Source organism: Pantherophis guttatus, chromosome 1 (assembly GCF_059756535.1).
Source record: "Pantherophis guttatus breed Tessera chromosome 1, ASM5975653v1, whole genome shotgun sequence".
NCBI lineage: Eukaryota > Metazoa > Chordata > Lepidosauria > Squamata > Colubridae > Pantherophis > Pantherophis guttatus.
This window is the reverse complement of record NC_142063.1, coordinates 176,556,862-177,654,648: the sequence shown is the minus strand read 5'-3', so window position 1 is coordinate 177,654,648 and position 1,097,787 is coordinate 176,556,862. Positions and strand designations below refer to the sequence as shown.

At 40.1% G+C, this 1,097,787-nt stretch overlaps 3 protein-coding genes, 3 long non-coding RNA genes and 1 pseudogene across 20 annotated transcripts; 3 read left to right on the top strand and 4 right to left on the bottom strand.

Moving 5' to 3' along the window:
• Positions 1-30,245: 30,245 nt before the first annotated feature.
• Positions 30,246-31,624, bottom strand: LOC148116640 (uncharacterized; annotated as a pseudogene). The gene has a single exon (XR_015734168.1). The product of XR_015734168.1 is annotated as an uncharacterized LOC148116640 (transcript).
• A 34,806-nt stretch (positions 31,625-66,430) lies between these two features.
• On the top strand, positions 66,431-211,998 carry BARD1 (BRCA1 associated RING domain 1). 5 transcript variants are annotated; one of them, XM_034433513.3, is made up of 11 exons: positions 66,431-66,982; positions 69,691-69,747; positions 72,876-73,021; positions 84,353-85,302; positions 127,833-127,913; positions 128,483-128,655; positions 169,146-169,254; positions 184,184-184,319; positions 185,035-185,127; positions 207,687-207,784; positions 211,575-211,998. In XM_034433513.3, the coding sequence occupies exons 1-11, from the start codon at positions 66,837-66,839 to the stop codon at positions 211,914-211,916; spliced, it is 2,331 nt and encodes a 776-aa protein (XP_034289404.2). In that variant the 5' UTR covers positions 66,431-66,836; the 3' UTR covers positions 211,917-211,998. The 5 variants fall into 5 exon arrangements, with proteins under 5 accessions (XP_034289404.2, XP_034289421.2, XP_087738309.1 ...); XM_034433530.3 differs by lacking the exon at positions 207,687-207,784; XM_087882183.1 differs by lacking the exons at positions 207,687-207,784; positions 211,575-211,998 and adding an exon at positions 185,839-185,926.
• Positions 211,999-229,435: 17,437 nt separating this feature from the next.
• On the bottom strand, positions 229,436-471,147 carry VWC2L (von Willebrand factor C domain containing 2 like). Of its 2 annotated transcripts, XM_034433630.3 has the most exons (4): positions 470,066-471,147; positions 467,309-467,779; positions 382,808-382,937; positions 229,965-230,216 (listed from the first exon to the last, which is right to left on the bottom strand). In XM_034433630.3, the coding sequence occupies exons 2-4, from the start codon at positions 467,699-467,701 to the stop codon at positions 230,068-230,070; spliced, it is 672 nt and encodes a 223-aa protein (XP_034289521.1). In that variant the 5' UTR covers positions 467,702-467,779; positions 470,066-471,147; the 3' UTR covers positions 229,965-230,067. The 2 variants fall into 2 exon arrangements, with proteins under 2 accessions (XP_034289530.2, XP_034289521.1); XM_034433639.2 differs by lacking the exon at positions 382,808-382,937 and having other exon boundaries at positions 229,436-230,216.
• Positions 359,999-360,556, bottom strand: LOC117675209 (uncharacterized). Its single transcript, XR_004594157.3, has 2 exons — positions 360,490-360,556; positions 359,999-360,382 (listed from the first exon to the last, which is right to left on the bottom strand). It is a non-coding gene; the product is annotated as an uncharacterized LOC117675209 (long non-coding RNA).
• Positions 467,001-472,511, top strand: LOC117675220 (uncharacterized). The gene is made up of 3 exons (XR_004594159.2): positions 467,001-467,099; positions 468,796-468,866; positions 472,244-472,511. It is a non-coding gene; the product is annotated as an uncharacterized LOC117675220 (long non-coding RNA).
• On the bottom strand, positions 471,223-1,010,623 carry SPAG16 (sperm associated antigen 16). Of its 7 annotated transcripts, none has more exons than XM_034433548.2 (16): positions 1,010,490-1,010,623; positions 998,526-998,572; positions 996,065-996,163; positions 995,127-995,254; positions 979,119-979,256; positions 976,472-976,579; positions 957,002-957,119; positions 954,879-954,948; positions 935,467-935,615; positions 933,855-933,985; positions 807,624-807,767; positions 771,145-771,330; positions 713,916-714,042; positions 660,043-660,108; positions 547,774-547,900; positions 471,223-471,742 (listed from the first exon to the last, which is right to left on the bottom strand). In XM_034433548.2, exons 1-16 carry the CDS (start codon positions 1,010,530-1,010,532, stop codon positions 471,567-471,569), a joined length of 1,857 nt encoding a protein of 618 aa, XP_034289439.2. In that variant the 5' UTR covers positions 1,010,533-1,010,623; the 3' UTR covers positions 471,223-471,566. The 7 variants fall into 7 exon arrangements, with proteins under 7 accessions (XP_034289439.2, XP_034289446.2, XP_034289455.2 ...); XM_034433555.2 differs by lacking the exon at positions 1,010,490-1,010,623 and adding an exon at positions 1,010,431-1,010,461 and having other exon boundaries at positions 998,526-998,590; XM_034433564.2 differs by lacking the exon at positions 660,043-660,108.
• Positions 1,010,624-1,010,626: 3 nt separating this feature from the next.
• On the top strand, positions 1,010,627-1,014,624 carry LOC117675215 (uncharacterized). 3 transcript variants are annotated; one of them, XR_009621549.2, is made up of 3 exons: positions 1,010,627-1,010,761; positions 1,011,720-1,011,855; positions 1,013,396-1,014,624. It is a non-coding gene; the product is annotated as an uncharacterized LOC117675215 (long non-coding RNA). The 3 variants fall into 3 exon arrangements; XR_004594158.2 differs by having other exon boundaries at positions 1,011,720-1,011,976; XR_009621548.2 differs by having other exon boundaries at positions 1,011,720-1,014,624.
• Positions 1,014,625-1,097,787: the final 83,163 nt, after the last annotated feature.

The following is a 1,097,787-nucleotide window of genomic DNA, read 5'->3' as shown; positions in this document are numbered from 1 at the left end:
GGCTTCTACCTGATTTTGCCTAGGTTTATGCCTCTTCCATGTTTTGACTTAGTTATAGTATGATACTGTCTTGGTAGCCCATTTCTACCTGCCTTTTGTAGCTTGGAAGACCTCTTTCTACTCCCTCCCTGCATAGCTTCGGGAGACAGAAGAAATAATGCCATGGTTTTTGGAACATGTAAAAAACTGAAGAAACTCTCTGCATGTTCTGACCTAAGCTTCCTGAGACAGTAAAAAGCACACAATTAGTCCCCAAAACCCTCTTTTTATTTCAACGGCTGTGAATTCTGTTCATTCACAGCTCGTAATGAGTCACAAATAGTTGGTAAAGAGTCTGACAGAAGTCTGCCACAGTCCTTCGGGATAAGGCTGATAAGCACCCACCTTTATCTCCCTTGACACGCTGCCAAAGACCTAATTGGCAATTAGCTTTGCAAGGCCACATGGAGCACAGAGTCAAAATGGAGCTTCAGAATTTAAATCGACCAGCATGAACAAAGTTGCTTCCTGCAAAGGCTCACGTGCTTTTGCTCCTCCTTTATGTCTTATGGGAGGGGCCAATCATCTCCAAGCCTTACTCCCGAGTTGCCCCTTTTGTCTTAACTGTTCTTGCCTTCTGGCGACTCTGTGCATGTGCGCACTGGGAACAGGCTCCCCCTGTTCCTCTGCCTTGCTGACATCAGACTCTGGAGGCTCTGGAGTCAGCACATAACTCCCAGATGGCCCTGGCCCCATCTCTGCCTCCGACGCAGAGCCCTCATCCGAGCCTTCCCCAGACTCCAGGACTGGGCCATGTTCTTTCCCAGCCTCCTCACTGTCGGACTCTCCTGCCAGCTCCGCAGGCTGCCGGCGGACCACAACACTGCAGACAGTCACCAGGAGTCAACAAACTCTAAGCACAATAAAAGTGTTATTACTTTTTGATGTTTTGAAACTCAGAAAAATATCTTTTAAAAATTAGAAATCTTTTAGAGAGTTATCTTTAGAAATTCTAAAAAGTTTTACAAATGTTTTACAATCATAGAACTACCCGCCTTTGCTCTTCCTTTTTCCTTTCAATGCAAGTTTTCCTCCCGTCTCTTTTAGAAGGGGCTACATCATGAGAAAGCACAATACTCTTGAGATTTTAGCTGCTGCTGGAGAATCATCAACCTAACAACCAATGAAATATTTTATTTTCATTCATTTAGATTCCAAAACTGCTTACTTGTTGCCCTCAAGTTCTTTCTTATAAAGAACTGTATTTTCTAAATTATTTTGGTGCTTCAATTTTTTTATCCAAAATATTTTCTTTTTAAAAATTGCTTATGCTCATGTTGTTTCTCCCAAATGCTATTTTATTCTTAAATCTTATTATTTTGTTATGCTGAAACCAAACGCCAAACAAAAACATTATGAAGCTATATTCAGTTCCTCAAATTCTGCAGAGGACTGAATTATTATAGCCCTAAGACTATAAATAATGTGACCAGAATTACAACAAGCTACTTACGGAAAAGAACATAATGCATTTCTGAGTGCTTCCTAGCTCTTTTTCTGCTTTTCAATATTATTGCTGTTCCCATCTTGCATTTGACTGCATGACACACAGCATCAAATTACCCATTTCTTTAATGATAGAATTGCTGTAGCTACAAAGAATTTAGGGATTGAATGCTAATGCTTTAAAACAACTATCTAATTCTAGGCTGCACTTCTCTTTATGATGCCAGTGGCGTAATGCTGAGTAGAAGAGGACTCTTCTTCATTCTGATTTATCCTGTGCTATTTTATGTTTGATTGAGAGAGGTGAAATGAGAAAGCCATCCTTTGACAAAATAATCTATTGATACAGTTTAACAAACTTTAGCATTACGTTATCACTTACATGAAATCAAGTCCATTTATAGTATAAGGTCTCCTGGCTTGGCAGGGGGTTGGATTAGAAGACCTCCAAGGTCCCTTCCAGCCCTATGATTCCATCTTTCTATCCCAGGATACTGTAAATTTCATTACATTAAGACTCTGGAATATGGGGTGGCATTATTACATTTGTTACCATTTCTAACTTTAGTAACTGTTTTTAAAATTTACATATGCATTGGGTGGCAGCCTGGAAATAAGCAGAAGGTACCATATAAGAGCTGCAGTGGCACAGTGGTTAGAGTGCAGTACTGCAGGCTACTTTTGCTGATCACTGGCTGCCAGCAGTTTGGCAGTTCGAATCTCACCAGGCTCAAGGTTAACTCAGCCTTCCATTCTTCCGAGGTGGGTAAAATGAGGACCCAGATTGTTGGGGGCAATATGCTGACTCTGTAAACTGCTTAGAGAGGGCTGTAAAGCACTGTGAAGCGGTATATAAGTCTAAGTGCCATTGCTATATAAGATTTCTGGATCTGTCAAGATCACCCCTTGAGAATAAGATTTTTTGATTCAGTTCCAGATCTTATATCCTGAATGGAGAATAAAACTAAAATTAGTGCTCCCTCAATTTCATGTTGTTTAAATTAATCTAAACCAGGGATGGAATAGTTCGGTACTTAACACCGAATATGCCTAATTTTGTATTTACAGTAGTCGTGTTTATGTAGTATATATTGGAGGTGGAGGCCCTTTGAGAGCTGTATGCAAAGAAATTTCATTTTAATGTATGCTGATTAGTGTACATTCAAAGTGTCAATAAAATAGACTTTTTTAAATTGGCCAAGTGTGATTGGACTCACAAGGAATTTGTCTTGATGCATATGCTCTCAGTGGACATAAAAGAAAAGATACGTTCATCAATTATTCTAAGTCTAAGTCTTTCCCTTACTCTATATTTGTCAGAACCCAACTCAAGTGCTAAGTCTAATTCTAGGCTCAGCACTTCAAGAAGTATTTAGAGAAATTGGAACTAGTTCAGTGAAGGTTACAAGGATGATCTAAGGATTAGAAAGAAAATCCTATACAAAGAGACCGAAGGAGTTTGACCATGTTCATCTTTTAGAAGAGAAGACTTTGGCACTACTGCACTCTTGAAATACTTGAATGGCTGTCACAAGAAGAATATCACAACCCTTTTTCTATTGTTCTACAATGGAGGTGTCAAATTAGTGTTTTTATACAAAAACTTATTCTATCTTACTTTTTTTTGTTATATGTTTTTTATTTTTTTATATGTACATCAACATCAATACATGAACAGTGCGGCATCTGGGTATCATTCATTTTGATACAAATAACAATACTAATATCTATAATATTTGTTACATTAATTAAGCTTATATATTAGTATTAATACGCCTATTTGTATTAAGCTATAAGCCTTCATTATTTAATTATTCAATATTTCAATGTATCATTCTAATGCCAATTACAGCATTGTTTAAGCATGCATAATAATGCTATCTTTCAACCTCTAATCTTTCCATTTAATTCTTTAATTTATTCTATTTAATCAGGCCATCCTTACTAATCCTAGTATAGTACACATATTGTATTAAAATCTAATCCCCTTACTCCATCCTGACAACAATCATCATATTATTTAAACATACATATTAAATCCATCTTTCCCCCTCTAATCTTCCATCTGTTTATTACTTTTATAATATGTGTATCTTTATTTCTAATTCTATTCTAACTTTTAATCAGGCACCCATTATATTAAAGAAAGAAGGAAAAAACATAAGAAATAACATTTCCTTTCTATCCATCATCTCTTGTCCGTTTTAATATTTCAATTCCTATTTGTTTTTTGGCATACCTCCCATACTCCTCTCTTGGATCTTTGTCTCTATCTAACCCAGCATTTTTACTGTTTAGTATAAGTATTCTTCCCATCTCTATCCTCTTATACTACCAAGCCTTAGGGTATCTGCCCAAACCCATATCTCTTTTTCAATGGTATCTTCCCATTCCATTTTTAAATCTCTTTAAGATACTTTTTTCCTGATTTGTTTCATTAATCATTACAGTCTTTATTATCTTATCTTCTTGTTTTGCTTGTTGATTTATCTGTCTTTTCCTCCATTCTTTCCATTGTCTCCTCCCTCTCCTGAGCATTTTGGTCTTTATTCATTGTCCCTTGTAGAATATTTTCTATTTTCCCATCTATGCTTTGTGTTAGGAAATTGTTATTACTCAACTGGTTGGTCAGGAAATATATAAACCAACATTGTGTGTTTGTAGCTAAAAGTATTATGTAGCTTTAAAAACTGTGTTTCATCATCATACATCGTGATTGGCTAAGCTCTGTAGCCAATGTATTTAAGGAAAGCTGAATTATGGTTTGTGTGGACACTACACCTGCTGATATGCTGTAACTCTATATTTGATCTCTCTGCATAATCAAGCAATGATCATTGTATGATGTCAGGATGTATAATCAGGATGTATGATGATGCAACACAGTTTTTAAAGCTACATAATACTTTTAGCTACAAACACACAATGTTGGTTTATATATTTCCTGACCCACCAGTTGGGTAATAACAATTTCCTAACATACTCCCCTTTGGACAGGACAATATACTGTATAATGGCTTACAATCTTAGCCCATAACTTTCACAACATGTTCTATGTTTAATAGCACCCTGAGATTTAGTAAAATTATCAGCAATATTATTCTCCAACATACAATATTCCAATTGTATTATCTTACTCTGTATACTTTGCCTTACATTTAAGTACCTAATATCAGTATGTTTAGATCTTGTTTTCACAGCCAAATTCGTTGCCATTTTAATAGCAGCTTGGTTATCCTCAAATACTACAATTGGATCATTTACAGTTAAACCAATATCTATCATCAGCTGTTTATAATATATTAGTTCTGTACACATTAAAGACAGACAGGAAAATTCAGCCTCCATCGTTGATAAACTTATGTGTTTTTGCCTGATTGATTTCCATCCAATTAATGAATTCCCTAACATTATTGCAATACCTGATGTCGATTTTCTTGTAGATAAATCAGTAGCAAAGCTAGCATCAGCATATGCAGTTAGTACAAGATAATAGTTAGGTTCTAAATATAATGCATAATGCATTGTTTGTTTTAAATATCTTAATATTCACTTTGCAGCTTGCCAATGCATCTCAGTTGGTTCTGCATTATACCTAGCTAGTTGATTAACACAATAGGAAATATATGGCCTAGTCCAATTACTAATATAAGATAGACTACCAATCAAGGACTGATAAATCTCCTTGCTGAATACAGGACTTTGTTTATCTCCATGTTTGAAATCCTGACTCATAGGAGTTTTCACTGGCTTACATAGTTCCATATTATAGCGTTTTAACAATTATTAAATTATGGGTTTTTGAGCAGAGTACCCTTTGAGTTTACGCATGAAAGTGACTGAGAATGATTGTGGATAATAACAGTTAACACTTTGCATTAAATTTTTTATCTCCCTAACGTTCTTTGTCATAGAGTCCTTAATGCTTTTGAACATCAACAACATTTCCTTTCAACTTCATTTCCCCAATATGGAGCATCTTGTCTTATTTTAATAAGGTCCACTTTTACTCAGTAGTTCAACAACCTAATTAGTTCAGGCCTAATGTAGCTCCTCAAAGAATACTATAGTCACAGTTCTTTCAGGGTTATTCAATCAGACATTCAAGTAGTCCAGGAAACTCTCCAAATATCTCCTTATGTCCCCTCTATAAGTTTAATAGCATTCAAAAATTGCTTTACTTAGGTATTTTCCTTGTTCTTACCGTTGAACCTCCCATAGTCATAAGGTAGATAAGTATAGAACAGTAAATATCACCACAGTTCTCCAAATAAATGTTGTTTATTTTTCTAATCAAAAATGTTCCCAGGGTTGTAAAGTATGGTATATTTTCCTTCATCAGTAAAGGGTGCTCTCAGCTTAGGTTCATTGTTTCAGTTCTAACAACTATTAAATCCAATTTAAATTTGATTTATAAGAGCAAAGTCAATTATTAAAGTAGATAAATCCAACATTATGAAATGCCTTTTCAAAATAATGCCTGCCCAATTTAGCCATCCAATTTTCTGTGCTTTGAAGTTTTAAACTTTCCTCTCTTAGTTCTTTTCTTTCAGGTCTGTGGTTTTCTCTATGTTTTTATTCGCCACTTTAATAAATAGTTAAGAGTCTCTTTCAGATTTTTCCCCTCTTTTCTTTTTAAGGTTAGGTTTTGAGTAAAAAGAAATTATCTCACCCAGTTCCAGTCACTGTTCCTTTATACTGCTCCTATGCTTTCTTTGTTGCCTCGGCTTTCCCAGCTTCACGGCAGCCATCTCCTCATCATGACAGAGAGGGAAAAGAACCCTGGGTCAAGCAGGAGAGATTGCGGCTCTCCGTGACCTGCAAGGCATCCTTCTTTTCTTCACCATTCCTCCAGGGTGGCTTTAGCTTCTTTCGGAGCCATCTAACATGGAGAACTCTGCGTGGGAGCATGGAGACTTGCTCCTCACATCCAATATTGCCACAACATCAGCTGGAATGTTAAAAATGTTAGAATGTTAGAAAAATTTCTTACCACCGAGAGAAATTCTTGACTGAATCAATTATTTGGCTCCTCTCCACAATTTGTCATGGATGCTTTATTTTACATTGAGCAAAGGATAGCACTTAGTGACTTAAATGGCTTAAATTTTATTTATTTCTTTAACCTTAATATTCTTTCTCCTGCATTTTTTGGGTTCTTTTCATTCTTTCCTCTTTAAAATGTAAAATAAATAAAATCAATGTAATATGGCTCCCTTAAAGATAACATGTAAAAATCTATTTATAATTGCTGCTTATCAAAGTTATTTAAGAAATATCTAAAATTTGCATTCAAACTTAGCATTCACAGAAGGAGAATTCATCCTAGATAACACCAATCAAAACAATTGTAATTAGATGTCCTTTTTTTCCTCCAGCAATTTGCTTTTCCCCTCTGCTTTTCATCTGTATTAAATTTCAGGACTTCAAAGCATAAATGCATTTTTAAAAACCTTTTTGAATAAAATACCTAATGGATTAATAATGTTTCAAAATGTTCTTGAAATGTGATATCCAGAATCCTAGAGTCTCCAGGTATGATCCCGCCAATGTAAAACAGAGGAAAATTACAGATTATACACTTTTTCTAATGCAGCTCAGAGGTCTGTTAGGTATTCTAGCAATTGTAACACACTTATATGTCATATTATGCTTGTTCATTAATGACTCCACTCAAGCCCTACTCCAGTATAGTGCCTCCAAGCCAGTGGTGGGATTCAAATTTTTTTACTACCGGTTCTGTGGGCATGGCTTGGTGGGCATGGGTGGGTGTGGCCAACTTGATGTCACTCATGTTGAGGAGCCCTTCACCTCGCCTGGCCTCTCATGTCCATGGAGATGCTGCAATGGTTGTAAGTGTGAAAAACTTAAGTCACTTTTTTCAGTGCCATTGTAACTTTGAATGGTCACTAAATGAACTGTTGTAAATCAAAGATTACCTGTACAAAAATACAAAAAGCTTCTTTGCTTGCAAAAAGATGCCCTAAATACCAATCATTAGATTAGAAATACCTGGAGTTACAAATCAGGTAGGGTGCCAGAGCACCTTGAGGAATTAAAATAGTTAAAATGCAATGATAACTATCAACAGCCAACTCTTACTCATAAAGTGAAACCGTTTAGCAGAGAGGTCATTTTAGCTCTCCAGAAAGAGCACACCCAGGAGAAGCAATCCTTAGATCCATTTGCACCACTTAAAAATACCAGCTGGTCTCACTCACCTCATAAAATATCCTAAGAAAATCATTCAGATTTAAGGAAAAATCACATGCCCCCCAGAAAGGCAGTAAAAAAATCAGTGCCAAGCTTGCATCCTGCCTCTTGGAAGTATACCCCAAAAGGACAGTGCCAAGAACCACTAAAGCAGTGAAGGAAGAACTCCTCCCCAGATAGAAAAAGCACTTGAGATAAGCCTAACTATAAAGAAAGCAATTAACACTAGAATGAAGGAACAAAGGAGCAAACACAATAGCTGTTGCTTGTTAAACCAATTACCAGAACAAATAGACACAGGAACTAGCCAGATTTCTGAAGCTGTTTCTTTTCAGGAACAGAGATTAACATTTTCCCTTCCAAACAAAGCTGAATAGGGAAAATTATCCCATCAATAAACACAGGATTAAACATCACCAAGCACAGAATTAAACTTCACCAAAAACCAGTTTTAGACCAAAAGTCAGGGTATGTAAACTCATGTTTGAATGTCAATCTTTCTAGCTAGCCAAGAAGCCTTGTGAATGTCACTCATCTTGGTTCCTTGTCATTAAAAGCTTCTGCTTCATTATTCAATTATTTCTTCAAAGTGCTGATTGTTGCATCCCAGCTGGAAGAACTCCAACAGGGGAGTATTTCCTCCCAACAGCAGTGTACAAAGCTTAAAACAACCCTTCCACTTTAAGAAAGTCAAGCAAAGTACCAGCAAAGAAAAAAAAAAGTACCAGCAAAGAAAAGAAAAAAACTCTGGAGAAGCTCAGGCAACAGTAAATCTAGGTGTACTGCCAAGAATGTAATAAGGGTTAATGAAGAGGCAGGGCAATAGTTTAGTTTAGTTTAGTTTAGTTTAGTTTATTTGATTGATATACTGCCCTACTCCCGAAGGACTCAGGGCGGTGAACAGCCACAAGACAAAAACACATAAATACAAAATTTAAAAACAGAATAAAACCAAATTAAACAATTTGGCCAAAGACAGATTTAAAACACCCCAATAAATTAAAAACGAATTAAAATTTGCATTTTAAAAAGGGGGAAAAGGAAAAATTAGGCCAGGCCAGCCTGATGGAATAAAAAGGTCTTGAGAGCGTGGCGGAAGGTGCGTAGATCCGGGATCCTCTGTATCTCCGGGGGGAGCTCGTTCCAGACAGTAGGTGCCCCCACAGAGAAGGCTCTCCCCCTGGGGGCTGCCAGTCGACATTGTTTGGCCGACGGCACCCGGAGGAGTCGCTCTCTATGAGAGCGTACCAGCCGGTGGGAGGCTACTGGTGGCAGCAGGCGGTCCCGTAGATAACCAGGTCCTAAGCCATGGAGCGCTCTAAATGTGGTAACCAGGACCTTGAAGTGCACATGGAAGACCACCGGGAGCCAGTGCAGCTCGCGCAGGAGAGGTGTTACATGGGAACGCCATGTCGCTCCCATGACCACCCGCGCGGCCGCACTCTGCGCCAGTTGGAGCCTCCGGGTGCTCCTCAAGGGGAGCCCCATGTAGAGAGTGTTGCAGTAGTCCAGGCGGGAAGTGACGAGGGCATGAGTGACCGTGCGTAAAGATTAGGCTAGAAACAATACCAGAATGTTGTAATTCCTTACAGATTAACCGTGTAAAGTGGAAAAAAACAAAAGGAGATTTCTTCTTAACAACCGGTTCTCCAAACTGCTTAGAAAATCAACTACCGGTTCTAGCGAATAGGTGCAAACTGGTAGAATCCCACCTCTGCTCCAAGCTATGAATACCCCATCTTGAATGTGTTCTATTTTCCTGCCAAAATGGGATTTTTCATTTTTAACATCATCTTGCTCTTAGTCCAGCCTTCCACACTATCTGAATTAAATTGCAGTTTCATTTTATTCTCCTGGGTATTGAATTATCCATATATTTGTTCAACAATCAATCTACCCTGTTACCTAGATCATTAATAAAATATTGAATAATACTGGCTCCAAGACAGATCCCTGAAGGACCTTACTGATTACTGCTGTTCAGTTCAATATAGAACCATTAATTGCTGATTAATTGCTCTGAGAGTGGTTAGCTAGCCAGTCGTAAAACCGTTTCATAGCAGCAGCACAATCCAACAACACCACAGCCTACTTTATTATCTGTTTAACATGGTTTCAGGAACAGATGTTATTACTGGTTGATACTTACTGGGATCCTTTTTTCTCCCTCCCGTTCTCCAGTTCTCTGGGACTCCCCAAGTTTGCAGGATTCCTCAAAGGTAGTTGACAAAAATCCTGACTGCTTTCAGAATACCTTCAGTATTCTAAGGTGAATTTCATCAAGGCCTATGGACTTAAAGGCATTCAAAAGAGGATTTTTTGCTACATCTATTCTGACCTGTAAGCTCTTCCATTCCATGTCACTTAAATCATCATTTCCTTTTGAAGTAAAGACAGAAGCAAAATAACAATTGGATTCCTATGTTTCCTCTTAATCATCTGTTCAGATTTCTCCATTTGAAGTGAGCAATTAACCCACCTTGTCCTACTCTGATTCTTGATATACAGTATTTAAAGAAATCCTTAGAAAGTCAAAGAACAAAGGGCTAGAAGAGACCTTTGAAATCTTCTAGTCCAACCCCCTGCCCAAGGGGGTTAGACTATATTATATTATCCCAAACAAATAGTTGTCCAATCTTTTTTTGAAAATTTCCAGCAATACTGTACCCACAACTCCAGGAGGCAAGGTGTTCCATTGGTTAATTATTCTCACTGTCAGGAAATTTCTTCTTAGTTCAATGTTGAATCTCTCTTTATAAGAGATTCTTGTCCTATCCTCAGGAGTTTTGGAGAATAAGTTGACCTTCATCTCTCTTTGACAGCTCCCATGTACCAGAAGATAGCAATCATGTTTTTTTCTTTGTTAGGCTGGACAATTACATATCTAGTTCCCTTAACTGTTCAGAATAACAGAATAACAGAATTGGAAGGGAGCTTGAAGTCTTCTAGTCCAATTCCCTGTTCAAGCAGGGGAACTTGAACGATGTCAGGCAAATGGCTGTCCAGTCTCTTTTTAAAAGCCTCCAGTAATGGAGCATCCATAACCCCTGAAGGCAAGCCGTTCCACTGTTTGATTGTTTTCACTGTCAGGAAATTTGTCCGTAGTTTTAGGATGTTTCTCTCCTTGGTTATTTTCTATCCATTGCTTCTTCTTCTTCTTTTATTTTTTTTGAAAATTTTTATTTTTATTTTTAAACAAACATACATAAAAACATAAAAACATCTTCAATTACACACAGTGTGTTGGTTGGTTACAAGTCTTTTGTGCGTCTTCACCATATTCATAGCTTACAATTTACCTAAATTCTTATATTATCGATCTAATATATCTCTATGTAATCATTAATCATTTATTTGACTATATGTCAGGTATGCTTCCTTCAAAGTCCAAGAAAGAATGACCCAAACTCCATTGTTTATAGAAGCAGGTACTTTTACTGGAAAATGAAGTGATCGCAACCAAAGACAAGCAGAATCTGAGGCAAGAGCGTGAAAATTACAGATAGAAAGCATCCCCTCCCACTGTCCAACGTAAATCATCCAATCCAAAAGTCTCCCAGGGGTCAGGTGGAAGCACACGTCTGGCGGTGTCATCAATCAGGAATGCCGTGGCCATTGATCCGATAGCAGCTTCAAAGATGCAACACTATATCCTAGGATTCACTTTTGTTTCTCTGTCCAGCATGCTTATAACTCATTGCCAGCTCCCCCCTCCCCCATTACAATGGCAGCCAAAGCAGGAAAAAGTGGAGGCTGACATTCACCCCCCCCCCCTTCAGAAGAAAGGAAACCCTCATGCCTGAAAGAGAGGGGAAAGGAGGTAACAACACAATACAATATACATATATAGAAATCAGGGTTTATCAGGATATTTGGTGTGAAACAACTGTACTTTCTTCGGTGCCCCGACATCACGTTTGTTCACCCATTCAGCTTTAGACAATGGGAAATATTTCCAGGCCACCAGATGTTGCACTTTACCGTGATGCTTCCTGGAATCCAAGATCCAAATGTTGTTCCCCTTCAATCAGTATGGGGACAGGAGGAGGCTGTTGGTCCGGACGTAAAGGGGACGAATGTTCCGGTTTCAGCAAGCTAACATGAAACATGGGGTGAATTCATTGCAATTTTTTTGGCAATTCCAATTCAACCGTGACTGGATTAATGACTCGAGTAATTGGAAAAGGGCCCACATACTTGGTCCAAGCTTCTTAGACTTGGTAGAGATACTTGGTAGAGAGGTAAACCATGTCCCCCACTTTATAAGCATGTGCCGGGCACCTCTTTTTATCGGCTTGGGCTTTATGTGCTCAATGCGCTTCATCTAGAGCTTTTCGAGTTACTGCCCAAGTCCCTCATAACTGGTCGATCCAATCAATCAAAGAGAGGTTCTGTGGGTCATTTTGAGGTAGCTCTGGGATTGGTACAAACTCTTGGCCAGAAGCCACCTTGAACGGAGTGAACCCTGTGCTGCTATGTATGGAGTTATTATACGCCACCTCCGCAAATGGCAATAAGTCCACCCAGTTATCTTGCTGATAATTTATGTAACATCTCAGATACTGTTCTAACACAGAATTGGTTCTCTCACAAGCCCCATTTGTCTGGGGGTGGGTGGGCGGAGCTTAACCCCTGGGCGGAGCCTATCACTTTTGGAAATTCCTTCTAAAAGTTGGATGTAAATTGCACACCCCTGTCAGAGATTACACATTTCAGAGCACCATGTAACCTATAAACATGTTGAATAAACATTTTGGCAAGGGTTTTAGCTGAAGGGATCTTAGGACATGGGATGAAATGCACTTGTTTGGAAAACAAATCAGTTACTGCCCATATGACTGTGCACCCCCCACTATCCAGCAGGTGTACAATAAAATCCATTGATATCTCTTTCCAAGGGGCATTTGGCCTTGCCACACTCTGAAGTAGACCAGGTGGCTTCCCCGGAGGTCTCTTAGATGAGGCACACACTGGGCAGCTAGCTACATATGCCTCTATGTCCTTTTTGAGTGCGGGCCACCAGAATTGTCTTTTAATGAAATGGAGAGTTTTAACAAACCCAAAGTGTCCCACCACCTTGGTGTCATGAGCATGCTGCAATACTGTTACTCTCAAACTGGCAGGAACACACACTTTGGCTCCAACCCAAGCTACTCCATCACGAAGTGTACATTCATTCGAGTGGGTTTGAAACCACTCGTCAGTTTTCAGAGCTTCTTGTAGTTTCTGACACAAATTGCCCGAGAGAGCTGGATCGCCCCTCGCTTGCGCTCTGGTAGTCACTGGTGCCACCAGTTAGGTCGAAGGGATGATCAGGCGAACCACTTCCTCCTTGGTACTGTTGTATTGAGGCAATCTGGAAAGTGCATCAGCCATGAAGTTCTTTCCACCAGGAAGGTAGCGTAGAGTGAAATTAAAATGGTTGAAGTGCTGAGCCCAGCAAACTTGCTTTGGTGACAGCTTAAGCAGTGTTTTCAACGCCTCCAGGTTTTTATGGTCAGTCCAAACTTCAAAAAGACGTTTAGCTCCTTCAAGAAATTGTCTCCACGTTAACAATGCCCAGCGTACTGCAAAAGCTTCCTTCTCCCATATGGCCCATCTCCTTTCAGTCTCCGACAATTTACAGGATGTATAGGCACAGGGTTGTAATTTCCCTTCTGCATTCTTTTGCAGAAGTACTGCTTCTACTGCCATGTCGCTCGCATCAGCCTGTACTACAAAAAGCTCTTCCATGTCTTGATGTTTGAGGACTGGTTCAGCAGCAAACAAACGTTTTAGCTTTTCGAATGCCGCCAAACAGTCCATAGTCTACTCAAGGGCCCGGGAGGGCTTTGGTTTTACTTCACCTTTTGTTTTCAGGAGATTTGTTATTGGTAGCACGATTTTGCGAACGAGGGGATGAACTGTCTATAGAAGTTAGCAAATCCCAAGAAACTCTATATTTGTTTGCGGGTGCGTGGCGCGGCCCATTCAAATACAGCCCGGACTTTTCCAGGATCCATCTCTATTCCTTCATGCGATATGCGATATCCAAGATAGTCAATTTTGCTTTGGTGGAATTCGCACTTGGAGAGCTTGGCATACAGTTCAGCAGCCCTGAGTTTTTTCAGGACAGTCCACACCAATTTCACATGGTCGTCCATGTTCTCAGAGTAGATAAGGATGTCATCCAAATAGACCAGCACCCCCTTATACAGGTGCTCGTGCATTGCATGAACACAGCAGGGGCTCCTTCTAGTCCAAAAGGGAGCACTCGAAACTGGAAACATCCCAGTGGGCAGTTAAATGCTGTTTTCCATTCATCCCCTTCCTTAATTCGCACTCTGTAGTATGCCTCTCGTAAGTCGAGTTTGGTGAAAATCTTCCCCTTTCCTAGGTGAGCTGGCATGTCCTTCATGAGCGGCAGGGGGTAGACATTTTCCATGCAAATGGTGTTCAGGTTCCTATAATCAACTACCAGACGAAAAGAGCCATCTTTCTTTTCCTGGAACAGTACCAGCGCCGCCACCCTTGGTCTGGCTGGTTGGATAAAACCCCGTTCTAGGTTTTTGTCAATGAACTTTCATAACTCCCCCAGTTCTCGAGGGGTCATAGGGTCTTTGGCTTAGGGAGCTTTACCCCAGGGAGTATTTCAATGGTACAGTCCGTAGCTCTGTGGGGGGGCAGCACATCCAAGGCCCTTTCACTAAAAACTTCTCAGAGATCCCAATACTCCTTTGGAATCTTCTCCTCCCCTTCAATATGACCTATTGCCACCTCCGCCCCTTCGTGTTCTACTCTGTCCTCAAGGGGGGGTTCTTCCCTTTCTAGTCTCGGGTTTCTGGTGCAGATGCACAAAACTCCCATCTTCCAGTTAACACGCGGGTTCCATCTACGGAGCCAGGGCAGTCCAAGTATGAGGGGTCGTTCCATGCCAGGGGCCACAATAAAACTGAGAGTCTCTATGTGATCCCCCAATTGCATTTCAATGGGTTCAGTCACAAAACTGGCTGGGCCCCCTCCTGCTATCAATCTGTCCAGCTGATAGAATGCAATGTGCCTTCTTAACGTTTTTAGCCTCAAGGCCCATTTTCTCCACCACTTTCGGGCTGATTATGCACCTGGTGCACCCAGAGTCTAATAGGGCTAGCATCTGTGCATGTGCCCCTGTGGATGGCATCCTTATTTCTACGGGAATGAGCATGGGGCCCTCAGTGTGACTCACCAGATCATCGGAGTTGGAGTTGGAGTCCGTCTCACGGTGGTCGGAGTTCCCAACTCACCCTGGTTTCGGGGAGCAAACACAACAACTTCCCCTTTCAGGGCAATTTCGCGGGCTTTTGTGGGTGCTTTGTCAGCCTTCTTTGGCCCCGAGCCGGTAGATTTTGGCACTGGCTTGGAGAAACACTCAGCGGCCCGGTGACCTTCCTTGCCACACTTGAAGCACGTGAAGGGCTTCAACTTGGGTTTGAACTCCGCTCTCCCCCAGGCCGTCTTTGGTGCTCCTTTGCGGTAGTAGGAGGATGACAGGTTCCCTGTACAGCCCCCTTGGAGGTAAGCTTCGGGCCGGATCGATCTCCATGTCCTCAGCTACTATGTACCAACTCTGCAAATCTTCAGGAAACACCCCCCCGTGCTCTACAATCTTTGAAGACGTCTTCATTCAACCCATCCTTAAAGCTCTCCAGTAGGGGCGCTTCTGACCACCCTGTCATAAAAGGTGCCAGCTCGCGAAACTCTTGGGTGTATTCTGCCACCAAACTCCGGCCCTGCTGGATTCCCTTCATTCAGAGTCTCGCCTTCCACTTAGCTAAGTGGTCTTCAAACTGTCTCCTAAGAGCCCCCATGAACAGGTTGTAGTTTCTCAGCAAGGGGGAGTTGTTATTGTGGAGGACCACCATCCATTCAGCTGCCACTCCTTCTAGAGCATTCGTGACGCATCCCACTTGTGCCGCATCTGATAAGTAGTCCTCCCCCCAGTCCTGCATGTGGTTCCACACTTGGGTCAAGAAAAGCCCCAAGGTCTTCGGATTCCCTCCATACTTTTCGGTTAGGGGGGGAATTTTTGGTTTTTTGCATCTGCGGGGTGGGGCCTGCAAGGCTGGGGGTCCCTGGGCTGCTGCATCCCTCGCTTGGGCACCAGAAGCCTGAGATGTTTCTTCCCTAGCTTCCTCTTCCTCTCCCCCACAAGCAGTCTCCTCTGGATCCACTCTGGGGTAGTCTTCTCCCTTCCCCACAGGGAATACATAAGACTCATGGTTTTTCCGGCTTTCTTTGGCATCGCGGAGGAGTTGCATACCCTGAGCAATCATAAGGCTCTCCTTTTGCTCTTGCAACCACACTGCCTCTCCCTTACGGGGTCTGGAGCTGGTTACTCCTTGGGGGGTCCTCGCCAGGTCCGGCAGTCTCCCTACTCCCCACGACCATCTGGCTTCCTCTGGCTCCTCTCTCAGCCTAATTTTTTCCATCCACTCTGCGGCTTCTTTTTCTGCTTGAAGTGAAGTCATCATAGAGCCAGAACACCCATCTGATCTAAATTACTTTCTTGATCAGACATCCTGTGGGCTTCAGCCCCCTCGGTAGTTATCCGGGATGGCTGAGAAAGAGATTCTGCTTAATGTCAGGTATGCTTCCTTCAAAGTCCAAGAAAGAATAACCCAAACTCCATTGTTTATAGAAGCAGATACTTTTACTGGAAAATGAAGTGATCGCAACCAAAGAAAAGCAGAATCTGAGGCAAGAGTGCGAAAATTACAAATAGAAAGCATCCCCTCCCACTGTCCAACGTAAATCATCCAACCCAAAGGTCTCCCAGGGATTAGGTGGAAGCACACGTCTGGCAGGGTCATCAATCAGGAATGCTGTGGCCGTTGACCTGATAGCAGCTTCAAAGATGCAACACTATATCTTAGGATTCACTTTCGTTTCTCTGTCCAGCATGCTTATAACTCATTGCCAGCTCCCCCCTCCCCCATTACCATGGCAGCCAAAGCAGGAAAAAGCAGAGGCTGACACTATAGCTATTCTTCCCTCATTTTGTACAAAGTATTCTAGGATTTAAGTTAATTTATATTATAACATTTATTTCATCATCCTAAATCGATCCGATAATAATAATACACCTTTATGTTATATTTTATATAGTTCTACGATTCTTGTATTATAAAAATCTCTATCATATTTCATTTCCATATTTTTTTATCTAACCATTGATAATATAAATCCCATATCTTATAATATTGTTTATCTTCTTGTTCTCTAATTTCAAATGTCAATTTACTCATTTCAGCACATTCCATTATTTTCTTAATAACTTCATTTTGCGTTGGTATTTTCTCATTTTTCCAATTTTTAGCAAACACAATTCTAGCCACTGTTAATACATTCACAATCAGATATCTCAATTCTCTATTATATATTTCAAGTACAATCCCCAATAAAAAGATCTCTGGTTTAAAATCTATGTGTTTTTTAAATCATTTTTCCAACCATGTGTGGATTTTAGTTCAGTATCTTTTGGCTTCTGCACACGTCCACCACATATGGTAATATGAACCCGATATCTGATGACATTTCCAACATTTTTCAGATTTATTCTTGAACATTCTGGCTATTCTCGTCAGGGGTAAATGCCACCTATAAAACATCTTATACAAATTTTCTTTATATGCAGTGGACATTGTCATTTTATAATTTTGCAACCACAATTTTTGCCATTTCTCTAAATCAATCCCGTGTCCAAAATTTTCCCCCCAAGCAATCATTGTTTCTTTAACTTGTTCTTCTTCCAATTTAACCTCCAATAAATATCCATATAGTTTTTTAATTACATTTTCATCAGTACCTGTTAAAATTTTATCTAAATTAGTCAAATTATCATAAAAAACTTCTGTCTTAAAATCTTTATCGTATCTAGAATGTATTTGCAGATAGGAAAACCAATATTCATGATAATCCAGTGGTGAAATCTAAAATTTGTTACTACTGGTTCTGTGGGCATGACTTGGTGGTGGTGGTAATGTGACTGGGTGGGTGTGGCCATTTTTTTTTTTTACTTTTAAAACCATTTTTTCCACAACCTCTTCGGTGAAGAGGTTGTAAAAAATGCTTTCAAAAGGCTCTGACGATCCCAGCTTGGATCGTCAGAGGCATTTAAAAGAAAAAAAGCCTCTGCTGATCAGGGAACTCAGCTTGGATCGTCAGAGGCATTTAAAAGAAAAAAGGATTTTTTTTTTCTTTTAAAAAGCCTTTCTTTTTTTTTAAAAAAAAGCCTCTGACAATCAGGCAACTCAGCTTGGATCATCAGAGGCATTTAAAAGAAAAAAAGCCTCGGATGATCGCGTGGCTCAGCTGGGCATGGGGGGCGGGGGCAGGGATCTCCGAACCACCCGCTTCCATCGCTACCGGATCAGGCAATCTGGTGCGAACCGGAAGCATTTCACCCCTGTGATAATCCTTAATTATTGTTCTTAATTTGTTGTTTAGGTAAAAATCCGTTTTGGTCCGAATGAATTATTTTATTTAATATCTTTTTTAGTCTTTCTGCTATTATTGTTGCCAGGATTTTATAGTCGGCATTTTACAGCGAGATTGGCCTATAGTTTGGAATGAATTGATTGTCTGTACTTTCCTTTGGAATTAATGCTATATATGCCTCCATCCATGAATTTGGCATTTTGGCTTTCTCTAATACCTCGTTATATATATCCAACATAATTTCTTCCAAAACTTCCTGAAATTTTTTATATACTTCCACTGGAATTCCATCTGTCCCTGAGAGATGGGAGAGAGGGAGCGAGAGAGAAAGAGATGGGAGGGAGGGAGAGGGAGATAGAGAAAGAGAGAGAAAGAGGGAGGGAGAAAGAGAGATGGGAGAGGGAGAGATAGGAGTGGGGAGAGAGATATACCTGTTTCCCATAGAAAAGAACACCCCTGGAGCCACAAAACCTGGGTAGGCATGGCTGGGGGTGTGTCATGTGACTGGGTAGGAGTGAGTGATGTCGAGTTGGCCTTGCCCACCCAGATTTTGTGGCTCCCGGTGTTTTGTTTTCTGTGGGAAATGGGTCCAAATGGCTCTTTGTTTAAGGTTGCAGACTCCTGATCTATGGAGTCAAGGGTCGTTCTTTCGTAGGAGTAAAGCTGGGGACAGTGTGACAGATGTGCTGGCATACTAATCTATCTGCTGTAGATTATCTATCTGAGAAAAATATCCATAAAGATAGAGCTCTAAATTCATATTGTACAGATAAAAAATTTGAAGAACTGGGACACAAGAGGATGTCCAGAAGCTAACTAGCCAACGAAAGCAGTGAAAGGATGCCAGAAGCAACTCCTGGGGCAGCTGTAGCCTCCATCATTCCCTTGGGCTACCTTGGTATTGTGAGAGCCTGTAAAGATCTGCTCCTCAGGAGAAAAACCCAGTCTCCATTTCATCTCAGAACCCAAATCATTCATCTCAGAACCCATATCATTCCCAAATATTTTACATTCTGTCATTGAGACCTGTCCCCCTCTTTGAAACTGATTCATCTAAACCAGTAAGAATTTATCAATACATTGTGCCAGTAGTGAAATAAGCCACTTTGCATTTGAAGTGCAAGGTCAAAGATGGAAGAAACTCATTGTATCTGCATCATGACAGCTGTAGCAGAACAAGAATAGGGTACCCGGTTTAGTTCAGAATGAAAATTGCATGTTAATAGCTATTCTGTGCGGCTGAAACAGATTTTGAATCTGTTTCCATTTCTGATAAAAGAGTCATTGAGGACATAATTGCATATGTCTGAAAATGCAAATCAATCTTAGAATCAGTAGAAATGTATTTTTCTTTGTTTTGTGTGGGCACTTTTATGCTTGCATAAATATTTATAACTGAACAGGGTGCTTTTTCCCTTGATTAAATCACATATCTCATAGAAAAATTCTTGCAAATCCTCCATGGCATTGTACGGGCAAGTTGCTGACACACTGCTTTAGTTTTTTTTTTTTTTTTTTATTGAAAAAGTTTTTCAAATACAAATTTTTCCCCCTTTCCCCCCCCCTCCTCCCTAACCCCCCCTCCCCCCTCCCCTCCCCCTGTGGCTTCTCCAAAATAAAACCCAAGTTAATAACAGATTATATAATACTTTACCATCCTTTTATTCCATCCCCCATATACTGACCCTTTCTTTCTAACAATATTATTATATCCCCCTTATACTATACATTTCAAAGCAACATTCAACTGTAAAATTATATAATAAATTCTAATTTAGCAATTTCATCTATTCAACTCATAATCTGTCCATTACCACCTCCCCCATGCATATGTCTCTTAAGCTAACCTATCTCCACCCTTCTAACAATATCATTATGTCCCCCTTATACTATACATTTCAAAGCAACATTCAAAGCAACATTCAGCTGTAAGACTATATAATAAATCCTAATTTAGCAATTTCAGCTCATAATCTATCCATTTCCTCCTCCCCCATACATATATTTCTTAATTCAAATCTTTTACGTATATTGATATAACATAACATCCCTTTTCCTAAGCTAAACAATCAGTAAGCTAACCTATCTCGACCCACTTTCCTACAGGTCTACATACATAATATTTTCAATATCTTTATTCTTCTGCCCATTCCATTAAAAAAATTATTTACATATATATATAAAATCCTCAATTGGCTTTAAATTTGTAATCCATATGATATCTTCTGTAATGTCTCTCAACTGGATTGTGAATTCCATTACCCATGTTAGGGTAACATCACATCCTAATTCCAACAGTATATTCGGTATCTTCAATTACCATCTGCCCCCATCAATAATAAATGTTTTCATATATAAAACACACTGCTTTAGTTGAACACATTACCACAACTGCTGGCCTGGTCCCTAGATATGAGTTCTTAGTTTGATTCTTAAATCAGGGGTCCTGAGGGGCACATGATATGGAATTTGTAATTTGTCAACTGACACAGTTACTTTGTATTTTAATTTGACTTATTTTCTCTCTTTTAAAATAATATTCAGGCTCATTACAGACTGGAATGTCTTTTAACATTCCTAAACTGAAAAGATAAACTGGCTGGAGACTAGCTCCAGATAAGAAAAAGTTTGTTAGTACAAATTGGGGTCTGGTTTATCTCTTTCATGAACTCTAAACAATCTTTTGACTTATAATTTACATGCCTTCTGATGTCAGATCTCATTATAACGAACATGTGTGATTTTATGGGATGTAAATATGTAACACATTTGACTACATGTAACTGAGTTCCTATGCAAAGGGGAGGTTATTTTTATCCTGTCCAATCAACTTTCCACTTGCATTTTCTTTGTTGTGTTAGGTATAAAAGGAATGTAAGATGGGTCTCGAGGTTCTCCCTTTTCATAGGGAGATCCCACTTTATTAGGGTACCTCAATAAACTGCTTTTAAATTATTTTCTGACCCAGTTGCTTATTGGGAAGATAAACAGATGCAGAATTTAGGGACAGATTTGGCTATCAAATGGCGAGCAACCAGGTCTCTATCTCAGCCAGTTCTTTCTCGGGCTACATAAGTGTGCTTCAAAAGAATTTCTTTTGACATTGATTTTTATCTGAAGTTCAGGAGACTGCTGTGGGAGATGCAAAAGACCTTTTTAAGGAAGATCATTATAAAGGGGCGCTAAAAGAAAGATCATCTAGATGAAGGTGTTCATCCAGATGAAGTTTATTCAAAAGAAATTTGGTGAGTGTTGATTTATTTACTTTTCTTTCAGTTTCTAGTGAGCAAGAGAAAGAAAATTCATTAGTTGACTTGAAGAGAGATAAATCTTCTAAGTCATAAAACTAATTGATATTCTAATGAGCGGAGTAAATGAGCTGGAGAGATGAGTTAGAGAGATGGAAATCTGGATCATAAAACAATTTGGGCCCACTTGGCATGGAAAGCCATGAAGAAAGAAGTCTTGTTCTTCCCACCCAGGATTTAGCAGGTTGGTTTAGCCCAGGTGTCAGCAACCTGTGGCTCCGGAGCCACATGCGACTCTTTCACCCCTCTGCTGCAGCTCCCTGTCACGGAAGAGGGATGAAAGAGCTGTCGGGATGAAAGGGTGGAGCTTTAGTGTGGGAGCGAAGCATCCCTGTACTTGCCTTTGCGTGGCAACAGGATTCCGCCTTCGTTGTGGTACATTTGCTGTTGCTGCCAGCAAAGAGGGCTGGGAGAGAACAGCGGGGGCGGATCTTGTGGGTTGGGGGCCATCTCCCAAGCCTGGCCTTCCTCCTCCCTCATCGGTGAGGCCAAGAGAAAGAAGGGGGCGGCATGGGGAAGCGCTCCCTTCTCCTGGCTGAGCACTGAGCACCAAAACCCAGCCGGGGGGAGGCTTGCCTGACAGAAGTGCCTGCATTGGCAAGTCAGACAGTGGAGAGCCCTGGCCCAGCTCTCAAAGTGAGACAATGTTCGCCACCTCCAGACCGGAGCTGCTGCCTTTGAAATGCTGTGCATCTTTGAGGAAGCCAGGCAGCAATGGCTGGGCGATGGGTGGGGACAGCAGAGGCATCAGGGCTGCTCCACACCCTCCTCAGCAAGCCGGGCTTGGAGGAGGATGGAGAGTTGTGAAGCCAAGTGCCAGAGGGTCAGGAGGCACACTCTCACATCCTCCCAACACGCATTTCCAGCCCGTGCTACTCTGTCCTGAAGTGGGATTAAGTAGGGGGAAGGGAGCAGAGAGCAGGGGGAAGGTAGGGGGGCTTCCTATGCCCAGGCATGACACCAAAGGAGAAGCAGTGGCTGAACACGTGTGTTGGGGAAGTTCCATGGTCACAGCTTTTCCTCTTCCATCCACCACCCCTGCCTCCCATCCTTGCTGTGTTTTTTCTTCCATCCGTGGCATGTGCATGAATGGTTGCCAGGATTCCCGGAGGTAGATCGCAACCCCTGACAGCTGGACTTTTTGCATGCATGGAAGGCCCTCAAAAGCAAGGATGCCCAAGCCAGCTTTGCCTACTTTTTTGCTAACGTCTCTGGAACTGATTCTAGAAGAGAAGCCGGCTGGCTTTCCTTTTGGTATGGGGCGGGGGGGAAGACCAGTGGTGGGTTGCTCCCGGTTCGCACCGGTTCCCGTGAGCCGGTAGCAGTGACGATATGACATCACCGAACCGGTTCTTCCCCCCCGCCCCTCCACACACACACCCCATGTTATTCTTACCTTTTATTTGGCCCCACTCCCAATCTATTGCTGCCTCCTGAGTCCCAGCTGATGGCTAGAGGGAAAAAAACTGTTTAAACTCTTGCCGCGGGGCTTCAAAGGGCCACCCTACAGCTGATGAGTGTTAAAAGAAAACAAATGAGTAGCTATGCTAGGGAAAAAACGAAACTGACAGTAAAGCAGGCTCTGCTGCAATGTGACAAAATGAGGCAGGGAGAGATTTCTTTTTCTTTTTGCTCACCAAAAAAGGTAGGTGCAAACAATGGGAAATTTAGGGCAAAAGAGGAGAGTTCAAGATTTTAAAATACAAAAGAAAAAAAGCTCTATTTAACTAGGGAACTGTAATAATTGAGATACTATTAATTGTATATTGTGTTGAAAGCAGAAATGGTTAAGTTGTGGTTTGGAGGAATATATGGGGGTATTTATTTGGTTTATTATGTTGCATAATTTTAAGGATCTGACTCAATAAATGATTCAAGAATGAAGTATTCAAACATAACACTGTTTATTTACAGTAGGCATTCTATATTCTCTGAATGATTGTAGATAGAAGCAAAGAGGAGGTGCATACAGCCCCTTTTATATTAACAAGGCGGAGTAAAGGAAGGGAGTGGTTACATATGAATATATTAAGGGAGGAAGAATAAATTAACCCCTGATACCCCGTGTATATACAATTCACCTATAAGAGAATAAGGCATTTACTTGTGACAAATCCCCCTCTAAATGCCGATTCGATATATAACAATAATTACATTCAGATTCAGAACAATACAGAACTTGCAATTTAGAAGTTAAATATTTGTGTTGTTTAGATGGCAAAGGCTTAGTCAATATGTCAGCTATTTGTTCTGATGTTTCGCAGTGAACTGCTTTAATAAATCCATCCTGAGATAATTGTCTCACGTGCTTGAATTTTATATCTATATGTCTGGATCTTTGACCGATAGCATCAGATCTAGATATTTCAATAGTAGCTTTATTATCTTCATGTATGATAAATGGTAATGAAGGATTTTTCCAAATATTAGATAATAAATCATTAAACCATACAAGATTATTGGAGGCTTTAGACAAACAAACATATTCAGCTTCGGTTGTTGATGTAGCTACTAAATCCTGTTTTCCAGTATACCAGTAAACTGGACAATCGTTAAGGAAAAATATATAACCTGATGTGCTTTTTCTACATATGGTATCACCTGCCCAATCAGCATCAGCGTAACAAGTGAGGACGGGCTCTTTTACATTGTTAGGTTCCAGTAGTAAACAGAAGTCTAAGCTATGCTTTAAGTACCTTAATATTCTTTTGACAGCTTCCCAATGGTACATTAAAAGTTTGCTAACGTACCTGGATAACAGATTGAGGGGCAAAGCAATATCAGGTCTAGTCCAATTAGAGATATACAAAAGGGTATTATCTTTAAATTCAGGGGATGACTCATCTATATTTCTTAAGAAATCTGTTTGCATAGGAGTGTCACAAGTCTTAGCATCATTCAAATTACACTTGTTTAGGAGTTCTATAATTTTATCCTTTTGAGAAAGTTTAAATCCTTTTTTGGTTTTACTAATTTGAACTCCAAGATATTTATTTACCTTTCCCAATGATTTTAAAGAAAAATGTTCATTTAGTTTTGTTACAAATGTATCTCTTTTTTCTTTATGTTTACCTATGTACAAAATATCATCCACATAAATTAATACAAATTCTAAGGAATCATTCTCCTTCTTGACAAAAAAACAGTTGTCTGCAGTGGTGGCATTGAAATTCATAGTTTTGAGTACTTTGATTAAACATTCATACCATCGTTTGCCAAATTGTTTTAATCCGTACAAACTTTTATTCAATAACCAAGTTTCATTTTTGTTTGTGTATTGACTATGAGGTGCTCTTACATATATCTCTTTATCAAGTTTTGCGTGTAGATACGCAGTTTGTATGTCATATTGAAATACATCAAGGTTAAGTGCAGATGCTATAACTAAAGCTGTCTTGACACTCTCAGTTCTTACTGTGGGAGAGTAAGTGTCTGTGTAATCCTCAGGATATTTTTGAGCATAACCTTGTGCAACTAATCTAGCTTTATATAATGTGTTACCTTCTTCCAGATTTTTAATTTTATATATCCACCTGGTACCTATAATAGTTTTATCCTTAGGTGCAGGGGTAGGTGTAAATACATCTAATTCTCGTAAACTGTCCATCTCCTTAGTCATGGCTAGTTCCCTTTTTTTTCTTTCCTCAATGGGGAGCTTTAATACTTCCTCGTATGTGTTTGGCGTTGATGCTTCACTATCCAAGTACATTACGTAATCCTTGTATTTGTTTGGTACTTGATTTCTGTTACATCTGATTGCTTTTTCTGGTTTGCTATCATTATCGTGTAGGTATCTTGCCTCTTTTTTCGTTAATGAATCTGTCTTTATTCTGTGTTGACTATTTGTCCATGTTTTATTTTTCTTTCTATGTGTGTTGTGACTGTGTTCTTCTCTATCCATTTTGTCTTGATGTTTAGTGTCTAAATTTGTAGTTGGGAATATTTCATTAAGATGTATTCTAGACCAATTGGCCTGTTCATGAAATACAGCTGTTCTAGAAATTATAAACTTGTTATTATTATCAATAAATCTATACCCTTTTGTGCCTGTTTCGTATCCCATGAACCTAAGTCTTCTGGATACGTTCTCTCCTTTACGCCTCAATTGTTTTGGTATGTGTACATCCGCTGTGACTCCAAATATGTGCATGTGTGTTATCTTGGGTTTTCTATTGTACATTAATTTGTATGGTGTCTTGTTTATAATGCTGGACCAAGTTCTATTTTGTGTATAATTGGAATATTGTAATGCTTCTGACCAGAATTGTTTTCCTAAGCCAGCATCTTCTAATGTGCATCTAATCATGGTTTGTAGTGTCGAGTTCTTTCTCTCTGCTACTCCATTTTGAAATGCTGAGAAAGGGCTAGACGTGAAATGTAGCATCCCTTTATCTTTTAGCCATTGGGAGAATTCCTTTGACATGAATTCAGATCCCCTATCTGTCATGATTTGCTTTATTTTAATATTATGTTGTGTTTCTACACGTTTGTAAAACTCTTTAAATTTTTGAAATGTTTCATCTTTGTGTTTCAAAGTGTAGACAAATCCGTAACGACTATAGTCATTTACAATAGTCAGGAAGTATCGTTTTCTGTATGTGATTGATGGTGTTAATGGACCAACCAGATCCATATGTACCAAATCAAAAATTTGATTAGTTGACCTTGTTGCCTTTTTTGGTCTAGGACTAGTTCTGAGTTTTGTGGACTTACATACTGAGCATTCCAAATAGTTTTTACAATTTTTTATTTTAACACCTTCAGCATGTTCAATCATTTTTTGTACTACAGGAAAACTAGCATGTCCCAATTTCCTATGTAAAATATACGCACATTCATCGTGAATTGGCTTTCCAATTGTAGGTTTTTTGTCATTGGATGTGTCATTAATAGATGTGTCTTTGTGGCTATGTATTGTTTCATGTTCCTCATTATCACTGTTGCTATTGTCATCATTTTCTTTTCTTTTCTTTTTTTTATTATTTTTAACATTTTATATTTTAAATTACTAACATTACAAACAACATATACAATATTTCACCCTGTGCTATACATAAGAAAGGAAGATTTGGTTCTTCGGATATATCCTCATGATCGCCAAAATCCACGTTCTCGGGGTACAGGTACCGAAGCATCCAATTTTCCCAGCGCATAGTCCACAAATGGTTTCCAAATTTTCCAGAAAATGTCTTCTTTATAGTCACCATTTCTAATTTTAATATCACATGTCATTTTATCATTTAAAGCTAATTTCCACATTTCACAATACCATTCTTCTATTCTAAAATTCATCTAATTTCCAATATCTGGCTATTATAATTCTACCCATTATAATCATAATTCTAATCAATTCTTTCTCATATTTTGTTGGTTCTATTTCCTTAATTATCAACAGTAATATAGTTTCTGGTCTCAATATTATTGCTTTCCCCATCATTTCAAATATCATTTCCTCCAATTGTTGCCAAAACTTTTTAACTTTATCACATTTGTACCACATATGTTCATAAGTCCCTAATTCCATATCACATCTCCAACATTGTTTACTAATTTTTTTATCCATCAATGACAATCTTAATGGAGTCAAATACCATTTCCAAACAACCTTATAATTATGCTCTTTAATCCTTACAGATAAAGTCTTCATAATTCTACTCTTCCAATTCACGTTCCAATCTAAATCTGATATTTTAATATTAAGTTCTTTTTCCCAATTCATCTTCATCACCCTTTGTGGTTTTCCATCAAAATTTATAATCTTATATATCTTACTAACGAGTCCCTTTAGCCCAATTTCATCTTTCATAATTTGGAATACTAAATATTCAAATTCAGTTTTACTTCTACTTATCGAACAATTGTCCCTTACCTTCTTAGTCCATTTTTCTATCTGTATTTTTTCAAACCAGCCTAAACCCAATTTTTCAATGATTTCTTTTTTCCTCCTTTCATTTTCTGAAGTTTTTAACCAATCTATTATAGTTTGTATATTTTCATCTTCCATTACCCTATCACGACTTATATTAGTTTTAATCGGCCAATTTTCAATTGTCTTCCCTAAGAAAATTATATCTGGAATTAAAATTTTAACAAATTTGTTCCAAATTTTACTCAGTCCCTTTAACCAATAGCTATTAATTACACATTTTGATTTTGCTTTATCTAAAAACCATGTTGAGCCAAATCTCTTGATGTCCTTTAATTCTAAATCTCTCCAATGACTATCTTCACCTTTAAATATTTTTACCACAGTCCGAATAGCATAAGCCCAATAATAATTGAGTAATTTGGGGATTCCTAATCCACCTTCCTTTTGATTTTGATACCACGTTTTCTTCACTAATCTAGGTCTTTTCCCACCATTACAAAATTTATCCAATTTCTTCTGATATCCTTCAATATCTTTCTCTGTGAAGTTTAACGGTAACATCTCAAATAAAAAATTAAACTTTGGCAACAACATCATCTTACACATTGCAATTCTACCAAACCAAGACAACTTTATCATTTTATATTTATCTATCTTTTTCTCAATTTCATTCATCACCACATCATAATTTAATTTTTTCATTTCTTTAACTTTGAGTGAAAGTGTTATGCCCAAATATTTCAATGTTTTTTTAATCCTTATCCCAAGTTGTTCTTGCATATTCTCCCACTCCTTACCATTATTATTCATTAATAATTCCGATTTTGACCAATTTATTTTCAAACCTGTCATTTCCTCAAATTCTTCCAAATGCTTATGTATCCTTTTCAAATCTTTCTCTATATCTTTCAAAATAATCAAAGTATCATCCGCATACAGATTTATCTTATATCCCTTATACCCTTCCAATTCTTCATCTTTTTCTATCATTTTAGTCAAAATTTCCATAACTAATAAAAATAATGTTGGAGACAGGGGACATCCTTGTCTTGTACCCGCTTCCAATCTTATCTCTTCTGTCAGCCTTCCATTCACCTTCACTCTTGCACTACTTTTTTGATACAGTTTTGAAATAACATGTATAAACTTATTACCAAAACCTAGTACCTCAACAATTGTTTTAATAGTTTCCCATTGTACAGAGTCAAAAGCTTTGAAAATATCTAATGATATTATACCTATTTTATCAGCATTATATTCAGCAACATCTATAATATTTAATACTCTTCTGACAATATCACTCATGTATCTACCCTTCACAAAACCTACTTGGTTATAACTTATATATCTATCTATAAATCTACTTAATCTATTATTTATAATGGCAGTAAATATCTTTGCATCTTGATTAATTAAAGAGATGGGCCAATAGGACTCAATCCTTTCTAAGTCTTTATCTGGTTTAGGGATTATAGATATCACCGTTCTGTTCCATGACAATGGAACTTCTCCACCATGTAAAATTCCGTTAAATAGTTTTTGCAATTTTGGTATTATTATTTCCTTAAATTCTTTATAAAACTCAGCAGGTAATCCATCTTCACCTGGAGCTTTCCCTAATTTTATTTTTTGTATTACTCCATTAATCTCGTCTTGTGTTATATCTTCTTCCATTAAATCTTTATATGTTTGGTCAATTTTCACAACATGTTTTTCTAAATAGCTTCTCAGTTTTCCCCGATCAATTAATTTTTTCGAATATAAATTTTGAAAAAAGTTCCTGACCACTTCACATTTTTCTAATTTTTTATAGCGTCTTATACCCTTATTATCTATCAAGGCTCCAATTTCTCTCTTCTCTCTTTTATTTTTCGCCATCCTTGCCAATAATTTAGAGTTTTTATTGCTAAATTCAAAAAAATTCCTATTTAAATATCTCATATTCTTTTTTACCAATTCTATATCTTCTTCTATCAATTTATTTTTTAGCAAATTTAATTCCTCCCAAAAAAATTTTTCTTTAGTAAGCAAAAATTGATTTTCCAATTCTTTAATCTGGCTTTTATCTTTTTCAATTTTATTTTTATATTTTCTGCTTGATAACTTGATACTTTCCCCTCTAAACACTGCTTTCATCGCATCCCAAACAATTTCAAATTTAACCTCTCCATTATCATTCAATCTCCAACATTCTTCCCATTTTTTAAATATCCATTTTTTATCCTCCTCATTTTTATACAGTTTTTCATCATATCTCCAACAACTTCCTTTTTTCTCAAAATTAAAATCTATTTCCATCGTAACTTCTGCATGATCAGAATCCTTAAAAATTCCCACATCTATCTTATCCACATTATTCAACAAATCTTTAGAAACTAAGATATAGTCAATTCTTGAATATGTATTATGTATCTTAGAGTAAAAAGTGTACACTCTTTCAGTTCCTTTCACTTCTCTCCAGACATCCACCACGCCGTTTTGAAACATCCATTTATTTAAGGTCCCCATTTTATTTGCTCCTCCACAACGAGTGGGGTTAGTACTATCTATTTTATCTCTAATTAAATTAAAATCCCCAGCCACAATTACTTTCCCTACACTTTCGATTTCCAAAATTTTAGTTATTTTTTCAAGAAATTCTTTTTGCTTCTCATTTGGTAAATATAAATTAACCAGTGTCACTTTTTCCTCGTTAATATTTCCCACAATTATTACATATCTTCCTTCTTCATCCACAATTACTTGTTCTTTTTCAAAATATACCCTATCTGATATCAATATAGCAACTCCTCTAGCTTTTGAAGTTCCAAAAGATTTTTCATAAATTTGCATACCCTTTATATACATTTTATTTGAGTCTTCAGATTTCTGATGGGTTTCTTGCAAAAATAATATATCTGGTAAATCTCTTTTAATTTTAAGTTCCAATCGTCTTCTCTTGATCTGATTCCCTGTACCCTTCACATTCCATGTCATTATTTTTATTAAACCCATTTAAACTGTAACTTTTTTAATCCTTTCCCCTCCTCTTCCTTTCTGTGCCCAGATCCCAGCACCAATCTCCCACATTCCAAACAACATTCAACATAGAAGAAAAAAAAGAATAAAAAAAAACAAAAAAGGACAAAAAAAACATCAAACATTGAATAACAAACAATATTCGTCCCCCACATCCTCAATTGGTTTCCGCCTCTATAAAGAGAGTGGGGGAGAGGGGACGTGCCAATGGTCGGGTCACTTCTTTCGGGTAGTCTACTTAAATTCATCTCTCAGAGAAAAGGGTGGTAATTTCTCCCCGCACTCAGCTTCCTGCAATTCTTTTTCAAGATCCTTGAATTTCTTATCTGCTCCATCTCCCATTATATCATCATGACTTTTCTTTTGTTCAACCATCGCAGGTGAGATTTCCTTCCGCTTTAGTCCTTTAGGATCTTGTCCTCCAGCAGCCCCTTTTTCTTCTGGTGTTGATGTTTTTGCATATGTTCCACCCATCTTGAGCATTTGATCTTTTATCTCTGTTACGTCCTCATACTTTACAATCAAGCCAAGTTCGTGTAAGTATAACACTGCATCTGTTTCCAAAGTAATTATTTGCATTCTCCCTTTATAAAAAATTTTTAGTTGCTGTGGCGGTCTCCAGTTATATTTAATTCCATTGTCTCTCAGAACCTTTGTGATTGGTTTCAAAAAAAAATCTCCACGCCCTTTCTTCTCTTGATATATCCGGAAAGACTTGAATAATTTTCTCCTCAAATTTCAAAGCTTCACCCATCTCTCTCACTTTCACCATCACTTCCAATTTGTCACTAAGATTTGCAAATCTGACAAGTACATTTCTATTTAAGCCGTTTTGTCTTTTAAACCCAATTCTAAAAACACTTGCCAGATTTGTTGCTGTAAATGTGATTTGTGTATCCAAGTCATTGAGCCATTTTAAAACTCGTTGTTTCAAATTGTCCACTTTTTCTTCTTGAATTCCACGAATAACCAGATTATATTTCCTCGCTTCTTCTTCCAAAAGACAAATTTTTTTATCTTGTTGTTCATTTTTAAAAAAGATTTCTCCAATTTGCCGATCTATCTTTGCATCATGTGTATGAATCTGCTCAATTTCATCTTTAATTATTGTCATTTCTGCTGTTTGCTTTGCAAAATTTTCATTCATTTCTTGCTTCATTCTTTTAATTTCCAATGTCATATTATCCATACTATCTGACAGCCCTGATATCTTTTCACTAATTTTGGTTAAGGCCACAGCAACTTGTTGCATTTCCAAAGATTGTTGGGTCGCCATTTTTTAATAAGTTTTAATTATCCACTTTTGCTAAGAGGGTCTGTAATGAAGATTAAGGGACAGCAATCCAATATTGAAGCTGAGACAGCTTATTATTGCACTCAAAAGGGCCAGCAATAAAAGTTTATAGTTCTCAATTCAGCTTACGTAATTCCCCTAAAAAAAAAAAGCTAACATCCGTTGGAAGGCACTGCCCAGAAATGCGTTTTGCCGCTTCAACTCAGGAACTTTCACAAACAAAAGATCAACTTAAAGTTCACATATTCTTCCAAGAGAGAGAAAAAAACCCCCCCTTCCACCAGTCTTTGATGTTCCGTGCCTTTATCTCACAGCAAAAACAAACACAGATCTCAGTAATAATGAGAACAAAGACAGCTATTTACTCCAAATATGCAATCGCGACTGCCTATCTGGTCACCCCTCGCTCCTTCCACTTTCCCACGCTATGAAAAGCTTCAAAATTTGAGTCGTTCAGGGTGACCTACCGATTCCAAAGTCCAGTCTGCTTGGACAGTAGCTCTTCCGATACAATTTATAAAATTTTGGTCCTTATCAGTGCATTTCAAACACTTTAATCCACATTTATCTTCCGTAAAATGCCCTGCGAAGTGGAGAAAACGTCCTCACACCACCACGGCCATAACCACGCCCCCATTGTCATCATTTTCTATGTTAGAATCAATATTGTGTAACCATTTTTCTTTTATAACCAAATATGGTAAACCTCCTTTGGTAATCACATTACCCAAGCTAGTTTTATTTTTCTCTAGTGTTGCTTTTCCTTTTGAGAATACTATATTTATGTCAGAATCTCTACTTAGTTTTATTGCACTAAGTATGTTATGAGGTATTTCTTCTATTAATAATACCCCCTCTATTTTTCCTAGACCGGGTAAGTTTACATTTCCTCTACCAACAACTTGTACTTTTTCTTGATTGGCTACCTTAATTACAAAATTATCTTCTACAAATCAAGATAGTATATTTTTGTTATTTGTTGTATGATTAGTTGCCCCAGAATCAATGAGCCAATCATTGTCTCCTGAATGTTGTATGTTAGTTGTATTGTGTTTATTTAGTCCATTTAGTGATTCAGACTTTCTATCTCTTGAATTATCTCTGCCCCCTCTATGTTCTCTATATTTAGGTGGGCTTCTATACCTATGTCTATCAATGGATGATTGTCTGTTATGGTATCTACTTCTATAGTCATGTTTTTGCCTTTCTGTAAAGAATTTAGGACAATCTCTTCTGCAATGTTCCTTGGATCCACAATTGCGACATTCTATTGATTCTCGATATTTTTCTTGAAATACTACTCTCTTACTCTGTCTGTGTTCTGTGTAATTATTACAACGAGTTCTTCTTGAATTATCTTCATCTATTAGCTTATTTGATAAGTTCTCTATGGATAAGTATCCTAAATTAATTGTGTCTAAATGTGATATATAGTTATCCCATGATGGGTCTAATGAGTTAATGATAACACTTTTCATTGTTTGATCTGAAATTATCTCTCCCCTTAAATGCAGCTCTGCTCTGATTTTGTTTAGAGATATCAAATGTTCACTTATAGTAACCCCTGGTTTTATCCTAGCTGAGAAGAAATCTTTAGACATTCTTGTGGTAGTTGCTACACTTTCACTATGAAACAATTTAAACATGCATTGAATAATTTCTGAGACAGTCAAATTATGCTTAATACTATGGTACATGGCAGGAGATATACTAGATATTAATAGGTAGAATGCTCTGTGGTGCAGGCAGTCCAATTTTAGAGTCCAAGGTCTTTTGGGGGGGTTAGTTATAAAGAATAATAAGTTCTCTTTTAGAAAAACAACCTGAAGTTGTTGACACCATTCCTGCAAATTAATACCATCTATTCTCAGTTTTGGGAAATCATTGGGCAAGTTCCCAATATTATTTGTTCCATTACTTACAACTGGAGGTAGTCCGTGATCTTGTAAGTGTTGATAGTTGCAGAATGGTGTGGGTATGCTTGCAATGAGTCTGAATGGCTCTCTCTGCCCTTCATGTCTTCCGTAGTTGTCTGCGTGTGTTCGCGCATGCGCGTTGCTCATTTCGCTTCTGAAGCTGTCGGGAGAGGTTCTCGCTGCCGCAGCTCCCTCGTAGTGTTCTTCTTCCGATGATTCGGTCTCCGGTTCGATCTTGGGTGTCCAGGTGATGGCAGACGCTTGTTTCTTTTCGCTGAAATAGTTCTTGTTGAGGCCTCTGGTTCCTGGAATCATCTGTGGCATGGGGGAGTATTTGCAGGGTTCTCTGGGTTCAGGCGTCGGTGCTCTGGTCGTTTGGATAGAAGCGGGTAGATTCTGGGATGTTTGCTTGCTTGTTTGTCTTTTCTTTATTTCTCGATTGCTAGCTTTTGTTGATTCTTTTGTAATTCTTAATTTTGGACCGAATGTTGCAAAAAGAGTTTTCATTGCTGATTCTATTTGCATTTCGATTGAAGTCTCTTCGATGTCTGTGTCAGATTCTTCTGAAGAGTAGATTTTTTCTTTTTTGCCTTTTGCATTATGTAGGGCTTTTCGCGCCAGACATTTTGAATTCTGTTTTCTGATTGGCTCTGCTTCGCTCATCTTAGTGGTCTGTTGAAACCAAGATGGCTGCCATTCAAAATTTTGTGTGGGACCGTTAGTCTTCTTTTTGGTTATATTCTTATCTACAGGCAATTCGCTCACCATTTTTGATTCTTTAGGATCATCTGTTACGATGTGTTTTTCTCTCACTGCTCCGTTGTTTTTTATGATGTCTTGGAGGTTCGCGATGAGATTTTCGTCATCCTTTTTACTTTTCAAAAGTCTCAGTATCTCTGACCTGAGTTCGTTGTTTTCTATCTCGTTCTCTTCTTGGTCATCAGTTTCATCAATTATCTCCTCGTTGTCTGTAGTGCAGTCTTCAGATTCTTTTGGTATTATAGTTGTGGATTCATCGATCATTTCTTGATCCGTTTCCATCTCTTTACTGTATGCCCTGGTGTTGGGTCTTTCTTTTTTGTTTCTGAAGTTTTCTCTTTTAGGCATATCTGATTTTTATTGAGTCAATTCAACCATCCTCTGCTACCAGATTGTTGCGTAATTTTAAGGATCTGACTCAATAAATGATTCAAGAATGAAGTATTCAAACATAACACTGTTTATTTACAATAGGCATTCTATATTCTCTGAATGATTGTAGATAGAAGCAAAGAGGAGGTGCATACAGCCCCTTTTATATTAACAAGGCGGAGTAAAGGAAGGGAGTGGTTACATATGAATATATTAAGGGAGGAAGAATAAATTAACCCCTGATACCCCGTGTATATACAATTCACCTATAAGAGAATAAGGCATTTACTTGTGACATATTATTATTGGCAAATATAATTAATTGATTTGTAAGAAATTGGATTGCATGGAAATAATTGGAATATTCATGTTCATATTGATTAATATACAAAACAGATAGTTATATAACTAATTGATTTATATTAAAATGTTGAATTTGTATTAAACAACTGTAATATTACATAATTAACCAATGTGAGGATGGATATAAAAATAGATGACAATGGGAAGGGGTATAATATAGAATAGAAGGGAAAAATTGAATTTGATTAAGATTAGAGATGAGGATGAAGGGTAATATTGGTTTTTTTAAAAAAATAGATGAGGAATAAATATGGCAAAAAGGAAATATAGAAATTGTAAATTTAATTGAAATGGCTAAACACTGTTTAAATTTGTGAACCAGCCAAATACTCTGTTCAAAGAAAATGCATTGTATGTTTGTATGTGTGTTTCTAATTATTGCTATTTATTCATATTTGTTCTCTTTTATTCTTTAAAGTTTAACAATTCATTCTTTATCTTTATATTTGTTTGGGGTTGGCTTTCTTCCCTTTCATCTTTTTTATTGTACAGCAATCTTTCTCCTCAAACCTACCATCTCTTTTCTTTCCTTCTTACTTTCTCTTCCCCCTCCTCTTCTTCTCCTCCCTACTTCCTCTTCCTTTCTCCTTCTCCTCCTCTCTTCTTCCCTCTCTTACCCTCACTCCTACTCTAAGTTCCCTTCCCTTCCTTCCTCCCTTCTCTTCCTTCCCTCTCTTCTCCTTCCTTCATCCCTCTTTATTGCTGTCTCCTTTTGTGCATATGGATTACTCAGAGGGCTGAAAAAGTTATTTTTGACTGGTCCTTGCACTTTTGACCAGTCCTCGAACTTACAACTGTCCTCACATTTTACGTTTTTCACCCTATCTTGTCACCATGGTGAAGAGAAGCAGTTGTGAAATGAGTGACACGGTTGTTAAGAATGCTACAATGGGCATATATGATGACCAGTCATAAGTGCGAGGACCGGTCAAAAGTGCGAAGACCTGTCAGAAATCACTTTTTTCAGCCCTCTGGGTAGTCCTTTTGTGCATATGGACTACTCAGAGGGCTGAAAAAATTATTTTTGACTGGTCCTCCCAGTTTTGACTAGTCCTCAAACTTATGACTGTCCTCACATTTTATGTTTTTTGCCCTATCTTGACACCATAGTGAAGAGAAGCAGTTGTGAAATGAGTGACATGGTTGTTAAGAATGCTGCACGGGCATAAATGTGAGGATGGTCATAAGTGTGAGGACTAGTCAAAAGTGCAAGGACCCAGTCACATGACCTCCAAGCCACACCCACAAAATAAGCCACACCCACAGAACCAGTAGTAAAAAAATTTAGAACCCACCCCTGGGGAAGACCCAATATCCCCTCTATGGCCTGCCCACTGGTCTCACAGCACCTTGCGCAGCACAGTGAAAGCTAGCGCGCTTCACAATGGGGGAGACTTGAGCCCATTCCCTGCCCCACTTACCCCTGGCAACTCTCTCTCTTGGGGCAGAGGGCAGGTCGCACATCCAGCACCAACAAAGCCAGAAGTGGCCAGCCACCAATTCCTGCTGTAGTCAGGCAGATAGAGAGAGAGAGATGAGAGGGAGGGAAAGAGAGAAAGAGAGAGAGAGAGAGAGAGAAAGAGAAAGAAAGAAGAAAGAAAGAAAGAAAAAGAAAGAGGGAGGGAGGGAGGGAAAGTGAATGAAAATACCCAACAAAAACAGCTCTAGTTTTAAATGAATATGTTGTTGCATCATCTTCTCTAACCATAATCAAATTTTTGCCCAATAGTTTCTCGCTTCTGCACATGTCCACCACATATGATAATACGATTCCGGTGTCTGATGGCATTTCCAACATTTAGTTGATTTATCTTTAAACATTTTTTGCCAATCTTTCCAGTGACATATGCCATCTATAAAACATTTTATACAAATTCTCTTTATATGCTGTTGCCATTGTTAACTTATAGTTTCTTTCCCATAGTTGCTGCCATTTATCTAACTATTGCGTATTCAAACTTTTTTGCCCATGCTATCATTGTTTCTTTTACTTGTTCTTCTTCTAATTTAAAGAAAGCAAGTAACTATACAATTTTTTTTTTCAAAATTTTATTGAATTTATAAACATATAGATTAACATTTCCATTAATATCGGATGTGCAGTGTTTATACATATGTACAAAATATATACCTGGTGTCATTTAGGCTACTTTTTGCTTTTATTTAACACACCTTTTTCTCTTCCTTTCATTTTATCATTCATCCATTCATACCACCTTCCCCACATGGTATAGTATTCTGAATTCTCATCATCGTTTATTTCATGGGTTAGTTTGGTCATCTCTGCGCACTCCAGTATTTTCCTAATTATAAGCTCTTCCGGTGGCTGGGTTTTCTCTTTCCAATATTGTGCGTAGGCCAATCTAGCAGCTGTAATTATATGCATTGTTAAATGATTCTTTTCCTTTCCATATGGCTTCTTTACTATTCCCAGGAGAAATATTTCCGGTGTCAATTCAATGTCTTCCCCAATTATTTCTTGTAGCCATCCCCTAATCTTACTCCAATATCCTTTCACTTCAGGGCATGTCCACCACGTGTGAAAGAAGGTGCCTTGACCATAGCCACATTTCCAGCAGTTTGGGTGTATGTTAGGATACATCTTTGCTAGCCTAGCCGGGGCTAAATACCACCTGTGGAGCATTTTATAATGGTTTTCCTTATATGTCACGGCTCTGGTCAATTTAAAGTTCTTATTCCATGCGTCTTCCCATTCATTAAAATTTATGTCATGTCCAATATTTTTCTCCCATGCACTCATTTGGTTCTTTGTTATATCCTCAGCTCTATCTTCTTCTAATAAATAATTGTATAATTTAGCCAGAATCTTTTTACCTGTTCCCATCAGGACTTTATCCAGCCCATTATATCCTTGTTCTTTGTCTTTCTGATACCTGGATTTTATTTGTAGATAGGTCCACCAATCTAAATTTATTCCTTGCTCTCTCAAGGCATCGTTAGATTTAAGATTTCCTCCTTCATCTAAAATGTCTTTTTACCTACACATTTTCTCCATTCCCCATCTATTGGGATAGATCAGGGCCTCCATCGTGGAGAGCCATCTTGGGACTTTTTTATAATATCTCTGCCTAATTCCAGTCCATGTTTGTATCAATGAATCTCTAATTTTATGTCTATGGAAATATGTTTTCTTATTCTTCTCTGTGTCCCATAGATATGCGTGCCACCCTCTTTGCAGATCGTGGCCTTCTAGGATTAAAATCCTCTTATTTTCCAGGGTGGCCCAGTCTCTTATCCAAACTAGTTTAGCTGCCCTATAATATGTTTCTCAAACGGGAAGTCCAAATCCTCCTATAACTCTTTTACCCTTTAAAATTTTAAGAGAGAACCTCGGCTTTTTCCCCTCCCATACAAATTCCCTAATAATTTTGTTTAGTTCTAAAAAAAAATTTTTATCTAGGTTCACCGGTATATTTTGATATAGAAATAGTACTTTGGGGAGGATGTTCATCTTAATCGCAGCTATTTTACCCAAAAGTGACAATTTCATTTTCTTCCATCTATCCAGGTCTTGTTTCATTTTCCTAATTAAAGGGGTATAATTATCATCTTTTAAGGACGAACACCTTGTGGTTATCCAAATTCCTAGATATTTTATTTTTTTAACAACCTGTAATCCCAACAATTCTTCTATCTCTTTCTTCCGTACCTCGGTTACATTCTTGGTCAATATTTTGGTTTTAGTTTTGTTCAATTTAAAGCCTGCCACCTCTCCATATTTGCCCAATTCCTCTAGCACTTTTTGTCCCGATTCTATAGGGTCTTCTAGGATTAAGGCTACATCGTCCACAAATGCTTGCGTTTTGTAAACCTCTTTCCTAATCTTTAAAGCTTTTATTTCTTTGTTATTTCTGATTTTCCGTAGCAAGACTTCTAGGGCCAAAATAAACAATAATGGTGACAGGGGGCATCCTTGCCTTACCCCCTTTCTAATCTGGAATGTTTTTGTCCTGTCTCCGTTTACTAAAATACTTGCCTTTTGATTATCATAGATAGTTTTTATCATCTTTTCAAAATTTGTTCTGAATTCCATTACCTCAATTTGTTTAATCATAAATTTCTAATTTAAATTATCGAATGCCTTTTGGGCATCTACAAAAACTAAGGCCATCTGTTTTTCGGGGTGTTCTTCATAATATTCTAGGATATCCAACACAGTTCTCAAATTGTCTCTAATTTGCCTCCCCAGGAGGAATCCATTTTGATCTTTGTGTATCCAAGTGTTTAGTATTTTTTTGGTTCTTTCCGCCATTATGCTCATAAATAGCTTATAATCAGTGTTTAGAAGGGAAATTAGTCTATAATTCTGAATTTGTTTTAGGTCGGCACCTTCTTTCGGCACTAGTGTGACATGCGCTTCCTTCCACGATTCTGGGATTTTAGAACCCGTCAATGCATTGTTGAAAATTTCCACTAATATTTCTTCTAATTTTTTATATATTTCCCCTGGGAATCCGTCCGGGCCTGGCAATTTGTTGTTTTTAAGTTTAGAGAGAGCTGTTTTTAGTTCTTCAGCTGTTATCTTTCCATTAAGCATTTCTCTCTCTTCCTCTGTTATTCGCGGAAGCTCTGCGTTTGCCAAATATTGCTCTATTTTTCCTTCTGGGACCTCCTCTTCTTTATATAGAGTCTCATAAAACTCCCTAGCTCTTTCTAGTTTGTCCTCTTCTTTGTTCAACAACTTGCCCTTGGAGTCTTCTAATATATGAATTGTTCCTTTTTCATTTTCCTTTTTTAATTTATAGGCTAGTCACCTGCCCGACTTGTTGGCATTCTCAAAATAATATTGTTTCATTCTTTTTATTTTTTGTGCTAAATCCTCTTGATCCATGATGTTCAGTTTGTGTCTCCACATCAGCCAACTTTCTTTTGCTGTTTCATCTCCCAGGTTTTCTTGGTGTTTTCTTTCCGCTTTTCCTAAGTGGTTTAAATAATCTTCCAGGGACTTTCTTTTTTCTTTACTTTTATATGCGCTGTATGATATCACAACCCCTCTTAAGTAGGCCTTCATTGCATCCCATACTATTGCATGAGGTGTTCCTTGATTTTCATTTTCCTTGAAAAAGGACTTTACTTCTTCTTTAAGTTTTTTTACACATTCTTTATCACTCAATAATTTGGCATTAAACCTCCATCTCTGTTGTTTCTTTCTCTTTAGACTCTTCCACCTTATTTCTAACGGGTTATGATCTGCCCAGGTGTTCGGGTTGATTTCTGCCATTCCTATTTCTAATCCAAGCTTCCTGCTGACCCATGCCATATCTATTCTAGACCACAACTTTTGTGGGTTTGAATAAAACGTATATTGTCTGTCATTTGGGTGTAGAGTTCGCCATATATCCATTAAATTCAGTTCGTCCGCTAAATCAAAGAAAGCTCTCGGTAGATTTGCCCTTTTATTTTTCTTAGTTTTATTGCTTTTATAATCTTTATCTAAATCTACAACACCATTAAAATCACATATTATGCAAATTTCATTGTATTCCATTTTTCCTAATTGCTCGTGAAGTTTCTTGAAATATTCTCCCTGCTTTTTATTTGGTACATATATACCCACTAACAATATTTTGGAGTTCCCTCTCCTAATCTCAATCATAAGAGTTTGTATCATTAAACTTTAGCTCTGCTTCAATTCCTTTCTTAATGTAGATTACCACCCCCTCTTCTTTTTTTCTGCTAGTGAAATGAATGTTTTGCCATATTTTTTGTATTCTAAACATTTACCCTCATCCTTTTTTATGTGCACCTCCTGTAGACAGATTATATCTACATTTTGTCTAGCTAATTTTGTAAGTGTTAGTTTCCTCTTTTTATAATCGTTTAGTCCATTGACATTTACTGATATTAATTTCAGATCGTTCATTCCTGTTGGCGAGGACTTCCGGTTGGCGATCTGTGGCGACATGGCGTTGAGTGAGTGACTGCTGCTCCTCAACACCGCTAGTCACCGTGTTTTGGGGAACCTTTTGGGGGTGTGGAGCCTGGAGAGCCTCGCAGACAAGAGAGTGAGCCAGGTGAGCGTGAAAGCGGAGCGCAAACGCTGATCGCAAGACCGGGCGGCTCTGTCAAACCAACACGTGTGAGTCAGCCAATTAATGGTGGACCTGAAGCTGCGGTAACCAGCAACCAGATAGGAAGCAAGGAAGATCGGAGGCTGCAGTGTTGAAATCGGACTAACACACCTTCCCTGCCTATGTAAAATTTTACATCAGAAGGAGGGGTCGGTGGAGTCGGGAGTGAAAGGCTCGGAGAGGAAAAGAGCGGCGACTGTAAGCAGAGAGCAGATTGGAAAGATATAGAGCCCGACAAGCCAGTGAGGAAAATAAAAGAGCTGATGTGTCAAAATTACCTGTGCAAAGAGAAGATCGGCGAGAAGAAATAAGAACTCAGAAAAATTTTCTTTTCCTTTTGTTGACTATAGCAGTAGAACTATTGGAGGATGAAGCTAGATGGATCTTGATTGTTCCAGGAAGCAGGAAGTGCAGCCATTATAGAGACTTGATCGAGGAACAATTGAAATGGCTGACTCACGGACAGTCTAGCAGCGAGAAATACTATAGAGTGCTGACTTTGATTAAATGAACTTGGTGAAAAAAGAAGCTTGGAGAAGATCAGAGGCTGAGTAATAAAGAATAACTTACAATTTTGATACTCTTTGATAACCTTTGCTTTGTATTGCTTATTACATCCTGTAATGTTTTATATAGCCCTGCAGGCAATCCATCTGGGCCCGACGTTTTACCATTCTTTTGTTTTTTGATCCCCTCTGTTAGTTCCATCATCGTTATCCTTTCCTCTAATGCCTTTTTGTATTTTTCTGGTATTTTGGTAATTCAGATTTTTCGAGGTATTGCTTTATCTTTTCTCCTGATATTGTCTCTTGTTTATAGAGTTTCTCATAATAGTTCTGTACTATTTTTTCTTTTCCGCATTTCGATAACATACAGTTCTTTCCTCATCCATTAGCTGATTAATTAACTTTTTTCTCTCTCTCCTTTTTCATTTTATATGCCAACCATCTTCTTGGCTTGTTTGCATTTTCAAAGAAATTTTGTTTAGAAGCCTTTATTTTAAGTGCCAGGTCCTCTTTTTCAATGAAATCCAATTCATGTCTTTTCAAGTCCATTTGATTTGTAATCCTCCTATTTTGTGTATCTTTCTACAGTTCCATCTCTAATTTCTTATACTCCTCTTCCAACTTTTTTTGAGTTTGTCTTTTCTTTTTGTTCCTTTTTCCCAAATAAGTGATTGCCAATCCTCGAATGCATGCTTTCGCTGTATCCCACACACTTTGTAATGACGTATCTTCCTTTTCATTTTCTCTGAAAAAGAAAACCAGTTCTTTCTCCATAAATTGTCAAAACTCTTTTTCATTTAATATTGTTTGATTTAATGTCCATCTTGATCTCTTCCATATAATTTATCCCTTCCATATAATTGTAATTGGGTTATGATTTGCCCATGTGCTTGCTTCAATATTTATATCTTGTACATTAGGTAAAAAATCGATTGACATTCACATCATATCTATTCTAGACCATGACATGTGCCTGTTTGAGTAAAAAGTATATTGTTTTCCCTTCGGATATCTTCCTCTCCAAGCATCTTGAATACTTAATTCCTCCACCATTGTAAAGGAGGTTTTTGGAAGAGTTTTCTTGGGCTTCTTATTTATCTTTCTAGTTTTGTAATCCAAATCAACATCTACTATTGCATTAAAATCACCCATCATGCAGATATTTTCATACTCAAATTCTATTATTTTCCTGTGTAATTTTCCATAAAAGTCTTCTTGATTATCATTTGGGGCGTATATTGCCACTAAAAGTATTTGTTTATTGTTACTTCCACCATAAGAATCCTCCTTTCTTCGTCAGCAAATATTTGTTTAGGTTCTAATGTCTTTTTAATATATAATACTACACCTCTTTTACTTTGATGCATCAGTGCAGTAAATAATTCTCCCAATTTTGGGTATTCCAAAAGATTTTTATGTTGTTTTCCAAATGCACTTCTTGTAAACATATTATATCCATTTTTAATTTGTCCAATTTATTAAGAGTTATTTTCCTTTTTATTGCCGAATTTAGTCCATTTATATTTATCAATATTGCTTTTATTTTTTCTTTACTTTTACTTTTTAATTTTTAAGTTTACTTGTTAATAGCTTTTGCTGATCTTGTCATTCTTGTCTCTCTTTGATCTTTAACCTTACCCTTTCTCTTATTGCTCTTTCTTCTCGTTCCTTTGCCATCTCTCTTGTTTGTTCTTCTTTTTCTTTCACAGTTTCTTCCTGATATCTAATCTTTCTTTCCTCTCTCAGTTTTTCCTCCTCTTGTAACCCCAAGTATTGATCATAAAATAATTCCGCTTTCTCTAACAAATCTAATCTGTGTCTTTGTTCCTGCCAATTCACCAATATTCCTTCTGGTATTAACCACCTAAAGCTCAGTCTGTTTTTAATTAAGCATTTTGTCAGAAATTGATACTCTTTTCTCAAATCTCTGACTCTTCTAGGTATTTGTTTCAACACCACTATCTCTCTACTTTATATTTTATTGGGTTATTCCTTGCTGTCTGTAATATCTCTGTTTTTATTGCTTTTTTGGTGAATCTTACATGCACCTTTCTAGGTAATTTGTTTCTCAATGTATATCCGGTGTGTACTCTAAATAGCTCATCAATCTCATTTAATATATTTTCTTTAGTATCTTCCATTGCTTCCACCAACAACTCTGCCATTATTTCAGCTAGGTTTTCCCCCTTCTCTTCTTCTGTTTTGGAATCTTAGATAAAAATCGGCACGATCCATTTCTAAAGAAATAATTGTTTTTTCCTGGTTTTTATCGGTTGTTGTAAGTCTGTCACCCAGTTTTCCCACTCTTTTTTCTGTCAATTCTGCTTTTTCTTCTACCTTTTGTATTCGTTGTTCATTTTTTTCAATCATCCCCTTAACATCTTTTAACTCCCCTTCTACTTTTTCCATTCTCTCATTTCATTTGCCTATTCTTTCTTTGAAGTCTTCATGAAATGCCTGTATCATATTTTTTAATTCCAGTTGCATGGCCATAGTGTCCAATGTTCTCTGAGCTGCAGGACTAGAAGTTGTAGAGGAAGCTGTTGTAGGCAGATGTGTTGTTGTTTTCTTCATCTTGTGATGTCTTGATATTGTAATCCACCAGGTTTATAATCCAAATACTATTTGTAATCCAAATATTTAATCCACCCCATTGGGGTGATCAGAAATGAGAAAAGGTGTCTATATATGGGGGGGGGGGGAGAGAACACAAAGAAAAAGATGATATACAAAAAAAGTGAAGAAAAAAGACAAATAACTAAAATTTAACAAGTAAAATCTAAACTCTGTTATCCAAAAGAAGCAAAAAAGAGAAATATCCCAAAAGAAAAAACTAGATGGAAGATGTCAATAATCTTTCCTATTTTTTTTTACCAACTTCAAAAAGTACACTGTTCTAGCTTGTATTAAAAACAATGCTCTCAGTGTACCACACTCTATTAGACAAAACAATTTCTTATCAGCCCAGCAAACATTATCAAGGTCATTCTTGCTCTTGTTCATTTAATATATTCAGTTCATTGTCGTTTCACTAGTGCCTCTAGATGGCACTGCAGTTTATTTTCACATGGGAAAGGTAGAAAAAGTTTTTTTTAAAAAAATAGTTCATTCAATCAGTTAATTGCCTTGATAGTACAGTGATCTAAGCACCCTGTTATTAACACAGCTGCCTGCAATTTACTGCTGGTTCGAATCTCTCCAAGGCTCAAGGTTGACTCAGCCTTCCATCCTTTCTAAGGTAGGTGAAATGAGGACCCAGTTTGTGGAGGCAATAAGCTGACTTTGTATAAATATACAAAAGTATGAAGGCTATTGCTTAATGCATTATAAGCCGCCCTGAGTCTCCGGAGAAGGGCGGCATATAAATAAATTTTAAAAAAGAGATTGAACTTTTCAGAATTGTCCACCAGTAGGATAGGCATTAAGATCATCAAGCCATTAATTAGATCCCAACAACTGCTGAAATAACAGCTTTTTTGAAATTTATAGCAATAGCAATAGCACTTAGACTTATATACCTCTTCACAGTGCTTTACAGCCCTCTCTAAGTCAGCATATTGGCCCCAACTATCTGAGTCCTTATTTTATCGACCTCAGAAGGATGGAAGGTTGAATCAATCTCGAGCTGGTGAGAATCGAAGTGCGGAACTTCTGGCAGTTGGCAGTCTGCAGAAGCAGCCTGCAGTACTGCATTCTAACCACTGTGCCACCACGGCAGTTGTAATACAGCTCTATGTCACTCTACATCAGCGGTTCTCAACCTGGGGGTCGCGACCCCTTTGGGGGTTGAACGGCCATTTCACAGGGGTCGCCAAAGCCCTCTCTCGCCCCCCCCACGCCTTCACTCACCCTCACCCTCTGCCTCTGTTGGATTGCCGTTCGCTTACCCCGCCCACTCCCAATCTGTTTCTCATTGCATATCTTGTATAGACTCGAAATATCTCATCTATACCATCCATCATCTTTTCTTTAGTAATTTCTAATGCTTCTGCTAGAATTTCTATCATTATTTCTGCCAAATTTTCACCCTTTTCTTCTTCTATATTTTGAAATCTGAGATAAAATTCTGCTCTATATATCTCCCATCCCAATATTTCACTTTTATCTCATTCGACCTTGTTCAATCTACGATCAATGTCATTAATTTTTTTATCTCTTTGTTCTTCTTTTTCCTCAATTTTTTGGAGTCTATCCTCATATTTCTTCATCATTTGCTGTATGTTCTCCACCTTTTCATCTGTTTTTTCTGTTCTCTGTTCAATATTCTCTACTCTTGTATGTATTTTTTGAATTCCTTGCCAAATCATCTGCAGTGTCACTTCCTTTTCCTTCTCTCGTTCTTTCTCCTTCTCCTGTTGTAACATCATCTGTATTGATCATTGTCCTCCAGACGGTGAAGAGGAAGGAGTCGATGTAGATGAACCAATAGCTGTTGCCTTTCTACTCATTTCTGTAAGATGCTTGTGAAGAGTTCAAACAAATAGAAAATCTTCAGGTTCTTCTATACCTTAATCCACTTATATATAGGACAAATACTATCCCAGGTACCAGTAAGCAAAAGGAAAACAAAACAAAACCAACCCCCCCCCACAAAAAAACATTAAAAAGGGGGGGAGGAAGTAAAAGAAGTCTTCAAGCTCTTGTATGCCTTAATCCAATTAAACAAGAACACAAAAACGCCAAAAAAGAAAAGATCAAAAACATTAGGAAAAAATCTATGTGTGTGTGAAAAATTAGAAGTCCTTCAAAAATAATCACAGTCCAGTTAAAAGTAATTTAATAAAGGGAGAGTGGAGAAGTAGCACCAGAAAAAGAAAAAAATGAGAAAAGAAAAGGAAAAAAAACATAGTATTTCTGTCTGAAGGGAAAATCCACCACTGTATAATAACCACAAATTCTTTTGTTAAATCTCAAATATATATTTACAACTCTCTTTCCAGAGTCACTGTAATCTTCTTCTTTTCAATCTCAGACTCCTGCCACTGACAGTTTCCCAGAAGAGCACCTGAGTAAACAATCCTGCAGACAGTCTTTGATGCTCTTCCCACTATCTTATCTATGACTAGGCTCAGAGACCTTGAAAAATAACACAGTTGTTACTTTCTTAAGCCAAAAAAAAAGCAATGTTTCCAATCCACTAGATGGCAGTGCTACTTATTTTCTCCACCTTCCCTGCCTTCTTGTTATTTAATACACCATAAAATAAAAATGGAGAGAAAGAAAAAATAGATAAAAAGAAAACAAATAAAAGATTTATACTAAAAAGGCACTAAAAAATTAGTACTTAAATAGATAGAGCAGAAATCTCCAATCCAATCCAGTCCGAGTTACAAAGTAAAATTGTCCTTAAGCATCCACAAGTAGAAATAAATCGAAAAATAAGAAAAACTACCTTTGACTCAAGCTTAATTCCGCCGCTTCCTCTTCTTCTGTCTTCAATTTTAACTTCCTTAAAACCTCAGGGTGTTCTCTCAAATAATCTATTTAAAAGTTCTCTCACCAAGCCGACACACTTTCACTCGATCTCTTCCATTCCGGAGCTGTCCCAACTTCAGCAGCATCTATGGCTGCCTCTTCGTCGCCGGAAAAAGGGGCTTCTCCTTTCAACCAGGGACTTTGCATTGTCCCTGGGATTAACAGAATGTGCCCTCCACTATCACCGTCTGTACGGGATGGTGAGGTCCGAAAATGGACCGTCCAGTGACGAAGATATCGATGGCGATCTTGGAGCTTCAAGATCACCCATCATACCATCGCGATGCCAGCTCCGCCCTCGGGAAAAAAAGAAAAAAACTTTAAAGGTGTCCCAGAGCAGAAATGAGTAGCTAATTGGCACTTCGGAATTTTAATGGAGGGAGAAGAACAAAGAGGAGGTTAAAGTACTAAAGCCCAAGAAAGAAAACTTTAGAACTGGATTTAAAATTGGATTTGGAGAAATTAAAATTAACACAAGAAAAAGAAACCCAAGGGAAAGTATTTTTTATGTGGATTTGAAATATTTTTGACAGTTTTGACACTTGAAGGAAGAATAAAGAGGAAGTTAAAATATTAAAGCCCAAGAAAGGAAATTTTATAACTGGACTTAAAACTGATTTTGGAGAAACTAAAAATAAATAAATAAATAAATAAATAAATAAGAGACAAAGAAAGAAAAAGAAAGAAAAGAAAAGAAAAGAAAGAAAGAAAGAAAGAAAGAAAGAAAGAAAGAAAGAAAAGAAAAGAAAGAAAGAAAGAGAAAGAGGGAGGGAGGGAGGGAGGGAGGGAAAGCAGGACATCCTTACAGAATCACAGAATAGTAGAATTAGAAGGGACCTTGGAGACCATCTAGTCCAACTCCCTGCTCCAGCAGGAAACCTTATATCATCTGGATTATTTTGGTGCCTCTAACAGAGAGGAAAATTGCCAGAAAGGAGTAGTTTATTAGGACAAGGCTGCCATGCAGAGGAAGATGGAGATAGTCCTTGACTTATGACCACAATTGAACCCAAAATTTTGGTTGCTAAGCAAGAGCATTGTTAAATGAGTTTTACCACATTTTACCCAATCCATGACATCTCCTGGCTCTAACAGTTCTGTACAGGCTAGGGAAGAACATCTGAAGGCATGTGTAATGTTCTAATGTACAGAAGTTATAGTTAAATGTGTGCAGAAAGTGGATTCTGGGTGTATTTTTCCAAATTCAGTAAGTGAGGTTGAATGTGTATAGTTTTAGAAGAGCTCTGTGTGTGTGTGTGCACGTGTGCATGTGTACATACATCTACAGTATATATAGTATATATAGTAGATAATGTATCTTTTTGTGTGCCTATATGTTGTGGCTCCGATCACCGAGCCTGTGTTATCAGCAGGAGAGGACTCCGAGAGTGAAGGAGAGGAGTTGGCAAGGCCTCCCTCTCCAGGACCCTCCTCTCTGGCAATGCCTCCGGTGTCCTCCGAAGGCCAAGAGATAGGCCCGGGGCCAAGCACTTCCACGCAGCTGCAGGTGGACAGTAATGATGATGATGATGAGTCTTGGCTGGATCCTCAACAGTGTCGCAGAGATAAGCGCGTGCAGCAGAGGAAGAGGCATGCCAGGGATTAGGCTGAGTCACTGGACCACACCCCACAGGGTATAAAAGGGGGTGTGGTAGCCGTTCAAGCTCTGTGACGAGCAAAAACTGATATTGAACAAACCTCTTTGCATTGCTGGACTTTTTGAATATTCTCTTATCTGTTGTGTGTTGGCTTTGAAAAACACTCCCTTCATAAGTAAAAGACTCTTGGCAGCCAGCCACTGGGTTGCTGCCAATTCTGCTCTTAGAGAAACCTTTGTCGGCTGGTTTATTTCACTATTGACTGTCTGTGGGGGTGCGTGTGTGAGACGGGGACAGAACACTATACACACTCTATACCCGTGGTGATGAACCTATGGCACGCATGCCGCCATAGTCATGTCGCCATGAGTCATGTCACCTGGCATGTGCAGTGGTGCCCATTTCTCTTCTGGGTTCCTGGCACACGCATGTACACCGGCCAGCTAGTCTGGTTACTGGCGCGCATGCGCACACGACAATCAGCAGGCCTTCATGCATGCGGCTATGCCAGAAACTGGAAGTTTATTTCCCGGAGCATACATACCCATTGGGCAGCTCCTCTTGCACGCGTGCACACCAACCATACCATTGACGCCCACTGCCTGGGATCCACATTGGAGGCCATTTGCACCAGCAAAGCAGCACTGTCTCTTTGCCTGCACTGCTACCTCTTTGAGGCAGCAGCGGCTCCTCCTCCTCCTGCCAGTCTCGTTGTAAACCTCGAAGTTTGCCTTAAGGGGGGGGGAGGAAGGTCCTGGTGGGGAGGGAACCCTCTTTGCAGAAGCAGCAGCAATTTCCGGCTTGCCGGCGGGGTGCAGGGTTTGCCTACATAACTGTGCTGGCATCGCTGCCTCTTTGCTGGCGCGAACAGCCTGCCCCCACTGCCTCTTTGCAGAGGCAGTGGTGCCAGCAAAGTTATGTAGGCAAGCTCCGTGCCCCGCCGGCGCAGGCCATGCTGGAAATCGCCTGACCAGCTGCACGGGACTGCAGAGCTGAGCGTCTGGCATCCTGCTTCTCATGCACTGGCTGCCACCATGCACACAGCTGATCGGCACTCCAACAGGGCTTCTCCAGAACGTGGCTGCAGTTGATGGCACCATGGATGTTCCCCCCCCCCAAGACCTTTCTCCCCCCCTCCCCCGTAAAGCAAACCCCAAGGTTTACAGCAAGGCAAGGTGGCAGTGGCAAGGACAAGTGGGACTGGGCTTCCCTGTCTCCCTGCTTGAGTGGGCTTCTTGCACAGCCCCAGGCCTCCGGTGGGGAGGAAGCTTCTTCTTTAAAAGAGGAGGGGGCAGGTTCTCCTCCAAGCAGCCTGGCCTCCCCCTTGTCCCCCTCCTCTTTTAAAGGATTGTGCACCACCAAAAGCAACTTTCCAAGCTGGGGGAGAAGCTTTTTCAAGCCAGGGGAGACAGCCCTACCTGGGGGGAGGGTGATGTGGGGAGGTGTTGCCCCCTCCCAGGCTGGTGGGGATCTGCCTTGGCCACTGGCACTTTGGCTTCACTGGGTTCCCCTGGAGAGCTGGTGAGCAGAGGAGCATGTGCGGCTCTGGCCCCATCGCCCCAGCCAGGAACTTTTCTGGACTTCAGGTGTGCTGGGGGGCGGAGGAAGGGGGGGTCTGTCACTGGGGAGCTTTGGGGATGAGAGGGGCAAGGTCCTCCTTTCCCCTTGCCCTCCCAGAAAGCCATCCTGCCAGGTGCAACATCCTGCCCCGTTGCCAAGGGGGGTAGCGCTGGCATTGGGATGTTCCAGTCCAAAAGGGCCAGGGGAGAGGAGACGAGCTCCAGGCCCTCACTTTGACCAGGGAGGGGGTGGTGTTTGAAGGGGCATCAGGCAGAACTTGATCCCAAAGGTAAGCGACAGACTAGAAATAAAAATTAAAATAAGCAAAAAATAGTAAGAGAACACCTGTCTGATCTTGATGAATACAAATCACTGGGACCTGATGGATTACATCCCCGAGTTCTAAAGGAGCTGGCAGATGTCATTTCAGAACCACTGTACCACATCTTTCAAAAATCCTGGAGCACCAGGGAACTACCAGAGGACTGGAAAAGAGCTGATGTGGTTCCCATCTTCAAAAAAGGGAAAAAACCCAGAAACTTCCAGTTGCAACCCTGGCGAGAACAGCTGGAAAATAGCGGGCTCTGCTGAGTCCTGTGAAAATCCAGCTGGTAACCGCTGGGATGGTGAAGGAAGGAGAGGCGCTTCGCTAATCACGAGGAATTTGCAAATTCCTCGTTAGGTCCAAAGCAAGCTCTCCCCGAATGGCAGCAGGCACAGCCGCTATTGCTGGCAGCCATGAAGCCGTGACAATCAGGAACCAAGATTGTGGAGGAGTGGTGTATGGACAGAACACTGAAATTGGGTGAGATATTTACCAATTTTTACTTTAATGACTTGCAATAACAAAAAGATTATGAAAAGAAAACTCCTAAGATTAAAATAGTGGTGAATTGACACATGGAGAAAAAAAAAACAACAACCGGAAATGAAAAGGCGAAAAAAAGCCGAAGAGAAGCTATAAAATTAGAGCTATAGCCCAAAAAAAGCTATAAAACACAGATAGCATGGAAAAAAGTCCAAATAATCTGAAAGTGACCTTAGGAAGAAATTATTTGTTTATTTGAATTTCTAAACCTCTTGGATTTATCCGACAATCAACTGTTTTTGACAGATTGCTTATTTTGGATCAGGGCATAAGAGAGCCATCTATTGGAGAAAGACAAGTACTACAACACTATAGTTGCAGTATATTTAATGAAAGCTAATCTAATACACACAAAGTCTAATACACAACATCTGGTGAATGGCCTGACCTTGACTCTGTTGTTAGAAGACAATTGTGAAAATTCAAGAACATTCAACAGTGGGGTTTTTTTCTTTCCAAAAGGAACTAAAAGGAACTAATTTGCAAATAACTAAATCTTACTAAAATTGACTATTGGATTATGGATTGAAAAGACTGGAAGAATTTAGTGGACTAACCTGGACAAATTTGGACTTGGACTATTAATGTTAGAATATTCTAAGAGGCAAAAGAAGAAAAGGTCAGAAGAAAAGAGAGAAGAAGAAAATAAAAATTTGGACAATTGGGGAACTATAAGGCTGTAAACTATTATGAAATAAAATGTGGGGTTTTGGAGGTATAACTATGGGACTGATGTAACTTGATTAAATAGAAGTTTCTTAAATATTGAAATATTGGAATAATAGAAATATACTTTTTATAAGCTGTATTAAATCACTATAAAATGGATCTAGAGATGTATGAAGAAATATTGTGCATGTTGAAAAGTGTGTGAATTCTTAAGAAATGACAAAGAGACAAAGGAATTGTTTAAAGATACAGAAATGAATGTAGAAGCTACTCAACAATTGGGGGGAAAAGGGGAATACGATATTCAAGAAGTAGATGAAAAACTAGAAAAAGCAGGGGAAGGGGAGAATAAAAATGAGAAGCAAGAAGTTAGGAACAAAGAGGAGAAGAGACTAATAAGTGGAAGACAAATATATAACGTCATAATTTATAAGGGTACAGAGAGAAGAGAGAAAAACCCCTTTAAAAAAAACAAAAGAAAGTTTTGTGGATGGGTGTTCAAAAAACGCAGCAAAAAGAAGCAAAAGGCACTCAGAAGAGAAAGTTTAGTAGATACAAAAGAATTAAAGACAGATACAAGATTCCAAGAGATAGAGATGAAAGACTGACCAAAAAAATCAATAAACGATGGAATTTTAGAACGACTAAGGGATGATGGATAATGAGAAAATATATTAATAAAATGGGAAAACCCCAAAACCCCAATATGTTTTAGGTTAGTAGATGGTAATTTAAGACTAGACAATTTAAGAGAAGTACTAATATTAACAGTGTGTTAAAAGATATTGTGATTTTAAAATATGAAGGATTAGAAATGGTGGGGACTTTGAGATATACTCCCGTGATGGATTTAATATTGTTAATAATTGGTGTTATTTGTAATCCTATACATTTGGAATATTGATGTTATGGTAGAATAATGAGTGATTTTTAAAAATATTGAATGACAACATTTACTAAGGGATAATAAACACAGGGCGTGAAGAAATGTTATTTATGCTTAAATGAATTAAAGGGAAAATGTAAAATGAATATGAAATGAGACTAGTATTGTTTGAAGTTGGAAGATTAGAATTCTACATACTATTTGTATTATTATTGTTAATGTTGTATAAAAAAGACCTGACCCAATCAATGTACAATCCACAAAACATGTATGTTTATATTGGAAAAAATAAAAAACTTAATATACAAAAAAAAATTCATTCTTCAACATAGTAACTAACTTAGTAGACCAGCGAAATACTGGGGACATAATATACTTAGACTTCAGCAAGGCATACAACAAAGTAGACCAAAACCTACATCTTGGTAAGCTAGAACAGGGGTCTACAACCTTAAACACTCAAAGAGCCATTTGGACCCGTTTCCCACGGGAAAAAAACACTGGGAGCCACAAAACCTCCACAAGACAGTGAAGAACGGAGGCACAGGCTGGTATGAACAGGGAAGTTGCAAGTTCCCTGAAGTGCCGGCATTAGCCTCTGACTCAGCCAAGGGAAGACAGTCATTAGGAGCTGTCAAAAGCCAGGGCGGCCACACGCAAGAAGAGAAAGAAAAAAGAGTGAGGTGATCATCTGGGTGAGAAACTGTGGTCTTGGAAACAAGATTCCTTTATATATTTAACTCCTGAACTTTTAAAACCATTTTACTTGAGAGAATTGGCAAAGAGGAGAGGGGAGGGAGCGGAATAAGGCTACCTTCCCACTTCTGGAATAGCGGCGAAGGAGCGGAAGCCATTAATAAAGACTGATAAATGAAAGCTGAAAAACTAAATTAAATGAATTGAAAGCGAATTGGACAAAGAGGTGAATGAACTGTACTTTGAAAATTTGAGTTTTGTGACTGGGAGTCCAAAACAGAAAGAAGGAAAGTAAATTGATATTTTTAAGATTTTAAAGACTATTTTAAGTGGATTGCAGTGCCATCTAGTGGTGACAGAGAAAACTAAATAGATGTATTGAAAAAGGAGAAGATGAGAGTGGAATGACCTTGGAAAATGTTTTGGAAATTGGCAAGAAGTTTTTGATAAGAAGTGGTCTTGTGATTTTGTAACAGAAGAAGGAAAAGCTGGGCTGTCTGTTCTTTCCCCCCTCCCCCTCTTGCCTGCTGGATTTATAAATTTTGGAAGACTTTGCAATAGTGTTATTTGGAATATTTGGAATATTATTTTTCCTTCTCCGATTTGCCCTTTTTTTCCTATTCTTTTGCTGTTTACCTTTTTTTTTTGGGTAGAAGTCTTTGCTTCCTGGATTTAAATTCTTTTTGCGAGATTATATTTTATACTTTTTCTATTTTTTTATTGTTTGGTTGGACATTTTGAGTGAATATCTTGGTTTTGGAATTTTTTATTGGTAGATTTTTTTATTTTTGGTTCTGACTTGGCTTCTCCTCCCCCCCCTCTTCGTTTTTGGCTTTTTGGATGGTTTTTCATAGCCTTTCTACCTTTACTTTTTATATGGATAAAACTTATGTGGATTAGGGTATCAAGAACCTGAAGAAGCTGATTAATTTGGGAGCAGATCTGGAATTTGAATTTGGAATTTAAATAAAGGAACAGCTGGAACCTAAGAATTGGATTATCTGGATTATAAATTGGGTGGTATGATTTGAAGAGACAAGACGAAGAAAACAACACAACATTTGTCATCGCCATCAATATCAACAGTGTCAGGCGCCACAGGGCAAAAGACAACAGAAACTGCATCATAGCAAGAGAAAATCAACACGGAATTAAAAAATATGCTACAGACTATATATGAAGATCTTAAAACAAGATTAGACAAGGTAGATGGGAGAATAGAAAAAATGGAAGGAAACATGGAAAAAATAGAAGGAGAATTGAAAGAAGTCAAAGAGATGATAGGGAAAAATGAACGACGATTACAGCAAATGGAAGAAATTGCAGAAGCAACGGAGAAAAATGTTGAAGAAATGGACTATAGATTTACAATTACTGATAAAAATCAGGAAAAAACAATTATAACCCTGGAAATAGATAAAACTGATTATTATTTAAGATTCCAAAATATCGAAGAAAAGGGAGAAAATCTAGCAGAGAAAATTGCAGAGATATTAGCAGAAACAATGGAAGAAAGTAAGGAAAAGGTATTAAATGGGATCGACGAGATATATAGAGTGCACACAAGATATGGGATGAGAAATAATTTGCCTAGAGAAATTCACGTCAGATTTACCAAGAAAACATTGAGAACAGAGATATTGCAAATGATGAGAAACGCGACGATAAAGCACAAAGGGAGAGAAGTAGTGGCACTGAAACAAATTCCAAGAAGAGTGAGAGACCTGAGAAAAGAATATCAATTTCTCACGAAATGTTTATTAAAAAAGAGGAATAAATTTTAGATGGTTGATTCCAGAAGAAATATTGGTGAATTGGCAAGAGCAAAGATATAATTAGATTCAATAGAAAAAGCAGAACTATTTTATGAACAACACATAGGTTTTCAAGAGGAAGAAAGACTGAAAGATTAAAAAGGAGATGGACAACAGGAGAAGAAAGAGCAACCAAGGGAGATGACTAAAGAACAAGAAGAAAGAGTGATAAGAGAAAGAGCAAGAGCGAAAGAAGTTAAAGAACAAAGGGAGATAAGAACGACTAGATCGTCAAAACAAGTAAATAAATAACAAATGGAAGAAGAAATTAAAATAATATATTTGAATATAAATGGACTAAATCCGGCAATAAAAAGAAGAAAAATATTCAATAAACTAAATTATATGCTTACAAGAAGTACAACGAGGGGGTTCCCCTCGTTGAAATGTGCCCACCAGGTTTCCATGCATTTCATCAGCCAAGGGCCCAGGGGAGGGGTGGTGGAGTGGTGGTGATTATTAGGGAGAGTCTTTGTCCGAGGGAGACCACTGTTCCTCAGATAGCCGGATGTGAGTCCCTCTTTGTGAAGTGGGGCCGTGGGGTGCAGATGGGTTTGCTGACTACATACCTGGCTCCCTGCCACGTGGCAGCGACCCTGCCCGAGCTACTCGACATCATTGCCGGGGTGGTGGTTGACACCCCCAGACTTATTGTCATGGGGGATTTCAACTTTCCATCTGCGGGTGAGGCATCAGAGGTGGCTCGGGAGTTCATGGCTTCCATGACGGCCATGGACCTGACCCAGTTAGTTCAAGGCCCAACTCACATAGGGGACACACTCTGGACCTGATTTTTGTCTCTGGTCAGTGGTTGAATGATCTTGGTAGAGGGGACCTAGACATCAAACCTTTGTCATGGACAGATCATTCGCTCCTTCACTTAGACTTTCCTACCACTTTCCCCCGCCGCAGGGAGACGGAACCGATCAAATGGTTCTGTCCCAGGCGCCTGATGGACCCCGAAAGGTTCCTGACGGAGTTTGGGCTGTTTCCTGAGACCCTGGCACACGACTCGACTGAAGAGCTGGTGGCCGCCTGGGAGAGTGCGGCCGCCGGAGCTTTGGACCGCGTCGTGCCTTTGCGGTCTCTGACCCGATGCCGATCTCAATTGGCTCCTTGGTTCTCTGAGGAGCTGAGAGAGATGAAGCGTCGGAAAAGACGCCTAGAGAACATTTGGAGGACTAGTCAATCCGATTCCGACCGGACACAGGTGAGGTCTTATATCAAGACCTACCTAGTGGCAATAAAAGCGGCGAAATCTAACCATTTTTCCGCTCTTATCGCATCTGCAGAGAACCGCCCAGCCGCCCTTTTTAGGGTGACCCACACCCTTCTTCGGGGGGGAGTGTGGGAAGTTCCCTTGCAGGGCCGTGCTGAGGATTTTGTGCAATTCCTGCATGATAAAGTCGCTCGGATTTGGGATGGCTTGGACTCCGATTGGATGAGTCCAGGGGAGGAGACAAGGGCAGGTCTTGAGAATATTATCTGGGAGGAGTTTGATCCTGTGGCTCCCGAGGATGTGGACAGGGTTCTGGGTAGGATTAGTGCTGCCACATGTTTATTGGACCCTTGTCCCTCCTGGTTGGTACTGGCCTCCCGGGAGGTTACACGAGGCTGGCTCCAGGGGATTATAACTGCTTCTCTGAGTGAGGGTGCCTTTCCCGCCGCCTTGAAAGAGGCGGTGGTGAGGCCCCTCCTCAAGAAGCCTTCCCTGGACCCGGCTGAATTAGCTAACTACCGTCCAGTCTCCAACCTTCGTTTTGTGGCGAAGGTTGTTGAGAGTGTGGTGGCACGACAACTGCCCAGGCACCTGGATGAAGCTATCTATCTAGACCCATTCCAGTCAGGCTTCAGGCAGGGGCACAGCACAGAAACGGCATTGGTCTCTGGAGGGCTCGGGACAGAGGTTGCTCCTCTGTCCTAGTCCTATTAGATCTCTCAGCGGCTTTTGATACCATCGACCATGGTATCATGCTGCAGCGGTTGAGAGGGTTAGGAATAGGGGGCACCGTTCTGCGGTGGTTCTCCTCCTTCCTCTCCAACCGCTCACAGTTTGTGTTGGCAGGGGGGCAGAGGTCGACCTCAAGGCATCTCGCATGGGGAGTGCCACAAGGGTCGGTCCTCTTGCCCCTTCTGTTCAACATTTATGTGAAGCCGCTGGGTGAGATCATCCGTGGTTTTGGGGTGAAGTGTCATCTGTACATCTCCACCCCAGACCACCCTAACGATGCCCTTGATGTGATGTCTCGCTGCCTGGAGGCCGTGCGGGTCTGGATGGGGAGGAACAGGCTCAGACTCAACCCGTCCAAGACCGAGTGGCTGTGGCTGCCGGCATCCTGATATAGTCAGCAGGTGCCATCGCTGACTATTGGGGGTGAATCTTTGCCCCCCACAGAGAGGGCTCGCAATCCGGGAGTCCTCCTGGATGCACGGCTGTCTTTAGAAGAGCATAGGACGGCCGTGGCCAGGGGGGCCTTTTATCAGGTTCACCTGATCCGCCAGTTGCAGCCCTTTCTGGACTGGGATGCCTTGCGCACGGTCACTCATGCCCTTGTCACCTCCCGGCTGGACTATTGTAATGCTCTCTACATGGGGCTCCCCTTGAAGAGCACTCGGAGGCTCCAACTGGTCCAGAATGCGGCCACGCGGGTGGTTATGGGCACAACTCATTGTGCCTGCGTGACACCCCTCCTGCGCAAGCTGCACTGGCTCCCAGTGGTCTTCCGGGTGGCTCCATGGCATAGGACCTGGGTACCTTCGAGACCGACTTCTGCCACCAGTAGCCTCCCACCGGCCAGTCCGCTCCCACAGAGAGGGTCTCCTCAGGGTGCCATCGGCCAAGTTATGTCGGCTGGCGACACCCAGGGGGAGGGCCTTCTCTGTGGGAGCCCCAGCCCTGTGGAATGAACTGCCCCCGGAAATACATAAGATCTCCGACCTCCGGGTGTTTCGCTGCGCTTTGAAGACCCTGTTGTTCCGCCAGGCCGGGCTATCAACATAATAATTTTAAATTGGGGTATTTTAAATTTTTGGGGTTTTAAACCGGCCAAATCTATTTAGTTATTTTAATTTTTAATCATTGTTGTGTCTTGTGTTTTTAAATTGGCTGTACACCGCCCTGAGTCCTTCGGGAGAAGGGCGGTATAGAAATAAAATTATTATTATTATTATTATTATTATTATTATTATTATTATTATTATTATTATTATTATTATGCAACATAAAAAGCTTTTGGAGAGAATAAAATTGGGGACATTGTACACAACATTTGCGTCTCAAAGCAAAAGAGGAGTAGTATTTTACATCAAACAGACAATCCAATCCAAACAAATATTTGAGGGTGAGGAAGGAAGAGTATTAATGGTAGAAATTGTAATGAACTACAAAAAAATATTACTTGTGTGTATATACACTCTGAATGAAAATCAAGAAGAATTTTATGTGAAACTACACAGGAAAATACTAGAATATGAATATGAGGATATCTGCATAATAGGAGACTTTAATGCTATTGTTGATAATGAGTTAGACTATAACTCTACAAAAATGAATAAAAAACCAAGGAAGACACTTCCGAAAGCATTTTATACAATGGTAGATGAACTAAGTCTACAAGATGCTTGGAGAAAAAGAAACCTAAAGGAAAAGCAATACACATTTTATTCAAATAGACATATGTCATGGTCAAGAATAGATATGATGTGGATGTCCACATATTTAATATCCAAGATAGACAAGATTGATATAGAAGCAAATATATGGGCAGGTCACAATCCAATAATGATGATATGGAAAGGACAAAGAAAAATAATGAGATGGACATTAAATCAAAGCTTATTAAATGAGAAAGACTTTATACAATATATGGAAAAAGAATTGACTTTTTTCTTTAAAGAAAACAGAAAAGAAGATACATCATTACAAAATGTATGGGATACTAGCAAAGCATATATAAGGGGCTTAGTAATGACTTATACAGGGGAAAGAAAATAAACAGAATAGACAAACTCAAAAGAAATTGGAAGATGAGTGTAAGAAACTAGAGAAAGAATTGCAAAAAACCCCACGAGACAAAAAAATTAAAAATCTAATGGACTTAAACTAAATCTAAAATCTAAAAACATAAACTGAACTTAATTGAGAATGAAGACTTGGCAAGGAAAATAAAATCAACAAAACAATTTATTTTTGAAAATGCAAATAAACCAGGAAGTTGGCTGGCATATAAAAGGAAAAAGGAAAAAGAAAGGAAACTGATAACTCAATTACTAGATCAAGATGGGAAGGTATGTTATCGAAATGAGGAAAAGAAAAATAATAATTGAGGAATATTATAAGAAATTCATTGCATCATTGGCATCCTTCAGTCTCAAAAAACTATGGTATCGTGCTCTGGAAAGAGGTCCTAAAACAGCATCTAGTGTGACTAAAAAGGCCAATTTGAGAGTGGCAATCCCTTCCACATTGAGGGCAGATACATTCTGTCCCATGCCCAGCCCCCAGATTTCGCTGGTTCCGGGACTGCCTCTTTGCCTCAGCCTGTTGAACAAGTGTCTCTTTGAATTGGAGAATGCCATGCTGCATCTTTAGCCTCCAAGCTGAACGATCGGAGGTCAAGGTTTCCCAGTTGTTAATGTCCATTCCCAGGGCCTTTAGGTCCCTCTTGCAGATATCCTTATATCGCAAGCTGTGGTCTCCCTCTGAGGCGCTTTCCCTGCACTAATTCTCCATACAGGAGATCTTTCGGAATCCGACCATCAGCCATTCTCATGACATGCCCAAGCCAGTGTAGACGTCACTGTTTCAATAGTGTATGCATACTAGAAATTCCAGCACGTTCCAAGACTGCGCTATTTGGAACTTTGTCCTGCCAGGTGATGCCAAGAATATGTCGGAGACAGCACATATAAAAGGTATTCAACTTTCTCTCCTGCCATGCATAAAGGATCCAAGACTCACTGCAGTACAAGAGTGTGTTCAGGACGCAGGCTCTATAGACCTGGATCTTTGTATGTTCTGTCAGCTTCTTATTAAGCCATACTCTCTTTGTAAGTCTGGAAAATGTGGTGGCTGCTTTACCAATACGTTTATTCAGCTCAGTATCTAAAGAGAGAGTGTCAGAGATTGTTGAGCCGAGGTACACAAAGTCATGGACGACCTCCAGTTCTTGTGCAGAGATTGTAATACAGGGAGGTGAATCCACGTCCTGACCCATGACTTGTGTTTTTTTCAGGTTGATTGTTAGTGCAAAGTCTTGGCAGGCCTTTCTAAAACTGTCCATAAGTTGTTGAAGGTCTTCAGCAGAGTGAGCAGTGATGGCAGCATCATCAGCGAACAGGAAATCCTGTAAGCATTTCAGCTGGATTCTAGATTGCTCTAGATTGCTCTCAATCTAGAGAGATTAAAGAGTTTTCCGTCTGATCTGCTCTGGAGGTAAATACCATCTGTTGCAGTTCCAAAAGCATGTTTCAGCATGACAGCAAAAAAGATCCCAAATAAAGTTGGCACGAGGTCACAACCCTGCTTCACTCCACTTCGAATATCAAAGGAATCTGATGTTAAGCCATCAAAAACTACAGTGCCCTTCATTTCCTCATGAAAGGACCTGATGATGTTGAGGAGCTGAGGTGGACATCCAATCTTGGGGAGAATTTTATAAAGACCATCCCTGCTAACCAAGTCAAAAGCCTTCGTAAGATCTATGAAGGCTACGAAAAGTGGCTGTCTTTGTTCCCTTCATTTCTCCTGCAACTGTCTAAGGGAAAATACCATGTCAGTAGTGGATCTGTTGGCTCGAAATCCACACTGTGATTCTGGATAGACTCTCTCTGCAAGCACTTGGAGCCTCTTCAGTACGACACGGGCAAGCAGATTCCCTACAACACTAAGAAGAGAGATGCCGCAGTAGTTGTTACAGTCACCCCTGTCACCTTTGTTCTTGTATAGTGTGATGATATTTGCATCCTTCATGTCCTGTGGTACTCCACCTTCCCTCCAACAAAGACAGAAGATTTCATGCAGTTCAGTGGGGATGTTCTCTTTGCAGCACTTCAGAACTTTGGCAGGGTGTTCTGCCAGAGGCAAGGGAATCTTTCCAGGGTGCCTTGCCAGAGGCAAGGGAATCCAGGGTCGCATTTAGTTCTTCTAAAGTTGGTTCACTGTCAAGCTCCTCCAAGATAGGCAGGCACTCAATGTTATTTAATGCTTCTTCAGTTACCACATTTTCTCTGGAATATAACTCAGAGTAGTGCTGCACCCAGCGTGCCATCTGCTGTGCTCAGTCCTGGATAACCTCACCTGTAGCAGATTTCAGAGGGGCAGATTTCTTCTGTGTTGGACCTAAGGCCTGCTTTTTTTTTTTTTGAAAAAAAGTTTTATTTTAGATTAAAATATAAAAACAACACAAATAAAACAACAACAACATAAAAATATCATCCTTACAAACAATTATAGACAGCATTTCAATCGGTTAAAATCATTTCGTGCTTACAATTTCCCAGATCTCATCATATAACAATTATTCTTTACTTAAACTGAAGATAAATATTTAAACATTTCATATATGCTATCTCATCTCCATACTTTTTTGTCAAACCATTGATAAAATATCTCCCATATCAAATAATATTGTTTATCTTCCTGTTCTCTTATTTCAAATGTCAATCTACTCATTTCAGCACAGTCCAACATTTTCATAATAATTTCTTCATCAGTAATTATCTTCTCTCCTTTCCAGTTTTTGGCAAATACAATTCTGGCCGCTGTTAAAATGTTCACAATGAAGTATTGTAATTCTTTATTAAATGTCTCTAGTAAAATTCCTAATAAAAATATTTCTGGTTTAAAGTCAATATGTCTCTTTGTCATTTTTTCTAACCACGTATGTATTTTAGTCCAAAATCTCCTTGCTTCCACGCATGTCCACCACATATGGTAGTACGATCCTGGAGTTTGATGACACTTCCAACATTTCTCCGATTTATTCTTAAACATTCTGGCTATCCTCATCGGGGGTAAATGCCACCTGTAAAACATCTTATACAAATTCTCTTTATATGCTATCGACATTGTCATTTTATAATTATGTGACCACAATTTTTGCCATTTCTCTAAATCAATACTATAACCAAAATTTTTCCCCATGCTATCATTGATTCTTTGACTTGTTCTTCTTCCAATTTTACTTCAAGTAAATATCCATATAACTTTATAATTACATGGTCATCCGAACCCATTAATATCTTGTCTAAACCAGTCGAAACACTATAAATACCTTCTTGTTTAAAGTCTTCTCGATATCTGGAAAGTATTTGCATGTATGAAAACCAATCTATCTTAATTCCCTGATCGTCTAAGTTTTGTTTCAATTTAAGTTCACCCTTTTCATCCAATAATTCATTATATCTAGCAATTTGCTCCCCTCTAAATACCACTGGATAAGAAAAAGCTTCAATTGTAGATACCCAGACTGGAATCTTCAAATAATGGTATTTTTTGATCTTCTCCCGTGTCAAAACCAAAGCTTCACGTATCTGATGTCTTCTAAAATACCCCTGAATTTTAGTTCCTTTATACCATAAGAAAGCATGCCATCCCATCAGCAAATCATGTCCCTCCAAATTTAATAATCTAGTGTTTTTCAATGTTACCCATTCTTTAATCCACATTAAACAAACTGCTTGATAGTATAATTCAAAATTCGGTAATCCAAAACCACCCCTCATGTTAGCATCTTGTAACAGTTTGAGTTTTATCCTTGCCTTCTTTCCCTGCCAAACATATTTCAAAACCATTTTATTTAAGTCTGCAAAAAATTCCTTACCCAGCTTTACAGGAATTGTCTGAAAAAGATACAAGATTCTAGGTAAAATATTCATCTTAATAGTTGCAATTCTACCAATCAAAGATAGCTGCAAGTTTCCCCATTTCACCAAATCCTGTCCTATCTGTTGCTTGAGTTTATTATAATTATTTTCTTTAAGAGAACTACATCTTGCTGTTAATTGAATCCCCAAGTATTTTACCTTATTTGTGACCTGCATCTTAGAGATCTCCCTCAGTTCTTTTTTTTTTTTTAACATATTTTTGGTCATTATCTTCGTCTTCTCTTAGTTCTTCTAAAGTTGGTTCACTGTCAAGCTCCTCCAAGACAGGCAGGCACTCAATGTTATGTAATGCTTCTTCAGTTACCACATTTTCTCTGGAATATAACTCAGAGTAGTGCTGCACCCAGCGTGCCATCTGCTGTGCTCAGTCCTGGATAACCTCACCTGTAGCAGATTTCAGAGGGGCAGATTTCTTCTGTGTTGGACCTAAGGCCTGCTTGATGCCATCATACATCCCCTTGCTGTTGCCTGTGTCAGCTGCTATCTGGATCAGATATAAGAAATTATATCAACAAGAACAGATATCAGAAGAGAAAATAGAACAATATTTGGAAAAACCAATGACTCCTAAAATACCAGAAAACTTTTAAAAAGCACTAGAATGATGGAATTGGAAGAGGGAATTAAAAGAGCCTTGGTGGTACAGTGGTTTAAGGCACCCTGTTATTAAGCTGGTTATTAAGACCAGCTGCCTGCAATTACTGCAGGTTCGAATCTCGCCAAGGCTCAAGGTTGACTCAGCCTTCCATCCTTTCTAAGGTAGGTAAATTGAGGACCCAGTTGTGGGGGCAATAAGCTGACTTTGTATAAATATACAAAAGAATGAAGGCTATTGCTTAGCGCATTGTAAGCCGCCCTGAGTCTCCGGAGAAGGGCGGCATATAAATCAAATTAAAAAAAAAAAAAAGGCAGAAGAATGGAAAACCCCCAGGACCATATGGACTACCAGCAGAGCTATATAAAAAATTGCAAGATGTACTAAGTGATACAATGTTACAAGTATTTAATGATTTATTAATAGAAGCCAAGGCACCGAACTCATGGATGGAGGTATATATAACTCTTATACCAAAAGAAGGAGCAGATTTACAACAAATAAAGAATTATAGACTAATTTCACTATTAAATGCAGATTACAAAATTTTTGCATCAACTATGGCAGAAAGATTGAAAAGATTACTAAATGAACTCATACATTCAGACCAAAATGGTTTTTTGCCTAAAAGACAAATTAGAGACAATATACAAATTATATTGGATACATTGGAATATTATGAGGTACATTCAGAGAAACAAATGGCATTGTTATTTTTAGATGCGCAGAAAGCATTTGATAATGTGAATTGGCAATTCATGACTATACAATTACAAAAGATGGACTTTGGTGATAGATTCATTAATATGGTTAAGACTATATATAAAGACCAATTGGCAAAGGTAATAATAAATGATGAAATGAAAGAAAAAGTAGATATCAGAAAAGGAACTAGACAAGGATGTCTGTTATCTCCCTTGTTATTTATCTTGATGCTAGAAATTTTAAACAGAACAATCAGGCAAGATAAAGAAATAAAAGGAATGAAAATTAAAAGAGGAAAATACAAGCTACAAGCATTTGCAGATGACTTAGTATTTATTATGGAGGAACCAATAGAAACGGGTCCAAAGCTAATGAAGCAAATAGAGGAGTATGGAGAAGTAGATGGATTGAAAATAAATAAAGATAAAACAAAAATTATAGTTAAAAATATGAGAGAAAAACAAAAAAAGCAATTAACAGAGAAGTTAGATATTCAAATAGTGAAGAAAGTGAAATGCTTGGGCATCCAATTAACCTCAAGATGTATCACAGTGAAGGAAGAGAACTACTATAAACTGAGAAATCAAATTGAAATAGACTTGGAAAAATGGAAAAATCTACAACTATCATTAATGGGAAGAATAGCACTAATCAAAATTAATGTACTATCAAGAATTTTGTTCTTTTTTCAAACAATTCTGATAAAGTTTGAATAAAATGATGTGGAAATATATATGGCAAGGAAAGAAAGCAAGAATTAATATTAAACTGCTTCAAGATGCTAGGACTAGAGGAGGTTTTGGTCTACCAAATTGGGAACTTTATCACCAAGTGGCGATGTTAACTTGGGTTAAAGAATGGATTCTACTGAGAAATACAAGATGATTTTTCTATTGTTTGAAGAGCTAAACTCTTCTTGGCTAACAGCCATCTCTGTAGTCTAATGTCCCGTACCCCACAGATGAGCTGCTCCACCAGGGCATCCTCTAGGTCCCTGAACTCGCAGTCGAGGGCAGCAGTCCTGAGGCAAGCCATGTGCCAGTTAATTGGTTCTCCCTCCTCTTGCAATATTTGCCTCAAGTTGAAACGGCGGGCTATACGGGACGGGACTGGTGAATAGTGGCTCTTCAATTTTTCCCTCAGAACTTCCCAGGCAACTGTATGGACTGGCTGAGGGGCAACTAAAGCTCTAGCTGTCGCGAAAACTTCTGGCCCACATGAATTCAGAAAATGTGCCCTTTTACATCCACTGGACAAGTCAGTATCCTGGAGTTCATAGATGGCGACGCCTCATCCAACACTCTCTGTGTAGCCCTTCTGCTCCGGACTACACTGACCATGCGCCCCAGTATCCCACCTTCGTCGCCAGTATTATATTGCGAGCGGAGGCAATGACTGAGGTGACACGGACTGCAAGGCAACTCTTTATTAACTAACAAGAACTCACTCTCAGTGCCAGAACCGCGTGGTTGTCAGACGCCTCTAACCAACCAGGAGGTGCGGAGACTCCCGCGTAAACAATAGTATTGGCCAATCAGGAAGCGGTGTCTCTGTTGTCAGGACAGGGTGCAGACGCTACAAAAAGGTCTTATTTTTATGCTTTCGTTAGAAAAAATATGTATATATATGATTAATTATGGATAAGAGAATGTACATTTACAATATGTGTATAAGAAATAAAAATAAAAAACTTTTTTCAAAAAAAGAAGAGATTGGACTGCCATTTGTCAAAAATGGTTTAAGGTCTCCTGCTTGGGTGGGGGGTGTGGGGGGGGTTGGACTAGATGACCTACAAGGTCCCTTCCAACTCTGTTAATTTGTTACTACTGCGATATTCAGTTTCACAACAATAAACGAAATTATACTGGAAAAACAGTCACATGGGTATGCATACGTGCACACTTCATTTAGCAAACCTTCTTCCCTATAAATCCCTATATGAACAAGGGGAAAAAGATCGCAGAGCTCGTATCAAACAGAGACGTTAGCGTCATAACATACGCATGCGCACAAACGCAAAATTTTCCCTAGATCCGGGAACTTTCTCTTCGTAGGGCTTTTTGGTGCCGAAGGACGGATGAAAGGCTTGTTGCAAATGCTTCACGCCTAATGCGCCATAGAGCTACTTAATGCGACTTCTTGACTCTTTCTTCCGTTAACTAAACTGGGATTAGAATTGCCATAAGGATGAAATCACCGGGGTTTTTTTCCCCTATCATTTGCAGGGGCCAATTAAAAAAAGAGGTTCAAGCAGGGCTATTAAACCGAGCAATCCCTGAGAGTATCAATCTTTACACTCTACAATCTCAGGCATGCGCCCTCGGTAACTGACATGCGCGTGTTGCGTAAATCGCAAAGCGCACAATTTGAACCGATTCTTTGGGGCTGGGTGTGTTTGTCTTCTGGCCTGTATTTAGCGGGAAGGGAAGAATTATGCGACCCAGTGTACTCTGGAGCCATTCCGGTAATAAACCCGCCGGCCACATGGCGCAGGAGCAACACCCGCAGTCCGGAACCCCTTGGAAAGAAACGCGTCTGGCTTTGAGACGATTGGCCGAGTGCTTCAAGTGCTCCCTTTGGTAAATGATTATGCCTGAGCAAAACGAGGGCGGAAGGGATGGCGGAGAGGTTTTGGATGGGGAAAAGGGATTTGGAAATTAAGTCATCTTTGCTGTTGTCAGTGGTCCTGCGGATGTTTCCAGCCCAGAACTGATCCCCCTAACTAACCTGTGTCAACAGACCATATTGTTTAGCGGATGTGTTTCCAACCTTGGCGACTTTAAGACTTGTGAACCAACTCCCATGGTTGGAGACCCCCGATTTAATGAGTTGTGTAAAACTTGTAAAACTCATTAACAAAAAGCTAGGGAAATTAATGATTTGAGGCAGCATTGTATGTATTGATCTACTCCAGCCTTTTTTGGCTCCATATAAAATGTTTGGCAAGTGGCATTTTTAACAAAATCAAGTGGCAAAGAATGTATCTGACCATTAATGAGGGATGTTTTTGTTTGTTTGATTTTGTTTGTTTTTCAAGTCAATGTTGACTCCTGGACAAGTCCTTGAAGTTTTCATGGCAAGGTTTTTTGGAAGTGGTTTGCCTTTGTCTCCTCCCTTGAGCCCTAGCATAAAATGAACTAGAAGTCATGCTCTCCCTGTTTCTAGCCCAGTGTCTCAACCACCACACCAGATTAGCTCTCAATTTTGCAAACAAAATTCTTTTAATTTTTCCTTTTAGATGTGGTTCTCCTTGAAACAGGAGTTTGCAATTGTAGATGGGATTACTATTATTGAATGCTATTCCATAAATTAGGGAATTCCTTAAATATCAACATTTTCACTTATATTCAGAGGGTGATTTTCTTTGGAAGAATGTTCAGTGTTGTGACTCCCTATCTTATAGATTTCCCAGATAACACTTACTTTGTTGGCACTGGTCATACTTCCTCAATATAGAGTACATCAAATGAATTAGGAATTGCAGTCTCAACAACTAGACTGCTAGGTTATAAAGGCTGACCTGGGCGTTACTCTAGAGCAGGGGTCCTCAAACTTTTTAAATGGGGCCAATTCATGGTCCATCAAACTGTTGGGGGGGCGGACCAGCTGGGTGGGCATGGATATGTGGTCATGTGACTGAGTGGGCGTGACCAATTTAGCAGTCCAAACAATACACACAAATTAAACTTCAATTTGTTATGCTCCTGGGGGTAGAAAGCAGGTTACTGAAGGGATGTGGCTGCCTTGGGGTGTGTATGAAAGACCTCTGTTTCTCTCTCTCTCTCTCCCTCCCTCCCCCTTCCCCCTCCCTCTCTTTTTTTCTCTCTCTCTCTGGAGGCCAGGGAGGCAAAAAAGGGGCCCATTTTTGCCCTCCCGGGGGCTCCGCACGTCCCGTTTTTGGCCTCCCCAGCCTCCAGAAGGTGGGGGCTGGCGGGTAGGTGGGGCACTGTGGGCAGGACAACCGTGTCCTGCACTGGCCAGATTAATGGCTTCGGTGGGGACCCCTCTAGAGTATACTCTATGCCATTTGTGTTTGGGTTCTGATATTTCAGTGGCAAAATTACAGTAATGCTGCAGAATGAATAAAGGGTTTCAACACTGGTTTGCACAGTTGAAGGTAGCATGCCATTAAAACCTTGTTATCGAAGTTGCCCTGAATATCTATGGATCTTGATATTTTGGTTGCAACCCATCCCTTCCAGAACCAGACAAGAACCTGTAGCTTCTTATCAGCACATTTAAAGACAGCTTCATTTCGGTTTTCCCTCATGCTATAAGACACTGGAATTAGTAGCAGCTAGGTAACCATCCTGTTAATGTCTGCTTCCCTCTGTGCAGAAGCCCCTTTGATATTTGTATAACACTGTTGAAATTTACCAAAAAAATAACTTGAACAATGTTGTAATTAATTATTGATTGTTAGAGAGCAGATAGAAGATGCTTTACTTTCTGGGTCTTTAATGTGAATTTTATGGACCCTTCTGTTCCTACTTGTCTCTGTGCCTCACGAGATTTTATTTATCAAATTCTTTTCATTAATAATTAGGAAGACAATATGCTGCAGTGTACCAATCTGAAACATAATTTTTATTTGCATCAGTGTTTCTAAATTCTATATATTCCCTTGAAGGATTTTGAAAAAGTAAAAATAATAAGGTAGTGTTATTTTAAAAAAAGGGCTGGTGGCAGTGTGCCCATCTGCTCAATACGGTGGGAGGTTAGAAGGAGGAGTAGCAAATAATTTAGTTGCTTTGCCACTACCAAATGGGTGTTTTGTATAGCAATCAAATGAGTGAGCCCATAACATGATTTCAAAATTTCAGATGTGCTCCCAACCTAAAGAAGATTAGGATCCCTGATCTATTTCAAACAGTTAAGAAATCTAATGAATTTGATGTGCCTTGATGCAAGCAAACAAAGCTTTAATTATTGTAAACTGACTTGTAAAGTAGAAGCTTTACAGGGAAGCTTAAACTGTCCTCCAGATTCTAAAAAGACACCCATGGGATTTGCAGCTCATCCTTGACACCGCACTGCTAGCTATGTTTTTCTGTATTGGAGGTGGAATTCTTAACATGTCCCAGGAGGCAGCTTCCTAGAGTGATGTTATTTGAGTAGGAAAGACAAACACATTTTTTCTTAGTATACTTTTTTATGTTTATGTAGAAGAAACAGTGTTTACATAGATTGTTTATCTTGATATTATTTATCTTGGAGATGCAATGAAAATGTATCCATTCTAATATTTAGGACAGAAATAACTCAATTCCATTTATTCTCTTGACAGTACTAACATTCTGAAGAAACCTGTGAACCTAGGGAGTTGTGAACATATCTTCTGTCTGTGAGTCATGACATAATTCTAAGGGAGATTAATGGTTCAAAAATGTGAAAAATAAATAATAAACTGTTATAAAGCTTTTCCCAAATTTGCTTATTTTGATCATATTTTAGTCTGAAGTAAATATAATACGTTGCTTTTTATATGTGGCTGCTAGTATGATTATATCTTCTTATGTAACTATACTTGTCTGTCTCAGCAAAGCACTTATTTGCTTTAGTGCTTTTCTTCTTTTTATCATTGTAGATGAAATAAAAATTAAATTATTTAAGCCTCTGTTAGGTTTGACATATTTATTATGCATTTACGGTAAATACCTTCCATTCCACACATACACACACATCATTCTATCAGTATAATATGCTAGAAACTCAGAGCCTATATGTACAAACTACAAGTAGTCCTTGCTTACCTTCTCCTCATTCAGTGAACCTTCAAAGTTTATGACAGTGTTGAAAAAATAACTTTATAACTAATGCTGCATTTACAACATACCTCAGTCGTGTGATTGTCATTACAGTCAGTACATGTTATCCTGTGCCTGACCTGTTGTTTCCCTTGCAAACCAGAGGATTGGAGAGAAAGGAATTATAAGAGAATAAGTAGACACACAATGGGGAATACACATCAAAAGGATGTGCTGGCAGTCCATTCTGGACTGGAAGCTGGAAGTACATTATGCAAACAGTCAAATATATTACTCATTGTGTCCCTGTTTACTGTCTTGTCATATCTTCCTCTCCAGTCTCTGCTCTGTGAAAGTGGGGGCAGGCGTGGGGGAAGGAAAAAAAAAACCCAAGCAATTTCTGTAGGCAATCTCTTATGCCTGACCCGTTTTTTGCCACATTGCTTTCAATGTATATTCTCTATTGTGCCTGCTTACTTTCTTGTAATCCCTTCCTATCCAATGAGTAAATACAAACATTAATTCCCTTCTTGCTAATTATCTCAAAATGGTTAGGAGGCAAACAAAAGCTGAAGGAATGAAACTGATTAGTTTTTGTCAGTTTCAAGCTGAAAAGCACAGTCCCTGTTACTTGATTTCCCACTTAACAATCACTTTGTTTCGCAACAGAGTTGCCAGTCTCAATAGTGGTCTCTAAAGGAGGACTTGGATTATTTTTTGCATGTCTTTAGAAATAGTAGTTCATATAGCATATGATGCTGGTTCTACTACATGTAAAAGTTTCATTTGGATTGGATTTCCCAGATTAAAGTAGACTGATATAGTTGAAATAGTTGTACTTTATTTTAGTTTTATCTTTCATTATTTTGTAAACCTTTTCATGTAATATTTTTTCCTCTCTTCCTTTTAAAATAATTTTTTTAAAAAAATATATGATATAAATATTAGGAGCAATTAAAAATATACTGTAAAGAGATCGTTCCCTAAGCATCTCGAAAACTGTGCAGCAAGTCATGTTTGCCAGCAGTTAGCATGTTTAATTTCTTCAATTGGTAAACTTTATTAATAGATGATAGGAATTTTGTAGGTATAATAATAATTTGATTTCAGTAAAACTTGACAAAGATATGATGTGCTGATTAGCAAACCAGTTAAGTAAATAAATTGGTTTGCAAATAATGCAAAGAGTGCTCATAAATAGTTCCTCATCAGATTATAGATAAATAGAATTTCAATTCTGGGTGATCTACTTGCAAGGCTGCAACTCTTCAATAGCTTTTTTAAAAAAGTTTTTTTAGATTTTTATTTTTAAATATACATCAATATCAATACATGAACAGTGTGGCTTCTGGGTATAATTCATTTTGATAAATTGATTAATCCAATTTTAGTTCAATTTATGGAAACAAAGTCAGCTATTCAAGTAAATAGTTCCAGCATTTCATAATGCCTTTCCAAAACAACGCCTACCCAGTTTAAAAATCCAATTTTCTGTGTTTTAAAAGGTCTTTAGCTTTTCTCCCCTTAGTTCCTTTCTTTCGGGTCTAGGATTTTTCTCTCTATGGTTGTTCGCCATTTTAAGAAATAGTTCTCAGAGTCTCTTTTCCTGGATTTTCCTCTCTTTTTTTTTTTTCTGTTAAGGTTAGGGTCTAAATAAAAAAGGAATCTTCTCACCCAGCTCCAGTCACTGTTCATCTACACCACTCCTGCACATTTCTTTGTTGCCTCGGCAGTCCCAGCTTCGTGGCAGCCCTGATGGCTGCCTCTTCTCCTCGTCGAGAGTGAGAGGGAAGAAGCCCTGGGTCAAGCGGGAGAGTTGCGACTCTCTGCGACCTGCAGGGTGCCCCTCTTTTCTTCACCACCCCATTTTATGGCTTTTCTTGCCACTATTGTTAAGTGAATCATTTCATTTATTAAATTAGTAACATGGTTATTAAGTGAATCTGGATTCCTCATTGACTTTGCTTGTAAAGTCACAAAAGAAGACCACATGAGCCTGGGATACTGCAATCATCATAAATATGAACAACTCACAAACCATCTGACTTTGATCATGTGACCAAGAGGATGTTGCAATTGTCATAAGTGTGAAAAACGGTCATAACTCACTTTTTTCAGTGTCATTGTAACATTGAATGGTAACTAAATGAACTGTTGTAAGCTGAGGACTATTTGTACTTTAAAAGCTAAATAAAATTCAAAATAATGTTTTGAATAGGATAAAAAATGGGATTAAAGAAAAAAAAATTTAAAAGATAAATGGAAATATATTCACTTAAGAAGCAAACATTAAAGGTATAGCATGGGGATACTTGGTTTAGTAATGATAGTACTTGATTTATTATTAAGCAAGTATGAAGTTAGCTTTTTTGAAATTTTTTGTTATGGATAGCCTCAGTTAATCCTGGTAACACCAGAAAGGTAAAATTTATAGTCCAGAAAGAGGGAGCATGCAAAAGTTAATGCCACTGTCTTCTCTGTAATTTTTCTTACTTGTGCATTTTGTTCTAAATTACACTTTAGTATGATGTATGAGCATAGACTGGGTATTAAACTATCAACCTATACAAGCTATCAGTGAAGACTTCAATATTTTAAGTGTACTATAAACAATTGTCTTGTTCTTATGTATTTCTAAGATAAAGATCTCTTTAACCATGTGTTAGAAATTGTTTGTTATCCAGATGTAGTTTTTCCCACATGAAATCATGTTTATATTTTTCAGAACTTGTGTAGGCAACTGTATTGGCACAGCTTGCCCAATATGTCAGGTACCAATCATGAAACAGGATGTGAAAATAAACAGGAAACTGGACAACATCATCAAACTCTATAGCAAATTGCAAACTCTGCAGGACAAGGATTTCTCAGGTAAATGAAATACTACTTTTTGAAACGTCGAATTATGTTGTTAAAGGAACAAAAACGCTTTTCCGCTATATATTTAAAATGGACTATAATTAATATACATTTTGGTGTCATTTTTTTATAACTTGACATTTTTGGTGCTGCTGCTGTTATATTATTATTGTTATCCTTGGGATGGTGACATTGTTTGGTGGTTGGTGTTGCTTCTTTTGAGAGTGAGGCATCAGAATTTCATTTTAATATGTGTCGTTGTGCATACAGGTAAATAATAATAAACCTTAACTTTTCATCTCATTTTATCTAACTAGAATCTTATTGGTCTGATGTTTGCTAACATTTTCCCTTCTGAAATGTGTAGGCAACTGTATTGGCACAGCTTGCCCAATATGTGGCAAGAATGAAGTGGCAGAAACACTGGCATTCAGTAGGAGTTTGACAGAGGGGACAAACAATAAACACCAGCATTCTGAGCCTTTCAGAATGCTGGTGTTCACTGGCATTTTTGCCAGATTTGAGGTTGTTCCTCCAGTGTGTGGAAGATTTCCCTTCCCTACACAGAGGTGAGGGAAAATCCCTTGGTGCACTGGGGAAACAGACCTCAAATCCAACATCCCTCACTTGCAACCTTCCCTATTGGCTTCCACATTGACTTTTGGAGTAAACTATCAGAAGATTGCAAATGGCCAATCATGTAATTGCAGGGCACTTGGTAGCTAGTCAGATTGAACAGATTGCCAAGTACCCAAAATGTGACTAGGGGAGTCCCCATCATGATGTTTTACAAGGGCCAGAATTAAAGCACCTATTCCAAGATCATCTTGATTGTGGTCATTAAATGACCAGTTGTAAGTCCAGGACTATCTGTAAATCCTGTGCTAATGTTATGATTATTGATCATGATTATTAACAATTGTTCAAAATATTAGTAAACCTTATTTTTCAAGAGTTATCTTTCATATAATAAACATGCTTCTTAGGTAAAGCTGAGAATAAACATGGAAATAGGTATGTGTTCAAATATATTGTCTATCATTTGTATCTAGAATAAAATGGTGAATGCAGTGTTTTGAGCCCAAAGTGCATTTTGGAATATAGGTAGTTCTTGATTTATGATAGGTTGCTTAGCGATGATTAGGACAGGCCACCTCATTGTGGGGACTTGTGGCAGAATTCCACAAGTGGCCGTTCCACAAGAGGCATTGGCAAAGCTCTTGGTTTTTCTTTCCTCGATAGTTGCTAGCCTTCCCTCTCCTAGCATTAGCAGCCGTAATATGCTAATGTTGGGGTAGAGAAGGCTAGCAACTAGCAAGGAGAAACCCTCTTGGCTTTCCTTTCTCTGCTAGCCCTAGTCTTCCCTTTCCTAGCATTAGCATATTAGCATTCAATTGCTAATGCTGGGAGAGGGAAGGCTAGTGACTAGGCAGGGAAGAAAAGCCACCAGGATTTCTTCTTGCTAGTGGTAGCCTTCACTCCCCCAGTGATGGCTGCAATGCACTTGTGGTATTCTGCCACGTGGCCCAGCAATGGAATGGCCTGTAGCTCCTTCTGTACCCCAACTTGAGTTCTGGAGAACTTCCAAAAGATAAATTAACAATCAATAGCAGGGGTGGAGACAAGGCCCAAGTGACAGGATCTGAAAGGGTGGGAAACAGAGCATGGGGTTCGTTTCTCAGGGGGTGAGGGGAGGCATTGGAAGACTAGAGAGAGTGGGCTTGTGTCTGCATTAGGGTCTCCCCCACCCCTGAGGCACCCCATATTCAATTTAACATTCATTTAACGAATACATAGGAGAGAGCAATGATGGGAAGACTCCATTATGATTCCCTGTATTGTTTTCTCATCATCCAGATCATGCCAGTTAGTGCAATAAGAGCTACAAGGTGAAGAATAGATCTGGAGAGGACAGACAACACAGTGTTGCATGATAAGATGCTAAGAAGAACAGAATGTGAGGCAGTAGCAAAAACTTGATGAAAATCATGTTTAAAAAAAAGTAAAGCCATTCATTTTCTATTAATTAGCCTTAATTATCATCCTGGACCTTGAACTTTGGTTTTAAGCACGTATTCCAAAAAGGCTTAATCCAAAGATATCAAGAAATAAATATTTCATATTCTTGGCTGCCTCTGAACAGCTAACTCCAAAAGATTACTCTGAGACAGATCAAACCATACTTTCTGGATATAGTACTTTATGGAATGAAATGTGTATCATTAATAGACAGATACAAAATTTTTGACCTCGGTCTTGAAAGCTTCTTTCCATTCCCATTGTGCAGCAGTTTAATAACTAAATATACTGTAATTTTTCACTTCAGGCAATAAATTTAAATCCATTAGCACAAAGTTTGTCCTTTAAAAAAAACACCAATCTTTTCCCCTTGACAAGGGGAAAAAATTGCGGCCTAGTTTCTTTAGTCAAAGATTAATATGGTGCTTGAATAACACTGTGCAGTGTTATTAATATATTTAATATACAGGTTCACTGTAAGGGAGTCTAAAATTACAATCATAAATCATTGTTAAGGGGATCATTACACAACAATGGTCACCTTTTATACCTTTTTTACAGGAGTTGTTAAGCAAACCCATTTTAGCCAATAGGCGTTTTTTGCCAGAAACTGGAAGTAAATGCTAGTTTCAGGCAAAAAAAGAGGTAATAAATCATGACCATAGAATGGTATAAGTGGCAGTAAATGTGGGCTGGTTGCCAAGCGCCCAAATTGCAATCATGACTGAGGGGGTGGCCATCAGAATTTCAAAAATGGGTCATAAGTAGCTTGGAAAGGTCCTTTGTAACTTTGTATGGTGGCTAAGTGGCCATTCATAAATTGAGGACTATTTGTAAACATAATTCACTAATGGCTAAAATATTATTGTATAGGCTCTCTGCATTTGGTTCATTTTGATGAAGAATGGCAATATTTGCCTGTACAAATACAAGCAGTTAAAAATAAAGTTGACAGCTACCCCCTTCCTATTTTCTGGATATGAATATTTATATCCAGATAAATATTTTGCAATTACAGTAATTTTGATGAGGGTAAATAAATAATATGAGGAGTAAATGTCACCTGTAGAATGTTTGTTTCTAAGCTTGTTGGCAATCTGGCTTCACAGATTGTGTTGCTACAATGGAAGATTACTTAAACTTTCTCTAGTGATGTTTTGTTTCTGTTTTGTTCTGCCCATAGCTTCCAGCCAGTTCTTTAATAGGCCTAACTAAAGGTGCCAATGAAATATTTCAACATTAATTACTCATCATTGCCTTAGGCTACATTAATAACTTATCCTTGCAACTTGCTTTATCAACAAATATGACATTTGCATATTTTATGTAGGATATTATGAAATTTACAACTTGATGCCCTATGTTCTATTAATTTACTCTGCAATTTAGCTTGCACATGCTGCCCTTGAGACACATATCACAGAGATTTTCACCCATTAAAATAAAATACCTACAATAGAAAATAAGAAAATAAGATTTTAATAAGTGTTGAGTACAATTCATTAAGAGAAGCCAAGGGCCATTTGATTATAGTGATTCTGATCTTTCTTTTAAATTGAATGAATTTATTCCTCTGGTTACATTAACTTGTTAATAAAATATCCTAAAAATATATAACTGGGATTTTAATGCAGAGTGGTGTAAGTAATGTTAAATTCTCCTAGTCGGAAGGAAACGGCAGTCAGACATGGGAAGCAGGCATGTCCATCTGTGTAGCATAGGACCGAGTCTGCAAAATTTGAATAACTCCGCCCTCTGCCTGTATCTCTCAGTGTTTCGACTCAGTCTTGGCTGACAGTCGTGTCTTCCTTGTTTTACCACTTTCCTTCCTGCTTACTACATTTCTAATTAGATTTCTCTCGGATATTTGAACTTTAAATTTTTTCGTGACTGTTTGGACTGATTTCCAGTGTGAAGGGTGCTTACCTGATACCGCTGAAGGCCGCGCAGTGGTGTGGGACTGCCGGCTGGCAGATCCTTGAATGGGGTAGCTGGAATTATCCTGTAGCCCCCAGCTTTTCCCCTCAGCGAGAGCGAGAGTGATTGCTGCATTTTAAAGGCTATTGCCCAGCAGCCTCTTCAGCGCACAGACTTTGATCCTAATCGGCAGCACTATTTTTGACCACGTTTGATTGCTGGAGGGCTAGCGGTCCGCCATGGCAACTCAGTAAGGGGATTTCTCCTACTTGCTGCCTGCATTCACACCGGACAGTTCTGCTACCTCCCGGACAGAGGACCGCCATTTTCACAAGCTAAGTGTTGGCGGGGGGAGTTGACTACTGTTAATTTTACTTTTGGCATCTCCGGCGGCCATTCCAAGATGGCGGACGCCACGAGGCAAGCCCGCCCGGCAAAGGGATCTACTGGAGGGCGGCGCAGGCATTCCAGCGACCCGGGAGAGGGTCCTTCGGGTCCCCCCTCCCACTACGAGACCCCATGCCAAGCCTTCAGCCGGGGGCGCCTCCAAAGCCGCTAAAGCCGCTAAAACTGCAAAGCCTTCTAAGGAGATGAGGCGGCATAGGGCTCTAGAGAAGGCTGTCCTCAAGGCCCAGCTCCAACAGCTGGCAGCCATTTTGTGTCCTCCTCCACCACATTCCCCTCAGGACTCCACTTCGTCTCCGCTGCTCAGGAGGGAATTGTCCCCTGATCACCCTGCTCTATGCGATCCCCTTCTTCCCCCTGGGAGTGAACCATATTTTTGGACTCTGCCCGAATCTGGACTGGCAGAACCTCCAGTCCTGGAGGTCCAGGGTCCTGTGCCATCACCTGCCTTTCGCCCTGAGCTTCGCTCTATGGCTGACACACAAGGGTAGGCTTTCCAGGCTTCCTTAGAGGCAATTATTGCAAGGGCCATTTAGCAGGGGCTAACCCAGGGATTACAGCAGGATTTCTTACCACCTGCCCCACAGTATGCTCCCCCCCAACAAAACTCTTCTCAACCTGTGCTCCAGGAGGACTTCTCTGAGGAACAGGGTTATTCCCCTGAGCATTCGGAACGTGGTTCCATTTCCGAGGAGGAAGAGTCCAGGGATCTGGCTCTTTCTGATGATGAGGGTCTGGCTGTTGACCAACTCGCTTTTATTGGCCTATTTAAGCCTTAGCTTTTTCGTTCCTTGCTGTTCAAGGCACTCGCTGTCACCCGCCTGGGCGGGTCGTCACCATCTGAGGCGGTTCCTTCAGCGGTCAGTGACCCTGTTTCTTCCCTGTTTGTAGAGCCGGCGGTCGAACAGGAGACAGTGCCTGCCCCAAAACTTTTCACAGATGTCATTCAACGGCAGTGGTCCCTTCCAGGCTCCGGTCTGGCACTGAATGGTCTGGACAAGAGCCTCTATCAATCGGCTCCAGCTTTGTCTACCATTTTGCAGGTACCTCCCGTGGATGCCCCCATTGCTGCCCTTACATCTGCTACCCGGATCACGGGTTCCCCAGAGGAGTATCTTCGTCCCGGAGATAAGTGGGCCGAGAAGACCATGATTAAGGCACACCAATCGTCGGCCTGGGCCATTCGGACGGCCACATCAGCATCGTTCTTCAATCGCGCATCTCTCCTTTGGCTCAGGACCAGCTTCCGCCTTCGGACACAAGGACTCATCAGGATCTAAACAAAATCATGGCCGCCTTGGAGTACTCGGCAGATGTCACCTTGAATTCCGCTCACTTCGCGGCCAAAACCATCGGATCGACCATCACCTCCCGCCGTCTTCTATGGCTCCGTCATTGGCAAGCGGATGTCAGGAGCAAATGGCAGCTTGCTTCATCCCCCTATTCGGCTGACTCCTTATTTGGGCCACCCTTGGAACCTCTGCTCATCAAAACCAGAGATTGGTGCAAGATCTTACCTTCCGTCTCTCGACGTAGCGATTCTCGATACTCTCCTTACGTGCAGCCCCAGCCCTTTCAGGCTTCTGACACCGGCCTCTATCAGTCTCACTACCAACGGTCCTTTCAGTCCAGACCTCAGCCGCAAGACTCTCAGGTCAGACAGGGCAACAGGTCCTCTTCCAAACGTCCCCTTCGGGGTGGCAAGGGCAGGCCTTTTCTTAGAACCAGATAATTCTGCATCCGGTGCCCCCATAGGGGGTCGTCTGGCGCTTTTCGCCGGCCACTGGGACCTTTCCATGTCAGATGCATGTGTTAGGGACACTATCCTTTCTGGTCTATCTATCGAGTTCCATTCCCCCCCTCCGAATGTCTTCCTCACTTGTCCTGTTTCCCGGGACACCGCCAAACGAGCCTTGGTGTCCTTGGCCATCCAACACCTCATCGCCATTAAGGCTGTTCAGAGGGTCCCCTCCGACCAGTGTGGGAAGGTGTTCTGTTCCTGTTTGTTTCTAGTGAGGAAACCCTTGGGGGGTGGGTGGAGGTCCATTTTAGATCTCAAGATTCTGAACCGGTACGTCATATACCGCCGGTTCAAGATGCACACCCTTCACACCATCCTCAATACCATTAGGCCGGGGGATTTTCTTTCTTCCATTGATCTGGCGGAGGTTTATCTCCATGTACCTATTCACCCCTCTTGCCATCAATACCTTCGTTTCCACTACCGTGGGGGGCATTATCAATTCTCAGCCTTGCCTTTTGGCCTTTCCTCTGCCCCCCGGGTTTTTACCAAAATTATGGTGCCCTTGTCACCCACCTCCGTTCCCTCCCCATTAGAATTCAATTTAATTTAGATGATATCCTTATCCAATCCTCTTCCATCCATGCCGCTCACCGTACAACCATCCACATGCTTCAGAGCCATGGATTTTCCATAAATTGGGCCAAGAGCCATCTGAACCCCTCTACTAGTCTCCAACACTTGGGGGCAGTCATTGATACAGTGGCATCCACAGTCTCCCTTTCTCTGGACCGCCAATCCAGTCTGCGCTCCCTCGCTCAACGATGCGTCACGGATCGTTCTTCCTCGGTTCTGGGACTGTCCTGCCTTCTAGGCAAGATGGTCTCAACCTTCGGTGTTGTTCCTCGGTCTTGCCTCCACAGAAGGGAATTGCAATGGTTCCTTCTGCCCCATCAGAAGGTCCACTCCAACACGGAACGGACCACGGTGGCCCTGCCTCCCGAGTTAGTCGACTATCTCCGGTGATGGACCTCCTCAGTGATATCAAGGGCCTGCCCTTTCTGGGAACCGGTGCGGATACTCCTCACTACGGACGCCAGCCTCTCGGGCTGGGGCGCTCACTTGGATCATTGTCTAGTGCAAGGTCAGTGGTCATCCGCGGAACAGCATCTCAATATCAACCTCTTAGAGTTACGGGTCATCCGTCTGGCCCTCCTCCACTTCCAGGACGCGGTGGAGGCTCGCGACATTCTTGTCCTCATAGACAACGTGACGGCAAAGGCCCACATCAACAAGATGAGGAGCACTCACTCAAACACCCTGATGAGGGGAGCCCTGTTGCTGGGTCTTTGGGCCGAAGCTCACCTCAGTTCTATTCATGCAGACCACATGCCCTCAGTCGCCATCAGCTGGACCACACAGAGTGGAGTCTAACTGCTCCTATCTTCCAGGAGATCGCATCCCGCTTCGGCCTTCCCTTGATGGACCTATTTGCATCGGCCGCCAACCATCAGGTTCCGAGGTATTATTCCAGATACTTGGACCCTAGGGCGGAGGCCACGGACACTCTCCGCAGCCCTTGGCCTTCGGGGATACTGTACGCTTTTCCTCCCTTCCCTTTGATTCCCAGAGTTATCCGGAAGCTACTGGAGGAATGGGCAGAGCTCATTCTCGTAGCCCCCCGCTGGCCCCGGAGGCATTGGTACGCGGACTTGGTATCCTTATCTGTGGTAACACCCTGGAGCATTCTTGACGATCGGATCAGCCTCACACAGGGGTCCCTGCGACACCCGGATCCCACCTGGTACCACTTGACTGCTTGGAGATTGAGCGGTGTCTGCTGAGGGGACCTCAGGTATCCGACCATGTGATTTCCACCATCCAAGCCTCTCACCGTTCTTCCACTAATCATATCTATGATGCTACTTGGGCTTCTTTCATGTCCTGGTGCCACCGGTCGTTGGTTCTGCCTCTTTCGGCGTAGATCGTCCACGTTTTGCGATTTCTTCAAGAGGGGTTCGACTCGGATTTGGCATCCAATACTCTCCGATGTCAAATTGCCGCCATTTCCTCGGTCTTGACATGCGGCTCTCCCACAACAGTGTCCAGGCATCCGGTCATCCGTCACTTTCTGCGTGGTGCCTCTAACCTGCGGCCTCTGACTGTCCATTGTTTTCCCACATGGGACCTTAACAGTGAGCCTTGGTAGTACAGTGGTTTAATGCACCCTGTAATTAACACAGCTGCCTGCAATTTCTGCAGGTTCGAATCTTACCAGGCTCAAGGTTGACTCAGCCTTCCATCCTTTCTAAGGTAGGTTAAATGAGGACCCAGTTTGTGGGGGCAATAAGCTGACTTTGTATAAATATATAAAAGTATGAAGGCTATTGCTTAGCACATTGTAAGCCGCCCTGAGTCTCCGGAGAAGGGCGGCATATAAATCAAATTAAAAAAAAAAACAAAAAAACAAAAAAACAAGATTCTCACAGCCCTGACAACCTCTCCCTTCGAGCTTCTCCGCCTTGTTTCTCTTCGTTTTCTTTCTTTCAAAGTTGCCTTTTTGGTTGCTATCACATCGGCTCCGCGCATCTCAGAGCTTGCTGCCCTATCGACGTGCCGGGATCTCTGCATCTTCCACCCGGATAGGGTGGTTCTCCACCTCGACCCTGCCTTCATCCCGAAGGTTAATTCCCTGGGCTCAGGAGTTGGTCCTACCCAATTTCTCCCCTCTCCCAACTCACCGTTTGGAACGCTCCTGGCACATCCCGGACGTCCGACGGGCGCTCAAGATCTACATCGCCCATCTGACCTCCGAAAGACTGAATCCTTATTTATTTCTTACCAACCAGCATCTATAGGCGCCAAGGCCACTGGACCTATGCTGGGTCGGTGGATCAGGGCTACTATCTCCACCGCTTACCAACAGCAATCCTTGCCTATCTCTCGCGGCATTACGGCTCAGTCGACCAGGAGCGCTGCTACTTCTGCTGCCTGGGCTACTCAGGCTTCATTGGAGGAGATCTGCAAGGCTGCCACCTGGACAAGTCTTATGCCGTTCATCTGGCATTACAGAGTGGACTCGTTCTTCTCAGCGGATGCGTCCTTTGGATGTCACGTCCTTCAGCCCGTCCATGTCGATGGGAGATGACGGGCCTCTTTTCATCCCTCCCAGGGGACAAGCAGCTGTGGTATGTCCCATGTCTGACTGCCGTTTCCTTTCGACTAGGAGAATGGATGTTGGTCTTATCTGATACGTCCTTTCTCTGGGAGGAGGAAACGGCAGTGAGCCCACCCTGGTTATTGGAGGGGTGGGTGGATTTTTAACTCTCTCTTGTTTCAGGAAGACACATCAGTCTGCATCAGCGTCCTCGCTGAAACATTGGGAGATACAGGCAGAGGGCGGAGTTATTCAAATTTTGCAGACTCGGTCCTATGCTACGCAGACGGAGTGCTTCCCATGTCTGACTGCCGTTTCCTCCTCCCAGAGAAAGGACGTATCAGGTAAGACCAACATCCATTCAGTTAGTCTCAATGGATTCAAATTTTTAAAATAATTTCATATTTCAATATCAAAACTCATTTTCTGTAGGTAAAGAATGTTTCTACCACTGAATTCTATGCTGCTTTGATCTTTGTTTTGAGGCAAATCTTAGTTTAACATAATGGCAACATGTTTTCTGCAAATCTGAAAGTTATCTCAGTAAGAAGAGGAAGAACAGGATGTACTGTACTATGAGTAACCATAATACTCCTCTCTATAGTGCTGAATTGTGATATAACTGCTTGGAAACTAGCGCTCTATGTGGAACTCTTCTGATTTTTGCAGAATTTTTGGTCAGATATTATACCCAAACATGATAAGAAACTGTGGAGAAATTAGAAGGAAATGTTTGTATACAAAAAGCATGACAGATTTTTGGAATGGAAAAAGCATTTCATCATAACTGCAGCCTTAAATGAAACAATGCAGATACAAATAATCCCACCAATAAGAGCTAATATTGTTATAGTGTATATACCGTATTTTCCGGCGTATAAGACGACTTTTTAACACATGAAAATCTTCTCAAAAGTCGGGGGTCGTCTTATACGCCGGGTGTCGTTCTCCTGTAACCAGGCAGACCAGCCCGAAAGGCTCTGACGAGCCTTAAATGGCTCTGGCGATCCAAGCTCTGACGGTCCCAGCTTTGCCTGCTAATCAGGCAACTCAGCTGGGATCACCAGAGCCATGTAAAAGGAAAAAACTTTTCTTTTACATGGCTCTGGCGATCCAAGCTCTGACGATCCCAGCTGCGTTGCCTGCTAATCAGGCAACGCAGCTGGGATCGCCAGAGCCATGTAAAAGGAAAAAAGTTTTCCTCCTCCAGCTTGCTTACCTTAGCTGCTAGTTGCAACGCTTGCCTTGCTTCGCTTGCCTGAATCCATTCCATCAGCAAGCCACTCCCTGCCTGCAAACAAGCAGGCAGGGAGTTGTGGACTTCAACTCCCAGAATTCCTCAGCCAGCAAAATAAAGTTGGCTGAGGAATTCTGGGAGTTGAAGTCTACAAGTGTTAAAGTTGCCAAGGTTGGAGACCCCTGTTCTATTGGGTAAGTTTTTTTCCCCTTTGGGAGCTTTAAAAAAATAGTTATTTGGGGTTTTTTTTTAGTTCTTTTTTAGACCTAGCCATTTAAAGTTTAGGAAGTTTTAAATTTAGTTTTCGTATAAAAATTAAAATAAAATAAAATAAAATAATATTTGTGCAGCTTTCTGAGATTTAGTGTGTTTCTGTAGTGTTTCACTCTAACTACACAAACACACAAAATCTCACAAAGCTGTATGTGGAATTTTGTGTGTGTAAAGTGTGAAAGTTGTTTTTTTGGGCTTTTTGTGGCTGTGTGAGGTTCCTGCTTGTTGCAGGGGCCATTTTGGATCTAGCACAGCTGCTTTTACATTGTGGGTGAGCCAGTTGTGTTGTGTTGTGTGTGTGTAAAGTGTGAAAGTTGTTTTTTTGGGCTTTTTGTGGCTGTGTGAGGTTCCTGCTTGTTGCAGGGGCCATCTTGGGTCTAGCACATCTGCTTTTACATTGTGGGTGAGCCAGTTGATGTTTTTTAATTTTTATTTGGTGTGCGTTGGAAGAGGGGTAGTCTTATACGGCGAGTATAGCCCAAACCCTATATTTTAACAGGAAAAGTCGGGGGTCGTCTTATATGCCCAGTCATCTTATACATCGGAAAATACGGTAAAACTAAATGTTTTTTCTTCCTTCTGTTTCCTTGTCAGATCGTAAAGATAACTTGTCTGCTTTGGGAAAGAAAGTTGGAGAGGCAGAAGCTAAAAGGAAACAAATCAAAATGAGTTTCAGTCCTCATAGTAGGAGGATGAAATTCACCCTGAAGACAAGCCCAAAGAAATTAGAGCAGCTGAAGCAATCAGTCAAGGACAGCGGGTCTTGTAACTTAACCTCCATCTATGACTTTGTTTCTTCACCTCCTCATGAGAAGCCTTTCAGAGAGGAACAGACACCTCATCAGGAATATAAGAAGGAGCTAAGAAAAAAGACTTTAAAAGACTTCAGCAAACAGGGGAACACCTTCAGGAACCAGCAGGAAAACTCCAGTGAAAGGTATAATGTAGCAAAGCAAAGCAAAAACCCAATCCCCAGTTCTGGCTCAAAAAATACCTCAGGGTTGAGGCTGATAACCGGGACAGAGCTTGCAGAGAATGCAGGTGAACTCTCACCCAGGAATGGTAGACCTGTGAAACCTAAAGAGAAGTGTAGCAATTGCAACTTTTCTCTTATGCCTAACGTTTTTGGGGGAGATCTGACTTCTGAAGAGTGGTTTTCCTTGGCAAAGGAAACAACTCAGTTAAAGTGTGACAGGCAGTTTGCTGGCTCTCCCATTTCTTTGCCTAAGTGTCACAAAACAAAAGAGGGGACTACCCACCAGAAGTCACGATTGCTCAAAAAGGCCTCAGAGCAGTTGCCTGGGAATTCTGTGGCAGCCTTTCCCCTTAGGGACTGTGCAGTTTCTTCCCCATCTCTGACATTGCCTGGAATCACATCACCCCTAAGGAACTTGGAAGACTTTGCATATGCCAGTGATCCAGAACTTCCAAAAGGGTCCAGAAATTGTGCTAAAAAGGAGGCATTCCTCAAGAAATTTTCCAAAAACTTATCAGCCAAGAGAAACCATAAAGGGGAGTCTTTACTTCATACTACTTCTATTGAGGTAAACTAATCTCTTCTCTGGAATATTTTTTCTCAGTAAAATAACAACTTTTCTATTTCTCTATTACAGAAGAGTAAGAGATATTTCTAAATCATTAAGTTCATATAACAGTCCACATCCTTTATTTTCCAGAGATACTGGATTATAGTATATGCACAGTATGTGCTTTCTTTTGGTGTTCTGTGGATATTGTAGTCATGAAAAGAAATGCTCTTCAATATTAGGAATGCGTGTAAGGATGTTTCAGTCATTAGAAGAGAGATAGCAATAGCACTTAGACTTATATACCACTTCACAGTGCTTTACAGCCCTCTCTAAGCAGTTTACAGAGTCAGCATATTGCCCCCAACAATCTGGGTCCTCATTTTACCGACTTCGGAAGGATGGAAGGCTGAGTCAACCTTGATCCTGGTGAGATTTGAATTGCCAAATTGCAGTCAGCAGTAGCCTGTAGTACTGCATTCTAACCACTGTGCCACCTCAGCTCTTCAGATGCTTATTACTTGTTCTTGTGCGTTGTAAAAATTTGCATAATCTTGGTGTCAGAAGCAACCCTAATTAAATGTTCAATTGTCATTCCCTACAGAAAAGAATTTTTTTTACCAATTCCTGAAGGCAAAAGATTGGGCACTAATCTGTCCTCAGAGAGTACATGATACGAAAATATTGCCAATGAGAAGGATGCTCTCCCTTGGTTCTATCTGCTGTTCCAATAAGCATTACAAGTCCAAGAGAACAAATATTTTTCTTTTAATTGGAAATAGAATCTATGTGTTGTTGCATATAAATTCCCTAGCTAAATAATAGATTTTTAATTATTCATTATTCAAAATTGTATGATGAAGTTGCATCTACTTAGATGGAATTATTGTTTTGGTTAATTGAAACAGCATTCTAAAATAATTAAAATGCCACAAGAAAATAACACCTGGACTTTTTTTCACAGAGTTATTTATAAAGAAAGAGGCTAAAGTACTATAGATATTCTAGAAAACCATTTGGTATAGCCGCTTTCTTTTAATGAAAATCTGTTTCCTTCAGATTTGCAATATAACTGTATTTTGAAGAAAAATGTACAGGTAGTCCTCGACTTATCACAATTGAACCCAAAATTTATGCTGCTAAATGAAACATTTGTTAAGTGAATTTTGCTTCATTTTACGACCTTTCAAGTCACAGTTGCCAAGTGAATTACTACAGTTGTTAAATTAGTATCCCGGTTGTTAAGTGAATCTGGCTTCTCCATTGACTTTGCTTGTCAGAGGATTGCCAAAGGTGATCATATGATCCTGGGACACAGCAAAGATCATAAATATGAACCAGTTGCCAAACATTTGAATTTTTGTCACATGACCATGGGGATGCTGCAAAGGTTGTAACTGAAAATTGGTCATAAGTCACTTTTTCCACTGCCGTTATAACTGAACAGTCACTAAATGAACTGTTGTAAGTCGAGGACTACCTGTAATGGTGGAAGTGAGAAATGTGAGCAGTCATTATTTTTTTAATACTTTATTTTTTGGAAGAAAATTCACATAAAGCTATGTAATGTATTTGTTTTGCAACTGTACTAGATAAGAAAAATGAAGTAGAAGTTCTAAGTAGTGTATTTTTCTTGGTTCTTCCTGTATGATCCTAGACAAATATTCACGTTTTCTAATCTATGAAAAAGGGTAGAAACTGTGTACACTCGCTTGATTAAGAGGAAAGAGACATGCATGTTTTTCTCCTTTAAATACAGGTTGAGAGTCATAGCTGAGCAATTCACTGTACTTCTTTGTTCACTGTCACTGGTTAAATATCAATGTTCCTTCTACAATATCAAAGGAACCAAAATAGTTTCATATCTTGCATAAGAGGAAAATGTTAACAGGCTTCCTTGGGACATACCTGTCTGAAAAGTATTTGGAGAGATTTCCCTATTCTGGAAGTATGCTCTCAGCAACAGCAACGGATGAGATTCAAGGTGCTGGTTATTACGTATAAAGCCCTACATGGCCTAGGCCCGGGGTACCTGATGGACCATCTGCGGCCAGTGACAGCTTCCCATCGCCCGGTGTGTTCCCACAGGGAGGGCCTCCTGGGAGTGCCGTCGGCCAGGCAGTGTCGTCTGGCAACTCCTAGGGAACGGGCTTTCACCTACCTTATGGAATCAACTCCCCCTGGAGCTCCGGGTGGCCCCTGACTTGCATTCTTTCCGTGCTGTGACCTTAAGACATGGTTATTTCACCAGGCCGGATTGGACTGAAGGGGTTTTAAGGGGAGTTTTAATGGTTTTTAACACTTAATATTGATTTTATCTGTTTTTATTGCTGTGAGCCGCCCTGAGTCCTTTCCGGAGAGAGGGCGGCATATAAGCTTAATTAATAAAATAAATAAATAATAAATAAATAAACAGCTGCCTATTGCTTACCTGTTTGTTCCTGCTTCTGCTGTTTCCTGTATCAGATGGACAAGGACAAGCTCCATATACATTTTATTATACCCTTAATATATTGTGGTGCATAGTGGTTAGAATGCAGTATTGTAGGCTGTTCACTCTCAGGAGATCGATTCTGAACGGATCAAGGTTGACTCAGCCTTCCATCCTTCTTCTTTTTAAAGTTTTTTATTAATAGTACAATTAAAATCATTGGACATGGTGTGACTTTTCCAGTATAAACATTTCCGTCAAGTTTTACCTTGCAACAAATACAGTTCCTTTTCGCTATACAAGTATATATCATCTATCACAATTCAAACACATAGATTCTTTCATCTGTGAAGGTTACATCAATCCCAATTCCATTCCTCTGTCACAGAATATTAACGTAAAGATTTCTAAACTTTCAATTTATCAATAATTCTTTATCCCAGCATTCCTCCTCCTCTCCAACCAATAATACATTTTATTCCAGATTTCATAATATTCCATTTTGCTCTTATCTTTGAGTTCTAGAGTCAACCTGTCCATTTCAGCACAAGTCAATATCTTAGCTAATACTACTACTTCTGAGGGGGTCTCTTTATTTTTCCAATTTTGCGCGAAGGCCAATCTTTCTGCTGTTAGAATATGTAACATTAGGTATATTGTTCCCTTGTTATATTTATCCTTTGTAATACCCAGTAAAAAAAGTTCTGGCTTTAACTCAATATTTTGCATTAACATCTCTTTCAGCCATTCTTTTATCTGGTGCCAAAAGTCTCTGGCTTTCTGGCATTCCCACCACATATGATAAAAAGTCCCTGGCATAGCCTCACATTTCCAACACATCGGTGAAAGGTTTTTGCTCATTTTGGCTGTATAGATTTTCTTCTTCTTTTTTTTTAATTAAAGAGTTTTACAAAAAAGGGAAAAAATTTTTTTTTACAAGTATTTCCCCACCCCCCCTTCCTTACCCCCCCAACTTCCCAGAACAAAATAAAGGGTATAACAATTAACAATCATATGCTAAACTAAGCTAATTAACTAAGGATTCCTATCCCCCCCTTCACACTTTAACTCCCCTTTTACTTAACTAAATTACTCTTAATTTTTCTATTCATTCATAAGCTATTTGATACTTTTTAGTCCGATATTTGTTTTGAATATAATCAATCCATTTTCTCCATTCCGATATATATCTTTCTTGTGAGTGATCTTTTAAATATGCTGAAATCTTCGCCATTTCTGCCAGATTCGCTACTTTTAATGTCCATTCTTTTTTTTTATTGAAAAGTTTTACAAAAGGTTTACATAATTCCCCCCCTTCCCTGCCACCCCCCCTCCCCTTCCCAGCCACCCACCTCCCCCCCCTTCCCAGAACAAATTACAGGGTATAACCTTCAACAATCATAATCCATCCTAATCTAGATAATTATAACATTCAACATCTCTTGTTCCTTCAATTCCCTAATTACCCTACTAACTTAATTACTTAAAAACACACCAAATATCTATATACTCATTCATAACCTATCTGCAACTTCTTATTCCGGTATTTATTTTGGATGTAATCTATCCATCTTCTCCAGTCCCTTAGATACCTTTCGTTTGAATGTTCCTTCAAGTACGCCGAGATTTTTGCCATTTCCGCTAGGTTTATAACTTTCATTGTCCATTCTTGGATTGTAGGTAAGTCTTGCTTCTTCCAATATTGTGCCACCAACAGTCTTGCTGCTGTTATTAAATTCAAAATCAATTTAGTCTCTATAACCGTACAATCCGTAACTATACCCAGCAGAAACAGCTGTGGTGTAAATTTTAACCTCTTTTTAAGAATGTTTTGTAAGATCCACCAAATTTTTATCCAAAACGCTTTAACCTTTTTACATGTCCACCAAATATGAAAATATGTGGCATCCTCACAATCACATCTCCAACATTTTGGTTGCACATTTGGATACATACGAGATAGCTTTTTTGGATCTAGATGCCATCTGTAAAACATTTTATAAAAGTTCTCCCTTAAATTTTGCGCTTGTGTAAATTTCACGTTTGTTACCCATATTTTTTCCCAGGTTTCCATCATTATTGGTTGTTCAAAATTCTGCGCTCATTTTATCATACAATCCTTAACTAGCTCTGTTTCCGAGTCTATCTCTATCAATGTATTATACAATCTTTTTATATGCCTTAAACGTTGGTCTCTAGTTTGTTTTATTAAATTTTCATCGCTTTGTGTAATACCAATTTTCTGGTCTTTTCTCCATCTGGCTTGTAATTGTACATACTGAAACCAAGTTTGAATTATTTTCTCCTCTTTCAACACATTCACAGGTTTTAGTTTTAGTATACCTCCCTCCATATTAAGAATATCTAGATATGTAATTACGTCCTGTTTACTTTCTATACTCGTATTCTCTATTGCGTGCCTGGGAGCTGTCCACACAGGTATCTTTTCATTTAACTTATATTGATATTTCTTCCAGACACGCAATAAAGCATTCCTCAATATATGACTCTTAAATGCTCTATCCACCTTTTTATCATACACTAAATAAGCATGCCAACCATAAACCAAATCATGCCCTTCAATATTCAATATCCTTCCATTTGTTAAATTAATCCAATCACTAATGACTGATAAAACAGCTGCTTCATAATATAATTTTAAATTTGGCATTTTCAACCCCCCTCTTTCTCGTGTATCCTGCATTATTTTCAATTTTATCCTTGGTTTCTTACCTTGCCATACAAACTTATTAATACCTTTCTGCCATTCTTCCAGGTTGGCATCCTTTTTTAGTATTGGTATCATTTGAAAGAGGAATAAGAACCTAGGTAAAACATTAATTTTTATAACTGCTATTCTACCTAACAAGGACAATTGTCCATTCTTCAATAGTAGGCAAATCTTCCTCCTTCCAATATTGCACCACCAAAAGTCTAGCTGCAGTTATTAAATTTAAAATCAATTTAGTCTCTATAACTGTACAATCTGTAATTATACCCAACAAAAACAATTGTGGAGTAAACTTTATCTTCTTTTTAAGAATATTTTGGATAATCCACCATATTTTAATCCAAAATGCTTTAACTCTGATCTAAATGCCATCTATAAAACATTTTATAAAAATTTTCTCTTAAATTTTGGGCTTGCGTAAATTTTACATTTCTAACCCATATTTTTTCCCAAGTTTCCATCATTATTGGTTCCTGAATGCTTTGTGCCCATTTTATCATACAATCCTTAACTAATTCCGTTTCTGAATCTATTTCTATCAATACATTATATTATTATTGTTATTGTTATTGTTATTATTATATTTATTTATTTATTTGATTTATATACTGCCCTACTCCCGAAGGACTCAGGGCGGTGAACAGCCAAACAGGTGGAATAAAAAAGTCTTAAGAGCGCGGCGGAAGGTGTGCAGATCCGGGATCCTCCGTATCTCCGGTGGGAGCTTGTTCCAGATAGTAGGTGCCCCCACAGAGAAGGCTCTCCCCCTGGGGGCCACCAGTCGACATTGTTTCGCTGATGGCACCCGGAGGAGCCCCTCTCTATGAGAGCGTACCGGCCGGTGGGAGGCTATTGGTGGTAGTAGGCGGTCCCGTAAATAACCAGGTCCTAAGCCATGGAGCGCTCTAAAGGTGGTAACCAAAACCTTGAAGCGCACCCGGAAGACCACCAGGAGCCAGTGCAGCTTGCGCAGGAGAGGTGTTACATGGGAACGCCATGTCGCTCCCATTACCACCCGCGCAGCCGCACTCTGCGCCAGTTGGAGCCTCCGGGTGCTCCTCAAGGGGAGCCCCATGTAGAGAGCGTTACAATAGTCCAGGTGGGAGGTGACGAGGGCATGAGTGACTGCGTAGGGAGTCCCGATCCAGAAAGGGACGCAACTGGCGAATCAGACGGACCTGATGAAAAATCCTCCCAGTCACGGCCGTCAAATGCTCTTCTAAAGACAGCCGTGAATCCAGGAGGACGCCCAAGTTGCGAACCCTCTCCATGGGGGCCAATGATTCGCCCCCAATAGTCAGTGATGGCGCCAACTGACTATATCGGGACGTCGGAAACCACAACCACTCGGTCTTGGATGGGTTGAGCCTGAGCCTATTTCTCCCCATCCAGATCCGCACGGCCTCCAGACACCGGGACATCACTTCAAGGGCATCGTTGGGGTGGTCCGGGGTGAAGATGTATAATCTTTTTATATGCATTTGACCTTGGTCTCTAATTTGTTTTACCAAATTTTCCTCGTTCTGCATGATACCAATTCTCTGATCTCCTTTCCATGTAGCTTGCAACTGACCATACTGAAACCAAGTTTGAATTATTCTTTCTTCTTTTAATGCATTTAAAGATTTTAACTGCAATACACCCCTTTCCATTTTAAGAAGCTCTTTATAAATAATCACCTTTTGTTCTACACTTATATTCTCTATCGCATGTCTGGGTATTGCCCATATAGGTATCTTATAATTTAACTTATATTAAATAACATTAAATATCATAATAAGTAAGCATGCCAGCCATATAACAAATCATATCCTTCAATGTTCAATATTCTTTCTTCTGTTGAGTTAATCCAATCACTAATTATTGTTAGGACAGCTGCTTCATAGTATAATCTTAAATTTGGCATTTTAAGACCTCCTCTTTCACGTATATCTCGCATTATTTTTAACTTTATTCTCGGTCTTTTCCCTGCCCAAACAAAATTATTAATACCCTTCTGCCATTCCGTCAGATTTTCATCTTTCTTGAGTATTGGTATCATTTGGAACAAAAATAGAAACCTAGGTAGAACATTCATTTTTATTGCTGCTATTCTTCCCAACAGAGATAATTGTAGTTTTCCCCAATTCTCCATCTCTTTCTGTAGTTTTTGCCATAACATTTCATAATTATTTTTATATAATTTTACATTTGAGGTTGTGATATATACCCCTAGATATTTAACCTTTTTTACTATTTCAAATCCTGTTAGTCTTTCTAGTTTTTCTTTTTGCTTTACCATCATGTTTTTAGTTATTATCTTTGTTTTTTGTTTATTTATTTTAAATCCAGACATTTGTCCATATTGGCTAATTATATCCATTAAACCTGTAGCTGATTGTACTGGTTGAGTTAAAGTAACAACCAAGTCATCTGCAAATGCTCTTAATCTATAATCATGATGTCTAATTTTAATTCCCTTTATTTTATTTGACCCTCGTATTTTATTCAATAAAGGTTCCAAAGTTAAAATAAGCAATAATGGTGATAAAGGGCATCCCTGTCTTATTCCTTTTTCAATTTTTCAATTTTCTGTTAAACCACCATTAATTATTATTTGTGCTGTTTGTCTCTGATATATTGCTCTAATAGATTGTGTAAAGTATTCTCCAAACTGCATCTTTTCTATTATTTTCAATAAAAATTGCCAATTCAATCGATCAAATGCCTTCTCCGCATCCAAAAAGATAAGCACTGCAGGACTTGGTTGTTCCTTTCCAAGTATTCCAATAAGTTTACAATTTGTCTTACATTACCTTTCATTTGTCTCCCACTTATAAATCCAGATTGGTCATTATGAATCATTTGTTGCATGATTACCATTAACCTATTTGCTAATATTTTAGCAAAAATCTTATAATCAGTATTTAAAAGCGATATTGGCCTATAATTCTTGGGTTGACTACGGTCTTGATCCTCCTTTGGAATCAATGAAATAAAAGCTGTTCTCCAGGAAGGGGGTACATCTCCTCTGGCTTGAATCTTGCAAAATAGTTCCTTAAGTGGTTCTACCATTTCTAACTGCAAATTTTTATAATAAACAGCTGTCAGTCCATCTGTGCCTGGAGCTTTACCCGCCTTTAACTGTTTAATTGCTAAAATAATTTCTGCCGAAGTTATTGGTTGGTTCAGTCCTTCCCTTTGCTCTGGTGTAATTACAGGGATATTCTCCTCCTGTAAATATCTGTCTATATCTTTGCCTTGAATTGTATCACTAGCATATAACTTTGTATAGAATTCTAAAAAGGCTTTTTTAATCATATTTTGTTGATATACCTCTTTACCTTTGTATTTATTTTTTCTATAGTACGTAGCTTTTGTTTTTTCCTTAACAAGTAGGCTAACCATCTACCTGGTTTATTTGCATTACAAAAAGTGTTATGTTTAGCATATTGTAAGTTAGTTGCCACTTGGTCTGCCATCAATATATTAAACTGCCCTCACAACAAATTTATTGTTTCCTTTATTTTCTTATCTGATGGATTTAATATAAGTGCCTGCTCTTTCTTTTTTATTTCCTCTTCTAAGTCCCTCTGTTTCCTTTCTTGTCTACGTCTATATTTATTATTCAAATATATTAAGGTTCCTCTCATATATGCTTTACTTGCATCCCAAACCATTTCCATAGGTGTACCCTTGTGCATATTCATAACAAAAAATTCTTTCATTTGTTTTTTACATTCTTTCACATTTTCCTCATATCTAAACAAATTTTCATTTAGCCTCCAAGACCTTCTAGCTCCCTTTTCCTGCTCTAATTCCATCCACACCGGACTATGATCAGATAAAATTCTTTTTTTTTTTTTTTATTGAAAAGTTTTACAAAAAGTTTACATATTTCCCCCCCCCTCCCTACCTCAACCTCCCCCCTCCCCCCCTCCCCTTCCCAGAACAAATTACAGGATATAAACTTCAACAATCATAATCAATCCTAATCTAAACAATTATGACATTTCACATCTCTTGTTTCTTCAATTCCCTAATTACCCGCCTAGCTTTATTACTTAAGGACACACTAAATATCTATATAATCATTCATAACCTATCTGCAATTTCTTATTCCGATATTTATTTTGAATATAATCTATCCACCTTCTCCAATCTCTTAAATATCTTTCATTTGAATGATCCTTCAGGTACGCCGAGATTTTTGCCATTTCCGCTAGATTTATAACTTTCATTGTCCACTCTTGGATTGTAGGTAAATCTTGCTTCTTCCAATATTGTGCCACCAACAGTCTTGCTGCAGTTATTAAATTCAAAATCAATTTAGTCTCTATAACTGTACAATCCATAACTATACCCAGAAGAAACAGCTGTGGTGTAAATTTCAACCTCTTTTTAAGAATATTTTGTAAAATCCACCAGATTTTAATCCAAAACGCTTTAACCTTTTTACATGTCCACCAAATGTGAAAATAAGTAGCATCCTCACAATTACATCTCCAACATTTTGGTTGTACATTCGGATACATACGAGATAACTTTTTTGGATCTAGATGCCATCTATAAAACATTTTATAAAAGTTCTCCCTTAAATTTTGCGCTTTGGTAAATTTCACATTTGTTACCCATATTTTCTCCCACGTTTCCATCATTATTGGCTGTTCAAAATTCTGCGCCCATTTTATCATACAGTCCTTAACTAGCTCTGTTTCCGAGTCCATCTCTATCAGTATATTATACAATCTTTTTATATGCATTGGGCTTTGATCTCTAATTTGTTTAATTAAATTTTCATCACTTTGTATAACACCAGTTTTCTGGTCTTTTCTCCATCTGGCTTGTAATTGTACATATTGAAACCATGTTTGAATTATTTTCTCCTCTTTCAACACATTCACAGATTTTAATTTTAATATACCTCCCTCCATAATGAGAATATCTTTATACGTAATTACATCCTGTCTACATTCTATACTCGTATTCTCTATTGCGTGCCTGGGTGCTGTCCATATAGGTATTTTTTCATTTAACTTATATTGATATTTCTTCCAGACACGCAATAAAGCATTTCTCAGTATATGACTCTTAAATGCTCTGTCCACCCTTTTTTCATACACTAAATAAGCATGCCAACCATAGACCAGATCATACCCTTCAATATTCAATATCCTTCCATTTGTTAAATTAATCCAATCACTAATTGCTGATAAAACAGCTGCTTCATAGTACAATTTTAAATTTGGCATTTTCAGTCCTCCTCTTTCTCGTATGTCCTGCATTATTTTCAATTTTATCCTTGGTTTCTTACCTTGCCATACGAACTTATTAATACCTTTCTGCCACTCTTCCAGGTTGGCATCCTTTTTTAGTATTGGTATCATTTGAAAGAGGAACAAAAACCTAGGCAACACATTCATTTTTATAACTGCTATTCTACCCAACAAGGACAATTGTAGTTTTTTCCAATTATCCATTTCAACTTGTATTTTATGCCATATCAATTCATAATTATACTTATACAATTTACCATTAGAAGATGCAATATAAACTCCTAAATACTTGACTTTTTTAACTATTTCACATCCCGTTACCCTTTGTAACTCCTCTTTTTGATTAGCTGTCATATTTTTAACTATCATCTTTGTTTTTCCAATGTTTATCTTAAACCCAGATACTTGACCATACTGTTTTATTATATCAATCAAAACCTTTGCTGATTCCACTGGATGAGTTAAGGTCATAACCAAATCATCTGCAAATGCCCGTATCTTATATTCATAATCTCTAACTTTGATTCCCTTTATCCCATCTGCATTACGTATTTTATTTAACAGCAACTCCAAAGTTAATATAAATAATAATGGCGATAAGGGACATCCCTGCCTCGTGCCTTTTTCAATTTTAAAAGTTTCTGTCAAACTGCCATTAATAATTATCTGAGCTGTCTGTTCCTGATATATTGCTTTTATAGACTGCATAAAGCAATTCCCTAATTGCATCCTATTGACCACTCTCAATAAAAATTGCCAATCTAATCGATCAAAAGCTTTTTCCGCATCCAGAAATATAAGCACCGCAGGGATTTGGTTATTCTTTTCCAAATGTTCCAATATGTCAACAATTTGTCTTACATTATTTTTCATTTGTCTACCTTGTATAAAACCAGTTTGGTCAGCATGAATCATCTTCTGCATTACTAGCATTAACCTATTTGCCAATATCTTAGCAAATATTTTATAATCTGTATTCAGTAAGGATATAGGTCTATAATTTTTGGGTTGTGTCAAATCTTGATCTTCTTTTGGAATTAACGAAATAAAAGCTGTTTTCCATGAAGGTGGTACCCCTTCACCCAGCTGAATTCTATTGAATAATTCTTTAAGAGGTAAAACCATCTCCAATTGTAAATATTTATAGTACACAGCTGTTAATCCATCCGTACCAGGAGCCTTACCAGTTTTTAACTGTTTAATTGTTGAGAGGATCTCCTCCTCTGTTATTAATTGGTTTAACCGTTCTCTTTGTTCCTCTGTAACTATTGGAATATTCTGTCTATCCAAATATGTCTCTACCTCTACACCTTGTATTTTGTCTGCAGTATACAATCTTGCATAAAATTCTAAAAATGCCTTTTTAATCATATTTTGGTGATACAGCTCTCTACCTTTATACTCTATTTTCTCTATGGTACGAGATTTTTGTTTTTTCCTCAGCATGTATGCCAACCATCTACCTGGTTTATTTGCATTACAAAAAGTATTATGTTTAGCATATTGTAGATTGGTTGCCACTTGGTCTGAAAGCATCATATTAAATTGCCCACGTAATAAACTGATCTCTTCTTTAATTTTCTTATCCCCTGGGTTATCAATTAACACCCTTTCTTTTTTCTTAATCTCTTCTTCTAATTCCCTCTTTTTCTCCACTTGTTTACGCCTATAAGCATTATTCATATTTATCAGAACTCCTCTCATGTATGCTTTACTAGCATCCCATACCATATCCATAGATGTTCCCTTGTTCATATTAAAAACAAAAAATTCCTTCATTAGTTTTTTACATTCTATTACATTTTTCTCATATCTGAAAAGGTTTTCATTTAACCGCCAAGATCTCCTAACTCTTTCCCCACACTCCAGTTCCATCCAAACTGGGCTGTGATCAGTTAAAATTCTGGGACAAATCTTTATCTTCTTTACCCTGGAAAAAAATCATTTGTAATTAATATAAAATCAATTCTTGAAAAGGATTGATGTCTATCTGAAAAAAATGTAAAATCTTGTTCTCTATAATTCCTTTCACGCCAGATGTCTCTTAATTCCATATCCTCCATCATATCAAAAAAAGTCTTAGGCAGTCTAGATCGCAATTTTGTAGATTGTACTATTCTTTTCTTATCAATACTAGGGTCTAACACTCCGTTCCAATCTCCCATCAGTATACATGAATTATAATCCCAATGTAATAATTTTGTATGTATCAACTTATAAAATTTCTCTTGCTGTTGATTGGGAGCATATATCCCCAATAAGAGTGTTTTCTTTCCTTCTATCATTATCTCAATTGCCAGAAATCTTCCTTGTTGATCTGCCTCAACTAATTTAGCCGTCAAATCTCTTTTCAAGTAAATCACTATTCCATTCTTTTTTTCCGGGGCTGATGCAGCAAAATGTGTTCCCAATTTTGTATTTATTAAATATTTTTGGTCAGTTGTCCTTATATGTATTTCCTGCAGGCATATTATTTCATTTTTAAATTGTCTCAAATGGTGAAATATTTTCTTCCTTTTTTGTGGTGAGTTTAAACCGTTAACATTCCAGGTTAAGAACCTAGAAGCCATCCTCAGAATCTCGAAGCTTGGCGAGAACCGCTTGATAATCCTCTTGGAATTTTCTTTTAGGTCTCGCCCCTCCCACAGCTTCTACACCAGCATTCACTTCTTGTGATAAAGCCTGCTCTTGTAACTTTTTTAACTCTTCAACTTTACGTTTAGTAGCTGCTCTGGTTTGTCTTTGATCTTTGCCTTCTTCTTGTTTTTCAACTATATCCCATGCTTGGACAGCACTTGAAAGTTGCAGTACTTCCTCCTGCATACTCATAGCTCCACCTTCCAATTGCTTCTGCAGATCCTCTTTTCTTCCCTCTGTCGCCTCTCTTGCTTTTTTGCCTCCTGGCACTGGTGGTTGTCCAGCCTTTAATATATTACTATAAAAATCTCTTGCTTTGTAAATTGTATTAAGGCGATATCGCTCTCCTGCATAATCCACTGATAATCCGACTGGGACTTCCCATCTATATTGTACCTGTCGGTTCCTCAGCTCATCTGCCAGAAAAGCATACTCTTTCTTGGATTTCAGCATTTTGGGTGGTATTTCTTTAAATACTGCAACTTCTTGTCCTGCCACTTGCAACTTATTTTTGTAGGCAGCTTGTAAAATCTCATTTCTAATCCTTCTAGTAACAAAATAAATCACAAGATCTCTTGGTAATTTCCTTTGTCTAGCTACCCATGAATTAACACGATAGATCCGATCCATTTGCCATTCGAGTTCACCTCTGGACACTCCTATAAATTGTGCCAGAGCAGCTTCAAAGATCTCTTTCAGATTTTCCTTCGGGTTTTCTTTCAAGCCTCTTATTCTCACGGCAAATTCCATCATCTTATATTGTGTCAACAACATTTCAGCTTCTGTTTTGTCAATCTTAATTTGTGATTCCTCCACTTTACCATCTAAAATCTCATTAGCTTGAGCAACCTCATCAATTCTATCTTCTACATAACTAACATGTTTTGCCAGTCCCTGGAGTGCAAAGACTATATCTTCCCTTATATGTTGATTTCTTGTCTTAATTATGTCCTTCATTTCTTCCATTTGATCTGAGACTCCTTTAAATGCAAATGCAATGTCCTCTTTAAAACCTTCTTTGATTTCTTTCATGGCTGCCTGAAACATCTCAAGTGTTAACATTTGTGCTTGTGGTTGTAACTGTGGTTGTAATTGAGCTTGTGTATCTGCCGGAGGCAAGAAAGTTTGCAACCTACTAGTTTGAGCTGGGGAACTTCCCGCACTCGCTGCTTTAGGCAGCACCAATTTTGTCTGCTTTGAAGCCATTTTAAAATTACACAGTCTCAGGAACAGTTCTTATAGCCAGCGAGAAAAAATCAGAAAATCTTTAAGATCTTTAAATTTTAATTCCCAAAGTCCAGGATATAGGATTAAATCCAAAAATTTTTTAAGCGGAGTTGTTAACTGGTAGTCATTAATGAGTTAACAAGCCTGTAACAACTTTCTTCTTAAGTTTCACTTTCGTCTCTTTGTCTTAACGAGCCAGCGCCATCTTCCCCTCCCTTTCCACTCCAGCTCCGCTCATATAGGCTCGAAAAGAAACGATGTTCAAAGGAATTAAAGTGTAAGTACTTGCAATTATGTAGTCTCCTGTTTTTGTTCTGCCTGCTTCAATTTTCTCTTTGTATCAATTAAAAGCAGGAGCGGACGTGGCGTTTTGCTCTGCCTTCTGGCAGAGGCGTCCCGGCTTTGGAGCTTTTCCCAGGTTCTTGGGGAGCTCGCACTTTTCGAGCCCCAGAATTAATTCTAGGGCTCTTATGGAGCTCTACCCTGCACCTGGCTGCTCACTTCCCCCTCTTCTCCCGGGGGGGAAGTTTCTTCGCCGCTAGACAGCTGATTTTTTGCTGTTCTAGCGGCTAACAAAGTCACGGGGCTAGCGCTCACCCAGGGAGCGTCCTCAACGTCCTACGGAGCCGCTGGAATCCGATCAGATAAAATTCTTGAACATATCTTTGTCGTCTTTACCCTAGAAAAGAAATCATTAGTAATTAATATAAAATCAATCCTAGAAAAGGATTGATGTCTATCAGAAAAAAAAGTAAAATCCTTTTCTTCAACATTTCGTTCCCGCCAGATATCTCTCAACTCCATATCATCCATTATATCAAAAAAAGATTTAGGCAATCTTGCACGATTTTGGGTATTTTGAAGTAATCCTTTTTGTCCTTTTGGGTATCCAATACTCCATTCCAATCACTCATTAATATACACGATTTATAATCCCTCGTCGGGCCCTAAAAACTCATCTCTTTCAGTTAGCTGGTCTCTCTTGATTTTATGATTTTATGGTTGGTTTTAAATTTTGATATGGATTTTAAATTGATAAATTTTAAACTATGGGCCAAATTTAATTATTTTAAATCTATTTTTAATCGTACTTTATGTATAAATGTTTTATTTTGGCTGTTCACCGCCCTGAGTCCGAAAGGAGAAGGGCGGTATAGAAATTCGAATAATAATGATAATAAATAATAATCCCATTGTATTATTTTGGTGTGCAAAAGCTTGTAAAATTTTTCTTGCTGTTGGTTAGGAGCATATACTCCAATTAAAAGTGTTTTCTTCCCTTCTATTGGGAATTCAATTGCAATATATCTTCCTTGAGCATCTGGATTAATTAATTATTAATTAATTTGGCTGTTAAATCTGTCCTTAGGTATATAACTATACCATTTTTCTTCTCTGGAGCAGATACAACAAAATGTGTCCCCAATCTTGAATTTATCAAGTATTTTTGATCTGTCACTCTAATATGTGTTTCTTGTAGGCAAATTACATCATTTTTAAACTGTTTCAAATAATGAAATATTTTCTTTCTCTTTTGTGGTGAATTCAAACCATTGACATTCCAGGTCAAAAATTTAGTTACCATTCTTAGCACCTTATTTATTTATTTATTTATTAGATTTTTATACCGCCCCCTCTCCCGAAGGACTCGGGGCGGTGCACAGCCAAAGTTAAAAACATACAATATAAACAATTAAAATACGTTTAAAACAGAATTAAATCTAAGCTTGAAGCTTTAAGAGCGCCAGCTGAAGATCCTCCTTCACCTTTCTCTTTGGCCTTGCTCCTCCCACTGCTTCTGTTTTTGTAGCTTCTTGAGCTTTCATTTGGGATTGCTGTAACTTTAAATCTTGTTCTTTTCGCTTTGCTGCAGCGCGAGTCTGCCTTTGATCTTTTGGTTCTTCTCTTTTTTCTGCTACTTCCGAAGGTTGATCAGTACCAAAAAATTGCAATAAATCTTCTTCAATAAGCGAGGTCTCTCCTGCAGCTTGTGGCTGTTTACTTTCCTTCTGTCCCTGTATCACCATCTCTTCTTTTCTTCTCCTCATTTCCTGAGATGGTGGGCATCCAGCCTTTAATACGTTAGCATAAAAATCTCTTGCCTTCCAAATTGTGTTAAGACGATACCTTTCTCCCATATAGTTCACCACCAGTCCAGCTGGAACATCCCATCTAAACTGAATCTGTCGATTTCTAAGTTCATCCACCAAGAAAGCAAACTCCTTTCTGCTTCTCAACATTTTTGGGGGAATTTCTTTCAACACTAAGACCTCTTGTCCTGCAATTTGAAGTTTATTTTTATAGAAAGCTTGTAAAATTACATTTCGGGTCCTCCTCGTTGTAAAATAAATCACAATGTCTCTTGGCAATTGATTCTGTCTAGCAAACCAGGAATTAACACGATATATTTTGTCAATTTGCAATGAGAGATCTGCTTGTTGCTCCCCAGTTATCTTTGCAAAAGCCTCTGCAAAGATCTCTCTCAAATTCTCTCGATTGTGTTCTCTCAGACCTCTTACTCTCAGGACAAATTCCATCGCTCTATACTGTAACATCACCACTTCATCATCTGTCCTATCCACCTTGGTCTGAACTTCATCCATTTTATTTTCCAAATTCAGATTGGTTAATTTATTCTACTCTTTCATCCAACAATTCAATGTGTTTTGCCAGACCCTGAAATGCCATTACTACATCTTCCCTTATTTCCTTATTCCGAATTTGTATGACTTCTTTAATTTCAGCCATCTCTTCAGACACTCCCTTAATTTTCCCCTCTAAAAAAGAAGTTTGTTGCTTCAAAACCTCCTGGAGAGATTCCTGTAAAACTTCCAAAGTCAATATTTGTGGGTTTGAAGTAGACAAAGATTGTAGTTTTGATGGTTGTGCTGGCGATCCTCCAGCACTTTTAAAGCCAGATTTTATTTGCTTAGAAGCCATTTTTAGCTTTCAATTTATACTTCCTACAGCAGCCAAATCAATAAATCCAAATGTTTTAAAATCTTTTTTAAGTATTATAGTTTATTTAAAGTCCAAACTGTAGTCTTTCCACTTTAAATCTTTCTTTCTTTGTTGTAGAACCCAGTAATCTTAAACAGCCTTAGAAGCGCTAACGATGTTAACTATCACTTTCACTATCACTTTCACTTTCACGCCCTGTTACAGTTCAGGCGCCATTTTTGCTTTCGTTTTAAAAGTCTTAGAAGGAAGAAGTATAGACACAGAGTTAAAGTTCAGTACTTGCAGTTGCTAGGACTCCTGTTTTTGTTCTGCCTGCTTTAAGCTTATTTTGAATCTGAATGTTGATTGCAGGGGTGGTCATGGCGTCTTGTTCTGCTTGAAGCAGAAGAGCCTCGGATTCGGAGCTCAGTTGAACTGCCAGGGAGCTCTCACCCTCCAAGCCCCAGAATTACTCCTAGGGCTTTTGGGGAGCTCTACCTTTGTTCGGCTGCTCACCTTCCTCTGTTCTCCCGAGGGGAAGGTTTCCAAGCCGCCAGACAGCTGATTTGCGCTGTCTTGGCAGTTTTAACGAAATCACGGGGCTGACGGTCCGAAAGGAGCGTCTGTCAGCGCCTGCGGTGCCACTGGAAGTCTATAGATTTTCTTTATACGTGGTAGCTAAAGTAAGTTTTCTATTTCTCTTCCATAGTTCCTGCCAATTGTCTAGATTTATGCTATAACCAAAGTTTTTACTCCAATTTAACATGGTTTCTTTCACTTGTTCTTCAAACACAGCCTGTTCCAGTAAATATTGGTATAGTCTCCTTAACCCCTCTCTGTTCCTAATAAAATTTTATCTAATTCCTTAGACTCTGTTTTTATATCCCATTCTTCTTTATCTTTCATGTATCAAGATTGGACTTGGAGATATGCCCACCATTCAAGTTCTATTCCTTCCTCGTACAAGTTTTTCCTAGATTTTAATTCTCCTCTTTCATTTAATATATCTTTGTATGTAATTACTAATTAATTAATTTAATAAAATTTGGGTATGTGAACATTTCCAATGTCGATAGCCAATTCGGAATTTCCATATAATTATGTTGCTTAGTTTTAACCCAAACATCTAATAGCTCTTCTGATAAAATGCTTCTGGAAATACAGGTGAGCCTTATGTTTCTCTTCCCAGAGGATAGCATGCCACCCTATCTGTATGTCGTGGCCTTCTAGCGTTAATAGCCTCCTATCTTTTAGATGTATCCAATCTCTCACCCATGCATGTGTTGCTGCTTGGTAGTATTTTTCACAGTCGGGAAGGCCAAATTCCCCTCTTTTCTTAGGGTTCTGTAGTAGTTTTAGTTTAATTCTTGGTTTTTTACCTTGCCAGATAAATTTAGATATAATTTTATTTAAATTTCCAAAAAAATCCTTTTCTAAGCTGATCAGTATACATTGAAATAAAAAGAGTATTTTGGGTAGTACATTCATTTTTTTTTTTGTTGCAATCCTTCCCATAAAGGAGAGTTGCAGATTTTTCCACCTATCTAGGTCCACTTGGATTTGATAAATTAATTTATCGTAGTTGTCCCCTTTGAGTGTGACACATCTTGCTGTTATTTGGATTCCCAGATATCTCACTTTCTTTGTTGACTGAATGTTTATCTTCCCAGCCAATTCATTTTCTTGCAATTTAGTCATATTTTTAACTAACATTTTAGTTTTCTCCTTATTTATCCTCAGGCCTGCTACTTCACCATATTCTCCCAGTACTACCATTAGCCTTACACCAGACTGTAGGGGCTCTTCTATAATAAAAACCAGGTCATCTGCAAAAGCCTATACTTTAAAGATTTCTTGATTTCTAAACCTTTAATTTGTTCATCTTTCTGAATCAGGGTGGATTTGATTTAAATCGAGTCGATTTAAATCATGATTTAAATCATGATTTAAATCACTAGTAAAAAGACTTGATTTAAATCAACTCGATTTAAATCATAATTTTTAAAGAGCAACTGTCATCTCTGCTACTCCTTTAACCCGCTGTTGACTCACCGATAGTCCCAGTGTTGCAGAATATACAGCCTTGTGCTACATAACTAAGCTCCATTTCATGCTGAATAAAGTAAATTATTTATGTATCTTAAATAGAAAACTATCTTACGATAGATTTTTACCCCAAAAGTTTTTTATTAAAATAAATTCAATAAAAATAAAAAAAAATCTGATTTAAATAAAAAAATCCGATTTAAATCAAAAAAATTCGATTTAAATTAAAAAAATCTGATTTTTTTGATTTTTTTTTAAAAAAATCATTGATTTTTATCCACCCTGTTATGACTTATTCTAGTCAAAACTTCTAAGGATAATACAAACAGTAGCGACGATAGTGGGCACCCTTGTCTTGTACCTTTTTGAATTTGGAAGCTTTTAGTTGTTTCTCCATTAATTACTACTTTGGCTTCTTGTTTAGAATAAATTGCTTTGAACATATTTATAAAGTTCTCGCCAAATTCCATGTGACTTAGCTGGTTCAACATAAAGTCCCATTTAACATTGTCAAACGCTTTTTGCACATCAACAAATATTAAGACCATTTGCTTTTCTTTTTTTTCCAAATCATTTTTTTATTTTAAAACAAAAAAGAAAAATAACATACAAACATCATTCATTCAATCGAGTACAGACAGTACATCAGTCGGTTTGCATCCTTAGTGCCCTCTCCTCTCTTCACAATATCACTACGTATCCACAACTTATTTTTATATAAAATATATCGGTTGTATCATCATTTAAAATATTTCAGTATTTACTTAATATATCACCATTTTTTATTATCTAGCCAATGATAAATAAATAAATTTATTTATATTTTAAATAAATAAAATATAAATTTAAAATAAATCCCATATCAAATAATATTGTTTTTCCTCCTGCTCTCTTATTTCCAATGTCAGTTTATTCATCTCGGCACAGTCCAACATCTTCCTAATAATTTCTTCATCTGTAGGTACCATCTCTGCTTTCCAATACAATTCTAGCAGCTGTTAGAAGATTCACAATTAAATACTGTAGTTCTTTGTTATATATTTCTGGTAAAATCCCTACTAAAAATATCTCTGGTTTAAAGTCTATATGTCTTTTGGTCATTTTTTCCAGCCACATGTGTATTTTAGTCCAATATCTCCTTGCTTCTTTGGTTCTTTGGTTTTCATTTGGAGCATAAATTGCTATTAAAAGAATTTTTCTGTTATTATCGAGTATTTCCACCATCAAAATTCTTCCGTCCAAATCTGAGTACTTATATTCCGCCAAAATTGTTTTTTTTAATATATATTACAACTCCTCTTTTTTTGCTTTGGGCTAGTGATGAAAAGGTTTTCCCCAATTTTGGTTGTGTCAATAGGTATTCGTGTTGTTTTTTAATATGTACTTCTTGCAGACATATTATATCTGCTTTTAATTTCTCTAATTTATGAAATACTGTCCTTTTGGTGGCTGAATTAAGTCCATTTATATTTATTGAGATTAATTTCCTCTCTTCCATCTTCATATTTTATAATTAGGTTTTATTGCTCTAGTCAATCGTATCTCACGTTGTTCTCTTGATTCAGTGTTTCCGCCAACTGCTCCTTCAGTCGATTCAAGACATATCAATTCTTCCTCAGTAAGTTTTAGTGGGACGGCCGATTGGGATTCTACTTGGATTTCCATATCTTTTCCTTGAAAAAATTGATCATAAAAAGCTCTTGCTTTATCAATTGTATTTAATCTATATCTTTGAAATTGCCATGTAACAACCAGTTCTTCTGGGGTCAACCACCTAAAGTTAATTTCTTTTTGAATCAAGATTTTGGTTAAAAATTGATGTTCTCTTCTCAACTCTCTGATTTTCCTTGGTATCTGTCTCAAAACCACAACTTCTTTTTCTTTATATTTCAAGGTTTTATCCCTTGCTGCTTGTAAGATTTGCGTTTATCCCTTGCTGCTTGTAAGATTTGCGTTCTGATCGATTTTTTAGTAAATCTTATACACATAAGATGTATGTGTATAAGATTGCTCTCTTGGCAGTTTGTTGCGTATAGAAATTCTCTTTGGGAATTTCTAGAGCTTCAGCCAGCAATCCAATTGTCAGATCCCTAAAAGTGATACTGCCATTCAAGTGAAGGAAGGGGGGACTTGGATTCGATTTACTAGCATGGCCTGTGTCATCAGATATTTTACAACCTATATCCTGGCGCCAAGGAAGCCTGAGATTCCCTTTACCTGCAGGAATTTATATGATAGCCATGTGGGTTGTCTCACTTTAAAGGGAAGTGGTGGGAATGCATGTTTGTTCGGGTTCTCAAAGGAAATAGTAAAGAAAACATCTTCACACTTGTGTATTGGCTGAAATCTGCATTCTGACCTAAAGGGAGGGGTCTCTACCACTTTAATCCTACTGGTTTGCCTAAGGGCATTCAGATTGTGCTTTAGCTGGATGGTTTTCACTTCTGCTTAATAAAAGAATCCTTTTGAACAACTACGTTTCAAGAGTTCATACTTTCTTAAGTTGGAAGGAGAGGCGATCCTTACAGAAAGCACAATCTGCAAAACGGTCAACCCAGAGAAGCAATCTTCGCTCTACTGAGGGGACCTTGCAAACCATGTCTGAACAAAGCAGAGAGCTGGGAGAAACCGATTGCTGGGGAGAGACAGCAACCACCACCCAGTCGGATGCCTGTCTCGTGCAACCCATCGGAGAGGATGAGGTAACCCTGGAGAATCCTGAAAAGCCCCGCTGGTCAATTGGCATTGGGAAGAAAGATGGCTGGGATGAGAGAACCAGAGGAGTCACCCTCAAGCGTGGCAACCGAAAACCGGGGTGGAAACTGGAACTAGAAGCCCTTACTGACCGGGGGGGGGGGGGCTGACCGAAGCACGCCTGAGGGAGGACTATCTGAAGAGGCATATAACCCAATTGGTGATGGAGACTTTGGAAAATCTTAACATCCGAAGGGAGCCAGGACAACAACCAAAGAGCACTGAAAGGGCAGCAGTCATGGATGATGCCAGGGGAGGCACCCCCCTCCTGGAGGCCGCCTATCGAGCAGATGGTGCAGCAGCTGCGGGAGAAGACCCAGCAAACCCTCCCCCCCAGGCAGCACGCACACCGGCACCCATTCCCAACCAACCCCGGGCTCCTCAGCTGGAAAGAGAAACTCCCCCTCTTGGGGTGAAGTTTGATGGGAATCCGCAACAATTAGGATTCTTTATGGCACATGTGCTAACCTACATGCAAGAGTATGGGCGTGATTTCCAAACCCAAGGCTCCCGAGTGCGAGTTGTGACCTTAGCCCTAGAGGGTGCCGCAGCCAGATGGATGGTGACCCTACATAATGCCAACGCACCAGAACTGCGGAATTTCGACCATTTCATGATGGCCCTGCGACGTCGGTTCGAGGACCCACTGGCAGATCGCAAAGCACGTGACCGCATTAAGGTGGTGAGGCAGGGGCGACGGCCAGTAGCAGAGTATACTGAAGAATTCCGGGACCTCGCGTGTCGTGTGCACTGGCCGGAAGATATTTTGGTGAGCTGTTTCAAGGACGGACTGAGTGATGATCTATACAATGCCTGCGTGGCCCGAGGGGCACTGAATGACCTACATGAATGGTATGTCACCGCCAAAGATGCTGACATCGATATGGCCAGAAACCAGTATCGAGTGGGGCGAGCATGGAAGAAATCCTCACCCCAATGGAAGCAAGAGCCCCACAAACCACAAACCGCATTCTCCCCGAGATCTTCAGCCTGTTTCAAGTGTGGAAAAGAAGGGCACCGAGCTGCAGAGTGTCGTTCGCAAACACCCGCCCAGAACCACCCACCGGGGGAGGGTCCTGGAAAACCGGGTCGGCGTGGGAAGGAGACTGCCCTGAGGAGCAGGGAGACCGTAGAAGTCCCATCCCCTCCCCTCTTTGGGGAAGAAACCCTGGCATCTGAACAGGAGGAATCACACTCGTTCGGAAGCGATCCAGATGATGAGCCACTGGTAAGCAAACCAATTAAACCGCTTACCCTCCCCTTAAGACTATTTAATAAAACAGTACATAGGGAAATCAGGAATGCCAAAAATCACAGAAGAACAAAGAATCACTCTCAATAGGCCAATAACCAAACTAGAACTAGATGAAGTACTGAAAAAGCAAAAAAACAATAAAACACCGGGTCCTGACGGGCTACCGGTAGAAATATATAAAACAATGCAAGAAGTATTGGGAGAGAATATGTTGCGATTATATAATGAAGCTATGGAGAAAGCCAAGATACCAAATTCATGGACAGAAGCCATAATAACAATCATTCCAAAAGAAGACACATATCTCCAGTTAATACAAAACTATAGACCTATTTCATTATTGAATGCCGATTACAAAATATTTGCAGCAATCTTGGCAGAAAGAATTAAATTAGTATTAAATACATATATACACCCAGACCAAAATGGATTTCTGCCGGGACGCCAAATAAAGAACAACATGAGAATAATACTTAATGCTTTAGAATACTATGAATCACACCCGGAGAAGCAGGCAGTGTTGGTTTTTCTTGACGCCCAAAAGGCCTTCGATAACCAAAATTGGAAATTTATGATTGAACAACTACAAAATATGCAAATTGGGGAAAAATTTGGGAAAATTATAGCAGAAATCTATACCAAGCAATCAGCAAGGATAATTATGAATGATGATATAACAGACAAATTTAATATAACAAAAGGAGTTAGACAAGGCTGTCCACTTTCCCCCTTACTATATATTCTATCATTGGAAACCCTGTTGAAAAAAATTAGAGAAGATCAAGGAATTGAAGGTTTAAGGATTAATAGAGAAGAATACAAAGTTCAAGCCTTTGCTGATGACTTAGTGTTTTTGACAGAAAATCCTATGGAATCTATACCTAATTTGTTTCAAAAAATAGAAGAATTTGGAGAAGTGGCTGGACTAAAAATTAATAAAAATAAATCGAAGCTAATTGTTAAAAACCTTACGGAAATCCAAACAAAAGATTTGATAGATAATATACAAATTCAAACAACAAAAAAAATAAAATATCTAGGAATCTGCTTATCCACAAGAACATCAGCAATTAAAGAAAATAATTATGATAAATTACTAGAACAAACAAAGAAAGATTTAGAAAAATGGGAAAATTTACACATTTCATTCCTAGGAAGAATTTCGGCTATCAAAATGATTATATTACCTAAATTTCTATATTTGTTTCAGGTTACCCCAATTAAAATAGATAAACCGTTTTTTGAAAAGCTGAATAAAATAACATCTAAATTTACTTGGCAAGGGAAAAGGCCACGAATAAAATTTAAACTGCTTCAGGATACAAAAGATAGAGGAGGAGCTGCACTCCCTGACTGGGAGATATACTACCAAGCAGCAGTACTATCGTGGGTCAAAGATTGGATAGAATTAAAGGACTCTAGAACTTTAACAATTGAGGGACACGAACTTCAAACTGGCTGGCACTCCTTTATGTGGGATGAGAAATACAAAACACATTCATATTTTAAAACACATACAATAAGGAACTCACTATTACAAATTTGGCTTAAAATTAAAAAACAACATTATATGAAGATACCAAATTGGCTAGCACCGGCGGAATCAATTAGACACCCAAATTTAACAGATAAGACAAAAATAATTAGATATAAAGATATAATTGACTATCAAGGCAAACTAAAGACAAAACAACAATTGGAGACAGATTTACACAGAGGAATAGACTGGTGGACTTACACTCAAATACAATCTAAATATAGAGAGCATATAAAAACATATGAAATTTACAATCAAAAACAAGAAATAGATAAAATTATATTAGATTCAGAAAATAAATTAATTAGTAGAATTTATAAATTTCTCCTACGATATAAATTGGAAGAAGAGACAGTCAAAGAAACGATGATTAAGTGGGCTCAAAATATCAAACACACAATACCTTTGGAAAAATGGGAAAAGTTCTGGCAGGAAAACCTAAAGTTAACGAAAGCAACGGCGTACAAGGAAAACCAACTGAAAATGTTTTATCGGTGGCATATGTCTCCAACCAGATTGGCAAAAATACAACCTAAAAATAGCCCAATTTGTTGGAAGTGCAAAAAGGCACAAGGGACTTTCTATCATTTATGGTGGATATGCCCGGCAGCAAAGAAATTTTGGTCTAACATCAAAAAATGGTTGGAACAAATAACAAAAACACAGATTGAAAAAGAACCAGAAACATTTTTATTAGGAATATTTAACAAATCATACCCTAAGGATATTAAATATCTTACAATTCACATATTAACTGCTGCAAGAATAATCTACGCAAGAAATTGGAAACAAGAAAAAATACCAAGTGAAACAGAAGTAATAGGGAAAATTTTAGAATGTGCTGAAATGGATAGGTTAACCAAAGAATTACAAGAAAAAGAAGAATCAGACTATTATAAAATATGGAATAGTTGGTATAATTGGTTAAAAATTAGAAATACACAAAAAATATAGGGGATATATTATCGATTGATACATATATATGTAATAAAAATATTATTAGATTACAGAAAGGTGAAGGAATATATTATAAGTAGAATTGTAGAACGTCACTCTGAAAAAATGCTTAAGAAGAAATTATATTCTTTTTGTGTATATGTTGTATAAATGTTCGTTGTGTATATGTTACGTATGTCTTTTTTAATATTTATATTCAATAAAAATTATTAAAAAAAAAAAAAGACTATTTATCCCAAACCAGGACAGGGAGATAAGTATCCCCACCCTAGTGGATTCGGGGTGCACCCGTTGTTTGATCAGCCCAACCTTAGTAGGGAAGTTAGGGATTAACGTAAGAAAGCTGAAAACCCCCATTGCTTTCTGCCAACTAGATGGGTCAATAGCAGGAGGGGAGCCAGCTTCTCTGGCCACCGTGCCTCTACATATAGGCATTGGAAGCCACGAGGAAAGGCTTACCTTTATAGTGGCACCTGGCATGGAATGGCCGTTGGTTCTGGGCCTTGCGTGGCTAAAAAGATGGAACCCAAAAATCAATTGGAAACAAGGCATCATAAAATTTCAGAGGAAAGTGACTTTTGCTGAGTATCCACATAAAGGACTTGAGGGGGCAGAGAATCGAGAAACAGCCATGCCTGGTCATGCCACACCAACTGAGGGCATACCCATAGAATACAAGGATTTAGCTGAGGTTTTTAGCGAAAAAGCCTCAGATGAGCTCCCCCCCCACCATGCCACTGACTGTGCAATAGAAATCTTACCCGGCGTGAAACTCCCTAAACCCAAGATGTACAGCATGTCACCGAGGGAGTTGGAAGAGCTGAGAACATTCATTGAGAAAAATCTAGCAAGGGGTTTCATCGAGCCAGCCCGACCAAAAATTGCAGCCCCAGTGTTGTTTAGAGAGAAAAAAGATGGTTCAAAACGCTTATGTGTTGACTATCGAAACCTTAATACTATCAGTGTGCAGAACGTGTATCCTCTCCCCCTTATGAAAGATATGTTAGCACACCTCGCTAAAGGGAAAATTTTTTCAAAGCTGGACTTAAGGGAGGCTTACTACCGTGTCAGAATTAAGGAAGGGGATGAGTGGAAAACGGCATTTAACACCCCCCTCGGCTGCTACCAATTCAAGGTGCTCCCCTTTGGGTTACAAGGAGCCCCTGCAGTGTTTATGCAGTTAATAAATGAAGTGCTGCATCAGCATTTATATAAGGGGGTTCTGGTCTATTTGGATGACATTTTAATCCATACCGAGACCAAAGCAGAACATGTAAAACTAGTCAGGGCAGTTTTAAACAAACTCCGCGCTGCCAAACTTTATGCTAAACTTTCCAAATGTGAATTCCATCAAGAGAAGATTGACTATTTGGGATACCGCATTTCACACCAGGGGGTTGAGATGGATCCTCTAAAAGTGCAGGCTGTACTTGATTGGGACCCTCCACGCACACGTAAACAGTTACAGAGCTTCCTGGGGTTTGCCAACTTTTACTGCCAGTTTATCCCTGCGTTCACTCAGATTGCCTTCCCCATCACCAAGCTCTTAAAAACAAAGGGGGAGGACAACCCTAAACCAAAGCAACCATTGAACTGGACTATGGAATGCCAGGCAGCATTTGAAAAACTTAAACGGCTGTTCTCAGCAGAACCAATTCTACAACACCCGGACACGGAGAAACCATTTGTCATACAAGCAGATGCCAGCGATGTGGCAATAGGAGCGGTCCTGCTTCAGAAGAATGAGCAAGACCAACTACAACCCTGCGCTTACACATCCAGAAAGTTGAATGAGACTGAGCAAAGGTGGGCTATTTGGGAGAAAGAGGCGTATGCAGTTCGTTGGGCATTGTTAACCTGGCGGCATTTCCTAGAAGGTAGTAAGACCCCTTTTGAAGTCTGGACTGATCATAAAAATCTAGAAGCCCTAAAGACTCCAAGGAAACTCTCCCCAAAACAAGTACGATGGGCTCAGTACTTTAAACGGTTTGATTTTACTCTAAAATACCTCCCGGGGGGGAAAAACTTTCTGGCGGATGCGCTATCCAGAAAACCGCAATACATTCGTGCAAGGTCAGACGTAATCAAACCTATAGTACAAAACAGTCAACTAGCTGCTAAAGTAGTCACCAGATCCCAGGAAAAACAAGAAACAGTGACAGACAATGACATCACCCAAAATTTTAAACAAGCATTGGCCACTGATGAATGGTTTTTGAACAACAAATCCAGCTGTCTGATGAAAGAAGACTTGGCTTGGGTGGGGGGGAAGTTGTATGTCCCTGCAAGCCAAAGACTATGCTTAATGGTACGGTGCCATGACTCCAAATTAGCTGGACATTTTGGGTTTGTGAAAACTTTACACCTGATTAAAAGACAATTTTGGTGGCCATCACTAAAAAAGGACATAGAAAGCTATGTAGCTAGCTGCCCCATTTGTGCAGCAGCAAAAAGACGCCAGGGGAAATCCCCAGGTCTATTGCAGAAGATAGCTGAACCTGCAGCGCCTTGGAGAGAGATCGCTATGGATTTCATCATGGAATTGCCAAACAGTGAGGGAAATACTGTTATTTGGATTGTGACAGACCTATTTTCAAAACAGGCACATTTTATACCCTGCCAAAAGATCCCAACTGCTAAAAGTTTAGCCAAACTATTCCTAATACACATTTATCGACTTCATGGTGCTCCAGAAAGGATCATCTCGGACAGAGGGGCTCAATTCACTCCAATTTTTGGAGGGCGTTTTTGGGCTTACTTGGTACTGGCCAGGGGTTGAGCACATCTTTTCATCCGTGTACTAATGGTAATTCTGAAATTTTGAACTCGGTACTAGAACAATATTTAAGATGTTTCATTAATTTTCAACAGGATAACTGGACCGAACTTTTGCCTTTTGCTGAAGTTGCGTTTAATAATGCTGTACATTCAAGCACTGGTTTTACCCCTTTTAGAGTAGCAACAGGCCAGGATTTCAGCCCCATGCCTGAACTACCCACAGAAGAACCCACCATCCCCTCACTTAAGGAGTGGATGGATAATTTGCAAAACACGTGGCCAGTGGTTAGATTAGCCTTACAGGAAGCTAGAGAAGCTTTTAAGATTCAAGCTGACAAGAAAAGGATGGAACCCAAACCTTTTCATATTGGAGACAGAGTATACTTATCTACAAAATTCTTGAAATCATTACAACCATCAAAGAAACTAGGGCCAAAGTTCATTGGACCTTTCCCCATCACTAGAATCATCAATCCAGTAGCAGTTGAACTACTCCTTCCAAAGACACTCAGGCAGATCCACCCAGTATTCCATATCAGTTTACTCAAACGAGAAGTAATCTCATCCCTCAGACCATCTGCATCTACACCACCTGTTCCCATCATGATTGAAGGTGAACAACACTTTGAAATCAAGGAAATCCTTGATTCTAGGATCCACAGAGGGAAAGTCCAATACTTAGTTGCTTGGAAACATTTACCATCAGCACACAATGAATGGGTCGCTAAACACCACGTTAGGGCTCCAATCTTACTGAGAAAATTTCGCTCCCAATACCCTAACAAACCTTGTTGATCTACTATCATGAAATCTTGAAATCTTGTGTATATTTTTTTTTGTTTTTTTTTACAGGTGGACCTTTTGTTTTCTAAGGAGGGTAGCATGTCAGATCCCTAAAAGTGATACTGCCATTCAAGTGAAGGAAGGGGGGACTTGGATTCGATTTACTAGCATGGCCTGTGTCATCAGATATTTTACAACCTATATCCTGGCACCAAGGAAGCCTGAGATTCCCTTTACCTGCAGGAATTTATATGATAGCCATGTGGGTTGTCTCACTTTAAAGGGAAGTGGTGGGAATGCATGTTTGTTCGGGTTCTCAAAGGAAATAGTAAAGAAAACATCTTCACACTTGTGTATTGGCTGAAATCTGCATTCTGACCTAAAGGGAGGGGTCTCTACCACTTTAATCCTACTGGTTTGCCTAAGGGCATTCAGATTGTGCTTTAGCTGGATGGTTTTCACTTCTGCTTAATAAAAGAATCCTTTTGAACAACTACATTTCAAGAGTTCGTACTTTCTTAAGTTGGAAGGAGAGGCGATCCTTACACCAATCATCACATCTGCCAGGTCTTCTCCTTTCTCTTCTTGCACATTTTGAAATCTTAGGTAAAATTCAGTTTTATCCATTTCCCAGCTGACTATCCCGCTGACCTCAAGTGCAACCTCCTCCAGTCTATACTCAATTTTTTCCATTTTCTTTTCCTTTTGATTTCTTTCTTCTCTAATTTGGAAAGTCTCTCATCATATTTCGCCATTGTTTGTTGGATGTTATCCACTTTTTCATCTCTTTTGAGTAACTGCTGCTCCATCCTTTGCACTTTTTCATCTGTCTTAGATAGTTGATTCTCCATCTTAGATAATTGTTGTTCCATTCTTTGTACTATGCTAGTTGTCATTTGCACACTTTGTAAGATTGCTTGTAGAGACGCTTCTTTATCTTTGTCTTTCTCTTTCTCTTTCTCTTTCTCTTGTTGTAACATGGTCTGAATAAATCTTTGGCCACCAGAAGGTGATGGTACAGGCGTAGTTGTAGCTGATCCCACTGTCACAGCTTTTTTACCCATTTTATAATCCAATCAAAGGGAAAAATCCAAGAGAAAAAATCCAAAAAGAGAAAAAGAAGGGGAGGGAAAAAAGAAGAGAAAGAAAAAAGAAGAAAGAAGGATAAGGTAAAAATTATAAAAACTAGAGAGGAAAAAACAAAAAACAAAAAAATGAAAAAATATATAATCCAATCTAGTTCTTCAGGTTCTTCCACACCTTAATCCTTTGGGTTAAAAAATAGGGAGAAAGAGAAAAAATAAAAAATAGTAAAAAACAAAAATTTTAAAAAGTAGGAAAAAAGAAAATTTTCAAACACTTAAAACAGAAGAAAAAAAAGATATTCAATCTCTTGAGTTCCTTAATCCAATACTTAGTCCAATACTACTTATGTCTAATTTTTCTCAACAAGAACAAAAAGTAAAAAGAGAGATTATTGGCTTTTTTTTTAAGTCCAAGAAGTATACAGAGAGTGACAATGTAATATGTCCACAATATTAAACGGAAAGTTTAAGTAATAACAAGTACAGCTTCAAAGGAACAAAATTCTTTGTTATTTCAAGGTTTTTAGTTCAAAAATCCAGCTGAAACACCTGTTTAAACAATACAGATATGCCACTTCTTCAACTCTTCCCAGGTCTTATCAGCTTAGCTGGAAGCCTCTTGTTTTTGTTACAATGTCTCTCTAAACTGTTATCTTAAGTCCCCCTCTCCAAAAAAATAAAAAATAAAACTTTTCCCAATAGGTGGCACTGTACACTCTCCTTTCTTCCCAGTCAGCCTTACAATTCTCTCATTATAAATCCAAATAAAGAAAAAAGTAAAAGGAGAAGTTTAAAAAAAGCAAACCAAGATTCCCTTCAATCAATCCAAAAAATTCTAGTCCATATCAGCCAGTTCAGAAAAAAAAAGAGAAAAATACAAGTTATCCAGTCTTTAACAAGTTTCTCCTTTAAGTCAAGTCAGTCACAATCAATAGTGAAAGTGAAGCAATTAAGCCTCATTACAAAGTTGCCAAGTAAGGTAGCAGGAAAAAAAAATTCTTCTTAAAGTTCGCCGCTTGTTTCTTTTTACAAACACTCTTCAAAACTATTTGCCTCAGGGTGTCCTCAGTATAAAAATAAAAAGAGAAAGTTCACTGATCGGATGTACTGTCCTTTCACTTTCAAGGTGTTGCAGCCTTGGCAGCCATTAAGGGCTGAAGCTCCGGAGCCGGAAAAAGAGCTTTCCCAGAATCAATTGGGGGGGTTTGCAATACCCCTGAGATCACCGAGATGCGCTCTTCACTACCACAACCAAAACTAGGCTGTGAGGTCCATAAAGAACCGTCCGGGACCGGAGATATCGGCAGGAGTCTCTGGAGCGCAGAAACTTCCTGTCCGTCTCGCCGCGATGTCAGCTGACCCCCCCCACACCATTTGCTTTTCGTTGTGCACCTTATAATATTCCAAGATGTCTAGTATAGTCCTAACGTTATTTCTTATTTGCCTTTTGGGCAAAAAGCCACTTTGGTCGGTGTGGATTAATTCGTCCAAGAACTTTTTTAGCCTTTCGGCCATTATTGCCATGAAAATATTATAGTCCGAATTTAGTAGTGATATGGGCCTATAATTTTTAATAAGTGTCAGATCAGAGTTTTCCTTCAGGATCAGTGTAATAATCGCTTCTTCCCATGAAGCCGGTGTCTTTGCAACTTTATTTTTTGAAATAATTTTTATTACAACTTTTCTTTACACAACTCTAGTACATAATCAACAGACTGTGTCATTTTTGTATGCTTCGGATCAACATTCCATACAATATATACATTATATACATTCAATATCTAATCCTCAATAGCCTTATGTATATTTCCAATTTTTATTTCTATTATCTATCCAAGTGTACCATTTTTCCCAAACCGCATAAAATTCCGAATCGTATTTTTCTTTTTGTTCTAGGGTAAGTTTATCCATTTCAGCACATTTATATATCTTCTGAATGATCAATCCCTCTGCTGGTGTATTGCGTTCCTTCCAGTATTGCACGAACACAATTCTTGCCGCTGTTAATATGTGTAGAATCAAATATCTTATCTTTCTATCAAATTTTGTTTTAAGTATTCCCAGGAGAAATGTTTCCGGGTTTAGTTCTATTTGACATTTTATTATCTCTTGTAGCCATCCTTGTATCTTTGTCCAGTCATTTTTTACTTCAGGACATAGCCACCGAGCATGAAAGAAGGTACCTTGACGTTGGTTACATTTCCAACATTTAGGGTTTAAATTCGAGTACATTTTAGCCAGCCTTGCTAGAGCTAGGTGCCAACGGTAAAGCATTTTATATTGATTTTCCTTATAAGCAGTGGATTTTGTTATAGTGTAATTTTTGTTCCAAATTCTTTCCCAATCCTCTAAATCTATATTATGCCCTATGTTTTTGCCCATGCAATCATCGGTTCTTTCACCACTTCCTCTACTCTATCAAATTCTAATAGATAATTGTATATTTTGGATATTAATTTTCCTTCGGGGCCTATCAATAATTTGTCTAGTTGTTTTGGTTCCGTGTCAATTCCGTATTCTTCTACGTCTTTCTTGTACCTAGATTGCAGTTGTAAATATGGCCACCAATCGATAGAAATTCCCTGTTCCTTTAGTATCTGATTGTTTTTAAGCTTCCCCTGTTTATCTAAAATTTCTGAATATCTGGGCATTTTGCTTATATCTAATGTGTTGGGGTGGATCATTGCTTCCATGGTGGGTAACCAACCAGGGATTTTCATGTAATGTTTTTTCTTTATATCTTCCCAAATTCATAACAATGCATCTCTTATTTTGTGTCTATAGAAATATGAGTGTGTCCTATTCCCTTTATCCTACATAAAGGCATGCCACCCCTTTTGCAGATCGTGTCCTTCCAGTATTAAGATTCTTCTGTTGTTTAAGTTCACCCAATCCCTTATCTCAACCAGAGTTGCTGCCTTGTGGTAAAATTCCCATGCCGGGAGTCCAAAGCCCCCCCTACTTCTGCTATCTTGGAGAGAGAATGGTTTTATCCTTGCCTTCTTTCCTGACCAAACAAATTTTGTAGTAATTTTGTTAAGTTCTCCAAAAAACTTCTTATCTAATAATATGGGAATTGTCTGAAATAAGTATAATAATTTGGGTAGGATATTCATCTTGATGGTCGCTATCCTACCTAAAAGCGATAGTTGTATCGCTATACCCCATTTTTCCAAATCCTTCTTTATTTGTTGGACTAATACCATGTAATTATCCTCCTTTAGGGACACACATCTCGCCATTAACCATATCCCTAAGTATTTAATTTTTTTTACAATTTGTAAATCCATTTCTGCAACTTTGAAATGCAACTTTCAAGACTTCACTGAATACCTCTAGTACTGTGGGGCCTAAAGACTCTTGAAAGTTTTTATATATTTCTGATGGAAGTCCATCAGGGCCTGGTATTTTATTATTTTTTTGTTTTTTGATTGCCTCTGTTAGTTCTAAAAGTGTTATTTCCTTGTTCAGCATATCTTTAATATCTTCTGGAACTTTAGGTAGTCCGGCTTTCTGAAGATATTGTAATGTTTTTTCTTCACCAATACAGTCCTCTTTTTTGTATAATTTCTTGTAAAACTCATATGTCACGTTTCTTTTCCCTTCGTTCTGGTATGTTATCTTTCCCTTTTCATTGCATAATTTACTAATCCATCTTCTGTCTCTCTGTTTTTTTCAATCTATAGGCCAGCCAACGCCCCGGTTTGTTCGCATTTTCAAAGAAATTTGTTTGGTACATTTTATTTGCTGTGCCAAACCTTCCTTCTCAATAATATTCAGTTTGTGTTTAATTAAGTCTATTTGTTGTTTCAATTCTCATTTTTGTGGTTCCTTTTGTAATTCTGTCTCAAGTCTAATAAGTTTTAGTAATAATTCTACAATTTGTTCTATTGGTCTCTAGCTGTCCCTATTCCTAAGCCTTGGCTAATGAATGCCCCAGGAGTTATCTAATATACATTTTATTGGCTGCAGGCCATCTGTATTCCTAATTGTTAGCAGAGATCTGCAAGTTGTTTAACTCTTGTTACTTTTACAAGATTTACACATTCATATTTCCTGTAGATAAGCATTCTTTGTTCTTGCCAGACACACTCCCCAATTATAGGCTTCCTGATTTACTTTCAAATGTGTGTTATGACCTGGCTTTATTTTAGCATACAGCCCATCAGCTTTTTCCCTAAGTTACTCTCTCTCCAGCTATCATTAATGTTCAGTTCCTCCGTCATTTTAAAAAAGATGCTGGGTAGTATTTTTCTAATTCTTTTCCTTATTTTATCACTTCTGTGGTCTAAATCTCTATCCACTATTGCGTTGAAGTCAACCAATATACAAATATTATCATTTTCTATCTCTCCAATAACATTATGTAACTTCTTGTAAAATTGTTTTTGCCCCTCGTTCGGAGCATAAATTCCCACAAGGACCACTTTTTTAAAATTCAAAGTTACCTCTATTATTAATAGCCTACCATCCTCATCCTTATAAATTTGTTTTGCTGAAATTTCCTCCTTAATATATACCACAATTCCTCCTCTCTTCTGTTGAGATAATGATACAAACATATTCCCCAATGTGGGATAATTTAATAAATGTTTATGCTGCCTCTTTATATGTGTTTCTTGTAATATTATGCCCAAATTCATCTTGCTAAGTTTATTAAGGAATTTTTTTTCTCTTTGATGGGGTATTTAGACCGTTAATGTTCAAAGATAGAATCACTACTTCTTCCTGCAAGTCTCTATGTATATCTATATCTTGTCGCCCTTGTTGGTCTAGCCTATGATGAAGTCTATCTTCATCATATTTTCCATTATCCACTTTTTCTCCTCTCCCACTTTCCTTTTTTCTAGTTTGGGGCTCCTTTGCTTTTGTGGTCTGTGCTCTTTCATCTCTCTTTCATCTGACTCTTCATCACTACCAAAGTTCTGCCTATAAAACTCTTCTAATTTGTCTATCGTGTCTAATCTGATTTTTTTTTCTTGCCATGACAACATAATTCCTTCCGGCGTCAACCATCTAAAATTGATATTTTGTCTTGTCAGTTTGGAAGTTAAGTATTGATAAGGCCTTCTTAAGTCTCTCACCCTTCTAGGCACTTGTTTGAGTACTACTTATTGTCTGCGTCTATATTCTAATGGGTTGTCTCTGGTTCTGTGCAATATCTCATCCTGAATTGATTTCTTAACAAATCTAATGTGGACTTCTTTAGGTAAGTTATGCCTTCTTGCATAATTGGTGTGAATCCTATAAATCTCGTCCATCTTGTTAGCCATCTCTTCTTTTCCAATTCCTAAGGCTCTCACTAGTAAGTCAGCCATCATCTCCGGCAGATTTTCGCCTTTATCTTCTCTCACGTTTTGAAAGCGTAGATAGTGGGCTGCCTTTTCTGTTTCTAAGAAGATAACCGTCGTTTCTAATTCTTTGTTTGCTTGTATTAGTCTTTCATTCATTTCATCTACTCATTTTTCCTCCTTTCCTATTCTCTCCTTCATCTCCTGTAGTTTTTGTTCACTCTTCATAATTTGTTGTTGAAAGCATTTGAATTTCCCATCCATCGACTTCATCTTTTCTTTGAGTTCTCCAGTATCACTCCTCACTTCCCCTATCTCTTTTTTCAAGTCTTCATGGTTTTTCAACATTACGTCCTGCATTAATTGTAGCATTAATTGCAAATCTTTGAATGAATTAGTTCTTTCTCATTGCATCATCTCTTCTATGGACCTTTGTCCCGCTGGACTCAGTTCAACTGCTGTGGTTTGGGCTGCCTGCCTCCTTCCTGTACCAATTCTAGTTAGATTAGGAATACTTGTAATCTTTAACACCGTTTTAAACCAACCCTCTCACTTGTTTGCAATCCTCGTATTTCCCTCCAGTACACCAGAACTATCAATTGATCTATTCCAGGGGTCAGCAACCTGCGGCTCATGTGGCTCTTTCACCCCTCTGCTGCGGCTCCCTGTCACTCAAAATATGTGTCACAACCGCCAACGTGTGACACCCACCGGCACGCGATTTATTGAGCTTTTCAACACCCGGTAGGCCAACCATGGATAAATCCAAGAAAAGAAAAAGTTTCCGAAGAAAACAGAACATTTAATTCAACTACATAAGCTAGTTTTGTGGCTGAAGAAATAGTCAGCCACGGGAAAGGTTTTGTGCCTCTCAGTGTTTTCTTTTCTGTGGGAAATAGGTCCAAATGGCTCTTTGAGTGTTTAAGGTTGCAGACCCCTGATCTATTCCGTGCCTACTTGCATCAAAGTTTGCGTTTTATATATATATTAAAATTTTTTGTATTGAATATATTAAATTTTATGATACTAAACCATGTAATATATACTACAATATTTATTGCTAAATATAAAACACTATTAACAAAGATAATTAAATGGCTTATAACTTTTAAATACTTATATCAAACTGTAATCCTAAATCACCTATCTGTTACAATAATCAATGGCAGAGATAATTTGATAAAGATGTATATTATAGAATCACTTATATTAATAATTTCTTCTTGCCATAACGACCACTGTCTGATTTGCAGTTACTCTCCTTATTAATATATATGTAAATATATAAATATAATCAACAAAGTAAACAGATATAGAAAGTCTTTCATCCTCGCAGTACAATCAGTTTCTTATTTTTATGTAGCTTCTTTTAGTCCTTTAAGTCAACAAGTTCTTGTTTAGCTGCTGTATTTATTTTTGTGGACAAGTAAGTTTTAACCCACAGTCTTTCCTTCTTTCTAGAGCAGAGTTCTCTTTATCTCTTCTATTCTGTTTTATTTATTTTTATTGTCTTTTTTCCTTTCTTTTAAACTGTTGCTTGTGTCTATTTTCTTCTTAGCCAGCAGGTGTCTCCCTTGCCTCCCTCTATTTAACTCAGCATTCAATCCTTTTTACTTTCCAACTTTAAGTTGTTTTAGTATCTTATTATAAGTTCTTTGTAGACAAAAGAAACCATCCTTGCTCTTTTTTGTTTCTCAGCCAGTAAGGCCTATCACATTGCAGTAAGCCTTTCTATGCCCAAACTTGCCTTTCGCCGCTGTTTCATGGGGGAAGAGCTTTCTTCCCTCCTTCTTCCTGGGGCCCCTTTTCTCCTCTTCCCTTATCGGAAATCCTCCGGGAAGTTCTCCTGCCCCGGATCACTCACGTGGAGTTGCCAGGATCAAATTCCACCAGATCCGTCACACCATTGTCCCGCTGACTCACCGCTATTCTTCGTCCATCTGTCAGTTGTCATTTCTTCACGGCCACCATTGTGGGACGTCTCCTTCCCCCATCTGGCTTCTCCAAGGCTTTCCTGCTTCTCCCGATTCTGACTGCCGTCAAGGACTGCTCCTCAGGTCACCTCTTTCTTCCAGTCCCCCTCTGAGGGACCTGGGACTCAAAAAGTCCGCCGAGCGATTGGAAGCAGCTGCAAGAGCGACACTGATCCAGAGAGCCGTCTCACATAGCTGTCTCTTTGACAGCTGCCCCCCCCCCCCTTGAAGACCTGCAGCGATGAAGGATCCACAACTCTGAGATGTCCCAAAGGTGCTTTTCCAAAAGGCAACTGGATTTTCTTGGTTTTTCCCTGAAAATATTTCACTTCTCATCCAAGAAGCTTCTTCAGTCCATTTGCCTTTTGGAAAAGCACTTTTGGGCAACCATGACCTGGAAGACTGAGAATCTCCATAGATAATCACCAATCACCACCATACGACTTTGTTTCTTCAGGGTACCTTGTGGACTCCTCTGTCTGTGGTACTTTTCTTCCTGTCACTGGAACACTTGATGAAGACCTTGCTCCAGATTCCTATGTGTTTTCTTCCAGGGGAAGGATATGAAATCAATTGTTCAACTCCAGTAGCAGGGACAATTACCTTGGTTTTTTTATCCTCTGAATGACATGTTGCCATCAGTCTTCCCATAGGGCTTCATTTTTCTTTGTAGTTATTTTTTCTTTGCTGCATTTAGTTTGAAAACATATATCTGCCTTTCCAAGGTATTCCTGACTTGCATAGATGAGACTCAGAGTGGTAGACCTTTCTCCTCCAGGAATCTGACCAGTTTACACTATGTGCAGGTGTAATTTGAGTTCCTCTCAGGTAGGAATACAAACATAGCACACACCTTCAGTTTTGTTTTGAACAAGCAACTTGATTCTTTGGAATTTTAAAGCCCTTTCTCATGGGATTTTTAGAAGTGAAATTCAAGGAACCAATTCCCTCAAATTGCAAGGTGTTTTCTGGGGATCAGTTGCATAATGAGATGAAATTCCTTTCTCCTAGTTCTTTCCAAACGGGGATTGGAGTGACGCCAAATAAAGCTGTGGTTGCACCTCCTTTTCTCAAACATGCAGGTATTGCTAAAGCCAAACCAAGTCAAAAATTCCAAAACTGTTATACTAGCCTAAATAAGTGAATTAAAAGGATTGTGTCTGCAATATGTATAGACCAGATAGGAGCAGCATCTGGAAATGGACATGGTTACTTTAGCAATTTTGAAGATTTGCATAGCCCTAATCTTAATCAGCCAAACTGAGGCCAGCTAAATTGATAGGCTGCTGAACCCTGTCTTCAGATGGGTAGTACTTTAAGAAGGAAATTAGGATTTTTGTTTGCTTTAGTTCCCACTGGATATTTGTTGGAAATTAATTACAGCTGCCCTTAGTCTAAAGGGAGTTTAAATGTGATAGGAATTCATTCTTCCCTCTTTAGTCTTCTGGATTCCCTTGTCTTTGCTGGTAGACTAATCAAAAATTTCTGCTAGCATATCACTGGTGAAATCGGCATGTAGTTTTCTTTTGGTATAGTTGATTTTATTTACTGTCAGATTTTACCATGTGTGACACACCACAATAATATCAATTAACAATTGTTGTGGCCGCCAACAAGAGCAAGAACCAGAACTTTGTATCTCCCTTGACACCTGAAGCAGAAAAAAGGAAGTAGAGAAGAAGACCCCCTTGTTAATTCCTTAATTTTTAAAATAACATTTTCCTTGTGAAAATGGAAAAGAAAATGGGTATAAGTATACAGTATATATTTGTATTTTATTTATTAAATTTATATGCCATCCATCTCATTTTTGTAGCAATTCTGGGCTACTTTAAAATGGTAAAAAGATATATATAAAAGTTAAAATTAGTAAGGATTAAATAGAGGCTAAAAGCTAAGGAGACAGACAATAATGGGAATGGAATTTTCTTTCTTATCCTGTCAAACACCTCTAGCACAGAGCATCCCCATCAGAGCCTCAAGCCAGCTGGCAGAGCCAGATTTGAAGACCCTTCCAGAAGTCCATTTTATACAGCTATTCCAACTTTATATTATCCAGATTGCTAATTTTAATTTGTTTTTGTTGTATATGTCTTTGTAAACCTTTTAGCCTATTTTGATTTTAAGATTGTCTTTTAGCCAACATTTTTGTCTTCACGAATTGATATTGTCAATTTAGTTTTGAATATATGAATACCAATTCTCTTGTGCTGGTTAATGACCGCAATTAAGTTAAGATTTTATTTATGGTCAGCTTTTACTATATGTGACTCCTGGTTAATTTCTTAATTTTTAAAAATAATCTTTTACGTGTGAAAATGGAAAAGAAAAAAAATGCCAAAGACTAATTTTAAAGCACAATAAACTCTTTTATGAGGGATGATGATGGTGATCATTACTATCAACCTATATATCCCACACTAGGAATTGTAGGCAGTGTACAAACTAAAATATAAAAAAGCAAGTACACACAGACAAAAAGGGGAAAAAACTTTTAGGGAAAGAAACTGTCTTGAAAAAGGGCTAGAATTAGCTAAAAGGAAAAGTTTCCTGTTTCATCCTATTCCCCACCCAGCCGTGGATTGTTCCATTTGGATTGCACTATTAAGTAGCTGCAACTATTTTCTGAATTTCTTATCTAATTAAACTTGTCAGTGTAATAGAAACAGTCTCATGGTAGTGTAAATGGAAAATACATTTAATTCTTCTGGGACTTCATTAATTATCGGATAAATCTATACTGTTTTCATTATTATGTAGGGCTTAATACACCAAACTTAATGAAAATTAAACGAGTTCAGCTTTTGGGTTGTTTAAGAGACTCTGTTAAAAGCATATAAAATTAAATATGTTGGTGTATTTCAGATCAATCTAAACTGAAATTTCAGGGTAGTCTTTCCTATTTTACACTCATAGTAAATATCCTAAAAGCACATTGGTCTTGAAAAAGGATTTCAAAGTTTGATGAGTTTACAGTTAATTGAAACAAATGTAGTCATCTGTGTGGTAAACTGGAATCAATGTTTTTATTACTCATTAAAAGTAAAAAGAAAGGCAAAATCTGTTCTTGAAAACATATCATATACTCCTGATTTTTTGCAAAAATTCCTCTACTTTATAAAAGTGTACATAAATGCATACAAAGCTTATTTTTCATATTGAACACTGAATGGGATCATGGGGCAACCATACCAAAAGTTAGCTCTAAAATATTCTAAAACTAGGTAAAGCAAGAGATCTATGGATAAAGTTACTGCTAACATGTTTAACTAGTCTTGTTGATTTACTAATTTAAAAAAGCAGTAAGCAGCTTTTTGATTGATCATTTTGCTTTTCAGTTTCATGATTCTTGATAATGATACACAAAGGCTGGGTATCTTATAACAATTCTTTTATTGACTATTCAAAGTTACAACAGCACTAAAAAAAGTGACTTATGACCGTTTTTCATATTTACAACTGTTGCAGCATCCCCATGGTCCACATGATCAAAATTCAGGCACTTGATAACTAACGCATATTTATGACAGCTGCAGTGTCCCGAGGTCATGTGATCACCTTTTGTGACCTTGTGACAAGCAAAGTCAAGGGGAAAGTCAGATTCACTTAAAATGTGTACTGCAGTGATTCACTTATTTGTGGCGAGAGATGTTGTAAAATTGAGCAAAATTCATTTAACAAATGTCTCACTTAGCAGACATTTAAGTAGTACGTTAATTTTTACCATAGAAATTCCCCCCCAACAATGATAAAACATAGCTTTCCCTTCTTAACCTGCACTTCATTTCATTCCATACCTTCACATAGCTATTTTGAAATAACATAGAATCATCATCATCATTCATATTAATCTTGATAATACCCAGATATTTTACTTTGTGAAGTGCATATCAATTTCACCCATTTAATAAATGTTTCTCAGCTTAATGAGGGGTCAGGATAGAAATAAGCATAATAAATAAAGGATAATTTAGCAAGAGTGTAATGCATATGTCTGCATTAATGATTGCTAGTCTTGTTTTGGGAGATGACAAGTAACTGTTACAAGGTAGACTGAACTCCAAGTGGAGGCAGACCTGTGGTTAAAAATCAACACCAGTTTATTTGTTTGTTTGTTTGTTTGTTTGTTTATTTATTTATTTATTTATTTATTTATTTATTTATTTATTTATTGGTTCGATTTATATGCCGCCCTTATCCGGAGACTCAGGGCGGCTTACAATGCATTAAGCAATAGCCTTCATACTTTTGTATATACCTGTTTAGTAGGGCTTTTTGGCCCACCCTAAGCGGTGTTCTATTTTATACAAAGTCATCTTATTGCCCCCACAAACCGGGTCCTCATTTTACCTACCTTGAAAGGATGGAAGGCTGAGTCAGGCTGAGTTGTATGTGTTAGTGTTGCCACAGGTCTGTTAGCATGATTACAGTTAATCTGGGTAATCAAATTTTTATCATGTTTGTGGTACGCAATTTTTATCCTAGATTTTCATTCTTTTACCATCATTTTTTTAATTCATAGAATATTTCAGGCATTTTTTATAATGGAGAGGAAATCTAATTTTAAAAGAGGAATAAGAAGGGGTTGTAACAATTGTATAGTTCTCTAGATGAGGGAAATAAGTCAAAGAATTCAGAAATCAGAATATCAATTAACTATAATATATTTATTTAATATAAAGAGTGATTTTTAAACATTTGTATTTCTAAAAAACTTACATGTTTTACTTTATTCTGTTGGATATTTGATTCTCTCTTACCTTACTGATCTTCCTATTTTTTATTTTGGGTTTATAGATCCTCAATCAATTTAAATTGTTAACATTTAATAAATTTTAATGCTTTATGTTTTCATTTCCTTTTTCTAGGGTAATCTTTCTGCTGTTGAATGCTTGTTGAAAAAAGGAGCTGATCCCAACATTAAAGACTATGCTGGTTGGACACCACTGGTAATTTAAATGGTTCATTCCTTCCATTCTTCCCTTGTTCTTTATCTCACTCTTGTTGAGACTATGTGATACAGGGGATGATTTAGATGAATTCTTTCTCAGCTTGTCCTGAAAAAGGAAAAACTTCATTTGTTTAATAAAGTCAAATAGTTTTGAGATCCTCTTTCCTCTTGCTTTTCCTGTTATTTGTTCCTACATTGTTCTTTCTGAATTAAGCCAGTTTCTTTCTTCAGGTGATTTTCTATTGCATTTTCAGACGCAAGAGAAATGGATTTTAAAAGTCTAAGCAGAATCTGGAAAGTGGTAAAATACATTATGGATAGTTATTTTGTGTTCATTTTTTTCTGCCAGATGAAGTTCAAACATAAGTATTTTTCTTTTACATACAGCAAAGATTCCAAGAATGATTAATTATACCTGCAAGCTATCTGGGAGTCAGTCTTGGTTGCAAAAATAAAAATCTGTAATTTAGGGGCATCATTTTCCTGTTTTATCGAGCTTTAATTTTTAGTTGAGCCAGTTCTTATTCTGTAACTTCTATATTGTTTTTTTTCCCATCCAACATTTAGCATGAAGCCTGTAATCATGGACATAAGCAGATAGTTGAATTACTGATTAGACATGGGGCACTGCTGAATGTGACTGGGTATCAGAATGATATGCCACTTCACGATGCTGCCAAGAATGGACATATAGAAATTGTGGAACTGCTACTTTTGCATGGAGCTTCTCGAGATGTGGTGTGAGTAATTTTTATCTGTTTTTGAACAAATGAATAGAGTTTTTTTGCAAGCCCATATTCTTCCCCCCCTTCCCCCAAAAATATCCTCTGGCATCTAATTTTTTTTGTTGACGGAGCTTTGTTCATTTGTATGGGGGAACACATGATGCAAATCCTTAGCCACCATCTGAATGGGCAATCAAAAGCTTATCACTGCAGACAAGCCTCTTTAAGTTTCCCCCAATATTTTAATTAGAATTTGAATCCATATCTCTCTCATCCAAGGCAAAATGCCTGCTTTCTGTAATGTGCTTGTCCCCACTGTAATTTCAAAGTAAAGATGTGTTTATCCAACACTGCCAATCTATAATGCATGGGGCCACCCTGACACCATATAGTGTCCCACAGCATGTGTGGAGGCTTAGGACATTTTTGGCATACCCTAAAAGTCTGGCTCCCTTCCTCTTCCCCCAGTCAGGCTAATTTTGTGAAGGGACAAAATTGGGGTTGAGAGCTTGCACCTCTGAATGAGAATATAATTGTCTTTGTGATTAGAGAACCTATTTAATCTGAAAACCAGAATATGTATGAGATACATTCTGTATACTGAAGTTGATGTATATTTGTCAAGTATCTCCTTTGAAAGTCTGGCCTGCCAGCACTTAATCCAATATGTTTTATGTTTGAAATAGAGATTGTGAAGAGATTTTCTTCTTTGGCTGCTTCTTAATGACCAATCAGTAACAGTTGAACATCTTCTTTTAAGCAGTACTGAAGAAATACCTGTTTGATGTACCATTCACAGAAGATGAATTGTAGCATATATCTATTCTTTGGTTTTATACCACTTTCTCTTGCAGCTTGGAAAACTAAACTGAAGAAATTGAATTTAGTATGCTGTGGGTGTATGAGTGAATGTGAGAGAGACAGAGATTGGGGGTGGAATGGGGGAAGAAGCTCCATGCATCCACGATTGTTTCTAGCTTGCAGTCTTTACAGCAACTAGGAGAGCTGGAAACTGAGATAGGCAATTTGTGATATAGAACTGGTGATTGTACCTATTTACAAAATTATATAATATGACTTTGGTACTGCCTAGAGATTCTGGAATGAGGCAGTTTATAAATTTTATAAACAAACAAATAAATTAGCGATTAGTATGGTGCTCATACCCTCTTTGATACTCACAATACTACATCCTTTCATAGGGAGAATATATGACTGAATATCATTCAGTTAATATGATATTAACTGAAATTTAACAAGATCAAGTCATTTAAAAATGACTGAAAGCTTGCAAATTTTCATGTGAAAACATTCACATTAAAATGTGCAAGATTTTCATTTAAAAAAAAAGTTGTTTAAGAAATGAGCACTCACGGCACTGTGTTAAATTTCACAATAGTGTTTACTGCCTGAAAAGTTGCAGACTAATCCTATAAGCTTTAAATAGGCTTGCCTTAATTGAATCTATTCTTTCAGTCAAAATATATTTTATGGGAAAAGTGAGTTTCAACAATTAATTAAATGAGAGAATGTAAAGTCTCTGACTCAAGAAGTCCAGTTTGAAGATAATAAAAATGTGTCTCCCTTGGAATCTGCAAGGTCCTATTTTTAAAAACTTTTCTTCATCTAGCAAAACATATGAAACTATAAGGAGAAACTATTACATGAATCAGTGGACCTAGCCTTTACAGTTAATCTGCATAAACTAATTTATATTTTATAGCTTTTTTGTGTGTTTGCTCCCTTCAAGTTTCTGCCTGTCTTGCTTCACAGCTGGCCAAATGACATGAAAAATTAGCTCTTGGCATTTGCAATTTCACTTGTTCGTAACATATTTCATTCAAATTGGCTCTTTTTCCATATTTTCCTGCATGCACAATGTTATTAACTTGCTTCTTTATTTTTTAACTAAGAATGAATTTGGCTTCGAAAAGTTTGAATCCCGCTATTCGAAAGCTATTGAAAACATTTCTAAAGATGAGATAATGCTGCTTTCCTTTTCTTTGCTCAGATACCTTCTATCTGTAAGTTTTTGGAGAATCATAGCTCATACATCCACACAGACAATGGCATCACTTCTATCCCCTCAGAACATGCAATCAGATGACAAGAATGAAATCTTTGAGGTTACCTGAGAATGTGTTTGTGGATCTGGAGAAAGTAGAAATGTCTTTTGCAGTAAGAGTTGGCCCCTTTTGAGCTGAATTCCTGTCCTGCCCAATTTATTCAAGCTTGGGATATATTTATATCTTTTGTTTTATAACACTAAACAAAATCTCCATAAATCTTTTTGTCCATGTAAAAATGTGGATGATTCACAAATCATACAAATCATGTGATTGTTCAAATTTTTTCTATCACCAGCAAAGATGACAACAAAACAAATGTGATTTTCCTAAATGTCATATACTGTAAATAAATAAACAAATCAAAGAATCCACTGTCAGTCCTCTTAAACAGATTCTTTGCGGTCTCCAGTAAATTCAAACTAAGATATTTTGATGACTTAGTAGTTGATGAAGTAGTAGTTAATATATAAAGATATATTCAAGATTCCACTAGCAGAACATTTTGTCTTCTATTTTTAGGATACAGTTTTTCCATAAAATTAAATATTCATGAGCCTCAAATCAAAACCCAACAAGACCGAAACATGCCTGGGAACAAAATTAAGTATCTGTCTGATATATATTGACCGTACCAATTGTCAGGATTTTAATATATATATAAAGACACTCCACAGAGCAAGGATGATGTTCTAACGAATTCACTTCACATACAAAGAGGGGAGTTGGCTCAGTGGTTTAATAATGCTGGAGATAGTCTCTGCTCCAGCAGTTTGAATTGTATAAATGTGTGGCAGGGTGAGCTCCCATCACTTGCCTCAGCTTCTGTCCACCTAGCAGTTTGAAAGCATGTTCTATGCAAGTAGATAAATAGGTATCACTTGGGTGGGGGGGGTGAATTGGTGCTCTGTGCAGGCAGATTCCTGCCAGCTCTGAATCTTCCTGATTTTGATGCCCACTTGCGAGGCCACTCTAGTAAAGGGAGAGGGGCTTGGATGGTGCTGCAAGAAGAGCCACTCCTCATTCTTTTTTCTGCGAAGCCAGTTTGCCCTCCAATGGCACACCCTGGGAACCGTGTGGGCATGTCTCACAAGAGAGCTGGTAAATTGGCAGCCAACTACTACTGTTTCTCCTGGCTAATATAAGAACATCATACACTAATTTTTTTTTTTTTTTTGCTTTAATTTATATGCCGCCCTTCTCTGGAGACTCAGGGCAGCTTACAATGCGTTAAGCAATAGCCTTCATACTTTTTGTTTATTGAATATACTTTTGTATATTTATACAAAGTCAGCTTATTGCCCCCACAATCTGGGTCCTCATTTCACCTACCTTTGAAAGGATGGAAGGCTGAGTCAACCTTGAGCCTGGTGAGATAATAATAATGATAACAGGTTTCAAAGAATTCAAAGAAAAGATGAAAAAATTGTTTATGGCCTGAATTGATTATAAGAAAGCATTTGATTCTGTTCCACATAGCTGAATTGAGAAATGCTTAGAAATTTTTGGAATAAGCAGCAACATTCAGAAATTCCTAAAGACTTCCATGAAGCTATGGAAAACTAAGCTGATGGCCTATGGAGAAGAACTTGGTGAAGTTGAAATCAAACAAGGAATTTTCCAAGGTGACTCATTGTCACCTCTGTTATTTCTACTATCAATGGTGCAACTAACAAGTAATTTGAACAAGACAAACTGGCTATGAATTGACTAAAAAAGGCTTGAAAGTTTCACATTTGCTCTATGGATGATTTAAAATTGGAAAACCAAGCTAAATTGAGCTTACTACTGAAAAGTACTGAGTTTAGCAGAGACATTGGAATGCTGTTTGGCATTGGAATGCTGTTTGGCAAATGTGCAACAATTGCTGTTAAGGCAGGAAAAATTATAGGAGATGACAGATTTGAACTTGATAATAAAGAGCTTTAAACACAGTAACACCAGAAGAAGGGTACAAGTATGTATGAGTTTTGGAAGCTTTTGACCTGTTGCACAACCAAGTCAAGGAAGCTACTTGTCAGCTTTGGAAGCCATATTAGCTTCCATGCTGCCACCTTCTCATATGTGGGAAAGTAGGAGGGAAGATTTAGTAAAGGGGTTGTTTGTAGACATAATAGCATTCTTCCTGTCAGTCAAGGTCAGGGCGATCCAGCATCCGGAGAAGGAATGGTCGGAGTGCTGAGTTGAGGTGGGACAGACGTTGATTGGAGCATGTGATCGAATGAGGAGTAAGGGAATGGTTTTGGGGGTTTTGATTTACTGAGGGAAAACCCAGATCTTTCAGATTCTGATTTTCCCAGATGTGCCAGTTTACCTAGTCTAGTAAAGAGAACTTTGGAAAATCCTTGCTTCCGCATCCTTACTCGGAGTTGGGGTTTTCTGGAACGCTGACATTAACCCGAATCCCTCTTAAAACCTAACGGCACCCCGAAAGGGGCTGTCGGGTTTGTTGAGCCCCAGCATCTACCTAAACCTCGGGTGGTGCGAAGACTCAGTGAAGATGGAGGAGAAAGGAGAAATCATAGAGGGGGCTGTGGGGACGGATGATCAAGGATTTACCAACACCTTGCTTTCTCTTTCTGAAGAAATGGTGCGAGCCATGGAGGCTGCAGAGGAAGCCCGAAGGCTGGGGGCTTGACCCAAGGCGTCAGATTCCTGGAAGAGTTGCCAGTCTGACCCAGCTCCAGGAGGAGGACCAGAGGGTAGACCGCCTGGATATAAAGCTGCTCCCAGCCCGTGAGCCAGAGTGGAGGATGGGGACAGCTATGGGATCCGGAGACTCCTGTGACTGGGACCTGTTGCACCCAATGCAAAGCCAATCCTTAACTGGGCTCGCCATCACCTTCCATGATCCGGGACCTGGAGGGGGGAATTAGTGGGGCGTAGACACCGCTCTACCTGGCCAGGGGCGAAACAAGCGGATCAGCTCAGTATGGCCATCCTGCAGCTGGGAGACATCAAACGCAGCCAGCATATGGAATGCAAAACCCCCCTTTTGGGGCCCCTTGCCAGCCTGCTTTTGTGCTACCTCCTGCTGAGAGTATACCATCAGGCTGAGGATTTTATCCTGGCCAGGGATGGGTCCAGTGCCAGTGGTATCCAGCGCTGTCTGTTCCAAGTTTCCAGGGATCCCCATGGCCCCAATATGGCCCAACGATCCTGGCACCACAGGGGGGACTAATTCAGCAGCCGGCTGGAGTACCCCCCTCTCTCCAGCCCAGCAAGCAGCTCAGCAGCCATCTGCAGTCCAGCAACCAAGAGCAGCTCCGCCAGAGGTTCCAGCTCAGCCACCTGTTGCCGGGGCCCATCCACCCGAGAAGCCAATGCCACCCCGCTTCAGAGCAACCTTTGATGGTACGCCTGCCAAACTGGCTTACTTCCTCAGCAGGGTCTGGGCTCATGTGGATCAGTACAGAGACCAATACGACTCAGACCGGGAGTTGGTGTCGGTGATTTCCGATGGGATGAATGAGGGGCAGGCTTCTGAATGGATAGCCCAGCTACACAATGAGGGTGCTGCGGAACTAAATGATGCCAATGGGTTTATTGCGCTGCTCCGGGTCAGATTTGAAGACCCAGACCGAATAAATGAAAATGAAGCCACACTAAAGGCGATGAAGCAAGGTAATCGACCTATAAAATACTTTATATGGGACTTTAGACGAGTCGCAGGGAACCTGGGGCATTGGCCAGACTGCATACTCCTACACTATTTTAAAGAGGCTATTGACCGAGAAGTCAGAAGAGCCTATGGGATCCCGGGGGGGGGGGTGTGTGTGCCTGAACAGCTGCACGACTGGTATACTATGTCCATAGCTCTAGACAGAGAAATCCACCCCCACCGCAAAACCCCAGCAGAGAAGCTGCCTTGGAGAGCGTTAGCTAGACGCCCCTTTCAAAGCCTACTGAAATCAACCCCAATTAAATTAAATGCTATCGGTATGGACAACCGGGACATCGAGCTTCTGAGTGCCTGGCCCCTGCCCCAGTTTCACAGCAACGTCCTGCCACAGCTGCACGAGGCAAGAGGGCTCCAAGGAAGGCCCCAGACACCAGCCAATTCACCAGACAAGCTGTAGATGTTCCCCTCCCCACTGAAGAGAGCGAGGAACTTCCCGCTAAAGAAGCCCCTCCTGACGAGGCTAGCGAAGATGAAGACCCAATGGTGATTGCACCCATCCCCCCTTTTTCAGTTATAGTGAAACTGGTGGTGCCAGAGACAGGGAAGCAAGCAGAACTGCCAGCAATTATAGAAACCAGCTGCACCAGATGTCTAATTGGACTGCCTCTTGTTGAACAATTGTGGTTAGAACAGCAGCCTTAAAGCACCCAATTAAATTTCACCACGTGGATGGAACGTTAATGGGGGGGGGGGGGTTCTCCGCCACCCATATTACAGAACTGGTTAGATTAGAAATCGGGAGACATCATGAATTTATATGATTTATAGTAACCCCAAAAATGTTGGAATCTGTCATACTGGGCCTGGCTTGGCTAGACAAATGGACCCCCACCATAAAATGGGAAGATGGATACCGAAAAATCAGAATAGGGGTTGGCCCATTACCCCCTGCCCCTCCTCCTAAAGTGCAGCCTACCCATAAAGGCCAGCTGCCAGAACCAGCAGCGGCTTGTTCAGACAGGACTCCAGGCGAACCCCAGATTCCTAACGTATATACCGAAGCGTTCAGTGAGGAGAAATGTAACCTCCTTCCCCCTCATTGGCCCATGGATTGCGCCATCGAATTAGAACCGGGAGCCAAATTGTCAAAACCCAGGATGTACTCTATGATACCTGCTGAAATGACCGAGTTGAGGAAGTACATTGACACCAACCTAGCCAGTGGATTCATCGAGCCTGTGAAATCCAGGGTGGCCACCCCTGTATTGTTTAAAGAAAAGAAAGATGGTGGGGTGAGATAGTTTGTGGACTTTTGGGGGTCAATGCCATTTGCATATAAAATACCTACCCCCTACCACTAATGAAAGACTTGCTGAATCACTTGTCAAAAAGCAAGATTTTCACCAAGCTAGATCTAAAGGAAGCCTACTACTGGGTTCGCATAAAGGAGGGAGACGAATGAAAGACTGCTTTTAACTGCCTCCCGGGCAGCTTCCAATTCCGGGTCATGCCTTTTGGACTCCAAGGCACCCCAGCAGTCTTCATGAAACTGATCAACGAAGTTTTGCATGAGCACCTGTATAAGGGGGTCCTTGTTTACCTTGATGACATTCTTATATTCAGCGAAAATATGGAAGAACATGTCAAATTAGTCAGACAAGTGCTCAAAAAGCTCCTAGCGGCCAAACTGTATGCAAAGCTGTCAAAATGTCGCTGTGAGAGGACAACCCTTTGAGACCTCTACCCCCACCTCCTTTGGATGGACTTACTACAACCACAAGACTTCCCATCGTCGTGAGAGGGCGATGATGTTCCGATGTATTGACATTTGTAACATACTGGTCTTCCTTTAACATCTATTTCCTCCCTTATTTTAAATTACTTATCTTAACCATCTCTAACACTCTTATAAGAAAATGATCCTTCATCTCCTTCAACTTGCTCCTATCTTTGATGTATTCAACTGCGGAGCTCCTTGCATTGCGAGATTCCCCCCTCTCGCATGTCTGGCCCTCTCAGTTATCAAGGGCCGCCCTTGAGGACGGGTTTTGGAACCCCGAGAGGTGGTTTGCAAAAAACTGACGGCTTTGGGGTTCTTTAGATAAATCTTTAAGTTCTATTTTAAGGGGTTCTGGGAGGGATTGTGGGAATGGATCTGGGGGGATCCATAAATCCACTGAAAGGGGTAATGGGTCTGATGATCATGGTGGGGAGGATGGGGACAGAAATCTGACAAGGATGCAGAGGGATGAAGCGATGGGCATTAGTATAGTAAGTGGGAGGGGCAGATAAGACGGCTGCAGGGGGCCATATTATGTTTTGGGAGTGCGCACTCGATGTTTACGAGCGATTGCCCACTCCGACCCCCAAAGCACTGCTCGTTTCCTGGGTTGTTCAGAGTCTCAGACCCTGGGTCTACAGCTGATGTTATGTAATGCCAGGTCAGTGGTAAATAAAGCCCCCCTCATTCACGATCTTATTTCAGAGGGGGGTGCTGACCTGGCAGGGATTACGGAGACCTGGTTAGGCCAGGAGGGAGGAGTTTCCCTGTGGAAATGTGCCCGCCAGGTTTCCGTGCATTCCATCAGCCAAGGACTCAGAAGGAGTGGGGGAGTGGCAGCAATCATTAGAGAAAGTCTTTGCCCGAGGGAGGCCACTGTTCCTCAGATAGCCGGATGTGAGTCCCTCCTTGTGAAGTGGGGGTCGGGGAATTCAGATGGGCCTACTGATTGCGTACCTGGCTCCCTGCCACGTAACAGCGGTCCTGCCTGAGCTGCTCGACATTATAGCCGGGGTGGCGGTGGAAACCCCCAGACTTATTGTTATGGGGGATTTTAACCTGCCATCCGCTGGTGAGATGTCGGAGACGGCTCGGGAGTTCATGGCTTCCATGACGGCCATGGACCTGACCCAGGTAGTTCAAGGCCCCACCCACTTGGGGAATCACACTCTGGACTTGATTTTTGTCTCTGATCAGTGGCTGAATGATCTAATAGGGGATATAGACATCAAGCCCTTGTCATGGTCTGATCATTCTCTCCTTCACATGGACTTTCAAGTCACTTCCACCCACCGCAGGGAGACGGAACCAACCAAATGGTTCCGTCCCAGGCGCCTGATGGACCCCGAAAGGTTCCTGATGGAGCTTGGGCCATTTCCTGAGACTCTGGCTCACGACTCGACTGAGGACCTGGTGGTCGCCTGGGACAGGGCGGCTACTGGGGCCTTGGACCGCGTCGTGCCTTTGCGGCCTCTGACCCGATACTGATCTCGTCTAGCTCCTTGGTTTTCCGAGGAGCTGAGAGAGATGAAGCATCGGAAAAGATGCCTGGAGAGTGATTGGAGGACAAGCCGATCTGAATCTGACTGAACACAGGTGAGATCTTATATTAAGACCTACCTAGTGGCGATAAGAGTGGTGAAGTCTAGCTACTTCTCCGCTCTTATTGCATCTGCAGAGAACCGCCCAGCCGCGCTGTTTAGGGTGACCCGCTCCCTACTTCAGGTGGGGGTACGGGAAGATCCCTTAAAGGGTCGAGCTGAGGATTTTGTACAATTCCTGCATGATAAAGTCGCTCAGATTCGGGAAGGCCTGGACTCCAATTGGGTAGATCCAGGGGAGGAGACGGGGGCAGGTCTTGAGAGCGTTATCTGGGAAGAGTTTCACTCTGTGACTCCTGAGGACGTGGACAGGATTCTGGGCAAGCTTAACGCTGCCACATGTTTATTGGACCCGTGTCCCTCCTGGTTGGTACTGGCCTCCCGGGAGGTTACACGAGGCTGGCTCCAGGGGATTATAAATGCTTCTCTGAGTGAGGGTGTCTTTCCCGCCGCCTTGAAAGAGGCGTTTGTGAAGCCCCTCCTCAAGAAGCCTTCCCTGGACCTGGCTATATTATCAAATTATCGTCCAGTCTCCAATCTTCGCTTTGTTGCGAAGGTTGTTGAGAGTGTGGTGGCGCGACAACTACCCCGATACCTGGATGAAGTTGTCTATCTGGATCCGTTCCAGTCGGTCTTCAGGTCACGATACAGCACGGAAACGGCATTGGTCGCGTTGGTGGATGATCTCTGGAGGGCTTGGGACAGGGGTTGCTCCTCTATCCTGGTCCTATTAGATCTCTCAGCGGCTTTTGATACCATCAACCATGGTATCTTACTGCACCGGCTGGAGGGGTTAGGAATAGGGGGCACCGTGCTTCGGTGGTTCTCCTCCTTCCTCTCTGACCGTTCACAGTTTGTGTTGGCAGGGGGGCAGAGGTCGACTTCGAGGCACCTTATTTGTGGGGTGCCGCAAGGGTCAGTCCTCTCACCCCTTCTGTTCAACATTTATGTAAAACCGCTAGGCAAGATCATCCGTGGCTTCGGGGTGAATGTTCAGTATGCTGATGACACACAGCTATACATCTCCACCCCAGACCACCCCAATGATGCCCTTGCTGTGATGTCCCGTTGCCTGGAGGCCGTGCGGATCTGGATGGGGAGAAACAAGCTCAGACTCAACCCCTCCAAGACCGAGTGGCTGTGGCTTCTGGTGTCCCGGTATAGTCAGCTGGTACCATCACTGACAATAGGAGATGAGATCTTGCTCCCCACAGAGAGGGCCTGCAACTTGGGTGTCCTCCTGGATTCACGGCTATCTTTAGAAGATCATTTGACGGCCGTGGCCAGGGGTGCCTTTTATCAGGTTCGCCTGATCCGCCAGTTGCGTCCCTTTCTGGATCGGGACGCCTTGCGCACGGTCACTCATGCCCTAGTTACCTCCCGTATGGACTACTGTAATGCTCTCTACATGGGGCTCCCCTTGAAAAGCACCTGGAGGCTCCAACTGGTCCAGAATGTAGCCGCGCGGGTGATTATGGGCGCAGCTCATTACGCCCATGTAACACCTCTCCTACGCGAGCTGCACTGGCTCCCGGTGGTCTTCTGGGTGCGATTCAAGGTGTTAGTTATCACCTTTAAAGTGCTCCATGGCTTAGGACCTGGGTACCTACGAGACCGTCTTTTGCCACCAATAGCCTCCCACCGACCAGTTCGTTCTCACAGGGAGGGACTACTCAGGGTACCGTCAGTCAAATTATGCCGACTGGCGACTCCCAGGGGAGGGCCTTCTCTGTGAGGGCTCCAACCCTTTGGAATGAACTGCCCCCTGAGATACGAAATATCCCTGATCTCCGTGCTTTCCGCCGTGCCCTCAAAACCCTGATGTTCCAACAGGCGGGGCTAAACATATGAACATGTGAATGAATTTTTTAAATGTTATCTAATTCTGGGTTTTATTTAATTGACCAAACTAATAATTTTAATTAGCAATTTTATGATGTTTGTGTGTCTATATTTTTCTTGACTGTACACTGCCTTGAGTCCTACGGGAGAAAGGCGGTATAGAAATATATATATATAAAATAAAATGTGAGTTCCATAAGGAGTCCTTGGACTACCTGGGATACAGGATGTCGAATCAAGGAATCGAAATGGACCCAGGGAAGGTGAAGGCAGTGCTGGACTGGCAACCCCCACAAACCTGTAAGCAACTTCAAAGTTTCCTGGGGTTTGCAAACTTTTACAGACAATTCATCCCCTCCTTTGCTGAAGTTGCTCTCCCCTTGACAGAATTGCTAAAAACCGGCTCGTCTCCCACCAAACCAAAACCCAGCCAACCCCTAGCTTGGACAATGAACTGTCAAAAATCCTTTGAACAATTAAACTGCCTATTTGCAGTCGAGCTGATCCTACAGTATCCTGACCCAAATAAGCCATTTGTGGTTCAGGCAGACATGAGTGATGTGGCGGTGGCTGCTGTTCTACTGCAAAAGAACACCCAAAACAAATTAATGCCGTGTGCTTACGTATCAAGAAAGTTAACAGACACTGAGCGCAGATGGGCGGTATGGGAGAAAGAGGCTTTTGCAGTGCGATGAGCTCTCCTATCCTGGAGACACTTCCTAGAGGGAGTTGAGCCTTTTGAAGTGTGGACTGACCACAAAAACCTTGAGGTGCTTAAGACCCCACGGAAGCTTTCCCCCAAGGAGGATTGCTGGGCTCAGTATTTCAAACGCTTTAACTTTAACCTGAAATACCTTCCGGGGGAAAAAACCTGTTAGCTGATGCTCTCTCCCACAAGCCCCAGTTTGACAGCCAACAGGAAGAGATAGTTCATGCCATAATCTCAGTAACTCAGCCAGCTGCCCAAACCCGGACCAGAGCACAAATGCACCATAGTTCAAACCTGTCCGAAGACAAGTTGGCAGCAGAGCTTAAAATGGTGCTCTCAACTGATTGCTGGTTCAAGGAAAACCAGATGGACCTAACCCTAGGAGAGGGGTTGGCGTGGAAGGGGAGTAAGATTTATGTGCCCCACAGCATATGGCTCCTGGTGCTAAAGAGGAGTCACGATTCTCAACTAGGGGGCCACTTTGGATTTTAAAAAACCCTCCATTTGACTAGGAAACAATTCTGGTGGCCAAAGATGAAAGCTGATGTGGAAGACTATGTGAAAAGCTGCGCCACCATGAAGTCCAGGCCAGGGAAGCCACTTGGGCTTCTCCAGACTGTGACCGAACCCACTGAGCCCTGGGAGGAGATTGCAATGGACTTCATAATTGAGCTCCCTGACAGTGGAGGGAACAAGGTGATTTGGACTGTCATTGATTTATTCTCCAAGCAAGCACACTTCACTGCCTGCAACAAGAAACTGGCAAAGCTTTTTGTGAAACATATCTACAGACTACATGGGGTTCCAAGGAGAATGATCTCAGATCGCAGGGTCCAGTTTACCGCTAAGTTCTGGAAAGAGTTCCTACAGTCCATTGGGTCATCCCAGGGGCTTAGCTCAGCTTTCCACCCATCGACTAATGGATCGGCTGAAAAATTGAACTCAATGGTGGAACAATACATTAGATGTTATGTAAATTATCAACAAGAAGACTGGGAGGACTTACTACCAATTGCAGAAGTGGCTTATAATAATGCAGTACACAGCAGTACTGGGTTGACTCCTTTTCAGATAACTACGGGCATGGATTTTGTGCCGATGCCTGAGTTGCCTAGAGAACTGCCCACTTCCATGTCCCTAACAGAATGGATGACCTTATTGAAAAGGGGTTGGGAGAATACTAAGAAAGCTTTAGCCGAATCAGTGGAAAAGTATAAGGCCCAGGACGACAAACGCCGATCTCTCCAACCACCTTTCCGAATAGGAGATAAGGTGTATTTGTCAACCAAGTACCTAAGATTGAGGTTACCTAGCAAGAAGTTTGGACCCAAATTCATAGGTCCCTTCCCTATAGTGAAAGTGATTAACCCAGTGACTTTCCAACTTAGCTTCCCTCGTCTATTAGGGAAAGTACACCCAGTTTTCCACAGTAGCTTATTGAAACCAGCAAGAAATCTAACTTAAGGCCCTTGCCAGCTGCTCTCTCCCATCCTTTGGTAGTGCAAGGCGAGACTCATTATGAAGTAAAGAAGATCCTAGACCCTACAGGGGTTGCTTACAATATTTGATACACTGGAAAGGGTACCCATTATCTGAAGCTACTTGGGTGAAAAGTTGGGATGTGAATGCTGATACTCTAGTGAAGCAATTTCATGATAAATTTCCTGAGAAACCAAAAGGTCCACCTGGGGGGTGGGGGAGAGGGGGTTAAGGGGTCCTGTACAAGGTGTTAACCCCTTCTTTTGTATTTGTTTTATTTTCAGAATGTGTTTTTTTCTGCAGGGGGGGATGCCTGTCAGCTTTGGAAGCCATATTAAGCCGGAAGCTTCCATGCTGACACCTTCTCATGTGTGGGGAAGTAGGAGGGGGGGATTTAGTAGACATAATAGCATTCTTCCTGTCGGTCAAGGTCAGGGCGATCCGGCATCTGGAGAAGGAGTGGTTGGAGTGCTGAGTCGAGATGGGATGGATGTTGATTGGAGCATGTGATCAACTGAGGAGTGAGGGGATGGTTTTGGAGGTTTTGATTTACTGAGGGAAAACCCGGACCTTTCAGATTCAGGTTTTCCCAGATGTGTCAGTTTACCTAGTCTAGTAAAGAGAACTTTGGAAAATGCTTGCTTCCACATCTTCGGAGTTGGGGTTTTCTGGAACGCTAACACTACTTCAACAAAATAAATAAAGTGAGTCTGGATAATCTTGAGATCAAAGCTGAGTGGAGGAAATATCATAAAGGCAATTAACACCTGGGCAGTTCCTGTACTATGATACTCAGTTGGAATAATTGATTGGACTCAGCTAGAACTTGATAACTTGGATCAAAAGACAAGAAGACTAATGCCAATGCACCATGATCTGCACACAAAAAATCATATTAATTTCATAGTGCATTGTATTTGCCTATATCTCAGGATGCCATCGTGCATTGTACTTGCATGGTGCAAATCATGATGCATTGTACTTGCCTATATCTCAGGATGGCAGAGGACTCTTACAGGTGAAACAAACTGTGGAAGAGGAAAAACATGGCTTAAATGATTACATAAAACAACAGAGCTTTTGCTGAAGGAGATAAATAAGGGAAACCTCTTGAAAATAACAAGATTGAGAGCAGAATATTGAAAGGAAACAATTGAGCATTGAGTTTCTACCTGGGAAAAGAAGCCTATGCACAATCAATATCTGAAGGACATTGAAGGAAAGGCAAATATGAAACTAACATGGAACTGGTTGAGATAAGGGGTGCTGAAGAAAGAAACTGAAGGCTTCATCTTGGCTGCTTAAGAACAAGCCTTGCAGAATAATTCCATGAAAACAAAAATTCAGCACGTCAGTAACAAACAGCAAATGTCCCTTATGCAATGAGAAAAATGAAACAATGGATCATCTTATCCATGGTTGCAGCAAAATTTCACAAGTGTCAAACTCGCAGCGTCGTGTTGCTATCACATTTTTTCCCTTCATGGAGCTGGGGTGGGGGTGGCCTGCATGTGATGCATCTGGCCAGTGTGACACCCCTGATCTACAACATCATTAACGAGTTACCAAAATTATACATTGGAAGCTTTCCCAGAAGTTTGAGTTTGAGTGCAGCAAAAATTACTGGGAACACCAAATTGACAAAGTTTTTGAAAATGAACATGTCAAGATGTGTGCAACTTTCAAATCCAAACAGACATGTGGCCCAGAACATGCATGATATCACTGTTGTAGAAAAGAAAAAAGTCTGGTTCATTGATATTGCAATACCAATAGTAATAGGAGTCCTTGGAACAATATCCAAAGAGTTCCTAGAAACATGGAAATTTTGAACTTAGTAGACCTAAATATTCTGATTTAGCAAAAAAACATTCTATATACTCAAAGGCTACCTTAACAGCTCTTAGGTCTTTTGTTAGGACTTGAACTGTTAAGTTTTTACCAATCCCAGACTGTGAATCAAATTGAAGATTGACTAATAATAATAATAACAATAAGAATTAGAATTCAAACAGACAGGCATCTGCCACATAACATCCCAGACTTAACAGTTGTCAATAAGAAAGAAAAAAATAGTCTGGATAGTGGATGTGGCAGTGGCTGAAGACAACAGAATAGAAGAGAAAGAACTTGGAAACATAACAGAAAGTCATAGAAATGGAAATAGAATGACTCTGGCAAAGGCAAGCAAGGGTAGTATCAATAGTAATAGGCACCTTGGGTGCAATCCCAAAACACTTGGAGCACCACTTGAACACCATAGGCATTGACAAATTCACCATCTATCAATTGCAGAAGGTGGCTTTACTTGGAACCACTTCCATTCTACGATGATACCTAACACCTAAATCTGCCTATCCCAGGTCCTTGGTAAGGACTTGATAGGTAGACAAAATTGCCAAACCCAATCTGAACATCTGGCTGACTGTGCGATGATCAATAATACTGTAATAATTCACATACCTTAGATTTAATTGACAAAATATAAGCCCAATTATATTTTTGAAAATCTTGGTCTTGTACAGCCAGAATTAGTCTCTTGGTCTCTTTCTTCAACTTCCCTACTCTTAGCCATTGCCATAGTTTTTCCTGCTATGTTTTTGGCCATGTAGTGATCTGTCTTCCCATGCCTCCATTCTGTTTTTCATTTGGTCTTTCTTGTAGGCCAGTTTGGTCTCTCCAGTAGTCAGTAAGCCTTCCTGGTATACTAACTTCAATGCATTTTCTTCATTGTCCTTTAGATATTCTTCCAATGCCCTTTTTTCTTCTTCAGCCATTTGATCTACTTGCAATATTTCAGGCCTGGTCCGCCCACCCATTTTCCTTAGAAGGTAGAATCTGTCAATGTCACTTTGAGGATGAAGGGAATGATTCATTGTCATTATTTTCTGATCTTTCTATCCATTGCTTTTAGTTCTGCTTGAGTCCTGTCCACTATTCCAGCTGTGTATCTAATGACTGGAATTGCCCTGGTCTTGATTGCCTTGATGGTATTTCCTCCATTTTCATTTTTTTTTTCATTTTATTAAATTTGTATACCGCCCTACTCCCGAAGAACTCAGGGCGGTGAACAGGCACGAAATAAAACACATAAATACAAAAGTTAAAACATGATTAAAACCCAATTAAATAATTTTTGCCCGAGACAATTTAAAACTCCCAATAATTTAAAACGAATTAAAATTTGAGTTTAAAAATTTAAAAGAAGGGGAAAAATTAGGCCAGGCCAGCCTGCTGGAATAGGAGTGTCTTCAAAGCACGGCGGAAAGTGCGCAGATCCGGGATCCTCCGTATCTCCGGGGGGAGCTCGTTCCAGATAGTAGGTGCCCCCACAGAGAAGGCCCTCCCCCTAGGGGCCGCCAGTCGACATTATTTGGCTGACGGCACCTGGAGGAGCCCCTCTCTATGAGAGCGTACCGGCCGGTGGGAGGCTGTTTGTGGTAGTAGGCGGTCCTGTAAGTAGCCAGGTCCTAAGCCATGGAGCGCTCTAAAGGTGGTAACCAAAACTTTGAAGCGCACCCGGAAGACCACCGGGAGCCAGTGCAGCTCGCGCAGGAGAGGTGTCACACGGGAGCGCCATGTTGCTCCCATAACCACCCGCGCGGCTGCACTCTGTGCCAGTTGGAGCCTCCAGGTGCTCCTCAAGGGAATCCCCATGTAGAGAGCGTTACAATAGTCCAGGCGGGAGGTAACGAGGGCATGAGTGACTGTGTGTAGGGAGTCCCGATCCAGAAAGGGACGCAACTGGCGAATCAGGCAGACCTGATGAAAGATCCTCCCGGTCATGGCCGTCAAGTGCTCTTCGTAAGACAGCCGTGAGTCCAGGAGGACGCCCAAGTTGCGAGCCCTCTCCGTGGGGGCCAGCAATTCGCCCCCAATAGTCAGCGATGGTGTCAACTGACTATATCGGGATGTCGGAAACCACAGCCACTCGGTCTTGGATGGGTTGAGCCTGAGCCTGTTCCTCCCCATCCAGATCCGCACGGCCTCCAGACACCGAGACATCACTTCAAGGGCATCATTGGGGTGGTCTGGGGTGGAGATGTACAGCTGGGTGTCATCAGTGTACTGGTGGTACTTCACCCCGAAACCACGGATGATCTCACCCAGTGGCTTTACATAAATGTTGAACAAAAGGGGCGAGAGGACCGACCCTTGTGGCACCCCACATATGAGGGGCCTCGGGGTCGAGCTCTGCCCCCCTGCCAACACAGACTGCAACCGGCCAGAGAGGAAGGAGGAGAACCACCGTAGGACAGTGCCTCCCACCCCTAACTCTTCCAACTGGTGCAGCATGATACCATGGTCGATGGTATCAAAAGCCGCTGAGAGGTCTAACAGGACCAGGACAGAGGAGCACCCCCTGTCCTGAGCCCTCCGGAGATCATCAACCAACGCGACCAATGCCGTTTCCGTACTGTACCCGGGTCTGAAACCAGACTGGAACGGATCCAGATACGTCGTCTCATCCAGTTGTTGGGGAAGCTGTTGCGCAACCACACTCTCAACAACCTTCGCCACAAAACGAAGGTTGGAGACCGGACCATAATTTACCAACATTGCCGGGTCCAGGGAAGGCTTCTTGAGGAGAGACCTCACCACCGCCTCTTTCAAGGCGGCGGGGAAGTCACCCTCACCCAATGAAGCATTTATAATCCCCTGGAGCCAGCCTCGCGTCACCTCCCGGGAAGCCAGCACTAACCAGGAAGGACACGGGTCCAATAAACAAGTGGTCGCGTTCAGTCTGCCCAGAATCCTGTCCACGTCCTCAGGGGTCACAGGATCAAACTCATCCCAGATAACATTCTCAAGACCTGCCCCAGTCCCTCCCCCTGAGACTACCCAGTCGGAGTCCAAATCTTCCCGAATCTGAGTGATTTTGTCATACAGATACTGAACAAAATCCTCGGCTCTACCCTTCAAGGGGTCCTCCCGTGCTTCCTGGTGGAGCAGGGAGCGGGTCACCCTAAAGAGGGCGGCTGGGCGATTATCTGATGACGCAATAAGAGCAGCAAAATAACTACATTTCGCTGCTTTTATCGCCACTAGGTAATTCCTAATATAGGATCTTACCAGTGTCTGGTCCGATTCAGAAAGACTGGCCCTCCAACTACTCTCTAGGCATCTTTTCCGGCGCTTCAACTCCCTCAGCTCCTCAGTGAACCAAGGAGCCAAATGAGATCGGCGCTGGGTCAGAGGCTGCAAAGGCACGACCCGATCCAGAGCTCCAGCGGCTGCCCTATCCCAGGCGGCCACTAGGTCTCCAGTCGAGGCGTGTGCCAGAGCCTCGGGAAATGGCCCAAGCTCCATCTGGAACCTATCAGGTTCCATCAGGCGCCTGGGGCGGAACCATTTTACCGGCTCCGCCTCCCTGCGGCGGGGTGCAGCGGTTCGAAGGTCGAGACGGAGAGAGTGATCTGACCATGACAAGGGCTCGGTAACTATATCCCCTATCTCAAGATCACTCAGCCACTGTCCAGAGACAAAAACCAGATCCAGCGTGTTTCCCCCCGTGTGGGTAGGGCCATGAATTAACTGGGTCAGGTCCATGGCTGTCATGGAAGCCATGAACTCCCGAGCCACCTCAGATGCCTCACCCACGGACGGCAGGTTGAAATCCCCCATGACCATAAGCCTGGCGGTATCAACCGCCACCGTGGCGATGACGTTGAGTAGCTCGGGCAGGGCTGTTGCCACGTGGCAGGGAGCCAGGTACGTGATCAGCAAACAAATCTGAACCCCATGACCCCACTTCACGAGGAGGGACTCACAGCCGGCCGTCTGAGGAATAGTGGCCTCCCTCGGTCTCAGACCTTCTTTAATAATAACCGCTACTCCCCCGCCCCTGCCCTGTAACCTCAGCCGATGGAATGCGAGGAAACCTGGTTGGCACATCTTGACGAGGGGGACCCCCCCCTCCTGGCCCAACCAGGTCTCCATAATACCCGCCAGGTCTGCTCCCCCCTCACAAATAAGATCACAAATGAGGGGGGGTTTATTTACTACGGACCTGGCATTGCACAGCATCAGCCGAAGGGTCGGGTCCTGAGGGTCTGTGCAACCTGGGGAACGGGTGGAGCCTTGGGGGCCAGAGCATGTCACCGCTCCATTGAGTTTGAACTTTAAAATCTTCACTCTCTTTATGTATTCACCCCTAATCTTTTTCTTGACTTCAGTGTGCTTGATGTTGTCACCTTGAAGGATACCCAGATATTTGTACTGTAGTAATAATCTTTATCCAGACTTTTAACGTTATTTTTGTGGGGCATCTTGATTCCTTCAGTTTTCACTATTTGTCCCTGTTTGAAGATGACGCATTTGTCCAGTGAAGTCGAATGATTTAAAATTCTGTGCCCACCAAACTTATCTGGGAGAGATAAGGGATCCTCCAGACTTTTGTGATAAGTCCAGACTTCAAACAGCACTTGGCTCCCTTCTAGGAAGTGCCGCCAGGTTAATAGTGCCCAATGAACTGTGAAAGCCTCTTTCTTCCACACCGCCCACCTTCATTCAGTGTCGCGCTTTCTGGAGGTGTAGGTGCATGGTTGGAAGTGCCCCTCTTTGTTCTTCTGGAGGAGGACTGCCCCTATGGCTACATCGCTGGCGTCTGCCTGAATGACAAATGGTTCCTCAAGGTTCGGGTGCTTTAGAACTGGTTCCTCTGCGAATAACCGTTTGAGTTTCTCAAATGCTCCTTGGCACTCCACGGTCCACTCTAGTGGCTGACTGGGTCGTAGTTTGCCCCCCCTTTCCCCCCCCTGTTTTTAGCAGTTCAGTGAGGGGCAGGGGTGTTTTGGCAAAAGAAGGGATGAGCTGCTGGTAGAAATTTGCAAACCCCCAAAAGCTGTGCAGTTGCTTGTGGGTTCCAGGAGGTCATTACTCCAGGATTGCTTTGACTTTTTCTGGGTCCATTTTTACCCTCTCGCTCAACACTCGATAGCCTACACACACACACCATTTATCTTTAAAGTCCCTGCACAGTCTCATCGTCCCATGTTTTTTCTCTTTGAACAGTATGGGATTTTGCTGGCTGGATGAAGCCTCTTAGCTAGGTTTTTATCGAAGGCAGTCCCTTAGTGCCTTCATTTCCTTTCGGATCATGGAGTACATTTTGTGTTTTGTGTTTTGAGAGCTTCGCACCTGGTAGAATTTCAATGGCACAGTCAGTGGGGTGATTGGGGGTGGTGGTGGTAGCACATCACATTCTTTCTTGCTGAACACCCCCACTAGGTCTCGGTATTCTTTGGGGGAATAGCTAGGTCCCTGGTGGTTGCTCTGTTAAAGAGCTCGTTTCCTTCAGTTTCCGCCTGGTGCTATACAGCTTCTCCCTTCTGGCTGCCTTTGGGAGGGAGAGGGCCTATTCCTAGCCTCATTTTTCTCCCTCCCCCTTCCCACCAGATCGTCGGGCTCCACTTGTCTAGCCAGGATAGTCCCAGAATCACTGCCTATGTCATCTTTGGGACTATTACAAATCAGATGATCTCCCAATGTCGGCCCATTTCTAGCCACACCTGCTTAGTGAGGTGTGTTGCAGGAGTGCCTCCTATCAGTGATCTATCAACTTGCTTGAACCTCATGGCTTGGAGCAGTCTTCTCGCTCTGATCCCTAGCTTCAGCACTGTTGATAGGCTAATTAGGCACCTGGTGCAGCCTGAATCTATTAGGGCATCTACCTTTCCCTTGATTCCTGACTTTGGCACCATGATTCTTGTGGGGATGACCAAGGATGGATGGCTTCACTCGCCATCGGGTTGTTTTCACTCTCATCATTGCTGTTATAGGGGGCAAGCTTCTGGTCCCTCTGGGCCAGAGTTCCTTTTCCCTCACTTGAAGGGAGTGGGGAGACTTCAATGGCCTGGCACGCCAAGTTTGATTTCTCCATCTCCAGTCTTCTCTGAGTCTTTTCCACCCCTCTGGTATTGTTGGAAAGGGAGCCGGCGCTCAGGATCCTAGGGTAGGTTTATGAGATTTGGCTTAATGTTAAGGCTCCGACTAATGAACTCCAACAAATCAGAACCCTGAGACTTGACTCCTTCTCAAAGGTCTTTTTTAATGAGTACATCATATCAGCACAGCTTCAGTGGAAAGTCAAATCTAAATTTTTCCTGTGGTTTCAGTACAATTAAACTAGGAAATAACCCCCATCCCCAAGTGTCATAGGTCATGTTGGCTAATTAAGCTAATTGGTGGGCTCTTCAGGCACTCCTTTCCCAACCTTATCTGTTGCCAGTGAAGATGACCTCGGTTCTCATGAGAAAGCTCTATTGTGTCTAATAATGCATTCCAACCTCGTTCTCCCCTGTGTGGCAATTGAGGAACAGATGTCTATGGCCAGGTTCAGTTCAAAGCTGACAGTCTGAGTATATAGGCAGTTCCAAATAAGATGGTTTTATGCGAAGTCAGAATATTCAGGTCTGATAAATTCAAAATTTCCATGTATCAGGACAGCTTTTTGGTTATTGCTCTAAGGGCTCCTATTACTATACCAATAGTAATATAACATGGAGTTAGTCTGCAAGGCTTGTTCTTGAGCAGCCAAATTGAAGCCTTCAGTTTCATTCTTCAGCATCCCGATTTCAACTAGCTCCATGTTAGCTTTGTGTCTGCATTTCTTTCAATGTCTTTTAGGTGTTGACTATGCATAGGCTTCTTTTTCCAGTTAGAAACTCAATGCTCAATTGTTTCCTTTCAATATTCAACTGTCAGTCTCGTTGTTTCCAAGAGGTTTCCCTTTTTCACTTTCTTCAGCAGGACTCTTTTGCTTCCTTTTTGTAGACATTTAACTTGTGTTTCTTTCATCTATAAGAGTCCTCTGACACCCTGAGATCTTGGTAAGTACAATTGATCAATATCACATTTTGGGTGCAGAGCATGGTACATTGTCATTACTTTTCTTGTCTTTCAATCCAAGTTATGAAGTTCTAGCTGATTATTGTAAAATCCCATTTTCTTTATAAATCAGTATATTAAAAATATATGTTTATATAATTTATAGCATGCTTAAATTTTTTGCCTCAGGTTTTTCTGATGAAATGGATATAGTGTAACATGAGAAGAATTAATAGGATATACGTAACATTAGATGAAAGTAAAATGAACATACTCAATTAAATAATTTTCTAGGACAAGAGAAAATGTAGCAGAAATTATTCTGTGAAAATTAGCCAAATATATGTTGAAAATTGCAGTTCATGCTTTTCTGGAAAACTCACAAGAAAAGCTAGGATTAATTGTTATTTATTCTATCCATTATGTTTTTCACTCTTTAATCTTTATTTTTTTCAAATAAAGAAGGCAAAACTTTCTTTCCACAAGCAGCAAAAATTGGCTTTCTCATAGGTGACAGAATAGCCTTCATTTCTTAAACGTTGATCACTACCTTCCCTACCAAAATGTGTTTCCTTTATTGAATAAAATGAGTTTTGTTTTTAGAATCAGCACAAATTTCATAAAAAGGTAGATAATGGGAAAGATTTTTCAATTGTTCCATTTCCACAAAATCATTAATGACATTCAAGTAGTTTCAGCATGCCTCCCATCAACCATTGCGTAGGGAATTATTTGAAACCTTAATTCATAAATGTCCCTTCAATGTGGAACAGTTAGATTGTGGATGTTATGTTGTTTATTATGATTTTTAAGGGACACATACAATAGAAAAGTCTGTAAATATTTTACAGTACTTTTGTTAACTGCTAAAACATAATTCTACATATAATATAGCCAATGTGATGTATTGATGAAGGTGTTGGCCCAGGAGTTTGGAGACCAAGCTTCTGCTTCACGTTGAGACATAGAATCTCATCGGGTGACTGGCCAGTCACTCTTCTCAAAGGAAAGAGGAATGCTGTTTGAGAGAAAAGAGCAAGCGTATGCTGAATATGCCACCCTAAGCTCATAAATGAAAAGGCAGAATGACAAAGAAAAAATACTATTGGCTCCAGATACGGAACTTCAGTCATTCAATCTAAACTCGGGAGAATGGACAGAGACTGTGAAGGGAGAGAGAAGAAATATTTTGCCAAACTGGTGCCCAACCTCTCAATTGTTTCTAAATATCATAAGGCAGAGCAAAGCAATGGTATTCTGCCATCTGAATCAGCCTACCTTATTAATGCAAAGTTCGCTTATTGTTTCTTATCTTAAGAGATAATAGACCTTTGTCTTTGACTGATATTATTACTGAGAATTTGTTCAAGTATCAGGATCTGTGATTTCCTTGTTCCTGATATCTGTGTACCATATAAATTTGAATGATTGTGTTGTGTTATTATAAGTGTTGGAACAAGGTTGTATTCTCAAATAGATTTTCCAAACCTGGACACCCTCCAGGTACATGGGCCAATTCCAAATTCTTAGTAATCTACATGCTGGCTGGGGAATTCTGGGAAATGAAGGCCATACGTCCATTATGTCTATATGTCCCGGGTGAATGGGATAATCTGACCCCATTGGTGAAGCAGTGTTGTCAGAAGTGTGCCTTCTTCATTTTGATGCCTGATTTGTGGAACAGTTGACTTTGCCCTGTTGATTCTTCTCCAAGGCCAGTATTTTAAAAGAGCTCTAATGTCAATGCAGAGGTATCTGTTTTGGTAAAATGTTTGTAGGCATTTTATTCCATTATAAATTACAATTTGATACTATTTTTATCCATCCTGAGTATCAGTGCTAGTTGAACAGCCAAATAAATAAGCAAATTGCATGAGAGCTGATGCATTCTCATATTCTTTTGCTGATGAACAAAAAATTGTTCTGACAATATCGTTTGCTTTTTTGATACTGTCAGGAATTGCATACCTCTTCAAATCTTTTGAGACATTCTCCACAAAATCTCTATAATCGTTGACGTCAATGTTGTAGTTGAAAATGCCACTAAATATGCGCAGTTGTTCTTCAGCTGCTGGTCATGGAACGACTATTTCCTCAAAATCCCAGTATTCTGGCACCAAAAACTGTAGAAACTGTAGTTTATTTGTGGTGTCTTGCAGTTGGTTCCCAGTTTTTAAATGCTTACAGTCCATCAGTCATTTCTGCAAATTTTTGATGATACTTTGTAAAACTCTTTCTTGATGAAGATGAACAAATGGATGCCTTTCTGTGTATTTTATATTCCTGAAGGTTTCTGAGGTAATTAGTCCTTCAACTTTTCTTTCGTATGGGCCCTTTACATTTGTTAGCAGTTCAAATGTCTTTATTGATCTTCTCACCAGTTTTTCAGCTTTTATTATGTCCATATTGTGTGCTTGCAGTGCAGTTGAAAGAAGTGAAATTTCCTCCAAAATGTCTATCATCAACGCCAAATTGTTTAAGAAATGTTTATTTTCCAGACAGATAGCCATACCTGAGTATTTTGCATTCATATGAAAATATTGATGTAGCACAGGATAAGCATGCCACATAGCTATGGTTGCCCGTAAACTACAGGCAGCCCATCTTGGCCCAAAAACTCGACCAATCCTTATGATGTTAATTTCAAATTCTTCAGGTATTTCGTCAAGTTCAATTTGGTTTTTATTGGATTGCTGGAAAATGGAGCATATGTTATCAATACAAATTTTAAAATGATTTACTTGATTTATTTCCTTTATGGCGTCATCTAAAACAAGTTGAAGGCGATGGTTCAAGCAGTGTCATATGATGATGTTTGGAAACTCTTTTGCTATTCTGGGCAGATTTTCTCCCAAGCATAACGCTGGCACCATCAGAGCAGAATGCTATTAAATTTTTTTGCAGGTAGTCCCTACAACCTTATGTAAACTTTCAAAAACTGCAGAACATATTGTCTTTGCATCTTGCTTCTTCAATTCAACAAGCTCGACAAAAATTGTTGGTGGGTCCTCTGAGTCCTCAACTTTTAAGAAAACTATCAGAACTGGTTTGCAGGATACTGTTGAGGCTTCATCAATGATCAGGCATATTTTCAGATTCTGTGCAATGATGCTGGAAAACATTTGGATTTTAATTTCGTTTGCAATGCTCTCAACTATTTTCAAAACTGTTGGCCTTGAATGCAATCCTACTCCCAGATCTACTCCATTTTCAGTTTGTAATTCTATCAATTCCTCTATGCTTAAAATTGGTCTGCATGCTTTTGCCAGGCTGTAAACAGTTTTGAACATTTTAGAAGTGGTGCCAAATTGCCTTTCAGAAATCTTTTTTTTTATTATTATTATTTTTATTATTAAAATATAAAGACAATACAATACAATACAATACAATATAGAGCCTTGGTAGTACAGTGGTTTAAGGCACCCTGTTATTAAGCTGGTTATTAAGACCAGCTGCCTGCAATTACTGCAGGGTTCGAATCTCGCCAAGGCTCAAGGTTGACTCAGCCTTCCATCCTTTCTAAGGTAGGTAAATTGAGGACCCATTTGTGGGGGCAATAAGCTGACTTTGTATAAATATACAAAAGGATGAAGGCTATTGCTGAGCACATTGTAAGCCGCCCTGAGTCTCCGGAGAAGGGCGGCATATAAATCAAATTAAAAAATAAAATAAAATACAAAAACAAACAAAAAATCCACCACCTACAAACCCACCTAACATTTTACATATACGTTTTTGTCATCAACAGAATATATGTCATTGAGCTTATATAGTTTAATAAACTAAATAAATGTCTAATTCCAATGCTATAACTTTACACTACAAATTTACATTTCTTATGAGTTCATCTCCTTATGCAAGTCTTTACCCTAATTTCTGTCCTCTACATTTTTGCTGATTTTCCTTTCCAGCCATTGTTACCATTGGTGCCATACAAGATAGTATTCGCTTTCTTCCTTTTCCTGGAGTTCCAGCGTCAATCTGTCCATTTCAGCACACTCTGTTATCTTTGCAACGATTTTGTCTTTGGATGGGAGTTGGTCTAATTTCCAGTTTTGAGCGAACAGTAGTCTTGCTGCTGTCAAGATATGTATGATAAGATATTTCGTTTCCTTAAGATGTTGTGCCGTTATCATGCCAAATAAAAAGAATTCTGGACTATTTTCTATTTGAATGTTCGTTATTTCTTCAATAATATTTTTTATATCTTGCCAGTAGTGTTGGGCTTTCCTACATTTCCACCAAGTGTGGTAATATGTCCCCTTTTTTGATTTACATTTCCAACACAATGCCGAAGTGTTTGGGTGTATTTTGGCAAGTCGGGCTGGTGGTAGGTGCCATCTATAAAACATTTTAATAAGGTTCTCCTTGTAAGATGTGGCTCTTGTCATTTTAATGTTCTGCTTCCATAATTTCTCCCAATCTGCCAATTGAATATTATGTCCTATGTCCCTGGCCCACATTGTCATGTTATGTTTAACTGTTTCTTCTATTAATTTGTCTCTCAAAAGGTAGTTATATGTTTTAGTAATCATTTTCTGGTCTGCTCCTAATAAAATTCTGTCCAGTTCGTTGAGATCTTTTGCAATTCCATATTTGATTTTATCCGCATTGTATCTTGAGTATATTTGAGTGTAGTGCCACCAATCAATATTTATATCGCCATTTTGGAGTTGATGTCTTGGAGTAAGTTCTCCTTCATGATTCAGTAAATCTTGGTATCTCATCATCTTTCCGATTTCAAGAGTATTTGGAAATATCAATGCCTCCATCGGGGACCACCATTTTGGTATTTTAGTATAATAAGTTTTCTTAATTCCTTGCCAAATCTTGAAGAGTGAGGCCCGAATTATGTGTCTTTGGAAGTACATGTGTTGTTTGTCTGGTCCATCCCATAGGAACGCATGCCATCCTCGTGTGAGATCAAAGCCTTCTAGATATAAAGTTCTTTTGTCATCTAATCTCATCCATTCTTTGATCCAGGTCAATCCGGCTGCTTTATAATATAGCTCCCAGTCTGGTACTGCAAGGCCTCCTCTGTCTCGTGTGTCTTGTAGCGCTTTAATCTTAATTCTAGCCTTCTTTCCCTGCCATATGTAGGTCATTGTAATTTTGTTGAGATTTTTGAAGAAGTCCCTTCCTGGATGTAATGGTATTACCTGGTATAGATATAGTACTTTCGGTAATATATTCATTTTAATTGAACTGATTCTGCCCATCAATGACAATTGTAGCCTGTTCCAGATTTCCAGGTCTTTTTTAATTTCTTTTAGTAATTTCATGTAATTGTCTTCTTTGATCGTGGTTGCTTTTGCTGTCAGCCAAATACCTAAATATTTTATCTTCTTTACTAATTGGATTCCTAATTCTTCTTCTAATTCCGATCTCTGAGTCTGGGTCATATTTTTCGTCATTATTTTTGTTTTTTGTTTGTTTATTTTGAGGCCCGCGACTTCCCTGTATTGTTCTATCATCGACATCAGTCTGGGTCCAGATCGTCTTGGGTTTTCCAAGTTGAAAATTACGTTGTCTGCAAAGGCGAGCAATTTGTACTCCTCTCCCCGGATCTTGAGTCCTTTGATTTCTTCCTCATTCCTTATTTCGTTTAATAATACCTCCAATGCTATTATAAATATTAGCGGTGACATGGGACATCCTTGTCGTACTCCTTTCTGAATATCAAAAATTTGTGTCATGTCACCGTTTATTGAGATTTTTGCTGTTTGTTGGGAATAAATTTTTTTAATCAGGTTATGAAATTTCTCTGCACAGTTCATTAGTTCAAGTTGTTTTATGAAAAAAGACCAATTTAAATTGTCGAAGGCCTTCTGGGCATCAAGGGAGATTATGGCCATTTCTCTGTCTATCTTTTGATCATAGTATTCCAGAATATTTATAATCATTCTCAAATTATTCTTGATTTGTCTTTTAGGTATGAAACCGTTTTGGTCTGGGTGTATATAGTTATGTATTATTGCTTTGAGTCTCTGAGCTAGTATTGACATGAATAGCTTATAGTCCATGTTGAGTAATGAAATTGGTCTGTAATTTTTAATTTGCGTGGGATCTGAGTCTTCTTTATGTATTAATGTAATAATAGTTTCTGTCCAAGATTTTGGGATTTCTGCTATCAATAGTGCTTCGTTAAAAACTTGTAACAGTATTTGGTCTATCGATTGTTGACAAAGTTTATAGAATTCAGTAGGAATTCCATCCAGTCCTGGAGTCTTATTGTTCTTTTGTTTTTTGCAGGCTTCCATTAGTTCCAGCATTGTTATGGGCCGGTTTAACATCTCTCTGTGATCTTCTGTGAAGTGCGTGAGATTGATTTTTTGGAGGTATTTTTTGATTTGGTCTTCCGGGGCCTCTTCCTGGCAATAAAGTTTTTGAAAAAAATTTTTAGCTATGTTTTTCTTCTCCAGATGTGTGTGGTAAAGAGTTCCTGATTCGTCTTGGAGTTGGTGTATAATTCTTTTTTCTGTTTGCTTTTTTAGTTTATATGCTAACCAGCGTCCAGTTTTGTTAGCATGTTCAAAATTATTTTGTTTTACCATTCTTATTTTCTGTGCCAATTCGGTTTTTGTGGTTAGATTCAGTTTGTGTTTGGCCAAATTTAGCTTTTGTAGCACAATCGTGTTGTTGGGCTGTTGTAATTTAATTTCCTCTGTCTTAATTTCTTCCAATAATTCATTTCTAATTCTTTGTTTCTTCTTTTTCTTTCTTGCCACATATGCAATAGTTAGGCCTCTAATATAGGCTTTCGTGGTATCCCATAGGTTTTGTAACGATGTTGTATCTTTTGTATTTATTTGTAGAAATATCTTGATTTCCTTTTCTATCATTCGCTGATATTCTTTTTCCTTTATTATACTTGTGTCCATTTTCCATCTCTTCTGTTTTCGGAAACCTTTCCAGACTATTTTGATAGGATTGTGATCGGCCCATATACTAGACATAATTTCTACTTCGTGTGTTTCTTTACTAAGTTGCGGTGTCATCCAAGCCATATCCAGCCTGGACCACGATTGATGTGGGCCCGAGAAATATGTATATTGTTTTGTTTTGGTATTTAGTTCTCGCCAGGTGTCATGTAGGCTCATTTCTTGTACTAAATCTTTGAATGTTTGTGGCAATGTCTTCCTTTTAATTTTATTCTTCCTAATGCTGTGGTAATCTTCTCGTAAGTTTACTATCGCGTTAAAGTCACCAACAATGCATACATTTTCGTAGTCCAACTCCTTTAGTTTGTCATGTAATTTTTTGTAAAAATCTAATTGGTTTCCATTTGGAGCGTAAATAGCTACTAACAATATTGTTTTTATTTCTAATTTTAGTTCTACCATTAAGACTCGGCCTTCTTTATCAGTGTAAATCAGTTTAGATCTTATGTGATCTCTAATATATGTTACCACTCCCCTTTTTTTACAATCTCCTAAAGATGTGTATATTACTCCTAATTTTTTGTTTTCAAGTAGTTTTTTCTGTTGTTTTCTTATGTGTACTTCTTGTAATGTGATTATGTCTGCCTCTAATTTTTGCAACCTTGTAAATATCTGATGTTTTTTGCTTGGTGAGTTTAAACCATTTATATTTATAGAAATGAGCTTTATTTCTTCTTCCATTTCCGCTAGTGTTTATTTGTCTGTTATTTTGAGTTTTGTTGTGTTTCTTGTAACTCTTTGTGAGATCCCCGCTGTTTCCTCTCTCTCCAACCTTCCCTTCTTTTGTTCTTTGTCTTCCTTGTTTGTCATTTGTATCTCTTGGTCACTTGGGTTATGTTCTTCTCTACTATCTCTGCTTTCCTGTTCTCCTTCATTTCCTACATATTGGTCCATAAAGTCTTGAGCTTTTTCTATTGTATCTATTCTGATTTTCCTTCCTTCCCATGAAATAAGTAGGCCTTCCGGTATGAGCCATCTAAATTTTATCTTGAGTTTATTCAGTTGTCTACTTAAGAAATTGTAGTCTCTTCTCCTGTCTCTGGCTCTTCTCGGTACTTGTTTCAATGTTAGAACTTCCCTCCCTTTGTACATGACTGTCTCCTCTCTCATTCTTCTATATATTTCTTCTCTCATTGTTTTTTTTGTAAACCTAATATGGACTTCTTTGGGGAGTTTGTTTCTCCTTGCATAATTTGTAAAGGCTCTGTAAATTTCATCAATTCCATTTCTAATTTCGTCCTTATCTTTGTGTGTTGCCTTTGCCAGTATTTCGATCATAATCTCGCCCAGGTCTTCATCTCTCTGTTCTTCTATATTTTGGAATCTAAGGAAGAAGGATGCCTTCTCCATTTCAAGAAATGTGAGTGCATCTTCGGTGTCTCAGCTCCTCATCGTTTGTTGGTTCTCCATCCTCTCCAGCCTCGAGGCTGTAGCTTCCGTTTTTTCCTCCACTTTATGTATTCTCTGTTCATTTTCTGGATTTTCACTATCTTCTCATCTATGTTTCTAATGTCATCTTTAATTTCCCCTACATCCAGTCGCAATTGTTCATGGTTTTTTCTAGTTTCATCGTGGTTTAGCGTCATCTTATCTTCCATCCTTTTCATTCCCTCTTGTATCATTGCGAGGGCAGCCTGTATATTCTGCATGCCTATGATAGTATTGGTCTTTTCTTCTCCCGTCTTTTGCTGTACTGGGGAGGCCAGTAGTAGTGTTTGGGTTTGGGTACCTTTTTGGTTGTTTTAATGGTAGTTGATATACTTGAAGTAGCCATGTCTATTGTACGTGTTAGTCTTGTCCACAGTTTCATATAATTATGTATTGCCTATTTTATGTTAATGGCTTAAATGAAACGTTATTGTTGGAATTAATATTAGTGGAAATACTTCTAATCAGCAGTCAGCAATATAATAATAATATATATAGAAAGAAGAGAAAAGCAGGGGGAGGGAAGGTAGAAATGGGGGAAACAGCGGGGAAAGGGCACGTTTCTAGCAATTCATAAATTACCTTATTCTTAAATTAATTGCAAATTAAGAGATCTATTTCACTAGCAGTATTTATAGTAATTCTAAAATCAATTCTATGTCAATTTATATTTCTAATTATCTTAATTGTTATAACTGTATTAAATTGTTTAAATTAATTAGCTTTCAATCAATATTTATCACACATATAGTACTCTATAGTTGTTTGAATGATCAACTTGTTATTGTTATAATCAACTTATTCTTATATAGTCACAAACAGAAAAAAGAAGAAAGAAAAAATACTAAATTATTAAATATTCTTTTCAATTCTATTGCGTTCTAGTATGTTATAATAAGATTAAGCCATACCATTAATAGCTATATCGTCCGTTTGTTCACCAGTTGTTTCAGTGGTTCAATAGTTAAATAGTTCAATATTTAACGATTAGATCGTTATATATCCCAGTTTTTTGGAAGAGTGCCAGTAGAAATGGTGGAAATATTGGTAGCTTCTAGAAGTCCACTCAAAATATGTTATATCGAAGTTTGTTTCGTCTCTGTCAATGCAATGTCCACACTCTCCTTCAGTCTATTTCACACTTGGTTTTCCAATTTAGTCCAATCTGCCCGGCCGAAGCCAATAGAGTCCAATGCAATCAGTTTATAGAAATCTGTCCAGAATCCTCCTTCCGATCTCCGGCACACCGCTCTCCTCACTCTCTCTTTCTTTCCTTCAATCCTCCTTCCGATCTCCGGCACACAGAAATCTTGTCCATTGCTTTTGTTATGGCTTCCTGCACAGCTTGTTTTACGTTGTCTCTACAAATGGTGTGCAATTTCGATACAAAATGTTCTCTCATTTTGTTCCGGAGAGACGCGTGGTGCACTTCCTTGTTTTTCCCAGCTGGCTCAATCTTGAAAAGCTTCCACTCTTTGGACACATGAATACGCTCTCCATTGTGAAGCCAGGTTTTGCACAGTATGTACAACCCAGTTTCTTGTTTGAAACTTCCAACCTGTCATACTTCTCTTGGAAGTTGAGCCAGGCTAAGATCGATATTGGGATAAAACTCAAATATTAGAAATCCAAATCTTTGGTCAAGGCAGAAGTGCCTCTTCCATGCCAAGGTGCTGAATTAACAAACGGTATTTGACGTAGGTACAGCATTGTAAAAGGGCAAACTGACCCTAAACAGATATATCCTGTTGTTTAATGTTTATTACACCCCAAATGTCATGTAGATTCTAGAGAAGAAGTACTGCTTCCCTTACTGTCCTCTTTACTGCTCTTGAGGCGCCTTTGAGCCCCTTATCTCCTCTTTTATTATGTCTTGAGCTCCGGAGCTGAGAACCTGAGCCTGTGGGAACCAAGCTGTTATGTCTTTCCTAGAGATAGATTAAAGGGTAACTTCTACGTGTGAAATGTTGCACTCTTCGTAATAACTTTGTCTTTATACTGTATAAATATCTGGTTGAAATCAGCCATCACTGTTCAGACTTTTCGCTGTCTTTGGACTGTTTGAACCTTGCGCAAATAAACTCTTTCCTGCACTGAAGAGCTTGTTCTAGTCCGTCATTTTTCCTGTAACAGCTGGCGACCGCGGCAGGACTAGGTGCAAGGCGATATTTCGCTGAGGGCCGTTTCGACCCCTCGGGACCATCGGGAGGTCGCTCCTGAACATTCTCCAGGCGCCACGGAGATACATCTCCGGGAGACAGCCGCGATAACCCGGTGGGCCCGACGGTGCTCTGATCGAGTCCAAGAACCCTGCAGTGCAGGAAAGGTGGTCTGAACAAATTCCTGGCCAGGAATCTACGGAGTGGGAGTGTTTTTAAGTGAGTATATTGTAAAGGAGTATTGTACCTGCCTCCTTTGAAGGCAGAAGAAGGGATTTGATCACTCCCTTGGACTCGGGGTAGGCTACCCTAACGAAGTCCGTGTCAGGTTGTGTGGGTGGTTAAGTCGTCGCATTTCTCGTTAGTGGCCGTGAGTTTCCGGGGCTACGAGTCAACGGCAGTGCGATAAGATGGGAGGGGCTCAGAGCGTGCCAAATACTCCTTTGGCATGCATGTTAAAAGGTTTTGACAAGTATTTCAGCAACCCTTCCTATCCGAAAGGATCAAAGGAGCGATTAAAATTCTTATGTAAGCATGTGTGGCCATTATTGGGGACAGGGTGGCCCCCGCAGGGATCATTAAGGGAGGAAACGGTGGATAAGTTGTGGGGGGTGATTGTAGTAAATCAGGATAAATATCTTGATCAATTTCAATACATTGATCAATGGGCGAGAGCCCTAACAGAAAAAGCTGAGGATTTGCTGCAGTGTCAGGCTGAAATGGTCAGGCTGTGTGTATCCAGATCTGGCGGAAAGATTAAAGGTTACCCCCACCGTTGAGAGAGCATTGAGGGATCAGAACAAAAAGGACCGGGAGGATGCAGAATATGGCGATCATTGGACTGGGATTATGGATGAGCGGATGGGTAATGAGACTACGAAGTGAGCTAGACATTCCCATAACAGAAGCGGTGAGTGAGGAGAACTGTGACCCATGCATACGCACAACATTGCAGGGAACACGGGTTTCTAAAACTTTGATCTATCACACTCAGAAGCCTGACGGGTGTGGGGAGTATAAACCCCAAACCTGTCAGGTAAATAATACCATATATCACATGTGTGTGTTGAAGGATAAGGTACAATGTTACAACCCGGCAGAAGCTAAGCAAATCACTACTTATGAGATGTCAATATACACAACAGAATGTGGGAGAGAAGAACTTTTAAATAAGACAGAGTTTAGACAATTAGGAAAGTCAGTAGAGATAACATTTGATGCCTGTTTAGCTATCAATCGTAACTGTGATGTGTGGAAGTCAACATGTGGGACATTGGAATGGGAAAGAAGTTATATGTTGGACAAAAAATATATGTGCCGAAAGCAGGGAGAATGTAGTGATCGGGACACATATAGTTATTGTCCATACTGGGCTTGTGCAGTTATGTGGACGGGAGATCAGCCAGGGGGCTCTCAAAGATGTAAGCTGGAAAACGGGGTAGCTAGTAGTAACTGTCAACGAAACCAATGTAACCCTATAAAGATTACATGTACCCCGACAAAATTATGGAAGGAGGACTATGGATTAGGAATCTATGCGAAGGGAAAAGACCCTCTTGTAACCCTTCGATGGTATGTCACTAAAGTTACCAGAGCGACACAGGATACGAAAGGATTGTTCTGGTCATATTATTTGGAAATGGAGAAGTTGAATGTACCTGAAATTCCTAGTCATGTAACAAATACCTTTGTCAAATTAGCCGAAGATATAGCCCATACCCTGAATGTATCAAATTGTTTTGTTTGTGGGGGAACTAACATGGGAGAAAAATGGCCATGGGAAGCCCAGGAATTAAATTATTCCAAAGTCTTAGAAATGGATTATAAGGGTAATCTGTCATATAATAAGGGTAAGGATGGAGACTGGACCTTGACTACTAGTTTGGTAGGAAATGTTTGTTTTCAGAGAAAAATTGTGCCAGGCTGTTATCAGGTGGGAAACCTCATATGTACAGGAAAATGGGAAAGTAAGGTATGGTGGTCAGGAGCAAATGCCACAGAGGGACCTGATGAAATGGCCTTGTTTAAAGTAAACGGGTTATCCTTTTTAAAGGATCCAGATAATCAGACACTTGAATGGCTGGCTCCTGATGGGCTATACTGGATATGTGGTAAGATGGCATATGGGGTCCTACCTAAATCCTGGTGTGGAGCCTGTGTCTTGGGATTAATTAGGCCCGGATTCTTTTTGCTTCCCCTTAAAACCCGACAGGTGTTAGGTGTCCCGGTATATGATGAGGTGGGAAACTTAAGACAAAGAAGGCATGTAGATACATCAGCAATAGGAAAAGTTAGGGTTGGAGGTAACCAGCGTAGTTGGGGGAGTGAAGGCTGGCCTGCAGAGCGAATTATTGAGGTTTATGGACCGGCTACATGGGCGGAAGATGGCATGTATGGCTATCGGACCCCTATATACATTCTGAACCGTTTAATTCGTCTGCAAGCGGTGGTTGAAATCATTACCAACGAAACTGTAAAAGGTCTTACTCAATTAGCTAGGGAAAGTGTCAAATCAAGGACATATATTATGCAGAATAGATTAGCTTTAGATTATTTGTTAGCTAAGGAAGGAGGGGTATGTGGAAAGTTTAATTTGACTAACTGCTGTATAGAAGTTGATGAAAGCGGAAAAGTTATTAAGGAAATAACAGACAAAATGGTTAAAATAGCTCATGTGCCAGTCCAGACGTGGAAAGGCCTTAATTTACAGGATATGTTTTCAGGATGGTAGCCAAAGTTACCTGGCCTGCAGGCCATTTTTGGCCTGGTAGGATTAATAGCTGCAGGGTGTATTTTTCTCCCATGTATTTTACCTCTGTTTGTTAAAACTATCTCTAAAAGTCTATCCTTGCTGGTGGAACGTAAGACTACTGCTCAGGTGATGGCTATGTGGGATTATAAAAGGCTCCAGCAGGAAGAGGATTTAGAGGTGTGATTCGTCTGGTTATCTCAGATGAGTCACAAAGGGGGGGGTATGAGCCAGGCTAAGATCGATATTGGGATAAAACTCAAATATTAGAAATCCAAATCTTTGGTCAAGGCAGAAGTGCCTCTTCCATGCCAAGGTGCTGAATTAACAAACGGTATTTGACGTAGGTACAGCATTGTAAAAGGGCAAACTGACCCTAAACAGATATATCCTGTTGTTTAATGTTTATTACACCCCAAATGTCATGTAGATTCTAGAGAAGAAATACTGCTTCCCTTACTGTCCTCTTTACTGCTCTTGAGGCGCCTTTGAGCCCCTTATCTCCTCTTTTATTATGTCTTGAGCTCCGGAGCTGAGAACCTGAGCCTGTGGGAACCAAGCTGTTATGTCTTTCCTAGAGATAGATTAAAGGGTAACTTCTACGTGTGAAATGTTGCACTCTTCGTAATAACTTTGTCTTTATACTGTATAAATATCTGGTTGAAATCAGCCATCACTGTTCAGACTTTTCGCTGTCTTTGGACTGTTTGAACCTTGCACAAATAAACTCTTTCCTGCACTGAAGAGCTTGTTCTAGTCCGTCATTTTTCCTGTAACAAAGTAGCTGTACTGTTGCATGGTCCAGCAGTCTGGAAGAATGCTTCTGATTTCAGGTGCGGCGGGTGACTCTATACTTGATTTGCTGCTTTCTCCAGTTTCAAGTGGTGGTGCTTGTGGCCCTGGGGATGGTTTTTGTTCCACTTCTGCTGGTGGTTGTTTGAGTTTTGGTTTCTTGGCCAAGAAACCCATCAAAGTCTATTGCCTTTTCATCCTTCCTGTTAAAGGCGGCAGCTACTGCAAAAAGAAAAAACAGAAGCTTTGTTAGCTGATGACACACAATGTAAAAGCACACAAAAAGCCCAAATGTCAGTCTTCGATGCTATCTCAAAATAAATGAACTTCCAAACTGCCCATCTTTAAGGAAATTTTCTCTTTATTCAAGTACAGCAACCGGATCCTGGCTCTTTCGTGGTCAGTACTGACCTTTGCCCCCCAATCCCTCCCTTTCCGATCCCCAATTCTCTGCTTCTCATTGGCTATCTTCCAAGTCACTCTCCTGATTCCTTTTCCCGTCAATTGACAGGAATGTTTCCCCCCTCCTCATCTCCAAGGAGACCGAAACTTCAAAGGGATTTAGCAGGCAAAAGTTCAGGCTTCATCCTCCCTTTTCTATGTCAGCGCTGAGACACTGGCATCAAAAACCTACTTTCACACTTTACACACACACAATACAACAGACTCACCCACAATGTAAAAGCTGCTGCGCTTGACCCAAAATGGCCCCTGCAACAAGCAGCAACCTCACACAGCCACAAAAAGCCCAAAAACCAACTTTCACACTTTTTCCACACAAAATGCCACATACAGCTTTGTGAGATTGTGTGTGTTTGTGTAGTTAGAGTGAAACACTACAGAAACACAACAAATCTCAGAAAGCTGCACAAATATTTTATCATTTTATTTTATTTTTATTTTTAGATAAAAGCAGCTAAATTTAAAACTTCCTAAACTTTAAATGGCTATGTCTAAAAAAAAACTCCTAAAAAAAACCCCAATTAACTATTTTTTAAAGCTCCCAAAGGGGAAAAAAAACCCAGTTACTTACCCAATTGAAGGGACAAGGCAGGCAGATTGAGTTGCTCACCGTTGATTGCAGGCAGGCAGATTCAGTTGTTTGCTGATGCAATCAATTGCAGCAAGCGAAGCAAGGCAGGCATTGTGACCAGTGGCTCTGGATTTGGTCCGAAGTGTGAAGGTAAGCAAGCTGGAGGCTGTGGGGGAAGGTGGGTGGTTAGTTAGGCGGCTTAGCCAAGCCAGTCAGGCAAGCACGGGGACCCGGGGACCAGGGGGGGTAGCACGAGGCCTGCAAATGATCCCCGGTGGCTGCGCAAACTACACGAGTCCGGGGATTGGGGGAGCGGCACACTAGGCCACAACCGGCAATGCTTACCTTTTTGAGTGAGCAGCAGTTGGCGAGGCGTCCGAGTGAGGCAAGGTGAGGTCCAAGCAGCCAGGCGAACTTCTGGGCGAAGTAGCTGGGCCGCATAGAAAGGAGAATTTATATAGGCCGGGGATGGGGTGGGTGGGCCGGAAGCGCCAGGAGTGTCGGGAAAAGTGATTGGCAGAAGTGGAAGCGCTGAATGGCGGGAAAAGCAAGCAAGGCGGAAAGAAGCGACAAACGGGCAAGCAGGCGACTGGGCGATTGGGTGGGCATGAGCCCAGGGATTTTTGCTACCGATTCTCCGAACTACCCGCCCCCATCGCTACCAGATCGCCCGATCCGGTCCGAACTGGGAGCTTTTCACCCCTGCTATAACAGTCATTTTAACCATATTAGTTATATATATTTACATTAAACTTACATAATTTTTAATTTGACTTTAACAGTAATTGATAACTTTAATTATTATCTAGTCAATATTTAATTCAAACTCCTATTTCTTATTTAGGTTTCTGTTTTCTAGCCACTTATACACTCTATTCCATACTTTGTAATAGTCTAAATCTTCTCTTTCCTTTATTTCCATAGTCATTTTATAGTCATAGTCATTAATACACCATCAGAGGAAATAGTGATCCAAAAGATACTTGAATGCGCAGAAATGAACTTGGATGCAATGTAATGTAACCTGACAGGCCTGAAACTTTTAGAATGTTTCCTTTTATGTTTATAAATAGAAATAGTTACACTTGAAGTATCAGCCTCATTTGACAGAAAAGCTATTCACAATATAACTGATTCAGTTAATGAACACCAATTGTTAATGCTGTCTCTATTCCTCCCCCCCACCTCCCCCATGCCTTTTTATAGAGACCTCTTCAAAACTCCTTTTAACAAATTGCGTTACAATCATACAGTTGGAAGGGCCATTGAATTCAATGCTTGCTCTGTGCAGGAATTAAAGCATTCTCAAGAAATAGCTGTTCAGCCCCTGCTAGAAACATTTGAAAGAGGAGAGTTGCCATTGTCCTTTGTAATGGGTTTTATTGGCTGGCTACTCTCCTTTTCACATGTATGACTACCAAGCTAGATTTCCTCCATCTTATATCTATATTAAAAATATTTAATTTTTTTCTATTATTTTCAATCTATAGAGCAAATTTGAGTAACAAAATGAAGGGACAATACTGAGTTTGGTAGAAACATAAGTAAATAATCCATTTACTTTAAATTAATTTAAACTTTGGGGGACATGGCAATTGTTTATTAGAATACTGAAGACCTTGCCAATGATATGGCTAAGTGGAGAGAATAGTCATTCAAGTTATTTTTTATTACTTGGTACCATTCAAGTACCTTTGCAAATATTCCCTATAGCCCTATCAAATTTTAGAATCATTTGATTTGGAAGACTGAAACTCTTCAAGAAAGTTTCTTTACAATGATCATTGGAGGAAGCAAACCAGTTAAATGAAATGCCAGTCAAAGCTGAGGGAATGTGGTAAAGCCACCAATTTCACAGAAAACTATTTATACCTGGGAATACACAATAACAGATGGATAAGAGTATACCACAATGTATGTGGTAGTTTCTTTGGAGTTGTATATTTTCCTGCAAATAAGCTGCAAAAATATGTTCGAAAAAAAGCAGGCATGGCCATGATAAGAGGAAAGAAAGAGGAAAGAAAATTCATGGTAACATACTTAACTAATCAGCTCCACTGATTTGGGCATTACTGGTAGTCCTTGACTTACAACCACAATTGAGCTCCAAATCTCTTTTAAGCAAGACAGTTAAGTGAATTTTGTCCCAGTTTATGAATTTTCTTGCCTCAGTTGCTTAAGTGAATCTCTGCAGTTGTCAAGTTAGTAACACCATTGTTAAATGACTCTGGATTTCCCATTGCTTCTCAGAACGTCACAAGAAGTGACCCTGGGACACATGCCAGTTGCCAAGCATCTGAATTTTAATCATGTGACCTTGGGGATACTTCAATGATTGTTGGTATGAAAAATGGTCATAAGTCACTTCTTTATTGCCGTTGTAATTTTGAACGGTCGCTAAACAAATGGTTGTAAGTCGAAATCTATCTGTACAGCATGTTGAAAATTCTGGTCAGTGCGGCTAGAATTGTGTTTGTTAAAAACTGGAAAAACAAGAAAATGCCAATGCAAGATGAAGTTATTAAGAAAATCATGGAATGTGCTGAACTGAGTAAATTGACATTTGAAATTAGAGAACAAGAAGATAAACAATATTATAAGATATGGGATTTATTTTACCAATGGCTAGATAATAAAACATGGAAATGAAATATGAAATGTAAAATGAATGTTAGAATATAATACGTGAAAATAATTTTTTTTTTTGGAAGGATAATGCCATTGTTAAATGAATGACAAATGAGAATAATGATATAAAGATACAGTATATATCAGGTTGATAATATGAGAAATTAGATAATTAGTAAAATATGATTATGGGGAAGAAGCACAAGGGATTTGTAACCGATTGACACACTGCTTGAAATTGTAATGGAGGAAGGATGTTTTTTTTTTTTTTTTTTTTTAATTTGATTTATATGCCGCCCTTCTCCGAAGACTCAGGGCGGCTTACAGTGCGTTAAGCAATAGCCTTCATACTTTTGTATATTTATACAAAGTCAGCTTATTGCCCCCACAATCTGGGTCCTCATTTAACCTACCTTAGAAAGGATGGAAGGCTGAGTCAACCTTGAGCCTTGGAGAGATTCGAACCAGCAGTAAATTGCAGGCAGCTGTGTTAATAACAGGGTGCTTTAAACCACTGTAGTACCAAGGCTCTTTTATGTTTTGTTTGTTTAAAAATAAAAAAAAAATTGCAAAAAAAAAAAATTCTGGTCAGTGCATAATATGAGATCACTAAACGGACCTGCTAGTTAAAAGTGAGCAGTTTCAATGTGTTGCATCCTTTTTATATTTCTTTGCTGTTCTTTATCTATCTATCATAAATGTTAGTGATTTAATTGGTTTTTTAATACAATTTTTCTTGTAAATATTTGAAGAATATAAAAATTCTACAGTGCAGTTATAATCAGATGATTAATAATCTAGTCTCATCCCTTGTTTACTTAAAATTTACCTTTCCTTCTTTTACTAGTAATATATTTGGTCACAAACCTGTGGATTATGCTGAAACAGAAGAGATGAAATCGCTTCTAATGCAACCAGGAAAGAATGATTCTTCTTCAATTATTCAGTATGCAGAAGTACGTATTATTTTCTTTGTTTAACTATAGTTTGGAATGATATAAAGCTAGCCTTGTTAAATGAGGGCAACATATAATTCTCAACAATATTATTTGTAATACTTCTCACTATTTTATCAAAGTACCTAAGTAATAAGAAATAAATTATAATTTAAGAAAAAGATATAAAACAGGTTCTCAACTTTTCTTTTATGTGATCATATGTAATCATTAAATCATAGAAAACCACTCCCTGATCAAAAAAACTAATTAATTTTGAGTCTCCCATTCAAGTAAATAAGTAGAGGATAACAAAATAATGTAGCAAAAATACAATAATCATAAGATTATAAAATGAAGTAATAGAGTGTTAGGCATAAGAAAGATAAAGTGAGTTGTAACTAAGAACTTAAGTATTTTTCTAAGTTTACATTACAACAGAGCAAAAGTAGCAATCTGACTAACAGTTGGAAACACAACTTTGTTCAAGTTCAAGACATGAGGCCTTGAGTTTACCTACCATCAATAATTTGGCCTGGATCTGTAAATGGGGTAGTGGAAATAATAATAAATAACATCTGACGCTTGATGAACCCCACAAGGAGAGAGATATGGTATAACAGAGTATTTTTAAAAAATCTTCCTTTGAGATAGTCTGAGGTCATGGTTTGTGGGTGAAGGGATGTAAAAGACTTTCTCAGTAAGGAACTGAAAATATTAATCAGGTACTATGAGAGGTTTCTATGTCTTTTATGGTGATGTTACCAAGATTAAAATTTGGATGACTACTGTAGTGGCATCTTTATTGGCATCTCTTTTGTAAAGCCTCGCTCTAATATTTTCTCAGTTCCAAGAGATGAGTTATTCAAAGGTGGTAGGGAATACATTTGTGTGGTGGATGACAAAAGTTTGTTCCATTGATTCCCAACTATGCAATGAAGAAAACAGAGTTTGGCAAAGTGGGATTCTGGAAAGTTTCTAATTTCTTATAATTCCCTAACCATACAAGATCTACCAATGATAGAAGGTAGTGTTTTCTCCAGCCTTAGATAAGCAGTGGGGAGAAGGCCTAAAGTAAACAGCCTTATGTGACTCCTTTCTCCAAATAAATAGGGTCTTACAAGGTCCCTTGTGGGACCATTATTACTCTAGCTGAAATGTCAGTATTTAATTCAATTATTAATTTGAGAAGTCACCTATTGATGTTTGTCCTTGCTAGGTCTTTATTTAGTTAACTTACATTTAATGTTAAATGTTAAATCAAAGTCACATATAAGATTAATAAACGTAACATAAAGTTGTTTTCTATGTCCTTTGGTATATTTCTGAATAACAGTCTTCAGTGTGATGCCATGACCTACTGTGTGGTGTCCTTTTCAAAATCCCATCTGTTTTGGACAGAAGAATTTTGTTTCTTCCTCCCAATCTTCTAATTTATTCAGAAGATATCTGGCATAAAGCTTAAAAGAGATATCTAGCAAACTAATTGGACAATAATTGACCTATTGACCTATTAAAGATGTGGTTTCCAGTGGACAGGTACAAACATGATTTTAACCATCAAGTTTGCAATGAGTGTCGGATGCAAAAATGTCACTGTGTACATCCAGATAAAATATTTACACAATAGTGTGAAACATTTTGCCTAAAATTGGAAAAATGAGAAAATGCCAACGCAAGACGAAGTTATTAAGAAAATAATGGGGGACTTCCGGTTTGCTTCCTGTCACTGAAAGACGGTCCTGTTTTTGGACCGCCAGCCCCGCTGCCTATTAGAGCCGCTTCGATCCAGAGAAGCGGCTCGGAAGTTCCCCAATCCAAAGGATTTGTGGAAGAGAGTGGGCGAGAAGCAGGTTGAGCCCCTGTGAGCCCCCAGACAGCTGTGCCTGGGGAGGAAACAGGCGCGGCTCCCTTCCAGCTCGCCGAGACTCCGGACAGTGTGGGACGAGTCTGCCCAGCGCAGAGCAAGGCGGCAGGAGCAACCTTTTTACTCAAAACAAAGTAAACTTAAACAACCAGGGTGGAATAACAACTTGAAACTGCAAGTATTACTAGCCCTGTGATTAAGTTTAAAGCAGGAGAGTGGATGTGTGAAAGTTGCTTGAAAATGGCGCCCGGCTTCAGCATTACGAGCTGAAAGCAAGAGTGGATTAGCAAGTTATTTCAACTAGCTACAAAGTTGCGCTGTCTGTAACAAGTGGAGGAAAAGAAAGGAAAAATCTTTCTTTTTAAAACAAGCCTGATCTTGCTTCAATTTTAATTTCACCCCTAATCTGACTAAACCTGGGGGAATTTTTTAGAGGACTTTGTGGTGGAGGAAAGGGAAAAAGGATCTCCTTTTTTGGAAAAGCTAGCCTACGTGGCAGGATGGCTTCTAAGCAGACCAAACAGGAAGGGAAGGCGGCGGGGGGGGGGATCCCCCACACGTAAACCTGAACAGCAGCCTCCCAGCCAGCAGAGCCAGAAAAAAGAGATTGATCTTGAAAGCTTAAAGGATTTTATTACTCAGGCTTTGGATGAGAAATTTGAAAAGTCACAACAGGAAATTAAGCAGGAGATTAAAGAAATTAAAGAGGTGGTGCAAGAAAAGTATGATAAGGTGACTAAAAAATTAATGACAGTGGTGTCTGGATTGTCAGAAGCAATTATTAAAACGGATGCTAAGGTGGAAGAATTTAAATCAGAAATGGATGTTAAAATGAAGGAAACTGACTATAAAATTTTTGATGCTGATAATAAAATGCAGAGATTTGAAAATGAAATTACAATGATGCAGTTCAGGTCTATGGAATTTGCTATAAGGCTGAGAGGCATAAAAGAGAACGATAGACAAGATCTGAGACAGATTTGTGCTGAAGCCCTAGCTGTGCTGTTAAAGATTAGTCCTGAAGAGATTTTTTGCAAAATGGATAAAATTTACAGAGTGAATTCGTGGGTGGCCAGACAAAGACAGTTGCCTAGAGATGTGGTGATATATTTCACAGATAGAAGAATGAGAAATGATATTCTGCAAAAGTCTTTTCTCTCTGCTGTGCAAGTGGAGGGGAAAGAGGTTGGAGTTTATAAAGAGCTACCACCTAAGATGTTAAAAGATAGAAAAGATTTTGGATTTCTAGTGAATGAATTAAAAAAACAACAAATTCCATTTCGGTGGGATGCTCCAACTGGCATAATCTTGAGGTATAATGGAGAAAGATACCGATTAAACACTGTTGAGAAGGCGGAACAATTTTACTCTAATGTTTTTAAAGAGAGTTCACCATCCCCACGTACATCTACTGTGTTGGAGATAAAGGAGAGTGATAAGGAGAAGCAACTCCAGCAAGAGATGGAAGAGCAGTTTAAGCAGGTGGAATCAGAGGCAATCGAAATGCAGGGAGCTACAGGAGGTTTTCTGGAGGAGCCCCTGCTAGACCTTCCTTCGAAAATTGTGATTGAACCACCTAAGACTACAAGAGAAGTGGCTTTGGACCTAGCCCGGATGTGTGAAGCTAAAGATCAGCGTATAACTCGAGCAATTTCTAAGCAACTTAAAGAAAAACAACAACAGGAAAGGCCCAAGCCACAACAATATAAGAAAAGAGTCAAGATCAATATACAAGAATGTGAAGCCATGGGGGGAGCAAAGCCGAAGACTACCGATTCGGAAGATATTTGGCAATTCTGCTCGTCGCTTCAAAAAAATCTACATGACGATTAAGTTTTTATCTTGGAATGTGAACGGATTAAATTCACCACAGAAAAGGAAGAAATTATTTACATACCTGAGACAATTTAATAATGATATAATTTGTTTACAAGAAACTCATGTTGGAACACAAGATCAAAAATATCTGATAAATTCAAGATTAGGAACACATTTTATAGCATCAAATTTGGAAAAAAAGAATGGTGTGGTTATTTATATAAATAAAAGACTGTCAGCTAAAATTATAGAAGCAGATGAAGGTGGTAGGTTTATAGCAATTGAATTGCACACAGCAAGTGGTCTAATTCTAGTGATTGGAATTTATGCTCCTAATCAACAACAGGATAATTTTTACAAAACTTTACATTCTAAAATATTGCAATGGGACTATAGATCTATTTTAATCATGGGAGATTGGAATGGAGTAATTGACTCTAAAATAGACAAAAAGAATTCGGCGAAGTCAAGGATTAGACTACCACAGACTTTTTTTTGACATGAAAGAAGATTTGGAATTAAAAGATATCTGGAGAATACATAACCCAAAAGAATTGGACTTTACTTTTTTTTCAGATAGACACAGATCCTTTTCTAGGATTGATTTTATTTTACTATCAGCTGATTTACTTGTAAAAACAAAAAGAACAAAGATTTTTCCAAGGACTTTAACTGACCACAGCCCAGTATGGATAGAAATTGAGATGGGAAAGACTGAGAGAAGATTATGGAGATTAAATGAAAATTTGTTTAGATATGAAAAAAATATAATAGAACTTAAAAAGCAGATGAAAGAATTTTTTGAAATGAATTTGAATAAGGGTACCCCTATTGAAATCGTGTGGGATGCGAGTAAAGCGTATATGAGAGGGGTACTCATTCATATGAACTTTAAACACAAATTGAACCGACAAAAGAAAAGATCTGAAATGGAAGCAGAAATAAAGAATAAAGAACAATTACTTATAAAAAACCCAACAGATGAAAGAATATGAGGAGCTATAAAACTTTTGAAAGATCAATTTCAAATGCTTATGGCGGAACAAACAGCAACAAATTTACAATTTGCGAAACACAACACATTTTGCAACGCTAATAAACCGGGCAGATGGTTGGCTTACACACTAAGGAAGAAGCAGAGTACACGGATTATTGATAGTATTGATACTGGAGGGAAGGAAATTTCCCAACAAAAATTAATTAAAGAAGTTTTTGTAGATTATTATACCAAACTATATGCCAAAGATGATACACAGAATGGACTTATAGAGAAATATCTAGAGAATAAAAGAGTTACAAAAATTATCAGTCAACAAAAGGAGAGAATGAATTATCCTATAACAGTTGAGGAGATTATTGCCGCAATTAAACAATTGAAAACAGCTAAAGCTCCTGGGACGGATGGTTTAACCGTGGTGTACTATAAAACCTTACAAGCAGAAATGATTGAACATCTTAAAGACTTATTTTGTAACATACAACAAGGGGGTAAAATACCCCCATCATGGAAAACAGCTTATATTTCATTGATACCGAAAGAGCAAATAGGTCCTAAAAAACCTGAGAATTTTAGACCAATATCTCTTCTGAATAATGATTATAAAATATTTGCAAAAGTATTAGCCAACAGGTTGATGCCAGTTATTCAAGAGGTGATTCATTGTGACCAAGCGGGATTTATAGAAGGCAGATACATGAAGGACAATGTAAGGCAAGTTATAGATTTACTGGAATATCTTGACAAGAATAAACAGATCCCTGCAGTGCTGGTCTTTTTGGATGCAGAGAAGGCCTTTGATAGAGTGGACTGGAATTTTCTATTAAAGACTTTAAAAAAGATGGACTTTGGGGACCAATTTTTGCCTAAAATTGGAAAAACGAGAAAATGCCAACGCAAGATGAAGTTATTAAGAAAATAATGGAATGTGCAGAAATGAATAAATTGACATTTGAAATTAAGAACAAGAAGACAAATAATATTATAAGATACGGATTTATTTTACAAATGGTTAGATAAAAAGACATGGAAATGAAATATGGTAGAAATTTTTCCAATGTAAGAAATGTAGAATTATACAAAATACAATATAAAGAGGTACTGTTATTGGAATGATTTAGGAGAATGAAGGGCATAATACAAACTAATTTAAATCTTAGATTATTTTGTATGAAATGAGGGAAGAAACAGCCATAGTTAAACATATGATTAATGAGAATAACAATACAGAGATATATATGAATAGAGTGAAGATGCACAAAAAACTTGTAACCAACCGACACACTGTTTGTATTTGCATTGAAGATGGTTTTTTTATTTGTTTTTTGAATTTGTTTAAAAAATAAAATTTTTGTCAAAAAAAATTGTGAAACAAATTATGTACATTGTGAATAACATAATTCTTAATATTATACATAATAGCACTCAGGGTTGTTAAATTTATTATTTTCTTCTCAAACTACCTGCAAAACCCTCACAGGCCATTTGTCAGGGTTCCAAGTAACAACCCCAAAGAAAGAAGACTCCGAGGCTTCAGTTTCCTCAAAGTTCCTTTTTATTGAAGATGTCATATTGGCACATCTGGGAAAGCCCAAATCTGAAAGTTTTCAGGTTTTCCCCACCCAAGTGAAAGTTCAAGTTCCTGCCCAGCACCCTCATGTCCAATCATCCACCATCCAAACTGGAGACACCTCCCAGTCATCTGACTCCAGGTGCCAGGGCAATGCGTCCTTGACTCTCTGAGGAAGAAATGTTATTTTGACTACATATCACCATACTCTATGCAATCCCCCCTCCCATTTTCCTACAGAAGAATATGTGGCAGGCCTGAAGGCCCAAATGTAAAAGATTGCTTCATGGACCATCAGTTAGAAAGTGCTGTAATAGACTTTCCCTTGACGTTGTGGCTAGATCAGACATGAGGAGTGGGTCTCCACACTCCTATGCTGAATCCTCCCTGTTGGTGGGCTCTGAGAGGAGCCAAAGCCTCCCTATTGGGGAGGCAAAGCAAAGAGGGTGCCCTGCATGGTTGCGGAGAGTCGCAACTCTCCTGCCTGACCTGGGGTTCTTCTTTGCCACGACAAGGAGAAGAGGCAGCCCAAACATGGCTGCCACGAAGCTGGGACAGCCGAAGAACACCTAAGACTGGCGCTGGAAGGGAGTTAGTGAACAGTGATTGGAGCTGGGTGAGAAGATAACTTTTTTTTTTTTTGCATTTAGTCCCTAAACTTAAAGGAAAAAAGATGAAAATCCAGAAAAGAAAAGAGACTCTTAGAATTACCTTTTTTAAAGCAGTGAATAACCATAGAGAGAAAAATCCTAGACCTGAATGAAAGGAACTGAGGGGAGAAAAGCTAAAGATCTTTTAATCAAAGAAAATTGGATTCTGAACTGGGTAGGCGTTGTTATGGAAAGGCATTAAAATATACTAGAACTATGTACCTGAATTGATTCAAGTATTTAATTTTGTCTCTATAAACTGAATTAATTTTGGATTTTTTTTTTTTAATTTGATTTATATGCCGCCCTTCTCCGGAGATTCAGGGCGGCTTACAATGCGTTAAGCAATAGCCTTCATACTTTTGTATATTTTATACAAAGTCAGCTTATTGCCCCCACAAACTGGGTCCTCATTTCACCTACCTTAGAAAGGATGGAAGGCTGAGTCAACCTTGAGCCTTGGAGAGATTCGAACCAGCAGAAATTGCAGGCAGCTGTGTTAATAACAGGGTGCGTAGTCCACTGTACTATCAAGGCTCTTTTTAATTTTAATTTATCACGTTTGAAACAATACTGAAATCTCTGTTGATACTGCCATCTACTGGTGAATGGAATATACTACACCCCTAAAAATCTAGGAAAATTTTGACAGAAGAAATAAGAAACATATTTTTGAAGGATTGTGGTGATACTAAATGTTCTATATTAATTACTTTACTATTGTGATAAGGAAGACTTTTAAGTAAAGTAAAGTGACTTTTGTTGTGTGGAAACTGTCTGGACTATTTAAATGGAATTGATTAATAACCCTGAGATGTAAAGAGCTATGATTATTGAACTCTTTGATGAGCAAAACTGGAACTGAACATATTGTTTGTGGCCCTGATTAAAAGTGGACTTATTAAACTAAAACAAGATGCTTTTTCAGGGGAAAATGAGTGAGATTTCAAGAGAAATGGTGTGGATGTTTCAAAACATCAGAGATACCATGACAAAGAACCAAAGAGAGATAAAAGACTTACTATATTTTTTGGAGTATAAGATGCACCGGAGTATAAGACACACCTTAGTTTTTGAGGAGGAAAATAGGAAAAAAAAATTCTGCCTACCAGGTATTCATCTGGTTAGCGTCCTTAGCCTGGTCAGCTTCAGCACATCAGTTTGCTCTCTGATTTTGAGGTTGGGGCTGGTTGGAGCTAAAAAACAGCTTCTAAAGCACAGCTGATCGTCAGAGGGAGCAGCAATTAGAAAAGCAGGCAAAGCACAGAAGATCTCTTCGCTCACGTTGGGGCTAAAAAACAGCTTTAAAAGCACAGCTGATTGTCGGAGGGAGCTCCAGTGACTAAAGCAGGTGAAGCGCGGAAGGGGTAAGAGAAGGCAGCAACTGTTCCGGGTAGCCATTTTGGGCACCGCACATTACATTTTCAGCCTACAAACGCATCACATTTTTGGCAAAGCAGTGATGTGCTTTGGCGATCCCCACAGCCTTGAATGGCTCTCAAATGGAGCGGTTGGAGGCTGAAAATGCAATGTGTGGAGCCCCAAAACACAAGCACGGTGGCAATCTCTGCAGCCAGGAAGAGGATGTGCAAAAGAGTGGGGGCCAGCAGGTGGGTGGGGTTACATTCGGAATATAAGACGCACCCAAATTTTCAGCCTCTTTTAGAAGGGAAAAAAGTGGGTTTTATACTCCAAAAAATATGGTAATCCAAGGCATAAGTGACAAAGTACAAAATATGATACAATTGGCAATGAATGAAGATCAAAGAGTCCAGGAAAGAGAGAAGGCAGCGGAAATAATGGAGGAAAAGATAGAACAGACAAATCGCCAAATAAAACAAGAGGATGAGAAAAACTTTTTGAGAGATATAAAAATGGAATTGGAATTGGATAATCTGGAAAGTGGATAATGGATAGAATAGAGCTTTTTTCTTTCTTCCTTCTTTTTTCTAATATAATGATGACCTGATTAAAAACTAGAAATAGAGGTAGAAATAAGAATATATACCTTTATGTGAAGGACTATGTATTAACATCAAAAACGTCATCAAAAAAGCACAACAAAGAATGTTCTTTCTGCGCCAACTCAGAAAGCTCAAACTGCCCAAGGAGCTTCTGATACAGTTCTACAGAGGAATTATTGAGTCTGTCATCTGCACCTCTATAACTGTCTGGTTTGGTTCTGCAACCCAACAAGACAAACACAGACTTCAGAGGATAATTAGAACTGCAGAAAAAACAATTGCTACCAACCTGCTTTCCGCTGAGGACCTGTATACTGCACGAGTCAAAAAGAGGGCTGTGAAAATATTTACAGACTCCTCAAATCCTGGACATAAATTGTTTCAACTCCTACCCTCAAAATGATGCTATAGAGCACTGCACACCAGAACAACTAGACACAAGAACAGTTTTTTCCTGAATGCTATCACTCTGCTAAACAAATAATTCCCTCAACACTGTCAAACTATTTACTAAGTCTGCACTACTATTAATCTTCTCATTGTTCCCATCACCCATCTCCTTCCACTTATAGACTGTATCACTGTAACTTTGTTGCTTGTATCCTTACGATTTATATTGATATTGTTTCCTGATTGCTTATTTGTACCCTATGACTATCATTAAGTGTTGTACCTTATGATTCTTGATGAACGTATCTTTTCTTTTATGTACACTGAGAGCATATGCACCAAGACAAATTCCTTGTGTATCCAATCACACTTGGTCAATAAAAAATTCTATTCTATTCTATAACATAAATATGTGTTTTAGCATTAGGATTAGTAAGAGTGACCTAACTAGAAGCCAGAATTGAGGTAGAAATAAGAATTAGGGGGAATATTAGTAGTCATAATTTCTATATAAATTGAAAATAAATAATAATTAGATGGAAAGTTGAGCGGTTGAAAGATGATATTACTATGTATGTTCAAGATCATTGACATTAGAATGGAACACTGAAATATTGAATAACTACTTTAAAATAATCAAGTACATTATTAGGATTATATAAGTTTGATTAATGTAATAATTGACTGTTGTTATTTGTATTAATATGAACCATACCCAGAGGCCACACTGTTCATGTATTGATGTTGATATATGTTTAAAAATAAAAACCCAATAAACTTGAAAAAAAATGCTGTAATAATATAATGTAATTCATGCAGCAACAATATTCAACTTCATATCAAATAATTGCCAGCCAATTGTACAATTTAAAAACAATAATGCAAGGATATTTAAATTGTTCCAAGATTTAGTATCAAGATTTTCATATTCTAAATCTGATGTGTGTCTTTGCCAAAGAAGTTCCCAGTGTCAAGCATTTACCCTCTACAAATACAGATTGGAGTTGATTGTAAAAAATGGCAGTTGGTTATGTACAGAATCTAGTTCTTACAAGGGAAAATATTTAGGATTCCCAGTATTCAGGATTTCCAACATTCTTGACCTGTTCCATCTTGACTCTTTGAATTTCATATTAAAATTTGAGCTGATTTACCACAGACTTCACAATTAGACTACATAAGATTATGTAGATTACATAAGATTACAAAAATTACATTTACCTATAGAGCTAAAACTAAAATGCATCATTTCAACTGTTTGAAGATGTTTTGTTTTTTCTGAAGATATAAGAAAGCTGTATCCTAATTGGCTATATCCGTGTTGGCGAACCTATGGCACGCGTGCCGGAAGTGGCACGCAGAGCCATTTCTCCGGGCACGCGAAGCCATTGCCCGTTGTTTTACCGGGTTCCGGTACGCCAGTCATCTGCTTTTCATGTGCACAGGCGTGCCGGAAATTGGAAGAGCAGCCGCCCATTGCACATGCGCACTCCAGGAAAATGATCTTCCGGTTTCCAGAGTGCGCATGCGCACTGGCCAGCTGGTCTGGTTTCTGGAGCGCATGCGCACACAAAGACCTGCAATTGGCGCACGTGCCAAAAGACGCAAAGAGGGAATCCCTGTGGTCACTTCCTAAGGGAGCAGAGCGAGCTGTGCGAGCTACTTGCGCGGTCCCAGGTGGTCCAGACCACCGGTGGACCAGCAGCCTTTTGCCCATGCTGCTCCCCCAGTCAGAAGGGGGTGCGGGGAAACACATGAGGTGGCCGCGGTTGCTGCCAGCCAGGCCTGCCCGCCTTCTCCGGTTGGCGGGCGGCTGAGGCTTGCAATGAATGGTGCAAGCAGGATTGTAGCTCCGCCCCCGGGCTGTAAATGTGCCTTGCGGGAGCGGAGGCTCGGGAGAGTCGAACCCTCCTGCCTGCCTTACGACGGGCCTTTCCAAGGCAGGGCTGGGCTCTCCAACCTTGGCAACTTTGAGAACTCTGGGAGTTCTCAAAGTCCACAAATCTTAAGGTTGCCAAGGTTGGAGAACCCTGTTCCAAAGGGCGCCTGCAACCTGCCACTGAAGGAGCTGGAGTTGTGGCTGTGCCGGCTGGCCCATCCCACCACACCCCATTCGGCTCCCTTCCCCCCAGCCGCCCCCTCCCGCCATCGGGCTCGGAGCCTGCAATCGCACCAGTTGGGAATCATCCGCGCTGCCGGCGGATCCCGGGTTTCCTCCTCGCTGCGCTCCGAGGGACCCAGCAAGGGAGCGCCAGGACCCCTGCCGCGCTGCACTCTCCCCCGAGGCGGCCCCGCCTGGACCGCTACCCGGCCCGGCGAGCAGAGAGCGAAGGGGCAGCGTCTCTGGCCCGGCACCTGCTCTCTGCTTGGAGGACCCGCTGGGGCAGCTCGGCTCAGCACCATTCCTAAAGACAGCAGTGGGTCCTCCAAGCAGAGAGCAGGTGCTGGGCCAGAGACGCCGCCCCTTCGCTCTCTGCTCACCGGGCTGGGTAGCGGTCCAGGCGGGGCCGCCTCGGGGGAGAATGCAGCACGGCAGGGGTCCTGGCGCTCCCTTGCTGGGTCCCTCGGAGCGCAGCGAGGAGGAAACCCGGGATCCGCCGGCAGCGCAGATGATTCCCAACTGGTGCGATTGCAGGCTCCGAGCCCGATGGCGGGAGGAGGCGGCTGGGGGGAAGGGAGCCGAATGGGGTGTGGTGGGACGGGCCAGCCGGCACAGCCACAACTCCAGCTCCTTCAGTCGCGGGTTGCAGGCGCCCTTTGGAACAGGGCTCTCCAACCTTGGCAACCTTAAGATTTGTGGACTTTGAGAACTCCCAGAGTTCTCAAAGTTGCCAAGGTTGGAGAGCCCAGCCCTGCCTTGGAAAGGCCCGTCGTAAGGCAGGCAGGACGGTTCGACTCTCCTGAGCCTCCGCTCCCGCAAGGCACATTTACAGGCCCGGGGGCGGAGCTGCAGTCCTGCTTGCGCCATTCATTGCAAGCCTCAGCCACCCGCCAACCGGAGAAGGCGGGCGGGCCCGGCTAGCAGCAACCGCGGCCTCCTCGCGTGTTTCCCCGCACCCCCTTCTGACTGGGGGAGCAGCATGGGCAAAAGGCCTCTGCTGGGATGGGTGAATGGGGTGCTGGCGAGTTGTCAGGCAGGGCCGAGAGCACTGCCGCCGGCTTGGGAACAGCTGTCTCGCTAGGGTAACTAGTTGTCCTCCAGTAAGAGGCGCGCCGGCCCTCTTGGAAAAAGTGGGGGCGCATGCGTGGCAGGCGCACACATGCACAGTGAGGGTTGCATGTGCGCATGTGCAGTGTGAGGCGCATGTGCATTAGGAGCATTGGGCGGGTCATGTGCACATGCGCAAATGGGGCGCCCATTGCATTATGGGTGCTGGCACGCGAGAGCGCGTGAGGGTTTGCGCGCTCGGACTTTTGGCATGCAACGCCAAAAAGGTTCACCATCACTGGGCTATATTATCTACCAATTGAATAATTGGTTTTTCAGAGTGCTATGAAAAATTTACTCTGTAACGCTATGGAAGATGTCTTAAGCAACAAGAAATGGCTTTGGTCATGAGAGTTAAGAGTGCAAGTTTCTGAGTAAGGAAATGGTGAACTAGATGTCTCCAAAGAAGTACAGTAGAAGAGACTCTGTGACTAGGATTGACAGACCAGCAATGAGCCCAGTCTAAAGGAACCTCTCCAGTTAAAGAAGCAGATGAGTGATCGCTTACTTGTGCTCTAGGCAGCAGCTCCTCATGAGGAGACTGTAGAATAGCAATTTCCCATGGGATTAGTGCCAAGAGATAAAGAAAGCTATCAAGTTTTCAACTGTGGCATGCCTTTATGGGCAGTAGGTTTGTTGAACCTCACATTGTAAACACCTTTGAAATGTAAAGTTGAAAGAGATTTTCAAATAATGAGTTTGAAAAAACTACCTTGTGAATTAACCTTTCTTCCAGTACAAAATAAAAATGAACCAACAGCTTGAATAATTTTTAAAAATTGAAATAAATAGCGAAAAAGCTTAATAATAATTCAATCTAAAAAAATTACAGATGAATTAACCAAACAACTTTGGAATATTAGGACTTTTGCTAACAGTTTTGGGAAATAATTAAACCAAACAGTACCCTTATGGGAACGTAAATTGTAATGTATTAAAAAGTAAGCAAGCAATAGAAATTTGAGATTTTCCAATTTTAGAAATAAAACATTAAACAGTAGACAGAAGAAAGGAGAGGGGAGAAAAAAACCTATCTTTTGTGGAACCTACAAAATGACAAACAATGCTAAAATATTTTGAGACATTTTGGGAGATTTTAAAGGAAACTACAATGTGAGCAACAATGCTTGCTTTTATGGATGTATTGTTTGCAAAAGATTTTAAAGAAGAAATAGAAGACCTGAAAGAGAATATTTTGTAAGACTGACAGGATAAAAGAGATAAACAAATATTACGTGATGCAGATACACTGAAAAATAAATTCTGAATTATAAGACAGAGATGACAGACATAATGGAAATATAAATGTTGAGACAAGAGAATGACCTGGATGACTTTATTACTGGATTTACAAATGAGAGTTGATAAAAACTTGAAAAAAAACTTTGAAATGAAAGAAAGAAAAATTGAAGAGAGATGAAGTCATACAACAGCTTCTGAATGAATTAAGGACTAAGATACAGAATCTTAAGGAATCAATAAAATCAATTTTTTTTTTTAATTTGATTTATATGCCGCCCTTCTCCGGAGACTCAGGGCGGCTTACAATGTGCTAAGCAATAGCTTTCATCCTTTTGTATATTTATACAAAGTCAGCTTATTGCCCCCACAAACTGGGTCCTCAATTTGTTTGATTGGAGTAAAATAATACATATTTTTATAAAATCCCGAGATTTTATCTTTTTTTATCTTTTACAAACTTCTTGCAGACATCTGAACTGAAATATTAACTGTTCATGAATTTATGAATGGGCAAGGGATGGTTATGGGAAGAAGTGATCCATGTATGTAACTTTTGTGGAAGATGGAGAAATGCTACATTTGTTAAACACGCGATGAAGATTGGAATTCATTTCTTTAAATAATGCTTTTTTAAAACTCTCTTTTCCTTTTTTTCTTTGCACATTTTTTCTTTTTTCAATTTTCTCTCTCTGATCTCGATTTGTATTTTGTTAAAATCCTTAATAAAAAATTATATATTTATATAATTATATAAACATAAATGGCTTTGATAATCACAAAGTGCTTCTGGCCCTATTAAAAGGTAAAGGGAAACCTTTCGAACTGCTAGGTGGGCAGGAACTGGGGCACGTTCCTGCTCACCTAGCACTGATGATGTTACCTAGTTTGGGTAATGAAACATCTGTAAGAAAACAAGCAAGCTCAGAGAGCACCAAGGACCCCTCATGCCAACCCTGAGGTACAAATATTCTCCTTTATTAGTACTGGGGCAGGTAATGGGAGTTCACCCTGTTATATGGAGGGTGAGTCTCTAACCCAGGATGTCAGCTCTCCAACTCACAAGCTCAGATACATTTCATCTATTTTCATCTATGTCCAGAAATTATATCAAAAATTATGCTTGTTTAGAAATAGTTCTTTATTATGTAATAGAAATGTTGAGTAAATTTGGGTTTGTTATTTTAAAAAAGGAAGAAAGAAATATAGGCTGTTGGGAATGTAACAGTTCTCTCTTTTGTCTTCAGTGCATAAATCTAGATTACTGTAAAAAGGGGCCTGTTGTTCTCCTCGGAAATGGTCTTGACCCAGATCAACAGCTGCTGTTAAGCAAATTGGCCACAATTTTGAAGGTTAGAGTATGTACAGAGTTTAACAGTTCTGGTAAGTTGTCAGCTTTATTTAATAAAATAATACTTTATTTTTTATCCATAAGTCTATACAAGATACAGAATTATATAATAAGACAAGGATAATAAGGTACAGTAAAAGGCAAAACTAAGAGGAAATATAAATTTTATTTCTGTGTCACCTCCCATAGTTTGGGGAATGTAGTACTGTACTGTTTTGTTCACATAAAGGGCCAAAATATGCATAACATTTGGGTTCTGGATGTACATGAAATATATTGTGTTAACGTTTGGATCTCAATAGGCCATTTGTTTAAAATATTATCTAAGATAATGATCTCTATCTTTTTTACACAATTGGCTTCAAATAATGTATGAGCTATGTCCTCTGCAACTGGAATTCCACCAATACACGTACATTTATCATAAGGAACTTGGTTAAACCTTCCATATTTAAGAATTGTGTTCAGTTGCTCAAATCTTGCTTGAGTAAATATGTCCCCTCCCAAGATGCTCAACCATTTCAGTATTTAACCATTTTACAAATTATATTTATATTTAAAGTGCATTTATAGCAGCTCACTCATTTTAATGTGCCAGCCTTACTGAGGGAAGCTATATTTGTCTTAGCTTCTATATGCAAATTTTTTTTGTGTAGCAATTCTGACTTGTTTTGCTGAGTAGCCCAAGAAATAAACTGTATAAACCTCATCCTGCAGTTTATACATTTTAACAAATTCTCATTTTAGTGACGCATGTTATTATTCCTGCATATCCTGTGCGAACTACTATGAAGTGCTTGCTGGCACTTTTATCTGGATGTTGGATCTTGACATTTATGTGTAAGTAATTTAATTTGGGGGTTATTTAAGAGAAACATATATTTGAGGTGATGGCACAAAGATAACAGGAATGTATTATTGATGCTATTTTTCAACATACTTCAACACTTCTCAGAAGCAATAATCGTAAAATTGTGCAAAATATTTTGAACATTTCCAAGCTTACAACAGTTATTCCAAGCTCATGGCAGGATATAATGTGTATTCAACAGTTTTGTTTTGAGAGCAGTATAAAACATTTTTATATTTATTGTAATTGATTATCAAAAATGCTTACAAGATAGCAATAAACAAGATTCATAATATGCTGATTTTCCCATGATAGATTAACAGTATTATGAAAATTAAATGGGTGTGCAATTTAAAAAAGTAAATACCTATTCACAATTGGCTAATACAAAATTATGTTAGAGAATTCTTATGAACCCACTCTGCTGTTGATTTGTTAAGTCCTGACTCTTCACCCAGGAGAGGTAAAGCCTACTTGCAAAAACAAATTACAGGAATACACATCAAGAGTAGAAAATTGGCTCATGTTGTTTGGTATTTTTGCCATATATATCACATGTAGCATTCCTTTCATTATAGCATCTTCTGCCAACTGCATTCTGTACTTCTTTGTACAGTAATATGTTCTTTTTAGATTTATGAAAAATATCCCCAATGACTGAAAGGCAAATTAATATTTGTATTTAAATTTGTATTTAACAGAAAGTACAAAAAATGGAAAGAGGGACACTTAACTAAGTCGGAATATCAGCAGATAGGCCAAATCTGCCCAAGATGAAGTCAGGAAAGCAAAAGCTCAGAATGAATAAAGATTTGCAAGAAAAATTAAAGATAATTTTAAAAAGTTTCTTTCAACAGATAAATAACAATTTAAAAAAGTCAAGGAAACAGTTGGTCCACTAAAGAGAGAAGATGGCAAGGAAGTAACAGGCAGTAGAAAGAAAGCAGAGCTGCTTACCGTATTTTTCGGAGTATAAGACACACCTTTTTACCCTCCAAAAGGGGTGAAAATTTAGGTGCGTCTTATACACCGAATGTAGCCCTGCCCACCCACTGGCCCCCACCCTTTGGCCTGTGCCTCGCAGCAGTTACCTTCTTGCAAGCAAACAGCAAGAAAAAACAGCCCCTTTCAGCTTCAGCATAGGTTAATTAGCACAAGTTGATTAGTTCGGCCTCCCGACCCTCAGCTGATTTGCTCTCAGCTGTTTTGGGGAGGGCTCTCCTGCTTGCTGCAAAAAGTGCTGGAGCAGATTTTTTTCCCCTAGCTATGCTGGAAAAAAAAAACTGAAAGTAAAGCAGGTTCTTTGCTGCAACGTGACAAAATGAGGCAGAGAGAGATTTCTTTTTCTTTTTTCTCACCAAAAAACATAGGTGCAAACAATGGGAAATTTAGAGCAAAAGAGGAGAGTTCAAGATTTTAAAACAAAAGAAAAACTCTATTTAACTAGGGAATTGTAATAATTGAGATACTATTAATTGTATATTGTGTTGAAAGCAGAAATGGTTAAGTTGTGGTTTGGAGGAATATATGGGGGAAATTATTTGGTTTATTATTATTGGTAAATATAATTAATTGATTTGTAAGAAATTGGATTGCATGTAAATAATTGGAATATTCATGTTCATATTGATTAATATACAAAAAACAGTTATAACTAATTGATTTATATTAAAATGTTGAATTTGTATTAAACAATTGTAATATTAAATAATTAATCAATGTGAGGATGGATATAAAAATAGATGACAATGGGAAGGGGTATAATATAGAATAGAAGGGAAAAATTGAATTTGATTAAGATTAGAGATGAGGATGAAGGGTAATATTGGTTTTTTTTAAAAAAATAGATGAGGAATAAATATGGCAAAAAGGAAATATAGAAATTGTAAATTTAATTGAAATGACTAAACATTGTTTAAATTTGTGAACCAGCCAAACACTCTGTTCAAAGAAAATATATTGTATGTTTGTATGTGTGTTGTCTAAAAAATAAAAAAACCCTTTTTTAAAAAAAAAAACCCAAAAAAGATAGGTGCATCTTATACTCCGGTGCGTCTTATACTCCGAAAAATACGGTAACTCATTCTTTGCATCAGTCTTCACACAAAAGAAAGTATAAGAAAGTTAAGTATATATCACTTAACATTAATGGATTAAACTTTCCCATGAAAAGGAGAAGACTCTTTACAAAACTGCAAAAAAATGGACTTAGACATAATTTGCCTACTAGAAGTTCATATCAAAAGACAATACAATAATTTCTTAGAGTACCCCAAAATTGGGAAATTATATTCCTCGTTGGCACAACAAAAGAAAAGGGGGGTGGTCTTATACATCAAAGAATCAATAAGAGCCAAATTTATATATGCAGATGAAGAAGGGAGAATATTAATGGTGGAAGTAGCAATAAACCACAAACAGGTACTCTTGACAGTAATATATGCACCAAACAACAAGCAAGAAGACTTATGGGAAGCTTCAGGAGAAAATTGCAGAATTGGACTATGAAAATATTTGTCTAATAGGAGATTTTAATGCAATCACAGATGTAAAGCTAGATTACAGAAGTAGTAAAATAAATAAAAAGGCAAGGAAAATCTTACCAAAGTCTTTCTTTAAACTGGTGGAGGAAATGAACCTTCAAGATATTTGGAGAGAAAGAAATCCGGAGAGAAACCAATACACATATTACTCAAATAGGCATCAATCCTGGTCAAGGATAGACATGGCATGGATGACACCAGAACTAAGTACTAATATACAGGAAATAGAAATAGAACCAAACATATGGGCAGACCCCTATTTAGTCAGGATCAAATGGAAAGGATATAAGAAAAAGGTGAGATGGATGTTGAATCAATACATATTAAAAGACAAATTGATATAAACAATAGAAAAAGAAATGACATTTTTCTTCAAAGAAAATAGAAAGGAAGAGACAGATACAAAGTTTGACAGACGAGAAAGATACATTATAACACCAAAATGACAGCAAAAAAATAATTCAGAACTACTATGAAAATCTGTACAACCAAGAGGAATTATCGGAGGATAAAATAAATCAATATCTAGAAGAGGCTGGGTTGCCCAAAGTCCTGGAAGAAATAAGATCTACATTAAATGGAAGGATAACAATGCTTGAATTAATAGAGGCAATTAAGAGACAGAAAAATAATAAAACTCCAGGAGCAGATGGCCTACTGGTAGAATTCTATAAACAATTACAAGACTCCTTGGGACTAGTACTTCTGGAAGTTTACAATGAAGTCTTGCTAAAAGCTAAAATACCAAAATCCTGGATGGAAGCAAATATCACCCTCATACCAAAAGAAGACATAAATATATCCCAGATCAAAAACTATAAACCCATCTCACTCTTAAATATGGACTATAATATTTGTACATCAATAATAGTTGAAAGATTGAAGAGATTCCTGAATGAATTTATACATTCAGATCAGAATGGTTTCCTGCCAAATAGACAAATTAAAAACATGAGAATAATTTTTAACACATTAGAATACTATGAAACACATCCAGAAAAATAAATGGCACTGATGTTTTTAGATGCACAGAAAGCATTTGACAATGTAAACTGGCGATTCAAGATACTGCAGTTAAAATATATGGAATTTGGGGAAGATTTTATCAATATGATCAAGGCAATATACACCAAACAAACCGCAAAAGTGGATGATAGACTTACAATTGCTGATAAAAATCGGGGGGGGGGATTGTGTCTCTCGAAATGGACAGGGCAGAGCATTACTTAAGATTCTAAAATATAGAAGAAGAGAAAGGAGAAAACCTGGTGGAAGTGGTGACAGAGATACTGGTGGAAGTGATGGAGGAGACCAAGGAAAAGATACTAAATGGGATCGACAAGATATATAGAGTTCATACTTGATATGCAATGAGAAATAAATTGCCAAGAGAAGTGCATGTCAGATTCACCAGGAAAGCAATAAAATCAGAAATATTACAGGTAGCAAGAAACACACCAATAAAATATAAAGATAAAGAGATTGTGGTGTTGAAACAGATACCTAGAAGAGTAAGAGACCTGAGAAGACAATACCAGTTTTTGACTGTCAGGGTGGCAATTAATCCCGTTCCCCTTTGGGGTAATTGTACTTAATTAGAGATGGACCGTGGCTTTTCCTTGAAGTATACTTTAAGAAAATAAACCCGAGATACATTCTAATAAAACACATTTTATTATAAAGAAGTAAAAAGCAATCTTACTAGCTATTAATTACATCTTGGCAAACTTCCCTGCCTTACCTCTTGGCAGGCGAACAAAGAAAGTTAGAAGAGAAAGAAAAGAATGTGGACATGCACAGTAGTTTAGAGATAAGGTGCTCAGCATCTACCGTAAGTCTCAGAATGGGAGCCCAGCTGACAAATACAAGAACGCAGTGACAACCCCTTCTTTGTCAGTTGAGCGGACATCAGGTACTGCCATCAAATAAGGCACATCTTCTTACGCAGATACTCGTGTTGAGCTGCTGGAAGTGGTTTGTTGAGCATATCAGCAATTTGATCATGTGTAAACACATATGCAATTTAACAAAACCTTTTTTTACTGACTGTTTTATGTTTTGATAACGGATGTCAATGTGTCTGGACCTAGAACCTATGAAATCTGATTCAGAAATATAAACCACCGATTCATTGTCTTCCATCACGGTGATTGGTCAGATCGGACGTGTCCAGATATCTGTGACCAAAGCATCAAACCATGTTAGAGAATTACATGCATCTGAAACACAAACATATTCAGCTTCAGTAGATGAACAAGAAACAAAATTCTGTTTACGCACTTGCCAGTAAACAGGACATCCATTTAAGAACATCATATAACCTGAAGTACTTTTACGTGATTTCTTATCACTCGCCCAATCAGAATCTGCATAACAACATAATTCTGCATAATCAGTATGTGTTGGTTCTAACAATAACTTCATATGTTTAATGTGTTTTAGGTATTTCAATAATTTCTTAACGCATGTCCAATGAAACTGTTTTGCCTTACCTATGTGTCGAGATAAGAGATTAACACTAAGTGCAATGTCGGGTCTGGTCCAACTACTAATGTACAACAGTGACCTAATAACTGAACGATAAAGTGTTTGATCCTCGAACTCAGGATTTGGTTCATGTGTCAAGTTATGAAAATCTGTTTGCATGGATGTCTTTGTTGTGTTAGCATCTTTCATGTTGCAATGATGCAATATTTGTTCAATTTTATCTTCTTGTGAAAGACTAAACCCCTTCTGTGTTTTGTCAATCTGAACATCTAAATAAGTGCTAACATAACCTAAAGATTTCAATGTGAAATATCTCTGCAAGGCTTTAGCAAAATTCTCACTCATCTGCTTATTTGGACCAATGTAAACAATATCATCAACATAAACAAGAACTATCTCATATGTATTGTTAGATCTTTTTGTGAACACGCACTCATCAGTTTCGGATTTAATAAAGCCCATTGAATTTAGTTTGTCAGTAAGACATAAGTACCACATTAAACCAGACTGTTTCAGACCATTAAGACTTTTGTTTAGAAACCAGGTATCCTCTTCTTGCTGTCGGAACCCTGGAGGACCTCTCACGTAGATCTCCTCATCCAGGTCAGCATGTAGACAAACTGTGTCTACATCGAACTGGAAAACTTCTAAACCAAGGATAGTTGCAGTTACTAAAGCAATTTTTACACTCTCAGTCCGGACTGTCGGTGAGTAGGTATTTGTGTAGTCCTCAGGATAACGTTGAGCGAAACCCTGAGCTACAAGTCTGGCCTTGTACAGTGACTCACCATTGGGCTTCTTTTTGATTCTGTAGACCCATCGAGTCCCAATGACCCTTTTGTTTGCTGGAGGTTTTGCAGGTGTAAATATCTTAAGTTTCTTTAGACTGTCCATTTCAGCCTGCATTGCCTCATACCACTTCTCTTGCTCTGAATCAGGAAGATGTTTGATTTGTGTGAACGTATCAGGTGGAAGTGTAACATTGCAAATCAAAGGCAAGGGTGTTTTTGTCAGTTGCCACGAATATCGCTGTGGAGGGATCCCCTTTGTGGCCCTCTTGGAACGTCTCAGAACAACAGTCCATTCTTCTTCTGTTTCGTCCTCATCCTCACATTTGGCGCTAGCGTCAGCATCAGCGGCTTGCGAAGACGGAACATCAGGTTGAGAAGAACCAGTGGATGGAACATCTGCCCGTGAATCTTGATCATCAGACTGCGTGGCATTAGTAGTATTGTCTCTAGGAAAATAAACTCCAGGATCATTGGAATGAATCCTGGACCAGTCAACATCTTCCTCAAAATTAGCAGATTGGGAAATCACAATTACATGTCTGGAGTCAATAAATTTGCTCCACTTTGAATTATCATCAATGCCCATAAATCTCAGTCTCTTTGCTGCTGGACCTCCTTTTCTTCTTTGAGCTAAGGGAATCTTCACCATAGCGTATGAACCAAAAATATGGAGCTTTTTGAGATCGGGCTTGTACCCATAAAACATGAAGAAAGGAGTCTGATTTATTACACTGCTCCAAGTACGGTTTACAATGTAATTTGCATATTTGATAGCTTCACCCCAGTATGGCATACTAAGGTTGGCGTCTTCTAGGAGACAACGCATCATGGTTTGCAGTACTCCTTGCTGTCTTTCTGCGACTCCATTTTGAGCCGGCGTGAAAGGGGCCGAGGTCTGATGAAGAATTCCATTCTTACGCATCCAGTCCTGGAAACGCTGAGACATGAATTCAGCACCACGATCACTCTGGATTCTGCGATGCGAACTTGGTGTTGGGTAGAAACAAGAGCAGCAAAGTCTTTAAAGATCTGAAAAGTCTCAGATTTTTCTTTCATAGGATATACATATCCATATCTGGAGTAATTATCAACAATTGTTAGAAAATATTTTTTACCACCAAGTGTTGGCTTAAAAGGACCAACTATGTCAGTGTGAACCAAATCAAAAATGCGTGTTGACAGGCGTGTAGCGCGTTTTGGAATGGCTGCTGCTTTGGATTTGGCCTTTTTGCATACAGCACAATCCAAAAACACCTTACACCCATTTAGATCCAAATCTTTTGCAAACTCCAGCATCTTCCTAAGAACACGGAAACTGGCATGCCCCAATCTTCTATGCCACTGATGGATACACCTGGAATGCAAAGTTTTACCAGTTAGTGAATTCTCAACATTAACGGTTTTATTAGGAACTCCAGGCTTGCTCTGAGCAACCTGTTTTATTTTCTTTTTGTTGGCTTTAGGAGCCTTTGGAGTAGCAACAGGATCTCTCTCTGGAATATCTCTCTCTGGGCCTGTGCTCTCCTCTTTTGGTATACTTGCCTGTGTTTGCAGTTTAGACTTTGGCTTTAAGTAATAAACACCACCAATTAACATGGTTTCAGCAACAATATCTCCATTTTTGACTATGTAACTTGCTTTTTCAAGGTGGTGAACCTGGAACTTTAACACTCTAGACAAGTGACTCTGACTAAGCAAATTACTATTTGCTGTTGGTATATAATAAACATCAGGAATGAATGCATCGAGCTCTTCAACAAAACAGTTCCTTTTCCTTTGACCTGACAAGGATGATTGGAAAAAGAATAAAGTTTACGTAGTTCAGGTTCAGGCTTGTGCATCTTTGTGAAAAGTTCCTTTTTGGAGGTAACATGCAACACTGCAACACTGTCCAAAGTCCACAGGAGTCGTCTGTCGTACTCTGGATGAGGTTGTGGATCGTTGGTTAACGCCAATGTGGCGAGTGGAGCTTGTGGATCACGCCTGGAATCATGACAACCTTGTCTTCCGCCTCTGCCTCCTCTGGAATCTGTTTCTCGGGGCTGGTACGAGACTGGAGCTGGAACTCGTTGGGGACAATCCCGGGTGGCATGTCCCACACGATTACAGATGTAGCATCTTGGCCTCCTTGGAACATAGGCTCTTCCTCAGAAGGGACGTCTCGCTGGAGCTCTTGATGCGAATGGTCCTCGCAAATGTGGCGTGGCTAACATGAGTGCTTCTTCTTCAGTTAAAAGTCTGTATATATGATCCACTGTGCGTTGAGCAATAGGCACTTGATTAACCTTTGTAATGGCATCTTTCCATTCATAATTCAATGAGTTAATAATAATGCTGATCATTTGAATATCATCAGTAAAATAGCCTCTTTCACCCAATTCTCTTCTCATTCCTTTCAGTTTGGTTAAATGTCCTCCAATTTGTTCACCAGGTTTCAATCTCGAACCATGGAACTCAGACATGAGCAAACATGAAGATTCAATTGAAACAGGCCTGTAGCAATTTTACAATTGGCCCCAAATTTGTTGGGCTGTTGCATCAGGCGGAAAAGTAACCTGCAGTTCAGTATCCATGGACATCAATAATGTCGTGCAAACTTTAGTCTCTAAGTCTCTTATTGCAGGAGTCCATTGGGCAGGAGGATTAAAGACCATACAGTGGGTACCTTCTCTACGAAGTAACAATCCAATCTCAACGACCCAGGTCTTATAATTTTGTCCTGATCGCTTTAATTTCGACTCACCAGCTAGTGGAACAACAGAAGAGGCCTGGTATGCTGGCTATGCCGGTAAAAATACTTGTTGTGCTTGTTGTGGACCAAAAAATGGCCCTGGTTGTGCGGCTGGAGGTCGCCTGTGGTGGTTGTGCTCCAGCTGCCAGTTGTGCTTGAGTTGCAATATTAATGTGACCTGCTGCAGATGCAGTCATTTGTCTTTGCTGCATTAAGTATTGTTGTGCTCCATCTAAAAGGACACCAGCACCACCAGGGGGTGCTGAATATTGGGCCTGTGGAGACACTTGTTGCACTGCCGCCTGAATATCTGAGTGTGTTAGGGACATGTTTGATAAAGTCTTATGCAATACTTGTAATTGTTCTTGCAAACTACAATGCATTTCAGCTTCATCTTGTAAATTACTTTTGCCAGCAGATGGTGCTGCAACTTTAGTTTTAGGCTGCTCAGTTAACTTTTCTGCCTTCGTGGCATGATGTGTAATTTGAGAAGAGAGTACGTCATGTGACAATTGTGACGTGTATACAGCTCTCTGTTCTGATTTGCCTGACGCAATACCTTCTAGGGGGTGTGTCATAGGCTTCGGAGAAGAAGGCAAGATGGAGGTTTTAGTGGTTTGAAAAACACGAGACTCTCTCTTATCTGGCTCGAGCATAGATAAAACCATTTTTGCCTGGTATAGCTCACGTTCAAAAAATTCTATTTGATCATGATAGCTTTTTGTAGCTTGCTGATGCTGGGTGAGCTTAGAGCTTCGAGGAGTATAATAAATTACTTCTCTCTGTGTGTGGGAGGAAAAATGCTCAGCCGTTTGTGAAAACTTTGGCCTTGCATCAAGCGTTTCAAAATCCTGGGCTTCGATAGGAACTTCTTTAATAATTAACTGGGGGCTTGAAGAAACATAAGTGGGCGTCACTGACCTCAGCACGTCTTCTTCAAGAGCAGCTTCCCCAACATCACCTCCAACAGCACCTTCCTCCAGTCTTGTTGCTGAAGCAAGCGGTGTTTGAAAAGTTGAAAGCCTGTGTAAAATTCTTTTTGCTTCTTCATCAGAGATAACTATGTCTTTAGCAGACTGTGTTCTGTATTTTGTTTTGATCTTTTTCTTTCTCGGCATATTTGTAAAAAATAATCAGGGTTCCTCAGTTGCCGAAAACTAATTGCCTAAATAGCCTATTCGCTTATCAGTTAAAGTAACTAGCAAAGGAAAAAGCCATAAATCAATCCAAGCCATTCTTCTGCTACCACGTGTCAGGGTGGCAATTAATCCCGTTCCCCTTTGGGGTAATTGCACTTAATTAGAGATGGACCGTGGCTTTTCCTTGAAGTATACTTTAAGAAAATAAACCCGAGATACATTCTAATAAAACACATTTTATTATAAAGAAGTAAAAAGCAATCTTACTAGCTATTAATTACATCTTGGCAAACTTCCCTGCCTTACCTCTTGGCAGGCGAACAAAGAAAGTTAGAAGAGAAAGAAAAGAATGTGGACATGCACAGTAGTTTAGAGATAAGGTGCTCAGAATCTACCGTAAGTCTCAGAATGGGAGCCCAGCCGACAAATACAAGAACGCAGTGACATTGTCAAAACTCTTAATACAGAAAGGAGTAAATTTTAGACGGTTAATACCAGAAGAAATAATGGTTTACTGGCAAGCACATAGATTAGATACAATAGAAAAAGTGGAATTATTTTACAATGAACACCTGGGAACCCAAGAAGAGCAAAGATTGAGAGAAGAAAAAGATACGAAAGCCCAAGATGAAGCAGTGAAAGAAAAAGAAGAAGAAAAAAAAGAAAAAAAAGAAATGACAAAAGAGCAAGAAGCAAAGGCAATGAGAGAAGGGGCAAGGGCAAAAGAGCCTAAGGATCAAAGAGAGATAAGAACGACAAGATCAACAAAAACTAGTAACAAGTAAAAAAATGGAAGAAGAAATAAAAGCAATATCAATAAACATCAATGCTTAAATTCGGTGATAAAAAGGAAAAGAACTCTTAATAAACTGGAAAAATTAAAAATGGACATAGTTTGCCTACAAGAAGTTCATGTTAGAAAACATCATAGAAAATTATTGGAGTATCCAAAACTGGGTGATTTGTTTACTGCATTGACATATCAAAGCAAAAGAGGCGTAGTACTATACATTAAAAAAAAATTAGACTCTAAACAAATATACGTGGATGAAGAAAGGAGGATTTTAATGGTGGAAATAACAATGAATAATAAATATTGTTGGTGGTGATATATGCACCAAATGATAAACAAGAAGAATTTTATGGAAAATTGCACAGGAAAATAATAGAATATGATAACATTTGTATAATAGGAGATTACAACGTGATAAGAGAAGTAGATTGGGACTGTAAGACAACAAATATCAATAAGAAACCCAGAAAAACGCTCCCAAAGGCCTTTTTCACAATGGCAGAGGAAATAGGTATTAAAGATGTTTGGAGAGAAAGACATTTGAAAGAAAAACAATATACTTTCTACTCAAATAGACATATGTCATGGTCCAGAATAGACATGATGTGGATGACAAATGATTTATTAGTTAATGTACAAGACATAAATATTGAAACAAGTATATAGGCGGATCATAACCCGATTATAACTATATGGAAGGGACAAAGAAAGACATTAAGATGGACATTGAATCAGACAATTTTAAATGAAAAAGAGTTTAAACAATCTGTAGAGAAAGAACTGGGTTTCTTTTTTAAGGAAAATAGAAAGGAAGATACTTCACTACAAAATGTATGGGACACAGCAAAAGCATACATCCAAGGATTGGCAATGACTTATGTGAGAAAAAGAAACAAAAAGAAAAGATATACACAGAAAAATTTGGAAGAAGAATATAAGAAATTGGAGATGGAACTACAAAAAAATATGCAAAATAAGAGGATCAAAAACCAAATGGATTTGAAGAAACATGAAATGAATTTAATTGAAAAAGAAGATTTGGCTTATAAAATAAAGATGTCTAAACAAAACTTTTTTTGAAAATGCTAATAAGCCAGGTAGATGGTTGGCATATAAAATGAAAAAGGAGAAGGAGAAGAAATTGATCAATCAACTAATAGATGAAGAAGGACAGCTATGTTATCGAAATGAGGAAAAGAAAAAAGTGGTACAGAAATACTACAAGAAACTTTATGAACAAGAGATAACATCAGAAGAGAAGATTAAGCAATATTTAGAAAAGTCTGACCTATCAAAAATACCAGAAGAGTATAAGGAAGCTTTAGAGGGAAGGATAATGATGATAGAGGTGATAGAAGGAATCAAAAAACAAAAAAATGGTAAAACACCAGGTCCAGATGGATTAACAGCAGAACTGTACATTTCAAGATGTACTCAGTAATATATTGCTGGAAGTATTTAATGACCTAGTGAATGCAAAAATACCTGACTCATGGAGGGAGGGGTATATTACGCTTATACCGAAGGATGATACAGACTTACAACAAATTAAAAACTATAGACCGATATCTTTGTTAAACGTGGATTACAAAATATTTGCGACAATAATGGCGAATAGATTGAAGAGGTTGTTAAATGAATTTGTACATGCAGACCAAAATGTTTTTTTAACAAAAAGGCAAATTAGAGATAATATGAGAATGATCTTGAATGTTTTAGAATATTATGAGGCACATCCAGAAAAACAAATGGCATTGATTTTTTTAGATGCGCAAAAAGCTTTTGATAATGTGAATTGGAAATTTATGATGAAACAACTACAGATTACGGAGTTTGGGGGAAGATTCGTAAAGATGATTGAGACAATTTATAGTAAACAATTTGCAAAGGTAATAATAAATGGAGATATGACAGGGAAAGTTAATATTATGAAAGGAACAAGACAAGGATGTCCTCTATCCCCATTGTTATTTGTGTTGACACTAGAGGTGTTAACTAGAAATATAAGACAAAATAGAGAGATAAGGGAGACACAAATTAAAAAAGAAGAGTATAAATTACAAGCATTTGCGGACGATTAAGTGTTTATATTAGAGGAACCATTAGAAGTAGGTCCTAAATTAATAGAACAAATAGAGAGATATGGAGAAGTGGCAGGATTGAAAATTAATAAAGATAAAACAAAGATATTGGTGAAAAATATTACAGAGAAACAGAAAAGAGAATTAATGGAGAAACTAGATATCCAGATTACTAAATAAGTAAGGTATTTGGGAATACAATTAACAGCAAAGTGTACAATGATTAAAGAAGATAATTATTATAAGCTGAAAAATCAGATAGAAACAGACTTGGGAAAATGGGGAAAACTGCAATTATCACTAATGGGAAGAATAGCAGTAATTAAGATGAATATATTACCTAGGCTGCTGTTCTTATTTTAGACAATACCAATGAAAGTGGAAAAGAAATATTTTGAAAATTTGAATAAAATGATATTGAAATTTATATGGCAGGGGAAAAAAGTGAGGATTAGTATGAAAATGTTACAGGATGCAAGATTAAGAGGGGGTTTTGGATTACCAAATTGGGAATTATATTATCAAGCAGCAGCATTAACTTGGATAAAGGAATGGATTGTGTTGAGAAATATAAGATTATTAACTTTAGAGGGACATGATTTACAACTCGGTTGGCACGCTTTTTTATGGTATGGGAAGAACAAAATGCATAGTTATTTCAAAAGACATTATATGAAGAATGCATTATTAGTGTGGGAAAGAATTAGAGAGAAACATTATTTGAAAATACCAATATGGCTTTCAACAATGGAAGCATTTGTATATGCAAACCTTATGAATATGAGAAATATTATAAGATATAAAGATATCTTATCAGCAACAGAGAAACTGAAAACAAGACAAGAATTAGAGGAACTAGGGATTGAAATGGAGTGGTATATTCAGTTGCAAATACAAGCGAGATATGGGAAAGATGCAAAATTATATGGTTTTTATTTGGAAATGACAACATTGGATGAGATACTCAGGAACTGAGGAAAAAATGATCAGAAGACCGTATAGTTACTTATTGCAAGTGAAGTTGGAAGAAGAACAAGTGAAAGGAACAATGATAGCATGGGCAAAAAATTTTGGCTATACGATTGAGCTAGATAAATGGCAACAACTATGGGAAAGAAATTATAAATTAACAATGGCCACAGCATACAAAGAGAATCTGTATAAAATGTTTTATAGACGGCACATATCACCAGAGAGATTGGCAAAAATGTTCAAAGATAAATCAGCTAAATGTTGGAAATGTCATCAGATACCGGGATCATATTATTATATGTGGTGGACATGTCCAGAAGCGAGAAAATATTGGGCAAGACTTAGAATATGGCTAGAAAAGATGACACAGCAACATATTGATTTAAAACCAGAATTGTTTCTTTTGGGTATTTTTTTCAGAAAAGTATAGTAAAGAACATATATATTTAATAATACATATCATAACGGCGGCAAGAATGATATTTGCACAAAAGTGGGAAATAGAAAAAAATCCCTACAAAAGGAGAGGTAATTAAGAAAATATTGGAATGTGCAGAAATGAATAGGTTGATATTGGCAATTAAAGGGAAAACAGAATCGGAGTATTACAACATTTGGGGGAAAATTTATCAATGGATAGAAAGTGAAAATAGATAATAAACAGGATAAAGACAAGAACTTTGAGATGAATATGTTGTAGTATATTAAAATTAAATGAAAGAAGGAAAGATAAATATATATTTTAAGAAATAATGGTAAACTTTGAAGATGATAACACAAATGTTATACCCAGATGATACATGGATTGATTAAAAAATGTACAGGAATACTAGAGGAATAATAGTAAAGTAAAAAATGAAATTGGAAATGAAGATACATGTAAATGGAAATCAGGTCTGCTCGAATACCATCTCAGATTGAATTAAAAAAGGAAACAACAAAGGAATGGAAAAGAGGGGAGGAGTAGAGAGGGGAAAGTTGGGAGGTGAGAAGAAGAGAAAAGAAGAATGGGAAAAGAAGAGGAAGAAGGAAGGGGAAAGAAGAGCAGGAGAGGGTAAGAAGGGGAGGAAGAAGAGAGGAGAGGGGAAAGAGGAAAGGAAGTAGGAAAGGAGAGGAGGAATGAGGAAAGAAGAAAGACAGGAGAAAAGGGAAGGGAAAAAGGAAAGGTTGTAAAACAAAAGAAGGAAATGGTAAAAGAGCAGACCCGAACAATTAATTAATTAATTACCTAATGGAAGTTAAAAAAGAAGATGAACGAACAATGTATAAGGATGGATAAAAGACTGTACATTTAAACATGTTGATGAAAAATAAAAATAAAAAACTTTTTTCAAAAAAAAAAAGCTTATAGAAAATGTTTTATAGATGGCACCTCCCTCCAGCAAGATTAGCTAGAATGTTTAAGAATATGTCTGCTAAGTGTTGGAAGTGCAAGCTTACAAGGATTGTTTACCGTAACTTATTAACTTGGATTAATTTTGATTAGTATTAACAATTAATATGTATTGATGTTATGAGGGAAAAGCACTCTTATTATGAGATTACTATTAGAGAATACTATTATCATTACTGTGATGCTTATTACTCAAAAGAATTGTAATCAGACAACACAGTGCCTATATGGATTTTGAATATGTTGCTCTTTTTTATTTATATTCATAAAAATATTTTTTTAAAAAAACTCATTCTTTGCATCATTTTCACACAAAAGAAAATATAACCCAACCTGCCAAAAACATAACTGTAAAAGACAAGCTATAAATAAAAATTAAAATAAGTAAGAATATGGTAAGAGAATACCTGTCTGACATTGATGAATATAAATCACCGGGACCTGATGGATTATATCCCAGAGTTCTTAAGGAGCTGACAGATGTTATCCCAGAACCATATCTTTCAAAAATCTTAGAGCACTGGGGAACTACCAGATAATTGGAAAAGAGTTGATGCGATTCCCATCTTCAAAAAAAAAAAAAAAAAAAAAGTGGGGGGGAAACAGACCCAGGAAACTATAGACCAATCAGCCTAACATCAATACCTGGGAAGATTCTGAAAAAAATAATGAAAAAACAGATTTGTGAACATCCAGAAACAAATAAAGTTATAACTAGTAGCCAGCACAGGTTTCTTAAAAGCGGATCATGCCAAACCAGTCTTATTTCATTTTTTGACAAAGTGACTAAATTAGTAGACCAGCAAAATGCTGTGGACATAATCTATTTAGATTTCAGCAAGGCAATCAACAAAGTAGACCACAACCTACATCTTAGTAAACTAGAAAAATATGGGATATGTCACCACCAGATGGATTTGTAACTGGCTGACAAACCGTATTCAACAAGTAGTCCTTAATGGTACTACTTTTACTTTACTTTACTTTTATTTGATTTATATACTGCCCTACTCCCGAAGGACTCAGGGCGGTGAACAGCCAACAATAAAATACATACATACAAAATTTAAAAAGCAGAAATAAAATCGAATTAAATAGATTAAAAAACAGATTAAAAAACCCCAATCAATTTAAAACAAATTAAACTTTGAATATTAAAAATATTAAAAAATATTAAAAAATTATTTAAAAAGAGGGAGAAAGTTAGGCCAGGCCCGCCTGGTGGAATAAAAAAGTCTTAAGAGCGCGGCGGAAGGTGCGCAGATCCGGGATCCTCCGTATCTCCGGGGGGAGCTTGTTCCAGATAGTAGGTGCCCCCACAGAGAAGCCTCTCCCCCTGGGGGCCGCCAGTCGACATTGTTTGGCCAACGGCACCCGGAGAAGTCCCTCTATGAGAGCGTACCGGCCGGTGGGAGGCTATTGGTAGTAGGCAGTCCCTCAAGTACCCAGGTCCTAAGCCATGGAGCGCTTTAAAGGTGGTGACCAAAACCTTGAAGCGCACCTGGAAGACCAACGGGAGCCAGTGCAGCTTGCACAGGAGGGATGTCACATGGGAACGCCATGTCGCTCCCATTATCACCCGCGCGGCCACACTCTGCACCAGTTGAAGCCTCCGGGTGCTCCTCAAGGGGAGCCCCATGTAGAGAGCATTACAATAGTCCAGGCGGGAGGTGACGAGGGCATGAGTGACCGTGCATAAGGAGTCCCGATCCAGAAAGGGACGCAACTGGCGGATCAGGCGAACCTGATGAAAAATCCTCCCGGTCACAGCCGTCAAGTGCTCTTCTAAAAACAGCCGTGAATCCAGGAGGACGCCCAAGTTGCGTGCCGTCTCTGTGGGAGCCAGTGATTCGCCCCCAATAGTCAGTGATGGCACCAACTGACTATATCGGGACGTCGGAAACCACAGCCACTCGGTCTTGGATGGGTTGAGCCTGAGCCTATTCCTCCCCATCCAGATCCGCACGGCCTCCAGGCACTGGGACATCACTTCAAGGGCATCATTGGGGTGGTCTGGGGTGGAGATGTACAGCTGGGTGTCATCAGCGTACTGGTGGTACTTCACCCCGAAACCACGGATGATCTCGCCCAGTGGCTTCACATAAATGTTGAACAGGAGGGGCGAGAGGACCGACCCTTGAGGCACCCCACATATGAGGGGCCTTGGGGTCGACCTCTGCCCCCCTGTCAACACAGACTGCGACCGGTCAGAGAGAAAGGAGGAGAACCACTGCAACACAGTGCCTCCCACCCCTAACTCTTCCAACCGGTGCAGCATGATACCATGGTCGATGGTATCAAAAGCCGCTGAGAGATCTAATAAGACCAGGACAGAGGAGCACCCCCTGTTGTGAGCCCTCCAGACATCATCTACCAACGCGACCAATGCCATTTCTGTGCTGTACCCGGACCTGAAGCCCGACTGGAACGGATCCAGATACGTCATTTCATCCAGGTGCTGGGGGAACTGTTGCGCAACCACGCTCTCAACAACCTTCGCCACAAAGCGAAGGTTGGAGACCGGACGATAGTTTACCAACATTGCCAGGTCCAGGGAAGGCTTCTTGAGGAGAGGCCTCACCGCCGCCTCTTTCAAGGCGGCGGGAAAGTCACCCTCACCCAACAAAGCATTTATAATCCCCTGGAGCCAGCCTCGTGTCACTTCCCGGGAAGCCAGCACTAACCAGGAAGGACACGGGTCCAATAAACAAGTGGTCGTGTTCAGTCTGCCCAGAATCCTGTCCACGTCCTCAGGGGTCACAGGATCAAACTCATCCCATATAACATTCTCAAGACCTGCCCCAGTCCTTCCCCCTGAGACTACCCAGTTGGAGTCCAGATCTTCCCGAATCTGAATGATTTTGTCATACAGATACTGAGCAAAATCCTTGGCTCTACCCTCCTCCTGCGCTATCTGGTGGAGCAGGGAGCGGGTCATCCTAAAGAGGGCGGCCGGGCGGTTATCTGATGACGCAATAAGAGCAGCAAAATAACTACATTTCACTGCTTTTATCGCCACTAGGTAATTCCTAATATGGGATCTTACTAGTGTCCAGTCGGATTCAGAAAGACTGGCCCTCCAACTAATCTCTAGGCATCTTTTCCGGCGCTTCAACTCCCTCAGCTCCTCGGTGAACCAAGGAGCTCCTCGGTGAACCAAGGAGCCAATTGAGATCGGCGCCGGGTCAGAGGCCGCAAAGGCACGAACCGATCCAGAGCTCCAACGGCCGCCCTATCCCAGGCGGCAACTAGGTATCCAGTGGAGGCGTGTGCCAGAGCCTCAGGAAATGGCTCAAGCTCCATCTGTCAGGTTCCATCAGGCGCCTGGGTCGAACCATCTTACTGACTCCGCCTCCCTGCGGCGGGGTGCAGATCCAGCGTGTTTCCCCCCGTGTGGGTAGGGCCATGAATTAACTGGGTCAGGTCCATAGCTGTCATGGAAGCCATGAACTCCCGAGCCATCTCAGACGTCTCACCCACGGACAGCAGGTTGAAATCCCCCATGACCATAAGCCTGGGGGTGTCAACAGCCACCGCGGGGATGACGTTGAGTAGCTCAGGCAGGGCTGTTGCCACGTGGCAGGGAGCCAGGTACGTGATCAGCAAGCCCATCTGAACCCCATGACCCCATTTCACAAGGAGGGATTCACAGCCGGCCGTCTGAGGAACAGTGGCCTCCCTTGGTCTCAGACCTTCTTTAATGATAACCGCTACCCCCTCCCCTCCCCTGTGACCTCGGCTGATGGAATGCTTGGAAACCTGTCGGGCACATTTCAATGAGGGGAACCCCCCCTCCTGGCCCAACCAGGTCTCCGTAATATCTGCCAGGTCCGCACCCCTCTCCTGAACAAGATCACAAATGAGGGGGGCTTTATTTACTACGGACCTGGCATTGCACAGCATCAGCCGAAGGCCCGGGTCCTGAGGGTCTATGCAACCTGGGGGGCGAGTGGAGCCTTGGGGGCCGGAGCATGCCACCGCTCGTAGACAGTGAGTGCGCACTCCCCTAACACGATATGGCCCCCTGCTCCCGCCATATCTACCCCTCCCACCTACAGTATTGGTGTTCAGAACACTATCCGGATGAGCTCTAACCCCACCTCGACCCCGGGTCCCCCACCCCCCACGCCACGCTTCATGGCCAGACTGACCCTCCCCATTGTGGGTTATCCCCCATACCCACAGCCCAAATTCCAATCTGACCCTCCCTGGGACCCCTTAAAATTTTGACTAAAAATTTCAATAGAAAACCCCTCAATCCCCTAGTTTTCACATGCCACCTCTCTGGGTTCCAAACCCATCCTTGAGGTGGGCCCTTGATAGTGAGGAGAGCCACATCTGCGAGAGGGGGGAATCTCGCAGCGCAAGAAGATCTGCTGTCATGTACATCTCCGAATGCAGCGATGGAGGCACGGAGCTCAAACAGGGGACTTTACAAAAGATGTAACACAACCATTGTTCATTGATGTACTATTGGTATCTCTACTGTCCTCCCACGACAGTAGGAGGGTCCTGATTATCTCATCCAATGGGGACAACCTCCGGCCCGCCCTCTCACGGCGGGACCCCCAAGGGGCCATAGATCGAAAAGAACTTCTCCCAAGACAGAAATCATGATGTAATAGAGGACCCCTCAACAGTTGCATCAGTTGGCTGACCCATGGTCGGAGGAAAAGTATATCAGTCTATCAGTCAGACAGTGAGTCACGCCAGAGGTAAAGATGGAAAATCCTTAGCATAGTCTTGTACTCAAAATCGCATCCGAGTAAGTCCCGATGAAAAAGGGAAAAGAAGGGAAGGGGAAAAGGGGAAGAAAGGGGGGGGGAAGAGAGAGAACTCACTCAGTCAGGGCAAATAATGAGCCCATTTAGGCGGACACAGTACCTGGGAGGGGGAGGAGAAAAAGGGCTGGTATCCATGCGACGGGAAAACCCCTCCGTCGCCCACCAACCCTATTTTCCTCAGTTCTTCTGGGATAACGACTAGCTTCCAGACCCCAGCCTCCATTGAATGTCACAGGGGGCCTCCAGGTCCTCTGCAACCACCAAGATATTCCGGGAGGGAGTCTCTCTTCTCCAGTCCCAAAACCCGTTTGTGCTCCTCTCAGTTCTCACCCCCCAGCAAGCCCCTTTTTCCGGTAATAGGGCCTGAGAACAGCTCCAGTACTTCAATGGGTTGTGCCGTGGCCCAGTTTAGTATCAGGGCAGGCCTCGCCACCCCCGCTGATACCCACGCCGCCATTCCCGGATTCCAAGGGGCCACTGAGGAAGTTTCCGAGTGGGGTAGGTGGAATTCCAACGGGCTGCCACCACTTGCTACCCCACAACCGTACTTCCTACTTCACCTTCATCTTCGCCACTGCCGCTACCGCTACCAACAGCCGCTGCCAAACAAACCACCATAACACCACTCTCGGCAGCGTCAGAACGTCGGAGTGGCGCGGCCACATTCTCTGCCATCGCCAACGTCTCTAGGCACGTCCAGGGGCGAGGGAGATCTCAAAAAAACCCTCGCCCTGAGCTCCACTGACCAAACCCGCCGCCACCAATAAGCCACCATATCTCCGCTCTCGCTCTGCTCTCCCTTCTCAGCTCCATCAGCGCCTCCACTCTCCGCTCTCGGCTCTCGCCCAATAAGCCACCATGCCTCAGCTTTCGGCTCCGCTCTCCACTCCCCTCCAGCAGCACCTCCGCTCTTGGCTCTCGGCCCTCGGCAGCTCTCAGCAGCGTTGGCAGCGTCAGAGCGGCCCGGCTACAACTCTCCCTTGCCATTTCTGACTCCGGGAACGTCCAGGGGCGAGGAAGGTCTCAAAACCCTCGCCCTGAGCCCATCCGACTAAACCAGGGATCGCTGATGGTCGAGCTCCCCTGTAGTACCCCCTAGGGCCCCGAAAAGTCCTCCATCTAACCGCAGCGCCTCACCACGCGACCGCCATCTTGCGCATGCTCAAGTCTTCCCTACTACATCTACATGGAGGGAAGTAAGCAGTGGAATACCACAAAGTTCCCAATACTCTTCAATATCTTCATAAATGACTTAGATGAGGAAATAGAAGGAGAACTCATCAAATTTGCAGATGACACTAAACTGACAGGAATAGCGAACACCCCGGAAGACAAGCTCAGGATCTAAAAAGATCTTGACAGACTTTAACAATGAGCCCTATCCAACAACATGAAATTTAATATGGAGAAAAGCAGGGTTTTAAACATTGGCAGGGGAAACCAAGGTACAAGTACAGATTAGGCAAAACCTGGCTCAAAAATAGTAATTGAGAGTCCTAGTGGACGATCACTTAAACATGAGCCAGGATTATGTGCGGCAGCACCCAAAAAAGCTAATACAGTCTGGTTGTATAAACAGAGGCATAGAATCAAAATCACGTGAAGTAAAAAGTACTGCTTTATAAAGCCTTTGTTGTGACCCTGGCCCTGGGGGCTGATTTATCTTCGCATGCTGATTCGGAGGATAATATGGAGGAGGAGGAAGCTGTCACGAGCTATGTGCCGGAGGGGCCGTCTTCACTGGTGAGTCAGCAAGAACTGACAGTTGCTGACGTGCCTATGGACCCCAGCCAAATTGAGGAGGAAACAGAGGCCGGTAACGACGAGGGGGAGCCCCTATTGGATGCAAGAGAGAGACGTAGGAGACTTTGTAGAGAACAGCTATTGCCATGTCCCAAGAGGTGTGGTCAGGAGACGTAGGGCCACACCCTACAAAGTATAAAAGGGGTGTGACTGGGCTGGAAAGGCGTGGTGAACAATTTGTTGGCGTTTTGGATGCAGTGGAGTTACAACTGTTAGTTTGGAGTTTTTGACAAGAGTCTGCATTCCTGCATTAGCCTGCTGGCCGTCTGCCAAGACCTTTGGAAGAGAACTATTTATTAAAGGGCCAGCTTCAGTCTCTCTAGCCTGCGTTTGTTACTGCCGGGCTATTTGAGCCTCTGCAAGGCCACTCGTGGGAGGGGACAGAACAGCGTTAGTAAGACTACACCTGGAATACTGCATCCAGTTTTGGTCACTACATTATAAAAAAGATGTTGAGACTGTGGAAAAAGTGCAAAGAGCAACTAAGATAATTGGGCCTGGAGACAAAAACATGAAAAACTTGCAGGAACTGGGTATTGTCAGTCTAGAGAAAAGGACTAGGGTGTGACATGATAGCAGTATTCCAGTGTTTGAGGGGCTGCCACAAAAAAGAGAGGGTCAAATTATTTTCCAAACACCAGAAGGCAAGACAAGAAACAATGGGTAATCAAGGAGGGAAGCAACCTGGAATTAAGGAGAAACTTCTTAACAGTGAGGACAATTGACTAGTGGAATAACTTGCCTTCAGAACCTTCATCACTGGAGGTTTTTAAGAAAAGGCTGGACTAGAAGACCTCCAAGGTCCCTTCCAGCTCTATTCTAATTGATTGATTGACTAATTTGATTACTTATTTATCATCTGGTATTGAGTCTTTCTCTTAGTTTGGCACATGTTCCAGCCAATCATCTGTCCATCTGTTATCTTCGTGATTTTCCCCCCTAATCCTTCAATTCCCCCTCCCCAAACCCACTTCTGGATTTGCAGAAAATAACCATGTTTTCTTTTTTTAAACATTCTTTTCCAACTTATAGGGGTAGAAGCCAGCTTTGGGAGTGGCACTTTTGAACAAGAAGAGAAATATGAAGTAGACGGTGGTCCTCGACAAAGCCGCCTGAACACAGATCAGCTTGTGAGGACATTTTTTTCAGTGTTTCAGTCTTTTTTTTTTTTCAGACAAGGGAATACTTTGCTTCAGGATTTGGTTTTGAGAAATGATAGCTAAATTAAATTAGAAATGTAATTTTTAACTATAAGTGGATTTTTATTGTCAATAAATGTTTCTAAATATTGGTTTTTTAGTAAGTTTTGGAAAAATCTTTACAACTATTACCTGAAGTAGAATGGATTCAACTTTGATAAATTTTAGTACATCAGTCATTTTGGCTAGCAAAACTCTTTGGTAGCCTTGTCCTTCCCCTGTGTATATTGTTATGCAAATATGAAAATTATACTTAATATATCCTATTAAATCTATTAAATCGGGGGAGTGGCGGTTCTTGTAAAGGAAGGACTTGTTCCAAGGGAGGCCACTGTACCTCAGATAGCCGGATGTGAGTCCCTTCTTGTGAAGTGGGGACATGGGAGGCAGATGGGCTTGCTGATCACGTACCTGGCTCCCTGCCACGTGTCGGCGGCCCTGCCCGAGCTGCTCAACGTGATTGCCGAAGTGGCGGTGGAGACCCCCAGGCTTATGGTCATGGGGGACTTCAACTTGCCATCTGTCGGCGAAGCGTCTGAGGCGGCCCGGGAGTTCATGGCTTCCATTACGGCCATGGACCTGACCCAATTAATTCATGGACCCACTCACATGGGAGGACACACTCTGGACTTGATTTTTGTCTCTGGTCAGTGGATGAATGATCTTGAGATAGGGGAGATAGTGACCGAGCCCTTGTCATGGTCAGATCATTCCCTTCTTAGGCTTGACTTTCTAACCGCCACACCCCGCCGCAGGGAGGCGGAACAGACTAGGTGGTTCCGCCCCAGGCACCTGATGGATCCTGATAGGTTCCAGATGGAGCTTGGGCCATTTCCTGAGGCTCTGACTCATGGCTCGGCTGAAGAGCTGGTGGCCGCCTGGGACAGGGCGGCCGCTGGCGCTTTGGACCGAGTCGTGCCTTTGCGGCCTCTGACCCGTCGCCGAGTTTACCTGGCTCCTTGGTTCTCCGAGGAGCTGAGGGAGATGAAGTGCCGGAAAAGACACCTGGAGAGTGGTTGGAGGACCAGCCATTCCGAATCTGACCGAACATTGGTGAGGTCTCATATTAAGACCTACCTAGTGGCGATAAAAGCGGCAAAATCTAACTATTTTTCCACTCTTATCGCATCTGCAGATAACCACCCAGCCACCCTGTTTAGAGTGATCCACTCCCTTCTCCATCCGAGAGCGCGGGAGGATCCCTTGCAGGATTGGGCTGAGGATTTTGTGCAGTATCTGCATGATAAAATCACTCAGATTCGGGAAGGCTTGGTCTCTGGCTGGGTAGGTACAGGTGGGATGATGGAGGCAGGTCTTGAGAATGTCATTTGGGAGGAGTTCGACCCTGTGGCTCCCGAGGACGTGGACAGGATTCTGGGATGGCTGAACGCAACCACATGCTTATTGGACCCATGTCCCTCCTGGTTAGTGCTGGCCTCCCGGGAGGTTACGCGAGGCTGGCTCCAGGGGATTATTAACGCTTCTCTGAGTGAGGGTGTCTTGCCTTCCGCCTTAAAAGAGGCGGTGGTGAGGCCCCTCCTCAAGAAGCCCTCCCTGGATCCGGCTGTTTTGGCTAACTACCATCCAGTCTCCAACCTTCGCTTTGTGGCGAAGGTTGTTGAGAGTGTGGTGGCGCAACAGCTTCCGCGGTACCTGGATGAAGCTGTCTATCTAGATCCGCTCCAGTCCGGCTTCAGGCCTGGGCACAGCACGGAAATGGCATTGGTCGCATTGGTGGATGATCTCTGGAGGGCTCGGGATAGGGATTGTTCCTCTATCCTAGTCCTGTTAGATCTCTGAGCGGCTTTTGATACCATCGACCATGATACCATGCTGCACCGGTTGGAGGGGTTGGGGGTGGGGGGCACCGTTTTACGGTGGTTCTCCTCCTATCTCTCTGCCCGGTTGCAGTTGGTGTTGGCAGGAGGGCAGAGGTCGATCCCGAGGCGCCTTGTTTGTGGGGTGCCACGGGTCAGTCCTCTCACCCCTCCTGTTCAACATTTATGTGAAGCCGCTGGGTGAGATCATCCGTGGTTTTGGGGTGGAGTTCCATCAGTACGCTGATGATACTCAGCTGTACATTTCCACCCCAGGCCATCCCAATGATGCCCTTGAAGTGATGCCCCGGTGACTGGAGGCCGTGCAGGTCTGGATGGGGAGAAATAGGCTCCGACTCAACCCTTCCAAGACCGAGTGGCTGTGGCTTCCGGCGTCCCGATATAGCCATTGCTGGCTATTGGGGGCGAGTTACTGGCCCCCATGGAGACGGCCCGCAACTTGGGCATCCTCCTGGACGCACGGCTGTCTTTAGAAGAGCATATGACAGCCGTGGCCAGGGGGGCTTTTTATCAGGTTCGCCTGATTCACCAGTTGCGTCCCTTTCTGGATTGGTACTCCTTACACACGGTCACTCAGGCACTCGTCCCTTCTCGCCTGGACTACTGTAATGCTCTCTACATGGGGCTCCCCTTGAGGAGCACCCGGAGGCTCCAACTGGTGCAGAATGCGGCCGCGCGGGGCATTATGGGAGCAATGGGGTGCTCCCATGTGACACCTCTCCTGCGCAAGCTGCATTGGCTCCCGGTGGTCTTCCAGATGCACTTCAAGGTGTTGGTTACCACCTTTAAAGTGCTCCATGGCTTAGGGCCTGGGTACTTACGGGACCGCCTTCTGCCACCGATAGCCTCCCACCGGCCAGTACGCTCCCACAGAGAGGGACTCCTCAGGGTGCCATCGGCCAGGCAATGTCGGCGGGCGACCCCCAGGGGGAGGGACTTCTCTGTGGCAGCACCTGTCCTTTGGAACAACCTGCCCCCAGAGATACATAGGATCCCAGATCTCCATTCTTTTCGCCGTGCCCTTAAAACTTTTTTATTTCATCAAGTTGGGCTGGCTTGACTCCCCCTTAGATATTTTTAATTATTAATTTATTTTAGTTGGGGTGTTTTAAATTTTATATTGGGCCAAAACTTGTTTAATTCTTTTAAAATTAATCTTAAATTTTTTATGTGATGTTTTTATTCTTGGCTGTTCACCGCCCTGAGTCCAGTAGGAGAAGGGCGGTATAAAAATCTAATAAAATAAATAAATAAAATAAATAAATAAATTTGTTTCTCCTCCCAGATCTAGAAATATTTTGTAATCATTTGTTAATTAAGTAAACCCATGCACACCAAGTTCAGATTATTTTTAATCCATATATGAAGTTTAATCTCTTTTATCTCTTTACCTGTTCCTACCAGCTTCTTCTGTTGCAAAGCTCCACATAATTTCTTTTTTTATTTGATCTATTTGCTATCCTTCATTTCTACAACATAACTGATATGAATTTTTTTTCACAAAACCTTTTTGTTTCCCTTTTCCTCTCATTCCATTTCTTCCATCCACAGGACTGTTCATTCCTTTTTTATCCCTGAGAATAGGCTATATGTCTGTTTTCCTTCTTTGGAACCATTCCTCTTGTTTGTTCTGTTCTGTCCATTTTGGGTCCTGTTTCTATCTTCACCCATTTTTTTCAGCAGTTTATAGTCCTTAATTTATTGCTGGTTGATTTGATATTTTACATGCCATACAAAAATTGTATTATTAGTTGCAATGTAGCTCACAGATAAATAGAAGCTAGCTAAACTAGTTGATTGTAGAGGTTTATTAAATAAGAAATAGTGGCTTTATCTTAGAATTGTGAGCTGCATGGATGAGAACAACCTATTCTTTATTTCAGTTGCCAAAACTTTTTGATGGCTGCTACTTCTATTTCCTGGGAATATTTAAAGAGCACAAGAAAGATGACCTCAAAGAACTGGTGAAAGCTGGAGGAGGACAAATTCTCCTAAGGAAGCCTAAATCAGATAATGATGTCACTCAGACAATCAATACAGTAGCTTATCATGCTGAGATTACATCTGACCAGAGTTTCTGTACACAATATATAATCTATGATGCCTCTTCTAACTACAAACCAAAAAAAGTTCGTCAAGGAAAGGTTTGGGAAGTGCCCTCCATGTGGCTTATTGACTGTGTGATGTCATTTCAACTATTGCCTGTTAAGAAATTATTTTCCTAGCATTGTGATAACATAAATGTTGAGATTTAAATTTTACTGAAATTTTATTAAAAGATACTGAAATTATGTACTGAAACAAAAATAGATACACTTACTTCTGGAAAGGAAGGTTGCATAAAATTGAATTATTCCTCAAATCTTTATATATATGTGTGGGTGGGTGTATATATATGGGTGGGTGGGTGGGTGTGCATATATGTGTGTGTGTATGTGTATACCCTGTTTTCCCCAAAATAAGACATCCCCTGATAATAAGCCCAATAATAAACCTAATAAACTTTTTATGATGTGGCGGTGGTGGCTGTTCTACTACAAAAAGACCCCCAGAAAAATCTAATGCCGTGTGCTTACGTATCCAGGAAGTTAATGGACACTGAGCACAGATGGGCGGCATGGGAAAAAGAGGCGTTTGCGGTGCGATGGGCTCTCCTGTCCTGGAAACATTTCCTGGAGGGGGTGGAGGAGCCTTTTGAGGTTTGGACTGACCACATGAATCTCGAGGCACTGAAGACCCCGAGGAAGCTTTCTCCAAAGCAGGTTCGTTTGGCTCAATATTTCAAACATTTTAACTTTAACCTGAAATATATCCCGGGGGATAAGAACCTTCTGGCTGACGCTCTCTCCCACAAACCCCAATTTGACAGCCAACGGGAAGAGATAGTTCACGCCATGATTTCAGAATCTCAGCCAGCTGCCCAAGCCCGCACCAGAGCGCAAACGCGCCAGGGTTCCAAACTCCCCGAAGACAAATTGACAGCGGAGCTAAAAGCGGTGCTTTCGAATGATTCCTGGTTCAAAGAGCACCAGGCCGACCTCACCCTACGGGATGGGTTGGCTTGGAAAGGGAATAAACTTTAAGTGCCCCGCAGCCTATGGCTCCTGGTACTGAAGAGAAGTAATGATTCTCGCCTAGGAGGGCACTTTGGGTTTTTAAAAACCCTCCATTTGACTAGGAGGCAATTCTGGTGGCCAAAAATGAAAACCGATGTGGAAGACTATGTCAGGAGCTGTGCCACCTGCGCCACCATGAAATACCGACCGGGGAAGTCCCCTGGCCTTCTCCAGACTCTGGCCTAACCCACCAAGCCCTAGGAGGAGATTGTGATGGACTTCATAGTTGAGCTCCCTGACAGTGGGGGCAACCGAGTCATTTGGACTGTCAGTGATTTATTCTCCAAGCAAGCCCACTTCATTGCCTGCAGTGGACTACCCTCAGCTAAAAAACTGGCAAAACTGTTTGTGAAACACATCTACAGGCTACATGGAGTCCCAAGAAGAAGAATATTGGACCGCGGGGTCCAATTTACCTCTAACTTTTAGAGGGAGTTTCTACGATCCATTGGGTCATCTCAGGGACTTAGTTCGGCTTTTCACCCATCAACTAACGGATCGGCTGAAAAATTGAACTCAATGGTGGGGCAGTACATTAGGTGTTATGTGAATTATTAACAAGAGAACTGGGCAGACTTGCTACCATTCGCAGAAGTTGCTTATAATAATGCAGTACACATCAGTACTGGCTTGACTCCTTTTCAAATATCTACAGGCATGGATTTTGTGCCGATGCCTGAATTGCCTAGAGAGCCGTCTACTTCCATGTCCTTAACGGACTGGATGACCTCATTGAAGAAGGGTTGAGAGAATACAAAAAAAGCTTTAGCGGAGTCAGCGGAAAAATATAAGGCTCAAGCCGACAAACATCGGGGTCTCCAACCACCTTTCCGAATAGGTGATAAGGTGTATTTGTCAACCAAATACTTAAGATTGAGAGTGCCCAGCAAGACGTTTGGACCCAAATTTGTAGGTCTCTTTCCTATAGTGAAAGTGATTAACCCGGTGACTGTCCAACTTAGACTCCCTCGCATATTAGGGAAAATACACCCTTATTTCCATAGCAGTTTATTGAAACCGGTCAGAGAATCTACCCTCAGACCTTTGCCAGCTGCTCCGCCCCCTCCTTTAGTAATACAAGGGGAGACTCATTATGAGGTGAAGAAAATCCTGTACTCTAGACTCTACAGGGTTCGATTACAATATTTGGTGCACTGGAAAGGTTACCCTTTGACTGAAGCTACTTGGGTTAAGAGTTGGGATGTGAAGGCTGATGCGCTTGTGAAACAGTTTCACGACAAATTTCCTGACAAATCAAAAGGACCTCCTGGGGGGGGAGGGGGGGTTAAAGGGATTGGTGCTAAGCGGTAACCCTTTCCTTTTGTGTTTTGTCTGTTTTATTTTTCTTCCTGCAGGGGGAGACACCTGTCAGCCTTGGAAGCCATATTAGGCCGGAAGCTTCAATGCTGCCACCTCCTCATGTATGTGAAAGTAGGAGGGGGGATTTAGGAGAAGGGAATTAGTAGACATAATAGCATTCTTCCTATCGGTCATGGTCAGGGTGATTCAGCATCTGGAGGAGGAGGGTCAGGTGCTGGGTCGAGGTGGAACGCACATTGATTGGAGCATGTGATCAATTGAGGAGAAAGGGGGTGATTTTGGGAACTTTGTATTACTGAAGGAAAGCCCGGGCTTTTCAGATTCGGGATTTCCCAGATGTGCCAGTTTACCTATTTCTAGTAAAGAGAATTTTGGAAAATGCCTGCTTCCGCGTCTTTACTGGGAGTCAGGGGTTTTCTGGAACGCTGACACGTGACTGAGTACACCCAGGAGTTCAGCGACCTTGCCTGCCAGCTAGCAGTTGGCCACAAGACATCCTAATCAGCTGTTTTAAAGACAGGATAACTGATGAGGTCTACAACATCTGCATCTCCAGGGGTGCCCCCCCCCTCCATGGCTGGTATGTCCTGGCTGAGGAAGCAGAAATCAACCTCGCCCAAAACAAGCATTGCCCAAGGAGAGGGTGGCAAAAATCCTTCTCGGAGAAGAGGGAAATTCCAAAAGCACAGACAGGTGCCCAGAACCCTCAGTGATGATGCACAGCTTGCTTCAAGTGCAGAAAGGAGGAGCACAAAGGTGCTGAGTGCAGGTCCAACCAACTGGCCCAGAAAACAATCCTGGGGTCCACCAAAAAGACTGCCAAGCCAACACCATGAGCCTGTGAGACAGCCCTGGAAGGTGTGGAGTCATAGAGTTCACCCCATTCCCCAGACATCGTGAGAGAACTCTGACTAGCCCAGCGGAGGCCCAGGAGAGAGCAATACTGACTCCAACTATGACCCCCTGGTACCCCGATGACAGTCCTCATTGAACTGATAGTCCAATCCACAGGACGTAAAGCCAGCTTAGTGGCCCTTCTGGACTCAGGATGTACCAGATGTTTGGTCAACCCTGTGCTATTGGAGAAACTTAGGCTGCTCAAAGTTCCAGTGGCATTCTGCCAATTAGATGACTCCATAGTGGGAGGGATCCCAGCGACATTCATCACTGAGTCGATAGAAATGTGGATGAGGACACACATAGAGACTCTAAATTTTATTGTGGATCCAGGCATGGGGAGACATTTGGTGCTGGGACTAGTGTGGCTACATCAATGGAACCCCTCTGTGAAATGGAGGAGGGGGCTGCTAAAACTCCAGTGGGCTGAGGCTAAAATGAAACTGGGAAAGATCTTAGAGATCCTGAAGCTGAGACAGGAGGTGAGGGGTACAATGCAATGCAAGAGTGAAAGAAGACTGATCCCCAAATTTTTCCAGAGTACCGGGACTTGCGGGATATGTTTGCAAGGAGAGTTCAGATGAATTCCCACCCCACTGGCCAACAGACTGCTCCATAGAGATGTTTTTGGGGGCTAAACTACCCAAACCCAAATTGTACTTTATGACCTCTAGGGAATTGAAGGAACTATATCTTTTTTTATAGACAAAAACCTAAAGCAGAGATTTATCCAGCTGGCTTGACCCAGAGTGGCCACCCTGGTGCTATTCTGGAAAAAAAGGATGGGTCCTGAATCTATGCATAGACACTTAGCGCACTTCACAATGGGGGAGATGGTGTCCCCTCCTCCTGGAGTCCATTATGATGCAGAGCATCAGCCGCAGCTGGGCCGGGCCAGTATCTCGGGGCAGAGAGCTTCTCAGGCCAGGCAAGGAATGACTGGGAGCGGAGGGCGAGGGGTGGGGCCAGCCAGTGGTGGATTCAGCCGGCAGGGAGCTACAGTACAGGGACGAAAGAGCTTCGTTTATCTGGGAACCTGAAATGCTCTTGATTTAAACCATATGGGAGGGAGAAAGAGAAAGAGACGGAGAGAGGGAGGGGGGGGGCGAGAGAAAGACACAGAGAGGGAGAGTGTGTATGAGAGACAGAAAGAGACAGAAGGAGAGAGAGATGAGATAGAGACAGATGGAAAGAGATTAAGAGAGGTGTGAGAGAGAGGTGAAAAGAGATGAGAAAGATGAGACAGAAAGACAGGGAGGGAGGGGGAGAGATGAGGGAAAGGGAGAAAGAGACATGAGAGACAGAAGGAGAAAGATGAGGGAGGGAGAAATAGCTTGAAAGAGGGAGAGAGATGAGAGACGGAGAAAGAGGTGAGAGAGACGGAGAAAGGGAGAGGGAGATGAAAGAAAGGGAGGGACAAAGAGAGGGGGAGATGAGAGACCGGGAGGGAGAGAGAGACAGAGAGAATGAGAGAGAGACACACAGAGAGATATCTGTTTTCCCACAGAAAAGAAAACACCTGGAGCCACAAAACTTGGGTGGGCGTTGCTGAGGGTGACTGTAAGAGTGAGTGACATTGAGTCGACCACGCCCACCCAGGTTTTGTGGCTCCCAGTGTTTTGTTTTCTGTGGGAAATGGGTCCAAATGGCTCTTCAAGTGTTTAAGTTTGCAGACCCCTGGCATAAGACTATAGAGAGCCAAAACACTGTGTATGTGGAAAACGTCTACCCACTGCCACTAATGAAAGATACATTAACCCATTTGGCCAAGGGGAAGATTTTTACTAAACTGGACTTGCAAGAAGCCTATTACCAAATTCTGATCAAGGAGGGGGACAAATGGAAAACAGCTTTTAACTGCCACTTAAGAGTGTTTTCAGTTCATGGTCTTCCCCTTTGGATTACAAACCTTCCCCCCCCCCCCTCTTCATGCAGCTAATAAATGATGCTGCATGAGCACCTGTACAAAGGCATTTTGGTCTACCTGGATGACATGCTGATTTATACTGAGACTATGAAGGAGCATGTGAAACTGGTTAGAGCAGTGCTTTAAAAAACTTAGGGCTGTTCAACTATACCTAAACTTTCAAAATGTGAGTTCCACCAGAGTAAAATTGACTACTTGGGCTACTGCATTTCCTATGAGGGGATAGAGATTGACCCATTCCTATTCCTACACCATTCAAAGGGTGTTCATCCCAAATTGTATAGCTAAAAGTCTGTAGAAATTCTCAGTCTCTACAGCCTGGGAGTAAGAATAGATTTCCAGAGACAAAAACTGCAGACTACAGGACCAGGAGCACTACTCAGGTGACCCTGAGGACACAGATAAACTTCAAAGTGCTTCAATGACCCTCTAAAAGGATGCAAATGACCAGCTTTCTGCAAGTAATATAAATCCTTCAATTCCCCTCTATTCTGCCAGAGCTGAAGAAGCTTCTTGGAAGCATTCATTTTAAGACAATGCAAAAGAATGCAAATTAAATTTATAAATTTTAAAGTTGTGAAGAGGGAAAAAAATAAATACATATGTTGATTGTACTGAAAAAACGTCCTACATATAAATATGAATCTAAAACCTATGGCTATCTTGTTCCTTGGGAAAAGTCATTTCTAGAAGGTATGGTTTTCATTAATGTTGTTTTTCTTTCCCTGAGCTTCCTATTTTTCCTGGCCTTTCTTAAAATAAGGCAAAACAAAAGTGCATCTTCATTATTTTCCCAGGCACGTAAAAAGGCTTTTATTCCAACATCCCAAACATATATATATATAATATGGTATATTAAAAGCAAAAAAACAAAATGTACAAGTAGTCCACACTTAATGCCTGTTCTACTTAGGGACTGTTTGAAATTATGATGATGCTGAAAAGGTAACTTTAGGTCCTTGCATTTGCAACTATCATGGTTACCCCACTATTACATGATTGCCATTTGCACAATTCACAGTTGGCTACTGATAGGCAGAGTCAGTGGAGAATCCAGCAATAAAATTTCAAGTTGTGGTCAGATGTTTTGCTTAACAACATTGGGTGTTTCACTTAATGATTATGCAGAAGTGAAATTGTAAGTCAGTCATGGTCATGTGATGTCTTACTTAATGACCATTTTTAGTGATGGAGTTTCCAGTTCTAATTGTAGTTATTAAGCAAAGACTACCTATACAAGGCAAAGTAGGAAACATCTGGGGGGAAAGTAGTAATTCAAAATTTGCTACATTTCAAACCAGAAACCTTCCATTTAAAAGGCAAGGAAGTCACACAAAGAAGGCCAAGTCCAGTTTTCTCTCCTCCCAGAGTGTGGGATACAAAATAATGGATTTCAGTTACAGAAAGACAAATTCCAACTAAATGCTTATTAAATAATTGGAGTCATTCAGCAATAGAACCATTTACTGACAAAGATGGTGGGCTTCCCATCACTAAAAGTTGAAATAGTAAAGAAACATGTCAGGTTACTGTAATTTGAATTCCTGCCCTGAGCAGGGAATTCGGGTTAAGAAGTCTCCACACATAACAAGCATTATGAATCTAATATCATTCAGCTAACAAAAACAGAAGTGGGTAGAGAACAATAAAGGGAGGGTAAATAGTAATAAAAATGCAGCTTCTTGTATAGAAAATATAAAAACAAATAAGTAAAGGCTGAATAAGTTTGACTCTTAATACAAAATGGAAGTGTCCATGCACTTTTCTTCACATGATATGAAAGTACTTTGCTGCTGACCTCTTCCTGGAAATACATCTGTGAGTTTACTAACAGTTTGAATAATAGGTCCCATAAAGGAATAAGTCTCAGTTAAACATATGAATATCTTCATAAGAAAATAAGGAATGAATATATGTGCATGTGTAAAAGTTCTTAGGAAAGCCAACCAATTTTCATAGCTTTATTTAGCTTTAGTTGAATAGCACAGCTGTATACTGTTGACCCCACACCACATACTATTAGAGCAGCCAAGTGTCAAGGCAGAAGGCTGGTGTCTTCGGCTTCGTGCCTGTGCAAGCAAAGCATGATCGGAGCTGCCGTCTCTCTATAAATACTGGTGGGGAGGTGTGGGGTGCTGGCTTTGTTGCTGTGAGCAGGTTGATTGCCTGTGTTGTTACATCTTGATTGGTTGATGGAGTTGATGTTTGCAGATTAGTCGGCTGTTTCGTAACATCCTGTGTGGGTGAGGTCCTTGATGCGTGCCCATTAGTCTTTTGTGTTGTAATGACCTGAGTAATGGGCTGTGTGTTAACATCCTAAGTTCTAGTGTTGTGATATCCTGAGTTTTTTGATGTAATGTCCTGAGCAGATGGCTGTGATGCCACATCCCGGGCTTTGGCTCTGAGTTTGAGGTCTTGCCATGTGTTCATGGCGTGTGTCAGTTTGCTTTGTGTGGGGATCGGAGGGGGGTGCAGCAGCTGGTGGTGCCGCTGTGGTCTGGCTTCTGGATGGTGGTTGTCTATGGGATGGGTTTGGGTTTGAATCTGGTGAGGATGATTGGTGATGGTGTCATGGGTTATCTTGGGTCCGGTGTTAATCTTTGTGGCTGGGACTCTTCTGTTGACTAGGGCTAGTTTCCAGATGTCCGGTAGGCGGGAGATATTGTGGCGTTTATTCATGTTATGGGGGTGTTTCTCTATTTCGATGGCTTCCATGATTATTCTCTTGTTGAAGTGTTCAATTTTGGAGATTAATTTGGTTCCTTCAAAGTCAATTTCGTGTCCTGTTGTTTTACAAAAACATACATACATACATATATATGTATGTATGTATGTATGTATGTATGTATGTATGTATGTCTGTCTTTGGTTATTCGGGTTTTCTCCTGCGTAAAATTGGAAGTGTCTTGGCAACGTTTCGACGAAGTCTCATTCGTCATCTTCAGGCTGGTGTTTTCGGCTTTGTGCTTCTAGAGCAATGTGTGATCGCAGCTGTTTCTTCCTTTTAACTGCTAGTGGGTGTGTGAACTGATTGGGTGGGAGCTTGGCTGTGTTCTGATTGGTTGGGGGCTTGGCTGTGCTCTGATTGGATGGGGGGTTGGCTGTGCTCTGATTGGATTGGGGTGTGTTCTGTTTGGGTGGGGGCTTGGTTGTGCTCAGGTTCGTCTGAGTTGCCCCCACCCAAACAGAATACATCCCCATCCAATCAGAGCACAGCCAAGCCCCCAACCAATCAGAACACATCTCCACCCAATCAGAACACAGCCAAGCTCCCACCCAATCAGTTCACACCCCCACTAGCAGTTAAAAGGAAAAAACAGCTGCGATCACACATTGCTCCTAGAAGCACAGAGCCGAAAACACCATCCTGAAGATGACGAATGAGACTTCGTCGAAACGTTGCCAAGACACTTCCAATTTTACGCAGGAGAAAACCCGAATAACCAAAGACCTACATACACGAAAACCTCAGAAAACACACACACACACACACACACACACACACACACACACATATTAGCAATAGCACTTAGATTTATATACCGCTTCACAGTGCTTTACAACCCTCTCTAAGCGGTTTACAGAGTCAGCATATTGCCTCCAACAATCTGGGTCCTCATTTTACCCACCTTGGAAGGATGGAAGACTGAGTCAACCTTGAGCCAAACTGCTGGCAGCTGGCGATCAGCAGAAGTAGCCTGCAGTTACTGCACTCTAACCACTGCACCACCGTGGCTCATGCAATTGTTTTGGCCAGAGAAAAGAATAGGTTCACAATACCTTATAACTGGGATAAAAAGATACTGCTTATTCTGCTCTCTGTTGAAGATATACAAAGCCAATGATTTGATGTTATTAAATCTTGCATTCCTTTGCATATTTTCATTTACAGGGATCTGTAATTGTTCTGTGGAAAGAAGAAAATATACTTAGGTTCCTAGGCCTCAAGTTGTTAGGGCATTCCAGGTAAGAATCAACACTTTGCATAATTTTTGGGAAGGAAGCTCCAGCTAAATCAGACAAAAATTCATTGGAGTAATGTATTTCAGACTTGGGGCAAAGCATATGAGTTAAGAAAGCTGAAAGGCTTTTTAAAGACTTTTTAAAGAACTTTTGTTTTGAGCTAAGTTATTTATTAGAATACTCTTTTTTCCTTAATCTCCTTGGAAGAACATTTTAAAAAATCAGAGGTTATTTCTTTTTCTCTATTTCTCTTCTTCCCACTCTATAGAGAAAAATGCTCATAATCTCAGTTGCAGCACTAGTTTATTTTAATTAGAAAGTAATATGTTTCCCGATGAATAATATTTATGATGTAAAACATTATTCATCAGTCACTATAATAAGAAACTACAGGACCCCAAAAGGGATACCAGTTCTATTGAGTGTCCTTGAGAGGGGTTGTTCATAACAGTGAGGACAATTGACCAGTGGAATAACTTGCCTTTAGAACCTTTCATCACTTGAGGTTTTTAAGTAAAGGCTGGACTAGAAGACCTCCAAGATCCCTTCCAGCTCTATTCTGATTGATTGATTGATTGATTGATTGATTGATTGATGGTATTGTTCCCCTGTAGCTCAACTGAATATAAGCAAATACAAAAATTTGGATCAACTTGATAGTAATTGACTCCTTAAAGGAGGGATTTAATAGTGTCTATTAGAGTCTATTAGAATCACAGTCTTGCACCTTGCCAAGCAGCTACAATTAGTTTTGCTCTGCTAAAGCACTACACTCACATAGAAGTGGTTCCCATTTTCAAATAGCTTTGGAACCAAGTTTATGAGATTTTGAAACACTGTCTTTCTAGAAATTTAGCTGAATGGAAAACTGATTTAAAAGTCTCATTTCAACCAGGCCAAACTAGATAGAAGTGATGACTATTTATTTTATTTATTTATTTTATTAAATTTCTATATCGCCCTTCTCCCAAAGGACTCAGGGCGGTGAACAGCCACAAGATAAAACACATAAATACAAAAATTTAAAATAAATTAAAACGAATTAAATAATTTGGCTGAACAAATTTAAAATACCCCATAATTTAAAAACAAATTAAAATTTACATTTAAAAAGGGGAGAAGATTTAGGCCAGGCCAGCTTGATGAAATAAAAAAGTCTTAAGCGCGCGACGGAAGGTGCGTAGATCCAGGATCCTCCGTATCTCCAGGGGGAGCTCGTTCCAGATCATAGGTGCCCCCACAGAGAAGGCTCTCCCCCTAGGAGCCGCCAGTCGACATTGTTTGGCCGACGGCACCCGGAGGAGCCCCTTTCTATGGGAGCATACTGGCCGATGGGAGGCTATTGGTGGTAGTAGGCAGTCCCGTAGATAACCAGGTCCTAAGCCATGGAGCGCTTTAAAGGTGATAACCAGAACCTTGAAGCGCACTCGGAAGACCACCGGGAGCCAGTGCAGCTCGCGCAGGAGAGGTGTTACATGGGATCTCCACATCGCTCCCATAACCACCCGCGCAGCCGCACTCTGCGCCAGTTGGAGCCTCCGAGTGCACCTCAAGGGGAGCCCCATGTAGAGAGCGTTATAATAGTCCAGACAAGAGGTGACGAGGGCATGAGTGACTGTGTGTAGAGAGTCCCGATCTAGAAAGGGACGCAACTGGCGGATCAGGCGAACCTGATGAAAAATCCTCCCGGTCACGGCTGTCAAGTGCTCTTCTAAAGACAGCCGTGAATCCAGGAGGACGCCCAAGTTGCGAGCCCTTTCCGTGGGGGCCAATGATTCGCCCCCAATAGTCAGCGATGGCACCAGCTGACTATATCAGGATGTCGGAAACCACAGCCACTCAGTCTTGGATGGGTTGAGCCTGAGCCTGTTTCTCCCCATCCAGATCCGTACGGCCTCCAGGCACCGGGACATCACTTCAAGGGCATCATTGGGGTGGTCCGGGGTGGAGATGTACAGCTGGGTGTCCTCAATTCTGCAAAAGCAATGTATGGAGGAACCCAAAATCATTCATTCTAGCTTAAATAAAAAGGACCAACTGGAATATATATTCAAATAATAAAATATTTTGGATAGAGCCCTTCACAGACCTGAATGATGAATGATGGTATAGTTAGAATTTTGTGAGGATATCACAGCTACTTTCACACAATAGCCATCAAGGAGTCAGAGGTCTACAGCCAATTTCAGAAACTTGCCTTCTGCCCCTTACTGGACCTGCCACTCCAGCTCACTATCATGTTTGTTTTTCAAATGATGAACAGATGAACAGGTCACATTTGCCAGGAAAGTACTTAGCTGCAACCACCCGCCATTTTTATTTTCAAAAATCCAATTATGTGTTTGTGTCTGTGGGGGAGAATAGAGGCATGTTTTGTGAATAAATACTATTCTAAAAATGTCTTGCAACATTTTAGCTTACCATTTTCTAATTAAAATGAAAACCTAATAGGCATAAAATCTTTGCAGAAATCAGGCATTTATATACTCCTGTTTCAGAGTCCCACCTGCAGCAGGTTTTATACTCATAAACAGCCTGACATAAAGCATATTGTATGATTACACTAATAAAGTCTGGGAATAAATATTTGGCCATCACTGTCCAAACAAAGAATACTTCCAGTATAATACACTGGGGCAATGATGCCTAACCTTTTCTGGACCAAGTGCCCAAAGCGCGCCCGAACCCCCAAAATGCAATGTGCACATGCCCCCCGCATGCAGAGACCCGAAGACCAGTTGACTGGTGAGAGGCGTGTGCGCATGTGCAGCTGAGCTGAACTGGGACGACGGCTCGTGTGCCCACAGAGAGGGAGCTGCGTGCCACCTCTGGCACATGTGCCATAGGTTCGCCATCACGGCACTGGGGAGTGAAGAAGATAAACAGTGATGGATCACCTACAGCAGTGGTCCCCAACCCCCGGTCCGCGGACCGGTGCCGGGCCGTGGAGTACCTGGCACCGGGCCGCGCAGCGGCCGGGGGACATGAACGCTGCAGCGCAAAAGCTCCTGGGCCGTGCGCAATGGGCCGTGCGCAAAAGCTTCTGGGCCGTGCCCCCACCCCTGCGCGCGCTCAGCGGGCCGCGGCGATAAAAAGGTTGGGGACCACTGACCTACAGTATTTCCCCTAGAGTCCCCCACCATCCAATCAAATTATTTCTGACACTTCCAGAAAGCATACTGTGAATGCTACTAAACATAGCAAAACTATGGCAGATAAATTTTCTGTTTGGCCAAAGAAATGTTCTCTCCATTGTGGACAGTTTGTCATTTAATTCTGCTTTCCAAGGTCATCCCATGTTGTTCATCAGATCCTACTTTCCTACAATAACAACTTATGTTGATCTTGTAAACCCCATGTAACTTTTTTGAGGGGGTATAATCTGTAACCTTGGGAGGGTCTTGCGGCTCTTCACATTCTTTTGATGAAGGTCGAGGGATCACTGTAATTGTGCATACTAATATAATGCATTGGTTGCCACTATATCCAAATGTTTTGGTTCTTTACTTAAGTGAGGGTTTTCCCCACAGATGTGAAATTGAAAAGAGAACCCTACAGGTGTAGTGCAAAGAAGAACACAGGAGACATTTGCTGGATAATATTTTATATTTAACAAAATATTTTTAATAATATATTTTTCAAATATTGTTTTCTAGAGTCTTTTTACAGTAGCGTGTTTTGTTTTCACTAGTTTTCAGGCACACTATTGTTTAGAAGTGTAAAAAGTCTGACAGGTATTCTCTTTATGAAGAACACAGTTCCCCCTGTTTCATTAGCAGTTGAAGTACTGCTAATTAAACTGATCTCCAAGTAAGTAGGGTGCAGCACAGCTTTATTTAAAACAGGTAGATCAAATTATATCAACATAATGATCTGGCCCTATGCTATGTCATGTATATGTATGTACAATTTTCTGGAGCCTCATTCTGCACAGGATTGACCTCTATGTAATGGTAGGTACAATTTTCAGATGCACATGCTTGGGGAACTTTTTGAGCTCCAGAACTTGTGGTAAGCAATGTTTATTCAGTCCTTCTGGTATTCTAGCAAGCTCCAATCAGTGACCAATGGTTTAGGAGGATAGGAATTTGTAGTCCAGAATACTGAAAGGACTGTACCTAGAAGAAGCAGTGCAAAATGTCAATCAGCTTCTCCATCTATTCTAACAGGATAATTGTTGAATTTTCCTTGTGCCTGTCCATCTAGAGTATGATCTGAAGGCTCATGCTAGAGTGTCTGTAGTGGAACTAAGCAGATAGTGTCTGTCAGTAACTGAATGGGAGAACACTTGAGGCCACCTTCATTTCCATGCCAGGGAAGCATAATGTGAAAGAAAAATATAAATTATGTCAGAATGATCAGTATACTTGACCAACATTTGTAAATTGCAACATACCTTTTTGATTAGTTGAAACTACGCTCTCTATGCTTGAGAGTCAGTCATGAGTCAATTTTTCTATCAAGCAAGACATTTATGTACAGACATATGACATAGCTATTATTCATAGCAGTTTGAACAACAGTCTAGCCGTTACTTGTAGTGTAAAAGAACTGGAAATGAGGAATAATACAGAGCTTTCTTACTAGCTCATTACACCTACCAAACTGATCCAGGGAACATGGAAAAAAGAGAATAACCTTTCATTAATTAATGAACTCTAAATGTAGGGAAAATATTAGCATTTTTGGCTTTCATGTGCCACAGAAATGATATAAGACATAAAAGCAAGTGAGATTATCCATGTTTTCCAAATGCAATGAATGATCCCCTTAAAATTCAATACATACAAAATAAACAAACAAGTAAGTAAATAAATAATGCAGCACAACTTCTTTAGACAAATCCGTTCAGGTGGGATTAGAATGGTAAAAAGCTTTCCCATATTAAGCAAAATTTGCAATATATAAGATATGATAAAAAGGATAGAAGTCAATCTGATTGACATGCTATTGACATGGGATTTTTTGTTTACTTCATAAAGCATTTAATCAGTGTTGTTTATACTAGCATTCAGACCTGGTGCACTTACCACAGGACTTTTTTAAAAAATAAGACTGATAGTTTTTTAAATTGTTCAGACTGGTTTGTGGAGTAACGGGAAAAAAAACCCAGGGTTGTGCAGGGCTTCAGATTTGAAGTGGAAAAAGTGCTTTGGTGCACACAGAGACGGTCTTGTAAAACCTGTTGACATCTCTTTCAAGCAGCTGCATCATTTCACAGGATCACTTTACTGTGAAAAAGATAAGTAGATCCCAGAAGTTGATAGAAAGGTCTAGATCAGGGGTGTCAAACTCGCATCGTCATGTCATCACATGATGTATCACAACCCCCCCTTTTCTAAAATGGGGGTGGGCATCGCCAGTGCATGACACATCCGGCTTGCGGGCCATGAATTTGACACCCCTGGTCTGGAGAAGAATTTGGAAAAAGGTGCAGCTGATGGGCCATCCAAAACCAAAAGCTGCCTTTTCCTCTAATAGGAGAAATGTCAAAACTGTATGAGTTCCATTCCTCTGAGAGCGGGAGCTTGAGGGCAAAATCAGAGCTGATTTATCAATATTAGGAGGGCCAAGGAAGGCCAAGGAAGTAAGAAAAGAATGGAATGATGAGAAAGGCCAAAGATAGTGCTCATTATTAAGTTCCTTAATAATTTCTGACTAATACAAATAGATAGATCCCAAATCTTGTGAAGCAAGAATACCATTCAAGGATCAGTTCTGTTCAGTGGTGTCGAATTCTCAAAGACTGGACAAGATTTTTCAAAAGTGTTTTGCCATTGCCTCTTAGGGCTGAAAGAAAGGGACTGTACCAAATCACCCAGTGCCTATGGTGGGACTAGAATGTATGGTCTCCTGCTTTCTAGCCTGATGCCTTAATCACTACATTTACATTTATGGTATTGTAAAAAAGAGCCTCCTGCATAAGTGAGAACACTCCTTTCCAAAGAGTGTTATATCTCTCAAACTGGGGTTCTAGCAAAGCTCCAAAGTAGATACTCTAACTCTGGCTGAAGCCTTCATGAAGCTCTACAAATGAGCTTTTGACATGCAGAAAGATGAATAAATAAAAAACAAATGCTCCTTTCCAAATTATAAGGTTGCAACCTTGAATAACTTTGTAAAAAAAAATGATGGTATTATAAAGTGCCCTTTAAAGCAGCTTATCTTAAAGCAGCTTACATCCAAGACAAAGACTTTTTGTTAATAAAGAACTTATCTGCTGGTGATAGCTTCCAACATGTTCTTCTGTACAAAGTTTATTTTGCGTGAATTCAGACTTCTCGACCCCAATAAATTCTCTCTACTTCTAGTATGCTTGTCTTTTGATGGATCTTAGCCAATTATTTTTTCTCTTTTCTCCCAAAGATTCTGGAATTTGTCAATAAAACATAGGCTGCAATACTTTTTAGCTCTACTTAGCATTGTCATGGTTTTCAAAAGCCCAGGTATGTCATTTATTTCTTATTCAAAGATCTGCTTTACCTTATTTGTATTTAGGAGGAAGCAAAAACAGAAAACGAATCTGTCATGCAATGGGAAAGAGGATATGTCTGAAAAATTATATCTGAATAATTTATTTATTTATTTATTCGAATTTCTATACCGCCCTTCTCCTTTCGGACACAGGGCGGTGAACAGCCAGATAAAAAACATCTATACAAACATCACGGTTAAAAAATAAAGTTAAAATAATTTATAAATTTGGCCCATAATTTAAAACTTGTCAATTTAAAATAAATATTAAAATTTTAAAACTAACCCTAAAATCAGGACAGACCGGCTAACTGAAAAAAATAAGTTTTTAGGGCCCGACGAAAAATCCGGAGGTCGGAGATCACTCGTATCTCTGGGGGTAGATTGTTCCATAGGGTAGGTGCCACCACAGAGAAGGCTCTCCTCCTGGGGGTCGTCAGCCGGCATTGTCTGGCCGACGGCACCCTGAGGAGGCCCTCTCTGTGGGAGTGAACCGGCCGGTGGGAGGCTATTGGTGGCAGAAGGCGGTCCCGTAAGTACCCTGGCCCTAAGCCATGGAGCGCTTTAAAGGTGATCACCAATTTACTAATCTGCATTCATGAATTCTTGAACACAGCTGCCAACCATTGTTCAAATTTATTTATTAAAGAATAGTTGTCTGATATGATGTTAGATGAACAGAGCAAGTGCAGATCCCTCTTGTGTCAGAGTATTGTTGCTTTGGGGCTTTCTATTAGTTTGAGAAGAAGCCAAATCAGCTTGTTCATATCATAGGGCAACACTCTATCTCAGTGCTTCTACGTATATCAAGGGCATTAAAACATAGAAAAAAGCTTATGGATGAGAATCCACAATGCTTGAGGTAACATGCTACTCAAAACTTACATGGCATTTGGTGTTTACTTTTATTTCATACAGCCTTATGGTCAAATTATGTAAAAAAATGAGGGAGCCACAACTGGACTTTCCACATTATTAAAAACAAATGGCAACTATGGGGATGAGAATAAATCAAAACCAAAGGAGATGATCACAATTCAAATTCGCCATTGCCACAATTTATTTTAATGGCTAAAATGTGGAAGTTCAAGCTTAATTTTCACCCATTACTGCTTTCATAATTAAGTAGCTATTAATTTCACCTTTTATACTTTTGTTCATAGGGTATATTGTCTTGCTTTATTGTCCAATTCTACTCATATGCTTATCTGCATTTTATGGGTGCAGCATAACCTTTTAACACAAAAGTAATTTTAAGTCATATAGATGGAGCGTGGATTTAAAAAAAAGGGGGCAGGGACATTGGGGGTATTATGTTGTGTTTGGTATGTTAGTCTGCATTTCTGGTGAAACAATATGCAAAAACATTTCTGTTCCATAGTTAACATCCTTGCTTACATCTTTTCTAGGGACTTTGCAGGTTGCACAAACAGGATGTGTGACTTATTTTGCCTACCCATAAAATGGTTGATGATAGGTGCAAATTTTCATTACATAATACATATTTCTGGGACTTTGGTGTTTCAGTTGTTTTCCAGTTAACACAATTTTCTCTCCATGGAACATATTTATACTAATGTCTAAAAGGATTGTATAGGAAATGATCTCAATCTCTTCCAATAAATTGCAAAATTTAAAACAGATTTCGAACATATTTCTTTCATGAGATATTTTACCTAAGAAGAAATGGAACAATGGACAAAAAGTTGTCCCTATTAATTTAGCCCCAAATATATGCACTTGTAAACTCAAGCAAGAAGGATTTCTTCATTGGAGTTAGAAATGAACACTGAAAAGAAAAATGAAGAACACAAATTTAATTCAGGAAACTTGCAAAGTTAATTTTCTTTGGGCTCTTGAGCCCAAAAAATGGGATTACATTGTATCTTGATTTCCAGACATCCTGGTCAAATAAATATTTTGTGTGATTCCCCCACCCCATCCAATTTATAGGAATGTTATTCAACATTAAATGTTTTAAAATATATTTGTGCTGATAATTAACACTTGGATAGTCATGAATTGCAACTTTATGTCAGATGATATATATATTATCTCTTAAGAACCAGTTGATTTCTACATTCATGCTGAGATTATTCAAAGATGGAGAGAGAGCAAAGAGGGCAGTACTTGTCACTGAAATTAACCTGAATAGGCATATTTAGTCTGATAGGTTAGGGAAAGGTCGAGGAAGCTGCAGTTTCTTTCCTCCTTGCCTAGAACCAAAGAGGTGGGGAAAATAATAATGCAACAGACTGACACTGGTATATGTTGTTGAGTGATGATCTTAAGAGTTTGATTTTCTTAGGTTGTATAATCTCTTTCATGAATATTGACTGCTTACACTGGTTGGCTTTAGCTTGTTTTCTATCGAAATTAGAACATACATTTTTCTTTTCAATTATCCCCATATGGTGGAGAAAACATAAACCATCACCAGAAGAAGTTCTGTAGAACATTCCATTCCTAAACTAATTTACCAACCTGTGTTGCTTGCTATAATGTCAAGCTACATAGATTTTTTTTCAGAGAGGAAAAGAGAGGAAGAGAACAAGCTCACAGGTAAAATTGTCTTATTTAACCCTAAAATATTTTGCTGGTGACCCAACTGCAGCTGTCAGATCCAGCTTGAGAAGCTGACACAATGGGTGTGCAAACATCATTGCTGGGAGCTTTGCCCTATGCAGTCGGCTTGCCTTGGCATTCACGTTTGGAGCACTGGGCAGGTTTCCACCAGTCCCCATGATGGCAGTGACAGATGTTACACTCATCCACTTTGACTTCGATGCCAGCCGGAATGATGGTGGTTCCTGCAAAGCAGTTTGGACCTGCAAATGTATATACATAAGTAGATTAAACGGTTAACCAGATTGGAGAACATGGGCTTGATTACATTGGGCATAGTTGATCCAAAATTAACATTTTTAATTCCATTACAGCCATCAGAAAGACTGAAACCCAGATTTAAAACTGCTTTACTTATAATGTTATTGTCCATGAACTTTGTGCTCTTTTACTGAAAATAGAAATACTCTCAGTTAAATACTGTATTCTTGATGCAACATACAGAGAAAAATAATAATTTTATTCCATGTACAAAGACTAATATCTTAATAAAAATGGGAAAAACAGAAAAATCAACATATGACATTTTGAAATATTTTCAAAGCTGTTTCAGACCTATAGATGATTCAAACAGCAATCCTTTTTCATCCTCCGTTTTGGTATTCTCAGTACCTAGCAGACACTGACCTAAGTACCTTAATACCCAGAGTATTGATGGGCTTTGGTGAGCTTTTAGTTATTTGAATATCTTTTTTCCCCTGTCTATTTTTATGTTTGCAGTGGAAAACACAAATATATTTATTGCATATAGGGAGAAGGAAAGATGGCATAAGAGGTAGGATCTGTTGTAAGGAGCTCCCTCTGAAGCCTTTCTTATTTCAATTTTTTAACAAGCTCTTTTATTTTATCCCATTTTACTCTATACTTTTAATGTGGGAAAGTAACAAATAAAGTGGTAAATAAAGTAATAAATAAAGTAAAAGTGGGTCCAACTAGATGATCACTGAAGGGCCCTCTTTGTTCTTAATATAGTAAAAGAGAAAATGCTTGCAATTGTATCCAACACGTAGGCAAACACATTCCTTTCAAGTAGGATTTCTACATCAAGGCCCCTCAGTTGTCACAGATAAAAACAGTCTGGTGATTTACATTTTTAAGGTCGGAGAGAGAAGATGACCATATTATTGTTTCAACAAGAGATAATTTGAATCTATGCTTCAGTAACTTCTTTTTTTTTTTATTGAAAAAGTTTTTCAAATACAATTTTCCCCCTTTTTCCCCCCTCCCCCCTAACCCCCCTCCCCCTCCCCTCCCCCTGTGGCTTCTCCAAAATAAAATCCAAATTCATAACAGATTATATAATACTTTACCATCCCTTTGCTCCACCCCCCATACGCTGACCCTTTCTTTCTAATAATATTATTATATCCCCCTTATACTATACATTTCAAAATAACATTCAACTGTAACATTATATAATAACTCCTAATTTAGCATAATAATATTATTATATCCCCCAGTTTAGCAATTTCTACTCATAATCTACCCTTTTCCTCCTCCCCCATACATATATCTCTTAACTCAAATCTTTTACATGTATTCATATCTAAACATAATATCCCTTTTCTTAAACTAAACAATCAATAAGCTAACCTGTCTCCACCCACTTTCCTACAGGACTACCATACATAATAATTTTTAATATCTTTATTCTTCTGCCCACACCACTAAGAAGTATTCCCTTATATAAATAGTATACTCAAATGACTTTAAGCTTGTAATCCATATGATATCTTCTGTAATGTCTTTCAGCTGGATTGTTAACTCCATCACCCATGTTAGGGTAACATCACATCCTAATTCCAACAGTATGTTCGGTATCTTCAATTACCATCTGCCCCCATCAATAGTAGATGTCTTCATATATAAAAAACCACCCGAGTGACTTTATATTTGTATTCCATATGGTGTCTATAGTAATGTCTTTCATCTAAATTATTAATTCCAACCATCGTAATAGGGTAACAACCAGATCTTCTGCGTGCCCCAATCCCATAACTCTCTTGCCTTGTAGTTCAGCATAAACGTAATACATTTATCAAAGAATCCAAAATAGATAGTTCCAATCCATTCAGTTTAAGGCCATTTTCACATCCCAAAAGTACAGCACTGCAGAGGTCTGTCACTCTCCTCAAGATAATATAAACCAGTACTTTGCCTCAGCTATATTTTCATGTATTCAATCATCTCTTAGATAACTGGCATTACACTGTTGTTTAGTCTAAAAGTTTTTATTTTTGTAACACCTGCTTCTTCTTTTCTTAACTTTTTGTGGGTTAGATCTCCATCCTGGTTTCCTTTCTGTAAGTTGTATATCAACTGTTTGGTTTCCATGCTGATCTATAACTTGATCTTGTTGGTTTTGCTTTTGTGGCGTAGATCTCCATTCTGGTTTCTTTTCTATGAGTTGTATATCAACTGATTGATTTCCATACTGGTCTGCTACTTGATAAGTCATCACATTAGAATCCAAAGCCGCCTCTCTTGTATTTATAAATAATCCAGCTGAGACCTCTGAAGGAGAATCCAGAAGCGGCTCATCTACAAAGACCTCTGTAACTTGTTGTTTTTCCATTACTTCCACCTCCATCTGCTTATCCTGAATTTCTATCTCTTGTTGATTTTGCTTTTCTTTATTCCACTCATATATTATACATGGAGATGTTGAACCCATTTTGAGAATCTTATAGTAAAATTCTTCCGCTTTTTCAACAGTATTTAGTTGATATCTTTCTCTTTGATATCTCAATATTAAACCAACTGGAGCATCCCACCTGAATGAGATGTTTTGTTTCTTTAGCTCAGTCACCAAAAATCCAAATTTCTTTCTGTCTTTTAACATCTTGGGCGGCAACTCTTTATATATCCAGATCTTTCTTCCATTCAGTTGTAGAGTAGAATTAAAGGATTTTTGCACAATATCATTTCTTATTCCTTTATCTGTAAAGTAAATCACCACATCTCTAGGCAATTGCCTTTGCTTTGCAATCCAAGAATTTATTCTATAGGCCTTGTCAATCTTACAAGATACCTCCTCAGGATGAACCTTTAAAATCCCAGCCAGAACTTCAGCAGATATTTTTCTTAAATCATCTCTATTATTTTCCTGTAAGCCTCTCATTCTAACCACAAATTCTGTGAGCCTGTATTGCATCATTGTAACTTCTTTTTCAATCCCTTGTTTTATGTTTTTTGCATTGTAAGTCTCGTGATCAGCTTCCTTTTTAGACTTTACTTCTGAGCTATTATGTTGAATATTTATCAAATCATTTTCAATTCTTTGTATTTTATTATCCAAATTATAAATCTTATCATCAACTTCCTCCATTTTAGACTCTAATAACTTGATATTTTTATCCATCTTTATGACTATTTCTGAAAAAGCATTAGTCACTGTTACAATCTTTCGTTGCAAATTATCATACTTTAGTTGTATCAATTCTTTAATTTCCTGCTTAAATTTTTCAAGATTCTGGTTCACAATCTCGTCATGTCTTGCCATTTCCTCCAAAACAAATTCTTTTAGGTTAAAACCATTCTTCTGAGTCTGCAAGTTCGAAACTTGTTCACATAGTTTGTAAATGGGGGAACCCCCCCCCCCGCTGCTTGTTTGTCTGGCTTTGTTAGTTTAGACGCCATCCTGCCACATAGACAAACTCTTTTTAAAGAAAAGGACTTCTCTCCAGACAATATCAATATCAAATCTCCAAGAAGAAAGAAACATAAAGTAGAAATTTTTCTTTTCAATTCTAGCCAGCACTATTATTTCTGCTACTTTGTAGCTTGTTAAACTATTCAGGCGGAAGGACTTTCACTTTCAGCTTTCTTCTTCTCAAGCCTCAGCTAGTCGCCATTTTAAACTTTTTTTCCTTCGCTTTTAAAATCGCTTATAAAATTGTTAGAAATACTTGCGATTTAGGGTCCAGAGTCCAGATCTCATCCTCTTTGTTTAAACAATCTGTTAGTTCTCAGTAAATGGCTTGGTCCTGTCGCCTAGCTCTGCAAAAAGCAGAGTTCTCCCGAAGCCCGGAGCAGCGGCGAGGAAAAGAGGGAGCCTCATCCTGCTTTGTCCCCAAGAGTAAAACAAAAATTCTGGGGACTTCACAGAGGGCTCTACCTGCCCTCGCCTGCTCTGTCTCACATTTCCTTAAGGAAATGGAGTTTTTCGAGCCGCCTTTCAGATGTAAAGGCGGCTCTTTACGAGCGACGGGGCTGGCGGTCTCAAAGGACCGTCTGACGGCGATGGAAGCCAAACCCAGAAGCCCTATGCTTCAGTAACTTCTAAGAAGAATTATAACTGTTTGGCAAAGATAGTAATTAAGATATGTCATTTTGTGTAACAAATGTCTTGTGATAATAAGAAAATGCTGACTTCACAGAATCCTTTGTTTGAAACTGTATAAAGACTTTGAGATGAAAATCATATTTTGTTCAGACTTCTTTGGTAGCGATACCAGGTTTGATCCTTTATTGCAATAAATAAATAAACTGATTCTGTCTGCCCTGAAGGGATGGTTCTGAATCCTTTCTTCCACAACAATTTCATCTCCTTTAGATGAAGGAGTAGTTTTTGGAGTAGTTTTCACTACAGGAAGCATATGCATTAATTCCCTGGAAACCAGAGACAAAGTATTGAAACAATATGTGTATAACCTGTCCAGATATTTTGAAGTTTTTAGGAAACAAGGACTATTAGCCCAAACACCACCTTTGAAGTTTCCTGTCCACAAATTCCACCACGATGATTGGATGTTGATCCAAGCTGGATGGAAGTTAGACCCCAAGTGAACAGGCCCGTGCCACCCCTAAAGGAGTGAAAGGTGGAATCTCATCAAGAAGGTCCATTGAAGTTGATGATCCGAAGGATCCAAGGGACTGGTAGGCAGCCACCAGTGGGAATAGCGTTCTTCATCATCTGGACTATTTTTGTATTTTTTCTTTCTTAGGATTCAGTGGTTGCCTATGCTGTTTCCCAACTGAAAAGGACTACAACTGCTCAGATTCCTTTACGCACTCTCCCAGATGTATTAGTTTTGTAATTGTGCTTTTAAGATCTTAAGAGGACGATCCTGGATCCACTGGATGAGACTGATACCAGGTAACAAAAAAATGACAGGCCATTGGCGCGGAAGTTTAAGAAGAATACACCCTGCTGAGTTCTACCGGGAACAAACTCTCTACGCATGGTGGTGATCATCAGCTTTGCTGGACCACACCGGAAGCTGGTCCCCTGCGCATAGCGGAAGATTCATCAGGAGGAAACTATCTTCACATTGCACATATACATTTTATTAGCTTTACTATAACACTTTCTTATAACATACTAATGTTAGTAGAAGTTTGGGAGTGGGTTTTGTTTTTCTAATCTTGCTAGTAGTTTTGTTTCACACATATAAGGAGCGTTTTTGTGGTAGACCTAGGATTTTTCTTGCTACTGCTATATCCCAACCCACACGCACCACTAACCCTCTACCTGACGTTGTGAGCTTCACACCACAGTGATTATGTTTTGCTTATGGCTTTGGACATTATTAGCTCTTGCATTCTCAAGTGACCATATAAGGAACATTGCTTCCCTAGATGGCCACACTTTGGGTCAAGTTCGCTCCCGCCATGGACGCGTTGTCTATGCACGGGGTCGTTACTTTAGACCTAAGTCAACTCCACCACCTAAGGTTCCCATCTTGACATTCCCAGCTGAGGGGGGAGTAGATAAGGAAAATGGGCCTCTGCAACAATTGCATAGAGGAGACTATATATCACGGATTCTGGAATTAAGTCAAGATCTTGTTAATCAGTATAACCCCACCCTAGGTCAAAAATGCTGGTTATGTCTATCTGCGGGCCCTGCATCGTATCATGCTGTTCCTGTCAAACCACAACTCTGGGTTAAAACAAAGGCCACCAGAAATGAACTTTAAGAAGGGAAAGTGGGGTGGATGGAATCTGTCCAAGACCATTTCAACCTCCAGGATTTCCGCTCTGGTTCAATTTAAAGTCCAAATCAGGTTTGTGTATCCTTTTTCCACCTGGAAATACTACCTCTCGATATGTTTTTGAAGGACCAATTCTCAGAGATAAACAGAAGGACCCCTCACTGGAAGTCCCATTGCAACCACTGGCAGGAATGTTTGTGGCAGGGATTTAGGGGTCTGGATTAATGCAAGGAACTACTGAGTGCATGCCTTTTCCATAAATCTTCTTATGTGGAAAGGATGCATATTTGTGTTTACCAACAAACTGGACAGGAACATGTAACAAATCAGGTGTGGTTAGGAATTGCAGGATAGGGCTTCCAAGATAAGTCAGAGGTTATAAACAACTGACATGTGGTTTTCTTGGGTGCCTGGATCCGGATGGATTAAACAAATGATATTTTTGTTCATATGTGCCATCGCTGGCTTAGCATTCATCCCATGTGTAATACCACTCCTCAGACAATTATCCATAAGCAGTACAGGAAATTCAAGTTGAGAGGGAACTAGCTCTGACAGAGCATTTTCTTAATCAACTTGGTCCCTACCCTGTGGAAGTACCTACAGATTCTGAGGCAGATCCATATGTGGAAATGGAACCGGTGGAAAAATGAAAAGAATCTTCCTTAGACCTAGGAGAGTGGAAACAATCATATATAATCTTTTATATGCCTTTATTTCTTATATTTTGTTAGGATTTTTATATTATAGAGTTGTTTATTGGAACTTTTTATACTCAGTAGTTACACTTATAAGTAGGTTGTGGAAGTTTATGCATAGACAAACTTCCAGAGGGGGGAGTAATATGGGAAAGTAACAAATAAAGTGGTAAATAAAGTAATAAATAAAGTAAAAGCGGGTCCAACTAGATGATCACTGAAGGGCCCTCTTTGTTCTTAATATAGTAAAAGAGAAAATGCTTGCAATTGTATCCAACACGTAGGCAAACACATTCCTTTCAAGTAGGATTTCTACATCAAGGCCCCTCAGTTGTCACAGATAAAGACAGTCTGGTGATTTACATTTTTAAGGTCGGAGAGAGGAGATGACCATATTATTGTTTCAACAAGAGATAATTTGAATCTATGCTTCAGTAACTTCTAAGAAGAATTATAACTGTTTGGCAAAGATAGTAATTAAGATATGTCATTTTGTGTAACAAATGTCTTGTGATAATAAGAAAATGCTGACTTCACAGAATCCTTTGTTTGAAACTGTATAAAGACTTTGAGATGAAAATCATATTTTGTTCAGACCTCTTTGGTAGCGATACCAGGTTTGATCCTTTATTGCAATAAATAAATAAACTGATTCTGTCTGCCCTGAAGGGATGGTTCTGAATCCTTTCTTCCACAACAATTTCATCTCCTTTACTCTCCTGCTGGAGACTGGCAATTTTATTATTTTTACTAGAGACTGTATTTTTATCATTTCTGCCATGAGGAAAAGGAAGAACAGGCAGCTGGATTAGTCTCCACTTTACCCCTTCATTGCTTGATAAAACATCACTCCACATAGAAAATGCAAGTAATAGAAATAAAAGTGGTTTTATTGTTCCTCTTCCAGACATGAGGAAGCAAGTTGTAGCCAAAATCCTGTTGAATTACAAACTGAGGACAATCTTGGAGCTGAACTGAGTTATAAGAAGTGGCCACCAGCTCAATACTTTTAACCAGAGATAAGCTCCCCCTCTGAGCATTGATAATATTCTAAATTGCCAACCAGCAAAATCACCCCATCCAAATTGTCACCACCTCCCACAAAATTCTCTGGAGCTCATGCAACAGCAAGGCTGTGGCGAAGGTGGACAAGTGTCAAACCAACGTGTCTTTTTTTTGACCCTGAAAGAATTTTGGAGAATATCACTTTAGTGGAATGACTGAAAACTCCTGGGCTTCAACACAAAATTCTAATCCCTTTGAACCATTCCCACTAATTTTAAGTGCAAAGGTTCCAACCAGCTACTGACTTGGAACATGGTTGGCTGGTAGAATAGAGCAACAGATGGGGACCTGATGGAGATTCTCTCCAATTTTGACTTTATAGCACTCCAAGAGTCATGAATGAATGAATGAATGAATGAATGAATGAATGAATGAATGAATGAGCTGGAAGGGGCCTTGGAGGTCTTTTAGTCCAGCCCCCTGTTCTAGCAGACAAACACTATTTCAGATAAGTGACTGTCTAGACTCTTCTTAAAAACATCCAGTGATGAAGCATCCACAATTTCTGGAGCAAGTTGTTCCACCTGTTAATTGTCCTCACTGTTAGGAAGTTTATCCTTAATTCCAGATTGTTTCTCTCTTTGATTAGTTTCCAACCGTTATTTCTTGTCCTGTCCTCTGGTGGTTTGAAGAATAATTTGACTCCCTCATCTTTGTGGCAGACCCTCAAGTACTGGAATACTACTTTCATGTCACCCCTAATTCTTCTTTTCTTTAGATTAGTCAAAGCCAAATCTTGCAGACATTCTTCATGTTTTAGTCTCCAAGCCTTTAGTCATCTCAGTTGCTCTTCTCTGAACTTTTTCCAAAAGATGTAACTTTTTACATCTTTTTTGTAGTATGGTAACCAAAATTGGTTGCAGTATTCCAGGTGTGGTCTTACTAGGGTTTTGTGAATAATACTTCATGTGATCTTGATTCTAAGCCTCTGTTTATACAACCCAGGATTGTATTAGCTTTTTTGGCTGCTGCTGCATACTGCTGGCTCATATTCAAGTGATCATCCACTAAGACTCCAAGATCCCTCTCACAGTTACTGTTGACTTGGTTGATTATAAATGAACAGAAGATTCAATTAGCAGGCTTCAGTTCCTGAACTATCCCTGCAAAAAAATGAAGACTAAATGGAGGCATCAAGAGGACTACTACCCTTGCCAAGGGCTGGCAAGAACAGGAACTCGAATTCTCCCATTTAGCTGTCAAATATTCTTATAAATTCTCTGTAATAGTTCTATTGAACATTTATCTTCCACTACACACATCTCACTTTTCTTCTAATATTTTGGCAAATCTAGAAAAGACAGTGATAAACTCAAATCACTCTAAAACCACTGTAATTCTAGCAGGAGACTTAAATGTCAGGGTGGGGGCTTCCTTCCAAGATTTTATTCAGTTGGGTGTTATTATTGAGGATTATCTAAGAAATGATCCCTCCTGGCTTGCTAGAGGCACCAAAAAAAACACCACAGATTCATAACTGGTCTCCTTGATTTGTAAATATAGCCTCCATATTTTAGGTGGTAAAGACCAGGTTTTATATATTATTTTACATACCATTCAGGAAACTCCACCAGTGCTTTAGATTGCATGTGTTACACAAACAAGACTGAGTGGTTTTCAGACATCCAAGCCCATGTGAGGGAGGATAATGACCATCAACACAGTCCATTTTTAAGACAGATCTGATACTAGGTTATACATAGCCCATGATAAGAGGATATTAGTTAACCGAGAAGTGAGATACAATAGAAAGCTTAATTCAGTCAAGATTGGCATAAAGGCATTGCAGGTAGTAACATCTCCAATGTCTCGCTCCGGCATAATAAAGTGAAAGCGAGGAAGAACTTGAAATAGCACGGTAAAAGAAACCCTGCAAACTCTCCAGGGGGCTCAACTGCCTGGAGGGGAGTGGGGGAAGGGGATTGAGATAAATGCTTAACCGGCAGTCTGAAGACATTAAAGAGGTGATAACGATAGTTTTAAGCCAAGGGGATCAGTCCTGCGGAGTTGCGGAGTTTGTAACACTCGAGGAGTAAGTAAAGTTTGGAATTACATCAAGCACTCCAATTGTGGTTGTTAAAATGCTCAGGAAAAAAAAAAAGGACGAAGACTTAAATGAAGAACTTTTGAAACTTTGCTCAGTAAATAAAATTCCTCTGACTGGAAAAAAGTAGAAATGAAAGATTAGGTGGAAGAAGGGAAGATAAATTGTTGAAATTTATTATTTATACAATGACTTGCAAGCAAAAATGGTGATAAAGTTAAAAGTGAAGGCGGATGATAGCATGTTGTAATAAGCTGATTGTGATTGGATACAGAAGGAAGTCATAGGAGAGAGTGGATTCTGTTTTTTAGTGGATGCTGCCATCGGATGGTTGAATAGAAGTATTACATGACTGGGGAATTAAAAATAAGATAAAAATTTCTTTTTTTGTAAAGATTGTGGTAAAAGTGGAAGTGATTTGGAATCTCAGATTATCTTTTTCCAATATTTTAAGCCATCTCAGACTTTTTATACAAAATTGGAAAGCAGCACATGGTCCCTTGTTAGACCCTCTAAGCAAATAAAATTTGATTATTGACTATTGATTATTGATTATATGAGTATAAAATCTTCAGCCCAGATGGCAACTGATATGGCACAAATAGTATTGGCTCTCAATAAAATTACTGAAAGATTAAATACAATGGATGAAGGATTAAATAAAAGAATGGAGGAGGAAAAGAAAGAAAGAGTTGAACAATTGGAACAGATTAAAGCTCAAAATGTAGAAACATATAAAAAATTTATGGGTGAAATTAATGATAACTTTGCAAAATATGCAGCAGAGACAGCTATGATAAAAGATGACATTGATCAATTGCAAATGCATACTAAAAAAATGGATGGAAAAATTGGGGATCTCGTTTATAAATATTGTCAACAAGATAAGAGATTATGCCTATTGGAGGAAGGAGTAAGGAAAGCCAATCTGGTCATACGAGGAATTTCTAAACAAACTGTGGATAATATACGAAAGAGAGTACTGGACTGGCTAAACTCAATTGGAATGGACAAAATGATGATGGTGGAGGATTTAATAAGTGTCTTCAGAATTGGAATGAGACGTAATAAAGGAAAGAAGAGAAACGTTCTGGTTAAGTTTGCAAGTATAAACGATAAATTGAAAGTGATGTCAAAAATTAGAGAGGATGGAGATAAGATTCTTCAAATAGAAGGGGACAAGATAGAGGTTTACCAGGATATTTCTCGGGAGGAACGTATATGGAGGCACACTTTAAAGCCAATTACAAAATTATTGAGAAATAAAGGCATTAAATATAATTGGAGATTCCCACAACAATTAAATTTTTTTTATAATAGAAGAATGCATACAATTGATACTAAAATTGATCCTGTTGATTATTTGCATAAACTTGGGCTGATTGAGAAAGAAGATGATGTTATTAGTATGAAAGCTGAATTGCTTCAGATGGGTGGATATGGAGTGAGGAAGGAATTAAATTTGGATAAGGAACAAGGAGCTGCAGCTGGAGAGGGCCCAGAATTTAAAGCTAAACTACAACGTAAAAGAAAACCAACAAAAGAGCAGTTGGATTTTCAAAAAAAAAGTAGAGAAAATGGAGGAGAAAATGTTGGTGAAGAAAGTGAGATGGAAGATCAACTTGGTTCTGGGCCCGACTCAAGTGATGGATCTGAATGTGGAAAAGAAGTAACAGAGTAATATTAATAGAGTAATAGAAAGAAAAGAAGCATAAGAACAATGCCTGGAGCTAGAGATGGCTGGATTGACAGACACATTCCCTCTCCCCCATTCTTGGAAGACAAGGCGGCTGGAATTGAATGAAGGCGATGGGGGAAGAAGAAAAATTGTTTTTTTGTTTTTTGTTTTTGTTATTGGTGGTGGGTTGGGGAAAGATTCACAGTAGGGAGGAGGAGGAAGAAATGGAAAATATTGAATATAATGATGGGTGTGATTAAAATTATGTCATGGAATGTTAAAGGCACTGGGAATCAAATTAAAAGAAAACGTTTAGAATTAAAAATGGGAAGGGAGTCACCTGATATAATCTTTTTGCAAGAGACTCATCAAAAGTCCAAGGATTCAAATAAGTTGTATATAAAAGGAATACAGTTCTGTGAGAAAGCATTTGGAACCTCAAAATCGAGAGGGGTCACAACTTTAATTTCAAGTAGGCTTCAATTTGAAAAATTAAAAAGTGTAGTGGACTCTGAAGGTAGATATTTGATAATTGTTGGTAATATTAACGAAGAAACTGTAGCATTGGTTAATATTTACGCACCTAATGAAAAACAAAATGAATTCCTGATGAGAATATCAAAAATATTGCGGAAAGAAAGTAAGGGCAGATTGATTGTGGCGGGTGACTTCAATCTTATTAGAAGTAAATATGATACTACTAATGTAACCCGGTATGGTGATAATGTTCAAATGAGTATATTAGATAATTGGATGATAGAAAATGGAATATTTGATACATGGTGAGAAATTAAAGGTCAAGAAAGGATTTATACTTTCCATTCTAAGGTATATAATACATATTCAAGGATTGATTATATTATGGTGTCCAGAGATTTACTTAATAGAGTTGGAAAAGTTGATGTAGGGATATTTAAAGAATCAGATCATGCAAATGTAATTATGAAGTTGAATGTATATACTGAGAAAAAAGAAAATAATTGGAGGTATGATGCTAAATTGTATAAAAATGAAGAAGACAAAAAAAGAATGATTGAAATTTGGGAGGAAAATTGGAAATGGAATGATAATGATGAAGTGAATTATAATGTGGTATGGGATACAATGAAGGCGATTTTTCGGGGTGAAAGTATAAAATTGTCATGTAAAAAATATAAAGATTATAAAAAAAATGGAAATGGAAGGGAAAAGAATACAAGAATTAGAAAACGAATTTTCAAGAACTAAAAATAAAAAAATTGGGGAAGAATTGAGACAATTAAAAGATAAGCAGGTAATTGAAGATATTGAAGTTGTTAAAAAGAATTTAATGTATTTGAAAAAAGAATTTTTTGAATTTGGTAATAAGAACTCTAAATTATTGGCAAGGATGGCTAAAGATAAGAAATGTAGAAGAGAAATTGGAATATTAATAGATGAAAAAGGTAAAAGATGTAATAAGAAAAAAGATAAATGTGAGATTGTTAGAAATTTTTTTCAAAAACTTTACTCTAAAAAGGAAATAGATAGTAAGAAATTGAAGGACTTTTTGAAAAAAATATGAACATAGAAAAATAGAAATGGAATATAAGGAAAAAATGGAGGGAAGTATAACCCAGCAAGAAATTATAGAAACGATCGAAAAATTAAAATTGGGGAAGGCACCAGGTGAGGATGGGTTGCCGGCAGAATTTTATAAGGAATTTAAAGACATAATAGTGCCAAAATTAGAAAAATTGTATAACAAAATTTTGCATGGTGTGGATATCCCAGCGTCTTGGAATAGATCACTGATTTCTTTGATTCCCAAACCAGGAAAAGATTTAAAATTGGTAGAATCATATAGACCTATTTCCCTAATAAATCAGGATGCAAGTAGCATGTGAAATCCCTAAAAGTGATACAGCCATTCAATTGGGAGAAGGGGGAGACTTGGATTCGATTTACTAGCATTGCCTGTGTCAAAGGATATTTTACAACCTATATCCTGGTGCCAAAGCGCCCTAAGATCTCCTTAACATTGAGGAATGTTTATGACAGCCATGTGGGCTGTTTCACTTTAAAGAATAACGAGGATAACGATGTGAATACACGTTTATCCGGTTCTCAGGGCAGCTGGTAAAGAAAACATCTTCACACTTGTGTATTGGCTAAAATCTGCATTCTGGATTAAGGAAGGGGTCTCTACTGCTTTAATCCTACTTGTCTTGCCTAAGGGTATTCAGACATTGCTTTGAACTCATTGCTGTCACTTCTGCTTAATAAAAGGTTCCTTTTGAAATACTACGTTTCAAGAGTTTTTACTTTCTTAAATTGGAAGGAGAGGCAGTCCTTACATGCCTCCAGTATCAGAAATCAGGGCTGTTCACCCATATAAATAACACAGGCTGTATTATAATTGAATGGGAAGTTACCATGATAGAGATATATAAAAAGAGTGATAAAGGTGACCCCAAAGCTATAGACCAATAAAACCTTATTAAAATTGTAACTAAAATGAATGCAAAACATCTGAGCAAGATGGAAGACTGGATAATGGAAAGAAATCTCTTAGTGAACAAGCTGTACTCAGATCAGAGTACTCCACAATAGATACCAGTAATAGTTTTACTTTATAACATCTCATAATAAAGCAATTAATAACGGCAAGAAACTACTGCATTTATAGATCCTAGTGAGGCTTTTGATTCTATAAATAGAAATATTCTGTGGATGAAATTGGCCATCTTAAATATGAAACCTAGAGACTTATTCTTACGGTCTTCCACTCAAATACCCATTTGAAAGTCCATATGGGTATAAATGGTTGTGTACCCACCCATAACATGGTGTCAGATAGGGTTGTATCCTTGCCCCAATGCTTGTTAATTTCTGTGCCAATGATTTACCAGGATTCCTATATGCTACAGACATTCATATGCCAAAGATCCAGAATAAATTTATTAATATCCTTTAATATGCTGATGACATGATAGCAATAGCAATAACAGTTAGACTTACATACCACTTTGTAGTGCTTTACAGCCCTCTCTAAGCAGTTTACAGAGTCAGCATATTGCCCCGAAAAATCTGGGTCCTCATTTTACCCACCTCGGAAGGGAACTGCAGCTAGCAGTCAGCTGAAGTAGCCTGGAATACTGCACCCTAACCACTGTGCCACCTCGGCTCTATAGTAATAAAATAAAGGTAAAGGTTCCCCTCGCACATATGTGCTAGTCGTTCCCGACTCTAGGGGGCAGTGCTCATCTCCATTTCAAAGCCAAAGAGCCAGCGCTGTCCAGAGATGTCTCTGTGGTCATGTGACCGGCATGACTAAATGCCAAAGGCGCACAGAATGCTGTTACCTTATTTATTTATTATTTATTTATTATTTGGATTTATATGCCGCCCTATCTCCAAAAGGACTCAGGGCGGCTCACAACAATAAAACACACAAAGTCCAATCCTTCCTTTAAAAATACCCAATAAAACTATAAAAACCATTAAAATCCCCTCTAAAACCCCTTCAGTCCAAACCGGCCGGGCGAAATAGCCATGTTTTAAGACCACGGCGGAAAGAGCAAAGGTCAGGGGCCACCTGGAGCCCCAGGAGGAGCTAATTCCACAGGATAGGTGCGTCCAGAGAAGGCCTGCTCCCTAGGGGTCACCAGCCAACATTGTCTGGCCGACGGCACCCCAAGGAGGCCCTCCCTGTGGGAACGCACCAGGCGATCGGGAGCTGTCGCTGGCCGCAGATGGTCCCACCAAAGGTGGTGCCTATTTTTCTATTTGCATTTTTTTATGTGCTTTTGAACTGCTGGTTGGCAGAAACTGGGACAAGTAACAGGAGCTCACCCTGTTACGCGGCACTAGGGATTCGAACTGCTGAACTGCCGAACTTTTGATTAACAAGCTCAGCATCTTAGCCACTGAGCCACTGCGTCCCTTAGTAATAAAATAAATGTAAGTAAATCTGGCTCTTTAGAGTCAGACAGATGGAAACATATCACTTACAGAGGAAAACAACAACCAAGAGCAATGTCCCTGCTGACTAGTTCAGCTGCAACAACCTTGAGCCAACCTTGAGCCGGTAAGAATTGAACTGCTGAACTGCAACCAGCAGTCAGCAGAAACAGCTTACAGTACTGTGCCACCATGGCTCATGATACTAATGGTGCTCTCCTAAATAGGCCTGAGAAGACTGCTGCAAAGGTTAAACTTCTACTGTACTCTTAATTTTTTAAGCTTCAATAAAACCAAATTTAATGATGGTTTTTAGTGAAAATATAATTGGCAGATTAGAACACAGAATATAGAATAACCAGGTTGGAAGGGCCCCTATACTACTTGGGTCAAATGGCTGTCCAATCTTTTCTTGAAAACCTCCAGTGATGGAGCACCCACAACCTCTGGAGGTAAGTCATTTCAGTGATTAATTGTTCTCACTGTTAGAAAATTTCTCCTTGGTTCTATGTCAAATCTCTCTTTAGTGGTCTTCCACCAGGGGTGAAATGCTCCCGATTCGGACCAGATCGCCTGATCTGGTAGCAATGGAGGTGGGTGGTTCGGAGAACCGGTAGCAAAAATCTCTGCCCCCCCCTCACATGCCCAGCTGAGCTGCACAATCATCAGAGGCTTTTTAAAAAAAAAATTTAAAAGCATTTTTTCTATAACCTCTTCAGCCGAAAAAATGCTTTTAAAAGTAAAAAAAAAAAAGCCTTTGATGATCACACCGCTCAGCTGGGATCGTCAAAGGGATCGTCAGCTGATGATCCCAGCTGAGTTGCCTGATCATCAGAGGCTTTTTTTCTTTTAAATGCCTCTGACAATCCAAGCTGAGTTGCCTAATCAGCAGAGGCTTTTTTTTGTTTTAAATGCCTCTGACGATCCAAGCTGAGTTGCCTAATCAGCAGAGGCTTTTTTTCTTTTAAATGCCTCTGACTATCAGGCAACTCAGCTGGGATCATCAGAGCCTTTTGAAAGCATTTTTTTACAACCTCTTCACCGAAAAAAAAAGAAAAAAAATTGGCCACGCCCACCCAGTCACATTATCCCCACCACCAAGCCACGCCCACAGAGCCAGTAGTAACAAATTTTAGATTTCACCACTGTCTTCCACCCATTACTTGTCCTACCTTCAGGTGCTTTGGAAAATATCCCCATGTTCAGACCTATTTTTAAGCTGCATACTAGGAAATGATGGTCAGAGCAGATATAGATATCCATTCCTTTCATAATCATTTAATAATTAAAATTTTCACATACTGGCAGAGAATCCATTCAACGGACCCTGACACCCAAAATATGCTTAACAGAATAGATAAGCATGGCCCAGCTCAACTCCTGGACCAGACAACTTTCCAAAATTATTTCATAACATGGGTTTTCTATCTAGCATCTACTGTCAATTGCTCTCATGCAAGGGAAATTTTTAAACAAAGAATTTTAGTTATTAGTGCTATAACTGATATGGGATCAACTTTCATGTCTAAGTGGGGATTAGAACCAGGGGTGAAATCCAGCAGGTTCTGACAGGTTCTGGAGAACCGGTAGCGGAAATTTTGAGCAGTTTGGAGAACCGGTAGCGGAAATTTTGAGTAGTTCGGAGAACCGGCAAATACTACCTCTGGTTGGCCCCAGAGTGGGGTGGGAATGGGGATTTTGCAGTATCCTTCCCCTGCCATTCCCACCAACCCACGCCCACCATGCCACACCACGCCCACCACACCACGCCCACAGAACCGGTAGTAAAAAAATTTGGATTTCACCACTGACTAGAACTTACTCTTTCCTAGTTTATAGGCTAACATCTGAGCCACTAAATTTATTTGGCTCTCAATATATATGTCATATACTGGCAAATAACTATCATTACAATCTTAGGCAGGTGTTTAATTATTTCTGTTCAAGACACAATATCTCTGGATGGCTTACAATTAGAAAAAAAAACAATATATATAAAAGAGAAAGAATACAGGTAGTCAACTCAACCTCAACTATTCATTTAGTGACCTTCAAAGATACAACTGCACCAGAAATACAACATATTCGCACACTTAAAACCATTGCAGCATGGTCATATGATCAAAATTTGGGCATTTGGTAATTGACATATATTTATGAGGGTTGCAGTGTCCTGGAATTATGTGATCATCATTTGCAATCTTCCCAGCCAGTTTCTGACAAACAAAGTCAATGGGGGAAACCGAATACCCTTCACAGCAGTGATTCACTTAACAACCGTGGCAAAAAAGATTGTAAACTTACTTAACCACGAGAGAGAGAGAGAGAGAGAGAGAGAGAGAGAGAGAGAGAGAGAGAGAGAGAGAGAGAGAGAGAGAGAGAGAGAGAGAGAGAGAGAATAACAGAATTAACAGACATGGAAGAGATCTTGGAGGTCTTCTAGTCAACCACCCCCCACCCCCGCTCAAGCAAGAGAACCCATACCACTTCAGTCAAATGACTACCCAATCTCTTCTTAAAAACCTTCAGTGATGGAGCACTGACAACTTCTGAAGGAAAGCCATTCCACTGGTTAATTATTCTCACAGTCAGGAAATTTCTCCTTAGTTCTAGATTTATTCATTCCTTGATTAGTTTATATCCATTGCTTCTAGTCCTCCCCTCTGGTGCTCTGGAGAATAAGTTGACCCCTCTTCTTAGACAACTATTTAAATACTAGCCAGCAGTGTGCAGCAGCTGCCAAAAAAGCCAACACAGTTCTAGGCTGCATAAACAGAGGGATAGAATTAAGATCACGTGAAGTGTTAATACCACTTTTTTACCACTTGGTAAGGCCACACTTGGAATACTGCATTCAGTTTTGGTCGCCACGATGTAAAAAAGATGTTGAGACTATAGAAAGAGTGCAGAGAAGAGCAACAAAGATGATTAGGGGACTGGAAGCTAAAACATATCAAGAACAGTTGCAGGAACTGGATATGTCTAGTTTAATGAAAAGAAGGACTAGGGGAGACATGATAGCAGTGTTCCAATATCTCAGGGGTTGCCACAACGAACTGGGAGTTGACCTATTCTCCAAAGCACCTGAGGGTAGGACAAGAAGCAATGGGTGGAAACTAATCAAGGAGAGAAGCAACTTAGAACTAAGGAGAATGTTGCAATGTTTTCAGGATCAGACTCAATAAAATCTAGTAAGAGTTAAAGGTTTGAATATTTCTCCTTTATTTACATTAGGCATTCTATATTCACTGAATATTCACAGATAGAAGCAAGGAAAAGGGTACGTGCAGCTCCTTATATATACAATGGGTGGAGCTAGGTGTGGGAGTGGTGAATTATGAATACATTAAGAAGTGAAGAATAAATTAACCCCTGATACCCCGTTCATATGCTATTTACACATTAGAGAATAAGGCATTTACATGTGACAAATCCCCCTCTAAATGCCGGTTCGTAATGCTACACCAATTACATTCAGATTCAGGACAATACAAAACATATAACTTGGAAGTTAAGTATTTATGCTGCTTAGAAGGTAAAGGCTTTGTCAGTATGTCAGCCAATTGTTCTGATGTTTCACAATGTACTGCTTTAATAAATCCATCCTGAGATAATTGTCTCACATGTTTAAATTTTATATCTATATGTCTGGACCTTTGTCCAATGGCGTCAGATCTAGATATTTCAATAGCTGCTTTATTGTCTTCATGCATAACAAAAGGTAAGGTAGGTTTTTTCCAAACATCTGAAATTAAGTCATTAAACCATACAAGGTTATTTGCAGCTTTAGATAAACAAACATATTCCGCTTCTGTCGTTGAAGTGGCCACTAATTCTTGTTTGCCAGTGTACCAGTAAACTGGACAGTCATTTAAGAGGAATATATAACCGGATGTACTTTTTCTACATGAGGTGTCTCCAGCCCAATCCGCATCCGCGTAACATGTGAGGTTTGGTTCTTTATTGTTATTAGGTTCTAACACCAGACAAAAGTCTAATGTATTTTTCAAATATCTCAGTATCCTTTTAACAGCTTCCCAATGGTACATTGTTGGTTTGCTGACATGTCTGGATAATAAATTGAGGGGTAAAGCGATATCAGGTCTTGTCCAATTAGAGATATAAAGGAGTGAGCCTATGACTGATCTATAAAACGTGTTATCTTTGAATTCAGGGGATGATTCATCATTATTTCTTAAGAAGTCAGTTTGCATAGGAGTATCACAAGGTTTGGCATCACTTAGATTGCATTTGTTTAAGAGCTCTATGATCTTATCTCTCTGAGTAAGTTTGAATCCTCTTTTAGTCTTATTAATTTGGACACCAAGATACTTATTTACTTTGCCTAAAGATTTCAATGAGAAATGTTCATTTAGCTTAGTTACAAAAGTTTCTCTCCTCTCTTTATGTTTACCTATGTATAAAATGTCATCCACATAGATCAATACAAATTCCATATAATCATCACCTTTTTTAACAAAGAAACAGTTATCAGCAGTAGTAGCATTGAAATCCATAGTTTTAAGTACTTTTACTAAACAATCATACCATCGTTTACCAGATTGTTTTAACCCGTATAAACTCTTGTTTAACAACCAAGTCTCATTTTTATTTGTGTATTGACTGTGAGGTGCTCTTACATATATTTCCTTGTCTAGTTTTGCGTGCAGATACGCAGTCTGTATGTCATATTGGAATACATCGAGATTGAGTGCTGAAGCTACTACTAGAGCTGTTTTGACACTCTCAGTTCTTACTGTGGGGGAATATGTATCAGTATAGTCCTCCGGATATTTCTGTGCATAACCTTGTGCAACTAGTCTAGCTTTATATAAAGTGTTGCCTCCTTCTAAGTTTTTAATTTTATATATCCACCTAGTACCAATAATTGTTTTGTCTTTTGGTGCAATTGCAGGTGTAAATACGTTTAATCCTTGTAAACTTTCCATCTCTTTCTTCATTGCTAATTCCCATTTTTCTTTTTCTTTGTGAGGAAGTTTTAACACTTCTTCATAAGTATTAGGTGTCGTTGATTCACCTCCCATATGCATTATGTAATCCTTGTATTTATTTGGCATTTGATTTCTGGTGTTTCTAATTGTTTTTACAGGTTTACTATTATTATCATGCAAATATCTTGCTTCCTTTTTTGTTAGTGTGTCTGTCTTTATTTTGTGTTGGCTATTTGTCCATGTTTTGGTTTTGTTTCTATGTTTGTTGTCATTTTGCTTTTCTATAGTTCCTTTCCCTTGAGATTCTGTACCTTTGTTGTTACTTGGAAATATTTCATTAAGATGTATTTTAGACCAGTTGGCCTGCTCATGGAACACAGCTGTTCTGGAAACTATAAATTTGTTATTATTATCAATGAATCTGTATCCTTTAGTGCCTGTCTCATACCCCATAAATCTGAGCCTTCTGGACACATTTTCTCCCTTTCTTCTTAATTGCTTAGGTATGTGTACGTCTGCAGTGACTCCAAATATGTGCATGTGTGCCAATTTTGGTTTCCTATTATACATCACTTCGTATGGTGTCTTATTTACAATGCTGGACCAGGTTCTATTCTGTGTGTAATTGGAATAATGTAGGGCTTCTGACCAGAATTGTTTGCTTAAGCCAGCATCTTCCAATGTGCATCTAATCATGGTTTGTAATGTTGAGTTTTTTCTCTCTGCAATTCTGTTCTGAAACGCAGAAAAAGGGCTAGTTGTGTAATGTAACATTCCTCTGTCCTTCAGCCATTGGGAGAATTCTTTAGACATGAATTCACATCCCCTATCTGTCATGATTTGTTTTATTTTGATATTATGCTGTGTTTCTATGCGTTTGTAAAATTCTTTAAATTTCTGGAAAGTTTCATCTTTGTGTTTTAATGTATAAACAAATCCATAGCGACTATAATCGTCCACTATGGTTAGGAAGTAACGTTTTCTGTAAGTGATTGATGGAGTTAGTGGACCAACTAAGTCCATGTGTACTAAATCAAAAATTTTGTTGGTTGACCTAGTTGATTTCCTTGGTCTGGGGCTTGTTTTTAGTTTTGTAGATTTACATACTGAGCATTCCAAATAGTTTTCACAATTTTTTATTTTAACACCTTCTGCGTGTTCAGTCATTTTTTGTACTACAGGAAAGCTGGCATGTCCTAACTTCCTATGTAAAATATGAGCACACTCATCATGAATTGGCTTACCTATTTTTGGTTTTTTTTCATTATTTGCATCTTTGTGATCATGAGATATTTTACATTCATCATTGTCACTGTTGCTAATGTTTTCATCATCTACTTCAATACAATCTTCCATATTTGAATCAATGTTGTGCAACCATTTTTCTTTTGTTATTAAATAAGGTAGGCCCCCTTTTACCATCACAGTGCCTATGTCTATTTTATTTTTCTCCAATGTCGCTTTTCCTTTAGAAAAAACAATGTTAATATCAGAATCCCTGCTTAGTTTTATGGCGCTTAGTATGTTATGAGGTATTTCGGGTATTAGTAATACCCCCTCTATTTTTCCTAGGCCAGGTAAGGTTACATTCCCTCTACCTAATACTTGAACCTTTTCTTGGTTAGCTACCTTTATTACAAATTTATCTTCTACAAATGAAGATAATATATTTTTGTTATTGGTGGTGTGATTAGTTGCTCCAGAATCAATAAGCCAATTATTGTTCTCAGTCTGTTGTATGTTAATGTTGTCTTGTTTATTTAATCCATTCAGTGAACCAGATTTTCTATCCTTTGAATTATCTCTGCCCCCTCTATTCTTTTTGTAATTTGGTGGGCTTCTATATCTATGTCTATCAATGGAAGACTGTCTATAATTGTATTTGTTTCTGTATTCTGACCTATGTCTTTCTTTTGAAGTTTTGGGACAATCTCTTCTATTGTGTTCCCTGGATCCACATTTGTGGCACCTAAATGTTTCATTATATTTTTCTTGAAAAGCTACTCTCCTATATGATTTGTGTTCTATGTGATTGTTAGAGCGATTCCTCCTCGAGTTGTCTTCTGCTATTAACTTATTGGATAGACTTTCTATGGATAAGTATCCTAGATTGATTGTGTCTAAATGTGACATATAATTATCCCATGATGGGTCAAGTGAATTGATGATAACACTTTTCATTGTTTGGTCTGAAATCACCTCCCCCCTTAAATGCAGTTCAGCTCTTATTTTGTTCAAAGATATTAAGTGTTCACTTATGGAAACTCCTGGTTTTATCCTAGATGAAAAGAATTCTTTAGACATCCTTGTGGTAGTAGCTACACTGTCACTGTGAAATAAATTGAACATGCATTGAATAATTTCTGAAACGGTCAGATTTTGCTTAATGCTGTGATACATAGCAGGAGATACGCTATAAATTAATAAGAAAAATGCTCTATGGTGTAAACAGTCTAATTTTAGAGTCCAAGGTCTTTTAGGGGGACTAGTGATAAAAAACAGTAAGTTTTCTTTCATAAAGACAACCTGGAGTTGCTGATACCATTCTTGTAAATTAATGCCATCTATCCTCAGCTTTGGGAAGTCATTGGGCAAATTTCCGACATTATTAGGTCCATTACTTACAACCTGAGGTAGTCCGTGGTCTCGCAAATGCTGAAAGTTACAAAACGGCGTGGGGATGCTCGCGACGAGCCTGCATGGTCTTCTCAGCGAGTCATGTCTTCCTGGACCGTCTGCATAGTCTTGCGCATGCGCGTTGTCCATTTCGTTCCTGGAGTCGTCGTGAGAGGTTCTCGTCGTTGCGGCTCGCTCGCTCTGTTCCTCCTCAGACGAATCGGTCACTGGCTCGATCTTGGGAGTTCTGACGATGGCAGCTGCTCTTCCTCTCCTTTTGAGAGCGTTGGTGCTTGCTTCGGTCTGTGGCGTGGGACGGTATCGGCAGGGCTCTCTGGGTTCGGGCGTCGGCGTTCTCGTAGTCAGGATGGGAGCGTGTAGGTTTTGAGGCATTGGCTTGCTCGCTTGCTTCTTAGTTAGCTTTTTGGTAATTTTTAATTTTGGCCCAAATGCAGCAAAAAGCGTTTTCATCGCTGATTTTATCTGATGGTCTGTTGAATCACCTTCACTTTCCGATTCTGATTCTTCTGAGGTGTTTGAATTTTCTTTTTCGTTTTCGTTGTCTGGTAATGTTTTTCGCGCCAGAAATTTTGAATCGAGTTTTCTGATTGGCTCTGCTTCGCTCACCCTGGAGGTCTGTTGAAACCAAGATGGCTGCCATTCAAAATTTTGCGTGGGATCACCGTTTTTCTTCTTCATAGTAATTTTTTCTGTAGTCATATCACTCACTATTTTTGAGTCTTTTGGTTTTTCGGTAGTGATGTGCTTCTCTCTCGCTGCTCCGCTGTTCTTCAGCATATCTTGGAGTTTCGCGATGAGGCTTTCATCATTCTTCTGGCTCTTTAATATTTTTAATATCTCTGACCTGAGTTCGTTGTTTTCTATTTTGATTTCCTCCCGATCATTATTTTCATTTATTGTTTCTTCGTCTTCAGTGGTGTATTCTTCGGATTCTCTCGAAATTGCGTTTGTGGATTCGTCGATTATTTCTTGGTCCGTTTCCATTTCTTTGCTGTATGCCCTGGTGTTGGGCCTATCTCTTTTAGACATTCTTTTTTAAATTTTTCTATTGAGTCAATTAACCATCCTCTGCTACCAGCTTGTTGCAATGTTTTCAGGATCAGACTCAATAAAATCTAGTAAGAGTTAAAGGTTTGAATATTTCTCCTTTATTTACATTAGGCATTCTATATTCACTGAATATTCACAGATAGAAGCAAGGAAAAGGGTACGTGCAGCTCCTTATATATACAATGGGTGGAGCTAGGTGTGGGAGTGGTGAATTATGAATACATTAAGAAGTGAAGAATAAATTAACCCCTGATACCCCGTTCATATGCTATTTACACATTAGAGAATAAGGCATTTACATGTGACAGAGAAATTTCCTGACAGTTAGAACAATTAATCAGTGGAACAACTTGCCTCCAGAAGTTGTGAATGCTCCAACACTGGAAGTTTTTAAGAAGATGTTGGATAACCATTTGTCTGAAGTGGTGTAGGGTTTCCTGCCTAAGCAGGGGATTGGACTAGAAGACCTCCAAGGTCCCTTCCAACTCTGGTATTCTTTTCTATTTATTTCTATTCTTTGTGGCAGCCCCACAAATATTAGAACACTGCCATAAGTTTTAATACCATAAAGTGGTACCTTTCTGTGTTCTGGAGAATGATTTCTCACATCATCTATGATGGCCATTCAAGACTACTATCATGTCTCCCTTTAGGCTCCTCTTCTTTAGGCGAGATGTTCCTTTAACGGTTCTTTGCAGGATTTAGCCTCTAAGTCTCTTTCCATCCATATCACTCTTCTCGGACATCCTTCCAGTTCCTAAGTATCCTTTTTGAAGCAATAGTGTCATTTCCATGATCTTGACAAGATACCTCTGTTGATGTAGCCCCAAACTGAATTGGCTCTTTTGGCAGCTGCTGTTTGATGATTTCTCTGGGCTTCTCAGAGAGTTCAGCATCCTAGATTACAGAAAACTCTGAGTTTTACTTCCTGGGAGGTAGACTAAGAGATCGCTCCTAATGTCATTCCCATGAAGGAGATTGTTTCTGATTTATTTAACCACTGCAATTTTAAACCCTAAATAATCCCTAACCCTTTACATCATTTTACTGATTCATGTGCATCTTTTGATCCATCCAATAGGCTTTTGTCCCTTCTAGATTAATTATTAAGTAAAGGTTAAGGTAAGGCTGAGCAGACAGTGACTACTGAATTCTCAATGGCTCTTACTGAGTTTTTGTGAGATAAAATAAATGGTACAATGCAGGGACATCTTTGCTCAAATACTACAATCTGCTAGAATAAAATGCATGTTGGGCTCACTTCTGAATGAAACTCCTTTTATACTGTATATGAATTCTATTCATTTATAGGTAGAAAAATGCCTAAACTCTGCCTATAACCCCTCTCATACTTGATGGTGACTGTGGGGTACTCCCTCAATATCAGCAACACCTCTAAATTTAATAGAGTTGACATTCAACAACCTTTGAATGGCTGCACATATTTTTGTCCTGCAAAATGAATGCAATGTGAGGGGGCTTCCACATTTGGACTTTAAGATCATTTTAAAAATTATCAAGTGATTAATTTTGCATGCAAGACATTTTTGTATCTATGTAAGTAGACTCTTTGTCACAAACTATTTTCTGTGTTCTGCTTGATTTTGCAGCCAAGATGATGAAATTCAGTTTAGGCTTTGTATCCTAGCTAATAATCATTTCTGTAAAAAGCAAGCAGCAGCAGCCAGAATCAACAGTCCAAAATCATGATGTGCCACTGCCTAAATTTCACTTCTCACTGACAGGATCTAACAACAAATATTATTAATGGTCCAAGATCGTGGTTATTTCTCAGTAAGTTTCTGTAATTTTTTTCTGGCCTGAATCACAATATATTCCAAACTAGAATGCTAAGGACAGACCTTTCACTATGATACACAGGTTCTGTATATGCAACTTCTGTCCAAAATGGAGCAACTTTATTCATTTTATTTTATTCAATTTAATAAATTCAATTCAAATTTATTCAATTTATATGGCTCTCTCCAGTCACCAAGGGGCTCTGTGTAGCTAATAACACAGGCCTTGGCCGTATTTTTCTGATGCTGTTCCAATTAATACCATACAGTTGGAGAAGTGTATTTCCATGTGATATTTGAGAAAGTAGCCATTGTCTAATTACTGGTTTGAGGTAAGATCCCATTTTATCCCTGTGACCCTGATCAGTCAACTCAGAACAACTCCAGAGGGATTCTGTGTAGGCAGCCAAAGAATCCAACCTGCCCCCACAACATTCAGGGTACTAGTTCCAAGTCTCCACAGCATGGGAAGACTTGTGGTTTCTGTAAAGGAAAGCAAGAAATATTCTCTATTAAGACTCATCCTGATATCTTTCTGGTCACTTCTTCAGACAAGAGTAATTCCAGTGTCCTTGAGATGGAATTATAACCCATTAACTCAAGAAAGTTATCTTGGTCATGCTTTGCTTCTATTGTGAAAGTTTCTGTTAGCACTTGATGAGAGCACTGCTTCCCTGCCTTTTCTTCATCTCTCTTCTCCTGCCATATGATTTTACCATTTGTGCAAACCCTGTGATGGAAGGGACTAGTTTTCTCTTTTGCACTGCTCCACTTCCCATCTACCTACCATGCAATTGTAGTGGCACCTCTTGAATTGATAAATTGTAGTTAGTGCTTCATGGAGATATCATCATTAGAACCACCCATTCTATGAATAAAATCTGTCTCAACCAGACCCAAGCTTGGGCTTTGTCCTAATATCCTGAAAAATGGATGGGGGAAGCCTCCTAGATTCCATATACACCTTCCTAAACCATCCAGAAGTAAGATCACCTGCAACAGCAGGAGCAACAACTTAATTCTTGCTGCTCATTGCAATTACAGAGACATTAAACTGTCTGGACTATCATAACAGAACTATAAAAATCTAAACAACCATTAGTTTTAATCAGTGGTGAAATTTAAAATTTTTTACTACCAGTTCTGTGGGCATGGCTTGGTGGGCGTTGCAGTGGAAGGATACTGCAAAATCTCCATTCCCACCCCACTCCAGGGGAAGGATACTGCAAAATCCCCATTCCCTCCCCACTCCAGGAGAAGGATACTGCAAAATCCCCATTCCCTCCCCCCTCCTAGGAGAAGGATATTGCAAAATCTCCATTCCCACCCCACTCTGGGACCAGCCAGGGGTGGTACTTGCCGGTTCTCTGAACTACTCAAAATTTCTGCTACCTGTTCTCCAGAACCTGTCAGAACCTGTTGGATTTCACCCCTGGTTTTAATGTAGAAAATATGAGCTGCTGCAGCAAAGCACCAGGGAAGCAGAAGAAGGAAATTTTGTTAATAAAAAGATGTAGATGTTACCTACATAATACTGTATACTTGATTTTACTGCTCAGCCTGCTAAGCCTAAAATGTTTACAACCCCTTTACAGAAAAAAATTTCTGACCCTGTTCTAAGGTTTCTGCTTTATCAGAGACAGAAGGGCATTTCTATGTGAAAGGGACATCTGAATATATCTTTGGTTGATAGAAGATCCCTGGGTGACTTTTGGGCCAATCGTTTTCTCAGGAGAAAATGCTATGAATGCTGCTTTGAGCTTCTGAAAAAAAGAATCATTCTGCTCACAACACTATGAGCAGTAGGGAAGAGGAAGTATTTGACATTACTCAAAGCATCTCCATTTCAGAGAAGACTTTCCAAGCATTGCATTCCAGAGTTTTGTTTTGTTTCTGCAATGTTCAATTGGGACTCTTGGAAATACTGACTGACAATAAATATACAAATGAATGAAAATTCACAAGTTTTACTTGATGTTTATTCATACTTTGCATTCACCATTGTTTTATTAAAAGAATATACTGCAGAAATGTAAATCTGAGAATAAGATCTAAAGCAGCAGAAGAATAGGTAAAGTATCACCAGATAATACAGAGATTAAAACAGTACTAAAATATTTAATGCCTGGAGAAATGAGAGTTTATAAATTGGATGTTTAATAGCAGCATGTTTATTTATTCCTATAGTATTTTGATTTATACACTAAACTGAATTGTCTAGTTATCTCAGTATATGAAGAAATATTATTACATCTCTGGGTAATACATTTAAAATGCATCTTTTTTTTCTCTCCAGTGTTTACCTGCATTGGTGTTCAAACTTTCAGATGACTTAAACCTTCTAAAAACAACTAAGGAAAGGGAAGGATCTGTCCTGGGGTCCTGGGCCCACTTTGCTTCAACAAAACTGGCTTCACACGCAGGGCCTCAAGAGACCTGTAGCTAAGAAGCAGTTGTGGGGGGGAGAAGGAGAAGGAGGGCCAGTGTTCTACTTAGGCCCACTACACAGGATTGCCATAGAAGGGAATAATATGGCTTAGGCCCGGGGTACTTGCAGGACCATCTTCTGCCATCCTCCCATCGTCCTGTGCGCTCTCACAGAGAGGGCTCCTCAGGCTGCCGTCAGTCAGACAATGTCGGCTGGCGGCCCCCAGGGGGAGAGCGTTCTCTGTGGGAACGCCGACCCTCTAGAATGGTTTGCCCACCGAGCTTAGGACAGCCCCCGACCTCCTCTCCTTTCGCCGTGAACTGAAGACGTGGCTTTTTCATCAAATGGACTGACCCATTGAGGGGGTTTTACATTGTAATAATTTTAATTAATTTTAATTGGATTTTAACTTATATTTAATTCATATTGTTGAATTTTTTTATCTTGTAAGCTGCCCTGAGTCCTTCGGGAGAAGGGCGGCATATAAATTTAAATAAAATAAATAAATAAATAAATAAATAAATAAATAAATAAATAAATAAATAAATCTTGGCATTTTAGCTATTATTTAGTGTTTTAAATAAACACTAAATAATATCGGCATTGACATTACATCTGGAAAGAATATGAAGTGACTGAAGTATCATGCATTAATCTGTTAAATTATTTATTTTGTTTATTAAATGTTTACGCCTCCCATCTCCCTATAAGGTGATTGTTATAATTTATGCTTTCAGACCCAATCTTTTCTAAGCTATGGACTGGAAAATCAAACAACATCCATCAAATAACCCACACTGGATCTGGGTGGTAGATTGTGATCCATAACCTTTAAATGAGAAGATTCCTTCTTTAATGGAATTTGTACACACACACACCACACACACACACACATTACTGCTGTGTAAATTTCTACTCACTTTTGTCCAACCCTTCCCCAAGTATGAAATGGAATGTACTAGAGTAAGCAAAAATGCTCCTGCAGTTAACATATTTAATTCTGTGCTGCAGTAACATCTAACCTGCAGCAAATTTGCAGCAAATCACTAACTATATGAAATTAGAATTGCTGTGCTGCCACAGCTTTTCATCCCAAGTAATTTACAACATCATTGGAATGATTTGGCAGCTGTAATTTTACCCCCTGCTTGCTTGCCACTAAGCATATCTCACCTCAACTGTAATTTATCTTTGCTTAGCCTACTCTTTTTTGAACAGTCAAATTCCAACCAGTATAAAAATGCAAAGGAATAAAGCAAGTGAAGACAATGATTCCTGGTGCTGGCACCTCTTTTGGTTACCACAGCAAGAAACCAGTTCCACCAAAAATTGCTGGTGGTAAAGGCTCTGCAGTTGCTAAAATAACATTGGGATAAGTTCCACAGCTGAGAACAATTATGATAAACAGCCATTCTTTTTCAAAGTAAAACACCAGATTGCTGTGGCATCTTTGAAAAATATGTGTGAAAGCAAATTGGAAGCAAAAAGCATGTGGCTTAATTGTTTTAAAGCATATGGCAGATTGCTAGTATTATGCACATTTAAAGAGTTGCACATCAGATGCCATAGCAGTTCCAAAACTCAGCAGAGATTAAACATGATTTTGTTATCTTGGGAATCACTCTGCTAGCCAGAGACCTCTATCAAGAATTCAGTACATAAAGCAAATCCCAGAGTAACCACCAAGGGAAAGCAGGAAGATTACCCTTAGTACTGAGTATAGTAATAGATTAAAGGCTATGAATGGAACTCTGTGAATTTCTTCGGAGTATTAATGTATAGTATTATGATCTAACCCTTATGCAGTTTTTGATGTGGTTACTGGAAGAAAAGGAACTTCTGCAACGCTGTTATGTGATACCATTATTTGTATGATAGCTAATGTCAGAACAATATGATTCTGAAAAAATATAAAAAATGTAGGCAATGCATAGTATTTTAAGAAAATAATAGCAGAATACTTTAATATTATTATCTAACAACACTCATTTTAAATATGTTGCTTACTGAGGTCCTTCCAACAGCTTACCATGACCCACTTGTGACTTGTGATGGGAAGAATATATAATTCAAAAAGTTGTATTCCATCAACTTTTGCTATTGAAATATTGCAAAAATGTATACATATAATCTTTTCAAGAGTGGAAAAGTAACCATGACCAATTCTATCATTATTGTTTAAGTCACTGTTTGAAATGTGCATCTCCTATGCTAAACAAAACCAAGATATTACACATATATCATTCTAAAAATGGAAATTCTTTGACATTTAGCATAATATTGCAAAGCAGATTTCCAGACCAAGCATAGGAACACAAAAACCGCTTAGCTAAATCAGCCCAAAGGCATATTTCAGAATGATTATCTTGCATAAAAAGCACTGATATGATACCTCTGGAAACTCAGAAGCAGGTATGAAGGTGACCCTATTACATATAGCTTTAGAGATAAGTCATATGGTATTCTTTATGGCAGAATGGCTGCACCTGAAAGGAGAAAGGCTGGATATAACAAATTTCTCCATACTTTGACCCAGCCCCTCCATTGGGGCTGCACCTGTTTAACTTCTAGCCTCAGCTGTTTTCACCTGGCATTTTCCCTCTCATCTTAGTATGTAAGTGACAGAGGTCCCACAACCCATGCTATCTTTCTAGCAACTAAAATGTGCAAAATACAACATGAAATAACTTCAACAGTGCTCCATAACTGTCTTAATGGTATTCTAGGAAGAATGTTTAAATACAACCTTTTAAAAACTTTAAATACCTGTATTATAATATCTCTATTATGGAGAAGGGAAGGAGGGAGGGACTGACTCCAGCATATAGAGACACATAGAGTCTATGGAGATTCTCAGTCATCCAGGTCATGGTTGTGCTAAAAGTGCTTTTTCAAGAGGCAATTGAACTTTCTTGTTTTCTTTGTTTCTGTGTCCTCTGGGTCACCTGAGTAGTGCAAATGGGTGTAGAGCTTTCTTGGAACTGCTGAAAGAACTCTGTTGTAGACTGGAGATAGATGATGTCATATCCCTCCTCCGCTGCTGAGAGAGGACTGTTCAATTTTGACATAGATGGCCTCTGAAAAAGCTCAGGAGGATCTTCAGCCAACACAACATACACGCACACTTTAAATCCAAAAATACAAGGCAGATGCTTTTCCACTCCAAGGATAAAACACCCAAACACAAACTGGGCAACGTCATATATGCAGTACAATGCAGTGAGCCATGTGCAGATCTTTACATTAGGGAACCAAACCAACCACTTCATAAATGCATGGCACAACATAGGAGAACAAATCTATCAGGACAAGATTCAGCAGTCTATCTGCATTTAAAAGACAAAAGCCACTCTTTTGAAGACAGCAAAGTCCACATTTTGGACAGAGAGGACTGCTGGTTTGAAAGAGGGGTCAAAGAGGCCATCTATGTCAAATTTCTCAACAGAGGGAGTGGGATATGAAATCTGTGAATTGTTTTCCAAGGACCTTGCCCAATAACCACAAATACAATTTGTCTTTAATTCAAAAGCATTTATTTAAACCATGTCTTCTCCTTTCAGGTGCATATCTGGAACAGCCTTGGTCAGTCCCTGGGCACGGACTTGTGTACCACGAAGGCGGAGTCAAGGTAAGGAGGGGTCAAGGGAAGGGCTAGGTGAGGAAGGTGGGGTTAACCCATGCACTGCCATATACAAAGTTAGACATTTATTCATAACAAATCCCCTTCTAAATGTCTAACGTTTGGAGTTGGCTCCGTACAATGCATAGCCACTCCTAACTTTGATGTCAGATACGCGTGTTGTTTGTTTGGTAACGGTTTTGTCAGGATGTCTGCGATTTGTTCAGAAGTCTCACAATGTACAGCTCTGATGAAACCTACATTCGATAACTGTCTGACGTGTTTGTGCTTGATGTCGATGTGTCTGGATCTTTGGCCTACTGTGTCCGCGTTGGAAATGTCTATGGCCGCTTTATTGTCTTCGTGAATTGTTATTGGGTAAGCTGGTTCGGTCCATATGTTGGAAAGTAGATCATCGAACCATACTAAATTGTTAGCTGCTTTTGACAGACAGATGTACTCTGCTTCCGCTGTGGACGTGGCAACCAAGTTCTGTTTTCCAGTGTACCAGTGTACTGGGCAGTTATTGATGAGAAATATATAACCAGAGGTGCTTTTTCTACTCTTTGTGTCACCTGCCCAGTCAGCGTCCACATAGCAGGTCAATACGGGTTCTTTGGAGCTTGTTGGTTCTAGGCATAGGTATGTGTCTATGCTATATTTCAGATACCTGATTATCCGTTTTGCACCTTCCCAGTGGTATATTTTTGGATCACTGACATACTTAGATAACAGGTTTACTGCTAAGCTGATATCTGGCCTCGTCCAATTGGCTATGTACAGAAGGGACCCAATGATGGATCTGTACAGAGTGTTGTCCTTGAATGACTCCCCTTCTTCGTGCATATGTTTCAGGAAGTCTGTTTGCATGGGTGTCTCACATGGTTTGGCGTCCTTCATGTTACACCTGTGTATAAGTTCTAATATTTTTTCCTTTTGTGATACGCTGAACCCATTGTCTGTTTTTTCGATTTGTACCCCTAGATATTTGTTGACTCTCCCTAGAGTCTGGAGTGTGAAATGTTCCCCCAGTTTCTTGGCAAATTCATCACATTTCCGTTTGTGTTGTCCTAAGTATAGAATGTTGTCTACGTAAATGAGTGCGTACTCGACTGACATGCCCTCCCTCTTGACGAAGAGGCAGAGGTCCGCTGAGGTGGCGGTGAAACCCATGTCCCTGAGCATTTTGGCTAGACACTCATAACATCTTTTTCCTGACTGCTTTAATCCATACAGGCTTTTGTTCAGTAACCAAGTGTCTCCCTTTTTCATGTCCTTCCCTGGGGGTGCCCTGACATAGATTTCTTTGTCTAGCTTTGCATGGAGGTAGGCAGTCTGAATGTCAAATTGATAGACTTCTAGGCCTAAGATGGATGCTATTACTAGGGTGCTTTTGACACTTTCTGCCCTAACTGTTGGTGAATAGGTATCTGTGTAGTTGTCTGGATACCTCTGTGCGAATCCCTGGGCCACGAGCCTAGCCTTATAGAGAGTCTTGTTGTCTTTGAGTTCTTTAATTTTGAAAACCCATTTTGTACCTATGAGTGTTTTGTCAGCTGGGACCTTAGAGGGGGTGTACACATTTAGTTCCCTTAGGCTAGCCATCTCCTTCTCCATAGCCTGTTCCCACCTACTTCTCTCTTCCTGTGGCAGGTTGATTACTTCCTCGTATGAGTTGGAGGCCGTTTTATTTGGGTGTATGGACATAACATAATCCTCAAATCTCTTTGGCATTCTATTTCTGTTGTGTCTTATGGGCCTGTTTGGTCGTGCGTCTGTGTCGTGCATGTATTTGGCTTCTTTCTCTGTGACTGCATCTACCTTAATGATGGGGTGATCTTCCTTCCACCCTTTGGTGACTATCTCTTGGTGTCTAGGTTTGTGCCTTTCTTGTGTTTTCGTTTCTATTGTGGTATGTTTGTCCTTATCCCTTATGTTGTCTGTGTCTTCCTGTCTGGTGAGTATCTCATTGAGATGTATCTTTGACCAGTTGGTGTTCTCATGGAACACCGCGGTCCTGGATATGATGAACCTATTGTCCCTGTCGATGAATCTGTACCCTTTTGTGCCAGGTTCATACCCCATGAACCTTAATCTCTTTGAGACCTTGTCTCCCTTTCACCTCAGCTGTCTTGGGATATGTACATCCGCTGTGACCCCAAATATGTACAAGTGTGCAATTTTGGCTTTCTGTTATACATCACTTAGTAAGGTGTTTTCTCTACTACGCTAGACCAGAGCCTGTTCAGTGTGTAATTTGAATAGGTGAGTGCTTCTGCCCAGAATGATTGTCCCAACGCTGCGTCCTCTAGAGTGCATCTCACCATTGTTTGTAGGACTCCATTCCTTTTTTCTACGACTCCGTTCTGGAACGCGGAAAAAGGGGAAGTCGTGTAATGTATTATCCCGTGCATCTTTAAACAGTTCGAGAAGTCCCTTGACAGGAACTCAGACCCCCTATCCGTCATTATCTGTCTTATTTTTGTATTGTGTTGTGTCTCCACCCTCTTGTAAAATTCCTTAAATTTTTGAAATACCTCGCTCTTATGGTTGATGGTATACACAAAGCCATAGCGGCTGAAGTCATCTACTTTTGTCAGGAAGAACCTCTTTTTGTATTTTATAGAGGGCTTCATGGGACCTACAATGTCCATGTGTACCAGATGGAAGATGGAGTTGGTGGTGCAGGTGGCCTTCCTAGGTCTGGGCTTGGTCTTTAGTTTAGAGGATTTACATACGGAGCACTCTAAGTAGTTTTTACAGCCTTTTATTTTCAAACCATTGGTACATTCTGTCATTTTTTGGATGACTTGGAAGCTGGCATGACCCAACTTTCTATGTAGTAAGTGGGCACAGTCATTGTGAATGGGCTTGCCAATTAGCAACGTCCCTTTGAGTCTTGTGTCGCAATTGTGTCTATCTTCAGTGGTGTCATCGTCCTTGCCCCTCTCTGTCTCGACTTGGGCATCGGCTTTGTTCTCTGTGCTTTCTAATTGAGCATTTATACTGGTCTGACTATTCCCTTTAGGTTGGAGGTATGTTAGTCCTCCATCAATGACTATGTTGCCGATGCTTTTCTTGCCCTTGGTCATGTAGGCCTTTCCTCCCTTGAAGGTGGTCTCTATACCCATGTCCTTGCTGAGTTTAAGTGTTGCTAAAATATTGTGGGATATTTCGGGTATGAGCAATACCCACTCTATCTTGCCTATCCCGTTTATGAATGTAACTCCTTTCCCTGTCACCAGAACTTTGTTCTGATTGGCTACCTTAATATGGTAGTTCTCCTCTGTAAATGAGGTGAGGATCTTTCTGTCATGAGTTGTGTGGTTGGTGGCTCCCGAATCAATGAGCCACGCTTCTCCCTCTCTCGTTTGTGTGTGTGTGTGTGTTTTCCCCGATCCCATACATGGATCCTGATCGGCTCTCCCTGGAGCTGTCTCTATTTCCCCTTCTGTCCCTTGGGTTGGGGGAGTCTCTGCGTCTATATCTGTCCTCAGGTGGGGACCTATCGGGGAACCCTGACCTCCGGCCTTGCCTTTCCTTGCGGTGGGTGTAATCCCTTTCCCTTGAAGTTTTGGGGCAATCCCTCTTATAGTGGTTCTTGGAACCACAGGTGAAACATTCTGGGTAGTCTTGGTTCCTGGTTTGGAACTCAACCCTTTTTGTTGGTTTGCTGTCCCTGCGGCTGATGGAGCGGTCCCTCCTTAAACTGTCTTCTGCAATTATTCTGTTTGTCAGTGACTCAAGTGTGAGGTGGCCTAGGCTTAGGCTATCTAGCTGCATTATGAAGTTATCCCAGCTAGAGTCCAGGGAGTTAATGACAATGCTTTTCATACTTTCCTCTGAGATATCCTCCCCACTTTGTATCAGCTCAGCCCTTGCAGCATTCAGGTTTAATATGTGTTCACCCATGGGAGTTCCAGCCTTGTGTCTAGCTGAGGGGAACTCCCTAGATATCTTGGCTGTGGTGGCAGCGCTTTTACTGTAGAATAAGTTAAATATTTTCTGCAGTATTTCAGATACAGTTAGGTAATGGCTAAGACTGGGATATATGCTTGGCGAAATGCTTGCTATGACTATATAATAAGCCCTGTGGTGCAAGCAGTCTATTTCTAGAGTCCAAGGTTTCGTGGGAGGGTCATCAATTAAAAATAACATGTTCTCCCTTAAAAATAAAATCTGGAGTTGATGATTCCACTGCATAAGGTTTGATCCATCTAATTTAAGAGTGTGGAAGTCAGTTGGTAAATTTACTGAGCTGTGTGACAAATTACTCACAGTCTGTTGCTGTCCATGGTATCTCAGGTGAGGGAACTCACAATATGGCTTGGGGATGCTGTTTGCGACTCTGTATGGACTTGTATTTATGTTCTCCTCTTCTCTTCTTACAGGAGCTGATTGAGCATGCGCGAGGCCTATTTCGCATCTGTAGTCGATGGGTAAGTAGCTTGCTGTCATTGCTCTTAGGCCTCGGCCTAGACCTACGGTTGGGGGTTCGGACTCACCCCTGGGGTATCCGGCTTCGTCTCTGGAGGCAGGCATCCATTAATGGGCGGCTGGATCCCTGCTGGAGGCTGGAGAGAGGCGAGGAGGCAAGGTGGTTGTAAGTCGAGGACTTCTGGGATTCGGCGGCACGGCGGTGGCGAGTGGTCCCGATCCCTGGTCGCTGGTCCCTGGACGTGCGAGGAAGCCTGGCGGAGGTCGCATGGAGGGTGAGTAACCGGCGTGCTCTCCTTCCCTCGGGTCTCGTGTTGCTGGTGCGGTGGGTGGTGAGTTCGAGTCCTGCCATCGGCATGTCTCGTGTGCGATCGGTGCTTGGCGATCGCCCTCGCGGTGTGTGTTCCTCGGGTGAGGGAGCTGGGGCAAAGCATCGCCATCTATGGCCCTCCCGTAGTCCCCTCGGCTTGCGGTTGTCTCCCTGCGGTTTGTGGCTGGCGCGAGGGGGTCGCATGCGGAGCCGGTTGCCACTGCTGGAGTCCCATGCGTTTTTTCAGCTTCGCGCTCGGCAGGCGGGCTCCTGATGTTTTGGTGTCTTCTTTCTGGGTTATCTTTGCTTGGTCCCCTATTTGTTTTGGGGTTTCTTTCATTTCGCGCCATTAAATTTGAATCTCTGCTCCCTATTGGTCTATGGCCATCCCAAGATGGCCGCCGGGAGCATGGCGCGAAACTGGATCTGTTCAAGTCCAGGGTTTCTGCCAGGGGGTATCTTCCTCTTACCAGGCTGGCAGTCTCGTGGTCTCGTTCTTGGGAGCTCATCGCTGCCCTGTGGTCATCTAGTAGGTCCCGGAGTTTCGTGATGAGTTCCCTTTTGCTGATGGAGGCCTCCATCATTCTTTGTATGGTCTCTCTTAGCTCGTCCCTCTCGGGCGATTCATCCCTTTCGTACCTGGCTGCATTTTTTCGTGGCCTCACGCTCCTGTCTGTCTGGTCTAGGTCTCTCACTTCCATGGCAGTTGGAATTCTTGCTGTGGCGCCTTCGGATTCCTGCAGCTCTGCCATTAGTCTGGTGATGGACCTCGTGTTCATTCTTTCTTCCATTTCAGGATAAGCTGTATTTCAGTTATTATTCTTGGGTTATTGGGCACAACCATCCTCTGCTACCATCTTGTGAATTGTTTTCCAAGGACCTTGCCCAATAACCACAAATACAATTTGTCTTTAATTCAAAAGCATTTATTTAAACCATGTCTTCTCCTTTCAGGTGCATATCTGGAACAGCCTTGGTCAGTCCCTGGGCACGGACTTATGTACCACGAAGGTGGAGTCAAGGTAAGGAGGGGTCAAGGGAAGGGCTAGGTGAGGAAGGTGGGGTTAACCCATGCACTGCCATATACAAAGTTAGACATTTATTCATAACAAAATCATCTATCTCCAGTCTACAACACAGTTCTTTCAGCAGTTCCAAGAAAGCTCAGCACACATTTGCACTACTCAGGTGACCCTGAGGACACAGATAAACCTCCAAGTGGCCTCAATGATTTTCTAAAAGCATGCAAATGACCAGCTGTCTGCAATGAATATAAATTTTTCCATTCCCTATCATCCAGTCAGAGCTGAAGAAGCTTCTTCGATGAGAAGCAAAATGTTTTCAAAGAAAAACAAGGAAGTCCAGTTGTTTCTTGAAAAAGCAACTTTGGGGTCACAAATAAAGGAACTTTTTTTAAAGTCTCCATCAAAAAGGAAGAAAATGGTATATGGTCTCCTGTTTGAGCAAGGAGTTGGATTAGAAGATGTCCAAGATCCCTTCCAAGTCTGTTAATCTGTATGAGTTCCTAATTAGCATTATAAATCAATAGAGGATTTCTACAGAGAAAAAAAAATCTGGAACACTACCTGAAGTAGGAATCTAAGTTGAAACTAAATATCCATTTATATAATTCATACAGGAAAATAAATATAATGATACTGAACAGCACAGAGGAAACAGAACCAAAATTCTGTTTTGAATTCTGTTTTTTCAAAATTTGAAATTCCTTATTTCCTCAATTTCTGTTTCTTTGCTTTACTTTTGCTCAAGTACTCAATTTCTTGGAAATTCCAAACCTCTAGCAGAGACTGAAGGGGATCTGGCAATTCCCTGCCTGAAGGTGCAGGTTTTCTACAAATCCTGCCTGAAGTTGTAAAATGCCCCACTTTTTCTCTATTTCTAACAGAGGGACTGGGATTATCTTTACATGACAGGGAGCATCTGTCACCCGAGGGAATATGGAATGGAAAGCTCTGTGGTCTGCACAAGGCAATGTCCATGGGGCATGCCAAAGTTCTGTGGGCCAGCAAGGGAACTTTAACAGATTAACAGAGTTGGAAGGAACTGTTGTGACCCAGGCCCAAGTAGTTAGTATTAAATACAAACAGTTCGAAAACAAACAGACTTTATTAGAACTGCTGAGAATTAACTCATTCTCAGCATAGTCCAAACTAAATTAAAGCAAATTCTTCAAAACACCATTCCACAGTTTATCACCTGACCTTGGGATAATTAGGCAAACTGCCAAAGGCTTTTCGTGGCAAAAGTTCAGAAGCAGAAGACGCCGAGAAGAAATGAATACAGTGAAACAAGAAACAATTCTCTCAACGTTGTTTTCTGGCAAAGAGGCCAAGAGCCGTTGCTGGTCTTTTAAGCCTTATGGGAGGGGCCAATCATCTCTTGGTCCTACTCCCAAGTCGTCCTCTCTGCTTTATTTGCTCCTGCCTTCTGGCAGCTCTTCTGATATGTGCACTAGGAACAGGCTCCTCCTGTTCCTCTGCCTCTCTACTGTCAGCCTCTGGAGGCTCCAAAGTCCGCACATCACTCCCCGATGGCCCTGGCCCCATCTCTGCCTCTGACGCAGAGCCCTCATCCGGGCCTTTATTTCTAGGTTGAATCTCTCTTTGATCAGTTTCCATCCATTATTCCTTGTCTGACCTTTAGGTGCTTTGGAAAAATAGCTTGACCCCCTTCTCTCTGTGGCAACCCCTCAAATATTGGAACGCTGCTATCATGTCTCCCCTGGTCCTTCTTGTCACTAGACTAGCCATGCCCAGTTCATGTAACCATTCCTCATATGTTTTAGTCTCCAGTCCCCTAATCATCCAGGTTGGTCTCCTCTGCACTTTTTCTATAGTCTCAACATCTTTTTTATAGTGCAGTGACCAAAACTGGATGCAGTACTCTAGGTATGGTCTTGCTAGGGTTTTATAGAGTACCTCACTTGATCTTGATTGTATCCCTGTTAATGCAATTTAAGATTGCACTGGCTTTTTTGGCTGCCGCTGCACACTGCTGGCTCATATTTAACTGGTTGTCCATTAAGACTCCAAGATCCCTCTTACAGTCTCTGCTATTAAGGAACTTCATTCCCCATAGCCTTGTTCAGTCTTTTTTTGATACTATAATAGGCTGATAATTTATTGTGCATAATGTCATGGACACTTTAGGAATAATAAGATATTTTAGGAATAACACTGACTTCTGTGTGCACAGTATGAATGGCGGCTGAATTTTTTCCTTTCTTTTTGCTCCTGCTCTGTCCTTTCTATTTCATCTCAATGTTGGCCTTCATGCTGAAGGAGCGCAACATGCACCTGCTCAGAAAAAAATTGCACTCTTATATATTATAACAGCAAAACCAGCCACTTTTTCCTTGTTTTTGTTTTAATTTTTGTTAGCTGCCTTCAGAACATGACAGACAGGGTTTATTTATTTATTTATTCCATTTTTATCCCACCTTTATTATTTTTGTATAAATAACTCAAGGTTATTTATACTACTTCCTCCTCCTCTTTTCCCCATAGGAGGTGGGTTGGGCTGAGAAAGAGTGACTGGCCTAAGGTCTCCCAGCTGGCTTTCACAGGCAAGGTAGGACTTGAATTCACCATCTCCCGTTTTCTACCCTGGTGCCTTAACCACTAGACACCAATGTTTCACTTCAAATATCAAATACCTCATTTTTAAAAATGGGTATTGTATTTTTTCTGCTATATAACCATCTGCAGATTAATATTTTTAGCAGTTTCCTGATATGCTTATTTATTTTTTCACCTAAATGGGTGTATGTATTTGGTTCATTAGTAGTAAAATTTCAAGTCTGGAGGGAATACAGGCTACCCCAAGAAGGGTAATGTACAATATATCTCAAGGTTAGGCCTACCTCTCTTTGATAAATCTGATATCTAGATTCATCTGTCAGCAGATGTTGTAGGCATTGGAAAGCAGGGAAAATATCTGACTTGTATCCTATCATTTCTTCCAGAATAAAAGTAAGTGGAGATTGCAGTTTCTTGACTTGATTTTGACTAAATGCATCTGTGTCATTTAGATCAAGTTTATTTCCCTTCAATAACAATGACTGTCTTAGCACTTGTCCCTGAGAATTGTATTTATAGGTGGATCCCATGTCAATAACTGGAAACTCAAGAGGTATACTCAGTACACCAATGTCTTTCTGTCTTAGAATGCTTACAATTAAGCTTTCTAAAACTAAATGTTCAGTCATACACTAATATTACAGGTATGCAACAGAACATTTAATACAAATGTATTATGTTACCTAATGGAAAAAGTGGCTGGCTAGCAATATCAAAAGTAAAAGGAGCTCCAAAATGTGGTCAAACATTTCGTTCACCTTCATTGAAAAAGACACTCACAGGGCATCTCACTACTGTTTTCTAGCGAATACTCTTTAATGTTTCAAGAGGAAGAGGGAAGCTGTGATTGGACTAATGTTCAAAGGTCTTTTCTGAGTATGCCCCTGTAAAATTCAAACTGCAAACCTGCTGCATTACGCTGCACTTTATAGCTCTTTGATGGGAATCGTCATTTTTACAGTCGGACCCAAAATAGTGCGGTAGTTCTGCCTATGTTATACAATATATTGTTATTCCCCTTCCTTTTATTTTAAAGATATCTAAGAACAATATTGTGGCTCTTTTCCTTCTCCTTCTCCTTCTCCACCATCACCTCTAATTTTAATTTAATTTCAGTTTCTTTGGGAAATAAAATACCATGGAGATACTCTTCTTTGGTGACTTGTCCCTTTCCCCCTTTTATGTTATCTTTTCCTTTGAACAATTATCTGCATTATTAATGTCCCCATCACTATTTCATTCACAAAATCTCCTTATTTGAATAGACTCTGCCAAGAGTATTGTGTGTAGTATTTCTTCTGCTTATTTTTACCCAGCAATAACCAAAATAAATAAATAAATCATTTCCTTGGATTTCTTTGTAGAAGAGAAGTGCAATCCCCTTATATTTCTTTTTTTTAAATGATCTTTATTGAATTACATTACAGTACATTGCAAGTAAAATCAGTTAGACAGTGATATTTTCTATACAGATTAAGTTCATTCTTTTGCTATAGTGCATCCTAATTTACCTATTCATCCTAATATTTACACTATATCTTATCCCTTCTTTATTCAATTATCCATCCATTTATACCAAAGTTCCCACACCGTATAGTATTCCGACTCCTCTTTCTCATTTAACTCAAACGTCAGTTTGCTCATCTCGGCACACTCTAAAATTTTCTGAATTGTATGTTCTTCCAGTAGCGTTCCCTTTCCTTTCCAATGTTGTGCGTATGTTATTCTTGCTGCTGTAGTAATATGTACAATTAGATATCTCTTCCTTTTCTCATACTTCTTCTTTAGTACTCCCAGGAGAAATGTTTTGGGTGCCAATTCAATTTCTTCTTCAGTTACTTCCTGCATCCAATTTTGGATTATTTTCCAATACTTCATCGCTTCGGGGCATGACCACCACATATGAAAGAAGGTACCCTGGTGGTGATCACATTTCCAACATTTGGGACTTATGTTTGGGTATATTTTAGCTAGTCTTGCGGGAACTAAATGCCATCTATATAACATTTTGTATTGATTTTCCTTGAATGAAGCTGCTTTTGTCAGTTTATAATTTTTGTTCCAGATTGTCTCCCACTCGTCCAAATTTATATTGTGTCCGATGTTTTTTGCCCACGCAATCATCAGTTCTTTTACCACCTCTTCTACCCTATCATGTTCTAATAAATAATTATATAATCTAGCTAGTATTCTTTTTTCTGGGCCTATCAATAACTTATCGAATCTATTTGTTTCCACCTCTATTCCAGATTCCTCCTTATCTTTTTGGTGCCTGGATTTGATCTGCAAATAAGGCCACCAGTCAATATGGATGCCCTGTTTTCCCAATTCCTGATTGGTCTTGAGGTTTCCTCGGTTATCTAAGAGCTCTTTATATCTAAACATTTTATCTATTTCTAGTGTGTTAGGGTATATCGTAGCTTCCATTGTTGAAAGCCAGTTCGGAACCTCCATATATTGTTTGTATCTTATTTCTTCCCAGGTTTGTATTATCTTATCTTATCTTATAAGAGGATCTTATCTACATCCTCTTATCTTATGTCTGTGAAAGTATTTTTTTTTCCTTTTCTTGTCCCATAAGTAGGCATGCCATCCTCTTTGTAGGTCATGTCCTTCCAGAATTAAAATTCTTTTATTTGTTAAAGTGATCCATTCCCTTATCCAGACTAAATTTGCCGCTTTATAATATATCTCCCATGATGGGAGTCCAAAGCCTCCCCTACCTCTATTATCCTGTAGTGAGCGAAGTGAGATTCTTGGTTTTTTGCCACCCCAGATGAATTTCCTGGTAGTTTTATTAAGCTCTACCAAGAATCTTTTATCTAAAGTGACTGGAATGTTTTGAAATAAGAATTATAATTTGGATTTTAAATCCAAAAATCTTGGATTTCTTATACAATGAAATATATATATAAATATGTGAAAAATAAATTAATCAATTGTTAAATCTAAATTTCAATTACTATTCAATTATTCATCTATTAAAATATATAATCGTTATCTACTTATTGCTAGTTAAATAATCATTAATTATTAACTTATGTCACAAATACGTCCAACTTACTTAATTACTTACTCATTCAACAAGTAAAAAAAAAGAAAAAGAAAAAAGAAAAAAAGGGGGGAGGGGGATCACAATATGGTAGTAAGATAGGAGAAGAATACTTTATCTTAATAGTTATGTTCCAGGGATCAGATCCAGAGCTCTTTCACTTTATTGAGTTAAAGTTTGTTGTTGTTATTTTATTTTCTGATGTTCTTTAGTGACTTTTTAACACAATTTCCGTTTATTGATCCAAATTTAGTTCCAATCCTTTTAAGTTCGGATACTCTCAAAGGTCCTTCTTACCTCGCTCTGTTTCTCCGCCCCGATTCAACAATTGCTCCAATTGGTCCCGTTTGTTCGAATATACGCTTGGTGCACCTTTCTCTGATCAGTTAGTCGCTCCTCTTCCTCTGAATTACTCTTTGTAATGGCCGTGTTTCCTGCTTCCTTCCTTTTCCGTCCTGACCTGGGTCTCCGTCAGTCTCTCCAACACGGCCATGCTTCTTCCACTTTATCTTTGCTCACAGCACACCACGGGTTTTTCTTCTCGTGCTTCCACTGTAGCAAAGCAATCTTATTATTCTCCCATGCCGACCTGTCAGTTCAGCTTGTCAGATCATTCTCCTTCCGTCCAGTTGCTGCTCAATTTCGGGAGTTCTCTCTCCCGACAGGACCGATCTCACTACTCACTACTATGGTATTCTATATTTCTATGGTGATCAGGGAAAAAATCTCCACTCTTGGCACTGCCTCCACCGATCTTCTTCGCTCCCCGGCTCTTTGTCAGCTTATCGCGGCCTCGGGTCCGCCATTAAGATGACAGACACAATCGTGCTGGGATCAACAGAGGCGTCTGGTTGAGTGGGGAGCGCTCCTCCCCTCGCTTTTCCGCTTGCCTGACTCCCTCTCTTGCACGCAACGCTCTTCAAGCTTTTGCGCCCCTTAGGGTCCCCCAAAACACAAAGAAATACGGGGTTGGAAAGCAGAGATCACCCTCCTCCCACCGTATCGCCACGAATCACCAACCGGAAGACCGCAATCCCCTTATATTTCTAACCTTTTGAATAAATTGTATGCTTGCCTTGTAATATGCCAATCACGGAACAGCCTGCTAGATCACTATTAAATTTTTGTTTCCATTCTGGTTTGATCTAATTTATGTTTATTTTTTATACTCAATAGTGTATAAATAATGAAGCTCATAAATTTTATAATTCAAATTGCATGGTTTACGAGGCTTTAATATATGTCATTGTGGTATGGTAGTTCAGATGTTGGATTAGGCCCAGCGGACCCCAGATTCAAGTCCACCCTTGGCCACAGAAGCTGACAGTCACTTTTTCTCAGCCCATCCCACCTTTTAAGATTGTTGTGAGTAAAATGGAAGAATGAATTTCTCTATATATGCTGCCTTGGGCTCCTGAAGAAAAGGTGGGATATAAATCCAAGAAATAGATATATCTTTTCATTTCTCCAACAATACACAAACCTTTTTGTGATGTTTAATTTCAAGATTCAGTTTAATGCCCTTCTGTTAAAGCTTGCTGTAGTTCAGCCAAACATATTTTTCGTAGTGCTTGTGAAACTCAAACTCATGCCAGGAGTCAATTCAAAAAATGCATCTCTTATTCTCAGGAACCAAGTATTACAGCAATATCTCCTCTGTAGCCTGTAGAATTTTTCTCTGCAATATTTTTTGCCACCATCCTGATCCTTTGTCATGGAATAGATGAAAAATGAAAACATCATTTGACACTTCCTGTTCAGGTTCTCGAACTTCCTTTTTAGTCTTTCTCTGTCCAAATTGGCAAAATCATTAGTCTCCACAGGAATGAACAGGAATGAACAATTGTCTGCGTTGCTATTCTGTCACATTCCTATTCTGAAGGGTAGCATATTTCAAAAGTCATTGGTTCTGGCCAGCACACTGTTCCTAATTATAGGGTGAATCTATTTACTACAACTTTTCCTTTTGTCCTGTTCCAGAAAACAGTTATATCCACTATGATCATTAAGTATCTCGTCTCTTGCTCAGCATGGTTCTCTTGCTCCTCATCAGTAAACTTCTTTCTGCATTATTACCTTTCTCTGGTCCAAGAATAGCCAATAGCTGGTTCTGTTACTCTTCAGTTACCATTATAAGTTTGCAATTGTAAATAAATGCCAGATTTTCATCAACAGGAAAGCAAACTTGTCATAAGTCTTGTGTTGTTAGAACTGCAGATATATGTCTTCCCGTGTAATACACACATGCATGTATGTATAAATTCTCCAGTAAAAAGAAAATTTATTAGGAACTTTTCTCTTGATCTTTGCAAAACTTGCTGCAAAACTCCTGTTAACAGCCCAGATAACTTACTGTGTGACTCTGTGGCCTGTCTTATATGACTTATACTTAAGTATCAGCTGCTTGCTTTTCAGGAAGAAATAATTCAGTTCCCCACAATGGACAATCAAGAAGTTCTCAGAACATAGTTTTCCAATTAGCAGCTAATCAAGATAGAACCTTTTCATTGCATAGATTGAAAGCATAGGTAGAGTACATAACTCATATGGTTATCCTCCACTCTTCCTTATCTACATCCTATATATCTGTTAGATCGTGGGAGGCAATGAAGAGGCAGGAGGACAGACAGTAACCTCAGCTCTTTATTTAAGTGAGTGACTTCTGCAAAGGCTTAGCCGGCAGCACTCCCTTTTAAAGGGAGCAGTCCCACCGATTCAGCCACTGACAACGCTTTACATTTCCCTCTGTTTGAATACACCAATCAGTGGCGGCCCCCGTTTGAATCCACTAATCAGTTGTGGGCATGCAAATGTCCAGCTAAACCCGGACCTGAGTGAAGCCTACATCCCTGGCTTCACTTGCTATTTACATATGTAACACCCCTCCCCTCTGGAATAGTCTTACACCATCATCGGGGTCTACAACACATAGTCATGTAAGTAGGCGGGGCGTTGATGGTTCCTACCTGACCTGCGCAGTTCATTCGAGTTAGCGGCAGCAGGCTGGGTAGTCAGGCCTGCTGCCGCTCCCACTCCCTGGTATGGAACTTCCTGGAAACTTTCTGTGGGTGTGGCGGATCCAGCTGGCTTACTTCCCCAGAGTCTCATCGCTGGCCGCTTGGCCCTACAGGTAGGTGTGCGGTTTCCCTTGGGCTTGAGAGTAGGTCCCCTGTGTCTGGGTAAAGTAGGCTGCAATCTATATTTGTTTTGTATCCTGCTTGGGGTAGGGCACTGTCTATTCCTATGGTCTTTTCAAGGTCGTTTTGGTGCTGATTATTTTCGAACTGTCTTAGGCTCGAGTTCCCTATTCGTCCCCGGAGTTGGTCTATCTACCTTCTCCAAACTTTTCCATCCTATAGTTCTACCTGGTATGACTTGGGACCTGTAATGTTAATTATTCCAAGAGCCTTGGTTGTACAGTGGTTTAAAGCACCCTGTTATTAACACAGCTGCCTGCAATTACTGCAGGTTGGGATCTTACCAGGCTCAAGGTTGACTCAGCCTTCCATCCTTTCTAAGGTAGATTAAATGAGGACCCAGTTTGTGGGGGCAATAAGCTGACTTTGTATAAAATATACAAAAGTATGAAGGCTATTGCTTAATGCATTGTAAGCCGCCCTGAGTCTCCGGAGAAGGGCGGCATATAAATCAAATTTTTTAAAAAAATTATTTTTGCCTTCAACCAGGCAGGGGTCCATGCATAATTATGAGCATATACTTCCCTACCTGGAAGCTCCTGACCTTATTGGTAGAATCGATGGGGGTGTCTGTGCTATAATTGGGGTGCAGTCTGTCTAACGGGGATCTTAGACAGACTGCACCCCATGAGTAGCTCTCATGAGTAGGTCAGTTGGACTCCTATTCGTGGTCGCGCTAGGGGTTATATGTTGCATTAATAGGAATTTGTCTATTTTGGTTTGCCAATCCCCAGGGCCCATTCTTGCTAGTGTTTCTTTGGTCACTCTAACCATTCATTCGGCCTGCCCATTACTGGCCGGCGAATATGGTACGACCAATGCGTGCCATATGCCCTGTTCAGCTAAAAACACCTTGAATTGTCTGGCAGTGAATTATGTCCTATTATCTGATACCAAGACATCGGGTAACACGTGAGTGGAAAATACCTTCCTTAACACCCTAATTACTGCCTCGGCCGTTATGCTGGGCATCAAATTGACTTCTAACCATTTCGAGTATGCATCTACAATGATCAAGAATGTTTGGCCTTGGACTGGTCCTGCTAGATCTATGTGCAATCTCGACCATGGGCCCCTTGGTTTGTCCCACTCTCTTACGGGTACCCGGGGTGGTGCTGGTCTAGATTCCTGACGGGGTGTACACTGCCACCCACTCTGTAACATCCCCATCCATGTTGGGCCACCACATGTAACGCCTAGCTAGAGCCTTCATGTGTACTATCCCGGGGTGACCCACCTGTTCCCTTAGCTTTTGTGGAATTACCACCCTGTCTCCCCACAATAGGCACCCCTTCTGTACTGACAATTCCCATTTCTTATTTACAAATGGTTTATATTCCTCCCCCCATGGTTTCTCTGGTCAACCTCTCAACACCCAGTTCAAAACCCTTCACAGGATTCTGTCTTTAGTCAACTGACCCGCTATGTCCGTTGCTGTCAGTGGGATGTCTGTGGAGTCCTCGATGAGTAGAACGGGTGCTACTGGTGCTGGATCTTCGACGAGGTCTGGAAGGGGGCACCGGCTGAGGGCATCTGCATGTCCGATGTCCTTGCCCGGTCGATATATTAACTGGTAATTGTAAGCCGCTAAGAAAATTGGCCACCTTGTCATCCTTGGTGATAATGTGTTTGGTGTTGGCCAGTCTCCTGCAATAAGTCCCAGTAGCAGTTTATGATCGGTGACCACAACAAAGTCCCTTCCATACAAATATTCATGGAAATGCTTAACCCCTGCTACCATGGCCAGTGCTTCCTTATCTAATTGACCATAGTTCCTTTCGACTGATGACAGTGTCTTTGAGTAGAACGCAATAGGTGCTTCTGTTCCATTTGGCATCTTATGGCTGAGCACTGCCCCTACTCCAAATGGTGATGCATCACATGTTAGTATTAGGGGCAGTGTTTCATTATATTGAATGAGAAAACTCTGTGCTGATAATAAGTTATTTACTGCTGTGAAAGCGGCGGCTTCCTTCCATCCCCACTTCCAACTGGCTTTCTTATCTAACAGTCTATGCAATGGTTTGGCTATCGTCGCGTTCTGTGGCAAGAAAATACTGTAAAAATTTAAAAGTCCAAGAAACGCTTGCAACTCCATCTGATTTTGTGGTGTGGGAGCTTCCTTAATAGCTTTTATCTTACTTTGAGTGGGGTGTTATCCCTGACCCATCAATGAGATATCCTAAGAATTCAACCTTAGGCATGGCTATTTTACATTTTTCCTTATTTACCTTCAACCCAGTTTCTTTAAACCACCTTAAGGTTTCCCTTACCCTCTGTAATAATTCTTCTTTGCTGTCCCTGGATATGAGGACATCATCGAAGTATGGAACTACTCTGGGAATGCCTTGTAACAAGCATTCCATTATAGTTTGGAATAGCCCGGGGCCCACGCTTACCCCAAATTGTAATCTGTGACATTTGAATGCCCCACGGTGAGTTACAATTGTTTGCGTTTCTGCTGTAGCATCATCTACCGGCAGCTGCTGATATGCTTGTGCCAAATCAAGCTTTGCAAAAATTTTCCTTGATCCCAGCGAGTGTAACAGATGTTGAACCACTGGGACTGGGTATGTGTGTTGTTGTAGGGCTTTATTAAGGGTACATTTATAGTCAGCGCAGACGCAGACAGACCCATCTGGTTTCATGGGGGTGACTATTGGGGTCTCCCATTTAGCGTGGTCTACGGGTTCTAAGATCTTTTGCGCAATTAGCTTGTCTAATTGGGCATTTATCTTGGGCCGGAGAGCAAGGGGAACCCTCCTAGGCTTCATTCTAATAGGGGTCAAGGTTAAAAGATATGGGTTTCCCCATGTACTTGCCCAAAGTCTCATCGAACACCTCTGCGAACTCCTTCATTAAGTCCTTGATGTCATCATCGTGGATGGCATGGATGCCCGTCACGCCTAGGCCCAGGGCCTCGAACCATTCCAACCCCAGCAGGCTCAGTAGGTCATTGTCCACGATGGTCATCTGCAACTGGCCAGAGAATTCTTTGAAGCTGATTTGGAAAGAGCTGCTTCCCAGCACAGGAATCCGGTTTGCTTGGTCGTCTTTTAAGATCATCCTTTGGGGTTTTAGCTGTGTCTTTCTCACCCCGGGGACTGCTTCCTTGATTGTTTGCCAGGATACGATGGTCAGACCCTGTGTCCACTTCCATCTTGCATGGGTGTCCTTCGATGCATACCTCGATGTGGATTTTTTTTCTTTTGTTGCTGCTGGAATGGCTGATAGTTGTCTGATGGGCTTCCTTGATGTCTCCAGTTCTCTCTTTTCAGCGGCTGCTCGTTTGGAACTGTGCTCTCCTGGGTCTATCTGAGTTCTCAGTCTGCCACGTGGTCTGTCGAGGCAGACTGTACATGGCTGGCTGGCTGGCTCGACATGCTCTGGCGATGTGCCCTTTCCTTTCGCATCTCTGGAAAATGGCATCCCGGAACCTGCAAGTAGATCTGAGATGATTCTCTCCACAGCCTGTGCACATCTGCAGTCTCTCCCTCGTCTCAGTCCTTGCGGGTCTCTTCTCAAACTGCATCCGATGTATGTCCTCATCATCATCGGTAGAGTCATCAGTTTCCCAGTGCTCCTGGTTCACACTGGTGGTTTTAGGCTGCCCATTGGTGCTTCCCATCTTTGGATTGCTGCTGCTGTTCGATCTGTGGCTTCAGCTGCCCACACTTCTTCTAAAGAGAGGTTCAGCCTGGATAGTAATCGCCTTTGCAATTGCAGGTCTCTGAGTCCGAAAACCAATCTATCCATCATGGCCTCTTCTATGTTGCTGAATTCACAGTGCGCCACAATCTTCCTTAGGGCTGTAACATATTGATTGATGGTCTCACCTTCCTCTTGGTTCTGATGGTAAAACTCGTGCTTGTAAACCATCGGAGAGGGTATGGGAGCGTAGTGAGCCTGGAGTGCTTCTTGCAATGTCGGCCATGGCACAGTCTGCAGGTCAACGGGTTCCGAAACAGCTTCGGCCATGTTGAGGACTTTGGGTCCACAGTAGCTCAGAAAAAGTGTCCTTTTTCGGTTATCTGAGAGTCCTAGCAGGTCGTTGGCTTTCAGGAAACAATAGAATCGAAGCATGTATTTCTTCCATGTTTCCTTAGCCGGATTGAATGGAGCTAGTGGAGTATAAGACGTCATCCTGGAATCAATGCAGAGGTTCAGCTGCTGGATAATGGTGGATGCCACGTATTGCTCCTTCTGTTCAGCCTGAGTCCTTCGTCCTCTTCGATCCCACCTTCATCGCCAGTGTTAGATTGTGGGGGGCAATGAAGAGGCAGGAGGACAGACAGTAACTTCAGCTCTTTATTTAAGTGAGTGACTTCTGCAAAGGCTTAGCCGGCAGCATTCCCTTTTAAAGGGAGCAGTCCCACCAATTCAGCCACTGACAACGCTTTACATTTCCCTCTCTTTGAATCCACCAATCAATGGTGGGCATGCAAATTTCCAGCTAAACCTGGACCTGAGTGAAGCCTACATCCCTGGCTTCACTTGCTATTTACATATGTAACAGCTCCTTTCCTGTTGGTGGGGAGTGAGCAGCAGCTTTGAGTTTGCTCTCCTTTTTACTCTCTATTTTTATCCTTTTAAAAAAATACTCTTTCTACCTTTTTTTTTTTTTAATTTGATTTATATGCCGCCCTTCTCTGGAGACTCAGGGCGGCTTACAATGTGCTCAGCAATAGCCTTCATCCTTTTGTATATTTATACAAAATTAAATTTTGTATTAAATTTTGTATATTATTTTAAATCAATTTAACTTTTAACTCTGTTCTCCTTTTTACTTTTCACTCTCTATTTTTATTTTTTATTATTTTTTTAAAAAAACACTACTTTAAAATCAATTTTTAACTTTTAACTTTTAAATTTAAAAAGTTTCAATTTTACTACTTGAGAAGTTAATCTTTTACTCCAGCTTTTACTCCAGTTTTTTACTCCAGCTAGTAAAGCATTTAGTGAATGAGAGGAAAGTCTTCCCTACTAAGCAAACCAGCTACCCATGGCTGTGACAACACAAGACAACCTAAGATCCTGATTGTGGCTTCTTCATCCAGCAACTAAATTGCCCCAGGGAAGAACCTTTGCAGCTGTGTATAACTGGAATTCAGATGGCCTCTTCCAAGGGGAAGAAAAGAAAGACGGCACAGTGCTCACCAAATAGTAAGGAAGGTGGAACCAATCCACAAAAACAACAGAAAATTGATGGATTTGGCAGCCTATACAATCAACAGTGGATCGTGCATCCTCCCCCCTTTCCCTGCCAGATAGCTGTGAAGCTTTGGCATTGTTTGAGGATTCTCCCCTGGAATGGGAACTGCAAGCCAAGGAGAGCCAGTCAAGAAACCAGTTAAGAGGCTTGCAAACCCCTCCGCGTAATCGGATGACAAATGACTCAGCAACTTTAAGTGAATCAGCTCCATGCCGGGATAAGGGCCTAGAGTCGAAGTTTTACAACCACAGCGAATTAGCTTTAGGGCTCGAAATCCAGCTAAGTGATAGTATAAAGGATTTTATCAGCTGGCACAGTATGCTAACTTCTCAGACAGTCTGGGCCATTTTTGACCAGTTTGCAGAGGTGTGTTTAAAGTTGGACTCTGTGATCAATTTTATTGCTGCGGCACAGACGAAAAAGCCGCAGGTATGTTCAATTGGCTGCCAGACAGAACGACCCCTCAATGGTGCAACTGAGGGAAGGAGTAAGCGGACAGCATATTGACTGTAATTGTGGGGGGAAAAAAAGAGATGGTGAAGTGGTTGGGCCTGAAATTCCATGGTACAGGAATGTGTGTGTGTGTGGGGGGGGGAAACAGGCGATTGTTGAAGGAGCAGATTGTATTGAACATATATAATTCTGAGATAAATGCGGGTAGATGGACTTCAAAAAGACGGATAGTGACCTCTTTGTCACAGCTTACTCGGCGTGACAAGGGGGCAATAGATTTGGCAGCATATGAATATCTTCCACAACGTGATGATTATTTCAGAATTCGTTTTAAGTTCAAACAACAGCTCTTTCCAAGCCTGCTTATGCAAATGAGGGGATTCTTGGCTTTTTATCAAATTTTACCTACCTGAGTTTTTTCTAGTGGTGAGGTCAGCCCGCTGATCCAGAGAGCCCCTAGGGAGAGCGTGGCAGTGCATGGGACAGCTGATTGGGAAAGTGGACTGAATAGGGAAAGCAGGTTGGCTGAGGCAGGGAGGAGATTTAGTGTTACAGAGGAAATGTTGGTTGGGTTTTGGATCCAGCTGATGTGAAACTTCCTTCAATTGGCTTGGTGCAAGATGAGACATTCGATTCTGCCTGTTTGGAAACGTTTTCCTCACTTTCACTAATGGAGCAGCAAGAAGTACTTAAAAAACTTAAAGAGACGAGGAAGCTGCTGAAGCAGACCATTTCCTCTGCTGCTCCTTTGGCATCAATTGTTCTGCCCCCATCAAGGCATGACACAGTTCCAGAGAGTCAGCAGCCTATAAGCCCAGGAAGCCTGATGCCCACATATATACAGCACAAAGTGCCAGAGACAGCAGATCTGATAGTGCAAAGTGCTGTGGGACAAACATCGGAGATGGAAGGCACCCAGGAAGGAATCCCCCAGTCCCCCTTAGTGGCAAAGATACCAAGAAACGACGTAAACGCGGTGCCTCATGTAAAATCATTTATCGTGGAGGCAGAGATTAATAGATCCCATGGACCTGCAAGCCCGAAAGTAACAGGCAGAGCAATGACACCCAGACTTCTATGGAGCTCAGGCGATTAAATGGGTGTGTGAGCGTAAATGAGGGAGGACGGGTGGGAGAGATTATTCAAGAAGCCTGACTAGGAAATAGCGAGCAATCACTTTCTTCAAGAGTACACTTCCTCTCTTGGAATGTGGCAGGATGGAGAGGAAGTTGGTGCATAGACGACTGTATTAAATTTTTAAACAGGTGCCAGATTATCTCAAGTAATAAAAATAACTGGTTATCAAGAGTTCTGAAGCAGGTATCTAGCTCTGGTATTCCTTTAAATTGGCAGCAGTACGATCATAGGCAAATCCGAAATTGGATTGCACAGAAATTTAAGGACATAAGGGCCCAATCGGATATTGCACAGGTGACAGCAGTAAAAGTTTGCCCCTGGTTATCAGCCAATAAACAAATTTTTAAAATAGAAAAATATTTAACTGTGCCTTTATTTCCCGTCATAAGGAGATTTTTTACCAAATTGAGATTAGACCAACTTCAAACAAACATGCTTTGGGGGAGGTATAAGGGTATCCCTGTAAGTGAAAGAGTCTGTTTATGTGGAATGGGAGAAGTTGAAACAATGTCCCATGTAATTTTTGATTGCCCCATATACTCAGATTTGAGGGAACATCAGCTGGGCAGGATCTTTTATACCAGGACCCCTAAATCTAAAGAGCACTTCTTGCAACATTGTCTGTTAGGTTCTAACTTGCAGCTGATGAAATGGATTGCCAAATTTGCGGTAAACTTGATGGAAAAAAGGACAAAGTTGGTGCAGCAGAATGTGGTAGATTGTAGGAAAGATCATTTGATTTAATAATGTAATTTTAATAGTAGTTTTAAGACTGATTGGGTAGATGGGTAGACTGATTGGATAGATTAAGACTGATTGGATAGATGCAATTGGGTTGATACATTATAATATAATTTTAATCATATTTAAATTGTATTGCAAATGATTGTATTTTATTCCGATTTCATTTTAGATCATATTTTATTCCAATTTCATTTAAAAATTTTTACCAAACTTTTGTAATGATTTGTTTCTGGAACTCTGCACTTTGATATGGCCGAAGGGCTAATCAATCAATAAGTTCATTCATTACATATGTAACAATATCAGCCTGTATACAGTTCATAAACTGAGACTTCCAGAGACTGCTGGAGAGAGCAGACATGCAGAAGTGGGGCTCTCCTGAATAATCTAATTAAAATAAAAAAAAAAAAAAAAGCCCAAGCATGCACAGAATTGCAACCACAGGAAAAAAAACTGAATGGAGGAAAAGTTTGGACTTGGAGAGAAGATAAATCTTTAGGGTTGCCAGGTCTGCTTCCAAAAAATAGCGGAGAAGCGCAGGGGTGTGTGTGTTAAGTAGTTAAAAAAAATTTACAATTAAATTATCTATTTTCTTACAAACATTTTAACACGTATTAAAATAATCACTTCAAAACTTTACTTAAAATTCAAAACATCAAATATATTATAATAATATGTAAAATATTAAATTTCATTTTACTTTGCTGTCGTGTGTATTTTTTATCTGACTGCGCAGCTTTGATCAATTCTTTGTGTTTAAGGAATAATTCTTTAATTTCAGTACAACGTTGAGAAATATTAAAAAATATACAAAGTTCACTTCGAACGGATGGTACAAGGAGTCAGTTACATTCGTCAGTCCACAAATTTCCCATGACGCTGAAAATTCATTCAACGTTTGCATTTGATACCGGAATTGATGCACAATACTGGAACAGTTTCAGTAAACTCGGAGCTGGCTCTTTCTTGAAAAAGTATGTCCACTTATCAAGGGATGAATCGCCCTGCAGATGAACATAAACTTCTTCTAAGGCAGAAATTTCATCGAAGAGAGTGTTGGGTGGAAGTTCTTCTCGCCACGGTGATAATAACCAGATGTTCGTCATTTCTTCTAAAGTTGGAGGATTATTGCGATCAATTAGATTGAAACAACTTAGCGTCTCATATACTGAATCGGTGAAATTATACCACTTTTCTAGGTACGCAATGGCTCTTTGATACATGTTGATGGCTTCTTTCTTGAACTTTTGCACGGCATTCTCAGGCAAATGTTTTTTACGTAAGGCAAATAAAACTTTCATTCCAAAAAACTGCTCATCGTATTTTTTTTGCAAAGAATCATGCAGCTTACTCATGATAATGTGAAGATCACATGCAAGAATTTTCTTGCTTTCATCAGATCCAAGAGAAATAAAATACGATTTTAGAGGTATCCAGTTTAAAAGAAGTCTTTCGACCGCTTTAAACAAACTTAACCAACGTGTTGGAACATGGCGTAAAACTTCATGGAATTCTGACTTGCAAAACTCAAAAAATGATTTCAACTCTTCTCGTTTCTTCGCAGAATTCGAAAATTCGGCAAAAACCTTCAGCACTACATTTTCGATATCAAAAGATAACTGCTTTAATGCATTTTTTTGCGCTGCTGTGTAAAATGTGATTATTGCAATGAGCAGCTACAATATTGTCATTTTCCAGCAATAATTTTTGGTAAACAGATTTGTTCACTCTATAATTGACCGATGCATTATCTGCTGAGTAAGCTGAAACATTATTTATTTCCAATTCGTTATCACTAAGAACTCGACACAGCTGATTTTTTATTGATGTAGAATCTTCGAAAGAATCCTCATAAAAGTCTAAAATTTTCACACACAGTCCTTCTTCACAAGTAAAATATTGTGCAACAACGGGATACATTTTGCGATTTCCCTTGTTTGATGTGTCAGTGGAGAGAGAAAATGGAATTCCAGTTTTAAGATCATTGAGAACCAACTCAATAGAAAAAGGATACAAAACCTCATTGACAATAGCTGATGATTTGGTTCTTCCACAAGACATCTTTTTCCAATTTCTGAATCATCAAAAATTTGCTTCATTAACTTAATACCGCAATCTTGAGCCAGGAAAGAAATATGGTGTTTGATCCCATGGTAACTTTCAGCCATTTGAGCTACAGTCACTTTCTCACTGAAAGAGGAGTCTTTAACAATGAAAAACGAATTGATTTGCTTGTTGCTGAAAGCTATTTTCTCCTTATCTAAATGATTTTTTGTGCTTGCATGCTGCGTGACAGCTTTTATACCATTATATTCAATTGTGAACGATTTCTGACACAATTTACAGTAGGCCATTGTATTTGTTCTGTTGGTTTCGTTGTTGGTAATCCATGCAAAAGTAGCTTCCCAGTCTTTGCTGTATTTGCACACTCCTCTCTTTTGTTTTAAAGAATTCAAAATCTCGCCACTGTCACTCTCATCACTCGACGCCATTTTAGGTCAGTTGACACAAGCTACAATACATTTTAAAAATGTGAACCGTACATAATTTTATAATATATTTTTATTTTAATCTCATCATTAATTTTTTCGGAGAATCGAGTTCAATGGATATTCGATCTTTGTCTCATTCTAACTTATGAAAAAAAAGACAAAACGTGATTCTCCTATCCTTATTCTCTTAGACTGGACAGCTTTAGATTACGTACCATTTCATCATAAAGCTTTTGAATAAAAAAAATGTCCACTATTTTGTGAAAAAAAATAGTGAACATAATGTGAAAAAAGCGGACTGTCCGCTCAAATAGTGGACACCTGGCAAGGGTAGAAATCTTGGCACTCAAACATTTATTTGGATGCAAATAAATTGATTCTGGTGAGTTCTGCTTATAGCGTAATCAGACTGCAGATCCTTTATTCCTTTGTTTGCCTAATGAGAAAATATCAGCACTGATAAAGTTTTTCAGCAGTAAGAAAATTTTCATTATATAGACTGAACTTTTTTTTCAATACTGACTGCATAGTTCCTTTTACCATTAACAGAGCATACTTACACAGACATAATTACAAAATGAATTACATACAGATCTAATTGCATGATTTTCCCTCTCTCTTTCTCCAATGAATGAAGTGCAATTCTCTTTGCAAGGGTATTCTTTTTTCCTTTGTTTTTTCTCTCTGCATATTTATAAGGATTTATAAGGATTCCAGTCTTTACCAATGAAATAACAATGAACAATAAGATTTTTAAAAAATATATTGAATGATCAATATATTTGATCATTCAATATATCGTTCATTCAACTGAGTGAACATTTTAAAAAGTTGTTTACAACTATTGTAAAATTTTAAAGCAGGATGGAAAAATCTTATCTAGATTGTAAATTGCCTGAACTGCTTTTATTACCCTGAACTGCAATTATGAAAGACTAGAGGAAATTAATCAAACCAACGTGAATTTGGATAATAAAATGGGGGAGGTTCAGACACAGATGGAGAGGGCAGATTTAGACGTGATGATGATACAATACAGGTCGATGGAATTTGCTATAAGAGTAAGAGGTTTGAAAGAAAATAACCAAGAGAATCTGAGAGAGATTTTTGCAGAAGCCTTTGTACAGATAACTGGAGAAAGGAAGGAAGATTTGAAATGGCAAATTGATAAAATTTATTGTGTAAATTCATGGGTGGCCAGACAGAGAAATTTACCAAGAGATATTGTAATCTACTTCACAACAAGGAGGATAAGAAATGAAATTTTACAGGCCTCTTACAAAAACAAACTCCAAGTGGCAGGGCAGGAGGTTTTAACATTGAAAGAAATCCCCCCCAAAATGTTGAGAACAAGGAAGGATTATGCCTTTTTGGTGGAAGAACTCAGAAAGCACCAGATACAGTATAGATGAGAGGTTCCAACCGGATTGGTGGTGAACTACTCAGGACAGAGTTATCGTCTTAATACTGTATGGAAGGCGAGAGATTTTTACTCCAATGTATTAAAGGCTGGAGGTTCATTCTCCCCAGAAACCAGAAGAAGAAAGGAAGCAGAAGGAGCAAGAAAGGGAGAGAAAGAAGCTATGCAGGCCCAGGTACAGGCTCAAGGAGGAGCCTTGATTGCTGAAGAAGATTTAATACAACTCACAAGCTCTGCCCAAGATTTGGAGCTATTTGACAAAGCAGAGGAACCAAAGGACCAAAGACAGACTCGAGCAGCAACTAAAGGCAAAGAGGAATTAAAGGTGTAGCAAGTCCAGATAAAAACACAAGAAACTACCAAAACAGAAGCAGTGGGGAGGGGGGGGAAGGCCGAAGATCAAAGTGAAAGATGGACTTGTCGAGGACTTCCGGTTGGTGAATCCCAGCGAAATGGCGCTGTGACAGCGATCGCTGCTTGCAGTGCCACTTTTTTGTTGCGTTTTGGGGTCCCTTCGAGGCGTGGGAGCTTGGAGAGCTCCGCGGACGATAGCGGGGTGTCAGCAGGCAGAGCGGTGAGGAGCAAGCACTCTCTGCTGGACTGACTACCGCTGTCAAACTAACGCGGCGCGTCTGCTTTAAATGGCAGACTTGAAGCTGTGATAGCCAACAAAAGACAGGAAGCAAGAAGATTTCGGTGAAGTTGGTGCCTATTATCATTCGTATTACTCTCCCTTAAACACGCTCGGAGTGAGTTCAATTGGATTGTGCTGGCTGCGTCTGATAAGAAGGATCCTGGAAGGAATTGGCGGCGATTGTGAGGTTGGAGGAGATTGGTGGGAGATGAAATCGCAGACGTGCTGGTGAGACAGGACATTTTTAGAAAGGGAGACGGAGCCTTCAGTGGATTGGATTGATACTTTGTTTCGAGCAAACAAACTTTGGAAAGTTAAGAGTGTGGAATAGACTAATTGAATAAAGGAACTGGATTTTGGAAGTGCGGTAGCTGTCAGGACTAACAATAAGATTGTCTCGAGCTGAGAGACTGAGGAGCACTTGGGGAAGATAACGTGGCTGATGAAATCTGAATGACAATGCAAATGGAGAGTGATTGAACTTAAGAGCAACGCGAAGCAGATCACACAGCAAAGCGTGCCTGCTGCATCATTGTAAAAGAATTTTTTTTTATATTTTTTGGTTGCTTTTCCCTTCTGCTCTTTTATGACTGAGAGAAGTTATTGAGCAATTAATCAACTAATCAATTAATTAATCAACGAGTTGGGCAAATAACAACAACAAGGAAAAAAAACATTAGAAAATTTATATATCTATAAGTATATATCTATATTAATATTATATATATTACATATTCCATTTTAGATAATCTAAATTAATTGTGAACCTATTTAAAATTTATTAAGTACTTTTTAGATTTTTTATTAAGGAATTTATATACGCTATAATCTTTTATATTCTATAATTGGATTTTTCCCTTTCTTCTTCTCCTTTCTTCTTTCAATTATTGATTCTTAATTTTGATTAGCTCTTTATAACTTAAAATATTGAATATTGAATATTGAGATTGCATAATTAATTATTTATATGTGTACTTAGATTGCTCAAGAGATATTAGAAAGTCACCAGTGCTTAAGTGTTAAATAAGAGTAGGTAAAGATAATTTGCTTAAGTAGTGGTAGCAGGTGAGAGGGTTATCTTAGTTCAAATTAGTTTAACTATTAATTGATCAATAAGTGACTTATTACAAGATAGGTTTGTGCAATAGATAAAAATTTGAATTATTGATTTATTGTATTACTAAACAATATTGAATAGTGGAACGGAAGGGAACGATTTAATATAAATTCATTTGATAGAGGCAGTTAAATATTGGTGGATGACAATTTGGAAAAACATTGAAAATATAATAAGAAAACAGAAAAAGATATTAAAAGAGATGAGCTTCTCATCCACGGTGACAAAAACAGGAAAGAAAACATCCTCAAATCCCACGATCACAATGACATCACCTGCTACACAGAAATTGACTGAAGGTTTCTCTAAAATGGAGAAATCAGGAATGCTACCCACAATGCAAGCAATGCAATCAACATTGACAGCAATACAGGACACGATGATTATGTTACAAGAAAAAATGTCTAGTAATCATACTGAATTGAAGACAGATATTAGGGCATTAGATCAAAAAATGATTGGTATACAGGAATCGATACAAACTAATACACAGAAGATTAAAAAGATGGAAGTTAAAATGGAACAACAGGAAAAAAATTTAGATACGGTTGACCAAAAACTGATGGAACAGAACAGGGAATTGGCAGACTCAATTACCCAATTGGAAATGGATCGAGCCTCCTTCTATCTCCGTTTCCAAAACATTGCGGAAGATAAGGAAGAAGATCTGTGCCAGGTGATGGCAGAATTAATTGCTGGGGTGTTGCAACAAGATAAATTGGATATTATAAAGGAAATTGACGAGGCGTACAGGGTCCAGACAAATTATGCACGAAGAAACAAATTGCCAAGGGAGGTGCATATAAGATTCGCAAGGAAGAAGGTAAAGGATAGCCTCTATAGTGTGGCAAGAGATGAGCCAATCATGTATAAGGGAAAGGAGGTGATCATACTTAAACAAATCCCAAGGAGGGTAAGGGAGATAAGGAGAGATTATAGGTTTTTGGCTACTCAATTAAACAAAAGGAATATTCTCTTCAGGTGGATTTTACCAGAAGGCATGTGGATCACATGGCAAGGGAATAAAGTTAAGATAGATAGCTTAGTAGCAGCTCAAGAGTTCCTGGATCAATTACGAGCGTCTGAAGAGGATCAAAGTAGTAAAGAGGAGTTAGAGGCGGAAACATCGAAAGAAGAAGTAACCCAGCAGATAAGAGAGAAAGAAGGGATATCGAAGGAAAAGGAGGAGGAAGATAAGGATAGTAAGGAGACAAAGAAAGACCAAAGTCCACAAAGAGTCACACGTGCCAAGAAGTATTAGGATAGTATACAAAAATTAAGAGATGGATGATTGGAAATTGATATCGGTTAACGTAAATGGCCTAAACGATAACAAAAAGAGGAAAAAATTTTTTACAAAATTAGCTAAACAAAATATGGATATAGTGTGTCTTCAAGAGGTCCATATTAAAAAGGAAAATCAAAAATATTTGGAATATAAGAAATTGGGGAATCTTTATGCATCCCTAGCTGATAAAAAGAAAAGGGGAGTAGCATTGTACATCAAGAAGGAAATAAAAGCCGAACTAAAATATGCAGACCCGAAGGGAAGGGTATTAATGGTGGAAGTTAAAAGAGGCAACTGTCCAATCTTATTAACAGCAATTTATGCCCCGAATGAAAACCTAGGAGACTTTTATAAAAAATTAGGAGAGAGATTAAGCATGATGGATAAGAGCAAGATTTGCATAATTGGCGATTTTAATGGGGTAACAGATTCAAATAGAGATTATAAGGGGACCAAAGGTAAAAAGAAAAAGAGGAAAAATTTACCAAAACCATTCTTTGATATGGTAGAAGAATTCAATCTAGTGGATATTTGGCGGGTTCTGCACCCATATCAGAGGCAGTATACATATTATTCTAATCCTAAGAAATCTTGGTCTAGGATTGATATGATGTGGATAAGCAGAGATATAGGGTTAGATATTAAGTCAACAGAAATCATGCCCAACATTTGGGCAGACCATAATCCATTAGAGGTTAAATGGGAATGTACGCACAAGAGAAGAAATACAAGATGGAGATTAAATAATCAATTTCTAAAGGACAAGCAAAATGTTGAGAAAGTAAAAAAAGAATTAAATTTATTTTTTGAAGTAAATGAAAAGGAGGCAACATCTCAAAGTATCATATGGGATACAATGAAAGCGTACGTAAGAGGACTAGCAATATCGTATAGTGCACACAGGAATAAGGAAAGAAGAGAGAGGCAGAAGGCACTGATAGAAGAATTAGGGAAAGCCGAGAGGGAACTACAACATAAACCAGATAATAAGGATGTTAAAGAAAATTGGATGGTTATACGGCACAAATTAAACGTAATAGACCAAGAGGAATTGGCGTACAAAATGAAACGAACCAAACAATATTATTTTGAAAATGCAAACAAACCGGGCAGGTGGCTGTCCTATAGGTTAAAAAAAGAAAAAGAGAAAGGCATAATTCATCAATTGGAAGACCCGGAAGGCCACCTCAACAATAAACAGGAAGATAAATTGGAGATTGCCCGAGAGTATTATGCGGCTCTGTATGCGGAAGAACAAATTCCTAATGAAAAGGTGGTCCAATACTTGTCAAAAGAAAGTCTTCCAAAAATCGGGGAAGAGGATAAAGAAATACTTAATAAAGAAATAACGATGACAGAATTAAGAATGGTAATATCAAAACTTAAAAAGAATAAATCCCCAGGCCCAGATGGACTTCCAGGGGAATTTTATAAAAATTCGGATTTGGGAGAAATTTTGTTACCAAAGTTGTTAGAAATTTATAATGAGGCCCTAACAGAATCCAAAATTCCAGAATCATGGAGAGAGGCGTATATTACTCTCCTCCAAAAAGAAGGAGAAGACCCAAAATTAATTAAAAATTACAGACCGATATCCCTCCTGAATACGGACTACAAAATCTATATGGGTATTTTAGCAGGAAGGCTAAAAATAATTTTGAATAAATTAATACACAGTGACCAAAATGGATTCCTCCCTGGGAGGCAAATCAGGAATAATACAAGGATGATAATAGACATATTGGAATACTATGAGGAACACCCGAACAAAGAAATGGCATTGGTCTTTGTCGACGCCCAAAAGGCATTTGACAATCTTAATTGGCAATTTATGAAACAACAAATTATCCAAATGGAATTCGGATCAAATTTTGTCAATACGATATCCACAATCTATCAAAAACAAAAGGCTAATATATTACTGAATGGAGAACTAACTAAGGCTTTTCAAATTAGAAAAGGGGTCCGACAAGGGTGCCCTCTATCCCCACTTCTATTTATCTTAGCACTAGAAGTATTCTTGAGAAAGATTAGGAACAATAATGAAATAAAGGGTCTGACAATCAGAAAAGAGATATATAAGACACAGGCATTTGCAGATGATGTGGTATTAATCATGGAAGAACCATTAGAATCAGGCACTAAAATTCTGGAAGAATTGGGCAATTACGGGGAGGTAGCAGGCCTTAAATTAAATAAATCCAAAACTAAATTATTAACAAAAAATATGACGGAGGCAAGGAAAAAAGTACTGGAAGAAACAATGGAGATCCAAATCGCCAAGAAGGTAAAATACCTGGGGGTCTGGATTTCATCAAGGTGCTCGGCCCTCAGAGAGGATAATTATTTACCATTGATTAGAAATATTAAACAGGATTTGGAAAAGTGGGGAAGACTACAGATATCATTATTAGGCAGAATCGCGGCAATAAAAATGAGCATATTACCCAAGTTATTGTATCTATTCCGAACGGTCCCTGTTAAATTAGATAAAAAATTCTTTCTGGAGCTCAATAGCATCATCAGGAAATTTATTTGGGAGGGAAAGAAACCAAGGATAGCGATTAGGAATTTACAGGACAAGAAGGAAAGAGGGGGTTTCGGATTACCTAAATGGGAGTTATATCAAAAAGCTGCAAACCTAGTATGGCTGAAAGAATGGGCAACCCTAAGAAATAAAAGACTGTTAACTCTAGAAGGGTATGATCTCCAGAAGGGGTGGCATGCATATCTCTGGGATACTGGGAAGAAGATAAAAACTTACTTCCATAGACATAAAATAAGGGAGATCTTGATACAAATATGGGGAGAGATGAGACAGAAGCATTATAGGAAAATTCCGAGATGGCTTTCCACCATGGAGGCTATAATATATCCAAATGTATTAGAAATGGGTAAAACGTTTAGATACAATGAATTATTAGATGGGGGAGGGAACCTTAAAACAAGGGAAGAATTGATGGAACAAGGTATTTCTATAGACTGGTGGCCATATAACCAAATTAAATCCAGATATAAAAAAGATAAGGAGGAATTCGGCATTGAAATGAGCATAAATGGATTTGATAAGATATGGATGGGTACGGACGACAAAATTTTAGCTAAATTATATAATTATTTATTGGAGTATGATATGGCAGAGGAAGTAGTTAAAGAACCGATGTTAGCATGGGCCAAAAATATAGGACAGAATATAAATTTGAACGAATGGGATTCAATATGGAATAACAACCTTAAAATGACAAAGGCGACGGCTTATAAGGAAAACCAATACAAGCTGTTTTATAGATGGCATATGGCCCCAGCCAGGATAGCGAAGATCTACCCCAATTCGAGCCCTAAATGTTGGAAATGTGACCATCAGCAGGGTACTTTTTATCATTGCTGGTGGACATGTAATCAGGCACAAAAATTCTGGAGGATGATATGGGTGTGGATTAGAGAAATAATAAAAGAAAATTTTGATTTTGACCCAAAAGTTTTTCTCCTGGGAATTTTGAAAACTGAATATGCAAAAAAGAAAAAGTATTTAATTATACATATTTTGACAGCCGCTAGAATTTCCTTTGCCCAGTATTGGAAAGAAAAACAAATACCACCTCAAGAACATGTTATTGGAAAAATATTGGAGTGCGCCGAAATGAACAAATTGACTTCAGAAATTAATGACAGAGAAGATTCAGAATTTTATAGCGTGTGGGACATGTGGTACGAATGGATGGGGGAAAGAAATAAAGAAGGTAATAGAGATTAAATTTTAACTAATTAACAAAATCTATATGAATAGTATTAGATTTAGTCTTAGGGAGTTGAGCACTATTATTTTTAAATGTTTGAAATTAAATCTAGCTCCAAGAAACAATATCAACAAAAGACAAGCAATAATGTATGCAGATGTATATATGTATATAACTGCACCAATGAACCGAAAATGTACCGATTGTATTACTATATGTTATAATAAAATCAAATTCAAAAAAAAAAAAAAAGTGAAAGATGATCTCTAGCTAATGTTTCAAAAGCTTCAAATTGCCAAAGATGGCAAATAAATTTCTAACCTGGAATGTCAATGGTTTAAATTCACCGCAAAAGAGGAGGAAAATATTTCATTACCTGAAACAGTATAAAAATGACATTATTTGCTTACAAGAGACACATATTAGAACGAAAGATCAAAAATATTTAATAAATGAAAGGTTGGGGACACATTTTGTAGCATCTGCACCAGAAAAGAAAAATGGTACAGTTATATACCTAAAAAAGGCTTAATAGCTAAATTAATTGAAGCAGATGTGCAAGGAAGATACATTGCAATTGAAATTTTAATAGAAGGGAAAAAAATACTTTTGATTGGACTATATGCACCAAACCAACAACAAGAAAAATTCTACAAGATTTTACATGCTAAATTAACACAATGGAATTACAAATCATGTATATTGATGGGAGACTGGAATGGAGTTCTGGATCTTAAAAAGGATAAAAAAGGATCTTTGCAAAATATTCAAACGCGTGCCAGACTGCCTAAATCCTTTTTTGATATGATGGAGGACATGGAGTTGAGAGATATTTGGCGAGAGCAGAACGTAGAAGAAAAAGATTTTACTTTTTTTTCCGATAGACACCAGTCATTTTCCAGGATTAATTTTACATTAATTACTAATGATTTCCTTTCCAGGGTGAAGAAAACGAAGATATGTCCAAGAACATTATCAGATCACAGCCCGGTTTGGATGGAATTAGAGCATGAAAAGGGACCCTGGAGGTTGAATGAAAATTTGTTTAGATATGAGGAAAATGTGAAAGAATGTAAAAAATTTATGAAAGAATTTTTCGTTATGAATATGCATAAAGGTATATCTATGGAAATGGTTTGGGATGCAAGTAAAGCATATATGAGAGGTATTTTAATATATTTGAATAATAAACATAGACGTAGACAGGAAAGAAAACGGAAAGAACTAGAAGAAGAAATAAAAAATAAAGAGCAAGTATTAATATTAAATCCAACAGATAAGAGAATAAAAGAAGCAATTAATTTATTGCGAGGGCAATTTAATATGTTGATGGCAAACTAGGTGGCAACTAATTTGCAATATGCCAAACATAATACTTTTTGTAATGCTAATAAACCAGGTAGATGGTTGGCATATCTGCTCAGAAAAAAGCAAAAGTCACGCACCATAGAGAAAATAGAATATAAGGGTAAAGAGGTGTATCAGCAAAATATGATTAAAAAAGCATTTTTAGAATTTTATACAAAGTTATATACTAGTGACAAAATCCAAGGTATAGATATAGACAAATATTTACAGAAGGAGAATATTTCTATAGTTTCAGAAGAGCACAGGGAAGGTTTGAATCAATTGATAACTTCTGAGGAAATTGTTTTAGCAATAAAACAATTGAAAATGGGAAAAGCCCCTGGGACAGATGGATTGACAGCTGTTTACTATAAAAATCTGCAGATAGAAATGGTGGAACCACTTAAAGAACTATTTAACAAAATACAAACTGGAGGAGAAGTACCTCCTTCCTGGAGAACAGCATTCATTTCTTTGATCCCAAAGGAGGATCAAGATCGTACTCAGCCAAAAAACTATAGACCTATATCACTTCTAAATACAGATTATAAGATTTTTACTAAAATATTAGCAAATAGGCTAATGCCAGTTATGCAACAAATGATTCATAATGATCAAACTGGTTTTATTAATAGGCGATATATGAAAAGTAATGTAAGTTAATAATAGTTAATATATTGGAGTATTTGGGAAAGAACAACCAGGTCCCTGCGGTGCTTATATTCTTAGATGCGGAGAAGGCGTTTGATCGATTGAATTGGAATTTTTTATTGAAAATAATTGAAAAGATGCAGTTTGGAGAGTATTTTACACAATCTATTAAGGCAATATATCAACAACAAACAGCACAAGTAATAATCAATGGTAGTTTAACGGAAACTTTCAACATAGAAAAAGGAACAAGACAAGGATGTCCCTTATCTCCATTACTGTTTATTTTGACTTTGGAACTTTTCTTGAACAAAATACATGGTTCAGATAAAATAAGGGAAATTAAAATTAGGCATGATGATTACAGATTACGAGCATTTGCAGATGACTTGGTTGTGACTTTGACCCAACCAGTAAAATCAGTTATAGGTTTAATGGATATAATTAATCAATATGGACAAGTATCTGGATTTAAAATAAATGCAGGGAAAACAAAGATAATAACTAAAAATATGGTTACAAGTCAAAAAGAAGAAATAGAAAGAATAACAGGATTCGAAACAGTAAAGAAGGTTAAATATTTAGGGGTTTATATTATGACATCAAATGCGAAATTATATAAGTATAATTATGAATTGTTGTGGCAAAAAATACAGAAAGAGATGGAAAACTGGAAAAAAATTGCAACTATCGTTGTTGGGAAGGATAGCTGCAGTAAAAATGAATATTTTGCCAAAGTTTTTATTCCTTTTCCAAATGATACCAATATTGAAAAAAGATGGAAATTTGAATGAATGGCAGAAGGGCATTAGTAATTTTGTGTGGGCAGGAAAGAGACTGAGAATAAAACAAAAAATAAAGCAAGATATACGTGAAAGAGGAGGTCTCAAAATGCCTAATTTAAGATTGTATTATGAGGCAGCTGCTCTCTCAGTAATTAGCGATTGGATTAACTCAACAGAAGAGAATATTGAATATTGAGGGATATGATTTGCTATATGGGTGGCATGCATATTTATTATATAATAAAAAGGTGGACAAGAATTTTAAAAGTCATATATTGAGGAATGCATTACTACGTGTATGGAAAAAGTATCAATATAAATTAAATAATAAATTACCTATATGGGCAATACCTAGACATACGATAGAGAATATAAGTATAGAACAGAAACAAGATGTGATTACTTATAAAGAGCTTCTTATTATGGAAAGAGATACATTGCAGTTAAAGTCTTTAGGGGTATTAAAGGAAGAAAGGATAATTCAAACTTGGTTTCAGTATGGACAGTTGTATACTAGATGGAAAGAGGATCAGAAAATTGGTATCTTGCAAAATGAGGAAAACCTGATAAAACAAATTAGGGATCAAAGCCCAATGCATATTAAAAGGTTGTATAATGCATTGATAGAAATAGATTCAGAAACTGAGCTAGTGAAGGACTGTATGATAAAATGAGCACAAAACATCGAGGAACCAATAATGATGGAAACATGGGGAAAAATATGGGTCAGAAATGTAAAATTTACCCAAGCCCAAAACTTGAGAGAAAATTTTATAAAATGTTTTATAGATGGCATTTAGATCCCAAAAAGTTAGCTTGTATGTATCCGACCCTACAATCTACGTGCTGGAGATGTAAATGTGATGATGCAACGTATTATCATATATGGTGGACATGAAAAAAAATTAAGGCATTTTGGATTAAGATATAGTGGATTATACAAAATATTCTTAAAAAGAAGATAAAATTTACTCCACAGTTGTTTTTATTGGGTATAATTACAGACTGTACGGTTATAGAGACTAATTTGATTTTGAACTTAATAACTGCAGCCAGACTTTTGGTGGCGCAGTATTGGAAGAAGGAAGACATACCTACCATTGAAGAATGGACATTAAAAGTAGCTAATTTGGCGGAGATGGCTAAAATCTCTGCATATTTGAAGGATCGTTCGAATGAAAGATACATATTGGAATGGAGAAGATGGATTGATTATATTCAAAACAAATATGGGACTAAAAAGTTTCAAATAGCTTATGAATGAATTTAGGTGAATTTTTATATTCCTATATTTTGGTATATATGGGGGAGTTAAAATGTGAGGGGGAGTTAAGAGCTTATAGTTAGTTTGTCTATGTTTGATTATGTTTGCTGAATGCTATACCCTGTATTTTGCTCTGGAAAGTCGGGGGGGGGAGGGAGAAGGGAATGGGTGGGGGGAGGAGGGGGGGAAATTTGTTTGTAAAAATATTTTAAAACTTTTCAATAAAAAAATATATTTTGTGGATTTTTGTGGGCAAAGAGCTGATGTGGTCCCCATCTTCAAAAAACGAGAAAAAAACAGACCCAGGAAACTGCAGACCAATTAGCCTAACATCAATAACTGGGAAGATACTGGAAAAAATAATTTAAAAACAGCTCTGTGATCATCTAGGAACAAATAAAGTAATAATTAGTAGCCAGCACATATTTGTTAAAAGCAGATCATGCCAAACCAATCTTATTTCATTATTTGACAAAGTAACTAAATTAGTAGACCAGCGAAATGCTGTAGACATAATATATTTAGATTTCAGCAAGGCATTTGAGAAAGTAGACTACAACCTACTTCTTGGCAAGCTAGAAAAATGTGAGATAGACAGCATCACCCCCAAATGGATTTATAACTGGCTAACAAACCATACTCAGTAAGTAGACCTTAATAGCACTACATCTACATGGAGAGAAGTAAGCAGGGGGTACCACAAGGTTCTCTTTTAGGCCCAGTACTTTTCAATATATTCATAAATGACTTAGATGAGGGAATAGAAGGGGAAGTCATCAAATTTGCAGATGACACTAAGCTGGCAGGAATAGCCAACACCCCAGAAGACAAGCTCATGATCCAAAAAATCTTGACAGACTTAAACAATGGGCCCTATTCAACAAAATGAAATTTAATGTGGAGAAAAGCAAGGTTTTACACCTTAGGCAGGAAAATCAGAAGTACAAGTACAGATTAGGTGAAACCTGGCTGAAAAACAGTAACTGTGAGAGGATTTGGCTAGTCTAGAGAAAAGAAGGATTGGGGGGGACTTCCGGCGGCGATCTCAGCGCGTTAGGGATGAAAGGGGCGAAGCTCCGCTCCTGAGTCCCTAACAATCCCGCATCTGGAGCTGAAACAGGCGCTATTGATCTCGTAGTGATCAATAGTTTAAAGGGGAACATCTTAGGACCTCGGAGGAGATCTCAACTTCTCCGAAGGTACAAGATAAAGCCCTTAATCCAGAGTGAGGAAAAACCAGCCTTACGGGGCTGGCCGGAGGCGCTGATAACTGTATAAGAGGGAAGCGAAGATTGAAAGCTATAAGAGGTCATCAACAGAAGACCCTTGGCTAGAAAAACCCAAAAGACTACCTGATAGTAAGAAGCAGCGCTGGTGGAAGAGAAACCTGAAAAAAGAAAGAGGATAAGCGGCGACGAAAGATAGATCGGAACGGAGCCATTTTGAAAGCAAAGTGACAGCGCAAAAATCCGAACAGCTGAGTGTACAGTGAGAGCGGAAGAGCGGAAGGAGGTAATTCCTATGAATACTGCGACGAGAATAGAGAATAATTTAAAAAGACTTGGATATTAGTATTGGATCTTATAAATGTGGACTGGATTGAGTGGAGAGAATTGGATAAAAAACAAAACAAGAATGGACCGTGCAGCATCGGAGTGAGCAGAGAGAGCGTGTGCAGCGTGGAGTGCTGGAGATCGGAGGAGAGGAGAGGAACTTGGACGGACCTTTACAAACTGATCGTATTGGACTTTACTGATGTGGAGTTGCCAGAGTGGATTGAACTAGATAATTCGAGAGAGGAAAAGCTTGTGGGAGAGTGCGGAGAGTTGGGACAAACTCCAGTAAATTTGATTGGAGTGGATTCATACAAACTATCTTTTAGTGATACTTCTTGCGAAGAATAGGATACAAAACTGATACAAAGTGTGAGGGACTTTGACTATCTGACTACCAGAGACTGAACTGTTTGGATTGAACAATTTAATTATTGACTAATAGCTGATGAACCAGACGATAAGGACTTAAATAGAGGATATAACATTACACCTTTGGGACCGGACGTGGATTCGAATAATAGGAACACAGAGGACTATAGATTAAATTGGATGGTGGAATAATCAAGTGAACAGGGTGATCCAGACCTTTGGAACCGTATTTGGTTGGAAGAAAGAAAAGTTTACATAACACCAAGAAAGATAAAAACTATAGTTAATGGACAATATATATACGCTTGGTTCGATTTAAGTTTACTCTACTATATATCAAAGGATACTAGATCCAGAAAATAACCTTTAATAACTTATCAGTTTTTCTCTTAAGTAGTTTGTCTAATTTGTCTATTCGAAGTTAATTAAACAATTATAACATATTATCTTTAATTATATTTAATCAATTTATTCATATACAGTAAATTAATTTAAATAATTAGATAGAACTATAGTAATTAAACTGATATTGATTCTATTTTAGAACTATTATAATAAAATACATCTTATTCTGTAAGTAATTGAAGAATAAGGTAATTAATGAACTGTTAGAAGCCTACATTTTCCCCGTTGTTTCCCCCTTCTCTTGCTTCCCCCCCCCCGCTTTCCTTTTTGCTGTTTTCCCAATATCGTATTATTAATCAGAAATATTCTGAAAAAACCTTGTAAAAATAATCCTGCATCCAGGTTATAAACATTATATGTGAGAATTTTATGAAATTGTGGGCAAAAATAATAAGCATAATAGATATGGCAACCTCAAACATACCAACTACTATTAAATCAACCAAGAAAATACCCCCAACCCAAACACTATTGGTGGCTTCCCCGGTCCAGCAGAAGACAGGGGAAACAACAGATAAAGAAAAGACCAACATAGGTATTCAAAACATCCAAGCTGCCCTTGCAATGATCCAGGAGGGAATGAAAAGGATGGAAGATAAGATGACCCTCAATCATGATGAAACCAAAAGGAACCATGAACAAATGCGATTGGATGTAGGGGAAATTAAAGATGAGATTAGAAATATAGATGAGAAAATAGAGAAAATTCAACAAAATATAACCGAAAACGAACAGAGAATCCATAAAGTTGAGGAAAAGGCGGAAGCCACAGCTACCAGGTTGGAACAGATGGAGAATCAACAAGTGATAAGGAGTCGAGATACAGAAGATGCATTGACATTTCTTGAAATGGAAAAGGCATCTTTCTACTTAAGATTCCAAAATATAGATGAACAAAGAGATGAAGACTTGGGTGAAATCATGGTTGGAATCTTGGCAGAGGCAACACATAAAGATAAAGATGAAATAAGAGGTGGTATCGATGAAATTTACAGGGTCTTCACCAACTATGCAAGAAGAAACAAACTCCCTAAAGAAGTACACATCAGATTTACGAAAAAAACAATGAAAGAAGAAATATACTGAAAGATGAGAGAGGAGACAGTTATGTACAAAGGGAGGGAAGTTCTAACGCTAAAACAAGTACCGAGAAGGGCCAGGGATAGGAGAAGAGAGTATAACTTCTTAACCCGACAGTTAAATAAACTCAAGATAAAATTTAGATGGCTTATACCAGAAGGAGTACTGATTTCTTGGGAAGGAAGAAAATTTCGAATTGACACCATAGAAAAAGCCCAGGACTTCGCAGATCAACACTTAGGATATGAAGGAGAACAGGAGAGCAGAGGAGGCAGAGAAGATTCAAACCCCAGTGACCAAGAAGAGCAACCAATAAACAAGGAGAACAAGGAACGGAAGAAGGGAAAGTTGGGGAAGGAGGAAACGACGGGGATTACACAAAGAGTCACAAGAAACACAACAAAACTTAAAATAACAGACAAATAAACAACAGTAGGAATGGAAGAAGAACTAAAACTCATTTCTATAAATATAAATGGTCTAAACTCACCAAGCAAAAGACATCAGACATTCACTAAACTGCAAAAATTAGGAGCAGATATAATCACATTACAAGAGGTACACATAAAAAAACAACAGAAAAAATTACTTGAAAATAAAAAATTAGGAGTAATGTACACATCCTTAGGCAACTGTAAAAAAAGGGGAGTGGTAATATATGTTAGAGACCATATAAGAACAAAACCAATATATGTGGACAAAGAGGGTCGAGTTTTAATAATAGAAGTAAAACTGGAAACAAAAATAATACTGTTAGTAGCCATTTACGCTCCAAATGGAAACCAAATAGATTTCTATAGAAAACTACACGATAAATTAAAAGAGCTGGATTATGAAAATATCTGCATCGTTGGAGATTTTAATGCAATTGTTAACACACGAGAAGACTACTATAGTAACAGGAAGAATAAAATCAAAAGGAAGACACTGCCACAAACATTCAAGGATTTGGTACAAGAAATGAGTCTACATGACACTTGGCGAGAATTAAATACTAAAACCAAACAGTACACATACTTTTCAGGCCCACATCAATCGTGGTCAAGACTGGATATGGCTTGGATGACACCCCAACTAAGTAAAGAAACACACGATGTAGAAATTATGCCTAACATATGGGCCGACCACAACCCTATTAAAATAATTTGGAAAGGCTCCCGGAAACAAAAAAGATGGAAAATGGACACAAATATTATAAAGGAAAAAGAGTATCTACAAATGATAGAAAAGGAGATCAAGATATTTTTCCAAATTAACACAAAGGACCAAACGTCGTTACAAAATTTATGGGACACGACGAAAGCATATATTAGGGGCTTAACCATTGCATACGTGGCAAAAAGGAAAAAAGAGAAACAAAAAATCAGGAATGACTTATTGGAAGAAATTAAGATAGAGGAAACTAAATTACAACAGAACCCTAATAACAAGATAGCACAGCAAAAACTTAATTTGGCTAAACACAAATTGAATTTGACTACAAAAGTTGATTTGGCACAAAAAATAAAAATGGCAAAACAGACCAACTTTGAACATGCAAACAAAACTGGACGCTGGTTAGCTCATAAATTAAAAAAACAAACAGACAAAAGAATTATACACCAACTCCAGGACGAATCAGGAACTTTACTCCACACACACCTAGATAAGAAAAACATAGTCAAAACATTCTTTCAAAATCTCTATCGACAGAAGATGTCCCAGAAGACCAAATTCGAAAATACCTTAGTAAAGTAAATATTACACAATTCGAAGAAGAACATAGAGAGATCCTGAACTGCCCCATAACAATGATCGAACTGACCGAAGCTCGCAAAAAACAAAAGAACAATAAAACCCCAGGACCAGATGGAATTCCTACTGAATTTTATAAACACTCCCAACAAGAAATAGATGAAATATTGCTACAAGTCTTCAACGCAGCATTATTGACAGCTGAAATTCCAAAATCATGGACAGAAACCATTATTATGTTAATACACAAAGAAGACTTAGATCCGACCCAAATTAGAAATTACAGACCCATTTCATTACTTAATGTGGACTACAAACTATTTATGTCAATATTAGCGCAGAGACTTAAAACAATAATCCATAAATACATACACACAGACCAAAACGGCTTTATACCCAGGAGGCAGATCAAAAATAATTTGAGAACGATTATAGATATCCTGGAATATTACGATAAGAAGATAGACAAGGAAATAGCTTTAATATCTCTCGACGCCCAGAAGGCCTTTGACAACCTAAATTGGTCCTTTCTTACAATACAACTGGAATCGATGAATTGCGGAGAGAAATTCCTTAAATTGATAAGAAAAATCTACTCCTGTCAAACAGCCAAAATTGCAATAAATGGTGACATGACACAAACTTTTGACATTCAGAAAGGAGTACGACAAGGTTGCCCCATGTCACCTCTATTATTTATAATCGCACTGGAAGTTTTATTAACGGAAATCAGGAAGGAGGAAGACATAGAAGGCCTTAAGATCCGGGGAGAGGAGTATAAACTACTTGCCTTTGCAGACGATGTGATTTTCATATTGGAAAACCCAATACGATCTGGAACCAGGTTGATGACAATAATAGAGGAATACGGGGAAGTTGCGGGCCTCAAAATAAATAAGCAGAAGACGAAAGTATTGAAGAAAAATATGACCCAAACACAGAAGTTGAAATTAGAAGAAGAATTAGGACTTCAAATAGTAAAGAAAATAAAATACCTAGGTATTTGGTTGACAGCAAAAGCAACTACAATTAAAGAAGATAATTATACCAAATTGTTAAAACAAATTAAAAAAGACTTGGAAATTTGGAGTAGATTACAACTCTCATTGATGGGCAGAATTGCCTCAATAAAAATGAACATATTACCCAGAGTATTATATTTATATCAAGTGATACCGATACACCCCGGAAGAGATTTCTTTAAGAATCTCAACAAAACAACAATGAATTACATATGGCAGGGAAAGAAGGCCAGAATTAAAATCAAAGCTCTACAGGACAAAGGAGGCCTAGCAATACCGGATTGGGAACTCTACTACAAGGCATCAGGACTGACCTGGATTAAAGAATGGATGAAACTGGACAACAAAAGAACCCTATATTTAGAAGGCTTTGACTTAATAAGAGGATGGCACGCTTTCCTATGGGACGGATCGGACAAACGACACACGTACTTCCAACATCATACAATTCGAGCTTCACTATTCAAGATCTGGCAGGATATTAAGAGAACTCACTATACTAGAATACCAAAATGGTGGTCCCCGATGGAAGCATTGATATACCCGAATACTCTCGAAATAGGAAATAGGAAATAGGTATCAAGACTTATTGAATCACGAAGGCGAACTCATCTCAAGACAGCAACTTCTAAATTCTGGCATAAACATCGATTGGTGGCCCTATACTCAAATACACTCAAGACACATAGCAGACAAAAAGCAATATGGAATTTCGAAAAATTTGAACGAATTGGACAAGATTTTACAAGGCCCAGAACAAAAGATGATAACCAAAATATATAACTATCTTCTTAGATATAAATTATTGGAAGAAACAGTAAAAGAAAATATGATAAGGTGGGCCAGAGATATAGGGCACAACATTCAACTGGCAAACTGGGAGAAATTGTGGAAACAGAACATCAAAATGACAAGAGCCATACCCTATAAAGAAAACCTCATAAAAATGTTTTACAGATGGCACTTAACACCAGCCAGATTAGCCAAAATATACCTGAACGCCTCCCCACACTGTTGGAAGTGTAAAACAAAAAAGGGGACATACTACCATGCCTGGTGGAAATGTATAAAGGCCCAACAATATTGGAAGGACATAAAGGAAACTATTGAAGAAATAATAAATCAACAAGTAGAAAACACTCCAGAATTCTTTTTATTTGGAATGATAACAACACAACATAACAAAGAGACAAAATACTTCATCATACACATTCTGACAACAGCACGGCTACTGTTCGCGCAAAATTGGAAATCAGACCAACTCCCAACTAAAGATAAATTAATCTCAAAGATAACAGAGTGTGCCGAAATGGATAGATTGACACTGGAACTCCAGGATAAGGAAGAAAGTAAATTCTATCTTGTATGGCACCAGTGGTATCAATGGCTGGAAAAGAAAATCAGTACAAATATAGATGAAAGAAAATAGGGTAGAAAATCTAAAATTGGAAATGAACAAAGAGGAGATGCAAGATTATTTCTAATTTAAAACACCTAAATTGACAATGTATCATTTATATATCAACATATAAAGCAACATATATTCTGATGATGACCAAAACATATATGTAAAATATGGTGTGGGTAGGTTGGTGGTGGGAATCTGTTTGTCTTTGTAATGTCTTTGTTTTTTTTTTTGTATTGTCTTTATCTCTTTGTTTAAACTCCAATAAAAAAAATAAAAAAAAAATAAAGAAAAGAAGGATTGGGGGGACATGATAGCAGTATTCCAGTAGTTGAGAGGCTGCTACAAAGAGCAGGGTTTCAATTGATTTTCCAAAGCACCAAAGGTCAGGATAAGAAACACTGGATAAAAACTAATCAAGGAGAGGAGCAACCTGGAATTAAGGATAACCTTTCTAACAGTGAGGACAATTAATGAGTGGAACAGCTTGCTTTCAGAAGTTATGGGTGCTTCATCACTGGACGTTTTTAAGAAGAGACTGGGCAGTCATTTGTCTGAAATGGCATAGGATCTTCTGTTTGAGCAGGGGGCTGGACTAGAAGACCTCCAAGGTCCCTTCCAGCTCTATTTTGATTCTGATTCTGTTGCACATTATTAAAGAGAGGTAGAACTGGAAAAAAAAAGCTGAAAATTCAAAATCGTTGAGTAAACACAGCAGTATAAAAGAAACTGGACAGTCAGAAAACAAAAATAGGCATTTTAACTGAGAAAGTACAAATTACAATTCAAAATTACCAATCCAAAAATGAATTTGGTTTATCTTAGCATTTAGTATTAACATCACTATTAATTTTCAGATTTGGTATTAACATCACCACTATTTGGAATTAACATCACTATTAAATTTGTATTCAGAAGTTCTAACACCAATACATATAGCAATAGCACTTAGACTTATATACCATTTCACAGTGCTTTACAGCCCACTCTAAGCTGGAAGGCTGAGTCAACCTTGAGTCGCTCAGAATCGAACTCCTGGAGTGAACAGTGAGTTAGCCTGCAGTATTACATTCTAACTACTGTGCCACCATGGCTATACTGTATATAGCAGTGGTTCTCAACCTGTGGGTCGCGACCACTTTGGGGGGGGGGTCGAATGACCCTTTCCCAGGGGTTGCCTAAGACCATCGGAAAACCAGTTCTGCCCCCCCCCCGCATTATTCTTACCTTTTATTTGGCCCCACCCCCAATCTATTGCTGCCTCCTGAGTCCCAGCTTGTCTCTCCTTCCAACTTAAGAAAGTACGAACTCTTGAAACGTAGTTGTTCAAAAGGATTCTTTTATTAAGCAGAAGTGAAAGCCATGCAGCTAAAGCACAATCTGAATGCCCTTAGGCAAAGCAGTAGGATTAAAGTGATAGAGACCCCTCCCTTTAAGTCAGAATGCAGATTTTAGCCAATACACAATGTGAAGCTGTTTTCTTTACTATTTCCTTTGAGAACCCAAACAAACATGCATTCCCACCACTACCTTTTAAAGTGAGACAACCCACATGGCTATCATAAAAATTCCTGCAGGTAAAGGGAATCTCAGGCTTCCTTGGCGCCAGGATATAGGTTGTAAAATATTTGATGACACAGGCCATGCTAGTAAATCGAATCCAAGTCCCCCCTTCCTCCACTTGAATGGCAGTATCACTTTTAGGGATCTGACACAGCTGATGGCTAGAGGGAAAAAAACCTGTTTAAACTCTTGCGGTGGGGCTTCAAAGGGCCGCTCTACAGCTGATCAGTGTTAAAAGAAAACAAATGAGTAGACCTTGCTAAGTGGCAAGGAGGGTGGCCCCCACCCTTTGGCCTGTGCCTTGCAGCAGTTACCTCCTTGCAAGCAAACAGCAAGAAAAAACAACTCCTTTCAGCTTCAGCATAGGCTAATTAGCTGGTTGATTAGATCTGCCTCCTGACTCTCAGCTGATTTTCTCTCAGCTGTTTTGGGGAGGGCTCTGCAGCTTGCTGCAAAGAGCTAAATTGCTGGAGCAGATTTTTTTTCCTCCTTATGCAAATCAAGCTGAAAACGAAACTGGAAGTAAAGCAGGCTTTGGCTGTTACCTTGGAAAATTAGGCAGAGGCAGATTTATTTTCTTTTTCCTCACCAAAAAAGGTAGGTGCAAACAATGGGAAATTTAGGGCAAAAGAGGAGAGTTCAAGATTTTAAAACACAAAAGAAAAAAAGTTCTATTTAACTAGGGAATTGTAATAATTGAGATACTATTAATTGTATATTGTGTTGAAAGCAGAAATGGTTAAGTTGCGGTATGGAGGAATATATGGGGGAAATTATTTGGTTTATTATTATTGGTAAATATAATTAATTGATTTGTAAGAAATTGGATGGCATGGAAATTATTGGAATATTCATGTTCATATTGATTAATATACAAAAAAGATAGTTATATAACTAATTGATTTATATTAAAATGTTGAATTTGTATTAAACAACTGTAATATTACATAATTAACCAATGTCAGGATGGATTTAAAAATAGATGACAATGGGAAGGGGTATAATATAGCATAGAAGGGAAAAATTGAATTTGATTAAGATTAGAGATGAGGATGAAGGGTAATATTGGTTTTTTAAAAAAATAGATGAGGAATAAATATGGCAAAAAGGAAATATAGAAATTGTAAATTTAATTGAAATGACTAAACACTGTTTAAATTTGTGAACCAGCCAAATACTCTGTTCAAAGAAAATACATTGTATGTTTGTACATGTGTTTCTAATTATTGCTATTTATTCATATTTGTTCTCTTTTATTCTTTAAAGTTTAACAATTCTCTTGCGTAATTTTAAGGATCTGACTCAATAAATGATTCAAGAATGAAGTATTCAAACATAACACTGTTTATTTACAATAGGCATTCTATATTCTCTGAATGATTGTAGATAGAAGCAAAGAGGAGGTGCATACAGCCCCTTTTATATTAACAAGGCGGAGTAAAGGAAGGGAGTGGTTACATATGAATATATTAAGGGAGGAAGAATAAATTAACCCCTGATACCCCGTGTATATACAATTCACCTATAAGAGAATAAGGCATTTACTTGTGACAAATCCCCCTCTAAATGCCGATTCGATATATAACAATAATTACATTCAGATTCAGAACAATACAGAACTTGCAATTTAGAAGTTAAATATTTGTGTTGTTTAGATGGCAAAGGCTTAGTCAATATGTCAGCTATTTGTTCTGATGTTTCGCAGTGAACTGCTTTAATAAATCCATCCTGAGATAATTGTCTCACGTGCTTGAATTTTATATCTATATGTCTGGATCTTTGACCGATAGCATCAGATCTAGATATTTCAATAGCAGCTTTATTATCTTCATGTATGATAAATGGTAATGAAGGATTTTTCCAAATATTTGATAATAAATCATTAAACCATACAAGATTATTGGAGGCTTTAGACAAACAAACATATTCAGCTTCAGTTGTTGATGTAGCTACTAAATCCTGTTTTCCAGTATACCAGTAAACTGGACAATCGTTAAGGAAAAATATATAACCTGATGTGCTTTTTCTACATATGGTATCACCTGCCCAATCAGCATCAGCGTAACAAGTGAGGACGGGCTCTTTTACATTGTTAGGTTCCAGTAGTAAACAGAAGTCTAAGCTATGCTTTAAGTACCTTAATATTCTTTTGACAGCTTCCCAATGGTACATTAAAGGTTTGCTAACGTACCTGGATAACAGATTGAGGGGCAAAGCAATATCAGGTCTAGTCCAATTAGAGATATACAAAAGGGAACCAATAACTGATCTATAAAGTGTATTATCTTTAAATTCAGGGGATGACTCATCTATATTTCTTAAGAAATCTGTTTGCATAGAAGTGTCACAAGTCTTAGCATCATTCAAATTACACTTGTTTAGGAGTTCTATAATTTTATCCTTTTGAGAAAGTTTAAATCCTTTTTTGGTTTTACTAATTTGAACTCCAAGATATTTATTTACCTTTCCCAATGATTTTAAAGAAAAATGTTCATTTAGTTTTGTTACAAATGTATCTCTTTTTTCTTTATGTTTACCTATGTACAAAATATCATCCACATAAATTAATACAAATTCTAAGGAATCATTCTCCTTCTTGACAAAAAAACAGTTGTCTGCAGTGGTGGCATTGAAATTCATAGTTTTGAGTACTTTGACTAAACATTCATACCATCGTTTGCCAGATTGTTTTAATCCGTACAAACTTTTATTCAATAACCAAGTTTCATTTTTGTTTGTGTATTGACTATGAGGTGCTCTTACATATATCTCTTTATCAAGTTTTGCGTGTAGATACGCAGTCTGTATGTCATATTGAAATACATCAAGGTTAAGTGCAGATGCTATAACTAAAGCTGTCTTGACACTCTCAGTTCTTACTGTGGGAGAGTAAGTGTCTGTGTAATCCTCAGGATATTTTTGAGCATAACCTTGTGCAACTAATCTAGCTTTATATAATGTGTTACCTTCTTCCAGATTTTTAATTTTATATATCCACCTGGTACCTATAATAGTTTTATCCTTAGGTGCAGGGGTAGGTGTAAATACATCTAATTCTCGTAAACTGTCCATCTCCTTAGTCATGGCTAGTTCCCATTTTTTTCTTTCCTCAATGGGGAGCTTTAATACTTCCTCGTATGTGTTTGGCGTTGATGCTTCACTATCCAAGTACATTACGTAATCCTTGTATTTGTTTGGTACTTGATTTCTGTTACATCTGATTGCTTTTTCTGGTTTGCTATCGTTATCGTGTAGGTATCTTGCCTCTTTTTTCGTTAATAAATCTGTCTTTATTCTGTGTTGACTATTTGTCCATGTTTTATTTTTGTTTCTATGTGTGTTGTGACTGTGTTCTTCTCTATCCATTTTGTCTTGATGTTTAGTGTCTAAATTCGTAGTTGGGAATATTTCATTAAGATGTATTCTAGACCAATTGGCCTGTTCATGAAATACAGCTGTTCTAGAAATTATAAACTTGTTATTATTATCAATAAATCTATACCCTTTTGTGCCTGTTTCGTATCCCATGAACCTAAGTCTTCTGGATACGTTCTCTCCTTTACGCCTCAATTGTTTTGGTATGTGTACATCCGCTGTGACTCCAAATATGTGCATGTGTGTTATCTTGGGTTTTCTATTGTACATTAATTCGTATGGTGTCTTGTTTATAATGCTGAACCAAGTTCTATTTTGTGTATAATTGGAATATTGTAATGCTTCTGACCAGAATTGTTTTCCTAAGCCAGCATCTTCTAATGTGCATCTAATCATGGTTTGTAGTGTCGAGTTCTTTCTCTCTACTACTCCATTTTGAAATGCTGAGAAAGGGCTAGACGTGAAATGTAGCATCCCTTTATCTTTTAGCCATTGGGAGAATTCCTTTGATATGAATTCAGATCCCCTATCTGTCATGATTTGCTTTATTTTAATATTATGTTGTGTTTCTACACGTTTGTAAAACTCTTTAAATTTTTGAAATGTTTCATCTTTGTGTTTTAAAGTGTAGACAAATCCGTAACGACTATAGTCATCTACAATAGTCAGGAAGTATCGTTTTCTATATGTGATTGATGGTGTTAATGGACCAACCAGATCCATATGTACCAAATCAAAAATTTGATTAGTTGACCTTGTTGCCTTTTTTGGTCTAGGACTAGTTCTGAGTTTTGTGGACTTACATACTGAGCATTCCAAATAGTTTTTACAATTTTTTATTTTAACACCTTCAGCATGTTCAATCATTTTTTGTACTACAGGAAATCTAGCATGTCCCAATTTCCTATGTAAAATATGCGCACATTCATCGTGAATTGGCTTTCCAATTGTAGGTTTTTTGTCATTGGATGTGTCATTAATAGATGTGTCTTTGTGATTATGTATTGTTTCATGTTCCTCATTATCACTGTTGCTATTGTCATCATTTTCTATGTTAGAATCAATATTGTGTAACCATTTTTCTTTTATAACCAAATATGGTAAACCTCCTTTGGTAATCACATTACCCAAGCTAGTTTTATTTTTCTCTAGTGTTGCTTTTCCTTTTGAGAATACTATATTTATGTCAGAATCTCTACTTAGTTTTATTGCACTAAGTATGTTATGAGGTATTTCTTGTATTAATAATACCCCCTCTATTTTTCCTAGACCGGGTAAGTTTACATTTCCTCTACCAACAACTTGTACTTTTTCTTGATTGGCTACCTTAATTACAAAATTATCTTCTACAAATGAAAATAGTATATTTTTGTTATTTGTTGTATGATTAGTTGCCCCAGAATCAATGAGCCAATCATTGTCTCCTGAATGTTGTATGTTAGTTGTATTGTGTTTATTTAGTCCATTTAGTGATCCAGACTTTCTATCTCTTGAATTATCTCTGCCCCCTCTATGTTCTCTATATTTAACTGGGCTTCTATACCTATGTCTATCAATGGATGATTGTCTGTTATGGTATCTACTTCTATAGTCATGTTTTTGCCTTTCTCTAAAGAATTTAGGACAATCTCTTCTGCAATGTTCCTTGGATCCACAATTGTGACATTCTATTGATTCTCGATATTTTTCTTGAAATACTACTCTCTTACTCTGTCTGTGTTCTGTGTAATTATTACAACGAGTTCTTCTTGAATTATCTTCATCTATTAGCTTATTTGATAAGTTCTCTATGGATAAGTATCCTAAATTAATTGTGTCTAAATGTGATATATAGTTATCCCATGATGGGTCTAATGAGTTAATGATAACACTTTTCATTGTTTGATCTGAAATTATCTCTCCCCTTAAATGCAGCTCTGCTCTGATTTTGTTTAGAGATATCAAATGTTCACTTATAGTAACCCCTGGTTTTATCCTAGCTGAGAAGAAATCTTTAGACATTCTTGTGGTAGTTGCTACACTTTCACTATGAAACAATTTAAACATGCATTGAATAATTTCTGAGACAGTCAAATTATGCTTAATACTATGGTACATGGCAGGAGATATACTAGATATTAATAGGTAGAATGCTCTGTGGTGCAGGCAGTCCAATTTTAGAGTCCAAGGTCTTTTGGGGGGATTAGTTATAAAGAATAATAAGTTCTCTTTTAGAAAAACAACCTGAAGTTGTTGACACCATTCCTGCAAATTAATACCATCTATTCTCAGTTTTGGGAAATCATTGGGCAAGTTCCCAATATTATTTGTTCCATTACTTACAACTGGAGGTAGTCCGTGATCTTGTAAGTGTTGATAGTTGCAGAATGGTGTGGGTATGCTTGCAATGAGTCTGAATGGCTCTCTCTGCTCTTCATGTCTTCCGTAGTTGTCTGCGTGTGTTCGCGCATGCGCGTTGCTCATTTCGCTTCTGAAGCTGTCGGGAGAGGTTCTCGCTGCCGCAGCTCCCTCGTAGTGTTCTTCTTCCGATGATTCGGTCTCCGGTTCGATCTTGGGTGTCCAGGTGATAGCAGGCGCTTGTTTCTTTTCGCTGAAATAGTTCTTGTTGAGGCCTCTGGTTCCTGGAATCATCTGTGGCGTGGGGGAGTATTTGCAGGGTTCTCTGGGTTCAGGCGTCGGTGCTCTGGTCGTTTGGATAGAAGCGGGTAGATTCTGGGATGTTTGCTTGCTTGTTTGTCTTTTCTTTATTTCTCGATTGCTAGCTTTTGTTGATTCTTTTGTAATTCTTAATTTTGGACCGAATGTTGCAAAAAGAGTTTTCATTGCTGATTCTATTTGCATTTCGATTGAAGTCTCTTCGATGTCTGTGTCAGATTCTTCTGAAGAGTAGATTTTTTCTTTTTTGCCTTTTGCATTATGTAGGGCTTTTCGCGCCAGACATTTTGAATTCTGTTTTCTGATTGGCTCTGCTTCGCTCATCTTAGTGGTCTGTTGAAACCAAGATGGCTGCCATTCAAAATTTTGTGTGGGACCGTTAGTCTTCTTTTTGGTTATATTCTTATCTACAGGCAATTCGCTCACCATTTTTGATTCTTTAGGATCATCTGTTACGATGCGTTTTTCTCTCGCTGCGCCGTTGTTTTTTATGATGTCTTGGAGGTTCGCGATGAGATTTTCATCATCCTTTTTACTTTTCAAAAGTCTCAGTATCTCTGACCTGAGTTCGTTGTTTTCTATCTCGTTCTCTTCTTGGTCATCAGTTTCATCAATTATCTCCTCATTGTCTGTAGTGCAGTCTTCAGATTCTTTTGGTATTATAGTTGTGGATTCATCGATCATTTCTTGATCCGTTTCCATCTCTTTACTGTATGCCCTGGTGTTGGGTCTTTCTTTTTTGTTTCTGAAGTTTTCTCTTTTAGGCATATCTGATTTTTATTGAGTCAATTCAACCATCCTCTGCTACCAGATTGTTGCGTAATTTTAAGGATCTGACTCAATAAATGATTCAAGAATGAAGTATTCAAACATAACACTGTTTATTTACAATAGGCATTCTATATTCTCTGAATGATTGTAGATAGAAGCAAAGAGGAGGTGCATACAGCCCCTTTTATATTAACAAGGCGGAGTAAAGGAAGGGAGTGGTTACATATGAATATATTAAGGGAGGAAGAATAAATTAACCCCTGATACCCCGTGTATATACAATTCACCTATAAGAGAATAAGGCATTTACTTGTGACAAATTCATTCTTTATCTTAATATCTTTATATTTGTTTGGGGTTGCCTTTCTTCCCTTTCATCTTTTTTATTGTACAGCAATCTTTCTTCTCAAACCTACCATTTCTCTCTTTTCTTTCCTTCTTACTTTCTCTTCCCCCCCTCTTCTTCTCCTCCCTACTTCCTCTTCCTTTCTCCTTCTCCTCCTCTCTTCCTCCTTCTCTTACCCTCACTCTTACTCTAATTTCCCTTCCCTTCCTTCCTCCCTTCTCTTCCTTCCCTCTTCCATCTCTCTTCTCCTTCCTTCATCCCTCTCTATTGCTGTATTCATTTTCAATTTTATATTTTCCACTATGGAGTCCAGGCAACCCCGGTCTTCCTTTCATTTATCAAGTATATTTCTCAAAATTTCCCCTCATCTTTTTAATTATTAGCAGTATATTTCATCTTATTCCATTTTTTCTATTGAACCCAGTGTAATCATCTTTATATTTTTTTTCAATTTTTTCCTTTTCAATATTATCTCCTTGTTTCTCTTGCTTCTCATTCATCGTTTCTCTTTCTTTTTTTGCAACCTAACCAATTCTCTGCTTCTTTATTTCCCTTAAATGCCTCCCTTACTTTTTGAAACATCTCCCTTAGAGTCTCAAATTCATCCTCCCAATTCTCCATATTTTCAATTTTAAAAGGCTAGGATTTTTAAGCTTATTCTTTTCATTTACATATGTGGGGGGGATGCTTTTCAAGGAGCCACAAGGGGGGCTGAGAGCAGAGTCATTCTGACAGTGTCTTTTAAAATTGCTCGGAAGACCCATTTTTCCCTAACAGTAATGGTTTGTATACTTTGGAATAAAACATACCTGGAAAAAGTACTTGCAAAACTTGGACAGAAGGAAAAGAAAGGCAGGACTGGACTCATTATCAGTAGCTAGTTAGTTCATTGTTATCAGTGACTCCCACTGATTCTAAACTCATTTTAAGATTGGGATTGGTGACTACTGAAATTTGAGTATTCACCATTGGTCTCAGAAATCTTTGATTTGCGAGGACCTGTCAGAAATCACTTTTTTCAGCCCTCTGGGTAGTCCTTTTGTGCATATGGACTACTCAGAGGGCTGAAAAAATTATTTTTGACTGGTCCTCGCACTTTTGACCAGTCCTCGAACTTACGACTGTCCTCACATTTTATGTTTTTCTCCCTATCTTATCACCATGGTGAAGAGAAGCAATTGTGAAATGAGTGACATGATTGTTAAGAATGCTGCACGGGCATAAATGTGAGGATGGTCATAAGTGTGAGGACCAGGCAAAAGTGCAAGGACCTATCAGAAATGACTTTTTTCAGCTCTCTGAGTAGTCCCTATACACATAATCATGGCCACCCGGTCACATGACCAGCTAGCCACACCTACCCAGTCACATGACATCCAAGCCATGCCCACAGAACCGGTAGTAAAAAATTTTAGAACCCACCCCTGGTTGGGGGTCACCACAACATGAGGAACTGTATTAAAGGGTCGCGGCATTAGGAAGGTTGAGAACCACTGGTATATAGTAACATATTCTGCATCATTTTAAAGTTTTTAGTTAAAAAAAACCCTTGTCAGCGTTCCAAATTAGGCTTTCTTCCAGCGCTGACATAACAAGATGAACTTTTACCTAGTTTTGTATGTTACAGATAGTGTTTCCTGGGAGACGAGGATGGGGGCTATATTCCTGTGAAAAGAACGTGCCGGGATGTAGAGATGGATCTGTATGATGGCCAATGGGACATTGGGGTTGGAGAGCGGAAGAGGAGGGGGTTGGAAGGAGGGGCCAGTTTGGCTGCAATTTGAATCAGAAATGTCGGATATTGCTATTCTTAAAATAAAAATGATTCATTAGACAGTTTGCACTTGAGAATGAAGTTTATTCAAGATAGCACCGAAACCTGACAGACAGCCAAACTCTCCTCCAAATCCAGGCTGGCTGAGTTTAAATCATCCCGTTCCCTCCCAGACATCTGGTCGGACGGACTATGGCTGAAGCCAAGCTCTCGGAGGAAAGCCTGCTTCAAGAAACGGGAGGAGCAGAAGCAGTTGTGATTCCAGCCAACTTGGAAAATACAAAGGTTCAACATTCTCCGCCTCCCCTCCCCGCAGAACTTCAAGCAAAGAAACGTGAGGCAGATAAGTACCCGGGGACTGTGCCAAAAGCCTTAGAGGCGGAATTTTCTTTTGCAAATTTAAAAGATAAAGAAAAACCCCTAAGTGGATTGGGAAGGGCGAGCTGGGGATGGGAATGGCAGTGAAGCCCAGACAAGGCAGCACCTCCCCACCCCAGGATGAGAGACGAGGCAGAGGACTATCAACACCAAGGCCGGCCCTCCAGAGCTCAGCACAGAGAGGAGAAGGCAGAGAGGGAGGAGCCACCCCAGTTCAGAGGGAAGTTCGATGGTGACCCAGACAACCTCGCCCAATTCCTCGATTCAGCTGAGATATACATAGAGCGGTTCGGACACCTCTACTCTTTCCCCAGAGCCCTAGTGAATGCTATCTCGGAAGGGCTGGAGGGAGAAGCAAAGAGGTGGTCAGCATCACTCTACAAATACAGGGCCCCCCAGCTACAAGATGCGGATGGGTTCTTGCAACTATTGAGAGCCCGTTATGAGGAGGAGGAGGAGGACCCCTATGTGGAAGACGAGCTCAGAAACCTAATGCAGAGGGGGAAGCCTATCAGAGAGCATATCCATGAATTCAGGAGAGTCATTGGGACACTGCCTCCCCTACCAGAGCGATTGCTGGTGTATTTTTTTAGAACAAGCCTAGATAAAAGAATTTCCCAAGTGACTGCCTATCGTGACATCCCAAACCGACTCGCTGAATGGTTCCGGGTAGCAATAAAAGTCGACAGAGGGCTGCGGGCGAGTGACACGTCAAAACCACCAGAGGAAAAGGAGAGAGGCCGACCAGACCAGGGGCCACTCAACAGATGAGAAACCCCAACATCACAGCCCTCCTACAGACCAACTGCCCCACGGAGCCCACTGAAATGCTACAGATGTGGAGGAAGCGGCCACATAGCAGTAAGATGTGGAACGCCTAGACCGGGACCAGCTCCACCGCCCAAAGCACGACCGGAACGAGGGCCCAAGCGCGTCACCCACGTACCACGGGAAGCTCCCCAAATCCCTGAGTTTTTCGCTCATCTGACTGAAACCAGAGGAATCCCAGAGGAGGGAGATCAGTCCCCCGAACCCTATGACACGGAAGACGAAGGCGAGGATGACCCGATGGTGAGTGGACCCGTCCATCCTTTTCTTTTCCCCATACGTCTAACAGCCCCCAAAACAGGGGCCCAAGAGACTTTCCAAGCCCTAATAGACTCGGGTAGCACACGGTGCCTAATCAACCTACCCACAGTTCTAAAATTGGGAATCCGAGCTAAACAGCTCAAACAACCAATTCGCTTCGAGCAAGTTGATGGGTCCCTAGTGGGAGGAACGTACGCCACACACTTGACTGAACCCGTGAGACTAGAACTCGCAGATCACTGGGAGACGATCCGCTTCATAATAGCCCCCAAGATGACAGAACCAGTCATATTGGGACTCTCATGGCTCGACAAATGGGGCCCAATCATTTGGTGGCAAGAGGGAACCCGCAGGCTGAGAATAGCAAAGGGGCCCCAACCCCTGCCGCCCCGACCAGAAGAATTCCCTCCCACGCTGAAACCCCAAAGCAGCCCTTCACTACAGAAGAAAACACCACCAACACAAGGGTCCCTCCCAGAAGGTGCAGCAAAGCAATTGGCAGCCGCACCCACCACCACTTGTAACGCAAACCAGATCCCAAGGGAGTACCAAGACCTTGCGGGGGTATTCAGCGAGGCCGAGTGTGACATTCTGCCCCCCCACCGCGAGACCGATTGTGCCATCGAGATTATCCCAGGAGCGAAACTACCCAAACCTAAAATGTATGCCATGACGCCCCGAGAAATGCAGGAAATGCGGGACTACATAGACAAAAACTTACAAAGGGGATTTATTGAGCCAGTGAAACCAAGGGTAGCGGCGCCGGTCATATTTAAAGAGAAAAAGGACGGCTCCATGAGACTGGTGGTCGACTTTCGAAGTATCAACGCTGTTTGCGTACACAACTTGTACCCCCTCCCCCTCATGAAAGACATGTTAGCCCACCTAGCTAAAGGGAAGGTTTTCACCAAACTAGACCTTCGAGAAGCTTATTACCGAGTACGCATAAAGGCAGGAGATGAATGGAAAACAGCATTCAACTGCCCCCTGGGTAGTTTCCAGTTTAAAGTAATGCCTTTTGGATTGCAAGGAGCCCCGGCAGTATTCATGCAGTTAATAAACGAAGTCTTACATGAACACCTTTACAAAGGGGTCCTCGTCTACCTGGATGATATTCTTATCTACACGGAGACCATAGACGAACACATACCCCTCGTCCGCCAAGTACTGAAAAAACTGCTACGGGCAAACCTATATGTCAAACTGCCAAAATGCGATTTCCACCAATCACGGCTGGACTACCTGGGCTACCGAGTATCAAATGAGGGGATAGAGATGGACCCAGCCAAGGTCCAATCAGTTCTACAATGGCAGCCCTCTCGCACCCGCAGACAACTGCAAAGTTTTCTAGGCTTTGCGAATTTCTACAGACAATTCATCCCCTCGTTCGCGAAGATTGCCAAACCTTTGACTGACCTCCTAAAGACAGGAAGCCCAGCGATGAAACCTCGCCCGGGACAACCCCTACAGTGGGACCTGAGCTGCCAACAGGCATTTGAGATGCTAAAAGGACTGTTCGCGAAAGAACCTGTCTTAAAACACCCGGATCCGGAACAGCCTTTTGTCATCCAAGCAGACGCAAGTGATGTGGCAGTAGGAGCCATGTTACTCCAAAAGAACAACCAAGGTGATCTACAATCCTGCGCCTACACCTCCCGCAAACTCACCGATACGGAGAGGCGATGGGCGGCGTGGGAGAAGGAAGCGTTTGCAGTAAGGTGGGCCTTGTTGACCTGGCGGCACCTTCTAGAGGGAGGCCAGAAACCATTTGAAGTCTGGACTGATCATAAAAACCTAGAGGCTCTAAAAACCCCACGAAAACTGTCGCCCAGGCAAGTGCGGTGGGCACAATACTTCAATCGTTTCAATTTCGAGCTTAAGCACATCCCAGGAGGGAGAAATTTCCTGGCTGATGCCCTCTCCCGGATGCCCCAATACAACAGTGAGCGGGAGCAGGTAGTGAATGCCATCATCCTCTCCACCCAAGCTGCGGCCCAAGTGATCACCAGACGGCAACGACGTGACCAGCAAGGCCAACTTGCAAGTGACTTAACTGCAAAATTAAAAAATGAAACGCTGACCGACCCCTGGTATCGGGACAATCAACATCTCTTGACAAAAAGAGATGAACCAGCATGGAGGGGGACAAAGCTCTATGTCCCACAGAGTTTACGCATCCTGATTCTCAAGAGGAGCCACGACGTTAAACCAGCAGGACACTTCGGGTTCCTAAAGACTCTGCACCTAGTACGAAGGCAGTTCTGGTGGCCACACATGAGAAAGGACGTAGACAGTTATGTAAAAGGCTGCACCATTTGTGCCACGATGAAGACAAGGCCAGGGTGCCCGCCTGGATTGTTGCAACCAGTAGCTGAGCCAACAAGACCATGGGAGGAGACTGCAATGGACTTTATAGTAGACCTACCGAGGAGCAGTGGAAATACAGTGATCTGGACTGTAATAGACTTATTCTCCAAACAGGCACACTTCATTCCTTGTAGTGGACTGCCTTCAGCCCGTCAGTTATCCAAACTGTTCCTGAAACACATTTACCGCCTACATGGAGTCCCCAGGAGAATCATTTCCGACAGAGGGGTCCAGTTCACAGCAAAGTTCTGGAGGGAGTTCCTACGATCCATAGGTTCATCCCAAGGGCTCAGCTCAGCATTTCACCCGAGCACCAATGGGGGGGCAGAAAGACTGAACGCTATGATAGAACAGTATTTAAGATGCTACGTCGACTACCAGCAGTCCAATTGGGCAGACCTCCTATCTTTTGCGGAGGTTGCATATAATAATGCTGTCCACAGCAGCACGGGGCTAACCCCGTTCAAAATAGTGAGTGGCATGGATTTTGTTCCCATGCCAGAATACCCGAGGGAGCCCCCTTCCTCAGTCAGTTTGACCGACTGGATGGCAATGTTGAGACAAACTTGGGAAAATGTTAAGAGGGCGCTGGCAAAGGCGGCTCAATCTTATAAGGAACAAGCAGACAAGCACCGAACTCCCCAAAGACCTTTTCAGCTGGGAGAGAAAGTTTACCTCTCCACCAAGTACTTGAGACTTAGACTCCCGAGCAGGAAATTGGGCCCAAAATTTATAGGACCATTTCCTATAATAAAAATAATCAACCCCGTTACAGTGCAATTGCAGTTGCCACGGCTTTTGGGGAAAATTCACCCCGTTTTTCACAGTAGCCTTCTAAAACCTGTAGTAGGGTCTACTTTAAGGCCAACGCCACGTGAACCCCCTGGGCCCCTGGTTGTTGGGGGCCAAACGCACTACGAAGTGCAGCGGATTCTTGATTCAAGATGGCACAGGGGGCGCCTTCAGTACTTAATTAAATGGAAGGGTTACCCATTGTGAAGAGCGCAAACATTCAAGCTGATCGCCTTATAGCAAAATTCCATGCAGACCACCCGGGAAAGCCGGGAGGGGGGGTGCACAGCCAGGCAGGGGCTGATGAGACTAATCTTGTTGTGTTTTCCCTATGGGATAGGTGATGTCGCAGAAGTGAAGGGAGAGGGGCCGGATGTCAGCGTTCCAAATTAGGCTTTCTTCCAGCGCTGACATAACAAGATGAACTTTTACCTAGTTTTGTATGTTACAGATAGTGTTTCCTGGGAGACGAGGATGGGGGCTACATTCCTGTGAAAAGAACATGCTGGGATGTAGAGATGGATCTGTATGATGGCCAATGGGACATTGGGGTTGGAGAGCGGAAGAGGAGGGGGTTGGAAGGAGGGGCCAGTTTGACTGCAATTTGAATCAGAAATGTCGGATATTGCTATTCTTAAAATAAAAATGATTCATTAGACAGTTTGCACTTGAGAATGAAGTTTATTCAAGATAGCACCGAAACCTGACACCCCTACAATTTGAATAAAGAAAATATTGTGCATGTAAATTTCCATGGCCTTAGGCAGGTTTTTATGCTGTTCCAGCTGCCATCCAGAATGTTAATCACTTTTATTGTTATGTTGATTTTTCCAAGGATTCATGGCCATAGAGCCTATGGGAAATGTCTTAATTTAGACAATCCACATAGTTTACTTTTCAAAACCCTATTTGCATTGTTTTAAATACTTTCTATTGTGGGAAATAACCTTGTTAGTTAATTTGTTAGAGGCAGAGAGGGGGAGTGAGAAATGTAATTTCTTTCTCCAGGATAATTTAATTTTTCTTTACTTACAAAAACAAATTATTTTATTTTTTGTTTGATAATACAGATAGTCGTTGTTTAGCAACCACACTTGGGGCTGGCAACTTGTCACCAAGCAAAGTGATTGCTAGGGGAGAAACAGCCATAATTATATTTTTCTTTTCTCCACTCCATCACCCTTTGAAATGTTCATGGCAGGACTGGAATAGCCACATTGAAACTGATACGTCTAATCAGTTTCAGATCTCCTGCTTTTGTTTGCTTCCTAACCATTCTCCCAAATGGTCATCCCAATGCTGGGATAATTAGCAAGAACTGGTGTCTATATTTGCATTCATTGAAGAGGAAGGGATTATAAGAGAGTAAGCAAGCACCACACTGAAAAATGCATAAAAAGCAATGCCCTATCACTGCAGTAGTGAATGCATTGCACAAACAGTCCAGTGTTTTCCTCATCGTATGCCTGCTTACCTCTTATAATTCCTTCCTCTCCAAACTCTTTGCTCTGCAAGCAGGGGAGGGGGGAACAAAAAGTCAAGCACAGGATGTGTACTGACTGTAATGGCGATCACATGTCTGAGGGCTGCTTCAAAGGTTGCAAATCTGGATATTGGTCATAAATGTTTTTTTCAGAACTTTTGTAACTTTGAATAATCACTGAAGAAGGACTATCTGCATACAGATTTCAGAAAATAAATACATGAAAGAAGCAGTACTACTAGCTTCCTGCTTCAGTACTAACTATAATAGGAGCTGGTTACAAGTTGCACTTATTTAAACTCCTTATTTAAGATCTTATTTAAACTTTTAAAAAAGCGCTTCCACAATTCTGCATATGCTTTGTTAAGGGAAACACCACCAAGAGTTTCAAATCTGCCATCACACTGCTTCAGCTCTGCTTTGCTTTGATGGCAGCCTGCCATAAAGCATGGGGGTGGGTATGGGAGGATATAGGGAGGGGGGATGACAGGAACCAGAAGTGCCAACCCGAGACAATGGACACAGGCCTGGAAACAGAATGAGAATGCCCACCAAAGATGTGCCAAATTTCATAACTGTTACTAAAACACCTAATTTGAACCTCATTGGACACTACCAAGATGACCCGGGGGGGGGTGGTTCTGGGAGAAGGGAAAATTACCGGGTTTACATGGGAATCCTCAGATCTAGCTTTACTTACACTAACCACTTGGTTTTAGTAAAAGTATACCTTTCACTACAAATGGAGTCGAGTGTGTTTTTTTCCTAAATGCCCAAGCTGGGGTAGGCCTGACAAAGGGTCTGTATTAGTGTGCACTATATTTTTAGACTGACATACATATAATTTTGTTGAGTGCCCATAAGTCTAGACCCATGATGGCGAACCTATGGCACGCGTGCCAGATGTGGCATGCAGAACCCTCTCTGTGGGCATGTGCGCAGTCGCCACAACCCAGCTCCAATTGCGTTTCTCCATTGTGTTTCTCCATCGCGTTTCACTCAATTCCAACTTCTCATGAAAGAAAAAGATCTTGGAACTTGGAATTGATTGAGTGAATTTTTTCACTCGTGCACTTCACAATGAGGGAGATGGGGTCCCATCCTCCTCCTGAAGCCCATTACGACACAGAGTCACAATGTGACTCTTTCACCCCTTTGCTGTGGCTCTCTGTGGCCCTATCATGGCACAGTGATGAAAGAGCCTTTGCCCTGTCGCAGTGGTGGTGATGGGCGGGGCCTTAGTGTGGGAGCAAAGAGACCCTGTACTTTCCTTTGCACGGCAACAGGATTCTACCTTCATCATGGAATTTGCTGTTGCCACCAGCAAAGAGGGCTGGGAGAGAATGGTGGGGGTGGATCTTGCGGGGTGGGGGCCATCCCCCAAGCCTGGCCTTCCTCCTCCCTCAGCAGGCCAAGAGAAAGAAGGGGGCAGCATGGGGAAGTTCTCCCCTCCCCTGACCAAGCGCTGAGCACAAAATCCAATGGGAGGGGGGGTAGCTGGCCTGGCAGAAGCACCTCCATTGGCAAGTCGGATGGTGGAGAGGCCTGGCCCGGCTCTAGCAGCGGGACACTCTTTGGCACCTCCAGATGTGAGCTGACGCCTTTGAAATGCACCACACCTTTGAGGAAGCCAGGCAGCAATGGCTGGGCCCATGGGAGGGGGCAGCGGAAGCATCAGGGCTGCTCCCCCTCCTCAGCGTGCACTCCTCTGTGCTGCATTTTAATTATTTTTTTATTTTAAAAATGGGGGGTGGGGGATCATGCTTGTAAAGAGTAAGGAAAATGACCTTGATGAATATATGGAAGATAACCAAGGCAAAAGTGACTTGCAAGATTTTGTCATAATAGCCATTCTCAATAAAAGTAGTTTTAGCCTTCCTGTTGATTTCCTAGTCTGGTTTATCTGGCAGGGTTGATAGTGTCCTTGCTGTTAAAAAGTATATTGCCACAGCAAATGATACTTATTGTCATTATTAGAAAATGTCTGAAGATGAAATAAGAACCAGATCTCCTCACATCTAACCCAACATCTTAAGTTGTGCAGTGTCAAAAATCAAATAATTTTAAAAGGTACATTTGGCTTCCTTTGGGAAAAAACGTAGGATTTTTTTGGGGTACAAACAAAAAGTAAACTATCTACTTTCATAAGCTTAATTATAATCAGTGGCCAATTTGGCATGCATATCACGCTATCAATTTGATCACATAATGATTTGAGTCAGTCATTACCTATTATCCTCAGCTTTCTAAGAAAGTTAGCACCCATCCATCTCCTAGAAGAATGAAATATTTTAGGAAATACTAAAAAGGCAGACTATTATATTACCCTGGATGAGGAAAGGAGAAACATGTTTTTAAAGACAAAGCAGCTCCCTGCCCCCCACTTCAGCTCCAGGGTGATGGGATTAAGATCTTCACCCTCAGGACATGGTAGGATTAGCTTCATTACCTCATCACCCAGCAAGATTCAACCAAGCCTGGGACTCAAGACAACCTACAAAGTTACCCCTGCATTGCCCCATGGGAGTCTGACAACCAATCAGGATACCTGCCCTTACACAGGAACAAGAAGTTCCAAGACGGGGCCCAAGAGATGGTCTCCCTCCCTCCCTCCCTTCCTCCCCCATGTGCTCAACTGCCCTGGCCCGCAAACCATGTGGTCCTGTTCATCATTAAAACCTTCCTTCTAAGCAGTCTCCATGTTTCCAGTGTCTTTCTCCCCACTTGGAACTGAACCAGATGGACATTTCTTCCAACAGCTGCCTCACAAGGCTGTGCTATAGGGGAAGACAAGAGGAGGGTGTACTATATATGCTACCAAGGAAATGCCAAATAAAAAGCTAATAAATAAATATATCTAGCAAATAAAGTGAATTGGCTAGAGATACTGAAGAATCTTTCAGTACAATTGGCTAGATTAGGCTGAATAGATTGGTTTATTTTTATATAAACTAAAGTTTATTTCTGTATATAAAAATGCAAACCTGTATTTCAGTCAGAGACCGTTTCCAGAGAATTAACCTTACAATACAACCTTACAATTGTGTCTTTGGATGACACAATTAAAATGCAATAAGGATTGGCAGATTAGATATATTTATAAGTCTAAGCCTATAACTGTTGGTTCCACGGCTAAAAATCAATTGATCTTTATCTACCAACAATTATAGGCAAAGAACTGTGAACCAATTAGAGCTTGTTTTGCATCAAAATCCCTTTTGTCTAGTAAAACAAAAGTGAATGATATTTTTGATCAGTTTGTGTTTCCGATAACACTGTCTTTTCTCTTTAATGTTCTCATAACTGTTGGTTTATGTTTTTGTAGGACAAATGTTGGTATCCTGCAATGTGTTGGATAAAACATTCCATAGTGCAAACTCTTATGAAATTATTTTACAAAACCAAGTTTTTAATCTTCACTTTAACAGATTGATGTTATTTTGTGCCAATTAATTACTAATTAGCATCTTAACAGAAGAATAGGCTGTGAGAATCCTGTTTTTTGTGCAGAAACCTTTTATAATGGCTAATTAAACACTATAGAAAGACCTGATTATACTGCTAAATACTTCCTAATCTTAGGGAAAGATACACTTTCTACCATCTATGCAATAGAAACAGAAATTGACAGGGGTTTGGCTATTTATCGAAGAAAACCACTGGCAGGAACAATTGATAAACATGGTTGACATAATCTATACTTTTATACCCTCCTATATTTAGTATCCAAAGACAATTAAATAGAGGATATTAAATTTGGGATAATAAAAGATTGTACATTGAAAACATCCTGCACCAAAACTAGACAAATTAATGCATTAATTATAAAATTTCCAAACATATTTCCAAATGGCTATTTGACTGCAACCATCATCAAAGCTACAAGATCCAAACCATTTCCAAATAAATCCTTCCTGATTTTGGAAAGAAGGTTTTTTTCCCCTGTTTTCCAATTTGTTTTTTACTTCTGTCTTTAATGCTCAAAACCAAACAGCTTACAGCATGAAGTTTGCAGCACATAGTTAATTTTGGTTGAATTTGAAAACTAATCATCCCATACATGGTTGGGAAGACAACTTTAGCATAACCCTTGCATCCTGTTCCCAAATTGTTGGGTTCAAAATATATTTTGCATTAAGCGTTTTCCAAAGGTTATTTAAAAAGTCCACAATGTTTGCTGCAATAAGAAATATGGAGTTCTGCTATCCCTAGGTAGCAGGAGCAGTGATCTCTACAGAAAGACTTGTGGGAATGTATGTAACTTTTAATTCTAAACATGTGCAATGCTTTTGATTTATAGGTTTTCTGTTTTTCCTTAGAAATTGGTTTAATGGAAGTGTGGTCCTACAACAGACTTGCAGAACAAATCCACAGTTGCTTTCAGGATTTTTATATCAGGTAAAGGATTCATTTAGATAGAACAAGTTAGTGGCTGAGGTGTTGTCATAGGCATGGATGGACTGAGTTCTAGCCTGATTTAGGTCTAAAACTCAGCTGGATGCCCTTGGGCCACTCATTCCCTCTCAGCTCTATGGAGCAAGCAATGGCAAAATACTTCTGAAAAACCTTGTCAAGGAAATAGTATAGACTTGTTAAGACTGACTTGAGGAGGGGTGGTGGGGAATAAAACATATAATATTTGAGGAGAGGATCTGGGCCAAATCTTATACACATGAATTATACATAACATAATTTGCAAATCCACAGTATCCTAGCCAATTCTGGATAGTTCTTGGCAAAGCAACTTAATCAAAATAGTGAGATTTTACATAGTGGAATAATCTGCAGTTAACACAGAATATATAAAGCACATATAATTCAAATGTTAAAGCAATTTCTTTGGGGAATAGCAAATATTGAATTTTCTAAGGTGGGGAAAATTAGTATTTAACATTGCTTGTAGCTTGGGTCAGGAGCATCTAGAATACTAAGCATTTTTTTTTATTGAAAAGTTTTTTAAAAAGTTTACACATATTTTTCCCCCTCTCCTCCCCCCCCGCCTCAACCCTCCCACCCCCCCTTGACTTCCCAGAGCAAATACAGGGTATAGCATTTAACAAACATAAAAAAAAACCATAAGCTAACTATCTATAGATTTATCTCCCTCTTGCACTTTAACTTCCCTTGTTCATATCTAAATATAACTATTTAAGCCAATTATTGCTTGAAAGTAATCAATCCAACCTTGTTCTTGTCCATTCTTCAATAATAAGCAAGTCTTCTTTCTTCTACAGTTAAACATCAGATCTCCAACCCTTACATACATTAATACCTTAACAAAATATTTTAACCAATCTCAAATAAAATATATTGTAAAAACCTTATTTTTACTTTTTTCAGTTACAGTTAAACATCAGATCTCCAACCCTTACATATATTAACACTTTAACAAAATATTTTAACCAATCTCAAATAAAATATATTGTAGAAACTTTATTTTTACTTTTTACCCCATAAACTTATATTAATTCTTCTTGAAAACATTCCTTGCTTAGTAGCTTTACATAAACTTATTCATCTTATTCTCTACAAATCCTCTACGTATAATCAAATAACATCTTCACTGTATAATATCCATATAAAATATTGTCAAAAACCTTCCCTCAACCCTTGCACCATTTATATTTTCCTTATACCCCACAAATTTATATTTATTCTTCAACAAAGCATTCTTGAATATGGTATTAATGTAATTTAAAACAACATATAAAAGTTTAAGTAATATCCTTCTTCTAACCCATAAACTTATATTGAATGATCTACACTGTCCGTAATTTTTACATCCACAATATTTTTCTTTTAACCTATAAACTTATATAAATTCTTCACCAGTTCATAACAATTCAACCCTAACATTATTTAATGTAACTTTTCAAAACAAATCATGTCTCTAAATATAGGTAAATCATTCATTTTCCCTATAATATAACTTATACAGATATAATCATTCTTTTTCACTATTACTATCCTCCCCAAAAAAGAGGATTGTAATTTTTCTTTCTCCATTTTTTCCTGACTTTTTTGCGAACCTTTTGCTTCAGTCTTTTTCCTCCGCCTTCTTTTATTTTTATAAATTCTTGGATTTTTAACTGAAGTTGCTGAACCTTACAATCCTGTTCTCTTTGCAAAGTAATTCCTTTCAGTAAAAACACCTCTTTAACTGCGAATCCATTTTTGTAAAAAAGTTGTAAAGTTCCACTTCAAATCTTCCTTCTTATATAAGAAATCCCAACGCCTCCTGACAATTTTCCAGTTGTCTGTGTCAAAGCCTCTGAAGAAATGTCTCTCATTGTTTCCTGGTTGCGCTCCTTCAAGCCTCTCTGCCTTTCCTTCTTAATTTGAAAAACCTCCATTTCATTTTCCAAAGGCACATTAAACTGAGTTATTTCATCCGCCTCCTCCTTCAGCAACTCCTTCTTGTTTGGCAACTGGAACAATACAATATCTTCACTTGTATCTTTGTTTCGAATTTGTGTAAAGTCCTTCTTGAAAAGCCCTTCCATTCTTTCCACAAACGCAGAGGTAAATGATTCTAAAATTTCTTCAAAGAGATCCACAGTCAGTATTTGTGTATTTACTGATGTATGTAATGGTGAGCCTTCATCACTTTCAAAAAAGCCAGCCATTTTTTTTCCCTAATAAGACTTTCACTTTATACTTTTCCAACAACTAAATCAATTATTCCAGTCCTTAAATGGTACCAGTCTTTTTAAATAAAAATCCCTTTAAAATAAAATCCTCTTCTTTTAAACAGGGGCTTTCAGCATCACATGATACTTTGTAACTAACTTTCACTTCTCCACGCCCTCGTTAGAATCAAACGCCATCTTACTTTCCCTTTCTCTCATAGAAAATCAGAGGGAAGTGATAGACTCTTCGGAGTTAAAGTTCAGTACTTGCCATTTTAGTTTCTCCTGTATTTGCTCTGCCAGCTTTCAAGTCCAAAATTTTTTTCTTTAAAGTTGAGTTGCTGGGGTGGTCGCGACGCCTAGTTCTGCTTGAAGCAGAAACATCCCAGGTCCGGAGCAATGACGGGCTTCCCAGGGAGCTCTCACCCTTTAAGCCCCAGATTTAAAAAGAAACCTGGGGCTTTTGGGGAGCTCTACCCACCCCGTCAGCTCTCTTTCCCCCCTTCTCCCAGGGGGAAAGTTTTCAAGCCGCTGAAGAGCTGATTTTCGCTGTTCTAGCAGCTCTAACGGAGTCCTGGGGCTGGCGCTCACAAGGGAGCATCTTTCGGCATCAGCGGAGCCACCGGAAAACAGAATACTAAGCATTTTGATAATTAGTTCAATCTTGGCACCTAACAAGGATAAGATAAGGTGCCCTGGAATCATGTTGATAAGGACAGTGTTTACTACTGTGCAAGTGGTGCATATCTGACAGAGTGCCCTGGACGCATTTATGTATATAATGTGTGTGTCAGAGATTTTTGAGCAAGAAATTACAAAAGATTCAGAGTCTGGTTGCTAGTACTGCAATTTGAAATGCTTCATTTTGCTGAGAAATAATTGCAATGGTATCCTGTTACTGGTGTCAATCATATTGGAAAAGGAGAACAATGTGCAATATAAATTGAAAATGTTATTGCGAAGAAAAAATTAATGTCTGGAGGAGCTCAGTGTTTGAAAATCCAGTGACCACAATGAATTGGCTAAAGAGATGACAGCATGAAATGGGAGTTGACTTCTCAGGGTTTCATATAAACTGCTTTGTTGAAAAATTGTTGATATAGATAGATATAAAGTTGTGTCAGAACAGATGGAGCGGGATCCCGAGATTGCAAAATCTGAGTGGCAAAAATGCAAATGGAAAGTTGTGAGAGACATGAAGCTTAATAGAGCAGGGAGTCATGCATTAAGGAGGAATTGCTACTCTGGACAGGGGAAACATTGATGATTTTTAGTTAAATTTTTCTTCAGAGGAAGAATGATGTTTGCATAAACCAGATTGGCAAAGTAAATACTTCCAGTTTTGGACAACACATTAGTTTAGTTTAGTTTAGTTGATTTGTATACCGCCCTACTCCCGAAGGACTCAGGGCGGTGAACAGCCAACAATAAAATACATACATACAAAATTTTTTAAAACCAGATAAAATCAAATTAAATCATTTTGGCCCAGACAGATTAAAACACCCCAATAATTTAAAAACAGATTAAAATTTAGATATTTAAAAAAGGGAAGAGATTAGGCCAAGCCCGCCTGATGGAATAAAAAGGTCTTCACAGCACGGCGGAAGGTGCGCAGATCCGGGATCCTCCGTATCTCCGGGGGGAGCTCATTCCAGATAGTAGGTGCCCCCACAGAGAAGGCTCTCCCCCTAGGGGCCGCCAGTCGACACTCTTTGGCTGACGGCACCCGGAGGAGTCCCTCTCGATGAGAGCGTACTGGCCGGTGGGAGGCTATTGGTGGTAGTAGGCGGTCCCGTAGATAACCAGGTCCTAAGCCATGGAGCACTTTAAAGGTGGTAACCAAAACCTTGAAGCGCACCCGGAAGACCACCGGGAGCCAGTGCAGCTCGCGCAGGAGAGGTGTTACATGGGAGCGCCATGTCGCTCCCATTACCACCCGCGCGGCCGCACTCTGCACCAGTTGGAGCCTCCGGGTGCTCCTCAAGGGGAGCCCCATGTAGAGAGCATTGCAATAGTCCAGGCGGGAGGTGAAGAGGGCATGAGTGACCGTGCGTAATGAGTCCCGATCCAGAAAGGGACGCAACTGGCGAATCAGGCGAACCTGATGAAAAATCCTCCTGATCACGGCCGTCAAGTGCTCTTCTAAAGACAGCTGTGAATCCAGGAGAACGCCCAAGTTGCGAGCCCTCTCCGTGGGGGCCAATGATTCGCCCCCAATAGTCAGTGATGGCGTCAACTGACTATATCAGGACGTCGGAAACCACAGCCACTCGGTCTTGGATGGGTTGAGCCTGAGCCTGTTCCTCCCCATCCAGATCTGTACGGCCTCCAGGCACCGGGACATCACTTCAAGGGCATCGTTGGGGTGATCCGGGGTGGAGATGTACAGCTGGGTGTCGTCAGCGTACTGATGGTACTCCACCCTGAAACCACGGATGATCTCGCCCAGCGGCTTCACATAAATGTTGAACAGGAGAGGCGAGAGGACCGACCCTTGTGGCACCCCACATATGAGGGGCCTCGGGGTCGACCTCTGTCCCCCTGTCAACACAGACTGCGACCGGTCAGAGAGAAAGGAGGAGAACCACCGCAACACAGTGCCTCCCACCCCTAACTCTTCCAACCGGTGCAGCATGATACCATGGTCGATGGTATCAAAAGCCGCTGAGAGATCTAACAGGACCAGGACAGAGGAGCACCCCCTGTCCCGAGCCCTCCAGAGATCATCTACCAACGCGACCAATGCCGTTTCCGTGCTGTAGCCGGGCCTGAAGCCCGACTGGAACGGATCCAGATACGTCGTTTCATCCAGGTGCTGGGGGAGCTGTTGCGCAACCACACTCTCAACAACCTTTGCCACAAAACGAAGGTTGGAGACCGGACGATAATTTACCAACATTGCCGGGTCCAGGGAAGGCTTCCTGAGGAGAGGCCTCACCCCGCCTCTTTCAAGGTGGCAGGAAAGACACCCTCACCCAACGAAGCATTTATAATCCCCTGGAACCAGCCTCGTGTCACCTCCCGAGAAGCCAGCACTAACCAGGAGGGACACGGGTCCAATAAACAAGTGGTCGCGTTCAGTCTACCCAGAATCCTGTCCACGTCCTCAGGGGTCACAGGATCAAACTCATCCCAGATAACATTCTCAAGACCTGCCCCAGTCCCTCCCCCTGAGACTACCCAGTCGGAGTCCAGATCTTCCTGAATCTGAGTGATTTTGACATACAGATATTGAACAAAATCCTCGGCTCTACCCTCCAAGGGGTCCTCCCGTGCTTCCTGGTGGAGCAGGGAGCGGGTCACCCTAAACAGGGCGGCTGGGCGATTATCTGATGACGCAATAAGAGCAGCAAAATAACTACATTTCACTGCTTTTATCGCCACTAGGTAATTCCTAATATGAGATCTTACCAGTGTCCGGTCAGATTCAGAAAGCCTGGCCCTCCAACTACTCTCTAGGCGTCTTTTCCGGCGCTTCAACTCCCTCAGCTCCTCAGTGAACCAAGGAGCTAAATGAGATTGGCGCCGGGTCAGAGGCCGCAAAGGCACGACCCGATCCAGAGCTCCAGCAGCCACCCTATTCCAGGCGGCCACTAGGTCTCCAGTTGAGGCGTGTGCCAGAGCCTCAGGGAATGGCCCAAGCTCCATCTGGAACCTGTCAGGTTCCATCAGGCGCCTGGGGCGGAACCATTTTACCAGCTCCGCCTCCCTGCGGCGGGGTGTAGCGGTTCGAAAGTCGAGACGAAGGAGAGAGTGATCAGACCATGACAAGGGCTCGGTGACTATATCCCCTATCTCGAGATCACTCAACCACTGTCCAGAGACAAAAACCAAATCCAGCGTGTTTCCCCCCGTGTGGGTAGGGCCATGAATTAACTGGGTCAGGTCCATGGCTGTTTTTACTGCTAATGGTTACAGATATAAGGGGGAAATTGCAGAACTTTTTGGGTGGATAACCAAGGCTTTTATAGAATGATTGGAGCCTCTATATTTCAAGATGACTATTACTTTGCTCTCAGAGGTGTGACAAAGACATCCAAACACTGACAGCATTTACTTTTTTCAGATTGCAATGGCCAGCATGACTTCATGTGATGGTCATTCTGGAGTGTCATTCTGGGGGAATGTCTAAATTTTTGGAAGTTTAGTGAGAATTAACTAGGTGGTTCTCAGGTCTAAGCAGAGCTTCCAAAGAACTTTATTAGAAAGTAAAATTTGGTAGCAGTTTTTGTCTAAGAGAGTGTCACCAAATCATGGTTTTACAATAAGGAATAATACATGATCATTTTTTGTTGAATGCTGAGTGCCAGTGCCTTTTCTCCTAAAAAACCTGGGCTTTGATTGCAAAAAGTCAAGATATTACCTTACAGCAGTTCTGAAGCCAGAAATTCAAGTTAGTTGCCCCAACTCAGAGAATTTAGTGCCTACTTAATATAGGAAAATTACTATCTATAACTGAGCCTCCAGATAGAAATCTGATATTAATGGCTCAGGAACCTTTTCCATGCTTTGTGTGTTCTTTTCCTGCAGTATCTCAGTTCTTCTTTGTTCTTTTTAAAAAAGTTTTGAATGATGATATGTTCTTCACTGTAGAGAAATATTTTCTGGATAACTACTGTCAAGTCTGTCATCTTCTGCTTGGCACCTCACTGCATCCTCCCATCAAAGGCCAGGAGGGAGGGGACAGGGAGGGGGGAGAACAAATGGACAATAAACATGTATGGGAATGTGATAGGGAGGTGGGGTGATAGTTTGACAAAGATTAGGGAAGCATGGAACCAGTTTGTGCCAGTGTTCAAGGCCACACACCCTGAAATTGGAATGTGGACTACCCCAAACATCTCAGCATTCTCAAAATACCTATGTGGCTCTTCATTGGCTGAAGACAAATTGGTCATAGGGGAAGGGCTGGGATGAGGAAAAAAATTTGTAACTTTTCACATGGAAAATTTAGTTCTAGTCTGACTTTACTGCAACCAGCAGCCTTTAGTAAAAGAACTTATCACTTCACCCAAATGGAGACAAAGGTCTTTCTTTTCTAAGGGACCTGACTGAGGCAGGTCTGACATTAGGCTAGAACTGCAATAATAGCTCACCCAGAGAGATACCTGTACTGTAGGGGCTGTGCAAAGTATGTCAGCTCACGAGAGTGAACAGGAGGAGGTTGAAGCCTGGGTGGAAGCAGCGTCCTCAAGACCCCAAGGTGGTGTAGACCTCCAAGGATGGCTGGGCAAGGTGGAAGCTTGTGGTGACCAGCCAAGACCCGGATGGTTGCTGGGGGTCGGAAAGAAAGAAGACTGGGAAGAAAAGCCATCTGGGGTGACATTCACCCTTGGGAGCAAAGGGAGTCACTAGAGAAAGCCGCACATGGAAATTGAGGAAGAGACAATCCAGGGCAAGGCAGATTGGGATGACAAGATGCTAGAGTGTGCAACTGAATATCCGAGGGGGGCCTTTGGCATCTCAAGGCACATGAAGCCCTGGCTTAGATGGCACAGCTGGCCACCTAACCAGTGCAAGCCAGCAGCACCAGCTTGGGCTGCACCACCAAGAAAGAAAGGCTGCTGACCAGACCACCAGCCCTCAGGGTGAAGAACAGGAGAGACACTAGGTGATCTGTCCCCGTCCCCACACACACACAACACAGCCAGCCGAGGGTTAAGGAAACATTTTGGAACGCACCCAGTTCTTATCTCCCTCTTGGCAGCGATAGACACACCGTCTGCCAAGGGACTTTATTTTCACAAACAGACAGATAAGATACGAACGTTCAAGAAAGTCCAAACAGAAATAATATTCCTCCCAGCAGTTCCGGACGAGGCTTTAGTGACTGTCCAAGGTTTACTTTGTTCGTCACAAAAGATCCTTGACCACTACCCTCTATTATATAGTCTCTGGGGTGTGGTCCAGTGACTCAGTTCTAATCCCTAGCACGCCTTCCAAGCTGCTGCAAATGTTTATCACGCCTTCGGAGGCGTGCGTCCAGGAATGATGTTTCATTATCACTTTGATTCGAATCAGCTGTCTCCTCTCCCTCGACCGGCACTTGAGACAATGCCAGAGGGGAGGGGCCTGGAGAGGGAGGCCTGGCTGACTCCTCTTCCTCATGCTCGGAGCTTTCTTCCTCCGATGGGACAGGCTCAGAGGGCGGGGCCACAACACTAGGGTTTTTTTGGACCTACATGCAGGAGTATCGTCCAGAAATAGCCACCAAATAGGCGAAGGAGCGGTGTGTAGCCATGGCACTGGAGGTATTCACAGCTGAGTGAATGGTCACCTTCCACAATGATGATGTCCCAGAGCTGTGCAACTTTGACTGTTTCATGGAGGCACTCTGAAAGCATTTTGAAGATCCCTTGGCCGACCATAAAGTTAGAACCAGGATCAAGACCATAAGCCAGGCCGCTGACCCATGGCCCGTTACAACCAAGAATCCCCCAATCTGGCTGGCTGACTGACCGTTCTGCCCACAAGATATGCTGATCGAGTGTTTCCAGGATGGGCTGAATGATGATGTCTATAACACTTGCATCTCCAGCCCCCCCCCAACTCCATGGCTGGTATATTTTAGCCAAAGAGGTTGAGATTGACTTGGTTTGTTGATGGGGCCATCCCAGGCAAGGGTGGCAGAGATCACTCCTGGAAAAGAAAGAAGCCCTAAAGCCACAGGCCCATGAGTAGAGCTGGTGCTGATGCTCCACTGGCTATTTCAACTGTGGGAAGGAGAGATACTGAGGTGCTGAATGCCAAGCTACACACCCAGCCCAGGAGATGCCCTCGAGACGCACCAAGAAGCTAGTGAAGCTGGCTCAAGAGATGGCCCTGGAGGGCATGGAAGTTGTTGGGTTCACCCAGGGGTGAAATCCAGCAGGTTCTGACAGGTTCTGGAGAACCGGTAGCAGACATTTTGAATAGTTTGGAGAACTGGTAGCGGAAATTTTGAGTAGTTCGGAGAACTGGCAAATGCCACTTCTGGCTGGCCCCAGAGTGGGGTGGGAATGGAGATTTTGCAATATCCTTCCCCCAGGAGTGGGGAGGGAATGTGGATTTTGCAGTATCCTTCCACTGCCACGCCCACCAAGCCACGCCCACCAAGCACACCAGTCCCACAAAGCCACGTCCATGAAGCCACGCCCACAGAACCAGTAGTAAAAAAAAATTGGATTTCACCACTGGGTTCACCCCATCCCCCAAGGGTGGCGAGAGAACTCCAATCATTTCAGCCGAAGGTCTGATGGAAAGCGATACTGACTCTGGTGACAACCCCTTGGTAAGTCACCCAGTGATCCCAGTAACTATCCTCATAGAACTGGTGGTTCCATCCCTGGGGTACAAGGGGAACCTGGTAGCCCGCCTAAACTCAGGTTGCACCAGGTGCCTGATCAACCCTGCCCTAGTTGAGAAATTAGGTCTAAGACTCAATCAGCTTAAAGTTCCCATGTTTTTTGTGGGTTTTTTTGCCAGCTGGATGGCTCAGTAGTGGGGGGGGAACAACATTCGTCATGAGCCAATAGAGATGAGAATGGGGCACATACAGAAACCTTGAGCTTTAGAGGAACCTGGCATGGGGAGACCCTTCATACTAGGCTTGACATAGTTACTGAAGTGGAATCCCTAAGTAACTGGCGGAGGAGGATGTTAAAGATTTGGTGGGCTAGCCCAAAAGATGAGCTGAAAAGGAAACTTGAACTCCATGCCCCTAAATTGCTATGGGCAAAGTCAAGAAGGGAAGTGGGGGCTGCAATGAAGAAATACCCCAAAGGCAACCCCCGGATCCCTAAAGAATATTGGGACCTACAAGATGTTTTTAGTGAAAGGGGCTCAGACATGCTTACACCCCACCGGCCAACTGACTGATCATACTGGGGGCTAAGTTGCCCAAACTCAAATTGTACTCAATGACCCCCTAGAGAATTAGAGGAACTGCAAGGGTTCATAGACAAAAAAACAAGTGTGGTTTCATACAACCCTCCAGACTGAGAGAGTGGCTGCTCCGGTGCTCTTTAGGGAAAAGAAAGATGGTCTTTTCATCTATGCATTGACTATCACGGGCTAAATGCTGTTTGCATTGAAAACATCTACCCACTGCCCCTGATGAAGGGCATGCTAACCCATTTGGCCAAGGGGAGGATTTTTATCAAGATGGATTTGAGGGAGGCATATTACAGGTTAGTATGAAGGCTATTGCTTAACGCATTATAAGCCTCCCTGAGCCTCCAGGGAAGGGCGGCATATAAATCAAATTAATAATAAAATAATAATAATAGAATTAAGGAAGGCGATGAGTGCAAAATGGCTTTTAATTGCCTCTTGGAGTGTTTCCAATTCCGACTGCATGGTGCCCCTGCTGTAATTGTGCAACTGATAAACAAAGTGTTATATGAACCTGTACAAAGGGGTTTTGGTCTAACTGAATGACAATTTTATTTTTTTTAATTTTGATTTATATGCCGCCCTTCTCCGGAGACTCAGGGCGGCTTACAATGCGTTAAGCAATATTTATAATGAAACCATGGCAGAGAATGTAAATTTAGTCAGAGTTGTGCTCAAAAAGATCCAAGCAGCCCAATTGATAAAGTTGATAAAAAGTTGATAAATTAGAGCCAGCAATTCTATTATTTATAAATCTCATTTCCCAAAGTAGATTGCCTCTTTTTTCTTTTCTTTTTCTTGCAGCATCTGCAAGATGCTGTAGAAACATCTACTGTTTCACCAGCTATTTTTTACTGTCAGACAAAAAGTAGTTCTCAGTAGTTCTATAGCTGAATATAAATATATAAAATCTGATGTTGCATGTATAAAACAGATTTTATATATGCTAGGGAAAGTTGCACTGAGATTCCATCTCCAGATGTCTTTGGCAGCATAGAACATTTAATTCTTAATGTAAATGAAAGTCTAATAGGCACCAAGTCCTAATCTGATATAGTCAATCTTTATTCACATGGTTTGATCAATCATAATTTCCATTATTTATATTGAGATGTTTAGGAAACAGTTTAGCCAAAAATTTTACTTCCAGTGATTTAGATGAATAATATTTAAGTAAGATTAAATTATCCTAGTTAAAGCATTTTACTGGGACTTAATATAGTGTTTAATCTAAGATGAATTATGCTTTTAACTTTTACTTTTGTGTAATAGTACTTTTGGTACTTGAATCAATATTATGAAGGAAAATTAGATCAAAACAAGTTTTTTTTCTCTGCAATTCAATGCTTTTGTTAATTTCCCAGTTACTCACTGCATTTATTTATTTAATTACTGTCAATTACCAAACATTATATTTTAAACATAGCAGCAAATTCTTAGAGCATCTTTTACAGACTGGAGAAATTATGCTACACTTCCTGCAGCCAATGTGGTTAATGCAATTCAATGCATCTAGAGGTCTCAGGCTAGGAAGGCCAAAGCCAACAATTGTGGCTAGTATGCATTGCATCCACAATCCATAGTATTATAATTTTAAAATAGTTTTCACAACACTTTGTGAGGGTACTGTGCAAGAGGCAAGCTGCCTTTGGAGTATGTGATGCTGTTTCCCTCAGTTCTTCACCCCATATCTGGTGGTTGCGTGAGGAGATGGACAAAACATTTGGAGCACCTCTGAAGGGAAGATCAGGAGCTGCAGGACGTTACTCCAACCCAGTTGAGGACACTTGAAAGTTGCTCTTGAGTTTCACACTCCTCTGTTCCAGTTTAGAGAGTGGATCGAAAATGAAAAACAAATCACTCTTGGTGAGTCAGTCAAGGGGAAAAAACACTGCTTACTATTCTAATACAAAAACAATTCAGAAAAAAGGCAACTCTGGTTTGAAGGTAAGTTAAAACAGTAGCCTCCCAATAACAAATCTTTGTTTTTAATCATACCTTCCTTAGGTTTTTAAAATAATTTATATTCTACATTTCCTGTAACACATTTCTTTTATACACAGAGATCACTTGAATGGTAATCAAACATTATGTCCCCAGCCAATTTCCTTTGCCTGCAACTTTTATCACAACACAGGAGATATGCAAATTAAATGCAGAGACTTAAATAAAGAGAAAAAAATTCTTTCATTATTATGTGACATTGGTTGTCCTGGTTTTATTTGCAAAGGAAAGACATCTGCAATTACCAATAGTCTTGAGCTATTCTGGGATTTAGCTGCATTACTCAACTAGATAATCTACATTTGTATGAATTGTGTAATACTCTAGAGGAGCTTTTTGTGTATGCAAGAATATTCCTGCAGCTACACTGCCTAAAAAAACATAGGCAGAAAGAACACTTAGGTTAGCATCTGATGATTATTTTGGAATATGATTAAAGATTGTTTTTAAAGAAATAACACTTTAGTTAGATCATATTTGAAGAGGCTCTGCCTACCACCTAATTTACACCTAAAAGTTGCTAGAAGTTTTCCCCAAACTAGTCACATATTACCAATATGACAAAAAATAACATGAAAAACTATACCTCAGGAAAATAGGTTTAAAAAAAGATGTAAATTGGAAGATAAATATTTAGGATAGTGTAAAAACAGGTGTCTTGGAACATAATTTAACCTGTAGAAACTGCTGAATTTGAATGTTGTGAACATTAATTCCTGTAACAGAGTAATCAAAAGTTCAAAAATAGTATAAAAAGGAACAACTGGAAGCAAAACTAATTGATTCTGGACAAAACTAGCAAAGCCACTCCATTTAGCTTTGTAAGAATTTCAAGATCATCATTTCCATATTGCTTGCAGAAATATCTACTGTTACTCCAATTCTTCAACAGGTCTGGATCACAAAGATTTGGAAAGGGCCATTAAAGACACTGAGTCCAACTTCCTGTCTGAGTTCCTGTAACACATCATTATCCCCTTCTCCTCTTTCATGTGGGGGATGAATGACACAACAAAGAACCTGAAAACAATATCAGGAAACTATGAGCAACTAAAAACGAAAGCCAAAGAAATGGGAGCACAAGTGGTGTTTTAATCTGTATTTCCAATGGAAGTAAACATCTTGTGAGGGAATGGAGAATTTTTGAAGTAAAACCACTTTCTTAAAAGATGGTGCAGTCAAGAGAACTTTGAATTCCTATACCATGGTTTACAATATTACATGAAGGGCTTCTAGCAGGGAATGGGCTACACTTCACAAGAATTGCGAAGAATTTTTTGGGAACTGGATCAGCTCATCTGAAGGACTTTAAACTAAAACTGGAGAGGGAGGGAGACCAATTTTTAGGACCTAATCTCAAACATAAACTTCAAGGAAATCAACCAAATGGTGAGAAAGAAGGGAAACTCAGATACAAAACAGGAGACAGAGGAAGCAAACATAAGGTCAGTCAAAAAGGACTCAGATAGCTATACACTGATGGTCAAAATATGAGGAACAAGCATGGCAAGCTTGAAATCCTAGTACAGGGCATATACGACATTGCTGCATTTACCGAAACTAGGTGGGATGAAACCCATGACTGGAATGTATTGCTAGAAAGATTTAAATTGTTCAAAAGAAACGAACTTAACAAGAGAAGAGGTGGAATTGCATTATATGAAAGAAATAACTGCTTTTCTACAGAAATGCAAAAAACCAAGTATGAAAATCTAGAATGCATTTAATATCAAAGGAAAAAGGAATGACAATGCCATGAGTGCATACTACAGACCATCCAAACAAACAAACAAACAAACAAACAAACAAACAAATAGAGGAAATAGATGGAATTTCTGCTAATCGGTTAACTAAGGTGTGGAGTAAGTACACTACAATAGTGAGTGGGTTTTTAACTACCTGACATCAACTGGGAGACAAACTCTCCATCAAGTGGGAGGTGAAACAGGTTCCTGACAAACATAGCAGACAGTTTTTTCATCCAAAAGATAGAGGAGGGAAGCAGAGGGATTGGATTGAATTCTTTCTAACAGTGATGAAATGATAGAGGGGTTTGAAGTTGCAGGAACTTTGGGGGAGAGTGACCATATCATATTGGAATTCAACATTAATGCAGGCACCAGTAAAAGTTATTACTAGAAGCTAACAGAGGGTTTCAAAAATGGATGATGTCAGACAAATATTACCTCATTCTTTGACAAAGAAATAAAATTAATGGATCAGGGAAATACTGTGGACAATAAGGCATTTGACAAAGTAGACCACGGCCTACCTTTTGGTAAGATAGAAATAAGTGGGATAGACAGCATCACCACCAGATGGATTCACAACCAGCTGACCAACCACACAATGTATAGCCCTCAATGGAATTACATCTACATGGAAGGAAGCATGCAGTAGGGTACTTCAAGGTTTGGTCTTAGGCCCAATACTTTTCAACATCTTCATAAATTATTTAAAAGAGGAGATAGAGCCCTGGTGGCACAGCAGACTAAAGTGCTGTTAAGTAGCACCAGCTGCCTGCAATTACTGCAAGTTCAAATCTCACCAGGCTCAAGGTTGACTCAGCCTTCCATCCTTTCGAGGTAGGTAAAATGAGGACCTGGATTGTGGGGGCAATAACCTGACTTTGTATAAAAAAGAACACCGCTTGGGGGGGGCCCGAAAGCCCTATTAAGCAGGTATATACAAAAGTATGAATGCTATTGGTTAACGCATTGTAAGCCGCCCTGAGTCTCCGGAGAAGGGCGGTGAAATGTATTGGCTGGATCAAGGACGATGGACAATGCGAAGATCATGTAAGCAGTTTCAGTTATAGCTGTGGCAGTTAGCCCAGCTGTTGTTAATAAATGGTTAATTACATGATCTTCGCATTGTCCATCGTCCTTGATCCAGCCAATACATCTCAACTGGCGACGAGGATCAACTGGTCGATCTACCGGTCATAGTAATAAGGAAACAAGAGAGACTTAAACTGAAGAAGCAAAACATGAGTCAGTTAGGAAAAAAAAGAAGAAGAAGAGGAAATGGCGTCCGCACAGACCTTTCCTCCTTTCAATCCCAGTGCAGAGACATGGGAGGCTTATTTGGCATGTTTTGAATGTTTCTTAATTGCAAATGATTATACAAAGCTGACGCCTGAGCGCAAACGCGCTAATTTCCTAAGATTCTGCGGTACTGAAATGTTTGATACTGCAATGACATTAATGGCCCCGCAATCTGTACATTCGGGAACATGGGAAGACTTTATAAAAAAATTTAAAAAACATTACGCACCAGCCCCCTCAAGAATAGCTCACCGCCAACACTTTTACCATTGTGATCAGGCCCCTGGAGAGACTATTAATCAATATGTTGCAGCTCTGAGGAGGGCGGCCAGGCATTGTGAATTCTTTGATTTAGAAGATTATCTCCTAGATAAACTTGTCAGTGGGGTCAGGGACCAAAGTCTTAAAAGGCGTCTGATTGAGAATCACGACCTCATATTTCAAATGGCATTGGATGAGGCGTGTGCTGCAGAACTGGCAGCATTGTCACTAGCCGAGTTGCCCCGTGGATATACTACACCTAAGACAGAAAAAGACTCATCGTCTGTAAATGAGACAAATGAGAATCTGTCAGATTCTGATGGTGACTTTGAAGTGTGTCGTCTTCAAGAGTCTAGAAAACAAAACTCTGGCCCAACTAGCATGTCAAGGGGGCCGAATGCATGTTTCAGCTGCTGAGGAAATCACCTGCGCGCTAATTGCCGTTTTAAAAAGGCAGAGTGCCACCGCTGCGGCCGCAAAGGTCATCTCGCCAGAGTATGCAGAGCCCCTCAGCCACAGTTCAAATCATGTGTGCTGCAGGATGGGGGCCGACAATATCATCCTAATCCGTCTAAAGTTCGTAATACTAACCAACGATCTTCTTCTGATGTGAATTTAGTAACGCCACCAAATATGTTGAGCCAGCAGAAGATTCGTTTTACAGTATTCATCGAACGGAAACCGTGCACCATGGAAGTTGATTCCGGCTCCGCTACATCCTTGGTGTCATGGAGTACAATTAAAAGACTAGTTCCGAAACTGGCTAAATGACAACTAGACCCCTGCCATCTCCTGCTAAAAGATTGCCAAGGAGCCAACATTCCAATTGTCGGAAGTGGCACATTCCGAGTACAATTTAAGAAGTTTAGTGGATTATTATCACTAGTCATTGTGAAAGGAAAATTCTCCAGCCTGTTGGGCCTTAATTGGTTCGATGCATTAGGTCTAACTATACAAGGGGTTAATGCCATCTCATCATCTGAACTGGACATGTTATGTAATGAATTCCCCTCAGTTTTCTCTGAGGAATTAGGAAAATACACCGGACAACCGGTTTCGTTCAGTCTCGACCCTCAAATGCAGCCTCGCCGCCTTAAGCCGCGAAGAGTACCATTTGCATTGTGACCAAAGGTGGATGCTGAACTTGACAAATTAATAGCACAACATATCCTGGAGCCTGTTGAGTACGCACCCTGGGAGACCCCCATTGTTATTGCCATGAAGGCGGATGGTTCAGTGTGCATCTGCGCAGATTACTGAGCAACAAGTAATCCTGCATTACAGGCGCATGCATACCCTGTTCCTATTGTGTAACATTTGTTGCACTCCTTGGGTAGTGGCTCCGTATTTGCTAAATTAGATTTAGCACAGGCATATCAACAACTGTCTGTGGATGACCAAACAGCGGACGCACAAACTATAGTGACACACCAGGGTGCTTTCCGTTGCCGCCGCCTCCAATTTGGGGTTTCAGTCGCCCCAGGAATCTTCCAGAGCATGATGGAGCGTTTACTTAATGGAATTCCCGGGGTTGTACCGTACTTTGACGACGTATTAGTATCGGCCACCAGCACCACCGAACTCCTTAAAAGACTCAGATCGGTTCTAACCGAATTCCAGAGAGTGGGGCTCAAAGTTAAGCGAAGCAAATGTATTGTAGCTGCTTCCAAAATCGAGTTCTTGGGTTTCCTAATTGATGGTAAGGGTATACACCCTACAGAGTCTAAGACAAACGCTATTTTACATGCCCCTGCTCCCACCAACAAGGCCGAACTTCAAGCCTTCTTAGGCCTTTTAAACTTTTATGCAATTTTCATACCACACAAGGCATCTATTGCGGAACCTTTGCATCGTTTGCTGAACCGGGGGACACGTTGGAACTGGGATTCAACTGCAGCCGCTGCATTTACTAATGTCAAACGTATACTCATTTCAAACTCTGTCCTTGCTCACTACTGCGAGTCCCTACCCCACGTGCTAGCGTGTGATGCTTCTCCTTATGGCGTGGAAGCAGTCTTAAACCACCGTTTCCCTGATGGCCGTGAAGCCCCCGTTGCATTTTTCTCCCAGACTTTGGCTTCAGCGAAGCGAAATTATTCACACCTAGACAAGGAGGCTCTAGCATTGGTAGCTGGAGTCAAACGGTTTCATCATTACTTATATGGTCGACCTTTTACACTAGTGACAGATCATAAGCCTCTGCTTGGTCTACTAGCAGCTGACCGTCAAACTCCGCAATTCCTATCCCCGAGATTCACCAGATGGTCTGTGTTTTTATCCGCCTATGACTACACGCTCCTGTATGTGCCAGGCAAGAATCTGGCCCATGCTGACACCCTCAGCCAGTGCCCCGTGCCAATGTTGGTCTCTGACCCAGCTCCCACCTCGTCCGTCCTGATGATTGAAGACTCACCTTTCATTTTGATGGCGGCTGACATCGCTCAAGTTTCATCCCGCGATCCAGAGATCTCTACAGTCATGGACTGGGTGCTAAGGGGGTGGCCGCAAGGGCCCGTGGAAATGAAGTGGAAACCGTACACTATCCATAAAACGGAATTATCTACCATGGGGGGTTGTTTACTGTGGGGACACAGAGTAGTTATTCCAAAATCTTTATGGGATTCTGTGTTAAAATCATTGCATTCCGGACATCCAGGAATAGTCCGAATGAAGGCTCTAGCTAGAGCCTATCTCTGGTGGCCTACTCTTGATCAATGTATCACCGACTGGGTGGACACTTGCTGCCCTTGTCAAGATTCTCGGCCAATACCCCCTAAGGGTAAGCCCAGGGAATGGGAAGACCCCGCTGGCCCGTGGTCCCGCCTTCATATAGACTTTGCGGGGCCATTTCATAGTCAAATTTTTTTAGTGGTGGTTGACGCATACTCTAAATGAATTGAACTGATACTTATGCACTCAACATCCTCAGAGGCCATCATAAAGGCCCTTCGTACACTATTCTCAACCCACGGGTTGCCCGACCTATTGGTGTCAGATAATGGGCCCCAATTAACTTCTACCACATTTGAGTTGTTCCTTGCCCAATTAGGTATCAGGCATGCCTTATCTCTCCTTACCACCCGGCCAGTAATGGCCTTGCAGAAAGGGCTGTAATTAACCGTTTATTAACAACAGCTGGGCTAACTGCCACAGCTATAACTGAAACTGCTTGGAACTCTGCCTGACAGCTCTTATATTGCCAGCTGTCAGGCGGCTTAACCAATCAACGAACAGAATGTTACTTAAACCAATCAACGAACAGAATGTTATTTGCTACTTCAGTAGAGTTAATACATTGCAGGCGGCATATAAATCGAACCAATAATAAATAATAATAATAAATAAATAAATAAATAAATAAATAAATAAATAAATAAATAAGTGGAACTCAACAATTTTGCAGACAACACCAAGCTGGGGGGGTAACTCAAGATAGTCTCAAGATACAGAAGGATCTTCACAGAGCTGAACATTGTACCCTATTCAACAAAATACAATTCAGGGTGAAAAAAGTAAGGTTTTACATTCAGGCAAGAAAAAACAAATCTACAGGTACAGAATAGGTGGTACCTGCTCAACAGCAGTAATTGGGAGAGGGCTCTAGGATAGACTTGCCTCCAGAAGTTGTGGGTTGCCATTATTGGAGGTTTTCAAAAAGAAAATGGACATTCACTTGTCTGGAATAGTACAGGGTTTTCTGCTTGAGCAGGGGGTTGGACTAAAAGACCTCCAAGGTCCCTTCCAAATTTCTAATTCTGTTATTTTGTTATATGACAAATCTTAAGACATGAGATAAAAAATAGTTACCTTTTTTCACTAAAAAAAATCCAGAAAGGATACTTTTAAGTAAATTTGAAATGAAAACTGTATAAGAACTATAAGCAATACATTTCTGGGGGGGAAATGAAAATCCTAAGATATGATTTCTTAATAATTCATCCATAAAATATTTTCACTTTTTCTCCTTAAAAAGTAGGTGTTGATGTTGTTTGTTTCTATGGGGATTTTCTTGGAGATCCGGGTTATTCTTCAGACAAATGAATTTGAAGTGTTCGGTCATCTCTTCTACTCTCAAATTTTCTGTGTCTTCTTTATCCTGCAACAGTTGTATACAATCAAAAGGAAGATAAAACATTTTTTCATTCTTCAATGATTTAAAGATTTTGTTGACGTAATGCCCTTGTGAACCATTACTTAAATAATTATGGAATGGAAATGAAAAAGCAGTGAAGAACTAAGAAAGAGCAAGTTGGATTGGATTTGAACATTTGCAGCACAATGCTATACTAGCAATCTCAAAAATGCCACAATTTATTTATTATGTGCTCTTGACTAAGACTGTTCACTATCTCCACAGAGGCTGAGATGCCACACAGGCAGCAGCCTGTGATTAGGTGGAGATGGTGGAGATACAGAAATGCAACCCCAGCCATGAGAGCAAGCACATAGCCATTTAACTCAATGAAACATGAATGAGCATCCTCTACTATTTCAGTGGATTCCCTATTCTCTCTCTCTCTATCAATTTTCTAGTAGGAATAATTCAAGCTGACATCATAAAATGGTTTTAATGGCAAACACAAGAGCCAGTTTGATGCAGTGATAATGGTGCTAGTCTAAGAAGTTGGTGAGTTTTAGGCCTATTTTAGGCAGGAAAACTAACTGGGTGACCTGGGGACAGTTTCATTTTCTCAGCCCAACCCACTTCACGGTTATTGTTATTGTGAGAAAAATATAAGGCAGGAGAATTAAGTATGTTCACTGCCTTGAGTTATAAATGTGTATAAAAGGGAAAATAATAATAATAGCAACAACAACAAGAACAATAAATCACAACAATAATAATATTGTTGGTGCTTGGGAAGGACTCAATAGAGGGATAGAAATGCCAAACCCAGCCTAAACATCTGGCTGGCTGTGTGATCAACCATAATATACTGATATGCGCATTGGAATAGAAATTGTTACAACAGTTTTTATGGCTTACCCACACCTGAATATCTGAGGGCCCAGAGATCAGTGATGTCTCTTTCCAGATATGTTCAGTAACATATGACAGCTGTTAACTTGAAATAGGAAAGCGGTTATATACTTTTTCAAACCTAGCCTTTATAGTATCTTTTAAAAAATATTGATAGAAAGTAATATATAAATAGCTATTTGACCAACTGCTTTGATACTATATTAGAAGATATTTCAATAGAAGTATAAATATGTGCATATGTTTCTTCCCTATTGTATCAGTTTGAGGAGAGAATCAAAATTGGCAGGAGTCCTGTGATGGAAGCTCCAGCCTTTTTCCTGTATGTAGTTGCACTCATGTTTAATGGGGGTGGAGCTTGCATTGCTACACTCCATTTGTCATCCTTCCAATTATGATATCCCCTGCTGTGAAGGCTGCTGACACTTTGAAAACAGCCCTGCTTGGCCTAGAAATCACCCATTCCAATCCAGAGACTAGTATTTGTGTATAGATCTGATCTAGACACTTCGGAATAATCTTGCTGATTCTAGATGGCAACATCTATGAAACAACCAATTTCTTGGGAAATAAATTGCCCAATCCAAGGGGATACATGTACTATAGTTAATAATTTAAGCCTTGAATTTCCAACTCCAGTCCCATCACATTCAGGAAAGCAGTCAAGGCTCATTTTCTCATCAGTAGGGGACACTAGGTGGAAGGGGAAAAGATGACAGAGATTCCACCAACTAAATCACCCATTTACTTATTAATCCATTAATTATTGTAAAGGTAGTAACACACCCAAACTCTTTGCTGAAGTATAGTAGTAGCAGTAGCATGTGGGGGAGGGGGGCAGTCTATGACAGTTCAAGAATGGCAATAAAGAACATACAGAATACAGAATAACAGAGTTGGAAGGGACCTTGGAAGTCTTCTCATCCTTCTAGTGACTGCCAGAAAGAGTTCTAGGTCATGCCCAAAGGTGAGTGTAAATAAAGATTATCCTTCATATGTATCTGAAGTTGTTGACTAAACTTGGGAGTTGAAACAGCCATTATATTGTTGTTGTTGTTGTTGTTTACTTTATTTACTTCATTCATTAAACATGAAAGTCAGTCAACTGAACATTCAAAAATGCATCACAAATACCATTGACTGGTGCTAACGGTTGATACGAGTTGCTGCCAGCGTCCTAGGTATCAACCAAGTACCTTCTTAAGATGTACGATGTTCCACGTAGAGCAGCTTTTTGCAGTTCCGCTGGTGTTACTGCAGGAAGCTGCAATTTGTTGATGTATCTTATAAAATTCTTGGATATGGTACCAAGTGCCCCAATGACAATGGGTATCACTTACATTTTTGCTATTGTTATTATTATTGTTGTTTTTATTGTTTTATTGTTTTTTACTTATTTAATTTTATTTAACAATGTATTTATATTATTTATTTTATTTTATTTTATTTTATTTTACTTTAGTTTATTATTTTATTTTATTTTATTATCTTATAAAATTCTTGGACATGGTGCCAAGTGCCCCGACAATGGGTATCACTATCTTTCATCCATAATCGCGTGGTTTCGATGGCCAGGTTGCAATATTTTGTGATTTTTATCCAGTTCTTTTTCTTCGACTCTGGCGTCTCCTGGTACAGCAATATCAATACATTGTATGCGTCCGTTTTCAACAACTGTGATATCTGGTGTGTTGTGTTCCAAATGACAATCCATCTGTATTCAAAAGTCCCACCAGATCTTCATCTTCTTATTTTGAATAACTTTTTCCACTTTATGTTCCCATGACTTTTCGGATACAGGTAAGTCATATTTTTTACATAATGACCAGTGGATTAATTTAGCAACTCGGTCATGTCTAGCTTTGTAATCAGTTTGTGCGATTTTGCTGTACCCACATATTAAATGTGAAACAATTTCAACTTTATCGTTGCAAAGTCGGCAGTTTGGATTGTTAGTGGATTTTTGTATCTTCGCTTTCATGGCATTAGTTTGTAGTGCATGTTCTTAAGCAGGAAGTATTAAACCTTCCATTTCTTTCTTGATGGTTCCCATCTTAAGCCATGCCCATGTCAAGTTGTTATCACATTTTTCTTTAATGTTTTTCAAGTGTTATCCATGCAAAGCTTTGGTTTTCCATCCATTTAATCTGTCATCCAGCTGTTTTTCCTTATATTCTGTCTTTGTTTCTGTTGTTTTTATAATGTTAATGGCTTTAATTATGTTTTTATAATGTTAATGGCTTTAATTATGTTTCCAACATTCAGTTTTGGTTTTAATATCTTGTGGACCCTCCTGATGTATTCCTTTTGCGTTGACTTTTTGACTTTTCCATTCAAGATATTATCTAGGCATTCAAGATATAATATCTTCAATGCCTCGGTATTTGTAACCATCATCCTTTGCTAATGTTTTCATGATGCTTCCATTTCCCAGTTCTATTCCTTCTATTTTTTCCATTTTTCCTCGCTGCATGGATAATATAGTACATTTTTCAAGTCCAAAGTTCATTTTGATGTCGCTGTTGAACAATTGAACTGTGTTGAGCATTGATTTAAGTTCAGTGGGGCTTTTTGCATACAGTTTTAAGTCATCCATGTACAGTAGATGGTTTATCTTGTCCTGCTGGCTTGAGATTTGGTATCCTAGATTTGTGTTTCGCAGGATCATTGTCAGTGGAATTAATGTGATGTTGAACAGTGGCGAAAGTGAGTCCCCTTGGAAGATTCCTCGTCTGATGTTGACTTCACCAATGTTCTCCCCATTTGCTGTTAGAACTGTTTTCCATTTTTGCATGTTTGCTTTCAAAAATGTACAAATATTTTTGCTGATTCCAAAGTTTTCCAGACAGGTATTAATCCAGCTGTGGGGTAGTGAGTCATATGTCTTCTTGTAATCAATCCACACCATATTCAAATTCGTTTTTCTTGCATTTTTAGTACCATTTTGTCAATGAGCAGCGGATCTTTTGTTCCTCTTGATTTTTTATAATTTCCTTTTTTCTTCTTCCTGATACAAGCTGTTTTCCATCAGATGATTTAATACTGAATTTGCCAGTATTCTTGTAAAAAATTTGAATGTTGTTGGCAAACAAGTAATGGGGCGATAGTTACTTGGTTCTGTGCCCTTTTCTGGATCTTTCATTATCAATTATTATTATCTCTTTTATTCATTAAACATAAAACTCAGTCAACTGAAAAAATGTGTCACAAATACCACTGAGTGGTGCTAATGGTTGATACATGTTGCTGCCAAGGTATCAACCAAGTATCGTCTTAAAATATATGATGTTCCGAGTAGCACAGTTTTTTGCAGTTCCACTGGTGTTATTGCAGGAAGCTGCAATTTCTTGATGTGTTTTGTAAAATTCTTGGACATGGTTCCCCAATGACAATGGGTATCCATTACATGTTTCATGTAATGAAGCCGTGTAGTTTTGATGACCAGGTCACAATATTTTGTAATTTTTTTCCAGTTCTTTTTCTTCAACTCTGGCATCTCCTGGAACAGTGATATCAATAAATTGTATTCTTCGGTTTTTGACAACTGTGATATCTGGCGTGTTGTGTTCCAAATGATGATCCGTCTGTATTCAAAAGTCCCATAAGATCTTCACCTTGTCATTTTCAACAACTTTTTCCACTTTATGTTCCCATGACTTTTCGGATACAGGTAAGTCATATTTTTTACATAATGACCAGTGGATTAATTTAGCAATTCAGTCAAGTCTAGCTTTGTAATCAATTTGTGCAATTTTGCTGCACTCACATATTAAATGTGAAACAGTTTCAACTTTGTCATTGGAAAATCAGCCGTTTGGATGATGATGATGATGATGATTAACTTTTATTCATTAAACATGAAACTCAGTCAACTGAACATTTAAAAATGTATCACACATATCATTGACTGGCTCTATTGGTTGATATGGGTTGCTACCAGAATCCTAGATATTGACCAAGTATCTTCTTAAATTATGACAGTATACACAGCAGATGAGATGACCATGCTGGATTTCGTATCCCAAATCACTAGTCGAACACTTCCCAAGCATTTAGGACTGTGTGATGTATCGGTGGATTATGCGAGCAGATTCCAGTAAGGTGGCCTTCTGCAGCTGACCAATGGTGATCTTGTCAGCGCCAATTGTTTTTAAATGCTTGCCTAGGTCTTTAAGCACAGCACCCAGTGTGCCAAGTACCACTGGAACCACCTGCACTGATTTATGCCAGAGTCTCTGCAGTTCGATTCTCAAGTCCTGATATCTGGTGACTTTTTCAAGTTGTTTCTCGTCGATTCTGCTGTCACCAGGTATGGCAATGTCGACGATCCACACTTTTTTCTTCTCCACAATCGTGATATCTGGGGTATTATGTTCCAAAACTTTGTCAATCTGTATTCGGAAGTCCTACAGTAGTTTTGCATGCTCATTTTCGACCACTTTTTCGGGCTTATGATCCCACCAGTTCTTTGCTACAGACAGATGGTAGTTGTGACACAAGTTCCAGTGGACCATCTAAGCGACTGTGTTATGATGTTGTTTGTAGTCAGTCTGAGCTATTATCTTGCAACCACTCAGTATATGATCAATGGTTTCATCCGCTTCTTTGCAGAGTCTGCATTTGGGGTCATCAGCAGATTTTTCTATTTTGGCTTTGATTACATTCGTTCTGATGGCTTTTTCTTGGGCTGCAAGAATCAAGCCTTCTGTCTCTTTCTTCAGTGTTCCGTTGGTCAGCCATAACCAGGTCTTTTCCTTATCTACTTTTCCCTGGATCTTCTCAAGGAACTGTCCATGCAGTGCTTTGTTACACCAGCTGTCAGCTCGAGTTTGCATCACTGTTTTCCTATATTGAGTCTTGGTTTACTGCACTTTGAGCAGCTTCCTCTTGTTGACCTCCAGCAGAGCTGGTTCAACACTGCCTTTCACATAATCTGCCAGAGCATGCTTCTCTTCTTCGACTGTCTGCTTCACTTGCAAAAGTCCTCTGCCGCCTGCTTTTCTGGGCAAATATAGCCTATCGACGTCACTATGCAGGTGCAGCACATAGTGTATGGTCATCAGTTTTCTTGTTTTCCTATCCAGGCTGTCCAGCTCTGCCTGTGTCCAGTTTACGATCCCAGCAGTATATCTGATAACGGGTATGGCCCAGGTATTTATAGCCTTGATAGTGTTACTGCCATTCAGTTTGCTTTTTAGAAGTTTCCTGATCCTTTGTGTGTATTCTTTGCTGAGCACATTTTTCACTTGCCCGTGCTTGATATTGTCCAGCTGCAGTATGCCCAGGTATTTGTAGGCTTCGGGTTGGTGGCACTTGATGGTTTGTCCATTGGGCATTTCAATTCCATCACTTTCTACAATCTTCCCTTTCTTCAGTGCCACTGTGGTGCATTTGTCCAGGCCGAACTCCATGCTGATGTCAGTGCTGAAAATTCGAACTGTATTGGTCAGTAACTGGATTTCAATTTCTGATTTTCCGTATAACTTCAGGTCATCTATGTACAGCAGGTGAGAGATTTTCTGTGAATTTTTAGCAGTTTGATAACCCAGGTTAGTTTTCTGTAAAATTGTTGACAGAGGGGTCATGGCGATGATGAACAGCAGAAATGAGAAAGAATCACCCTGGAAAATCCCTCTTTTGATGTTGACCAGTTGGTAGTTTTCACTTCCAATAAACAGTTCCATTTTCCAGTGCTTCATCGCATTTGCAATGAAAGTACCAGTGCACTTGCATATTGCAATAACATCCAGGCACTTGATGATCCAGCTGTGCGGTAGTGAGGCGAATGCTTTCTTGTAGTCAATCCAAGTTGTATGCAGATTTGTTTTTTGGCTTTTGCAGTTCTCTAGAATCATTTTGTTGATCAGGAGCTGATCTTTCGTGCCTCTGCTCCCTTGCTTGTTTCCTTTCTGCTCTACTAGCAAGATGTTATTTGCTTCTAGGTAGTCCTGGATCCTGTCAGCTATGATGCCAGTCATCAGCTTGAACATGGTTGGCAGACACGTTATTGGCCTGTAATTTGCAGGTGTTGCCCCTTTTGCTGGATCCTTCTGTATCAAGTAGGTTTTCCCAGCTGTTAACCATTCACTGATGTTTCCTGTTTGCAGCATCTCATTTAATTGTTTGGCCATTTTTCCATGCAGGCTGGTCAGATATTTGAGCCAAAAGCCATGCAGTTGATCATTGCCCGGCGATATCCAGTTCTTGACTTTTTTCACTCTGTTGCTAGATATCGACCAAGTATCTTCTATTATTATTATTATTATTATTATTATTATTATTATTATTATTATTATTATTATTATTATTATTATTATTGATTTAAACTTCAATTCAATTCACAGTCTGGGACCGGTAAAAACTTAACAGTTCAAGTCCTAACCAAGGACCTAAGAGCTGTCAAGGTAACGTCTATATAAGCAGTTCCGAGTATGGTGGGTTTTTTTGCAAAGTTAGAATATTCAGGCCTGATAAATTCAAAATTTCCATCTATCTAGGAAACCCTTTGGGTATTGTTCCAAGGGCTCCTATTACAATTGGTACAACCATTGTTTTCTTCCCCCATAGTTGCTCAACTTCAATTTGCAAATCATATTTTGGGGTTTTTTTTAGCTGTTTCTGTTCAATTCATGCATCACCTTGTATTGCAATATCATCATCATCATCGTTGTTGCTGTTGTTGTTATTGTTACTGTCACTTAGGGTATGGCTTTGTTATATTAGCCAGGAGACCACAATGCTATCTCAGAATAGTAGTTTGGCCGCCAATTTACAGCTCTTTTGTAGGACATACTCATGCACTTCCCAAGATACTAGGAGGGCGAGCTGGCTTTGCTCTAAAAGAAAGATAAACAGCTCTTCCTGCAGCCTCATCCTAGGCCCCCTCCCTTCCTGAGCCATCTCATAAACGGATTCCACAACTGGGAAGATTCAGAGTTGGTAGTAATCTGACTGCCTGCAAAGAGCACCAACTAGCCTCCCCACCCAAGTTGTACCTATGTATCTATTTATGTAGAACATGCTTTTGAACTGTTGGGTGGACAGAAGGTGAGGCGAGTGACAGGAGATGACCCTAACAAGCAATGCTAGCACTCAAACCATTGGAGCAGAGACCATCTCCAGCATCATTAAGCCATTGAGCCACCATCCTCTCTACTCTGGGATAAATTTATATTAGAAAGTAAGCAAGAAAGTCAGAGTAAAAATTAAAAAGGCAAGTGATTCAGTGACGAGTGCTGAAAAAACAGCTCATCCGTTTGAAATAAGAGGCTAAATGGAACTTGAACATTATCTGAAATCTTTTTAAAAAATTATTATTTTAATAGTTAAAATCATATCATTATACTGATGCTGCAGTTAGTCTTCAAAATTGAAGTCACTGCCACACCCCAGAGGAACCGGAATGAGATGTTTGGGCACAGACTCTTGGCCATGCCTCCTTCGCCCCCAGCCACCCGCCTTAGCCCATTTACAGCCAGCTTTTCTCCTCCAATGGCCCTCCTCTGGTCATTCTCCATGGCCAATGGGCCCCTGGCCCTCCGCCCCTTGACCTTCATTCCTGCCCATTTGCCCAGACACTGTTTGACCCAGGCCTTTGACTGCATGGGACAAATAGTCCCCAGCCAATTGGGTAGCAGGCAGAAGCAATGATGCTGCGGGGCAGCGTGAGATTGATGATGGACAATCAGAGGGGTTGTGGGGGGAGGGTAGTATGTGGTGCAAGTTGTTTTTAAAAAGTGCAAAAGCATCCCACTGCTTGGGGTCTTGCAGATCTGTCACCAGGACTGGAGGGGAGGGGCAGTGGTAGCATGGCAGGCTAACGAAGGTGGTGTGCACCTTCTGGCATTGTGTGGGGATGTGGGGGGCACAGCAGGCGAACAGCAGTGGCATGTGGCTTCTGACGTGGGGAGGCGTGGGGGGCCACTGCAGACGAAGGGTGATTTGCTCTCTGCTTTTTATCATCTGCCAGGCTAACGATTAACAAGGAACATTTTGCAAAAAGGTGATTTATGGTAGTCATTTGGAATACTTGTTGGTACCTAAATGCTTTTGTAAAACGGGAGGAATCTTTCTTTCACTCATTGTACCTGAAATTACAACTAAAGTAATGAATTGGGAGGAGCCCACCATTGCCACTCTGGCATGATGCCTAACAGACAGTTCGGCTGCCCCCCATTGTATGCCATCTCCATTTGCCTGCTGTGCCCATGCCCCCCACAATGCCAGAAGCCACGTGCTACCTCCATTCACCTGTCATGCCTCCCACGCCCCTCTGCAATGCCAAAAGCCATGCACCACCTTCGTTCGCCTGCCGCACCCTCCCACACCACCGCTGCAATGCCAGAAGCCATGCTGCCTTTGCTCCTCTTGCTCCCTTTTGTTGGAGCTGACTGAGTTGCAAGCCAAGCCGTCTTTGCGAATCCTCCTAGAGGTACTCCACCCCCCCCACACTCTTCCCTGTAATTACAATCACAATAAAAATTGTACTTATACAATTAAAAATCCTAAATCTACTGACCACTTAACTTTACAGCAAAATAACTATCACCATTTTCAGCATATGCTTACCACTATATCCAGCTATGAGTCTGGTTTAAATATGTTTTCAAATCTTATTTGATGTTCCAATATTTGAGGGGCTGCCACAGAGAGGAGGGGGTCAGGCTATTTTCCAAGGCACCTGAAGGCCAGACAAGGAATAATGGATGGAAACTGATCAAGGAGAGATTCAACCTAGAAATAAGGAGAAATTTTCTGACAGTGAGAACAACCAACCAATGGAACAGCTTGCCTTCAGAAGTTGTGGGAGCTTCATCATTGGAGGATTTCAAGAAGAGACTGGACTGCCATTTGTCAGAAATGGTGTTGGGTCTGCTGCTTGGGCGGGGTGGGTGGATGGGTTGGACTAGATGACCTACAAGGTCACTTCCAACTCTGTTAATCTGATGTGAAAAACATTTGAAATACATCTGAAATCCAGTGACTTGTCTGATGACATAATATTCAGATCCTTAGATAATTGATTGTTCTTATAGATGACCTATAGCAGAAGATAATGAAAATTGGGTTTTTGCCTTGGTTCTCTTAGATTACTTACTTAGTGATATCATAGCTGAACTATTTTGGGGACACTATTTTGCAGTGGTTCTATTCCTTTCTGAGCAGGATTTCAATGAGTGATGGTAGAGAAAAAGTCTTTTAATCCTTAGTTCAGTCTTTAGGCACTCCATGTGGGGGCCCTAGAATTTAGCCCTCTGTTTTTTAACATCTACAGGAAGCTGATAGGAGAGCTCATAAATCACCTTGGAGTGAGAGATCATCAATATGCTGTTCATAGCAGTTATACATGTCCATCTTGGGTCAAGCAGGAGATGTGGTGGAAATCCTGACCTTCCGCTTGAAGTCTCTGAGAAATTTCCTTTTTCCATCTATTTTGTAATTAATCTATTACTTAAGTATTTGAGTGCCAGGGTGCATTATCCTATCAATGTGAACATCCCTATTTAAAACTATTTCATCTTTTTTTTTTCAGTGAAGAAAGTTTTAAAACTGGAGCAATTAAAATCCTTTATGTCATTATGTAGTGACAATACAGGCAACATATTCTGGACAATAGATACAATAAATTGAAATCAATAGATTATTTAAATAACTTTTAGGAACGGTGCCATAAAACTGAATATTTATGCAGTATATCAATTGATACATTTGGAGGTTGCAGCCCCAATACAACATGCCAGATTGGTAAAAAATAAACCAGAATTCTAGCAACCAAATATTGTACTAACTAAAGTATCCAAACGATTTTCAAAAACAGCTTTATTCACAGAATAAATTCACAGAAATTAAATTCACAGAAATTACATTGCATTACAGAAGTCCTGAGGTTTGCCAGAGTATGAAACCCTGTGGCCAGTCTATGATTATACAGGAAAGGAGGAGGGTAAGGAACCAATCAAAATTGGAGAAGGTGCTTCAAATGAGGCACGAGGGCCTTTAGTGGCAATATACCAAGTGGCATCACAGGTTGGATACTCCTTCACAGGTTGGATACTTTGCTTTCAGGACAAGCAGATTCTCATTTCAAACAGGCAATACATTGGTTTCCTATAGGCAGAAACCAAGCACCCATAGAACTAACCTGCATGTCTGCTTCTGGCCATCTTTCACTTCACTCCAAGTCTACTTCCTTCAACACTACTTGTTTTTTGCCCAGAATCCCAATGCTTAATGGGACAGTATCTACCACTTTCACAGTGCAACTTTCATCTGATTAAGTAGCAAAGAGCAGCAACTTATGCGCTTCTCTTTCAATTCCATAATAATTACCTCATCATTATCATCATCTTTTTGCACAATAATCCTTCAATTTCTCTTCTGAAAATTAACAATGATAGCTTAAAATTCCATGTACTATATTCTAGCCAATTTGTGGCTTACCTGAAGATTTTATCCCATTCTGCTGAAAATCAAATCAAATCAAAACAAAAACAGCTGTATTTTTTTTTTTTTGCTTTGTTGTGGCTTCCTTTGCTAGACAATGGGGTGAATTGTTTTTGTTCAACTCTCCTGTAGAGTTATTTATGTATTTATCAAACTTGTATGCCACCCATCTCACCAAAAACCTTAAATTATCAATAACCTATGTCTAGTTTGCCATTTTAATAGTAATTTTATTTAAAAAACTAATACAAATTTTTAAAAAACAATAAAAAGAAAACACAGGTTTAAAAAAGAAACAGAAAACAGAAAAAATTAAAAAGAAAAAATCAGACTAAAGAAAAAAAAAACAAATGACTTTCCTCTGTATCACAACAAATACAGATAGTCCTGACTTACAACAGTTCATTCATCTAGTTTGAAGTTACAACGGGACTGAAAAGAATAACCTATGGCCATTTTTCACATTTATGACCACTGCAACATCCCATGGTCAAGTGATCAAAATTCAGACAATTGGCAACTGACTTATATCTATGACAGTTGCAGTACCCCAGGGTCATGTGATCACCTTTTGTGACCTTCTGACAAGCAAAGTCAATGGGGAAGCCAGATTCACTTAACAACTGAGTGACCAACTTAACATTTACATTGATTCACTCAACAACTCTGGCAAGAAAGGTTGTAAATGGGCAAAACTCATTTAAGAAATATCTCACTTAGCAACAAAAATTTTAGGCTCAATTTTGATCGTAAGTCAAGGACTGCCTGTATAAATAATTTTATAACTTATCACCTCTTAAAATACAAGAAATGATTTCTTCTTCTCCTATCTCATCTCTTAGCTATAAATAAATCCTTAAAACCTTGTCATTGCCACCCTGATCAGCAAAAGTCCAAAAATAACACATCTTTTTAATCTTACCAAATACCACCAATTTTATGTTCCTTCCTTTTATTTTTAATAATCCTGATCTTAAGTCCTAAAACATTTTTTCTTTTCATGTTTTCTTTGTTCCTTCTCACAAAATTCTTCAAGGCCTAATTTGTAAATTCAGTATAAGAAAATTATTCAGATCACTCTCTTGGTTTGTGTTTGTATACTCCATTTAATGATTAAGACATCAGCCAGTTTCTTTTCTATGTCCAGTGTAGCATGTTTTTCCATATCACTTTTAAATGATATGGAAAAACTTTCATTTTTAAATCCACTTTCAGATCAGTCTCAGTCTTGTTTGATAACTTGTTTCTCTTTCATAACATCTTTAAACAGGCAGACTCTTGAAATTAATTTCTGGCTCCATTATTCAAAAATATTCTTCAACATGTCCAATGCTAAAATATTTTGCTCCCTTATGTATACTGTAAGTCAAATTTAAATGTTCTATTTTAATTGTAATATTTAGTTCCTTCTAGTTCCCTCTAATGTCAAACTTTCAAAGTCCCATCCTATCATATTTTCTCTAAAAGAGGCAAAAGCACACCCACCTCAATGTTTTAAAATCCTTAAACTTGTATTTAAACTTGTTTCTTTTAAGGACTGAAGGAAACTCATCCAGTGTTTTCAGACTTGTCAATCCAAAGTCTCTTAATAGCTGAAAAGCAGTTAACAAGCAATTTCCAAAAGAGATTAGAAAAAGTATAAAATCCATGTTCCTTTGAAAGTGCTGAATATGGTTGAGCAAGATGACTATTCTCTTATCTCCCAGAGTTCTAAAATCACCCAAGACCACTGTTTTACAGTCTCCTTTCAAAGGAGAACTGTAAAACTGTCTGGGGCACTTATGGGTGATCTCAAGTCCTCTCCTTATATGAAGGGAAATTACAAAGTGCCTGTCAACTGTCCAATTGGCAAATCCAGAAAAAGAAACTCCTGGGACATTATTTTACCAAGAGTACAAACTTTACTGAATAAATTCACATTGGCACAGAAGAAACAAAACCAGCTTTGGGCTTCCCATGCAAAAGCATGCATAGTTCATTCCCCCTTTTCCCCACGGGCCACCCACAGTCTATTATGTCTACCAATCACTTCTTTTATTTTATTATTGGAACTGGCCAGCCCCGCTGGGACATCTGCTCAGGGTGTCCTTGAGGGGACAGCAATGTCTCACAGGAACCAACAATGCTTGGATGCTATTCTCCCCCACCCTTGCATTCCAATCCACAACCATCCTATTCTTTGTCAAGCTGCATGCGAAGCGGAATATAGGTGAAAGTTCTAATCAGTCTTGACATGCTGACCCCCCTGGAAGAAGGGTAGACCTGAAACAACAATAAACATACATACACATTATTATTTACAACCCCACTACTGCTGCATTTCTTATTGGGGCCATTGAGGGTATCTAGTGTGAAACCTCTTAACTAACCTCACTGCCCTAACATCTGGAGCAGCTGCCCACTCAGCTTCTGCTAATGGGTACCCTTTCCACAGTACTAGGTACTGTAATTTTCCCTTGTGATATCTGGAATCTAGAATCCTTTTGATGTCATAGTGCTCCTCTCCCTTAACTAGGATGGGAGCAGGAGATGGTTCTTTGACTGGCCTCAAACCAGATCCCAGGTTTGAATGGTTAAAATACTGAGCCCATACTTAGGGGATAGCTTCCTTGGTGCCTTTAATGCCTCCAGGTTCTTGTGGTCCGCCCAACTTCGAATGGAATCTTACTGCCCACTAAGAACTGCCTCCAGGTGAGAAGAGCCCACGTAAGCCTCCTTCTCCCAGATGGCCCACCTCCTCTCAGTATCAGACTTGCAAGATATGTAGGAACATGATTGCAACTTTCCCTTTTAGTTCCTCTGAAGTAAAACCACCCCTATTGCCACATCGCTGACATCTGCTTGGATCAGAAAGACTCATCTGCGTTTGGGTGCTTCAAGACTGAATCAGCAGCAAAGAGCTGCTTCAGCTTTTTGAAGGCCATTTGACTTTCAAGGGACCAATTTAGTGGCTGACTCAGTTTGGGCTTCACTCTCCCTCCCATCTTGAGCAAGTTGGTGATGGGCAGGGTTATCTGGGCAAACGTGGGGATGAACTGCCAGTAAAAGTTTGCAAATCCCAGGAAGATCTGTAACTGCCTCCTGTTCAAGGGGCCTCCCATTCCAGGATTGCTCTCAACTTGCCTGGGTCCATCTTCACCCTATCTTTGGAGATGCGGTACCTCAGGTAGTCTAGGCTGGTCTTTTGGAACTCACATTTGGATAGCTTCGTGTATAGCTGGGCTTTGCACAACTTCTCAAGTACTGTTCTCACTAGCCTTATGTGGTCTTCCATGGTCTTGGTATAAATTAAGATGTCATGTAGCACCAGCACTCCTTTGAACAGCTGTTCATGCAGGACCTCATCTATTAATTTAATGAACACTGTGGTGCCCCTTGCAGGCCAAATGGCATCACTGAAAATTGGTACCAAACCAGAGGGCAGTTGAATGCAGTTTTCCACTCATTCTCCTCTTTCATCCTCACTCAGTCCAGCTTAGTAAAGATCTTCCCCTTGGCTACATAGCCCAGCAAGTCCCTCATGAGGGGGCGGAGATACATATTCTCCATGCAGATGCAATTCAATCCTCAGTAATCTACGCATAATCTCAGAGACCCATCTTCTCTTTAAAAAGTAGCGGGGCAGCCATCCTTGACTTCACTGGCTGGATAAATCTCCTAAGTTCTTGTCTATGTGCCTCCGAAATTCCTCCATCTCCCTCAGCGTCATGGAATACATCTTCGGCTTGGGTAATTTAGCCCCTGGCAAGATTTCAATAGCACAGTCTATTGGGGCGATGGGGGCGATGGGGCAGGACCATGTCCGATTCCCATTTGCTGAACACCTCTGCTAGGTCGCAGTATTCAAAGGAAATGAGCAGCTTTAACTCCTCACTTCCTTTCAGTGTATTCGCTGACTCCACTTTCACTTTCCTAACTGCCGGCTCGTGCCTGGCATTCGGCATTTTCGCTGGCTCCTGCTGCTTAGCCACTTTTTTCCTCATTCACCACTTGTTGCTCTCCCAATTTACTGATGGGTTCCATTTTTTCAACCAGGCTAGTCCTAGGACCATGGTCTCAATTATTCCAGGAGCCACAATAAAGCGAATAGTCTCTACATGGGTCCCAACCCTGAGGCTCACTGGCTTCATTAGGTAAATTCCTGGTGCCCCTCCCATAAGTGAGCCATCTAACTGGGAGAACCCCATGGGCTGCCTTAATTTCCTCAGCCTCAATCCTAGTTTCTCCACTGTCAGAAGGTTAATTAGGTACTGAGTACCCAGTTCAATAAGGCCAGGAGGGCCCCCATTACTCATGAGGAGGGCACCCTCCTTGGGTCATCATGGTGTCACTTATAATCGGCTCGTCTTCCCCTTCGCTGTCGTTTTTTCAAAAAAGTTTATTTCTATATTTTCACATTACATGCATAAGTACTTAGTGAACAGCATATTGTCTGGATCAATTTATTTATATACAATAATACTTTTACCACTCCTGATTTCTACCTCTACTGTCCAACCATTTATAAAACAAGTCCCATGTTTGAAAATATTCTGCATCTTTTGTTTTTAATGTCAATCTGTCAATTTCTATGCAATCTAAATTTTTTTTAGTTACATCAACCTCTGTAGGGGTTTCCTCATTTTTCCAGTACTGTGCAAATACAATTCTTGCTATTGTCAGGACATGTAATATTAAATATAAGTTCCCTTTTTTATACTTTTCAGGTATAATGCCTAGCAAAAATATTTCTGTCTTATAATCTATGTGTTGTTTTAACATGAATTTTTATCCAATATTTCTTTGCTTTTACACATGTCCACCACATATGATAACACGTCCCTGGTGTCTGGTTACATTTCCAACATTTGGTGGGCATGCTTTTAAACATCTTTGCTAATCTTGCTGGTGGTAAATGCCATCTATAAAACATTTTATATAATTTTTCCTTATATATAGTTGCCATTGTCAACTTACAATTTCTTTCTCAAAGCTTTTGCCATTTATCTAAATCTAGATAATAATCTAGATAATCTTCCCTTGGTTTCTGCCCCCTTTCCATTCATTTGTGGGTTGCCGACATCTCGAAACTGCCAACCTTCTGGTGGAGTCCAGGTAGGTTTCTACTTGCAGAACTGCTTTAATGTCAACTGTCCAATTGGCGAATCCAGAAAAAGAAACTCCTGGGACATTATTTTACCAAGAAAACAAACTTTTCTGAATAAATCCACACTGACACAGAAGAAGCAAAACCAACTCTGGACTTCCCGTGCAAAAGCACACATAATTCACTCCCCCTTTTCCCCACAGACCACCCACAGTCTATTACATTCACCAATCACTTCTGTTCATTTGTTATGGGAACTGGCTGGCCCTGCTGGGACATCTGTGAACGGAGATATACTAAAAACAACTATGAAGGTTCATTGCACTATACTGCAATTTGAAGGGCCCCATTTTACAGCCCATCTCCAGATCAACATGGATTAAACTAGGGGTGGGTACTAAAATGTTTTACTACCGGTTCTGTGGGCATGGCTTATTTTGTGGGTATGGCTTGATAGTCATGTGACAATTATTTAGGATTTAGCAGAGGTACGGGTCTACCAGTCTTTTAACTGCTTGCAGAGCTGTACCGATCTACCCATTTATTTTTGCAGGCACTGGTCTACCCATTTATTTTTGCATGCACCGGTCTACTCATTTGTTTTCTTTTAACACTGATCAGCTGTAGGGCGGCCCTTTGAAGCCCCGCGGCAAGAGTTTAAACAGTTTTTTTCCCTCTAGCCATCAGTTGGGACTCAGGAGGCAGCAATAGATTGGGGGTGGGGCCAAATAAAAGGTAAGAATAACGTGGGGGTGGGGGGCAGGGGGGCAGAACTCATTTGGTGACATCATGTCGTCACCGCTACTGGCTCGGCGGAACCGGGCGGAACCGGGCGGAACCGGGAGAAACCCACCACTGGATTAAACATACTGTACTTCTTGTTAGGAACCATCCTCACAATGAAATGCTAGTTGAACAATAGTCTTTCCAATAGATACCATTAAATACAATGAAAATTACAAAAAAAAAAAAGAAATATTGGTCTGTCAGGTTTCTTCCCAAATAATACTGTACCACTAACATATTGGCAGCTGGTATTAGTTACTGGAGGCAGGTATATATGTGTGTGTGTGAATATTAACCACAGATTTGTATAGAAAAATCTTATACCGAAAACCACCAAAGATTAATCAGGAAGTTAAAATGCTTTGTTTCCCCCAGAAGGACTGACTGTTCCTTCACATGTCCATCTAAAACTATCTAAAACACCTAAAATATAATGTCCTTTTCTTTGTTTTAGAAAACCCAGAATGTAAAAGTACCTACCTGCAAATGCCCTGCAGCCATTTCTAAAAGAAAGCTGGAGAGGAGAGGAGAGAGAAATGGCTTTTTTACTAGAACTGTGCAAAGCTTCCACAAAGCTTCCAACAAAGCTGCCTTTTAAAGGTGCTTTGCAGAGCAGTGTTGCCCAGCCTCCTTCTTCTAAAGAGGAAAGTGAGAATCTCATATTGCTTCACTTCCTGTTACACTAAACCTGAGCATACACCTCCTGTGGTTTTTCCAGTGACTACAGGAAGTAGCTTCCATGACTGTACAATGCCCAGAAGGAAGGCTCTTCCAGAGTTCCTGGACATTCCACATGAAGAAATCAAACAGAACATGAACACAAAAATAGTAATTCAGTATTGTACATTGTGGGTTGTGTGTCCTTCCAATGTGAAAGGTTTTGCCATCCCCACACACTCAAATCCATTATTCTTCATAGTCACACATTTCAATTTATTGGAATGCAAATCAAAAGTCCATTCACATTTTTACACTACAATGATTACTGTCATATAATGTTAATATATTCATGGATATTCAACCTACATTACACAATAGAGGGAAAAGCCCATATTACATATTTTATTTATCTATTTTATTAATAACATTTATCTGGCCACCCATCTCATGGAAAATGATACTGGGCAGCATATAACAATCCAATAAAATAGTAGATTCAGCTTTCTCTTTGCCTATTTATACCCCCAACACAATGAAGTTAACCGGCTCCTTTAAAACATTGTCTGTGTAGTTTGGTAAATATTAAGAAAAATATTTCATTAAATAAGACTCAACGTTTTATGTCAGAGTTGTTACAAGTAACTAATATCCATTTTAGCACTTTTTAAATTGTCAATAATAAAGAATACCATATATTTAGATTCCATTCAACTTTTAATTCAAATTGTAAACAAAAGTGGAGAAGAGCTCAGGATCTAACTCTGTGGCCCTCACCTTGATACCTCACTCAACTTTAATATGTAATCATTAATAAACATGCTATTTGTAATGATTTATTATATTTGTATTCTGTCTATATTGTGAATGACCCAGATTTGCTCTGGAGTTGTGTGGGGCCAAAATCAAATACATCAATAAATGAATTTTATGAACCAGCTGTGAATTCACTTTATTATTATGCCAAATACTTCACATCAAAATTTCTAATTTTGTTCCATGTAACAGATGCTTTGCTGAAATAAAAAGGTCTAATTGATTAAAGCTTTAGGTTAGATTGAGATTAGTTCGAGCAAATCATTTTTAAAAATCCAAGCCAACTTCTGCATTGTTCTCTAAGTGCTTATTGCTCAATCTGTTTATAATTGGTTCTAAAATCTTCCAAGATATAGATGACAAAAAAATTGTCTACAGTTAGCCAAGTTTTCCTTTTCTCCCACGATTTATCTATTTCTCCTCCAGTCATTTATCATTTCTTAAAGAAATGGAAGTTTCAGTTATACCAACAGTTATTTTCTACAGAATCCAAAATGCTTTCATTTCAGCTTTACACTCAGGATGACCTAGAGATGTTTCCTGAATATGCTTCCATCACAGGCTTCAACTCTTATTACTTCATTTTGCTCTTCAAAGTGTCTTGGTGGAGCAGGTAGCCTTGAACAGCTAAATTCTGACTCTGTCTAGTCCTTTATTTTACCATATAGAAATAAGTTGGTTTTCTTGTTCTTAGCAACTTTCTTTCCCTATCCTGTTCTGAGCCTTAGCTTTCTTGCCCTTGTCTGTATAGTTGTAGGCTACTATATGTCCTCTTCCTTGAGACTACGTTGAGGATTTGGGTTACCGAACTGGGAATTGTATTACCAGGCAGCAGCATTGACTTGGATGAAAGAATGGGTTGAATTAAGAAATACAAGATTATTAACACTGGAAGGTCATGATCTACAATTGGGATGGCATGCATTTTTTTAAAGTTTATTTATTATAACATAGTAAGACAATACAAGACATACAACACTTATATACAAAACTCTTTTTACAGCTCTTTCATAGTGATCCTTCCTTATTATTTACTATTTCCACGAATTTTACTTTATCTTATTCCAAATTACTATCTGTCCCCATCATTTCATTTACAATATAATTCTCTTTTCATTTCAATCACTAAATTGTATTTTAACAATTTTTCCCATTATTTTTGATATTTCTTTCTCTCCCCCTTATTTTTCTTTTTCATTTTTCCTTTCCTCCAACCACTCATACAATCTATACCAAATTTTATAGTATTTTGTATCCTCTTTTTCTTTGAGTTCTTTTGTCAGTTTATCCATCTCTGCGCATTCCAAGATTTTTTTTATCAACTCCTCCTCTGTTGATATATTTTCTTTTTTCCAATTTTGAGCATAAGCTATGCGGGCAGCTGTTAAGATATGTAGTATTAAATATTTTATTTCCTTTGTATAATTTTCTGTGAAGATCCCTAGTAAAAATGTCTCTGGTTCTCCCTTTATTGATTGTTGCATTATTTTCTCTAGCCACTTTTTGACTTTGGCCAAAATTTCTTTGCCACTGGACAAGTCCACCAGAGATAATATGTTCCATAATTGTTTTTACATTTCCAGCATACTGGGGATTTGCTCGGAAACATCTTGGCTATTCTGGCCAGTGGTAAATGCCATCTATGGAACATCTTCAACTGTTTTTCCTTGTATGCCATAGGCAGTGTTAGTTTCATATTTGTTTGCCACATCTTTCCCCACTTATTCTACTGTATGATTAAAGTTCCTTGCCCACTTGATCATGGTATCTTTACTATTTCCTCTTCCATTTTATACCATAATAAGAATTTATATATTTTACTAATTAATTTCTGTTCTGTCCCATGTATAATTTTATCCAATTCATTTTGCTCCAATTGTACTTCATTCGTCTTTGTATCTTCTTTATATTTTGACCACATTTGTGAATATGTCCACCATTCAATTTCCCTATTCAAATCCTGTTCCAATTCTCGCTTTGCTTTTAATTTTCCCAAATCATTTAGAATATCGCTATATCTGATTATCTTGGTCCATTCTATTAAATTTGGATGTCTTAGTGTTTCAGTAGGAGAGATCCAAATCGGTATCTTCGTATAATGTTGTTTTTTGATTTTAATCCAAATTGATAGCAGTGCATTCCTAAGTATGTGCCTTCTGAAGTATCCATCTGTTTTATATTTCTCATCCCACAGGAATGCATGCCATCCTACCTGCAGATCATGCCCTTCGATTATTAATATTCTTTTACTTCTCAGCTCCATCCATTCTTTCAACCATATTAGGCATGCTGCTTGATAGTATATCTCCCATTCCGGGAGTGCTACTCATCCTCTCTCTCTGGTATCTTGCAGAATTTTTAATCTAATTCTGAGTTTTTTCCCTTGCCATAGAAATTTTGAGATCAATTTATTTAATGAATCAGGAAAAAAAATGTCTAATTTTATGGTATAACCTGGAAGAGGAATAAAATGAAATAAAATATTCATTTTAATTGCAGCGACTCTTCCCATAAATGAATTTTGTAAGTTCTTCCAATTGTCCAAATCTTTTTTAATTTGCTGTATTAATTTGTCGTAATTATCTTGTTTAATTGAGGAACTTCTTGCAGTGAGCCAAATCCCTAGATATTTTATTCTTTTAGTTGTTTGGATCTTTATACTACCTTCTAATTCTTCCTCTTGTTTTTTTGTGAAATTTTTAGTTAATAATTTGGATTTACTTTTATTAATTTTTAGTCCAGCCACTGCGCCAAATTCTTCTATTTTTTTAATCAATTTTGGGCCTGATTTTAACGGTTCCTCCACAATGAAGACCAAGTCATCAGGAAAGGCTTGCAATTTATACTCTTCATTTTTTATCTTCAATCCTTTTATCTCTCAGTCCTCTCTAATTTTCTTTAAAAGCTGTTCTAATGACAGTATAAAGAGAAGTGGGGAAAGTGGGCATCCTTGTCTCATACCTTTTGTTTTCTCAAATTTATCGGTCATATTCTGGTTCATAATTACTCTTGCAGTTTGTTTTGTATATATTTTCTCAATCATTTTTTCAAATTTAGTCCCGAATTCCATACTTTTCAATTGTTGTACCATAAATTTCCAATTCAAATTATCAAAGGCTTTTTGGGCATCAAGGAAAACCAGTGAAACTTGTTTTTTTGGGTGTGCTTCGTAAAACTCTAATATATTTATTATCGTCCGTGTATTATTTTTAATTTGTCGGCCTGGTAGGAAACCATTTTGGTCTGAATGTATATGTTTTCTTTAAGATTGTTTTTGTCCTCTCAGCTATGATTGACATAAATATTTTGTAATCAGTGTTTAACAGAGAAATTGGCCTGTAGTTCTGTATTAATTACTGGTCTGAATCTTCCTTATGTATGAGCGTAATTAGTGCTTCTGTCCAGGTTTTTGGTATATTTGTGTCTCTTAACTTTAATTCTGTTATCATATTGAAGAATTCCTTAGGTAATATTTCCTTCTTTTTTATTTTTCTTGTTACTAATGTAATCTTTTTTACTATGTACTATGGCATTATAGTCACCTACTATGTATATATTGTCATGGCGTTGTTCTATTATTTTGTTGTGTAGTTTCTTAAAATATTCCTGTTGGTTTTGATTCGATGAGAACGAAGACAGCAGAAATAACAAAAAGAAGAACGATTGGAGACAACACCAAGATGTCACACGGAAGGAATGATTGATGTATTAAATGTTTGTTTGTTTTAAAAAATAAAAAACTTTTTTTAAAAAAAGAATATGTAGAATAGCTTTCTACCTTGAAGGAAGGAGTAGCATGCCTCCTCCTGAAAAAGCTATGTCTTATTTGGCTATGCTTGATTTCTTCTAGCAGATATCCAACTCTCCTTTTGTGAAAGACATGAGAAGTAGTTCTCACATGGTCCAAAGAAACAACGTAATAACACATGATGTCTTTACTGCCTACTCCAAATATTATGTCTTTGCCTTTTACCTACAGTAGATTGGGTGCAGAAAGGACATTGCCATAGAAATTTGAACATTGATCAATAGAGTTTGCATTTACTATCCATAAGTTGCTGGGATTGTTTTGTGATGCCTTCTTAGTTTTTCAATAGCAAATTGCTTATCCACAGGCTTCTGGATGTGTGCTTCTATAATCATCTCAAATCCAGCCTGCAGGAAGAAACTGATGGATGGTTTTGGAGAAGGTGGTGGGACTGCAGCTGCAATAAATCTTGGAGGAGTGGCTTATCTAGTTTCCAGGAAAAGGGCTGAAACCAGTGGTGAAATCCAAATATTTTAACTACCGGTTCTGTGGGCATGGCTTGGCGGGCGTGGTGTGGCTTGGTAGGTGTGGCTTGATGGGCATGGCAGGGGAAGGATACTGCAAAATCTCCTTTCCCACCCCACTCCAGGGGAACAATACTGCAAAATCTCCATTCCCATCCCACTCTGGGGCCAGCCAGAAGTGGTATTTGCCGGTTCTCTAAACTACTCAAAATTTCTGCTACTGGTTCTCCAGAACCTGTCAGAGCCTGCTGGATTTCATCTATGACTGAAACTGTAGCAGTCACTCACTGAGAAGATCAATGAGAGGGGATCTTGATGCTGGGAATGCAATTATTTTGGTCCTATTCAATCTCTCATTAGCATTTTTTATTATCAACCAAGGTATTCTGTGAGAGTTGTGAGGGTGGGGACACTATTTTGCAGTAGTTCCATTCCTCCCTGAATAGATAATTCCTGTCAATGCCACTGGCAGATAGCTTTTCCTGTATAAAGTATGATAGGGCTCTGACCTATTAATATGCTAATGATACATAATTATACATTTTAATTTTGGACCAGATAGGAGATCAGGTAAATATCTGGAGGCAGAAATAGACTATATGGGGCAAAACAATTGAATTCCAGCATAATGGAGCTGTTTCTCCTAAAGCTGTCAGGATTATTCACAACCCCTTGTGACATTGTAGCATGTTTTGAAATGGGAGGCACTTCAGCAATGACCTTCATGATTCAAAAGTAGATTATTATTTGGGACTGTCTTTGAAGAAAATCCAAAAACTGCAACTGGTCCAGCTGGCAAAGTGGCAGGTGAGAGCTGTTTCATCAAAGATGCATCTATGTTATTCATGCTGCATTTGTTGTCACTATGCTTCTGAATACAATTCAAAGAGCTGCTTCTGACTTATTGAGTTTTAGTTTTAGTTTTGAGTTTTATTAAATTTGTATATCGCCCTACTCCCGAAAGACTCAGGGCGGTGAACAGGCACAAGATAAAATACAGAAATACAAAAGTTAAAAACAATTTAAAACCAAATTAAATAATATTGGCCCACGACAATTAAAATCCCAATAAATTTAAAACAAATTAAAATTTCAATTTAAAATTTAAAAGAAAGGGGAGAAAAATTAGGCCAGGCCGGCTTGCTGGAATGAGAGGGTCTTAAGAGCACGGCGGAAGGTGTGCAGATCCGGGATCCTCCGTATCTCCGGGGGGAGCTCATTCCAGATAGTGGGTGCCCCCACAGAGAAGGCCCTCCCCATGGGGGCCGCCAGTCGACACTGCTTGGCTGACGGCACCCGGAGGAGACCCTCTCTATGAGAGTGTACCGGCCAGTGGGAGGCTATTTGTGGTAGTAGGCAGTCCGGTAAATAACCAGGTCCTAAGCCATGGAGCGCTTTAAAGGTGGTAACCAAAACCTTGAAGCGCACGCGGAAGACCACCGGGAGCCAGTGCAGCTCGCGCAGGAGAGGTGTTACATGGGAGCGCCATGTTGCTCCCATAACCACCCGCGCGGCCGCACTCTGCGCTAGTTGGAGCCTCCGCGTGCTCCTCAAGGGGAGCCCCATGTAGAGAGCATTACAATAGTCCAGGCGGGAGGTGACGAGGGCATGAGTGACTGTGTGTAGGGAGTCCCGATCCAGAAAGGGACGCAACTGGCGGATCAGGCGAACCTGATGAAAAATCCTCCCGGTCACGGCCGTCAAGTGCTCTTCTAAAGTCAGCCATGAATCCAGGAGGACACCCAAGTTGCGAGCCCTCTCCGTGGGGGCCAGCGATTCACCCCCAATAGTCAGCGATGGTGTCAATTGACTATATCGGGACGTCGGAAACCACAGCCACTCGGTCTTGGATGGGTTGAGCCTGAGCCTGTTCCTCCCCATCCAGATCCGCACGGCCTCCAGACACCGGGACATCACTTCAAGGGCATCGTTGGGGTGGTCTGGGGTGGAGATGTACAGCTGGGTGTCATCAGCGTACTGATGGAACTTCACCCCGAAACCACGGATGATCTCGCCCAGCGGCTTTACATAAATGTTGAACAGAAGGGGCGAGAGGACCGACCCTTGTGGCACCCCACATACGAGGGGCCTCGGGGATGACCTCTGCCCCCCTGCCAACACAGACTGCAGCCGGTCAGAGAGAAAGGAGGAGAACCACCATAGAACAGTGCCCCCCACCCCTAACTCTTCCAGCCAGTGCAGCATGATACCATGGTCGATGGTATCAAAAGCCGCTGAGAGATCTAATAGGACCAGGACAGAGGAGCAGCCCCTGTCCCGAGCCCTCCAGAGATCATCAACCAACGCGACCAATGCCGTTTCCGTGCTGTACTCGGGCCTGAAGCCCGACTGGAACGGATCCAGATACGTTGTTTCATCCAGGTACTGGGGGAGCTGTCGCGCAACCACACTCTCAACAACCTTCACCACAAAACGAAGGTTGGAGACCGGACGATAATTAGCCAACACTGCTGGGTCCAGGGAAGGCTTCTTGAGGAGAGGCCTCACCACCGCCTCTTTCAAGGCAGTGGGGAAGTCACCCTCACCCAATGAAGCATTTATAATCCCCTGGAGCCAGCCTCGCGTCACCTCCCGGGAAGCCAGCACTAACCAGGAGGGGCACGGGTCCAATAAACAAGTGGTCACGTTCAGTCTACCCAGAATCCTGTCCACATCCTCAGGGGTCACAGGATCAAACTCATCCCATATAACATTCTCAAGACCTGCCCCAGTCCCTCCCCCTGAGACTACCCAGTCGGAGTCCAAATCTTCCCGGATCTGAGTGATTTTGTCATGCAGATACTGAACAAAATCCTCGGCTCTACCCTCCAAGGGGTCCTCCTGCGCTTCCTCATGGAGCAGGGAGCGGGTCACCCTAAACAGGGTGGCCGGGCAGTTATCTGATGACGCAATAAGAGCAGCAAAATAGCTACATTTCGCTGCTTTTATCACCACTAGGTAATTCCTAATATGAGATCTTACCAGTGTCCGGTCCGATTCTGAAAGACTGGCCCTCCAACTACTCTCTAGGCATCTTTTCCGGCGTTTCAACTCCCTTAGCTCCTCAGTAAACCAAGGAGCCAAATGAGATCGGCGCCGGGTCAGAGGCTGCAAAGGCACGAAATTGAGAGTCCAAGATTCCCATGAGACCAAACAGTTTGTTCATCCTGTATCATCAGCTACCAAGGTGTCTTCTCTCAGGATGGGGGCTAAGGATAGGCTTTGGCAGAGGTAACATGGCCACTTTGCCTTGAGGTCCATATACTTTTAAGAGGCAGAGAAGGAATAGTTGCTTCATGGATTTGGGGGGACTTGAACAGACTATTTTTGTTTTGGTGGCTTTCTTCTAGGATGTCTTAACTGATTGTAATTATTTTACAAGGGCTTTTGGCTGGAGCCTGTATAATTGGATGCACTTAATTCACAAATTATATATGAAAATAAAAAAAATAAAGCAGTTACCGTATGCATTTTACTTCCCAGCTCCTTCTCCCTCTAAGCAACTTGTTTGACAAAAAAAAAAATACTGGTATTCAGGAGCTTGCAGTGAATTTTGTAAAATTTTGGTTGATCTAATGAATTTGAATTTTATATTTTTTTCGCTCATGATTAATGATTTTATTATTGTTTCTTTAAAGTTGTCTATCAACTGTTCTTTAGAAATCTAATATTCTGCATCCTAGGATTATCCACCAGAAGACAAAGCTTGTATCTAAAAATTTTACACGGAACCAACTAGGGTCCCAGAGCCTTTATAACAAGTAAAATATAAAATTCAGGAAGGTTCCTTATCCAAGTGAGCAGATAAATCTTAAACAGCATTTTAGCTCATGTGGGACAGATCTTCAAGGATGTTTATATCCGATCAGTATGATGCCTGCATTACTCATGAATCATGCAACACATGCTCCAGTCCATTTACCTCACTATTATCTCCTAAAAAGTCAGATTTGTTTCCTGATAGTTTTTGTAATGAATCTTTTGGGAAATTATACCATCTGTGTGCTGCTGAATATGTTGTCTTCCAATATTGTTGTAAATGTTTGTTAGTTTACTCAGGGATGCTGCTCAAAAAAATCCCAGACTCCTTTTATAAATTTAAATCAGATAGGAAAGTGAGATTTCTTTTCCTTTTCCTGCACCACCAAGAGCCTTGGTGGTGCAGCAGACTAAGTGCTGTTATGTAGCACTTAGCTGCCAGCTGCCTGCAATTAGTTCAAATCTCACCAGGCTCAAGGTTGACTCAGCCTTCCATCCTTCCAAGGTAGGTAAATTGATTGTAGGGGCAATAAACTGGCTTTGTAGAAACACCGCTTATGGGGGACCAAAAGCCCTAATAAGCAGGTATATAGAAAAGAATGAAGGCTATTGCAATAAGTGCATTGTAAGCTGCCCTGAGTCTTCGGAGGAGGGCGGCATATAAATTGAACTAATAAATAAATAATAAATACATTTTTTGAATTAGGAGAATTTGACTAGACTAAACCATATTCTTCAACTGGAAAATTCACTAAAGAATTGGCAAAATACTTAGAACATAATGGAAAAACATAAGCATCCTGATCTCTATAGACCAGAAGCTGGTGAGGAATCTGTGAGATGCACCTCCTTTGGGCAGGTGCAGGCAGAACCCAGGGGAGGTATGAACACTTTTTAGTTAAATTTTTACAATACATGCATTTTTTCCCAAAAGTTTCATTGTATTGCTTCCATTGTTCATTTGTATATAGTTTGATGTTGGATTTTTAAGGAAGGTTTTAGTACATTAATATTATATTAAAAGGAGTTGTGATGGCAAAATATTTAGGAATTCCTGTTATAAACCTTGGAGAATAGAAAAGAATTGTTTCTTTTCATTTAAAAAAAAAAGATTACATTAAATATTCTGGAATAAGGAGCAGCTGTTCAAACTCAGGCACTTTAGCAAACAGAACAGTGAATTAAATGCGAATACAACCACAATTCTAACTTGCAGTTTGAACTTTACTGGCCAATAAAGGACACAAGAGCTGTCTAGAAATGCTGACTTTAGAATACAGAATAACACAGTTGGAGAATCTTCTAGTCCAGAGATCCCTAACCCTCAGGTGGTGGCCCACTCCCAGGTCTTGAGCCGTTCAAACTGGGCTGTGGGAGTGTACATGCATCCTCATTTGCATGAACACCAGTCTGCATGCTCCATTTGCGCATGTGGCAGGCTGGCATGACTGTCACTTGCATACATGCACACTTGCCTACTACTCATGCAGAACCATCCCCTCTCACCCCCTCTGCTGGTCTACAAAGCCAGAAAGGTTGGTGACCCCTGTTCTAGTCCAATCCCCTGCTCAAGCAAGAAACCTTATTCCATTTCAGACAGATGGCTGTCCAGTTCTTTTTTTAAAAGCCTCCAGTGATGGACCATCCACAACGTCTGAAGGCAAGCCATTCCCCTGGTTTATTGTTCTCACCATCAGGAAATTTCTCCTTAGTGCAATAGTTTCAGGCTGTATTTATTATGGTCATGTTCTAAACACAGTGGATTTTGTACTAGCCTTTGGTATAATGCTGAACCGTATGAAAGAGGATCCATGGTAGATCCTGCCCTCTGTTCTTAAGATAGTTTTAGTGATTAGAAAATTTAGTTTAGAGCTTTGAAGACCTTCTTGTTTGCTTCCTTGTACATATACTATGACATAATGTTTTAAACTCTAGATTAAGACATAGCAAGCCCTATTTTAATACTGGAAAGGACCAGAAGCATTGCAAGCTGTTGAGTAATGATTAAGTCCTAAGAACTATGGTGCTTTTTAATATATTGCTTTAAAGGTTTCTTTAATCAGATTGCAATTAAAATGATAAATTCTCTCTGAATCAATCATCATCATGTATTAATTTGGATTGCTGATTACTAATGCAAATTGTACCCCAAGGGTAAGGACCTATTGAAAATGAACTTTCCTAAACTTGTAAACCCATCAGAGAAAGCTAGCCACAGTCTCGTGCATTTGCTGGATACTGTTTTGTTTTCTTCTGCTACATTAATCCACAATAGAGCAACATGGGATGTTGGCATTTGTATTCTTTTAAGGATTTTTTTTTTTGCTAGAATGCTTTTCAATTCTCATGCTGCCAGCCAAGTCTAAGAAAAGCTCACTCAAGAGGAAAATGGTTTTTTCCCCTTGAGTCAGTAAACTTTCTCATGGAGACAAAGTCAAAATAGCATCATGAAAACTTTTTATTTCAACCTTTTATCCAACATGGAAAATTTTTATTTCAACTTTTAGTTGAAAGGACCCTTTGCACAGAGCATTGGTTTCTGTGAAACAAACCTACTGTCAGCCTCCGACTGCCATAAGAAATGGGTGGGAGAGAATTAGAGACCGTGGGGGCGGGGGAGTGTGCTGGAGGATTTTGAAGAAACGAAACCTAATCTCCGAAGTGGCTATCGGGTCAACCGTCATCGCGTTCCTGATTGATGACGATGCCAGACGTGCTTCCACCTGACCTCTGGGAGACCTTTGGATTGGGTGATTGATGATGGACAGTGGGAAGGGATGCTTTCTATATGCAACTTTCGAGCCTATTGCTTTAGTTTCAGCTTTTCCTTGGTAGCGTTCATTTCATTTTCCAGTAAAAGTACATTACTCTATAATAATGGAGTTTGGCTCATTCTTTCCTGGACTTTGAAGGAAGCACACCTGACATTAAGCTGATCCCCTGCTCTAAAATCCCTTCAGCTAAAACTCTTGCAAAACTGTTTATTCATCATATTTACAGATTACATGGAGCTCCAAAACATAAAATTTCGGACCGGGGTGTACAATTTACTTCCAACTTTTGGAAGGAGTTTTTAAGGTTAATAAGCTCCGCCCAAGGGCTAAGCTCCGCCCACCCCCCCCAGACTAATGGGGCTTGTGAGAGAACCAATGCTGTGTTAGAACAGTACCTGAGATGTTATGTAAATTACCAGCAAGACAACTGGGTGGACCTATTGCCATTTGCGGAGGTGGCATACAACAACTCTATCCATAGCAGCACCGGGTTCACTCCGTTTAAGGTAGCATCTGGTGACTTCCGGGTTGGCTCCGCAGCGCCATTGACGGTCTTTTTAGACCGCCGCCCCCGCGATCCCGTTGAGCCGTTCTGACAGTGCTAATCAGCTGTCAAACAGCTTGAAAATCTCCCCTTCGGGAAAAGAAGGGGAGGAGAGCAGGTGGGTGAGGGTAGAGCTCCCCGAAAACCCCTGGATTAATTCCAGGGGTTAGGAGGGCGAGAGCTCCCCGTTCAGCCCACTGAAGCTCCGGATCCGGGGGGACTCTGTTTTTTTTACAGAGCTAGGCGTTGCGTCCAATTTCTGCTGTCAAACAGAAGATTAAATGATTTCAAAAAAGCAGGCGGAACAGAAGCAGGAGGACAAGCTTTTTGCAAGTATAATACTTAACTCCGGGGATACAATGTTTCTAATTGGATTTTCTGAGCTGGAAGTAAAAATGGCGTTTCTTTGTTGCGATTTTAAAAGTGAAAGTTAGAAAGGAAAGTCTTCGCTAATAGACTCGAGCTCAGAGACTGGCTTTAACTTGCTGGAATAGATTTTGAAGAGCTGTTTGGGAAAAGATTATTTCGTTTGGTGATTTATAAAGAAATTGCTGAAAGCTGCTCAAAAGGATGGCTCTGACTTTATGATTTTATGGTTGTGGGAAGAAAGAAAATCTTTTTAAAATAAAATGGCTTCTAAGAAAGAAGATCCTGAAAGTGCTGGAAGCTATTTGGAGGTGTCAGAAATGGCTGATTTACAGAGTTATAAGGATTTTGATGCAGAATTTACAGAATTTATAAAAGAAGCCATGAATAATCATACTGCAGCTATAAGTAATCAAATAGCAATTCTTAAAGGGATAACAACAGAAATGACTGAGGAGACAAAAACAAATACGGAGCATGATGACAATTCAGGAGATATTCTGATTGTAGCAGAGAAGGTGGAAGAATTTTCTCAAGAATTTTTGAGCTTATTCTCTGCTCTTTTTGAAAAAATTGATAGAATCTTTCAAAATTATGACTTGGTTTGGAAAAAAGTAGTAAATGACCAGACTTTCGAAGTTTCAGAAGATGAAGGAGATTTGCCAGTGGCATTTATACATTTAATAGAAAAGAAACAACTGAACTTTTTTTCACAAACTCTTGACAAACTTTGGTCCTACAGACGAAGGAATGAACTGATTTATATAAGCAAGAAGAGGCGATTTGGGGGCTCTAAATCAGATGAAGTTTTCTTAAAAAGGGGACAATCTTTGCAGTTACATCAACCTCAAATTAAAATGAAAAACCTCCTCAAAATAGAAGTAGGAGGGATGCAGAAAGACTGGAAAAAATATAAAAAGAAAGCAAGAATGGAAGATTAACTTTTTCTTTTGGCTTTGCAGTTGTTCTACTCATGGTTAAAAATGATTATGTTTTTAGGTGTTATAACTACTGAGGGGGAAAAAGTATAAAGTTAAATATTGATTTTTAAATATGATGCATTAATGGTTGAATGTAAGATTAATCCTTTTTGGTTTTCTAGTTTATGTATTAATGGTTAATTATGTTGATGATTATCTTTTAAAGCTCTAAAAGTTGGAGGGAGGAATAATGAAGGGGGAAAATTTAGGAACTTAAAAAATGTAGAAATTTAACTACTGAATATCTAAGGTTTATTTTTTGTTATGAGATTTTAAAATATCTGAACTTTGAGAAAAGTAGGAGGGGGAAATGTTTTTGCAAATGAATTGAATACTTTACTGATATATTAAGAGAATTTTTAAGGTTTGAATGTTTAATATTTCCTTTTCTTTTGGTTTTGCAGTTGTTCTACTCATGGTTAAAAATGATTATGTTTTAGGTGTTATAACTAATGAGGGGGAAAAAGCATAAAGTTAAATATTGATTTTTTAAATATGATGCATTAATGGTTGAATGTAAGATTAATCCTTTTTGGTTTTCTAGTTTATGTATTAATGGTTAATTATGTTGATGATTATCTTTTAAAATTCTAAAAGTTGGAGGGAGGAATAATGAAGGGGGGAAATTTAGGAATTTAAAAAATGTAGAAATTTAACTACTGAATATCTAAGGTTTATTTTTTGTTATGAGATTTTAAAATATTTGAACTTTGAGAAAAGTAGGAGGGGGAAAAATGTTTTTGCAAATGAATTGAATACTTTACTGATATATTAAGAGAATTTTTAAGGTTTGAATGTTTAATATTTGTTAATGGCTTTAAAACTCTTAGAGTTATTGGATTATACACTACTTTGGTCTATAAAAAGGGAGGTTGATGAAATTGTAAAAGGGGAGTTAAGGGGTCTTGGGAGTTATTAAATCTTGCAGTTAGCTAGTTTATTTTAGCGAATGTTTGGTGAAACCTATGCCCTGTTTTCTGTTCTGGGAAGTCGGGGGTGGGGGGTGGTGAGGAGGGGTTGAAGATTGAGTTTATCAAGGATTGATTTTTTTTCTTTTTCTTGATGATAGTTTGAATGATTGTTTATATTGTATACTTGTTTGATCAGAAAATAAAAACCTTTTTTATTAAAAAAAAACAAAAACGTAGCATCTGGTCAGGAATTTGTGCCAATCCCCGAGCTACCACAAGACACCCACAAAACCCATCTTTGATTGAGTGGATCGAACAGTTACGGAGCACTTGGGCTGTAACTCGAAAAGCCCTAGGTGATGCACACCAAGCGCATAAAACCCAAGCAGATAAAAAACGGTCCCCGGCACATATGTATAAAGTGGGTGACAGGGTTTATCTTTCCACCAAATACTTGCAGACTTCACAGAAATCAAAAAAGCTTGGACCCAAGTATGTGGGTCCTTTCCTGGTCATTAGACTTATTAATCCAGTAACAGTTGAATTGGAGTTGCCAAAAACTTTGAGACGAATCCACCCTGTATTTCATGTTAGCTTGTTGAAACCAGAACACTCGTCCCCTTTACAACCGGACCAAGATTCCCCTCCGGTTCCCATACTGATAGAAGGGGAACAACATTTCGAAGTCAAAGAAATTTTAGACTCTAGGAAGCACCACGGTAAGGTGCAATATCTGGTGGCCTGAAAACATTTTCCTCTGTCTCAAGCTGAGTGGGTGAACAAACGTGATGTCCGGGCACCAAAGAAAGTACAGTTGTTTCATACCAAATATCCTGATAAACCTTAATGCCTGTATTGCAATTTTTCTTTTCTTCCTTTTGTTTTCCCTGTTTAGGACTAACGTCTTTTCTCTGGAGGGGCCGAATGTCAGACTTTACTGCTTTGGCTGCCATAAGAAACGGGTGGGAGAGAATTAGAGACCGTGGGTGGGGGGAAGTGTGCTGGAGGATTTTGAAGAAATGAAACCTAATCTCCGAAGTGGCTATCGGGTCAACCGTCATCGTGTTCCTGATTGATGATGATACCAGACGTGCTTCCACCTGACCTCTGGGAGACCTTTGGATTGGGTGATTGATGATGGACAGTGGGAGGGGATGCTTTCTATATGCAACTTTTGCGCCTATTGCTTTAGTTTCAGCTTTTCCTTGGTAGCATTCATTTCATTTTCCAGTAAAAGTACATTACTCTATAATAATGGAGTTTGGCTCATTCTTTCCTGGACTTTGAAGGAAGCACACCTGACACCTACTACACAATTCACTAGACTTGCAATGTTTCCTATCACTGGGAATTCCAGTTGCAGTTTCCCAGGTTTGTAAGCTTGAAATCCCAGAATTCCACTGCCAATATGGTCATTGATGAGAACTGTGAGAGTTGAAGCCCACAAACCTGGGAAGTTACTAAGGCTGGGAAATACGGCACTAGAAAAAGTGAGATCCCTAGAAAATATGATGTTTTAGAACAGACTGTGATATAATTTGCAGCAAAGGCAGCCCCCGAGATAAAATTATTTTATGGCCAAAAGAGAGGAAGTCAGGAAAAGAAATGATGAATGTTTCTTTGTAAATGTTATAAAGTTGATTTTGGGGTACTGAACCAGAAATTTAATCAATCAATTAACAGCATTTGGCACACACTATTGCATTGCTGTGACTATTATCTTGATTGTTTTTAACCACACATTGCAGACACCCCTGTGTTTCTCTCTCCCTGTCTCACTGTGGTATTTTAGATCAACAATTGAACAATCTTGCTCAACACTGTCATTTTGGCAAACTAGAGCTTCAGAGAAACAAATCACAACTAAAATTTCATGGAAGGTTAGGGATCAGAATAACATGGATGATACTATCTATTCCACTTGGGATTAGAGAAAATATACTACAAATAATCCAGTTGTTTCCCAGATTTGTCCATATCCTACAGTATCTTAGAAAGAAACAATGGACAAACAGTATTATATCTTTGGCATTTGTGACATTAACTTTTTCTTTAATCACAGTAGCTATCCTGTTAGTTTGAACCTAAGTTTTGGAGAACAATATAGAAATGGATGGCAGGATTATTTAGACTGAGGGAAGTGGAAGGTAAGAACTATCTAATTTTTTCTTTGGGTTCTGGTAGAATTAAGGGTTAGACGGTCTTTGTCCAGATTGTTTATGCATTTCATTCTATGGGAGCTATTTTCTGTGTAATTGTGGTTCCAACTGAAAATGTTTTATTCGTGTAACATCCATTATAAATATTGCTTCATATAATAATGGATTTGCACAGGCAGCGAATATAACATCATAATATAAACACATTAGAGGAAAAATAAGGGGAAGTTTTCCTATGGAGACCTCCAAGTACTTTACATTTTAATATGTATTAATGTAAGCAAGTTATTTCCCTCTTAGAAGTCACACTTGTGTGATTTCATTTATATAACCCATCTGTGAGGGAGATGAGTGATTTCAAAATTTTGATAATAAAATAAAATAAAATAATGTTTCTGACATATACAGTCTACAATTTTAGGAGAAATACTTAAGATAAAGTACTTATGGAAATGTAATATTATCTTTGGCTGATTCTATTTTTTTGCAAAGTCTGTGGGTCATGGAGATTATTTGGAATTGAAAAAATATTGATGAAGTAGAGATGCATTCAAACATCAGTTCCAATTAAAAAATCTTTAATACATCATTACCATCATTTAAATTACTGTAATTGAAGAGCACGTAAGTTTATGTTTTAAATATTTTTAGGAACAGGATTTTTACTAACCAGATTACTTAGCACAGATGCAACTGGATTTTGTAACAGCTAGGAAAGCCCCAAATCCCTGAAGTTCTGTAGGCTGCTTGCTGTGTAAGGGCAGCTTTGCTCTAAGCTTATGTGACATGACATTTAACAAAGCCAAAATGTGATATAATTTTTATAATGAAGCCCCATTTAGGGTATAGCTTCAAGCTGCAATAGTGATTGCATCACTGAATTTTCATAAGTAGCCCTGTAGAATATGGTTCAGCTTTGTTTCCCCATTCCGCTAATATACAGACTTTTATTTTGCTGTGATGGTAAGATAATTAAAGGATTCAGAACACTTGAAAACACAATTTTCCTAAATATGTTTGATAGATGTCAGGGAGCAGTAATGGGGAGGAGTTGCGCTCCTTCAGGTTTCTGGGAATATCATTGGATATAGCCGAGGTCAACTGGAGTCACTGCAACATTTGGAATATATATCATTGGAATGACATATGAAATATTAATTTTTGATTAATCCAGTTGTGATATAAACCTGTGAGTGTTTATCACCCTTTTATTCTTTTCAGATTATAATTCCACTAACTGAAAATAGTTTTTTAGCTATGGAAAATAATAATTTAAAAATCCTATTTTCATAGTCTTTAAGCTGTCTCAGCTAAATTTCAAGGGATTCCTCGCCTGTGTCATGAATTGTGACCTGTCTCTATTACAGTTACCAATCCAGTTTTCTAATCCCCAAATTCATAAACCTTATATGTACCAGACATCTTGGTGCATATTCCAATGAAGAAGGTTGCCCATCATTCACATACTGTTTGTGCGTCTACAAATAATAGCCTTTCCTAATGAAGCTAAGTTTCTAAGTGTTGTCAAAACCTTTAAAATTGGATGGCATATTTCTTTTTATGTATTGAAAGCTTACCATTTTTGCAGACTGGACAACACTGTTCTGGCTCATAGACTGGGTTGACACATTCAGGGACGGCGCAATCTGCTACAACACAGTGAACTTCATTGCTGGGCTCACAACGGCACCATTCACATGGCGAGGGCTGGGAACAAAGCTCAAATTAGCCCATTTTAACCCTTCTGGTAGTTCAGTAAACAAAGATACTCTAATCTTGAGTTATACATTTCACTTAACTTATTCATTGCACATATTTGGATAATACGGTGTATGTATACTGTATAATGTTATAAAATGGCCTTCATTTTATAGATAACTGTTGGAGTTTCAAAATTAATACTCCCATATCTATGAATTTATCAAATCCCTCTCTGTTTGTGGCTGTCAGCACATCTTTCAGGAATTAATTTCACTGACTAATTGTGTACTGTATGAAGAAACACTTTGGTCTGTTCGAAATCTTTGAAGGAACAGTTTTGGACCTAGCATTCTGAGAGAGGAAACAAAACTTTCATTTCCATCCACTTTCTTCATACCATGTGTCATTATATACACTTTGATCATGCCCCACAGTTAGTCTAAGATGATATAGAGAGTCCACAGAATCTACTTCAAGGAGCTCTGTAATTCTGTAAATAACTCCCCAACACTGATCACTCCAAGGTCACAAGGAACCACAGAGTCAAAGCTCTTTTTCATTGGAACTATGGTTTTATAAGTGCAGAGAGAATGCTGCTTTCACCAAAATCAGTGCAAAAGCTTTCAAAGAACAGCTTTAAAAATGGCAGTTGCGAACTTTTCAGTAAAAAAAGGATGGAGGTTTAAGCTGTATATTGTTTATTATTAATTAATTAATTTTTTAAAGGAAGTAGCATAAAAGAGTTCTTAGAAACTTGTGCTGCAGTTGTCCAAATATATTTCTTTAAAAACTTGGTTTCTAAAGTCTCCATAATTTTGCTGACTTCCAGAACATAGTTCTAATTAATTTCTTTCTTTTAAAAAGTGGATTTAATTTATCAGTTTCATGAATCTGAATGCTGTAAAGGGGGTATTCTTTAGAGATCTCCAATGCCTTTGCTTTCCTTTGTTATAAATGTGAAATCAATCAGTTTAAGCTTGCAGGAATACAAGATCATAAAGGGATAAATTCTTTATAATTTCATTGCTCTAATATATTGGGGGGGAGGGAAAAAATTGAACTATAATGGAAAGAAGTATAAAAAAGTGAAAGCAAAAAGCATAACATTATATACATATGTAAAATAATAAACCTCAAGATTAAACCATGGTCTGATGGAAAATATTAATTTTTTCTCCATCTGGGTGTGATACAAGCTACAATAGGTAGAGGAAACATATTTCATTACTCCAAGTTTTAAAATTGGGTGGCATTAAAAAAAGCTATACTCCATGAAGTGTAAATCTATATTTCTTCATATGTTGTTAAGCCTAAATTTTGAAGGGATAATGATATTTCTGCTCATGAATATTAACAAAGGAGAGGAGAAATAAAGACAATGGGTAGACAGCAAAGTAATTCAAATTCTGTTCTTTCCTTTTTTGGGAAATGACAGCTTACACTGTATCTTTTGTTTGTACGTTTGGAATGGATTTGGAATCACTTTGCAGTATATGTTTGTCCATACAGGTTTTAGAGGCAACCACAAGACAGTTATTATTACCTGAACATTGCAATGGGTTGTTATAGCTATTGGAAGAAAACACCATTACACACACAATCCTTTTGGCGGGAAATGATGATTCTACTACATCCAAAGCTCAGGGATATGAATCCCCCTGTCCTTAAAATGTTTTTCTTTTCCATAACAAGTAAATCCCACTTTGTTTTATGGAAATCTGTCTTCAAGATATACCAAAGGCATGGTATGTCACATCACGTCACATCATGTCATGTCTCCCGTAAAAAAAATAGAGGAAATTATGTATGGCATGATTGCCCCAGGAACATTAAGGATTTTTCTAAAAGAATGTTTTGAAATATTTTAACTGGGTAGCCATCTTTGTATTTCATAGTATAGCTGCCACATAATTGCTTTGCTTTACTTTGAATTAAAAAGCAGGGATTACTATCTGAATTCCTTTGAATAAAAACATTCAAGCAAGTCTCCAAATTGCACTATGTAATTCATACAACTAGTTTAAAGGAATGCTTTCCAAAATAACGAACCCTGGAACTAAATATCTCAATTTTTGAAAGAGTGGCTTTGTTCTGTTTGCTGATTGCTAATTGTGCAAGTAGAGTATTTCTAAAGACCAAGTCTCAACTTTTCCTTTTGACAGTGCTTGGCTAAACATTATTCTTCTATGTCAGCACTCAGGAGAAGGCCTCTATTTTTCATTAGAAATTCTGAATGGTTTTGCAAACTAATCCTGAATTCATGCAAGCAAAAAGACTTGCAATTCATTTCAGAAATGCTCTCAGTTTCTTATGAACTAGTTCCCTAAAACCTCATGTCAATGCTAAAATTAGCTGCAGTATTTAAAGCTTCTCCAACTTTTTCTCACTGTTAGCAGTTTGCAATCCTTATTTTCACTTAGTTTCCATATAACTTTTGCTGTTCAGATAAATATTGGTTTTCCTTATATTAAAAGTAAATTCTATGCGTTTACCTTACCCAGTTGTCATTCTATCTTCATGGAGCTTCTGCTTTTTAATTCATTTATTTGTTTTTGCTTTTGAGCAATGATAAGGAAGCTGTCAGATGTAAATGCCTTATTCTCTAATGTGTAAATAGTATATGAATGGGATATCAGGGGTTAACTTATTCTTCAATCCTTAATGTATTCATGACTCACCACTCCCACATATAGCTCCACCCATTGTATATATAAGGAGCCATCTTCACCCTTTTCCTAGCTTCTATCTGTGAATATTCAGTGAATATAGAATGCCTATTGTAAATAAAAGAAAATATATTTAAACCTTTACTTCTTAACATCTTTATTGAGTCTGATCCAGAAAATATTGCAACAAGCTGGTAGCAGAGGATGGTTAATTGACTCAATAAAAACTTAAAAATGTCTAAGAAGGATAGACCCAACACCAGGGCCTACAGCAAAGAAATGGAAACAGAACAAGAAATAATCAACGAATCCACAAACGCAATTTCAAGAGAATCCGAAGAATACACCACTGAAGATGAAGAAATAATAGATGAAAACGATGACCAGGAGGAAATCGAAATAAAGAATAACGAACTCAGGTCAGAGATATTAAAACTATTAAAAAGCCAGAAAAATGATGAAAGCCTCATCGCGAACCTCCAAGAAATGCTGAAGAACAGCGGAGCAGCGAGAGAGAAAAACATCACTAATGAAAAGCCTAAAGAACCAAAAATTGTGAGTGATATGACTACAGAGAAAGTCATTACGAAGAAGAAGAAATGTGATCCCGCGCGAAATTTTGAATGGCAGCCATCTTGGTTTCAACAGACCTCCAAGGTGAGCGAAGCAGAGCCAATCAAAATGCTCAGTTCAAAATTTCTGGCGCGAAAAACGTTATCGGACAACGAAGATGAAAAAGAGGATTCAAACTCCTCGGAAGAGTCAGAATCAGAAAGTGAAGATGACTCAACAAAATCCCAAGTAAAGTCAGCGATGAAAACGCTTTTTGCTGCTTTTGGGCCAAAACTAAAAATTACCAAAAAGACACCGAAGAAGAGAGCGAACAAGCCGATACCTCGAGACCTGCCCGCTCCCATCCTGACTTCGAGAGCGACGACGCCCGAACCTAGAGAGCCTTGTCGATTCCGCCCTACACCAAAGACCGAAGCAAGTGACTACACTTCCAAAAAGAAAAGAAGAGCAGCCGCCGTCGTCAGAGCTCCCAAGGCCGAAACAGAGACCGACTCGTCTGAAGAAGAGCAGCGCGAGCGAGCCGCGGTGGAGAGAACCTTCCATAACGAAGTCAAAGAAGAAATGGACAACGCGCATGCGCAAAACTACGCAGACGACCCGGGAAGACATGAACTGGTGAAAGAGCCACGCAGACTCGTTGCGAGCATCCCCATGCCGTTTTGCGATTTTCTACACTTGCGAGACCACGGACTACCTCAGGTGGTAAGTAATGGACAAAATAATGTGGGAAACTTACCCAGTGACTTCCCAAAACTAAGGGTTGATGGCATTAATTTGCAAGAATGGTATCAACAGCTCCAGGTGGTCTTTATGAAGGAAAACTTACTATTCTTTATCACTAGTCCCCCAAAAAGACCTTGGACTTTAAAAATAGATTGTTTACACCATAGAGCTTTTTACTTAATAATATCTAGTGTGTCTCCTGCAATGTATCATAGCATCAAACCAAATCAGACTGTTTCTGAAATTATCCAATGCATGTTTAATTTGTTTCACAGCGACAGTGTAGCTACCACCACAAGAATGTCTAAGGATTTCTTTTCATCTAGAGTAAAACCAGGGGTTTCCATAAGTGAGCATTTAATATCTTTAAACAAAATAAGAGCTGAACTGCACTTGAGGGGGGAGGTGATTTCAGATCAAACAATGAAAAGTGTTATTATCAACTCACTTGATTCATCATGGGATAGCTTTATGTCACATTTAGACACTATCAATCTAGGATATTTATCCATAGAAAGTCTATCTAACAAACTGATAGCAGAAGACAATTCAAGAAAAAATCGTTCTAGCAATCACACAGAACACAAACCTTTTAGGAAAGTAGTTTTCCAAGAAAAATATAATGAAACATACAAATGTCACAATTGTGGATCCAGGGAACACAATAGAAGAGATTGCCCCAAAATTTCAAAGGAAAGACACAGGTCAGAATATAGGAACAAATACAATTATAGACAGTCATCCATAGATAGACATAGATATAGAAGCCCACCAAATTACAGAGAAAATAGAGGGGGCAGAGAAAATTCAAAAGATAGAAAATCTGGTTCACTGAATGGACTAAATAAACAAGACAGCACAAAATTACAGCAAAATGAGAACAATAATTGGCTTATTGATTCGGGAGCAACTAATCATACCACTAATAACAAAAATATATTGTCTTCATTTACAGAAGATAAATTTGTAATAAAGGTAGCTAACCAAGAAAAGGTTCAAGTATTAGGCAGAGGGAATGTAACTTTGCCTGGTCTAGGAAAAATAGAGGGGGTATTGTTAATACCTGAAATACCTCATAACATACTAAGTGCCATAAAACTAAGTAGAGATTCTGACATTAATATAGTTTTCTCAAAGGGAAAAGCGACTTTAGAGAAGGATAAAACGAGTATAGGCACTGTAACGATTAAAGGAGGCCTACCTTATTTGATAACAAAGGAAGAATGGTTGCATAACATTGATTCAAATATAGAAGATTGTATTGAAGCAGATGATGAAAATATTAGCAACAGTGACAATGATGAATGTAAAATATCTCATAATCATACAGATACACACGATAAAAAAAAACCAAAAATAGGTAAGCCAATTCATGATGAATGTGCTCACATCTTGCATAGGAAGTTAGGACATGCCAGTTTTCCTGTAGTACAAAAAATGACTGAACACGCAGAAGGTGTCAAAATAAAAAATTGTGAAAACTATTTGGAATGCTCAGTATGTAAATCTACAAAACTAAAAACTAGTCCCAGGCCAAGAAACTCTACTAGATCAACTAACAAAATTTTTGACTTAGTACACATGGACCTAGTAGGCCCATTAACTCCATCAATCACTTATAGAAAACGTTACTTCCTGACAATAGTAGACGATTATAGCCGTTATGGGTTTGTTTACACACTAAAACATAAGGATGAAACATTTCAAAAATTTAAGGAATTTTACAAACGCATAGAAACACAACACAATATCAGAATAAAACAAATTATGACAGATAGGGGATGTGAATTCATGTCTAAAGAATTCTCCCAATGGTTAAAGGACAGAGGAATGCTACATTACACGTCTAGTCCATTTTCTGCGTTCCAGAACGGAATTGTAGAGAGGAAAAATTCCACATTACAAACCATGATTAGGTGCACATTGGAGGATGCTGGCTTAAGCAAACAATTTTGGTCAGAAGCCCTACATTATTCAAATTACACACAAAATAGAACTTGGTCCAGTATTGTAAACAAAACCCCATACGAAGTAATGTATAATAGGAAGCCAAAATTAGCACACATGCACATATTTGGAGTCACTGCAGACGTACACATACCCAAACAGTTGAGAAGAAAGGGAGAAAATGTATCCAGAAGACTCAAATTCATGGGATATGAAACTGGCACCAAAGGATACAGATTCATTGATAATAATAACAAATTTATAGTTTCCAGAACAGCTGTGTTCCATGAACAAGCCAACTGGTCTAAATTACATCTTAATGAAATATTTCCAAATAAATGTAAAGAAACAAAACCTCATGAGGAAGGGACCATAGAAAAACAAAATATCAACAAACACAAAAGCAAAACTAAAACTTGGACAAATAGCCAACACAAAATAAGGACAGACACACTGACAAAAAAGGAAGCAAGATATTTACACGATAACAATAGCAAACCTGAAAGAGTCATTAGGAATAACAGGAATCAAATGCCAAACAAATACAGGGATTACATAATGCATATGGATGGTGAATCAGTAACACCTAACTCATATGAAGAAGTGTTAAAACTTCCTTGTGAAGAAAAAGAAAAATGGGAACTAGCTATGAAGAAAGAGATGGAAAGTTTACAAGGATTAAATGTATTTACACCTGCAATTGCACCTAAAGATAAAACAATTATTGGTACCAGGTGGATATATAAAATTAAGAATTTAGAAGGAGGCAATACTCTATACAAAGCTAGATTAGTTGCACAAGGTTATGCACAGAAATATCCGGAGGACTATACTGATACGTATTCCCCCACAGTAAGAACAGAGAGTGTCAAAACAGCTCTAGTGGTAGCATCAGCACTCAACCTTGATGTATTTCAATATGACATACAGACTGCTTATCTACACGCGAAACTAGATAAGGAAATATATGTAAGAGCACCTCACAGTCAATACACCAACAAAAATGAAATTTGGTTGTTGAATAAGAGTTTGTACGGATTAAAACAATCTGGTAAAAGATGGTATGATTGTTTGGTAAAAGTACTTAAGACTATGGATTTCAATGCTACCACTGCTGATAACTGTTTTTTTGTCAAAAAGGGTGACAACTACGTTGAGTTTGTGTTGATTTACGTAGATGACATTTTGTATATAGGAAAACACAAAGAGAGAAGAGAAACTTTTGTAAATAAGTTAAATGAACATTTCTCGTTGAAATCCCTAGGTAAAGTGAACAAATATCTTGGTGTCCAAATTAATAAGACTAGAAGGGGATTCAAACTTACTCAAAGAGATAAAATTATAGAACTTTTGAATAAATGTAATCTTATCAATGCCAAACCCTGTGATACTCCTATGCAAACTGATTTTCTTAGAAATACTGATGAATCTTCCCCTGAATTCAAGGATAACACATTTTATAGATCAATCATAGGTTCACTTCTCTATATATCTAATTGGACTAGGCCAGATATCGCCTTACCACTCAACTTATTATCCAGACACGTCAGCAAACCGACAATGTATCACTGGGAAGCTGTTAAAAGAATTTTAAGATATCTGAAAAGTACTCTAGATTTCTGCTTAGTATTAGAACCTAGTGATAATAAAGAACCAAAGCTTGTATGTTACGCAGATGCAGATTGGGCTGGAGACACGTCATGCAGAAAAAGTACATCTGGATATATTTTTCTCTTAAATGACTGTCCAGTTTACTGGTACACTGGTAAACAAGAACTAGTAGCCACTTCAACGACAGAAGCAGAATATGTTTGTTTATCCAAAGCTGCAAATAACCTTGTATGGTTTAACGATTTAATTTCAGATGTGTGGAAAAAACCTGCTTTGCCTTTTGTCATGCATGAAGACAATAAAGCAGCTATTGAAATATCTAGATCTGATGCCATTGGACAAAGGTCCAGACATATAGATATAAAATTTAAACATGTGAGACAGTTGTCTCAGGATGGATTTATTAAAGCAATACACTGTGATACTTCAGAACAATTAGCTGACATATTAACAAAGCCCTTACCTTCTAAACAGCACAAATATCTGACTTCTAAACTGCATATTTTATATTGTCCTGAATCTGAATGTAATTGGTGTTGTATAACGAATCGGCATTTAGAGGGGGATTTGTCAGATGTAAATGCCTTATTCTCTAATGTGTAAATAGTATATGAATGGGATATCAGGGGTTAACTTATTCTTCAATCCTTAATGTATTCATGACTCACCACTCCCACATATAGCTCCACCCATTGTATATATAAGGAGCCATCTTCACCCTTTTCCTAGCTTCTATCTGTGAATATTCAGTGAATATAGAATGCCTATTGTAAATAAAAGAAAATATATTTAAACCTTTACTTCTTAACATCTTTATTGAGTCTGATCCAGAAAATATTGCAACAGAAGCAATATGCTGGTCTATGACTATAATAACAATTGATTTTTTTGGAAGCAAAATTAATATTTTGTTAAAGAATTGACAAAGGAATTATTTTTATTACACAGTTTGATGACTATGTCCCTCAAATATTTTAAGCTAGTTATTGTGCAAGAGATTTTGTTAATTTGCCTGTCCCATAGGATCTGCTTTTTACCCATATAACACCTAATTTTTGAAAATATCAGGAGATGTACCAGTCCTTTACAGTAAGGCTCTGGCCTAGTTGTTATATATTGCAGGTAGAAAAGCATCAAGACAATGACAAAAACAATAACACCAAATGACTTTGCTCTGAGTAAATGAGACATGACAGATATGGGTTTTTTGGTTCTGCACTATAATATCTGAAAATAACCCAAAGAGAAAAATGATATTCTATGATATTGAAAGCAATTGTCAAGATGAGAAGTTTTAAGGAACTTTTTAAATCTCAAAGATCAGCTTTGAGCTCTTTTGAAAACACATTATGTTTATCCCATTATATTCAGGGGTGGGACCCTGTGGGCTATAAATCAGAAGTCTTCCTCTTCCCACATACTAATTTTTCTTTATTATAAGATAATTTCCTATCAATCGTTGCCAACATATTCATGCCTTTTGTGAAAAAATAGTGCAAATCCTTCCAGAACCATGAAGGCAGGAGAATGTTTCTCTCAAAAGCTTTCATATGCCATATACATAAACAAGAACCATTACGACTGAACACATAACCTTCTTAGAAATATATGTTCTATTGATTGAATCTTTGAAAATATCTCTATTGAATGTGTGTCCTGAATCAGGCAAAGAGGCTGGCAAAGAACAGAAAGAACTTTTAGGTAAACGGAGTGTAAGTACCCTTGTCTTCCATATCCCTTGTCAGATCCCTAAAAGTGATACTGCCATTCAATTGGGAGAAGGGGGAGACTTGGATTCGATTTACTAGCATTGCTTGTGTCAACAGATACTTTACAACCTGGCGCCAAAGAGCCCTGAGATCTCCTTTACCTGCAGGAATTTTTATGAGAGCCATGTGGGTCTCACTTTAAAGTAAATGGTGGGAATGCATGTTTGTTCGGGTTCTCAGAGGAAATAGTAAAGAAAACATCTTCACACTTGTGTATTGGCTAAAATCTGCATTCTGACTTAAAGGAGGGGGGTCTCTACCACTTTAATCCTACTGCTTTGCCTAAGGGTATACAGATCTTGCTTTAGTTGGATGGCTGTCACTTCTGCTTAATAAAAGAATCCTTTTGAACAACCACATTTCAAGAGTTCGTACTTTCTTAAGTTGGAATGAGAGGCGATCCTTACAGAAAGCAAGATCTGCAAAATGGTCAACCTAGAGAAGTAATCTTCGCTCTACTGAGGGGACCTTGCAAATCATGTCTGAACGAAGCAGAGAGCTGGGAGAAACTGATTGCTGGGGAGAGACAGCAACCGCCACTCAGTCGGATGCCTGTTTCATGCACCCCATCGGAGAGGATGAGGTAACCCTGGAGAATCCTGAAAAGCCCCGCTGGTCAATTGGCATCGGGAAGAAAGATGGCTGGGATGAGAACACCAGAGGAGTCACCCTCAACCATGGCAACCGAAAACCGGGGTGGAAACTGGAACTAGAAGCCCTTACTGACCAGGGGGGACTGACTGAAGCACCCTTGAGGGAGGACTATCTGAAGAGGCATATAACCCAATTGGTGATGGAAACTTTGGAAAATCTCAACATCCAAAGGGAGGACAACAACCAAAGGGTGCGGAAAGGGCAGCTGTCGTGGATGAGGCCATGTGAGGCACCCCCCTTCTGGAGCCTGCCTATCGAGCAGGGGGCGCAGCAACAGTGGGAGAAGACCCAGCAAACCCTCCCCCCCAGGCAGCACGCACACCGGCGCCCATTCCCAATCAGCCCCGGGTCCCACAACTGGAAAGGGAAACTCCCTCCCTTGGGGTGAAGTTTGATGGGAATCCGCAACAATTAGGATTCTTTGTGGCACATGTGCTAACCTACATGCAAGAGTATGGGCGGGATTTCCAAACCCAAGGATCCTGAGTGCGAGTTGTGACCCTAGCCCTAGAGGGTGCCGCAACCAGATGGATGGTGACCCTACATAACGCCAATGCACCAGAACTGTGGGATTTCGACCGCTTCATGATGGCCCTGCAACATCAGTTCGAAGACCCACTGGCAGGTCGCAAAGCACGCGACCACATTAAGGTGGTGAAGCAGGGGCGATGGCCAGTAGCAGAGTATACTGAAGAATTCCGGGACCTCACGTGTCGTGTGCACTGGCCGGAAGATATTTTGGTGAGCTGTTTCAAGGATGGGCTGAGTGATGATCTATACAATGCCTGCATGGCCCAAGGCACACCGAATCACCTACATGAATGGTATGTCACCGCCAAAGAAGCTGAGATCGATATGGCCAGAAACCAGTATCAAGCAGGGCAAGCATGGAAGAAATCCTCACCCCAATGGAAGCAAGAGCCCCCCAAACCACATACTGCATTCTCTCCGAGATCTTCAGCCTGTTTCAAATGTGGAAAAGAGGGGCACCAAGCTGCAGAGTGTCGTTCGCAAACACCCGACTGGAACCACCCACCGGGGGAGGGCTCTGCAAAACCAGGTCGGCGTGGGAAGGAGACTGAGGAGCAGGGAGACCGTAGAAGTCCCATCCCTTCCCCTCTTTGGGGAGGAAACCCTGGCATCTGAACAGGAGGAATCACACTCATTCGGAAGTGATCCAGATGATGAACCACTGGTAAGCAAACCAATTAAACCGCTTACCCTCCCCTTAAGACTATTTATCCCAAACCAGGACAGGGAGATAAGTATCCCCACCCTAGTGGATTCAGTGTGCACCCATTGTTTGATCAGCCCAACCTTAGTAGGGAAGTTAGGGATTAACGTAAGAAAGCTGAAAACCCCCATTGCTTTCTGCCAACTAGATGGGTCAATAGCAGGAGGGGAGCCAGCTTCTCTGGCCACCGATCCTCTACATATAGGCATTGGAAGCCACGAGGAAAGGCTTACATTTATCGTGGCACCTGCCATGGAATGGCCGTTAGTTCTGGCCTTGCATGGCTGAAAAAATGGAACCCAAAAATCAATTGGAAACAAGGCATCATAAATTTCCAGAGGAATGTGACTTTTGCTGAGAATCCACATGAAGGAACTGAGGGGGCAGAGAATCGAGAAACAGCCATGCCTGGTCACGCCATAGCAACTGAAGGCATACCCATAGAATACAAGGATTTAGCTGAGGTTTTTAGCGAAAAAGCTTCAGATGAGCTCCCCTGCCCCACTGCGCCACTGACTGTGCAATAGAAATCTTACCCGGCGCGAAACTCCCTAAACCCAAGATTTACAGCATGTCACCGAGGGAGTTGGAAGATCTGAGAACATTTATTGAGAAAAACCTAGCAAGGGGTTTCATCCAGCCAGCCCGACCAAAAATCGCAGCTCCATTGCTATTTAGAGAGAAAAAAAGATGGCTCAAAATGCCTATGTGTTGATTTTAGAAATCTGAATACTATCAGTGTGGAGAACATGTATCCCCTCCCCCTTATGAAAGATATGCTTACACACCTCGTTAAAGGGAAAAAAATTTCAAAGCTGGACTTAAGGGAGGCTTACTATCATGTCAGAATTAAGGAGGGGGATGAGTGGAAAATGGCATTTAACACCCCCCTTGGCTGCTACCAATTCAAGGTGCTCCCCTTTGGGTTGCAAGGAGCTCCTGCAGTGTTTATGCAGTTAATAAATGAAGTGCTGCATCAGCATTTATATAAGGGGGTCCTGGTCTACTTGAACAACATTTTAATCTATACCGAGACCAAAGTAGAACATGTAAAATTAGTCAGGGCAGTTTTAAACAAACTCCGCTCTGCCAAACTTTATGCTAAACTTTCCAAATGTGAATTCCACCAAGAGAAGATTGACTATTTGGGATACCGCATTTCACACCAGGGGGTTGAGATGGATCCTCTAAAAGTGCAGGCTGTACTTGATTGGAACCCTCCACGTACGCGTAAACAGTTACAGAGCTTCCTGGGTTTTGCCAATTTTTATCACCAGTTTATCCCTGCTTTCGCTCAGATTGCCCTCCCCATCACCAAGCTCTTAAAAACAAAGGGGGAGGACAACCCTAAACCGAAGCAGCCATTGAACTGGACAATGGAATGCCAGGTGGCATTTGAAAAACTTAAATGGCTGTTCTCGGCTGAACCAATTCTAAAACACCGAGACACGGAGAAACCATTTGTCATACAAGTAGATGCCAGCGATGTGGCAATAGGAGCGGTCCTACTTCAGAGGAATGAGCAAGACCAACTACAACCCTGTGCTTACACATCCAAAAAGTTGAATGAGACTGAGCAAAGGTGGGCCATTTGGGAGAAAGAGGCTTATGCAGTTCGTTGGGCGTTGTTAACCTGGAGGCACTTCCTAGAAGGTAGTAAGACTCCTTTTGAAGTCTGGACTGATCATAAAAATCTAGAAGCCCTAAAGACCCCAAGGAAACTCTCCCCAAAACAAGTACAATGGGCTCAGTACTTTAAACGGTTTGATTTTACTCTAAAATATCTCCCGGGGGGAAAAAACTTTCTGGCGGATGTGCTATCCAGAAAACCGCAATACAATAGTGCAAAGCCAGACGTAATCAAACCCATAGTACAAAACAATCAACTAGCTGCCAAAATAGTCACCAGATCCCAGGGAAAACAAGAGACATTGACGGGCAATGACACCACCCAAAATTTTAATCAAGCATTAGCCACCGATGAATGGTTTTTGAACCACAAATCCAGCTGTCTGATGAAAGAAGACTTGGCTTGGGGGGGGGGAAGTTGTATGTTCCTGCCAGCCAAAGACTATGCTTAATGGTAAGGTGCCACGACTCCAAATTAGCTGGACATTTTGGGTTTGTGAAAACTTTACACCTGATTAAAAGACAATTTTGGTGGCCATCGCTTAAAAAGGACATAGAAAACTATGTAGCTAGCTGCCCCATTTGTGCAGCAGCAAAAAGACGTCAGGGGAAATCCTCAGGTCTATTGCAGAAGATAGATGAACCTTCAGAGCCTTGGAGAGAGATTGCTATGGATTTCATTGTAGAATTGCCAAACAGTGAGGGAAATACTGTTATTTGGGTCGTGACAGACCTATTTTCAAAACAGGCACATTTTATACCCTGCCAAAAGATCCCATCTGCTAAAAGTTTAGCCAAATTATTCCTAATACACATTTATCAACTTCATGGTGCTCCACAAAGGATCATCTCCGACAGAGGGGCTCAATTCACCTCCAACTTTTGGAGGGCATTTTGGGGCTTACTTGGTACTGGCCAGGGGTTGAGCACATCTTTTCATCCTTGTACTAATGGTAATTCTGAAATTTTGAACTCGGTACTAGAACAATATTTAAGATGTTTCATTAATTTTCAACAGGATAACTGGACCGAACTTTTGCCTTTTGCTGAAGTTGCATTTAATAATGCTGTACATTCAAGCACTGGTTTTACCCCTTTTAGAGTAGCAACAGGCCAGGATTTCAGCCCCATGCCTGAACTACCCACAGAAGAACCCACCATCCCCTCACTTAAGGAATCGATGGATAATTTGCAAAACACATGGCCAGTGGTTAGACTAGCTTTAAAGGAAGCTAGAGAAGCTTTTAAAATTCAAGCTGATAAGAAAAGGATGGAACCCAAACCTTTTCATATTGGAGACAGAATATACTTATCTACAAAATTCCTGAAATCATTACAACCATCGAAAAAACTAGGGCCAAAGTTCATTGGACCTTTCCCCATCACTAGAATCATCAATCCAGTAGCAGTTGAACTACTCCTTCCAAAGACGCTCAGGCAAGTCCACCCAGTATTCCATATCTGTTTACTCAAGTGAGAAGTAATCTCATCCCTCAGACCACCTGCATCTATACCACCTGTTCCCATCATGATTGAAGGTGAACAACACTTTGAAATCAAGGAAATCCTTGACTCTAGGATCCACAGAGGGAAAATCCAATACTTAGTCGCTTGGAAACATTTACCATCAGCACACAATGAATGGGTCACTAAACACCACGTTAGGGCTCCAATCTTACTGAGAAAATTTCACTCCCGATATCCTAACAAACCCTGTTAATATACTATCATGAAATCTTGTGTATATTTTGTTTTTTTTCAGGTGGACCCTTTCGCTTTCTAAGGAGGGTAGCATGTCAGATCCCTAAAAGTGATACTGCCATTCAATTGGGAGAAGGGGGAGACTTAGATTCGATTTACTAGCATTGCCTGTGTCAACAGATACTTTTACAACCTATATCCTGGCGCCAAAGAGCCCTTTACCTGCAGGAATTTTTATGAGAGCCATGTGGGTCTCACTTTAAAGTAAATGGTGGGAATGCATGTTTGTTCGGGTTCTCAGAGGAAATAGTAAAGAAAATATCTTCACACTTGTGTATTGGCTAAAATCTGCATTCTGACTTAAAGGGAGGGGTCTCTACCACTTTAATCCGACTGCTTTGCCTAAGGGTATTCAGATCTTGCTTTAGTTGGATGGCTGTCACTTCTGCTTAATAAAAGAATCCTTTTGAACAACCACATTTCAAGAGTTCGTACTTTCTTAAGTTGGAAGGAGAGGCGATCCTTACATCCCTGTCTAAACAAAGAGCACAAAAGGTCTGTTATCAGGAAAAGAATGGTAAGATTTAAACTGAAGGATTACATACACAATATACCCCCTTACTCATACCAAGCTGGATTTTCAGATTCTGTAGTAGTTGTGTAGATATATCTACACTGGTTTTATCTAACTGCTGAGTCCTTGAAGATTCTGCTATTAGCTAGTAACTTAGGAGATCATGAAGCAGGCTACTAATGGTTTTCAAGATTTGCTACCACTGACTTGGTTCCCATTACACAACTTTCAATGTTAAGATGCTGCCAGTTGATTGAGAGGGCCATCAAAATTCATTTCTCATTGAGCACTGAATAATGCATAACCCAATAGTAATTAATTATGGAGTTTAAGCACACAGTATTTTTATCTGTATCGCAAGAGCTGATGGAATTTCATATTAACCCTCTGACAAATGAATCCTCCTTTTACAAACAGGAATATTAGTCTGAACTTGGGCAAGTCACCCAGAGATAAGCCTTGAATTGAAAGAGGTTCCCAGGAATTGCTTATATATACAGTATGCATATCAGCATAATTGAAAATGCACAAATTATATGCCATTTATATCAACTCTGAAATAAAATTAAAAAATAAAATAAAATAATAAAGCAAAATGGTTTTAAAGTAGATCGCTTGTCCAGTTCTCACAGACAAAATAATCTTTGGAATGCTCCTCTGAGATTGGGTTGTTTGTTTTATCATTGTGGCCTTTTTAAAGATTTCATTTTTCAATGTACCTTCAAATTGATGGATTACATTTCATTCCTTGGTGAAAGAATTATGGATGAATATGAACATAGTGTATAAAAAGTGGTGAATAAATAGCTTAAGCAAATAAATCAACAAACCAAATACTGGAATTTCTTTGAACTAAAGCAATGGGTGGTATTTAAAACTGCTATGATGCTTATATCTTTCTGTACTCTGCACCGAACGGAGCGCAAAGTGATTACTTCAAAAGGATCCACAATAGAATCAAAGAACTGGACTACTCAAACATATGTCTCATTGGAGACTACAATGCAATTGTAAATACAGAGAAAGACTATCGGACCAGCAAACGAAATAAATCTAGGAAGAAAGTACTCCCGGAAACATTCTATGATATGGCACAAGAGTTTCAATTAAAGGACGCCTGGAGGGAAATTAACTACGATAAACTACAATTTACATTCTACTCAAACCCGCACCAATCGTGGTCCAGAATTGACATGGCCTGGATGACAGCAGAACTTAGAGCAGACATCAAAAAAATAGAAATAGCAACTAATACATGGGCAGACCACAGCCCGATTGAAATAATATGGAAGGGCCACCAACCGAGGAGAAGATGGGTGATGGATAGAGACCTTATGAATGATAAGCAATATGTGGAAATGATCCAAAAGGAACTGAAATTATTTTTCCAAATAAACGTTAAAGAACACACCAGTCTGCAAAACTTATGGGATGCAACTAAGGCATACATCAGAGGCCTAACAATTGCCTATACCGCACAAAAGAACAAAGATAAACAACAAATAAAACAAAGCTTATTGACAACATTACAACAATATGAATTAGATCTACAGGAACACCCGCATAATCAAGAAACCAAAGAGAAAATAAACCTTATAAGACACCAATTGAATTTGAGCACAACAGCAGAGATAGCAAGGAAAATAAAAATGACCAAACAAAATCAATTTGAGCATGCAAATAAAACTGGACAGTGGTTAGCTTACAAATTGAAGACAGAAAAAGAAAAGAAGATAATAATGCAATTAAAAGACAAGGACGGATGTTTATACCAGAATAATGAAGATAAAAAACGAATTGCAAAGGAATTCTTCCAAAACTTATACACAGAAGAAGAAATTCGAGAGAAGGATACGAGAGAATACCTAAATAAACGAAAAATACAGGAATTAAAACAAGATCACATCGAATTACTGAACAGACCGATTTCTATGTTAGAATTAATAGAAACAAGGAAGAAACAAAAAAAACAATAAGACACCGGGAACAGACAGCATACCAGCGGAGTTCTACAAGACTTTCCAACAATCGCTAGATGGTATCCTACTACAAGTATTCAATGACGCACTTTTGGAAGCTGAAACCCCACATTCATGGAACGAGACAATAATTACATTAATCCCAAAACAAGATTCGGACCCCACTGAAATCAAAAATTACAGACCAATCGCCCTCCTCAACGTAGATTACAAACTATATACAGCAATGGGTGGTATTTTAAACTGCTATGATGCTTATATCTTTCTGTACTAGGAAGTACAGGTAGTGTATTGACATGTGCATTGTGACTGTACACATTATTATATACCCTACTTGATGGCATATGGAGAAAAGTATGTTGGCTGGCTGTAAGAAGCCTTGGTGGTGCAGCGGACTAAGTGCTGTTAAGTAGCACTTAGCTGCCAGCTGCCTGCAATTACTGCAAGTTCAAATCTCACCAGGCTCAAGGTTGACTCAGCCTTCCATCCTTCCGAGGTAGGTAAAATGAGGATTGTGGGAGCAATAATCTGACTTTGTATAAAAAAGAACACCGCTTTGGGGGGGGGAGCAAAAGCCCTACTAAGCAGATATATACAAAAGTATGAAGGCTATTGCTTAACACATTGTAAGCCGCCCTGAATCTCCGGAGAAGGGCGGCATATAAATTGAACCAATAAATAAATAAATAAATAAAAATAATAAATAAATAAATAAAGTATTATCTTGCAAGTCTCTAGTTTTACAGACTAGTATGAGAATGCTTAAGGGTAAAACAGGGCTTTAGTAGATCTTAAGGTATATTGGAATTTGTGGTCCAAAAGGTGTCAAAACTGACTACTCATATTCTTACCATGCACAGGGGATGCCTTGTGTATAAGTAAGATTGATGATATAGTTTACATATTCTCTCAATTACAAAAATTAACACAAGAAATAAAAAGTAAGAATAGATAGACAGACATAGATACATATAGATTATAGATGATGATGATAGATAGATAGATAGATAGATAGATAGATAGATAGATAGATAGATAGATAGATACAGTGGTGGGTTCTAACCAGTTTTACCACTGGTTTGCATCTTGCACTGCTTTGCGCGCGATCGCAGATGTGCACATAGTGCACATGCTCACTATGTTCACATGTGCGCCAAACTTGCGTTTCGCGCAAGCACATTGAGTAAAAAACCAGCTGAGGTCTGCCGCGCCTTACCACTGAGCTAAAAACAAAAGAAATAAAGGTAGGTGTAGTGCGGGGGTGGGGGGGAGGGCCCAACTGACATTCAAAGCAAACAGGTTTGCTCTCCTATCAAGATTTCCACTACCAGCTCTCCCAAACCGGGGAGAACCGGTAGCAACCCACCACTGGATAGATAGATAGATTTAGATAGATAAACAAATGAGAGAGAGAAAGAGAAAGAAAGAGATGTAGTGGATCCATAGATCTAAAAAAAAGGGATGAGTGTAATAATTTAGAACAAAGATGGTGGGACCTTGTGGAATAGAGTTGATAAATATATGCAAGGAAGTTTTAATTATGAATGAAAATATAAGTCAGAAAGTATGAGCTGATATGATCTAGGTCTGTGATGGTGAACCTATGGCACGCGTGCTGTCACTCCAGTTCAGCTCTTCTGTGCATGCGTGTGCGCCTCCCGGCGGCAAGCCGGTCTTCGGGTCTCTGCCATGCATGCAGAGGAACATGTGGGGGGGCACACACGCATTGCATTTTGTGGTTCAGGCGCGCTTTGGGCGCGCTTTGGGCACTCAGTCCGGAAAAGGTTAGCCATCACTAGATCAGTGATGAGATGAAATGAGGTCTTTATAGGGTGATGATTCTTGGATACTATGCTGTATTGAATGGCAATAATAGAAGAAACAGTAACAGGCCGGTCGTAGAGGGAAACAGATGAGTGTGCCTTGCCTCTCCATGGCTCTAATTCTTTAAAATTTTGGGGAGTTAGGGAAAAGGGAAAAGCCTGCCCTCACAATAGCATGCCTGCAGCCAGAGCCAGGCTTAAAGCAGCACCAACTGTTTGGAGCTTGTTTTTTTTTTTTTTTTTAAATAGTCTTTATTCAACCTTTTTTAGTTTTAAAAACACATTTCCATTTTTACAGCTTTCAATTATTGGTATCAATTCAAATTTCATAATTCCAATTTATGACCTATTATTCTATACATTATATACACATTCAAATACACAATATTTTTTACTATATTCTACATTTGTTCTTCTTTAACATCAATTTAGTTATATATATGTATGTATGTATGTATGTATGTATGTACGTACGTACGTACGTACGTATGTATGTTTTCTGAGGTTTTCGCGGGTGTTTCTATGTAGGTCTTTGGTTATTCGGGTTTTCTCCAACGTAAAATTGGAAGTGTCTTGGCAACGTTTTGACAAAGTCCCATTCGTCATCTTTAGGCTGGTGTCTTCGGCTTCGTGCTTCTAGGAGCAATGTGTGATCACAGCTGTTTCTTCCTTTTAACTGCCAGTGGGGGTGTGAACTGATTGGGTGGGAGCTTGGCTGTGTTTTGATTGGGTGGAGGTGTGTTCTGATTGGTTGGGGGGTTGGCTGTGCTCTGATTGGATGGGGGGTTGGCTGTGCTCTGATTGGATGGGGGTGTGTTCTGTTTGGGTGGGGGCTTGGTTGTGCTCAGGTTAGTCTGAGTTGCAGGGGGATTTGAGCTGGTGAGCTGCGTTGCTGTTGTGTGGCTTCACGTTCATGGTCGTGCACATCTTCATGGCGGGTGTCAGTTTGCTTCATGTATGGATTGGAGGGGTTTAAAGTGGCTAATGATGCAGCTGTGGTCTGGCTTCTGGTTTGTGGTCGTGCCTCATCAGTGTGGGTTTGGGTTTGCTTTTTGCGTGGATGTGTGGTGGTGACATCCTGTGTGGTTTTCGTGAGTGTGGATCTGGTGTCATTCTTTGTGTTAGGGACTCATTTGTCAATAAGGGCAGGTTTCCAAATGGCTGGTATGTGGGAGGTATCATCTTGTTTATTCATGCTGTGTGGGCGTTTTTCTATCTCGATGGCTTCTCTGATTATTCTGTTGTTAAAGTGTTCAGTTTTGGCGATAGTTAAAAAGATAGATAAAAAGACCAGAACTATCGCCAGTGGGGGTGTGAACAATCAGTTCACACCCCCACTGGCAGTTAAAAGGAAGAAACAGCTGCGATCACACATTCCTCCGAGAAGCACGAAGCCGAAGACACCAGCCTGAAGATGACGAATGGGACTTCGTCGAAACGTCGCCAAGACACTTCCAATTTTACACGGGAGAAAACCCAAATAACCAAAGACCTACGTATGTATGTATGTATGTATGTATGTATGTATGTATGTATATGTACTTACATATTCTTTTTACCCTTTAACATGTTTTATCATATTCATAAATATATACAGTTTTCAATTTAACATACTTTCTATATAGTCTTTATGCATTAATTTTACATCTAATTTCTAGCCAGTGATACCACATATTCCAACTTCCGTAATATTCTGTTTCCTCTCTATCTTTTAACTCCATAGTTAATTTATCCATTTCTGCACAATCAAGCACCTTTTTTTATTATCATTGCGTTTGATGGCATGTTTTCCTGTTTCCAATTCTGGGCAAATGTAATTCTTGCTGCTGTTGTAATATGAAGTATAATATGTTGAATCTTTTTACTTATATTTCCTTTTAAAATACCCAATAAAAACAACTCTGGCTTCATCTCAATTTTTTGTTCTGTAATTTCTTCTAACCATTTTTTGATTTTCATCCAATAGTTCTGGGCTTTCGGGCAAGTCCACCACATGTGATAGAATATCCCTTGCTCGTGGTTGCATCTCCAACAATCTGGCGATCTATTGGGGGTACATTTTGGTCAGCCTTGCCGGTGGTAAATGCCAACGATAAAACATTTTATAGATGTTTTCCTTATATGATCCCGACATCGTTAATTTATAGTTTTTCTACCATATTTTTTCCCAATGTTCCAAATCAATATTATATCCAAAATTTCTGGCCCAGGTTATCATTGTCTCTTTTACTGTTTCCTCCTCCATTTTAAATTTTAAAAGACAGTTGTAAGTTTTAGTTATCATTTTTTCCTCTGTCCCTAGTAATATTTCGTCCAGTTCTTGTTCTTTTTGGATGCCATAATTTTGTAAATCTTTTTAATAACTTGTTTGAATTTGTAAATATGGCCACCAATCTATTTCTAGTCCTTGAGATTTTAAGTCTTGATTAGATTTTAATATTCCTTGTCCATCCAATAGCTCATTATATGTTACCATCTTATTCTAGTCTAAGACGTTGGGGTATATCATGGCTTCCAAGGTTGATAACCACCTCAGGATTTTTATATAATGATTTCTCTTTATTTCCCCCCCAGACGTCTAGCAATGCGTCTCTTACCTGATGTCTCTGAAAATACGTACGAGATTAATTTTTCCCCTCCCAGATGAATGCATGCCAGCCAAGCTGTAGATCATGGCCTTCTATTGTTAGTATCCTCTTATTTTTAAGAGTTATCCACTCCTTAAGCCATGTTACAACTGCTGCTTCATGGTAAAGTTCCCAATCCGGAAGTCCAAAACCTCCCTTACTTCTACTATCTCGTAAGAGTTTAAGTTTTATTTGAGCTTTCTTCCCTAACCAAATAAATTTTACGATTGTTTTATTTAATTCTACAAAAAAAAAATCCCAGGTTTTATTGGTACTGTTTGAAATAAAAATAAGATTTTAGGTAAAATATTCATCTTTATTGTCACAATTCTTCCAATTAATGATAACTGTAGTTTCGCCCAATTTTCCAAATCTTTTGTATTTGTTGTAACAATTTTGTGTAATTGTCCTTTTTTATCAAAGAGCATTTCACTGTCAACCAAATTCCGAGATATTTTACTTTCTTTACTATTTGAATTCCCAATTTCCCTTCCAATTTCTTGTTTTGATTATGTGTAAGAACTGCTCCACCCCAGTGAGATGAGGAGTGACGGGGAGGGGAGGGGAGGGGCCAGCCAGAATTTTTACCACTGGTTCACCTGAACCGGCTAGGATGGCTGAATCCCACCACTGACTATCACCCAAAATGCAATATGAACAACATCTTATCTTCTATGCCACAGGAGTTAAGAATAGGTTTGAACCACTGAATTTAGAAAAGAACGATCCAAATGAACAGTGATGAGAGATCCAAGGTAGCAATTATGGAAATTGCTGGGAAATATGTGTCAAGCCAAAAACCAAGATGAACAAACAAGTGGCTATCTGATGACATGATCAAAATATCTGATCAGTGAGGGACAATCAAAGCAAAAGGTAATAAGGATGAAGTTAAAAAGCTGAATGCAATTTTCCAACATGGAGCCAGGAAAGACAAAAACAGGCAATGGAAGGCGCAGTGTCAACATCTGGAAGAAGCTAATAGGAAGAGACATATTAAGGTCATGTTTTCCATAATAAATGATGTGATCCATTTTTTCAGCAAGGAACTGTTAAAAGACCACAGCAGTGATAACTGGAAAGACCAAGGTATTGTTGGGATATCTGCGGAATTACTAAGACCAGTGCCAGTTAACATCATCACTGCCCTGTGTCAAGAAATATGGTCTACATCAGTGGTGGGATTCAACCGGTGCAACAACCGGTTCGCTGAGTGCATGTGTGCCACAGGCGTGCTCCGTGTGCATGCGGTGCATTTGAAAACTTACCTTCTACTGCAGCCCCAGTGAGTAAAATAGCTGAGGTGCTGCAATCCGCTCTGCCGCGCTGATCTGCTGGGCTTCAAACAAAGGAAATAAAGGTCAGTATAGAGCAGGGGCGGGCAGGCGGGCCCATCAAATTGTTGGAGCGAACTGGTTCGCTCTCAGCTGATTGCCAGAGCTACCAGTTCTCCCGAACTGGTCCGAATAGGCTGAATCCCACCCCTGGTCAATGGCCTCAGTACTGGAAACGATCTATTTTTATCCCATTAGTAAAGAAAGGCAATGTCAGAGATTGCTCCAACTTTTGCACAACTGCAATGATTTCTCATAAATTCAAGATTATGTTAAAGATCATTCAACAGAGGCTACAGAATGTCACCAATCAAGAGTTACCTGGTGTACAAGTTGGCTTTAGAAAGGGATGCGGCACTCAAGATCACATTGCCTATATTAGATGGATTATGGAAAAGGCTCATGAATATCAAAAGGATCTATATATGTGTTTTATTGATTACAGAAAAGTTTTTGACACAATAAGCAATGGGCGGCTTTGCATGATCTTAGTGTCACCTCAGAGTTATCAGTTCACTGTACACTGATCAGGAGGCAATATTGAGAACACTTTATGGCAACATAGATTGGTTCAGGATCAGTAAGGGAGTTAGATAGGGATAAAAATATACCATGTTTTTTGTTTAATCTGTATGCTGAAGTGATCATGTAGAAATTAGATCTGGAACTGACTGATGTTGGAGTAAAGATTGGGGGAAGAACCATAATTAATTTCAGGTATGCAGATAGTACAAACACTACTGCCTGAAAATAAGAAAGACCAGGGAAAAAATGAACTGGAAAATCAAGGTTGAAAGTGAAAAATTAGGATTGACTCTTAACATCAGGAAAATAAAGATAATGACAACAACTGTAGATGGACATGAGATGTTTAAAATCAATAAGGAGGAAACTGAATTAGTTTGAGAATTTATCCTCCTTGGATAAAATATTGTTCACAATGGCAGATTTACTCCTGAAATCAAATGCAGGGTAGTATTAGGCCGCACTGAAATGGTTTATATGAATAAGATCTGGAAAATCAGAGATATTGATATAAATACAAAAAGGATGATAATTAGAGCAACAGTCTTTCCTATAATGATGTATGGGTGTGAGAGTTAGACACTAAGAATGGCTGATCGAAGAAGAATTGAGCCTTTGAACTGTGGTTCTGGTGTAAATTATTGTGTATATTATGGACAACCACAGCAACAAACAGATAGGTGCTAAATCATATAAAATCAGACACATCACTAGAAGCTAAAATATGTCTGATTTACTTTGGCCACATCATGCATGCAAATTCATTGGAGAAGTCAATGATGCTAGGAATGGTTGATGGAACAAAAAGTAGGGACAAGCAAAGAATATTCTGGCCCCAGTATGTGTGTTGGGACTAATATTTCTAATATCATTTTCTTGACCACAGAATCTCCTCAGGACTGTGTTCTAAGTCCACTTTTGTTCACCCTGTTGACCCATGACTATTGTGCAAGGTTTGCTACCAACTATATTGTGAAGTATCTGGATGATACAACAGTAATTGTCATATTCAGGATGATAATGAGAATGCTTACTGGGAGGAGGTAGAGGATTTGGCGGACTGAGGTAATTCAATTCAATAAGAGCCATGGTGGCGCAGTGGTTAGAGTCAGTGGTGAAATTCAAATTTTTTTACTACCGGTTCTGTGGGCGTGGCTTGGTGGGCATGGTGTGGCTTGGTGGGCATGGCAGGGGAAGGATACTGCAAAATCCTCATTCCCTCCCCACTTCTGGGGGAAGGAAATTGCAAAATCTCCATTCCCACCCCACTCTGGGGCCAGCCAGAGATGGTATTTGCCGGAACTACTCAAAATTTCCATTATCGGTTCTCCGAACTGCTCAAAATTTCCGCTACTGGTTCTACAGAACCTGTCAGAACCTGCTGGATTTCACCCCTGGTTAGATTGCAGTACTGCAGGCTACTTCTGCTGATCACCGGCTGCCAGCAGTTTGGCAGATCAAATTTCACCAGGCTCAAGATTGACTCAGTCTTCCATCCTTCTGAGGTCAGTAAAATGAGGGCCCAGATTGTTGGGGGCAATATGATGACTCTGTTAACCACTTAGAAAGGGCTGTAAAGCACTATGAAGTGGTATATAAGTCTAAGTGATATTGCTATTGCTAATTCAATTCAATCCAAACCTTTATTGTCAGAATACAACATGTGTACAATGAGATTGGCTGAGCCTCCCTTCGTGCAGCCCCCCCCAACACAATACAACTCACGGTGAAATACAAAAAAAAATCCCTAGCCCAGTGCATCCTACTAACAAACACTCAGTCCTATTGCACCATGTTTACTTATTGCATGTCGTGCCAGCCCCACAAGTCAATCATACTATAAATAAATAAAATAAATAATTTTATTTCTATACCGCCCTTCTCCCGAAGGACTCAGGGTGGTGTACAGCCTATTAAAAACACAAAGACAGACATCAGTTAAAATTAATTAAAATTATTACATAATTTCGGCTCAGATTTAAAACCCCAAAAATTTAAAACCCAATTTAAAAATCATTACATTGATAGCCCGGCTTGGCGGAACAGCAGGGTCTTGAGGGCACAGCGAAATACACGGAGGTCGGAGATCTTACGCATTTCCGGGGGCAGTTCATTCCACAGTGCAGGGCTCCCACAGAGAAGGCCCTCCCCCTGGGTGTCGCCAGCCGACATAACTTGGCTGATGGCACCTTGAGGAGACCCTCTCTGTGGGAGCGAACTGGCTGATGGGAGGCTGTTGGTGGCAGAAGTCGGTCTCGAAGATACCCGGGTCCTATGCCATGGAGCACTTTAAAGGTGGTGACCAACACCTTGAATCACACCCGGAAGACCACTGGGAGCCAGTGCAGCTCGTGCAGGAGGGTGTCACGTGGGCACAATGGGTTGCACCCATAACCACCTCCGCGGCCGCATTCTGGACCAGCTGGAGCCTACGAGTGCTCTTCAAGGGGAGCCCCATGTAGAGAGCATTACAATAGTCCAGCCGGGAGGTGACGAGGGCGTGAGTGACCGTGCGCGAGGCGTCCCGGTCCAGAAAGGGCTGCAACTAGCGAATCAGGCGAACCTGATAAAAAAAACCCCTGGCCATCATATGCTCTTCTAAAGACAGCTGTGTGTCCAGGAGGATGCCCAGATTGCGAGCCCTCTCTGTGGTGGGCAGAGATTCACCCCCAATAGTCAGCGATGGCACCAGCTGACTATATCGGGACGCCGGAAGCCACAGCCACTTGGTCTTGGAAGGGTTGAGTCTGAGCCTATTTCTCCCCATCCAGACCTGCATGGCCTCCAGGCATTGAGACATCACATCAAGGGCATCGTTGGGGTGGTCTGGGGTGGAGATGTACAGCTGAGTGTCATCAGCATACTGATGGACTCTCACCCCAAAACCATGGATAATCTCATCCAGCGGCTTCACATAAATGTTGAACAGAAGGGGCGAGAGGACCGACCCTTGCAGCACTCCCCAAGCGAGGCGCCTCGAGGTCAACCTCTGCCCCCCTGCCAACACAAATTGAGAATGGTCAGAGAGGAAGGAGGAGAACCACTGCAGAACAGTGCCCCCTATTCCTAACCCCCTTATGCCCCGCTGCAGCATGATACCATGGTCGATGGTATCAAAAGTCGTTGAGAGATCTAATAGGACCAGAACAGAGGAGCAACCCCTGTCCCGAGCCCTCCAGAGATCATCCACCAACGCGACCAATGCCGTTTCTGTGCTGAACCCCTGCCTGAAGCCTGACTGGTACGGGTCCAGATAGATAGCTTCATCCAGGTGCCGGGGAAGCTGTCGTGCCACCATACTCTCAACAACCTTCACCACAAAACGAAGGTTGGAGATCGGACGGTAGTTAGCCAATTCAGCCGGGTCCAGGGAAGGCTTTTTGAGGAGGGGCCTCACCACCGCCTCTTTCAAGGCAGCGGGAAAGGCACCCGCATTCAAAGAAGCACTTATAATCCCCTGGAGCCAGCCTCATGTAACCTCCTGGGAGGCCAGTACCAACCAGGAGGGACACGGGCCCAATAAATACGTGGCAGCACTAATCTTACCCAGAACCCTGTCCACATCCTCGGGAGCCACAGGATCAAATTCCTCCCAGATAATATTCTCAAAACCTGCCCTTGTCTCCTCCCCTGGACTCATCCAGTCGGAGTCCAAGCCTTCCCGAATCCGAGCGACTTTATCATGCAGGAATTGCACAAAATCCTCAGCTCGACCCTGCAAGGGATCTTCCCGCACTCCCTCCCCCCAAAGAAGGGAGTGGGTCACCCTAAACAGAGCAGCTGGGCGGTTCTCTGCAGATGCGATAAGAGTGGAAAAATGGTTAGATTTCGCCGCTTTTATCGCCACTAGGTAGGTCTTGATATAAGACCTCACCAGTATCCGATCAGAATCGGATTGACTAGTCCTCCAGATGCTCTCTAGGTGTCTTTTCCGACGCTTCATCTCTCTCAGCTCCTCGGAGAACCAAGGAGCCAATTGAGATCGGCATCGGGTCAGAGGCCGCAAAGGCACGACACGGTCCAAGGCTCCGGTGGCCGCACTCTCCCAGGCGGCCACCAGGTCTTCAGTCGGGTCGTGTGCCAGGGTCTCAGGAAACGGCCCAAGCTCCATCAGGAACCTTTCAGGATCCATCAGGTGCCTGGGACGGAACTATCTGGTCGGTTCCGTCTCCCTGCGTCGGGGGGAAGCGGCTGGAAAGTCCAAATGAAGGAGCAAATGATCTGTCCATGACAAGGGTTTAATGTCTAAATCCCCTCTACCAAGATCATTCAACCACTGACCAGAGACGAAAATCAAGTCCAGAGTGTGTCCCCCTATGTGAGTGGGGCCTTGGACTAACTGGCTCAGGTCCATGGCCGCCATGAAAGCCATGAACTTCCGAACCACCTCTGATGCCTCACCTGCAGATGGCAGGTTGAAATCCCCCATGACAATAAGTCTGGGGGTATCAACCGCCACCCCGGCAATAACGTCGAGCAGCTTGGGCAGGGTCGCCGCCATGTGGCAGGGAGCCAGGTACATAGTCAGCAGACCCATCTGCACCCCACGGCCCCACTTCACAAAAAGGGACTCACATCTGGCTACCTAAGGAACAGTGGTCTCCCTCGGACAAAGACTTTCCCTAATAATCACCGCCACTCCCCCACCCGTCCCCTGAGCCCTTGGCTGATGAAATGCATGGAAACCTGGTGGGCACATTTCAACGAGGGGGACCCCCCCTCCTGGCCCAACCAGGTCTCCGTAATACCTGCCAGGTCCGCACCCCCCTCCAAAATAAGATCACAAATGAGGGGGGCTTTGTTAACAACTGAGCTGGCATTACATAACATCAGCCGTGGATCCAGGGCCTGAGGCTCTGTGCAACCCCGGACACGAGTCCCGCATTGGGGGCCGGAGTGCGCAATCGCTCGTAAACAGCGTATGCGCACCCCCGGAACATGATATGGCCTCCTGCGCCCGTCATATCTGCACCTCCCACTCATTATTTCAATTGCTATGTTGTTGTAGAGTTAGTTTTCATTCAGGCATCTGACAGCTCATGGATAAAAACTGTTCTTCAACCTGTTTGTGCTGCTGCCTATGCTTCTATATTTCTTTCCAGATGGTAGGAGCATCCTCATCCTTGAGGATTTTCCTCACTCTTCTAAGGCAGTGAGCCCTAGCGATGTCATCTAGTGCTATCAGAGGACAGCCCACAATGTTTTGTGCTGTGCTCCCCACCCTCTGAAATGTCTTTCTATCCACAGCTGTCAAGCCAGCATACTACACCGTAATGCAATGAGTGTGGACACGTTCTATTGTGGACCGGTAAAAGGAGGTCATCAGTTGTTGTTCTACTTTATTTTTTTTCAAGACCCTAAGGAAGTGGAGTCTCTGTTGGGTCTTTCTGGCCATCTGGGTCATGTTGATTTTCCAGGTGAGATCTTCGCTGAGATAGACTCCCAGGAATTTAAAGGAAGAAACTCTCTCCACACATCCCCCCTTGATGTAAAGTTCCTCTCTCTTCTTATGGAAGTCTAACACCATCTCCTTTGTCTTGCTGATGTTCAGGTGCAGGTTGTTTTGTAAGCACCATGGGGATAGTTTTTGAACCTCCCCCCAGTACGCTGTTTCGTTTCCACCTGTAATAAGACCCAATACAGTGGTATCATCTGCTAACTTAATGGTCCATTAAGATGATACACAATCATATGTGTACAGTGAAAATAGGAAGGGACTGAGCACCCAGCTCTGTGGGGAGCCAGTGCTAAGCTTCAGGGAGGTGGCTATGACAGACCCAACCCTTACTGTTTGTGGCCGGTCCCTCAGAAAGTCTTTGATCCAGTTGCAGACGGAAAATCCAAGTCAGTCAGCTTTTCGATAAGGATGCTCAGCAGAATGGTATTGAAGGCCAAGCTATAATCTATGAAAGAATCCTGATATAGTTTCAAGGTTTCTCAAGATGGCTCGCTCCAGAATGTAAAGCAGTAACTATGGCGTCATCTATCAACCTATTCTCCCTGTAGGAAAACTGATGTTTATCAAAGTCCAGTGGAAGCCATGTCCTAAGGTATTGGAGAACCAATCTCTCAAAGCATTTCATCACTACAGACGTTAGTGCAATAGGTCTGTAGTCATTTAGGCAGTTAATTGTTGTTTCCTTCAGGTCTGTGACAATAGTACCTGCTTTCAAGCATGATGGAAAATTGGCCATTTGCAGGGAGATGTTAAAGATCCTTGTCAGGACCCCTGCTAATTGGTCGGCACAGGTCTTTACCACTATCCCCAGCACTCCATCTGGACCTGCAGCTTTGCTGGGATTCACGGCCTTCAATACAGCTCTCACTTGGTGTTCGTATAGGGTGAGTGGCTGGGAATCAGAAAGCCATCGGGCAGAGACCACAGGGTCTGGTTTTTTCACCTTGTAGCAGGCAAAGAAGGTGTTCAACTCCTCTACCAATGAGGCATCAGCATCTAACAAAGCATCTAACCAAGCTAATAATAATAGCTTGGTTCTAAATGTATGAGAAAAAAGAGATCATTGTCAATTTCAGAAAAGGAAGGCACAGTGATACACCTGTGTATTAATGATTCAACTGTGGAGGTGGTTAGTAGTATTAAGTTTCTGGGTGTGCAGCTCATGAGTAGGTTAGCTTGGTCATTCAAAAATGAGACACTGGTGAAGCGGGCACAGCAGTGCCTGCATTTTCTGCATCGTATGAGAAAAGCACACCTTCCTTCCCCTATCCTTCTCACTTTCTATAGAGGGATGATTGAAAGCATCCTGTTGTATCACTGTTTGGTTTGGAAGTATTACTGTTTTGGACAGAAAGCTGCACAGAAAGTGGTAAGGATGGTGGAAAAGATTATTGGAAGTTCACTTCCTTCTTTCCAGGATATAACAGGTAAGTGATGCTTGACCAGGGTCCGCAGTATTGTTAGGAATACTACACATTCTCTCAATGACTGATTTTCTTTGTTACCTTTTGGGAGGAGGCTTTGTGGTATCCAAAGCAAAACAACTAGATTCTGTAATAGCTTTGTACCATATAGTATCAACCTTGTTAACTCTCAAGAGTTTTTTTCTGCTATGTATTCAAAATGGACTGTAACAGTAACAGAGTTGGAAGGGACCTTGGAGGTCATCTAATCCAACCCCGTGTGTGTGTGTGTGTGTGTGTGTGTGTGTGTGTGTGTGTGTGTGTTCTTCTTTTGAGAGCAGACATTGGAATTTCATCTTAGTGTGTGCCACCCAGTTTTAGTCTTTCAAGTACAAATCTCAGGATTTCAAAATTCATTCATATATTAAACTTGGCAAAAAAGCCACTCTGCCCAATCTGCTTTCTATTTATTAAAATCAATTTTCAAGCTTTGTCAATATTGTCTTATTAATGGCTTCTGCTTTTTTGCCGCTATTACTGGAAGTGGGGAGGTAGCCTTGTATCTGCTCCCTCCCCTCTCCTCTTTTGCCGTTCTTCTTCAAATAATTTTTTTTAAAGTCAGGGAGTAAAGTAAAAAAAAGGAATCTTGTTTCCAGGACCATTCAATCTGACCCAGATGTTTCAACTGGCTTTCTTCTTCCCTCTTTCCGTGTGACCACCCCAGCTTGTGACAGCTCTCAATGGCTGTCTTCCCAGCTGCTGGGTTGAAGGCTATTTGCCGGCACTTCAGGGAAGTTGCAATTTCCCTGTTCACACCAGCCTGTGCCCCTATTCTTCACCGTCCCTACAAGATAGCTATGATCCTTTTGGACCTCCAAAAAAGGCTAAGATATCGGCGCTTCTTTGGAGCCCCGAAGTTTCAGGCTGTGCCACTGCGATGCTGGCCATGCCCTCCCCCTGGATTGACTATAATTTAAGATTACTGGGAGTAAATTGCAGTCCCATCTAGTGGTACTAGAGTAATCTAACAAATAAATTGAACAAAGAAGAAGACAAGAATGGAATGATCTTGAATAATGTTTTGAAATCTGACAATAAAACTCTGATAAGAAATGGTCTTGTGCTTTTGTAGCAGAAAAAATAAAGTAGAATAAGTTCTTGTAAACTACTAAAAACTGAACTGCCTGCCCTTTCCTTTATGGATTTATAATTTTGGAATTGAGGATTTTTGTACCTTGCCTTTTTCTTTTTATTCAGATTTTTTTTTCTTTTTGGAATGAAGTTTTTGGAGATTTGATATTTCTCTCTTCTTAAAAATTTTTTTACTTCTCTTTTTTCTCCTTTTTTCACTCTTTTTTGGTGACTGCTACCTAACTTTTTATATCCCTTTTTTTTGCTCTCTTTGACTTATAAATTTTTATTGTTGATCTTTTTTTTGTTTTTTCTCATTCTTTCTTTCTTTCTTTTTTTTTTTTGAGATTCTCTTCTGAATCTCTTTTTATATTGTTCAAACTTATGTGGATTAGGGTAACAAGAACCTGAAGATTTTGATTTTGGATTGGATTTTGAATTTGAATTTGGAATCAAATTAGGAGGCAAACTTGAACCTTAAAGTTGGATTATTTGGATTACAAATTGGGTGGTTTGAACAAGATGAAAAAAATAACACAACATTTATCATGACCATCAATATCAACAGCATCCCGCTCCACGGGACAAAAGACAGTAGATACTATAACACAGCAAGAGAAAGCCAATATGGAACTAAAAAACATGCTACAGGCCATACATGAAGATCTTAAAGAATGAATAAACAAAGTAGATGAGAAAATAGAAAAAATGGATGGAGAATTAAAGGAGGTCAAAGAGATGATGGGGAAAAATGAACAATGATTGAAGCTAGTGGAAGAAAAAGCAGAAGCAACAGAGAAAAAAGTGAAAGAGATGGACTATAGATTTACAACCACTGATAAAAATCAGGAAAGAACAATTATATAATTGGAAATGGATAAAGCTGATTATTATTTAAGATTTCAAAATATTGAAGAAGAAAAAGGAGAGAACTTAGCAGAAAAAATTGCAGGGATATTAGCGGAAGCAATGAAAGAGAGCAAAGAAAAGGTATTAAGTGGGATTGACGAGATATTCAGAGTGCATACAGAGTGTATGGGAGAAAGTGAAAGAAAAACATTAGATGAGAATACCAATGTGGCTTTCAACAATAGAAGCTTTGACACATCCAAATATCATCAACCTGAAAAACATTGTGAGATATAAGGATATCTTAACAGAGAAGGGAGAACTAAAGCAGAAACAAGAGCTAGAAAAACAAGGGATTGAGACAGATTGGTATACAATATTGCAAATACAGTCAAGATATGAAAAAGATTTGAGACAATATGGCTTTGATTTGGGAAAATCAGAATTGGATGAGATATTGACAGGGACAGATGAAAAAATGATTAAGAAATTGTATAATTACTTATTGCAAATTAGGTTAGAAGATGAAGAAATAAAAGAGACAATGATAGCTTGGGCAAAAAACTTTGATTATACCATAGAATTAGAGAAATGGCAACAACTAAGGGAAAGAAATTACAAATTAACAATGGCAACTGCATATAAAGAAAACTTATATAAAATGTTTTATAGATGGCATATGTCACCAGAAAGAAAATGTTTAAGGATAAATCAATCAAATGTTTGAAATGTTTTCAATTGCTGGGATCATATTATCATATGTGGTGGTCATATATGAAAGCAAAAAATTATTGGGTTAGAATACAGACATAGTTAGAAGAAATGTTACATCAACGTATAGAATTAAAACTAGAGACATTACTATTGCGTATTTTACTGGAGAAATATAGTAAAGAAGATAGCTATTTGATTATTCATATAATAACAGCGGCAAGAATTGTATTTGCGCAAAATTGGAAAGCAGAAAAAATCCCATCAGAAGGAGAGATAATAAAGAAGATTTTAGAGTGTGAAAAACTGAACAGATTAACATTAAGAATAAAGGATAAAGAGGAGTCGGTGTATTTCAAGACATGGGGATGATTTTATGTTTGGTTAGAAAAAAATATGAATGAATGAAAGAGTGGAGATTAATAAATCAGAAAAGAAAAAAGAAAATGAGAGAAAAGACAAGTAGGAATAGAAATCCAGACGACATCTAAGTAAATGAAAAAGGGGAAGGAGGGGGAAAGGGGGGGAGTGTTATTATATAAATGTATAGTAATGTTGATAGTTGTGTAAGCAGCAAAATGGAAAAGAAACTGAAAGGGGAGTACAAGTAAATAGACAACTGGCACTGCTTGAACACCACATTGAAAATATACTGAATGGAAAATAAACAGAAGGGATGGGAGAGGGGATGAAGAGAGGAGTAGAGGGGTAGAGGAGAAAGAGGGAGAAGAGAGGGAAGGAGAGAGAAGGATAGAGGAAAGGGAAGAGGAGAGGAGAGGAAGGAAAAGAGGGGGAAGGAGAGTAGGAGAGAAGATTAGGAAGGGAGGAAGAAGAGAGGAGTGGGGGAAGGAAAGGGGAAGTAGGGAAGGAGAAGGAGAGGAGGAAGAGGAAATTTGAAAAAGATAGAAGTAGAACTATCTGGACTATTGGAAAAGGAAAAAGAAAAGAAAGAGAAGGGTTGTTGTGGTTTGTAGAAGAGATGGAAGGGTAGAAGAACAGTCTGGAGAATATCATATTCCAATTATTTAAGACAGAAAAATGAATTAATATGGAATTCAAAGATAATATGTACGATTGATACTGGTTAAGAGTATATATATGTAAAAAGTTAAAATCTCGGGTGTTTTCCTGCGTCATTATAAGTTTGTTAGTTAAAATGTTTAAAATCCTGGCTAAGATCCCAGCTCAGAATCCTCTAAATTCCCAAACAAAAACCTTTTTAAGGTCTTTCAAAAACTCTGGCTGAAATCCTAACCAACACTTTAAGGTTAGGCAACATTTCGACAAGCTCTCTACCTTGTCATCTTTGGGCCTTTATTATCAGTTTAGAAGCTGTGGGTTATGCTTCATTATACTAGCTGCAGTCGAATTATACTTTTAATTTTATTTTCGTGGAACCCATTTGCTATTAATACCTCTGTGAGAGTCTGAAGCTCTGTTTGTACATGTGCCTCATCTGCTAGACGTTTAGTTCTAGTGATTAAAGTTTTTGCTACTGAATTTATTTGTGAGGGATGATGGTGTGAGTGTGCGTTTAGGTATCTATTTGTGTGTGTCTTATTTTGGTAGACTGGTTGCCCGTTGGGATCTCTGCCTATCCTCTGATGTTAAATTTCGAGTTTCCCTCAGTGCCGGTTTCCAAATACTTGATAACTCTCTGCTACAAAACTTGGCTAAGTATTTAGCCAAACAACTACAACCGTTTGCGGAATCGATTACTTCTTATGTGCAGAACTCATATCATCTCATAGAAATTCTGAGAAACCAACTCATAGAACAGGGTGACCTACTTGTAACCTTTGATGTGGTCTCATTATTCACCCAAGTACCGGTTATAGAAGCTCTAGCAACAATCAAAAATAAATACCACCCACCAAACCACATCATAAAATTGGCAGAGCATTGCCTATCTAACACCTATTTCATGTACAAAGGACAAAGATATAAACAAATGCAAGGGGCACCAATGGGATCACTGCTCTCCCCAATTATTGCCAATCTGTTCATGGAAGGATTAGAAATTAAGGCATTGGAACAAACTACTTATAAACCAAAATTATGGCTCAGATATGTAGATGATACGTTTGTGATCTGGCCCCATGGAAAAGACAAGCTAGACAATTTTCTAGCACATTTGAATAACATGCATCCAAAGATACAGTTCACTATGGAAATGGAGATTGAAAATCAACTCCCATTCTTAGATGTATTAATATATAAGAGAACTGATGGCACCCTAGGACATAGTGTCTACCAAAAGAAGACACACACAAATAGATACCTAAACGCACACTCACACCATCATCCCTCACAAATAAATTCAGTAGCAAAAACTTTAATCACTAGAACTAAACGTCTAGCAGATGAGGCATATGTACAAACAGAGCTTCAGACACTCACAGAGGTATTAATAGCAAATGGGTTCCATGAAAATAAAATTAAAAGTATAATTCGACTGTAGCTAGTATAATGAAGCATAACCCACAGCTTCTAAACTGATAATAAAGGCCCGAAGATGACAAGGTAGAGAGCTTGTCGAAACGTTGCCTAACCTTAAAGTGTTGGTTAGGATTTCAGCCAGAGTTTTTGAAAGACCTTAAAAAGGTTTTTGTTTGGGAATTTAGAGGATTCTGAGCTGGGATCTTAGCCAGGATTTTAAACATTTTAACTAACAAACTTATAATGATGCGGGAAAACACCTGAGATTTTAACTTTTTACATACACACACCCGCGAAAACTTAAGAAGACACACACACACACACACACATGTTTATGAGAAATAAAAATAAAACTTTTTTAAAAAAATAATGTATACCACCATATACACAGAAAAGTGACATATAAAGGTTATCTATATATCCAAGAAAAAAAAAATCCAAGAAAATATCCAAGAAAATCCATATATCTATATATCCAAGAAAATCCAAGATGACAACAACAGAGGAAGCATAGTCACATCATGAGCAGAAAAGTTGCTACTAAAATAAAATAAAATGGTAGGAGGAGAGGTGGAGAGGGAAAGATAAGTCATAGAAAAAGAAAAGAGACCGGAGAAAGGAAAAGGAGAGGAAGATTGGAAAAATTAAAAGAGAGAGAAGCCCAGCTGCACCCGAGAGGCCTGAGAGAAGCCCAGCTGCACCCGAGGCCTACCCAAGAGACCGGAGGCACATCAAAGTGAGGCGAGCAGAGAGGCAAACCAACTACAGGCAGTGAAGCCAACTGCTGGAGAATAGTGAGGTGAGCCAGTGAGCAAGTGGAGCCAGCTGAGAAGCAGGGAGGAAAAACAGCTGTGGGGTGGAGAGGCCAGCCGACTGAGGGCAGTACAATGACCGACAGAGAACAAAGAGGTAAGCCGGTGAGTGAGCAGAGCAGGGAGGAAGGGAAGAGAAGAGAGACGAGCTTGCTGGGGACCATCCAAGCAGTCCCATTTGCTGGTGGAAACAGTATCCCCAGCGTGATGGACAGCAAACGGGAGCCACATGGCTCCAGAGCAAAAAGCAACAGCAGAGCACCAGGGAGGAGAGAGAGCCAGCAGCAGCATGGGGCAGGGTGAGCAGAGCCTGAGAGCACTGCAGAGAGCAACAGGGAAAGTAATGGTGGAGCTGAGTGGAAGGCTGAGTGGAGCAGACCGAACAGCAAAACTGAGCTGACTGAAAAACTACATGGCAGGCCGAGACAGCTGACTAGAGCAGTGACGAGGCTGAAAAGACCGGAGCACCAAAGGAGGGATAGAAAGGATATAGAGGATATAGAAAGCTATACCCAAATTGAACCAAATAATGAACAAATAACTCCCAGAGGATTTGACCCTGCTGATAAACCCTTGGAGGAAGACAAATGAAGGTATGTCACACATAGAAGGAAACACAATAATCAAAGAAAGAAGCAGCATACATCTAACAAACCCCTGCTGCCCAATCTAACCCAATCAGAAGCAGCTCCATTAAAACTGAGCAACCGATTTCTCCCTTTAGTTGAAAATACTCAGACCCACAACCTCCCCCTCAAAGAAAACATGCAAACACTTAGAAAAGAGACACCATCCAATATCCCCCCAAAAAGTTACATCAACAAACTCACCTGGGATAAACAGAAAAACACCCCTAAAAAAGGAAGGCAAGTGTTGGTGATAGGAGAGTCTATTCTCAAAGGAACAGAACCAGCCATCTGCAGAAGGGTCATACAATCTAGAGAGGTATGTTGTCTCCCTGTAGCAAAAATCAAGGATGTGGCTGAGAACCTAACCAAAATAATAAACCCCCACAGATTACTACCGTTTTTCATGTATGAATGACACAAAAAAGGACTTGAAAACAACATTGAGTGATTATGAGCAGCTAGGCAAGAAAGTCAAGGACTTAGGTGCACAAGTAGTTTTTTCATCTGTTCTGCCAACGAAAGGACAACATCCAGTAAGAGAACAAAGAATTCTAGAAGTGAATACTGGCTAAAGGGTTGGTATCGCCAAAAAAACTTTGGATTCCTGGACCTTGGTCTGTACTATCTCCATGATGGGCTTCTGGCAAGGGATGGGCTGCACCTCACAAAGACTGGGAAGAATATTTTCAGAAAACGACTGGCTTAATTTATCAGGAGGGCTTTAAACTAAACTTAAGGGGGGAGGGTGATCAATCTTCAGGATCTCCAGGACCTAATTCCAAGCAAAATTCCCTAGAAAACAAGTCAAACAATAAGGTAAGGAAGGAAGGAAGACAAACTCAAACACCAAATAGGAGACATAAGAAGCATATCCAGAGTCAGACATATAGATCTCAAATGCCTATATATAAATGCACAAAGTCTGGGGAACAAACAGGGTGAACTTGAACTATTAATACATGAAGGTAGATATGATATAGCTGGAATAACAGAAACCTGGTGGGATGTAACCCATAACTAGAACATACTGATAGAAGGATACAAACTGTTAAAAAAAACCCGTAGACCCTATAAAAGAGGAGGTGGAGTTGCACTGTGTATAAAGGACCACTATATTGCTACAGAAATGCATGAAACCAAAGACAAAAACCTCCTAGAATGCACATGGGTCAATATAAAAGAAAAAAAAAATAGAATGACATGGTCATAGGTGTATACTATAGGCCACCCAATCAAGCAGAAAAAATAGATGTCCTTTTTGCTTGCTAACTAACAAATATATGTAGAAAACACACTATAATAGTAATGGGGGACTTCAATTACCCTTATATCAATTGGAAGACTAATTCCACACCAAGTGAGAAATCGAATAGGTTCCTAATAGGGTTAGGGTTGCTACAGGTTCGCCCTTGATAGGGCAAACCGGTATCGGCGGCGGTGGGAGACTCCATCCACCCACCTGGATGCTTCTGCACATGCGCAGAAGCATTCCACATGCACCCATGAGCAAACCAGTAGCAACGGGTTTTGAAACCCGCCCCTGGTTCCTAACCAACCTAGCTGACAATTTTGTTGTCCAAAAGGTAGAGTTGCTTAACTCGTTCTTTGCATCTGTCTTCCCGCAAAAAGAAACTATAGCCCAACCTACCAAAAACATAACTGTAAAAGACAGACTAGAAATAAAAGTTAAAGCAAAAAAATAGTAAGAGAACACCTGTCTAATCTTGATGAATACAAATCACCAGGACCTGACAGATTACATCCCAGAGTTCTAAAGGACCTGGCAGATGCCATCTCAGAACCACTGTACCACATATTTCAAAAATCCTGGAGCACCAGGGAACTACCAGAGGACTGGAAAAGAGCTGATGTGGTTCCCACCTTCAAAAAGGAAAAAAAACCCAGACCAATCAGCCTAACATCAATACCCGGGAAGATACTGGAAAAGATAATAAAGAAACAGAACTGCCAACATCTAGAAATGAGTAAAGTAATAACTAGCAGTCAGCATGGGTTTGTTAAAAACAGATCATGCCAAACCAATCTTATTTCATTCTTCAACACAGTGACTAAATTAGTAGACCAGCGAAATACTGTGGACATAATATACTTAGACTTCAGCAAGGCATTCGACAAAGTAGACCACAACCTACTTGTGTCAGGTTTCGATGCTATCTCAAAATAAATGAATTTCCAAACTGCCGATCTTTGAGGAAATTTTCTCTTTATTGAGCACAGCGATCTGATCCTGGCTCTTTTCGCGGTCAGTACTGACCTTTACCCCTCAATCCCTCCCTTTCCGATCCCCAATTCTCTGCTTCTCATTGGCTATCTTCCAAGCCACTTTCCTCATCTCTTCTTCGTCAGATCACAGGAATGTCTCTCCCCCCTCCCATCTCCAAGGAGACAGAATCTTCAAAAGGATTTAGTAGGCAAAAGTTCAAGCTTCTCCTCTCTTTATATATGTCAGTGCTGGGACGCTGACATCCGGCCCCTCTCCCTTCACTCTCCCAGTGAGGCCTGCATGAGACAAACAACAAGTTTAGTACCATTACCCCCTCTGAGGGTGTGTCCCACCCCCTCCCGCCTTGTTCGGGTGATCTGCATGCTATAAGGCGGTCAGCTTGAATGTTCGTGCTCTTCACCCAGGAAGCTTCTGACAAGGGGTAACCCTTCCACTTAATTAAGTGTTGGAGGTGCCCTCTGTGCCACCTCGAATCAAGAATTCGCTGTACTTCATAGTGAGTGTGGCCTCCAATAATCTAGGGTCCTGGGGGATCACGTGGCACTGGCCCTAAAGTTGACCCTACCACAGGCTTCAGGAGGCTACTGTGAAAAACGGGGTGTATCCTCCCTAGTAACCGGGGTAACTGCAATTGTACTGTAACCGGGTTGATTATTTTTACTATCGGAAATGGTCCTATAAATTTCAGGCCCAGTTTCCTGGTTGGGAGTCTGAGTCTTAAATACTTGGTGGAGAGGTAGACCTTCTCCCCTACTTGGAACGGCCTTTGAGGGGCTCGGTGCTTATCTGCTTGTTTCTTATAAGACCGTGCCGCCTTGTCTAATGCCTTCTTGACATTCTCCCAGGTTTCTCTCAGCATTGCCATCCAGTCGGTCAAGCTAACTGAGGAAGGAGGTTCCCTTGGGTACTCTGGCATGGGGATGAAATCCATGCCGCTCACTATCTTAAATGGGGTTAGTCCTGTACTACTGTGGACAGCATTGTTATATGTGACCTCCGCAAACGATAAGAGGTCCGCCCAGTTCGATTGTTGGTAGTCAATGTAGCACCTCAGGTACTGCTCTATCATGGCATTCAATCTCTCCGCCTCCCCCATTGGTGCTCGGGTGAAACGCTGAGCTGAGGCCTTGGGATGATGCTATGAATCGAAGGAATTCCCTCCAGAATTTCGCTGTAAACTGGACACCTCGATCGGAGATGATTCTTCTGGGTACTCCGTGCAAGCGGTAGATGTGTTTCACGAACAGTTTAGCCAATTGGCGGGCTGAGGGTAGTCCGCTGCAGGTTATGAAATGTGCCTGTTTGGAGAATAAGTCTATTACAGTCCAGATCACTGTGTTTCCGCAGCTCCTCGGCAGTTCGACTATGAAGTCCATAGCAATCTCCTCCCATGACCTTGATGGTTCAGCTACTGGCTGCAGCAGCCCGGGAGGTCTTCCTGGTCGGGTTTTCATCGTGGCACAGATGGTACAACTTTTTACATAGCTGTCTACATCTTTTCTCATGTGGGGCCACCAAAACTGTCTCCGTGCTAAATGCAGAGTCTTTAGGAAACCGAAATGCCCCGCTGGTTTAACGTCGTAACTTCTCTTGAGGACCAGGGTGCGTAGAGTCTCTGGGACATAAAGTTTCATCCCTCTCCATGCTAGGCCATCCCTCTTTGTCAAGAGATGTTGATTGTCTGGGAACCAGGGGTCCGCCAACGTTTCTGCCTTGAGCCTTGTCGTCAGGTCACTTGCTGGTTGCCCCTGCTGGTAGTGATGCTGCCGTCTGGTGGTTACCTGACCCACTCCTTGGGCAGAGGGGATGATGGCATTCACCACCTGCTCCCGTTCACTGTTGTATTGGAGCATTCGGGAGAGGGCATTGGCCAGAAAGTTCTTCCCCCCCGGGATGTGCTTCAGCTCGAAGTTGAAACGATTGAAGTATTGGGCCCACCGGACTTGCCTGGGCAATAACTTCCGTGGGGTCTTGAGGGCCTCCAGGTTTTTATGGTCAGTCCAAACCTCGAACGGTGTTTGGCCTCCTAGCAGATGTCGCCAGGTAAACAGCGCCCACCTCACTGCGAACGTTTCTTTTTCCCACGCTGCCCATCATCTCTCTGTGTTGGTGAGTTTGCGGGATGTGTAGGCACAAGGTTTTAGGTCCCCCTGGCTGTTCTTTTGGAGTAGGACTGCCCCCACTGCCAAATCGCTTGCATCTGCTTGGATGATGAAGGGTTGTTCGGGGTCAGAATGCTTCAAGACGGTTCTTTTGCAAACATTTGTTTTAGTGTTTTGAATGCCTGTTGGCAGGCCGGGTCCCACTGTAGAGGTTGTCCTGGGCAGGGTTTTGTTGTCGGACTCCCTGTCTTTAGGAGGTCCATCAGAGGTTTGGCAATTCTTGCAAAGGAGGGGATGAATTGCCTGTAGAAATTTGCGAACCCCAGGAAGCTTTGCAGTTGTCTGCGGGTGCGAGGGGGTCGCCAGTCTAGGACTGATTGTACTTTAGCCGGGTCCATCTCTATCCTCTCGTTTGACACTCGGTAACCTAGCCACGATTGGTGAAACTCGCTTTTTTTTTTTTAATTTGATTTATATGCCGCCCTTCTCCGGAGACTCAGGGCGGCTTACAATGCGTTAAGCAATAGCCTTCATTCTTTTGTATATTTTATACAAAGTCAGCTTATTGCCCCCACAAACTGGGTCCTCATTTCACCTACCTTAGAAAGGATGGAAGGCTGAGTCAACCTTGAGCCTTGGAGAGATTCGAACCAGCAGAAATTGCAGGCAGCTGTGTTAATAACAAGGTGCACTAAACCACTGTACTATCAAGGCTCTTGTATTTTGACAGTTTGACATAGAGGTTCGCTTTCAGCAGTTTTTCCAGCACTTTGCGTACGAGGGGTATGTGTTCGTCTATGGTCTCTGTGTAAATGAGAATGTCATCTAGGTAGACGAGGACCCCCTTATAGAGGTGGTCATGTAGAACTTCATTTATCAATTGCATGAACACCACTGGGGCTCCCTGTAGCCCAAATGGCATCACCTTGAATTGGAAATTCCACAGGGGGCAGTTGAATGCTGTCTTCCACTCGTCTCCTTCCCTGATGCGTATTCGGTAGAAGGCTTCACGGAGGTCTAGTTTGGTGAAAACTTTCCCTTTGGTCAGGTGGGCTAGCATGTCTTTCATGAGGGGGAGAGGATATAAGTTGTGTATGCAGACAGCGTTGATCCTCGAAAGTCAACTACCAGATGCATAGAGCCGTCTTTCTTCTTTTTGAAAAGGACCGGTTGTCGAGTCCTACCGGAGCTCGCCATCGATGGGGGGTGTGGGAGACGAAGGAGTGGAGATAAGCAGCCGCAGCGAACACACAAACAGTTCCTGGATAGCAGCATTCAGGGTGATGATTGATGACGTTGCCGGGCCTCTCCGATTCTGCTGTCCTCGCTGCTCTGGTGCTCGCAGCTGTTACTGTTAAGGGAGTGGGGGGTGCTTGATTGATAATCACCGGATGTATGTTTAAGGGGCTGAGTTTTTGTTAAATAGCGCTGTGGTGTGATTACACCCAGCGCTGACTTTGAACCAAAACACCGACTTGTACTTTACTTTTGACTGCAAGCTTATCATTGCCAAAGTAAACCCTGATTCTCTGTGCGTTACTGGTGATTATTTCCTATCGCAGTTCTGAACGAACGACAAGCCGAGAGAAAGTCAGCGCTTGGTTCCTTTTCGCAAGAGGTGAGGAGTCCCTGTGGCTTTGCAGCAAAGGGGGATATGGCAGAAGGGACGGCCTTGGAAGAGCAGGAGTGTGGTGGAGATGTGGAGGGGGAGGAACCACTGATAGAGGAGGTGAAGGAGAGTGTGGAACAGTTGGCAGTGAAACCAAAAGTCAAGCAAACCAAGAGCGCCCCACCCCGACCGGAGGAGGAGAGTTTTCCAGGACAACGGGCTCGGACGGGGGATTGGTGGCACAGCTCTGTTCTCCTCGGGCCGCGGATGCCAACGCCCCCTCGCTTGGGAGCGTCTTTCCAGGGCTGGAGGGAAAGACGATGGACTGAGGAGGATGAAGGGGATTGGGGGTATCCTGCCTCATCCGGTCCGCTACGTGAGCGTTTTGGGGAATCTGGATTTCGTGATGCCCCATCCTGGCAGCCCTGGGTTGCAGGGCTGGAGCCTCCAGGTTCTTCTTGGCAGGATACAGGGGTGACCACTTCGGAGACCCAATTCCGGCTCACAAGCCCTAAATTGAGGATGGAGCGGACCTCTAGACGATCCATGGACCAACCCCCTCCAGAACAAGACCAAGGTGCCTCGTCGGGAGACCTTGGAGCCGGTCCTGAGCCCCAACCAACGCAATTGGCAGGGGGCTTACCTATTGGGGGTCGCGGGGCGACGAGGGACCGACCTAGGCAGGACAGGAGAGCGACTGGAGCAGCGAGGACCCCAGGCCCCATGCCTTGGCCTCCGGGGGCCCCGCCAGGGCTGTGGGTCCCGCAGGCCGTTTGGGGACTGCCTGCCCTGCAGACTTCCTTTGACGGAAGCCCTGAACGAGTGGCTCTTTTCTTAAGCCAGGTGATAAGCCATATGGACCAATATGGACAGTGGTATCCCTCCCAGTGGGCTATGGTGGTTGCTGTTACGGGGGTCCTGACGGGAGAAGCGGCTGAGTGGGTGGCAGGCCTCCATGCTAAACATGCAAGGGAACTCGTGGACATGGGACGATTTCTGGAGGCTCTTCGTGCCAGATTTGAAGAAGCCTTACAAACGCCCAGGCGACTATCTCCCAAACAGATAAGGTGGACACAATATTTTCAGCGTTTCTCTTTCCGGTTGCGGTATGTTCCTGCTGGGAAAAACTTCCTGGCTGATGCGCTGTCTCGGATGCCACAGTATAATAGCAAGCGAGAGGAAGTGATAGAACCTCTAATTGCACCTTCCCAAACCCTATTAAGACTTACAGAAGTAGATGGTCACTTACGTACCGAGTTTAAAACAGCTTTACAACAGGATCAATGGGTAATCCAAAACCCCTCTATGGTTAGCTATAATGATGGAATAGCGTGGAGGGAGAATAGAATATATGTTCCAGAACGTTTACAGAACGTAGTGTTATGCAGGTGCCATGATGCCAAATCAGCAGGCCATTTTGGGTATTTAAAAACTCTACACCTTGTGAGGAGGCAATTCTGGTGGCCACGAATGCGTAAGGACATAGAAACATACGTAAAAGGTTGCACAACCTGTGCAACCGCCAAACCCTGGTCTGGACGACCGTTAGGACTATTACAGACAGTCGCGAATCCTAGCAGGCCTTGGGAAGAGATCGCTATGGACTTCATAGTCGATCTCCCCCCTAGCCATGGCCACACTGTAATTTGGACGGTGGTAGATCTGTTTTCGAAACAGGCCCACTTTGTGCCATGTAAAAGCATACCATCCGCGCGACAATTAACCGAACTCTTTTTGCAACATATCTATCGTCTCCATGGAGCACCTAAGAGGATTATATCCGACCGCGGTGTTCAATTCACCTCTAAGTTTTGGAGACGATTTGTCCGTTTAATTGGGTCCTCTCAAGGGTTAAGTTCAGCATTCCACCCGAGCACTAACGGGGCGGCTGAACGGGCCAATGCCATGGTTGAAAGATATATCAGATGCTACGTTTCGTACCAGCAGACGAATTGGTCAGGACTCCTGCCTTTCGCCGAAGTGGCATATAACAACATACCCCACCACAGTACTGGGTTCTCCCCTTTCCAAGTAATATATGGCCGAGAGTTTTCAGCCATTCCAGAGTTAGATCCCCCTATGACAGACGGTGACACGCCACGCGGTTGGGCCGATAAAATTAGTCATGTATGGCCAAGTGTAAAAACAGCATTACAAAAGGCAGCAGACGAGTACAAAAAATATGCAGACAAGAAAAGAGCTGATCCAAAACCATTCCGGATAGGAGACAAAGTATACTTATCTACGAAATACCTTAAACTCCGACTGCCCAGTAAAAAATTAGGACCTAAATATATAGGACCATTTCCCATAACACAAGTCATCAATCCCGTAACCGTAGCTCTTAAACTTCCCCCTCTGTTCAGTAGGATACATCCCGTATTCCATAGCAGTTTGGTGAAACCGGTGACGATAGAAAGGCCAGGTACCTCGACTACTCCACCGGGTCCCATGCACACCAACCAATATGAGATAGACCGAATATTGGATTCCAGGGTTCGTAGGGGGATGTTACAATATCTTGTGCGGTGGAAAGGATACCCTGTAACACAGGCCTCGTGGGTGGCAGCACCCGATGTTCACGCTGCCCGATTGATACAACGGTTCCATCGGAAATACCCAGACAAACCTAATGCAGGATCGTAACAGTGACTAACATTTGTATGCTTTCTATTTATAGGTGAGCTCCTGGTAGGGGGGGCCGCCTGTCGAGTCCTACCGGAGCTCGCCATCGATGGGGGGTGTGGGAGACGAAGGAGTGGAGATAAGCAGCCGCAGCGAACACACAAACAGTTCCTGGATAGCAGCATTCAGGGTGATGATTGATGACGTTGCCGGGCCTCTCCGATTCTGCTGTCCTCGCTGCTCTGGTGCTCGCAGCTGTTACTGTTAAGGGAGTGGGGGGTGCTTGATTGATAATCACCGGATGTATGTTTAAGGGGCTGAGTTTTTGTTAAATAGCGCTGTGGTGTGATTACACCCAGCGCTGACTTTGAACCAAAACACCGACTTGTACTTTACTTTTGACTGCAAGCTTATCATTGCCAAAGTAAACCCTGATTCTCTGTGCGTTACTGGTGATTATTTCCTATCGCAGTTCTGAACGAACGACAAGCCGAGACCGGTGCTGCGACTCACGGTTTGGCTGGCTCAATGAAACCCCTTTGTAGGTTCTTGTCTATGTAGTTTCGCATTTCTTGCATTTCACGGGGCGTCATGGCATACAATTTAGGTTTAGGTAGTTTCGCCCCAGGGATGATTTTGATGGCTCAGTCGGCAACGCAGTGGGGGGGGTAGGACGTCACACTCGGCCTCGCTAAATACCTCTGCAAGGTCTTGGTACTCTTTTGGGATATGTTCTGCTTCATGGGAGCTGTTGGATGTGGCCCCCAGCTGCTTCACAGTGCCCTTCGGGAGGGGCCCTTGTGTCGGCATCATCTTCTTTTGTTCAGACAGGAGAAGTTGGGGCTCGTGTGTGTGGGGGGCGTCTGTTCTGGTTGGAGCAGCAGAGGTTGGGGCCCCTTTGCTATCCTCAATCTGCGGGTCCCCTCTTGCCACCAGATGATTAGGCCCCACTTGTCTAGCCAGGAAAGTCCCAGTATGACTGGATCGGTCATCTTGGGGGCTATTATGAACCGAATCGTCTCCCAGTGATCCCCTAGTTCCAGCTTCACTGGCTCGGTCAGGTGTGTGGCGTAAGCTCCGCCTACTAGGGTCCCATCAACTTGCTCAAATCGAATTGGGTGGTTAAGCTTCTTAGCTCGGATCCCCAATTTTAGGACTGTGGGTAATCAGGCACCTAGTGCAGCCCGAATCTATCAGGGCTTGGAAAGTCCCTTGGGTCCCTGTTTTTGGGGCTGTTAGGCGTATGGGGAAAAGGAAAGGGTGGATGGGTCCACTCACCATTGGGTCGTCTTCACCATCGTCCTCGCTGTCATACGAGTCGGGGGATTGATCTCCATCATCTGGGACTCTCCTTGCTTCGGTCAGGTGGGCGAAGACCTCTGTGCCTGGGGGGAGATTTCGTGGCGCATCGGTGGTGCGCTTGTGGCCCTGTTCCTGTCATGCCTTTGGCGGTGGGTTTGGCCTTGGGCCTGGGGTTCTGCACGCTGCTGCCAGATGGCCCATTACCCCACATCTGTAGCACCTCATTGGGCTCCGCGGAATGAAGGGCCTTTGGGTAGGCCGTAGTGCCGTGGTTCCTCGTCTGGTATGTGGTCTCGGGTCTGATTGGTATCTCTCCTTGACCTCTGGTTGCTTTAGCATGTCGTTGGCACGCAGCCCCCTCTCAACTTGCATCGCCACCTGGAACCATTCAGAGAGTCGGTTTGGGATGTCCCGATAAGCTGTCACTTGGGCGATCCGCTTATCTAGACTTGTTCTGAAGAAATACACCAATAGTCGCTCTGGTAGGGGAGGTAAGGTGCCAACGACTCTTCTGAATTCACGAATGTGCTCCTTGATGGGCTTCCCTTTCTGCATTAGGTTTCTGAGTTCGTCTTCCACATAGGGGTCCTCCCCTGCCTCCTCGAACCTAGCCCATAGTAGTTGCAAGAAGCCATCTGCGTCTTGCAGTTGGGGGGCCCTATTCTTGTAGAGGGCTGCTGACCAACTCCTTGCTTCTCCCTCCAGCCCTTCTGAAATGGCACTGACTAGGGCTCTGGGGAATGGATAGAGGTGTCCATAGCACTCGATATAGATCTCAGCTGCATCGAGGAACTGCGCTACCTGGTCTGGATCCCCATCGAACTTCCCTCTGAACCGGGGTGGTTCCACCCTCGGTGGTCCCTCCTCCCATTGCGGGCCCTGTGAGCCTGTCTAGGATGCCATTGGACTTCTTCATCATCTCTCATTCGGGGGCGGGGGGGGGCAATGTCCTGCTTAGGCTGGTATGCTTGCTGGGCAGAGGAGGAACCCATGGATGTACACTGGGATTATCTTTCCTTCTGGTGTGGGAGGGGGGAGGGCTGTGCTCCCATCTATGGTGACTTAGTTCAACAGGCTCAGCTGGCCTTCCCCTTTCCTTGGGCCTGCAGGATGGTCCCTCCTCCAGTCTGACGGCACACTCAAAATCTTGCTTCAATTTCTCCATGGGGCTCTCGAGTGGCAGCTTTGAAGCTTTCTGCTGTCTGGCTTGTTGCCAGTCCCATAACCAGTCCGCCCTTCCCAATTCACTCAGAGGCTTCCCCTTATCTTTAGTGTCCGGAAAGGGGAACTCAGCTTCTGCAGATTTTGGCAAAGTCCACCAAGATTCATCATTTTTTCTTCTCTTGGGTTGGAGCACGATGGTCTGACCTTGGTAATTCTGCGGCAGTGATGGAGGAAGGGGGGGTTTGCAGTTTTGCTGGGGGAGGCGGGGCCGTTACATCCAAGCTGGCTGGAGTAGGGGGCTGGTTCGCAGCCACTTGAAGTAAGCTTTCAGTAGAGAGTTGGCTTTCTGCCATGGCTTCGGAACCTTGGCACCACTCCGTCCAAACATCTGGCAGGGAGCTGGAGGGTTGGAGGTTTGCCAGTTTGGCTTGGAAAGTTGTGAGTACTGACCGTCTGTTAGGTTTCGATGCTATCTCAAAATAAATGAATTTCCAAACTGCCGATCTTTGAGGAAATTTTCTCTTTATTGAGCACAGCGATCTGATCCTGGCTCTTTTCGCGGTCAGTACTGACCTTTACCCCTCAATCCCTCCCTTTCTGATCCCCAATTCTCTGCTTCTCATTGGTTATCTTCCAAGCCACTTTCCTCATCTCTTCTTTGTCAGATCACAGGAATGTCTCCCCCCCTCCCATCTCCAAGGAGACAGAATCTTCAAAGGGATTTAGTAGGCAAAAGTTCAAGCTTCTCCTCTCTTTATATATGTCAGTGCTGGGATGCTGACAACTTGGTAAACTTGAAAAAAGTAGGATAGATAGCATCGCCACCATATGAATTCATAACTGGTGACAAACCATACTCAACAAGTTTTCCTTAATGGATCTACGTCTACGTCTACCAAATTTGCAGATGATACTAAGCTGGCAGAAATAGCTAACACCCTAGAAGATAGGCTCAAGATCCAGATGTAACTTGACAGACTTGAACACTGGGGCCTATCTAACAAAATGAAATTCAATGTAGAGAAAAGTAAAGTCTTGCACTTAGGCAAGAAAAACCAAAAATACACATATAGATTGGGTTAAACCAGGCTTAATAGCAGTAACTGTGAGAGGGATTTTGGAGTCTTAGTGGACAACCAATTAAATATGAGCCAACAGTGTGTGGCGGCAGCCAAAAAAGCCCATTCAATCCTAAAATGCATTAACAGAGGGATACAATCAAGATCAAGTGAGGTACTAATACCCTCTATAAAGACTTAGTAAGACCATACCTAGAATACTGCATCCAGTTTTGGTCACCACACTATAAAAAAGAGCCTTGGTAGTACAGGGGTTTAAGGCACCCTGTTATTAAGCTTATTAAGACCAGCTGCCTGCAATTACTGCAGGGTTCGAATCTCGCCAAGGCTCAAGGTTGACTCAGCCTTCCATCCTTTCTAAGGTAGGTGAAATGAGGACCCAGTTTGTGGGGGCAATAAGCTGACTTTGTATAAATATACAAAAGGATGAAGGCTATTGCTATTGCTGAGCACATTGTAAGCCGCCCTGAGTCTTCGGAGAAGGGCGGCATATAAATCAAATTTTTTTAAAAAAAAGATGTTGAGACTCTAGAAAAAGTGCAGAGAAGAGCAACCAGGATGATTAGAGGACTGGAGACTAAAAACATATGAAGAACGGTTACAGGAACTGGGCATGGCTAATCTAGTGAAGAGAAGGACCAGGGGAGACTTGATTGCACTATTCCAATATTTGAGGGGCTGCCACAGAGAGGAAGGTGTCAAGCTATTTTCCAAGGCACCTGAAGGCCAGACAAGGAATAATGGATGGAAAGTGGTCAAAGAGAGGTTCAACGTAAAAATGAGGAGGAATTTTCTGACAGTGAGAACAGTCAACTAATGGAACAGCTTGCCTTCGGAAGTTGTGGGAGCTTCATCACTGGAGGCTTTCAAGAAGAGATTGGACTTCCATTTGCCAGAAATGGTGTAGGATCTCATGCTTTGGTGGTGGTTGGACTAGTTGACCTACAAGGCCCTTCCAACTGTGTTAATCTGTAAGTGTCATCTCTCTGTCTCTCTCTCCCTTCTCTCTCCCCCTCCCTCTCTCCCTCTCTCCCTCCCTCTCTCTCTGTATCATTATCTATCATCTATCTATCTATCTATCTATCTGTCTATCTATCTATCTATCTATCTTATACCATCAAATCTGATGCAAAGATGAACATCCAACAACTGAAAGAAGCTGTGCTTAACAGGATAGCATGGAGTTCACTTGCCTATAAAATCACCAAGAGCCAGAAACAACTGATTGGTCAAAACAGCTGTTCTCAACCTGGGGGTCGCGACCCCTTTGGGGGTCGAACGGCCATTTCACAGGGGTCGCCAAAGCCCTCTCTCGCCCCCCCCACTCCTTCACTCACCCTCACCCTCTGCCTCTGTTGGATCGCTGTTCGCCGTTCGCTTACCCCGCCCACTCCCAATCTATTGCTGAGTCCCAGCTGATGGCTAGAGGGAAACAAACCATTTAAATTCTTGCCACCGGGCTTCAAAGGGCCGCCCTACAGCTGATCAGTGTTAAAAGAAAACAAATGAGAAGACCGGTGCCTGCAAAAATAGAAAAAACCAGCCCCTTTCAGCTTCAGCATAGGTTAATTACTATAAATTGATTTGATCAGCCTCCGGACTCTCAGCTGATTTACTCTCAGCTGTTTTGCGGAGGGGTCTGTTGCTAGCTGCAAAGAGAGGACCAGATTTCCCCCTCCCCCACAGCTATGCTGAAAAAGCGAAACTGAAAGTAAAGCAGGGTCTTTGCTGCAACGTGACAAAATGAGGCAGAGAGAGATTTTTTTTTCTTTTTCTTTTTCCTCACCAAAAAAGGTAAATGCAAAACTGCAAACAATGGGAAATTTAGGGCAAAAGAGGAGGTTCAAGATTTTAAAACACAAAAGAAAAAAAGCTCTATTTAACTAGGGAATTGTAATAATTGAGATACTATTAATTGTATATTGTGTTGAAAGCAGAAATGGTTAAGTTGTGGTTTGGAGGAATATATGGGGGAAATTATTTGGTTTATTATTATTGGTAAATATAATTAATTGATTTGTAAGAAATTGGATTGCATGGAAATAATTGGAATATTCATGTTCATATTGATTAATATACAAAAAAGGTAGTTATATAACTAATTGATTTATATTAAAATGTTGAATTTATATTAAACAACTAATATTACATAATTAACCAATGTGAGGATGGATATAAAAATAGATGACAATGGGAAGGGGTATAATATAGAATAGAAGGGAAAAATTGAATTTGATTAAGATTAGAGATGAGGATGAAGGGTAATATTGGTTTTTTAAAAAAATAGATGAGGAATAAATATGGCAAAAAGAAAATATAGAAATTGTAAATTTAATTGAAATGACTAAACACTGTTTAAATTTGTGAACCGGCCAAATACTCTGTTCAAAGAAAATACACTGTATGTTTGTATGTGTGTTTCTAATTATTGTTATTTATTCATATTTGTTCTCTTTTATTCTTTAAAGTTTAACAATTCATTCTTTATCTTAATATCTTTATATTTGTTTGGGGTTGGTTTTCTTCCCTTTCATCTTTTTTATTGTACAGCAATCTTTCTCCTCAAACCTACCACCTCTCTCTTTTCTTTCCTTCTTACTTTTTCTTTCCCCCCTCTTCTTCTCCTTCCTACTTCCTCTTCCTTTCTCCTTCTCCTCCTCTTTTCCTCCCTCTCTTACTCTCACTCCTACTCTAATTTCCCTTCCCTTCCTTCATCCCTCTCTATTGCTGTATCCTTTTATGCATATGGAATACTCAGAGGGCTGAAAAAGTTATTTTTGACTGGTCCTCGCACTTTTGACCAGTCCTTGAACTTACGACTGTCCTCACATTTTACGTTTTTGCCCTATCTTGTCACCATGGTGAAGAGAAGCAGCTGTGAAATGAGTGACACGGCTGTTAAGAATGCTACAATGGGCATGATGACCAGTCATAAGTGCGAAGACCGGTCAAAAGTGTGAGGACCTGTCAGAAATCACTTTTTTCAGCCCTCTGGGTAGTCCTTTTGTGCACATGGACTACTCAGAGGACTGAAAAAGTTATTTTTTACTGATCCTCACACTTTTGACCAGTCCTCAAATTTACGACTGTCCTCACATTTTACGTTTTTTGCCCTATCTTATCACCATGGTGAAGAGAAGCAGTTGTGAAATGAGTGACATGGTTGTTAAGAATGCTGCACGGGCATAAATGTGAGGATGGTCATAAGTGTGAGAACCAGTCAAAAGTGCAAGTATCTGTCAGAAATGACTTTTTTCAGCCCTCTGAGTAGTCCCTATACACATAGCCATGGCCACCTGGTCACATGACCTCCAAGCCACACCCACAAAATAAGCCATGCCCACAGAACCGATAGTAAAAAAATTTAGAACACACCCCTGGTTGGGGGTCACCACAACATGAGGAACTGTATTAATGGGTCACAGCATTAGGAAGGTTGAGAACCACTGCCCTATATACATAGCCATGGCCACCCGGTTACATGACCAGCTAGCCATGCCCACCCAGTCACATGACCTCTAAGCCACACCCACAAAATAAGCCATGCCCACAGAACCGATAGTAAAAAAATTTAGAACCCACCCCTGCTTGGGGGTCACCACAACATGAGGAACTGTATTAATGGGTCGCAGCATTAGGAAGGTTGAGAACCACTGTCCTAGACCCTTCTGGGTAAGATAGAATAATGTGAGACAGCATAACCACCAGATAGATTCACAACTGGCTGACCAACTGTACTTAACATGTAGTCTTCGAGACTTCCGGTTGCACTGCAGGAATCGGCAGCAGTTCCCGTTGGAGTGCTAACCCCCGCAATTTCGTAAAGCCGCTAGAGCAGCGAAAATCAGCTGTTCTAGCGGCTTGGAACTTTCCGCTCAGGAGAAGAGGGGAAAGCGAGCAGGCAGGTGTGGGTAGAGCTCCCCAAGACCCCCAGGATCAATCCTGGGGCGCAGAGGGTGAAAGCTCCCCAAGCACCTGAAGAAGCTCCGGATCCGGGACGTGTCTGGATCAAGGCAGAACAAGGCACCGCAACCACCCCTGCGAACTAAATGAATTTACATCGATTGGCTTGAAAGCGGGCAGAGAAATCACAACTGCAAATACTAAACTTTAACTCTAATAAATTACCACTTCCTTCAGAGCTTGAGATGGGAGAAAGTTTTAAAAAGATGGCGCTGAGTTGCTTAAGGGCGTGAAATCGAAAGTTAAAAGAGAAAGTGCCTGTTAACACTCATTAATGCTCGTTAACGCTGTCAGTACCTCTTAAAAGACTTTTTTGGGGATTTTTGAGGATTGGAAATTAAAGAATACAATATTGACTTAACAATAAGCCATAATAATTATTAAGGACTGAGATTAAGAAGATCTGTTGGTTCTGCTGAGTGGCTGGTGGGAAAGTGCAGTTTGGAGATGGCTGCGAAGCAAATAAAAACTGTTGTGACTAAAAGTGCGGGGACTTCTCCAGCTCAAACATCAAAAATGCAATCTTTGTTAGCCCCACCAGACACACAAACACTGACACTAGAAGTTCTTCAGGGAGCTTTAAAGATTTACTACTTTTTTACTACTGATTTACTACTGATTTGTCTATTGACTTGGAAGAAAAAATCACACTCTGTTTTGAGGAAAAAATTAAAGGAGTGTCTGAGGAATTACTTGAAATTAAAGAAACAATTCAAATCCAAAATGATGCAATAAGAGAAGATATTGTGGAAGCATTTAAGGGACTGGTGGGTCATGTTACATCATTGGAAGAAAGGGTGGATGAAATTGATCAGTTTAATTTGAATGTGGAAGCTAAACTGGGAGAGGCTCAAAACAAGATGGAAAAGGCGGAAGCAGAACTCATAATGACACAATACAGAGCGATGGAATGTGCAGTGAGGGTTAGAGGCTTGAAAGAAAATAACTAGGAAAATCTCAGAGAGATTTTTGCAGAAGCCCTTGCTCAGTTTACTGGAGAGTCTAAAGCAGAGTGTGATTGGCAAATAGACAAAATTTATCATGTTAATTCATGGATTGCCAGATAGAGAAACTACCAAGAGATATTGTGATTTACTTTGTTACAAGGAGAACAAGAAATGGAGTTTTACAAGTCTCTTATAAGAAGAAACTTCAAGTGGCAGGACAGGAGGTTTCAGTAATGAAGGAAATTCCCTCAAAAATGTTGAGATCTCGAAAGGACCATGCATTTCTAATTGATGAACTTAGAAGGCGTCAGTTGCAGTACAGATGGGAAGCTCCAGCCAGATTAGTGGTGAATTATTTGGGTGAGAGACATCGTCTCACTTCAGTTTGGAAGGCAAGAGATTTTTACACTACCATACTAAAGGCTGGAAACCCACCATCTCCAGATGTCAAAAGAAGGAAAGAAACAGGAGAGGTCAGAAAGGGGGAAAAGGAAATAATGCAGGCACAAACTCAAGGAGGTGTTTTGACTATTCAACAAGAATCATTGCAACTTTCAGAGGATGTTCAACTTCTGGATCTATTTGAAAAAATGGAAGACCCTAAGGCAAACAAGAGCAGCAACTAAACGTAAAGAACAAGAATTAAAGAAGCAACAAAGTCAGATAATAACCCAAAGAATTGCAACTACAAATATGGAAGCTGTGGGAGGAGCTAGACCAAAGAGGAAATTCCAGGAGGACTTCCAGTCGGTGCTCCATAAGCTTTCAGGGGCCAAGGATGGCAAATAAATTTTTGACCTGGAATGTTAATGGCCTAAACTCACCACAAAAGAGAAAGAAAATATTTCATTATTTGAAACAGTTTAAAAATGATGTAATCTGTTTGCAAGAAACATATATTAGAACAAGTGATCAGAAATACCTAATAAATGCTAGATTGGGCAAACACTTTGTTGCATCAGCTCCTGAGAAGAAAAATGGTATAATTATATACCTAAGAACAGATTTAATGGCTAAATTAATTGAAGCAGATCCACAAGGAAGATATATAATGATTGAACTATTAATAGAAGGGAAAAAATACTTTTAGGGGAGTATATGCACCTAACCAACAACAAGAGAAATTTTATAAACTTTTGCACAAAAAATTAATACAAATGGATTACAAATCATGCATAATGATGGGTGATTGGAATGGTGTATTGGATACCAAAAAAGACAAAAAGACTCTTTTGCCAAATGTTCAAACATGGGCTAAATTGCCTAAATCCTTTTTTGACATGATGGATGATATGGAGTTGAGAAATATATGGCGTGAACGAAATTTTAAAGAACAGGATTTTACTTTTTTTTCTGATAGGCACCAATCTTTTTCTAGAATTGATTTTATACTAATTACAAATGATTTTCTTTCCAGGGTAAAGAAGACCAGGATATGTCCAAGAACTTTAACAGACCATAATCCGGTGTGGATGGAACTAGAGTTTGGGGAGGGGTCTAGGAGATCCTGGAGACTGAATGAAAACTTGTTTCGATATGAGGCAAATGTGATAGAATATAAAAAGTTAATGAAAGATTTTTTTGTTTTAAATATGCATAAGGGTACACCTGTGGAAATGGTATGGGATGCAAGTAAAGCATATATGAGAGGAGTTTTAATAAATTTGAACAATTCTTACAGATGTAGACAGGGGAAAAAACGGAGGGAATTAGAAGAGGAAATAAAAAAGAAGGAACAGGCGTTAGTGGATAAACCAGATGACAAGAATATAAAAGAAGCCATCACAATATTGCGAGGACAGTTTAATATGTTGATGTCAGATCAAGTTGCAACGAACTTGCAATATGCTAAACATAATACTTTTTGTAGCGCAAATAAACCAGGCAGGTGGTTAGCATATATGTTAAGGAAAAAACAAAAATCTCGTACAATAGAAAAAATAGAGTATCTTTATACTCTATTTTTTCTATTGTACGAGATTTTTGTTTTTTCCTTAACATATATGCTAACCACCTGCCTGGTTTATCAACAGAATATGATTAAGAAGCATTTTTAGATTTTTATACGAGGTTATATGCTGGTGATAATATACAAGATAATGATATAGAGAGATATTTGCAGAAGGAAAATATCCTTGCAATTACTGATGAACAAAGGGAAAGACTGAATGTATTAATAACCACTGAGGAAATTCTTTTGGCAATTAAACAATTAAAAAGTGGAAAGGCTCCTGGTACAGATGGTTTGACAGCAGTGTGTTATAAAAAATTTCAATTAGAAATGGTAGAACCTCTTAAGGAGTTATTTGTTAAAATACAATGGGGAGGAGAAGTGCCACCATCCTGGAGAACAGCTTTTATTTCCCTGATCCCGAAAGAAGATCAAGATCATAGTCAACCCAAAAATTACAGACCCATATCATTGCTTAATACAGATTATAAGATCTTTGCAAAAATTTTGGCAAATAGATTAATGTCAGTTATGCAACAAATGATTCATAAAGATCAAACTGGATTTATACAAGAGAGACAAATGAAAAGCAATGTAAGACAAATTGTTAATATTCTGGAGTATTTGGGGAAGAACAACCAAGTCCCTGCAGTGCTTATGTTTTTGGATGCAGAGAAAGCGTTAGATCGATTGAACTGGCAGTTTTTAGTGAAAGTAGCATAAAAGATGCAGTTGGGAGAGCATTTTATACAATCTATTAAGGCAATATACCAGAAACAAACAGCACAAATAATAGTTAATGGTAGTCTCACAGAAATCTTTAAAATTGAGAAAGGAACAAGACCGGGATGTCCCTTGTCTCCACTACTGTTTATTTTAACTTTGGAAATATTGCTGAATAAAATACGGGATGCGGATAACATACTCGGTATTAAGATCAGGCAACATGATTATAGACTATGAGCATTTGCAGATGATTTGGTTGTAACTTTAACCCAACCAGTAAATTCAGTTACAGGTTTGATGGAGATAATTAGGCAATATGGTCAAGTGTCAGGGTTTAAAATAAATATAGGGAAAACAAAATGATAGCTAAGAATATGAATACAAATCAAAAAGAAGAAATGGAAAGAGTAACAGGATGCGAGATAGTGAAAAGGTTAAGTACTTAGGAATTTTTATTACAACGTCAAATGGGAAATTATACAAGTATAATTATGAATTGTTATGGCATAAAATACAGATAGAGATGGATAAATGAAAAAAATTACAACTGTCTTTGCTAGGAAGAATAGCAGTAGTTAAAATGAATGTTCTGCCCAAGGTTCTATTTCTTTTTCAAATGATACCAATACTTAAAAAGGATGCAAATTTGGAGGAATGGCAGAGAGGCATTAACAATTTTGTTTGGGTAGGGAAGAGACTGAGAGTTAAATTAAAAATAATGCAGGATACACGTGAAAGAGGAGGTTTGAAATTGCCCAATCTAAAATTGTACTATGAAGCAGCTGTTTTGTCAGCAATTAGTGATTGGATTAATTTAACAGATGAAAGAATATTGAATATTGAAGGGTATGATTTGCTATATGGTTGGCATGCCTACTTAGTCTATGAGAAGAAGGTGGATAGGACTTTTAAAAGTCATATATTAAGGAATGCCCTCCTGTGTGTTTGGAAAAAATACCAATATAAATTGAATGGTAGTACCCAGACATGCAATAGAAAATATAAGCATAGAACAAATACAGGATGTAACTACTTATAAAGAACTTCTGTTCACAGAAAGAAACGTACTACAGTTAAAGCCTCTGAATGTACCAAGAGAGGAAAGGGCAATTCAAACATACTGGTTTCAGTATGTACAGCTGCAGAATAGATGGAAAAAAGATCAGAAAATTGGTATTATACAAAGTGAAGAAAATTTGATAAAACAAATTAGGGACCAGAGTAGAATGCATATAAAAAGGTTGTATAATATTTTGATAGAAATAGACTCGGAGACAGAGTTAGTTAAAGATTGTATGATAAAATGGGCACAAAATTTTGAGGAACTAATAATGATGGAAACATGGGAAAGGATCTGGGTAAGAAATGTAAAATTTACACAAGCTCAAAATCTGAGAGAAAATTTTTATAAAATGTTTTATAGATGGCATTTGGATCCTAAAAAGTTAGCTTGTATGTACCCAAACTTACAAGCCAAATGTTGGAGATGTGATTGTGTTGATGCTACCTATTTTCATGTTTGGTGGACTTGTAAAAAAGTTAAAGCATTTTGGATAAAAATATGGTGGATTATTCAAAATATTTTTTAAAAAAGGATAAAGTTTACTCCACAGTTGTTTTTGTTAGATTGTACGGCTATAGAGACTAATTAGATTCTGAACTTAATAACTGCAGCAAGACTTTTGGTGGCGCAGTACTGGAAGAAGGAAGATTTACCTACTATTCAAGAATGGACATTAAAAGTAGTAAATTTAGCAGAAATGGCGAAAATTTCAGCATATCTGAAGGACCAATCAAATGAGAAATATATGTTAGAATGGAAAAGATGGATTGATTATATTCAAGGCAAATATCGGACTAAAAAATTTCAAATAGCTTATGAATGATCAAAGACATTTTATAAAGTACTTAAATTTAGTTTAGTAAAAGGGGAGTTAAAAGTTCAAGAGGGGGATAGGAGACTATAGATAATTAGCTTATGTTAGCTTATGATTGTCAAATGTTATACCCTGTATTTTGCTCTGGGAAGTTGGGGGGGGGAGGGAGGGGAAGGGCAGGGTTGGAAGGGGAGGAGGGAGGGGGAATGGGAAATGTTTGTAAAATTTTTTAAAACTTTTCAATAAAAAAAAACATGTAGTCTTCAATGGTACTACATGCATTGCGTGGGGTACCACAAGATTCTTTCTTAGGCCCAGTACTATTCAACATCTTCATAAATGGTTTAGGTGAGGGGATAGAAGGGGAACTCATCGAATTTGCAGATGACAGTAAGCTGGGGGAATATATAACACTTCAGAAGATAGATTCAAGATACAGAAGAGTCTTGACAGACTTAAACACTGAGTCCTATCCAACAAAATGCAATTTAATGGTGAGAAAAGTGTAAGATCTTACACTTAAGCAAGAAAAATCAAATGCATAGGAATAGCATTTGGCGGTACCGGGCTCAAAATCAATAACTATGAGAGACATCTAGGACTCCTAGTGGACATAAGTTTCAGGAGCAGTGTGCAGCACTGCCAAAAAAGCCAATGCTGTCCTAGGTTGCATTAACAGAGGGATAGTATCAAGATCATATAAGGTGTTAGTATCACTTTAGTACTGCACTAGTAAGACCACACCCGGAATGGAATGCTCCATGCAGTTCTGGTTGCAACAATACAAAAAAAGATGTTGAGACTTCTAGAAAGAGTGCAGAGAAGAGCAACAAAGATGATTGGGGACTGGAGGCTAAATTGTAAGATGAACTAGGTATATGTAGTCCAGTGGTGGGTTCCTCCCAGTTCCGCCCGGTTCCGCCAAGCCGGTAGCGGTGATGATATGACGTCACCGAACCGGTTCTGCCCCCCTCGCCCCTGCCCCTCCGCATTATTCTTATCTTTCATTTGGCCCCACCCCCAATCTATTGCTGCCTCCTGAGTCCCAGCTGATCGACTAGAGGGGAAAAAACTGTTTAAACTCTTGCAGCGGGGCTTCAAAGGGCCACCCTACAGCTGATCAGTGTTAAAAGAAAACAAATGAGTAAACCAGTGGTTCCCAAAGTGGGCAGTGGGATGCCTTAGGGGGGCATACGAGGCAAGGGGGGCGGCAGGGGGGCGCTAAGTGGCAAGGAGGGCGGCCTCCACCGTTTGGCCTGTGCCTCGCAGCAGTTACCTCCTTGCAAGCAAACAGCAAGAAGTTTCAGTTTCAGCATAGGCTAATTAGCCTGTTGATTAGATTGGCCTCCCAACTCTCAGCTGATTTGCTCTCAGCTGTTTTGCGCAGGGCTCTGCTGCTTGCTGCAAAGAGCTCAATTGCTGGAGCATATTTTTTTTTCTCCTTGTGCAAATCAAGCTGAAAACGAAACTGAAAGTAAAGGAGCCTGTTGGCTGTTTGTTGCAACGTTAGAAAATTAGGCAGAACTTCCGGGTTGGCTCCACTGCGCCATGGACGGTCTTTTTAGACCGCCGCCCCCGCAATCCCGTTGAGCCGTTCTGACAGCGTTAATCAGCTGTCAAACGGCTTGAAAATCTCCCCTCCGGGAAAAGAAGGGGAGGAGAGCAGGTGGGTGAGGGTAGAGCTCCCCAAAAACCCCTGGATTAATTCCAGGGGTTAGGAGGGCGAGAGCTCCCCGTTCAACCCACTGAAGCTCCAGATCCGGGGGGACTCTGTTTTTTTTACAGAGCTAGGCGTCGCGTCCAATTTCTGCTGTCAAACAGGAGATTAAATGATTTCAAAAAAGCAGGCGGAACAGAAGCAGGAGGACAAGCTTTTTGCAAGTATAATACTTAACTCCGGGGATACAATGTTTCTAATTGGATTTTCTGAGCTGGAAGTAAAGATGGCGTTTTTTTGTTGCGATTTTAAAAGTGAAAGCTAGAAAGGAAAGTGTCTGCTAATAGACTCGTGCTCAGAGACTGGCTTTAAGTTGCTGGAATAGATTTTAAAGAGCTGTTTGGGAAAAGATTATCTTGTTTGGTGATTTATAAAGAAATTGCTGAAAGTTGCTCAAGAGGATGGCTGTGACTTTATGACTTTATGGTTGTGGGAAGAAAGAAAATCTTTTTAAAATAAAATGGCTTCCAAGAAAGGAGATTTTGAAAGTGCTGGAAGCTATTTGGAGGTGTCAGAAATGAAACAGTTGTCTGATTTACAGAACTATAAGGATTTTGATGCAGAATTTACAGAATTTATAAAAGAAGCCATGAATAATCATACTGCAGCTATAAGTAATCAAATAGCAATTCTTAAAGGGATAACGACAGAAATGACTGAGGAGACAAAAGCAAGTACGGAGCATGATGACAATTCAGGAGACATTTTGATTGAAGCAGAGAAGGTGGAAGAATCTTCTCAAGAATTTTTGTGCTTATTCTCTGCTCTTTTTGAAAAAATTGATAGAATCTTTCAAAATTACGACTTGGTTTGGAAGAAAGTAGTAAATGACCAAACTTCCGAAGTTTCAGAAGATGAAGGAGATTTGCCAGTGGTATTTATACATTTAATAGAAAAGAAACAACTGAACTTTTTTTCACAAACTCTTGACAATCTTTGGTCTTACAGACGAAGGAATGAACTGATTTATATAAGTAAGAAGAGGCGATATGGGGGCTCTAAATCAGAGGAAATTTTCTCAAAAAGGGGAGAATCTTTGCAGTTACATCAACCTCAAATTAAAATGAAAAACCTCCTCAAAATAGAAGTAGGAGGGATGCAGAAAGACTGGAAAAAATATAAAAAGAAAGCAAGAATGGAAGATTAACCTTTCTTTTTGGTTTTGCAGTTGTTCTATTCATGGTTAAAAATGATTATGTTTTAGGTGTTATAACTACTGAGGGGGAAAAAGTATAAATTTAAATATTGATTTTTAAATACGATGCATTAATGGCTAATTAAAATGATTATGTTTTTTTTTAAAAAAATGTAGAAACTTAAATAATGATAATGGCTAAAAATGATTATGTTTTAGGAGTTAAAAGTTGGAAGGAGGAAAAAAGACTGAGGGGGTAAATGTACAGATTATGATTAATTAAGGTTTATTTTTTGTTTTAAGATTTTTTAAGAGTAAGAATGTAAGATTAATCTTTTTTGGTTTTCTAATTTATGTATTAATGGTTAATTAAAATGTTGATGATTATGTTTTAAAATTTTAAAAGTTGGAGGGAGGAATAATGAAGGGGGAAAATGTAAAAATTTAGAAAATGTAGAAATTTAACTATTGAATATCCAAGGTTTATTTTTTGTCATAAGATTTTAAAATATCTGAATTTTGAGAAAAGTAGGAGGGGGAAAAATGTTTTTGCAAATGAATTGAATACTTTATTGATATATTAAGAGATTTTTTAAGGTTTGAATGCTTAATATTTGTTAATGGTTTTAAAACTCTTAGAGTTATTGGATTATACGCTACTTTGAGTCTATAAAAAGGCAGGTTGATGAAATTGTAAAAGGGGAGTTAAGGGGTCTTGGGAGCTATTAAATCTTGCAGTTAGTTAGTTTATTTTAGCGAATGTTTGGTGAAACCTATGCCCTGTTTTTGTTCTGGGAAGTCGGGGGTGGGGGTGGTGAGGAGGGGTTGAAGATTGAGTTTAGTGATGGATTATGGATTGATTTTTTTCTTCTTCTTGATGATAGTTTGAATGATTGTTTATATTGTATACTTGTTTGATCAGAAAATAAAAACTTTTTTTAATATATATATTAAAAAAAAGAAAATTAGGCAGAGGCAGATTTCTTTTCTTTTTTCTCACCAAAAAAGGTAGGTGCAAACAATGGGAAATTTAGGGCAAAAGAGGAGAGTTCAAGATTTTAAAACACAAAAGAAAAAAAGCTCTATTTAACTAGGGAATTGTAATAATTGAGATACTATTAATTGTATATTGTGTTGAAAACAGAAATGGTTAAGTTGTGGTTTGGAGGAATATATGGGGGAAATTATTTGGTTTATTATTATTGGTAAATATAATTAATTGATTTGTAAGAAATTGGATTGCATGGAAATAATTGGAATATTCATGTTCATATTGATTAATATACAAAAAAGTTATATAACTAATTGATTTATATTAAAATGTTGAATTTGTATTAAACAATTGTAATATTACATAATTAACCAATGTGAGGATGGATATAAAAATAGATGACAATGGGAAGGGGTATAATATAGAATAGAAGGGAAAAATTGAATTTGATTAAGATTAGAGATGAGGATGAAGGGTAATATTGATTTTTTTAAAAAATAGATGAGGAATAAATAAATATTTATTTATGTATTTATTTATTTATTATATTTCTATACCACCTTTCTCCCGTAGGACTCAAGGCGGTGTACAGTCAAGAAAAATATAGATACACAAACATCATAAAATTGCTAATTAAAATTATTATTATAACATAGTTTGGCCCAATTAAATAGAACCTAAAATTAGATAACATTTTAAAAACATTCACATGTTCATATGTTTAGCCCCGCCTGTTGGAACATCAGGGTTTTGAGGGCACGGCGGAAAGCACGGAGATCAAGCATATTTCGTATCTCATGGGGCAGTTCATTCCAAAGGGTTGGAGCCCTCACAGAGAAGGCCCTCCCCCTGGGAGTCGCCAGTCGGCATAATTTGACTGACGGTACCCTGAGTAGTCCCTCCCTGTGAGAACGAACTGGTTGGTGGGAGGCTATTGGTGGCAAAAGACGGTCTCATAGGTAAATATGGCAAAAAGGAAATATAGAAATTGTAAATTTAATTGAAATGACTAAACACTATTTAAATTTGTGAACCGGCCAAATACTCTGTTCAAAGAAATTACATTGTATGTTTGTATGTGTGTTTCTAATTATTGCTATTTATTCATATTTGTTCTCTTTTATTCTTTAAAATTTAACAATTCATTCTTTATCTTAATATCTTTATATTTGTTTGAGGTTGCCTTTCTTCCATTTCATCTTTTTTATTGTACAGCAATCTTTCTCCTCAAACCTACCACCTCTCTCTTTTCTTTCCTTCTTACTTTCTCTTCCTTCCCCTCTTCTTCTCCTCCCTACTTCCTCTTCCTTTCTCCTTCTCCTCCTCTTTTCCTCACTCTCTTATCCTCACTCCTACTCTTTTTCCAATTATTTCCTTCTCAATATTATCTCCTTGTTTCTCTTGCTTCTCATTCATCTTTTCTCTTTCTTTTTTTTTGCAAGCTAACCAATTCTCTGCTTTTTTTATTTCCCTTAAATGCCTCCCTTACTTTTTTTTTTTTGCAGTAAGTTTTTTTATTTTATTCACTGTTAAAATATAAACTCAAAGAAAAAAAACAAGAACAAAGCAAAACTAAATAAGACATTAAAAAAAGAATGTAGGAAAAAGTAGCAGGGGTTAGTGGAATACATAGATTGTCCCTCCTAGTTGAATATTGATAAATATATTTCACATATAATAGTTTCCTCCCTTGCGACCCAAGCAATTTGACATGATATCTGTTTAATATATATAAACTTCAGAGCCCTCTGTTAACAATATATATTGTATGTCAGTCACAGAAAGTCAACAATGGCTTCTAATCTACCAATCTACCATAAACCACCACAATTGTTATCTCGGTCCATGTAGGATCAAACATTATTTGATTCTTAAGAATAAAGCTTTTCCTTAAATTTTTAGTTTTAACAGATCTTTCCAAACAATTGGATCTCATTCATCAAAATCATAAGTTTCTGTTGTAGATATCTCCACAGCATTTGTTGTTCAAAAAAACCTTTTTCAGTTGGATATAAGTCCATTCCATTCCCAAATCTCTGTCTTCTTTTTTTTTTTATTGCAAAAGTTTTACAATTACATTTTCACCCCTTTTCCCCCCCCAACACCCACCCCAAACTTCCCAACCTCCCTAACCCTCCCTAACCCTCCCCTCCCCCCCGGACTTCCACACAATATAGTCATATCAAATAAAGAAACCCCCCTTAATATAAAACTTGTATAAAACTTGAGCCCCTCCCTCCCCCTTATAATTTTTTTCCCCCTTTCATTACACTAAAATATTTCTAATACATTATTTTCAAATGAAAGCTATTTGGTACTTCCTAGTTTGATATTTGTTCTGGATATATTCTATCCACTTTTTCCATTCCCATTCATAAGTCTCTTGTGAACAGTCTTTTAAGTATGCTGAAATCTTCGCCATCTCTGCAAAACTGGCCATCTTCAAAGTCCATTCCTCAATAGTGGGCAAAGCTTCATTTTTCCAGTATTTACCTATCAACAATCTTGCTGCTGTTATCATATACAATATCAGTTTTGTTTCACCCAATGTAAAACCCTTAACTATACCCAATAAAAACAGTTGTGGAGAAAATTGAATTTTTTTCTTCAAAACATTCTGCATGACCCACCAAATTTTTATCCAAAAAGCCTTAACTTTCCTACAGGTCCACCAAACATGATAATATGTGGCATCTAAACAATCACATCTCCAACATTTTGGTTGAACATTAGGGTACATACACGACAACTTTTTGGGATCTAAATGCCATCTATAAAACATTTTATAGAAATTTTCCCTCAAATTCTGAGACTGAATTTAACATTCTGAACCCAAATTTTTTCCCATGTTTCCAACATCACTGGTTCTTCAAAATTTTGTGCCCACTTAATCATACAGTCTTTAACTAATTCAGTTTCTGAATCCCTTTCTAGCAAAACATTATAAAGCCTTTTGATATGCATTGGACCTTTCTCTTTTATATGTCTAACCAATTCTTCCTCATGCAACATAATACCAGTTTTTTGGTCCTCTTTCCATCTCGATTGTAATTGATTATATTGTAACCAAGTTAAATTAATCCCTTCAGCCAACAATGTCTGTAGTGTCTTCAGCTGCCATCTGCCCGCATCTGTAAAAAGAACCTCTTTGTATAAAAACCCCCCGAGTGACATTATATTTGTATTCCACAAAATATGACCAAGATCCAGCCATAGCGGTATTTTATAATCCCATTTGGATCGGTGCTTCTTCCAAACTCTCATCAAAGAATCTCTAAGTATATGGCTTTTAAATACTTTATCAACTTTGTCATCATAAAATAAGTAGGCATGCCATCCAAATTCAAGATCAAAACTTTCTATATTCAATATTCCAGCCTTTTTACTTCCAAACCAATCACTTGTTAAAGTCAAAGCTGCTGCATCATAATATAGCTGTAGGTTTGGAAGTTTAAGGCCTCCCCTTTCTGGAACATCTTGCATAATTTTCAATTTCACTCTCGGCTTTTTCTCGTTCCAGACAAACTTATTCACTCCAGTTTGCCACACTTTCAATTGTTTATCACTTTTAAGCACCGGAATCATTTGGAACAAAAAAAGAAATCTTGGCAAAATGTTCATCTTAACTGCTGCTATTCTTCCAAGTAGAGACAGCTGCAGTTTTTTCCAAGTCTCCATGTCTTTCTGCACCTCTCGCCACAACACTTCATAATTATTTTGAAACAATTTCATGTTTGATTCTGCAACCTGAACTCCTAGATATTTTACCTTAGGTACAATCTCAAAACCTGCCCTCCTTTCAAGCTCGTGTTTATGATCTTGTGTCATGTTTTTAACTATCATTTTCGTCTTTTTTGGATTCAGTCTAAAACCTGAAACTTTACCATAGTCTTGTATAATGTCCTTCATCAGGATGATTGATTCCATTGGTTGTGCTAGGGTAACAACCAGATCGTCTGCAAATGCCTTTATTCTGTAATCCTCTTGCCTTATCATTATACCTTTCAAGATATTAGAGTCCCGTATTGTGTTTAGCAAGACTTCTAGTGTTAAAATAAATAAAAGTGGGGACAACGGACATCCTTGTCTTGTTCCTTTTTCAATTTTAAACTCTGTTGTCAAACTTCCATTAATGATAATCTGTGCCTTTTGCTCTTGATAAATTGCTGAGATCGTCTGTATAAATTGATCCCCAAAGTCCATCTTTTTTAAAGTCTTTAGTAGAAAATTCCAATCCACTCTATCAAAGGCCTTCTCTGCATCCAAAAAACCCAGCACTGCAGGGATCTGTTTATTCTTCTCAAGATATTCCAATAAATCTATTACTTGCCTTACATTATCCTTCATGTATCTGTCCTCAATAAATCCCGCTTGATCATCATGAATCACCTTTTGAATTACTGGCATCAACCTGTTGGCTAATACCTTCGCATAAATTTTATAGTCTGTATTCAGAAGAGAAATTGGTCTATAATTCTCTGGTTTTTTAGGACCGGCTTGCTCTTTTGGTATCAGAGATATAAAGGCTGTTGTCCATGATGGGGGTATTTTGCCCCCTTGTTGAATATTACAAAATAAATCTCTGAGTTGTTCCACCATTTCAGCTTGCAAAGTTTTATAATACACTGCTGTCAAACCATATTTTTCTATAAGTCCATTCTGCACCTCCTCTTTAGCGTATAGTTTAGAATAATAGTCCACAAAAGCTTCTTTAATTAATTTTTGTTGAAAAATTTCTTTCCCTCCAATATCAATACTATCAATAGTCCGTATACTCTGTTTTTTCCTCAGTGTGTAGGCCAACCATCTGCCCGGTTTGTTAGCATTGCAAAATGTATTATGCTTCGCATATTGTAAGTTTGTTGCAACTTGTTCCGCCATAAGCATTTGAAATTGGTCTTTCAAGAGTTTTATAGCACCACGTGTTCTTTCATCTGTTGGATTTTTAATAAGTAGCTGTTCTTTATTCTTTATTTCTACTTCCAGTTCAGATCTTTTCTTTTGTCGAATCAGTCTATGTTTAGAGTTCATGTGAATAAGCACCCCTCTCATATATGCTTTGCTTGCATCCCACACAATTTCTATTGGGGTACCTTTATTCAAATTTATTTCAAAAAATTCTTTCAGGTGTTTCTTAAGTTCTATTGTATTTTTTTCATACCTGAACAAGTTCTCATTTAGTCTCCAAGAGCATCTCTCAGTCTTATCTATCTCAATTTCTATCCATACTGGGCTATGGTCAGTCAAAGTTCTTGGAAAAATCTTTGTTCTTTTTGTCTTAACAAGTAGATCATCTGACAACAAAATGAAATCAATCCTAGAGAAGGATCTATGTCTATCTGAGAAGAAAGTATAATCCAGTTCTTTTGGGTTGTGTATTCTCCAAATATCTTTTAATTCCAAATCTTCTTTCATATTGAAAAAAGTCTGAGGTAACCTAATCCTGGACTTCGCCAAGCTCCTTTTATCTAATTTAGAGTCAATTACTCCATTCCAATCTCCCATGATTAAAATAGATCTATAGTCCCATTGCAGTATTTTGGTATGTAACATTTTATAAAAGTGATCCTGTTGTTGATTGGGAGCATAAATTCCGATCAAAAGAATTTGGCTATTTGTTGTACGTAATTCAATTGCTACAAACCTACCATCTTCATCTGCTTCTATAATTTTAGCCATAAATTTTTTATTTACATAAATAACCACCCCATTCTTTTTTTGTAACGTTGAAGATATAAAATGTGTTCCTAATTTGGAGTTTATCAAATATTTTTGATCTTGAACTGTAATATGCGTTTCTTGTAAACAAATTATATCATTATTAAATTGTTTCAAATATGCAAATAGTTTCTTCCTTTTCTGTGCTGAATTAAGCCCATTCACATTCCAAGATAAACACTTAAGCGTCATCTTTATCTTTCTGGAGCAAAGAGCAGAATAACCGAATATCTTCCGAAATCTTCGGTCTCGTTCCTCCCATGGCTCCAGTCTCTTGAGTAATAGTCTTAGCTCCCTTCTTATCTTGTCTTTCCTGTTTTTGCTTTTCTTTAAGTTGCTTAGATTTAGCTCGAGTTATACATTGATCCTTAACTTCAATCATCCGAACCGGGTCCAAGATTGGAGAAGATTCCAGCAAAGGCTCATCCAGAAAACCTCCTTCAGCGCCTTGCGTTTCTGGTTCCTGCTTAGACTGTTCTTGCAGTTCTTGTTGAGGTTGCTTCTCATCACTCCCCTTGATCTCCAACACTGTGGACGTACGTGGAGATGGTGTTCTTTCTTTAAGAATAGTAGTGTAAAAATGCTCCGCCTTCTCCACAGTATTCAATCGATATCTTTCTCCCTTGTATCTCAGAATTATGCCAGTTGGGGCGTCCCACCGAAATGGTATCTGTTGATTTTGTAATTCTTTAACCAGAAAGCCAAAGTCTTTTCTAGTTTTCAACATCTTAGGTGGTAATTCTTTGTACACTCCAATTTGTGAGACCCCCACTTGCACAGAGGTGTAAAAGGATTTTTGCAGGATGTCATTTCTTATTGCTCTATCTGTAAAATATATGACCACATCTCTAGGCAATTGTCTTTGTCTGGCCACCCAAGAATTCACTCTGTAAATTTTATCAATTTTGTGAAAAACCAGATCAGGATTAATTTTTAAAATTTCAGCCAAAGCCTCAGAGCAGATCTGTCTCAAATCCTGTCTATCATCTTCTCGAATTCCTCGAGCCGTATAGCGAATTCCATTGCCCTGAATTGTAACATAACAATTTCGTTTTCAACTCTCTGCACTTTATCATCTACATCAGAAATTTTATAATCATTATCTTTCATCTTAACATTGACTTCTGATTTAAATTCTTCAACTTTGGAGTCAACTTTGATAATAAATTCTGCCAGGCCAGACGCCACTTCTGATATTTTTTTGGTCACCTTATTTTGATTCTGTTCCACCATATCTTTAATTTCATTAATTTCCTGCGTAATTTCCTGTTGAAACTTTTGAAGTTTGTCATCTATTTCCTGTTGGGATTTTTGAAATTTATCATCCAAAATTTTTGAAATAAATTCTTTTAAATCTCCCACATCAAAATCTTTTTTCTGAGTCTGTATCTGTTGTGCAGTGGGAAGCTGCGTTTCATGCTTATGTGTGGGGGATCCCCCCCCTGTTGCCTTCACTTCCTGCTTCTTTGAGGCCATCCTGCCACGTAAGCTAGTTTTTCTAAAAAAGGAAGTTCTTCTTCCTTTCCCACCTCCACAAAGATTTCTGAAAAAGTCCCCCAGATTTAGTCAGATGAGGAGAAATAGAACAAAATCAGGGGAGGAATTTTTCTCTTATTTCTCTTATTACGAATGAAGCAACTTTGTAGCAACTTTAAAAACTTTGTAACAAGGCAAGATAGGTTTGCTAATCCACACTCACAGGCTTGTTAACTCTAAAACTGAGCGCCATATTTTTTCAGTTCACTTTCACTCATCCACATTTTGTCTCAGATTAAAAAACCAACAAAACTCTAATACTTGCGATTCCGAGTTTCTGGGTTCAAGTAATTTTCACTGATTATTGAGGCTGGTTCCTTGCGCTTTGAAGTTTCCTGCAGCCGGCTTGTTCTGCGAAAGCAGACTTGTCCCACGCCGCCCGGAGGTTCAGCAGGTTGAACGGGAGCCGCTCCTGTTCTCTCCCCAGAAACACTTCCCTGGGGGGTTACAGGGGCTCGACCTGTGCCCTGCGATCTCTTCTTCAAAAATCCTAAGGAATTTGAAGTTTTCAAGCCGCTTCTCAGTCGCGAAGCGGCTCTACAGGCGGCGGGGCTGGCGGCGCTTCAAAAGGCACCGCCGTCGCCGAAGACAAGGAAACCGGAAGTCCGCCTCCCTTACTTTTTGAAATATCTCCCTTAGTGTCTCAAATTCATCCTCCCAATTCTCCATATTTTCAATTTTAAAAGGCTAGGATTTTTAAGCTTATTCTTTTCATTTACATATGTGAGGGGGGGATGCTTTTCAAGGAGCCACAAGGGGGGCTGAGAGCAGAGTCATTCTGACAGTCTTTTAAAATTGCTTGGAAGACCCATTTTTTCCCTAACAATAATGGTTTGTATACTTTGGAATAAAACATATACCTGGAAAAAGTACTTGCAAAACTTGGACAGAAGGAAAAGAAAAGCAGGACTGGACTCATTATCAGTAGCTAGTTAGTTCATTGTTATCAGTGACTCCCAATGATTCTAAACTCATTTTAAGACTGGGGTTGGTGACTACTGAAATTTAAGTATTCAACATTGGTCTCAGAAATCTTTGATTTGAACTATCAAATCTTTGATTTGAACTTTGATTTGAACCATGGCAAGAAAAATTGTAAAATGGGGCAAAACTCACTTAACCATAATAATTTCTACATATTTTAAGTGTAGAGAATTCAAGTGTTGAGAATTTCTTTTTGATTTCTTTTGCTATACTTTTATTCCTTTTTTCTTCTCCCTTTCTCTTTCCTTTTTTGACTTTTCATTATTATTATTGAGAGAAGTGATTTTTAAGGTGGGGAATATGTGATAATAGAAAAACTATAAGAAATATGAAGATTATGAATGAATTTTTGATTACTAATAAAAATTGCTGATGGATTTAACAAATACAGAAAATTGTTTCTTTAAACTGGTTTAAAATATTGTCCTTTATAGAAAATAAGAAAACGTGAATGAAGCTTTGAATATTAACAGGAATTGTTTATAGATTTTATGATTATTTTTAAAGCAGGAAATGTCATTATAGAAAAACTATAAAAATGTGAAGACCTTGAAAGAATTTTTTTAAATATTAATAAGAGTTCTAATGGTTACAGAAAATTGATTTGAATGTGGTTTAAAATGTCATTTTTTCATAGTAAATACGAGAATGGAAATGAATTTTTGAATATTAATAAGACTTGTTTTTAGATTTTATAATTATGGTAAATTGGTGTTTCAAAATGGTTTAAAATGTTGCTTTACATAGAAAAACAAGAAACAAATAGGAAATGGGAGAAATTTAAATAAAATTAATAGTTTAGGAGAGAGTAGGAGAGAAGTTATATATTAAAATGCATTATTATTTTAAATTGGTAAGGAAGTATGACTTTGGTGATCAGATGATTAAAGCTAAATTGTGAATTAGTTAAATATAAAGTTAGGAGTGGAGGAAAGCATCCCTGGAGAACAGCTGATTAGGCTGTGAACCAGACAAAAATAAACTTAGGAGGAGTAGAGGAGATAATGCTGGAGAGCAGTTAGAGCTAAACTGTGAACCAGTTAAATATAAGGTAAGGAGTGGAGGAAAGCATTACTGGAAAACAGCTAACTAAGCTGTGAACCAGCCAAAAATAAATCTAGGAGGAGTGGAGGAGACAATGTTGGGGACCAGTTAAAGCCAAACTGTGAACCAGTTAAATATAAGGTAAGGAGCGGAGGAAAGCATCCCTGGAAAACAGCTAACTATGCTGTGAACCAGCCAAAAATAAACTTAGGAGGAGAGGAGAGGCAACGCTGGGGAGCAGTTAAAGCCAAACTGTGAACCAGCTAAATGTAGGTTAGGAGTGGAAGGAAGCATCCCTGGAAAATAGCTGATTAAGCCGTTATCCAGCTAAAAATAAAACTAGGAGGAGTGGAGGACAAAATGTTGGAGAGCAGTTAAAACCAAACTGTGACCCAGCTAACAAATAAGGCTAGGAGTGGAGGAAAGCATCCCTGGAAACCAGCTAACCAAGTTGCAATCCAGCCAAAAATAAACCTAGGAGGAGTGAAGGAGATATTTCTGAAAATAGTTACAGCCAAATTGATAGAAGTGGAGGAAAATATTGTTGGGGAATAGCTATATAAGTTATGAACCATTTAAACATCAGAATTAGCTGTAATGGAGAAGAAGCTTGTAATTAGCAAAAACAAAATATTTTGGATATAATAAATTATAGGTGGAAATGTGGAATAAATTTTAAAGTGAATTGTTTTTGAAATGTTTTTAAGAGAGGAGTAAAATATTCTATGTTGGTTATTAGATGTGATTTAAAAGAAACATTGATTTGATTTGGGTCTTTGAAGTAAAGAAAATATATGAAATACTGTTAAAATGATAATGAATATTATAAAGAGCTGTATAGATTTGGAGTTTAAGATTTGGGGTGATTACATAGTAGAATGTTAAATGCTAGAATAAGATGTCAGATGGAATGATAAAAATTGGGTTTAGATTTTTTCTTTTTTTTCTTTAAGATGTTAATGGATGAAATTTGGAACTTATACTTATTTTATACCGGATCAACCCTTGCTCTAAAAAGATGTGTTTTATGTTTAAAAATAAATTTCAAAAATTTCAAAAAAAAAAGTTGACTCAGCCTTCCATTCTTCGGAGGTCAGTCAAATGAGGACCCAGGTTGTTGGGGCAATATGCTGACTCTGTAAACCACTTAGAGTGGGCTGTAAAGCACTGTGAAGTGGTATATAAGTCTAAGTGCTAAGTGCTATTGCTAAGGAAAATGTTGCTGACATGGGGAACAACTAATCAATGGAATGGCTTGCCTCCAGAAGTTGTGGGTTCTCCACAATTGGAGATTTTCAAGAAGAAGTGGGCCAGTCATATATTCAGAATTGTATAGGGCAGTGATGGGTAACCTTTTTGCCATTGCGTGCCAAAAGCAGGAGGAGTGCGGGGGGTCACACACACCAGGGGTGGGTTCTAAATTTTTTTACTACCAGTTCTGTGGGTGTGGCTTGGTGGGCGGGTAATGTGACTGGGTGGGCATGGCCAACTTTTTTTTTTTTACTTTTCAAAGCATTTTTTCTACAACCTTAAGAGGTTGCAGAAAAAAATGCTTTTAGAAGTTTCTGACGATCAGGCAACTCAGCTGGGATCACCAGAGGCTTTTAAAGGCATTTTTTTTCTTACAACCTCTTCGGCCGAAGAGGTTGCAGAAAAAAATGCTTTCAAGAACCTCTGACGATCCCAGCTGAGTCGCACAATCATCAGAGGCTTTTATTTTTTACTTTTAAAAGCATTTTTTCAGCCGAAGAGGTTGTAGAAAAAAATGCTTTTAAAAGTAAAAAAAAAAAGCCTTTGATGAGGTGGGAGGGGGGTAAGCGAGTGGCGACCGGGCTGGGGACTGGTTCAGGGGCATGGCCAGCCAATGTTATTACTGGTTCTCTGAACTACTACAAATTTTTACCACTGGTTCTTGTGAACCGGTGCGAACCAGGAGCAACCCACCACTGGCGCACACGTCAATGCACCCCACTTCCCCCATGCATGCACGCATGATTCCCCCACTCTCCCTGCTTTTGGCATGTGATGGCATGGTGAGCCCAGTAGGCTCCAGAGCCTTTCTAGGAGCCTGGGGAGGGCAACAACAGCCTTCCCCATCCCCCTGGAAGCCATAAACGGCCCATTTGCCAACTTCCAATGGGACCGGAAGGCCCATTTTTCGCTCTCCCCAGGCTCCAGAGCCTTTCTAGGAGCCTGGGGAGGATGAAAATGGCCTTTCCCACCCCCCCCCGAGGCCCTTTGGAAGCCTGAAACAGCCTGTTTCCTGACTTCTGGTGGGCCCGGAAGACCTGAAAATCAGCTGGCTGGCGTGCACATGCGCACTGGAACTGAGCTAGGGCAACGCTCGCGTGCCCACTGATATGGCTCCGTGTTCCACCTGTGGCAAGCGTGCCATAGGTTCGCCATCACGGGTATAGGGCCTCCTGGTCAAACAGAGGGTTGGACTAAAAGACCTCCAACAGCCCTTCCGATTCTGTTATTCTGATATATCTAGAAACCACATGATTTGCATGAGAAAGCATAAACATAGGCTCAAAGTGTTGAGATTTATTGAGTGTATTTTCCCTTTGTCTTACAATTTCTTTTTCAGTATATAATTCAATAGATTTCAAAATTATATAATTTATATTTAGATTTCAGATGAACTACAGATATTATGGGTGACAACTTTTTAAGGTTTGGTGTAGTATTGCAAACATGCATGAAATCAGTAGTTTCTTTATACAGTATATAAGGTGGAGGCAATACGTACTGAATACAAATCTGTAGGCATGTATCTGTGTTGAAAAATATCTTGGTATGTAAGTATTGCTGTGATGCAAGTTACTCAGATAAAACACACTTGAAATTCTGCAGAAAGCAGTGATTGTGTTTATTGTATTTAATTCTTGTCTCTTTGTTAAACATATTGCTGAAATTTCTGGTTTTGGAAGATTTGTTTCAAATGAGGTGCTGACAGAGTTTGATCAGGCCCATAGATTAAAAAATGGGAATCCTCCAGTTTCACCTTACTAAACGTTTTACCTATGGGTGGACTTATTTAGTTACCATAAATTACATCAAGATTTGCAGTAACAATTTATCCTTTTCTAAGCAGCTATTACAGGGAGGGCAGAGAATATGCTTGGAGCAGTGGTGAAATCTAAAAATTTTTGCTACCAGTTCTGTGGGCATGGCTTGGTGGGCGTGGCTTGGTGGTCATTTGACCAGGTGGGCATGGCCAACTTGACATCACTCACTGTTAGAGCCAGGAGCTGCACGTTCTGAAGCACATTCTGCCCTTCTGAAGCCCCCAATGCTTTGAGTTTCCCTCCACCCTCTGGCTTGACTGCACAAGTGAACCTTGGAGCCTACTCTTGCCCTGCTCTCCATCCTGGAGGGCCGCGCATCATCCCAGCCAATCCTCCGTACAAACCATCCGCCCCATTTCCGCAAAGGCAGAGCCCCCTCCCCACAGGGTGATCCAAAGAGGGGAGGAAGATGCTGCAGAAAAGGCCGCCTTCCCCCCTGCCTCCCATGCCAGCACAACGGGGCTTGGGGCTCCGAAGCAGCCCACTGGATTCCCACCTGGCCACCATCTCAGTTTCACAGATACAGGAGTATATATGCATTTCCTTGGCCTGTAGGCAAGGGTGGTGGTGGTTTTCTCTCCCTCTCTGCCTACTTCCCTCTCTCCTGACATTCTGATCGATTGGGCAGCAAGACACCTCAACTGTTACACATTGTTGCTCTGTCTGGTGGGCTGTGAATCAGCCAGTGATCCTCTACAGCATTCCAGGATCCTGGCTAGAGAAACCTGGCTTGTTAGATATGGCCTTCAGACTTGATTTTTTTTTGTTTTGCTTGTTAACCAACTGCAACCTTTCCTCTGAATGCCTGATAGTAGTGCTTCTTTTCAGATGAGTACATAGACAGGCAGTTGACTATGATAATGACAGCTACTAAATAAATAATTTACTTTTAATATAGGTATTATTGCAGTTCATTGGCTGACATGCCTTTCTTCTTGAATATGCATTGTTTTTACAAGCCATGACAGAAATACAGCAAGTGAGATACTCTTGCATGGGCACTATGTCACCATAGTTTGTCAAGAGGGAGTTAATAAATCACGTGCTTCCATTCAACATGTTTAGGTTCTCTTGTCTGGCTTCAGAAGCTGGGTGCTGTACTGAGCTAGCAGGTCTGCAGAGAAGAAGGCACATTACTAAAAATACTTTCATCTGCCCATATATTCAAGCTATGTACAGAATGTTAGAAATTACAGAACTCTTTTTCTTAAAGAAAACTCCCACTAGTCCTGTTGCTACATGGGATGCTACTACTCACTACTTTTAGGAGGATGATAAGGTTCTTTTGAAAACTGACCCTTGGGATATGTGTGTGTGTGTGTGTGCATGTGCGCATTAATTAAAAACCTTTTTTTGTAAAATTTGAGCAGCTCACTATGATGAGGTAGCCTCAATGCCAAGCAGTTTTAGGATGTTTAGGATCTTTCAGCAGAACACTTTCTAAGGGGAAAGCAAATTGGAGAACACTGTGTATGCCTTCCTATTTGTGGAGAGAGATAAAATTTTATCATTCCTTTCATTTTTTTTCTCATGCCAAGACATATTAAATAGGTTTAGGTTCGGATTGTCATAGGTTTGGGAACAAAGAAGTCTGTTTTCTGCTATTGGACTCCAATATTTTAGCAGCTTGCCCTGTTTATTATACTTGCAAACAAAATGAGTACAAATGAATCTATGAAATTGATCACCTATATCATCAAGACTGCAACAATTCCCAGTTATCTCAACCAGCAAGATGGTGAGAGGGGTTATAAACTGTTTTCAGCCTACTTTTCTTACCTAGCAAGATGATTTAAATTTTCTTTCCATCTTTGAAAATATTACTTACAATTTGTCATTTAATAAATATTATCTTTATTCCATACATACCATTCCTAAAAATGTTGGGGGGAAATCATATGTTCTCTCAATATATTCCCAAAAGAGAAGATAATTCTTTTAATTGTGATTTTTGAGACAGTTGTTTATCACTTAATCACTGGCTCATACTTGATAATCCAAATATTATAGAAAATTTTGTCATTTGATTTGCTGAAATAAATATAATATATTATATAATATAATATATTATATTATATAATAGTATATATTATGTCTATAGCATTCCACCAATCTACATCAGGTTCTCCTTGATTCATAAAGAAGATACAATTAGCCTGGCAAGATTTGTTTGTGACAATTCTATACTAGCTTCTCCTAATAGGTTTACATGATGTTTACATGTTGTTGACTTTCACATTCGCTTTAGACCAGTGATGGTTAACCTTTTTGATGCCAAGTGCCCAAAGTAAGTGTGTGAATGCACATATGCCTGCCCCAATTCCCAAAATGCAATGCAAGCGCCCCCCGCGCATGCGTCCTGGCCCCATGCATGTGCATGCGTTCCCTGCACATTCACCCCCTGGCACATGTGCCCTGCCCCTTGGCCCCTGTTTTGGCTTCCAGGTTGGTTCTCCTGAATTTCTGCTGCCTGTGCCTTCCCCGATATCCTCAGTTTCTCCCCCCAGCACGCCCTAGCTTTTCTGCCACGGAGAGGCACCAGTGGAGGGTGGAACCTGCAGAGATCGGAGAAGGCACGGGTGGCAAAAATTCAGGAGAAAGCTAGTGCGCTCTGGGAGGAGATACTGTGGAGATCGGGGAAGGCCCCGCGCATCTGTGGCAGAGACCTAAAGACCAGCTGGTCAGCGGGAGGCTTGCATGCATGCGTGGTGGAGATGGGCTGGGTGATGGCTGGCATGCCCAGAGAGAGGGCTCTCCGTGCCACCTGTGGCACATGTGCCATAGGTTCGCCATCATGGCTTTAGACTCTTCCAAAACATCAGTGCAAACCAGTCAATCCCCTTTCTCCCCTGTTAGGGACAAGATTATCCTTCAACTCAGTGCTGAAATCCTCCACGGGTTTCCAGAGGTTCGCTGCCCATGCATGTGCAGTGTGTGCCAAATGCACGCTGCATGTGCACATGCGCAATGTGCACCAAATGCACACTGCATGTGCACGCATGCACAGTGCACACCAAACACACACAGGCAGAAAAAGGAGCCTTTTGAAGGTAAGTAGAACAGCGAGGGGGGAACAGCTGTGCCGCGCAATTTAGATTAAGTAGGATTTCCTGCTTTCTAGCGAATATAAATCATGGGGCACAGCTGATCATCGGAAATACCAATTTGGACAAATCAATAGCTTTTTTTTTACTACCGGTTCATCTGAACTGGTAGCTTTTATTACCACTGGTTTGCCCGAACCAGTGCGAACCGGTAGCATTTCACCCCTGCTTCAACTACTTTATCTGTTCTCCAGGATTTATCAAAAGAGAATGGAGAGAGGTCAGTCAGGCTATCAAGTGCAATACATTAGAATTCTGAACTTAAAATATGCTGCAGATTTTAAAAAGATCAATTACTAATGATACATTTTAGCCTTGGAAACAGAATTGATTATAATGTTTGCCAAAGTTTTGCTATATGTTACTGGCTGCTTACAGTTTGAAATTGCCTGGGAAAATACACATACATGAAAAGATAAGTATAAATTATACTTATAGCACAAACATTTGTTAATATAATTGATTGAAACCTTTTAATGGAGACTTAGTGAGGGAGCAGATGTTTGATATTTCTAAAACAAATGTTCTCATAATTAACTGGTCATTAGTGTTTGATAAAGTTATTAAGATAGCTATTAGTTAGAAGATGGGAGAGTTTATTGCAACAATCAAAACTAGATTTTATTATACTCATCTGAAAATAACAACTCTTCATACTAAACACAATAAAGCACACAGATGTTTCATTTGTCACATTACAGCTAGGATAGTCATTTTTCGTACTGAAATCTAATCTGTATTTTTTCCATGCTATATCAAAACGTATAAAACATATTTTGTAAATGTATTTTTGATTTTGACTCAAACTACTTAGTTATGTAGTTCACACTGGCTATTTTTCTATTTCATTTAAGAATAATAAATATGACTTGTTTATGTACTATCTGTAGTACATAAACTGCTGCTGCTGATAGCTGCTGATTCAGTTCTACAGAGGAATTATTGAGTCTGTCATCTGCACCTCTATCACTGTCTGGTTTGGCTCTGTAACCAAACAAGACAGACTCAGACTTCAATGGATAATTAGAACTGCAGAAAAAAACAATTGCTACCAACCTGCCTTTCATTGAGGATCTGTATACTGCATGAGTCAAAAAGAGGGCTGAGAAAATATCTATAGACCCCTCACATCCCAGACATAAATTGTTTCAACTTCTATCTTCAAAACGACACTATAGGGCACTGTACACCAGAACAACTAGACACAAGGACAGTTTTTTCCCAAATGCCATCACTCTGCTAAACAGCTAATTCCCACAGCACTGTCAAACTATTTACTAAGACTGTATTACTATTATTCTTCTCATCCTTCCTATTACCTATCTCCTCTCATCTATAACCATGTTGCTTGTATTTTTACAATTTATGTTGTTCTATTTGTTTCCTAGTATGATTTGATTGCTTATTCGTAACCTATGACTATCACTAAGTGTTGTATCTTATGATTCTTGATAAATGTATTTTTTTCTTTTTTTCCTTTTATGTACACTGAGAGCATATGCACCAAAAACAAATTCCTTGTGTGTCCAATCACACTTGGCCAATAAAGAATTGTATTCTATTCTTTAAAAAAATGTTAAAGTAAATGATGTTTGAGCAGGTAGATAGTAGGGATAAAAATTATATGAATGATACTAAACCACACAAAATGGGAATGTGTTGACCAGTACCACGAGATGTGTCTGATTACTACATGCAAATAGGTAGCAACAAAAGATATATGTAGCTTACAACTGCATTTGGAAAAAAAAATCTGGAACTTGTTATTTTTCTTTCTGCTTTTAAAGTTAAGATGAAAAAGCAGGGATGTGTATGTAAACATAGAAATCAAATCATTCTTAGCTGCTCTTGAATATAAACTGCATCCTTTGAGAAATTCTCTCTCAGGTAAGCTGCCATGCATCAAGTCTTGTTTAATATTGCACATTCATATTTGGGTAACTTTATGGCAGAACATTCAGTTTTCTCCACCTGAGCACTGAAATGCTTGTCTTATGCCAGTTGTCTGTATATGATGATAGGAGCTATTTTTCTGATAAGCCTCACCACCACAATTCTGGTTAAAATATAAACCTAGAGTTTACATTTTTTTACTTGATCAGCAAGTGGGTATAAATACGAAAGAATGCTAACAAGCCATTTGAATACAATTTCCACCATTATTATTACCAATGGAATCATGTTGTGGCTATTTCCACAAAATTACAAACTCATTCTAATTAGTTTAACTTTAATCTCATTATTGACAACCTAAACTTTGGACTGGGGGAAAACATGCTGTTAAAAGAGTCCTGTTTTAAAACAAAAGCTGAGATCAAACAACCCTATTCATCCTGCTGACTAATTTTGAAAAAGTGCTTAATCTTGCTGGGAAAAGCAGTGCCAGTTCCCCACTTATGGGAGGTGTGGTGAGTACTGACTCTGGTAGGTGCTGCTTTTCTGTGGCAAGTCCTGGTCCTCTGGAATAGCTTCCCACTGAAAGTTATATTGATTCAACTTTAGCCATCTTCCAAAAGCAATTGACACTATACCTGAGGGACTTGGCACTCCTTCTGTTTCATTCCCCCCTCTATTGTTGCAGAAATGAAGCCGAATGGGGGATATTACCGTATATTAATAAAACAGCTCACTGAGTAAGAGAAGAAAGTCAAAATAGGGTTGGAAGGGACCTTGTAGTTCTTCTAGTCCAACCCCCTGCTCAAGCAGGAGACTCTAGACCCTATATCATTTCAGACAAGTGGTTGTCCAATCTTTTCTTTAAAATTTCCAGTGATGAAGCACCCACAACATTCTGATGGCACATCTGAAGTATATATGCCTATGACTATTAGTGCTCTATTTCCAGGGGGTTTATTGGGTTCTCCAACCTACCAAACTTTTTTTTCTTCAAGAACCAATCTGTGGTATCAACTTCATTTGAGATTGGATACTAAAGAGTATGATCTGTGTGAGTTTATATTGAGACTCCACCTCTCCATGCCACTACTGTTCTGACTGTTTCAAACACATCCATGATGGAGGCTCTTTTGTGAGGACACCCTAACAAGCTGTCCAAATTCCAAATGTGCCAATTGTCTATGTTCTAGCTAAAGGAATTCCAGTACAGTGATACCTTGATACTCAACTATTTTGAAACTCATTGAATTTGAGACTCAATGCATTTTGTAAACATTTTGTCCCAGTTCTCATCCCAGTTTGCTACTCAATGCACAAGCTAGAACTTGTGCAATGTTGACTGCCTTTGACCCACTACATTATTCCTTATGGGAGAAATTTGTTTGGTGCTCATTGTTTTTGGTACTTCTCGCACTTCCTGGAACTAATTAATGATGAGTACTGAGGTACCACTGTAGTTCTCAAAATCATTTTTTGCCTGTTGAACACAGTTGTTCGATTCCTCTCAATCTCTGTTCAGCTAAATTACTATTTAATTCTCCTTAGGTAAATAATTGTGCATATACTGACCATGGACTGAACTAATTTTTTTAGTTTGTTCTTCATATTTGTAGAAAATTATTAGTTTGTTTCGTAGATTGGGCAATCCTATTATAGTATTCTTAATTTATATTGCAGAATCTTGCTCTGAGTTATAAAATGAAAGGAGGAATTGTAAATTCACAGTTGCCACTTCAGTGTGATTTGAAATTAATCATGTCATGCTAAAAACAGATCTTTGAAATATGAAATTTTCCCCTTTTTTCTAATTTTATTATTGCCTAGAAATACCTGAGATTCAATTATTGCTTTATGAGTGGGCTTCTTGAAGCCAACCCATCATGCAATGTCACTCTTGCCTGACATATACTTTCCCCTTCCCGATTCTCCAACTAAAATGGCCAGAGGGTGCAGAGGGTGCAGAGGTTGACCTATCTGTGAAAATCCTGGAGGATAGTTAACACAAACTTGTCCCAATGGAAGTAATAAACTCATGTAAGTCTATAAATTAATTTTGTTTGGATTATTTTATTTTGTAATTTATTTATAAGAAGATTCTTGTCCATAATTGGAATATTTTTACTGACATATTCTTAATAAGCATGCAAAGTCAGAGGCTGTCATATGTGGAAAGATTTATTTTGAAATGTTATTTTACTGGATAAATAATTTCACTAATCAACAAACCAGTACATTTCTCCCAGATGTAGAATGTCAATTTCCAGGCAATGATCCTGAAGCAAACAAAAGCTTAGCTGAAACTTTAAAAAATTGCTGTATGTCTCTAACTCAGCAGCTGATTACTTAGCCTGATGAGTTTTTGTCCATAGACATTTCAACTTAATTCTTATACATGTTTCTTTGTGAGGAAATGTCAGCTTTACAAGATAGACTAAACAGAAAACATGACCAGAGAGCTAATTGTACTTTATTACAAGGTTGCCTTAATCGAATCTTGCAGATCTGAGGGTACCTGCATCTTCCAAACCCCTTTACAGCCACAAACCTAAGGAAGGTCTCTTCTGAGTCTCTTGCACTGCAAGAATTTCTCAGTTGCTCCTTTAGTTGTGTCTCTTTTGCACTGTCTCTCAAGACCATTCCCACATATCATTACTGGAAGGGTCCTTTATATAGCTCTGGCAAGCTCTGGCAAGCTGAAATGGATTTATTATTTTAAAAAGTGATTACCGGTACTTATCCTCTATGGAGAACCATTTCATCTGAACAAATTGCCACATCAAAATAACAGCATTCAGCCATGCTTTTATGGAGCTACTGTTATGCAAACATGAATTCACACATTCAAACTTTCATGACAACTTTCATAGCAATGTTCACAACAATTCAGCCAATAGTGTTTAAAAATTCTCTAATAATAATGGGAAGAGGTGAACAATTTCCACTAGAACAGACCATCAGAGCTGACTGGAAATTTGAAAAAGATATTTGAAATATCCTAAAGCAGATAATTTTTTCATACACTTAAGAATTCCTGATTATTCCATATTATGACTTGTGTGGAGAAAGAGAAAATATGGTTCTTTCCAATTTTCATTTATTTTAATAAAATATGCTTAGCTGTCTTACTGAAATTTTATTTTATCAAAATATCTTTTTATTTATTAAATTATTTTCATCTCCCTGAAGTGTTTTTTGGATTTCATATGGGAGTAGTACATGGTTTGCAACGCACTGTGCTTTGGAAGTACTTTTCACATTTCTCAATGACAGAACCATGTTAGTAAGAGCTGAAGCAACTTGGAGTAAGCTTGCTTAAGAAATAGAGAAGACAAAATCACCCCTCTCCAATGATTCTACTGACAAGGAACAGCAGGGGAACAAAGCAATCTGGAATAAGATAGGGCATGGAATTATAAGTCTCTTACAATCTTTCTATCCTCTTAACTAAACTTGCCTAGATTGTGCCCACAATGTGCAAATTTACTGATCACGAATATTTTTCCGCAATGACTCTTATAACTAAAATAGCAGTTTTCTGCTTATTATCCTGATTAAAGGAGCAAGGAGCTGCCATAACAAATGATCTTTAAAATCATATGTAACTGATAGTAAATACCAGGTGTCATTAAATCTAAAATATGTCTTTAGATAAAGAACAAGGTGAGGAATGTAAGGGCCATATTGGCAGCATCACTAAAAAAAAATCATTCAAGCTTTGGAAAGGAAGTCTTGGAGAACTATGCTTAAAGAATCCTTGAACGAGAATCGTTTTGGGCAGGAATCCATATGAAAGCATGCTTGTCCATTTTGTTTGAATACTTCAGAGAAAGAAAATTTGTTTTTCTATAAATTAATCCCTTATTGCTACTCTGACATAACAGAGAATCGTTTCACTTTCCTCATGTGACATCCATTCAGATAGTTGAAGAATACTGTCACAGTGTCACATCCTCCCTGAATCTTCTCAAGACTAGACATTCTAATTCCTTCAATCTCTTCTCATGGGACTTGATACCTAGTCCTCTGATCATAGTCCTTGGCCATTTCTAAGCATGTTCCATGCTGCCTGAATTCTTCCAAAAGCCTATGTCTAGAACTTAACATAGTATTTGGGATCTGGTCAATGAAAATAAAATGGAGCAACTTTCTTTCATAATTTTAAAATTATACTTTTGTTACAATATGTAGTCTAACATTACATTTGCCTTTTTTGAAGCAATGTCACATTGCAGACACTTAGCTTGTTATTAATCAAATATTTTCAGAAGTATTATTACTAGGCCAGACATCCCTTGTTGCACATTATACATTTTGTTTGCTTCAGTGAACAACTTTGTATTTCTCTTGTTAAGTTTCAGTCAGCCAAACAGCTAAATTGGTGTCTATATTATATTCCTGTGATGCACGAAGCAAGAAATCTAACATATTTTATTAGAAGAAATATTTGGACTGACATACTTCTTTGATTTAATTCATAGCTCTGGGCTTTATTTCATCCAAGGATTTTGAACAGAAAAGTATACAATTAAAACATTGGCTTAAATGGAAACCCTACAACTGGATACCTATGAAGTAAAATTGGTAATTATGTTTCCTTTTCATATCCTATTTTTCCCTGACCTGTATGATATCCATTAACTAGTATGGCAGATCACCAACTACTTACAGAAATTACAATTAATGTTATGAGTTTGGAAAAAATCTATATAAAACCTGATTAACATAGCATTTGACACTGTCTGTACATAATCAACCAAGTGATTACATCAATAAGCATTGTTTGGTCTTACCTTAAACTCCTCTAGGATTTTGTAACTTTTCCCATGGTATTCACAAAAGTTCTTCACTTCTTTGCATTCTGGACAACATCCATTGTGTTCTACTTTAGTACACTTTGGGTGGATTTTGGGGCATTCTGGTTGATCACAAATAGGCCCATCCTCGGTACAAACACATGGACAGTTGGAGTGCCCAGGGAAAAAACGCTCCCCAAGTTTGTATACAAAACCACTGTCATCTACACATCCTTTCCCCCGATAGTCATCAAAAATCAGATTGTTATCATTATTTGAAACCTGATCACCTTCATCAGCAGGGTAGTCTTCATGATTGAAAGCAGCTGAGGTGACCAAAGAAGGAATTAGCAACAGAAATATGTAGGCTTCATGAATATGAAGAGCCATTCCCTCTCCTGAGCTTCTGAGTATGGCGCTTATATCAGATATGTATGGATGCTTCCATGGAGAGGCCAATGTGATGCACTGAAAACATATATATAAAAAAGAAATTGAATTTTTTTTTTCAAAAAATGCATTTTCCCCTACTCCTTTGTGACCCTTCCATCTGCCAGGCTTTAGGTCATTAGAAATCCTATCTTCTATCAACTTTTAAGAAAGCAAAGTAAACCAATCTATATTTCCATTCTGTCTGCAGTAATAACCAACAGGAAAACATGCATATAACCTGAATAGTCTTCAAGTTGCACAGGCTCTTTTCTGTTGCAAGGAACTGTTGATTCATCTTCATTTCAATGGCATGTGCCCCTGTGCATTTCAATATTTTAGTTTGAAAGTAAAATAGAACAATATTCTCATCAAATTAAAGCAATAATGCAAAAAAATTCCTTGCCATATTTTTGATTCAAGCTTTTCTTCATATGACTCATTGTTGTAAATAGAAAAGTATGAGAAAATGTTTTTTTTTTGGTCATTTTGCCTGCTTGTTAAGTAAGATGAAAATAAGATGCTGCATCTTTATATTAGCCAGGTTCTTATCTAATTACCATGTTGAATATTTATATTGTAAACAATTGCAAATCAAACTTATTTTATTGGATGGCTTGCACATTTATTACTTACAGATATAATACTTTTTGTTTTTGCTAAATTGTTGTAAATGATTCTTTCAAGGATGGGACTAAGAGCAAAGATATTGCTTCCAACCCAGGTCAAGTGTCCAACACCATTCAAAATATGTGTTTTCATGAAAAATAAAATTAAAAGAGCCTTTGCATTTTAAAGAGCCTTTATAATCAAATTATATTTAAGATACTAGGAGGTTTAATCATTTAAGATTGCAGAATTTTTACACTGTATACTGTAATCTGTCCTTAAAACTGGTTCATGCTGGCTTTTTCTTAGCAAGACCTCCATTGTGCTCTCCAGGAGATTGACGTCACATCAAGATCCAGTAGTAGTTGCCAATATATATCTGTGCTTATACTTGTATCTACCAGTTTATTTTTCTCCTGCTTTTACATTTTCTGTCTCTTTTTTAGGTTTCTGAAATGGCATTTCAGCAAATTGTTACAAATGTGATACCTTACTCACCATATGCAGTTCAAAGCCAGTAGGGGTACAGAATTTCTCTGTAGGCCATGCCACTTCATTTTCTTATACATCTATATGTGCATGGAGAACCCATAATTCACACCACATATTTAATTTGAAATTGCAAAAAGCCTTGCTGCTTTGTTAGACATTACTTCTATTTTCCTGTTTTCCTATTGATTATAGTCAATAATGCACCCCTCACATTGGCACATTGCTCTTACGCTGGTATAGTTCTTCTAACCAAAGATTTGAAGACTGATTTCCTCTTTTTTATGAATTTGGACAGTAAAATATCTTATAATGAAATAATTTATAATGAAATTTATAATAAAATGTTCTAGTGTCAAGTGACATTTTAATTAATTGAATATGAAACATGCAACTAAACAAAAGCCTTGTCTATTCTGCTTGTCTGATACTATGGGATCAAATGGGTTAGTAATTAATATTATACCTGTGCAGATTCCAATAGCAATAGAATTATGGTTCTCATAGTCAAACAAATGCAAAATGTATATACATTATTTATATATTTATATTGATTTATATATTATTTCAGTGCCCAACAGAAATGACTCAGAGAATAGGCAATCTTTGTATCTTACAGAAGTAGTAAAATAATTTGGTTGACAAAGTAGTCTCTTAAAATGCTTCTATAAAGAAAGACTGTGCATTTCAAAAGCTTGCTGTCTCATTGCTTATGCTCTAGGATATGATTTTACTACAATGGTAAATTTTACTGCAATTATGGAAGCCTTTCTTACAATCACAGTATTTTATTTCTGGATAATATAAAACTGTTTAGCTTCCCTTTCAGATCTGAATAGACAGTCACTTGCATTCTACAGGTAGGCTTCAGTCTGCCGTACTTAAAGCTGAGGAAACTTATTTTTTTAGCAAATTCAAAAGAAGCAATTAATTTTAGGGACAGCAGGATTCACTCAATTTTGTCAGGCATTTGGCCAAAAGCAAAATCCATTTCAGAAATGGTACAAGATTTCACTGCAGTAGTTGATCATCCTAAATATTTTGCTTACAATTTATAAATCTTTATTTTGATAAAAAGAAAAAATGGAATGATAATGAGGTCCCTTGATTAAGAATCAAACCAAAAACTTATATTATTTACATTTATTTTGTTTCTGATATGTGATATTAAGGTACAATTAAATATTTGGGAAATCAATATCCTTTTCTTTTAAAATGGGCACTTACCTAGAGTGAATGGTAGGAAGAGTCACAAACCACAATGGATTTGTACTTCAGCAATATAGTAGAAAAAAAACTCTTCTTAATTATATTGGTAAGGGAGGATTATGAAAAAAAAATTGTTCTAAAGCCTCCCATGTCACAGAGGAACATCAGCAGATACCCAAGAGATGTAAGCTTTAACCAACTGTTCAAAATTCAAAGCAATCAATCATAAAAGGGTCCAAAGATGAGACTGCTTTATACAAAATAAGAGTCCAAAACAATAAAAACAAAAAATAAAAGAATCATCCTTCTAGGATTTTTAAAAATCTATTTCCTTGGTTGCAGTCTTCAGGTCCATAAAAAATAAAATAAAAAAAAATCCCACTAAATCACTATTTTCTGTATATCAGCAAAAAGGCACAGAAGGGTGGAGAATATGCTATGCTTCCAATTCCAGAAACAGCACCAGCATGCTCAGAGCCAATCCAGACTGAAATGCAGTCAGCAGCACCATCATGCTATGCTGCTTTCTAGAGGCTCTTCCCCAAACAAGCAGTGGGGTTCTTGTGGCTCTTATTCACAATAACAACTTTCAGCAAGATTCAGTATCCTGGATAGCAGCAGCCCAACAGCTATTCCTCCGGAGGGCATTCCATCAAGCAGTTGGAAATCTTCAGCACCACGGACAGCAGCCTGTGACTCTCATTTTGCATCATGCAGGCAGAACGTGCCGCTCCTCTGAGCAGCACCTCCCCCCCCATCTCCCCCCCCCCCAGTCCGATGCATTTGCTCACTGGCGTTAGATTTATCCTTAGGCACTTTTCTTAAGGAAAAGGTATTTTATAAAATGCCTCCTAAATGTTATCTACATCTGATGATCACCTTCATTAAAAAAAATCTGCTTATTTTCAAGGCACTAGGATCATACTGCAGGACTACGTTACAGGAAGTGGAAATAGGTAGATTGAAGGTTTCTGCATTTACTGAATGATTTGGCAAGGTAACAACCAAGGCATCGGTCTGATTATTGCCTTGTTAATGCAGAACTCCTCCCCCCTGAAAATTACCACATTTGCTACATGCAAGTCTCAGTGTGTTTGTATATGCATGCACATTTTTTAAAGTTATATGGAGAAATATTAAGCTCCCCCCACCAAAACAAATTTCTTTGCAGAAACTGTAGTAAACTAAATATTTTATTATTTTCACAAAATGAGACAGTCAGTTGTAGCTTTTACTATAATAACTTGAGAAAAGGGGTGTAGTAGGGGTTCTCTGCAATTCATGTTTTCTGTCATTAGATGTCAATATAAAGCTATTTCTCCAGGAAAATGGCAAATTGTATATATTTTAATACATATTTAAAGCCATGACGAAAGATACAAGAAAAATAAAGTTTGGAATATTGTTTCCATTTAAGTAAAATATAGAGATTTTACTTAATGTAAAATGTAATTGTTCATTTCAGATTAGGGCATTATAAGCCACCTTCAGTGCTATGAGATTTCTCTGAATAGTAGTCTCAATTCCAAATACGAATAGTGCCATCAGAACCACCTGAAATTAGATGTTCTGCCATATGATCAAATATTACACTCTGAACTTTATCTTCATGGCCCAATAAGCTGGAAAGATGTCCCGATTTGAGTTCCAAAGTCTTAACGGTTCCATCATTGCTTGCAGCAGCTACAATATGACCTGTGATATAAAGTAAAAAGGTTTAGAAAATGGAAAAGCAATTCTATCAGTGAAGTGCTTGAGATTAAAAAAAAATCTTAATTTGCAACTTTCTGTGTATAATGGTGAACTCAGGTAATTCTGTTCTTTATCTTAAAAAAGGCAAGTCAAACTAGTATTAGGGGAGACTGGGGAAGGAACTTACCAGGAAAGTACTTTGCAGACGTTTTGAGTGATGTTGTTAACATCTGCCTTGGTATTTTATTTGATGATCTCTGTGAGTGAGTACTAATGATGTAATGATTCTCCATTTCTCTTAAAAGTTAATTTCAGACAATAATAATGAAGATTTTCTGCTTTATTGCATATATTTTGAACTGTGAGTTAGTTCAAAAAAGTTCTATCTGAATCCCCATGTCCCCCTACCAGTTAAACAAAAGCAGTAAATATTCATCCTTGTATTTGAAATACATATCATTTGTATGCTGATTATGTTTATCTCTATTTCTTGGAATCATCCAGAATGTGTTGAAATACTGTTTTAAAAAATGATGAACAACTGTCTGGAGTTGTAACAGGATGGACGAAGGCCAGCAAAATGAAGATAAACTTGGACAAGATGAAGGCACTCTGAATAAATAGTTCTACTTCAAGATATCTAGAGGAATCCATCACCAACACAATCGATTTGCTCTTCCTCTTAGGAAATTCCTTCTAATAATCAATCAGAATCTGCTGTTCTGTAACCTGTCCTGCACTTGGAAATAATAAAGAATAGGATTTGGCGATCTTCTGTGCATCATTTTTGAGATACTCGAAGAATACTATCATATTACTCTCAGTTTTGTCTTTTACTGTTATATACTCCTAATTCTTTTTGTAATAATGATTTTATTAACTTTTAAAAATACAAAGCTAAAAAAAACTAAGAAAAACTAAAAAAAAGAGAAAAGAGAAAAAGTGCAGGGAAAAAGAAAAAATATAAAGAAAAAAAAATATAAAGAAAGCACTTCCCCTTCATTAAGAAAGTAAAACAATTTCAGCAACTACATATATTCCCCAACTTATGCTCCCAACGGAGCCCAAAATTTGTTGTTAAGTGAAACATTTGTTAAGTGAGTTTTGCTCCATTTTATGACCATCCTTGCCATAGTAGTTAAGTGAATAACTGTTGTTAAATTAGTAACTTAGTTCTGTAACTAAGATGTACAGATGTAACTAAGTACATCTGGCTTCTCCATTGACTTTGCTTGTCAGAAGATTGCAAAAGATGATCACATGATCCCAGGACATTGCAACCATCATAAATATGAATCGGTTACCAAGCATCTGAATTGTGGTCATGTGACCACAGGGATGCTGCAATGGTTGTAAGTGTGAAAAACAGTCATGAGACACTTTTTTCAGTGCCATTATAACTTCAAACAGTCACTAAAGAACTGCTGTAAACCGAGGACTACCTGTATTACCTGCTCTAACATTTCAACAAAATATCTCTTCTTCCCGTATTCCATTTCTTATATATAAACAAATTATAAAGCCTAAGAGTAACTAGAAATATCAACATATGTTTTAACCTTAATCAAACAAATCAGTTTCATATTCCTTTCCTTTTAACGCAGTAACTTAGAATTTTCTTTAATACAATAAAATTCTCTTCCCATATCTTATCTCTTATCTATAAACAAATCTTTAAAGCCTTGTCATTTAGACCTAATCAAGGGATTAATCTTTAATTCCTTCAAATAGTGTCTCACAAGTTAATTTCTTATCATTTTCTCTTTGTCTCCCCTCAGAAATTTCTTTACAAATTTAAAGATACCAAAAAACCACATATTTTAACCTTAATCAAATAAGCTAATTTTGTAATCTTTTCTTTTACTTCTAACAACATAGCTTACCACTTTCTTTCAAAATACAACAAAACAGTCATCTCATATCTATAAATAAATCTTTAAAGTCTAGTCCTGGTTGTTCTTAGAAACCCATTAAAGACAACTAGAAAAAACATCATATATATTTTAACTTTGATCAAATAAGCCAGCTTTATATTCCTTCCTTTTGTTTTTAAAAATCCATTCCCCTTATTTATAAATTGTGCACCCATTTTAGTTATTAAGACAATTAGGGCATGTCATTTAATGGGGTGAAAATTAATTTTTGAATTTTTTTCAGTAAGGGGTTTTAAAATATGTTTTTACACCAAGAATGCAAACCTGTAGTAAAGGTAAGTAGAACCCACCCCTGTGCTAGGCTATATGTTTAGTGAGTTTACAACTAATGGCAAATAAAAAGCTAATAAAGATAGGCAATGTACATGAGAAATAAAAGGGAGAGTAATTCTCTAGTGTGGAAGGGAATGAAAAACTTAGGCAACACTATATGAATAAGGCTTTTTCAATGGCAATAAATATCAGAATAGTTTAAGTGACGGTATTTCATATGGCTATGAAAGCAGGATTCTGAGAAAGAACAAAAAAGTCAATGCCTTTGAATTATAAATTTGAAGGCAAATAATAAGAATAGCAAGAAAAATCAATCCATCAGTCCTGTCTGCTCCCTTGGAGCACTGATCAGCAAACATAAATTCACATGCTTAGGCCTAAAATGTGAGTGAATATTGGACTAGCAAAGTAATTATTAAGCTTGAAGGAAGTAAAAGGGGAACATATCAGAGAGAGCAGAAGGATCAAAATAATGAAAGAGATTACAAGATTATCCTTGGAAGAGCTATTAGGATTATTGCTGGAGAATCTGTCTATCACCTGATTAAACCTATTAAACAGATTGTGGGTTGCAGTTAACTTCAGTGTAATGCTATGTTTTGTTCCAAGTGAAATCAATGAACTTTTATTATATTTAATAAATGTATATTTGTATATTGACTTCAATAATGACACTGTATCCTGTTTAGGATCTTCTCTATTTTAACACTTTTACCCTTAGGATTTATTCTATTTTCTCCCGATTAGTATTATAAAAACTGAAAAAGAAGGTACAATCATTATATTCTTAAATAATACAATGCTAAAATTCAATTACATATTTTTGCAATTGGAAAAATAATCAAGTAAACTGAATAATGATGTCAACAGAGAATGCCTACAGAATAAGAAAGAGGCAAGAACATTTAATTTAAAATTTAATTTTGCAGGAGCTTAAATACTTTCAGAAGTAGTTACAAATTACAAAATCTGCAAATCTTAGGTGAAGAATATGGATATTTGTAACAGTTAGAGAAACCTGATAAATATTGCTTCGTTGAAACTTTTTTATAGCACTTAGATCACTTCTCCTAGAATGTCTGACTTGGGGAAAACCTCTGTGATGATCAAGATGTCCAATTAGCAACTGTGAATATTAGCTTCTCTTTGTTGACAGAAAATTTATATGTTAGGGCTGGATGGTGCTTTGTATTCAAAGGTCTACATAGACCAAAGGGTGCTTTGGTCTATGTAGAGTATGAAGATTTCCTCCCAGGATTCTGCAGCAACCCTGTGATCCCAGGAAAAGACACAGCTGTTTTACAGAACTGCAGGCAGATGTTGCTGTATGTGCGCCATAGCATATTTCAGCCTTTGAATACATAGACCTACATAGTAAAACAACTAAAATTTCACTTCCATCTACCTTCTAAGCAATTGAAGAGATCACAAGAAATATCCGTTAATTGTATAATATTTCATAGATTTTTGGACAAATGCATTTAACTGGATGAAAATGATAGAAATTCTGTCATTAAATGTGCAATTACCATTAAATCCATTCATTTATCTGAATACATCTGAACATGCTGTACTCAGACAATTTAAAATTAAAGCAATTTGTTTCTGCAAAGATATCTCTGCCTGAAAGCCTAAATGAACACTCTCAGTTCAATCCACCTCACAGGATTATTGTTGTGGGGAAAATAGGAGGAGGAAGGAGTATTAGGTATGGGATTCATCACCTTGAGATACTTACAAAGTAATAAAAGGCAAGATAAAAATTAAATAAATAAATAAAATAAAAAGTATAGAAAAAAGCTTCTTGTAAAAATAGCTCCCAAAAGTTTAATATCTGAAGTTAATCTTAGTCATTAAGAGAACCTTGAGATCCAATAAACTATAAGTCTTTTTCTACAGGATATAATATTTGTAAGTTAAATCAAAATATAGTAGCTATGTATAAAGATATGATTAAATTAGAATTTAAATTAGAATTTAGAAGTTTGGAATGGGCCAAGAGTTTGCTGCCTCTTTTAGTAGAGAATCATAAGGTGGGAAGGGATCTTGGAGGTTTTGTAGTCCAAACCCTTGCACAAGGCAGGGGGTTGTATGTCCACCCATATAGGGAACCATCATTCTTACTATATATGAATTTATTTGCTAAGCTACAATGTTTTACATCCATGAATTGAATAACAGAAATAGTTCTTTGTATAGTAACAGAAATGTCAATAGGGGAGGAAGAACAGGAAAATGGAAAGCTTCAGAATGGGAATTTCTCTTTCCCATTACCTTTATGTCAACAGTGGTCTACTGCTCTTTGTAATTTGTTTTTTATAATGTAAATTCCATCTGTTCTTTCCTCTTGAAGATTTTTGTGTTGAAGGGAGGGGGAACAAAATGGGACAGTACGTTGTCTTAAAATCTTTTTAAAACTATCACTCCTCCCCCAACTTTCAAAATAATAATGTAAAGTATATTTACTGAAAGTCAATTTCCATGTTTCTAAAAATAATACCTTTATGAAATGTGTTACCTGAATAAGTGTTCACTTTGGGCCTACCTTGTCTTGTAAGGAATACATTTCAACTCTTTTATAGTCTACATGCACAGGGCAACCCACAAGCAACCTCCAGCAAGGATGGGACAAACACAGTGGTGGGATTCAGCCTGTTTGCACCAGTTTGCCCAAACTGTTAGCTTGTGCAGTTCGGAGAAGCAGCTGAAAATAAAGTGCAAGAGAGGTTTTTTTTCCCTCTCTCTCCCTTCAGTTAATAGCTCTGGGCAGACAGCCAAGAACCACTTAACAGTCTACTTAGTTTTTTCTACAACCTCTTTGCCGAAAAAATGCTTTTAAAAGTAAAAAAAAAAGCCTCTGATGATCGCGCTGCTCAGCTGTGATCGTCAGAGGCTTTTAAGGTTGTAGAAAAAATGCTTTTAAAAGCCTCTGACAATCCCAGCTGAGTTGCCTGACCGGCAGAGGCTTTTTTTCTTTTAAAAGCCTCTGACGATCCAAGCTGAGTTGCCTGATCCGCAGAGGCTTTTTTTCTTTTAAAAGCCTCTGACGATCCAAGCTGAGTTGCCTGATCCGCAGAGGCTTTTTTTCTTTTAAAACCATTTTTTCTACAACCTCTTTGGCCGAAGAGGTTGTTAAAAAAATGCTTTTAAAAGGCTCTGACGATCCCAACTGAGTTGCCTGATTGGCAGAGGCTTTTTTTCTTTTAAAAGCCTCTGACGATCAGGTAACTCAGCTGGGATCGTCAGAGCCTTTTAAAAGCATTTTTTAACAACCTCTTCAGCCAAGGAGGTTGTAGAAAAAATGGTTTTAAAAGTTAAAAAAAAAAATTGGCCACGCCCACCCAGTCACATTACCCCCCCACCAAGCCACGCCCACAGAACTGGTAGTAACAAATTTTAGATTTCACCACTGCTGTGAATGTAATGCATGTGTGGTCCAGCCAGCTGTATTGCTTATGCTGTGAAGAACCCAATTTAGAACATAGGGAACATAGAATAATAGAGTTGAAGGGTTAATGGCTTTTGGCAGCATGCCCAGGCTTTCAATTAGCCTGAGCGTCCGCTCTTAGTTTCCCTCTCAGATGGTGTTTTTGTTTTGGGATTTTGACTTTTTTTTAAAAAAAGGGGGAATGGCTGCTTTAAGTTTTCTGCATTTTTTTATAAAAGTTTTTTATTTTATAGACAAACAAACATACAATACATAATCAATCATTCAGTGTATCATCTGAGTACATCTTTTCTGTCTTCTTCCTACTCCTCCATTATTTATCATATCTTCATTTATTATAACATTTCTTCCACATTTCTTATTTTTCTATTAGTACATTTATCTATCTTCTTTCTCTTCTTTCTTCTTCACTCATTTCATTACAACATTACCCTATATATATATTTCTTCTCTACCAATGATAAAATTGTCCCCATACCTTAAAATATTCCGATTCGTCTCTTTCTTTAATTATCAAAGTCAACCTATTCATTTCTGCACAATCCAATATTTTCTTAATTACTTCTCCCTCTATAGGGATTTTCTCTGCTTTCCATCTTTGCGCAAATACTATCCTCACTGCAGTTATAACATGTATAATCAAATATGTATTTTCTTTACTAAATTTCTCTGGTAAGATACCCAATAGGAACAATTCAGGTTTTAAACCAATATGTTGTTGTATCATTTATTCTAACCATATTTTAATTTTAATCCAATAATTTCTTGCTTCTGGACACGTACACCACATATGACAATACGATCCTGTTGTCTGATGGCATTTCCAACATTTAGCTGATTTATCTTTAAACATTTTTGCCAATTTTCCAGGTGGCATGTGCCATCTACAAAACATTTTGTATTGATTCTCCTTATATGCTGTGGACATTGTTAATTTATAATTCCTTTCCCATACCTGCTGCCATTTATCTAACTCAATTGAATATCCAATTTTTTTTGCCCAGGTTATCATTGTTTCTTTTACCTGTTCTTCTTCTAATTTAATAATAAGTAGATGATTATATATTTTTAAAATTATTTATTCATTAAATATTTTTATAATTATTTAATTATTTAATAATTATTAAATTATTTTTTCATCTGTTCCTGTGAGTTCTGTCATTTCTAAATAAAAATCATATAGTTTAGCATCTTTTTCATATCTTGTTTGCATTTGTATATGAGTATACCAGTCCATCTCAATCCCTTGTTCTTCTATTTCTTGTTTCCCTTTCAATTCCCCCTTCTCTGTTAATATATCCTTGTATCTAAGAATATTTTTCATATTAATAATATTTGGGTGTGTTAATGCTTCTATTTTTGATAACCATGTTGGTATTTTCAAGTAATATTTATCTCCCACATTAACAATAATGCATTTCTTACATAGTGTCTTTAAAAATAAGTATGCATCTTGCTTCTGTCATACCATAAAAAGGTGTGCCAACCCAATTGTAAATCATGTCCTTCCAAAGTTAATAGTCTTATATTTCTTGGTCCAATCCATTCTTTCATTCCAGTCAACACTGCTGCCTGGTAATATAGTTCCCAGTTCAGCAGTCCAAATCCTCCATGTAATCTCGCATCTTGTAACATTTTTATGTTGATTCTCGCTTTCTTCCCTTGCCATATAAATTTCCTTACTATTTTTTTTTTATTGAAAAAGTTTTCAAAGACAAATTTTCCCCCCATTTTTCTCCCCTCCTCCTCCCTAACCCCCCCTCACCACCCATCCCCCCTGTGACTTCTTCTTCACAACAAAAACCTAATTCATAACAGATTATATAATATTTTACCATCCCCTTACTCCCTCCTCTAAATACTGACCCTTACTTGCTAATAATATTATTAATATTATTATTTCCCCCTTTTACCATACATTTCAAAATAACATTCTACTATAACATTGTATAATAACTTCTAATTTAGCATAATAATATTATTATAACTCCCAATTTAGCAATAATCTGCCCTTTTTCTCCTCCCCCATACTTATATCTGTATATTAATACATTTCAAAACAACCTTCCACTTTAAAACTATATAATAAATCCTACTTTAACATTTGATCTTTTGTGTATATTAATATAACATTTCAAAGCAGCCTTCCCCATAAATCCTAATTTAACATTTATTCAACTCTATCCATTTCCTCCACTCCCCTAAATATATCACTTAAACATCCCTTTTCTTAAACTAAACGATCAGTAAACTAACCTATCTCCACCCATTTTCCTACAAAATTACCATACACAACAATTCTTAATATCTTTAATCTACTGCCTGCCCTACTAAAAAAAAAAATTCCGTTATATAGAAAAAATCAATAACTTTAAATTTATAATCTATATAATGTCTTCTTTAATGTCTTTCCACTGGATTGTTGAGTCCATCATCCATATTCGGGTAACATAGCATCCTGGTTGCAACAGATTGTTCAAAATCCTCAGTTATCATCTGCTCCCATCAGTAATGAATATCCTCATATATATATAAAAAAGGAAAACAACCACCCGAGTGACATTATAATTATATTCCATATAATATCTGTAATTGTGGCTTTCTTCAGGATTATTAATTCCCGTCATCATAATGGGTGACAACCAGATCTTCTGCATGCCCCAGCGTAGCTCTCTTGCCTTATAGCTCAACATAAATATAATACATTTATCAATAAAAAAAGAAATCCAAAATAGATAATTCCAATCCAACAATTTAAGGCTCTTTTCATATCCCAAAATTACGGCATTGCAGAGGTCTGTCACTCTCCTCAGGATAATGTTAACCAATACTTCGCCTCAACTATCTTTTCATATATTCATTCATTTTTTTAAAATAACTGGCTTCACTGTTGCTTAATTTAGAAATTTTTATTTTTGTGAGACCTATTTCTTTTTTTCTTTTCTTTTTGTGGGTTTGATCTCCATCCTAATTTCCTTTCTACAAGTTGTATATCAACTGATCGGTTTTCATTCTGCTTTATGACTTGATCTTGTTGGTTTTGCTTTTGTGACTCATATTTCTTTTCTATCAATGGTGTATCAGCTAATTGATTTCCATGCTTGTCTGTGACTTGATGAATCATCACGTTAGAATCTGATGCCACTTCTCTCTTATTTGTAGATAATCCAGCTGAGGTGTCTAAAAAATCCAAAGGCAATTTGTCTACGGAGGCCTCTATAATTCGATGTTTTCCCTTTATTTCCAACTCCTTCTGCTTATCCTGTGTTGTGCATAAAGATGTTGAGTTCATTTTCAAAAATTTTTGATAAAATTCTTCCGCTTTTTCAACAGTATTTAATTGGTATCTTTCTCCTTGATATCTCAATATTATACCAACTGGAGCATCCCACCTGAATAGAATATTTCTTTTTTTAAGCTCAGTCACCAGAAAACCAAATTTCTTTCTTTCCAATAACATCTTGGGCGGGAGCTCTTTATATATCCAAATCTTTCTTCCAAACAATTGCAAAGTAGAATTAAAAGAATTTTGCACAATATTATTTCTTATTTCTTTATCTGTAAAATAAATCACCACATCTCTAGGCAATTGCCTTTGCTTTGCAGTCCAGGAATTTATTCTATAAACTCTATCGATCCTACAAAATACTTCCTCAGGTTGAACCTTTAAGATCCCAGCCAGAATTTCAGAAGATATTTTCCTTAAATCATCTATGTTATTTTCCTGCAATCCTCTCAGTCTAATCGCATATTCAGTAAAATTATATTGCATCATTAAAACTTCTCTTTCAATCCGTTGTTGTATGTTTTCTGCATTACAAGTCTTTTGATCAGCCTCCATTTTAGGTTTTTCTTGTGAGCTATTGTCTTGAGTGTTTGTCAAATCATTTTCAATTTTTTGTATTCTATTGTCCAAATTGTCCTCAATTTCTTCCATTTTAGACTCTAATAAATTAGTATTTGCATCCAACTTGATCATAAATTCTGTAAAACCATTAGCCATTTTTGTAATCTTTCGTTGCAAAGTATCAAACTTTAATTGCACCAATTCTTTAATTTCCTGCTTAAATTTTTCAAAGTTCTGATTCACAATCTCATCCTTTCTTACAATCTCCTCCAAGAGAAATTCAATTATGTTAAAATCAGTTTTCTGAGACTGGAGATTTAGAACTTGTTCATGTAATTTATTAATGGGGGAATCCCCCCCCACTGCTTGTTTGTCCGGCTTTGTAAGTTTCAATGCCATGTTTCCACACAGACAAACTTTTTTAGAAAAGAAAAGAAAAGCAAAGAAAAAAAAAGCTTCTTTCCAACCAAGATCAATATCAAATCTCCAGGAAAAAGAGAACACAAAAGTGGAGCTTTATCTTCAATTATAACCAGAAGTATTTATTCCGCTACTTTGTAGCTTAATAGAAAATGGAAGGACTTTCCCTTTCAGCCCCTTCTCAAGCCTCGGCGGTCGCCATTTTTAAAAATTCTTTTTTTTCCCCCTTTCTTCAATAACTTTTATAAAATAAATGAAATACTTGCGATTCAGGGTCACAGGTCCAGCTCACATCCTCTTTAATTAATCTGTTAATTTTGTAGGCTTGTTCTTGTCGCCTAGCTCTGCATAAGCAGAGGTCTCCCAAAGCCCGGAGCAGCGGCAGGGGAAATAGGGAGCCTCATCTGCTTTGTCCCCAAAAGTAAAAAAAAAACTTTTGGGGCTACACAGAGAGCTCTACCTGCCCTCGCCGGCTCTATCTCCATTTCCTCATGGAAATGGAGTTTTTTCGAGCCGCCTTTCCGTTGTAAAGGCGGCTCTTTACAGGCAATGGGGCTGGCAGTCCCGAGGGATCGTCTGGCGGCGACGAGAAGCCCTTACTATTTTGTTAAGGTGTTCAAAATATGTCTTTTCCACTTTTATTGGTATTGTCTGAAATAAAAATAATAGTCTCGGTAATATATTCATCTTAATTATCACAATCTTTCCCATTAATGATAACTGTAAGTTTTTCCATTTCTCCAAATCTTTGTCAATTTGTCTTTTTAATTTATAATAATTATTTTCTTTTATCATTACAAATCTTGAAGTTAAATGTATTCCTAAGTATTTTACTTTCTTCACAATTTTAATATCTAGCTTCTCTGTTAGTTCTCTTTTCTGTTTTTCTGTAATATTTTTCACCAATATTTTTCTTTTTTCTTTATTTATTTTTAGTCCTCTCCATACTCTTCTATTTGTTCTAATAGTTTAGGGCCCGTTAAATAAAAACTAAATCATCTGCAAAGGCTTGTTAGTTATATTTTTCTTTTTTAATTTTCATTCTTTTTATTTCTTCATTTCATCTTATATTTCTATTTAATACTTCTAGTGTTAACACAAATAACAATGGAGATAACAGATATCCTTGCCTTGTTCCTTTCATTATGTTAACTTTTTCTGCATCTCTCGATTCATCATTATCTTTGCTGATTATTTATTATAAATTGTTTTTATCATATTTATAAATTTCTCCCCAAAGTCCATCATCTGTAATTGCTTTATCATGAATTGCCAATTCACATTACCAAACGCTTTCTGTGCATCTAGAAATATCATCGTCATTTGTTTTTCTGAATGTGCTTCATAGTATTGCAAGGTATTTAAAATTGTCTTTATATTATCTCTAATTTGTCTTTTGGGTAAGAAACCATTTTGGTCCATATGAATAAATTCATTTAACAACCTTTTTAATCTGTTCGCCATTATTGAGAGCCTTGGTAGTACTAGGGTTTAAGGCACCCTGTTATTAAGCTGCTTAAGACCAGCTGCCTGCAATTACTGCAGGGTTCGAATCTCGCCAAGGCTCAAGGTTGACTCAGCCTTCCATCCTTTCTAAGGTAGGTGAAATGAGGACCCAGTTTGTGGGGGCAATAAACTGACTTTGTATAAATATACAAAAGGATGAAGGCTATTGCTGAGCACATTGTAAGCCGCCCTGAGTCTTCGGAGAAGGGCGGCATATAAATCAAAATTAAAAAAAAAAAATTGAAGCAAAGATCTTATAGTCTACATTCAACAATGAAATGGCTCAATAGTTTTTAACTTGTTGCAAGTCTGTATCTTCTTTAGGTATAAGTGTAACATATGCCTCCATCCAAGAGTTTGGAATCTTTGCTTTCACTAAAAGCTTATTAAATAATTCCAGCATTACATTGCTTAACACATCTTGTAGTGATTTATATAGTTCTGCTGGTAATCCATCCGGGCCCGGTGTTTTCCCATTTTTTTGTTTTTTTATTACTTCTGTTACTTCCATCATAGTTATTCTTTCTTCCAGTGCTTCCTTATATTGTTCTGGTATTTTAGGCAGGTCAGATTTTTCTAAAAATTGTTTTATTTTTCCATCAGGTATTATCTCTTGATTATATAGTCTCTCATAATAATTTTGAATTATTTTTTCTTTTCTTCATTTGTATAACATATTTCATCTTGTAGCTTGATTAATTTTCTCTCTTTTTCTTTTTTCATTTTATATGCCAACCATCTACCTGGCTTATTTGCATTTTCAAAAATGTTTTGTTTAGCTGATCTTAGTTTGCATGCCAAAAATTCTTGTTCCATTAAATTTATTTCATGTTTTTTCAGTTCCATTTGTTTTTAACTTCCAATTTCTTCTGTGTTTGTCTTTTCTTTTTATTCTTTTCCCCCAAATATGTTATTGCCAGTCCTCTAATATATGCTTTCATTGTATCCCATACATTCTGAAGTGATGTATCCTCTTTTTTAAATTTATTTTAAAGAAAAACTCCAGCTCTTTTTCCAAAAATTGTTGAAATTCTTTTTCATTTAAAATTGTTTCGTTCAAAGTCCATCTAGACTTTTTCTTTTGTCCTTTCCATGTTATTATAATTGGATTATGGTCTGCCCAAATATTTGTTTCAATGTTTACTTCTTTTTTTTTTATTGCAAAAGTTTTACAATTACATTTTCACCCCTTCCCCCCCCCACCACCACCACCCAAACTTCCCAACCTCCCTAACCCTCCCTAACCCTCCCCTCCCCCCAGACTTCCCTATAATATACTCATAACTGGTAAAAAAAAACACACAAAAAAAACCCTTAGTATGACACTTATGTGTAAACTTGAACCCCTCCCTCCCCTGTATAATTTTTCTTTTTACCTCATTTCATTAAAATATTTCTAATACATTATTTTCAAATAAAAGCTATTTGATACTTTCTAGTTTGATATTTGTTCTGAACATATTCGATCCACCTTTTCCATTCCCATTCATAAGTCTCTTGTGAACAATCTTTTAAGTATGCTGAAATCTTCGCCATCTCTGCAAAACTGGCCATCTTCAAAGTCCATTCTTCAATAGTGGGCAAAGCTTCATTTTTCCAATATTTACCTATCAACAATCTTGCTGCTGTTATCATATACAATATCAATTTTGTTTCACCCGATGTAAAACCCTTAACTATACCCAATAAAAACAATTGTGGAGAGAATTGAATTTTTTTCTTCAAAACATTCTGCATGACCCACCAAATTTTTATCCAAAAAGCCTTAACTTTCCTACAGGTCCACCAAACATGATAATACGTAGCATCCAAACATTCGCATCTCCAACATTTTGGCTGAACATTAGGGTACATACAACTTTTTGGGATCTAAATGCCATCTATAAAACATTTTATAGAAATTTTCCCTCAGATTCTGCGACTGTGTAAATTTAACATTCTGAACCCAAATTTTTTCCCATGTTTCCAACATCACTGGTTCTTCAAAATTTTGTGCCCACTTAATCATACAATCTTTAACTAATTCAGTTTCTGAGTCCCTTTCTAGCAAAACATTATAAAGCCTTTTGAGATGCATTGGACCTTTCTCTTTTATATGTCTAACCAATTCTTCCTCGTGCAACATAATACCAGTTTTTTGGTCCTCTTTCCATCTCAATTGTAATTGATTATATTGTAACCAAGTTAGATTAATCCCTTCGTCCAACAGTGTCTGCAATGTCTTCAACTGCCATCTGCCCGCATCTGTAAAAAGAACCTCTTTGTATAAAAACCCCCCGAGTGACATTATATTTGTATTCCACAAAGTATGACCAAGATCCAGCCATAGCGGTATTTTATAATCCCATTTGAGTCGGTGCTTCTTCCAAACTCTCATCAACGAGTCTCTAAGTATATGACTTTTAAATACTTTATCAACTTTGTCATCATAAAATAAGTAAGCATGCCATCCAAATTCAAGATCAAAACTTTCTACATTCAATATTCCAGCCTTTTTACTTCCAAACCAATCACTTGTTAAAGTTAAAGCTGCTGCATCATAATATAACTGTAGGTTTGGAAGTTTAAGACCTCCTCTTTCTGGAACATCTTGCATAATTTTCAATTTCACTCTCGGCTTTTTCTCGTTCCAGACAAACTTATTGAGTCCAGTTTGCCAGACTTTCAATTGTTTATCACTTTTAAGCACCGGAATCATTTGAAACAAAAAAAGAAATCTTGGCAAAATGTTCATCTTAACTGCTGCTATTCTTCCAAGTAGAGACAGCTGCAGTTTTTTCCAAGTCTCCATGTCTTTCTGCACCTCTCGCCACAACACCTCATAGTTATTTTGAAACAATTTCATGTTTGATTCTGCAACCTGAACTCCTAGATATTTTACCTTAGGTACAGTCTCAAAACCTGCCCTCCTTTCAAGCTCATGTTTACGATCTTGTGTCATGTTTTTAGCTATCATTTTAGTCTTTTTTGGATTCAGTCTAAAGCCTGAAACTTTACCATAGTCTTGTATAATGTCCTTCATCAAGATTATTGATTCCATTGGTTGTGATAGGGTAACAACCAGATCATCTGCAAATGCCTTTATTCTGTAATCCTCTTGCCTAATCATTATACCTTTCAAGATATTAGAGTCCCGTATTGTATTTAGCAAGATTTCTAGTGTTAGAATAAATAAAAGTGGGGACAACGGACATCCCTGTCTTGTTCCTTTTTCAATTTTAAACTCTGTTGTCAAACTTCCATTAATAATGATCTGTGCCTTTTGTTCTTGATAAATTGCTGAAATCACCTGTATAAATTGATCCCCAAAATCCATCTTTTTTAAAGTCTTTAGTAGAAAATTCCAATCCACTCTATCAAAGGCCTTCTCTGCATCCAAAAAGACCAGCACTGCAGGAATCTGTTTATTCTTCTCAAGATATTCCAATAAATCTATTACTTGCCTTACATTATCCTTCATGTGTCTGCCCTCGATAAATCCCGCTTGATCATCATGAATCACCTTTTGGATTACTGGCATCAACCTGTTGGCTAATACTTTCGCATAGATTTTATAGTCTGTATTCAAAAGAGATATTGTTCTATAGTTCTCTGGTTTTTTAGGACCGACTTGTTCTTTTGGTATCAAAGATATATAAGCAGTTGTCCATGATGGGGGTATTTTACCCCCTTGTTGAATATTGCAAAATAAATCTCTAAGTTGTCCCACCATTTCAGCTTGCAAAGTTTTATAATACACTGCGGTCAAACCATCCGTGCCAGGAGCTTTGGCTGTTTTTAACTGTTTAATTGCTACTATTATCTCCTCCTCTGTTATAGGATAATTCATTCTTTCCTTTTGTTGATCAGTAATTTTTGTAACTCTTTTATCGTTTAAATATTTTTCTATAAGTCCATTCTGCACCTCCTCTTTGGCATATAGTTTGGTATAATAGTTCACAAAAGCTTCTTTAATTAATTTTTGTTGAAAGATTTCTTTCCCTCCAATATCAATACTATCAATAGTCCGTATACTTTGTTTTTTCCTCAATGTGTACGCCAACCATCTGCCCGGTTTATTAGCGTTACAAAATGTATTATGCTTCGCATATTGTAAGTTTGTTGCAACTTGTTCCGCCATAAGCATTTGAAATTGGTCTTTCAAAAGTTTTATAGCACTGCATATTCTTTCATCTGTTGGATTTTTTATAAGTAACTGTTCTTTATTCTTTATTTCTATTTCCAATTCAGATCTTTTCTTTTGTCGAAACAGTCTATGTTTAGAGTTCATGTAGATAAGTACCCCTCTCATATAAGCTTTACTTGCGTCCCACACAATTTCAATTGGGGTACCTTTATTCAAATTTATTTCAAAAAATTCTTTCAAATGCTTTTTAAGTTCTGTTGTATTTTTTTCGTATCTAAACAAGTTCTCATTTAATCTCCAAGAACGTCTCTCAACCTTATCCATCTCAATTTCTATCCATACTGGGCTATGGTCAGTCAAAGTTCTTGGAAAAATCTTTGTTCTTTTTGTCTTGACAAGTAAGTCATCTGACAACAAAATGAAGTCAATCCTAGAGAAGGATCTATGTCTGTCAGAAAAGAAAGTGTAGTCCAATTCTTTTGGATTATGTATTCTCCAAACATCTTTTAGTTCCATATCTTCTTTCATGTCAAAAAAGGTCTGTGGTAATCTGATCCTAGACTTTGCCAAACTCTTTTTATCTAATTTAGAATCAATTACTCCATTCCAGTCTCCCATAATTAAAATAGATCTGTAGTCCCATTGCAGTATTTTAGTATGTAACATCTTATAGAAATGGTCCTGTTGTTGATTGGGAGCATAAATTCCAATCAGAAGAATTTGGCCATTTGCTGTAAGCAATTCAATTGCTACAAACCTACCATCTTCATCTGCTTCTATAACTTTAGCTGTTAACTTTTTATTTACATAAATAACCACACCATTCTTTTTTTGCGAAGTTGAAGATATAAAATGTGTTCCTAGTTTGGAGTTTGTCAAATATTTTTGATCTTGAGTTGTGATATACGTTTCTTGTAAACAAATTATATCGTTATTAAATTGTTTCAAATATGTAAATAATTTCTTCCTTTTCTGTGCTGAATTCAACCCATTAACATTCCAAGATAAACACTTAAACGTCATCTTCATCTTTCTGGAGCAAAGAGCAGAATAATCGAAGGTCATCCGAAAGCTTCGATCTCGCTCCCCCCATGGCTCCAGTCTCTTGTGCAGTACTCTTAACTGCCTTCTTGTCTTGTCTTTCCTGTTGTTGTTGTTGCTTTTGTTTAAGTAACTTAGATTGAGCTCGAGTTATACGTTGATCCTTAACTTCAATCATCCGAACCGGGTCCAAGATTGGAGAAGATTCCAGCAAAGGCTCATCCAGAAAACCTCCTTCTGCGCCTTGCATTTCCTCTAATTCCTGCTTAGACTGTTCTTGCAGTTCTCGTTGAGGTTGCTTCTCTTCACTCTCCTTAATCTCCAAAACTGTAGATGTACGTGGAGATGGTGTTCTTTCCTTAAGAATAGTAGTGTAAAAGTGCTCTGCCTTCTCCACGGTATTCAAACGATATCTTTCTCCCTTGTATCTGAAAATTATACCAAGTGGGGCGTCCCACCGAAATGGTATCTGTAAATTTTGCAATTCCTTAACAAGAAAGCCAAATTCTTTTCTAGTTTTCAGCATTTTAGGAGGTAATTCTTTATAAATTCCAATTCGTGAGCCCCCCACTTGCACAGAAGTGTAAAAGGATTTTTGCAGGATGTCATTTCTTATTTCTCTATCTGTAAAATATATGACCACATCTCTGGGCAATTGTCTTTGTCTGGCCACCCAAGAATTCACTCTGTAAATTTTATCTATTTTGTGGAAAACCACATCAGGATTAACTTGTAGAATCTTGGCCAGGGCCTCAGAACAAACTTGCCTCAAATCCTGTCTTTCCTCTTCTCGAATTCCTCAAAGCCGTATGGCAAACTCCATTGCCCTGAATTGTACCATCACAATCTCATTTTCAACTCTTTGCATTTTATTGTCAACATCAGCAATTTTATAATCATTGTCTTTCATCTTAACATTAACTTCTGATTTAAGTTCTTCAACTTTAGAATCAACTTTCGCAATAAATTCTGCCAGGCCAGACGCCACTTCTGATATTTTTTTGGTCACCTTGTTTTGATTCTGTTTCACCATATCTTTAACTTCATTAATTTCCTGCATAAATTCCTGATGTGATTTTTGAAGTTTATCATTATCTCCTGTTGAGATTTTTGAAATTTATCATCCAAAGTTTTAGAAATAAATTCTTTTAAATCTCCCACATCAAAATCTTTTTTCTGAGTCTGTATCTGTTGTACTGGGGGAGGCTGTGCTTTATGTGTGGGAGATCCACCTCCTGTTGCCTTCACTTCCTGCTTCTTTGAGGCCATCCTGCCACGTAGGCTGGTTTTACTAAAAAAGGAAGTTCTTCTTCCTCTCCCACCTCCACAAAGACTTCTGAAAAAGTCCCCCAGATTTAATCAAATAAGAACCAAAGTAAAGCAAAGTCCAGTATTGAAAAAGGAGAAATTTCTCTGTTATTCTCTTGTTACAAGCGAAGCAACTTTGTAGCAACTTGGTAACTTTGTAACAAAGCAAGATAACTTCACCAATCCACACTTGCTGGCTCGTTAACTCTAATACTGAGCGCCATATTTTTTCAAGTCACTTTCACTCATTCGCATTTTTTCTTAAATTGAAAAGTCAACAAAGCGCTAATACTTGCGATTCCAAGTTTCAGGGTTCAAGTGTATATCCGCTGCTTGTTAAAGTTGGTTCCTTTCGCTTTAAATGTTTACTGCAGCCGGCTTGTTCTGCAGAAGCAGAATCGTCCCACGCCGCCCGGAGTCTCAGCAGGTTGGGAGGGAGCCGCGCCTGTTTCCTCCCCAGAAACAATTCCCTGGGGGGTTACAGGGGCTCGACCTGTGCCCTGCTATCTCTCCTCCAACAATCCTCAGGATTTTGAAGTTTTCGAGCCGCTTCTCGATCGCGAAGCGGCTCTACAGGCGGCGGGGCTGGCGGAGCTTCAAAAGGCACCGCCGCCGCCGAAGGCTAGCAAACCGGAAGTGCCCAATGTTTACTTCTTGTATATTGTCTATTAAGTCTGTTGACATCCATATCATATCTATCCTAGACCATGACATGTGCCTATTTGAATAAAAAGTGTATTGTTTTTCCTTCAAGTGTCTATTTCTCCATACATCTGGTCTATCATTGTAAAGAAAGTTTTCAGAAGTGTTTTTCTGGGTTTCTTATTTACTTTTGTCATTTTATAATCCAAATCAGCATCTATTACAGCATTGAAGTCAACCATTATACATATATTTTCATATTCCAATTCTAATATTTTTCTGTGTAACTTCCCATAGAATTCTTCTTGTTTATCATTTGGTGCATATAACACTACTAGAAGTATTTGTTTAAAGTTCATCCTTACTTCCACCATCAGAATCCTCCCTTCTTCATCCATAAATATTGGCTTAGGTTCTAATTTTTCTTTAATGTATAATACTACTCTTTTGCTTTGTTGTATCAATGAAGTAAATAAAACTCCTAATTTTGAATGTTCTAATAATTTTATTAGAACATTGTTTTCTAATATGAACTTCTTGTAAACATATAATGTCCATCTTTAATCTGTTTAGTTTATGTAAAATTCTGTTCCTTTTTTTCGGAAATTCTGTTTTCCTTTTTTTCAATCCATTTACATTTATTGATATTGCTTTTATTTCTTCTTCCATATTTTACTTATTACTAATTTTTGATCTTGTCGCTCTTGTCTCTCTTTGTTCTTTTGCATCTTTTGATCGTGCTCCTTCTCTTATTGCTCCTTCTTCCTGTTCTTTTATCCTTTCTTCTTTCTCTCAAAATTTCCAATGGAAAGAGCACATAAAAGAGGCATGGATGACTTTCCTACCAGAAAGGTAGGAAAGTCATCCATGGTTGTGCCATGGTTGATGAAAGGTTTGCCAGTTTGATGAAAGGTGGATGTCTCAGCTCTCTTCTCCCTCAGCTCTCTTCTCCCTGAGATCCTCTGCTTTTTGCACTCTGGTGCCTCCACCTTCCTGTCTTAATGTAGCTGCTTAGTGATTTCTGCTGCCATTGCCTATCAGTCACATGGATGTGTTTACCTGATGTTTTCCCACATAACCCTGGCATGTGAGACAGGTAAGAATTTCACAGATGACTATGCCATCATTGGCATAGTTAGGTCCCATGTTAGGACCTATTTAGTGGCGATAAAAGTGGCAAAGTGTAATTACTTTTCTGCTCTTATTGCATCGGCAGATAACCGCCCAACCACCTTGTTTAGAGTGACCCGCTTCCTCCTACATCAGGGAGCGTGGGAGGAACCCTTGCAAGGGCAGGCTGAGGATTTTGCACAGTATCTGCATGATAAAATCGCTTAGATTCGGGAAGGCTTGGACTCTGACTGGGTAGATTCTGGCGAGGTGACTGAGGCCGGCCTTGAGAATGTTATCTGGGAGGAGTTCGATCCTGTGACTTCTGAGGACATGGACAGGATTCTGGGGAGGTTAAATGCAACCACATGTTTATTGGACCCGTGTCCTTCCTGACTGGTACTGGCCACCCAGGAAGTTACACGAGGCTGGCTCCAGAGGATTATAAATGCTTCTCTGAGTGAGGGTTTCTTGCCTGCCGCCTTGAAAGAGGCGGTGGTGAGGCCCCTCCTCAAGAAGCCTTCTCTGGACCCGGCTGTTCTGGCAAATTACTGTCCTGTCTCCAACCTTCACTTTATTGCGAAGGTTGTTGAGAGTGTGGTTGTGCGACAGCTCCTGCAGTACCTGGATGAAACTGTCTATCTAGATCCGTGCCAGTCCGGCTTCAGACCTGGGTACAGCACGGAGACGGCATTGGTCGCATTGGTGGATGATCTCTGGAGGGCTCGGGACAGGGGTTGCTCCTCTGTCCTGGTCCTGTTAGATCTCTCAGTGGCTTTTGATACCATCGACCATGGTATCATGCTGCGTCGGCTGGAGGGCTTGGGGGTGGGAGGCACTGTGCTGTGGTGGTTCTCCTCCTATCTCTCCGACTGGTCGCAGTCTGTGTTGGCAGGGGGGCAGAGGTCGACCTCAAGGCACCTCGTTTGCGGGGTGCCGCAAGGGTCGGTCCTCTCGCCGCTCCTGTTCAACATTTATGTGAAGCCGCTGGGTGAGATCATCCATGATTTTGGGGTGCGTTGCCAACTGTACGCTGATGATACTCAGCTGTACATCTCCACCCCTGACCACCCCAATGATGCCCTCAAAGTAATGTCCCAGTGCCTTGAAGCCGTGCGGGTCTGGATGGGGAGGAACAGGCTTCGACTCAACCCTTCCAAGACCGAGTGGCTGTGGATGCCGGTGTCCCGGTATAGCCATCTGGTGCCATCGCTGGCTATTGGGGGTGAGTTACTGGCCCCCTCCAGGGTGTCCTCCTGGATTCACGGCTGTCTTTAGAAGGGCATATGACGGCCGTGGCCAGGGGGGCCTTCTATCAGGTCCACCTGATGCGCCAGTTGTGCCCCTTTCTGGATCGGGACTCCTTATGCACAGTCACCCATGCCCTCGTCACGTCTCGCCTGGACTACTGTAACGCTCTCTACATGGGGCTCCCCTTGAGGTGCACCCGGAGGCTCCAACTGGTCCAGAATGCAGCCATGCGGGGGGATTATGGAAGCCAACAGGGCGCTCCCACGTAACACCTCTCCTGCACTGGCTCCCAGTGGTCTTCTGGGTGCGCTTCAAGGTGTTGGTTCTCACCTTTAAAGCGCTCCATGGCATAGGGCCAGGATACCTGCGAGACCACCTGCTGCTACATTTTAGTTTTTACCTTTTCTCTAAATCTATGTCACAGTTGGCTGGATCATACAATTTATTAAGTGAAAACTAAACAAACCACATGTCAGGTTTCGAGGTCGTCTCAAATAAATTGCATTTCAAACAAAGTCTTTGATGAAAAACTCCCATTTATTAAGCACGACATTCTAACTCTGACTCCATCGTAGCCAACACTGACTTCCTGACCCAAAACCCTCCCTTTCCTTTCCCCACTCCTCTGCACTCATTGGCCATCTTCCAAGTCACTCTACCCCTAATCTACTGCTCCAGCTCAAAGGAATTTCCCCCCTCCCATCCCATCTCCTAGGGGATATTTTCTCCAGGCAAAATAAGTAGGTGAAAAGTCAAACGTCCCTTTCCAGACGCCTCCGCTTCTTCTTCTTATGTCAGCACTAGAGTAAATGCAGCTTGAAGTGCTGACATCACAATAATTTGCTGCTATTGCTAGGCTGTAAAATGCAATAAAAATAAAAATCCTTCAAACATTAGGAAACAGATTAATCTAATGTTTAGTAAAAAAAAAAGTGTCTACAATATGAATAGTTTCTGAAAAATGAGGACACATGCATTACAGTTTTCACTTACAATCTGAGGTGGACTACTCAAGGCAATTTTCCCATCTTGAAACAACATAATTAAAAACTTCTATATGAATGATTCCTTAAAAAGACCCACCTAGTCTAATGTGTGGCATTTGTGAATCCAAATTGCATATAGTAGAAGGAATACATCTTGAAACAAATTAACATTTTTTCCAGTGTTACTTTTAAATACCCATTTAAAAGTCTCTCTAATTGACACTTCTTGGCTGAATGTTTCTTGGAGGATTTTCAACTGAAATAACCTATTGGTTTGCCTATGGCACTGTTATGTGATATGTTGTTGTTCAGTCGCTAAGTTGTGTCCAACTCTTCGTGACCCCATGAACTATAGCATGCCAGGCCTCCCCTGTCCTCCATTGTCTCCCTGAGTCTGCACAAACTCATGCTCAATATAGTCACTGTACTCCCCTGCAAAGCCAGAACACAGCTAATGTTTCAAGTGAAAGTATTAGCTCCAATAGCTGAATCTTTGATTTTAAAAGGTTTCTGGGGAAAATTCTAGTAATTATCTCAAGTGGCTGGGATGGGATTTAGTTTTGTACTTTTTTCATTCTCTTTGTCTAAATTTATTATTCTCTTAGTTCCAAACATATCAATCAGAAATTTATTTTTACAGGAATAACATATACAGGTACTGTATACTTAAACTTATTGCCTATACAAGATAGTTAATGACTATAAAAGATAACACATTAGGCGACTTGGTTCACACTTGGTTCAATAGTAATAACTGTGTGAGAGATCTTGGAGTCCTAATGGATAAACCAGTGGTGGGATTCTACCAGCTTGGACTGGTTTGGGCAAACTGTTAGCTCCGACTTTGAGTCGTGAGTGAACTGGTTCTCTCTTTCTTTGAAGTGGGCCTGCCTGTCTGCCCCTGCATTATAATCACCTATATTTCTGCTTCCAAAGCCCAGCTGATCGGGGCGGCAGAGTGGATTGCCACTCCTCAACTGTTTTCCTTGCTCTCAGCAATGCGGAAGTTCAATTTTCTGCAAACTGTGCAAGCGCGCTCAGCAAACCGGTTGTTAAACTGATAGGATCCCACCAGTGGGATAAACATTTAAATATGAACCAGCAGTGTGCTGCAGCCACCAAAGAAGCCAATGCAATCCTAGGCTGCATTAACAGAGGGATAGAATCAAGATCATGTGATGTGTTAGTACTGCTTTATAATGTCTTTCGGTGTGGAGTATTGCATCCAGTATTCATTCCCACAATATAAAAAAAGATGTTGAGACTCTGGAAAGAGAGCAGAGAAGAGCAACAAAGATGATTATGGAGATAGGGGCTAAAACATATGAAGAATGGTTTCTGCAATTGGGTATGCCTAGTCTAGTGAAAAGGACAAGGGGTGATACGGTAGCAGTGTTCCAATATTTGAAGGGTGCCACAAAGAAGAGGGAGTCAACCTATTTTCCAAAGCACCAGAAGGCAAGAAAAAACCGATGGAAACTAATCAAGAAGAGATTCAACCTAGAGCTAAGAAGAAATTTCCTGACAGTGAGAATGGCTTGCCTTCAGAAGTTGTGGGTGCTTCATCACTGGAGGCTTTTAAAAGGAGACTGGACAGCCATTTCTCTGAAGTGATATAGGGGCTCCTGCTTGGGCAGGTGGTTTGACTAGAAGATCACTATGATCCAGTGATGGGTTGCCCCCGGTTTGCACCGGTTCTATAGAACCGGTAGTAAAACCGGCAGGTGGCTCTGCCCACTGACCCTGACATCATGAAAATGCTTCTGTGCATGTGCAGAAGAGCATGCACGAGCGAAGCGAGTGCGCATGTGTGGCCCTGTTGCAAACCGGTAGTAAAGGTAAGTAGAACCCACCCCTGCTATGGTCCTTCCAACTCTGTTATTCTGTTATGTTTCATTTTAAGGAATTACGGTTCAATGTATATCATATGTTTGCAGTCAAGGTAAGAGATACCCCAGACATCCATAATATAACATTTGATTGAGATAAAAGGTAAAGGTAAAGATGCCCTTGAATTAAACCTCAGATCATGATGACTTCACCCATGGCAGCATTAGACAAATGGTTTGTTAGTGGCTTTTTCAGGAATTATATTTTTTTAACTTCTCAGCCTACCCAACAACCCTGGTAAGACCTCATTCAAGCAGTAACCAAGGCAGATTCTGTTTAGTTTCCAAAATCAGTCAACTTTGGCTAGAAGCTGTCACCTGTTGAAATGATTGAGATATTAGTGCAAATAATAAATGTATAATTAGTCTCATTTTCTGTATTTAATTACATTAGTGCACACTGTCAATGATGGAAGTGTAGCATTTTTAACTTCAATACCAAACATAACACTGTAGATTTCTGGACTGCTCTGTTTGAAGTTTGTACTCTAGGGTTGCAAAAGATATCATTCTGAATGTTAGATGTCAGAGTGGGAGCTTTTTTCCAGCAACATCAAATAACTACTAAAGAAACCATTACAGTCTCACATGAAAATAAATCAAAAATATTTTTTTTCAGATTTTTTAAAAAATGTGAAAGTAAAACATTCTAGAGCTGGAGGAACTATAAGTCATTTTTACAAATTCCTACTATTTTTTGTTACCAAGTTTAACAAAGCTATTTTTGGTTATGAGTCAGAAGATATGTAACAGCATACTGTATTTTGGGGAAGATGAAACATTTTTTATCAGAAAGTCATTTTTATGCACATCAGAACTAATTTAAAAGTGATTCTGCAGGATCAATATAAACAGAAATGTTGCTTGGCATTTTTATTAACTGTGGATGGAGATATTGAACACCTCAATTGATTTCTGAAACACATGTACAAAGATTTCTGTTGTTTGTCCAGAAAAGTGCAAAACTGAAGTTTTAACAAATGCTTGCACTTAAGGAATCAAAATATATTATTTGTTAAAAAATGACTCAGCTGAAGGAAAAATAACAGGAATGATGTATGATAAAATGTTATCCACAAAAGATTATGAGAAAATGTTTTCCATAAGCCTATAGATTGTCTATTAAAGTTTTTCAGCTGCTAAACTTTCATATTTATGAGATTAATATTCTTGGTTTCACTAGAGCTGATGAAAGACTGCAAGGAAGTTTCTCCTTAGTTCCAAGTTGGATTTCTTCTTAATGAGCTTCTACTCTTTGTTTTTTGTCTTGCCCTCAGGTACTTTGGAAAATAAGTTGATCCCCTTTTCTTTATGATTGGTCCTCAAATACTGGAAGACAGCTATCATGTCATCCCTAAACCTTCTCTTCATTAGGTTAGGCATAGCTAGTGCTCTTAACCATTCATTATACCGCTTGTCTTCTTTGTTGCTTTTCTCTGCACTCTTTCTAGGGTCTCAGCATCTTTTTTGTATTGTGGTGGCCAGAACTGGGTGCAGTATTCCAAGTGTGGCCTTGCTAGTGTAGCGTACTATAGATCTGTACTATCACTTCTCACTATCTTGAATGTGAAATTATCCCTCTGTTGATGTAGCTGCATTGGCTTTTTGACTTTAATAACTATAAATACTTTCTAATTTATCAATTTAGAAATTGAAGAATTAGTTAGCACAAGGATAATTTCTGAGTGGGAGGCTAAGAACAATTCTTATTTCTTTCTTTAGCTTTTAAAGAAAGTAGTAGAAATGATGTGTTGTGCTACTTAACATATATTAAGTTTTGTAACCATAATAAAGGAAAGGATTTTTGTGTGTGTAGAATCAGTTCTTTGGGCAATTCAGGCTACAAAAGCCTATTGCTCTGATGAAGTGATCATTTCCTTGACAAGGTACAGGCCAGTTTTGCGTCTTGTATTTCTTTAAGCCTGTGTTTGAATTTTGAATTTTGAGGCTACAAGTAAACCTAGTATAGCAACTGCTCTGTGACTATTTGCAGCTAAATCGGTATGAAAAGTAACTTTGTGACTAATTCTCACATATACCACTTTCACGGATGTGTAAAGCAAAGGAAAACTAAAGCACGATTGTAAGTGCAGTTGCGGTTTTACTTAGGGACTGCTTTATTTAACAACTAAGTTGCCACTCTCAATTGTGATTGCTAAATAAGGACTATATTTCTTTCTATATGCATTTCATAACAAAGGCCTAACTCAACATAATCTTAAAATGGGTAAATTTCAAAGGCCAAATTCAAAGTGCTTGTTCTAGGCTGTAAGCATTGCATTAATTGGAACTACAGAACAAAAAGGAATGCTTCTGCTTTACAATCCCACCTGAGCACTTTAGAAGCTCCGCTCCAAGTAATTTCACATTCCCAACTGACTTCCATAGAGGCCCATCAATTTCCTACATACGGTCTACTGTCTTTTCAACACCAGGCTGAAAAGCCTGTTTATTTGCCAAAGGCTTTTTACTTTTTAATTTCATGCATGTTCATTGCAATGTAATGTTTTAACTCATTTTATTATTTTAAATGGGGAAGCTGTTTATACAGTGGACAGATTTGAATAACCTGATTCTTTTACATGCAACAAAATACCAGTTTCATTTAACAATGGAAGGTGGCTCAGGGGATATAAACTAGACTTGATACTTATGAGTGACCATATGGTCCAGCAATGTATCAAAGTAATCTGCGCACCTATGCCAAAATCCCAGCCCAGCCAATTATGTGTCAGGTTATCCTGATAGCTTACCTCACAATATGGGGGGAAGAGCCCCATAGGAAGAGCCTGTAGTACAGTGGACTAAAGCACTGTTATTAACATCTGCTGCTTGCAATTACTGCAAGTTCAAATCTCACCAGGCTCAAGGTTGACTCAGCCTTCCATCCTTTCAAAGGTAGGTGAAATGAGGACCCAGATTGTGGGGGCAATAAGGTGACTTTGTATAAATATACAAAAGTATGAAGGTTATTGCTTAACGCATTGTAAGCCGCCCTGAGTCTCCGGAGAAGGGCAGCATATAAATTAAAGCAAAAAAATAAATAAATCTTCTTTTGGAATGGGACAATTTGCACCTGCCACGTTTTCATGCCTACTTCTCCACAAGCCACAGTCAACCCACAGTGGAGGGCTTGGCGGGCCCTCTACCAGTACTCCTTCCTCAACAATGGTTTGCCCATGGCCCTGTCCCGCCCCCTTCTCCTGGCCAATTCACAAGTCTCTGGGTGTTTTGCTGCATGGGAGACTTAAAATGCACCTCCTGGTGACTGGATGAGATGGCCTCCTGGCACAAACCCCATCCAGCAGCAGTGGTGACAGCAGCAGCTGCCTGCCAATGGTTGCTCCTGACACAGCCAGGCTGCATTTGTAGCTGTGTCCCAGCTGAAGGGGGTATCCAGCCTCACCAGCATCTACAGGCCCACTCAGCAGGGGCCGAAAGGGAGTGTGAATCCCAGCCATGATCAGAGCCTCAGCAGCCTCGCAGGGAGAATGCATGCAGACAGCCCCTCCCCTGCCAGGAGACCCTGTACATGCCTCATTATTCCCTGGAGAGGAAGGACTTGCTAAAAAAGTAAAAACAGACTATATGATGTGAGAAGCTAAAATGGCTCAGTATTGGAAAAAATAAAAATAAAATAAAAATAAAAAAATAAAAATGTTAAATGCCATTTATGGTTAAATGTGCAAGCAAAACTTTGCACATTTAAGCATGCAGTAAAACACCCAGCGACAAGCATCTCTTGGTGAATCAGCCGAGAGAAGGGAATGAGACAAGAGCACTGGTAGACCATTGCTGGGGAAGGAGTGCTGGTGGGAGGTCTGCCAAGCATAAATGCCAGTGGTGGGTCAGCTGGGTGGGGGCCAGCAGAGGAGTGGGTACAAAAATGTAGCCAGTGCAAATTGTCCTAGACCAGGGGTGTCAAACTCGATTTCATTGAGGGCCACATCAGGATTGTGTTTGACTTTGGGGGATCAGAGTGGGTGTGGCAAGGGTGGGCATGGCCAGCTTGATGTCACTCATATTGGGGGTGCCTATGGTGGGCTGAGCACTCTGCCAGAGAGAATGGGCTCCCAAGCTCCATTTTCAGCTGTGACAGCCTCCTGCAACCCTCTGCCAGTGAAAACGAAGGTTGGGAGGGCTTCGTACGCAAGACGCACTGCAGGCCAGTCCTTTGCTGTTTCCAGGGTGGCCCTGCAGGCCAGAACTAACTATCCTGTGGGCCCGATCCAGCCCCTGGGCCTTGAGTTTGACATCCCTATCCTAGATCCTCCCCTTTAGACGTAGATATAACTTTTAAAAAGGTGATTGTCCTATATTTCAGAGACTATTAGACAGTGCTATTACTCAATTAATACCTAAACCGAATTATTACAACAAATTTGTGGAAGCTATTAAAAATGTTTTGGATTGTCAATCCCATGGGGTTGCAAAACTATATCCAAGGCCTTACAGGAGAAACAAAGGACAAATTGCTGAAGTATTTCACTCTTTTGGAGGGTGATCCTATGACAGAAGACACTGTGAATGCAGGACAACAGTTAATTACTTCTAAGGCTGAAGCTAAGAGAGAGATGGATTAAAACAATAGAGGAACTGGACATGAGCACAAGTAGCCACAAAGTGTGGAGATTGTTGAGGCACCTGAATAATGATCCAACTCATCCTAGAAATCATGCCAGCATGACTGCAGACCAAATGGCCAGTCAGCTTCTTAAAAATGGCAACCCAGATCAAAGTCCAACACAAGATTAAGATCAATAGAAATAAGGAGGATGAAACAACTAATTTATTGTCCCCCTTTATTATGGAGGTGGTTTGCAAAAAACCGACGGCTTTGGGGTTTTTTAGATAAATCTTTAAGTTCTATTTTAAGGGGTTCTGGGAGGGATTGTGGGAATGGATCTGGGGGGATCCATAAATCCACTGAAAGGGGTAATGGGTCTGATAATCATGGTGGGGAGGATGGGGACAGAAATCTGACAAGGATGCAGGGAGATGAAGCGATGGGCATTAGTATAGTAAGTGGGAGGGGCAGATATGACGGCTGCAGGGGGCCATATTATGTTTCGGGAGTGCGCACTCGTAGTTTACGAGCGATTGCCCACTCCGACCCCCAAAGCACTGCTCGTTTCCCGGGTTGTTCAGAGTCTCAGACCCTGGGTCTACGGCTGATGTTATGTAATGCCAGGTCAGTGGTAAATAAAGCCCCCCTCATTCATGATCTTATTTCAGAGGGGGGTGCTGACCTGGCAGGGATTACGGAGACCTGGTTAGGCCAGGAGGGAGGAGTTCCCCTTGTGGAAATGTGCCCACCAGGTTTCCGTGCATTCCATCAGCCAAGGACTCAGGGAAGGGGTGGGGGAGTGGCAGCAATCATTAGAGAAAGTTTTTGCCCGAGGGAGGCCACTGTTCCTCAGATAGCCGGATGTGAGTCCCTCCTTGTGAAGTGGGGTCAGGGGATTCAGATGGGCCTACTGATTGCGTACCTGGCTCCCTGCCACGTAACAGCGGTCCTGCCTGAGCTGCTCAACATTATAGCCGGGGTGGCGGTGGAAACCCCCAGACTTATTGTTATGGGGGATTTTAACCTGCCATCTGCTGGTGAGATGTTGGAGACGGCTCGGGAGTTCATGGCTTCCATGATGGCCATGGACCTGACCCAGGTAGTTCAAGGCCCCACCCACTTGGGGAATCACACTCTGGACTTGATTTTTGTCTCTGATCAGTGGCTGAATGATCTAAGAATAGGGGATATAGACATCAAGCCCTTGTCATGGTCTGATCATTCTCTCCTTCACATGGACTTTCAAGTCACTTCCACCCACCGCAGGGAGACGGAACCAACCAAATGGTTCCGTCCCAGGCGCCTGATGGACCCTGAAAGGTTCCTGATGGAGCTTGGGCCATTTCCTGAGACTCTGGCTCACAACTCGACTGAGGACCTGGTGGTCGCCTGGGACAGGGCGGCTACTGGGGCCTTGGACCGTGTTGTGCCTTTGCGGTCTCTGACCCGATGCCGATCTCGTCTAGCTCCTTGGTTTTCCGAGGAGCTGAGAGAGATGAAGCGTCGGAAAAGACGCCTGGAGAGCGATTGGAGGACAAGCCGATCTGAATCTGACCGAACACAGGTGAGATCTTATATTAAGACCTACCTAGTGGCGATAAGAGCGGCGAAGTCTAGCTACTTCTCCGCTCTTATTGCATCTGCAGAGAACTGCCCAGCTGCGCTGTTTAGGGTGACCCGCTCCCTACTTCAGGTGGGGGTACGGGAAGATCCCTTAAGGGGTCGAGCTGAGGATTTTGTACAATTCCTGCATGATAAAGTCGCTCAGATTCGGGAAGGCCTGGACTCCGATTGGCTAGATCCAGGGGAGGAGACGGGGGCAGGTCTTGAGAGCGTTATCTGGGAAGAGTTTGACTCTGTGGCTCCTGAGGACGTGGACAGGATTCTGGGCAAGCTTAACACTGCCACATGTTTATTGGACCCGTGTCCCTCCTGGTTGGTATTGGCCTCCCGGGAGGTTACACAAGGCTGGCTCCAGGGGATTATAAATGCTTCTCTGAGTGAGGGTGTCTTTCCCGCCGCCTTGAAAGAGGCGGTTGTGAAGCCCCTCCTCAAGAAGCCTTCCCTGGACCCGGCTGAATTAGCTAACTATCGTCCAGTCTCCAACCTTCGTTTTGTGGCGAAGGTTGTTGAGAGCGTGGTGGCACGACAACTTTCCCGACACCTGGATGAAGCTATCTATCTAGACCCGTACCAGTCGGGCTTCAGGCGGGGGTACAGCACAGAAACGGCATTGGTCGCGTTGGTGGATGATCTCTGGAGGGCTCGGGACAGAGGTTGCTCCTCTATCCTGGTCCTATTAGATCTCTCAGCGGCTTTTGATACCATCGACCATGGTATTTTACTGCACCGGCTGGAGGGGTTAGGAATAGGGGGCACCGTGCTTCGGTGGTTCTCCTCTTTCCTCTCTGAACGTTCGCAGTTTGTGTTGGCAGGGGGGCAGAGGTCGACCTCGAGGCACCTTATTTGTGGGGTGCCGCAAGGGTCAGTCCTCTCACCCCTTCTGTTCAACATTTATGTAAAACCGCTAGGCGAGATCATCCGTGGTTTTGGGGTGAGTGTTCATCAGTATGCTGATGACACACAGCTATACATCTCCACCCCAGACCACCCCAATGATGCCCTTGCTGTGATGTCCCGTTGCCTGGAGGCCGTGCGGATCTGGATGGGGAGAAACAAGCTCAGACTCAACCCCTCCAAGACCGAGTGGCTGTGGCTTCCGGCGTCCCGGTATAGTCAGCTGACAATAGGGGATGAGATCTTGCTCCCCACAGAGAGGGCCCGCAACTTGGGTGTCCTCCTGGATTCACGGTTATCTTTGGAAGATCATTTGACGGCCGTGGCCAGGGGTGCCTTTTATCAGGTTCGCCTGATCCGCCAGTTGCATCCCTTTCTGGATTGGGACGCCTTGCGCACGGTCACTCATGCCCTAGTTACCTCCCGTATGGACTACTGTAATGCTCTCTACATGGGGCTCCCCTTGAAAAGCACCCGGAGGCTCCAACTGGTCCAGAACGTAGCCGCGTGGGTGATTATGGGCACAGCTCGTAAGAAAGGCAACCTCAAACAAATATAAAGATATTAAGATAAAGAATGAATTGTTAAATTTTAAAGAATAAAAGAGAACAAATATGAATAAATAGCAATAATTAGAAACACACATACAAACATACAATGTAATTTCTTTGAACAGAGTATTTGGCCGGTTCACAAATTTAAATAGTGTTTAGTCATTTCAATTAAATTTACAATTTCTATATTTCCTTTTTGCCATATTTACCTATGAGACCGTCTTTTGCCACCAATAGCCTCCCACCAACCAGTTCGTTCTCACAGGGAGGGACTACTCAGGGTACCGTCAGTCAAATTATGTCGACTGGCGACTCCCAGGGGGAGGGCCTTCTCTGTGGGGGCTCCAACCCTTTGGAATGAACTGCCCCCGGAGATACGGAATATCCCTGATCTCCATGCTTTCCGCCGTGCCCTCAAGACCCTGATGTTCCAACAGGCGGGGCTAAACATACGAACATGTGAATGATTTTTTAAATGTTATCTAATTCTGGGTTTTATTTAATTGACCAAACTAAGTAATAATTTTAATTAGCAATTTTATGATGTTTGTGTGTCTATATTTTTCTTGACTGTACACCGCCTTGAGTCCTACGGGAGAAAGGCGGTATAGAAATATAATAAATAAATAAATAAATAAATGGAAGAACTGAGAGAAGAGTAGAAGAGTAGACCATGCAAAGCTGCCGGTTTACATGACATCCTTATTAGATAAATAAAGCAATTGGGACCAAAAGCAAGACAGTAGCTACTGTCCATTTTCTCTCTTGTGCAATACCTACAAAATCGTTGAAAGAATGATATAAAATTGCCTCATTGTAGCTGTAGAACCTCTTTTCAATACAACAGCAGGCTGGATTTCACTCTGAAAAAAGTTGCACCGCACAGATCCTGAATTTAACCCAGTACATCGAAGATGGATTCCAAAAGGGCAATGTAACAGGAACTGTATTCATAGATTTCAGGGCTGCATATGATATCATCAATCTTGAACAACTGAAGCAGAAAGTTTGTGATATGACTAAAGGTTTTAAACTACCAAATATCATTAAGAATCTGCTTCAGAACCGTATGTTTTTTGTCGAATTCCATGGAAGGTGAAGTAAATGGAGGAACCAAAGGAACAGCTTACCAGAAGGTACTCTATTGGCTCCAACTCTTTAAAATATTTACACCATTTATCAGCCGCTTCCTGTACTAACAGCTATGTCCTAAAAGTGCTTTTTTTCAAGAGGCAACTGGACTTTTTTGTTTTGAGCAAAACGTCCTCAAAGAAAAACAAGACAGATCAGTTGCCTCTTGAAAAAAAGCACTTTCGGGACAATTATGACCTGGATGACTGAGAATCTCCATAGATACTAACAACTATATGTATTTGATGGTTGAGCAATGGCTGTACAGGGAAAAACATTTGAGGAGGTTGAACAATGTTTAACTAAAGCCCTGGTAGAGCTGGATTAATACAATTGTGATAATCGGTTAAGACAAAATCCAGCAAAAACTCAGATATGTGCCTTCCATCTTCGCAATAAGCAGAGTACTAGGAAGCTGCATATTATATAGAACTGGTCATTTTTGGAGCATTGCCACAGCCCTAAACATTTAGGGGTTACTCTAGATAGGGCCCTAACATATAAGCAGCACTGTACCAACACTAAACTGAAGGTCAGTGGGCGAAATATCATCCTCAGGAAATTACTGAGCTCTACCTGGGGTGACAAACCAGGTGGCCTTAAGACAACAGCTCTAACTCTTTGCTACTTGGCGGGTGAATATGCCTGCCCTGTCTAGTATAGATTGGCACATGCTTGAAAAGTAGATATTGTTCTGAAGGAAAGTAGCAGAATTATTACTGGATGCCTTAAACCCACCCCTCTAGATATAATTTATCATTTACCTGGCATAGCCCTCCCTACTGTTTGCTGAGAAGCAGCAGTATACAGAGAGTGACTCAAATGATCAATAACTTGACAACACCCTCTCTATAGCCTACAACTACCTCAGCAGAGACTGAAATCCAAAAAAGCTTGCTTAGGTCAATGAAAGACTTTGAAGACTTTGAAAGCAGAGTGGATCTATGGAAAGCTACAAAAAAACAACCCTGGATAGAACCAGTGGAGAAGCTGGCACCTGGGCCTGACAAAAGCTGGGAAGTATGAAAATCATTGAATAGACTGCACATGGATTCAACAAGATCCAGAGACACACTGAACAAATGGAACTATCCGGTCGCTTCTGTTTTTTGCAATTATGGTGACATGCAGTCAACAATACATATGTATATCTGCCCTTTGTATCCCAATCAGTGTACACTTGAGGACCTCATGGCAGTGCAACAGAACACAATTAAAGTTGCTAGTTTCTGGGCAAGATCTGTTTAATTTGTACATATTTTAATCTTGTATTTTATATTTTAAATTTTATGTCATATAGTATATCTTATTTTAATAGTGATGATCTGACACTATTAATAAACAAACAAAACAAACTCATTTTATTTACTTATGCTGCTTACTGTATATTGTTATATAGTAGTAAGGATTTTTATAGGTCACTCTGAGTGCTGTTGCTATAGGAAAATTAAGAAATACAAAAAATAAATATTAAGCATATCAAAAATCCTATCAACCAGGGAGCTGCTGATTTAAATGAAAATTGGGTACAATGTAACATTTGTATAGATGTGAAAAAAATGGTAAAAAGAACATAGAACAACAGAGTTGGAAGGGACCTTGGAAGTCTCCTAGTCCAACCCCCTGCAAAACCAGGAAACCTTATACAGGTAGTCCTCAACTTACAACAGTTTATTTAGTGACTGTTCAAAGTTACAATGGCTCTGGAAAAATGGCTTATGACAATTTTTTCACAATTATGACTTTTGCAGCATCCCTGTCAGGTCCCATATATTTCTATTGGAGGGGGAAGGGTTGGAGAGATCTTTATATGAAGTTTCTGTTTCTGTTTCTTGCATTGCTGTGGGAGGGGTTTTGTTTGCACTGCTTTAAATTGCTGTTTTTAAGTGGGAAGATTTAGTTCCTGCCTATACCTCTTGCTATCAATAAAACCTCCTTTTGAAACAACTACTTTCTTGTGAAGATTTGGCGATTACATTAGGCAGGAACTGCAAACTGGTCGACCTGGAGAGGTAACAGCCCTACCATGGGGACTGTGCACACCATGTCTGCCCAGGGCAGCAACCACGAAGAAACTGAATACTGGGGGAGAACCCCCCCCTCAAGACCCAAGCAGAGGAGGCCTTCAATCGAGGAGAACATTGCCTCAAGCACCACTGCCAAACCGAGGTGGTCCATCGGTGTTGGGAAGAAGGAAGGCTGGGGTGGCAGGACCTTACAATTCCCATGGTCATGTGATCAAAATTTGGATGCTTGGCAACAGGTTCATATTTATGACGGTTGTCTGTCCCAAGGACATATGATCACCTTTTATCATCTTCTGACAAGCAAAATCAATGGGGAAACCAGATTCACGTAACAACCAGGTTACTAATTAACTGCAGTGATTCACTTAACAACTGTGGCAAGAAATGTCATAAAGTGAGGCAAAAGTCACTTAACAAATGTCTCACTTAACAGAAATGTTGGGTTCCATTTTGTTCTCAAGGACAATCTGTACCATTTCAGACAAATGGCTGTCCAGTCTTTCCTTGAAAGTCTCTCCAGTGATGGAGCTACCACAACTTCTGAAGGCAAGCCATACCTAAAAGTGATTATGTGAAGATTTTGTAAGAATACCTACCTCTTTTGGCATGCCTTTCTGTGGGAAGGCACAGACAAGAAACACGGGTATTTCCAGAGGCACTTAATCAGAGGTTCACTATACAAAACATGGAAAGACATCAGAAAGCAACATTACAGTAAAATTCCAAGATGGCTGTCCCCTATGGAAGCATTAAAATACCCAAATACGATAGAAATAGGAAAGATGAGGAAATATCAAGAATTGTTGAGCAGGGAAGGGAACTTATACACAAGACAAGAACTGGAAACGCGAGATATAGTTATTGATTGGTGGCCATACCTTCAAATAGAGTCAAGATTTACAGCAGACCGGATACAATATGGATTCCAAACCGATCTGAATGAATTAGATAAAATACTAAAAGGCACGGATGAAAAAATGATATCTAAAATTTACAGTACCTATTGAGGTATAAATTAGAGAAGGAAACGGTGAAAGAAAATATGATAAGCTGGGCAAGAAATATAGGTCACAACATAGAACTGGACAAATGGGATAAGCTATGGACAGAAAATCATAAGATGACAATGTTGATCCCATACAAAGAAAACCTATATAAGATATTCTACAGATGGCACATCCCACCGGCACGTTTGGCTAAAATGTGTCCAAATACATCGCCAATGTGCTGGAAATGCAAGTCGCAAAAGGGGTCATATCACCATCTCTAGTGGTCTTGTAGAAAGGCACAACACTACTGGCAAGAAATTAAGAGAATGATTGAAGAAATAATCACACAAAAAGTTGAAATGAAACTGGAATTTTTTCTATTTGGAATGACTACACCACAATATACTAAGGAGATAAAATATCCTATCATCCACATTTTAACAGCAGCACGCATACTGTACGCCCAAAATTGGAAATCCGAACTACTACCAACAGAAGCAAAAATAATCACAAAGATAACCAAATGTGCAGAAATGGATAGACTCACTAAAGAGTTTTAAGAAAAGGAAGATACCGATTATTATATAGTATGGCAAAGATGGTATTCATGGTTGGAGGAAAAGATAGGGCCAGTAAAATAAAATGTTAGGAAAAATTAAATGGGAGTATAGAAAGTGGCACATGAGGGAAATAGTAGGATGGTAGTTGTGAATAGTTGGTACAACTTGCAGAAAAACTACGCTTAGAAAAGCACAACTATGCTAAGACACAAATAAGCAGAAATGCAAACTTTTAAATAAAGAAACAACAGGTAAATGAGTAAACAACCACCGATAGGATAGCTTCTTAGGATAGTTTCTTCTTGTCTCTTCGTGTGTGTATTATGTACGTGTTTTTATATGTATTTACGTTGTATGTTTGTTTGTGTTTAAATTTTTTTTTTTTTTTTTAAAAAGAATACCTACCTCTTTGGCAATCTTGTAAATTGTAGCCAGACTAGCTACTTCCTATTTCAGTTCAATAATTTGTTATAAACACTACTGCATGGGTAACCTCTTTATATCCTACCTGTGACCCAAGACAACTTTCTCGCTTACAATGCGTTAAGCAATAGCCTTCATACTTTTGTATATTTATACAAAGTCAGCTTATTGCCCCCACAATCTGGGTCCTCATTTCACCTACCTTTGAAAGGATGGAAGGCTGAGTCAACCTTGAGCCTGGTGAGATTTGAACTTGCAGTAATTTGAGATTTGAACTTGCAGTAATTGCAAGCAGCAGATGTTAATAACAGTGCTTTAGTCCACTGTACTACAGGCTCCTTAACCAATTGTCTTTAAATTGTCAATGCTGTACTCATAAAATACGGTGTACAACTGAGCCCTGATTTCAGATAGGGTCATCCAGTGCAACAGTGCTGTAGATTGCAATAATAAATAATACTAGACTTCAGAGGCTAGGAGAAACAGACTGCTAAACTGAATCTTCTGCTCTGAAAAAAATCCCTGAAAAGGTGCTTGGTACAGCAGTGGAAATTATAGATTTACTAATCTTTTAATTCTTGACCAGAAGAGGGTGACTTTAACATGTGCCTGGAGTTGTTAGCAATGGTCTCTCTATTAGGTATGTTCTTGGGGAAAACATGCTTATTATTGTCACTACTCAGAGAAGTGTAATATTCACTGCTTTGACAGCTCCAATACTATTCTTTCAATGTTTTAGCAGGGAAATTACTTTCCACATATCATAATCACAAAATAAATAATTGTTTTAAAAGATGGTGTGTTGTTTCAGGCAATACCTATTTTATTGATTTTATTTTATTTTAAAAATTTATATTGCTGCCTACTTTGAGTCATGGCAACTCAAAGTGTCTTACAAAGACATAAAAACATAGTATAAAAGAAATAAAAATAATAAAAAAGAAAAATAATAAAATAATACACACACATACACACACCATCCCCGAGACAACACACATTCATACTAGCCATTTAATGGGCTCTAGGTTCCCCAGGCCCACTTTTGACAATGGATGTATCATTTAAACAATGTTTAAAATATATATAAGAAATTAAACAGCAAAAGAAAAAAATAAGTTAAATATAAAAGTTACAAGATTCAGAGGAAAGAGAAGGATTAGGTTTACCAGATTTAAAATTTGTATTTTGCTGCTTATTGTTTGATCTGGATGAAAGAAAGGATGTTGCTGAAAAATAAGAAACTATTGCAGTTAGATGATCATGACCTGAGATTTCGATGGCATAGGTATGTATGATATGAAAAAATTAATATCCAATAACTGGGATTGCCCAGATATTAATTGCCTTGATGGTACTTCCTCCACTCTGAATGGACATTAAGGTTTTCTTCATTCTTATTATGTATTCTAACCTTCTTTTTGATTTTGGTGTGCTTGATGCTTAAAGGACTTCCAGTTATTTGTAGTGATCATCTTTATCTAGACTCTTAATGATATTTCCATAAGACATCTTGATTCCTTCAGTTTTCCCTATATTTCCCCTGTTGATGGTGGGTGTGGCACATTTGTCCCGGCCAAACTTCATGGCAATATATACAGACAATGTTGAGAGCAATTCTATTTCCATACAGCTTCAGATCGTGGATGTAAAGGAGGTGGGATAGCCTGACAGATATTTTGATGTTTGATAGCCAGAACCTAACTTATTCAGTATTACCACCATTGATCTGTTGCTTTGGTTGCACAAAGCTTCTGATGTTTCTACTGACTCCTGTTGGTACTAGGCACTTGATTATAGAATCATGTGGCAAGGAGTCAAACTCCTCATAATCAACCCAAGTTACATTCAAGTTGGTCTTCTATCTCTTTGCAGTTTGCCCAAATTGTCTCGTCAATTGATCTTTTGTTTCTCTGCTTTTGGATGGTTTCCTTTCTGATCAGGTGGAAAAAGCTAGTTTTCAACTAGATGCTGTTGGACAGCTACTATAGCAGTTAGCAATTTGAAAGTTGTTGGTAAGGAGGTATTGGTCTGTATTCAACTGGTACTGCCATTTTTGTTGGATCTTTCATTATCAAATGTTAGCCGCTCCTCAATTTCACTTTCTTGCAATATGTTGTTAAACCTCTTAACAATGAATAGGTATACACCAGTCAGATGTTTCAACCACAAATCATGCATTTCATCTTCCCCTGGTACTGACCAGTTTTTAATCTTCTTTGTCTTTTTCTCCACCATTCCTGTTGTTATTACAATTCTTTCATTTCAATTACTTTTTTATTTTTATCTATCTCCTTTAGCCAAACTGCATTCTTGCTGTATTTCTTTAGGTTGTCCCATAGTTGTGCCCAGAACTGCACTATTTCTGGTATGAATGAAATTAATCATTATAGTATGCAATTTGATATTAATATCTAGTGACCTTCTTAGCTAAGCTGTTATCTGCTGCTTTATTATTTTTCAATGCTTTCCTTAATTTTCCTTATTTCTGAATGATATTTCTTGATCAAATATTCTTTGGTCTTTTCTTTCATCTATTATAGCTTGTTTGAACCTGATATTAGCTTGCTGATCTTATTTTCCAGCCTGATCTTCCATTTTGGTGGTGTGCTGTTTGGGTTTTTCTTCTTCTTCATTATAACGTATTCAGTTATAATTGCAGATGTGCTGTATATTAATTGGTTTGTTTACTGCAGTGAGCTGGTGCTTATATTTACAATATTGGCATCTTTTAATACTTCTGCTAGCTGCTTCTTTGGAACAAGCTTCAATGCAGGCAACCTTATTCTGTTGTTCTTGTGCTGTTCTAGGCACTCAGCTATTCTTTGTTTCAATTCTTCTTCTTTGGTTAGAAGGCTTTGTTCTTTCTTAGGAGAAGGCACAGCAGAGGGTGCCTAGTTTGGGAATGAAAACAATTCACTATCTGTGCTGACTTCCTCTGTTGCTGCTTCTCCCTGGTTTGTTTCTACAATCTGAACTACTTCTAGCGAGACTTCGATTTCTTTGCGTTATTCTTCCAATTCTACTTCTGTGAATACTTTATTTTGTATTATAAATTGACATTAATCTACTAGTCTCTGTTCTGTTATTTCTAATTTTGGATATTATTCTTTCCAGAACTGGTGTGGTATGATGGCTCAGTGGTAAAAACCCTGGCTTGTCAGTTGCCAACAAACCAGGGTCGAGACCTGAGCATCACCCAACGGGATGAGCTTTCATCCTAGCTTTAGCTCCTGCCAACCTAACAGTTTGAAATCATGCAAATGCAAACAGATAAATAGGTACCACTTTGATGGGAAGGTAAGAGCACTCTGTAATGTCATGCTGGCCACATGACTATGGAAATGTCTTCGGACAGCACTGGCTCAATGGTCCTTGAAATGGAAATGAGCACTGCCCTCTATAACCAGTAACAACTAGCAGAGTAAAATCCATGGGGACTCCCCATTTGTGCCTTTAGAGAGAACTCTGGATTGATTTGTTCAATGATCCATTGCTTTGTTTTCTTCACTGTCCTTCAAATTCTCAGGAGTTTTCTCCAACATTGAAGTTGGAGTATGAAGGAATATGAAGCCTTACCCCAGTGGGAAGAAGTGTCAATCACGGAGGTGAGGAGTTTAATCTCCTCCCTGAAGACAAACAAAGCTCCAGGACAGGATGCGCTCCCGGCATTGTTATTTAAAGATAACATAGCCTGGTGGGCGCCTGTCCTGGCGGGTCTCTTTACTTTTATTAATAGAACAAGGCAAATTCCTGCCAGTTAGCATTCATCAATAATTATTCCCTTACATAAGAAAGGCTCTAGAGATAACCCAGATAATTTCCATTTAATTAGTCTAATCGATATTTCAGCAAAAATTTATGCTAAGCATTTGCTTCATAAATTAGAGGACTGGATAATGAGAAATAACATTCCAGCTGAAGAACAGTCAGGTTTCAGGAGCGGAAGATCTACTATGGATAATTGTTTTGTGTTGGACCATCTAATAACAAAGTTTAAGTTTTGGAAAAAGCCATTGTACGTAGCATTCATAGACTTGAAGGCAGCCTTTGACACAATTGATAGACAAATCTTATAGGATAAATTAGAGGCCATGGAAATTGAAAAGAAATTGTTATATCTAATTAGATTGTTATACACGGAAACCCAGGTAAGAGTTCGAGTGAACAGGATAGGATCGGTAACAAATGCAATCCCAATAAAGAACGGCCTCAGACAAGGTTGCATCTTAGCCCCAACACTTTTCAACTTATATTTAAATGACCTTCCAAAATGTTTGGAAGATATATCACTCCATGGGCCTAGTATAGGAACAAGACAGGTAAATTGCTTGTTATATGCCGATGATATAATTTTGCTGTCGGCCTCACAGGTGGGGCTATGAAGGTCACTCAGGAGGTTGGCAGCATATTGTATAAAAATCGCTTGACAATTAACGTAGAGAAATCAAAGGTAATGATATTTAGCAGGCAACAAAATATGAGGAAATGGGTTTTAAATGACAGAAGAATCTATTCTTCTGTCATTTACCTATTTAGGGCTAGTATTTCAGACAAATGGCAAATGGAATAAGCAGGTAAAAGCCAGAGCTCGGAAGGCCATGGCTCGGATAGCTCAATTAAACAAATTAGAGAAAACTCCATCTTCATTAATCCCAGTGCTAAAGGTCTTCCAGGCGAAAATTGAACCAGTATTTACCTATGGGGCAGAAATATGGGGGTCGGTTAAGTTGCCTGGGCTGGAAACTCCTCAAAATAAGTTCCTGAGGAGAATTTTGGCAGTGTTCCCTGGAACCCCAGCATGTGTAGTAAGGGCAGAAATGGGAGTCCATGCAATTGGCACTAGGGCCTTGTTGAAGACCGTTTATTATTGGTTAAGAATAATTGAGATGGAGGAAGGGAGGTTACCAAAATTAGCGCTAATGGAGCAAATTATCTCAAGTAATAAAAATAACTGGTTATCAAGAGTTCTGAAGCAGGTATCTAGCTCTGGTATTCCTTTAAATTGGCAGCAGTACGATCATAGGCAGATCCGAAATTGGATTGCACAGAGATTTAAGGACATAAGTGCCCAACTGGATATTGCACAGGTGACAGCAGTAAAAGTTTGCCCCTGGTTATCAGCCAATAAACAAATTTTTAAAATAGAAAAATATTTAACTGTGCCTTTATTTCCCGTCATAAGGAGATTTTTTACCAAATTGAGATTAGACCAACTTCAAACAAACATGCTTTGGGGTAGGTATAAGGGTATCCCTGTAAGTGAAAGAGTCTGTTTATGTGGGACGGGGGAAGTTGAAACAATGTCCCATGTAATTTTTGATTGCCCCCTGTATTCAGATTTGAGGGAACATCAGCTGGGCAGGATCTTTTATACCAGCACCCCTAAGTCTAAAGAGCGCTTCTTGCAACATTGTCTGTTAGGTTCTAACTTGCAGCTGGTGAAATGGATTGCCAAATTTGCGGTAAAGTTGATGGAAAAAAGGACAAAGTTGGTGCAGCAGAATTTGGTAGATTGTAGGAAAGATCATTTGATTTAATAATGTAATTTTAATAGTAGTTTTAAGATTGGGTAGATGCAGGGGTGACATTATAATATAATTTTAATCATATTTAATTTGTATCTCAAATGATTGTATTTTATTCCAAATTCATTTTAGATCATATTTTATTCTAATTTCATTTTAAATTGTGCGTTATTCCAATTTCATTTAAATTTTTTTACCAAACTTTTGTAATGATTTGTTTCTGGAACTCTGCATTTTGATATGGCCCAAGGGCTAATCAATAAATAAATTCATTACTGAATATTTTCTTTTCTTATCTGATATAGTTGCCATTACAGAATCTTAGGGTGAAACCCATGACTTGAATGTACTGATAGAAGGATATAAACTATTCAAAAGAAACAGACTTAACAAAAGAGGAGATGGAATTGCATTATATGTTAGAGATCACTTTCTCTCTACAGAAATGCACACTACAAAGGATGAAAACCTTCTAGAATGCATATGGGTCAACATAAAAGGGGAAAAATGACATTACCATAAGTAATACAGGCCACCAAACCAAGCAGAAGAAATAGATGAGCTTTTTACTAATCAACTAACCAATGTATGTAGGAAACACACCACAGTAATAATGGGGGACTTTAACTACCCTGATATCAACTGGGAGATAAACTCTGCAACAAGTGTGAGATCAAACAGATTCTGGACCAACCTAGCTGACAACTTCATCACCCAAAAAGTAGAAGTGGCAACTAGAGGGACAACTGTACTGGACCTTATTCTTACCAATACAGAAGAAAGGTAGAGAGGATTGAAGATGCAGGAACCTTAGGAGAAAGTGACCACGTCATATTAGAATTTAATATAAAACAGACACAAGCACAGAACATAATCAAACCAGTGTTTTAGACTTTAAAATAGCTTATTTTAACAAACTCAGAGAGAGCTTGGGAAGGATCCCATGAATGAAAATCTTAAAGGGTAAACTCTGAAAAAAATGATTATAAATGACCAGTTCAATTCAACACCACTAAAAAAGAAAAACAAGGAAACCAAGGAAAAAACAGCATGGTTGCACAAAGAACTCTCAGACCAACTGAGAAAAAAAGGACAAGTACAAAAAATGGAAAGAGGGACACATAACTAATGTAGAATAGCAACAAATAGTTCGAACCTGCAAAGATGAAGTTAGCTAAGCCTTTGAACAAATTAAGACTTGAAACAAATGTCAAAAACAATTTAAAAAGTTTTCTTTCAATACATAAAAAACAAGAAAAAAGTCAAAGAAACAATCGGTCCACTGTTCTGGTCTCTGGTCTATGACTGTAGTAAATTGAATTGAATTGAATTGAACCACAAATGACAGGTTAGGAATGCAAATTAAAAATATGCAAAAATAAGGTAAGGGAACAGCTGTCAGTTCTAAACGGATTCAAATCACCCGATCCTGATGGACTACATCAGGCACAACATAGGTTGCATAGAAAGTAAACACAGGGTCAGTCAAAAAGGACTCAAATGTCTATACACCAATACACAGAGTATGAGGAATAAACAGGGTGATTTAGAAATTCAAGTAAATGAGGGCAGATATGATATTGTTGCCATTACGGAAACCCACAAATGGAACATACAGCTAGAGGTATTTATATTATTTAAAAGAAACAGAATAAGTAAAAGAGGAGGTGGAGTTGCACTACATATAAGAAATAACTACATATGTACAGAAATAGAGCACAACAATGATGAAAACTGTCTTGGATGCATTTGGGTCAATATAAAGGGGTGGGGGGAATGACATTGCCATAGGTGTATGGCACCTATGCTATAGGCCACCCAACCAAACAGAGGAAATAGATGAACTTTTTGCTAGTCAGTTAACTAAGGTATGTAGGAAGCACATCACTATAGTAATGGAGGACTTTAACTACCCTGACTGGGAGACAAACTATGCACCAAGTGGAAGATCGAACAAGTTCCTGACAAACCTAGCAGACAACTTTGTCGCCCAAAAAGTAAAGAAGGGAACTAGGGGATCAGCCATATTGGACTTAATTCTCACTAATAGAGATGAAATGATAGAAGGTGTTGAAGCTACAGGAACCTTGTGGGGGGGAGGATGATCATGCAATATTGAAATTCAACATTATGCAAGCACAAGCAATAGAACAAAGTCAAACTAGAGTCTTGGACTTTAAGAGAGCTAATTTCACTAAACTTAAAGAGAGCTTGGGAAGGATTCCATGGATGAGAATCCTCAAAGGGAAAACAACCCAAGAAGCTTGGGAAGTTTTGAAAAGTGAAATTATAAAAGTTCAGTCTATATGGTCTCCTGCTCGAGCAGGGAGTTGGACTAGAAGAACTCCAAGGTCCCTTCCAACTCTATTATTCTATGATCTGAAGAAGTACATTTTATATCATATTCTTCAGCTCATTTCAAGGTTTTATTTTTGTGACAACAGCATTACAATTATTAAAAAACCCTATCTGTACTCTTCTGTTGTAACCTGGTACTCTTTCTCTTTCTTGCATGTATCTTTTTTGTTTTCAAGTAATGGAAAGGGTAGAGAAATAGGTTGAAATTAGCAGAATTAAATTTAACAAATACATTTCTTATCTTGGGGGAAAATATCCAGATATTAAATTGGTGATGGAATTTGTCTTGGTAACAGCTGACATAAATTCACCTGTACCCAGTGGTGTGCTAGAACTGGCTTGCATTGACTTATGAGAGCCAGCAGTATTTTCTTAGGTTACTGACTCATGTTGCAGAATTTCTGTTTCTTTTTCACTTGGAGATTACAGATGAGTGGGTAATTTGACTAAACTTATCTTTTTATCTCACAGTGTAGAATGTTTCTTCTTTGCTTACAAGTACCTCTCAGATGACTCTGCTTTTTCTGTTGATCCCATGTCATCCTCTTCTTTGGCGTCTTTGGACATTGATAAACTCTAGGCTCAAATACTCAAGATGATCTCAACAAACTTAGAGAAAGCTTAAGAAGGATTTCATGGATGGAAATCTTCAAGGAAAAAACAACTCAGGAAACTTGGCAAACTCTGAAAAATAAGATTATAAAGTCCCAGTCTAGACAAATGCCATCCAGGAAAATAAGAGATCCCAGACAAAATCAGCATGGTTGATTGTCTCTGATAAAAGGATAGACAAAAATGGAAAAAGTGACACATAACTAAAATAGAATACTTGCAAATAGCCCAAATCTTTAAGGATGAAGTCATTCAGAACAGAACAGAATAACAGAGTTGGAAGGGACCTTGTAGGTCACCTAGTCCAACACCTGCCCAAGCGGGAGAACCTACAACATTTCTGACTGATCACAGTCCAATCTCTTCTTGAAAGCTTCCAGTGATGAAGCTCCCACAACTTCTGAAGGCAAGCTGTTCCATTGATTGATTGTTCTCACTGTCAGAAGCTTTCTAGGTTGAATTTCTCCTTGATCAGTTTCCATCCATTATTCCTTGTCTGGCCTTCAGATGCTTTGGAAAATAGCTTGATCCCCTCCTCTCTGTGACATCCTCTCAAATATTGGAACACTGCTATCATGTCTCCCCTGGTCCTTCTCTTTACTAGACTAGCCATGTCCAGTTTCTGTAACTGTTCTTCATATGTTTTAGCCTCTAGTCCCCTAATCATGTTTGTTGCTCTTCTCTGTGCTCTTTCTAGACATCTCAACATCTTTTTTATAGTGTGGTGACCAAAACTGGATGTAGTATTCTAGGTGGGTATTCAAGGGCTGGATCAGCATTGTAGTTCTCCTCTGCTGGCCGATGGGGGAGGGGGAGGGGAGATGGATGCCTCCTGCAGCACTTTGCCAGCCAAAATGGGGCACGGGGGGCTTCCCCGGCTTCCAACAACACTCTGCCGGCAGAGTGCTGCAGGAGACCGTGGAGGCTGAAAAGCCCCCCAGTTTTGGCCAGCAGAGGCACCGCGGACTGGTCCTTTGATATTTCCAGGCCAACCCTGTGGGCCAGATTTAAGCACCCTGTGGGCTGGATCTGGCCTGCAAGCCTTGAGTTTGATATCCCTGATCTAGGGTGTTGGCTATTCCTGTCAGCTTAGTATCATATGAAGATTTGGTAAGTCCCCCTTCTCTTCCTTCATCTAAATCATTTATGAAGATATTGAAGAGTACTGGACCTAAGACAGAACCTTGTGGTGATCCACTGCTTACTTCCCTTCATGTAGACATAGTACCATTAAGGATTACTCATTGAGTACAGTTTGTCAACCAGTTACAAATCCATCTGATAGTGATGCTACCTATCTCACTTTTTTCTAGCTTACCAAGAAGTAGATTGTGGTCTACCTTGTCAAATGCCTTGGTGAAATCTAAGTATTCTTGACGTTCTCAGATCTGTTTTTTTATTATCTTTTCTAGTATCTTCCCTGGTTTTAAGTTTAGGCTGATTGGTCTGTAATTTCCTGGATCTGTTTCCCCCTCCCTTTTTTTTGAAGATGGGAACCACATCAGCTCTTTTCCAGTCCTATAGTAGTTCCCCGATGCTCCAGGATTTTTGAAAGATATGGTACAGTGTTCTGAGATGACATCTGCCAACTCCTTTAGAACTCTGCGATGTAATCTATCAGGTCCCAGTGATTTACATTCATCAAGATCAGACAGGTGTTCTCTTACCATTTTTTTGCCTATTTTAATTTTTATTTCTAGTCTGTCTTTTACAGTTGTGTTTTTGGTAGGTTGGGTTATAGTTTCTTTTTGTGTGAAGACCAATGCAAAGAATGAGTTAAGCAGCTCTGCTTTCTCTCTGCTGCCTGTTATTTCCTTGCTGTCTTCCCTCTTTAGTGAACTGACTATTTCCTTGATTATTTTCTTGTTATATGTTGGAAGAAACTTTTTTTTTATCTTTGACTTTTGTTGCAAGTCTTTGTTCATTTTGAGCCTTTGCTTTCCTGACTTCATCTTTGCAGGTTTGAACTATTTGTTGCTATTCTGTCTTAGTTATGTGTCCCTCTTCCCATTTTTTGTACTTGTCCTTTTTGTCCTTTAGTTTATCAGAGAGATCTTTGTGCAGCCATGCTGGCTTCTTAGATTCCTTGTTTTTCTTTTTCAGTGGTATTGTGCTGGACTGGGCTTTTATGATCATATTTTCCAAGTTTCCCAAGCTTCTTGAGTTGTTTTCCTCTTTAAGATTTTCATCTAAGGAATCTTTCCCAAGTTTTCTCGGAGTTTGTTAAAATCAGCTCTTTTAAAATATAAGACTCTGATATCATTGTGTTCTATTGCTTGTTTTTGCATTATGTTGAATTCCAGTATGATATGGTCACTCTCACCCAAGGTTCCTGCAGTTTCAACTCTCTCTATCACTTCTTCTCTGTTCGTGAGAATTAAGTCCAGTATGGCTGTCCCTCTAGTTCTCTCCTCTATCTTTTGGACAATGAAGTTGTCAGCTAGATTGGTCAGGAACCAGGAGAAAAATTCAGCCAGTTCTATCTGGCTCAGGTGAACCTGTAGCAGCGGCTGTGGGCGGCTCCACCCACCCACACGGATGTCATGATGTCGCTTTTTGTGACATTTTAAACTTCTGTGCATGCGCAGAAGGCTTTGTGCATGCACAGACGACAGCGCACGTACATTTGTGAACTGGTAGGAAAGGTAAGTGGATTTCACCCCTGTCAGGAATCTATCTGATTTCTCACTTAGTGCAGAATTAGTCTTCCAGTTGATGTCAGGGTCAACTGTCAACTGCTCCAGTTCTATTGTAGTATGTTTCCTACACATATTCGTTAATTGGTTAGCAAAAAGTACATCTATTTATTCTGCTTGTTTGGGTGCTTATAGTATACCTATGGCAATGTCATTCTTTTTTTCTATATTGACCCATATGCATTCTAGGAGGTTTTCGTCTTTGGTTTCATGCATTTCTATAGCAATATAGTGGTGGTCTTTTACACATAGTGCAACCCCACCTCCTCTTTTATGGAGTCTAATTTTTTTGAACAGTTTGTATCCTTCTATCAGTATGTTCCAGTCATGGGTTTCCTCCCACCATTTCAGTGATTCCAACTATATCATATCTTCTTTTATGTATTAATAATTCAAGTTTACCCTGTTTGTTCCCCAAACTTTGTGCATTTGTATATAAGCTCTTGAGATCTTTATGTCTGACTCTGGGTATGCTTCTAATTTCTCCTATTTGATGTTTGAGTTTATCTTCCTTCCCATCCCTCTTTACCTCATTATTTGATTTGTTTTCTAGAGTTTTTTATTTATTATTATTTATTATTATTTCAATTTGTATACCGCCCTACTCCCGAAGGACTCAGGGCGGTGAACAGCCATAGAATAAAACATATGAATACAAAATTTAAAATAAAGTAAAACGAATAAAATAATTTGGCTGAAAATTTAAAACCCCAATAATTTAAAACCAAATTTAAAATTTCCATTTAAAAAGGGGAAAAACTTAGGTCAGGCCAGCTTGATGAAATAAGAACGGAAGGTACGCAGATCCGGGATCCTCCGTATCTCCGGGGGGAACTCGTTCCAGACAGTAGGTGCCCCCACAGAGAAGGCTCTCCCCCTGGGGGCCGCCAGTCGACATTGTTTGGCCGACGGCACCCGGAGGAGCCCCTCTCTATGGGAGCGTACTGGTCGGTGGGAGGCTATTGGTGGTAGCAGGCGGTCCCGCAAATAACCAGGTCCTAAGCCATGGAGTGCTCTAAAGGTGATAACCAAGACCTTGAAGTGCACTCAGAAGACCACCGGAAGCCAGTGCAGCTCGCGCAGGAGAGGTGTTACATGGGAGCACCACGTTGCTCCCATTACCACCCGCGTGGCCGCATTCTGCGCCAGTTGGAGCCTCCGAGTGCTCCTCAAGGGGAGCCCCATGTAGAGAGCGTTACAATAGTCCAGACGGGAGGTGATGAGGGCATGAGTGACCGTGCGTAGGGAGTCCCGATCTAGAAAGGGACACAACTGGCAGATCAGGCGAACCTGATGAAAAATCCTCTCGGTCACGGCCATCAAGTGCTCTTCTAAAGACAGCCGTGAAACCAGGAGGACACCCAAGTTGCGAGCCCTTTCCGTGGGAGCCAATGATTCGCCCCAATAGTCAGCGATGGCACCAGCTGACTATATCGGGACGTCAGAAACCACAGCCACTTGGTCTTGGATGGGTTGAGTCTGGTTGAATTACCCCAGAGCCCCATGGTGGCCCGAAGTTGCCAAGATTTAAAAAATTCAGCGATGGAGGCTCCCCCCTCATGTTCTTCCTCGGCTACACGACTCCAGCCATCCCAACAGCTGCTGCAACTGCATCGACGGAGGCGCTGGCATCATCGCGGGCACCACCAATAGCCACGTCTTCCATTCGCCCTCGCCTCCTTTGATGTCCACTTCCTTCCCCCCGACATCTACTTCCGCTGCTCCGATGAAGGGGGGGTGGTGCAGTCCGCGACGACGCCAGCGTCCCCACCGCAGCCGCCGCACCAACCATCCTGACATAGCCGAAAGCCGGCCCATTCGATTGCCTCCGCCGCCGCCCATAGACCACGAACGCCGCCCTTCTCGCGGTGGCCGCGGAACAGCTGTTCTTCGGAGCGTCAGTGCCACGCTGTTATCAGCACCTTAGAGAGCACAAAAAGCTCTCAGTCAACTGGCCACAAGCAACGCTTGCTGGGCAGGGGGTCCTAGATGGTCAAAACGACCCCCGGAGACCCTCACTAGTCAAAACACCCCATCTCTATCGCAGCGAGCCTAGAGCTGGGTCGCCATCTTGGAGCATGTGCAGGAGTATTTTGCTTGGAATTAGGTCCACCCTAATTGAACCACCCAGTGGTTCAATTCTAGAATCCTTTGTTCTCTTACTGGAAAATCAAGAAAACTAAGGCACAGAATGAACTATGACTTGCAACACATCCCAAAAGTAATTTTAAAAGTTTCTTTCAACACATAAAAAACAAGAGAAAGTCAAGGAATTGATTGAACCACTAATGGGAGATTATGACAAGGAGGTGACGGATAGCAGGAAGAAAGTAGAACTACTTAATTCATTTTTTTTTATTGAAAAAGTTTTCAAATACAAGTTTTTTCCCCCTTTTTCCCCCCCTCTTCCCTAACCCCCCCTCACCACCCATCCCCCCCCTGTGACTTCTTCACAACATTAAGCTAATTCATAACTAATTACATAATATTTTACCATTCCCTTACTCCCTCCTCAAAATACTGACCCTTAGCATAATATTCTTATAACCCCCATTTTCGCAATAATCTGCCCTTTTTCTCCTCCCCCAAACTTATAGTATATTATTATAACAACATAACATTTAATCTTTTATATATACTAATATAACATTTCAAAGCAGCCTTCTCCCCACATCCAAATTTAACATTTATTCAATTCTATCCAATTCCTCCACTCCCCTAAATATATGACTTAAAAATCCTTTTTCTTAAACTAATCAATTAGTAAACTAACCTATTTCAACCCAGTTTCCCGCAAAATTACCATGCACTATAATTCTAAGTATGAACCACTGCCCACTCTGCTAAAATATACATATATCTATGTATACATTCCATTTTATAAAAAGAAAAAAAAAGACAATAACTTTAAATTTATAATCCATATAATATCTTCTTTGACGTCTTTCCACTGGATTGTTGAGTCCATCATCCATAATTGGGTAACATAGCATCCTGGTGCAACAGTTTGTTCAAAATCTTCAGTCTTCATCTGCCCCCATCAGTAATGAATATCCTCATATATATATAAAAGTAAAAACAACCACCCGAGTGACATTATAATTATATTCCATATAGTTGTAATTGTGGTTTTCATCAGGATTATTAATTCCCATCATCCTAGTGGGTAACAGCCAGATCTTCTGCATGCCCCAGCATGACTCTCTTGCCTTGTAACTCGAAATAGTTATAATATATTTATCGGTAAAAGAAATCCAAAATAGATAATTCAAATCCAACAATGTAAGGCTCTTTTCACATCCCAAAATCACGGAATTGCAGAGGTCTGCCACTATCCTCAAGATAGTATTAAACAATACTTCGCTGTTGCTAAGTTTAGAAACTACTATTTCTATGAGATCTGTTTCTTTTCTTTTTCTTTTGCGGGTTGAATTTCCATCCTGGTTTCCTTCCTACAAATTGTGTATCAGCTAGTTGATCTTGTTGGTTTTGTTTTATTATCTCGTATTTCTTTTCCATCACTTGTATATCAACTGGTTGATTTACGCACTTGTCTGTAGCTTGATAATTCGTCACATTGGAATCAGATGACACTGCTCTCATATTTATAGACAGTCCAGCTGGGGTATCCAGGGAGTCCGAAGACAATTTATCTACCACAGCCTCTATAATTTGATATTTTCCCTTTGTTTCCAACTCCTTTTGTTTGTCCTGTATTATGCCTAAAGATGTTAAATTCTTTTTTAAGATTTTTTGATAAAATTCTTCCGCTTTTTCAACAGTGTTCAGTTGGTATCTTACTCCTTGGTGTCTGAATATTAAACCAGCTGGAACATCCCACCTAAATAGGATATTTCTTTTTTTTAACTCAGACACTAGAAAACCAAATTTCTTCCTCTCCATTAACATCTTGGGCGGGAGCTCCTTAAAAATCCAAATCTTTCTTCCACGAAATTGCAAAGTAGAACTAAAAGAATTCTGCACAATATCATTTCTTATTCCTTTATCAGTAAAATAAATCACCACATCTCTAGGCAATTGCTTTTGTTTTGCCAACCAGGAGTTTATTCTATAAATTCTGTCAATCCTGCAAAACACTTCATCAGGTTGAACCTTTAAAATCCCAGCCGGAATTTCAGAAGATATCTTCCTTAAATCATCTCTGTCATTTTCCTGCAGACCTCTCAGTCTAATTGCATATTCTGTAAAATTATATTGAATCATTAAAACTTCTCTTTCAATCCTCTGTTGTACATTTTCTTCATTACCAATCTTTTGGTCAACCTCCATTTTAGGTTTGTCTTCTGAACTATTATCCTGAATGTTTGCCAAATCCTTTTTAATTTTTTGGATCTTGTCGTCCAAATTCTCCCCAGTTTCTTTCATTTTAGACTCTAATAATTTGGTATTTGCATCCAACTGAATCACAAAGTCTGCTAAACCATTAGCTGTTTTTAAAATCTTTCGATCCAAAAAGTCAAACTTAGATTTCACCAATTCACCAATTTCTTTAATTTCCAGCTTAAATTTTTCAAGTTGCTGATTCACAATCTCATCCCTTCTTACAATCTCCTCAAGAAGAAATTCTATTATATTAAAATCAGATTTCTGAGACTGGAGAGTTAGAACTTGTTGATGTAATTTGTTAATGGGGGAATCCCCCCCCCACTGCCTGTTTGTCTAACTTTATAAGTCTCAACGCCATTTTTCCACACAGACAAGATTTACTGGAAGAGAGAGAGAAAAAAAAAGCTTTTTTCCAACCAAGATCAATATCAGATCCCCAGGAAAAGAAAAGAAAAAAAAAACAAGAGTGAGAGTGAGGTTTTGCCTTCAATTACAGCCAGAAGTATTCGCTCCGCTACTTTGTAATAGAAAACGGAAGGACTTTCCCCTTCAGCCTCTCTTCAAGCCGCAGCAGTCACAGCAGCAATCGCCATTTTAAAAATCTTTTTTCCTTTCACTTCTTAAACAACTTCAATAACTTTTCTAAAATAAGAAGAATACTTGCGCTTCAGGATCAGAGGTCCAGCTCACATCTTCTTTGATTAATTTAACAGATTTGCAGGCTTGCTTTTGCCCCCTAGCTCTGCGTGTAGCAGAGATCTCCCAGAGCCCGGAGCATCGGCTGGGGATACGGGGAGTCTCTTCCGCTCCCTCCCAAAAGTAAATAAAAAACTTTTGGGATTAGGCAGAGGACTCTAACCACCCCAGCCGGCTCTATCTCCGTTTCCTAATGGAAACGGAGTTTTTTCGAGCCGCCATTCCGCTGAAAAAGGCGGCTCTTACAGGCAGTGGGTTCGACGATGCCGAGGGAGCATCCGGCGGGGACAAACAGCAAACCGGAGGCGCTGGCATCATCGCGGGCACCACCAACAGCCACGTCTTCCATTCGCCCTCGCCTCCTTTGATGTCCACTTCCTTCCCCCCGACATCTACCTCCGCTGCTCCGACGCAGGGGGGGTGGTGCAGTCCGCGACGACGCCAGCATCCCCACCGCAGCCGCCGCACCAACCATCCTGACATAGCCGAAAGCCGGCCCATTCGATTGCCTCCGCCACCGCCCATAGACCACGAATGCCGCCCTTCACGCGGCGGCCGTGGAACAGCTGTTCTTCGGAGCGTCGGTGCCACGCTGTTATCAGCACCTTAGAGAGCACGAAAAGCTCTCAGTCAACTGGCCACAAGCAACGCTTGCTGGGCAGGGGGTCCTAGATGGTCAAAACGACCCCCGGAGACCCTCACTAGTCAAAACACCCCATCTCTATCGCAGCGAGCCTAGAGCTGGGTCGCCATCTTGGAGCATGCGCAGGAGTATTTTGCTTGGAATTAGGTTCACCCTAATTGAACCACCCAGTGGTTCAATTCTAGAATCCTTTGTTCTCTTACTGGAAAATCAAGAAAACTAAGGCACAGAATGAACTATGACTTGCAACACATCCCAAAAGTAATTTTAAAAGTTTCTTTCAACACATAAAAAACAAGAGAAAGTCAAGGAATTGATTGAACCACTAATGGGAGATTATGACAAGGAGGTGACGGATAGCAGGAAGAAAGTAGAACTACTTAATTCATTTTTTTATCTGTCTTTACATAAAAGGAAAAAACAACAACAGTCCAACCTATAAAAAGCAGTACAGTAAAAGACAGAATAGAAAATAGAATACAGGTAATCCTTGAATTACGACAGTTCACTTATAGCGACTATTCAGAGTTATGACATAATTCCCCCCCCCCAAGTACTTAGGACACAATCCTGAAGTTACAAATGTTGCAACACCACAGTAGTCATTCACCCTTACAATCAACCACAAAGGCTCTGCAACATTCTCTCTGCGTATTTCCCACCCCCCAGGCGAGGTCTCCACAGGCACTAGGCCTGTGGATACTCACCATGCAAAGACCTAGTGAGTCTTCAGTTTCTTGGCATGTTTCGGTGCTTCAGGCCTTCAATGTGTTTGCAGAGAAGGGAGGCCCAATGTACTACAAGATCACATAAGATCAGTAGCGTGAGATCTCACGCTACTGATCTTGTGTGATCTCACGGTACTTTAGGCCTCTGTTCTCTGCAAATGGAGGTCTGGACAAGACCTGCGGCAAAAGGCTTTGCAAATGGAGGGAAGACCTGAAGCACCGAAGCCTTCCCTCCATTTGCAAAGCCTTTTGCCGTGTTTGCAAAAAGCCTTTGCCACTGAGACATGCAACATTCATTGTGGATTGGGTCATTTTAAGACATATTCTGCAGGAAATCTACCTCTACTTGTGAACTTTGCATATGACAAATCTATCAAATATGTGCAATATAGATCATACTAATTGTGATTCTATGTAAACCCCATTGTTATTGTACTAACCTTCCTTTTATATCAGCTATTAACAGAGGAACTGTAATAGCTTTGAACTAAAGAATGATACAGAATTCTAACAACCTATTTTAATCTGAAACTCAACATTCATTACGGAAAAGTTCTTATGAAATTGCAAGACATTCATTGATTTAATGGTTCAAGAGAGGTGAAGCTTATAGATTTAGAGTCAGATTTTTTAATAATCTAATTATTTCTGTTAATATGTGCACATTACGCAGTCATATATCAACCCTCTCCAATGGTTTACTTATTTTTCTGCCTTTTATCAAACCTCAAGCTTTTATATTCTTCTGTTTGCATTTTAATTGGCAATTAGCAGCAAAAGAATGTAGAATAGTAGTGGCAACATTAAGGCAAAGTATTGAAATTGCAGGGTAAAATACAGGAATACAAGTATCAGGACAGGCAGTTTTTCAGATGGATTTAATACTTTATCATATGAATAGCCTTTCCAAATCTGAATGTATTGTATGCGCAAGAAGGTGTTGCATCGTTTGTACTAGTCTATGTTCCAGATGTCATTGCAATAGATAAATCCAGTCCTCTAAACAGCAACATACTGAAGTTCATACATTTGTTTGCTTTATTCTATTCTAGATAGGATTTTTATAGTAGCCTTTCCAACCTGGAGGCTTCTACTGCCTGTATAACTACAGTGCCCATCATCTGTCATTGTCATGCTGATAATTGCAACTCAAAGCATCTCATGCTACAAGAATAGGAAAAGATATTTGCAGATATCTAGCTGTAAAGGAATTAGCAGAGCAACCCTTGAGTAGCAAGGGTGTGCACATGAAAAGCGATTGAGAGTAGTTAGGAAATAACACAACCAATACACAAATACACTGAGTTGTGTTTACTTTCAGGAAATAGTAATAAGGCACAGTCCAATAAACAGTCCAGGTCATACACAGATAAAGCAGTAGATAGTCAAACAATAGTCCAGGGATAATCCAATAACAAAGTCTTCTTACCAGTCGTTGTAGTCATACACAATAACAGTTGCAAACAGTAGCAAACACAGCAAAACAGCAAAGATATCAGCAAAAAGAAGCAAAGAGATCAGCAATGAGAAACAAACCAGGTTTCTAGCTCCCTCTTAAGGACATTGGCTACAGAGCTAACCAATCAGGACATAGTATGATGCAATACAGCAATACAGCAGTCTTAAAGCTATAATGATGGTTTATATATTGCCAACCCAACAATTTAGGTAAAATCATTTAACACTAGCTTTAATCTGGCTAGCAATATCTAGCTTTTAGAAGAAAGGCAGTAGTAATAAGCAATAATAACAGTATCTCTCCAAAAGTATCTCCATTTCTCTGTTTGAATGGAACATTTTATAATTCCTATTGATAAATTGATAAAATCAGATAAACTGAGAATGCATATATAAGAAATATTAGGTAAACAATTAGCAAAAATAAATATAATCTATATTATCTGAAGAACAGTTATATTTAAAAGGAATTTGATATTTAGAAGTAAGGATTTAAATTAATTATCAAGTATATGTTCACAGGTGTATATAAGCTCTAAAAGTAAAAATATAGATGGCAAATGCTTTTTCCATAGAAATGAACACTAGTTACAAATAATATTGAAATATTTTTTTTAAAATGTGCCTTCAAATCAGCATTGACTCCTGGAGAATGTCTGGACAAGTTTCTGGAGCTTTCTTGGAAAGGTTTTTGAAAGTGGTTTGCTATTGCTATATTCTTAGGGCTGGAGAAAGTGACTGGCCTAGGATCATCCACCTGGCTTCATGCCTAGGTTAGGACTAGAATTAATCAGTCTCCCGATTTCTAGCCTGGTGCCTTAAACACTAAACCCGACTGGCTCATCAAAATTTGTATGTAGGGAAAGGATGACTTTGCCTACTTGTTGGATTTTTTCTGCAAATGCAGTACTAAGAAAATCTTACTTACTTTGAGAATATACAGTTTTGCTCTTAATCATAAAAGCAAAATTTTTTTACTTTTATTGTATAAACAGAAAACTTTTATTAAAATACAGGACTTACAGCAGTTCATTTAGTGACCGTTCAAAGTTACAATGGCAAAAAGAGACTTATGACCATTTTTCACATTTATGACCATTGCAGCATCTCCATGATCACATTATCAAAATTCAGATGCTTGGCAATTGACTCATATTTATAGCAGTTGCAGGGTTCTGGGGTGATGTGATCACTTTTGTGAATTTCTGACAATGGGGAAGCCAGATTCAATTAACAACGATCTTACTAACAACTGCAGTGATTCACTTAACAAGAAAGGTCGTAAAATGGGGCAAAACTCACTTAACAAATGTTTCACTTAGCAACAGAAATTCTGGACTCAGTTGTGGTTGTAAATTAAGGATTACCTGTACTAAATATCTTTTGCGGAGGACTTGAATACCAATATTATTTAGGCTACAATTCAATTACCTGCTTTCTTGAGGAAAAAAACCAACATGAATTTAAAAAAAACCTTATATTTGAAAAACACATACATGAGATTGCACCATTAGAAGTGATAATAAAAATATGTATGTTTTTTTAAAAGCCAGATATAGTTTCATAAAATCATAGAATGATATGGCTAGAAGGAACTTTGAAGATCTTCTAGTCCAATCCCTGCCCAAGGCATTCTGAATAGTTTTGTCCAACTTTAATTTCTCTTTTTTTGACATTTTTTAAAAATATCATAAAACATGTTTATACTGGAAATCTTATCCTTATGTACCCATACCCATACCCTCAGTCTAGTAGTTGAAATATATACATTTAGAATAGAATGAATAGAGCTGGAAGGAACCTTGGAAGTCTTCTAGTCCAGGCAGGAGAACCTATAATATTTCAGATAAGTGACTGTCTAGAGTCTAGTCTCTTCTTGAAAACATCCAGTGATGGAGCGTCCATGATTTCTGGAAGCAAGTTGTTCCATTGGTTAATTGTCCTCACTGTTAGGAAGTTTCTGCTTAATTCCAGGTTGCTTCTCTCTTTGATTAGTTAACCATTATTTCTTGTCCTGCCCACTGGTGCTTTGGAGAATAATTTGACCTCCTCTTCTTTGTGGCAGCCCCTCAAGTACTGGAATACTGCTATTGTTATGTACCATATAAGGAGTGAGCTATAGGCTTCACTCAGGTCCTCCAAAACAGCGGGAAAATACTTGAAGCTCATTGGTTAAGCTGTCTGGCAGCCCTCTATAAAAGGGGATGCTGCCAGACAAGCAGTTTGTTGGGTTGTAGTGGTCTACTAATAAAGAGCTGTTGTCACTGAAAGAGCTGTATCCATCTCTTCCATCATCGAAACTAACACTGGCGACGAAGGTGGGATCGAGAGAATAAGGACTAGTAGACCAGAGTCCCAGCGGAGTAGGAAGCAACCGACATCACTCGCTGTTCTGCAGAATCACCTTTTGCCAGCATGATGACCGCATATGCCCCACCGGCTCCATTCAACCCAGCTGCTGACAATTTGGACTCCTACATGAATGGTTTTGAATGCTTCATGGAGGCGAACAACCTCCTGGGACTGTCCAATAACCGCAAGTGAGCACTGTTCCTCAGTTATTGCAATATGGACGTGTTTGACAAAGCCAAGGCACTTGTTGAACCAGTCACGGTTCAAGTGGTACCATGGGCCACACTACAAAACACATTACGGGCACATTATGTCCCAGTACAGTTGAAGTTTGTATGGCAGCACAAGTTCCACCGCAGAGTGCAGGAAGAAGGCGAATCCGTGAACCACTATGTAGCAGTACTTAGAAAAGCTGCCGCATATTGTGAGTTTCGAGAGTTGGAGGACGTGCTGTTGGAACAGCTCATAAGCGAAGTGATGGATGTTAGCCTACAATGGCAGTTGTTAGCCAAGCTGGCCCTCACTCTACAAACAGCCTTAGATGAGGCCAGAGCAGCAGAGAACTCGCAGAAATCAGCTGCTGCCCTGCAAAGAGTGGGAAACGTGCTGATTTCGCGCCAAACTGCCGCAGTGCATCAAGAGAGCACCGAGTTGATCGAGTCGTCGGAAGACGAAAATTATATCTACCGGCTACAAGATGACAAGAATAGAGCCTACCCTGACGCAGAGTGGAGACAACCCCTGTGTGCAGGTTGCGGAGGGCCACATTCTAGAGCAACATGCAGATACAAGGACACTGTGTGCCAGAGGTGAGACCGTAAGGGGCATCTGGCTCAAGTCTGCCATGCTAGCATGCTGTCTGCGTTCAGAGCTAAACAGCAACCTATTGCCACTGTAACGCCAGAGAAGAGGAAACCCAGGCTGTGGAAACTCAAGCGCAGGGAGAAATCTCCAGCTGCTGACAGAGAGGCATACCAGACAAATATACGACAGACCATACAGGTAATATTTATCAATTTATTTATATTAATCCCATATACTAAGTCTTGAATATAGATACATAAGAATCATTCGTAGCATTTATTAACTTATTTATATTAACTGTTATATTAAGATCTGAATTTAGCTATACTATAATTACAATATTTATTGGGAATTCTTAGACTCTAATTTATTAAGGAATTTTGAGAATTGTGGAGCAATATAAAGATTTGACTTAAGGAAGATATTTTGATGAATTGTGGAATTGACCCTATTTAATTAAGATAGTAAATCTCTTAATACACTTAAGAAGAGGAATTGATAGAGGAAATAGGGGCAAAATTATTGAATGGTCATTTGGAAAAATATTGAGAAAATCATAAGAGAACAAAAGCTAACTTTGAAAGAAATGGCAACAATGACATCGACAATTCTGAAATCTGGCAAAAAAGCTCCATCTAATCCTACCCTAACAACACTGTCCCTGGTAATCCAGAAACCTTTAAAAGGCATGCAAAAGTCAGACAAGCCACCACCAACTCCAACTCTCCAAACAGTACAATCTTCTCTATCCCTGATTCAAGAGACCATGTTAGCAATGCAGGAGAAATTGCTAAATAGTCATTCCGAATTAAAAACGGACATTCATGTTTTAGATTCAAAAATGACCGAGATCCAAGTTTCTATTGCAAACAACGAGAGAAGAATCAAAAATGTAGAACAAAGGATGGAACAAAGCGAGAAAAAATTAGATATGGTGGACCAGACATTCGCGACACAGAATAAAGGAATCGAAGAGTCCCTGATACAATTGGAAATGGACAAGGCCTCATATTACCTTCGCTTCCAAAATATTTGTGTAGAAAAGGAAGAGGACTTAGGCGATAAAATAGCTGAGCTGATAGCTGATGCCCTCCAACAAGATAAACATGACATCATTAAAGAACTTGATGAGGTTTACAGGGTTCAGACGAATTATGTGAGAAGAAATAGGCTCCCCAGGGAGGTCCATGTGAGGTTCGCCAGGAAGAAAGTGAGGGATATTTTATTTAACATAGCAAGAGAAGAACAGATTGTATTTAAAGGAAAGGAGGTGAATATTCTGAAACAAATTCCGAGAAGAGTGAGGGAAGTGAGGAAAAATTACAGGTTCCTGGCGAGCCAGCTGAATAGAAGGAATATCATATTTAGATGGATTCTACCTGAGGGGATGTTAGTATCATGGCAAGGAAGGAAAATCAAAATTGATAGTTTAGCTGTAGCACAAGACTTTTTAGACCAATTAAGAGGAGGAGAAGAAGAACAAATTAGCAAAGAAGAGATCGATACGGCAAATACGGAAGAAGAAACCTCACAAGAGCAAAGCACAAAGTAAGAAATAGAGGAGGAGAGGAAAAAAGAAGAAGCAGAAGAACAAGGAAGAAAGATCAGACCAGTAAGAGCAGTAACGTTAAAGACAAACAAGAATTAGGAATTGGACATGGATGGATTAAAAATTCTATCCTTAAACGTTAATGGTTTAAATGATTATAAAAAAAGAAGGATAATTCTATCAAAACTGGTTAAACAGAACCCAGACATAATTTGTATACAGGAGGTTCATATAAAAAAAGATGAGGCAAACTGTCTAGAATTTACTAAATTTGGTAAATTATTTGTGTCATTAGCAGAGGAAAAGAAAAGGGGGGTGGTTATGTATGTGAAAAAAGGAATTGTGGCAGAATTAAAGTATAAAGATACCAAAGGAAGAATTCTAATGGTAGAAATCAAGAGAGGTAATTCAAAAATGATGTTGGTGGGGGTATATGCCCCGAATAAGAAACAGGGACGCTTTTACAAAAAATTACATGAACAATTAGGAAACTGGGTCCATGTTGAAATATGTATGCTAGGTGATTTTAATGGTATTGTCAACCCTGAGAGAGATTATAAAAGTGGGGAAAGGAAAAGAAATAAAAGATTACCTCTACCCAAAAGTTTCTTTGATCTAGTGGATGAAATTAACTTAATTGATATGTGGCGTACACTACACCCGCACGATTCCCAATATACTTTTTATTCAACCTCACAGAATTCTTGGTCCAGAATTGACATGGCATGGACTACTAGAAAATTAGGTCTAGAAATTAAGAATGTGGATATAAGTACAAATACTTGGGCAGATCATAAACTTCTTGAAATGAATTGGCATCACATTAAAAAGAGGAAGCAACAGAGATGGAGATTAAGGACTAACCTACTGAATGAAAAAGAATTTATAATAAAAATCAGCGAAGAAATTAAGCGCTTCTTTATCGAGAATGGCAAGCAAGGCACGGCGAAGGAAATTGTATGGGATACCATGAAAATGTACTTGAGAGGAGTAGCAATATCATATATGGCGTTTAAAAATAAGGAAGAAAGGAAAGTTAGAGAGGCTCATAATAGGAAATTAGAAGAAGCGGACAGCAATTTACGACAAAACCCGGGAGACGAGGTGGCCAAACAAAAATGGATGATGGCAAGGCATAACCTGAATATTCTAGATCAGGAGGAGTTGGCGCAAAAAATCAAGAGGGTAAAACACTATCACTTTGAGAACGCCAACAAGTCTGGAAGGTGGCTGGCGTACAGATTAAAAAAAGAACAGGAAAAAAATCACATCCTCACATTAGAAGATTCTAATGGCGATATTTTGATAAAAGAAGAGGACAAGCTAGAAAGAGCGAGAGAATTTTATGAAGCCTTATATAAAGAGGAAGTGATTGATTTAGACAAAACTGAACAATATCTGATGGAAACCAACTTGCCACAAATAACGGAAGAAGAGAAAGAAATGTTAAATAATAAAATTACAATAGAAGAACTTAAATTGGCTCTTACCAAAATTAAGAAAAATAAAACACCAGGCCCAGATGGTCTCCCGGGGGAAATTTATGCAAAATTTGAGGAAGAACTACAATTAGAATTGTTAGAAATATTTAACGAGGTATTAGTTGGTACAAGAATTCCAGACTCGTGGAAAGAAACTTATATTACACTTATATTGAAAGAAGGTGCTGACCCAAAACATATAGCAAATTATAGGCCCATTTCTCTGCTAAACTCAGATTACAAATTATTTACAAGTATAATTGCGGAAAGATTAAAAAAAAATTTAAATCGCTGGATTCAAACAATCAGAAGGGTTTCCTCCCAGGGAGACAAATGAGAGATAATTTGAGGACTGTGATAAACGTCATAGAATATTATGAGCAGCACCCGGAAAAACAGCTGGTGTTAGCGTTTTTGGACGCCCAAAAGGCATTCGATAATTTGAACTGGAAATTCATGGTCAACCAAATTGACTTAATGGGATTTGGAACAAATTTTAGAAAGATGATCGAAAACATTTACCATGAACAAAGGGCAAGTATTTTAATAAATGGGGACAAGACGAGGATATTTAGGATACAAAAGGGAGTTAGACAGGGATGCCCCCTGTCCCCTTTACTGTTTATAATGGCGTTGGAAATTTTACTTAGAAAGATTAGAGACAACCAAGAAATTAGAGGATTGCAAATTAAGAAAGAAATATTTAAAACACAAGCCTTTGCAGACGATGTCGCTTTAATAATAGAGGATCCCTTGAAATCTGGCCCCAAATTACTCCAGGAAGTACAACAGTACGGAGAAGTCGCCGGCTTTAAACTCAATAAAGCCAAAACTAAAATTTTAGTAAGAAATATGACAGAGGCAAATAAGAAAGAGCTAGAAAAGTCTTTAGATCTTCAGATAGTGAAGAAAATAAAGTACTTGGGAATATGGATCACCTCAAGATACTCCTCTTTGAAGGAAGATAACTAGATTCCATTATTACAAAAGATTAAGCAGGATGGAAAAAGTTAAAATTATCTTTCACAGGCAAGATTTCGGCAATTAAGATGAACATTCTCCCCAAAATTATATTTCTATTTCAAACTATACCAGTGAATCTTGATAAAAAATATTTCCTGGATTTGGACAAGAAAATGTGAGAATTTTTGTGGGATGGGAAGAAGGCAAGGATTGCTTACAAGACACTGCAAGGGAAAAAAAACATGGGTGGCTTTGGAGTTCCGGATTGGAAAGTATACCAGAAGGCGGCTAAATTAGTATGGATCAAAGAATGAGTTACATTACAAAACAAGAGAATTTTGACGCTAGAAGGCCACGATCTACAGGCGGGCTGGCATGCCTATTTATGGGGTTTACAGAACAAAAACAAATCATACTTCCATAAACACAAGTTAAGGGAGACCCTTATTCAAACATGGGAAGAAATTAGGCAAAGATATTATGTGAAAGTACCGAATTGGCTTTCAATTATGGAGGCCCTGACTGCCTCAAACAAAAGAGATATCTCGAAATTCGGCACATATAGAGAAATATTAGATGATAATGGAACCCTCAAATCACGGGAAATATTAATAAATCAAGGTTTCAATTTAGACTGGTGGAGCTATTTACAGATAAGCTCAAGATATCAAAAAGATAGGGATCAATTTGGTATAGAGGCGAAGCACAACAATCTGGACAAAATTATGTTGGGGACGGAAAAGAAAATGCTATCGAAATTTTATAACCTTTTATTAGGCAAGGACAGAGCAGAAGGAATACCGAGAGATCAATTAAATATTTGGGAGAAAAACATTGGCTATAGGTTAAATTTCAATGACTGGGAGGAGGCCTGGAATAGGAACTACAATCTGACTAAATCAGCATCGTATAGGGAGAACCATTACAAAATTTTCCATAGATGGTATCTAGCGCCAGCTAGGTTAGCAAAAATATTTCCCAATGCTTCAACAATATGCTGGAAATGTGGAAAGGAGGTTGGCACCTTCTTTCATATGTGGTGGTCCTGCCCTGAGACAAAAAAGTTCTGGATAAAAATACAAAATTGGTTGTGAGAAATAGTGGAAGAAGATATAAAACTTTCCCCTGAAATTTTTCTGCTAGGAATGATTGGAGATGGACTCCACAAAGATAAGATACATCTTACAATACATGTCATTACAGCAGCCAGGTTAATCTTTGCAAAATACTGGAAAGACAAACAAACCCCTCCAGAGGTGGCAATAATAAACAAAATTCTAGAATGTGCAGAAATGGTAAAATTAACAAGTGTTCTTAACGATGATACGAATTCAAAATTCAAGGCAGTATGGGAAAGTTGGTATAAATGGTGGAATACTAGAATGAGATTGTAAGAATATGTATATGTTCAATAATCGCAGATTCGAATGTAATAGATATATATATAATGTATATAACATAAATATGTAACTATACGACACCTCAGATGTTAACAGTGATTGGACATTTTCTTTTAAAAAAATTTTTTTTTCTTCAAAAAAAGTCAATAAAGTATATTTAAATATATATATATATATATATATATATATATATATATATACGACAGACCAGCTCATCGGCCAAAAAGATTCATGTGATAGTACTGATCGAAGGGACAAAGTGCGAGATGGAAATTGACACGGGATCGTCCCTAACTATTGTTGCGTGGAACTCCATGAAGAACACTGTTCCGGGCATAAGAAAGAAAGACTTGAGGCCTCAGCGGTTACAACTCAAAGAGTACCAAGGAAACCGTATCCCCATTGTGGGCAGCTGATCTGTCCCCGTCCACACACACACACAAACACAGCCAGCCGAGGGTTAAGGAAGCACTTGGCACACACCCAGGTCTTTATCTCCAACTTGGCAGCGATATACACACCGTCTGCCAAGTGCTTTTATTTCCACAGAAACAGAAAGATAATATACTCAGCGTACAAGAGTCCAACAGAAATAATATTCCTCTCAGCAGTTTCGGACGATGCTTTAGTGACTATCCAAGGTTTATTTTTGTTCGTCACAGGGATCACTGGCCACCACCCTCTATTATATAGTCTCTGGGGTGTGGTCCAGTGACTCAGTTCTAATCCCTAGCACGCCTCCTGAGCTGCTGCAATCGTTTATCACGCCTTCGGAGGCGTGCGTCCAGGAATGATGTCTCTCCTTCACTCTCATCCGAGACACCTGTCTCCCGGCTAATCTCCTCTCCCTTGGCCGGCACCTGAGACAGTGCCAGAGGGGAGGGGCCTGGAGAGGGAGGCCTGGCTGACTCCTCTTCCTCATGCTCGGAGCTTTCTTCCTCCGATAGGATAGGCTCAGAGGGCGGGGCCACAACACTATCCCCCACCGCAGGGCCCTTCCCCCGGGTCTGACGGTCAGGATGGGGTCAGGACGGGAACTGTTCGTGGAAAGCTCGCACCAGGTCAGGGGCCTGAACGGCAGACGCGTCCACCCAGGTGAAATCCTCGGGCCCGTACCCCTTCCAGGCGATGAGGTATTGGAAGCGCCCCTTCAGCCAACGGGAGTCCCGGATACTGTCCACCTCGTACGTCGAGGCGTCGTCCTCGTTGGCTGCGGCTGGGGGGGCAGGCATCGGCGGGCAGCGGAGATGGCTCGCGGGGGCCTCAGGGACCAGGAGGGACCGATGAAAAACGGGGTGGAGCCGCATGGAGCGGGGTAGAGTCAATCGGTAGGCCACCGGGTTGATGACCGCCTCAATAGGGAAGGGACCGATAAAGCGGTGGGCCAGTTTCCTCACCAGCCGGTCCGTGGAGAGGTGTTTTGTGGACAGCCACACCCGATCTCCTACTTCCAGCGGTGGCGTCGCCCGGTGGGCGCAATCGGCGAACCGTTTATAATCCTCTTTCGCCCGGATCAGCTGCCGCCGCACCAGTTGCTGCACTGCCTGCAGCTCCGAGAGAAAGTCCCGGGTCTCGGGAACAGGGGAGTCCATGATGGTCAACGGGAAAAGCCGTGGATGGTATCCGACGTTGGCATGGAACGGGGTCATCTGGGTGGAGGTGTGTTGGGAGTTGTTAAAGGCGAACTCCGCCAGGGGAAGGTACTTGGCCCAGTTGTCCTGCTGCTGGTTGACAAAACAGCGGAGGTACTGCTCCAGTATGCCGATGACCTTCTCCGTGCCCCGGTCAGTCTCCGGATGGTGCGACAACGACAGGCACACCTGCACCTCCAGCGCGGCCATCAGGCTTTTCCAGAAGCGGGCCATGAACTGGGCCCTGCGGTCCGAAACCACCCAGTCCGGCAGGCCGTGGAGGCGGAAGATGTGTTGCAGGAGCAGGCGAGCCGTGGTGCGGGCCGAGGGCAGGCTGCGGCACGGGATGAAATGTGCCATCTTCGTGAGCGCATCCACCACCACGAGGACGGTCGTGAACGTAGCGGACAGGGGCAGGTCTGTCAGGAAGTCCATGGAGATGGCTCCCCACGGTCTCTCCGGTGTCGGCAGCGGCTGCAGGAGTCCAGGAGGGGGGCCGGATGCGGCTTTGGCCTGTCGGCACGTCACACAGGATGTCACGTAGGCGTGCACGTCGTGCCGTACCCGAGGCCACCAAAAAGTCCGCGTCACTAAGTTCAAAGTCTTAAAGAAGCCGAAGTGCCCCGCCGTGGGGTTGTCATGGCACTGGTTCATGATGAGGGCTCGGAGTGGACTCGTGGGCACGTACAGCCGACCCCGGTGCCTGAGCAAGCCCTCCTCCACGGTCCATGGGGACGCGGGGCCGACGTCCGCTCTCCGCTGCTGCGACCAGTCGTCCCGTCGCTGCGCTTCCAGCACCTGAGCCCGCAGGTCCACCGGTTCCTGGACCGTGGCCAAGGAGTCCACTGGCAGCACCATCCGGGGGAAAAGGGAGTCCTTGGGGCAAAAGTATTCCGGCTTACGGGATAGCGCGTCCGCCCTCTGGTTGAGGTTGCTTGGAATGTATGTGACGTGGAAGTTGAACCGGGCGAAAAACAACGACCACCGGATCTGCTGCTGGTTCAACTTCCTGGCCGTGGTGAGGTGCTCCAGGTTCCGATGGTCCGTCCGCACCTCCACCTGGTGTCAGTCTCCCTCGAGGTGATGTCGCCAAGCCTCGAACGTGGCCTTGATAGCCAGCAACTCCTTTTCCCAGATGGTGTAGTTGCACTTGGAAGGATTGAGTTTCCGGGAGTAGTAAGCGCAGGGAAAAAGAGTGCTGCCATCCACCGGAGCCTGTAGCAGCACCGCCCCAATCGCCACGTTGGACGTGTCCGTCTCAACCACGAATGGACGGTGTGGATTGGGGTGCCTCAGGACTGGCTCCATGACGAAGGCCTGCTTGAGGACCTCGAAGGCCTGCTGCTGCGGAGGCCCCCACTGGAACGGGACCTTCTAGCGAAGGAGCTGGGTCAATGGCAAGGTCAGGGTGGAAAACCCGGGATGAAGGTCCGATAGTAGTTGGCGAATCCCAACAGACGCTGGACGTCCTTCACCCGACGCGGGGGTTCCCAACTGCGCAAGGCCTCCACCTTGCACGGGTCCATCGCGATGCCCTCGGGGGTGATGATGTGCCCGAGGAACTCTATGGAAGTCTGGAAGAAGTAGCATTTCTCCAACTTCGCATAGAGCTGGTGCTCCCGCAGGCGCTGCAGGACCTGGCAGACATGCTGGAGGTGACTTTCCGGGGTCCGGGAATAGATCAAAATGTCATCCAAGTAGATCACCACGAACCGATCCAGCATGTCCTGGAACACGTCGTTCATCAAGTGCTGGAAGACCGCGGGGGCGTTGGTCAACCCGAACGGCATGACGGTATACTCGAAGTGTCTGTACCGAGTGCCGAACGCCGTCTTCCACTCGTCCCCCTCTCGCACGCGCACCAGGTTGTAGGCCCCTCGGAGATCGAGCTTAGTGAAGATCGAGGCCTCCCACAACCTCTCCATCAGCTCCGGGATCAGCGGCAGGGGGTAGCGATTTCGCACTGTGATGGCATTCAAGCGCCGGTAGTCGCAACACAGGCGTAAGTCCCCCGTCTTCTTTTTAATGAAGAGGACCGGGGCCGAGAGCGGGGAGGTCGAAGGCCGGATGAACCCACGGGCCAGGTTCTTTTCCAGAAAGTCCCGTAAGGCAGCCAGCTCGGGCTCCGACATGGAGTACAGGCGTCCCAAGGGCAGGGGCGCGTTGGGCATCAAGTCCACCGCACAGTCGTAGGGTCGGTGCGGGGGCAAGCAGTCCGCCTCCTTCTCGCTGAACACGTCGGCAAAGGGCATCAGCTCCGGAGGCAAGGAGACGTTCGGGGCAGAGACGTCCTGGCCGGCACAGGTGTGGCGAAGGTGGTCGACACACTGCAGGCTCGGGAACGAGATGGCGTTTCTCGACCATGCCACCTGAGGGTCGTGCGCCCGAAGCCAGGCCATCCCCAGGACCAAGGGAAAGTGCAGATCCGCCGTTACGTAAAACTGGATCGCCTCCTCGTGGTTCCCAATGGCGAGGCACAAGGGCTGGGTAGCGAATTTGATGGGCCCCGCCACGAGTTCCCGCCCATCGATAGTCTCGACCCTCAACGGAGGGTCCACTGGAACCAAGGGGACTTTGTAATGGGCCACAAAGGCCTGGTCCATAAAGTTCGTGGTGGCCCCCGAGTCCACCAGCGCATGCGCCTGGAGCCCCTCCGACCGGTTAGCCAACAATACCCGGGTGTTTAAAATCAGGTGCCGAGGGGGCTCACAGTCCACAGCCGCCGACTCCGGTGGGGCATGGTCACGTGCCTGACCCAGAGGTTCCCCTAGGCCAGGCCTGACCCGTTTCCCGGCTGGTCACGCCGAGACTCCGGAACAGGCTTGAGCGGTCCACTCCGCTTCTGGGGACATGAGGCGGCAAAATGTCCAGCCTCACCGCAATAGAGGCACAACCTCTCTTGGCGTCTCCGCATCCGCTCCTGGGCCGTCAGTTGAGGTCTGGCTGCTCCAAGCTCCATGGGCTCCTCAGCCGTCGCCACAAAACGCGGTGCGGTCCGGAGCGCTGTTGGTGCGAAACGCGGGGGTGCCGACGCTGTCGGTGGTTCCGGAAGAGCCCGACGGGGCCATCGCCATTGCAGGCGGGCGTCGATGTGCAGGCATTGGGTCACCAGCGCGTCGAGGGTCTGTGGTGCCTCCACACAAACCAGCTCATCATGCATCTCGTCGGAGAGGCCGTCCTGGAAGGCATCCATCAGCGCCACCTCATTCCAAGCCGAATCCTGGCCTAGCAGTCGGAACTCCGCAATATCGTCCTGCAGGGGGCGCTTGCCTTGGCGGAGGTCCTTGATGCGCCTCGCTGCCATCTGCACCTGGAGGGGGTCCTCAAACATGGTGCGCAGGTGTTGCAAAAAGCCCTGATAGTCCAGGAGCAAGGGGCTATCTTGCAGCAACAGGGGCGTGGCCCATCGGGCGGCAGTGCCAGAGAGGGAGCTGATAACAAATGCCACCAGGCAGGTGGCCAGGTCATCCGGAAAATCCTCCGGCCTCATCGCCATGAACAGTTGGCATTGCCCCAAGAAGGCCGGGAACATCTCCTGCTGCCCAGAAAACCTATCTGGCACGTTCACTGGGCATCTCGGACAGGGAGGGGGAGGAGGTGGAGCTGCAGGAGCATTTCCCAAAGCAAGTTGGGCAGTCAGCTGTGCTACTTGCTGTTGCAGAAGCTGATTGACCTCCAGCATCTGCTGTAACTGCTGCTGCAGCTGTTGGTCCATCGTGGGTTAACAATGGAGTATGTGGTGACGAACAAGATGATCTGTCCCCGTCCACACACACACACAAACACAGCCAGCCGAGGGTTAAGGAAGCACTTGGCACACACCCAGGTCTTTATCTCCAACTTGGCAGCGATATACACACCGTCTGCCAAGTGCTTTTATTTCCACAGAAACAGAAAGATAATATACTCAGTGTACAAGAGTCCAACAGACAGAATATTCCTCTCAGCAGTTTCGGACGATGCTTTAGTGACTATCCAAGGTTTATTTTTGTTCGTCACAGGGATCACTGGCCACCACCCTCTATTATATAGTCTCTGGGGTGTGGTCCAGTGACTCAGTTCTAATCCCTAGCACGCCTCCTGAGCTGCTGCAATCGCTTATCACGCCTTCGGAGGCGTGCGTCCAGGAATGATGTCTCTCCTTCACTCTCATCCGAGACACCTGTCTCCCGGCTAATCTCCTCTCCCTTGGCCGGCACCTGAGACAGTGCCAGAGGGGAGGGGACTGGAGAGGGAGGCCTGGCTGACTCCTCTTCCTCATGCTCGGAGCTTTCTTCCTCTGATGGGATAGGCTCAGAGGGCGGGGCCACAACAGCAGTGGAACTTTCCAAGTGCAATTTTGGGGGTTTTCCAGCCCCTTAAAAATAACCATGGTTGAAGGGGCATTGCTAAACCTGCTTGGCTTGGACTGGTTCGAGGCCCTGGTCATGGGAGTGACTGGCATCAACACCATCACAGACGACGGCACTGAGGACCTCGTGAAGGAGTTTGAGGACATATTCAGCAGCAGCCTAGACAAGTACAAAGGAACACCTATTTCCTTCAGCCTAGATCCCAAGGTGGCACCAATTCGAATTAAGTCCCGTAGGGTTCCCCTTGCAATTAGACCTAAGATTGATAAGGAATTGGATAAATTGATTGGCCAGGGAATCCTTGAGCCGGTGGACCATGCCCGTTGGGAGACCCCTATAGTCACGCTAGTCAAAGCTGACAGCTCGGTCTGCATCTGCGTGGATTATAAGTGCACAATCAACAAGGCCTTGCAGAAGAACATCTATCCTGTTCCCATCATTCAGCACCTAGTGCATTCATTGGGAACAGGAACAACATTTGCCAAACTCGATCTCGTACACGTACCAACAACTACCAGTCGATGACAGCACAGCAGAGGCACAAACAATTGTCACCCACAGGGGTGCGTTTAAATGCCACCGCTTGCAATTTAGTGTCAGGGTGGCACCAGGACTGTTCCAAAGCTTAAGGGAATGGCTTTTACAAGGCATCCCTGGGGTAGTGCCTTACTTTGATGATGTTCTGGTGTCCACTACTGATAAACCTGCCCTATTTGCCCGTTTCAGGGCTGTCCTGAGCAGATTCAGAGAGGCAGGCCTTAAAGTTAAGCGGGAAAAATGCCACATCACGGTGCCCCAGGTGGAATTACTGGGATACATGATTGACAGCTAAAGGATTCACCCCACCAAGTCCAAAATTGCCACCATTCAAAACGCCCCTACCCCACAAAATAAGAGGGAGCTGCAAGCCTTTCTAGGGTTGCTCAATTTCTACAGCAAATTTTTAGCACAGAAGGCCACCGTGGCCGAACCCTTGCATAGGCTGCTGGGAAAAAAGGCTTCCTGCTTCTGAGGCCTGGCTGAGGCAGCTGCCTTCGCCACAGTAAAGAACCTGCTGACATCTGACAGCATGTTGGTCCATTACAGTGACTCCCTATTCCTGATTCTGACTTGTGATGCCTCGTCTTTTGGGGTGGGGGCTGTCCTCAGCCATCAGCTTCCTAATGGCTGGGAGGCTCCTCTCGCCTTCTATTCCCGCACCTTGTCCGCCACCAAGCAAAACTACAGCCAGCTGGACAGAGAAGCTGGTTACTGGGGTCCGGCGGTTCCATGACTATTTGTATGGCAGACACTTTACCCTAGTGACTGACCACAAGCCCCTGTTGGGTTTGTTGGTGAGTGACCGCCTGACTCCCACCGTCATGCCACCTCGAATGGTGTGATGGTTGCTATTCTTGACATCCTACAGCTACCAGCTAATTCACCAGCCCAGAAAGTCCCTGAGCCATGCCAACACGCTGAGCCACTGCCCCCTGCCTACCCTGGTGGAAGACACTGCGCCAGTCTGCCAAGTCCTCCTGCTAGAGGACATCGCTTCGGGGCCCATCACTGCGGCTGAGATTGCTAAGCATACTGCTAAGGACACTGAACTAATGCAAAATTTAAACTATGTGTGGTGAGGTTGGCCCAGAAACCCGGTGTTGAAATTGGCTCAGCCTTATTTCTCATGCCGGAATGAACTGTCTGTATTAAAAGGTTGTTTATTTTGGGAGGAAAGGGTGGTCGTACCCTCCAAATTATGGAGGGAAGTGCTGAAAGTTTTGGATGCTGGGCATCCTGGTATAGTCAGGATGAAGGGCCTGGCCAGGAGCTATGTCTGGTGGCCAAAAATGGACCATGACATTGCAGAATGGGTTGCCACCTGCTCCCTGTGCCAAGAATACCGACCGGCTCCCCTCGCATGGCTAAAGCATGGGAAGCACCCCAGGTGCCATGGGCCAGGGTGCACATTGACTTTGCAGGGCCAGTAAAGGGGCAAACATTTCTTATCGTTGTTAACGCTTACTCTAAGTGGTTAGAGATAGTCCTAATGACTTCTACCACTGCCGAAGCTGTCATTAAGGCGCTTAGAAAACTGTTCGCTACGCACAGCCTCTCCGACGTGCTAGTCTCAGACAATGGCCCACAATTGACGGCCGTCCCATTCGAGGCCTTTTTTGGCTGACTTGGGCATCAGACATGCTCTGGTGGCTCCATTTCATCCGGCCAGTAATGGGCAGACCGAACGATTAGTGAGATTTACAAAGGAGGCATTGGCCAGAATGGGTCTGGGAGATTGGCAGGCCTGAATAGATAAGTTTTTACTGATTCAACACATTACCCTTGTGCTGCCACCAATAGAAGCCGCTCGGAGCTCCTCATGGGATGGAGAATCTGATCACAATTGGACCGATTGCATCCAAATTATATTGCTGACACTCTCCCCGATTCCACTGAGAAAATTCGGAAATTTGAGATTGGGGAAAAGTTCTATGCCCACAATTATGCTGGGGGCACTCTCTGGATTCCTGGTACAGTCATGGAACTATCTGTTCCTCGCTCCTACAAGGTTGAGTTAGAGGACGGAAGATTGTGGCGTCGGCATTTGGACCAACTCCGAGGCCGGATTTCAAACTCTCCACTTCGCACACCAGACCAAACTCAATCTGACAAGCGGCCAGACCCTGACTGTTCTAAACTGTTAAATCCAATGTCTAACACTAACTCAAACCCGATTGTGCAGCTTGATTGCCCACCTGTGGAACGAAGACTCCAGCAGAGACTTCCCAAGGGGTTGGGCCTTCCAGCTACTTCCACACCCAGCGACATGTTCCAGGAGGTTTCATTGGCGGGTCCAGGGACTGCAACTAATCCACCCATTCAAGTCGATGCCCAGGAGCAAACTGAACTGCGCAGGTCAACCACCAGCCCCGCCTACCTGTGTGATTACATCTGTAAATATGTACACATATTGACTTAAGTAAATGTATTCTAGGAGGGGAGGGGTGTTATGACCATATAAGGAGTGAACTATAGGCTTCACTCAGGTCCTCCAAAATGGTGGGAAAATACTTGAAGCTCATTGATTAAGCTGTCTGGCAGCCCTCTATAAAAGGGGATGCTGCCAGACAAGCAATTTGTTGGGTTCTACTGGTCTACTAATAAAGAGCTATTGTCACTGAAAGAGCTGTGTCCGTCTCTTCCATCATCGAATCTTACAGCTATCATGTCACCCTTAATTCTTCTTTTCTTTAGACTAGCCAAACCCAAATCCTGCAGCCGTTCTTCATATGTTATAGTTTCCAGGCCTTTGATAATCTCAAACATCTCAACATCTCAATATCTTTTTATAGTATGGTGACCAAAATTGGTTGCAGTATTCCAGGTGTGGTCTTACTAGGGTTTTATAAAGTGATACTAATACTTCACGTGATCTTGATTCTATGCAGTGGTGGGTTCCTCCCAGTTCCTCCTGGTTCCGCCGAGCCAGTAGCAGTGACGATATGATGTCACTGAACCGGTTCTGCCCCCCACCCCCCCCACATTATTATTACCTTTTATTTGGCCCCACCCCCAATCTATTGCTGCCTCCTGAGTCCCAGCTGATCGGCTAGAAGGAAAAAAACTGTTTAAATGCTTGCTGCAGGGCTTCAAAGGGCCACCCTACAGCTGATCAGTGTTAAAAGGCAGTGTGGTGGTAGACCGGTGTCTCCAAAAACAAATGAGTAGACTGGTGCCTCCAAAAACAAATGGGTAGACTGGTGCCTCCAAAAACAAATGAGTAGACTGGTACAGCTCTGCAAGTAGTTAAAAGCCTGGTAGATCAGTACCTCTGCTAAATCCTAAAGAATTGTCACATGACCATCAAGCCCGCCCACAAAATAAGCCATGCCCACAGAACTGGTAGTAAAAATTTTTAGAACCCATTCTATGCCTCTGTTTATACAACCCAGGTCTCACGTGACATCACAGCTATGCCCCTGTGCGCCGTTTTGGAATTGCCACCAGGATTGTATTAGTTTTTTTGGTGGCAGCTGCACACTGCTGGCTCAAAGCAAGGCTAGTAAAATGTTGTTTAGTAGGCAAATGTAACTCCTGCAAACCTTAGGACTTTGGAAAACAGAATGATAACCCCCACTGACAAAATGAAGAAGATGCATTCAATTTTTAATGGCTTTTGTGATTTTGTTTCTCTGAGCTGCATGAAATAGTGTGTGTTTTGGAGTAGTAAAACCAAGCATTGCATTATTATTCAACATTAGCTCCAGCTGCTGATTCGATGACTGAAGGCCAATTGGTGAAATGCAAATTCCACTTTCTAGCCTTATTCTAATAAGCAGAAAAGCCAAGGGCCTGTATAGATCAGGACAATCATTTTATGAAACTAAGCTGAATGCAATTATTATAAGAAGGAAGTACAGTACTTAGTTTGTAAAGGGAACATTTGCTTGAAGAAAGAAAGGAAGGATAGAAGAAAATAATCTTATTTTTAAGGATAAGATTCATTCAATTTAAAAAAAGGGGAAATAAAACAACTCTTTAGGAAGAAGACCAGAGATTTTTGCTTGCTTCAAAGAGAGGCTGCATGGGATGAATAACATCATTCTCCCATTCTCTAAAAGCATTAAAATGTTTTTTGCTTAAAATGCTCACCCACAAATAATAAAGAAATAACTTCTTACCTATCTGTGGATATTATTATATGTCATGGATGTTTTATTTTTTTATATTATTGTTTCGATTGTTTTAGTCTACTACAGTTCTGCAATTAGTTATACATTCAAAATAAACAGAGCAATTACTATCATTTCTCAGAAAGTTAGAATCATTCATTCAAATTAAATGAGGAGATTCAATAAAAGAAAGCCTTTTTTCATAAGGCACAATTAAGCCACAGAATTTGCAGCTATCAAATGTGATAATGCATACACAGTATTTATGGTTTTAAAATGGACTGACTAAATTCATGGAACATTAGGTTATCAGTTCTAATGGCTGTTTGATACTTCAGGAATAGTCTATGTGTAATTTTTAGTAAGGATGGCTTAGAATTTCACTATGAATGAGTCAATACCTGGAACAATAAGATATCTAAATTGTGGAATTCTTTACATTCTCTGAAATGTTTTATTATCTAACCAGGTGCTGTCTACTTGAACCTAATTCAGAGAGCACCAATAACTCCACAGTTCAATCCTGAGCAATATATATACTCTTTTATTTACATCTAGATTAATTGATTTGAGTATTTTGGCAGCTAGAAGACAACTGTCTGAGTCTTCTGAATTAGGCTTATGTGTGTAAGTGAGTCTATGCAAGTTTGTAACAAAGTTTCTTTTGAGATAGTTTTGGATACTTGTGAAAGGAATCTAACTGTGACAGTACAAAAATGCAATTATTCCAGCTAGGAAATTTTAAACATCATAAAAAAAAACCCTGGATGTTTTTAGAGAGTGCTTATTTCAATATTAAGGGACAAAAAGCACAACTTGACAACTGGTGCAATTTCTGCTCTTGGAAGCATTATAAAACTAACCCATTTACATGGGTTCATATATATTTAATTTCCTTGTAAATCTAAGACCATTTGTTATGGCATGAATAAAGTCTACTGTAATAATATTTATTAGAAATACTTATATAAGTTTTGGAATCACAGAAAAATGGAATATTATGCAGCCTTCATATTTCTTCTATGGGTTTGTTTCTGTTAATTTCATTAATTTCAATGAGAGCAACATTTTATGTTTGTTTCTTTTTCACCTCTCAAGCCTGTTCTACATATGTACAAGAAAATGGTAGAAGTACATATAATTAGGTTTCTAAAACTCTTAATAAATCCAGCACTGCAGACAAATGGCCTTGCTAAAACCTTTGTCCCTGATATCTCCTGTGTCAAGAAAGATCTTACCGGAAGGATCAAAAGCCACCTGGTTGCCAGGGTGTGGACCAGCATCAATGGAGACCATTGGGTCTCCCCTCCGAACATCCCACAGTTTCAATACACCATAAGAATCACAGGAAACAATTGTATCACCCTGTAAAGCACAGGGAGGGGAGGGGAGAAGAGGGAAAAAAACATGATTATAATATAAATATAAAGGAGGACATGTTAAATCTTCAAATGTCTCTAAGAGAAAATATAGAAATCATTTCCCTAAACATTTCATTCTGAATGTCACTGTATGGCTGTGTAAATCGTTTGAAAGAAGTACTTGCAACACACAAGAAAATGTTCAAAGTACCTGTCTATCAAACAGTAAATTTTCCTTTTCTGGTAGGCTTACATGGTTGCTTCATAAACTGCTTCTGACTGTCTCTGCATATAGGTCCATACGCAACCACTTTATTCTGCTTCTCATCTAAAAGGAGATAGCACTGACATCCTGCTTCCTCCATCTCCTGGTTATGTTGACCATTGATTGTTGTGGTCTGCTGCATGGGTCTCATCTTTTTATACATATTTATCATTTTAATGTTGTATTAAAATATTAATATTGTAATATTGGTCAGAGTTATATAATTGAAATGGGGAGCATTTGTTTATATGTTCAATAAACAAATAGATTGGTAGAAGAATATAGTACAAGCAAGACAATAATTAGAAATCTCATAAAAATTGTCTTTCTGTCTTTGCTTTACAACTCACTTGTAGCTTATTAAAAATTTGGAAGAGGAGTTTTTTTGCCCCAATTTTTCATTCTCCTCTATATGAGCAGTGATGGCATAGTGGTTAGAGTGCAGTACTGCAGGCTACTTCAGCTGCCTGCCAGCTGCCGGCAATTTGGCAGTTTGAATCTCACCAGGCTCAAGGTTGACTCAAACTTCCATCCTTCCAAGGTGGGTAAACCATTTAGAGAGGGCTGTAAAGCACTGTGAAGCAGTATGTATGTCTAAGTGCTATTGCTATTTTCAATAATTTTAACAGTTTGTGACTTAATCCCTTCAGTCAAAAATAAAATCTCTTTTGAGACAAACTTCTGGTGATTTCATGGACATACACCAAAAAGTAGATTAACTTTATTTCTTCCTCTGTTTTCTTGAACTCCTAGGATTGGATATCTGTTGGATACTGTTCTAGAATTTCCTGATAGTCTTCCATCCAAGTATTAAACATGCACAAACCAACTTTGAATTTTGAAATGAAACCAACGTTAACCATGGAGAGTTCTTAGACCTATGATGGTGAACCTATGGCACGCGTGCCAGAAGTGGCACACAGAGCCATCTCTCAGGGCGCGCCAACCATTGCCTGTTGCTCTTCTGGGTTCTGGCATGCACATGCATGCTGGCCAGCTGGTCTTCGCGCACGGGAGCACCAGAAACTGGAAGAACAGCTCCCTGGCACGTATGCGAATGCCTGGAAGCTGAGCTTCTGGTTTCCAGCGTGCCAACTGGCCTTTGCGCATGCATGTGCACCAAAATAAAAGACCAGGTGACCAGTGAGCATGCGCATGCCGGAAATCAGAAGGTCAGCTTCCCAGCGTGTGCATGCATGCCTGGGAGCTGCTCTTCTGGTTTCTGGTGCTCCCCCCCAAGCGTGCGCTCCAGATACAGCACTCGGTGCCAAAAAGGTTTGCCAACATTGACCTAGACTCAAAGGAGCTGAGTTTACATGTGGTATATGTCAATACCAAAGAACATTCTTTAGCACTTTCTCTTTTTAATGTAATTATAAACCTTACTCTTGCTATTAGAAATTCTGAAAATGTCTTTTCTCTTATAGTAGCTGACATATTGTTACATGTGCATATTTTGTAGTTATGCCAGAAACATTTTCCATTATAACATTTCTTTAATAGAAGATTTTGGTATTATATTTGATCTCTCCATAAATTGGAATAAATACAATCTAATGTAGATCTCATTTAGAAATAAACCTACTCTGCTTATAATTTGGAGCTTTAGACTGTACCTAGATATTTTAATTTATCTTGTAAACTTATCTTCTATTTTGGCACCCACCCCACCAATAAGTTCTAGTATTTTGACAAATATGCTGAATTGAATCAAACTCAGAAATTGGTTTACATAATTTAAGAGACATTTCTACTTGCATTGTTTCATATTATTTCAAATTAATAGCTTTATGAATTCAGTAGTAAATCATCTTATACATCTATAGGTGCATATAAATAAATACAAATAAACTATTGGGCAATCTTCTTCAACGATTTTATTGAAACAATTTTCCACATTTTCAACCCTATAGTAACACATTCATGCTAATTTGTACTATGGATTGGAATAACAAAACTCAGAAAATGCAGAAGTGAACTGTCTCTGGATTCAATTTAAGAGTTATTTCGATTTTTACCATTTCTATCTCTTCATACATCTTTTAGATTTACTTTTACTTTTACTTTTATTTAATTTGTATACCGCCCTTCTCCCGAAGGACTCAGGGCGGTGGACAGCCAACAATAAAATACATACATACAAAATTTAAAAAACAGAACTAAAATCGAATTAAATAATTTGGCCCAGACAGATTAAAACCCAAATCAATTTAAAACAGATTTAAACTTTGAAAATTAAAAGATATTAAAAATATTAAAATATTAAAATTGTTTAAAAATTGTTTAAAAAGAGGGAGAAAGTTAGGCCAGGCCCGCCTGGTGAAATAAAAAGGTCTTTAGAGCACGGCAGAAGGTGCACAGATCCGGGATCCTCCGTATCTCCGGGGGGAGCTTGTTCCAGATAGTAGGTGCCCCCACAGAGAAGGCTCTCCCCCTGGGGACCGCCAGTCGACATTGTTTGGCCGACGGCACCCGGAGGAGCCCTTCTCTATGAGAGCGCACCGGCCGGTGGGAGGCTATTGGTGGTAGTAGGCAGTCCCGCAACTACCCAGGTCCTGAGCCATGGAGCGCTTTAAAGGTGGTAACCAAAACCTTGAAGCACACCCGGAAGACCACCGGGAGCCAGTGCAGCTCGCGCAGGAGGGGTGTTACATGGGAGCGCCATGTCGCTCCCATTACCACCCGCGCGGCCGCACTCTGCGCCAGTTGGAGCCTCCGGATGCTCCTCAAGGGGAGCCCCATGTAGAGAGCGTTACAATAGTCCAGGCGGGAGGTGACGAGGGCATGAGTGACCGTGCGTAAGGAGTCCTGATCCAGAAAGGGACGCAACTGGCGAATCAGGCGAACCTGATGAAAAATCCTCAATCATCTTGAAGAAAGATTTCGGTAATATCTTTCTGCTATGTCTTTGTCAGATCCCTAAAAGTGATACTGCCATTCAAGTGGAGGAAGGGAGGACTTGGATTCAATTTACTAGCATGGCCTGTGTCATCAGATATTTTACAACCTATATCCTGGCGCCAAGGAAGCCTGGGATTCCCTTTACCTGCAGGAATTTTTATGATAGCCATGTCATATATGATAGTCATGTCATTATGATAGTCATGTCACTTTAAAGGGTAGTGGTGGGAATGCATGTTTGTTCGGGTTCTCAAAGGAAATAGTAAAGAAAACATCTTCACACTTGTGTATTGGCTGAAATCTGCATTCTGACTTAAAGGAAGGGGTCTCTACCACTTTAATCCTACTGCTTTGCCTAAGGGCATTCAGATTGTGCTTTAGCTGGATGGTTTTCACTTCTGCTTAATAAAAGAATCCTTTTGAACAACTACGTTTCAAGAGTTTGTACTTTCTTAAGTTGGAAGGAGAGGCGATCCTTACAGTCTTGTTGTTTTGTGCGTCTTGTAGTCCAAGTCACCGTCTACTATACTATTAAAATCTCCCATCATGCAAATGTTATCATACTCCATTTCTATTATTTTCATATGCAATTATCTGTAAAAGTCACTTTGATTATTATTTGGGGCATATATTGCTACTAAGAGGATTTTCATATTATTGTCCATAATCTCCACCATCAAAATTCTTCCTTTATCATCCACATATACTTGCTCAGCTGATTTTGTATTTTTAATGTATAAAACCAGTCCTCTTTTTGTACATTGTGGCAATGATGTAAAGATTTTCCCTAATTTAGAACGTACAAGTATCTTTTCATGTTGTTTTTTAATATGTACTTCTTGCAGGCAAACTATGTCACATTTTAATTTCTCTAATTTGTGGAATATCTTTCTTCTTTTTACTGCCGAATTAAGTCCATTTATATTTATTGAAATTAATTTTCTTTCTTCCATATTCATATTTTATATGTAGGCTTTGTTGCTCTAGTTGATCTTAATTCCCTCTGCCCCTTCTACTTTTTCCATCATTGCCAATTCTTCTTCTTGAAATTGTATTGGATTGAAATTGAAATTCTTGAAACTGTTGATTGAAATTCCATTTTTGTTTCTTTCTCTTTAAGAAAATCAGTATAAAATGCTCTTGCCTTGTCTATTGTATCAATTCTATATCTTTGAAATTGCCATGTTAATATAAGACCTCTGGTACCAGCCATCTGTAGCTCACGCCTTTTTGGAGTAATACTTTGGTCAAAAATTGATATTCTCTCCGCATCTCTCTCACTCTTCTGGGTATTTGTTTCAAAACCGCAATTTCTTTCTCCTTATACTTCAACGTTTTTTCTCTGGCAATTTGCAGTATTTGTGTTTTAATTGATTTCTTAGTAAATCTTATATGAACTTCTCATGGTAACTTATTCCGCATTGCGTACTTCGTGTAGACTCAACATATCTCATTGACCCCGTCCATCATCTTCTCTTTGGTAGTTTCTATTGCCTCGGCCAAAATTCCAATCATTATTTCTGCCAAATTCTCTCCTTTTTACTCGGATAGACATACATCTTGGTCGAGGTTAGATATGATATGGGCAACATTGGAACTGACTTTGAATATAGATCAAATTGAGATAGAAACAAGTACATGGGCAGATCATAATCCAGTGACAGTGAAATGGAAAGGACAAAAAAGGAAATTTAGATGGACTTTAAATAATACTATACTAAAAGAAAAAGATTTTGTACAAAAAATGGAGAGAGAACTGGCATTCTTCTGATGGACTTTAAATAATACTATACTAAAAGAAAAAGATTTTGTACAAAAAATGGAGAGAGAACTGGCATTCTTCTTTAAGAAGAATCAGAAAGAAGACACCTCGACACAAAATCTTTGGGATACAATGAAGGCCTATGCCAGAGGAGTGATAATAGACTATACAAGGAAGAGAAATGTGAAGAAAAGGCAAACACAGAAAACTTTACAAGAGGATTATAAGAGATTTGAAAAAGAGCTTCAGAAATGTCCTTATAAAAAAGATCTTAAAGTGAAACTGGACATGATAAAACATAAAATGGATCTACTGGAAAAAGAAGAATTAGCTCAAAAAATTAGAAGTTCTAAACAGAATTATTTTGAGAATGCGAATAAACCAGGAAGATGGTTAGCATATAAATTGAAAAAAGAGAGAGAAAAGAAAATAACACAATTAATTGATGACCAGGGTCAAAGTAAATTTGGAAATATAGAAAAGAAAAAAATTATACAGGATTTTTATAGACAATTGTACAAGAAAGAAAAGATAGAGGAGGAAGAAGTGATACGATATCTTCAAAATGCAAACTTACTCAGGATCCCCAAAGAAGTTGAGGAGATGTTAGAGGGAAATATAACAATGATGGAATTAAATGAAGCAATTAAGAAACAAAGAAATGGAAAAGCACCAGGGCCAGATGGTTTACCAGTGGAATTTTTTAAGACATTGCAGGAATCACTAAGTCTCCCATTACTAGAAGTTATGAATGAAGTTATGATAAAGAAGAAAATACACTAATCATGGTCTGAGGCTTACATCACATTGATACCGAAGGAGGATACAGACCCACAACAAATCAAAAATTATAGACCAATTTCCCTGCTAAATTCTGATTATAAAATCTTCACTTCAATACTGGCCGAAAGACTTAAAAGATATTTAAATAACTTTATACACTCAGATCAAAATGGATTTCTGCCTAAAAGACAAATTAGAGACAATATGAGAATAATTCTGGACACTTTGGAATATTATGAAGCACATCCGGAAAAGCAAATGGCTTTGATATTTTTAGATGCACAGAAAGCTTTTGACAAGCTGCAGGAGAGACCTCGCTTATTGAAGAAGATTTATTGCAATTTTTTGGTACTGATCAACCTTTGGAAGTAGCAGAAAAAAGAGAAGAACCAAAAGATCAAAGGCAGACTTGCGCTGCAGCAAAGCGAAAAGAACAAGATTTAAAGTTACAGCAATCCCAAATGAAAGCTCAAGAAGCTACAAAAACAGAAGCAGTGGGAGGAGCAAGGCCGAAGAGAAAGGTGAAGGAGAATGGTAACTAAATTTTTGACCTGGAATGTCAATGGTTTGAATTCACCACAAAAGAGAAAGAAAATATTTCATTATTTGAAACAGTTTAAAAATGATGTAATTTGCCTACAAGAAACACATATTAGAGTGACAGATCAAAAATACTTGATAAATTCAAGATTGGGGACACATTTTGCATCTGCTCCAGAGAAGAAAAATGGTATAGTTATATACCTAAGGACAGATTTAACAGCCAAATTAATTGAGGCTCAAGGAAGATATATTGCAATTGAATTCCTAATAGAAGGGAAGAAAACACTTTTAATTGGAGTATATGCTCCTAACCAACAGCTTTTGCATACCAAAACAATACAATGGGATTATAAATCGTGTATATTAATGGGTGACTGGAATGAAGTATTGGATACCCAAAAGAACAAAAAAGGATTACTTCAAAATACCCAAAATCGTGCAAGATTGCTTAAATCTTTTTTTGATATAATGGATGATATGGAGTTGAGAGATATCTGGCGGGAACGAAATGTTGAAGAAAAGGATTTTACTTTTTTTTCTGATAGACATCAATCCTTTTCTAGGATTGATTTTATATTAATTACTAATGATTTCTTTTCTAGGGTAAAGAAGACGAAGATATGTTCAAGAATTTTATCTGATCATAGTCCAGTGTGGATGGAATTAGAGCAGGAAAAGGGAGCTAGAAGGTCTTGGAGGCTAAATGAAAATTTGTTCAGATATGAGGAAAATGTGAAAGAATGTAAACAAATGAAAGAATTTTTTGCTATGAATATGCACAAGGGTACGCCTATGGAAATGGTTTGGGATGCATATGAGAGGAACCTTAATATATTTGAATAATAAATATAGACGTAGACAAGAAAAGAAACGGAGGGACTTAGAAGAGGAAATAAAAAAGAAAGAGCAGGCACTTATATTAAATCCATCAGATAAGAAAATAAAGGAAACAATAAATTTGTTGCAAGGGCAGTTTAATATGTTGATGGCAGACCAAGTGGCAACTAACTTACAATATGCTAAACATAACACTTTTTGTAATGCAAATAAACCAGGTAGATGGTTAGCCTACTTGTTAAGGAAAAAACAAAAGCTACGTACTATAGAAAAAATAGAATACAAAGGTAAAGAGGTATATCAACAAAATATGATTAAAAAAGCCTTTTTAGAATTCTATACAAAGTTATATGCTAGTGATACAATTCAAGGCAAAGACATAGACAGATATTTACAGGAGAAGAATATCCCTGTAATTACACCAGAGCAAAGGGAAGGACTGAACCAACCAATAATTTCGGAAGAAATTATTTTAGCAATTAAACAGTTAAAGGGGGGTAAAGCTCCAGGCACAGATGGACTGACAGCTGTTTATTATAAAAATTTGCAGTTAGAAATGGTAGAACCACTTAAGGAACTATTTTGCAAGATTCAAGCCGGAGGAGATGTACCCCCTTCCTGGAGAACAGCTTTTATTTCATTGATTCCAAAGGAGGATCAAGACCGTAGTCAACCCAAGAATTATAGGCCAATATCGCTTTTAAATACTGATTATAAGATTTTTGCTAAAATATTAGCAAATAGGTTAATGGTAATCATGCAACAAATGATTCATAATGACCAATCTGGATTTATAAGTGGGAGACAAATGAAAGGTAATGTAAGACAAATTGTAAACTTATTGGAATACTTGGAAAGGAACAACCAAGTCCCTGCAGCGCTTATCTTTTGGATGCGGAGAAGGCATTTGATCGATTGAATTGGCAATTTTTATTGAAAATAATAGAAAAGATGCAGTTTAGAGAATACTTTACACAATCTATTAGAGACAAACAGCACAAATAATAATTAATGGTGGTTTAACAGAAACTTTTAAAATTGAAAAAGGAACAAGACAGGGATGCCCTTTATCACCATTATTGTTTATTTTAACTTTGGAACCTTTATTGAATAAAATACGAGGGTCAAATAAAATAAAGGGAATTAAAATTAGACATCATGATTATAGATTAAGAGCATTTGCAGATGACTTGGTTGTTACTTTAACTCAACCAGTACAATCAGCTACAGGTTTAATGGATATAATTAGCCAATATGGACAAATGTCTGGATTTAAAATAAATAAACAAAAAACAAAGATAATAACCAAAAACATGATGGTAAAGCAAAAAGAAGAACTAGAAAGACTAACAGGATTTGAAATAGTAAAAAAGGTTAAATATCTAGGGGTATATATCACAGCCTCAAATGTAAAATTATATAAAAATAATTATGAAATGTTATGGCAAAAAATACAGAAAGAGATGGAGAATTGGAGAAAACTACAATTATCTCTGTTGGGAAGAATAGCAGCAATAAAAATGAATGTTCTACCTAGGTTTCTATTTTTGTTCCAAATGATACCAATACTCAAGAAAGATGAAAATCTGAGGGAATGGCAGAAGGGTATTAATAATTTTGTTTGGGCAGGGAAAAGACCGAGAATAAAGTTAAAAATAATGCGAGATATACATGAAAGAGGAGGTCTTAAAATGCCTAATTTAAGATTATACTATGAAGCAGCTGTCCTAACAATAATTAGTGATTGGATTACTCAACAGAAGAAAGAATATTGAACATTGAAGGATATGATTTGTTATATGGCTGGCATGCTTACTTATTATATGATAAAAAGGTGGATAAGACCTTTAAAAGCCATATATTAAGGAATGCCTTGTTACGAGTTTGGAAAAAGTATCAATATAAGTTAAATTATAAGATACCTATATGGGCAATACCCAGACATGCGATAGAGAATATAAGTGTAGAACAAAAGCAAGAGGTGATTACTTATAAAGAGCTTCTTAAAATGGAAGGGGGTGTATTGCAGTTAAAATCTTTAAATGCATTAAAAGAAGAAAGAATATTTCAAACTTGGTTTCAGTATGGTCAGTTGCAAGCTAGATGGAAAGAAGATCAGAGAATTGGTATCATGCAGAATGAGGAAAATTTGGTAAAACAAATTAGAGACCAAGGTCAAATGCATATAAAAAGATTATATAATGTATTGCTAGAAATAGATTCAGAAATGGAATTAGTTAAGGATTGTATGATAAAATGGGCACAAAACATTCAGGAACCAATAATGATGGAAACTTGGGAAAAATATGGGTTAGAAATGTAAAATTTATGCAAGCACAAAATTTAAGAGAAAATTTTTATAAAATGTTCTATAGATGGCATTTAGATCCTAAAAAGTTGGCTTGTATGTATCCGAATTTACAATCTAAGTGTTGGAGATGTGATTGTGTTGATGCTACCTATTTTCATGTTTGGTGGACTTGTAAAAAAGTTAAAGCATTTTAATAATAATAATAATAATAATAATAATAATTTTATTTCTATACCGCCCTTCTCCCGAAGGACTCATATGGTGGATTATCCAAAATATTCTTAAAAAGAAGATAAAGTTTACTCCATAATTGTTTTTGTTGGGTATAATTACAGATTGTACGGTTATAGAGACTAAATTGATTTTAAATTTAATAACTGCAGCTAGACTTTTGGTGGCGCAATATTGGAAGAAGGAAGATTTGCCTATTATTGAAGAATGGACATTAAAAGTAGCAAATCTGGCAGAAATGGCGAAGATTTCAGCATATTTGAAAGATCACTCACAAGAAAGATATATATCGGAATGGAGAAGATGGATTGATTATATTCAAAACAAATATCAGACTAAAAAGTATCAAATAGCTTATGAATGAATAGAAAAATTAAGAGTATTTATATTTAGTTAAGTAAAAGGGGAGTTAAAGTGTGAAGGGGGGATAGGAATCCTTAGTTAATTAGCTTAGTTTAGCATATGATTGTTAATTGTTATACCCTGTATTTTGTTCTGGGAAGTTGGGGGGGGGGTAAGGAAGGGAGGGGGGATGGGAAAATACTTGTAAATTTTTTTTTCTTTTTGTAAAACTCTTTAATAAAAAAAAATAGTGAACAACAGAAGATACAGAATTATTGGCCAGTCTCGTTGCTAAATGCTGACTATAAAATATTTATGGCCCTAATAGCGGATAGAATTAAAAATATACTGAACGAAATTACACATTCGGACCAAAATGGATTCCTACCCGATAGATATATAAAAAACAATATAAGAATTATCATCAATGCATTAGAATATTACGAAGCTCACCCTGAAAAACAGGTAGCTGTGGTTTTCTTGGATGCACAAAAAGCTTTTGACAACTTAAACTGGGACTTTATGATAAACCAATTAATAAGAATGAATTTTGGAGAAAAATTTATAGACACGATTAGAGCCATATACACTATACAGAGTGCAAAGATAATAATCAATGGGGAACAAACAGAAAGTTTTGAAATAACTAAAGGAGTAAGACAGGGCTGCCCGCTGTCTCCTCTGTTGTTCATTCTGCCTGTGGAGACATTAATGTCCCAAATTAGAGATAATTCGGAAATAAAGGCATTAAAAATTAAGTCACAAGAATATAAGGTCCAAGCATTCGCAGATGATCTGGCATTTATTATTGAGGAACCTTTAGAATCTGGACCTATTTTACTACAAGACATAAACCAATTTGGCGCAGTAGCAGGATTTAAAATGAATAAAGACAAAACTAAAATATTGACTAAGAATTTAAACAACTGACAGAGTGAACAACTAGAGGAGGAACTGGGAATCTCGAGAACAAAGAAAACTAAATATTTAAGAATTTGGCTATCAGAAAAGTGTACTATCATAAAGAGGAACAATTATGATACATTCCTATTACAAATACAAAAAGATTTGGATAACTGGACTAAATTACCAATATCATTAATTGGCAAAATTTCAACAATAAAAATGAACATATTGCCCAAGTTACTATATTTATTTCAAACAGTACCAATAACATTAGGGAATTTTTTTTTTTGAACAACTGAACAAATTGACATTGAAATTCATACAGTCAGAGAAAAAAACGTGCATTAAATTCAAATTATTGCAAGACAGTAGGGAAAAAGGAGGTTTCAGTTTACCAGAATGGGAACTTTACTATCAAGCGGCATCCCTAACATGGGTCAAAGATTGGATACAACTTAAAAATAAGCAGATATTAACAATAGAAGGCCATGACCTTCAACTCGGTTGGCATGGCTTTTTATGGGATGGGAAAAATAAATCACACACTTATTTTCAGCGTCATAAGGTAAGGGATGCACTACTGAAAGTATGGGAAAAGATTAAAAAGAATCATTATATGAAAGTCCCAGTTTGGTTGTCTACAATGGAAGCAATGATACATCCAAATACCACAGACCTAGATAAAATGGTGAGATACGCAGATTTATTAGACACAAAAGGAGAATTAAAATCAATGCAAGATTTGAAAAAACAAGGAATAAATTTGGAATGGTGGCCATATTTACAAATCAAAATTAGATTTTAAAAAGATAAGGAACAATTTGGCATAAACAGGAAACAATTGGAATTAGATAAATTAATATTAGGATCGGGAAGAAAAATGATTACAAATATCTATAATTACCTATTAGGATACAAATTGGAGGAAGAAACAGTAAAGGAAATGATGATAAGTTGGGCTAGGAATTTTGGACATACCATAGAATTGGATAAATGGGAAAAATTGTGGGAGAAAAATTATAAATTGACCATATCATACAAAGAAAACAGCTATAAAATGTTTTATAGGTGGCATTTAGCACCAGAGAGACTGGCAAAAATGTACTCCAATTTATCACCCCAATGTTGGAGATGCGGTCACAAACTAGGGACATACTACCACATGTGGTGGATGTGCCCTAAGGTGAGGAAATTTTGGTATAAAATTAAAGGGTGGTTGGAAGAGATTACACTTCAAAAGTTAGATTTTAAACCAGAGATGTTCCTCCTAGGAATGATTAATAGAAAAATGGAAAAAAGTCTCTATTGTATTATATTGCATATTCTAATGGCGGCCAGAATTACTCTAGCACAAATGTGGAAGTCGGCCAATACACCATCGGAAGAAACAATAATAAAGAAAATCCTTGAATGCACCGAAATGGATAAATTAACGATGGAGATCAAAGAAAGAGAAGACTTGGATTATTATAAAGTGTGGAATACGTTTTATACATGGTGGAAAACAGAAATCAAATTAAGAAATAAAAATATAAAGTGAAATTTGATATTAACATACTGGATATAAATGTAAATAATGATCCTTGTTTGTTGTTTGTTTGTTGTTTATTTGATTTGTATACCGCCCTACTCCCGAAGGATTCAGGGCGGTGAACAGCCAACAATAAAATACATAAATACACAAAATTTAAAAACCCGATAAAATCAAATTAAATTATTTGGCCCAGACAAATTAAAATACCCCAATAATTTAAAAACAGATTAAAATTTACGTATTTAAAAAGGGAAGAGATCAGGCCAAGCCCGCTTGATGGAATAAAAAGGTCACAGCACGGCGGAAGGAGCGCAGATCCAGGATCCTCCGTATCTCCGGGGGGAGCTCATTCCAGATGGTAGGTGCCCCCATAGAGAAGGCTCTCCCCCTAGGGGCCGCCAGTCGACACTGTTGGGCTGACGGCACCCGGAGGAGTCCCTCTCTATGAGAGCGTACTGGCCGGTGGGAGGCTATTGGTGGTAGTAGGCGGTCCCGTAAATAACCAGGCCCTAAGCCATGGAGCGCTTTAAAGGTGGTAACCAAAACCTTGAAGCGCACCCGGAAGACCACCGGGAGCCAGTGCAGCTCGCGCAGGAGAGGTGTTACATGGGAGCGCCATGTCGCTCCCATTACCACCCGTGCGGCCGCACTCTGCGCCAGTTGGAGCCTCCGGGTGCTCCTCAAGGGGAGCCCCATGTAGAGAGCATTACAATAGTCCAGGCAGGAGGTGACGAGGGCATGAGTGACCGTGCGTAACGAGTCCCGATCCAGAAAGGGACGCAACTGGCGAATCAGGCGGACCTGATAAAAAATCCTCCCGGTCACGGCCGTCAAGTGCTCTTCTAAAGACAGCCGTGAATCCAGGAGGATGCCCAAGTTGCGAGCCCTCTCCGTGGGGGCCAATGATTCGCCCCCAATAGTCAGTGATGGCGTCAACTGGTTATATCGGGACGTCGGAAACCACAGCCACTCAGTCTTGGATGGGTTGAGCCTGAGCCTGTTCCTCCCCATCCAGATCCGTACGGCTTCCAGGCACTGGGACATCACTTCAAGGGCATCGTTGGGGTGATCCGGGGTGGAGATGTACAGCTGGGTGTCATCAGCGTACTGATGGTACTCCACCCCGAAACCACGGATGATCTCGCCCAGCGGCTTCACATAAATGTTGAACAGGAGAGGTGAGAGGACCGATCCTTGCGGCACCCCACATATGAGGGGCCTTGGGGTCGACCTCTGTCCCCCTGTCAACACAGACTGCAACCGGTCAGAGAGAAAGGAGGAGAACCACCGCAACACAGTGCCTCCCACCCCTAACTCTTCCAACCGGTGCAGCATGATACCATGGTCGATGGTATCAAAAGCCGCTGAGAGATCTAACAGGACCAGGACAGAGGAGCACCCCCTGTCCCGAGCCCTCCAGAGATCATCAACCAACGCGACCAATGCCGTTTCCGTGCTGTACCCGGGCCTGAAGCCCGACTGGAACGGATCCAGATACGTCGTTTCATCCAGGTGCTGGGGGAGCTGTTGCGCAACCACACTCTCAACAACCTTCGCCACAAAACGAAGGTTGGAGACCGGACGATAATTTACCAACATTGCCGGGTCCAGGGAAGGCTTCTTGAGGAGAGGCCTCACCACCGCCTCTTTCAAGGCGGCAGGAAAGACACCCTCACCCAGCGATTATAATCCCCTGGAACCAGCCTCGTGTCACCTCCCGAGAAGCCAGCACTAACCAGGAGGGACACGGGTCCAATAAACAAGTGGTCGCGTTCAGTCTATCCAGAATCCTGTCCACGTCCTCAGGGGTCACAGGATCAAACTCATCCCAGATAACATTCTCAAGACCTGCCCCAGTCCCTCCCCCTGAGACTATCCAGTCGGAGTCCAGATCTTCCCGAATCTGAGCGATTTTGTCATACAGATATTGAACAAAATCCTCGGCTCTACCCTCCAAGGGGTCCTCCCGCGCTTCCTGGTGGAGCAGGGAGCGGGTCACCCTAAACAGGGCGGCCGGGCGATTATCTGATGACGCAATAAGAGCAGCAAAATAGCTACATTTCGCTGCTTTTATCGCCACTAGGTAATTCCTAATATGAGCTCTTACCAGTGTCCGGTCAGATTCAGAAAGACTGGCCCTCCAACTACTCTCTAGGCGTCTTTTCCGGCGCTTCAACTCCCTCATCTCCTCAGTGAACCAAGGAGCTAAATGAGATCGGCGCCGGGTCAGAGGCCGCAAAGGCACGACCCGATCCAGAGCTCCAGCGGCCGCCCTATCCCAGGCGGCCACTAGGTCTCCAGTCGAGGCGTGTGCCAGATCCTCAGGGAATGGCCCAAGCTCCATCTGGAACCTATCCGGTTCCATCAGGCACCTGGGGCGGAACCATCTTACCGGCTCCGCCTCCCTGCGGTGGGGTGTAGCGGTTCGAAGGTCGAGACGAAGGAGAGAGTGATCAGACCATGACAAGGGCTCGGTGACTATATCCCCTATCTCGAGATCACTCAACCACTGTCCAGAGACAAAAACCAGATCCAGCGTGTTTCCCCCCGTGTGGGTAGGGCCATGAATTAACTGGGTCAGGTCCATGGCTGTCATGGAAGCCATGAACTCCCGAGCCACCTCAGATGCCTCACCAACGGACGGCAAGTTGAAATCCCCCATGACCATAAGCCTAGGGGTCTCAACCGCCACCGTGGCGATGACACTGAGTAGCTCGGGCAGGGCTGCTGCCACATGGCAGGGAGCCAGGTATGTGATCAGCAAACCCATCTGAACCCCGTGGCCCCATTTCACAAGGAGGGATTCACAGCCGACCATCTGAGGAACAGTGGCCTCCCTCGGTCTCAGACCTTCGTTAATAATAACCGCTACCCCCCCGCCCCTACCCTGCAACCTCGGCTGATGGAATGCGTGGAAACCTGGTGGGCACATTTCAACAAGAGGGACCCCCCCTCTTGGCCCAACCAGGTTTCCGTAATACCTGCCAGGTCCGCTCCCCCCTCCTGAACAAGATCACAAATGAGGGGGGCTTTATTTACTACAGACCTGGCATTGCATAACATCAGACGGAGGTCAGGGCCCTGAGGATCTGCGCCACCTGGAAAACGAGTGGAGCTTTGGGGGCCGGAGCGCGCCACCGCTCGAAGACAGCGGGCGCGCGCTCCCCTAACACGATATGGCCTCCTGCTCCCGCCATATCTACCCCTCCCACCCACAGTACTGATGGTAAAAACCTTATCTGGATGAACTTTATCCCCCCTCTTGACCCCGGGCCTCCCACCCCCCATGCCGTGCTCCACAGCCTTACCTGGCCCTCCCCTTAGTGGGTTATCCCCCATACCCACGGCCTTACTTCTGATCCAACCCTCCCCCCCCGGAACCCCTTAAGACATTTGCTAAAACTTTATATAAAAAACCCCTCAACCCCCTCTTCGCGACATGCCACCTCTCTGGGTTCCAAAGCTCTTCATCGAGGTAGGCGTTCGATAACATGGAAGGCCAGGCTTGCGAGAGGGGGGAGTCTCGCAAGGCAAAGAACTGCTAACAAAACAGTTAATTATGAATATTTAAAAATAAAGAGAAGGAGCAGGAGGATAAAAGCTAAGAGTAAAGACAAAAGTCAATGCAGAAAGTTGTAAAATTATATATATCTGTTGTTAGTATTGTATTTTAATGTCTGATGTGCGTGTGTTTTTGTTTTTTGTTTTTGTCTCTTGACTTCTTTTGCTATTGTGTGTTTGGTTTTAAAATGTAAAATACTCAATAAAAATTATTTTTTTAAAAAAAAAAATCCTTCCAGCTGTAGAGCACAATTAATTTATTTGGTATTGGTATGCAGGCAATAAGTGACTGGCTGCTATACGGACAAATTGCAAATGCATTGGAATTCTCTAAAAAGTTTGAGCTTGGATGTGTAGATACATTTTGATTTAGACTGACAATGCATATTGCTAAGTTTAACCAATATTGGAATTCAGTGAATTTCTTCATCATTATTTGTACATACAGGCATAAAATATATCAACTTCTTTAATCACTGCTGGAATTCACTACTGTATCCCCCCAAACACAGCTATACAGTTAATGAGCTCCAGCCAAAGAGAACCCAGTATCTCTAAAGCCAGAGAAAGATTTTTACTTTTATACAGCTTTTCCTGATGTGCATCTGAAATCTATCTTCTCAAGTTGACTTAACATTCAAATGCAATCTGAACAATGCAGAATAGAAATGCAGAATTTGCTTCCCCCCCTGCTACATCACACTATTCATCTAGTTCTTTTTTGCCTGTGCAATGTTGCCCCATCTGATTCTCATACAAATTCCTTATACAAATGAAGTGACCCAGTTTGGTGTGGTGATTAAGGTATCAGGCTGGAGAGTGTGAATTCTAGGCCCGCCTTGAGCACAAAGCCAGATGGTGATCTTCGGCCAGTTATTCTCTCTCAGCCCTAGTAAGCAGGCAATAGCAAGATACTTCTGAAGAATCTTGCCAAGAAAACAGATTAACAACCCCCCGCTGAATAATAATAACTTTATTGTCATTTTACATGTATACACAGTATACCCATACAACAAAATTCACTTAACACCCAAAGACCAGGTCCAACACACGTAACAATCCCCAAACACACTCCCACCCACCACAATTCTCCACCCCTAAACCACCCAAACATCCACACAACAGACCAAGTAATACTGTCCAACAGCTCACTGATGGTGGCCCTTTAGTTCATTGTTGAGTGCAATTATAGCTCTGGGATAAAGGGATCCCAGAGCTAAAGGGAAAAAAATCCTCACAAGTCTGCACTGCCAAGTCTTTTTGTTTCAAATGTTAGATCTCTCCCTAATAAGATTGAGGAGCTGGAACTTATTATCTCTCTGCAGAAAAACATTTGGGACTGCTGTGTTATGGTCTTTACAGAGACGTGGCTTGACCCTACCATTCCAGGAGAGGCTATTGAATTACAAGGATGCTCAGTTTATCGAGCGGATAGAACCATGGTCTCTGGGAAGAGCAGAGGAGGGGGACTTTGTGTTTACATAGATAACAACTGGAGCACAAATGTTAAAATAATGGACACTCACTGTTCTCCTGATTTGGAATACTTGGCAGTGAAATGCCACCCCTTTTATCTGCCTCGTGAGTTTAACATTGTAATAACAACTGCAGTATATATACTGTGAGAAATAAAGAAATTAGGGTTATTCCTGTAAAACAATATAGCCTAAGTTACTCCATTTTAAAATCATGTTAAGGCGTTATTTTACTCTGTATAACCTGAGTATATAATTTAGCTGACAGTTTAAGGAGTGTGAGAACAGGATGTGTGGTTCCTGTGTTTTTAGAGGAAGTTGTGTTCTTGAGATGTCCAGGTCGGCTTGACCTCGTTAAGAAAGGGAAGTGCGTATATGCTGATATTACTTGTTATGCTGATATACACGTGTAAGCAATATTTTTAAGTAGGGTATTTTTATGTACTGGAATTATGGGGACTTTCCATAATGGGAATATCATGTGTTCATGTATTATATAAAGTCTGAAATTGTACTCAAGGGACATGCTTGTATCCTGTAAGATGTAACCTGAAAATTGTATAAAAGACGGCGAGAAAGGATGGTAATTGCTCCCTCACTTTGGGGGGGACCTTTGCAAAGAAATAATTAAATAAACTATATTCTTGTCTTGTCTCACAACTCTCTGTCACTTATTTTCTGGGTACAGGCATTTCCTGTGTATCACAATTGGCGCGGAACAGGGACTTGAGGACCTTTCGTCTGGTAAGCAAATAAATCTAAAAAAGCGCGCTAAACACTGTTTTGGTGTTAAGGTTTGTTTTCTTGCCGGACGGGAGTAGCTTCTCTAATCAACCCTGGGACGGAGACTTGGAGATCAGGACAGGAGACAGGAGGAACGTTCCGGGGGACTGCACTGGGAGTGAGTATACTTTTTCTCTCTGGGGTTTTATTAGGTGTGCTTAGTGTGTGTATGAGTGTGACAGTATGGGGCTTTCTTGGAGTAAACGTAGTGAAAATACTAACAATGAAATACCCTCTATTCCTCCAATATCACCTTTAGGGGAGTTGTTAACTCAGTGGACAGAGGATTGGTTGAAGGTTTATACTAAACAGTTGGATAAGGTGGCTATGATTAATTACTGTACAAGAGTGTGGCCGAAGTTTATCTTGATAAAGCCTAATTACAGGTGGAGTAAGTTTGGGGAGTCTGACCCGTATTGGATCAATGCCTTGAAGAAGGTATTGGAAGGCAAGAAACTAATTTCTCAGTTGCCATATGTTGAACCGTGGTTTCATGTTCAGTGGTTTGATCCCTTTCCACCCAGGGATTCTAGAGTGTTGTATGGGGAAGAGGAGGAAGAGACAAGGTGGGATCCTTTGGCTTATGCTACATGCCCACCTTTACCTCCTCCATATAACCCGAATGCTGCTGGGGCAGTAGTTGGCTTAGCTGGGGCAGCTGCTGCTAGGAGCAGTGGGGGAGTACCTTCAACAGCTCGGCAATACCAACAGATAAAGAGGGAGTCGGAAGAAGTGCCAACACCGGTAAGACCTCCTTCCCCTCGTAAGACACGTCTACAAACTAAGAAAATGTTGCCTTTGAGGGAGATGCCAAATGGTTTAACTGGTGCAGGCCTCCCAGTGACAACGTTTGTAAATGTGCCTTTAACGTCTTCAGATTTGAGAAATTACAAGAGTAATATGCCGTCTCTACAAGCGGATCCAATTAAGTTGTCAGAATCATTGGATCTGTTCTTGGGGCCCAATTTGTATACGTATGCTGAGTTACAGCATATATTGGGTTACCTGTTCTCCCCTGAGGAGAGGTCACAAATACGGAAGGCGGCTATGGCCTATTGGGATAAGACCCAGGTCGGGGCCGCTCAACCCGTGGCTGCAGAGACAAAGTTTCCATTAGCAGACCCTGGTTGGAATAATAACAATGCAGCTGACCGGGGGCAAATGGAGGACCTGAAGAGGATTATACTTCAGGGAGTTAAGACAGCTGTACCTCAAGGAAAGAATTTGACTAAAGCTTTTGAGGTGGAACAGCTGCGAGATGAAACACCCTCAGTGTTTCTAGAACGTATTAAAGACAATTTAAATAAGTATTCTGGTCTTTCTCCTGAAACGCCAGCTTATGAGTCCTTAATGAAAATGCAGTTTGTGACAAAGGCATGGCCAGACATCAAGAAGAAAATACAGAAAATTGATGACTGGGCTGGGTCTGATATTACCGCCCTGTTGAAGGAGGCTCAAAAAGTGTATGTGAATAGAGATGAAACAAAGACTAGGCAAAAGAGTCAGATGATGGTGTCAGTAATGAAGGCTGCAAATAAGCCAGCAGATAGAAAGGAAGTGGTGGGGAGAGGAAGAAATTTTGGAAAGAATCCGTCCACTGTATTGAAACAGCGTCCAGGAATAGGAAGAGGATTTCCACAGTTGAGGAGGCCTGGAATTAGTGGCCAGGAAAGTAGGAAATGTTTTGCGTGTGGCAAGGAGGGGCATTTTGCTAGAAATTGTCCAGAGAAGAGGAGGTCCCAGAGGATGGAACCGCGCCTCTATACCCTTATGGGAGAAGAGGATGATTAGTGGGGTCAGGGGCTTTTGATAGAGGGATCCCACCAAGAGCCCTTGATAAAATTGTTAGTGGGACCAGAAGAAGAGGAATATGTGTTTTTGATAGACACGGGAGCAACTAGAACTTCTATTTGTAAAATACCTAATGGAGTGCATCAAACAGGTGCAACCATTAAAATAAGGGGTGTTCAAGGAATACCTTTTGAAGTGCCATTGTTGAATAATATGACTTTGGGTTGTGGAAAGCAAAAGATCTATTTAGATGTTATATTTGTACCAGAAGCTGGCATTAATCTGCTTGGGAGAGATGCATTATCGCTTCTTGGTTGTGAGTTAAAATTCTCTTGTAATGAGTCTATAGTTAATGTGTTGACGGAAGAACAGGAGAGGAATATTGACCCTATTGTGTGGGAACAGGAAGGTAATAGGGGAGTTTTAGATATTCCCCCATTGAAAGTGACTTTGAAGGAAGGGACAGTTCCTGTGAAGGTGAAGCAGTATAATATTCCTATAGATTTGAGGAGAGAGTTAAAGCCAGTGATTGAGAAGTTGTTAGCAGATGGATTGATTGAACCTACTATGTCCCAGTATAATTCACCTATATTACCTGTTAGGAAGCCTGATGGATCTATTAGAATAGTTTTGGATTTGCGCCAAATAAATTTATTGGTTGCCAATAGACATTCGATTGTAGGAAATCCCTATACGTTGTTGGGGAGGATACCACATAGCCATAAATATTTTAGTGTGATAGATTTGAAGGATGCGTTTTGGACATGTCCTTTGGATGAGGAATCAAGAGATATTTTTGCTTTTGAATGGGCGGATCCAGATACTCATAGGAACCAGCAATATAGATGGTGTGTTTTGCCACAGGGATTTTCTGAAAGTCCGAATTTGTTTGGACAGATGTTGGAACAAGTGTTGGAAGGATTTTGTATTCCTTCTGGATTACAGGTGTTACAATATGTAGATGATTTGTTGTTATCTGGAGAGAAAAAGGTTGAGGTAGAGAAGGGAACAAATGCATTATTGAATTTTTTAGGGAGAAGTGGCTTGCGGGTGTCAAAAAGGAAACTTCAGTATGTGGAGTTAGAAGTTAAATACTTAGGTCACTTGATAAGTCAGGGAAGTAAACGGATAAATCCTGAGAGAGTAGAAGGAATAATAACTCAGCCTTTGCCGAAAACTAAGAAGGAAGTTAGGAAATTGCTTGGTTTAGTGGGCTATTGTAGATTGTGGATAGATGATTATACGGATAAGGTGCGGTTTTTGTATGATAAGTTAATGGAGGAGGAACCTTGGACAGTTATATGGAAAGATGATGATGAGTCTAAATTGAAGGAATTGAAAAGATCCTTAATGCAGGCTCCGGTTTTGAGTTTACCAGATTTGAAGAAACCGTTTCATCTGTTTGTGGCAGTAGAAGATGGAATTGCAAAAGGGGTGCTTGCTCAAACCTGGGCGGGAAAGAAGAAACCTATAGCTTTTTTGTCAAAGTTGATGGATCCTGTAGTACGAGGATGGCCGTTGTGTGTGCAGGCGGTGGCAGCAACTGCCTTATTGGTAGAGGAGAGTAGAAAATTGACATTTGGGGGTGCATTAGTTGTGAGTAGTCCACATCAGGTTAGAACTATCTTGATGCAGAAGGCGCATAGGTGGTTAACAAATGCAAGACTTTTGAAGTATGAAGTTATTTTATTGTCTCAAGAGAATTTAGTTCTTTCTACGGATAGAAATTTGAATCCGGCAGAATTCTTGTCAGGAGAGAGACAGGAGTGGGATTCTATAGAGCATAATTGTGTGGAAGTAATTGATTTGCAGACCAAGGTTAGGGAAGATTTAGAGGATAGTCCATTAGAGGGCGGTATTAACTTATTTATTGATGGTTCTTCTCGAGTTAAGGGCGGAAGGAGAATAAATGGATATGCTGTTGTAAATGGGGACACTTCAGAGATTCTAGAAGCGGGGAAGTTACCGTCTGAATGGTCGGCCCAAACGTGTGAGGTTTTTGCTTTATTGCAAGCTCTGCATTTGTTGGCTAATGAAGTGGGAAATATATATACAGATTCAAAATACGCTTATGGTATTTTGAATACTTTTGGAAAAATCTGGATGGAGAGGGGATTGATTTCCACTAAGGGAAAGGAGCTTAAACAAGTTGATCTTATAACTGCTGTTTTAAAGGCAGCTGAAGGTCCTACTAAGCTTGCTGTTATACATGTTGAAGCTCATAAGAAAGGAACTTCAAAATTGATAGTGGGAAATAGGATGGCAGATGAAGCAGCTAAGGAAGCAGCTTTAGGGGAGGAAGTTATGATTTTAATTCCAGCTTTGACTGATGATGTGACTCCTGTATTTACTAATGAAGAAGAACAACAGATGATAAATGAGGGTGTGCGTCAGGTGAATGGAAAATGGATAACTAAGGATGGGGTGCAAGTTTTGAATAAAGCAATGATGAGGAATGTGCTTGAACGTGTGCATGAGGGAACTCATTGGGGAACACAAGCTCTTATAGATTTTGTTAAACGTACATATGTGTGTAGGGGGATGTATACTATAGCTATGCAAATATTACGAAAGTGTATACATTGTGTAAGAGTAAATAAAAAGATTATGAGGAAACAACTTATGGGAGGTAGAGAGTTGGCTGTCTGGCCTTTTCAAAGAATCCAAGTGGATTATACTGAAATGCCAGCGGTTGGAACTCTTAAATACTTGTTGGTTATAGTGGATCATTTGACAGGATGGGTTGAAGCTTTTCCTTGTGCTAGGGCAAATGCTCAGATGACTGTTAAAATTATATTGGAACAATTGATACCACGTTATGGGTTAATTGAATCAATAGATAGTGATAGAGGTACACATTTTACGGCCCAGGTGGTAAAGCAAGTAATGAATCAATTGGGAATTGATTGGCAGCTTCATTTGAGTCATTTAGCTAGTTCCTCTGGAAGAGTGGAGAGAGCTAATCAGACTATAAAATCTGCATTAAAAAAATTAATGTTAGAATTGAAACTACCTTGGACGAAATGTTTGCCTTTAGCTCTATTGAGAATAAGAACAAGTCCGAGAAAGGATATAGGAATATCTCCATATGAGATGATGTTTGGATTGCCGTATACAGGAAAAGTTGGAATGCCCAGAATAGAATTGAAGGATGTTTTTCTAAGAAAATATATACAAGGACTGTCCCAGTGTTTTTCTTTTTTAAGGTCTAAAGGATTATTGGCGCAAACTCCACCGCTTGATTTTCAAATCCATGAATATAAGAGTGGAGACTGGGTCCTGATTAAAGCACTTAAGGAGAAAAAGTTGCAATCGGTGTGGGAAGGACCGTTCCAAGTTTTGCTGACTACTGAATCGGCTGTGAGGACAAAGGAACGAGGTTGGGTGCATTATTCAAGAGTGAAAGGACCGGTGTCTTCGCCATATGGATGGACGGTGGATGCAAAATCTACGGATCCGTTGAAACTGACCTTTCGTAGACAACCCTTAGATGATTGAGGACCAACGGATGGAAGAAAAGTTTTATGAAGAATTTTGTATTTGGTTAGGAGTGATATTGATTTTTGTTATATTTTTGATTGTATTAAGAAAAGATATAATTGATTGGTGTAAATCTATGCTTTGGTATCCAGTGGATGAAAGTTCACCTCGACAGTTTGATACCTTGGTGGTAAGATAATAATATTTTATCTTTTTGAAAGCTATATTGGAGAGGGGAATTAGTCCACTAGGAAGATGGGGTATATGGTGTTTCTGTTTATTTTATTGAAGGTGCAGATAGGGATGGAAAAAGAGATGTTGGCTGTGTTACAAGATTATCCAATAACATGGCAGCAGTTATGTTTCCATACTGAACTTGAGCACCGATATTCTTTAATAGAGACACTGACCTTGATAGAGGGTGCTGAAGAAGCTGATATATGTATAAGATCATCTTTTGTTGATGGGATACCCTTGGGCAGATATGCTAATTGTAATAATACATATGACATTACCACTAAATACACTGACTTGTCAGAAAGAATGGAGTTTTTATATAATCAATGTACTGATCTTTATGGTAATCATACTCCTTCATATAAGAAGTTCCGTATTTTGGAGGAGGGATTACATTTTCCATATTTTGAAATAAAGGCCCCTTCGAAGTTAATGTTTTTATGTGGAAATTTGGCTTTGCCTAAATTGCCTTATTTTTGGAAGGGAAGATGTGCTGTTGGTTATCTTAAAGCACCTTTACGACATGCCAGAAGTATTGCTGAACGGAGGACGAGAGAAGGCAATATATTTCTGGATTTAATGAAGGTAGCTTTGAACAGTTCTTCCTTTTGTGTCAGAGGTGAGACAACCGTCTCTGATATAATGGCTACATGCTTTGTGGGGGTACCAGTACCGGGAAAGTTTTTGTTTGAGGAAGCAAATATTGTAATAGAGCCAAATAATCTTAATTTGTCACATATTATAACATTATTTGGGAGTCCACAAAAGCCAACTAAGTGGACAAATCAGAAGAAACTGGTGATTGAAGTTAAGACAATATTGCCAGCATATGATTGTGTAATATAGAAACATCCTGAGAAGCGACCGGAGAAGGTAATATATGTTCCTGTGCCTAATAAAAAGGTTTTTCACTGCTCAGAAACGGAGGAAGTGGAAGCTATAAATCAGGTTCTATATTTGCCTAAAGGTTGGTTTCTCTTTTGTGGGTTATATGCTTATGCATATATTCCAGCACATGCAGTAGGTGGTCCTTGTACTATTGGCCGTTTAACTACTGTTATGGCTGTTGCACATTTTAAAGATATAAATTATAAAACAGAGTTTTATTATGAGATGATGAATGCAAGTCTGTATCATACTGACCGTGTTCAGAAAAAAATAATGACTAAAGTAACTACGCATGGAGGTGTTGAAAGTGTAGAGGGACATGGAAATGGAGAAATTCCTAGGCCTGAAGGGGAACCTCATTTGATTATATATGCTCCTAAGGATCCTACAAAATGGCATATTACTCCGATAGAAACATATGACCATGTTGGAGAAGGAACATATAAGGGGATTTATAGAGGTAAGAAGAGAGGTTTCTATAATGTTGCAAGATATACATAGTTTCCAGGAATAAAACTGATAAAGAGAAGAAGGAGGGATTGTGAGAAATAAAGAAATTAGGGTTATTCCTGTAAAACAATATAGCCTAAGTTACTCCATTTTAAAATCATGTTAAGGCCTTATTTTACTCTGTATAACCTGAGTATATAATTTAGCTGACAGTTTAAGGAGTGTGAGAACAGGATGTGTGGTTCCTGTGTTTTTAGAGGAAGTTGTGTTCTTGAGATGTCCAGGTCGGCTTGACCTCGTTAAGAAAGGGAAGTGCGTATATGCTGATATTACTTGTTATGCTGATATACACGTGTAAGCAATATTTTTAAGTAGGGTATTTTTATGTACTGGAATTATGGGGACTTTCCATAATGGGAATATCATGTGTTCATGTATTATATAAAGTCTGAAATTGTACTCAAGGGACATGCTTGTATCCTGTAAGATGTAACCTGAAAATTGTATAAAAGACGGCGAGAAAGGATGGTAATTGCTCCCTCACTTTGGGGGGGACCTTTGCAAAGAAATAATTAAATAAACTATATTCTTGTCTTGTCTCACAACTCTCTGTCACTTATTTTCTGGGTACAGGCATTTCCTGTGTATCACATATACACCCCCTGATGCTAACACGACCACAGCCATGAGTCATTTGTTAACTGCTATTACCAAACAGCAACAGGCCTATCCGGATGGAGTGCTGGTGGTTGCAGGTGATTTCAATCAAGCTAACTTAAAGACTGTCCTCCCTAAGTTCTATCAGTACGTAGACTGTCCCAGTAGAGGGGGAAATACCTTGGATCAGGTATATAGTAACATCATGCACGGATACAGGACTATGCCTTTACCTGTTGCCGTAATTCGAGGATCAGACTCAATAATGAAATCAGACTTCTTGAATTCAAACAGTAGATAGTTTATTTACATAAGGCATTCTTCATTCACAGAGTGATTGCAGAAAGAAGCAAGGAGAATGAGTGTGCATCATCTTTTATACCAGGGAGGCGGGATTAGAAGCGGAGAGTGGTTAGTGAGGAATACATTAGAAAGGAGAGAATGAGTTAACTCTTGACACTCTATGGATATGTGTTTCTTTCATTTAAGAATGAGGCATTTATATATGACAAATCCCCCTCTAAATGCCGATTCGACATACAACAATAATTACATTCAGAATTAGGATAATATTGAACATACAATTTTGAAGTTAAATATTTATGTTGTTTGGATTGTAAAGGTTTAGTCAATATATCAGCTATTTGCTCTTTAGTGTCACAATGAATAGCTTTGATGAACCCATTTACAGATAATTGTCTTACATGTTTGTATTTGATATCTATATGTCTAGACCTTTAGCCAATAGCATCTGCTCTCGATATTTCTATTGCTGCTTTATTATCTTCATATATAGTGAAGGGTTGTGATGGACTTTTCCAAACATTAGCCAATAAATCATTGAACCAGATGAGGTTATTAGATGCTTTTGACAGACAAATATACTCTGCTTCAGTGGTTGAAGTAGCTACCAAATTCTGTTTCCCAGTATACCAGTAGACTGGGCAGTTGTTAAGGAAGAATACATAACCGGAAGTGCTCTTCCTACTCTTAGTGTCACCTGCCCAGTCAGCGTCAGCATAACAAGTGAGGATGGGCTCTTTAACATTGTTTGGTTCTAATAATAGACAGAAATCTAAACTGTGTTTCAAATATCTCAATACTCTCTTAACTGCTTCCCAATGGTAAATTAGAGGTTTACTGACATATCTAGACAATAAATTAAGGGGTAGAGCAATATCAGGTCTGGTCCAATTAGCAATATACAAAAGAGAACCAATAACTGATCTATAAAGCATATTGTCATTAAATTCAGGAGATGATTCATTCATATTTTTTATGAAATCAGTCTGCATTGGAGTGTCACAAGGTTTTGCATTATTCATATTAGCTCAATTATTTTATCTTTTTGCGATAAGCTAAATCCTTTCTCGGTCTTACTGATGTGTACTCCAAGATATTTGTTTACTTTCCCCAATGACTTTAATGAGAAATGTTCTCCTAGTTTTGTTACAAAAATATCTCTCTTGTCTTTATATTTGCCAATATACAAAATGTCATCCACATAAATTAATACAAATTCTAATGATTCACCTTCTCTTCTGACAAAAAAACAATTATCTGCCGTTGTGGCATTGAAGTTCATGGTCTTGAGCACGTTGACCAAGCATTCATACCAACGTTTGCCGGATTGCTTTAATCCATACAAACTTTTGTTCAGTAACCATGTGTCATTTCTATTTGTGTTTTTGCTGTGTGGAGCTCTTACATAAATTTCTTTATCAAGTTTGGCATGTAGATATGCAGTCTGTATATCATATTGAAAAACTTCAAGATTAAGAGCTGAGGCTATCACTAAGGCTGTCTTAACACTTTCAGTTCTCACTGTGGGAGAATATGTGTCGGTATAATCCTCAGGGTATCTTTGAGCAAAACCCTGTGCTACTAGTCTTGCTTTATATAGTGTGTTACCCTCTTCTAAGTTTTTAATCTTAAATATCCATCTAGTGCCTATAACTGTCTTATCCTTTGGGACTGGTGCTGGAGTGAATACATTGAGTTCTCGTAAGCTGTCCATTTCTTTGGCCATAGCTAGTTCCCATTTGTTTCTTTCTTCTAAAGGGAGTTTTAATACATCTTCATAAGTGTTTGGTGTTGTTGTTTCATTATGTATGTGCATTATGTAATCTTTGAATCATTCAGGTACTTGGTTTCTGTTACGCCTAATTGTTCTTTCTGGTCTATCATTATTATCATGTAAATATCTTGCCTCCTTTTGTGTTAATGAATCTATTTTGATTTTGGGACAATTTCCTATCCATGTTTTGGTATTGTCCTTTTGTGTGTCACAATTTTGTTCTTCTTGTTTTGTTTTACCTTGTGTTTTGATATTGGGCCTTGTTATTGGGAGTATTTCATTTAGATGTATTTTAGACCAATTGGTTTGTTCATGAAATACAGCGGTCCTAGAGATTATGAATTTGTTGTTACTGTCAATAAATCTATATCCTTTTGTACCTGTTTCATAACCCATAAATCTAAGCCTTCTGGACACATTATCCCCCTTACGTCTTAATTGTTTCGGTATATGTATATCTGCTGTGACTCCAAACACATGCATGTGGGCTATCTTAGGTTTTTTACTATACATTAATTCATATGGTGTTTTGTTTATGACGCTAGACCAAAGTCGGTTGAGTGTATAATTGGAATATAACAGGGCTTCTGATCAGAAATGCTTACCTAAACCTGCATCTTCTAATGCACACCTAATCATGGTCTGTAGTGTCGAGTTTCGTCGTTCTACTACTCCATTTTGAAAAGCAGAGAAAGGACTAGAGGTGAAATGTAACATTCCCTTTGATTTTAACCACTGAGAGAATTCTCTTGACATGAATTCAGACCCTCTGTCTGTCATGATTTGTTTGATTTGTATGTGATGTTGTGTTTCTACACGTTTATAAAATTCTTTAAATTTTTGAAATGTTTCATCTTTATGCCTTAAGGTGTAGACAAAACCATAACGACTGAAGTCGTCTACAATAGTGAGAAAATATCATTTTTTGTATGTAATTGATGGAGTTAATGGACCAACTAGATCCATATGCACTAGATTAAAAATATGATTTGATGTCCTTGTTGCCTTTTTGGGTCTGGGCTTAGTTTTCAGTTTTGAAGATTTATACACTGAACATTCCAGGTAATTATTACAGTCTTTTATTTTAACACCTTCAGCATGTTCACTCATTTTTTGTATTACAGGAAAACTGGCGTGTCCTAATTTTCTATGTAATATGTGTGCACATTCATCATGAATTGGTTTTCCAATCATGGGTTTTCTGTTTATGTGTGTATTGTTGTTAGATGTAGTTTCATCATCATGTTCTGGTTCATGTCCTTCATTGTCACTATCTATATCATTTTCAGTTTCTGTGTTAGTGTTAGTTTCTATGCTTGAATTAATGTTGTGTAACCATTTTTCTTCTGTAATTAAGTATGGTAGGTCTCCTTTGGTAATTATATTACCTATGTTCATTTTGTTTTTCTCTAGAGTTACTTTTCCCTTTGAGAATATTATATTTATGTTTGAGTCCCTGCTTAGCTTTACTGCACTGAGAATGTTGTGAGGTATTTTGGATATTAATAGTACCCCCTCTATTTTCCCTAGACCGGGTAATTCTACATTTCCTCTTCCAACAACTTGGACTTCCTCTTGGTTAGCTACCTTAATTAAAAATTTATCTTCGATGAAGGAAGATAATATTTTCTTATCATGTGTTGTGTGATTTGTTGCTCCGGAATCAATGAGCCAAGCATTGTCTTTTGAGTCCTGATTTTTGATTATTGTGTGTTTATCTATTCCGTACAATGATCCAGACTTCCTGTCCCTTGAGTTGTCTCTGCCCCCTCTATGTTCTCTAAAGTTTGGTGAATTTCTGTGTCTATATCTGTCAATGGATGATTGTCTATCATGATATCTGTTTCTTGTGTCATGTCTTTGTCTCTCTCTAGGAGGTTTTGGACAGTCTCTCCTATAGTGTTCTTTAGACCCACAGTTATAACACTCTATTGTGTCCTGATGCCTGTCTTGGAATACTACCCTTTTGATCTGTCTATGCTCTTTATGTACACTGTAGTGACTTCTTCTCAAATTATCTTCAGCAATTAATCTGTTTGACAAACTCTCTATAGATAGATAGCCTAAGTTAATTGTGTCTAGATGTGATATGAAGTTATCCCATGATGAGTCTAATGAATTAATAATAACGCTTTTCATTGTTTGGTCAGATATTATTTCTCCCCTTAAATGAAGTTCTGCTCTAGTTGTGTTTAGTAATAGTAAATGTTCACTTATAGTAGTCCCAGGTTTTATCCTGGCTGAGAAAAAGTTTTTAGACATTCTAGTTGTGGTTGCCACACTTTCACTATGAAACAGTTTAAACATACAATGAATTATTTCTGAGACAGTTAAGTTATGCTTAATACTATGATAAATAGCAGGTGAGATACTAGAGATTAGTAAATAAAATGCTCTGTGATGTAGGCAGTCCAATTTCAGTGTCCATGGTTTTTTAGGAGGGTTAGTTATGAAAAACAATAAATTTTCTTTTAAAAAAACAACCTGGAGTTGCTGACTCCATTCCTGTAAATTAACACCGTCTATTCTCAATTTTGGAAAATCATTAGGCAAATTTCCAATGTTATTTGTTGCATTACTTACAGCTGGTGGCTGTCCATGGTCCTGTATATGCTGATAATTGCAGAATGGTGTAGGGATACTCGCGATTAGTCTGAATGGTTCCCTCTGTCTTTTATTATCTCTAAGTTCGTCTGAGCGTATTTGCGCATGAGTGTGGATCATTTCGTTCCTGAAGCTGTTGGGGAAGGGTCTCGCCGCTGCAGCTCCCCCGTAGTGTTCTTCCTCTGAAGATTCGCTTTCTGGCTCGACTTTAGGTGTCCAGGTGTGGATCGGGGTCTGTTTCTTTTCATTGTAGTCGTCTCGGCTGAGGTTCCTGGCTCCCGGAAGCGTCTGCGGTGTGGGCGAGTACTTGCAGGGTTCTCTGGGTTCAGGCGTCAGTGCTCTCGTCGGTCGGATCGGAGTAGACTTTAATTGATGCTGGGACGCTTGTGTGTTCGTTTCTGTGTCTTCGTCATTGGATCGTGTAGTTTGTCTTTTCTTCATTATTTGATTGACTGTCTTTGGTACTTTCGTTGATTCTTTTGTGATTTTTAAATTCGGGCCGAAGGCTGCAAAGAGTGTTTTCATAGCTGCTTCGATTTGTAGTTTGGTTGATGTTTCTTCGGTGTCTGTATCGGATTCTCCTGATGAGTAGAATTTTTCTTTTTTCTTTTTTATGTTGTGTAGAGCTTTTCGCGCCAGCCATTTTGAACTCTGCTTTCTGATTGGTTCTGGGTCAGTCTTTTTGGCGGGCTGACAAATCCAAGATGGCTGCCATTCAAAATTTTGCGCGGGATCACTAGTCTTTTCTTTAGTTATATTTTCATCTATGGGTAATTTGCTCACCGTTTTGTGGTCTTTTGGTTCTGATGTGTTGATGTAGTTTTCTCTCGCTGCTCCGCTATCTTTTACGATGTCTTGGAGGTTTGCGATGAGATTTTTGTCGTCTTTTTGGCTTTTCAGTAGTCTTAGTATTTCTAATCTGAGTGTGTTGTTTTCTGTCTCGCTCGCTTCTCGGTCGCTGGATTCATCGATTACCTCTTCGTCATCTGTAGTGAGGTTTTCAGATTCTTCTGTTATTTTTATTGTAGTTTTGTTGGTTATTTCTTGATCTGTTTCCATTTCTTTGGTGTGTGCCCTGGTGTTGGGTCTTTTTCTTTTGTTTCTGGAGTTTTCTCTCTTTGGCATTTTTTTTTTATTGCAAAAGTTTTACAATTACATTTTCACCCCTTTCCCCCCCCACCCCCCCAAACTTCCCAACCTCCCTAACCCTACCCTCCCCCCAGACTTCCCTATAATATACTCATAACTGGTAAAAAGAAAACACACACAAAAAAAACCCTTAATATGACACTTATATGTAAACTTGAACCCCTCCCTCCCCTGTATAATTTTTCTCTTTACCTCATTACATTAAAATATTTCTAATACATTATTTTCAAATAAAAGCTATTTGATACTTTCTAGTTTGATATTTGTTCTGAACATATTCTATCCACCTTTTCCATTCCCATTCATAAGTCTCTTGTGAACAATCTTTTAAGTATGCTGAAATCTTCGCCATCTCTGCAAAACTGGCCATCTTCAAAGTCCATTCCTCGATAGTGGGCAAAGCTTCATTCTTCCAGTATTTACCTATCAACAATCTTGCTGCTGTTATCATATACAATATCAATTTTGTTTCACCCAATGTAAAACCCTTAACTATACCCAATAAAAACAGTTGTGGAGAAAATTGAATTTTTTTCTTCAAAACATTCTGCATGACCCACCAAATTTTTATCCAAAAAGCCTTAACTTTCCTACAGGTCCACCAAACATGATAATACGTAGCATCCAAACATTCACATCTCCAACATTTTGGCTGAACATTAGGGTACATACATGACAACTTTTTGGGATCTAAATGCCATCTATAAAACATTTTATAGAAATTTTCCCTCAGGTTCTGCGACTGTGTAAATTTAACATTCTGAACCCAAATTTTTTCCCATGTTTCCAACATCACTGGTTCTTCAAAATTTTGTGCCCACTTAATCATACAGTCTTTAACTAATTCAGTTTCTGAGTCCCTTTCTAGCAAAACATTATAAAGCCTTTTGATATGCATTGGACCTTTCTCTCTTATATGTCTAACCAATTCTTCCTCGTGCAACATAATACCAGTTTTTTGGTCCTCTTTCCATCTCAATTGTAATTGATTATATTGTAACCAAGTTAAATTAATCCCTTCATCCAACAGTGTCTGCAATGTCTTCAGCTGCCATCTGCCCGCATCTGTAAAAAGAACCTCTTTGTATAAAAACCCCCCGAGTGACATTATATTTGTATTCCACAAAGTATGACCAAGATCCAGCCATAGCGGTATTTTATAATCCCATTTGAGTCGATGCTTCTTCCAAACTCTCATCAAAGAGTCTCTAAGTATATGACTTTTAAATACTTTATCAACTTTGTCATCATAAAATAAGTAAGCATGCCATCCAAATTCAAGATCAAAACTTTCTACATTCAATATTCCAGCCTTTTTACTTCCAAACCAATCACTTGTTAAAGTTAAAGCTGCTGCATCATAATATAACTGTAGGTTTGGAAGTTTAAGACCTCCTCTTTCTGGAACATCTTGCATAATTTTCAATTTCACTCTCGGTTTTTTCTCATTCCAGACAAACTTATTGAGTCCAGTTTGCCAGACTTTCAATTGTTTATCACTTTTAAGCACCGGAATCATTTGAAACAAAAAAAGAAATCTTGGCAAAATGTTCATCTTAACTGCCGCTATTCTTCCAAGTAGAGACAGCTGCAGTTTTTTCCAAGTCTCCATGTCTTTCTGCACCTCTCGCCACAACACCTCATAGTTATTTTGAAACAATTTCATGTTTGATTCTGCAACCTTCCTAGATATTTTACCTTAGGTACAGTCTCAAAACCTGCCCTCCTTTCAAGCTCATGTTTACGATCTTGTGTCATGTTTTTAGCTATCATTTTAGTCTTTTTTGGATTCAGTCTAAAACCTGAAACTTTACCATAGTCTTGTATAATGTCCTTCATCAGGATTATTGATTCCATTGGTTGTGATAGGGTAACAACCAGATCATCTGCAAATGCCTTTATTCTGTAATCCTCTTGATATTAGAGTCCCGTATTGTATTTAGCAAGACTTCTAGTGTTAGAATAAATAAAAGTGGGGACAACGGACATCCCTGTCTTGTTCCTTTTTCAATTTTAAACTCTGTTGTCAAACTTCCATTAATAATGATCTGTGCCTTTTGCTCTTGGTAAATTGCTGAAATCGCCTGTATAAATTGATCCCCAAAATCCATCTTTTTAAAAGTCTTTAGTAGAAAATTCCAATCCACTCTATCAAAGGCCTTCTCTGCATCCAAAAAGACCAGCACTGCAGGAATCTGTTTATTCTTCTCAAGATATTCCAATAAATCTATTACTTGCCTTACATTATCCTTCATGTGTCTGCCCTCGATAAATCCCGCTTGATCATCATGAATCACCTTTTGGATTACTGGCATCAACCTGTTGGCTAATACTTTCGCATAGATTTTATAATCTGTATTCAAAAGAGATATTGGTCTATAGTTCTCTGGTTTTTTAGGACCGACTTGTTCTTTTGGTATCAAAGATATGTAAGCTGTTGTCCATGATGGGGGGTATTTTACCCCCTTGTTGAATATTGCAAAATAAATCTCTGAGTTGTTCCACCATTTCAGCTTGCAAAGTTTTGTAATACACTGCGGTCAAACCATCCGTGCCAGGAGCTTTGGCTGTTTTTAACTGTTTAATTGCTACTATTATCTCCTCCTCTGTTATAGGATAATTCATTCTTTCCTTTTGTTGATCAGTAATTTTTGTAACTCTTTTATCATTTAAATATTTTTCTATAAGTCCATTCTGCACCTCCTCTTTGGCATATAGTTTGGTATAATAGTCCACAAAAGCTTCTTTAATTAATTTTTGTTGAAAAATTTCTTTCCCTCCAATATCAATATTATCAATAGTCCGTATACTTTGTTTTTTCCTCAATGTGTAAGCCAACCATCTGCCCGGTTTATTAGCGTTACAAAATGTATTATGCTTTGCATATTGTAAGTTTGTTGCAACTTGTTCCGCCATAAGCATTTGAAATTGGTCTTTCAAAAGTTTTATAGCACTGCATATTCTTTCATCTGTTGGATTTTTTATAAGTAACTGTTCTTTATTCTTTATTTCTATTTCCAATTCAGATCTTTTCTTTTGTCGAAACAGTCTATGTTTAGAGTTCATGTAGATAAGTACCCCTCTCATATAAGCTTTACTTGCGTCCCACACAATTTCAATTGGGGTACCTTTATTCAAATTTATTTCAAAAAATTCTTTCAAATGCTTTTTAAGTTCTGTTGTGTTTTTTTCATATCTAAACAAGTTCTCATTTAATCTCCAAGAACGTCTCTCAACCTTATCCATCTCAATTTCTATCCATACTGGGCTATGGTCAGTCAAAGTTCTTGGAAAATTTTTTGTTCTTTTTGTCTTGACAAGTAAATCATCTGACAACAAAATGAAGTCAATCCTAGAAAAGGATCTGTGTCTGTCAGAAAAAAAAGTATAGTCCAATTCTTTTGGATTATGTATTCTCCAAACATCTTTTAGTTCCATATCTTCTTTCATGTCAAAAAAGGTCTGTGGTAATCTGATCCTAGACTTTGCCAAACTCTTTTTATCTAATTTAGAATCAATTACTCCATTCCAGTCTCCCATAATTAAAATAGATCTGTAGTCCCATTGCAGTATTTTAGTATGTAACATCTTATAGAAATGGTCCTGTTGTTGATTGGGAGCATAAATTCCAATCAAAAGAATTTGGCCATTTGCTGTAAGCAATTCAATTGCTACAAACCTACCATCTTCATCTGCTTCTATAACTTTAGCTGTTAACTTTTTATTTACATAAATAACCACACCATTCTTTTTTTGCGAAGTTGAAGATATAAAATGTATTCCTAGTTTGGAGTTTATCAAATATTTTTGATCTTGAGTTGTAATATGCGTTTCTTGTAAACAAATTATATCGTTATTAAATTGTTTCAAATATGTAAATAATTTCTTCCTTTTCTGTGCTGAATTCAACCCATTAACATTCCAAGATAAACACTTAAACGTCATCTTCATCTTTCTGGAGCAAAGAGCAGAATAATCGAATGTCATCCGAAAGCTTCGATCTTGCTCCCCCCATGGCTCCAGTCTCTTGTGCAGTACTCTTAACTGCCTTCTTGTCTTGTCTTTCCTGTTGTTGTTGTTGCTTTTGTTTAAGTAACTTAGATTGAGCTCGAGTTATACGTTGATCCTTAACTTCGATCATCCGAACCGGGTCCAAGATTGGAGAAGATTCCAGCAAAGGCTCATCCAGAAAACCTCCTTCTGCGCCTTGCATTTCCTCTAATTCCTGCTTAGACTGTTCTTGCAGTTCTCGTTGAGGTTGCTTCTCATCACTCTCCTTAATCTCCAAAACTGTAGATGTACGTGGGGACGGTGTTCTTTCCTTAAGAATAGTAGTGTAAAAGTGCTCTGCCTTCTCCACGGTATTCAAACGATATCTTTCTCCCTTGTATCTGAAAATTATACCAACTGGGGCGTCCCACCGAAATGGTATCTGTAGATTTTGCAATTCCTTAACAAGAAAGCCAAATTCTTTTCTGGTTTTCAGCATTTTAGGAGGTAATTCTTTATAAATTCCAATTCGTGAGCCCCCCACTTGCACAGAAGTGTAAAAGGATTTTTGCAGGATGTCATTTCTTATTTCTCTATCTGTAAAATATATGACCACATCTCTGGGCAATTGTCTTTGTCTGGCCACCCAAGAATTCACTCTGTAAATTTTATCTATTTTGTGAAAAACCACATCAGGATTAACTTGTAGAATCTTGGCCAGGGCCTCAGAACAAACCTGTCTCAAATCCTGTCTTTCCTCTTCTCGAATTCCTCGAAGCCGTATAGCAAACTCCATTGCCCTGAATTGTACCATTACAATCTCGTTTTCAACTCTTTGCATTTTATTGTCAACATCAGCAATTTTATAATCATTGTCTTTCATCTTAACATTAACTTCTGATTTAAGTTCTTCAACTTTAGAATCAACTTTCACAATAAATTCTGCCAGGCCAGACGCCACTTCTGATATTTTTTTGGTCACCTTGTTTTGATTCTGTTTCACCATATCTTTAACTTCATTAATTTCCTGCATAAATTCCTGATGTGATTTTTGAAGTTTATCATCTATCTCCTGTTGAGATTTTTGAAATTTATCATCCAAAGTTTTAGAAATAAATTCTTTTAAATCTCCCACATCTAAATCTTTTTTCTGAGTCTGTATCTGTTGTACTGGGGGAGGCTGTGCTTTATGTGTGGGAGATCCACCTCCTGTTGCCTTCGTTTCCTGCTTCTTTGAGGCCATCCTGCCACGTAGGCTAGTTTTACTAAAAAGGGAAGTTCTTCTTCCTCTCCCACCTCCACAAAGACTTCTAAAAAAGTCCCCCAGATTTAATCAAATAAGAACCAAAGTAAAGCAAAGTCCAGTATTGAAAAAGGAGAAATTTCTCTCTTATTTCTCTTGTTGCAAGCGAAGCAACTTCGTAGCAGTTTAGAAACTTTGTAACAAAGCAAGATGAGTTCAGCAATCCACACTCGCCAGCTCGTTAACTCTAAGGCTAAGCGCCATGTTTTTACAGTTCACTTTCACTCATCCGCATTTTTTCATTCAGATTAAAAAGCCAAGAAAACTCTAATACTTGCAATTCCGAGTTTCAGGGTTCAAGTAACAGTATGCTGCTTATTAAGGCTGGTTCCTTTTCTTTCAGTTTACAGTTTCCTGTAGCCGGCTTGTTCTGCAGAAGCAGACTTGTCCCACGCCGCCCGGAGTTCCAGCAGGTTGAATGGGAGCCGCTCCTGTTCCCTCCCCAGAAACTATTCCCTGGGGGGGTTGCAGGGGCTCAACCTGTGCCCTGCGATCTCTCTTCAAAAATCCTAGAGATTTTTGAAGTTTTCGAGCCGCTTCTTAGTCGCGAAGCGGCTCTACAAGCGGCGGGGCTGGCGGAGCTTCAAAAGGCACCGCCGCCGCCGAAGACAAGGAAACCGGAAGTCCTCTCTCTTTGGCATTTTTGTTTCTTATTGAGTCAGTCCAACCATCCTCTGCTACCAGATTGTTGCCGTAATTCGAGGATCAGACTCAATAATGAAATCAGACTTCTTGAATTCAAACAGTAGATAGTTTATTTACATAAGGCATTCTTTATTCACAGAGTGATTGCAGAAAGAAGCAAGGAGAATGAGTGTGCATCATCTTTTATACCAGGGAGGCAGGATTAGAAGCGGGGAGTGGTTAGTGAGGAATACATTAGAAAGGAGAGAATGAGTTAACTCTTGACACTCTATGGATATGTGTTTCTTTCATTTAAGAATGAGGCATTTATATATGACATTACCCCACCTGGGACAGTCAGATCATATATCTGTGTTCTTGATCCCATCATATAGACCTCTTGTCAACAGAATTAGACCATCGATTAGAGAAATACAAGTGTGGCCAGCGGGTGCATCGGAGCAACTTCAAGATTGCTTTGGGAGCACTGAATGGGCACTGTTTGAGGAGGACAATATTGACAATTACACTTCAACAGTACTGTTTTATATTAAAAGCTGCATTGATGTTGTCACTACCACCAGACAAGTACGGGTGTTCTCTAACAACAAGCCCTGGATAAATAGAGAAGTGTGTCTTTTATTAAGAGCAAGAAATGCTGCTTTCCATTCTGGTGATGCGCTACAGTATAGCGAGGCAAGAGCTAAATTGAAAAAGGTATCAAGGACGCTAAAGCTACATATAGACAGAGGATTGAACATCTCTTTGAGAACTCAGACTCTGGTCGGGTATGGCAAGGTCTACAACAAATCACAAGACAAGGCAATAAAAATAGTTTGTCTAGCAGTAGTGAGTCTTTGGCTGAGCAGCTAAATCAATTCTTCAGCCGTTTTGAGGTGGACATAGGAACAACCATCATTCCAGCATTTACCACTGATAGTGCACCATTAACATCTACCATCGATAGACAACCACTTCTACTGCAGATCTATGATGTGAGACGCACTTTCCAGAATGTTAATATCCGGAAGGCAGCTGGGCCTGATGGAATTCTGGGATGAGTTGTCAGGGACTGCACTGCAGAGCTAGCTGGAGTGTTCACGGATATTTTCAATCTATCCCTGTCGCAGTGCTCTATCCCTACCTGCCTGAAGACATCTATTATAGTGCCAGTCCCTAAGTAGACAGTAGCGGTATCCCTTAATGATTATAGACCAGTAGCTTTAACATCTGTTGTCATGAAATGTTTTGAGAGGCTGGTGTTGAACTATATTAAGGCTAGTCTTCCATCTACTTTGGAACCATACCAATTTGCATATAGGGGTAATAGATCAGAGATCCCATAGCTTCCGAAGGCAAGATGTTCCATTGGTTAATTGTTCTCACTGTCAGAAAGTTCCTCCTCATTTCTAGGTTGAATCTCTCGTTCGTCAGTTTCCATCCATTATTCCTTGTGTGGCCTTCAGGTGCTTTGACCCCCTCCTCTCTGTGGCAGCCCCTCAAATATTGGAACACTGCTATCATGTCTCCCCTGGTCCTTCTCTTCACTAGACTAGCCATGCCCAGTTCATGTAACTGTTCTTAATATGTTTTAGTCTCCAGTCCCCTGGTTGCTCTCCTCTGCACTTTTTCTAGGGTCTCAACATCTTTTTTTTTTTATTGAAAAGTTTTACAGAAAAAAAAAAGAATTTTCTTCCCCCCCCCATATTCCCCCCACCCTTTCCCTCCCCTCATCCCACCCTCCCCCGCAGACTTCCCAGAGCAAAATATAAGGTATTTCATTTAACAATCATAAGCTAGATTAACCTACTTATCCTCAGACTACTAACTCCCCCCCTGAAACCTTAACTCCACTATAGATAACATAATACTTCTAATACTTAACGTTCATTCATAAGCTATTTGATATTTTCTTGTCTGATACTTATTTTGAATATAATCAATCCATCTTCTCCATTCTGATACGTATCTTTCTTGTGTATAGTCCTTCAGGTATGGTGAGATTTTCACCATTTCTGCTAAGTTCGTTACTTTCAGTATCCACTCTTCAATAGTAGGCAAAGAGTCCTTCTTCCAATATTGTGCTACCAACAGCCTAGCTGCTGATATTAAGTTCAAAATCAATTTAGTCTCTGATACTGTACAATCCGTCGTTATACCCAATAGGAACAATTGAGGAGTAAATTTCAACCTTCTTTTCAGAATATTCTGCATCACCCACCAAATTTTTATCCAAAATGCCTTGATTTTCTTACAGGTCCACCATATATGATAATAGCTTGCATCATTACATTCACATCTCCAACATTTAGCTTGCAAATTAGAGTACATACATGATAATTTTTTAGGATCTAAGTGCCATCTACAGTATAAAACATTTTATAAAAATTCTCTCTCAAATTTTGTGCTTCCGTAAATTTAACATTTCTGACCCAAATCTTTTCCCACGTTTCCATCATCACTGGTTCCTGAAAGTTTTGTGCCCATTTTATCATACAATCCTTAACCAATTCTGTTTCTGAATCTATTTCCACTAATGCGTTATACAACCTTTTAATATGCATCTGACTTTGATCTCTAATCTGTTTCACCAGATTTTCCTCATTTTGCATAACACCAATTTTTTGATCTTCCCTCCATCTAGCTTGAAGCTGACCATACTGAAACCAAGTATAAATTATCCCTTCTTCTTTTAATACATCTAAAGATTTCAGTTGCAACTTACCCCTTTCCAAAAGAAGAAGCTCTTTATAAGTAATTACCTCTGTTTTTTGCTCTATACTTATATTTTCTATTGCATGTCTGGGATTTGCCCATATGGGTATCTTATAATTTAGCTTATATTGGTACTTTTTCCAAACCCTCAACAACGCATTTCTAAGTAAATGATCCTTAAACACTTTATCCACTTTTTTTTCTTATAACAGATAAGCATGCCATCCATATAACAAATCATAACCTTCTATGTTTAACATTCTTTCTTCAGTTAAGTTAAACCAATCGCTAATTTGTGATAAAACAGCTGCTTCATCATACAATCTTAAGTTAGGCATTTTAAGACCTCCTCTCTCACGTATATCCTGTATAATTTTCAGTTTCACTCTTGGTTTCTTCCCACCCCAGATGAAAGTATTAACCCCTTTCTGCCATTCCATCAGATTTCCATCTTTCTTAAGCACTGGTATCATTTGAAACAAAAATAAAAACCTAGGTAGTACATTCATTTTTATTGCTGCTATCCTTCCCAGTAATGATAGTTGTAGCTTTTTCCAATTTTCCATTTCTTTCTGTACTTTTTGCCAAAGAGCTTCATAATTATTTTTAAATAGTTTCGTGTTTGAGGCTGCAATATATACTCCTAGATACTTGACCTTTTTAACTATTTCAAACCGTGTTATTCTCCCTAAGTCTTCTCTTTGAGTTATGGACATATTTTTAGTTATCATCTTTGTCTTATGTAGATTTACTTTAAATCCAGATACTTTACCATACTGAACTATTATGTCCAACATATAGGGAGCCACTTCTATAGGTTGAGATAAAGTAACAACCAGGTCATCTGCAAACGCTCTTAATCTATAATCCTGCTGTCTAATTACAATTCCTTTTATTTTATCAGAGTCACGTAACTTATTCAACAAAACTTCTAAAGTTAAAATAAACAACAATGGTGACAAAGGACAACCCTGCCTAGTACCTTTCTCAATTTTAAACACATCTGTTAAACCTCCATTAACTATTATTTGTGCTGTTTGTTCCTGATATATTGCTCTAATTGAGTGTATAAAATACTCCCCAAAATGCATTTTTTCTATTATCTTAAACAGAAATTGCCAGTTCAATCGATCAAATGCTTTCTCTGCATCCAAAAATATGAACGCTGAAGGGACCTGGTTGTTTTTTTCCAAATATTCCAATAAATTTATAATTTGTCTAACATTATATTTCATTTGCCTCCCTTTTATAAAACCTGATTGATCATTATGAATTGTTTGTTGCATAACTGGCATTAGTCTATTCGCTAATATCTTATCAAAAATTTTATAATCCGTGTTCAAAAGTGAAATTGGCCTAAAATTTTCAGGTTTAGTACAATTTTGATCTTCCTTCGGGATCAGTGAAATAAAAGCTGTTCTCCAAGAGGATGGAACTCCTCCCCCTAATTGAATTTTACAAAATAGAACTCTAAGCGGTTCTACCATTTCAAGCTGTAAATTCTTATAATAAACAGCTGTTAATCCATCTGTTCCCAGAGCTTTCCCTATTTTTAATTGCTTAATTGCATCAATAATCTCCTCAGAAGTTATTGGTTGATTCAATCCTTCCCTCTGTTCCAACGTTAATTCAGGAATATTCCCTTCCTTTAAGTATCTATCTATATCTATACCTTGTATTGAGTCACTAGCATATAACTTTGTATAAAATTCTAAAAAAGCCTTTTTGATCATATTCTGTTGGTAAACTTCCTTACCTTTAAATTCTATCTTACCAATGTCTCATGATTTCTGTTTTTTCCTCAACATGTAGGCCAACCACCTACCTGGTTTATTGGCATTACAAAATGTATTATGTTTAGCATATTGTAAGCTAGTTGCCACCTGATCAGCCATTAACATATTAAATTGCCCTTGTAGTATATTTATTGTTTCTTTTACTTTCTTATCTCCTGGATTAAATATAAGTAATTGTTCTTTCTTTTTTATTTCTTCCTCTATCTCTTTCCACTTCTTTTGTTGTTTTAGTCTATATTTATTATTCATATGTATTAACATACCCCTCATATAAGCCTTACTAGCATCCCAGACCGTTTCCATAGAAGTACCCTTATTCATATTAATAACAAAAAATTCATTTGTTTTTTAAGCTCTTTCACATTTTCTTCATATCTAAATAAAATTTCATTTAACCTCCAAGACCTCCTTTCTCCCCTCTCCTGTTCAAATTCCACCCAAACTGGACTGTGATCAGTTAAAGTTCTTGGACATATCTTCGTCTTCTTCACCCTGGAAATAAAATCATTTGTGGTTAGTATAAAATCAATCCTGGAGAAGGATTGATGTCTATCAGAAAAAAAAGTAAAGTCTCTTTTCTCCACGTTACGTTCTCTCCAAATATCTCTCAGTTCTATATCTTCCATCATATCAAAAAAAGGTTTAGGTAATTTTGCATGTGTTGAGATCTTTGATAAACATTTTTTATCTTTCTGTGTGTCTATTATTCCATTCCAGTCACCCATTAATATAAATGATTTATAATCCCATTGTATTAGTCTCAACATCTTTTTTATAGTGTGGTGACCAAAACTGGATGCAGTATTCTAGGTATGGTCTTACTAGGGCTTTATAGACTGGTATTGTTCTGCCCCAGCTCTGGATTCCCAAGGATTGTGACACACACCAACGGTCCTTATCAAAGTTATAACATACCAAGAATAAACAAAGTCTGGCAAAGGTTGGCAACCAGCCCAGAAAACAAGATACAATAAGACATTCACTCTCCAAAATGCTCTGTAATAATTACATGTTTCCAGCAAGAAATTACTAACTGCGTGCGACTTAAATAGGCTAAGGGAGTGGCCAATTATCCTCAAACCTTACTCTCGAGGAGACCTCCTCCTCCTGAGAAGCTACTCCTGCCTTTTGGCAACCCTGCGTGCTCGAGCATTGAGGAGAGGCTCCTCCACTTTGTTCTCTCCACTTGAAGGAGCCTCTGGAGGTTCTGAAGGCCCTGGCTGAGTCTCTGCCTCTGGCACCACATCCTCTTCAGCCTCCTCGCTGTCTGACGCAAGCGCCGGCTGCACAGGCTGCTGGCGCGACCCCACACCAGCCTCCTCGTCGTTGGGATCAGCCACGATCTGCGCAGGCCGCTGGCAGGCCACAACAGGTATTAGTACCTCACTTGATCTTGATTGTATCCCTCTGTTAATGCAATCTAGGATTGCATTGGCTTTTTAAGCTGCCGCTGCACACTGCTGGCTCATATTTAGCTGGTTGTCCACTAAGACTCCAAGATCCCTCTCACAGTCATTGCTATAAACTGGATACATAAGCCTGGTTTCCTCCAGTTTATATGTGTGCTTCTGGTTTTTCTTACCTAAGTGTAAGACTTTACTTTTCTCTACATTGAATTTCATTTTGTTCGATAGGGCCCAGTGTTCAAGTCTGTCAAGATCTTTTTGGATCATGAGACTATCTTCTACAGTGTTAGCTATTCCTGCCAGTTTAGTATTATCTGCAAATTTGGTGAGTTCCCCTTCTATTCCCTCATCTAAGTCATTTATGAAGATATTGAACAGTACTGGGCCTAAGATGGAACCTTGTGGCACCCCACTGCTTACTTCTCTCCATGTAGACTTAGACCCATTAAGGACTACTCGTTGAGTACGGCTTGTCAGCCAGTTGCGAATCCATCTGGTGGTGAAGCTATCTATCCCACTTTTTTCTAGTTTACCAAGAAGTAGGTTGTGGTCTACTTTGTCGAATGCCTTGCTGAAGTCTAAGTATATGATCTGTCCCCATCCACACACACACACAAACACAGCCAGCCGAGGGTTAAGGAAGCGCTTGGCACACACCCAGGTCTTTATCTCCAACTTGGCAGCGATATACACACCGTCTGCCAAGTGCATTTATTTCCACAGAAACAGAAAGATAATATACTCAGCGTACAAGAGTCCAACAGAATTAATATTCCTCTCAGCAGTTTCAGACAATGCTTTAGTGACTATCCAAGGTTTATTTTTGTTCGTCACAGGGATCACTGGCCACCACCCTCTATTATATAGTCTCTGGGGTGTGGTCCAGTGACTCAGTTCTAATCCCTAGCATGCCTCCTGAGCTGCTGCAATCGTTTATCACGCCTTCGGAGGCGTGCGTCCAGGAATGATGTCTCTCCTTCACTCTCATCCGAGACACCTGTCTCCCGGCTAATCTCCTCTCCCTCAGCCGGCACCTGAGACAGTGCCAGAGGGGAGGGGCCTGGAGAGGGAGGCCTGGCTGAATCCTCTTCCTCATGCTCGGAGCTTTCTTCCTCCGATGGGATAGGCTCAGAGGGCGGGGCCACAACAGTATATTATGTCGACATTATTTCGCTGGTCTACTAATTTAGTCTCCATGTTGAAGAATGAAATAAGATTGGTTTGGCATGATCTGTTTTTAACAAACCTGTGCTGACTGCTGGTTGTTACTTTACTCATTTCTAGGTGTTGGCAGATCTGTTTTTTTTTTTATTATCTTTTCCAGTATCTTCCCAGGTATTGATGTTAGGCTGATTGGTCTGTAGTTTCCTGGGCCTGTTTTTTTTTCCTTTTTTGAAGATGGGAACCACATCAGCTCTTTTCCAGTCCTCTGATAGTTCCCCGGTGTTCCAGGATTTTTGAAAGATGTGGTGCAATGGTTCTGAGATGACATCTGCCAGATCCTTTAGAACTCTGGGATGTGATCCATCAGGTCCTGGTGATTTGTATTTATCAAGATCAGAAAGGTGTTCTCTTACTATTTTTTTTGCTTATTTTAACTTTTATTTCCAGTCTGTTTTTTACAGTTATGTTTCTGGTAGGTTGGGCTATAGTTTCTTTTTGTGTGATGACCGATGCAAAGAATGAGTTAAGCAGCTCTGCTTTCTCTCTATTGCCTGTTACTTCCTTGCCGTCTTCTCTCTTTAGTGGACTGACTGTTTCCGTGACTTTTTTCTTGTTATTTATGTGTTGGAAGACACTTTTTTCATTATCTTTGACTTTTGTTGCAAGTCTTTGTTCATTCTGAGCCTTCGCTTTCCTGAAAACTGCAAGAAGTAGTCCAGGCAGTTTTTTTTTTAATTTGATTTATATGCCGCCCTTCTCCGGAGACTCAGGGCGGCTTACAATGCGTTAAGCAATAGCCTTCATACTTTTGTATATTTATACAAAGTCAGCTTATTGCCCCCACAAACTGGGTCCTCAATTTACCTACCTTAGAAAGGATGGAAGGCTGAGTCAACCTTGAGCCTGGTGAGATTTGAACTTACAGTAATTGCAGACAGCTGGTGTTAATCACAATGCTATCAGTCTGCTGAGCCACCAGTTGTTACACATGTGCTCCCAGGTTCAATTTATGGTCACTCACTCACACATTTACAGGCCTGGAAAATACCACACTCAAATCACTTTCAACCAAACATTGAGACACAAACAGTTTTTTAGAATATACATATTTAAAGTAATGGCAAACTTTACTAGTTACAATGTATATTTATTTGTTCTTTCTCTCTCACACACACACATGCACACTTATCCAGACTTACCCACATACTCAACTAGGTTGGCAGGCACTGGCCAGAGGGATGGAAGCCAAAGTATGGCTCCAAAGACAACTCAAAGAGTGGATGGGCTTCAGGACCTCTTTTATCCCCCAAAGTCCTTGCTTTGTTCTGGTGAGACTTGGGGAAGGGCTTCCCATGAGTTCAGACCCAACTTCTTTTGCCTGATTCAGGTGACATTTTTTCCTTTGTTTCCTTAACAACCCGATTCCTTCTTAACTACTTTCCCTGAGGGAGCTTTTCCTGGCCTTTGTTTCCACTGCTTATGTGCTTGCTTCATCTTTAGGTATGGCATTTTAGGCCTAGTCTCATGCAGTCACCAGGAATCAATGCTGATTTGAAGGCATCAAAAAACTTAAAATGAAAAGTTTTAACTAAGTTTCTGTTGAAATCGATCTAGGTTTTGTGCATAAAGAGTCTTATGCACAAGACTCTTCTATATTCTAATTCTGTTCTACAGGGTATTTGCTGTCTTGGTCAAATCAAATCAGTTTATTACAGACATAAATCCAGATACAGTATACTATTTAATAGAACTGTTACATACATGCATATATAATCAGAAAAACAATGAATAAAATGGGATCTAAAAATAAATAAGAATATACAGTAAAACCTCTGAAAGTTGATCACCCAAGGGACTGAACAAAAGTGGTCAACATACAGAGGTGGTCAACATACGGAAGAACTGTACTGACATCAACACATGCCTCATTTTACTGTACAGATTTTATTAGAGAATGTCATACAGAAACACACATAGTGAAAGCACAGGAAAATCATTCATACAATATTGTATCATACAAAATCAATACATTTACTTATGTATTGTTTTCTCATGGATTGATAATTCTTTCTGGAAAAAAGAGTCAATTTTAGTCTGTTTCTTGTTTTTTCTTATGAAGGTAAGTGGAGAAAGTACTCTCAACACTGGCCATACCACTCAGCATACCTGGGCATTTTTCCACAGCAAATGACTTTAACTGCATTATTAAATGACTGACATTTCTTCATTCAGAATATCTGCAATTTCTGTGTTCTTTTGTGGTAATCAACCTAAGAATCAATATCAGAATAGAGCTGGAAAGGACCTTGGGAATCTTCTAGTCCAGTTCCCTGCTCAAGCAGGAAATCCTATACCATTTCAGACTAGTCTCTTTTTAAAACCCTCCAGTGATGAAGCACCTACAATGTCTGAAGACAAGCTATTCCATTGGTTAATTGTCCTCACTGTTAAGAAGTTTCTCCTCAATTTCAGGTTGCTTCTCTCCTTGATTAGTTTCCATCCATTGTTTATTGTCCTGGTCTCTGGTGCTTTGGAAAATAAATTGACCACCTCCTCTTTGTGGCAGCGTCTCAAATACTGGAATACTACTATGTCCCCCCAGTCATTCTTTTCTCTATACTAGCCAAACCCAAATACTGCAACCGTTCTTCATATGTTTTAGTCTCCAAGCCTTTAATCATCTTTGTTGCTCTTCTTTGCACTTTTTCCAAAGTCTCAACATCTTTTTTGTAATGTGGTGGCCAAAACTGGATGCAGTATTCCAGGTGTGGTCTTACCAAGTGGTACCAATGCTTCACAAGATTTTGATTCTATGCCTCTGTTTATACAACCAAGGATTGTGTTAGGTTTTTTTGACTGCTGCTGCACACTGCTGACTCATGTTTAAATGATTGTCCACCAAGACTCCAAGATTGCTCTCACAGGTTTCGCCTAATCTGTATTTGTACCTTTGGTCTTTTCTGCCCAGCTGTAGAACTTTGTTTTTCTCTACATGAAATTTCATTTTGTTGGATAGGGCCCATTGTTCAAGTCTATCAAGATCTTTTTGGATCATGAGCTTGTCTTCTGGGCTGTTCCTGCCAGTTTAGTGTCATCTGCAAATTTGATGAGTTCCCCTTCTATTCCTTCATCTAAGTCATTTATGAAGATATTGAACAGTACTGGGCCTAAGACAGACCCTTGTGGTACCTCACTGCTTCCCTCCATGTGGGTGTAGTACCATTAAGGACTACTTGTTGAGTATGCCTTGTCAGCCAGTTACAAATCCATCTGGTGGTGATGCTATCTATCCCACTTTTTTCTAGCTTACCAAGAAGTAAATTGTGGTCTACTTTGTCGAATGCCTTGCTGAAGTCTAAATATATTATGTTCACACCATTTTGCTGGTCTACTGATTTAGTCACTTTGTCAAAGAATGAAATAAGATTGGTTTGGCATGATCTGTTTTTAACAAACCCGTGTGGGCTACTAGTTATAACTTTGTTTCCAGATATTCACAGGTCTGTTTTTTAATTATTTTTTCCAGTATCTTCTCAGGTATTGATCTTAGGCTGATTTGTTTGTAGTTTCCTGGGTTTGTTTCCCCCCCCCTTTTTTTAAAGATGGGAACCACATCAACTCTTTTGCAATCCTCTGGTAGTTTCTTAGTGCTCCAAGATTTTTTAAAGATATGATATAATGGTTCTGAGATAACATCTGTCAGCTCTTTCAGAACTCTGGAATGTAATCTATCAGGTCCCTGTGATTTATATTCATCAAGGTCAGACAGGTTTTGTCTTACCATTTTCTTGACTATTTTAATTTTTATTTCTAGTCTGTCTTTTACAGTTATGTTTTTGGTAAGTTGGGCAATAGTTTCCTTTTGTGTGAAGACTAATGCAAAGAATGAGTTAAGCAGCTCTGCTGCCTGTTATTTCCTTGCTATCATCTCTCTTTAGTGGACCAACTGTTTCCTTTACTTTTTTCTTGTTATTTATATGTTGAAAGAAGTTTTTAAAATTATCTTTGACTTTTGTTGCAAGTCTTTGTTCATTCTGAGCCTTTGCTTTCCTGACTTCGTATTTGCAAATTCGGGCTACCTGCTGATATTCTGCCTTAGTTATGTGTCCCTGTTTCCACTTTTTCCATTTTTTGTCTTTCAATTTATCAGAGATATATTTATGGAACTATACTGGTTTCTTCTTGGATTTCTTGTTTTTCCTTTTTAGTGGTATTGTGTTGGATTGGGCTTTTATGATAATATTTTTCAGTGTTTCCCATGTTTCTTGGGTTGTTTTCCCCTTTAGGATTTTTACCCATGAAATTTTGCTTAGGCTCTCCCTGAGTTTGTTAAAATTAGCTCTTCTAAAGTGTAAGACACTGGTTGAATTATATTCTATTGCTTATGTTTGCATTATGTTGAATTCCAGTATGACATAGTCACTCTCGCCCAAGGTTCCAGCAACTTCAACTCCTTCTATAACTTCTTCTCTATGAGTAAGAATTGGGTCCAGTATAGTTTTTCTTCTAGTTCCCTCCTCTACCTTTTGGATGACAAAGTTGTCAGCTAAGTTGGTTAGGAATCTGTTCGAAAGTGTCATCCACTTGCTGCAGAATTTTCTCCCACTTGATATCAGACTAGTTAAAGTCTCCCATTACTATTGTGGTATGTTTTCTACATACATTTGTTAATTGATTAGCAAAGAGTTTATCTATTTCTTCTGTTTGGTTGGGTGGCCTGTAATATAAGCCTATAGCAATTTTCCTTTTCCTTTTATATTGACTCATATGGATTCTAGGATATCAGGCATCTCCCTTCTTGATCACATCACAAATGACATCATTTGAGAACATTTTGGTGTGGCACCAATTATAGAGAAGATGAGCGAAGGTGGCTCTGCTGGTGTGGACATGTCCGGAGATCAGCACCTTCCACCGTTGACAAGACTGCCTTACAACTAGAAGTCAATGGCCGGTGACCTTGCGGGTGCCCAAAACAGAGATGGCAAGACACCATCAGCAAAGATATGCAAACTGCGGGCCTGCGCCCTGGAGACGCAGCTGACCATGCAAAGTGGCGTTCAATTGTAGTTTATGTTTTTACTTGGCTGTTCACCGCCCTGAGTCCTCAGGGAGAAGGGCGGTATATAAATTTAATAATAATAATAATAATAATAATAATAATAATAATAATAATAATAATAATAATAACAACCTGAAAAGTGGACCCTGCACTTGTGGGAATATGCTAGGAAGAAGAAGAAGAAGATACTGTATGGATTCTAGAAGGTTTTCATCCTTGGTTTTCTGTATTTCTGTAGAGCTGTATATATCTTTTATATATAATGCAACTCCACCTCCTCTTTTGTTAGGTGTGTTTCTTTTGAATAGTTTGAATCCTTCCATCAGTACATTCCAATCATGAGTTTCATTCCACCAAGTTTCAGTAATGGCAACTATATCATATCTGCTTTCATGTACTAATACTTCAAGTTCACCCTGTTTGTTTCCTAAACTTTGAGTGTTAGTGTCCTTTATTGGTCTTGGTTATGTTTGTTGTATCTCCTACTTTGTAACTGGGATTTCCATCCTTTCCATCATTCTCTATTTCATTATGTTTTTCTTTTTTTTAGTTCTTTTTTTCTCTTTACTCCCTTCCTCCTTGAGTGGTTATCTAGTGGTTTTTGCTTGGAATTAGGTTCTATAGGTATAAAGATTGGGCCCCCTCCCCCCCTCAATTTTGGTTTAAAGCCCTTTGGATTAGATGAGCCAGTCATTTTCTGAATATATTGTCTCCAGTTCTTGTGAGGTGGAGTCCATCCTTTGTCAGTAGCCCTTCATCTAAGTAATGTAGACCATGGTCTAGGAAGCCAAAGTTCTGTTGACACCAGTTTTTTAAAATGAGTGGTTTGTTTTGAAAATCCATTGCTCCCTCATTGGATATTGGCCTTTTGTTGGAATCGATGAAAACCCACTTGTGCTCCTAATTCTAACTTTCTTCCATAGCTGTTCACAATCTTGAGTTATTGTTTTCAGATTCATTGTTGTATAATTGGTCCCCTCATGTAGGAGAAGAAAGAGGTGGTAATCTGTGAGGTTGATTATTTTAGTAAGGAACTCAGTTACACCTTTGATTTTTGCTCCAGGGAGACTATATAATTCCCTGGATTGACTGCCTGGTCTGCAGAGACCTGCTTCCTTATATGGAAGCAGCCTAGTAGTATATGGTTTAGAGTTTCTAGAGCCATCACCAAATTAACATAATTAGAGAGATATGTGAGTACCTTTAAAATCTTCAAACACTATTTCATTTACCTGGAAATTACAGTCTTATCTGGAAATTATGGATTCTAAAATTGTATTTTCTAACCCCTCATCCAGATAATTTTAAAATATAGTGAACAGTAGGGGTCCTAAAATCAGAGCCCTGCAATTAGCTACTGAATGCTTCCTTCCAGTTTGACCCAGAGATACTGATGCACTCATTGGATAGAATTCGGATTCTACCAGTAGATGGATATAGAGCTAACTAATCCTAACCCTAGTCTAATCTTAATCCTAAACCTGGTAGCATTGTCTAGTGCTTATTCTGCTCTCTATTAGGCTCTCATGAGAGTCTTTATAAAATGCTTTGTTGAAGTTAAGATGCATTGTGTCCACCACTTTCCCATGATCAGTTAACATGATTATGTACCGTAAAAGAAGGTTAATATCATATGAAATATTTTTGATAATCCCATCCTGGCTTCTTCAAAGAAAAGCTTTCTTTCCTAAGCTATTGTTTAGCATAAATAATGTATAACTTAAGCATAATTAATATCAGTATAGTTTTGTAATGATTTCAACATAGCATGTCCTGCCACAAATGGGTATTGTTTAAAATAAAAATAAAAATGGCTGGAAACTTTGCTGAAGTGTTTACAGAAATTTGGTAAACTGATAATGTGGCAATAAAAGAGGAACTCATCAGATTTGCAGATGACACCAAGCTGGGAGGAATTGCTAGACTCAAGATTTTGACAGACTTAAGCATTGGGCCCCTAGCCACAAAACTGTAATTTAGTGGTGAGAAAAGTAAGGTGCTGCACTTAGGCAGGAAAAACTGAACACAGAAGTATAGAATAGGTGGTACCTGGTTCAACAGTAGTAACTGAAAGGGGGTTTATATGTTCTAGTGGACCACCATTTAAGTATGAACCAGTAGTGTGCTGCAGCTGCCAAAAAAGCCAATGCTATTGTAGTTCCATCAATGAAGGGATAGCATTAAGATGATGAGAAGTGATTCCAACTCCTCCTTAGTTTTGAGGATAGGGTCACCATAAGTGATGTATCTCCTCACAGAGTTCCTTTGAAAGTGCATCAATTATTAAGTGTAATAATTTTAATTTAATTTGCTCCCATTGCTCGGATTGTTTCATGTGTTTTAGTTGTACATTGTTCCAAAATAGCTCTTGGAGTTCAAGCTTCCTTGATGTTCTTTTCTCCATCCTTTTCTGTATAACCATTATCCCGATATAATTAAGATTTAAAGATTAATAACATTAACTCTGTTTAATTTAGTGAGTGGTGTTAGTGATACTATGATCTTTGGCTCCCTCATGTAGTCATATAGCATCACTACAATATAGGCTGAAAATAAAGGTCTGGTTCTGTGCCACTTCATCAAGAGTCTCATTACAGTCAAACAGCTTTGCCAATCAGATGCAAGTAAAATTGGAACTTCTCCCCTGCTCACAACAGACTCAAAGCATCATTTAAATAGTTTTTGATCTAAAATCAAAAAAGTTCAGCTTAGTCAGTATAGAAGCAATAAAAACTTCTAGAACAGGGGTCCCCAAACCCCAGGGCCTTGGCCCATTTGAATCCGGGCTGCGCAAGCAGCAGGTGAGCATGCTCACATGTGCAGCTCTACTTATGCAAGTGGCAGATGCTCACACTCATACACAAAGCTCTATTTGCGTGAGCGTGCCTACCACTTATGTGGCTTAGAACAGGGGTGAAATGCTCCCGGTTTGGGAGCAGGTAGCGATGGCGGCGGGCAGTTTGGAGAACCGGTAGCAAAAATCCCTGCCTCCGCCCCCCATGCCCAGCTGAGCCCCGCGATCATCAGAGCCTTTTTTTTTCTTTTAAATGGCTCTGACCAGCCAAGCTCTGACATCCCAGCTGAGTTGCCTGCTAATCCAGCCTGCCGCGCTGTGAAGACCTTTTTATTCCATCAAGCGGGCTTGGCCTAATCTCCTCCCTCTTTTAATATGTAAATTTTAATCTGTTTTTAAATTATTGGGGTGTTTTAATTTGTCCAGGCCAAAATGATTTAATTTGATTTTATCTGGTTTTTAAATTTTTTGTATTTATGTATTTTATTGTTTGGCTGTTCACCGCCCTGAGTCCTTCGGGAGTAGGGCGGTATACAAATCAACTAAACTAAACTAAACTAAACTAAACTAAACTAAACTAAACTAAACTAAACTAAACTAAACTAAACTAAACTAAACTAAACTAAACTAAACTAAACTAATCAGGCAACTCAGCTTGGATTGCCAGAGCCATGTAAAAGAAAAAAAGTTTCTTTTTTTTCTCCCCCCCCCCAGCCTCCAGCTTGCTTACCTTAGCTGCTGATGCATGACGATCGGAATCCATGCATCAGCAAGCAACTGAATCTCTCTGCCTGCAATCAAGCTCATCGGTGAGCAGCTCTTTCTACCTGCCTGCCTTCCTGCCTAGACTTGTGGACTTCAACTCCCAGCAAAGCTGGCTGAGGAATTCTGGGAGTTGAAGTCCACAAGTCTTAAAGTTGCCAAGGTTGGAGACCCCTGTTCTATTGGGTAAGTTTTTCCCCCTTTGGGAGCTTTAAAAAAAATAGTTAATTTGATGTATGACTTTTTAATATGTATAAGCACTGTGCCTCTGAAGGAGGTAGAGATTGTACATTTTCTTTTGTAATGGAAAAACTTAATAAAGTATATTTTTTAAAAAATAGTTAATTGGGGTTTTTTTTAGTTGTTCTTTTTTTAGACCTAGCCATTTAAAGTTTAGGAAGTTTTAAATTTAGCTGCTTTTATAAAAAAATAAAAATAAATAAAAATAAAATAATATTTGTGCAGCTTTCTGAGATTTAGTGTGTTTCTGTAGTGTTTCACTCTAACTACACAAACACACAAAATCTCACAAAGCTGTATGTGGAATTTTGTGTGTGTAAAGTGTGAAAGTTGTTTTTTTGGGCTTTTTGTGGCTGTGTGAGGTTCCTTCTTGTTGCGGGGCCATTTTGAGTCTAGTACAGCTGCTTTTACATTGTGGGTGAGCCAGTTCTGTTGTGTTGTGTTTTGTAGGTTAAAAAAGGGCAAAGAAGTGACATTGACTTGGCCACACCCACCCAGTTACCTTATCACCAAGCCACACCCACTAATTAAGCCACACCCACAGAACTGGTAGCAAAAAAAATTAGATTTCACCCCTGGCTCAGAACCATCCCCTCTCCTCTTCTCACCATCTTAAAATCATGGAGCTTCAGAAATGACGATGTTTCAACAAAAAGGAGAAAGCAAGCTGCAGCCAAGAGGAGCCTCTTTTAAAGCAGAAGGTAAATATATAAAAGCTAGTGTTCTAAGGAACAGAGGCTGCTTCTTCCACAGTCAACTTTCTTCTTGGTTGTGCCCGCTCCCCAGCCAAAGACTCACCCGATTACTTCTTCAAGAAGCTCTCTAAGAGCATCCAGCTATCTGGGGGAACAAAAGAGTTGATTTTCAGAGCTTCCCCTTCCCTAGGGAACTTTCTTGAGACTTAGAAATCAACTCTAAATATAAAACTGTAGAGAATAGGTATCAGACTGAAAGTAGGGAGGTACTGTCAAGTTGCCACTTCCTCCAGAAATCCATGTTTGCCATTGGTTTACTTATTTACATTTGAAAGATTTAAACTAGACAGAGTTATGAATTTGATTTTGTGAAAAATGAATTGGAAATCCTACTGTGAGATAATGATGAACACATTATTGCTAAGTTTATACATTGTTATTGAAATTGAACTTGGAGAATGAGTAGGTAAAGCATTATATGATTCAATGGGCAAAGAACTTATAATGATATAATATAATATAATGCTTGACTAATGGGAGACTATGTGGACAAAAGGTCTAAAATTCACATTAAATTATAATTTAAAACAAAACTTTTATAAAATGATGTACAATTGGTATCTAACACTGGACAAATTGTCAAGAATGTAAAAAGGCATTTCAAATGAATGTTGGAAATCTAAATGTAAAGAAGGAACTTTTTTTATCATCTACGGTAGACAAAAGACAAAGCAAAGAAATATTGGAGTAGGATTCACATCTTAATATAGAAATTCTTAAAGTAAATATAAAGATAAAACTAGAGACTTTTCTTTTAAATTTAATAGCTACAAAGCTTGAAAAAAATGGAACTTTTATGTCATATATGTTGACAACAGCAAGAATACAAAAATGGAAGGATACTTTGATTCCCACAATGGATGAATGGCTGCAAAACAATCTGGAACTGAACACACTCAAAATTGTAGAAATGGTGGTAGACTTTAGGAGAAACCCTTCCATACTTCCACCTTTCACAATACTAGACAACACAGTATCAACAGCAGAGACCTTCAAATTTCTAGGTTCTACCATATCGCAAGATCTAAAATGGACAGCTAAGATCAAAAACGTCATCAAAAAAGCACAACAAAGAATGTTCTTTCTGCGCCAACTCAGAAAGCTCAAACTGCCCAAGGAGCTGCTGATATAGTTCTACAGAGGAATTATTGAGTCTGTCATCTGCACCTCTATAACTGTCTGGTTTGGTTCTGCAACCCAACAAGACAGACACAGACTTCAGAGGATAATTAGAACTGCAGAAAAAACAATGGCTACCAACTTGCCTTCCATTGAGGACCTGTATACTGCACGAGTCAAAAAGTGGGCTGTGAAAATATTTACAGACCTCTCACATCCTGGACATACTCTGTTTCAACTCCTACCCTCAAAACAACACTATAGAGCACTGCACACCAGAACAACTAGACACAAGAACAGGTTTTTCCCGAACGCCATCACTCTGCTAAACAAATAATTTCCTCAACACTGTCAAACTATTTACTAAGTCTACACTACTATTAATCTTCTCATCGTTCCCACCACCCATCACCTTCCACTTAGGACTGTATGACTGTAATTTTGTTGCTTGTATCCTTACGATTTATATTGATATTGTTTCATGATTGCTTATTTGTACCCCATGACTATCATTAAGTGTTGTACCTTATGATTCTTGATGAACGTATCTTTTCTTTTATGTACACTGAGACTGTATGCACCAAGACAAATTCCTTGTGTGTCCAATCACACTTGGCCAATAAAATTTTCTATTCTATTCTATTCTATTCTATTCTATTCTATTCTATTCTATTCTATTCTATTCTATTCTATTCTATTCTATTCTATTAGTTGATGGAGTTAGCAGAGATGGCTAAATTGAATACTTTGATTAAAGAAAAGAATACAATTAATTTTGCTTCTGATTGGAAACCACTTTTGGACTTTGTGCTTGAGGCAGAAAAAAATGAAACTTTGATTTTGGGTTTTACTGATTAGATACTGTAAGTCTGTTATAGGAATGGCTGTTTTATATTATCAATAAAAATAAAAAGTTGAGGTTTTATGTTAATACCTTATTCTACTACACCAAAATGAGTGAAAAATCAGTGCTTTTCTTTTTCTTTTCCCTTTTCCCTTACACTTTTCTCTCTTTCTATTTTCCTCCCTTATTTTCCCATTATTTTCATTTTTCTTTGTACTTCTATAATTTATATTTTGATAAACATATTTTTCTAAAAGAAAAAGATCACAAGAAATTAGGATATTGCTTTATACCACCCTAGTGAGGCCACATTTGGAATATTGTGTTCAATTCTGATCACCACGATGCAAAAAAGATGTTGAGACCCTAGAAAGAGTGCAGAAAAGAGCAACAATAAGGAATAAGGAATCTGGAGGTAAATCGTATGATGAATGGTTGAAGGAGTTAGGTATATCTAAGGCCACCCCAACGATGCCCTTGAAGTGATGTCCCAGTGCCTGGAGGCCGTGCGGGCCTGGATGGGGAGAAACAGGCTCCGACTCAACCCTTCCAAGACCGAGTGGCTGTGGCTTCCGGCGTCCCGATATAGCCAGCTGGTGCCATCGCTGGCTATTGGGGGCAAATCACTGGCCCCCATGGAGAGGGCTCGCAACTTAGGTGTCCCCCTGGATGCACGGCTGTCTTTAGAAGAGCACATGACGGCCGTGGCCAGGGGGGCTTTTTATCAGGTTCACCTGATACGCCAAGTTGCGCCCCTTTCTGGATCGGGACTCCCTACACACACTCCCTACACTCTCCTCAAGAAGCCTTCCCTGGACCCGGCAATGTTGGTAAATTATCGTCCGGTCTCCAACCTTCGTTTTGTGGCAAAGGTTGTTGAGAGTGTGGTTGCGCAACAGCTTCCCCAGCACCTGGATGAAACGACGTATCTGGATCCGTTCTAGTCGGGCTTCAGGCCCGGGTACAGCACGGAAACGGCATTGGTCGCGTTGGTTGATGATCTCTGGAGGGCTCGGGACAGGGGGTGCTCCTCTGTCCTGGTCCTGTTAGATCTCTCAGCGGCTTTTGATACCATCGACCATGGTATCATGCTGCACCGGTTGGAAGAGTTAGGGGTGGGAGGCACCGTGTTGCGGTGGTTCTCCTCCTTTCTCTCTGACCGGTCACAGTCCGTGTTGACAGGGGGACAGAGGTCGACCCCGAGGCCCCTCATATGTGGGGTGCCGCAAGGGTCGGTCCTCTCACCTCTCCTGTTCAACATTTATGTGAAGCCGCTGGGCGAGATCATCCGTGGTTTCGGGGTGGAGTACCATCAGTACGCTGATGACACCCAGCTGTACATCTCCACCCCGGATCACCCCAACGATGCCCTTGAAGTGATGTCCCGGTGCCTGGAGGCCGTACGGATCTGGATGGGGAGGAACAGGCTCAGGCTCAACCCATCCAAGACCGAGTGGCTGTGGTTTCCGACGTCCCGATATAGCCAGTTGACGCCATCACTGACTATTGGGGGCGAATCATTGGCCCCCACGGAGAGGGCTCGCAACTTGGGCGTCCTCCTGGATTCACGGCTGTCTTTAGAAGAGCACTTGACGGCCGTGACCGGGAGGATTTTTTATCAGGTCCGCCTGATTCGCCAGTTGCGTCCCTTTCTGGATCGGGACTCGTTACGCACGGTCACTCATGCCCTCGTCACCTCCCGCCTGGACTATTGTAATGCTCTCTACATGGGGCTCCCCTTGAGGAGCACCCGGAGGCTCCAACTGGCGCAGAGTGCAGCCGCGCGGGTGGTAATGGGAGTGACATGGCGCTCCCATGTAACACCTCTCCTGCGCGAGCTGCACTGGCTCCCGGTGGTCTTCCGGGTGCGCTTCAAGGTTTTGGTTACCACCTTTAAAGCGCTCCATGGCTTAGGGCCTGGTTATTTACGGGACCGCCTACTACCACCAATAGCCTCCCACCGGCCAGTACGCTCTCATAGAGAGGGACTCCTCCGGGTGCCGTCAGCCAAACAGTGTCGACTGGCGGCCCCTAGGGGGAGAGCCTTCTCTGTGGGGGCACCTACCATCTGGAATGAGCTCCCCCCGGAGATACGGAGGATCCCGGATCTGCGTTCCTTCCGCCGTGCTGTGAAGACCTTTTTATTCCATCAAGCGGGCTTGGCCTGATCTCTTCCCTTTTTAAAATATGTAAATTTTAATCTGTTTTTAAATTATTGGGGTATTTTAATTTGTCTGGGCCAAAAAGTTTAATTTGATTTTATCGGGTTTTTAAATTTTGTGTATTTATGTATTTTATTGTTGGCTGTTCACCGCCCTGAGTCCTTCGGGAGTAGGGCGGTATACAAATCAAATAAAACCTAAAACCTAAAAAAACCTACACACGGTCACTCAAGTACTCGTCATTTCCCGCCTGGACTACTGCAATGCTCTCTACATGGGGCTCCCCTTGAGGAGCACCTGGAGGCTCCAGCTGGTGCAGAATGCAGTTCTGCAGTTAGGCTGCAGTTAGTCCAGAATGCGGCCGTGCGGGGGATTATGGGAGCGACGGGGTGCTCACATATGACACCTCTCCTGCGCAAGCTGCACTGGCTTCCTGTGGTCTTCCGCGTGCGCTTCAAGGTGTTGATGACCACCTTTAAAGCGCTCCATGGCTTAGGGCTGGGGTATCTGCGAGACTGCCTTCTGCCGCCAATAGCCTCCCACTGACCGGTTCGCTCACACAGAGAGGGCCTCCTCAGGGTGCCATCGGCCAGACAGTGCTGGCTGGCGACCCCCAGGGGGAGAGCCTTCTCTGTGGCAGCACCTGCCCTCTGGAATGACCTACTCCCTGAGATACGCACGATATCAGACCTCCAGACTTTTCGTCGGGCCCTGAAAACACACTTATTCCATCTAGCCGGGCTGGCTTGATCCCATCCTCTCAGTTTTAATTGAATTCGGTTTTAATTGGGTTGTTTTAAATCTTGGGCCAAAATTATTTAATTGTTTTTTAAACTGTTTTTAAATTTTATATGCAATGTTTTATCTCGGCTGTACACCGCCCTGAGTCCCGCAGGAGAAGGGTGGTATAGAAATAAAATAAAATAAAAAAAATAAATAAAAAAAAATATCTAGCCTATCAAAGAGAAGGATTGGGATGACAAGATAGCTATCTTCCAGTACTTGAGGGACTATCAAAGAGAAGAGGAGGTCCAAAGCACCAGAGGGTAGGTCAAGAAGCAATTGGTGGAAATATGTTAAAGAGAGATCCAGCCTGGAACTAAGGAAAGATTTCCTGACAGTGAGAACAATTAATCAGTGGAATAGTTTGCTTCCTGGAGCTGTGGGTGATCCATTGCTAAAGGTTTTCAATACACTGGTCAACCAGTGTATAGTATGGTAACCGTGTGATATAAGGTCTCCTGCCCTGAGCAGGACCTTAGACTGGAAGATCTCCGAGGTCCCTTCCAGCCCTATGATTCTATGTTCTGTGTTCTTATGGTAACATCAGATTTCAACCAAGAGCAAGGAATTCAGAGCCTGTTGTAATCAAGCAGAAATTTGGATAAGGAACATTTTTAAAACCACTATACCCTTTCATGTGTCCCCACATTGAACAGGAACCTGTAAGTCACAGCGGACTGAGGGAGGCTTTACTGTATTTTGTTATGAGAAAGATATGGTCATCTCACATTTATCCTCATTTTGAATTGTTTTCTGCAGGAACTGTTCCATATAAAAAGAAACAGTAGATTCCCCTTTTTAAAAAATGTACCCTGAACTATGTGCTTTATATACTGTGCATAATAGATGTTGAGAAGTAGCCATCCTAATTGATATGCAGTACTGTAATTAGGGTGCAATAAGTAGGGCTGTTTATAAATTGCCTAGCTTCTTTTTTTGAGCTCCCTCCCTCCCTCCCACATAAATTTAGCTGCAGAGCAATTACTGCTCACTTGCACTACTAGTGAGTCTTATTAGCTTCAGACAAGATAAATGAGGGCTTTGAATGTCCTTTGACCAGGGCAGGAAAAAATGAATAAACTGCCTGGGAAAGCCCAGTGGGGAAGAACTCTGGCAGCAGAAAGAAAGAATATTCAGAACCTGATGGAGCTGGATTGCTTCCATTTAAGCATTTGCTGTAAATGAAAAATATGAGTTCTCATTTTACTCGTGCAAGCCAATCAGCTAACAAAAATAAAAAAAACAAGGAAAATAAAGAGGGCAAAACCAGACAAGACAGTATTGAAATGTAAGCAAACTTTTGGATGATTTCCGGTTGGCACCGCGGCGATTAGACGGGGAAATAGCGGGGTTCCTTGGAGCCTATTAAGCCACCGCAGGCAGGTCTGCAGACCTACCCTGTCCTGGAGGGACAGGGGATTAGAGAGAGACCCCTCGGACAGCCGAGAGGAACGGGCAGGTTCCTCGGGGCCGGAGGATTGCTCTCTGCATCGGCGTCGGCGAGAGCGGCAGCCATGGCGACTGCCCCAAGGCTGCGGCAACCGGGACAAGCAAAGTGCAGGAGGAAATGCAGGAGCAAGGTGTTTAAATGCCGGGTGAGTAGAACTAGCCCAAGCGGGAACAGCCTTCAAATAATTGATAACTAACAATGTCCTGGCCCTAATAGCAGCTAAGAACTACTTGGGCAAAGAATTCAAAGCAACTAACAAAGAGAAGACCCATCAAAGGACAATAGTACTTATTCACTGCTTTTGGAATTAATGTTCCTTTGGATGGATTAAACTAATGAGAATGGATTATCTTTGAAGAGGGAGAAGGAGAAGAGGAAATAAGTAGAATGTCTTTTGAAAGCTATTAGAAATAACAAGCAGAGGAAGTTAAAATGGTTGCCTGCTAAGAAGTGAAAGTGCAAACTGCAAACTGTGGATTGCTTGCTATTTAAAGAAGAAACTTTGTATCTTGTTTCCCAAATTGGATTACTTTGAGGAAAAACTAAGGAGGCTTGATTTTAGATGTACTTAATCTGTTTTTGGACTACTTTTGGACATTTGGAAAGAAGAAATTAATTCGAACAATTAAAACTGCTGATTAATGGCGCTGTAACAAAAGGGAAGGGCGGAGCGACAGAAGAAGACATGATGGTACCATATGTGGAATACAAAAGAACTAAACCCTGTAGTCTTCTTTATAACCTTATTGATATTGGAACTGAAAAGAAAAAAAAACTATGGACAGATTGGAGAAAGGGAAAAACTGGAATATACTGGATAGCAAGATGAGAAAAGTACTACAGTTTGATTAAAATGGATGTAAATGCTTTCTATGTAATTGAGGTCTAAACAATGTAAGGAGGAGATTTCCTCTTTCTTCTTTCTCTCTCTCTCTTATTTTCTTTTTCCTTTCTTTATTACTCTCTTACTTTATTCCTCTTTTTTTCTCTTTCTTTTTTTGAATCTTTCTTTCTGATTTCTTTTGTTATACTTTTATTCCTTTTTTCTTCTCCCTTTCTCTTTTCTTTTTTGACTTTTCATTATTATTATTGAGAGAAGTGATTTTTAAGGTGGGGAAAATGTGATAATAGAAAAACTATAAGAAATATGAAGATTATGAATGATCATGGGTGATTTCAACTTGCCGTCCATTGGTGAAACGTCGGAGATGGCTCGGGAGTTCATGGCTTCCATGACGGCCATGGACCTGACCCAGTTAGTTCATGGCCCCACTCACAGGGGGGGACACACTCTGGACTTGATTTTTGTCTCTGGCCAGTGGTTGAGTGGTCTTATTATAGGGGATATAGACATGAAACCCTTGTCATGGTCAGATCACTCACTCCTTCGTCTGGACCTTCGAACCGCTACACCCCACCACAGGGAGGCGGAGCCAATTAGGTGGGTCCGCCCCAGGCGCCTGATGGATCCTGATAGGTTCCAGATGGAGCTTGGGCCATTTCCTGAAGATCTGGCACACGACTCGGCTGAGGACCTGGTGGCTGCCTGGGATCGGGCGGCTGGTGGGGCCTTGGATCGAGTTGTGCCTTTGCGGCCTCTGACCCAGTATCAATCCCTTGCGGCTCCTTGATTCACCGAGGAGCTGAGGGAAATGAAACACCAGAAAAGACGCCTAGAGAGCGGTTGGAGGGCCAGTCTCGCTGAATCTGACCGAACACTGGTAAGGTTGCATATTAAGACCTACTTAGTGGCGATAAAAGCGGCAAAGTTTAATTACTTTTCCGCTCTTATTGCGTCATCAGAGAATCGTCCGGCTGCCCTGTTCAGGGTGACCCGCTCCCTGCTCCACCCGGGAGTGCGGGAGGACCCCTTGGAAGGCAGGGCCAAGGATTTCGGACAATATCTGTATGACAAAATCGCTCAGATCCGGGGGGATTTGGACTCTGACTGGGTAGATTCAGGCAGGGTGGCGAGGAATAGTCTTGAGAACGTTATCTGGGAAGAGTTTGACTCTGTGACCCCTGATGATTCTGGGGAGACTTAGTGCGGCCACATGTTTACTGGATCCGTGTCCCTCCTGGTTAGTACTGGCTTCCCGGGAGGTTACACGAGGCTGGCTCCAGGAAATTATTAACACTTCGTTGAGTGAGGGTTACTTCTCCACGGCCTTGAAAGAGGCGGTGGTGAGGCCTCTCCTCAAGAAGCCTTCCCTGGACCCGGCAGTATTAGCCAACTATCGTCCTGTCTCCAACCTTCGCTTTGTGGCGAAGGTTGTTGAGAGTGTGGTCGCATGACAGTTTCCGCAGTACCTGGAGGAAACGTCTTATCTAGATCCGTTCCAGTTGGGTTTCAGGCCCGGGCACAGCACGGAAACGGCATTGGTCGCGTTGGTAGATGATCTCTGGAGGGCTCGGGACAGGGGTTGCTCCTCTGTTCTGGCCCTGTTAGACCTCTCAGCGGCTTTTGATACCATCGACCTTGGTGTCATGCTGCACCGGTTGGAAGAGTTGGGGATGGGGGACACCATGTTACGGTGGTTCTCCTCCTTTCTCTCAAACCGATCACAGTTTGTGTTGGCAGGGGGGCCTCTTATATATGGAGTGCCTCAGGGGTCGGTCCTCTCGCCCCTTCTGTTCAACATTTATGTGAAGCCGCTGGGCGAGATCATCCGTGGCTTTGGGGTGAAGTACCATCAGTACGCTGATGATACCCAGCTGTACATCTCCACCCCAGGCCACCCCAACGATGCCCTTGAAGTGATGTCCCAGTGCCTGAGGCTGTGCGGATCTGAATGGGGAGGAACAGGCTCAGGCTCAACCCTTCCAAGACTGAGTGGCTGTGGTTCTCGGCATCCCGATATAGTCAGCTGACTCCATCGCTGACTATTGGGGGTGAGTCTTTGCCCCCCTCAGAGAGGGCACGCAATCTGGGAGTCCTCCTGGATATGCAGCTGTCCTTGGAGGAACATCTGACGGCTGTAGCCAGGGGGACCTTTTGTCAGGTTCACCTGATTCGCCAGTTGCGACCCTTTCTTGATCGGGATTCCATGTGCACAGTCACTCATGCCCTTGTCACCTCTCGCCTGGACTACTGCAACGCTCTCTACATGGGGCTCCCCTTGAAGAGCACCTGGAGGCTCCAACTGGTCCAGAATGCGGCCGTGCGGGTAGTCACGGGAGCCGCATGGCGCTCCCATACAACACCTCTCCTGTGTGAGCTGCACTGGCTCCCAGTGGTCTTCCGGGTGCGCTTCAAGGTGTTGGTTATCACCTTTAAAGCGCTCCATGGCATAGGACCTAGTTTTCTTCGAGACCGCCTGCTGCTACCGATGGCCTCCCATCGACCTGTGCGTTCCCACAGAGAGGGCCTCCTCAGGGTGCCATCAGCTAAACAATGTAGGCTGGTGACCCCCAGGGGGAGGGCCTTCTCTGTGGGAGCACCTACTCTCTGGAATCAGCTGCCCCCAGAGATAAGGAGAATCCAAGACCTCGGTGCCTTCCACCATGCCCTTAAAACCTTCTTTTTCCAGCAAGCCGGGCTGGCCTAACACTTTTTAAAATGTTTTTAATTGTTTGTTATTGTTTTTAATCATGGGACCAAATTTATATATATCTTTTTAATTGTATTTTAATGTTTGTAGTTTATGCTTTTACTTGGCTGTTCACCACCCTGAGTCCTCAGGGAGAAGGGCGGTATACAAATTTAAAAATAAATAAATAAATAAATACTAATAAGAATTGCTGATGGATTTAATGAATATAGAAAATTGTTTCTCTAAAATGGTTTAAAATATTGTTCTTTATAGAAAATAAGAAAATGTGAATGAAGCTTTGAATATTAATAGGAATTGTTTATAGATTTTATTATTATTTTTAAAGCGGGAAATATCTTTATAGAAAAACTATAAAAATGTGAAGACTTTGAAAGAAATTTTTTAAATATTAATAAGAGTTCTAATGGTTACAGAAAATTGATTGGAAAGTGGTTTAAAATGTCATTTTTTCATAGTAAATAAGAGAATGGAAATGAATTTTTGAATATTAATAAGACTTGTTTTTAGATTTTATAACTATGGTAAATTGGTGTTTCAAAATGGTTTAAAATGTTGCTTTACATAGAAAAACAAGAAACAAATAGGAAATGGGAGAAATTTAAATAAAATTAATAGTTTAAGAGAGAGTAGGAGAGAAGATATATATTAAAATGCATTATTATTTTAAATTGGTAAGGAAGTATGATTTTGGTGATCAGATGATTAAAACTAAATTGTGAATTAGATAAATATAAGGTTAGGAGTGAAGGAAAGCATCCTTGGAGAACAGCTGATTAGGCTGTGAACCAGCCAAAAATAAACTTAGGAGGAGTGGAGGAGATAATGCTGGAGAGCAGTTAGAGCCAAACTGTGAACCAGTTAAATATAAGGTAAGGAGTGGAGGAAAGCATTACTGGAAAACAGCTAACTATGCTGTGAACCAGCCAAAAATAAACTTAGGAGGAGAGGAGGAGACAATGCTGGGGAGCAGTTAAAGCCAAACTGTGAACCAGCTAAATGTAGGTTAGGAGTGGAAGGAAGCATCCCTGGAAAATAGTTGATTAATCCGTTATTCAGCTAAAAATAAACCTAGGAGGAGTGGAGGACAAAATATTGGAGAGCAGTTAAAACCAAACTGTGGTCTAGCTAACAAATAAGGCTAGGAGTGGAGGAAAGCATCCCTGGAAACCAGCTAACCAAGCTGCAATCCAGCCAAAAATAAACCTAGGAGGAGTGAAGGAGATATTTCTGGAAACAGTTACAGCCAAATTGATAGAAATGGAGGAAAATATTGTTGGGGAATAGCTATATAAGTTATGAACCATTTAAACATCAGAATTAGCTGTAATGGAGAAGAAGCTGATTAGCAAAAACAAAATATTTTGGGTATAATAAATTATAGGTGGAAATGTGGAATAAATTTTAAAGTGAATTGCTTTTGAAATGTTTTTAAGAGAGGAGTAAAATATTCTATGTTGGTTATTATATGGGATTTAAAAGAAACATTGATTTGATTTGGGTCTTTGAAGTAAGGAAAATATATGAAATACTGATTGTTAAAATGATAATGAATATTATAAAGAGCTGTATAGATTTGGAGTTTAAGATTTGGGGTGATTACATAGTAGAATGTTAAATGCTAGAATAAGATGTCAGATGGAATGATAAAAATTGGGTTAGGTTTGTTCTTTTTTGTTCTTTTTTTCCTTTCTGTTTTTTAAGATGTTAATGGATGAAATTTGGAATTTATACTTATTCTATACCAGATCCAACCCTTGCTCTAAAAAGATGTGTTTTATGTTTTATGTTTAAAAATAAATAAAAAAAATTTCAAAAGAAAGAAAGAAAGAAAGAAATGTAAGCAAACTTGAAACTGTGTTTCCAAGCACCAGAGCAAATAAATTTCTTCCTACAAAAAGCCTCAAACCTTATGGATTTGCTAAACATTAGAAAAATGTTAGAATAGTAGAATATAGAAGAAAGAAACATGAATTTATAAATGGTTTGGCCAATACATTTTGTTCTGCAAGACAGGTGAAAGAAAGATGTGATTCTGTTTCCCAATCATATTTGTTTCATATAGACAAAGGCATGAATGGGGGTGGGGGGAGATATTTCTTTCAGAATAGCAGGTGGTATCAGCTGTATTCACTACTGAGTTAAAGTTCTCCTCACTGGAAAATTGATATTTGTCACAGCAGTGAGGACTTTTAATTAAGGGGAAGCACCTTAGTGCCAGGGCACTAATAGCTAATTTCATTGCACAATTGTAAACAGATTTCTTTATTACCTTTTTTGCTGTGAAGGAGAGTTGAGTATGGAAAGACATATGCTAATAGCTGACAGGCAGATTTGTCCATGTACTAAAGAACAGATCAGCCAGCATAGTTCTATAAAGTATGCGGTGGCTATTTTAGAGGAGGTGAGCACCAATGCTTGAGGCACCAAATATTTCATTCACTGCAGAAACTGTAACTGTTTAATAGTTATATACTCAGAGTCAGGTTCCAGGTAAGGTTCCACACCCTGGCAAGTAAGCACCTCATGGGCAAGTGTCAAGATGCTGCATGTACAAACAAGCTCAGTATCTCAAGTCTGCACATTAAGTGGGGAGAGGATATAAACAACTCAGGGATTGTCTTCCATTGCTGAAAGCAACTTGAGCATCTGGCTTTGTATATTCCTGGTTTTGACTCCTACTTCCTTTTGATGTGCTTCTGACCAAGTCCCTGGCTTGTTCCCTGGTTCTTTTCAAGCTATTGTGTGATATTGAATCAGTATCTAACCGATTTAGCTGATCTGGAAAAAGATCTCATTAGCATTTGGGTAGGAGACCACCAGGGAAACCAAGAACAATAGGCTAGACTGCAAAGTTTAAAACGCATTAGAAAGGAAAGCAGTGGCAAAGCATTCTGTATTATTGTTATGTGTCTGGGTAGTCATCATGAAGTTGAGTTTGACTTGAAGGATATTTTCCTATTAAATTACTCTGTTTTATTTAAAATCACTTTATGTTTCCTTCATCCCCGCTTTCCAGTTTTGAACAATTTTCTGTTGTGTGCCAACAGAAGAAGATATTTTCAGTATTTGAGAAGAAAAAATACATGCTGGGCTTGCAAATATTTTCCATTATTTTATCTAGCAAGCTCAAGATTACTGCATACCCTGTAGGATTCTTGGTGTATAAAGCTGACAAAGTGTTTCATATAGCAGTTTCATTTGGTCTACCCTTTTCAAAAAAGGATGTAGGCTGATCAACATATTATTCTTTTTATCATCAAAAGAATACTATGCATTACCAAGGGTTAGGCAGTCAAATCAGGGAAAGGATAAATTCCTATAGTTTTAAAAAGAATGTTCTGAACTGACTGCTATCTTTATATAGAATTAGTAGGATAACTCTGCCCACTGCCAGCAGTTCGATTCTCACCGGCTCAGATTGAGTCAGCCTTCCATCCTTCCAAGGTTGGTAAAATCAGGACCCAGATTGTTGGTGGCAATATGCTGACTCTGTAAACTACTTAGAGAGGGCTGTAAAGCACTGTGAAGTGGTATATAAGTCTAAGCGCTATTGCTATTACCACATTAATATGAGATGTGCATTCAACAAGAATTAATGGTCATGACATCTCAGTGCTTATTCTGTAGAAATTCCCACAATTTTTTTGCTTGTGCTTTCCAATAACCTGCCAGAGAGAGTGACTGGCCCAAGGTCATCCATCTGGCTTTGTGCTTAAAGGAGAACTAGAATTCGTGGTCTCCTGGTTTCTAGCATAGCGATTTAACCACTGCACTGCAGTGGAGTGGCTCTCCCACAGTAGAGTTAGAGGGATAATATTACTAAGTCATGAAAATCTGATGGTGACCAGGTTCCACAGGTGGGCACATGAGGCCCTCTACATGAAATTGGGTACTTGGGGCAAGCTATAGGTTTTGCTGGTATACTGTCCTCTGTACTATTCAGGCTCCCTCTTTAGGTTCCTTGCCTTCATTACCAGCTGACTCCTCCAGGCTATTTTTGCTTGGAGGTTTCAATCTCCATGTTTGGAGGAGGGTTAATGGATGATGAATTCATGACTGCCATGACAATTATGGACTTGTTCCAAGAAATCACGATACTAGTTCACAAGCAAAGAATGGTTAACAGCTGGTTGAACATACTTGATAATGAAAGATCCAGAAAAGGGCACAGAGCCAAGCAACTATCGCCCAATTACTTGTCTGCCAACAACATTCAAACTTTTTACATGAATACTGGCAAATTCAGTATTCAATCATCTGATGGAAAACAGTTTGTATCCAGTAAAACAAAAATGAAATTATAAAAAAAATCAAGAGGAACAAAAGATCAGTTGCTCATTGACAAAATGGTACTAAAAATGCAAAATGAAGAAATTTAAATATGGCATGGATTGATTACAAGAAGGCATTTGACTCATTATCCCACTGCTGGATTAACACCTGTCTGGAAAACTTTCGAATCAGCAAAAATATTTGTACATTTTTGAAAGCAAACATGCAAAAATGGAAAACAGTTCTAACAGCAAATGGGGAGAACATTGGTGAAGTCAACATCAGACGAGGAATCTTTCAGGGGGACTCACTTTCACCACTACTGTTCAACATCGCATTAATTCCATTGACAATAATCCTACGAATCATAAAACTGGGATACCAAATCTCAAGTCAACATTGCAAAGATAAACCATCTACTATACATGGATGACTTAAAAATGTATGCGAAACGCCCCACTGAACTTAAATCAATACTCAACACAATTCAACTGTTCAGCAGCGACATCAAAATGAACTTTGGACTTGAAAAATGTGCTATATTATCCATGCAGCAAGGAAAAATGGGAAAAAATAGAAGGAATAGAACTGGGAAATGGAAACATAGTAAAAGCATTAACAAAGGATGATGGTTACAAATACCTAGGCATGTTGGAAGCAGATAACATCTTGAATGGAAAAGTCAAAGAGTCAATGCAAAAGGAATACATCAGGAGGATCCGCAAAATATTAAAATCAAAGCTGAATGCTGGAAACATAATTAGAGGCATTAATATATGGGCAGTTCCAGTGATACGCTACTCAGCTGGAATCATCAACTAGTCTTTGGCTGAACTGGAAAACTTGGACCGGAAAACACGCAAACTTTTGAATATGTATCATGCTTTACATCCATGAAGTGACATTGACAGGTTGTACTTGCCAAGAAAAATAGGGGGCAGAGGACTATTGCAAATCCATCAAACTGTAGAAGAAGAAAAACGAAATTTGACTTCTGGTCTGGAGCCGCGGCGCCACAGTCAGGGAAATAGCGGGCTCTAATGAGCCCGCAAAAACCCCAACTGACAAACCACCGCCGGATCAATCTTCGGACCATCCCCCATCTTGCAGGGATGGGGGGGTGAAGAAGAGCGCCTCAGTGTGCCAAGAGGAACAGGCAAGTTCCTCGGAGGCCAGAGGGAATCCCCGAAGTTGGCGGTGGGGGTAGGCAGCCATGGTGGCTGCCACAAAGCCGCGGCAGACCGGGACACAAGATCGTGCAGGAGAGAAGAAGAAAGAGTGAGCATCTCGAAGCCGGGTGAGTGACACCAACCCAGGCAAAACAACAGGATTATTTGGATTTTTGAAAAAAATAAGACCCCAACTTTAAATAGCGGCTACAGATCTGTGGGGCTTGGAGATTAAAAAGAAAAAAAAAATGGAAATAAAGACCCAAGACAGACTTTGTTTTACTAAATTTGGAAGAATTGGCTTTTAACAACTTAGAAAAGTGACTTTTTTTTTCTTATTTGGAGTGGATTGGAGAAATGTATCTTTGGGAGTTTACACCTTTGAAAGTTAATGAAGCTAATGAAGAAAGACAGACAGATGGCTACATAATTGCCATGGAGTCTGCGGTGACTAAGCAGGAGAGTGGATTGAAAAGATTTCCCTTTCCCTTTCCGTTTGGAAAAGAAACTTTTTAAATGGCTTTTTACCTTGGATTACTTTGAAATTAACATTAGATCTATGGAATTTGGAGATCTCTATTCTGTCCTGGATGATTTTAAGAAGAAAGAAAAAATATTTTGGACATTTGACAATGGAAATTAACAAGCTTAGCAAAAAAAATTAGGTGTGGCGTAGGAATAAAAGACAGGAAGTTGATGCATCACACACGGAACAGACATTCTAAAGCATTAAAGGAACATACATAATTTTTTAATTTGAACAAATGAACTTTGAAATGGAACATTTATGGACAGATAGAAAAAGGAAGAAAAGGAAGAAATAAAGTAGATAAATTTAAATGTAACTAAATTTAAATGTAAAGTTTAAAAGCCTAAAGGTATATATGATTTTTGGATAAAAACAGAAGGGTTTTTGGAGTAATAAAAATAGAAAATAAGAGATGGCAAGTAAAATAGAGGATGATATATAGGTGGTTAAAAACAATAAAGAAGAGTATATTTTAATGTGAGACAACTTTAAGAAAATTTACTGTTTGATGTAATATGTTTTAATTTTAATATGCAAACAAATGCTAGATTGGTGATTATGCTTGACTAAGGTTTTATTGAACAAACTATAAAATACACAGATTTTAGCAACAAACTGTGATTTAATTTAATATATCCTGGAAATGATGTTTATTATGAAATATATTGAGAATTAATTTGAAAGAGCATGTTGGGAAACTGACACAAAATAGATAACTATATTGTAAGAGAAAATTAAAATAAGAGGGATGGATACCAACTAGATAAGAGTTTGAGACTCGGAGGAAATATGTTGGAAACTAGTTAAAATGCTGGAAATTAGCCAAACACTTACAGGAGAGTTGGAGGAGACTATGCTGGAAATCAGCCAAACAAGAGTGGGAGCCCTGGAGGGGACTATGCTGGAAATCAGCCAAACATAATATGCTAGAAATCAGCCAATAAAATGCTGGAAATCAGCCAAGCAAATAGGAGGAGAGTTGGAGGAGATTAGGCTGGAAAATATGCTTGAAATTAGCCAATAATGGTGGTAGGCTTGGAGGAGACTATACTGGAAATTAGCCAAAAATAGTTGGTGCACCAGAGGAGACTATGCTGTGAATCAGCCAAACATAATATGCTGGAAAACAGCCAAACAATAGAGGGAGGTATGGAAGAAAATATACCGGAAATTAGTTTAAATAAAACATGTTTTTGTGATACACCTGTGTAACATGAAAACTGTAATAGATAATAAGTGTTTTTAAGTGTGTTTAAGATGCTAAGATTCAAGGAAAAGGGTCAAGAGATTAAGAATTAGATAGAATTTTGTTTTATAAAGTGTAATAAAAAGGGAGTTGTATTGAATTTGAAATTAAGATTTGTGGTGATAAAATTGTAAGGTAAATAATTAGAATAAGAGGAATTATATATTTAGAATATATAATATTGTTAAAAATTATTTTGACACTGATGGTAACGGATACAAGGTGAAGAAGAACAAGATAAAATCAGGATTGATATATAGATATAAAAATGAGCAAAAGTTAATTTGAAATTAAAATTGTATTGATATAATGGATTTGTCTAGGTGAAGATGCTAGACTTTATGTTAAAATCTGTTTGTTTATGTTTTGAATTTCTATCCGTAAAAGATGTAATGGGAAATTGAATGGAGCTTGTTAAAGGAATGTAAGCGTGGTAACCATCTATGACCGGATCAAGACTCTGTTCTTGAAAGTTATATTTTATGTTTGTTTGGAAAAAAAATAAAAAATATTTACAAAAAAAAATGAAGTTTGAATGATTATGTGAACCAAAGTACAGAAAAATTGCTGCAGGCTGTGAAAACAGAGAACATTATAAAAACAACAGAAACAAAGGCAGAATATAAGGAAAAACAGCTGGATGACAGATTAAATAGATGGAAAACCAAAGCTTTGCATGGACAGCACTTGAAAAACATAGAAGGAAAATGTGATGACAACTTTACATAGGCATGGATTAAGATGGGAACCATCAAGAAAGAAATGGAAGGTTTAATACTCGCTGCTCAAGAACAAGCATTACAAACTAATGCCATGAAAGCAAAGATTCAAAAATCCACCAACAATCCAAACTGCTGACTTTGCAACAACAAAGTTGAAACTGTTTCACATTTAATATGTGAATGCAGCAAAATCACACAAACTGATTACAAAACTAGACACGACCGAGTTGCTAAATTAATCCACTGGTCATTATGTAAAAAATACGACTTACCTGTATTCAAAAAGTCATGGGAACATAAAGTGAAAAAAATTATAGAAAATGAGAAGGTGAAGCTCTTGTGGGACTTTTGAATACAGACGGATCGTCACTTGGAACACAACACACCAGATATCACAGTTGTCGAAAACTGCAACGTACAATTTATTGACATCGCGGTACCAGGAGATGTCAGAGTCGAAGAAAAAGAACTGGAAAAAATCATGAAATATCATGACCTGGTCATCGAAACTACACGGCTATGGATGAAACATGTAACAGTGATACCCATTGTCATTGGGGCACTTGGTACCATGTCCAAGAATTTTATAAGATACTTCAACTAATTGCAGCTTCCTGCAATAACACCAGCGGAACTGCAAAAAACTGCACTACTTGGAATATCGTACATCTTAAGAAGGTACTTGGTTGACACCTAGGACGCTGGCAGCAACCCGTATCAACCATTAGCACCAGTCAGTGGTATTTGTGATGCATTTTTGAATGTTCAGTTGACTGACTTTCATGTTTAATGAATACAGTAAATAATAATAATAATAATAATAATAATAATAATAATAATAATAATAACAACTCCTCCGAGGAGCTCTACCTTGTCGTGGTGGAAGGGCTTGCGTGCTCTAGTGATCCTAAGGGCTATGCTGAACAGGTGCAACCATATCAGACAGACCTTAGGTGAAGGGCCAGACAAAATCTGCTCCACAACCCATTCAAACATGGTGAATACAGAAAAAATGAAATTTATGCCGGCTGAACCGTCGCCCGGATTAACAAGGGTTCCGTTGGATGCTATGGCTCCTGGGCATTCTACACAAAATGAGTTACAGGGCTCAACTCCCTCTGCTAGGCAACCAGGGCATGGAGCTGACAAGCTACTGGAAGAAAAACCCAAAAAGCGAAAAATCTGGATCAGGGAAGAAAACACCTCTATTATGGAAGCTTACTATCAGTCTGAGCCAGCAAAACATGGATTTCAAAAAAGAATGTATCAGATTTGGAAGATGAACCATACGGACTGTGACACCAGTGAACAAAGGTTAATGGACCAACGACGTGTAATCCTAAACCACAAATTTTTCACTACAAAAGAATTAATAGCAATAGAAGAGAAAGCAATTAATGATCTGAGTACAACAACAAAGAAGAGTAACATCAAGAATGATTTCCAGACTCAAAAACAAATTGAGGAAGAAAGGGAAGAAGAGGATACTGAAATGGATGAAGATAAAGAACAAGGAAGCACTAAAGAACAAACACCAACAGATAGTGCTCAATTAGCTGGAAAAATAAAGCACCAAATGGAAGATGCTGAAAGAACACGTTTGCCAAAGCTGAACCAAGTGAACTGGAAAGAATTGAGAAATGTACTAAAAAAGGTCAATGAGGCTGTGCAAACTATTCGAACCACTACATTAGCTGAAACAAACCAACTGATGTATGCAGCAGCCGTCATAACCACCAAAGAACTGGGGTTGAAAATACAAAAGAACCAAAGAGGCAAGAAGGGGAAGCCTAAGTGGAAAATTCGGTTAGAATTGAAGACCAAAAAAGTACGTGGAGATTTGAGCAACTTGAAGAACCTAAAGCAAGTTCAGCTAAAGAACAAGCAGGTCAAAAGCAGCCTGGAAGCAAGATACGATCTGAGGAATAAGGAGATTGCAGTAGTAATTGAAGAGCTGAAGCAGAGGGTTGTTGTCATCACTGAAAAGATTAAAAGGTATAAAAACCAAGTAAGTCAGTTCAAGGAAAACTCACAGTTCAGAGCAAATCAGCACCAGTTTTATAAGAATTTAGAAAATGGAAACGGAGTAACAACAAATGAAAAGCCTGATAAAGAGAAAGCTCTGAAATTCTGGAAGAATTTGTGGGAAAACAACAAGAAGCACAACAGAAATGTAAAATGGATCAAACAGGTTGAGGACTCTATTAAAGTGCATAAAATGGAAGACGTGAAAATAACAAAAGCAATGGTGCAAAGACAGTCAAGAAAAGTGAAGAACTGGAGTGCACCTGGACCGGATGAGCTGCATGGCTTCTGGTTAAAGGCACTTACAAGTCTGCACAAAAGATTGGCAACCCAGATGAACCAGATCCTAAAAACACCTGAAAATGATGAATGGATGACAACTGGAAGGACATTTTTGATCCAAAAAGATAAAGAAAAAGGAAAGGACCCTGGAAACTATAGGCCAATCACCTGTTTGCCAACAACATACAAGCTTCTTACTGGTATCATTGCAAACCAAATCTATGGATACCTGGAAAGAAATAACTTGCTTCCTGTAGAACAGAAAGGATGCTGCAAAAACTCAAGAGGAACAAAGGATCAATTGCTGATCGACAAGCTAATCCTAAAGAACTCAAAGAAAAGACGAACCAACCTGTTCATGGCTTGGATAGACTATAAGAAAGCATTTGATTCAGTTCCCCATAGCTGGATCAAGAAATGCCTGGAAATATTAGGCATCAGCAGCAACATACAAAAATTCATGGAATCTTCAATGAACCTCTGGAAAACAAAACTTATGGCTAATGAAGAAGAACTGGGTGAAGTTGAAATTAAACGAGGCATTTTCCAGGGCAATTCCCTTTCACCCCTACTTTTTATACTCTCAATGCTACCACTGACAATCAATTTGAAGAAGATGAACTGTGGATACGAACTTGCAAAGAAAGGACTGAAAATCTCGCATTTGATGTACATGGATGATTTGAAGCTGTTTGGTAAAACAAAAGCTGAACTGAATTTATTAATTGAAAACACAAAATAATTCAGCCAAGACATTGGTATGCAGTTTGGAATTGACAAATGTGCAACAATAGCAACCAAAGCAGGCAAGATCATAGAAGAGGATGGAATAGAACTAGAGAATGAAGAAATGATAAAGGCAGTAAAATCAGAAGAAGGCTACAAGTACTTGGGGATTTTAGAAGCCTCTGACTTAATGCATAATAAAGTCAAGGAATTAACTTCAGCCAAGTACATTCGGCGAATTCATAAGATATTAATGTCCAAATTGAGTGGAGGAAACATCATAAAAGCCATAAATACCTGGGCTATACCTGTGATTAGATACTCTGCAGGAATAATTGACTGGACCCAGATGGAGTTAGAAAATTTGGACAGAAAAACAAGGAAGCTTATGACAATGAATCATGCCTTGCACCCTAAAAGTGATGTTGACCGATCATATTTACCAAGAGCAGAGGGTGGTCAAGGACTCCTACAAGTAAAGCAGACTGTGGAAGAAGAAAAATGCAGCTTGAATGATTACATCCAGAAAAGTGAAGAACCAATGATTAAGGAAGTAAATAAAGGAGGCCTTTTAAAGACAACTAAAACAAAAGCAGAATATAAGAAAGAAGTAATTGAGCAGCAAGCTGAAAATTGGAAACACAAAGCTCTGCATGGCCAATACTTGAAAAGTATTGAAGGCAAAGCTGACCAGAAACTAACTTGGAACTGGTTAAGATCAGGAGTACTGAAAAAAGAAACAGAAAGCTTTCTTTTGGCAGCTCAAGAACAAGCCCTAGCCACAAACTGCATGAAGGCAAAAATTCAACATGTTACCACCAACAGCAAATGCCGTCTCTGCAATGAGAAAGATGAGACAGTCAACCACCTGATCAGTGGGTGCAGCAAAATTTCACAAACTGACTACCTACAATGCCATGACCGTATTGCTAAGATCATTCACTGGAAATTGTGCCAGAAGTTTGGATTTGAGTACAGCAAAAACCACTGGGAACATCAGGTTGAGAAAGTTTTAGAGAATGAGAAACTCAAGATCTTGTGGGACTTTAGGATTCAAACTGACAGGCACTTGGTCCACAACACACCTGACATAACAATAGTTGAAAGGAAAAAAGTATGGTTCATTGACATTGCAATACCTGGTGATGCACGGATTGAAGATAAGCAGCAAGAAAAAATCACAAAGTACTGGGATTTGCAAATTGAAGTTGAGCGACTGTGGAAAAGGAAATCGTGTGTTGTCCCAATTGTAATTGGAGCGCTTGGAGCAATACCCAAAGGGCTACCCCGCTATTTAGAAATTCTAAATTTGTGGACTTGAACATTTTGACTCTACAAAAAACCACCTTACTCGGAACAGCTTACATCCTCCGACAATACCTTAACAGTTCCTAGGTCCTTGGTTAGGACTCGAGCTGCTGAGCTATTAACCGGCCTCAAAGGCTGTGAATCTCACTAAAGATTAAATAATAATAATAATGATAATGATAATGATAATAATATTGTGAGAGATTTCATCCCAAAAGTGCTTTTTTTTCAAGAGGCAACTGGACGTTGTTTTTCTTTGAAGATGTTTTGCTTCTCATCCAAGAAGCTTCTTCAGCTCTGACTGGATGGTGGGGAATGGTGGAAGGATTTATATTCCTTGCAGACAGCTGGTCATTTGCATTCTTTTAAAGAGTTGTCGAGGGCACTTGGAGATTTACCTGTGTTCTCAGGATCGCCTGAGTAGTGCAAATGGGTGTGGAGCCTTCTTGGAACTGCTGAAAAGGTTCCTACTACAGCACAGTCATTTCAGCAGGTAACCAACATCAATTGGACTACTGAAGAGACAAATAAAATTGGTATAAGACATGTCTGGCATTATTTGTCTTTTGATGAACCAATGGATGACTGACTTGAAGTGTATTTTTGCTGGTTTGGGCAAGGGGACCAAGAAAGAGGAGAGGTTTCTGACGTTAAAAAATATTTTTAACAGAAAAATATTTCCATAGCTTAATAACACTATAAATTCAAAATTATTATCTGTTAATGGAAGACTAAAAAGTAAAGATTTTCCTGTCCAGTCATGTCTGACTCTAGGGTGTGGTGCTCATCTCAAGGAGCCAGTGTTGTCTGAAGACATTTTCCATGGACATATGGCCAGCATGGCTATACACCAAAGGTGTACAGAATGTTGCTTCCTTCCCACTGAAGTGGAATTAATCTACTTGCATTTGCATACTTTTGAACTGCTGGGTGGGCAAGAGCTGCGGCAGGAATGGGAGCTCATCCTCTTGGGTCTTGAATCCGGGCTGTCAGCTTTCCAGCTGACAAGCTCAATGTCTTTAACTTCACACCCTCTAACGGAAGACTACCAAGAACTTAAAGAAAAAAAATTCTTTGTTCTATTGTATATGCATAAACCATCTGCAGCTGAAACCTATGCATTTTCATTCTGATTTTTATTTACATATGGATACATCCTATTTGATTTAGGATAAAGGACATATTTGAATCTGCTGCTGGCTTTATTTTTTGTTTTAGAAGAAATGTGGCATAGATATTGGTTCAATAAATTAAAAAATATAATGGGGCCCTGATGACTGCCTAGCTATTAACATTTGAGCCTCTCACGTTCAACTGCAGCTAGTTCTCCCTTTCCTTACTCTGAGATCTCTTCTTTTTGAACATTCTCATGTTCTGATTAAATGAAACAATTTGAGAAGGTTTCTGATCTTGGGCTAATTTAAAATATATTCAGCTCTACTGTTGATTGATGCTCAGGTACTGGATGCTGTTTTTCTCCCACTTACCTTTATAAAACAAGAAAGAGAAGCCTTTTTTTCTATAAAATGTGCAGATGTAATCTAGAGATTTATTTATAAATGGAGGACATTTTGCTTCCGCTTCTCACTACAATGGTTAAAATAAAAGAGGGATCACTGAAAAACCGCTCACTTTGGCACATGAAAAATATCTCAATAAGTTTATGTTTCAACCTTTTTTAGCACACACAAGACAAACTTGATAAAATAAATGTATTTAAATTCACATATCATAAATGTAAATAAATGTTGCTTGTTCTTGGGTGTGATGAGCTTAAGGGGCAGAAAGCTGCAAACAATCTGTTAAGGAATGCATGTAGGACTTGTTAAGTTAATCACATCTATCTAACAAAGTTAAACAAATTAAATATTTGTTTATTCATCAATCAAATTTATATAGCCATGGTGGTACAGTGTTAGAATGCAGTATTGCAGTCTGACTCTGCCCACTCCTGGAGTTCAATTCTGACCAGCTCAAGGCTGACTCAGCCTTCCATCCTTCCGAGGTTGGTAAAATGAGAAGCCAGGTTGTTGGAGGCAATGTGCAAATGATGCTGACTCTGAAGACTGCTTAGAGAGGGCTGTAAAGCATTGTGAAGTGGTATATAAGTCAAAGTGCTATTGCTACTGCTATTTTAGTATATGCCTCGGCAGCTCACAATATAAAAACAATATAAAAATAGTAAAAAAAATTTACAAGGATCTTTTCAATCTGCTATTCCAGTCCTCACTCAAAACCCTTTGAAGAGCATGTGCCTTCAGTGAAGAGTTCCCTAAGGAAATAAGCAAGATTATACATGTCCTTCAATTTTATTGCTCATTTTGTCCTATTTCTTCAAAACAACCGAAGGACTGAGATTTTCTTTAAAAAATGACTTTAATACTTCCTGAAGGCTAAGCTACCCACTTAAATATAGGAACAATCTAATCTACATAGAAGTGCTATCTTTCCCCTTCATTTTCAAATTAAACATGACTATTAAGATTTTAAAGAATTAATGTTTTGAGAAATAACATGTAGTATTTTGCCCAAAATTGGTACAATTGGGGCCTCTTCAAATTGATACTGACAGAAACATCCCTGGAAGAAGAGCTTTAAGAGTTCAAGCTGTTAAGTTGGGAGCCTCAGAGAAGAGTTTCCGGGTATTGAATTGTACTATACAAAGGTGGTCTTGAAAGTGCATGACTGCACCCCTAAAGCCCAAACAGGCACAACAAATTAGCATAAGGAAAGGCAAATCTACAGGTTTGTTGTATGTGCTCAGGAAAGTATTTGGCAGAATAATGGAAGGGGTAACCAGTCATTACTCAAAGCCCTTTGAAGAGCATGTGCTTCAGTGAAGTGTTCCCTAAAAAATAAGCAAGATTCTATCTTTTTGCTCATTTTGTCCTATTTCTGCAAAACAACTAAAGGACTAAGATTTTCCTGAAAAAGTGGCTTGAATACTTCATGAAATTAACCCTTTCATTATTGACAGTGGACAAATTTGGGAAGGTCAATGTAGCTTTGTGCCAGGCAGGAATCTGCAGATCAAACTTGCAGCAATTCACTGAGAAAAGTCTATGAGAAGATAGATTTATTGCACAAGGATTTACATAGCCTGTATAATAAAGTGAAAAGGACTGAATTACATAATTTCTGTGCAAATATGAATTGAAAGTTGACTGCCGAATGTAAAACACAATGTACATAAAATATTCATGCAAATACAGTAGACAATTTACTCAACAAATTGTTCAGTATTGAGCCAGGAATAAGACAAGAATGAGTCATATCCTTTTGGATGATTATGTGTTAACCTGTAATAACATTAAATGTTGGGAGTGTTACTATATCTGTACTTCTGTATTCAGATTATGCGACATGTTGGCTGAAGAACTGAATGATTTGTAGTGATGTTAGATACACAATGTTGAAAAGAGGAGCATGAATCTGAAACTTAATGCATCAAAGATAGAAGTGGTGTTTAGCAGGGAAAATGAAGAGAAAATAGCAAGATAAACATACATTGAGAAGAATTAGAGCAAGCAGATTAAATTGTTCATCCTGGTGAAATGTTTAGTAAAGATGGAGAAATAGAAAATGCCAGTAGAAAGGTTGTAGGCGGTATGTGATGTTTTGTGAGAAATGAATGTTTTTCAAAAGAATAGGTGTGAATAAGAGCATGCTTCTACTCAGTTATTTGGAAGTGATAGATGGATATGTCAGGAGTGACATAAAATGTTGAAAGTGGAAATGGGATACTGAATAAGTGTGGGTAGTAAAACAAGAAGGGTCAAGCTTGAAAGGGTACTCAATGAATAAAAACAGGATATAAACTTCAAACTTTTTGAAGAAAGTACTTTGAGATGACTTAGTTATGGAGAGAGAATGAACAAAGATCAAACTATAAGAATAATACATTAAGATAGAATGCATCAAGTAATAGAGGAATATTGACAAAAGTGTAACTGGAATTGATGAAATTCTAAAAGAGAGAGGTGGAACAAAGAACAAAAGGCAATGTATGAAGTGGTGTATGGATACAATGTAAGGGGAGATGGGAAGGTAATAGAAAGATATACCAAATGGTGTTGATGCACACTAGTTGTATTTGTTTTTTTTTTTTTGTGCCTTTAGTTTCTTTCAGTTATTGTTTTTTACTACTTTTCTGCACTTTGCAAACTACTGCTACATTGAAAGGAAGCAGCATGACGATTATGTACATATATAGAGGTCTAGGTAATTACAGTCCCACATCACCATTTCACATTTTTTAAAAATTTGCAATTTCCTTTTGGAGGGTATAAATCACATTTTCTAGATTGGATGATAATAGTAGTTACCCACAATTGCGTTGTTTTTATTTGCTCTTCATTTTATGTATTTACTTATTTAATTAATTAATTATTATCCCCACCTTTATTTATTTTTTTACACATAACACAAGGCAGCGAACATATCTGATAAACCTTCCTCTTCCTATTTTCCCACAACAATAACCTTGTGAGGTGAGTTGGACTATGAAATAGTGACTGGCCCAAAGTCATGCAGCTGGTGACTCAGCATTTTAAACCAGATATTCTTTACAGCAGTTCATTCACTTATTCTTCTGAGAGAAATGAATTCTTTTAACTTATGGTGCAACTCCTCCTTCCTTTCAACTGTTTCTGTTCCATTTGAACAAACTTTAAAGTGCTATATTCCAAACATAGAAGGCATCTCATTAGACCTCCAGCGCCTGGTGCTAACCGACCAGCCTATTGAGAGTGTGGATTTGTTCATTGATGGAGCTCTTGATCCAAGATAGAGGGCTGAGTTTGGGAAGAGATAGGTGTTGGGGAGACAGGGACAGGCAAGAATATTGCAGTGATGATGGGTAGTGGTTTATGTGAGGGAAATAAGGATATAGTTTGCTTATGGGCAACATGGACCTAACATCTTGTATCAGGACTTTGTTCTCCCTCTCCCCAGGGCAGTCATTAAGCCTTAAGTAGGTATTGCTGATTAATGCCAGGATAGTCTCTATTAAAGGTCATTTCAGCCAGGACTTAATCTTGGATAAGATGGCAGTTCTGGCATGAATCGCTAAGACCTGGATGGAGGTGGAGGTGGGAAAGGTCCTCTCTCCAAAAAATATGCCCAGCTGGATTCCAAGTGTGAAAACACTGTGTGCCCAGGCCATGGAAGGAGGAGTGACTATGGTCTTTTAGAAGAACTTGAAGGTGGTTGGAGCAGTATCTCTCAGATAGCCAGGTGTGAGACTCTACTTGTGAGACTGAGCCATAGATATCAACTGGGACTGCTGTTGCTTTAACAGTCTCATTGTTTGGCGGCAGCTTCCCTTGCTTAAGCTGCTCCCTGTATGGTAGAATTCTTAAGGTTTGTGGGGAAGTTCAACTTGCCTTCCCTAGGAGATAGCCCAGGAGTTAACATTCCCATCACTTTGCTATCTATATTTACAGCTAGCAGGTCTCTGTGAGAAAATCAGTTTTTATTTTTTGAGTTAATAACCCGGCTGTACGAGAACACATAACAGTTTCTCAGGAGCCACATCCAATATTTAACTTTAACTTCTATCAGATCAGGGGTGTCACGTGATATAGCAGGACTTTTTCCACCTTCGCTAAACTGGGTGTGGATGTGGCTAACATGTGACACATCTGGCCCGTGGGCTGGGAGTTTGACAGCCCTGAATTAGATGATAGAGTATTTAATTAAAACGAACTATCTTTTGCTTAAAAAATAAGCAAAGGGAAGTAGAATAACTTCTATACCCTGAGGATACAATAATTCTTTCTCACTTACCAGTATGCTCAAAGACGGCGCTGTAAATCTTATTTATTGCATAGAACAATCCATTTTGGAAAACAAGAATTTTTTTCCCCCCCATCTTGGCCATGAAAGCCAGAGGAGTGCCTTTGGGACAGTCACTCTCTCTGAGCCCATCCCATCTAACAGGGTTGTTGTGAAAAAATAAGAGAAGGAAGGTATGTTGGATATGTTTACTGCCTCAAGTTACTTGTAAAATAATAGTGAGATACAAATAAATAAATAAAATTTCCTGATTATTCTTGAACATCTAAAGCAAGTAATATAGACACTATTATTATTTTGTCCTATTTTAAATAAATAAATACATAAATAAATAAATAAACTTTATTGTCAACGAAATTCACTTAACACCCAAAGACCAGGTCCAACATACATAATCCCCAAACTCATTCCCAGCCACCACAATTCCCCACCCCTAAACCACCCAAACATCCACACAACAGACCACTTAATACTGTCCAATAGCTCACTGATGGTGGCCCTTTAGTTCATTGTTGAGTGCAATTATAGCTCTGGGATAAAAACTATTGAGAAAACGTGTGGTCCAAGTTTTAATTGTTCTGTATCTTCGGCCAGAAGGCAACAGTCCAAAAAGATTGTAAGCAGGATGGGAAGTGTCTCTGTATAACTCATTGCTCTACTTGATTAAAAATTGTATTTTTAAATTTGTCTTTCAGTATATTGTTGCTGCTCGACACTGGTTTTATTAAGCAAATGGGACAGGAAATAGTAAAGTTCACAACTGGTTGAACAATCACACACACAAATATGAGCCAGCAGTGTGTTGCAACTGCCAAACAAGGCCGATGCAGTCCTAGGCTGCATCAACGGAGAGATACTGTAGCATCAAGAGCACAAGAAGTGATAGTACAGTTTTACACTGTATTAGTGAGGTCACACATGGAATACTGGATCCAGTTCTGGTCGTGACAATACAAAAAAGATGCTGAGTCCCTATAAAGAGTGCAGAGAAGAGCAACTGAGATGATAAGGGATCTAAAGCAGAGTTCCCCAATCTTTTTGGCTTTGTGGACTGGAGGGGGGGAGGGGATGGTTCTGCATGAGTGGCGGGCAAGTGCCCACATGCACAGCTCCATTTGTGTGAGTGGCAGGCATATGTGCCTACTGCTCGCACACATGCTTGCCCGCTCATGTGAGTGGGGATGTGCATGTGCACGTGGGCTTGCCCACCACTTCTGTGGTGATGACCCCTGGTCTAATCATATGAACATAATAACTATTTTCCAGTACTTGAGCAGCAGTCACAGAGATGAGAGGGTTGATTTATTTTCCAAAGGACCTGAGGGCAGGGCGAGAAGTAATAGTGTAGGTGGAAGGTCATTAAATAGAGATCCTACTTGGAACTAAGGAGAAATGTATTGACAGTGTGAATAATTAACCAATGGAATAGCCTGTTTCCTAGAATTGTGGATGTTCCATTACTAAGGAGTTTTCAAAAAAATATTGGACAACCATTTGTCTAGGATGGCATAGGGCCAAGATGGTGAACCTATGGAGCCGTATCAGTGGGCACGCGAGTGTTGCCCTAGCTCAGCTAATTTTCAGGCCTTCTGGGCCCACCGGAACTCAAGAAACAGGCTGTTTCCAGCCTCCAGAGGGCCTCCGGGGGGATTGGGAAGGCCGTTTTCACCCTCCCCAGGCTCCTAGAGAGGCTCTGGAGCCTGGGGAGAGCGAAAAATGGGCCTTCCAGTCCCACTGGGTTGCGCGGGGAGGTTATGCATGCATTTTGTATGTATTTTGGTATGGGTTAAAACTAAAGCATCTACCTGACATTTTTCTGTGGCACAGGCTTCATATGTAAAGGTTCAAGAATTGGGTTAAAATTTAACTTTTAGAAGAGAAATTTAAAGGATTACTGCTGCTTTATATCTGTACCCATCTCCAACCTAATACAGATCATTGACCTCTGCTAATGTCTGGCTGATGATAGGGCAAATCCTGAAAAGGCAAAGAAGATTTTATATAAACATTTCTGCAAGTCTGAAGTTCATACATTCCTGCATTCTGAACCCTGCACTTTACAGAATTAAAAAATGAGTTTAATTTATCCCAGAATGCTTCTTGTTTATTTGCTATTTTTGGTAAGATATAATTGCCAGTACAGTATTAAAGTCTCCTGCTCATTGTGACTTTTATTGTAAATTATGGATGCCATTCAGCTGCTCACTTTGTTTTTTGGTATGTGGCCATAGCAACATTTTATCTATGTATCTACCTAGTCTCCAAACAGTTAACTAGCTGGGCATTATTAGAACAGAACTTGAATTAGATAAATATGCTTTCTCCTGATAGAACTGAAATGATTAGCAAGACTGCTAATTTTTGTCCAATAGCTATTGCTATTAGGGGAGAATTTGGGTCTACCGTTGGAATAATTAACCTGGAATTCACACTGCTATTTGATTAGATATTGTTAGACATTCTATTAATTATCTTTTACTTATTGGTATTCCTTTAGGTTTATTATTACTTTGTAACTCTTGTTACAAAGGTTAATGATATTTTTCCTCCTGGTTTAAAATCATACTCATCTTCCAATCCAGCTTCCTTTTATATATATATTCATATAGAAGTTTCAATTCTGCTTCCAGCTAAAAAGAAGATACGTATTTTCTAGTTTTAGGAGTTTGTATTTTAAATTGGGAAGAACTACACAGCCTTACCGTGCTTTTTCATCTTAGCCTCTCCACCTACATACTCGATACTAATTTTGAAATAGTGCTTCTTTACTCTTGGTAAGAAAAACTTGTCCAAAAATTGGATTGAACAATTACCTAAAATTTGCACTGCTAGTTACTGCTTCTCCCTTGTTTCTCCTCTGCTTTGTCACTCCCTGTCAAAGGTCCTAAAACAGTTCAGCTGCAATGAACAGAACAGTAATAGGTTTCTTAGACTGATTCCTCCCACTTCTTAAATATTTTAAATTTTAACATTTATTAAATCTATACACGGCTTAATATATTTCTTTTCCTACTGAAAATCACTAAAAATGACACTCATTATATAGTGATTTGTCTCTGAATTTTGATGATGCAATGGGGGGGGGAGGGTTCTGGGACCAAAAACAGGAAATCTGAGATCCACAAACAGCCCACATCTGTATTGTGTTGTATTGTATTATACTGTATTGTGCATTGCTCATCCTTGACAACAATCTTCTTGTCATATTAAGGCAATTTAATTCACCCTAATGTGGCAAGTAGCCTGATTTTTCAAAAATCCTCTATCTCTAAGGCCTTGTCTCTGTAAAGGACCTATAGAATAGCTATGTTTCTTAAATGAAAGACTAACCAAATAATTTCAGCCCAACCCCACTGTTTTTTTTTACATGCAATTACCATTAAATTGTGATATCCTTATAATTTTCTGCATGAGAATACTTTTGATCCTGTTTTTATTATAAACATCTTTCTGTTTCTCTAATGTATGCATTTTCTTCCTTCCTACCTAACTACCTACCTATCTACTTACCCATCCCTGTATGATGTAATTTATTATATTACCTTTTAGGGAGATTATGCTTAAGAAATTTCCTCTAAGTTATAAGTTACATTTTATCTTGCTCCTTCTTAAAAATCACATTTATAAACATGAATTCATAGGAGGACACACAATGATGGAGTCCATGTAGTTCAGGCAGAAGTAAGTTAGGACTGTTAAGGACAGACAGAATGGAGACTTTTTTCATAAATTAATTTGTGGAGATGGGGACACAGCCAGTGGTGGGATTCTGCCGGTTCTAGGGGGTTCGGCCGAACCCTTTGTTAAATTGCTGGCTCGCCCCGCCCCTTGCCCCGCCCCTCCGCACTACTATTTATAAATGGGGCGAGCGAGCCAGCAATTTAACAAACGGTTCGGTGTTTTTTTGTAATTTATTGGCCCTGCAGCACACCGAACCGTTTGTTAAATTGCTGGATCGCCTGCCCCTCGCCCTGCCCTGCCTCCCACCCGCGCGGCGCCAGCCTACCCTAGCCAGAGGGAGGCAATTGTGGCTCTTTTACAACCTGTGGACTTCAACTTCCAGAATTCCTGAGACAGCTTGGCTGTCTCAGGAATTCTGGGAGTTGAAGGCCACAGGTTGTAAAAGAGCCACAATTGCCCACCCCTTCCCTAGCCTGAGTTCCGCTGCCTGGGATCCATGTGGGCTGCCACGTGGTTCCCCACCGGCTCCGGACGGAAGAGAGCAGGATGGAGAAAGCAGCTTCCACACCTTCACTCACCCTCACTCTCTGCTCTGTTGGATCGCCGGCCGTTCGCTTACCCCGCCCACTCCCAATCTATTGCTGCCTCCGGAGTCCCAGCTGATGGCTAGAGGAAAAAAAACTTCAAATTCTTGCCGCGGGGCTTCAAAGGGCCACTCTATAGCCAGTGGTGGGATTCTGCCAGTTCTAGGAGCCGAACCGTTTGTTAAATTGTTGGCTTGCCCCGCCCCTCCGCACCACTATTTATTGCCAATAAATAGTGGTGGGCGAGGGGTGGGCGAGCCAGCAATTTAACAAATGGTTTGGTGTTTTTTTGAAATTTTATTGGCCCACGGAGCTTCAGCATAGGCTAATTAGCCCTTGATTAGATCGGCTCCCGACTCTCAGCTGATTTGTCTCAGCTGTTTTGCTCAGGGCTCTGCTGCTTCCTTGCAAAGAGTCCTGGAGCAATTTTTTTTCCCTAGCTATGCTGAAAAAGAAACTGAAACTGCTTTGCTGTTGCTGCAAGGTTGGAAAATTAGGCAGGCAGGTTTCTTTTCTTTTTCCTCACCAAAAAAGGTAGGTGCAAACAATGGGAAATTTAGGGAAAAAGAGGAGAGTTCAAGATTTTAAAACACAAAAGAAAAAAAGCTCTATTTAACTAGGGAATTGTAGTAATTGAGATACTATTAATTGTATATTTCTGAAAGCAGAAATGGTTAAGTTGTGGTTTGGAGGAATATATGGGGGAAATTATTTGGTTTATTATTATTGGTAAATATAATTAATTGATTTGTAAGAAATTGGATTGCATGGAAATAATTGGAATATTCATGTTCATATTGATTAATATACAAAAAGGTAGTTATATAACTAATTGATTTATATTAAAATGTTGAATTTATATTAAACAACTAATATTACATAATTAACCAATGTGAGGATGGATATAAAAATAGATGACAATGGGAAGGGGTATAATATAGAATAGAAGGGAAAAATTGAATTTGATTAAGATTAGAGATGAGGATGAAGGGTAATATTGGTTTTTTACAAAAATAGATGAGGAATAAATATGGCAAAAAGGAAATATAGAAATTGTAAATTTAATTGAAATGACTAAACACTGTTTAAATTTGTGAACCAGCCAAATACTCTGTTCAAAGAAAATACATTGTATGTTTGTACATGTGTTTCTAATTATTGCTATTTATTCATATTTGTTCTCTTTTATTCTTTAAAGTTTAACAATTCATTCTTTATCTTAATATCTTTATATTTGTTTGGGGTTGCCTTTCTTCCCTTTCATCTTTTTTATTGTACAGCAATCTTTCTCCTCAAACCTACCACCTCTCTCTTTTCTTTCCTTCTTACTTTCTCTTCCTCCCCCTCTTCTTCTCCTCCCTACTTCCTCTTCCTTTCTCCTTCTCCTCCTCTCTTCCTCCCTCTCTTACCCTCCCTCCTACTCTAATTTCCCTTCCCTTCCTTCATCCCTCTCTATTGCTGTATCCTTTTATGCATATGGACTACTCAGAGGGCTGAAAAAGTTATTTTTGACTGGTCCTCGCACTTTTGACCAGTCCTCGAACTTACGACTGTCCTCACATTTTACGTTTTTGCCCTACCTTGTCACCATGGTGAAGAGAAGCAGTTGTGAAATGAGTGACATGGTTGCTAAGAAAGCTGCACGGGCATAAATGTGAGGATGGTCATAAGTGTGAGGACCAGTCAAAAGTGCGAGGCCCAGTCAGAAATGACTTTTTTCAGCCCTCTGAGTAGTCCTTATGCACATAGCCACGCCCACCCGGTCACATGACCAGCTAGCCACGCCTACACAGTCATGTGACCAGCTAGCCACGCCCATCCAGTCACATGATTGCCAAGCCACACTCCCAACTAAGCCACGCCCACAGAACCTGTTGTTAAAAAAATTGAATCCCACCACTGGACACAGCATTGAGAATCTGCATATGAATTGTTCATAGTCCTGCTAAAAGAACTACATCAGAAGATAATTGATTTATTGGAAAGTAGGATAATTGGATAGAAAGAGAATTACGTTTTAAAAAGGTGAATTTAAAAAAAGGTTTCAATAATATTTGATGGTTTTTCTCTTATTTGGTTCTTCATTATTTTAGCTCCAAATGCAAAGAAATGCATCTATTGTATTCTATCAAACCAGGCCATAACAACATCTAATGTCATTAGAAATGAGTTGGATGGCAAATTTAATTTAAAAAATGCTCATCACTAATTCTGCTCAATGAGAAGACGCACAATTCTTATTTTATTAAATTCATCACAATTCAGTTGGCAACAAAACATATAGGTTACAGTGGGTGTCCAAAATGGGAGACAAAAACAGTTTGGTGGCATATGATTAAACCTTATTAATGTTCTATGTGGATTGCAACTGTGCACAATGTTCCAAAAGGAGCAGAGCTTGCCTGTAGATACTGCTGCTCTTGAGTCTTATTATTTGACATCTGTCACCAAACATATGCTACTTCTTTGAAGCATGTCATAAATGGTCTTCGGGGTCAAGTATGTCCATTATTATTGTTAATAACGTATGAGCACATTCAGAATAAAATGTGTGCCTCCACAGCAATCTGACCAGATGCTAAACTGAACTATAGCAAAATAATTTCAGTAGGTGACAGTACTGAGCTGATCTTGCAAAGCCAACCATTTCAGTTGTGTAGTACAGCTGTGTGATTATTCACAGGGGATTTAACAAAGCTTAATAGGAAGCATTGCTTTGAAGTTGCTTCAGGAAGCAAGGTGGCCCCCTGCCCTTTAAGAGTGAAAAGTGAAGTAAAACAATCCTATAGCTTCCGCTTATTCAGTGGAGCACCTCTCAGCGTTTTCCCACAGAACACATGCTGTAGGTAAAAGCTGAGAAGAGCCTTCTCCCTGTTGTTGACTGAAGAAGGATTTCCTTTTTTTCCCCCTCAAGTTTTTTATTTTTTTATCAAAATATCAAATCAATGCGTGAACTGTATGGCATCTGGGTGTTATACATTCTAACACAAATGAAGTTAATCAAGTTAATCATAATCCTTATAGTCAATCCGCTTATATATTTCTAATAATAATAATGCATACTTATATTAATTTGTAGTCTGTCATTATTCAATTATTCCACATTTTCTCTTGTAATTACTTTCATTTTGAAATATAAAAAGTCTATATTAATATCCCCCCTCTTCTTATTTCTATCACTTATTCTAGCTTTTGATCATATCACCCTTTAATAAAAGAAAGCTTTTCCTTTCTTTCTTGTCTAACTTCTAATCATGTCACCTACTTAAAAGAGGAAAAAGAAAACGGATGCAGAAAGAAAGAGAAAAAAAGAAGTAACTCATAACAACGACAAAAGAGCATCTATCTATCATCCCTTGCCCGCTTCCATACTTTCTTTACTATGCTTTACAAGAAAAATAGGAAAGAAGGAGAGTAAATCAAAACAACAATATAATAATAAAAAGAATATCACCTATCCATTGTCTCTTGCCCGCCTCGAAATTTTAATTGCTGTGCTTTTTTTTTTTGACTTGCCTCCCAAATTCCTCTCTTAAATCTGTTTCCTGAATATTTAATCTAGGCATTCCTCCCACTTCTACCTTTTTCCACTGCCTAGTTTCTAGCCTTTCTACCCAAGCTCCTATCTTGCTTTCAGACCTCTCTTCCCCCTCTGATATATTCTCCCCCTGGTTTAATTCATTAGGCATTATTATTTCCACAGTTGTCTTATCTTTGTCTTTATCTTCCTCCTTCTTCATTCCTTCAGTTGACTCTTCCTTTTCCTGGGTGTCTTGGTCTGTGCTTATCATCCCTTGTATAATATTCTCCATTTTGCCCAGAGTCTCCTTAAATTCTTTCTCCATAATGTTTTTTAAATTTTGAAACAGTAAATCCAACTCTTGTATAATTCCACCCATCTCTCCTTTATTATGTACCTTGTTTTCTTTTGAAAAAAAAAATCAGTTTTTATCCAACAATCCAAGAGGTTATTTATTCTATCTTTAATTTACTAGTCCCAGTTCTTTATGTCCCGTTAACAATCAGTTCCATTTAAATAGTTCCAGAGGTTAAACTTGAGTCTCTACTAATCCAATAGTCATAGAGTGGCTAGAAGTAATTCAATAAAGATTTTCATATAAATTCCTTTGGATATTTCCAAGCTTGTAAAATAAAATTATTTTCTAATGTGTAGTTTTCTCTTTCGTCAGCAGGTTGCACTCTCGGCTTGGATTTCAGTATAATCATGTTTCCAGCGTATTTTTAGTTATAACAGGGTTATAACAAAAATAGGTTTTAAATGAATCCAGCATAAAAATACCTTCCCAGTACCACACCTTCCCAGCTTAAAGGTTTAATTTTCTATATATTTCAAAGTTTCAAAGTTTATTATTTTCACTCCAACAGTTCACTTCCTGTCAGGTGGTCTGGTACTTTCTCCGAGTGCCTAGCCACAGCTTAAACAGCTGATTTGGAGCCAATCATTCTGGATTACTCCTTGGGGTTAAATTAAAGTAAAAGAAGAATCCTCTTCCCCAGATCCACCACAGCTCACCTTCTTCTCTCCTGCACCAGTCTTAGCTGTTATTCATCGGTTATCCCAGCTTTGTAGCAGCCATCTTTAGGCTTCTTTTTCTTCTTGCTATGGCTGAGAGGGAAAAAAGACCCCGGGCCAGACAGGAGAAGTGCGATTCTCCCCGGCCTCACAGGATGCCCCTCTTTGCTTCACCCCCTCTTCAGGGCGGCTTAGGTTCTCCAGAGCCCACAAACAGGAAGAACTCAGCACAGGCAACATGGAGACCCATTCCTCTGTGTCTGAAATTGCCATGACGTCAACCAGAAGTCCTGAAGAAGCATTTCCAGTCAGAGGGACTAGATCATACTGGATTTCTTCGAGGGCTGGATCAGCATTGTAGTTCTCCGCAGGCCAGCGGGGGAGACTAGGTGGGTGGGGAGACAGGATGGACGCCTTCTGCAGCACTTTGCCGGCCAAAATGGGGCACGCGGAGGCCCTCCGAGGCCCCCGCATGACCCGTTTTCATCCTCCCTGGTTTCCAGCAGCACTGCCCCGTGTGGCTAATAATGGGCCACGTGGGGGCCTCACGGGGTCTCCGCACTGCCCGTTTTTGGCTGCCAGAGTGCTGCAGGAGGCCAGGGAGGCTGAAAATGCCCCCCCATGGTCCGTTTTGGCTGGCAGAAGCACCGTGGGCCAATCCCTTGATATTTCCAGGCCAGCCCTGCGGGCCAGATTTAAACACCCCACAGGCCAGATGCAGCCCGCAGGCCTTGAGTTTGACACCCCTGAACTAGGTACACATTATAGGACTGCCTGCGATATATGCTAAATTGTCCAGTGTATCCTGAACATCTTTCAGGCTCTGCAGCTTTGTTGAACATGCTACAAAACCCTGCACTGTATGCTAAAACCACTCAACCTGAAGCTTCATCCAGACCAGATGCCCCTTTCCAAATCCATTCACCAGTGCTGTGGAAGAAATGCTGCTCCCAAGCAGTTTGGATGGGGCAGATAGTGTGTTGACAGTGTTAACCTAAAATGTGGTGAATGCTAAGCAGCAACAAATGACGCAATACTTGCCAAAGTGCTTTCCAGACTGAATGACTCTGACATAATTTGACGGCCGTGGCCAGGGGGGCTTTTTATCAGGTCCGCCTGATACGCCAGTTACGCCCCTTTCTAGATCGGGACTCCCTACGCACAGTCACTCAGGCACTCGTCACTTCCCGCCTGGACTACTGCAACGCTCTCTACATGGGGCTCCCCCTGGGGTGCACCCGGAGGCTCCAGCTGGTCCAGAACGTGGCCGCGCGGGGGATTATGGGGGCGACGAGGCGCTCCCATGTAACACCTCTCCTGCGCAAGCTGCACTGGCTCCTGGTGGTCTTCCGAGTGCGCTTCAAGGTGTTGGTGACCACCTTTAAAGCGCTCCATGGCTTAGGGCCAGGGTACTTACGAGACCGCCTTCTGCCACCAATAGCCTCCCACCGGCCAGTACGCTCGCACAGAGTGGGCCTCCTCAGGGTGCCGTCCGCCAGACAATGTCGGCTGACGACTCCCAGGGGGAGAGCCTTCTCTGTGGCAGCGCCCACCCTCTGGAACAACCTCCCCCCAGAGATACGTACAATAACAGACCTCCGGATTTTTCGTCGGGCCCTGAAAACCCATTTATTTCAACTAGCTGGGCTGGCTTGAGTTAATTTTAAATTGATTTTAAATTGGGTTGTTTTAATTTACGGCCAAAATATTTAATTATTTTAAACTGCTTTTAAATTTTGTATGTATTGTTTTTTTTACTTTGGCTGTTCACCACCCTGAGTCCTATTTTGGAGAAGGGCGGTATAGAAATTTAAATAATAAATAAATAAATAAATAAATAAATAAATAAATAAATAAATAAATACCCTGTGGGTGATCCTAAAAGAAGCCAGCTGAAAGCACTTCAGCCGGCTTGGCAAAATCCCATTCCACATTACTGGCCTGAAGCAGCCCAAAGGCACTGAAATTACTTTGTTGAAATGAATCGGGTGGATTCTTCACAGGTTGAAGCAATCAGGTCATCTTTGAATCTCTATTTATCTGATCATTTTGCATGAATCGAATAGGTGGATGGCAGACCACCTGGAAATCCTAGTCCAAACACATTTGGATACCTCAAAAATATCCTGGAAGAAGGCAAGGGCAAATCATTTTTGCATAAAGAAATTCAAAGATGAAGAGGAGCAGACAAATTAAAATGATTCTTCATATTGCTTTTTCCTATTAAATCCTATGAATTGACATGAAAAATACTTACTTTCCAATACTAAGCTATGAATAATCTTGTATGAGAATATATTGAGCACTCTAGTTTTTAAGAATGAAAAAGCAGTTTGAATAATTTGATAGTTATATCTACGGTATAACATATATACAGTATATATACCTACAGTTCAGCTGCCTGAGTCCTACAGATCTACAATTAATTTCTAGAGTATAACATATATACAGTATATATACCTACAGTTCAGCTGCCTGAGTCCTACAGATCTACAATTAATTTCTAGAGCTGTAATTATAGCTTCTAAAATTGCACCCCTTTTTCTGTTTAATCAGCCTTCTACTGACAGTTTTTAACTTTTCTAATTAAGTTACTAAGGATGTCAATCAGTGATTCCATCATAGTGTTTTATGCCAGATGTAACATTCTTTATCAAAATAAATGTTAGTCTATAAAATTATCAATATGTTTGTGTTTAATTGAAGCACACTGCAGGAGAATACAATGCTAGACGGTTAGAATAGAAAAGAGCTGGAAGGGACCTTGGAGGTCTTCTAGTCCTGGCGGCCCCTAGGGGGAGAGCCTTCTCTGTGGGGGCACCTACCATCTGGAATGATCTCCCCCCGGAGATACGGAGGATCCCGGATCTGCGCTCCTTCCGCCGTGCTGTGAAGACCTTTTTATTCCATCAAGCGGGCTTGGCCTGATCTCTTCCCTTTTTAAATATGTAAATTTTAATCTGTTTTTAAATTATTGGGGTATTTTAATTTGTCTGGGCCAAATAATTTAATTTGATTTTATCGGGTTTTTAAATTTTGTGTATTTATGTATTTTATTGTTGGCTGTTCACCGCCCTGAGTTCTTCGGGAGTAGGGCAGTATACAAATCAAATAAACTAAACATAAACTAAACTAGTCCAGCCCCCTGCTCAAGCAGGAGAACCTATACCATTTCACATAAGTGACAGTCTAGTCCCTTCTTAAAAACCTCCAGTGATGGAACACCCATGATTTCTGAAGGCAAGCTGTTCCATAGGTTAATTGTCCTCACTGTAGGGAAGTTTCTGCTTAATCCCAGGCTGCTTCTCTCCTTGACTAGTTTCCAACCATTGTTTCTTGTCCTGCCCTCTGGTGCTTTGGAGAATAATTTGACCCCCTCTTCTTTGTGGCAGCCCCTCAAATACTGGAATACTGCTATCATGTCACCCCTAATTCTTCTTTTGTTTAGACTAGCCAAACCCAAATCCTGCAGCTGTTCTTCAAGTGTTTTAGTCTCCAGGCCTTTGATCATCTTAGTTGCTCTTCTCTGAACTTTTTCCAAAGTCTCAACATCTTTTTTGTAGTATGGTAACCAAAATTGGTTTCATTAACTGACATGTCCTGATATCAGCATAAAATATCTTTTCCAGAAAGGGAAGGCAGATAATGCACCAATGGAAATAAAACATGCTGTCAGTATAATCTTCTTGTTAAAATACATAGGAATGTTTTGTTTTCTTATTTCATCTTTGGAGGTTTTTTAAATATATATATTTAAGGAGTTGTGGAGGATGGTACAATCTGAATACCCCCCCCCCCAAGTTTAACAAAAATATTGCCCTGATAATCATCCAGGAATCTAAATGCAATTCTATCAAAGTAGGAGGGGTAAGACAATTCAGCAACAAATTGCACCATTGCAATTGGTTAAAATTGAACATATGGTAAACAGAAGTCCTCTAAAAGACTCTAAAGTATTTTATAATATATATATATATATATATATATATATATATATATATATATATGTATATGTATATGTATATGTATATGTATATGTATATGTATATGTATATGTATATGTATATGTATATGTATATGTATATGTATATATGTATATATGTATATATGTATATATGTATATATGTATATATGTATATATGTATGTATGTATGTATGTATGTATGTATGTATGTATGTGATATTTTTGCAATCAGGGTTTTTTCCTATGTTGAAAAGATGTTAAATGGCCATGGTGGGATGAAATCTCTAATCATCGCTTTCAGGCCTGTCAGACATTTTATGTTGTTTCTTCTGAGACTTATGGGAGACTGGGATAGCACTATTTCGGCCTTCTTGGACCTCTTCAGCCAGACACACCCATATTTTATGACTCCTCCCTGTAGAGGTCCTGTAGAGGAATAAATATTTGATTGGTTGGGGGTTTAGCTGTGCTCTGATTGGATGGGGGGTTGGCTGTGCTCTGATTGGCTGGGTGTGTGTTCTGTTTAGGCGGGGGCTTGGTTGTGCTCGGGTTAGTCTGAGTAGCAGGGGGATTTGAGCTGGTGAGCTGTTTTTGCTGTTGTTTGGCTTTGTGTTCGTGGCCGTGCCATCTCTTCATGTTGGGTGTCAGTCTGCTTCATGTATGGATTGGAGGGGTTTAAAGTGGCTAATGATGCAGCTGTGGTCTGGCTTCTGGTCTGTGGTCGTGCCTGATCATCAGTGTGGGTTTGAGTCTGCTTTCTGCGTGGATGTGTGGTGGTTAAATCCTGTGTGGCTCTCGTGAGTGTGGGTCTGGTGTCATTCTTTGTGTTAGGGTCGTTTGTCTATAAGGGCGGGTTTCCAAATGGCTGGCAGGCGGGAGGTATAATCTCGTTTATTCATGCTGTGTGGACGTTTTTCTATCTCGATGGCTTCTCTGATTATTCTGTTGTTAAAGTGTTCAGTTTTGGCGATAGTTCTGGTCTTTTTAAAGTCAATATCATGTCCTGTGGCTTTGAGGTGTTGGACCAGGGAAGAAGTTGGTTCCTCTTTTCTAACTGAGTTCTTGTGTTCTTCAATGCGTGCACTTATTCTTCTGTTAGTTTGTCCGATGTATGTGGTGGGGCAGGCGGTGCAAGGGATTTCATATACTCCTTGATTTTCTAACTCAATTTTGTCTTTGGGGTTTCTTAGGATGGTGGATATTTTTTGGTTTGTGCAGAATGCTGTCTTGATATTGTGTTTGTGGAGGATCTTGCTGATTCTGTCTGTGGTGCCTTTTATGTATGGGAGGAGGGCTTTGCCGTTTTCTTGTTCTCTGTCTTGGATTTTAGTGGGGGTTTCTTTTTGGATTAGGTTGGTGATCTTGTTTCTTTGGAATCCATTGGATGTTAGTACGTTAGTGAGAGTGTGTAGTTCGGTTTTTAGGTGTTGTTCGTCAGCTAAGCATTTTGTTCTGGAGATGAGTGTCTTGGCTACGGAGTTGATCTGTGCTGGGTGGTGGTGTGAGAGTGCGTGCAGATAGCGGTTTGTGTGTGTTTTCTTCTGGTAGATGGTGTGTCCTAGGGAGCTATTGGATTTTTTGTAGACTTAGACATCCAGTATATGTATATATATATACATACATACATATATATATACATATACATACATACATACATGCATATATATATATATATATATATATATTCATGTATATAAAGTATATACATGAACATGATTAATGAAACAATAGCCACATAGAAAATGAAAAAAACAGTATAAAGATTTTTTCCTTTCAATGGGGAGAATAGTGTCTTCTTCTGGAGTTATTATTGGAAAATAATGATTTCAGGAAACCAAAAACTCAAATAGATTATATATCCAGCAGCAAATTACTTGATATACAGATTTTATATGTTTGTATGAATGAATGTTTGCATGTATGTAAAGTAAAGGTAAAGGTTTCCTAAGTTCAGTCATCTCCGACTCTATAGGGCAGTGCTCATCTCTGTTTCTTAGTTGAGGGAGCCAGAATTGTCCCAAGACTTCTCTATACTAGTCTCCCTTTATTTCTTTATCAGCAAAATATAAATTTGATATAAAAATGGTTTGTCATGAATGCGACTGCTTGAGGGCTCCTGGATTGGGGCTGAAAGGTGAAAGGGATGCAGTATGCTCCCTCCCACATGCTGGGGTAGACCAGGTGTCTCGATAGAAAAACACTTATCTATCTATCTATCTATCTATCTATCTATCTATCTATCTATCTATCTATCTATATCTCGAACTATCCTAAAGATACAAGTTCCAGGTGTAGCTATAAAAGAAGAGACAGACATTGCGATCTCCAGAACTTAAAATATATTATCCACTTAGAATGGAATGGAATGGAATGGAATGGAATGGAATGGAATGGAATGGAATAGAATAGAATAGAATAGAATAGAATAGAATAGAATAGAATAGAATAGAATAGAATAGAATAGAATAGAATAGAATAGAATAGAATAGAATAGAATTCTTTATTGGCCAAGTGTGATTGGACACACAAGGAATTTGTCTTGATGCATACGCTCTCAGTGTACATTAAAAAAAAGATACATTAATCAAGAATCATATGGTACAACACTTAATGATAGTCATAGGGAAACAATCAATAAATCTTAAGGATACCAGCAACAAGGTTACAGTCATAGTCATAAGTGGGAGGAGATAGGTGATAGGAACAATGATAAGATTAATAGTAGTGCAGACTTAGTTTGACAGTGTTGATAGAATTATTTGTTTAGCAGAGTGATGGCTCAGGTATAGTTTTTTTTTTTTTTTTTAATTTGATTTATATGCCGCCCTTCTCCGGAGACTCAGGGCGGCTTACAATGCGTTAAGCAATAGCCTTCATTCTTTTGTATATTTTATACAAAGTCAGCTTATTGCCCCCACAAACTGGGTCCTCATTTCACCTACCTTAGAAAGGATGGAAGGTTGAGTCAACCTTGAGCCTTGGAGAGATTCGAACCAGCAGAAATTGCAGGCAGCTGTGTTAATAACAGGGTGCATTAAACCACTGTACTATCAAGGCTCTATAGTTGTACAGGGGAGTAACATTTCTCCTTATACTTGTGAGATACATCATGGGACTTTCTTGTGTCTAGTTGTTCTGGTGTGCAGTGCTCTATAGTGTCGTTTTGAGGGTAGAAGCTGACACATTTTTTGTCCAGGATGCAAGGGATCTATAAATATTTTCACAGCCCTCTTTTTTACTCGTGCAGTATACAGATCCTCAATGGAAGGCAGGTTGGTAGTAATTGTTTTTTCTGCAATTCTAATTATCCTCTGAAGTCTGTGTCTGTCTTGTTGGGTTGCAGAACTAAACCAGACAGTTATAGAGGTGCAGATGACAGACTCAATAATTCCTCTGTAGAACTGTATCAGCAGCTCCTTGGGCAGTTTGAGCTTTCTGAGTTGGCGCAGAAAGAACATTCTTTGTTATGCTTGTTTGATGACGTTTTTGATGTTGGGTGTCCATTTTAGGTGGTGAGATATGGTAGAGCCTAGAAATATGAAGGTCTCTACTGTTGATATTGTGTTGTCTAGTATTGTAAGAGGTAGTAGTATCGGAGGGTTTCTCCTAAAGTCCACCACCACTTCTACGGTTTTGAGTATGTTCAGTTCCAGATTGTTCTGGTCACATTACGAGGCTAGTTGTTCAACCTCCCGTCTGTATGCAGATTCATCATTGTCTCGAATGAGACTGATCACTGTTGTGTCATCTGTGAACTTCAGTAGTGTCAGCCTCCGACTTTCCGCTTTGGCTGCCATAAGAAACGGGGGAGGGAAGAGCGGAGGGGGAGGGAAGCAAGGTGGTGGATTTTTGAAGAAACGAAACCTAAGCACCAGGTCAACCGTCATCGCGTTCCTGATTGATGACGATGCCAGATGTGTGTCCATCTGACCTCTGGGAGACCTTTGGATTGGGTGATTGATGATGAACAGTGGGAGGGGATGCTTTCTATATGCAACTTTCACGCCTAATGCTTTAGTTTCAGCTTTCCTTGATTGCGTTCATTTCATTTTCCAGTAAAAGTACATTAAGCTGAAACTCACTTCAGTCATCCCGGAAAACCACCAAGGGGACTGTGATCCAGATCATGTCAGATCAGAGGACTGAGGAAACGCAAATGGGAGCATCGGAGTCAGCGATGCCTCCATTTCAAACAGAGGAAGAAACTGCTGAATGGTTGAGAAGACTCCGGCTCCCAGAGGAGACTGAGGAAACCAGATGGTCGAAAGGAGTAGGAAGGCTGCCGGACTGGGGAGGGACCCCCCAGGGTGTAACCAGCTCCAGACCACGTAAGGGGGAGGCAGTGTGGCTGCAGGAAGAAAAGGAGAAACTCATGCTGGCACAGGCAGCGCAACTCCTCCGTGATGTTGAAGAAAAACCGTGAGTTTTATGGGTTCCCTGTGGAGAAGGGAGGAGACGGCCCCAGAGGGAAGTCGGAAGAAACAGCTTGTGGGGGAGAAGATGAGGAAGCTGAGGAAAGCACATCTCAGACTTTGGGGGCTCGAGTGAGGGATGCAACAGGTCAGAGACCCCCAGCCTTGCAGGCTCCTCCCCGCAGACGTAAAAAACCAAAAATTCCCCCCCTAACTGGGAAATATGATGGGAATCCGAAGACCTTGGGTTATTTTTTGACTCAAGTGTGGAACCACATGCAAGATGGGGAGGAAAACTATTTGTCAGATGCTGCTTGAGTGAGATGCGTCACGAGCGTATTAGAGGGAGCCGCAGCTGAATGGATGATGGTCCTCCACAATAATGACTCCCCTTTGCTAAGAAACTACAACCAATTCATGGGAGCTCTTAGGAGGCGTTTTGAAGACCACCTAGCTGAACGGAAAGCGAGACTTAGAATGAAAAGCATCCAGCAAGGTCGGAGATCAGTGGCAGAATACACCCAAGAATTCCGCAAGCTGGCACCCTTTATGACAGGGTGGTCAGAAGCGGCTCTCCTGGAGAGTTTCAAAGATGGGCTGAATGAAGAGATATACAGTCAGGTCCAGAAATATTGGGACATCGACACAATTCTAACATCTTTGGCTCTATACACCACCACAATGGAGTTGGAATGAAACCAACACAATGTACGTTAACTGCAGACTGTCAGCTTTAATTTGAGGGTATGTACATCCAACTCAGGTGAATGGTGTAGGACTTACAGCAGTTTGTATATGTGCCTCCCACTTGTTAAGGGACCAAAAGTAATGGGACAATTGGCTTCTCAGCTGTTCCGTGGCCAGGTGTGTGATATTCCCTCATTACCCCAATTACAATGTGCAGATAAAAGGCCCAGAGTTCATTTTAAGTATGCTATTTGCATTTGGAATCTGTTGCTGTCAACTCTCAAGATAAGATCCAAAGAGCTGTCACTATCAGTGAAGCAAGCCATCATTAGGCTGAAGAAACAAAACAAACCCATCAGAGAGATAGCAAGAACATTAGGCGTGGCCAAAACAACTGTTTGAAACATTCTCAAAAAGAAGGAATGCACCGGTGAACTCAGCAACACCAAAAGACCCGGGAGACCACGGAAAACAAGTGTGGTGGATGACCGAAGAATTCTTTCCCTGGTGAAGAAAACACCCTTCACAACAGTTGGCCAGATCAAGAACACTCTCCAGGAGGTAGGTGTATGTGTGTCAAAGTCAACAATCAAGAGAAGACTTCACCAGAGTGAATACAAAGGGTTCACCACAAGATGTAAACCATTGGTGAGCCTCAAAAACAGGAAGGCCAGATTAGAGTTTGCCAAACAACATCTAACAAAGTCTTCACAGTTCTGGAACAAGATCATATGGACAGATGAGACCAAGATCAATTTGTACCAGAGTGATGGGAAGAGAAGAATATGGAGAAGGAAAGGAACTGCTCATGATCCTAAGTATACCACCTCATCAGTGAAGCATGGTGGTGGCAGTGTCATGGCGTGGGCATATATGGCTGCCAATGGAACTGGTTCTCTTGTATTTATTGATGATGTGACTGCTGACAAAAGCAGCAGGATGAATTCTGAAGTGTTTCGGGCAATATTATCTGCTCACATTCAGCCAAATGCTGCAGAACTCATTGGACGGAACTTCACAGTGCAGATGGACAATGACCCAAAGCATACTGCAAAAGCAACCAAAGAGTTTTTGAAGGGACAGAAGTGGAATCTTATGCAATGGCCAAGTCAATCACCTGACCTGAATCCCATTGAGCATGCATTTCACTTGCTGAAGACACTTGCTGAAGGGAAAATGCCCCAAGAACAAGCAGGAACTGAAGATAGTTGCAGTAGAGGCCTGGCAGAGCATCACCAGGGATGAAACCCAGCGTCTGATGATGTCTATGCGTTCCAGACTTCAGGCTGTGATTGACTGCAAAGGATTTGCAACCAAGTATTAAGAAGGGAAAGTTTGATTTATGATTATTATTCTGTCCCATTACTTTTGGTCCCTTAACAAGCGGGAGGCACATATGCAAACTGCTGTAAGTCCTACACCGTTCACCTGAGTTGGATGTACATACCCTTAAATTAAAGCTGACAGTCTGCAGTTAAAGCACATTGTGTTTGTTTCATTCCAACTCCATTGTGGTGGTGTATAGAGCCAAAGATGTTAGAATTGTGTCGATGTCCCAATATTTCTGGACCTGACTGTACAAGGATTGTAGAGGCCGGGGGGTTCCCGAAGATTTGCAGAGTTGGTATATAACAGCTGAGGATGTGGAGATCGAGCTGGCCCGAAGCCGACTCAGAGGGGGGCGTGCTGGAGACCCGTCATCCTCCTTTTACCGTAAGGGAGCACCTAAAATGGCCGAAAGGAAAGCGGAATTCAAACCAAAGTCAAAGCCTTTCACCTGTTTCAAATGTGGGAAGGAAGGACATCGGGCTGCTGAATGTTTCTCCAAACCAGTACCTAAGACCACCAGTTTGGGGCCCAGGAAGGCCAACAAAACACCCGCAAAAACCCGCGGCACCGCCCTGAAAGGAGAAGTCATTGAGTTCGCTCCCCGAAACAAGGGTGAGTTGGGAACTCCGACCACCGACGACGACAGCGGGATGGACTCCGACTCCGACTATCTGGTGAGTCACACCGAGGACCCCATGCTCATCCCCGTAGAAATAAGGGTGCCATCCACAGGGACACAAGCGCAGATATTAGCCCTACTAGACTCTGGGTGCACCAGGTGCATAATCAGCCCGAAAGTGGTGGAAAAGATGGGCCTGAGATTAAAAACACTAAAAAGGCCTATTGCGTTCTGTCAGTTGGACGGATCTATTGCAGGAGTGGGCCCAGCCAGTTTTGTGACTGAACTCATTGAAATGCAGCTGGGGGATCTTGTAGAAAATCTCAGATTCATTGTGGCCCCTGGCATGGAACGACCCCTCATACTTGGACTGCCATGGCTCCGTAGATGGAACCCACGAGTTAATTGGATAACCGGGATCTTGCATATTCGCACCGGAAACAGAGATTAGAGAGGGAAACCCCCCCCCCCAGAAGATAGGTCAGGACCCGAAACTGTGGAAATGGCAATAGGCCACATTGAAGGAGAGGAGAAGATTCCAAAAGAATATTGGGATCTCCGCGAAGTTTTTAGTGAAAAGGCCTCAGATATACTGCCCCCCCACAGGGCAATGGACTGTACCATTGAAATACTCCCCGGTGTGAAACTTCCTAAACCAAAAATCTACCCCATGACCCCTCGAGGATTAGGGGAATTGCGAAACTTTATTGATAAAAATCTAGAACGGGGGTTTATTAAACCTGCCAAACCAAAAGTGGCGGTACCGGTGTTTTTCCGAGAAAAGAAGGATGGTTCCTTTTGCTTGGTAGTTGATTATAGGAACCTAAATGCGATTTGTGTAGAGAACGTTTACCTCCTACCACTCATGAAGGACATGTTATCTCACTTAGGAAAGGGAAAAATCTTCACCAAACTTGATTTATGGGAAGCTTACTACCGAGTGAGAATTAAAAAGGGAGATGAGTGGAAAACAGCATTTAGCTGTCCACTTGGATGTTTCCAGTTTAAAGTACTCCCATTTGGACTACAGGGAGCCCCTTCGGTATTCATGCAATTAATTAACTAAGTACTGCATGAGCACCTGTTTAAGGGGGTTCTGGTCTACTTGGACGACATTCTTATCTACTCAGAGAACATGGACGATCATGTAAAATTGGTGCGAACGGTTCTGAAAAAACTCAGGGCTGCTAAACTATATGCCAAACTTTCTAAGTGCGAGTTTCATCAAAGTAAAATTGACTATCTTGGATATCGCATATCACATGAGGGGATAGAGATGGACCCTGGAAAGGTTCGGGCCGTATTGGAATGGACCGCCCCACGCACCCGCAAACAGTTACAAAGTTTCCTGGGGTTTGCAAATTTTTTAATAAAAAAGTTTTTATTTTCTGATCAAACAAGTATACAATATAAACAATCATTCATACTATCATCAGAAAAAAAGAAAAAAAAATCAATTTGGTAAACTCAATCTTCAACCCCTCCTTACCACCCCCCACCCCCGACTTCCCAGAACAAAAACAGGGCATAGATTTCACCAAACATTCGCTAAAATAAACTAGCTAACTACAAGATTTAATAACTCCCAAGACCCCTTAACTCCCCTTTTACAATTTCATCAACCTCCCTTTATATAAACACAAAGTAACATGTAATCCAATAACTCTAAGAATTTTAAAACCATTAACAAATCTTAAACATTCAAACCTAAAAACATTTTTCCCCCTCCTATTTTTCTCAAAGTTCAGATATTTTGAAATCTCATAACAAAAAATAAACCTTAGATATTCACTAATTAAATTTCTACATTTTTATAATTAACCATTAGTACATTAACTAGAAAACCAAAAAAGATTAATCAACCATTAATACATCATATTTAAAGATCAATATTCAACTTTATACTTTTTCCCCCTCAGTAGTTATAACACCTAAAACATAATCAATTTAAACCATGAATAGAACAACTGCAAAGCCAAAAAAAAAAAAAAAATTAATCTTCCATTCTTGGTTTCTTATTTTGAAATCTCATAACAAAAAATAAACCTTAGATATTCACTAATTAAATTTCTACATTTTTTAAGTTTCTAAATTTCCCCCTTCATTATTCCTCCCTCCAATTTTTAAAATTTAAAAGATAATCAACAACATAATTAACCATTAATACATAAACTAAAAAACCAAAAAGGATTAATCAACCATTAATACATCATATTTAAAAATCAATATTTAACTTTATACTTTTTCCCCCCTCAGTAGTTATAATACCTACAACATAATCATTTTTAACCATGAGTAGAACAACTACAAAGCCAAAAGAAAAGGTTAATCTTCCATTCTTGCTTTCTTTTTATATTTTTTCCAATCTTTCTGCATCCCTCCTACTTCTATTTTGAGGAGGTTTTTCATTTTAATTTGAGGTTGATATAACTGCAAAAATTGTCCCCTTTTTAAAAAAGTTTCCTCTGATTTAGAGCCCCCAAATCGCCTCTTCATGCTTATATAAATCAGTTCATTCCTTCGTCTGTAAAATCAAAGTTTGTCAAGAGTTTGTGAAGAAAAGTTCAATTGTTTCTTTTCTATTAAATGTATAGATGCCACTGACAAGTCTCCTTCATCTTCTGAAACTTCGAAAGTCTGATCATTTACTACTTTTTTCCAAACCAAGTCATAATTTTGAAGGATTCTATCAATTTTTCCGAAAAGAGCAGAGAGTAAGCTCGAAAATTCTTGAGAAAATTCTTCCACCCTCTCTGCTGCAATATCTCCTGAGTTGTCATCATGCTCCGTAGTTGTTTTGATTTCCTCAGTCATTTCTGTTGTTATCCCTTTAAGAATTGCTATTTGGTTACTTATAGCTGCAGTATGATTATTCATGGCTTCTTTTATAAATTCTGTAAGTTCTGCATCAAAATCCTTACAACTCTGTAAATCAGACAACTGTTTTGTTTCTGACACCTCCAAATAGCATCCAGCACTTTCAAGATCTCCTTTCTTAGAAGCCATTTTATTTTAAAGAAATTTTCTTTCTTCCCACAACCATAAAATCATAAAGTCAGAGCCATCCTTTTGAGCAGCATTCAGCAATTTCTTTATAAACAATCTTTTCCCAAACAGCTCTTCAAAATCTATTCCAGCAACTTAAAGCCAGTCTCTGAGCACGAGTCTATTAGCAAAAACTTTTTCTAACTTTCCCTTTTAAAATCGCAACAAAGAAACGCCATCTTAACTTCCAGCTCAGAAAATCCAATTAGAAACATTGTATCCCCGGAGTTAAGTGTTATACTTGCAAAAAGCTTGTCCTCCTGCTTCTGTTCCGCCTGCTTTTTTGAAATCATTTAATCTTCTGTTTGACAGCAGAAATTGGACGCAACACCTAGCTCTGTAAAAAACAGAGTCCCCCCGGATCCGGAGCTTCAGTGGGCTGAACGGGGAGCTCTCACCCTCCTAACCCCTGGAATTAATCCAGGGGTTTTCAGGGAGCTCTACCCTCACCCACCTGCTCTCCTCCCCTTCTTTTCCCGAAGGGGAGATTTTCAAGCCGTTTGACAGCTGATTAACGCTGTCAGAACGGCTCAACGGAATCACGGGGGCGGCGGTCTAAGAAGACCGTCAATGGTGCTGCGGAGCCAACCCGGAAGGTTTGCAAATTTTTATAGACAGTTTATCCCCTCATTTGCCAAAATAGCACTGCCTATAACAAATCTACTGAAAACTAAGGGTGAGGCAAAACCAAGGCCCTCACGACCTCTTGAATGGACTATGGACTGTCAAGCAGCTTTTGAAAAATTGAAATGACTGTTTGCTGCTGAGCCGGTCCTCAAACATCCAGACATGGAAGAGCCTTTTGTAGTACAAGCAGATGCGAGCGACGTGGCTGTGGGAGCAGTACTTTTGCAAAAGAACGCAGAAGGGGAATTACAACCCTGTGCTTACACGTCCCATAAATTATCAGAAACCGAGAGGAGATGGGCCATATGGGAAAAGGAAGCTTTTGCGGTGCGATGGGCATTGTTAACGTGGAGACAATTTCTGGAAGGAGCAAAACACCCTTTTGAAGTTTGGACTGATCACAAAAATCTGGAGGCGTTGAAAACACCACGTAAACTGTCACCTAAGCAAGCTCGTTGGGCCCAACATTTCAACCGTTTTAATTTTACCCTACGCTACATTCCTGGTGGAAAGAATTTCATGGTGGATGCTCTCTCCAGAATGCCTCAATACAACAGTACCAAGAAAGAAGTGGTTCAACCCATCATCCCTTCCACACAACTGGCAGTGCCCATGACTACCAGAGCTCAGGCAGGGCCGATCCAGCTTTTTCGGACGACCTACTACAGAAATTACAAGAAGCCTTAAAAACTGACGAATGGTTTAAAACCCATTCAAATGAATGCACTCTCCGTGATGGTCTAGCTTGGATTGGGGCTAAATTGTATGTTCCCGAGAGTTTAAGACTAACAGTATTACAATATGCTCATGATGCCAAGGCAGCCGGACACTTTGGATTTGTTAAAACTCTACATCTTGTTAAAAGACAGTTTTGGTGGCCTGCCCTCAAAAAGGGCCGGACAACGTGGCTAGTTGTCCGGTGTGTGCCTCAGCTAAAAGACCTCCGGGGAAGCCACCTGGGTTGTTGCAGAGTGTAGCAAGACCGGATGCCCCTTGGAAGGAAATATCCATGGATTTTATTGTGGACTTACCAGAAAGTGAAGGGTGCACAGTCATTTGGGCAGTAACGGATTTGTTCTCCAAACAAGTACATTGAAGGGGAGCAACATTTTGAAGTCAAAGGAATTTTAGACTTTAGGAAGCACCATGGTAGGGTGCAATATTTGGTGGCCTGGAAACATTTCCCGTTGTCTCAAGCTGAGTGGGTGAACAAAAGGGATGTCCGGGCACCAAAGGAAGTGCAGTTGTTTCACAACAAATATCCTGATAAGCCTTAATGTCTATTTTGCAATCTTTTTCTCCCTTCCCTTCTTATTCCCTATTTAGGACTAATGTCTTTTCTCTGGAGGGGCTGAATGTCAGCCTCCGACTTTCCTCTTTGGCTGCCATAAGAAACGGGGGAGGGAAGAGCGGAGGGGGAGGGAAGCAAGCTGGTGGATTTTTGAAGAAACGAAACCTAAGCACCGGGTCAACCATCATCACGTTCCTGATTGATGATGATGCCAGACGTGTGTCCATCTGACCTCTGGGAGACCTTTGGATTGGGTGATTCATCATTAATCACCCAATCGCGCCTAATGCTTTAGTTTCAGCTTTCCTTGATTGCGTTCATTTCATTTTCCAGTAGAAGTACATTACTCTATAAAATATGGAGTTTGGCTCATTCTTTCCTGGACTTTGAAGGAAGCAAACCTGACAAGTAGTTTAACAGATAGATCATTTGAGATGCAGTCATTGGTATAGAGAGAGAACAGAAGTGGAGAGAGCACACAGCCTTGTGGGACCCCTGTGCTAATTGTACAGGTATCTGATGTGATTCTTAACTTAGCTTAGCTTTACCTGCTGCTTCCTGTCTGTTAGGAAGCTTATGATTACCTTTCGTTAGCCTCTGCTAACATCATCAGAGTGTAAACTACCATTGAAGAGATATTCAGCCTTATATATCATTGATCAATTTGGCCATTGCGCATGTGATAGGCCCATTCATCCGCCTCCCACCTATAATTAGTTCTGTTGTGTTTACTTCAGACATGTTAATCGATGGAGGCTTGGCTCCTGTTGCTTCCTCCCTTATTGTGTACCAGTTGGGCTGCCCATCCCCAGGGAATAACACTGAGCTGTCAGCTATTGCTTTAACAGCATTCTCTCCAGCCTCCTCCCACACACCACCACCTCCGCCTCACAGGCACATTTGATATAGCAACCAAATTTGTTTGTTGTTTTGCCTGTGATTTTGTGACAGGCCCGGCTCGTTCCTCATTATCCATATCTATTGTGGCTTGAGGCTGCTCTGCTGGGTTGCTCAGCATTCAGCCCGGGTTGGCTATGCCTCCACAGAACATATCTGCATGCCCAAAGGGGGGTGCCGTTAATCTCTACTCCCAGATAGAAATCGATCTCTGCTCACCCTGCAGGATCCTTCCCAGTGCCTCAATGCTTGGTAAGCCGGTAACAGGTTGATGTGCTTATTGATGGAGTTGCTGTTGGAAAATAGGCGCTCCTTTTAGTTGCATTGCGGGCAATAACTTCAGCCTTTTGAAAATTGAATGTGTGATTGTGCTCCTTCATATGTGGTAGTTTACATTCTGGCGATGTTAGCAGAGGCTAACGAAAGCTAAGTGGATAATATATTTTAAGTTCCAGAGATCGCAATGTCTGTCTCTTCATATATATATATATTTTCTAGGAGCAATGTGTGATCGTGGTTGTTTCTTCTTTTCATATCCCTCTTCACCCAAGTGCCAATCAAAGAATCCTTGACAGCTATCCAAAACAAATATAACTCCCCCAAGCACATCCTAGATCTAACCAACCACTGCCTATCCAACACATACTTCATGTATAAAGGACAAAAATACAAACAAATAGAAGGAGCACCCATGGGATCACCCCTCTCACCTGTCATCGCAAACCTCTACATGAAACATCTTGAAACCCAAGCCCTTGAAAAATCTGATCACAAACCCAAACTCTGGTTCAGATATGTAGACGACACCTTCGTAATCTGGCACACGGGAAAGAAAAACTGGACAACTTCCTCACACACCTCAACAGTCTACACCCCAAAATAAAGTTCACCATGGAAACAGAAGCTAACAACCAACTTCCCTTCCTAGATGTCTTAGTCTACAAGAAATCCAATGGCTCCCTAGGACACACCATCTACCAGAAGAAAACACACACAAACCGCTATCTACACACACTCTCACACCACCACCCAGCACAGATCAACTCCATAGCCAAGACACTCATCTCCAGAACAAAACGCTTAGCTGACGAACAACACCTAAAAACTGAACTACATACTCTCACTAACGTACTAACATCCAACGGATTCCAAAGAAACAAGATTATTAACCTAATCCAAAAAAAGACACCCACTAAAATCCAAGACAGAGAACAAGAAAACGGCAAAGCCCTCCTCCCATACATAAAAGGCACCACAGACAGAATCAGCAAGATCCTCCACAAACACAATATCAAGACAGCATTCTGTACAAACCGAAAAATATCCACCATCCTAAGAAACCCCAAAGACAAAATTGAGTTAGAAAATCAAGGAGTATATGAAATCCCATGCACCGCCTGCCCCACCTCATACATCGGACAAACCAACAGAAGAATAAATGCACGCACTGAAGAACACAAAAACTCAGTCAGAAAAGAGGAACCAACTTCTTCCCTAGTCCAACACCTTAAAGCCACAGGACATGAAATTGATTTTAAAAAAACCAGAACTATCACCAAAACTGAACACTTTAACAACAGAATAGGCTTCCGGTTGGCACCGCCGGCATCGCGGACGGTCTTTTCGGACCGCCAGCCCCGCGATTCCATTGGAGCCGTTCTGACAGCGCTAATCAGCTGTCAGACGGCTTGAAAACCTCTCCTTCGGGAGAAGAAGGAGAGGAGAGCCGGTGGGCAACGGTAGAGCTCCCCGGGAGCCCCTGGAGTAATTCCAGGGGCTTGGAGGGTGAGAGCTCCCCGTTCAGCCCACTGAAGCTCCGGATCCGTGGTGACTCCGTTTTAAACGGAGCCAGACGCTGGCGACCAACTCTGCTCTCAACAAGGAGATTAATTGATTCCAAAAGCAGACAGAACGGAAGCAGGAGAACAAGCCTTTGCAAGTATGTTGCTTAACTCCTGGGATACATTGTTTCTATTTGATCTTGCTGAGCTGGAGGAGGAAATGGCGTCTTCATTGTGGCTGGAAAAGTGAAAGTTAAGTGCTTGTTAATAGATTTGTGCTTAGAGATTGGACTTAAACTGTTGGGATTTGAGAGCTGGGTGTAGAAAAGACTATCTTGCTTGATAAACTACAAATAAATCTGAGAAAGCTGCTCAAGAGATTTTATGGCTTTGAAAAGAAAAATTCTTTTAAAATAATATGGCTTCCAAGCAAGGAGTTCCTGAAAGTGGTGGAAGCTCTCTAATGGCGTCAGAAATGACACAGAGAACTGACTCACAGAGCCAAGAGGATTTTTTTAGAGACCTTACAGAATTTATAAAGGAAGCCATGAACAACCAAATTGTAATTATTAATAACTTTACAGCAATCATAGAACGAAAATTTATAGAACTGGTGGAGGATATAAAAGCAAATGAGGATGTTTTTGAAGGAAAGCACAATGACAATGAAAGAGACATTTTGACTAAAACAGAGAAGCTGGATTTGGCTGATTCTCAAGAATCTTCTAACTTTCTTCCTGCCCTTTTGGAATTAACTGACAGAACTTTTCAAAAATATAATTTGGAGCAGAAAGAAGAAGAAATTGACCAGCCCTACGAGGTTTCGGAAGATCTGGCAGAGGCTTTCACACAATTAACTGAAATGCAACAACTGGACTTTTCTTTGCAAACTCATCGAGTTAACTCTTCGTTCTATGAACTGACTGATTATATAAGCAAGAAGAGTCGATATGGGGGCTCTAAATCAGAGGAAATGGTTCCAAGAAAGGGACAAGTTTTAAAGATACATCAACCCCCAGTTGAAATTCAAAACCTCCTCAAAATAAAAGTAAGAGGGAGGAAGAAAGATTGGAAAAAATACAGAAAGAAAGGAAGAATGGAAGATTAATTTTCTTTGGTCTAATAATTGATGTATTAATGACTAATTACAATGATTAAGTAAATGAATTAAGAACTCAATTAATGATTAATTAAGGTTTAAGAAAAATATTTGAATTTTGAGAATAAAAGTAGGAGGGAGAGTAAAATGATTAAGTAAATGAACTAAGAATATCTTACAGATGTATTACGAGAATTTTAAGCTTTGAATCATCTATTAGTGTTTGTGAATGTTTTTAAAACTCTTAGGCTTAAAGGATTATATGTTATTTTGAGTTTAAAGGGAGGTTGATGAATAATCTGTAGAAGGGGAGTTAAGGGGTCTAGGGGGTTTTAAGTCTTGCATTAATTTAGCTTATTTAAGCGTATGCTTGGTAAAATTTATACCCTGTTTTTCTTCTGGGAAGTCGGGGGAGGGGGGTGGGAAGGGGGGGTGGAAGGTTGGGTTTATAAATGTTTAAATAGACAAGTGAAAATGTTATTTGCTTGATTATAAAAAAATAATAAAAACTTTTTCTCAAAAAAACAACAACAACAACAGAATAATCAGAGAAGCCATCGAGATAGAAAAATGTCCCCACAGCATGAATAAAAGAGATGATACCTCCCGCCTACCAGCCATTTGGAAACCTGCCCTTATTGACAAACGAATCCCAAACACAAAGAATAACAGCAGACCCACACTCATGATAACAACACAGGATGTCACCTCCACACATCCACGCAAAAAGCAAGCCCAAACCCACACCGATGATGAGGCACGACCACAAACCAGAAGCCAGACCACAGCTGCATCATTAACCACTTTAAACCCCTCCAATCCATACATGAAGCAAACTGACACACTCCATGAAGATGTGGCATGACCATGAACGTGGAGCCAAACAACAGCAAAGCAGGTCACGAGTTCAAATCCCCCTGCAACTCAGACCAACCTGAGCACAGCCAAGCCCCCACCCTATCAGAACACACCCCCAGCCAATCAGAGCACAGCCAACCCCCACCCAATCTGAGCACAGCCAAGCCCCCTCCCAATCAGAACACACCTTCACCCAATCAGAACACAGCCATGCTCCCACCCAGTCAGTTCACACCCCCACTGGCAGTTGAAAAGAAGAAACAACCACAATCACACATTGCTCCTAGAAGCACAAGGCTGAAGACACCAGCCTGAAGATGACGAATGAGACTTCGTCGAAACATCGCCAATTTTACACGGGAGAAAACCCGAATAACCAAAGACCTACATACAAATACACCCGAAAACCTCAGAAAACAAATATATTTATATTTATATATATATATATATATCAATCACATGCACTTTCTGTGTGTGTGTGTGTGTGTGTGTGTATATACATGTATATATGTCTATATACTGTATGTATGTATATTCTATTTAAACTATAATTATTTACTGTTTTTAACTTACCTTCATGTTGAACGTGGCATGGTTACAGGAATGCAAGTGACCATAGAATGTTTGAGCACAAAGTCCCTGGGGAGGGGGGGGGAACAAGAAAGATCATAAAAATCAGAAGATAAAAATCAAAATTGAACAAGCTGCAAAATATCATATGAAGACAACATTTGAATACAGTAGTTCTGTCTGGGAAACCAACTCACTGGGAAAGAGAACACTTAAGTACTATCCTGAAAAAAACACCTGAATGAAATGTGATCTTTTTAAAAAAATGAAATGGTACATCTTTTAATATAATAATTCCTGTATTTATAGATACATACATACAAATAAGAAAACTTAGGATACTACATATACTGTACTTATTAAAAAATATGTTTCAGTGAAGTCTATACTTATATAATATGTACTATTCTGGATACATATTTATACAGAAGTGTTAATGGGAGACAAAAGTTATGCATGCTAAAATAAGGTAAAATAAAGATGTACTTATTTCAAATAAAAATAAGAATATTTCTATTTCTCAATAAAGTATTTTAATATGTGTTATTTTCTGTGACTGGAAATGCACCAGAGCAATTGCCATTATATTAATGTTGGCTTAGTAGTTTTAGCTCTGTAGAAATTCTCGTCAAGTTGTTCTGGTCAAGTGGTCTTAAGCTGTTCTAATAATTCCCAGAAAGATTAAGATAAATTGCTATTCCCATTTTTTGTTTTTGTTTTTCCATATGCTATACATTCTATAACTTCTATACATAATAGCTTGACTTAACTTTTTCTTTTTTACAACAGACTAGCTGAATACCCGTGATCCGCTACGAAACTATGTGATCAGGCTTGATAAATCAACACTTACAACTTGAAAATTAATGAGTAGTTACGATCGGCCTCTCCTCCCCCTTCTCTCCCTCAGCCTTGCCCCACAGAAGCCTCCCCTATCCTATCCCCTGCTTGCTGCTGTGAAAGTAAAACTGAAACTGAAACTCCTCTCCTTTGCTTGTGTTTTGCATTTGGAACAGATTTCTTATCAGGTGGGGAGGGGGAGTAGAACTCCTTAGCATCAGAGCGTGTTAATAATAATATAGGAAATACTAATGCTCTGATGGTCATTTTGAAAAATCCTTTCTTAGTGACCACCTAGAAGCCAAGAGGAACATGTGGCAAATTTCAAGTTGTAGGCTTTACGGTTTTGGAGATTTTGTGATGATGCGTGAGTGGTATTTGCTTTTATATATATAGATTGACATGGTCTTATTTTATGTATATCTCTTGTAAACAAACAATGTGCTGAAAATTGTCCTTTTGCTGGGTAAATTAAATCAATTTACATTAATTTACATTAGATATTATTAATGTTGGTTTTTTTCCATTTTAGTTGTGATTTGATATTAATTTAAAGCTGCAGCCATACTTAGTTTCCCATTGTCTTTATTTCCATTTTTATTTTTTTACTAGAAAGCTCCTTATCTTGATCAGTGAGTATGTGCATAAAAGGCAGAGGGAAGGGGGAATAAAGCAAAGTCAAACTTGCAAGATTCTGTTACTATAGCCAATATTACTGATTGTTTTAGTCTTCTTGTAGAGTTGATTTCTTGATTTGATCTACATAAGTGAAGCTAACATCAATCATGTGCGTTACTTCTCCCCTCCCACCACATCATCTTGTGAATTAGGGAGGTGTCTGCATGAATTGCTTGTGTATATCTTCTTCTTGCTTTAGACTTAAGCCATGTTTCCCCCCTTGTCATTTGGTTATACATATATTCCTATCATTATCAAGGTCATCTTCCTTACACTTTACATGCAATCAGCTCCTTTCTCTATCTATTATCCCTGTACTCCAGCATCGAACCATTGGGAAAAAGAGTCAAAATAATTATATTTGTAAAATTCAGTATAGGAAAGTGATTGCTGTTGTAAAATCAAGTACACAGCAACAGTAATCCAATGATTTATTCTTTCAGGGATGTTTTAAATCAGCGGTCCCCAACCTTTGTGGCTTGGCAGCCTGGCTGGGGGGGGGGGGGGAGAGGGGAACTGGACCTGCACCGCATACACGAGTTAAGATGCACACATGCATGTGTGTGCCGGCATGCTGCTCATGCGACTCGAGCTGCACACATGTGCATGTGCACCGGCCTGCCACACATGCAGCCAGGTTCCAAATAGGCCATGACCCAGTAATGGGCCATGGCCCGAGGGTTGGGAACTCCTGTTTTAAATCATCCTGCCAAAGAAAATAGAGTAAAAGAAAAAAAGCAGGAGAGGAGAGTTGGCAGTGTCAAAGTAAGCTTTGAAGAACAACATCTGTATAGGTGTTAGATGGTGGAAAAATGGGCTGGGGAAAACCAAAACTCTCCTGGCTATGTTTTCTTAGTTTAACTCATGATTTAGATGCCTAGAAGTTAATAAAACTCATAATCTCTAGACCAGGACAGGAAAAGACAATACGTGCCATTGCTCCCCACAGTTTGATACTTTGGGACCCAAATCTATTTTTTTAATTTTTATCAGCTCATCTGACATCCTTAAACAACCCCATTCTGGAAGAAAGTCTCTTAAAAGCATGCTGTAAAGACTGCTGACCTTTAGGCTTGAGTACAGTGATGTGATTTATATCTAGTTGTCTGTACATTTGACCCAGAAATTTCAGCTGGTACAAATCCAGCAGCCAAGTTTGACTTTGGAAAAATGCAAAGAAGCCAGCTGGCAAATATAAAGGGCCGACTATTACTTTTAAAGCTAGCTCCAGGCCATTTAAGAAAATTCTTTCTTTCTTTTTAAAACTTTTTATTCCAAACCAATTTTCTACTTGGTAATGTGGGTGGTGGAGCAGTGTGTAATTGTAGGCCGCTAGGAATTCCACCCATCTAAGCATTCTGGGCGACAAAACGGGGGGTGTTGGCTTGTTCCCTGCTATAATGCCTAACAGCGGTTTGTGGTTGGTTATCAGTTCGAAACTCCGACCGTAGAGATACTCATGGAACCTTTTTATTCCGGCTACTGCGGCTAACGCTTCTTTGTCCAATTGGCTATAGTTCCGTTCTGGTTTTGACAGAGTTCAGGAGAAAAATGCGATGGGGGCTTCTGTTCCGTTTGGCATTTTGTGGCTCAATACAGCTCCGATGCCGAAAGGGGATGCATCGCATGCTAATCTTATTGGTAATGTCCCGCTGTATTGCACCAAAATTCTGTCCGAAGTTAAGAGGTTCTTTATGTCTTCGAACGCTTTCCTTTCTCGCTCCCCCCATCTCCATTCCGCCTTTCTGTCCAGTAGCCTGTGGAGCGGTTCAGCAGTGGTGGTTTTCTGCGGCAGGAAGATATTATAAAAGTTAAGCAACCCCCAAAATGCCTGCAGTTCGGTTTTATTTTTTGGGGTGGGTGCTTCTTTGATCGCTCTCAGCTTTCCCGGGGTGGGCCTAATCCCCGACTCCTCTATTAGGTATCCCAGAAACTCGACCTGGGTCTCCGCTAGCTGGCACTTGTCCCTTTTAACTTTGAGCCCCACTTTCTGGAACCTTGTCAACACCTCCCTCAGCCGCTGCTCCAGTTGGGTCATGTCTCTTGCTGATATCAGGACATCGTCGAAGTAAGGGACGACCCCGTCAATTCCTTGCAGGAGCCGTTCCATCAGACTTTGGAATAGCCCGGGCGCTACGCTCACCCCGAATTGCAGTCTCTTACATTTGAATGCCCCCCTGTGCGTAACGATCATTTGTGCTTCCGCGGTGGCTTCGTCTACAGGCAGCTTGTTGGTACGCTTGTGCTTGATCCAACTTTGCAAAGATTCTTCCCCTCCCCAGGGAATGCAGGAGGTGTTGTACTACCGGCACAGGGTATGCGCTTTGTTGGAGCGCCTTATTTAATGTACTTTTATAGTCTCCGCACAAGAGTACTGACCCATCAGGCTTAATGGGTGTCATGATGGGGGTTTCCCATCTTGCATGGTCTATTGGCTCTAAGACTCCCTGCACGACCACCTTAACTATCTGTTCATCTATTTTGGGTCGTAGCGCAAAGGGGACCCTCCGGGGTTTGATTCGGATTGGGGCTACCTGGGGGTCTAGATTGAACGTGATTGGGGACCCTTTGTACTTGCCTAGCTTGCCGTTAAACACTTCCGCGAACTCCCTCATCAGGTCTTCCTCCCAGGCGTCATTTCCGATGTGATCGATGCTGGTGATTGCTAGCCCCAGTGGCTCGAACCACTCATGCCCAGTAGACTGGGTCTATTTCTGTCCACTATTGTGAGGGGTAGCGTGGCTTTGAACCTCTTGTAGGCGATGTTGAACTTGCCGATACCTACCACAGGAATTCGGTTCCCTTGGTAGTCGATGAGCGTGAGGCGCTGTCGTTTGAGGTCGCGGGCTGTGATGTGTGGCAGCAGCTTCTTAATCATCGTCCAGGACACCATCGATAGACTGGATCCTGAGTCCACTTCCATCTTGCAGGGTCTCCTCTCAATTAAGACTGTTGCTGCCATCTTATTCGCTCTTCCCGCACTGGCGTGGCCAACCATGATGGTCTGATGGGTCTCACCTCGGTCTGTCCAGTGGTCATCGTTTCTTTGTCCTCGCCCAAACAGTTGCCTCTTCCCGCTGGTCTGGAACTTTCTGCTGCTTGTTGGTGAATGGGGGGGTCTGGTCCTTCTGGAGGCTGGCTGGGATGCTCTGCAAACCCTCGCTATGTGCCCTTTCTTTTCGCATCTCTGGCAAATAGCGTCCCAGAATCTGCATTCGGCTCTTGGGTGGTTTCCTTCACATCCTGAGCACCAGGCCTCTCTCTTTCCTTGTTGTCTTTCTTTACTATTGGCCCGAAGGTGATGGACTTCATCTTCCTCTTCCTCCTCCTCTGATTCCGAGTCCGCTCTCTCGTAGTGCACGGTCACCTCCTCCTTTACTGGTGGTCCGCTTTTCATCTTCTTCATAGCCGCCGCCAATTTCTGGGATGCCTCGGTTGTGGATGCTTCTTCCAAGGCCTCCTTGAATGTGATTTGAGGCCTGGCCAGCAACCTACTCTGTAACGTGAGGTCTCTCAGTCCCAGCACTAAACGGTCCCTCATCACCTCTTCCAGGTTCAGGAAGTCGCATGCGGCGGCTATTTCTCGCAAGGTCGCCACGAACGCACTGATCGACTCTCCCTCTCTTTGGTCCCTCCGGTAAAACTCATGCCTTCTTACCAGGGATGATGCCTGCGGTATGTAGTGTGCCTTGAGTATCTCCTGTAGCGTTGTCCAGGTCATCGTCTTCAGGTCGGCTGGGGTGGCGAGTGCCTTTGCCATTTTAAACACTGCTGGCCTGCAATGGGTGAGAAAGAGGGCCCTCTTCCTCTGTTCTGACAAACTCAATAGGTCGTTTGCCTCCATGAACATGTAGAATCGCTCCAAGTAAGCTTCCCAATCTTCTCCGGTTGGGTTGAATGGAGTGGGTGGGCTGATTGTAGACATCACGGTAGCCGATGATCTGACTGGTATGGTACGGTGGATCGGATGGGTGGCTGATGATTGCTTGGAGATCGCTGTGCCGTCCTGTTCCTTCAGATCCCACCTTCGTCGCCAATGTTAAATCATGGGCGATTGAAGAAAGGACCCGACACAATGTAAACTGGATACTCTTTATTTAAACTCCAAACAGCAATGGCTACTCTAGCCCCGGCAGCCCTTTATATAGTCTGGAGCTGTCCGTGGCTTCAGCCACTGACGTGCCTCTAAATTTCCCGCTCTCAGGACTAATTCCTGATTGGCTTATTTAAACTGTCACTTGATATTCAACAGGTAACATAATAGCTAAAACAATACAAAATAAAAGAGCTCTAGGGTTGTTTGTGTTGCTTCAGCATGTACTGCCTCAGGGCTGTGAAGTTTTAGAAAAGAAGAATCTTACTCATGAATCCATTAGTTCCTGAACAGAGACTATTCCTGGAGATGCAGCTAATTATACTGCAGAAAATAGTAATAAGAGGATGACACCCTCCCTTTCATCTAGCTCAGTTAACTAATGTTACTCAATCTGTATGAGCAGGTTTAGAGGTTCTGTGGTAGGACAGTTTACCAGCACTTAATCCAACATGTTTTCCTTCAGAGGAAGTTGCCACAGGACCCAGAAAAAAATTTACTACATAAATCAAGATTAATGCACCCAGTGTAGAATTTTTAAATGTTCTGATTCTTTTTTCTGACTTTTTAAATGTGGCAGGAGTAGCCAACACCCCAGAAGACAGGCTCAAGATCCAGATGGATCTCAATAGACTACTTCACTGGACCCTATCCAACAAAATAAAATTTAAGGTAGAGAAAAGCAAGATTTTACACTTAGGCAAGAAAAATCAAAAGTACAGGTACAGACTAGGTAAAACCTGGCCCAACTCTAATAGCTGTGATAGGGATCTTGGAGTCCTAATAAACAACCATCTAAACATGAGCCAACAATGTGTGGCAGCCAAAAAAGGCAATGCAATTCTAGGTTGCATTAACAGAGGGATAGAATCAAGTTCATGTGAACTACTAGTATTGCTCTACAAAACCTTGGTAAGACCACACTTAAAATACTGCATCCAGTTTTGGTCATCCCAATACAAAAAAGATCCTGAGACTTTGGAAAGAGTTCAGAGAAGACCAATAAAAATGTTTAGGGGTCTAGAAGCTAAAACATACAAAGAACGGTTGCAGGATCTGGGTATACCTCGTCTAGTGAAAAGAAGGTCGAAGAGTGACATGATAGCAGTCTTCCAATACATGAAAGGCTGCCACAAGGAAGAGGGGGGAAACTTATTTACCAAGGCAACTGTAGGCAGGACAAGAAACAATGGATGGAAACTAACCAAGGAGAAAAACAACCTAGAGCTAAGGAGAAAAATCCTAACAGTGAGAACAATTAACCAGTGGAACAAATTGTCTTCAGAAGTTGAGGGTGCCACATCACTGGAGGCTTTTAAGAAGAGACTGGATAGCCATTTATCAGAAATAGTATAGGTCTCCTGCAAGAGCAGGGTGTTGGACTAGATGACTCCAAGATCCTTCCAACTTTGTTCCTGTTCTCTGTGACAGCCCTTGTAGTACTAAAGACTGAAGAAAGGGTTGTTCTGTGTTATAGTCTAACCTAAAGGCCAAACAGTGTTGATTTATTAAATGAAAAACAAATTATTGTAAAGTTAGTGTGGATCTTTTCGATACTCAGGTACTGAAGCAGTATCATAATTGGCCAATAATTCTGGATTTTCATCTCTGAATAATTTGATCACTTTTAGCTTCATAGGAAAAACAAAAACCATTTGTAAGGAAAATTCAGATGCTCGTTGGAAAAGAGATGAAATCCCTTTCTCTGTTTCAGGCATGCTTGGCAAGAAAGCTGCAGTTAATGAGAGAGCAAAGATTTAGAAACAGCACGGATGACTGCCCATCTAATAACTAATAAACAATGATCATCAATCAATCAAAGTTAGCAGCTTTACTTCACTACAGCAACAAATGTTTTGTTCCATTTTTTTCATGCAGAAATCATCCAGGTATAGTTATACAGGTGAGTAACATTTCTCCTTATACCTGTGGGATACATCATGGGACTTTTACCCTAAAAAGCTGTTTCAATGAAGGTGGAATGCAATACTTCAGTCTAGATTAAGGAATCAACGTGTTTCACTTTTTGAAATGGGTGCAGCACTTTACTGCCATATGAAAAATAGTTTTTAAAAGAAATTAATACTGGAAAAAGGAACCTTGAGTAACTGCACTGAATTGCTCTTAGGATGTCAGATTATAATTGAGAAGAACAACAATCAAATTGTCACTCAGAAAGTGCAGAATATATTGCATGACCGTAAGTCAATAACTCAGCTTCTCAGAATCAACTTAAACCATAATAATAATGATGATGATAATAATAATAATAATAAGTGATATAATAATAATAATATATGTGAGTGCAGCAAAAGCGCACAAACTGATTATAAAGCTAGGTATGATCGAGTTGCTAAATTAATCCACTGGTCATTATGTAAAAAATACGACATACCTGTATCCAAAAAGTCATGGGAGCACAAAAGTTATCGAAAATGAGACTTGTGGGACTTTCAAATACAGATGGATCGTCATTTGGAATATAACATGCCAGATATCATGGTTGTTGAAGGCTGAAGTGTACAGTTTATTGATATCGCTGTACCAGGAGACACCAGAGTCGAAGAAAAAGAACTGGAAGAAATCATGAAATATTGCAACCTGGCCATCAAAACTACACGGCTATGGATGAAACATGTACTGTAACTGTGATACCCATTGTTATCAGGGCACTTGGTCCTATGTCCAAGAATTTTACAAAACACATCAAGAAATTGCAGCTTCCTGCAATAATACCAATGGAACTGCAAAAAACTGCGCTACTCAGAACATCATATATTTTAAGAAGATACTTGGTTGATACCTAGGACGCTGGCAGCAACCCGTATCAACCATTAGCACCAGTCAGTGGTATTTGTGACACATTTTTAAATGTTCAGTTGACTGAGTTTCATGTTTAATGAATAAAAGAGATAATAATAATACAATCTGAACACCAGGCTGACTGTGCCATGAACCATAATAACTTGAGAATTCAAACAAATAGATACCTGCCATAACATCCTGCCATAATACATATCTACAGTTAGATAAACAAAGACAAAAAAGGCTGGCTAGTGACAGTACCTGGAAAAAATAGAATTAGAAGACAAAGAACTGGAGAAAATAACAAAATTCAAATATCTGCAAATAGAAATAGAACAACTGTGGAAAAAGAAAGCAAAGGTAGTACCAATAATAATAGGTAGTGCCTTGGTTGCAATTCCAAAACAACTGAAGCGTACTTGAACACCATTGGCATTGACAAAATCATAATTAATCCATTGCAAAAGGCAGCTTTACTTGGAAGAGTTTACATACTGCGATGATACCTTTAACATCAAACGTCCTAATCTGCCTATCCCAGGTCCTTAGGAAAGATTCAATAAGTGGACAAAAATGCCAAATCTAATCTGAACATCTGTCTGACAGTGGAATAAATGATTATTAATAATAGTAATAATTCTCAATTAGTTTTCTTTGGTTTTCTCATGATAAATAACATTGAAGAATTGTTTCTTGTAGATAATATGCTAAATTATGAGCAGAACAAAATATATCAAAAATAAAAATTCAGAAAAAAATGTAAGTAGCGTGTCAGCTGTGATCTTAATATTTTTCTGTGCTTCACTACTATTCAGTGACAGACTGCCATGAACTATGGATCACTGCCAATCTCTTTTCAAAACAAGAACATTTTGCGGTGTGCCCAAAGGTCTCCTCTGCACAAACCCTGGCAAAACTATTTGTGCAACACACAAATAGTTTACACGGGGCTCCCAAGAGGATCATTTCTGACTGAGGAGTGCAATTCACCTCTCAATTCTGGCAAGAGTATTTGAAAATATTAGGGATCCCCCCCCCCAAAGGCCTAAATTCCTTACATCGTCCTCAGGTGCCTCTGAATATACCAAAGGTGTATTACAACAGTATCATAGGTGTTATGCCAATTATCAGCAAGATAACTGGACAAAATTACTCTCATTTGCAGAGGTAGCATATAACAACACAATATACAGCAGCACTGGCTTTGCTCCTTTCCAAATTGAAACTGGCAGAGACTCTGCAGCCATGCCTGAACTCCCGCAAGTGTCACCTAAGTACCTCTCCCTAACAGAATGGATAAAGAAACTGCAAACTACTTAGCCAGTGGTTCATCAGGCATTGGATGGTGCTAGAGAAACATATAAGAAATATGCTGACAAAAAGAAGACTCCACAGAAAGAATTTGAGATGAAGTCTATTTGTCTACCAGGTATTCGGCATATAAACCGAATAAAATAAATAAATAAATTTGCAGTGCTGGCAACCTTCAAAGAAGCTTGGACCTAATTTGTTGGTCCTTTCCCCATTGTGAAGATTATTAACCTAGTGCCTGTTAAACTTAAATTGCCAAAGAACCTTAGGAGGATACATCCTGTCTTCCACTGTAGTCTGCTTAAACCAGCCAAAACCTCTCCATTACAACCACTTGCAAAAGTCCCTCCTCCTCCTGACCTCACTGAGCGCGAGCAACATTTCAAAGTGAAAAAATCTTGGATTCACATTTCCATAGGGCAAACTCCAATACCTAATCTCATGGAAACATTTCCCCTCCTCTAAAACTGAATGAGTGGCTGTCCAACATGTGTTAGCACTTCTTGTTTTATGTAAATTCCATGCCTGCTATTCTGATAAACCACACTGATGCATTGACCTTTCTCTCTCTCTTTTCATTTCCAGGTCTAACACCTTTTCCCAGGGAGGATAGTATGTCAGCTGCCACCTTAATGCTTGCTTGTGCTTTGCTACTATTTAGTGACAAACTGCCATGAACTATGAGGAGGGGGAAAGGCAAGGGGGAAAATGAAAGTAAGTGCTGTATCTCTTTGAGATGCTACTTCAAGGTCACCCAACATACTAGCTTCATATTAACCTGAGCTTGAACTGATTGTTATGCAAACATCCTGCCTGGACCTAACTGGTTGCACTGGGGGAGGGGGGGCAATGGGAAGTAATTAAGGGAGAGGAAAGTTGAATTTAGGGATTTTGGCACCTGATTTTCAGTTCTGGCTATGCATCACTGCAATACACTTGACTTTTAATGCAACTACAGTCAGGTCCAGAAATATTGGGACATCGACACAATTCTAACATCTTTGGCTCTATACACCACCACAATGGAGTTGGAATGAAACAAACACAATGTGCGTTAACTGCAGACTGTCAGCTTTAATTTGAGGGTATGTATATCCAACTCAGGTGAACGGTGTAGGACTTACAGCAGTTTGTATATGTGCCTCCCACTTGTTAAGGGACCAAAAGTAATGGGACAATTGGCTTCTCAGCTGTTCCGTGGCCAGGTGTGTGATATTCCCTCATTACCCCAATTACAATGTGCAGATAAAAGGCCCAGAGTTCATTTCAAGTGTGCTATTTGCATTTGGAATCTGTTGCTGTCAACTCTCAAGATGAGATCCAAAGAGCTGTCACTATCAGTGAAGCAAGCCATCATTAGGCTGAAGAAACAAAACAAACCCATCAGAGAGATAGCAAGAACATTAGGCATGGCCAAAACAACTGTTTGAAACATTCTCAAAAAGAAGGAATGCATCGGTGAGCTCAGCAACACCAAAAGACCTGGGAGACCATGGAAAACAAGTGTGGTGGATGACCGAAGAATTCTTTCCCTGGTGAAGAAAACACCCTTCACAACAGTTGGCCTGATCAAGAACACTCTCCAGGAGGTAGGTGTATGTGTGTCAAAGTCAACAATCAAGAGAAGACTTCACCAGAGTGAATACAGAGGGATCACCACAAGATGTAAACCATTGGTGAGCTTCAAAAACAGGAAGGCCAGATTAGAGTTTGCCAAACAACATCTAACAAAGCCTTCACAGTTCTGGGACAAGATCCTATGGACAGATGAGACCAAGATCAACTTGTACCAGAGTGATGGGAAGAGAAGAGTATGGAGAAGGAAAGGAACAGCTCATGATCCTAAGCATACCACCTCATCAGTGAAGCATGGTGGTGGTAGTGTCATAGCGTGGGCATGTATGGCAGCCAATGGAACTGGTTCTCTTGTATTTATTGATGATGTGACTGCTGACAAAAGCAGCAGGATGAATTCTGAAGTGTTTTGGACAATATTATCTGCTCACATTCAGCCAAATGCTTGGCTGAATGTGAGCCTTGGTAGTACAGAGGTTTAAGGCACCCTGTTATTAAGCTTATTAAGACCAGCTGCCTGCAATTACTGCGGGGTTCGAATCTCGCCAAGGCTCAAGGTTGACTCAGCCTTCCATCCTTTCTAAGGTAGGTGAAATGAGGACCCAGTTTGTGGGGGCAATAAGCTGACTTTGTATAAATATACAAAAGGATGAAGGCTATTGCTGAGCACATTGTAAGCCGCCCTGAGTCTTCGGAGAAGGGCGGCATATAAATCAAATTAAAAAAAAAAATGCTGCAGAACTCATTGGACGGAACTTCACAGTGCAGATGGACAATGACCCAAAGCATACTACAAAAGCAACCAAAGAGTTTTTGAAGGGACAGAAGTGGAATGTTATGCAATGGCCAAGTCAATCACCTGACCTGAATCCCATTGAGCATGCATTTCACTTGCTGAAGACAAAACTGAAGGGAAAATGCCCCAAGAACAAGCAGGAACTGAAGACAGTTGCAGTAGAGGCCTGGCAGAGCATCACCAGGGATGAAACCCAGCGTCTGATGATGTCTATGCATTCCAGACTTCAGGCTGTGATTGACTGCAAAGGATTTGCAACCAAGTATTAAGAAGGGTGTCAGGGCATTGATTAATCCCACGTTTGGCTCTGGGACAAATCACCCTGATTTAATTAGAGGATGGATCGAGGCCTCTCCAAGTTGCAATATTCTGAAAAGAAACGCGAAGAAAAGTTCTCTAATAAAACTCATTTATTTGTTATAAAGAAAATAAAACACCTCACTGACTAAGAAAAGTAATTGCTACATTTTGAAAGTAATTCGGGCCGGCTGCTTTCCAGCAGTCGACACCCCTGTGGCATGAGAACAAAGGAAAGGAGTGTGTGAAGGAATGTGAAAGAATGCGGACATGCGTAGTAAAATACTGATAAGGAACTTGGCAAACTACAGTAAGTCTATTAGTCCAAAAATAATGAAGCTCAGCTGGGAAATAAAAAAACGCAGTGACATTCCCCTTCTTTGCCAGTTGAGCGAATATCAGTTCATCATCAAATAAGGCACATCTTCATACGCAGATACTCGTGTTGAGCTGCTGGAAGTGGTTTGTTGAGCATATCAGCAATTTGATCATGTGTAGATACATATTGCATTTTAACAAAACCTTTTTTCACTAAATGTTTTATGTTTTGATAACGGATGTCAATGTGTTTGGACCTAGAACCTGTGAAATGTGATTCAGAAATATAAACCACCGATTCATTGTCTTCCATCACGGTGATCGGTCGGATAGGGTGTGTCCAGATATCTGTGACTAAAGCATCAAACCAAGTTAGAGAATTACATGCATCTGAAACACAAGCATATTCAGCTTCAATAGATGAACAAGAAACAAAATTCTGTTTACGTACTTGCCAATAAACAGGACATCCATTTAAGAACATCATATAACCTGAAGTACTTTTACGTGATTTCTTATCACTTGCCCAATCAGAATCTGCATAACAACATAATTCTGCATAATCAGTATGTGTTGGTTCTAACAATAACTTCATGTGTTTAGTGTATTTTAGGTATCTCAATCATTTCTTAATACATGTCCAATGAAACTGTTTTGCCTTACCTACGTGTCGTGATAAGAGATTAATACTAAGTGCAATGCCGGGTCTGGTCCAACTACTAATGTACAATAGTGACCCAATGACTGAACGATAAAGTGTGTGATCCTCGAATTCAGGACTTGCTTCTTGTGTCAAGTTGTGAAAATCTGTTTGCATGGGTGTCTTTGTTGTGTTAGCATCTTTCATGTTGCAATGATGCAAAATTTGTTCAATTTTATCTTCTTGTGAAAGACTAAACCCCTTTTGTGTTTTTTCAATCTGAACACCTAAATAAGTGCTAATGTGACCCAATGATTTCAATGTGAAGTATCTCTGCAAAGCTTTGGCAAAAATTTCACTCATTTGCTTATTTGGACCAATATAAACAATATCATCAACATAAACAAGAACTATCTCATATGCATTGTTAGATCTTTTTGTGAACACGCACTCATCAGTTTCGGACTTAATAAAGCCCATTGAATTTAGTTTGTCAGTAAGACATAAAATACCACATTAAACCAGATTGTTTCAGACCATAAAGACTTTTGTTTAGGAACCAGGTATCCCCTTCTTGCTGTCGGAATCCTGGAGGACTTCTCACGTAGATCTCTTCATCTAGGTTTGCATGTAGATAAGCTGTGTCAACATCGAACTGGAAAACTTCTAAACCAAGGATAGTTGCAGTTGCTAAAGCAATTTTTACACTCTCAGTTCTGACTGTCGGTGAGTAAGTATTTGTGTAATCCTCAGGATAACGTTGAGCGAAACCCTGAGCTACAAGTCTGGCCTTGTACAATGACTCACCATTTGGTTTCTTTTTGATTCTGTAGACCCATCAAGTGCCAATGACCTTTTTGTTTGCTGGAGGTTTTGCAGGTGTAAACATTTTGAGTTTCTTTAGACTGTCCATTTCAACCTGCATTGCATCATACCATTTGTCTTGCTCTGAATCAGGGAGCTGCTTGATTTGCGTGATATTATCAAGTGGAAGTGTAACATTGCAAATCAAAGGCAAGGGTGCTTTGTCAGTTGCCAAGGATATCGTTGTGGAGGGATTCCTTTTGTGTCCCTCTTGGAACGTCTCGGAACAACAGTCCAGTCTTCTTCTGCTTCGTCCTTGTCTTCACTTTCGTCGCTAGCGTCAGCATCCGCGACTTGCGAAGACGGAACATCGGGTTGAGAAGAACCAGTGGAATCTTGATCATCAATCTGCGTGTCATCAGCAGTATCATCTCTGGGAAAATAAACTCCAGGATCATTGGAATGAATCCTGGACCAGTCAATATCTTCTTCAAAATTAGCAGATTGGGAAATCACAATTACATGTTTAGAGTCAATAAATCTGCTCCATTTTGAGTTATCATCAATACCCATAAATCTCAGTCTCTTTGTTGCTGGACTTCCTTTTCTTCTTTGAGCTAAGGGAATGTTCACCATAGCATATGAACCAAAAATATGAATGTTTTTAAGATCGGGTTTGTAGCCATACAACATGAAGAAAGGAGTCTGATTTGTTACACTGCTCCAAGTATGGTTCACAATGTAATTTGCATATTTTATAGCTTCACCCCAGTATATCTTACCAAGGTTGGCGTCTTCTAGGAGACAGCGCATCATGGTTTGCAGGACCCCTTGTCTTCGTTCTGCGACTCCATTATGAGCCGGTGTGTAAGGGGCCGAAGTCTGATGAATAATTCCATTCTTATGCATCCAGTCCTGGAAATGCTGAGACATGAATTTGGCACCACGATCACTCTGGATTCTGGCGATGCGAACTTGGTGTTGGGTAGAAACAAGGGCTGCAAAGTCTTTAAAGATCTGAAAGGTCTCTGATTTTTCTTTCATAGGATATCCATATCCATATCTAGAGTAATTATCAACAATTGTTAGAAAATATTTTCTACCACCAAATGATGGCGGGAAAGGACCAACTATGTCAATGTGAACCAAATCAAAAATGCGTGTTGACAGGCGTGTAGCGCGTTTGGGAATGGCTGCTGCTTTGGATTTGGCCTTTTTGCAGACAGCACAATCCAAAAACACCTTATACCCCTTTAGATCCAAACCTTTTGCGAACTCCGGCATCTTCCTAAGAACACGGAAACTGGCATGCCCCAATCTTCTATGCCATTTATGGATACACCTGGAATGCAAAGGTTTACCTGTTAGTGAATTCTCAACATTAACATTTTTATGCGGAACCTCAGGCTTGCTCTGAGCAACCTGTTTACCAACTCTCTTTTTGTTGGCTTTAGAACCCTTTGGAATAGCAACAGGATCTCTCTCTGGAGCATCTCTCTCTGGGCCTGTGCTTTCCCTTTTTGGAGTTTGTATACTTGCCTGTGTTTGGGTTTTAGGCTTTGGCTTTAAGTAATAAACACCACCAATTAATATGGTTCCAGCAACAATATCTCCCTCTTTAACTATGTAACTTGCATTTTCAAGGTGGTGAACCTGGAATTTTAACATTCTAGACAAGTGACTCTGATTAAGCAAGTTACTGGTTGCTGTTGGTATGTAATAAACATCAGGAATGAATGCATTGAGCTCTTCAACATAAACAGTTCCTTTTCCTTTGACCTGACAAGGATGATTTGAAAAAGAATAAAGTTCACGTAGCTCTGGTTCAGGCTCGTGCATTTCTGTGAAAAGTTCCTTTCTGTAGGTAACATGCAATGCTGCACCACTGTCCAAAGTCCACAGGAGTCGTCTGTCGTACTCTGGTTGAGGTTGTGGATCATTGGTTAAAGCCAGTGTGGCAAGTGGAGTTTGTGGATCACGCCGGGGACCATGACGACCTTGTCTTCTGCCTCTGCCTCTGCCTCTGGAATCTGTTCCTCTGGGCTGGTACGTGACGGGAGCTGGAACTCGTTGGGGACAATCCCGGGTGGCATGTCCCACACGATTGCAGGTGTAGCATCTTGGCGTCCTTGGAACATAGGTCCTTCCTTGGAAGGGGCGCCTAGCTGGAGCTTTTGATGCGGGTCGTCCTCTCAAGTGTGGCATGGCCAACATGAATGCCTCTTCTTCAATTAAAAGTCTACAGATATTGTCCACTGTGCGTTGAGCAATAGGGACTTGGTTAATTTTTGTAACAGCATCTTTCCATTCATAATTCAAAGAGTTAATAATGATGCTGATCATTTGAATATCTTCAATGTTATAGCCTCTTTCTCTCAATTCTGTTCTCAGTCCTTTCAGTTTGGTCAAATGTCCTCCAATTTGTTCACCGGGTTTCAATCTCGAACCGTGGAGTTCAGACATGAGTAAACATGAAGATTCAATTGAGACAGGCCTGTAGCAATTTTCCAATTCAGCCCAAATTTGTCGGGCTGTTGTATTTGGTGGAAAAGTGACCTGCAGTTCAGTATCCATGGACATCAATAATGTTGTGCGAGCCCTTATCTCTAAATCTCTTATTGCAAAATCCCATGGTTGTGCAGGAGGGTTAAAAACCATGCAGTGAGTGCCTTCTCTAAGAAGCAATAGTGTAATCTCACTGACCCAGGCTTTATAATTGTGTCCTGACATTTTTAGTTTTGACTCACCAGTTAGTGGAGAGACAGAAAATGCCTGGTAAGGAGCCTGCATTTGATATGCTGGCTGTGCTGGCAGAAATGCCTGTGGTATTTGCTGTGCCTGTTGTGGACCTAAAAATGGTCTTGGTTGGGCCATTGGAGGTGGGCCAGGAGGTGGCCCTATTTGCATTTGTGGCTGGGGCACATATGCAGGCATTTGTTGCTGGTGTGGCTGATGCACTGGAATCTGCTGTATTCCAGTTGCATTTGTGCTTGATCTGCAATATTGGCATGACCTGCTGGAGATGCAGTCATTTGCCTTTGCTTCATTAAGTTTGGTTGTGTTCCATCTAAAAGGACACCAACACCACCAGGGGGTATTGGAGTTTGGGCCTGTGGAAACACTTGTGGCATTTCAGCTTCCTGTAGTAAATTACTTTCGCCAGCAGATGGTGCTGCACCTTTAGCTTCGGGCAGTCCAGTTACAAGAAATGACTGCGTGGCAGGTTTATATGTAACTTGATCAGGGAGACTTTCATGTGACGGATGCAGTGCTCTTTGCCTTAATTGGCCTGACACAGAATCCACCAGGGGGAGTGTCTTTGGCTCTGAGGAAGAAGACAATATGGTGCTTTTTGAAAATCTTAAGTCACGAGATTCTCTCTTATCTTGCTCAAGCATACATATAGCCATTTTTGCCTGGGATAGCTCCTGTTCATAGAATTTTATATGGTCACGATAGGCTTTCATAGCCAGCTCATCCAGGGTGAGCTTAGAGCTTTGAGGAGAATAATGAATTGTTTCTCTCTCTGCGTGGGAGTAATTTTGCTCGGCAGTTTGCTTTGGCCTTGCACCGAGCGTTACAAATTCAGAAGGTTCTGGGAGGACTTTTTGAGAGCATGCATATTCAGAAGAAGACATCACTGACCTCAGTTCCAGTACGTTATCTTCATAAGCAATTTGTCTGTTATCTCCCTTCGTTCCTTCTCCCACGGCTTCTTCTTGTTCCAGGCGTGTGGCTGTAGTAAGGGGCTGGAAATCTGAAAAACTCCTTTCTGCCACCTTCTCACCAAAATACATTTTGTATTTGTTTTTCTTCTGTTTCGGCATCTTAGCAAAATAATTAGCGTACCTCAGTAGCTAAAAACTAATTGCCTATGCGCTCTTATCAGAAATAACAAACAAGGAAAAAAAGCCATAAATCAACTGTCCGAACTACCAGATGTCAGGGCATTGATTAATCCCATGTTTGGCTCTGGGACAAATCACCCTGATTTAATTAGAGGATGGATCGAGGCCTCTCCAAGTTGCAATATTCTGAAAAGAAACGCGAAGAAAAGTTCTCTAATAAAACTCATTTATTTGTTATAAAGAAAATAAAACACCTCACTAACTAAGAAAAGTAATTGCTACATTTTGAAAGTAATTCGGGCCGGCTGCTTTCCAGCAGTCGACACCCCCGTGGCATGAGAACAAAGGAAAGGAGTGTGTGAAGGAATGTGAAAGAATGCAGACATGCGTAGTAAAATACTGATAAGGAACTTGGCAAACTACAGTAAGTCTATTAGTCCAAAAATAATGAAGCTCAGCTGGGAAATAAAAAAACGCAGTGACAAAGGGAAAGTTTGATTTATGATTATTATTCTGTCCCATTACTTTTGGTCCCTTAACAAGTGGGAGGCACATATGCAAACTGCTGTAAGTCCTACACTGTTCACCTGAGTTGGATGTACATACCCTCAAATTAAAGCTGACAGTCTGCAGTTAACGCACATTGTGTTTGTTTCATTCCAACTCCTTAACGCATTGTAAGCCACCCTGAGTCTTCGGAGAAGGGCGGCATATAAATCAAATTAAAAAAAAATTGGGGTGGTGTATAGAGCCAAAGATGTTAGAATTGTGTCGATGTCCCAATATTTCTGGACCTGACTGTATACCTTTCTCAACAACTGGAGTTAAGGATGGTTTTTATTTAGAGATTTAACAAGTCTGACACAGAGACCTTATGGATTAAAATATGAAATTATATATTATAACATTTGAGTAAAATGTAGAGCCTTGTCTAAAGTTGAACAGCACTTGACTAAGCACAGGTAGCAAATAATGATTTGCACAGGTGCAAACCATATGTGTGATATGCAAAGATTAGGAATAACAATTTAATTCTAATTAAATTTCTAATTCTAACAATTTAATTCTAATTAAATCACACACTAAATCATAATTGTCCTGAACATATTAAGAAAAAATGGCACTATAAATGCAGGTACACAATAGATACTGATAAAAATGTAAAGATTCTCCTGAGTTGAACTCAACTCCCAATGACTTCATGAACACTGTCTTCTTCTGTGATGTTTTTCCCCAGCTTTCCCATCTAGCCACAGCCCTGAGATTTTCTTGTATTCAGGAACCTGCAAGTACTAAGTATTTAGATTCTGGGTGAGCAACCAAGATTAGTCAGATACTTCTACAAATTATTGTCAGCGTTCCAGAAAACGCCAAATCCAAGTAAAGACGTGAAAGCAAGCATTTTCCAAAGTTCTCTTTACTAGAATAGGTAAACTGGCATATCTGGGAAAACCCGAATCTGAAAGGTCCGGGTTTTCCCTCAGTAAATCAAAACCCCCAAAACCATCCACTCACTCCTCAGTCGATCACATGCTCCAATCAACGTCCATCCCATCTCGACTCAGCACTCCGACCACTCCTTCTCCAGATGCTGGATTGCCCTGACCTTGACTGACAGGAAGAATGCTATTATGTCTACCAACCACCCCTCTATTAAATCCCCCCTCCTATTTTCCCACACATGAGAAGGTGGCAGCATTGAAGCTTCCGGCCTAATATGGTTTCCAAAGCTGACAAGTATGGCTCTATTTTATGTAACATAAAGTAATTCTAAGTTAGATAATGGTGTATTTTCACAACAACAACACCGTAGTTTTATCAAAATGTTATTGTTTCACTACAATAATTGGAAATCTATAGTTATTGACACTTGGAAAAGCAGGGAATGGTAATGCTGTCTCTCTGCTTATACCATTTCAAGTCCATATATAACATCTGGCCTTTGCTTCAGTAATACTTTCCATTTTTATCTTTTTTCATGTGGTTAAAAAGTTTTTTTTTATTAAGAAGCTTATAGAATAACAAAACAGAGAATGAAAAACTAAGAAGATGTAAGAAAATGGTTACTTATAGTCATATGAAGCAAGGACAACACACATTACAAGTCATTCTCTTTGTATTTCTTTGGACCATTTTATTTCCATTTAGAATTCATTCTGTGCTTTTCAAGTAATTCACGTCTAGCTTTCATTGATTTCAGTAGAGCCAATTATATCAAGAGTCATTTTCAATTCCTGCCTTATGGGTGTTCTTGTCTTTTATTTTATAGCAAATTCCTTTAATATAAAAATGCCTTCAAACGAAGCTTAACTCCTTGTGACTACATCTATATCTATGCATTTTTTTGACAAAGAGAATAGTTACCTCTTACTGCCTTATTCCAAGATATTTTCAAGCAAGACTGGAAATATTAACACAAACCAACCTTGCGTAGCTTTTAATAAGTGATTGGTAGATTTGACTAGGTGCCTTACCTACTAAGGCTCTCCTTATATATGTAGCTAATATAACTCTTCTTGAAATATTTTTAATGTGAACTACCCTTTATTCTTTTTTCTTCCACTTCCAAAGTGTAGGTTTTTAAAGTGGAATTTGATTCAGTATAAATGTGCAAAAGGCAGCAGTCTAGAAGCCTTGAGTTCCAGTCATGATTTCATTTTTAGTTGGGCATCCTATAGGCAAAAGATCAACCCAACAATCAAGTCAGGAATTAGTAGTACATGTGATGTACTACTAATCCAGTCCCAGATGCGTAATGCCTCTGATTGACATTCAAGAGATCAGCATAGGACCACTCTCCTAACCTGGAATGTGGCCAGGTGGTTTACATCCACTGGAGATCCATTTTTACTGACTTCCCATTATGACATCATACTCCTCCAAAAACAAGGACGGATGACGACCTGCTGTTAGATGGATTTGATTCATTTTTGACTAGAGGGGAAGCAGGAGCAAAGCACAGAAGAGCAAAAGGTGGCCTGGGTGGGGGTCCTAGTTTTTACTACACTATGTGCCAAATCATGTGCCCTCCCTCCACTCAAGACATATGCCATGGCAGCGTTACCCCAATTCAATTATGGTGTCCTGTTTATAATAAATGCTTACAATACCTCCAGTGAGACAGAAACCTCAGCTCAGTCTTGAGAACTGAAGTGAAAACCTATGCTGCTGATTTAATACTGATGAATCCAAATGCATTTGTAGTCCAGGGAGGGGATTTCAATACTAGATTGGGCCCCAATGACGACCTTTATGCAAAGCACCCAATGCAATGGGTACTTTATGCAATTGCTCCCAATTGTGAAGAAACAGATTTCTTCTCAAAGGATCCAAAATCAAACTTTTCAGGCCTTTGCCTGGCTCAAACAGCCTTTAAGTTAAATAAAGGAGAATATTTGTATCTCAGGGTTGAAATGAGGGATCTTTGGTGCTCTGTGAGCTTGCTTGCTTTCTTGCAGATGTTTCATTACCCTAACTAGGTAACATCATCAGTGCTAGTAAGAAGTGCTGTTTGTTATCAGTTTATACTGTGTCTTGTCTATCTGGGGGGGGGGGTGTCTTAGAGATTCTTTGGTTGGACTGTTAACTGACTGTTTACTTTGGCAGTTTCTTGATTGGGGTATTGCTTACTTGACTGTTGGTCTGAAGTTAACCTTGGAGTTAATCTATGCTGATATGAGTGGTGCTTATCTCTATAATCAACCAGCCCAAAAGAGAAAAAGACTTCAGCACCTCTCCATCAGTAATCAGCACTCAGATCAGCATAGGTTAACTTCAGACCATTATAACTCTTTCAACCAAGAGGTCCACCAACATCTACCTTGTTGCAATAGTGCACCCCTGAAGCAACAACAGCACCACTCCAAGCCACAGTTTGATAAGGACTGTGTTAATGCTAAAGAAGCTCATTGCCACTTACCAGACTTATGTATTCAATAGTACAATGACAACTGCATAGGATCTCCTCCAGCAGAAAAGATACTACAAACCATTACTGGCACACAAGAAAAAGGAAGAGATGAAAAACAAATGAACACAACTCATTTAGGTAATCAAATCCAATGTCTCAGCTTTTTTCTGGCACATCACATCAAGTTCCCAAAGAAATAGCTCAGTCACACTGGATGTCACATCCCTCCCAAGACCTGGGAGGCATACTTTCAGAAACTTTATAGGAATATCCCTTTTGGAAGTGGAAGCAAAATATGTAAAATCTGCCAATGTGGACACCAGTGACAGTAATAGAGATAAAGAATCTTCCCAGCTAAAATCAGGGAAGACCGCAGGAGAAGATTTAATCCCTCCAGAGGTATTAAAAACAACTTTGGGGGGCTCATAATCATTGTCCCTATATATATAAAAAAGGGAAAAAGGATGACTCTCAATAATTAGCTTCCTCAACACAATAATCAAACTACAGTATACGAGGCAAACTATGGGAAAAACTGGAAACCTCCTTGATTCATTGATGCGTACTTCATCTAATATATACACTCCATGAAGTGCCTTCACTCAAAGTAAAATGTGAGCCCCCAGGGCCATCTCACTGGTGTCACTGGAACAGGGAAAGCCATAAAGCAAGGGTGCATATTGACCCCACTCCTGCTGAACTTTATATTAACTCCATGGTAGGTCATCTCCTCAATATGAACTTTCACTCCCCAAAACTAGTTGAATGACACATCTGTTAAAACAGATGTTTTATGCAGACAATGCAGCAATATTCTCAAGAATACCCACTGGCCTTAAAACAGCACTGAAAACACTAGTACACTATTACAAGGAAGACCAGCTGGAACTCAACTATCAGAAAACCAAAATCATGGCATTTGCCAACAGGCCCAAAATCGCTCTTGGAGGAAAGATTTCCTGTTTTAAATATCTGGGAGTAGTCCTATATTCCCCTTCATGGATTACTGCCTTGTGGTGGCAAAGGGGTTTGCATAGCTCAATGAAGCTATGAGCTATGCTGTGCAGGGACACCCAAGACGAACAGGTCATAGCAGAGAGCTCTGACAAAACATGATCCCTGGAGAAGGAAATGGCAACCCACTCTAGTATCTTTGCCATGAAAACCCCATGGACAGTACCAAAAGGAAAAAAGATATGACACTGGAAGATGAGCCCCTCAGGTCGGAAGGTGTCCAATATGCTACTGGGGAAGAGCAGAGGGCTAGTACTAGTAGCACCAGAAAGAGTGAAGCGACTAGGCCAAAGCTGAAAAGATGCTCAGCTTGGATGCATCTGGTGGTGAAAGGAAAGTGCTGTAAAGATTTTTTCTCCATAGGAACCTGGAATGTAAGATCCATGAATCAAGGCAAGCTGGACATGGTCAAACAAGAGATGACAAGACTGAACATCGAGGGGACTTCCGGTTGGCTCCGCTTCGTTGCTAGACGGTCTCCTCAAGACCGCCAGCCCCGCCGCCCGTAAAGAGCCGTCCTCACAGCTGAGAAGCGGCTTGAAAAACTCCTCGATTGTGAAGAATCAGGAGGAGAGCCGGCGAGACAAGGTAGAGCCCCCTGCGAAGTCCCCAGATTGTTTTTTTTTGCATCTGGGGAGGAAGCAGGGTGAGGCTCCCTCTACAGCCCGCCAAAGCTCCGGACCCCGGGGACAACTCTGCTCAAAGCAGAGCCAGACAAGGCGACCAACGTAACAAGTGAAAGCCAAGAGATTTATTAAAAACAAACAGGGTGGAATCTGGACTCAAAACTCAAACTGCAAGTATTTTTATTAGCCCTGTGAATGAACTTAAGAACAGAGAAAAAGTAAAAGTTTGTTAAAATGGCGTCCAGCTTCAGCGGTAGTTAAAAAAAAAAAAGCTGAAAGTGAAAGGGGATTTGCCTGATAGTTTAATACACTACAAAGTAACCAAAAGTAACAGCGCTGGCCACAAGAAGAGGGAAAAGCTTTTTTAAAGTGATTTGGATCTGTTCCCTCTCCCCTGAGATTTGATTAAAGCTGGGGAAATTTTTGAAAGGACTCTGTGGTAAAAAGGGAGGGAGGACTTCCTTTTTAGAAAGAATTAATCTACGTGGCAGAATGGCTTCAAAGCAAGCAAAGTCAGACACTAAAGCTGCAGGGGGGGGCTCCCCCACTCATAAGTCACAAGAGCAGCTTTCCAGCTTGCAGACACAGAGCCAGACAAAGGAGGCTGGTTTTGATGATTTGAAAGAATTTATTGTTGCGGCTCTGATGAAACAAGATGAAATTATGGATCAGAAGTTTAAGAAATCCCAACAGGAAATTAAGGAGGTGGTTCAAGAAAAGTATGACAGGGTGAAACAGGACATTTTGACAGCTGTGACTGGCTTGTCAGAAGTTGTTATCCAGGTTGATAAGAAAGTGGAAAAATTGAATTTAGAAGTAGAATCTAAAATGAAGGAAACTGATTATAAAATTTCTAATGTGGATAATAAAACACAAAGGATTGAAAAGGAAGTGACAATGATGCAATTTAGATTTATGGAATTTGCTGTGAGACTGAGAGGTATAAATGAAAATAACAGAGAAGACTTGAGAAGGGTTTGTGCAGATGCCCTGGCTGTGATGTTAAAGGTTAGTCCTGAAGAGATTTTTTGTAAAATTGACAAGGTCTACAGAGTGAATTCTTGGGTGGCAAGGCAAAGACAACTGCCTAGAGACGTGGTGATTTACTTTACAGATAGAAGAATAAGAAATGATATTCTGCAAAAGTCTTTTGTTTCTACTATACAAGTGGATGGAAGGGAGATTGGGATTTATAAAGAGCTTCCGCCCAAGATGTTAAGAGATAGAAAAGATTTTGGATTTTTGGTGACTGGATTAAAGAAACAACAAATTCCATTTAGATGGGATGCACCCGCTGGCATAATATTCAGGTTTCAAGGAGAGAGATATCGATTAAATACTGTTGAAAAAGGGGAAGAATTTTACTTTAATGTTTTTAAAGCTGGTTCAACATCTCCACGTACATCATCAATGCTAGATATAAAGGAGGGTGATAAAGAGAAGCAATTTGAACAAGAGACTGAAGAACAGTGGAAGCAGATGGAGATGGAGGCAATGGAATCACAAGGAGCCACAGGGGGCTTTCTGGATGAGCCGTTGCTGGATTTTCCTCTAAAGACTACAGCTGGACCACCTAAAGATACAAGAGAAGTAGCGTTGGATCTTGACTTGATGTCCTGTCAAGCTAAAGATCAGCGTATAACTCGAGCAGCCTATAAGCAAATTCTAGAAAAACAACAACAGCAGAGGCCTAAGCCACCACAAGACAAGAAGGGAGTCAAGGGCAAAACACAAGAATTTGAAGCCATGGGAGGAGCTAAGCCAAAGACCTCTGGTCTGGAACAGAAACTTCAGCAAATGCTCTTATCGCTTCAGGAGAATCCAAATGACAATTAAGTTTTTATCTTGGAATGTGAATGGATTGAATTCACCACAGAAAAGAAAGAAATTATTTCATTACTTGAGACAATTTAATAATGATGTTATTTGTTTACAAGAAACTCATATTAGGACACAAGATCAAAAATATTTGATAAATTCTAGATTAGGAGCACAATTTATAGCCTCAAATTCGGAGAAAAAGAATGGAGTGGTGATTTATATAAATAAAAGATTGTCAGCTAAAATTATAGAAGCAGATGATTGTGGAAGATAATAGCAATTGAACTTTATACAGATAATGGTCCAATTTTGGTGATTGGAATTTATGCTCCTAATCAACAACAAGAAAATTTTTATAAAATATTGTATTCCAAAATATTGCAATGGGATTATAGATCTATTTTAATTATGGGAGATTGGAACGGAGTAATAGATCTTAAAAAAGATAAAAAGAGCTTGGCAAAGTCATGTGTTAAACTACCACAGATTTTTTTTGATATGAAAGAAGATTTGGAATTGAAAGATATATGGAGAGTGCATAACCCAAAAGAATTGGACTTTACTTTTTTTTCAGATAGACACAGATCCTTCTCTAGGATTGATTTTATTTTACTTACAGTTGATTTACTCTCAAAAACAAAGAAAACAAAGATATTTCCGAGGACCTTATCTGACCACAGCCCGGTATGGATAGAAATAGAAATGGGAAAGAATGAGAGAAGATCTTGGAGAGTAAATGAAAATTTGTTTAGATATGAAAAGAATATAAATGAACTTAAAAAACAAATGAAGGAATTTTTTGAAATGAATTTGAATAAGGATACCCCTATTGAAATTGTTTGGGATGCGAGCAAGGCGTATATGCGGGGGTACTGATTTATATGAATTCTAAACATAAATCAAATCGACAAAGGAAAAGATTAGAATTGGAAGGGGAGTTAAAGAAAAAAGAGCATTTGCTTATAAAAAATCCAACAGATGAAAAATTACAAGGAGTTATAAAACTTTTGAAAGATCAATTCCATATGCTCATAGCAGAACAAACAGCAACTAACTTACAATTTGCAAAACACAATACATTTTGTAATGCCAATAAACCGGGAAGGTGGTTGGCATACACACTGAGGAAACAGCAGAGTACTCGGACTATTGGGAGTATTGAGTATAGAGGGAAGGAAGTATTTCAACAAAGACTAATCAAAGAAGCCTTTTTAGATTATTACACCAAACTATATGCTAAAGATGATATACAGAATGAACTTATAAATAAATATCTAGAAGAAAAGAGAGTTATAAAAATTTCTAATGATCAAAAAGAAAGAACGAGTTTACCAATAACAGCTGAGGAGATTATTGTTGCTATTAAACAACTGAAAACAGCTAAAGTCCAGGAACGGATGGTTTAACTGCAGTGTACTATAAAACTTTACAAGCAGAAATGACTGAACATCTTAAAGACTTATTTTGCAGCATACAACAAGGGGGAAAAATACCCCCTTCATGGAAAGCAGCTTTTGTCTCTCTGATACCGAAAGAGGAGGCAGGTTCTACAAAACCGGAAAATTTTAGACCAATATCTCTCCTGAATACGGATTATAAAATTTTTGCGAAAGTATTAGCCAACAGATTAATGCCAGTTATTCAAGAGGTGATTCATGATGATCAAGCAGGATTTATAGAAGGCAGATATATGAAGGATAATGTGAGGCAAATTATAGACTTATTGGAATTTCTTGAGAAGAATAAACAGATCTCTGCAGTGCTGGTATTTTTGGATGCGGAGAAGGCCTTTGATCGAGTAAATTGGAACTTTCTATTAAAGACTTTAAAAAAGATGGACTTTGGGGATCAGTTTGTACAGGCGGTTTCAGCAATTTATCAAGAACAAACAGCACAAATTATTATTAATGGAAGTTTAACTACAAATTTTATTATAGAAAAAGGTACAAGACAAGGTTGTCTGTTATCCCCGCTGTTGTTTATTTTAACTTTGGAAGTCTTGTTGAATACAATACGGGACTCGAGCACTTTGAAGGGAATAGTGATAAGGCAAGAGGATTACAGAACAAGGGCATTTGCAGATGATCTGGTTGTTACCCTAACACAGCCGATGGAATCAATAATTCGGATTAAAGACATTATAGAAGAATATGGTATGGTATCAGGATTTAGACTGAATCAGAAAAAAACCAAGATGATAGTTAAAAATATGACAGTTGATCAAAAGAAGGAACTGGAAAGGAAGGCAGGCTTTGAAATAGTATCAAAGGTGAGATATCTAGGAGTGCAAGTTGCAGATTCAAATATAAAACTGTTTCAAAATAATTATGAGGTGTTGTGGCGAAAGGTACAAAAGGATATGGAAACCTGGAAAAAACTGCAGCTGTCTTTACTTGGAAGAATAGCAGCAGTTAAAATGAATGTTCTACCTAGATTTTTATTTTTGTTTCAAATGATTCCGGTGCTCAAAAGTGATAAATACTTGTCGGAATGGCAAAAAGGAGTGAATAAGTTTGTTTGGAATGAGAAAAAGCCAAGAGTTAAATTGAAAATTATGCAAGATGTGCGTGAAAGGGGTGGTCTTAAACTTCCAAATCTGCGATTGTACTATGAAGCTGCAGCGTTTACACAAGCAAGTGACTGGTTTGGAAGGACAAAGACTGGAATATTGAATATTGAAAGTTATGATCTTGAATTTGGTTGGCATGCATATTTATTTTATGATAATAAGGTGGATAAAGCATTTAATAGCCATATACTTAGAAGCTCCTTGATGAGAGTATGGAAGAAGCACCGACTCAAATGGGATTATAAAATACCGTTGTGGTTGGATCTTGGTCACATTATACAGAATATAAATATAAAGTCACTCGGGGGGGTTTCATACAAAGAAGTACTTTTTAATGATGGGGGCAGATTGCAACTAAAGACATTGAACACACTGTTGGAAGAAGGGATTAATTTAACCTGGTTACAGTATAATCAACTTCAATTGAGATGGAGAGAAGATCAAAAAATTGGTTTAATGTTGCACGAAGAAGAATTGGTTAGACAGATAAAAGAGAAAGGCCCAATGCATATTAAGAGGGTTTATAATGTTTTGTTAGAAAGAGATTCAGAAAATGAATTGGTTAAAGATTGTATGATAAAATGGGCGCAGAATTTTGGAGAACCAGTTATGATGGAAACTTGGGAAAAAATATGGGTTCAGAATGTTAAATTTACACAGTCCCAGAATTTGAGGGAAAATTTTTATAAAATGTTTTATAGGTGGCATTTAGATCCTAAGAAATTGACATGCATGTATCCTAATGTTCAACCGAAATGTTGGAGATGTGATTGTTTAGATGCTACATATTATCATATATGGTGGACATGCAAGAAAGCAAAGGCTTTTTGGATAAAAATTTGGTGGGTTATGCAAAATGTCTTGAAGAAAAAAATTCAATTTTCTCCTCAATTGTTTTTATTGGGTATAGTTAAGGGTTTCTCAGTGGGTGAAACAAAGTTGATATTGTATATGGTGACAGCAGCTAGGTTATTGATTGGTCTGTATTGGAAAAGGGATGATATGCCTACAATTCAAGAATGGACTTTGAAGATGGCCAGTTTTGCAGAAATGGCGAAGATATCAGCATACTTAAAAGACCGGACTCAAGAGACTTATGCATGGGAGTGGAAGAAATGGATAGATTATGTGCAGAATAAATATCAAACTAGGAAGTATCAGATAGTTTTTAGCTAAATGTTGTGTAGATAGTTTATTGGGGGCAAAATAGCTTGTTGTTATTGTTATGTAGAAATGTATAGTGCACAGGGGGGAGAATAGAGGGGTGGTAAAGTATGTTATAATATAATGTGGATGGATTTCACCTTGGGGAAGTCATGGGGAGAGGGGAGGGCTTGGGGGGGTTAGGGAGGGATGGGTGGGGGAAAATGGGGGAAAATTGATATTTGTAAAACTTTTTCAATAATAAAAAAAAAGACTGAACATCGACATCTTAGGAATCAGCGAACTAAAATGGACAAGAATGGGTGAATTTAATTCAGATGATTATCAGGTATACTACTGTGTGCAAGAATCCCTCAGAAGAAATGGAGTAGCCTTCATAATCAATAAAAGAGTAGAAAAAGCAATATTGGGATACAATCCACAAAATGACAGAATGATCTCAGTTCGAATTCAAGGCAAACCATTCAATATCACAGTAATCCAAGTCAATGTCCCAACCACTGGTGCTGAAGAGGAGGAAATTGACTGGTTCTATGAAGTTCTACAGCACCTTATAGAATTAACACCAAAAAATGATGTCCTTATCATCATGGGGGATTGGAATGCTAAAGTAGGAAGCCAAAAGATAACCGAAATAACAGGCAAGTTTGGCCTTGGAGTACAAAATGAAGCAGGGCACAGGCTGATAGAATTCTGTCAAGAGAATATGATCGTCATAGCAAACACTCTTTTCCAACAACCCAAGAGATGACTCTACACATGAACATCACCAGACGGTCAACACAGACATTAGATTGACTATGTGCTCTGCAGCCAAAGATGGAGAAGCTCTATACAGTCAGTAAAAACAAGACTGTGTTTGCTGATTGTGGCTCAGATTATGAGCTTCTCGTTGCAAAATTGCACTCATTTCTTTTTTTTTATTTTTTATTTTTAAACACAAACAAACATACAACGTAAATACATGTAAAAACACATACATATACATTAATACAGTACACACACACAAAGAAAGAAGTCTATCGACTAACTCCTAAGAAGCTATCGCATTGGTGGCTATTTTCTAAATTGCCTGTTATTTCTTTATTTAGAAGTTTGCATTTCTGCTTATTTATGCCTTAACGTAATTATACAATTCTAAGCATAGTTTTCTGCAAATTGTACTAACTATTCATAAATATACCATCCTGCTGTTTCCTCATGTGCCAATTTCTGCACTCATTTCACATGCTAATAAGGTTATGCTTAAAATCCTACAAGCTAGGCTCCAGCAGTATGTGGATCGAGAATTATCAGAAGTATAGGCAGGATTTCAAAGAGGCAGAGGAACTAGAGATCAAATTGCCAACATACGCTGGATTATGGAGAAAGCTAGGGAGTTCCAGAAAAACATCTACTTCTGCTTCATTGACTATGCTAAAGCCTTATTGTGTAGATCACAACAAATTGTGGCAAGTTCTTAAAGAGATGGGAGGACCAGACCATCTTATTTGTCTCTTGAGAAACCTATATGCGGGTCAAGAAGCAAGAGTGAAAACTGGACATGGAACCACTGATTGGTTCAAAATTGGGAAAGGAGCCCGGCAAGGCTGTATACTGTCGCCCTGCTTATTTAACTTATATGCAGAGCACATCATGAGAAAGGTGGGGCTAGATGAATCAAAAGTTGGAATTAAGATTGCCAGGAGAAATATCAACAACCTCAGATATGCAGATGATACCATTCTAATGGCAGAAAGCGAAGAGGAACTAAAGAGCCTCTTGATGCAGGTGAAGAAGGAGAGTGCAAAAGTTGGGTTGAAATTCAACATTAAGAAAACTAAGATCATGGCATCCAGCCCTCTCAATTCCTGGCAAATAGATGGGGAAGAAATGGAGGTAGTGACAGATTTTATTTTCCTGGGCTCCAAGATCACTGCAGATGGGGACTGCAGCCAAGAAATTAAAAGACGCTTGCTCCTGGGGAGGAAAGCTATGGCAAATCTAGACAGCGTACTAAAAAGCAGAGACATCATCCTGCCAAGAAAAGTGCATATAGTCAAGGCTATGGTTTTCCCAGTTGCAATGTATGGCTGTGAAAGTTGGACCGTAAGAAAGGCTGAGCGCCAAAGAATTGAGGTCTTTGAACTATGGTGATGGAGAAGACTCCTGCGAGTCCCTTGGACTGCAAGGCAATCAAACTGGTCAGTCCTAGAGGAGATCAACCCTGACTGCTCTTTAGAAGGCCAGATCCTGAAGATGAAACTCAAATGAGAAGGAAGGACTCACTGGAGAAGTGCCTAATGCTGGGAAAGATTGAGGGCAAAAGAAGAAGGGGACGGAAGAGAACGAGGTGGCTGGATGGAGTCACTGAAGCAGTAGGCGTGAGCTTAAATGGACTCCAGAGGATGGTAGAGGACAGGAAGGCCTGGAGGAACGTTGTCCATGGGGTTGCGATGGGTCGGACATGACTTCACAACTAACAACAACAACAACAAAGTCCTACATTCTACCAACAGTAGGAATCCCCTACCACATCCAGCTACTGACAGTGACAGTTCAAATCTCATCCTTGAAATTCTCTCCAGGTTAGCATAGGATATATTCAGGGCAAAGCTCTCATTAAACTAAGTACTAATTGGACCTATCCAGGTAGGTCCTACCTTTATTACCAGCAGGTACTCGGCCTGTCCTATGACATACTGTACTTAACAAATCTTAAAGTACCTAACCACTGTAGGGCCTTAATATGGCATAGTGTCATAATCTCCCCTCAGATGCCTTTGAAGGTTGGTAAAGGAAGATTCCCTTTCAGAAAGACAATGTCCCTGGACATGTGGAAATAACAGAATGTGTTGTAGGAGATGAGCAGGCTGAGCCTGGGGGAGAGGTCAAATGTTACAAGTCTCTGTGTGCCCACAAGAGATCTAAGCCCAGTCCACCTTGAATGCCTGTCTTATCTCCTGAGCATTTCCCTTGACTGCCAGTTGGTCAGATTCTTGTAGAGAGCTTAAGCTTGCAATAAATATTTATACTCATTTGAACTGCCTGAATCGCCTGATTTCTCCGGTGCTTCACATATGCATTTCTCTAGTGCCTATACTATGGAGACATTTTTATTAGCCTCTTTTCAACATTATTGCATAAATATCAGAGGGCACAGGACAATTCTATACTTCCCTGCTACTTTCAGATACCAACCCTGCTACAATATGCAATGTTGCCTGGTTCTACCCCGCAACACTTCAAATGTCAGAAGATCACCTGTGCCAGACATCAATTTTAATGACTACCTACACTGTTATTATAAAGTGTTTTGTACAATATATATTATATTATTTGTATTAGATATGGTTTACCATGTTTTTATGTCCATTTATTGTTTTTATCCCTCTGTTTAGATTTTTTGTTTTTATATTTTACAGGGTTTTTTGTAATTTTATTTTTGTATTTTGTATTTTTTATATTTTAAATTCTTTGTACTCACTCTCCTTTTGTTAGTTTTTGATTGTAATAAAAGTTGATTTGATTTAATTTGAGTCATATAGGCTGATCACCTACTAATCATGATTATTTATTTATTTATTTTATTTTTATTTTTATTCAATTTGTATACCGCCCGTCTCCTAGTGGACTCAGGGCGGTGCACAGCCAGAACTAAAACACATAACAATACAAAATTTAAAATTATTAAAAGAATTATATACTTTGGCCCAAATTTAAAACAATTCGAATTAAAACCCATTAACAGATTAAAAGCTAAACAACTAAAAAACTAAAAAAAAAGGGGGGGTTCACACCAACCCTGCTTGATGGAAAAGAAAAGTTTTCAGGGCACGGCGAAAAACCCGGAGATCCGATATCCTTCTTATCTCCAGGGGCAAATCGTTCCAGAGGGCGGGAGCTGCCACAGAGAAGGCCCTCCCCTTGGGGGTCGCCAGCCGACATTGCCTGGCTGATAGCACCCTGAGGAGTCCCTCTCTGTGGGAGCGTACTGGTCGGTGGGAGGCTATCGGCGGCAGAAGGCGGTCCCGCAAAATACCCAGGTCCTATGCCATGGAGCGCTTTAAAAATACACCTTGAAGCGCACCCGGAAGACCACTGGAAGCCAATGCAGCTCACGCAGGAGAGGTGTCACATGGGAGCGACCCCTCGCTCCCATAATCCCCTGCGCGGCCACATTCTGCACCGGTTGGAGCCTCTGGGTACTCCTCAAGGGGAGCCCCATGTAGAGAGCATTGCAATAGTCCAGGCGGGAAGTGACGAGTGCCTGAGTGACTGTGCGTAAGGAATCCCGATCTAGAAAGGGACGCAACTGGCGAATCAGGCGGACCTGATAAAAAGCCCCCCTGGCCACGGCCGTCATATGCTCTTCTAAAGACAGCCGTGCATCCAGGAGGACGCCCAAGTTGCGAGCCCTATCCGTGGAGCCAATGACTCGCCCCCAATAGCCAGCGATGGCACCAGCTGGCTATATCGGGACGCCAGAAGCCACAGCCACTCGGTCTTGGAAGGTTTGAGTCGGAGCCTGTTACTCCCCATCCAGATCCGCACGGCCTCCAGGCACTGGGACATCACTTCAAGGGCATAGTTGGGATGGCCTGGGGTGGAGATGTACAGCTGCGTATCATCAGCGTACTGATGGAACTCCACCCCAAAGCCACGGATGATCTCACCCAGCGGCTTCACATACATGTTGAACAGAAGGGGCGAGAGGACCGACCCCTGAGGCACCCCACAAACAAGGCGCCTCGGGGTCGACCTCCAACACCGACTGCGACCGGTCGGAGAGATAGGAGGAGAACCACCGCAGAACGGTGCCCCCCACTCCCAACCCCTCCAACCGGCGCAGCAGGATACCATGGTCGATGGTATCAAAAGCCGCTGAGAGATCTAACAGGACCAGGACAGAGGAACAACCCCTATCCCGAGCCCTCCAGAGATCATCCACCAACGCGACCAATGCCGTTTCTGTGCTGTGCCCAGGCCTGAAGCCGGACTGGAGCGGATCCAGATAGACAGCTTCATCCAGGTACCCAGGAAGCTGTCGCGCCAACACACTCTCAACAACCTTCGCCAAGAAGGGAAGGTTGGAGACCGAACGATAGTTAGCCAAAACAGCCGGATCCAGAGCAGGCTTCTTGAGGAGGGGCCTCAGCACCGCCTCTTTCAGTAATCTCATATGATTTAGTACTCTAATTACTGTAGATACTTTTGGTTGAGACTTCTGATGAATAAAACATTCTCCAGGGATTAAACTGCACCTGGATTCTACAATAGATTGGTGACATGAAATCACCAGTATTTTCATTGCTTTGACATTTCTAAACAACTTTTAACTTTATAAAAAAAATCTTCTAGTTAAATCTGTCAGCGTTCCAGAAAACCCCAACTCCGAGTAAAGACGCGGAAGCAAGCATTTCCCAAAGTTCTCTTTACTAGAATAGGCAAACTGGCACATCTGGGAAAACCTGAATCTGAAAGGTCTGGGTTTTCCCTCAGTAAGTCAAAACCCCCAAAACAATCCCCTCACTCCCCAGTCGATCACATGCTCCAATCAACGTCCGTACCATCTCGACTCAGCCCCTGACCACTCCTTCTCCAGATGCTAGATCGCCCTGACCTTGACCGACAGGAAGAATGATATTATGTCAGCAGCATTGAAGCTTCCGGGCTAATATGGCTTCCAAAGCTGACAAAATCCCTGAAATAGTTGAACAATAGATGATAGTAGTGAAGGACCTGAATAGAAAGAGTATAAGGTAGAGCAGTCTTCACATTACAGAGATCTATAGGAGCTGTGTTTTGATAGGCTAGGATGTTGAATTCACTTTTCAGAATTACAGTCTTGGGAATTGAATGTTGAAACTGATTTCAAGAGGACTATATGTGATGTATGTAATGTACATAAAGTAATTTCTGAACCATGCTATCTTAATCCTTTGGCAACTTAGTGAAAGTATTCTTTATTAAAACTTTATCTAGGAAAACATCTGGGGATGATAGTTAATTGTTCCCTAAATAATAATTTTTTATCTCTTTCAAGATTGCCTTATCTAGTAGGTTGATAATTGTAGTTTGAAATTGTATCTGTGCTTTTTGTTAAGTAGCATAGATCAGAGGTCACCAACTGGTGGTTCGAAAATTTTGGTGGTCCGCAGTACCACCATGCTCTAGGACGACTAACGGCCAGTCCTGTGACTAGAGCTCTGGAATATGGGACTGGCTAGGCAGCTCATGGTGGGGCTGGAAATCTCCGCCGTAGAGGGAGGTACGTGCAACTTGCAACTTTGCAGGTGGTGCAATGTGCAAGGAGAAGCACAGCCCTCGCCAGCCAGAATGAGGTAATGGTGCAAGGGGTGGTGGTGGCACAGGCGGGCCGAAGCAATGGGTGTCAGCAACCCATGGTTCTTTCATCCCCCTGCTGTGGCTTCCTGTCAGCTGAACCCACCACTGGCTGGTCCTGTCCTCGCCCTCCCCTCCCAGCCACTCCTTGCCTGGCCGGAGAAGGGAAGGGTGGGGGATGGACATTGCTCCATATTCCAGACCGGGAGCGAAGCTTCATCTGTTGCTGGATCTCGCAGGTGTTTCTTCTGGCCCTTGTTGGTGCTCTGCGCACCTTGATCTCTTGGGAAGACATGCAACTTCCTCTTAGCCCTGAGACATTGGCCCGGCCTGGCCGTTTCTCTCCACCACTGCTGTTGGCACCTCCATGGCCTGCCCACTGCTCTTGCACTGCAGTTAAATTTAGTGTGCTTCACAATAGGGGAGATGGAGTCCCCTCCTGCTCCTGGAACCCATTACCACATGGAGCAGCATCAGCTGCAACCAGGTCAGACGAGTGTCTCGGGGCAAAGAGCAGGTCGGAAGTCTCCCCAAGCAACCGAGATGCGTCCAGCACCAACAAAGGCTGAACAAGCACCCACGAGACCCAGAGAGCACTGGAGAATCAGAATGAGAGAGAGAGAGAGAGAGAGAGAGAGAGAGAGAGGGAGGGAGGGAGGGAGGGAGGGAGGGAGGGGGAGAGAGATGAGAGAGAGGGTGACAGAGAGAGAGAGACAGAGAGAGAGAAAGACAGGGAGAGAGAGAGATGAGAGAGAAAGAGAGAGGAGGAGAGAGAGAGATGAGAGATGAGAGAAAGAGAAAGGGAGAGGGGGAGAGAGAGATGGGGGGGAGAGAGAGGAGAGAGACAGACAGACAAAGGCGGGGGAGAGAGATGAGAGATCCTAGTGTTTTGTTTTCTGTGGGAAACAGGTCCAAATGGCTCTTTGAGTGTTTAAAGTTGCAGAAACAGGCAGCCAAGCTAAGTGCCTGAAGGACTCCATCCCGTCCCTGGGAGTCCAGGTGCTTCAGCAAGAGGTGCACTGGATTCGTTTTAGTGGTCCGCGGGATTTAAAATTATGAATTTAGTGGTACCTGAGGTCTGAAAGGTTGGTGACCCTGGCATAGATCATGTTTAGGGTAAATATGGAAAGACACCAGAAATTTCCACATTTAAAATATCAAAGTGGTATAGCTGATATTTTAAATTCTTAAATTTTTAAATTTAAAGTTTATTTTTTTCTTAGAAAAAGAGCTATAACCAGTGATCTGGCCTACTGTGGCCTCATTTCTGTTAATGCTTGTTACTGAGCTTCAGTAATGGATTTTATCTATTAGCAATTGTTTTTAAAAGATATTCTCCATCTTGAATAGAAGGGCATTTACAACTCGAAATGTAAGGCCTTCGTCTCAAAGGGTTGGAGGGGAAGTTCAGTAACATTCCATATTCAATGAGACACTGTCTATGCTTAGATGATGTCATCAAGACAATAACCCACATTATCTTTAGTTCTCTCTGTTAATTTTGTTACTTATTTGTTTATTCTGGTTAGGCCCAATTAACAGACTTGAGGCTTCGTTATTAAAAAGATATTTATTTGTTTCTTATCTTCCACAGAATTACATTTGGACTGCTACTGCTCTGACAGGAGCATCAACTTATATACAGAGGAGGCGGGGCAAAAGGTAAGTAGGGACCAATGGGAAGGAGCATAGTGACATCATGTATTTAACTCATATACAAATGTACATATATACAGAAAACAGGTTAGGTATTTTTAATTGTAACAAATCCCCCTCTAAAATACCTAACTAATAATAAATCACCGGTTTTAGATATGTACATTAAATTTAGAAATCAGATATGTATGTTGTTTAGTTGCTAAAGGTTTAGTGAGAATGTCAGCAATCTGTTCACTCGTATCGCAGTGTATAGCCTTAATAAATCCTATACTCGATAATTGTCTCACATGTTTATATTTGATATCGATGTGTCGAGATCTTTGGCCTATTGCCTCGGAAGCTGATATATCTATTACTGCTTTATTATCTTCATTGATAAGAATAGGATAAATGGGTTCATCCCGTATATTTGACAACAAATCATCAAACCAAGTCAGGTTATTGTCTGCTTTAGATAGGCAAATGTATTCAGCTTCTGCCGTAGAGGTGGCAATTAAATTTTGTTTGCCAGTATACCAATGTACCGTGCAACCATTTATAAGGAAAACATAACCGGAGGTACTTTTTCGACTTTTTGGTCTCCAGCCCAATCTGCATCAGCATAACAAGTTAATATGGGCTTTTCTGAAATAAATGGTTCTAGATATAAACAGACATCAGCACTAAATTTTAGATACCTTAGAATTCTTTTGATTCCTTCCCAGTGATATACACTAGGGCTGCTTACGTGTCTTGACAATAGATTAACAGCAAGAGTGATATCTGGTCTGGTCCAATTAGAAATATACAGTAATGATCCAATAATAGATCTATACAAAGTGTTTTCTTTGAAGGGCTCGTATTCGTTGTGCATGTTTCTACTGAAATCAATTCGCAAGTTTTTGAATTTATCATATTGGGAGCTTCCGGTTGGCACCGCCGGCGTCGTGGACGATCTTCTTGGACCACCAACCCCACGACTCCGTTGGAGCCGTTCTGACAGCGCTAATCAGCTGTCAGACGGCTTAAAAACCTCTCCTTCGGGAGAAGAATGAGAGGAGACCCGGTGGGCGAGGGTAGAGCTCCCCAGGAGCCCCTGGATTAATTCCAGGGGCTTGGAGGGTGAGAGCTCCCCGTTCAGCCCACTGAAGCTCCGGATCCATGGCAACTCCGTTTAAACGGAGCCAGACACCGGCGACCAACTCTGCTTTCAAGAAGAAGTTTAATTGATTTCAAAAAGCAGACAGAACGGAAGCAGGAGAACAAGCTTTTACAAGTATATGCTTAACTCCGGGGATACATTGTTTCTATTTGATTTTGCTGAGCTGGAGCTGGAAATGGCGTCTTTATTGTGGGTGTGAAAGTGAAAGCAGGAAATGAAAGTGCTTGTTAATAGACTTGTGCTTAGAGACTGGATTTAAACTGTTGGATTTGAGAGCTGGATCTAGAAAAAACTATCTTGCTTGATAAACTACAAATAAATCTGAGAAAGCTGCTTGAGAGACTTTATGGCTGTGAGAAGAAAAATTCTTTTAAAATAATATGGCTTCCAAGGAAGGAGTTTCTGAAAGTGGAGGCTCTTTAATGGCGTTAGAAATGACACAGAGAACTGAAACACAGAGCCAGGAGGTTTTTTTTGGAGACCTTGCAGAATTTATAAAGGAAGCCATGAATAACCAAATTGAAATTATTAATAACTTTACAGCAATCATGGAACAAAAATTTACAGATTTGGTGAAGGATAAAAAAGCAACTGAGGATGTTTTTGAAGGAAAGCATAATGACAATGTAGGAGACATTTTGATCAAGACAGAGAAGCTGGAACTGGCTGATCCTCAAGAATCTTCAAACCCTCTTCCTGCCCTTTTGGAATTAACTGACAGAACTTTTCAAAAATATAATTTGGAGCAGAAAGAAGAAGGAGCTGATCAGCTCTACGAGGTTTCGGAGGATAAAGATGATTTGGCAGAGGCTTTCACACAATTAATTGAAATGTAGCAACTGGATTTTTCTTTGCAAACTGATCGAGTTAATTCTTTGTTCTATGAACTGACTGTCTATACAAGCAAGAAGAGTCGATATGGGGGCTCTAAATCAGAGGAAATGGTTCCGAGAAAGGGACAAGTTTTAAAGATACATCAACCCCCAGTTGAAATTCAAAACCTCCTCAAAATAAAAGAAGGGGGGAGGAAGAAAGATTGGAAAAAATACAGAAAGAAAGGAAGAAGGGAAGATTAATTTTTTCTGGTCTAACTATTGATGTATTAATGATTAACTACAATGATTAACTAAATGAATTGAGAGTTCAATTAATGATTAATTAAGGTTTAGTTATTGTTGTATCAAGATTTTAAAAAATATTTGAATATTGAGAACAAAAGCAGGAGGAATAGCCAAATGATTAAGTATGTATTATCTACTAGTGTTTGTTATTGGTTTTTAAAAAATTCTTAGGGCTAAAGGATTATATGTTATTTTGTGTTTAAAGGGAGGTTGATGAATAATCTGTAGAAGGGGAGTTAAGGGGTCTAGGGAGTTTTAATGTCTTGCATTAACTTAGCATATTTTAGCATATGTTTGGTAAAATCTATACCCTGTTTTTCTTCTGGGAAGTCGGGGGAGGGGGGAGGGAAGGGGGGTTGCACAATTGTTTAAATAGATGTGATTTGTTTGATTTGTTTGAATTTTAAAAAACAATAAAAAATTTTGTTCAGAGAATTTATCATATTGCACTTTTGTATAAGTTCTATATTTTTTTCTTTTTGGGATAATTTGAATCCCTTATCGGTTTTATCAATTTGGACTCCTAAATATTTATTTACTTTTCCTAATATTTTTAAGTTGAAGTATTTACCCAATTTTTCAGCAAATTTGTCACATTTGATTTTATCTTGTCCAAAATACAATATGTCGTCAACATAGATTAGTACATACTCAATAGATTTATCCTTTCTTTTAGTGAAAAAGCATAGATCCGATGAAGTGGCTATAAAACCCATATCTTTAAGTATTTTTGACAGACATTCATACCATCGTTTACCAGATTGTTTTAATCCATATAGACTCTTATTTAACAACCAAGTTTCTCCTTTTTGAGTATTCTTTCCTGGGGGTGCCTTTACATATATTTCCTTATCGAGATTGGCATGTAGGTATGCAGTTTGTACATCAAACTAATACATGTCCAAATTCAGAATGGAAGCTAGTACTAACGCAGTCTTTACGCTCTCTGCTCTAACAGTAGGTGAATATGTGTCTTCGTAATCATCAGGGAATCTTTGGGCAAATCCTTGAGCTACTAACCTAGCTTTATACAGGAATTTGTTATCTTCTAGTTCTTTGATTTTAAATATCCATTTAGTACCAATGGGGGACTTATCTGCGGGGGGATCTGCTGGTGTGTACACGTTTAGTTCCTTCAAACTATCCATCTCCTTTTTCATTGCTTCCTCCCACTTTGTTTTTTCCTCCAGAGGTAATTTAAGTATTTCATCATATGTATTGGGTGTTGGTCTTTTGGCATTGAGAGATAGTATGTAGTCATCAAATCTTTTTGGAATTGTACCCCTATTTGATCTAATGGGCTATCAGGAGGAGATTCAGCACCTTGCATAAACTTTGCTTCCTTCTCAGTTAGTGGGTCTACTTTCAAGATAGGATGCCCTTTTTTCCATTCTTCATTAATTATTTTTTGATAATTGTGTTTGCCTGTCTTTATGATTTTGGGTTCAGTAACGGGTGAATTGTGTTTTCTGTGAGAGGATGTTGTGTTCTCTGACTCGGGGCACAATTCGTTAAGGTGTATTTTGGACCAATTAGAGTGTTCATGGAACACAGCAGATCTAGACACGATGAATTGGTTGTTTTTATCTATGAAATGATATCCCTTAGTTCCTGATTCGTACCCCATGAATCTTAGTCTTTTAGATACTTTTTCACCTTTGTGTCTCAATTGTTTAGGCACATACACATCTGCAGTTACGCCAAATATTTGTAGATGTCCAATTTTTGGTTTTTTGTTATACATGAGTTCATATGGTGTTTTGTTAATTACACTGGACCATAATCGATTTAGGGTATAATTAGAATATGTAAGGGCTTCAGCCCAGAAAGATTGACTTAAACCAGCATCGTCTAGCACATATCTAACCATGGTTTGTAAGAAATCATTTTTTCTCTCTACGACTCCGTTCTGGAAGGGTTAGAAGGTACAGGATTTAAAATGTAATATTCCCTGCATTTTTAGCCAATTGGAAAATTCGTTAGATAAAAATTCTGATCCTCTGTCGGTCATTATTTGTTTGATTTTTACATTATGTTTTTTTTTTTTAAATTTGATTTATATGCCGCCCTTCTCCGAAGACTCAGGGCGGCTTACAATGTGCTCAGCAATAGCTGAGTTTCTACTGTTGAGTTTCTACTCTTTTAAAGAATTCTTTGAATTTTTTGAAAACTTCATTTTTATGGTTAAGAGTGTACACGAACCCAAACCTGCTGTAATCATTGACTATAGTTAGGAAATATTTTTTCTATATTTGATTGATGGTTTCATTGGGCCTACGACATCCATATGTACCAATTGAAAAATTGATTGTGTGGTGCGAGTGGCCTTTTTGGGCTTAGGTTTGTTTTTGAGCTTGGAGGATTTACATACTGAACACTCCAAATAGTTTTTACAACTCTTTACTTTGATGTCTTCAGAACATTCTAACATTTTCTGTATAACAGGGAAACTGGCATGTCCTAGTTTCCTATGAAGTAAATGAGTACAGATGTCATGTATTGGTTTACCATTGTATAATTTTTCTGACAGAATGGGTTCACTTGTTGACATATTTTCACTCCCTCCATGACTATCGGGTTTAGTCTCTTTGTTTTTTAACTGAGTGTGTGCACAGATTAATTCGTCATTTCGTGGTAGTAGATATGTTAGTCCCTCTTTAGTGAATATTTTGTCTACGTTCCTATTGTTTTTTGTCATGAATACTTTTCCATTTTTGAATGTGGTCTCTACCCCATTCTCTTTGCTTAGTTTTAGAGTCGCCAATATATTATGTGGAATTTCAGGTATAAATAGTACCCCCTCTATTTTCCCTATACCTTTGATATGAGTGTTACCTACTCCTCTTACTAGAACTTTATTTTGATTCGCTACCTTTATGTAATACTCCTTTTCTGTGAAGTTGTTGAGAATTTTTCGATTGTGAGTTGTGTGGCTTGTGACTCCAGAATCAATGAGCCAGGTGTTGAATGAATCTGATGCTGATGGATTATTGTCTTTTATTCCATATAATGACCCATATCTGTTTTCCCTAGAGTTGTCTCTATATCTTTTTTTGTCTTTTGAATAGGGTGACTCCCTGCGTTTATGTCTGTAGTCAGGAGAAGTTCTATCTGAGAAATGGATTCTTCTATCTGATCTATCTTTGTGATAATATGTATCTCTATATCCTGCATTCTTAGGGCAGTCTCTCTTTTGATGTTTTTCTGAGGCCGCATATAGTGCATTCAGGTGGATATCTATCTCTGCCTCGGAAATCTACTCTTTTTTGGTTTCTGCCTTCCCTTTGATGTATAGATCATTCCCTTCTAAGTTTGTCTTCTGCTATAAGTTTATTAGTAAGATTTTCTAATGTAATGTGTTCTAAGCTTAAGCTGTCAAGTAAAGTTATGTAATTATCCCAGCTGGAGTCTAGAGAATTGATTATAATACTTTTCATACTGCCATCAGATATATTCTCCCCCCTTTGGATGAGTTCTGCTCTAGTTGCGTTTAGATTTAGAATATGTTCGCTCATGGGGATACCATGCCTTAACCTGGCAGAGTGGAATTCCCTTGAAATTCTAGTAGTTGTGGCTACATTTTTGCTATAAAATAAATTAAATAATTTTTTGGAATATTTCAGATACAGTCAGGTTATGTTCAAGGCTAGGAAAAATACTTGGGGATATAGAGGCAATGAGGATACAATAAGCCTTATGGTGGAGGCAGTCTATTTCATAAGTCCAGGGTTTGTCTGGGGGATCATTAATAAAGAACAAAATGTTTTCTCTCAAATATATGACCTGGAGCTACTGGCTCCATTCCATCAGATTATTTCCATCTAATTTTAATTTTACAAAGTCTGTAGGTAGTGTCCCAGATTGGTGTGAATAGTTACTTACATTCTGTTGCTGTCCATGGTTTAAAACCTTAGCATACTCACAATAAGGCAGAGGTATATTAGAGGCATGTCTGTATTGGCTTGTCTCTATGTTTGGGGTGGATCTGTACTGACTTGTATTTATGTCCTCTTCTTTTTTTCTTGCAGGTTCGTTCTGCGCATGCCCAGATCTCATTCTTCCCCAGCAGTCGACGAGAGAGGACTCTGTGCTTGCGGCTCCCGGGATGAAGCCCCAGTCGGCCCTCTGGTCTTCGGCTTTGGCTCCGGAAGGACTCTGTTGGCTGATAATTGCCCGGGATGCCATCCAGCTCGTCGGGAAGTCTCCGGAACCGCAGCGGTCGGCGAAATCTTCATCGGAGGTCTGGCGGCCTTGTTCCTCGATGCGGCTGGAGAATGGGGCCCGGTTCGGACAATCAGCGTTGGTGAGTTTGGATCGCTCAGCGAGTTGTTCTGCGACAGGTAAGTATGATATTTTAAATTTTGGGTCTTGGTCATCTCGTGTGGGCGTCGGGTGGTGTTCTTCAGTGTGTGATTGCCGGCGCGTTTTTTCTCAGGTGGCTTCTTCTAGGTAGTCTAATTCTTTTTGACTTTTGTTTGGTGTTAGTTTAGAGAGTTTTCTTGCGTCTTCTGGTTGTGAGTTTGGTATTTTCAGCTTAGCCCCGAATGCCGCGGTTAACACCTGCATGGCATTATCTATCTCTAGTTCAGTAGGTTGATTAGTATATTTGTTACATAGTTGTTTTTTATTTATTTCTGGAATCGGGTAGTTATTTTCTTTGTAGGTTTCATTTCCCACCTTGTAATTTAAATTTCGGGAGCCTTTTAATTTTTGGTTGGCCATTTTAGAAGGATTAGATAGACAAAATGGCCGCCATGAAAAAGGCGCGAAACCATTGCCAGCTTCATCGTTAGTTTTGTAGTCAGGGGTTGACTTTCTTACCATGGATTTTTCATGTTTATTATGTTCGATCTCTTCATCTGCCGCTGCTCCGTGATCGTTTACTAGGCTGCGGAGTTTCGCGAGCAGATTTGAGTCATCTGGAGCCATTTCTATTAATTCTAGTATTTTTCTTTTTATGTCACCTTCCTTGTTTGAGACTGAGGGAGCTACTTCTGTTCCATCTGGTGATTGTGTGGAGTTTGTCAGGAATTCTTTTTCGTGGAATTGTATATTTTTCTCCATTTCTTCTTTTGGTGTATTGTTTTCAGGAGTCAGCTGGGCTGCCATTCTTTTCGTTAGATGTCTAGTGACAGGTCTTCTTTTTTCTTTCTGTGATTCTTGCATTTCTAGGTTGGTTGGGCCTACCAAACCATCCTCTTGCTACCAATTTGTTACTTATTTGTTTATTCTGGTTAGGCCCAATTAACAGACTTGAGGCTTCGTTATTACAAAGATATTTATTTGTTTTTTATCTTCCACAGAATTACATTTGGACTGCTACTGCTCTGACAGGAGCATCAACTTATATACAGAGGAGACGGGGCAAAAGGTAAGTAGGGACCAATGGGAAGGAGCATAGTGACATCATGTATTTAACTCATATACAAATGTACATATATACAGAAAACAGGTTAGGTATTTTTAATTGTAACAAATATTGCCTCTCATTATTAAATGTACAGGTTGACTTGAAGTAAAGGTCATGTGCCTTCTACTAGCAAATCACTCTTCTGAATTTCAATGAAAGTTGCAAAATTCTATTCAGTTGGTTATCAGAAAATGCTGAGTTTGAATCAGGCAGTTTGACTGATTTGGCAGTTACCTATGTTAGTAACAGAAGGTTGGTGTTTGCTACATTTTCTGTCTCCCTAATAAGTTAATTTTTCAGTTTGATTATTTTTTATCTATATTTCCATCGGTTTCTTAATAATAAATTCAAAAAGAGAGAGTAAATGAGAGAGAGAGAGAAAATGGAATCCAACTGCTAGCTTGGTAACAAATAGCCTCAGAAGCTACAATCTTGGTGAGTTTTTCAAAATTGAGACTCTTAAACCTCAATGCTTTAGGAGTAGTGGATATACACTTAATGTCAGGGTCCAATCTGAAGTTCTTTCTTTATAATATATGGACAATCTCCATATTACCATTTAAGTAATCATATACCATAGTGCTAATGAATAAATTACATAAGGATCCTGATAAGAAAACTTTAGTCTTTTCCTGCTTTCAAAAACTCCTCATATAAATACCCTTTGACAAATACCCAAATGAACTGTACATGAATATATTGCATTTAGTACTTTATATCTTTGAAACTAGCAGTGTAATTACTAGTTTGTAATTGTGACAAGCCTCTTTAGGAGTCTCTGGAGACTGGGGACAGCAAAAAACATCACTTCTTGTCCCACTGGGAGTTGGGAAATGGGCCCTTTCAGGCCTCCGTGTTGTAGAATGAAGGGACCAAACAACATTCCTGGGTCAGCCAGAGACAGTTTTATTGCACAAGGTTCAGAGCCAGTTTTGTACCTGAAGCTTTGAACAAGGAAAGAACTCTGATACAACGGTTTTTATACATTTCTAAGACAAAGGATTCAGTGAGATCATGCATTTTCCATATATGGTTACATACATCCGATTTTCCCTATATGGTTACATACATTTGATAATATGTTCATCTAATTACTAAACCATTAGTAAACCATTATTTTTAGTTTATAAGATTATCTTTAGCTAGACAACCTTTCTTAAGTGCTGTGGTTGTTAATGGGAAATTTACTGCTGTCCTTAGGTAAATTTATTGGATTAAGTAACTCTTTATAACATATATGTCCTTGTGTCATTCACAGTGAGGTCACTCAGATGTTTTCCATATGGCTGTCCTTCCGTCACATCTAGGTCTCATCAGAAGATATATTACCACTTAATGGGGTTTAGCTGCTTTTAATGTAATCTCCAAGCAAGCACTTTTCTCTCTTATAATAATGTGAATAGAGAGGGTCCTTTAGAGCTCATGTATCTAAGCACGTCTTCCCCTTATAATAATGTGAATAGAGAGGGTCCTTTAGAGCTCATGTATCTGACTCTGTATGATTCCTTTCTTTTATCCACATTATCCGGAGGGCCTCCGAGGGACTGGGAAAGGCTGTTTTCGCTCTCCGCTGATGCATAGAGAGGATCTGGAGCCAGGTAAGAAAGAAAAATGGGCCTTCCCCCCCCAGGCCCCTCACCTCAGAGGTGAGCTGGCGTGGCCACTGATACGGCTATGCATGCCACCTGTGGCACGTGTGCCATAGGTTCGCCATCACGGTTGTATCCCATTGAAACACCAGTACTGTTTTTCTACCTTATTTTTTTCCTCTTTGTTACAACATTATATAGGATCATAAAACCATTGAGATGGAAGGAGCTGTTAAAGCCATGGAGTCAACCCCTGTTCATCTTAGGAATCTAAATTAAAATTTTTATGATCAGTTAGCCCTCTAGCCTCAAATTTCCTAACCTAGCTAGGAAAATTGATTAGTGCCTTACAGGGCAAAAGAATAATTAAAATGACCCTGACATATTTGAACATTGGGTCAAATCCAGATGGATTTGACTATTCATTGGGGTCTTGTATCTGGGCTGGAAAATAATCAAACACATAAATACACAAATGCCTGTGCAATCTTGGGCTGCATTAACAGTAACCAATTGCCTCTCTTTTAGAAGCTTCTACTCACAAAATTAGAATAGAATTATAGAACATAAGGCTTGGAAGAGACTTTGCAGTTCATCTGGTCCAACTGTAAGACTCTACAACTACAGATTCCAACAGATGGCCATCCATATTTTGTTTACACCTTAGATGAAAGAGAGTCAGACTTTTTCTAGAAGAAATTTGGCAGTTATTGTACGACAATAAAGTAAACTAAAAACAAACAAACAAATACTGCTATATTCCATTCACAGAACTCAACCTGCCATATCGCAATCTTTATCATTCACATTAAATAGTATTTCCTAATTGTTTATTTTCCATGATCTGAGTATTAGTGTACAGAGCAGAAAGGCCATTACATTTATTAGTTTGATTCTTTTTCAGTGAGCGGTTTAATACCTCCCATTAAAGCTTGCTTTCTGCAGTGCTTACCTCTTTATCTGAGGTCCTTCATTTAGGATTTTTGCTTTTTATCTCTACAAGAATTTAATTTAATGCATCCTAGAGCAAGCTTACTGTCAGATCTGCCCCAGGTCTGATTCCTTAGGGAAGTAAAACTCTCAACTCCTTGTTGAAGTGAAAAGGCACTTGTCAGCGTACTTCAAAGAATCTGTTTTTTCCAAGTAGTAACCCAATATTGTTAACATTATAAAAATGAAAATCACTTTACCACCTTACACCTCAAAAACCATATTTAGCTTTGTTTCTAGCACAGATTATGATTACTAAATGAAATAAAATAGGAACTCTGAAGAACTCGTGTTGTTAATGTCTTGTTTAATGTATCAAAAGAAGGAAAGGATATACTGTATTTATTACAGATGACAAATAAAATGCAAATCATTTTGGTTGGAATAAATCTTTCTCCAGAATGTTTCCATCCTTGTGGAGCCAATCCAGCAGGGCCAAGATGTTTTGGGAAACACTGAGGTTTTTGGGTTGGTGAAATTTCACTCTCAAGGCAAATGGCCTTGAAGATGCCAGCGCACCAACACAAACCAGATTCCAAAACACTCTGGTCTTCCTCAGCTGTCAATCCCCCCACCCTATTTTCCTATAATAAAAGTATACAGCTTTATTGCCCATTTGTTCCCAACTGCCTTCTCCGATTGATAGCAGAATGCTGGCAAGGTGCCAAGCCAAAGCTGCTGGATCTGACACTTATGGTGCTTTAGCAAATCCATTTCTATATGTTTAACAGATTAACAGCAAATGGCCTGCACTAACAGATTTACTTAGTTGGAAGGGAACTTGTAGGTCATCTACTCCAACCCCCTGCTCAAACAGACCCTACACCATTTTTGACAGATGGCAATCCAATATCTTCTTGAAAGCTTCCAGTGATGAAGCTCCCACAACTTCTGAAGGCAATCTGTTCCATTGGTTGATTGTTCTCACTGTCAGAAAATTTTTCCTTATTTCCAGGTTGAATCTCTCCTTGTTCAGTTTCCATCCATTATTCCTTTTCTGGCCTTCAGGTGCTTTGGAAAATAGCATGAGTCTCTTCCTCTTTGTGGTAGCCCTTCAAATATTGGAACACTATTATCATGTCTCCTCTGGTCCTTCTCTTCACTAGACTAGCCATGCCCAGTTCCTGCAACCGTTCATCTGTTTCTTTGTGGTGTCGCTTATCTTGGGCCAGCACTATAAATAATTCAGGTCATAATTTGAAAAAAGCTTTACTACAAATATCATTGAATAGGCAATCATTTACTTCAGATATTTTTTCACATTTTCACTGGATTGGAAGGATGGACATGTGACATGTCACATGTCACATGTCCCTGGGATTATCTCAGAAATGGACATCAAAATGTTCAATTAATTATCAGTAAGTAACAGAATACAAGAGTTAGAAGGGACCTTGAAGGTCTTCTAGTCCAGCCCCCTGCTCAAGCAGGAAACTGTATACCATTTGAGACAAAAGGCTGCCCAGACTCTTCTTAAAAGCCTTCAGTAATAGAGCACCTACAACTTCTGAAGGCAAGCCATTCCACTGGTTAATTGTTCTCACTGTTAGGAAATTTCTCCTTAGTTCTAGGTTGCTTCTCTCCTTAATTTTTTTATCCCTTCTTTTTGTCTGACCTTTTGGTGCTTTGGAAAATAGGATGACCCCCTTCTTCTTTATGGCAGGCCCTCAAATATTGGAACACTGCTATTGGGTCACCCTCATCCTTCTTTTCATCAAGACATACCCAATTCCTGCAACCATTCTTCGTATGTTTTAGCCTCCAACCCTCTACTAATCTTTGATTGCTCTTTTCTGCACTTTCCAGAGTCTCTGCATCTTTTTTTATAACATGGTGACCAAAACTGGATGCAGTATTCAAGTGTGGTCTTATTAAGGCTTTATAAAGCGGTACTAATACTTCACATGATCTTGATTCTAGTATTGTGTTGACTGTTTTGGCTGCTGCCTCATACTGCTGGCTCATATTTAAATGATTATCTACTAGAACTCCAAGATCCTTTTCACTGTTACTGCTTTTGAGCCAGGTTTTACCTAATCTTTACCTGTACATTTTATTTTTCTTGCCTAAGTGTAAAACCTTACTTTTCTCTACATTTAATTTCATTTTGTTAGATAGAGCCCAAGTTTGTCAAGATCCTTTGGGATCTTGAGCCTATCTCCTAGAATGTTGGCTATTCCTGCCAGTTTAGTGTATATCTGCAAATTTGATGAGTTCTCTTTCTGTTCCCTCATCTGAATCATTTATGAAGATGTTGAAGAATACTAGGCCTAAAACAGAACATTGGGGTACCCCACTACTTACTCCTCTCCATGTAGATGTAGTTCCATTAAGACTACACATTGAGTGTGGTTTGTCAGCTACCCTATTTTTCGGAGTATAAGATGCAGCTTAGTTTTGGGGGAGGAAAAGGGGGGGGGAATCTGCCTACCAGGTATTCATCTGGCTAGCGTCCTTAGTCTGGTCAGCTTCAGCCCATTAGTTCGCTGGTTTTGAGTGTGCACGCGTGCTTTTTATCCTCTACTTGGGAATAAAAAACAGCTTCTAAAGCACAGCTGAGAGGGAGCAGCAATGAGAAAAGCAGGCAAAGCACGAAAGATCACTTCATTCGCTAGTGCCTCGTTAGGACTGAAAAAAAGCTTCTAAAGCACAGCTGAGTGTCAGAGGGAGCAGCAATGAGAAAAGCAGGCAAAGCACGGAAGATTGCTTTACTCACTAGCACCTCATTAGGGCTGAAAAAAAGCTTCAAAAAAGCTACATTCGGAGTATAAGACACACCCAAATTTTCAGCCTCTTTGGGGGGGGGAGTGTGTCTTATACTCTGAAAAATACGGTAGTTACAAATCCATCTGGTGATGATGCTGTCTATCCCACTTTTTTTAGCTTCCCAAGAAGTAGGTTGTGGTCTAGTTTGTCAGATGCTTTACTGAAATCCAAGTATATTATGTCCACTGCATTTCTCTGGTCCACTGATTTAGTCACTTTGTCAAAGAATGAAATAAGACTTGTTTGGTATGAACTGTTTTTGACAAAATCATGTAGGTGTTTGCAGCTCTGTTACTTGATTATCTTTTCCAGGATCTTCCCAGTTATTGATGTCAGACTGATTGGTGTGTAGTTTCCTGAATCTGTTTTTTTTTCTTTTTGAAAATCAGATCTTTTCCAGTCCTCTGGTAGTTCTCCAGTAGTCCAGGATCTATGAAAAATAATGGTTCAATGGTTCCAAGATCATGTCTGCCAGCTCCTTCAGAACTCTGAGATGTAATCTGTCAGGTCCTGGTGATTTGAACTCATCTAGAGTGGACAGCTGTTCTCTTACCATTTCTTATTAATTTTAATTTACATTCCTAGTCTGTCTTCTATGGTTAGGTATATTTAGGTAATTAACTTGCATGACACATTAATTAATTTTGGTAGATAGGTATGTAATTTGCATGACACAAGGAATCTGAATGACTGATTGAATTAGTTAACTTTCTCTGGGTTTCTTTGGTTGGAATCTATTAGATTGGTTTTGGAAATGTGTACAGGACACTAGCCCCACATCCTGGTTAAATGTATTGTGCAAACATAACCTTACAATAATACTCTTCTCCTAGTTGCTGTGTATTTCTTTTGGTACAGTTTCACACTAACTTAAAATTTGTTCTGAAAATGTCTTATGCATCCATGTCTTATGCAGACATAATGTCTTATGTCACACTTATACGTGAGAAGGAAACTGTTGTATCTGCAGTATTATAGTTTCCAATTAGTTTGTTTTTATAACATGTCACATTGATCTTACTTTCCTGATTGACCAACTTTCTGCACAGAACTCAATTATAACTTGTAAGCCTTGAAAGAGTCCTCTGACTGAAAGTCCAACAGCACTGAAACATCAATGCACTTTGAAAAAAAACCATCTTGATTTTTTTTTCTCCTAGTTTTTAAGTAAAGGCTCTCATCTTCCACAAAGTCTTTTTTGGGCTATCATTGACATTCAGTTCCCAGCTCTAACAACAACAGAAAGATTGGTTTATAAACCCTATTATCATCTGGTGCTTCCAAAGACTTTGTGCAGAAGAAAACTAAAGAGTAAATATGGACAGGAAAAAGCATTTTGCCTAGTATGGAGAAAATTGATTACAAATTCCCTTTTCAACTAGGAAGAATATTTCTGCACAATTCAAATAGCCTCAGGGGTTTCTGTAGACAGCCCCAGCTGGAAGTCTGAATAAATGGTAAGATAAGGGCAGTATACCAGAGATCATAAATCCATGATTAATATAAAGGCTGCAAATAGGTTTCTATTTTAACAGCTTTGGCCAAATAGAGTGCTCCTTCCCTCTTTTTTTAAAATTGTTCTGTACTAAATACATTACCTTCTATGCTTATGTTCTCAAAAGTGAGGAACTATTAATGCGGCATACCATGCAATGTGATGGAGAACTTAAGAGCAGGAACAATCTAGAAAATGAGATAATTTATTTTTTCTTTATTTAAAAAGTTTTAAATAAAACTTTTGGGACACCTTTGGGACAACTATGACCTGGATGACTGAGAATCTCCATAGACATCTAACTTTTCTTGTAATTTAAATACAGTATTATATGCATAAAAATACAGTATTGTGTGCATAACTATAGAATGATATAGAGCAGGTCTTGGCTGCAGGAAGTTTACTGCGTCATCTTTTTCAGACATTTTAGAAATAATGAACTTTCTTTGAATGTGACTGTCAAGTCACTTGCTAACCAGAAAGTTAGGTGATACTTTGTTAAATTATATGCTAAAATCAGGATATATATTGTCTTTAGCTTTCTTTGAAGAAAATCATCCAATTATACAACACAGTTTGGCAAGAGGAATTCTTGATATTTTGGATTTGGAAGAATTGTTATCCTACCAATGCCTGGCAACCATACATAACTTCACTTCAAGAAAGCCACACAGGGAACAACCATACTTCCCTTAAACAAGAGTTCCAAAATTGGGCCTCTGATAAGGCTTTACTTTTAGACATCCTACTAACCAGTAGGACTGTGAATAGGTGCTCTCAACTGCATTCAGCTTGCTAGGTGGAAGGCGTATTAGGCAATATTTTAAGCAATTAGTTCCTAAATTGTTTAGAAATTTAACTTTATAGACTAATACTACTACTGTAGATAGGACCAGGTAGCTCCTGGATAACAAAGGCCATGACCTTATGACCACTTAATAATTAGGGCCTGGATGTTGCAATTTCCACATTATCTTCAGGTGTAATCCACAAAGACTGTACTGTAGTAACCCAATATGTCAGCCCAATAAGGTAGATTAGATTAAGAAATCAAGGTCAGGATTGCTTTTTTTTTGTCATGGTTATACTAACAAAATTTTGCAAGTTTGAATATGCTTCCCCCTCTCTCATTTTACCTTTATGTGAACTAGGGAGAAACTTCTATGAGACATTTACTCAAACCAAGTTCCTGGATTGGACTCAAGTCCCTTTAATTGACTATTGCTTGCTAGTAACTCTTCTCCTTTCCTTCAAGACTTTCCTCTATTTGGTTGACAATATGACAATCATCCAGGCATGAGAGTTATTAGGATTCACTTAGGCTTGCTTATTCCAGTTCCAGTAGAATAATAGCTGGTGCACCAGCTGAAACTGACCACAGATGTTCCTTCCAAACTGTTCTTTTAGTAATAGACTGAAATCAAAGGGAGACTCCAGCTAACCAGCTGTGCATGAAATCATCATTTTATTCAACTTTATTGCTCTTCATAATTTCCTTCAAAGAACTGCCAGCTATCTGCACAGCCCCTCTTGATGAAGGTGGAAAAAAGGAAATACTCTCATTCGATTCCAAATTTCTTGACAACTGCCCCAAGAGCTTAATACAGATATTGAACAATAAGGGAGAAAGAACTGAGCCCTTTTAGACTGTGCCATGCGATTAAACAGAAAGCTCTCAAAATCACTCTCTGATGGTGATCCTACAGGTAGTAATGGAACAACCAAAACCCACCTAAATCATCAAAATGCTGCAGTAATATTACGTCATGACCAATAATGTCAAAGTCCTTGGAAAGTTCCAGCAGAATCACAATGTAGAACTCACCTTGTCTCATAGTAAAAGTCAACCCTCAGAGCAACCAAGATTTCTTTAATACTATATTCAGGCATAAAGCCAGACTGAAACAGATTTAGATAATTAGCTTTTTCCAAACTGGATGCCACCATTTTAACACCTTGCCAAGACATTAAAGACTAACAGAAATGAGCATTTCAAGATGACTACAAAAATATATATTATCTAGCCTACCATAAATTACAACATTTATAAATAAATATATATATATTTGGAAATGTTTGGAAATAATACATCCTATAAAATTACAGTTCATGTAACACTCAGGAAACCCCAAATACTGTACATCTCTGTAATCGCACAATTTCTCCCCAGAATCTGATTTGTAATTGAAACAGATTTAATTCTTGCCCATTAAGCAACCACTGAACTTGTCCAGTTTACATGAATTAGTAATACATCCCAAAGCCTACTTACCGTTCTGGCATCCCACAGAGATAAAGTCTTGTCTGCAGAGCTGGTGAGAATAATATTGGAGAAAGGAAAGAACTCAATGCTGTTTACTGAATCCTTGTGGCCACGCAAGGTATACCTGCACCGTTCACTGTAAAGTAATACAATTAAATATCTTGAGCAATTGTGAAATAAATTAACAAAATCAAAGGGCAATGTGAGTTGGCATCAACAAACTCAAATGGACAATAAATTTCCCCAAATATGTGTATCCTCTTTTTCAGAAATTCAATTATTTATTAAATGTTAGAAACGTTACAGTTAAAAGTTCTTACAATATGTAAAGAAATTACATATTAATAATATAGTAGCTAATACATATGTAGATGATAAACATGATATAAACTATGTTCTTAAAAAAAACAAATGTAAAATAAGAAAATTAAAAGCAAATTAGCATGGCAAGGAAACAAACCAACAGAAAGGCACAGAAGCAGACAAAAATTAAAACAAAGACAAAAAGAAAATACAGAAAAAAAACAATGAAGGTACTAAACTATTCAAATTTCAAAGTTCTGCTGCCATTCTACACTTTTAAATTAGGAATGATATTATTTGATTTTGTCTCAAAAAAAGAGTGAGCATTCAAAGGCTGAGTTTAATTAATTTTGTTACATAGACATCCTTCCGGGAATGCATAATTGCAATCCAAGATATCTAACTAATAAGGAAATGCTAGTGCACCAAGGTTCCTTCCATATTACACCTCCAATACAGAAGGATGACAGCCAACCGTTTCTAAACATTATTGCAGGGATTCAATAATCCCCAAATATTTTAAATTTATCCAATTTTTAAAATCATATGATAACAATCCTGAAACCTGGAAACTATCCTGAAAACAATTCTGAAATCTTTAAAAATGGAAATGAAGGGCTCTGTTTCCTCTTATATCCACTATGTCACACTCTGCTACTGCCATCTCTGGTCACTGAAACAAATAAAAATTTCTGCCCTAAATACTGGACTGAGATTTATGATTGGCTTCTATAATTAGGGATCAACAAACTCTTTAAAGGGACAGAGCCTGCCCCTCCAAGGTTTCTGCAAGCACAGTTGGCAGACTTTCAGGCCTAAGAGTATGGCAATCATTGGATGGCACTAGTCTGCCAGCAAGAAGTCACTTTTGCCCAGGACACTCCACTCCCACCCTCATCCCCAGAACTTGTCTGAGGCTCAGGCCTGGTGATCTTCTACCTACCTGTCTTTTGCTCTAATAAACAATCTATCTTAATTACAACAGGTACTTCCAATTGAGCAACCAGGTTTTTTTCTTGATATACTTTAATCTGTAATTTTATATAATGTTAAAATAAACATTGAAAGGACTCGATAGATAGGCAAAAATGCCAAATTCAGTCTGAACATCTGGCTGACTGTGAATAATAATAATAATAATAATAATAATAATAATAATAATAATGATAATGATAATCTGGAACACAACACGCCAGATATCACGGTTGTTGAGGGCTGAAGCATACAGTTTATTGATATCGCTGTACCAGGAGACGCCAGAGTTGAAGAAAAAGAACTGGAAAAAATCATGAAATATTGCGACCTGGCCATTAAAACTATACGATTAAGGGTGAAACACGTAACAGTGATACTCATTGTCATTGGGGCACTTGGTACCATGTGACGAGGAATCTTTCAGGGGGACTCACTTTCACCACTACTGTTCAACATCACATTAATTCCACTGACAATAATCCTACAAAACACAAAACTGGGATACCAAATCTCAAGTCAACATGGCAAGATAAACCATCTACTATACATGGATGACTTAAAAATGTATGCGAAACGCCCCACTGAACTTAAATCAATACTCAACACAATTCAACTGTTCAGCAGCGACATCAAAATGAACTTTGGACTTGAAAAATGTGCTATATTATCCATGCAGCAAGGAAAAATGGGAAAAATAGAAGGAATAGAACTGGGAAATGGAAACATAGTAAAAGCATTAGCAAAGGATGATGGTTACAAATACTTAGGCATATTGGAAACAGATAACATCTTGAATGGAAAAGTCAAAGAATCACCGCAAAAGGAATACATCAGGAGGATCCGCAAAATGTTAAAATCAAAGCTGAATGCTGGAAACATAATTAAAGCCATTAAAGCCATTAATAGTTCCAGTGATACGTTACTCAGCTGGAATCATCAACTGGACTTCGGCTGAACTGGAAAACTTGGACTGGAAAATGCGCAAACTTTTGAATATGTATCACGCTTTACATCCATGAAGTGACATCGACAGGTTGTACCTGCCAAGAAAAATAGGGGGTGGAGGACTGTTGCAAATCCATCAAACTGTAGAAGAAGAAAAACAAAGTTTGAATGATTATGTGAACCAAAGTACAGAAAAATTGCTGCAGGCTGTGAAAACAGAGAACATTATAAAAACAACAGAAATAAAGGCAGAATATAAGGAAAAACAGCTGGATGACAGATTAAATAGATGGAAAACCAAAGCTTTGCATGAACAGCACTTGAAAGACATTGAAGGAAAATGTGATGACAACTTTAAATGGGCATGGCTTAAGATGAGAACCATGAAGAAAGAAACGGAAGGTTTAATACTGGCTGCTCAAGAACAAGCACTACAAACTAATGCCATGAAAGCAAAGATACAAAAATCCACCGACAATCCAAATTGCCGAGTTTGCAACAACAAAGTTGAAACTGTTTCACATTTAATATGTGAATGCAGCAAAATCGCACAAACTGATTACAAAGCTAGACATGACCAAGTTGCTAAATTAGTCCACTGGTCATTATGTAAAAAATACGACTTTTCTGTATCCAAAAACTCATGGGAACATAATGTGGAAAAAGTTATAGAAAATGAGAAGGTGAAGATCTTGTGGGACTTTTGGGGATCAGATGGGACAGATGGATCGTCACTTGGAACACAACATGCCAGATATCACAGTTGTCAAAAACAGAAACGTACACTTTATTGACATTGCGGTAGCAGGAAATGCCAGAGTCAAAGAAAAAGAACTGGAAAAAATCATGAAATATCGCGACCTACAATATCGAAACTACACGGCTATGGATGAAACATGTAACAGTGATACCCATTGTCATCGGGGCACTTGGTACCATGTCCAAGAACATACATCAGCAAATTGCAGCTTCCTGCAGTAATACCAGCGGAACTGCAAAAAAGTGTGCTACTTGGAACATCATACATCTTAAGAAGGTACTTGGTTGATACCTAGGACGCTGGCAGCAACCCGTATCAACCATTAGCACCAGTCAGTGGTATTTGTGATGCATTTTTGAATGTTCAGTTGACTGAGTTTCGTATTTAATGCATAAAGATGATGATGATGATGATGATGATGATGATGATGATGATGATAATAATAATAATAATAATAATAATAATAATAATAATAATAATAATAATATCATCATCATCATCTCCAGAAAAAATATATAGGTAATCATTGACTTATTACCACTTGTTTAGTGACCATTTGATTCAGCCTTCCATCCTTCCAAGGTTGGTAAAATGAGGACCCAGATTGCTAGGAGCAATATGCTGGCTCTATAAACCACTTAGGGAGGGCTGTAAAGCACTGTGAGGTGGTATATAAGTCTAAATGCTATTGCTATTTTTATGTTCTTTTTAATCTATTTGAAAATAAAACTTCAAAATCTTGTGGGACGTAACAAAATACTGCTTGACGATTTGCCAAGTAGAACTCTATTACAAGGAGGAATAAAAATCATAAAAAGACAAAAATCAATAGTCCTTTCTTTTATTATCATACTAGCTGTACCCGGCCACGCATTGCTGTGGCCCAGTCTGGTGCTTCTGCTGGGCTAAAAGAGCGAGGCTGAAGTTCCAAACTCTCCATGAACATTTGGTGGGCATGGCCAACTCGATGTCACTCACTTTCATCAGTCACATGACAGCCCACGAGCCACGCCTACCCAGCTGGTAATTAGGGCAGAGGACTGGTTGCTAAAAAACAATGGGAACCACAAAATCCTCCCTCTCTGTCTCCCCTTCTCTCTTTGTATCTCTCTATGTCTCTCTCTCCCCCCCTCTGTATCTCTCTCTGTCTCTCTCTCCCCCCCCTCTGTATCTCTCTCTGTCTCTCTCTCCCCCTCTCTCTGTATCTCTCTGTCTCTCTCTCCCCCCCTCTGTATCTCTCTGTCTCTCTCCCCCCCTCTGTATCTCTCTATGTGTCTCTCTCTCCCCCTCTCTCTATCCCTCTCTCTCCCACCCTCTCTGTATCTCTCTCTGTCTCTCTCTCTCCCACCCTCTCTGTATCTCTGTATGTGTCTCTCTCTCCCCCCCCGTCTCTCTGTATTTCTCTATGTCTCTCTCTCCCTCTCTCTCTGTTTATCTCTGTCTCTGGCCCGGCCTCTTCTGCATCCCCGGCCATCGCCCTTACCTTTTCAGGCCAGGCCTTCGCAGCTCTCTGCACCACAGCAGAAACTCGCCCCCCCCGTCCTCCTACACAGATGTTCTCTGGGGGTTGACGGAGACACTTAGCAGGGAAGGAAAGGGAGGGAGGGAGGGGGTGCAGTGGGGGTTCGAGGCTGGTTTGGGGCTTTCTGCCTGAAGGAAGAAAGTGGCAAAGCCAAGAGCCACGCACACCCCACTGGACACCTGCTGCACAGTTCTCATCCCCCACCTGCCAAGGGCAGGGGAATGATTAAATCCCCTGTTCTTCTAGGCGAAATGAAGGAGGGCCGGCCATCCTCCCTCCTGCCCGTTTCCGCCCCCCGAAGCCTCCCCAGAGCCCCTTTTCTGCCAGAGGCCGAAATTTTCATGTAGGCTCCATGAACTGCCAGAGTGCCCACTTGGGAATCAAAGGCAGTGCTGGTCAAAGGTGGCCCCGAGGCTACAGTTGCCTCCATCTCCTGCTCACCAACTGGATTCGCATAGCACCAGTTAGTGGCTGGTCTTTCTGACCTCGGGGCCCATGGTAGCGCTGGGCCAGGCGCGATTCGGGCCAGGCGAGGGACAGAGGGTTCCCGCTCGGCAGACCCAGGCAACCTCGTTGCCAGGTGTTCTTTGGAGGGAGCCCTGAGAGCGGCTGGCGAGGGGGATGGGCAGCAGCGGCGGGTGAGGCTAGTTTGCAGGGTGGCTGGGGAGGGGGAGGTCAGAGCCAGGCTCGGGCGGGCCCCGCCCAGCCCTAGAAGCACTGCCTTCGGGGAGCCGGCTACCTACCTGCCAAGCCTGGTGGCAGGATATGGCCCTCGGGTGTCTCTGCCTTCCAAATGCGCAGTTTCTTGGAAGCAATATGGAGAGTCTAAATATAAGGAGCAGAAATCTGTTGAGTGTAATCAGGGCTGGGAGGCTGCCATGTTGATTTTACGTCCAGCAGATGGTGCTGTTTTTCAATGTTTTTCAATGTCTTTCAATGTTTTTCAATGTTTTCCATGTTTTTACCTGTCAGAGGTGTGACATGTATATAATATAGGTATATAAAAGCACGCCCGTAGTGGAATGCAACGTTGTGTCAAAATTTGAAAGCAATTGGTGAAGAACTTTCGGAGATGTGCAGTTATGTACAAACGGACATTTACATTTTTATTTATATATAGATAATAATGGGTTTTATATTCATTTTACAAAATGTTATGCATTTTTTTGCAACTGAAGCAATGCAATAAATTTTGGATATTGAATTGTGACCACAATAGAGTTGATTGATTAGAATAGTGTATTTGGCAAATGAAGGGACAGCAAAAAATAAATATCTTCACAGTTGGAAATATACTGTGATCCAGATTTACAATCTTGGATTGCCAGCATGCATTCACTTTTTAAAAAAATAAACTGGCCCTTTGTACTGTAATGGAAAGTCGTATCAATACTATTGTTTATAGGCAAAGGTTTAATGAGGTGTTCAAAGAGTCTTCTTCTTCTTGTGCCATATCCGCCATCGGATGTTGGCGATCATGTTGGCAATCCTATTTTTATCAACAGCCACACGAAAAAGTGCTGCTGAGTTTTGTCCCTTAGATTTTGAAGCCATGATGTTCTTCTGCCTGAACCTCGTTTGCCTTCAATCTTTCCCTGGAGGATTAAGTGAAGTATGCCGTACTTTTCCTGGTGTTGCATCACATGTCCAAAATATTCTAACTTTCGCTTTTTTATGGTTTTGATTATTTCCCTTGGCTTTCCCAGACGGTTTATCACCTCCTCATTTCTGATTTTGTCAACCCAACTTATACGTAAATGCTGTCTGTAAATCCACATTTCAAATGCTTCTAGTCTCTTCAAGTGGCTTTCTATCAGAGAAAGCTCTACTCCATAGAGCAGAATAGAGAAGATGTAACATCTGCATAAACAGAGGGATAGAATCAAGATCATGTGAAGTGTTAATACCACTTTATAATGCCTTGGTAAGGCCACACTTGGAATACTGCATTCAGTTTTGGTCGCCACGATGTAAAAAAGATGTTGAGACTCTAGAAAGAGTGCAGAGAAGAGCAACAAAGATGATTAGGGGACTGGAGGTTAAAACATATGAAGAAAGGTTGCAGGAACTGGGTATGTCTAGTTTAATGAAAAGAAGGACTAGGGGAGACATGATAGCAGTGTTCCAATATCTCAGGGGCTGCCACAAAGAAGAGGGAGTCAAGCAGTGGTGGGTTGCCACCAGTTCAGACCAGTTCACAAGAACCAGTAGTAAAACCAGCGGCAGGCCCCACCCACCACTCCAGATGTCTTCATCAGCGATCTGCAGATGTTGCGAACCGGTAGTAAAGGTAAGTAGAACCCACCCCTGTTGTCAAGCTATTCTCCAAAGCACTTGAGGGTAGAACAAGAAGCAATGGGTGGAGACTAATCAAAGAGAGAAGCAACTTAGAATTAAGGAGAAATTTCCTGACAGTTAGAACAATTAATCACTGGAACAACTTGCCTCCAGAAGTTGCAAATGCTCCAACACTGGAAGTTTTTAAGAAGATGTTGGATAACCATTTGTCTGAAGTGGTGTAGGGTTTCCTGCCTAGGCAGGGGGTTGGACTAGAAGACCTCCAAGGTCCCTTCCAATTCTGTTATTCTAACATCCCACAAACCTGATTTTCAATTTTAGGCTTATGTCGTGACTGCAGAAGACGTTTTCATTTTGAAGAATGTTGATTGAGCTTTCTCTATCCTTGTTTTTACTTCAGTGGTCATGTTCCAGCTTTCATGTAAATTAGAACCGAGGTACGTGATCTTTTCAACTTTTTCTAGTGGTATTCCTTCTGAAGTTATCAGTTATCCGCCGCGCGCTTAAGACTTTTCTATTTTATCAAGCTGGCCTGGCCTAAATCTTCCCCCTTTTTAAATGTGGAAATTTTAAATTTTTAAATTTTAAATTCGTCTTATTTATAGGGGTATGGGTAAGGCGTTTTAAATTGGGGAGCCATTTTGGATTTAATTCTGTTTTAAACGTATTTTAATTGTTTATATTGTATGTTTTTTAATTTTGGCTGTTCACCGCCCCGAGTCCTTCGGGAGAGGGGGGGGGTATAAAAATCTAATAAATAAATAAATAAATAAATAAATAAATAAATAAATAAATAAATAAATAAATAAGTGGTAAATTAATGGGTTGTTTGCTGATGACCATGATCTTGGTTTTTGAGGTGTTAAGCTTCAAGCTGTATTTTTCAGATATTTCTGTGACTCTATTGATGAGGAACTGAAGGTTTTCATGCTTACTGGTAAGCAGAACTGTATCATCAGCATATCTTAAATTGTTGATCAAAGCACCATTTACTTTGAGGCCAGCATCAATGTTTTCCAGTGCTTCGCTGAAAATTGACTCAGAGTAGATATTAAATAACAGTGGAGACAGAATACAGCCCTGTCTCACCTATCTTTATATTTCTGTATCATCTGAGTATTTACGGCCTAGTCTCACATTTGCTAACTGATGCCAATATAGATACTTTATGATTTGGATGTCTTTGTCATCTAGTCTCACTTGTTTCAGGATTTGTAATAGTATGCTGTGTCTTATTTTATTAAATGCTTTTTCAAAATCAATGAAGCACATGTAAACACTATGATTGACATCTCTGAAACACTGTACAAGAACTTGAATGCTGAATAGGGCATCTTGTATACCAAGATAGTTTCTGAAACCAAATTGTGTGTTACTTAGACTCAATTTTGTCATATATTCTTGTGTGAATTATTCTCAGGAATATTTTCAGGGCATGACTCATTAAGCTTATTGTTCTGTATTCAGTACACTCCTTTGCATTTATTTTTTCGGGGATTGTCACAAAAGTTGACTTTAGCCAATCATCTGGAATCTTTCCGGTTTCATATATTCAATTGAAGAGCTGCAGTAAAAATTTCTTCCTATTGTCTTCCAGCAATTTTAACATTTCTACTGGAATATCATCAGGTCCTGTGGCTTTTCTTGTTTTTGCTGTTTTTATTGCATGTTCAACCTCCTCTATAATGATGTTTGGTCCAATTGTTATGCTTCCCTTTTCAATATCATCCCTAGTATCCTCAAAAAATTCTTCAATATATTCCTTCCATCTTATTAGTTTTTCATCTTCGTCTAAGATCATTTCTCCCTCATCAACTAAGTTGTTGGTTTTCTTTTTCTAGAGGCCTGCTGCACTGTAGAATAGGCAGTGTGGATGTGCATACGCTTCCCAGCAATTGTGTCTCTAGAAGGTACCATGAGTTATTAGCCTTTCACCCCTCCTTATCCAGCTCCCTGGATGAAACATGGTAAAACATGGTAAAAAAACAGATTCTAGTTCAGCAGAGAAATTATACAAGGCTGTATAATCTCCTCTTTATTTAATCTATGTACTGAGTATATATTGAGGGACTAGATTAGAAGAAGAAAAGTGTGCTTTAACATTGATTTAAAAAAACATGATAATCCTGTACTGATAGTCCTCCACTTAAAACCACAATTGAGCCTAAAATGTCTGTTGCTAAGCAAGACAGTTTTTAAGTGAATTTTGCCCCATTTTACAACATCTCTTTGTAACAGTTATTAAGTGAATCACTGCAGTTGTTAAGTTAGTAACACAATTAAGTGAATCTGGCTCCCTATTGACTGCTTGTCAGGTTTGCAAAAGATGATCACATGACCCCGGGACACTGCAACCATCATTAATTGCAAGTGGCTGAATTTTGATCACATGATCATGGGGATACTGCAATGGCTGTGCAGTGTGAAAAGTATTGTTTCAGTGCTGTTGTAACTTTGAATGGTCATTAAATGAACTGTTGTAAATCCAGGACTACCTGTATTATGCAGATGAAGTTACTCTGGAATTACCAAATGATATTCAAGGAGTACAAAGAAGCAAAAATCCCAAGACTATTTTTTAATATAAAGAAATAAATTAACCACAAATAAAACAAACAGCCTTAGAAATGATAATGAGTGTAGAGTGCGTCGTTTATAATTTCTCCATATTAGGATTGCCTATCAATTGAAAAATAACCAAAAGTCAAGAAATATGACATAGAAAGCACTTGGTAGAGTAGCACTGAAAACTATAGAAAATATATTCTGATGTTGTGATTTGTCTATTCCAATGAATTTCAACATAGTACTATAATTGACTGATTATCAGGCAGTAATTTTTTATGGCATGTTATGGAAGTAAAAGTTGGATTCTGAAGAAGCAGAATAGAAAAAGTACTGACAGCTTTGAACTTTGGTGCTGGAAAAGAGTCATGAGAACAATATGGATAGCCAAGAAAACAACACATGAATCATCCAACAAATCAATGCAGAGTTCTCACTTGAGGCTCAAACAACCAATCTCAAATTAGCATCTGCCACAACTGCTTCTCTCCCCTTCCTTCAGTCTCCTGAAGCCAAACTGAGCACAGTTGTCTGAGCACAGTAGGTATAGGGATCTGATGAGAAAGCAGGCACAAGAGGAATAAGAGTGTGATACAGAAGTGAGGAAGGCAGGGGGATAACTTGCAGAGAACTAGGCATTCTTCATTTGATTTGTACTTTCAGGCTGACTTCCCATTAATGCTTTCAGTTCATGTTGCCTATTAGTGCTGTGCAGAAAAATTCTCATAAAGTTTTATTCTATTCTTACAGTTCTGTTACCTGTAATTCAGTTTGATGAAAGAAAATTTGCTTTCAAAGTTTCTTTCAAAGGAGTGAAGTATATTCAAAATTGCTACTGTGCCTGCTTACTCATGAGTAATTTGCATTAAATTAAAGCAAAGAAGGTGAGAGGAGTATCTCTCACCCTGTTCTCCCCCTCCTGCCGTCCTTTGTCAGCTGCCAGAGCAGAAAGGTAACATATAAAATCAAAGAAAAAAAACAATAATGAAATAACAATTTTCTTGCCTTTAATATAAAACATTCAGGCATAAATGATTAAATGTAAAATAAATCAAAGCATTCAAATACAGATAGTCCTCAACTTAGGATCGCAATTGAATACAAAATTTATGTTTTTTTTTTATTGAAAAAGTTTTATTAGTAAAACAAACACAATTTCCCCACAACCCTCCCACCCAACCCCCCCTCCCCCTCCCCGACTTCCTAGAGCAGAACACAAGGTATTTCTATTAACTTTTAACAATAAACTAAATTGCTTAACCAATCATTAAACTAACACCCCCTAAAAAAAATTCTTAACCCCCCATAGATAAAATCCTACTTCTTAGACATAAAACTTCTAATATCACTTATATAGCGCTTATACAGTTAAAAGAAATCATTCATAAGCTATTTGATATTTTTTGGTCTGATGCTTATTTTGAATATAATCGATCCATCTTCTCCAGTCCTGTATATACCTTTCTTGTGTATGATCCTTCAAATATGCTGAAATTTTAGCCATTTCAGCTAAATTAGTTACTTTCAATATCCAGTCATCAATAGTAGGCAAAAAATCCTTCTTCCAATGTTGTGCTATCAACAATCTTGCTGCTGTTATCAAGTTCAAGGTCAGTTTAGTCTCTGCAACTGTACAGTCCGTAGTTATACCCAGTAAAAACAACTGTGGAGTAAATTTCAGTCTTTTTTAAAAAATATTCTGCATCACCCACCAAATCTTTATCCAAAATGCTTTGATTTTTCTACAAGTCCACCATATATGATAATAAGTTGCATCATCACAGTCACATCTCCAACATTTAGTTTGCACATTAGGATACATACATGATAATTTTTTGGGATCTAAGTGCCATCTATAAAACATTTTATAAAAGTTTTCTCTTAAATTTTGTGCTTGTGTAAATTTCACATTTCTAGTCCAAATCTTTTCCCAAGTCTCCATCATTACTGGCTCTTGAAAATTTTGTGCCCATTTAATCATGCAATCTTTAACCAGTTCCGTCTCAGAGTCTATTTCCAATAAAGCATTATACAACCTTTTAATATGCATTTGTTTTTGATCTCTAATTTGTTTTACCAAATTCTCCTCATTTTGCACGAAGCCAGTTTTTTGATCTTCCTTCCATCTAGCTTGAAGCTGACTGTACTGAAACCATGTATAAATTATACCTTCTTCTCTCAATGTATCTAAAGGTTTCAAATACATTACCCCCCTTTCCATAATAAGAAGCTCTTTATAGGTAATCACCTCCTGTTTTTGTTCTATACTTATATTTTCTATTGCATGTCTAGGATTTGCCCATACAGGTATCTTGTAATTTAACTTATATTGATATTTTTTCCAAACCCTCAACAAAGCATTTCTAAATATATGGGCCTTAAATACTTTATCCACTTTTTTGTCATATAACAAATAGGCATGCCATCCATATAACAAATCATAACCTTCTAGATTCAAAATTCTCCCCTCAGTTAAGTTAAACCAGTCACTAATTTGTGATAAGACCGCTGCTTCATAATATAATCTTAAATTAGGCATTTTGAGACCCCCTCTTTCACGTGTATCTTGTATAATTTTCATTTTTATTCTGGGGTTTTTTCCCAGCCCAAATGAAAGTATTAACACCTTTCTGCCATTCTCTCAGATTTTCATCTTTCTTAAGCACAGGTATCATTTGGAACAAAAATAAAAATCTAGGTAACACATTCATTTTAATTGCTGCAATTCTTCCCAATAAAGACAACTGTAATTTTTTCCAATTCTCCATATCCTTCTGTACTTTCTGCCAAAGAACCTCATAGTTATTTTTGTATAATTTTGTATTTGAAGCTGCTATGTACACTCCTAAATATTTAACCTTTTTAGCTATTTCAAAATCTGTTATTCTTGCTAGTTCATCTCTTTCAAGTATAGACATATTTTTAATTATCATCTTTGTCTTATGTGAATTAACTTTAAACCCTGATACTTTCCCGTATTGATCAATTATATCCAATATATATAGAGCCGACTCGATAGGTTGGGATAAGGTAACAACCAAATCATCTGCAAATGCTCTTAATCTATAATCTTGATGTCTAATTACAATACCCTTCAATTTTTCTGAGTCACGTATCTTATTCAATAGGACTTCCAAAGTCAAGATAAACAACAATGGGGACAGAGGACACCCCTGTCTTGTTCCTTTCTCAATTCTAAAAACCTCTGTTAAACCTCCATTGACTATTATTTGTGCTGTTTGCTGCTGGTATATCGCTCTAATTGATTGTGTAAAATATTCCCCAAAATGCATTTTCTCTATTATTTTAAACAAAAATTGCCAGTTCAAGCGATCAAATGCCTTCTCTGCATCCAAAAATATAAACGCTGCAGGGACTTGATTATTTTTTTCCAAATATTCCAGTAAGTTTACAATTTGTCTAACATTATATTTCATTTGTCTCCCTTTTATAAACCCTGATTGGTCATTATGAATTATTTGTTGCATAACTGGCATTAATCTATTAGCTAGTATCTTAGCAAAAATCTTGTAATCAATATTTAAAAATGAAATTGGCCTAAAATTCTCAGGTTTGATGGAATTTTGATCCTCCTTTGGAATTAGTGAGACAAAAGCTGTTTTCCAGGAAGGTGGTACTCCTCCTCCTACCTGTATTTTATTAAATAAGATTTTGAGTGGTTCTAACATTTCAAATTGTAAATGTTTATAATAAACAGCTGTTAGACCATCTGTTCCCGGAGCCTTACCTATTTTTAATTGTTTAGTTGCCCCAACAATTTCCTCGGTGGCTCCGCGGACGTCGAGGACGGTCTCCATTGACCGCCAGCCACCCGATCTATAAAAACCGCCCTGACAGCGTTAAACTGCTGTCCGGCGGTTTGAAAAAACTCTCCTTCGGGCAAAGAAGGAGAGGAGAGTCGGAGGGGGTGGGTAGAGCTCCCCGAAAGTCCCTGGATTAATTCCAGGGACTCGGAGGGTGAGAGCTCCCCAGTTCAGCCCTCCCATTGCTCCAGATCGCTGGTGCCTCTGCTAGTCAGAGCCAGACGTCGCGTCCAATTCTGCCGGCAAACAGTGAGTTCTAATGATTTTCAACAAGGCAGACAGAGCGGAAGCAAGAGTGCAAGCTTTTTAAAAGAAACAGAACTTAACTCCGTGAATACATTGTTGCAAACGGAGCTTTCCTGAGCTGGAGGCTGGAGAGGAAGCCTTTGTTATGGGCGGAAGGGAAAGTGAAAGTTAAAGGGAAATTGCTTGTTAAGAGTTTTCTGCCTGAAGAGAAAATTGCTGGGGATTGAGAATAGTTTGAAGAGAGGACTGTTTATTTTGAAAAAACTCTGAAATAGACATTGTAAGACTGTTTATAAGACTTTGTGGCTGTAAAAGGAAAAAACTCATTTTAAAATAAAATGGCTGCTAAACAACTAAACCCACCAACTTCTAAAGGGGGAGGAGGTTCCCCTGTAGTGACTCAAAAACAACAACTTCCGGCTGATACACAGTCACAAGACCTTAAAGAATTTATAATGGGTGCCCTGAACAATCAGGCAGAAATGATGAAAGAATTTTCAGAGGAGTTAAAGAAAATTAAAGATGTGGTGGAGGAAAAACATGATGCAATAAGAGATGACATTGTTTTTGCAGTTTCAGGACTGGCTAATCATATGTTAAAGATTGAGAGAGTACGGGAAATTGATGATGCTAATTTGGAGCTTGCAACTAAATTAGGAGAGGTTATGATACAAACAGAGAAAGTGGATGATGAAATGGTTATGTTACAATACAGATCAATGGAATTTGCCCTGAGGCTGAGAGGTTTGAAAGAAAAGAGTGGTGAAAATTTAAAAGATATTTGTTCCAATGCTTTAGCAGAGCTGATTTCAGAAAGGCCAGAAGATGTGGCAATTCAAATGGACAAAATCTATAGGGTTAACTCCTGGCTGGCAAAACAAAAGCAGCTACCAAGAGATGTGGTGATTTATTTCACAACAAGGAGAATTAGAAATGACATTTTGCAAGCTTCTTACAGAAACAAGATTAAAGTGGATGGACAAGAGCTGGTGGTCCTGAAAGAGCTTCCTCCTAAAATGTTAAGAGACAGAAAGCAGTTTGGTTTTTTGGTGAATGAATTAAGAAACCAGCAGCTCCAGTACAGATGGGATGTCCCATTTGGGATAATAGTGACATACGCTGGGCAAAGATATCGCTTAAACACAGTTGGAAAGGCAAAAGATTTTTACGCCGATGTTTTAAAGGCTGGACGGCCACCCTCACCAGGGGGTGCTAGAAAGCAATTGGAAATGACATAACAAGAGAAAGATGGAGGGCAACCACAAACCTATGCTCAAGCTTTAGGTGGAGGAGCTAATTTGGAAGAAGATTTATTGTTGAGTGGGGGTCCACCACCAACCCTTGAGCCATTAAAGATGATAGAGTTGCCAAAAGATCAACGATTGACAAGAGCCACTTACAAACAACATCTGGCACGACAGCCTCAAGATTCAACCCAGCAAGTCCAAAAAACACAAGCAGTGGGAGGAGCTAGGCCGAAGTCCAAAATGGCGGAGGAGGTTCAGCAGATGCTCTCAAAGCTTGGAGGGCCCAGAAATGGCAAATAAATTCTTATCTTGGAATGTCAACGGTTTAAATTCTCCACAAAAAAGAAAGAAAATATTTCACTACTTGAAGCAATTTCAGAATGATGTTATTTGTTTGTAAGAAACGCATATTAAATCCTCAGATCAAAAGTACTTGATAAATTCGAAATTAGGTACACATTTTGTGGCATCAGCACCAGAGAAGAAAAATGGCCTAGTTATATATGTTAAAAGAGGCTTATTGGCCAATTTAATTGAGGCTGACACTCAAGGTAGATATATTGCAATTGAATTAATAACACAGAATGGGAAGCTGCTTGTAATTGGAATATATGCACCTAATCAACAACAAGACAAATTTTATAAACTTTTACATACTAAAATACTACAATGGGACTATTGATCTTTACTTTTAATGGGTGATTGGAATGGGGTAATAAATACCCAGAAAGATGATGATGATGATAATGATGATGATGATGATGATGATGATGATGATGATAATAATAATAATAATAATAATAATAATAATAATAATAATAATAATAATTTTATTTCTATACCGCCCTTCTCCCGAAGGACTCAGGGTGGTGTACAGCCTATTAAAAACACAGATTAAAAAAGTCTCTCCAAGATACCCATGCGTGCTAAGTTGCCTAAATCTTTTTTTGATATTTTGGAGGATATGGAGCTCAGAGACATTTGGAGAGAAAGGAACGTATTGGAAAGTGATTTTACTTTTTTTTCAGACAGGCATCAATCTTTTTCTAGGATTGATTTTATATTAACCACAAATGATCTTTTTTCTAGGGTGAAGAATACGAAGATATGTCCAAGAACTTTAACTGATCATAGCCCGGTTTGGGTGGAACTAGAGCAGGAAAGAGGGGAAAGGAGGTCTTGGAGGTTAAATGAGAATTTATTTAGATATGAAGATAACTTGAGTGAACTTAAAAAACAAATGAAAGAATTTTTTGTTAACAATATGAATAAAGGTACCTCGATGGAAATGGTATGGGATGCAAGTAAGGCATATATGAGAGGAACATTAATTTTTTTGAACAATAAATATAGACTAAAACAACAAAACAGACGGAAAGAGATAGAGGAGGAAATTAAAAAGAAAGAACAATTGCTTATAACTAATCCGGGAGACAAAAAGGCAAAAGATATGATCAATATCTTAAGAGAGAAATTTAATATGTTAATGGCTGGGCAAGTAGCAACCAGCCTACAATATGCCAGACATAATACATTCTGTAATGCTAATAAACCTGGGAGATGGTTGGCTTACACGATGAGAAAAAAACAAAAATCACGTGTTATAGACAAGATAGAATTTAGAGGCAAGGAGATTTACCAACAGAATTTAATTAAAAAGGCTTTTTTGGAGCTCTATACAAAGTTATATGCTAAAGATGCAATTCAAGATATTGATATTGATAGATATTTAAAGATAGATATTCCTGAATTAACGCTGGAACAAAATTTATGTTGTTAAGTGATAAATTTATTAAGTGGGTCTTGCCCCATTTTACAACTTTTTTGCCACATTTGGTAAGTGAACCACTGCAGTTGTTAAATTATTAACACATTTGTTAAGTGAATCTGGTTTCCCCATTGCTTGTCAGAAGGTTGCAAAAGGGGACACTGTGACTCCAGGACACTGCAACCATCATAAATATGAATCAGCTGTCAAGCATCCAAATGTAAATAGTATGACCATGCTCAATGGTCTTAAGCATGGAAAGTGGCCGTAAGTCCCTTTTTTCAGTGCCATTGTAACTTTAAACAGTGACTACATGAATTGTTGTAAGTCAAGGACTACCTGTATATGTTTGAAACTAAATGGCTGTTTGCAGTTTGAAAAACATTTTTTGATCTTTGAAATTAATTTGGAGAAAATGACTATTGTGACCTTTTGCATATAGAGAATTCCAAAAGGGGAACATTACAGAGAATAAGTTAGCCTCCTCCTCTTTATGTCAGCCCTGCAAGATGTCATGTACTGTGTTATGTCATGTACTGCAAGATAGCTATCATATCACCCTTAATCCTTCTCTTCATTAGGCTAGTCATATGTAGTTCTCTTAGTGATTCCTCATACGATTTATCCAGTGGTGAAATCTAAAATTTGTTACTACCGGTTCTGTGGGCGTGGCTTGGTGGTGGTGGGGTAATGTGACTGGGTGGGCGTGGCCAATTTTTAATTTTTTTTTACTTTTAAAACCATTTTTTCTACAACCTCTTCGGTGAAGAAATTGTAAAAAAATGCTTTCAAAAGGCTCTGATGATCCCAGCTTGGATCATCAGAGGCATTTAAAAGAAAAAAAAGCCTCTGCTGATCAGGGAACTCAGCTTGGATCGTCAGAGGCATTTAAAAGAAAAAAATCCTTTTTTCTTTTAAATGCCTCTGACGATCCAAGCTGAGTTGCTTGATCGTCAGAACCTTTTTAAAAAAGCATCTGCCGATCAGGCAACTCAGCTTGGATCGTCAGAGATATTTAAAAGAAAAAAAGGATTTTTTTCTTTTAAATGCCTCTGGCGATCCAAGATGAGTTGCCTGATCATCGGAGGCTTTTTTTCTTATAAATGCCTCTGACGATCCAAGCTGAGTTGCCTAATCGGCAGAGGCTTTTTTAAAAAGCCTCTGATGATCAGGCAACTCAGTTTGGATCGTCAGAGGCATTTATAAGAAAAAAAGCCTCCGATGATTGCACGGCTCAGCTGGGCATGGGGGGGCGGGGGCAGGGATTTTTGCTACCGGTTCTCCGAACCACCCGCCTCCATCGCTACTGGATCGGGCGATCCGGTCCGAACCGGGAGCATTTCACCCCTGGATTTATCCTTAGTTGTTTTTTTCGGCATTCTTTCTAGAATCTCAGCATTTTTTTTTCATTGTGGTGACCAGCATTTGATACAGTATTTCAAGTGTGGCCTCATTAGTGCAATATCACTTCTAGTGATCTTGATGCTATCCCTCTGTTTATGCATCCTAAGACTGCACTGGCTTTTTTTTTTTTTTTGGCAGCCCTAGCACACTGCTGATTCATATTTAAGTGGTGATCCACTAGGACACCTAGCTCTCTCTCACAGTTACTACAGTTGAGCCAGATACTGCCTATTCTACTGTATATCTATGTGTTTGATTTTTCCTGTCTAGGTGCAGGAACTTACTTTTCTCAACACTGAACTGTTCTATCTTACTAAGAATTAGATTGTGGACTGCTTTGTCAAATATAGAATAGAATAGAATAGAATAGAATAGAATAGAATAGAATAGAATAGAATAGAATAGAATAGAATAGAATAGAATAGAATAGAATTCTTTATTGGCCAAGTGTGATTGGACACACAAGGTATTTGTCTTTGGTGCATATGCTCTCAGTGTACATAAAAGGAAAAAGAAAAAGAAAAAAATACATTCATCTTGATGAATGTATCATAAGATACAACACTTAGTGATAGTCATAGGTTACTAATAAGCAATCAAATTTATACTAGGAAACAAACAGAACAATATAAATCATAAAAATACAAGCAACATGGTTATAGTCATAAGTGGGAAGAGATAGGTAATAGGAAGGATGAGAATAATAATAATAATACAGGCTTAGTAAATTCGTTGACAGTGTTGTGGGAATTAGTTGTTTAGCAGAGTGATGGCATTTGATAAAAAACTGTCAGCTCCAGCATGCTGTCGGCATGGAGCTGCCATTCTTGGGGGCAGGAAAGCACAAATCTCATTTCAGCCCAGCATCTGCTTCATCGAGCCTCCCAGGAACTGATAGGATTGACAGGAGAGAATAGCTGAGGGAATGACATCATCATGGCCAGCCGGAAATAACAAGTGGATTAACTGTTGAGATGCTGGTTGTAAATACTCAAGTGAATTAACTATTTAGATGCTGGTTGTAAATACTCAAGAATTAAACATAAGCCAACTTCCAGGTCACATGGGAGGGAGCAGCACGCGTGATTAGGTAGGTAGTGATAACTAATGGATAAATGGTGGTGGGAAGCACAGGGCAGTAGCCCTAACAAGATTTTCATCTGTGATTGTCAGTGAGTGCCAAGAAGTGATTAAACTAAGGTAGCAGCCATCTAGGTTTGTCTCCTGTTATTTCCTTCTGTTTGGAACCTGGCAGATTTGTTAGGGCTCATTTCTTTTCAATGGCTGAGGGCACGGTGCCAGGGTTAAAGGCAGCTGACCTTGAAGAGTCAGTAGCTCCAACCGAAGCTACTGTGCTTGAGACCTCTTCTCCTACAGAGGAGTCTGTGGCTACGGTCAGGCCAAAGGACAGGTCAGGTGGGAAGAACTCACCGGAGAGAAGGCTGCAAGTAGCAGCAGAGGCAGAGCAAGGTTATTCCAGGGATTGGTGGCTGGACACCAAGACAGCAGACCATCGAGGGCGGCCACTTCCTGGACCACTACTCACACTTTGGGACAACACTTCACTCAATGGAGGGAGAGACAAATCTCTGAGGATGATGACTGGAGTTACTCCACAGCACTGAGAAACCAGACCATTGAAGTGCTCCAGGAGATGTATGGAGCGGCTGGGTTCCGAGAGCCGACCTGAGGCAATGTGTGGCAGAGGCCAGGAGTGGGACTGCCTCCTTTGCCCAGGACCCAAGGAATACCCGCGAAAACCCGTCCCAGAGGATGCTGAGCCAACAGGACGTCAATATGATCCGCAGGTGTCAGGGCTACAGGAGTACATGGGCCAACTGCCCAACCTCCTGGCTGACCAACCAGCCCAGCAAGGCCCTGTATATATGGGCAGGTGGAACCCACTGCCTTTGCGAGTGTCATTTGATGGCAGTCCCAAGAAGGTGCCTTTGTTTCTAGACCAGGTCCTCAATCACTTTGACCACTATGGCAGACTGTACACCTCCCAGTGGGACATGATTATTGCAGTGACAACAGTTATGGAAGGGGAGGCGGCAGACAGGGTGGCAGATCTATATAGAGACCATGAGGCCGATTTAGGCCTGTTTCTATCTGGCCTCCAGGAGAGGTTTGAAGACTGTACTGGAGCACAACAGGCCGAGGGAGATCTACTGAAGATAAAACAGAGGGGGAGGCCTGTGGCAGAGCACATCAGGGAATTTAGAAGGCTGGCTGGTAAAGTGCGGGGGTGGCCTGAGTGACTGGTTGTACACCATTTCAAGGTGGGACTAGATAAAACCTTATGTCAGACTTGTACATGCTTGGGCCTGGCTCCACGGTTGGCAGCTTGGTTCCAAACGGCCACTGAACTGGACGTTGAATTTTGAGATGATCGCCAATGGAGAGAGTGGGGCTCCAGGGGCCAACGTTCAAAATCCAGGCTACCTAGTCGAACCTCAGTACCACCTTCTCCATCTCAGGTTCCCCAAACAATAACGGTACAACCAGCGAGACCAGTAATGATGTGTTTCCAGTGTGGAAAACCAGGCCACAGAGCTGCGGACTGCCAGGACTAAGACTACACTGGGTCCTAGCAGTACAAAACGGGGGTCTACTAGGAAAACCATCTGACCCACACCAGAACGGTCCCGGGGAACACAACAGGTACCGAAGAACCCAGTAACCCTGTTGGAGGAGAGGTCCCCTCCCACCGAGGACTTGGAGACCAGTGAGAGTGAGGGTGACATCGATCCATTGGTGCGTATGGCCATAAAACCATTTGTGGTGCCTGTCGTCTTAGAGGCTGAGCAACGTAGAAGGTGTGCATCCCTCATTGACTCAGGTTGCACACAGTGTCTAATAAGCATGGGGGTGGCTGCTGATCTAGGAGTCAGATTACATTGATTAGGTCAGCCCATCAATTTTGAACAGATGGATGGGTCTTTGTTGGGGGGTCAACCAGCAACCTATGTCACCAGCAAAATGATAATGGAAATAGGTCAACATAGGAGGAAATACGCTTCATTGTAGTACCCAGAATCACAGAGGAGATAGTCCTCAGTATGGCTTGGTTGGATAAGTGGGGCCCCACCATATGGTGGGGAGGTGGTTGTCGGCATCTACGGATAGGGCTAGGTCCCGATCCACCCCCATATGAAAGCCACCCACACGCCGGGGGCCCAGCTGGTAGTGAGGAGCATAGACCTCGTGTAAGGGGGGAGAGGGGTTGACTTTCCCTGTGGAGTACGCTGACTTAAAAGACGTTTTCAGTGAAAAGGAATGTGATGTTCTACCACCTCATCGCCCCACTGATTGTAGTATTGAGATTATCCTGGGGTCATCTTTACCAAAACCTAAAATGTACTCTATGACCCCAAAGGAGTTGGCAGAAATGAGATCCTACATTGAAAAGAATCTTAAGAGGGGTGTCAGCATTCCAGAAAAAAACCCCTCTCCAAGTAAAGACACGGAAGCAAGCATTTTCCAAAGTCCTCTTTAGTAGTATAGGCAAACTGGCAAATCTGGGATATCCCAAATCTGAAAAGCCCAGACTTTCCTTCAGTAATTCAAAGCTCCCAAAACCATCCCATTTCTCTCCCGTCGGTCATATGCTCCAATCAACGTCTCTTCCACCTCGACTCAGCCCCTGACCTTGACCGATAGGAAGAATGCTATTATGTCTACTAATTCTCCTCTCCTAAATCCCCCCTCCTACTTTCCCACACACAAGGAGATGGCAGCATTGAAGCTTCCAGCCTAATATGGCTTCCAAGGCTGACAAGGGGATTTATTCAGCCCCCCTGCTATGTCCCGGGTAGCAGCCCCTGTCTTATTCCGGGAAAAGAAGGATGATGGTTTGTGCTTATGTGTTGACTTCAGGGATATCAATACAGCTTGTGTGGAACATTTATATCCTCTCCCCCTGGTAAAAGACATGATAGCCAGGCTTTCGGAGGGTTGTTATTTCACGAAATTAGACCTCCGTGAGGCTTATTATAGGGTCAGGATTAAAGCAGGGGACGAATGGAAAATGGCATTCAACTGTCCCCTGGGCAGTTACCAGTTCCATGTAATGCCGTTTGGACTTCAAGGGACACCAGCAGTGTTCATGCAGCTCATAAATGAAGTGCTGCATGAACACTTGTATAAGGGCATGCTCGTCTATTTGGACGACATCCTTATATATACTCAGACAATGGAAGAACACGTCAAATTAGTTCGCCAAGTGCTCAGGAAATTGTTAAACGCCATTATTTTATTTTATTTTATTTTATTTTATTTTATTTTATTTTATTTTATTTTATTTTATTATTTTATTTTATTTTATTATTTTATTTTATTTTATTTTATTTTATTTTATTTTATTTTATTTTATTTTATTTTATTATTTTATTTTATTTTATTTTATTTTATTTTATTTTATTTTATTTTATTATTTTATTTTATTTTATTTTATTTTATTTTATTTATATGCCGCCCTTCTCCGGAGACTCAGGGCGGCTTACAATGCATTAAGCAATAGTCTTCATACTTTTGTATATTTATACAAAGTCAGCTTATTGCCCCCACAAACTGGGTCCTCAATTTACCCACCTTAGAAAGGATGGAAGGCTGAGTCAACTTTGAGCCTGGTGAGATTTGAACTCGCAGTAATTGCAGGCAGCTGGATGTTAAATGCTGCCTTAGGAGGCATTAGCCTCCTACGCCACTCAGGCTCCTTATATGTCAAGGCTCCTTATATGTCAAGCTCTCCAAGTGTGACTTTCATCGGACGACCCTTGACAATCTGGGATTTAGGATATCACCACAAGGAGTAGAGATGGACCCCAATAAGGTCAAAGCGGTCTTAGATTGGCAAGCCCCGAAAACCAGGAAATAGTTGCAGAGTTTTTGGGGGTTTGCTAATTTATATCGCCAATTTATACCCTCGTTTGCACAGGTAGCCCTCCCCCTTACTGATTTACTAAGGACAAAACATCTGAATAAAACCCCACGCCCAAACTATCTGCTTATATGGACGATCAAGTGTCAGGAGGCTTTTGAACGTTTGAAATCATTGTTTGCAAGAGAGCCAGTTCTAAAACATCCAAATCATTCCAAACCTTTTGTGGTCCAGGCGGATGCTAGCGACGTGGCAGTTGGAGCAGTGCTCGTCCAGGCCAATGAGGAAGGGTGTGCATATACATCTCAAAAGTTGAACAACACCGAACGCAATTGGCCCATTTGGGAAAAGGAGGAGTTCGCGGTTCGGTGGGCTCTCTTAACATGGAGGCACCTGTTGGAAGGGGTAGTATCCCTTTCGAGGTCTGGATGGACTATAAAAATCTAGAGGCCCTACAGTCCCCATGAAGACTATCCCCCAAACAAGTTCGGTGGGCCTTGTATTTCTGTAGGTTTAATTTCACCTTGAAGTACATTCCAGGTGGAAAGAATTTTTTTGCAGATGCGTTATCTAGGAAGCCACAGTATGAGAGCAACAAGGAAGCAGTAGTACAAGCGATACTCCCAGTACGAGCACTCCAGCCGACCACCACATCTGTGCTGAGTTGTACTAGAGGGGACATACCGCAAACCATACAGGAGGCACTAGACACGGATACATGGTTTAAGGATAACCAATCATGGCTAACAAAATGAGAGGGATTGGCTTGGAAAGGGTCCAAGATATATGTCCCTAAAGAGGCATGCCTAACCATATTAAAACAGTGCCATGATGTCCGGACAGCTGGACACTTTGGGTTCCTAAAAACCTTCCATTTAGTGAATAGACAGTTCTGGTGGCCGAAGATGTGGAAGGATATCAAGGAATATGTCCGTTGCTGCGTCATGTGTAATACTATGAAGGCCAGATCTGGGAAACCACCGGGGCTGTTACAGCCAGTGGCTAATCCAACCCAGCCCTGGCAACAAATAGCCATGGATTTCATAGTCGAGTTGCCAGAAAGTCGGGGAAACACCGTAATATAGACGGTTATCAACCTCTTCTCTAAGCAGGCACATTTCATCCCCTGCCCCGGCCTACCATCAGCTAGGAGAATGACAAAATTATTTATTACACATGTATATAGGCTGCATGGCATTCCTCAGTGAATAATATCGGACGGGGGCATACAATTCAGTGCCAAGTTTTGGCAGAAATTCCTAGAAAGGGTGGGTAGCAAGCAAGGATTGAGCTCAGCATTTCATCCTGCTACCAATGGGGCAGCTGAACGGGCAAATGCGATGATAGAAAGATATCTGCGTTGTTACCTGAATCACCAGCAGACTAATTGGACCGAACTTCTTCCATTTGTGGAGGTTGCATACAACAACGCAGTACACAATAGTACAGGCTTCACCCCATTCAAAATAGCTACAGGCAGAGTTCATGCCCATACCTGAATGTCCATCAAATACCACAGTGGATACCGATGTATAAGAGTGGTTAGCCCAAGCAGAACAAGTGTGGCAAATCGCCAAAAAAGCCTTACAGAAGGCATCAGATAATTACAAACATCAGGCCAATAAAGCCAGATGGCCATCACCACCCTTTCATGTAGGCCAGCAAGTATTCCTGTCTACAAAGTATCTGAACCTACGCCTCCCGAGTAGGAAGTTAGGTCCCAAATATATTGGGCTCTTCCCGGTGGTGCGGGTGATCAACCTCGTAACTGTACAACTCCAATTGCCCAGGCTATTGGGAAAATCGCACCCGGTTTTCCACTGCAGACTGCTGCGCCAAGCCCATTTATCTACACTCAGGAAGACCCCATTGCAACCACCTCCACCACTGATGGTGGATGGGGAACAGCAGTATGATGTAAAGAAGGTGTTGGATACCTGATGGCATAGGGGTAAGCTCCAATACCTTCTCTTATGGAAGGGTTATCCTCTGTCAGAGGCCTCCTGGGTACCCGAACATGATATACAAGCTCCCCAATTGATTGATAGGTTTCACTGGAAATACCCAGGGAAGCCGGGTGGACCCAGGGATCCACGACATATTACTTAATGTGCATTTCCGTTTCAGAAGCCGTCTCCATGGTAGAGGGGCCGCATGTCAGCTCCAACATGCTGTTGGCATGGAGCTGCCATTCTTGGGGGGGGGGGAGGAAAGCACAAACCTCATTTCAGCCCAGTATTTGCTTCATCATGCCTCCCAGGAACTGATAGGATTGACAGGAGAGAATAGCTGGGGGATGACATCATCATGGCCAGACAGAAATAACAAGTGGATTAACTGTTGAGATGCTGGTTGTAAATACTCAAGTGAATTAACTATTTAGATGCTGGTTGTAAATACTCAAGAATTAAACTTAAGCCAACTTCCGGGTCACATGGAAGGGAGCAGCGCGTGTGATTGGGTGGGTGGTGATAACTAATGGATAAATAGTGGTGGGAAGCACAGGGCAGTAGCCCTAACAAGATTTTCATCTGCGATTGTCAGTGAATGCCAAGAAGTGATTAAACTAAGGTAGCAGCCATCCAGGTTGTCTCCTTTTATTTCCTTCTGTTTGGAACCTGACACTGTCCTTGTATCTAGTTGTTCTGGTGTGCAGTACCCTATAGCGTCGTTTTGAGGGTAGAAGTTGAAGCAATTTATGTCCAGGATGTGAGGGGTCTGTAGATATTTTCTCAGCCCTCTTTTTGACTCCTGCAATATACAGATCCTCAATGGAAGGCAGGTTGGTAGCAATTGTTTTTTCTGCAATTATAATTATCCGTTGAACTCTGTGTCTGTCCTGTTTGGTTGCAGAGCCAAACTAGACAGTTATAGAGGTGCAGATGACAGACTCAATAATTCTTCTGTAGAACTGAATCAGCAGCTCTTTGGGCAGTTTGAGCTTTCTGAGTTGATGAAAACAATTTATAGCGTGGGGGGGGATTCCCCCATTTATAAACTACATGAACAAGTTCTAAACCTACAGACTCAGAAAACTGATTTTAATATAATTGAATTTCTCTTGGAGGAGATTGTAAGAAGGGATGAGATCGTGAATCAGAACTTTGAAAAATTTAAGCAGGAAATTAAAGAAATGGTGCAATTAAAGTTTGATATTTTGCAACAAAAGATTGCAAAAGTGACTAATGGCTTTTCAGAAATTGTTATGAAGTTGGGTACAAATATTGACTTATTAGAGTCTAAAATGGAGGAAATTGAGGATAATTTGGACAATAAAATACAAAGAACTGAAAATGATTTGATAAACACTCAAGATAATAGCTTAGAAGAAAAACTTAAAATGGAAGCTGATTATAAGACTTGTAATGCAGAAAATATAAAACAACGGATTGAAAAAGAAGTTTTAATGATGCAATATAATCTAACAGAATATGCGATTAGACTGAGAGGATTACAGGAAAACAACAGAGATGACTTAAGAAAAATATCTTCTGAAATTCTGGCTGGGATCTTAAAGGTTCATCCTGAGGAAGTATTTTGTAGGATTGACAGAATTTATAGAATAAACTCCTGGATTGCAAAGCAAAGGCAATTGCCAAGAGACGTGGTGATTTATTTTACAGACAAAGAAATAAGAAATAATATCGTGCAAAAATCTTTTAATTCTACTCTGCATTTGTTTGGAAGAAAGATTTGGATATACAAAGAGCTACCACCTAAGATGCTATTGGAAAGAAAGAAATTTGGTTTTCTGGTGACTGAGCTTAAAAAGAGAAATATTATATTTAGGTGGGATACTCCAGTTGGTATAATATTGAGATATCAAGGAGTAAGATATCAATTAAATACTGTTGAAAAAGCGGAAGAATTTTACCAAAAAATTTTGAAAATGAGTTCAATATTTTTATGCACAACACAAGATAAGCAGAAGGAGTTGGAAATAAAGGAAAAATATCGAGCTACAGAGGCCTCTGTAGATGAATCGCCTTTGGATTCTTTAGATACCTCAGCTGGATTATCCACAAATAAAAGAGATGTGGCATTGGATTCTAATGTGATGATTCATCAAGTCACAGACAAACATGGAAATCAATTAGTTGATACACAATTTATAGAAAAGAAATACGAGTCACAAAAGCAAAACCAACAAGATCAAGCTATAAATCAGAATGAAAACCGATCAGTCGATATACAACTCGTAGAAAGGAAATTAGGATGGAGATCAAACCCACAACAAGTCAAGAAAAAAAGAAATAGATCTCGCAAAAATAAAAATTTCTAAATTAGGCAACAGTGAAGCCAGTTATTTAAAAGATGACTGAATACATGAAAAGATAGTTGAGGCGAAGTATTGGTCAACATTATCCTGAGGAGAGTGACAGACCTCTGCAGTGCTGTAATTTTGGGATGTGAAAAGGGCCTTAAATTGTTGGATTGGAATTATCCATTTTGGATTTTTTTTTTGATAAATATATCATGCTTATCCTGAGCTATATGGCAAGAGAGCTATGCCGGGGCATGCAGAAGATCTGGTTGTTACCCCATTATGATGGTGGGAATTAATAATCCTGAAGAAATCCACTACTACAGATATTATATGGAATACAATTATAATGTCACTCGGGTGGTTGTTTTCCTTTTTTATATACATGAAGATATTTATTGTTGATGGGGGCAGATGATAACTGAGGACATTTTTGAACATTCTGTTGCAATCAGGATGCTATGTTTACCCTAATATGGACGATGGAGTTAACAATCCAGTGGAGAGACATCAAAGAAGATATTATATTATATGGATTATAAGTTTAAAGTCATTGATTTTATCTATATAAGGGAATATTTTTTTTAGTAGGGTGGGCAGAAGAATAAAGATATTAAGAATTGTTATGTATGGTAATTTTGTAGGAAAGTGGGTGGAGATAGGTTAGTTTATTGATTGTTTAGTTTAAGAAAAGGGATGTTTAAGAGGTACATTTATGGGAGTGGAGGAAATGGATAGAGCCGAATAAATGTTAAATTAGGATTTATTATATAGCTTTTTAGGGGAAGGCTGCTTTGAAATGTTATATTAATATACATTAAAGATTAAATGTTAAAATAGGATTTATTATATAGTCTTAAAGTGGAAGGTTGTTTTGAAATGTTATATTAATATATAGATATATGTATGGGGGAGGAGAAAAAGGGCAGATTATTGCTAAATTGGGAGTTAAAATAATGTTATTATGCTAAACTAGAAGTTATTATACAATGTTACAGTAGAATGTTATTTTGAAATGTATGGTAAAAGGGGGATGTAATAATATTACTAGAAAGAAAGGGTCAGTATTTGAGGGATGGAGCAAGGGGATGGTAAAATATTATATAATCTGTTACGAAGTTGGATTTTATTTTGAAGAAGTCACAGGGTGGCGGGTGGTGAGGGGGGGCTAGGGAGGAGGGTGGGAGAAAAAAGGGGGAAAATTTGTATTTGAAAAACTTTTTCAATAAAAAAAAAACAATTTATAGCAAACAGTCAGCAAAGTAATGATAAACAGAGGGGAGGGGGCATGGACAGCATTGTGGTGAGACAACAAGTTCCTCTGCTCCCGGGAGAACCGTTGATATCTCAGCTGTTTGGGGGTCTTCATTGACTGAAGCCGACTCGTAGGGTCGGCGAACAAGAGAGGCACAGACGGACTAACACAGGGATTCCGCAAAGTCCCTGGTTAGTTGGATACAGCCTCTCATACCGAGAGACTTAGAAAGCAGCCATTGTGGCACTAAGAAGCTGGGGCGGCCACAACTGGAGCAAGGAGTTAAAGACAGAGTGCATCATCTGGGTGAGAATTTGGTTCTAAATTTAAATCTAAATTTAAATACTGAAGTTTCTTTTCATACCTGCTTGGAATAAATAGAAAGTGAAAAAGTGAAATGGAGCAAAGAGGGGAGGGAGAGCGGGTCTATGACAGCTCTCCACTGTCATAAAGCAGCGAGGAAAGCAAGTAAATCTAAAGAAAAGAATGAATTACAGAATGAACTGAAAGAAAGGATTTAAGCTGAAAATAAGAGAAGATAGAGAACCTGATTGAGTATTTTTTTTATATATGGACAAATGAATTTTTTTTTTTTATAAAATAATCTTTATTAAATATTTACAATAAAATTAACACACAATAATGACTGAAAAGCAATATAGGAAGCGAAATATAGAAACAGATAAACACAGGACTAAAACGAAACAACAAACATGACTAACCGAGAGTTAAGCTCACTCTCCAATTAATATTAACTAATATCATCCTAGCCAAACATTTCAATGCAATCAAGGTCTTTTTACTAACTACAAAACAATTGGTCTGTTTTTATCAAAATTATAAAGAGTTATAAAGCCTAGTAAATATCTAGTTAATCTAATTAGACGATCTTATCACCCTTCTCCTAAGTTTAACCTTCTTTTGAGCCAAACAAAGCATCTGTCCCAACTTCTATTATATACTGAATCTTTCTTGTCTTTTAAGATATACATTAGCCTGTCCATCTCAGCACACATCGAAGAATCTTGTTTATTATCAGATGGTCACGGGACGTATCTGCATCTTTCCACAGTTGAGCAAATGCCATTCTCACAGCTGTTGAGACATGGACAAATATATACCAATCCTTCTTATCGATGTAGTCCGGTCTTATTCCAAGTAAGTAGAGGTCTGGGTGAAGGGGAAAGCTCACACCTGTTATTTCCAGCAGCCACTGCTGTATTTTCCCCCAATAGCATCTAGCTGACGGACAAATCCACCACTGATGAAAGAAAGTACCCTTGGCCGACCCATATTTCCAACATCTATCAGAAGATCCTGGGAACATCTTAGCGATTCTGGCGGGGGGGAGATACCAACGGTAGATCATTTTATAAAAGTTTTCTTTGAACGGGGAAGAAAGGGTCAGTTTCATAGTTTTGTTCCATACATTTTGCCATGCATCAAGCTGAATTGTTGTTCCAATATTTCTCCCCCAGGCAATCATCATGTCCTTTACAATCTCCTCCGCCATAAAATTGGACAGAAGAAGATTGTAAACGTTGGAAATAAATTTCTTTCGGCCACCTAGGAGAAGCTTGTCAAACATTTGTAAATAAAGGGAAATACCATGTTCCTGTTTATCCCTAGCGAATCTAGTTTGAATTTTCACATAGGACCATCAGTCTATGTCTAATCCTCTAGTTTGGAGATCAGCTCTAGGTCTAAGTCTCCCGACTTCATCCAACAAGTCACCATAAGCCCAGTTCCTCTTTATATTGTGCAGTCGGAAGGGTCACTGCCTCTAATGGAGACACCCACTTAGGAATCTGTGTGTAAACTTGCTTCTTCACCATTTCCCAAACCCTTAATAAAATTCCTCTAATATAATGATTAGTAAAATGTTTGGATTGTTTGTCTTTCTGAGACCACAAGAAGGAATGCCATCCCTGCTGCAAATCGTATCCTTCAATTACCAAAATGCGCTTTCTTGAGAGGATCACCCAATCTTTTATCCAAACCAGGGATGAAGCTTGGTAATAAAGCTCCCACACAGGGAGCCCCAAGCCACCCCTTGTTTTGTGCTCTTGCAGCATTTTTCTTTTTATACGGGGTTTTTTACTCTGCCAAATAAATTTACTTAGAATTTGGTCTAATTTCCTAAAAAAGTTTTTATCCAATCTTGCAGGAGCCGTTTGGAATAAAAAGATCCATTTCAGTAAAACATGGGCTTTTATCGCAGCAATTCTACCCAAAATGAGATCTGAATATGCCGTCATCTCTCCATTTCATTCGCTGTGTCTATTAATAATTTGGAATAATTGAGCTCTTTGATAGAAAAACATCTATTTGTAAGCCAAATACCTAAGTATTTAAGTTTTTTGACACAATTAATCCCCATAATACTTTGGATCTGTTCCTTTTGGGCATCTGACAAATTTTTTGTTAACATTTTGGTTTTATCCTTATTGATTTTTAATCCTGCTACCTCCCCGCATTCATCTAATTTTGTAAGTAATTTTGGTCCCATAATAAGGGGATCTTCTAATATGAAAACCAAATCGTCGGCGAATGCTTGGAGTTTGTATTCTTCCCCTTTAACTTTTAAGCCCTTAATTTCCGAATCCTGCCTGATCGTCTTAAGAAGTGGTTCAAGTGTTAAAATAAAAAGCAGCGGTGAAAGAGGGCATCCTTGTCTGGTACCTTTGTAAATCTGTATCTCATCTGATAATGATCCATTAAACAGTAACCTTGCCGACTGTTTAGAATAGATGGCTTGAACTGCCGTTGTAAATTGAGACCCAAAACCCATCACTTCCAATTGTTGTATTATAAAATTCCAGTTGACTCTGTCAAAAGCCTTTTGGGCATCCAGAAAAATCATTACCATTGGTTTATCAGGGTGTGTCTCATAGTATTCTAAGGCGTTCAATACTACCCTTATGTTATCTCTTAGGTGCCTATGAGGCAGGAAACCATTCTGATCTTGGTGGATAAATCGGGACAGGAACACCTGGAGTCTCTCAACTAGTATTGTCGCAAAAATCTTGTAATCCACATTCAGGAGCGAGATTGGCCTATAGTTCTGGATCAGAGTTTTATCTGTATCGGGTTTCAGGATTAGGAAAATGTAGGCTTCCGTCCAGGACCGGGGTATCCTAGAGTGTAATAAAACCTCATTAAATAGATCTTTGATGTACAAACTAAGTGAGTCAAAGACTCCTTTGTAAAATTCACTAGGAATCCCATCCGGTCCCGGAGTCTTGCCATTGGCTTGTTTCTTGATAGTTACTGCTATTTCCCCAACTGTAATTTCTGCATTTAAAATTTCTTTACAGTAATCCGGAATCATCTCCAATTGTAGATTCTGGAGATAACTCTTGAGTTTAACTTCCTGATGAATTTCTTGGCTATATAAGGAAGTATAAAAATCTTGGGCCACCTTTGCTTTTTGCTCTGTAGTACCTACCAAATTTCCCATAGAGTCCTGTAAAAATTCAATCTTTCTAGATTCTGCCTCTTTTCTTAATCTATATGACAACCACTGGCCCATCTTATTAGCATGCTCAAATTGGTTTTGTCAACATTTCCGAATTTTATTCGCCAAATTGTTTTGATCTAGGATAGATAACTCATGCCTAATCAAGTCAATTTTCTCCTTAATCAAATTATTATGCGGATCTAAACGCAGCTCTCCTTCAGCTTTCTCCAATCCAGCCATTAACTCAATCCATTTGGCCTTCTCCTTTCTCCATTTGGTAGCTGTATATTTTATTACCAATCCCCTAACTACTGCTTTGACAGTATCCCAAATATTTTGAAGGGAAGTATCTTCTCTCTTGTTTTCGGTAAAAAAATGATCTAATTCTTTTTTAATCATATTTATAAATCCCTCATCTTTCATGATCTCATCCCTCATAGACCATCTTGCTCTTCTAGTGGACCCCTTCCATTTTATTACCAGGGGATGGTGGTCTGCCCATATATTCGTCCCTATTTCAACCGAATTTATGTCTTCTTTCAAATCTGATGTTGACCAGATCATATCTATCCGAGACCACGATCTATGCCTGGGGGAGAAATATGTAAAGTGCTTTTGCATAGGATGGAAGTCTCGCCAGACATCTCTTAACCTTATTTCTATTCTTAGGTTATCCCATGTTTTGGAGAGTACCTTCCTATGCCCTTTTTTGTATTTAGGAGAACCCCTTCCTGGATCATAATCAATTGAAGTATCAGCAATCACGTTGAAGTCACCTACTATGCATATATGCTCGTAATTTAATTCATTAATTTTCTTATGCAAATCTTTAAAGAAACCCATTTGGTTAACATTAGGGGCATATATATTTACTAACAATATTATTTTTTGGCCAATACTAATCTCTAACATCAGTATCCTACCCTCTGTATCTGCATACGCTTGACGTTTCACCAGGCCTCTCCAATCGTAAACAACAACTCCCCTTCTCTTCTGGTCGGCCAAGGATACATACAACTTCCCCAGTTTGGAATAAATTAAAATCTTAGAATGGTCTTTCCTTATATGGGCCTCCTGTAAACATATAATATCATAATTATCTTTTTGAAGTTTAGCCCAGACCTTTTTCCTCTTAGTGGGAGTGTTCAGGCCATTGATGTTAACGGAAAACAGGTGGAGCACCTCATCCATACCTCTACTTACCTGCGTTCTTGAGTTTCTGGGATCTGGTCTCGATTTGGAAATTTGTTCCTCTTTCTTCTCCAGATTGGGCTGTGTCTTTGTCATGTCCAATATGCTCTGTGGCTGTTGTTTCCTGTTGTTCCCTGAGTATTTTTTTAATATATGGACAAATGAATTTAAATGATTTGGAATGGAACGGAGTACTTTGAAAACTTTAACTTTTTCTAACTGAAACTAAAACTGCAGCGCCATCTGGTGGCATAAAAGACTTTAAATTGAAGAAAAAACTAATGCTGACCTTGACAGTGTTAGCTTGACTGATAAAGAACAGATGTTAAAGAAAAAGAGAGACTTTGGGAGTGATATTTTTAATGTAAGATAAATAGTGAATCTTTTGAAAGATTGAAACAACAAACTGGCTGGTTGATTTTGTTTTACTTTTTGGATTTACATTTTACATTTTTTTTAACCTTCCAACTTGTGTTTATGCTATCTTTGAAATACTTTTTGGAATGTTTGATTTGACTTTATTGTTTACCATATATTGGTGGGAATAGAAGACTTTTGGACCTGGGATTTTTTGCTTCTCTCTTTTTGCTTGCTTTTTTTTTCTCTCTATTTTTGGGGGGGTGACTTTAGAAAGAGGCATTTTGATTGGGCTTCACTACAGAGAATTGGGATTAAGGCAAGAAGAGCCTGAAGAATCTATTTTCTTTTTTACTTTTTTTGTGTTCTTTATTTTTCTTTTTCTTTTTTCCCCTGACTTCTTTTTTAGATTCCTTGCTTCTTTTTAAACATATGCTATTTATTTATTTATTTATTTATTTATTTATTTATTTATTTATTTATTTATTTATTTATTTATTTATTTATTTATTTATTTTCTTTCTTCTTTTTTGAGGTGGTTGTGGTGGGCTTATTTTTATCTATATTTTTTCTAATCCACCCAACGGGGGGAATTAGATACTTGGATTACAAATTGAACCATTTATGGATTACAAATCGAGTGGCTATCAAATTCAAGAAATGAAGAAATTTACTGCACATCTGCATTCAACGCCAAGTCCTTCCTCTGCAAAGTCACAGAAAACATCAGAAATTATGGAGCTCAAAAATATGATACAGATGTTTCATGAAGACCTGAAAGAAGACTTAAAAGAGGTCAAGGAGATGATGGGAAAACCAGGGGTGAAATGCTCCTGATTCGGACCAGATCACCCGATCTGGTAGTGATGGAGGCTGGTGGTTCGGAGAACCAGTAGCAAAAATCCCTGCCCCCCCCCATGCCCAGCTGAGCCGCACAATCATCAGAGGCTTTTTTTAACTTTTAAAAGCATTTTTTCTACAACCTCTTTGGCCGAAAAAGTGCTTTTAAAAGTAAAAAAAAAAAAGTCTCTGATGATCGCGCTGGGATCATCAAAGTCTTTTAAAAGAAAAAAACCCTTTTTTTCTTTTAAAAGCCTCTGATGATCCAAGCTGAGTTGCCTGATCATCAGAGGCATTTAAAAGAAAAAAAAAACCTTCTGACGATCCAAACTGAGTTGCCTGATCGTCGAGGCATTTAAAAGAAAAAAAGTCTCTGCCGATTAGGCAACTCAGCTGGGATCGTCAGAGCCTTTTGAAAGCATTTTTTACAACCTCTTCGCTGAAGAGGTTGTAGAAAAAATGGTTTTAATAAGCATAACTGTATTACTTGAAAGACCATTATGTTTTAATAAAGTTTATAAATTTTTTTTAAAAAAATAAAAAAAAATTGGCCATGCCCACCCAGTCCCATTACCCCCCACACACACCAAGCCACGCCCACAGAACCGGTAGTAACAAATTTTAGATTTCACCACTGGGGAAAACTGAAGAAAGAATTCAAAAAATAGAGGAAAAAGCAGATCAGACAGAGAAAAAAGTGGAAGAACTTGAGGAAAGAATGACATCAGTGGACAAAAATCACGAAAGAACAATTATTGCTTTAGAAATGGACAGATCTGATTTTATCTAAGGTTTCAAAATGTAGAGGAAGAGAAGAAGGAAAATTTGGCAGAAATTATGGCAGAGATGCTGGCAGAAATAGTGGAAGAACCTAAAGAGAAGATATTAAATGGGATTGATGAAATATTTAGGGTACATACAAAATACGCAATGAGAAATAAACTACCAAGAGAACTTCATGTAAGATTCACAAAGAAAGCGATAAAAACAGAAATACTACAAATAGCAAGGAATACTCCAATAAAATACAAGGATAAAGAGATAGTAGTGCTGAGACAAATACCCAGAAGAGTGAGAGACCTGAGAAAAGAATATCATTTTTTGACAAAGTTGCTAATCCAAAAAGGAGTGAGCTTTAGGTGGTTAATCCCAGAAGGAATATTGGTGATCTGGCAAGAACAAAGACACAGATTAGATTCTATAGACAAAGCAGAAATATTCTATGAGCAGTTTTGGGGACCACTTGAAGATGGGAAACTGGGAAAAGCAAGAGAGACTAAAGACCAAGAAGAAACTGTAAAGGAGAAAGAAGAGATAACAAAAGAAAGAACACAAGAGCAGGAAGAGAGAGCAATAAGAGAAGAAGCGAGGTCAAAAGAGGCAAAAGAACAGAGAGAGACAAGAGCGACAAAGACTACCAACAAGTAAACATGGAAGAAGAAATAAAAGCAATATCAATAAATGTAAATGGACTAAATTCGACGACAAAAAGAAATAGAACTCTAAATAAATTAAATAGACTAAAGATGGATATTATATGTTTGCAAGAAGTTCACATCAGGAAACAACATAAAAAACTACCAGAACATTCAAAATTGGGAATATTATTTACCTCTTTGATAGACCAAAGTAAGAGAGGTGTAGTGTTATATATAAGGGGAAAATTAGAACCTAAGCAAATTTTTGCAGATGAAGAAGGAAGGATACTAATGGTTGAGGTAACAATGAACAATAAACAGAAGAATTTTATGGGAAACTACACAGAAAAATATTAGAATTTGAGTATTTTATTTTATTTTATTTTATTTGTTCAACTTGTATGCCGCCTTTCTCTGAAGACTCAAGATGGCTTACAATGCATTTAAAAACCATATATAAAAACATTAAACATTAAAAACAATTAAAACCCATTCACACCATTCATGGCCGAATCTCGCCAGATTGCAACAGCGAGATCAACGGCCCCAAGCCTGCCAGAAAAGCCAGGTCTTCACCACTTTTCGGAAGGCCAATAGGATGGGGATGGTCCTGATCTCAGGAGGTAACTGGTTCTAGAGAGCTGGGGCAGCCACAGAGAAGGTCCTCCCCTGTGGGTCCGCCTGCCAATATTTGTATAATGGGTGATTTCAATGCGGTGGAAGATTTGGATTACAAAACAACAAAGATAAATAAGAAACCTAGGAAAATACTTCCAAAGACTTTTTTTTACAATGGTTGAGGAATTAAGTATACAAGATGCATGGAGAAAAAGACATTTGAAAGAAAAACATTATACTTTTTATTCAAACAGACATATGCCATGGTCTAGAATAGACATGATGTGGATGTCAACAGATTTACTATTTAATATACAAGAAGTGAATATTGAAACAAGTACATGGGCAGATCATAATCCGATTATAATTATATGGAAAGGCCAGAAGAAAAGGCCGAGATGGACTTTGAATTCAATAATTTTACAGGAAAATGAATTTCAACAATTTCTGGAAAAGGAGTTGGTTTTTTCTTTAAAATAAGCAAAAAAGAGGATACATCACTCTAAAATTTGTGGGATACAGCGAAAGCATACATTAGAAGGCTGGCAATGACATACTTAGGAAAAAAGAATAAAAAGAAAAGACAAAAACAAAAAAGTTAGAAGAGGAATATAAAAAGCTGGAGAAGGAATTGCAAAAAGATACACAAAATAAGAAAATTAAAAAACAAATGGACTTGAAAAAACATGAAATGAATTTAATTGAACAAGAGGATTTGGCAAATAAATTAAGAGCTTCTAAACAATTTTTTTAAAAATGCAAATACGCCAGGCAGATGGTTGGCATATACAATGAAAAAAGAGAAGGAGAAAAAACTAATCAACCAATTAACAGATGAAAAAGGAATGGTATGTTATAGAAATGAAGAAAAGAAAAAATAGTTCAAAAGTATTATGAGAGACTATATTAACAAGAAATAATATCTGGAGAAAGGATATAACAATATTTAAGAAAATCCGACTTACCTAAAATACCTGAAAATTATAAAAAAAGCACTAGAAGAAAGAATAACGATGATGGAATTAGCAGAAGCAATCAACAAACAAAAGAATGGGAAAACACCGGGCCCGGATGGATTACCAGCAGAACTATATAAAATACTGCAGGATGTACTAAGCAATGTAATGTTGGAAGTATTTAATGAACTTTTAGTAAATGCAAAGATACCAAAATCATGGATGGAGGCATATATTATTTTTATACCTAAAGAAGATACAGATTTACAACAAATTAAACATTATAGACCAATTTCACTGTTGAACGCTGACTATAAAATATTTGCATCAATAATGGCGAATAGACTAAAAAAGTTGTTAAACGAATTTATATACATGGATCAAAATGGTTTTTTATCTAAAAGACAGATCAGAGATAATATGAGAACCATTTTGAATACTCTGGAATATTACGAAGTGCATTCAGATAAGCAAATGGCAATGATATTCTTGGATGCGCAAAAGGCGTTTGACAATGTGAATTGGCAATTTATGATAAAACAATTACAAATTATGGACTTGGGGGGAGATTTATTAATTTGATCATATAATTTTTCATAGTAACTTTGGATCACTTTCTTTTTATTGTCATTTTGGTGATGAAGGTTTCCTTCCTCGTCCATTAATTGGTGTATCAGTTTTTTTTTTCTTCTCCTTTTTTAATTTGTATGTCAGCCATCTTCCTGGTTCATTTGCATTTTCAAAAAAATTTTGTTTAACACTTTAAATTTTTTAAAATTAAAAAAAATTAATTTTTTTATTGAAAAGTTTTATAAGAATACAAACATTTTCTCCCCCCACCCTTTCCCCCTCCCCTCCTTCCCCTCCACCCCCCTCCCTAGACTTCCCAGAACAGGCACAGGGTATAGCATTCACAAACATAAAGCTAAAATATGCTAACAAATTATTGCATTCATATTCTCCCTAAATCTTTAACTCCTATAATTCAAAAACTATAAACATAAACTACTTAAAAATATTTCATTCATAAGCTATATGAATCTTCTTGTTCGGATACTTTTTTTGTATATAGTCAGTCCATCTTCTCCATTCTGATATGTATCTTTCATTTGAATGATCTTTAAGATATGATGAAATTTTTGCCATCTCTGCCAATGCACAACTTTTAATGTCCATTCCTCAATGGTAGGTGGATCTTCCTTCTTCCAATACTGTGCCACCAGTAACCTGGCAGCTGTTATTAAATTCAAAACCAACTTAGTCTCTATTACAGTACAATCCGGGACTATTCCCAACAAAAAAAAACTGTGGTGTAAATTTAATTTTTTTCCTTAAAATATTTTGAATAATCCACCACATTTTTATCCAAAAAGCCTTAATTTTTTTACATGTCCACCATATATGAAAATATGTAGCAACTTCACACTCACATCGCCAACACTTGGGTTGTAAATTTGGATACATACAGGCTAATTTTTTTGGGTCTAAATGCCATCTATAAAACATTTTGTAAAAGTTATCTCTTAAGTTTTGAGCTTGTGTGAATCTTACATTTCTAACCCATATCTTTTCCCATGTATCCAATATTATTGGTTCACCTATGTTTTGTGCCCATTTTATCATACAATCCTTGACTAGCTCTGTTTCCGAATCTATTTCCACTAATACATTATACAACCTTTTAATATGCATTTGACCTTTATCTCTTATTTGCTTTATCAAATTCTCATCCTACTGCAAAATACCAGTTTTTTGATCCTCTCTCCATCTGGCCTGCAGCTGACCATACTGAAACCAAGTCTTAATAATTCCTTCTTCTCTTAATTGCTCCATAGATTTTAATTGTAATCCAACTCCTTCCTTATAAAGGAATTCCTTATATGTAAACTTATCTTGCTTTTGCTCCAAATTTATATTCTCTATCGCGTGTCTGGGTACTGTCCATATTGGTAACTTATCCTTTAGTTTATATTTATACTTTTTCCAGACACGCACTAGACCATTTCTTAATATGTGACTTTTAAAAATTTTAAATTTTTAAAGAAGAATTTTTAATTCTTCTTTATCTATTAAGTTTAACTTATGTTTTATTAATTCCATTTGATTTTTTAGATTCTTTTTTTGTGGCTCTTTTTGTAGTTTCGTCAACTGGCCGCTAAAGTAATCACCAGATCCCAGGCAAAACAAGAAACATTGATGGACAGTGACACCATCCAAACTTTTAAACAAGCATTGGCCACCGATGAATGGTTTTTGAACAACAAATCCAGCTGTCTGAGGAAAGAGGACTTAGCTTGGGTGGGAGGGAAGTTCTATGTTCCAGCCAGCCAAAGACTATGCTTAATGACAAGGTGCCACGACTCCAAATTAGCTGGACATTTTGGGTTTGTGAAAACTTTACACCTAATTAAACTTTTTTAGTGGCCATCACTAAAAAAGGACATAGAAAACTACCCATTTGTGCAGCAGCAAAAAGACATCAGTGGAAAACTCCAGGACTCTTACAGAAAGTAGCCGAACCTACAGCGCCATGGAGAGAGATTGCTATGGATTTTATTGTAAAACTGCTAGACAGTGTGGGAAATACTGTCATTTGGATCGTGACAGACCTGTTTTCAAAACAGGCACATTTTATACCTTGCCAAAAGATCCCAATTGCTAAAAGTTTGACTCTAGGATCCACAGAGGGAAAATCCAATACTTAGTTGCTTGGAAACATTTACCCTCATTCAAAACGAATGGGTCGCTAAACACCATGTTAGAGCTCCTACCTTACTGAGAAAATTTCACTTTTTTTTTTTTTTTTTAAATTTGATTTATATGCCGCCCTTCTCCGGAGACTCAGGGCGGCTTACAATGTGTTAAGCAATAGCCTTCATACTTTTGTATATTTATACAAAGTCAGCTTATTGCCCCCACACACTGGGTCCTCATTTCACCTACCTTAGAAAGGATGGAAGGCTGAGTCAACCTTGAGCCTTGGAGAGATTCGAACCAGCAGTAATTGCAGGCAGCTGTGTTAATAACAGGGTGCTTAGACCACTGTATTATCAAGGCTCTTTGTACATTCTTGTACACTCTTGTACATTCATTCTTGTACATTAGATCTTAATTCAGCTGACATCCATATTATATCTATTCTTGATCAAGACATATGCCTATTTGAATAAAATGAATATTACTTGACTTAGGATGTATCTTGTGCCATACATCTTGGATACCTAATTCTTCCACCATTTAAAAAAAAGCTTTTGGAAGTGTCTGCCTAGCTTTTTAATTTAATTTCCTAGTTTTATAATCCAGTTCCACATCCACAATTGCATTAAAATATCCTACTATGCATATATTTTCATACTCCAATTCTATTATTTTTTAATGAAGTTTACCATAAAAGTCCTCTTGATTGCTATTTGGTGCATAAATTGCTACCAAAAGTATCTGTTTGTAATTCGTTATCTCCAGCATCAAAATTTTCCTTTCTTCATCTGTGAAAATTTGCTTAATATTTATTGTTTCTTTTATGTAAAGAACTACACCTCTCTTCTTATGTTGTGCTAGAGAGGTATATAGTTTTCCAATTTTGGAGTGTTCCAACAGTTTATTGTGTTGTTTTTTAATATGAATCGCTTGCAGGCAAATAATATCCAACTTCAATTTTTCTAGTTTACTAAAAGTTCTTTTCCTTTTTATAGCCGAATTCAATCCATTTATATTTATTGACAGTAATTTTGTTTCTTCTTCCACAGTTTTACTTATAGATGGGTTTTGTTGTTCTGGTCACTCTTATCTTTCTCTGATCTTTTGCCTTTGCTCCTTTTCTCTTTGTTATTTCTTCTAACTCTCTTTCATCTTCTTTTTGTTGCGTTTCTCTCTCTCCTATGGCTTCCTCTTGCTATCTAGCCTCTTTTTCCTCTCTTACTCTCATTTCCTCTTGTGGTCCAAAATAGTACTCATAAAATTGTTCTGCTTTTTCTATGGAATCCAGTCTATGTGTTTTCTCCATCCAGGTCACCAATATTCCCTCCGGTATCAGCCATCTAAAATTTACTCCATTCTTAATGAGCTGTCAAAAATTGATATTTCTTTCTTATTTCTATAACTCTTTGGGGAATTTTTTTAAAACTACTATTTCCTATACTCTATATAATTTTACAAAATCTACTATCTGTTATTTCCCTTTTTTTCTATCTTCAATCCAATTATAACATTCCTCCCATATTACATAAAAGTCCGAATCCATCAGTCCTTTCAGTTCCAATGTCATTTTATCCATGCCAGCAGCTCTGCCATTATCTCCGCCAAATTTTCTCCCTTTTTTTCCTCAATATTCTGGAATCGCAAGTAGTAATCAGTCTTATCCATCTCAAGTGATATTATTGTTCTCTCATGACTTTTGTCTGCCAGGGTAAGTCTATAATCAACTTCTTCCTTTCTTTTCTCTGTTTGCTCAGCTTTCTCTTCTACTTTCTGAATGGTTGTTCACAGTGGTGAAATTTAAAATTTGTTACTACTGGTTCTGTGGGGGTCACTTGGTGGGGGGGTAATGTGACTGGGTGGGCGTGGCCAATTTTTTTTAACTTTTAAAACCATTTTTTGTAAAAGAAATGCTTTCAAAAGGCTCTGACAATCCCAGCTGAGTTGCCTGATCAGCAGAGGCTTTTTTTCTTTTAAAAGCCTCTGCCGATCAGGCAACTCAGCTGGGATCGTCAGAGGCATTTAAAAGAAAAAAAAAGCCTCTGCCGATCAGGTAACTCAGTTTGGATTATCAGAGACTTTTAAAAGAAAAAAAGCCTCTGCCGATCAGGCAACTCAGCTTGGATCGTCAGAAGCTTTTAAAAGCATTTTTTCTACAACCTCTGAAGAAGTTGTAGAAAAAATGCTTTTAAAAGCCTTTGACGATCCCAGCTGAGCCACGCGATCATCAGAGGCTTTTTTTTTACTTTTAAAAGCATTTTTTCGGCCGAAGAGGTTGTAGAAAAATGCTTTTAAAAATTAAAAAAAAAGCCTCTGATGATTGCGCGGCTCAGATGGGCATGGGGGGGGGCAGGGATTTTTGCTACCGATTCTCTGAACTACCCGCCTCCATCGCTACCGGATCAGGTGATCCAGTCCGAAACGGGAGCATTTCACCCCTGGTTGTTCATTTTTAGCCATTATTTGTTGAAAATTCTCTATTTTATCTTCTACTTTTCCTATTCTTTCCTCAATGTAGTTTAGTTTTATTAAATGTCTTCATGCATGGCCTGAATCATAGTTTTCATCTCTAATTGCATTGTATTCATTTTTTCTTGCTGCAACATAGCATCGAATGACCTTTGGCCTACTGGGCTAGATGCTGCTGCTGCTGATGTCAGTGCTGGGACGCATCGAAACCTGACAGATGACACTGAGGATGGCACAGATGTAGTTTTCTTCATTTTGAGATGTTTTAATAAATTTAAACCAATTATTAAGGATAATAGCTACAATACCCCAACAGCCCCAGTGTTGACCGCCCACTTCACTATCTCCTTCCAATTTCTCTTTTTACAAAGCTATTCAGGAGTCAAAACATTCAATATTGTTGTATCCCTTTTTCCTTCGTCTTTCTTCTTATTTTCAATCTCCAAATAATGTCACTGGTTTTTTTTATTGTAATCCCAGAGGAGTGTAATTATAATCCACAAAAAAGAGGAAGTGAAACTGTTAATTGTAATCCAAGAGGAGAGTGAAGATATAAATTGTAATCCAAGAGTTGTTAAACTGTTGACCCCTTTATTCTTCAAAAAGTATTCTCTTCTTCTCTTGTTAAATTTATAATCCACATAGCCAAGCCCCAAAATTCAACCACCAACTATCTTATATCTTCTGAGGGAAAGTTCACAGAGCAGAAAATAAAAGAGAAGGAAAATATTTTCCTGTTCTCAGCTTCTGTTTGCTTTATCTATTTAGCTTCCGCTTGAGTTCCAAGAGCTACACTATTTTAAAAAGTCTAAGTGTTTCACTTACTCTCCGTCTCAGCTATCTAACAAAAACATCTTATTAATGCAGGTGTTCTTTGTTTTAACAGCCAGTCTTTATCTTCTTCAGCCTCTCAAGGTTGTTTTCTTTCCTTTCTTACTTGCACCTCTCAATATTTCCTTGTGTCTGTAGGTGTCATTGTTGCTCTGTTTCTGTCCCTTTTCTTCCTTTTATTTTATTTTATATTATCTTGTCAAAGTTTTTCAAAAAAGGTTCTCTAGATCCAAATTTTATAATCCCCAAAAGCTTCCAAATTAGTCAATATTATATTTGAGATTCCCAGTCCAGCTTCCTAGTTTCCAAGTTCTTTCACTCTTTTAAAAAGTTCTCTTATCTTTCTTCCAGTTTTAAAAAAGGCTTGCTCGCTGCTTTTCTTGGGAGGTGGGAGAAGAACAATTCCATCTCCTCCTTTTAGGGTCCCACTTTCAGCCAGGCTAATTTCCAGGGGGCTTGTTTCTCAATAGAAGTCAGAAGTTAGAAATCTCTCACCCAGATCGTTCACACTGTTCCTCAGTCTTTCGTGCTTTCTTCATCAGTGGCTGCCACAGCTTCAGTCAGGCATGCAATTGCCATCCTTTCTTCCTGTCAGATTGAGAGCCTTCTCCAGATTGATCAGGGAGCTTGCGAACTCCCTGAGATCAATGGAGCATGCTCTCTTACTTCATCACCCCTCCAAGGTAATTTTGGTCCATCAGAACCTCCTTGCAGTTCGAATTTTGGTGCGATCCCACAGAGCCCCGTGGAGATGCATCATGTCACTGTGGCGTCATCCCCACCCTCCAACAGAGACAGCGGTCACCAACTGGTGGTCCATGGATCACTGGTGATCCGTGAGAAAATGTTGGTGGCATTTTTTATATTGCACTAAATCAGGGGTCTTCAAACTATGGGCCCCTGGGCCAGATACGTGCAATGAACGTTTGTGTTGCTGCAGAAAATCTCCCCCTTCAGGGTCTTTTTGTGTGGGTTGGAGGGGGGCAGAAATTCTGACTTGGGTCTGCTTCAGCCTCTTGGTGTGGGGCTTTGGGCAAAGGCTGGAGGGAAGTGCTGCTGGTGGCAAAGGACTGGACTGGAATGATGGCATTGAATGCTGAGCTGAAGTCTATAGCCCTAACCTTTGCATAGTGTTTGGAGATTCAATATGTTGTAGGATGTAGTGCAGAGTCATATACACAGCATCATCTGTCGATTTATTTGCTTGGTAGGCAAATTGCAAGAGGTCTAACAGCAGATCCGTGATGGTTTTCAGGTGGGCCAGCACTAGCCTTTCAAAAGTTTTCATAACTACAGATGTTAGAGCAACCGGTCTGAAGTCGTTCAGTTCCTTGATGGAGGGTTTCTTCAGCACTGGGATGATAGTAGAGCGTTTGAAACAAGAAGGAACATAGCACATCTCTAGTGATTTATTAAAGATGTGGATGAAGATGGGGGCCAGTTGGTCAGCACAGGCTTTTAAGCAAGAAGGAGTTATCTTGTCTGGGCCTGGTGCTTTTCCTGGCTTTTGTTTGTGAAATAGACCTTGCACCTCATTTTTTGTAATCACCAATGCCTCATTGAGGCCCAATGCCTCATATAGCCACAGTGTTTTCTTGTTCTATTAAATTAAACACTTTATCAAAGAAGGCAATAAGGTTTGTGTCAGAGCTACCTCAGCTTGAACCTCTAAGTAAGAAGAATCTTTAACTCCATTTATTGAGAAAGGTATAATTTACTAGAAATCAAGTGAATTACCATAATGCGTAGCCAGAACTGAGAACTGCACACCAAAATCCCCAAGTCTAACTTTTCCCTCCCTTAGTCTCCTCCTATTACTGGGCCCCCATGTCCAATTAAATTCAAACAAGTTGTTTTCAAAATGGTCACTTCAGGCATAAGTTTGGTATGCAACTGCATTCCATTCCCAGATGGTTGTCCTTGAAGTTCGTCTTGGAAAGATACAGTAAAGTTTAATTTCCCTCAAAGCATCCCCCCTCCTATCCAGATCCACTTGAGTTTATGGCAGCTAATACTGGATTGTGAAGTGCAAGCATGAGGTGGCAGCTGACAGTTTGTCTGGCATGATCTGTTTTTGACAAACCCATTGTCAGTTTTGGAAGACAATTTTCTTTTTAGCTTAACTGCCACCCATGCTGGCTTCTAGTAATCACTTTGCTTTGTGAATTTCTAGATGCTCCCAGACCTACTGCTTTATTATCTTTTTTAGGATTTTCCTGGGCATTGATGTCAAACTGATTGGTTTCCTAGATCCGCTTTTCCCCCTTTTTTGTAGATCGGAAAGATATCAGTTCTTTTTCAGTCCTATGGCAGTTCCCCCATGCTCCCCCATGCTCCAGGAGCTGTGAAAGTTTCTGTTCAGTGGTTCTGATACTACATCTGCCAGCAACTAGTCCTCAAACCTTCTAGTCCTCAGTTTTGGAACTCATCTAGAGTGGAAAAGTGTTCTCTTACCAATTTCTTGCCTATCCATTCCTGTTTTGTCTCCCAGGTACTGCTTTTGGTAGATTGGACTATTTTTTTCCCTTTTGCATAAAGATAGATGCAAATAATGCATTAAGCAGTTCCATTTTCTTTCTCCTATCTGTCACTTTCTTGCCATTTTCTCCCATTAGTGGACCAATCATTCCCTCCTGGAATGGAGATTTTTAACAAAAAATTGGACAACCATTTGTCCAGGATGATACAAGGTCTTCTTCCATGGGAAGAGGGCTGGACTAGAAAACCTCCGAGATCATTTCCAGCCCTATGTTTCGATTCTGATTCTGATTCTGATTCCATTCCATTCCATTCCATTCCATTCCATTCCATTCCATTCCATTCCATTCCATTCCACTACACTACACTACACTACACTACACTCTACACTCTACTCCTATTTCCTATTCTGTTCCATTCTATTTTATTCGTAAGAAGGCACACTTTTTTATGTTGAAAGTGTGGGCTAATCTATCAATAAAACATAGGCTTATGAAATTGACAATTTCTATTAACATAATAGGAAAGACTTTTGGGAAACAATAGCTAGAAATATGTGTTTTTTTTTTATTAGCTGGATACCTGTGCTTTGCTACGAAACTATGTGATCGGGGTTGATAAATTGACACATATCTGGAGAAATGAAGGCTGCTGCTGAGGCCCCGCCATGATACTCCCTATCCTGTGGTAGACCTGCCCCTGCACTTTGAATGTTGGCATAAAATTTCCCTCCTTCACTTCTCTGGCTCCGAAAGACGTCATTTGGAAGCATCCTTCTTTCTGCCAGCGGAAAGAAAGTGCTCTGCCATTGGATGCTGGTGGGTGAGAAGGCTGTGTAAGGGTTCAGGGGAGGGCTCAAGGGGAGGGAGCTGGACTTTACCACCACTGCAGCACATCCCAGAGTCTCATCCTGCCATTTCAGGGCACGGCACCAGGTACAGGGTAACCGAAGTCTGAGATCAACAAACTTCCCTGGAGTAATCAATCTGTGGTTCATATTTAAAACCAGACAAACACTTATTAGTCCAAGGCATTGATCTGATTTCTTTTCATTGTATTTAGCTGTAGCTGCCTGATTAACATAGGGGTTGTTAGATGCATACTTTTTTGCAGTCTCTGTATTGACTTCAGGATGACTTTGATGATACTTTTGTGCAGCTTCCCTTACTTGTGTTTTCCTAATTGCATCTGTAAAACTTTTCCTGTGTTTTTTCCCTCTTTTCCCTTTAACTGGTGTTACAATAGAAGGAACAGATTCATCTGAGGAGGTCAGTGTAAGAAGTGATTTGGGGCTGGGACACTATACAGGAGAAATTCAGTTCACAATCTGTTGGCTCAGTGGTGGTCAGTGATTGAAACTCATAAGGGAATATCTCTCCCTTCGCCTTGAGTTCGGAAGCAGTTCCATAGGTGGAAGGTGTAGACATTTTGGTGAGGTAGCAATGTTTAATACTGTAAGGAGCCTCAGGCCGCTCCTGAGTGAAGGAGTGGAATGTCTGCCAGTTTGAACTGAGGTAACAGAATGTGAGGCAACTGGCAGTTGGAACAGAGTTCCTTTCAGGTGGGGAGGGGTTAATATAAGGCAACTGGCAGTTGGAACAGAGTTCTTTTCAGGTGGGGAGAGGGAGTAGAATGTCTAACTCCTTAGTATCAGAGCGTGTTAATATAAGGCAACTGGCCGTTGGAATAGAGTTCCTTTCAGGTGAGGAGTGGGAGTAGAACGTCTAACTCCTTAGCATCAGAGCGTGTGAATATAATACTGTATATGAAATACTAATGATCTGATGGTCATTTCGAAAAATCCTTTCTTAGCGAGCACCTAGATGCCAAGAGGAACATATGTGCCAAATTTCAAGTTTGTAGGCTTTACAGTTCTGGAGGTTTTGTGATGAGTGAGTGTATTTGGCTTTTATATATATAGATTAAATTTATATGCTGACATCTCACCAACTTCTTATATTCATAACTCTACAAACAATTGGAAGAGTGGTCTCCTTTACCATAAAACATGGTTGTCAGTCATTATAGCAAGATTAATTGCCATTGTAAATATCTTAAGAGACAGAGAAATTTATCCATGAAATGCAAATTAGTCTATCCTGTACTGAAAAAGATTGTTATTCATTTATTTCCAAGTGCAGACAGTATATAATTCAGATAAACCAAAATGACATTTTAATAGTCTCAGTGTAAACTTGTTTTGTATCTAAGTTATGTCATTTAGAGTTTATGAATTAACAGATTACTGTTTTTTCAGTGAATCTATGATAACACTGCAAAGTTAAATGTAAATTTTTGGGTGGTGGAGAGGAGAATAATACCCTAATTCTTCCTACCATAACCAGAAGGAAAAAGCAGATAGAAATATAAATTGGGCAATGATGTTATTTCAAATGAAAACAATAAAATAATAACATTATACCACAATTTATATCTAAAAGTTTTAGATTACAATATGTTCAATATAATTCTGTATCTGTTATGTTTAATAATGTAATAAACTGATCTAGAGCACAGAACAAAATAGTTACTTTTCTTGTGCACAGAGTGAATGCTTTTTTGCCTTGAAAATAACAAAAAGGAAAGACAGTAGAAGTGGAAATAGCAAGAACACTGGAGGAAAGTGCTCATATAATACTGGAATTATTGATGTTAAGTGAATGGTGGCAGATGTCTTGTTCTCCTGAATACTCTTGGTTTTAACAAAAACTAAAATAGGACATAGACATGAAATGTTCATAGCATAAATGCTATTGAAAAAGGAGCTCAAGCAAATTTCCAAAGAAGAAAATATTAAAAGCATAATAGCAAATATGATTAAGAGAAAAAATGGAAGATATCAGAAGCCAAGATGAATATTGGAAAATAAAAAATGAAACATACATACCTAGAACTACCTATCTATAATTAAATGCATTATCATTTAAATTATAGCATTATCCTTACTTTTTGAAATGAAGAGAAATAAAGAACCATTGTATAAATCATTGGTGACCAGTTATTTTTACCAAACAATGGCTTTTCTTTTTTAAAGAAAGCCCAATATAATTAACATTTATTAGATTTTTTCATACCTTCTACATTTTTAATAAATAGATAGAAAGGATCCAGTGGGCTTAGAAAATATTCATACAATACTGAACAAACTTTTATAGTGAAATTGAAAAACTGGAGACATTATAAAGAGTGAGTGGGGGGAAAATCTCATTTTTTTAGAATTCTACGTGAACACAACTTTAGGTTGCACCAGTGGTGGGTTTCAAATTTTTTTACTACCGGTTCTGTGGGCGTGGCTTGATGGGTGTGGCATTGCTTGATGGGCGTGGCTTGAAGGCACAGCAGGGGAAGGACACTGTAAAACCTCCATTCCCTCCCCAATCCAGGGGAAGGTTATTATTATTATTATTTATTGGATTTATATGCTGCCCTCTCTCCGAAGGACTCAGGGCGGCTTACATCAAACGAAACAATTCCAATAAATATAAATTAAAACAGACTAAAACAGACTAAAACCAATTTAAAACAGTAGACCCCATCAGTCCTGGCTAGGGCGTTTAAACAGCCAGGTCTTAAACTCACGGCGGAAGGTACGAAGGTCGGGGGCCAGCCGAAGACCCATGGAAAGTTGATTCCAAAGGGTGGGCGCAGCCACAGAGAAGGCTCTACCCCTGGGGGTCACCAGCTGACACTGTCTAGCTGACGGCACCCTGAGTAGGCCCTCTCTGGGGGAACGCACCGGGCGATGGGAAGTCGATGCTGGTTGCAGGTGGTCCGACAGATATCCTGGGCCTAAGCCATGAAGGGCTTTATAGGTTAACACCAGCACCTTGAATCTCACCCGGAGGGCAACCGGCAACCAATGCAAGTCGCACAGGAGAGGTGTAACATGGGATCCTCCCATTACAACCCAGGCCTGAAACCTGATTGGTACAGATCTAGATAATCCACTTCATCCAGGGCCACTGTGAACTGACGTGCCATCACGCTCTCAACAACCTTCGCCACAAAGCAGAGGTTGGAGACCGGACGAAAGTTGCCTAAAATGGTCGGATCCAAGGCAGGTTTCTTGAGGAGGGGCCTAACCACCGCCTCCTTCAAGGCGGAGGGAAAGCTCCCCTCATCCAAAGATGCAGTTATCACTGCCTGGATCCAGCCACGTGTCACCTCCCGTGCTGAATAGACCAGCCAGGAGGGTCACAGGTCCAGCAAGCAAGTGGTTGCACTCAGTTTCCTCATGATCCTGTCCACTTCCTCAGGGGTAACAGGGTCGAACTCTTCCCAGACCACAAGACCAGATGCCTCCCCACCATCTGACCCTGCCCAGTCGGAGTTCAAGCTGTCCCGAATCTGAGCGATCTTGTCCGACAGATGTTGACTAAACTCCTCAGCCTGCCCTCGCAAAGGGTCCTCCCCCGCCCTCTGGTTCAGGAGGGAGCAGGAGACCCTAAACAGGGCAGCCGGGTGATTATCTGCGGACACGATGAGGGCGGAGAAGTAACGACGCTTCGCCACCGCCATCTCCACCACGTAAGAACGCGTAAACATTCTTAGCTGTGCACGGTCAGATTCGGAACGACTGGCCCTCCAACAGCTCTCTAGGCCTCTCCTCCGACGCTTCATCCCCCGGAGCTCCTCAGTAAACCAAGGGGCCAACCGAGATCTGCGTCGAGTGAGAGGAACGACACGATCGAGAGCCCCGGCAGCTGCTTCATCCCAGGCTTCCACCAGGGTCTCAATCGAGGTGTGGGAGAGAGAGAGAGGAATTGTCCCAAGCTCTGTCTGGAACCTGTCCGGGTCCATCAGGCGCCTGGGGCAGAACCAGGTGGTAGGTTCCTCATCCCAGCGAGGAGAGGTGGCATACTGGAAGCCCAGCCGCAGGAGATAGTGATCGGACCATGACAGGGGGCAAACAGCAGGTAATCCCCCCACCCCCGAACTCACCATGCCACTGTTCAGAGATGAAAACAAGATCGGGTGCGTGCTCTCCTTCATGAGTAGGGCCCTGAATAATCTGAGTCAGGTCCATGGCTGCCATGGAAGCCATGAACTCCCAAGCCACCCCTGACCCTCCACCCAGGGATGGCAGGAAGGTTACTGCAAAATCCCCATTTCTTCCTGATCAGCTGGGACTTGGGAGGCAGAGAATAGATGGGGATGGGACCAGTCAGCATTTTTATTACCGGTTCTCCAAACTACTCAAAATTTCCACTACCAGTTCTCCAGAACCTGCTGAAACCCACCTCTGGGTTGCACCAACAAAAGTGTCTTGTCACAGAGAGAAGCCATCTTCTGCACTGCTCAAATTAAACTTAAAAGTATTGCATCCAATTGTGGGCATAACATTTTAGGAAGATCACTGACTGGAGTACATCCAGAGAAGAACAATCAAGAAGATAAGATGCCAGAGAGGTTATGAGAAACAATTGGAGGTATGTTTAGATTGGAGAAGAAAATACTGCAGAAATACCTGATGGCTGTCTTCCAATATCTGAGTGGCTGTCATGTAGAAAGTTACCTTGGAGTTGTTCAGAAGACAGGACAATTAAAAATAGTATTATCCACAAGGAATGAGATTTTACTGACTATCAGGATTGCTGTTTGACGATGCCTTGGGAAATGGTAAGCTCTTCTGCTCTGGAGACACATAAGCAGAGGCAGGATGACCATCTAATGGGAACGTGATAATAGAGGATTCGAGAACTGGGAAGGAGTTTTAGACTACATGAGACAATGCAGCTGTTAGATTGACTCCAAGTTACACTTTATCTTTCTAGAATCCCTCTTTAGGATTTATTTATAAGGGATACAAGTATAGATGCAAATTGAATTTTCTGATCATCTGATTTAAACAGTGTGCAGAAGTAAAACATAATTTTTAAATCAGCCTTCTGTTGATGAGCAACTGAAAAATGGCAGTCTAATAGTTCAGGTTCAAGAAAAAGCATTTCCTCTTCAGCTGCAATGTAACATGCCTTCTTCATTTGGAAAGTAGAATAACAGGTAATCCTCAAGTTATGAATGTAATGGAGCCTGCCCATTCCATTCATAACCCAAGGATTCATGGGAGGGAATCTTGTACCTTGAATGGGATCACTCCCTCCTTTCGCCCATGCATTCGCTAATCGCTAATCGAATGCGAAGCTCATTAAGTCACATGAGGTATTTCAGGGTGGGGAAGGCCATGGGAGGGACCTAGTGATGGAACAGGCCACCTGCCTAAGACCACCCAAGGCCTCCCTGACCCACTGAAATACCTCATGCTCTCCACAATTGCTTCCCCTCCACCCAACCTGCTGCGCCGGGTCAGCTACCTTGTGAAGATCTAGCAAGCAGCCTCCTCTCCAGCCTCTCAGCCAAGTGTGCCCCTCCGAAGCTCTGTTCAGGCCTCTGCAGGCCTCCCCCGGCCATTGCAGGCCAAAATGGAGCTTCCAAGAGGCATATCTGCCCTTCTGATGCTCCGTTTGGACCTCCGCGGGCTTCCAACTGCCCATTGCAGGCCGAAATTGAGCTTCCAAGGGGTGGATCCATCAGAAGCTCCATTTCACCTGCAACGTGCTGGGGGAGGCCCGCGGAAGCCCAAAAGGAGCGAATCCGCCCCTCGGAAGCTCCGTTTCGGACTGCAATGTGCAGGACAAATGTTGCAGAGCCTCTGCGGTTCTTTGTAAAGGTGAACAATTGCTGTGGTGCTGCAAGATTCATAGTTTCGGGACTTGTTCGTAAATGCATAACTTCAAACGTTCGGTAAGGGATCACTCATAACCCGGGGATTGCCTGTAGAAATGACTTGTGAAATTAATAGTGAAGATATTGCAGAAATTACAGAACATTCTCTGTTGTTCATCTTAGCAATCTATATTGTACATTTCAGATAGATTTAATATGTTCAATGTATAACTGATGTATTAATAATAATAATTTAATAATAAAATAATAAAAATAGATAACATATTCTCTATATATAGATAATATATGTTCAAAATCTAAAATCTTTCTTTATGAATTTTTGTTATCTATATCCCTTTCAGTTCTATATTTAACCATCTGGACTTCTAATTGCTATTTCTGATTAATTTTATTGCCTATCTTGCAGTGAGACATCACTATAAAAACAAACATAAGCAAACGTTTCACCACAGCGAGTCATTCAAGCAATTACAAGCATTATTTTAGTTTAAAATGCTCCCTAAATTAATTTTATGTTTCCATTCAGTGGCAGTATTCAACATTTTAATTGCCATAACTTTTATTGGAAGACAAACTCTGTCAAACCTGGTCCTTATACCATCCCGGACAAGTGGTTGTCCAGTCTATTTTTAAAAACCTCCAGCAGTGCAGCACTTACACCTCTGGGAGACAAAGCTATTCCACTGATTAACTGTTCACACTTTCAGGAAATTTCTCCTTAGTTCCAGCTTGGATCTTCCTTTGATGAGATTCCATCTCTTTTTTTTCTGCTTCTATGTGCAGAAAAAAACTTATTGGAAAATAAGTTGAATTCCTCTCCTTGCGACAGCCCGTCAAATACTGGAAGACAGCTATCATGTTATCCCTAATTCTTCTATTTAATACACTAGACTTACCTATTCCCTTAACCATTCATTGTACAATTTAGCTTCCAGACTCCTTTCTCTGAACTCTTTGTTTACAGATAATCAGCAAATTACCACTGAGAATTTTTTTGAAGAGGTTAAATAATAATTTTAATAATTCAGCAAAGGTTTATAAGATTGGCTTGTTTGACAAGGGTTATAAGAAGTAAATAGTTACATCTGGTTGCCATTACTGGACTCTTACCGACAAAGATTGATTGATGTAGCATTTGTCTTTGTTTTCCTTATGTAAGAGATGACAAGAGAGATTGCTTTATTTAGGTAATAAGCTACTGAAATAGTTTTTATTTGCTGGATGAAGGAGGAAGTTATGTCTTTTCTCTCTCTCTCTCTCTTTTTTTTACACCCCTCCTGCTTTTATGTTTCTGTTTATATTTTTTGTAGTTTGTATTGACTTTTATTATTTGTTTATAATTTTTAATTATTTGAAAAAAGTAACCTCCCTCTCTCTCATATAAATACATACATACACATGTACTACCAACAGAAGCAACAAATATGCTTAAACACATATATGCATACAGAGGAAACACCTCCTAGGCTGACAGTGCACATGCATACACAACAGATGCTTTCTATGGCCATAATTGGTAAAAGGCTTAGAAAGAATTCCAGAAGCCAGGCTCTGCAGATCTTTCACAACTCGATATTGTTTCCAACTCAACAGAATGTTAAAAAGAAACAGTGCAAGGGGCTCAGGACCCAACTGTCAGCAGGATTTATTTATTTATTTGATTTATTTGAGGTTGAAACATTCTGACTATATGAATGAGCATTTCTGAGATCAGGATGTATACATGTCTCTGCATGTATACATCCCCATGTAGAAGTGTGTCACATCCATACATCTGCTGAGATAAAAAAAATATATATTCAGGAATACCTGTAGTTACAGTTTGAATTGCCAGTCCTAGCTGATGCAGTATGGCAAGTGGGCTATGTGCAAGGCTATGTTTGACTATAGTTCATAGGCAATCTGCTTAAATGTGGCAGATTTTCAAGAGGGAAATACCTTGTGGGGGACATTGCTTTTCCTTGATAAAACATGAAAACAGAGCTAATTGGTCTCAGCTGGCCAATCAATCTTGCTAACTGTGGCTACCGTGCCATTAATAAATGAGTGAAATCAAATGGCAAGCTATTCATCTTATTGAAATGGAACATTGTCATGTTTTGTGACAAAGTTCTGAAGAGGAAATTTGCTTGAAAATTCCAACTACGCAAAGTGCCCCTTTGGAAATGGATACAGCCTTAGCATTTTTTAAAAAAACAACCACCCATTTTTGGACCCTGATATGGGAAGGGTAAGTTGTTTTATTTATTTATTTATTTTATTTTATTAACATTTATATCCCACCCTTCTCCCGAAGGACTCGGGGTGGCTCACAAGTATAAAATGACAATAAAAACAATATCACTAAATAGCATTAAAAATCCAATTTAAAATCCCACAGTTAACTAAAAAACCCAACCAGATCAGGTGATTTGAGTAAAAATCCAGGTCTTAAGATCTTTGCGGAAGGAACGGAGATCAGGGGCTGTCTGGAGCTCGGTGGGTAATTCATTCCAGAGGGTCGGCGCAGCCACCGAGAACGCCCTCAATCTGGGGGCCACCAGCCAACATTGTCTGGCCGATGGCACCTGGAGGAGGGCAGCCCTATGTGATCGCACTGGGCGGTGGGAGGCCGGTAGGAGGTGGTCCCGCAAGTACCCCGGGGCCGTGCCATGTAGGGCTTTATAGGCGAGAGCCAGCACCTTGAAGCGGATCCGAAAGGCCACCAGCAGCCAGTGCAGCTCGCACAGGAGAGGTGTTACATGGGAGTAACGAGAAGCTCCCGTAACAACCCGCATGGCTGCATTCTGTACCAGCTGGAGCCTCCAAATGCACCCCAAGGGGAGCCCCATGTAGAGGGCATTACAGTTTTACAATAAAGTACAGGAGGTGTGCATTAAAAAGGAGTGTCTATAAACAGGTAGTTGTCTAAATATGGGCAAAGTGACAGGTCCATTTAGTCCTAGGCACTAGGAACCAGGAAACATTGCAGAGGAGGACAAGGATAGGAGCCCTTATTCATGGTACATACTGTAGACTCACAAGCTTCTAATTGCAAAACAGGATCAGATTATGCCTGAACACACTGTACCTATGAGGGTGGGATTCAGATATGTTTTTCTAATTCCACTAATGTTCAGAAACATTATTGAAGCAATAAGCTTTTAAAAAGTAAATATTCTGAAATAGAAGACAATGTCTCTCAAAAAAAGATTAGGCTGAAATTACAATATCTGCCTCTATTACTATATTCTCAACAGATTTTTTAAAAAAATAATATTTTAGTGGGAAAACCATGTTCTTTCTTTTAGACAAATGCATTCAGTTAAATAAAATTAATTAAACAAAATTCCATCTCATATCACCTCTTGGAATATTTCATCAAAAGCATGAATAAACAAAACAATCTTAAATTCTTTGTCTTGTATTCCAGGTAAAAGAACACAACTTGCTTACCTAACTACTTATTAATAACAACATATGAGATTAATACTATTATTATTCATTAATTTACAGTCGGAGATCAAACCAATACATTTGATGAAAATTAAGAAGCCTTCCTTCTGATCATAGGAAAAGTGTATAAGGGATCAATCTACTTAAAAAAATGAATCATGTTTTTAGGAGCCAGTCATATAAATTATTGCAGGTGCAAATAAAGAAGGATAGATCACTACAATTATGTACAATTATACAAATAGAATCACTACAATTATGCACGTAAGGGGTGTGCATAAGCGCACCAATGTGCCTACCGTCCCTGTCCTAATGTCCCTTTTTATTTATATCCATTTCATGTATTCATAATCTTGTTTATACTTTTATCTGTAATCTTATATATGCTTGACAAAAATAAATAAATAAAAATAAAAATAAATTATTCTCAGCTTCACAATCTAGGGCTGTAAACCATCATTATAAGTCAACCTAAAGTTTCATATCTGCCCAACTGAATGAGTGCCATTATTTACATACTGGTAGTCCAAGCAAGAACAACAATACATTGAAAATTATGGTATTTTTAAATATATTACTAAACTGAAACACAAGATGTAAAAGGACATGAGATACTGTACTTACAAAAGGCTCTATTTCTCAAATATATCATGGTAGTAAAAGCAATTTACAGTAGAGAAAATCAGGAGGAATTAAGATAACCTATACCACAGGTGTCAAACTCGTGGGCGGCAGGCCAAATGCGTCATAAACTAGTCACACCCACCTCCAGTTTAGCGAAGTGGGAAAAAGTCGCAATACATCATGTGATGACAACGTGACACTGCAAATTTGACACCCCTGCCCTACACAGTATTGTTCTGCATAGAATATTGAGTTCATTAAATGGGCAGTAATCTTTCATGACAACCCTTTGCAAAGTAATGGTTTTTATAAAGCAATATGATACAATACATTGTTTTTTTCCTTGTGCTGATGGGTGATGCATAGCAACCTACACTCTTGAGTTCTAATTCCTTTTGCAATCAAGTAGTTCTGACTTCTCTCAAACTGATCTGTGCTTATTATGTGATGGGGGAATCAAGGCAGGACAGGGTATCGGATAAAGAATCTGAACTCTCATCCATTTTTGCTCTGTTCTGCATTTACTTAAGAACCCAGCAATTATTTCTTAAGGTGACCTAAATGTGCTTGTTTCATTTAAGGATAGAGTAGCTGCATTCAATTATTACTTTTTGTGCCTTTCAGTCAGGTTTCGACTCCTGGTAACTGCCTGGACTGGTACCTACAATTTTCTTGGTAAGTAAGGTTTTTCAGAAGTGATTTGCCACTGCTTAAGAATGACTGGCCTAAAATCAGCCAGCTGAATTTATGCCTAAGGCAGGACTAGAAGTCATGGTTTTCTGGTTTCTAACCGAATGCCTTAACTATTACACTAAAGCAGTTCTCTAAATTATTGTTTATTTTGTCTAAAAACACCACCATTTTCTCCCCGTTTAAATTTACACATGTAAAAAAAAAAAAAACCAGATTATAAACAATCACGTACCTGTTCAGGTCCCAGACTTTGCTTGTTTCATCCATAGAGGCAGATGCAACAAAATCACCACATGAATGCCAAGAACAATCCAACACTGCATAGCTATGACCTTCGAGTTTCAGAATGCACCCACCCTTCGTGAAGTCCCATACACGAACTGTTTTGTCTCCACTTGAAGTAACAAGTTTGGATCCACTGTCATTGAAAAACATAAATCTGATTTAGAACTTGAGGAAAGTTCTTACACAGCTGTTCAATTAAATTTCCCAAGTCAATATGATGAAAATCTCCATTTTTCATACTACTAGTATTATTATTACTGTTTATATATTATTTTCAAATGCTCAAAGAAATGTAATACTTTATATTTCTACTTTATAGGAATATACTGTTGATTGGAAGCTGTGGGAAAGGTTGCCTAATCGTGTTTAAGTACTACATTAAAGACAAAGCAGAGTAAGGTGCAAACCAAACAGGATGGAAGAGGAATTCAGTTTACTGATCCCAGTAATAAACAGAGGACTGGTTCCATTTTTTTAAAGATAGGCTTTCAAGAGGAAACTATTTTTTCTACTTAAAATGTGTAATAGTTTAAACCAAGCACACACACACACACAACTTTTAATGTTTAAAATTATTTCCATTACAGTATTAAATTCTTTTTTTATTAAATAATTTTTATTAAACAGTTTGTCTTTAAAAACAACACAAAAGACAATCACACACATATATAAACAAAACATGTCAAAACATAACGTATTGAACATTACATAACATTAATGGTAATTTCACAGCATTTCGTATCAATTTATGTACTTTGCTCTTGTAGTTCTCTATTCTATCATTTCTATTTACTATTCAATAGTAAAATAATCACATTACTCCAACACACACACACACACACACACATATATATATATACACATTATAATATTTATTTGTTCTTATCTATACATTTATGTTCGTTTATATTTACCACTCTTTATTTAATGTTGTTCAGTTACTTTAATTTAAGTTTCATCAATATTAAGTTAAACATTTCTTGTTCTGATTTCTATTTTCAAGCCAACTGTACATTTTATTCCATATTTCATAATAGTCCGAATCCTCTCTCTCTTTCAACTCCATAGTCATTTTATCCATCTCTGTGCATTCTAGAATTTTCATAATTACAGTTTCGTCTGAGGGTATATTTTTTTGTTTCCAATTTTTTGCGAATGTGATTCTTGCTGCGGTAAGTATGTGCAATATAATGCATTGAAGGTTTTTATTCATTTTCAGGTCCAGTATTCCTAATAAAAACAATCCAGGTTTCAAATCTATTTTTTGCTTTGTAATTTCTTCCAACCATTTTTGACACCAATACTTCCTTGTGATGGGGCACATCCACCACATATGATAGAATGTTCCGGATTTATAGTTACATCTCCAACAATTAGGTGATAAATTGGGATACATCTTGGCCAATCTCGCTGGTGGCAAATGCCACCTATAAAACATTTTATAGAGGTTTTCTTTGTAGGTAACTGCTGTTGTGAGTTTGTAGTTCCTTTCCCATAGTTTGTCCCACTGTTCTAATTCTATGTTGTGGCCGAAATTCCTTCCCCAACTAATCATCGTTTCTTTTACAACTTCCTCCTCCATTTTATGTCTTAGTAGAAATTTATATAATTTTGTAATAATTTTTCCTTCTGTTCCCAATTTTATCCAACTCCAATTGTTTTTCATATATGCCGAATTGTTCTTAATCTTTTTTTAGTCTTGTTTTGATTTGTAGGTAGGGCCACCATTCTATATTTATTCCTTGTGTTTTCAATGTTTGCACTGATTTTAATTCTCCTTTCTCATCTAAAATTTCTGAGTACCTTACATTTTACTGTATTTGGGTGTGTCATTGCCTCCATTGTCGATAACCAATTTGAGATTTTCATATAGTGGTGTTTTTTAATCTTTACCCAGACATTGTATAGAGAATTCCTTATTATATGCCTCTGAAAATATGAATGTGTTTTATTTTTACCTTCCCATAGAAACCTGTGCCAACCTAGTTGGAGATCGTGCCCTTCTAATGCTAATATTTTTTTGTTTTTAAGTTGAGTCCAATCTCTTAATCATGTCAGCACTGCTGCCTGGTAGTAGAGCTCCCAGTCTGGAAGACCGAAACCCCCATGGTTCCTACTATCTTGTAACAGCTTAAATTTAATGCAAGGTTTTTTACCTGCTGAAGAAAAATGCTTTTAAAAGCCTCTGATGATCCCAGCTGAGTTGCCTGATCGGCAGAGGCTTTTAAAAGCATTTTTTTACAACCTCTTCAGCCGAAGAGGTTGTAGAAAAAATGGTTTTAAAAGTTTTTTTTTTAAAAGTTGGCCACACCCACCCAGTCACATTCCCCCACCACCAAGCCACACCCACAGAACCGGTAGTAACAAATTTTACATTTCACCACTAATGTATTTGTCAAGAGTATTGTCAGGATTGCTTGACTATAAGATTAGTTACAAACTGCAAACATTCAAACAGGCCAATCTCCGTCTTGCAATTAACTACAAGCCTCCCCCCCCCCTAGTTAATTGCTCACTGACTCACTATATAAGTAGGAGCTTGTTGCCTGCCAAAACGATTCAGCAAGGCAAGCCAAGCCAAGCCAGCCGAGAGCCAAGAAGCCCAAAGAAGCCTGGACTCAGAGAGCTGAGTAAAGAGACAGAGCTGGAACAAAGTCACTGCCTGATGCATGAGCTAGAGCTGAAGCTCAGAGCCAGAGAGCCAGAGAGAAAGGAGAAGAGAGCTTGCCTTTGCTGAGCTGAGCATGCAAGCCAACATATGCCTGCAAGCTAGCATCTGCTGTTGTCTCTGAGCTGTAGTTGCTGCTGCTGCTGCTGAAGCCATGACCAAGAGGAAGAGCTGGAGAATTTCCCTGCTAGAAGTTTCCTGCCAGAAGCTTCAAACCACGATGCTGATTGGATCAACTCTACAGGTGATTTGATTCACAGAAGCTCTCTACAGGACATTTTCACTCATCACTGCTGAGAAGCCTACGCTGCGGGTTCACACTGCCTCGATGATATACCGATCCTGAAACTACTTAGTGTTGTATTAGCTTTTGCCTTTGCCTTTGGAAAGGGTTAAGAGGACTGGTTTCAGTATTGCAGGAGAGGAACTTGGAGAGACGGCCTGGCTTCAGCTAATGAAGATAAGTGTTAGTTATTGATGTGTTTTAAAGACATTTGTCCTTTTTTTTAATGTTTCTAGTAAAGTATATTTTTACAAGACTCCTCTGTCAGTTTCATTTCAGCTCCAGTGCATTCGTTGGGACAAACCTCAACCTCCTGTAACAGTATTACTATTGTTACATAAGATAATTCATATAGGAGTTTAATAGAAGTCTGATTAAAAAAGATGTTTAATCAAATGAGCCTTGATAGTACAGTGGTCTACGCACCCTGTTATTAACACAGCTGCCTGCAATTTACTGCTGGTTCGAATCTCTCCAAGGCTCAAGGTTGACTCAGCCTTCCATCCTTTCTAAGGTAGGTGAAATGAGGACCCAGTTTGTGGGGGCAATAAGCTGACTTTGTACAAATATACAAAAGTATGAAGGCTATTGCTTAACGCATTGTAAGCCGCCCTGAGTCTCCGGAGAAGGGCGGCATATAAATCAAATTAAAAAAAAAAAAGTCTGATTAAAAAGGAATGCATTTATTCTCAAAATTTATATTCCACCTGATTCCAGGTAGTTTACAATATAGATAAAATGCCAATAAAAATAATAAATAAATAAATACATAAAAATAATAAAATCCGACTTCCGGTTGGTGAGCTGCAGCGACATGGTGCTGAGTGAGTGATCGCTACTCCTCAACACCGCCTGTCACCACGTTTTGGGGATCCCTTCGGGGGGCGGGACCTGGAGAGCCCCACGGACAATAGAGAGAGTCGGGTGAGCGAGAAAGTGAAGCGCAAGCACTTCTCGCAAAAACCGGGCAGCTCTGTCAAACCAGCGTGAGTGAGTCAGCCTCTCAATGGCTGACTTGAAGCTGTGGTAGCTGACAACTAGAGGGAAGCAAGGAAGATCGGAGGTTGCAGTGGCGTGATCGAAACTTACTTTCCCTGCCTATGTGGATTTGAACATCAAAAAGGGGTCGGCGTAGACGAGCGCGAGGGGCTCAGAGTGGAAACGAGCGGCGCCGGAGATCAGAGAGCAGTTTGCCAAGGCACAGAGCCCATCTAGCCGGCGGAGAAAAGGAAAGACTGAGGATGCTGAAACTGCCTGCGTAAAAAGAGGTTTGGTGGACACAGAGAGCAAGGAACACATAAGAACCCAGAAAAATTTTGTTCCTCATTTGCTGGCCATAGCAGGAAGGTGAATTAAGCTGAAGATCGGACCTTACTTGCCTGTAACAGAGAACAGGAAGTGCAGCCATTAAAGAAACCTGACAGAGCAAAAACTGAAAAGGACAGGCATAGAGACAATCTAGCTGCGAGATTTATCATAGAGCTTCGGCTGTGGCTAAGGAAGGATTGGAGGAGATTGATGACTGAGTGAAAAAAAAAATCAAAATCAAAAAACTTTATCTTTGTGGAAAATACCATTTGTCCCTTATTGCAACTTGATAGCTTTCCTTTTTATTCTTTTTACTTTTGATAACGCTGTCCTTAACTTCCTGACCTTCTGCATAGTAATAGTGTTATTAATAAGAACTGTTAATTTTTAGGTTATTTAAGTCCTGACTTTCCTTGCTTACAAGATATACTCTTATATAGTGTTATTTGATTTGCATTCATTTAATTAATTATTTAAGTATACTCACTTGTACCTATAGTAACTTTGCATATTTTATATATTAACTTATTGATATTTAGTAATATAAGAATTACAGTATTCAGCTAATTAATTCATTGGTATATAGTCATATAGGAGTTTGAAGGAAAACTATTTAAATCTTTTCTAAAAACTATTTAAAAATTATCATTATTTAAAATTATCCTAAAGAGAAAAAAAAAAGAAGAAGAAGAATATAAGATATTTAGCTAAGATTATAACTGTAATTTATTTAGGTAGCACTGTCATTTAAGTTATTAAAGAAAATCAGAGATTTATTATGTATTAGGAGGGATTGAATTAAGTATTATGAATTCTTATTAATATTACATTAATTAAGCACAAATCAACTACGTATAAAAGTATAAATTATCTTAGGCTATATTTTTAAGAAATTGATTGGAAGTGATATAGAGTGATTAATTGAAATCGACTGATAAATAAATCCTATTCATTTTTGAAGAGGTATAAAAAGAGGTGGCAGCCAGTGCATGAAAATCTGGAGAAACATTGAGAAAATAATCAAAGAACAAAAAATAATTTTGAAAGAAATGACGAGCATGTCGTCAACTATCCTGAAAACAGGGGGGGGGAAACCCTCGAATCCCACCATAACCATGACCTCCCCAGCTACCCAAAAGTCTACGGAAGGACTATCAAAAACAGAAAAAGCCACAGCAACACCAACACTACAAATGGTGCAATCAACTTTGACATTAATCCAAGAAACGATGATGGCTATGCAGGAAAAAATGTCCAGCAATCACACGGAATTAAAATCAGATATCCACAAACTAGACCAAAAGATGAATGAGATTCAAGTCTCAATCTCTAACAATGAACAGAGAATTCAGAAGGCGGAGTTAAGAATAGAACAAAATGAGAAGAAATTAGACATGGTGGACCAGACACTGACGACCCAAAACAAGGAACTCGAAGACTCGTTAATCCAATTGGAGATGGATAGGGCATCGTTCTATCTACGCTTCCAGAATGTTGAAGAAGATAAAGAGGAGGATTTGGGGGAAAAGATGGCCGAATTGATTGCGGAGGTACTTCAACAGGATAAGCACGAGATTATTAGAGAACTGGACGATGTCTATAGAGTCCAAACAAACTATGCAAGAAGGAATAGGCTCCCCAGGGAAGTTCATATTAGGTTCGCGAGAAAAAAAGTAAAAGACATCCTGTATAATATGGCGAGAGAAGGACAAATAACTTACAGAGGAAAAGAAGTGATAATACTAAAACAGGTTCCAAGAAGAGTGAGTGAGACGAGAAAGGATTACAGATTTTTAGCGGTGCAACTGAACAAAAGGAATATATTATTTAGATGGCTCCTGCCAGAAGGGATGCTAATCACCTGGCAAGGGAGGAAAATAAAAATAGACAGTTTGAGCACTGCGCAAGATTTTCTTGATCAGTTAAGAGGTGCAGAAGAAGAACAAAGTAGCAGAGAGGAAATAGAAGTGGTAAATCCGGAAGAGGGGACCGCACAGCAATGGGACATCAAGGAAGGAACTGCAGAGGAGAAGAAGACCAAAGAAGAAGCCAAGGGAAAAAAAGCGAGACCAGTAAGAGCCGTAAGAACAAATAGAAACTAAGACCAGACAAGGAAAACAGAAATGGATGATCTGAAACTAATTTCAGTAAACGTTAATGGACTAAATGAAAGCAAAAAGAGGAAATTAATACTTACAAAGCTAGCAAATCTCGATATAATTTGCTTACAGGAGGTTCATATAAAAAAGGATGAGGGTAAATGTCTTGAGTACAAAAAATATGGTAAATTATTTACCTCATTAGCAGGGGAAAAAAAAGAGGGGGGTAGCAATCTATGTTAAAAAAGGAATCGAAGCAGAACTGAAATACAATGATACAAAGGGAAGAACCCTTATGGTTGAAGTTACAAGAGACAATGCCAAAATGTTATTAGTGGGCATTTATGCCCCAAATAAAAAACAAGGAGAATATTTTCAAAAGCTTCGTGAGCAATTAGGAAAAATGGAATACAATGAAATTTGCATGATAGGTGATTTTAACGGAATTGTGGACCCAGACAAAGACTATAAAAGCAATAAAATTAATAAAAATAAAAGGGCAACTTTACCGAAAGCATTCTCTGATTTAGTTGAGGAAATGAACCTAATTGACATATGGCGAACTTTACACCCAAGTGAAAGTCAGTATACATTCTGTTTTTCTACGCACTCTTTGTCACATAATAGTTTTGTATTGAACCTCCATCTCTGTTGTTTCTTTCTCTTTACATTTCTCCATTTTATTTCCAGGGGATTATGGTCTGCCCAGATGTTTGGGCTAATTTCTGCCATCTCTATTTCTAACCCCAGCGTCCTGGTAACCCAAGCCATATCTAATCTCGACCATGACTGTTGCGAGTTGGAATAGAATGTAAATTGTCTTTCGCTTGGGTGCAAAGTTCGCCATATGTCGATTAAATTCATTTCCTCCACCAAATCGAAAAAAGTTTTTGGTAAAGTCACTCTTTTGTTTTTATTCATTTTATTGCTTTTATGGTCGTTATCTGGGTCTACAATTCAATTGAAATCACCTATCATGCAGATTTCATTATGTTCCATATTCCCTAATTGTTCACGTAACTTTTGAAAAAATTCTCCTTGTTTTTTATTTGGAGCATAAATGCCCACTAGTAACATTTTAGAGTTTTCTATCGTAACTTCAACCATAAGTATTCTGCCCTTTGTGTCGTTATATTTCAATTCTGCTTCAATTCCTTTTTTAACATAAATTGCTACCCCCTCTTTCTTTTTTCTGCTAATGAGGTAAATAGTTTACCATATTTTTTATACTCCAGACATTTGCCCTCATCCTTTTTTATATGGACCTCCTGTAGGCAAATTATATCCATATTTTGTTTTGCTAGCTTTGTAAGTGTTAATTTCCTTTTTTTTACTATCGTTTAAAGGAGAAATAAAGACTTTTTTTTGGAGAAAACGAGAACCAAGGGACACCCCATGAAATAGTATGGGACACAATGAAGGCCTACCTGAGGGGGGTAATAATATCCTACACCGCATATAAAAACAAACTAAAAAGAAAATCCAGGGAAGATCTCATCAAACAGCTAGATGAAGCAGAAAGGAAACTCCAGAAAATTCCTGGAGATACTGTAGTAAAAGAAAATTGGATGGTGTGGAGACATAAATTAAATATTCTAGATCAAGAAGAGCCAGCCCAAAAAATAAAAAGAACAAAACAGCACTATTTTGAGAACGCAAATAAATCGGGAGGTGGCTGGCCTATAAATTAAAAAAGGAAAATGAAAAAGGGACAATCCAGATATTAGAAGACGCTGAGGGAAATCTCTTAAATAAAGAAGAAGATAAACTAGAAAGAGCGAGAGAGTACTATGAATCCCTATACAAAGAAGAGGAGACCTCGGAGGAAAAAATAGATCAATACTTGGCAAAGGCGGAGTTCCCGCAAATAACGGAGGAAGAGAAGGAGATGCTAAACGCTAAGATAACAACCGAAGAGTTTAAAAAAGCCCTTTCCAAACTCAAAAACAACAAATCACCTGGCCCAGACGGATTCCCAGGAGAAATATATAAAAAATTGGAAGAAATTCTACAACCCAAATTAATGGAAATTTTCAATGAGGTTTTGACGGGCTCAAAAATTCCTGACTCGTGGAGGGAAGCTCATGTTACACTACTGCCGAAAGAAGATGCTGACCCAAAAAAAATTCAAAATTATAGACCGATCTCACTTCTAAACACTGATTACAAACTATTTATGTGTATAATGGCAGAAAGAACCAAAAAAATATTAAATAATTGGATTCATAAAGACCAAAATGGATTTCTCTCGGGACAACAAATTAGGGACAATTTGAGAATTGTACTAGATACTCTAGAATACTACGAAGAACATCCAGAAAAGCAGCTGGCCTTAGTTTTTTTGGATGCCCAAAAGGCATTCGATAATCTAAACTGGAATTTTATGACCAAGCAAATTAAAATAATGGGATTCGGGCAAAACTTCAAAAAAATGATAAAAACTATCTATGATAATCAGAGGGCGAGCATTTTAGTAAATGGTGACAGGACAAGAATTTTTCAAATTAAGAAAGGTGTAAGGCAAGGCTGCCCTTTGTCACCGCTATTATTTATTTTGGCTCTGGAAGTTTTGCTATGAAACATTAGAAACAACGAGGAAATCAAAGGCCTAAAAATTAGAAAAGAGATTTATAAAACGCAAGCCTTTGCGGATGACGTGGCGTTAATATTAGAAGATCCATTAATATCTGGACAAAAAGTATTAGAGGAATTGGGTAAATATGGAGAGGTGGCAAGCTTTAAATTGAACAAATCTAAAACCAAAATACTTACTAAGAATGTAACTGAGATGCAGAAGAAAGAGATAGAAGAAACCCTGGGCTTACAAGTTGTCCCCAAAATAAAATACTTAGGAATTTGGCTAACCAAAAGGTGCTCATCTCTAAAAGAAGATAATTATACTCCATTAATTAATAAATTAAAACAAGATCTGGATAGATGGAAAAAGATCAAATTATCACTTATTGGCAAAATTGCGGCAATTAAGATGAGCATCCTCCCCAAGATCTTATTTTTATATCAAAATTTACCAGTAATTTTAAAGAATTTTTTTTTTTCAGAATTAAATAAGACCGTTAGGAAATTTGTTTGGGAGGGAAAAAACTCAAGGATCTCACTTAAAATTCTACAAGAAAAAAGGAATGTGGGAGGATTTGGACTCCCAAATTGGGAAATGTATTACAGAGCAGCAAAGCTGATATGGATAAAGGATTGGATCACCTTGGAGAATAAGAGAATCTTAGTGTTAGAAGGACATGACCTACAGAAAGGGTGGCATGCATATCTATGGGACAAAGACAATAAAAAGAAAACCTATTTCCACAGGCATAAAATTAGAGACTCCCTAATACAAACGTGGGTGGGAATCAGGCAGAGATACTATTCAAAAGTCCCAAACTGGCTTTCCACGGTAGAGGCAATGATTTACCCCAACAGGTGGGGAATGGAGAAATTGTGCAGATACAAAGACATTGTCGATGGAGGGGGAAATATTAAATCAAATGAAGCCCTGAGAGACCAAGGTATAACTTTAGATTGGTGGACTTATCTGCAAATAAAATCAAGATACCAGAAAGATAAAGAAGAGTATGGCCTAGAATTAGGATATAATGGATTAGACAAAATTTTGATGGGACCAGGGAAAAAAGCGTTGGCCAAGCTGTATAACTATTTATTAGAGGAAGACAGAGATGAGGATATAATTAGAAATCAATTGAGAGCATGGGAGAGAAATATTGGACACAGTTTGAATTTTAATGAATGGGAAGAAGCCTGGAATAAAAATTATAAATTAACTAGAGCAGCCACATATAAGGAAAATCACTACAAAATGCTTCATAGGTGGCATTTGGCACCTGCAAGACTAGCAAAGATGTTCCCCAATGCGCAGCCAAATTGTTGGAAATGTGGCCATGGTCATGGCACCTTCTTTCATATGTGGTGGACATGCCCCGAAGCAAAAAGGTACTGGAGCAAAATTCGGAGATGGTTGAAAGACATACTTAAAGAAGACATTGATCTGAATCCAGAAATATTTCTCCTGGGAATGGTAAAGAAAGGGTACGGAAAGGAAAAGGTCCACCTCCTAATACACATAACTACAGCTGCCAGACTAGCATACGCTCAATACTGGAAAAAGAAAGACCTACCACCAGATGACCTTATAATTAATAAAATATTAGAGTGTGCAGAGATAAGTAAATTAACTCACGAGATAAATGACGATGAAAATTCTGATTATGATACTGTGTGGGGAAGATGGCACGAATGGATAAATGATAGAATTAAGGAAGAAACAAAAGGTGCAGAAATTAATTAGAAATGTATAGTACAAATGACACCAGACACTTATTCATGTATATATGTATAAACACTGCGAATCCGATGTTAAACAGAATTGTTATTAAATTTTATTTGTGTATAAAAAATCAATAAAATTGTTTCAAAAAAAAAAAAAAAAAGAAAGTCAGTATACATTCTATTCTAACCCGCAACAGTCATGGTCGAGAATAGACATGGCATGGGTCACCAGGAAGCTGGGCTTAGAAATAGAAATGGCAGAAATCAGCCCAAATACTTGGGCGGATCATAACCCCTCGGAAATAAAATGGAGAAATGCAAAGAGAAAGAAAAACCAGAGATGGAGGTTCAATGTGAAACTACTGAACGATAACGAGTGTGTAGAAAAATTGAAAGAAGTAGTAAAGACCTTCTTTATAGAAAATGGAAACCAAGGGACATCCCTCGAAATAGTGTGGGATACAATGAAAGCCTATCTAAGAGGGGTAGTAATATCATATTCGGCATATAAAAACAAAATAAAAAGAAAATCCTGGGAAGACCTCACTAAACATTTAGAGGAAGCAGAAAGAAAACTCCAGGAAAATCCCGGAGTTAAAGTAGCAAAAGAGAACTGGCTGATGTGGAGACATAAGTTAAACATCTTGGATCAAGAGGAGCTAGCTCAAAAAATAAAAAGAACAAAACAGTATTATTTTGAAAATGCTAATAAGTCGGGCAGATGGCTGGCCTATAAATTAAAAAAAGAAAATGAAAAAGGGACAATTCAGATATTAGAAGATGCTGAGGGCAATCTTTTAAATAAAGAAGAAGATAAATTAGAAAGAGTGAGAATACTATGAAGCCCTATACAAAGAAGAGCAGGTCTTGGAGGAAAAAATAGATCAATACTTGATGAACGCTGAGCTCCCTCAAATAACTGAGGAAGAGAGAGAGATGTTAAATGCTAAGATAACAACTGAAGAACTTAAAACAGCCCTCTCTAAACTCAAAAACAATAAAGCTCCAGGCCCGGATGGATTCCCAGGAGAAATATACAAAAAATTGGAAGAAATATTACAACCCAAATTAATCAAAATTTTTAATGAGGTTTTGATGGGCTCAAAAATTCCTGACTCCTGGAGGGAAGCTCATGTTACACTACTGCCAAAAGAAGGTGCTGACCTAAGACAAATCCAAAATTACAGGCCAATTTCGCTTCTAAACACAGATTATAAATTATTTATGTGCATCATGGCGGAAAGAACAAAAAAAATATTAAACGCCTGGATCCATAAAGACCAAAATGGATTTCTCCCGGGGAGACAAATTAGGGACAATTTGAGAATTGTTTTAGATATTTTAGAGTACTATGAAGAGCACCCCGAAAAGCAGATGGCCTTAGTTTTTTTGGATGCCCAAAAGGCATTTGATAATGTGAATTGGAATTTTATGATTAAACAAATTAGAATAATGGGGTTTGGGCAAAACTTTGAAAAGATGATAAAAATTATTTACGATAACCAGAGGGTGAGCATCTTAGTAAATGGAGATAGGACAGGAACATTTCAGATTAAGAAGGGGGTAAGACAGGGTTGCCCCCTGTCGCCGTTATTATTCATCTTGGTCCTAGAAGTCCTGTTATGAAAAATTAGGAAGAGTGAGGAAATCAAAGGCCTAAAAAATAGGAAGGAGGTCTATAAAATGCAAGCGTTTGCGGACGACGTGGCACTAATATTAGAAGACCCAATAGAATCTGGGCAAAAAGTATTAGAAAAGTTGGGCAAATATGGAGAGGTGGCAGGCCTTAAATTGAACAAATCCAAAACCAAAATATTAACTAAGAATGTATCTGAGGTGCAGCAGAAAGAGATAGAAGGAACTCTGGGACTGCAAGTTGTCAAAAAGACAAAATATTTAGGAATTTGGATAACTAAAAGGTGCTCATCCCTAAAGGAAGACAATTATATCCCGCTAATTAACAAAATGAAACAAGATTTGGACAGATGGAGGAAAACCAAACTGTCACTTATAGGCAAAATTGCCGCAGTTAAGATGAATATCCTCCCCAGATTTCTATTCTTATATCAGAATATACCAATAAATTTAGATAAGAATTTTTTTTCAGAATTAAATAAAAATATTAGGGAATTTGTATGGGAGGGGAAAAGACCAAGGATTTCTCCTAAAATCTTACAGGGAAAAAGGAACATGGGAGGATTCGGACTCCCAGATTGGGAAATTTACTATAGGGCAGCCAAACTAATATGGATAAAGGAATGGGTCACTCTGGAAAATAAGAGAATTCTAACTCTAGAAGGCCACGATTTACAGAAAGGGTGGCACGCATATTTATGGGACACAGAGAAGAAAAAGAAAACTCATTTCCATAGACATAAAATTAGGGACTCCTTAATACAAACATGGACGGGAATTAGGCAGAGATACTACGTAAAAGTCCCAAAATGGCTCTCCACGGTGGAGGCACTGATTTACCCCAATAGATGGGGAATGGAGAAACTGTGCAGATATAAAGACATTGTGGACGGAGGAGGAAATATCAAATCAAATGATGTATTGAGAGATCAAGGTATAATTCTAGATTGGTGGACCTATCTGCAAATAAAATCAAGGATGAATACGGTTTGGAATTAGGATATAATGGAATAGACAAAATTTTGATGGGAACAGGAAAAAAAGCTTTGGCCAAGCTATATAACTATTTATTAGACGAAGAGAGAGCCGAGGATGTAGCCAGAAATCAACTGACAGCATGGGAGAGAAATATTGGGCATAGTCTAAACTTTAATGAATGGGAAGAGGCGTGGAACAAAAATTACAAATTGACAAGAGCTGCCACATATAAAGAAAACCATTACAAAATGCTCCACAGGTGGCATTTAGCACCTGCTAGAGTAGCAAAGATGTTTCCCAATATGCATCCAAACTGTTGGAAATGCAGTCATGGTCAGGGCACCTTCTTTCATATGTGGTGGACATGCCCCGAGGCAAAAAGATATTGGAGTAGGATTCGGAGATGGTTGCAAGAAATAATTGGAGAAGATATTGAATTGACACCAGAAATATTTCTCCTGGGAATAGTAAAGAAAGGGTATGGAAAAGAAAAGGTTCATCTCCTGATACACATAACTACAGCTGATAGACTGGCATACGCACAATACTGGAAAGAGAAAGACCCACCACTGGAAGAACTTATCATTAGGAAAATATTGGAGTGCGCAGAGATAAGTAAATTAACCCATGAAATAAATAATGATGAGAATTCATACTACTATACTGTGTGGGGAAGGTGGTACGAATGGATGAATGATAAAATTAAGGAAGGAGAAAAAGGTGCAGAAACCAATTAGAAATATATAGTATAAGTGACACCAGATTTTTTTTTCATGTAATTATGTATAAACACTGCATATCCGATGTTAAATAGAATTGTTATTATATTTTTATGTATATATAATAAAATCAATAAAATATTTAAAAAATAATAATAATAAAATCCATTCATATAACAAATAAATAAGTAAATATTAAGAACAACAAATAAATCCATTGCTGTTAAATGTAATTAAACACTTTAATGACATAAATAAATAAATAAATAGGAATGCTCTCTGAAAGAAGACTGTTTTAATTGTCATCTGAAACATTACCAAATAGGGCATACCTAAATGTTGGTTGGGGGGGAAAAGGAGAAATTGTTTAGTATTTAGGTCCCAGTTGCCCTGCTTTTTTTATGGTGAATTGCCAGAGTTTTCTCTTCCTATGAGGTCATGTAAGTTAGGCATTGAGAAAATAATTCTGACCTCTTTAATTGGTCCTTGAAGCTTATTGGCAATCAGTGCACTTCCCACATAACGGGCTATTTTGATAAACTAGTTCAGGTGTTGGGAACCCGTGGCTCCAGAGCCACATGTGGCTCTTTAGGCATTCTGCTGTGGCTCCCTGTCAGGTGATCCCACCACTGGCTGGCCCTACCCCTCGCCCTCCCCTCCCAGTCACTCCTTGCCTGGCCTGAGAAGGTAAGGGTGACGGCGGGGAATGGAGAAACAGCCGGGGCTGATTCTCCAGTGCCTCACTCTTGCTCGAGCTTCTTCCGGCCCTTGTTGGTGCTGGGCATGTCTCAGTCGCTTGGGGAGATGCGCAACCTGCTCTCCACCCTGAGATACTGGCCCGACCCAGCTGCAACTGATGCCGGCCTTGCTAACATGAGGGCTGGTGGGATGGGAATAGGATCCAGGAGGGGACGACGGAAAGGGGGATGGGCCCACAGCACCCAGCTGCAGCTTTAAAACTTGCACGGGGGACTTTTGCCACCTGGAGGACTCTTTTCAATGAAAGCCAGTGGCAGCACTGCTCAACTGGAGGAGTAAAGAAGGCAGCGGAAAAAGGGGACTGACCCTGCTGAACCTTGCACGCCCACCCTGGGGCTCAGCATCAGAGAAAGCTGAAGCACCCTCACCAAAGATGCTCACCCGTCAGCCAGTCTCTCCCTTTCTCCGTATCTCTCTCTCTCTCTCTCTCTCTCTCTCTCTCTCTCTCTCTCTCTCTCTCTCTCTCTCTCTCCAAAAGCCAAGGCTGGGCCAACCCGATGAGCTCTCCTTGGGGCTCTTTGCTACTCCTTTTCTTTCTTCTTCCTCTTTTGGAAATCTGGGCTAGCTGAGGAACAAGCACGAGCCGTGGCAGAGTCTTCCCCTCAGGCAACCCTCCGCCTCCTTCCCGTCCTCCCCCTCCTTCTCCTTTTGTGATCCGTTGGCTGGCTGTGGCGGGGCCGGGAGGGTATGTATGAGCAGGGAGACCCTCCTCAAATGAGAAGCCACCTGCCCGTACACACCTTTGCTGTGTTTTGGCCGAGCCTGGCCAAATTAATTTTTTTTTTTTGAACAAAAAGTTTTTATTGTTTTTAAAATTCAAACAAATCAAACAAATCATTTATCTATTTAAACATTTGTGCAACCCCCCCTTCCCAGAAGAAAAACAGAGTATAGGTTTTACCAAACATACGCTAAAATATGCTAAGTTAATGCAAGACATTAAAACTCCCTAAACTCCTTAACTCCCCTTCTACAGATTATTCATCAACCTCCCTTTAAACTCAAAATAAAATATAATCCTTTAGCCCTAAGAATTTTTTTAAAAACCAATAACAAACACTAGTAGATAATACATACTTAATCATTTGGCTATTCCTCCTGCTTTTATTCTCAATATTCAAATATTTTTAAAAATCTTGATACAACAATAACTAAACCTTAATTAATCATTAATTGAACTCTCAATTCATTTAGTTAATCATTGTAATTAATCATTAATACATCAATAGTTAGACCAGAAAAAGTTAATCTTCCCTTCTTCCTTTCTTTCTGTATTTTTTCCAATCTTTCTTTCTCCCTCCTTCTTTTATTTTGAGGAGGTTTTGAATTTTAACTGGGGGTTGATGTATCTTTAAGACTTGTCCCTTTCTCGGAACTATTTCCTCTGATTTAGAGCCCCCATATCGACTCTTCTTGCTTATATAGTCAGTCAGTTCATAGAACAAAGAATTAACTCAATCAGTTTGCAAAGAAAAATCCAGTTGCTGCATTTCAATTAATTGTGTGAAAGCCTCTGCCAAATCATCTTTATCCTCCGAAACCTCGTAGAGCTGATCAGTTTCTTCTTCTTTCTGCTCCAAATTATATTTTTGAAAAGTTCTGTCAGTTAATTCCAAAAGGGCAGGAAGAAGGTTTGAGGATTCTTGAGGGTCAGCCAGTTCCAGCTTCTCTATCTTGGTCAAAATGACTCCTACATTGTCATTATGCTTTCCTTCAAAAACATCCTCAGTTGCTTTTTTATCCTCCACCAGTTCTATAAATTTTTGTTCCATGATTGCTGTAAAGTTATTAATAATTTCTTTTTTTTTTATTGAAAAAGTTTTCAAATACAAAATTTCCCCCCCCTTTTTTTCCCCTCCCCCTCCCCCTCCCTAACCCCCCCTCCCCCCCGTCCCCCCCTGTGACTTCTTCATAACAAAAAACCTAATTCATAACAGATTACTTACCCCCTCCTCTAAATACTGACCTTTACTTACTAAAAGTATTATTAATATTATAACATCCCCTTTATCAATACATTTCAAGAAAGGAATAAAAAAAAAAAAGACATTATACTATAACATTGTATAGTAACTTCTAATTTAGCAAAATAGTATTATAACTCCCAATTTGGCAATAATCTACCCTTTTTCTCCTCTCCCAAGCTTGTATCTGTATATTATTACAACAATTCAAAACCACCTTCCACTTTAAAACTATACAATAAATCCTACTTTAACATTTGATCTGTATATATTACTATAGCATTCCAAAACGGCCCTCCCCGTAAAACCTAATTTAACATTTATTCCACTCTATCCATTCCCTCCACTCCCCTAAACGTATCACTTAAAAATCCCTTTTCTTAAACTAATCAGTCTGCAAACTAGCTTATTCACCCACTGTCCTGCAAAATTATCATACACAACAATTCTTAATGTCTTTAATTCATTGCCCACTCTACTTAAAAGTACATATATATATATTCCATTATATCTAAGTAAAAAAGAAAAGACAATAACTTTAAATTTATAATCCATATGATATCTTCTTTAAAGTCTTTCCACTGGATTATTAAAACCATCATCCATAATAGGGTAACATAGCTTGCTGATGCAACAGTATATTCAAAATCTTCAATCATATCTACCCCCATCAGTAGTAAATATCCTCTTATATATATGAAAGTAAAAACAACCACCCGAGTGACATTATATTTATATTCCATGTAGTAATAATTGTGGCTTTCATCAGGATTATTAATTCCCATCATCGTAGTGGGTAACAACCAGATCTTCTGCATGCCCCAGTATGACTCTTTTGCCTTATAATTCAAGATAATTATAATATAGTTATCAGCACAAAAAGGAGTTCCAAAGTAGATAATTAAAATCCATCAGTTTGAGGCTCTTTTCACATCCCAAAATTACGGCAATGCAGAGGCCTGTCACCATCCTCAGGATAATATTGACCAATACGTCGCCTCCTCTATATTTTCATATACTCATTCATTTTTAAAGTCACTGGCTTCACTGTTGCTTGATTTAGAAATTTCTATTTTTATGCAACCTATTTCTTTTTTTCTTTTCTTTTTGCGGGTTTGATTTCCATCCTGGTTTCCTTTCTACGGATTGTGTATCAGCTAGTCGGTTTTGATTCTGCTCTGTAGATTGATCTTGTTGGTTTTGTTTTTGTGTCTCATCTTTCTTTTTTGCCCCTTGTATATCCCCTAATTGGTTTCCGTGCTTGTCCTTGACTTGATAGGTCATCACATTAAAGTCAGATACCACTTCTCTCCGATTTGTAAATAATCCAGCTGGGGTATCCGAAAAATCCAAAGGCAATTTATCTGGTACAGTCTCTGTAGCTCGGTATTTTCCCTTTATTTCCAACTCCTTCTGCTTATCCTGTATTATACCTGAAGACGTTAAGTTCATTTTCAATCTGTTTTGATAAAATTCTTCCGCTCTTTCAACAGTATTTAACTGGTATCTTTCTCCTTGATATCTCAATATGATACCAACTGGAGTGTCCCACCTGAATAGGATATTTCTCTTTTTTAACTCAGTCACCAGAAAAGCAAATTTCTTCCTTTCCGTTAATATCTTAGGTGGGAGTTCTTTGTAAATCCAAATCTTTCTTCCATGCAGTTGCAGATTAGAATTGAAGGAATTTTGCACAATATTATTCCTAATTTCCTTGTCTGTAAAATAAATCACTACATTTCTAGGCAATTGCCTTTGCTTGGCAATCCAGGAATTTATTCTGTAAACTCTGTCAATCCTACAAAACACTTCCTCGGGTTGAACCTTTAAAATCCCAGCTAGAAATTCAGAAGATATTTTCCTTAAATCATCTCTGTTATCTTCCTGCAAACCTCTCAGTCTTATCGCATATTCTGTGAAATTATATTGTACCATTAAAACCTCTCTTTCAATCCTCTGTTGCAGATTTTCTACATTACCAGACTTTTGATCAGCCTCCATTTTGGGTTTTTCTTCTGAGCTATTATCCTGAGTGTTTATCAAATCATTTTCAATTTTTTGAGTTCTATTGTCCAATTTATCTTGAATTTCTTCCATTTTAGACTCTAGTAAATTAGTATTTGTAGCCAATTGTATCATAAATTCTGACAAACCATTAGCCACTTTTAAAATTTTTTGCTCCAAAAAGTCAAACTTAGATTTTACCAATTCTTTAATTTCCTGCTTAAATTTTTCAAGATGCTGATTCACAATCTCATCCCTTCTTACAATCTCCTCTAAAAGAAATTCTATTATATTAAAATCAGGTTTCTGAGACTGAAGAGTTAAAACTTGTTCTTTTAAGTCGTTAGTGGGGGAATCCCCCCCCCACTACTTGTTTGTTTGGCTTTATAAGTTTCAGTGCCATATTTCCGCCCAGGCAAGCTTTGTTAAAAGAAAAAAGACTTCTTTCCAATCAATAACAATATCAAGTCTCCAGGGAAAAAAAAGAGAGAAAAAGACACAGGAGCGAAGTTTTGTCTACAAATGTAGCCAGTGGTGTTTATTCCGCTACATTGTATTAATAGAAAATGGAAGGACTTTTCCTTTCAGCCTCTTCTCCAGCCGCAGCAGACGCCATTTTAAAAGGCTTTTTTTCTCCCCCTTTCCTTTCCTCTTTTCTCTTAAATAAATTTTTTAGAAGATAAGTAAAATACTTGCGTTTCAATATTACAGGTCCAGCTCACATTTTCTTTTAATAATCTGTTAAATTCGCAGGCTTGCTCTTCACGCCTGGCTCTGCATTGGCAGAGGTCTCCCAAAGCCCGGAGCTGCAGCTGGGGATATGGGGCATCTCATCCGCTCCGTCCCAAAAGTAAAAAAAAAACTTTTGGGGCTCTGCGGAGAGTTCTACCCACCCCTGCCGGCTCTATCTCCGTTTCCTCATGGAAACGGAGTTTTTTCGAGCCGCCATTCCGCTGTGAAGGCGGCTCTGACAGGCAAAGGAAGCTGACGATCCCAAAGGAGCATCTAGCGGCGGCCAGCAGCAAACCGGAAGTCCAAGTTATTAATAATTTCAATTTGGTTATTCATGGCTTCCTTTATAAATTCTGCAAGGTCTCTAAAAAAAACCTCCTGGCTCTGTGTTTCAGTTCTCTGTGTCATTTCTAATGCCATTAAAGAGCCTCCACTTTCAGAAACTCCTTCCTTGGAAGCCATATTATTTTAAAAGAATTTTTCTTTTCACAACCATAAAGTCTCTTAAGCAGCTTTCTCAGATTTATTTGTAGTTTATCAAGCAAGATAGTCTTTTCTAGACCCAGGTCTCAAATCCAACAGTTTAAATCCAGTCTCTGAGCACAAGTCTATTAACAAGCACTTTCATTTCCTGCTTTCACTTTCACACCCACAACGAAGACGCCATTTCCAGCTCCAGCTCAGCAAAATCAAATAGAAACAATGTATCCCAGGAGTTAAGCATATATTTGCAAAAGCTTGTTTTCCTGCTTCCGTTCTGTCTGCTTTTTGAAATCAATTAATCTTCTTCTTGAAAGCAGAGTCGGTCGCCGGCGTCTGGCTCCGTTTGAACGGATTCACCATGGATCCGGAGCTTCAGTGGGCTGAACGGGGAGCTCTCACCCTCCAAGCCCCTGGAATTACTCCAGGGGCTCCCAGGGAGCTCTACCCTCGCCCACCGGCTCTCCTCTCCTTCTTCTCCCGAAGGAGAGGTTTTTAAGCCATCTGACAGCTGATTAGCACTGTCAGAACGGCTCCAACGGAATCGCGGGGCTGGCGGTCCAAGAAGACTGTCCGCTACGCCGGCGGTGCCAACTGGAAGCCCCGAGGCTGCCTACTCCCTGGCCAAATTAATTAAGAGTCTTTTAAATTATGTTGTCACCTGATGAAAAGTCCTGAAAACTTGTGTAACCTTTTGTAGTACAGTAGTTGGTTTGGCTCTCATATATCATTGTGAAACTATGTTAATTTATTCTTTAGTGAGCCAGGTTATTGTAATAACTTTGTAATTTATTCTTTAGTAAGCCACTGTAGCTATTATTTTAAAAATAAACTTGACACATCACTCAAATTAAAAAAAATATTCATCTTTAGAGAATTGTGTATGTTGAAGTTAGAGCTCCAGCCTTGGCAACTTTAACACTTGTGGAGAATTCTGTAATTTGAAATCCACAAGTCTTAGAGTTTCTAAGGTTGGAGTCCCCTGCATCCATATCTCTCTCTCTCTCTCCCTCTCTCTCTCTCTCTCTTTCTCTCTCATTGACTGCTTCAAGGATGGCCTCAATGACGGGATCTACCACACCTGCATCTTGCCTGGGGCCCTGAGAACCCTACAACACTCTATGGAAGTGGATATCGACCTTGCCCGGGACCAATGCTGGAGGACCGGTGAATGGGGTGAGTCTTTCCCTCCCACTCATAAGAAACACCCCAGGAGCACAATGTGCCTCAGACAAGGGGGGAGGGGTACTGAGCTGCGGCATGCCGATCCAGCAAACCCAACCACAGCGCCACAGCAACCCCGAGAGAAGAGGCAACAAAACCAGTTCCAAGGACCCAAGGGACAGCACTGAAAGGTCTGGAGGTCATAGAGTTCACCCCTCCTGGCTCTGAGGGATTGGGAACTCTGACCAACTCAGGTGAGGCTGACAGTGATGGTGGTGATGATCCCCTAGTAAATTGGTTATAACCCTCCCTGTGGAGTTAGTGGTGCTCTCTTCGGGGACCCAAGACAGGATGCTGGCTTTATTGGACTCAGGCTGCACTAGGTGCATAGTCAGTCCTGAAATCATTGAAAAGCTGGGACTGAGACTCAAACCACTGGGGGCGCCCATAGAGTTTTGCCAGGTAGATGGGACTGTAGCTGGAGGGGGTCCAGCTCATTTTATAACTGAACCAGTAGAGATGAGAACGAGAAAGCATAAAGAGACTCTGAGTTTTATAGTGGCACCAGGGATGGAGAGGCCCCTCCTACTTGGATTGTCTTGGCTGCAGAAATGGAACCCTGAAGTGAATTGGAGAAGGGGGCTTTTAAAGATTCAGCAGAAAGTGGCCAAGGAAGAGGAAAAGTTCCCAAAACCTGGTGGTGAGAGAAACAAAGAGCAAAAGGAGCTGGGTGCAGCAGCTTGGGAGCACTCAATAAGCGAATCCAAAATCCCGAAGGAGTACTGGGACTTGAGAGATGTGTTTAGTGAGAAAGGCTCTGATGCGCTCCCGCCCCATTGCCTCACAAACTGCAGCATTGAAATCCTTCCTGGAGCTAAACTCCCAAAGCCTAAACTTTATTCAATGACTCCACATGAGCTAGGAGAGTTTCGCACCTTCATAGACAAGAACTTAAAACATGGATTTATCCAACCAGCAAGATCATGAGTGGCAGTCCCAGTTTTGCTCTGGGAGAAGAAAGATGGGACTCTTCATCTATGCATTGATTATAGGGGGCTAAACTCTACTGAGTGTGCAAGCAGAAGCAGATGGGGGCTCAGATATGACCCCCGGTTTGGTACGAGTGGGATGCCTTGCAGGGATGGGTTCTAAATTTTTTTACTACCGGTTCTGTGGGCGTGGTTTATTTTGTGGGCATGGCTTGGAGGTCATGTGACTGGGTGGGTGTGGCTAGCTGGTTATGTGACCGGGTGGCCATGGCTATGTGTATAGGGACTACTCAGAGGGCTGAAAAAAGTCATTTCTGACAGGTCCTCGCACTTTTGACTGGTCCTCACACTTATGACCATCCTCACATTTATGCCCGTGCAGCATTCTAAACAACCATGTCACTCATTTCACAACTGCTTCTCTTCACCATGGTAATAAGATAGGGCAAAAAACGTAAAATGTGAGGACAGTCGTAAGTTTGAGGACTGGTCAAAAGTGCAAGGACCAGTCAAAAATAACTTTTTCAGCCCTCTGAGTAGTCCATATGCATAAAAGGATACAGCAATAGAGAGGGATGAAGGAAGGGAAGGGAAATTAGAGTAGGAGTGAGGGTAAGAGAGGGAGGAAGAGAGGAGGAGAAGGAGAAAGGAAGAGGAAGTAGGGAGGAGAAGAAGGTGGGGGGGAGAGAAAGTAAGAAGGAAAGAATAGAGAGAGGTGGTAGGTTTGAGGAGAAAGATTGCTGTACAATAAAAAAGATGAAAGGGAAGAAAGGCAACCCCAAACAAATATAAAGATATTAAGATAAAGAATGAATTGTTAAACTTTAAAGAATAAAAGAGAACAAATATGAATAAATAGCAATAATTAGAAAGACACATACAAACATACAATGTATTTTCTTTGAACAGAGTATTTGGCCAGTTCACAAATTTAAACAGTGTTTAGTCATTTCAATTAAATTTACAATTTCTATATTTCCTTTTTGCCATATTTATTCCTCATCTATTTTTTTAAAAAACCAATATTACCCTTCATCCTCATCTCTAATCTTAATCAAATTCAATTTTTCCCTTCTATTCTATATTATACCCCTTCCCATTGTCATCTATTTTTATATCCATCCTCACATTGGTTAATTATGTAATATTACAGTTGTTTAATATAAATTCAACATTTTAATATAAATCAATTAGTTATATAACTATCTTTTTTGTATATCAATCAATATGAACATGAATATTCCAATTATTTCCATGCAATCCAATTTCTTACAAATCAATTAATTATATTTACCAATAATAATAAACCAAATGATTTTCCCCATATATTCCTCCAAACTACAACTTAACCATTTCTGCTTTCAACACAATATACAATTAATAGTATCTCAATTATTACAATTCCCTAGTTAAATAGAGCTTTTTTTCTTTTGTGTTTTAAAATCTTGAACTCTCCTCTTTTTCCCTAAATTTCCCATTGTTTGCAGTTTTGCACCTGCCTTTTTTGGTGAGGAAAAAGAAAAAGAAATCTCTCTCTGCCTCATTTTGTCACATTGCAGCAAAGACCCTGCTTTACTTTCAGTTTCGTTTTTTCAGCATAGCTAGGGGAAAAAAAATCTGCTCCAGCACTCTTTGCAGCTCTGCGCAAAACAGCTGAGAGCAAATCAGCTGAGAGTCGGGAGGCCGATCTAATCAACTTGTGCTAATTAACCTATGCTGAAGCTGAAAGGGGCTGTTTTTTCTATTTTTGCAGGCACTGCTCTACTCATTTGTTTTCTTTTAACACTAATCAGCTGTAGGGCGGCCCTTTGAAGGCCCGCGGCAAGAGTTTAAACAGTTTTTTCCCCTCTAGCCATCAGCTGGGACTCAGAAGGCAGCAATAGATTGGGAGTGGGCGGGGTAAGCGAATGGCGACCGGGCCGGGAACCGGTTCGGGGGCGTGGCCAGACAATCTTATTACCGGTTCTATGAACTATTAAAATTTTTTACTACCAGTTCTTGAGAACCGGTGCGAACCGGGAGCAATCCACCACTGATGCCTTGCCTGCTGGGGAGGAGGGGGGCCGCTGAGATGGAGAAGGGGATCTTTGGGGGGATGGAGAGCCGGAATATTGCGGTTATGACTGGGAGAGGTAGATATGGCGGGAGCCAAGGGGTAGGCCGCTCTCGGGGAACTAGGACTCGCTGCCTCAAAACGATTACTTGTTCCGGCCCCTCTGGTTTTGGTTCGCCAGGCTCACCTCATATACCTGGCGACATGGGATGTCAGGGCCCTGGCCTCAGGCTGCTGCTGTTTAATGCCAGGTCTGTTGTTAACAAAGCCCCCCTCGTTCGGGACTTAATCCTGGAGGAGGGGGCCGACCTGGCATGTATAACTAAGACCTGGCTGGGCCAGGAGGGGGGAGGGTCCCCTCTCAGAGATGTGCCCAGATGGGTTTCAGATATTGCATCAGCCGCGACTCCAGGGAAGGGGTGGAGCAGTGGCAGCTATTGTCCGGAAGAGCCTTTGTCCTCGCAGGATACCTGTCCTGGAGATTGTTGGGTGTGAGTCTCTCCTCTTGAGGTTGGACTCAAGGGTTCAGTTGGGCTTGTTGTTGACATACCTGTCTCCAAGCTGTGTGACAACAGCCGTGCCTGTGCTGCTAGAGGCAGTAGTCGGGCGGTGGAGTTCCCCAGGCTTATGGTACTGGGGGACTTCAACCTACTGTCACTTGGCGAATCCTCAGATGGGGCTCAGGAGTTCATGGCTTCCATGACAACCATGGACATGACCCAAGTAGTTCAGGGTCCAACCCATTGGGGAGATACCTGACTCCCTTGTCCACAGTCCGGCCGAGACTCTAGTGGCTGCCTGGCATAAGGCGGCATCTGGGGCATTGGACCAGATTGCGCCTTTGTGGCCTCTCAATGGCAGCGGATCCAGGAAAGCTCCCTGGTTTACTGAGGAGCTCCGGGAGATGAAGCGCCAGAAAAGACGTCTAGAGCGACGCTGGAGGACCAATAAATCCGAATCCGACCGAACACTTTTAAGAGCCTTTGTTAGGACTTACTTAGTGGCGATACGGGCGGAAAAATGTTCACATTTTTCTGCACTTATTGCATCCGCTGATGCAATAAGGAGGAGTCCTTGCAGGGTAGAGCTGAGGAATTTGTACAGTTTCTGTCGGATAAAGTCACTCAGATTCGGATGGACCTGGACTCTGATTGGGCAATACCGACCGAGATGACAGGGGCGGGTCTTAGTCCTATTGTGTGGGAGGAGTTTGAGCCAGTGACTCCTGAGGAAGTGAACAAAGCTGTAGGGGCGATGAGTTCCTCCACTTGTTTGTTGGACCTGTGCCCCTCCTGGCTGGTTTCGGCCAGCAGGGAGATGACACGAGGCTGGCTCCAGGCTTTAGTTAACGCGTCCTTGAGGGAGGGGTCCTTCCCTCAGCCCTTAAAGGAAGCGGTTGTAAGGCCCCTTCTCAAGAAGCTTTCCCTGGACCCAGCAAAATTAATTTATTAAATTAATTTATTAAATTAATCGTCCAGTCTCCAACCTACCCTTTGTGGGGAAGGTTGTAGAGAAGGTGGTGGCACTTCAGCTCCTGCGGTCATTGGATGAAACAGATTATCTGGACCCTTTTCAGTCCAGTTTCAGACCTGGCCATAGCACGGAAACTGCCTTGGTCACGCTGATGGATGATTTCTGGCGAGCCCGAGACAGGGGTGATTCCTCTATCTTGGTGCTACTTGACCTCTCAGTGGCTTTTGATACCATTGACCATGGTATCCTTCTGGGGCGACTAAGGGAGCTAGGAGTGGGAGGCACTGTGTTGCGGTGATTCGCCTCCTATCTCTCTGGTCGATCACAGTCGGTGCTGGTAGGAGGTCGACCCCTAGGCCCCTCGTCTGTGGAGTGCCTCAGGGCTTGGTCCTCTCTCCCCTCCTATTTAACATCTACATGAAATCACTGGGTGAAATCATCCGACGACATGGGGTGGGATATCAGCAATATGCTGATGGTACCCAGCTGTATATCTCCACCCTTCGTCAGTTCAGTGAGGCAGTAGATGTGATGTGCCGGTGCCTGGAGGCTGTGAGGATCTGGATGGGAGTCAACAGGCTCAGACTTAACCCAGACAAGACCGAATGGCTCTGGGTATTGCCCCCTAAAGTCTATGTCGATTGTCCATCCTTGGTTCTGGGGGGTGAGAAAGTGCCCCCCTCAGAATGGGCTTGCAATTTGGGTGTCCTTCTAGACTCACAGCTGAGACTGGAACAACATCTGACAGCTGTAGCTAGGGGGACCTTTGCACAGGTTCGTCTGGTGCACCAATTGCGACCCTACTTGGCTCAGGAAGCTCTCCTCACTCATGCCCTTGTCACCTCACGGTTGGATTATTGCAACACGCTCTACATGGGGCTACCCTTGAAAAGTGTTCAGAGACTACAGTTGGTCCAGAATGCAGCCATGCGAGTTATAGTGGGTGCGCCTAGATATACCCACATTACACCAATTCTCCGTGAGCTGCACTGGCTCCTTATTTGTCTCCGGGTGCAATTCAAGGTGTTGGTCATTACCTTTAAAGCCCTATATGGCTCAGGGCCAGGCTATCTTCGAGACCGCCTTCTACCACATAGCTCCCAGCGACCGGTAAGATCCCACAGAGTCGGTCTCCTTCGGGTCCCATCAGCTAAACAATGTCAGCTGGCGGGCCTGCGGAGGAGGGCCTTCTCTGTGGCTGCCCTGGCTCTCTGGAACTAATTACCTCCTGAGGTCCAGACCGCCCCCACCCTATTGGCCTTCTGCAAAGCGGTGAAGACCTGGCTCGTCCAGCAGGCCTGGGGCCGTTGATCTCGTTATAATGATCTTGCGAGACCCAGCCACGAATTGGAGTGCATGCGTTTTAACATTTTAAAAGTTTTTAATGTTTTAATGTTTTTCTTTTTAACATTTTTTATGGGATTGTTCGCATTGTTTTATTCTTTGTTGTAAGCCGCCCAGAGTCCCTTGGGAATTGGGTGGCATAGAAATGCGACAAAATAAAATAAATAAAATAATAAATAAATGCAATGTGCATAGAAAATGTCTAACCACTGCCCCTGATGAAGAACATGTTGACGCATTTAGCCAAAGGAAAAATCTTCACCAAGTTAGACTTGCAGGAAGCTTATTACCAGGTGCGAATCAAGGAGGGTGATGAATGGAAAACTGTGTTTAATTGCCCCCTGGGATATTTCCAGTTCTGGGTGCTCACTTTTGGCTTACAGGAGCCCCCTGCAGTGTTCATGCAACTGATCAATGAGGTGATGCATGACTTTTTGTACAAGGGAGTGTTGGTGTATTTGGATGACATTTTAATATACACTGAAATGAGGAAGGAACATGTGAAATTGGTGCGGGCAGTCCTTAAAAGGCTCTGAGCCATTGAACTGTATGAACAGCTTTCAAAGTGTGAATTTCACCAAAATAAGATTGATTACCTGGGTTATCGTATTTCAAATGAAGGCATGGAAATGGACCCAGAAAATAATAATAATAATAATAATAATAATAATAATAATAATGATAATGATAATGATAATGATAATGATGATAATAATAATAATAATAATAATAATAATAATAATAATAATAATAATAATAATAATTTTATTTCTATACCGCCCTTCTCCCGAAGGACTCAGGGCGGTGTACAGCCTATTTAAAAACACAGACAAAACAACAATATAAAATTTAAAATAATTAAATAAATTGGCTCAGATTTAAAACCCCAATAAATTTAAATACCCCAATTTAAAACTATTGTGTTGATAGTCTGGCCTGGCGGAACAACAGGGTCTTCAATGCGCAGCGAAACATCCGGAGGTCGGAGATCTTACGAATTTCCGGGGGCAGTTCGTTCCACAGGGCTGGGGCTCCCACAGAGAAGGCCCTCCCCCTGGGCGTCGCCAGCCGACATAACTTGGCTGATGGCACCCTGAGGAGACCCTCTCTGTGGGAACAGACTGGTCAGTGGGAGGCTATTGGTGGCAGAAGACGGTCTCGGAGGTACCCGGGTCCTATGCCATGGAGCGCTTTAAAGGTGGTAACCAACACCTTGAATCGCACCCAGAAGACCACTGGGAGCCAGTGCAGCTCGCGCAGGAGGGGTGTCACATGGGCACAACGGGTTGCGCCCATAACCACAACCAAGATAAAGGCAATGTTAGAGTGGGCCCCTCCCCGCACTAGGAGGCAATTGCAAAGCTTCCTGGGTTTCACCAATTTCTACCGACAGTTCATCCCCGCCTTTGCAAAGATCGCATTGCCAAACACCAACCTTTTAAAAACCAAGGGTGAGGGGAAGCCAAAACCACGTCAGCCACTTAAGTGGACCATGGAATGCCAAGCAGCATTTGAAAAGCTCAAACGACTGTTCGCAACAGAACCCGTGCTGAAGCACCCTGACCCAGATGCTCCATTTGTAATTCAGACTGACGTGAGTGATGTTGCTGTGGGGGCAGTGTTATTGCAGAGGAATGCCCGGGGGTTGCTACAACCATGCACATACACTTCTAAGAAACTCACCGAAACTGAACAGAGGTGGGAGATATGGGAGAAGGAGACATATGCAGTGTGATAGGCCCTACTCACTTTGCAGCATTTCATGGAAGGGCAAGGATGCCATTTGAGGTATGGACTGACCATAAAAATCTGGAAGCCCTGAAAACTCAAAGGCAGCTATCTCCTAAATAAATCCGCTGGGCTCTACACTTTAATCGTTTTGACTTCACCCTGCATTATGTCCCAGGGGGGAAGAATTTTATGGCAGATGCTTTGTCTAGATTGACCCAAGACAACAGCGTTAAAGCTGAAGTGGTCAAATCTGTTATCCCCTTGAAGCAGCTAGCAGGCCTGGTAATCACTAGAGCTCATGGGAACCTGTTAAGAGGCAGTTTTGGTGGCATTCCTTGAAGAAAGACATTGAAACTATATGGCCAGTTGTCCAGTTTGTGCTGTGGCAAAGAGACTTCTGGGGAAAGCCACAGAGCTTTTACAGATGGTGGCTAACTCCCAGGCACCATAGAAAGAAATATCTATGGACTTTATTGTGGAATTGCCTGAAAGTGGGGGGAACATTGTTATTTTGGTTGTTACAGTTCATTTTTCAAAACAGGTGCACTTTGTTCCCTGCCCCAAAATTCCCTCTGCAAAGATGTTAGCTAAACTCTTCGTATAACACGTGTATAGGTTGCACGGTGTGCCTGAGCCCATTATTTCCAATAGAGGAGTGCAATTTACATCACAGTTTTGTTGGGAATGTTTGAAGTTGTTGGGAACTGCCCAGGGTTTAAGGTCCTCCCCTCTCCCCCAAACTAATGGGGCTTGTGAAAGAACTAACACAGTCCTGGAACAGTACCTCAGGTGCTACATTAATTACCACAGGACCTTTTGCCTTTTGCAGAGGTAGCATATGACAATTCTGTGCATAGTAGCATGGGGTTCACCCCATTTAAGGTGCCCTCCAGTCAGGACTTTGTAGCTATGGCAGAGCTGCCTCAAGAGAAACCACATGTACCCTCCTTAGCGGAATGGATAGCCCAACTGCAGAACACTTGGCCATATGCCCATAAGGCACTGGAGAAGGCATGTCAGGCACATAAGAAACAAGCCTACAAAAAACGTGTGAAGCCAAAAGATTTTAAATTAGGTGACAGAGTTTACCTCTCCACAAAGTACTTACAGTCCACCCAACCATCTAAGAAACTTGGTCCTAAATACATGGGCCCATTCCAAATTGTTAAAGTCACTGTACAACTGGAGTTGCCCAAGAACCTCAAACATATTCACCCTCTATTTCACTGCAGTCTATTGAAACCTGAAACTGTATCACTCCTTCGCCCTGCACCTGACACTCCTCCAATACCCACTCTGATTGAAGAGGAGCAGCATTTTGAAGTTAAAGAAAGTCTAGATTCCAGGAAACATAGAGGAAGGGTCCAATATCTCATTGTCTGGAAACATTTTCCCCCTTCGCAGTCTGACTGGGTGGATGCTAAACATGTCTGGGCACCTAAACTCCTCCAGACTTTACATAGAAAATACCCCAACAAACCCTGATGGGATCACTGTTTTTGGCATGATGTATTGTATGTTTTAACTGTATAAATTATCTCTGTCTGGCTAATGCCTCTGTTATGGGGGGGGGGCTGAATGTCAGCCAGCCTGTTGCTTGCTGCCATAGAATGTGGGGAAGGAATAGGGGGAAGCTTACATTGCAGCTTTGCAACTGCTGTTATCTCCAAGGCCAAGTCCGTTGGCTCTGGTATGAGGCTGCCTAGCTACAAGGGAGTTGGGCTGTATACTTTGTTTGAAGGTGCTGTGTTCACACTTTTTTGCCTCAGAGTTTGCTTGAACCTATCTGCTTTGCCTAACCCTCTCCATTTATCCATGCTTTGGACTTGCATATGGTTGATTATTAATTAGCATATGATGGGAACACGACAGAAGAGAAGTAAACAGTCTGCATTCACAGTCTAAGTAATTATAAGTAAAACTTCTATGGGGATATTGTAGTGGCCTCATAACTGGATGTCCAATTCAGTTATCCAGGTGATCACCTCTAGTGCTGCTTCATGCACATCTTCTAGGGAACCAGAGAATGCATGTCATTGGCAAACTTGCACAATATGTTTAATAGTTTGCATATCAGCACCACAATTGCAATAAGGGGAATCTTTCCATCCCAACTGATATATAGGACCAGATGCAGCTGTACTGCCTTTTTGGGCCTCGTGGCCATGACAAACAGAAGTGCACAAAATCAAATATGGTTGATGAATCAGTTGAATCAGTGTCAGCTTTGAAAGCCATATTAGGCCGGAAGCTCCAATGCTGCCACCTTCTCATGTGTGGGAAAGTAGTAGAGGGGGGTTAGTAGACATAATAGCATTCTTCCTATCGGTCAAGGTCAGGGCAATCCCGCATCTGGAGAAGGAGTGGTTCAGGGGGCTGGATCGGGATGGAATGGACGTTGATTGGCGCATGTGACCGACTGGGTGGAAAAGGGGATGGTTTGGAGAGCTTTGATTTACTGGAGGAAAACCTGGGCTTTTCAGATTCGGGTTTCCCCAGATGTGCCAGTTTGCCTATTCTACTAAAGAGGACTTTGGAAAATGCTTGTTTCCATGTCTTTACTTGAAGTGGGGGGTTTTCTGGAACGCTGACATTAACCCAAATCTCCCTAAAACCTAACAGCACTCTATAAGGGGGCTGTCAGGGGTACTGAGCCCCAGCATCTACCTAAACCCCGGGTGATGCGAAGACTCAGTGAAGATGGAGGAGAAAGGAGAAATCAGAGGAAGGCCCACCAGGGCCCCGGATGCTCAAGGAATTGCCGATCCCTTGTTTTCTCTTTCTGAAGAAATGGGACGAGCCATGGAGGCTGCAGAGGAAGCCCTTTGGCTTGGGGCTTGGCCCGAGGTTTCAGATTTCTGGAAGAGTTGCCAGTCTGACCTAGCTTCAGGAGGTGAAATGAAGTCACCCCGTGAGCCAGACTGGACGATGGGGGCTGCTGTGGAATCCAGGAACTCCCGGGACTGTGACCGGCTGCACCCGTTGCAGAGCCAGTCCTTAACTGGGCCCCCAGAGAGTTTAGAGCGGATGGAAGTGGGGAGCTTCGCCCCCCTTCCCAACTCCTGGAGGTGAGCTGGAGGCTAATGAAACCAACATTTTCCCTCCCTGATCCGGGACATGGAGGGGGGATTAGTAGGAAGCAGAACCCCCCTTACCCACCCAGAGGCGAAACAAGAGGATTAGCGCAGCATTCCAATCCTGCAGCAGTGGGGCATCAGACTCAGCTGGCATACGGAATGCAAAAACCCCCTTTCGGGGGCCCTCACCAGCTTGCCTTCGTACTACCTCCTGCTGAGAATATACAGCCCAGATGGGGTTTCTGTTCCGGCCAGGGATGGATCCAGTGTCAGTGGTAGCCCGCGCTGTCTGTTCCAAGCTTCCAGGGATCCCCCTGGCCCCCCTCCTATGGCCAAATGATCCTGGCACTGCAGGGGGGACTAATCCAGCAGCCGGCTAGAGTGCCCCACCCCCCTCCAATGCAGCAAACAGCTTAGCAGCCAGGCCCCCTCCCCCAGCAGCCGATGATGTTGCCCCCCTCCTTTCCAGCCCAGCAACTCTCACAGCAGCCTGTTGGAATACAACAACCAAGAGCAGCCCCACAGCAAGTTCTATCCCAGCCAGCCGTGGCCCCTCCACCCGTGAGGCCAACGCCCCCCCCCCCCGTTTCAGAGCAACTTTTGACGGGACGCCAGGCAAGTTAGCTTATTTCCTTAGCAGGGTCTGGGCTCACGTGGATCAGTATGAGGACCAATACGAATCAGAACGAGACTTAGTGTCGGCAATCTCAGATGGAATGAATGTGGGGGAGGCGTGAGGGGATAGAATTATGGGTGTGGGCATGTGTGCACAAGACCTCCCCACCCTGTGCTCCTCCTGCTTTTGGCACGTGACGGCAAAAAGGTTAGCCATCACTGGTATAGGATATCCTGCTGGGCAGGATGTTGGACTAGAAGATCTCCAAAGTTCCTTCCAACTATGTTATTCTGTATTATACATATGTACACACACAGAGACATTAGCTTATTAATATTGATATATAAATCACCACCTTCCTTGCTCAAGTGCTGCTGTACTGCCTCATTGTACTGCAGGTGTTCCTGGAAAGTATGAATGAAGAATGCTAAGAGTATATGCCAATGATATATACCGTACTTTTCGGAATATAAGATGCACTTTTTCTGCCCTAAAAGAGGTGGTAATATTGGTGCGTCTTATACTCCAAATACGGCCGTTTTTGGCCTCCTGAAACCCCACCCCACGCACTCCATTTTCGCAAAAAATGGGATGTGCAGAGGGTTTGGGAGGCCTGCAGAGTGCTCTTGGGGGCTGGGGAGGGCAAAAACGGGCCCATTTTTCACAAAAATGGGGCCGTTTTTCGCAAAAACAGGACGTGCAGAGAGTTTAGGAGGCCTGCAGAGTGCTCCTGGGGGCCAGGGAGGGCAAAAACCAGACGTGCTGAAAGCAAAAACTAGGTTTTTTTACTTGTTTTCCTCTTCAAAATCTTGGTGCGTCTTATAATCCCGTGTGTTTTATAGTCTGAAAAATACATTAATCCTACAGTAGTTATGTAAAGCAAGAAGATTATCCCAGTAGGCACCTTCAATATATTAGGAAAAACAAAATAGGAAGATGCTGGAGGTTGAAGATCAATTTAGTGACAACAGCAAAGGATCATTTCATGGGAAAACAATAGTAAATCATGCCTGCATTTTACCATGGATAGAAAATATATGACTAATAATATAGAGCTGAAAGTTGTGCCCCTAAAGTTGGTAGCACTCAATGTGCTATTGAGGAGTCTTTCCAAGTAATAATAGCTTTTAGGATGTGGCTAGATTAAAGCCATTGATGCTTCTTACATGCTTCTGAAAATCTGAAGCTGCAAAGAAAAATTAAAGATAGAATTTGAAATACAAGAAGCATGAACATAGGAAAGTTCAACACAATGAAAGATTAAAATAATGAATTACAGAGTGACATTTTAGACATTGAGATGGACTAGAATTGGACATCTTTCAGTCAGAAAATGTTTACCAGTCACAAAAAACAAAGAAGGATTATTACTTTCATTGTTAGGAGGAATATAGCAAGAACAATATTTGGTTCCAGTCCAACCAATGATCAAATAATATTCATTAGATTTCATGAACAAACCTTTATTATGACAATTATCCAAGTTTTACTACAACCCTGATGCAAAAGAAATAAAAGTTTGATGAGTTATGATCAGCTTCAGTTTCAAACTGACAGAACATGCAAGCAAGATTTATTAATCAATTTCATAGGAAGACTAAAACTATTGTTATTAAGATCCTGTACCATTATTTCAAATTTTTCAATATTGTTTGAGTATTTAAATAGCCAGTACTGTTGTAATAATTAATGAGTTGGCCTAGGACCAAGGAGAACTACTGTATATACTTGCAGCTAAATAGTGCACAGATTTTGGAAGTGTATTTTTGGAACCTAAAATGCTTGGCTTATCCACGTGTATTTATGATAGGTACAAGAGCACTTTTGGCTTTAAAACTTTCTGCCCGAGCTACCTCATGGCATGTAATTGTAGGAATAAAGCAAAAGTAGGGTTGCCAGGTCTGCTTCCAAAAAATAGCGGACAATCGGGGGTGGGGGTGGGGGGTTAAGTAGTAAAAAAATAAAAAAAATTTTTACAATTAAATTATATATTTTCTTACAAACATTTTAACACGTATTAAAATAATCACTTCAAAACTTTACTTAAAATTCAGAACATCAAATATATTATAATAATATGTAAAATATTAAATTACATTTTACTTTGCTGTCGTGTGTATTTTTTATTTGACTGCGCAGCTTTGATCAATTCTTTGTGTTTAAGGAATAATTCTTTAATTTCAGTACAACGTTGAGAAATATTAAAAAAATATACAAAGTTCACTTCGAACTGATACAAGCAGTCGGTTACGTTTGTCAGTCCACAAATTTCCCATGACGCTGAAAATTCGTTCAACGTTTGCATTTGATACCGGAATTGATGCACAATACTGAAACAGTTTCAGTAAACTCGGAGCTGGCTCTTTCTTGAAAAAGTACGTCCACTTATCAAGGGATGAATCGCCCTGCAAATGAACATAAACTTCTTCTAAGGCAGAAATTTCATCGAAGAGAGTGTTCGGTGGAAGTTCTTCTCGCCATGATGATAATAACCAGATGTTCGTCATTTCTTCTAAAGTTGGAGGATTATTGCGATCAATTAGATTGAAACAACTTAGCGTCTCATATACTGAATTGGTGAAATTATACCACTTTTCTAGGTACGCAATGGCTCTTTGATACACATTGATGGCTTCTTTCTTGAACTTTTGCACAGCATTCTCAGGCAAATGTTTTTTTACGTAAGGCAAATAAAACTTTCATTCCAAAAAACTGCTCATCATATTTTTTTTGCAAAGAATCACGCAGCTTACACATGATAATGTGAAGATCACATGCAAGAATTTTCTTGCTTTCCAGCTTCAGTAGGGTGTCTTGCATTATTGACATGAAGAAGTGCGTGAATACAATTCTGAAATTGTTGGTTCATCGTCCTTTGCGAGTTCATTTTCCTGATCCGAAATAAGGTTCCAAATAACCTTATGGCACTCATCAGATCCAAGAGAAATAAAATACGATTTTAGAGGTATCCAGTTTAAAAGAAGTCTTTCGACCGCTTTAAGCAAACTTAACCAACGTGTTGGAACATGGCGCAAAACTTCATGGAATTCTGACTCGCAAAACTCAAAAAATGATTTCAACTCTTCTCGTTTCTTCGCAGAATTCGAAAATTCGGCAAAAACCTTCAGCACTACATTTTAGATAACAAAAGATAACTGCTTTAATGCATTTTTTGCGCTGTTGTGTAAAATGTGATTATTGCAATGAGCATTCGATCTTTGTCTCATTCTAACTTATGAAAAAAAAGACAAAACGCGATTCTCCTATCCTTATTCTCTTAGACTGTACATCTTTAGATTACGTACCATTTCATCATATAGCTTTTGAATAAAAAAAAGTCCACTATTTTGTGAAAAAAAATAGTGAACATAATGTGAAAAAAGTGGACTGTCCGCTCAAATAGTGGACACCTGGCAACCCTAGCCCATGTAGGCTGCCTTGAAGAAAACTAGGATAGAAATCTACCCCATAATCCTATAGAGTGATCTTAGTGTGTTTATATTTTAGTATTGTGTTAACAATTCTATCTTTTACTTCTCTTTTATGTTTTACAAGCTCCAATTGTATTATTTAACTTTTCTTGATTGTATTCTACTGAATACTCCAATATAAAATAGTATAAATGAGAGCTTTTCCTCAAATCATATAACACACTATGTTACCTTCTGAACTGAAGAAATGTCTGCTTCTTTAAAATAATATAATTCTTCTTTGATTTATGATACTGAAACAATTACATTCCAATTATTGATATCTAATAATGATTGTTGGTGTACTGTACCATTGAGAGAGAAATCACACAATTTTCTCTGCATAGACTGGAGAAAACACCAATGACAAAAATAAAATTGACATTAAAATAAAAATGACATTCACATGTATCTAGTTTGTCTGTACAGTATTATAAAACTAAAAGATTAGATTAGATGAAACCTGGAAATCTGATACAGAAGCATGTGGACTAAAATTTAAGATGTATTGAAAGTAATCACTTTTAACAGGTTAAGGCCCAAAAGAATCAATGCTGGTTTCCAGTACTATTTTTACTTACCTTGGATGGAAGCAGCATCCAGAAAGCCAATCTGTGTGACCTTCACCCTTCACGATAATGTTCCCATTAGGAAAGGCCCACATTTTCCATAAGCGATCATCACTTCCAGTGACAATAATATCTTTTCTTGGATGTAAAGCCAAGCTGTAAGTAGCAAACAAAGAAATTGAAGATTAAAACTGAACAAAAAATGATATAATTTAGAAACTGGACTGAAAGAACTCAGAGACTAACATCACTTAGCTTCTGTTTCTCATTCTTTGCTAAGTTAACTTCTGCTTTCAAAAAGGCTTTTTCTAGCATGACATAGCATAATATGGGAACGAAGCTAGAAATGAGCAGAGATCAACACAGAAGATGTTTAGATGTAAAAAGCCCAACCCATCTTCACTTTTTAAAATTAGCAACCTTTGGAATAAACTACTGTATTTACCAGAAAAAAACATGACCCTGAATTCCAACCCACCCCCAAATCAGTATGCTCCTAACATACTTTTATACTGTATATCTCTGCATATATTTGCCAAAAGGCAGATTCCAAGAAACAGTAGGACCAAGAAAAAAGAAGGAATCGGTATTAGTTGAACCAATATTATTAATTATATTAATAATATTATTAATTATTAATGCAATTTCCCTGTAACAAAAGTAGCAAAAGAAGGTAAAAAGGTGTTATCAGGATTTTGTCAGAACAATAAACAGAAAACTGTTGCGCTTAACACAATAATGCATGTGCTTCAGGAGGTAATATAAATGATGAAGAAAGGCATTTTGAAATTATTACTATATCCACTTCAATCTTCTCTTCTTAAAACTAAACATAGTTAGATTGTTCATTCTCTTCATTAGTTTCTACTCTTTTTCAGCTGTCTGAGAACCTTCCAAACTTCACTGAATACTTCTGAAACATTAGTTTCCAAACCTGGAAATCATATTTAAAATAGGATCTAATTAAAGCAGAACAAAACAGAACATTACTTTCTCCATGCGAAATATACTTCTTTTGATGCAACCTAAAATTGCCATTTTGCAAGAATCCCACTAATTTATATTGTTACTAAAATCAAATATCTTTTTTGCAACTTTGTTAAGCTTGGTGCTCCTCATCCTTAAGTGTTGAACTTTGCACTTATGTCTGTTAAATGTCATTCATGTCTTTTCAGTCTATTTTTCTAACCTATCAAAACTTTTAAATATTATTTCTTTTCTAAAATATTATCTATCCAACCTGATTTATGTCAGATGTAAATCTAATTAGCATTTCTTCCACCTCTTTATCCAAGTTATCAAATTAAAAAATATTAAATTTTACAATGCCCAGAATGATTCAACATCACACTCCAATTGATGAAGAATATTTAAAAAGTACAAATTTAAAACTAAAGGTTATCAGGCAATCTAGCTAGAACTAGATTACAAGTAGTCCTCGATTTACCGCCATACATTTAGCAACCATTTGAAGTTACAATGATGCTGACAAAAGTCTAGTCCTCATACTTATGACCATCACACCACCCCCCACAGTCATGTAATCACAGTTTAGGTGCTTGGCAACCAACATTTATATCATTTGCAAAATCCTATGGTCATGTGATCATACTTTGTGAGATTTTTGCTGGTTTTCAGCAAAAAAATGCCCATTCAGAAGAATGGATTCACATTTATGACTGTGGTGTTCACTTAAAGACTGCAGATTTGCTTAATAACCATAGTAAAAATGGTCCCCAAATCAGGTCTGACTTGACTGCAATGAATTACAATGGAAATTCTGGCCCCAATTGTGGTCATAAATCAAAGACTACCTGTAGTTTTCTAACAGCATTCCCATAATTTATTAAGCTAAAATTTGCTCCTCACAAGTCTACGTTGGTTGCTACTAATTGTTTCCAAGCTGTTACAAATCATTCTTGTTATGACCTCTTCTATAGTCACCCTGTATATCATAGTGTTAGAGTAAACTGGATCATTGTTTTTTGGATCATCCTCTCCCCCCACTCCCCAAGACAGAGACTATTCACCAGTTTTCCATGATTTTTTAAAAGATTATACATTTCTCAAAGATCACCCAGTTTCTTCAGGATCCTAAATGCTATTCACCTGAAGATTTATACTCTTTCAGAGTAAAACAAACAAAACTCATTCAAATATTTATATATATATTCCATGACTATTGTTATGTATGTAGATTTTGGGCGGGCAGTTTGAATTAACTGGCCGTCAGCTGATTGGCTGACCACCACAGCTGCAAGGTATATAAAGGGAGCTGTTTCCCCTGGTCAGTCGCTGGATTCTCACTCTACAATAAAGAGCTGTTGTCACTCACTGCCTGGCTTGCTGAGTCCTCATTCACCCAACTTAACATTGGTGACGAGGATGGGATTTTGAGGCCAGAAGCCATGGAAAGAGCTGAAGCCATGAGCCGACGAGAGAGCTGCAAACCTGAATCCAGCCAGGCGAGCGAGCAGAGTACTTGGAGAATCTACCAACGATGTCTGCCTACATACCGCCAGCACCTTTCAACCCCGCGGAAGAAAAGTGGGGATCCTACATGTCCCACTTCGAATGCTTCCTGGTGGCCAGCGATCTACAGGGGCTACCCGACGTATGGAAGAAAGCCCTGTTCCTGAGCCATTGTGGACCCAAGGTGTTTGATATGGCCAAGGCCCTGTCAGAACCGAACTTGGTCCACACCATCTTGTGGCAAACGCTTCAGACACTGCTGAAGGACCACTATGTCCCAACGCCATCAAAGTACATGCAGCGGTTTGACTTCCGGCAATGGCTGCAGCACGAGGGAGAATCGATCAGCGAGTTCATCGCTGCCCTGCACAAGGCCGCAAACCAGTGCGAGTACCGAGACCTCGATGAGATGCTGCTAGAGCAACTAATCTGCGGAGTGAGAGATATTTGCTTGCAGAGAAGGTTGCTCGCAAAGACAAATCTCACACTACACATCGCACTGGACGAGGCGAGGGCTCATGAATCCTCCTCCAAGGCAGCCGAGAGACTACAGGGGACGGCACAGAGCAGACCAGCACAGAAGTCAGCCCCGGTTCACCAGGAAACCGTAGGCACCGGGAGCGAGGAAGAGTCAGACGAGGATGTCTGCCGGACCGAACAGGACCGGCAGGACTGGCGAGGCCACCGAGATGCCTGTGCGAGTTGTGGGGGACCCCATCTGTGCCAGACCTGCAAGTTCCAAGACACCATTTGCCGGCAATGCGAGCGGAAGGGGCACATCACTAGAGTCTGCAGAGCCAAGCAGAACCCCCATTACAAGCCGCAAAGCAACGCTAGCCAATCAGAGACGGCACAGCAAACGAGAACCAATCCGAAGGGCGGCTACAGGAAGAGCACAAAATCCAAGGATCTTGAGGCCTACACCATTCGAATCGGCTGGACCTGCACATCCCCTGGGGAGAAGACCTACATGACGGTCGACATCGAGGGGCATGAGTGCGTAATGGAGATCGACACCGGATCCCCAATTACCATCATGTCCTGGGACAAGCTAAAGAAGGCCGTCCCCAGCATCCAGAGACAGCAACTATGGCACCAGCGGCTGGGACTGCGCGATTACCAGGGGAACCGCATCCCCGTGGAAGGAATTGGCGAATTCCAGGTGGAGTACGGGGAATTCCAGGAGAAGCTTCCCCTCACCGTGGTCAGCGGAAAGCTCCCAAGCCTCCTGGGCATGGACTGGTTCAGAGCCCTGGGCATGGGATTCACCGGAGTCCGCAATGTGCGAAGCACCCTGAAGGATGACCTGATGCAAGAATTCCAGGACGTGTTCGACGAGCGGCTCGGCAAGTATGTGGGGACCCCTATTTCATTCAACCTCAACCCCAATATTGCCCCCATCTGGCTGAAACCCAGGAGGGTACCTTTCGCCCTAAAGCCCAAGATTGATGTGGAACTGGACAAATTAATCAAGCAGGGGGTGTTAGTGCCAGTCGATCATGCCCGATGGGAGACCCCAATTGTGACCCCCGTTAAGCCAGACAGGTCTGTGCGCATCTGTGCAGACTATAAGTGTACAATCAATAAGGCCCTGCAACAGAGCGCTTACCTGGTTCTGATCGTACACTATCTGCTGCATTCCCTAGGGCCCGGCAAGATCTTCGCTAAACTCGATCTTGCGCAGGTGTACCAGCAGTTGCCAATAGATGGCGCTACCGCAGAGGCACAGACTATAATAACACATAGAGGTGCCTTCAAGTGTACCAGACTCCAATTCGGAGTCAGCATAGCTCCAGGACTATTCCAGAGCACCATGGAGCAACTGTTACAGGGGATCCCTGGGGTGGTCCCGTATTTTGATGACGTGCTTGTCACCGCAGAAGACGAACAGCAACTAGGGGAGAGGCTGAGACATGTACTAGGGAAGTTCAGAAGTGCAGGACTCAGGATCAAACGCAACAAGTGCATGATCGCAATCCCTTCTGTGGAGTTCTTGGGGTATCGGATAGATGGAACTGGCATACACCCCACCAAGAGCAAGATTAGGGCGATCCAAGAGGCCCCCACCCCCAAAGACAAGGCGGAACTACAAGCGTTCCTGGGACTATTGAACTTTTACGCAATTTTTCTAAGGGACAAGGCAACAGTAGTGGAGCCCCTGCACAGACTGTTGGCCAAAAAGTCCAAATGGGTTTGGGGGAAGGCTGAGGCTACCGCGTTTGCTGCCATAAAGCAACTCCTGTCGGCCGAGAGTTTTCTAATTCAGTACAACTCTATGCTTCCCCTAGTGCTAGTCTGTGATGCGTCCCCCTTTGGCATGGGGGCCGTCCTGAGCCATAGACTACTGAACGGTCTAGAGGCACCCATCGCCTACTACTCCCAGACTCTTTCGAGCGCCGAATGGAACTACAGTCAACTTGACAAGGAGGCCCTGGCAGCTGTCTCAGGAGTCAAGAAGTTCCACAAATACCTGTTCGGCAGAGACTTCGAACTCATCACAGACCATCGCCCCCTTCTGGGTCTCATAGCAGGGGACCGACCCACCCCAGCAGCCCTATCTCCCAGAATGACACCCTGGACCGTCTTCCTGACAGCATACTCCTATCATCTGGTACCGACCAGGGGTGAGCATGGGCAACGCTGATGCCCTCAGCCTTTGCCCATTACCGGACAGGATAGAGGACCCCACACCCGGAGTTCCAGTCCTGCTGATTGACGTCTTGGACTCGTGGCCCATCACTTCAGCAGAGGTGGCGAGGGCTTCAACCAGAGACCACGTGATTAGGAAAGTCACGAGTTGGGTCACGAGGGGGTGGCCAGAAAAGACTGAGGGTGGGGAATTCAAACATTTCGCTAACAAAAAGGGCAAACTGACAATGCAAGGGGGTTGTCTATTGTGGGGCGATCAGGTCATTGTTCACTTGTGCCTAAGGGAAAAAGTTTTGAATCTGTTGCATGAGGGGAACCCCGGGATCGTAAGAATGAAGAGGTTAGCTAGGAGTTACATTTGGTGGCCCCTAATGGATAAAGACATCACTGAGTGGGTGGGGAAGTGCCAGCCCTGCCAGGAATCTAGGCCAGACTCTCCCCCCACAGCACCAGTCAGGGAATGGGAACGACCCCAGGGTCCCTGGTCCAGGATCCATATAGATTTCGCTGGCCCATTCCATGGGCAGGTATTCATGGTCATCATGGATGCTTTCTCAAAGTGGTTGGAGATCAGACTCATGAAAACCACTACCACCGACGCCGTCATTAGGGAGCTAAGGCAGTTGTTCGCCACCCATGGCCTACCGGACACCTTAGTCTCAGACAACGGGCCCCAGTTGTCATGGTCATCATGGATACTTTCTCAAAGTGGTTGGAGATCAGACTCATGAAAACCACTACCACCGACGCCGTCATTAGGGAGCTAAGGCAGTTGTTCGCCACCCATGGCCTACCGGACACCTTAGTCTCAGACAACGGGCCCCAGTTCACGGCCATGCAGTTTGAGGGGTACCTAGCAGAGTTGGGGATCAGACACATACACTCCGCCCCATTTCATCCGGCTAGCAATGGATTGGCGGAGAGACTTGTGAGAATGGCTAAGGAAGCCATCTCACGCCTAGGCCCTGGGGACTGGCAAGAACGGATAGACAAATTCTTAACGGCCCAACACGCCACACCATGCACCGCCATAGGCAGGAGCCCAGAGGAGCTTCTAATGCGGAGAAAGCTCCAAGGAGTCCTAGACAGGCTACACCCCAGTTATTTCCCTGACAACTTCAGAGGAGCAGAGAAAAGACTTAGAGTTCACAGTAGGGACGCCAGTGTTCGCTAGGAACTATGGGAACGGGCCCCTCTGGGAAACCAGGACAATCACGGAGGTCACCGGGCCCAAGTCTTATAGGGTAGACATGGGAGATGGGAGGATTTGGCGGCGGCACATTGATCAGCTACGGAAGCGTTTAACCGCCAACACAGAAGACATCTTCAACGAACCGCTCCCTAACTACCAACCGAACTCCAGACCTAACTCAAGCCCGAGTCAAGCAGAGGACTTAGCTGTCGGCCCCGAGATCCAGCGCTGCCCATCACGGAAGATCGACCAGCCAAAGAAGTCGCCGCCCACAACGAATTCTCGGAGGTTCCATTGGCGGAGCAGGGAGAAACAGGGAGTTCCTCCGACCTGCTCGACGCCACACCTCCAACTGAATTGCACAGGTCAACTAGGGTGCGGACACGCCCTACTCACCTGAGAGACTATGTATGCTAATGTCCACCTCAAGTGACTTCTGGGAGGGGAGGAGTGTTATGTATGTAGATTTTGGGCGGGCAGTTTAAATTAACTGACCGTCAGATGATTGGCTGACCACCACAATTGCAAGGTATATAAAGGGAGCTGTTTCCCCTGGTCAGTCGCTGGATTCTCACCCTACAATAAAGAGCTGTTGTCACTCACTGCCTGGCTTGCTGAGTCCTCATTCACCCAATTTAACAAGTATGTTTCTTTCAATCTCAATCTTCAATCCTAATCTTCAAAATTACCTGGTAAAGGACTCTCTCTTTTCGTGGAGAAGACTGAGGAAAAATAAAAATTGTCCAACTCTTCCCAATGGTGTCCACAGGAGTTATCACTGGCTTTAAGTGGCAGGCACGACTGAATAATTGTAGTTGCAATCAATGCAACACAAGTTAAAGAGAAAGAGAGGATGTTGGTTCCCTGGTCTTCCACCAATTTGCAACCAGCAACTTTATAAGACTCTTCCTTATTTTTCTTACTTGTTTCTATTTTTTCATCTCCTCTGAGCAGCTGCTACATGAATTCTTATCTCTTCCTTAAACTTTTAAACATAATCTTGAACATACAGCCTCCTGATTGTGAGGCGAGAACTCCATCTCTAGGCCACCACACCACTCTTCTCCTTAGGAATGCTAAAGTTGCTCAAAAATTGCACAACTAGAAGCAAATACTACTTAATTAGTAGCTGGGGATGAGGAAGTGACATAAGTATGCTAAGGTTACTTCTTGAAATAAGAGATCACATTCATTCTCCAGGGATACCAAGCATGTAACATTAATTAGATGTTTTATTCAACATTGTTAAAAAGTTTTATTTCATCTTTTCACAGAGTCTTCTTAGGGCTTTGCAAGTTTTGCATGAAATACTTCAGGCATCACTTAAGTGCAGCAGCTCTCTATGATTCATTAAATCAATATTTTTTCAAACTTCCACTAGAGCCTGAAAACAATTTGCTGATGCTTTTTCTTGAAAAACTGCATTAAAGTTAATAAATGGACTTCTTAAAACAGCAACAGCTTTTTTAGTCAGTAGAGAAGCTTGAAACAAGGTCTTCTTTAATGTACATAAAAAGGCAGCTTTTTTATGAATAATTTTCATAATGTGCACAACTCCACTAATGATTCCAAATACAATGGTTTTGTAGGCTCAAATGAAAGTTCTTTGATATGGTGTATTTCTGGTGATATAAGTGCACTTTTCACCTTTCTTGAGCAGAAAACTGAGTCTTATCATGAAGCAACTATTTATAAGCCACTTTTACATTTACCTGTACATTTATAATGAAATGAAAAATTTAATTCTCTTCAAGCATGACTTTAAAAAGGCAATTAGCAAAAATATTAAATTAATATTTAAGAATTTGGGTTACAAAATACACAGGTCAAGCAAATTCTCCTGACATTATTATTAAATACATTTATTAAGGATGAGTGATATTGTCACCTAGATCTCCAGCATGCGATTCTATGTTGATGCATGCTTGCTATTGGCTGCAATAGTAACAAGGAGGGGTGGGTTTGGCATTTGGGTTGTGGAAGTGAGCTGATGAGGTGAAGTCCCATGTGAACTAAAAGGGAGATTCGCTCTCAAGAATTACTGCACTGCTGAGTGGAATTGTTTACACCCAGTCAAGGCCAACCGTCCTAGGACTCCAGATAGGAAAAATACCTGAAGATGAGCTTCACATAACATCATACTGGACTTTGATTGGACACTCAGCAAGGGACCCTAGGGTGAGGGATTTGGGGAAACTTTCAATTTGTAACTTTCACACATTTTGAATCAGATATTGCCTTGCTTTCGCTGTTATCATTTCAAAGTCAATAAAAGTACCTCTTCTCTATCTCAATGGAATTGGGGATTTTCTTTCTTGGGTTTTGAACAGAGGCAGGCCAGATATTAGGCAAGATCTGCTTTATTGGCCAACCTGGAGACCCCAGTCTACAGAGGGGACTGAGCGCACAATGTCAACCCAAAGAAGCAACCAGGAAGAGTCCGGAGCCTTGGGGCCGACCTCCCCCCAGCCACATAGGTGCTGCGAGGAGACGGAATGGCTGGAAGAGCTGCAACTCAAGGAGAATTCAGTCTGAGCCAGATGGTCGCTGGGCGTAGGACACATGGAAGACCCTAAGGAGCACCCCCCTGGGTGACTCTCACCAGAGGCTGGCATGGAGTTTATGCCCTGCCAGAATCTCACAAAGAGGACCTCCTGCTGACCCATGCCTTGCAACTTCTGCATGAAGCACTCGAGAGTTGGAGAGCTTGGTGGTCCTCGCACAGAAGCATGCCCTGCCAGTGCATGAAGAGGCTGACAAGGCAGCAGGGGGAACTGCTGTCTCTGCAACCCCAGCGGTGGCCTCTGTTGCCCAACAGGGAGCAGCTTTGGCAGTCACTGCTCTGGCAGCAGCTGCTGCTGCAGCCCAGCCCCCACCCCTCCTGGTGGTGGAAACCATCCCCTGGAAGCACCAAATTCTGAAGGTTCCTTCTCTGGGAGTAAAATACAGAGGGGATCCCAAAGCTGGGATTCTTTATAGCTCAAGTCTGGAATCACATGCAGGAATATGGAGAGGACTTTACATCAGAGACAACTAAAGTGAGATGTGTGCCATGGCCCTGAAAGGGGCTGCAGCAGACTGGATGGTCACTCTTCACAATGACAATGCCCCTAAACTATGAGATTATGACCAGTTTATGATGGTGCTCTGCAGGCAGTTCTGACCCAGCTCCCCAAACATGACAAACCCTCTGAAGTTAACTCAATGATTCCTTTATTAGGAGTGCCAGCAGCCCGGGTAAAATGTTTCCTCTCACCGCAAGCTAACAAGTCTGTCTGGCAGGGAGATGAATACTTGTCTTCCACATCTGTTCATCTCTGCCCCCTGCCTTTTATCCCCAGACCTAGGGTGGCACTTTGCTAGCAGTGATGGCTCTTCCTTCCCAAGGATCAGCCCACGGATTTTGACTGCTCTCTCCTCTGCCGTCTGCATATATGCGCATCAGGCGCTGGACCCAGCTGTTCCTCCTATTCCTCATCAGCCACCTCCGGACCTGGGGCAGTTGACTCTCCATCTGAGGGATGATGGATGGCCCAGGGTCCACCCCTCTCTCCCTCCCTCCCTCTCTCTCTCTCTCTCCCAACTCCATTTGCTTTTCCCTCTCAGAGCTCTCAGGTTGCCTTGATGCTGACCCTGACTCCCATGCTTCCTTCTCATCTGATTCAGATGCTGGAGGGGCTGATGGCCAATAGGCCACAACAACCCCCTAGCTGAACACAAGGCTAGGACCAGGATGAAGACCATCAACCAGGGGAAGAGATTAGTGGCAGAATATACTCAGGAGTTTTGTGAGCTGGTCTGCCACATGCCTCGCTGGTCCCCAGAAGTCCTGATGGAATGCTACGAAGATGGGATTAATGAGAAAATCTATCAAAGCTGTGTCTCCCAGGGGGGCCCTTGAGATTTTCAGTGCTGGTATGTCTTAGCAGATGAGGTGGAAATTGATCTGGCTAGAGACTGGCACCATGGAAAACATGGCTGGTGCAAGCCTTCCCCCTCTGCCCCTAAAGCTGCCAAAAGCAGACCAGCATCCAAACCAATGTCCATGGCATGCTTCAAGTGCAGGAAGGAGGGAAACCAAGCAATTGATTGCCTCACCAAGCCAAGCTCCAAACCGGCAACTACTAGGGGCAGGAAGACTGAAAAGCAGCCAGAAAAGCACAGTGCTGAAGAGGGCAGAAGTCATTGAGTTTGCCCCTCCTGCCCAGGAGGAGCTGGGAATTCTGATCCCTCCAGAGGAGAGTGAGACTGAATGTCAGCCTCCACTTTTTCATTGCTTGCTTGCTCGGCTGCCATTGTAATGGGGGGAGGGGGGAGCTGTTTGAATGTCTGGGAGGGGGGAAGTGAGCTGGTGGAGAAGAGAAGAGAAGAGAAAGTTTTCTTCAGCGTTTTCTTTGAAACTGATAACTACTCAAGGTCAATCGTCGTGGCATACCAGGAGGACGGCACCATCGGACGCTGCACCCCACATGACCCCTGGGGGGAATGTGGATTGGATAATCCTGGCTGGACAGTTGGGGGGAAGGGTTTTAGGGATGCTTTCTATATGTAATTTTCGCGCCTATTGCCTCAAACCTTGCTTTCCTTTGGTTGCATTCAGTTCATACTCAGTAAAAGTACTTTTCTCTATGAAAATGGGGTTGGGGATTTTCTTTCTTGAGTACTGAAAGGAGGCACACCTGACATTAAGCAAGGTCTGCAATTAACAGCCATCCCAGAGAACTACCGTGGGGGCTGAGCAAACAATGTCTGATCAAGACAATAACCAGGAACAGATGGGAGTGGCTGGCTCAGCGACTCCCTCATCACACCCCGGCTGGGAGCCTTCGGACTGGATGGCTAATTTACAGCTGGAGGAGAAGCCAGAGAGAGCCAAATGGTCGCTGGGCGTGGGAAGGTTACCGGAGCTGGAGAAGACCTCCCCCCAAGGAGTAACAACTGCCAGAAGCCGAGGCGGAGATGCTGCCTGGCAGCAAGAGCAGAAAGAAAATCTTCTGATCACCCATGCTCTGCAATTACTGAGAGAGGCTGAGGAGAGTTGTAAAGCCCGTGAAAGGTATGGATTGCCTGCCAGGAGGGAGGATGAATGCCCCAGGGGTGGAACGGAGGCTGCTGCTTGTGTGGAAGTGAGAGCTCAGGCCTCCAGAACTCAAGTAGCTGCTGCAGCCCAGGGCCCCCCTGCTGGACAGGCCCTGCCACGGAGGTGAAGCAAGCCCAAAATTCCCTTACTATCAGTAAGATATGTGGGAGATCTGAAAGGACTGGGATTCTTTTTAACCCAAGTGTGGAACCACATGCAGGACTGGGGGGAGGATATCCCCTCAGATGCCACACACATGAGGTGCGTTAGCAAGGCCCTGGAGGGGGTGGCAGCTGAGTGGATGGTGGGACTCCATAATGAAGATACCCCCCTGATGAGGAATTATGACCAATTCATGGCAGCCTTCAGAACACATTTTGAGGACCCGTTAGCCGAGCGAAGGGTGAGAATTAGAATGAAGTCCATTCACCAGGGGCGGAGATCGGTGGCAGAGTACACCCAAGAGTTCCGCAAGTTGGCACCCTACTCCTGGGAGTGCTAAAACGAACATTTGGAAAGGACAAGAAATATTTGATTATTCATATTGTCACAGCTGCTAGACTCTCCTATGCCAGATATTGGAAAGAGAAAAAAGGACCAACCGAGGAACAGATAGTCAATAAGATACTTGACTGCGCAGAAATGTGCAGATTAACGTATGTGTTAAACAGAAAGGGGGATTCAGAATTTTATACGATCTGGGATCTGTGGTATAGGTGGTTAGAAATTAAATGCAAATTTTAATACTCATGTGGAACAATGCACAACGATTAGTTAACCCTATATATTATTGTACTCTAATTAAACAGTAATCAATTTTACACACAAGAACTTTTGTACAAACTGTATAAATAATTAGATAATTGATTAGATACCATACTTGTAAATATACAATATGACTACACGTTGCCGAACCGTATAGTTTGAATTGTAATATGTTCTTAATTCAATAAAATTTCATTAAAAAAAAAAAAGAGAGAGAGGGTGGTCAGAATTAGCCCTGCTGGAGAGCTATAAATATGGGCTAAATGAGGATGTCTACAAGGATTGCTGCTCCCGAGGGGCCCCTAGGGACCTGCAGAGTTGGTACGTGCTGGCCGCGGACGTGGAGATCGACTTGGCCAGAGATCGCTTCCGTGGTGGGCACACCTGGAATTAACCACCCTCCTCATTCCACAAGGGGGCGGCAAAGGCCGCAGTGGGACCGGCAGGCTCCAAGCCGAAATCCTCCGTGTATTTCAGATGTGGGAAGAAGAGGCACTGAGCAGCTGAGTGTTTGTCTAAGCCTGGATCCAAGGTGACCCCTACTGGAGGGAAGAGAGCCGATAAAGCACCCACAAAAGCCCGCGAAGCCGCCCTAAAAGGGGTAGAAGTCATTGAGTTTGCTCCCCTGAAACTGGGTGAGTTGGGGACTCTGACCATCACAGACGACAGCGAAACCGAAACTGATTCCGACGAGGACCTCCTGGTAAGTCAGAATGGGGGCCTCATGACCATCCCAGTAGAACTAAAGGTACCATCCACCGGGGCCCATGGGCAGATTCTAGCCCTTCTAGATTTGGGATGTACCAGGTATGTCATCAGCCCGGACATTGTGGAACAGATGGGGCTAAGATTAAAAATGATGAAAAGGCCCATCGCATTCTGTCAGATAGACGGATCAGTGGTGGTGGGGGCAGCCCATTTTGTAACCGAACCAATTGAGATGGGGATGGGGGATCACCTAGAGACTCTGTGTTTTATTGTGGCCCTGGGATGGAACGGCCCCTCCTACTTTGGTTGCTCTGGTTCCGAAAATGGAACCCACGTATAAATTGGAAAACGGGCATGTTGCGCATCCGCTCCAATCAACAAGGGAAGAGAGGGGAGGACCTCTATTGTGTGGCCAAAGTGGCAAGCGAGGGGGGCGGCGACTGCAACGGACCACATCGTGGGGGAAGAAAAGATCCCAAAAGAGGACCGGGACCTCCAGGAGCTGTTCAGTGAAAAGGCGTCAGATGTGCTGCCCCCCCCCCAGCCTACAGACTGTAGCATAGAAATCCTACGCTGGGGTAAAACTCCCTAAACCAAAAATCTATCCCATGACCCCCCGGGAGTTGGGGGAACTGGGAGACTTTATTGATAAAAACCTAAAACGCAGTTTCATCCAACCGGCTAGGCCGCAGGTAGCTGCCCCAGTGCTATTCCGGGAGAAGAAGGATGGGTCTTATCGCCTGGTGGTTGACTATCAAAACCTCAATGCAATCTGTGTAGAAAACATCTACCCCATGCCCCTCATGAAGGACATGCTAGCCCACCTGGGCAAAGGAAAATTTTTTACTAAGTTGGATTTGCGGGAGGCAGTTTATAGGGTTTGGATTAAGGAAGGTGATGAATGGAAAACTGCTTTCAACTGCCCGCTGGGATGTTTCCAGTTTCGGGTGTTCCCTTTCGGTCTCCAAGGAGCCCCTGCCGTGTTCATGCAAATGATTAACTAAGTACTGCACAAACACCTGTACAAGGGGGTGTTGGTCTACCTTGATGACATTCTTATTTACACTGAGACCATGGACAACCACGTAAAACTGGTGAGGGCCGTCCTGAAAAAACTTAGAGCTGCTGAACTGTATGCTAAGCTATCAAAATGCAAATTCCACCTGACTAAAATTGACTATCTGGGGTACCGCATTTCACATGAGGGGATAGAAATGGATTCAGAGAAGATTCGGGCCGTGTTGGAATGGGCTCCCCCAAGCACCCACAAACAACTACAAAATTTCCTGGGTTTTGCTAATTTCTATCGACAGTTCATCCCCTCGTTTGCAAAAATTGCCTTACCAATTACTAATCATCTGAAAACAAAAGGAGAGGAGAGGCCAAAACCCTCCCGGCCTCTCGAGTGGACTATGGACTGTCAGGCGGCTTTTGAGAAACTGAAACGACTGTTTGCTGCGGAACCAGTCCTTAAGCATCCCGACATGGAAGCCCCGCTTGTGGTTCAGGCTGACACCAGCGATGTGGCCCTCAGGGCGGTGTTACTCCAAACAAATTCTGAGGGGAAGTTGCAACCCTGTGCCTATACCTCTCGGAAATTATCGGAGACCAAGAGGAGGTGGGCCATATGGGAGAAGGAGACTTTTGCTGTTCGTTGGGCGCTGTTAACGTGGAGGCAGTTCCTTGAAGGGGCAAAGCACCCTTTTGAGGTGTGGATGGATCACAAAAACTTAGAGGCTTTGAAACCGCCACGAAAACTGTCGCCTAAGCAAGTCCGCTGGGCTCAACACTTTAAGCTATTTAATTTTTCCCTGCGCTACCTTTCTGGAGGGAAGAACTTTATGGCAGATGCCCTTTCAAGACTGCCTCAATACAATAGCGTTAGAGAGGAAGTAATTCATCTGGTTATCCCCTCAAAACAGCTGGCAGCACCAGTGGTTACCAGAGCCCAGGCAAAAGTAAATCCAACCTTGTCTGGCAACTTGAGCAAGCAGTTGAAAGAAGCACTAAAAACTGATAAGTGGTTTTTACCCCACTCCAATAAGTGTACACTTCGAGAAGGCCTTGCCTGGGTGGGAGCTAAACTGTATGTCCCCGCCAACCTGAGAGGGACAGTATTACAATATGCCCATGATGCTAAAATTGCTGGGCATTTTGGTTTCATGAAGAAATTACATTTAGTTAAATGACAATTCTGGTGGCCAGCGCTGAAGAAAGACATAGAAGCATACGTGGTGAGCTGCCCCATATGTGCTTCAGCAAAGAGGTCTCCTGGGAAACCACCTGGGCTGCTTCAGAGTGTTGCCAGGCCAGAAGCCCCATGGAAGGAAATCTCTATGGATTTTATTGTTGAATTGCCTGAAAGTGGAGGGAATACAGTCATTTGGGTGGTTACTGATTTGTTTTCTAAACAAGTGCATTTTATCCCATGTCCCAAGATCCCTTCGGCTAAAACTCTTGCAAAGTTGTTTGTCCAACATGTGTACAGATTACATGGGGCTCCAGAGCGAATAATTTCGGACAGAGGGGTCCAGTTCACCTCCCACTTTTGGAAAGAGTTCCAAGGGTTGTTAGGTTCCACCCAGGGGTTAAGCTCCACCCATCACCCTCAGACCAATGGGGCTTGTGAGAGAACTAACTCGGTGTTAGAACAATACCTTAGATGTTACATAAACTGTAAGAGCCTGGTGGCACAGTGGACTAAACTACTGTCAAAGTAGTATTTAGCTGCCAGCTGCTGCAATTACTGTGAGTTCAATTCTCACCAGGCTCAAGGTTGACTCAGCCTTCCATCCTTCCAAGGTAGGTAAAATGAGGACCTGGTTTGTGGGGGCAATAAGCTGACTTTGTATAAAATAGGGGGGGCGGCAAAAAGGCCTACTAAGCAGATATATACAAAAGTATGAAGGCTATTGCTTAAAAGCATTGTAAGCCGCCCTGAGTCTCCTGAGAAGGGCGACATATAAATCAAACTAATAAATAAATAAATAAATAAATAAATAAATAATAAACTATCAGCAAGATAACTGGGCAGACTTGCTGCCGTTTGCAGAGGTCACCTATAATAACTCTATACACAGCAGTACTGGGTTCACCCCTTTTAAGGTAGCCTCCGGCCAAGATTTTGTACCCATCCTGGAGTTACCTCAGGAGAACCCACAGATACCTTCTTTGGCTGAATGGATTGAATAGCTACGAGCTACATGTACAGTAATATGTAAGGCCCTGGATGAGGCTCACCAAGCTCATAAAGTCCAAGCTGATAAGAAAAGACTTCAGGGTTGGGATTATAAAGTAGGAGATAAGGTTTTCCTTTCCACCAAGTGCTTGCAAACTACCCAAAAGTCGAAAAAGCTTGGGCCCAAATACGTGGGTCCTTTTTCTATCATCCGCATAGTTAACCCAGTTACAGTGCAATTAGAGTTGCCCAAAACCTTGCGAAGGATTCATCCGGTGTTTCATGTCAGCCTGGTGAAACCGGAGCATTCGTCCCCTTTGCGTCCGGACCAAGAACCTCCTCCTGTCCCCATACTCATTGAGGGGGAACAGCATTTTGAAGTCAAAGAAATATTGGATTCCAGGAAACATTGCAGTAAGGTGCAGCACTTGGTGGCTTGGGAACATTTCCCATTAGCTCAGGCTGAATGGGTAAATAAGCGAGATGTTCAGGCTTCAAAACAGCTGCAATTATTTTATTCCAAATATCCTGATAAACCTTAATCTTGGTGCTTAATCTATGTTCCTGGTTCTGTAATTATCTATTTTCCCTTATTCTGTTTTTCTTGTAGGAATAATGTCTCTTCTGTAGGAGGGCCGAATGTCAGCCTCCACTTTTTCATTGCTTGCTTGCTCGGCTGCCATTGTAATGGGGGGAGGGGGAGCTGTTTGAATATCTGGGAGGGGGGAAGTGAGCTGGTGGAGAAGAGAAGAGAAAGTTTTCTTCAGCGTTTTCTTTGAAACTGATAACTACTCAAGGTCAACCGTCGTGGCATACCAGGAGGACGGCACCATCGGATGCTGCACCCCACATGACCCTTGGGAGGAATGTGGATTGGATAATCCTGGCTGGACAGTTGGGGGGAAGGGTTTTAGGGATGCTTTCTATATGTAATTTTCATGCCTATTGCCTCAGACCTTGTTTTCCTTTGGTTTCATTCAGTTCATACTCAGTAAAAGTACCTTTTTCTATGAAAATGGGGTCGGGGTTTTTCTTCCTTGAGTACTGAAAGGAGGCACACCTGACACCAACTCCGATGACGACCCCCTGGCAAGTCAATATGTGGCCCCCATGACCATCCCAGTGGATGTACGGGTACTTTCATCAGGCACCATGGGGAAGATGCTAGCCTTTTTGGACTCACGGTGCACCAGATGCATGATTAGTCCCGAGGTGGTAGAGAAATTGGGATTGAGAATGATAACACTGAGGATGCCCATAGCATTTTGCCAGCTGGATCGGCAGCTGGAAGGGCAGCTCACTTTGTAACCGAACCAGTGGAGATGTGGATGGGGGATCACAGAGAGACACTGAGTTTCATTGAATTGAAATGAATTGAAAAAGGACATTGAGTTATAGTTCTGTGCCTGCATTGCACATGTGCAAAAATCTATGTCAGGACTTCCAGTAGTCCTGGAATGTTGCAAAAGGTTTCTATGCATGTTCAGCACATGCACAGAAATTTCCTCTGGCTTTTAGGTGATGTTAGAAGGAAATATTACTATGATGGAATTAACTGAAGTAATTAAAAAACAAAAGAATGGAAAGGCACCAGGTCCAGATGGACTGCCAGCGGAATTTTATAAGACACTACAGGAATCTTTGAGTCTTCCACTCCTAGAAGTTATGAACAAAGTTATGATAAAAAAGGAAATACCTAAGTCATGGTCGGAAGCATATATTACACTTGTTCCAAAGGAAGATACTGACCCACAACAAATCAAAAACTACAGACCTATATCCCTGCTAAATTCAGACTATAAAATCTTTGCTTCAATACTGGCAGAAAAACTTAAAAAATATTTAAATGACTTTATACATTCCGACCAAAATGGGTTTCTGCCAAAGAGACAGATTAGAGATAATATGAGAATAATTCTGGACACTTTGGAATATTATGAGGCCCATCCTGAAAAGCAAATGGCTTTGATATTTCTAGATGCACAAAAAGCCATTGACAACATGAACTGGTGATTTATGCTGTTTCAAATGGAACAGATGGGCTTTGGTAGAAAATTTATTCAAGCAATAGAAGCTATATATTGTAAACAAACAGCAAAAGTAATGATAAATGGAGAATTGACGGATTCTATTGAGATAAAAAAAAGGTACTAGACAAGGTTGTCCGTTGTCCCCTCTGTTGTTTGTATTAACATTAGAAGTGCTAAATAGAAATATCAGAGAAGAAAAAGACATAAAAGGAATGAAAATTCGAAAGGAAGAATATAAATTACAAGCATTTGCAGATGACCTGGTTTTTATTCTTGATGATCCATTAACATCAATAACTATACTGATTGATAAAATAGGAGAATTTGGGGAAGTAGCAGGTTTGAAAATTAATAAAAACAAAACGAAGATTTTGACAAAAAATATGTTATTAAAACAAAAAGAAGAATTGGCAGAAATATCAAAGATGCAGGCCACAAATAAGGTGAAGTATTTGGGGATATACTTGACAGCAAGATGTAGCACACATAAAGAAAATAATTATAATAAACTCAAACAACAGATTTGGCGAAATGGGAAAATTTGCAATTATCATTGATAGGGAGGAGATCAACTATTAAGTATTAAGATGAATATATTGCCCAGAATTTTATATTTGTTCCAGACAATTCCAATTAGACTGGGGAGAGATTATTTTGAAGAATTGAACAAAATAGTGTTAAAATATATTTGGCAGGGGAAAAAGGTGAGGATAAAATTAAGATTGTTACAAAATGCTAGAATGAGAGGGGGTTTTGGTCTACTTAATTGGGAACTTTATTATCAAGCGACAAGTTTGATGTGGATTAAAGAATGAATAATGTTAAGAAATACCAGATTATTGATTTTGGAAGGACACAACTTGTTGTTGGGGTGGCACATTTTTCTATGGTATAAGGGAACAAAAACACAGGGTTATTTTAGAAGACACCATATATGACAGGCTTTGTTATTAAATTGGGAGAAGATTAAAAAACAACATTATTTGAAAATTCCAGTCTGGGTATCAACGATTTATTTTTATTTTATTTTATTTTATTAAATTTCTATACTGCCCTTCTCCCGAAGGACTCAGGGCGGTGAACAGCCAAAAGATAAAACACAGAGATACAAAATTTAAAATAAATTAAAACAGATTAAACAATTTGGCTAAATTTTAAAATATCCCATAATTAAACAAATTAAAATTAGTGTTTAAAATTTAAATTTAAAAATTTTAAAAGGGAGAAGATTTAGGCCAGGCCAGCTTGATGAAATAAAAACGTTTTAAGCGCGCGACGGAAGGTGCGCAGATCCGGGATCCTCCGTATATCCGGGGGGAGCTCGTTCCAGATCGTAGGTGCCCCCACAGAGAAATTTTCACACTCAGTAATATTTAGAAGGGAAAAAATTGTTAGATATAGTGAATTACTGGATGAAAAGGGTGAACTTAAATTGAAGCAAGAACTGGAAGAACAAGGGTTAAAGATGAATTGGTTTTCTTGTTTGCAAATACGTTCTAGATACGATGAGGATTGTAAGGCAAAAGGTCTTTAATTTAGATAAAATTTTAACAGGTTCTGATGATTATGTAATTAAAAAACTGTATGGTTATTTACTGGATAAAATTGGAAGGAGAACAAGTTAAAGAAACAATGATAGCATGGGTGGAAAATTTTGGTTATGGAATTGATTTAGAGAAATGGCAAAAATTGTGGGTGGAAAATTATAAAATGACAATGTCAACAGCATATAAAGAAAATTTGTATAAGATGTTTTACAGGTGGCATCTTCCTCCGACGAGAATAGCCAGAATGTTCAAGAACAAATCGGAAAAGTGTTGGAAATGTCATCAGATACCGGGCTCATATTACCATATGTGGTGGACATGTGTAGAAGCCAAAAGATATTGGACTAAAATCCACACATGGTTGGAAAAAATGATAAAAAAACATATAGACTTTAAACCAGAGATTTTTTTATTAGGAATTGTGCCAGAAACATATAACAGAGAATTGAGATATTTGATTGTGAATGTATTGACAGCGGCTAGAATTGTGTTTGCTAAAAACTGGAAAAATGAGAAAATACCAATGCAAGATGAAGTTATTAAGAAAATCATGGAATGTGCTGAAATGAGTAAATTGACATTTGAAATTAGAGAACAAGAAGATAAACAATATATTATAAGATATGGGAGTTATTTTACCAAAGGCTAGATACTAAAACATGGAAATGAAATATGAATTATAAAATGAATGTTATAATATAATATGTGAAAATAATTTTTTTGGGAATGATAATGCCATTGTAAGATAAACGACAAATGATGATTATGATATAAAGATATATATTAGATTGATAATATGAGAAATTGGATACTTAGTAAAATATGAACATGGGGATGAAGCACAAAGGATTTGTAACCGATCGACACACTGTTTGTAATTGTTAATGGAAGATGGATTTTTATGTTTTATTTGTTTAAAAATAAAAAAAAATAAAAAAAGAAAGAAATTTCCTCTGGCTTTTGGAACTTTCAGAAGTGAGGAGAAGTAAAACAGTATAGTGACACTGTTGCTGGGGTGGAGAAACTATTCCATGCTTTTGAGAAATCATTTCACAAAAATTCTCTGCACAAATTTCACTCAAGTAGGGCATTAATTTGAGGTTTTGCACAGGCATAATACCTATTCCCCACATCTCATTATTACAAATCACAAAATTGTTAAAATCAACAATTATGAGGCAAAAGACAAAATATAGATTAAAGCCATGTAAAAAGAGATTTATCTCTTCAGGGGAAGAGATAAATAAACATAGAAGCAAAATACAGAGAGAAAAACCTGCTCATTGTTACAAAACAGTTAATATTCACCAAGCCAGTAGCCTCTTCCAAATTAATACTAAAGTCTCAACTATTTACAACAGCAGCCATTTGCACTTCTCACCGGCCCCATTCCAAACCGGTAGTAAAGGTAAGTAGAACCCACCCCTGGTTTATTCCACACTCTATAATATTCCGACTCTTCCCTCTCCTTAATTTCCAGCATCATCTTATCCATTTCTGCACATTGTAGAATTTTTCAAATTACTGTTTCCTCTCCTACTACATTATTTTGTTTCCATCCCTGTGTGACAGTAATCCTTGCTGCCGTTAATATATGAAGTATTAGATATTGTAAAGATTTATCTATTTTTGGGTTAATTATTCCTAATAAATAGAGTTCTGGTTTAAATTCCATTTTTAATTTGGTAATTTCCTCCAGCCAATTTTTAATTTTACACCAAAATTTTTTTATCTTGGGGCACATCCACCACATATGGTAGTATGTGCCTAATTTGTAACCACATCTCCAACAATTAGGTGATAGATTTGAGAACATTTTGGCCAATTTCGCTGGTGCCAAGTGCCATCTATGGAACATTTTATACAAATTTTCTTTATAGGCTACTGCCATTGTTAATTTATAGTTTCTATTCCACAATTTATCCCACTTTTCTAATTCTATACTGTGCCCAAGGTTTTTTGTCCAACAGATCATCATTTCTTTTACTGTTTCATCTTCCATTTTGTATTTTAATAAGAAATTGTAGATTTTTGTGATCATTTTTCCCCCGATCCTAATAAAATTTTGTCTATATCCAATTGTTCTCTGTATATGCCATGTTGCTCCTGATCCTTTTTGAATCTGGTTTTTATTTGTAAATATGGCCACCATTCCATATTTAATCCTTGTTGTTTCAAATCTTGAATTGATTTTAATTCCCCTTTCTCATCAAGTAGGTCTGCATATCTTATCATTTTGCTCAAGTCCGTGGTGTTTGGGTGTAATATTACTTCCATAGTTGATAGCCAGATTGGGACTTTTGTATAATGATCCTTCTTAACTTTCTCCCAGACTTGTAATAATTTAATGTAATGTAATGTAATGTAATGTAATGTAATGTAATGTAATGTAATGTAATGTAATGTAATGTAATTTAATTTAATTTAATTTAATTTAATTTAATTAATTCAATTTATATGCCGCCCCTCTCCGAAGACTCAGGGCGGCTCACAATACATTTTAAAAAATCATTATAAAAAACATTTAAAATTAAAAACATTAAAAACATTAAAAACTCATTCAAGCCATTCATGGCCAGATCTCGCCAGATCACAAGAGCGAGATCAACGGCCCCAGGCCTGCCGGAAAAGCCAGGTCTTCACCGCTTTTCGGAAGGCCAATAGGGTGGGGATGGTCCGGACCTCAGGAGGTAACTGGTTCCAGAGAGCTGGGGCTGCCACAGAGAAGACCCTCCCCCGCGGGCCCGCCAGGCGGCATTGTTTAACTGACGGGACCCGGAGGAAACCAACTCTGTGGGATCTTACCGGTTGCTGGGAGCTATGCGGCAGAAGGCGGTCTCGAAGATAACCTGGCCCTGAGCCATATAGGGCTTTAAAGCTAATAACCAACACCTTGAATTTTGACCGGAGACCAATAGGGAGCCAGTGTAGCTCGCGGAGAATTGGTGTAATGTGGGTGTACCTAGGTGGACCCATGGCAGCTCACGCGGCTGCGTTCTGGACCAACTGTAGTCTCCGAACACTCCGAACACTTTTCAAGGGTAGCCCCATGTAAAAGGGCATTTCTTAATAAATGTCTTTGGAAATTTATTTTTCCCGTCCCAAAGAAAACTGTGCCAGCCAATCTGAAGATCATGACCTTCTATTGTTAGTACTCGTTTGTTTTGTAGCTGAATCCATTCTTTAAGCCATGTTAGTGCTGCGGCCTGATAATAGAGCTCCCAATTTGGGAGATTACTTCTACTACTACCAATTTCTTCTACCAATTTGGGAGAAGTACTTCTACTTCTACTATCTTGCAATATTTTAAATTTAATGCGAGGTTTCTTCCCTGACCAGACGAATTTTGATGTAATTTTATTTAATTGTTCGAAGAAATTTTTCTCTAATTTGATCGGTATAGTTTGAAACACGTATAGCAGTCTGGGTAGTATATTCATCTTTATTGTTGAAATTATACCAATCAATGATATTTGCAATTTAGACCAAATTTCTAGATCCTTTTGGATTTTTTGTAGCAATGTATCATAATTATCTTTTTTTATCGTGGTACATTTGTATTCCTAGATATTAATTTTTTTTAACTCTTGAAATCCCCAATTTCTCCTCTAATTTCTCATTCTGTTTATTTGTTAAGTTTTTGGTCAACATTTTAGTTTTGTCCTTGTTTATTTTGAGCCCGGCCATTTTACCAGTGGTGGTGGCAGTGGCGATCAGTGGCAATTGGCGGCTATCAGCGGCGGTGATCCCTGCCGCCTGGAACGGGCTGAAAACAGGACACGCGGAGGCCAAAATTGGGGCATGTGGAGGCCAAAAATGGGAGGCATGGAGGGTGAAAATGGGGCACGCGGAGGCTGAAAACAGGATGCATGGAGGTGGTAAAAGGGCAGTGGCGATCCCCGCAGCCTGGAACAACTGATCAGTGGTATTCCAGGAGGCCGATCCAACCGCCAATCATCTGGTCATGCTAAATCAGGCTGCGATAACGTGCTGAAACTGACCAGTCTTTTTGCTGTTTGCTGCAAGGATGCTAGCCAGATGAATACCAATGAATGCTGTGAGGCAGAAGCAGATTTTTTTTCTTGTTTTCCTCCCCAAAAGCTAGGTGCGTCTTATGGTTTGGAGCATCTTATAGTGCAAAAAATATGGTAATTAACTCCAACTTTGTATGTATGTATTTAAACCACAGTCTTCCTTGCAATAGCTTCTGACATACATTCACAAAGTGGCTCAGCACCCCAAAATACAGAGAAGAGTTTAAATAGATCACTTAGAGTCGTAAGGGCATGATCAAAGAAATATTTAACATTAGGATTTAAATTATTAACATCTAGTGTAGATAGAGAAATCTTGTATATAGGATAATGCACAAAACTCCCCCACCCCCCCACCCCAAAAAAGGAATATCAGCATGCCATGAAAGTAAGCTTCTTCTGCCGGGAAGTATTCCTAAACAAAGTGAGGCTGCAAGCTGTCCAAAACCTTTTATTCAGCAACTAAGTTTAGTTCTGGCTAGGTCACCATGACTAATCAAAATTATAGCGAAACGAAGAGTATCTCATCAAAAGTAGTTTTCTCTCCTACTAGCATGAAAGACATTTTTTAAAAAACCTCTACAATTCCAAGAGAATAGTAGAATGTGCTGTTGCCAATGGTAACAGGAATAGCCAGGCTAGATAAGATAATACAATGGTCTGTACAGAAAAGCAAAATGAAATAGACATGATTTCCTGCCCAGGAGAATGCCATTATGAATCAATAATCTTCCTTCAATGGATAAGAGGAGGAGAGAAAAAATGTATTTATACTTTTTTTAATAAGCTATAGTTCATGAATCATAAAAGATCTGAATAGTAAAAATTAGAACAATGGTGACTCGGCCACATGCAACTGCCAAGGCAAACTATAAAGGCCATCAGACTGCACTGGAGCCATCAAAGGTGTATTCATTTCTGAAGCACATTTGGTGTAAGAAGTCAAGCTGAGAAAGCAGAAAGCAACAGTTCCTGGGCCAGAGTGAATGGTTATAACAACATTCACCAAGGTTAATTAGAGAATCATAAAGCTGCAATGGATCTTGGAGATCTTCTAGTCAAAACCCTTTCCCTTATTGCATTCCAGACAAATTGTTGTCCAATCTTGTCTTAAATATCTCCAATGATGGAGCACCCATGACTCCAGGAGATAAGCTGTTCCAATGTTTAATTGTTCTCACTGTCAGGAAATTTCTCCTTAGTTCCAGACAGGATCTCTTGCTTCCATTTCTTGCTTCTTGTCCTGCCCTCAGTTGCTTTGGAGACTCAACCCCCTGTTCTCTGTGAGAGCCCAAAGTACTCGAAGACAGATATCATGTCTCTCATAATCCTTCTCTTTGTTAGGCTAGACATACCTAGTTCCCTTAACATTCATCATATAGTTTAGCCTACAGACTACTTGTCATCTTTGTTGCTTTTCTTTGTGTTCTTTCTAGGGCCTCAGAATCTTTTTGGTATCATGGTAATCAGAACTGGACACAGTATTCCAAATATGGCCTCACTGGTGCAGTATAAAGCTGCAGTATCACTTCGCTCTTGATGCTATCCCTCTGTTGATGCAGCCCAGGACTGCCTTTTTTTTTTTTAATTTGATTTATATGCCGCCCTTCTCCGGAGACTCAGGGCGGCTTACAATGTGCTAAGCAATATGTGCCTTAACATTTTTGGGCACATTTTTGCCTCATATTAAAAGATGGTCTAGCAAGACACCAAGATTCTTCTCACAGTTGCTACTGTTGAGCCAGGTACTGCTTGTTCTATAGCTGTGCATTATTTTTTTCTGCCTAAGTGCAGGACTTTATTTTTCTCACCACTGAGCTGGATTTTGTTGGTAAGGGCTCAATCTCAAATCTGTCAAGATCTTCTTGAATCTTGAATCTATCTTCCAAGTATTAGTAATTTGCCCCAGCTTGGTGTCAGCTGTAAATTTGATGAGTTCCCCTTCTATCCCTTCATCTAGATCATTTATTAAGACCTTGAAAAGCACTGGGCTGAAGACAAAACCTTCAACTACGCCACTGCATGCTTCTCTTCATGTAGCTGTAGTTCTATTGAGGATTACATGCTGAGTGCAGTTGGTCAATCAACTACAAATCCATCTAGTGATGGTACTGTCTATCCCACATTATTCTACCTTACCAAGAAGTAGGCTATGTCTACTTTCTATATAGTATACTTTGAAGCCCAAGTATACTATACTCATAAGATTTCCTTGATCTGCTGATTTAGTCTCTTTATCAAAGAAGGCAGTAAGGTTTGTCTGGCATGATTTGTTTTTAACAAACCCATTCTAGCTTCTAGTAATTGCCTCAGTTGTTTTTAGTTGCTAACAAATCCACTGCCTAACAAATCTTTTCCAGGAATTTGTCAGGATGTGATGTCAAACTGAACTATTTTCAGTGTCCCTCCTATTTTTTAATACTTGTCTTTCTCCCTTAGTTTGTCAGAGAGCTCTTTATGCAGCAATGCTGCTTTTGTCTGAGATCTCCTTTTTTTTCTTTTTGTATGGTATTTTGTTTAATTGGGCTTTTATAATCTCATTTTTCAGTTTCTCAAGCATCTTGAATTGTTGAAATGAATTGAACTGAAACTACAGTATTTCCATCCATGGAATCTCTCTCTCTCCCTCTCCCCCCCTCCAGGGCTGCTTGCTTGCATCCTCACAACCAGTGGTGGGATTCCAATAATTTAACAACAGGTTCTGTGGGCGTGGCTAGGTGGGCGTGGCTAGGTGGTCATGTGACTGGGTGGGCGTGGTTGCTGGGTGGCATGCTGGGTGGGCGTGACTAGGTGGTTATGTAACTGGGTGGGCGTGGTTGCTGGGTGGCATGCTGGGTGGGCATGGCTGGGTGGGTGTCATGTGACTGAGTGGGCTTGGCCAACTCGACATCACTCACTCCCACCCAGTCACATGACCACCACCCCCAGCAACACTTAGGTTTTGTGGCTCCCAGTGTCTTCTATAGGAAACAGGTATCTCTGTGTGTGTGTCTCTCTCTCTTTCTCTGTCTCTCTCTTTCTCGCTCATCTCTCTCGGTGCTAAGTCCTCAGTCTTACAATGAGATACTTGGACTTACAACGAGGTCCTTGGACTTACGATGCAGCGCCCTCATTGGCTAAGACGCACCCAGAGACAGTGGGAGAATCCTGGCGTGACCATTGGCTGAGTGGTTTGACAGCTACTGTATAAATAGCTGTCAAATGCTGTTCTAGTTCTGAAGCTGTTCTGTTAACTGTTAGCATTAAACCTGGGTGGGATTCTGGGCGTGAGGTGACAGGTAGCTAAGTCACTATGAGCTGGCCCTGTTAGCCAAGTGCCACCTAAGTCACTGTCGATGATACGTCGCTCAAACAGCTTTATCTGAGGAACTAGAACCCCGTCCTTGTCAGGATGGCACCTCCAACCTTCGCTCCCTTCAACCTGCTGACCGAGACTTGGAATTCATACGAAGCCCATTTAGAATGCTTCCTGGAGGCAAATGACTACACAGGTTTGACCAGCAACCGTAAAAGGGCTCACTTCCTGAACTCGTGCGGCCCTGAGATGTTTGCCACGGCGTTGGCTTTGCTGGCCCTGTTCCTGTCCAGTCGGTCCCCTGGGAAGTTTTGAGGGAGAAGCTAAAAAACCACTATGCGCCAACCCCCTCACGCATCACTCGCCGATTCAACTTCAGGCAGATTCTCCACGCTGAAGGGGAATCTATAAACCACTACATAGCTTCCGTCAGAACTGCAGCTTTGAACTGTGAATTTAAAGACTTGGAGGATTCCCTATTAGAGCAATTTGTATGCGGATTTAAAGACCCGCGCATACAACGCCATTTGCTTGAAAAAAGGGAAATCACTCTCCTGTCAGCTATTGAGGAGGCGCAGGCGTGTGAGCTGTCAAGCAAAGCAACCATGGAGATAAGAAAATCGCAAGACTCCATCCCTGCCAACAAGCCAGCCACCATCCATTCCGAAGAAGTGGACCAAGAAGAAGAGGACGAAGAGGAGAACAACATAAGTTGCCTCAGAACTGTTAAGGGCAAAATAAACGCCTCAGAAAAAGAGTTTGCCGGCCCTCCGTGCCAGGGCTGCGGTGAAAAACATCCCAGGGAAAGTTGTTGTTTCAAATCAGCAGTTTGCCGCAGGTGTGGGAAAAAGGGACATTTGGCGCGTGTCTGTAGAGCCAATCTACAGACCCCCCAGGCACCCTCCAATCGACGACCTTTCTTCAGATATACGAAGTCTAGTGGGGACTGCTACACCATACGCCGTGAAAATAAATTCCCTGATGTGGCTACTTGCCAATCCAAAACACCATCTAGCCACAAAATTTACCTCACAATTACCATCAAAGGTGTCCCTTGCCGCATGGAGGTTGACACCGGATCCTCAAAGTCCCTAATCTCTTGGGACACTTTACAAAAGTTGGTCCCCACATGCAAAAAAAGAAACCTGAAACCTTGCCAACTGCAACTGCGAGACTACCAGAGAAACCATATTCCCACACTGGGCCATATCAAACTCCTGGTAGAGTACAAGACTTTCATTGGCACCCTGCCCTTAATCATTGTAAGTGGCCATCTCCCCAGCCTGTTGGGCCTCGACTGGTTTGGCGCTCTAGGGCTTGGCATTACTGGCATCTACTCAACCACCTGCAATGACTTTGAAGATGTCCTGACTGAATTCGCTCAGGTTTTTGACAACGAATTAGGTAAATATAATGGTTCACCCATCTCCCTTAACCTAGACCCCCAAATTGCACCAATTAGATTAAAATCCAGGAGAGTACCTTTTGCACTGCGACCCTTAGTAGAAAGGGAACTTGACAAGCTGATAGCCCAAGGCGTTTTAGTACCCACTGACCATGCCCCCTGGGAGACCCTCATAGTCATACCCATCAAGCCAGATGGGTCTATAAGAATCTGCGCTGACTACAAATGTACAGTAAATAGGGCACTCCAGGCTAACCTCTATCCAGTGCCCATAGTACAGCACCTGCTGCACTCCCTTGGGTGGGGGATCATTTTTGCCAAACTAGATATGGCACAAGCCTACCAGCAGCTTCCGGTGGATGCTGCCACAGCTGAGGCTCAGACAATTGTGACCCACCGGGGTGCTTTCAAGTGCCAATGTCTCCAGTTTGGCATCAGCGTTGCCCCAGGCATTTTTCAGGGTCTTATGGAGCGACTCTTGCACGGCTTGCAAGGCATCATTCCATATTTCGATGATGTGCTCATCTCAGCCACCAACCAGGCTGACCTGAAGCACAAGCTAAGGGCAGTCCTGCGCCGTTTTCAAACGGCCGGGCTCAAATTAAAGAAACAAAAGTGCAGAATAGGGGTGCCTAGGATACCACATCGATGCCACCGGCATCCATCCTACACCCTCTAAGGTTGCTGCCATCAAAAACGCCCCAACCCCCTCTAACAAAACCGAATTGCAGGCTTTCTTAGGGCTTCTCAACTTTTATAGTATCTTCTTGCCCCACAAAGCATCTGTTGCAGAGCCTCTGCACAGGCTTCTGGACAAGAAGACCCCTTGTTCCTGGGGCGCCACAGAAGCCGCTGCTTTTGCGGCTGTAAAAAAATTTCTGACATCAGATGCTGTCCTCGTACAATATACTGACAGCCTCCCCCTGGTCCTGGTCGCGGACTCTCTCCTCTACTGAACGAAATTATGGCCAAATCGATAAGGAAGCGTTGGCTGCAGTCGCAGCCATAAAACGCTTCCATGACTACTTATACGGCCGGCCTTTCACTCTAATCACCGACCACAAGCCTCAACTGGGACTGGTGGCAGGAAACAAACAAACCCCTCAAGTCCTCTCACCACGCATGTCCCGATGGGTAGAATTCTTAGCCTCTTATTCCTACCACCTCATTTACTGCCCTGGCAAGCATCTTGCCCACGCAGATGCTCTCAGCTGCTGCCCATCCCACTCTCCATACTAGACTCTCCTTCACATCTCTCTTTCTCTCTCCCTCCCTCTCTCTCTCATCTTTCTCTTTCTCCCTCTCTCTCTCTCTCTCTCTCATCTCTTTCTTTCTCCTTCTCTCCCTCCCTCATCTCTCTCTTTCCCCCTCTCTTTCATTTCTCTCTCTTTCTCCTTCTCTCCCTCCCTCTCCCATCTCTTTTTCTCCCTCTCCCATCTCTCTTTTTCCCTCTCATCTGTCTTTCTCTCTCGTTTTCTCCCTCTCCCTCTCTCTCCCTCCATCTCTCATCTTTCTCTCTCCCTCTCTCATCTCTCTCTTTCTCTCTCTCATCTCCCTCCCTCCCATCTTTCTCCCCCTCTCTCATTTGTTTCTCTCTTTCCTCTCTCTCATTCTCTCCCTCCATCATTTTCTCATTTCTTTTTCTCTTTTTCTCCTCTTTCCTCTCTCTCATCTCTTTTGTGCAGGTGCACACACAACCAGGATACCGAATATACTGAACAACTATTGTAACGGGAATAAGAAAGTGAGGATAAATAAAAATAAGTGGTATCTAAGCCAAAAAAAGGGGGGTTTAGGACTCCCAAATATTAAATTATATTATGTCACTAACAGGCTTAGACATGTTATAGAGGCAATTTTAGGAATAGGGGAATTGGAATGGTTGGAAGATAAATCTAAAATTAAAACCAAATTAGAATGGAAGTTGGAAAATATATTTTTTATGGAAGGTGGAAAGAAATGGGCTGAGAGCATAAGCAATCCTCTTCTGAAGTTTCATTGGGAAATTCGGAGTAAATATAAAGGGAGGTTGCTTCCGAAGAACTCTCCATTATCACCAGTAGTAATTTTGGAAAAGTTCCCAGGGAATTTGAAGAATAAAGTGAATGAAATTTTAAAAGAGAAAAATAAGATGAAATTAAGGGAATGGTTAGGAGGAATGAGGACACGTGGGGAATTGGAAGAGGTTCTAGGAGGAAAACGGTTGTCTTGGTTAAATTATAGCCAAGTGGAACAATGGACTAAAAATTGGATAAGAGAAAATGGAGAGTGTAGAGAGTTAACGAGGTTTGAGGAATTAATTGAAAAAAATCAAACTGTAAAGGAAGAAAATAAAGGGATAAAAGGCTTAATGAGCGGAATCTATAAAATATTGCTGGAGGAAGAGGAGAGGGGAAATTTAGGAAAGATGGTATGGGAAACTGATTTGAAGATACAAATAGGGCAACAGAGTTGGGACAGAATTTGGCAACAAAGAGTGTTGAGAAATATGTCAGTAAGAATAAAAGAGAATTACTACAAAATGGTATGGAGGTGGTATTTAACTCCGGTTAGATTAAGCAATATGAATAAGCACTATTGAGATAACTGTTGGAGAGGTTGTGGGGAAAAAGGAACGTATTTACATATGTGGTGGGATTGTAAATTTGTGCAAAAATTGTGGAAGATGGTGTTTAAGGAGATAGAAGAAATTGTAGGAATAAAGGTAGAAGAGGCACCAAAGGTAGCATTACTCTCACTATCGGAAGATATAAAATGTAAAAAAGAGACTAAAGAATTGATAATAAATTTGTTGACCACAGCAAAGCTAATGATTTCTAGGAACTGGAAGATACAAGGTGTTTATAATTTGGAAGAATGGTATAAGGAGGTATGGGATATTGCCATAAATGATAAATTGACTTGCAATATTAAAGTAAGGAGGGGCATAATGAAGGTAAACAATTTCAATGGAATCTGGAAACAGTTCCTAATATATGTGTTTTCTGGAGGAAGAGGGACACCACCACCAGAAGAAGCTTTAAGATTCTGGAAGCAGGAATGATCCCGAGGGGTGGGGGAGCACTTGTTGATTGTTTGTATTCTGTATATTGTTATATATATTATGATTCATGTATGTTATGTATGTTAATTTCTTTTTTTTATATGTTAATAATAAAAAAATATGGAAAAATAATAATAAAATCAGACCTAATTTAAAGGAAAGGCCATTAGATAATACCAGGTATAGGCTGGACAAAATCCTATACCCAATTCTAAAGAGAACTAATTCTAATTTAGTTTCTAATTTCTAAATAATGTAGCAGTCATTTTAAGATCCTATCGTGCTTAGTTTAGTTCCTAAATAATTCTGTGGTGCTGTCCTACATATATTTATAACTCCTCCACATTTATTAGCATATAACTGAACATCTTTCAACTCCCTTCTTCTAAAGGTTGATCCAATGATTATAGACTAATTCTTGCCTTTGATGACTATAATTACTATAGTGATGATTATTCACTAAATTATTTTTAAATTAAGAAAGACTTATTCTATGCAATAATCTTCTCATGAGTACATAGACAGTATTGCTGTTAACCACCAAGTTGGAATTAAAAGTCTTCAACTTTATTGTAGATAAAGCATTTATCAAATGCTGCCTTGGGGGATAAATAAAAATGAAGAACCAAAATTTTCAAGTAACTTTTATCCACGATCTTTTCAAAGTGTATTATTTTTGCACTAAAAATCCTGATTATTGTTTCTATTCCAGAGGCTATATAAAAAAATTCAAGATTAGAATACATGGCAATACATAAAGCCCATAGAAGAGCATACACGGAAGCACTAGCTAGGCAGAGCTGTATTTTTGCTAATTATTTTAGCAAATAATTATTTTATACATAAACTCATCGGCTAAGGAAATTTCAGATCCAAAATATCATTTCCTAGAATTGCAATTATGAACATTCCACTATTTTATGCAGAAAATGCAATTATCTTTATGTGAAAATGAATATGAATCCTCCTTTATATGCTTGTACACTATATAAGAAAGGCTTATCTTTCCACTATTGTGGTATGTTCCAAGTTAGTCTGAGTTATTTTACATTGACTTTTTTCTTTCAAGTAAGAAAAATTCTAAGATTTACAATGTAGCCACATTTTCTCTAACAACAGTGAATGCACATAAACAACTGATCTCAGGTTTATAGACTTATTCTTCTATTTATATTTTAATAATTATTCTCAGTTAACTATAAGTATTAATCCAGATGTCTAAATTTTATAGGATGATTTATGTTTATACTGTATTTCATATGTTATGTCTATATGTCATAATTTTTTTCATACTAATTAATCACATTGGCATTCAAGTCCATATTTGTTAAATATCAATTCAGTCTTAACTCTGTGTCTTTACACATACACTTAAATATCCCATTTCCATTGCACTGAACTTTTTGTTTAGTTTGACACATCCATTTCTAACTTCTGTATAATGAAGCATCCACAAGCATACTCTTACAGTATATGTGAGTAGACCAAATGCTACCCACTATGTTTTTACCAACATCATTTATTTACTGAATTTATATAGTTGCCTATCTGAAGTGAATGTGTCTCTGGGTGACATACACAAATAAAATGCAAATTAACAACCACAAAACAGCCATAAAACCAATTAAACCTACTACAACAACAAAAACGGGAGAATGGAATCTAAACTTATAGTGCAACCATTTAATGGGTTCCATGTTTCCCCAAGCTCAATAGCACATTCAGATTTTGAAGGCCTTCCAAAAGGTTGACAGAATTGGGGGCCCATCACGGAATTATGGATGGCCAAAAAGCTGGGTATACTGCAGAAAAGGTTACTGAGTTTCACCAAACAAAGCTCCTTTGTCAATAAGACCTGCTATTTTTGCACATCTTAATATTTCTCCATCTATTTTTCCTTTATTAGTTCACTCACAGGCAGTGAGGCAAACAAGATTTTAAACAGAAAGGTGATTGAGCATGAATCTATATGCTGATATCTCTTTAAGACAGGTACATCTTTTCCAAAAATGAAACCCAGGAATTGGCAGAGTTTAAGAAATTGCCAACAAATGCTCTTTCTTCCTTTCCTTTCCTTTCCTTTCCTTTCCTTTCCTTTCCTTTCCTTTCCTTTCCTTTCCTTTCCTTTCCTTTCCTTTCCTTTCCCTCCCATCTCACTGTCCAGAGTGACTCTGGTCAGCTTGCAATATTGTAAAAGCATAAATATCAAAGCATTAAAACTATTAAATTTAAATAATAAATAAATAAATAAATAAAAATTAAAACTAAGAGTATTGACAATATGGGGACATTGTTTGTATACAAAAAGATTTACACATCTATATTATCAAATGACACATTTCCGTTATCATTATAAATGATTGTTGCCTGCTTTTCATCAGCTAGAAAGTACACACAGTGTACTGGCATAATCAAGATGCATCACATCAGTTTCAAGGACAGGAAAATAGAATCTAGGAAGTTGCTTCTTTAGGATCCATGTTCCCTGGATTTTTTTTAGGTTTAGGTTTATGGTTTATTTGATTTGTATACCGCCCTACTCCCGAAGGACTCAGGGCGGTGAACAGCCAACAATAAAATACATAAATACAAAAAATTTAAAAACCAGATAAAATCAAATTAAATCATTTTGGCCCAGACAGATTAAAACACCCCAATAATTTAAAAACAGATTAAAATTTACATATTTAAAAAGGGAAGAAATTAGGCCAAGCCCGCCTGATGGAATAAAAAGGTCTTCACAGCACAGCGGAAGGAGCGCAGATCCGGGATCCTCTGTATCTCCAGGGGGAGCTCATTCCAGATGGTAGGTGCCCCCACAGAGAAGACTCTCCCCCTAGGGGCCGCCAGTCGACACTGTTTGGCTGACGGCACCCGGAGGAGTCCCTCTCTATGAGAGCGTACTGGCCAGTGGGAGGCTATTGGTGGTAGTAGGCGGTCCCGTAAATAACCAGGTCCTAAGCCATGGAGCGCTTTAAAGGTGGTAACCAAAACCTTGAAGCGCACCCGGAAGACCACCGGGAGCCAGTGCAGCTCGCGCAGGAGAGGTGTTACATGGGAGCGCCATGTCGCTCCCATTACCACCCGCGCGGCCGCACTCTGCGCCAGTTGGAGCCTCCGGGTGCTCCTCAACGGGAGCCCCATGTAGAGAGCATTACAATAGTCCAGGCGGGAGGTGACGAGGGCATGAGTGACCGTGCGTAACGAGTCCCGATCCAGAAAGGGACACAACTGGCGAATCAGGCGAACCTGATAAAAAATCCTCCCGGTCACGGCCGTCAAGTGCTCTTCTAAAGACAGCCGTGAGTCCAGGAGGACGCCCAAGTTGCGAGCCCTCTCTGTGGGGGCCAATGATTCGCCCCCAATAGTCAGTGATGGCGTCAACTGACTATATCGGGACGTCAGAAACCACAGCCACTCGGTCTTGGATGGGTTGAGCCTGAGCCTGTTCCTCCCCATCCAGATCCGTACGGCCTCCAGGCACCGGGACATCACTTCAAGGGCATCGTTGAGGTGATCCGGGGTGGAGATGTACAGCTGGGTGTCGTCAGCATACTGATGGTACTCCACCCCGAAACCACGGATGATCTCGCCCAGCGGCTTCACATAAATGTTGAACAGAAGGGGCGAGAGGACCGATCCCTGCGGCACTCCACAGATGAGAGGCCTCGAGGTCGACCTCTGTCCCCCTGTCAACACAGACTGTGACCGGTCAGAGAGAAAGGAGGAGAACCACCGCAACACAGTGCCTCCCACCCCTAACTTTTCCAACCGGTGCAGCATGATACCATGGTCGATGGTATCAAAAGCCGCTGAGAGATCTAACAGGACCAGGACAGAGGAGCACCCCCTGTCCCAAGCCCTCCAGAGATCATCAACCAATGCGACCAATGCCGTTTCCGTGCTGTACCCGGGCCTGAAGCCCGACTGGAACGGATCCAGATACGTCGTTTCATCCAGGTGCTGGGGGAGCTGTTGCGCAACCACACTCTCAACAACCTTCGCCACAAAACGAAGATTGGAGACCGGACGATAATTTACCAACATTGCCGGGTCCAGGGAAGGCTTCTTGAGGAGAGGCCTCACCACCGCCTCTTTCAAGGCAGCAGGAAAGACACCCTCACCCAACGAAGCATTTATAATCCCCTGGAACCAGCCTCGTGTCACCTCCCGAGAAGCCAGCACTAACCAGGAGGGACACGGGTCCAATAAACAAGTGGTTGCGTTCAGTCTACCCAGAATCCTGTCCACGTCCTCAGGGGTCACAGGATCAAACTCATCCCAGATAACATTCTCAAGACCTGCCCCAGTCCCTCCCCCTGAGACTACCCAGTCGGAGTCCAGATCTTCCCGAATCTGAGTGATTTTGTCATACAGATATTGAACAAAATCCTCGGCTCTACCCTCCAAGGGGTCCTCCCGCGCTTCCTGGTGGAGCAGGGAGCGGGTCACCGTAAACAGGGCGGCCGGGCGATTATCTGATGACGCAATAAGAGCAGCAAAATAGCTACATTTCGCTGCTTTTATCGCCACTAGGTAATTCCTAATATGAGATCTTACCAGTGTCCAGTCAGATTCAGAAAGACTGGCCCTCCAACTACTCTCTAGGCATCTTTTCCGGCGCTTCAACTCCCTCAGCTCCTCAGTGAACCAAGGAGCTAAATGAGATTGGCGCCGGGTCAGAGGCCGCAAAGGCACGACCCGATCCAGAGCTCCAGCGGCCACCCTATCCCAGGCAGCCACTAGGTCTCCAGTCGAGGCGTGTGCCAGAGCCTCAGGGAATGGCCCAAGCTCCATCTGGAACCTATCAGGTTCCATCAGGCGCCTGGGGTGGAACCATTTTACCGGCTCCGCCTCCCTGCGGCGGGGTGTAGCGGTTCGAAGGTCGAGACGAAGGAGAGAGTGATCAGACCATGACAAGGGCTCGGTGACTATATCCCCTATCTCGAGATCACTCAACCACTGTCCAGAGACAAAAACCAGATCCAGGGTGTTTCCCCCCGTGTGGGTAGAGCCATGAATTAACTGGGTCAGGTCCATGGCTGTCATGGAAGCCATGAACTCCCGAGCCACCTCAGATGCCTCACCAACGGACGGTAAGTTGAAATCCCCCATGACCATAAGCCTAGGGGTCTCAACCGCCACCGTGGCGATGACGCTGAGTAGCTCGGGCAGGGCTGCTGCCACATGGCAGGGAGCCAGGTACGTGATCAGCAAACCCATCTGAACCCCGTGACCCCATTTCACAAGGAGGGATTCACAGCCGGCCGTCTGAGGAACAGTGGCCTCCCTCGGACTCAGACCTTCGTTAATAATAACCGCTACCCCCCCCGCCCCTACCCTGCAACCTCGGCTGATGGAATGCGCGGAAACCTGGTGGACACATTTCAACGAGAGGGAACCCCCCCCTCTTGGCCCAACCAGGTTTCCGTAATACCTGCCAGGTCCGCTCCCCCCTCCTGAACAAGATCACAAATGAGGGGGGCTTTATTTACTACAGACCTGGCATTGCATAACATCAGACGAAGGCCAGGGCCCTGAGGATCTGCGCCACCTGGAGAACGAGTGGAGCTTTGGGGGCCGGAGCGCGCCACCGCTCGAAGACAGCGGGCGCACGCTCCCCTAACATATGGCCCCCTGCTCCCGCCATATCTACCCCTCCCACCCACAGTACTGATGGTAAATACCTTTTCTGGATGAACTTTATCCCCCCTCTTGACCCCGGGCCCCCCACCCCCCGTGCCATGCTCCACAGCCATACCTGGCCCTCCCCTTAGTGGGTTATCCCCCATACCCATGACCTTACTTCTGATCCAACCCTCCCCCCCCGGAACCCCTTAAGACATTCGTTAAAACTTTATATAAAAAAACCCTCAACCCCCTCTTCGCGACATGCCACCTCTCTGGGTTCCAAAGCCTTCATCGAGGTAGGCCTTCGATAACGTGGAAGGCCAGGCTTGCGAGAGGGGGGAGTCTCGCAAGGCAAAGAGCTCAGCCGGTGAATACATTCCTGCAAGTCCGCCTGGGGAAATGGAATCAGGCTAAGGATTCAATGATGGTACATTTAAAGGTCCAGGAGAGACAGTTCACCATTTTGGCGCGGATCAGGACCGGGGCTCCACTGTCCTCTCACGGCAGTGGAGAGGAGTCTCAAGCGGATGCCCTGAAAAACAATGACCAAGCCACCCTCTCACGGCGGCTGGTATCAACAGGTCTAATTCAGTGGCAATAACAGCAAGGTGACTCCCTCGGTGACCACACCCAGGCTTAAGCCTCTCCTCACAGCAAGGCATTATAAATGTGACTGGGACTGATGATATAGCTGGAAACCGGGGGTCAATTATACTCAGGTCAGGTCAGGGGTCCAATAAGTCCAATGCAGTCCAGTGCCGGTGCAGATAAGGTCCAGATCAAATGGCCACAGCCCCAACCACGCCCATAACCAGGCCGCGGCGGGGAGGGGAAAATGGATACAGGCCAGGGGGAGGCAGGCCAGTCACCCAACTTTGCCAAACCCCCAGTCTCCATTAGGTCTTCTAATCCCCTTTAAGCCCCGGTCTTCAGGGGTCTTCAGAAGTCAGCAACTGGTCAGACTGCATTTTTCCCTTCCTCCCCTCCGCAGTAAATAACTGACCTTGGTAGAAAGGTCTAAAGTCGGTCTGAAAACAGCCAGGGTAGTGCCGTTCCACCCCGCACCGCCCCAGTGGCCGTTATTTCATCCCCAGCCGCCGCAGCCGCCGCTCCAACCGTCGCGGCCGCTGCTGACAGCTGGGAACCTTTTCCGGGGGGGGGATGCTCCAACGAGCTGCTGTCTCCCCACACCCCTCTCCGCTCCAGCCGCTGCTGGGGGGGCGCCGCTGGAGGGGGCGCCGCTGGGGGGGACGCCAAGGCAACCCGGCGCCGCCCCGACCTTGCTCCAGCCTCCTGTTCACCGCCGCCATAGCCTCGCGGCGTTTTTTGGCTCCAGCCGCCCACGCCGATTGTCCAGGGGAGCTCAAAAGCTCGCGACAGGCCGCCCACACATTCCTCTTGCTGGGCGGGGGCCAACAGCTGATATTCGCCCCCCCGAGAGTCCTCAGCAGGCCCTGCTTCTCCCCCGAGGCATCGGAGCCTCACCTACGAGCCGCCATCTTCGCGCATGCTCAGAAGTGCATGCTTCAGAAAGATGATTCTACTATGTTTAATAACTATTATGAATTTTCTGTTGCACTGGTACCCGAACACAGCAGATGGCACGCTGGGTGCAGCACTACTCTGAGTTATATTCCAGAGAAAATGTGGTACCTGAAGAAGCATTAAATAACATTGAGTGCCTGCCTGTCTTGGAGGAGCTTGACAGTGAACCAACTTTAGAAGAACTAAATGTGGCTCTGGACTCCCTTGCCTCTGGCAAGGCACCCAGGAAAGATAACATTCCTTTCGAAGTTCTGAAGTGCTGCAAAGAGAAGATCTCCACTGAACTGCATGAAATCTTCTGTCTGTTGGGGGGAAGGTGGAGTACCACAGGACATGAAGGATGCAAATATCGTCACACTGTACAAGAACAAAGGTGACAGGGATGACTGTAACAACTACCGTGGCATCTCTCTTCTTAGTGTTGTAGGGAAGCTGCTTGCCCATGTTGTACTGAAGAGGCTCCAGGTGCTTGCAGAGAGAGTCTATCCAGAATCACAGTGTGGATTTCGAGCCAACAGGTCCACTACTGACATGGTATTTTCCCTTAGACAGTTGCAGGAGAAATGAAGGGAACAAAGACAGCCACTTTTCGTAGCCTTCATAGATCTTACGAAGGCTTTTGACTTGGTTAGCAGGGATGGTCTTTATAAAATTCTCCCCAAGATTGGATGTCCACCTCAGCTCCTCAACATCATCAGGTCCTTTCATGAAGAAATAAAGGGCACTGTAGTTTTTGATGGCTTAACTTCAGATTCCTTTGATATTCGAAGTGGAGTGAAGCAGGGCTGTGTCCTCGCGCCAACTTTATTCGGGATCTTTTTTGCTGAAATATGCTTTTGGAACTGCAACAGAAGGTATTTACCTCTGGACCAGATCAGACAGAAAACTCTTTAATCTCTCTAGATTGAGAGCAAAGTCTAAAGTCCAGCTAAAATGCTTACGGGATTTCCTCTTCACTGATGATGCTGCCATCACTGCTCACTCTGCTGAAGACCTTCAACAATTTATGGACAGTTTTAACAAGGCCTGCCAAGACTTTGGACTAACAATCAGCCTGAAAAAAACTCAAGTCATGGGTCAGGACGTGGATTCACCTCCCTGTATTACAATCTCTGTACAAGAACTGGAGGTTGTCCATGACTTTGTGTACCTCGGCTCAACTATCTCTGACAGTCTCTCTTTAGATACTGAGCTGAATAAATGTATTGGTAAATTGGCCACCACATTTTCCAGACTTACAAAGGCTTAATAAGAAGCTGACGGAACATACAAAGATCCAGGTCTATAGAGCCTGCGTCCTGAGCACACTCTTGTACTGCAGTGAGTCTTGGACCCTTTACGCATGGCAGGAGAGAAAGTTGAACACCTTTCATATGCGCTGTCTCCGACGAATTCTTGGCATCACCTGGCAGGACAAAGTTCCAAATAGCGCAGTCTTGGAACGTGCTGGAATTTCTAACATGTATACACTATTGAAACAGCGACGTCTACGCTGGCTGGGGCATGTCGTGAGAATGGCTGATGGTCAGATTCTGAAAGATCTCCTGTATGGAGAATTAGTGCAGGGAAAGTGCCTCAGAGGGAGACCACAGCTGAGATTTAAGGATATCTGCAAGAGGGACCTAAAGGCCCTGGGAATGGACATTAACAATTGGGAAACCTTGACCTCCGATCGTTCAGCTTGGAGACTAAAGACGCAGCATGGCCTTCTCCAATTCGAAGAACACTTGTTCGGCAGGTTGAGGCAAAGAGGCAGTCCCGGAACCAGCGAAATCTTGGGGCTGGGCAGGGGACAGAATGTATCTGCCCTCAGTGTGGAAGGGATTGCCACTCTCAAATTGGCCTTTTTAGTCACACTAGATGCTGTTTTAGGACCTCTTTCCAGAGCTTGATACCATAGTCTCTTGAGACTGAAGGATGCCAATGAATGGTACCCAACAATGGAAGAAGCCCAGACTTTGCTAGACATTACAGCAGAGCCATGCGTAAGGACCATTTGGGTGTTGCCCCTAGCTCCAAATGACTGAGTGTCCTTTAAAGTACCCTATAATATTTGTAACAACAGCAACAATATTCCCTTTTTAGCTCCCAAAGGCTATACCCCATTTTTGTTGAAAATCTTTATTTATAACATAGGGACATTCCTTCAGGACAGATGTATTGAATTTCATTTGAATTCACAATGCAGTTAAATACTGCAGAGAAGCCTTTCTCGGGGGAAACCTTCAAAGCACATGCATACTATTATTCAAACTAAGTAGTCTCTATTCAATCTTCCTGCCTTTCATATTATACTTTTCTAGAAAGCCAGAATCTCATAGGTTTGAATGTCTCAAACATTTTCTGCAACACACTTGCAAATAAAAGGTACAATGTAATTCCACTAAGCAACCTGATGACATTCTAAAACTAGAAGTATATATATTTTTTCCTTTTGGTGACTTAAACCTAAAATACAACCCCAAGAAACAAATCTAAATTTAAAATGCTAGGTATATGTATAGAAATACTTTTTCAATAAAGTGGAAGACTTGGACTTAAAAAGTACTTTTTTCTTTTTCTTGACTCTGAGGAAAAAGAGCTTAAGCAAAAGGCTGTTATGTAGGAGCCATGTATCTGTGCATTGTTTAAAGAATGCTATCCAGTTCCCTGATTTGTAGGGAAATACTGAAATACCTTTTTCTACTGAGGAAGAGACCTTGATTACATCCAGATGTACTGTATATCCCAAGGACAGAACCTGATTAATTTCACTTTAAAATATTTGTTTTATTTATTTGCCATTTTAATTCACATACTGTAAGCAGCTAACAAATTCCCATTTTCAATAATTTGGTTTAAGATACAATGAATCCTAGAACAATAGTCAACATACAGATCCATCTTAATAATAACTCTAACCATTGGTCATATGCTACTCTACATAAAAGTGGTGTCCAAGAATGAATCAAAAAATTGTCATCAACGTTTGGAACACTTTTTCCCCTGATGACCCCTCTGAGGTGTCTATTTTATTTAACTGGGCTAAATCAAATCAAAGGTGCTTAAGTCTTTCTTTGCTTCAGGAGCTATAGTGAGTTCTGCAGAAACTAGAATTTTGTCCTTTTATTCCTGAACCATCAGTTTACAGATCTCCATATGTGTAGTAAGTAGAGCTAAATGATCCAGGGTCTCAAACCTTGTAACATTTTTTCCCTAAACCTTCCATGAGAAATTGGAACTTTCCTAGAAAGGCAGCGTACAACTCTGCTGCATGACTATCTTTTGGGTGCAGTGAAATCAGCTACAAGTACTGTAATCTTACAGAGAAATTCTCCAATTGCTGGAGTTAGCTCCATACATGCCTTTTACTTGAATAGGTTAAATCTCTTCTTTGAAAAATCACAGCAGATGACCCAGTTGATCTTGAAAAAGCTAAGCCTGATTACACCTGGTTAACACTTAGATAGGAAAACATCAGAAAATCCCAAGGCTATAGACAGGGAATTTGAAATGGAAACAACTTCTGTATTTTGCCAAAGCAACACATGGCCATGGCCATATAATCACAATGACTAGTGCTAGTTTCACAGATTTTACTTTCCTGAAAGAGTTAACTAGACAATTACACAAACTAAAACATCATATGACAATCACAACTAAAAGGGTTTTTTATTTTTTTTTTTACTTATTTATATCCCACCTTTATTATTTTTACAGATAACTCAAGGCAGTAAACATAGCCAACACACTTTCCTCCTCCTATTTTTTCCATAACAATCACCCTGTGAGGTGAGTTGGGCTTAGAAAGTGACTGGCCCAAGGTCATCCAGCCACCTTTCATGTCTAAGACTTTCACTATCTCCCACTTTCTAACATATTTGTAGATCTCTTCTTTCCCCTTTATTTTTGGTTTTTGATCTTCAATTAAAAATATGGTATTGAAGAGACATCTCAAGTTCAACATTGATTTTGTCATTTCATTCTAAATTCTTTTGACTTTAAGTCTCCACATTGCAGTTTTTTTATTAGATCAACAATCCTTAATATAAATAGAAATAGATACAGATGCAGATATATAGTGAATATATACAAATACCTACACACAATGAATCCTCTCATCTCTTTAAGGAGGAATTAAAACTGGAATCTCTTCAAACTTTTATCCTCCATTGAGGTTTTCATAAGATACTAGCTGGATACCTGTGCTTCACTATGAAACTATGTGATGGGGCTTGATAAATTGACACTTAAAGCTTGCAAATTAATGAGTAGTTACGATCGGCCTCTCCTCTCCCCTTCTCTCCCTTAGCCTTGCCCCACAGAAGCTTCCCCTATTCTATCCCTTTCTCTCCCTCAGCCTTGCCCCACAGAAGCATGCCCTATCCTATCCCTTTCTCTCCCTCAGCCTTGCCCCACAGAAGCCTCCCCTATCCTATCCCCTTCTCTCCCTCAGCCTTGCCCCATAGAAGCCTCCCCTATCCTATCCCCTTCTCTCCCTCAGCGTTGTCCCACAGAAATGTCTCCTATCCTATCCCCTTCTCTCCCTCAGCCTTGTCCCACAGAAATGTCTCCTATCCTATCCCCTTCTCTCCCTCAGGCTTTCTAGTCTCTTCTCTCCCTCAGGCTTGCCCCACAGAAGCCTGTCCTATGCTATCCCGTTCTCTCCAGAGTTATTTTCAAGTTGGGAGGGTGAGTAGAACATTTAACTAATTAGCATCAGAGCATGTTAATAATAATATAAGAAATACTAATGATCTGATGGTCATTTCAAAAAATCATTTCTTAATGAGCACCTAGAAGCCAAGAGGAACATACGTGGCAAATTTCAAGTTTGGAGGCTTTACGGTTCTGGAGATTTCATGATTACGGCATGAGTGGTTTTCACTTTTATATATAGAGATTTATGTAGGAAGAGTAGGCTGCAAATCTGGCTCTGCTCCTTCTCTTCAGTTTGCTTCAGTGGTGGGATTCAAATAATTTAACAACCAGTTCTCTGCCCTAATGACCGGCTGGATGGGTGTGGCTGGGTGGGGGTTGCCAGGGGTGTGACAGCACTCAGCCTCCTGCAGCACTCTGCCAGCCAAAATGGGCTGCAGGGGTTAATTACAAAATGTGGGCTTTGCTTTGTGACATCCAGATCCAGCAACCAAGGGGTGTGAACTGCACAGAAAATACACTTTTGTTTCGTTATGAAGAAATATCCCCAAAGTCAGATGTACACTAAATATAGAAGGACTTTTAGCTACACACCTCCCCAGCAAACAGCAAATTTTGAAGTTCCAGGTAAAGAGGATTCATTTTAGGATGAGTAACCACAGTTTGCATGTTGGAGGTTCCTAAAGGAATGCTGGGAAATGCTGTATTTTAAAGAACATTTGAGGAAGGGGTGCAGAATATCCCTTCTCTGCCTGAGGCTGTAGAGACCTGGCCCCAATCAAAACACTTTTGTGAAGCAACTGATCAACACTGACAGGGTAAGCCACTAATATAGGAAAATAAGAAAAAACTCCACTCCCTTCTAGTACTGTTGATGTTACATAGTTTGATTTTATTTATCATATTTGTATACCGCCCTACTCCCGAAGGACTCAGGGCGGTGAACAGCCAAGATAAAATACAAAGACATACAAAAGTTAAAAAACTATTAAAAACAGATTAAATAATTTAGGCTCAGAAAACAAATTAAAACATCCAATTTATCTAAAAAACATTTAAAACCCAATTTAAAACCCAATTTAAAAGGGAGAGTTAGGCCAGACCAGCCTGTTGGAATAAAAACGTTTTTAGGGCGCGGCGGAAGATGCGTAAGTCTTGGATCCTCCGTATCTCCAGGGGGAGCTCGTTCCAGATGGCAGGTGCCCCCACAGAGAAGGCTCTCCCCCTGGGGGCCGCCAGTCGACATTGTTTGGCCGACGGCACCCTGAGGAGCCCCTCTCTATGGGAGCGAACTGGTCGGTGAGAGGCTAATTAGACACTAATGAAACATCTGCAAGAAAACCATCAAGCTCAGAGAGCACCAAGGACCCCACAGTTCAAATATTCTCTTCTATCGATAAACACTTTTTGGTTAGAGGGACTCAGAGCCTGACTTATATGAGATGGCTCCCAGTGGATTTCATTCTAAATTTTGATATGATTTTTGTAAATAAGGAATGTAGAATTATAATCAGTGGTGGGTTCCTACCGGTTCGCACCGGTTCAGATGATCCGGTAGCAATAATTTGCTGTCAGTCGCCGAACCGGTAAAGATGGCTGGCTGGCCATGCCCCTGAGCCGGTCACCCAGTCGCCGCTTGCTCACTCTGCCCGGTCACTCCTCACCTCCTGGGCGGCAGAGCAGACTGTGTGGCACTTACACATGCGCACAGTCTGCTCTGCAGCTTGCCTGCCTAAGCTGCCTTCTCATGCGGTGCCTGCCCTACACCCCAACTGAGTTGCCTCCTCAGGTAAGCATGCAAGTCACACTAGCCTCCCCATCCCTGTCGCTTGCCGCGGCCCCTCCCACTGTCTCCGCTGGGCTCACGTGCCTGGCTAAGCTGCCATGGCCCAGCCCGGCTCCATACCAGGCCATGCTGCCTGTGGCCTAGCTTGCCGCGCCTCCCCCCATCCGTGCCAGGCTCACGATCTTACCTTCTTCCTCCCACGGCTGGTGGTAGAAGGGAAGGCAAGTCAGCACCCATGAGGAACCCCTCCTCAGGCACAGCCATGTGTTTTCATGCAATAGCTTTTCATTCCAAGCAGCCCGAGCTTGAAAACACATGGCTGGGGCCAAGGAGTGGTTCCTCGTGGGCGCTGAAAGTACCGGCCTTCAACCTGGCTGTTTCTCTGTGACAGGCTTTCTGGATGGGTCCCCAAAGCACAGTGCTGCAAAAAACTCTCTCTCTCTCCTAGCAAGAGAGCAGGGGAGAGAAAACAGGTTGCCGGATAACACCTGAAGGGCTCCATGTGGTCTCCCAATCAGTGGCTGCTGTTTCTGTTCTCTGCTGCTTCTTGCCTGGGAGAGAAAATATTTCAGAGCATTAAACAAAGGTAAAAGGGAAGCAGGGGGGAGGGGGGAGAGAAGAAGAGAAAGAGGCTTTAATTTGCTTTGCATCGGAGGCTTCAAGCTTTTTGTTTTCGTTCGTTCCGTGTTCCTCCTTCATGCAAAGAAAAAAAAAAGCCCAATATGATCTGGAGCATTGCATTAGAAGCAATGCTGTCAGCTTGGAGCATTTCATTTCAGTCTTTAACTGGGCAATGAATTGAACCTCCTCCCCTAAAACAGATGCAATGTGGTTTGGTTGGTTGTTTTAGCAACGTAGATTGTTCCCCTAGGGCAGGGGTCTCCAACCTTGGCAACTTTAAGATTTGTGGACTTCAACTCCCAGAGTTCCTCAGCCAGCTTTGCTTTTGTTAGATTGGCGCAGGGAAAAGAAGACGCGACTCAGCAGAGGTCCGTTCAGCACTTTATTCAGCTCATATGGAACTGCCGGCTGAGCTGCCAAGCCCTCCTTATATACAGCTCCAGCAAGCTAGCCAGCCAATGACATCCATTTAAACTTCCCACCTGCGGATTAGCCAACCACCGGCGGATGCCCATATAAGGACACAACACCCTCCCCTCCTAGTTCTCAGTCTGTCAATCCGTGGCCGACGTAGGTCACATAGTCGCACAGATAGGCGGGGCGTCTAATAACCCTACCTGACCTGCGTGGTTCAGTTCTTGCTTCGTCGTTGATCTGGACGGGTCGGGCTCCTGCCCTCTCCAGTTCCCGCCATGGAACTGTCTGGAACTTGGCCATCGAGTGCGCTGGGTCCTGCCTAGCGCCTCCAGCTGTGTTTGTTGGATTGTCCTGCGGGTGGCGGAGTCCCTCTCCCTGGCCGAGATGATGGAGACTCAGCCGCTGAAGTTTGCCTTGGACCCCGGCTGGGCAGCTGAACCGTGGTAGGTCCTTGGGTTCTTTCCTCTCTTCTTCAGCTTGCACTCTGGGCCCCTGGCGGACTGTTGTGGCGGGGCGTCCCTGCGGCTGTGGTTGCGGGTGATGCGGGTCAATTCGGTCGGGGTGGTATAGGCCTACCCCATCGGGGTGGCGTAGGCCTACCTCGGCTGGGTGGTGCAGGCCTACCTCATCGGGGTGGCGGAAGTCTGCCTCGCCAGGGTGGTGCAGGCCTCCCTCGTCTGGGTGATGTAGGCCTACCTCGTCGGGATGGTGAAAGTCTACCTCGCCGGGGTGGCGCCGGCCTACCTCATCTGGATGGTGTAGGCCTACCTCATCGGGGTGGTTGAAGTCTACCTCGCTGGGGTGGCGCCGGCCTACCTCGTCTGGGTGGTGTAGGCCTACCTTGTTGGGGTGGTGTAGGCCTACCTCATCGGGGTGGTGGAAGTCTACCTTGCCGGGGTGCCGCAGGCCCACCTCGTCTGGCTGGGCTTCCTCAACTCCCCTCCACCTTTTCTGGAGCTGGTCGATGTGCCACCTGCAGGTTCGTCCGTCATCCAGCTCCACTTCATATGACCTCGGGCCGGTCACTCTCCCGATCAGTCCTTTCAGCCACTTCGGAGAGCCCTGGAAATTTAGCGCGAAGACCGGATCTCCGATTCTGAAAGTCCGTGGTGGCTGGGCATTGTTTTGTTGGCACTGCAGATTGTACTGGAGGTGTAGCCGATCCAAAGGCGATTGCAGTCTTCTTCCCATCAGTAGATCTGCCGGGCTCTTCTTTGTGGTGGTGTGCGGAGTGATGTGCTGGGCGAACAGGAACTTATTAATTTTTTCCTGCCAGTCTCCTGCGCCCATTTTGGCGACTGTGTCTTTGGTGAGTCTCACCATTTTCTCCACTTGCCTGTTTCCTGCTGGCCTGTAAGGGGCGATGAGGGCGTGCCTGATGCCCAGCTCTGCTAAGAAGTCTTCCATGGTCTTGGAAGTGAGCTGGGGGCCGTTGTCCAAGACCAGGACATCTGGAAGGCCGTGCGTGGCGAACAGCCGGTGGAGTGCCCTGATGGTGGCCTCTGTCGCGGTGGTGGGCATCGTGATTACTTCCAGCCATTTTGAGAACGCGTCCACCACGATGAGGAGAGACTTGCCATCTATTGGTCCTGCGAAATCGATCTGAATTCTCGACCAGGGGCTGCTGGGCATCTCCCACTCCATTGGCTGAGCTTGTGGTGGCGCCGGTCTCACCTCCTGGCACGGGTCACATCTGGCGATCCATTTTTCAATGTCCTTGTCCAGCGTTGGCCACCAGACATAGCTCCGTGCCAGGGCCTTCATCCTGACGATGCCAGGATGCCCACTGTGCAGTATCTCCAAGGTCTTTTTCTGTAGGGTGTGTGGAATCACCACCCTGTCGCCCCAGAGGAGGCATCCTTGCATTGTGGAGAGTTCTTGTTGTTTCCATGCGAACGGACTGAACTCTTCGCCCACACTCCCCGTTGGCCAGCCCCTCAAGACCCAGGACATGACTTGCCTGAGGGTTTTTTCTCTTTGTGTGTGCTTCGCCACGGTGGTGGATGATATTGGGCACAACTGGTCATCATCGATGTGGAACAGTTCGAGAGTGGGTGCCAGGTCTTCCACTGTCTCTTGGATGGGGCATCTGCTGAGGGCATTGGTATTGCAGATGGTCTTGCCGGGTCTGTGTATCAGTTTATATGAGTAGCCGGCGAGGAATATGGCCCAGCGTGTCATCCTGGGCGACATGTAGGTGGGCATTTGCTTGTCTCCTGTGAGGAGTCCCAGCAGTGGTTTGTGGTCCATCACGATGGTGAATGCTTTTCCGTATAGATATTCATGGAAGCGCTTGATGCCAGCTACGATGGCCAAGGCTTCCTTGTCCAGTTGGCTGTAGTTGTGCTCAGTCGTGGACATTGTTTTGGAAAAGAACGCAATGGGAGCTTCTGATCCATTGGGAAGTTGGTGGCTGAGGACAGCTCCAACTCCATATGGCGAGGCATCGCAGGTCAGCAGCAGGGTAGTGTCTCATGGTACTGCATGAGGACGCTGTCTGAAGAGAGTAGTCTTTTAATGTTCTGGAAAGCTGCCTCTTCTTCCTCTCCCCATTTCCAAGGGACCGCCTTCCCTAAGAGTCGATGGAGCGGCTCAGCAACTGTGGCTTTCTGTTTTAAAAAGACACTGTAAAAATTCAGTAGTCCCAAGAAAGCCTGAAGCTCTGCTTTGTTTTTGGGGGCTGGAGCTTTGTGAATTGCTTTTACTTTACTTTTGGTGGGGTGGATGCCTTTGCTATTTTTTTTTTTATTGAAAAAGTTTTTCAAATACAAATTTTCCCCCCTTTTTCCTCCCCCTCTCTAACCCCCCCTCCCCCTCCCCTCCCCCCATGGCTTCTGCAAGATGAAATCCAAATTAATATCACATTATATAATACTTTACCACCCTTTTACACCACCCCCTATGTGCTAAATATTTCTTTCTAACATTATTATTATATCCCCCGTATACTATACATTTCAAAACAGCATTCGGCTATAAAACTATATAATAGATCCTAATTTGGCATTTACTCTACTCATAATCTACCCATTTCCTCCACCCCATACGAATATCTCTTAATTCAAATCTTTTAAGTATATTAATATCTAAACATAATATCCCTTTTCCTAAACTAAGCAATCAGTAACGTTACCTGTCACCTTGTACCATATCAATTTTGTTTCACCCACTTTCCTACAGGTCTACCATGCATAATATATTTAATATCTTTATTCTTCTGCCCGTATCACTAAAAGATATTTCCATATATAGATAAAGCCCTCAAATGACTTTAAATTTGTATTCCATATAGTATCTTCTGTAATGTCTTTCAACTAGATTGTTAATTCCATCGACCATGTTTAGGGTAACATCAAGTCCTGCTTCCAACAGTATATTCAGTATCTTCAATTACCATCTGCCCCCATCATTAATAAGTATTTCTGTATATATATAAAAAAAAAACCGAGTGACTTTATATTTATATTCCATATGGTATCTTCTAATGTCTTTTATCTAGATTATTAATTCCAACAACCACGTTAGGGTAACAGCCAGATCATCTGCGTGCCCCAATTCCATAATTCTCTTGCCTTATAGCTCAATATATACGTAATCCATTTTTCAGAGAGTCCAAAATAGAAAGTTCCAATCCGCTCAATCACAGGCCATCTTCCACATCCCAAAAACACCAGCACTGCAGAGATCTGTTATTCTTCTCAAAATAATATAAGTCTGTAATTTGCCTCGGCTATATTTTCATGTATCAGCCTTCTATAAATCCTGCTTATTATATTTAATCGTCTCTTAAATAACTGGCATTAATCTGTTGGCTAAAAAAGAATTGTAGTTTAAAATTTTTTAGTTTTGTAGAACCTGCTTCTTCTTTTCTTAACTTGTTGTGGTTTAGATCTCCACCCTGGTTGCCTTTCTTGGACTTGTATATCAACTGATTGAATTACATGCTGGTCTTTAACTTGATAAGACATCAAATCGAGATCCAAAGCTGGCTCTCTTGTATTTATAGGTGATCCAGCTATAGCCTCTGAAGGAGAATCCAAAAGCGGGTCATCCAAAAAGCCCTCTATAACTTGTCGTTTTTCCATTACCTCCATCTCCATCTGCTTGGCCTGAGTTTCAATCTCTTGTTCATTTTGCTTTTCTTTATCCCCCTCCTGTATTCCTGACACTGATGACATACGTGGAGATGTTGGGCCCATTTTAAAAACCTTGTAGTAAAATTCTTCTGCTTTTTCAACAGTGTTTAATTGGTATCTTTCTCCTTGATATCTCAATATTATACCAACTGGAGCATCCCACCTAAATGGGATGTTTTGTTTCTTTAGCTCAGTCACCAAAAATCCAAAATCTTTTCTATCTTTTAACATCTTGGATGGCAGCTCTTTATATATCCAGATCTTCATTCCATTCATTTCTAGAGTGGAGTTAAAAGACTTTTGCACAATATCATTTCTTATTCCTTTATCAGTAAAATAAATCACCACATCTCTAGGCAATTGTCTTTGCTTTGCCACCCAAGAATTTACTCTGTAGACCTTATCAATCTTACAGAATACTTCTTCAAAGCTGACCTTTAAAATCACAGCCAGAACTTCAGCAGACATCTTTCTCAAGTCCTCTCTGTTATTTTCCTGTATTCCCCTCATTCTGATCGCAAATTCCATGGATCTGAATTGCATCATTGTAACTTCATTTTCAATCCTTTGCTTTATATTATCTACATTTTAAATCTTGTGATCAGCTTCCTTCATTTTAGACTCTACTTCTGAGCTATTTTCTTGAATCATTGTCAAGTCATTTTCAAGTCTTTGTATTTTATTATCCAGATTATGAATCAGCTTCCTTCATTTTAAACTCTATTTCTAAATTGATATTTTTATCCATCTTTATAATTACTTCTGAAAGGCTTTTCAGAGCTGTTACAATATAGCGCTTCAGGTTATCATACTTTTGTTGAACCAACTCTTTAATTTCCTATCTAAATTTTTCAAGATTCTGGTTCATAATCTCATCATGTCTTGCCAACTCCTCCACAACAAATTCCTTTAAATCTTTAAAACCATTCTTCTGCATCTGCAAGCTCAAAAATTGCTCTTGTGATTTATAAATGAGGGAGCCCCCCCCCCAGCTTGGTTGTCTGGCTTTGTCAGTTTTAATGCCATCCTGCCACGCAAACAGACTCTTTTTAAAGAAAAAGTCTTCTCTCCACACAATATCAATATCAAGTCTTTAAGAAGGAAAAAGCATGAAACATAAATTTTTCTCTTCTCTTGTAGCCAGCGCTATTGCTTCAAATACTTTGTAACATATTAAGCCATTCAAACGGAAAGACTTTCGCTTTCAGCTTTCTTCTCAAGCCTCAGCCAGCCGCCATTTTAAACTTTTTTTTCCCTTTTCACTCTTTCTTCATTCTTAAAATCAATCATAGGGTTGTTACAAATACTTGCGATTTAGAGTCCCAAATCCGGATTCCATCCTGCTTATTCAAGCAATCTGTTAGTTTTCGCTGATTAGGTTGGTCACATCGTCTAGCTCTGCAAGCGCAGAGTTCTCCCGAAGCCCAGAGCAGCGGCGAGCTAGATAGGGAACCTCATCCTGCTTCCTCCCCAAGAGTAAAAAAAAAAACTCTGGGGACTTCGCAGAGGGCTCTACCTGCTCTCGCCAGCTCTCCTCACATTTCCTTAAGGAAACGGAGTTTTTCGAGCCGCCTTTCAGCTGTAAAGGCGGCTCTTTACGGGCGGCGGGGGTGGCGGTCCCAAAAGACTGTCTAGCAACGACGGAAGCCAAACCGGAAGCCCCGATGCCTTTGCTATTAATTAGGTAGCCCAGGAACTCGACCTCCTGGACCCCGATGATGCACTTGTCTCTCCTGACTCTTAGACCCTTCGCCTGAAACCGCTGCAGGGCAAGCCTGAGCCATTCCAGTAGTTGGGCTTCCGAGTGGCCGGAGACCAAGACGTCATCGAAGTATGGCACCACCCCTGGAATGCCTTGCAGAAGGCGTTCCATCATCAATTGGAAAATGCCTGGGGCAGCGCTGACTCCAAATTGGAGGCGGGTGCATTTGAATGTGCCCCGGTGAGTGACAATAGTTTGAGCCTCCGCAGTTTTTTCATCGACTGGCAGTTGCTGGTAAGCCTGGGCCAGGTCCAGTTTTGCGAATATGGTTCCACTCCCTAGCGAATGCAACAGATGTTGCACCACTGGGACCGGGTATGCGCTCTGCTGTAATGCCCTGTTAATGGTGCATTTATAATCAGCGCAGATGCGCACAGATCCATCATGCTTCATTGGGGTCACAATGGGGGTCTCCCATGCAGCATGATCAATCGGCTCCAATTTGCCCTGGGTGATTAATTTGTCCAGTTGGGCGTCAACTTTAGGCCGGAGGGCAAATGGAACTCTGCGGGGCTTTAGCCGAATTGGAGTAATTGTTGGATCTAAATTGAATGAAATGGGTTTCCCCAAAAAATCACCTAGGCTCCCGTTCAAGATGTCCTGGAAGTCCCGTAGGAGCTTGTCGAGTTCGCTCAGTCTAATCTGATTAATTCCGCCAATGGTGAGCCCTAGAGGCTTGAACCACTCCACTCCAAGAAGGGTTGGTCGGGTCTCCCTGACGACTGCGATGGGTAGGTCCCCAGAGAAATCTTTGTACTGGACTCTGAGCTTGGTCCTTCCTAGGATTCCGATTGGATGGCCTCCAAAATCCACCAATTTCGCTTGCAGCGGCTGGAGGTGGCTTTTGGAAATCTGTGGCTTGAGTCTCTTGAGCTGAACCCAGTCTATAATGGAATAGGGTGATCCAGAGTCAATCTCCATGGGACATGGTGTCCCTTCCACGTGGATGGTCACATGGAACTTGTTGTATCCCTCAGCAGCGGAGTGCGCTATGGTGGTCTGATGACCCCTCTGCTCTTCGTGTAGCCTTCTCCCTCGTGCCTGGGGTATTGGGACCATTTGGATGGCCTCTGGTTCTCGCAGTCGCGGGTTCTGGGAGCCTCCATGACCGGTTCTGCCGCTCGGCACGCCTCGGCGATGTGGCCCTTCCTCCTGCAGCACCTGCAGGTCGCATCCCGCCAGTGACATCTGGCGCACACATGATCCCCGTTGCAGCTGGCACAGCGTTCCTCTCGTCCGCCATCTTGAGGGTTTCCCTGCCGCTGGGGTCTGAGAACCTTGTGGACGGCCATTTCGGCTTCGGACTCTGACCCCGTGGTGGTCTCGTCTGATGACGGTTGGAATCCTTGTAGATTTTGTGGATCCCCTTAGACCTCCTCATGGCGGCTGCTGCTCTCTCTGACAATTCTGCAGCTGTAGCTTCTTCGATCACATCTCTCAGTGAGACCTTCTTACGGCTGAGGAGTTTCTTTTGGACAGAAACATCCCTCATCCCGAAGACGATCCGGTCTCTCAGTTGGATGTCCACGTTCTCAAACTCACAGCTGGCTGTGATTGTCCGGAGCGCAGATATGAAGTCCTTGACCGATTCACAGTCCCATTGATTCCACTGGTGGAAATCAAACCGGTTGGCCATTGGGGTGCTGGTTGGAGCGTAATGCTCTTGCAGGACTTCCTGTAGTTCGGTCCAAGGCATCAGCTCGATATCCCTCGGTGCCACGAGATCCATGGCCATTTCCAGGACCCTGGAGCCGCAGTGAGCCAGGAACAGGGCTCGCTTTCGGTTGTCGTCCAGGTCGGTGAAACCGCTGCCCGCCAGGAACTGTCTGAACCGGACCATGAAGGACTTCCATTTCTCCTGGTTAGGATTGAATGGAGCCAGCGAGATCTGTGGTCCCGACATGGTTCTGTGGTTTAGTTTCAGTGACTTCGCTCAAGTGACTCAGCTCTTGGTAGATGGTGGCGATCGTGCCACGAGGTATGCTGTCGGTTCTTTTGTGTCCTTTGTCGCCAATGTTAGATTGGTGCCGGGAAAAGAAGACGTGACTCAGCAGAGGTCCGTTCAGAACTTTATTCAGCTCATACGGAACTGCCGGCTGAGCTGCCGAGCCCTCCTTATATACAGCTCCGGCAAGCTAGCCGGCCAATGACATTCATTTAAACTTCCCACTGGTTCATTAGCCAACCACCGGTGGATGCCCATATAAGGACACAACAGCTTTGCTGGCTGAGGAACTCTGGGAGTTGAAGTCCACAAGTCTAAAAGTTGCCAAGGTTGGAGACCTCTGCCCTAGACCACTTTAGGAGCAAAGTTTTGCTGCCATTTAAGGAGGAAAGGAAAGGAGGGAGGAAGAGAGAGAGAAAGAGAAAAGAGAGAGAAAGGAAAAAAGAAAGAAAGAAAAAGAAAGAAAGAAGGAAAGAAGGAAAGAAAGAAAGAGGAAGGAAGGGGGGGAGAGAGAGAGAGAAGAGGAAGGAAGGACCACAAACCCTGGCACTAGAAGTGACTTCAGAAGATGCTTTGAAACAGGATAGCAATCTAGGGCTGGAAGGGACCTTGGAGGCCATCTAGTCCAACCCCCTGCTCCAGCAGGAAACCTTATATCGTCTAGATTGTTTTGGTGCCTCCAACAGAGAGGAAAATTGCCAGAAAGGAAAAGGAGTTTACTAGGACAAGGCTGCCATGCAGAGGAAGGCAGAGATAGTCCTTGACTTATGACCACAAATAAGTCCAAAATTTTGGTTGCTAAACAAGAACATTGTTAAGTGAGTTTCACCACATTTTACTCAATCCATGACCTCTCCTGGCTCTAACAGTCATGTGTAAGCTAGTTAGGGAAGAATATCTGAAGGTGTGTGTAATGTTCTAAATGTATAGAAGTTATAGTTAAATGTGTGGCAGAAAGTGGATTCTGGGTGTGTTTTTCCAAATGTAATTACTGTAAGTGAGGTTGAATGTGTATAGTTTTAAAAGAGCTCTGTGTGTGTGTACATCAGTGGTGGGTTCCAAATTTTTTTACTACCGGTTCTGTGGGCGTGGCTTGTTTGGTGGGCGTGGCTTGGTGGCCACGTGACTGGGTGGGTGTGCTGGGTGGTCATGTGACTGGGTGGGCGTGGCTGGTGGTCATGTGACTGGGTGGCCGTGGCCAACTTGATGTCACTCATGTCAAGGGTTAGGGTTAGGGTGCCTGGCCTCTCCTCGCCTCAAAGGCCTCAACGAGATACAATTTCCCTGTCTATTTATTTACTACTACTATTAATCCTATGTACATATGCCATATGTGTACATACAGATTACATAGTATAGAGTGTGTACAGGCACACAAAAAGATACATTATTTACTATATATACTGCATGTGTATGTACACACATCTCTTCTAAAACTATACACATTCAACCTCACTTACTACATTTGGAAAAACACACCGAGAGTCCACTTTCTGCCACACATTTAACTATAACTTCTGTACATTTAGAATATTACACATGCCTTCAGATTTACTTCCCTAGCCTGCACATGACTGTTAGAGCCAGGAGAGATCATGGATTGAGTAAAATGTGGTGAAACTCACTTAACAACACTCTTGCTTAGCAACCAAAATTCTGGGCTCAATTCTGGTCATAAATCAAGGACTATCTCTGCCTTCCTCTGCATGGCAGCCTTGTTGTAGTAAACTCCTTCTCCTTTCTGGTAATTTTCCTCTGTTAGAGGCACCAAAATAATCCAGGCGATGTAAGGTTTCCTGTTGGAGCAGGGGGTTGGACTAGATGGCCTCTAAGGTCCCTTCCAGCCCTAGATTGCTGTCCTGTTTCAAAGAGTCTTCTGAAGCCATGTCTAGTGCCAGGGTCCGTCCTTCCTCTTCTTTCTTTCTTTCTTTCTTTCTTTCTTTCTTTCTTTCTTTCTTTCTTTCTTTCTTTTTCTTTTTTCTTTCTCTCTCTCTCTCTCTCTCTCTCTCTCTCCCCCTCTCCCTTCCTTCCTCTTCCTTCTTTCTTTCTCTTTCTTGTCTCTCCCTTCCTTCCTTTCTTTCTCTTTTTCTTTCTTTCATTCATTCTTTTCTCTCTCTCTCCCTTCCTTTCCCTTTTTCTTTCTCTTTCTTTCTTTGTGTTTCTTTCTTTTTCTTTCTTTGTCTTTCCCTTCCTTCCTTCCTTTCTCTTCCTTTCTCTTTTTTTCTCTTTTCCTCCATTCTTTCTTTTCTCCCTCTCTCCCTTCCACTTTCCTTCTTTCTTTCTTTGTCTCTTTTTTCTTTCTTGTCTCTCCCTTCCTCTTTCTTTTTTTTCTCTTTCTTTCATTTTCTTTGTATCTTTTTCTCTCTCTTTCTTTCTCTCTCTCCCTCTCTCCTTCAAAGTCTAGGAGAGTGAGACTGGGAGGCCCAAGAGAAAGTGCCTGGCGGTGGCGGTGGCAGCAACAGCAGCAGCCAGCAGCACCCAAAACAGGAGCTTCAGGCTGTGGCAGGTGGGGGTGGGGGTGGGGGCTGAAATGGGAGCTTCAGGCGGCAGCAGCGGGGCATCCCGGACCACCTGGGAAGTTTTCCTGTGCTGCTTTTGCCGCAGCAGGCATCAGCGGTGGCTGCGGGACATCCCAGAATGCCTGGGAACTTTTCCTGTGCTGCTTTTGCCGCAGCAGGCAGCGGCGACAGCGGTGGTGGCTGCGGGGCGTCCCGGAACACCCGGGAAGTTTTCCTGCATGGCTTTTCCGATGTCTGCCTCCCTTTGATCTGTCCCCGTCCCCACACACACACACACACAGCCAGCCGAGGGTTAAGGAAACACTTTGGAACGCACCCAGTTCTTATCTCCGACTTGGCAGCGATAGACACACCGTCTGCCAAGGGACTTTATTTGCACAAACAGACAGATAAAATACGAACATTCAAGAAAGTCCAAACAGAAATAATATTCCTCCCAGCAGTTCCGGACGAGGCTTTAGTGACTCCAAGGTTTTGCTTTGTTCGTCACAAAAGATCCTTGACCACCCCTCTCTATTATATAGTCTCTGGGGTGTGGTCTCTGGGGTGTGGTCCAGTGACTCAGTGCTAATCCCTAGCACACCTCCTAAGCTGCTGCAAACGTTTATCACGCCTTCGGAGGCGTGCGTCCAGGAATGATGTCTCATTATCACTTTGACTGGAATCAGCTGTCTCCTCTCCCTCGACCGGCACTTGAGACAATGCCAGAGGGGAGGGGCCTGGAGAGGGAGGCCTGGCTGACTCCTCTTCCTCATGCTCGGAGCTTTCTTCCTCCGATGGGACAGGCTCAGAGGGCGGGGCCACAACACCCTTCACATGCGGTGCACATGTGCAGCAGCATTGGGAAATCTGCTCGCCCTCCCACAAAACCACCGCTGCCACCACCCCTCTCAGCCCCAGCGCAACGGCTCTGTCTCCCCAAAGGGCCGCCCACCCACCCACTGGCTAGGCCGGGCCAGGCCGGGCCGAAAGCGGCATGTCTCCCATCACGGGCTGCATGTGTGACCCGACCTTGGAAGGCAAAGGTGTGGGAAGGCCATTTGGAAGGCAGGCAAGCATGCCAGGCCTCAGGGAAGGGAGGGGAGCTGCTAGCTCCCTTTCCTACGGCTGGCCAGCCCTGACATGCTTGCCTGCCTTCCATGCGCCCTTCCCCGCAGTCCGGTGGCCAGGCCCACTTGCCTGCCTTCCTCCCCCACCACCACTTCTTTGTTCGGCTGCTTACCTTCCACTGCAACTGGTCCGGAGTCGGAAAGGCAAGCTAATCGGAGTTTTCAGTGGCCCCCAGCCAGCCACCGCTGCTGGAAAGTGGCTGGGAAAGAATCCTCTGAAAAGGCTTCTTTGCCAGCCGCTTTCTCTGACGGCAAACTGCCGCCATCGCCGCCATGTTCTTCCCATATGCACACATCCCATTTGACTTGCAAGGCAATGGGATGCGCATGCGTGAAAAACATGGCACGGTTTGGCGTCGCGGCGAGACGGTCGGGGAAATAGCGGGCTCTGATGAGCCCCACGAAAACCCCGGCTGCCAAACCACCGCCGATGGGTCTTCGGACCGGAACCATCCTGCAGGGATAGGGGAAAAGGAGGGGCACCTCGGACGACCAAGAGGAACAGGCAAGTTCCTCGGAGGTCAGAGGGAACCCTCTGTGAGTCGGCGGCGGGGGGAGGCAGCCATGGTGGCTGCCACGAAGCTGGGACAACCGGGCAAGAAATGTGCTGGAGGAAAGTGGATAGAAACGGAGCTCTTTGAAGCCGGGTGAGTGACAACCAACCCAGGCTAGAACAATGCCTAGAGCAAAATTAACATCTATAAGACCCCTAGCTATAAAATAGCGGCTGAATAACAAAGGGGCTGAAAGTTTAAAATGCTACCTTAAAGGAACAAACACCCGATAAACAACTAAGCTTTGAATAGAACTAAAGGAATTAAATATCAAGATATTGGAAAAAGACTGGATATTTTAAAATTTGAATTCGATTTTTTTTTAAAAAAAAGAAGATGATTGGATACTTTTAAAATTAAAAGAAGAAGAAATAAATTGAATTGTTATATAATAGCACAAAATGGATACTTGCATGACTAATGGAAAATGTGGATTGTAGAGGGACACCATCTGGTTCAAAAAGGAACTTTGTAACTCTTTTCTGTTATGGGAAATTTTGAGTTCTACAGATAAAAGTTGTGGGACCTTGTGGAGGAGGGTTTTTTCCCTGTCTGCAGGCAGCTTGACTTTTGTGAAAAGAAAAGGAAATTATAATGGAACTCCTAAAGTTGAAACAATAATAACTTTAAAAATTGGTGCAGGAATAAAAGAAGGACTAAGCGCAGGCCCAAGAGAAGATTTGATATATTATATCTGGAATAAAAATAACAAAAAGATATAATATGATTTATGGAGGACAAAATTGAAAACTTTGAAAATGGAAGGAAATATATGTTTGCAGGCGAGAAGATGAAGAAATAAGATAAACATGACTAGAAAAAGAAAAATGAAGATTGAAACAATGTGATTAAAAATAAAATAATGTACAGGTGAATTGTAGTAATAAAAAGGAAATTTTCACAGAAATTAAGAATGTTAAAAGGAATTTATAAACATATTTAAAGATATGTTTGAAGCAAGAATTATGTGTTAATGTTAAATTGGTATGAAACAGGATAAAGATAAATATGGTTAATTTAAAATATTAAAAGGAATTTATAAATATATTTATAAATATGACAATAAATATGACAATAAATTTAAAGGTATATTTTAAGCAAGAACCATGGCTCAATGTTAAATTATTATGAAAAAGGATAAGGATAAATATGATTAACTGAAAATAAGCAATGTATAGATGGATGGAAACAGCAAAGAAAGGATTAAGTAGGGATAGTTAAACTAACTATGATTATGCTGTGTTTAACAGCCAAAAAATAAAAATAGATATGCTGTGTAACAGCCAGAAAACAAAAATGACTGCTGTGTTTAACAGCCAAACAAAATGGATATGCTGTGTAACAACCAAAACATAAAAGGATATTATGTTTTGTTACGGCCAAAAAACAAAATGAGCATGCTGTGTCTCAACAGTCAAACAAAAATGGTTATGCTGTGTAACAGCCAAAATAAAAATGGATATGCTGTGTAACGGCCAAAAAATAAAAATGAGTATGCTGTGTTTAACAGCCAAAAATAAAATAGTTATGCTGTGTTTAACAGCCAGGAAATAAAAATGATTGGTTTAACAAAAAAAGATGAAGATAAAGATGTATTTTATTTTATAGCAAAATAAAATGAGGTGGGATAGCCAAATAAGGAGGAGTATGTTGGGATTAATAGTTAAAATGAAATGAATAAGTTAGGTTTAATAACAGAAATAAAGACTATAAATGTTGAGTTCATTAGTAAAAATAAAGTGATTATGTTGGAATTAAGTACTTTATGAATGTTTATAATAATTATGATTTTTTATATTGTTAAAATATATCCATCTAAGCAAATGAAAGAGAAAAATGGAATTATAATTGGTTAGGATTTAAGAGTTAAGTAACGGGTTTTTGGGGGATAATGGCATAGTTAAATAGATAAAATTGAGGGAAATAATTGAGTAAAATATTAAGTTGTGTTAATTGAAAATTAAGATTTGTTAGTGATTTGTATTAATTTGTGACCGGATCAAAAGCTTTGTTTTGAAAAAATATGTTTTATGTTTATGTTTTAAAAAAATAATAAAAAATTTTTTTTAAAAAAAGAACATGGCGGCGACAAACATGGCGGCCGGGGCGAGTAAGTGGCGACCGGGCAACCAGTTCGGGGGTGTGGCCAGCCAGCCATTGCTACCGGTTCTCCGAGCAACTAAAAATTTTTACTATCGGGTCTCCCGAACTGGTGCGAACCGGTAGCAACCCACCACTGGTGTACATACACATACAGTATATATAGTAGATAATGTATCTTTTTGTGTGCCTATATACACTCTATACTATGTAATATATATGTACACATATGGCATATGTACATAGCATTAAATAGTATATTTTGGATGTTCAGTAGTAGTAAATAAATAGACAGGGAAATTGATCTCGTTGAGGCCTTTGAGGTGAGGAGAGCCCAGGCACCCTAACCCTCACCCTTGATGTGAGTGATGTCAAGTTGGCCACACCCACCCAGTCACATGACCACCAAACCACACCCACCCAGTCACATGATCACCATACTACGCCCATCCAGTCACATGACCACCAAGCCACGCCCACTCAGTCACATGACCAGCAAGCCACACCCACCAAATAAGCCACACCCACAGAACCGGTAGTAAAAAATTTGGAACCCACCCCGATTATAATGGCTGAGTATTTGATCCTTCATACATCAAAAAAATACAAAGCTAAGTGAGAAACAAATAAAAAACAGATTTGAAAAAAGAAAAGCTCAAGAAAGAAAAAGAGTGAAAGTGTAAGAAAGAAAGAGGAAAAGAAGGAAAACTGAAAAAGAATGACTTCCAACTTTCTTTGGTACAGATAAAAGTAAAAAAAAATATATCAAACTCTTACTCTAAGATTAAGATTTGTCTACATTATTTCCATAATCTCTTATTTAATCATCAAAGCCCAGATCAACTTTTAACTTCAGTTTCTCACAAAAAGTCCAGTAATGGTTCATATCGCTTTAATCACCACTTGTTAACGAAACCACAACTGATTTATTTAATTGCACCAAATTCTAAATAAAACAGGAATGGAAAATCCTAAACTCTAGTGTAGACCCATGCTTCTCAACTTTGGCAACTTTAAAGCGCATGGACAATTCCCAGAATTCCCCAGGCAGCATGAAGTTCGCCCATCTTAAACTTGCCAAGACTGAAAAACACTGATCTACAGATAGGAATTTTTCTATTCCTCTTTTACTGGTTCCTACTTATTTATGAGCAATAATAATGCAAAATCCTCATTCCCAACTCACCCCACAGTAATGATCATGCAAAATCCCCATTCCCAACTCACCCTAGAGCAGGGGTTTTGGGCCAGGAAGGCCTCCTGCACCAACATGGAAGCCAAAACGGGGTGCGGGGGGACTCCTTGGAGGGGAGGGGTGGGCGGGGCCAGCCTGACATGGGATTAGCCAGTTCTCAGAACTGGGCAAAAAGTTAACAACCGGTTTGCCCACCTCTGGTTTGCTTCCATCAGTGTTTCTGTTGTTATGTCTGATTATCTCAGTGGATTTCTAGATATGCTCAAAACCAGAAGTCCAACACCCTACAAAGTGCAGGAATTCATTTTAATAGTTCCAAGACTTACATCTGTTTAGCTTCTATTTGAACACAAATAGTGTTCATCCAATAAAGTTCATCACATCTTTTGAATGATGTTCCACTCTTGAACTGCACATATTGCTATATTTTAATATTTAGTTACATTATACCTTCCTATAATTTAAACCCATTATTCTATGTCCTACATACTGGAATGAGAGAACAGGTCTTCTGTCCTTACATGTAGCAAATTGAATGGGACAAAAATCACTGCTTGTTTGTTCTGATGGAAACTGGAAGAAAATAATTTTTTGTCTAGGAAGGGTTCAAAACATGCAGGATAGTGTCTCTTTATTATGTTTAATATCTAGGAGATTGCAGTGGAGATTTCCACACTAGGAAGAAGTGTAGTAGTGTTCTTTCCATCAGCTGATGTGAGGGAGGGAGGGAATCAGAATGGCTGCCTTATGGGAAAAACTAATAACTGAAGTGTAGGAGCTGGAAGAAATTTTGGAGCAGAATCAGGACTGCTTAAGGGATTGGAAATTTCTTTCCCACTCCAGCATCTTTTAAATGAAGTTATCAAACTCTGGGGATAATAGCCCTTTACAGAACTGTAGCTAAGACAGGAGTTTATGATCTTAGATGGCTTATTCAGGCAATGCATGTAATTAAACTAATTTACCTGCTTTTTTCCCCTTTCAATAGAAGAGAATATATGTAGCTATGAGTTGAATGGTGAAGTCCTTGGAACTCTCTGAGCTTGATTGTTTGCTTGCAGACATTTCATTAGCTGACAAAATAATATTTGTGCAAATGTTGGGTTTGCTCCCTGTTTATATATAATAGTTTGTCCTGTCAATGTTAGTTGGGGTACGGTTTTCTCCTTGCTAGTTCCTTGATTAAGGTATTGCTTTCTGTTTGATTATTTGTCTGATGTTAATTCCTGCTTACCTGGATATAGGCTGCTGGGCAGGATGTATTTTGGTTTATTGTTTCCTTATTAATTTTTTATTGTCTTTTTTGTTTGGTGTATGAATATGGTTTATCTTTGTGTTTTTCTTTTCTTTTTCTTGTGTGTGTCTTTATAAAAGAAAGTTCCATTCCTCCTTAACTATGTTGCTAAACAATGAGGGGAAAAGTACTTATTTGGAAGAAGGTTTCAATTCTGGGAAGAAAAAGGCATTTGTAGACTGCCTGTTGTTGGTGTCAGATCCACCACCTTCGGCTTTGTGCCTAACTGGTGTCCTGCTATCAATGAACTGGGGAAGGGGGGAGGGCCAAATGGGCATTAAAGCTGTATACATTCATGGTGGAAAATTGGGAGAAGGATTGACAGTTGAGGAAGAACAGAGCGTTTTGGAATCTGGTTCGTGCTGGATCTTCAAGGCTGTTTACCCTGAGAGTGGAATTTCACCAGCCCAAACACTTCAGCGTTTCCCAAAACATCTTGGTGGTGCTGAAGTGGCTACACACAGATGGACCATGGGGGGAGGGATGGGGGAACCAAGGGGTTAGTTTGTATCGATGCACGGGAACTTTAGATTCCCTCTGACCCTACTGCAATCAGCATCTCTTACTAAAAGTACTTTTCGCTTCAGCTAAATGAAATCCCCGAGGGATCAGACTGGGGCAGGTCTGACAGTTGTCTTGGGATTATGATTTAAGATTGCTCTTGCTTTCAAAGAAATTGCTGGAAGAATAAAATCTGATCTCAAAAACAAGAGAGGGACATTAAGAAAAATGACACAATTTGAAATGGTGTAGGGTCTCCTGCTTGGGCAGGGGGTTGGACTAAATGACCTACAACAGGGGTGTCAAACTCACAGCCCCTGGGCCAGATGCGTCACATGCTGACCACACCTATCTCTGGTTTAGTGAAGGGGGAAAAAGTCATGCTGCGTCACGTGATGACAAAGTGACACCGCGAGTTTGACACCCTTGACCTACAAGGTCCCTTCCAACTCTGTTAATCTGTTAAATGTTCACACACAATCAAGACCATCTATTAGGGTGTGTATATATATAAATTTATACTTAAATATGATATGGAGACAAAACAGATAAAAATAGGCCTGATTAAAAAATGATAATTTTATAGAAGGAGTCTCAATACAACAATTTGAAGTTCTATGGAACAAATGTATAAAAATTTATCTCAAGTTATAATTTAAGAGAAAACTGGTATAAAATGTTTTAAAATTCCATCAATAATTGCCAAAATATCAAATCATATAATAAGTACTCTTGGAAAGATCACAAAACATGAGGAACAATATACCGCATCGTGTGGGACATACAAAAGAACCTCAAAGTATTGGAAAATCTTACATAGCACTATTCAGCAAATCCTAAAAAAACAAATTTAAAATGAAACCACCAGAAGGGAGAGATTCAAAGGTATAAAAGTCAATAAGAAAAAATAAAAAGGCTCACCTCAAGTCAAGACATAAAAACAAAGGCACCTGGCAGATCACACTAAGGTAATGTCATTTTTTTTTGTCTTCTGTGCAATGTTAGAGTTTAAGAGCTTGGGAATTTAAGAGCTTGCATGCTTCTAAGCAACAAATAAGGAGCTATATTCTCCATATCAGCAATTTCACTTGCAGTTTTCAATAAACAAAGAAACAAATCACACAGAACAAAACTATGAGCCGCAGTGGCACAGTGGTTAGAGTGCAGTACTGCAAGCTACTTATGCTGGCTGCCGGCTGCCTGCAATTTGGCAATTCAATTCTCACCAGCTCAAGGTTGACTCAGCCTTCCATCCTTCCGAGGTGGATAAAATGAGGACCCATATTGTTGTGGGCAAGAGGCTGACTCTGTAAACCGCTTAGAGAGGGCTGTAAAGCACTATGAAATGGTATATAAGTCTAAGTGCTATTGCTAGTGCTATTTTGAGAAGTGCTGCTTAAATATCTACAAGATGATATAAAGATAGTCTCCTTCAATCCTGCTAGCTGATATTTTGTATTGTCATGGATGACATTAGTTCACTGTAATGAGACTGACATGACTGACATCTGAGATGAATATATGAGATACCATTTGCATGTTTGCATGTTTCTGGACTTCAAAAATTCCAAATTATGTTTGTACATTCAAGAGCATTCCCAACTGAGCTTGATGAGAAGTTTTATGTAAGTGAGAGCAAGGTAGGATATTTGGGTTGTCCTTTGTCTCAAGCACTCCCCTGCTCAAACATAGGACTTCCTAGGATTGTTTGTTGTGGCCATAGTTCCTTCACATGTATTATTTCATGATTGTTGTTTGCCATCTTTCATCATTCCTGTTGCTCCATTTCTCCTTATAACACAGAACACAGAATCATAGAGCTGGAAGGGACCCTAGAAGTCTTCTAATCCAACCCCCTGCTCAAGGCAGGTGACCTTATACAAATGGCTGTTCATTTTTTTTCTTGAAAACCTCAAATGATGGAACATCCACTACTCAGGGAGGCAAGCTGTTTCATTGATTAATTGTTCCTTAGTTCCACGTAGGCTCTCTCTTTAATAAGCTTTGGAGAATAGTTTGACACACACCCCTCTTCTCTGTGACAGCCCCTCAAATACTGGAAAACAGCCACCATGTCACTCCTAATTATACTCTTCAATAGTCTAGACATACAGTACCTAGTTCCCTTAACCATCCATCATAGGTTTAGCCTACAGAACCCTTATCATCTTTGTTGCTCTTCTCTGTATTCTTTCTAAGGTCTCAGCATCTTTTTTTTCCCATCGTGGTAACCACAACTGGATACATTATTCTAAATGTGGCCTCACGTGTGCAGTATAAAGCAGTAGTAACACTCAATGTAATCTTGATGCTATCCCACTATGGAATAGCCCAAGACAACATTGGCCCTTTAAGTAGCTGCATCACACTGCTGGCGCATACATACATAGTGGTCCACTAGGGCACATAGATCCCAGTCACAGTTACTACTGTTCAGCCATGTGCTATCTATTCCATACTTGTGCATTTGGTTTTTCCTAAGTAAGTACTGGACCTTACTTTTCTCACCATTGAATTGCATATTGTTGCCTAGTGCCCAATGTTCAGATATGTCAAGATCATTCTAAATCTTGACTCTATCTTCCAAAGTGTTAACAATACCCCCAGCTTGGTATTGTCTGCAAATTTGATGCGTTCCCCCTCTATTGCCTCAACTAGATTATTTATGAAGTTTTGAAGAGAACTGGCCCCAATACAAAACCTTTGGGTATTCCACTGCATGTTTTCCTCCATGTAGATGTAGTTCTATTGAGGAATGGTTGGTCAGCCAACTGGAAATCCATCTGGTAATACTACTATCTACCCACATTTTTCTATCTTACCAAGAAATAGAGTATGATCGACTTTGTCAAATGCTTTACTGTAATCCAAATATACTGCAGTATATCTGCAGCAATTCCCTGATCAACTAATTTAGTTACTTTATCAAAGAAGGCAATAAGAATTGTCTGGCCCATATGTGGTGGACGTGTGTAGAAGCCAAAAGATACTGGACTAAAATCCACACATGGTTGGAAAAAATGACAAAAAAACACATAGACTTTAAACCAGAATTTTTTTTTATTGGGGATTGTACCAGAAATATACAATAGAGAATTGAGATATTTGTTTGTGAATGTATTAACAGCAGCTAGAATTGTGTTTGCTAAAAACTGGAAAAATGAGAAAATACCAACGCAAGATGAAGTTATTAAGAAAATTATGGAATGTGCTGAAATGAGTAAATTGACATTTGAAATTAGAGAACAAGAAGATAAACAATATTATAAGATATGGGATTTATTTTATCAATGGCTAGATAATAAAATATGGAAATGAAATAGGGATGAAACCATTATAACATAAGAACGGTAGAAATATACAAAGTTGAATGACTATTGTTAACCTAGGATGAAGAAATGAATGTTATAATATAAATATTTGAAAATAATTTTTATGAAAAGAAGGGAAAGCCATAGTTAAATGATTAATGAGGATTATATTACAAAGATACTTATTAGACTGGTAATATGAGAAATTAGATAATTAGTAAGTAATGAATATGGTGAGGAAGCATAAAAGATTTGTAACCGACTGACATACTGTTTGCAATTGTATGGATGATGGATTTATGTTTTGTTTTAAAAAATTAAAAAAAATTAAAAAAAAGAATTATCTGGCATGTTTTTTTTAAACAAACCCAAACTAATCGTCTTGTTCATTTCTAGGTGCTCACAAATCTGCTATTTGATTTCTTGTATTTTCCTGGGTATTGATCTCAAGATGATTGGTCTGTAGTTTCCTGGATGAACCTTTTCCCCTTTTTATAGATTGGAATAACATTAGCTTTTTTCTAGTCTTCTGGTAGTTCCCTCGTGTGCCAGGAGCTCGGAAAGATTCTATTCAGTGGTTCTAAGATCACATCTGCTAGTTCCTTCAGAGTCCTGGCATGGAAACCATCTGGTCCTGACAACTTGAACTCATCTTGAGTGGATAAATGTTCTCTTACCAATTTCTTGCCTATTCTTTACCTGAATTCCTACTCCATTTCCCACAGTGCTGCTTTTGGTAGGTTGGACTATTTTTTTCCCTTTTGTGTAAAGAACGAATCAAAGAATGAATTAAGCAGTTCTACTTTCTCCCTGCTGCCTGTCACATTCTTGCTATCTTCTACCATTAGTGGGTTGACTGTTAGTGGGCCGACCATTTCCTTGACTTTCTTCTTGTTCCTTACATATTGAAAGAAACTTTTTGTGTTGTTATTTTTGGCATTTGTTGCAAATCTTGGTTCATTCTGAGTCTTAGCTTTTCCTGACTTTTATCCTTTGAGATTTGTGGATATTTGCTGGTATTCGATCCTCTTTTCATTTTTTATACTTGTCTGTTTTGTTTCTTAGTTTATCAGAGACCTTTGTGCAATCATTCTGGTTTCATCTGGAGTCTCTTGTTTTTCTTTCTCTGTGGTACTGTTTTTGTTTGGGTCTTTATTATAACTAATTTACTGTTATAAAACATATAGTAGTATGCATTTCAATTCTGGTTTTATTTCAGCATTATAGCAATCCTATTTGCAAACAGCCTGGAGAGATACAGAAACTGGTTTTCTTGATACAGTCCATTAACTTGCATGATCAAGAAGATTCAACCCAAGACAAGTGCTCATAATCTGTTGTTGTGGCCTGCCAGCTACCAGCAGAGCTGGGAGCAGAATTGGACAATGAGGAGGTTAGGGAGGAACTTGGACCAGTCCTGGAGTCTGGGGAAGGCTCTGATGAATGCTCTGTGTCGGAAGCAGAGATAGAGACAGGGTCATCCAACATTTCCCAGCTGCCTTCGGAGTCGGAGATAAGTGGGGAAGAAGAACAGCTGGGGCCTGTTCCAGATGCATGTATGCGCAGAGCTGTCAGGAGAGGAACAGATGCCAACTCGGGAAGAAAGGCACACGTGGACACTGAATGGCCCCTTCCTGGCTGGGGAATAAATAGTAGCAAAAGGGGAGTGATGGTTGCAGGAGACAACAGTTCATATTTCTTTTGGAAGAAATACTCAAACTGCTTTCCAGGAATTAATTTACAGCTTTATGACTGAAAGCTCTCAGCCTGGCAATTATCCAAGGAACTAATAAGGTCTGTACTGCAGTTAACCCTTGGAAGGATTATTGCCTGGACTTTTTTGTGTGTGAATGCCATGAATTCACAGTAGCTAAATAAAGAGGGGTTTTTCGAGACAAGGAGTCTGTTTCTTGGTCCTACAATTGTCCTGGGTCAGAACAGTTGTAAAGTCTTTAAAGATGAATTTTCCTTCTTTAAATTCATATACAAGGACACGTATATGCATAATAAGGTGAAAATAAAAATGGAATAGGCTATAAATATTGTGAAATAAATAATTAAATTAATAAAATAAAATAAATATAATTTGATTTAAAGCTAAATCTATATGTGATGTATATCCTCCACCGGTACTGTGTTAGCATCATATATGTTTTTAAAAAAACCAAATCTATTAAATTCAAAAACTAGATTTTGATATATATATATATATATATATATATTAATAGCTCAGTGTAGCCACTTTCTGTAGCAGGCATGGATACCAGATGGCCAAGTTAAAACTTTTCAGCTATAAGACTTGCTGGATACCCTAAGGCATTCATAATGCCATTGGAAAATTGAAATATAAAAGCCGGCTGGATGACTTTAAGCCAGTCATTCTAGTCCAAACCTGCTCTAGCAGGAGTCCCTATACCCATGATGGCGAACCTATGGCATATATGCCAGAGGTGGCACGCAGAGCCCTCTGTGGGCAAGCGTGCCGTCGCCAGCTGCTCTTCAGGGTTCCGTTGCGTGCATGCGTGCTGGCCAGCTGCTCTCTTCCGGGTTCTGGCATTCCGGTGCATGCGCGCACACGTGTGCTCCAGTTTTGGCACTCGGTGATAGAGCTATCCAGTGATAGAGCACCCACAACTTCTGAAGATAAACCATTCCACTGGTTAATTGTTCTCACTCTTAGGAAATTTCTCCTTAGTTCTAGGTTGCTTCTCTCCGTGATTAGTTTCCATCCATTGTTTCTTTCTTGCCATCTGATGCTTTGGTAATTAGGTTGACCCACTCTTCTTGTCCCTCAAATATTAGAACACTGCTATCATGTCACCCCGGTCCTTCTTTTCACTAGACTAGACAAACCCAATTCCTGCAACTGTTCTTCATAAGTTTTAGCATTTATATGTTTTAGCTCTTTTCTACATTATTTTCAGACTCCCATGTCTTTTTTATAAAGTGGTGACCAAAACTGGATGTAGTATTCTAAATATGGTCTTACTAAGACTTTATAAAGTGGTACTAATACTTTACGTGATCTTGATTCTATCCCAACCTAGGATTGCATTGGTTTTTTTTGGGTGCTGCAGCACACTGCTAGCTCATATTTAAGTAATTGTCAGCTAGGACTCCAAGATCCCTTTCACATTTACTGCTACTGAGCCAGGTTTCACCTAATCTGTACCTGTACATTTGATTTTTTTTGCCTAAGTATAAAACCTTACTTTTCTTGAATTTCATTTTGTTACATAGGGCCCAGTGCTCAAGTCTGTCGAGGTCCCTCTGGATCTTGAGCCTATCTTCTGAGATGTCAGCTATTCCTGCCAGTTTAGCATTGTCTATAAATGTGATGAGTTCCCCTTTATTCTGAGCCATGGGGGTGAAGTAGTTAGAAAGCAGTACTGCAGGCTACTTCTGCTGCCTGTGAGTTGCCTGCAGTTTGACAGTTCAGTTCTTATCAGCTCAAGGTTGACTCAGCCTTTCATCCTTCTAAGGTTGGTAAAATGAGGACCCAGATTGCTGGGGGTAATATGCTGACTCTGTAAACTGCTTAAAGAGGGCTGTAAAACATTGTGAAGCAGTATATAAATCTAAGCGCTATTGTTATTGCTGTTCCCTCATCTAAATTGTTTATGAAGATATTGAAGAGAACTGGGCCTAAAATGGAACCTTAGGGTACCCCATTGCTTCCTTCCTTCCATGTAGATATAATTCCATCAATGACTACATGTTAGTGCTATTTGTCAGTCAAGTACAAATCCATCTGGTGGTGATGCTGTCCATTCCACATTTTTCTAGCTTACCGAGTGGTCTACTTTGTCAAATGCCTTACTGAAATCCAAGTAAACTATGTCCATTGCATTTTCACCAGTCCACTAATTTAGTAAATTTGTCAAAGAATGAAATATAATTTGTTTGGCATAATCTTTTTTTGATAAACCCATGTTGGCTTCTGGTTATAACTTTGCATGCGTCTAAGTGTTCACAGATCTGTTGCTTTACTATCTTTTCCAAGATCTTTGCAGGTATTGATAACTATAGAATGATTGGTCTGTAGTTTTCTGAATCTATTTTTTTCTTTTTGAAAAATGGGAAAACATCTGCTCTTTTCCAGTCCTCTGGTAGTTCCCTGGTGCTTTGGGGTTTTTGAAAGATATGGTTCAATGGTTCTGAGATCACATCTGCCAGTTCCTTCAGAACTCTGGGATTTAAACTCATCTAGAGTGGACAGGTGCTCTCTTACCATTTTTTTGCTTACTTTAGTTTTTATTCCTTATCTGTATTTTATGGTTATGTTTTCAGTAGGTTGGGTTGTATTATCCTTTTGCATGAAGACAGATGCAAAGAGTGAATTATGTAGCTCTCTATTGCCCGTTATTTCCTTGCCATCTTTTCTCATTAATGGACTGATTGTTTCCTTGACTTTTTCTTTGTTTTTTTTCTGTCAATCAATCAGAATAGAGCTGGAAGAGATCTTGGAGGTTCCCCTGCTCAAGCAAGGGTCCCCCTGTCCAACCCCCTGCTCCAGCAGAAGACCCTATACCATTTCAGACAGATGGCTGTCCAGTCTTTTCTTAAAAACCTCCAGTGATCACTTACAACTTCTGAGGGCAAGTTTCTCCTTAATTCTAGATTGCTTCTCTTCTTGATTAGTTTCCATCAGTGATGGGTTTTTACCGGTTTGTCCTGGTTCAGATGAATTGGTAGTGGCAGCAGCGGGAGGCTCCACCCACCCGCCCAGACGTCATCAAGGATGCTCTGCGCATGCACAGAAGGTTCTGCACATGCGCAGAAATGCCACGTGAGTGAAGCGAGCACACACACACGCTCACAGTTCCAAACCGATAGCAAAGGTAAGTGGAACCCACTACTGGTTTCCATCCATGTGTTGAAAGAAACTTTTTTTCTTTTTTTTTTTCTTTCTCACATACCCCAACTTAACTCACAGGGTTGTTGAGGAGAAAAATAAGAAGAGGAAGGAGTAATATGTACATTTCTCCCCTTGGGTTACTTATAAAGTAATAAAGGTGGAATAAAAAACAATAAATAAAAAGAAAGCCTATTATGGATACCTTTTAACATGAAGTTATCTGAGTCATTTATCTGGGCTTTACTGCAGCAAATTAGCAAACAGGAAACTTTGTTAAAACAGTGTTTTTAGTAGGAGAATCATACTCTAGGGCAGCGGTACTTAGCCATCCAATCCATTAGTCTCTGCAAGGCAGAACGTCCTATGAAAGCATTCCAGACAGATGGCTCTCAAACTTCCACTTGAGTTTAATGAAGGAGAACCCACTATTTTCCTGCCTAATTGGTTTCACTGCCAAACTGTTCTCACTGCTAGTAAGTTTCAACTAGAATTTGAGTATTAGAAAAAAGTAAATTCATTATACCCTGTCCTCTTATTTAGAATGACAAACAAGTGTTGATCTTCTTTTATGTGACAACCTTTCAGATATTTGACAAGTGCTATATCATCCCAGTCACCCCCATTCGTCATTTTTTTCTAACCATATCCATGTCCTTCACAATATTTAAGCTCTAATTAGGTTCTTCTCCAGGAAAGGGCATACATTTGGTTAAAAGAGATTTCAGTTCCCCACAGAAACACAATCTCCTTTTCCCCTTGAATCAATAGAGGAAAGATGAAGGGAGGAGCAATACTTCATATCTCCACTGTTCTTAGGAGCTTTTTCTTTCCTTTCTCTTCTGGAACATAAAAAGAAGACTCAGGAGAAGCATAACATTTTAAATTAACAATGTAACTAAAATCCCTAATGAATTCTAGACTATACTTGCCTTTTCCAGGATATGTTTGCAACTAACTTAACTAATAATATCTTTTGATGGCTGTAAAGTTCATGGACTACACTGCAGAACTGTTGTTCAATCTTTGTAAGGATGTTCAACAGCTGAACACATTTAAAAAAAACAAGAAGCAAATACAAATAAGTTAGCAAAACAAGAAAACAAGATGTCTTTGAGAATGTAATTTCAACTCTTTTTCACTTTATTCAACCTATTTTGAGAATGAGTCCCTGTTAGCAAGAGGGACATTTTCCACTTTTAGAACTGGCATATTTTCCATAGCCAATAGCCAATTTGTTCATTTCAACAACCAAATGAAAAATCAAAACCATCATTTTCAGTTACTGTTCCTCAGCTGATTGCTCATACCTAAATGAACTTGTATTAACATCAGAATAGGACTGAGTCAACTTTAAAAGAAAATTCAAGAGTGGAGCATGGGTAAACTAGGACTGCTTACTCATGTGTTGCTTTTCTTGTTGTTTTGTTTGGGTACTGATAGCTGTTATTTTCTCTCGCCACCGCCAAATTCCCCTGCAATATTTAGTTTTACCAAGTCCAATAACAATGTAAGCCAAATACTTATTCAAAAGTATGAAGTACAGATATCCATATTTCAAAATCGTATAAAACTATTGTTTTAGCCCAATGATTTAATAAGCAATTGTTATCAAAATAATTTAAACACAGAACTAATATAGTAACAAATCAAATTAGTATATTCTTTATAAAATAGATTCTAGAAATAACATTCTACTTAATAACAATGTATGGAAAAGGAGAAAGAGAGAAGATGGTTGCTCTAGTGTCCTCTTTCTGAGACTCCTAAAAGTTGATCTGGTTAATCACTGAAGAAAGGGAAATGGTACGCTATCCTGTTCCAATTAAGGAGAAACATATACCGTATTTTTCGGACTATAAGAAGCACCTAGGTTTAGAGGAAGAAAAAAATATTCTGAACCAAATGGTGTAGTAATAATATATTTAATAAAATATAGCAGAATAATATTTCAACCATGTAAAGTCAACAGCGGTATTAAGAACCATCATCACTGTCATTAACAAATGAGGACAGACTTTAAGGTTCAAGCACTCTTCTAATTTTCTGGAAACTCCAAGAACTCATCATCGCTAGTGTCAGAATTTAGGAAGCTCAGTTGTTCACAATCATTGATATCACTTTCTTCGCTATCTTCATATATGATACTATCTTCAGTTCCATCTAAGGCATTGCTAATAGCAATAGCAATAGCACTTAGATTTATATACCGCTTTACAGTGCTTTACAGCCCTCTCTAAGCAGTTTACAGAGTCAGCCTCTTGCCCCCAACAATCTGGGTCCTCATTTTACCAAGCTCAGAAGGATGGAAGGCTGAGTCAACCTTGAGCCTGGTGAGATTTGAACTGCCAAATTGCAGGCAGCAGGTTAGTCAGCAGAAGTAGCACTCTAACCACTGTGCCACTGCGGCTCCTGCCACATTTTTTGAATGATTGTGCAACAATTTCATCCTTCACTGAATGCCATGATGTTTTAACCCATTCACAAACTTTAGTGATAGTGGGCCTCTTCATTCGTCCAGTAGGTGTCAGATCATGATTACCAGCAGCCATCCATTTGTTCCATTCTTCTTACTTCTTACTTTAAATGGTTTGTTGATGGAAACATCAAGAGGTTGCAACTGGCTGGTAAGACCCCCAGGAATTACAGCTAGATGAGTCTTCACTTCCTTAAATCTCTTTTTTGTGCTTTTGCTAATATGTGCTCTAAACTGGTTGAGCACTAATAAAGCAGGTTTTTTCAGAAGCTCTCCAGGATGTTTGGACCACACTTTTTCAACCATACTCTCATTCCATTTTCATCCATCCATCCTTTCTCATGAACATGCACAACAACTCCTCGTGGAATCACTTCTTTTGGAAAGATTTTCCTTTTAAAAATTAATATAGGTGGTAATTTGATGCCGTCTGCACAGCAGGACAACACAACCATGTAATGTGTTTTCTCATGTCCTGAGGTTTTCACGGTTATGGTTTTGGCACCTTTCACATCAACAGTCTTATTAGATGGCACATCAAAGGTTAGCGGGACTTCATCCATATTCCCAATCTGCCCAATTTCAAAATTATTTTTCTTCCTAGCATCTATTACAAATGTATGAAAAGACAGAATCTTATATTCATATTCTTTTGCCATTTTTTGTGCAATTCTAGTTTTGGTGCGCATAGCAAGGCCATATCGCCTCATAAATCTGTAGCACCACAATGGTGATCTAGTAAAATCCTGAATGCCTTTATCTACAACAATGCGTTTGGCTTCATAAGTTACCATTTTTGTAGAAATTGTGAAGCCATTAGTGTGATCCATTCTTTCATGTCCACCTCTAACTGTGGTCACTTTGCAGCAAGCCCACGAAAATTGTGCTTTTTTATTTTTATTTTTATTAAATTGCATAGTAAAAATAAAAAAAATAAAAAAAGCACAATTTTTTTTTTTATTATTTTTATTAAATTGCATAGTAATACAATACATGAACTATCGGTTAGACAGTGTTAATATAAATACAGATTGAATACATTCTTATTATATCTCATATTTTACTCCCCTTATTTAGATATCTAAGTTATTCCTTTTCCTTTCTTTATTCTATCTTCCAACCATTTGTACCATAGTCCCCACACCGTATAATATTCCGATTCCTCTTTCTCATCAATCTCATATGTTAATTTACACATCTCAGCGCATTCTAAAATTTTCCAAATTAAATGCTCTTCCGGTGGTATTCCTTTTTCTTTCCAACACTGTGCATATGTTATTCTGGCTGCTGTGATAATGTGTATAATTAAGTATCTCTTTCTCTTCTCATATGTCCTCTTTAGAACTCCCAGGAGAGGACTTCCTGTTTGCTGTTTGTCGCTGCCAGACGTTCCTTCGGGATCGTCAGCTTCCATCGCCTGTCAGAGCCGCCTTCACAACGGAATGGTGGCTCGAAAAAACTCCGTTTCCATGAGGAAACGGAGATAGAGCCGGCAGGGGTGGGTAGAACTCTCTGCGGAGTCCCAAAAGTTTTTCCTTTACTTTTGGGACGGAGCGGATGAGATGCCCCGTATCCCCAGCCGCTGCTCCGGGCTTTGGGAGACCTCTGCTGATGCAGAGCCAGGCGTCAAAAGCAAGCCTGCAAATTTAACAGACTACTCAAAGAAAATGTGAGCTGGACCTGTAATACTGAACTGCAAGTATTTTACTGATTTTTTAAAAGAAATTATTTAAGAGAGAGGAGGAAAAGAAAGAGGAAAAAAAAGAAAGCCTTTTAAAAAATGGCGTCGGCTGGAGGAGAGGCAGAAAAGAAAAGTCCTTCCGTTTTTTATTACTACAATGTAGCGGAATAAATACCACTGGCTACATTTGTAGACAAAACTTCGCTCCTGTGTTTTTTTCTCTTTTTCTCTCCCTTGGAGACCAGATATTGTTGTTGATTGGAAAGAAGTCTTTCTTGCTTTTTTTTTAACAAAGTCTGCCTGGGCAGAAACATGGCACCGAGACTCATAAAGTCAGATAAACAAGAAGGGGGGGGGATTCCCCCACCAACAACTTAAAGGAACAAGTCTTAATTCTTCAGTCTGAGAAACCTGATTTTAATATAATAGAATTTTTTATAGAAGAGATTGAAAGAAGGGAGGAGATTGTGAATCAGCAATTTGAAAAATTTAAGCAGGAAATTAAAGAATTGGTGAAATCTATGGCTAATGGTTTTACAGAATTTATGATGCAGTTGGACACAAATACTAATGTACTAGAGTCTAAAATGGAAGGAATTCAAGATAAATTGGACAGTAGAATTCAAAAAATTGAAAATGACTTGATAAATATTCAGGATAATAGCTTAGAAGAAAAATCTAAAATGAATGCTGATCAAAAGTATGGTAATGCAGAAAATCTGCAACAGAAGATTGAAAAAGAGATTTTAATGGCACAATATAATTTCACAGAATATGCGATAAGATTAAGAGGTTTGCAGGAAAATAATAGAGATGATTTAAGGAAAATATCTTCTGAATTTCTAGCTGGGATTCTAAAGGTTCAACCTGATGAAGTGTTCTGTAGGATTGACAGAGTTTATCGAATTAACTCCTGGATTGCCAAGCATAGGCAATTGCCTAGAGATGTGGTGATTTATTTTACAGACAGAGAAATTAGGAATAACATCGTGCAAAATTCCTTCAATTCTAAATTGCAATTGCATGGAAGAAAGATTTGGATTTACAAGGAACTCCCACCTAAGATATTGATGGAAAGGAAGAAATTTGGTTTTCTGGTGAATGAGTTAAAAAAGAGAAATATCTTATACAGGTGGGACGCCCCAGTTGGTATTATATTTAGGTATCAAGGAGAAAGATATCAGCTAAACACTGTTGAAAGAGCGGAAGAATTTTATCAAAATAGGTTGAAAATGAACTTAACATCTTCAGGTATAATACAGGATAAGCAGAAGGAGCCGGAAATAAAGGTAAAATATCGAAATATAGAGACTGTACCAGAAGAATTGCCTTTGGATTTATTGGATACCCCAGCTGGACTATCTACAAATCTGAGAGAAGTGGCATCTAACCTTAAGGTGATGACTTATCAAGGCAAGGATAAGCATGGAAACCAATTAGGTGAAATACAAGGGATAAAAAAGAAATATGAGATACAAAAACAAAACCAACAAGACCAATCTACAAAGCAGAACAAAATCCGACCGGATGATACACAATTTGTAGAAAAGAAACCAGGATGGAACAAACCCACAAAAAGAAAAGAAAAAAAAAAGAAATAGGTGGCATAAAAATAGAAATTTCTAAATCAGGCAACAGTGAAGCCAGTGACTTTAAAATATGAATTATTATGTGTAAACACAGAAGAGGCGACGTATTGGTTAATATCATCCTGAAGATTGTGGCAGATCTCTGCATGGCCGTAATTTGGGGACGTGAAATGAGCCTTAAACTGATGGATTTGAATTATCCATTTTGGAATTTTTTTTTTGTGTTGATAAATATATTATATTATCTCGAATTACAAGGCAAGAGAATTATGCTGGGGCATGCAGAAGATCGGGTTGTTACCCACTATGATGACGGGAATTAATAATCCTGATGAAACCCATAATTATTACTATATGGAATATAATTATAATGTCACTCGGGTGGTTGTTTTTACTTTTATATATATAAGAAGATATTTACTACTGATGGGGGCAGATATGATTGAAGATTTTGAATAAACTGTTGCACCAGCAAGTTATGTTACCCGATTATGGATGTTGGTTCTACCAATCCAGTGGAAAGATCTTAAAGAAGATACTATATGGATTATAAATTTAAAGTTATTGTCTTTTCTTTTTTTTTTATTTAGATATAATGGAAAATATAGACATAGATTTTTAAGTAGGGTGGGCAGTGAATCAATGATATTAAGAAATGTTGTGTATGGTAATTTTGCTTGATAGTGGGTGAATAAGCTAGTCAGTAGATTGATTAGTCTAAGAAAAGGGATTTTTAAGTGATATATTTAGGGGAGTGGAGGAAATGGATACAGTGGAATAAATGTTAAACTAGATTTGATGGGGAAGGCTGCTTTGAAATGTCATAGTAATATACATAGAAGATTAAATGTTAAAGTAGGACTTATTGTATAGTTTTAAAGTGGAGAAGTTATAATGTCGTAGTATAATGTCTTTTTTTTTTTCTTTTTCCTTTTTTTTCCCTTTCTTTTCTCTTTTCTCTTTTCTGAAATGTATGGATAAAGGGGGATGTTATAATATTAATAATATTTTTAGTAAGTAAAGGTCAATATCTAGAGGAGGGAGTAAGTAATCTGTTATGAATTAGTTTTTTTTGGTTATGAAGAAGTCACGGGGGGGATGGGTGGGGTGGGGAGGGGGGGTTAGGGAGGGGGAGGGAGAGGGGGGGGAAAAAGGGGGAAAAATCTGTATTTGAAAACTTTTTCAATAAAAAAAAAAAAAAAAGAACTCCCAGGAGAAAGGTTTCAGGTGCCAAATCTATATTTTCTTCGATTACTTCCTGGATCCAAATTTGAATCTTTTTCCAATATTTGATCGCTTCGGGGCATGTCCACCACATATGGAAGAAGGCACCCTGTTGATGGTCACATTTCCAACAATTTGGTCTCAAATTTGGATAGATTTTGGCTAATCTTGAGGGGGCTAAGTACCATCTGTACAGGATTTTATACTGATTTTCTTTAAATGTTACCGCTCTTGTCAATTTATAATTCCTATTCCAAATTATTTCCCAATCAGCCAAATTTATATTATGCCCTATGTTTTTTGCCCATACAATCATTTGTTCCTTTACCACCTCCTCGGCTCTGTCATATTCTAATAAGTAATTGTATAATTTAGATAGTATTTTATTTTCTGTGCCCGTCAATAATTTGTCAAATCTGTTTAATCCCGTCTCTATACCAAATTCCTCCTTATCTTTTTGATACCTAGATTTGATCTGTAAATATGGCCACCAGTCAATGTAGATGCCCTGTTCTTTGAGTAATTCATTTGTTTTGAGATTTCCGCAATTATCTAAAATATCCTTGTACTTGTACATTTTATCTATTGCTAGGACATTGGGATATATCATGGCCTCCATTACTGAAAGCCAGTTTGGAATCTTCATGTGTTGTGCTTACTTTTATCTTTTACTTTTTGCAGCTGATCCACCTGTTTCCTCCACTCTTATCATTTTTTCAGTTGGAGCTGGCCCAAAATGTCTCTCCGCTGCTCTGTTTCCATGTTCCTCACCATATTTTACTACTTACAGTTTAAAATAAATTTTATATGCTAGTCTATTCTGGTTTGACATCCTTGTGTGTAGCGTGAGGAGTTACCCTAGTATTTTTCTGCAAGAAAGAACTGTCAGCAATGTGTCCTTTATTGTTATGAGAGCACAGTAGCTGAGAACATCAAGGAATGGCACACTATTATAGGGGATCTGCTGTAGACATACTGTCAGATCCCTATTGTGATATTGCCATTCCTGTGGGGAGGAGGCCTGGATACATTTATTAGCTTATTGCTCTCTTCCTATTTCCCATACATCCTGTATCCCCCTATTTTATAGCCTTTATCCTGGCACCTATGTGCCCTAAGCTTGATTTATCTTTGGGGGAATGTAATAAGGGGGGAGGGGCATGTGTTTTGTTTCAGTCCTGAAGCTTCCTGCAAGACGAGCCTGGGAATCGCTTTGTCAAGGTTCCAAGTAACACCCCCAACCAAAGAAGACTCCGAGGCTAGAAGTTCCTCAAAGTTCCATTTGACCAGCCCTCCAGGGCTGACATGCTTCTTATCTCTTTTTCAGGCTGGCCATTCTAACAACATCTTCACAACTATGGATTGGCTCATTCAACCTCAGACTGAGGGGAGGGGTTTCTAACTACTTTATCCTAACTGTATTGCCTGAGGGGGACTTTAGATCCTGCTTTCCTTTGTCCTCCAATCACTCTCTTTCAATAAAAGGTTCCTTTTGAAATGCTGAAGTTTCACGAGTCTTTACTTTCTTGAACAGAGAGGAGAGGCAGACTCTTACACATACTGCTATGGGGGACATGTTTAACGTTTTACCTTTATAGGGGACAGTTTATAAAGAGGACACTTTATTAGAGGACACTTTCTTAGGCACTATTCATAGGACCATATTTTGTTTCCTTACATCCCCATGTACCTGTATGTGTGTGTGTGTGTGTATGTGTGTGTGAAAGTAAAAACAAAGGAATGACTGATTGGAATGGTAGTCAGATTTCAGATTTTAACCATGCCAGGTGAGCAGACAAGACCTTCCCCACTGGACGCTTGCTGGATGATTGCTTAAATGGATGCACCCAGGCCAGCCAGTGGTGGGATCAGCCAGTTCTCAGCACACAAAGTGAGCAACCGGTTCAGCCGAACTGGCTGAATCCCACCTCTGCATTGCTGTCTCAGCTGGGGAACGCTGGAGCCTTCGCAGTGGATTGGCAGTTGGATCAGCCTCCCGGAATACTGCCAATCAGCTGTTCTAGGTAGCAAGGATCGCTGCTGTCTGTTGCCGCCGCCACACCAACTCCCTCTCCTCTCCCCCCAGGTATGGCAAACCCCCAGCTGGTGCAATATTCGCTGTATAAGATGCACAGACATTTTCACCCACTTTTGGGGAGGGAGTGTGTCTTATACTCCAAAAAATATGGTACATAATGGAGTCAGGCGACAAATATAATTTCACTCAAAAAGAAAGCACAATTATGGCAAATGTATCTGTTCCCCTCATTAAAATGTTCTATACTGAGTAAAACATAAAAAAAAATTGAGTGTTCTAGTCATAGAAACTAATGAAAAAAATACTACAATAGCTATTACTCCCTTGTTTTTCATTCTAGGTCCACTTTATACTAACATCTACTTTCCACCCAAACTGCTGAAAAATTGATCAAAGCTATGATTTTTAAAATATTTCCTCAACCAATGAAAAATCTGCTGAGGGTAAAATCAGTGATCAAAAAAGGAATTCCTGCCTTTCCTACTTCTGTATAGGCAAAAGTCTTCATTTCTTTAAATGGACCTTCTGAGTCATTTAGTTAATAGATTATAAAACAAGGAGAATAGTTAATATCTTTAACATTCATTTCAATTAGTATGTCTACCCTATGAGCTTTCCTTAGTGTATTGAAAAAGATCACTTTTTAGCTTTTTTGGGGGGTGGGGAAGGCATCAGTCTTCCATTTACTTAGTAAGATCAAATAATAGATTTGGCATGCTTTTGCTTGTAAATCACTCAGCCTGCAACAAAACAAAATTGAATTCTTCCTTGCTAATTTTACTTACCCATAGGGAAGGCTGCTGACATATGAAAAAGTAGGCTATTCTGTCTCCTTACTGCATGAATAGCATTAATGTTAAACAGCAAGGCAGAAGAGCATGCAAACAGTACATACACAAACCTAAGTACAATAGACCAGCTCAACTCAGCATAGAATTTGGTGTTTTAAATGGATCCTGAAGTTTAGCATCAGGCGGACTGGAAGATATGGGTAAGAAGCACATGTCCATTTGATCAGTTAACAAACTGATCAAATCAATATTGTACTACTAGCCTTTAAATTAAAAAGCTTAGCAACATTACCAATTAATACTTGCAAACTTCAGTAATGTGCAGTCGTTTACAAAGAAGGCTTGCAGATATGTAGCTGCGAGCAACCTATTGTTTGTTTGTTTGTTTTTTTAATTTGATTTATATGCCACCCTTCTCCGGAGACTCAGGGCGGCTTACAATGCGCTAAGCAATAGCCTTCATTCTTTTGTATATTTATACAAAGTCAGCTTATTGCCCCCACAAACTGGGTCCTCAATTTACCTACCTTAGAAAGGATGGAAGGCGGAGTCAACCTTGAGCCTTGGTGAGATTCGAATCTGCAGTAATTGCAGGCAGCTGTTCTTAATAACAGGGTGCTTTAGACCACTGTACTACCAAGGCTCTATTGTGCTCTCCCCCAAAACAACACCCAGAACAATCACAGTGTTTGGAACAATAAAAGTCCTCAGAGAATATATCTCAAAACAGTAGTTTTGTTTTACCTTCTAAACAAAATACTGTAACCTTTTTTGTTCCAGTTTCACAACAAATTCTCAAAATGCATATACTAATTTGCATATTCAAAATAGAACATTTCAAGGTCAAAGGTTTTTGAAAATCCCTAGAACTCTACAATGATGTTATCTTATTTCTTGTGGGTTATCCAGAAAGCAAAGCTAGGAATGAATAATAAGATTAAATGATATAATACAGTTGAAGAAAGCAAAGAAAGAATCCATCATTTCATAACCTACCTTTCTTCCCCAAGCGTAGGGAAGGTAAAATGTGAAAAGTAAAATGTAAAATTACAAGCCCCCAAACTAACCCACTTGTCAAATGAAAAGGGGTTCAAAGCTTTCAGATGAAGAGATCGAGAGAATTAAGTGAGAGTCCCAGGGCCAGGTCCCTAAACGTCTGGAGACTGAGACCTGCAATCCTATACCGGAAAAGAGAAAGAAGTCTAAATTCCACTTTCCTAGTCTAGATATTTTTTTCCTGGCAAAGTATATAAAGGCTGTCAAATTTACAAAAAATATTTGAAAGTCAAATATTTTGAAAAATACAAAATAAAAAATGTATATTTAAAACTTGGGGATTGACCTTAAATCCATGTTTTTGCAAGTTTTTTTAATATCACAAATGCCATGTAGACTTGTAAATCATTTCTTGTTAAATGATCATAAAGTACCCTTAAAGAAAAAGGGCCAGATGTATTATGTCTACTATAATTAATGGATGCCTTTTTGTATTATCAAGCAATTTATTTATGGTCCAAGACCAAACACAATAAAAAGACAGCAATGAATAATTTTAAAAAGGAATTTTTAAAATTGTGAGAAAATCCTAAACAACAGCCAACAATTAATATGTGGAAGAACCAGATGGCTTCCAACAGCTATGTTTATATTAGTGTCTTAGTGATCAATATAGAGGATATTTTCACTTATATAATAATTTTTAAAAAGAAGTTTGTTTTACTCTCCATGTGAAAAGGCGGATTAAAAAGTGGATTTAAAAAATGTTGATACATAGGATCACTTATTCTTGAGCTATATAATTATATTTTTCTTAAATAAACTTCATTTATCTCTCTTAAATTTCCTTCTTCCTAAATAATACTCATATTTATTTTTTAAAAAAATTCCATTCTATTATTTCCAGCCCATTTCTTTTAGGATATTATTGGTTTTTCTTTTAGGATATTAGCTACCATATTTTTCCGAGTATAAGATGCACCTTTCCCCCCCCAAAAGGGGGTGAAAATTTGGGTGCGTCTTATACACCAAATTTAGCCCCGCCCACCCACTGGCACCCACCCTATGGCCTCTGCCTCCCAGCAATTTGCCTCCTTGCAGCAAGCAGCAAGAAGAAACAGCCCATTTCAGCTTCATCATAGCCTAATTAGCACAAGTTGATTGTCCTTTGGATCGGCCTCCCGACACTCAACTGTTTCAGGCTGCAGGGATTGCCAATGCCTATTGCTGCACAGACCTCTGCTGCTTGCTGCAAAGAGCTAAAATGCTGGGAGCAGATTTTTTTTTTCTTGTGCTAATCAAGCTATGCTGAAAACGAAAATGAAAGTAAAGCAGGCTGTTTGCTGTTTGCTGCAACGAGGCAAAATTGCTGGGAGGCAGAGGTAGAGGCAGATTTCTTTTTCTTTTTTCCTCACCAAAAAAGGTAGGTGCATTTTATAATCCGGAGCATTTTATACTCCGAAAATATGGTAATCCAATTCAACTGTGCTTAATCTTAATTAGGAGACTGGAGGCTAAAACGCTTTCAGGAATTAGATATATCTAGTTTAATGAAAAGAAAGACTAAGACTGGATCAAGAATAGACAGCAGTGGCTCTACAAGGCCGTAATAGGTCAAACTATTCTCCAAAGCACTTGAAGGAAGAATAAGAAGAAATTGATTCAACCAACTTAGAACTAAGGAAAAATTTTCTGACAGAACAATTAATCAGTGGAATGACTTGCATTCCAGTCAAAATGTCAATTCAGTTTGATGAAAGCCAGTTATCAGCATTCTCCTAGTAAGATTTTCAATACTGCTTTGGATATAAAGTAAAGGTTTCTCCTGTCCAGTCATGTCTGACTCTAAGAGGCAGCGTGTCAGGGTTCCAAATAACAGACCCAATGCAATCAAAACTCCGAGGCCAAGGTGCTCCCCAAAGTCCAAATATATTAGGCATGTCATATTGGCACATCTGGTGAAAACCTGACTCTGAAGGTCCCTAGGTATTCCCCACCCAAATTAAAAATCAAAGTTCTTCCCCCTAGTCCACATGTCCATCACATGGTCCAACCAGGTCACAGTCTCAACTCCAGTTGGTTTCAGTCCATGCCTCCCCAGCACCTGGTGAGAAGATCCTTGATTACCATGAGAAAGAATTTTATTTTGGCTACAAGTCCCCAGCTATCTCTACTCCCCCCCTCCCATTCCCACAGCTCCAACCAGCCTTGCTGTGGCAGCCCTGAAGACATTCTAAAATGGGTTCAGAGTTGAAACAGTGCTCATCTCTGTTTCTTAGCTTATGGAGCCAGCATTGTCTGAAGACTTTTCCATGGTCATGTGGCTAGCATGTCGAGATGCAAAGAATACTGTTACCTTCCCACTGAAGTGGTATCCATTTATCTCTTTGCATTTGTATGCTTTCAGACTGCTAGATAGGCTGAAGCTAGGCCAAGAACAGGAGATCACCCTGTTGCAAGTATTTGGGTCTCGAACTGCCAATCTTGTGGTTGCAAGCCCAGCATCTTAACTGGTAGGCTACCCCATCCTTTGCTTTGCATTTACCTAACATATATTACATCCAAGATTTAAATAGCCAATAAAAATGTCATAGTTACTTCCAACAAGAAAAGAGTCTGCATAATTTAGGGCTGAACAATGGAGACTTTGGTGCTCTCTGAGTATAGTTGTTTGCTTATAACTAAATTATGTTTGCTCATAACTAAGGCAGAATGCCAACAAATAGCCGGAACCTGCAAAGATGAACTTAGCTCAAAATGAAGTAAGACTTGCAACAAATATCAAAGATAATTAAAAAATTTCTTTCAACACATAAAAAACAAGAAAAAAGTAAAAAAACCCAATCAATCCACTATTGGGAGAAAAAGCAAGGAAGTAACAAGCAGTAGAGAGAAAGAGCAACTGCTTAATTCATTCTTTGCATCTATCTTCACACAAAAAGAAAACACTACTCAACTTGCAAAAAACAGAACTGGCTAGGAATACAGGCTAGGAATGCAAATTAAAATACCATACTTTTCGGAGTATAAGACGCACTTTCCCAACCCCTAAAGTGGGTGAAAATTGCAGTGCGTCTTATACACTGAATGATGCCGAAGCCCAACCGCCAGCCCCCACCCTTCAGCCATTTTTGGCCTCCATGCGTCATGTTTTCAGCCTCCACACTCCCCTTTTTTGACCTGTTCCAGGCTGCAGGGATCACTACAGCATATCGCCACTAATTGCCACCTCCGCGTGTTACGTTTTTGGCCTACACGCATCACATTTTTGGCCTCCACATGCTCCATTTTAGACCTGTTCCAGGCTGCAGGGATCACCACAGCATATCGCCAGCAATCAACGCCTATGCGCGTTGCATTTTCAGCCTCCGTGTGTCGCGTTTTCAGCCTCCTCATGCCCCATTTTTGGCCTCCATCTGTCGCATTTTCGGCTGGTTACAGGTGGCGGGGATCACCGCTACTGCTGCTCCCTGCTGCCTGGAACTGGCCAAAAATGCGGAGGCCAAAAAATGGGGCATGTGGAGCCTGAAAATGCTACGCACGGAGGTGGCAATGTGCTGTGGTGATCCCCACAGCCTGGAATAGCTAATTGGTGGTATTTCGGGAGGCCGATTCAACCACCAATCACCTGTTCATGCTAAATCAGGCTGTGATAACATGCTGAAACTGAGAAGGCTGTTTGCTGCAAGGACACTACCCTGTTTTCCCCAAAATAAGACATCCCCTGATAATAAGCCCAATTGGGCTTTTTGAGTGCATGGCCGTAAGGCCAAGCGCTTATTTCAGGGTTCAAAAAAAATAGAAGGCAGGGTCTTATTTTTGGGGAAACACGGTAGCCAAATGAATACTGATGGATGCTGGTAGGCAGAGGCAGACTTTTTTTTTCTTGTTTTCCTCCCCAAAAAAGGTAGGTGCATCTTCTAGTCCAGAGCGTCTTATACTCCAAAACATATGGTAAGCAAAAATGAGTAGAGAACACCTGTCATCTCTAGATGGATTCAGATCACCGGTCCTGAAGGATTACATCCCAGAGTTCTGAGGGAACTAGCAGAGGTGATCTTAGAACCATAGAACCACATCTTTCAAAGTTATTGGAGCTCCGGGGAACTGCCAGAGGACTGGAAAAGACCTGATATGGTTCCCATCTTCAAAAAAGGAGAGAAAAAAACAGATCCAGGAAACTTTAAATCAATCTGTCAGTTATCAATACCTGAGAAGATTTTTTATTGTTGTTGTTAGTTGCAAAGTCATGTCCAACGCATCGCGACCCCATGGACAATGTTCCTCCAGGCTTTCCTGTCCTCTACCATCCTCTGGAGTCCATTTAAGATCACGCCTACTGTTTCAGTGACTCCATCCAGCCACCTCGTTCTCTGTCTTTGCCATAGCTTTCCTCCCCAGGAGCAAGTGTCTTTTAATTTCTTGGCTGCAGTCCCCATCTGCAGTGATCTTGGAGCCCAGGAAAATAAAATCTGTCACTACCTCCATTTCTTCCCCATCTATTTGCCAGGAATTGAGAGGGCTGGATGCCATGATCTTAGTTTTCTTAATGTTGAGTTTCAAGCCAACTTTTGCACTCTCCTTCTTCACCCGCATCAAGAGCCTGTACTACAGTGGACTAAAGCACTGTTATTAACAACTGCTGCTTGCACTTACTGCAAGTTCAAATCTCACCAGGCTCAAGGTTGACTCAGCCTTCCATCCTTTCAAAGGTAGGTGAAATGAGGACCCAGATTGTGGGGGCAATAAGCTGACTTTGTATAAATATACAAAAGTATGAAGGCTATTGTTTAACGCATTGTAAGCCGCCTTGAGTCTCCGGAGAAGGGTGGCATATAAATTAAAGCAAAAAAAAAAGAAGAGGCTATTTAGTTCCTCTTCACTTTCTGTCATTACAGTGGTATCTTCTGCATATCTGAGGTTGTTGATATTTCTCCCTGCAATCTTAATTCTAACTTTTGATTCATCTAGCCCCGCCTTTCTCATGATGTGCTCTGCATATAAGTTAAATAAGCAGGGCAACAATATACAGCCTTGCTGGAATCCTTTTCCAATTTTGAACCAATCAGTGGTTCCGTGTCCAGTTCTCACTCTTGCTTTTGACCCGCATATAGGTTTCTCAAGAGACAAATAAGATGGTCTGGTACTCCCATCTCTTTAAGAACTTGCCACAATTTGTTGTGATCCACACAATCAAAGGCTTTAGCATAGTCAATGAAGCAGAAGTAGATGTTTTTCTGGAACTCCCTAGCTTTCTCCATGATCCAGCATATGTTGGCAACTTGATCTCTAGTTTCTCTGCCTCTTCGAAATCCTGCCTGTACCTCTAGTAGTTCTCGATCTACAGTACCTACTGCTGGAGCCTAGCTTGTAGAATTTAAAGCATAACCTTACTAGCATATGAAATAAGTGCAATGGTGCGATAGTTTGAACATTCTTTGGCATTGCCTTTCTTTGGAATTGGAAAGTAAACTGACCTTTTCCAATCCTATGGCCACTGTTGAGTTTTCCAAATTTGCTGGCAAATTGAGTGCAGCACTTTTACTGCATCGTCTTTTAAGATTTTGAATAGCTCAGCTGGAATACTGTCACCTCCACTAGCTTTGCTGTTGCTCAGAGTTCCTAAGGCCTATTTGACTTCACATTCAATAACATAGTCAAATTGTTATAAAAACCTTCTTTCTTATAATCTTTATCATATCTAGACTGTATTTGCAAATAAGAAAACCAATTCATCTTTATACCTTGTACTCCTAATTCTTGCAAAGACTTAAATTCACCTTTTTCATTCAATAATTCACTATATCTAACAATTTGTTCCTTTCTAAATGTTATTGAATGTGAGAATGCTTCAATAGTTGATAACCAGACCAGAATTTTTAAATAATATTGCTTTTTTACCTTCTCCCAGTTTAATAGCAAAGCCTCTCATATGAAATGTCTTCTAAAGTACCCCTGTGTTTTTGTATCCTTGTACCATAAAAAGGCATGCCAACCAGTAACAAATCATGCCCTTCTAAAGTCAATAATCTGGCATTTCTTAGCGTTATCCATTTCTTAACCCACATCAAACTTGTCACTTGATAATATAGTTCCCAATTAGTCAAGCCAAAACCTCCTCGTATTCTAGCATCTTGCAACAACTTTAGTTTTATCCTCGCTTTTTTACCCTGACAAATATATTTCAGCACTATTTTATTCAAATCTTCAAAATAATCTTTCCCCAATCTGATTGGAATTGTCTGGAACAGGTATAGAATTCTAGGCAATATATTCATCTTAATCGTTGATATTCTCCCTATCAATGATAATTGTAAGTTTTTCCGCTTTGCCAAGTCTGTCTCTATCTGTTGTTTAAGTTTATTATAGTTATTCTCTTTGAGCGCACTGCATCTTGCTGTCACATGTATCCCCAAGTATTTAACTTTATTTGTGACCTACATCTTCGATAGTTCCACCAATTCTTCTTTTTGTTTTATTAACATATTTTTTGTCAAGATCTTCATTTTGTCTTTATTTATTTTCAAACCAGCAACTTTTCCATATTCTCCTATTTTGCCTATCAACTTAGTTGTTGATTCTAATGGATCTTCAAGAATAAAAACCAGGTCATCAGCAAATGCTTGCAATTTGTATTCTTCCTTTTGAATCTTCATTCCCTTTATATCTTTATCTTCTCTAATATTTCTGTTTAGCACTTCTAACGTTAATACAAACAATAAAGGTGACAGTGGACAACCTTGTCTCGTACCTTTTTTTATTTCAATAAACTCTGTGAATTCTCCATTTATTATTACTTTTGCTACTTGTTTGTAGTATATAGCTTCTATGGCTTGAAGAAGGTTTTAAAGAGGACATTGCATTTGCATTTAAAGGAGTCTCAGATCAAATGGAAGAAATGAAGGACATAATTAAGACAAGAAATCAACATATAAGGGAAGATATAGTCTTTGCACTCCAGGGACTGGCAAAACATGTTAGTTATGTAGAAGATAGAATTGATGAGGTTGCTCAAGCTAATGAGATTTTAGATGGTAAAGTTGAGGAATCACAAACTAAGATTGACAAAGCAGAAGCTGAAATGTTGTTGACACAATATAAGATGATGGAATTTGCCGTGAGAATAAGAGGCTTGAAAGAAAATCCGAAGGAAAATCTGAAAGAGATCTTTGAAGATGCTCTGGCACAATTTATAGGAGTGTCCAGAGGTGAACTCGAATGGCAAATGGATCGGATCTATCGTGTTAATTCATGGGTAGCTAGACAAAGGAAATTACCAAGAGATGTTGTGATTTATTTTGTCACCAGAAGGATTAGAAATGAGATTTTACAAGCTGCCTATAAAAATAAGTTGCAAGTGGCAGGACAAGAAGTTGCAGTATTTAAAGAAATACCACCCAAAATGCTGAAATCTAAGAAAGAGTATGCTTTTCTGGCAGATGAGCTGAGGAACCGACAGGTACAATATAGATGGGAAGTCCCAGTCGGATTATCAGTGGATTATGCAGGAGAGCGATATCGCCTTAATACAATTTACAAAGCAAGAGATTTTTATAGTAATATATTAAAGGCTGGACAACCACCAGTGCCAGGAGGCAAAAAAGCAAGAGAGGCGACAGAGGGAAGAAAAGAGGATCTGCAGAAGCAATCGGAAGGCGGAGCTATGAGTATGCAGGAGGAAGTACTGCAACTTTCAAGTGCTGTCCAAGCATGGGATATAGTTGAAAAACAAGAAGAAGGCAAAGATCAAAGACAAACCAGAGCAGCTACTAAACGTAAAGTTGAAGAGTTAAAAAAGTTACAAGAGCAGGCTTTATCACAAGAAGTGAATATTGGTGTAGAAGCTGTGGGAGGGGCGAGACCTAAAAGAAAATTCCAAGTGGATTATCAAGCGGTTCTCGCCAAGCTTCGAGATTCTGAGGATGGCTTCTAGGTTCTTAACCTGGAATGTTAATGGTTTAAACTCACCACAAAAAAGGAAGAAAATATTTCACCATTTGAGACAATTTAAAAATGAAATAATATGCCTGCAGGAAACACATATAAGGACAACTGATCAAAAATATTTAATAAATACAAAATTGGGAACACATTTTGCTGCATCAGCCCCGGAAAAAAAGAATGGAATAGTGATTTACTTGAAAAGAGATTTGATGGCTAAATTAGTTGAGGCAGATCAACAAGGAAGATTTCTGGCAATTGAGATAATGATAGAAGGAAAGAAAACACTCTTATTGGGGATATATGCTCCCAATCAACAGCAAGAGAAATTTTATAAGTTGATACATACAAAATTATTACATTGGGATTATAATTCATGTATACTGATGGGAGATTGGAATGGAGTGTTAGACCCTAGTATTGATAAGAAAAGAATAGTACAATCTACCAAATTGCGATCTAGACTGCCTAAGACTTTTTTTGATATGATGGAGGATATGGAATTAAGAGACATCTGGCGTGAAAGGAATTATAGAGAACAAGATTTTACATTTTTTTCAGATAGACATCAATCCTTTTCAAGAATTGATTTTATATTAATTACAAATGATTTTTTTTCCAGGGTAAAGAAGATAAAGATTTGTCCCAGAATTTTAACTGATCACAGCCCAGTTTGGATGGAACTGGAGTGTGGGGAAAGAGTTAGGAGATCTTGGCGGTTAAATGAAAACCTTTTCAGATACGAGAAAAATGTAATAGAATGTAAAAAACTAATGAAGGAATTTTTTGTTTTTAATATGAACAAGGGAACATCTATGGATATGGTATGGGATGCTAGTAAAGCATATATGAGAGGAGTTCTGATAAATATGAATAATGCTTATAGGCGTAAACAAGTGGAGAAAAGGAGGGAATTAGAAGAAGAGATTAAGAAAAAAGAAAGGGTGTTAATTGATAACCCAGGGGATAAGAAAATTAAAGAAGAGATCAGTTTATTACGTGGGCAATTTAATATGATGCTTTCAGACCAAGTGGCAACCAATCTACAATATGCTAAACATAATACTTTTTGTAATGCAAATAAACCAGGTAGATGGTTGGCATACATGCTGAGGAAAAAACAAAAATCTCGTACCATAGAGAAAATAGAGTATAAAGGTAGAGAGCTGTATCACCAAAATATGATTAAAAAGGCATTTTTAGAATTTTATGCAAGATTGTATACTGCAGACAAAATACAAGGTGCAGAGGTAGAGACATATCTGGATAGACAGAATATTCCAATAGTTACAGAGGAACAAAGAGAACGGTTAAACCAATTAATAACAGAGGAGGAGATCCTCTCAACAATTAAACAGTTAAAAACTGGTAAGGCTCCTGGTACGGATGGATTAACAGCTGTGTACTATAAATATTTACAATTGGAGATGGTTTTACCTCTTAAAGAATTATTCAATAGAATTCAGCTGGGTGAAGGGGTACCACCTTCATGGAAAACAGCTTTTATCTCGTTAATTCCAAAAGAAGATCAAGATTTGACACAACCCAAAAATTATAGACCTATATCCTTATTGAATACAGATTATAAAATATTTGCTAAAATATTGGCAAATAGGTTAATGCTAGTAATGCAGAAGACGATTCATGCTGACCAAACTGGTTTTATACAAGGTAGACAAATGAAAAATAATGTAAGACAAATTGTTGACATATTGGAACATTTGGAAAGGAATAACCAAATCCCTGCGGTGCTTATATTTCTGAATGCGGAAAAAGCTTTTGATCGATTAGATTGGCAATTTTTATTGAGAGTGGTTAATAGGATGCAATTTGGGAATTGCTTTATGCAGTCCATAAAAGCAATATATCAGGAACAGACAGCTCAGATAATTATTAATGGCAGTTTGACAGAAACTTTTAAAATTGAAAAAGGCACGAGGCAGGGATGTCCCTTATCGCCATTATTATTTATATTAACTTTGGAGTTGCTGTTAAATAAAATACGTAATGCAGATGGGATAAAGGGAATCAAAGTTAGAGATTATGAATATAAGATACGGGCATTTGCAGATGATTTGGTTATGACTTTAACTCATCCAGTGGAATCAGCAAAGGTTTTGATTGATATAATAAAACAGTATGGTCAAGTATCTGGGTTTAAGATAAACATTGGAAAAACAAAGATGATAGTTAAAAATATGACAGTTAATCAAAAAGAGGAGTTACAAAGGGTAACGGGATGTGAAATAGTTAAAAAAGTCAAGTATTTAGGAGTTTATATTACATCTTCTAATGGTAAATTGTATAAGTATAATTATGAATTGATATGGCATAAAATACAAGTTGAAATGGATAAATGGAAAAAACTACAATTGTCCTTGTTGGGTAGAATAGCAGTTATAAAAATGAATGTGTTACCTAGGTTTTTGTTCCTCTTTCAAATGATACCAATACTAAAAAAGGATGCCAACCTGGAAGAGTGGCAGAAAGGTATTAATAAGTTCGTATGGCAAGGTAAGAAACCAAGGATAAAATTGAAAATAATGCAGGACATACGAGAAAGAGGAGGACTGAAAATGCCAAATTTAAAATTGTACTATGAAGCAGCTGTCCTATCAGCAATTAGTGATTGGATTAATTTAACAAATGGAAGGATATTGAATATTGAAGGGTATGATCTGGTCTATGGTTGGCATGCTTATTTAGTGTATGAAAAAAGGGTGGATAGAGCATTTAAGAGTCATATACTGAGAAATGCTTTATTGCGTGTCTGGAAGAAATATCAATATAAGTTAAATGAAAAAATACCTATATGGACAGCACCCAGGCACGCAATAGAGAATACGAGTATAGAATGTAGACAGGATGTAATTACGTATAAAGATATTCTCATTATGGAGGGAGGTATATTAAAATTAAAATCTGTGAATGTGTTGAAAGAGGAGAAAATAATTCAAACATGGTTTCAATATGTACAATTACAAGCCAGATGGAGAAAAGACCAGAAAACTGGTGTTATACAAAGTGATGAAAATTTAATTAAACAAATTAGAGATCAAAGCCCAATGCATATAAAAAGATTGTATAATATATTGATAGAGATGGACTCGGAAACAGAGCTAGTTAAGGACTGTATGATAAAATGGGCGCAGAATTTTGAACAGCCAATAATGATGGAAACGTGGGAGAAAATATGGGTAACAAATGTGAAATTTACCAAAGCGCAAAATTTAAGGGAGAACTTTTATAAAATGTTTTATAGATGGCATCTAGATCCAAAAAAGTTATCTCGTATGTATCCGAATGTACAACCAAAATGTTGGAGATGTAATTGTGAGGATGCTACTTATTTTCACATTTGGTGGACATGTAAAAAGGTTAAAGCGTTTTGGATTAAAATCTGGTGGATTTTACAAAATATTCTTAAAAAGAGATTGAAATTTACACCACAGCTGTTTCTTTTGGGTATAGTTACGGATTGTACAGTTATAGAGACCAAATTGATTTTGAATTTAATAACTGCAGCAAGACTGTTGGTGGCACAATATTGGAAGAAGCAAGATTTACCTATAATCCAAGAGTGGACAATGAAAGTTACAAATCTAGCGGAAATGGCAAAAATCTCGGCGTACCTGAAGGATCATTCAAATGAAAGATATTTAAGAGACTGGAGAAGATGGATAGATTATATTCAAAATAAATATCGGAATAAGAAATTGCAGATAGGTTATGAATGATTATATAGATATTTAGTGTGTCTTTAAGTAATAAAGCTAGGTGGGTAATTAGGGAATTGAAGAAACAAGAGATGTGAAATGTCATAATTGTTTAGATTAGGATTGATTATGATTGTGGAAGTTTATACCCTGTAATTTGTTCTGGGAAGGGGAGGGGGGAGGGGGGAGGGGGGAGGTTGAGGTAGGGAAGGGGAGGGGGAAATATGTAAACTTTTTGTAAAACTTTTCAATAAAAAAAAAAGTATTTTCATATTGTTGTCTGGTGTTATTACTTTAGTAGAACTAGGTTCATGTTGCTCTTTATATTCCACCTTGCCACCCACTGCACCTTCTTCTTTTTCAATCGTTGCTAGGCATTCCTCTTGTAATTCAGTCAGTGATTTTTCTCTTATCTCCCCTCCTTTTTCTCTAAAGTATTCTACGTAAAAGGCTTTTGCTTTATCAATTGAATCTATTCTGTATTTTTGTTGTTGCCAAGTAAACACCAAGTCTTCTGGTATCAACCATCTGTAGTTCACTCCTTTCTGAAGTAATATTTTGGTCAAAAAATGATATTCTCTTCTCATCTCTCTCACTCTTCTCAGTATTTGCTTCAGAACCACAATCTCCTTATCCTTATATTTCAATGTTTTCTCTCTAGTAATCTGCAGTATTTGCGTTTTAATCGATTTCTTAGTAAATCTTATATGGACTTCTCTTGGTAGCTTATTCCTCATTGCATATCTAATATAGACTCGAAATATCTCATCTATACCATCCATCATCTTTTCTTTGGGGATTTCTAATGCTTCTGCTAAGATTTCTAACATTATTTCTGCCAAGTTTTCACCCTTTTCGTCTTCAATATTTTGAAATCTGAGATAAAATTCTGATTTGTCCATCTCCCATCCTATTCCACTCTTATCTCATTCAACCTCGTCCAATCTACTGTCAATATCTCTGATTTTTTTATCCCTTTGTTCTTCCTTTTCTTTAATTTTTTGGAGTCTTTCCTCATATTTCTTCATCATTTGGTGTATGTTCTCCACTTTTTCATCTGTTTTTGCTGTTCTTTATTCAATTATTTCCGATCTTGGTTCAATTTTTTCTGCTCTCCGCTCAATATTCTCTACTCTTGATTGTATGTTTTGAATTCCTTGCCAAATCATCTGCAACATCGCTTCCTTTTCCTTCTCTCGTTCCTTCTCCTTTTCCTGTTGCAACATCGTCTGTATTGATCATTGTCCTCCAGATGATGAAGAGGAAGGAGTCGCTGTAGAAGAACCAATAGCTGTTGTCTTTTTACTCATTTCTGTGAAGTGGTTGTGAAAGGTTCAAACAAATAAAAAATCTTCTGGTTCTATACCTTAATCCATTTATATATAGGACAAATATTATCCAAGTGGCAATAAGAAAAGAAAAAGCCAAATAAAACCACAAGCAATAGATGAAGGGAAAAAATCTTCAGGCTCTTGTATGCCTTAATCCAATTAAACAAAGGGATATTAAACACCTTAACAATCTCTCCTCAAGGAAGAAGAAAAAGGAAAGGGGGGGATTCAAAAAAGAAAAGGAGAAGAAATAAACACTAATAAAAAATCTATGTATATTTGAAAAGTTAAAAGTCTTCCAAAAAATCACAGTCCAGTTAAAAATAATTAAATAGGGGAGAAGTGGAGAAGTAACATCAAAAAGAGAGAGAGAAAAAAAACTTTCTGTCTGAAAGAAAAATCCACGACAGTATAATACCCAACAATTCTTTTGTTAAGTCTCACATAATATTTACAGCTCTTTTCCAAAAGTCACTGTAATCTTCTTCCTTTCAAACTCAGACTCTTGCCATTAATAGTTTCCCAGAAGAGCACCTGAACAAACAATCCTTCAAACAATCTCTAATGTTCTTCCCACTATCTTATCTATGAATAGGCTCAGAGTTCTTGAAATGTAGCACAGTTGTTACTTTCCAGAGGAAAAAAAGAAAGATACAATATATCCAATCCACTAGATGGCAGTGTTACTTACTTTCTCCACTCTCCCTTCTCTCTGCACCCAATACCCGATAAAATTAAAATGGAGAGAAAAGAAAAATAAAAGAGTAAAACCAAAAATAATTTGTGCTAAAAAGGCACCAAAATATTTAGCAATTAAATGCATAAAACGGAAATCTCCAATCCAAACCAGTCCAGTCCAGGTTAAATAATAAAATCGTCCATGAGCATCCACCAGTAAAAGTAAATTAAAAAATGGGAAAAACTATCTTAAACTCAGGCTTAATTCCTCCGCTTAACTTCTTATGTTTCAATTTTAATTATCTTTTCACCACAGAGCATTCTTTCAAATAGTCTATTTATTTATTTATTTTTATTTTATTTTGTTCTTATACATCAAACATACATTAAATCTATAGCGGTCTACATCACAGTGTGAGAAGGAAGTAAAATTGTCCCATTACATATACAAGATAGCCAAGAAAAGTCTGTTATGTATACCAAATGACATGTTTATCATATACATCAATTTGTAGCTCGGTTGACATCCAATTGTACCATTGACTCCAAGATATATAATAGTCTGTGTCCCCTCATCCTTTCAGTATCATAGTAAGCCGAGCTGATTCCACACAGTTCATTATTTTCTGAATTACTACTTGTTCGGGTGGGCTGACATCCATCTTCCAATATTGAGCCCATGCCAATCTTACAGCTATTGATATATGTAGCAACAGGTACCATGCCATTTTGTTTATATTTTCATTTTCGGGTCTTATCCCTAATAAAAATACCTCAGGACGCAGTTGTATACGTTGCCCCAACATCTCATTAAGCCATTTCTGAATATTTTTCCAAAATTTCATTACCTCTCGACAGGTCCACCATTGGTGGAAGTATGTACCCTCTTTAACACCACATTTCCAACAGACTGAGGGTGTTCCGGGGAACATTTTGGCGAGTCTGGCCAGTGGTAAATGCCATCGATATGCCATTTTATATATGTTTTTTTAATATGCTATTGACCGGGTTAGTTTAATATTTTTAGTCCAGATTTTGTTCCACCTCTCAGGCTCTATTGAATGACCCAGATTTTTCTCCCAGGCATGAACCAAAGTCTTCGCACCTTCCTCAGTTACCTCCATAGCCATAAAGAATTTATAGCACTTACTTAACACCTTTCCATCCACCCCCAGTAAAATCCTATCCAAAGTCTGCACCTCTCGGCTAATCCCGAGTCTCTGTCTCATATACTTACTACTAATTTGCATGTATATCCACCAGTCTAAATTCACTCCTTGTTCTTTTTTTTTTTTTATTGAAAAGTTTTATGAAAAATACAAACATTTTCACCCCCCCACCCTTCCCCCCTCAACCCCCCCTCCCCTTCCCACCCTCCCTTCCCCTCCCTCCCCCCACCCCCCTCCCTAGACTTCCCAGAATGAGCACAGGGTATAGCATTCACAAACCAAGAACTAAAATGTGCTAACAAATTATTACATTTCATATTCTCCCTAGGTCCTTAACTCCTTATAACTCATAAAAAAACAAACATAAACTACTTAATATTATTTCATTCATAAGCTATATGAATCTTCTTATTCGGATACTTCTTCTGTATGTAATCAATCCATTTTCTCCATTCCGATATATATCTCTCATTTGAATGGTCTTTAAGGTATGATGAAATTTTTGCCATTTCCGCCAGATGCACAACTTTTAATGTCCATTCCTCAATAGTAGGTGGATCTTCCTTCTTCCAGTACTGTGCCACCAGTAATCTGGCAGCTGTTATTAAGTTCAAAACCAGCTTAGTCTCTATTACAGTACAATCCGTAACTATTCCCAACAGAAAAAACTGTGGTGTAAATTTAATTTTTTTCTTCAAAATATTTTGAATAATCCACCATATTTTTATCCAAAAAGCCTTAATCTTTTTACATGTCCACCATATATGAAAATATGTAGCATCTTCACACTCACATCGCCAACACTTGGGTTGTAAATTTGGATACATACAAGCTAGTTTTTTTGGGTCTAAATGCCATCTATAAAACATTTTGTAAAAATTCTCCCTTAAATTTTGTGCTTGTGTAAATCTTACATTTCTAACCCATATCTTTTCCCATGTTTCCATCATTATTGGTTCACCTACATTTTGTGCCCATTTTATCATACAATCCTTGACTAAGTCTGTTTCTGAATCTATTTCCAATAATGCATTGTACAACCTTTTTATGTGCATTTGACCTTCATCTCTTATTTGCTTTATCAAATTCTCATCCTGCTGCAAAATACCAATTTTTTGATCTTCTCTCCATCTGGCCAGCAGCTGTCCATATTGAAACCAAGTCTTAATAATCCCTTCTTCTTTTAATTGTTCCATGGATTTTAACTGTAGTCTGACTCCTTCCTTATAAAGGAGTTCCTTATATGTAATCTTATCTTGCTTTTGCTCTAAATTTATGTTCTCTATCGCGTGTCTGGGTACTGTCCATATTGGTAACCTATCATTTAGTTTATATTTATACTTTTTCCAGACATGCAATAGAGCATTTCTTAATATATGACTTTTAAAAGTCTTATCTACTTTCTTATCATACACTAAGTAAGCATGCCAGCCATAAACCAAACCATATCCTTCAATATTCAATATCTTTTCCTCCGTTAAGTTTATCCAATCTGTGATTGCTGAGAGGGCAGCAGCTTCATAATACAATCTTAAATTGGGCATCTTAAGACCACCTCTTTCTCTAGTATCTTGCAATATCTTTTGTTTGACTCGTGGTTTCTTCCCTGCCCACACAAACTTATTTATGCCCTTCTGCCATTCCTTCAAATTCTCATCTTTTTTAAGTATTGGTATCATTTGAAAAAGAAATAGAAATTTTGGTAAAATATTCATTTTTACAGCAGCTATCCTTCCCAGCAAAGACAGTTGTAGTTTTTTCCAGTTGTCCAACTCTTTCTGTATTTTGTGCCATAATGGTTCATAGTTATACTGATATAATTTCGTATTTGCAGTCATAATATAGACCCCCAGATATTTAACCTTCTTAACTACTTCAAATCCTGTTAACCTTTCTATCTCTTCTTTTTGGCTCCTAACCATATTTTTAGCTATTATTTTTGTTTTAGCTGCATTTATTTTAAAACCAGATACTTGTCCGTATAAGCAGGTTATATCCATCAAGGCTGTAATCGATTGTACCGGTTGGGTTAAGGTAACAACCAGGTCATCCGCAAATGCTCGTACCTTGTATTCATGCTGTCTAATTTTAATTCCCTTAATTGTATTCATCTCGCGTATCTTGTTTAATAAAATTTCCAGCGTCAAAATAAACAATAACGGGGACAAGGGACAGCCTTGCCTTGTTCCTTTTTCTATATTAAAAACATCTGTTAAACCACCATTAACTATTATTTGTGCTGTTTGTTTTTGATATATTGCCTTAATAGATTGTACAAATTGTTCTCCAAATTGCATCCTTTCTATTAGTTTAAGTAAAAATTGCCAATTCAATCTATCAAAGGCTTTCTCAGCGTCCAAGAACACAAGCACTGCGGGGACCTGGTTGTTCCTTCCCAAATACTCTAATAAGTTAACAATTTGCCTTACATTACCCTTCATTTGTCTACCATTTATAAAACCAGTTTGATCATGGTGAATCATTTGCTGCATGACTGTCATTAATCTATTTGCCAAAATTTTTGCAAATATCTTATAGTCTGTATTTAATAATGAAATTGGCCTATAATTTTTAGGATCTGTATCGTCATGCCCTTCTTTTGGGATCAACGAAATAAATGCTGTCTTCCAAGTTGGAGGTACCTCTCCTCCCTGTTGTATATTGTTAAATAATTCTTTCAGCGGTTCTATCATTTCCTCCTGTAAGGTTTTATAGTAAATAGCCGTCAGACCGTCCGTCCCAGGGGCTTTACCCACTTTCAACTGCTTAATTGCTAATGCAATTTCCTCAGAAGTTATCGATTGATTTAAACTATCCCTCTGCTCATTTGAAATTGTATAAATATTCTCTTTCTGCAAATATCTATCTATATCTATATCTTTAATTTTATCACCAGTATACAGCCTCGAATAAAACTCTAAAAAAGATTTTTTAATCAATTGTTGCTCATAAACCTCTTTACCCTTGTATTTTATTCTCTCTATTGTCCTTGATTTTTGCTTTTTCCTTAACAAATATGCTAACCACCTGCCTGGTTTATTGGCATTGTAAAAAGTATTATGTTTTGCATATCTTAAATTAGTTGCCACTTGATCTGCTATTAACATATTAAATTGACCTTTCAATAAATTGATTGCCTCTTTAATTTTCTTATCTGTTGGATTAGCTACTAAAGCCCATTCCTGTTTACTAATCTCATCTTCTAATTCTTTCCTTTTTGTCCCCTGTTTCTTTCTATATTTATTATTCAAATATATCAAAATTCCTCGCATATATGCCTTACTTGCATCCCATACCATTTCCATCGATGTGCCCTTTTGCATATTCATAACAAAAAATTCTTTCATAAATTTTTTACACTCTTTACATTTTCTTCATACCTAAACAAATTATCATTTAACCTCCAGGACCTCCTAGGCCCTTTCTCATACTCCAATTCCAGCCAAACTGGACTATGGTCTGTCAATGTTCTTGAGCAAATCTTCGTATTTTTCACCCTGGATAAAAGATCGCTAGTAATTAATATAAAATCAATCCTTGAAAAGGATTGATGTCTATCTGAAAAAAAAGTAAAATCTTTTTCTTCCAGGTTTCTTTCACGCCAGATATCTCTCAGCTCCCAGTCATCCATCATTTCCCAAAACGCTTTGGGAAATTTTGCTCTTGTTGACACATTTTGTTTAGGTCCCATCTTGTCTTTTTTAACATCCAAAACACCATTCCAGTCGCCTAACAGGATACAAGTTTTATATGCCCAGTGTGTCAATTTTGAATGTAGTAAATTATAAAAGTTTTCTTGTTGTTGATTCGGGGCATAAACTCCGATTACAAGTATTTTTTCTCCTTTTACTAAAAGTTCTATCGCTAAAAATCTGCCTTGATCGTCTGCTTCAATTAATTTAGCAACTAAGTCTCTTTTCAAATATATAACTATACCATTTTTCTTTTCTGGTGCTGCTGCTACGTAAGATGTACCAAGTCTTGCATTAATCAGATATTTTTGATCTTGTATTCTTATATGAGTCTCTTGTAAACAAATTACTTCATTCTTAAATTGCTTAAGATAGTGAAATATTTTTCTTCTTTTCTGTGGAGAATTCAAGCCATTAACGTTCCAAGTCAAAAATCTAGTTCCCATCTCTGGGCCTTTGGAGCCTCTGAAGCAAGTCCTGATGCTCTGATCTCATTTGAGTTTTAGGTCTTGCTCCCCCCACTGCTCCTGTTCTAGTAGTATCTTGAATCATTTCTTGAGTTGCCATCTGGGATTGTTGCTGTCTTAATTCTTCCTTGAGTCTAGCTGTCACCGATCTGGTCTGTCTTTGATCCTTTGGTAACTGCGAAAAATCAATCAGCGCCAACTCTTGAGTAGCCATTTGAATTTGTAATATTTCTTCTTGATCAGCCAAAGCTCCCCCCTGAACTACTGTCAATAGCTCTTCTGTCTCAGCTTCCATTACTTCTTTCTTTCTTTTGCCTTCTGGTGATTTAGTTGATTTGGGTGTGCCAGCCTTTAATACATTAGTATGAAAGTCTCTTGCTTTCCAAATTGTGTTAAGCCGATATCTCTCTCCTGAATAAGTCACCACTAGTCCAGTTGGCACCTCCCATCTGTACTGTATCTGACGTTTTCTCAGTTCATCCACCAGAAAGGCATACTCCCTTCTAGCTCTCAAGATCTTAGGGGGGATTTCTTTCATTGTCATTACCTCCTGGCCTTCCACCCGAAGCTTGTTTTTAAAAGTAGCCTGTAAAATTTCGTTGCGTACTCTCCTTGTAGTAAAATATATCACAATGTCTCTTGGTAGATGTTTCTGTCTAGCAATCCAGGAGTTAACACGGTACAGCTTGTCCATCTGCCAGCCCAGATCATTTTTGGACTCCCCCACCAGCGGTGCCAATGCCTCAGACATCATTTCTCTCAAATTCTCTTGTTTATTCTCCTTCACCCCTCTAAAACTTAAAGCAAATTCCATATCTCTGTATTGTACCATTATTACATCGTCTTCAGCCCTTTGAATTCTGTTTTGAGCTTCTCCTATTTTGCTATCCAAAATTTCAGAAGATTGTTTAATTTCCTCAACTCTGTCATCCACCATCTCAATATTGCTTGCCAGACACTTAAATGCCATTAATATATCATCCCTAATCCCCTGATTGCGAATTGCAATCTCATCTGACACAGCCTGTATCTTTTCATTAGTTTCCTTAATTTTTTCATTAGTTTCCTTAATTTTTTCATCAATCACATCAACAATTTTATTTTGGGTGATTTGGAGAGCTTGTTGCAACATCTCCAACGTTAAAGTCTGTGGATCCGCTGGAGGAGCAGAAACTTGTGATCTAGGAATATGAGCTGGGGAGCTACCAGCACTCCCAGTTCCTTTAGTAGGAACAGTTTTTACAGACTTTGAGGCCATTTCCAGTTTGAAATTAGTCTTTATATTTGATCAGAGTCAAAAAGAAGAGTTCCTCAAAAGGTTTCCCAATGTTAATTAACGTTTAAAATCCTCCTTCTGTCAGCACAAAAGCTTTTTTTTTCCCAAGCGAAGGGCTGCCAGCAAAACGAAACTTTTCCTGTAACTTTCCGTTTCCCCCGCCCTTTCAAGCTTCAATCGCCATATTGTTGCAAAGTACTAAGTGATTACTTCCGAAGGAGGCTCTAGGCATTGGAGTTAGGTAAAAAATACTTGCAGTCTGATTTCTCCTTGCTCGTTCCGCCTGCTGTTAGTTCAAGATGTTAATTCCCTCATTTCCATTCAGCAAGATTGGTCGCGGCTTCTAATTCCGCTAATTAGCTAATTAGCGGAGACGTCCCTGGTCTGGAGCGGCTTGACAGGCTTTTAGGGAACGCGCACCCTTCGCGCCCCAGGATTTTTCCTAGGGCGTTCGGGGGGGGTTCTACCTCCACCTGCCTGCTCTTCTCTCTCCCCTTTGCCCGGGGGGAGAATTTCAAGCCTCCAGACAGCGTTTGTCGGCTGTTCTGGGGCTTTAACAGAGCCAGGGAGCAGACGCTCTCAAAAGAACGTCCTTCAAAGCTCGTGGAGCCAGCGGAAGTCCAATTCACTCCTTGCTCTTGAAGTGACAATTTTGTTTTTAACTTCCCATTCGAGTCTAGTATTTCTTTATAAGTCAATTTTTTCTCTGGGTTATACAAAATCAGATAGATCACAGCTTCCACAGGTGAGACCCAGAGTGGTACCTTATTATAATATGTTTTCTTAATTTCCATCCAACTTTCAATCAGAGCTCCTTGCATGTGATGTTTAGTGAAGTATGCTGGGGGTTTACCTCTTTTCCACCATAGGTGGGCATGCCACCCCTGTTGGAGATTGTGGCCTTCGATTGCTAACAAACGTTTCCCTTGTAGTGTCCATTCATGGATCCAAATCAAAACCGCTGAATTAGAATACTTCTTCCAATTTGGGACCCCAAACCCATCTTGTTCTTTTGGTTTCTGCATCATTTTCAACTTAATTGGAGGCTTCTTGCCCTACCAAATGAATCTATTAGTAGCCCTGTCCAGATTCCTAAAAAAGGTTTTATCCAATCTAACTGGGGCCGTTTGGAAAAGAAATATCATTCTAGGCACTACCTGAGTCTTGATTAAGGCTATCTGTCCCATTAACGACAGTTGTAGCCTGCCCCATTTCTCCAGATCTTTGTCTAATTTCTCAATTAATTTTAAGCAGTTATCCGCCTTTATTGAGGAGCATCTATCAGACAACCAAATCCCTAAGTATTTAACTTTTCGGACTACCTGGATGCCCAAAGTGTTTTGCAATTCTAATTTTTGTATTTCCGTCATGTTTTTGACTATAATGTTCGTTTTCTTTCTATTTATTTGTAATCCAGCTACTTCACCGAATTTCTGTATTTTGTCAATAAGCCGCCGACTAGAGGTTTGTGGCTCTTCCAGAACAAAGACCAGGTCGTCCGCAAATGCCTGGACCTTGTATTCTTGCTCTCTGATCTTTAGCCCTCTTATGCCCACATCCTGTCTTATTAACCTAAGCAAAGGTTCTAAAGTAAAAATAAACAGCAATGGAGAAAGTGGGCAGCCTTGTCTCGTTCCCTTTGCTATCGTCACCTCATCCGACTCTTCTCCATTTACCAGAATCTTGGCTTTCTGTTGACTATAAATTGCCCGGATTGCGTTCAGAAATTAGTCGCCAGCCTCCATATATCTCAATTGTGCTATAAGATAGTTCCAATTGACCCTGTCGAAGGCTTTCTGGGCATCCAGAAAGAGGAACACCGCCTGTTTCTCAGGGTGGGCCTCGTAGTATTCCAGGGCGTCCATTATGATTCGTAAATTATCTTTCAACTGTCTAGTAGGTAGAAAATCATTTTGATCTATATGGATGAATTCACTAAGGTATCTCTTAAATCTAGCTGCCATTACATTTGCAAAAATTTTATAATCGGCATTTAAAAGTGAAATGGGCCTATAGTTATGTATCAGTATGGTCCACCCCTTCCTTCGGTATTAGAGAAATAAAGGCTTCTAGCCATGATTTGGGAGCCTTAGACTCCATCAACACCATATTAAAAATTTCCTTCATATATTTTATAAACAGATCTGTAAAGGTTTTATAAATCTCCGCAGGCAAGCCGTCACTACCAGGAGTTTTACCTGCCTTCTGCTTCTTGATCGCAATCTCTATCTCTCCTTCCGTAATCTCCTTATTCAACAGATCCTTGACTGAATCTGGGAATTTGGGAAGATCCGAATGTTCCAAATATTCCTTAATTTTCTCATCCAACACCTGCTCATTAGCATAAAGTTGTGAAAAGAATTCCTGTGCAATCCCTTTTTTCCGTTCATTCTCTACCCATATGACTCCCGTCTTATCCTGTAGTTGATCTATCCGCCTATTTTCCCTTTCCTTCTTTAGTTTATAAGTAAGCCACCGGCCTGCCCTATTAGCATACTCAAAGTGATGTTGTCTGGCCATTCTAAGTTTTTGTGCTATTTCCTCCTGGTCTAGTAGTATGAGTTGATGTTTACTTGCGTCTACTGCTTCCTTAGCTTTGACATTTAGTGGGTTAATCTGTAAATTCCTCTCTGCAGCCCGCACCTTCGCTATCCACCTTTCCCTCTCCTTAAGTTTCTGTCTTTGCTTCCCCGCGATATACTTAATCGCTAGCCCTCTCATATAGCTTTCGCCGTATCCCACAGAATCTGTATCGAGGTTTCATTATTATCATTGACCCTAAAAAGGCTTCCATTTCTCTCTTTAACATTTGTTGAAATTCTATCTCCGTTAAAATACTTGTTCTCGGACTTCCGGTTTGCTGGCCGCCAGCGAAGACGGTCTCTTCTTAAGGACCGCCAGCCCCGCTGTCTGTAGAGCCGCTTCGACATCGAGAAGCGGCTTGAAAACTCCAAAATCCGAAGGATTGTAGGAGGAGAGAAGGCAAGGCACTGGTTGAGCCCCTGTGAGCCCCCAGAGAATCGCTGCTGGGGAGGAAACAGGCGCGGCTCCCTTTCAACTTGCCAGACTCTGGATGGCGTGGGACGATTCTGCTTTTTGCAGAGCAACCTGGCTGCTGCAAACGATCTAATTGAATGAAACCAACCTTAATAAACAGTGGAAGTATCAACTTGAACCCCCAAACTTGAAAATCGCAAGTATTAATGCTTTGGTGACTTTTTAAATTAAGAGAAAGTACGATCGAGTGAAACTGATTTGAAATAAAATGGCGCCCAGCAGCAGAGTTAACGAGCTAGTGAAAGTGATTCTGTGAAGCTACTTTGATCTGTTACAAAGTTACTCTGCCTGTAATACAGAGGAATAGGAGAAGAGGAAAAACTCTTTTTTTAAAATCTGAGTTTGCTTCAGTCTAGCTTCTATTTGATTAAACCTGGGGAACTTTTTTAGAAGTCTTTGTGGAGGTGGAAAAGGAAAAAGGATTTCCCTTTTCAGGAAAACTAACCTACATGGCAGGATGGCTTCAAAGAAGCAGGAAGGAAAGGCAGCAGGGGGGGGATCCCCCACACACAAACATGAATTACAGCCTCCTTCCGCCCAACAGACTCAGAAAAAAGGCTTTGATTTTGAAAATTTAAAAGAATTTATCTCTCAGGCTTTGGATGATAAATTTCAAAAATCTCAACAGGAAATAGATGATAAACTTCAAAAATCTCAACAGGAAATTATGCAGGAAATTAATGAAATCAAAGATATGGTGAAACAGGATCATGGCAAGGTGACTAAAAAAATATCAGATGTGGCATCTGGCCTTGCAGAATTTATTATTAAAGTGGACAATTGCCTAGAGATGTGGTGATATATTTTACAGACAGAGCAATAAGAAATGATATCCTGCAAAAATCTTTTCTCTCCTCTGTGCAAGTTGGGGGGGCTCAAATTGGAGTTTTCAAAGAATTGCCACCCAAAATGCTGAAAGCCAGAAAAGATTTTGGCTTTCTAGTAAATGAATTGAAAAAACAAGAGATACCATTCCGGTGGGATGCCCCAACTGGTATAATTTTGAAATATAATGGAGAAAGACATCGCTTGAATACTGTGGAGAAGGCGGAGCATTTTTATTCTACTATTTTTAAAGAAAGAACACCATCTCCACATACATCTACAGTGCTGGAGATTAAGGAGAGTGATAAGAAGCAACTCCAGCAAGAATTGCAAGAACAGTCTAAGCAGGTGGAGTTAGAGGAAACGTAGGGTGCTGTAGGAGGTTTTCTGGAGGAGCCCCTGTTAGAATCTTCTCCGATCTTGGACCTGGCTCGGATGGTTGAAGTTAAAGATCAGCGTATAACTCATGCAAAATCTAAGCAACTTAAAGAAAAGCAACAACAGGAAAGACAATACAAAAAGGGAGCTAAGAGTACTACACAAGAGACTGAAGCCATGGGGGGAGCAAAACTGAAGATTCCCGAAGATATTCGGTTATTCTGCTCGTTGCTTCAAAAAGATAAAGATGATAATTAAGTGCTTATCCTGGAATGTGAATGGGTTGAATTCAGTACAGAAAAGGAAGAAGTTATTTGCATATTTGAGACAATTTAATAACGATATAATTTGTTTACAAGAAACTCATATCACAACTCAAGATCAAAAATACTTGATAAATTCTAAATTAGGAACACATTTTATAGCTTCAACTTTGCAAAAAAAGAATGGTGTGGTTATTTATGTAAACAAAAGATTAACAGCTAAAATTATAGAAGCAGATGAAGATGGTAGGTTTATAGCAATTGAATTGTTTACAGTAAACGGCCAAATTCTTTTGATTGGAATTTATGCTCCCAACCAACAACAGGATCATTTCTATAAAATGTTACACACTAAAATACTGCAATGGGACTATAGATCTATTTTAATTATGGGAGATTGGAATGGAGTAATTGATTCTAAACTAGATAAAAAGAGTTTGGCGAAATCCAGGATCAGATTACCACAGACTTTTTTTGATATGAAAGAAGATTTGGAATTAAAAGATATTTGGAGAATACATAACCCAAAAGAATTGGACTATACTTTTTTTTCTGATAGACAGAGATCCTTCTCTAGGATTGATTTTATTTTGTTGTCAGATGATCTACTTGTTAAGACAAAAAGAACAAAGATTTTCCCAAGAACTTTGACCGACCATAGCCCAGTATGGATAGAAATTGAGATGGGTAAGACTGAGAGACGCTCATGGAGACTAAATGAAAACTTGTTCAGATATGAAAAAAATATAATAGAACTTAAAAAGCAGCTGAAAGAATTTTTTGAAATAAATTTGAATAAGGGTACCCCAATTGAAATTGTGTGGGATGCGAGCAAAGCTTATATGAGAGGGGTACTCATTTATATGAACTCTAAACATAGACTGAATCGACAAAAGAAAAGATCTGAATTGGAAGTAGAAATAAAGAACAAAGAACAGCTACTTATTAAAAACCCAACAGACGAAAGAATACGTGGTGCTATAAAACTTTTGAAAGATCAATTTCAAATGCTTATGGCGGAACAAGTTGCAACAAACCTACAATATGCGAAGCATAATACATTTTGTAATGCCAATAAACCGGGCAGATGGTTGGCCTACACATTAAGGAAAAAGCAGAGTATACGGACTATTGATAGTATTGATATCAGAGGGAAAGAAATCTTTCAACAAAAGTTAATTAAAGAAGCTTTTGTGGACTATTATACTAAATTATATGCTAAAGATGATATGCAGAATGGACTTATAGAAAAATATTTAGATAATAAAAGAGTTACAAAAATTACTACTCAACAAAAGGAAAGAATGAATTACCCTATAACAGAGGAGGAGATAATGGCAGCAATTAAACAATTAAAAACAGCTAAAGCTCCTGGAACGGATGGTTTGATCGCAGTGTATTATAAAACTTTGCAAGCAGAAATGGTGGAACAACTTAGAGACTTATTTTGTAATATTCAACAAGGGGGTAAAGTTCCACCATCATGGACAACAGCTCATATTTCTTTGATACCAAAAGAGCAAGCAGGTCCTAAAAAGCCGGAGAATTATCGACCAATATCTCTTCTGAATACTGATTATAAAATTTATGCAAAAGTACTAGCCAACAGATTGATGCCAGTAATTCAAGAGGTGATTCATGATGATCAAGCGGGATTTATTGAGGGTAGATATATGAAGGATAATGTAAGGCAAGTAATAGATTTATTGGAATATCTTGAGAGGAATAAACAGGTATCTGCAGTGCTGGTCTTTTTGGATGCGGAAAAGGCCTTTGACAGAGTGGATTGGAATTTTCTATTAAAGACTTTAAAAAAGATGGACTTTGGGGACCAATTTATACAGGCGGTTTCAGCAATTTACCAAGAGCAAAAGGCACAGATTATTATTAATGGAAGCTTGACAACAGAATTTAAAATTGAAAAAGGAACAAGACAGGGATGTCCGTTATCCCCACTGCTATTTATTCTAACACTAGAAGTCTTGTTAAACACAATTCGGGACTCTAATATCTTGAAAGGTATAATGATAAGGCAAGAGGACTACAGAATAAAGGCATTTGCAGATGATCTGGTTGTTACCCTAACACAGCCAATGGAATCAATAATCCAGATGAAAGACATTATACAAGACTATGGTAAAGTTTCAGGTTTTAGATTGAACCAGAAAAAAACTAAGATGATAGTTAAAAATATGACACAAGACCGTAAATACGAGCTTGAAAGGAGGGCAGGTTTTGAGATTGTACCAAGGGTAAAATATCTAGGAGTTCAGGTTGCAGAATCAAATATGAAACTGTTTCAAAATAATTATGAGGTGTTGTGGCGAGAGGTACAAAAAGACATGGAGACCTGGAAAAAACTGCAGCTGTCTTTACTTGGAAGAATAGCAGCAGTTAAGATGAACGTTTTGCCAAGATTTCTTTTTTTGTTTCAAATGATTCCGGTGCTCAAAAGTGATAAACAACTGAGAGAATGGCAAAGTGGAGTGAATAAGTTTGTCTGGAAAGAGAAGAGACCGAGAGTGAAATTGAAAATTATGCAAGATGTTCCAGAAAGGGGAGGTCTTAAACTTCCAAACCTACAATTATATTATGAAGCAGCAGCCTTAACTCAAGCAAGCAAATGGTTTGGAAGGAAAAAGACTGGAATATTGAATATAGAAAGTTTTGATCTTGAATTTGGATGGCATGCTTACTTATTTTATGAGAACAAAATGGATAAAGTATTTAAAAGCCATATACTTAGAGACTCTTTGATGAGGGTTTGGAAGAAGCACCGACTCAAATGGGATTATAAAATACCGTTATGGCTGGATCTTGGTCATATTATGTGGAATACAAATATAATGTCACTCGGGGGGGGGGGTTATATAAAGAGGTTCTTTTTACAGATGCGGGTAGATGGCAGTTGAAGACATTAGAGACACTGTTGGACGAAGGGATTAACTTAACTTGGTTACAATATAATCAACTAACACTGAGATGGAAAGAGGACCAAAAAATTGGTATTATGCTGCACGAGGAAGAATTGGTTAGACATATAAAAGAGAAAGGTCCAATGCATATTAAAAGGCTTTATAATGTTTTGTTAGAAAGGGATTCAGAAACTGAATTGGTTAAAGATTGTATGATTAAGTGGGCACAAAATTTTGAAGAACCAGTGATGTTGGAAACATGGGAAAAAATCTGGGTTCAGAACGTTAAATTTACACAGTCGCAGAATTTGAGGGAAAATTTCTACAAAATGTTTTATAGATGGCATTTAGACCCCAAAAAATTGTCGTGTATGTACCCTAACGTTCAGCCAAAATATTGGAGATGTGATTGTTTAGATGCTACATATTATCATGTTTGGTGGACTTGTAGGAAAGTTAAGGCTTTTTGGATAAAAATTTGGTGGGTTATGCAGAATGTTTTGAAGAAAAAAATTCAATTTTCTCCACAACTGTTTTTATTGGGTATAGTTAAGGGTTTTACATTGGGTGAAACAAAATTGATATTGTACATGATAACAGCAGCGAGATTGTTGATAGGTAAATACTGGAAAAATGAAGCTTTGCCCACTATCGAGGAATGGACTTTGAAGATGGCCAGTTTTGCAGAGATGGCGAAGATTTCAGCATATTTAAAAGATTGTTCACAAGAGACTTATGAATGGGAATGGAAAAAGTGGATAGATTATGTTCAGAACAAATATCAAACTAGGAAGTATCAAATAGCTTTTATTTGAAAATGTTATATTAAGATAGAAATATTTTAATGTAATGAAGATGAAAAATTATACGAGGGAGGGAGGAGTTCAAGTTTTATACAAAGGGTTTTTTTTTACTTGATATGAGTATATTGTGTGGAAGTCCGGGGGGAGGGGAGGGTTAGGGAGGGTTAGGGAGGTTGGGAAGTTTGGGGTGGGTTGAGGGGGGGAAAAAGGGGTGAAAATGTAATTGTAAAACTTTTGCAATAAAAAAAAATACTTGTTCTCAACATCCACCTCTTATTTCTTTTAATTGTATCCCTTTTCCACCTAACCAATAGTGGACTATGATCTGCCCAGGTATTAGGTTCTATCTCTGTCGCTACAGTTCGGGTTTTTAAATCTGTAGTTACCCACATCATATCCAGCCTTGACCAAGATTTATGCCTGGGAGAAAAGAAGGTATCTTGATTTGTCTGAGGATGGAATGCGCGCCATATATCCGTAAGACCCAACTCGTCCCTCATATCTGCACATACTTTCGGAAGTGTTCTCCTATTTTCTCTCTTTTGACTGTTCCCTGGTAAAGTCCCTGTCGATTACTGCATTAAAATCACCTAATATAGATATATGGTCATATTGCAGATCGACAAGTTTTTGATACACCTTTTGATAGAAGTCAGACTGTCCGTTATTTGGAGCGTATATTCCCACCAAGAGGACCTGTGGCCGGCCTATACATACCTGGCCACCCCAACGATGCCCTTGAAGTAATGTCCCGGTGCCTGGACTATCTCTGACTATTGGGAGCGAGTCTTTGGCTCCCTCGGAGAGGGCCCGCAATCTGGGTGTCCTTCTGGATACGCAGCTGTCCTTGGAGGAACATCTGACGGCTGTGGCCAGGGGGACTTTTTGTCAGGTTCACCTGATACGCCAGTTGCGGCCCTTTCTTGATCGGGATGCCCTGCGCACAGTCACTCATGCCCTCGTCACCTCTCGCCTGGACTACTGCAATGCTCTCTACATGGGGCTCCCCTTGAGGGGCACCCAGAGGCTCCAACTGGTCCAGAATGCGGCCGCGCGGGCAGTTACGGGAGCTGCATGGCACTCCCATACAACACCTCTCCTGCGTGAGCTGCACTGGCTTCCAGTGGTCTTCCGGGTGCGCTTCAAGGTGTTGGTTATCACCTTTAAAGCGCTCCATGGCATAGGACCTAGATATCTTCGAGACCGCCTGCTGCTACCGACGGCGTCCCATCGACCTGTGCGCTCCCACAGAGATGGCCTCCTCAGGGTGCCATCAGCCAAACAATGTAGGCTGGTGACCCCCAGGGGGAGGGCCTTCTCTGTGGGGGCACCTGCCCTCTGGAACCAACTGCCCTCAGAAATAAGGAGAATCCAAGACCTCGGTGCCTTTCGCCGTGCCCTTAAAACCTTCTTTTTTTCAGCAAGCCAGGCTGGCTTAACTCTTTTAAATGTTTTAAATTGGTTTGTTATTGTTTTTAATTACGGGGCCAAATTTATATATATCCTTTTAATACTATTTTAATGTTTGTAATTTATGTTTTTATTTGGCTGTACACCGCCCTGAGTCCTCAGGGAGGAGGGCGATATATAAATTGGATATAAAATAAAAATAAAATAAATAAAATCTCCAACATTAAAATTCTTCCCTCATCATCCATATAAACTAATTTAGGTTCCAGGTAATTCCTAACATAGAAGATCACACCTCTTTGCTTCTCATTGGCTAATGTAGCATACAGCTTACCAAATTCAGGACATTGCAAAACACATTCACATTGTTTTTTAATATGCACTTCCTGGAGACATATAACATCCATTTTCAGTTTTAGTAAATTCTTGAAAACCCGCTTCCTCTTCACCTGTGCATTCAAACCATTTATATTTAATGAGAACAAACATATTTCCTCCTCATCTTTACCTATCTGCGTTCTTTGCCCCAGTGGTCTGTCTGGTTACCCGTTGGTTGCTCTCCCCTTCTCCTTCCCTTATTCCTACCGCTCCCTTCTCCTCCTGCCCTCCTTCCTGACACTTACTATCTACCTCATACTCACTTTCCCTTTCTTCTTCCCTTTCCAAAGTTGTAAATTCACTCTCAAGAAATTCATCAGCTTCCTGAGGGGTTTCAAGGCGTACTCTCTTCCCCTGCCACGACACCAAAAGCCCATCTGGAAGTAACCACTTATATCTCACATCATATTTTTGTAATTGTGTTGTCAGAGCTTGGTAATTTCGTCTTCGGTCTCGCACTTTCTTTGGCACCTGTCGCAAAACAGCGACATGTTTACCAGCGTATTTTATCACCTGGTCCTTCAATCTCTGATATACTTCCTCCCATAACGATCTCTTATTGAATTTTACATGAACTTCCCTCGGGAGGTTCTGTCTCCTTGTAAATGATGTAAAAACCCGGAAACACTCTTTAATACCACTATGCACCACTTGTGGGTCTGTCTGCAGTATCCCTGCCACCATCTCAACCATCTTATCTTCCAAATTTTCTTCCAACTCCTCCCTAACATTTTGAAATCTCAGGATATGGGCAGACTTCTCCATCTCAAGCAGAACTATATCGTCCTCCAGCTGCTTATTGACCAATAGCTGTCACAACTCACACCTCTCTATCACCGCCTCAACCTTCTCCACCTTTGTAGCCACCTCCTGAATCTGGCCCTCATGTTTTTCCATTGTCACACACACATCATTCAATCTCTCAGAGATCTGTTTCATTTCCCCTCGCATGCCTCCCATCTCCTGTTTCAATTCAGCCAGATCCTTCGCTGTGGCCTCCTGGTTTTTTGTCATTGCTTCCTATATAGAATGTAGTAGATTCTGAATTCCTTGGAGCATAGGAGTCTTCTCAGTCACAGCTACAACCTCTAGAGATTTATGCAGAGTAGGAGTGGTCATGATTGGAGCCGTAGCTGCTGCTGTTGTCGGGAGCTTCTTTCCGGTCTTAGTTGAGGAGCTAGACATTTCTGTTAAGCAGAGGAACCTCCTCCAGGGTATCATACAATTAATCAATTGTCTACCTTATTTCCTGTCCCCCCTTCAATAGACCATTTAGTATTAATTCACTCCAATGAATTTTAACTCTTAATTTTCCAAAACAAATATACCCCAACAACTTACTTAAACATGCAGATAATTTCAATCAGCCTATTAATAAAGAATTTGAGTAATTACTTATTAAGTTAATATTAAGCCAGCATTAGCATGTAGTAGTGAACAGTGTAAAGACCAAATGTCTGTCCAGTGAGGGTAATAAAAGGGAGCAAAGCTACTCATAATAGGGAAATTTGAAAGAGAAAGCACTGTTCGACTATAATATTACGGTTCTCCCACCTTGCAGATGCTCCTCACCACTCTTCCAGCTAATTAACAAGTCGCTTTTAAAAAGCACAACTGTAAAGCAGGGGGTAGAGGTCTGAAAAAGTTCTGAATACATTCAAGATTAGAGTAAAGCAGCACCCATCCGACCCGCCAGGCAACTCGGCACCCGATCTCTCCGCTCTTCCACTTCCGCCTCCAAATTACTCCAAGTTACTCTCGCAAACCATTCTGCCGCTTCCAGCCACAAAAAAGATAAGTCTTACACCCCCCAAATTCCATCAGCGTCAATCCTGAGAAGACAGTCTGTTCCTTTCTCGCAGTCTTATTTATTTATTTCACCGCCAATACCGCTACCACTCCATTCCCCCAGAAGCGCTTTGTCATGGCGATGGGGCCTCTGTCCTCTCTGCAGGGCCCTCTTCTCTCACCGGAGATCAGGATCGTCCTTCACTTCGTTGGGAGTTCACACTACTCCCAGCAAGCCCGGACCTTCATCCTTTGCCGATCGTTCCACGATCGGCAACAGCTCATTTAGCTGCTCGGCAAAGAGAAATAAACGTTTTGTGTCTCAGGAGAGCTTTCCTTACCGCTCCACTTGCCTATGACGTCACACCCGAAGTCTCAAATAGTCTATTTAAAAAGTCTCTCACCAAGCTGACACACTTTCTCTCAATCTCTTCTGTTCCGGTGCTGTCCCATCTTCAGCAGCTTAATGGCTGCCTCTTCACCGCTGGTAAAAAGGGCTTCTCCTGGATCAACCAGGGACTTTGCGATGTGCCTGGGATCAACAGGACGTGCCCTCCACAATCACCGTCTCTATGGGACGGTGAGGTCCAAAAAGGACCGACCAGCAGTGGAGATATCGACGGCGATCTTGGAGCCCCAAGATCGTCCGTCGTACCATCGCGATGTCAGCCCCACCCTCCAGGGACGTTAAGCTCCTTCTTGTATAGTTCTTCTTGTAATTATGCCACCTCTTCTTAATCTCTTCTGCCTCTGTTAGGTCCCTGCCATTTTGGTCCTTTAGCATGCCCATCTTTGCATGAAAAGTTCCCTTCATATCTCCAATTTTCTTTAAGAGATCTCTGTTCCTTCCTATTCTATTGTTTTCTTCTATTTCTTTGCACTGTTCATTTAAGAAGGCATTCTTATCTCTTCTAGCTATTCTCTGGAATTCTGCATTCAGTTGGGTGTATCTTTCTCTTTTTCCCTTGCCTTTCGCTTCCCTTCTTTCCTCAGCTATTTGCAAAGCTTCCTCAGACAGCCATTTTGCTTTTTTGCTTTTTTCTCTCTCTTTGGGATGGTTTTAGTTGCTACCTCTTGTACAACGTTGCGAACCTCAGTCCATAGTTTTTCAGGCACTCTATCAGATCTAATTCCTTAAATCTATTTGTCACCTCTACTGTATATTCATCAGGGATATGATTTAGTTCATACCTGAGTGGCCATGTGCTTTTCCCAACTTTCTTCAATTTAAGTCTAAATTTTGCAACAAGAAGCTCATGATCTGAGCCACAGTCAGCTCCTGGTCTTGTTTTTACTGACTGTATAGAGCTTCTCCATCTTTGGCTGCAGAGCACATAGTCAATCTTATTTCTGTGTTGACCGTCTGATGATGTCCATGTGTAGAGTCATCTCTTGGGTTGTTGGAAAAGAGTGTTTGCTATGACCATCGTATTCTCTTGACAAAATTATATCAGCCTGTGCCCTACTTCATTTTGTACTCCAAGGCCAAACTTGCCTGTTATTTCGGTTATCTTTTGGCTTCCTAATTTAGCATTCCAATCCCCCATGATGATAAGGACATCATTTTTGGTGTTAATTCTATAAGGTGCTGTAGGGCTTCATAGAACTGGTCTATTTCATCCTCTTCAGCATCAGTGGTTGGGGCATATTGGATTATTGTGATATTGAATGGTTTGCCTTGGATTCAAACTGAGATCATTCTGTCATTTTGGGGACTGTATCCCAGTATTGCTTTTCCTACTCTTTCATTGACTATGAAGGCTACTCCATTTCTTCTGAGGGATTCTTGTCCGCAGTAGTATACCTGATAGTCATCTGAATTGAATTCATCCATTCCTGTCCATTTTAGTTCGCTGATTCCTAAGATGTCGGTGTTCAGTCTTGTCATCTCTTGTCAGGTGTGCTTCCTTCAAAATCCAGGAAAGAATGACCCAAACTCCATTGTTTATAGAGAAAGATACTTTTACTAGAAGATGAAGTTAACGCAACCAAAGGAAAGCAGAATCTAAGACAATACGCGTGAAAATTGCATATAGAAAGCATCCCCTCCCACTGTCCACCGTAAATCATCCAATCCAAAGGTCTCCCAGGGGTCAGGTGGAAGCACACGTCTGGCAGCATCATCAATCAGGAATGCCACGACCATTGTCTTGACGGCAGCTTCAAAGATACAGTCCGGTGGCTTAACTATCGGTTTCATTTTCCTCCAGCACGCTTTCCCCCCTCCCATGCTACCTAGCTCTCCCCCTTCCCATTACTATGGCAGCCAAAGCAGAAAAGGCGGAGGCTGACATTCGGCCCCTCTGCAGAAGAGATGTTAGTCCTAAATGGGGAAAGAGAAAACAACACAACACAGAAATTAGGGTTTATGTCAGGTGTGCTTCCTTCAAAGTCCAGGAAAGAATGACCCAAACTCCATGTTTTATAGAGGAAGCTACTTTTACTAGAAATGAAGTGAACGCAACCACGGCTAAGCTGAAATTAAAGCAATAGGTGCGAAAAGTGCATATAGAAAGCATCCCCTCCCACTGTCCATCGTAAATCATCCAATCCAAAGGTCTCCCAGGGTCAGGTGGAAGCACATCTGGCAGCATCATCAATCAGGAATGCCACAACGGTTACCCGATAGCCACTCCAAGGATTCAGTTTCGTTTCTTCCAAAGCCACGCCCCTCCTCCAGCACGCTTCCCCCCCAAGCTCCCTAGCTCTCCCCCCTCCTGGTTTCTATGGCAGCCAAAGCAGCAAAAGCGGAGGCTGACATTCGGCCCCTCTGCAAAAGAGATGTTAGTCCTAAACAGGGAAGAGAAAAAATGCAACACAGAAATTACGGTTTATCAGGGTATTTGGTATGAAACAATTGTACTTTCCTGGGCGCCCGGACATCCCATTTATTCACCCATTCAGCTTGAGATAAAGGAAAATGTTTCCAGGCCACCAGATATTGCACTTTACCATGGTGTTTCCTAGAGTCTAGAATTTCCTTAGCTTCGAAATGTTGTTCCCCCTCTATCAGTATAGGGACCGGGGGAGAACTTTGGTCCGGGCGCAAAGGGGACGAGTGTTCTGGTTTCAACAAGCTGACATGAAATACAGGATGTATTCGTCTCAGAATTTTTGGCAATTCCAATTCAACTGTTACTGGGTTTATGAGTCTAGTGTTTCGGAAAGGACCCACATACTTGGGTCGAAGCTTTTTTGATTTCTGGGAAGTCTGTAAATATTTAGTGGAAAGATAAACCCTGTCACCCACTTGGTACACTTGTGCCGGGGACCTTTTTTTGTCAGCCTGGGTTTTATGTGCTCGATGTGCGTCATCTAAAGCTTTTTGAGTTACTGCCCAAGTACCCCGTAGCTGTTCTATCCACTCAATCAAAGAGGGGTTTTGTGAGCCATCCTGTGGTAGCTCGGGAATCGGCACAAACTCCTGACCAGACGCTACCTTAAACGGAGTGAATCCGGTGCTGCTATGTATGGAGTTATTGTACGCCACCTCTGCAAATGGTAATAGGTCCACCCAATTATCTTGCTGGTAATTTATGTAACATCTCAAGTACTGTTCTAACACGGCATTGGTTCTCTCACAAGCCCCATTAGTCTGGGGGTGGTGGGCGCAGCTTAACCCCTGGGCAGAGCCTATCAACTTTAAAAACTCCTTCCAAAAGTGGGAAGTAAATTGTACACCCCTGTCCGAAATTATACGTTTTGGAGCCCCATGTAATCGGTAAACATGACGAATAAACAATTTTGCAAGGGTTTTAGCTGAAGGGATTTTAGAACAAGGGATGAAATGCACTTGTTTGGAAAACAGGTCCGTTACCGCCCAAATGATGGTGCAGCCTTCACTTTCTGGTAGGTCCACAATAAAATCCATGGATATTTCTTTCCAAGGGGCATTCGGCCTTGCCACACTCTGAAGCAAACTGGGCGGTTTCCCCGGAGGTCTCTTAGCCGAGGCATACACCGGACAACTAGCTACATATGCCTCTATGTCCTTTTTGAGTGCAGGCCACCAAAATTGTCTTTTAACGTGATGTAGAGTTTTAACAAATCCAAAGAGGCCTGCTGCCTTGGCATCATGAGCGTACTGCAACACTGTTACTCTTAAACTGGCAGGAACATACAATTTCGCCTCAATCCAAGCTAGACCATCACGGAATGTGCATTCATTTGAGTGGGTTTTAAACCATTCGTCGGTTCTCAAAACATCTTTCAGTTTCTGAAGTAGCTTACCCGAGAGTGCTGGATTGGTCTTCGCCTGTGCCCTGGTAGTCATTGGCACTGCTAGTTGTGTCGAAGGGATGATAGGACAAACCACTTTCTCCTTGGTGCTGTTATATTGAGGCAATCTGGAAAGTGCATCTGCCATGAAGTTCTTTCCACCAGGAAGGTATCGTAGAGTGAAATTAAAACGGTTGAAGTGCTGGGCCCAACGGGCTTGCTTTGGCGACAGCTTACGCGGTGTTTTCAACGCCTCCAGGTTTTTATGGTCAGTCCAAACTTCAAAAGGGTGCTTTGCTCCTTCTAGAAACTGTCTCCATGTTAACAACGCCCATCGCACTGCAAAAGCTTCCTTTTCCCATATGGCCCATCTCCTCTCAGTTTCTGATAATTTACGGGATGTGTAAGCACAGAGTTGTAATTCCCCTTTTCCGTTCTTCTGCAGAAGTACTGCTCTCACGGCCAAGTCGCTCACGTCAGCCTGTACTACAAAAGGTTCTTCCATGTCCGGATGTTTGAGGACTGGTTCAGCAGCAAACAATCGTTTCAACTTTTCGAAGGCCGCTTGACAGTCCATAGTCCATTCAAGAGGTCGTGAGGGCCTTGGTTTTGCCTCACCTTTAGTTTTCGGAAGATTTGTTATTGGCAGTGCAATTTTTGCAAACGAGGGAATAAACTGTCTATAGAAGTTCGCAAATCCCAGGAAACTCTGTAGTTGTTTGCGGGTGCGTGGGACGGCCCATTCCAATACGGCCCGAACCTTTCCAGGGTCCATCTCTATCCCCTCATGCGATACACAATATCCAAGATAGTCAATTTTGCTTTGGTGGAACTCACACTTAGAAAGTTTGGCATATAGTTCAGCAGCCCTGAGTTTTTTCAGGACCGTTCGCACTAACTTCACATGGTCGTCCATGTTCTCTGAGTAGATAAGAATGTCGTCCAAGTAGACCAGGACCCCCTTATACAGGTGCTCATGCAGTACTTCGTTAATCAATTGCATGAACAGAGCAGGGGCTCCCTGTAGTCCAAACGGGAGCACTCTAAACTGGAAACATTCAAGTGGGCAACTAAATGCTGTCTTCCATTCATCCCCCTCTTTAATTCTCACTCTGTAGTATGTCTCCCGTAAGTCAAGTTTGGTGAAGATTTTCCCCTTTCCTAGATGAGATAGCATGTCCTTCATGAGTGGTAGGGGGTAAACGTTTTCCACACAAATCGCATTCAGATTTCTATAATCAACTACCAAGCGAAAGGAGCCATCCTTCTTTTCTCGGAACAATACCGGTGCCACCACCCTTGGTCTGGCTGGTTGGATAAACCCCCGTTCTAGATTTTTATCAATGAAGTTTTGCAATTCCCCTAGTTCATAAGGTGTCATGGGGTAGATTTTTGGCTTAGGGAGCTTCACCCCAGGGAGTATTTCAATGGTACAGTCCGTAGCTCTGTGGGGAGGCAGCACATCCGAGGCCCTTTCACTAAAAACTTCACGGAGATCCCAATACTCTTTTGGAATCTTCTCCTCTCCTTCAATGTGGCCTATTGCCACTTCTGCCCTTTCGGGTTCTATACCTTCCTCAAGGGGGGACTTCTTCCCTTTCTAGCCTCGGTTTTCTGGTACGAATACGCAGGACCCCAGTTCTCCAGTTAACCCGTGGGTTCCATCTACGGAGCCAGGGCAGTCCAAGTATTAGGGGTCGTTCCATGCCAGGGACCACAATATATCTGAGACTTTCTACGTGATCTCCCAATTGCATTTCAATAGGTTCGGTCACAAAGCTGGCCGGGCCCCCTCCTGCAATCGATCCGTCCAACTGACAGAACGTAATGGGCCTTTTTAACGTTTTTAGCCTCAGGCCCAATTTCTCCACTACTTTCGGGCTGACTATGCACCTGGTGCACCCAGAGTCTAATAGGGCTAACATCTGCGCATGTTTCCCTGTGGATGGCACCCTTATTTCTATTGGGACGAGCATGGGGTCCTCTGTTTGACTCACCAGATCATTGGAGTCGGAGTCGGAGTCCGTCCCGCTGTCGTCTGCGGTGGTCGGAGTTCCCAACTCACCCTGGTTTCAGGGAGCGAACTCAATGACTTCTCCTTTCAGGGCGGTGTCGCGGCCTTTTGCTGGCACTTTGTCGGCCTTCTTGGGGCCCGAGCCGGTAGATTTTGGCACTGGCTTGGAGAAACATTCTGCAGCCTGATGGCCTTCCCTTCCACATTTGTAGCAGGTTAAAGGCTTCAATTTTGGTTTGAATTCCGCTCTCCCCCCGACCGCTTTTGGTGCTCCTTTGCAGTAGAAGGAGGATGACGGGTGTCCTGCACGGCCTGCTCGGAGTCGGCTTCGGGCCAGCTTGATCTCCACATCCTCAGCTACTACGTACCAACTCAGCACATCTTCGGGGACCCCCCGCCCTCTACAGTCCTTGTATATTTCTTCATTCAGCCCATCTTTGAAACTCTCCAGTAGGGCCGCTTAATGTCAGGTGTGCTTCCTTCAAAATCCAGGAAAGAATGACCCAGACTCCATGATTTCTAGAGACAGGTACTTTTACTAGAAATGAAGTGAATGCAACCACGGCTAAGCTGAAATTAAAGCAATAGGCGCGAAAAGTGCATATAGAAAGTATTCCCTCCCACTGTCCATCGTAAATCATCCAATCCAAAGGTCTTCCAGGGTCAGGTGGAAGCACGTCTGGCAGAGTCATCAATCAGGAATGCCACGACGGTTACCCGATAGCCACTCCAAGGATTCAGTTTCGTTTCTTCTGAAGCCATGCCCCTCCTCCAGCACACTTCCCCCCCCCAAGCTCCCTAGCTCTCCCCACTCCCGGTTCCTATGGCAGCCAAAGCAGCCAAAGCGGAGGCTGACACCCTTAGAAATAAGGTGGAAGAGTGTAGAGAAAGAGAAAGAAACAACAGAGATGGAGGTTTAATGCCAAATTATTGAGCGATAAAGAATGTGTAAAAAAACTTAAAGAAGAAATAAAGTCCTTTTTCAAGGAAAATGAAAATCAAGGAACACCTTGTGAAATAGTATGGGACGCAATGAAGGCCTACTTAAGAGGGGTTGTGATATCATACAGTGCATATAAAAGTAAAGAAAAAAGAAAGTCCCTGGAAGATTTTTTAAACCACTTAGGAGAAGCGGAAAGAAAACTCCAAGAAAACCCGGGAGATGAAACAGCAAAAGAAAGTTGGCTGATGTGGAGACACAAACTGAACATCATTGACCAAGAGGATTTAGCACAAAAAATAAAAAGAATGAAACAATATTATTTTGAAAATGCCAACAAGTCGGGCAGGTGGCTAGCCTATAAATTAAAAAAGGAAAACGAAAAAGGGACAATTCATATATTAGAAGACTCCAAGGGCAAGTTGTTGAACAAAGAAAACTAGAAAGAGCTAGGGAGTTTTATGAGATTCTATATAAAGAAGAGGAGGTTCCAGAAGGAAAAATAGAGCAATATTTGGCAAACGCAGAGCTTCAGCAAATAACAGAGGAAGAGAGAGAAATGCTTAATGGAAAGATAACAGCTGAAGAACTAAAAACAGCTCTCTCTAAACTTAAAAACAATAAATCGCCAGGCCCAGACGGATTCCCAGGGGAAATATATAAAAAATTAGAAGAAATATTACAACCAAAATTAGTGGAAATTTTCAACGATGCATTGACGGGTTCTAAAATTCCAGAATCGTGGAAGGAAGCGCATGTCACACTAGTGCCGAAAGAAAGTGCCGACTTAAAACAAATTCAGAACTATAGACCAATTTTCCTTCTAAACACTGATTATAAGCTATTTATGAGCATAATGGCAGAAAGAACCAAAAAAATACTAAATACTTGGATACACGAAGATCAAAATGGATTCCTTCCGGGGAGGCAAATTAGAGACAATTTGAGAACTGTGTTGGATATCCTAGAATATTATGAAGAACACCCCGAAAAACAGATGACCTTAGTTTTTGTAGATGCCCAAAAGGTATTCAATAATTTAAATTGGAAATTTATGATTAAACAAATTGAGGTAATGGAATTTGGAACAAATTTTGAAAAGATGATAAAAACTATCTATGATAATCAAAAGGCGAGCATTCTAGTAAACGGAGACAGGACAAAAACATTCCAGATTAGAAAGGGGGTAAGGCAAGGATGCCCCCTGTCACCATTATTGTTTATTTTGGCCCTAGAAGTCCTGCTACGGAAAATCAGAAATAACGAAGAAATAAAAGGTTTAAAGATTAGGAAAGAGGTTTATAAAATGCAAGCATTTGTGGACGATGTAGCCTTAATCTTAGAAGACCCTATAGAATAGGGACAAAAAGTGCTAGAGGAATTGGGCAAATATGGAGAGGTGGCAGGCTTTAAATTGAACAAAACTAAAACCAAAATATTGACCAAGAATGTAACCGAGGTACAGAAGAAAGAGATAGAAGAACTGCTGGGACTACAGGTTGTTAAAAAAATAAAATATCTAGGAATTTGGATAACCACAAGGTGTTCGTCCTTAAAAGATGATAATTATACCCCTTTAATTAGGAAAATGAAACAAGACCTGGATAGATGGAAGAAAATAAAATTGTCAGTTTAGCCGCTATTAAGATGAACATCTTCCCCAAAGTACTATTTCTATATCAAAATATACCGGTGAACTTAGATAAAAAATTTTTTTCAGAACTAAACAAAATTATTAGGGAATTTGTATGGGAGGAGAAAAAGCCGAGGTTCTCTATTAAAATTTTAAAGGATAAAAGAGATATAGGAGGATTTGGACTTCCCGATTGGGAAACATATTATAGGGCAACTAAGCTAGTTTGGATAAGAGATTGGGCCACCCTGGAAAATAAGAGGATTTTAACCCTAGAAGGCCACGATCTGCAAAGAGGGTGGCACGCATATCTATGGGACACAGAGAAGAATAAGAAAACATATTTCCATAGACATAAAATTAGAGATTCATTGATACAAACATGGACTGGAATTAGGCAGAGATATTATTAAAAAGTCCCAAGATGGCTCTCCACGATGGAGGCCTTGATCTATCCCAATAGATGGGGAATGGAGAAAATGTGTAAGTATAAAGACATCTTAGATGAAGGAGGAAATCTTAAATCTAACGATGCCTTGAGGGAGGAAGGAATAAATTTAGATTGGTGGACCTATCTACAAATAAAATCCAGGTATCAGAAAGACAAAGAACAATGCGGTTTAGAACTAGGATATAATGGGCTGGATAAAGTCCTGATGGGAACAGGTAAAAAGATTGTGGCTAAATTATACAATTATTTATTAGATGAAGATAGAGCTGAGGATATAACAAAGAACCAAATGAGTGCATGGGAGAAAAATATTGGACACGACATAAATTTTAATGAATGGGAAGAGGCATGGAATAAGAACTTTAAATTGACCAGAGCCGCGACATATAAGGAAAAACCATTATAAAATGCTCCACAGGTGGTATTTAGCCCCGGCTAGGCTAGCAAAGATGTATCCTAACATACACCCCAACTGCTGGAAATGTGGCTATGGTCAAGACACCTTCTTTCACATGTGGTGGACATGCCCTGAAGCAAAAGGATATTGGAGTAAGATTAGGGGATGGCTAAAGAAATAATTGGGGAAGACATTGAATTGACACTGGAAATATTTCTCCTGGGAATAGTAAAGAAGCCATATGGAAAGGAAAAGAATCATTTAACAATACATATAATTACAGCTGCTAGATTGGCCTACGCACAATATTGGAAAGAGAAAACCCAGCCACCAGAAGAACTTATAACTAGGAAAATACTGGAGTGCGCAGAGATGACCAAACTAACCCATGAAATAAACGATGATGAAAATTCAGAATACTATACCGTGTGGGGAAGGTGGTATGAATGGATGAATGATAGAGTGAAAGGAAGAGAAAAAGGTGTGTTAAATAAAAGCAAAAAGTAGCCTAAATGACACCAGGTATATATTTTGTACATATGTATAAACACTGCACATCCGATATTAATGGAAATGTTAATTTATATATGTTTATAAATTCAATAAAATTTCCAATAATTTCATTGTTTTCAAGATGTCTCAGATTGGTCACTTTGATTGTACTGAAGGCCTCAGATTGGTCATTTTAATTGTACCGAATGCAATGCCAATGCATAACTTGCAATAGATGTAGCATTATTATTCTCCTGCTTGAAAATGGTAGCTGAACTGTAGCGGTAATTTTACTATATCTCACAAGAGAGCCAAAGGGTTTTTTAAATAGGATATTGGGAATGTTAACAACACAAAATAAATATATATATACTCTACAAAATGCATTTGAATGTTTGTGGACAAAAATTGGTGTTTGAATAATTTGGTTTATGGGTCAATAATCTCCATTTTCTGGAAAAAGAAAACTAAGCTTCAGAGTGAATGCATTATGCAAATTTGATAACATGTTTTGGGCCCAGCCATGATAAAATTGATAAAGAGGGCATTAAACTAAATTCTGTGATGATTAGCAATAGCAATAGCACTTAGACTTATATACCGCTTTAGTGTTTTACAGCTCTCTCTAAGCGGTTTACAGAGTCAGCATTCTGCCCCCAACAATCTGGGTCCTCATTTTACTGACCTCGGAAGGATGGAAGGCTGAGTCAACTTTGAGCCAGTGAGACCTGAACTGCCAAACTGCTGTTAGCTGGTGATCAACAGAAAGAGCTGCAATACTGCATTTTAACCACGGCTCTTAGAAACAAAATTAGAAACAAAAATTCAGAAGAAACAGCTTTAGATGAAATTGTATGTCCTGGGATAGAAAGAGTGAACAATGAATGAATGAGTTTATTTGTCTATTAGGTTTATTTATCCACTTCACGAAAAGAGACTGTGGGAGACTTACATTTTGTAGGAATATAAAGTAAGGAACAAGAAAATAAAATGCAATAAATATCTAGAATACCAAAGAGACCAAAAGTAACATAAGAACAGAAATAACAAAAACTACTAAATTACTGAGGTGAACCAAAGATTGATCAGAACAACTGCCATAGGATCTAGCTACTATCTGTTTAGTCTAGTTTTGATAGCTAAAACAGTCAACTGTCCTTCCTCCCTGGTTCCTTAATGGCAGGTAAAATAGCCATTGCTTTCATATCACTGTTCTGTGACCAAACAAAACTGTTTTGTGAAAAGCTGACATAATAAAATGATAATATTGCGTAGGCCTTTTCTTTTAAATTCACATTTATATTATTTACAAAATTTCCATCCTGTCTTTCATTCAGCAATTCCAGGCAACACGCGCAGTGCTCCCTCCCAAGTACTTAATTTTTTTATTCTCCCCTTCAAGTACAAATGATTTTAATGGCATTAAGAAAGAAATTGTGAGTCAGTAGACAAAGAAAGGCAGAAAACTCTATTAAACGTGCTCTTAATCTGAACTGTAGAAATCTTCAGTGATAAATTACAAAGTAATTGTAATGTATAACTTAGAGGAGTGATTAAATGTGAAATATTGTCATAACTGAGAGATAGACAGGTGTTTTACATTTTAAAGAATATAAAATCTTTTGCAAAAGAAACAAAAGGGCTCCTATTTCCAAGACCTAAGTTCCAACATTCATCCTCTATATTCTCAACTGCAAGGAAGAATACTGCTTTATTGTTTAAATTGATTTCAGATGGCATAATTTCTTCAAGGTTACTTTGCCTAATGTAACATTGTTATAAAAATCATGTATATAAATCATTGTATTGACATTGCTAGATAACCAATAATAAGCAAATATTTATTTATAATGCTAAACAATAAAATGAAATCATTAAGAAATGTTTAAGAACTCCTACCAGGTCACTGCTAAATCATGAACTTTCAATGTGTTGCTCAGTCTATATATTCCAGACTTCAATGGCCGCACACATTTTTTTGCACAAGCAAGGTATGGATTTACTTGGATACCTTCAGGAAATTCTGAATCCTTAAATCAAAATAGAGTAAGAAAAATTAAAATTAACTAATTTATTTATTTTTTATTTATTTATTAGTCGCATTTCTATGCCGCCCAACTCCCTAGGGACTTTAGGCAACTTACAGCAAAAAACAATGCGAACAATATCCCGTAAAAATTTTTTAAAAGAAAACATTAAAAACCCATACACTCCATTCCATGGCCAGGTCTCGCAAGATCGCCGTAGCAAGATCAACGGCCCTTGACCCAACAGGCTTTTTTAATAAATATTGCCTAGATTACATATATCTGATCTCGGATGGACCGAGTGCACCCCTCTTGGTCCTGTTAGACCTTCAAAGGTAGTTAATCCTATTGGTAAAATATTTGTGGCTATCTATACTACTTCTAATTCCACACCTACTTGTGTGGGCAGTTGCAGCTAGCAATCATGCAGTTTAAGGCACCCTGTTATTAAGCTGGTTATTAAGACCAGCTGCCTGCAATTACTGCAGGGTTCGAATCTCGCCAAGGCTCAAGGTTGACTCAGCCTTCCATCCTTTCTAAGGTAGGTAAATTGAGGACCCAGTTGTGGGGGCAATAAGCTGACTTTGTATAAATATACAAAAGGATGAAGGCTATTGCTGAGCACATTATAAGCCGCCCTGAGTCTTCGGAGAAGGGCGGCATATAAATCAAATTAAAAAAAAAAATTCTAAATTTATTACTGGAATACCACTACCACCACCACTCTTGATATATCTGGCTCCAGTTGTTTAAAAGAGCTCTGAAAGCCTCCTCTTTTCCTAGGCTTTGGGTTATAATGGGTGGGTGGTTATATATATAAAATAGGTTATATTTTAATCAGTGGTGGGATTCAAATAATTTAACAACTGGTTCTCTGCCCTAATGACCGGCTGGGTGGGCGTGGCCACACTGCACCCACCCCCGTGCCCCGTTTTGGGCCTAGTAGGCCTCCCTGCACTTACCTGGGAGCCCTGTAGCGCAGCAGACTAAAGCACTGTTATTAACATCAGCTGCCTGCAATTACTCCAAGCTCAAATCTCACCAGGCTCAAGGTTGACTCAGCCTTCCATCCTTTCTAAGGTAGGTAAAATGAGGAGCCAGATTGTGGGGGCAATAAGCTGACTTTGTATAAATATACAAAAGTATGAAGGCTATTGCTTAACGCATTGTAAGCCACCCTGAGTCTTCGGAGAAGGGCGGCATATAAATCAAATTAAAAAAAAAAAAAAACGGGGCACGTGGGGATTTCTGGAAGGGGCGGAGCAGGCTCCCGGTGGGGCCAGCCAGCAATTTAACGACCGGTTCAGCCAAAGTGGTGCAAATCAGTTGAATCCCACCACTGATTTTAATGGTTACTTTTTATGGTGTTTGGTGGTTTTTTCTTTACTTTAATTGTATTGGATTGTATTTATTATGTCTTGTCCGGACTCATTGGGTAGCCTTATAAACTTGTAAAATAAATATATAAATAAGAACATCTGTACCTTTGGATATTTCTTGCTCATCTGTTTTGCTGGATCTTTGGCTGAATCATGTACATTAACGGCAGAATGCACTTTCTGTTCCTTGGCTTGTCTAAGTGCTCGTTGGGAAGGTCCCACTAATCCAGCCTCTCTATCACACCAATGACCAACTATAAGGCACAGACAATTTATTACAGAGAAGTATAGAAATTTAACAGAAAGAACATTATTGCAATTATTTAAGAACTTCTTTTTATACTACCCATTTAGCAGAACTTTTTTTCCCCCAGAATGGTAAACCACAATAGAAATTGTAATTTCTGTTCCATCAAATTATAGAAAACCTAAGTTGTATTGAGATCTAAATAGGTACTATAAATCCAATTATTCAGAACGTAATCTAATCTTGATTTCAGTACCTAACTAGGAAAAATGAGATTGTTTGTTTGTTTGTCAGTTTTATGTAGCTCTCCATCTCACAATCAAGTGACTCTCACAATAAAGAACAGATAATTAATACATAATAAAGCAATACTCATTATTAAAAACTATAAAAGGAAAGCTAAATAAAGCTTAATAATAGTGGAACCTCAAAATATATTATAGGTATATTGCCACAACATGGCAATATCTACAACAGATGTATTACAGAATATAACTCATCAATCAATCAATCAATCAATCAATCGGAATAGAGCTGTAAGGGACATTGGAGGTCTTCTAGTCCAACCCCCTGTTCAAACAGGAGACCTTATACCATTTTAGATAGGTGGTTATCCAGTCTTTTTCAAAAACCTTGTATTAACTTTTTTGGCTGCTGCCACACACTGCTGGCTCATGTTTAAGTGATCGTCCACTAGGACTCAAAGATCCCTCACATAGTTATTGTTTTTGAACTAGGTTTCACCTACACTGTACTTGTGCCTTTGCTTTTTCCTGTCTAGGTGTAAAACCTTGCTTTTCTCCACATTAAATTTTCTGTTGTTGGATAGGGCCCATTGTTCAAGTCTGCAAAGATCTTTTTGGATCCTGAGCTTGTCTTCTGGGGTGTTCGCTATTCCTGCTAGCTTAGTGTCATCTGCAAATTCCCCTTCTATTCCCTTATCTAAGCCACTTATGAAGATTTTTTTTTTTTTTGCAAAAAGTTTTTATTTTTTATTTTTCTTAGCACACAAATTACATCTTTTTGGAACAGAGCCCGGTCGTCAATTTATACAATTTTTTATCATCTTTAATAAAATTTTATACATTCTATTTTGCCATAATACTTATTTCTTAATCTTAAATCACCTATCTCAACTAATACCATCTTAAAAAGATTTATTCAAATTTACTTAATCAAAACAATTACCCTTCTATTAACCCCCCATAAATCTTAATTCAATTAATACCTCATAATACAGTTCACAATTTTTAACCTAAATCCTCACTATTAACAATACTCAATCTTAAATCACCTATCTCCTCTATTACCATCTTATAAAAAGTTTACTCTTATTTATTTAATCAAAACAATTACCCTTCTATTAACTCACTTTAAATCTCAATTCAATTAATAACTCATAATACATTTCACAATTCTTAGCCTAAATCCTCACAATTAACAATACAGGTCACACATGTTTATATTTCAAAATCTTATTTCCCTTTCTAAAACTTCCCCACATTTATTATTACTTCATGTAATGCTCATTAAATCTTTATTTCCTTATTACTTCATCAAGTTTAGATCCTATCTCTAATCCCAAAAATATAGCAATTTAATATTGAAACATAGTTCTTAATTCAAATAAAACTACAATACAATTTCAATCATTTCCCACAATTCTGTCTCTTTAACCATATCATTTATATAAAAAACCAGTTTAAGTAATTCTTATTTGTAATTCATAGTCCTATATTATTTCAATCTTCTTTTCTTTTTAGATAGATATATTATCAAAAACATTGAAAATATTAAAATATTAAAGTTATTGAAAATATTCAAATTATTGCAATTGTTATAGGTATTTAAACAATATCCCAGTTTTTATAGTCATCAATTATTCTCAAATAATACCATGTACCATCTTAATAAACATTGATTCATTATGTCCATTGATATATTTTCTTTTAGCATAGTCTATTTCTCATATATTATAGCTTCCATCCATATTTCAATTTTTAGTATCTGTAACATATTCTTCTCATATTTCTATTAACCATTATTAATCTTAATATAGTTATTTTATAAATCAAAGTCCTGGACTTTTCTATTTTACCCCATATTCCCCAATTCTTTCACTGTTAATCCCAGTGTAATCATCTTTATAACTATTGTTATTCACAATATCGTCTCTAATCGCATGACTATTGTAACACTCTCTACATGGGGTTCCCCTTCAGGAGCACCCAGAGGCTCCAACTGGCGCAGAGAGCGGCCACGCGGGTGGTTATGGGAGCAACGTGGCGCTCCCGTGTGACACCTCTCCTGCGCAAGCTGCACTGGCTCCCGGTGGTCTTCCAGGTGCGCTTCAAGGTTTTGGTTACCACCTTTAGAGCGCTCCATGGTTTAGGACCTGGCTACTTACGGGACCGCCTACTACCACAAACAGCCTCCCACCGGCCGGTACGCTCTCATAGAGAGGGGCTCCTCCAGGTGCCGTCAGCCAAACAATGTCGACTGGTGGCCCCTAGGGGGAGGGCCTTCTCTGTGAGGGCACCTACTATCTGGAACGAGCTCCCCCCGGAGATACGGAGGATCCCGGATCTGCGCACTTTCCGCTGTGCTTTGAAGACACTCCTATTCCAGCAGGCCGGCCTGGCCTAATTTTTTCCCCTTCTTTTAAATTTTTAAACTCAAATTTTAATTCATTTTAAATTATTGGGAGTTTTAAATTGTCTCGGGCAAAAATTATTTAATTGGGTTTTAATCATGTTTTAACTTTTGTATTTATGTGTTTTATTTCGTGCCTGTTCACCGCCCTGAGTCCTTCGGGAGTAGGGCAGTATACAAATTTAATAAAATGAAATGAAATGAAATAAAAACCTCCTTTTTATTATTACTATCCACCTGTACATTACTTATTCATATTTAATCACGTTGTCTTTGTCTTCTTTATTTTCAGCTGTTGTGTCTTGTTTCTTCATTTTCTTGTCTGCTTGCGTATATTTCATTTCAGCTTCAATGTCCTCAAATTTTGTCCTCCATGTATCATTTTAGTTATTTTTCTTATTTCCATTCCAAGTCAAATACATCAGTTTGTTTCTTCTCTAATTCCTGCACAATTTTATTCTTTTTAAGTTGATGTTATCCCAATTATAAGAGTTCCATTGTGGTTTCCCCTTTTCTTCCCCCCCCCCAAGTCAAGCCGCCTGCAGACAAAGAAATCATCCTCCACAAATTCTCACGGTTGTTATCTGTAAAGTTCATGATTTTCCAAAACAAAAAAACAAATTGCAATGTTCCTTTTTACTCCAGAATGTGTCTCTCTGTAATCCACAATTTCCAATTGTTCAACAAGTATCCATTTTGTTTGTTACATAACAGTCTTACTTGGCTTCTCTTTTTCTTTTTAGTTTTAAAAGTATCAAATCTTTTTTTTAAAGTCCAGTCCAAATTTAAATTCTTTCCAATCCTTTGACCATGTCTCAATGTTTAACATTTTCAATTAGTTTTACTCATGAGTCAATTTTCTATCGGGACTTTGTATCTTTAAAGTTACGTTTCAAAATCTTCTTTGCCCCCGTGCTCCTTAGCCGCTATTTTATCGCTAGGGGTTTTGTAGTTAAAAGATGTTTCCTTTGATGTTATTACAAGCCTGGGTTGGCTGTCACTCACCCAGCTTCGAAAAACTCTGTTCCATTCCACTTTCCTCCTGCTCATTACTTGATCCGGTTGTCCCAGTTTCTTGGCAGCCGCCATGGCTGCCGCCCCCCGCCGAGTCACAGAGAGTTCCCTCTGACCTTCGAGGAACTTGCCTGTTCCTCTTGGTTGTCCGAGGTGCCTCTCTTTCTTCCCCATCCCTGCAGGACGGTTCTGGTCCGAAGACCCATTGGCGGCAGTTCGTCAGCCGGGGTTTTCACAGGGCTCATCGGAGCCCGCTAATTTCCCGACTGTCTCGCCGCGACACCAAACCGGAAGTCCATTTATGAAGATATTGAAGAGCATTGACCCTAAGACGGAACTTTGTGGTACCCCACTGCTTACTTCCCTCCATGTAGGCGTACTACCGTTAAGGACAACTCAACCACATTTTTCTAGCTTACCAAGAAGTAGGGTGTGGTCTACTTTGTCAAATGCCTTGTTGAAGTCTAAATATACCATGGCCACAGCATTTCGCTTGTCTACTAATTTAGTCACTTTGTCAAAGAATGAAATAAGACTGGTTTGGCATGATCTGTTTTTAACAAACCTGTGCCGGCTAGTAGTTATTACCTTATTTGTTTCTAAATGTTCACAGATCGGTTTTTATTGTTTTTTCCAGTATCTTCCCAGGTATTGATGTTAGCTGATTGGTCTGTAGCAGGGGTCCTCAAACTTTTTGAACAGGGGGCCACTTCAGGGTCCCTCAAACTGTTGGGGGCCCGGACTGGCTAGGTGGGTGTGGTTGGGGGGCCCCATGTGACTGGGTGGGCATGGCTAGGTGTCCATGTGATTGGGTGGGCGTGGCTAGGTGGTCATGTAACTGGGTGGGTGTGGCTGGGTGGGCGCGGCCAATTTAGCAGTCCATTTTGCCAATTTAGCAGTCCATTAAATAATACACACAAATGAAACTTTAATTTGTTTTCCTCCTGGGAGTGTTTTATTTGCTTTTGTTTGACTTTTCTTTTTACTAGATCATTTTTTAAGTTGTTTACAAGTCTAGTGGTCCACTTCAGAAAACTCAGTTTTGCAGCAATTCTTCTCAGCCCCAAGGATGTTACAATCGACATTCATCCATATCTATCTCTCTCTCTCTCTCTCTCTCCCTCCCTCCCTCCCCCTCTCCCTCCCTCCCTCTCTCTGTCTCCTAGAAGAGGAAATGAGGTGGGGAAGACAAACCTTGCTGAATCCCATTCCATTCCATTCCATTCGCTCTCTCCCTCCCATCTGTCAGGAAAGAGACAGCTCCTACAAGAGCAAATGGGGGTGGGGAAGAGAAAGCTTGCTCCATTCCATTCCATTCCATTCCATTCCATTCCATTCCCCCTCTCCCTCCTATCTCTCTTTCAGGAAAGAGACGGCTCCTACAAGAGCAAATAGGGGTGAGGAAGAGAAAATTTGCTGAATCCCATTCCATTCGCATTGCGGCAGTCTCAATCTGCTTTTGGAATCTCACTGGCCGGAGCTTCCTCAGCACCTGTTGAACCTGCGCAACAGGCTCAGGCAAGGGCTCTGCACATCTGGCAGGCAGAATCAGACCAGGCAGGGATCGCTCGGAGTGGATGTAACAAGGAAGCCCCAAGATGGGGGCTCAGCAGCGCTGATCTGCTAGCCATCCAGCCCTTCCCACCTCCCTGTCCAGTGGCGGAGGTGGTTGTCCTCCTTCAGGCAGCCGAGCAGGAGAAAGACGGGCAGCCAAATGGCGGGGGGGAGAAGGCGGCGGCTGTTGCTGTGTCCACTCCCTAGCTCGCTCGCGTCTCACCAGTCCCACTTTGTCAACAGGTGCACGAGCTTGGAATGGAGATTCAGCAGGGTGGGGGTGGGGCGGCAAGGCAGAAGGCTGCCTTAAGTCCAGGGAAGGGACTGCACCCTCGGGGCTCCATCTGAAGGAGCTGCATCACTCAGGCAGCGCCCTGAAAACATTGTGGAGCTGCTGCCTCGCAGGACAGGGCAGAGTGCTGCTCTCCCTGCCGAACAGCTCCAGTGAAGGAGGCACATCATTGGGGGTCTCTACCCCTGGCAGCCCCTGAGTGGCAAGTCCGCCACCACTCAGCAGACCCATGCAGCCTGAACGAGGCAAAGAGGCCAGTTAGAAAGGCGTGTTCCTCTCGCGCACCACTGAGGCTGTCAGCAGCTTGCACAGGTCCATTAGGCTGTGGCCACCAAGAGTGGGGAAAGCCAGATCCCCATCGGAGCCCTGGTTGCCCAGGCCCAGCAGAGATGGGGGGGAGGAACGCAATCCCGGTTTTCCCCACGCGCAGTGGCCGCAGCCTAAGGTACAGGGGAGCGGAATGCAGTCCCGCGGGCTGGATGCATCGGACAACCGCATGCCTTGTCCAGTGGTGAAATATAAAATTTGTTACTACCGGTTCTGTGGGCGTGGCTTGGGGGGGGTAATGTGATTGGGTGGGCATGGCCAACTTTTTTTTTTACTTTTAAAAGTATTTTTTCAGCAACCTTAAGAGGTTGCAGGAAAAAAATGCTTTTAAAAGCCTCTGACGATCAGGCAACTCAGCTGGGATCGACAGAGGCTTTTAAAGGCATTTTTTTTTACAACCTCTTCAGCTTTTTTTTTTTACCTTTAAAAGCATTTTTTTGGCCAAAGAGGTTGTAGAAAAATGCTTTTAAAAGAAAAAAAAAGCCTCTGATGATCGTGCGGCTCAGCTGGGCATGGGGGGGGGGCAGGGATTTTTGCTGCCGGTTCTCCAAACCACCCGTTGTCATCGCTACCAGATTGGGCGATCCGGTCCGAACCGGGAGCATTTCACGCCTGGCCTTATCCCAGCCACATGGGATGGAGCAGGCGTGTGATCCATATCACGTGCCTCACCCGCCCCCACCCCTCTGCCTGCTGCCGATGCAAGTGCTGCCACCACCTTGCCTGTTTCTTGGAGGGCCAGCTGGAGAGTCCCTGTTGCCAGACAGGGACCTTGCAGTCTCTGGCTGTCCCCCCCTCTGGCAGCTGCAGCAGGTGAGGCACCTCTTCCCCGGGCCCCTGTCAGCCAGGAAAAGCCAGCCAGGCAAGGAGTGGGTGGGAGTGGTGGGGCAGGGGGCAGGGCAGGGAGTGGGGCTGAATCCCACCACTGTGCAGACCGGATACATTATGTCAGTGGGCCATACCCGGCCCATGGGCCCTAGTTTGAGGACCCCTGGTCTATAGTTTCCTGGGTCTGGTTATTTTTTGAAGATGGGAACCACATCAGGTCTTTTCCAATCCTCTGGTAGTTCACCAGTGTTCTAGGACTTTTTTTAAAGATATGGTACTATGGTTCTGAAATGACATCTACCAACTCCTTTAAAACTCTGGGATGTAATTCATCAGGTCTCGATGATTTATATTCATCAACATCAGACAGGTATTCTCTTACTATTTTCTTGCTTATTTTAATTTTTATTTCTAAAAAAATTCTTTTTTATATATAACTTTTATTGTTTTATCAATGTATAAAATACAAAGAAAAATAAAAATAGGAAAGGAAGGGAAGGGAAGGGAAGGGAAGGGAAGAGAAGGGAAGGGAAGGGAAGGGAAGGGAAGGGAAGGGAAGGGAAGGGAAGGGAAGGGAAAGGAAGGGAAGGGAAAAGGAAGAGAGGAAAATATGAGGTACAAGGGAAGAAAGAAAAAGGTGTTGACTTCCGACTCTTTTTGGCACAATACAAGATAGCAACATTACAACCTCAACTTTTTACTTTTACACATTAGTATATAACTAGCCATTTCTATAACAACAAAACTATTTAATCAGCAAAACCAAAGTCAAAGTTTCATTTTTTCCCCTCAAAAGCACAAAATCCAGAAGTGATATCCAAATAAAAAACATAAATATATCCTCTTTGAATAGGACAATCAATTTAACCATTACAGCTTTATCTTCCTTGCTGTTGAAATAATGTATTTCTATTTGCACTTAATAATCTTTATAAACTATCACCATTTATATTAACAAAATTCACTGTATTCTTTTAGATTTTTTAACCTTAAAGGAAAAAAATATTTTTCTCAACCATTTTAAAACACTAAGCTTTCTTTAAAAACATTTATAACATTAAAAAATTCTAATACATCTTTTTAAACTTCCTCTTAGCATACATACTTTAAAGTTCACTTTCAAAGCAATAAAATACCAACCAACTCCAATTAACTCATTAAATTTATATCACTCTTCCAAGTTACCCTCGTAGAAGAATTTTTTTCTTCTTGTATACATCTTTTAGATGTTTCTTTAGACTAATACATCTTTTTCTTTAACTTTCTCTTAACATATATATTTTCAAATACACTTTCAATAATAGTTTATAAACTTTACGAATTACTTAAGCATTATATATATATATATATATATATGTATGTATGTATGTATATGTGTATGTGTGTGTGTGTGTGTGTGTGTGTGTGTATATATATATATATTCTGAGGTTTTCGCGGGTGTTTGTATGTAGGTCTTTGGTTATTCGGGTTTTCTCCCGCGTAAAATTGGAGGTGTCTTGGTAACGTTTCGACAAAGTCTCATTCGTCATCTTCAGGCTGGTGTTCTCGGCTTCGTGCTCCTAGAAGCACGAAGCCGAGTACCTGGATGAAGCTGTCTATCTAGACTCCTTCCAGTCCGGCTTGCTTTGGTTGATGATCTCTGGAGGGCTCGGGATAGGGGATGTTCCTCTATCCTAGTCCTATTAGATCTCTCAGCGGCTTTTGATACCATTGATCATGGTATCATGCTGCACCGGTTGGAGGGGTTGGGAGTGGGAGGCACTGTTTTACAGTGGTTCTCCTCCTATCTCTCCAACCGGTCGCAGTCCGTGTTGGCTGGGGGGCAGAGGTCGACCTCAAGGCACCTGGTTTGTGGGGTACCGCAAGGGTCGGTCCTCTCGCCTCTCCTGTTCAACATTTATGTGCAGCCACTGGGTGAGATCATCCATGGTTTTGGGGTGCAGTGCCATCTGTACACTGACGACACCCAGCTGTACATCTCCACCCCAGACCACCCCAATGATGCCCTTGAAGTGATGTCCCGGTGCCTTGAGGCCGTACGGGTCTGGATGGGGAGAAACAGGCTTCGACTCAACCCTTCCAAGACTGAGTGGCTGTGGCTGCCGGCGTCCCGGTACAGCCAGTTAGTCCCATCACTAACTATTGGGAACGAGTCATTGACCCCCGCAGAGAAAGCTCGCAATTTAGGCATCCTCCTGGATGCACGACTGTCTTTAGAAGATCATATAACAGCCGTGGCCAGAGGAGCTTTCTATCAGGTTCGCCTGATTCGCCAATTGCGTCCCTTTCTAGACCGGGACTCATTACGCACAGTCACTCAAGCCCTCGTCATTTCCCGACTTGACTACTGCAATGCTCTCTACATGGGGCTCCCCTTGAAGTGCACCCAGAAGCTCAAACTGGTCCAGAATGCGGCCGCGCGAGTAATTATGGGAGCAACTTGGCGCTCACATGTAACACCTCTTCTACGCGAGCTGCACTGGCTTCCGGTGACCTTCCAAGTGCGCTTCAAGGTGTTGGTTCTTACCTTTAAAGTGCTCCATGGCTTAGGACCTGAGTACTTACGAGACCACCTGCTGCAACCAATAACCTCCCACCAACCAATACGCTCTCACAGAGTAGGCCTACTCATAGTACCATCATTAAAACAATGTCATCTAGTAGTTCCAAGGGTGAGAGCCTTCTCTGTGGGGGCACCTACTCTTTGGAACAAAATACCCCCTGGAATACGAATAATCCCAGATCTTCGCACTTTCCGATGTGCCCTGAAGACCTTTCTGTTTCAACAAGCAGGGCTAGCATAAGCATCTAAATTCTATGCCAAGATCTTAGCAGATACACCAAGTTGACTCAATTTATTATTTACTGTTTATATAAAAAAAAAAAATTAAATGTATATGAAATCTTAATCTGTTCACCGCCCTGAGTCCTTCGGGAGAAGGGCGGTATAGAAATTCAATAAATAAATAAATAAATAAATAAATAAATAAATAAATAAATTCTTCTGTCCTTACTCCCCTATATGATGAATGGGTCACATTATGTCTCCTTTCAGCTCTGTTGTCCTAGAGTAACAGCAGAAAGTAGTGAATATACTTTATGGCAAGAATGGGATCAAATAATTTCTCTGAATATGCTCTAGTGACAACATACCACCAAATGCCCCCAGGTGGTATCCCTCAGAAGATGAGTGACTAAATTAATCAAAATCTAGCAGATAAAGTCTCCCATTAATTTTTTAGTTGTGATAGGAAGACAAACTCAAGATTCAGAAGGATCTTGACAAACTTGTGCATTGGTCCTATCCAACAAGATACAGTTCAGCTGTGAGAAAAGGTCCTGGATTTAGGTGCAAAATAGATGGTACCTGGCTCAACAGTAGTAACTGACAGGGATCTAGGTGTACTAGTGTACTACCCCTTAAGTATGAGCCAGCAGTGTTCTGCAGCTACCAAAAAAGCTAACACAATCCCAGGATGCATCAATAGAAGGATAGCATCAAGATCACAAGAAGTGATAGTACTGCTTTATACTACACTACTGATATCATATTTTGAGTACTCTGTCCAGTTCTGGTTACTACAATATTAAAAAGATGCTGAGGCCCTGGAAAGAATGCAAAGAAGAGCAACAAAGATGATAAGGGGTCTGCAGACTAAATCATAGGATTGTAGGAAGTTAGCACTCACCCCTCTCCTAGAAGAATGAAATATTTTAGGAAATATTAGAAAGGCAGAATATTATATTTCCTGGATGAGAAATGGAGAAACATGTTTTAAAGACAATGCTGCTCCCTGTTCCCCTCCCCCCTTTGTCAATGGGCCATTAAGGCCAGAACCAGTTCACTCATTCCCCCCACCTTTGTCAATGGACCATCATCTGCAACACAATAGCAACAGAAACTCACCACATGGCAAGGCTCAAGAAAGCTTGGGAGATAGCCTACAAAGTTAGCTAAGACCCCGCCCCCTGGGAGTCTCACAACCAATCAGGATACATTTCTTATACAGGAACAAGAAACTCTGAGGTGGGGCACAACAGATGGCATAAAACCAAGGCACTCCCGCTGGGGACATCTGGCGGTGATGTCACGCTGTAGTGGGACAAACGAGTGGGGCTCCGCTTGTTCGTACCCGATTTTTCGTGTATTTGAGGCTTTTTCGGCAGGTCGGATCTTGGAGAGATCGACAAGGTAGAGGGGTTCCATTGGAGTTCGAACGAGGAGTAGTGTGAGCTCCCATTCGGCAAGAGAAGCCCTCTGGATATACACGGAAGAAATCTGCTTGATAATGGCGGATCCAGAGGCATGATGTCCCGATGATTGGTACAGGGAGAGAACAATGGAAAGCAGCTTGAAGAACCGGTGAGAGGAGAAATAAAAGAGACAGAAAGGGAAAACTCTCAAGGATTATAAAAGGACTCGAGACAGAAGCGGTAAAGTGAGTTTTCAAGAGCAGCGAGACAGCGGTGGGAGCAGAGATCATGAGCTGTCAAAAAGTGGGGGGGGAGTGATCGTGCGAGTGGGAGCTAACAAGTGGATTGAGTTTTGATTGTTGTATTACTAGAAATTTCTATTTTTTGGGACTGTTTCTGGGAAAAAAAAGAGAAAATGTTGGTCATGCTCGATGCGTTGGAGGTGGCAGATTAGAAACTGTGTTACAGACAACGGAGGTGACTGGGCAGTTTTGATTACAGAAGACATTTTGGAGGAAGAGGTCAGAAAAAAAACCCCAGACACAAGACTCAGAGAGAAAGAAGAATAGAAGATATTATGATCTTAGACATGGACATATAACACCAGTCTACAAATCTACCAGTCTAGAAGAAACTTTTAAGAAACTTTGGTGTTAGTAAAAAATTAATTGAGGAAAAGATTACCAAGCAATAAATAAGACTTATATATCAACATATTTATATTTATATACTCGCTGAAATATTTATAATCAGATATTCATATATATTTATTGAAACATTTATAACCTGTATCAGTGATGGCTAACCTTTTTGCCATTGCGTGCCAAAAGTGGGGGAAGTGCGGGGTGGTCGCGCGCATGCATACCCACACCCATAATTCAATGCCCCCCGCACCCAGCAGCCCCTTGCATGCAATTGTGACCCCCCCTGCTCCCCCCGCTCATGGTACGTGATGCCAAAAAGGTTATCAATGGCCTGGTAGGCCCATTTTTTGCCCTCCCCAGGCTGCAGAGACTTTCTTAGTGCCTGGGGAGGGTGAAAACAGCCACCCGGAGGTCCTTCGGAGGCCAGAAATGGCCCGTTTCCTGACTTCCGGTGGGCCCAGAAGACCCAAAAATCAGCTGGCTGGCGCGCGTATGCACCCTGGAGCTGAGCTAGAGCAACGCTTGCAGGCCCACAGATATGGCTCTGTGTGCCATCTGTGGTACGCATGCCATAGGTTCACCATCACGGATCTATATTATTTATTTATTTATTTTATTTTATTCAATTTGTATACCACCCTTCTCCTAGTGGACTCAGGGTGGTGCACAGCCAGAACTAAAACACATACCAATACAAAATTTAAAATTATTAAAAGAATTACATAACTTTGGCCCAAATTTAAAACAATTCAAATTAAAACCCATTGACAATTTAAAAGCTAAAAAACTAAAAAAGACTACATCACATATATCACAAGACTATATCACATATTGTGATATAAAGTTAGATTTAATTGTAAGGCAAATAGACAACATTGGAGAGTATTGGAACGTTAAGTCAGAAATACAACGAGTGAACATAATTATAAGTTACCTTTTTATAACATTTACAATTTATAATATTTTATAATATATCTCATTGTAGTGTATATATATATATTTAAGACTGATAACTGTAATTGAATCTTAAGAAAGAAGGAGTGTATTTATTTATTTATTTATTATTGCGATTTATATGCCGCCTTACTCCCTAGGGACTCAAGGCGGCTTACAAAATGACAAATTCCAATACAAATCACAATGAAATAAATTAAAATCAACAACCCTATTAAAAACAGTTTAAAATTATAACAGTGTATCCCCAAACGGATCAGTTGAGTTGACGAAAGAGCCACGTCTTCAGCTCGCGACGGAAGGAAAGAAGGTCAGGGGCTGTCCTGAGCTCGGTGGGCAATCCATTCCAGAGGGTCGGGGCTCCCACAGAGAACGCCCTCCTCCTGGGGGCCGTCAGCCGACATTGTTTGGCCGACAGCACCCCGAGGAGGCTGACTCTGTGAGAGCGCACAGGACGGTGGGAGAGCGGCTGGAGATGGTCCTGCAAGTATCCCGGGCCTAAGCCATGAAGGGCTTTATAGGTGAGCACCAGCACCTTGAAATGTATCCGGAGCGCCACCGGCAGCCAGTGCAGCTCACGCAGGAGAGGTGTTACACGGGAGTATCTAGACGCCCCCGTAACTACCCGTGCGGCTGCGTTCTGGACTAGCTGGAGCCTCCGGATGCATCCCAAGGGCAGCCCCATGTAAAGGGTGTTACAGTAGTCCAACCTAGAGGTAACGAGGGCATGAGTGACCGTGGCGAGGTATCCCGGTCTAGAAAAGGGCGCAACTGGCGCACAAGATGCTCCTGTGTGAAGGCCCCCCTGGTTACGGCCGTCAGATGGTCCTCTAAGGACAGCCGAGAATCCAGAAGGACACCCAAGTTGTGGACCCTATCAGAGGGAGCAAGAGTTTCTCCCCCGATCGTTAGAGATGGAACTTCCAGATCCCAGGATGCTGGCATCCACAGCCACTCAGTCTTGGAAGGGTTGAGTCTAAGCCTGTTCCTCCGCATCCAAACCCGCACCGCTTCCAGGCAGTGGGACATCACGGAAAAGGCATCCCTAGGGTGGTCAGGGGTGGAGATGTAAAGCTGGGTATCATCAGCATATTGATGATACCTCACCCCAAAACCACGAATGATTTCACCCAGCGGTTTCATGTAGATGTTAAAGAGCAGAGGGGAGAGAACTGATCCCTGAGGCACCCCACAAGTGAGAGGCCTCTGGGAGGATCCCTGACCCCCCGCCCAAACAAACTGCAGACGACCAGAGAGATAGGAGGAGAACCACTGTAAAACAGTGCCTCCTAACCCCATCTCCCCGAGCCGCTGCAGCAGGATACCATGGTCGATGGTATCGAAAGCCGCTGAGAGGTCAAGAAGGACCAGGATGGAGGAACAACCCCCATCCCTGGCCCGCCAGAGATCATTTACTAGGGCGACCAATGCCGTTTCCATGCTGTGACCACGCCTGAAACCAGATTGGTAAGGATGAGAAATGGAAGAATCTTCAATTGTCACTTATGGGAAGGATAGCAATTATAAATATGAATATATTACCAAGATTATTATTTCTATTTCAGACAATACCGATAAAAATTGAAAAGACTTATTTTCAATATCTAAATATGGTAACAAGGAAATTTATATGGCAAGCCAAAAAAGCCAAAATAAGTTTAAAAATGCTTCAGGATACGAGATTACGAGAAGGATTTGGATTCCCGAATTGGGAATTATATTATCAAGCAACAGCACTGACATGGTTGAAAGAATGGATTGAATTAAGAAATATAAGATTATTAACATTGGAAGGGTATGATTTACAACAGGGTTGTAATGCTTTTTTATGGTATAGTAGAAGTAAGATACACAGTACTTTCAAAGACATTATATAAGAAATGCATTATTATTGGTATGGGAAAAAGTTAGAGACAAATATTATGTGAAAATACCAATATGATTATCAACAATGGAAGAGTTAATTCACCCAAACGTTTTTAATCTTGGAAATATTGTTAGATATAAAGATTTGTTAACAGATAAGGCGGACTTGAAAAGGAAACATGAACTGGAAGAACAGGGAATTGAAATGGATTGGTATATGTATGTGCACATACAAACAAGATATGAAAAAGATGTTAAATTACAGGGTTTTTATTTAGAGAAGACTGAGCTTGATAAGATACGGGAACAGAGGATAAACTAATTTAAAAATGTTACAATTTTTTTACTAAATATAGAACTAGACGAAGAACAAGTAAAAGAAACAATGATAGCCTGGGCAAAAAACTTTGGATATTCAATTGAATTGGATAAATGGCAACAATTATGGGAAAGAAATTATGAATTAACAATGTCCACTGCATATAAGGAAAATCTATATAAAATGTTTTATAGATGGCATATGCCCCCTGAGAAACTGGCAAAAATGTTTAAAGATAAATCAGCTAAATGTTGGAAATGTCACCAGTTACCAGGTTCATATTACCATATGTGGTGGACATGTCCTGAAGCGAAAAACTATTGGAATAAAATTAAGTTATGGATGGAGGAAATGATACAACAACGTATAGATTTAAAACCAGAGCTATTCCTATTGGGTATCTTACCAGAGAAAACTAGTAAAAATAATATATATTTGATTATACATGAAATAACAGCAGCAAGGATTGTTTATGCACAAAAGTGGAAAGCAGAGAATATACCTTCGGAGGGAGAAGTAATTAAAAAAATCTTAGATTGTGCAGAAATGAATAGATTAACTATGATGATAAGGGAAAGAAAAGATACAGAATATTTTAAGATATGGAACAAATTTTACTATTGATTAGAAAAGAGTTACAAATAAGTTTTTAAAAGAGATTGTAAAAAATTGGTTGTAGTTAGAATAATATATTAGTGGAAAATCTTTGTAAAGGAGGTAGAGAAGAGAAGAAACTTTTGAAGATAACATCGAAATGTCACATGGAAGAAATGAATGATGTACTAAATGTTTGTTTGTCTTAAAAAATAATAAAAAAAGAAATGGATAAAATATTAACAGGTACAGATGAAAAGATAATCACCAAAATATATAACTGCCTCCTCAAATTCAAAGTGAAGGAGGAAACAGGGAAGGAAACAATGATAATTTGGATGAAAAATTTTGGATTCAACATAGAATTAGAGTACTGGGGGAAAATATGGGGAACAAATTATAAAATGACGTTGTCGGCCGCCTATAAAGAAAATATTTATAAAATGTTTTATAGGTGGCATTTACTCCCGGCGAGATTGGCCAAGATGTTTTTAAACAATCTACTGCACTGTTGGAAATGTCATCATCCATAAGGGACATACTATCACATGTGGTAGACATGTTCCAAAGCAAGAGACTACTGGTTAAAAATTAAAAAATGGTTGGAGGAAATGACTGGGGAAAAAATTGATATGAAACCTGAATTACTTTTGTTACGGATTATAAAAGAAAAAATGAGTAAAGAAATTCAATACCTCATACTCCACATAATTACGGCTGCCAGAATCTCATTTGCCCAAAACTGAAAACAATAACATGCTCCAGCAAACATGATGATTATAAAAAAGGTGCTGGAATGTGCAGAATCAGATAAATTAACAATGGAACTTAAGGACAGAGAGGAAACGATTTATTATGAAACATGGAACAGATGGTATGATTGGCTGGAAAAGGAATCTAAAATTAATGGATAGTGTATAGTATAAGAGAAGATATTATAATGGAATGTTATATTTAATGTGTAGTAGGCAGGGGTGAAATGTAAAATTTGTTACTACTGGTTCTGTGGGCGTGGCTTGGTGGGGGGGTGTAATGTGACTGGGTGGGCGTGGCCAACTTTTTTTTTTTAACTTTTCAAAGCATTTTTTCTGCAAATGCAAAAAAAATGCTTTGAAAAGCCTCTGCCGATCAGGCAACACAGCTGGGATCATCAGAGGCTTTTCAAAGCATTTTTTTTACCACCTCTTCCGCTGAAGAGGTTGCAGAAAAAAATGCTTTAAAAGCCTCTCTGACAATCCCAGCTGTGTTGCCTGAAAAAAAGCAGAGGCTTTTCAAAGCATTTCTTTTACCACCACTTCCGCTGAAGAGGTTGCAGAAAAAAATGCTTTGAAAAGCCTCTGATGATCCCAGCTGAGCTGCGCAATCATCAGAGGCTTTTTTTTTTTACTTTTAAAAGCATTTTTTCGGTGGAAGAAGTTGTAGAAAAATGCTTTTAAAAGTAAAAAAAAAAAAAGCCTCGGATGATCGTGCGGCTCAGCTGGGCATGGGGGTGGGGGCGCGCAGGGATTTTTGCTACCGGTTCTCTGAATCGGTGTGATCCGGTCCGAACCGAAAGCATTTCACCAGTGGTAGTAGGTATGTATATATAACGTATTGATTATATGAATAAGTATGTAACAAACAAAATGTGTATGTATATAGTTGGCTGAAAGATAAATTGGATATTACTAAAAATGCCGGTATTGGGAAGCTGCAAAAGTGTAACTAAGATTTTAAAGATGTAAATGTTGAATAAAAATAATTTTAAAAAAAACCCAAAAAACAAGGCATTCCTAGCATCTTGCCCCTTTTTCTGCTCAGGAACAGGGGCATGCTCACACATGCCCCTGTGATTCTGCTCAGGAACTCAAGCCATGTGATTCCTGTCCACCATTAAACCATGTTTCCAAGCAGTCTCCATGTTTCCAGTGTCGTTTTCCCCACTTGGAACTGAACCCCGATGGACATTTCTTCCAACAGGATGAACAGTTAAGGGAACTAGGTATGTTTAACCTAATAAAAGGGAAACATGATATTTGAAGGGCTGTCACATGGAAAAGAGCATTGATTTATACTCCATAGCACCTGAGGGCAGGACAAAAAGTAATAGGCGGAAGCTTGTCAGAGGAAGATCCAACCTGGAAATAAGGAGGAATTTCCTGATAGTCAGAATGATTAATCAAAGGAACACCTTGCCTCCTAGAGTTGTGGGTGCTCAATTGCTGGTGGTTTTCAAGAAAAGAATGGGCAACCATTTGTCTGGGATGGTATAAGGATTCCTGGCTTGGGCAGGGGGTTGGACCAGAAGACCTCCAAGGTCCCTTCCAGCTCTAGGATTCTACGGAACACCCTGAGAAGAGGAGGAACATATAAATTACTATTATGAAAGAATTATCCTTCAGCCACAGTGAAAGAAAAAGAATCTGTATTTTGGGTTCAATGGAGGTCGTTCTTCTGAGCCCTGACATATGGATCCAGTTGTTATTGCAAACAAATCCAGTGTAAAAGATCTACTGCCTGCCTCCCCATCCCTGACTTCTCAGAAGTGTTCTTTCTGGGGTGAGAGTAAAATTGGTCAGTTTCAAGAAAGGGGGTTGCCTTAGAATATTGCATTCAAGGTTGTGTGAGAGTGCATCTGACAAATTTGAGGGGAACTAGGAAGTATAGAAGATATAAAAAGAGAAACAGGAAACTGATCTGATGTGAAGTTAGGGTTCACACCTTTTGCAATGCTCCCAATTCTTGTAAATTTGTGTATTTATTGGTTGCTCCCTTCAAGAAATGCCTCCATCATTCAATGTTGCTTTTATGGCTAGCAATTCTCTATTGAAATTATTGTTACTTTCAGCTGGGAAAAAAAGATTAGAATAAAATGCACAAGACAAGAGGTTCCTCCTCTCTTTGCCAAAGCCTGAGGGAAAACAGTTCCAAAGCAAGGTCAAGGCATTAATTTACACAACAAAGAGGCAACTGGAATCCAGATGTCTAAATAGCAGCTGAGATTAAAAGAAATCCTTCAAGCCCTCAAAGATGGCTTGCTCTTCAGGGAATCATTTAAATTGGTTCCCTTTTATCAGAAGTTTACTGAGCTGTCTTGTGCACCTTGGAAAATTAGGGATGAATCTTTTATTTAAAAATGCAAGGTTCTCCAAACAATGTATATTTTTCACATTTTAGATGTTTCTCATGTGAAAACATACTGCACTTTAGTGGGATTAATCTGTACTTATTCTGCAGAGATCCAATAATCCAAATAATCCAAATGGTTACATGGATTATTTGGATTATTGGGCTCCAACAGGCATTTTTCCAATTTAGCAAAAAAAAGACTGGGTATGTGAAAAAAAATTAATACATTTCTGATGTGAATTTCACGTAAGGATGTATCTACTGAAAAAAGGCAGGACAACATCCTAGTACAGCTATACATTTATCTAAAATATTGGAAATTTGGAGAAAATCTCAGAGTAATTAACCAGTCCATAGGGTATTACTGTGGATGTCAAAAGCTATTAAATATTTATGGATGTCTATTACTCAGATCCATTCTTCTTAAGATATATAGCAAAAACACAATATCTTTTGAAGATAACTCAGCAGATCTAAAATAAGAGGTATTGGGTGATAGTCTAACTCAGGGGTGGGCAAATATGGCTCTTAAACAACCTGTGGACTTCAACTCCCAGAATTTCTGAGCCAGCTTGGCTGTCTGCCCACCCCTGGTCTAACCTAACAGATATAGAGTTCAGGAGTTTCTAATCATGCACAGCTCTCAACCAATTCTTTTTCTTTTTCTTTACAAAAAATGTAGACATACAGTAGATGCTGGGGATCCCAATGCCCATAGCTTATTCATTGAGATTTTCTGCATAATTTAGTATAAAACAGCATTAGTTTTAGACAATTTCAGTCTGTGTACATTGTAGATTATTTAAATAGTGTACAAATTTAATATGTAGATAAATATTAAATTTCTAGAAATGTGCATAATACCATGAGATGCAAGCATTATCTCCTAAGCTTTTACTTTTGGTTCATAGCTAAATATTTACCTTTCATCACAGGAATGTGAATGTTGCTTCCAGATTCCAAACTTTGTAAAGTCGCTTGCAAGCCAGTAATCTGAACAATGAAAGAAAATCTATCAAGAACCTTTAGAAAATCAGAAATAATATATGACATTAAGTATAAAATATTTCAATATAGTTGAGAATCTCAGAATACTAATTATATCAGATTATATATAATATCTTAATACTTCAGAAAATCAATCAAGATTAAAAATTGTCCCGTGGCACAGAAAGGAAGACATGGTAACAATTTCTGCTTCTCATCATCATCTTTCATGCAAAAAGAATTTGTCACTCAAACCTGCATCTTAAACTAAACCCTAAGATGCACAGTGGACAAATATGATAATCTTCCTGGAATCAAAAAGCCATAATGGAACCTATAATTCTTTCCACTTTGCCATGCTTATGCATCTGAGCAGCTTGGAGACCTGTCTTTATTGAACAGAAATTGTTTCTGCCTGCCCAATCTCAACTGCAAAGGAGCTATGTCTGATCAGCATTGAAAAACAATTTCAATGCTATGTCTGTTCAGCATTGGAAAAACAATTACAAAATTGAAAAGGCTGTTTAGTCATTAAATACAATCCTTTGATCAATACAGGAATCCAGTTTAAAGAATTAACAATACATGGTTGTCCAGCCTTTGTTGGATATTCAGCAAATAGGAGATCATCTCCTCCATCTGTAATTGGCTTCATTGTCAAACTATTCTGTTACAAGCTTCTTTTAACACTTAGTCAAAACATCTTTACTGATTTATTCTATAGATTATTCTATATTCTATATCATAATGTTCAGATTATAAAGAGCATCTTCTGTGTGACATCCTTTAAAGAGTTTAAGGACATCCTTGAAAAGAGTTGAAATGTTAACTCAGAGAACCAGTTGAACTGCATCTTAGGATACTGAGGCAACTAGGTGATAGTGACTGAATTCTTATGTATTACTTCAAAGAAAACTGGAGAATTGCATACATGACTAAATAGAAATAGAATCATAGGGCTGGAAGGTCCCTTGGGAGCCTCTAATCAAACCCGCCAGCCCAAGGCAGGAGTCCTGATTCCAATCCAGACAAATGATTGTCCAGTAAATCCCCTCTTCTAGGTCAGTGGTTCCCAACCTTTCCAGCTTGGCGTTCCGGAGGGAGGAGAAGGGATGGTTCCACGTGAGTGGCAGGCCCACCTACATGCATGTGCACAGCTCCATTTGTGCGAGCAATGCAAGAGCAACCAACTGCTACTTATGTGAGTGGAGCTGCATGCACAGGGGTGCTCACTGCTTGTGAATACATAATTTCCATGTGTTTTCATATACATATACACACATATAAGCACACTATAATAATACAGGTTGATAGCTATGCATGTTGTGATGCTAAGAACTAAGATATGAAAAGAAATGTGTATGTTCTATCCAGGGATGAAATGCTACCGGTTTGCACCGGTTCAGACGAACTGGTAGCAGCGGTGGCAGGTGGTTTGGAGAACCAGTAGTGGCGGCAGCGCGAGGCTCCACCCACCCACCCAGACGTCATTACTTCCTGGTTTTAACCAGGAAGTAACCTGTTTTTTACCCTCTGCGCATGCGCAGAGGGTCCAAAATTGCATGTGATGCATGCGCGCAGCACGTGCACTTCCGAACCGGTAGGGAAGGAAAGTAGATTTCACCCCTGGTTCTACCCAAGAAAGAAATAATTGCTTTTTACTGTTACCTTTAATGAAAATTCTGCTTTACAATGTCAAGTTATAAAATTTCATTTCACACTAAGAAATAAAGGTCTGGGAGGCTACAATTGTAAACAAAGGGCCATTAGTGTATTTCAAATGGTTTTCTTCTCCTTCCCCAAATCATACTATTTTTAGAGAAAGCGAAAACCTCACTATTTAAAAGAAAGAAGATGTGTATTCTTGGAATATTTAATGCCAGGTTCCACAAACAAACTCTTTGATGTGCATTTGTTTAACTTTGGTTTGTATCTTTGACCCATCTTGAATTCTGAGGAATGGCACAGAATAAAACTTTACCTAAAACATTAAATTAAATAATATAATATTTTAAATGGTTTCCATAAAAATATAAGTTAAAATTGCTGTAAGCTTTACCTGCCCAACAACTTTGTCTCGTTCCAAACTCGTAAGCATTTTCTCTCGTAGTAGAATCTCATACTTTTCATTCAGCTGTCTTAACATAGGCTCATACAATGCATAGTGTGTCTTTAGCCTATAGACAAGAAACTGTTTATAGAATAGTAACCAAATATAAGAAAATAAAAAATTATTTAGTATTCAATTCCATTGCAAGAGGTTTATTTATTTATTTTTTTGGTCAATTATGCGATCAGTGAGCATTATAGCAAGCTACAGTAGATGTCTTGCCAATAAGGGATGGGTGGAGATAATGGATGCTGGATCCTAACCAGTGAAATCTCTCCAGGAAAAGGAGAGATTATGAGACAACCCATGTGTACTCCCAGGCAGCTGCTCCTCATGAGTAGGCTGAAGTAACTGTTTTATAATCAGCTTATGATTTGAATGGCTAGAAGTTGCAGGATACCATCTAAGTTCAATCATAATGCAGCCTTTTAAGGAGAAAAAGTTTGATCCTTGTTTCTTACCCTTCAGATTGGCAAGTTTCTACAGTAATCAGTGGCTGAGTCTCCTCAATGAAAGTTTTAAATATGATTTGAAAAAATATTATTTCATTAAAAATTGTGTTTAAAATTTGCTTTTAGAAGTTAAAAATGGACTAAGGGTTCAGATACATTTTGAATAAATGTTTGAAATTAATTATAAATCTCTTCTGATAAGAAACTGGATATTTATATTTTTCACACATGGACATGTGTGAAAAAATGATTCAGAAAATACTTTTAAAGATTTCTGACATTATTGAAAAACTAGATGTTACTATGGAAAAGAAACAAGTTCCAACTGACAAGAATGAAATTGACTTAAATGTGGATTTAAAAATCACAGCCTGTAAGAAAGGTATGGAACAAAGTAAACTGAACTGACAAACAAACGAAGCTGGCTGATGTTTAAATAATATAAAGGGACATGTGAATAATAGACCAGAGGAGTAGATCGTACAACTTTTTTATATGGGATTTACAAAAGGGATATGTTGTTGGTAATTTTGTGAGCTGATACAAAAAAATGAAAAGAAATCATATGTTTGTGGCATTATTTGAGAGGGCTTAAGATCAAGATATTTGGGAGTGTTCTGTCCTACTCACACATGCACATACCATGAGGGCTTGAAATCTTTATTGAGGCTTCGCCAGCCTTGAATAATATTCCCCAGGAAATAATATATACAGTATATATATATACTGGTATATATATACATCACTGGTATACCACTATATATACCAGTGATGGCCTGAATGCCCAAAGCACACCCGAACCTCCAAAATGCAATGCACACACCCTGCCCCCTGCCTGCGCGCATAGCCCCACACATGCACACACAGCCCCACGTATGCATGGCAGAGACCCAATGACCAGCTGGCCGGTGGGAGGCGTGCACACATGTGTGGTGCGCACATGCGTGGCGGAGCTGAACTGGGGCGAAAGCTCATGTGCCCACAGAGAGGGCGCTGCGTGCCACCTGTGGCACGCATGCCATAGGTTCACCATCACGGCTATATACTATATACACTAACTAACATAACTCTACTCTATTCCCTATACATGTATAAATTCAGTAAACAACTAAGGGGAGATTGTATAGTTTTCTCTTGCTGCTCAATGTTGAACCATTTGCTAAATTTAATTCCATACATTCTATACTTCTATCATATACCAATCTTATTCATTAACCAATTTTCAATTTTATTCTTGTAACAAATATTCCATAATTCAATTTTGTCAAATGTAAATCAACAAATGTACAAAGAAAGGCCTTTACACAGCTTCATCAGATACACTAGTTGCATTCTTTCTTTGATAGAGGAGCCTTTCAGACAGTCACAATTGTCTTGAACGTCTCATGGCTTGAGTACAATTTACAACCATTCTTTTTGACCATTCAAAGTTACAACAGAATTCAAAAAAGTAACTAACAACTGTTCTTTGCCCTTATGAGCATCACAGCATACCAATGATCATGTGGTCAAAATTTGGACATATGGCAGCCCGAAAATATTTACAAGGGGTGCAGAAACTTGGAGTCACATGATTGCCATTTGCAAAACTTCCCAGCTGGCTTACAATAAGCAAAGTCAATGGAGGAAGCCAAATTTGCTTAATGACTACATGATTCACTTAATTGCAATGATTTGCTTAAAAACCATGACAAAAAGGTCATAAAATTGGTATGACTCACTTAAGAACCATATTGGCAACCAAAATTCTGGTATTAATTCTGACCATAAATCAAGTAATGCAAAGCACTCTACATGGGGTTATCCTGAAATACTACCCAGCAGTTTCAAATGGTCCAGGATGCATCAGTGATGGATATTCCCTGGTATGCCCATGTAACACTCTGCTTTGTAAACTGCATTGGTTGTCAGTTTGCTTCTTGATGCAATTCAAGGTGCCGGTCATTACTAAAGCCCTACATAGCACAAGACCTGGTTTCTTTTTTGTCTCTATTTTTTGTCTTTATTTTATTTTAAATATTCATCAACATCAATACATGAACAGTGTGGCATCTGGGTATCGTTTATTTTGATACAAATAACAATAATAACATTAATAATATTTATTACATTAGTCAAACTTTTGTAATCTTAGTGTTAATACACGTTTGTATTAAAATATAATCCTTCATTATTTAGTTGTTCAGAATTTCAATGTGCCATTCTAATGCCAATCACAATATTATTTGAGCATACATAGTAATACTATCTTTCAACCTCTAATCTTTCCATCTGGTCATTGCTTTTATTCTATTATATACCACATTTTTCAGAGTATAAGACACACCGGAGTATAAGACACACCTACCTTTTTTGTTTTGTTTTTTTAATAAAAAGTTTTTAAAATTTAAATGCTTTTCAAAGCATTTTTAAAAAATGCCTCTCTGACGATCAGGCAGCTCAGCTGGGATTGTCAGAGACTTTTCAAAGCATTTTTTTACCACCTCTTTGGCCAAGAAGTTTCAGAAAAAAATGCTTTGAAAAGCCTCTGACGATCCCAGTTGAGCTGCACGATCATCAGAGCCTTTTTTTTTTACTTTTAAAAACATTTTTTCATCAGAAGAGGTTGTAGAAAAAATGCTTTTAAAAGTAAAAAAAAAAGGGCTTCCGGGTGTGACGTCACTGGCGGCTACAGCCAAGATCGATCACTCCTGATTCCTTGGCTGGATTTTATCCACTGAGCGGCGTGAATTGGCCACTGCTCACCTCGTTGGGGAGGGTACAGTAGAGGGGAAGCCCTAGCAAGCCTGCTGAAGTGCGATCGGCTGGATTTGCAAAGGGAACCCCCCTCCCCGGGATGCCAGCAGAGGAAGAGGGCTCCAGATGGTAGCTCCGAAGCCAGGCTCGCACCCAGTGGAAGAAGATTTGCCCACAACACAGAGAGACGTGAAGCGGAGGAGCCCATGTTGGGATCGGATTACTTGGAGAGGTGTGTGTATGAGGGAAAGCCGACGAGAGGGAGCATGGGAGGCTCCATTGAAAGCAGCAAATTGACTGACTGGCTAGAGTGATAAGTGGCGGCAGAGTTTGTACTTGTTAAGACGGCCTTTTGAGAAGATTGGCGAGGGTGTTTCCAAGAGTGCTGTGACTGAAGTGCCTTGTGGAAAATTCTGGGACTCTCTTTAGCTGGATTTGCTTGGATTTGACTGTGAGTAAGGAGCCATCATGACTTGCATTTTTGAGTTCTTCCGGAAATGTTGAATGGACAGAGCCTCGCTGTGACAAGAAGCAAGAAGATCTGATTTAACTGAGACTGAGGCAATAGCACCACCTTGTGGCGACTTGGAAATTTACTGCGCAATATCAAAGGAGAAGATTTTTGGCTGATTCAATTTCTGGCAGTATACTTGATTTTTGGTGTTTGGGGATTGAACTGAGTAATAATATATAATTGATAGTATTGATATATATATATAATTGATTGATTATTGGATCAATTGACCATCTGATTAATTAAGCATTGTCTATCTATCTAACCTTTCCCTTACTAGATATATTAGATATATTTGATTTGATTTGATTATTTGATTCATCAGTCTGATCTACAAGAATCTTTGGAGATAGAACTAATTGCTTAAGATATGTGTAATTGAATATACTCTGACAAATTGATAAAAGATTATAGTTAATATTATATATCAAAAAATAGATATTATCGTGTAAAGTTGGATTGGTAGAGATGGAATAGCAACTCTTCCTTTACTATAGGTAGAGAATTGAATCTTTGGTTCCTGACACTGGAATTATTTTGTAACCCTTTCGGACAAAGAGTCGGTGTATGCAAGAATGGGGTAGGTGGTGGAAGCTTGCAATTATGTCGACAGTGATGAAGAAGAAGGTCTTGACCCTTTCATCAGTGCCTACTCCAACGGCGACATCCCCAGCATTAAGAGGATCGGCGGATGATCTAAGATGCCCAGAAAAAGGGATCAGAGGACAGGAACTTCAAAATATGTTACAGATGATACAAAACACTATTACAAAGAATCAGGAACAGACAATGAAAAAGTTTGAAGATGTGCAGGAAGAAATGGCAAGTATCAAACAGGAAATTATGCATATCCATTCAAAATATGAGGAAGTTTGAGAAACACTAGTGGCCCATGAACAAAGATTTGATCGAGTAGAAACAAAAATGGAGAAATCAAAGAGTAAAATGGACAGATGTGAAGCACGATTAATGCAAGAGAATTGAGAATTAGAAGGGGAGATAATTCACCTTGAGATGGATCACGCTGCCTTCTATCTCCGATTTCAGAATGTGACAGAAGTGGAGGACGAACAGCTTGAAGACATAATCAGGGAAATAGTAGCTGGTGCACTTGGGAGAGAGAAGGAATTGGTACAGTGCGATATAGACGAAGTTTACCGAGTCTATACAAATTATACTAGATGGAATAAATTACCTCGAGAAATACACATACGATTCAGCAAAAAATCGTTAAGAGAAGAATTGTATCAGGGCGCCAGGGATCAGAAGATTATTTATAAGGGTTGAGAAATTGTGATATTAAAGCAGGTCCCACGACGTGTTCGTGAACAAAGACAGAAATACCAGTTCTTGACAGAACAGTTAAGAAAACATAGGGTTCCTTACCGGTGGTTGCTTCCAGAGGGTTTAATGATGACGTGGCAGGATAAGAGGGTGAAAATCGAGAACCTTCGAGAGGCACATGATTTCTACGAAAACCAGTTTAATATAAGTGAACACCGTAGTGAAGAAGAACTGGAACAAAAGAGCTGTGAGAACCAGAAGAGCGGTAGAACGGAAAAGGGCAGGAAACTGAAAGAGACAATGAAAGGAGGAAAGAGTGATATAAGTGAAGATGAAACCCCAGGAACCCGACGAGAAACAAGACAAACAACAAAGGCGAAAGCCACAGCGAAGTGAAAAGGTGGAGAATATTGGAAATTTGATATTGATTAATATCAATGGATTAAATGCCCAAGAAAACGAAATAGGATCTTCTCAAAATTACAAAAATTAAAAACTGGTATAATCCAGGAGGTCCACATTAGGAAGAAACACATGGATATATTAAGATGTTCACGATTGGGGGAACTATACATATCTCTGGCAGACCAAAAGAAGCGGGGTGTGGCAATTTATGTTCAAACTTATATAGAATATAAAAAGATATACTCAGACGAAGAGGGAAGATTGTTAATGGTAGAAGTAACAATGTATGGTAGACGTATCTTGCTGGTGGGTATTTATGCTCCTAATAATAATCAAAGGAAATTCTATAAAAGGATATATAAAAAATTGGTAGAATTAGAATATGAACACATTTGTTCATTTATGGGGGATTTCAATGCTATTTAGTTGTTCAGAATTTCAATGTGCCATTCTAATGCCAATCACAATATTATTTGAGCATACATAGTAATACCATCTTTCAACCTCTAATCTTTCCATCTGATTATTGCTTTTATTCTATTATATACCGTATTTTTCAGAGTATAAGACACACCTACCTTTTTTTTTTATAAAAAGTTTTTTAAATTTAAATGCTTTTCAAAGCATTTTTAAAAAATGCCTCTCTGACGATCAGGCAACTCAGCTGGATCACCAGAGACTTTTCAAAGCATTTTTTTTACCACCTCTTCGGCCAAGAAGTTGCAGAAAAAAATGCTTTGAAAAGCCTCTGACGATCCCAGCTGAGCTGCGCAATCATCAGAGCCTTTTTTTTTTACTTTTAAAAACATTTTTTCGTCAGAAGAGGTTGTAGAAAAAATGCTTTTAAAAGTAAAAAAAAAAAAGCCTCTGATGATCGTGTGGCTCAGCTGGGCATGGGGGGGGCAGGGATATTTGCTACCGGTTCTCCGAACCACCCGCCATCATCGCTACCGGATCGGGCAATCCAGTCCAAACCGGGAGCATTTCACCCCTGATGTAGACTGGGAAATTGCTTAGATTTTTTAGTATAAAGATCAAGAATAGTTAAATGTTTTCTTTTAAGAGTTTAAGGCTAGCCTCTTGCCTTGCAATCTTAATTTTTTCTTGTATTATCTGCCACATATATTACAATATTGAGATCTATTGAATTTTTGTTCCTGGGTGTACAATTGCTTTTTAGCTATCAAAACTAAATAGGAGCACTTCCGGTGCAGCTGTCAGGGTAGAAAGACCGGTGCAGTGTTGGCTCCTCTGTACCGAGTGCTTTTCTTGAGCCTCTGCGGCTTTATTTTGCCATTCTCAGCCCCGGAGAGGCTGAAGAAGCGGAGGGGCTTTCTTCGGAGGCGAGGAGGGGGGTGTGACCCCTCGCCACAACGAAGCTGTGCCCCAAGGATCCGGAGGACAAGAGGGCCGCGGAATAGTGGCCCCAAAGCCGATGACGCTGCAATTTTGACCGGCATGTGGAGACGAGACTGAACAGAAAGAAAGGGAAGAAAAGAGTGGAGACTGGATTTGGCACTGACGGGACCGTGCAGTGAATAAACAAAACAGCGGCAGCCAAGATTGTAGGTGAAGGAAGCCTTTATTTATTTGTTTTCCAGCTTTCTCACTGCTGTGGAATCTTGGTGAAACGGAAGAACGACACTTTCTAACTGGTGCTTGTTGAATCGCTAAACCTTTAGATTACTGTATCTCCTACTTTGTTGCTTATTTATGGAATTAGCGATTTGATCTTGAACTTGACAGAAGACTTCTTTTCCCCTACTTCTTTTTGAGCGGAATTTTCACTTCTTCAACACTGACTGTCTTTGATAATGTTTTGTATAGGGGTGAATGAATGTCGGAGTGGAACCTGTGTAGTGGTGACAATAGTCGAGAGGAACTTTCCAAAAAAAGAGTAACGACTCTCTGAAATAGTAATTCTGAAATTGACGATGATGATTAGGGGGTGACTCTCTTCCTGACCCCCCCCTCCTCTCCAGGATTATTAATAGTGAGCTCTCTCCCACTTAGCCTTTTTATTTTAATATGTTGGAATAATGTTTGGATTTAATCTCCCTCTGAACCCCCATTAATTCTCTTGTTTTACTGTAAAATACACTGTATAAAAATTAAGTAACTGTACTGAAGTTAATCTATTTGTTGACCAACCTTTATTAACAACTGATAATAGGGTTTTAAATTGGGAACTTTTCAATTTTGCAGATCTGGGATTTTAAATTGGAAATGCCGATGATTTAATTTATTTTAGTTTTTTCTTAACTTTTGTACTATATGTGTTTTAAGTTTGGCGGTCCACCGCCCTGAGTCCCCCTGGGGAGAAGGGCGGTATATAAGTTGAATTAATAAATAAATAAAAATAAATTGGTTGACTATTTAATTATCTATTTGATTTGCTATTTATTATAACTCTGATTATTATATAGCTTGCATATTTTATAAGATTAAGATTATACTAAGAATGAATTATTTGTTATAAAGTAGTGTTTGTTAAATATATATTGTAATTAATTATTGATAGATTAATTTTGAACTGATTTTAGACTTTAGATTTATAGGAAAGTGTTAAATAATTGAAGCTGAATCGTAACAAGAGAACTAAATAAGAGGAAAAACTGATCTGACTGTTCAATCCCAAGCAGACCCTCTAATATTAGTGTATGATAGTTTGGAAAAACCTTCTTTGCTTGGCTAACATGTCTACTACAGTGACATGTTGGTGATGAAGGTGACGAAGAAACATGTAGCCTCAATAGCAGCACCCTCTCCGATTACAACTCCAGATTACAACTTCAGAAAATCATCTGAAAGCTTATCAATAGTAGAGAAACCTGTTACAATGCAGGCAATCCAAGGGATGTTTCAAAACATCCAGGAAATAATAGAGAAAAATCAAGAATTGACATCTAAAAACTTTGATGATTTGAAGACCGACATGAGTGAATTAAGAGGAGAGATTAAACAAATAAAAGAAACGCTGGGGGAGATGCGATTAACCTTAACCAAACACGAAGACCGCCTGACAGAGGTGAAAAAAACTACTGAAAGGGTGGAGGCCCAGATGGAGAGGTGTGAACGTAGATGTGCGCAAGTGGTTGGGAAATTGGAAGATGAAGTGGTATTTTTGGAGATGGAGAAATCCGCCTTTTTTTTACGCCTCCAGAACGTGGTAGAGGATAAAGAGGAACAGCTAGATGAGATTGTAGGGAAAGTGAGAGCGGAAGAAGTTGGAAAAAGAAAAGAAGAAGTCTACTGTGATATAAATGAAGCCTACCGTGTCTATACCAACTACGTGAGATGCCACAATTTGCCTAGGGAAATCCATGTGAGGCTTGCTAAAAAGGCGCTTAGGGATGAAACTCTCCACAAGGCTAGAGACCAGAACATCACTTATAAAGGCCGCCAGATTATAATTTTAAAACAGATACCTAGAAGAGTACAGGAGCAGAGACAGAATTATCAATTTATAACCTCGCAACTGAAGAAACATAATGCACCATATAGATGGCTGCTCCCTGAAGGGCTTCTGGTGACGTGGCAGGACCGGAAGGTAAAAATTGAAAATCTACAGATGCACAGGACTTTTGTGAAAACTTTTTTGGATCTAGTGATCAGGAAAGAGACAAAGAGATAGTAAAGAAGGATCAGAAGGATGATTGGAAAACTGAGGGAGGAGCACGAATGTATTATGGGAAAGGAAAACGGGATGGGGGAGGGGGGAAGGAGGAGTAGAAGAGTATGGAATAGAGACTCGTCTGACATCTAAAGCTAAAGGGACTAATAGATAAAAATGGATCAAGGGGTGAGGTTATTGACGGTGAATGTCAACGGCCTCAATTCCCCAACAAAGAGAAGGTGTGTTTTATCAAAAATTATTAAAGCTAAAGTAGATATAACATGCTTGCAAGAAACTCATATCAAGTTATCTCAATCGAATTTATTGAAGTGCCCAAAAGCAGGGAAGTTATTTGTAGCGGCCACGGAGGAGAGGAAGAGAGGAGTAGCAATTTACGTAAAAGAACATCTATCGCCGAAATAATTATATGCAGACGATGAAGGAAGAATGTTGATATTGGAAGTCGAATTATTACAGAGCAAGGTATTATTAATAGGAATCTATGCCCCCAACACAAGACAGGGAACATTTTTTCGGAAAGTGCGACGGAAAATTCGGGATCTGGAATACAAGCAAGTGTGTCTCCTTGGCGATTTTAACGCAGTAGTTAATAGGACACGGGATTATAAGACTGGGAAAAATCAAAAAGGGGAAAACAGAGGACAAGATAAGAGGATTTTGCCAGTCATTTGCAATGAAATGAGGGATGAATTAGGACTGAAGGATATTTGGCGTGAATATAATCTGATTGTGGAGCAATATACTTATTATTCCCCCAGGCACAAATCGTGGTCCAGACTGGACATGATTTGGCTGCCGCAAGAGCTTAGTACCCAAGTGATGGAGGTTAGGATCATGCTGAGAAAAAGAAGAGGGGGGTGGTAATCTATGTTAAAAAAGGAATTGAAGCAGAACTAAAATTTAAAGATACAAAGGGTAGAATCCTCATGATCGAAATTAAGAGAGGGAATTCCAAGGTACTATTAGTGGGTATTTATGCCCCAAATAAAAAACAGGGAGAATTTTTCAAGAAACTTCATGAACAATTAGTGAAAATGGCATATAATGAAATCTGTATGATAGGGGATTTTAATGGCATTGTGGATTCGGAGAAGGATCATAAGAGCAATAAAGTTAAAAAAAATAAAAGGACAAATCTACCGAGAGCTTTCTTTGAGTTAGTTGATGAATTAGACCTAATTGATATTTGGCGTACCCTGCACCCAAACGATAGGCAATACACCTTCTTTTCAAATGCACAAAAGTCGTGGTCCAGAATTGACATGGCATGGGTCAGCAGAAATTTGGGGTTAGAAATTGGAATAGCGGTAATCAATCCAAACGATTGGGCAGACCACAATCCACTAGAAATCAGATGGAAGCCTGTTCAGAGAAAACACCAACGGAGGTGGAGGTTCAATGCTAAACTACTGGGCGATAGAGACTGTATACAAAAACTCAAAGATGAAATAAATTTTTTCTTTAAGGAAAATGAAAACAAAGGCACACCTCGCACAATAGTTTGGGACACAATGAAGGCCTATCTGAGAGGAGTTGTGATTTCATATACCGCACACAAAAATAAAGAAGAAAGGAAGACCTTGGAAGAATATTTAAATCATATAGGTGAATCAGAAAGAAAACTTCAAGATAACCCAGAAGATGAAACAGCCAAAGAAAATTGGATGATGTGGAAGCATAAAGTAAATATCATGGAGCAAGAAGAGCTGGCACAAAGAATGAAAAGAACGAAACAATATCTTTTTGAGAATACTAACAAATCGGGCAGGTGGTTGGCCTATAAATTAAAAAAGGAAAACGAAAGGAGAATAATTCATACCTTAGAAGACTCTAAGGGTAAAATATTGACAAATGAGGAAGAAAAAGTGGATAGGGTGAGAGAATACTATGAATCCCTATACAAAGAAGAGGAGGTACCGGATGACAAAATAGAACAATATTTGACAAATGCAGAGCTCCCACAAATAACTGATGATGAGAAAGAAATGCTTAATAGAAAGATTACAATTGAAGAATTAAAAGTAGCTCTTTCCAAATTGAAAAATAACAAAGCTCCAGGACCCGATGGATTCCCAGGGGAAATATATAAAAAATTAGAAGAAACACTCCAACCGAAATTAGTAGAAATTTTTAATGATGCACTGGTAGATTATAAAATTCCAGAGTCATGGAAAGAGGCACATATTACACTTGTGCCGAAAGAAGGTGCCGACCCAAAACAAATTCAAAATTATAGACCAATTTCGCTCCTAAATACTGACTACAAATTATTCATGGGTATAATGGCAGAAAGAATGAAAAAGATTTTAAATAATTGGATATATAAAGACCAGAATGGATTTCTCCCAGGGAGACAAATTAGGGACAATTTGAGAATCGTGCTAGACACTCTAGAGTACTATGAAGAACACCCTGAGAAACAGATGGCCCTGATTTTTGTTGATGCTCAAAAGGCATTTGACAATTTAAAGTGGAAATTTATGACTAAACAAATTGAGATTATGAAATTCGGAACAAATTTTGAAATGATGATCAAATCTATTTATAATAACCAAAAGGCGAGTATTTTGGTGAATGGGGATAGGACCAAAACATTCCAAATTAGTAAGGGAGTAAGGCAAGGTTGTCCCCTATCCCCACTATTGTTTATTTTGGCCCTAGAAGTTCTTCTACGGAAAATCAAAACCAATGAGGAAATAAAAGGATTGAAGATCAGGAAGGAGACCTATAAGACACAAGCATTTGCGGACGACGTAGCTCTAATCCTCGAAGACCCCATAGAATCGGGACCAAAAGTATTAGAGGAACTAAGTAAATATGGAGAGGTGGCAGGTTTCATATTGAATAAAACTAAAACCAAAGTATTGACCAAGAACACAACAGAGAGCCAGAAAAACGAGATAGAAGAAGTATTAGGATTACAGGTTGCCAAAAAAATTAAATACCTAGGAATTTGGATTACATCAAGATGTTCGACCCTGAAAGACGATAATTATACCCCCCTAATCAGAAAAATGAAACAAGACCTAGATAGATGGAAAAAAATAAGATTATCACTATTGGGCAAGATAGCCACAATTAAGATGAACATCCTCCCTAGAATATTATTCTTATTCCAAAATATACCGATACATTTAGATAAAAATTTCTTTCTAGAACTAGACAAAATTATCAGAGAATTTATATGGGAAGGGAAAAAACCGAGATTTTCCATCAAAATTTTAAGGGGCAAAAGAGATATAGGCGGATTTGGACTCCCGGACTGGCAAACATACTACAGGGCAGCTAAGCTAGTTTGGATAAGAGATTGGATCACCTTGGAAAAGGAGAGGATACTTACCCTAGAAGGTCATGACTTGCAAAAAGGGTGGCACGCCCACATTTGGGACATGGAGAAGAAAAGGAAGACACATTTTCATAGACATAAAATCAGAGACTCCCTGATACAAACATGGACCCAGATCAGGCATAAATATTACAAAAAAACCCCAAATTGGCTCTCAACGATGGAGGCCCTGACCCACCCCAATAGATGGGAGAGGGAGAAAATGGGCAGATATAAAGATATTTTAGACGAAGGAGGGAGGCTTAAATCAAATGACACCTTACGAGAGCAAGGAATAATCCTAGACTGGTGGTCTTACTTACAAGTGAAATCCAGATACCAGAGAGATAAAGAACAATACGGTTTAGAATATGGACCAAATGGATTAGATAAAGTCCTGTTGGGACCAAATAAAAAGATCCTGGCAAAACTATACAATTACTTACTAGGCGACGATAAGTTTGAAGATGTCACAAAGAACCAAATAATTGCATGGGAGAAAAACACAGGGCGTGATATAAATTTTGGAGAATGGGAGGAGGCATGGAACAGGAATCTTAAATTGACCAGAGCGGTGACATACAAGGAAAATCATTACAAAATGTTCCATAGATGGTATTTAGCCCCGGCCAGACTAGCAAAAATATATCCCAATATACACCCCAACTGTTGGAAATGTGGCCATGGTCAAGGCACCTTCTTTCACATGTGGTGGACATGCCAGGAAGCGAAAGGATACTGGAATAAAATTAGGAGGTGGTTAAATGAAATAATAGATGAAGATATTGAATTAACACCAGAGATTTTCCTCCTGGGAATAATAAAGAAGCCATATAGAAAGGAAATGATACATTTAATGATCCATATAATTACAGCCGCCAGATTGGCATATGCACAGTACTGGAAAGAGAAAACTCAACCACCAGAAGAGCTTACAATTAAGAAAATACTCGAGTGCGCAGAGATGACTAAATTAACCTATGAATTAAATGATGAGAAGATAGTTTATTATTTGGTGTGGGAAAGGTGGTATAAGTGGTTGCATGATAAAATGAAAGGAAGACCTAAAGGTGTGCAAAATATTGATTAAAAGTGAGCTGAAATATCACCAAGTATTATTTATGTAAATAGTTAAAACACTGTACATCTGATAGTAACTGAAAATGTTATTATATTTATACGTTTTATGTCTTTGTCTGAATGTTTTGTTCCTCTTTTTTTCTATTTTTTTTTATTTCTGTTTTGTTTGTAAAAAACCTCAATAAAGTTTCTATAAAAAAAAAAAGGATCATGCTGAACGATTGGGCAAACCACAACCCAGTATTAGCTGTTTTGAAGAAGGAAGGGAAGACTAGGAAGAGATGGATGATGAGACCAGAGATCTTGAAAGAACCTGAATTTATCCAAAAGCTTAAGACTGAAGTGAATTTCTTCTTTCAAGAGACTAGGACACCAGGGATGCCTCTGCAAATAGTGTGGGATGCCACTAAAGCCTTTATAAGGGGACTAATCATCAAACATATGGCTATCAAACCCAAAAGAGAAGAACAAGAGAGGGGCGAGATACTAAGTCAATTAGCTAAAGCTGAGGAACAATTACAACACAATCCATTGGCTACTGAAGCAAAAGAGCAGATAATTTTATTGAAACACCAACTTAACCTTTTGGACCTCGATGTGATGAAGGATAAGATAAAGGCAGCAAAACAGGAACATTTTGAGTCAGCCAATAAATTAGGGAGATGGTTATCCTTTAGACTAAAAAAGGAGAAACAGAGTAGAAGAATTGAAAAATTGGAAGATAAAAAGGGGAATCTAATAAGAGATAAGGGAGGGAAAGAAAGAATCACTGTAGAATTCTATAAGGAATTATATGAGAGGGAGGAGATTTCAGCAGGAAAGGTAAAAAAGTATATAGAGAATTCGGATCTACCTAGGATATCTAGCTTGATGAAACAGATTTTAGAAGAGGAAATGACTTTGACAGAGATTGAAAAAGCAGTAGGGAAGCAGGAGAACTCAAAAACGCCAGGCACAGATGGACTCCCGGCTGAGATATATAAAGCATTGTTTGAAGTAATGGGGGAACATATGCAGGATTTATTTAATGAGGTACTTGGAAAAGCTGATATTCCCCATTCATGGAGAGAGGCTAATATTAGTTTAATACCTAAGGAAGATCCCCCCCCCCCACGAAAGATAAAAAATTACAGGCCGATATCACTCCTGAACTCAGATTATAAAATATTTACAGCAATTCTAGCAAATAGGTTAAAAGGTTTTTTAAATGAATTTATACATAGTGATCAAAACGGGTTCTTACCGTCGAGACAACTATGGGATAATCTCAGAGTTATGTTAAATGTACTCGAATATTACAAAAACCATCCAGATAAACAGGTCACATTAGTTTTTATCGATGCCCAGAAAGAATTCGATAGGGTTAGTTGGGAGTTCATATTATTACAATTAGAATACATGGGCTTTGGACAAAAATTTCTGAATGCAATCAAAGCCATTTACTCTAAACAGACCGCTAGACTATTGATAAATGGCGATTTATCAGAAGAATTTCCCATCGGTAAAGGTACAAGATAGGGGTGTCCTCTCTCCCCCTTACTATTTATACTATCGCTAGAGACTTTACTTCGCAAAATAAGAAAGGATGAAGGAATAAAAGGCCTTAAAATTAGAGATCAGACATACAAGACCCAGGCCTTCGCAGATGATATGGCCTTCATCTTGGAAGACCCTTTAAAATTGTGTATATCTTTATTGGAGAAAATCGAGGAGTTTGGGGCTGTAGCAGGTCTGTTAATTAACAAAAAGAAGACGAATATCTTAACTAAGAACATCGCAGAGAAAGATAAGCAGGATTTAAAGGAAGCAATAGGACTTAGAGTAGTCAGTAAAGTCAAATACCTGGGAATTTGGTTAACGTGTAGGTGCTCGAGCATCCAGGAAAATAACTATATTAAAATACTAACCCAGGTAAGAAAAGATCTTGATAAGTTGGGTAAAATCCAATTATCACTCTTGGGAAGAGTAGCAACAATAAAATCTTATGTTCTACCGAAATTTAATTTTCTTTTCCAAATAGCTCCAGAGAACCTACCCAAAAAATTTTTATAGACTTAAACCAGGTAGTAACCAAATTCATTTGGCAAGGGAAAAAACCCCGGATTAAAAAGAAAATGATGCAGGAGACAAAAGAAAGAGGGGGTCTTGGTTTTACCGTGCTGGGAGAATTATTATCTAGCTGCTTTACTAGTTTGGGTTAAAGAATGGATTATTCTAAGCAATAATCATCTTCTCAGGATAGAAGGCCACGATTTACAACAAGGTTGGCATGCGGCACTCTGGCGGGATAGTAAATGGTTCACTCAGCACTATATAAGGAATATTCTAATTCAGAATTGGGAGAAGATTAGTAAAAAATATTATACCAAAGTACCTTGTTGGATATCGCCTCTAGAAGCTTTGACCTACCCTACACTATTTAACATTGCGGAAAAGTCAACATATAAAAATTTGTTGAATGTGCGAGGAGAACTAAAATCAAGACAGGAGTTGAATTCTCAGGGATCTCAACTAGACTGTTGGACTTACCTGCAGGTCCAATCAAAATATAAAAGTGATCGAGATAGAAATGGCATAAATGTTGATCTACAGGAGTTAGACAAAATTCTGATGGGGCAGGAAATGGGTATGATTTCCAAATGTTATAAATTGTTGATGAGAATAGAGATTGGCGAAGAAGTAGTAAAGGACACGATGATTGGAAAAACTTTGGCTACCCAATTTACCTTGAAAAATGGCAAGAGATTTGGTGGGGAAACATGAAATTGGTAGTATCTACTACATACAAGGAAAATATTTACAAGATGCTATATGGATGGCATCTCCCACCAGACAGACTGGCAAAAATGTTTGTTGGACAATCCGCCGAATGTTGGAAATGTGGATTTGAACGTGGTACTTATTATCATCAATAGTGGACGTGTCCAGAAGCAACTAAATTTTGGGAGAAAATTAAAAAATGGCTAAAGGAAATTTTAAATCAGGAGTTTGAATTACGGCCAGAGACATACTTGCTCGGCTCCAGGCCGGAAAACTTAAAAAAAGACTCGTGGTACCTCGTATTGCACATAATTACGGCAGCAAGAATAACATTTGCTCAGTTTTGGAAAGACAAATATATCCCACCAGATGAAGTAATAATAAAAAAGATACTGGACTGTGCGGAAGCAGATAGACTGACCAAAAAATTGAAAGATAGAGACCAAACGCCAACATGTCTATCTTGGGGAAAATGGTATATTTGGCTATCGAAAAGAAGACAACAATCAGATTAATATAATATAAACAGACATTGTATATATTGAAGATACTTTATTGTATATATAAAGTGAGGTCGGATAGACCTGATTGGTATATAAGCTTAAAATAGGTTGTTTTGTCTCCCCCGGACTGTATTATGAATATATTGTATAGGTTTATGTTAAATAATAGTTTATTAAGGTATTGTTTATACTCTCATGTTTTTTGCTTTGTCGTTTTGTTCTTTCTTTTGTTTGTTTTTGTCTTTTTTTTAACTATAAATGTAAATAAAGACTATTTTTTTTTAAAAAAAAACTAAATAGGAGATGACATTGTAGGGAAGGAATTTTTTAAAAACAGAAGAGATCCCACATTTGTTACAATCAACCTGCTTTACTTTATTAAATATATATTCTCACAGATTAATTGCATTATAATGGAATATAATATTAGCAGTAAGTTCAAAAAAAAGGAAAAAGATTTGGATACTTTGATCATACATTTGTGGTTTTAAGGGTGACTTTAATAATGAATACAACAAATTAATGGACACCAAAAGTTCTCTTCAGTTCAGAGAGCCCCACTCTCCCCAAAAAAGCTAAACATGTTCAGAGATATATCTAAGAATTTTGAGAAAGATTAGTTTGAAAGAGAAGTGGGAAACTTATTCAAAATCTGGTGTGAATATTGATCAAATTTTGGAAATACAATAAATTTTCAGAATAAATTCATGGACAGAACAAAAAAATAAAATGCCAGATATTTCTTAAATTCACATATTTCAAGACAAAATAAGCAATATTAAAATAAAAAAAGAGAAATTCTCCCTTAAAATTCAGAAACAGAAGAATTGAGATTCTGTCAAAAGCACCTCCAGATATTCTAGAAAGAAGGGAAACGATAGCTTTTTGACAATGGCTCAAAAAAAAGATCTGATATGGATGTCCATTCTCTTTCATCTATAGGCCTTTATGTGTGGGGGCAAAGCTTTCGTATTATTCCACTGATGATGCCAATGGAATACTCCAGTCATTGGCTGCAAGAGAATAAGGTAATAAAGGCAGAGAAGAGACAGAAAATCAAGTTGTACAAAGCAGCTGTTATTTCTTCTTAAACTATTTCTCAACTAGTATTAATATTATGAATAGCTCATTTAAAAGGAAAAATAAATGTTAGAAAAGGAAAATGCACATATTATATATCTTCAAGACTCCTATAAAGCTGTCGGGATGAAAATACTTTGATCATACATTTGTAGTCTCAGGCAGATAAGAAGAAATGGATCAACTACTGTATATATTTGAATATTGGAATTTGGAATTTGAAAAACAAACTCAAGATGAACTAGGGAAAATTATGTTTTAAGGCTGAATTTGAGAAAAAAACAATTGATATAATTTATGCCCCAAATGATAACAAAATAAAGATCTATTAATTTTTTTTTTATTCCTTTTTATGGTGCAAAGATATTCTGATTCTTGGAAATATAAATTGTTTGTTTTCCTTCTGAAACATGGACAAATCCACTTTAAAAGAACCTTTATCTGGCAAACTTTCCCATAATGTTTTACTCTATATATCATTACTATCTTTTTTCACTGTATTTGAATGCAAATACCTTGCCGTGAAATAACTTATACACTGCTCTTTAGTTTATAATATGAAGAGGTACCATATGTGCTGAATTTCTAATACATTATTAACCAGTCCCATGCATGTGATAGTAGCAGTGCTACCTACACCTAATATTAGCCTAATAATTGTAAGATTAAACAAAAAAACCTCCAGACTGAAGAGATGGAAATTTAACAAATTTGTATTAGTACAAGTGGTTATGAAATTGAAATGACAAGAATTAAAAAGGTTCCAAACCAATTTAATCTAATGTGTTTTTATCTACAGTATAGCACTCCAGCAAAGCACTTATGAAAGGATGTGTATCTCTCTGCCTTAAAACAGAAAGAAATCTATGCAAAAATAGGACATACTGAAGCAATTAGAATTAAGAAACAATCATCTATTTAAAACAAAAAATGAAAGAAATGTATAATCAACTAGATTTAATGGAAGTAAATGAGATCCATGAGAAGTTGAATTTTGTTAATCAGAAATATTTTGAAAAAAGCAATGTCAGATAAATTGTTGCCTTTCCAATGCAAAAGGAGCAAGACAAAATAACTGTTACCTCAATTTGGGATGGAGCAGACATGTTTCTACAATGTACATGATGAAGCAATTTGTTATATACTATTAAAGATTATAGTGGAGAACATCTGGTGACGAAAAGGCTAAAGAGCATTTGAATACAATATTACTCATAAAGCTTATAGATAAAAAAATAATAATTCTTAATAAAAATATAATTTAAAAAAAAACAGAAACAGAACAAAGTTCCAGGACATTATAGCATCTATGGAATATATTGCACAACTTTTCCAAAAATTTTAATTAAATTGTTAGCTCAGGTATTGAATGAGATTCCAAGCATCAAGAATTTCCTTCATCATGGAAAGAAGCTTGCATCATCCATTTATTGATCAGCATAGATAAAACATTGCCAGGTATGCCTCAGCAAGAGAATAATCTTGAAGTTTAGGAGTATTCCATATAGATCTATTATAAAAATTGTATCAGTCAGGAAACTATATACGAAAAGCAACAGTTGCAACTAATATCAGGTCTCTGGTCTAAGACTGTAATTAACTGATTGATAGAATTAGTATCAAATAGATTTGTATTTACATACCTTTTAATGTCATTAATGAGTCGGTTCTTTTCCTGGACTACTCTTTTATGATGCATTCTATGGAAGTCACGCTCTCTCTGCATTTTTAGCAGTGCCTCTTTAGCTTTACTGCATGAGGGAAAAAATATAAGATTTCTAAATACATTTCTATTCTTTAAGGAAGTGAGGACTATCTATCATGAGGACTAGCCTTCCTGTCTCAGAAATATATTCTTAAAATCTCCAATAAAAGAAGCACATCTGCACTTGATCTAGCTCTATTACCTGTCCTGGTTTCATTTAACCTGTTATCTGCATCCCTCATTTGTTTTTGTCAATATTAAGTGTAATGGTATATTCTAGATATATGGCATGTTCTGTTATTTTTGCATGGATTTTGTTTCTCCCCTGTGCATTTTCCTTCTTATCAAAAAATTTTGTGGTATGATTGAACTTTGAGTGAGTGAACTTGCTCTTGCCTAACACTTTGTTCTTTTCCTATTCATGTGAATTGTGTGCCCTACAATTCACTGAAAATCAGGGATGGGTAGACTTGATAGAAAGTCATTGGTGGCTCCTTCGGGAGTTAGTACTACACATGTCTGGAATTAAATTCAGGTAAATTTAACAAGAACCCAATGCATATGTTTTTAATAGAGTATTAGAGGGGTGTGGTGCTAGTTCGCCTCCTTGTGGTGCACCCTAGATAGCACGGTAGTGTGAACCAAACAACTAGCAACAAGTGGCAGCCAGTTGGCAGCCAGACATCTTTGTAGAACTGCTGGCTCTCTAAATACATGGCAAAGGACCACCCTGTCCTTGAATGGCTGGGTGGACTGGACATTAACATTTGAACTACTATGTCCATGTATTTGCCATATGCTAAATAAATAAAAAGAGTACTAGAAAAAGAGTTTTACTTCCATTCAGTTGAGTCTAATTCTTGGAGATTGACTGGACAAGTCCCTGCAGTTTTCTTGGCAAGGTTTTTCAGAAATTATTGCCATTGCTTCCTTCCAAGGACTGAAAGAAAGTGACTGGTGCAAAGTCACCACCTGGCTTTGTGCCTCAGGTGGAACCAGAATTCACAGTCTGCCAGTTTCTAGCCTAACCACTAAACTGTCTCTCCTAACAATATTACTTCATAGGAAATAATTTTCTATGCTGAGATTCTGTTCTAATTTTCTATGCTTGAATTAAAGTGTTAAAAATTGGTTAAAAATAATTCTTTTTATTATTAATGAAATAGCAATAGCAGTTACATTTATATACCACTCCACAGTGCTTTACAGCACTCTCTAAGCAGTTTACAAATGTCAACATATTGCCCCCAGTAATCTGGGTCTTCATTTACCAACCTCAGAAGGATAGAAGGCTGAGTCAACCTTGAGCTAGTCAGGATCAAACTCCTGGCGGTGGGCAGAGTTAGCCTGAAATACTGCATTCTAACCACTGCACCACCACAGCTCCTAAAATCAGTGTCCTCAGTTAAGTAGCTTCTTGCAGGAATATTGGGATTTCAGTATCCACCTGATTCAGAAAACTATTGCTGCTGCTGGCATACTCCTAGTTTTTTCCCCTACCAAGAATAAAAATAACAGATGCAAAATAAATGCATCTCTACTTCCTACTGTCTTTACCTACCTTCTTTACCTGCCATTGTGGATTTTGCCTCTGACATAAAATGAATGTTTAATATTTTATAGACGGTTATTTTACTCTATGTTGACTTAATAATTCTGTCAGGTTTCTGTAATCATACATTATATATAAATATAATATATAAATAGAAGATGTACATTTTCATTTCAAATACTAACAGAATTTAAAATTCAGGAAATTTCTAAAGATTTCCATTAAAACCAATGTAGTATGAAATAAAGTATACCAATATCTTTTTATATCCAGTAATACAATGTATTTGTATCCTACCATTACTTTTAAGTTCAATATAACCCTAAACAATGCAGAATCAGGAAACATTAAAGACAATAGAGTCAGGTGAAAAAACAACACCACTTTGAAATATTTGACTTTTTCAACATTTCATCATACAGGTATTTTATCTTTGTTTCAACAATACTGATAGATAAAGGGTATATAATGTAATAAATATTAGAAGTAACTTCTCCCAGTAGTTTCTGGTCAACCAATAAAAAGGAGTAGGGAAAATACTCTTTGAGGTTCATCCTTGAGGGGCTGTTGTGAAGAAAAAAAAAGAGCATATACCTTTTCACAATACTGCCTTAGAGCAGCACTCCACCTCGGGTCACGGCAGCACCAACCCTTCTGACATGCAGGAAAGTTAAGAGACCTGGATGTTCCAGATGTCCTTGGATAGGTCATTGTATGGCACGTCCCCTCCCTGATGTAGGCAATTATTGTTTTGGGGATTGAGGTTTATTTTTTCTTTTAATTCTATTTACAGTAGTTCACTTTTACATTATTGAAAGCCACTCAGAGCCTTTTTAATTAAGCAGCATTACAGAAATAAATTAACTTGGGTATTGATGGATTAACAGCTATTTGACCCATTCTTTACCAGTCTTGCAAACATCAATACTGCCATTGAAAACTGATCACCTTCTATTGATCATCTGATGTCAAGAATTTTTTTTCATCCAAATCTCTAAAAAAATGTAACCTAATAACAACAACAAGAACATACTTAGCTGCAAATTTATAGTTCTCCATTTCTTTCTTCAAATATATATTTTCCCTCTCCAAATGCTGATTGCAAGTATAGGCATCTGGAACAAATCCAACATCTTTAGGTTCAAGCACACCTCTCTGCATCAATTCATACCTAAAATTAAGCAATTGAACTTTAGGGTTTTTTTTTCACTCTTCTTGGTTATAAGGAGTACATATACCATGAGCAGGAATCCATAACAGCACCAACTCTTTTTCTTGATTGTGGTTACTTTAAATAGGAGCTCCTATAGTTCAGATCTACATTTCTCATGGTAGGTGGAATTACCCCAAAAAACAGAACTCCATGTCTTAACTTAATACACTGAGTACAACGAAACTACTGTTACCTCTCATTATTTTTGAGAGGTTAAGAGAAATAACATGGATAGGAGGTACAATCAAATATCTACAGAATGCAGTACTGTAGCAGGTTATAAAAGAAAAAAATAGACACACTGTAATTTTATTGGAAGTAAAGACCAATACATATTTTGGAATAATACATATTTATTATCCATGGCTTCCTGTTGCATAGAAAATTGCCAAGATAGTTGTATTGCTTGTTGGTATCCCATCTTTATTTTTACAAATAATTGCAGGTAGCAAACATAATCAATATTCCTCCATCCTATTTTCTCCAGAGCAACAAACCAGTGGGGTGGGATAAGAAACAGTGACTGGCCCAAGGTCGCAAAGCTGTATTTCATGGCTAAGGCAGGACTAGAACTCACAAGTCTCCTGCTTTCTAGCACAGTGCCATAACCACTAGACCAAACCGGCTATTTTTTTTTACTGAATTGTATTGAATTCTAGAACTATACAGTTTGAATAAAGCAGACAGGGTAAAAGATATTTTTATATGCTGACTAACTAGTTGAGAAGAATAAGGAATGTGCATTGCAGTTTGGAAAATTCCTCAAAAGTAATTCTTGATCTTATTCAATAAAGTAGTTCTTAGTGTTTTTATTTCATTTCATTTCATTTCATTTCATTTATTAGATTTCTATACCGCCCTACTCCCGAAGGACTCAGGGCGGTGCACAGCCAAACAATAAAAACACATACAATACAAAATTTAAAAAATAGAATAAAATCAAATTAAATAATTTTGGCCCCGACAAATTTAAAACCCCAAACTTTTAAAACCAATTTAAAATTGAATATATAAATACTAAAAGATGTTTAAAATTTTAAAAATCTTTTATAAAAGAGGGGGAAAATTAGGCCAGGCCGGCCTGGTGAAATAGTAAGGTCTTTAAGGCGCGGCGGAAGGTGCGCAGATCCGGGATCCTCCGTATCTCTGGGGGGAGCTCGTTCCAGATAGTAGGTGCCCCCACAGAGAAGGCTCTCCCCCTGGGGGCCGCCAGTCGGCATTGTTTGGCTGACGGCACCCGGAGGAGCCCCTCTCTATGGGAGCGTACCGGCCAGTGGGAGGCTATTGGTGGTAGTAGGCGGTCCCGCAAGTACCCGGGTCCTAAGCCATGGAGCGCTTTAAAGGTGGTAACCAAAACCTTGAAGCGCACCCGGAAGACCACCGGGAGCCAGTGCAGCTCGCGCAGGAGAGGTGTTACATGGGAACGCCATGTCGCTCCCATTACCACCCGCATGGCCGCACTCTGCGCCAGTTGGAGCCTCCGGGTGCTCCTCAAGGGGAGCCCCATGTAGAGAGCGTTGCAATAGTCCAGGCGGGAGGTGACAAGGGCATGAGTGACCGTGCGTAAAGAGTCCCGATCCAGAAAGGGACGCAACTGGCGAATCAGGCGAACCTGATGAAAAATCCTCCCGGTCACGGCCGTCAAGTGCTCTTCTAAAGACAGCCGTGAATCCAGGAGGACGCCCAAGTTGCGAGCCCTCTCCGTGGGGGCCAATGATTCGCCCCCAATAGTCAGTGATGGCGTCAACTGACTATATCGGGACGTCGGAAACCACAGCCACTCAGTCTTGGATGGGTTGAGCCTGAGCCTGTTCCTCCCCATCCAGATCCGTACGGCCTCCAGGCACCGGGACATCACTTCAAGGGCATCGTTGAGGTGATCCGGGGTGGAGATGTACAGCTGGGTGTCGTCAGCATACTGATGGTACTCCACCCCGAAACCACGGATGATCTCGCCCAGCGGCTTCACATAAATGTTGAACAGAAGGGGCGAGAGGACCGATCCCTGCGGCACTCCACAGATGAGAGGCCTCGAGGTCGACCTCTGTCCCCCTGTCAACACAGACTGTGACCGGTCAGAGAGAAAGGAGGAGAACCACCGCAACACAGTGCCTCCCACCCCCAACTCTTCCAACCGGTGCAGCATGATACCATGGTCGATGGTATCAAAAGCCGCTGAGAGATCTAACAGGACCAGGACAGAGGAGCACCCCCTGTCCCGAGCCCTCCAGAGATCATCAACCAACGCGACCAATGCCGTTTCCGTGCTGTACCCGGGCCTGAAGCCCGACTGGAACGGATCCAGATACGTCGTTTCATCCAGGTGCTGGGGGAGCTGTTGCGCGACCACACTCTCAACAACCTTCGCAACAAAGCGAAGATTGGAGACCGGACGATAATTTACCAACATTGCCGGGTCCAGGGAAGGCTTCTTGAGGAGAGGCCTCACCACCGCCTCTTTCAAGGCGGCGGGAAAGTCACCCTCACTCAACGAAGCGTTTATAATCCCCTGGAGCCAGCCTCGTGTCACTTCCCGGGAAGCCAGTACTAACCAGGAAGGACACGGGTCCAATAAACAAGTGGTCGCGTTCAGTCTACCCAGAATCCTGTCCACGTCCTCAGGGGTCACAGGATCAAACTCATCCCAGATAACATTCTCAAGACCTGCCCCTGTCTCTCCCCCTGAGACTACCCAGTCGGAGTCCAAATCTTCCCGAATCTGAGTGATTTTGTCATACAGATACTGAACAAAATCCTCGGCTCTACCCTCCAAGGGGTCCTCCCGCGCTTCCTGGTGGAGCAGGGAGCGGGTCACCCTAAAGAGGGCGGCCGGGCGATTATCTGATGACGCAATAAGAGCAGCAAAATAACTACATTTCGCTGCTTTTATCGCCACTAAGTAATTCCTAATGTGGGATCTTACTAGTGTCCGGTCAGATTCAAGAAGACTGGCCCTCCAACTACACTCTAGGCGTCTTTTCCGGCGCTTCAACTCCCTCAGCTCCTCGGTAAACCAAGGAGCCAATTGAGATCGGCGCCGGGTCAGAGGCTGCAAAGGCACGACCCGATCCAGAGCACCAGCAGCCGCCCTATCCCAGGCGGCCACCAGGTCTCCAGTCGAGGCGTGTGCCAGAACCTCAGGAAATGGCCCAAGCTCCGTCTGGAATCTGTCAGATTCCATCAGGCGCCTGGGGCGGAACCATCTTACCGGCTCCGCCTCCCTGCGGCGGGGTGCAGCGGTTCGAAAGTCGAGACGAAGGAGAGAGTGATCTGACCATGACAAGGGTTCAGTAACTATATCCCCTATATCAAGATCCCTCAACCACTGTCCAGAGACAAAAACCAGATCCAGCATGTTTCCCCCTGTGTGGGTAGGGCCATGAATTAACTGGGTCAGGTCCATAGCTGTCATAGAAGCCATGAACTCCCGAGCCATCTCTGACGTCTCGCCCACGGACGGCAGGTTGAAATCCCCCATGACCATAAGCTTAGGGGTATCAACCGCCACCGCGGCGATGACGTTGAGTAGCTCGGGCAGGGCTGTTGCCACGTAGCAGGGAGCCAGGTACGTGATCAGCAAACCCATCTGAACCCCATGACCCCATTTCACAAAAAGGGATTCACAGCCGGCCGTCTGAGGAACAGTGGCCTCCCTCGGTCTCAGACCTTCTTTAATGATAACCGCTACCCCCCCCCCGCCCCTCCCCTGTGACCTCGGCTGATGGAATGCTTGGAAACCTGGCGGGCACATTTCAACGAGGGGAACCCCCCCTCCTGGCCCAACCAGGTCTCCGTAATACCTGCCAGGTCCGCACCCCCCTCCTGAACAAGATCACAGATGAGGGGGGCTTTATTTACTACGGACCTGGCATTGCACAGCATCAGCCGAAGGCTTGGGTCCTGAGGATCTATGCAACCTGAGGAGCGAGTAGAGCCTTGGGGGCCGGAGCACGCCACCGCTCGTAGACAGCGAGTGCGCACTCCCCTAACACGATATGGCCCCCTGCTCCCGCCATATCTACCCCTCCCACCTACAGTACTGATGTTCAAAAAACTATCCGGACAAGCTCTAACCCCCCCCTCGATCCCGGGTCCCCCATCCCCCACGCCACGCTTCACTGCCAGACCCGACCCTCCCCCTTGTGGGTTATCCCCCATACCCACAGCCCGAATTCCAATCTGACCCTCCCCCTCCCTAGGACCCCTTAAAAATTTGACTAAAAATTTTGTTAGAAAACCCCTCAATCCCCTTGTTTTCACATGCCACCTCTCTGGGTCCCAAAACCCTTCCTTGAGGTGGGCCCTCGATAATGAGGAGGGCCACATCTGCGAGAAGGGGGAATCTCGCAGCGCAAGAAGATCTGCAGTCGTTTTTAAGAAAGAACATAAGCTTAACATTAATTTGGGACTAGACTTTGCATAAGCAGCAAAACTAAAATGAATTAAATAGTAAATTATAATATAAAGATTATTGAAAGGGATGGATATCTCCTTTTTTTAACATGTGCAAAGGTTGCCTCATCAGATTGTGACATAGCTCAATTAATGCAAATCTTTGAATCTCAGTTATAAAAATATTCTTAGTAGTGATGAAGAGGTTTGGAACTATCATGAATCCATACAATTCACATCTAAAAGCTGATTTTAGAAACATGAAAGATACCCCAATATACTAGCCTAATAGGAAGTGTATTCATTGACATTGCTTCAGGAGTTGATTGCCTACTTCCATTTATTTAATGTGTGAATAAGTTTTTTGGTAGAGGAAAGAACATTTGTCATATAATGAGATTGTGAAAATTCTTTGAGAGCACGAAATGATTTTAACCGATCAAAACACTGTCTGTGATTGTTTTGGAAGAATGATGTTTTTATGTTGTTTTTGTTTAAAAAATAAAAAACTTTTTGTATATATATAAAAAAAAGAAGACCCAGAACTGAACCTTAGGATACCCTAGTCAATACTTCTCCCCAAACTGATGAGAAACCATTGAGTAAATAGCCTTGTCTTTGGGAATGAATTTCAAACCAGCTGTATATCTTTTACATTTTCATCCTCCAGTTCAACCTTTACACAGTTTGCCATCAACATGTTATGGGGTAACTTGTCAAATACTTCAAGATATATTAGGTCTACAGCATTCCTATATTCTATTAAAGAAGTTACCATTGTAAAAAAAATAAATAAATGATTACACTGGGATTAACAGTGAAAAGAAAAAAAAGAGAGGAAAAGGATGGAAAACAACAGGAAATGCAGGGCAAAATAGAAGAGTCCAGATTTGTAAAATACAGAATGATTACATTGGAATAAACAGTGGGGAAAATAGTGGGAAGATAAGAAAAAGAGAAAAGAGATGGGAAACAAGGGGAAATCTATGGCAAAAGAGGAGAGTTCAAGATTTCAAAATACAAAAGAAAAAAAAGGAGAAAGAAAAAGGTAAAAATAAAAATGGGAAGGGAGAAAAAGAAAAAGAAATGAAAGAGAAAGATGTTATATATATTTAGAATTGAAATATGAATAGTAGTAAGAAACAAATGGGAAATTATATGATTGTAAGAATGAAATGAATAAAAATTGGAATATTTGTTTCTGTATCTTTGAAATCAAGAAAATGATAAGTTTTTCTTTTTTTGAATTTCTTTTAGAATATGAATAAGCATAAACTGTAGCAATCGAAATACCTGTAATGGTATATGGTGGTGAAAGTAGAAAGGATTAAGTTGTAGTTGGATAACATCGAGAACATTGTTGAATTTAATTAAGGAAATTATAACGATTGAAATATTTTTAATTATATATTGTGATGAAAGTAGAAATGATTAAATTGTGATTTGGAGGATTATATGGGCAAAACTATTTGGTTTATTGGGAGAGTTTAATGAGTAACATAAGGGGGGAAATTATTTGGTTTATTATTATTGGTAAATATAACTAATTGACTACTGATGTATACTAAAATGTTGGATTTACAGTATATTAAACAATTGTAATGTTGCATAATTAACCAATGTGAGGATAGATATAAAAATAGATGGCAATGGGAAGGGGTATAATATAGATAGAAGGGAAAAATTGAATTTGATTATGATTATGATTAAGATTAGGGATGAGAATGAAGGGTAATATTGGTTTAAAAAAATAGATAAGAAATAAATATGGCAAAAAGGAAATATAGAAGTTGTAAACTTAATTGAAATGACTAAACATTGTTTAAATTTGTAAATCAGCCAAATATTCTGTTCAAAGAAAATACATTGTATGTTTGTGTGTTTGTCTAAAAAATAAAAAAAAACTTTTATAAAAAAAAAACAAGTCATTTGGGCAAAGTTTATTTACCCTAATCTAAACAACTACAGGGAGACTACAAATTGAGAAATAATACTGTGAAAAAAGACAGTCATTGCAATAAATGAAAACATGCCAAAAATTAATGCATCTTTTAAACATAGATAACATTATTTCAATTTTAATTAATTTTTAACTGGACTCTTCATTTTGGCCTATCAAGAAGCCCAATACATGGGCAATATTTCTAAATTGCTTTTCTACTTATGTATGTAAATCAATGGATGTAGCCAGTTGCCCCATTTGTGCAGCTGCCAAGTGAAGGCAAGGGAAACCTCCCAGCCTTCTGCAGCCAGTAGCACAGCTGTCAGCACCCTGGAGAGAGATTTCTATGGACTTTATAGTAGAATTGCCAGAAAGTGCAAGAAACACCATCATCTGGGTGGTCACCGACCTGTTCTCGAATCAGATCCACTTCATCTCGTGTTAAAAGATTCCCACTGCTAAAACACTGGCAAAACTGTTCCTTCACCACGTCTACCACCTTCATGGTACTCCACATCTGGCAGGGGGATCCAGTTCACCTCCAAATTTTGGAGGACATTTTTGGCCCTTTTGGGGATTGACCAGGGTCTGAGTTCGAATCATCATCCTCAAACTAATGGTGGGACAGAACATATGAACTCGGTTCTGGAACAATACCTTAGGTGCTTTATTAACTATCAACAGGGTGACTGGGCTAACCTCTTGCTGTCTGCGGAGGTTGCCTATAACAACATTGTGCACTCAAGCATGGGGTTCACTCCCTTCCAGGTGTCCACGGGTCAGGAATTCAACCCAGTGCCAGAGCTGCCAACCAGTGAACCCACAATACCATCCTTAAAGGAGTGGATAAATCAACTACAAAATGCATGGTGGTTCGCAAAGCACTAGATGAAGCCTGAACCACCAACAAAGCACAGGCAGACAAAAAGAGAGTGAAGCCTAAACCATTTAACATGGGGGATCAAGTATACCTTTCAACAGTCTGCTGGTGGCTCAGCAGACTGATAGCATTGTGATTAACACCAGCTGTCTGCAATTACTGTAAGTTCGAATCTCACCAGGCTCAAGGTTGACTCAGCCTTCCATCCTTTCTAAGGTAGGTAAATTGAGGACCCAGTTTGTGGGGGCAATAAGCTGACTTTATATAAATATACAAAAGTATGAAGGCTATTGCTTAACGTATTGTAAGCCGCCCTGAGTCTCCGGAGAAGGGCGGCATATAAATCAAATTTTAAAAAAAACAAACAAGGTTCTTGCAATCCTTACAGCCCTCAAAGAAGTTGGAACCAAAATTCATTGGACCCTTCCCAATCACACGTATTATAAACCCGGCCATAGTGGAACCTGAGTTACCAAAAGCCTTAAAGCAAGTTCACCCAGTGTTTTACTCCCAAAACCAGAGATAATCTCACCCTAAGGCCAGTGGCTGCCTTTGCACCTCAGCCCATTATGGTGGAAGGAGAACAACATTTTTAAATTAAGGAAATCCTTGACTTCAGAAAATACTACAGAGCAACCCAATACTTAGTGCCATGGAAACACCTCCCTTTGGCCCAAAATGAATGAGTTCACATGAAACATGTTAGAGCTCCTAGACTCCTCATACGCTTCCATGGTTGTTACCCAGACAAACCTAATTAATGGCCTGTTCTTGTCTCTCTCCCTTCCTATTTTCTTTTCCTCCAGGTGATAGCGATAGAGAGATACAGATACAAATATATAGATACCGAAAACAATTGGTCCACTAATGGGAGAAGATGGCAAGGAAGTAATGGGGAGCAGAGAAAGCAGAGCTGCTTAATTCATTCTTTGCATCTGTCTTCATGCAAAAGGAAAAAAATAGTCCAAACTACCAAAGGCAGAACCATAAAAGACAGACCAGGAATACAAATTAAATTGGGAAGAAAATAGTAACTTGAACTTGTCTATCTTTCTTCTCTATAGACAAGCTCAAATCACCAGGACGAAAAAAGTTACACTCCAGAGTTCTGAAGGAGATAGCAGATGTGATTTTGAAACCACTGAACTGTATTTTTCAAAGATACTGGGCCACTGGAGAACTATCAGAGGACTGGAAAAGAGCTGATGTGGTTCCCATCCTCAAAAAAGGGAACAAAATGGTTTGTCAAAAATAGATCATGCCACATAATTCTTATTGCATTATTTGAAAAAATGACTAAACTAGTAGACCAGCAAAATGCTCTGGACATAATATAGTTGGACTTCAGTAACGCATATGATGAAGTAGACCATTACCCACAGCTTGGTAAGAACAATGAAGAATAGAAAGCATCATCACCAAATAGTAAACTAGCTAATAAACTGCACTCAATGGAACTACATCTACATGGAGATAAGTATGCAGTGGGGTTCTGTCTTAGTCCCAGTACTCTTCAACATCTTCATAAATGATTTAGATGAGGGACTTAGAACTTATCAAATTTGCAGATAACACCAAGCTGGCAGGAATAGCCAACATCAAGATCCAGAAGGATCTCTAATAAAATGAAATTCTATTGTAAGAAAAGTAAGATTTTACACTTATTTATTTATTTATTTATTAAATTTATATACCGCCCTATTCCCGAGGGACTCAGGGCGGTGAACAGCGAAAGATAAAAATACATGTAATATATTTTATATTATATTATATTGCCACTTAGGCAATAGGTAAGAAAAACCAATTTCACTGGTACAGAATAGGTGGTACCTGGCTCAATAGCAGTAACTGCAAGAGGGATCTAGGAGTTCTAGTGGACAACCACTTAAATATGAGCGAGCAGTGTGCAGCAATTGCCAAAAAAGCAGATGCAGTCCTAGGCTGTGTTAAGAGAGGGATACAATCAAGATCAGGTGAAATGTTAGAACCACTTTATAAAGCCTTGGTAGGACCATGCTTGGAATACTGCATCGATTTTTGGTCGCTACAATATATAAAAGATGTTGAGACTCTGGAAATAGTGCAGAGAAGATCAACAAAGATGATTAGGGGACTGGAGGATAAAACATATGAAGAACAGTTCAGGAACTGGGTATGTCTCGTTTAGTGAAAAGAAGGACTAAGGTGACATTATAGCAGTCTCTCATTATTTGCTCCCACAAGGAAGAGGGGGACAACCTATTTTCCAAAGCACTTGAAGGTAGGACAAGAAACAATGGATGGAAACTAATCAAGTAGAGAATCAACCTAGAACTAAGGAGAAATTTCCTAACAGTGAGAAAAATTAACCAATGGAATGGCTTGCCTCCAGAATTTATGGGTGGAGACCAGGGGTGAAATGTAAAAATGTTTGCTACCGGTTCTGTGGGTGTGGCTTGATGGGCGTGGCTTGGTGGTCATGTGATCGGGTGGGCATGGCCAACTTGACGTCACTCACTGTTAGAGCCAGGAGCTGCACATTTTGAAGCTCATTCTGCCCTTCTGAAGCCCCCAACGCTTTGAGTTTCCCTCCACCACCCAAGCGAACATCAGAGCCTTCTCTTGCAGAAGCAGAATCCAGGCAAAGAAATGGAAAAACGAGGTGGGGAATGGGGAGGAGAAGGTGTAATTAGCAGAATCCAGCACAGAAATGGAAAAACAAGGGGGGGAGATGGGGAAGAGAAGGTGTAATTAGCAGAATCCAGCACAGAAATTGAAAAACGAGGGGGGGAATGGGGAGGAGAAGGTGTAATTAGCAGAATCCAGGCACAGAAATGGAAAAACGGGGGGGGGGGAGAATGGGGAGGAGAAGGTGTAATTAGCAGAATCCAGCAAAGAAATGGAAAAACAAGGAGGGGGAATGGGGAAGAGAAGGTGTAATTAGCAGAATCCAGCACAGAAATGGAAAAATGGGGAGGAGAAGTTGTAAGAAGACGGTTTCTTAGATCACTGACACTCCCAACAATGAGTTTGGTGGCGATGTAAGGAAATGTCTTCCAGCTCTTCAAGATTGACTTTAAGCCGACAACAAAAGTAGTGGGGGGGGCAACAGGGGCGTGTTTGTTTGTGTGTGTGTGTATGTCCCTCCCTCCGCAAGGACTTAAGAGGCAGACACTGCCCCTCTGAGGAAAAGAGGAGGCGGTGAAGCCCTGGCTGTCACCTGGGAGAGGAGGAGGGCACGCTGGGAAGGGAGTACGCTGCTAACTCCCTTTCCCGCAGCCCTGTGAAGCTTGCCTACCTTCCACGTGGCCTTCTGCTTGCCTGCCTTCGCAAGCTGGTCACGGAAAGGTTGCATGGGAAGGCAGGGAAGCATGGCAGGACTGCGGGCTGTGGCCCGGTTCGGGGGCGTGGCCAGCCACCAATTGTTACCGGTACGGCTAACTAGCCTCAATCTCCACTACCAGTCCTCCCGAACTGGTCCGAACCGGTAGCATTTCACCCCTGGTGGAGACTTTTGGGAGAATTTATGAGTGGAGACTCATGGGAGACTTTTAAGAAGAGATTGGATAGCCATTTTCTTTTTTCATTATTCTGCAGCAAGTTTCCTCTGGTGCAAGCATTGCAGAATCTTATCTCAGCAAAAGTATAGTATAGTAATCAATACAACTGCAAATAAAGGACCCCCGGATTCAAATCCTGCGTCTTTTACGGACTTGTTAGGCATACTGCAATTAGGAAAAACTGAAAATTGATTATTAAAAAATGAAGGTTGATATTTATTAAGACTTCAACAACTGTAACAGGAAAATTAATGACAATCAATCAAGATGAGAGGATTCTGAAAAGTTGAAAGCTTCACCCTATCAACATTGTGATCTTGGTGACTAAGAATATTAAACAAGATACCACAATTGTATTATGGCAATCAAAGCTATCAGAAAAAAAAAAAACTGGAGCTGATCCTTCAAAATAATGTTTTTTTTTACATCTGAATAGCATTGGCAAAGATTTCTTCCCTTTTCCATTCTTCTCTATCTAAGAACACTTCAAATATATATATTTTTTTCCAGGTGGTACTACTATGTTTGGCTGTGTAAAACCACACAGAAGAAAGCAGAGGCCAATTTCAAACTTTATTTTTAATTCTTAGGGAATAGTTTCTCGTGGGATCTCTATTCCCTGTGTTTTTGAGAAGTCTTTTGCCAGCAGTGTAAGTCATAACAGTTAACTACCCCACCCATTCCTTTTTTGAAGATTTTAAAATATCTAACTCCAAACTCCTGTATTTATTCTCTGTAAAACAGATTTGGCAGGTTTTTGCCTTGACTTGTTTTTAATTGCTCTGTTTTTCCCTTTTATTTTAGGAACAGTGAAGGAAAACAGCAGACATCACTGTTACAACAGACGCCATTTTTTAATACCCTCAAGATAATGACACAGTTTTGCATTAAAAGCTCCTATTTGCTTGAAATATTACAGGGTTTATCCACAAAGAATCATGGCTACAAACATTTAATTCAGTCAAAAAAACTATTCCTTAAGACTAGATCCTCCAAGGTCCTGTATTAGATCTGCTACTAAAAGCAATGTTAAAAAACTAAAGCCAGTGGCATATTATACCATAGACAAATTAGGCATTTGCTTAGGATCTTGCAAAGAGGGGAGAACGTTTTCTTGCCCCACATTTGGTAGCAAAATCTCAAAGCTACTCCTGGAGATGGGGGATGGGGCACCCTCTGCATGCTGTCAGAAATAATTACATTTTCTTGGTAATATTTAAAGCATTGTACTGAAAATAAACGAAGAAATTTTAAATATCTAAATAGATCAAAAAGCTCTGTTTAAATCATACTTGTAAAGATATTCATCACTCTGCCTAATTTAATTAAATATTAATTCTTCAATAGACGTTCATATCTGAATGGACCATTTAATCTGGGTTCCTATATAGGTAAATGAAACAATTTTCACAGCATTAATTATTTTTTCATCCCATTAGTGTTTCATCACAGGATGGATCAGCTAGCTATATATTGCCAAATGAAAGATACTTGTACAAAGAGAAAATAAATAACTTAATTTGATTTATATTAATGATTATTACTTTAAAAATATTTCTAAAATAGGCACTCATATATACCTGCATACTTTTTCAGGATAAAGACAAAAAAAGTAAATAAAAGCATTTATAAAATATATCTATGTGCTCTATCAAGGTAAGCACAAAAAAGGAGTAAGTGGAAAAAATTAAATAATAATACAATTTAAATAAACATTGCTAAAACTGTTTTTTAACAACACTATTCACTATATCTCTTCTTTCATTTACTTCTTTATAAATCATGTTTTTTTAATATATCCATATGTAGCGTTATATATTAACTTTTAAAAAAGATTCTCATTTGTCTCTTTTCAAAGTTTTCATCCGCTATGTTCAACCATACCTTTCTCTCAATCCATGCACTCTTCCTTCATATATATTTTGCAATTCATTCTCTCTACATTATTATTTACATAGAACTTCAATTTCTAAAACCATCCACTCACAGTTATTTTGGGCAGTTTATAAAGGATTTTAAAAACAGAGAAAATAAATAAATATCACATCATAAAGATTTTACCAGATGTCATTACTTTTCTTTATGTTGGCAAGTTTTAGTAGACATACCTTTTGAAAAATTTAACACCTTTTAGAAAGCAAACAATGTACTTCTTTCATATTAGTCACTCACTTTCATATTTAATCAGTGATGGGATTCAATTTTTTTTACTACCGGTTCTATGGGCGTGGCTTGGCAGGCGTGGTTTGTGGTCATGTGACTGGGTGGGTGTGGCCTACTCCACATTACTCACGTTGAGGGGCGCCTTGCCTCGCCCCACTTGCCTGGCCTCCCGAGCTCTTCTGGTCTTTGTCTATTAATTTGTCTACTACTACAGTGTCTGGTTGATTATCTAATGCCTGCTTGTTCTTCTGAATCCAGAACTCCCACAGATTCTTAGCTCTATTATTCTCCACGATCTTCCATGGAAACTCCTTTTTCCTGGGATTATGCAGTTGCCTTTCTTCCTCAGAAAAGGCCATATTTTGTTTAAAGAATTGCAGACACATACATCCCTGTCCACCATAGCAAAGCACAGTCCTACCCTTATAATTTTTCTGCTTTTTCAAGACAGGTGGACGCACTTCTAAACAAAACACTCGCTGCAGATAGCTCTCTTTTTCACATTGCAAGAAAGTTCAGAAATGGCTCAGTGAGTTAACAACTTACTGGCTGATTTTGGGCCAGTCATTCCCTCTCTCAACCCAGCCTATCTCACAGGACTGTGGTGGGAAAAATAGGAGGAGGAGGAGGGATATTTGGAATGTTTGCTGCTTTGAATTACTTATAAAAATAATGATGGAATATAAATAAATAAATGATTTTTCTGGAGGATGGTGTTTTGCTTTGTGGCAAGTCAGCCATTTTTTAAAAAGTTTAAACGTATTTTGAACAATATATAAATACAGATGAAGTAGATAAATTGCCAAGCAACTAGTGAGGTATGTACAGGCATACATTGGCCCTCTGGGTGGTACAGATGAGGACTGCAGGCCTCAGATAATTGGTAGAGCATATAAAGGAGTCATTAAATCACCATTCTGTCTTCTTTTTTAATACTGCAAATCCACCCTTCTCAGAGGACTGTTTCTGCAAATTCAGAGAGCCTATCAAAATAGTCAACATGAACAATTTGTAGGAAAAGTCATCACATGAGCTTATTTAAATAATTGGAAAAGACAGCACAAAGTAACTGTGTGGAAACAGGGGCCAATAGTTTTATTTTCATAAAGCGTCGCCAAAAATAGTTGTTTTCAATTCTAAGGTACTTCTAACGTACTACTATTAAATATACCTTTTGCTCTCAGTCACCACAAGTGAATACTTCCAAAACTTTCCAAGAGCTTAATTCCAACACTTAAAATCTATAGTGTCACTAGGAGTTGACATATAATCCATTCCAACACCACAAATGTGCAGGACTTTCTCCTCAAAAGTCCCTCATATTATTTTCCAATCTATTAAAAAAAAAAATCTTCCCTTCCCCCTCACCATTCTCTCCACCCCCTTTCCCACCCACCCCGGGGCCAAAACCTGGGTAACCACCCTACCTGCCAAGCTGTTGTAAGAGTTTGCCAGGCCGGTAGCCCCTGCAGAGGAGGCAGTTGAAGCGGCATCCTTGGAGTCTTCCTGGGCCAGCAACAGTTCTTCAGCTCCAGCAACGCCTTGTGATACTTGCCTACAGCTTCCTGGCACCACTTCTTCTTGTAGCACTGAGCTCCTTGGCTTTTGAAATCCAGCACTCTTGGATCAGCTACTTGGGCTCAGCAGCTGAAGAAATGGCGCTGGATTTCAAAAGCCAAGGAGCTCTGCTACAAGAAGAAAAAGTGCCAGGAAGCTATCGGCAAGAGGCCTGGGAGGAGAGCATTCAGCCAGCATTCAGAGGCAAGTGGGAAATGTCGAGGGCCAGCAACCTGCCTCCAAGACGGTGCGGGCAAACAGAAAATAGTGGAAAACGGAAGGGGCCAGTGGGAAACAGCAGGAAATGGCAGGAAATGGCAGGAACCAGTGGCCTGTCTCCGGACAGCATGGGCTAGCGACTTCATGTATTATTGTAAATATAAAGAAGTTAATGAATCCTGCTGCATCAGTTTATCTGTATGTGCTTCTGGATTTGATTTTTGCAAGAAACTCTGATAGTATATTAAATTGCATCCTTAACAATCCACACCACTGCATTCTGGACTAATGAACAGGTAACCAAATTGTCAACCATAGCTTCAAGCAACTCAGTCAGGGAAGCAGCCCTGCAGAAGAAAGCAAATAGAGCACCAGAAATTCTATCTGTTCCCTAGATCTGAAGTTCAGAAATTACTCAGATTAAGTTTATCTGTCACTTTTTTCTTCCTCCCTATATAGAAAGTCCTGGAGCTACCAAATACCAATTTACATTTTTCAAGGGAGGAAAATGCAACTTTCTCCCACAGAGTTCTCTGAAGTCTTCAAACATTTTGCTCTTACATTTTGTTCTTAATCTTCCCAATCCTCTTTTTGCTATTCTTTCTCTGCTAGCATCAAACTCTTCTGAATCTCCCAACTTCCAAGATCTACCCACTCTTCTTCCCCTTTGGCAAGCACAGTGTACAAACACAACGTACATATGTCTCACATCCCCTCAATTACAGCTGGCCATTTTTGCTGCTAAAACTGATTAGATTGGTGCTACAATTTAGAGAATCTTCAGACTAAGCAGCACTTTTATTAGTTCCAGTTTTCAATTTTGCATTGTATAAACATATGGATGAACAGGGTTATCTTAACACTGTTTTAGACTTTACAGTCCAGATTAACAATCCATTTTAGGATATGGAAGAAATTTTAAGCAGTGGGGATGCACGGTTTGACCTTTAAAAAGATTTTTTATTGACTTGACATTTTAAAATATTGATATTCTAATTAATGGCCTACTTAAAACTTACAAGTAGAAAAATATCCCCAATATGAAATCATAGAAACAAAAACAAAAAGCAACATTCCAAGTTTCAAAGAAGAACAGTAATTTGAAATACAAGATCCTCTATTTAATTAAGATTTACCATTCAGTCTGAAAGCAGTCTAATGTCCTGTTCATTCCCATTCTGATTAAAAAATTACAAAGAAAATCATCTACAATTTCAGGTGTTTCAGACAAAGATTGTTTAGTGATCTGGCCTGGCCGTTGAGCCTAGAAAGAAAAATTCAGGAGACATTTTAGAAACACCATTTGCCTCATCATTTGTTTCAGGAATTTTTTTTTTAAATTAAAGACTACTTTTTTGTACATTACAGAGAGATATATAGGCTAATGATAGTTTATTTCTTATCATGCAGCTTTTTAGACTAATTTCATAAAGAAACAGCAGTCATGAATCTATCTCAATGAATTGTGATTAACAACTATGTGCAATAATCTGGCAGTTAACTTTGTCCAAGAGTAGCCAAACATCAGGAATTATTTTGGATACTATGATATGAATATTTTAAATATTGTTCTCCATCCTTCTTCACCTTCTAGTAGGATCACTTTTTATTCCTTTGACTCTTCTCCTATATGATGCTGTCCTACAAACCTGGAGCAGCTACTGTAGATGACAGCAAAGAATTAGATTTTTCCTATCATCACAACATAAGCAGCCCTACTTTTTTGATTACCTTGTAGGGGACAGAATAGATCTTGTGTAAGAGTATGGAAGAAGTCTCGGTGTTGGTTTGATGAATACAAATCTAATGCTACACTTCATTGATATATATTAATTTTTGTTATGGACATCTCTGATAAATTCAGATGTCTGAAGAAAAAAGGGGGTAATATCAAATATCCATATGCTACTGTTTTAGGCAATCTGACCCAGTCTAATAGTTGAACTCATGCAAACTGATTGTTTTCTTAAGTCAATTATAAAAAAAACTTTCATATTAAATTATTTTACTATTTTATTTATTATGAACTCATGCAAATTAACATAGCATATATTATGATATCTAAGATATTTACCATAATTTGGGCATCAATAGTCTGTTCATGCATTGTGTGTAAAGCTTTTGCCAGATCTTCATCGCCTTCCTGTAGACTAAAATCTTCATCTGCTGGAATCTAAGTCAAATTATAAATAGATCTAAAATTAATAGGCTCACTGAGAAATGTTTCAGCATTAAGCATTACAAACTCTTTTAGACAGAGCTAAAACAGGGCTCATATAGAGAAGGTACCATTCTGTGCATGTTAGAATTCAGCTTCAGACTCTGTCATGTCACTCAAATAAGATATAAATAGAAGGAAAAATTCTTTGTCTGGAATCCAGGAAAGCAATTTCTAAACAGGGAAGATTGCATTTAGGGTTTAGTTATGTAGAACAGAAGATGTTTGTGTTTGGCAACCTGTGCAGCCTGTTTTTGTCACTGAAAAAACAATGAGTAGTTAAAACTTGTCAGAAAAAAAATCCAGTGTAACTTCAGACCTCTAACAGATTTCAAAAATTATGCCAACCCTGGAATTGAACTGTCAATAAGAAAGAAGTTTGTTTTAAGTTTTAAAAATATTGCAAATAGCAAAGAAGGGAAAGAGTCTCACCTTGAAGGGAGATGGGTGGCCTAAATTAAATAAATAAAAAAAAAATGATGCCACCAAACACTCCAAACGTATTTTTATTCTTGTAAACATTTTTTTCCTTTCCCATAAGATCATTAAGTTTGTTTCAGTATTTTTGGTATTAAAAAAATTAACCATCTTTGCTATTGGGATTTTTTTGCAGCAAGAAATAATTTAAGTGATCAAAAAAAAACATAAACAAGTATTGCTAGTACCACATGCCTGTTACCTATAACATGTGAAGTTTATATTTTTTTATTTATTTAATGAATTTTGGAGTCTGCTGTTTGTGAATGCTTTTAATGATGTTGAGGATTTAAGCTGCTTGGTAAAGCCAATGTTGCTTTTCTTTTTGGATATGTTCTTTCTGACAGATTTTAGGCTGCTGACCAAGTTGTCTGAAGTTTGGATGGCAAGCAATAACGACTATGCAATACTTTCCCCACTATTTGTGGCCTAAGGATGAAAAATAAGAGCATAGGCATTCCCAATGTTTTGAGTTCCTAATGTTCTCAATCACAAACCATTTAAAACAAAATTCCTTGAATATGAACATGAAAAACACTACTTCATATAGGAAAAAAGGACCACTTGAGTTTTTTCCAGTTTTGTATGAAACATAGCCAATTTAGCATTCTGAAGGGAGCCTTTTTGGTTCAAAGCTCAAAACAAATGAATCTCACCTTTTGACCTGTCAACCTTGACTTTTTAAAAAAATCATGATCAACATAATTTTGAGAAGGCTCGAGTTCTTTTAGAATCTATTAAAACTAATTATCATACAGGTTGAAATTGGATTTTTCTATGCTATATCAGAAACTGCATTCATAATAGCTACCCAGCAACTGTTTGTATATGAACTCTGTAATAGCTCTGCAACTTGATATTCTCAGCATTTGAATTTTGCAGTTGAGTAAATATGATTCAAACGTGCTAAAGTAAAATACCACAAAGAATTGTATTTTTCTGGCTTACTTATCATTTTCTTCATTGAGTACATTTTTTACTGATTTTTAACAGATTGAGAAATTTCTTTCTACTGTGTTTTCCCATGAATTTGATAAAATTAGATTTATCCTTGAACGTGTCTTTGTCATATAATTTAATTAATTAATATTTTTATTATTGGCATATTAATAATAGCTTTCTGTTGAGCAAACACTGACAAATTCGTATTTATTCCAGCTTTGGAAGTCTTTAATTTGTAAACTCTGAAACTAAGGTGAATGCTTGACTTTCATTATGAAGGCCAAATTGCTAGTGGAAAAAAAATGGGATTCTGTAAAAAGAAATAATCTTGTCCATTTTATATTGGTCCTGGGCTCTGAATTCTGATGCATCTAATCAAAATTCTCATGCCTAATTACTATTCTAACAGGAAGACCTCATGGCTCATGCTTTTCCTAATTTTATTCCAGAATTAGTTTTTCCATTAGTGAAATGGTCTATTTTCCTTGTCCATTCATATCAAATTGGTCCAGTTTCAGAGTTGAATAATTCTAATTTAGATAGTGATACTAAAATATTCATTTTAATAATGTGGCTTGGTAATAAGATTCAAGGTGGTGAATTGACAAATTTTCCAGCTTGAATTTAGTATCCTGGCTAAACTGGCTGATGTTTTTTCATTTCTTATCCTCCTGTTTATAATTGTTTGATTATAAATGATTACTAAATTGTTCATATTCATTAAAAAAAAGTTTTAAAAAGCCATTTCTAATGAGATCAGGAAATAAATTCCAATTTCATAATATTAATTTTATATGGAAAGGGAGACCTATTTACTATTAATTTATCAAGATCGGATAGCAAGATCAGAGAATGGATTGGAACTTCATATGCATAAAGTGCTACTTTAAGTTCTTACCTCTTCATATTGATAGTCATCTTCAGAACTTTCAGTTATTGTAACCTCTGCATGTTTAGTTAAGTCTACAATATGAAATTGTATTGGTTACAACATGATTTAATATTATACCTGATATGCGTACAGAGTGCTATTTTGGGGCAATGTATTCATTTTGTATAAATATTTGACTACTAATACTAAAATTAATTTAGCTGCTCATTCTGGTGAGATGGCAAAGAAATTTAATAACTAAATAAAATAAAATAAATCCTAACCCTAATTTATGAACATAATGTAATCAGTTTTAACTTTGTTTTTTCAAACAAAGGTGCTGTGCAGGTCATAGACAGTGTGAAAGGGGTACCATAGATTGGGAAGAGTGTGTGTGTGAGTTCACAAGAGGTTCTGCATGGGTCAGGAAAGGAACACCAGAGGAGTGCATATTGAGGATTATCATGGGGGTATACAAGAGGTGTTATGTGAGTGAGGGATGGTGTACATGGTGTAGCACAGACTGGGAAGGGTGCATAAGGGCATGCAAAAGGTGCTGCATGGGGGGGGGGCATTACATGTCATTGGAGTGCACAGAACAGTGGCATGTGCCAAGAAGATTATACAAGAGTTCCTTCCTCCCTATTTTCTTTTCTTTCTCCCCTTCCCTTTCCAGCAGGCAGGTGTCTGTTGTTGGGTGGGGGAGAGAGCAGGTGATTGTGAGACTGGCTGGGAAACTTTCACAGAACATTTAAAATGAAGATCATGTGACTGAAGGAGCCTTCCAGCAACAGAGCAGCAGCCACTAGGACTGAAGCATCACAACTTTTCCAAATTTCATTTGGGAGCCATGGGTCCCAGATTTTGGACACATTCTGTAATTTAGGCCATTTGAGGTATCAGGGTTCAAAAATTATTGCCATGTGATAGACCATTTCTCCCAGTTAAAGATGATGACAAGAATTTTAGTAGTATACATATTCATAACTCCGAGTATTCCTTTCCCTGAATAGTAGACACTTGATATATTTCTTTTTATTTCCAAATCATTTTCAGAGTGCTGGGAACAGAATAAATGCAAAAAAATTGTATCCAGATCAGAAAATAATGATACCTGAACTTACAAAGTTAACAAAGGCAACCACTATGACAACATTAATGAGTTATTTTGCACAAGACACAGAAATGGATAGCAACTGCACAAATAGTACTAATAAGATTCTATACAACTTATTAATATTAAAGATATGGTTTGCTCAAAATCTGAACAGTACTGAATTAGGCTAATTAGAGTTCAAATCAAATAATATCTTAACTCAAATATTTTCTTTTAAAGCAGATCAAGCCTGAATGTAAATATATGTAAAACACAAGTATTAGTTTATGGATATACGGTGATGAAGGAATACATTACATTTTTATCCAAACATTTCACATAGGAAAATGCCATGGTAGAAAGGATTAAAGAGAAAACAGAAATAGGTAGTTAAATCACCAATAGGTAGTGTTCTGGCAGAAAAATTTTGAAGTAATATATTGCAGAATTTCAGAAACTTCACTGATATTAGCTAGCTTTCTTTCTTAGAGATGCTATAAGCATTTGTTCAAAAACAGTAATTCAGTTTTGTCCCAAAAATCAGTTTGACTGTTATTAGAGCATCATTGCACATATCTATATTTTGCAATAAAGCTTACATGGGAAAAGTATAGGTAATGGTTCCCGATACTGTAAACCAAATCTCTTATTTCTCAGCCTCTTTGAATCCTAACTATCTGTTTATGTATTTGATTTTGTCAGCCTCAGCTTTGCCTGCTTCAGCTGCCATAAGAAACAGGGGAGGGATTAGTTATGGGGCGAAGGGTGGGAAGATGCAGGAGGTGTTTTTTTTTTCCTTGTAGGACGTGTCTTCATAAGAAATGAAAGTGAATCTTCAAAGGGAACGGCTGACCAACTGCCCTACATTCCTGATGAATGACGCTGCCAGACGTGATGCCACCTGACCTTTGGAAGACCTTTGGATTGGCTGATGATCAATGGACACGGGGGGGGGAGAAGCTTAGTAGATGCATTTCGCGCGTTTTGCTCACTTCCAGCTTTACCTGGGTTACGATCATTTCATATTCAGTAAAAGTACTAATCTCTTCAAAATGTTTGAGTTTGGGTTTTCCTTTCCTGGATACTGAAGGAAGCATACCTGACATTAAGCTGGAAGTCACATCCAGTCATCCCGGACAAAAACCGAGGGGACTGTAAATCCAAATTATGTCAGATCGAGGGGAAGAGAAAATGGGGGCAGCGAGTTCAACGGCAGCCGCCCTCCAAACGGAGAAAGAGACTGCAGAATGGTTGGAACGACTCCGTTTAGAGCCGGAGGAAGCTAGATGGTCGAAAGGAGTGGGGAGACTGCCGGACTGGGGGGAGGACCCCCGGGGAGTGACGACTTCCAGACCCCGTAAAAAGGAGGCAGTGTGGATGCAAGAGCAAAAGGAACGTCTCATGATAGAACAAGCCTTGCAGCTTATCCGTGATGTAGAAGAAAGCAGAAAAAACCGTGAGTCTTTTGGAATTCCTGTGGAGAAGGGGGGAGCAGGCCCCAGGGGGGAGCCAGAAGAGACAGCCTGCGGGGGAGAGGAAGAGTTTGAGGAGGAAACATCCCAGGCTTCGGCAGCTCGAGGAAGAGATGCAGCCGGCCAGAGAATCCCAGCCTTGCAGCCCCCCCCCCCCCCCCCGCAGATGAAAAAAGCCAAAAATCCCCCCCCCCTTCCTGGGAAGTTTGATGGGAATCCTAAAGCCTTGGGATTTTTCCTGACTCAAGTGTGGAACCACATGCAGGATTGGGGGGAGGACTACGAAACAGAGGCGGCTAAAGTCAGAAGCGTCGCGAATACCCTAGAGGGAGTAGCTGCTGAGTGGATGGTGGTTCTCCACAATAACAACTCCCTCTTGCTGAGAAATTACAACCAGTTCATGAGGGCCCTTAGGAGGCGTTTTGAAGACCATTTAGCTGAACGAAAGGCGAGACTCAGAATGAAGAGCATTCAGCAGGGCCGGAGGCCGGTGGCAGAGTATATCCAAGAGTTTCGTGAACTGGCACCCTATATGACAGGCTGGTCAGAGATGGCTCTTTTGGAGAGTTTCAAGGATGGGTTGAATGAAGAGATATATCGAGACTGCAGAAGCATGGGGGTCCCCGATGATTTGGATAGATGGTACATAGTAGCTGAGGATGTAGAGATCGAGCTGAGACGGAGCGAACTCCGAGGAAGGCCGATGGGGGACCAGTCATCCTCTTTCCACCGTAAGGGAGCACCCAAGATGACTGGCGGGAAGACCGAATTCAAACCCAAGTCAAAGCCCTTCACCTGTTTCAAATGTGGGAAGGAGGGTCACGGGCTGCCGAATGTTTCTCCAAGCCACCGCCAAAAGCTACCGGGGCCGACCAAAAGAAAGGCGACAAAATACCCGCCAAAACCCGCAGCACCGCCCTGAAAGGAGAAGTCGTTGAGTTCACTCCCCGAAACCAGGGTGAGTTGGGAACTCCGACCAACGATGACGACAGCGAGACGGACTCCGACTCCGACACCGATGATCGGGTGAGTCACACAGAAGAACCCTTACTCATCCCTGTAGAAATAAAGGTGCCCTCCACAGGGACTCAAGCGCAATTGTTAGCCCTGTTGGACTCGGGGTGCACTAGGTGCATAATTAGCCCCAAAGTAGTGGAGGAAATGGGACTGAGACTAAAAACTTTAAAAAGACCCATTGCATTCTGTCAATTAGACAGGTCAATTGCAGGAGGGGGCCCAGCTAGCTTTATGACCGAACCCCTTGAACTGCAGTTGGGGAATCATGTAGAAAATCTCAGATTTATTGTAGCCCTTGGGATGGAGAGACCCCTCATTCTAGGACTGCCCTGGCTTCGAAAATGGAACCCACGGGTAAATTGGAAGACGGGGGTCCTGCGCATCCGCACGGCAGAACCAACTCCGGAAAAGGAAAGCCCCCCCCCCCGAGAGACGACATAAAATCAGAAAGGGCGACAGTAGCCATTAGCCATATTGAGGGAGAAGAGAAAATTCCAAAGGAATATTGGGATCTCAAGGAAGTTTTTAGCGAAAAGGCATCGGATGCTCTACCTCCCCACAGGGCCACCAACTGCACCATTGAAATCCTTCCTGGGGTGAAGCTTCCCAAACCAAAAATTTACCCCATGACACCTCGAGAATTGGGGGAATTGCGAAATTTTATTGACAAAAACTTAAAACGGGGATTCATCGAACGAGCCAAACCCAAGGTGGCGGCGCCAGTAATGTTCCGCGAAAAGAAGGATGGATCCTTTTGTCTCGTAGTTGATTATAGAAATATGAACGCGATTTGCGTAGAAAACGTCTACCCCCTCCCACTCATGAAGGACATGTTAGCCCATTTAGGGAAGGGAAAAATTTTCACCAAACTTGATTTAAGAGAGGCATACTACCGAGTGAGAATAAAAGAGGGGGATGAATGGAAGACAGCATTTAATTGCCCTCTGGGATGTTTCCAGTTTAGAGTACTCCCTTTTGGACTACAGGGAACCCCGGCTGTATTCATGCAGCTGATCAACGAAGTATTGCATGAGCACCTGTATAAGGGGGTGTTGGTCTATTTGGATGACATTCTGATCTATTCTGACAACATGGCCGACCATGTAAAGTTGGTACGGACGGTCTTGAAGAAACTCAGAGCAGCTGAACTCTATGCCAAGCTTTCTAAATGTGAATTTCACCAAGACAAAATCGACTATCTTGGATATCGTATCTCGCATGAGGGAATAGAGATGGACCCTGAAAAGGTCCGGGCAGTGCTGGAATGGGCCACACCGCGCACCCGTAAACAGTTACAGGGTTTCTTAGGGTTTGCTAACTTTTATAGACAATTTATCCCCTCTTTCGCGAAAATCGCACTACCAATTACAGACTTGCTAAAAACCAAAGAGGAAGTTAAGCCCAAACCCTCGAAACCACTAGAATGGACTATGGACTGTCAAGCCGCTTTCGAAAAATTGAAACGACTTTTTGCGACTGAACCTATGCTCAAACACCCCGACATGGAACAACCTTTTGTAGTACAAGCTGACGCCAGCGACGTAGCTGTAGGAGCAATACTCTTGCAAAAGAATGAAAATGGGATATTACAACCCTGTGCTTACACGTCCCGTAAACTGTCGGAGACGGAAAGGAGATGGGCCATATGGGAGAAAGAGGCGTTTGCAGTCAGATGGGCACTGTTGACATGGAGACAATTTTTAGAAGGGGCGAAACACCCTTTCGAAGTGTGGACTGATCATAAGAATCTAGAAGCATTAAAAACACCCCGCAAACTATCACCAAAACAGGCTCGTTGGGCCCAACATTTCAAGCGATTCAATTTCACTCTGCGTTACCTTCCTGGTGGAAAAAACTTCATGGCAGACGCACTTTCCAGATTGCCGCAGTACAACAGCATCAAGGAGGAAATGGTTCAACCAATGATCCCCTTGACACAATTGGCGACACCTGTCACTACCAGAGCGCAGAGTAAAACCGAACCAGAACTCTCGGGGGATTTACTCGAAAATTTGCAAGAAGCACTAAAAACTGACGAGTGGTTTAAGAACCACTCGAATGAATGCACACTTCGTGACGGCCTAGCTTGGGTTCGATCGACATTGTATGTTCCAACCACTTTAAGGACAACCGTATTGACATATGCTCATGATGCCAAGGCCGCAGGACACTTTGCGTTTGTCAAGACTCTACATCTTGTTAAGAGACAATTTTGGTGGCCTGCACTTAAAAAGGACATAGAGGCATATGTGGCTAGCTGTCCAGTATGTGCCTCCGCTAAAAGACCTCCAGGAAAATCCCCTGGATTACTGCAAAGTGTAGCTAGACCGAATGCCCCATGGAAGGAAATATCTATGGATTTTATTGTGGACTTACCAGAGAGTGAGGGCTGCACTGTCATTTGGGTAGTAACTGATTTATTTTCCAAACAAGTGCATTTCATCCCTTGCTCAAAGATCCCTTCAGCAAAAACCCTCGCAAAACTGTTTATTCGGCAGATTTACCGACTACATGGATCTCCGAAAAGAATAATTTCTGACAGGGGTGTGCAATTTACTTTCAGTTTCTGGAAAGAGTTTTTGAAATTGATAGGCTCCGCACAGGGGCTAAGTTCCAGTCACCACCCTCAGACAAATGGGGCCTGTGAAAGAACCAATGGGATGCTCGAACAATACCTGAGGTGTTACGTAAATTACCAGCAAGACAATTGGGTAGACTTGTTGCCATTTGCAGAAGTGGCATATAATAATTCCATACACAGTAGCACTGGATTCACCCCTTTTAAGGTCGCATCGGGCCAGGATTTCGTACCCATTCCCGAGCTACCACAAGATGATCCCCAAAATCCCTCCTTGATGGATTGGATTGAACAATTAAAGAGCACATGGGCAGTGACTCGGAAGGCATTAGATGAGGCACACCGGGCTCATAAGGCGCAAGCCGATAAGAAAAGGTCCCCAGCTCACCTTTATAAAGTGGGAGATAAAGTCTATTTATCTACCAAATGCTTACAGACTACCCAGAAGTCCAAAAAGCTGGGGCCTAAGTATGTGGGACCATTTCGTGTGATTAGACTAATTAATCCAGTAACAGTTGAATTGGAATTACCAAAAACGTTGAGACGCATACATCCTGTATTTCATGTTAGTTTATTGAAACCTGAACACTCGTCTCCCCTAAGGACTGACCAAAGCACCCCTCCAATTCCCATTCTCATAGAGGGGGAGCAACATTTTGAAGTTAAAGAAATCTTGGACTCTAGAAAACACCATGGTAAAGTCCAATATCTGATTGCCTGGAAACATTTCCCTTTGTCTCAGGCTGAATGGGTGAGTAAACGGGATGTCCGAGCTCCCAAGAAAATACAGCAATTCTATACCAAATACCCAGATAAACCTTAATTATTGTATATATTCTGTTTCTCTCTCTTTTCTTTCCTCTTATTTAGGAATAATGTCTCTTCTGCAAGAGGGGCCGAATGTCAGCCTCAGCTTTGCTTGCTTCAGCTGCCATAAGAAACGGGGGAGGGATTAGTTATGGGGCGAAGGGTGGGAAGATGCAGGAGGTGTTTTTTTTCCTTGTAGGACGTGTCTTCATAAGAAACGAAAGTGAATCTTCAAAGGGGACGGCTGACCAACTGCCCTACATTCCTGATGAATGACGCTGCCAGACGTGATGCCACCTGACCTTTGGGAGACCTTTGGATTGGCTGATGATCAATGGACATGGGGTGGGGGGAAGCTTAGTAGATGCATTTCGTGCGTTTTGCTCACTTCCAGCTTTACCTGGGTTGCGATCATTTCATATTCAGTAAAAGTACTAATCTCTTCAAAATGTTTGAGTTTGGGTTTTCCTTTCCTGGATATTGAAGGAAGCATACCTGACATATTTCATATTTTGCAACTACTATATCTTTTTCTTACTGAACCCATAAAGCAATAACTTTCTTTCATCCTTATTATTGCAGCAATCATATGCATTTGTTTTTTACAAATTAGTGGACCAGTGAAATACTGTGGATATAGTACACTTAGACTTCAGCAAGGTATTCAACGAAGTAGACCATAGTCTACTTCTTGGTAAGGTAGAAAAAAATGGAATAGATAGCATCATCATCAGATGGATTTATAACTAGCTGACAAACCATACTCAACGAGTAATCCTTAATGATACTAGGTCTACATGGAGGGAAGTAAGCAGTGGGCTACCACAATGTTCCATCTTAAGCCCAGTACTCTTCAGTATCTTCCTTAGATGAGGGAGTAGAAGGGGAACTTACCAAATTTGCAGATGATATTAATCTAGCAGGAATAGCCAACAGCCTGGATGATAGGCTCAAGATCCAGATGGATCTTGACAGACTTGAACACTGGGCCCTATCTAACAAAATGAAATTCAATGTAGAGAAAAGTAAACTCTTGCACTTAGGCAAGAAAAACCAAAAGTACACATATAAACTGGGTGATACCAGGCTTAATAGCAGCAACTGTGAGAGGGATCTTGGAGTCTTAATGGACAGCCAATAAAATGTGAGCCAACTATGTGCGGTGGCAGCCAAAAAAGCCAATCCAATCCTAAATTGTATTAACAGAGGGATTCAATCAAGATCAAGTGAGGTACTAATACCACTCTATAAAGCCTAGAATACTGCATCCAGTTTTGGTCACTACACTATAAAAAAGATGTTGAGGCTCTAGAAGAGTGCAGAGAAGAGCAACAAAGATGATTAGGGGACTGGAGGCTAAAACATATGAAGAATGGTTATAGAAACTGGGCATAGTGAAGAGAAGGACCAGGGGAGACATGATAGCAGTGTTCCAATATTTGAGGGGCTGTCACAGAGAAGAGGGTGTCAACTTGTTTTGCAAAGCACCTGAAGGCCAGACAGGGAATAATGATGGAAACTGATGAAGAAGAGATTCAACCTAGAAAAAAGGTGAAATTTTCTGACAGTGAGAACAATCAACCAATGGAACAGCTTGGCTTCCAAAGTTGTGGGGGCTTCATCACTGGAGGCTTTCAAGAAGAGACTAGACTGCCATCTGTCAGAAATGATGTAGGGTCTTCTGCTTGGGCAGGGGGTTAGACTACCTTGTAGGGATGACCTACAAGGTCTCTTCCAACTCTGTTAATCTGTTATCTGTTAACTTTTAATCACTCTATCAAGCATCTGTTGCCATGATTTCTCTTATTGTACCTCATACATTTTTGTCGGTTTTTTTCAGGCTTTTACAAAAAAAAACATTTGCATTATTTTCCTTATATCTTCTATCAATTGATTATCTTGGTAAATTAACCTATCTTCAATTTTTTTCATATAGGTCTTATAATGTCTTTTTCTGCAGCCATTCCATTTTCCATTTTCTTTCCCTTTTTTCGTTTTCTATATACATTTTTGTACTTTCGTTTTCAGATTTTTGACACCTTTGTATCCTACCCTATTTATTTAAATCTTTCATCATAAATGATCAAATAATTATTTCAAAGTTCTATTTCTTTGCCATTTGTACATATAAATGTACAAATGGCAAAGAAATTTACAAAAATTTAAATTTACATTTAAAACACATATTCAAAACTTTTTTTTTTTTACAAATAGACATTTAGTCTCATTTATAATCTCCAAATGGCCAAATTACTTTTTATGCACTTTTTTTCCATTCAATAATTCATGTCATTTAAACAGGGAATGTTTCCCTTTGATCACATTCATTTAGAATGTGCTATTTTCTCTGAAAACTCATCTCTGGTTCATCCATGATCCCCTTTCATGATCATACAAATATCATAAAACTATAGGTGTCTGCATTCATAATAATCAAGTAATATTTTCTGCATTTTTTCTAATTCATTCATTCATTCATAACAGTGCTTTTTACTAAGACCCAAGAAGGTGTAGACTAGGTTAGCAGCCTTAGACATATCCTGCTAACAATAACAAAAATACTGATCAGCTACAGCCTACTTTGATCAGAATGTCATAACTGTGCTCAAAGTCCCAATATGCTCACACTAAGCAAGCTGGGATCTCTAAAGTAGAGGCTACCCTGCAAGCCAACATACTGTTAGTTGCAATTCAGCAATTCAAAGTACACTGAAGTATATTGACACATATTTATATAGACTTAAAATTACATTCTGTTGATTTATTTATTATTTTATTTACAGGATCATAAAAGGGTGGTTATTCAATGTAAAAAAGATGTTGAGACTTGGGTGCAGAGAAGAGCAACAAAGATAATTAAAGGGCTGGAGACTAAAACATATGAAGAACGGTTGCAGGAATTGGGTATGTGTAGTCTAGTGAAAGTGCAAGTAGAAAAATAGAGACCACCTTTGGTGGGAAGGTAACAGCATTCTGTGCACCTTTGGCATTTAGTCATGCCGGCCACATGACCATGGAGACATCTTCGGACAGCGCTGGCTCTTTGGCTTTGAAACGGAGATGAGCACTGCCCCTAGAGCCAGAAACAACTAGCACATATGTGCGAAGGGAACCTTTACCTTTACCTTTACCTTTACCTTTACCTTAGTCTAGTGAAAAGAAGGATTGGGGTGACATGATAGCACTGTTCCAATATTTGAGGGGCTGCCACAAAGAAGATGGGGTCAACCTATTCTCCAAAGCATCTTAAGGCAAAACAAGAAGCAATAAATAGAAACTAATCAAGGAGAGAACCAATCTAGAACTAAAGACAGACTTCCTGACAGTGTGAACAATTAACCAGTGAAACAGCTTGCCTCCAGAAGTTGTGGGTGCTCAATCACTGGAAGTTTTTAAGAAGAGATTGGACAGCCACTTGTCTGAAATGGTATAAGATCTCCTACTTTGGTGGGGGGTTGGACTAGAAGACCTCCAGCATCCCCCCACCTCTATTATTCTGTTTTGTTATTCTGTTATTCTTTCTATGATCATGTGTATCCACCCCATCAAGTCTGAAGAAAGTCCAGAATGGTGTAGGTTATCCTGCCATGGATAGGGGGTTGGACTAGAAGACCACCAAGGTGTTTGAGGATTCATCTGATTTACCATCTACCTATTTGCCATTCAGCCTCTCTATAAACTGCTGGAGGTAGGAAAAATATTCCTTGGAGATTTCAACATCCAGACTGCATTATGAGTGTGCTTCTCAACAACCATGACAACATGAAGGCATTTTCACATACCACTTGCACAACATACTGCAGAAGATATGTGCATGGTTTGATCCTGTAATATTAAGAGGATATGATGAAACATCACCATCTCTCTGTCACAACCAGAAGACTGGTAAACTGGAGAAATATTGGCTTATCTGAACTGATGTAAAGGTCACTAAGGTAGCCAGCCTACCACTCCTTAAAGAATGAATGTTCTGGGCGATTTCCCAAGAAACAGATTTTGCAAATTGAGTAGCAAACTAATCCAGAAAAAGTAAGGTATGCATTCTTCTGCCTTATCATACATGGCAACTTTACCCAAAGGAAATGCCTGAAGCTTCAGTGGAACTCTTTTTTTCCTTCCATTACTTCACCAAAGCAGCAGGAGGAAAAAAGTAAACCTGCATCGTAGTACACTGCACAATGTAAAATGCCTTTAACAGTTGTCATAGGAACAACTGTACCCTCTCTCTTTTGTATAAAAAAGCAATGTGGAAAATGTGAGGGAAAATGGAAAATAGTGCATTCTGCCTATTCACTTTCAACAAGGTCTACAGGGAATGGATATAGTTTTACAGGTTTGGTTGAAATTGGTAAATTTAAAAAAAATTCTCGTTTGTCAGATTTATATAGCTCTGTAACTATATAAACTACCTTGGATGTTCATTCCAAAAAGAAACACATTTGTCATAGAAAGAAAATTAAACTAAAACTAAAGAAAAGTAATTATAATTTTTTACATGAAATAAAAAAACCTACACAAATTATAAATTCACCAATAAACGCCAAGTTGTATTGAAGAGTAATATTAAAAAATGTGCCAGATTCATGTATTGAGGCCATGTATTTATATTGTTACATTTTAAAATCTGTTCATTTAATGCAAGCAAGATCATATTTTCCTTTTGTTTAAATAATCTTTTATATTTAAAAGATTAATATTTATATTTGAATATTACCCTTCTTTTACCACTTTAGAGAAGTATATTGTTTCAAGATACAAACAGTATAATCCAACTAGGTATCTACTCAGAATCCCACTATGTTCAGTGGGATGCACGTACACTCCCAATAAGATGGCGTACAAGTGTAATCACGGAGCCCAAGGCTTTATCTTTCTAACTAGCTGGATCTAACAACACGAGTCTTGTTAGATTTTTCAGGGCAAAGAGCGCGATTTGGGGACCCAAGTCTTCTCTAAACCTACTGAGACACCGCACCATCCCCGACCCCTCCAGGGCAGGCGAAGAAAAAAGCCAAGGATACGCTGTAAGCAGAAGGTGCCTTCCGTGGTCGTCGCTTCCTCCATGTTGTCTCCGACAGCAACTCAGCCCCGACGCGTTCTTGGGTTGCCCCTGGAAACCGCCCGGCCATCTTTTGCGGGGATTCGCCCTGTCAGGCTAGCAAGGCTGGCGCGAACTTCCGTTAACGGGATGATTGACCAGGTACTGAGGTCGGCGCCGCTCTATCCTCGCTACCTCTGTGGTCAGTGCCCCCGCGGCAGACTTTTCATTGGGGTGCAGTTTTATAGGCGAAACGTGAATTTGATCGGTTTGATACGGTCACCTCTCCATCCGTTATCAGGGAGGCTCTCGACTATTTATCTATTGCTCCTCTGTTTGAAGCCCCCTCCCATCAAAAAACAAATAGGTTTTTAATGCTCATCCAAATACAATACGTTAAGTGTTCACCCTTAATCCATTAGTTTTTTTGCCGTAGTAGGGGAAATGTTTAGCAGCTTGTTCAGCTACGTTCATTTTCCTTCGCATTGAAAGGTTGCGACCCGGATATTGTTACATCATAAGCAGTATAAAATAAAAATGATTATTTTTAAAATTAGGAAAGCTTGTTTCTAAAATCCATAAATTGTATTATCCAGTTGTTAGAATGTAATCGTTGCTGTCATTTGGTTATTTTCATATTTTTGCAAGCAGTTCATTCAGATGTAAAGTTTTTTTTTCTTGTGCTAGCTCTAAGTGCTAGCTGTAAATGATGATATAGTTATGAAGCATTTAAAAAAAAACAACCTTCCCTGAATAAAGTAACCAAATCCACTTCCATATGACTGCCAAGAAAACTCATGAGTGCAGGGCAATTCAAAATACTGCTAATAACTTAGAACTGTGACAAATTTGTTCAGTACATAAAATAATCTGGAGAGCCATATTGTCTATTTTGCATAATGCCAAAGTATACTTAATGGTGATGTGTAAGAAAACCTTTTTGTAGTAGCATCCCAGCACTGAATTAATTTCTTTGACAAGCTTTTTTGGTTAGTTTCTACAATTCTTCATAGATTCTTAGAATCTAGATTCTTAGAACTGATGACTCTTCTAGTCCAACCCCCTGCTCAAGGCAGGAGTCTTATACAGACCCAATCAAATGGTTGCACAGTCTATTTGAAAACCTCCTCAAATCAACTCATGTTTAAACAATAGTTGCAAATGACTTCACTTTGTATTGTAGACAAATACCCACCATTTTGTTCCTTTTTAGAATAATCAACATTATGCAGGGCACAGAAAAGGAACATGAAGCTGTATGCCAAATAAATTCTCATCTCTCTTTTTCATGATCTCATCAACTCCATCCAACCAAAACTGGAATGGGACAACTTGCTGCATTAGACAAGGTAGACTAGACTAGATGAATTTGACGATTTGAATACGTCTAGAACTGACAAGTGTTCTCTTACTTTATTTTTGCATATTTTAATTTGCATTCCTAACCTGTCATATACAGTTCTGCTTTTGGTAAGTTGAGTTGTGTTTTCTTTTTGTGTGAAGACAGATGCAAAGTAAAAATTAAGTAGTTCTGCTTTCTCTCTATTGCCTGTTACTTCTTTGCCATCTTCCCCCATTAGTGGACTGAAAGAAACTTTTTTTTATTGTTTTTCACATTTGTTGCAAGTCTTACTTACTTTATTTATTTATTTATTATTTAAATTTTTATACCGCCCTTCTCCCGAGGGACTCAGGGCGGTGCACAGCCACAATAAAATACGTAAATCCATAAAATTTAAATAATAATAATAATAATAATAATTTTATTTCTATACCGCCCTTCTCCCGAAGGACTCAGGGCGGTGTACAGCCAATTTAAAAACACAAGACACAACAATGATTAAAAATTAAAATAATTAAATAGATTTGGCCGATTTAAAACCCCAAAAATTTAAAATACCCCAATTTAAAATTATTATGTTGATAGCCCGGCCTGGCAGAACAACAGGGTCTTCAATGCGCAGCGAAACACCCGGAGGTCGGAGATCTTACGTATTTCCGGGGGCAGTTCATTCCACAGGGCTGGGGCTCCCACAGAGAAGGCCCTCCCCCTGGGTGTCGCCAGCCGACATAAAACGACATAAAACGACATAAAAACAATTTAAAACATATTAAATAATTTTGGCCCTATATTAAAACTAAAAACACCCATTAAAATTCGTTATTAAGCCAGCCCAGCCTGTTGAAACAGTAAAGTCTTAAGGGCACGGCGAAAGGTACGTAGGTCAGGGATCATACGAACCTCTGGGGGCAATTCGTTCCAGAGAGCAGGTGCCCCCACAGAGAATGCTCTCCCCCTGGGGGTCGCCAGTTGACATTGTTTGACCGACGGCACCCTGAGGAGTCCCTCTCTGTGGGAGCGTATTGGCCGGTGGGAGGCTATCGGTGGCAGAAGGCATTCTCGTAAGTACCCAGGTCCTAAGCCATGGAGCGCTTTGAAGATGTTAACCAGCACCTTGAATTGCACCCGGAAGACCACCAGGAGCCAGTGCAGCTCGCGCAGGAGCGGTGTTACATGGGTGCGCCATGTCGCTCCCATAATCACCCGCGTGGCCGCATTCTGAACCAGTTGGAGCCTCTGAGTGCTCTTCAAGGGGAGCCCCATGTAGAGAGCATTATAGTAGTCCAGACGGGAAGTGACGAGGGCATGAGTGATCGTGCGCAAGGCGTCCCGGTCCAGAAAGGGATGCAACTGGTGAATCAGGCGAACCTGATAAAAACTTTGTTCAAAGCCTTAGCTTTCCTAACTTCATCTGTGCAGGTTCAAGCTCTTTGTTGATATCCTGCCTTAGTTATGTGTTCTTCTTTCCATTTTTTGTACTTACCCTTTTTTCTCTCAGATGCTATGAGAGTTCTTTGTGTAACCATGCTGGTTTTTCTCTTTTTCAGTGGTATTGAACTGGACTGAGCTTTTATAACTGTTTTTCAGAATTTCCCAAGCTTCTTGAGTTGATTTTCCCTTTAAGATTTGCATCCATGGACTTCCGGCAGTGACGTCAGAGCGGTGTGGGTGAGGGTGCGATCTATAGCTCCTGAAAGCCCAATTAATTCCTGAAAAGGAGCTCTTTAAGGGGATTTCTGAACCCGGAGGGCTCAGAATACTAAAGGGAAAGGTTTTAAGACTTTGGATGATACACTAGTGTCCTGGAGAATAAAACTGAACTCCTTAAATCCAGCGGGGAAAAACTGTCCTTAAGGCAGATCGAGAGCGATGGCGGCCGCAAAGTGAGGAAGCAAAAAGTGGATTCAGCATCGGTGGTCATGGAAGATCGGGGGGGAAAAAAAGAAAGTGAGATTTTTAATAAGCAGAATCACGAAACGAGAGAGGCACAGAGGGAAAAGAAAACGGGAATTGGGAAGGAAAGTGCTTAATGGAGAGATGATCAAATGAAGACATCAGTGAAACAGTGTAATAGAAGTGGCGGAAGAAGTTATCAACAAAGGAGATACAAAGTAACAAACTGAAATATTTGGACTTGAGTTAAGGACTTATCGCAAGGGGAAAAAAGAGTAAATACAGCACAAGAAGGAAGAAACATTGAAGGTATATATAAACTTTGGATTTAAAAATTAAAGAAGTTCTTTCCTTAAATCAGTGGACTGAGAAGGAGATAATTTTGAAAGAAATTTACAGATAGATGTGTGGACAATTGTGGACTTATAAATATTAAGAAGAAAGTAAAGTGTAGTGGGAAGAGGAAAAAAAAGAGATACAGAAGAAAACAAAATACAAAGGGAGAGTCTGGGAGTACTTAGAGATTGTGTGGTAGAATAGAAAATGACTAAGCTTGAACTGTGTGATAGAAAAAATCTGATGCAATAAGGACTGGAGAGAAGAAAATCAGAAAAGAACCCCCCAAAAAGGAAAAGTCTGGTTGGAATTTAATATACTTATACTTACTTACAGAAATTGTAATCTGAGGGGGCAGGAAATTGTGTTTGTTAATAACTTTTGAAAAAGGGGAAGTTATAGAATATATTGCTAAGAATAATCAATGTTAAAGAACTGTTTGGATAAGTGTTGAAGAAACCAAAGGGAAGATATACCTTGATTATTTGGTATTTTATAATAATTATAGTGAAAATATTTGAAAAAGAATAAATACTTAATTAATTAATTAATTAATTAATCTGATTTGGGGAGGAAAAAAGGGGGAACAATTGTTATAGAGCAATTGAATGGTAAAATCTGATTTGAGTGGTGGTGAATAAATTAAAGGGATTGATATATAAGAACTGGTGGTAAAAGGTAAATATAGAATATTGACTAAGAAAATTGTGGTTACAAACTGAGAACAAAAGGAGGGTAATAAAAAAGGGGGGGAGGGAAATATAGACAAATATATATTTATATATATACTAGCTGTACCCGACCACGCATTGCTGTGACCCAGTCTGGTGCTTCCGCTGGGCTAAAAGAGCGAGGCTGAAGTTCCAAACTCTCCACGACCATTTGGTGGGCGTGGCCAACTCGACGTCACTCACTTTCATCAATCACATGACAGCCCCCGAGCCACGCCTAGCCAGCTGGTGATTAGGGCAGAGAACCGGTTGCTAAAAAACAATGGGAACCACAAAATCCTCCCTCTCTGTCTCCCCCTCTCTCTTTGTATCTCTCTATGTCTCTCTCTCTCCCCTGTCTGTAACTCTCTATGTCTCTCTCCCCCCTCTGTATCTCTCTATGTGTCTCTCTCTCCCCCTCTCTCTGTATCTCTATGTCTCTCTCTCCCCCCTCTCTCTGTCTCTCTCTCCCCCCTGTATCTCTCTATGTCTCTCTCTCCCCCCTCTGTATCTCTCTATGTGTCGCTCCCCCTCTCTGTATCTCTCTATGTGTCTCTCCCCCTCTCTGTATCTCTCTATGTCTCTCTCTCCTCCCCTCTGTATCTCTCTGTCTCTCTCTCTCCCCCGTATCTCTATGTGTCTCTCTCCCCCCTCTGTATCTCTCTATGTGTCTCTCCCCCTCTCTGTATCTCTCTATGTCTCTCTCCCACCCTCTCTCTCTCTCTCTCTCTGTATGTGTCTCTCCCCCCCCCCAGTTTCCCTGTATTTCTCTATGTCTCTCTCCCTCCCTCCCTCTCTGTTTATCTCTGTCTCTGGCCCGGCCTGTTCTGCATCCCCCGCCGTCGCCCTTACCCTTTCAGGCCAGGCCTTCGCAGCTCTCCGCACCACAGCAGAAACTCGGGGGCCCCCTCCGTCCTCCCTACACAGATGTTCTCTGGGGGCTCGACAGGGAGACACATAGCAGGGAAGGGAAGGGAGGGAGGGAGGGGGTGCAGCGGGGGTTCGAGGCTGGTTTGGGGCTTCCCGCCCGGAGGAAGAAAGCGGCAAAGCCAGGAGCCACGCACAGCCCACTGGATCCCTGCCGCGCAGTTCTCATCCCCTGCCTGCCAAGGGCAGGGGAATGATTAAATCCCCGCTCTTCCAGGCGAAATGAAGGAGGGCCGGCCATCCTCCCTCCTGGCCGTTTCTGCCCCCCGAAGCCTCCCAGGAGCCCCTTTTCTGCCAGAGGCCAAAATTTTTGTGTAGGCTCCGTGAACTGCCAGAGCGCCCACCTGGGAATCAAAGACGGTGCTGGTCAAAGGCGACCCCGAGGCTCCAGTTGCCTCCATCTCCCGCTCACCGACCGGCTGATCTCAACGGTCAATTGAAAATATGTTAGGGAAGGAAAAAGATAAAACAGCGCCGACAATGAATAGTATGCAAAATATGCTCCAAATGATTCAAGAGTCATTGATGAAGTCACAAGAAAGAATGGCGGATAATCAATCAGGTATTACAGAGACCTGGTTGGGCCAGGAGGGAGGGGTCCCTCTGGTTGAGATGTTCCCACCAGGCTTCAGAGCATTCCATCAGCCAAGGGCCCAGGGTAGGGGCGGGGGTGGTGGTGGCGGTTATTATTAAAGGAGGTCTTGGTCCAAGGGAGACCACTGTGCCACAGATTGCCGGATGTGAGTCCCTCTTTGTGAGGTGGGGTCAGGGGGTTCAGATGGGCTTGTTGCTAATGTACCTGGCTCCCTGCTGCGTGGCAACGGCCCTACCCGAGCTACTCGACGTGATAGCCACGGTGGCAGTTGATACTCCTAGGCTTATGGTCATGGGTGATTTCAACTTGCCATCCATTGGTGAAACGTCCGAGATGGCTCGGGAGTTCATGGCTTCCATGACGGCCATGGACCTGACCCAGTTAGTTCATGGCCCCACTCACAGGGGGGGACACACTCTGGACCTGATTTTTGTCTCTGGCCAGTGGTTGGGTGGTCTTCTTATAGGGGATATAGAGATGGAACCCTTGTCATGGACAGATCACTCGCTCCTTCGCCTGGACCTTCGAACCGCTACACCCCGCCACAGGGAGGCAGAACCAATAAGGTGGGTCCGCCCCAGGCGCCTGATGGATCCGGATAGGTTCCAGACAGAGCTTGGGCCATTTCCTGAGGACCTGACACATGACTCGGCTGATGACCTGGTAGCTGCCTGGGATCGGACAGCTGAGGGGGCTTTAGATTGAGTCGTGCCTTTGTGGCCTCTGACCCAGTGCCGATCCCGTGGGTCTCCATGGTTTACTGAGAAGCTGAGGGAGATGAAGCGCTGGAAAAGACGCCTAGAGAGCGGTTGGAGGGCCAGTCTCGCTGAATCTGACCGAACACTGGTAAGGTTGCATATTAAGACCTACCTAGTGGCGATAAAGGCGGCAAAGTTTAATTACTTTTCCGCTCATATTGCGTCATCAGATAATCGTCCGGCCACCCTGTTCAGGGTGACCCGCTCCCTGCTACATCCAGGAGTGCGGGAGGACCCCCTGGAAGGCAGGGCCGAGGAATTCGGACAATATCTGTATGACAAAATCGCACAGATTTGGGGGGATTTGGACTCTGACTGGGTAGATTCGGGCAGGGTGGCGAGGAATAGTTTTGAGAATGTTATCTGGGAAGAGTTTGACTCTGTGACCCCTGATGACGTGGACAGGACTTTGGGGAGACTTAGTGCAGCCACATGTTTGCTGGACCCATGTCCCTCCTGGTTAGTACTGGCTTCCCGGGAGGTTACACGAGGCTGGCTCCAGGGAATTATCAATGCTTCACTGAGTGAGGGTTACCTCCCCACGGCCTTGAAAGAGGCAGTGGTGAGGCCTCTCCTCAAGAAGCCTTCCCTGGACCCGGCAGTATTAGCCAACCACCGTCCCATCTCCAACCTTCGCTTTGTGGCGAAGGTTGTTGAGAGTGTGGTCGCACAACAGTTTCCACAATACCTGGAGGAAACGTCTTATCTAGATCCATTCCAGTCGGGCTTCAGGCCCGGATACAGCACGGAAACGGCATTGGTCACATTGGTAGATGATCTCTGGAGGGCTCGGGACAGGGGTTGCTCCTCTGTTCTGGTCCTGTTAGACCTCTCAGTGGCTTTTAATACCATTGACCATGGTATCATGCTGCGCCGGTTGGAAGAGTTGGGGATGGGGGGCACCATGTTACGGTGGTTCTCCTTTCTCTTGGACCGGTTGCAGTTTGTGTTGGCAGGGGGGCAGAGGTCGACCTCGAGACGCCTCATGTGGGGTGCCTCAGGGGTCGGTTCTCTCGCCCCTTTTGTTCAACATCTATGTGAAGCCACTGGGTGAGATCATCCATGGCTTCGGGGTGAAGTACCACCAGTACGCTGACGACACCCAGCTGTACATCTCCACCCCCGGCCACCCCAATGATGCCCTTGAAGTGATGTGTCGGTGCCTGGAGGCCGTGCGGATCTGGATGGGGAGGAACAGGCTCAGGCTCAACCCATCCAAGACTGAGTGGCTGTGGTTTCCGGCATCCCAATATAGTCAGTTGACACCATCACTGACTATTGGGGGCCAGTCCTTGGCCCCCACGGAGAGGGCTCGCAATTTGGGCATCCTCCTGGATACGCAGCTGTCCTTGGAGGAACATCTGATGGATGTAGCCAGGGGGACCTTTTATCAGGTTCGCCTGATCCGCCAGTTGCGGCCCTTCCTAGATCGGGATTCCTTGTGCACAGTCACTCATGCCCTCGTCACCTCTCGCCTGGACTATGGTAATGCTCTCTACATGGGGCTCCCCTTGAAGAGCACCCGGAGACTCCAACTGGTCCAGAATGCGGCCGCGCAGGAGCTGCATGGCGCTCCCACATAACATCTCTCCTGCGTGACCTGCACTGGCTCCCAGTGGTCTTCCGGGTGCGCTTCAAGGTGTTGGTTTTCACCTTTAAAGCGCTCCATGGCATAGGACCTGGATATCTTCGAGACCGCCTGCTGCTACCAATGGCCTTCCACCGACCTGTGCACTCCCACAGAGAGGGCCTCCTCAGGGTGCCATCGGCCAAGCAATGTAGACTGGTGGCCCCCAGGGGGAGGGCCTTCTCTGTGGGGGCACCTGCCCTCTGGAATCAACTGCCCCCAGAGATATGAAGAATTCATGACTTCGGTGCCTTCCGCCGTGCCCTGAAGACCTTTTTTTTTCAGCAAGCCGGGCTGGCTTAATACTTTTTAATTTTTTTTATAGGTTTGTTATTGTTCTTTTAATTATGGGGCCAAATGCATATATATCTTTTTTAACTGTATTTTAATGTTTGTATCTATGTTTTTTACTTTGGCTGTACACTGCCCTGAGTCCTTCGGTAGAAGGGCAGTATATAAATTTGATAATAAATAAATAAAAGAAGAGGCCAGAAAACACCATCAAGAAATCAAAAATGAGATAGGGGAAGTAAAAGAAGAATTAAAAAATAAGAAGGAAAAGATGGAAAATATACAACAAACAGTCGTGGAAAAAGAGCAAAAAGTTAAGAAAATAGAAACCAAGGTAGACCAATTAGATCTTAAGTTAGAAATGACGGAGCAGAAAATATTACAATCAAATAAGGAACTGTTGGACTCAATCATATTCTTGGAAATGGAGAAAGCCTCATATTTTCTACGTTTTCAGAATGTCGTGGAGGAGAAAGAGGAAGATCTGGGGGAAAAAATGGTCGAAATAATATCAGAGTTAACACAGAGAGATAAATCGGAGATAAAAGACACCATAGATGAAATTTACCAAGTGCACAACAACTCCATAAGAAGACACCGTTTAGCAAGAGAAGTGCACATAAGATTTATAAAAAAAACAATAAGAGATGAAATCTACAAAAAATCAAGAGAAGGGACCGTAACATATAAAGGGAAAGAGATTATAATTCTAAAACAAGTCCCACGTAGAATTCGAGAGCAAAGGCAACAGTATTTCTAACATCTCACCTTATAAAATACAAAGTAATGTTTAGATGGATTATCCCCGAAGGTATTCTCATCACATGGCAGGATAGGAAATTTAAGGTGGATTCGATAGAAAAAGCTCAAGAATTCTATAAAAACTACCTTGAAGAAGAACAAGAAAGTAAAGATGAATCAGAGAGTAAAAGTCAAGAGAATGATCAACAAGAGGAGCTGGAAAGAGAGAGAGAGATAAGAAAAACTCAAGAAAAAGAACGAGAAGAAAGAGAAGGAGCAAGAGGAAAAGTAAAAAGGGAGACAAGAAACACCAGGAAACAAATACAGTAGGGGTTGGAAGAGACATTATCTTTATTCTCTGTGAATATAAATGGTTTAAATGCACTGAAAAAGAGAACACAAATATTTACAAAATTGAAAAAATTAGAGATAGATGTGATTTGCCTGCAAGAGGTACATATAAAAAAAAAGATTCCAAAAATTATTAGAAAACAAAAAATTAGGAAGATTACACGTATCATTATCACAACAGAAAAAAGGAGGAATTGCAGTGTATGTAAAAGAAAGAATAAATTCAAAATTAGTTTATGCAGATGATGAGGGTAGAACTTTGATGATAAATTTAGAAGCAGAACATAAACAAATTTTATTATTAGTGGTATATGCCCCAAACAAAAATCAACAGGAATATTTCAAAAAATTACATGACAGAATAATAAAACAAGGTGTCGAGTCCTACCGGAGCTCGCCATCGATGGGGGGTGTGGAAGACGGAGGAGCGGAGATAAGCAGCTGCAGAGAACACACAAACAGTTCCTGGATATCAGCATTCCTGCATAGCAGGGCGATGATTGATGACGTTGCCGGGCCTCTCTGATTCTGCTGTCCTCACTGCTCTGGTGCTCACAGCTGCAGCTGTTACTGTTAAGGGAGTGGGGGTGCTTGATTGCTAATCACCGGATGTATGTTTAAGGGGTTGAGTTTTTGTTAAATAGCGCTGTGGTGTGGTTACACCCAGCGCTGACTTTGAACCAAAACACCGACTTGTACTTTACTTTTGACTGCAAGCTTATCATTGCCAAAGTAAACCCTGATTCTCTGTGCGTTACTGGTGATTATTTCCTATCGCAGTTCTGAACGAACGACAGGCCGAGAGAAAGTCAGCACTTGGTTCTTTTTTTTTTTGCAAGAGGTGAGGAGTCCCTGTGGCTTTGCAGCAAAGGGGGATATGGCAGAAGGGACGGCCTTGGAAGAGCAGGAGTGCGGTGGAGATGTGGAGGGGGAGGAACCACTGATAGAGGAGGTGAAGGAGAGTGTGGAACAGTTGGCAGTGAAACCAAAAGTCAAGCAACCCAAGAGCGCCCCGCCCCAACCGGAGGAGGAGAGTTTTCCAGGACAACGGGCTCGGACGGGGGATTGGTGGCCCAGCTCTGTTCTCCTCGGGCCGCGGATGCCAACGCCCCCTCGCTTGGGAGCGTCTTTCCAGGGCTGGAGGGAAAGACGATGGACTGATGAGGATGAAGGGGAGTGGGGGTATCCTGCATCATCCGGTCCCAGCACCATGGATATGCTACGTGAGCGTTTTGGGGAATCTGGATTTCGTGACGCCCCATCCTGGCAGCCCTGGGTTGCAGGGCTGGAGCCTCCAGGTTCTTCTTGGCAGGATACAGGGGTGACCGCTTCGGAGACCCAATTCCGGCTCACAAGTCCTAAATTGAGGATGGAGCGGACCTCTAGACGATCCATGGACCAACCCCCTCCAGAACAAGACCAAGGTGCCTCGTCGGGAGACCTTGGAGCCGGTCCTGAGCCCCAACCAACACAATTGGCAGGGGGCTTACCTGTTGGGGGTCGCGGGGCGACGAGGGACCGACCTAGGCAGGACAGGAGAGCGACTGGAGCAGCGAGGACCCCAGGCCCCATGCCTTGGCCTCCGGGGGCCCCGCCGGGGCTGTGGGTCCCGCAGGCCATTTGGGGACCGCCTGCCCTGCAGACTTCCTTTGACGGAAGCCCTGAACGAGTAGCTCTTTTCTTAAGCCAGGTGATAAGCCATATGGACCAATATGGACAGTGGTATCCCTCCCAGTGGGCTATGGTGGTTGCTGTTACGGGGGTCCTGACGGGAGAAGCGGCTGAGTGGGTGGCAGGCCTCCATGCTAAACATGCAAGGGAACTCGTGGACATGGGACAATTTCTGGAGGCTCTTCGTGCCAGATTTGAAGACGAAACAAGCGCCCAGGTTGCAGAGGGGGATTTGTTTGCGCTTAAGCAACGGGGCGTACCAGCAAAGGAATATGTACAGGAGTTCCGAAAGATTGCGGCTCGGTTGGTGGGATGGCCAGAACGTCTTCTGGTGCACCAATTCCATAAAGGACTAGACCGTGATTTACGGCAAGCCTGCGTGTACTGGGGCTTGCCCCCCAAGTTGAGTGTGTGGTACAAGGCAGCCATCGAATTGGACGTCGGTCTCCGAGAATTCCGTATACGGGGTGAAGGGGTTGCAAGTCAAGGAAAACGACCAGCAGAACGCACACAAACACCCAAGGAGACTAAACCGAATGCTGGCTCCGGCTTGGGGGAAAGGATCCAGCGGCCTGCGTTTCGTTGCTTCAGATGTAATCGCCTTGGTCATCGAGCAGCCGACTGTCCTCATCCCATGCCCCGCAACTCGGACCAAAACCCCCCTCCTAGAGCTGTGTTAAGAGGCAGAGGCCGACCAACAGCCGAACGGTCCCAAATGACTCGGACATCCCGTACGGAGAGGGATCCCCTGGCTACAGATACTAAGAAAGTGGTGGCGGAAAAATTCCCGATTGTGGCTGGGGATAGTGATGACGACGATGAGGACCCACACGACCCGATGGTGAGCGACCCCATCCGACCTTTTGTGGTACCAGTCGTACTCCGAAACCCACGGGCAACCACTGGACGCCGATATGAGGCATTGATTGATTCAGGGTGTACTCGTTGTTTAATTCGTAGGGCAATAGTTGACGAACTTGGGCTGCGGGTTGTGCAGTTGAGAACCCCTATTACCTTTGAACAAATGGATGGTTCATTGCTGGGAGGGGCACCAGTGACTCATATAACAGAAAAAGTGCACCTCGATATTGGGGAGCACACCGAAACCATTCGGTTTATTATAGTGGAGAAAATGTTAGAACCAGTGATATTAGGATTAGCATGGTTGGACAAGTGGGCTCCTACGATATGGTGGGAAGGGGGTTTTCGCAAACTTCGATTACCGTTGGGACCTCCCCCTACCAAGGAGGAAAAAGAGCCAGCAGGGGGAATAGAAGCAGAGAGCCCACCAGCAGAGACGCCGTATCCTAATGTGTATAGGGATCTCGCCAGAGTCTTTAGTGAGGAGGAATGTGAGACCCTGCCCCCTCACCGGCCTACGGATTGCAGTATTGAGTTAATACCCGGGGCGAAGCTACCCAAGCCCCGGATGTATTCAATGACACAACCCGAACTAAAAGAATTATGAAAATATATAGACAAGAACTTGGCCCGGGGTTTTATCACACCTAGTCGATCAAAGATGGCTGCTCCTGTCCTGTTTCGTGGGAAGAAAGATGGGGGTTTACGCTTATGCGTTGACTTCAGAGGTCTCAATGCAGTGTGTGTGGAGCCCCTCTATCCACTTCCCTTAATGAAGGACCTGTTAGCTGCCCTAGCCACCGGTCGTATCTTTACGAAACTCGACCTACGCGAAGCGTATTATAGGATACGAATCAAACCAGGGGATGAGTGGAAAACAACATTCAATTGTCCCTTGGGAAGCTATCAGTTCCAGGTCATGCCATTCGGACTACAGGGTGCCCCTGCGGTGTTCATGCAGTTCATCAATGAAGTGCTGCATGAACATCTGTACAGGGGTGTCCTTGTATATTTGGATGACATCTTAATTTACACGCAAACTGAAGAGGAACATATATCTCTGGTCCGACAGGTCTTAGACAAATTATTAGCTGCTAGGCTGTACGTGAAACTATCCAAATGTGAGTTTCACAAAAAGAGGATAGATTATCTAGGCTATAGAATATCAGAGAGCGGGGTAGAGATGGATCCCAGAAAAGTCCAGGCAGTGCTTGAATGGCAGGCCCCTAGAACCAGAAAGCAATTACAGAGCTTTCTAGGCTTTGCAAACTTCTATCGGCAGTTCATTCCCAGATTTGCTGAAATAGCCCTACCACTAACGGATCTGTTACGGACCAAACCGGCCACGGCTAAACCAAAGCCGGGACAAGCGTTGACGTGGTCGTCAGCGTGTCAAATGGCTTTCGAGCAGTTAAAAACACGCTTTGCTCAAGAACCAGTACTCAAGCATCCAGACCCAACACAGGCATTTGTAGTCCAGGCAGATGCTAGCGACGTGGCTGTAGGAGCAGTACTCCTACAAAGAACACAGCAGGGAGGGTTACAACCTTGTGCCTATACGTCTAAAAAATTAACCACGACAGAGCGGGCATGGGCGATCTGGGAAAAAGAGGCATTTGCGGTCCGTTGGGCATTGATGACATGGCGACATCTCTTGGAGGGGGCGTCTCATCCTTTTGAGGTATGGACGGACCATAAAAACTTAGAAGCCTTACAAACGCTCAGGCGACTACCTCCCAAACAGATAAGGTGGGCACAATATTTCCAGCGTTTCTCTTTCCGGCTGCGGTATGTTCCTGCTGGGAAAAACTTCCTGGCTGATGCGCTGTCCCGGATGCCACAGTATAATAGCAAGCGAGAGGAAGTGATAGAACCTCTAATTGCACCTTCCCAAACCCTGTTAAGACTTACGGAAGTAGATGGTCACTTACGTACCGAGTTTAAAACAGCTTTACAACAGGATCAGTGGGTAATCCAAAACCCCTCTATGGTTAGCTATAATGATGGAATAGCGTGGAGGGAGAATAGAATATACGTTCCAGAACGTTTACGGAACGTAGTATTATGCAGGTGCCATGATGCCAAATCAGCAGGCCATTTTGGGTACTTAAAAACTCTACACCTTGTGAGGAGGCAATTCTGGTGGCCACGAATGCGTAAGGACATAGAAACATACGTAAAAGGTTGCACAACCTGTGCAACCGCCAAACCCTGGTCTGGACGACCGTTAGGACTATTACAGACAGTCGCGAATCCTAGCAGGCCTTGGGAGGAGATCGCTATGGATTTCATAGTTGATCTCCCCCCTAGCCATGGCCACACTGTAATTTGGACGGTGGTAGATCTGTTTTCAAAACAGGCCCACTTTGTGCCATGTAAAAGCATACCATCCGCGCGACAATTAACCGAACTCTTTTTGCAACATATCTATCGTCTCCATGGAGCACCTAAGAGGATTATATCCGACCGCGGTGTTCAATTCACCACTAAGTTTTGGAGACGATTTGTCCGTTTAATTGGGTCCTCTCAAGGGTTAAGTTCAGCATTCCACCCGAGCACTAACGGGGCGTCTGAACGGGCCAATGCCATGGTCGAAAGATATATCAGATGCTACGTTTCTTACCAGCAGACGAATTGGTCAGGACTCCTGCCTTTCGCCGAAGTGGCATATAACAACATACCCCACCGTAGTACTGGGTTCTCCCCTTTCCAAGTAATATATGGCCGAGAGTTTTCAGCCATTCCAGAGTTAGATCCCCCTATGACAGACGGTGACACGCCACACGGTTGGGCCGATAAAATTAGTCATGTATGGCCAAGTGTAAAAACAGCATTACAAAAGGCAGCAGACGAGTACAAAAAATATGCAGACAAGAAAAGAGCTGATCCAAAACCATTCCGGATAGGAGACAAAGTATACTTATCTACAAAATACCTTAAACTCCGACTGCCCAGTAAAAAATTAGGACCTAAATATATAGGACCATTTCCCATAACACAAGTCATCAATCCCGTAACCGTAGCTCTTAAACTTCCCTCTCTGTTCAGTAGGATACATCCCGTATTCCATAGCAGTTTGCTGAAACCGGTGACGATAGAAAGGCCAGGTACCTCGACTACTCCACCGGGTCCCGTGCATACCAACCAATATGAGATAGACCGAATATTGGACTCCAGGGTTCGTAGGGGGATGTTACAATATCTTGTGCGGTGGAAAGGATACCCGGTAACACAGGCCTCGTGGGTGGCAGCACCCGATGTTCACGCTGCCCGATTGATACAACGATTCCATCGGAAATACCCAGACAAACCTAATGCAGGATCGTAACAGTGACTAACATTTGTATGCTTTCTATTTATAGGTGAGCTCCTGGTAGGGGGGGCCGCCTGTCGAGTCCTACCGGAGCTCGCCATCGATGGGGGGTGTGGGAGACGGAGGAGCGGAGATAAGCAGCTGCAGAGAACACACAAACAGTTCCTGGATATCAGCATTCCTGCATAGCAGGGCGATGATTGATGACGTTGCCGGGCCTCTCTGATTCTGCTGTCCTCACTGCTCTGGTGCTCACAGCTGCAGCTGTTACTGTTAAGGGAGTGGGGGTGCTTGATTGCTAATCACCGGATGTATGTTTAAGGGGTTGAGTTTTTGTTAAATAGCGCTGTGGTGTGGTTACACCCAGCGCTGACTTTGAACCAAAACACCGACTTGTACTTTACTTTTGACTGCAAGCTTATCATTGCCAAAGTAAACCCTGATTCTCTGTGCGTTACTGGTGATTATTTCCTATCGCAGTTCTGAACGAATGACAGGCCGAGACAAGGACTAGAAAATGTATGTACTGTATAGTAGGCAATTACAATGCCATAGTTGATAGCAAAAAAAAGATTACTATAGTAACAAGAAAAATAAAAAAAAGAAATAAATATTACCTAAAGAATTCTTCAACATGATATCAGAATTAAGTTTAAAAGACACATGGAGAGAAAGAAAAGCAATATACATATTACTCTCACCCGCATCAATCATGGTCTAGGATTGATATGGCCTGGATGGTAGCACAATTACAATCAGAATTAGAAAAAATAGAAATAGGAATAAATGAATGGGCTGATCATAACCCGATAATTATATACTGGAAAGGACAAAAAAGATACAAAAGATGGACGCTAAATCAAAACATATGTAAAGAGAAAGAATATAAGCAATTGTTGGAAAAAGAGCTAAAGATTTTTCTAAGTGTAAATAAAAAAGAAGACACATCGATTCAAAACCTTTGGGATACATTAAAAGCGTATATTAGAGGGGTGACGATTGCATACATGGCAAAGAAAAGGAGAGAGAAAAGGTCCCAGCAAGAAAAACTTCAAGAAGAACTTAAAAAATTAGAAGAAGACCTGCAGAAAGATCCCCAAAATAAAAAAGTAAAAGAGGAACGGAGAATAACTAAATATAAACTAAATTTAATAACCCAAGAAGAAGTGGCATTGAAAATAAAAATGGCAAAACAAAATTATTTTGAGCATGCAAATAAGGTGAGCAGATGGTTAGCTTATAAACTAAAAAAGGAAAAAGATAAAAGAATGATACAACATTTGAAGGATGAAGAAGAGAAAATCCAATATAAAAGAGAAGATAAGAAATGAATTATACATACTTTCTTTTCTAAATTATACACACAGGAAGAGACAACAGAAGCAGAAATTAAAAATTACCTAGAGGAAACAAATGTATGTAAAGTTACGGAGGAACAGAAAGAAGTACTAAATTGACCAATCTCTGAAACAGAATTTGGAATAGCAATAAAAAGGCAAAAAAACCCAATAAAACGCCAGGACCAGATGGAATACCAGTTGAGTTATATAGGAGTATACAAGAACAGATAGGAGGATTAATGCTGGAAATATACAACGAAGCATTAGAGAAAACAAACATACCCAAAACATGAACAGACGCATTAATCACGCTCATACATAAGGAAGGTTCAGACCAGCAATCAGTACAAAATTACAGGCCTATCTCTTTGTTAAATTCAGATTATAAAATATACATGTCAATTATAGCTGAGAGGTTAAAAACAATTTTAGATAAACACATACATTTGGATCAAAATGGTTTTCTCCCAGGTCGACAAATTAAAAACAACACACAGACCATAATAGATATATTAGAGTTTTATGAAGTGCACCCAAAGAAACAAGTTTCACTGGTTTTCCTTGATGCCCAAAAAGGTTTTGATAATTTAAATTGGAGATTTATGATACAACAATTGAAAAAAATGGAATTTGGGTCAAAATTTGAAAGAATGATTGAGAAAATATATTTAAAACAAACTGCAAGGGTAATTATAAATCAAGATATGACTGATAGATTTGAGATAACAAAAGGTGTGAGACAAGGACGCCCACTTTCCCCACTACTCTTTATATTGTCATTGGAACCACTCTTAAAAAAAATTACAGAAGACCGAGAGATAAAAGAATTGAAGATAAAAAATGAAGAATATAAATTGCAAGCTTTTGCAGACAACATGGTTTTCATAATAGAGGAACCTTTAAAATCAGGCCCTAAATTGATTTTAAAAATAGAAGAATTTGGTGCAGTGGCTGGATTAAAAATTAATAAAAAATAAATCTAAATTGCTAACTAAAAACCTTATAAAAAACAAGAGATAGAATTAGAAAATAGTATGAATATTGAAATAACTAAACAAATAAAATACCTAGGGATTTGGCTAACTGCAAGAGGTTCCTCAATCAAAAAGGACAATTATGATAAATTAATACTGCAAATTGGAAAAGATTTGGAAAATTGGAAAAATCTACAAATTTCTTTTTTTTTAATTTGATTTTTATTATAACAAATAGTAATATACTCAATACATTTTCGGTTCAGTGGTGCAAATACATACATACATATATACATACATACATACATACATACATACATACATACATATATATTTGTTTTCTGAGGTTTTCGCGGGTGTTTGTATGTAGGTCTTTGGTTATTCGGGTTTTCTCCCACGTAAAATTGGAGGTTTCTTGGCAACGTTTAGACGAAGTCTCATTCGTCATCTTCAGGCTGGTGTTCTCGGCTTCGTGCTTCTAGGAGCAATGTGTGTGATCGCAGCTGTTTCTTCCTTTTAACTGCCAGTGGGGGTGTGAACTGATTGGGTGGAAGCTTGGCTGTGTTCTGATTGGGCAGAGGTGTGTTCTTATTGGTTGGGGGTTTGGCTGTGCCCAACCAATTAGAACACACCTCTGCCCAATCAGAACACAGCCAAGCTCCCACCCAATCAGTTCACACCCCCACTGGCAGTTAAAAGGAAGAAACAGCTGCGATCACACACATTACTCCTAGAAGCACAAAGCCGAGAACACCAGCCTGAAGATGACGAATGAGACTTCGTCGAAATGTTGCCAAGAAACCTCCAATTTTACGTGGGAGAAAACCTGAATAACCAAAGACATACATACATACATACATACATACATACATACATACATACAAACATACATATATATATATATACACACACACACACACACACATACACATGCTTTTTTACTTGTCTTTTATTTGATATTGTTTCTTAAAGTTAAGTTTAATTTTAAGACAATTAAGGATAATAGTGCTCCAATCTCTAAAAATACATGTAATAGTGTTCATTTCTCAGTGGTCTTTGTTGATTAATTAATACTTAATCTCTATACTCTATTTCCTTCTTTATTTCTTTTCTCCATCCATTCATACCACATGTCCCACACGCTATAAAATTCCGAATCTTCTCTGTCATTAATTTCTAAAGTCAATTTGTTCATTTCGGCGCACTCCAGTATTTTCCCGATAACATGTTCTTGAGGTGGTATTTGTTTTTCTTTCCAATACTGGGCAAAGGAAATTCTAGCGGCTGTCATTATATGTATAATTAAGTACTTTTTCTTTTTTGCATATTCAATTTTCAGGATTCCCAGGAGAAAGGCTTTTGGTTCGAAATCAAAATTTTATTTTATTATTTCCCTAATCCACATCCATATCATCCTCCAGAATTTTTGTGCCTGATTACAAGTCCACCAGCAGTGATAGAAAGTACCCTGCTGATGATCACATTTCCAACATTTAGGGCTCGAATTGGGGTAGATCTTCGCTATCCTAGCTGGGGCCATATGCTATCTATAAAACAGCTTGTATTGATTTTCCTTGTAGGCCGTCGCCTTTGTCATTTTAAGATTATTATTCCATATTGAATCCCATTCGTTCAGATTTATATTCTGTCCGATATTTTTGGCCCATGCTAACATCGGTTCTTTAACGACTTCCTCTGCCATATCGTACTCCAATAAATAATTATATAATTTGGCTAGTATTTTGTCATCTGTATCCATCCATATCTTGTCAAATCCATTTATGCTCATCTCTATGCCAAATTCCTCCTTATCTTTTTTATATCGGGATTTAATTTGATTATATGGCCACCAGTCTATAGAAGTACCTTGTTCCATCAACTCTTCCCTTGTTTTGAGATTCCCTCCCCCATCTAATAACTCATTGTATCTGACTGTTTTACCCATTTCTAGTACATTTGGATATATTATAGCCTCCATGGTGGAGAGCCATCTCGGAATTTTCATATAGTGCTTCTGGCTTATCTCGCCCCATATTTGTATCAAGATCTCCCTTATTTTATGCCTGTGAAAATAAGTTTTCGTCTTTTTCCCAGTGTCCCAGAGATATGCATGCCAGCCCTTCTGGAGATCATGCCCTTCTAAAGTTAACAGTCTTTTATTTCTCAAGATTGCCCAATCTTTCAGCCATACTAGGTTTGCAGCTTTTTGATATAACACCCATTTAGGTAATCCGAGACCCCCTCTTTCCTTCTTGTCCTGTAAGTTCCTAATTGCTATTCTTGGTTTCTTTCCCTCCCAAATAAATTTTCTAATGATAATATTGAGCTCCAAAAAGAATTTTTTATCTAATTTGACAGGAACCGAATAGATACAATAACTTGGGTAATATACTCATTTTTATTGCCGCAATTCTGCCCTAATAGTGATATCTGTAATTTCCCCCACTTTTCTAGGTCCTGTTTAATATTTCTAATCAATGGTAAATAATTATCCTCTCTGAGGGCCAAGCACCTTGATGAAATCCACACCCCCAGGTATTTTACCTTCTTGGCGATTTGGATCTCCATTAATTCTTCCAATGCTTTCTTTCTTACCTCCATCATGTTTTTTGTTAATAATTTAGTTTTTGATTTATTTAATTTAAAGCCTGCTACCTCTCCATAACTGCCCAATTCTTCCAGAATTTTAGTGCCTGATTCCAATGGTTCTTCCATAATTAATGCCACATCATCCGCGAATGCCTGTGTCTTATATATCTCTTTTCTGATTGTTAAATCCTTTATTTCATTATTATTACTAATCTTTCTCAAAAGTACTTCTAGTGCTAGAATAAATAAAAGTGGGGATAGAGGACATCCTTGTTGGACCCCTTTTCTGATTTGAAAAGCATTTGTTAATTCTCCATTCAGTAATATGTTAGCCTTTTGTTTTTGATAGATTGTGGATATCGTATTAACAAAGTTTGATCCGAATTCCATTTGGGTAATTTGTTGTTTCATAAATTGCCAATTAAGATTGTCAAATGCCTTTTGGGCGTCAACAAAAACCAATGCCATTTCTTTGTTCGGATGTTCCTCATAATACTCCAATACGTCTATTATCATCCTTGTATTATTCCTGATTTGCCTCCCAGGGAGGAATCCATTTTGATCACTGTGTATTAATTTATTCAAAATTATTTTTAGCCTTCCTGCTAAAATGCCCATATAAATTTTGTAGTCCGTATTCAGGAGAGAGATCGGTCTATAATTTTTAATTAATTTTGGATCCTCTCCTTTTTTTTGGAGGAGTGTAATATACGCCTCTCTCCATGATTTTGGAATTTTGGATTCTGTTAGGGCCTCATTATACATTTCTAACAGCTTTGGTAATAGAATTTCTTCCAGATCTGGATTTTTATAGAATTCTCCTGGGAGTCCATCTGGGCCTGGGGATTTATTCTTTTGGAGTTTAGATATTACCATCCTTAATTCTGTCATCATTATTTCTTTATTAAGTATTTCTTTATCCTCTTCCCCGATCTTTGGGAGATTTTCTTTTGACAAGTATTGGACCACCTTTTCGTTGGGAATTTGTTCTTCCGCATACAGAGCCGCGTAATACTCTCGGGCAATCTCCAATTTATCTTCCTGCTTATTGCTAAGATGGCCTTCCGGGTCTTCCAATTGATGGATTATGCCTTTCTCTTTTTCTTTTTTTAATCTATAGGACAGCCACCTACCCGGTTTGTTTGCATTTTCAAAATAATATTGTTTAGTTCGTTTCATTTTGTACGCCAGTTCCTCCTGATCGATAATATTTAATGTGTGCCGTATAACCATCCAATTTTCTTTAGCAGCCTTATTATCTGTTTTTTGTTGTAATTCCCTCTCAGCTTTCCCTAATTCTTCTATCAGTGCCTTCTGCCTCTCTCTTCTTTCCTTATTCCTATGTGCACTATACGATGTTGCTAGTCCTCTTATGTCCGCTTTCATTGTATCCCATATGATACCTCGAGATGTTGCTTCCTTTTCATTTACTTCAAAAAATAAATTTAATTCTTTTTTTACTTTCTCAACATTTTGCTTGTCCTTTAGAAATTGATTATTTAATCTCCATCTTATATTTCTTCTCTTGTACGTACATTCCCATTTAACCTCTAATGGATTATGGTCTGCCCAAATGTTGGGCATGATTTCTGTTGACTTAATATCTAACCCTATATCTCTGCTTACCCACATCATATCAATTCTGGACCAAGATTTTTTACGATTAGAATAATATGTATACTGCCTCTTGTGTGGGTGCAGAGCCCACCAAATATTCACTAGATTAAGTTCTTCTACCATATCAAAGAATTGTTTTGGTAGATTTTTCCTTTTCTCTCTCTCTCTCTCTCTTTCTCTTTTTCCCCCCCTCTTTTTTCTTTTTACCTTTGGTCCCCTTATAATCTCTATTCGGATCTATTACCCCATTGAAATCCCCAATTATGCAAATCTTGCTATTATCCATCATGCTTAATCTCTCTCCTAACTTTTTATAAAAGTCTCCCAAGTTTTCATTCGGGGCATAAATTGCTGTTAATAAAATTAGATAATTGCCTCTCTTAACTTCCACCATTAATATCCTTCCCTTCGGGTCTGCATATTTTAGTTCGGCTTTTATTTCCTTCTTGATGTACAATGCTACTCCCCTCTTCTTTTTGTCAGCTAGAGAGGTAAAAAGATTCCCCAATTTCTTATATTCCAAATATTTTTGATTTTCCTTTTTAATATGAACCTCTTGAAGACACACTATATCCATATTTTGTTTAGCTAATTTTGTAAAAAAAAAAATTCCTCTTTTTGTTATCGTTCAGGCCATTTACGTTGATTGATATCAATTTCCAATCATCCATCTCTTAGTTCTTTTATATTATCCTAATACTTGTTGGCACGTGTAACTCTTTGTGGTCTTTGGTCTTTCTTTGTCTCTTTACTATCCTTATCTTCCGCCTCCTTCTCCTTCGATGTCCCTTCTTTCTCTCTTTTCTGCTGGGTTGCTTCTTCTTCAGATGTTATCGCCTCTAACTCCTCTTTACTGCTTTGATCTTCTTCAGATGCTCGTAATTGATCCAAAAACTCTTGAGCTGCTACTAAGCTATCTATCTTAACTTTATTTCCTTGCCACGTAATCAACATAACTTCCGGTAAGATCCACCTGAAGAGGATGTTCCTCTTGTTTAGTTGAGTAGCTAAAAACCTGTAATCTCTCTTTAACTCCCTTACCCTCCTTGGAATTTGTTTCAATATAGTCACCTCCTTTCCCTTGTACATGACTGGTTCATCTCTTGCCATACTATAGAAAATATCCTTTACCTTCTTCCTTGCGAATCTTATATGCACCTCCCTTGGCAATTTATTTCTTCGTGCATAATTGGTCTGGACCCTATATACCTCATCTATTTCCTTTATAATATCTAATTTATCTTGTTGCAACACCTCACCAATTAATTCCGCCATCACTTGGCCCAGATCTTCTTCCTTATCTTCTGCAATGTTTTGGAAACGGAGATAGAAGGAGGCTCGATCCTTTTCCAATTGGGTAATTGAGTCTGCCAATTCCCTGTTCTGTGCCATCAGTTTTTGGTCAACCGTGACTAAATTTTTTTCCTGTTGTTCCATTTTAGCTTCCATCTTTTTAATCTTCTGTGTATTGATTTGTATCGATTCCTGTATATCATTCACTTTTTGATCTATTACTCTAATATCTCTCTTCAGTTCGATGTGATTGCTAGACATTTTTTCTTGCATCATGATCATCGTGTCCTGTATTGCTGTCAGTGTTGATTGCATTGCTTGCATTGTGGGAATCATTCCTGATTTCTCCATTTTAGAAAGACCTTCAGTTGATTTCTGCATAGCAGGTGATGTCATTGTAATTGTGGGATTTGAGGGTGTTTTCTTTCCTGTTTTTTTCACCGTGGATGGGAGGCTTGTCATCTCCTTTAACACCTTTTTCTGTTCTCTTATTATCTTTTCAATATTTTTCCAGATTGTCATCCACCGATATTTAACTGCCTCTATCAAATATTATCCTTTTTTTCCCCACTCCTAAAAATATCAAGTGTATTTATATTAAGTTGTTTTCCCCCCCCATTCCACTATTCAATATTATTTGGTAAAACAATGATTCAAATTGTTATCTGTTACAAGTCTATCCTGTAATAAGTCACTTATTAATCAATTAATATTTAAACAAATAATTGGGGATCGGAAAGGGAGGGATTGGGAGGCAAAAGGTCAGTCTTGTCCGCATCGAGTCATGATCTGGTTGCTGTGCTCAATTAAAGAGAAGATTTCCTTAAAGATTGGCAGTTTGGAAATTCATTTATTATGAGATAGCATTATCTGACACAGCCAGCACAATCCAATTGAACCACTCCGAGCGTGTTCAGGGGAGAGTGGATATAAATGATAATAGGCACCAACTTCATCGAAATCTTCTTGCTTCCTGTCTTTTGTTGGCTATCACAGCTTCGAGACTGCCATTTAAGGCAGACGCGCCGCGTTAGTTTGACAGCGGCTGTCAGTCCAGCAGAGAGTGCTTGCTCCTCACTGCTCTGCCTGCCGACACCCTGCTATCGTCCGCGGAGCTCTCCAAGCTCCCACGCCTCGAAGGGACCCCAAAACATGACGAAAAAGTGGCGCTGAAGGCAGCGATGGCTGTCACAGTGCCATATCGCTGGGATTCACCAACCGGAAGTCTACAAATTTCATTGATGGGAAGAGTTGCTGCAATAAAAATGAACATCCTGCCCAAAATTCTATTCCTCTTCCAGGTTATACCAATAAGATTAGAAAAAAGCTTTTTTGATTTAATAAACAGATTGATCTCAAAATTTATATGGCAAGGGAGAAAACCTAGAATTAGATTAAAAATTTTACAAGATACCAGGGACAGAGGAGGAGTAGCCCTTCCGGAATGGGAGATTTATTATCAAGCAGCATGCCTAACATGGTTAAAGGAATGGATGGAGTTGGGAAATAAAAGAATATTAACAATTGAAGGACACGATCTACAGGTAGGATGGCATGCATTCTTATGGGGTGAAAAACATAAAACTCATGGATATTTTAGAAGGCATATAATTAGAAATGTATTATTGTCAATCTAGATTAAAATCAAAAAGCAACATTATATGAAAATACCGATCTGGATTTCGCCTAATGAAACATTAACACATCCAAATTTAATAGATTGGACCAAGATAATTAGATACAGGGATATTTTTTAAAAAAATTATTTTTATATGCCGCCCTTCTCCGGAGACTCAGGGCAGCTTACAATGCTTTAAGCAATAGCCTTCATACTTTTGTATATTTTATACAAAGTCAGCTTATTGCCCCCACAAACCGGGTCCTCATTTTACCCACCTTAGAAAGGTTGGAAGGCTGAGTCGACCTTGAACCTGGTGAGAATTGAACTCGCAGTAATTGCAGGCAGCTGGATGTTAAATGCTGCCTTAGTAGGAGGCATTAGCCTCCTACGCCACTCAGGCTCAATATTTTAAATGATTTGGGAAAAATAAAAAAGAAGCAAGAATTGGAACAGGATTTGAATAGGGAAGTTGAATGGTGGATGTATTTACAAATAAGATCAAAATATATAGAAGATATAAAGACAAATGAGGTACAATTGGAGCAAAATGAATTGGATAAAATTGTATATGGGATGGAACAGAAACTAATTAGTAAAATATATAAATTCTTATTATGGTATAAAATGGAAGAGGAATTAGTGAAAGATACTATGATTAAATGGGCAAGGAACTTCAATCACACAGTAGAATTAGAGAAGTGGGAAAAGATGTGGCAAATAAACATGAAATTGACATTATCAATGGCATACAAGGAAAACCAGTTGAAAATGTTTCATAGATGGCATTTGCCTCCAGCCAGAATAGCGAAGATGTTCCACAACAACTCACTGAAATGCTAGAAGTGTAAAAGTAACTATGGAACATATTACCATCTCTTGTGGACTTGCCCAGTGGCAAAGAAATTTTGGGCCAAAGTCAAAAAGTGGCTAGAGAAAATAACAGAGAAATCAATAAAGGGAGAACCAGAAACATTCTTGCTAGGGATTTTTATAGAAAATTACACAAAAGAAACAAAATATTTAATACTACACATACTAACAGCAGCCCACATAGTCTATGTGCAAAATTGGAAAAAAGAAAATTCACCAACAGAAGAAGAGTTAATTAAAAAAAATTAGAATGCGCAGAGATGGACAAACTGACAAAAGAACTTAAGGAGAAAGAGGATACAGAATACTATAAAATTTGGCATAGATGGTATGAGTGGTTGGAAGATAGGAAAAATGAGAAAGAGGAATAAAAGAGAGAGAAATAAATGTTTACATTAAGGGGGGAAATTGGTAAACCATAATAAAAATGACGGAAATGTAAAGATCAAGCAGTGTAGATGAAATAAAGAATATAGATAGCAATATGGAATAAGATAAAGTTAAAATATGTATAAATAGTAATTACTAAGAAAGGATCACTATGAAAAAGCTGTAAAAAAGAGTTTATGTATATAAATGTTGTATGTTTGTGTTTTGTTTTAATGTGTTTACAATAAAAACCTTTAAAAAAAAAAGATTTGCAGCCATGAAATCCTTCCCAACCTCTCCCTGAGTTTGTTAAAATCAGCTCTTTTAAAGTCTAGGACACTGATTTGATTATGTTCTGTTGCTTGTGTCTGTTTTATATTGCATTCTAATATGACGTGGTCACTCTCCCCTAAAGTTCCTGAAACTTCAATATCCTCTATCTGTCAGGTTCCGGAACGGTGCAGTAAAGGAAAATGCCAAACAACAGTGTGAAGTTTGTTGTAGTGTCTTTACCTTCTGCACTCCGGCATTTTCTAACAATCACCCAGTGAAGTTGCAGTGAAATATTGTCAGCGCTAGCCACCCTGTGCTCTCACCATTGTTTTAAAGGCTCCCGTGGTCCACCCCACGCCTCCACCCCCAGCCACGCAATTGACTTGCAGCTTCAGCTGCTCCTCGTCCGTTTCCATGAAGCTCTAATCAATCTTGGTCGTCCTGGGCAGAAGCCCTGCCATCGCACAGGCATGGGGACCAAATGCCGGCTGTTTCCTGTCCGCCTCTCAACTGAGCGGCAGCAGCAACCTCAGAGGCAGTAGAGAAGATGGCAGGGGTGGTCCTGGAAGCAGCCGCAAAGAGGAACTCCTCCGGCGGCAGCCAGAAAGGCAGGACGAGGCTCTCCGGGCACCGGGTATGTGGAGCTGCTGGCTCTCCGTCCACCACCATCCCCACCAGAATGGCAGCCCCGGCTCAGCGGGGCTAACATGTGGCCCCTGTACCACAAAGCCATCTCTGGAAGATAAAAGCCATAGTAAGGTAGGTCACGGAACCCGCTTATCCCACCCTTCTGGCTTGGCTGGGTTCTTTCGGTACAACCTAGCAACCATTCAGTCCAACCCAAGACACTTCCAATAGTGGGTACCCCTTCCATAGGATGTGGTACTGGAGGCGGCCCACATTGCTGCCGAGCATCCAGCACCTTGTCCATCTCATAATGCTGCTCCACCGCTACATTCACAGGTTCCCCGTAACAGCGATCTTTTGACTGGACATAGGAAGCTACTGTGGAAAACAGGATGTGTTTTCCCCAATAACAATGGGAGCTGTAAACAGACAGTGACAGGATTTATGACTTTTACTATCAGAAATGGCCCAATGTATTTTGGTGCAAGTTTCTTACAGGGCACCTTCAGGTTTAAGTACTTGGTGGACAGGTAGACCCTTTGTCCCACATGGAAGGGGGTCTGTGGCCATCTTTTCTTATCTGCTTGGCATTTGTATTTTTCTGACGCCTTCTGCAAAGCCTCCCTGGTGGTTTCCCACACCGTTTTCATCCACGATACCCATTCTTGCAGCCCTACTTCCTCGGGTCTCTGTTGAGGGCACTCAGGTATGGGGACAAATTCGACCCCTGTGGCAACATGGAACGGGGTATATCTGGTGCTACTATGGACAGCGTTGTTATATACTACCTCTGCAAAGGGGAGCAGGTCCACTCAATTGAATTGTTGGTGCTTGACGTAGCACCAGACGTACTGTTCCACCATTGCATTGGCTCTCTTGGCCGCTCAATTGGTGGACAGGTGGAACGCCGAGCTGAGACTCTGGGAAGACCCTATCATAGCTAAGAACTTCTGCCAAAACCTGGCATTGAACTGTACTGCCCTGTCAGATGTGCCTCCGTTCAAAACTCAAGAAAGAAAAACCCCAATTCCATGTTTGTAGAGAAAGGTACTTTTACTGAGCATGAACTGATAGCAGCAAAAGGAAAGCAATATCTGAAGCAAAAGGCGTGAAAATTACATATTGAAAGTATTCCCAAATCCCTCCCCCCAAGGACCCTGGCTGAATGTCCAATCCCCAGCTCCCCAAGATGTCATGTGAGGTGCATCTTCAGATGGCCCCATCCAACTGGTATGCCAGAACGATTGACCTTGACTGGTTATCAACAAGTCCATTCAGCTGCGCAGAAGACGATGAGAGCATTTCTCTCTTTTCCTCCCTTTCTGGTCACATCCCAAGACATCTCCACCAGCTCGCTTCCTCCCACCCAAATACCTATCCTTCCCCCCCCTCACCCCATTACTATGGCAGCCGATAGCAAGCAAGCATCATAGAGGCTGACATTTGGCCCTTCTGCAGAAGAGTTGTTAGTCCTAGGAAAGAAAACAAAGTAAAATGGACAGGGTAGATACTTCCCAAAAGTATCAAAACAAGAAATGACATATAGAATAATACAATCAAGGCTTATCAGGGTATTTGGAGTGGAATAACTGTAAAAGCTTCGGAGCATGGACATCTCGCTCATTCACCCATTCAGATTGAGAGGAAGGGAAATATTTCCAGGCCACCAAATACTGTACTTTCCCCCTATGTTTTCTATTTATTATTTATTATTTATTAATTAAATTTCTATACCGCCCTTCTCCAAATAGGACTCAGGGCGGTGCACAGCCTAAGTAAAAACAGAGCATACAAAATTTAAAAAACAGTATTAAAATAATTAAATATTCTGGCCGTAAATTAAAACAACCCAATTTAAAATCAATTTAAAATTTAGCTCAAGCCAGCCCAGCTAGTTGAAATAAATTGGTTTTCAGGGCCCGACGAAAAATCCAGAGGTCTGTTATTATACGTAACTCTGGGGGAAGGTTATTCCAGAGGGTGGGCGCCGTCACAGAGAAGGCTCTCCCCCTGGGGGTCGCCAGCCGACATTGTCTGGCGGACGGCACCCTGAGGAGGCCCACTCTGTGCGAGCATACTGGCCTAGAATCAAGGATCTCTTTGACCTCGAAATGTTGCTCTCCTTCAATGAGGAGGGGAACTGGAGGGGGGGGGTTGGTCCAGATGAAGTGAGGAGGTATGTTCAGGTTTCAGTAAACTAACATGAAACACTGGGTGGATCCTCCTGAGGGTTTTGGGTAGCTGTAACTGTACCATGACCAGGTTTACAACTCGTACAATAGGAAAAGGGCCTACATATTTAGGCCCAAGTTTTTTCAACTTTTGGGTAGTTTATAGGTACTTAGTGGAGAGGAAAACCCTATCCCCCACTTGGTAGTCCTTTGGTATAGCTCTTTTCTTGTCAGCCTGTTTCTTATGAGCTTGGTGAGCCTCGTTTAATGCCTTACAAGTTATGGGCCAGGTAAACAGAAACTGCTCAATCCAGTCCACCAAGGAAGGGATTTGAGGTTTTTCCTGCAGTAGTTCTGGGATGGGCACAAAGTCCTGACCAGATCCCACCTTGAATGGGGTAAAACCAGTACTACTATGTATGGAGATATTCTAAGCGACCTCTGCAAATGGCAGTAAGTCTGCCCAGTTATCTTGCTGATAATTTACATAACACCTGAGGTATTGTTCTAGCACCGAGTTAGCCCCATTTGTCTGAGGATGGTGGGAAGAGCTTAGCCCCTGGGTGGAGTCTAACAACCTCAGGAACTCCCTCCAGAAGTGGTAGGTGAACTGAACCCCCCTGTCCAAAATTATTCATTCAGGAACACCGTGTAACCTATACACATCTTGAATAAACAGTTTAGCCAACACTTTTGATGAGGGAATCTTGGGGCATGGTACAAAATGCACCTGCTTGGAGAACAAGTCCATAATCTCCCAAATAACTTTATTGTTGAATGGGTAGTTCAACAATAAAGTCCATGGATATCTCCTTCCAAGGAGTTCTGGGTCTGGCAATGTTCTGGAGTAACCCAGGTGGCTTCCCAGGTGGCCTCTTGGCAGAAGCACACACAGGACAGGTAGCAATGTCCTACTTTAGTGAGGGCCATCAGAACTATCATTTAGCTAAGTGTAATGTCTTAACGAACCCAAAATGCCCAGCAGTTTTTGAATCATGGGCTTGTTGTAACACTGCCCCCCTCAGGCTGGCAGCAATGTACAATTTAGCACCCACCCATGCAAGACCATCATGAACAGTACACTCGTTGGAGTGGGATATGAACTAGTCATCAGTTTTTAGTGCTTCCTTTAACTGCTCACTTAAATCGGTGGATAGGTTCAGGTCCCCCTTCCCCTGGGCTCTGGTGATGATGGGAGCAGCCAGCTGCTTTGAGGGAATAACTGGGCAGATTATTTCAGGCCAGGTGCTATTATACTGGGGCAATCTAGAGAGAGCATCTGCCATAAAATTCTTTTCCCCCAGGAAGGTAGCGCAGAGAGAAATTAAACTAATTAAAGTGTTGTGCCCAATGGACTTGTTTGGGCGACAACTTCTGGGGTGTTTTTAGGGCCTCTAGGTTCTTATGGTCTGTCCACACCTCAAAAGGATGTTTTGCCCCTTCAAGGAAATGCCTCCAGGTTAACAGGGCCTATCAGACAGCAAAAGCTTCCTTCTCCCAGATTGCCCATATCCTTTCGGTTTCAGTTAATTTATGGGAAGTGTAGGCGCAGAGCTGTAAAGTTCCATCAACATTTGCTTGAAGTAGCACTGCCCCCACAGCCACATCGCTGGCGTTGGCCTGGACTATGAAAAGGGCCTCCATGTCAGGATGCTTAAGGACGGGCTTAGCTGCAAACAATTGTTTCAGTTTCTCAAAAGCTGCCTGGCACTCCATGGTCCACTTGAGGAGGCTTTGGCTTAGCCTCTCCCTTTGTTTTTAGGAGGTTCATAATGAGTAATGCAATTTGTGCAAATGATGGAATGAATTGTCGATAGAAGTTGGCAAAGCCTAAGAAGCTTTGCAGCTGCTTGCGGGTGCATGGAGGCACCCACTCCAAGACTGCCCGGACTTTCTCCAGATCCAGTTCTATACCCTCATATGATATGTGGTAACCCAAATAGTCAATCTTACTCTGATGAAACTTGCACTTTGACAATTTAGCATACAGTTCAGCAGTCCTGAGTTTTTTTCAGGACCAACCACACTATTTTCACGTGTTCATCCATGGTTTCAGTGTAAATAAGGATGTCATCTAGGTAGACCAGGACCCCCTTGTAAAGATGTTCATGTAGCACCTTATTAATCAATTGCATGAACACAGCTGGTGCCCCCTGTAACCCGAACGGGAGCACCCTAAACTGGAAACAACCTAAAGGACAATTGAAGGCAGTCTTCCATTCATCCCCTTCCTTAATTCAAACTCTGTAGTAAGTCTCTCTCAAGTCCAACTTAGTGAAAATCTTCCCCCTGGCCAGATGAGCTAACATGTTCTTCATAAGGAGCAGTGGGTAAACATTGTCTACGCAAATGGCGTTATTAATTATTATTATTAATAATAATAACATTTTACTATTTTAATGGGTTGTTTTATTAGAGTTTTTTGGCCAATTTATTTAATTGTTTTAAATTGCTTTTAATTTTTATATTGTCATGGTTTTATTTTTGGCTGTACTGAGTCCTTTGGGAGAAGGGCGGTATAGAAATTCAATAAAATAAAATAAAATAAATAAAATAAGGTTCTTGTAATTGACACATAAGCGAAGAGAGCCATCTTTTTTCTCCCGGAACAGCACAGGGGTGGCCACTCGTGGCCTAGCTGGTTGGATGAAGCCCCATTTCAGGTTTTTATCAATAAGGTTTCGCAGCTCTTCTAGCTCACGAGGGGTCACGGAGTAGATCTTTGGTTTAGGGAGCTTCACCCCAGGGAGGATTTCTATGCCGCAGTCCGTGGGCCAGTGGGATAGGAGCATATCTGACGCCGTCTCACTGAATGCCTCCCTGAGGTCCCAATATTCCGTAGGGATTTTCTCCTCCTTGGCAATGCGTTTACTCACTGATGCTGCCAGCTCCTTCGTGGCTTTGACTATGCAGGAAGGTTTTCCCCCTTCCTTCCCCTGCTGGGTGGAGCAGATGCACAACAAACCCTTCCTCCGATTCACATGAGGGTTCCATTTCCGGAGCCAGGGCAGTCTGAGCAAGAGGGGTTGTTCCATTCCCGGGGCTATGATAAAACTCATAGTCTCTTGGTGTTCTCCCATCCACATCTCAATTTGTTCGGTCACAAAGTGCGCTGCCCCCCCCCCACAGCTAGTGACCCATCCAACTGGCAAAATGCTATGGGCACTTTCATTGTCCTCAGTCTCAGCCCCATTTTTCCACCACCTCTGGGCTGATTATGCACCTAGTATACCCAGAGTCCAAAAGGGCTAGCATCTTCCCCTGGGCACCGGATGATGGCATCCTTAACTCCACCGGGATGGTCATGGGGCCGACATGCTGACTTACCAGGGGGTCATCATCGGTGTCAGTTTCACTGTCCCCTGGGGTGATCAGAGCTCCCAACTCCTCCAGGCCTGGGGGAGCAAACTCAATGACTTCCATACCTTTCGGGGCTGTTTCACAGTTCTTTGCTGGCAGCTTCTCGGCTCTTTTCCCTCCAGTTGAGGTCGGGTTGAGCCAGGTTTGGAGAAACAATCAGCAGCTTGGTGCCCCTCCTTCCCCATGAAACACGTGGTGGATCTGGGCTTGGAGGCTGCCCCCCCCCTTTGGCCACTCTAGGGGTTTCTTTTGGGGTGGAGGGAGAAGGCTTGTTCCAGCTGCGCCCCCCCCTCCCGTACTGATCTCTGGCCTGGTCAATTTCCATATCAGCCGCCAACGCATACCAGAGCTGCAGGTCTCAGGGGGCCTCTCGGGAACAACAGCCTTGGTAGACATCCTCATTTTAGGCCATCCTTGTAGCATTCCATCAGGGCCTCTGCAGACCACCCCTGCATGTGGACAACCAGCTGGCAAAATTCCTGGGTATATTCAGCCACTGATCTCTTCCCCTGGGTTAGGATTTTCATCCTGGTTCTAGCCTTTCATTCAGCCAGGGGTCATCAAAACACACTCGGAGAGCTGTCATAAATAAATCGTAATCCCTCAGCAGTGGGGAGTCCTCATTATGCAGGGCCATTATCCACTCAGTTGCGGTCCCCTCCAGGGCCATGGTGACACACTGCACCCTTGCTGCCTCTGAGGTGAAATCCTCCCCGTACTCTTGCATATGGTTCCAGACTTGGACCAGGAAGAATCCCAAAGCCTTGGGATCTCTTCCATATTTTACTCCTAGCTGTGGAATCTTTGGAATGTGGCACCTCCGGGGAATTACCCCCTCCACGGGGGCGGGGGGGGCCTAGGCTGCTGCCATCGCTTGAATTCCTGCAGCCTATGCTGGCTCTGGCCGGGCTCTAGGGATCTCATTTGGGTTTGCAGGGGCTCCTGCCCCCCCCCCCCGGTGCTCAGCCTCCTCACATGAAGGCAAGGCATACCTTTCATGTGCTTTCCAATTTTCAAGAGCTTTTTTTCAAGAGATAGAGGGCTTGGGTCAGCAGGAGGTCTTCTTTGTCCTCTTCCTGCCAAGCAGCCTCTCCATGCCGGCATCTGGCAGCTGTTACTCCAGGGGGAATATCCTCTGGAGCTTCCATCCTTCCCATGCCCAGCGACCATTTGGCTCTGGCTGGCTTTTCTTCAATCTGCAGTTCAGACATCCACTCTGCCGCTTCCCAGATGCAGCAGGACTGGGGGGGGGGAGTGGACCCAGCAACTCCCATGTCCTCCTGGTCACTGCATTGGTTAGACATTCTTTGCTCAGCCCCCACAGTAGAATTTTCTCCGGGATGGCTGTTAAAGCAGATCTTGCTTAATGTCAGGTGTGCCTCCATTCAAAACTCAAGAAAGAAAAACCCCAACTCCATGTTTGTAGAGAAAGGTACTTTTACTGAACATGAACTGATAGCAGCAAAAGGAAAGCAAGATCTGAGGCACAAGGTGCAAAAATTACATATTGATGTAATTTTCGTGATCATGCGCAAAGCGCGTGCGTGAAGAGAACCAGTGGTAACACTGGTTGGAACCCACCACTGGCTTAATCCAAACTCTATAGTAGGCCCCCCGGAGATCCAACTTTGTGAAGACCCTACTCTCCGCCAAACGAGCCAGCATGTCTTTAATTAACGGGAGGGTGTGCATGTGCTCTACACATACTACGTTGATCCCCGGAAGTCAACGCAGAGGCGCAGTCCTACTATCCTTCTCCTGGAACAGGACTGGAGCCGCTACCCACGACCTAGCTGGCTGTATGAAGCCTTGTTTTATATTTTTTTCTATGTAACTCCTCATCTCGGCCAACTCTTGAGGGGTCATCAAATACATTTTCGGTTTTGGTAAAGCCGCCCCTGGAATAATCTCAATAATGCAGTTGGTGGCGCGGTGGGGAGGCAAGGTGCTGCATTCCTGTTCGCTGAACACCTCTTTGAGATCATCATGCACCCTAGGATACCCGGCCGTTTCATTGCTCTCTTGGGTGCTCCCTACCCCACCTGTGTGCTTCTCATGTGGGGCAGGTCAGGCCCTACCCCTATTCTCAGGTGTCTGCAACCCCCTCCCCACCAGATGGTTGGGCCCACTTATCAAGCCAGGCAAGGCTCGGCACGATCTCGTCCATTATTTTTGGGACCACAACAAAACTTATGAGCTCCCAGTGGGGCCCTATTTCTAGGGTGAGCTGCTCAGTAATGTCTGTCGCCGGTTGACCCCCTAACAAGGACCCATCCATCTGTTTGAAGCGTATGGGATGCGTTAACCAAGAGCCTTGGTAGTACAGGGGTTTAAGGCACCCTGTTATTAAGCTGGTTATTAAGACCAGCTGCCTGCAATTACTGCAGGGTTCGAATCTCGCCAAGGCTCAAGGTTGACTCAGCCTTCCATCCTTTCTAAGGTAGGTAAATTGAGGACCCAGTTGTGGGGGCAATAAGCTGACTTTGTATAAATATACAAAAGGATGAAGGCTATTGCTGAGCACATTGTAAGCTGCCCTGAGTCTTCGGAGAAGGGCGGCATATAAATCAAATTAATATATATATATATATATATATATATATATATATATATATATATATATATATCCCCACCCCTAACTTGGCCGCTGTGGCAACGCTCATGAGGCACTGGGTGCAGCCTGAATCCACGAGGGCTTTGCACTCCTGATGCCATCCCACTGTCAAAACCATTGGAATGAGAAAGGGTTTGATAGCGTTACTCACCATGGGGTTGGCCTCTCCCTCATTGTCACTTCCACAGGTTTATTTTATTTTATTATTTTATTATTCATATTTCTATGCTGCCCACTCTCTGAGGACTCTGGGCAGCTTACACCAAAGACAGTATACTAAATAGCATATTGCCCCCAACAATCTGGGTCCTTATTTTACCCACCTCAGAAGGATGGAAGGCTGAGTCAACCTTGAGCCGGTGAGATTTGATCCGCTGATCTGCTGAACTAGCAGTCAGCTGAAGTAGCTGCAGTACTGCACTCTAACCATTGCGCCACCTCAGGTTGTCTCTCCTTCGGTTGGGCTGGTGCCGGTTCCAGCAGGGGTAGGATGACTCACCTGTTGCACCCCTTGTGACTTCTCCGGTGTTTTCCTGATGCTCTTCCTCGCTATGCCCTGTCTGGGTCCTGGTATTCCAGTGGAAGCCTTAGGGCCCACCTTGGAGCAGTCTATCGCTCGATGGCCCGGCTTTCCGCAATGGAAACATGTCATTGGGGCCTGTGCAGGTCCGGTCTTGGTGGGTGAAGTCATAGATGGGGTTGAGGCTTGTGGCTGTTGCATCAGGCTTGCTCTTACGGGTCGGTCTGGTGGCTTCCGTCCTCTCATGGGCCAGTCCGCTCTAGATTGGTCATCCCTCCTGAGCTCAACATCTATCTCGGTGGCTGCCTGGAGCCAGGTCACAAAACGGGGTGGCAGACCACGGGTCACACATGCCTGCCGTAAAGCACGGTCTAAGCCAGCTTTGAATTGGTGTACCAACAACCTCTCCAGCCAACCCCTCACCTTTCCTGACAACCTCCAAAACTCCCATATATACTCGACCACCAACCTACCACGTTGCCAGGCCACTAACAGTTCCCCCTCTGCCTGTTGCACCCTTGTGCTGTCCTCGAACTACTCTTGCAATGCAGAGAGAAACAGGCCAATATCTCCTAGCTCCCCAGCATGGTCATTATACAAGTCGGTGACCCATTCAGCCACCTCGCCATCCACTGCCATGGCCATGGCCCATTGGGATGGATATAAATGACCATACTTGTCAAGGTGATCAATTACCTGTCCTAAAAACAGGGCCACCCTATCTGGACTACCATCGAAGGATGCTTTCACAGCTGGTGGGTCCCAATGTCCCAAGGGCCCCTGTCCTTGGCCTGCCACTGGCCAGGAATGGGGTGGGGTTTGGTTGTCCTGCCCCAGAGGCCTGGTCAGCCCTTGGTCATCATATAAGAGAACCGCTGAACAGGCGTGGTGTTTGCAGGTGGTCTGCGGCCCACCGGCCTATTGCCTAATGCATTGTATCCTGGGCCCGGTCCAACTGGCGTAATGTGAGCGGGGGGCCCTCGTGAGGTGGGCACCGTGAGCCGGTTGGGGTTCTGTGGCCCTCTTCCAGCCACCTCCAGTGCCCAGCCCCTGAAATCCGGTTGGTCCAAACATCTCTCTCAGTACATCCAAGGTCTGGCTCCCCAACTCAGTGGAGTAGCTCCATTCATCCTCTGATATGCGTCTCTGTCTCTCCATTGCATGAAATGGTTCCTGGAGGGAGTGAGCGTAGGAAGAACCTGCGGGTGGTCCTTGTATTCACCTGGCCCCGAGGACCCCAACCACCATTCTCCCACCACACTCCCTGGTCTTGGCAGAGGATGACCAGTCTCAGCCGTCCCACGAGCCCCATGTGCTACACGTTCCTTAGGTGGTGCTGCACGTTCCTTAGGTCTAACATCTGGACCCAGAGATAGAGCTGGCAGGTCTTCCAGGGTAGCAAGCTCCACTGGCTCCACAAACTGTTCTGCTAATTCCGTGATGTCCAGCCCGGCTGCGTCCCCTCTGCCATGCTTCACATAGGAGAGGGTACTGTCAGGTTCCAGAACGGCGTGGTAAAGGAAAACGCCAAACAACAGTGTGAAATTTGTTGTAGTGTCTTTACCTTCCATGTTCCGGCACTTTCTAACAATCACCCAGTGTAGTTGCAGTGAAATATTGTCAGCGCTAGCCGCCCTGTGCTCCCACCACCATTTTAAAGGCTCCCATGGTCCACCCTGCGCCTCCACACCCCTGGATCCACCTCCGCCATGCAATCGCCTCGCAGCCCCAGCTGCTCTGCATCTGTGTCCATGAAGCTCTGATCAATCCTGGTCATCCTGGGCAGAAGCCCTGCCATCACGCAGGTGTGGGGCCCAAACGCTGGCTGTTTCCGGCCCAAACATCAGCTTTTTCTTGTCTGCCTCTCAGCTGAGCGGTGGCCCCTGAAGTGGGAGAGAAGATGGTGGCGGCGGAGGTCCCAGAAGCAGCCGCAAAGAGGGACTCCTCCAGCGACAGTCAGAAGGGCAGAACAAGACTCTCTGGGCACTGAGTATGTGGGGCTGCTGGCTCTCCATCCACCACCATCCCCGCTGGAATGGGACACTATTACTTCTTCTGTATTGGTAAGAATAAGGTCCAATATAGCTTTTCCTCTAGTTGCCTCCTCTATGTAGTGATGTAGTTAGGTGGGTCAGAAATTTGTTTGATCTCCCATTTGTTGTAGAATTTGTCTGCTAGTAATGTCAGGCTAGTTAAAGTCCCCCATTACTACTGTGGTGTGTTTCCTTCATAATTAGCAAAAAGTGCATCTATTTCTTCTGCTTGGTTGAGTTACCTCATTCATTTTTCTTTTTATGTTCACCATAAGCATTCGAGAAGGTTTTCATCCTTTGTTGTGTGCATCTCTGTAGAGAGGAAGTGATCTCTAACATATAATGCAACTCCACATCATCTTTTGTTAGGTCTGTTTCTTTTGAATAGTTTGTATCCTATCCACGTTTCTGTAATGGCAACTATATAACATTTGCTGTCTTGTACTAGTATTTCAAGTTCATCCTGTTTGTTCCCTAAACTTTGAGCGTTTAGGAAAGTTTATTCTTTGCTTTTTTCCTTTTTTGTGTTTTTCTTCTGTACTTTTTTCTTTTTCTTTTAAATAATAAACATTTATATATATATATATATATATATATATATATATTACTATGTTGTTGTATTAATTTTACTTGTTTAATTTACTCCTTAATAAAATTATATTTTAAAAAAGAAAATGTGTCCAAAGTGACCTGTTCATATTTGTAATTCTATGAAAACAGACTCATCGAATCTGGTCATATTGTTTTAGCTAATTAAGTTTAAAAAGTCAATAACATAGTTTGTCTTTCTTATTCTGAGCAGAGATACTGTATAGAAATGTTTAATATACTTCTATATCTCCTTAAGATTGACAGAAATATAGCTAGACGAACTTGCATAGATACATAAATGTACTGTAAATTAGTATTCTTTTAAATATTACACTTGTTTTCTGTTGCTTTTTGTTTCAACTTTGTATTGTTACGAGTTTGGAGGTGATCTATTTTTTGTTTTGTCTTTGAAAAAGGACAAAAATACTTCCATATAGTAAGTATAAATTAAATAAACATTCTATCATTATTGATAGAATAATATCTATCATTACGCATCTCCCACTACCGAGAGGAAAACAAGCCACACTGCTCAGCGACTACACACCCACAATGACAAATCCAGTTAGGACAAGTCAAGTAAGGGACAAGTTTTATGAAGATGTCGATGCCCTACTTTCATCTGTGAAGCACACTGACAGGCTGATTCTACTGGGCGATTTCAACGCGAGAGTATGATCCGATCACTCTGCCTGGGATGGCATTATTGGAAAAAATGGAATCGGCAAATGTAACAGCAATGGCCTATTACTACTGAAGACATGTGCAGCTCATGATCTGATCATCATCACTACCACTTTTCACCTGCCCACTCACAAAAAGACGTCCTGGATGCATCCACACTCCAAGCACTGGCATCTTATTGATTATGTCATCATGTGGAGGAAAGACAGACAGGATGTAAGGGTGACCAAGGCCATGCCGAGTGTTGACTTTGGACTGACCATAGACTCATCATCTCCAAATTAAGCTTTCACATCAAGCCAAAGAGATGTCCACAGGGAAACAATTAATTAGGGCATCTTTCAGAAACTTCACAGCTATGATGAAACGGATCAACGTCAGTAAACTGAGGAACCCCAACACAGCAACTTCACTAGCAGAAGATCTTGACAACCAATTCTCAGAGCTGCAATTAGAGGGAAATGCTGAGAAGGACTGGGAACTCTTTCAGGATATTGTGCACTCTTCTGCACTAAAGGTTCTTGGATCCTCACACAGGAAAGAGCAGAACTGGTTTGACAAAAACGATGAAGAGAGCAAGGCCCTACTTGCTGAAAAGCACCTCCTTCCCCATGCTTATCAGAATGACCCATCATCAACAGCTAAGAAAAATGCCTTCAACAACACTCGCAGGACTGTACAAAGCAAGCTTCATAAAATGCAGGACTCCTGGTTGAGTACCAAAACAGATGAAATTCAGAAGTTTGCTGATAGAAACAATGCTACGAAGCTCTCAGATCCTTGTACGGACCTCAGCCCTCAGGGAACTCCCCTCTATTGGACTCAGATGGTGCAACTCTCATGACTGAGAAGACTACTGAAGGTGTACTGAACCACCCATCTCCCATCAACAATGAGACGATCGACAGAATGCCCCAGGTGGCTATCAACCACAACCTGGATGCCCCACCATCAAAGACTGAAACCCTACAGGCCATCAGCCAACTGACCAGTGGCAAGGCGCCAGGATTTGGTGCTATCCCAGCAGATGTCTATAAAGATGGCGGTGCAGTGCTTGTCAACAAAATCACTCAGCTGTTCCAGTCTTTCTGGAATCAAGGATCCATTCCTCAGGAACTGAAAGATGCATCCATCATACGCCTCTACAAGAGGAAGGTAATTGACAAGTCTGCAATAATCATAGAGGAATATCACTGCTTTCTTTTTTTTTTTTATTGCAAAAGTTTTACAATTACATTTTCACCTCTTTTCCCCCCCACCTCCCCCCCCAGACTTCCCAACCTCCCTAACCCTCCATAACCCTCCCCTCCCCCCAGACTTCCCTATAATATACTCATACTCATAAAAAACCCTTAATATAACACTTATATATAAACTTGAACCCCTCCCTCCCCTGTATAATTTTTCTCTTTACCTCATTACATTAAAATATTTCCAATACATTATTTTCAAATAAAAGCTATTTGATACTTTCTAGTTTGATATTTGTTCTGAACATATTCTATCCACCTTTTCCATTCCCATTCATAAGTCTCTTGTGAACAATCTTTTAAATATGCTGAAATCTTCGCCATCTCTGCAAAACTGGCCATCCTCAAAGTCCATTCCTCGATAGTGGGCAAAGCTTCATTCTTCCAGTATTTACCTATCAACAATCTTGCTGCTGTTATCATATACAATATCAATTTTGTTTCACCCAATGTAAAACCCTTAACTATACCCAATAAAAACAGTTGTGGAGAAAATTGAATTTTTTTCTTCAAAACATTCTGCATGACCCACCAAATTTTTATCCAAAAAGCCTTAACTTTCCTACAGGTCCACCAAACATGATAATACGTAGCATCCAAACATTCACATCTCCAACATTTTGGCTGAACATTAGGGTACATACATGACAACTTTTTGGGATCTAAATGCCATCTATAAAACATTTTATAGAAATTTTCCCTCAGGTTCTGCGACTGTGTAAATTTAACATTCTGAACCCAAATTTTTTCCCATGTTTCCAACATCACTGGTTCTTCAAAATTTTGTGCCCACTTAATCATACAGTCTTTAACTAATTCAGTTTCTGAGTCCCTTTCTAGCAAAACATTATAAAGCCTTTTGATATGCATTGGACCTTTCTCTCTTATATGTCTAACCAATTCTTCCTCGTGCAACATAATACCAGTTTTTTGGTCCTCTTTCCATCTCAATTGTAATTGATTATATTGTAACCAAGTTAAATTAATCCCTTCGTCCAACAGTGTCTGCAATGTCTTCAGCTGCCATCTGCCCGCATCTGTAAAAAGAACCTCTTTGTATAAAAACCCCCCGAGTGACATTATATTTGTATTCCACAAAGTATGACCAAGATCCAGCCATAGCGGTATTTTATAATCCCATTTGAGTCGATGCTTCTTCCAAACTCTCATCAAAGAGTCTCTAAGTATATGACTTTTAAATACTTTATCAACTTTGTCATCATAAAATAAGTAAGCATGCCATCCAAATTCAAGATCAAAACTTTCTGCATTCAATATTCCAGCCTTTTTACTTCCAAACCAATCACTTGTTAAAGTTAAAGCTGCTGCATCATAATATAACTGTAGGTTTGGAAGTTTAAGACCTCCTCTTTCTGGAACATCTTGCATAATTTTCAATTTCACTCTCGGCTTCTTCTCGTTCCAGACGAACTTATTCACTCCAGATTGCCAAACTTTCAATTGTTTATCACTTTTAAGCACCGGAATCATTTGAAACAAAAGAAGAAATCTTGGCAAAATATTCATCTTAACTGCTGCTATTCTTCCAAGTAGAGACAGCTGCAGTTTTTTCCAAGTCTCCATATCTTTCTGCACCTCTCGCCACAACACCTCATAGTTATTTTGAAACAATTTCATGTTTGATTCTGCAACCTGAACTCCTAGATATTTTACCTTAGGTACAGTCTCAAAACCTGCCCTCCTTTCAAGCTCATGTTTACGATCTTGTGTCATGTTTTTAGCTATCATTTTAGTCTTTTTTGGATTCAGTCTAAAACCTGAAACTTTACCATAGTCTTGTATAATGTCCTTCATCAAGATTATTGATTCCATTGGTTGTGATAGGGTAACAACCAGATCATCTGCAAATGCCTTTATTCTGTAATCCTCTTGCCTAATCTTTATACCTTTCAAGATATTAGAGTCCCGTATTGTATTTAGCAAGACTTCTAGTGTTAAAATAAATAAAAGTGGGGACAACGGACATCCCTGTCTTGTTCCTTTTTCAATTTTAAACTCTGTTGTCAGACTTCCATTAATAATGATCTGTGCCTTTTGCTCTTGATAAATTGCTGAAATCGCCTGTATAAATTGATCCCCAAAGTCCATCTTTTTTAAAGTCTTTAGTAGAAAATTCCAATCCACTCTATCAAAGGCCTTCTCTGCGTCCAAAAAGACCAGCACTGCAGGAATCTGTTTATTCTTCTCAAGATATTCCAATAAATCTATTACTTGCCTTACATTGTCCTTCATGTATCTGCCCTCGATAAATCCCGCTTGATCATCATGAATCACCTTTTGAATTACTGGCATCAACCTGTTGGCTAGTACTTTCGCAAAGATTTTATAATCTGTATTCAAAAGAGATATTGGTCTATAGTTCTCTGGTTTTTTAGGACCGATTTGTTCTTTTGGTATCAAAGATATGTAAGCTGTTGTCCATGATGGGGGTATTTTACCCCCTTGCTGAATATTGCAAAATAAATCTCTAAGTTGTTCCACTTGCAAAGTTTTGTAATACACTGCGGTCAAACCATCCGTGCCAGGAGCTTTGGCTGTTTTTAACTGTTTAATTGCTACTATTATCTCCTCCTCTGTTATAGGACAATTCATTCTTTCCTTTTGTTGATCAGTAATTTTTGTAACTCTTTTATCGTTTAAATATTTTTCTATAAGTCCATTCTGCACCTCATCTTTAGCATATAATTTAGTATAATAGTCCACAAAAGCTTCTTTAATTAATTTTTGTTGAAAGATTTCTTTCCCTCCAATATCAATACTATCAATAGTCCGTATACTTTGTTTTTTCCTCAATGTGTAAGCCAACCATCTGCCCGGTTTATTAGCGTTACAAAATGTATTATGCTTCGCATATTGTAAATTTGTTGCAACTTGTTCCGCCATAAGCATTTGAAATTGGTCTTTCAAAAGTTTTATAGCACTGCGTATTCTTTCATCTGTTGGATTTTTAATAAGTAACTGTTCTTTATTCTTTATTTCTGTTTCCAATTCAGATCTTTTCTTTTGTCGAAACAGTCTATGTTTAGAGTTCATGTAGATAAGTACCCCTCTCATATAAGCTTTACTTGCATCCCACACAATTTCAATTGGGGTACCTTTATTCAAATTTATTTCAAAAAATTCTTTCAAAAGCTTTTTAAGTTCTGTTGTATTTTTTTCATATCTAAACAAATTCTCATTTAATCTCCAAGAATGTCTCTCAACCTTGTCCATCTCAATTTCTATCCATACTGGGCTATGGTCAGTCAAAGTTCTTGGAAAAATCTTTGTTCTTTTTGTCTTAACAAGTAAATCATCTGTCAACAAAATGAAGTCAATCCTAGAGAAGGATCTGTGTCTGTCAGAAAAAAAAGTGTAGTCCAAGTCTTTTGAATTATGTATTCTCCAAACATCTTTTAGTTCCATATCTTCTTTCATGTCAAAAAAGGTCTGTGGTAATCTGATCCTAGACTTTGCCAAAGCCGGTTTCCTTGTCTTCGGTGACGGCGGCGCCTTTTGAAGCTCCGCCAGCCCCGCCGCCTGTAGAGCCGCTTCGAGACGAAGAAGCGGCTCGAAAACTTCAAAATCCACAGGATTGATGAAGTAGAGATCGCAGGGCACACGTCGAGCCCCTGTAATCCCCCAGGGAAGTTTCTGGGGAGAGAACAGGCGTGGCTCCCTCCCAACCTGCTGAAACTCCGGGCGACGTGGGACGATTCTGCCTTCGCAGAACAAGCCGGCTGCAGGAAACTTAAAGTGAAAAGAACCAGCTTTAATAAACAGCGAAACTACCTGAATCCTGAAACTTGGAAACGCAAGTATTAGCGCTTTGTTGACTTTTTAATCTGAGAAAAATGCGAATGAGTGAAAGTGCTTTGAAAAAACATGGCGCTCAGCCTCAGAGTTAACGAGCCAGCGAGTGTGGATTGGTGAAGTTATTTTGCTTTGTTACAAAGTTTCCAAGTTGCTACAAAGTTGCCTTGTTTGTAATAAGAGAAACAAGTGGAAAATTTCTCCCTTTTCAATACTTGACTTTGCTTTACTTCAACTTTTATTTGATCAAATCTGGGGGACTTTTTTAGAAGTCTTTGTGCAGGAGGGAAAGGAAAAGGAACTTCCCTCTTTAGAAAAACTAGATCACGTGGCAGGATGGCTTCAAAGAAGCAGGAAGGGAAGGCAACAGGGGGGGGATCCCCCACACACAAACATGAAACGCAGCTTCCCCCTGCTCAACAGCTACAGACTCAGAAAAAAGAATTTGATGTGGGCGATTTAAAAGAATTTATTTCTAAAACTTTGGATGATAAATTTCAAAAATCTCAACAGGAGATAGATGATAAACTTCAAAAATCACATCAGGAATTTTTGCAGGAAATTAATGAAGTTAAAGATATGGTGAAACAGAATCAAAACAAGGTGACCCAAAAAATATCAGAAGTGGCATCTGGCCTGGCAGAATTTATTGGGAAAGTTGATTTTAAAGTTGAAGAACTTAAATCAGAAGTTAATGTTAAGATGAAAGACAATGATTATAAAATTGCTGATGTTGACAATAAAATGCAAAGAGTTGAAAACGAGATTGTCATGATACAATTCAGGGCAATGGAGTTTGCTATACGGCTTCGAGGAATTCGAGAGGAGGAAAGACAGGATTTGAGACAAGTTTGTTCTGAGGCCCTGGCCAAGATTCTACAAGTTAATCCTGATGTGGTTTTTCACAAAATAGACAAAATTTACAGAGTGAACTCCTGGGTGGCCAGACAAAGACAATTACCTAGAGATGTGGTCATATATTTTACAGATAGAGAAATAAGAAACGATATCCTGCAAAAATCCTTTTACACTTCTGTACAAGTGGGGGGCTCACGAATTGGAATTTATAAAGAATTGCCTCCTAAAATGCTGAAAGCTAGAAAAGAATTTGGCTTTCTTGTTAAGGAATTGCAAAATTTACAGATACCTTTCCGGTGGGACGCACCAGTTGGCATAATTTTCAGATACAAGGGAGAAAGATACCGTTTGAATACCGTGGAGAAGGCACAGCACTTCTATACTACTATTCTTAAGGAAAGAACACCATCTCCACGTACATCTACAGTTTTGGAGATTAAAGAGAGTGAAGAGAAGCAACCTCAACGAGAATTGCAAGAACAGTCTAAGCAGGAATTAGAGGAAGTGCAAGGTGCAGAAGGAGGTTTTCTGGATGAGCCCTTGCTGGAATCTTCTCCAATCTTGGACCCGGTTCGGATGATTGAAGTTAAGGATCAACGTATAACTCGAGCTCAATCTAAGTTACTTAAACAAAAGCAACAACAACAACAGGAAAGACAAGACAAGGAGGCAGTTAAGAGTACTGCACAAGAGACTGGAGCCATGGGGGGAGCGAGATCGAAGCTTTCGGATGACCTTCAATTATTTTGCTCTTTGCTCCAGAAAGAGGGTGATGATGTTTAAGTGTTTATCTTGGAATGTTAATGGGTTGAATTCAGCACAGAAAAGGAAGAAATTATTTACATATTTGAAACAATTTAATAATGATATAATTTGTTTACAAGAAACGCATATCACAACTCAAGATCAAAAATATTTGATAAACTCCAAACTAGGAACACATTTTATATCTTCAACTTCGCAAAAAAAGAATGGTGTGGTTATTTATGTAAATAAAAAGTTAACAGCTAAAGTTATAGAAACAGATGAAGATGGTAGGTTTGTAGCAATTGAATTGCTTACAGCAAATGGCCAAATTCTTCTGATTGGAATTTATGCTCCCAATCAACAACAGGACTATTTCTATAAGATGTTACATACTAAAATATTGCAATGGGATTACAGATCTATTTTAATTATGGGAGACTGGAATGGAGTAATCGACTCTAAATTAGATAAAAAGAGTTTGAATATCACTGCTTTCTGTTCTGCCCCAGCTATGGATCCCAAGGAATGTAGCACACACAAACTATGAACAAAGCTCAATTTACTTCCAAACGTAGTCTTCTACAAATGCAGGCTGTTAATTAAAATGTCCTTAACAACCTGCCAGAAAGTCCACAGATAAGATAAAGTCTTACGAGAGTTGGCAGAAAGCCCAGAAGCAAGGTTTGCAAAGACAATCCACATTCAATGACCAGTGAAGGAACATGCGTTGTTTCCTGCAATGTTTATAAGCTGTGTGCAAACTTAAATAGGCTAAGGGAGTGGCCAATTAGCCCCAAGCCTTACTCTCGAGGAGACCTTCTCCTGAGTAACCACTCCTGCCTTTTGGCAGCTCTGCGTGCTCGTGCATTGAGAAGAGGCTCCTCCACTTCATCCTCTTCACTTGAAGGAGCCTCTGGAGGTTCTGAAGGCCCTGGCTGAAGCTCTGCCTCTGGCACCACATCTTCTTCAGCCTCCTCGCTGTCTGACTCAAGTGCCGGCTGCACAGGCTGCTGGCACGACACCACACCAGCCTCCTCCTCATCGGGATCAGCAACAATCCGCGCAGGCCGCTGGTGGGCCACAACAGCTTTCCATCACAGGCAAGATCCTTGCACGAGTGTTGCTGAACCACCTGACTGACCACCTAGAACAGGGTTTATTACCCGAGACACAGTGTGGTTTCTGCAATGAACGTGGCACTGTGGACGTGATCTTCGCAGCCCAACAGCTCCAAGACAAGTGTCAAGAGCAGAATCATGAATTGTGCACCACCTTTGTGGATCTCACTAAGGCTTTTGATACTGTCATTCGCGAAGGTCTATGGCGCATCATGTTGAATTTTGGGTGCCCTGATAGATTCATTTTGATAGTACATCAGTTCCGTGACAGTATGACGGCTCATGTTCTGGACGACGGAGAAGCTTCAGAAGCCTTTCTTGTTACAAACAATGTCAAGCAAGGGTGTGTGTTGGCCCAACCTTGTTCAGCATAATGTTTTCAGCCATGCAGTCAGAGGCCTTCCAGAACAGTTCCTTGGGAGTTAGCCTGAGATACAAGACCAATGGGAAACTGTTCAACTGGTGAAGACTCCAGGCTGTCACCAAGATAAAGGAGATTGTGCTATGTGACCTCCTCTTTGCTGATGACTGTGCCTTAATGCTGGATCAGAGCAGGAAATACAAGCCAGTATGGACAAATTCGCAGCAGCATGCAACAACTTTGGCCTCCTCATCAACATAAAGAAGACCGATATTGTATATGATAACAGCAGCAAGACTATTGATAGGTAAATACTGGAAAAATGAAGCTTTGCCCACTGTCGAGGAATGGACTATGAAGATGGCCAGTTTTGCAGAGATGGCGAAGATTTCGGCATATCTAAAAGACTGTTCACAAGAGATTTATGAATGGGAATGGAGAAAGTGGATAGATTATGTTCAGAACAAATATCAAACCAGGAAGTATCAAATAGCTTTTATTTGAAATGATATATTAAGATAGAAATATGTTAATATAATGAAGATAAAAAAGAAAATTAAGGGGGAGGGAGGGGTTCAAGTTTTACATAAGTTTTATATAAAGGGTTTTTTTTTATTTGATATGAGTATACTGTGTGGAAGTCCGGGGGGAGGGGAGGGTTAGGGAGGGTTTGGGAGGTTGGGAAGGTTGGGGTGGGTTGAGGGGGGGGGAAAGGGGTGAAAATGTAATTGTAAAACTTTTGCAATAAAAAAAAAAAGAAGAAGAAGACCGAAGTGATGCATCAGCCAGCTCCAAAAGCCCAACACCAAGAGCCCAACACCAAGAGCCCATCACAGTGAAGGGACAAAAGCTGCAAGCAGTGGACCAATTTACATACCTTGGCAGCACCCTCTCCCATGCAGTGACAATTGACATCAAGGTCAACTGCAGAATTGTCAAGGCAAATTCTGCATTTGGTGGACTACTGACCAACATGTGGGACCGCTGTGGAATACAGTAAGCCTTGCTACAAAGCTCAAAGTCTACCGAGCAGTAATGCTAACTACCCTGATGTATGCCAATGAAACTTGAACTTCCGGCGGTGATGTCAGCGTGTAAGGAACAAGGGGAACGAGGCTCCGTCCCCAAAGTTCCAAAATTCTTGATTGGAAGCCGTTTTTGGCACTATCGACCACGGAGAGGTCGATAGAAAAAGGAGGATTCTCTAGGACCTCGGAGTGACAGCAATCACTCCGAAGGTTCAGAGAAAGCCCCCTAAATCCAGCTGGGAAAAAGCCAGCCATCTTGGCTGGCCGGAGCGCTGTCAACCGACAAGTGTGGAAGTGAAGATTACAAAGAGAAACATCAGTAAGTACTAAGTTAACTGAATAACGAAGGTATAACTATAAGGATTTAAAGAAATTGGCGAGAATAGGATTCCAAAAAGCAGCGGCAAGATCGTCAGGCAAGCGGCGAGAGACAGAGATCGGAACGAAGCTTAATATCCACAGTGACAATGCAGATTTGACAGGCGAAAGGAACGAGCAACAGTAAAAAAAGGATTACAAGTAAGCGGTGGATTACAACTTTACAACAATACATCTTGATTTGGTAGAGAAAAAAAGACTAATTAAGAGAGTAATTGTAGAAAGTGAAACTCAAAGAATTGAAACTATTTAAGAACGTTGTGGGCGGAATGAAATTAGCTGAACAGTAGCGAATGGCGGACTGAGGATCCGGAGAAGAAAACTTTCACTTTGTATCCAGTGACAGTAACAAGTTAAAACCACAGATACGAGACTTGTAACGAGACATTAGAAAGATACATTGACTCTGTTGGTAAAGGAGATATAACTTGCCACATAGGAAAACTGGAACAAATTGATTTACGGATTTATTAGAGACTATTGCATCAGAACTGTGAAAGCTGGACGAAAAGAAGGCGAACTGAAGAACAAAGAAAGAAGGAGAAGGAAGTAATCCTAATTGGTCTGGAAGTGATATAGTGGAGAACTTTAAGACATTAAATCATCAAAATATAGTTATTTCATTTACTTTATAAAACCAAACTTAAAACTTACTTAACTCTGTTTAAAGAAAACTAAAACTTGAAGTTATTATAATATACCTACCTAGTGGCAATAAAAGTGGCGAAATCTAGCTATTTTGCCGCTCTTATCGCGTCATCAGATAATCGCCCGGCCACCCTGTTTAGGGTGACCCGCTCCCTCCTCCATCTGGAAGCGCGGGATGACCCCTTGCAGGGCCGAGCTGAGGACTTTGTGCAGTATCTGTATGACAAAATCGCTCAGATTCGGGAAGGGCTGGCCTCTGACTGGGTATGTCCGGACGGGATGACTGAGGCAGGTCTTGAGAGTGTTATCTGGGGGGAGTTCGATCCTGTGGCTCCCGAGGACATGGACAGGGTCCTGGGACGGCTGAACGCGACCACATGTTTATTGGACCCGTGTCCCTCCTGGTTGGTACTGGCTTCCCGGGAGGTGACACGAGGCTGGCTCCAGAAGATTGTTAACGCTTCTTTGAATGAGGGGGTCCTGCCGGCCGCTTTGAAAGAAGCGGTTGTGAGGCCCCTCCTCAAGAAGCCCTCTCTGGATCCGGCTGTTTTGGCTAACTATCGTCCAGTCTCCAACCTTCGCTTCATTGTGAAGGTTGTTGAGAGTGTGGTAGCGCAACAGCTTCCCCGGTACCTGGATGAAACTGTCTATCTAGACCCGCTCCAGTCCGGCTTCCGGCCTGGGCACAGCACGGAAACGGCATTGGTCGCGTTGGTGGATGATCTCTGGAGGGCTCGGGATAGGGGTTGCTCCTCTATCCTGGTCCTGTTAGACCTCTCAGCGGCTTTTGATACCATCGACCATGGTATCATGTTGCACCGGTTGGCGGGGTTGGGGGTGGGGGGCACCGTTCTGCGGTGGTTCTCCTCCTACCTCTCTGACCGGTCGCAATCTGTGTTGACGGGGGGGCAGCGGTCGACCCCGAGGCACCTTGCTTGTGGGGTGCCACAAGGGTCGGTCCTCTCGCCCCTTCTGTTCAACATTTATGTAAAGCCGCTGGGTGAGATCATCCGTGGCTTCGGGGTGGAGTTCCATCAGTACGCTGATGACACCCAGCTGTACATCTCCACCCCAGGCCACCCCAATGATGCCCTTGAAGTGATGTCCCAGTGCCTGGAGGCCATGCGGGCCTGGATGGGGAGAAACAGGCTCCGACTCAACCCCTCCAAGACCGAGTGGCTGTGGCTTCCAGCATCCCGATATAGCCAGCTGACGCCATCGCTGGCTATTGGGGGCGAATCACTCACCCCTACGGAGAGGGCTCGCAACTTGGGCGTCCTCCTGGACGCACGGCTGTCTCTAGAAGACCATCTGACGGCCGTGGCCAGGGGGGCTTTTTATCAGGTTCGCCTGATACGCCAGTTGCGCCCCTTTCTAGATCGGGACTCTCTACGCACAGTCACTCAGGCACTAGTCACTTCCCGCCTGGACTACTGCAACGCTCTCTACATGGGGCTCCCCCTGGGGTGCACCCGGAGGCTCCAGCTGGTCCAGAACGCGGCCGCGTGGGGGATTATGGGGGCGACGAGGCGCTCCCATGTGACACCTCTCCTGCGCGAGCTGCACTGGCTCCTGGTGGTCTTCCGGGTGCGCTTCAAGGTGTTGGTGACCACCTTTAAAGCGCTCCATGGCTTAGGGCCGGGGTACTTACGAGACCGCCTTCTGCCACCAATAGCCTCCCACCAGCCAGTACGCTCGCACAGAGTGGGCCTCCTCAGGGTGCCGTCCGCCAGACAATGTCAGCTGGCGACCCCCAGGGGGAGAGCCTTCTCTGTGACGGCGCCCACCCTCTGGAATAACCTTCCCCCAGAGTTACGTATAATAACAGACCTCTGGATTTTTCGTCGGGCCCTGAAAACCTATTTATTTCAACTAGCTGGGCTGGCTTGAGCTAAATTTTAAATTGATTTTAAATTGGGTTGTTTTAATTTACGGCCAGAATATTTAATTATTTTAATACTGTTGTTTAAATTTTGTATGCTTTGTTTTTACTTAGGCTGTGCACCGCCCTGAGTCCTCTTTGGAGAAGGGCGGTATAGAAATTTAAACAAACAAATAAATAAATAAATAAATATACTAAAGAACTGACTTAATAATATTTTTCCTTTTACTGTTTCCCACCCCATTGAAATAAGTATATAGATTTTACAGAAATATATTGATTAAGGGAAATTATATTGTGTATTGATTAGAAGGTTAGATATTAACATAGATATTGCATAGAGACTGTTATAAATATTATTAAGGAATAATAATTGTGATAGTAAATACAAGTAGTAAATACTGGTAATTGTGACACAACTTAATAGAACATTTTAGACTGTTTATAGAGAATCTTAAATCCCATTGACGAGATTTTACATACTTATTACATAGAGGTTATATAGATATTGTATAGTGTTAAAGTGAATTTAAGTACTGTGAAATAAGCCAGTTGAAGATCTTAGACTGTTTATATAAAATCTCAATAATTTTGAGAATAACTAAGTAATAGTAAGAATACAAAACGTGATTTATCATTAATACAACTTGGTATATAAATATTATATTGTATAGGAAAAAGAACAGAGAAATGAATTGTTAAAATACTGCATTTTCCTCCTAACCCCTCTCAATTAATTAATCCGATCCTTATATAATGATATTTCAAGTGGAATCATTAAAATTAAGATTATACAAATCAATCACTAAATATCAATATATTAATTTACCCTCAACCAAATCAGTGCATGAAAATCTGGGAAAAAGTAATACAAAAACAAAGATTACAACACCTTCAATAACAATAACCAAAACAGGGAAAAAATTAACAGCAAATCAAACACCTACACAATCTTCGCCAGCACAACAAAAAACCATAGACACGATGCTAACTACAGACAAAGAAAAAGTTTCCACTGCACTCAATATACAGAATATACAGTCTATATTAGCCATGATTCAGGAGGGGATGAATAAGACCCAAGAAACAATAGCGAATAATCACGAAGAAACAAAAAAGAACCACGAGGAATTGAAATCAGAAGTAGGACAAATAAATGATAATATAAAAAAAAAGGATCATAAGATTGAGAGAATACAACAAAACATAGTTAGAAATGAAGAACGAATTCAAAACATGGAAGCAAAAATGGTTTTAACTGAGAAAAAGATGGATAATATCAAACAAAATCAAATGGAACTAAATAGAGAACTTGAAGAGTCGATTACCCACTTAGAATTAGAAAAGGCATCATTCTTTTTATGGTTTCAAAACATCGCAGAAACTAAAGGAGAAGATTTAAGGGACCTGATGACGGATATATTAGCAGAGATTACCCAGAAGGAAAAAAATGAGATTAGTAGGGAAATTGACGAAATTTATAGGGTTCATATGAACTACGCTCGTAGGAACAAATTACCTAAAGAAATACATGTTAAATTTGCACGCAAAACTGTAAAAGAAGAGATCTACACATTAATGAGAGAGGGAAAAACTTGCTATAAAGGAAAGGAAATAATAACCCTAAAACAAGTCTCAAGAAGAATAAGAGAACACAGAAAAAACTATAATTTCTTGACAACCCTACTGAACCAACATAAAATAATGTTCCGCTGGCTGGTGCCAGAGGGAATTCTAATATCCTGGGACAATAAAAAATATAAAATCGACACGATAGAGAAGGCACAAGAATTTTTTGATACTCACTTTATAATAGAAGAAGAACAGGAAACTAGATGTGACTCGGAAAACACAAACCAGGAACACTCCACGGAGGAAACAAAAAAAGAAAAGGAAGAGAAGGAGTCTAGGGAAAGGGAGAAGATGGCGAGAGAAGGGGCCAGGGGGAAAACACAAATGGTAACAAGGAACACAAGTAGACTTAGACTAACAAAAAGAAAGTAAGGAAAATGGGATGAGAACTGAAATTAATCTCAATCAATATAAACGGGCTTAATCTACCAACTAAAAGTAAGTTTTAGTTTTCAAAATACTTTAGTTTTCAACATACTTTCAAAAAACTACAAAAATTAGACATAGACATTATCAATTTACAAGAAGTACATATCAAAAAACAACATCAACAGTTACTAGAAAACAGAAGACTAGGAACACTATTCACCTCATTATCAGATCAAAAAAAAAAAGGCATTGCAGTATACATTAAAAGTCATATTCAGGCAAAACAAATCTACACAGATGGAGAAGGCAGGATATTAATGATAGACATTAAGATGGAGGTCCAAAACATATTACTGATATCAATATATGCTCCGAACGGGAACTAAAAAGAATACTTTAAAAAAATACACAATAAAATTAAAGAATTAGATTATGAACATATATGTATAGTAGGGGACTATAATGTGATCGTTGATATGGATTATGATTACCAAAGTAATAAAAAAAATAAATCCAGGAAAAAGACACTACCCGACACCTTTAAGGATATGATTCAAGAGTTACAATTGAAAGATGCCTGGAGAGAATTGAATAAAACCAAAAAACAGTAGACGTATTACTCAAACCCCCACCAGTCCTGGTCCAGACTAGACATGGCCTGGATGACTGCAGAATTAAGAGAAAACATAAAAGAAATCGAAATTACACCGAATGTATGGGCAGATCACAGTCCTATAACAATAGTCTGGAAAGGCCAGCAAAAAAGAGGAAGATGGATGATGGACAGAGAGATCATCAAAGATAAAGAATACATAGAGATGATAAAGAAAGAGATGGAGATATTTTTTCAAATAAACAAGAGGGAACAAACATCATTGCAAGTTCTATGGGATACCACAAAAGCATATATAAGAGGACTAACAATTTCATTCAAGGCGAAGAAAAATAGAGAGAAACAGCAAAGAAGAAATAATTTATTGATCGACCTTGGAAAACAGGAAGCAGAATTACAGAACAGACCCAACAGGAAAGAGATCAAGGAAAAAATAAATCTTATTAAACATGAAATAAATCTAATAACAACAACAGAAATAGCTAGGAAAATCAAAATGGCAAAACAAAACCAATTTGAATACGCAAATAAAACAGGACGTTGGTTGGCCTATAAGTTAAAGAAAGAAAAGGAAAAAAGACTAATACATCAACTACAAGACGAACAAGGGCAATTGCAGCACACGAATGAGGAAAAAAAGCAAATTGTAAAGAATTTCTATCAGGAACTATATGCACAGGAAGAAATCCAATTGGAAAAAGTAAAAGAGTATATAAATAAAACCAACATTCAAGAAATAAAGGAAACTCAAAGAGAACTCTTGAACAGACCAATATCGATGTTAGAATTAATTGAAGCAAAGAAGAAGCAGAACAACAATAAAACACCAGGTCCAGATGGCATCCCAGCGGAATTCTATAAAATTGAACATCAGTCAATAGATGATATTTTACTACAAGTCCTGAATGAAGCAATTTTAGAAGCCAAAATTCCCAAATCATGGATAGAGACAATTATCACATTGATACCTAAAGAAGACTCAGATCTCACCCAAACTAAAAACTACAGACCCATATCGCTTCTAAACGCAGATTATAAATTATTTACATCAATCATGGCCCAGAGAATGAAGAAAATTATTGTGGATTACATCCATCCAGACCAAAATGGATTCATTCCAAATAGGCAAATTAATAACAACACAAGAACAATAATCGATATTCTGGAATACTACGAGCAAAAATCAGATGAAAAAATGGCCTTACTTTTCCTTGATGCACAGAAGGCGTTTGACAACCTTAATTGGGCATTCCTAACATTACAATTAGAAAAAATGGGAACCGGCGATAAATTTTTAAATATGATCAAAACAATATACTCCGACCAAACCACAAAAATATGGATAAATGGAGAGACAACAGACCAATTTAAAATATCCAAGGGAGTGAGACAAGGATGTCCTCTCTCTCCTATATTATATATATTAGCATTGGAACCACTGTTGAATGAAATTAGGAATGACAAATGAAATAAAAGAATTAAGAACAAAAAACCAGGAGTATAAATTACAAGCATTCGCGGACGATGTAGTATTTATTTTAGAATGACCAAAACAATCAGGAATGAAATTACTAAGGAAGATAGAACAATACAGCGAAGTGGCAGGATTGAAAATCAATAGACAAAAAACAAAACTACTAACTAAAAATTTGACAAAAATCCAGGAGAAAGAATTGGAAGAGACGTTAGAAATACAAACAACAACAAAAATAAAATACCTAGGAATTTGGCTCACCAATAAGGTATCATCCCTTAAAGAAGATAATTATAATAAATTGGCCAAACAAATTCAAAAGGACTTAGAGGCATGGAGTAAATTGAGACTATCACTATTAGGCAAAATCGCTTCAATTAAAATGACAATTTTACCGAAATTATTATATCTATTTAGAACAATACCGATAAATCCAGGAAAATCATATTTTAAAGATCTTGATAAAATGACATTAAAGTGTATATGGCAAGGAAAAAGAGCAAGGATTAAACTGAAACACCTGCAAGATATTAGAGAGAGGGGTGGCCTGGGATTACCAGATTGGCAAACTTACTATAATGCAACAGCATTAACTTGGATTAAAGACTGGATAACACTCGAAGATAAACGAACGTTAGCATTAGAAGGATTTGACCTGTCGAAAGGCTGGCACGCATTTCTATGGGAGGAAAAACCCAGGCAACATGAACACTTCAGGAGACATTATAACAGAGGAGCATTGGCAAAAATTTGGACCGAAATAAGGAGAAAACACTACGACAAAATCCCAAGATGGTTATCAACCATGGAGGCCCAAATTTATCCGAACACAATGGATATAGACAAGATGAAAACCTACGATGAACTGTTGAATACAGAGGGAGAAATGAAAAGAAGAGAGGAATTGAGACTGCAGGGCACAGACATTGACTGGTGGCCGTATTTACAGATAAAATCAAGATATAAAATTGACATGAAAAAATTTGGAATCCAAAAAGAAAGAAATGAATTAGATAAAATTATAATGCAATCAGACGATAAATTAATAACTAAAATATACAATTATCTATTAAAATACAAATTGGAAGAAGAAGTGGTGAAGGAAAATATGATTACTTGGGCTAAAAATTTTGGATATAATATTAATTTAGAAAATTGGGAGAAAATGTGGAAAGTAAATACTAAGCTGACAATGTCCGTGCCCTACAAAGAAAATACATACAAGATGTTCTATAGGTGGCATCTCCCCGCTGCACGTCTGGCAAGGATGTTCCCCAATACTAATCAGAACTGTCGGAAGTGTAAAACACATAAGGGGACCTATTACCACATGTGGTGGTCATGCCCAAAGGTTAAAAATTTTTGGAAAACGATTCAAAATCAGCTGGAAGAAATTACCACCCAGAAAGTGCCCCTTCGACCGGAAACATACTTATTAGGAATACTGACAAAGGACTACAAAAAAGAGACACAATATTTGATAATACACATTCTGACTGCAGCTAGAATTACTTTCACACAAATGTGGAAACTGGATGATACGCCATCAGAGGAAAAAATAATACAAAAAACAATGGAACGTGCGGAAATGGACAAACTTACCAAAGAAATACAGGGAAAAAAAGACTCAGATTACTACTTAATTTGGCAAAAATGGTACAATTGGTTAGATAAAAAGAACATGAAACAAGGGAATACAACCCAAGGATACAAAAATAAGGAAATAAAATGAAATATTGTTATATAAACATTGTTATATGATGAAGGATAAATATACATAGATACATAGATATATAAATTACCGAAGTAGCTCTATTTTCAAAGCTCAAGCTGTATGACTTGATTTTATTGTATAGTTAGTTTATGTATAGTTTGTTTAAATGTGTATGTCTGTATATGTATGTTTGTTTATTATTAATTAAAAAATTTTTTAAAAAAAGAAACTTGGACTGTATATCGGAGGCATGCTAGGCAATTGAACCACTTCCTCCATAGAATTCTGAGGATCCGGTGGCAGGCAAGGTGCCAGACACAGAAGTCCTCTCCAGAGCAGGCCTGCCATCAGTTTACACCCTGCTGATGAAAACCCAGACACACTGGGCAGGCCATGTTGCAAGGATGCCAGACCATCGCATCCCTAAACAGCTCCCCTATGGTGAGCTGTCTCAAGGAAAGCGATTGCATGGGGGACAAAGGAAGCGATACAAAGACACGTTGAAAGCCTCCTTCAAGTCCCTGGATATTGACACCACCTCCTGGGAAACCCTGGCACAAGCTTGATCGACTTGGCGCACGCTGATCTACCAAGGCTGCCAGATATCTGAGGACAGAAGAACAACCATAGTACAAGAGAAGCGAGCACTCTGCAAAAGCCAGAGCTGCAAATGCTGCAACAATGGTGCCCACACATGTCTGCCCGATATGTGGCAGAAGATTTTGTGCCCGTATAGACCTAACCAGCCACTTGTGGACACATCGTGAACAACCTGTTAGATGTCAAGGTCCTCTTTGAACACAATGGACTAACATCATCATAAATTAAATAAACATTCTTTCATTATTCTTTAATTAGCATGGACTATGAATTATGCATTAGAAGTTATTAAGGTATTTCCAATGTTGTCATTTGATCTCGCTGCAATTTTCTAATTAAAAAATATGAAATATTTTGTACATGTTTCTTTTAAGTTTTTAAGCTTCTTATTTTCAGGTGGAATGAAAATGGTGACTACCTATTTAAGAAAGGAAACTATTCTAAAAGGTATATATCTTTCATAGATTTGATAATATTTTTATGTGGTTACAGTATAGTATGTCATATATTAATCCATTGTAATTAATTAACTTTACATCTGTCTTTTGATCATGAAACACACACAAACACACATAAACAAACATAAAATATTTAATCGACAGTATTACTTATAGTATACAAGTGAGTGAGTTGTAAAAAAAGGCAATTTTTATAAAAGGCTTTATGCACATTACCCTAGGAAAAGAATCATGCTCAGTACATATTGGTGTAACAAATAACAACTAAAAGAAAGTATTTTGCAAATGCTATATTCTAATTGTCTAATATTTAAATATTCTGATTTTTAAAATACTGGAATTGGGAAGAGAAGATATTGGCCCTGTGCTGCAAAGGAAGGCCATTGCGCAGTACTAACACAATATACTCTTGGAAATATTTTGGAAGCTGTATCAAAAAATAGGTCAGCTAACAACTATTTATTTATTTATTTATTTATTTATTTATTTATTTATTTATTTATTTATCAACAAGTACAAGGAAACAAGTAAGAGTATAGACATAGACATGGACACATGAAAAAAAATGGCACAAATAAAAGGATATAAATAGGCAAAACATAGCCATAAACACATAGAATGATTACATATAAATGGGGACAGTAGGACAGGGATGGTAGGCATGCTGGTGCACTTATGCACGCCCCCTTAAGGACCTCTTAAGAAACATGAAAGGTCGACTTCCGGTTTCCTTGTCTTCGGCGGCGGCGGTGCCTTTTGAAGCTCCGCCAGCCCCGCCGCTTGTAGAGCCGCTTCGCGACTAAGAAGCGGCTCGAAAACTTCAAAAATCTCTAGGATTTTTGAAGAGAGATCGCAGGGCACAGGTTGAGCCCCTGCAACCCCCCCAGGGAATAGTTTCTGGGGAGGGAACAGGAGCGGCTCCCATTCAACCTGCTGGAACTCCGGGCGGCGTGGGACAAGTCTGCTTTTGCAGAACAAGCCGGCTACAGGAAACTTTAAATTGAAAGAAAAGGAACCAGCTTTAATGAGCAGCATACTGTTACTTGAACCCTGAAACTCGGAAGCGCAAGTATTAGAGTTTTCTTGGCTTTCTAATCTGAGTGAAAAAATGCGGATGAGTGAAAGGGGGGCTCACGAATTGGAATTTATAAAGAATTACCCCCTAAAATGCTGAAAACTAGAAAAGAATATGGCTTTCTTGTTAAGGAATTACAAAATTTACAGATACCATTTCGGTGGGACGCCCCAGTTGGTATAATTTTCAGATACAAGGGAGAAAGATATCGCTTGAATACTGTGGAGAAGGCACAGCACTTTTACACTACTATTCTTAAGGAAAGAACACCATCTCCACGTACATCTACAGTTTTGGAGATTAAGGAGAGTGAAGAGAAGCAACCTCAACGAGAACTGCAAGAACAGTCTAAGCAGGAATTAGAGGAAACGCAAGGCGCAGAAGGAGGTTTTCTGGATGAGCCTTTGCTGGAATCTTCTCCAATCTTGGATCCGGTTCAGATGATTGAAGTTAAGGATCAACGTATAACTCGAGCTCAATCTAAGTTACTTAAACAAAAGCAACAACAACAACAGGAAAGACAAGATAAGAAGGTAGTTAAGAGTACTGCACAAGAGACTGGAGCCATGGGGGGAGCGAGATCGAAGCTTTCGGATGATCTTCGATTATTCTGCTCTTTGCTTCAGAAAGATGAAGATGATGTTTAAGTGTTTATCTTGGAATGTTAACGGGTTGAATTCAGCACAGAAAAGGAAGAAATTATTTACATATTTGAAACAATTTAATAATGATATAATTTGTTTACAAGAAACGCATATCACAACTCAAGATCAAAAATATTTGATAAACTCTAAACTAGGAACACATTTTATATCTTCAACTTCACAAAAAAAGAATGGTGTGGTTATTTATGTAAATAAAAAGTTAACAGCTAAAGTTATAGAAGCAGATGAAGATGGTAGGTTTGTAGCAATTGAATTGCTTACAGCAAATGGCCAAATTCTTTTGATTGGAATTTATGCTCCCAATCAACACCAGGACCATTTCTATAAGATGTTACATACTAAAATACTGCAATGGGACTACAGATCTATTTTAATTATGGGAGACTGGAATGGAGTAATCGATTCTAAATTAGATAAAAAGAGTTTGGCAAAGTCTAGGATCAGATTACCACAGACCTTTTTTGATATGAAAGAAGATATGGAACTAAAAGATGTTTGGAGAATACATAATCCAAAAGAATTGGACTATACTTTTTTTTCTGACAGACACAGATCCTTCTCTAGGATTGACTTCATTTTGTTGACAGATGATTTACTTGTTAAGACAAAAAGAACAAAGATTTTTCCAAGAACTTTGACTGACCATAGCCCAGTATGGATAGAAATTGAGATGGATAAGGTTGAGAGACGTTCTTGGAGATTAAATGAGAATTTGTTTAGATATGAAAAAAATACAACAGAACTTAAAAAGCTTTTGAAAGAATTTTTTGAAATAAATTTGAATAAAGGTACCCCAATTGAAATTGTGTGGGATGCAAGTAAAGCTTATATGAGAGGGGTACTTATCTACATGAACTCTAAACATAGACTGTTCCGACAAAAGAAAAGATCTGAACTGGAAATAGAAATAAAGAATAAAGAACAGTTACTTATTAAAAATCCAACAGATGAAAGAATACGTAGTGCTATAAAACTTTTGAAAGACCAATTTCAAATGCTTATGGCGGAACAAGTTGCAACAAATTTACAATATGCGAAGCATAACACATTTTGTAACGCTAATAAACCGGGCAGATGGTTGGCTTACACATTGAGGAAAAAACAAAGTATACGGACTATTGATAGTATTGATATTGGAGGGAAAGAAATCTTTCAACAAAAATTAATTAAAGAAGTTTTTGTGGACTATTATACTAAATTATATGCTAAAGAGGAGGTGCAGAATGGACTTATAGAAAAATATTTAAACGATAAAAGAGTTACAAAAATTACTGATCAACAAAAGGAAAGAATGAATTATCCTATAACAGAGGAGGAGATAATAGTAGCAATTAAACAGTTAAAAACAGCCAAAGCTCCTGGCATGGATGGTTTGACTGCAGTGTATTACAAAACTTTGCAAGCTGAAATGGTGGAACAACTTAGAGATTTATTTTGCAATATTCAGCAAGGGGGTAAAATACCCCCATCATGGACAACAGCTTACATATCTTTGATACCAAAAGAACAAATCGGTCCTAAAAAACCAGAGAACTATAGACCAATATCTCTTTTGAATACAGATTATAAAATTTTTGCGAAAGTACTAGCCAACAGGTTGATGCCAGTAATTCAAAAGGTGATTCATGATGATCAAGCGGGATTTATTGAGGGCAGATATATGAAGGACAATGTAAGGCAAGTAATAGATTTATTGGAATATCTTGAGAAGAATAAACAGATCCCTGCAGTGCTGGTCTTTTTGGATGCAGAGAAGGCCTTTGACAGAGTGGATTGGAATTTTCTATTAAAGACTTTGAAAAAGATGGACTTTGGGGATCAATTTATACAGGCGATTTCGGCAATTTATCAAGAGCAAAAGGCACAGATCATTATTAATGGAAGTCTGACAACAGAGTTTAAAATTGAAAAAGGAACAAGACAGGGATGTCCGTTGTCCCCACTTTTATTTATTTTAACACTAGAAGTCTTGCTAAATACAATACGGGACTCTAATATCTTGAAAGGTATAAAGATTAGGCAAGAGGATTACAGAATAAAGGCATTTGCAGATGATCTGGTTGTTACCCTATCACAACCAATGGAATCAATAATCTTGATGAAGGACATTATACAAGACTATGGTAAAGTTTCAGGTTTTAGATTGAATCCAAAAAAGACTAAAATGATAGCTAAAAACATGACACAAGATCGTAAACATGAGTTTGAAAGGAGGGCAGGTTTTGAGACTGTACCTAAGGTAAAATATCTAGGAGTTCAGGTTGCAGAATCAAACATGAAATTGTTTCAAAATAACTATGAGGTGTTGTGGCGAGAGGTGCAGAAAGATATGGAGATTTGGAAAAAACTGCAGCTGTCTCTACTTGGAAGAATAGCAGCAGTTAAGATGAATATTTTGCCAAGATTTCTTTTTTTTTTTTATTGCAAAAGTTTTACAATTACATTTTCACCCCTTTTTTCACCCCCCCACCTCCCTCCCCAAACTTCCCATCCTCCCTAACCCTCCCTAACCCTCCCCCCCCCAGACTTCCCTATTATGTACTCATAACTAATAACACTGATATATAAGCTTGAACCCATCCCTCCCCCTGTATAATTTTTCCTCTTTGTCTCTTTAAAATATTTCTAATACATTATTTTCAAATAAAAGCTATTTGATACTTTCTAGTTTGGTATTTGTTCTGAACATATTCTATCCACCTTTTCCATTCCCATTCATAAGTCTCTTGTGAACAGTCTTTTAAATATGCTGAAATCTTCGCCATCTCTGCAAAACTAGCCATCTTCAAAGTCCATTCAAAAAAAGATTTCTTTTTTTGTTTCAAATGATTCCGGTGCTTAAAAGTGATAAACAATTGAAAGTTTGGCAATCTGGAGTGAATAAGTTTGTCTGGAACGAGAAGAAGCCGAGAGTGAAATTGAAAATTATGCAAGATGTTCCAGAAAGAGGAGGTCTTAAACTTCCAAACCTACAGCTATATTATGATGCAGCAGCTTTAACTTTAACAAGTGATTGGTTTGGAAGGAAAAAGACTGGAATATTGAATGCAGAAAGTTTTGATCTTGAATTTGGATGGCATGCTTACTTATTTTATGACGACAAAGTAGATAAAGTATTTAAAAGTCATATACTTAGAGACTCTTTGATGAGAGTTTGGAAGAAGCACCGACTCAAATGGGATTATAAAATACCGCTATGGCTGGATCTTGGTCATACTTTGTGGAATACAAATATAATGTCACTCGGGGGGTTTTTATATAAAGAGGTTCTTTTTACAGATGCGGGCAGATGGCAGCTGAAGACATTGCAGACACTGTTGGACGAAGGGATTAATTTAACTTGGTTACAATATAATCAATTACAATTGAGATGGAAAGAGGACCAAAAAACTGGTATTATGTTGCATGAGGAAGAATTGGTTAGACATATAAGAGAGAAAGGTCCAATGCATATCAAAAGGCTTTATAATGTTTTGCTAGAAAGAGATTCAGAAACTGAATTAGTTAAAGACTGTATGATTAAGTGGGCACAGAATTTTGAAGAACCAGTGATGCTGGAAACATGGGAAAAAATTTGGGTTCAGAATGTTAAATTTACACAGTCACAGAATCTGAGGGAAAATTTCTACAAAATGTTTTATAGATGGCATTTAGATCCCAAAAAGTTGTCATGTATGTACCCTAATGTTCAGCCAAAATGTTGGAGATGTGAATGTTTGGATGCTACGTATTATCATGTTTGGTGGACCTGTAGGAAAGTTAAGGCTTTTTGGATAAAAATTTGGTGGGTCATGCAGAATGTTTTGAAGAAAAAAATTCAATTTTCTCCACAACTGTTTTTATTGGGTATAGTTAAGGGTTTTACATTGGGTGAAACAAAATTGATATTGTATATGATAACAGCAGCAAGATTGTTGATAGGTAAATATTGGAAGAATGAAGCTTTGCCCACTACTGAGGAATGGACTTTGAAGATGGCCAGTTTTGCAGAGATGGCGAAGATTTCAGCATATCTAAAAGATTGTTCACAAGAGACTTATGAGTGGGAATGGAAAAGGTGGATAGAATATGTTCAGAACAAATATCAAACTAGAAAGTATCAAATAGCTTTTATTTGAAAATAATGTATTGGAAATTTTTTAATGTAATGAGGTAAAGAGAAAAATTATACAGGGGAGGGAGGGGTTCAAGTTTATATATAAGTGTTATATTAGGGTTCTTTATGAGTATGAGTATATTATAGGGAAGTCTGGGGGGAGGGGAGGGTTAGGGAGGGTTAGGGGGGTTGGGAAGTCTGGAGGGGGTGGGGGGGGAAAAGGGGTGAAAATGTAATTGTAAAACTTTTGCAATTAAAAAAAAAAGAATTCGATAAAATTTTGATGGGTCAAGAAAAGGGTATGATTTCAAAATCTTATAAATTGCTTATGAAATTAGAGATAGGTGAAGAAATAGTCAAAGATTCTATGATTGCCTGGGGGAAGAATTTTGGGTACCCAGTATACCTAGATAAATGGCAAGAGATCGGGTGGGATAATATGAAATTAGTTGTATCTACGGCCTATAAAGAAAATATCTATAAAATGATCTATAGGTGGCATTTGCCGCCCAATAGACTAGCTAAAATGTTCCCAGGGCAATCGGCAGATTGTTGGAAATGTGGAGGGGAACATGGCACTTACTATCACCAATGGTGGTCATGCCCGAAGGCAGTGATATTTTGGGGGAAAATCAAAAAATGGCTTAACGAGATATTAATGTTAAAGATTGACTGGCGACCAGAGACATGCCTGCTCGGCTCCAAACCGGAAAATATAAAAAAGGACCTATGGTATTTGGCATTACATATCATTACAGCGGCGAGACTGATATACACTCAATTTTGGAAGAACCAAAATATCCCAACAGAGGAGGCTATTATAAAAAAAATTTTGGAATGTGCGGAAGCGGATACTCTAACTAAAAAGTTACAGGATAGAGAGCAAACACAAGTAGGTTTAGTTTGGGACAAATTCTATAAATGGTTAGAAAAGAGGAATTTATAACCCACATTAGATGAGGACTGGTATTGGAAGAGAAATACATACTATATAAGACAAGTGTGGTCGGATAGACCTAAGTGATGCATTAAGAGATATAAGATGTTCTGCCTTCTCCGGAATATAATTTAGAGTTATAGTACCGAATACGTGTTTACTAGGGTACTATATGGAAGTTCATATATTTATTGTTGTATTGTTATGTTTGTCATTTTATGTTGTTTGTCCTTTCTTTTTAAATGAAATGTAAATAAAGATTATTTTTTTAAAAAAAAAAACACTTTTCTTTTGTGAAGTCAAATTTAGCACAAGTCTTGCAACCTAATTTTTTGTGGGAGATTTCCAGTCCCTCATATTATTCTTTAAAGTTGTTATACTGTTGCAATGTCCAGCAGTCAGGAAGATTACTTTCAACTTCGGAGTCACCAATAATTGACTTGCTGCTTTCTCCAAGTTCAAGTGGTGGTGTTTGTGACTGTTTTGGATCACCCAAGGCCAATTCTGTTGTATCTGATTCTGATCTTGGTTTCTTGCTGAAAAAAGTAGTCAAACTCTGTTGCCTTTTCATCCTATTAAAGGCTACTACTGCAAAAGAAATAAAACAATGTTGTACTTTGGACTTGATTGTGGTTGCAGGTTAAGGCCTGTAGGTAACAGAAGGGATCTATTTTCACCCAACAACGTATACTCTGTTTTCATCCATTGCTGTGGACAATTTGTAATGTACAAATACAAATTTGTACATTATACAAAAAAAATCCTTCAGGGCCAGCTCCCTACCCAACCTATGGTCACTAGCCACAGTCATCCCTATCTTCAAAAAAGGAGACCCCAGCCTAGTTGAAAATTACAGACCAATCTCTATGCTGCATCATCACCTGCAAAGTCATGGAATCAATCATTAACCAATCCATTACCCTCCACCTAGAAACTAACAACCTACTCTCTAATAAACAATTTGGTTTCAGAAAAAAATTATCCTGTAATCTACAACTTCTACACTGCAAAAACATATGGACTACAAATCTCGATCAGGGCAAAGCAATAGACACAATTTACATAGACTTCTGTAAAGCCTTTGTCTCAGTGGTACATGACAAACTACTTCTAAAACTAAAATCCTATGGCATCTCTGGACCCCTACATAATTGGATAGCTGCGTTCCTGTCAAAAAGACAAGTCAAAATAGGGAGCACCCTATCAAATCCTGCACCTGTAAATAGCGGTGTCCCTCAAGGCAGTGTTCTAGGACCAACACTCTTCATACTATACATAAACGACCTTTGCGATATTATAAGCAACTGCGTTCTCTTTGCTGATGAAGTAAAAATATTTAACACCACCGACAATTCTGCTACCCTTCAAAAAGACCTTGACTTTGTGTTGTCAAACAATTGGCAACTCCAAATCTCAACCAACAAATGCTCTGTCTTACACATTGGCAAAAAGAATCAGAACACAAAATGCAAGCTGTGTGGACATGACCTTGTAGATGACCCTCACTCTGTCAAGGATTTTAGAGTACTCATATCAAATGATCTAAGTGCCAAAGCCCAGTGTAAAAACATCACCAAAAGGCATTAAGAGTTGTAAACCTAATCTTGCGTAGTTTCTTCTCCGGTAATATCACACTACTAACCAGAGCATACAAAACATTTGCTAGATTAATTCTCGAATACAGCTCATCTGTTTGGAGCCCACACTGCATATCAGACATTAATACAATTGAACGTGTCCAGAAATATTTCTCAAGAAGAGTACTCCATTCCTCTGCTCGCAACAAAATACCTTATGCCACCAGACTTGAAATTCTGGGCCTAGAAAAGTTAGAAGTATACCGTCTTCGGTATGACCTAAGCGTAGATCATAAAATTATCTGCTACAATGTCCTACCTGTCAATGACTACTTCAGCTTCAACCACAACAATACACGAGCACACAATAGATACAAACTTAAAGTGAACCGCTCCAAACTCGATTACAGAAAATATGACTTCAGCAACAGAGTGGTCAATGCCTGGAATACACTACCTGACTTTGTGGTTTCATTCCAAAACCACCAAAATTTTAACCTAAGACTGTCTACTGTTGACCTCACCCCATTCCTAAGAAGTCTGTAAGAGGCGTGCATAAGAGCACTAACATGCCTACCATCCCTGTCCTAATGTTTCCTCTACTTGTATCTATTTTATGTATTCAATTCATGCTTATAATTATATAAATTACCTAATACGTTCTTGACAAATAAATAAAATAAAATAAAATAAAATTTTAAAAAATTGTTTGAAATGGTATAGGGTTTCCTGCCTGAGCAGGAGGTTGGATTAAAAGTCCTGCACACCAACATAGGACTCTCAGTGGACATCAGTAGCTAAATATGAGCATAAGAAGCAGCTCCAAAGTAAGGCTGTGAGAATCAGTCCTTGTTTGTGCTTACCCTTATCAGTGTTAAAAATAAAAGTTTAATGAAGCAGAACAAAAAGAAATTTAACAAGCATTTTGTGATTTGACTAAACTTGAATACTTAACACAGATTTGAATGATGTATTTGGTGGCGCTTGTTTATAAGCTATCAGTAAGATATAATCCAGAAACCAAAAAAGTTAAGGACAGTATGATTAACTTGACACAGAATTTAGACACAATTGCCATAATGGGGATTTCAGTGAAATAAAAACATCAAATATTAAATTTATATAGAATATTATAGAGAGATCTGGATGTTCTATTCTCTAAAACTGCCTGTTTGTTTTCTAAAAATGCTGAAAAATATAATCATCAGGTCTAAACGTTTTTCTATATTTGGTGGCTATGTTGCATTTCTCTTTTTCAGTGTGCCTGTTTTTTTTAAGCAGTTTTCCAGCCAAGAAATGGTTCAGAAAATTTAGAGAAGTGCACAAAGGATTACTATGTTCTGGTCTTCATTTCAATTCAGGAAGGTAAAATTCAGATCACTAATTTTAAAAATATTTCCAAAAAGAAGTCTTGCAAAATAATTAAACTGGAGCTTATGTTATTGGCTGTGGGAAGTATACCTCAAAAGAACATTGCAAAAAAAACCTCACAGCACCAGAAACTTCAGGAAATTGCCAAGAGACTCAAGCCAGTCCTTCCTCCTTTGGGAAAACTCAGAGCAGCCCAAGTAACAACTGACAATAGAAACACTTAAATACAGCCATTATACTTCCCTTTTCCTCTTTCCTGGCAGAATTAACTCCCAGGATAGGAAAGACAAAGCCCCAGGAACAGGATTAACCCATTAAGGCAGGAAGACTTGTTACCATTTTATTCTGTAGAAAGTTAGCACCTAGAATGAAATATTCTAGGAAGTATTAAAAAGGCAGAATATTATACCTCCCTGGATGAGAAAAGGAGAAACATACTCTTGGAAAGCAGCCCCCACCTTTGTTAATAGCCCCAGAAAGATTGGGCCATCCTATTCCTATCTACAAAACAAAACAAAGCTAGAGCCTTCAGCTCTAGCCTCCAGGATGATAGGATTAGCCCTCACTCAGGATCCAAATCAGCTCAAACTTCAAAGCCATTAAGCCACAATAGGAATTGCCCAGCAGCACCCTTTCAGAACTCACACATCATCATCACCCAGCAAGATTCAATCAAGCCTGGTACACAGACAGCCTACAGGTTAGCTGGCCTGGACCCAGTGGTGGGATTCAGCCAGTTCGCACCACTTCGGGAGAACCGGTTGTTAACTTTGTGAGCAGTTTGGCAAACTGGTTATTGGAAGAAATCATTAGGGCAGAGAACCAGTTGTTAAATTACTTGAATCCCACCACTGCCTGGCCCCCCTCCCCCTGGGAATCTGACAGCCATTAGGATACTTACTTGCCCTTGCCACAGGAACATAAAGAGCGGCTCTTGCTGGGAGAGTGTCTTGTGCAGCACAGAGAGCCTCAGGCACTCAGGGAGATGCTCCATGTGCTCTCCGGGTCGGCTGCTTCTCTCCACTGCTGGTCTTGCTGGGAGAGCGTCTTGCGCAGCATAGCAAAATTTAGCAGGCATGAGTCGCCTCTTGTTCTGACCTAGGCTTCCCCAAAAAGCACAAAGCAGAATCCTGGTCCCGACAAAACCCCTTTTATTAAACAAACAGTGAATTCCTCTCATTCACCTTCAGCAAAGGTTTGGCAAACAGTCTTTCAAAGATGAATTTATGACTACAGACCTTATCTATCTTAGAAAGCTGCCATGTAAATATTTTCCAAATGCAGTGCTGTGCAAGGAAAGACTTGGCAAAAAGTCTCTGAGATTCACGGACAGATCTTCACACTCCTGAAACGACCAACTGACTGAATTGTTTCCTGCAAAAGCCTATTCCCCTTTTGCTCCTTTTTTATTTCCTATGGGAGGGGTCATTCATCATCCACCTGTGGCCTTACTCCCAAGTTGACCCTTGTTCTTTAGCTGTTCCCTTCATCTGGCAACTCTGCGCATGCACACACTGGAAATAGGCTTCTCCGGACTCCAGGACTGGCCCATGTTCCTCCCCAACCTCCTCACTGTATGAATCTGCTGCCAGATCCACTGGCCACTGGCGGGCCATGACACCTCTTTGGGTTCAGAGTTGTACCTGTAAGTCCCATCCAGAAAGTGCTGCAGCAGAGAGAAGCAGCTGGGTTGAATGCTGCTTCTCTCTGCCACAGCACTTTCCGGATGGGACTTACAGGACCCAAAGTGGTGGCTCACACCTGCTAAATTTTGCTGCGCTGCACAAGACATTCTCCCAGCAACAGCAGTGCTGCTCTTGCTAGGAGAGCATCTTGTGCAGCACACGAGCCTCAGGTGCTCCTGGAGACACTCCACATGCTCTCCACAGCTCTGGGTCAGCTGCTTCTCTCTGCCACTGCTCTTGCTTGGAGAGCCGGCTGCTTCTCTCCACCACAGCGCTTTCCAGATGGGACTTACAGGTCTGACTCTGAACCCAAAGCAGTGGCTCATGGTTGCTAAATTTTTCTGTGCTGTACAAGATGCTCTCCTGGCAGGCCATTAGCAAGAGCAGGAGCGGAGAGAAGCAGCTGGGTCAGGCACATGGAACGTCTGTGTGAGTGACCAAGGCTCATCCAGCACCAAGGGCCAGGAGAAACAGCTACAAGATCTGAGATGACGGAGATTCAACCCAGCCATTTGCCAGTTCGCCAAACTGCGTAGAATCTTAATCGGTATGCCAGAACCGGTGCGAACCGGCAGCACCCCCCCCTCTGCCTATAGACCTTCTTTTCATTAAACTAGACATATCCAATTCCTGCAACCGTTCTTCATATGTTTTAGCCTCCAGTCCCCTAATCATCTTTGTTGCTCTTCTTTGCACTCTTTCTAGAGTCTCAGTATTTTTTTAAATTGTGGCAACCAAAACTGGATACAATATTGCAAGTGAGGACTTACCAAGGCATTATTAGTACTAACACTTCAAGGGATCTTGATTCCATCCGTCTGTTAATGCAGCCTAGCTTTTTGGCAGCTGCAGCACACTGCTGTATTTAAGTGATTGTCTTCTAGGACTCCAAGATCCCTCTCGACTTGATAGCACTTCATAAATTGTTATGCAAAGTTTTAAAAATATTCTTGCTTCATATACAGTATGCTGACCACTCTGCAGTTGCTTCAGTTAGCATTTCAATAGGCCACATTTTTTTTTTTTTTTTAAAAATACTTTATTGATTTTTAGAAAAATTTTTTAAAAAGAAAATATCAAATCTCAGGTAACATCTGAGGTATCGTGCGATTACATATATACATTATATACACATCAAGTATCTTCAAATCTATCATTATTGGAAATAGACATATCCTTATAGTCTTGTTCTATTATTCCACCATTTGTACCACCTTTCCCATACTGCCTTAAATTTTAGATTCTCATCGTCTTTAAGAACACTAGTTAATTTTGCCATTTCTGCACATTCTAGAATTTTATTTATTATTGTCATCTCTGGAGGGATTTGTTTATCTTTCCAGTATTTTGCGAAGGTTAATCTGGCCGCTGTTATAACATGTATAATTAATTGTATCTTGTCCTTAGAGAATCCATCTCCCATCATTCCTAATAGAAAAATTTCAGGGGATAATTTTATATCTTCTTCCACTATTTCTCGCAGCCAAATTCGTATTTTTGTCCAAAACTTTTTTGTCTCCGAGCAAGACCACCACATATGAAAGAAGGTGCCGACCTCCTTTCCACACTTCCAACAAATTCCTGAGGCACTGGGAAATATTTTTGCTAATCTAGCTGCGGCTAGGTACCATCTGTGAAATATTTTATAGTGGTTCTCCCTGTAACTTGCTGATTTAGTAAGATTATAGTTTCTATTCCAAGCCTCCTCCCAGTCGTTGAAATTTAGTCTGTAGCCAATATTTTTTTCCCAAATGCTTAGTTGATTCCTGGCTATCCCTTCTGCTCTGTCCTCGCCTAATAAGAGGTTATAAAATCTGGCTAGCATTTTCTTTTCAATCCCCAGCATAATTTTGTCTAAATTGTTGTACTTCGTCTCTATACCAAATTGATCCCTATCTTTTTGATATCTAGAGCTTATCTGCATGTAGCTCCACCAGTCCAAATTAAAACCTTGATTACTTAGTGTTTCTCGTGATCTAAGAATACCATTTTCATCTAATATATCTTTGTACGTGCCAAATTTCACAATATCCCTTTTATTAGTGGTAATCAACGCCTCCATAATTGAAAGCCAAATCGGTACTTTCGTATAAAATCTTTGTCTAATTTCTTCCCATGTTTGGATCAGGGTCTCCCTTAATTTGTGTCTATGGAAATATGAATTCTTTTTGTTCTTTGGGCCCCATAAATAGGCGTGCCAGCCTGCCTGTAGATCGTGGCCTTCTAGCGTCAGGATTCTCTTATTTTGTAATGAAACCCATTCTTTGATCCATACTAATTTGGCCGCTTTCTGGTAAACTTGCCAATCGGGTAATCCGAAGCCGCCCATGCTTCTTTTCCCTTGCAGTGTTTTATATGCAATTCTTGCCTTCTTCCCTTCCCACAAAAAGTCTTGCACCTTCCTTTCCAAATCTAGAAAATATTTTTTATCAATATTCACTGGAATAGTTTGAAATAGAAATATAATCTTGGAGAGAATATTCATTTTAATTGCTGAAATCTTACCTGTAAAGGACAGTTTTAGTTTCTTCCATCTATCTATGTCCTGCTTTATTTTTTGTAATAATGGACTATAATTGTCCTCTTTTAAGGAGGAATACCTTGCAGTAATCCAAATTCCCAAATATTTTATTTTCTTTGCTATCTGAAGTTCAAGGGACTTTTCTAGCCCTTTCTTATTTGTCTCTGTCATATTTCTTGCTAAAATTTTAGTTTTGGTTTTGTTAAACTTAAAGCCAGTGACTTCTCCATACTGTTGTATTTCCTGGAGTACTTTGGGGCCGGATTTCAAGGGATCTTCCATTATTAAGGCCACGTCATCCGCGAAGGCTTGTATTTTAAAAATTTCTTTCTTAATTTGTAATCCTTTGATTTCTTTGTTGTCTCTAATCTTTCTGAGTAGGATTTCCAGCGCCATTATAAAGAGTAGAGGGGACAGGGGGCATCCCTGTCTAACTCCCTTTTGTATCCAAAATGTCCGTGTCTTATCCCCATTTATTAATATGCTTGCTCTCTGTTTATAATAAATATTTTCGATCATCTTTCTAAAACTTGTCCCGAATCCCATCAAATCAATTTGGTTGATCATGAATTTCCAATTTAAATTGTCGAACGCCTTTTGGGCGTCCAAAAACACTAACGCCAGCTGTTTTTCCGGGTGCTGTTCATAGTATTCTATGACATTTATTACCGTCCTCACGTTATCCCTCATTTGCCTCCCTGGGAGGAATCCTTTCTGATCACTATGAATCCAGCCATTTAGAATTTTTTTTAGTCTCTCCGCAATTATACTGGTAAATAATTTGTAATCTGAATTTAACAAAGAAATCGGCCTATAATTTGCTATCTGTTTTGAATCAGCACCTTCTTTCAATATGAGGGTAATATAGGTTTCTTTCCAGGAATCTGGGATTCTTGTACCAACTAGTACCTCATTAAATATGTCTAACAATTCTGATTGTAATTCTTCCTCAAATTTTGCATAGATTTCCCCCGGGAGACTGTCTGGACCTGGTGTTTTGTTCTTCTTGATTTTGGCAAGAGCCAATTTGAGTTCTTCCACTGTGATTTTGTTATTTAACATTTCTCTCTCTTCTTCCATTATCTGTGGCAAGTTAGCTTCCATGAGGTATTGTACAATTTTGTCTGGGTCGATCGCTTCCTCTTTATATAAGGCTTCATAAAATTCTCTCGCTCTTTCTAACATCCACTTCTTTTGTCAAGGTATCTCCATTGATGTCTTCTAGTATAAGAATTTGATTTTTTTCCTGTTCTTTTTTTAATCTATATGCCAGCCATCTTCCCGACTTGTTGGCGTTCTCGAAGTGGTAGTGTTTTATTCTCTTGATTTTTTGCGCCAACTCTTCCTGATCCAGAATGTTAAGGTTATGTCTTGCCATCATCCATTTTTGTTTGGCCATCTCGTCTCCCGGGTTTTGTTGTAGTTTACTATCCTCTAGTTTCTTATTATAATCCTCTCTAACTTTCCTTTCTTCCTTATTTTTGAATGCCGTGTAAGATATCGCTACTCCTCTCAAGTACGCTTTCATGGTATCCCATACAATTTCCTTCGCCATACCTTGCTTGCCATTCTCGATGAAGAAGCGCTTAATTTCTTCATTTAATTTTATTATAAACTCTTTTTCATTCAAGAGGTTGGACCTTAGACTCCATCTTTGTTGTCTTCTCTTGTTAATATGGTGCCAATGTACTTCGAGAAGTTTATGATCTGTCCAGGTATTTATACTTATATCCGCTTTCTTAATTTCTAGACCTAATTTTCTAGTAGTCCATACCATGTCAATTCTAGACCAAGAATTCTGTGGGTTTGAGAAAAAGGTATATTGGGAATCATGAGGATGTAAAGTATGCCATATATCAATTAAGTTAATTTCATCGACAAGATCAAAGAAGCTTTTTGGTAGAGGTAATCTTTTATTTCTTTTTCTCTCCCCACTTTTATAATCTTTCACTGGATTAACAACTCCATTAAAATCGCCTAACATACATATTTCAGCATGGGCCCGACTCCCTAATTGTTCGTGTAATTTTTTATAAAATTGTCCCTGTTTCTCATTTGGGGCGTATATTCCCACCAACATCATTTTTGCATTACCTCTCCTAATTTCTACCATTAGAATTCTCCCTTTAGTATCTTTATACTTTAATTCTGCCTCGATTCCTTTTTTCACATATATTGCCACACCCCTTTTCTTTTTCTCCGCTAGTGACACAAACAGTTTGCCAAATTTAATAAATTCTAAACAATTTGCCTCATCTTCTTTTATATGAACCTCCTGTAAACAAATTATATCTGGGTTCTGTTTTGCCAATTTTGATAGGATTATCTTTCTTTTTTTGTGATCATTCAAGCCATTGACATTTAAGGATAAAATTTTTAGGCCATCCATTTCTTATGTTGTGTCCGGGTTCTAGTTCTTATTTGTCTTTAGCGTTACTGCTCTTACTGGTCTAATCTTTTTTCCTTGTCCTTCTGCTTCTTCTTTTTTCTTCTCCTCCTCTATATCTTCCTTTGTGATTTGCTCTTGTGAGGTTTCTTCTTCCGTGTTTACCGTATCAATCTCTTCTTTGCTAATCTGTTCTTCTTCCCCTCCTCTTAGTTGATCTAGGAAGACTTGTGCTTCAGTTAAGTATCGATTTTAACTTTTCTTCCTTGCCATGATACTATCATCCCCTCTGGCAGGATCCATCGAAATGTAACATTCCTTCTGTTCAATTGGCTCGCCAGAGACCTGTAATTTTTCCTCACTTCCCTCACCCTTCTAGGTATCTGTTTCAGGATATTCACCTCCTTTCCTTGGAATACAACCTTTTCTTCTCTCACTATATTAAGGAGAATATCCCTCACTTTCTTCCTGGCGAACTTCACATGGACCTCCCTGGGGAGTCTGTTTCTTCTTACATAGTTCGTTTGAACCCTGTAAACCTCATCAAGTTCTTTGATAATATCTTGTTTGTCCTGTTGAAGGACATCTGCTATCAACTCGGCTATTTTATCGCTTAAGTCCTCTTCCTTCTCTTCGCAGATGTTTTGGAGGCGAAGGTAGTATGAAGCCTTATCCATTTCCAGCTGTAACAGGGACTCTTCAATTCCTTTGTTCTGTATCGCGTATGTTCAGTCCACCATGTCTAGTTTTTTCTCACTTTGTTCCATCCTTTGTTCTACATTTTGGATTCTTCTCTTATTATTTGCGATAGAGGCTTGGATCTCGGTCATTTTTGCGTCCAAAACATGGATATCCGTTTTAAGTTCAGAGTGACTATTTAGCAATTTCTCCTGCATTGCTAACATGGTCTCTTGAATCAGGAATAGAGAAGATTGTACTGTTTGGAGAGTTGGAGTTGGTGGTGGCTTGTCTGACTTTTGTATACCTTCTAAGGGTTTCTGGATTACCGGGGACAGTGTTGTTAGGGTAGGATTAGATGGAGCTTTTTTGACAGATTTCAGAATTGTCGATGTCATTGTTGCCATTTCTTTCAGCGTTATCTTTTGTTCTCTTATGATTTTCTCAATATTTTTCCAAATGACCATTCAATAATTTTGCCCCTATTTGCTCTATCAATTCCTCTTCTTAAATCTATTAAGAGATTTGCTATCTTAATTAATTAGGGTCAATTCCTCAATTCATCAAAATATCTTCCTTAAGTCAAATCTTATAAATATTGTAATTATAGTATAGCTAAATTCAGATCTTAATATAAGAGTTAATATAAGTAAGTTAATAAATGCTGCAAATGATTCTTATATATCAATATTCAAGACTTAATATATGGGATTAATATAAATAAATTGATAAATATTGTCTATAAAATTAAGTAATCTATGATAAATAAATGTAGATAAATATAACTAGATAAGTATAAATTTAAATAACTATATATATAAATATGAATATAATAGATGTGATTATGTAATTAATTTGTTAATTTTATATCCGGGTCCTTATATATAAATATATAAATATATAAATATACTTAATAACAACAAGATAAGATCAGCGTTTGAATTCTATACTCTATATTCCTTAACCATTTATAATTAATTCTTATTAGTACTATTGTTCAGGAGATAATCAAAGTTCCAATATTAGAGATCCAATTAATCAGTTAATCAAAAGACGTGGAAAATGGGAATCAGAGTATCACCAATTATATATATCTTTAGTTATAAATAAGTGATGTCAGCCAAATCGTAAATCTTCTTCTCTCCGCTCTCCACTTGCTCCCAATACGTTCTGGCAGTTCTCTATGATGGATCCTGCTGCTACATCGTCCTCTTGTCAATCTTCTGCTAACTCCCTCCTTCAGCTCAATGATGGACACACTTCCTGTTTCTCTAAGGCACTCACAAGGGTAAAAGTTCAGAAGATCAGAAGATCAGTCTCTTGCTTGTTTTTCGCCCCACTTTTAATCACAGCGCCAGCCGCATCAACGCTCGTCTTCCTCTCCCTCTCGCCACGTCCTCCAGAGCTCTTTATACAAGCAAAGCTACTCCCTGCATATTCCTGGTCGGCTTGCCAGGTCTCCGCCAATACGATCCGCTCTACTCACACTCTCCGTCGCCGCCTCACACCGTATCGAGCACTCCTCACCCGACTCCACCGACCTCTCTCTCCACGCTCAAACGCCTCAAAGTATGGGAATGTGATATCCAATCTGGCACGGCACCTCAGATCTTCCTCTTAGCTCCCGTCTTTTTGCTGGCTATTGCGGCTTCGGGCCCGCCATCAGATGGCCGGCTCACCGCGTTGGCCCGACAGAGCTGCCGGTCTAGCGGGGGGTGGTTGCGCCCCACACTCTCACTCGCCTGGCTCTCTCTCTTGTCCGCAGGTCTCTCCGGGACCTGAGCCCCTATAAGGGTCCCCAAAACGCGGTGATAAGGGGTGTAGGGGAGCAGCGATCACTCACCCAACACTCTGTCACCTCAAGTCGCCAACCGGAAGATCTAGGCCACATTTTTAATGTGGACAAAATAGCTGACGTATCTAAGGATCATAAGCAAATAAAATTCTAAGGTCTTTTTGAATCAGATACATTTTACCGGTTATTAACCAGTTGCTGATCTCTTCTTTATGCAATATTTCATTATGCTGTTTAACTGTAATTGGATGTAAACTAGTCATATATTTGAGCTGAAAGCCATGCAATTGCACATTTCTAGGAGATGCCCAGTTTTTAACATTAAACTTGAGTTTTACTAAATTCATCTCCAAATTCTTTTATATCCATCATTTTTATTACAGTCTTTTTGAATTTCCCATAGATCTTTCCAAACTGAATTGTTTCCTTTTTTTTTGGTTTGGTATTCCATTTTCACAATTTCTATTACCATATATACTTTGGTAGAATTGCCTCTAGTCTGACTGAAACAGCTGACTTTGCTTGAATTGGATGATTTCTGCCTCATGGCATTCAGTTTTCTCTGGTATTGCTGTTATTTGTTGCTTTATGATTTCCAAAGCTTCTTCAATTTTTCTAGTGCTAAGCCAATATTCTTTCCTTCAGCTTGTCTTGATCCTTACTTTCTTCAATTTTTGTTCTTTCATGTTCTTTAAATTATTTGCATCTGATCTTGATTTTTTTTTATTATTATTATCTTGGCCTCCAGTCTGATCTTCCACGTTGGGACTGAATATGATTTTACTTTTGGTTTTCTAATTTTGATACCCAGTTTTTCTGTAACCACCCCTGCTGTACTGTAAGCAGGCTGATTGGTCTGTTTGATAAATGTTACTTTCATCCTTCCAAGCACCTTATTCACATCCTTCATTATAGATGCCAGGTCTCAGGGACAGTACTTTCAAAGCTGTCAGTCTTTATCTTTCTACTAGTAATACTCTATGTGCCATAATTTTCTCTAATGTTCAAACATTTACTTAAAGTATCTTTGCTTTGTTGGTTTTCATTTACAGTAGCAGTCCATAATGGCATGATTTTCAAACACAGTATAATTTTCTCTTGTTTGTAGTTGTTGTTCTTTCCCTAATTTTAGAGGGCTAAGCATTGGTTGTCCAGTCATAGCTCCCAAGTCCTGTTGCCCACTTGTTGACAGATGCCCAGGAACTCTTAAAATCTGATGTGGTCCTTGTTGACCTCGGTGACAACCAATCCAGTATAGGATTCTTTTTCTGTTTTCTCGCCACATAAATGGCTTGAAGGATACATTTACTCTTCCACTTAGTTAGCTTTTCCACTAAAATGTGTCAGGCATGGGTGGCCTTTCTGTCAGCACAGATCTCAACCTCATCAGAGCATCACAAGCCCCTCACCCACAATCCACAGATGATTATCGTTGGTTGCATAGTCAGTCAGATGTTTTGACTGGGTTTGGCATTTTATCTACTGCCTATAATTATTGCCACTATCTTCTCTTTCTTTTGTAACAGTCATTCTACTTCTATTTGCAGATCTTGTATTTTGTTATTTCCTCCAGTTCTTTTTTTTCTATTGTGCTGTATTCAGGAAAAGACATATTATAATCAATATTATTATTGCCAGTTATCATAGATATGTTTGAAGAATCATAGAATTATAGGTCAGGAAGGGACCTTGGAGGTGTTGCCCAAGTCTGGAGACCTTATAACATCCTGGACAAAAGTCTGCCCAATATTTTCTTGAAAACTTCCAGCAATTCTGTATATATAACTTAGGGAGGCAAGCTGTTCCACTGATTAATTCTTCTCAAGAAGTTTCCCCTTAGTTCCAGGCTAGATCTCTTTTTAACGAGCTTCTATCCATTGCTTCTTGTCCTGCCCTCTAGTGCTTTGGAGAATAAATCTTTCCCCTCTTTTCTGTGACAGTCTCCTGAAGTACTGGAAAACAGCTACCATGTTACCCCCATCCTTTTCTTTGTTAGGCTAGACATATTTAATTCCCTTAAATGATCCTCATATGATTTATCCTGCAGACCTCTTATCTTCTTAGTTGTTCTTCTTTGAATTTTTTCTAGAGTCTCAGAACCTCTTTATAATCATGGTGACTATAACTGGATGCAGTATTCCAAGTGCAGCCTCATTGTTCAATATTAAGCGGTATTAGCACTTCTCATGTTCTTGATGCTATCTGTCTGTTGATGCAGCCCATAACAGATTTTTGGCAGACTTCCATAGGTATCGTTTCAGCCTCAGAAAGGCTAATAATCCTATGTGGATTAATTATGTTTTCATATTCATTTGAAATTGTTGTGGACCTACTAATCTCAATTAGAAAAAATGATAAATTCCATTGCATTTTTTTCAGAAATAAGAGCATATTTAAAGCAATGACTGAAAAGGGGAAAGGAATGATAAGACACCCCTGACACTTAAATTAATATGACTGGAGGTTACCGCATGTCAGGAGTTACAATATACAAAGCACTCTTCATGCAGTGCATAATAAAAATAATATTTGGTTCTCAATCCAATAATGAACAGGTTTTAGTAGCTTTATCTTCAATATTTAGTATTATCTGCAATTGTGGTGATATTTTCTGCAGCATTTTCTTTTCTTTCATTTTTTTATTAAGATGCTTGAATTTCATCATCACTTAAAAATAAAGAACATGAGAATAAGCATCCAAAATAAAAATAGACTCTAAATTTTCTTTGCATAATTTTAGCTCTATCCTCAAATCTATTAACAGCTGTCAAAATTTTGATGATGAATCGTAGAAATATATAAGTAGCCGAATATTAGAAAACATTAATTACATTTAACAAAACCTAGTATATAACAACATTGTTAGAAGGGAAGCAAAATAAATATATTGGCATAAGGTTTTTTTAATTGGTCTGTGATTTTTAAGTTGGTTTATAAAACACATGTTCAAAGGATTTGGATCATATCAAATGATTCCTGAGACCCTCGGTTTGATAGCAGACAAAACTGAGAAATTATAGCTATTATTCACTACAGAGAAGGGAATAGTAACCAAACTATTTATTTGTCCTGAAATGAAACATCTCTACCTAATGGTTTGTCTGACCACCACAGGTTTGCCAGAATACAAAAGGATAATATGACCATCAGTAATTGCAAAGTCTATGAAATTACTAGTTGCTTCAGAATCTACCATAGGCATCACCTACAAATCCAGGTGACAATTTGAGGTAGGACTGACAAGGGTACTTTCTCTACATGAGGAAGAAAGCAGGTTCATGATGTTTCTCAACCTTCCTTCCAAATTCTAGATGGTTCCATTATGCCAGACCTTTAGGGAAAAAATTCAAAATACAACTGTTCATAAGGAAATTTAGTTAAGATCTATTATTCTAGGACTGTTGCTATTATTGTTGTTGGTTTTAGAATTTGAATGGAGGGTTTGTTCATTTCTAGGTACTCAGAAATCTTCTGCTTGATTCTTTTCTAGAATTTTCCCAGATATTGATGTCAAGCTGATTGGTCCATAATTTCCTGGATCCACTTTTTTCCCCTCCTAGAAGATTGGTATTATATCAGCTTTTTCCCAATCCTCTGGTAGTACCCCTGTGCTCCAGGAGCTCTGAAAGATTTTGTTCAGAACCTTGGGATATAAACAATCTGGTCTTGATGATTGGAACTCATCTAGAATGGCTAGTGTTTTATCCAATTTTTTACCTATTTTGATCTGTATTCCTGTTCTGTCACCCACTGTGCTGCATGTGATGAATTGGGCTATTTTTTTCCTTTTGCATGAAAACAGATGCAAAGAAGAAATTAGTCAGCTCCACTTTCTCCTTGCTACCCGTCATCATCTTGCCATCTTTTCGCATTATTGAACCAATCATTTCCTTGGCTTTTTTCTTGTTCCTTACATATTGAAAGAAACCTTTTATATATATTTTTGTTGCAAGTCTGAATTCATTCTGAGTTTTAATCTTCCTAACTCCAGCCATGCAGATTTGGGCTATTTGCTAGTATTGTTTTAGTTATATGCCCCATTTCCATTTTTTTTTTACTTGTCCTTTTTGTCCCTCAGTTTCTCAGAGAATCTTTGTGCAACCATGCTGTATCTTTTGTTTTTCTTGTTTGGGCCTTTAGTAATTCATTTATCAGAGCTGGAAATGGCACCCCAGGGTCTCTCCAGTGTCGGCAATGCCTGGAGCAGCCCTGGGGGGGCTCCCATCACCGACTTGGCCTGCTGGCACCGTACACAGGATGTGACATAGGCTTGGACATTGTGTGGTAATTGGGGCCACCAGAAGGTACGAGAAACCATATTCAAGGTCCTGAAGAGACCAAAGTGCCCTGCCGCAGGATTATTATGGCACTGTGAGAGGATAAGTCCCCAGAGCGGCCCCACCGGCACATATAGACTGTCTAGGTACCACAAAAGTTCCTTGGTGAATGTCCATGGAGAGGCCGGCCCAGGGGTGAAATCTAATTTTTTTTGCTACCAGTTCTGTGGGCATGGCTTGGTGTGGCGTGGCTTGGTGGTCATGTGACAGGGTGGGCGTGGCCAGTTTGATGTCATTCATGTCACTCTGCTGTGCATGGGGCGCTTGGAGAGAGAGAGAGCAAGACAGCTTTCCAACCTCTGTTTGTGTGTGTGTGTGTGTGAGGGAGGGAGGGAGGGAGGGAGCGAGGAGTCGCTGGACATCCTTCACTCGCCAAGGAGGTTGCCAAGTACGCAAAGATGTGACTTTGCTCGGCTCCATTGTAATGCCTTCAGGAGAGATGCAATGCCTCAGAAACTCGATGGTGGACTGAAAAAAACTGACATTTTTCCAGTTTCACATACAAGTGGTTCTCCCGGAGCTGTTGCAGGACCAGGCAGAGGTGCTGGTGGTAGCTTTCCCGGGAGGAAGAGTAGATCAAAATGTCATCCAGATAAATCACGACAAACTGATTCAAGAGGTCCCGGAAGATGTTGTTCATAAAATGTTGGAAGACGGTGGGAGCATTGGTTAACCCAAACGGCATGACGGTATGCTCAAAATGTCCGTACCTGGTGCCAAACACCATCTTCCATTCTTCCCCGAGCTGGATCTGAATTAGATTATAAGTTCCACGCAGCTCCAATTTGGTAAAAATGGTAGCCTCTCGGAGCTGTTCCAACAGTTCGGGAATAAGGGGCAGAGGATACAAATTGCGCACCATGATGGTGTTTAATATGCGGTAGTCACAACAAAGCCTCAAGTCTCCAGTTTTCTTCTTCATGATCAAGCAGAGGGGGATCCACCGGATAATGAGGAACTGCATATTTGGCTGCAAACGCCACGTCCATAAAGTTCGTTGTGGCTCCAGAGTCAACCAGGGCGTGTGCTGGAATCCCTTATGGACTACTGGACAGGAATACTTGTGCCACCAGGATCAAGTGCCGGGGGGGCCCAGGGGCCAAGTCTGCTGGGTGTGACTCAGTGTTGGTGCGCGCCTGACCCAGGGTCTCCCCTAGGTTGAGCTTGGGGCATTTCCCAACAGGGTTTTCTGTGGTTGTGGGGCAGGCCCAGGGGCTGACCGTTGCTTCTTGGGGCAAGAGGCAGCCATATGCCCAGGTTCCCTGCAATAGAAACACAACCCCCCTGAGTGCCGTCTGTTTTTCTCAGTCACTCACAGATGGGGCCTGGCTGCGCCTAATTCCATGGGCTCCTTCTGCAGAGTCAGGGTCTCGCACATGAGCGGGACCACCCAGGTCTCCTGGGAGGCACGGCGACTGCCCTGTCTCTGCAACTGAGTGTTAATCCTGAGGCAAGATGGACCAGCACATTGAGATTTGGAGGAATATCGACCTAGACCAGCTCATCCTGCAACTCCTCTGACAACCCATCCTGGAACACATCCATGAGGGCAGCCTCATTCCAAGCCAAATCCTGACTAAGCAGCTTAAACTTACTGATATATTCCTACAGAGAGCACCGGCCCTCCTTCAGGGTCTTCAGACATCAGATAGCAGTCTGTGTCTTAATGGGATCCTCATACATCAGCCTGAGGTAGACACAAAACCCCCAGAAATCATTCAGCAAGGAGCTAGCCTGGACCAGCAGGGGTGTGGCCCAGTGAGCTGCAATGCTGGAGAGAAGGCTAATCATAAACCCCACTTTATCCCGGTCAGTGGGGAAGTCCTTAGCTCGCAGGCTGATAAAGACCTGGCATTGTCCCAAAAATGCAGGAAACATGGCTGCCATCGAATTTATCAGGCACCGCTGCCAGGCATTTCCTCTGGGGAGGTGGAACAGTGTGAGCTTGGAGCTGAGCCACCTGTGCTGCTAGCGAAGCCACCTGTTGAGTGAGCTGAGCATTCTCCACATGAAGCTGCTCCATGTTAATAGATATTTGTTTGGGCAAGAGACAAACTGTTGTGACCTAGGCTTCCCAGGAGCATGAAGCAGACTCCTTGTCCCAACAAAAACCCCTTTTTATTAAGTTACTGTGAGTTCTTCTCATTTATATCCAGCAAAGTCTTTCAAGGGAGAATTTACAGTCACAGACCTTATCTGGCTTGGAGAGCTGCCAGGCCGATATCTTCAAAACTTGGCAAGGAGTCACGAATCAATTAAGCAAACTCTCTCCTGCAAACTCCACTCCCCTTTCACTCTTTTATTCCCTCTGGGAGGGGCATTCATCATCCACCTATGGCCTTACTCCCAAGTTGACCCTTGTTCTTCAGCTGTTCCCTTCATCTGGCAACTCTGCACAAGCGCACACTCGGAACAGGCTCCAGCTGTTCATCTGCCTCCCTGATGTCTGACTCTGAAGGCAGCTGATAACTAGCATACAGCTCTGGCCCCTTCTCTGCCTCCGACACAGATCCCTCATCAGAGCCTTCCCCAGACTCCAGGTCTGGGCCATGTTCCTCCCCAACCTCCTCACTGTTTGAATCTGCTGCCAGCTCCATTGGCTGCTGTTTGGCCACAACAAGAAGAATTCAGAATATAAAAAAGCAAAAGTTTATTTCACATGAAAATGTACAAAATTAACCAAACCAAAAAATGGATATTATTTTGAACAAAAGTAAAAGGTAATAAAAAAAAGTTTCTTTCAACATATAAATTACAAGAAAGAAGTCAAGGAAACAGTAGATCCACTTAAGAGAGAAGATGGCAAGGAAGTAACAGGCAGCAGAGAGAACGCAGAACTGCTTAATTCATTCTTTGCATCAGTCTCCACACCAAAAGAAACTATAGCTCAGTGATGGCTAACCTTTTTGCGCATGCCCGATCCCCCAAAATACAATGCATGCACGGCCACCGCACATGCGCCCCTCCTCCCCCACATGTGCGTGCATCTCCCAGCACTCCCCTGCCCCCCACACATGTGTAACTGCACAGCAGAGACCCGAAGACCAGCTGGCTGGCTGGCAGGAGGTGCACGCACATGCGCAGTGGAGCTGAACTGGGGTGACAGCTCACATGCCATCAGAGATGGCGCTGCGTGCCACCTCTGGCAACTATGCCATAGGTTCGCCATCACGGCTATAGCCCAACCTACCCAAAACATAATTATAAAAGGCAGACTAGAAATAAAATTAAAACAAGCAAGAAAATGGTTATAGAACACCTGTCTGACCTTGATGAATATAAATCACTGGAACCTGACGGATTACATCCCAGAGTTCTGAAGGAGCTGGTAGATGTTATCTCAAAACCATTGTACAATATCTTTCAAAACACCTGGAACATCTGAGGATTGGAAAAAAGATGATATGGTTCCTATCTTCAAAAAAGTAAAAAAAAAAAACTTATCAAATTTGCAGATGACACTAAACTGACAGAGGATCCAAAAAGATCTTGACAGACTTGAATAATGGGCCCTATCCACCAAATGAAATTTAATGTGGAGAAAAGCAAAGTTTTACACCTAGACAGGAAAAACCAAAGGTACAAGTACAGATTAGGTGAAACCTAGCTCGAAAACAAGAACTGTGAGAGGGACCTTGAAGTCCTAGTGGACGATCACTTAAACATGAGCCAGCAGTATGTGGCAGCAGCCAAAAAAGCTAATGCAATCCTAGGTTGTATAAACAGAGGCATAGAATCAAAATCACATGAACTATTAGTATTGCTTTAAAAAGCCTTAGTAAGGCCACATCTGGAATATTGCATCCAGTTTTGGTCACCATATTACCACAAATATGTTGAGACTTTGGAAAAAGTGCAAAGAAGAGTAACTAAGATGATTAAAGGCCTGGAGGCTAAAACATATGAAGAACGGTTGCAGGATTTGGGTTTGATTAATCTAGAGAAAAGAAGGACTCGGGTGACATGATAGCAGTATTCCAGTATTTGCCACAAAGAGGATGGGGTCAACTTATCTTCCAAAGCACCAGAGAGCAGGACAAGAAACAATGAATGGAAACTAATCAAGGAGAGAAGCAACCTGGAATTAAGGAGAAACTTCCTAATAGTGGGAACAATGTTACATGTAAATGCCTAACGTTGCCCCCCATGGCAGAGTAAGGGTTAACCCCATCCATCCACCTAGACCCTCCCCTGATCCCTCCTTACCTCGGCCCCGCCTCCCAGGTATATAAGGTGTGGTCCAGAGATCCAGATGTACTTCCAGACGTATACCTGTAACAGAAACATCTGATTAATAAAGAACTCTGATTCAATTGCATTTCATGTTGGAGTCATTGGGTAAGATCCTTGGAAACATTTCACAGATTGGTAGCAGAACTCCAGCGAACTCCAAAGAGCCCATATTAACCTGCTATGCCGACGCTGACTGGGTAGGCGACACAAAGAGCAGGAAAAGCACATCTGGCTATGTATTCCTCATCAACGGCTGCCCAGTGCACTGGTACACCGGGAAACAAAACCTGGTGGCCACATCTACAGCAGAAGCAGAATACATCTGCCTCTCTAAGGCAGCCAACAACCTGACATGGTTCGACGACCTGCTCTCCAACATCTGGACTGAACCAGCCTACCCAATAATAATACATGAGGACAACAAGGCAGCCATAGATATATCAATGGCAGACGCAGTGGGTCAGAGATCAAGGCATATAGACATTAAGCACAAGCATGTGCTTCCACGCCATGCTCCCGGAGGCCATCTTGGAATGGCCGACAACCAATGGGGAGCCGAGATTTAAAAGAAATGGCGCGAACCTGCGGGGACCCCAATACGAGTGGGGAAGAACCCGAAAACCACACAGAGACAACAACGCAGGCCTGCAAAGGCCCACCTACTGGGCCCGAAGTGGAAAAAGCAATTGAGACTCTTGCGGCAGCACTCGGCTCCGCATTCAAGCTCCTGCGCCTGCAAAGAAACACCCTGAGGCACACCAAAGCCAGAGGGACAACAGGGTGGCCACCGGAACCCATGCAGCGACCCAGCCGACACTCCGTGAGACAACGTGCCCAGAAAGCGACCACCGGAACCCGATCACCTGCAGGATCGATCAACCACAGGATTCGCACTCGCCACCCGCTGCACCAAATTCACTGGGCCCGGAAATAAGAAGACAAAGCAGTTACTTACCAGCCGTGCGACCCCCGCCAGGCTTCTCTACTTGCCCGGAGACCATTCAGCATCATCCAGGATCCACCGCCGCCGCTGCCGCCGCCGCCACCGCACCGCCGAATCCAGGGGATCCTCGATTTACATCCATCGCCACCGCCACGCCGCCAAGCTCCAGAAGTCCTCGACCTGCGACCGCTTTGCTTCCTCACCTCTTCCCGTTCTTCACCAGAGATCCAGGGACCCAGCCATGGCATCTGTCGTCCAGGGAGGGCTATGGGCCTGCCAGGGGTGAGTCTAGCCTCCCACTGGCAGGCCTAGGCCTAGGCCTGAGAGCAGCAGCAGAGAGCTCCTCACCCGACGACCTCCAGCATGAAATGAGCTTCGCGCATGCCCAGTCACCGCCTGTAGGAAGAGAGAGGAACATAGCGATAAGTGCAAAGAACATAGAGATAAATCCATACAGACTAGCAACTAGCATTCCCCTGACATATTGCGAGTTCCCTCACCTACAAAACCATGGACAGCTCCAGACTGTGAGTAACTTACCACACAGCTCAATGACTTTGCCAGCTGACTTCCACAAGCTAAAACTAGATCGGACTAATTTCTTAGAGTGGAATCATCAGCTACAAATTATCTTTCTAAGGGAAAATATGTTATTTTTACTTAATGATCCATCTAGAAAACCCTGGACCTTTGATATAGATTGCCTGCACCACAGGGCTTATTACTTGTTAATGGCAAGCCTATCACCAAGCATGTACCCCAGCCTTGGCCACTACTTGACTGTGGCTGAGATATTACAAAAAATATTTAATTTATTCTATAGCAAGAGTGCAGCCACAACCACCAAGATATCTAGAGAGTTCTACTCAGCCAGGCACAAGGCTGGAACTCCTATGGGTAAGCACATCCTAAAACTAAATGCTACCAGGGCAGAACTCATACAAAGGGGGGAAACTATCTCAGAAGATAGTATGAAGAGCATAATTATAAATTCCCTGGACTCTAGTTGGGAAAACTTTATAATGCAACTAGATAGCCTCAACATAGAGCATCTCTCTCTAGAAACACTTACCAACA

Coding starts and splice junctions, on each gene's coding strand:
- VWC2L (XM_034433630.3), bottom strand. CDS start 467,701: ATGGCTCTTCATATTCATGAAGCCTACATATTTCTGTTGCTAATTCCT. Junction 382,938..467,308: donor AAATCCTAGAGGAGTTTAAG/GTAAGACCAAAC, acceptor CTTTGTTCCCAG/CCCTCGCCATGTGAATGGTG. Junction 230,217..382,807: donor TTGTCCAGTCTGCAAAAATG/GTAAGCTTTCAA, acceptor ATACATTTGCAG/GTCCAAACTGCTTTGCAGGA.
- BARD1 (XM_034433513.3), top strand. CDS start 66,837: ATGCGACCCAGTGTACTCTGGAGCCATTCCGGTAATAAACCCGCCGGC. Junction 169,255..184,183: donor CAATTATTCAGTATGCAGAA/GTACGTATTATT, acceptor TTTTGTCTTCAG/TGCATAAATCTAGATTACTG. Junction 185,128..207,686: donor TTGGATCTTGACATTTATGT/GTAAGTAATTTA, acceptor TCCAACTTATAG/GGGTAGAAGCCAGCTTTGGG.
- SPAG16 (XM_034433548.2), bottom strand. CDS start 1,010,532: ATGGAGGAAGCGACGACCACGGAAGGCACCTTCTGCTTACAGC. Junction 954,949..957,001: donor GAGACAAAGTTGTTGGGCAG/GTAAAGCTTACA, acceptor TTCATTGTTCAG/ATTACTGGCTTGCAAGCGAC. Junction 933,986..935,466: donor TGAGCAAGAAATATCCAAAG/GTACAGATGTTC, acceptor TTTTGATTTAAG/GATTCAGAATTTCCTGAAGG.